This window comes from Ranitomeya variabilis, chromosome 3 (genome assembly GCF_051348905.1).
Source record: "Ranitomeya variabilis isolate aRanVar5 chromosome 3, aRanVar5.hap1, whole genome shotgun sequence".
In the NCBI taxonomy this organism is placed as follows: domain Eukaryota; kingdom Metazoa; phylum Chordata; class Amphibia; order Anura; family Dendrobatidae; genus Ranitomeya; species Ranitomeya variabilis.
The window spans coordinates 436,078,093-437,231,525 of NC_135234.1; the positions used below are offsets into that span (position 1 = coordinate 436,078,093).

General features: G+C 43.5%; 1 protein-coding gene and 1 long non-coding RNA gene across 2 annotated transcripts; one reads left to right on the plus strand and one right to left on the minus strand.

Annotated features, from left to right (window-relative positions):
* Nucleotides 1-80,513: 80,513 nt before the first annotated feature.
* GALNT17 (polypeptide N-acetylgalactosaminyltransferase 17) lies at nucleotides 80,514-908,749 on the minus strand. The gene is made up of 11 exons (XM_077296430.1): nucleotides 907,187-908,749; nucleotides 738,811-738,994; nucleotides 645,863-646,029; nucleotides 454,216-454,390; nucleotides 448,699-448,896; nucleotides 250,031-250,148; nucleotides 114,290-114,475; nucleotides 112,449-112,586; nucleotides 99,243-99,338; nucleotides 93,060-93,227; nucleotides 80,514-82,861 (listed from the first exon to the last, which is right to left on the minus strand). Exons 1-11 carry the CDS (start codon nucleotides 907,422-907,424, stop codon nucleotides 82,733-82,735), a joined length of 1,797 nt encoding a protein of 598 aa, XP_077152545.1. The 5' UTR covers nucleotides 907,425-908,749; the 3' UTR covers nucleotides 80,514-82,732.
* LOC143816264 (uncharacterized) lies at nucleotides 598,486-630,373 on the plus strand. Its single transcript, XR_013223905.1, has 4 exons — nucleotides 598,486-598,612; nucleotides 628,462-628,623; nucleotides 628,728-628,820; nucleotides 630,274-630,373. It is a non-coding gene; the product is annotated as an uncharacterized LOC143816264 (long non-coding RNA).
* Nucleotides 908,750-1,153,433: the final 244,684 nt, after the last annotated feature.

Consider the following 1,153,433-nt stretch of genomic DNA (forward strand, 5'->3'; position numbering starts at 1 on the left):
TGCATAAATACATGTTAGTAATACAAAAGAAACGGATGGTAAAAACTAGAGTGAGTCACCACTGGCAAACAGCACCGCTCTAACAAAGTGTTCAGCATACAGAAAAGTAATGAGGAAACAGCCAGAAAGTGCGCACTACGTTAACCCTGGGAGGGGCCAATAACCCTCCACATAGTGAATACCGGTAACTGTGCAGCGCTTACCAGAGGGTATGCAGACGGCGGTGTGTGCCAGGTGGGATTCAGTCCACGGAAACCCCGACGCGCGTTTCGCTGACGCGAATGTTGTTGCTTTTTCAAGGGGAAAAAGCAACAACATTCGCGTCAGCGAAACGCGCGTCGGGGTTTCCGTGGACTGAATCCCACCTGGCACACACCGCCGTCTGCATACCCTCTGGTAAGCGCTGCACAGTTACCGGTATTCACTATGTGGAGGGTTATTGGCCCCTCCCAGGGTTAACGTAGTGCGCACTTTCTGGCTGTTTCCTCATTACTTTTCTGTATGCTGAACACTTTGTTAGAGCGGTGCTGTTTGCCAGTGGTGACTCACTCTAGTTTTTACCATCCGTTTCTTTTGTATTACTAACATGTATTTATGCACTGTCTGTTAAATTAATAAAATATATTTATATTATTCTTTTGCTCTGGTATACTCCTTTTTCTTTAATTTTAATAAAGGTAGAATGTTATTAAAGGGAGAATGTCAGCAGATTTGTAGGTAGTAAACCAATAACAACGCTGATTATTCCCAATTAAATATGTGAAAATATACCTTCATTTTTCTGAATGATGTATAATTGCCTAACAAAGAAAAAGTTTATTCTATATGCAAGTTAGGTTACAAGGGTCAAGTGGGTTTTCTGATTACATTCAAATGCTCTGACTGACTTCACAATACCTACCTCAAAGCCTTTATTGTGTCCAACATTGATATCTTACACTTAGTACATAGTAGAGAAAGATCTACTACTTTTCAGTTTTATTAATAAAAGCAAAGGTATACAAAATGGAAGTTGGATTGTAAAAGCAAGTTTGCACAATAATCAATAAATAAAAACTATCATATGTATCAGACAGTCATAAAAAGGACAATCGGAAATTGCCAAATAACAAAGAAGTAAGAAAACCGACCAAAAAGCCCAAAATATATATATATTTTATTAATGACATAAATTTAAAAGAATCAGAGCAATTAACATTAGGACATAAATACACAAGCGTAATAACCAGATAAAAATAGTATTAAAAAGTAGATAAAAATCACATGGACGCAAATCCACATAAGGTGAATACCATAGTCCTATACCAGTATGCAACCAAGTGAATAAAACCAAAAAATCAAGAAAAGATTGACAATGTGCAAATTGCAGTATATACTTGTTGAATGGTGCACATAATGAAAAAATAGCTATTACAGCAATAAGTGCAAAATATGAATAAAAAAGGTGGTAGTAAAAAAAATGTGAAAAAATGCAATACAGTGGGGCAAAAAAGTATTTAATCAGTCAGCAATAGTGCAAGTTCCACCACTTAAAAAGATGAGAGGCATCTGTAATTTACATCATAGGTAGACCTCAACTATGGGAGACAAACTGAGAAAAAAAAATCCAGAAAATCACATTGTCTGTTTTTTTATCATTTTATTTGCATATTATGGTGGAAAATAAGTATTTGGTCAGAAACAAACAATCAAGATTTCTGGCTCTCACAGACCTGTAACTTCTTCTTTAAGAGTCTCCTCTTTCCTCCACTCATTAACTGTAGTAATGGCACCTGTTTAAACTTGTTATCAGTATAAAAAGACACCTGTGCACACCCTCAAAGAGTCTGACTCCAAACTCCACTATGGTGAAGACCAAAGAGCTGTCAAAGGACACCAGAAACAAAATTGTAGCCCTGCACCAGGCTGGGAAGACTGAATCTGCAATAGCCAACCAGCTTGGAGTGAAGAAATCAACAGTGGGAGCAATAATTAGAAAATGGAAGACATTCAAGACCACTGATAATCTCCCTCGATCTGGGGCTCCACGCAAAATCCCACCCCGTGGGGTCAGAATGATCACAAGAACGGTGAGCAAAAATCCCAGAACCACGCGGGGGGACCTAGTGAATGAACTGCAGAGAGCTGGGACCAATGTAACAAGGCCTACCATAAGTAACACACTACGCCACCATGGACTCAGATCCTGCAGTGCCAGACGTGTCCCACTGCTTAAGCCAGTACATGTCTGGGCCCGTCTGAAGTTTGCTAGAGAGCATTTGGATGATCCAGAGGAGTTTTGGGAGAATGTCCTATGGTCTGATGAAACCAAACTGGAACTGTTTGGTAGAAACACAACTTGTCGTGTTTGGAGGAAAAAGAATACTGAGTTGCATCCATCAAACACCATACCTACTGTAAAGCATGGTGGTGGAAACATCATGCTTTGGGGCTGTTTCTCTGCAAAGGGGCCAGGACGACTGATCCGGTACATGAAAGAATGAATGGGGCCATGTATCGTGAGATTTTGAGTGCAAACCTCCTTCCATCAGCAAGGGCATTGAAGATGAAACGTGGCTGGGTCTTTCAACATGACAATGATCCAAAGCACACCGCCAGGGCAACGAAGGAGTGGCTTCGTAAGAAGCATTTCAAGGTCCTGGAGTGGCATAGCCAGTCTCCAGATCTCAACCCTATAGAAAACCTTTGGAGGGAGTTGAAAGTCCGTGTTGCCAAGCGAAAAGCCAAAAACATCACTGCTCTAGAGGAGATCTGCATGGAGGAATGGGCCAACATACCAACAACAGTGTGTGGCAACCTTGTGAAGACTTACAGAAAACGTTTGACCTCTGTCATTGCCAACAAAGGATATATTACAAAGTATTGAGATGAAATTTTGTTTCTGACCAAATACTTATTTTCCACCATAATATGCAAATAAAATGATAAAAAAACAGACAATGTGATTTTCTGGATTTTTTTTTCTCAGTTTGTCTCCCATAGTTGAGGTCTACCTATGATGTAAATTACAGACGCCTCTCATCTTTTTAAGTGGTGGAACTTGCACTATTGCTGACTGACTAAATACTTTTTTGCCCCACTGTATGTGCAATATGCAAAGGCAATATGGTAAGGGCAGGTGGAGGGATTGATTTAGATGGAAATACTTCCAAAATATGTGAATAGTATAAGAGCGATCAGCAATATACTTTTACAATTATAATATAGTCCCTCACACAAGTGGAAAGCGTGCCAACCTGAAGCGTGTTTCGGCTCTTAGCCTGACGAAGGCTAATGTTAATTGCTCTGATTCTTTTAAATTTATGTCAACTCATTAATAATATATATATATATTTTTTGGACGGTTTTCTTTCTTACTTTTCAGTTTTGTAGCCGCTATGCTATACTTTATAATTTCAATCATACAGTTATGTTAGGTGTCAAGTTCCCACCGCTGCACAGGAGGAGTCTAGAACCATCTCCACTGCAGTCTCCCAATCTCCTCCAGCCACAGTGGAGCCTGCTCAGCAGAGACGTCAGTCCCAGCATCTGGCTCAAGCTGATACTGTGCGGCTGGTTACTGCTGTCCTTCCAGGCTCAGCCATTGTAACCAGGACTGATCAGCGGTGAGCAGGCATCCCTGGGACTAAGTCCTGCCTTTCTTCTTCTGAGCATGCCCAAGGGACTACCTCTCATTGGAGGTCAGGGGTCACATGCTCAGGTCCTGTAGCAGCTCCTATTGGACCACTGGGAAGGTCCTGGAGAGTTTCCACTATAAAAGGTTCGAATGGCCGAACGGTCATGCACTAGTATAAACTTATTATTGTGTGGATGTATGCCTGTCGATGGATGAAAGCTCCGAATCATTCCCATCCCTAGTGTTGTTGACTGTTCGCGAATGGTGGAAGCTACTTAGCGCCTGACAGTGCTATCTCACACAGCTAGCACACCATACAGCGTCTGATAGCAGTGACTGCCAGTGCAGCGCCGTGCACTAATAGAGCGCTTTTCTGGCCCAAGTCTGGGTGGTTAGTGGCATCCGCCAGAGGGGCACTGCACGCACTCTTGTGCAATAAGTTATTAGTTCTGTTAATCTCTGACACCCCAGTAGTGGTGTCGAGCGCAAGAGGTCTAGAGGAACTCTTTCCCTGAGTCTTGGGACAGAGTTCTGTGACTCTTTGCTTGCGCTCTTTGTGCAGTACCACGGCCCTGTGACGCAACAGGGTTCGCTTCCTTCATACTGGGTGAAGCTAACCTGTGTGTGTATCCACATTATACTGCCATATAGTCTGTCATTACTCAGCAGCAGGTTCCATCTCTGCACAGTGGACCCCGGGCTGCGAACGCACCTTATACCATCCTTATAATTATTTGGTGCGTTCCGCTAGCCCTAACAGAGTTATATAAAAAATAATATTGGTCTCCTTACAGATGTCCTGTTTTTTACAATATTAATCACAGTTAGTGTTGAGCATTCCGATACCGCAAGTATCGGGTATCGGCCGATACTTGCGGTATCGGAATTCCGATACCGAGTTCCGATACTTTTGTGGTATCGGGAATCGGTATCGGATCCATATTAATGTGTAAAATAAAGAATTAAAATAAAAAATATTGATATACTCACCTCTCCGGAGGCCCCTGCACCTCACCGCTGTTAACCGGCAGCCTTCTTTGCTTAAAATGAGCGCGTTTAGGGCCTTCCATGACGTCACGGCTTCTGATTGGTCGCGTGCCGCTCATGTGACCGCCACGCGACCAATCACAAGCCGCGACGTCATTCTCAGGTCCTAAATTCCTAATTCTAAGAATTTAGGAACTAATCCTAATCCTAATCCTAATCCTAATTCCTAATTCTAAGAATTTAGGAACTGAGAATGACCTCGCGGCTTGTGATTGGTCGCGTGGCGGTCACATGAGCGGCACGCGACCAATCAGAAGCCGTGACATCATGGAAGGCCCTAAACGCGCTCATTCTAAGCAAAGAAGGCTGCCGGTTAACAGCGGTGAGGTGCAGGGGCCTCCGGAGAGGTGAGTATATCAATATTTTTTATTTTAATTCTTTATTTTACACATTAATATGGATCCCAGGGCCTGAAGGAGAGTTTTCTCTCCTTCAGACCCTGGGAACCATCAGGATACCTTCCGATACTTGGTGTCCCATTGACTTGTATTGGTATCGGGTATCGGTATCGGCCATATCCGATACTTTTCGGGTATCGGCCGATACTATCCGATATCGATACTTTCAAGTATCGGACGGTATCGCTCAACACTAATCACAGTGAATTATTTCCAAAAATTATATTAGCACTGTTAAAATCAGTTTATGTAGTTTTTAGTCTTAGTAAACCTAATTCAATGTATCAATTGCCTCTCATAATGTCTGATAACGCAAAATAAGTATCCATGTACAGACTTTGCAGGAGTCACTGCATTTAGCAGATCCCAGGGACAGTGGCATAGCGCTAATAGTGGCAGAGCAGGCAACCACTATGGAGTCTGTGAGCCGGAGGGGCTTGGACCCAGTGCCTGATCCCCCCACTTTCAACACTTTCAACTGTATCGGCATCCTGGCAAATGTATCCTATACAGTTGGATGCAATTATGGAACAGGGAGCTCCTTCCTCCATCATTCTACCTACGCATTTGAGCTCTGACATCTCAGCACAGCGAGCACGGTGACATCACTACATAGCACCCGCTGTGATAATCAATGCAGAGCTTTAGAACACATGCTGCATAGACCAAAGCAGCAAGGAACTGAGGAGAGTTTTTTTATAAATCAACAAGGATCATTATACTGTTTGGAGGGCTGTGTGGGGCACTTTATACAGTTTGCAGTTCTTTATACAGTTGAGAGGGCTGTGTGGTGGCCATTAAACTGTTTGGAGCGCTATGTGAGGGCCATTGGAGGGCTTTGTGGCCATTATACTGTTTGTATTGCTATGTGGGGGACATTATACTATTTTGAGGGCTTTGTAGGGGGAAATATACTGTTTACAGAGCTATGTGGGAGCAAATTATAGTTTATAGGACTATATGAGGTCTAATTACATTGTTTGGATAGATATGTAGGCATCGCTATACTGTTTTAAGGCCTATGTGGAGACTATTATAATGTTAGAAGTGCAATTTGGGAACATCATACTGTTTGATAGGATATGTTCTATATGTTAGTAATTTTTTTTTTTTAATTTTTTGACGAATAATTTTATTACTGAACAATGGTCAATCCAAAATGTTAATAAACTTGAAATCTGAATATTAAAAAAGTAAAAGTTGTGGTTTTGTATTTCATATGAGAATTTCTATGTGTGAAGAAATATTGGGCAACTAAAAGTTTGTGGAATTATTATGCAACTAAATGAAAAACGTAAATTTCCCCACCTCAATTTATTTGTATCTGTTAATATGACAATAGCAACCCAACAACTCAAAACGTACAAAAAAACATTTCTGACACTTCTTTTCAATAATAGTCATTGTGGTGACATCGTATTTAATCTGAATAATCCAGACATATTATTTCAGTAGGCCCAGGGACATAGGCTAGAGTTCATGTGAGAATGACTATTGACTCTTATTGAATTATTGCTCACTGGCTGAATTTCTTGACTGGCTGCTGATTACCTATTGTATCTGTCCTTGTATTGGAGTTGTAGTATTAACATAGTAACATAGTAACATAGTTAGTAAGGCCGAAAAAAGACATTTGTCCATCCAGTTCAGCCTATATTCCATCATAATAAATCCCCAGATCTACGTCCTTCTACAGAACCTAATAATTGTATGATACAATATTGTTCTGCTCCAGGAAGACATCCAGGCCTCTCTTGAACCCCTCGACTGAGTTCGCCATCACCACCTCCTCAGGCAAGCAATTCCAGATTCTCACTGCCCTAACAGTAAAGAATCCTCTTCTATGTTGGTGGAAAAACCTTCTCTCCTCCAGACGCAAAGAATGCCCCCTTGTGCCCGTCACCTTCCTTGGTATAAACAGATCCTCAGCAAGATATTTGTATTGTCCCCTTATATACTTATACATGGTTATTAGATCGCCCCTCAGCCGTCTTTTTTCTAGACTAAATAATCCTAATTTCGCTAATCTATCTGGGTATTGTAGTTCTTCCATCCCCTTTATTAATTTTGTTGCCCTCCTTTGTACTCTCTCTAGTTCCATTATATCCTTCCTGAGCAGTATTGTTCTACTATCTTTGGGAAACAAAGGCACAATGTTTGAATGTTTGTTAGTATGTTGATGATGACCCATTCCTGCTCTATGCATGTTATTTGAACACTCCAGCAGCGAAGGATAGCCTCCTACCACCTTCCCTCAAGCCTGTGGTGGAATGACTGAATGAGAAGTTGTGACTAGGGTTGAGAGAATCGGATAGGACAAATTCAAAAATCGCCAACTTTCGGCAAAGTCGGGTTTCATGAAACCCGACCCGACACTAGTGTGGGATCGGCCATGAGGTCGCCGATCTGCGCGCAAAAGTCACGTTTCATATGACGCTTTCAGCGCCATTTTTCAGCCAATGAAGGAGGATGCAGAGTGTGGGCAGCGTGATGACATAGGTCTCGGTCCCCACCATCTTAGAGAAGGGCATGACAGTGATTGGCTTGCTTTCTGCGGCATCACAGGGGCTATAAATGGGCATGCACGCCGACCGCCATCTTACTTCTGCCGATCTTAGCATAGGGAGAGGTTGCTACAGCTTCATCAGAAGAAGGGATATAGTTAGGGAGGGAAGATTAACCCCCAAACTGCTTGTGCTGTAGCGATTTCCACTGTCCAACACCACCTTTTTTTGCAGGGACAGTGGAGGCTATATTTTTGTGCATCAGCTCTGTAGCTTATTAGGCTGCCTTATAAGGCTCCCTGATAGCTGCATTGCTGTTTGCACGCTGCTGTGCAAACCAACTGCTTTTTTAAAAGCAAAAATCCTGTTGCTCCTTTCTGCACAGTTATCTTGTTTATTTGTCCACACTTTTGTGTGCAGCAGTCCTTTTTATTGCTGCCATACTTGTCCTGAGATCATTGTAGGGAGATTAAGGCCATGTGCACACGTTAAGTATTTTTCGCGTTTTTTTCGCGTTTTTTCGCTATAAAAACGTGATAAAAACGCGAAAAAAACGCTTACATATGCCTCCCATTATTTTCAGTGTATTCCGCATTTTTTGTGCAAATGTAGCCTTTTTTTCCGCAAAAAAATCGCATCGCGGAAAAAAAAGCTACATGTTCATTAAAATGCGGAATTGCAGGGGATTCCGCACACCTAGGGGTCCATTGATCTGCTTACTTCCTGCACGGGGCTGTGCCCACGATGCGGGAAGTAAGCAGATTATGTGCGGTTGGTACCCAGGGTGGAGGAGAGGAGACTCTCCTCCACGCACTGGGCACCATATAATTGGTAAAAAAATAAGAATTAAAATAAAAAATAGTCCTATACTCACCCTCGATGTCTTCCCGCCTCCACTGCATGCTGTCGCTTCGGTTCCTGTAGCTGATGTGCGGTGGAGGACCTTGCCGATGACGTCACTGTCCTGTGATTGGTCGTGAGCGGTCATGTGACCGCTCACGTGACCGTGACGTCACGGAAGGTCCTGTGCGCACAGACCAGCTATAGGAAGAGGAACGGACGCCGGTGAGGAGATGTCTGGGTGAGTATAACCTTTTTTTTATTTTTTTTATTATTTTTAAACATTCTATCTTTTACTATAGATGCTGCATAAGCTGCATCTATAGTAAAAAGTTGGTCACACTTGTCAAACAGTATGTTTGACAAGTGTGACCAACCTGTCAGTCAGTTTTCCAAGCGATGCTACAGATCGCTTGGAAAACTTTAGCATTCTGCAAGCTAATTACGCTTGCAGAATGCTAAAAAAACGCAAAAAAAACGGAAAAAAAACGCAAAAAAAAAAATGCGGATTTCTTGCAGAAAATTTCCGGTTTTCTTCAGGAAATTTCTGCAAGAAATCCGCAACGTGTGCACATACCCTGAAATTGTACTACAGTCCTTGTATTTTTTCATATATCTTCCAGCCACTTTCTGCCACTTACATTGTGTTGTTTTTTGCACAGGGCCTGAGTTTTGGTTCAGTCTCCCCAAAAAAAGGGAGATTTACATTCTCAACAAGTTTATATACACCTTCTACCTTGTTTTACAGTACCATATAACGGTTGTTATTTTGGTTAGATTTTCTAAAAAATAAGGAAGTCTGGTGGAAGAGCCCGTGGGCGGTGGTTGCCATCTGGTACTGATGGTGGTGGTGGTGCATCTGATGGTAGTGGCAAAAGCACAATAGCACCTATGGCTGGAGGTGTTGAGCAAGCATTATTGTCTGGCTACACAAGGCCTCGAAGGCTCCCTTATCTGGGAGTAGGAAAACAGCTTTTAAAGCCGGAGCAGCAGGAACAAGTTTTGGCTTTCCTTGCTGACTCAACCTCTAGCTCTTTTGCCTCTTCAGAAAGTTCCAAATATAAAAGCAGCGAGTCTACTACCAAACAAGCAACTCTTGTAGACCGTTTGGTTCAGGCATTCCCAGCACACAGTGGCGGTGATGGTTCTCATACGAGCCGTAGGGGGCAACATGGCAGAGGTGTTAGAGGTGCACAAATCTGAAGTGGCGTTGGACAGAGGGGTTTTATGACCAGGTTGTGGAGTGATTTCGCAGTGACCGCTGACACGACAGGTACTGCTGCATCGATTCAAAGTGACAGGAGACAGCATTTGTCCAGTATGGTTACGAACTAATTTTCCTCCTTTATTGATGTTCTCCCTCACAGGTCATTCCCCTTTGATTACTGGGCATCTAAAATACACTCCTGGCCTGAATTGGCAGAATATGCATTACAGGAGCTCGCTTGCCCTGCTGCTAGTGTGCTATCAGAAAGAGTCTTCAGTGCTGCTGGTTCAATACTGACCGAAAAAAGGACACGTCTGGCTACCCAGAATGTTGATGATCTAACCTTCATTAAAATGAACCAATCATGGATTTCAAATTATTTTGCCCCACCTTCCCCTGCTGACACGTTGCTTGCCTGAAAAATTTCTTGCTTTTGGCCTCCTCTTACTGACTTCTCCAATTTCTCCATTTGCAGCTGCTGAATGTCCACCATAGGCCATTTTTATACCTCCCTAAATGGGCTGACTCCCCCCACAGGGCCATGGTCACCACCTGGCGCAAGCACCCGTGCGAGTGCCGTTTGCCTGGACAGGTGGGTGGGTGCACTCTTGGGCGACAGCACTGGCACAGGGTCCCTCATAGTACAATGAAGTGTCTCTGACGGTGGTGGTACACAACCAATGTCAGACACACCATCGTAATATGAGGGGCCCTGTGCCAGTACCGCCACCCACAAGAGAGTGTTCCCCCCAGCTCGAACAGTGCTCTACCACTTGCAATACTTACCTCTCCCTGCTCCACCACTGTGTAGTCTGTGCTGTTAAATCCTTCAATGGCACTGCCAATACAAATTTGTTGAAATAAAAGATGATAGTTAAAATATACAGAGGCCCTGGCCTCCATTTAGACCAGTTAATACTTTGCGCCTACTACCACTGTCTGCTACTCAGCAGAGGAGCCCACCCCTGTACCTAGCTATGCCACCTGTTTATTTATGAACAATTTTTTGGCAGACATTTAGCCCACTTTATTATTTGGGCCTACTAACTGTGTCTGCCACTCATTACAGTTTTCCTCCACTGAACAAAGCAATGCCGCCTGTTTAGTCCTGTTACCAATTTTGAACTGCATTTAGCCTACTTTATTATTTGGGCCTATATCTGTGTTTCCTCCTTATCCTGCCCATTGCCCAGCCACTGCTAGATGAGTCTGCTGGTACATTGACCCAGACCAATACATTCCCCTTGCACTCTACACAGCCAGAATCTGACCCTGCTGAAAGTCAGGTTCCCCTTCCCGCATACTATACCACCTTACATGGGGACAAACAGGAAGGTGCAGATGAAAGTGCAGGTTCCTTCATCAGGTGGGGGGGCATACTCCTTGGCGACGTCACTGGCACAGGGCCCCTCATAGGATGCAAAACTGTCTCTGCCAGTAGGAGACGCCACCCACCATTAAACACACCGCCTTACTATCAGGGGCCCTGTGCCAGTGCCAACGAGTGGGCCCCCCCTGCTTGCTCAGGATCACAGCACTTGCCAAGTTGAAATACTTACTTCTCCCTGCTCCACCGCCGTGATGTATTCTGCCTTTCCTGGGCCCACAAAAATCTTGAGCCAGCCCTACCCCCCGACAACTTTAGCCAAATGACTCCCAGTTTTCAATGCCTAACTAAATTAAGATTGACAAGCTTAAGTAATAAGAATTGATGTTTTTGGCATTAAAATGGGCACTGTAGGTGTTTTCCTGTCCTCCACTCACTGCCGACTTTGATTCCCCATTGACTGGCATTGGGTTTTGTGTTTCAGTCGGCCCCCGACTTTTTGCAATAATCAGCCAATATCACCCAACCTGACTTTTGACAAAGTCGGGTTTTGCGAAACCCGACTCGATCCGAAAAAAGTAAAAGTCGCTCAACTCTATTTGTGACCTATAAAAAGTCATGTCATCATTAGTGTTGAGCGATACCTTCCAATATGCAAAGGTATCGGTATCGGATTGGATCGGCCGATACCCAAAAAATATCGGATATCGCCGATACCCGATACCAATGCATATCAATGGGACACAAAATATCAGAATGGTTCTCAGGGTCTGAAGGAGAGGAAACTCTCCTTCAGGCCCTGGGATCCATATTCATGTATAAAATAAAGAATAAAAATAAAAAATATTGATATACTCACTCCTCCGGCGGCCCCTGCTCTTAGCGATGCCTCCGTTCCTAAGAATGCCGAGTTAAGGACCTTCGATGACGTCGCGGCTTGTGATTGGTCGCGTGACCACTCATGTGACCGCTCACGTGACCAATCACAAGCCGCGACGTCATCGCAGGTCCTACACTCACTGCATTCTTAGGAACGGAGGCTGCCGGTTACATCACTAAGGTCCAGGGTCCGCCGGAGGGGTAAGTATATCCATATTTTTTATTTTTATTCTTTATTTTTTACATGAATATGGATCCCAGGGCCTGAAGGAGAGTCTCATCTCCTCCAGACCCTGGGAACCATACACTGGGAACTTCCAATTTCCGATATCACAATAATATCGGAGCTCGGTATCGGAATTCCGATACAGCAAATATCGGCCGATACCCGATACTTGCGGTATCAGAATGCTCAACACTAGTCATCATTAGTGTTGAGCGATACCGTCCGATACTTGAAAGTATCGGTATCGGAAAGTATCGGCCGATACCGGCAAAGTATCGGATCCAATCCGATACCGATACCCGATACCAATACAAGTCAATGGGACTCATGTATCGGACGGTATTCCTGATGGTTCCCAGGGTCTGAAGGAGAGGAAACTCTCCTTCAGGCCCTGGGAACCATATAAATGTGTAAAAGAAAGAATTAAAATAAAAAATATCGCTATACTCACCTCTCCGACGCAGCCGGGACTTCAGCGAGGGAACCGGCAGCGTTGTTTGTTTAAAATTCGCGCTATTACTTGGTTACGTGAATTCCCGGCTTGTGATTGGTCAGGTCGGCCATGTTGCCGGGACGCGGACCAATCACAGCAAGCCGTGACGAAATTACGTCACGGCTTGCTGTGATTGGTCCGCGTCCCGGCAATATGGCCGCCCTGACCAATCACAAGCCGTGACGTCACGGGAGGCTGGACACGCGCTCATTTTAAAATGGGCGCGTGTCCAGCCTCCCGTGACGTCACGGCTTGTGATTGGTTGCGCCGCGGTCAACCAATCACAAGCCGGGAGGCTGGACGCGCTCATTTTAAAATGGGCGCGTGTCCAGCCTCCCGTGACGTCACGGCTTGTGATTGGTTGCGCCGCGGTCAACCAATCACAAGCCGGGAGGCTGGACGCGCTCATTTTAAAATGGGCGCGTGTCCAGCCTCCCGTGATGTCACGGCTTGTGATTGGTTGCGCCGCGGTCAACCAATCACAAGCCGGGAGGCTGGACGCGCTCATTTTAAAATGGGCGCGTGTCCAGCCTCCCGTGACGTCACGGCTTGTGATTGGTCAGGGCGGCCAAATTGCCGGGACGCGGACCAATCACAGCAAGCCGTGACGTAATTTCGTCACGGCTTGCTGTGATTGGTCCGCGTCCCGGCAACGTGGCCGACCTGACCAATCACAAGCCGGGAATTCACGTAACCAAGTAATAGCGCGAATTTTAAACAAACAACGCTGCCGGTTCCCTCGCTGAAGTCCCGGCTGCGTCGGAGAGGTGAGTATAGCGATATTTTTTATTTTAATTCTCTCTTTTACACATTTTAACATTAATGTTGTTGCGATACCCGATACCCGATACCACAAGAGTATCGGAATCCCGGTATCGGAATTCCGATACAGCAAGTATCGGCCGATACCCGATACTTGCAGCATCGGAATGCTCAACACTAGTCATCATCATTCCAGCTGAAGAAATACACAGCTGCTTCATTGACCATCACTGAACCATCAAAGACGTTTAGAGAATCCAGGTTGGGATGATCAAGTCACCGTGCCTTGTACCTCAATGGACTGTCAGCTTAGTAAGCTTGCTGTTACCACCTCTCTTTGTGTGCCACAGGTGGGGTAGCCGACCCTGGGAGATCTGAATTAACAACTGCCATTATCCTGGCGAGAAGGGTGAGACTTTGTAATATGCACCATCTTGGGGTAATTTGCTGGGACTGTTCTTTGTGCTATTGTGTGTTGGTGGTTCAATAAATTATTGCCACACTGTTTTACCCTCACTCTGTGTTGTCTGAGTAGTGTTCTGCCCACAGGGAGAGAGAGTGGGCATGCAGTGGTATGAGCCCACTGACCCACGTGTCTCCAGAGTCATGTTTTCTATTCATGGAGTCTGTCAGTTTTTTAATCTGCTGAATTCAACTTTATGGGCAGCACTAACCACAGCCTCACAAAAACTGTTCAGAGAGGTGTACTATTTTCTTTTATCATAAATTTACCATAAAAGAAGGCCCCACAAGTTCTCAGTAAGGTTTAGGCTGGACGAGGAAGGTGGCCAGGTCATTATTCTTTCATCTTGAAACGCTTAAGTAAGGAGCGATTTTTGTTTTTTTGAGTTTTTGTTAGTCCAAGACCTGTCACTACTTTATTTTTCAGTCGATATACAAGTGTGTCAGCTTGATTTTTGTATGAAACGAGGTATACTTTTGAATGACACCATCTAATTTAGCATGTAATGCAATGCAAAATGTGAAAAAAAATCCAAATGTGTGTAAAATAGCAAGAAAAGTGCAATTCTACAATTGTTTTGGGGGTTATTATTTACAGTGTTAATTTTACCTTAAAATGACCAGGAAGAATTGAAGTATCGTTAAAGATATGATATATATATATATATATATATATATATATATATATATATATATATATATATATATATATATATATATATATATATATATATATATATAGCTCTCAAAGAATAAAGGGAACACTTAAACAACAGAGTATAACTCCAGGTAAATCAAACTTCTGTGAAATCAAACTGTCCACTTAGGTAGCAACACTGACAATCAGTTTCATATGCTGTTGTGCAAATGGAATTGACAACAGATGGAAATTATTGGCAATTATTAAGACACACTCAATAAAGGAGTGGTTCTGCAGGTGGGGACCACAGACCACATCACAGTACCAATGCTTTCTGGCTGATGTTTTGGTCACTTATGAATGTTGGTTGTGCTTTCACACTCGTAGTAGCATAAGAAGGACTCTACAACCCATACACGTGGCTCAGGTAGTGCAGCTCATCCAGGATGGCACATCAATGCAAGCTGTGGCAAGAAGGTTTGCTGTGTCTGTCAGCCTAGTGTCCAGAAGCTGGAGGCGCTACCAGGAGACAGGCCAGTACACCAGGAGATGTGGAGGGGGCTGTAGCATGGCAACAACCCAGCAGCAGGACCGCTACCTCAGCCTTTGTGCAAGAAGGAACAAGAGCACTGCCAAAGCCCTGCAAAATTACCTCCAGCAGGCCACAAATGTGCAAATGGTTAGAAATCGACTCCATGTGGATGGTCTGAGTGCCTGATGTCCACAGATGGGGTTGTGCTCACAGCCTAACTCCGTGCAGGATTCTTGGCATTTGCCACAGAACACCAGGATTGGCAAATGCACCACTGGCACCCTGTGCTCTTCACAGATGAAAGCAGGCTCACACTGAGCACATTCAAATAAATAAGGCAGCACACTGTGGTACTGAAACATGCAAACATGAAACATGGAAGTTGAACTGCAATACTGCTCTAGAAATATGAAAAAATGAGAGCGTTTAGCGCATAAATTGGCCAATTTACGTGTACCTGGTAGCCGCATTAGGGCATCTCTCGTATACCAGGTCCTACACTTTCCTTTCCTCGCTGAGAATAAACGTCTTCATCTGTATGGGTACCTATGAAACCTCTTCTTAGACTAAATTTCTCTCTCTCTGTGGAGGGGGTAATGGACCTGCTACGATTAAAACACCTTTGGCTAAGAGGCGGAATGCTCGGTCAGAAGGCTAGTGAATACAAATTTTAAAAAACTGACCGTCACATCCAAACATAGATCAAGTATGAACAGGTGCTGAACCTAGAGTCATCACCTTGTACACAGTCAAATAAATAAGGCAGCAAACTATAGTGCTAAAACATGCAAACATGAAACATGAAAGTTGAACTGCAATACTGCACTAGAAATATGAAAACATGAGAGCGTTTAGCGCATAAATTGGCCAATTTACGTGTACCTGGTAGCCACATTAGGGCATCTCTCGTATACCAGGTCCTACACTTTCCTTTCCTCACTGAGAATAAACAGTGAGCTGCCTTATTTATTTGACTGTGTACGAGTTGGTGACTCTAGGTTCAGCACCTGTTCACACTTGATCTATGTTTGGATGTGACGGTTAGTTTTTTCAAATTTGTACACACTGAGCACATGTGATACATGTGACAGAGTCTGGAGATGTCGTGGAGAGCAATCTGCTGCCTGCAACATCCTTCAGCATGACCAGTTTGGCAGTGGGTCAGTAATGGTGTGGGGTGGCACTTCTTTGGAGGTAGCCTGACTGCCATAAGGTACCAAGATGAGATTCTCAGACCCCTTGTGAGACCATATGCTGGTTTGGTTGGCCCTGGGTTACTCCTAATGCTGGACAATGCCAGACCTCATGTGGCTGGAGATGAAGGCATCGAAGCTATGGACTGGCCCGTCCATTCCCCAGTCCTGGATCCTATTGAACACATCTGGAACATTATGCTTTGCACCATCCACCAATGTCACTTTGCACCACAGACTGTCTAGGAGTTGGCGGATGCTTTAGTCCAGGTGTGGGAGGAGATCCCTCAGGGGACCATCCGCTGCCTTATCAGGAGCATGCTCAGGTGTTGTAGTGAGGTCATACAGTCACATGAAGGCCACACACACTGCTGAGCATCATTTCCTTTTCTTGAGGCATTTCCACTGAAGTTGGATTAGCCTGTTACTTCATTTTCCACTTTGATTTTGAGCATTATTCCAACTCCAGACCTCCGTGGGATATTAGTTGTGATTTACGTTGATCATTTTTAGGTTTTATTGTTCTCAACACATTTCACTATGTAATGAACAAAGATTTACAACTGGAATATTTCATTCAGTGATATCTAGGATGTTGGATTTTAGTGTTCCCTTTATTTTTTTAGCCGTATATATAAATATATATATATATATATATATATATATATATATATATATAATATATGAAGATATTTAAACCAAGCTTATATTACAAATAGACGCATTGCTGAACTTGTATTAAAAATGCAATTTCATGTGCTCTGATTCATCTCAAAGCACACTTATCACCAGGTTACATCAACCTCCAGATCGACTATAAAATGATTGTATAATCCATTAAGCTTATCAAGAATAATTAACTGTGTTTTTTATTAATAGGGAAATGACTTTCAGTATCCCTTATAAAACCAAAAGATCAATATGATGTGTGAGAGACAGCTTGACATGGAACATGATAGCAATAAAGATAATGACATGGAACATGCTAACAATAAGGATAATGTCATAGAACATGCATAATCAAGCAAGCAATAACTGCAATACCTTGCAATAATTACTAGAAAAAAAACAAATGAAGTAATGTGGAAACCATCCAATTTTTCACTATCAGTACTGTGCTGTTTGACCAATAAAATCAGAAATCATTTGAGACTTGACTTTCTCTTGTCCTGTGTGTTTCTCCGGCCGTAAACCTCTCATATACAATTTGGCAGCAGACCATTAAGATGAACACACATGCATCTCGTGTGCCTTAACATTTGGCGCCCAACGTGGGGCTAGGATGAAAGTTTGGAGATGACCAGCTGCGAAGAAGACCTCCAATCTTTGACTGGACCACTCGAAGGTGGAGAGTGCACCTCCTACTAGGTAAGAAAATCATTCATCTTCCCTATAACCCTCTAGTGTTTCCGTGCTGAGATAAAGGTCAGTAGGCTATCATACTCGGATGTAGTAACCGATCTGATAAGTCCTGGCACCAAAAACCCACCCTGGTCACGATTTCCTTAATTGTCTGCCTTATCGGTTTTGTCTCTCTTGTCTCTCTGCCTTATTGTTTTGTTTATTTGCAGAAATATTCCCTGATTTTCTGTGCATATTGTCCAAACAAGCAAGAGGGTGGGTCTACTTTCTAGTCAAAGTTATACCATACTGCACAAGGGCTGTCAGAACAGTACACCGAGCATTTGCCCTGGTTCCGATCTCAAATGGTCAAAGAACTAAATATCATAGCTACTCACATTCGGCCGCCCACCCTATGGTACGAGTCTGGGGTCTGATAACGTGACTAACAAGATATATCCCAAGGATTGTGGCATTGCTTCACTCCTGCTTTTACACAAGTTGCAAAGGAGTCACAAGCTAGTTAATCATTAGCTCTGTTCTTGTCACTTGGCCAAACCGTATGGCCTGAACCCTGGTTGTCTTGGTGACAGAAGCTGTAAGCTGGGATATCCCTGCATGCCAGGTCGAAGGATAACTGTCTTGGCAGAAAAGAAAGAGAAAAGAATTAACTGTTTCACTACTGCCCACATTAGTCAGATGTTGTGCCCTGATCATATGCAAACTTTAGAACTCATCATTTTTTTCCCAACCAGTTTGGCACATTATCAAAATGCTAGACACATCCCTCTACAGATTCAGCAATTTGGCCCAAGTGTAGATTTTTCATCTCTGCAAATCAGGCTGGCATATAGATGGATAAACTGAAGTGTGTTGCTGTTGAGAATTCAGAGTTGAATAGTATTGTAAAGTCTGGTATGTGTCATCATAAGCTGTTTTCTGTTAGGATAATCACACTGGCGCTCAAACCCTAAATAGATCCTTGATCTTGATCTTGTTCTTGATCCATACCATGAATCACCACTTAGTGCACCCTACATATAGTTTTTTACAAGGGCATTGGATCAAATATATTACCCCTGTCGAAAGGCAAGAAATATTTTGTTTAATGACAAATTTCTTTGTTCCGCTAGAATCCTTGAATGCAAATCACAGAATTTTTTTAAGGAAGTATTTATGCAGCAATAGCAGCTTTTGCATGGCACAAATCCCATGTTTGATTGTACAGGTATTATGGTTGTATTTGACTAACAGCTCAGACTGATAATCCACAGCATCCCATAAACAAGATCCAGCATCCACCACTATATGGTTTGGGGACATCATCATCATCTTTATCCTGCTAATGTAATCCCCAGTGCTTTCACTCTGACTCTCAACCTAGTCCCTGGAAATACCAGGAGACATGTACACTAGTGAACAGCTTGCCAGACCAAGTAAAACATCCCATGTCATTTTATAAGAGGCTTCAAATACAGAAGGCACACTCTGCCTTATGGAGAGATTTAGAGAGGCTCACTCAAATGCAGGATATTCCCTTTGGCCAAGGATGCGACTAGCCCTTCAACCCAACAACCTGCATGTAGAATGGCTTGAATCACATGTATCCAGAGAAGATTTCCTCCATAAGCTTTAGGTCTGGGCTAAGAACCACCTACCAGCCCAGACCCCCACTGTCCAGGATGTCATGCAGGGAAAAGGAGAACCTGTGGATAGTTTCTTCCATCGATTTAATCAAAAGTCTCAGGATCTCAGATTTGAAATGCAAATTAGTCCCCAATTGGAAGAAGCTTTGACACCAGCATCAGCCACTTCTAGGACCACAACAACTGAGTTCCAGACCCTAATAGGGTATTGGCATATTGAATTTGCAACCCACGAAAGAACATATACTCTAACAGTCCACCAGAAAACCCGAGAGAAGCAACGCCTAACATCTAGATAGGGGTTGAGGGTAAACCCTTTAATTTCCTGGTGGCTACTGGTGCAGCCAGAAATGTAATCAGGAACATTGATCTACCTAACTGGATTGTCCCACTGAAGTAGTGCCCTGTGTAGGGGTGGATGGTGACACACATACACTCCAATGACCTGATAACTACATATAGGCCTACAGCCCATACAGAGTAGCTGTCTAGTAGTCTCATCCATCTGCCCTGTCAATCTGCTAGGATCATATCTACTATTAAAACATGAAGCCAGCATTCTGTTTCATGAGGACAGAACTGTCACTCCAACAACTCCACTCTCACAGGAACATTCAGCAGAAGTGTATGGCCTCTTCTCTTTACAGGACACACTTGTAGATCCTGCAGATGCTGAGCTGATGGCACAGATCCCCGACTCATTGTGGGCACGAGGTCTAGAAGATATTGGCAGGCTCCAGGTCCAGCCTGTGAAAGTGGAACTAAAGCCAGGAGCCCTGCCACCACTAAAACCACAATACCCACTCTCCTACAGTACGTGGATGGCCTCCTCCACTGTGCTGACACCCTGAGAGAAGCTCACACGGAGTCAATCTTCTTACTACAGTTCCTGTCACATAATGTGTGCGAAGCTGCAGTTTTTCAAGGGAAAAGTTGTGTTTCTAGGACACTGCATCTCCCACCAAACAAAACACCTGACTGAAGATAGGAAAGCAGCTGTGCAGAGCATACCTCTGTCAACCTAGCCAGCACAACTACCGTCCTTCCTTGGACTTGTATCCTACTGCTGTCACTGGATCCTTGATGCCTTTCTACACGTGCAACCCCTGTATGATTGCCTCAAGGGCACTCCCTTCAGTCTAACCAAGGGAAGCCATCGATGGGTTCTACATGCTTAAGGCTGCATTCACATCCTCTCTTGCTCTAGGACTACCAGAGTGCAACAAACCATTCTGCCTGCTTGTCATGGAGAAGCAAGGCCATGCAACTGGAGTCCTGACACAGCTCCACGGAGGAAGACAAAGCCCTCTTGGGTAATACTCTGCCAGACTTGACCCAGTGGCCCGTGGAGCCTCAACCTGCGTGAGAGCTGAGCTTGCAACCTATCTGTTGCTGGCTAAGACTTCTGACATCATTCTGGGCCACCAGCTGAAGATAATGGCACCCTGTGACATTACTGCCCTCTTGGCCCAGGCTCAGCCAAAACACTTGTCTGCTGCCCGCCACCTACATCTATAATGCTCTCTCTTACTCCCTGACAACGTCACCATCTCCAGATGTCCTATCCTTAACCCAGCTATTCTCCTACCTTTGCCAATGGGGAAAGAGGATGAAGATTATATCTTTGACATACAAGTGGAAGAAGTAGTCGACTCTGAAATGGCCCAACAGGAATGTCTCGCTCTCATGAGGCACGAAAACTCCAGATTTGACTCAGTCACTGATGTACCTTTGGAAGATACTGACCTGATGCTCTTTGTGGATAGTTCAAGGTATGGAGACCAGAAGACCACTTGCACACTAGTACAGCAGTAGCCACATAAGATACCGTGCTGCTAGCAAACCCACTGCCTCCATCCAGAAGCAGAACTGGGGCCTTGAGAGAAGCATGCAATATGTCTGTTCAAAACAAAGCTACAACCAATCTGAAGAGCAAGACTTCATTGTGGCTAATGGAACACCTGTCAGACATCACAAAGTCATACAAGAACTGATGGAGTCCTTATTGATGCCAGGAAGAGTTGCGGTGGGCAGCAGACTGGCTAAAGCAACTGCAAAGCAGCAGTGATAAGGCTTGACACAGAAACATCTTATATGCACTCCCTAATGGATCCAGAAACAGAATAAAAGGGAAAACCCTGCAAGAAGATGTTCTGACACTACAGAAGCAAGCATCCAAAGAAGATCAGGGCAAATGGAGCCAAGATGGAGCCACACAGGATGAAAGACAAATAAGGATGAACAAAAAGAAAAGTTTAAGGCCTCAGAACAAAATGCTGGACAGGAAACAGGAGAGCCATAGCATAATAGTCTTAGTCTTCCCCTTGGGTCTCATGCAAACAGACATTCACACTAGCAGGTTCAGCAAGATTAGCCACTATAAAATCCTATTTGTACATACTCACAGTTTAGAATTATATTCTCTCACTATAGTTATCTACACGCAGAATAAGTTTGTTGTTAAGTTAACTAAAACATGTGACTAAAATATGTTCTCAAGTTTCACCCATCTCAGATCCTGAGGACCTAGAAGGAGCCCACCAGATCCTGCCCAATGACTGGGTCCTCACCACCAAGATGTTCAAAAGACATACCCTCAAGCCTAGAGATGACAGCCCAGTCCAAGTCCTGTCTACTACCACAGTCAATGGGTCCACACTTCCCACTGCAAGGAGATGCCAGATCCAGAGGCCAGTGGTGGCTGCCACTCTTCATCCAACTAACACTTATCCTTTATCTATTCCAAGGTGTAACCAGTCACCAGGGGGCAGTTACTCATGTGGAGGGTATAGTGACCTTCTGGTATATTGTCTCCACCCCAAGAGTAACACATCAATTTGATTATTGTCTCATAGTAGAATGTCGTGGCACAGTTTGACATCTGGCTAGGCACACAATTCATCAGTGTGACCACTGCCAAAACAGACGAAGGTTCAAACTGTGAGGATTGGTCACTTGTTGGGTGGCACACAGGTTAAAGTGACTGGGGTTATCAACCAGTCTAGGCCCTGCAACCCGCATGACCCGCATGACCCTGTTCAAAGCCCCCTTTAAGGGTCAGAGGGGCCTTCCAGGCTCAATACTTCCCATCCCTTCCACTCATTGCCCCAAGGAGGGATGTATAGTTCTGTACCTCATCATTGACAACCTCTCAAAAAATGACAAGGGTCATATGTACAAGGTTCAAGTACTAAACTTGGGAGGGAGGGGAATGATGACAGAATGGGTAAATTTTGGTTAAGAAACATGGATGTCATTGGGGTCTCACAGGGAATACCTGATATATTCAAAGCCAGAAACAAGATAGCAGTTGGGTTTGAACCCATCACCCCCAAGATTGGGATAGGCAAGAATGAAAAATGGAAAAAATGAATAAACTACCTATACTATAATCAGCAACAATTTACAGAATACACTGGGGATGCCATAAAGGCACTTATTGACCCATTAAATTAGTAATAGCTATTCAATGTGTTTTGATTGTATTAAGCCTTAATTCTATGCTGCTTAGCTCCATGCCTTAAAAAGATGATGATGAAGACCATGGAAACCACAGTGATGACCATTCATGCTGACTTCGATGATTCCTTAGATGAAAGATGATTCTGTGAAACCATGGGAGGAATGACATATCCACCTCCCCCAGAGTATGACTGCCTGAAACACATCAGTGAGGTAAAGAGTAGGATCTGAATTCCTTCTGTGCAAGTCCATTAGGAGGGGTCCACAACTAGAGATGGGTCATCACGTATATACGGTGAAGATTAGTTTAGTTAGTTGCCAGAAGTTGGTCCAGTTAGATAGGCTGGGAGGACAGATCGATAGGCTCGACTAGATTAGGGTTTTGATTTTGCATATCTCCAAAGGGGGACTGTTAAGGATATGATATATATATATATATATATATATATATATATATATATATATATATATATATATGATATATGAAGATATACAGTTATGTCCATATATATTTGGACAGAGACAACATTTTTCTAATTTTGGTTATAGACATTACCATTAGGGTTGAGCGAAACGGATCGTTCATTTTCATAAGTCGCCGACTTTTGGCAAAGTCGGCGTCTCATGAAACCGATCCGATCCCTGTGTGGGGTCTGCCATGCGGTACGCGACTTTCGCGCCAAAGTCGTGTTTTAATGACGCTAAAAGCACCATTTCTCAGCCAATGAAGGTGGACGCAGAGTGTGGGCAGCGTGATGACATAGATCTCAGTCCCCACCATCTTAGAGAAGGGCATTGCAGTGATTGGCTTGCTTTCTGCGGCGTCACAGGGGCTATAAAGGGGCGTTCCCGCCGACCGCCATCTTACTGCTGCTGATCTGAGCGTAGGGAGAGGTTGCTGCCGCTTCTTCAGAAGCAGGGATAGTGATAGGCAGGGTACATAAAGCCACAAACCGCTTGTGCTGTAGCGATTTCCACTGTCCAACACCACGTTTTGTTTGCAGGGAAAGTGGAAGCTACATTTTTTTTCCTCAGCGCTGTAGCTCATTGGGCTGCCCTAGAAGGCTCCCTGACCCTGATAGCTGCGTTGCTGTGTGTGTATGCCGCTGTGCAAACCAACTGCTTTTTTCAAAGCACAAATCCTGTTTTTCCTTCCTTTCTGCACAGCTATCTTGTGTGTTTGTCCACACTTTTGTGTGCAGCAGTCCTTTTTATAGCTGCCTGCCATACTTTTCTGACATTACTGCAGGGAGATAAATATTGGCAAGTCTGCCTCTGTGCCATTGGTGTGTGTGGCATCTGTCTCTCATTGTGTGCCACCGAAAACCACTGTGTAATACTTGGCCATTTTTTTTTTTTTACAAATTCTCCCTTTTCAAAAAAAAATAATTAGTGGGAGATAAATATTGGCAAGTCTGCCTCTGTGCCATTGCTGTGTGTGGCATCTGTCTCTCATTGTGTGCCACCGAAAACCACTGTGTAATACTTGGCCATTTTTTTTTTTTTTTTTTACAAATTCTCCCTTTTCAACAAAAAATAATTAGTGGGAGATAAATATTGGCAAGTCTGCCTCTGTGCCATTGCTGTGTGTGGCATCTGTCTCTCATTGTGTGCCACCAAAAACCACTGTGTAATACTTGGCCATTTTTTTTTTTTTTACAAATTCTCCCTTTTCAAAAAAAATAATTAGTGGGAGATAAATATTGGCAAGTCTGCCTCTGTGCCATTGCTGTGTGTGGCATCTGTCTCTCATTGTGTGCCACCGAAAACCACTGTGTAATACTTGGCCATTTTTTTTTTTTTTACAAATTCTCCCTTTTCAAAAAAAAATAATTAGTGGGAGATAAATATTGGCAAGTCTGCCTCTGTGCCATTGCTGTGTGTGGCATCTGTCTCTCATTGTGTGCCACCGAAAACCACTATGTAATACTTGGCCATTTTTAATTTTTTTTTACAAATTCTCCCTTTTCAAAAAAAAATAATTAGTGGGAGATAAATATTGGCAAGTCTGCCTCTGTGCCATTGCTGTGTGTGGCATCTGTCTCTCATTGTGTGCCACCGAAAACCACTGTGTAATACTTGGCCATTTTTTTTTTTTTTTTTACAAATTCTCCCTTTTCAAAAAAAAAAAATTAGTGGGAGATAAATATTGGCAAGTCTGCCTCTGTGCCATTGCTGTGTGTGGCATCTGTCTCTCATTGTGTGCCACCGAAAACCACTGTGTAATACTTGGCCATTTTTTTTGGGGGGGGGTAAATTCTCCCTTTTCAAAAAAAAAAAATTAGTGGGAGATAAATATTGGCAAGTCTGCCTCTGTGCCATTGCTGTGTGTGGCATCGGTCTCTCATTGTGTGCCACCGAAAATCACTGTGTAATACTTGGCCATTTTTTTGGGGGGGGGGTAAATTCTCCCTTTTCAAAAAAAAAATAATTAGTGGAAGATAAATATTGGCAAGTCTGCCTCTGTGCCATTGCTGTGTGTGGCATCTGTCTCTCATTGTGTGCCACCGAAAACCACTGTGTAATACTTGGCCAATTTTTTTGGGGGGGGTAAATTCTCCCTTTTCAAAAAAAAAAAATTAGTGGGAGATAAATATTGGCAAGTCTGCCTCTGTGCCATTGCTGTGTGTGGCATCTGTCTCTCATTGTGTGCCACCGGAAACCACTGTGTAATACTTGGCCATTTTTTTTGGAAGGGGGGTAAATTCTCCCTTTTCAAAAAAAAAAATTAGTGGGAGATAAATATTGGCAAGTCTGCCTCTGTGCCATTGCTGTGTGTGGCATCTGTCTCTCATTGTGTGCCACCGAAAACCACTGTGTAATACTTGGCCATTTTTTTTTTTTTTACAAATTCTCCCTTTTCAACAAAAAATAATTAGTGGGAGATAAATATTGGCAAGTCTGCCTCTGTGCCATTGCTGTGTGTGGCATCTGTCTCTCATTGTGTGCCACCAAAAACCACTGTGTAATACTTGGCCATTTTTTTTTTTTTACAAATTCTCCCTTTTCAAAAAAAATAATTAGTGGGAGATAAATATTGGCAAGTCTGCCTCTGTGCCATTGCTGTGTGTGGCATCTGTCTCTCATTGTGTGCCACCGAAAACCACTGTGTAATACTTGGCCATTTTTTTTTTTTTTACAAATTCTCCCTTTTCAAAAAAAAATAATTAGTGGGAGATAAATATTGGCAAGTCTGCCTCTGTGCCATTGCTGTGTGTGGCATCTGTCTCTCATTGTGTGCCACCGAAAACCACTATGTAATACTTGGCCATTTTTTTTTTTTTTTTACAAATTCTCCCTTTTCAAAAAAAAAATAATTAGTGGGAGATAAATATTGGCAAGTCTGCCTCTGTGCCATTGCTGTGTGTGGCATCTGTCTCTCATTGTGTGCCACCGAAAACCACTGTGTAATACTTGGCCAATTTTTTTGGGGGGGGTAAATTCTCCCTTTTAAAAAAAAAAAAATTAGTGGGAGATAAATATTGGCAAGTCTGCCTCTGTGCCATTGCTGTATGTGGCATCTGTCTCTCATTGTGTGCCACCGGAAACCACTGTGTAATACTTGGCCATTTTTTTTGGAAGGGGGGTAAATTCTCCCTTTTCAAAAAAAAAAATTAGTGGGAGATAAATATTGGCAAGTCTGCCTCTGTGCCATTGCTTTGTGTGGCATCTGTCTCTCATTGTGTGCCACCGAAAACCACTGTGTAATACTTGGCCATTTTTTTTGGGGGGGGGGTAAATTCTCCCTTTTCAAAAAAAAAAAAATTAGTGGGAGATAAATATTGGCAAGTCTGCCTCTGTGCCATTGCTGTGTATGGCATCTGTCTCTCATTGTGTGCCACCGAAAACCACAGTGTAATACTTGGCCATTTTTTTGGGGGGGTAAATTCTCCCTTTTCAAAAAAAAAAATTAGTGGGAGATAAATATTGGCAAGTCTGCCTCTGTGCCATTGCTGTGTGTGGCATCTGTCTCTCATTGTGTGCCACCGAAAACCACTGTGTAATACTTGGCCAATTTTTTTTTGGGGGGTAAATTCTCCCTTTTCAAAAAAAAAAAATTAGTGGGAGATAAATATTGGCAAGTCTGCCTCTGTGCCATTGCTGTGTGTGGCATCTGTCTCTCATTGTGTGCCACCGAAAACCACTGTATAATACTTGGCCATTTTTTTTTGGGGGGGGTAAATTCTCCCTTTTCAAAAAAAAAATTAGTGGGAGATAAATATTGGCAAGTCTGCCTCTGTGCCATTGCTGTGTGTGGCATCTGTCTCTCATTGTGTGCCACCGAAAACCACTGTTTAATACTTGGCCATTTTTTTGGGCGGGGGGTAAATTCTCCCTTTTCAAAAAAAAAAATTAGTGGGAGATAAATATTGGCAAGTCTGCCTCTGTGCCATTGCTGTGTATGGCATCTGTCTCTCATTGTGTGCCACCGAAAACCACAGTGTAATACTTGGCCATTTTTTTGGGGGGGTAAATTCTCCCTTTTCAAAAAAAAAAATTAGTGGGAGATAAATATTGGCAAGTCTGCCTCTGTGCCATTGCTGTGTGTGGCATCTGTCTCTCATTGTGTGCCACCGAAAACCACTGTGTAATACTTGGCCATTTTTTTTTTTTTTTTACAAATTCTCCCTTTTCAAAAAAAAATAATTAGTGGGAGATAAATATTGGCAAGTCTGCCTCTGTGCCATTGCTGTGTGTGGCATCTGTCTCTCATTGTGTGCCACCGAAAACCACTGTGTAATACGTGGCCAATTTTTTTTTGGGGGGTAAATTCTCCCTTTTCAAAAAAAAAAAATTAGTGGGAGATAAATATTGGCAAGTCTGCCTCTGTGCCATTGCTGTGTGTGGCATCTGTCTCTCATTGTGTGCCACCGAAAACCACTGTTTAATACTTGGCCATTTTTTTGGGCGGGGGTAAATTCTCCCTTTTCAAAAAAAAAAATTAGTGGGAGATAAATATTGGCAAGTCTGCCTCTGTGCCATTGCTGTGTGTGGCATCTGTCTCTCATTGTGTGCCACCGAAAACCACTGTTTAATACTTGGCCATTTTTTTGGGCGGGGGGTAAATTCTCCCTTTTCAAAAAAAAAAATTAGTGGGAGATAAATATTGGCAAGTCTGCCTCTGTGCCATTGCTGTGTATGGCATCTGTCTCTCATTGTGTGCCACCGAAAACCACAGTGTAATACTTGGCCATTTTTTTGGGCGGGGGTAAATTCTCCCTTTTCAAAAAAAAAAATTAGTGGGAGATAAATATTGGCAAGTCTGCCTCTGTGCCATTGCTGTGTGTGGCATCTGTCTCTCATTGTGTGCCACCGAAAACCACTGTGTAATACTTGGCCATTTTTTTTTTTTTTTACAAATTCTCCCTTTTCAAAAAAAAAAAATTAGTGGGAGATAAATATTGGCAAGTCTGCCTCTGTGCCATTGCTGTGTGTGGCATCTGTCTCTCATTGTGTGCCACCGAAAACCACTGTGTAATACTTGGCCAATTTTTTTTGGGGGGGTAAATTCTCCCTTTTCAAAAAAAAAAATTAGTGGGAGATAAATATTGGCAAGTCTGCCTCTGTGCCATTGCTGTGTGTGGCATCTGTCTCTCATTGTGTGCCACCAAAAACCACTGTGTAATACTTGGCCATTTTTTTTGGGGGGGGGGTAAATTCTCCCTTTTCAAAAAAAATAATTAGTGGGAGATAAATATTGGCAAGTCTGCCTCTGTGCCATTGCTGTGTGTGGCGTCTGTCCCTCATTGTGTGCCACCGAAAACCACTGTGTAATACTTGGCCATTTTTTTTTGGGGGGGGTAAATTCTCCCTTTTCAAAAAAAAAAAATAGTGGGAGATAAATATTGGCAAGTCTGCCTCTGTGCCATTGCTGTGTGTCGCATCTGTCTCTCATTGTGTGCCACCGAAAACCACTGTGTAATACTTGGCCATTTTTTTTGGGGGGGGGTAAATTCTCCCTGTAAAAAAAAAAAAATAGTGGGAGATTAATATTGGCATTTCTGCTTGAGTGCTGGTCCTGTGTGTGCCATCTGTCTCAAATTATTGGGGCACAGAAAACCTAGTGTGTAACATTGGGCCTGATTTTCCTTTCAGTGTCAGGCACCTATAAATGTATATATAAATCCTACAGAAGTTTGAGTTCACCTTATAAGTTGTTTTACAGTAACAAATACCGTTACTTTTGTTACGTTTTGCAAACAACGAGGAAGTCTAGTGGAAGAGGTCGTGGCCGTGGGCGGTCATTGTCAGCTGGTAATGATGGTAGTGGTGGTGGAGCATCAGGTGGTCGTGGTAAAAGCAGTACAGCACCTAAGTCTCGAGTTGTTGAGCCAGGTTCATTGTCTGGCTACACAAGGCCTCGAACGCTCTCTTTTCTGGGTGTAGGAAAACCACTTTTGAAGCCGGAGCAGGAGGAACAAGTATTGGCTTTCATAGCTGACTCTGCCTCTAGCTCTTTCGCCTCCTCCTCGGAAAGTGCCAAATGTCAGAGCAGTGCATCGTCAGTGGATGCTCCCGGTCGGGAACAAGTCGCTTCCTTGTGTCCTTCACCCAGAACAACAGTGAAGGATGCGTCAGTCGACACAACAGGTTACTCCATGGAGCTCTTTACACATACCGTTCCTGGGTTAGACAGTGAAACAGTTAACAGGCCATGCCCATTAGAAGTTGAATCGGACATGGAGTGCACAGATGCACAGCCACAGCCAGATTACTATGCTGTTCCTTTGACTCAGACCAGAACATTGCCCTCGCAGTGTACTGAGGCAGAATCAAACCCAGCGGAGACTATGGTGCCCCGTCACGAACGCTATACCACCGGCTTACACGGTGACACAGACGAAGTTGCACACGACATAGAAGAGGAGGTTATAGATGACCCAGTTGTTGACCCCAATTGGCAGCCATTGGGGGAACAGGGTGCAGGCGGCAGTAGTTCTGAAGAGGAGGAGGAGGAGCCGCAGCAGGCATCAACATCACAACAGGTTCCATCTACCGGGGCGTATCTGTCCAAAAACGTGTGGCAAAACCAAAACCTGTTGGAGGACAGCGTGGCCATCCGGTTAAAGAAGCTCAGTCTGCAATGCCTGAAAAGGTATCCGATAGTAGAAAGAGTGCAGTCTGGCATTTTTTTAAACAACATCCAAATGATCAGCGCAAAGTCATCTGTCAAAAATGTTCAACTACCTTAAGCAGAGGTCAGAATCTTAAAAGTCTAAATACAAGTTGCATGCATAGACATTTATCCACCATGCATTTGCAAGCCTGGACTAACTACCAAACATCCCTAAAGGTTGCAGCACCCTCGGCCAATGAAGCTAGTCAGCAACGCTACATCCCTTCCCTCACTGTAAACCCACCATTTTCCGCACCACCTGCAGTATGTGTGCAGCTTTCGTCGCCAGGCCAAAGCAGTCAGGGAATCACCAGGTTTGCAGTAGGAAACACTGCATTTGGGCACCGGCAAGAATAACATCTCCAACCCTCTGTCACTCACCCATGTCCACCGGCACCACCGCTAGTTCCACGATCTCCAGCTCTCCAGTCCAGCTCACCCTACATGAGACTCTTGTTAGGAAAAGGAAGTACTCATCCGCGCATCCGCGTACACAGGATTTGAACGCCCACATTGCTAGACTAATCTCATTAGAGATGATGCCCTACCGGTTAGTTGAAAGCGAAGCTTTCAAAGCGCTGATGGACTATGCTGTACCATGCTACGAGCTACCCAGTCGGCACTTCTTTTTTAGAAAAGCCATCCCAGCCCTCCAACAGCATGTTAAAGACCGCATCGTCCATGCACTCAGGCAGTCTGTGACTGCAAAGGTGCACCTGACAACAGATGCATGGACCAGTAGGCATGGCCAGGGACGTTACGTGTCCATCATGGCACACTGGGTGAATGTGGTGGATGCAGGGTCCACAGGGGACAGCAATATTGGGACAGTTCTGCCTAGCCCACGGTCAAGGAAAGAGTTGGCTGTAGGCGTTCGCCCCCCTCCTCCTCTTCCTCCTCCTGCAGAAGCGAGAGCTCGTCCACAGACCGCAGTCGCACATCCACTCCATCCGCAGCTGCCACTGTTGCACACCAGGTGTGCCATTATGGGACAGCTAGTGGCAAGCGTCAGCAGGCTGTATTGGCAATGAAGTGTTTGGGTGACAACAGACACACCGTGGAAGTTCTGTCCGAGTTCTTGCAGAAAGAAACTCAGTCATGGCTGGGCACTGTACATCTTGAGGCAGGCAAGGTAGTGAGTGATAACGGAAGGAATTTCATGGCTGCCATAGCCCTTTCCCAACTGAAACACATTCCTTGCCTGGCTCACACCTTAAACCTGGTGGTGCAGTGCTTCCTGAAAAGTTATCCGGGGTTACCCGACCTGCTCCTCAAAGTGCGCAGACTTTGCTTGCATATCCGCCGTTCGCCCGTACACTCCAGCCGTATGCAGAACTATCAGCGGTCTTTGAACCTTCCCCAGCATTGCCTAATCATCGACGTGGCAACAAGGTGGAACTCCACACTGCACATGCTTCAGAGACTGTGCGAACAGAGGCGTGCTGTTATGTTTTTGTGGGAGGATACACATACACGGGCAGGCAGTTGGATGGCAGACATGGAGTTGTCAGGTGTGCAGTGGTCGAAGCTACAAGACCTGTGTCAAGTCCTTCAGTGTTTTGAGGAATGCACACAGCTGGTTAGTGCAGACAACGCCATAATAAGCATGAGCATCCCCCTAATGCGTCTGCTGGTGCAAAGTTTGACGCACATAAAGGAGCAGGCGTCTGCAGCCGAGGAAGAGGAAAGCCTTGATGACAGTCAGCCATTGTCTGGTCAGGGCAGTCTACAGGACGAGGTAGCGGGCGAAGAGGAGGAGGAGGACGAGGAGGATGATGGGGATGAGTACTTTTTTAATGAGTAAGTTTCTCCTGGGCCAACAGAAATTAGTGGCGTTGCAAGGCCGGATTCTGTTTTGTTTTTTTAAGGGAGACAAGTGACGTAGATTTGCCTGTAACTGCCCCTCAAACCAGCACAACCGCAGATTTGACAACTGGAACTTTGGCCCACATGGCGGATTATGCCTTACGTATCCTCAAAAGGGACCCACGCATTATTAAAATGATGAGCGATGATGATCACTGGTTGGCCTGCATCCTTGACCCTCGCTATAAAGGCAAATTGCAAAATATTATGCCACATGAGAACCTCAAACAAATCTTAGCAACCAAACAAGCTACTCTTGTAGACCGTTTGATTCAGGCATTCCCAGCACACAGCGCCGGTGATGGTTCTCACACAAGCTGCAGGGGGCTACAGGGCAGAGGTGTTAGAGGTGCACAGATCAGAAGTGGCGTTGGACAGAGGGGTTTTCTGACCAGGTTGTGGAGTGATTTCGCAATGACCGCAGACAGGACAGGTACTGCAGCATCTATTCAAAGTGACAGGAGACAACATTTGTCCAGTATGTTTACTAACTATTTTTCATCCCTTATCGATGTTCTCCCTCAACCGTCATTCCCATTTGATTACTGGGCATCCAAATTAGACACCTGGCCTGAATTGGCAGAATATGCATTGCAGGAGCTTGCTTGCCCAGCAGCTAGTGTGCTATCAGAAAGAGTATTCAGTGCTGCTGGTTCAATATTAACCGAAAAAAGGACTCGTCTGGCTACCCAAAATGTGGATGATCTCACCTTCATTAAAATGAACCACTCCTGGATTTCAAATTATTTTGCCCCACCTTTCCCAGCTGACACCTAGCTTTACTATAAAAAGGTCTTGCTTGTGGACTGGTCTTACTGAGTGTTCCAATCTCTTAATTTGCAGCAGCTGTTTGTCCAGCATACGACATGTTTACACCTCCCCCAATGGGAAAACTCCCCCCATGGGGCCGTGGTCTCGCCACTTGTCGCAAGCACCCGTTACAGTGCTGTTTGTCTGAAGAGGTGGGTGTGCCCGCTTTTGGTCGACGGCACTGCCACTGGGTCCCTCACAGTACAATGTAGTGTCTCTGGCGGTGGTGGTGCACTCCCAACGTCAGACACACCGTTGTAACATGAGGGGCCCTGGGATGGTACCGCCGGCCACAAGAGAGTTCCCCCACCCCCCCAGCTCAAACTGTGCTCTACCACGTGCAAAATTATCTCGCACAGCTCCACCAATGTTTAGTCTATGCGCTGATATCATTCAATGCCTGGCACTGACAATACCAATTTGTTGACATCTATGATGCTAGTTAAAGTAGTCTGGGTCAGTGTCCTATATTGACACCAGTAAATACTAAGTTACTGCCAAATTACTTTGTCAGAAACTCAGCAGATGAGCCCACCCCTGTACCTAAGTATGCCACCTTTTTTTTTGTTGTTGTTGTTTTGCGAGACATTAACATCTATTTATTTTTTGTGAGTACTAACTGTGTCAGACACTCCTTGCAATCCTCCTCCGCTGACCATAATGCTGCCTGTGTATCCATGTAACCGATTTAAAACTGCCATGAGCGTATTTTTTGTTATGTTAGGCCTTCGTTAGCCTGTCTGCGGTCCCTCCTTGCAATACTCCTCCACTGACCACAATGCTGCCTGTGTATCCATGTAACCAATTTAAAACTGCCATGAGCCTATTTTTTGTTATTTTAGGCCTTCATTAGCCTGTCTGCGGTCCCTCCTTGCAATACTCCTCCACTGACCACAATGCTGCCTGTGTATCCATGTAACCGATTTAAAACTGCCATGAGCCTATTTTTTGTTATTTTAGGCCTTCGTTAGCCTGTCTGCGGTCCCTCCTTGCAATACTCCTCCACTGACCACAATGCTGCCTGTGTATCCATGTAACCGATTTAAAACTGCCATGAGCCTATTTTTTGTTATTTTAGGCCTTCGTTAGCCTGTCTGCGGTCACTCCTTGCAATACTCCTCCACTGACCACACCAATGCTGCCCGTGTACCCCTGGAACCTATTTAAAAGTTCATAGAGCCTATTTATATATTTTATTTAATATTAATAAAGCCATGATGGACTACGCTGTACCACGCTACAAGCTAACCAGTCGACACTTCTTTTGCGAGAAAAGCCATCCCAACCCTCCACCAGCATGTAAAAGACCGCATTGTCCATGCACTCTGGCAATCTGTGAGTACAAAGGTGGACCTGACAACAGACGCATGGACCTGTAGGCATGGCCACGGAAGGTTACGTGTCCATTACGGCGCAATGGGTTAATGTGGTGGATGCATGGTCCACAGGGCAGCCTACTAAGTCTGTCTGCAGTCCCTAATTCAAATTGTCCTCCACTGTCTAAATCTGAGCTTCAACCTTCTGGCTGTCATTAAGTGCTGTTTTTTAAAAAATTGGTGGTTAGGGCCTACTAACGGTGTCTGCCCCTCCCTGGTGTTTATCCTCAACTGAATAAAGCTGAGCTTCAACCTTCTGGCTTTCGGCCTATAGTATCAGATATTAAACTGCATTTGGCCTTCAACTTTGGTTACGGCCTACTAACGGTGTCTGCCCCTCCCTGGTGTTTTTCCTCAACTGAATAAAGATGAGCTTCAACCTTCTGGCTCTCATTAAGTGCTGTTTTTAAAAAAATTGGTGGTTAGGGCCTACTAACGGTGTCTGCCCCTCCCTGATGTTTTTCCTCAACTGAATAAAGCTGAGCTTCAACCTTCTGGCTTTCGGCCTATAGTATCAGATATTAAACTACATTTGGCCTTCAACTTTGGTTACGGCCTACTAACGGTGTCTGCCCCTCCCTGGTGTTTTTCCTCAACTGAATAAAGCTGAGCTTCAACCTTCTGGCTCTCATTAAGTGCTGTTTTTTTAAAAATTGGTGGTTAGGGCCTACTAACGGTTTTCTGCCCCTCCCTGGTGTTTGCCCTCAATTGAATAAAGCTGAGCTTCAACCTTCTGGCTCTCATTAAGTGCTGTTTTTTTAAAAATTGGTGGTTAGGGCCTACTAACGGTGTCTGCCCCCTACCTGGTGTTTTTCCTCAACTGAATAAAGCTGAGCTTCAACCTTCTGGCTCTCATTAAGTGCTGTTTTTTTAAAAATTGGTGGTTAGGGCCTACTAACGGTGTCTGCCCCCTACCTGGTGTTTTTCCTCAACTGAATAAAGCTGAGCTTCAACCTTCTGGCTCTCATTAAGTGCTGTTTTTAAAAAAATTGGTGGTTAGGGCCTACTAACGGTGTCTGCCCCCTCCCTGGTGTTTTTCCTCAACTGAATAAAGCTGAGCTTCAACCTTCTGCCTCTCACTAAGTGCTGTTTTTTAAAAAATTGGTGGTTAGGGCCTACTAACGGTGTCTGCCCCTCCCTGGTGTTTTTCCTCAACTGAATAAAGCTGAGCTTCAACCTTCTGGCTTTCGGCCTATAGTATCAGATATTGAACTGCATTTGGCCTTCAACTTTGGTTACGGCCTACTAACGGTGTCTGCCCCTCCCTGGTGTTTTTCCTCAACTGAATAAAGCTGAGCTTCAACCTTCTGGCTCTCATTAAGTGCTGTTTTTTAAAAAATTGGTGGTTAGGGCCTACTAACGGTGTCTGCACCTCCCTGGTGTTTTTCCTCAACTGAATAGAGCTGAGCTTCAACCTTCTGGCTTTCGGCCTATAGTATCAGATATTAAACTGCATTTGGCCTTCAACTTTGGTTACGGCCTGCTAACGGTGTCTGCCCCTCCCTGGTGTTTGTCCTCAACTGAATAAAGCTGAGCTTCAACCTTCTGGCTTTTGGCTTACAGTAGCAGATATTAAACTGCATTTGGCCTACTAGTGTGGTTGGGCCCTTAGAACAGTGTCTGCTGCTCCTGGGTTTACTACTCCACTGAACAAAGCAATGCCGCCTGTTTAGTCCTGTTACCAATTTTGAACTGCATTTAGCCTACTTTATTCTTTGGCCCTATATCTGTTTCCTCCTCTTGCTGCCCATTACCCAGCCACTGCTAGATGAGTCTGCTGGTACATTGACCTAGACCACTACATTCCTTTTGCACTCTACACAGCCAGAATCTGACCCTGCTGAAAGTAAGGTTCCCCTTCCCGCATGTTATACCACCTTACACAGGGACAAAGAGGAAGGTGCAGATGAAAGTGCAGGTTCCTTCATCAGGTGGGGGGGGCATACTCGTTGGCGACGTCACTGGCACAGGGCCCCTCAGAGTATGCAACAGTGTCGCTGCTGGTGGGAGGCGCCCCCGCCGTGCAAACAAACCGCTGTACTTTGAGGGGCCCTGTGCCAGTGCCAATGCAAACGAGTGGGCCCCCCCTGCTTGCTCAGGATCACAGCACTTGCAAAGTTGAAATACTTACCTCTCCCTGCTCCACCGCCGTGACGTAGTCCATGTTTCCTGGGCCCACTAAAACCTTGAACCAGCCCTACCCCCCACAACTTTTGCCAAATGACCCCCAAGTTCCAATGCCCAACTATTATTATAAAGTTAATTAAGATTGACAAGCTTCAGAAACAAGAATGGATGTTTTTGTCATTAAAATTGGCACTGTAGGTATTTTCCTGGCCTCCACTCACTGCCGACTATGCTTCCCCATTGACTTGCATTGGGTTTCGTGTTTCGGTCGATCCCCGACTTTTAGCGATAATCGGCCGACTGCACTCGACTCGACTCTGGACAAAGTCGGGTTTCACAAAACCCGAATCGATCTTAAAAAAATGAAAGTCGCTCAACCCTAATTACCATAATGAATTTTAAACAAAACAATTCAGATGCATTTGAAATTCAGACTTTCAGCTTTCATTTGAGGGTATCCACATTAAAATTGGATGAAGGGTTTAGGAGTTTCAGCTCCTTAACATGTGCCACCCTGATTTTAAAGGGACCAAAAGTAATTGGACAGATTAAATAATTTAAAATAAAATGTTCATTTTGAGTACTTGGTTGAAAACCCTTTGTTGGCAATGACTGCCTGAAGTCTTGAACTCATGGACATTACCAGACGCTATGTTTCCTCCTTTTTTATGCTCTGCCAGGCCTTCACTGCAGTGGTTTTCAGTTTCTGTTTGTTTGTGGGCCTTTCTGACTGAAGGTCTTTAACAAGTGAAATGCATGCTCAATTGGGTTGAGATCAGGTCACTAACTTGGCCATTAAGGAATATTAAACTTCTTTGCTTTAATAAACTCCTGGGTTGCTTTGGCTTTATGTTTTGGGTCATTGTCCATCTGTAGTATGAAATGACAACCAATCAGTTTTGCTGCATTTGGCTGGATCTGAGCACACAGTATGTCTCTGAATACATCAGAATTCATTCAGCTGCTTCTGTCCTGTGTCACATCATCAATAAACACTAGTGACCCAGTGCCACTAGCAGCCATGCATGCCCAAGCTATCACACTGCCTCTGCCGTGTTTTACAGATGATGTGGTATGCTTTGGATCATGAGCTGCACCATGCCTTCGCCATACTTTTCTCTTTCCAACATTCTGGTAGAGGTTGATCTTGGTTTCATCTGTCCAAAGAATGTTCTTCCAGAACTGTGCTGGCTTTTTTAGATTATTTTTTAGCAAAGTTCAGTCTAGCCTTTTTATTCTTGATGCTTATGAGTGGCTTGCAACGTGCAGTGAACACTCTGTATTTATTTTCATGCAGTCTTCTCTTTATGGTAGATTTGGATATTGATGCGCCTACCTCCTGGAGAGTGTTGATCACTTGGTTGGCTGTTGTAAAGGGGTTTCTCTTCACCATGGAGATTATTCTGCGATCATCCACCACTGTTGTCTTCCGTGGGCGCCCAGGTCTTTTTGCATTGATGAGTTCACCAGTGCTTTCTTTATTTCTCAGGATGTACCAAACTTTAGATTTTGCCACTCCTAATATTGTAGCAATTTCTTGGATGGGTTTTTTCTGTTTTCACAGCTTAAGGATGGCTTGTTTGACCTGCATGGAGAGCTCCTTTGACCGCATGTTTACTTCACAGCAAAACCTTCCAAATGCAAGCACCACACCTCAAATCAACTCCAGGCCTTGTATCTGCTTAATTGAGAATGACATAATGAAGGGATTGCCCTCACCTGTCCATGAAATAGCCTTGGAGTCAATTGTCCAATTACTTTTGGACTCTTTAAAAACAGGGTGGCACATGTTAAGGAGCTGAAACTCCTAAACCCTTCATCCAATTTTAATGTGGATACCCTCAACTGAAATATGAAAGTCTGAACTTCAACTGCATCTGAACTGTTTTGTTTAAAATTCATTGTGGTAATGTCTATAACCAAAATTAGAAAAATGTTGTCTCTGTCCAAATATATATGGACGTAAATGTACAAACCAAGCTTATATTGTAAATTGCCACATTGCTGAACTTGTATTAAAAATGCAATTTCATTTTTGATTCATCTCAAAGTACACTTTTATCACCAGGTTACATCAACCTCCAGATGGACTATAAAATGATTGTATAATCCATTAAGATTATCAAGAATTAATAACCGTGTTTTTTATTAATAGGGAAATTACTTTTAGTATCCCCTATAAAAACCAAAAGATCGATATGATGTGTGAGAGACAGACGTCAGCTCGTCATGGAACATGATAACAATAAAGATAATGACATAGAACATGTGTAATCAAGCAAGCAATAACTGCAGTACCTTGCAATAATTATTATAGAAAAACAAATGAAGTAATGTGAAAATCACCAAATTTTTCCCTATAAAAGGCTGTGCTGTTTGACCAATTAAATCAGAAATAATTTGAGACACGACTTGCTCTTGTCCTGTGTATTTCTCCGGCCGTAAACCTCTCATATACAATTTGGCAGCAGACCATTAAGATGAACACACACGCATCTCATGTGCTGTGCTCTAATAGTATGATTCTCCTGGTCAATACAATTACACAGATACCAAACATGTAAAGTTTGATTTATTTAAGTAGTGAAGAAATATTCAGAAATTTGTAAAAAAAAAAAAAATTCTTGAGTTGCCACTTTCTTACTTACATTTTTAGTTTTTGGGATATGGAGCAGTATAAGAGTTATTCTTTTTATCTCTGAGCTGTGAGGCAGTGAGGGTAATCATACACTGTGTGCAGCATTATTAGGCAAGTTATATTTTGATCACATTATACTTTTTATACATGTTGTCCTACTCCAAGCTGTTCTGGCTTGAGAGCCGACTACCACATAAGTAAATCAGGTGATGTGCATCTCTGTAATGAGGAGAGGTGTTGTCTAATGACATCAGAACCCTATATAAGGTGTGCTTAATTATTAGGCAACTTCCTTTCCTTTGGCAAAATGGGTCAGAAGAGAGATTTGACGTGCTCTGAAAAGTCCAAAATTGTGAGATATCTTCCAGAGGGATGCAGCAGTCTTGAATTTGCCAAACTTTTGAAGCATGATCACCAAACAATCAAGTGTTTCATGGCAAATAGCCAACAGGGTCACAAGAAGCATGTGGCAAAAAAGGAGCAAAGTAACTGCCCATGAATTGAGGAAAATCAAGCGTGAAGCTGCCAAGATGCCATTTGCCACCAGTTTTGCCATATTTCAGAGCTGCAATGTTACTGGAGTAACAAAAAGCACAAGGTGTGCGATACTCAGGGACATGGCCAAGGTAAGGAAGGCTGACAAACGACCACCTTTGAACAAGAAGCATAAGATAAAATGTCAAGACTGGACTGGGCCAAGAAATATCTTAAGACTGACTTTTCAAAGGCTTTATGGACTGATGAAATGAGAGTGACTTGATGGGCCAGAGGCTGGATCAGTAAAGGGCAGAGAGCTCCACTCCGACTCAGACGCCAACAAGGTGGAGGTGGGGTACTGGTATGGGCTGGTATCATCAAAGAGCACTTGTGGAACCTTTTCAGGTTGAGGATGGAGTGAAGCTCAACTCCCAGACCTACTACCACTTTCTGGAAGACAACTTCAAGCAGTGGAACAGGAAGAATTCGGTATCGTTCAAGAAAAACATGATTTTCATGCAGGACAATGCTCCATCACATGCCTCCAACTACTTCACAGCATGGCTGGCCAGTAAAGGTCTCAAAGAAGAAAAAATAATGACATGGCCCCCTTGTTCACCTGATCTGAACCCCATAGAGAACCTGTGGTCCCTCATAAAATGTGATGTCTACAGGAAGGGAAAACAGTACACCTCTCGGAACAGTGTCTGGGAGGCTGTGGTGGCTGCTGCACGCAATGTTGATCGTAAACAGATCAAGCAACTGACATAATCTATGAATGGAAGGCTGTTGAGTGTCATCATAAAGAAAGGTGGCTATATTGGTCACTAATTTTTTTAGGTTTTGTTTTTGCATGTCAGAAATGTTTATTTCTAAATTTTGTGCAGTGATATTGGTTTACCTGGTGAAAATAAACAAGTGAGATGGGAATATGTTTTGTTTTTATTAAGTTGCCTAATAATCCTGCACAGTAATAGTTACCTGCACAAACAGATGCCCTCCTAAGATAGCCAAATCTAAAAAAAAAACCACTCCAACTTCCAAAAATATTAATCTTTGATATTCATGAGTCTTTTGGGTTGATTGAGAACATAGTTGTTCATTAATAATAAAAATAATCCTCTAAAATACAACTTGCCTAATAATTCTGCACACAGTGTATACAAAGGTCATTAATTATGTGTTCCCCATGATGTGCATAGAAACATACTAAACCTGCTGGAGAGCATTGTAATTACAGCGACAGATGCGGTTACAATGCAAAAGAAAAGAGAGTGTGGACTTGGTCAAGCTACCTAGCCAAGTCATATTTAGGAAAACCTAACATGGGCTTTAATTTTTGGAGTGATCTGTAGGATTGTAGTGGGACAGATCTCTCCCTCTACTCCAGTTCTTGGGAGTGGACCATGTCCACGGTTTCCATTTAAACTTTCAGATAAGGTTTGGGTGTGTCAGTAATTGGTTTGGAAGAATCAGGGCAGGTAGCTCTGTGTAGGGCAGGTCTGTGCGAGACTGAACACAGGCCAGTGTCAGAGAAAACAAAGACATGGATGCACCCGGAAGATAATATTTAAGATATTTTTGTAAGCTTCCAAAATAAAGACGTTTAAGTTGAACTAACCTGGGTCACTGCCTCATTGCCGCACTGTCGTGAAAGCCGCTACATTACTGAACTGATTATTTTAGTCTTCTTGAAAGATTAGAGAACAAAAGACAGTCGTAAAGTTAAAATGTATAGTGCAAAATAACATCTTTATTGGGTAAAAAGGCATGGGGAGCCATAACAATATGACACACACAAAATCATACACAGTAATTTGCAAAAGAGTCACAGAACCAGATGAGCAAACATAATCACCAGTTCTAACTTAGGCCACGTTCACACTTTGCGGCCTGCTCTGCGGGTTAATCCCGCAGCGGAATTGATAAATCTACAGGGCAAAACCGCTGCGGTTATCCCTGCAGATTTATCGCGGTTTGTTCCGCGGTTTCCGCTGCGGGTTTCCGCCTATACTATTGATGCTGCATATGCAGCAATATGCAGCATCAATAGTAATGTAAAAAATAATAAAAATTGGTTTTATACTCACCCTCTGATGTCCGGATCTCCTCGGTGCTGTAGGCGGCTGTGCCGACAAGGACCTTCATGACGTCACGGTCATGTGACCGCGGCGTCATCACGGTCATGTGACCGCGACGTCACCACAGGTCCTGCAAGCACAGCAACTGAGACCTGACACCGCGGGCAGCGCTGAGAGGTGAGTATAGCATTATTTTTTATTTTAATTCTTTTTTTTACACCAAAATATGGTTCCAAGGGCCTGGAGGAGAGTCTCCTCTCCTCCACCCCGGGTACCATCCGCACATTATCCGCTTAACTTCCCGCAATGTGGGCACAGCCCCATGCGGAAAGTGAGTGGATCAATGCATTTCTATGGGTGCAGAACCGCTGCGATTCTGCACCAAGAAGTGACATGCTCCTTCTTTTTTTCCGCAGAAAAGCCGCGCGGCTTTTTCCGCGGAAATCCGCAGCATGGGAACAGCGGGTTTTGTTTTCCATAGGGTAACATTGTACTGTACCCTGCATGGAAAACTGCTGCGGATCTGCAGTGTCAAATCCGCTGCGGATCCACGGCAAAACCCGCAAAGTGTGAACGTAGCCTTACAGTATGTAAAACTACTGCATGTATCCCACAGTGTTTAATTATGTCAAGACAAATATTTAGAATTGAGAGTCCTCAGTGGTTCATACCTTTTAATGGCTAACTGAAAAGATAGTAACAAATTGCAAGCTTTCAAGACTACTAAGGTCTCTTTATCAGGCATAGACTAATACAAATTCTGAAGAATCACATATTTATGCACAACACAGCACAGAAATAATGTCAAAGATAAGATAGAAGAACTACCATTATGGGAGAGTGATAAACAGTTATATCCATAAATATAGGAACAGTTCATAGATAAGGAATGTGAATGTTTTATTGTCTTCTCATTGAGGTTTGGTTCTGTATTGTGATGCCCCACAAGGTCGGAGGAGCAAATTCCTTAATTGATGTAAAAAGACATAAATCCATGTGACACATTCATTCCTGCACTTAGAGTGTCAAAGGTTGTCATAAGCTTTTACTCCCAGACCGTTCTGTCTCTCTGGATTATAAGTTTCCTTTTAATACAAGTAATCTCCTGTCCATGGTGCTGTGATCTGGGATGCAAAAATGTTTTGCCACAGGTAGAGCCATTCTTTTTTCTCTTATTGTGTGGCGGTGAGAGTTCATCCTTCTCAGTTTTTACCCTGTCTCCCCTACATACAGACCCCCCCAGTTGGACATTTAGTACAAATAATTAGGTACATCACATTAGATGTTGTGCAGCTGAAAGTATCTGGTATCTTGTAGTCCTGATGGGAATTGGGATCTTTGTCTTGTCCGTGGTCATTATAAATTATTTTTACTGGCTAACATGGTACAATATATCTTTCCTGTAAGTATGCCAAGTTAACCCATTATCTACCAATGTCCTTTTTTTGGGATGCCTATTCTTTACCTTCTAGCAACTAAGATTTTATAATTACCGTATATACTCGAGTATAAGCCGAGATTTTCAGCCCAAATTTTTGGGCTGAAAGTGCCCCTCTCGGCTTATACTCGAGTCATGATCGGTGGTGGGGTCGGCGGGTGAGGACTGTCATATACTCACCTAGTCCCGGCGTTCCTGTCGCTCCCCCTGCCTGTCACATTGTCTTCGGTGCCGCAGCCTCTTCCCCTGAGCGGTCACGTGGGACTGCTCATTAGAGAAATTAATAGGCTGCTCCACCTCCCATAGGGGCGGAGCCGCCTATTCATTTCTCTAATCAGCGGTGCCGGTGACCGCTGATAGAGGAAGAGGCTGCGGCATCGAAGACCAGCTGTCCGGGGGAAGGAGCGGGACGCCGGGAGCAGGTAAGTATGACATATTCACCTGTCCTCGTTCCACACGCCGGGCGTCGCGCCATCTTCCCGGCGTCTCTCCGCTCTGACTGTTCAGGCAGAGGGCGCGATGACGCATATAGTGTGCGCGCCGCCCTCTGCCTGATCAGTCAGTGCAGAGAGATGCCGGGAAGATGGCGCCAAGGAGCTGCAAGCAAGACAGGTGAGTATGTTTTTTTTTTTTTTATTGCAGCAGCAGCAGCAGCTATGGGGCAATAATGGACGGTGCAGAGCACTGTATGGCACAGCTATGGGGCAATGGTGCAGAGCACTATATGGCACAGCTATGGGGCAATAATGGACGGTGCAGAGCACTATATGGCACAGCTATGGGGCAATGGTGCAGAGCACTATATGGCACAGCTATGGGGCAATGGTGCAGAGCACTATATGGCACAGCTATGGGGCAATGGTGCAGAGCACTATATGGCACAGCTATGGGGCAACAGTGCAGAGCACTATATGGCACAGCTATGGGGCAATGGTGCAGAGCATTATATGGCACAGCTATGGGACAATGGTGCAGAGCACTATATGGCACAGCTATGGGGCAACGGTGCAGAGCACTATATGGCACAGCTATGGGGCAACGGTGCAGAGCACTATATGGCACAGCTATGGGGCAACGGTGCAGAGCACTATATGGCACAGCTATGGGGCACCGGTGCAGAGCATTATATGGCACAGCTATGGGGCAACGGTGCAGAGCACTATATATATGGCACAGCTATGGGGCAACGGTGCAGAGCACTATTTGGCACAGCTATGGGACAATGGTGCAGAGCACTATATGGCACAGCTATGGGGCAACGGTGCAGAGCACTATATGGCACAGCTATGAGGCAACGGTGCAGAGCACTATATGGCACAGCTATGGGGCAACGGTGCAGAGCACTATATGGCACAGCTATGGGGCAGCGGTGCAGAGCATTATATGGCACAGCTATGGGACAATGGTGCAGAGCACTATATGGCACAGCTATGGGGCAACGGTGCAGAGCACTATATGGCACAGCTATGGGGCAACGGTGCAGAGCACTATATGGCACAGCTATGGGGCAACGGTGCAGAGCACTATATGGCACAGCTATGGGGCAATGGTGCAGAGCATTATATATATGGCACAGCTATGGGGCAACGGTGCAGAGCACTATATGGCACAGCTATGGGGCAACGGTGCAGAGCATTATATATATGGCACAGCTATGGGGCAACGGTGCAGAGCACTATATATATGGCACAGCTATGGGGCAACGGTGCAGAGCATTGTATATATGGCACAGCTTTATGTGGAGCATCTATGGGGCCATAATGAACGGTGCAGAGCATTATATGTGGCACAGCTTTATGTGGAGCATCTATGGGGCCATAATGAATGGTATGGAGTATCTATTTTTAATTTTGAAATTCACTGGTACCTGCTGCATTTTCCACCCTAGGCTTATACTCGAGTCAATAAGTTTTCCCAGTTTTTTGTGGCAAAATTAGGGGGGTCGGCTTATACTCGGGTCGGCTTATACTCGAGTATATACGGTAGGTCCAATTTTTTGTGTTGTGTTTGTAAAATGAATGTTTTCAAAATAGGAAATCATGTCATTGTCTGTAAGGGTTGGCGGAACGCACCGAATATATTTATTAGATGGGATTGGTGCGTTCGCAACCCGGGATCCACCGTGCAGGAAAGAACCTGCTGCTAAGTAATTGGCGGCACTATATGGCAGTATGAACCAGCTCTGTTAGCTTCACAGAGCGGCCGAGAAAGCAAAGCTCTGTGCCCTGTTAGACTTTCACAGAGGCACAGGCTAACTACCCAAATGAGAGCAGTCAGTGGTCATGCATGCACACAAAACTCCTCGCCGGAGTTGCCAGCATTCTAGGGGCTTATTTTAGCCAGATCCCTGAATACACACAAACACAATCTCCTCGCCGGAGGTGCCAGCATTCTAGGGGCTTATTTCAGCCGGGTCCCTGAACACATACAAACACATGACCACACTGGCGCAAAGCACATAACTTAGGAAGATACTAGCGCATGGCCATGCGGCCATGCGAGCCTTAAATAGCTGAAGCATGTACAGGACCTTCCTAGAAGGACCAATGAGAGGCTGCTACAGAGCCTGCACACCTACAGGACCTTCCTAGAAGGACCAATAGATTTGGCTGCAGTACCTGAGCATGTGAACCTTGATCTCCACTGAGAGATCTTACCCTGGGCATGCTCAGAGTGTGCAAAGCAGGACTTAGCCCCAGAAAAGCCTGCTCGCCGCAGATCAGTGCAGGGTACAATAGCAGAGCCTGGAGAGGCAGCAGTAACCCTTTGCACAGTATCAGTCTTAGTGAGATGCTGGGACCGACTTCTTCGCTGAGCAGGCTCCACTGCGGCCGATGCAGAATGGGAGACCGCAGCAGACACGGATCGAGATTCCCCCTGTGCAGCAGAGGAAACTCAACTCTTAACATTACCCCCCTCCAAGGGCCCCCCTCCTTGATCCTCGCTATGCTCAAAAGCTGAATGAGCATCGGAGCCCGAATGTGCTCCACAGGCTCCCAGGTTCTATCCTCTGGACCGAGACCCTTCCAGTCCACCAGATAAAATTTTTTGCCACATACCACCTTGCACCCCATGATAGCATTCACCTCAAACTCATCTGTGGATGAACCCGATGTCCCAGCAGATGACTCAGAAAACCGGGACAAATGAACGGGCTTTAAGAGGGAAACGTGAAAAGTATCGGTGATACCAAGGCGTGGAGGAATAGTCAAACGGTAGACCACAGGGTTGACCTGTTCCAGAACCTTGAATGGGCCAATGTAGCGAGGCGCAAACTTAGTGGACTCAACTCGCAGTATGATGTTACGGGCGGAGAGCCACACTAAGTCGCCAGGAGCAAAGGTCAGAGCGGGGTGCCGGTGTGTATCAGCCGAAACCCTCATTCTCTCCTTGGAGGCCCAGATGGCATCCTGTGTGCGGTCCCAGATGTCACATGCCTCCACCGCCCAGTCTGCCACCCTAGAATCGGTGTATGACACGGGCATGGGCACAGGGACACGCAGATGCTGGCCATAATTAAGGAGAAAAGGAGTCTGACCAGTGGAATCGGCTACGGCGTTGTTCAAGGCAAATTCCGCTCAAGGTAGCAAAGATGCCCAGTCATCCTGCCTAGCAGAGACAAAATGTCGCAAGTATGTCAACAGAGTCTGGTTGGTTCTCTCTACCAACCCATTCGTCTCAGGATGATATGCAGAGGAGAGATTCAGCTCTATGCTGAGTAAACGGCAGAGCTCTCTCCAAAACCGAGACACAAACTGGGGAACCCGGTCGCTGACAATTTTATCAGGCATTCCATGTAAGCGGAAAATATGTTTTATGAACAACGCCGCCAAGGCCCGTGCAGAAGGTAACCATGGAAGCGGCACCAAATGCACCATCTTAGAAAAATGATTGGTGACTACCCAGATAACGGTGCAGCTACGAGACTTGGGTAAGCCCACCACGAAGTCCATCCCGACGATCTCCCAGGGCCTGTCTGCCACCAGCATGGGGTAAAGTAACCCAGCAGGCCATTGCCGAGGAGACCGATTCTGGGCACAGGAGACACACGCCCGAATATAGTCCCCAATGTCACGGGCCATATGCGGCCACCAGTACATCCTCGCCAAAAGCTCAGATGTCCTCTTGGTCCCAAAATGTCCACCCACTCTGGACGAGTGAGCCCAAGAGAGAACCTCCGGTCGCAAATTCGCTGGTACGAAAGTCTTGCCCAGGGGCACGGACTCTAGCAAAACCGGAACCACAGTTCTCAGGCTCTCAGAAGGGACAATAAGCCGAGGCTCCTCCTCAGATGACACTACGTAGTGGGAGAGAGCGTTGGCACGAATGTTCTTCTCCCCGGAGAGAAAATGGAGAGTAAAATGGAACCAGGAGAAGAACAGCGACCATCTAGCCTGTCGAGAATTCGGCAGCTGGGCCGTCTGTATATATACCAAGTTCTTGTGGTCAGTCAACACTTGGAAGGGAAAGAGAGCTCCCTCCAAGAAGTGTCTCCACTATGAAAAAGCCAACTTCATGGCTAGCAACTCCCTGTCCCCGATGGAATAATTCCTCTTCACTGGTGTGAAGGTCTTGGGGAAGAAGAAGCAAGGATGCTTCCGACCTTGAGCATCCTTTTGGAAAAGGACTACTCCAGCACCAAAAATGAGGCATCCACCTCCATGATAAATGGCTTATCTATATCGGGCGATGTAGGATGGGAGCGCTAGCGAAGTGTGACTTAATCGAGAGAAAGGCCTTGGAGACCTCCTCTGACCACAACTTGGGATTTGCTCCCTTCTTGGTGAGGGCAACCAAGGGAGCTACCAAAGTTGAGAAGCGGGAATGAACTGGCGATAGTAATTAATGAACCCCATAAAGAGCTGCACCGTTTTAAGAGAATGGGGTTCCTGCCAGTCCATCACAGCCTGTAGCTTGGCAGGATCCATAGCCAAACCCTGGGCAGAGATGATATAACCAAGGAAAGGCAAGGACTCCTGCTCAAACACACACTTCTCCAACTTGGCATAAAGGGAGTTTGCCCGTAAGAGGTCGAAGACATTGCGAACATCTCTCCGATGGGAGTCAATATCTGGAGAGTAGATGATAATAGACTACGACCGAGGTGGTGAAAATGTCATTCACAAAGTCTTGGAAAACGTCTGGAGCATTACAGAGCCCAAAGAGCATCAACAGCTATTCATAGTGCCCATCCCTGGTGTTAAAAGCCGTCTTCCATTCGTCCCCCTCACGGATGCGAATCTGGTTATAAGCACCCTGCAGATCTAATTTTGTAAATACCCTTGCTCCCCATAGCCTATCAAAGAGCTCAGATATCAGGGGTAAAGGGTACTTGTTCTTAATGGTGATGGCGTTAAGACCCCTGTAGTCTATGCATGAACGTAAGTCTCCAGTCTTCTTCTGTACGAAGAACAACCCAGCCCCTGCAGGTGACACTGACTTCCTAATGAATCCTCTTGCCAGAGTCTCTTGGATGTATTGAGACATTGCTTCTGTCTCCGGGAGAGATAACAGATAGACTCGACCCCTGGGAGGCTCAGCACCAGGCAAGAGGTCAATAGGACAGTCATAGGGGCGGTGAGGCAGAAGGGTCTCCGCAGCCCTTTTGGAGAACACGTCTGCATAGGGCCAATAGTGCTTGGGGAGAGAGGAAAGATCTGCGGGTACCTGTGTTGTAGCAACCTGAACGCACTCCCTCTGACATCTACCCTTGCAGGATTTAATCCATCCCAAAATTCTCCCTGAGGAACACTCTATATGAGGAGAATGATAGCGAAGCCATGGTATCCCCAACAGGACCTCATCAATTCTCTCAGGAATGACTAATAGGGAGATAATCTCCTGATGTGATGGAGACACAGAAAGCGTGATAGGAATGGTTTGGTGGGTAATCTGTGAGGGTAGTGTCGACCCATTTACCACTCGAACGGTTACTGGTTTGGCGAGCATAACAAGGGGTATTGCGTGACGCTGGGCGAAAGCGGATGACATAAAATTACCCTTCGCCCCAGAGTCCATGCATAGCTCTACCATAAGAGTGGATGGGCCTAAGGTAATTGCCCCCTTGAAGGACAACTTTGAGGCAAATGTCACCGTGTCTAGTGTACCTCCTCCAACTGCCACTAGACGCTGACGTTTCCCCGACCGCTGAGGACACTTGGAGGCAAGATGTCCTGACTGCTGGCAAACATGACAGACCTTATGCGCAAAAGTGGACTGGAACTTGGATCCCGCTCTTGTCACCTCTATGGCCTCATGGGACTTGGATGCCTGGACTGGAGATTCCAGAGGTCTGGCGAAGGTGGGAGCCAGTCGAAACCTCTGCCTACACTGGGCTCGCTCCAACCTTCGCTCGTGAAAACGAAGGTCTATGCGAGTTGATACAGCTATGTGCTCCTCCAGTGTGGCAGGAATCTCCCTAGTAGCCAAAACATCCTTCACATGGTCAGCCAGCCCCCTCCAAAATACGGGAATAAGGGTTTTATCTGGCCATTCCAACTCAGATGCTAATGTCCGGAAGAGAACCGCAAAATGGCTAACCATGGTTGAACCCTGAGTCAAAGCCAGCAGTTGGAGCGCTGTATCATGGGTGACTTGAGGTCCTACAAAGACCTGTTTCAGAGTGTCCTGAAACAGAGGAACACTCTGCACCACATGATCGTTGCGCTCCCACAGCGGCGTAGCCCACTCCAATGCCCTGTCTGACAAGAGAGAGATTATGAATCCCACCTTTGCACGCTCTGTGGGAAAACGTGCAGCCAGGAGCTCGAGGTGTATACCACACTGGCTCACGAAACCCCTACAGGACTTACTGTCCCCAGAGTATCTCTCAGGCAATGGGAGGTGAGATAAGGTCGGAACAGAGGTGGCAGTGGGTAAAGCTGCTGCAGCCATGCTAGCAGCCTGAACAGCTATTGCGGTAACATCCACCGCTGAGGTTGCACGCTCAAGAGACGCCAACCGGCCCTCCAGCAGCTGGATGTACCCCTGCAATCGCTGTTCATCCGCCATTACTTAGCCAGATCCTGGCGCTAGTATACTGTTAGGGTTGGCGGAACGCACCAAATATATTTATTAGATGGTATTGGTGCGTTCGCAACCCAGGATCCACCGTGCAGGAAAGAACCTGCTGCTAAGTAATTGGCGGCACTATATGGCGGTATGAACCAGCTCTGTTAGCTTCACAGAGCGGCCGAGAAAGCAAAGCTCTGTGCCCTGTTAGACTTTCACAGAGGCAAAGGCTAACTACCCAAATGAGAGCAGTCAGTGGTCATGCATGCACACAAAACTCCTCGCTGGAGGTGCCAGCATTCTAAGGGCTTATTTCAGCCAGGTCCCTGAATACACACAAACACAATCTCCTCGCCGGAGGTGCCAGCATTCTAGGGGCTTATTTCAGCCGGGTCCCTGAACACATACAAACACATGACCACACTGGCGCAAAGCACATAACTTAGGAAGATACTAGCACATGGCCGTGCAGCCATGCAAGCCTTAAATAGCTGCAGCACGTACAGGACCTTCCTAGAAGGACCAATGAGAGGCTGCTACAGAGCCTGCACACCTACAGGACCTTCCTAGAAGGACCAATAGATTTGGCTGCAGTACCTGAGCATGTGACCCTTGATCTCCACTGAGAGATCTTACCCTGGGCATGCTCAGTGTGTGCAAAGCAGGACTTAGTCCCAGAAAAGCCTGCTCGCCGCAGATCAGTGCAGGGTACAATAGCAGAGCCTGGAGAGGCAGCAGTAACCCTTTGCACAGTATCAGTCTTAGTGAGACGCTGGGACCAACATCTCCGCCGAGCAGGCTCCACTGCGCCCGATTCAGAATGGGAGACCACAGCAGACACAGATCGAGATTCCCCCTGTGCAGCAGAGGAAACTCGACTCCTAACATTGTCATTTTTAATTGCATATTGGGACGCCCTTTTCTGAAAAATCCGTACTTGTAAAAATTTTGCAAATTATGTTTCTGATTCATTAGGACCCAAATCATTAAAAATCTGCCATTAAAAAAAAAAATGAAAATTGCTAATTTGGCAAGTAATGGGTTAAGTACTGAATCAATGGGACAAGAAGATGACTAAATGTAGAACTGTATGAAACCTGCAATATGGTGTGGATAAAAACCTCATAGTTTACAAGTGTAGTCGTGACAAATATACCAACATAGCCTGAATCTCACATAATCAAATAGTAAAGTGCATGAACATCTGCACAACAATAGACACAACACAATGTTGGAAACAAATGCAAAGGGGTATTGAGGTATGTTACCTGGAAAGTAACATGAGCAGGAGCTCACTGGATCCGTTCGTCCACCTCAACGCGCCTTTTGGATGGCACCTTCGTCAGGGGGCAGTCCTAGGTGTGGGTGTGTTCTGTGTGGTCACTGCATGGCCTGCTGCACTATTGATCACTGTAATGGCCCACAAAGAGTAACCGGAGTTTAAAAGGAGTTCTCACCTGAAGTGATATTGCTGCAGAATGGAAGTGACACATCCGTCACCTTGACAACAGCAAAGCCTGCCAGCACCCATGTCATGCAGAAGGAGGCATCAGGAACACACAATCCCCATGTGACCTGATGCCTGAAGCTGCATAGAGACCCGGAAGGCCAGCAGGCATGGCAGTGAGAAAGTGCGCATGCATACTGTCCGCAGCAAGTGATCACAATACGGGAGAGATATGATGGTTGCTGACAGAAGTACCTAAGCTAGAACAAACATATCATGTATTACAGAATTATTGCCCACACAACATATATATTTCCTACCTGTACATAGACAAAATTGTCAAAACTAAGGTGTGAATATGATACATATTACATGTTCAACAGTATTAGAAGTACACCCGGCCATATACCAGAGGATGATTATCATCATCAATTATAATTGAACAAAGCATTATTTTAGGAATTTCATTAACAGTCACACTGTAACAAAGTACCTTATATACTTGAGTATAAGCCGAGATTTTCAGCCCATTTTTTGGGGCTGAAAGTGCCCCTCTCGGCTGTCACATCATGCTCACCTGCTCCCGGCGTGGTCCCTGCTTCTCTGATGCAATGCGATGGTCTCCGGATGCCCACAGCTCTTCCTGTGTTCAACGGTCGCGTGGTACCGCTCATTAAAGTAATGAGTATGGATGTGACTCTACTCCCATAGGGGTGGAGCGCATGTTCATTACTTTCATGAGCGGTATCAGTGGCCGCTGAACACAGTAACAAGCTGCCGGCCCGGGACGTCAGAGAAGCAGGGACCGCGCTGGGTGATTCCATAATTTTTCCCCTATGCTTGGTTAAAAAATGTAACCATTACTGACTACCACATTTTTAGTTCTTGATTTCTTTTAGTGTTTCTTAAAGCCAGAAAGTTGCCATTTGAAATGACTTTAGTTTTGTGCCATGTCTGTGATCTGCTTTTTTCTACAAAATAAAACAAGTGAATGAATATCCTGTAGCTTGACATTTAAGTGTTATTTATATGCACTATACGTGACTAATGTTTATGAAGTTCTCTGTAAATAAAGAAACCTATACTCTTTGATCTGAAAATAAGCCTACAATAGGCTATATTGTATTTGAAGTGTGTTGCATGTAGAATATTTTCTATAATTGACGGTGGTCTACCCATAGTACAAAGTGATGTGTTTGCCATCTGTGTACCCTTTATAAGAGCAACTTTCCTTTAAATTCATCTGGAATATATAACAAGTGCAGTCAAGGAAGTCATCAAAAGAAAAATATTTTTTGCAGAATACTTGTTTGCTGAACACATGACTTATTCTAACAGTAAAATGTCTTTAATCTAGCACACCCAGGCAAATATACTATTATCTGAGTTGCATGGTTTTAACATTAAGTGCTCATTGTACTAAGTGTGACATTTACTCAGCTTTGAAACTTAGGTGATTTAAGAATTCTTTCCACATAATGAACTTATCTGTCTGGGCTGCTAGTGTTCTGCTTTGCACATTTTCACCCTACAGCTTCCTTTATTAAGACACTACATTTAATGATCGCTATTTTCATGGCTCACTCTGTGGATGAGGCAGATTCAAACTGTTCACACAGAATTAAATATGAGTTGTCCATAGAGCCAGCTAAAGTATATAGGTAGGCAATTGTTTAAGGCAACATCGGCAAACTTCCATAGACTTTCATACACTTCAGTGATACGTCCCTTTGACCTACACTGGCCAGCAAATATCTTTATATCTGTATTTGTAACTCAAGAGAATTTCACAGTCTGCTGATATGTGTCCCTATACAAAGAGACAGAGTAAAAAAGTATATTGCATTGTACAGTATTCATTTCTTACAATGGCAACCATTGGCCACTGTATGCCACTCTTTGCTTTCACAGATTCCATTTGAGATATAAGTCGAAAGATCCTCTGCAATAGAAGTGAGAAAAAAAAAACATTTTGATCACTGTCCAAGTCTGGAAACATATGATGTTTTTGATATTTTGATAAGTTTTTAACATTGGTCCACATTTTTGTATCTATTCTTGTGTTTGCAAATAAAAGCAAAGTGACAGGAAAGGAATTCCTAACATTTAAAAAAAAGGAACATAACATAGCAGTAAGGCCGGTGTCACACTTGTGAGTGTGATGCGAGAAACTCGCGCGAGTCTCTCGCCTCAATACCCGGCACTGCCGCCGACACTTGGGACAGGAGTGTGCGGCTGCATGTATTTCTATGTAGCTGAATGCTCCGGTCCTGATTGCCGGCGGCAGAGCTGGGTATTGATGCGAGAGACTCGTGTGAGTTTCTCGAATCACACTCGCAAATGTGACACCGGCCTAAGGCAGACACTGTGCACTACATGTGTGTGACCAGCGTCCTACACAAGTATTATTAATGTGCAATTTCAGCACTAGGCAACCACACCCTTCATTACTTGGAAGGTTCTGAGTGGTTGTTCTCATTAGTATTTTGCACCTGTGTTACATCAAGGGGGGTGTACTGTTAGAATCTGTTTTGTTTTTTGACCATCCGCCATCTTGTTGTGCTTTCTGACTGCTGGTCTTTTTCCCCTGGTGCTGGGTTGTCTTAGGGCAGGTGATTGTATCACCCTTTATTACCCAGCACCTGCCTCCCAGTCCTTGCTGGACAACAGAGTTAATCCGCTAGAGTTCTGGCTAGGTGCTTTGATAGCTTTCTGTGTTTGATATTGTGCAGTTCTGGGACCCCCAGTTCTGCTATCCTTAGTTTCAGTTTTCGTTTTGTTTCTGCAGCCTTCTCTGTATTTTCTATTAGGAGGTGACCTGCTTTTATACCCAGTCCTTAGATCTTTTAGGGACCTCCTTCCCCCTATCTATAGGTCTTTGCTTGAGATTAACCTAGGATCGTCGGTGGGTCTATTCGCAAGGAATGGGTCACCCACTCCATCGTAGGGTAACAGCCTATTCTCAGTGCAGGGTCAGTTTTCCCCCTTCTATTCTAGTTCTGTATTGCAGTTTCATAACAGTTTGTCCAGCCTCACATATATATAAAAAAAAATCTTTTCCTGGATTCCTTCAATATGTGCAGCATCCAAGAACTTGCTCAACGCTTGCAAGGGTTAACTTTGGAAGTAGCCGACCTGCAACAGCATGTGAGTAATTACTCTGGAGCATGCTCTGAAGAACTTAAGGTAGGATTACCTGAGTTTTTTTCTGGTAAACAGCAGGAGTTTTTTACGTTTAAAAATGCATGTTTACTATAATTTTGGCTTAGACCCAGATCCTCAGGGAGTGAATTACAGTGTGTGGGGATTATTATGTCTTTATTGTGAAGTGAACCCCAAATCTGGGCATTTTCATTACATTCTGATGATCGTTGTTTGACATCTGTTGAAGCATTTTTTCTGCTATGGGGTTGTTATATGATGATCATGATCGGGTCACATCAGCTGAGGCAGAGCTCAGATGCCTTAAACAAGGTTTTGTTGATGCTGAAAGTTATTGCACCCAGTTCAGATGATGGTCCGCAGAGGTCAGGTGGAATGACCCAGCACTCAAGAGTCCGTTTTTAGCAGGTTTGAGTGAAAGAGTTAAATATTTGCTCATTGCATATCCTGCACCTGATACTTTGGAAACTGCTATATAGTTATCTATCCTTGTGGATAGAAGATTGAGAGGCAGACAGAATGAAGAGAAGGCTCTTATAATGCTGAACCCAGTCTCTCTGGATAGCCCCGTCGACAGCGTGGAACCGATGCAACTTGGGGCGATGTCCTCTCGTTCCCAGGAGAGGAAGAAGAGGTTTTCTCAAGGGCTATGCTTGTATTGTGGTAAGGATGACCATTTTATTAAGCAATGTGAGGTTCGCATAAGGAAAGAAAAAAAAGGTCAGTAGGAGTAATACTCCAGTTTGTATTGCGTTTTTACGGTCCGCAGGAGTTTTTTTTCTGGTAATACCACATATCATGGTCATTCCATTGATTTTCAGGTAACAGTGGATTGTGGTTCTGCACTTAATTTGATTGATCAACAATTCCTAGACAAATATAAGTTAGATTCTGAAACATTGTCATCTCCTATTCCTGTTGTGGCTATTGATAACACTCCTCTGGAACATGGGTGTATTTCTCGAAAGGTTACCGGGTTCCCACTTATTGTGAATATGGAACATCAGGAGTGTATAGACTTGTTTGTCCTTGCTAAATTACCTTGCCCAGTTGTCCTGGGTTTACCGTGGTTAAAAATTAAATGCAATCCTTTGCTGGACTGGTCGTCTAGTACTATAATGTCCTGGGGTCAGAGGAGTTATGGTAATTGTTGTAATGTTCACATTGCTGCTGTTGTGAAGAATGAGCTACCTGAAGCCATTCAGGATTTCTGGAGGTTGAGTCGCAAGCTCTTCCACCCCATAGAGATTGCAACTGTGCTATTGAAAAAAAAAATACATATAAATAAGTATACAAGCTGAGACAAAAACTATAAATAAGTATACTTATTTATAGTTTTTGTCTCAGCTGACCTTTAATAAAGTTTATCAGTTTTTATTACTGTGACCATGCTTCTGTCAGTGGTTCTTTTGCTTTGGTTATTTATATAATTTGGGAAGCGTCACTTTAAGAGGCCATATTTATTGGTTTGGAACTGTGCTATTGAGTTCATTCCAGGTGCCATACTTCCTAAGAGTCATTTATTTAATCTGACGATTTTCTGAGAGGGAGGCCTTAAAGGAATACCTACAGACTAGTTTAGCAGCAGGTCATATAAGACCCTCTAAGTCCCCTGTGGCCCTGTGGCTGTAGGATTCTTTTATTTCAAAAAGAAGGATGGGGGCCTTAGGCCGTGTCTGGATTTTCGGGAGATTAATAAGATCACTGTGGGCAATCCTTACCCATTGCCGCTAATTTCAGATTTGTTTAATCAACTAACTGGAGCAAAGTGGTTCTCTAAGATTGACCTTCGTGGGGCATATAATTTGTTGCGGGTGAAGGAGGGCGATGAATGGAAGACAGCCTTTAATACCCCGGAAGGTCATTTTGAGTGTCTGGTGATGCCTTTTGGCCTTACCAATGCGCCTGCATTTTTTCAAAATTTCATTAATGACATTCTGAGGTCATTGATCGGTAGGAGTGTTATTGTTTATTTGGATGATATTTTGATCTATTCACCTGATCTGGAGTCACATTGGCAGAGAGTCTGTGAAGTTCTACAGATTTTGAGCGAAAACTCACTCTTTGCTAAACTGGAGAAGTGCGAGTTTGCTGTACAGAAAATGAGTTTTTTGGGGTACCTTGTCTCCAGTGATGGGTTTTAGATGGACCCAGTGAAGGTTCAGGCAGTGCTGGAGTGGCCTAGGCCTGAATGTTTGAAGTCGGTTCAGAGATTTTTAGGGTTTGCTAATTATTACAGAAAATTCATAAATAATTTTTCTGTGATCGCTAAACCTATAACTGATCTCACCAAGAAGGGTTCTAATACTGTCCAATGGTCCTATGAGGCTGTTAAGGCTTTTGAGCATCTCAAGGAGAGGTTTAGCTCTGCTCCTGTTTTGATCCAGACAGATGAGACCAAGCCATTTCTGGTAGAGGTTGATGCCTCTTCGGTAGGGGTGGGGGCCGTTCTGTCCCAGGAGGGAGAGGATGGGGTGCATCCCTGTGCTTTCTTTTCTAAAAAATTTTTGGAGGCAGAGCTCAACTATGACGTTGGTAATAGAGAGTTGCTGGCTATTAAACACGCGTTTGAGCATTGGTGACATTTTTTGGAGGGTGCTAAACATCCGATACAGGTTTTTTCTGATCATAAGAATCTGATCTATCTGGATGCTGCTAAACGTTTGAATGCCCATCAAGCTAGGTGGGCACTGTTTTTTGCCTGGTTTCATTTCTCCGTGACATATATCCCTGGGACAAAGAATGTTAAAGCAGATGCTTTGTCTCATAGTTTCTCTACAGCAGTTAATACTGAGAAACAAGAATGTATTTAGCAGAAAGGGGTGGTGGTGGCAGGGATCTGAGTTGGAGAATAGCATCCTAGAGGCCCAGAATGTTGCACCAACTAACACTCCGTATGGTAAATTATTTGTGCCTAGAACCTTGCGGAGAGCTTTGTTTGCTGAATGTCATGATTCTCGGTTGGCTGGTCATCCAGGGATTTCAGAAACTAGAAAGACGATCGGTCGAAGTTTCTGGTGGCCAGGGTGGCAAAGAGAAATCATCAAGTGGGTGCGCTAGGTCGAAGGCCTCACATGCCCCGGCTGCAGGGTTGCTGTGCCCTTTGGAGGTTCCTAATTCACCATGGTCACATCTTGCTATGGATTTTATCACCGATCTGTCGGTCTCTGAGGGTTTTTCTGTCATCTGGGTTGTTGTGGACCAATTTAGTAAGATGTGTCATCTGGTCCCATTCAATAAATTACTCTGTACCAAGACTCTAGCTAAGGCATTTGTGAAAGAGATTGTCAGGCTCCATGGGATTCCCATGGACATTGTTTCCGATAGAGGACCACAGTTTGTGTCTCGCTTTTGGCGTGCTTTTTGTGACAGATTAAAGGTTTATTTATCATTTTCATCAGGTTATCATCCGGAGTCCAATGGACAGCCTGAAAGGAAGTACCAGGACGTTGAGCAGTTTTTGAGATGTTTTGTAGCAGACAATCAGTAGATGTGGTCGGAATATCTACCACTAGCTGAGTTTGCTCTTAATAATCATATGTCTTCCTCGGCTTTGTGTTCTCCTTTTTTTGCTGTACAGGGAGGCATCCATGTTTCGGTCCATTTTCAAAGATTGGGGCAGGGGTGCCTGAGAAGGAGAGTTTTTCTGGAAATTTGGACAGGGTTTTGACCAATGTGTGCCTTAATCTGAAAGAGGCAAATAGGAGGTCAAAGAAATATTTTGACAAGAAAAGAAGGGAGGCGTTGTTTGCAGTTGGGGACATGGTCTGGTTGTCCTCTAGGAATCTGAGTTTGAAGATCCCTTCTAAAAAACTGGGGCCTAAGTTTGTAGGACCTTTCAAAGTGGTTCAGGTTGTCAACTCAGCAGCGGTGGGATTAGACATCCCCTCGTCCTGGAGAATTAATTCAGTTTTTTATGTATCTTTACTGAAGAAATTTGACACACCATATAAGGAGACAATGCCAACTGTTCCTCCAGTTGATGAGTACAGCGAGTGTGAGATTTCACGCATTCTTGATTCCAGGTGGTACAGAGGAGGGTACAGTATCTCGTGTCCTGGAAGGGTTTGGGTCCCGAGGATAATTCCTGGGTGAAAGCTGAGGACGTCCTGGCCTCAAGGCTGATTAAGGCTTTTCACAGGAGATTTACGAATAAGGCTCGGCCAAGAGGATCCGGAGGATCCTCGTAAAAGGGGAGGTACTGTTAGAATCTGTTTTGTTTTTTGACCATCCGCCATCTTGCTGTGGTTTCTGGCTGCTGGTCTTTTTCCCCTGGTGCTGGGTTGTCTTAGGTCAGGTGATTGTATCACCCTTTATTACCCAGCACCTGCCTCCCAGTCCATGCTGGGAAAAACAGTGTTAATCCGATAGAATTCTGGCTAGGTGCTTTGATAGCTTTCTGTGTTTGATATTGTGCAGTTCATGGACCCCCACTTCTGCTATGCTTAGTTTCTGTTTTCGTTTGGTTTCTGCAGCCTGTATTTTCTATTAGGAGGTGACCTGTATATAAACCCAGTCCTTAGATCTTTTAGGAACCTCCTTCCCCCATCTATAGGTCTTCGCTTGAGATTAACCTAGGATCGTCGGTGGGTCTATTCGCAAAGAAATGGATCGCCCACTCCATCGTAGGGTATCAGCCTATTCTCAGTGCAGGGTCAGTTTTCCCCCTTCTATCCTAGTTCTGTGTTGCAGTTCCGTAACATATACTGCATCCTGTCAGTGCATTAGTTTCTGTGACCTATGTAGGTTAATATGGCTGTCTTTTCTCTGCTATTCTTGGCTTTAGCTCGAAAAGAGCCGCCCTTGGCTAAATTCTTAACTAGCATCTCTCAGCTCTATTTTTATCCCATTCACCAGTTCAGGACTGGGCTGGACCTTTTTCCCTCATTCCTGACCAGGCATATTTTTTGGGTTGTAAAGTGCGCTTTTAACTGATGTAATTTTTTTTCTTAATCAGATTTTAAATAATTTTTGCCTTTTTTATGATACATGAAGATACATACATGTATTTTATATATTTTTTCTTTTCTAGTATTAGCAGAAAATGTAATGAAAAAAGGAAATTAGTGTCTATTAGTGATATAGTATTATCCGAGAATGCTCGGGTGTTATCCGAGTATCGCGGGGACTCGAGTAATATGTTGGATTCCCCATGACTGCATGATTCACGCATGTTAGACTTTGGAAAATGATAAGCAATCCCATTCTAAAATGGACCTAAGATGCTTTACTGTTGGCATACCACAGGACTTATGGTAGTTCTCACCTTATTTATCTCCAAACATCCTTTCATTTGTCCCATGTAGTCTGATGGAGGCTTCATCAGAGAAAATAACTTTACCCTAGCCTGCAGTCCTTCCTGCAGAATGTCAGTCTGTCTTTGATGTTTTTCTTGGAAAGTGGCTTCTTTGCTACTCTTCTTGACACCAGGCTAATCTTCAAAATCCTTTGACTCACTTTGCATGCAAATGCACTGACATCTGCTTGCTGAAATTGCCAGGCAGGCTTTACACTTGTGTTGAACTGATCCCGTATCAGAAACCTCTTTAGGAGATGGTCCTGCACTTGCTGAATTTTTTTGGTTGACCTAAAGCCTTCTTCACAGACATTCTTCATGATCTGATAAATGGTTGCTTTAGAGGCAATCTTGCAAGCAGCAATATCCTTCCTTGTACAGCCCTTTTGTTGCAAGCAATGATAACTTCAAGTGTTTCCTAGAGATAACCATGGTTAACAGAAGATGGTAATGATTTCAAACCAAAGCCCAATTTTAACCCCTTCATGACCTTGGGATTTTTCGTTTTTCCGTTTTCGTTTTTCACTCCCCTCATTCACAGAGCCATAACTTTTTTATTTTTCCGTCAATTTGGCCATGTGAGGGCTTATTTTTTGCGGGACGAGTTGTACTTTTGAAAGACATCATTGGTTTTACCATGTCGTGTACTAGAAAACGGGAAAAAAATTCCAAGTGCAGTGAAATTGCAAAAAAAGTGCAATCCCACACTTGTTTTTTGCTTGCCTATTTTGCTAGGTTCACTAAATGCTAAAACTGACCTGCCATTATGATTCTCCAGGTCAGTACGAGTTCATAGACACCTCACATGTCTAGGTTATGTTTTACCTACGTGGTGAAAAAAAATTCCAAACTTTGCAAAAAAAAAAATAAATTTGCGCCATTTTCCGATACTCGTAGCGTCTCCATTTTTCGTGATCTGGGGTCAGGTGAGGGCTTATTTTTTGCGTGCCGAGCTTGCGTTTTTAATTATAGCATTTTGGTGCAGATACATTCTTTTGATCGCCCGTTATTGCATTTTAATGCAATGTCGCAGCGACCAAAAAAACGTATTTCTGGCGTTTCGATTTTTTTTCTCATTACGCCATTTAGCGATCAGGTTAATGCTTTTTTTTATTGATAAATCGGGCGATTCTGAACGTGGCAATACCAAATATGTGTAGGTTTGATTTTTTTTTTATTGATTTATTTTGATTGGGGCGAAAGGGGGGTGATTTAAACTTTTATGTTTTTTTTATTTTTTTCACATTTTTAAAAACTTTTTTTTTTCACTTTTGCCATGCTTCTATAGCCTCCATGGGAGGCTAGAAGCAGGCACAGCCCGATCGGCTCTGCTACATAACAGCGATCATCAGATCGCTGATATGTAGGAGAATTGCAGGTGTGCTGTGAGCGCCGACCACAGGGTGGCGCTCACAGCCACCGGCGATCAGTAACCATAGAGGTCTCAAGGACCTCTATGGTTATCATTCAGAAGCATCGCCGACCCCCGATCATGTGACGGGGGTCGGCGATGACGTCATATCCGGCCGCCCGGCCGGATGCGGTAGTTAAATGCCGCTGTCTGCGTTTGACAGCGGCATTTAACTAGTTAATAGGTGCGGGCAGATCGCGATTCTGCCCGCGCCTATTGCGGGCACATGTCAGCTGTTCAAAACAGCTGACATGTCCCGGCTTTGATGCGGGCTCACCGCGGAGCCCTGCATCAAAGAAGGGGAGATGACCTCGGACGGTATAGTACGTCCGAGGTCAGTAAGGGGTTAAAGCAAGCAGTCTGTGCTTGTAATTCAATCAGCATGACAGAGTGATATTAGCTGCCTTGTCCTCATTTAGGCTAAAGGTACCGTTACACTTAACGATTTACCAACGATCACGACCAGCGATACGACCTGGCCGTGATCGTTGGTAAGTCGTTGTGTGGTCGCTGGAGAGCTGTCACACAGACAGCTCTCCAGCGACCAACGATGCCGAAGTCCCTGGGTAACCAGGGTAAACATTGGGTTACTAAGCGCAGGGCCGCGCTTAGTAACCCGATGTTTACCCTGGTTACCATTGTAAATGTAAAAAAAAACCCCACTACATACTTACATTCCGGTGTCTGTCACGTCCCTCGCCGTCAGCTTCCCGCACTGACTGTGTCAGCGCCGGCCGTAAAGCACAGCACAGCGGTCACGTCACCGCTCGTCAGGGTAAACATCGGGTTACTAAGCGCGGCCCTGCGCTTAGTAACACGATATTTACCTTGGTTACCAGTGAAGACATCGCTGGATCGGCGTCACACACGCCGATGCAGCGATGACAGCGGGTGATCAGCGACCAAAAAAAGGTCCTAATCATTCGCAGCAACCAACAATCTCCCAGCAGGGGCCTGATCGTTGGTCGCTGTCACGCATAATGATTTTGTTAACGATATCGTTGCTACGTCACAAAAAGCAACGATATCGTTAACAAAATCATTATGTGTGACGGTACCTTAAGTTTATACTGGGCGTTTTTGCTGCGTTTTTCATGCTAATTTTCAGCTGATTTTTACAGTATCAGCAAAGCCTATGAGATTTCAGAAATCTCATGCACACACATTGTTTATTTTTTCATCAGTAATTTGTGCTATGCATGTTATTTGGACATAGAGCATGTCGCTTCTTTCAGCGTTTTTTCAGAGTATTTCACCCATTGACTTGAATAAGTGGTGAAAAAACGCTGTAAAAACACAGATAATTTTTTGCTGCAGAAAAGCCAAGGACAGCAGGATGTGACCTCACAGTCAGCTCTGCTACATGTACATAGCAGCCTGCATGGTTGCATGATCCATCCATCAGAGACACTGAGCAGCATCTGCTATCGCTGCTCAGTGTCTCGCAGTGAACTCCCAGGACATTTCTGATGGCACAGAGCATGAGAAATTTCTCATTTTCACTGTGACATCAGACCAGTTAAATGAGTTCACCGTGAGACACTGAGCAGCGGTAGTAGACGCTGCCCCGGGAGCGTTTTCTTCCCCTCCTGCTCGGCGCCCGTGGCACCTCTGATCTCAGCACTGTCTCCCCTGCGAGTACCTCGCCTATCCATAGCGCTGTGTCTTCATATTACCACATGCACCCAGGCGCCTCGCGCTCCCGTATTTTGGCTGACATTTAACCTTGTGCGTTTGCTTTGTCACACACCTATTAATGGTCTCCAGTATTCACAACTATATCTGATGAAGGTCTTATTTGTATAGACCGAAAACGTTTATATGTTGATCTGGATGCACCGAATAAAATTTAATTCTGAATTTGACAACAAATATCTCCAGAGTGCCAAGTATTTCTTAGCTATATTCGACGGGTTGGATTCCTAACTTGTGCACCTTCAAGAAGCCCTGAGTGCCGTGATTTCTATTTTCATATATTGTGTCTGCTTCTGGTTTTAAAATGGACGCCGCTAAGGTGCAAGCGGTGCTGCATTGGGAACAGCTTGATAATCTGAAAGCACTTCAGCGGTTCCTTGGGTTTTCTAACTACTATAGGAAATTTATCAAGGATTTTTCCATCATTGCTAAACCGCTAACTGACATGACTAAAAAGGGTACCAATTTCTAAGTTTGGCCTGAGGCTGCTGTGCGCGCATTTGAATTTCTTAAGAACAGTTTTGTTTCAGCCCCCATTCTTGTGCAGCCAGACTTATCAAAACCTTTTGTTGTGGAACTCGATGCGTCTGAGGTTGGTGTGGGGGCGGTACTATCACAAGGCTCACCTTTGAGTGATTTGCGTCCATGCGCCTATTTCTCCAAGAAACTGTCGTCCACCGAACGTAACTACGATATCGGCAACAGGGAGTTGTTGGCAATCAAGTTGGCCTTTGAGGAATGGCGACACTTCTTGGAGGGGTCGGTACATCAGGTTACTGTTATTACCGATCATAAGAATCTGCTGTATTTGGAGTCAGCCAAGCGTCTGTCCCCCAGGCAGGCTCGCTGGGCATTGTTTTTCACATGGTTCAATTTTGTTGTCACTTACAGACCGGGGTCTAAAAAAACTAAGGCGGATGCTCTGTCCAGGTGTTTTCCGGAGGGAGAACCTCGGGAGGATCCAGTACCCATCCTCCAAAAGGGTGTTGTGGTTTCGGCTCTCACTACCAAGGTTGAGGCTGAGATTGCCGAGGCTCAGGAGGAGGTACCTTCTGAGCTTCCCATCAACAAATCTTTTGTGCCGCTTCATTTCCGCTTAAAGGTTTTGGCGGAACATCATGATGCTGTCCTGGCTGGCCACCCAGGGGTTAGAAGTACCTTGGAGTTGGTGTCACGTCGGTTTTGGTGGCCCAAGATCCGACAGGACATGGTCTCATACGTGTCAGCTTTTACCACGTGCGCTAGGGCTAAGACGCCCCACTCCCGTCCTGTTGGCACACTACTTCTTCTTGAGGTACCTAGTAAGCCATCGATGGAAATCTCCATGGATTTCATCACTGATTTGCCCTCCTCAGCTGGGAACACGGTCATCTTGGTGATTGTTGATCGGTTTTCAAAAATGTCACACTTTGTGCCTTTGCCTTTGTTGCCTAACGCTAAGACTCTGGCTCAGGTATTTGTGCAGGAGGTGGTCAGACTTCATGGGGTTCCATCTGACATCGTGTCTGATAGGGGTACTCAGTTTGTGGGAAAATTTTGGAAAGCATTTTGCTCACGGCTGGGGATCAAGTTGTCTCATTCTTCGGCGTTTCATCCTCAGTCAAATGGTCAGACTGAGCGTATGAACCAAAATTTGGAACAGTACTTACGCTGCTTTGTCTCTGATAACCAGGAGGAGTGGTCGACGTTCCTTCCTTTGGCTGAGTTTGCCATTAATAATCACCGCCAGGAGTCGTCTGGGAAGTCTCCGTTTTTTTGTGTTTACAGGCTACATCCTCAATTTTGTACTTTGAGTCAGAGGGGCTCTTCCGGCGTTCCGGAGGAGGACCAGTTAGGAGCACAATTGTCATCAGTCTGGAGGAGAGTTAAACAGCGCCTGTTGAGTGTGGGTGCTAGGTAATAATAATAATAATTTTTATTTATATAGCGCCAACATATTCCGCAGCGCTTTACAACTTATAGAGGGGACTTGTACAGACAATAGACATTACAGCATAACAGAAATCACAGTTCAAAACACATCCCTGTAGGAATGAGGGCCCTGCTCGCAAGCTTACAAACTATGAGGAAAAGGGGAGACACGAGAGGCGGATGGTAACAATTGCTTTAGTTATTTGGACGAGCCATAGTGTAAGGTTTGGGTGTTCATGTAAAGCTGCATGAACCAGTTAACTGCCTAAGTATGTAGCCCTACAGACATAGAGTGCTAATTAACTGCATAAAGTGTATGAGAACATGATGAGAGGAACCTGATTATGCTTATTTTTATTTATTTATTTTTTATTAGGCCACACAGGGATAGTTAGGTTAATGCGTTGAGGCGGTAGGCCAGTCTGAACAAATGCGTTTTTAGGGCACGCTTAAAACTGTGGGGATTGGGGATTAATCGTATTAACCTGGGTAGTACATTCCAAAGAATCGGCGCAGCACGTGTAAAGTCTTGGAGACGGGAATGGGAGGTTCTGATTATTGAGGATGCTAACCTGAGGTCATTAGCGGAGCGGAGGGCACGGGTAGGGTGGTAGACTGAGACCAGAGAGGAGATGTAGGGTGGTGCTGAGCCATGGAGTGCTTTGTGGATGAGGGTAGTAGTTTTGCACTGGATTCTGGAGTGGATGGGTAGCCAGTGTAATGACTGGCACAAGGTAGAGGCATCGGTGTAACGGTTGGTGAGGAATATGATCCTGGCAGCAGCATTCAGGACAGATTGGAGCGGGGAGAGTTTGGTAAGAGGGAGGCCGATTAGTAGAGAGTTACAATAGTCCAGACGAGAATGAATAAGTGAGACAGTAAGAGTTTTTGCAGAGTCGAAAGTAAGAAAAGGGCGAATTCTAGAAATGTTTTTGAGATGCAGATAAGAAGAGCGAGCCAGTGATCGGATGTGGGGGGTGAATGAAAGCTCGGAATCAGGGGGGCGTGTCCTGGCCATAATGGAGGAAGGCTGCTAGTCCCTGAGCTCCTACTTCCCCGGCCGAATAAAGCCCTGCAACAGCCCAGAAACTGACTTTACCGGAGTCTATGCCTGCTAAACGGAGGCCTGCACGCCCCAACACCCCTTCTGGACCCCCTGTGGAGTTCTCTGCAAGTATATCTCGCTTTTTAAGAAGCTCTGGGAAGGGGCCTTGGAGCTGCACTGATCCTAAGATGACTGTTCCCTCCCCCAAGCCCTGCAGCACTACACATGAGGCAAAAAACAAACAGAGATAGAAAGAGACACTGCAGGCCTGCACTGAGGTTTCCAGAGCGTCTGTCACCAGACTGTTTACTCAGGAGAGGCCCCTGGAGGCCCCCCTGCAGGGGGTCTCAGATGAAGGTACCGCAGGGGAGAGGGAGGATGGTGGGGGCTCGGATCATGAGACTGTACAAACAGAGGGAGAAGCGGTGAGGTCCTGGACACAGAGAGCTGAGCTCTACCCCTCCCAAACTGAGTGGCCTGTGCTGCAGGAGACTCGGCTGCCTCCTAGCCTGTCACCTCGGCCACTTACACCTGCAGAGGGGGTGCTTCAACAACTCTCTATTCAGAAACCGGGCTGTGGAGCAGGTTATCTCCCACTAAACCACCCCATAGAAGCCACAGGGGGTGAGCGACGAGTGGAGCCGACCATCAGTGGAGGCCCCAGTGGTTCCCCTATTTTACCAAATATGCGGCCACAAGATAGCCCTGACCCAGACATGTGGGAAGCTTTTAAGGCCCGTATTAGCAACGTTCCAACTAAAGAGGAACTTGAGGGCTTTATCTCCAGGGTGGAGAACTCCTTTAAAGCTGAAACAATGGCCCTGAGAGGGGACGTCTCAGCTCTAGCGGGCAAAGTCACACTTACTGACACTACTGTGGAAAATCTCTCCAGCAAGATCCTAGCCCTTGAGGATAAACTGTCAGCCCAGACGTCCACCTTTGAGAGCTTTCTAGACCATATGGAGGACTTGGAGAATCGGGAGAGAAGGCAAAATCTGAGAGTGAGGGGTCTACCGGAATCAGTCCAAGCCAGTGACCTAACTGCGACTCTTCAAGCTTTGTTCAATTCCGTTAGGAACACTGCCCCAGAGTTGGGTATTGAATTTGACAGAGCTCATAGGTCGCTGGGGCCTCCCCCTGAGGATGGAGGTCTGCCTAGAGACGTGATTTGTCGTTTTCATAGGTACCAAGTGAAGGAAGAAATCCTCAACTGTTCCAGAAAGACCCAGGAGATCCGTTTCCAAGATTGCCAATTACAGTTCCTCTCGGATCTGTCACGGAGAACCCTCCAAAAGAGGAGAGCTCTGCGACCTCTACTTAACCTCCTTCGCCAGAGCCAGATCCCCTATTCTTGGGGATATCCGTTCCGCCTTCAGGTTCTGCGGGGAACCCAGATGGTGTCCTTATCTCACCCCAGGGAGCATCGTTCATTTCTCTCCCTTCTGAACCTCGAGGATCTGGGCCTACAATTCCCTGACTGGCCTTATCCCGTTGGTCAGGATATGGGCCCTATGCCACAGCGCCGAAAGAGGGCGCGTCGCAACCGTGGAAGAGGCCGCACTAGATCTCGTGGTAGAGGACAGAACTGTAATGATGTATCTGAAGATGGCTGATATGCAAGCGTCCAGTATTTTTGGTTCAGTCGGTTGCAGACCCTTAGGTCTTTGGTCTAGCTTTAGGCAGCAATGGCCGTGTTTATGATATATGCTTTGCTCTTTTCCCTTGGTCATTTTCCCTTCCCTCTCCACTATTCCATTCTCTTCCTTCCCCCTTCTTATTCTTCCCCCTCCCTTTCCTCTCCTTTGATTACCCCTTCCCCCCCCCTTTTTTTCTTCTCCCTTTCCCTCCCCCTCTGGTAGTTCGGTTGTACTGGGTAATTTTGTGTATTTTTTTTGTCTCAGGGAAGTTCGCCGGGGAACATGGTGTGTTATACAGCTATATTGTTTATCGAATCCGTCGGTATATGATTTATTTTGTTATACAGTATATTGTTTTGACTTTCTTCCTTTCTTCAGTGGAAAGGACACGACCCATTAAGGGGTTATACGGTTGTTCCAAACCGTGATATTCGTGAAACGACTATACCCCATATCTTAAGTAAGAGTTTTTAATTTTCAGCTCCCCCAGGGGTACAATTTACTGCTACATTCCTTTTTTCTTCTATATTTGCCTACTCTTTTTCTCTTCTTTTTCTTCTAATTTGCTGCGTCTTGTTTTCTGCTCTCATCTCTCAGGTGGCAGGATAACCACTTTTTGGGGCCTAACAGTTGGGTACTCGACGTTCTATTGAAAAATGGGTTCCTTAAAATTTGGTTCCCTAAATGTACGGGGATTCAATACTCCCCGAAAACGAAGCCACGTACTTTCAGATATGCACAAGCTAGGGGTTCAGATACTTTTTCTTCAAGAAACTCATTTTAGAGCTGACCGGATACCAGTTGTCGGGGGTAAACTTTATGATAGATGGTCCCATAGTTCCAACCCCGAATCGAGGACAAAAGGTGTCTCAATAGCCTTTTGTAAGAATTTAAATATCATATTGATAGACAAGGTCATAGATGAAGGGGGACGCTATATTTTTATGAAAGTTAAAGTTGCTGAACGGATCCTGACCCTAGTTAACTGGTATCTCCCGAACCGGGAACAGCCTAAGGTCTGCAAGTCTCTATTGTTGAAACTGTCTTCATTTGCGGAGGGCCAGGTTGTGATAGGTGGTGATTTTAACTTTGTCTTTGATCCCAAATTAGATACCTCCTCTGGTCGGGGGGCGGTCCCATCGAGAAAGGTGAGAGCCCTACAAAAATTCTTACTTAAACTACATCTGATAGATGTTTGGAGAATCCTCAATCCTAGAGGTAAGGATTATACTTTTTATTCTACTCCACATAACTCCTACAGCAGAATTGACCTTTTTCTGGTCAGCAGGGGGGTCTTATCTTGGAGGCCTGATGCCAAGATTGGTAATATGGTTCAATCGGATCATTGCCCTATTTTTCTATCCTTGGAGATACCCGGGCTGGCTATGAAAAAATTCTCATGGAAATTGAATGGCAACCTTTTACGAGACACCACCTGTTTGAGTGATTTGAAATCTGACATTGCAGCGTTCACCCATACTCATGCGTCAGATCCCACACCTCAGGCAATTAAATGGGAAGCACTGAAGTGCATCATGAGAGGCACCTTAATCAAACATGGGGCTAGAATCAAAAAACTTCAGACTGAGGAAATAGACGCTTTGCTGTCACAAATTCAGACCCTGGAAAGCAGGCATAAGAATTCGAGGTCCTCTGAGACTTTGGTCGAGCTCACTACAAAAAGGCTTGAACTTAAAGGCCTGCTGGATAGACGGTTTATGGGTGTAAAGGAAAGAACTAAAGGGTTTTTCTACAAAAGAGCTAATGTTTGTGGGTGCCCTCTAGCACGACTGCTTCATCCCAGATCGGGTCCCACCCTTATCTCATCACTCAAAAATGATAAGGGCCAACTGGTCCATAGTAATGAGGAGATCCTAGAGGTCTTTCAAAAGTTCTATAAATCCCTGTACAACATTAGGGGCAGGTTCGCTGACTTGGATCCCACCACGTTGAAAAATAAAATTAAATCTTATATGAATAGGATCAAGGTCCCGTCCCTCCCTGAGGCGGATTTGACGGTCCTGGAAAAGGACGTAACCCCTGAGGAGCTGTCAGAAGCTGTTAAATCCACATCCACCTCTAAATGTCCTGGGCCGGATGGGTTCACTCCCTTATTCTATAAATCCCTTCTATTTGACTTGCTTCCCCAAATGGTCCTCACCTTTAATGCGATTTCTGAGGAGAATAGCTTTACCCCCAGTCCCTAGAGGCTCATATTTCTGTTCTGCCAAAGCCTAATAAAGATCCCCTGCTGGCCGGGAGTTATAGGCCAATCTCCCTGATCAACGTCGATGTAAAATTATTTGCCAAGGTATTGGCTGACAGATTGTTGGGACTTCTCCCATCTATTATCGACCTTGATCAGGTGGGCTTAGTCAAGGGCCGGGAGGCGCGGGACAGCATTATCAGGTCTCTTCTCCTTATTGAGAGGACCAAGATGCAAAAGTCCCCTCTTTGTCTTCTGTCGATTGACGCGGAAAAGGCCTTTGATAGAGTCCATTGGGACTTTCTATGGGAGACTCTGACCCATATTGTCTTACAATCCAATTTCCTGGGGAAAATTATGTCATTATATTCAAAACCCTCAGCTCGTGTTAGAGTCAATGGATCTTTGTCCGATCGTTTTTATATTCAGAACGGTACTAGACAAGGCTGCCCGTTAACGCCCCTATTATATGTTTTAGTTATTGAGCATTTGGCTAAGGCTATCTGAGTTAATGACAGTATCTCAGGGATTCAGGTTGGAAACTCTAACCATAAAACGGCCCTATTTGCCGACGACATCCTCCTCTTCGTCTCTAACCCAGTCGTCTCTTTTCCAGTGCTTATGAAGGAGTTCGAATCCTTCGGGGATTTAAGTAACTTCAAGATTAATTACTCCAAAACTGAGGTCCTAAACATTTCTCTATCTTCTTCCGTGGTGGCTTCCTTGAAGCGGGCCTTCCCCTTTAGATGGCAACAGGATCAGACTTCATATCTTGGGGTGAACCTCACCTCGGATCCTCTTCAATTATTTTCTTTGAACCATCAGGTCATTTTGAACAGGGTGGGATCCCTTCTGGAGTCTTACGGCCCATTGAGGCTGTCGTGGCTCAGTAGGATTCAGGTGATTAAGATGGATATCCTGCCGAGATTTCTTTATATCTTTCAGGCGATTCCCATTTGGCCACATAAATCGTTTTTTATTAAAATACAGTCCTTGATTTCCCGTTTTATCTGGAAGGGGAAAACACCGAGGGTGAGTTACAAGGTTTTATCTAGGCCACGCCAGTTTGGTGGGGTGGGTCTACCCAACCTCCGAAACTATTGCAGGGCGGCCATATTAGTTCGCCTCTTGGACTGGAAATATAAAATTAAATTTAAAAAATGGGTAGAGTTGGAACAAGAATGGTCCGATTTGCCTCTTCATTATCTTCAGTGGATCCCAAAGCAATATGCTCTTCAACGGGGGAGATTTTCCTTCTTAACCTCAGAGGCTATGAGGGCATGGCACTGCAGTGGTGTGAAGGGGTCCACTCCTCCTGGGGCCAGCCTTCTTACACCTATTTTTTGCAACCTGGCATTTCCTCCGGGCCTTCACAGGAAAGCCTTCATGGGATGGAAATACGAGGATGACATACGGGTTGGTGATATCTTACAGCGTGGCGAGATTCCCACCCTCTGTTCTCTCCAAACCCAATATCCCTCCACTAAACTTCTTTGGTGGGAATACTTGCAGGTCCGGTCCTTCCTGGCCTCTTTGAATTTGCCAAGGGGTTCGAACTGTAGACTCTCTCCCTTGGAACTGTTGTTTGCCGGTGGAGACGCCCCGAGCAGGGGAATCTCTTCCCTCTACTCAATTTTTTCAACACCTGACTCTGACGCAAGGCTCTATTTCCAGTCTGCTTGGGAGAAGGATTTAGGGCGGACTTTGTTGGATGAGGAATGGGAGCGTTGCTTCCTGATGAACCATAAACTCCCGAGTTCCAGTGAGGCCTCGGAGAAGGGGTATAAACTGCAATATAGGTGGTACCTCACACCTGACAGGTTACACAAATTTTCTCCCTCAATTTCAAACTGCTGCTGGAGGTGTGGAAATGGCATTGGCTCCCTTTTGCATATCTGGTGGGGCTGCCCCTTGATTAGAACATTCTGGGACCAAGTGTTCCGAAATTATGGTTTGATCACAGGCAAGCACATCACCGGTACTCCGGAGATTGCATTGCTCTCCATGATTCCCGGTTCGGTGGGATCCCAAAAAAAGGACATCCTTAAATTTTGCCTAGCGGCTGCTAGGATGGTGATCCCCCGCCGATGGCGAGACCCGGTTCCCCCCGATGTTGTGGAGTGGTTTTCAGAATTTGAAACCATCTTTAGGATGGAGGAAATTGATGCAGACCTTTCACAGACAAGGGTCTCCTTTTTAGGTATCTGGACTGAATGGATTCTATTTAAAGATTCTGCTCGTTTCCCTGACCTGTTTACCTGAATACACCTGTCTATTCTACAGTCGATTACTAAGCTACTCTTCTTTTCGTGTTCTCATTTTATATTTATTTTCTTGAGCCCCACCTACTTGGGCTCCCCCCTCTATTTCCTCCTCTTTCTATCTCCCCCCTGGGTGAGCTGTTCACCTTCCACCAGCTCGGTATGATAGGTCTGTACCATGATTTACCAGTTACTTTTATAACGTTACTATTTGCGTGCATGTCTCACTCTAGGGGACATGGGCGAACTGATTTTAGGTATGCTTTCTTTTATTCACGGTAATGAAAGTCCTCGCCTGTTGTGGGGGCAAGGAGTTATTGCTTATATGTTAAAGTTACCGTAGTCATTCTAGAGGGTTTACTCCCTCTAATTTTATTTTTTTTTTCTTTCTTTTATGTAAGATTTATGCAAGGTTTGTAAACGAGTGTTTTTTGTGTTACTCTTCTCGAATTGTATATTATAAGAAAAAGTACTTTGATCATTGTCGTAGTTTTCAACTACTGTTTTTCTTGTAAAATTCTCTTCTCTTTAATAAAAATATATTTACCCAAAGAAAGCTCGGAATCAAGGATGACCCCAAGGCAGCGGGCATGTTGCTTTGGAGTAATGGTAGAACCGCACACGGAGATGGCAATGTCAGGCAAAGGTAGGTTAGTAGAGGGAGAGAACATGAGGAGATCAGTTTTTGACAGGTTCAGTTTCAGATAGAGGGAGGACATGATGTTAGAGACAGCAGTAAGACAATCACTGGTGTTTTCTAAGAAGGTCGGCGTGAAAGCAGGAGAAGAGGTGTATAATTGGGTGTCGTCAGCATAGAGATGGTACTGGAAACCAAATCTACTGATTGTTTGTCCAATAGGGGCAGTATACAAAGAGAAGAGGAGGGGGCCTAGGACTGATCCTTGAGGAACCCCAACAGTAAGGGGAAGGTGAGAGGAGGAGGAACCAGCAAAACATACAGTGAAGGATCGGTCAGAGAGATAGGAGGAGAACCAAGAGAGAACGGTGTCCTTGAGGCTGATGGAGCGGAGCATAGTGAGGAGGAGCTGATGATCCACAGTGTCGAATGCTGCTGAGAGATCCAAGAGAATTAGCATGGAGTAGTGACCATTAGATTTAGCTGTTAGTAGGTCATTAGAGACTTTAGTGAGGGCAGTTTCAGTCGAGTGTAAAGAGCGGAAGCCAGATTGAAGAGGGTCGAGAAGAGAGTTATCTGAGAGATAGCGGGTAAGACGTGAGTGGACCAGGCGTTCGAGGAGTTTAGAGATGAAGGGTATATTGGAGACAGGTCTATAATTAGCGGCACAATTTTGGTCAAGGGAGGGTTTTTTAAGTAATGGATGTATGATGGCATGCTTAAATGAGGAGGGAAAAATACCGGAAGTGAGGGAAAGGTTGAATATTTTTGTTAGGTGAGAGGTGACAGCCGGGGAAAGGGATTGGAGGAGATGTGACGGAATGGGGTCACTGGTGCAAGTGGTCGGGCAAGAAGATGCAAGGAGCCTGCTTACTTCTTCTTCTGTAACTGGTTCAAAGTCAGAGAGTGAACTAGATGCAGTGGGGGAGGGAGGACAGTGCATGGTATGAAGAGGTTGGGAGATGATTTCCTGTCGAATGTGGTCAATTTTTTCTTTGAAGTAATTGGCCAGATCTGTGGCTGGGGCCTGCTCTCTTGGGTTGAGTAGGGACTGGAAAGTGTCGAAGAGACTTTAGGGTTATTGGACAGCGAGGTGATGAGGGTGTTGAAATAGGTTTGTTTGGAGAGGTGAAGGGCAGAGTTGTATGTTTTTAGCATGAACTTATAATGGATGAAATCTTCGGGTAGATTAGAGTTTCTCAACAGACGTTCGGCGCACCTGGAGCACCGCTGCAGGAAACGTGTTTGCAGCGTGTGCCATGGTTGTCGCCGTCTGTGCCGAGTTGTTCTATGTGTAGGAGGTGCAGCTTCATTCAGGGCACTTTGCAGGGTTTCATTGTAATGCTTCAGAGCAGAATCAGGACATGAGATGGAGAAGATTGGGGCCAATGAGGACTGCAAGTTCTTCATAAGTTTCTGGGTGTTAATGGCCTGTATGTTTCTATAAGGGTGGAAAGTGGGGGTGACCTGAGCGGGATGGCAGTTCTTGATAGAGAATGAAAGAAGGTTGTGGTCAGAGAGCGGGAGAGGGGAGTTTGTGAAATCATCCAGTGAGCAAAGCCAGGAGAAAACCAAGTCAAGGGAGTTTCCATCTTCATGCGTTGGAGAGTTAGTATGCTGCGAGAGGCTGAAAGAGGAGGTTAGAGATAAAAGGTGAGAAGCAGATGGGGAGAGGGGAGAAGCAATGGGGATGTTGAAATCACACATGATAAGGGTGGGTGTGTCACAGGAGAGAAAGTGTGGAAGCCAGGTGGCAAAATGATCCAGGAACTGATGAGAGGGGCCGGGAGGACGATACACCACCGCCACTTGCATGGAGAAGGGGACGTAGAGTCTGACAGCATGGACCTCAAAGGAAGGGAATACAAGTGAGGGTACTTGGGGGATAACTTGGAAGGTACATTTGGGTGAAAGGAGCAGACAAACGCCTCCACCTGCTCTGTTGTCTGATATTGGGGTATGAGAAAAGTGTAGTCCACCATATGAGAGAGCAGCAGCAGCGGTGGTGTCTGACTGCTGGATCCAGGTTTCAGTAAGAGCCAGGAGATTAAGAGAATTAGAGAGGAAGAAGTCATGAATGAAGGAGAGTTTATTACCCACAGAGCGAGAATTCCAAAGGGCACAATTCAAAGAGACAGAAGGCATGCAGGGAATGTTAATAAGGTTAGAGGGGTTTCTGGGTGTAGCAGTTGGGAGGTTTGACTGGCTATAACATGGGGAGCCGGGGTTTGGTGAGATGTCTCCTGCGACTAGGAGGAGGAGGATAGAAAGAGTGAGCAGATGGTTAAGTGATTTGTGACAGCGTCTTTTGTGTTGGATGGTGGGACTGAATGGATCTGCGCTGTTAAGCAATGTGAACAGAGCATGAGTGCTATACATAGGAGGGGAAAGCACAGAGGGGCCGATATGGATGGAGTTTAAAGAGTTTATGCAAGGGCGGTGAGTGAATGCAGCAGCCAGGATATAGATTATACAGATACATATGGTGAGTATTTGTTCTGTTCCAAATGAATAGGGAATAGGTTTAGATTGTCTTACCTGTCTCCTGCCCTGTCTAACTGCCATGTTATAACTGCTGCATACTTAGAAAAAAATACTTTGAATAAAACTACACGAATAATAGTGCACGAATGCACCCCTGCATGAATGCATCCCCAAGCTATGTCTACATTTATAGAAGGCTAGCTCTTAGATCTCACTTTTTTTTTTCTCTCCCCCTCTAATTACCAATCAATCTAACAGTTGAGACAGCAGGACACAATAAATGTAGTGATCAGATAAACAAATGTCCAGGTCTACATGGATCATAAACCCCTTTGAAACAGTTATGTGATCTCTCTACATAGGGACAAGCAAAAGTGAGTTAAATATCTATAAACACAAACAAGTGCATAATAAGATGACTAACATATATAGCTATATGCAGGATTCAATGCCGAAGATAGAATGACTCAGATACCATCCAAGCCGCTTGCTGTCAGGGAATGGAGCAATAGACATGCAGGATATTTCAGTTCAGGGAATGAATGATATGTTTACCATCCAAGCCGCTTGCTGTCAGGGACTGGAGCAATAGACATGCAGGATATTTCAGTTCAGGGAATGAATGATATTTTTACCTTCCAAGCCGCTTGCTGTCAGGTCTAGGTGTCTAGGTACAAACGTGTGGCTGACAGTAGGCGTGTGCCAGGTCCGGACCTGAGTGTGTATGACTGGGTGTGGTTATCCACAAAAAACATAAGACTCAAAATACCATCCCTTAAATTGGGTCCACGGTTTATTGGTCCATTTAGGGTCACCGCCGTCATTAACCCAGTAGCGTACCGATTGGAGCTTCCTACGTTGTATAAGATACACAACGTGATCCACAGGTCTCTTTTAAAGAAGGTGTTGGGTTCTGTGGACGCGGCGCCTATGCCACCTCCAGTCTTGGTGGATGGTAATTTGGAATTTGAAGTCTCCAAGGTGGTTGACTCTCGTGTAGTGTGCCGCACTTTACAGTACTTGGTACACTGGCGTGGTTATGGGCATGAGGAGAGGTCCTGGGTACCAGCCTCGGACATTCATGCGGATCGGCTGGTCAGGTTTTTTCACCATCGCCATCCGGACAAGCCGGGTCCTATAAGCCGTGAGGGCCCTGGGGTCCCTTGTAGAAGGCGGGGTACTGTCATGTCGGACGCTGTTCAGACCAGGTCATTCGACAGACAGCGGTAATTCCGCTTTTGACCACTATGTGCTCAGTGGCGTCGGCTAGATTTTATCTAGCTGGTCCGGGGTTAATTTACCTGATGCTCGGATTGAAAGCTGGGCCATGCCCATTGCCTTTAAATAGTTCTCCTGAACATTGGGCATCGCCGATTATAGCTTCTGTCCTGTGCGTTGTTATCTCGGTCTGGAGTGGTGAGCTAGTAGTTGGAGTATCATTGCTGGTGGTGTATTTCCCTTTGTCTTATTTACTCCTTCCTATATTTGTATTTATTTTGCCCTGCGCATTTATAGTGTATTCCTGAGTGACTGCGGCGTGGTGTATATTTTCCGTTATCCTTGTCTGTTCTAACTGTGGGTATTGGTGTATGATCTTTTCACTGGGTGGTGGGCGGTGGTTTCAGCCTAGGGTTGAAACAGGAGACAGGGTGAGGGTCGAGGCCTAGACATGCACACCATCAGTGTAAAATCTAGGTAGAGGGTCAGTCAGGATTTCCCTAGTCTGAGGGAAATTGCAGGGGCCCGGGTTATTAGCTCTTGCCCACCTAGTCTCCCCATGACAGTAATCATGTAATCTATCTTTTCTTTCCTGTTGGGTCCTTCTGTGATTTTACTGTATGTGGCTGCTGGATTGCTTTTGAAAGGACATTGGTGTGTAAAAATCGGACAGCACTCGCATGGTCTGAATGCTGTGAGATTTTTTTTCCAGTCCGATTGTGCTTACCGTAAATCAAATAAATAGGCACCAAAAAAATAGAGTTCACCGAATAGCACCAATTAAAAAATAACTTTTAATATAATAATATACAAAATATCCAACATCAATATACCGTATATAATTTTTTACCCCTTATGATCTGGGTCTGTATAGAAGCAGATAATGCAACAGAAGGGAGGGAAAAGATCAACCTATTAAATCACTATGGATTCCCTTCCTACCAGGTTGGAACCCATCAACCAGCGCAATGGCGCCCCCGCTCACCAATGGCTCTACCTCCCTATCCCTAATATACCCTATCAAAGATAGAGTGCAAAAAGACAATAATATTGTACCATATGCGTTTCCAGTCCGATTGTGATCTACAGGTATGGTTCTACAGGAAGTAGTTTTTTTTTCTCTGAGGGCATTAAACTTAATTAGCATACACAAAGAGACACAAGTTAGCCCAAGAAACGCATGAAAAAATGCACCAAAACTGCAACAAAAAACATGCATTTTTGCCGCAGCTTCTTTCTTGCCAAGAAATCAGGTTTTGCTGCATAAAAAAATGCAGCAAAATTGCCCAGTGTGAACTTAGCCTAACACTTCTCCTGAACTAATGAAAAAAATCACTAAAATGATGTAAGCATGTCATTCTGTGGCAGTATATATAATGTAGTAGATGTCACCTGCAGTCCTGCAGCTGTTCAGAAATCAAGCATTTTTTCCTGTGCTGCTGGTGGAATTCCTTGGATGGACACAGTCTGTGGTTGTATCCTGAGGAAGAAGTTGAATTACTTTGAAAAGCATTGGAAATAAAACCGCATAATTAAACCACATTTCACTCATCCTTATCTCCTGAGTTCGTCCATGGAATTCCACCAACAGCGCAGGAAAAACGCTTGATTTCCACCCAGCTATTATCCTAGTCTGTTGACCCGTGACTTGTATCTTAGTACAGATAATGTAATAGCTGTCATCTGCAGGTATAAGTGCGTTATCACTATGTGTTTATCTGTGGTGTTACAGTACATATCACGGAAGGTCATATCTACTGCATTATGTGTACTTAGAGAGTTATTACTGTAGTATCAGTGGTGTTACATAAGACTGCAGGTCACATTTATATTATCTGTACTTCGGGAGCTATCATTGTATTATTTGTGGCATTATTTTTTGTTGTTGTGGGTGTTGTTATTGCAAAACATATGTCTTGGGGCTGGTCCCCTGAATTTTTCTGACTAGCGACATCCCTGATACTCATACTGTATATGTTATATTGTGCCCTTTTGCCAAGAACAGCACAGAAAACAAATGCAATGTTATGGCTTGTTATTATTTAGCTGTGTGACTTGTATGGGTAAACTAAGTTACAAGCACATATTATACCTCTACAAGCTACACAACCAAAACCATATTAAATTTTGCCCCACTTTCATTGGCAAAACCAAGAAATTAAAAATAAATTCAGGCATATTAATATCCAGATTATGCAAACTTTCATTCCTCTCCACCTGATGATGATATTTAGGAACTGTCTGCCAGATGACAGGAGTTATATTAAATGCCACACAGGTCCATCATCTGTCAATGGAAATATAGGGGGTGTCCATGTCACTGGTAGCCTCTAGAAAAGCGCTATGGCTCCCCACAAAAAGAAATGTAGCAAAATCTCCGCTCCCAAATCCAAATGCCCTCTTCCCTTCCCCCACAGTGTGTCTAAACCACATTAAAAGTCCACATGTTTGGCATCCACTCTAATAGTTGGCCATTAATTATCGCACATAGATTCTCCTAAGAAAGATAAAACCTTACTTTCACATTCGTAAATCTTTAGGCTTCAGGTTTATTAAACTTTTAGAATGACTGACAAGCGCTGTAGCTGTTCAATAACCATAATATTAAGCACCAAAAATACAAATTACCAAATAATTGTGCACTCAGTGTAAAAATGAATACGACAGACAGTTATGCTTTCAGCTACTGTTGGCCAAAAGATAACACTCTTTAGCCATTGTATACAGTGCAGAGCTGATTATCATGTGCCTAAATTTGCCAAGTGCTATCAATCTAAGGATTTCCTAGTATGTGAATATAATGTAATAAATTCACAGTCTATTGTTTTCTTCATTGTGGTTTGGTCTTGATTGAGAGGTTTGAAAACCTTGAAATGTATTGACACAATAAACTGCATTCATGCTTCACCTTTATGTGTGATTGTACCTTGGGAACTCTGAGAATGTTGAAAAATAAACTTTGAGAATTTTGAATTGGAGTGTGCCGGAGTTTTTCTCATATATATTATTGTTTTATCCTGAGCACCTCACATAAAAAAGTGAGCACCTTCCTCATCGTGGTATTTATATGTACCTTGGGAAGAGCGGATTCTGAACCACCATATTTCTTATTTATTTATTGCAGTCTATTGCTTTACAGAGTCATCTAGTGATATAAATATAATGGTCTAGTACTATGGGAGCCTTTAGGCCAGGGGTGAGGAACCTCAGGCACCAGGGCTATATACGGCCCTCGATGCCCTTTTATCAGGTCCCCGAGTAGATTCTCAGGGACAGCATTCTTGGGCAGGGAGCTGTATTTTGATTGCCACCAGCTCATTAATTTCTTCTTGCTCTGTTAGCACACACATGCAGTGCTCACTACTGAACACTGAAGGGCATGCAATGAAAGATTACGTCCTGAGACCAGTGCCAGAGTCAGGATGCACTTTGTGGGCGGAGTTTGTACAGCCCCTGAAGGATGGTATAAATATCCAAATAGCCCTTGCAGAAAAAAGATTCCCAACCCCTGCTTTAGGTAATGGATCCCACTGTATGCCTATATGACTGCATCTAAGGAAAACTGAGAAAAATCCTTTCTTCAAAATAGACTACAGAACTCTAGAATATTTTGATAAAAGGGTTCGGTTCAAACCAGAAATATGTAAATAAAACAACTTGCACTTGCTTTAGATGGTGGAACTACTCATCATCTACAGCAGTGCCAGCAGCAGGTTTAAATAGCATTGGCCATCGGAAATATGAGAAATGAATGACCCCGGAAGTATCTGCCGGTATCCATAGCGATTCATACCTATATTAAACAGAAGCATTACGCAATCTGCAAGTGGTAAAATCAATCTCCATCGCACCGGCGTCCCCTGAGGAAGGAGAGTGTCCGAAACGTACATCGGAGTGAGTGCACGGACTCCGGTAACCCTCACACCTGGGCCGCTCCTAAGGTAATGCTCACCCTTTCGGCTATGTACATGTCCTTACTGACTAAGAATTTTCATAATATTATGTTGCCTTTGATGATTGAACTCTATATTTGTTAGGTGCGGCATAAAATATTGGCAGACATGTTTACTATTTATATTTACTTGTCCCTTTGTCTGTTTTTTCTGACGGGGAGTGATTAATTTATTATGACCTAATGAGATTGAGGTGATAGGTGGTTCCCTGAATCCGTACACTCTGGTTTATAGTTGTACTTTTTTACAGTGCTTGCACTCCATGTGCGCCATTCTCATACCTGTACTATTGTTTGTTCCATTTATTGTTTAAATAAAGAATTTTCATATTATGATATTTATGGACTATTTTGGCCATTTTTTCTGGCTTGTTTGCCCCCCTTGTTCATTTATGTCTAGCGACCAGTCCATGTTATTGTGTCCATTACTTTATGGATCAGCAGGTTATCATTATCTTTAAATTTGGTAGATGATTTTGTTCACTAGTATTTGCCATGCTGACATTTTCAGTGAGTTTCTTCATTCATCATCTGCAGCAGCGCGGTCATCACCAAATGCCAACTCTCCAGTAATTTCATTCTCCTGGATTCATACACATCATACAGAGTACAATATTTTTAAGATATCAAGCAAGTCTTTTCATGTTTTCTTTATTTGTGAGCTGTTTTTTTATTGTTCCAGTTCCATTGAAATCAATACATTTACGCATGACATGTTTATAAAACAAATAAAAACATGCTTAGCAAATTTGCATATTAGACAATACCAGATCTTCAAATCAATAATGTATTCTTCCTCATTTACAATTTGAAGCTCAAGTGTGCAATGTTTTTATTTAGATGTAATTTTATCCACTGAACATTTGGTACCCATACAGTATGATGCTAAATGCTTAGTAACTGCAATGAACACACATTAGATTACTACTTTGCGTACCTGCTTTTGTTGCCTTTATTAATTTACCATCAGCTTTGGAATGTAACATTTTATAGAGTTGCGTAATCGCACTGCTTCATGTATCACCATTGCTATGAGCCATATTTAAGTAAACCAAGTCCCTATTTCAATTTGTAATACCTTTGGATACATTTAGAGATTATTGGATCATTTAAAATTTTTATTCACCAGTTTTGCTTAATTTTCTCCCAAAAATGTTTAATAATCCACTAGATTTCATGAAATGGTGCCAGGTAAGTTTTTCCTTTGTGAACCACAAATCAAATCTCATGCTTGAATTTGTGAGAAACCATGAATATCAGGAAATTTGACTCTAATTTGATTTTCTGCTGGTCGATCTGCTGATCTCTAGCTACATTGTGTCTTAAGATAAACACAGATTATACAGTTTATCCAAGAAGGGAGAATGGCACAAATATAAACAATGCCCACCTTTAAAGTGAGGCGATGAAATGAAGTGAGCACATTTGTCAAACTTTTGTGAGTCTTTCAGTCATTTTGTTACCACAGATTGCAAACATTCAGTTAAATGGGATTTTTAAACCAAAAATACTTCATATTGTCACTTTTAGGGGAAAGAATGGTAAACTGCTGCCACACTGATTTGGTTTGTGTGTCTACAAAAACAAAAGTATTGGGTGAATAAATTTGTCTGATCCTTATCTTTCCCTGAAATCATCTGTCATGGTAGAGTTGGGAGCAGGTCAACCAGTACCTCCAAAACTGCAATGTGAGGGTCTATAAAGCTTTGAAAAGTTATCCTTGTAATGAAATGGATCTCTTATGATCTTATTGTATTTGCTTCTAGAATACACTAAAAATTATCTAATCAATCTGATTTAATAGGATGAAGAACTACAATGCTGTGCAACCAACCAACCATTTGAACAGTAGCATCAGGGTGTTCTACTATCATACCAGAGATTTTTGAGACCTTGGCATTGATGACTGTTGCTTAGGATAGGTCAATAATTTCCAACCATTGGGGATTTAACATCCATCATTAGCTAATCGTTAATTGAATAGGTAGTGGCACAGTTTCAACCATTGTGTAATATTCTGCAGTGGTCCAGAATTGGTAAATCAAGCTCTTGCCTATTTACTGAATGAGAGAGAGCTTGCAGTTGCATGGCCACTACACAGTCATCAATATTAAAGTTCCAGAAACCTCTTTTAAAAAAAAGTTGAGCACATTAGTCACTTGGCCTAATACAAGCATTTTTATTATTATTATTTTATACTAACTCAGAAATCGTTTATCTTTTCTTATACTCACATGAGAAACATACTTAACTAGTACTAATTTCACAAATCCTTTCAGTTACATGACCAAGCAATATTGCTGTTACCTGTTCTGTACTGCCAAAATTGCGGTTCTAGCTCTGGCACCAAGTTCTAGTAATGCTTTTACATCCCAGTTTCTAATGGTACATAATGGTATATTGATTTGCAAACAGCTGGGGATACACATGCAGGGAGCCCAAGAGTTACATGTGGCTACAGAGTCACAGGTTTGGGCATCAATCGCTAAGATCTGTGTTCTCAAAAGAGCAAAAAAAGGATAATTTAAAGAATGATGCATAAAAGACAATCTGTGTCTTCTGTATCCTTTTTCTTTGTGCTGATATAATCAGGGAATTCAATAAATGTTAAGTCACAGAGCTTTCAGCTTTAAACTAACAATCAAGCATGCAAAATGGATAATTTTGGTACTGGATCATTTTAATCCCAAAGAATAAATTCAATGGATGCTGTTAAATAAAATTCTAAAGAAGAAACTTCGGATCCACTCCACAGTAGATATGGAATTACTCCTAGAGTTGATTCTGAAGTGATATCTCTTCAAGAGATTTAGTCTATAAGATCTCCAGACAACAGGTCACTCTGCATTTATTTTTATTTGATGAAGTTCTTAATAGTCCACCTTTGTCCTGTACAGCTCCGAAGAATCAAATCAATTCCTGCATTGCCCCTATTTTCAACTTCTAGACAGCGTCCTGTACCTTTATTCATTATTGCTCCATTCTGAAAGAAACAAGTGATAGAAAAACATTAAAGGAACTTTAATTTAATGAATCAATTACAAAAGATAAAAACTTTGCTTAATATATATATATATGTTACGCAGGCGCAGTAAACAAGACATCAAGTGATGTCAGTGGTCGGGCAGCGCGAACTGCGCATGCCCAAGGCAGAATGTGACCGCGCAGGCGCCTGGACAACTGAATAACGCCGAGGAGGAGGCGCCCGGCTCGCAGAGTGACGGCTGTGTTGTGTCTGGATGAGGAGGAAAGACCTGCCCCCCGGACGATTTGAAGGTATGAGGGACCAAATTCAAAAGCTATTATTTCTGCAGTGCAATGAACAATAACTAAAAGAGCCACCTTGTCAGAATGCAGCATTAGTGCTGCACAAGATGGCTCTTTTAGTTACAAATGCCTGGGGGTGACAGGTTCCCTTTAACCCCTTCCCGACCCATGACGCCACATAGGCGTCATGAAAACCCGTGCCAATCCGACCCATGACGCCTATGTGGCGTCATGGAATGATCGCGTCCCTGCAGATCGGGTGAAAGGGTTAACTCCTATTTTACCCGATCTGCAGGGAGAGGGGGAGTGGTGCTTCAGCCCAGGGGGGGTGGCTTCACCCCCCCGTGGCTACGATCGCTCTGATTGGCTGTTGAAAGTGAAACTGCCAATCAGAGCGATTTGTAATATTTCACCTAAAAAACAGGTGAAATATTACAATCCAGCCATGGCCGATGCTGCAATATCATCGGCCATGGCTGGAAAACCTGAAGTGACCACCCCCCCACCCCACCGATCGCCCCCCCACCGCTCCGTTATGGGGTCCGGTCCCCTCCGTCCTGTGCTCCGCTGCCCCGTGCTCCTGCCCGCTCCCCCGTCCTGCTGTCCGCTCCCCCCGTCCTCCGATCACCCCCCCTGTGCTCAGATCCACCCCCCCACCACCCCTTCATACTTACCGATCCTCCCGGTGTCCGGCCGTCTCCTCGCTGGGCGCCGCCATCTTCCAAAATGGCGGGCGCATGCTCAGTACGCCCGCCGGCCGGCAGATTCCTTACAGGTACATTTTGATCGCTGTGGCAGGTTCTACCACAGCGATCAAAATAAAAAAAATAATAAATAAACCCCCCCCTTTATCACCCCCATAGATAGGGACAATAATAAAATAAAGAAAATATATATATTTTTTTTTTCCCACTGTGGTTAGGGTTAGAACTAGGGTTAGGGTTAGAACTAGGGTTAGGGTTACGGGTAGGGTTAGGGTTATGGCATGTGCGGATCGGCCGCGGATCCGCAGCGGATCGGCCGCGGATCCGCAGCGGATCGGCCGCGGATCCGCAGCGGATCGGCCGCGGATCCGCAGCGGATCGGCCGCGGATCCGCAGCGGATTGGCCGCTGCGAATTCGTAGCAGTTTTCCATCAGGTTTACAGTACCGTGTACACCTATGGAAAACCAAATCCGCTGTGCCCATGGTGCGGAAAATTCCGTGCAGAAACGCTGCGTTGTATTTTCCACAGCATGTCAATTCTTTGTGCGGATTCCGCAGCGTTTTACACCTGTTCCTCAATAGGAATCCGCAGGTGAAATCCGCACAAAAAAACACTGGAAATCTGCTATAAATCCGCAGGTAAAACGCAGTGCCTTTTACTTGCAGATTTTTCAAAAGTCGTGCGGAAAAATCTCACACGAATCCGCTACGTGGGCACATACCCTTAGGGTTAGGGTTGGAATTAGGGCTAGGGTTGGAATTAGGGTTACGGGTGTGTTGGGGTTAGGGTTGTGGTTAGGGGTGTGTTGGGGTTAGGGTTGGGATTAGGGTTATGGCTACAGTTGGGATTAGGATTAGGGGTGTGTTGGGGTTAGTGTTGAAGTTAGAAATGAGGGGTTTCCACTGTTAGGGCACATCAGGGGTCTCCAAACGCAACATGGCGCCACCATTGATTCCAGCCAATCTTGCATTCAAAAAGTCAAATGGTGCTCCCTCCCTTCCAAGCCCCGACGTGTGCCCAAACAGTGGTTTACCCCCACATTTGGGGTACCAGCGTACTCAGGACAAACTGGGCAACAACTGTTGGGGTCCAATTTCTCCTGTTACCCTTGCAAAAATAAAAAATTACTTGCTAAGACATAATTTTTGAGGAAAGAAGAATTATTTTTTATTTTCACGGCTCTGCGTTGTAAACTTCTGTGAAGCACTTGGAGGTTGAACGTGCTCATCACACATCTAGATAAGTTCCTTGGGGGGTCTAGTTTCCAAAATGGGGTCACTTGTGGGGTGTTTCTACTGTTTAGGCACATCAGGGGCTCTGCAAATGCAACGTGACGCCCGCAGACCATTCCATCAAAGTCTGCATTTCAAATGTCACTACTTCCCTTCCGAGCCCTGACGTGCGCCCAAACAGTGGTTTACCCCCACATATGGGGTATCACTGTACTCACAACAAACTGGGCAACAAACATTGGGGCCCAATTTCACCTGTTACCCTTGTGAAAATAAAAAATTGCTTGCTAAAACATCTTTTTTGAGGAAAGAAAAATGATTTTTTATTTTCACGGCTCTGCGTTGTAAACTTCTGTGAAGCACTTGGGGGTTGAATGTGCTCATCACACATCTAGATAAGTTCCTTGGGGGGTCTAGTTTCCAAAATGGGGTCACTTGTGGGGTGTTTCTACTGTTTAGGCACATCAGGGGCTCTGCAAATGCAACGTGACGCCCGCAGACCATTCCATCAAAGTCTGCATTTCAAATGTCACTACTTCCCTTCCGAGCCCTGACGTGCGCCCAAACAGTGGTTTACCCCCACATATGGGGTATCACTGTACTCACAACAAACTGGGCAACAAACATTGGGGCCCAATTTCTCCTGTTACCCTTGTGAAAATAAAAAATTGCTTGCTAAAACATCTTTTTTGAGGAAAGAAAAATGATTTTTTATTTTCACGGCTCTGCGTTGTAAACTTCTGTGAAGCACTTGGGGGTTGAATGTGCTCATCACACATCTAGATAAGTTCCTTGGGGGGTCTAGTTTCCAAAATGGGGTCACTTGTGGGGTGTTTCTACTGTTTAGGCACATCAGGGGCTCTACAAATGCAACGTGACGCCCGCAGACCATTCCATCAAAGTCTGCATTTCAAATGTCACTACTTCCCTTCCGAGCCCTGACGTGCGCCCAAACAGTGGTTTACCCCCACATATGGGGTATCACTGTACTCACAACAAACTGGGCAACAAACATTGGGGCCCAATTTCTCCTGTTACCCTTGTGAAAATAAAAAATTGCTTGCTAAAACATCTTTTTTGAGGAAAGAAAAATGATTTTTTATTTTCACGGCTCTGCGTTGTAAACTTCTGTGAAGCACTTGGGGGTTGAATGTGCTCATCACACATCTAGATAAGTTCCTTGGGGGGGTCTAGTTTCCAAAATGGGGTCACTTGTGGGGTGTTTCTACTGTTTAGGCACATCAGGGGCTCTGCAAATGCAACGTGACGCCAGCAGACCATTCCATCAAAGTCTGCATTCCAAAACGTCACTACTTCCCTTCCGAGCCCCGGCATGTGCCCAAACAGTGGTTTACCCCCACATATGGGGTATCAGCGTACTCAGGAGAAACTGGACAACAACTTTTGGGGTCCAATTTCTCCTGTTACCCTTGCAAAAATAAAAAATTCTGGGCTAAAAAAATTTTTTTGAGGAAAGGAAACACATTTATTATTTTCACGGCTCTGCGTTATAAACTTCTGTGAAGCACTTGGGGGTTCAAAGTGCTCACCACACATCTAGATAAGTTCCTTGGGGGGTCTAGTTTCCAAAATGGAGTCACTTGTGGGGAGTTCCTACTGTTTAGGCACATCAGGGGCTCTGCAAATGCAACGTGACGCCCGCAGAGCATTCCATCAAAGTCTGCATTCCAAAACATCACTACTTCCCTTCCGAGCCCCGGCATGTGCCCAAACAGTGGTTTACCCCCACATATGGGGTATCACCGTACTCAGGAGAAACTGGACAACAACTTTTGGGGTCCAATTTCTCCTGTTACCCTTGCAAAAATAAAAAATTCTGGGCTAAAAAAATATTTTTGAGGAAAGGAAACACATTTATTATTTTCACGGCTCTGCGTTATAAACTTCTGCGAAGCACTTGGGGGTTCAAAGTGCTCACCACACATCTAGATTAGTTCCTTGGGAGGTCTAGTTTCCAAAATGGGGTCACTTGTTAGGGAGCTCCAATGTTTAGGCACACAGGGGCTCTCCAAACGTGACATGGTGTCCGCTAATGATTGGAGCTAATTTTCCATTCAAAAAGCCAAATGGCGTGCCTTCCCTTCCGAGCCCTGCCGTGTGCCCAAACAGTGGTTTACCCCCACATATGGGGTATCATCGTACTCAGGACAAACTGGACAACAACATTTGGGGTCCAATTTCTCCTATTACCCTTGGAAAATTAAAAAATCCTGGGCTAAAACTCATTTTTGAGGAAAGAAAAATTATTTTTTTATTTTCACGGCTCTGCGTTATAAACTTCTGTGAAGCACCTGGGGGTTATAAGTGCTCACTATGCATCTAGATAAGTTCCATGGGGGGTCTAGTTTCCAAAATGGGGTCACGTGTAGGGGAGCTCCAATGTTTAGGCACACAGGGGCTCTCCAAACGCGACATGGTGTTCGCTAACGATTGGAGCTAATTTTCCATTCAAAAAGTCAAATGGCACGCCTCCCCTTCCGAGCCTTGCCGTGCACCCAAACAGTGGTTTACCCCCACATATGAGGTATCAACATACTCAGCAGAAATTGCCCAACAAATTTTAGGATCCATTTTATCCTGTTGCCCATGTGAAAATGAAAAAATTGAGGCTAAAAGAAATTTTGTGTGAAAAAAAAGTACTTTTTAATTTTTACGGATCAATTTGTGAAGCACCTGAGAGTTTAAAGTGCTCACTATGCTTCTAGATAAGTTCCTTGGGGGGTCTACTTTCCAAAATGGGGTCACTTGTGCGAGCGCTCCAATGTTTAGGCACACGGGGGCTCTCCAAACGTGACATGGTCTCTGCTAGCGATGGAGATCATTTTTCATTCAAAAAGTCAAATGGCGCTCCTTCCCTTCCGAGCCTTACCATGTGCCCAAACAGTGGTTTACCCCCACATGTGAGGTATCAGTGTACTCAGGAGAAATTGTCCAACAAATTTTAGGATCCATTTTATCCTGTTGCCCATGTGAAAATGAAAAAATTGAGGCTAAAATAATTTTTTTGTGAAAAAAAATTACTGTTTAATTTTTACGGATCAATTTGTGAAGCACCTGGGGGTTTAAAGTGCTCACTATGCTTCTAGATAAGTTCCTTGGGGGGTCTAGTTTCCAAAATGGGGTCACTTGTGGGGGAGCTCCAATGTTTAGGCACACGGGGGCTCTCCAAACGCGACATGGTCTCTGCTAGCGATGGAGATCATTTTTCATTCAAAAAGTCAAATGGCGCTCCTTCCCTTCCGAGCCTTACCATGTGCCCAAACAGTGGTTTACCCCCACATGTGAGGTATCAGTGTACTCAGGAGAAATTGTCCAACAAATTTTAGGATCCATTTTATCCTGTTGCCCATGTGAAAATGAAAAAATTGAGGCTAAAATAATTTTTTTGTGAAAAAAAAGTACTGTTTAATTTTTACGGATCAATTTGTGAAGCACCTTGGGGTTTAAAGTGCTCACTATGCTTCTAGATAAGTTCCTTGGGGGGTCTAGTTTCCAAAATGGGGTCACTTGTGGGGGAGCTCCAATGTTTAGGCACACGGGGGCTCTCCAAACGCGACATGGTGTCCGCTAAAGATTGGAGCCAATTTTTCATTCAAAAAGTCAAATGGCGCTCCTTTCCTTCCAAGCCCTGCCGTATGCCCAAACAGTGGTTTACCCCCACATATGAGGTATCAGCGTACTCAGGACAAATTGGACAACATTGTTCGTGGTCCAGTTTTTCCTTTTACCCTTGGGAAAATAAAAAAAATGTTGCTAAAAGATCATTTTTGTGACTAAAAAGTTAAATGTTCATTTTTTCCTTCCATGTTGCTTCTGCTGCTGTGAAACACCTGAAGGGTTAATAAACTTCTTGAATGTGGTTTTGAGCACCTTGAGGGGTGCAGTTTTTAGAATGGTGTCACTTTGGGGTATTTTCAGCCATATAGAACCCTCAAACTGACTTCAAATGTGAGGTGGTCCCTAAAAAAAATGGTTTTGTAAATTTTGTTGTAAAAATGAGAAATCACTGGTCAAATTTTAACCCTTATAACTTCCTAGCAAAAAAAAAATTTGTTTCCAAGATTGTGCTGATGTAAAGTAGACATGTGGGAAATGTTATTTATTAACTATTTTGTGTCACATAACTCTCTGGTTTAACAGAATAAAAATTCAAAATGTGAAAATTGCGAAATTTTCAAAATTTTCGCCAAATTTCCGTTTTTTTCACAAATAAACTCAGAAATTATCGACCTAAATTTACCACTAACATGAAGCGCAATATGTCACGAAAAAACAATCTCAGAATCGCTAGGATCCGTTGAAGCGTTCCTGAGTTATTACCTCATAAAGGGACACTGGTCAGAATTGCAAAAAACGGCAAGGTCATTAAGGCCAAAATAGGCTGGGTCATGAAGGGGTTAAAGCCAAATTACACCCAAAGATATATGTAAAGTATTTCTGGTTTATTTTAAATATTTGTTATATATTGACACATTTTGTTATTCTAAAAGTAAGGGCAAGTTCACGTGTCACAGATTTGTTGCAGAAATGTTCTTTATATCTGAATAGAGTCTGAAATCTATGTACACGCTATGCTCCACAAATAGCCTAATTCAGTTCTACAGAGCAGATTTGCATTTGTAGATATTTCTGCAGCAAATCTGTGTGAATACAATGAGTAGGAGGATTTGGTGGCCACTGATGGTGAGAGATGCCCTATTTACAGTACATCCCCTTGCTATACTCTGCCCTTGCCAGTTATTGTGTTGTATTAATTCTCCGGGTACTATTTTCCTGCTTGATATTTTGATCTCTAATAAGCATATTATCAAATGTGACAATTAATAATATAAGTTTCTGTGATTTGCCTGTTTTAGTACAGCAAATATTTGTATGATTTAAAAACAAAACATCCAACAGCCACTTTTCCTAAACCTCTGCATTCTGAAATGCCACTGCTAATTCTCCTAAAAATTTAAGAATAATATGACAATAGGGTGATTAAATTTGTTCTTTCTTTCCTTCCTCCCTTCCTCCTTCCCCCCTTCCTCCTTCCCCTTCCTTAACTTCTTTCCTTCCTTCCTTCTTTCTCTCTCTTCCTTTCTTTTCTTTCCTTCCTCTCTCTCCCTTTCTTTCTTTTAACTTCCTTTCTTTCCTTCCTTCTTTCTTTGTTTTTTCTTTCTTTCCTTTCATTCTTTCTTTCTTTCTTTCTTTCTTTCTTTCTTTCTTTCTCATACTCCTTGGAACATTTTTGATAAGAAGCTTCAGGGAATTAAATAATAATGCTAATATCCATGAATTCCATCCATAATTTCCCTGGAGCTTCTTGTGATCAACTATCTTTCAAGCCTCCTGATGAACCACTATCCATGAGGGAATGTTTTGAAGGCAGCGTTGGAGTGGTACCTATATGCATGCCCGGACCCACAGGACAACAGGGGAATCCTCCAGTAGACAACTGTATAGGAGTAAACCTCTTACCCCCAACATTTGCAGACGTTGGCTTAAAACATTTGAGTCACTATGTGCAGACAAAGGCAGTATCTCATCAATTATTGAATAAACTACCCAGTGTATTATACAGAAGCAGATTTCAATATGTAAAATAGGGTAATATAATATTTGTATGAAGCTGATCAGTGGCCGCCAGAATCAATGTTACTGGTTGGTCCTTGCCACCCCAGTCCGATGCTGGCTATATTGGACTTATTTGTATTTTGAAGGACACCCTTGTAAACTGTTATTTGCAAATATACTTTTCCTGTTGTGTGACAAGTACCCTAATTAAGTCTGCTGTTTATTGTGGATTATGTAGGCACATAACTTTCGGTAAATTAGCATTGATCAGCTGTGGCACCATATGTTTGCTTGTTCTAATGCGGATTTTCTTTGAGCATATTTTGGGCAGCATGGTGGAGTAGTGGTTAGCACCGCAGGACAACATCTGCAAAGAGTTTGTATGTTCTCTCCGTGTTTGCGTGGGTTTCCTCTGGGTACTCCAGTTTCCTCCCACATTCCAAAGACATACTGATTTAGATTGTGAGCCCCATCGGGGACAGTGATGCTAATGTGTGCAAAACTGTAAAGCGCTGCGGAATATGTTAGCACTATATAAAGATTATTATTATTATCCTATGAATAGTATGTTTGGGTTACAATTACAACAGCAAGGGATAGTCAATAATATTCGATGATTGTTTTTTCTGTCTTCTTCCAGTGTGATATGTAAGCTGTCAACCTCCTCCGTCAGGTATGGTGACATATATGGATTTTTGAGGAAGAGCTAATTGATACATTGCTTTTATAGCTTTGCTTCTTACACTTAATCACCACTACACCCAATATATATTTACATGCATAACGTTATCCTGGTTGTATATGCTGGTCTTGTGATTTTTTTACTATGACCGTCTGAATTAGTTTTGCCAGCTTTTTGTTTCTGTGATTGGGAACAATTATTGATCTTTCTACTTTTAATTGCTACTAATAAAGTATATTTTATGGGTTTTCCCATATGCCAAACCACATTTTTGACAACCATAATACAATGATATGCTTGATTTCTGCCACTGTTCACCATATTCATTTTTCTCTCGTTACAATTGATAATTGTTGATTAGTACAACATTAACTGTGTCTGAAAAGCAACACAACTTATGCATAAATTAAATAAAATATTATGGAAAACATTTGCATTCAAGGTTTAAAATGCAAAAACACTGTTTTTTAAACTAAATAAATGATCAATATTTCATTATAGTGCATTCAAGAAACTATTAAGAATAAGGTGTCCTGTGTGTGTGTACATGAGGAATAACATAACTTCCAGCCACTATATGCCATGTATCCTGCATTTTCATCAGTTTTGACCTGTGTATCCTGGACTGGTGGAAGATGATCTGCAGTGATTTCTGCAATAAACAGCACACCACAGAGAAGTAGATGCCTGCTTTCTTTCACTTTTTAGCTCACAGACACAAGCTGCATCAACATAGAGTATATTAGACAGCAAAGCTGAGCTGTGTTGATCTGAATCAACCTGCGATGTGTGGTAAACACTTGCTACAGAGCTCAACAGAATGTTTTTTTGTCTGACTCAGTCTGTCCCCTTTCCTGCTGTTCACTCTTCCTCCCTTCCGTAGCATATAATGGGCTGTGTCACGTGATACATGCAGTCTCCTCTGGGCAAGATGGACTTGAGTTGCTTTTTCAGAGTGGATGGTTAGTTCAGGAGGCAGGTGAAGGTGAAGAATTGTCTGATTACTGGAGAAGGAAGCTGATTTCTCTGATAAGACACATTACAAATTTTTAGTTTAAAGGGAACCAGTGACCCCTGATGTAACCTGAAAGATGAGAAAAAGAGGTTAGATTATACTCACCCAGGGCCGGTCTCGCTGCGGTCCGGTCCGATGGGCATCCCGGTCCAGTCCAGGGCCTCCCATCTTCTTACGATGACGTCCTCTTCTTGTCTTCACGCTGCGGCTCCGGTGCAGGCGTACTTTGTCTGCCTTGTTGAGGGCAGAGCAAAGTACTGCAGTGCGCAGGTGCCGGGAAAGGTCAGAGAGGCCCAGCACCTGCGCACTGCAGTACTTTGCTCTGCCCTCAACAAGGCAGACAAAGTATGCCTGTGCTGGAGCCGCAGCGTGAAGACAAGAAGAGGACATCATCCTATGAAGATGGGAGGTCCCGGACCATACTGCGACGCCCATCAGATCAGACGGCCCGCCCAGGTGAGTATACTCTAACCTCTTTTTCTCATCTTTCAGGATACCTCGGGGGCTTATCTACAGCATTCCAGAATGCTGTAGATAAGCCCCTGATGCTGGTGGGCATAGCTCACCTTTGATTTTGGGGGTGACAGGTTCCCTTTAATCACCAGTACTATTAATTTATGCAAAGTTTCTTGTATGTACAGTTCCTTTTTAAATACAAATTCCAAGATGTCTCTTAATTGACCAATAGTACCTCATAGTTACCTGTATAAAACTCCAGCGTTTATGAAGTGTGCTTTTCACTTTATCACAATCCATAAGTTGAGGAAATTTATTTTTTTTGTTATCCACTAAGCAGCGGGTGTCAGGCAAGAGGATTGTGCTCCCTAGAGTACCCAGATGGAGGTAGCCTTCTTTTGTATATCTCCCAAGCTGTGAACACATATAGAAAATAGGAATTAGCGTTACTATCAGTGCTGGATTAAAACCTGTGCAGGCCCCTGGGAAATAAAAATCTTGGGCCACCTCAATTAAATTAATTCCTAATGTATTTTTAAATTTGCTAACAATCTTAATACACCAAATACATTTTATCACACAAAACAAAATTTAGATTAATCAAACTTCATTATGAGACAGAAAAGGAGATTAGCAAAAGTCCATCTCATCCATACTCGTATATGTTCACAAAGCTTCTACTTCTCTGTGAATGTCATATTATTATCTAGAGTCAGCGAGGACTCACAGCCATTTACCTCTCCTCCACTCCCACTGCCTGTTCTGGACAATCATTCAGTTGCTATGTTTGATAGCATAGATGAACCCCCTCGACTGCTCATTAATTCTTACATACATTCGACAGCTGAAACATAATTTCACTGCCACTTGCTGCAATGTTCACAACAGAGCTCTATCACCCCAGCCAGCATCCAATGTCAGCTGGCAGTGCTTGCATGCTGATTCTACGTTTCTTTCAACATGAAATCAATAGTATTTTTCATCTGTTGTGTGGGGCCCCCAAAATATGGGGGGTCCAAAGACCAATGCATACTATACATAATTGGCACTGATTACTATTAGTGATGAGCGAGTGTACTCGTTGCTCAGGTTTTTCCGAGCACGCTCGGGTGACCTCCGAGTACTAATGACTGTTCGGAGATTTAGTTTTCATAGCGGCAACTAAATGATTTACAGCTTCTAGCCAGGCTGAGTACATGTGGATGTTGCCTGGTTGCTAGGGAATCCCCACATGTACTTATGTTGGCTAACAGATGTAAATCATTCAGCTGCGGCACTGAAAACTAAATCTCCAACTACTTACATATACTTAGAGTACACCCGAGCGAGCTCAGGAAATTTCGAGTACCGAGTATATTCCCTCATCACTACTCAGCACACAAAAAATAAGCCCTCACCCAACCCGAGATCACGAAAAATGGAGATGCTACGGAATATGGCACAATTTATTTATTTATTTATTTATGTATTTATTTATTTATTTTAGCAAAGTTTGGAATTTTTTTTCACCACTTAGTTAAAAAAAAACCTAGACATATTTGGTGTCCATGAAGTCGTAATGACCTGTAGAAACATAGTGGCAGGTCAATTTTAGAATCTAGTGAACCTAGTAAAAATGCCAAAAAAAAATCGTGGGATTGCGCTTTTTTGCAATTTCACTGCACTTGGATTTTTTTTCCTATTTTCTAGTAAACGACATGGTAAAACCAATTATGTTGTTCAAAAGTACAACTAATCCCTCAAAAAGCAAGCCCTCACACGGCCATATTGATGGAAAAATAAAAACATTATGGGAAGGAGGGGAGTGAAAAATGAAAACACAAAACCTCCGGAAATTAAAGGGTTAATAATGGGGAAAAATGTTTTCTGAGGCCTGCCACTACATCTCTTCAAAGGGGTATTGAAGTGCCTCCTTCTAATTTTTGGCATCTCTTGCACTTAGTGCATACCCTTTACCAGTCTAGGAGACTTAAAAAATACTTTTCTGTGGCTTCACATTCCACTTGAGGGAACATTTTTGGTATAGTATCCAGTGCATTGTTGTCGGCTGTCAGGTGGTCATCACATAGGGAGTTCTCACACTGCATAGAAGATTTCAAAGCCAGGACAAGAGACTTTGTGCAGAGAGTACAGAAGCTCTGATCTCCTCCATATCATATCAGGCTGAGTAGATGCGAAACGCTCCACTATATTTCCCAGCAGTGTTGATGAAATAACAGTCCTTGATGCTGCTACGTTAAACTAATTGCTTTTTTCAGGGCTAAATCATATAGATTCTATTCTCTAATATGGTAATACCTCTCTTATCTGCAATTCGTGTAGGGTGAGCTGTTGCAGTAGGGATAGCGTATTACAGCCATCTAGTCAGGGATTATTGCCAAAAAAGGTGTATATTGAGCACAAAAATATTTTTGTGCTCAATATACACCTTTTTGGTATTATTCATTAATCCCAGATCGTACGCTCTATTTTTGCCCTTTGAGTCCTCCTTTGTTGCCAGTTTTTGGTATGGTGGCTGTGTCCTGCGCATGCGCCCTGCACCTGCTGGAGGGGCCTTGCATCTCTGGCTTCAAGTTTCCAAGTGTGCATGTCTTTTGACGTCACTGGGGGATTTCCCCTTGATGTGCGCTCTTGGCGAATGCCGGGGAGTGGGACAACCATTTCCGGTGGTGACGGCGATGCGCATGCGCAGTAAGGACACGCCGCATAGCGAATGCCACTATAAAATGCTGGTTTGGGGTAGGCTTGACACATTCCCTTTTGATAAAACCTACGCGAAACGCGCATCAGGGGGTGGATCCGGTCCCTTGGCATTCTGTTACGTCCATCATGGGTAAGCTTTGTGTCTATTAAGTGCACTGTTTTTTCTCTTTCCCTTGTTTTTCCTTTGTGGAGGCTTAAAGTCACTGTGACAGCCTCAGGAAAATGTGCTACTAGAGGGATATTTTGGTTAACATTGAGGTAAATACTGCCATTTATGAACCATATGTAGTTAAAATTTACAGTGCTCTGTACTAGCACCATGGTGATGGCTATTACTAGTTAATATGCCTGGGACCTATTTGTTTGTTACTAGGGTCTTTTGTGCTCTTTGTTTATGCTTTGATTTGTGACATTTTGTATAGTATCAATTGTAATAAAATGTATACATTTTTTAATTTATATGTATGGAACTCCATTTTTTCTTTTTGTCCTTATTGTATATTGGGAGTATACACCCATTTTCCAGTTACTATATGGGTAGCTACATTCACTTACCTAGATTTTACTTTAAATTAAGTGGGACTCATATTCTTTCTGTGAGTTTGATAACATAAGATTTTTGGTTGGTCAACTGCACAAAATATGACAGGGTTGGACAACTTTTCTCTGTGTTTGATCAGCTTTAGACTGTGGTAATGTGACGCTAGTCACTACTGTCTTACAGACTGTGAGCAAGGGAAGTCAGACATTCCGGGGTGAATATCAAGAGAGCACATAAAAAAACAAGGGTAAAGACAAAGGCATAAGTCAGGTCATGGTCCGGAGTCAAAATACCAGGGGATAGCGGATCAAAACAAAAGAAAAAGACAAAGATATTGCCAGAACATGGTCTAAAGGGTCAGGCAGCTGAAGATTACAACTCAGAACAACAGAATCAGGCACAATCTACATCTGGCAGGCATCAGATAAGTACCTGGGCAATCTCCAGAACAAACAACACCTGGAAAAAGCCCAGCACCTCCTAGTCACAGATAGGATAGCCAAAGCTGTCAATGAAATTACCGATAGCTCAGCATGCCCATCACAAAACTGTATGGGTGAGCTGTCAATCAAATCACCGACAGCATGACCAAGATTCCATAAGACAGCAAAACAATCACTCACTGAGTGGAGGAATCATGACAGCTGACTCATAGATTACATCAAAATTTACTTTGTCATATGATGCATTAACTCAAAATTTCAGGCATTTCAATAATGTATTAAAAAAAGTGGGTTTATCTTACAGTGCTGTGCAAATTAATTGGGACAAAGCAAAAAAATAAAATGTTATAATGCACTGTTACATACTAATTCTGAAAATTACCTTTTTCCACTGGCTAGTTGACCAAGATTTATTTATTATATATTAAAACTGGTTTGAATCACTAACTGGTAACCAACTTACGATTTAACTTAAAAAATGCTTTGTCCCAATTAATTTGCACAGCACTGTATTAAGTGTGAAGTGAACCCCATATAAGGATCTTTTTTTATATCCTCATTGTTTACAGGATCAGAATTAAATCAGTTTATTAAAGTGTATTATATGGTGTTTCATATATTTGAATGCTTCTGTTATTTTTCTGCCAGATAAGCATATTATAATCAAATGCAGTTTATAGCATTAAAAAAAAAAACAGTTATTCATTATGTTCAATATATAATTACTGAGCCACTGATTATCATTTATGATAATAAAGCAAGATGTTTAGTGATTTTATCTTCTTGTTTAACCTAGCCACACAAAGATTTAAAAAAAGGTTCAGAAAACTAAATGTGTTTTGTTTAGAGCAGAAGTAACCTTAGTTATATAGCAATTTATTATATACTAGAGTCAGAAGAAAGAAGACAAAAAAAATGAAAGTTTTGGAGTTTATAGAAAAACAGTGACCGAGCTAAAATATGCCATAAAATTGTGTGGTCAAGCAAAGGCAAAAAAGTGACTTTTGGACAAATGTTTTTAAGCCATTCTGGAGATTGTAGTTCCAAATTGGCAGCCTTAATTGGGGATTAGTAAGGAAATACACATACAGGAATAAACATGATTATTTTTTTCAATGGCCAATATATTCTGAAAATATTCTGATCATTACAAAATAATATATGAAAATATTTGAAAACATATGACATGTCTTGGGTAAATAGGCACTCAGGTGGTCAGCTTTATTTTGTGAACAAGCTGGTTGTGAACAGGAAGAACTGGGCCCAATTCATTTCTGCATTTGCAACTGTTTTGGACTAGTTTTTATGCCTGAAGGCTGTTTTTATTTTTGGACCAAATTCTTCATTAAAGGGAAATTTATCAGTAAGATCAACCCTATTAAACTTTCATGCAGATGATAGAAAGTTGCATGCAGGTTAAAGAAAGATGAATAAAATGATACCTTGATTACTGTGACCCAATATATTATTGTAGAGAAATCAAATCCACATATACTTAATAGGTAACTGAGCTGTTGCATTATTTGAACAGGACACAGATCTTCCTGATAATTTGCTTTCAGAATTTGTTTTAAATGAAAGGGGGTGTTACCAGTGTGAGACATGTAGTGGCTGACAGTCTGTTGACCTGATCTCACTGCAGAGCTATGTGTGATTATAACTAAATCAGGCCTGTCTCATTATAAACACATCTGCAGTTGTAGCACTAGTCTCATAGTGATGTCAGCTCAGCTGTAGCACCGCTTCCTCCACACTGTCTTCCTTTTAAATGTAATCTGAAGAAGGGTTAGCTGTAATCAGGCAAATCTCTACAGCTGAAAGCACTATGAGAGTAGAATGGCAGCTGCATATGTGATGTTTATGACACTAATTTCAGCTCTGCTCTACTGTGGTATAATCACATACAGCTCTTAAATGAGATCAAGAGAACATACTATCTGTTATTACATGTCTCACATTGGTAGCAGCCAAGCGCTTTTGGTATACTTTCTGGGAGATGTATGTCCTGCCCATAGATCTTGACAGCCTAGTCAAATTCATAAAAAGTTATGTTACCTTAGTGGCATAGCTTAATCCAGAAACGCACTCCTGTCTATGACTAGAATAAATGTGTAGTGTTGGTACACAGAACTTGTAAGATGCGCCAAATTCATTAAGTGGCAGGTACATCTTATTCCAGCAGCTTTGTCTAATAAGACTGGCATGTGCCAGAAATAGCAAAGCAAAATACTCCGTAATTAAAAAAAAAAAATGCAGGTCCACAAGAATATTTCATTTTAATACTGATTCTAAAATATATTTCAAATTACAATTATGTACCATATATCTAAATCCAGTAATTGATTATTCAAAAGTAAAGAAAATGGGGAAAAAGTTCAAGTAAATTTAAAATTGTACAGTAGTAAACTTAAGTAAGGTATGAATGTATACCAACTTCTATGACCTGGTTCCCTTTCTAAATGGGTAATGATCTCCTATTACATTATATCTGAGCTAATGAATCTGCTGCTGATGCATTTGATAATTAGATTTTTTTTACAAAAGTCAGGAATAATACCACTTCAGTGGTTTTATGGATATTTATGCTTGATAAACAAGCCCCAAAGTAATGAAATTACCACAAGTTCATTATTCCAGAATAACCAAACTGTTACTGCTCAATTGAGTAAATCATTATAATCATCTATATGTGATTCTAACTGATGAACCATGAAGCATAAAACAAATAGAAAGAGATCTAACCTGAGGGCCCCATCCATGGCACGGATACATTATAGCTGTGTGATTCTCCTGTGGGCCTTGGTCTAGACAAACATCTTTAGCTTTGTTGTTTCGTAGCTGAGGAAAGAAGAACATGAGGTTTTTTTATTTTGTTTCTACTTAAAAGAACATTTTGAAGCCTGTCGAAAGATCGCTTAGGCAGCACTGAAACGGAACAATGCCCTTCAAAATAATGTTCAACTTCTTGAAGTTGGTCAATAGTTGCATAATTTTTTTGCACTTTATGCCATGGATTCCAGCTCATTCATCCTGACAGACTACTTATAAATTCAACATTGTTTAAATTTTGACTACAATATTCTGCTATAGCAAAGGATATCAGAGAACAAATTACCAAATATGTGAAAAATGAAAAATCAACATAGCAGCCTAGTGAGAAATATTTTATTGACTTGTTGTGTCTATTCATTCTGTAAATGGATAAAACTCTACCTATATGTACATTCATCTAGAAAGCACGTTGTCCATATAAATTGAAGAACAAATTTGTTTTAGCATTCATATTAATTTTAATAATGGTTTGAGGCTACATAAAATACAAATTCGCTATAAAGCACAGCTTAAATTGATGCTGTTTATATTTCAGACACATATTGAAAGATAAATGCTATCCAATATTCCTGTTCAAGGCAAAACAACTACAAAGTCATATTTGATTGACGCAATGTATCCTGTCAGTAAAAAGTATCTGCTATTAAATTTTAAAAGGTACTTTGAACAACTGTATAATATAGTGTACTAGAAAAGATTTGTTTTTTTGATTACATTCCAGAATTTTGATGTGGTGGTCTCTTAATTTTTAACAGAGCTGTACATTGATGTTAGTGACAAATACAATTAGTGACAAATACAATTAGTACAGTGTGTGTGCAAATTACTGGACATGTATTTAGTTATTAAAAGATTATTTTTCGGAAGTTCACAGCCAGTGAACTCACTTCACCAATCTGACGTCAGTGTGAGCACCGTGGGAAAATTTCCGTCACATAGGTGAGTTAATTGGCCGTGAACTCCTATTCCCTGTCAGACGGCACCACGAGCAGGATAAATTTTTCACACTCGTGGTGCCCTCAGACAGGGAATAGCAGTTCAGACAGAGACATTGAGCACATGAAGCCTGCCATCTAGATGTAGCAGAGGTGGAACTGACGTGGAATAAAAGGATTTAAGCATCTCTGTGGAAAGGTGAGGAATACTGTTGTTTGTTTTTTTTACCACTGTTACAGATAACGAGGGCATCGGGGGAGTAGACAAAGTTGTACAAAAATGGTTTAATTAAGAATATTAAAAGAGTCTGTCTTTCTTTCAATTAAAGGGCTTTTTCTTGGTGTCTGTGTTTTCTTACAAGGTGACTATGGGGTTAGTAATGGGGGCGTATAATTGACGCCTCTCCATTACTAACATTGGGGCTTGATGTCACCTGATGGTGACATGAACCCCCCCAAGTAGAAAGAGCAAGGCTAAGTGCCAGAATTGGCACATCTTAGAGATGCACCTTTTCTGGGGTGGCTGAGAGCTGATGTTTTAGCCTGGGGGAAGCCAGTATCCATGGCCCCTTCCTAGTCTATTAATATCAGCCCACAGCTGTCTGCATAGCCATTGCTGATTATTAGTTATAGGGGGACCCTATGTCATCTTTTGGGGGTCCCCTTTTTAACAGCCAGTAAAGGCTAATTATACAGCTGTGAGCTGATATTAATAGCCTAAGAACCTCCATGGGTATTACCTCCTTCCCAGGCTATATACATCTGCCCCCAGCCATTGGCTTATCTTCTGCGGGTTATGAAAATTTTGCAGGAGCCCACGCCATTTTTTTCTAAAAAATAATCTTTTATTAATTAAATACATGTCCAGTAATTTGCACACACACTGTACTAATTGTATTTGTCACAGACATCTATATATCTATCTATTCTATTTGTATTTACTGTATGTAATCCATCTCTTCTATCCTGTCGGCTCCTGCAGTGCCGTAAAAATTGGGTGCATAAAAATCGGACAGCACTCTTATGGTCTGAGTGCTGTGCGATTTTTTTCTCGCACCTATAGACTTGCATTGGCGAGTCTTGGCCGAGTCATGCTGCATGCTGCAATTTTACATGCACATAGAATATGCTGGAGAAAAAACACGGTGATGTGAGCTGTCCCATAGATTAACACTGGTCCGAGTGCTATGCGATGTTATCTCTCATAGCACTTGTCCATATTCTACAGTAGTGTGATGCCGGCCTTACTCTGCTAAAAATGAACAAGAATTAGCCTTCACTTTTCTACACCATCAGATGGCAGCAGCACGTAAAGTGCTTTAAATGTTCAATATTTGAATGAGACATTTTTTCCTGTCTTTGCACTTTATGCAATGCCTTTATGAGTGTAGAATTGTATTATTTGAATGAGGCACTACAGTTTGTGCCTTCAAGGGTGTATGGATGACCCTGCTTGTATATTTTGGAAGGCTTTGCAATGTGTGTAGAGATTTTATGAGTGTAGAAGTACCACAACTACACTCACTTTATTCACAATATTTGAATGAGACACTACAGTTTGTGCCTTCAACGGTGTATGGATGACCCTGCTTGTAAATTTTGGCAGCCTTTACACTGTGTATAGAGTTTTTATGAGTGTAGGAGTACCACAACTATACTTTGTTCACAATATTTGAATGAGACACTACAGTTGGTGCCTTCAAGGGTGTATGGATGACCCTTCTTGTGATTTTTGGCAAGTTTTGCACTTAATGCATAGCCTTTAGGAGTTAAAGAGTACCACTACATGACAATTTGAGCATAATGTGTATGAGGCCGCTCTTTATGTCTAATCCTGAGTGTATATGATTCCTTTTTCCATCTAATCTTTGGCAGTTCTTGCTTTCTTAATAAATTACACTGACATTTCCACTTTTTAAATAAAAAAATAAAAATATAATCAAAATTATTTAAAAAAATCTTTATTTTTAATTTTTTTATTTACTTAAATTAGTATTTTTTTAAAACGTTTTAAAATTTTGCCCTATATACAAGTCATTATACTGAAAAGCATGTTTCTTAACATTTTTTTCCTGTAAACTCCAATTTATCATCAATTTTGATTGTTTTATAGTCAGTCCATAAAGTAAAGTAAAAGTGTGTGACACCATTGCTCTAAGCAGCGATCTGGGAGTCAGAGATGCTTCCAGGGGTCTTCCCCATGCTATTCTCCTTCCATTCAGTACTTTTTCCATCCATTTCCACATATTTCCTGCCCCCAGACCTCCTTGTAGGGTCTGCTGGAAAAATGCTCAGATTCCTCATTAACTACCATTATCCTCGTAACTCGAAATGAGCACCTGAGCATTAGGAATTGCTTGTTTTGAGTAATGAACAGCCAAGTGATAAAGTGCTCACTCATCCCTAGTTAACATTTTACATAAGTATTTGGAAGCCAAAATCAGAAATGGAATAATCAGAGGAAAATTATTATAGCAACACGTGCACCAGTTCTGCATTTTTTACTCACTTCTGATTTTGGCTTATAAGAACTGATCGTGTGAATGTGGCCTTACAATGAATAATGGATGTAACTGCAATCAAGGGCTCAGATATTGCCAATAGTAGGCAATGTGTAGTTCATACATCTTTGGCTACTGAGTCATCATTCTGCAAAAAAAATGTCCTTAATAAGTAAAGAGTTAAACTGGCATTTTGCACTTCGTTTGCTTATGAAAGTAATACAACAAAATGGCTGCCATCTTTTTTACAGTGTCATAAACCTGGTCTACACAGGTGCTCATGAACATGTACAGTAGGAAGCCCAGCATCCAGGGCCTAACTGGGACTAAAATTCAGCCCTGGCATTTGAAGTTACACAGGCCCACTTGTCACATGGTGACTGTATAATATCTTTGTACACTTGTAGGCATGGTCGGTTGTAGGCAAAGTGGGGCCCAAGGCAAAGTGTAAAATGGGGCCCCAAATGCTAACATATTGCACATCACACAATAGCATTTTGGTTGTATTTTTGTGTGCAGAGTTCAGGCCGCTAAATGAGTTTGATCGACAATATTGAAGTTGTTCAACGCTTGTTTCCCTGTTATAATCTTGTGACTTTGGAGCTGCATGAACTTTCTCTGGAGTAGGTGGAAACTGTACTGACCGCAAAACCTGAACTAACACCGCAACTAGAAGTAGCCGTGGGGTGTGCCTAACAAACCCTAGACACCTCGACACAGCCGGAGGACTAAATACCCCTATAGATGGAAATAGGAATACTACCTTGCCTCAGAGCAGAACCCCAAAGGATAGGCAGCCCCCCACGAATATTGACTGTGAGTAGGAGAGGAAAGACACACGCAGGCAGAAAACAGGATTCAGCAAAAGAGGCCACTCTAGCTAAATAGGGAAAGACAGGACAGAATACTAAGCGGTCAGTATTAAAACCCTTCCAAAAATATCCACAGCAGATAATACAAAAAGTTCCACAATCTAACTAAAGACATGGAATGTATATCTGCCACTCCAGAGAATCCAACAAGACTGAGAAAATACTGACACAATCTAAGCTGGACAAAAAACAATGAATAGCACAGAATTATTAAGCACACAGCATGTGTGCCACAGAAACAAAACCAGACACTTATCTTTGCTGATTTGGCAGAAGGCAGAAGGAACCAAACCAGGACCAAAACCTCCCAAAAACCATGGACAACTGTCAAGGACTAATGAATCCTGCACGCCTAAATACCCCAGTGCAATCAGCAGCTACAACTGACCAGGACTGCAACTCAGGGACAACTGCATTACCACCTACAACCACCGGAGGGAGCCCAAAAGCAGAATTCACAACAGTACCCCCCCTTGAGGAGGGGTCACCGAACCCTCACCAGAGCCCCCAGGCCGATCAGGATGAGCCACATGAAAAGCATGAACCAAATCAGCAGCATGGACATCAGAGGCAAAAACCCAAGAATTATCCTCCTGGCCATAACCCTTCCATTTGACAAGATACTGAAGCCTCCACCTCGAAAAACGAGAATCCAAAATCTTCTCAACCACATACTCCAACTCCCCATCAACCAACACAGGGGCCGGAGGATCAACAGAGGGAACAACGGGTACCACATATTTCCGCAATAAAGATCTATGGAAGACATTATGGATTGCAAAAGAGGCCAGAAGCGCCAATCGAAAAGACACCGGATTAATAATCCCAGAAATCCTATAAGGACCAATAAACCAAGGCTTAAACTTAGGAGAAGAAACCTTCATAGGAACATGACGGGAAGACAACCAGACCAGATCCCCAACCTGAGGCCGGGAACCAACACACCGACGACGGTTAGCAAAATGTTAAACCTCCTACTGAGACAACACCAAATTGTCCACCACATGAGCCCAAATCTGCTGCAACCTGTCATCCACAGAATCCACACCAGGACAGTCAGAAGGCTCAACCTGCCCAGAAGAAAAACGAGGATGAAAACCAAAATTACAAAAAAAAGGCGAAACCAAAGTAGCCGAACTAGCCCGATTATTAAGGGCAAACTCGGCCAATGGCAAAAAGGCCACCCAATCATCCTGATCAGCAGACACAAAGCATCTCAAATAAGTCTCCAAGGTCTGATTAGTTTGCTCGGTTTGGCCATTTGTCTGAGGATGAAATGCAGAGGAAAAAGATAAATCAATGCTCAGCCTAGCACAAAAGGCCCGCCAAAACCTAGAAACAAACTGGGAACCTCTGTCAGACACAATATTCTCCGGAATACCATGCAAACGAACCACATGCTGAAAAAACAACGAAACTAAATCTGAAGAGGAAGGCAATTTAGGCAAAGGCACCAAATGAACCATCTTAGAAGACCGGTAACAAACAACCCAGATAACCGACATCCTCTGGGAAACAGGAAGATCAGAAACAAAATCCATAGAAATATGCGTCCAGGGCCTCTCAGGGACCGGCAATGGCAAAAGCAACCCACTAGCACGGGAACAACAAGGCTTGGCCCGTGCACAAGTCCCACAGGACTGCACAAAAGAACACACATCACGTGATAAAGAAGGCCACCAAAAGGACCTACCAACCAAGTCTCTGGTACCAAAAATACCAGGATGACCAGCCAACACAGAACAGTGAACCTCAGAAATCACACTACTAGTCCATCTGTCAGGAACAAACAGTTTCCCCACTGGACAGCGATCAGGTCTGTCAGCCTGAAATTCCTGAAGAACCCGTCGTAAATCAGGGGAAATAGCAGAAAGAACCACCTCTTCTTTCAGAATGCCGACCGGTTCAAGGACCTCAGGAGAATCAGGCAAAAAACTCCTAGAAAGGGCATCAGCCTTAATATTCTTAGAACCCGGAAGATACGAGACCACAAAATCAAAACGGGAAAAAAACAAGGACCATCGAGCCTGTCTAGGATTCAGCCGTTTGGTAGACTCGAGGTAAATCAAATTCTTATGATCGGTCAAGACCACAATACGGTGCTTAGCTCCCTCAAGCCAATGTCGCCACTCCTCAAATGCCCACTTCATAGCCAACAACTCCCGATTGCCGACATCATAATTGCGTTCAGCAGGCGAAAATTTACGGGAAAAGAATGCACACGGTTTCATCAAGGAACCAACATGATACCTCTGGGACAAAATGGCCCCTGCGCCAATCTCAGAAGCGTCAATCTCAACCTGAAACGGAAGAGAAACATCCGGTTGGCGCAACACCGGAGCAGAAGTAAATCGACGTTTAAGCTCCTGAAAGGCAGAAACAGCCGCAGAGGACCAATTCGCCATATCAGCGCCTTTCTTCGTCAAATCGGTCAAAGGTTTAACCACGCTGGAAAAGTTAGCAATGAAACAGCGATAAAAATTTGCAAAACCCAAAAATTTCTGAAGGCTCATTACGGACGTGGGTTGAATCCAATCATGAATGGCCTGAACCTTAACCGGATCCATCTCAATAGATGAAGGAGAAAAAATTAAACCCAAAAAAGAAACCTTCTGCACCCCAAAGAGACACTTAGACCCCTTCACAAACAAAGCATTGTCATGAAGGATCTGAAATACCATCCTGACCTGTTCCACATGAGACTCCCAATCATCAGAAAAAAATCAAAATATCGTCCAAATATACAATCAAGAATTTATCAATATAAGTCCGGAAGATATCATGCATGAAAGATTGAAAAACAGATGGAGCATTAGTGAGCCCAAACGGCATCACAAGGTATTCAAAATGGCCTTCGGGCGTATTGAACGCAGTTTTCCATTCATCACCCTGCTTAATACGAACAAGATTATACGCCCCCGAAGGTCAATCTAGCCCCCTTAATCTTAGCAAACAAATCGGAAAGCAAAGGTAAAGGGTACTGAAACTTGACCGTGATCTTATTCAAGAGGCGATAATCAATACAGGGTCTCAAGGAGCCATCCTTCTTAGCAACAAAAAAAAATCCCGCTCCCATCGGTGAAGAAGATAGCCGAATATGCCCTTTCTCCAAAGACTCCTTAACATAACTCCGCATAGCGGTATGTTCAGGCACAGACAGGTTGAAGAGTCGGCCCTTAGGAAACTTACAGCCTGGAATCAAATCAATAGCACAATCACAGTCCCTGTGTGGTGGAAGAGAACTGGACTTGGGCTCATCGAATACATCCTGAAAATCAGACAAAAACTCTGGAATTTCGGAAGAGGAAGAAGAGGAAATGGACATTAAAGGAACATCATTATGAACCCCCTGACAACCCCAACTAGTCACAGACATAGACTTCCAATCCAACACAGGATTATGTACCTGCAACTACGGAAAACCCAGCACGATAGCATCATGTAAATTATGCAATACCAGAAATCAACAATCTTCCTGATGGGCTGGCGCCATGCGCATGTTCACCTGTGTCCAAAACTGGGGCTTATTTTTAGCCAAAGGTGTAGCATCAATGCCCCTTAAAGGAATAAGGTTCTGCAAAGGCTGCAAGGGGAAACCAAAACGCCTGGCAAACTCAAGGTCCATTAAGTTCAAAGCGGCGCCTGAAACCACAAACGCCAAGACAGAGAATGATGACAATGAGCAGATCAAGGACACCGATAACAGAAATTTAGGTTGTACAGTACTGATGGTAAATGAACTAGCGATCCTCTTTGTCCGCTTAGGGCAGACTGAAATAACATGAGAAGCGTCGCCACAATAATAACACAACCTATTCTGACGTCTGAGTCCTTGTCGTTCTGTCCTAGACAGAATCCTATCACACTGCATTGGCTCAGGACTCTGCTCTGAGGACAACGCCACAGCGCGCACAGTTCTGCGCTCCCGCAAGCGCCGATCAATCTGAATGGCCAAAGACGTAGAATCACTCAGACCGACAGGCGTGGGAAACCCCACCATAACATCTTTAACGGATTCAGAAAGACCCTTTCTGAAAATTGCAGCCAAAGCATCATCATTCCATTTAGTCAATACAGACCATTTTCTAAATTTCTGACAATACAATTCTGCCGCCTCTTGACCCTGAGATAGGGCAAACAAGGTCTTCTCCGCTTGATCCACAGAATTAGGTTCATCATATAATAGTCCTAAAGCCTGGAAAAAGGAATCTACATTAAGCAAAGCCGGATTCCCAGATTCCATGGAAAATGCCCAATCCTGTGGATCACCACGCAGCAGGGAAATGACGATTTTAACCTGCTGAATGGAATCCCCAGAGGATCGAGGTCTCAAAGCAAAAAACAGTTTACAGTTGTTTTTAAAACTCAAAAATTTGGACCTGTCACCAAAAAACAAATCAGGAGTAGGAATCTTCGGCTCTAAAACAGGAGTCTGAACAATATAATCAGAAATTCCATGCACCCTAGCAGCAAGCTGGTCTACACGAGAAGCTAATTCCTGAACATCCATGCTAACACAAGACCCCTTAGCCACCCAGAGAAAAAGAGGGAAGAAAAGGCAAAGCAAACTGCAGAAAAAAAATTACTCAACACCTTTCTTCCCTTCTTCTGAGATGCATTTAACTCATAGTTGGCCAGTTGTACTGTTATAATCCGGTGACTTTGGAGCCGCATGAACTTTCTCTGGAGTAGGTGGAAACTGTACTGACCGCAAAACCTGAACTAACACCGCAACTAGAAGTAGCCGTGGGGTGTGCCTAACAAACCCTAGACACCTCGACACAGCCGGAGGACTAAATACTCCTATAAATGGAAATAGGAATACTACCTTGCCTCAGAGCAGAACCCCAAAGGATAGGCAGCCCCCCACGAATATTGACTGTGAGTAGGAGAGGAAAGACACACGCAGGCAGAAAACAGGATTCAGCAAAAGAGGCCACTCTAGCTAAATAGGGAAAGATAGGACAGAATACTAAGCGGTCAGTATTAAAACCCTTCCAAAAATATCCACAGCAGATAATACAAAAAGTTCCACAATCTAACTAAAGACATGGAATGTATATCTGCCACTCCAGAGAATCCAACAAGACTGAGAAAATACTGACACAATCTAAGCTGGACAAAAAACAATGAATAGCACAGAATTATTAAGCACACAGCATGTGTGCCACAGAAACAAAACCAGACACTTATCTTTGCTGATTTGGCAGAAGGCAGAAGGAACCAAACCAGGACCAAAACCTCCCAAAAACCATGGACAACTGGCAAGGACTAATGAATCCTGCACGCCTAAATACCCCAGTCAGATCTGCAATCAGCAGATACAACTGACCAGGACTGCAACTCAGGGACAACTGCATTACCACCTACAGCCACCGGAGGGAGCCCAAAAGCAGAATTCACAACATTTCCCAGCCTCTTTTCACCAGCTGAGGAATAATGATGGGACAGAACGATCACTAATAGATCACTAATAGATCACCATACAGTATCATGTTATCAGCAGCACATCTACAGTTTACACCGGCGATGTGCTGCTGAGAACAATTATTTTTGTTCTGGCAAAAACAATCTGAATATGCAGCATTTTACTTGTTTAGTAAATATACCCCATAGTCCTCCATATATTATAATGTGCTCCACAGTCCTCCATATAGTATAATACACTCCCTATAATCCTCCATATATTAAAATACACTGCTCAGTCCTCTACATAGTATAATACTCGTCATAGTCCTCTATATAGCATAATACACTCCTCATAGTGCTCCATATAGTATAATGCACCGCCATAGTCATCCATGTAGTACAATTCACTTCCTATAGTATAATGCACCCCATAGTTATTCATATAGTATAGCATATTCCCATAGTCCTCGATACAGTATAATGCAGCCCACATATGTATAATGCAGCCACCACCCTACAGAGTATAATGCAGCCAGCCCAGAGTATAATGCAGCCACCCCACAGAGTATAATGCAGCCACCCCAGAGTATAATGTAACCCCCCATAGAATATAATACAGCCCACCTCCCCATAATATATAATGTAGCCCCCATAGAATATAATGCAGCCCCCATAGTATATAACACAGTCTCCCCCATAGAATAGAAAATACCCCCACAATAGTATATAACACAGACACATAGTACATAACACGGCCTCCCCCATAGAATATAATATACTCCCTATAGTATATAGCAAAGCCTGCATAGTATATAGCACAGCCTGCATAATATTGCACAGCCCGCGTAGATAACACAGCCCACACAGTAGTATACAGCGCACCCCACAAAGTAGTATACAGCACAGACCACACAGTAGTATACAGCACAGCCCACATAGTAGTATACAGCATATACAGCACAGACCGTGTAGTAGTATACAGCACAGGCCACACAGTAGTATATACAGCACACCCCACACAGTAATATATACAGCACAGCCCACACAGTAGTATATACAGCACAGCCCCCGTAGTAGTATATACAGCACAGCCCAAACAGTAGTATATAGAGCACAGCCCACGTAGTAGTATACAGCACAGCCCGCATAGTAGTATACAGCACAGCCCACACAGTAGTATATACAGCACAGCCCACACAGTAGTATATACAGCACAGCCCACACAGTAGTATATACAGCACAGCCCACAGAGTAGTATATACAGCACAGCCTGCATAGTAGTATACAGCACAGCCCGCATAGTAGTATACCGCACAGCCCACACAGTAGTATATACAGCACAGCCCACACAGTAGTATATACAGCACAGCCCACACAGAAGTATATACAGCACAGCCCACACAGTAGTATATACAGCACAGCCCACGTAGTAGTATACAGCACAGCTCACACAGTAGTATATGCAGCACAGCCCACACAGTAGTATACAGCACAGCCCACACAGTAGTATATACAGGACAGCCCACACAGTAGTATATACAGCACAGCCCGCGTAATGGTATACAGCACAGCACGCGTAGTAGTATACAGCAAAGCCCACACAGTAGTATATACAGCACAGCCCACACAGTAGTATACAGCACAGCCCACACAGTAGTATATACAGCACAGCCCACCCAGTAGTATATACAGCACAGCCCACACAGTAGTATATACAGCACAGCCCACGTAGTAGTATACAGCACAGCCCGCGTAGTAGTATACAGCACAGCCCACACAGTAGTATATACAGCACAGCCCACACAGTAGTATATACAGCACAGCCCACATAGTAGTATATACAGCACAGCTCATACAGTAGTATATACAGCACAGCCCACACAGTAGTATATACAGCACAGCCCACAGTAGTATATACAGCACAGCCTGCGTAGTAGTATACAGCACAGCCCGCATAGTAGTATACAGCACAGCCCACACAGTAGTATATACAGCACAGCCCACACAGTAGTATATACAGCACAGCCCACATAGTGGTATACAGCACAGCACATGTAGTAGTATACAGCACAGCCCACACAGTAGTATATACAGCATAGCCCACACAGTAGTATATACAGCACAGCCCACACAGTAGTATACAGCACAGTCCACATAGTAGTATACAGCACAGCCCACACAGTAGTATATACAGCACCGCCCACACAGTACTATATACAGCACAACCCACACAGTAGTATATACAGCACAGCCCACATAGTACTATATACAGCACAGCTCACACAGTAATATATACAACACAGCCCGCACAGTAGTATATACAGCACAGCCCACACAGTACTATATACAGAACAGCCCACACAGTAGTATACAGCACAGCCTGCATCTCTTCTTCCCCCCTCGAGAATAACCCCACAGTCCAGTAAAAAAAACAAAAAACACACTCCTCACCTCTCCTCGTGCCCCTCATCTGCTCCTGTCTCAGCGGCTGCAGTCTGCCCGGGACACAGCAAATGCGCGATGCTATAACTTCATCACGCACCCGCAGTGTCAGAGGCAGAGCAGGGAATGATGGGAGAGGGAGCGTCTGTAGATGCGCTCTCCTCCATCATTGCATTCAACTGTATAGTTGAATGCAACGGCGGGGGGGTGAGTCGGCGCTGGCGGAGGGAGGCGGATCGAGCGGCCCACTACTGGCACCGGCCCTTCTGGCATTTGCCAGAAGTGAACGATGGCCAGTCCGGACCTGGCGGCATCCCTCCTTACATGTGTAGGAAGATGTCTTCCCAGTGGATATTCTAATCTATTACTGGAGATTCCATATGTGATAAGATAAAAAGAGGCTACTCCACAGTTGTCTACCCTGTCTATGTGATCTAATATTAGAGGTATCAGGGCAGACATGGTAAAAAGAGGCTGCTTCTCTGCTGTCTACCCTGTCTTTCTGATGATTTTGTGGCTGCTGTGACTTGGACATCTTGACAGTGCATGATAGAGGTTATCTCCTGGTCACAGCAGTGGACTTTCCCCATGAGCTAGTAGGCACTCTTCTTATTAACTAGCAAAAGTTTAGCAATTTTAATGTACTACAATGAGAATTTCACTAGATAAAATAAGTGAATATTTCAATTAAAGTAATTTAGAAAAGTACTTATGAGATTTTCTTTTTTATATATTTTTCTACTCCTAGAAAACCCTTTAATTACACCAAAGTAAATTTGTAAAGGATGGAAGAAATACTAAAACATGGTTTAGTATCTCAGGATAAAATGAGAACTGCAAAAGAAGACTCCAATCTTATCTTTTCACATGTAATGAGGATTTTATGCCTCAAGATAGTAGTGTTAGTGAACAATACTTATTTTTATAGGAATTGTGTGTAGACGTAATTTACCATACCTCTCCATACGCAACGGTATTATTATATCTTCTCATTTCTGGATAAACATTATCCAAGTACCATTGAAAGTTTTTGCACTTCAAGCTTTTCCTTAAAGCGATTCTTTCTGTTATGTCACCAATGTCTATTCCTGGGTTCTGAAAAGATATAAAAACAAACTTAATATATTTTTGAATACTGTGAATGATAGGATTTTGTATAGTCTCAATGATACAGTGGGGCAAAAAAGTATTTAGTCAGTCAGCAATAGTGCAAGTTCCACCACTTAAAAAGATGAGAGGCGTCTGTAATTTACATCATAGGTAGACCTCAACTATGGGAGACAAACTGAGACAAAAAAATCCAGAAAATCACATTGTCTGTTTTTTTATCATTTTATTTGCATATTATGGTGGAAAATAAGTATTTGGTCAGAAACAAACAATCAAGATTTCTGGCTCTCACAGACCTGTAACTTCTTCTTTAAGAGTCTCCTCTTTCCTCCACTCATTACCTGTAGTAATGGCACCTGTTTAAACTTGTTATCAGTATAAAAAGACACCTGTGCACACCCTCAAACAGTCTGACTCCAAACTCCACTATGGTGAAGACCAAAGAGCTGTCAAAGGACACCAGAAACAAAATTGTAGCCCTGCACCAGGCTGGGAAGACTGAATCTGCAATAGCCAACCAGCTTGGAGTGAAGAAATCAACAGTGGGAGCAATAATTAGAAAATGGAAGACATTCAAGACCACTGATAATCTCCCTCGATCTGGGGCTCCACGCAAAATCCCACCCCGTGGGGTCAGAATGATCACAAGAACGGTGAGCAAAAATCCCAGAACCACGCGGGGGGACCTAGTGAATGAACTGCAGAGAGCTGGGACCAATGTAACAAGGCCTACCATAAGTAACACACTACGCCACCATGGACTCAGATCCTGCAGTGCCAGACGTGTCCCACTGCTTAAGCCAGTACATGTCCGGGCCCGTCTGAAGTTTGCTAGAGAGCATTTGGATGATCCAGAGGAGTTTTGGGAGAATGTCCTATGGTCTGATGAAACCAAACTGGAACTGTTTGGTAGAAAAACAACTTGTCGTGTTTGGAGGAAAAAGAATACTGAGTTGCATCCATCAAACACCATACCTACTGTAAAGCATGGTGGTGGAAACATCATGCTTTGGGGCTGTTTCTCTGCAAAGGGGCCAGGACGACTGATCCGGGTACATGAAAGAATGAATGGGGCCATGTATCGTGAGATTTTGAGTGCAAACCTCCTTCCATCAGCAAGGGCATTGAAGATGAAACGTGGCTGGGTCTTTCAACATGACAATGATCCAAAGCACACCGCCAGGGCAACAAAGGAGTGACTTCGTAAGAAGCATTTCAAGGTCCTGGAGTGGCCTAGCCAGTCTCCAGATCTCAACCCTATAGAAAACCTTTGGAGGGAGTTGAAAGTCTGTGTTGCCAAGCGAAAAGCCAAAAACATCACTGCTCTAGAGGAGATCTGCATGGAGGAATGGGCCAACATACCAACAACAGTGTGTGGCAACCTTGTGAAGACTTACAGAAAACGTTTGACCTCATTGCCATTGTCAACAAAGGATATATTACAAAGTATTGAGATTAAATTTTGTTTCTGACCAAATACTTATTTTCCACCATAATATGCAAATAAAATGATAAAAAAACAGACAATGTGATTTTCTGGATTTTTTTGTCTCAGTTTGTCTCCCATAGTTGAGGTCTACCTATGATGTAAATTACAGACGCCTCTCATCTTTTTAAGTGGTGGAACTTGCACTATTGATGACTGACTAAATACTTTTTTGCCCCACTGTATGTTGTTTAAACCTTACCTCCAATGGTAAATTCCACGCAATGTAAACATGTGATTTGTAGTCATCCATCCATACTTCAGCTACTCGTAAAGCATTCCTCTTGGTGTAGAAATCTATGTTATTGTTATAAGGCTTTCTTTTACGTTCTATGTGGGCCACTCTTGAACAGGGAAGGACTTCCATACTTCCACCACACAACCAAACCTAGAATAAAACAATGTTTTTTAATAATAGCAAAGTTTTTTTCACATCTATAAAATCATATTAGGAAATCTCAAGACTTAATAATCAGTAGGTTCATATATTAATTGCTTAGTACTAGAGAGACTACAGACTATTTAACCATAAATACTGCTTATGACTACTGGAAGCATAAAACTAGGAACTAATTTTTCAAACAATTATTTCTAGGAAGAATTTTCATACTCAGACCCTTCAATATGAGCCAGAGTGAACCATTAATATTTAAATGCTCCAATGTGGTTGATCCAGTCCAAGCCTATATTAGATGACCAACCATATTGAATGCCTTGTGCACTAAAAATTTATGTACAAATAAAATTTCCTTTGGCCCAGAACATAGACCTGTGACAATGAATTTTCAGAGAAAGGCTGGCCTTCAAGAAACAAATTATTTGAGATCAACCACATTCAAAGGCAAAGACTGTTTTGGAAATGTAATAATTTATGGTATATTTTTCAATAGTATCAACATCACATGAGAACCTGACAGCTGATATATGCTGCTCGATCCATGGCAAGCAGGTATCATACACTAGTTGCATTATTTCAGCAATATATGTTCAATAGTCGTTGGGGATCGTGCTGCATGGTAGACTAGTCAGACAGGATGGTTGCCCACTCCTCTTTAGGGACAGGTCTATGTGCATAGGGAAACAATCAATGTTAACGGGTGAGGAGAAGCTGCTGGAAACCGACCTGTCCAACAAGTCTCCCATATGATGCAGCATTTCAGAGTTAAACACATATGGCTGAAAGCATGCAGCCAGTATCTGATACATGCTGCCCATGGATCGGGCAGAAATTATCAGCTGCCAATTTCCCTTTAAGAAAGAGATGATAAGTGCACACTGAAGGGTCTGCTAAAGAAACCTTGCTGCTAGTTTAGATCATTTATGTCAGAGAAATGGTACTGATTTTGTACAAATAATTGTACATTATATGAACAATAACATATTTGTGATTGTGAACGTTTTTAGACTGCAACCTCCTTTTATGTTGAGGCGCCATATTCAATTTTGTGCCCCCAATAGAAACTGTACAATAAGCCATGATTTGGGTGAATTTAACCATTTCTACTATATGTGCACTAATGGTGCTATTTTCAGCTTCGGATGTGCATCTATCCATTAGGTAGACCATTCTCCCATTGCGATAAAAAAAAAACAAAGAAATGAACTGGGATATAAGTTGGTGTGCACGTAGCATGGTAGTGCATGTTCACACTGGCCACCAAACAGACAAAGCTCAAGATTGAAACATAATAAGCATATACTCTGCAGTAAATAAATAAATATAGCAATAGTGCAAGAAAAAATATAGGATACTTAGTTAATATAATTTTGATTAAAAAAATGCAAATGACATCCCAACACATCAGAGTAACCCTAATTGGGAAGGTCCTAACCTCTGATATTAAAAACTTTACCATTTTGACATGCCAGTTCTATTATTCATTTTAAAGGATGTGGCTCAACTTCCAAAGCATTTGTAGAAGGAAGCAACTTTGTAATTCTAATTTTAAGAAAAGTCCTCTCCATTGATAAGAATGGAGGAATTTTTAATTTTATTTTTTAATGCTGGCTGTTTAGGAGACCCACCAATGCTGCAGTCTAGCAGTGTGGCCAATTATGTGAAGTGCTTACAAGATTTTTTTTATTAAAGCACTATGAGCAATGATTTAAAACTGGCCATATTGCTGGAGCTTTAATGTCCCTGTGCTCCTATGATGCTAATGAACCATTTTAGAGTATACAGTTCGGACCAGCAGAGCAACCATGCTGCAGGTCCGAACTGCCAATCTTCAGGAGAGCACCACTAGCCAGAATTTTTGTTTCTTGTTTTCTGGGGGTGTTGTTCTCCTGAAGAAGACACATGCGAATTAACCTTTAATGATTTGGTTTAAACTTTTTAAAACAGATCACAACATATGCAGAACTTGAGCATAGTCTAGAGCAGGGGTCTCAAACTCAGCTGGGTATATGAGCCACACCAACAAAAAAAAATAATTTGAAGAATTGCATTCTTTGCAGGATGAGGTGTCCCCATCTGGTACTAATATGTTCATCTTGTTCCCCATCTTGTAGTAAAGTCCAACCATCCTATAGTGATGTAACCCACACTGGTCTCCATTCTGTAGTAATAACTAGTGTTGAGCATTCTGATACCGCAAGTATCGGGTATCGGCCGATATTTGCTGTATCGGAATTCCGATACCGAGTTCCGATATTTTTGTGATATTGGAAATCGGAATGAGAAGTTCCCAGTGTATGGTTCCCAGGGTCTGGAGGAGAGGAGACTCTCCTTCAGGCCCTGGGATCCATATTCATGTAAAAAATAAAGAATAAAAATAAAAAATATGGATATACTCACCCCTCCAGCGGACCCTGGACCTTAGCGATGTAACCGGCAGCCTCCGTTCCTAAGAATGCAGTGAGTGTAGGACTTGCGATGACGTCGCGGCTTGTGATTGGTCGTGTGAGCAGTCACATGAGCGGTCACGCAACCAATCACAAGCCGCGACGTCATCGAAGGTCCTTCACTCTGCATTCTTAGGAACGGAGGCAGACGCTTGGTCTGGTGAGAGCCAGGGGCCGTCCGAGGGGTGAGTATATCAATATTTTTTATTTTTATTCTTTATTTTATACATGAATATGGATCCCAGGGCCTGAAGGAGAGTTTCCTCTCCTTCAGACCCTGGGAACCATTCCGATATTTTGTGTCCCATTGATATGCATTGGTATCGGGTATCGGTATCGGCGATATCCGATATTTTTTGGGTATCGGCCGATCCAATCCGATACCGATACCTTTGCATATCGGAAGGTATCGCTCAACACTAGTAATAACCCATTCTGGTCCCCATCTTGCAGTAATGACCCCATCCTGGTCCCCATATTGCTGTAATGATCTCATCCTGATTGCCATTTTGTAGTAATTTCCTCCCACTTGGTCCCCATTTTGCAGTAATATCCGCCAAGGTGGTCACTGTCTAGTAGTAATGTCCTCATCCTGGTCCTCATCTTGTAATAATATCCTCCATGCTGGTCCCTATCATGCAGTAATAACGCTATTCTGGTCCCCATTTTGCAGCAATAACACCATTCTGTTCTCCATCTTATAGTACTGTTCCCCAACTTGGTCTCCATCTTGCAGTAATGTCCCCTTCCTTGTCAACCATTTGTGGTAATTTTCCCATCCAGGTCCCCATCTTATATTAATGTCCTTCACTGTAGTCCCCATCATGTAGTAATGTCCCCATCCTGGTCCCCATCTTGTGGCAATATCCCCCCATCTGGGTCTTCATCTTGTTGTAATGGTCCCCATCCTGGTCCCCATCCTGTAATAATGACCCAATCCTGGTCATAATCTTGCACCAATAACCCAATTCTGGCCCCCACTTTGCACTAATAATCACATTCTGGTCCCCATTTTGCAGCAGTATCCCCCAACCTGATAACTGTTTTGTTGTAATGTCCCCATCCTGGTCCATATCTTATAGTAATGTCCTCCATTCTGGACCCCATCTTGTGATAATGTCGACCATCCTCTTCACCATCCTGTAGTAATGACCTAATCCTTGTCCCCATCTTACAGTGATGACCCCATTATTTTGTAATCTCCCCATCCTGTTCTCCACCCTGTAGTAATGACCCCATCCTGGTCATCATCTTATAGTAATGTCCCCCATCTTGATCCCCATCTTGAAGTAATGTTCCCATCTTGCAGTAATGAACCAATCCTGGTCCCTACCATACAGTAATGCATCCTGGTCCCCATCTTGTGGTAATGTCCCCCATCCTGGTCCTCTTCTTGTTGTAATTTTCCCTATCCTGGTCCCCATCCTTTAATAATGACCCAATCCTGGTCATCATCTTACACTAATAACCTCATTCTGTCATTCTGGTCCCCATCTTGCATCAATAAACCCATTCTGGTCCCCATTTTGCAGTACTATCCCCCCAGCCTGGTAGCTGTCTTGTGGTAGTGCCCCCATCCTGGTCCCTATCTTATAGTAATGTATTCCTTCCTGGACCCCATCTTGTAATAATGTCCCCCATCCTCTTCCCTATCCTGTAGTAATGACCCTATCCTTGTCCTCATCTTACAGTAATGACCCCATTATTTTGTACAGATTAGTATACTCCACACTCCCGAATACTGCAGCTCAGACCCCCACTGATTCTTGTTTTCTAATAAGAATTGTTTTGTCAATAAAAATAAGTATTTGTTTTAGTGTAGTTGCATTTTAAGGCCATATAATTTATACCCCTCAGTCAATGTACTCAGGGAAAACTCTCCCTGAAAGGACGGGAAGTAAGAGTCTCAAAAAGCTCCAGTTTCAACTATGAAAATTGCAAGGTTACATTTTTTGAAGACACCTTCCCTTTTAGGTTCTTACGAGAGGGTGCTAGCTCCTTGTCTGGGTCATTTGAATAGAAAATGGAAGAAAATTAAAAATAACAAGTGATTTGATAAAGATAAAAGAGTATTAGAGGCCACGTTGGGGAGTAAAGCTTCTCACTAAGGCAACATACATTGAAAAAATTGAGTGCTTGGGGCTTCATAATATGGAATGACTGCATTATTTTATACAGCACATTTGGACTGCATGGCCATATCATTAGCTCAATATCTAGTATATGTATTTGCAAGTCTGGCAGCTATGCAATGTATTGTGCTTAATTTAATTATTCTGCTGTAGTTGTTTTCCCATCTAGGCAAAAGCCAGTGCAAATATTATGATACTGACAAGAAGGGTTTTTTAGATTTCCATTAAGTAAGGTAATATATAGACATGTCATGTATTGCTTACTTTATCAGGCTATGAAATATTCGGTGCCAGAAGGCCCCTGCCAAGATATGAGCCAGCAGATAATGGGCTGTCTCGTTTTCCGCAGATGTACAAAAACTTGATCTGAGGTAATCCTCAGAATGCACCATGGTACATTGTTTAGAATTGAGAGTCCTCAGTGTTTGATGGTACATTAGGAACCCACTAATTCATTGTAAAGTAGAAAGACAGCTGAATTAGTGAAACTTCACAAAATATAATGCACATGACAAGCAATCAGAATGCAAATATGAAGGTGATTGTTTATGCTTTGGATGCACGTTATGCATTTGCATTTCTTATCACACCATTACTCATAATTTAAAGATGCCACTTTGAGTCATGCCAGCTAGAAATGGTGCTGAACAGAAACATAAGGATTAGTCAAAGCGAGTTTATGATGATATTGATGATGGCAGTGACAATCACTTTGACCTTTGCTGCTGATATTTGCTGTCACCTGATGACTTTAACCAGCTTATATTTTTGAACCATTACAACATATGTTACAGGAAAAAGAAAATTATGTTTTCAAAGTCTACTTGTGGAGGTTTTCAATTATTACATATTTACATATCACTGGGATAGTGTATTACTGTTAAATTAAAAAAAGACTAACAAAACTTCATATAATATTGATACAGGAAAGATATATATCTTGGTACCGTGTTAGCCAGTAGATAGAAAAATGTTTAGAATTGAGAGTCCTCAGTGGTTGATACCTTTTAATGGCTAACTGAAAAGATGGTAACAAATTGCAAGCTTTCGAGACTACACAGGTCTCTTCATCAGGCAAAGATTAATACAAATTCTGAAGAATCATATTTATGCACAACATAGCACAGAAAAAAAAAAAAAAACATGGATAAGACAGGTGGCATGAAGCAAAATTACCATGAGTGATAAACAGTTATGTCCATAAATGTTGGGCCAGTTCTTAGATAAGGAATGTTTTATTGTCCTCTGATTGGGGTCTCTGTTGTGATGACCCCTCATAGTCTGAGGGGCAAGTTCCTTAGTTGATGTAAAAAGACATAAATCCATGCGACACATTAATTCCACCACTAAGACAGACAACCTTTACTACAAAAAGATGCCCGCTTACGATCCATTTTTCCAGACCCCCCACTACTGTGTTTTAGGCAGCCCCCAAATCTGAGAAGCATCATTGTCAAGAGCTCCCTGTCCTCTCCAACAGCTACAGGTACCTTTCCCTGCAATCAGAAAAAATGTAAAACCTTTCCATTTATAATGACCACGGACAAGATAAAGATTCCCAATTCACATCAGGACTACAAGATACCAGGTACTTTCAGCTGCATCACATCTAATGTGGTGTACCTAATTATTTGTACTAAATGTTCAACTGGGGGTCTGTATGTGGGGGAGACAGGGCAAAAGTTTAGAACAAGAATGAATTCTCACCGCCATACAATAAGAGAAAAAAGAATGGATCTACCTGTGGCAATACATTTTTGTCTCCCCAATCATAGCATTATGGACTTGAAATTACTTGTGTTAAAAAGTAACTTCAAAACTTAGAGAGACAGAAGAGTTTGGGAATATAAACTGATGACGACCTTTGACAGTCTTAGTGGTGGAATGAATGTGTCGCATGGATTTATGTCTTTTTACATCAACTAAGGAACTTGCCCCTCAGACTATGAGGGGTCATCACAACAGAGACCCCAATCAGAGGACAATAAAACATTCCTTATCTAAGAACTGGCCCAATATTTATGGACATAACTGTTTATCACTCAAGGTAATTCTGCTTCATGCCACCTGTCTTATCCATGTTTTTTTTTTTTTTTTCTGTGCTATGTTGTGCATAAATATGATTCTTCAGAATTTGTATTAATCTTTGCCTGATGAAGAGACCTGTGTAGTCTCGAAAGCTTGCAATTTGTTACCATCTTTTCAGTTAGCCATTAAAAGGTATCAACCACTGAGGACTCTCAATTCTAAACATTTTTCATTTAATATTGATTATTTGTTATAAATGTCCCAAAAGTTCTAGCAGTATACATATTTATTATTATTATTATTATTATTATTAATTATTATTTATTTATATAGTACCATTAATTCCATGGTGCTGTACATATTTATATTGTTTGCTTATATAGCGACATTAATTCATCATTGCTTTATCATAATCATCACTTTCCCCATTGGGGCTCACAGTCTACCAGCATGTCTTTGAAGAGTGGGAAGAATCCAAAGTACCTAGAGAAAAGCCAAACATTTAACATGTTTGCAAATTCAGTCTTTAGTGGGATTTGAACCCCTATAAATATGTAAATCTTTATATGTGTGTTGCAGCAGACTGTGCTTTGCCATACAGGAGACTTCTGAAGAAGGCATATACTGTATATGATTTTTGCAATGGCACTCGATGCTGGATGGATGCCTTAGCCATTGTGAGGTATATACCTCCTGAGTGTATGGTGATCAGAAAAACAGTCTGCACAGTCTTAAAAATGCAATTTGTTGGTAAAAAAATATTCTTAAGGTCTCAGGTTTAATTAACTATAAAACTACTTTTTTAAGCGTGTACATAAGTAATAACACTACTATATGACTTGTATACTGTATGTTTCAATAGTATCCCTCTACAGGCACAGTCATCTCTAAGTTAATGGGTGGGGACCAGCTGCTATGGTGTCTCCCATTTACTGCACACTTTGACATACGAGTCTACGACATTTAATAAGCAAATGTTCAGAAGCATCAGAAGCATGGAATAAATAATATGGTAGCACTGAGCAGTGAAGCTGTGAATCCTGCTCAGAGGTCAAATACGACACTTACAAAAAGCTGCTGCACCTTTCTAAACCCCCATTCTATTTCCATGCACATCAACAGATGGTTCTTTTCTCTCTTACAGTTGTAGCAGAATTGGATGGGATTTCAAGAAATCTCATGCCCTTTGTGTTTTTTTTTTTTACTGACCTGCGGTGCGTGTTTCAAATCCACAAACTGTTAGTTTCTCTTGTGCGTACACTGAGTTTTATGTGCAGATTGTTCACATAAACTTGCATTAGATATGCAACATTGGCAGGTAAAAAAACACACATAGTTTTTAGTGTGTTTCAGCAGTGCCTAATAATGTGGTACCATCAATCAGTTTCAATGTGCAAATAGCAAGGTAGGACTGTAGTTAAATAAAATATAACTTTTAATTCACTCTATTAAAAAGAGCCTGACAGACTCATAAAACCAACATAGACTTCCAAAGCATAACAAACAACGTACAAATACTAACAGATGCTCCCAGTGAGCTCTGCAAAAGCTCCAGCACGGTGACAAAAAATACACCTAATCTCATGGAAACTTACACCATACGAAAGGTTTTTTTCAATGTTTCCTCCACAGCCTGTATATAATGAGCTTTATAGCAGGTCAAAGCAATGAAGCCATTAATAATTGCTACTGAAATATAGGAACAATCTAACCCAAGATAAAAGTTCCTTGCTTCACAGCGTTTTATGGGATGAATTGCGATGTCCGTACATATGAGGAGGCCCTCTGCGTGCCCGTTTAAAGCCTCATTCCTCCGGATTTCATCCCATCGATTGTTACTTCCTCCCTCATCGTGAATTCTCCCACGACGAGGGAGGAAGTAATCGCAATTCATCCCATAAAACGCTGTGAAGCAAGGAACTTATATCTTGGGTGAGATCGTTCCTATATTTCAGTAGCAATTAATTATTAATGGCTTCATTGCTTTGACCTGCTATAAAGCTCATTATATACAGGCTGTGGAGTGTTTCTGCAGTGGAAACATATCGAAAAGACATGTAATCTGCATGTCTATATCAATAAAATGTTGTTGAAGTCAAATACCAGGAAGTATTAAAAACAAATCAATCAGCTTTGTTTAAAACATGTCATACCAACAAGAGACAAAAACACAGCGTCAAAAAGCAAAAAAAATGCATGTAAAAAATGCACTAAAAAAGCCATTAAAAAATGCAAGCAACCTAATTTACTACAGTATATACTGTAGGTGCAAAAATGCTTCAGAAAATCTGTAGCATCAAAAACTCACCATAAGCTCATCCTGGAAAAGTAGCCTTATTGTTCAAACCATAATTAATGCACATAACTTCTATAGATTTCATAAAGGACTGGTGAAGCTTCAGGGTCTCATTGTAGATTTACCAAAATTAATGTTATTAAAAAGGTAGAAATGTTAGACCATATCCTGAAAAACACTACTAATGACTGAGTACTGCTCTTAAGGTCCTTATTTCATAGACTGCAATATATTATAAAGATACAAATCATTTATTATAGGAAAAAATATTTATAAACCTGGGAATCTGAATTAACTAGTGAACATATATCCCCTTAAAAAATTAGATTTTATTATGAATATTTTAAAAATACACCACCCAGTGCTATTTAGGCACAATTCGGCCTAAAGGTAAAAAAGACCAAGGTCTAGCGCATACCCTGCAATGGCCTACTCTGTCACCTGCCTGGCTGTGGAGGTTGGCACCCTAATTACGATGTTTTGGCGCCCCCACTCAACGTGGACTACCCCTCACTGCCCTAGATCACCCTATGCTGCAGGTGTGAAAACAAAATACATAAGAACAGAGATGAAGAAAGCAAAAAAATGGTCAAAAAAACACACAAAGAACTCAATAGAAAAAAATTAGCAAAAGAACAGAGGCAAAAGCAGGATATTAGATAAGACCTATATAGGCTCCGGCCCCTTTCATAAACCAATTTGCTAAACACCAATAATAGGCAATGGGTATGCTGTCAGATGTGCCACATAAAATTTTTTAGCATCAATCACTACAGCCTATACCACATATACTCAAAATACTGCAGTTTGTCTAGCTATTATTAGCATAAATTATACCCATAAGGGATTAAAGCCTGCAGTTAATATTAAACACAACCCAAATAGATAACCAGGGCCAAGTATTTAAGGTATCTCAGTGGTGTAGGTAGAATTATATGTTATTTATCATGATATATTGCACTTCGCCTCATAGCCTTAGCATAGATAACTGCCTTAAAAATTGCAAATTATACCATATACATTTTCTTCTTCATGGACTATCAAGCCATAGATATACCAGCCCTAGGGGGTTGCCCCCATATATAAACAGGGCTAAACAGTCACAAAGATACTAGTGCAAAAGCCTAAAACAGGCAAGACTGTACAATTTTACAATGGTATAAACAGGATGGCGTGTTACTTATCATGATACACTGTGCCTCGCCTCAACGCGTTTCCCCGTAGTTCGGTTCATCAGGAGGCCCGTCAGAGGGTTCTCAAAATGTTAGATGCCATAGATGAGTAGCATGACCAGTGGCTTATACGGGTGGAATTAAATAACCCCCGCTCATACACATGCTCCAATCTGCATCGCCACCAATAATCATGGCCAGAAAAAGCCTGAGTGATGAACTATTTACCTGCCAAATCCAAAAGGATTGATGTACCAATATGCCATGCTTCTCCGGCGTCAGGGTGCTGCTACCGCGCAAGTGCGGAAGTATCATTCACGTCATCAGGAGATTATTGCCAGCTAGGCGCCAATGCGCCTGCGCATTAATCGGAGCAAACTGATCGCTAGTGCGTTTCATTCTACGTCGCTAATGCGTTACATTCTCGCCTGCGATCCGCAAAACTGGTCACTAAAGCGTTTCATTCTCAACGCAACAGCGCATGATCGGGAAGCAAAACTGATCGCTACAGAGTATCATTCTCCACATAGCAGCGCATGACCGGAAACGCTCCAAGTGCACCCAATAGATTTTCATATATTATTGCTCCTTTCACACATAAGCATATATTATGTCTTGCTGGCATACAGAAAAATGGAAAGGCAGGGTACATTTCCAAAAATATAACTATAAAGTCCATTAAAAGGCATAAAGATATTAATAGAAAATTACAGACAATGTGTCACATGTACAAACATGCTCAAAAAAACATGTAGCTTTAAGGATAAATCCATTAACCTCCACATATCATACGGCCTTCGACCCCAAAAGAGACCACTACAAAAACCAAAAACAACACACAAATGGACAAGGTGAGGGAAACTGTTAAATAAAACACGCATATGAAAGATATTCATTCAGGCCCTTTGGGGACAAAGATTGTACTCTAAACATCCACTCAGTTTCTTTTTGTTGGATAACCTTATCTAGATCACCCCCTCTTGTTTTTGGTTTAACTATTTCCACCATGTTAAAGGTGATTTCTTTCAAATTGCCCCCATGTACCTCATTCATATGGCGAGCTATCGGGGTGTCCCTCTTGTTTCTAATATCACCCACGTGCTCTCCCACCCTTACCCTCAGTTCTCTGGTTGTTTTACCAATATAATCCTTCGGGCAGGTGCACGTGGCCTTGTAGACTAGCCCGGTAGATTTACAGTTTCCAAAATCTCTGATCTGGTATTCCCTGCCATTTGCCGCACTGCAGAAGGTTTTACATTGTGTCATCAGTGAGCATCTAGAACAATTGCCACACCTAAAGAACCCATTTGGTTTTCTGTCCAGCCATGTTCCTTCCCTACGGGGTTTCTCATATAAGCTATGAACCAAGGCATCCCCTATGGTTTTACCCCTTCTATACGTTATACTGGGTTTGGGGGATATAAAGTTGCTTACATTAGGGTCCGCCAGCAGAATGCCCCAATGTTTTTGAAATACTTGAAAAACCCTCTCAGATTGCCCGTCAAATGTACCAATCATCCTGACAATTTTATCCGATTCCTCCCGATCTTTTTTATGTAGGAGGGACTGCCTATTGACAGTGAAAGCTTCCCTAAATGGACCATCTAATGTCTCTTTGGGATATCCTCTTGCCCTAAATCTGCCATATAAATCATCAGCTTGTTTTCTGTACACCCCCAAATCAGAGCAGTTCCTCCTGATACGTAGGAACTGCCCTTTAGGTATTCCTCTTTTAAGAGGAACTGGATGATGGCTGGTCCATCGTAACAGATTGTTAGCGGCAGTCGGTTTGCGGAAGGTACAGGTTTCAATCCCCCCGTCTTGTCTTTTTGAAATTGTCAGATCCAAGAAATTAATGCTATGTTCATGGTACTCAGATGTAAACCTTAAACCAAAATTATTCATATTGATGTCCTCCACAAACCTACAAAAGTCACTCGCAGAGCCGGACCAGAAAATCAAAATATCATCAATATATCTGGCCCATAAATTGATGAAAGGGCTCCACCATACTTCTTCATTCCCAAACACTAGAGTTTCCTCCCACCAGCCCAGGAAAATATTAGCATATGTGGGGGCACAGGGGCTCCCCATTGCTGTACCCCTGAGCTGGTGGAAGTACTTCCCATTAAACAGAAAATAATTATGGGTCAGGACGAACATGAGGAGATCTTGAATAAAAATATTGTGTTCAACACATTCCACTGCTCTAGTCCGTAAAAAATGTGCCACGGCTTTGTTGCCACACTCATGTGGGATAGAGCTATACAGCGCCTCAACATCTATTGACGCTATAAGTGTCCCATTACCCAAAGTGATCCCCTCAAGCATTGACAACAGATGTGAGGTATCCCTCACATAGGATGGAAGCGATGTGACAAATGATCTTAGAACTCTGTCCAAGTACACCCCACTGTTTTGTGTTAGGGAGTCTATCCCTGATACTATCGGACGCCCTTTTAAAGGCACTAGGCCTTTGTGCACTTTTGGTAAGGCATAGAATGTGGGAATCACAACCTTATCGGGTAACATAAACTTATATTCATTCTCTGAAATTAACCCTCTTTCTTTGGCTTGATCCAACATGGCTGCCAGAACCTTCCTATATTCCTTTGTGGGGTCTTTAGGTAGGATTTCATATGTATCATGCTCATGGAGTAAAGCATGACACATATCTAAATAAACTGAATGGTCCATGATGACGAGGTTGCCCCCCTTGTCAGAGGCCTTTATAATTACATCCTTATTTTTTTCTAACCTTTTTAAAGAGTTTTTTTCGCCCTCCGTTAGATTGGATGCCCACTCATATGTCTCCCTTTTGATCTTGGATAAATCTGTCTCCACTAGCTTCATAAAAATGTCAACGCTCGTAACATAATTTATAGGTGGCATCCTAGTGCTTCTATTTTTTAAATCTGTAAAGGGACCCTTACCCCGTACCTGGTGATTCTCATTCAGTAATTCAGTTAACGTACGCCAGCTCTCAATGTCGTCTTCTGATACACCTAACCTTCTGCAATTCTCAATGTCATTCTGCTGAAAGAATAATTTCCATTTCAGGTTGCGTCCGAATAAGTTCAAATCCTTCACCCATCTAAAGCAATCATATGCACCCGTAGGGACAAAATTTAAACCTCTCCCCAACAGGGAATAGTCTTCCCTTGATAATACATAGGATGAGAGGTTAATAATTTCCCCTTGTCCTATATGACTCTCTTCCTGAGATCGTACCCCCCTATGGGGCCCCGATCTAAAAAAGAAGAGGAAGAGGATTGAGGCACTGTAGAGGAGGTAGATGCTAAAGGCGTAGCCTGGTACAGTCTGGGCTCTCCGCCTCTGCTTCTGCGTCTGCGCTGATACCTTTGCGCCCGCCATCTTCCTTGTGGTTGTCTACCCCTCCCCCGAGTTACAGTGAAATTATCAACCCTTTCGGTATCTGAAGTGTCAATATCTGATGATGATACCTCTGGTGCAATATTGCTCTGATAATCGTACGCTCTGTTCTCCTTAAATTCACTCAGATCACGCGTGAACTGCGTATGTTTTCGATCTTTTAGATTAGACTGGAATCTCTCAACAGAGGTTTGTAGTGTGTTTTCCCGTCTGACAAAGTCCGGATCTGATTTAAATTTTTGGACTTTTTCAATCAGATTATTCAATTTTTTGGTTGATTCCTCAAATAGCCCTTTCTCCTCTATGAGAAGAAGTTGCATGAACCTCACTGAGGCTTCTATTGATTCTTTGGTCCACGCTAATAATAAGTTAGGGTTGGCTGTTCTGGGTGAGGGTTGTATAGTTATTCTAAGGCCCTTAGGAACGATCTTATTTTTGATGTAATTTTCCAATCCCTTTATTTCCCACCAAGATTTTATATTCTCTTTGTAGGCTAAATACAATTCTTTGAACAGTGTTTTCAGGGAAGGATTTTCTACGTTATCAGCAGCTTCGTAATTTGTAGAAAATACTCGATTGGCGTCTTGTGCCCATAAATCAGTATTAATGGGGTTGGACAGAAAGCTAGCCATGTTCGAAAGTCATTTATTATAGGAAAAAATATTTATAAACCTGGGAATCTGAATTAACTAGTGAACATATATCCCCTTAAAAAATTAGATTTTATTATGAATATTTTAAAAATACACCACCCAGTGCTATTTAGGCACAATTCGGCCTAAAGGTAAAAAAGACCAAGGTCTAGCGCATACCCTGCAATGGCCTACTCTGTCACCTGCCTGGCTGTGGAGGTTGGCACCCTAATTACGATGTTTTGGCGCCCCCACTCAACGTGGACTACCCCTCACTGCCCTAGATCACCCTATGCTGCAGGTGTGAAAGCAAAATACATAAGAACAGAGATGAAGAAAGCAAAAAAATGGTCAAAAAAACACACAAAGAACTCAATAGAAAAAAATTAGCAAAAGAACAGAGGCAAAAGCAGGATATTAGATAAGACCTATATAGGCTCCGGCCCCTTTCATAAACCAATTTGCTAAACACCAATAATAGGCAATGGGTATGCTGTCAGATGTGCCACATAAAATTTTTTAGCATCAATCACTACAGCCTATACCACATATACTCAAAATACTGCAGTTTGTCTAGCTATTATTAGCATAAATTATACCCATAAGGGATTAAAGCCTGCAGTTAATATTAAACACAACCCAAATAGATAACCAGGGCCAAGTATTTAAGGTATCTCAGTGGTGTAGGTAGAATTATATGTTATTTATCATGATATATTGCACTTCGCCTCATAGCCTTAGCATAGATAACTGCCTTAAAAATTGCAAATTATACCATATACATTTTCTTCTTCATGGACTATCAAGCCATAGATATACCAGCCCTAGGGGGTTGCCCCCATATATAAACAGGGCTAAACAGTCACAAAGATACTAGTGCAAAAGCCTAAAACAGGCAAGACTGTACAATTTTACAATGGTATAAACAGGATGGCGTGTTACTTATCATGATACACTGTGCCTCGCCTCAACGCGTTTCCCCGTAGTTCGGTTCATCAGGAGGCCCGTCAGAGGGTTCTCAAAATGTTAGATGCCATAGATGAGTAGCATGACCAGTGGCTTATACGGGTGGAATTAAATAACCCCCGCTCATACACATGCTCCAATCAGCATCGCCACCAATAATCATGGCCAGAAAAAGCCTGAGTGATGAACTATTTACCTGCCAAATCCAAAAGGATTGATGTACCAATATGCCATGCTTCTCCGGCGTCAGGGTGCTGCTACCGCGCAAGTGCGGAAGTATCATTCACGTCATCAGGAGATTATTGCCAGCTAGGCGCCAATGCGCCTGCGCATTAATCGGAGCAAACTGATCGCTAGTGCGTTTCATTCTACGTCGCTAATGCGTTACATTCTCGCCTGCGATCCGCAAAACTGGTCACTAAAGCGTTTCATTCTCAACGCAACAGCGCATGATCGGGAAGCAAAACTGATCGCTACAGAGTATCATTCTCCACATAGCAGCGCATGACCGGAAACGCTCCAAGTGCACCCAATAGATTTTCATATATTATTGCTCCTTTCACACATAAGCATATATTATGTCTTGCTGGCATACAGAAAAATGGAAAGGCAGGGTACATTTCCAAAAATATAACTATAAAGTCCATTAAAACCTTGGCCCTGGTTATCTATTTGGGTTGTGTTTAATATTAACTGCAGGCTTTAATCCCTTATGGGTATAATTTATGCTAATAATAGCTAGACAAACTGCAGTATTTTGAGTATATGTGGTATAGGCTGTAGTGATTGATGCTAAAAAATTTTATGTGGCACATCTGACAGCATACCCATTGCCTATTATTGGTGTTTAGCAAATTGGTTTATGAAAGGGGCCGGAGCCTATATAGGTCTTATCTAATATCCTGCTTTTGCCTCTGTTCTTTTGCTAATTTTTTTCTATTGAGTTCTTTGTGTGTTTTTTTGACCATTTTTTTGCTTTCTTCATCTCTGTTCTTATGTATTTTGTTTTCACACCTGCAGCATAGGGTGATCTAGGGCAGTGAGGGGTAGTCCACGTTGAGTGGGGGCGCCAAAACATCGTAATTAGGGTGCCAACCTCCACAGCCAGGCAGGTGACAGAGTAGGCCATTGCAGGGTATGCGCTAGACCTTGGTCTTTTTTACCTTTAGGCCGAATTGTGCCTAAATAGCACTGGGTGGTGTATTTTTAAAATATTCATAATAAAATCTAATTTTTTAAGGGGATATATGTTCACTACCAAAGATACAAATCATCAGATTTATAGATACAAATGTTATCCTTTATATTATGAATAACAACAGTCCTGGCACTGACCTTTTGGCTGCACCACTTATAATAGAGACCATTCAGTTTAGAAATAATTGACGTTGGCTTTGGTTGGAACTTCTTGTCAGCCTGAAATCCATACCTACTAAACTAATCTCTAAACTTTATTCTAACCTCATCTCCCCAACCACCCATCTCAAACCCATTTACATATCCTCAAGTGAAACCAAACTAAATGTGTCCTTGTCTAATAGTGAGACAAGACAAGTTTTGGGTAACTCACATGGTTTTTCAAGATGTGTTTTGTTGCAGGAAAATACATTTAAAATCCTTTCACGATGGTATAGAACTCCTGAAAAACTCTATCACCTAGGTCTGACTGACTCCCCTCTCTTTTGGAGATGTTTGAAATCCACTGGCTCCCTAGCCCATATATTTTGGTACTTCCCAATTATCTCTAAATTCTGGGACGAAATATTTAACTGTCTCCGGCGGATGGGTTTAATTACAAGGACTCTAACACCCCAGGAAGTATTACTGTCACTTCCTACAAACTTATACAATCCCAAAAAACATGATTTGCTCCCCCTATTGATAGCCACAGCTAAACAATTGATATCAATACATTGGCGACAAACGTTTCCCCCTACCTTTAGTAGGATGGAGGAATTATCCAGCTGGGACGCACGTACACACGATAAATTTCTTAAAACATGGCTCCCCTGGCAACAAGCTTTACCTAGTCCCCCATGATTCTGCTAGTTGTCTCTCTCCATGTAAATTTGACCTTCTAAATCACTTGCGCCACAGTGTAATGGACTCGAGCTCTAATCAATATATAACATTTTCACTTATGCTTTCATGATACACCTGACTTTCTACAATTTTTTGTCGTGTGTTTTTGGCTTCATTTGTTCTCAATGTCTCAACCCTGAAGTTATTTAGGGGGCTTCGTTCGTGTTCCCCTGGATTATTAGTTATGTCGTTTTAAATATATGTTGTTTTTTCCTTTTATGATTTACTCCGTACACGGACTGCTACCTGATATTTGATCTCTTTTTTACTATGGACATATGTATGATTGGCCTTAGGATTCTTGGCCAGTCATAATTCGGACCAGATTACTGGACATTCTCATCTTCGCTATTCTATTGTATTGGTTCTTTTGCTGATTGATGTTCGTGTATGGTGTTGTTCTGTATTATGAAAATTCTAAATAAAAAGAAAAAAAAAAGAAATAATTGACGTCAGGACTCAGGTATCTAAATACACAATTTTCAATTAAATTACAAAGTGTATTTTTTAATCCTACAGACCTTATCTGACACATTAGGCTCCTATGGGGGACATATAAAAAGCCTTTGCAAAGTTTAAATCTACTATTTATAAGCAGCCTCTTTGTCCAAACCTCTAATCGTATCTTCCTAAAAACAAATGTAGTTTTACAATTCCTGTCTTAAATAGTAATGTTCTTGCTATCACTTATAATATTACAAAATATAAACTTGGTACTTGCAAACTTGCTTCAAACTGTTCAACCAATATTCTCACTTTATCTCTACATTTATTTTTTTGAGAACAATTTTTGAAATTGGATTTTATTATGTTACAATGTAATGTTATTTTTTAATTTGCACTGATAACTTGAACCCTCTAATACGCTCTGTAGTACTTATTTCTTTCTAATTAGCATTAAACTTTTGGATATCTTTAAAACAGAAATATTCCAAATATAGAATTTAATTTTAAGTTACCTTGTTCTTTTACAAACTGCTATGAAAATATGACTTGGTGCACATATAAAAGCCAATTTAATTTGTGAAAACAAAAAACACAAAATAAACCCAACTTTTTAAATTTTAGAATGTTTATTTCTACACTTAAGTTAATTCTTTTTAGCAGGTTGATGTATCGTACATGCTATCTAGCAATCTTATGATCCCTTTAGAATGTCCTAAATTTCTGCATAAAAGAAATGTATGAAGTAAAACCAATAATCAAGTCACAAGCTACTTATGCCTTTTAATTAGTTAAAACCCAGTTAAAAATCATTTAATATAATATTCCTTTGCTGAAAAAAAATCATTCTCTGATCTCTGTATGAGCTAAGAAACATTTGCCTGCATCCCATCACTAAAAGAGAAGGGGCAGATGACCACATTTCTCCATCCTAAAAAAAAGGTCCAATTATGCAAATCACACTTTGAATGGATACAGTTTGATCAGAGTTTGATCAGAGTTTTTCCAATTTTCTCAGAAGTGAAGTATTAAAAAAAGTTTATCAATCTTCTTCATTCAGTCTGACCATGAAAATCTGATTGCACTCGGATGACATCTCAGTACAGTCTGATATTTTCCCCGAACCCGAATACATGAATAGGCAAGTGCCATATACCGTAATTATCTGAGGCAAATCGTGCATGTTGCAATCTTCTTTTCTCAGACTGCTAGGTCTGAGAAAAAATCGTAATGTATGCACTGCCTTATGGTCCAAGTGCGTTTTGATGTGGGTGTCCTAAGGGTTCTCCGGATTCCTCCCACATTCCAAAGACATACTGATAGGGAATCTAGATTGTGAGCCCCATTGGGGTAGTGATGATAATGTATGTAAAGCGCTGTGGATTATAATAGTGCTATAAAAGCAATACATAATAAATAAATAATGTTTTGGTGCATCACACTAGGACCAAAACTACGGTCCTCTGCTCTAGCCCTAACAGTGACGCTTTACACTGCACATACCTTATGCACATGAGTAGGTTCCATAAAGGGTGTGAGTTGTACCAACCTGTAATATGGCAATATGGCAATCAGAAAGGTAATTTTTTTAAAATTTTTTGGAATCTACATGAATCCATCAGAAAACATATGTTGGCATGCTTTTCCAGCTGCCTAAAGACTGGGGCATTCTGTTATACAGTTAGGTCCATATATATTTGGACAGAGACAACATTTTTCTAATTTTGGTTATGGACATTACCACAATGAATTTTAAACAAAACAATTCAGATGCAGTTGAAGTTCAGACTTTCAGCTTTCATTTGAGGGTATCCACATTAAAATTGGATGAAGGGTTAAGGAGTTTCAGCTACTTAACATGTGCCACCCTGTTTTTAAAGGGACCAAAAGTAATTGGACAATTGACTCCAAGGCTATTTCATGGACAGGTGTGGGCAATCCCTTCGTTATGTCATTCTTAATTAAGCAGATAAAAGGCCTGGAGCTGATTTGAGGTGTGGTGCTTGCATTTGGAAGGTTTTGCTGTGAAGTAAACATGCGGTCAAAGGAGCTCTCCATGCAGGTGAAGCAAACCATCCTTAAGCTGCAAAAACAGAAAAAACCCATCCGAGAAATTGCTACAATATTAGGAGTGGCAAAATCTACAGTTTGGTACATCCTGAGATAGAAAGAAAGCACTGGTGAACTCAACAATTAGTGTTGAGCGATACCGTCCGATACTTGAAAGTATCGGTATTGGAAAGTATCGGCCGATACCGGCAAAGTATCGGATCTAATCCGATACCGATACCCGATACCAATACAAGTCAATGGGACTCAAGTATCGGACGGTATCCCTGATGGTTCCCAGGGTCTGAAGGAGAGGAAACTCTCCTTCAGGCCCTGGGATCCATATTAATGTGTAAAATAAAGAATTAAAATAAAAAATATTGCTATACTCACCTCTCCGACGCAGCCTGGACCTCACCGAGGGAACCGGCAGCGTTCTTTGCTTAAAATGCGCGCTTTTACTTCCTTCCGTGACATCACGGCTTGTGATTGGTCGCGTGCCGCCCATGTGGCCGCGTCGCGACCAATCACAACAAGCCGTGACGTAATTTTCAGGTCCTCAATGCCTAATTCTAGGCATTCAGGAATTTAAAATTACGTTCCGGCTTGTGATTGGTCGCGTCGCGGTCACATGGGCGACGCGACCAATCACAAGCCGTGATGTCACGGGAGGCAGGAGACGCGCGCATTTTTAAAATTACGTCACGGCTTGTGATTGGTTGCGTGCCGCCCATGTGACCGCGACGCGACCAATCACAGCAAGCCATGATGTAATTTCAGGTCCTGATGCCTATTTCTGCATTGAGGACCTGAAATTACGTCACGGCTTGCTGTGATTGGTCGCGTCGCAGTCACATGGGCGGCACGCAACCAATCACAATCCGTGACATAATTTTAAAAATGCGCGCGTCTCCTGCCTCCCATGACGTCACGGCTTGTGATTGGTCGCGTCGCCCATGTGACCGCGACGCGACCAATCACAAGCCGGAACGTAATTTTAAATTCCTGAATGCCTAGAATTAGGCATTGAGGACCTGAAAATTACGTCACGGCTTGCTGTGATTGGTCGCGTCGCGGCCACATGGGCGGCACGCGACCAATCACAAGCCGTGACATCACGGAAGGAAGTAAAAGCGCGCATTTTAAGCAAAGAACGCTGCCGGTTCCCTCGGTGAGGTCCAGGCTGCGTCGGAGAGGTGAGTATAGCAATATTTTTTATTTTAATTCTTAATTTTACACATTAATGTTGTTTCGATACCGATACCCGATACCACAAAAGTATCGGATCTCGGTATCGGAATTCCGATACCCGCAAGTATCGGCCGATACCCGATACTTGCGGTATCGGAATGCTCAACACTACTCAACAATGCAAAAAGACCTGGGCGCCCACGGAAGACAACAGTGGTGGATGATCGCAGAATAATCTCCATGGTGAAGAGAAACCTCTTCACAACAGCCAACCAAGTGAAGAACACTCTCCAGGAGGTAGGCGCATCAATATCCAAATCTACCATAAAGAGAAGACTGCATGAAAGTAAATACAGAGGGTTCACTGCACGGTGCAAGCCACTCATAAGCATCAAGAATAAAAAGGCTAGACTGGACTTTGCTAAAAAACATCTAAAAAAGCCAGCACAGTTCTGGAATACCATTCTTTGGACAGATGAAACAAAGATCAACCTCTACCAGAATGATGGCAAGAGAAAAGTATGGCGAAGGCGTGGTACAGCTCATGATCCAAAGCATACCACATCATCTGTAAAACATGGTGGAGGCAGTGTGATGGCTTGGGCATGCATGGCTGCCAGTGGCACTGGGTCACTAGTGTTTATTGATGATGTGACACAGGACAGAAGCAGCCGAATGAATTCTGAGGTATTCAGAGACATACTGTGTGCTCAGATCCAGCCAAATGCAGCCAAACTGATTGGTCGTCGTTTCATACTACAGATGGACAATGACCCAAAACATAAAGCCAAAGCAACCCAGGAGTTAATTAAAGCAAAGAAGTGGAATATTCTTGAATGGCCAAGTCAGTCACCTGATCTCAACCCAATTGAGCATGCATTTCACTTGTTAAAGACTAAACTTCAGACAGAAAGGCCCACAAACAAACAGCAACTGAAAACCACCGCAGTGAAGGCCTGGCAGAGCATCAAAAAGGAGGAAACACAGCGTCTGGTGATGTCCATGAGTTCAAGACTTCAGGCAGTCATTGCCAACAAAGGGGTTTCAACCAAGTATTAAAAATGAACATTTCATTTAAAATTATTGAATCTGTCCAATTACTTTTGGTCCCTTTAAAAACAGGGTGGCACATGTTAAGTAGCTGAAACTCCTTAACCCTTCATCCAATTTTAATGTGGATACCCTCAAATGAAAGCTGAAAGTCTGAACTTCAACTGCATCTGAATTGTTTTGGTTAAAATTCATTGTGGTAATGTCTATAACCAAAATTAGAAAAATGTTGTCTCTGTCCAAATATATATGGACCTAACTGTAAATACATTTGCTTTAAGAAGCTCATACTTCCTTAAAAGCATTGTCTCTTTTCAACAAATTGTAGCACATTGGCTCAGTTATGTATGCCTTTGTGATAAACTTAGATAGGAGAAAACCACTTTAACCCCTTCATGACCCCAGCTTTTATCGGTTTTGCGTTTTTGTTTTTTGCTCCCCTCCTACCCAAAGCCATAACTTGTTTATTTTTCTGTCAATATGGCCATGCTTGTTTTTGTGGGACAAGTTGTACTTTTGAACGACACCATTGGTTTTACCATGTCGTGTACCAGAAAAGGGGAAAAAAATTCCAAGTGCGGTCAAATTGCAAAAAAGTGCAATCTCACACTTGTTTCTGGTTTGGCTTTTTTGCTAGGTTCACTAAATGCTAAAACTGACCTGCCATTATGATTATCCAGGTCATTACGACACTAAACATGTCTATGTTATTTTTTATCTAAGTGGTAAAAAAAATTCCAAACTTTGCTAAAAAAAAATTGTGCGCAATTTTTCGATACCCGTAGCGTCTCCATTTTTTTGTGAACTGGGGTTGGGTGAGGGCTTATTTTTTGCATGCCAAGCTGATATTTTTAATGATACAATTTTGGTGCAGATACGTTCTTTTGATCATCCGTTATTGCATTTTAATGCAATGTTGCGCGACCAGAAAAATTTAATTCTGGTGTTTCAAATTTTTTTCTCGCTACGCCGTTTAGCAATCAGGTTAATCCTTTCTTTATTGATAGACTGGGCGATTCTTAATGCAGCAATATCAAATATGTGTAGGTTTGTTTTTTTATTGTTTTATTTTGAATGGGGCGAAAGAGGGTGATTTAACCCCTTCATGACCTTGGGATTTTCCGTTTTTCCGTGTTCGTTTTTCACTCCCCTCCTTCCCAGAGCCATAACTTTTTTATTTTTCCGTCAATTTGGCCATGTGAGGGCTTATTTTTTGCGGGACGAGTTGTACTTTTGAACGACATCATTGGTTTTAGCATGTCGTGTACTAGAAAACGGGAAAAAAATTCCAAGTGCGGTGAAATTGCAAAAAAAAGTGCAATCCCACACTTGTTTTTTGTTTGGCTTTTTTTTGCTAGGTTCACTAAATGCTAAAACTGATACTATACCAAAAATGTTCCCTCAAGTAGAATGTGAAGCCACAGAAAAGCATTTTTTCAGTCTTCTAGACTGGTAAAGGGTATGCACTAAGTGCAAGAGATGCCAAAAATTTGAAGGAGGCACTTCAATACCCCTTTAAAGAGATGTAGTGGAGGGCCTCAGAAAACATTTTTTCCCCATTATTAACCCCTTAATTTCCGGAGGTTTTGTGTTTTTGTTTTTCACTCCCCTCCTTCCCAGAGCCATAATGTTTTTATTTTTCCATCAATATGGCCATGTGAGGGCTTGCTTTTTGAGGGATTAGTTGTACTTTTGAACAACATCATTGGTTTTACCATGTCGTGTACTAGAAAATGGGAAAAAAATCCAAGTGCAGTGAAATTGCAAAAGAGTCCCACCAATCCCACAATTGTTTTTTTTTGGCATTTTTACTAGGTTCACTAAATGCTAAAAGTGACCTGCCATTATGATTCTCCAGGTCATTATGAGTTCATATACACCTAACATGACTAGGTTCTTCTTTATCTAAGTAGTGAAAAAAAATCCAAACTTTGCAAAAAAACTAAATAAAAATTTGCGCCATTTTCCAATATCCATAGCGTTTCCATTTTTCATGATCTGGCGTCGGTTGAGGGCTTATTTCTTGCGTGCCTAGCTGGCGTTTTTAATGATACCATTTCAGTGCAGATACGTTCTTTTGATTGCCCATTATTGCATTTTAATGCAATGTCGCGGCGACCAAAAAAACGTAATTCTGGTGTTTCAATTTTTTTTTTCGCTACGCTGTTTAGCGATCAGGTTAATGGTTTTTTTTATTGATAGATCGGGCGATTCTGAATGCGGCGATACCAAATATGTGTAGATTTGATTTTTTTTATTGATTTATTTTGAATGGGGGGTGATTTAAACTTTTATATTTTTTTATTTTTTCCATATTTTTTTTTCCTTTTTTTTTTCACTTTTGCCATGCTTCAATAGCCTCCATAGGAGGCTAAAAGCTGGCACAATGCGAACGCCTCTGCTACATAGCAGCAATCTTATGTTCGCTGCTATGTAGCAGAAAATCAGGGTGGCGCTCACAGCTACCGTGCATCAGTAACCATAGAGGGCTCAAGGATCTCTATGGTTACAATGGAGAAGCATCACCGACCTCCGATCATGTGACGGGGTCAGCGATGCGCTTAATTCCGGCCGCCCGGCCGGAAGCGGTAGTTAAATGCCGCTGTCTGCGTTTGACAGCGGCATTTAATTAGTTAATAGGTGCAGGCAGATTGCGATTCTGCCCGCGCCTATTACGGGCACATGTCAGCTGTTCAAAACAGCTGACATGTCCTGGCTTTGATGCGGGCTCACCGCCGGAGCCCGCATCAAAGCGGGGCTTCTGACCTCGGACGGGATAGCACGTCCGAGGTCAGAAAGGGGTTAAACTTTTATTTATTTATTTTTTTTCATATTTTTGAAAACATTTTTTTACTTTTGCCATGCTTCAATAGTCTCCATGGGAGGCTAGAAGCTGGCACAACTCAATCGGCTCTGCTACATAGGAGCGATGCTCAAATCGCTCCTATGTAGCTGAGTTACTGCATTGCTATGAGAGCCGACCACAGGTCCAAGGTCAGAAAGGGGTTAATACAACCAGTGTTGGACTGGGGTGCCAAGGACCCATAGAAACACTTTGGTAGGCCCATTTTTCACCTGCATGCAAATAGTACGTTACCCTATTTCACAAATTTACCTATACTTGTATATAATAATAAACTGGGTCTTTCGGTAAAAGAATGATGATTTGCTTTTTTCTGTACAGAGTGAATCAAGTGAATTATGCCATATACTGCCTTTACAGTGGGGTTGGGGGGTCATGTCTGCACAGGGGCCCATCGGAGATTCCCCTGTTCCCCTATGGGCCATATTATGTCTATATTTTATCTATTACTTTTATGCATCAATAACAACATCAATAAAACAGCTAGATTTAGTGGAAGGCTGTCAAATTCAGTAGTGCTAATTACCTGCAAATGTAAGATTAATATGCAAATAAAGAATGTTGAAACCTGTGCAACCAGTTTACTGGAGCCGCAGGTACAGGGACAAAATCATGTTTTATTCTCTCTGCGGCCGCTTGCTTCCAGTCATAGGGGAGGTGCAGGTGGCTGTTATACACACTTCTCACTGTACTGTGATTGACCGTCTGCTCTGCGGTGTATGTTTGCATTGCAGGCTGTCAATCAATGTGCAGGAGAGTGATTACAATTGCTCTCATTTTGTACTGAATGACTAAATCTGCCCTTTGGACTGCTCCGATGACTGGTTACGGGCAGTTGCAGGGAGAATATAACTTCATTTTTTACCTCTAGCCATGCTTCCAGTAAATCAACACAGGATTTAAATGCTGATTAACCCTATATCTGCATATAAATACCATTTTAGGAAGTGATTGGTTTTATTTAATATATCTTCTTTTGTCCACAGACCTATCCAGTCAGATCATATTCGTAATCATTTTATTAATCTAAAGTTACTTAGATCTATATTGCCCAATTACTGGCAAATATTTTAAAATTGTTAAATTAAGTAGATCTTGTTTACTTTACATATGTATTGAATCCAATGGGTGTGTGACCTTGGTATGTATATATAATTTTTTACATGATCTATGGGACATCTGCATAATATATGTGAAGGATGACATTTATGATTATAAATAGTTGTATATCATATGGTATGTACACCTTCACACATAATTTATTTTTATTGCTCATTTTCTTTCTAAATATAAAGTTAAGCGTTTTTCTAAATAGTTTCTATAAAAGGGGTACTGTCAGTAAACTCCCCCCAAAACCATTGATATGACTGTATAGCCCTTTTAAGTCAGTTGATCCCTTTATGTCCCCAATTCAGCAGTGAGAAATGGAACCTGTCAATTAGTTAGGGGAGGGTCCTCATAGGTAGGAAATAGAGCATGAAGCTAAGAAGCTGGAAGTTCATTGTCACGCCCCAATGCACTTCTATACTGCTACACATTCATATTAACAAACTGGGTGGGTAACAGCATGTGACAGGTTCCCTTTAATGTAAAACTATTTACAAAGATGCTTAAATATGTCTTTAAAATTCAAATGAACAATAAAATTTTTTGGTGTGAATGTGTGCATAGCCTTTAACCCCTTAAGCCCCGAGGGTGGTTTGCACGTTAATGACCAGGCCAATTTTTACAATTCTGACCACTGTCCCTTTATGAGGTTATAACTCTGGAACGCTTCAACGGATCTTGGCGATTCTGACATTGTTTTCTCGTGACATATTGTACTTCATGTTAGTGGTAAAATTTCTTTGATATAACTTGCGTTTATTTGTGAAAAAACCGAATATTTGGCGAAAATTTTGAAAATATCGCAATTTTCCAACTTTGAATTTTTATGCCCTTAAATCACAGACATATGTCACACAAAATACTTAATAAATAACATTTCCCACATGTCTACTTTACAGCAGCACAATTTTGGAACAAAATTTTTTTTTGTGACGGAGTTATAAGGGTTAAAAGTTGACCAGCAATTTCTCATTTTTACAACACCATTTTTTTTTAGGGACCACATCTCATTTGAAGTCATTTTGACGGGTCTATATGATAGAAAATACCCAAGTGTGACACCATTCTAAAAACTGCACCCCTCAAGGTACTCAAAACCACTTTCAAGAAGTTTATTAACCCTTCAGGTGTTTCACAGGAATTTTTGGAATGTTTAAATAAAAATGAACATTTAACTTTTTTTCACACAAAATTTATTTCAGCTCCAATTTGTTTTATTTTACCAAGGGTAACAGGAGAAAATAGACCCCAAAAGTTGTTGTACAATTTGTCCTGAGTACGCTGATACCCCATATGTGGGGGTAAACCACAGTTTGGGCGCATGGCAGAGCTTGGAAGCAAAGGAGCGCCATTTGACTTTTCAATGCAAAATTGACTGGAATTGAGATGGGACGCCATGTTGCATTTGGAGAGCCCCTGATGTGCCTAAACATTGAAACCCCTAACAAGTGACACCATTTTGGAAAGTAGACCCCCTAAGGAACTTATCTAGATGTGTGGTGAGCACTTTGACCCAACAAGTGCTTTACAGAAGTTTATAATGCAGAGCCGTAAAAATAAAAAATCATATTTTTTCACAAAAATGATCTTTTCACCCCCAATTTTTTATTTTCCCAAGGGTGAGAGAAGAAATTGGACCCCAAAAATTGTTGTGCAATTTGTCCTGAGTACGCTGATACCCCATATGTGGGTGTAAACCATTGTTTGGGCGCAGGGCAGAGCTTGGAAGCAAAGGAGCGCCATTTGACTTTTCAATGCAAAATTGACTGGAATTGAGATGGGACGCCATGTTGCATTTGGAGAGCCCCTGATGTGCCTAAACATTGAAACCCCTAACAAGTGACACCATTTTGGAAAGTAGACCCCCTAAGGAACTTATCTAGATGTGTGGTGAGCACTTTGACCCAACAAGTGCTTTACAGAAGTTTATAATGCAGAGCCGTAAAAATAAAAAATCATATTTTTTCACAAAAATGATCTTTTCACCCCCATTTTTTTATTTCCCCAAGGGTAAGAGAAGAAATTAGACCACAAAAGTTGTTGTGCAATTTGTCCTGAGTACGACGATACCCCATATGTGGGTGTAAACCATTGTTTGGGCGCATAGCAGAGCTCAGAAGGGAAGAAGCGCTATTTTACTTTTCAATGCAAAATTGACTGGAATTAAGATGGGATGCCATGTTGCGTTTGGAGAGCCCCTGATGTGCCTAAACATTAAACCCCCCCACAAGTGACACCATTTTGGAAAGTAGACCCCCTAAGGAACTTATCTAGATGTGTTTTGAGAGCTTTGAACCCCCAAGTGTTTCACTACAGTTTATAACGCAGAGCCGTGAAAATAATTTTTTTTTTTTTTTTCACAAAAATGAAATTTAGCCCCCAGTTTTGTATTTTCACAAGGGTATCAGGATAAATTGGACCCGAAAAGTTGTTGTCCAATTTGTCCTGAGTACGCTGATACCCCCTATGTGGGGGGGAACCACTGTTTGGGCGCATGACAGAGCTCGGAAGGGAAGGAGCGCCATTTGGAATGCAGACTTAAATGGATTGGTCTGCAGGCGTCACGTTGCATTTGCAGAGCCCCTGATGTACCCAAACAGTACAAACCCCCCACAAGTGACCCCATATTGGAAACTAGACCCCCCAAGGAACTTATCTAGATGTGTTGTGAGAACTTTGAACCCCCAAGTGTTTCATTACAGTTTATAACGCAGAGCCGTGAAAATAAAAATTATTTTTTTTTCACAAAAATGATTTTTTAGCCCCCAGTTTTGTATTTTCACAAGGGTATCAGGATAAATTGGACCCTAAAAGTTGTTGTCCAATTTGTCCTGAGTACGCTGATACCCCCTATGTGGGGGGGAACCACTGTTTGGGCGCATGACAGAGCTCGGAAGGGAAGGAGCGCCATTTGGAATGCAGACTTAAATGGATTGGTCTGCAGGCGTCACGTTGCATTTGCAGAGCCCCTGATGTACCCAAACAGTACAAACCCCCCACAAGTGACCCCATATTGGAAACTAGACCCCCCAAGGAACTTATCTAGATGTGTTGTGAGAACTTTGAACCCCCAAGTGTTTCATTACAGTTTATAACGCAGAGCCGTGAAAATAAAAATTATTTTTTTTTTCACAAAAATGATTTTTTAGCCCCCAGTTTTGTATTTTCACAAGGGTATCAGGATAAATTGGACCCTAAAAGTTGTTGTCCAATTTGTCCTGAGTACGCTGATACCCCCTATGTGGGGGGGGAACCACTGTTTGGGCGCATGACAGAGCTCGGAAGGGAAGGAGCGCCATTTGGAATGCAGACTTAAATGGATTGGTCTGCAGGCGTCACGTTGCATTTGCAGAGCCCCTGATGTACCCAAATAGTACAAACCCCCCACAAGTGACCCCATATTGGAAACTAGACCTCCCAAGGAACTTATCTAGATGTGTTGTGAGAACTTTGAACCCCCAAGTGTTTCACTACAGTTTACAACGCAGAGCCGTGAAAATAAAACATATTTTTTTTCCCACAAAAATGATTTTTAGCCCCCCAAATTTTTATTTTCCCAAGGATAACAAGAGAACTTGGACCCAAGAAGTTGTTGTTCAATTTGTCCCTAGTACGCTGATACCCCATATGTTGGGGTAAACCCCTTTTTGGACGCACGGGAGAGCTCGGAAGGGAAGGAGCACTGTTTTACTTTTTCAACGCAGAATTGGCTGGAATTGAGATTGGACGCCATGTCGCATTTGGAGAGCCCCTGATGTGCCTGAACAGTGGAAACTCCCCAATTCTACCTGAAACCCTACCCCTAACCTCACCCCTAACCGTTTACTGAACATTTTCTGACAGTCATAAGTGCCACGTATATAAGTGCCACGTATATAAGTGCCACGTATGTAAGTGCCACGTATGTAAGTGCCACGTATGTAAGTGCCACGTATGTAAGTGCCACGTATATAAGTGCCACGTATATAAGTGCCACGTATATAAGTGCCACGTATATAAGTGCCACGTATATAAGTGCCACGTATATAAGTGCCACGTATATAAGTGCCACGTATTTAAGTGCCACGTATTTAAGTGCCACGATATTTCAGTGTCACGTATTTCAGTGCCACGTATTTCAGGCACTGAAAAATACGTGGCACTTAAATACGTGGCACTTAAATACGTGGCACTTAAATACGTGGCACTTAAATACGTGGCACTTAAATACGTGGCACTTAAATACGTGGCACTTAAATACGTGGCACTTATATACGTGGCCACTGAAATATCGTGGCACTTATATACGTATATACGTATATAAACGTATATTTCAGTGCCACGTATTTCAGTGCCACGTATTTCAGGTTAGGGGTAGGGTTAGGGTTTTTTGTTTTTTTCTTGTTTTCTTGTGTTTTTCTATAAAAACGCATGCGTTTTACCGCGTTTACATGCATTTTTTTCACACATGCGGTTTTTTTAAAAAACGCATGCAGATAAAAACGCAAGTGTGAAACCAGACTAAAAGACGCTTTTTATAGCAAAAAAGTTTTTGCGTCTCCACATTTTGAGACCTATAATTTTTCCACATTTTGGTCCACAGAGTCATGTGAGGTCTTGTTTTTTGCGGGACGAGTTGACGTTTTTATTGGTAACATTTTCGGACACGTGACCATTTTTTATCACTTTTTATTCCGATTTTTGTGAGGCAGAATAACCAAAAACCAGCTATTCATGAATTTCTTTTGGGAGAGGCGTTTATACCGTTCTGCGCTTGGTAAAATTGATAAAGCAGTTTTATTCGTCGGGTCAGTACGATTACAGCGATACCTCATTTATATCATTTTTTTATGTTTTGACGCTTTTATACGATAAAAACTATTTTATAGAAAAAATAATTATTTTGGCATCGCTTTATTCTCAGGACTATAACTTTTTTATTTTTTTGCTGATGATGCTGTATGGCGGCTCGTTTTTTGCGGGACAAGATGACGTTTTCAGCGGTACCATGGTTATTTATATCCGTCTTTTTGATCGCGTGTTATTCCACTTTTTGTTCGGCGGTATGGTAATAAAGCGTTGTTTTTTGCCTCGTTTTTTTTTTTTTTTTCTTACGGTGTTTACTGAAGGGGTTAACTAGTGGGCCAGTTTTATAGGTTGGATCGTTACGGACGCGGCGATACTAAATATGTGTACTTTTATTGTTTTTGTTTGTTTTTTTTAGATAAAGAAATGTATTTATGGGAATAATATTTTTTTTTTATTATTATTATTTATTTAGGAATTTTTTTTTTTTTTTTTTACACATGTGGAAATTTTTTTTTTTACTTTTTTACTTTGTCCCAGGGGGGGACATTACAGATCGCTGATCTCACAGTGTGCACAGCACTCTGTGAGATCTCCGATCTCACTTACAGCCGTGCAGGCTGCAGCTTTCATCTGCAGCCTGCTCCGACCCGGAAGTGCTCCCTGCAGGACCCGGATACAGCCCCTCGGCCATTTTGGATCCGGGGCCTGCAGGGAGAAGACGTTCAGTACGAGGTGACTACATCACCTTGTACCGATCGTCTCAGGGAAGCCCGCAGGGAGCCCCCTCCCTGCGCGATGCTTCCCTGTACCGCCGGTACACCGCGATCATGTTTGATCGCGGTGTGCCGGGGGTTAATGTGCCGGGGGCGGTCCGTGACCGCTCCTGGCACATAGTGCCGGATGTCAGCTGCGATATGCAGCCGACACCCGGCCGCGATCGGCCGCGCTCCCCCCGTGAGCGCGGCCGATCGCGTATGACGTACTATACCGTCACCGGGAATTAAGGCCCACCCCACCTCGACGGTATAGTACGTCATACGGGATTAAGGGGTTAACAAGTTCAAGGCTGGAACATATACCCCCATTCCTGACTAGCCACATTTATAGGTTTTTTCATACATGCAGTTTAAAGAATTATTTTTTTTCTTTTTCGGATATTCAAGTATTTTTTAAATTCTTTTTTCAAGATACATTTTTTATACCGCATGATATCAGTGGAAAATAAAGGAAATAAGTGTTCATTCTTCCCATGTTTTTTTTTAAAGAAATAAAATGGATTTGATATCGTTCTAGCCAGTTGAAAAAATAATGCTCTAAGTGTCAAAAAGAAGAAAATCAAAGGTGCACACTGCATGACTGGAAGCTAACTTAACTTCTTAACTTCCAGACATGCGCAGTTCGCACCTCTGAATCTGGGAAGCATACACCTGACTACACAGACGCAGTGATGTGCTGGAATGAGAGGCGCACATGCTCTAGATTTGCACAAGCTGCCAAAATGCCGCTCATGCAAATTATGTTATCATGCCCACAGCATGATAACATGGAAAGAGGGCTAACTAGTCTGAGGAACTAACAACCCATCAACTAGTGAAAGCCCTCATGAGCATAGCAAAAGTGGAGGTTATAATGAATTACATTATACAGGGGGGGTGGTTAGGCTGGAAGTTTAATCACACATAGCTGAATGCTGCAGGAATGGAGGGCATGGAGAACTCGCAGGTTTCCTTTAATAACTATTTATAATTAGAAATGTCATACTTCATATAGTCATGGCTGAAATTGTGGGCACTCTTGAAGTTGTTATTGAAAATGAAGAGCTCCTGTCGCCTCTGCTTTGATGTACCAGCGTGATGGAGTCATCAGCTGGCACTGGTGCGATGACATCATAGCGCTAGCATTTATGTGCTAGCCAGTAGAAGTGGAGACTCAGGGACCAGAGCAGAGCACCAGTATATAGGAGGCTGTGAAAGGGTTCATACTATAAATAGGAGGCTATATAGGGGTTCATACTGTATGCAGTAGGCTATGTGTGGGCTCACACTGCATACAGGAGGCTATGTGCGGCTCATACTGTATATAAGAGGCAATGTGTGGGCTCACACTGTATATAGGGGCTATATGGGGGCTCATATTATATATAAGAGGCTGTATAGGGGTTCATATTGTGCATAGGAGGCTATGTGTTGGATCACATTGTATAATGAAGGCTATTTGTGGGCTCATAATGTATACAGCAGGTTATATGAGGGCTCACACTATATACAAGAGGCTATGTATGGTCTCATAATGTATATAGGACTCATAATATGTATAGGAGACTATTTAGGGGCTCATACTGTGTCCAGAATGCTATGTGGGGCTCATACTGTATAAAAGAGCTATATGGGGGCTCATGCCATATATTGGAGGCTATGTGCAGATTCATAATGTATATAGGAGGCTGTGTGGGAGCTCATACTGCATATAAGTGGCTATGTGGGGTTCATACTGTATATAGGAGGTTATGTGCAGGCTCATATGGTATATATGAGGCTACGTGCAAGCTCATATTGTATATAGAGAGCTATATGGGGAAGGCCATATAGGGGCTCATACTGTATGCAGGAGGCTATGTGTGGGCTCACATTGCAAACAGGAGGCTATGTGCGGACTCAGACTGTATATATCAGGCTATATGGGGGCTTACATTGTATACAGGAGGCTATGTGCAGGCTCATAAAGTATATAGGAGGCTATGTGTGGGCTCATACTGTATATAGGGCTATTTGGGGGCTCATGCTATATATAAGAGGCTAGGGGATCCCATTATATATAGGAGACTATATAGGGGCTCATACTATATAAGTGCTATATGGGGGCTCATACTACATATAGGAGGCTATGTGCAGATTAATAATGTATATAGGAGGCTATGTCGGGGCTCATACTGCCTATTGGAAGCTATGTGGGGCTCATACTGTATGTAGAAGGCTATGTGTGGGCTCATACTGTATAAAGGAGGCTATGTATGAGCTCATATTGTATATAGGAGGCTATATGCGGACTCATACTGCAAATATTAGGCTGTGTATGGCTTCATACTGCATATAAGAGGCTATGTGCGGGCTCATTCTGCCTATAGGAGGCTATGTGGGGCTAATACCACATATAGTAGGCTATATATGGGCTCATAATGTGTATAGGAGCTTATATGGGACCTCATACTGTATATAGAGAACTATGTGGGGCTTATGCGGTATAGGGAGTGTAATATGTCAGTGTTCATACTCTATCTAGGTAGCTATATGGAGGCTCATACTGTTTATAGGGAACTATGTGGGGCTCATACCATATATAGGGAGTTATGTCAGTGTTCATACTGTATCAAGGTAGCTATATGGGGGCACACAAGGTATATAGTACATAGGGCATTTCGCTAGGAGCAGGGTCGCCATACCATTACAAATTAGAGTGGCAATCTCCGCTGTCAGGAAGGGAATTGTGAAGGGAAAAACTAGTCCCTATATCTCATAATTTCTGCATTTTCATCACTGTTTTTCTGTGCAAATATGTGTGTATTTGTCTTTATGAATTGGGTTTTTAAGCTAACTAAATAAAGAGACAATTTTTTAATGATTGTTTTTGTTATGGTTTACATGTATAAGGGCCCATTGGTTGATTGATTTAGTTGCTGAAAGAGGGGGCTATGTGGGGGCTTATATTGTATGTAGGGGGCAATGTGGTTGGTCACACTACATATAGTGGATGTCAGCATACTTAATTCTGCTCAATATTAAGTCATACAATTATTAATATTTTTTTATTATGTTATTATTGAGAAGGATTAATTTCAGCCTATTGCTTTGGTCTCCACAATAGTCATGGTCTGTCATGTAGCCCCTTGGGAAAACTAATCTCCCATCCCTGCCTCTATTTTGTATAGAGCTGTTATTTATAGTGCCACATATATATAAAAAAAACTTGCATGTTGTGCTATGCATAGTAATCTCTGTTGTTTTCCATGTGCCGATGTGCCTCAGAGGACCAGTGTGTTAGGCTACTTTCACACTAGCGTCATTTTGCATATGTCGCAATGCGTCGTTTAGGAGAAAAAAAGGATCCTGCAAAGTTGTCTGCAGGATCCGTTTTCTCCCCATAGACTTACATTAGCGACGCATTGCGACGTATGGGCACACGTCGCATCCATCATGCGACGGATGCGTCGTGTTGTGGCGGACCGTCGGCACAAAAAACGTTCCATGTAACTTTTTTTGTGCGTCGAGTCCGCCATTTTTGACCGCGCATGCATGGCCGAAACTCCGCCCCCTCCTCCCTGCTCATCACACTGGGCAGTGGATGCATCGTAAGACTGCATCCTCTGCCCACATTGTGATTAATTAGCACACTGTCCGTCGGTACGTCAGGCCGACGGTTTGTGATGGCCCGTACCGACGGACTAGTGTGAAAGTAGCCTTACTCACATGACCTGTCACATGATCTATCGGGAGGGAGGGGGGGTCATGTGACATGTCTCGTGATACATCAGGTACCTGAAGGGGCCCATGCCTTTTAAACTGCCTGAGCAATGATAGAAAAGGCAGAAGATATTGATGGGTAAGTACATTATATTAATACCCAATGTATACACATTACTAATGGCTAACAGAAATGGCAACTAAAAATGCTGGAGTGGTATTTTTAAGGTGGATGGAAGAAAAAGCAATAGTATATTGGAAAAATTTGTACATCTTGCATGTGTAAAGGTACCTTCACACGAAGCGACGCTGCAGCGATAGCGACAACGATGCCGATCGCTGCAGCATCGCTGTTTGGTCGATGGAGAGCTGTCACACAGACCGCTCTCCAGCGACCAACGATGCCGAGGTCCCCGGGTAACCAGGGTAAACATCGGGTTGCTAAGCGCAGGGCCGCGCAGGGCCGCGCAGGGCCGCGCTTTCACTTTCACTTTGCGGCGCTCAGTCAGTGTGGGAAGCAGACGGCGGGGGACGCGAATGTAAGTATGTACTGTTTTTTTTTTTTTACATTTTACGCTGGTAACCAGGGTAAACATCGGGTTACTAAGCGCGGCCCTGCGCTTAGTAACCGATATTTACCCTGGTTACCAGTGTAAAACATCGCTGGTATCGTTGCTTTTGCTGTCAAACACAACGATACACGGCGATCGGACGACCAAATAAAGTTCTGAACTTTATTCAGCGACCAGCGACATCACAGCAGGATCCTGATCGCTGCTGCGTGTCAAACTAAATGATATCGCTAGCCAGGACGCTGCAACGTCACGGATCGCTAGCGATATCGTTACAAAGTCGTTTCGTGTGAAGGTACCTTTAGACCCACACCCGGCTTTGACTGTATGTCCCAAAGCAGACTCAGAGAACACGACCTTGAGTTGTAAAGTTTGCACAGTATAGGATGATGTCATGAATATATTAAGTTCTAATTCTGTTACATCCAGCTGTCCCTTTGTAATAATGTTAAAAAAAATTCTTGTATCTCTCTGAGCTTTGAATTGGAATTATAAAATATTAATATAGCATAGGGAAAAACAGTTTAGTGACATTTTCTTCCCTTCCTTTAAGATGATACAAATAAACTTTTGGTAATCGAATGCAGTCTTGTCAGCATTCATTTAAATTTAATTAAAATGTACATTTGTCATCTTTCAAGTAGTCAACATTGTTTGCTACTCAGTGCTTGCCACATTGCATTGGTTTGGAACTTGATTAAAGTGGACAAATGAATCTTGATGCTTGCTGATTACATTGTGCCGATGTGTTCTTCCTTACCATAATCACTTCAATCATTCGGAGCAATGGTAAACTTTAACTGACCCTGCTATTTAAACTCACATTAGCTTTTAAATCACATATACGTTTCATTTTATACCAAGAATTAATGAAATGTTTACTAGTGTTTTTACAGGAAATGCCAAATACAAACCAGAAACTGAATTGAGAAAAGATAATAGCGACCCGAGTTGATTATATTTTAGCTATCAAAGTCTGTAACTATCAGAACTGAATATAGCGCTGTGGCCCCTTCATTCCAATGAACATGGGTTCATGACACTTGGATTTTTAATGTTGGTATATCCTAGCATATAATTAAAGCGTGAATATCCAGCCTTGAATATTTTTTTTTTAAATGTAAATAGGTTGAAAAGTTTGCTTTGTTTCACTTCCCAATATATATCATAAACCTATTAAATCTCCATTTACTGCATCTGATACAGCTCCAAATGTCCTGCACAGTCATACATAAAAAAAAAAACCTGGCAAAAACAAACAAAAAAATAAATGTGTAGCCCTTTCAAAGATAAGCAAGTTGATCTGTTTATGACCCCCAAAACAATGCTCCAGCAGCATAAAATCATGTTTTGAAATTCTGTAAACATGTCTCGAGTAGTGTTGAGCATTCCGATACCGCAAGTATCGGGTATCGGCCGATATTTGCTGTATCGGAATTCCGATACCGAGTTCGATATTTTTGTGATATCGGAAATCGGAATCAGAAGTTCCCAGTGTATGGTTCCCAGGGTCTGGAGGAGAGGAAACTCTCCTTCAGGCCCTGGGATCCATATTCATGTGTAAAATAAAGAATAAAAATAAAAAATAGGGATATACTCACCCTCTGACGCGCCCTGGTTGTAACCGCTGCAACCGGCAGCCTCCGTTCCTAAGAATGAGCGAGTGAAGGACCTGCGATGACATCGCGGCTTGTGATTGGTCGCGTGAGCGGTCACATGAGCGGTCACGTGACCAATCACAAGCCTTACTTTTGCTGGCTACCAAAAATGGAGAAGGATATCTCATATTTTTTCATTTATTAAGTTAATACATGTACAGTAAGCTACACACGCAAGGCACAAATTGTCTCACAGATATCTATTTACCTATTATCAATTTGCCTCATATTGAATTATTAATGAAAGAACCAAAAGAGTCCACACCACTTAAACACCTGCAGTGCTGCTGTCCATATCCCTACGTGAGCTGCAGCCGGCAGATGAACCTGAAGCCTTCGGGTGCTCATCCAGGGCCACAACAGTCCTCCAATATCAAATATAGACAAATGAATGGCACTCACCAGACTAGTTTTTCAGACTTTATTGCAGCATCTTCTGCTGGAGAATGGGAACGAACAGGGGTGCGTGAATGATGACGATTGTTTCACGCAAGTACGCTTCAACGGATCACACCCGCAATCTGCATACGATTTTAATAAATTGTTAGTCCAGAATAACTTAATCTCTCTTTCTACAAGATTCATTAATTTAAATTCCAAAGTTTTTGTACTTAGGGAAAAAACTGTGTCTTGCTGCTCGCACTCCTGGAAATAGGTATCCATATTCTCCCGACACCCTTGAAGTCCATTACATATAGCTCTTGCCTCTGAGTCCATTTTCACAGATCCCAGTTCCAGGCTGCGCTCAACTAATGGCTGTGCACTGTGGCAGTTGTATAGAAGAAAAAAAAAAGCATGCTGGATCCAAATACAATGCAAATTCTCATGAAAGAACCAAAAGAGTCTGCACCACTTAAACACCTGCAATGCTGCTGTCCATATCCCTATGTGTACCATTGAAGCACACTTGCACAAAACAATCGTCATCATTCACACACCCCTGTTCCCATTCTCCCGCAGAAGATGCTGCAATAAAGTCTGAGAAACTAGTCTGGTGAGTGCCATTCGTTTGTATAGATCTCATATTTAATTATCTATCTCTATTTTTGCATATCTTTAAAACATACAAATCTTTAATTTCTATTCTGCATTATATTCCTGTATGTGCCACTTGGACGGCACACAGATGATACCCATATCTCATCCGTGTGGAGGTATGTGATATGTATTGGCATCAGTGCTGCTGAAGAAAAACAGACATGTCTATATGTGGGTCATACAGACAGAAGGTCTGTATGAGAACACGCATATGTGTGCAGCCTCATAGATTATAGTGGGTGTACATGTCTCCGGTATGTGTGAAAATGGACACCACACGTACCGAAAACAGGGACATGTGAAGGGGGCCCAACAAAGGGGTAGAAGCATTGCTTCTCTCTGAAACTAAAGTCCTTCTACATAGACTTGACATTGAGCTGATATTCAGTGTCACAGAAGAGCTATTTACTTTTCCCCACTTGTTTTTGCATCTGGTGGGATCTACTAACTAATCAAAACTCTTAATATGCAAATTATGTGTCAAAATAAATTTGGAAAGTGCAGTAACATTTTACTGAATAAGCAGTGTAAAACTGAAAATGATTAATAATAGAGCAAAATTCAATAGCATTCACAATAAATAATTAGACTCAATATCAGGCTGCCGTCACACTAGCAGTATTTGGTCAGTATTTTACATCAGTATCTGTAAGCCAAAACCAGGAGTGGGTGATAAATGCAGAAGTGGTGCAAATGTTTCTATTATACTTTTCCTCTAATTGTTTCACTCCTGGTTTTGGCTTACAAATATTGATTTAAAATACTGACCAAATACTGGTAGTGTGACGGGAGCCTAAAAGTGTCCAAATGTTATGTGTAATAATAGAAAACTAAAATATTGTCTTAAGTCATATGGAAGCAACCTGTTTATTGGAATATCTTAGCAGATAGCACTATCTCAATTAGGAAGGTAAAATAAGAACAATAACAAATCATTAGAATCAATAAACCAAATTCCAAAAAGCTTGCCGCTGTGTAAAATGTACAGCAAAGAAGAATTCTATGATTTGTAAATCTCTTACAGCCATATTTGAGTCACAACAGGACACAGAACACATAGCAGAAGATGAGAGTTAGACATTTTTCCATTTCATTTTAAAAAATTAACTTATTTAGAAATTGATGGCAACAACACATCATAAAAAAGTTGAAACATTGGTTAATAGAAGGCTAAAAAAATTAGTGGTATGAATGACAAACATCTGAAGAGTCATCTTTCAAATAGGTCACATGACTATGTAAAAAGAGCATGTTAGAGGGGCAGAGTCTCTCAGAAGCAAAGATAGTCAGAGGTTCACCAAACTGTGAACAACTGAATCAAAAATGGTGCAATTTCAGAAAAGAAGCTCCTCAACATAAAATTGCAAAGACTTTTAGTGCGTAATATCATCAAAAGATTCACAGATTCTGGAGAAAAATATATGCACAAGGGACAAGACCGACAGTCAATTTTGGATTCTTGTGATCTTAATGCAATCGGGCTGCACTGCATTAACCCCTTTCTGACATCTGACGTACTATCCCGTCGAGGTGGGGTGGGCCCGTATGACCACCGACGGGATAGTACGTCATATGCGATCGGCCGCGCTCACGGGGGGAGCGCGGCCGATCGCGGCCGGGTGTCAGCTGCCTATCGCAGCTGACATCCGGCACTATGTGCCAGGAGCGGTCACGGACCGCCCCTGGCACATTAACCCCCGGCACACCGTGATCAAACATGATCGCGGTGTACCGGCGGTACAGGGAAGCATCGCGCAGGGAGGGGGCTCCCTGCGGGATTCCCTGAGACGATCCGTACAAGGTGATGTACTCACCTTGTACCGAGCGTCTTCTCCCTGCAGGCCCCGGATCCAAAATGGCCGCGGGGCTGCATCCGGGTCCTGCAGGGACTACTTCCGGGTCAGGGTCCGGAGCAGGCTGCAGAGCAGCCTGCTCCGATGAAAGTAAGATCGCCCATCTGACAGAGTGCTGTGCAAACTGTCAGATGGGCGATCTGTGATGTCCCCCCCTGGGACAAAGTAAAAAAAAAAAATTTCCACAAGTGTAAAAAAAAAAAAAAATTCCTAAATAAAGAAAAAAAAATATATTATTCCCATAAATACATTTCTTCATCTAAAAAAAACAAAAAAAACAATAAAAGTACACATATTTAGTATCGCCGTGTCCGTAATGACCCAACCTATAAAACTGTCCCAGTAGTTAACCCCTTCAGTGAACACCGTAAGAAAAAAAAAACGAGCCAAAAAACAACGCTTTATTATCATACCGCCGAACAAAAAGTGGAATAACACGCGATCAAAAAGACGGATATAAATAACCATGGTACTGCTTAAAACGTCATCTTGTTATAGTCCTCAGAATAAAGCAATGCCAAAATAATTATTTTTTCTATAAAATAGCTTTTATCGTATAAAAGCGCCAAAACATAAAAAAAATGATATAAATGAGATATCGCTGTAATCGTACTGACCCGAAGAATGAAACTGCTTTATCAATTTTACCAAATGTGGAACGGTATAAACGCCTCCCCCAAAAGAAATTCATGAATAGCTGGTTTTTGGTCATTCTGCCTCACAAAAATCGAAATAAAAAGTGATCAAAAACTGTCACATGTCCGAAAATGTTACCAATAAAAACGATAACTCATCCCGCAAAAAACAAGACCTCACATGACTCTGTGAACCAAAATATGGAAAAATTATAGGTCTCAAAATGTGGTAACGCAAAAAAAATGTTTTGCAATAAAAAGCGTCTTTCAGTGTGTGACGGCTGCCAATCATAAAAATCCGCTAAAAAACCCAATATAAAAGTAAATCAAACCCCCCTTCATCACCCCCTTAGTTAGCGAAAAATAAAAAAATTTAAAAAATGTATTTATTTCCATTTTCCAATTAGGGCTAGGGTTAGGGTTAGGGCTAGGGTTAGGGTTAGGTCTAGGGCTAGGGTTAGGGTTAGGGTTAGCGCTAGGGTTAGGGTTAGGGTTAGGGCTAGGGTTAGGGCTAGGGTTAGGGTTAGGGTTAGGGTTAGAGCTAGGATTAGGGCTAGGGTTAGGGTTAGAGCTAGGGTTAGGGCTAGGGTTAGGGCTAGGGTTAGGGTTAGGGTTAGGGCTAGGGTTGGGGCTAGGGTTGGGGCTAAAGTTAGGGTTAGGGTTGTGGCTAAAGTTAGGGTTAGGGTTGGGGCTAAAGTTAGGGTTAGGGTTTGGATTACATTTACGGTTGGGATTAGGGTTGGGATTAGAGTTAGGGGTGTGTCAGGGTTAGGGGTGTGGTTAGGGTTACCGTTGGGATTAGGGTTAGGGGTGTGTTTGGATTAGGGTTTCAGGTAGAATTGGGGGGTTTCCACTGTTTAGGCACATCAGGGGCTCTCCAAACGCGACATGGTGTCCGTTCTCAATTCCAGCCAATTCTGCGTTGAAAAAGTAAAACAGTGCTCCTTCCCTTCCGAGCTCTCCCGTGCATCCAAACAGGGGTTTACCCCAACATATGGGGTATCAGAGTACTCGGGACAAATTGGACAACAACTTTTGGGGTCGAAGTTCTCTTGTTATCCTTGGGAAAATAAAAATTTGGGGGATAAAAATCATTTTTGTGGGAAAAAAAATATTTTTTATTTTCACGGCTCTGCATTGTAAACTGTAGTGAAACACTTTGGGGTTCAAAATTCTCACAACACATCTAGATAAGTTCCTTGGGAGGTCTAGTTTCCAATATGGGGTCACTTGTGGGGGGTTTCTACTGTTTGGGTACATCAGGGGCTCTGCAAATGCAACGTGACGCCTGCAGACCAATCCATCTAAGTCTGCTTTCCAAATGGCGCTCCTTCCCTTCCGAGCTCTGCCATGCGCCCAAACAGTGGTTCCCCCTCACATATGGGGTATCAGCGTACTCAGGACAAATTGGACAACAACTTTTGGTGTCCAATTTATCCTGTTACCCTTGTGAAAATACAAAACTGGGGGCTAAAAATCATTTTTGTGAAAAAAGAATTTTTATTTTCACGGCTCTGCGTTATAAACTGTAGTAAAACACTTGGGGGTTCAAAGTTCTCACAACACATCTAGATAAGTTCCTTGGAAGGTCTAGTTTCCAATATGGGGTCATATGTGGGGGGATTGTACTGTTTGGGTACATCAGGGGCTCTGCAAATGCAACGTGACGCCTGCAGACCAATCCATCTAAGTCTGCATTCCAAATGGCGCTCCTTCCCTTCCGAGCTCTGCCATGCGCCCAAACAGTGGTTCCCCCTCACATATGGGGTATCAGCGTACTCAGGACAAATTGGACAACAACTTTTGGTGTCCAATTTATCCTGTTACCCTTGTGAAAATACAAAACTGGGGGCTAAAAATCATTTTTGTGAAAAAAGAATTTTTATTTTCACGGCTCTGCGTTATAAACTGTAGTAAAACACTTGGGGGTTCAAAGTTCTCACAACACATCTAGATAAGTTCCTTGGAAGGTCTAGTTTCCAATATGGGGTCATTTGTGGGGGGATTGTACTGTTTGGGTACATCAGGGGCTCTGCAAATGCAACGTGACGCCTGCAGACCAATCCATCTAAGTCTGCATTCCAAATGGCGCTCCTTCCCTTCCGAGCTCTGCCATGCGCCCAAACAGTGGTTCCCCCTCACATATGGGGTACCAGCGTACTCACGACAAATTGGACAACAACTTTTAGGGTCCAATTTATCCTGTTACCCTTGTGAAAATATAAAACTGGGGGCTAAAAAATCATTTTTGTGAAAAAAAAAGAATTTTTATTTTCACGGCTCTGCGTTATAAACTGTAGTGAAACACTTGGGGGTTCAAAGCTCTCAAAACACATCTAGATAAGTTCCTTAGGGGGTCTACTTTCCAAAATAGTGTCACTTGTGGGGGGTTTCAATGTATAGGCACATCAGGGGCTCTCCAAAAGCAACATGGCGTCCCATCTTAATTCCTGTCAATTTTGCATTGAAAAGTAAAATGGCGCTCCTTCCCTTCCAAGCTCTGCTATGCGCCCAAACAGTGGTTTACCCACACATATAGGGTATCGTCGTACTCAGGACAAATTGCACAACAAATTTTGTGGTCTAATTTCTTCCCTTACCCTTGGAAAAATAAAAAATTGGGGGCAAAAATATCACTTTTGTGAAAAAATATGATTTTTAATTTTTATGGCTCTGCATTATAAACTTCTGTGAAGCACTTGTTGGGTCAAAGTGCTCACCAAACATCTAGATAAGTTCCTTAAGGGGTCTATTTTCCAAAATCGTGTCACTTGTGGGGGGTTTCAATGTTTAGGCACATGAGGGGCTCTCCAAACCCAACATGGCGTCCCATCTCAATTCCAGTCAATTTTGCATTGAAAAGTCAAATGGCGCTCCTTCCCTTCTGAGCTCTGCCATGCACCCAAACAATGGTTTACACCCACATATTGGGTATCAGCGTACTCAGGACAAATTGTACAACAACTTTTGGGGTCCATTTTCTCCTGTTACCCTTGTTAAAATAAAACAAATTGGAGCTGAAATAAATTTTGTGTGAAAAAATGTTAAATGTTCATTTTTATTTAAACATTCCAAAAATTCCTGTGAAACACCTGAAGGGTTAATAAACTTCTTGAATGTGGTTTTGAGCACCTTGAGGGGGTGCAGTTTTTAGAATGGTGTCACACTTGGTTATTTTCTACCATATAGACCCCTCAAAATGACTTCAAATGAGATGTGGTGCCTAAAAAAAAATGGTGTTGTAAAAATGAGAAATTTCTGGTCAATTTTAACCCTTATAACTCCCTAACAAAAAAAAATTTTGGTTCCAAAATTGTGCTGATGTAAAGTAGACATGTGGGGAATGTTACTTATTAAGTATTTTGTGTGACATATCTCTGTGATTTAATTGCATAAAAATTCAAAGTTGGAAAATTGCAAAATTTTCTAAATTTTCGCCAAATTTCCATTTTTTTCAAAAATAAACGCAAGTTATATTGAATAAATTTTACCACTATCATGAAGTACAATATGTCACGAGAAAACAGTGTCAAAATCGCCAAGATCCGTTGAAGAGTTCCAGAGTTATAACCTCATAAAGGGACAGTGGTCAGAATTGTAAAAATTGGCCTGGTCATTAACGTGCAAACCACCCTTGGGGGTGAAGGGGTTAAAACAGGCATGATTCAGTCATGCAACTCACGGGATAGGCTAAGTAATACTTTCAGAAATCACTAACTGTAAACACAGTTTGCCAACATATGACAACAACATATGCTGCCATTCAAACGTCTGTTTCATGGATGGCCTGGCATATGTAAGCAAAACAATGCTAAACCACATACTTTATTCATCCCACCAGCATGGCTTTGCAGAAGACATGTTTGGGCAATAACCTGACCGAATGCAGTTCAGACCTTCCACCAATAGATACTTGGTGCATTACAAAATGAAAAATCTAGTAATGAAGACCCAGAGCTGTTGAGCTGATAGAAACCTACATCCAACAAGAATTGGATAACATTTCTAAACTAAAACTCCAGCAGCTAATGCAAAGCAACAGTAAACATAGCCCTGTTCCAACTGTTTTAAGATGTGTTGCTGCCATCAGATTCTAAATGTGTTAATTTTTTCAAATTAAATGGAAAAATGTCTTACTTTCCACTACTGATGTGTTCTATGTTTTCTTGTGAAAAAATATAGTTAGAAGAGATTTCTAAATTACTGCATTCTTTGTTTTTCATTGCATTCTTAGGGTTGTAGGAAATTATTATTATTATGCCAAAAATGAAGCTTTAATTTCATATGAATTTTTGAACAATTAAGTTAAATGGTCCATTTGTCAGTCATTCAGAGCCTCATACATAAACAATATAGTAGTTTCTACAACAATAACACAAAAACGTATTGCTCTCATATGTCTAATAACTAAATTGTTGAGACTTACTGGGGAGTTTTCTGTGATTGTCAAATTAAACAATGCCTAATGAAGATTATAGTATCATGAATATTCTGTAAGCAACTAACAAAAATTCAAATTAAGAAATTTATTCAGAAAGTGAATCCACTCCAGTAAGACTGCAGAGATGCAGCTCTCACTTGTAACTCTTCATTCAACATTAATTATAAACTCAAAATCTTTCGACATTTTAAGACAAATAGATCTTTTCCATGTATATGTATTAATCCCTTAAGGACAGAGCCATTTTGTAGGTTAATGACCAAGCCTCATTTCTTAAATCTGACCTGTTTCAATTTATGAAATAATAACTCTAGAACGCTTCAATGGATCCTAGTGATTCTGAGAATATTTTCTTGTGACATATTGTACTTCATGATCGTAGTAAAAATTGTTCAATATGATTTGCAGTATTTGTAAAAATATCGGAAAGTTGGCGAAACTTTTGACATTTTCAAACTTTTAATTCTTATGCCCCTATAACAGAGAGTTATGCACACAAAATAGTTAATAAATAACATTTATCATGTCTATTTTACATCAACACTATTTTTGAAACTTTTTTTTGCTAAGGGTTAAAAGTAGGACAGCAATTTCTCATTTTTCCAACAAAATTTACAAAACCATTTTTTTAGGGACCACATCACATTTGAAGTGAATTTAGGGGCTCTATATGACAGGAAATACCCAAAAGTGGCAGCATTTTAAATACTGCACCCCTCAAAGTCCTCAAAACCACGTACGAGAAGTTTGTTCACCCTTCAGGTGCTTTACAGTAGTTAATGCAATGTGTAAGGAAAAAATGAACATTTAACTTTTTTCACAAAAAGTTTAGTTTAGCCCCACTGTTATGATCCCAGTGGTAGAGGATCTCTGATATTCCGGCAAGATAGCAAAAACATAAATACTGCTCTAGGGAGGTGGAAACTGGGCTAACCTCATACCTGATCCTAACACACACAACTAGAAGCAGCCGGTGAACGTGCCTACGTTGGTTCTAGACGTCTCGAGCCAGCCGGAGAACTGACTACCCCTAGAGGGAAAATAAGACCTCACTTGCCTCCAGAGAAATTGAACCCCAAAGATATAGAAAGCCCCCTACAAATAATAACGGTGAGGCAAGAGGAAAACACAAACGTAGAGATGAACTAGATTCAGCAAAGTGAGGCCCACTAGTCTAGATAGACAGAAAATAGACAGTGGACTATGCGGTCAGCAGAAAACCCTACAAAAACATCCACGCTGAACATTCAAGAACCCCCACACCGACTGACGGTGCAGAGGGAGAATATCAGCCCCCTAGAGCTTCCAGCGAGCCAGAAAATCAAATATTAAGCAAGCTGGACAAAGACACTGAAAAATGCAAACGATCCAAATTATACAAAACGGACTTAGCTTTTCTTGCATGAGACAGACTGAAAGGAATCCGGAGGAGACCATATAGGTCTGGATACAACGATGCCAGGCAAGAGACTGAGTCCGGAGGAGACTTAAATAGGGAACACCCGCTGCTTAACGACACAGCTGGAGCTCAGGCCTGCAACAAGACATGCCTAACACAATACCGTTAGTGACCACCAGAGGGAGCCCAGAAACACAGTTCACAACACCCCACATTTTTACATCTTACAAGGGTGGTAAGAGAGGAAAATGCACCTCAAAGTTTGTTGTGCAATTTCCCCTGAGTACACAGATACCACATATGTGAGGGAAAATGGCTGTTTGGGCTCATGGCAGGGCTCAGATGGGAAGGAGAAACATTTGACTTTTTGAAGGCAAAATACGCTGGAATTGAAAGCGGATGCCATGTTGCATGTGGAGAGCCCCTAATGTGCCTTAACAGTGCAAACCCATCACAAGTAACCACATTTTTTTAAATGAAGCCCATCAAAGAATGTATATTCATGTGTGGTGAGCACCTTGAACCTCCAGGTGCTTCAGAGACGTTAATAACATAGAGCCATGAACGTAAAATATCACATTTTCCCACAAAAAATGTTCTTTTAGCCCAAACTTGTTTTCACAATGGTAACAGAAGAAAATACACCATACTACTTGCTGTGCAATTTCTTCTGAGCATACGGATACCTTTGAGGCACAGTGCAAAGCTCATAAGGGAAGAAGTAAAATATTGGAGTTCAGATATTGCTAGAATGGTTTACGGGTGCCATGTCACCCCAGACCCTTTGTGGTACCAGAACAGCAGAAAATTCCTCCTGACATGTTCACAAACCTCATCATCAGCTACAAAAACATCTGACTGCTGTGCTTGCCAACATGGGTTTTGCCACCAAGTGTTAGGTCTTGCTTGCCAGAGGGATCAAATACTTATTTCTCACTGCAAAAGGCAAATAAATTTATATAATTGATACAGTGTGATTTTCTGGATTTTATTTTTGATATTCTATCTCTCAATGTTAAAATTAACCTACCCTTAAAAGTATAGACAGTACATGTCTTGGCAAACTTAGAAAATCAGCAAGGAAACAAATACTTATTTCCCTCACTGTATGTGTTTGACTAAATATGAATGCACTGGTGAATAGTATTAAGTCGTTATAACATCTATTTGATTGTGCTGACATAGTGCTTGTGCCGATATTTAGGCATACTTCTGTAATATGTGCCATATACCTAATGTGTTCAAAGGGAGATTTGTAGTTAAAATTCCACGCTGCCGTGTATATGGAATTCATGTGATGAATGGAGCCGGAAGTCAGTGGGCCACAAAAATTCTATGCTGGGGAACCACAGCCAAGGTATGCAAAGAGAAGTGCTTTAGGAGAGTGAGGTGTAGGCGTACATGCCACCAGACACATTTTGTTTTGCAATATATACCTAATGTGGAAACTTATTAGGTAGAATGCAGGCACAATAGTAGCTATTATAGGCAGGTTAGATTTCTAAACCATCTGTGCTTCTGCGCCTGCGCTGATTGCACATTTCCTTTATAATGCCTGCGCAGAATTTCCCTGCTGCATCAGATATGTACTTCTGGGTTAAGCTATGCATTTCATGGTGGTTGTCTGACACTACTTCCGATGCACACATCCGATGCGCGGATTGCACATTTCTTTCTTGAACATCTGAGCAGTATTTACATGCTGCATCAGACATCTACTTCTGGGATAAGCAGGGGATGTCTGATGCCACTTCCGATGTGCGCATATTCAACAATGGTTGACATTGCAATTGAATTAACAAATGCAAGATTCCGATTACCGCTCTTCTCGGCTGGAACAAATTCAGGTAATTAGGTTATATATATATATATATATATATATATATATATATATATATATATATACTGTCTATGTATGTGTGTATATATATATATATATATATATATATATATATATATATATATATATATATATAGTTGAAACCAGAAGTTTACATACACTATATAAAAGGACACATACAGTGGGGCAAAAAGGTATTTAGTCAGTCAGCAATAGTGCAAGTTCCACCACTTAAAAAGATGAGAGGCGTCTGTAATTTACATCATAGGTAGACCTCAACTATGGGAGACAAACTGAGAAAAAAAAATCCAGAAAATCACATTGTCTGTTTTTTTATCATTTTATTTGCATATTATGGTAGAAAATAAGTATTTGGTCAGAAACAAAATTTCATCTCAATACTTTGTAATATATCCTTTGTTGGCAATGACAGAGGTCAAACATTTTCTGTAAGTCTTCACAAGGTTGCCACACACTGTTGTTGGTATGTTGGCCCATTCCTCCATGCAGATCTCCTCTAGAGCAGTGATGTTTTTGGCTTTTCGCTTGGCAACACTGACTTTCAACTCCCTCCAAAGGTTTTCTATAGGGTTGAGATCTGGAGACTGGCTAGGCCACTCCAGGACCTTGAAATGCTTCTTACGATGCCACTCCTTCGTTGCCCTGGCGGTGTGCTTTGGATCATTGTCATGTTGAAAGACCCAGCCACGTTTCATCTTCAATGTCCTTGCTGATGGAAGGAGGTTTGCACTCAAAATCTCACGATACATGGCCCCATTCATTCTTTCATGTACCCGGATCAGTCGTCCTGGCCCCTTTGCAGAGAAACAGCCCCAAAGCATGATGTTTCCACCACCATGCTTTACAGTAGGTATGGTGTTGGATGGATGCAACTCAGTATTCTTTTTCCTCCAAACACGACAAGTTGTGTTTCTACCAAACAGTTCCAGTTTGGTTTCATCAGACCATAGGACATTCTCCCAAAACTCCTCTGGATCATCCAAATGCTCTCTAGCAAACTTCAGATGGGCCCGGACATGTACTGGCTTAAGCAGTGGGACACTTCTGGCACTGCAGGATCTGAGTCCATGGTGGCGTAGTGTGTTACTTATGGTAGGCCTTGTTACATTGGTCCCAGCTCTCTGCAGTTCATTCACTAGGTCCCCCCGCGTGGTTCTGGGATTTTTGCTCACCGTTCTTGTGATCATTCTGACCCCACGGGGTGGGATTTTGCGTGGAGCCCCAGATCGAGGGAGATTATCAGTGGTCTTGAATGTCTTCCATTTTCTAATTATTGCTCCCACTGTTGATTTCTTCACTCCTAGCTGGTTGGCTATTGCAGATTCAGTCTTCCCAGCCTGGTGCCGGAATACAATTTTGTTTCTGGTGTCCTTTGACAGCTCTTTGGTCTTCACCATAGTGGAGTTAGGAGTCAGACTGTTTGAGGGTGTGCACAGGTGTCTTTTTATACTGATAACAAGTTTAAACAGGTGCCATTACTACATGTAATGAGTGGAGGAAAGAGGAGACTCTTAAAGAAGAAGTTACAGGTCTGTGAGAGCCAGAAATCTTGATTGTTTGTTTCTGACCAAATACTTATTTTCCACCATAATATGCAAATAAAATTATAAAAAAACAGACAATGTGATTTTCTGGATTTTTTTTTCTCAGTTTGTCTCCCATAGTTGAGGTCTACCTATGATGTAAATTACAGACGCCTCTCATCTTTTTAAGTGGTGGAACTTGCACTATTGCTGACTGACTAAATACTTTTTTGCCTCACTGTATGCATGTTTTTCTCAATATCTGACATGAAATCAGCATATACCTTTCCCGTGTAAATTGTATTAAGATTACCATATTTAATATTTGCCAAATGCAAGAATAATTAGACAGAATGTTATAAGGCATTTTTCTTACTACGAAGTCAAAAGTTTACATACACTAAGATTACTATGCCTTTAAACAATTCTGGACTGCCCATATGATGATGTCATGTGTTTGGAAGCTTCTGATATGTTTTTTGGCAACATCTGAGCTAATTAGTGACACACCTGTGGATGTATTTTCATGCACACCTGAAACACACTGCTTCTTTCTGTATCATCTTGGGAAAGTCTAAAGAAATCAGCCAAGATATCAGTAAGAGAATTGTGGTCTTGCACAAGTCTGGCTCATCCTTGGGTACAATTTCAAGATTCTTGAAAGTGCCTGTACAAACAATTATACGCAAGTGTAAACAAGATGGGAATGTCCAGCCATCATACCGTTCAGGAAGGAGATGGGTTCTGTGTCACAAAGATGAACGTGCTTTGGTCCAACATGTGCAAATCAGTCTCAAGACAAAGGCAAAAGACCTTGTGAAGATGATGGTGGAAACTGGTAAGATTGTGTCAATATCCACAGTGAAACGAATACTGTATCAACAAAGGGTGCTGAAAGGTCATTCTGCCAGGAAGAAACCATTACTCCAAAAGAAACATAAAAAGCCAGATTAATGTTTGCATATACACACAGAAACAAAAACATTTGTTTTTGGGACATGTCCTGTGGTCTGATGAAACTAAAATTGAACTTTTTGGGCATAATGACCATCATTACATTTGGAGGGAAAAGGGAGAAGCTTGGAAGCCTAAGAACACCATCCAAACTAAGAAACATATGGGTGGCAGCATTATGTTTTGGGGTTGTTTTGCTGCTGGAGGGACTGGAGCACTTCACAAAATAGATTGCATCATGAGGAATGAAGATTTATTGGCAATACTAAAGCAACATCTCAAGATGTCAGCAAGGAAGTTAAACCTTGGGCAGAAATGGGCAATGACCCAAAAGCATTCTGCCAAAACAGTAACAAAGTGGCTTAAGGATAACAAAGTCAATGTTTTGGAGTGGCCATCACAAAGCCCTGATCTCAATCCTATTGAAAATTTATGGGCAAAGCTGAAAAGGCAGGTGCGAGAAAGGCGACCTACAAACCTGGATCAGTTACACCAGTTTTGTCAGGAGGAATGGGCCCTAATTCCAACCAACTACTGTGAGAAGCAGGAAAGGTTTATTCTGATTTCATGTCAGATTTTGAGAAAAACATGCATATGTGTCTTTTTTATAGTGTATGTAAACTTCTAGTTTCAACGGTATATATACAATAACTTGCAAAAGTATTCGGCCCCCTGGAATTTTTCAACCTTTTCCCACATATCATGCTTCAAACAAAGATACAAATGTAAATTTTTGGTGAAGAATCAACAACAAGTGGAACACAGTTGTGAAGTTGAACGAAATTTATTGGTTATTTAAAATTTTTGTGGAAGTTCAAAAACAGAAAAGTGGGGCGTGCAATATTATTTGGACCCTTTACTTTCAGTGCAGCAAACTCACTCTAGAAGTTCATTGTGGATCTCTGAATGATCCAATGTTGTCCTAAATGCCAAATGATGATAAATATAATCCACCTGTGTGTAATCAAGTCTCCGTATAAATGCACCTGCTCTGTGATAGGCTCAGGGTTCTGTTTGAAGCACAGAGAGCATCATGAAGACCAAGGAACACAACAGACAGGTCCGTTATACTTTTCTGGAGAAGTTTAAAGCCGGATTTGGATACAAAATGATTTCCAAAACATTAAGCATCCCAAGGAGCACTGTGCAAGCGATCATATTGAAATGGAAGGAGTATCATACCACTGCAAATCTACCAAGACCTGGCCGTCCCTCTAAACTTTCACCTCAAACAAGGAGAAGACTGATCACAGATGCAGCCAAGAGGCCCATGATCACTCGGGATGAACTGCAGATAGCTACAGTTGAGGTGGGACAGTCTGTCCATAGGACAACAATCAGTCATACACTGCTCAAATCTGGCCTTTATGGAACAGAAGAAGAAAGCCATTTCTCAAAGATATCTATAAAAAGTGTAATTTTAAGTTTGCAGCAAGCCACCTGGGAGACACACCAATTATGTGGAAGAAGGTGCTCTGGTCAGAGGAAACCAAAATCAAACTTTTTGGCAACAATGCCAAACGATATGTTTGGCGTAAAGGCAGCACAGTTCATCACCCTGAACACACCATCCCATCCCCACTGTCAAACATGGTGGTGGCAGCATCATCGTTTGGGCCTGCTTTGCTTCAGCAGGGACAGGGAAGATGGTTAAAATTGATGGGAAGATGGATGGAGCCAAATACAGGACCATTTTTAAAGAAAACCTGTTGGAGTCTGCAAAAGACCTGAGACTGGGACATATTTGTCTTCCAACAAGATAATGATTCCAAACATAAAGCAAAATCTACAGTGGAATGGTTCACAAATAAATGTACCCAGATGTTAGAATGGCCAAGTCGAAGTCCAGACCTTAACCCCTTCATGACCCAGCCTATTTTGGCCTTAATGACCTTGCCGTTTTTTGCAATTCTGACCAGTGTCCCTTTATGAGGTAATAACTCTGGAACGCTTCAACGGATCCTAGCGATTCTGAGATTGTTTTTTCGTGACATATTGGGCTTCATGTTAGTGGTAAATTTAGGTCGATAATTTCTGAGTTTATTTGTGAAAAAAACGGAAATTTGGCGAAAATTTTGAAAATTTCACAATTTTCACATTTTGAATTTTTATTCTGTTAAACCAGAGAGTTATGTGACACAAAATAGTTAATAAATAACATTTCCCACATGTCTACTTTACATCAGCACAATTTTGGAAACAAATTTTTTTTTTGCTAGGAAGTTATAAGGGTTAAAATTTGACCAGTGATTTCTCATTTTTACAACAAAATTTACAAAACCATTTTTTTTAGGGACCACCTCACATTTGAAGTCAGTTTGAGGGTTCTATGTGGCTGAAAATACCCAAAAGTGACACCATTCTAAAAACTGCACCCCTCAAGGTGCTCAAAACCACATTCAAGAAGTTTATTAATACTTCAGGTGTTTCACAGCAGCAGAAGCAACATGGAAGTAAAAAATGAACATTTAACTTTTTAGTCACAAAAATGATCTTTTAGCAACAATTTTTTTATTTTCCCAAGGGTAAAAGGAGAAACTGGACCATGGACTTTGTTGTCCAATTTGTCCTGAGTACGCTGATACCTCATATGTGGGGGTAAACAACTGTTTGGGCACACGGCAGGGCTCGGAAGGGAAGGAGCGCTATTTGACTTTTTGAATGAAAAATTGGCTCCAATCTTTAGCGGACACCATGTCGCGTTTGGAGAGCCCCCGTGTGCCTAAACATTGGAGCTCCCCCACAAGTGACCCCATTTTGGAAACTAGACCCCCCAAGGAACTTATCTAGAAGCATAGTGAGCACTTTAAACCCCCAGGTGCTTCACAAATTGTTCCGTAAAAATGAAAAAGTACTTTTTTTTCACAAAAAAATTATTTTAGCCTCAATTTTTTCATTTTCACATGGGCAACAGGATAAAATGGATCATAAAATTTGTTGGACAATTTCTCCTGAGTACACCAATACCTCACATGTGGGGGTAAACCACTGTTTGGGCACATGGTAAGGCTCGGAAGGGAAGGAGCGCCATTTGACTTTTTGAATAAAAAAATTATCTCCATCGTTAGCGGACACCATGTCGCGTTTGGAAAGCCCCTGTGTGCCTAAACATTGGAGCTCCTCCACAAGTGACCCCATTTTGGAAACTAGACCCCCCAAGGAACTTATCTAGAGGCATAGTGAGCACTTTAAACCCCCAGGTACTTCACAAATTGATCCGCAAAAATGAAAAAGTACTTTTTTTTCACACAAAATTTCTTTTAGCCTCAATTCTTTCATTTTCACATGGGCAACAGGATAAAATGGATCCTAAAATTTGTTGGGCAATTTCTCCTGAGTACGCCGATACCTCATATGTGGGGGTAAACCACTGTTTGGGTGCACGGCAAGGCTCGGAAGGGGAGGCGTGCCATTTGACTTTTTGAATGGAAAATTAGCTCCAATCGTTAGCGGACACCATGTCGCGTTTGGAGAGCCCCTATGTGCCTAAACATTGGAGCTCCCCTACAAGTGACCCCATTTTGGAAACTAGACCCCCCAAGGAACTTATCTAGATGCATAGTGAGCACTTATAACCCCCAGGTGCTTCACAGAAGTTTATAACGCAGAGCCGTGAAAATAAAAAATAATTTTTCTTTCCTCAAAAATGATTTTTAGCCCAGAATTTTTTATTTTCCCAAGGGTAATAGGAGAAATTGGACCCCAAATGTTGTTGTCCAGTTTGTCCTGAGTACGCTGATACCCCATATGTGGGGGTAAACCACTGTTTGGGCATATGCCGGGGCTCGGAATGGAAGAAGTGATGTTTTGGAATGCAGACTTTGACGAAATGGTCTGCGGGCATCATGTTACGTGTGCAGAGCCCATGATATGCCTAAACAGTAGAAACACCCCACAAGTGACCCCATTTTGGAAACTATACCCCCCAAGGAACTTATCTAGATGTGTGATGAGCACGTTCAACCCCCAAGTGCTTCACAGAAGTTTACAACGCAGAGCCGTGAAAATAAAAAATCATTTTTCTTTCCTCAAAAAAGATGTTTTAGCAAGCAATTTTTTATTTTCACAAGGGTAACAGGAGAAATTGGACCCCAATATTTGTTGCCCAGTTTGTTGTGAGTATGCTGATACCTCATATGTGGGGGTAGACCACTGTTTGGGCATATGCTGGGGCTCGGAAGGGAAGTAGTGGCATTTGAAATGCAGACTTTGATGGAATGGTCTGCGGGCGTCACATTGCATTTGCAGAGCCCCTGATGTGCCTAAACAGTAGAAACACCCCACAAGTGACCCCATTTTGGAAACTAGACCCCCCAAGGAACTTATCTAGATGTGTGATGAGCACGTTCAACCCCCAAGTGCTTCACAGAAGTTTACAATGCAGAGCCGTGAAAATAAAAAATCATTTTTCTTTCCTCAAAAAAGATGTTTTAGCAAGTAATTTTTTATTTTTGCAAGGGTAACAGGAGAAATTGGACCCCAACAGTTCTTGCCCAGTTTGTCCTGAGTACGCTGGTACCCCAAATGTGGTGGTAAACCACTGTTTGGGCGCACGTTGAGGCTTGGAAGGGAGGGAGCACCATTTGACTTTTTGAACGCAAGATTGGCTGGAATCAATGGTGGCGCCATGTTGCGTTTGGAGACCCCTGATGTGCCTAAACAGTGGAAACCCCTCAATTCTAACTTCAACACTAACCTCAACACACCCCTAATCCTAATCCCAACTGTAGCCATAACCCTAATCACAACCCTAACCCCAACACACCCCTAACCACAACCCTAACCGCAACACACCTGTAACCCTAATTCCAACCCTAACCCTAATCCTAACCCTAATCCCAACCCTAACCCTAATCCCAACCCTAACCACAACTGTAACCCCAACACACCCCTAACCCTATCCGTAACCCTAACCACAAGCCTAATCTTAACCCTATTTCCAACCCTAGCCCTATTTCCAACCCTAACTCTAATTCCAACCCTAACCCTAAGGCTATGTGCCCACGTTGCGGATTCATGTGAGATTTTTCCACACGATTTTTGAAAAATCTGCAGGTAAAAGGCACTGCGTTTTACCTGCAGATTTACAGCAGATTTCCAGTGTTTTTTTGTGCGGATTTCACCTGCGGATTCCTATTGAGGAACAGGTGTAAAACTCTGTGGAATCCGCACAAAGAATTGACATGCTGCGGAAAATACAACGCAGCATTTCTGCACGGAATTTTCCGCACCATGGGCACAGTGGATTTGGTTTTCCATAGGTGTACATGGTACTGTAAACCTGATGGAAAACTGCTACGAATTCGCAGCGGCCAATCCGCTGCGGATCCGCGGCCAATCCGCTGCGGATCCGCGGCCAATCCGCTGCGGATCCGCGGCAATCCGCTGCGGATCCGCAGCCAAATCCGCACTGTGTGCACATTCCATAACCCTAGCCCTAACCCTACCCGTAACCCTAACCCTACCCCTAACCCTAACCCTACCCCTAGTTCTAACCCTAACCCTAGTGGAAAATGAAAAAAAAAAAAATTCTTTATTTTATTATTGTCCCTACCTATGGGGGTGATAAAAGGGGGGGGTTTATTTATTATTTTTTTTATTTTGGTCGCTGTGATAGAACCTACCACAGCGATCAAAATGTACTTGTAAGGAATCTGCCGGCTGGCAGATTCGGCGGGCGCACTGAGCATGCGCCCGCCATTTTGGAAGATGGCGGCGCCCAGCGAGGAGACGTACGGACACCGGGAGGATCGGTAAGTATGAAGGGGTGGTGGGGGGGTGGATCGGAGTACAGGGGGGGTAATCGGACCACAGGGGGGTGAATCTAAACGAGGGAGCGGACAGGAGGACGGGGGAGCTGGCAGGCGGACGGAGGGGACCGGACCCCATAACGGAGGACTGGGGGGGGGCGATCGGTGGGTGTGTGGGGGGGTCACTTTAGTATTTCCAGCCATGGCTGATGATATTGCAGCATCGGCCATGGCTGGATTGTAATATTTCACATGTTTTTTAGGTGAAATATTACAAATCGCTCTGATTGGCAGTTTCACTTTCAACAGCCAATCAGAGCGATCGTAGCCACGGGGGGGTGAAGCCACCCCCCCTGGGCTGAAGCACCACTCCCCCTGTCTCTGCAGATCGGGTGAGATTGGAGTTAACCCTTTCACCCGATCTGCAGAGACGCGATCATTCCATGACGCATACGCTGCGTCATAGGTCGGATTGGCACAGACTTTCATGACGCAGCGTATGCGTCAAAGGTCGGGAAGGGGTTAATCCAATCGAGAATCTGTGGAAAGAGCTGAAAACTGCTGTTCACAAACGATCTCCATCAAACCTCACTGAGCTCAAGCTGTTTGCCAAGGAAGAATGGGCAAGAATTTCAGTCTCTCTATGTACAAAACTGATAGAGACATACCACAAGTGACTTGCAGCTGTAATTGCAGCAAAAGGTGGCGCAACAAAGTACTAAGTTAAAGGGGCCGAACAATATTGCATGCCCCACTTTTCAGTTTTTGAATTTCCACAAAAATTTTAAATAACTAATAAATTTCATTCAACTTCACAATTGTGTTCCACTTGTTGTTGATTCTTCACCAAAAATTTAAATTTGGTATCTTTATGCTTGAAGCATGATATGTGGGAAAAGGTTGAAAAGTTCCAGGGAGCCGAATACTTTCGCAAGGCACTGTATATCTTTTGGTGCTGTTGACTATATTAGATATTACATGCTCAACCATATTGCACATGCACTTTTTCCTGTATAGGATTTATATGTATATGTTTTTTGCACTTTATTGCATCTAGGTTTGATATATATAGACTTTTACAGCCATATCTGTAATTTTAATGCACCTTACAGCATGTATATATCTTATATGAGCTATCATAATCTATTCCCCTTACCAGCACGTTGCTATTTTGCGCTATTTTGCAAATACTATCTTTAGGCATTTTTTTGTTTTGGTTACCTATCTAACAGCTTGCAGACTTATGGATTGGACTTAACGCTTTAGCTATGTGGTCCTGTATATATTTTGTGTCATTGCATTTTGTGCTTTTTAATTGTTTTCAAATATTTTTGTTAGGCTTGTTTGTTAAATTATTTATATTAATTATTTGGTGATCCTTGTCTGTACATACTTCTTTTCTCATTCAAGCCTTATGCCTAAAATGACAGACCACTGCCGGAGCAGAAGCCAGACAGAAATTTCAACACAAGTGCTCAGTATAGAGCACAGAACAAAGCCTGAAAAGGATAAAAAAATTTCAAAATGGCACCAATAAAACCTTCAAATCATCCTGGAAAAAAGCTATTTTCTATCTACAGTATAAGTGATATTGTTTTTGTACATCTGAGAAATCTGCTGCTCCAATCCTGCCTGAAAAAAAACATTATGTGAACATAATTGTATAAGGAAACAGTAATAAGAAAAGACCCGTTCTTTTGCGTTATGTGCATTTTTTTATTTTTTTTAGAAATTTTCTTTCACATCACAATCATTTAACACAAAATTTGTAAATTTTCAAAGTGGACAGTGGGGTTTCTTTAGACTCATACTTCATGTCCATTCAGGAACAGTTTTCAGAAAGACTCCTCATTATTGGAGGCAGGGTTACAATGTCAGGCAATACCCCCAAGCACAGCTGATAATACAGGATCCATCATTCACAATACGTGATGACACTGCTCTCCTAGCTCTCCTAATCCTCCTACACAATTAATTTTGCACATGCTCATTAGATGCTTCAATGCAGAGTCTTTTCATTGTGTTTAATGTACATGTGTTGTTTCCTGAAACAATGGGAAGGAAGAGTGTAAACAATCCCCAGTGGCCAGTGTGACAATTACAAGACTTCATTGTTTTATTTTGTAATTCAGATAGTGACATGGAAAGAAAATTGCCAAAAAAAATAAAATAAATAAACACACACAAACCCTAATTTAAACAATAGTCCATTTTCCTATGACAGCTTCCCTTTAAGTATTTATTGTCATTAGAACCAGATGTCTTACTTTGCTTATTCATCTGTATTTAGTTCATGTTGTAGTAATGTTTTGGAAATACTGCAAACCTTAAGAGTATATGAGCCTGTCACTTATAGTACAATAGCATCTAATCATAACACTCTAAATTCAACTATGCCTTCAATTTATATGTAAATGAGACAAGTAAAAATGCAATTCAGCTTTGAAAAGTCTGATATTGCACATTTGTATAGTAATGAAAAACGTGTTTAATATTAGATGTTTATGTGTATAAAAACAAATATTGCTCCCTATAAACCAGAAAAATAATGACAACATTAATAAGCACTGTACTCATTCTATAAAATAACATTATTTATATGAGTCGAGACAATTTAAGTTGCGCTACATGCAGATTTTATTGCTTTTGCTAACTATTTGCAACTTATCTCATGAAGGCCAAAGATTCTAACTAGAGATATTCCATCTGATTATGTGTTATCCAGATGTCTCTTATGAGGCACATATTTCTTATTTATGAACGATACTGTTTCCGTGTTTCACAATCTCTTGAAATAAATGTCTATGGCAGTCAAGTGGCTATAATAAAACAAACGAAAGTATTTTTGGCTTCCAAACTTGTTTTATCTTGAAATAATGTTTTAATTAGATAGCAATTGAAAACACAATGAAGTGACATATGAGAGACATATGAGCATAATCTGAATAAACTGTATAATATAAAAAAATGAAGTACTGTGTATATACTAAGTCTCCAGTGTTCAGATGCAAAAAGTAGGTCAAGCTGTATTACTAGAAAAACAAACTATTTAGACAGCATCAGGCTTCCAGTAGAAATCTAAAGTAAAGTAACACTGCGACAGGTCTGTGTTTCGACACACGTAAGACTTGACTCTTTTTAATGTTCTTGTACTTTAAAGTGACAGATAACTACAAGACATTGATACATTTTTGGTTTTTGCCGTTATTCTTACATCTTATTTTACTTCCAGTTTTTGCCTTATGAATTTAGAAATACTATATTTATTTATAAAATCACTTGTAAATTCTCTTATTTATTACATAGTTTTATTTATTTTAAAAAAACAAGCAACAAAGTCACAAACCGTACATCATGAGACTCAGAGATCAGTAAATTACAGGATATAGGTTAATGTATGCAAAAATAATACATAAAATATCAGGAGGAGGCAAACCCACCATTTGATCTGACGTATATTCAAGCATGCTCTTAGGGTATGTGCCTGCGATCCGGAATAGCAGCTTTTTGGACTCAGCTCACTTGCACTGCATCCAAAACACTGCATTCTAGGCTACAAGCACAGTGGATATAAAAATCCAATGCCCACTGTGCTTCTATTTGATTCTGCACAAACACACCCGCCGCACGGGTTTACGAGCCACAGCTTGTCAATTATCTGCTATTGTCTCCCCTGCGTAGTCTAATCCATAGCCATTCATTAGATGTGGTAAATCTGCATGCTTCAATGCAATGAACACATGCAGGTTTACCTGTGTGATTAGAGCACAGAACTTCCAGTTCACACCTTGGGGCTTTTTCAGTTGCATATAAGGGCTGTCCCACACGTCCAGATAATTCCGGTACCGGAAAAAATCGGTACCGGAGTTATCCGTGTCCGTGTGCCCGTGAGCTCACGTAGGCCACACGTGCGGCACACGTGTGCCGCCCGTGTGCCGAGTGGGTACCACACGGAGCGTGTGGTACCCACGCGTGTGGTACACTGCATCGTGCTGAAGCCGCGATTCATATCTTCTGTGCAGTAGCGTTTGCTGCATAGAAGATATGAATAATAGTGTTTAGAAGAAAGATCTATCTGTCCGCCGCCCTCCCACCCCCTGTGCGCCCCCCCCCCGCTGTTCTGAAAATACTCACCCGCTCCCTCGTTGGCTGTCGCTGCTTCCTGGTCTGGTCCCATCTTCTCCTGTATGCGGTCACGTGGGGCCGCTCATTTACAGTCATGAATAGGCGGCTCCACCCCTATGGGAGGTGGAGCCACATATTCATGACTCTAATCTGCGGCCCCACGTGATCGCATACAGTAGAAGGCGAGGCCAGACCAGGAAGCATCGACAGCCAACGAGGGAAGCGGGTGAGTATTTTCAGAACAGCGGGGGGGCGCACAGGGGGTGGGAGGGCGGCAGACAGATAGATCTTTATTTTAAACACTATTATTCATATCTTCTATGCAGCAAACGCTGCTGCAGGGAAGATATGAATCGCGGCTTCAGCACCATGTAGGGGGGACAGCGCTTACTGTAGCGCTGTCTCCTGCACGCCACACGGACTGCACACGGAGAAGGTCCGTGTTTTACACAGACCCATTGACTTTAATGGGTCCGTGTAATACGTGCGCTCCCACGAACACTGACATGTCTCCGTGTTTGGCACACGGAGACACGGTCCGCAAAAAATCAATGACATCTGCACAGATGCATTGATTTTTATGGGTCTACGTGTGTCAGTGGCTCCGGTACGTGAGGAAACTGTCACCTCACGTACCGGAGCCACTGACGTGTGAAACCGGCCTAAAGGTGTGGGCTGCCTTTCCTTGAGATGGGCATTATATTGATCTGGGTGTCCCTCTCAGCCCTTATCCACATGCATGTCACTTGACAAATGGTAAGGTTTTCAATATTAGCATTAGGACTGTTACAATTACGGTCACCATGAATTGGTGGGATGGCTTTTGCATTTTTGTAATAAAAAAACATGTTAACTAAGTATCATATATTATTTTCATGCACTATGCTGTTTATTTATTTACTGCAGAGTATTCAATCATTATATTTCTGTCTTTTTTTGTTTTCCGTTCGGTGGCCAGTGTGAACGTGTGCTTACATGCTTCATGCACACTAGTTTATATCCCAGTTCATACCTTTAGATTTTTTTCTGTGCGATTAGATTGCAGCATTTTGGATGCAGCGAAAATACGCTATGTCTAAACGTTGCTATATCCTGATCGTGGGCACACAGCCTTACACGTAGAAGTCCTCAGAAGACCTATATTGGGATATTATGGTTCCCAGTGCAGTCCCTTCATGAGCGGAGCTTTTTTGCATTTTCGTTTTTCGCTCCCCTTCTTCCCAGAGCCATATTTTTTTTTATTTTTCCATCAATATGGCCATGTGAGGGCTTATTTTGTTGCGGGACAAGTTGTACTTTTGAAAAACACCATTGGTTTTACCATGTCGTGTACTAGAAAATAGGAAAAAAAATTCCAAGTGCAGTGAAATTGCAAAAAAAGTGCAATCCCACACTTGTTTTTTGTTCAGCTTTTTTGCTAGGTTCACTAAATGCTAAAACTGACCTGCCATTGTGATTCTCCAGGTCATTATGACTTAATAGAAGCCAAACATGCCTAGGTTATTTTTTTTCTAAGTGGTAAAAAAAACTTCCAAACTTTAGTAAAAAAAAAAATTGAGCAATTTTCCGAGACCCGTAGCGTCTCTCCGTTATTCGTGATCTCGGGTTGGGTGAGGGCTTATTTTGGTGTGCCGAGCTGACATTTTTAATACTATTTTGGTGCAGATATGATCTTTTGATCACCCGTTATTGCATTTCAATGCAATTTAACAGCGACAAAAAAAGTAATACTGGCATTTTTAATTTGTTTATCACTATGCCATGTAGCGATCAGGTTAATCCTTTTTTTATTTATGGATCGGGCGATTCTGAACACGGCGATACCAAATATGTGTGGATTTGATTTTTTGTTATTGTTTTATTTTGAATGGGGAGAAAGGGGGGTGTATATTTTTTTATTTTTTTCATATTTTTTAAAACATTTTTTTTACTTTTGCCATGCTTCAATAGCCTCCATGGGAGGCTAGAAGCTGGCACAGATCGATTGCCTCTGATACATAGAGGTGATGCTCAGATCACTTCTATGCAGGAGAATTACAGCATTGCTATCTGGCATCAACAACCATAGAGGTCTGTTGGAGACCCTGGTTGTTATGCTGACACACCGATGACCCCCGATCATATGACGGGGGTCACCGATGCACGCAGGGCCGGCTCCAGGTTTTTGAGGGCCCCGGGCGAAAGAGTCTCAGTGGGCCCCCTCTTTAACACATACCACGATTCATGATGCAGATACAGCAGAGAAATATAGCACAGCCCACGCAGCGTATAACACAGCCCGGCATGCAGCGTATAACACAGCCCGGCACGCAGCATATAACACAGCCCGGCACGCAGCGTATAACACAGCCCAGCATGCAGCGTATAGCACAGCCCGGCACGCAGCATATAGCGCAGCCCGGCACGCAGCATATAGCACAGCCCGGCATGCAGTATATAGCACAGCCCGGCACGCAGTATATAACACAGCCCATGCAGTATATAACAGCCCACGCAGTATATAACACAGCCCATGCAGTATATAGCACAGCCACCCACGCAGTATATAGCACAGCCACCCATGCAGTATATAGCACAACCACCCACGTAGTATATAGCACAGGCCCGGGCCGTGATGTAGTATAACACAGCCCACGTACGTAGTATATAACTCAGCCAGCCATTTTGTATATACAGACAGTCTAGGACTACAAGTCCCAGCATCGCTAACATACCATATTGTTGCACACTGCACAAGTCCCAGACAGAGAAAAGTTGCACAGAGCAGAGACCAGGCATGATGATCCACTGTGACTCCCAGGCTCACAGCAGGCTGCATCGCCCCCGCCCCCGCAATGCCTTGGGACCACCAGGAACTTGGAACTTGGGAAGACTCACACTGTGCCGTTACTTGCTTCCGTTGTGGACACAGGGACAGACAGGGACCGGGTCACACCATCCGTGCACCTGACTGCAGTGCTGCTCCTGCTGCCTCCTGCTCGTCTTTCTGCTTGGCGCTGCGCCTGCACTTCCGCTGGACACCTGGATGGTGGAGGACGTGGACGACAGATCTCTTCTCCGAGCTCTTACCCGACACAGAGAACATACATGTAAAAGCTGGCGTATAACAGGCCACACAGGTAACTAGTCCAGGAGCCCACTCCCCTAGGCTTATAGTCCTGGGAAGCAGGGCTTAGAGAAGCCGCTAGGGACTGGCCTCTTGGGCTAGGCAGCATGTCACATGTATGACCACTCTGGAGCGCCGCTATATTTCAGGGTACTTGGCTGATATTACAGAGGTGGGGGTCTGATGGGTGCAGCCCCTGGTTCAGGTAGCAGGAACCAGCAGTCAGGCTGCCAGTTGGACCCCTCTTTATTACTGCCTTTAACTGTTTGAAAAAATAATCAATTTAGGCAAAAACATAAAAAACAGATTGAGAAAAACCCTCCCTACTCATGTAATAACCCCACCGCACACATCATTGCAGCAGCGAAAACCAACAATACCGCTGCAGCCAATCACTGGCCTCAGTGATAATGCGATCATGTGCAGCGCTGTACTGCCATAACATCACAACGTAACACAGAGCGACGCTGACAAGGGACTATCTATTCCTCCAATAGCTCCATAGGTGTCCATGTGGCTGCAAAAGTAGGAACGTTTGTTTACTAAAGCTACTGGGGAACTAAAAGTCCCAGCACATGTACTAACACAGACATAGAGACAAGAAGTGGCTAACAGCCAATCAGGTGCCAGTTTACATCGTCAAACCTCGACTGGGAAGACATAAAATAAAATATGATTGGCTGCCAGGGACAACCAATCCACTCTCCCTCCCAGCGAGACAGGGACCGGGAGGGAGACAGGCACCATCCGTGCACCTGACTGCAGTGCTGCTCCTGCTGCCTCCTGCTCGTCTTTCTGCTTGGCGCTGCCACTGGACACCTGGACAGACGGTGGAGGACGTGGACGACAGATCTCTTCTCTGAGCGCTCACCCGACCGGAAGTGACAGGACAGACGGCCCGGAAGTGACTCTGCGAGCGTATCCATGGTGACGGTCCCGCTCCCGGAGGTGAGTATTCCTGCAGCTGCGCAGCGGGGCGTAGATGATGGATGTGCTCCACCTCTGAGTCCTGGCTGGGAGACTGTCACACTGTGTCACACAACAGAACAGCGTCAGCGGGCCCCCCCAGGAGCGCATAACGGAAGTGTCTGTGTGGAGTGTGTGAGTGTACCAACGTTACTACCATAAACGGGCCCCTCCGTCTCGCCAGGGCCCCGGCACTTGCCCGGGTACGCCGGGTGCTGACGCCGGCCCTGGATGCACGCATTTCTGGCCGGAAGCGCTTGTTAAAAGCCGCTGTCAGAGTTTGACAGCAGCATTAAGCTAGTTAATAAGTGTGGGTGGATCGCAGGCACATGTAAGCTGTTGAAAACAGCTGACATATCCCAGCTTTGATGCGGGCTCACCGCCGGAGCCCACATCAAAGTGGGGGTTCTGCCATCGGTCGTACTATTCCATGCGATGGCAGAAAGGGGTTAAAAAAATTAAATGGTTCACCAGAAAAAAAAAACACATTTGATAGGGCCAGAGTGTAGCAACCCATAAAATATAGTGAAAGTTTTAGATATACCACATTGGGCATGGAGTGCACAAACAATAGTGCAATTGTTGGGTGAGTTTTTGCAATATTTCCTTCGAAAAGCTATAGTACATTACATTGTGCATATATATCAAAATGATACTAATAAACACTGGAACTTACAAAAATCAAGCACCAGTGGAATTGCTGTTTTTTCTTTAAAGAGGAACTATTGCTAACATTTTTATTATTTATTTTAAAAGCAGATAGTAATTAATAGGCAAAAAACTCATAAGCAAAGCCTACACCAAACTTGAGAAAAGCTCGAGATCATGGCAAAAGCCTCTCAGTCAAATGAGCCGACTTCAGCTGAAGTCGCCTCCAGGGGAATTTCCACTCTACCCTGATCTGCTGACGTTACTCTCCCATGATGCATAGCATCAAGGGGAAGTGAGTTATTTGCTCTAGGAGCTGCTTGTCTCTCCCCAATTTGTTGCTGAGAATCCATATCTCAGCACTCAGTCCTGCTCTGAAAAAATAGACCAGGCAAAGTGTTACTTAGCAGCCAGCTGTTAAGTACAGAATTGTGCACTCAGATGAGATGATGGCCTTTATACAGGTCTGCTCCACTTCAATGTCCATGTGCAAGATCTTCAGCCTCCACCCCTCCATCACTGAAGTGTACAGAAAAATATACTGAACAGTGCAGTGTGTGCTACATAGGAGCAGGACCTTAATAGAGTAGGGGATGGAGGCTGCAGTTCCTGCAATATAGAAGATCAATAAGCGGAGCACAACTGCAACAAAAAACCAAAGCAAGTACAAAACAGAATCCTAGACCAAGAAAAAAACAAAAACACAAGGATCCCTAAAATATAACTTTTAATAAATAAAGCTAAAAACCTCTTTGTTCCAAATTTGAAGACATTAATATAAATTAACAAAAATTAACACAGGAATACACCAGATGTGGCCTATCTGACCCTGTCAGGTGCCCTAATACTGATCGCTACCTGCCTGCGGAGGTTGGCATCCTAAGTTTCTGTGGTTGGCGCCCCCGCTCCATGTCGACTGGCCCTGATAGCCCTATATATTCCCTGTGATCTCTAACAAGTTGTCCCAAAAAAGTAGTTACCCAAAAAAAGAAAATAATATAAAAAAATCAGCAAAACATGAAAAAATATTAGAAAAACTCAAAAAAACAAAACTCAGCAAAAAAACAAAATTAGTTTACTTGCCCCAGACAAAGACCCTTAATAGGGTATTCATATCAATCAATTTTTGGGCAAAATTAATGTCTCGTTTATCTAAAATGCTCAATGATGGAGGACCACTCCAACTGACTCATAATACCCACATAATACTGAGGTCAGCCCTGCGGATACAAAAATACAGAAACTAGATGGTCAAATAACTATTTAACATCTGAGTATTACTAATGGAGTGTACTGTGGTAGCCTTATTAAACATACAAATATATCCCACAGAGATCTTTAAGCAAATTGTCATTTTCAACCGCTCAAATGGCGATATCCCAATAAGTCAGTCACTAAAATCTATACAGCGCTTTTAGTCATCTGATTCCCAGTATTTCATCTCAAGCGCTGGGGGCATCCATTCAGCCATATAAGAAGACCTCCGATCGGGATGTCATCCCTAATCATACCCGACGCATTTCCCCCCCGTTGGAGTCCCGGGGGTTCATCAGGGGGTATTGACTGACCAGATAGTGAGAGGGTGCGGAGCACAACTGCAAAAGTTATCACCTCTTCTGTGAAAGCCATTTTGTGCCGCACTAATTAACAGATGGACATTCAGAACAAAGCCATGCGTACAGTTATTTATTGATTAAATCTGCATTTATTACCATATATACAGTTTTATATACAGAGAAAGATAGCTGTAAGTGTGTATATATATATATATATATATATATATATATATATATATATATATATATATATAGGGTGGACCATTGAAAATGGATGCACCTAAATAAAATGGGAATGGTTGCTGATATTAACTTCCTGTTTCCCATAGTATATGGGAGGGGGAAAACTTTTCAAGATGGTGGTGAACATGGTGACCATTTTGAAGTCGGCAATTTTGCATCCAACTTTATTTTTTCTAATGGGAGGAGGGTCATGTGACACATCAAACTTATTCAGAATTTTACAAGAAAAACAATGGTGTGCTTGGTTTTAACTTAACTTTATTCTTTCATGAGTTATTTTCAAGTTTATGACCACTTATAAAATGTGTTCAAAGTGCTGCCCATTGTGTTGGATTGTCAATGCAACCCTCTTCTCCCACTCTTGACACACTGATAGCAACACCGCAGAAGAAATGCTAGCACAGGCTTCCAGTATCAGTTGTTTCAGATGCTGCACATCTCATACCGTAAGGCAATTGTCTATCCTGTAAAGATACAAGATGAGCAGCATCTGAAACAACGGATACTGGAAGCCTGTGCTAGCATTTCTTCTGCTAAGCATACACTGTACATTTATTTCTATTGTGTGAGATTAAAAGAAGCAAAACTAGTGCGGGAAAATTGTAAAATAATAATAATAATAATAGTCATGATAAATAAAAAATACTCATCTGGAAAATCCACCGCCATTCTAGCACTGCTACTCAAGCAAAGATGCTCCACATGACCACTGCAGCCAATTATCCACACAGGCATCACTACTGAGGTCCGAGATTATCACACTGTGAAACACGGGGGTGGCAGCATCATGTTGTGTGGTTGTTTTGCTGCGGGGAGGGACTGGTGCACTTCACGAAATAGATGGCATCATGAAAAGAGAAGATTATGTGGCAATATTGAGGCAGCATCTCAACACATCAGCCAGGAAGTTAAAGTTTGAGTGGAAATGGGTCTTCCAAATGGACAATGACCCAAAGCTTACCTCCAAAAAGGTAACAAAGTCAATGTTTTGGAGTGGCCATCTCAAAGCCCTAATATAAATCCCATTGAAAATGTATGGGTAAAGTTGAAAAGGCAAATACGAGCAAGGCGACCTACAAACCTGGATCAGTTACACCAGTTTGTCAGGAGGAACGGGCCCAAATTCCCACCAACTATTGTGAGAAGCTTTAGAAGGATATCCCAAACGTTTGACCAAAGTCATTCAGTTTAAGAGTAATGGTGCCAAATACTAATGAAATGTATGTAAACTTTTGACTTTGCAGTAAGTAATAAAAATGCCTTAAAACATTATCTATCTCTCATTATTCTGACATTTGGCAAATATTAATAATTTTTGTAATCTTAATTGACAAAATTGACCTAAAATGGGAAAGGTTTATTCTGATTTCATGTCAGATATAGTGTGTATAATCTTCTGGTTTCAACTGTACATAAATTCTGGTGATCTGGGGGGCATGAGAGACATGTCAGGCTCCCTTTAAGTAAAAATTAAGGGGCTTCAGCAGTAGCAGTATGTCTGTGTACTTACTGTTGTATATGTCCCTCTCTCTGTCTTTAAAAGTTGGGAGGTATGCCCTGCAAATGCACCTATATGTCATGATCCTGCAAAAAAAAAATATTGATGGGATTTAGGAGGGGGTAAGTAGAACTTTGGCTTTGGGTCCCTATGAATTTTGTACACTCCTGGCACAAACCTAAAAATATACTCACAAATATATGAATATCTCTAATGTATTATTCTATATTCAGTGTATATCAACACACTTGGCCAGAAGGTTTTATATAACACTAGATGGCAGCCCGATTCTAAAGAATCGGGAGTCTAGAATCCATATATACTTTATTTATTCAAATGTAAGAATAATACAATTAATAAATAATAGTAAGAAAGAACAAAAAATGGCTGCACTCACCAGCTCTTGACAATTCTTGACAGTACGGCACATTTCTGATTGGTCGCTCGCGGCAGGCGGCAACCAATCAGAAAAGTGCCACGCACCACGAAAGCATATATCTTTTTCCACCCTGAGCGGGTGTAGGACGCTGGTGACGTCACTTATCTCCGGACATTATCTCCGGACAAAGCCACGGAAGTTGGCACAAATTGCCGGAAGTAGTATTCTAGGCAATTATATATTAGATTGTCCTGTCACCAGCCATGTGTACGATTATCGGCCGAAAGCCTCTCTAGAACCAATAATCACCCCATGTAAAGGTATCTTTATAAGTTAAAGATTCAGAATACTATGACTTTTATCATATCCTGAACAGTCAAGTTTTTTATGAACCGTTAAGGTTTTCTGGTTGAAGTAAAAAAAACTCTGAGTGTTTACAGTTTGAAACCATAAAATGTTGAAAAATTATGTCATTCTTGAGTATATCACTCAATGGTGCTCATAAACGTGTCAAATTTGATCTATAATATACTTTAATATACGTTACTTTAATCTTTAATATACTTAAGAACAGGGCCCCAGACATCACACAGGGGGTCTCAAACACCGCACAGTGGTCCAAAATATCGCTGTGCTCTGCCTGGGGCCCCATATGCTGCCTGGGGCCCCTGTGCTCTGCCTGGGGCCCCTGTGCTCTGCCTGGGGCCCCATGTTCTGCCTGGGGCCCCTGTGCTCTGCCTGGGGCCACTGTGCTCTGCCTGGGGCCCCATATGCTGCCTGGGGCCCCTGTGCTCTGCCTGGGGCACCTGTGCTCTGCCTGGGGCCCCATAGGCTGCCTGGGGCCCCTGTGCTCTACCTGGGACCACTGTGCTCTGCCTGGGGCCCCATATGCTGCCTGGGGCCCCTGTGCTCTGCCTGGGGCCCCTGTGCTCTGCCTGGGGCCCCATGTTCTGCCTGGGGCCACTGTGCTCTGCCTGGGGCCCCATAGGCTGCCATGGGGCCCCTGTGCTCTGCCTGGGACCACTGTGCTCTGCCTGGGGCCCCATATGCTGCCTGGGGCCCCTGTGCTCTGCCTGGGGCCACTGTGCTCTGCCTGGGGCCCCATATGCTGCCTGGGGCCCCTGTGCTCTGCCTGGGGCCCCTGTGCTCTGCCTGGGGCCCCTGTGCCCTGCCTGGGGCCCCATGTTCTGCCTGGGGCCCCTGTGCTCTGCCTGGGGCCACTGTGCTCTGCCTGGGGCCCCATGTTCTGCCTGGGGCCACTGTGCTCTGCCTGGGGCCCCATAAGCTGCCTGGGGCCCCTGTGCTCTGCCTGGGACCACTGTGCTCTGCCTGGGGCCCCATGTTCTGCCTGGGGCCCCTGTGCTCTGCCTGGGGCCACTGTCCTCTGCCTGGGGCCCCATGTTCTGCCTGGGGCCACTGTGCTCTGCCTGGGGCCCCATAAGCTGCCTGGGGCCCCTGTGCTCTGCCTGGGACCACTGTGCTCTGCCTGGGGCCCCATATGCTGCCTGGGGCCCCTGTGCTCTGCCTGGGGCCACTGTGCTCTGCCTGGGGCCCCATATGCTGCCTGGGGCTACTGTGCTCTGCCTGGGGCCCCATATGCTGCCTGGGGCCCCTGTGCTCTGCCTGGGGCCCCATATGCTGCCTGGGGCCCCTGTGCTCTGCCTGGGGCCCCTGTGCTCTGCCTGGGGCCCCATGTTCTGCTTGGGGCCCCTGTGCTCTGCCTGGGGCCCCATATGCTGCCTGGGGCCCCTGTGCTCTGCCTGGGGCCCCATATGCTGCCTGGGGCCCCTGTGCTCTGCCTGGGGCCCCTGTACTCTGCCTGGGGCCCCATATGCTGCCTGGGGCCCCTGTGCTCTGCCTGGGGCCACTGTGCTCTGCCTGGGGCCCCATGTGCTGCCTGGGGCCCCTGTGCTCTGCCTGGGGCCCCATATGCTGCCTGGGGCCCCTGTGCTCTGCCTGGGTGTAGGACACTGGTGACGTCACTTATCTCCAGACATTAGCTCCGGACATTATCTCCGGACATTATCTCCGACATTAGCTCCGGACATTATCTCCGGACATTAGCTCCGGACAAAGCCACGGAAGTTGGCACAAATTGCAGGAAGTAGTATTCTAGGCAATTATATATTAGATGTTCATCTATATACACCTTCTGTGTTACTATAGATGTGAACTTTTCTAAATGACCACTCTCATGTAAACTGGTTTATCAGTTTACCAGAGTGTAAGCTGATATGGGTAATACATGTTGTGTGGTATTCTGTAGCCTCAGAAGAATACGGCATGCTGAGCTGCCAACCTGAAGATGGCCGCTTCCATGCATATGATTTTCTCAAAACATAATTCCTCTTTACTATGATACATGCTATATCTGCTATGCTATGATATATGTAAAGGAGCTAGGTCCTCTTTAAGTCTCTCCACCTCTGCAGAGTTCATTAATCCTATGTACCCCAAAAGTGTAGTATTGAAACCTACAAGTTGTCTCACAATCAACTAGACCTCATATAGCTACATTGATGGAAAAAAAAAGTGTTGGATCTTGGAATGTAATGATGAAAAGTAAAAAGTTATTGGTTCTGAAAAATAAAAAATGGTAAAAGAGGCTATACTAGCCAGCTTTCTGGAGTTCCCGTACATACTTGTCCTGTGGTCTCCACTCAGACATGAAGTAATAACACCCTCTCATTCAGGCAGCTGACTTAAGAACTGGAGCCTTGTGGTTTGCTGCAATGGTCGGCAGACTGGAAGGTAACATTTTTTCCACCGATTTTGTTTAATTTTGCGCCAATAGCGGCAACTAATACCACAAGACATAAAAGGAAAATTACTTAAAAAACTGAAAATAGTGAATTGGGGCCATATTGTTTAATGGAGATAAGCAAACCCAAACTTTAAAGTTCGGGGATCGTATCGTCCACCTAGTGTCTAGTCCTAAACTCCGAACATGGATTTTTCCTGAAAGTCTCTTATAGTGTTCAGAGTTCTGGGTGAAGTCTGGGAAGAAGGGGAGAGATAGAGATTTTTGCAGCCCCCTAGCACTTACTGTTATGGTTGGTGTATTGCACTAAATAAATGTAATAGAGAAGTGCAATCGCAACCCGGGGTCCACCATACAGAGATGTAGAACTGCAGTGTAAGCAATGATGGAACACACAGCGAGCGACTGCTTGCACACACTGAGTTAATCGTCACTCAGTGAACAGCCCATGAAGCTGTGTCAGTCGCACACAGACACGGAATAGATGCTCCGCAGTAGAACTGTGTCACTCACACACAGTAAAGGAATAGATGCTCTGCAATAGAGCTGTGGCACTTACACACAGTAATGGAATAGGAATGACGCTAGATACAATCCCTGTTAACCTCACAGGGGAACGAAGCCTGGTCACGGAATAAGAAGCAAACAGTAGCCACACAGTCAGCAAAAGCACTCAACCAAATCCTCTCCGAAGGTGCCGGAATTCTAATGGCTAGATGCCAGCCCTGAATTCATTCAAACAATCTTGACTCTGGAGAACCGGAATTTTAACAGCTTACCGCCGACCCAGAGCACATGCTGATAAAGACCACACTGTTGCAATGTCCCATACACAAACATAAAGAGATTGATACTAGCATGACCGCGTGCACCTCTGAGACACTTTTATATGTTCAGCTCAAGTCCAGTGGGACAGGACCTTGCTCATGGACCAATCTGGAGCTGCCACCTCACCAGAGCAGCTGATGACCGACCATCAATGAGACATCACCACATCACGAGCATGTTCAGTAGGCTGATTTCTGGACTCCAGAGTGTTCGCTCATCCCTGCCTACTGCTGGTTACTATATGCTTGGCTGCAAGAGCCAGCAGTAACCAGACGAACAGCATGAGCCTGAGCAAGACGCTGAGACTGACATCTATGCTCAGCAGCACACGCAGCAGCCAAAGCTGAATGGGAGACCACTGATGCAGGCAAGGCTTTGGATCTACCCTGTGTTTTTTTAACCCCTTCTCGACCTTTGATGCAGCGTATGTGTCATGAAAACCTGTGCCAATCCGACCTTTGACGCAGCATACGCATCATGGTCGGATCGCGCTCCTGCAGGCCAGGTGAAAGGGTTAACTGTAATTTCACCTGACCTGCAGGAGCAGGGGGAATGGTACTTGAGCCCAGGGGGGGTGGCTTCGCCCCCCCCATGGCTATGATCGCTCTGATTGGCTGTTGAAAGTGACGTTTCACTTTCAATCAGAGAGATAGTAATATTTCACCAATGAAAATTGGTGAAATATTACAATCCAGCCATGGCTGATGCTGCAATAGCATCAGCCATGGCGGGAGATCGCGATCTTCCCCCCACCACTGCCACCGATCTCCTCCCCTCCGTCCTCCATCCTGTCATCTGCTGTCCTCCGCTCCCCTCCATCCTCCTGTTCACTCCCCCCGCAGTTTGATCTCCCCCGCTGTCCGATTTCCCCCCCCTCATACTTACCGACCTCCGGAGTCCCTCCCGGTGTCCGTCCGTCTGCTCCATGGGCGCCACCATCTTCCAAAATGGCGGGCGCATGCGCAGTGCGCCCGCCGAATCTGCCAGCCGGCAGATTCGTTCCAGGTACATTTTGATCGCTGTGATATCACAGCGATCAAAATATAAAAATAATAAATAACCCTCCCCTTTATCACCCCCATAGGTAGGGACAATAATAAAATAATAATAAAATAAAGAAAAAATATTAACGTTTATTTTTCCACTAGGGTTAGGGTTAGAATTAGGGTTAGAATTAGGCTATGTGCACATGGTGCGGATTTGGCTGCGGATCCGCAGCGGATTGGCCGCTGCGGATTTGTAGCAGTTTTCTTGCTAGGGTTAGGGTTAGAATTAGGGTTAGAATTAGGCTATGTGCGGATTTGGCTGCGGATCCACAGCGGATTGGACTCTGCGGATTGTAGCAGTTTTCCATCACGTTTACAGTACCATGTAAACCTATGGAAAACCAAATCCACTGTGCCCATGGTGCGGAAAATACCACGAGGAAATGCTGCGTTGTATTTTCTGCACTCAATTCTTTGTGCGGATTTTACACCTGTTCCTCAATAGGAATCCGCAGGTGAAATCCACACAAAAAACACTGGAAATCCGTGGTAAATCCGCAGGTAAAATGCAGTGCGCTTTACCTGCAGATTTTTCAAAAACTGCGGAAAAATCCTCACACGAATCCGCAACGTGGGCACATACAGTTGTGGCCAAAAGTATTGACACCGCTGCAATTCTGTCAGATAATACTCAGTTTCTTCCTGAAAATGATTGCAATCACAAATTCTTTGGTATTATTATCTTCATTTAATTTGTCTTAAATGAAAAAACACAAAAGAGAATGAAGCAAAAAGCAAAACATTGATCATTTCACACAAAACTCCTTCAGCCTTATACTTGGTTGCACAACCTTTAGCCAAAATAACTGCGACCAACCGCTTCCGGTAACCATCAATGAGTTTCTTATAATGCTCTGCTGGAATTGTAGACCACTCTTCTTTGGCAAACTGCTCCAGGTCCCTGATATTTGAAGGGTGCCTTCTCCAAACTGCCATTTTTAGATCTCTCTACAGGTGTTCTACGGGATTCAGGTCTGGACTCATTGCTGGCCACCTTAGAAGTCTCCAGTGCTTTCTCTCAAACCATTGGGTCATTGTCCTGCTGGAAGACCCATGACCTCTGAGGGAGACCCAGCTTTCTCACAGTGGGCCCTACATTATGCTGCAAAATTTGTTGGTAGTATTCAGACTTCATAATACCATGCACACGGTCAAGCAGTCCAGTGCCAGAGGCAGCAAAGCAACCCCAAAACATCAGTAAACCTCTGCCATGTTTGACTGTAGGGACCATGTTCTTTTCTTTGAATGCCTCTTTTTTTCTCCTGTAAACTCTATGTTGATGCCTTTGCCCAAAAAGCTCTACTTTTGACTCATCTGACCAGAACATTCCTCCAAAACATTTTAGGCTTTTTCATGTAAGTTTTGGCTAACTCCAGCCTGGCTTTTTTATGTCTCAGGGTAAGAAGTGGGGTCTTCCTGGGTCTCCTACCATAGAGTCCCTTTTCATTCAGACGCCGATGGATAGTATGGGTTGACACTGTTGTACCCTTGGACTGCAGGGCAGCTTGAACTTGTTTGGATGCTAGTCGAGGTTCTTTATCCAACATCCATACAATCTTGCGTTGAAATCTCTTGTCAATTTTTCTTTTCCGTCCACATCTCTTTGGAGATGGACTTGTAGCCTTGAGATTGCTCATGCTTCCTCACAATTTGGTTTCTCAAGTCCTCAGGCAGTTCTTTGGTCTTCTTCTTTTCTCCATGCTCAATGTGGTACACACAAGGACACAGGACAGAGGTTAAGTCAACTTTAATCCATGTCAACTGGCTGCAAGTGTGATTTAGTTATTGCCAACACCTGTTAGGTGCCAGAGGTAAGTTACATGTGCTGTTAATTACACAAATTAGAGAAGCATAACATGATTTTTCCAACAGGGCCAATACTTTTGTCCACCCCCTCTTTTATGTTTGGTGTGGAATTATATCCAATTTGGCTGTAGGACAATTCTTTTTGTGTTTTTTCATTTAAGACAAATTAAATGAAGATAATAATAACAAAGAATTTGTGTTTGCAATCATTTTCAGGAAGAATCTGAGTATTAGCTGACAGAATTGCAGGGGTGTCAATACTTTTGGCCACAACTGTAGCATTAGGATTAGGGTTGGAATTAGGGTTAGGGTTGGAAATATTGTTAAGATTAGGGTTCGGGGTGTGTTGGGGTTAGGGTTAGGCTTGTGGTTAGGGTTATGGTTAGGGGTGTGTTGGGGCTAGTGTTGGAGTTAGAATTGAGGGGTTTCCACTGTTTAGGCACATCAGGGGTCTCCAAACGCGACGTGGCGCCACCTTTGATTTTCGGCCAATCTTGCGCTCAAAAAGTCACATGGTACTCCCTCCCTTCCGAGCCCCAACGTGCGCCCAAACAGTGGTTTACCCAAACATATGGGTTATCAGTGTACTCAGGAAAAATTCCACAACTTTGGGGTCTAATTTCTCGTGTAACCCTTGGGAAAATTAAAAAATGGGGGCTAAAAACTTATTTTTGTGGAAAAAAAAGAGATTTTTTATTTTCACGGCTCTGCGCTATAAATTTCTGTGAAGCACTTGGGGGTTCAAAGTGCTCACCACACATCTAGATAAGTTTCTTGGGGGGTCTAGTTTCCAAAATGGGGTCACTTGTGGGGGCTTTCTACTGTTTAGGCACATCAGGGGCTCTGCAAACGCAACGTGACGCCCGCAAACCATTCCATCAAAGTCTGCATTTCAAAATGTCACTACTTCTCTTCCGAGCCCTGAGGTGTGCCCAAACAGTGGTTCCCCCCACATATGGGGTATCAGCGTACTTAGGACAAACTGGACAACAACTTTTGGGGTCCAATTTCTCCTGTTACCCTTGTGAAAATAAAAAATTGCGGGCTAAAAAATAATTTTTGAGGAAAGAAAAATTATTTTTTATTTTCATGGCTCTGCGTTATAAACTTCTGTGAAGCACTTGGGGGTTCAAAGTGCTCCTTGCACATCCAGATTAGTTCTGTGGGAGGTCTAGTTTCCAAAATGGGGTCACTAGTGGGGGACCTCCAATGTTTAGGCACACAGAGGCTCTCCAAACGCGACATGGTGTCCGCAAACGATTGGAGCTAATTCTTCATTCAAAAAGTCAAACGGCGCTCCTTCCCTTCTGAGCCTTGCCGTGTGCCCAAACAGTGGTTTACCCCCACATGTGAGATATCTTTGTACTCTGAAGAAATTGCGCAACAAATTTTACGATCCATTTTATCCTGTTGCCCATGTAAAAATGAAAAAATTGAGGCTAAAAGAAATTTCTTGTGAAAAAAAGTACTTTTTCATTTTTATGGATCAATTTGTGAAGCACCTGGGGGTTCAAAGTGCTCACTGTGCATCTAGATAAGTTCATTAGGGGGTCTAGTTTCCGAAATGGGGTCACTTGTGGGGGAGCTCCAATGTTTAGGCACACAGGGTCTCTCCAAACGCGACATGGTGTCCGCTAAAGATTGGAGTCAATTTTTCATTCAAAAAGTCAAATGGCGCTCCTTCCCTTCTGGGCCCTACTTCTCTTCCGAGCCCTGAGGTGTGCCCAAACAGTGGTTCCCCCCACATATGGGGTATCAGCGTACTCAGGACAAATTGTACAATATCTTTTGGGGTCCAGTTTCTCCTTTTACTCTTGGGGAAATAAAAAAATTGTTGCTAAATATCATTTATGTGACTAAAAAGTTAGATGTTCATTTTTTCCTTCCATATTGCTTCTGCTACTGTGAAGCACCTGAAGGGTTATTAAATTTATTGAATATGATTTTGAGCACCTTGAGGGGTGCAGTTTTTAGAATGGTGTAACTTTTGGGTATTTTCAGCCAGATAGACCCCTCAAGCTGACTTCAAATGTGAGGTGGTCCCTAAAAAAATGGTTTTGTAAATTTTGTTGTAAAAATTAGAAATCACTGGTCAAATTTTAATCCTTATATCTTCCTAGCAACAACAAAAAATTGTTTCCAAAATTGTGCTTATGTAAAGTAGACATGTGGGTAATGTTATTTATTAACTATTTTGTGTCACATAACTCTCTAGTTTAACAAAATAAAAATTCAAAATTCGAAAATTGCGAAATTTTCAAACTTTTCACCAAATTTCTGATTTTTTTCATAAATAAACGCAAAAAAACTATTGACCTAAATTTACTACTGACATGAAGCCCAATATGTCATGAAAAAACAATCTCAGAATTGCCAGGATCCGTTGAAGCGTTCCAGAGTTATTACCGCATAAAGGGACACTGGTCAGAATTGCAAAAAATTGCCAGGTCATTAAGGTCAAAATAGGCTGGGTCATAAAGGGGTTAATGCCTTAAGGTGGGATTTTTGTTTATTTTGATAAGCTTTACATTTTCTTTTAATTTTGTTATTGTCTTTTTTTTTTTCATATGTATTTTCATTTCGTTGCTGCTTCATGTGGTGGTATCCTGATCGTTATGGTTAGTTATATATTTGATTTATGTCTACATGTTGATTACAGCGGTATAACTGACTATTTCTATTAATGGAATGCAAGCGCTTGTACCTGAATATCTGTGGAACGCATATTCCTTCCTGCGCATGCGTAATGTTTGATTTCCATTCGGTGGAACGCAGACTGACTCACTGCGCAGTCACTGCACACGCAACGTAATTTATTTTGACCAGATGGACATTGGTAACTTACCATAGGTATTTTAGGGTTAACATTCCTTATTATGCATGTTTCTCCATCCAGACAGCCTGATTGCCGCCCACAGGTGTTGGCGAACATGTGTGCATTAGTAAGTGCACTTACTGCTATAGAACAGTGACGAGTATGACACAATATGACTTCCCCTGACGAAGCTAGACCCACTAGCGATACGCATTGGGATATGTATGCCAGGCTGAATCGATATAGGCAGGTTTCTATCCAGTGAGGCAAGTATGAATTTTGGTTATATCATGTTTTAAACGCTTTTACTTACCTTTACTACAATGGTCATGTTGTGGATTTCTTATTTGAGATGAACTTTCTCTGCATTTGGCATTTAATCCTTAGTACATTTTTCTATTTGACCATTTGTATTTGTGCAACACTATTACTATTGATATTTATTATGTATATTATCAATATATATTTTTTGCATATGTTCAATTTTTATATATATACATAGTTACATAGTTACATAGTTATTAAGGTTGAAGGAAGACTTTAAGTCCATCTAGTTCAACCCATAGCCTAACCTAACATGCCCTAACATGTTGATCCAGAGGAAGGCAAAAAAACCCATGTGGCAAAGAGTAAGCTCCACATTGGGGAAAAAAATTCCTTCCCGACTCCACATACGGCAGTCAGACTAGTTCCCTGGATCAACGCCCTATCAAGGAATCTAGTGTATATACCCTGTAACATTATACTTTTCAAAAAAGGCATCCAGTCCCCTCTTAAATTTAAGTAATGAATTACTCATTACAACATCATACAGCAGAGAGTTCCATAGTCTCACTGCTCTTACAGTAAAGAATCCGCGTCTGTTATTATGCTTAAACCTTCTTTCCTCCAGACGTAGAGGATGCCCCCTTGTCCCTGTCTCAGGTCTATGATTAAAAAGATCATCAGAAAGGTCTTTGTACTGTCCCCTCATATATTTATACATTCAAATAAGATCACCCCTTAGTCTTTGTTTTTCCAAACTAAAAAGCCCCAAGTGTAATAACCTATCTTGGTATTGCAGACCCCCCAGTCCTCTAATAACCTTGGTCGCTCTTCTCTGCACCCGCTCTAGTTCAGCTATGTCTTTCTTATACACCAGAGACCAGAACTGTGCACAGTATTCTAAGTGTGGTCGAACTAGTGACTTGTATAGAGGTAAAATTATGTTCTCCTCATGACCATCTATGCCTCTTTTAATACATCCCATTATTTTATTTGCCTTTGTAGCAGCTGCCTGACACTGGCCACTGAATATGAGTTTGTCATCCACCCATACACCCAGGTCTTTTTCATTGACGGTTTTGCCCAGAATTTTAGAATTAAGCACATAGTTATTCATCTTATTACTTCTACCCAAGTGCATGACCTTACATTTATCCCCATTAAAGCTCATTTGCCATTTATCAGCCCAAGCTTCTAGTTTACATAAATCATCCTGTAATATAAAATTGTACTCCTCTGTATTGATTGCCCTGAAGAGTTTAGTGTCATCTGCAAATATTGAAATTCTACTCTGAATGCCCCCTACAAGGTCATTAATAAATATGTTAAAAAGAAGAGGGCCCAATACTGACCCCTGTGGTACCCCACTGCTAACCGCGACCCAGTCCGAGTGTGCCCCATTAATAACCACCCTTTGTTTCCTATCCCTGAGCCAGCTCTCAACCCACTTACACATATTTTCCCCTATCCCCATTATTCTCATTTTATGTATCAACCTTTTGTGTGGCACCGTATCAAAAGCTTTTGAAAAGTCCATATACACTACATCTACTGGTTTCCCTTGGTCCAGTCCGGAACTTACCTCTTCATAGAAGCTGATCAAATTAGTCTGACATGAAAGGTCCCTAGTAAACCCGTGTTGATACTGTGTCATGAGGTTATTCCTCTTCAGATACTCCAGTATAGCATCCCTTAGAATGGATTTTACCCACAGTAGAGGTTAAGCTTACTGGCCTATAATTTCCGAGTTCAGTTTTTGTCCCCTTTTTGAATATTGGCACCACATTTGATATACGCCAGTCCTGTGGTACAGACCTTGTTATTATGGACTCTTTAAAGATTAAAAATAATGGTCTATCAATGACTGTACTTAATTCCTGCAGTACTCGGGGGTGTATCCCATCCGGGCCCGGAGATTTGTCAATTTTAGTGATTTTTAGACACCGCAGTACTTCCTGCTGGGTTAAGCAGGTGACACTTAATGGGGAATTTTTGTTATCACTGATCATATTGTCTGCCATGGGATTTTCTTGTGTAAATACTGATGAAAAAAAATCATTTCGCATATTGGCTTTTTCCTCATCCTCATCCACCATTTCCCCCAGACTATTTTTAAGGGGGCCAACACTTTCATTTTTTAGTTTCTTACCACTTATGTAGTTAAAGAATATTTTGGGATTATTTTTACTCTCTGGCAATGAGTCTCTCTGTCTCAGTTTTTGCTGCCTTGATTTGCTTTTTACAGAATTTATTTAATTTTCTGTATTTATTTAATGTCTCCTCACTACCTACTTCCTTTAATTCTCTAAATGCTTTCTTTTTGTCACTTATTGCACCCCTTATAGCTCTATTTAGCCATATTGGTTTCCTCCTATTTCTAGTATGTTTATTCCCATACGGTATATACTGTGCACAGGTCCTATCCAGGATGCTAATAAACGTCTCCCATTTTCTTTGTGTATTTTTATGTCTCAGGATATCGTCCCAGTTAATTGCACCAAGATCATCTCTCATCCTTTGGAAATTTGCCCTCCTGAAGTTTAGTGTCCTTGTCACCCCTCTACTACACATCTTATTAAAGGATACACGAAAACTTATTATTTTGTGATCACTATTCCCCAAGTGACCCCCAACCCTTATATTTGCTATGCGGTCTGGCCTGTTGGTTAATATTAGGTCTAGCAGTGCCCCCCTTCTTGTTGGGTCCTGAATGAGTTGTGAAAGGTAATTGTCTCTCATAGTTGTCAAAAACCGATTACCTTTGCTGGAACTGCAGGTTTCTGTTCCCCAATCTATTTCAGGGTAGTTGAAGTCCCCCATAATAATGACTTCTCCTTGAGTTGCAGCTTCATCTATTTGCTTTACAAGGATATTCTCCATTGCTTCCATTATTTTTGGAGATTTATAACAAACCCCTATCAGTAATTTATTATTTTTTCCCCCTCCCCTTATCTCCACCCACAGGGACTCTATATTTTCATTAAATTCACCTATATTATCACGCCGGATGGGTTTTAAGGACGATTTTACATACAGACACACCCCACCCCCTCGCTTATCTGTACAGTCATTTCTGAAAAGGCTATAGCCCTGCAAGTTAACAGCCCAGTCATGGCTCTCATCCAGCCATGTCTCAGATATCCCCACCATGTCATAATTATGCTCCAACAACCTCAACTCTAATTCGTCCATTTTGTTGGCGAGGCTTCTGGCATTAGTATACATGCACTTGATGTTCCTCTCTGTACCTCTATTCTTTCTTAAATTATTAACTGTTTTGACCCCACGCCCCATGCCACCGCCACCCCCAACTTCCTTATTTGTGCCCAGGTCTCTATCTGCCCTATCTTCCTCTCCTATAAATTGAATATCCTCCCCCCAATCCCTAGTTTAACCCTTTCCTGACATCTGATGTACTATCCCGTCGAGGTGGGGTGGGCCCGTATGACCACCGACGGGATAGTACGTCATACGCGATCGGCCGCGCTCACGGGGGGAGCGCGGCCGATCGCGGCCGGGTGTCAGCTGCATATCGCAGCTGACATCCGGCACTATGTGCCAGGAGCGGTCACGGACCGCCCCCGGCACATTAACCCCCAGCACACCGCGATCAAACATGATCGCGGTGTACCGGCGGTATAGGGAAGCATCGCGCAGGGAGGGGGCTCCCTGCGGGCTTCCCTGAGACCCCCGGAGCAACGCGATGTGATCGCGTTGCTCCGAGGGTCTCCTACCTCCCTCCACGCCGCAGGTCCCGGATCCAAGATGGCCGCGGCATCCGGGTCCTGCAGGGAGGGAGGTGGCTTACCGAGTGTCTGCTCAGAGCAGACACTTGGTAAGCCTGCAGCCCTGCACAGCAGATCGCAGATCTGGCAGAGTGCTGTGCACACTGCCAGATCAATGATCTGTGATGTCCCCCCTGGTACAAAGTAAAAAAGTAAAAAAAAAATTCCCCACATGTGTAAAAAAATAAATAAAAAAAATATCCTAAATAAAGAAAAAAAAAATATTATTCCCATAAATACATTTCTTTTGCTAAATAAAATAAAAAAACAATAAAAGTACACATATTTAGTATCGCCGCGTCTGTAACGACCCAACCTATAAAACTGCCCCACTAGTTAACCCCTTCAGTAAACACCGTAAGAAAAAAAAAAAAAAACGAGGCAAAAAACAACGCTTTATTATCATACCGCCGAACAAAAAGTGGAATAACACGTGATCAAAAAGACGGATATAAATAACCATGGTACTGCTGAAAATGTCATCTTGTCCCGCAAAAAAAGAGCTGCCATACAGCATCATCAGCAAAAAAATAAAAAAGTTATAGTCCTGAGAATAAAGCGAAACCAAAATAATTATTTTTTCTATAAAATAGTTTTTATCGTATAAAAGCGCCAAAACATAAAAAAATTATATAAATGAGATATCGCTGTAATCGTACTGACCCGACGAATAAAACTGCTTTATCAATTTTACCAAACGCGGAACGGTATAAACGCCTCCCCCAAAAGAAATTCATGAATAGCTGGTTTTTGATCACTCTGCCTCACAAAAATCGGAATAAAAAGCGATCAAAAAATGTCACGTGTCCGAAAATGTTACCAATAAAAACGTCAACTCGTCCCACAAAAAACAAGATCTCACATGACTCTGTGGACTCAAATATGGAAAAATTACAGCTCTCAAAATGTGGTAACGCAAAAAATATTTTTTGCAATGAAAAGCGTCTTTCAGTGTGTGACGGCTGCCAATCATAAAAATCCGCTAAAAAACCCGCTATAAAAGTAAATCAAACCCCCCTTCATCACCCCCTTAGTTAGGGAAAAATTTAAAAAATTAAAAAATGTATTTATTTCCATTTTCCCATTAGGGTTAGGGTTAGGGCTAGAGTTAGGACTAGAGTTAGGACTAGAGTTAGGGCTAGGCTTAGAGCTAGGGTTAGGGCTAGGGTTAGGGTTAGGGTTAGGGCAAGGGTTAGGGCTAGGGTTAGGGTTAGGGTTGGGGCTAGGGTTGGGGCTAGGGTTAGGGCTAGGGTTGGGCTAGGGTTAGGGCTAGGGTTAGGGCTAGGGTTGGGGCTAGGGTTAGGGCTAGGGTTAGGGCTAGTGTTACGGCTAGTGTTAGGGCTAGTGATAGGGCTAGGGTTATTGCTCGGGATAGGGCTTGGGTTAGGGCTAGGGTTGGGGCTAGGGTTGGGGCTACAGTTAGGGTTGGGGCTAAAGATAGGGTTAGGGTTTGGATTACATTTACGGTTGGGAATAGGGTTGGGTGTGTCTGGGTTAGAGGAGTGGTTAGGGTTACTGTTGGGATTAGGGTAAGGGGTGTGTTTGGATTAGGGTTTCAGTTATAATTGGGGGTTTCCACTATTTAGGCACATCAGGGGCTCTCCAAACGGGACATGGCATCCGATCTGAATTCCAGCCAATTCTGCGTTGAAAAAGGAAAACAGTGCTCCTTCCCTTCAGAGCTCTCCCGTGTGCCCAAACAGGGGTTTACCCCAACATATGGGGTATCAGCGTACTCAGGACAAATTGGACATCATCTTTTGGGGTCCAAGTTCTCCTGCTACCCTTGGGAAAATACAAAACTGGGGGCCAAAAATAAGTTTTGTGGGAAAAAATTTTTTTTATTTTCACGGCTCTGCGTTGTAAACTGTAGTGAAACACTTGGGGGTTCAAAGTTCTCACAACACATCTAGATAAGTTCGTTGGGGGGTCTAGTTTCCGATATGGGGTCACTTGTGGGGGGTTTGTACTGTTTGGGTACATCAGGGGCTCTGCAAATGCAACGTGACGCCTGAAGACCAATCCATTTAAGTCTGCATTCCAAATGGCGCTCCTTCCCTTCCGAGCTCTGTCATGCGCCCAAACAGTGGTTCCCCCCCACATATGGGGTATCAGCGTACTCAGGACAAATTGTACAACAACTTTTCGGGTCCAATTTATCCTGATACCCTTGTGAAAATACAAAACTGGGGGCTAAAAATCATTTTTGTGAAAAAAAAAAGAATTTTTATTTTCACGGCTCTGCGTTATAAACTGTAGTGAAACACTTGGGGGTTCAAAGTTCTCACAACACATCTAGATAAGTTCCTTGGGGGATCTAGCTTCCAATATGGGGTCACTTGTGGGGGGTTTGTACTGTTTGGGTACATCAGGGGCTCTGCAAATGCAACGTGACACCTGCAGACCAATCCATTTAAGTCTGCATTCCAAATGTCGCTCCTTCCCTTCCAAGCTCTGTCATGCGCCCAAACAGTGGTTCCCCCCCACATATGGGGTATCAGCGTACTCAGGACAAATTGGACAACAACTTTTGGGGTCCAATTTATCCTGATACCCTTGTGAAAATACAAAACTGGGGGCTAAAAAATCATTTTTGTGAAAAAAAAAAGAATTTTTATTTTCACGGCTCTGCGTTATAAACTGTAGTGAAACACTTGGGGGTTCAAAGCTCTCAAAACACATCTAGATAAGTTCCTTAGGGGGTCTACTTTCCAAAATGGTGTCACTTGTAGGGGGTTTTAATGTTTAGGCACATCAGGGGCTCTCCAAACGCAACATGGCATCCCATCTTAATTCCAGTCAATTTTGCATTGAAAAGTAAAATAGCGCTCCTTCCCTTCCGAGCTCTGCTATGCGCCCAAACAATGGTTTACCCCCACATATGGGGTATCGTCGTACTCAGGACAAATTGCACAACAACTTTTGTGGTCTAATTTCTTCTCTTACCCTTGTGGAAATAAAAAAATGGGGGCGAAAAGATCATTTTTGTGAAAAAATATGATTTTTTATTTTTACGGCTCTGCATTATAAACTTCTGTGAAGCACTTGTTGGGTCAAAGTGCTCATCACACATGTAGATAAGTTCCTAAAGGGGTCTACTTTCCAAAATGGTGTCACTTGTACAGGGTTTCAATGTTTAGGCACATCAGGGGCTCTCCAAACGCAACATGGCGTCCCATCTCAATTCCAGTCAATTTTGCATTGAAAAGTCAAATGGCGCTCCTTCCCTTCCGAGCTCTGCCCTGCGCCCAAACAATGGTTTACACCCACATATGGGGTATCAGCGTACTCAGGACAAATTGCACAACAATTTTTCGGGTCCAATTTCTTCTCTTACCCTTGGGAAAATAAAAAATTGGGGGCGAAAAGATCATTTTTGTGAAAAAATATGATTTTTTATTTTTACGGCTCTGCATTATAAACTTCTGTGAAGCACTTGTTGGGTCAAAGTGCTCAACACACATCTAGATAAGTTCCTTAAGGGGTCTACTTTCCAAAATGGTGTCACTTGTACAGGGTTTCAATGTTTAGGCACATCAGGGGCTCTCCAAACGCAACATGGCGTCCCATCTCAATTCCAGTCAATTTTGCATTGAAAAGTCCAATGGCGCTCCTTCCCTTCCGAGCTCTGCCCTGCGCCCAAACAACGGTTTACACCCACATATGGGGTATCAGCGTACTCAGGACAAATTGCACAACAATTTTTCAGGTCCAATTTCTTCTCTTACCCTTGTGAAAATAAAAAATTGGGGGCGAAAAAATCATTTTTGTGAAAAAATATGATTTTGTATTTTTACGGCTCTGCATTATAAACTTCTGTGAAGCACTTGTTGGGTCAAAGTGCTCACCACACATCTATGTAAGATCCTAAGGGGGTCTACTTTCCAAAATGGTGTCACTTGTGGGGGGTTTAATGTTTAGGCACATCAGGGGCTCTCCAAATGCAACATGGCGTCCCATCTCAATTCCAGTCAATTTTGCATTGAAAAGTCAAATGGCGCTCCTTTCCTTCCGAGCTCTGCCATGCACCCAAACAGTGGTTTACCCCCACATATGGGGTATCAGCGTACTCAGGACAAATTGTACAACAAATTTTGGGGTCTATTTTCTCCTGTTACCCTTGGTAAAATAAAACAAATTGGAGCTGAAATAAATTTTGTGTGAAAAAAAGTTAAATGTTTATTTTTATTTAAACATTCCAAAAATTCCTGTGAAACACCTGAAGGGTTAATAAACTTTTTGAAAGTGGTTTTGAGTACCTTGAGGGGTGCAGTTTTTAGAATGGTGTCACACTTGGGTATTTTCTATCATATAGACCCCTCAAAATTACTTCAAATGAGATGTGGTCCCTAAAAAAAAATGGTGTTGTAAAAATGAGAAATTGCTGGTCAACTTTTAACCCTTATAACTCCGTCACAAAAAAAAATGTTGGTTCCAAACTTGTGCTGTTGTAAAGTAGACATGTGGGAAATGTTACTTATTAAGTATTTTGCGTGACATATGTCTGTGATTTAAGGGCATAAAAATTAAAAGTTGGAAAATTGCGAAATTTTCAAAATTTTCGCCAAATATTCGTTTTTTTCACAAATAAACGCAAGTTATATCGAAGAAATTTTACCATTGTCATGAAGTACGATATGTCACGAGAAAACAGTGTCTGAACCGCCAAGATCCGTTAAAGCGTTCCAGAGTTATAACCTCATAAAGGGACAGTGGTCAGAATTGTAAAAATTGGCCCGGTCATTAACGTGCAAACCACCCTTGGGGGTGAAGGGGTTAAACACTCCTACAACCTTCTAGCCATTTTCTCCCCCAGCACAGCTGCACCTTCCCCATTGAGGGAAGTTGCAATATGAATGATATACCATTTCAGTAGATTATCATTGATACTCCGTGCATTGTCCAATATTTGTTCATTATACATTCATTTGAGCCTCATTTTGAAATGTGAAATTCATCTCTGGTTACTTAACCTCTTTTTTCAGCCTGTTTTTTGTGCACCTTATTACAGATGCACTTTTTTCTTGTGTGCTTTTTAATTGTTTTTAACGTTGTTCATGTGCATTGCCATCTCAATAAAGGCTGTTTTCATGTTTCTATTGTGGATGTGTACACTGTTTATTGCGCTACTGTTTTCTTTGCTTTCACACATTTTTTAGCGCATTTGGTTGCCCCTCAGTTTAATTTGTCATGATACATCTTGTGGCGCCCACCTTTCTTTTGATATTGCAGTATCCTGGTGCCTCACACTTACTATGACTATTTTACAGAATCAGTTTGGGACCTTTTGACTTCTATAGGGTTCGGGTTCTGATTACAGTTTGAGTATGCTTCTAGTACCCGAACTGAACTGTAGACCAAAGTTCAGTCGAACTCAAAATTCCATGGGTCCTCTCATCCCTAGTGCAATAAATAGCTCATTTAATTGCCTTTACAAATCTGAGTAATGACTGGGTGGGAGATTCCACATAAACAAATTAAGCTGTCCTTTCTGCCATTATAAATTTAATTTCAACAAAAACGAACTGCACAATTATTATCAGGATGTAAAATAGAAAACAGAAGTTTGAGGTACTTTCACATTGAATTTCCCTGATCTGCGGTTGGCTGCGGACTTCCTCCGTGAAGCCCCGCCTTCGGCCGCACCTCCGCCGCTAGCTCCGCCTACTTCTGCATGCCGCCCGCATGCGGCCTGAGTATCTATCTTTAACATTAGGTACGAAGGTCGTGCGGCTGTATGCGGAGGCTGCTGCATGCATCATTTTGACGCTGCGGATAAAAAAAAAATGCTACAGGCTGCGTCCTACGCTGGTCGCCGCAGCGTCAAAACGACGCATGCGGCAGCCTCCGCTTAAAGCCGCACGACCTGCGTACCTAATGTTAAAGATAGGTATGCAGGCCGCATGCGGGCGGCATGCAGAAGTAGGCGGAGCTAGCGGTGGAGGTGCAGCCGAGGGTGGGATTTCACAGAGGAAGTCTGCAGCCGTCCACAAATCAGGGAAACACAAATGTGAAAGTACCCATACACTATAAGTATTTTCAGAAGTAAATCCATATTCCCATATAGTAAAAGTCAGGCAATAAAATGTAATAAGAAGCACTGAATTGTGACAATTTCACATCTCCAGTCTTATAACTGTTCATAAATATCCTTACAGCTAATGGCAAATGTTTAAAATCTATAAAAAGCAACATTTACAAGATGAATAAATCTCTCATCCTTGGGATGCAATATTAACCCCTTAGTGACAGAGCCAATTTGGTACTTAATGACCGAGCCAATTTTTACAATTCTGACCACTGTCACTTTATGAGGTTATAACTCTGGAACGCTTTATCAAATCCTGCTGATTCTGAGATTATTTTTTCGTGACATATTGTACTTCAAGTTAGTGGTAACATTTCTTCGATATTACTTGCGATTATTTATGAAAAAAACGGAAATATGGCGAAAATTTTTAAAATTTTGCAATTTTCAAGCTTTGTATTTTTATGCCCTTAAATCAGAGAGATATGTCACGAAAAATAGTTAATAAATAACATTTCCCACATGTCCACTTTACATCAGCACAATTTTGGAAACAAATTTTTTTTTTTGTTAGGGAGTTATAAGGGTTAAAATTTGACCAGCAATTTCTCATTTTTACAACACCATGTTTTTTTTAGGGACCACATCACCTTTGAAGTCATTTTGAGGGGTCTATATGATAGAAAATAACCAAGTGTGACACCATTCTAAAAACTGCACCCCTCAAGCTGCTCAAAACCACATTCAAGAAGTTTATTAACCCTTTACGTAGTTCACAGGAACTGAAACAATATGGAAGGAAAAAATGAACATTTAACTTTTTTTTGCAAACATTTTACTTCAGAACCATTTTTTTAAATTTTCACAAGTGTAAAAACAGAAATTTAACCACAAATTTTGTTGTGCAATTTCTCCTGAGTATGCCGATACCCCATATGTGGAGGTATACCACTGTTTGGGCGCACCGCAGAGCTTGGAAGTGAAGGAGCGCCGTTTGACTGTTTCAATGCAGAATTGGCTGGAATTGAGATCGGACGCCATGTCGCGTTTGGAGAGCCCCTAATGTGCCTAAACAGTGGAAACCCCCCACAAGTGACACCATTTTGGAAACTAGACCCCTTAAGGAACTTATCTGGATGTGTGGTGAGCACTTTGAACCCCCAAGTGCTTCACAGAAGTTTATAACGTAGAGCCGTGAAAATAAAAGATCGCATTTGTTTTCACAAAAATGATTTTTTCGCCCACAAATTCTTATTTTCACAAGGGTAACAGGAGAAATTAGACCACAAAAATTGTTGTGCAATTTCTCCTGAGTACGTCGATACCCCATATGTGGGGGTAAACCACTGTTTCTGCGCACCGCAGAGCTTGGAAGTGAAGGAGCACCGTTTGGCTTTTTCAATGCAGAATTGGCTGGAATTGAGATCGGATGCCATGTCGCGTTTGGAGAGCCCCTGATGTGCCTAAACAGTGGAAACCCCCCACAAGTGATACCATTTTGGAAACTAGACCCCTTAAGGAACTTATATAGATGTGTAGTGAGCATTTTGAACCCCCAAGTGCTTCACAGAAGTTTATAACGTAGAGCCGTGAAAATAAAAAAATCGCATTTTTTCTACAAAAATGATCTTTTTGCCCCCAAATTTTTATTTTCACAAGGGTAACAGGAGAAATTAGACCACAAAAGTTGTTGTGCAATTTCTCCTGAGTACGTCGATACCCCATATGTGGGGGTAAACCACTGTTTGGGCTCACCGCAGAGCTTGGAAGAGAAGGAGTGTCGTTTTACTTTTTCAATGTAGAATTGGCTGGAATTGAGATCGGACGCCATGACACGTTTGGAGAGCCCCTGATGTGCCTAAACAGTGGAAACCCCCCACAAATGACACCATTTTGTAAACTAGACCCCTTAAGGAACTTATCTAGATGTGTGGTGATCACTTTAAACCCCCAGGTGCTTCACAGAAGTTTATAACGTAGAGCCGTGAAAATAAAAAAATCACATTTTTTCTACAAAAATGATCTTTTTGCCTCCAAATTTTTATTTTACCAAGGGTAACAGGAGAAAATGGACCCCAGAAGTTGTTGTACAATTTGTCTTGAGTACGCCGACACCCCATATGTGGGGGTAAACCACTGTTTGGGCGCATGGCTGAGCTCGGAAGCAAAGGAGCGCCATTTGACTTTTCAATGCAAAATTGACTGGAATTGAGATCGGACGCCATGTCGTGTTTGGAGAACCCCTGATGTGCCTGAACAGTAGAAACCCCCCAAAATTGACCCCATTTTGGAAATTAGACCCCCCATAGAACTTATCTAGATGTGTAGTGAGAACTTTGAATGCCCAAGTTCATCACAGAAGTTTATAATGCAGAGTTGTGAAAATATATATATTTTTTTTTTAACAAAAAAGATTTTTTAGCCCCCAAGTTTTTATTTTCACAAGGGTAACAAGAGAAATTGGACCCCAAAAGTTGTTGACCAAATTTGTCCTGAGTATGCTGGTACCCCATATGTGGGGGTAAACCACTGTTTGGGCGCATGGCTGAGCTCGGAAGGGAAAGAGCGCCGTTTTGGAATGCAGACTTTGATAGAATTGTCTGCTGGCGTTATGTTGCGTTTGCAGATCCCTAATGTACCTTAGCAGTAGAAACCCCCAACAAGTTACCCCATTTTGGAAAATAGACCCCCCAAGGAACTTATCTAGATATGTGGTGAGAACTTTGAATGCCCAAGTGATTCACAGAAGTTTATAATGCAGAGTAGTGAAAATAAAAAATATATTTTTTTCCCACAAAAAAGATTTTTTAGCCCCAAAATTTTTATTTTCACAAGTGTAACAAGAGAAATTGGACCCCAAAAGTTGTTGTCCAATTTGTCCTGAGTATGCTGGTACCCAATATGTGGGGGTAAACCACTGTTTGGGCGCACGGCAGAGCTCGGAAGGGAAGGAGCGCCATTTTGGAACGCAGGCTTTGATAGAATGGTCTGCGGGCGTTATGTTGCGTTTGCAGAGCCACTGATGTACCTAAACAGTAGAAACCCCCCACAAGTGACCCCATTTTGGAAACTAGACCCCCAATGGAACTTATCTAGATATGTGGTGAGAACTTTGAATGCCCAAGTGCTTCACAGAAGTTTATAATGCAGAGTAGTGAAAATAGAAAATATTTTTTTTTTCCACAAAAAAGATTTTTTAGCCCCCAAGTTTTTATTTACACAAGGGTAACAGGAGAAATTGGACCCCAAAAGTTGTTGTCCAATTTATTCCGAGTACGCTGATGCCCCATATGTGGGGGTAAACCACTGTTTGGGCGCATGGCAGAGCTCAGAATGGAGGGAGCACCATTTGACTTTTTTAGCGCAAAATTGTCTGTCATGATTGGAGACCCCCTGATGTACCTAAACAGTGGAAACCCCCAATTCTAACTCCAACACACCCCTAACCCTAATCTCAACCCGATCCATAATCCTAATCACAACCCTAACGATAATCACAACCCTAACCCCAAAACAGCCCTAATCTCAACTCTAACCATAACCCTAATCAAAACCCTAAATCCAACACACCCCTAACCCTAACCTCAACCCTAACCTCAAACCTAACCCTAATCCCAATACACCCCTAACCCTAATCCCAACCCTAACCTTAACCCTAATCCCAACCCTAACCCTAATCCCAACCCTAATCCCAAACGTAACCCTAATCCCAACCGTAACCCTAATACCAACCCTAATCCAAACCCTAACCCTAATCCCAACTCTATCCCTAACTTTAGCCCCAACCCTAACCCTAACCCTAATTTTAGCCCCAACCCTAGCCCTAACCCTAACTTTAGCCCCAATCCTAACCCTAAATTTAACCCTAACCCTAGCCCTAACTTTAGCCCCAACCCTAACCCTAAGGCTACTTTCACACTTGCGTCGTGTGGCATCCGTCACAATCCGTTGTTTTGGACAAAAAACGGATCCTGCAAATGTGCCCACAGGATGCCTTTTTTGCCCATAGACTTGTATTACCGACGGATGGCCACATGTCGCGTCCATCGTGCACTGGATCCGTTGTGTTTTGGCGGACCGTCGTCACAAAAAAAGTTCAATGTAACCTTTTTTTTGTACGTCGCGTCCGCCATTTCCGCGCATGCGTGGCCGTAACTCTGCCCCTCCTCCCCAAGACATAGACTGGGCAGCGGATGCGTTAAAAAACTGCATCCACTGCCCACGCTGTGCACAATTTTCACAACGTGCGTCGGTACGTCGGGCTGACGCATTGCGACCGCCCCGTACCGACGCAAGTGTGAAAGCAGCCTAAGGCTACTTTCACACTAGCGTCGTACTCGGTCCATCGCAGTGTGTCGGGCCGACGTACTGACGCTAGCGTTGTAAGCGCCGCACAACGGGTGCAGAGGATGCTGTTTTTTCAACGCATCCGCTGCCCCATTGTGAGGTGCGGGGAGGCGGGGGCGGACACGTCGCACAAAAAAAGTTACATGTAGCGTTTTTTTGTGCCGACGGTCCGCCAAAGCACGACGCATCCGTCGCACGATGGATGCGACGTGTGGCAATCCGTCGCAATGTGTCGCTAATGCAAGTCAATGGAGAAAAAAACGCATCCTGCAAGCACTTTTGCAGGATGCGTTTTTTCTCCAATGACGCATTGCGACGGAAGCCAAAAAACGCTAGTGTGAAAGTAGCCTAACCCTAACCCTAGCCCTAACCCTAAATTAAGCCCCAACCCTAGCCCTAACCCTAGCCCTAACCCTAACCCTATAACCCTAGCCCTAACCCTAACCCTAACCCTATAACCCTAGCCCTAACCCTAACCCTATAACCCTAACCCTAATCCTAACCCTATAACCCTAGCCCTAACCCTAGCCCTAACCCTAGCCCTAACCCTAACCCTATAACCCTAGCCCTAACCCTAACCCTATAACCCTAACCCTAACCCTAGCCCTAACCCTAACCCTAATTTTAGCCCCAACTCGTCTCTCCAAGAGGTAAGAGGTAAGGCAAGAGGAGACGCAGGAGGACCCGGGGACACCGGGTGAGTATGATAGGGTCCCCGAATCCCCCTATTTCTCTGTCCTCTGATGTGCGATCACATCAGAGGACAGAGAATTACAGATCGCTTTGGTTTTTTTTGCGGTCGCCGGTAAACACTTAATTACCGGCGATCGCAAAACACAGGTCGGTAAAAACCGACCCCGATCATGTTCTTTGGGGTCTCGGCTACCCCCGGCAGCCGAGACCCCAAAGATCTTCCGGGTGCCGGGCGTCGGGCGCACTGCGCATGCGCCCGCCATTTTATCCCGGAAAAAAGATGGCGGCGCCCATCGGGAGCCACGAGGAGCACAGGGGGAGATAGGTGAGTATTGGGGGGCTATTGGGGGCCATCGGGGACACTAATTCTCTGTCCTCCGATGTGCGATCACATCGGAGGACAGAGAAATTAAATGGCAAATCGCGTTGTTTTTTTTTGTTGCGACCGCCGGTAAACGGTTAATTACCGGCGATCGCAACTCGGGGGTCGGTAAAAAAACCCCGAATCATGTTCTCTGGGGTCTCGGCTACCCTCGGCAACCGAGACCCCAGAGAAAATCCGACTCTGGGGGGCGCTATTCACTTTTTCCACAGCGCCGTTAATTAACGACGCTGTGGTTTAAGTACCCTTAGCGGCCACCGTTAAAAGGCGTATCGGCGGTCGTTAAGGGGTTAAGTATACGTATTGTTCTGATATTTCTGGACAGATTACCCCTGCTAGCCTTTACCAGCTTTTACTGAAGCTTCAGAAAAATACCATTCAGTTTTAATCAAGGCAGATGGAAGAATTGGCTTGTGTCTGCTGCAACAGACTGTTCTTCTCCTAAAGACAATAAAATGATTAAGACAACCAACAGGCTAGGTGCCAAAATGGAAGGGCAATGATGTTTACTTTTTCTAATTACTAGCAAACAATTCTTGAATAAACTTAACCTTACTGATTTCTGATAATCCTTTTGTTGTGAGGTGAAGTCAATAATTGATGAAAACTGTATATGTAATACAGTAAATTCTTAAGAAACAACCACACATTTAAACTGTTCCCATTGGAATACAAATTATGGATTCAGAAGGTAGTGTTGCCTGTGGCATAAATGGAGTTGTTGAGAAAGGGTACAATTTTTAATCCCTTTACCCCAAAGGGTGGTTTGCATGTTAATGAGCAGGCCAATTTTTACCATTCTGAGCACTGTCCCTATATGAGATTATAACTCTGCAAAGTTTCAACGGATCACGGTGATTCTGGCAATGTTTTCTCGTGACATATTGTACTTCATGATGGTGCTAAAATTTCTTTGATAAAACTTGTGTTTATTTGTGAGAAGAATGGAAATTTAGAGAAAATTTTGCAATTTTCCTACTTTGAATTTTCATGCCCTTAAATCACAGAGGTATGTCACACAAAATACTTCATAAGTAACATTTCCCACATGTCTACTTTACATCAGCACAATTTTGAAACCAAGTTTTTTTTGTTAGGGAGTTATAAGGGTTAAACGTTGACCAGCGATTTCTCATTTTTACAAAACTATTTTTTTTAGGGACCACATCACATTTGAAGTCACCTTGAGGGATCTATATGATATAAAATACCCAAAAGTGACACCATTCTAAAAACCAACCCCCTCAAGGTGCGCAAAACCACTTTCAAGAAGTTTATCAACCCTTCAGGTGCTTCACAGGAATTTTTGGAATGTTTAAAAAAAAAATGAATATTTAACTTTTATTCACAAGAAAAATTATTTCAAATCCAATTTTTTTTATTTTCCCAGGGGTAACAAGAGAAATTGGACCCCAAACGTTATTGTGCAATTTGTCCTGAGTATGTGGGTGTAAACCACTGTTTGGACGCATGGCAGAGCTCAGAAGGGAAGGAGCACCGTTTGACTTTTTCAACGCAAAATTGGCTGGAACTGAGATTGGATGCCATGTTGCATTTGGAGAGCCCCTGATGGGCCTAAACAGTGGAAACCCCCCACAAGTGACACCATTTTAGAAACTAGACCCCCAATGAACTTATCTAGATGTGTGGTGAGAACTTTGAACCCCGAAGGGCTTCACAGAAGTTTATAACATAGAGTCATAAAATTAAAAAATCATATTTTTTCCATAAAAATGATCTTTTCACCCCTAACTTAAATTTTCCCAAGGTTAACAAGACCAAAAATGTTATTGTGTAATTTGTCCTGAGTATGCTGATACCCCATATGTGGGAGTAAACCACTGTTTGGGTGCATGGCAGAGCTCGGAAGGGAAGGAGCGCCGTTTGACTTTTTCAACGCAAAATTGGCTGGAATTGAGATCGTTTGCATGTCACGTTTGGAAAGCCCCTGATGTGCCTAAACAGTGGAAACCGTCCACAAGTGACACTATTTTGGAAACTAGACCCCCCCAAGGAACTTATCTAGATATGTGTTGAGAACTTTAAACTCCAAGGTGTTTCACTAAAGTTTATAACGCCAGGGCGTGAAAATAAAAAAAATCATTTTTTTCCCACAAACATGATCTTTTAGTCCCCAATTTTTATTTTCCCAAGGGTAATAGGAGAAATTGGACCCTAAAAGATGTCCAATTTATCCTGAGTATGCCGATACCCTTTATGCAGGGGTAAATCACTGTTTAGGTGTACAGCAGAGCTCGGAAGGGAAGGAACACCGTTTGACTTTTTCAACACAGAATTGGCTGGAATTGAGATTGGATGCCATGTTTTGTTTGGAGAGCCCCTGTTGTGCCTAAACAGTGGAAGCCCCACAATTCTTACTCCATCCATAACCCCAACACAGCCCTAACCCTAATCTGTTGTGAATTCTGCTTTTGGGCTCCCTCCGGTGGTTGTAGGTGGTAATGCAGTTGCCCCTGAGTTGCAGTCCTGGTCAGGTGTATCTGCTGATTGCAGTTCTGACTGGGGTATTTAGGCGTGCAGGATTCATTAGTCCTTGCCAGTTGTCAATTGTTGTTGGGAGGTGTAGGACCTCTGCCTGGTTCCTCCTGCCTTTCTGCCAAATCAGCAAAGATAAGTGTCTGGTTTTTTTTTTCCTGTGGCACACATTTTGTTTGCTTCACAATTCAGTGCTATTCTTTGTGTTTTCTTGTCCAGCTTAGATTGTGTCAGTATTTTCTCAGTCTTGTTGGATTCTCTGGAGTGGCAGATATACATTCCATGTCTTTAGTTAGATTGTGGAACTTTTTGTATTATCTGCTGTGGATATTTTTGGAAGGGTTTTAATACTGACCGCCTAGTAATCTGTCCTATCCTTTCCTATTTAGCTAGAGTGGCCTCTTTTGCTAAATCCTGTTTTCTACCTGCGTGTGTCTATTCTTCTCCTACTCACAGTCATTATTCGTGGGGGGCTGCCTATCCTTTGGGGGTCTGCTCTGAGGCAAGGTAGCATTCCTATTTCCATCTATAGGGGTATTTAGTCCTCCGGCTGTGTCGAGGTGTCTAGGTTATGTTAGGCACACCCCACGGCTACTTCTAGTTGCGGTGTTAGTTCAGGATTTGCGGTCAGTACAGGTTCCACCGACTCCAGAGAAAGTTTCATGCGGCTCCAAGGTCACCAGATCATAACACTAATCCCAACCCTAACCCAGGGGGGTGTTCTGGTTGCGCAAGGCTGAGGGCTCTGAGCTTTCAGAAAATGTTGGCATTGAGCAGTCCCCTTCCGATTGTTTTCTGTGTGATGGGTTTTGGGAAAATGGCCACTAGATTTGGTGCATGTGCAGGTTGAGATATTGAGTTCGCTCACTGCTGACTTTTATCAAAGCCCAGGGCCTGCAGCCATGCACAGACGAGATGCCCCCTCTTCCCAGCACAGGGTTTGCAGCATCACCCCACTCCTGCCACCACCAGCCTCCTGCAGCAGCAAACCTGCCTCCTGTGACACAGCTCTACTGCAGCCATCCCCAGTAAACTACATTCCCCAAATTGTAGGGAACAAAAGTGGATCTTATAATCCAAAAAATACAGTACATTAGGACACTTTAAAAAGTAGATGGAAGTTCCGACCCACTGCAGCCGCACCCTACCCCTGTGGTAAGCTGCAGTAAAATCAGACTATAAGATGCAGCACCATTTTATTTAGAAATTTTTTTTTTTACTATTTCCCCAAAAAAATTTGGGATGCATCTCATTCTGTAAAATGCGGTAAATTAATTAAATATATATATATATATATTTTTTATATTAAGTTTTGTTATCAGAAATTAAAAACTGGAAAGTTTTAGTCTGTATAGGGGATGCAGAAGTGGCAGTCACACTCAATTCCTGCTACAGTGGCATGTAAAAGTTTGGGCACCCCTGGTCAAACTTGCTGTTATTATGAACAGTTAAGCAAGTTGAAGGTTAAATAATCTCTAAAAAGCATAAAGTTAAAGATGACACATTTCCTTTGTATTTTAGGGAAAAAATATATATTGTCATTTTTTCTTTTTAAAAATTACTAAAACGTAAATGGGTCGATGTAAAAGTTTGGATACACTTGGAAATTTGATTCAGACCTTAATTAGCCCATTAGGGCTATGGTTGTACACTATCATTGTTAGGAAAATGCAGGTGATACAAATGTTCTAGCTTTATAAAAACCCAAGATAAGGTCTGGAAGACCAAGTAAAATTTCAGTGAGAACTGCTAATTTCTAGAGAGGCAAATCAGAACCCGTGCTTGACTGCAAAAGACCTTCAGAAACATTTAGCAGACTCTGGAGTTGTGGTACATTGTTCTACTATCCAGAGACACCTGCACAAATATGGTCTTCATGGAAGTGTAACCAGAAGAAAACCTCTCCTGCATCCTCACCATAAAACTCAGTTTTATCAGAAGTATGCAAAATAACCTCGTAACAAGCCTGGCAAGCATTTGCAAAACAGTCATCAAAGCAAATGGTGGCTACTTTGAAGAACCTAGAATATTAGACATAATTTCAGTTGTTTCACACTTTTTTGTTAAGTACATAATACCACATGTGTTAACTTATAGTTTTGATGCCTTCAGTGTAAATGTACAATTTTCATAGTCATGAAAATACTGAAAAATCTTTAAATGAGAGTGTGTGTCCAAACTTTTGGTCTGTACTGCATATGTATCTCCTAAAATAGACAGGATTAATCTTCAACTTGTTTAGCTGCTCACAGTAATTTTTACAATGGGTGCCCAAACATTAACCCCTTCATGACATGCGCCATACTATTACAGCACATGTCGTGTCTCCCCCTCTGATGTGGGCTCCGGCAGTGAGCCCACATCAAAGTCGCGACATGTCAGCTGTTTTGTACAGCTGACATGTGCGCGCAATAGCGGCGGGTGAAATCGCGATTCACCCGCAGCTATTAACCTGTTAAATGCCGCTGTCAAACGCAGACAGTGGCATTTAACCGGTGCTTCCAGCCAGGCGGCCGGAAATGACCTCATCATCGACCCCCGTAACGTGATCGGGGGTCGGCGATAGATCAGGATGGTAACCATAGAGGTCCTCGAGACCTCTATGGTTACTAATGCTGGCCTGCTGTGACCGCCCCCCTGTGGTCGGCACTCACAGCACACCTGCATTTCTGCTACATAGCAGCGAACATCAGATCGCTGCTATGTAGCAGAGCTGATCGAGTGGTACCAGCTTCTAGCCTCCCATGGAGGCTATTGAAGCATGGCAAAAGTAAAAAAAAAATGTTTTTAAAAATATGAAAAAAAAAAAATATGAAAGTTTAAATCACCCCCCTTTCGCCCCATCCAAAATAAAACAAGAAAAAAAATCAAATCTACACATATTTGGTATCGCTGCGTTCAGAATTGCCCAATATATCAATAAAAAAGGCATTAACCTGATTGCTAAACAGCGTAGCAAGAAAAAAACTTGAAACGCCAGAATTACGTTTTTTTGGTCGCCACGACATTGCATTAAAATGCAATAACGGGCGATCAAAAGAACGTATCTGCACAAAAGTGGTATCATTAAAAACGTCTGCAAAAATGAGCCCTCACTCGACCCCAGATCACGAAAAATGGATACGCTACGGGTATCAGAAAATGGCGCTTTTTTTTTTTTTTTTTTAGCAAAGTTTGGCATTTTTTTTCACCACTTAGATAAAAAATAACCTAGACATGTTTGGTGTCTATGAACTCGTAATGACCTGGAGAATCATAATATTAGGTCAGTTTTAGCATTTAGTGAACCTAGCAAAAAAGCCAAACAAAAAACAAGTGTGGGATTGCACTTTTTTTTGCAATTTCACCACACTTGGATTTTTTTTCCCCATTTTCTAGTACAAGACATGGTAAAACCAATGATGACTTTCAAAAGTACAACTCGTCCCGCAAAAAACAAGCCCTCACATGGCCATATTGACGGAAAAAAAAAAGTTATGGCTCTGGGAAGGAGGGGAGCGAAAAACGAAAAAGGGCCGCGGCATGAAGGGGTTAACATGCCATTGTATATTTTAATGTCTCTTAGTAGTACATAATTACAGTATTCTAGAGATGAGTTAATGTTTTGAAACTTAAATTCACAATTTTGCAATGAATTGCAAGTATTTGTAAAGCCTCCCTGAAAACGTATGTATTACAATCTGAGCTCTCTTAGGCCTGCATTGAACACTTCAACCACTATAATGCAAATACAACCTTATTAACCTCAAAGTGGTGTCAACACATATGGCTATCGGTGAATGGATGGTAGCTGTTTTTCACTGCTGTGCTGTCATATACAATACTGCAATATTTGTCCATTGTTTCAAAGATTTCTCCCTATCTTTATTGCAAAACTGTACAACATCTCACTATAAAATGTCTGCTGCATTTTCTGCTTTTGTTTTTATAAAGGCTATGATAGTCTGTTGGGCTTTGAGATTCTCCCGCTGCCCAGGATAGATCCCAAGCCTTGTCTGGTGCAATGGTCTCCCATTCAGGTTCAGCCGCTGGTATGGCTGCTCAGCACAAACTCCGATCCCAGTGCCTTTCCCAGGCTTGTGTGGCATGTGTAGTTACTGCTGAAGCCTAAGTCCAGATTTCACCCTACTGAGCATGTCCATGATGTGGCACCTTCTCATTGGTGCTCGGACGTCAGCTGCTCTGGTGATTTGGCAGTTTCAGATTGGTCCAAAGGCAAGATCCTGTCTGTCTGGACTTGAGCTTATGATATAAAAGGCTCTCAATGGTGCACCCCTGTGTGCTAGTATCATTTGTGTTATGTGTGTGATTGGATACACTACCACTCTGACTGCACGTGTGTGTTGAGATCTTGCTCAGCCAGTTAGGGTTTTTGCTTGCTGCTTGGCTTTCAGCATCTGTATCCTGTCGTGTGTGCGATTAGCACAGCAGTTACAGATCAAGTCCAACCAAGACTTTACACGTGCTGCGCCGATTCTTTGGAATGCACTACCTAGGTTAATACGATTAATCCCCAATCCCCACAGTTTTAAGCGTGCCCTAAAAACGCATTTGTTCAGACTGGCCTACCGCCTCAACGCATTAACCTAACTATCCCTGTGTGGCCTATTAAAAATAGAAAAAAAAACAAAACACATAATCAGGTTCCTTGCATCGTGTTCTCATACACTTTATGCAGTTAATAGCACTCTGTGTCTGTACTGCTACATACTTAGGCAGTTAACTGGTTCATGCAGCTTTACATGAACACCCGAGCCTTACACTATGGCTGGTCCAAATAACTAAAGCAATTGTTACCATCCACCTCTCGTGTCTCCCCTTTTCCTCATAGTTTGTAAGCTTGCGAGCAGGGCCCTCATTCCTCCTGGTATCTGTTTTGAACTGTGATTTCTGTTATGCTGTAATGTCTATTGTCTGTACAAGTCCCCTCTATAAGTTGTAAAGCGCTGCGGAATATGTTGGCGCTATATAAATAAAAATTATTATTATTATAACCACAGAGCCTTTTTGCTCCCCTATGTGTTCTATGGGGTTTGTTTAGTTAATCAGCATAGCATTTTGCTTTGACTCTGCGTCTGTCTCGGCCACATGTGCGATTGGCACGGGTCAATTATGGAGAGAGTTCAACCCTTAGTTTCTTCGCTCTGTGAAGCTAACAGAGCTGTGGGCTGTGTGTTCTGTTCACTCTGTGTGTTCTGTTCCACTGCGTGGAGTTAACGCAGTCATGTTAGGTGAATGCTTGCCGTGTGTTCTGCCATTACTCTATAGCAACAGTTTTACATCTCTGCACGGTGGACCCCGGGCTGTGACCGTACTTTATTATTATATGTTATTTAGAGGGATCCACGAACCCTAACATAGTTCTTCTGAATTGTCTATACTAAACCACGTATTATAATATATTATGGGGAAGTCCACATGGCCACACCTGAGGTCATTTGACCTTCCCTGGCTCAAGCAACTTTCAGGTTTGTGTAAAGTAGCAGTAGGCAGTTTGATGGGCATTCATGCAAATCAAACTACAAATTTATTGGGTCTACTGCATGTCTTAAAATTCATTGTTAATTCTATTTACATCAAAATGATTCAATAATAAAAAGCTAAAAAAATATTAAGACAGCTACTAACTTTGCACATACATTTAATAACATAAAATACTAGGAGTTTAAGACACTAAACCTAAAAAGAAAGGAAGCAACTGTCTTGACCAAAAAACAAAGCATGCTATAAAGACATTGTGTTATGGGAGCTGATTGAAAAACTATTAGATTATATTACTGATTCAGCTGAGTGTTCAACCAATTTATAAACATGTATTGGTAAAGAAATGTATTCTACGTCCTACATTTCTATATTTTAGTAAAATAAACTACTGGACTTAGATTGGTAACCCATTTAGCAGGAGCCCCATTTTAAAACTGTTGGAAGGTTGGTAAAATGTACTAATAACACTATGTACTCAGAGTACTAAATATATTTTTTTACATTTTCACTCAATTGTAGGATATTATGAACGTTAGCCTGTATATGTAAGCTAAATTTAATATAATTCTTTCATTTCAATCTTATAAAAATGAATAATGAAACGAAAATGTCTTCCACAAATATAAAAGTCAAATGTTACAATTTATATTCAAATGACCTAGAAATTGTGCCTAAGAGTAGTCTTTATATAAAAGGGATAATATATTACTGGCACAGAAAAATGAAAAGTTCTGCTGTTCTCTGGCAATATCTAATAAAATCCATGATCATAGACAGTACGATAAATAGCGTGACATTTTCAGGTGCTCTTCAACTTCTTTTATCATTGACGTATTTCACAATCCACCTACTATATGCTTTATTACAATGACTTTATAGAACAATGTACATTCATGATGATATTTTACTGCAAAAATGAATGCTGTGAAGTGCAAAATCTTACTGTATATTAAAAATATATGATTTGGAAAATGCCAACAAGCCTGAAAACACGAAGACTTAAAATATAACTAAATTATTCTCAAATCACAAACAAAACTATGTAGAATTGAGAGTCCTCAGTGGTTGATACCTTTTAATGGCTAACTGAAAAGATGGTAACAAATTGCAAGCTTTCGAGACTACATACGTCTCTTCATCAGGCAAAGACTAAAACAAATTCTGAAGAATCACATATTTATGCACAACATAGTATAGAGAAAAAAAAAATATATATATATTTTTTTCTCTATACTATGTTGTGCATAAATATGTGATTCTTCAGAATTTGTTTTAGTCTTTGCCTGATGAAAAGACGTATGTAGTCTCGAAAGCTTGCAATTTGTTACCATCTTTTCAGTTAGCCATTAAAAGGTATCAACCACTGAGGACTCTCAATTCTAAATATTTTTCTATCTACTGGCTAACACGGTACCAAGATATATTTCTTTCCTGAAACAAAACTATGAAAGTCAGTAGCAATTTGCACAGAAGCAAAATGTACACCCTGACCCAGGTGCTTGAAGAGGCTCAAAGGACCCATGCCATTTAAGAAAACACCAGAATTATAAATGGCATATAGTAGAAATTTGCACCGGGTCCAAATAACACTGAGAACACTGTGAAATAGATAGATGTGTAACATGAAATATACCATATATTGTTTACACTTAGTTCTTACATTTAACAATTTCCCTTAACTATTGCTACCTTTGAGAATGTAATGATGAGTTTACACTTCATTTAAGGGATGCTCCAAGAATTGAATAAAATGGCCCCTCTCATGGTATTCAAATAGCAGCCCATCCAATTCACCTGTGTCTCAACTGTAGGAGGAGTTACAAGCACACAGAACGGTGATGTACCAGGGAAGTGCAGCAACAGGGGAAGAAATAAATCTCCCACCTTGCTGTGAATGAAGACTGCATGCTTACAATATATAGCTCCTCTCTTACTTGAAATACAGGTCTTGGAAGCTGTGCTTCTTCACAATACAACACATCCTCACAAATTATTAGGGTTGACTTTTCTTTTGTGGGACATAGATCATTTGGTGACAAAGAATATGTAACTAGTGGGGAAAGGTTGAACATGATGGACCTGAGTCTTTTTTCAACCTATGCACTTATGTAACAATGAATTACATCAAGAGGGTCATTAAACTGCATTCTTGGAGAACCATTTAAAAGGGCTGGTCACTTTTGTTGATAATCTTTTTTCCTAAATATATGCAATTGGAGCTAAAAACCATTTTTGCAATTGGGTTTCAAAATGAGTTAACGCAGTTGGCCATATTATTTTTGTTTTAACAGATGTGTTGTGGACATGATTTTTGTAAGTTATTATTATATAGGTATCACAGGTATTACACCCGGTCCGGTTCCTGTACCTTCGTGGGGTCCCCATCAGGACTCCCTCTCTGTGCAGGCTCCACGCTGTCAGGATACAGCCTCTGCCTTCCCTTCCTGGTGCACTGCCAGCAGGTTCTCAGGCAGAGTGCTTAGGTCGTGAGCGTGCTCACTTCCAGTCTCTTAAAGAGACAGCACGCATTTTCAAAAAGGACTTCTGGCCAATGGCGTGTTGATGGTTACTATTTCTAGCTCCTCCACCATAGGGAGGGTGCCAGAGCAACTAATATTCACTGTTGCTTCTTCTGGTTCCTGCTAGCATTAACTTCTCTTTCTGAAGTTCCCTGCCAGTGCTCCGCTTATACTGTCTTTCTTCACAGATCATCAGCTACCTGTTACCCAGCTATCCTGGATGACGTTTGCTCTGTCAACGTCAGTTCCATCTCGTCCCGCCAATCCGCCATACTCATCTCTGGACAACACCAGTACCAGCTCATACCCATACATCCGGTATCATCTGGTTAGCTTCACATCTCCTGCTTATCCTGCTTGTCTGTTTGTCCTGCTGTGACAGCTGCCACGACTCCGGGGTCTAACTGGAGGTTGCACCCGTATCCCCCAGACATTCCATTCGGACCCTGTTCGAGGGGACTTACCATGGGTGTCTGGGTCTCATGTAGTCACGCCCCCTTTGGAGCCCCCGGACCATGGTCCCGAGGTTCCATGTTAAATCATAATAAAAACAAAGGTGAACTTCAACTTCTGTGCCACCATTTCCATTTGTTACAACAGGTTCTTTCCCTGCGTTTGCTAGTGTAGCTTTCCACACCGAGTGCACAGATTTCCAGTGCATGAAATGGCTGCTGGTGTAGGAACACATGACCAGACCTTTTCATCAGTTTTGCCAGCTGAAAACTTTCACATAAGAAAAGTGCTTTTCAATCAGGCAAGGCTGACTGATGGATAGGTCTGGTCATATGTTCCTTCACCAGCAGCCATTTTATGGATTGGAGAGCTGTGCGGTCTATGAGTAAAGCTGTATTAACAAGAGTAGGAGGAGAACCTGTCATACCTATATAATAGTAAATGCAACAAAATTATATCTATGACACATCTGTTAAAATGAAAATAATCTACCAACTGCGTTAACTCATTCTGCAACCAGAAATAGGCAGTGTAATACAGCAGCTACAATAGGAAAATAGTGCAAAATTTTTAATGAAACCCAAACTGCAAAAATTATTTTTAACACTAATTCCATGCATTTAAGTAAGAAAAAAGTCCACAAAGATCGAAAACCACTTTAACCCGATTTGGAAATTTGGAGAGACCCTGATGTTCCTAAACAGTGGAAACCCCCCACAAGTGACACTATTTTGGAAACTGGACCTCTCAGGGAATGCATTTAGATGTGTGGTGAGCACTTTGAACCCCCAGGTGCTTCACAGAAGTTTATAACTTTGAGACGTGAAAATAAAAAAAAAAATCACATTTTCCCCACCAAAATGTTATTTTGGCCCCAAATTTTCCATTTTCATAAGGGTAAAAGGAGACATTTCACAAAACATTTTGTTGTGCAATTTCTTCTGAGTATGCTGATACCCTATATGTGGTGGAATACTACTTTTGAGGTACAGTGCAACACTCAGAAGGCAAGGAGCACCAGATTTTAATGTTATGATTTGCAAGCGCCATGACCCACTGAGACAGCCCATGAGGTAACAGAACAGCAGAACTCCCCATATGCGACACCATTTTACAAACTACATTTATTAATTAATTAATCTTGGGGTGCAGTTGTCATATTGACACCACAGGTGCATCACAGAATTTTATAACATTGGTCAGTGAAGAAAAAATAACTACATTTAATAACAAACTTATGTTTTAGCCCCATATTTTACATTTTCACACAATAAGTGGGTACAAATTGCACCATAATTTGTCCCACAATTTCAAATGAACGTGGCAATATCCCAGTTGTGGCTGTACAGTACTACTTAGCCACATGGAAAGACTCTGGTGGAATAGAGCGCTATTTGCCTCCTGGACAGCAGATTTTTCTAGAACAGTTTGTGGACTTCATATACTGCTAGAAGAGCAGAATCCACCATCAAGTGACCCAATTTTGGAAATGACACCCCTTTGGAAGCTTATCTACAAGTGTGGTGATTTTGACTGCATGGGTATTTTCCAGAAACAGGCAGCAATGGAACAGGCAGCAATGAAAATTGCAAACTACCATTGTACCAACCAGTACGCTGTAGTGATCAGTACGTTGCAGTCACCAGTATGTTATACCTAACTCATGTTTCTGGAGACATGCACCTGTCAGTAAGGCAAGCTGTCATCACTTCCGAAATGCCAAACATGTGGGCGCTATATGTGGTTTAGGCACACTGTGGGGCTAAGAAGGGAGGGGGCATGTTGGGAGCTGAGGATTTGTTGAATTTCTTTTGGAGGGCGAGGAGCCATTTTGAATGTCAAAATCAACAGCGGGTGAAGAGTTGGTTTTATTTATTTTTTTTATGCCATTCCTAGAGCAGTATAAGAGATTAGGCAACTTTAATCTTTGGTCGGTTTGATTACCGTGATATCAGATTTATAGTGCCTTGCGAAAGTATTCGGCCCCCTGGAACTTTTCAACCTTTTCCCACATATCATGCTCCAAACATAAAGATACCAAATGTACATTTTTGTTGAAGAATCAACAAGTGGAACACAATTGTGAAATTGAATGAAATTTATTGGTTATGATAAATTTTTGTGGAAATTCAAAAACTGAAAAGTGGGGCGTGCAATATTATTCTGCCCCTGTACTTTCAGTGCAGCAAAGTCACTCCAGAAGTTCATTGTGGATCTCTGAATGATCCAATGTTGTCCTAAATGCCTAATGATGATAAATATAATCCACCTGTGTGTAATCAAGTCTCCGTATAAATGCACCTGCTCTGTGATAGTCTCAGGGTTCTGATTGAAGCACAGAGAGCATCATGAAGACCAAGGAACACAACAGGCAGGTCTGTGATACTGTTGTGGAGAAGTTTAAAGCTGGATTTGGATACAAAATGATTTCCAAAACTTTAAACATCCCATGGAGTACTGTGCAAGCGAGCATATTGAAATGGAAGGAGTATCATACCACTGCAAATCTACCAAGACCCGGCTGTCCCTCTAAACTTTCATCTCAAACAAGGAGAAGACTGATCAGAGATGCAGCCAAGAGGCCCATGATCACTCTGGATGAACTGCAGAGATCTACAGCTGTGTTGGGACAGTCTGTCCATAGGACAACAATCAGTCGTACACTGCACAAATATGGCCTTTATGGAAGAGTGGCAAGAAGAAAGCCATTTCTCAAAGATATCCATAAAAAGAGTCATTTAAAGTTTGCAACAAGCCACCTGAGAGACACACCAAACATGTGGAAGAATGTGCTCTGGTCAGATGAAACCAAAATCGAACTTTTTGGCAACAATGCCAAATGATGTTTGGCGTAAAGGCAACACAGCTCATCACCCTGAACACACCATCTCCACTGTGAAACATGGTGGTGGCAGCATCATGGTTTGGGCCTGCTTTTCTTCAGCAGGGACAGGGAAGATGGTTACAATTGATGGGAAGATGGATGGAGCCAAATACAGGACCATTATTGAAGAAAACCTGTTGGAGTCTGCAAAAGACCTGAGACTGGGACAGAGATTTGTCTTCCAACAAGACAATGATTCCAAACATAAAGCAAAATTTACAATATAATGGTTCACAAATAAACGTATCCAGGTGTTAGAATGGCCAAGTCAAAGTCCAGACCTCAATCCAATCGAGAATCTGTGGAAAGAGCTGAAAACTGCTGTTCACAAACGATCTCCATCAAACCTCACTGAGCTCAAGCTGTTTGCCAAGGAAGAATGGGCAAGAATTTCAGTCTTTCGATGTACAAAACTGATAGAGACATACCCCAAGCGACTTGCAGCTGTAATCGCAGCAAAAGGTGGAGCAACAAAGTATTAAGTTAAAGGGGCCGAATAATATTGCACACCCCACTTTTCAGTTTTTGAATTTCCACAAAAATTGAAAATAACCAATAAATTTTACTCAACTTCACCATTGTGTTCCACTTGTTGTTGATTCTTCACCAAAAATTGACATTTGGTATCTTTATGTTTGAAGCATGATATGTGGGAAAAGGTTGAAAAGTTCCAGGGAGCCAAATACTTTTGCAAGGCACTGTATATGGGTATTTATGTTTGGCTGCTGTCACACACTAAAATACTCTTTTTATTGCAATAACTAGTTTTTTGCATCACCATATTTTTAGAGCTATAATTTTTCCATATTTTGACAGACATGCAAGGTTTTTTTTTTTGTGGGACAAGTTGACGTTTTTATTGGTACCATTTTCTGACACATGACATTTTTTCATTGCTTTCTATTCCAATTTTTGGGAGGTAGAATGAACAAAACCACCATTTCAGGAATTTTTTTTGGGGGGGTTTATGTAATTCTGCGTGTGGTAAAATTGATAAAGCAATTTTATTCTTTAGGTCAGTATGATTACAGCAATACCTTATTTATATAGTTTTTCATGTTTTTCACTTTTACACAATAAAAACTATAGAAAAATTAATCATTTTTGCATCATTTTATTCTGAGATCTGTAACTTTTTTTATTTCTCCACTGAAGGACCTGTATTTGATTGTGTTTTATTTCACTTTTTATTCAGCAGTATGATGGTAAAGCATTGTTTTTTGCCTTATTTTTTTATTTTTTTATGGTGTTCACTAAAGGGGTTATCTAGTGGGATAGTTTTATAGGTCAGGTCATTCCAGACCAAATATGTGTACTTTTTTTGCTTATTTTTTTCATACAAATATTTATGAGAACATGCAGTTTTCATATAATAAATATACATACATACATACATACATACATACATACATACATGAAAAAAGTATTTAGTCAGCCACCAATTGTGCAAGTTCTCCCACTTAAAAAGATGAGAGAGGCCTGTAATTGACATCATAGGTAGACCATAGCAATGAGAGTCAAAATTGAGAAAACAAATCCGCAAAATCAGCTTGTCTGATTTGGCAAGTTTTATTTGGCATATTATGGTGGAAAATAAGTATGTAGTCACCTAAAAACATGCAAGATTTCTGGCTCTCACAGACCTGTAACTTCTTCTTTAAGAGGCTCCTCTTTCCTACACTCATTACCTGTAGCAATGGCACCTGTTTGAACTTGTTACAGTTATATGAAAAAGTTTGGGCACCCCTATTAATCTTAAGCTTAATGTTTTATAAAAAGTGGGTTTTTTTGCAACAGCTATTTCAATTTCATTTATCTAATAACTGTTGGACACAGTAATGTTTCTGCCTTGAAATGAAGTTTATTGTACTAACAGAAAATGTGCAATCTGCATTCTATCAAAATTTGACAGGTGCATAAGTATGGGCACCCTTATCATTTTCTTGTTTTAAATACTCCTACCTACTTTTTACTGACTTACTAAAGCACTTTTTTTGGTTTTGTAACCTCATTGAGCTTTGAACTTCATAGCCAGGTCTATGTAATCATGAGAAAAGCTACTTAAAGTGGCCACTTGCAAGTTGTTCTCCTGTTTGAATCTCCTCTGAAGAGTGGCATCATGGGCTCCTCAAAACAACTGTCAAATGATCTGAAAACAAAGATTATTCAACATAGTTGTTCAGGGGAAGGATACAAAAAGCTGTCTCAGAGATTTAACCTGTCAATTTCCACTGTGAGGAACATAGCAAGGAAATGGAAGAACACAGGTACAGTTCTTGTTAAGGCCAGAAGTGGCAGGCCAAGAAAAACATCAGAAAGGCAGAGAAGAAGAATGGTGAGATCAGTCAAGGACAATCCTCAGACCACCTCCAGAGAGCTGCAGCATCAACTTGCTGCAGATGGTGTCACTGTGCATCGGTCAACTATACAACGCACTTTGCATAAGGAGAAGCTGTATGGGAGAGTGATGCGAAAGAAGCCATTTCTGCAAGCATGCCACAAACAGAGTCGACTGAGGTATGCAAAAGCACATTTGGAGAAGCCAATTTCTTTTTGGAAGAAGGTCCTGTGAACTGATGAAACCAAGATTGAGTTGTTTGGTCATACAAAAAGGCATTATGCATGGCGGAAAAAAAACAGCATTCCAAGAAAAACACTTGCTACCCACAGTAAAATTTGGTGGAGTTTCCATCATGCTTTGGGGCTGTGTGGCCAATGCCGGCACCGGGAATCTTGTTAAAGTTGAGGGATGCATGGATTCCTCTCAGTATCAGCAGATTCTTGACAATAATGTTCATGAATCAGTGACAAAGTTGAAGTTACGCAGGGGATGGATGTTTCAGCAAGGCAATGATCCAAAACACCGCTCCAAATCTGCTCAGGCATTCATGCAGAGGAACAATTACACTGTTCTGGAATGGCCATCCCAGTCCCCAGACCTGAATATCATTGAACATCTGTGGGATCATTTGAAGAGGGCTCTCCATGCTCGGCGACCATCAAACTTAACTGAACTGGAATTGTTTTGTAAAGAGGAATGGTCAAAAATACCTTCATCCAGGATCCAGGAACTCATTAAAAGCTACAGGAAGCGACTAGAGGCTGTTATTTTTGCAAAAGGAGGATCTACTAAATATTAATGTCACTTTTCTGGTGAGGTGCCCATACTTATGCACCTGTCAAATTTTGTTTGAATGCTGATTGCACATTTTCTGTTAGTACAATAAACCTCATTTCAAGGCAGAAACATTACTGTGTCCAACAGTTATTAGATATATGAAACTGAAATAGCTGTTGCAAAAGAACCAATTTTTATAAAACATTAAGCTTAAGATTAATAGGGGTGCCCAAACTTTTTCATATAACTGTATCAGTATAAAAGACATCTTTCCACAACCTCAAACAGTCACACTCCAAACTCCACTACGGTGAAGACCAAAGAACTGTTGAAGGACACTAGAAACAAAATTGTAGCCCTGCACCAGGAAGGGAAGACTGAATCTGCAATAGGCCAGAAGCTTGGTGCGATGGTCTTGGTCTGGGGCTCCACCCCGTGGAGTCAAAATTATCACAAGAACGGTGCGCTGGGAGCACCATAGGAAAGGCTACCATCAGTAACACACTACATCACCAGGAACTCAGATCCTGCAGTGCCAGACGTGTCCCCCTGCTTAAGCCAGTACATGTCCGGGCCCGTATGAAATTTTGCTAGAGAGTATTTGGATTATGCAGAAGAGTATTGGGAGAATGTCATATAGTCTGATGAAACCAAAGTAGAACTGATTGGTAGAAACAAAACTCGTCATGTTTGGAGGAGACAGAATGCTGAGTTGCATCAATAGAACACCATACCTACTGTAAAGCATGGGGGTGGCAACATCATGCTTTGGGGCTGTTTCTCTGAAAAGGGACCAGGACAACTGATCTGTGTACATGAAAGAATGAATGGGGCCATGTAATGTGAGATTTTGAGTGCAAACCTCCTTTCACTAGCAAGGGCATTGAAGATGAAACATGGATGGGTCTTGCAGCATGATAATGATCCCAAGCACACTGCCAGGGCCACAAAGGAGTGGCTTCGTAAGAAGCATATGAAGGTCCTGGAGTAGCCTAGCCAGTCCCTGATCTTAACCCCATAAAAAACCTTTGGAGGGCATTGAAAGTCCATGTTGCCCAGCAACAGGCCCAAAACATCACTGCTCTAGAGGAGATATGCACGGAGGAATGGGCCAACATACCATCAACAGTGTGGGCCAAGTTGCCAACCTTGTGAAGACTTACAGAAAATGCTTGACCTCTGTCATTGCCAACAAAGGATATATAACAAAATATTGAGATGAACTTTTGTTAATGACTAAATACTTATTTTCCACCATACTTTGAAAAAGAAATCTTGCCAAATCAGACAAGGTGATTTTCTGGATTTGTTTTCTCAATTTTGACTCTCATAGTTGTGGTCTATCTATGATGTCAATTACAGGCCTCTCTCATCTTTTTAAGTGGGAGAATTTGCCCAATTGGTGGTTGATTAAATACTTTTTTTCCCCACTGTATATATTTCAAAGAGCTGTAACAGAGGAACAGCACAATGCAGAGTTGTAAATGAAGATACTCTGTTTTTTATTTTGTGATTAGTACAAGATTTTGCTAAAACGGACACATCAGAAGAACTGATAAGTCCTTTTTAAAGTTGTCTTTCTGCTTATTAGATTGACAATGAAGCCACTATCAAAAGTGAAAAATACTGCCATTACCAAAAATGTTTCATGAGTGAAAATATGTTCTAAAGTTATGGCCACTAGTTGTCTCCCTTCCTGCAACTCGATGAAGGTTCCTTGCATTCCACTGCATGTTGTCAAGACTGATTTCAAGTTACAGAAAACCAGAATGGACAGAAAGTGGGGAGTGTCCATAAATGCCCTATGCTGTTCCCTGCTCCTGCTCTAGTAAAAAGTTACAGGACCTCTGACTGCACAGAGTATCTTCATGTAATAAGCTGGCCTGGGGCGGTAGTTCCAGCCAAGTTAACTGAGCCACAGTCAGTATACACCCCGGGGCCTTGTACATGAAATAGACAGGATAGACACAGCACCCCTCACGAGTTACCTCTTTTTCCCAGTCACTGCATTCCAGGCAATCAAAATTCAAGGGTTTCAGGAGTAAACCAACAGGGATAACTTTTATTTTTATAGGATAAACGAGGTAAAAAGTGGTGCTTGGAGAAAATACGATGGAGACTTCCTGCTCTTTTCCTACTTTTATTCACTACAATATCAGCATCAGCCACAGCAGCGGTCACAGTTCACAAGCAAAGGTAGTGAAGCTTCACTCGCCAGAATGTGGACGCTTCTAGCCCCCTCAGCGGGGCACTCACATAATACTGTGCCCATCTCAGCCATGGTGACCGAAAGAGGAGACAGTCTGTATGCCGGGATCTGAACGCTTAAAGTCTCTTCGGTGGAGCACCACACAGTCCCAGTGCCTGCTTATCTGCCTGTGGTCCTGGGCAGAATTCTCTACCCCCTCTTGGGGTTTTGTCAGCTTAGATTTCCCCTAGCCAGGAGTCTGTGTTGTCCCAGAAGGGGACAGGCATCTTAACTCAGGCCATGCTGCCTGGGCCCTGATCAGGAAGCAAGGAGTTTCTTTCTCCTTTGAGGCTGCAAGTCCAGCCCACAAAGTTAACCTGTGCTGGTCCTGCCTCTAGCACATATAGGAACATTGCAAACACAGCACACTAATACATAGAATATAGTATCATACAGGTACATAACATTAATACAGTGAAGTGCACGGGACCAGCACATAGGAGAGAGGGAAAGCAATGGCGCTCTCTGCCACCTCCTTAAATTCACAGAATAGCGAAGGATTGCTGCTGTGGACCTGTATCATGCTGGACCTGTCTACAGCTCTTTTTATCAGTCGGTCACTTGTTATGTTTAAAAGAAAACCTGTCATGTCCCCAGCTGCTTTTACATGCAGCTATAGAATTAATCTGCATGCTAATGGCGTTGCAATTTTTTCTGTTCATCTTACCGACAGCATGACTACCTCTAGAAAATTAAATTTCTTCCACTCTGCTTTCAGTCATGGTGGCTTGCAGGAAGCAGCTACAGTCCTCACTCAGTACACAGTGAGTGGCTGCAATAAGCACTCGCCAGCACTTTGATTTACAGCTCACTCTGCAGCACCTCTGTGCAGAGTAAGCTGTCAATCAAAGTGCTGGGGCAAGGTTACAGGTAGTAGTGTTTGGAGATATGACAGTTTCCCATTAATTGCATCCTTGTCTTTCAAATGAGAATAGCTGTGACATTCTAACCTCTTCTCCCTTTCACAGGCTTTCTTCCAATGTTTTCTATTTATCTTCTCATATTTGTTATAGAACGCGCCTCCTTGTATTTTCATCTTCACTTCTAGGTCTTGTAAAATTGGAAAGTTAGATGACAAGTGTGATACCTCTGAAACAGCCACCATAATCCAACATTTCCACGGGAAGTCAGGACTAAATACTGGTGGCAGTTCAACCAGGGCAGTATACACACCTTGTTACTTAGAGAAATGGAAGATTTTTTTTAGTGGGTCAAACAGCTGGGATTTGCAAAAGAATAACAGGTATTATGTACTATTTGGAATATTCCATTTATATTACCTATTATTTTGTTACATACAGGTACACTTATTAACTGTCACTTCAACTAATTTCTAAAATATGCATCTTCAAATATGTGACAGAATTAGTCAGCCGTGGCCTGCACACTAATATTCTTCAAGTTGAGACAAAGTGACCTTCAGCATTCTGCCTTTTTGATGTTTGTGTTTTTCTAACAAAGTGAAATACAGGTCAGGATATAGAGAGTTAGAGTATAGAGAGTGCAAGAAGTGTCATGACAGGAGACAGTGTGTAGCTTTATTTACATTTTAAGGGATGAATGAATCCAAATTGTAAAGTTTGGGGTTCATTCCAGATGAACCCCGAACATGGAGTTCTAAATGGATGTCTGTGTTACTGTATGGGTTTGCCAATCGAATAAAGCTTGTTGAAAAGCTGCAGCACAGCCAATCAACAAACTTTAAGGTTGTGGGCACTTCTGGCCCCCTCACGTATGGCATGACTGTAATTGGCCGGTGCACCACATGACATGGCTTGAATGACCATGTTAAATAAATATATAAGTTTAACAAATGACATGAGGATCCCCCTATTTTTTATAACCAGTCAGGGGAAAGCAGACAGCTATGAGCTGGTCTTATTGTTCAGGGAAGGGACTAATATCCATGGACCTCCCAGCCTATTAATATCAGCCCACTGCTGTCTGCTTTGCCTTAGTTGGTTATTAAAAATAGGAGGACTCCACAATATTTTTTTAGGGTGCCCCATTTTTTATAACCAGCAAAAGCAAAGAAGAGAGCTGTGGACTGATATTACAGTCATTTTACACCACCAAAGTTTAAGTCCACATTGGCTTCTATGGGGTTTTGGTTTAGAGTCAAGTTTGGGTACTCGAACCAAGATTTGAACTAAAGTTTGGCTGAACCTGCCCAACCCAAACTTCCAAGGGTCCTCTCATCCCTAATATTCATGCAATCAGTGGAGCAACAATGTACAGACTACCAGTAATCATAACTTCTGATGTTTTTGTGATATACAGAATAATAAATGCTTTTTTGGGGGGTTGGCAGATCAAAATATTGAAGTAAAACACTTGAAACATTGGAAGTACATGCATAGTGCATGTAAATATTGCATATTTCAAGTCTTGACAAAACAGAACTGAACAGAATGTAAACTTTAAATTCAAAAGAAATTAACAAAATAATTTAAAGAAACATCTGCTGAAAATCAAGAATGATAAAAAAAACACTGAAAAATGTAAACTCCTTTGGGAGGTACAATACATTATTAATACTAAGCCTTAAGTATCTCATAAATAAAACAAATATATAAGGGCAATATCAATACAAGATGTACTCTGAAACAGTATAGTACAGAAAAAAAAACATAAATTAACAAAATATGGGCAAAACATAGTGTTATTCCCTTAACTAAACTGCCCAAGTTGTAATTAAGGATTTTGTTTCAAATAGCTGAGATTAGATTAGCTAATAAACATTTCTCTCCTTGAATTTGACCATCAAGAAGGATTTAGTTGAAATAATACAATCAAAGGCATAATGATGTCTTCATTGATTACACAAATCTCTAAGAAGTAGATCAAACACAGGTAATTAACTATACACAACACTAGTAGAAAGTAATCAGTATGTGCTCTCCCTAGGCAGCTCATGTGTGTAACAAATAATAAATTGCATGGATTAAATTCTGTTTCATCATGAAGGTCATACAATCTGTGTTAGTTGTCTGATATAATTGCTAGTAGCATACTATAAAAAATAAGCTATTTGCTATGTTTAAGAACTTATATACTTTATAATATATAATTTCAATATATTTTCAAAAGGTATAAATTACACTCCTCAACAATAAAATTGCAACGCAAATGCAAAAGGTAAAGTAGAATTATGACAATCACAAACATGTTAATGATATGCAAATGATGAAAAAGTAGAAAGAACATTTTCAAAACGGCTTGATTCAATCAGTATAAAATATGAGCATCACACAGAGAAGTGTTGTGGATTCTGTTTTTGGGCTCCCTCTGGTGGTTACAACTGGTACTGGGTGACTTTGGTGGGTTGCGGTCTCTGGTTTCCACCTGTCCATCAGTGGCTGGGTGTTTCCTATTTAACCTGACTTTCCTGTCATTCCCTTGCCGGCTATCAATGTATCAGTGTGTGTCTCTGTTACCTGCTCCTAGGCCTTCAAGACAAGCTAAGTCTGTATTTCCCTGTTTCATGATTGCTTTCATGTTTTTTAGTCCAGCTTGCAGATATGTAATTCTCTGCTGCTGGTTGCTCTAGTGGGCTGAAATTACCACTCATGTACCATGAGTTGGCACATGAGTTCAAGTAATTTCAGGATGGTATTTTGAAGGGTTTTTCAGCTGACCGCGCAGTTCACCTTTTGTATCCTCTGCTATCTAGCTTAAGCGGGCCTCATTTTGCTGAATCTGTTTTCATAACTACGTTTGTGCCTTCCTCTCATTTCACCGTCATTATATGTGGGAGGCTGCTATCTCTGTGGGAATATTTCTCTGGAGGCAAGTGAGGTCTGTTATTCTTCTGATAGGGGAAGCTAGATCTCCGGCTGGCGCGAGACGTCTAGGGGCCCCCCAGGAACGTCCCCCGGCTACTGTTAGTTGAGTGTTGAGGTTCCGGATCGCGGTCAGCTCAGGTTCCATCACCCTAGAGCTCGTCCTGTTTTTGCCCGTGTTACGTTGACAAATTCCCTGCCATTGGGAAACATGACAGTATAGCCGGCCCACAAAGTGTTAATTGTTTGGGCTGAAGCAGGAGAAAAAGAAGTGTTGAAGGGAAACTTTTTTTTTTTTCCCTCAGAGTTTTGCTGCCTAGCCCTTAATTGCTGTCTAGCTGCTTCTTACCTCCTCTTAACCCTTGAATGGCTCTGACCTTAGCTGTTTAACATGGATGTCCAGAGTTTGGCTTCCAGCCTGAATAATCTCGCTGCAAAAGTTCAAAATATACAGGATTTTGTTGTTCACACTCCTATGTCTGAACCTAGAATTCCTATTCCAGAGTTTTTTTCTGGAGATAGATCTACCTTCCTGAATTTCAGGAACAATTGCAAATTGTTTCTTTCTTTGAAATCTCGCTCCTCTGGAGACCCTGCTCAGCAGGTCAAGATTGTAATATCTTTCCTGCGGGGTGACCCTCAGAATTGGGCATTTGCATTGGCACCAGGGGATCCTGCATTGCTCAGTGTGGATGCGTTTTTTCTGGCACTGGGATTGCTCTATGAGGAACCTAACCTGGAGATTCAGGCTGAAAAGGCTTTATTGGCCCTCTCTCAGGGGCATGATGAAGCGGAAGTATATTGTCAAAAATTTCGGAAATGGTCGGTGCTTACTCAGTGGAATGAGTGCGCCCTGGCTGCAAACTTCAGAGATGGTCTTTCTGAGGCCATTAAGGATATTATGGTGGGGTTCCCTGCGCCTACAGGTCTGAATGAGTCTATGACTATGGCCATTCAGATTGATCGGCGTTTACGGGAGCGCAAACCTGTGCACCAGTTGGCGGTGTCTTCTGAACAGGCACCTGAGACTATGCAATGTGATAGAATTCAGTCCAGAAGTGAACGGCATAATTATAGGCGGAAAAATGGATTGTGTTTTTATTGTGGTGATTCAGCTCATGTTATATCAGCATGCTCTAAACGCACAAAAAAGGTTGATAAATCTTTTGCCATTAGTACTCTGCAGTCTAAGTTTATTTTGTCTGTAACTCTGATTTGTTCACTGTCATCCATTTCCGTCGATGCCTATGTGGATTCGGGCGCTGCCCTTAGTCTTATGGATTGGTCATTTGCCAAACGCTGCGGTTTTAGTCTGGAGCCTCTGGAAGTTCCTATTCCTTTGAAGGGAATTGACTCTACACCATTGGCTATGAATAAACCGCAGTACTGGACACAAGTGATCATGCGCATGACTCCCGTTCATCAGGAGGTGATTCGCTTCCTTGTACTGTATAATTTACATGATGTACTAGTGCTTGGTCTGCCATGGTTACAAACTCATAATCCAGTCCTGGATTGGAAAACAATGTCTGTGTTAAGCTGGGGATGTCAGGGGGTTCATGATGATGCACCTCTGATTTCAATCGCTTCATCTACTCCTTCTGAGGTCCCTGCGTTTTTGTCTGACTATCGGGATGTTTTTGAGGAGCCTAAGCTCAATTCGCTCCCTCCTCATAGGGAATGTGACTGTGCTATAGAATTAATTCCTGGCAGTAAGTTCCCTAAGGGTCGTTTATTTAATCTGTCAGTGCCAGAGCATACTGCTATGCGGAATTATATTAAGGAGTCCTTGGAAAAGGGACATATTCGTCCATCTTCGTCCCCTCTGGGAGCAGGTTTTTTTTTCGTGGCTAAAAAAGATGGTTCCCTGAGGCCTTGTATAGATTATCGCCTTCTGAATAAGATTACAGTCAAATATCAGTATCCATTGCCATTATTGACTGATTTGTTTGCTCGCATTAAGGGGGCTAGGTGGTTCACTAAGATAGATCTTCGCGGTGCGTATAATCTTGTGCGGATAAAGCAGGGTGATGAGTGGAAAACCGCATTTAATACGCCTGAGGGCCATTTTGAGTATTTGGTAATGCCTTTTGGACTTTCTAATGCTCCTTCAGTCTTTCAGTCCTTTATGCACAATATTTTCCGTGAATATCTGGATAAGTTTATGATTGTGTATTTGGATGATATTTTGGTGTTTTCTGATGACTGGGAGTCTCATGTTCTACAGGTCAGGAAGGTGTTTCAAGTCCTGCGGGCCAATTCTCTGTTTGTGAAGGGCTCAAAATGTCTCTTCGGAGTCCAGAAGATTTCTTTTTTGGGGTACATTTTTTCTCCTTCTACTATTGAGATGGATCCCGTCAAGGTTCAGGCGATTTGTGACTGGACACAACCTACATCTGTTAAGAGTCTTCAGAAGTTCTTGGGTTTTGCTAATTTTTATCGTCGGTTCATTTCTAATTTTTCCAGTGTTGTTAAACCTTTGACTGATTTGACTAAAAAGGGTGCTGATGTTGCTAATTGGTCTCCTGCGGCTGTGGAGGCCTTTCAGGAACTTAAGCGCCGGTTTTCTTCTGCTCCTGTGTTATGTCAACCAGATGTTTCACTTCCTTTTCAGGTTGAGGTTAATGCTTCCGAGATTGGTGCGGGGGCGGTTTTGTCACAGAGAAGTTCCGATGGCTCGGTGATGAAGCCATGTGCGTTCTTTTCTAGAAAATTCTCGCCCGCCGAGCGCAAATATGATGTGGGTAATCGGGAGCTTTTGGCCATGAAGTGGGCATTTGAGGAGTGGCGTCATTGGCTTGAGGGTGCTAGACATCGTGTGGTGGTCTTGACTGATCACAAAAATCTGATTTACCTTGAGTCTGCCAGGTGTTTGAATCCTAGACAGGCTCGTTGGTCGTTGTTTTTTTCTCGTTTCAATTTTGTGGTTTCATACCTGCCAGGTTCAAAGAATGTGAAGGCAGATGCTCTTTCCAGGAGTTTTGTGCCTGACTCTCCTGGAGACTCTGGGCCTACTGGCATCCTTAGGGATGGGGTAATATTGTCCGCCGTCTCCCCAGACTTACGACGTGCATTGCAGGAGTTTCAGGCGGATAAACCTGATCCGTGTCCACCAGAAAGACTGTTTGTTCCGGATGATTGGACCAGTAGAGTCATCTCCGAGGTCCATTCTTCTGTGTTGGCTGGTCATCCTGGAATATTTGGTACTAGAGACTTGGTGGCCAGGTCTTTTTGGTGGCCTTCCTTGTCAAGGGATGTGCGCACCTTTGTGCAGTCTTGTGAAGTGTGTGCTCGGGCTAAGCCTTGCTGTTCTCGGGCCAGTGGGTTGTTGTTATCCTTGCCTATCCCGAAGAGGCCTTGGACGCACATTTCCATGGATTTTATTTCAGATCTCCCTGTCTCACAGAAAATGTCCGTTATCTGGGTTGTGTGTGACCGCTTTTCTAAGATGGTTCATTTGGTACCCTTGCCTAAGTTGCCTTCCTCCTCTGAGTTGGTCCCTTTGTTTTTTCAGAACGTGGTTCGTTTGCATGGGATTCCGGAGAATATCGTTTCGGACAGGGGATCCCAGTTTGTGTCTAGATTTTGGCGGACGTTTTGTGCTAAGATGGGCATTAATTTGTCTTTCTCGTCTGCATTCCATCCTCAGACGAATGGCCAGACGGAGCGAACTAATCAGACCTTGGAAACTTATTTAAGGTGTTTTGTTTCTGCTGATCAAGATGACTGGGTTGCCTTTTTGCCACTGGCCGAATTTGCCCTTAATAATCGGGCTAGTTCTGCTACTTTGGTTTCTCCTTTCTTTTGTAATTCGGGGTTTCATCCTCGTTTTTCCTCTGGTCAGGTGGAGCCTTCGGATTGTCCTGGAGTGGACGTGGTGGTGGATAGGCTACATCAGATTTGGAATCAGGTGGTGGACAATTTGAAGTTGTCTCAGGAGAAGGCTCAGCAGTTTGCTAATCGTCGTCGCCGCGTGGGTCCCCGACTTCGTGTTGGGGACTTGGTGTGGTTGTCTTCTCGTTTTGTCCCTATGAAGGTCTCTTCTCCCAAGTTTAAGCCTCGGTTCATCGGTCCTTATAAGATCTTGGAGATTCTTAACCCTGTATCTTTTCGTTTGGATCTCCCAGCATCATTTGCTATTCATGATGTGTTCCATCGGTCGTTATTGCGGAGGTATGAGGTGCCTGTTGTTCCTTCGGTTGAGCCTCCTGCTCCGGTGCTGGTGGAGGGAGAATTGGAGTATGTTGTTGAGAAGATCTTGGATTCTCGTGTTTCCAGACGTAAACTCCAGTATTTGGTTAAGTGGAAGGGTTATGGTCAGGAGGATAATTCCTGGGTGGTCGCCTCTGATGTTCATGCGACTGATTTGGTCCGCGCCTTCCATAGAGCTCATCCTGATCGCCCTGGGGGTTCTCGTGAGGGTTCAGTGACCCCTCCTCAAGGGGGGGGTACTGTTGTGGATTCTGTTTTTGGGATCCCTCTGGTGATTACAACTGGTACTGGGTGACTTTGGTGGGTTGCGGTCTCTGGTTTCCACCTGTCCATCAGTGGCTGGGTGTTTCCTATTTAACCTGGCTTTCCTGTCATTCCCTTGCCGGCTATCAATGTATCAGTGTGTGTCTCTGTTACCTGCTCCTAGGCCTTCAAGACAAGCTAAGTCTGTATTTCCCTGTTTCATGATTGCTTTCATGTTTTTTAGTCCAGCTTGCAGATATGTAATTCTCTGCTGCTGGTTGCTCTAGTGGGCTGAAATTACCACTCATGTACCATGAGTTGACACATGAGTTCAAGTTATTTCAGGATGGTATTTTGAAGGGTTTTTCAGCTGACCGCGCAGTTCACCTTTTGTATCCTCTGCTATCTAGCTTAAGCGGGCCTCATTTTGCTGAATCTGTTTTCATAACTACGTTTGTGCCTTCCTCTCATTTCACCGTCATTATATGTGGGAGGCTGCTATCTCTGTGGGAATATTTCTCTGGAGGCAAGTGAGGTCTGTTATTCTTCTGATAGGGGAAGCTAGATCTCCGGCTGGCGCGAGACGTCTAGGGGCCCCCCAGGAACGTCCCCCGGCTACTGTTAGTTGAGTGTTGAGGTTCAGGATCGCGGTCAGCTCAGGTTCCATCACCCTAGAGCTCGTCCTGTTTTTGCCCGTGTTACGTTGACAAATTCCCTGCCATTGGGAAACATGACAGAGAAGACCCTTACACAATTGGCATGCTATCCGTGAAGTTATTAATGGTTTTCTGAGGAATGCTCTGCCATGCTGAATGCACTTAGATATACAAATTAACAAAAGCCGCTGCTGTCAACTTCCTTTGCAATTATTGACCAATGACATCCTAGATGTGCTCGGTTGCAAACATGTCCAGAGATGTGGCAGAACATTGTAACATGTTTCAGTCATGCAGGCATGACGTGTGGCCTGATGTGATGCTGAAAAATAGTGCAATCTCCTCCTCTTATCGCATCCAAGACAAAAGTGTATCTCATTGCTGAAAGGTATATACTTTATTCCCGCCTGCATTGCCGACTTGCTCTGCACCATGATAGCCTTTGAATATAAAACTAAAGAAACTCCCATAGCTGGACATCTAACTTTTAGACCAATATTGCAAATGCCTTCTGATCAGTAAATTTCAGGATCCATACCAAAAACCTAGTGTCAATGCACATACCCCAAACACAGGCTTCTCCAGGAAGTCTGTGTTACTGTTCGGGTGTGGCACCACGAACATTGGCTGTTTCCCATGCTGTCATCTGTGTGACAGTGAGAAAAACACTGGCGGCTCTCATAGGCAGTAAGTTCATTAACAATGGTCAGAGCGCTGTGGTTCTCATGCTATTAGATGACAGCATGTGAGCCAGCAGCTGTGAGTGGCGGTACAAAAGGTTACTGCCGGTCACAGGCATTTACTGATGAAAGTACTGGTTTATCATGGTTAGTTATCAAGAGATGAGCTAATATTTCGATGTTTGGTTCAGTTATGATTGCCGAATTTGCAATGTTGGCCAATTAATCCTTTGAATATTTGCTGAACATAACCGTACGCCATTCATGTCAATGGGAGGCAAAAACAAATGCATGCATAACACCTTATAATGTCCCCAAATGCTGCCAAAACACATCAAATGCGGGACAGACATCAGGAAAGTGGCCTCAATCCACAGACAGCACAAATTGTAGCATGACACTGCAGCAATCAGCCAGGCATGAGGTATCGGCTTCTGGGACAGCATTTAAAGCTTTCAATTGATGAGGTGGGTGAGGCATTGGCGTAGTCCTCCTGTGTTGGGAGCCCTGATACCACATGCAACAGCTCAACCTGCTTTCATACTCAGTCACACTCAGGTGGCACAAATATTATATGCTAGACTACTAATATCAGAAAAATCTAAGGACATTAACATGGTTAGTTGATTATAAAGAAGTAAAGGCCTGACGGTCTTGGAGGCCTACTGCTACAGTCAACATGAAGGAGACCCAACCAGGAGTCTACATATTTACAAAAAATAGTGGCAGACACCAACAAAGTGCCATCAATTGCAATATAGTAGAACTAGTATAGCGGGGACCAAACCTCTTCCACTTCAGCCAATCCAGCAGATGGAGACTGTAATGGGCAAGGTAGTGGAATCACTGTTCCCTATCCCTCTGAAAGCCTGGAAGGGTTGTAACTAGGTGGCCTACCAAATGCCTACTCGGACAAGTGGTAGCAGTGGAAAACTGCTACCCAAGGAGGGACAAAGAGGTGGCACCAGGTGCTAATCCATGGCTGACCTAAAGAAGGTGACAGCTGACCCCCTACAGCAGGTAAGCTGCTACTGCCTGAAGGAGGGATGAAAAATGCAGACAGGCACTGTAGGGACTCTGGAACCACGGATGCAGATGGGACCAGCTGAGGAACAGAAAAACAATGGTAGGTGTGGGCTGGACTGGCTGCTGGACAGAAGAGCACAGACAGGTATGAGCAGACGGGCACAGACAGGTAAGAACAGATGGGTACAGGGTAGACAAGAAGACGGGCGGATCTATGGAACCTGACAACTAGCAAACATGCAACGCAAACTAACAACATAGCTCATGCACCTCCATATTGAAGGAGAAGCCTTAAATAGAAGGTGTCACCCAGCTATAGGCTGGGAATACCTTAGGTTTATGCGGGAGGTCCCTTTAAAAAGAAGGATGCGCAAACGCGTGCCCCCTAAGCACAGTTCCCGGTCCTAAAACTGAACCTTGGTGGACATGACACATAGGGGGCAAGATGAGGAGGTGGTCTGTGAGTGGGAGACACTGAATGTCCTGTCTGTTAGGTACTAGGAGATCCAACAAAGGGCCAAGTCTCTAATGTCAACAGATAAGAAAGTCTGTAGTAAGAGTGAATGGTCCACTGTGTCAAAGGCAGATGCCAGATTGACAGGTTCAAGAGAAGGAGGAAGAGAAACTCACATCACTTTCATTTGATGGTTAGTAGGTTGTTGGTGACTTTAGTCAGGGCAGTTTCAGTGGAATGGTGCAGTTTGAAGCCAGACTGTAAGCAGTCAAAGTGGGAGCAAAAGAAGTGGTGAGAGGACAGTTGAAAATGGAAGTGTTGTTCCAGTAGTTTGGAGGCATAGGGGAGAAATTATATGAGGCAAAATAGCTAGACACAGGGGATGGGTTAAGGGTGGGCCGTATTTATTTATTGGGTTAGAAACAGGATTGTTGTTGGCAGCGAGGAGTTAGCAGTGATCGTATGGCGGGATATACACATATTCCATGTATTCTAGTCTAGACATGGATAAGCCACATGCTCAGTATTACTTTTCTGAGTACTAATTTTTGCCAACAGCCTGCAGCCTCCTCGGATGATTCGTCGCCTAATTGTGTCATTGTCTGGATGATAGGGGACAGCTGAGAACTGTTCCCTACAAAGATCACAGCGCTTGTCTCTGTATGACTCATGGCCTGTAATCTCTGTGATTATTGCAAATTGGCCATGGAAATGCAGCCTTTCCACCTTATGGAGCCAGGGAAGGCCATGTTCAATAATGGTGCAAATCTGGTGGTGGCCCTATGCCGGACCAGCCTTACACACATGCCTTGCATGGCTCGCATCTTCAACCTGATGGTACATCAATTCCTCCGCCATTGTCCAAGCCTGGATTCACTGCTGCAGAAAGCACTGTCATGCTGACTTCTGCTATTCCACTTCAGATGCTATAGAGATCTTTCGGACTACTGGTTAATCATATATTAACACAATTGTCAGTAAATTTATAAACATAAGGCGACTCAAAATCATATTACTAATTTTGGAGGACAAAGAGTCAAAAAAGTGGCCCAAAAAGTAACATTAAAACATGTTTATTGATAATTCAACTTGCATAAAAGCACATACATAGCACATATGGAAAAGACTTCATATTATGAAAAAGTGAATTGTGACTGTGTCCATTGGTGCAACCAATACACCAGGTTCACAGATCAGGGCACAATTGTAATAATAGTATAAGTTATATGTTGCAGCAACAAGTAACAATGAACTCCATATGTGTGTGGAGAGTTAAATCTGATGCATGGTAGCTAGAATAAATATTAGCAGCTAGTAGTGGTGCTGACCGTATTACCATACATACATATATGCCTTACAACATATAGGGCATAAGAGTGTAAAAACTAGTTACCCATCAGTGTTCAAGTGAGCCCGTCTGGATCCTGGATGTGTACCCCAACTACTGGTTAATCAGTTGATATGCGATATGACCAACGTAACGTAAAAAAAATATTTTTAGTGTGGATGAGGCCTGTATAATCTAGAAGATTGTCTGATGCATTGCATTTCCTATAGTTGCTGCTGGTAAGGTCCAAGTTTGCAGCAGAAATATGGCCGATGTGTTGTTACACAAACTGATCAGAAAAAGGGCCATTATTGGAACGGAATTGTACAACATAATCAATGACAGGGTTGTTATGAGAGGTACGAGATCCAGGATCCAGCCTGCAACGATTACTCATTTACCAAACATCAATTACCAGAGAACGTTTGATGCTCATCAGAAGATAGGTGTAACAGATGCGTGTCTCAAGCTAGGAATAAAAGATGGCCATGAGAAATTGGATGCCAAAGATGCACATAATCTAGAAGGTATGCTCAAAACAAATTCAAACTCATATCTCGTCTGCTGTATCACGTTTGTAGAAAAAATAAAATAAATTAATTGTAATGTGCAGCAGCTCTGCACACAGAACAATTTCAACGCCACTAAATGAAAAGGTTGGATATAGCAGGCTGTATCATGTTTATCAACAGAAAAAAATAAATATCTTAATGCATGTGAGGTCTGCAGACAGCTTCATATCACCGCCATAAAATTACAAGGTGTGATATGGCCGGTTGTATCACATTCAGTAACAGAAATAATTATAATTTATTTAATGTGCATTAGGTCTGCAGACAAGTTGATATCACTGCCACAAAATGACAATGTGTGATATAGCGGGATGTATCATGTTTTGCACAAAATGATAATGTGGGATATGGCGGGCTGTATCACATTCAGCAACAGAAATTTTTTTTTTATGTGCATTAGGCCTGCAGACAGGTTCATATCATCGGCACAAAAAGACAAAGTGGAATACAGCGGGCTGTTGGCATTTAGCAACAGAAAAAATCTATATATTTGTATTAATGTGCATGAGCTATACACGCTGTTGAATTCCACCACCACTAAATAACAAGGAGTGATATGGCATTGTGAATCATGCTAGCAACTGCCCCCAAAAAATATTTCTTCATGCACAGCAGCTCAAATCACAGAACACTGTCACCACAGCACTAAATAACAAAGTGGGATATGGCATGCTGCTTTACATTTAGCTAGTGAAAAAATAAGATTTAGAACACTGTACTCATTCATGGGGCACAATAGAAGCAGTGCACAACACACTTGCAGGACATGTGCCCAGCTAGCTTTGTCTCTGGACCTCAGTAATGACAAAAAAAAAATCCTGGAAAGTAAAATCTTGCTTCTAACAATTCCAGCATCAGGAGCAGCCTCTCTGCACTTTCACAATGTCAAAATGGCACTAAAACAAGATGACCGCTCTTTATATGGAGACATACATGTGATTTCAGCAGCCAATGACAAAAGCCATTATGCTAGGACATTGTGGATGTTTCCTGCGCCCTTATTGGCTAGTCACAATGTCCACACATAAAGTTAGGAGAAAACAAATAACACTGTTTACAAGAATGCAGCTCCTGTGAGCGTTGCAACCCCCTCCCCTCATCAAACACGTGCCTAAAGCTCATGATACACCACCATTATTGTTGCTGAAGTGCTGAAAATACTTTTGAGGCAACATAAATATTTTCTGGCACTTTTTACCTGAATGTTACCAATTTTTTTTTAGTTTTATAACATTTTGCTTGTGTTTCCTATCACAAATCCGAATGTGGCATGTTTGTGCCGAATTTATGTTTGTTGATCATTTTCCAAAGAAATTCACTCATCACTAATAGTGAGGCAATGCTGAGGAGTCGGAGTCGTGTAGTCGGGAGTCAGGGAAATTGAGGAGTTGTAGGTTTAGCTTACAGACTCCACAGCCCTGCCTGCTATGTGCCCAAAGGAAACACCTTTATCTGGTGCATGCAGGTGTCATGACATTCTGCATAATTTCATAGGCACAAGTACCGCTGTACGAAAAGTGAGGCCAGAACAAGTAAAGGTGGCTTTAGATTGGTTGGCTGAGAGTGCCTTCAGTTCCTTTGCTTAGTCTTTCACCCTGCCCCCTGCTGAAAGTTCAAATTTTCCACCTGCGGCCCATTGGAATGTCTTCCACCCCACCTGTATTAACTTAGATAATTTCTACAATGTGATTTTCTGGATTTTATTTTTGATATTCTATCTCTCAATGTTAAAATTAACCTACCCTTAAAATTATAGACTGTTCATGTACTTGTCAGTGGGCACACTTACAAAATCAGCAAGGGATCAAATAATTACTTCCTTCACTGTATAGCTTATGTAAACTTATGGTTTCAACTATATATATATATATATATATATATATATATATATATATATATATATATATATGTATATATATATATGCACGTGGAAAACTAAATTGTAACTATAAATATCACATACACCTATATTTGCTGGTCAAAAAGATAACTAGACCAATCAGTAGTTAGATTAGAATAAAACAACACAGGAAATCCAATATACAAATTCTTTATTGAGGAAAACAAGTTGATGTGCAGAAAAAATGTAGGATAACAGGCACACACACTTAAATAATGAACATAGTAAAAACAGAGTATAAAAGATTGTATGTACACAGAAGGACCTATATTATACATGTATATTTAATGGCCTTACAGTCACATGCTACAATGGAGACCCATAGTTATATACAACTAGCTGAAGAGCCGGTGTTGCCCGGGCATAGTAACTAACTGCGGTTAGTTATAAGAAATTATAATGATTATATATAATATCTTTGTTGAAGCAAAAGGTTTTTTAACAGAATATTAACCCCTTAACGACTGCCGATACAACTTTTAACTGAGGCAGTTAAGGGGTCTTATTCCTCTTGCACCTCATGCTCATTCTTTTTACACAGCCTCCTCCTGCACATCATGCTCCTCCTTTATACACAGCACTTTTCTGCAGCACAGCTTTTCTCCTTTATAGTCGCCTCCTCTGGCAGCACCTCACACTCTTCCATATACAATTGGAAACACTTGATCCCGAGAGAAATTGCACTAATTGCAATAAAGCGTATCGTATACACAGCCTACTTCTTCTGCAGCACCACACTTTTCTCCTTTAAACCTCGTTCACACGTTATTTGGTCAGTATTTTTACCTCAGTATTTGTAAGCAAAAACTTGGAGTAAAACAATCAGAGGAAAAGTATATTAGAAACACGTCACCACTAGGGTTGAGCGACCTTTACTTTTGTAGGATCGGGTCGGGTTTCACGAAACCCGACTTTTTCAAAAGTCGGGTCGAGTGAAATCGGCCGATCCTATAAAAAAGTCGGGGTCGGGGTCGGCCGAAACTCGAAACCCAAAGCAGTGCATTGGGTTTCCAATGGTTCCCAGGGTCTGAAGGAGCGGAAACTCTCCTTCAGGCCCTGGGATCCATATTTAAGTGTAAAATAAACAATTAAAATAAAAAATATCGCTATACTTACCCTCTGACGGGCCCTGGTACTAACCGGGAACCTTCCTTCCTTAGAATCAGCCTTCCAGGACCTTGCGGTGACGTCGCGGTGACGTCGCGGCTTGTGATTGGTCGCATGGCCGCCCATGTGACCGCTCGCGCGACCAATCACAAGCCGCGACGTCACCGTGACGTCACCGAAGGTCCTGGAAGGGCTGATTCTTAGGAAGGAAGGCTGCCGGAAAGAAGTAGGGCGTGTCCGAGGGTGAGTATATACCTAATAGGAATATACTCACCCTCGGCTTCGTTCCTTCCTGATTCTAAGGAAGGAAGGTTCCCGGTTAGTACCAGGGCCCGTCAGAGGGTAAGTATAGCAATATTTTTTATTTTAATTCTTTATTTTACACTTAAATCTGAATTCCGATACCAATTCCCGATATCTTAAACATATCGGGAATCGGTATCGGAATTCCGATTCCAGATTCAGAAGATCGCCGACTTCATGGCCGACCCCACACAGGGGTCGGGTCGGGTTTCATGAAACCCGACTTTGCCAAAAGTCGGCGACTTCTGAAAATTGCCGACCCGTTTCGCTCCACCCTAGTCACCACTTCTGTGTTTTTCTCCCACTCGTGGTTTTGGCTTATAAATACTGAGGGAAAATACTGACCAAATACTGAACATTGGAATGTAGCCTAATACACAGCCTACACCTGCAGCGCCTCACTCTTCTCTATACACAGCATCATGCTCCAGCAGCACCTCACATCTCTCACTTTCCTCCCCACACCTCTCATTTTCCCCCTCACTCCTCTCATTTTCCCCCCTCACACCTGTCATTTTGACCTCACACCTGTCATTTTCCGATCACTCCACTATGTCTCCCTCACTCCTATCATTTTTACCTCACATCTCTAATATTTCCCTCTCTCTACTATTTTTCCCTCACCCTACTATTTTCCCCTCACTCCTCTCATTTTCCCCTCACTCCTCTCATTTTCACCTCACTCCTCTCTTCCCCTCACTCGTGCACTGCAACTTCCTGTTATGAGAACAGTGGTGTAATCCATAAGGCTCCTCCCTTTTCCTTGATGTCATGCCTCACAGGAGCAACTCCATTCTAGACACGATGGAGCAAGATGTGGCCTGTACCTGCCACGCACTGATAATCTGAAGGCGGCAGCCCTGATTGTAGCTCGCAGCGGCTGAGACGTCGCAGCCAGTGAGTTTAGCAGAGTGACTTTTGAGGTGAATGTGAACAGAGTACAGGGGGCTGAAATACAATTCACAATTTTCAGATTTATATTTTTAAAATAATTAAAAAACCATTCATTATTTCCTTTATACTTTGCAAATGCTTGTTACTTTATGTTGGTATATCACCTAAAATCTCAATAAAATACATTTAACTTTGTGGGTGCAAAGTGAAAAAATGTGGAAAAGTTCACAAGGCACTGTACCTACCTATCTATCTATCTATCTATCTATCTATCTATCTATTTATATACAGTTGGTACGGAAAGTATTCATACCCCTTTAAATTGTTTACTCTTTGTTTCACTGCAGCCATTTGGTAAATTAAAAAAATCATTTTTTTCTCACTAATGTACACTCTGCACCCCATCTTGACTGAAAAACAGAAATGTAATAATTTAGCAAATTTATTAAAAAAGAAAAACTGAAATATCACATGGTCATAAGTATTCAGACCATTTGCTCAGTATTGAATAGAAGCATCCTTTTGGGCTAGTACAGACATGAGTCTTCTTGGCAATGATACAAGTTTTTCACACCTGGATTTGGGGATCCTCTGCAATTCTTCCTTGCAGATCCTCTACAGTTCTGTCAGGTTTGATGGTGAGTGTTGGTGGACAGCTATTTTCAGATCTCTCCAGAGATGCTCTTTTGAGTTTAGGTCAGGGCTCTGGCTGGGCCAGTCAAGAATGGTCACAGAGTTGTTCTGAAGCTACTCCTTTGCTATTTTAGCTGTGTGATTAGTGTCATTGTCTTGTTGGAAGGTGAACCTTCGGACAAGTCTGAGGTCCAGGGCACTCTGAAAGAGGTTTTCATCCAGGATATCTCTGTACAATTCATGTTTCCTTTAATGACAACCAGTCTTCCTATCCCTACAGTTGAAAAACACCCTCATAGCATGATGCTGCCATCACCATGTTTCACTGTTGGGATTGTATTGGGCACATACTGCTTACAATTATCACCAAAAATGTCTATCTTCATCTCATCAGATCAGAGAATCTTATTTTTCATAGTCTGGGAGTCCTTCATGTGTTTTTAAGCAAACTCTGCGCGTGCTTTCATATGTTTTTGCACGGAAGGAGATGCTTTCATCGGTCCACTCTGCCATAAAGGCCCTACTGGTGGAGGGCTGCAGTGATAGTTGACTTTATGGATCTTTCTCCCATCTCCCTACTGCATCTGTGGAGCTCAGCCAGAGTGATCTTGGGGTTCTTATTTACCTCTCTCACCAAGGCTCTTCTACCACGATTGCTCAGTTTGGCTGGACGTCCTGGTTTAGTAAGTCTTCTGGTGGTCCCAAACTTCTTACATTTAAGGATTATGGAGGCCACTGTGCTCTTAGGAACATTGAGTACTGCAGAAATTCTGCTGTAGCCTTGGCCAGATCTGTGCCTTGCCACAATTCTGTCTCTGAGCTCCTTGGCCAGTTCCTTTGACCTCATGATTCTCATTTGGTCTGACATGTACTGTGAGGTCTTATATAGACAGGTGTGTGGCTTTCCAAATCAAGTCCTATCAGTTTAATTAAACACAGCTGGACTCCAATGAAGGAGTTGAATCATCTCAAGGAGGATCAGAAGGAAATGGACAGCATGAGACTTAAATGTGTCTGAGCAAAGGGTCTGAATACTTATGACCATGTGATGTTTCACTTTTTCTTTTTTTATTAAATTTGCAAAAACTACTATATTTCAGGTTTTTTTGTCAAGATGGGGTGCAGAGTGTGCACTAATGTGAGAAAATGAACTTTTTTGAATTTACCAAATGGCTGCAATGAAACAAAGAGTGAAAAATGTAAAGGGGTCTCAATACTTTCCGTACCCATTGTATGTAAGAAAAAATTCATAAATTGAGAATCATCTGTAGATTTTACAGATATTGGAACATTTTTGCAGTGGACTACAGTAAAGGCAACTGGATGAGATTTTAGAAATCTCATCAACGTGTGCTAACATTTTCCATGGGGAAATATTAGTGTTGCAGTTAAATTTACCTGAACAAAACAAATGTATATACTGTATGTTTACATAGCTTCGATTTCTCATACCACTTGACATCAACCCCTAATTTATGTGTCAAATACAATGCAAGAAAAAAATTGTTATGCTGAATGAAGAAGCAGACTAATGCTTGGCACGTCTTCTGTGCAACCTTCACTGCTTAAAGTAAAATGACAAGAAATTACTTGTAGAAGGCCTTAGAACAAGATGAACATGATTTGTTTTTATCCATCATGACCTCGATTCCTGTATCAAAATGCTGGAAATGATTTGTAAGCTTTGCAGGCTGTTTTATTATATACAGCAGTATATATTAGTAGGTGACCAGATAAAGCTGTCCTTTTTAACACTTACAATGTTTCTATTTGTTTTAATGATGAAACAGATAACATTTGGTATTTGTCATGGGATGTTGGTAAACATCAGACTAGCCATTAACATTTTTTTTAGCATTTTTCAAGTGAACCCCTGGAATATACAGCTCTGGCAAAAATTAAGAGACCACTGCAAAATGTTCAGTTTGTCTGTTTTTTTCTCTTTATAGGTATATTTTTGAAAATTTTTCAATAATTCTATAAACTTCTGCTAATATGTCTCCAAATTTCCAAGCAATAAATTTTGTATTTTTTTTCTGAAAAGGAGAAATGGTCAAAATAAAAATAACCAGTGCTTTCAGACCTCAAATATTGCAAACAAGTTCATAATCATTTAGAAACAACAATACTAATGTTTTAACGCAGAAAGAGTTCAGAAATCAATATTTTGTGGAATAACCATGATTTTAATCATGCTTTCATGCATCTTGGCATGCTTTCCACCAGTTTTTCACACTGCTTCTGGCACAAAAATTTAAGCAGTTCTTTGTTTGATGGCCTGTAACTATCCATCATCCTCTTGATTACACTCCGAACAGGGCTGGCCTGAGAGATTACGGCGCCCTAGGCGAAACTATTTTGTTGCGCCCCTACTACTTTTAACATACCTCCCAACTTTTGAAGATGGGAAAGAGGGACAAAGTTTGCGGCGTGCTAAGCATGCCGCGGCAAATTTAACACCACGCCTCTGACCACACCCATTCATAACTAGCCACACCCATATCCACGTCCCAACTACACCCATTTAGCACTGCTGATCACACTGTTTCATAAAGAATAATTATAAACAAAAAATATGACCACACAGTGCTCCATACTGTATAATGGCCACACATGATGCTCCATACTGTATAATGGCCACACATGATGCTCCATACTGTATAATGGCCACACATGATGCTCCATACTGTATAATGACCACACATGATGCTCCATACTGTATATTGGCCGCACATGATACTTCGTACCGTATAATGGCCACACATAGCTACTCCTACACACGCGGCTGCGCTCCGTACACACGCGCTCCACTCCATACACCTCGTACACATTTAGCTCCGCTCCATACACCTCATACACACACGACTCCGCTCCGTACACCTCATACACACACGGCTCCGCTCCATACACCTCATACACATTCAGCTCCGCTCCATACACCTTTTGCCTTTTGAAAAGATTTTTTATAATTTTTTCTATTTTTTCTCTGGCGCCCCCTTAGGGTCGGCGCCCTAGGAGGCCTCCTAGTTTGCCTATATGTTCGGGCCGGCCCTGACTCCAGAGGTCATCAATGGGGTTCAGGTCTGAAGATTGGGCTGCCCATGACAGGGTTTTGATGTGGTGGTCTCTTAATTTTTGCCAGAGCTGTACTTCCTGGTAATGACCAGAAGTCCTGGCCTAGTGTGAAAAGTTCAGTGGATTCAAGGTACAGCAGAGGTTAAGAGGCACTAAGGGACAGCGAGTAGTAGAAATAGTCAGCGAGTTGAGAGATGATTATTATTTTTTTTTTAACGTTTTGCTGGCCCTTTACAGTTCAGCAAAATGGAGCCATCTGGTCGCCTTATTGCTGAATTCATACAGAGAGAATTGCAAACAATCCATATACCAGAGAGGATGTATTTTTGTAAAACACAAGAAGGCTTCAATTCCACTTAAATAAATTTGCCGATCTCCACTCTGGACATCATTGGGTAACGTGCTGCAGAATATGTTAATATTACTGCTGGGCTTCTTCATATTCTTTTGGATTTTTCTTCAAATAAAAAGTGAACTTTGAGCTAATACAAAATGTATTATTCCTGAAAGGTATTTCTCTAAATAATGAAAATGGAAAAATTGGTTTCTGTTTCATATTAAACCTTAATGTATTCTAGTTATATTTAAAAAAAATATTCACACATTATTTGCAAAAGTTAATAATAAGTAAACTTTTACAGTGGATATAAAAAGTTTACACATTAAAATGACAGGATTTTGTAATGTAAAAAAGATTACAGCAAGAAGAATTTCAGAACATTTTCCACCTTTAATGTTACCCATAATGTGTACAAATCCATTTTAAAACAATCTGAAGTAATTTGGGAGTGGTGAGGCACATGTAATATAATTAACAAGATTAAAGCAATGTGGTTGCAAAAGTAAATAAGGAATAAGGTTGTGTTCAGAATCAGCCAATCACACGGAAACTTATGCTAAATAGTAATCAGTACACGACAACCGTCATTTACATTTATTCTGATTTTCCTGCTCTTTTCTTAGCTGCATGTTGCAGAAAAAGCCATTGTCTGTGAATAGGTAACAACAAAGTAAAAGGATCTCATTGCTGAAATGTATCAGTCAGGAGAAGGGTGCAAAAAAGATGATGTATTATTATGCACATATAAAGGGGCCCCTTGAGAAAGCAAAGGAAAAATCCATGCAAAATGCGCATTGGAGTTTGGAACCACCCGGTTTTATGCATTGTACTTTCTTCTTCCACAGGGTAAGATGGGTTTACTGTTCTCTAATTAAATATTTAATTGCTGCATTGCGGTCCGGCATTATAATACAAATGGTCTTTATGATATAATTAGCACTTGGCATTTTTTTTTGTGTTGACTGGCACTGTATATATTTAGCATTTATATCAAACTATTTATATCAAACTATTTATGCTCATTCATTTTGTGAACATTAAAACATTTTAAATATGTAGTATAAATAGCAAAGTTTTGCAAACCTTAATTCCAAGTTCAATGTTTTCACCTCCATAAACATCCATTCCAGGATCCAATAGACCAATCTCTCCAAAGAATTGTCTGTTAACAACAAAGGAGCAGCCAATCATGGCAGGAGTCCTAAGAAATTAAGAAGAAAACATACAGTAAGTATATTTTGTAGTATATTAAGTTCATGATGTACAGCAGTTTCAATATGTAATGAAAATTCAATTACAAAATGCTGAAAGACTAAAAACACTTGTATGTCCATCTAGTTCAGTCTATTCTCCTTCAATGTTAATCAAGAGAAGCCAAAAAATCCCTTTGTGGCATTTGTCAATTTTCTTCATTTTTAGAAAATAATTCTTCATGAAAAACTTCACACAAAATACTTGTATATCTCAGGCTGTATAAGACAACATGCTGCTACTATGTAATCACCTTTAGCACTTAGAATTACAAGAAACACCATGCAAATAGAGAAGCAAGTGAGAAATATCAAATACAGCCAAGTTTAACCCCTTCATGCCGCGGCCCTTTTTCGTTTTTGTGTTTTCGTTTTTCGCTCCCCTCCTTCCCAGAGCCATAACTTTTTTATTTTTCCGTCAATATAGCCATGTGAGGGCTTATTTTTTGCGGGATGAGTTGTACTTTTGAACGACATCATTGGTTTTACCATGTCGTGTACTAGAAAACGGGAAAAAAATTCCAAGTGCGGTGAAATTGCAAAAAAAGTGCAATCCCACACTTGTTTTTTGTTTGGCTTTTTTGCTAGGTTCACTAAATGCTAAAACTAACCTGCCATTATGATTCTCTAGGTCATTACGAGTTCATAAACACCTAACATGACTAGGTTATTTTTTATCCAAGTGGTGAAAAAAAATTCCAAACTTTGCTTTAAAAAAAAAAAAAAAAAAAGTGCCGTTTTCCGATACTCGTAGCGTCTCCATTTTTCGTGATATGGGGTCGGGTGAGGGCTTATTTTTTGCGTGCCGAGCTGATGTTTTTAATGATCCAATTTCGGCGCAGGTGCGTTCTTTTGATCGCCCGTTATTGCATTTTAACGCAATGTCGTGGCGACCAAAAAATTTTTTTTATCGCTACGCTCTTTAGCGATCAGGTTAATGCTTTTTTTTTATTTGATAGATTGGGTGATTCTGAACGCGGCGATACCAAATATGTGTAGGTTTTTTTTTTTTTATTGTTTTATTTAGGATGGGGCGAAAGGGGGGTGATTTAAACTTTTATATTTTTAATATTTTTCACATTTTTAAAAACTTTTTTTTTTCACTTTTGCCATGCTTCAATAGCCTCCATGGGAGGCTAGAAGCAGGCACAGCCTGATCGGCTCTGCTACATAACAGCGATCATCAGATCGCTGTTATGTAGCTCAAATGCAGGTGTGCTGTGAGCGCCGACCACAGGGGGCGCTCACAGCTACCAGTGATCAGTAACCATAGAGGTCTCAAGGACCTCTATGGTTACCTTTTTGATGCATCGCCGACCCCCGATCATGTGACGGGGGTCGGCGATGATGTCATTTCCGGCCGCACGGCCGGATGCGGTAGTTAAATGCCGTTGTCTGCGTTTGACAGCGGCATTTAACAGGTTAATAGCGGCGGGTGAATAGCGATTTCACCCGCCGCTATTGCGCGCACATGTCAGCTGTACAAAACAGCTGACATGTCGCGACTTTGATGTGCGCTCACCGCCGGAGCGCACATCAAAGCAGGGGACCCGACATGCGCAGTACATGTACGGCGCATGTCGCAAAAGGGTTAAAATGGCAAATAACGTGTTAAATTTTCACAGAAAGATATCTCATTTAAGTTTATTACGATAACATTATAGAAGCCATTGACTGATGCCAGGTTATGTGTCAAATTGCAATTTTCAGTGTTGAGGTCTAACGGACGTTTCTCCTTGTAGAGAGTGACATACCTGCTGCTTACAACAGGTGGCACTACAGAGTTCAAGTCCTCTTCCTCTATGAAGAGTCAATTTGCATATTAATTTTCAGTACTGTGTTATTTCAGTTAAGCTAAACTTGGCTACATCTGTATAAAGTCCAAAAAAGAAGAGAATGTCCAGCTTCACCGAATCCGTAAAAAAGAGTTTTCTTTATTTACAAACTTTAAACGTGGAGGATACAGACTTCAGCACGAACCATATGGGTAAGAATCTCAACACGTTTCTGGAGACTAAGCTCCCTTAATCATGACCATGGTGCAGCTGGACATTCTCTTCTTTTTTGGACTTTATACGCCTGGACACAGCGGGTCCGTGCTCCCAAGGTTTGGTTTATGCATCACGGGTGAGCTGGTTTATTTTCCTTACATCTGGATATGACTGCTTTGCTAAGAAATTGAAAGCTACCATCATTGTCCTACACATCAACCTATAGCTGTCATCTAAACACCAGCAAACAGACAAATGTTGAACTTTGCAATATAAATGTTATGTTTATTAAAACATCACATATAGAGAGACAAACATCTAGATGGATACTTGTTATTCAGAAAAATCTATATGAAAATTGTAAAATGTAAGACACACCTTTGACACACAATGCACAAGTGGAACAAACCTGTAATAGAAGTAAGGGCATGCAAACATTGGGGATTACCCGCAAGTTCTTATCAAAGTATATATAGGTATATATAGGTAACATGATTATTGAAGATCTACTGTAAATACAACTCCGTCTACTGCTGGCATACAAAACCCAAAAATTCTTTCACCCAGTAAGCTTTGTTCAGGAAGGATGAAGGGGAACTTTTCTAGTTCTAATACGCACGAAGAGCAGTAGATCACTTGGGATATGCTAGGGTTACTCCTCTTCATTAGGGTTCATAATTTTGGGTATTGCTGCTGAAGCATCTTATGTTTTTCCTTGACTGGTTGCAAGTAAAAAATTTGGATTACTTATGTTTCTTTAAAAAAAAAATAAGAAAAATGGATGACATACATTGGCAAATACAGATACACAAGATGAAAACAGATAAAAAAAAACAGATCCAGCATACTGATAAAAAGTCCTTTGTTGCAGATGCAAACTAGACATCGATGTCTGAGCAATGCCTTACAGATTTCTGTATTGAGACATTTTTCTGCATTATGGTCTATCTATCTATCTATCTATCTATCTATCTATCTATCTATCTATCTATCTATCCCCATATCTATCTATCCATCCCATATCTACTAATCTATCTATCTATCTATCTATCTATCTATCTATCTATCTATCTATCTATCTATCGCATCTATCTAATTTGAATGATAACACCAAAACTTTACTCATGGTTAGTGTTTAGGTGAAGCCATTTATTGTCAAACTACTGTGTTTTCTCTTATTAAATCATAATGACAACCCAAAACATCAAAATGACCCTGATCAAAAGTTCACATACCCTGGTGATTTTGGCCTGATTACAAGCACACGAGTTGAATGGGTTTGAATGGCTACTAAAGGTAACATCCTCACCTATGACCTGTTTGCTTTTAATCAGTGTGTGTGCATAAAAGCTGAGTGAGTTTCTAAGATCAAGACAGAATCTTGCATCTTTCATCCAGTCACTGATGTTTCTGGATTGTGAGTCATGGGGAAAGCAAAAGAATTGTCAACGGATCTATGAGAAAATGTAGTTGAACTGTATAAAACAGAAAAGGGATGCAAAAAGATATCCAATGAATTGATAATGCCAGTCAGCAGCTTTCAAACTGTGATTAACAAATGGAAAATCAGGAGCTCTGTAAAACAAAACCACGGTCAGGTAGATCAACAAAAATGTCATCCACAACTGCCAGGAAAATTGTTCGGGATGCGAAGAAAAACCCACAAATAACATCAGCTGAAATACAAGACTATCTGAAAACTAGTGTTCTGGCTGTTTAAAGATGCACAATAAGGAGGCATTTGAAGCAAAATGGGTTGCATAGTTGAGTCACCAGAAGAAAGCCATTTCTATGCAAATGCCACAAAATATCTCACCAACAATATGCAAAACAGTACAGAGACAAGACTCAAAACTTCTGGAACAAGATCATTTGGAGTGAGGAGACCAAAATTGAAATTTTTGGCCACAACCATAAACGTTACATTTGGAGAGAGGACAACAAGGCCTATGATGAAAATGACACCATTCCTAAGGTAAAGCACGGAGGTGGATCGCTGATGTTTTGGGTATGTGTGAGCTACAACAGCACAGGAAGCTTGGTCAAAGTTGAAGGAAAGATGAATTCAGCTTGTTATCAGCAAATACTGAAGGCAAATTTGCACTCATCATCCCGTAAGCTGAGCATGGGACGTACTTTGACGTTCCATCATGACAATGATCCAAAACACAAGACCAAGTCAACCTTTCATTATCTACAGCAGAACAAAGTGAAGGTTCTGGAGTGGTCAGCTCAGTCTCCTGACCTCAATATCATTGAGCCACTCTGATGAGATCTCAAGCATGCAGTTCATGCTAGACAGCCCAGGAATTTACAGGAACTGGAGGCTATTTGCCAAGAAGAGTGGGCAGCTTTACCATCTGAGAAAATAAAGAACCTTGTCCTCAACTACCACAAAAAACTTCAAGCTGTCATTTATGTTAGAGGGGGCAATGCACGGTATTAAGAAATGGGGTATGTAGACTTTTGATCAGGGTCATTTTGATGTTTTGGGTTGTCATTATGATTTAAGTAGAGAAAGCACAGTAGTTTGACAATAAATGGCTTCATAAAATCACTAACCATGAGTGGAGAAAAAGTTTTTGGTGTCATCATTCATATTCTTTGAATAAAGGCCAAGAAAGGAAAAATTCTGCCTGGGTATGTAAACTTTTGAGCACAACTGTATCTATCTATCTATCTATCTATCTATCTATCTACCTATCTATCTATCTATCTATCTGTCCCATATCTATTATCCGCTATGATAGGCAGATGAGATGGATAAATCTTTGTGCTCTCAAAATATACTTTTCCTGATTTCAAATAAATGTATAATGATCATCACAATTGATTAACATAGTTTTTTTTAAATATCACATTTTGCAGTAGTGTTTTATGTGAATGTACGCTATGGCTGTGTCATGCAGGCTGCATTCTAAAGCAAGAATACTAAATACATTCGCTTTCACTAAATATATTAAAATTAAATATAGAGCAGCATCAATTGCCAGTTTTTAAGTGAAAATAGACAGTCTTACCAAGTTAGCATGTTAAAAAATTAATAATCCCACAATAGAAAGATATGCAAAGGTCTGATACATGATATTTTAAAAAATTAATAGGATTGTGTCATCTCTATATTTCCTACTTTAATCTATATACTAAAATACTTTTTTTTTCTATTTTCTGTTTTCATCTTCAGAATGTATATGTTTCTATTTTTTGCACAAAATGAAGGTTCAGTCGAAACAGCCGTTATGAGCTGGGATAAGCACATTTGCTTCATAGAAGTAATTTAGCAAAGAAACCTCGGTCACAAAATAATTATTAAACTTCTAAAGAAGAATATTGTGGGCATACTTTGTGATATTTGTATAGATCATTGTGCAGGAAAAGGAAGGGAACAGGACCTGAGTTACCAACTGTGAATGATGAAATCCTGTGGTATCTTTATATAGTAGAGATGAGCAAATCAATTTGTTGCAGATCAAATTTGTGTCAAATGTTTAGGAATTCACTGTAAATGGCAAACTTGAACAATTTGTGATTTGATTTGTAAGATTGACCAAAATGGCCACTGTCATTTTACACATTGCAGAAGATTTCATCAGCAAGAGAAGACATGTGACTACGAGAGAAGAAGAGTGGTCTTCTCAATAAGCATAGCTAATCAAGAGGAACTATCATAGCCAGTGCGAAAGCAGAGGGAGGGAATGCAGGCAACACTTTTGTAGTGAATCTGGATCATGAGAGAATTTCACAACTCATGGCTTTGCAACTGTGATAGGGAGAGAAAGCAATACAGCACTCACTTACAGATAGTGTGAAACAGTACATCAGTAAAGAACATTTATTGTTGATTTTCTCATAACCATACGTATCAAGGCTGCATTTAAGTTAAAGTGCTTGAAATTAAAGTAAAATAAGTGAGCTTGATAAAGTTCTAGGAAACCTCAAAGTTTATGCACGTCTATTCAGAGTATTTGGAGTACCGTATTTTTTGGATTATAAGATGCACTTTTTTCCCCCAAAATTTTGGGGGAAAATGGGGATGCATCTTATAATGCGAATGTACCTTACCTGTACTATTGCTGCAGGCCACAGGCTGGGATGAAGTGGTGTCCAGCGGTGCTGTGGGTGTCCAGCGGTGCAACTGCGGGTGTTCGGCGCTGCTACTCAGTGCTCTGCGGATGTCTCTGGTGCCCGGCGGTGCTGCGGGCATTTTTGGTGGTGCTACTGCAGGTGTCCAAGGCTGCTGCCTGGTGGTCTGCTGGTGTCTCCGGTGCTGCGGGTGTACGGCCTGTGCTGCCTGATGCTGCTGTGGCAGACTCCAGTGCTGCCGGGGCCCACCCCACAAGTCCCATGGTTTCATGTGTGGTGGACTTCTGAAAAATGGCCATCGGAGCACTATCCAGGCACCCGCAGCACCGGAGACACCAGCAGAGCACCAGGCAGCAGCACCAGACACCAGCAGCACTGCTGGACACCCCTCCATCTCAGCCTGTGGCCTGCAGAATCACCCCACTACTGCCTCCTCCAGCAGCGACCCTGGGTCCCCCTTCACCACAGCCACCACCTCCGGTAAGCAATAAGACGCATGGATTATAAGAAGCACCACCATTTTATTAAAAAAACATTTTTTCTTATTTTTCTCCTCAAAATTTGCAGTGCGTCTTATATTCTGCTGCATTTTGTAAATCAAAAAATACGGTACTTAAAATTTGCCTTAATTTGATTCACCACAAATCATATTTTTGGAAAATTTGGTGAAGTTGGCAAATTCTAATTTCAAAATATTTTTTCATCTCTAATATATAAAAGTTAATTGTATTAAAATTCTTGTGGGATTGTAACAAGAAACTGCAAAATGACCACAGCAGAACAAGAGGCTTTTTGTGAGACCTTAGTGACCAGTGCAAAATCTGTAATGTGATATTTTTTTCTCTAGTATAGCTACTTAAAGAAAAATAGAAATGTAATTAAAATATACCTAACACTAAATTTAATGTATAACCATTATGTAATGTTTGACAATGCATTCCGTTAAAAAAAAGTTTTCGATATGTCTGCTTTCATACTGGAGTTCAGCTGAGATAGAAGCAATGTTACAAAATATTTATTTCTTAATCTTTTGAATCAGAAAAAAAAGGTTTCTATGAAATGCAGCAGGGAAATAGATATTGCCATAGGTCTACAATACAAGCTTCACTTTTCCCTTTAGAGACAATGAAAGTAAAGAGAAAGAAAATTTGCCAAAATCCCATAAAGAACTACTGAAGCTTTCCATCCAAAAACATGCATATAAAAGTAATTTTATACACTCATCATACTTTATAATCACTTAATTACTTTTTCATTTTAAAATTAAAAGGCCACAATATAAAATACTGGAACTTTTTAAAGTATGTCTTGAGTAATTACCGAGGTCCTTTATCACCATGTTAACCTCAGATGCCCTTCTCTTTCAGCTTTATAATTTCTTTTCATTTATACCAAGATAAGGTAATTGAAGCAATTATGTTCAACTGCTGATATTTTCACAGTAAGATTTAAAGTGACAATAGTGTAAGAATGCAGCCGTGAATAAGAATGTAAGCATGTGAGAAATGATCACCCCCATCAACATACATTTCACAGAAAGTTGCACTTACTAAGTGCCCAACCAGTTATGTAAACCTTTTAATATAAAAACCATCGATCTTGATGGACAATGTACATGAAACAATGAAGTAACAATAATTTGATTATGCGGTGTATTTGCTATTTTTTAATTCCAAATTGTGTATTATTTCAAATAATAACAATGGATACTATAAGGTTTAAGCCCTTAGTGACAGAGCCAATTTGAAGCTTAATGACCAGGCCAATTCTGATCACTGTCATTTTATGAGGTTATAACTCTAGAACGCTTTAACGGATCCCGGTGATTCTGAGAATGTTTTTTCATGACATATTGTATTTAATGTCACTGGTAACATTTCTTCGATATTACTTGCATTTATTTATAAAATAAAATGGAAATATGGCAAAAAAAATTAAAATTTAGCAATTTTCAAAATTTTAATTTTTATGCCCTTAAATCAGAGAGATATGTCACACAAAATAGTTAATAAACAACATTTTCAACATGTCTACTTTACTTCAGCACAATTTTGGAAACAAATTTTTTTTTGTTAGGAAGCTTTAAGGGTTAAAATTTGACCAACGATTTCTCATTTTTACAACAAAATTTACAAAACCATTTTTATAGGGTCCGTCTCACATTTACAGTCACTTTGAGGGGTGTACATGACATAAAATACCAAAAACTTACACCATTCTGAAAACTACACCCCTCAAGGTGCTCAAAACCACATTCAAGAAGTTTATTATCCCTTTACATAGTTCACAGAAAGTGAAGCAATGTGGAAGGCAAAATCCCCAACACACCCCTATCCCTAATGCCAACCCTAGCCACAAACCTAACCCTAATCCCAACCCTAATCCCAATACACCCCCAACCCTAATCACAACCCTAACCATAACCCTAACTCTAATCTCAACCCTTGCCCTAATCCCAATCCTAACCCTAATCCCAACTCTAACCCTAACTTTATCCCCAACCCTAACCCTAACTTTAGCCCCAACCCTAACACTAACTTTAGACTAACTCACTTTAGCCCAACTGTAGCCTTAATTGGAAAATGGAAATAAATACATTTTCTTTATTTTATTATTTTTTCCTAACGAAGTGGGTGATAAAGGAGGGGTTTATTTACTATTTTTTTTATTTTGATCACTGTGATAGAGTCTATCACGGTGACCAAAGTGAACCAATAGGAAAAATCTTCCTATTGTTGCCGGGTGCCGGCCAGCAGATCTCGGCGGGTGCACTGCGCATGCGCCCGCCATTTTCTTCCCGGAAAAAGATGGCAGTGCCCATTGGTGAAAGCAGGAGGGCCGGGGAGCATCGGGAGACACTGTTAAGTATTGACGACTTTATTTCTCTCTCCTCTGATGTGCGATCACATCAGAGGAGAGAGAAATTAAATGGCAAATTGCGCTCACTGGTAAATGGTTAATACCGGCGATCTCAACCCGGGGGGGGCGGTAAAAACCACCCTGAATCATGTTCTCTGTGGTCTCGGCTACCACCGACAGCCAAGACGCCAGAGAAAATCTGATTCTGGGGGCGCTATACACTTTTTTCACAGTGCTGTTAACGGCGTTGTGGTTTAAGTACTCTTAACTACCACCATTAAAAGGTGTATTGGCGGTCGTTAAGGGGTTAAGGGGTTTAAAAATTATACAAAATGTACAACATTACTCATTATGTATTTATAGTCAGGAACGAATACAGTGTTTCTTCAGGTTATTAAAGACCAGCTTCATAATATTTTAAACTTACAATAGTATTTTCCTAAGTCATATAAAATAAAATTAATGGATCTTCAATAAAATATTCACTCCATCATTGTGATCATGCCACTAGTTAAAGGGATTGTGTCACTTTATAATTTGGAATGATCGGACCTGTAGAGATTTGAGTTCTGGTACTCGACCTGAACTTTAGTCCAAAGTTTGGTTCGGGTACCAGGACTGTACCCAACCTTGAAACAGAACCCGAACCCCATTGAAAACAACAGAGACCCAAACTTTGGATCTGGAAGAAAAAAAAATATCTCTCTCCTCCCAGGACTCCGAACATTGCAACGGGCTGCCATGGAAAGTCTATATTCGGCGTTTAGCACTGGACACTAACTGTCCGGAACGAACATCAAACTTTTAAATTCGGGATCCCTCATCTCTACTTATAATCAGTTTTCAATTTAAGCACAACACCTTATTTCTAAACTGTCTCTGAGTCCCTATTCATTGATTGACAACAATGGCTTTACAGGAGCCAGAGATTGTCACAATATCGATGAGTGTTAGAAAAACCTTTCTCCTTGAGCTGTGTTGTTACCTGTTCTCCACATGTACTGATACTCTGACAACTGCTCAATGACCTATATTTTAGTGAAGACATTGCCAACTACAAGATGGGGTCGAGATAACTAGAAAATACGCAGAAAGGGCCCAGTCACTCACAGAGTGAACCAAGAGCCCGATTACCATATTAAAATGAAGGGTGATTTCTTAAATATAGGGCAACAGATTTTAACAGTAAAGGTAAGATTTTTCTGAGGACAAAGACCCCTACAGGATGCTGTGCCTAGTTTAAATGGGTATTATGAGCTGACAGACTTATTTTAAAGGGAACCTGTCACCCCGTTTTTTCAGTATGAGCTAAAAATACCGTTAAATAGGGCCTGAGCTGTGCGTTACAATAGTGTATTTTGTGTACCCTGATTCCCCACCTATGCTGCCGAAATACCTTACCAAAGTCACCGTTTTCGCCTGTCAATCAGGCTGGTCTGGTCAAATGGGCGTGGTGACATGGCTGTTTCTTCCCCCAGATCTTGCTTATCTTTCCGTTGGTGGTGTTGTGGTTTGCGCATGCCCAACTGCCGAATCCACTGCGCAGGTGAAGAAAAAGAGAGCGATCTGTGCTATTCCCCTGGTTATCTGTGGGGGCGGCCATCTTCCTGAGGCTGCGCATGCGCAGATGGAGCGCTCTGCTGCCCGGGGCTTCAGGAAAATGGCCGTGGGATGCCGCGCGTGCGCAGATGGAGATCGCAGTGGCCATTTTCCTGAAGCTGAGTTCGCATCTCAGCTTCAGAAATATGGCTGCTGCGATCTCCATCTGTGCATGCGCGGCATTCCGCGGCCATTTTCCTGAAGCCCCGGGCAGCAGAGCGCTCCATCTGCTCACGCGTGGCCTCAGGAAGATGTCCGCCCCCATCGATAAGCAGGGGAATAGGGCAGATCGCGCTCTTTTTCTTCACCTGTGCAGTGGATTTGGCACTTGGGCATGCGCAAACCACTACGCCACCAACGGAAAGATAAGCAAGATCTTGGGGAAGAAACAGCAATGTCACCACGTCCATTTGACCAGACCAGCCTGATTGACAGGCGAAAACGTCGACTTTGGTAAGGTATTTCGGCAGCATAGGTGGGGAATCAGGGTACACAAAATACACTATTGTAATGCACAGCTCAGGCCCTATTTAACGGTATTTTTATCTCATATTGAAAAAACGGGGTGACAGGTTCCCTTTAAGTGTCTGTAATTGACCACAGTTAAGAGTAAATTAGCACATCACAGCAATACTGACCTGAGACGTAAGAGACTAGCATCCCCTGACAGGTGACAATCCTACAGCTGTCAGCTGTACACTACAGCTGGCAACTTGCTGCACCAGCCTTGATCAGTGTTGACACAGTCTATGGTCATTTAATCCCTTTAATGCTGCTGTCAATAGTGACTACAGCATCTAGATGGTTAACAGAGTGTGGGGACTTCTGCTTTAACTCAATTGGTGCCCTGATATTTTGATTGTGTGGTCCTGTTATTTGCCATGGCAGTTCAAGGCCAAATAATGGCCTTTGAGTCTGTCGGGTATATAGCAGCTTGTTCAGAAGTTATCAAAATTTATGTGGTAAAAATAAACTTTTTCATTCATGTCATGCCCTTTTGCATTAATTCCTGAAAAGCACTTGATGAGTTCATGAACTACTTGTAAGCAATTTTGAATATGTCGAGGGGTGCTGTTTTCAAAATGGTATCACTTTTGGAGGTTTTCCAAATTCACTTCAAAACTGAACTGGTCCCTAAAAAAATAAATATTGTAAATTTCCTTGAAAAAATGAAAAATTGCTGCTACATTTTTAAACTTTCTAAAATGCTATCAAAATAAAACAATATTTTCTAAACAGTGCTGATGTAAAGGAAACATGAGGAAAATGTAATTTATTAATGTTTTTTTGTGTGGTATGACTATCTGGGTTAAAGGGATAATCACTGAAAGTTTGAAAGATGCTAATTTTTTTACAGTTTTGCAAAAATTCTGATATTTTTATAAATATACATAAAACATATCAACTTATCATTATCATAAAGTATGATATGTGACGAAAAACAATCTTAAAATAAATGGGATGTGTTGAAGCATTCCAGAATTACTACTACATAAAGTGACACTGGTCACATGTTAAAAATTGGCCGGCTTACTAAGGGTTTAAAAGGCATAGGAATTTGAACATTAAAGCCTTATCATAGAGAAATTTCCCGCAAGGCGACAGCGTTGAACAACTTCATAACTGAGACATTGTGGTTCCTCAGGTATTAGGATATATTCAGTATACGCTGCAGATTGGATGCTGCATACAGCTGCAGCATCCAATCCACAGCGGTCAGATGTTACAGAATAATGGAGGCGATTTTAAGAAATCCCATCTCCACTCTGCGGGCACGGACGCCTTCGGCTTCCCTACATACACTGTGTTCCAAATTATTATGCAACTGACATTTTTCTCGGATTTTCCTAAATGGTTGGTGCAAATGACAGTCAGTCTAATAAAAGTAGAGAATACATCGAATTTTATTGCAGAAACCTCCCAATGATAACAGTATAATCTCCAAAATGAATAAAAACTTAAAATGCACTGTTCCAAATTATTAGGCACAGCAGAATTTCTAAACATTTGATATGCTTTAAAGAACTGAAAATGCTCATTTGTGGAATTAGCAGCATTAGGAGGTCACATTAACTGAATAAAAAATCTATTTAACTCCAAAACATCCTAACGGGCCAAGTTACATGTTAACATAGGACCCCTTCTTTGATATCACCTTCACAATTCTTGCATCCATTGAACTTGTGAGTTTTTGGAGAGTGTTCTGCTTGTATTTCTTTGCATGAAGTCAGAATAGCCTCCCAGAGCTGCTGTTTTGATGTGAACTGCCTCCCACACTCCTAGATCTTTTGCTTGATGATACTCCAAAGGTTCTCTATAGGGTTGAGGTCAGGGGAAGATGGTGGCCACACCATGAGTTTATCTCCTTTTATGCCCATAGCAGCCAATGAGGTATTCTTTGCAGCATGAGATGGTGCATTGTCATGCATGAAGATGATTTTGCTCCTGAAGGCACATTTCTGCTTTTTATACCATGGAGGAAAGTTGTTAGAAACTCTATACAGTATACTTTGCAGAGGTCATTTTCACACCTTCAGGAAACTTAAAGGACCCTACCAGCTGTTTCTCCATGATTCTGGCCCAAAACATGACTCCTCCACCTCCTTGCTGACGTTGCAGCCTTGTTGGGACATGGTGCCATCCACCAACCATCCACTACTCCATCCATCTGGACCATCCAGGGTTGCTCAACGCTTATCAGTAAACAAGACTGTTTGGAAATTAGTCTTCATGTATGTGTGGGCCCAATGCAACCATTTCTGCTTGTGAACACTGTTTAAGGGTGGCCGAATAGTAGGTTTATGCACCACAGCAAGCCTTTGAAGGAGCCTACACCTTGAGGTTCGAGGGACTCCAGAGGCACCAGCTTCAAATAGCTGTTTGCTGCTTTGTAATGGCTTTTTAGCAGCTGCTCTCTTAATCCGATGAACTTGCCTGGCAGAAATCTTCCTCATTATGCCTTTATCAGCATAAACACATCTCTGCTCAGATACAGCCACAAATCTCTTAACACTACGATGATCACGCTTAAGTTTTCGGGAAATTTTGAATGTTTTCATCCCTTCACCAAGGCATTGCACTATTTGATGCTTTTCGGCAGCAGAGAGATCCTTTTTCCTTCCCATGTTACTTGAAAACTGTGACCTGCTTAATAACGTGGAACATCATTTTTAAGTAGTTTTCCTTTAATTAGAATCATCTGGAAAACCAATTATCACATGTGTTTAAGATTGATTTCAGTGATCCATTGAGCCCTGAGACACAATACCATCCACGAGTTTATTTGAAAAACAAAACAATTAAATCTTTATCACACTTAAATCCAATTTGCATAATAATTTGGAACACAGTGTAAACAGACATGCGGCGCATCTTTTTCAGGAATAAGACCTGAATGGTCAAAACGCATCGGTTTGGGCCACCAGGGAACCCCTTTTCACCATGCATATAGTCCAACATCAGTTTTAAAACATGTTTCCGATTGTTATTTTTAATTCCATGATAATTCACGCTGGAGATCACTCTTTTTTCACATTTTGCTATGGACAACACCTTTGATCAGGGCGTGCGTGAATGAACATTGGATTTCTTCTGAGACAGGTGAGCTGACTTTTTTCCTATTTTTCACCTACCCTCCATGTATATTTAACCCCTTACTGACCTCGGACGGGATAGTACGTCCGAGGTCAGCTCCCCTGCTTTGATGCAGGGCTCCGCGGTGAGCCCGCATCAAAGCCGGGACATGTCAGCTGTTTTGAATAGCTGACATGTGCCCGCAATAGCGGCGGGTGAAATCGCGATTCACCCACCGCAATTAACTAGTTAAATGCCGCTGTCAAACGCAGACAGCGGCATTTAACTACCGCATACGGCCGGGCAGCCGGAAATTACGTCATCGCCGACCCCGTCACATGATCGGAGGTCGGCGATGCTTTATAATGGTAACCATAGAGGTCCTTGAGACCTCTATGGTTACTGATCTCTGGCAGCTGTGAGCGCCACCCTGTGGTCGGAGCTCACAGCACACCTGATTTTCTGCTACATAGCAGCGATCTGATGATCGCTGTCATGTAGCTGAGCCGATCGTGCTGTGCCTGCTTCTAGCCTCCCATGGAGGCTATTGAAGCATGGCAAAAGTTTTAAAAAAAAGTTTAAAAAAATGTGAAAAAAATAAAAAATATATAAAAGTTTAAATCACCCCCCTTTCGCCCCAATCAAAATAAATCAATAAAAAAATCAAACCTACACATATTTGGTATCGCCGCATTCAGAATCGCCCAATCTATCAATAAAAAAAAGCATTAACCTGATCGCTAAATGGCGTAACGAGAAAAAAATTCGAAACACCAGAATTACGTTTTTTTGGTCGCCACGACATTGCATTAAAATGCAATAACGGGCGATCAAAAGAACGTATCTGCACCAAAATGGTATGATTAAAAACGCCAGCTCAGCACGCAAAAAATAAGCCCTAACCTGACCCCAGATCACGAAAAATAGAGACGCTACGAGTATCGGAAAATGGCGCTTTTTTTTTTTTTTGCAAAGTTTGGAATTTTTTTTCACCACTTAGGTGAAAAATAACCTAGTCATGTTAGGTGTCTATGAACTCGTAATGACCTGGAGAATCACAACGGCAGGTCAGTTTTAGCATTTAGTGAACCTAGCAAAAAAGCCAAGCAAAAAACAAGTGTGGGACTGCACTTTTTTTGCAATTTCACCGCACTTGGAATTTTTTTCCCGTTTTCTAGTACACGACATGGTAAAACCAATGATGTCGTTCAAAAGTACAACTTGTCCCTCAAAAAATAAGCCCTCACATGGCCAAATTGACAGAAAAATAAAAAAGTTATGGCTCTGGGAAGGAGGGGAGTGAAAAACGAACACGGGAAAACGGAAAATCCCAAGGTCATGAAGGGGTTAAGGACCATTTCGCACAATAAACCATTACATTTTAAATAAGACATAGAAGCTTAATTGGGGGATCAATTGCAATCAAAGAAAAAGGGGCATATAGCTAAATCAAACTGGAAGTGTGGTTTTGCTATTTGTCATCTCTGCTTAGCTGTGGGCCTTCACCCATTAACCGCTATCCAGAGATCTGGACTGCACAGGGCTCCCTGGTTTACAACCAGGAAGTGGCTGTTGGCCAGTGGAGTAAGCCAGCAGAAAAAGCATGACACTTGGTCACATCCAGGAGGTCAAAGTCAGGAACACAATTGCAAATCAGGTAGTCAAAATATAACCTATTGTCAGGATTGGGAAACTAACAGGAAAAATCAAATCAGTCAGTGTTTCAGGAGCATAAAGCACAGTAAGTATAATTTATAAAGACAAACCCCTAGGGGTGTAAATAAGGAAGTGACTAGCACATCAATGACTTCCAGCAAAGAGATAAATAAAAATGACAAATAGTTTCCTGCAGTAAAACAGATGAATTGGAATAAGGACAAGAAGTCTCAGCTATCCCAATTTAAACTGAGATCCAAGTGGTAATGTTTCTGTAGGGAGGCGGAGCCAGGGCAGTAGTCATGGCCATTAGCAATCCCATTATCACTCTCCGGCCTTCCCCCTCCATACAAACATGTGTACCTCTCTGAGTACCTTGGTGCTGTTCCTCTGCACCATCAGGGTCTTCCCAGGATGGGACAGTTACCTCTGCAGACAATTCCAAGAACAAAGAGCCACAGTCCGGTTTAGTTTCAACTTCAACATGTTTAAACTGCAAATTGTCATCCAGGGCAAACACTGTTACAGCATCAGACACCGGTATCACTGACCCTTGCCTGTCACTAAGCCTGCGTTTGGGACTGTCCATACTATACAATCCCTCATTGTCCTCAATGTCCAGTATTTCTGCCTTCCGTGTGGGCATTCCCAGCCGTTTCGCCCAGATCCTGAGAATGGCGGCCCACGCAAAAACCTGCCACAACTTGGCGCACTTTCTCCCACTTTGCTCAGCCTTCTTCTGTCCAGCAACTGTAGTCCCACTATTACTACACTGCTGTTCCTGTAGTTGCTGTACTCTCTGTTCTTAATTCTGGCCCCCTGGATTCTATTGCTGGACTAAACAGGAAAACCTAATTTTCTTATCCCACCATTCCCCTCCCACTCTATCTATTCCCTGTGATATAGCTAGTATCTATGGTGCCCCAATCTAGTGGCCAAATTGGGGCACTACTCCCCTAACACTACACGGACCCTGGGCACTTACTTTCCCTAACAACAGTACATGTACATTTATGGAAAAAACATATTATACATTAGACAAATATGTTAATGCAGAGTAATACGCTTTATGCGTAGCAGTACTCAATACGAATAGTGATAATACATGAAGCAATGCAGGAGTATCACATGGTACATGAACAGAGGTTAGGGGTGAAAAAGGAACAATACTATTATCATATCCCCTACATTTCTCCTTGCGAAGAGACATGTCAAGCCTGGCATGCCAAGGCAAGGAGACTTTTAAGCCTTGCAATGATGCTCTGGGAAATTAAATATGCCAATTGTCTCTTCAGAGAGGAAGAGAACTAGAATTATATTGCCGCCTATTGGAAGTAGCAATCCTAAAAGTTAATATTGACCTTTTAATGAGCCTTGCCACATGACTTAGGATAAAAGCCAAAACCAGAATCTCAGTTTGCAGGAACAGTGTTTTGGGGTACTGCCCCTCATCAGTACAAAGTGTGAGATCTGGTTTGGCTGGGTGAGAGGCATCTGACTTGGACCCACTGACTAACAAATGTGTCACCAAGGTCCCTTTATGCCTTATTCTTTTTTTTTTGCAGCTTCTCTTAGTTGTAGAAGTTGCAACATTTAGTCCACAACTTTCAAAAAAGCTGCAAATTTATATAAATAAGAATCATGTTAACTGTAAATCAGCCTGCTTTAGAAACCAAGAAATAAAGATTGCGGTTTAGACTCTGCTCATTGTGGCATATTAAATAACCATTATTATTAACAACAGAGTTCTTATTCAATCAAATTATTTGTTTTCAATTATCTTATATTATTCTTGGCTTTCTTATATGAGTAGAATCTTTTATTTAGCTTGCACTGGAAGCATAAGTAAGACCAGATTAATTGGCATCAGACTTTGGCCCTTTCCTTTGTATCCATTTCATAAAATATATTAGCTTCCACATTTCTAGTCCTTGACTAAGAGAGAGCACAGCCTGAGAACAAAGTAGGAGGATATAAATCTCTGGCTTCTCACGAGATGAACATCCTATTTTTTTCATCAGATAAAATTGCTTCTGATATGGAAAATATAATTTTAAGCCATATTTTAATAATTCATTGCAAGTATTGTTTAATATTGATAATTTAGTAGACATTTCCACCTATAAAAAATAAGCACATTAGATTATTTTTGAATTGTGTTTCTAGGCTATAAATGTTTACTGCATTGAAAAGACAACCAGATCATTCAGGTAATTATAAGAACACTCAGAAATGTTGGTTTTTGTCATGCAATTGAATGTGGAAGACCATCACAATATTGGGAAAAACTGATACTTATAGAAAAGGGGAAAAGTAGTTGAAAACTGGTAAATTGTGGTAATAAATACTGTGGATACTTAAGCATAAAAACATGATGACATATTCATTAATCCTTTTCTAGTGCCGACATACCTGCATGCATCCTTCTTCCGCCAACAGGGATGCTGACTCCCTCACCCCTGCAACTCCCGTCCCACACTTCCTCCTGCTGCTGCTGCCTGGGGTCTGTGCAAGGCTCCTAGATCCCTGGGCACTGTGCTTAGTGTGCACACTTCTGCCCTCTTAAAGTGCCCCAGCCAATAGCTAGGAAACAGTGATTATTTAAGGCATCTCCACCGTGTTGGAATGTGCCTGAGCAATGTGTATATAATGCTTGTTGCATGCTTGCTAGTTCTCAGGTCCTCTGTTCTAGTTTGTCTTCTAGCACCTGCCTCTACCTGCCTATGTCTGCCTGTATACCAGCTGTGATTGTAGTACCTGCTTTCACCTGCAGTGCCCACCTGTATACCAGGTGTGCTAGCCTGCACCTGCTGGGTTTACCTGTATATCCACCTTACATGCCTGCACCTGCCAGTGCCTGCCTGTATACAATCCGTACCAGCCTGCATCTGCTGTGCTCATCTGTATATCAGCCATTCCTGTCTGCATCAGCCAGTGCCTGCCTGTATACCAGCTGTGCCTGCCTGTATACCAGCTGTATCTGCCTGCACAAGCCAGTATCTGCCTGTAAATCAGCTGTACCAGTCTGCACCTGTCATACCCATCTGTGCACCAGCCATTCCTGACTGCACTTGTCAGTACCCGCTTGTATACCAGCTGTTCCCGCCAGCACCTGCCATTCCTGTATTCCTGCCGTGCCTGCCCGTAACAGCCGAGCTTTCAATTTCTAGGCCATTCCAGCTCCATGTCCTTGAGGGTAAGCTGTGGTACATCTGTTTGGTCTGAGATAGCACCTGGTTTTCATCTGGAGCTAAGTCTAACCCCATCATGGTTAGGTGGCTCTAACAAAGAGTTAGGTGTTCACCTAGTTATGTCCTTCCAGGCTCTCCTCGGATTATGACACCATTATTTCACCACTCCCATTACATTTTGTACAGGTCATGGAATATGCTGGCTCTCAGGCTTCCTTTATCTCACCTGCCATTGCTTATCTCTACACCAGCTGTACCCATATGCATCTCTGATTCCTGTGTTCCTGCTGTGCCTGCCTGTATCAGCTGTATTCTCCTACTGGACTGTTATAGCTACCTGTCCCTTGAGAGTCAGATACCGTGAGTCAGGACTGTCCTGGAGTAGCACCTGATGTCTATCTGGAGCCAAGTCTCACCCCACCATCAGGGGCTCTAGCGAAGAGTCAGGTGTTCATCTAGTTATGCCCCTCCAGGCTATCCTTGGACCACGGCGCAGTGGTTCCACCACTATATGTGCTACACCTTTCACCCCCAAGCCTGTTTGCCCATCCTGACCAGACCACATTTTTCAATTCTAACTAGTGTCACGGTATGTGGTAATAACTCTGGAATGCTTCAACATATCTTAGTGATTCTGATATTGTTTTCTTGTGACACATTGTACTTTAAAGTAGTAGTAAATTTAAATCGATATGGTTTATATATAGAAAAAAAATTTAAATTTGATAAACGTTTCGAAAAATTTGCAATTTTTGAAATTAAAACGGATGGTAACACCCCTAAAATTAATTAATGAAAAGCATTTACCACATGTCTACTTCACTTTAGCATCATTTTTAAAACATAATTTTTTTGGAAGGAATTTAGAAGAGCTTAATTTTTCCAACAAAATTTACAAAACCAACTTTTTTAGGGACCACATAGGATTTGAACTGACTTTGAGGGGCCTGTATGACAGAAAATACCCAAAAGTGACATAATTTTAAAAATGCACTTCTCAAAGTGGCCATGTCACATTTGAAGAGCCCCTGACATGCCAAAACAGCAGAAACCACCACAATTGACCATATTTTGAAAACTACACCTCTCGAAGAATTAATCTAGGGGCAAACTGAGTATTTTTAACCCTCAGGCGATTCACAAAATTGTATAACATTTGGCTGAGTAAATGAAAAATTACCATTTTTTTCCACTAAAATGTTGCTTTGGCCCCAAGTTTTTAATTTTCAAAGAGTAATGATACCAGTGAAAAAATGAATGCTACGATTATGAAAAACTACTTTTGAGGCACAGTGCAAAGCTCAGAATTGAAAGAGCATAGTAAAGGAGTGGAGATTTTGTTGGAATGGTTTGAGGGTGCTATGTCAAATTGGTAGAGCCCCTAACATGCCAAGAAAGCAGACTACTCATACGTGACCCCACTTTACAAATTACACCCCTCAATGAATTCATCTAGGTGGATAGTGAGCATATTGATACCAAAACTGCCTCACAGAATTTCATACCAATGGGTCCGGAAGAAAGAATAATTACCACTAAAATGATATTTTAGCACCAAGTATTTATATTTGTAAGAGCTAATAAGAAAAAATGGACCTTGCAATTTCTCCGTAGTGCACCAATAACCTACATTTAATGAAGAACTACTTTTCACACACAAAGGAAAGTTCAGAATGGAAGGAATGCCATACTGTAGTGCACATTTTGATGTTATGGTTTGAGGGTACCAAGTCACATTGGCAGAGTCCCTGAGGCGCAAGAACAGCAGATCTACCCCATAAGTGACCTCATTTTACAAACTATACTTGTCAATAAATTAATCTAATGGTGCACTGATCATAAAAAAACAAAGACAGAAGCATAATGATTAAATACCCTGCAGTAAATAAATAAATAGCATAGTGTCTGAAAATAATATACGGTAGTTGGTTAACATGTTTTTTGATAACAAAAATGTGAAAGCCATCCCACCACTCCACGGTGACCGTAATTGGGTCAGTCCTAACTCTAATATTAAAAACCTTACCATTTGTCGAGTGTCATGCATGTAGATAAGGGCTGAGAGGGACTGAGCCCAACTAGTGGACACACAGCCCAGGGAGATCACATCAATAATGCCCAGCTCAAAAGAAAGGCAGGACACACACATGCACTTTATGCAAACAGAGGTATGAACTGAGATATAAACTGGTATGCATGAGGTTGTTGTTTTTTAGTGTACTTATCATATTGACACTTCAGGGATGTCAGAGTTTTATACCATTGACAAAAAATAATTTCATTTTTGCAAAAAAAATTTTGTTTTAGCCCCATATTTAAATTTACAAATGGGAAAATGAGTCACACAATTTCTGCATAAGCCAAAGTATATCAAAAAGTGGTGAATACACCAACACACAAAAAACCCTGTGTGTGAATAATACAATACAACAAAAATATATACAGTATATAAAAAAATAGTCTCAAAGAGACTATACTCAGCCAGATGGATCTAACTGCATCCTATTCTGATTCTACTAAGGCTGGAGTCACACTAGCGTATGGCATCAGATGCGAGAGCATCGGATGCAATATACTAATGACCCTCGGCTCCTTCTCTGCTCCGTGCGGGAGCTGAGTGTCACACTACTGTGCCCCGATCCTCTCAAGAGAATCGGAGCACAGCTGTGGAGGAGGTGGAGTAAGTAATTTCTCCATCTCCTCCACTGCCGACATCGGTGTATGTCACTCTGCATGATATCCGAATGATGTGTGTTGTGTCACTTGCATGCTGATTCAGCATGAGAAAATAATTGCAGATGTGAGCTGCCCCATAGATTATTTTATTGAATAGCACTTGGTTGGTTTGTATGGTAGTGTGACTCACTCCGGCCTAATGCTGATCCTACCTACCAGCGGAAGTTGGCACTCTAAGATTTGAGAATGGCACCCACGCTCAGCAGCGGCTCTCCCTTATGTCCTCTTATGTCCTTGGCAAGGTTCTGTTCTAGATAAAGCACATCAACAGAAATGAGGACAGAAAAGATACAGATTACAGAAACATCTGTATCTATAGAGATAGGTTTATATAAATAGATGCTATGTGATTCTCACTCCTAATGGCAGTTATATACAGTATGTTAGCGTTCATACTGCATGCGGGACCATTACAGTATTCCAACTTTTCTCTTGTAATCACATAGATATCGAAAATGAAAGGGTGGAAAAACTAGTACGGAATAATATTGTATATACTACTAGACAATCAGTAACATGGGTCAAGAAATTAGACCAGTATTTCGCTAATGGACCAAGTAGGCAGAAAGAACAAATCTATCAATTTAGCGGATTATGCTTTTCACGGTGTGGTAAAAGTGAGAAGACAGCTTTACTCATCAAGTCAATATGATACCATATTTATATAGTTTTTTAATGTTTTGCTGATTTTACATAATAAAAACATTGTTATTTTTTTTTAAATATTGTTTTTTCATGGCTATATTTGTGAGAGCGATAGCTTTGTAATTTCCCCACTACTAGAGCTGTGGTGCAGCTTTTTTTTTTGCTGGACATTATGGCATTTTCAGAGTTACCATTTTTATTTACATTCGCGTTTTATTTAATTTTTTGTTCGGCTGCATGATGTAAAAGCATATTTTTTTGGCACTTTTTTTTTACGGTGTTCACTGAAGTGGTTAAATAAAAAAACTTTGTAGAAAAAATCCAGCTCACCGAAGTAGGATCCAATGGCCGTGCAAGGAAATAAGTTCATGTTAGCAGGAAACGAACAGTATCAAGGAAGAAAAGATATCCAGCGACAGATTCCTTGGTGAATAATTAAAATAATTAATAATTAAATAAACAAAAATCTTTAATATATAACATGGTTAAAATTACGGTATGAAACCATTAGTTTAGAAAAAAGGCAAGTAACCCGGGAAACTCATGGCCTTGTGCATTTCAAACCGACTGGTTCTTAACCCCTTTACCCCCAAGGGTGGTTTGCACGTTAATGACCGGGCCAATTTTTACAATTCTGACCACTGTCCCTTCATGAGGTTATAACTCTGGAACGCTTCAATGCAATAAAATCACAGAGATATGTCACACAAAATACTTAATAAGTAACATTTCCCACATGTCTACTTTACATCAGCACAATTTTGGAACCATTTTTTTTTTTTGTTAGGGAGTTATAAGGGTTAAAAGTTGACCAGCAATTTCTCATTTTTACAACACCATTTTTTTTAGGGACCACATCTCATTTGAAGTCATTATGAGGGGTTTATATGATAAAAAATAACCAAGTGTGACACCATTCTAAAAACTGCACCCATCAAGGTGCTCTAAACCACATTCAAGAAGTTTATTAACCTTTCAGGTGTTTCACAGGAATTTTTGGAATGTTTAAATAAAAATGAACATTTAACTTTTTTTCACAAAAAATTTACTTCAGCTCCAATTTGTTATATTTTACCAAGGGTAACAGGAGAAAATGGACCACAAAAGTTGTTGAACAATTTGTCCTGAGTACGCCGAAACCCCATATGTGGAAGTAAACCACTGTTTGGGCGCATGGCAGAGCTCGGAAGTGAAGGAGCGCCATTTGACTTTTCAATGCAAAATTGACTGGAATTGAGATGGGATGCCATGTTGCGTTTGGAGAGCCACTAATGTGACTAAACATTGAAACCCCCACAAGTGACACCATTTTGGAAAGTAGACCCCCTAAGGAACTTATCTAGATGTGTGGTGAGCACTTTGACCCATTAAGTGATTTACAGAAGTTTATAATGCAGAGCCGTAAAAATAAAAAATCATATATTTTCCCAAAAATTATATTTTCACCCCCAATTTTTTATTTTCCCAAGGGTAAGAGAAGAAATTGGACTGCAAACGTTGTTGTACAATTTGTCCTGAGTACGCTGATACCCCATATGTGGGGGTAAACCACTGTTTGGGCGCATGGTAGAGATCGGAAGGGAAGGAGCGCCGTTTGACTTTTCAATGCAAAATTGACAGGAATTGAGATGGGACGCCATGTTGCGTTTGGAGAGCCCCTAATGTGTCTAAACATTGAAACCCCCCACAAGTGACACCATTTTGGAAAGTACACCCCCTAAGGAACTCATCTAGATGTGTTGTGAGAGCTTTGAACCCCCAAGTGTTTCACTACAGTTCATAACGCAGAGCCGTGAAAATAAAAAATCCTTTTTTTCCACAAACATTATTTTTAGCCCCCAGTTTTGTATTTTTCCAAGGATAACAGTTGAAATTAGACCCCAAAAGTTGTTGTCCAATTTGTCCTGAGTACGCTGATACCCCATATGTGGGGGGAACCACCGTTTGAGCGCATGGCAGAGCTCGGAAGGGAAGGAGCGTCTTTTGGAATGCAGACTTAGATGAATTGATCTGCAGGCATCACATTGCGTTTGCAGAGCCCCTAATGTACCTAAACAGTAGAAACCCCCCACAAGTGACCCCATATTGGAAACTAGACCCCCAAAGGAACTTATCTAGATGTGTTGTGAGAACTTTGAACCCCAAAGTGTTTCACTACATTTTATAACGCAGAGCCGTGAAAATAAAAAATCCTTTTTTTTCCACAAAAATTATTTTTAGCCCCTAGTTTTGTATTTTCCCAAGGGTAACAGGAGAAATTAGACACAAAACGTTGTTGTTGTCCAATGTGTCCTGAGTACGCTGATACCCCATATGTTGGGGTAAACCCCTGTTTGGGCACACGGGAGAGCTTGGAAGGGAAGAAGCACTGTTTTACTTTTTCAACGCAGAATTGGCTGGAATTGAGAACGGACACCATTTCGCGTTTGGAGAGCCCCTGATGTGCCTAAACAGTGAAAACCCCCCAATTATAACTGAAACCCTAATCCAAACACATCCCTAACCCTAATCCCAAAGGTAACCCTAACCACACCCCTAACCCTGACACACCCCTAACTCTAATCCGAACCCTAATCCCAACCGTAAATGTAATCCAAGCCCTAACCCTAACTGGAGCCTTAACCCTAGCCCTAACCCTAGCCCTAACCCTAACCCTAGCCCTAACCTAGCCTTAAACCTAGCCCTAACCCTAATGGGAAAATGGAAATAAATACATTTTCTTATTTTTTTAATTTTTCGCTAACTAATGGGGTGATGAAGGGGGGTGTGATTTACTTTTATAGCGGGTTTTTTAGCGGATTTTTATGATTGGCAGCCGTCACACACTGAAAGACGCTTTTTATTGCAAAAAATATTTTTTGCATTACCACATTTTGAGAGCTATAATTTTTCCATATTTTGGTCCACAGAGTCATGTGAGGTCTTGTTTTTTGTGGGATGAGTTGAAGTTTTTATTTGTAACATTTTCGGGCACGTGACATTTTTTGATCGCTTTTTATTCCGATTTTTGTGAGGCAGAATGACCAAAAACCAGCTATTCATAAATTTCTTTTGGGGGAGGAGTTTATACCGTTCCGCGTTTTGTAAAATGGATAAAGCAATTTTATTCTTCGGGTCAGTACGATTACAGCGATACCTCATTTACATTTTTTTTATGTTTTGGTGCTTTTATACGATAAAAACTATTTTATAGAAAAAATAATTATTTTTTGCATCGCTTTATTCTGAGGACTATAAATTTTTTATTTTTTCTTTGATGACGCTGTATGGCAGCTCATTTTTTGCAGGACAAGATGTTGTTTTCAGCGGTACCATGGTTCTTTATATCTGTCTTTTTGATCGCGTGTTATTCCACTTTTTATTTGGCGGTATGATAAAGCGTTCTTTTCTTCCTCGTTTTTTTTTTTTTTTTACGGTGTTCACTGAAGAGGTTAACTAGTGGGACAGTTTTATAGGTCGAGTCGCTACGGACGTGGCGATACTAAATATGTGTACTTTTTATTTTTTTTTATTATTTAGATAATGAAATGTATTTATAGGAACAATATATATTTTTTGGGGGGGGGAATTTTTTTTTTAATTTTTTTTTACACATGTGAAATTTTTTTTTTTACACTATAACATTGCCCCAGGGGGCGCATGATGTTATAGTGTAAGATCGCCGATCTGACACTTTGCTGTGCACTGTGTCAGATCGGCGATCTGACATGCACAGCTCCTGGAGGCTTCCCGGCGCCTGCTCTGAGCAGGCGCAGTGAAGCCACCTCTCTGCAGGACCCGGATGCCGCGGCCATCTTGGATCAGGGAGGAGAATGTAAGAGACCCTCGGAGCAACGCGATTACATTGCGTTGCTCCGGGGGTCTCAGGGAAGCCCGCAGGGAGCCCCCTCCCTGCGTGATGCTTCCCTATACAACCGGAACACTGCGATCATGTTTGATCGCAGTGTGCTGGGGGTTAATGTGCCGGGGGCAGTCCGTGACCACTCCTGGCACATAGTGCCGGTTGACAGCTGTGATAGTCAGCTGACACCCGGCCACGATCAGCCGCGCTCCCCCCGTGAACGCGGCAGATCGTGCTGGACGTACTATCTCGTCGGTGGTCATACGGGCCCACCCTACCTCGACGGGATAGTACGTCCAATGTCAGAAAGGGGTTAATTATATTTCAGAGTGTTCCTGATGGATCTGTTGCTGGATACTTTTCCTTCTTTGAAGTGGTTAAACAGTGTGAGCATTTTATTAATACAGCTATCCGGATGTGGCGGTAACAAATATGTGTACTTTTTTGCTTATATTTGTTGTTACATAAATATATGTACCGTATATACTCGAGTATAAGCCGAGATTTTCAGCCCAAATTTTTGGGCTGAAAGTGCCCCTCTCGGCTTATACTCGAGTCATGATCGGTGGTGGGGTCGGCGGGTGAGGGGGAGAGGGCGCTGAGGCATACTTACCTAGTCCCGGCGATCCTGGTGCTCCCCCTGCCCGTCCCACGGTCTCCGGGTGCCGCAGCTCTTCCCCTGAGCGGTCACGTGGGACCGCTCATTAGAGAAATGAATAGGCTGCTCCACCCCCCATAGGGGCGGAGTCGCATAATTCATTTCTCTAATCAACGGTGCCGGTGACCGCTGATAGAGGAAGAGGCTGCGGCACCGAAGACCAGCTGTCCGGGGGAAGGAGCGGGACGCTGGGAGCAGGTAAGTATCGCATATTCACCTGTCCGCGTTCCACACGCCGGGCGTCTCGCCATCTTCCCGGCGTCTCTCTGCACTGACTGTGCAGGTCAGAGGGCGCGATGATGCATATAGTGTGCGCGCCGCCCTCTGCCTGATCAGTCAGTGCAGAGAGACGCCGGGAAGATGGCGCCGAGGAGCTGCGGCAAGAGAGGTGAGTATGTGTTTTATTATTTTATTGCAGCAGCAGCACAGCTATGGGGCAATAATGGTGCAGAGCACTGTATGGCACAGCTATGGGGCAATAACGGTGCAGAGCACTATATGGCACAGCTATGGGGCAATAATGGTGCAGAGCACTATATGGCACAGCTATGGGGCAATAATGGTGCAGAGCACTGTATGGCACAGCTATGGGGCAATAACGGTGCAGAGCACTATATGGCACAGCTATGGGGCAATGGTGCAGAGCACTATATGGCACAGCTATGGGGCAATGGTGCAGAGCACTATATGGCACAGCTATGGGGCAATAACGGTGCAGAGCACTATATGGCACAGCTATGGGGCAACGGTGCAGAGCACTATATGGCACAGCTATGGGGCAATGGTGCAGAGCACTGTATGGCACAGCTATGGGGCAATGGTGCAGAGCACTGTATGGCACAGCTATGGGGCAATGGTGCAGAGCACTATATATATGGCACAGCTATGGGGCAACGGTGCAGAGCACTATATGGCACAGCTATGGGGCAACGGTGCAGAGCACTATATGGCACAGCTATGGGGCAATAACGGTGCAGAGCACTATATGGCACAGCTATGGGGCAATAATGGTGCAGAGCACTGTATGGCACAGCTATGGGGCAATGGTGCAGAGCACTATATGGCACAGCTATGGGGCAATAACGGTGCAGAGCACTATATGGCACAGCTATGGGGCAATAATGGTGCAGAGCACTGTATGGCACAGCTATGGGGCAATGGTGCAGAGCACTATATGGCACAGCTATGGGGCAACGGTGCAGAGCACTATATGGCACAGCTATGGGGCAACGGTGCAGAGCACTATATAAATGGCACAGCTATGGGGCAACGGTGCAGAGCACTATATATATGGCACAGCTATGGGGCACAGCTTTATGTGGAGTATCTATGGGGCAATGGTGCAGAGCATTGTATATATGGCACAGCTTTATGTGGAGCATCTATGGGGCCATAATGAACGGTGCAGAGCATTATATGTGACACAGCTTTATGTGGAGCATCTATGGGGCCATAATGAACGGTATGGAGTATCTATTTTTAATTTTGAAATTCACCGGTACCTGCTGCATTTTCCACCCTAGGCTTATACTCGAGTCAATAAGTTTTCCCAGTTTTGTGTGGCAAAATTAGGGGGGTCGGCTTATACTCGGGTCGGCTTATACTCGAGTATATACGGTATTTATATTTTTTCACTTTTTTTCTTAATTTTCTGATTTTAAGTAAATATTTTTAATAATTTAAAAAACTTTTTTTTTTTTTTACTTAGTCCCTCTATGGGACTTTAACCCCGACCAGAGGTATTTTTGTTTTAGCTTTTTCATTTTTTGCTCTCCTTCTTCCTAGACAAGTTGCACTTTTGAACAACACCATTGGTTTTAACATATCATGTACTGGAAAATAGGAAAAAAATTCCAAGTGCGGTGAAATTGCAAAAAAAGTGCAATTCTGTGTGTAGCAGAAATGCTCACTTGCTATGAGTGCTGACCTCCTGGAGGCGCTCATAGCAATCTGGCAATGACAATCATAGGGTTCTGGTTGTCATGGCGACACACTGGTGACCCACGATCATGTGATGGGGTCACCGATGGGTGGGATTTCCAACACGTTTCCGGTAAACGCGAGTTAAATGCCGCTGTCAAAGATTAACAGTGGCATTTAGTTAGTTAACAGCCATGAGTGGATTGCGATTCTACCCGCAGCTGTTGTAGGCACATGTCAGCTGTATATATCAGCTGACATGTGCCCAGAAAGGTGCAGGCTCTGACACTGAGCAGGGGAAGTCCGACATCGGTGTACTATTACAAACGGTGTTGGAAAAAGGTTAAAGGGAACCTGTCAGCAGGATTGTGCTCTTTTTTTATTTTTAGTATGTATATATAAAATTCATTATGTTAACTAGGGGGCAGATCAGTGACCTGTAAGGAGTCTTCATTAGTCTTCATTATGAATAACTAATCAGAGCACCACATGAAGACCACCCATAGGCCCGTCCTGAAGCACGAGCATATCATTAACTCAAAACTGAAAATAAAGATTAAACAACAACCACAAGATGGATTTAATCAACCAAGGTATCATTTTAATCAATATAACGGCACCAACCTGACACTGTCTGTAGGTTACTGAGCACAATCCTGCTGACAGGTTCCCTTTAATGTTTATTACTTTGATCACTGGTATAATACATTGCAATGCATTTCACCGGTCAGTGTTGCATGGACAAATTGCCTTTTGACCATGATCCTGTCATGTTATAATAGGCTACTGTAGCTGGCAGATAAGGTGCCGATCGGGTGTGAGAGGGAGCCCCCTCAACTTAATAACCTTCTAAATGCTACAATTGCTATTTATTGTGGCATTTAGAGGATTAAACAGCCAGAGCAGCTCAGGCACTTCCCCTGTCTCTGACAGACTTCTGTGCCCGCATGATTGCAATGAGGTACCAGTATGTCCATTTGTGGAAACACACTTTAAAATAGGACATACGGGTAAGTCCAATGTTGAGAATGGGTTATCTGTGAAAGATATGCTTTAAAAGAAAATCTCCAGCCAATAAAATATAATAAACATTTTAAAACAGATAACTTTTCATTGGGTACCAAACAAATATCAGACTTGATGAAGCAGAAATGTAGAAATCCTTAATTTTTATTGTATTACTTTCAAATTTTCTAGCATGGCTCAAATATGAAGCGCATAAGTGAATGTCTGTTACACTATTTTCTGCATTATCTTCGGATTGTATATAGAAAGAGTTATTAAAAATAATTTAGAAAATATGTTGTAAAAATAAAAAAATGTAAAAGTTTAAATTATCTTCAATTTGCCAGTTCAAAAATAGAGAAATTATTTGGTATTGTCATATCACAATATAACATTACTAAAATAGTTTGGTAACAGCAAAAAAAATAAAACACTGAATTGTCATTCTTTGGTCGCTGTACTCCACCTGAAAAATTGCCATTTAAAGCAGTAAAACTTTGCATGATATCAATAGAAACTGCAGTATCTTTAGTGTTTTGATGCCTAGCTGTATAACTAGGTTATGAGCTGTCATGTTTTTTCACTATACACATTCAATACAGAATGACTGCTGCATTCCCTTATTCTGTTTTATACAGGCTCTCATAGTCCCTCCTGATTGACTGTGCTGTACCACATGATGCCATAGCTGCAAGGCATTATGGAAAACCAGGCTGTGCCCGAGGTCATGTAAGCCATCTCTGGTTAATTGAATCTTCTGCAAAGTGTAAAATGAAAGAGGTCATTTTAATTATTTTATTTGAAGTGAATAGCAAATTGATCAAATTCACTTGGTTTAATAAATAACCAAAAGTTTGACACAAACTCAATTTTTATCCAGTTGATTCTCTCATCTTTAATGGTATTGTTAATCATATTTGATGAATAACCTTGCAAATAATATTTAATCAACTAAAATGTATTTCTTTTAAAAATGCCACAATAAACTGTATAACATAATGTTCTCAAGGACATCATGATCTGCTCCATCTACGTTATGCAATGACTTGAAAATACTATTATATTGTTGCTGGGCCATCAAAGACTTTATACGGTAGCTATTCCTTGCTTAGTAATATAGCCCCTTTTGCTCTAATAAAACTCGAAACATTAGAAAATCCTATCAAATTAAATGTATTCTCAATATTAAATGTAGATGTTGATTGTGTTAAGAGACTAAGTATTTTTTTTTATTGCAACTATAATTTTTATTGAGTGATAAAGGATTTACAATAAAACATTTAATAGAGTTAAGAGATTGAAACATACATAGGTTATAATAAAAGTAGGAAATGGCACGGTTCATCTGCTGAACCTAACAATGAAAAAATATACCAAAACCCTGATACCTCAGTAAGTCGGTATTCACTCACAGCCAGTTTTATCTTTTTTCATATCGTATAAGAAAGTCTAAGAGGAAATATCTTTAGCTATATGGTATATATATATATATATATACAGTGGCTTGCAAAAGTATTCACCTCACCCCTCTTGGATTTTTTTGTGTTCTGCTGCCTCACAACCTGGAATTTCACTGTTTCTCCTGAAGGTTTGCATCAGTTCATGTAAAGAACAGGCCTACAACTGTGAACATTTAGTTTTGTTTTTATTGTGAAGCAAACAACAAATAGGACAAAATAACTGAAAACTTCAGTGTGCAAAACTCCAAAAAAAAAAAAATAAAGTCAGTACTTTGTAGAGCCTCCTTTTCCTGCAATTGCAGCTGCAAGTCGCTTTGGATAAGTCTCTTTGAGCTTTCCACATCTTGCCACTGGAATTTTTGCTCATTCCTTAAGGCAAAACTGCTCTAGCTCCTCCAAGTTAGATGGTTTCCTCTGGTGAATAGTAGGGATGAGCCCACATGCTCTGTGATATTCAGAAATCAGTCGAGTATCTGGATGCTCGGATGTGCTCGGCACTCAATGAGCACTGGTTGATGCTCGGACTTGAAGCTCGAATCTGTCTGTTATGTAGCCAATAAACATGTGGGGAATGCCTGCCTGTCACTGTAATGCCATAGCCATCTAGGTAGTGGCATTACTGTGATTGGCTGGCCGCATTACCTCATCAAAGGTTATAAAAGAACCCGAGCTGCCATGCTTGGCACATTGCACAGCTCAGAGACAGATGTAATTGGAGGGAGAGAGCAGTTATACAAGCCTGTGTGTGCACAGTTTAACTAATCAGAGTCCTCCAGTGTTGATACCTATGCTGATGCTAAACCATCATACTAAAAATCCTTCTAATTGCTAATTCTGTGCTTTCTTGTTTGTATCAGATACTCTCTGCATTTAGCCTAGGGACAGTTGCAGGAGCAGGGAGAGTGGCAGAATACAGCCTAAAGTCAGGGGTTAGGGCATTGCAGTCCTTTGCTCAATATATAGCTGTTGCACATGACCACATTTTTTAGAGGGGGTGAAAAAATTGACTTCATCCATACAGTTTAATGTGCTTAGTGTTAGATTATGGGGGTATATAAATCTCAAAAAACAGTTAAAACAAAATTCTGGTTTGAAGTAGTTATTCATAGACACACTGCTTAGTGATACATTACGGTATTATATAAAGCTAAAAAAAAGTTCAAATTTTTGTCTGGATTCAACTAGTCATTATTAGTGTTGAGCATTCCGATACCGCAAGTATCGGGTATCGGCCGATACTTGCGGGTATCGGAATTCCGATACCGAGATCCGATACTTTTGTGGTATCGGGTATCGGTATCGAAACAACATTAATGTAAAAATGTGTAAAAGAGAGAATTAAAATAAAAAAATATTGCTATACTCACCTCTCCGACGCAGCCTGCACCTTACCGAGGGAAGCGGCAGCGTTCTTTGTTTAAAATTTGCGCTTTTCTTTCCTTACGTGAAGTCCCGGCTTGTGATTGGTCGCATGCCGCCCATGTGGCGGCGACGCAACCAATCACAGCAAGCCGTGACGTAATTTCAGGTCCTTAAGGATTTTAAACTTACGTCCCGGCTTTGTGATTGGTTGCGTCGCAGTCACATGGGCGCCGCAACCAATCACAAGCCGTGACGTCACGGGAGGCTGGACACGCGCGCATTTTAAAATGGGCGCGTGTCCAGCCTCCCGTGACGTCCCGGCTTGTGATTGGTTGCGGCGCGGTCAACCAATCACAAGCCGGGAGGCTGGACACGCGCGCATTTTAAAATTTTTAAAATGCGCGCGTGTCCAGCCTCCCGGCTTGTGATTGGTTGACCGCGCCGCAACCAATCACAAGCCGGGACGTCACGGGAGGCTGGACACGCGCCCATTTTAAAATGCACGCGTGTCCAGCCTCCCGGCTTGTGATTGATTGACCGCGCCGCAACAAATCACAAGCCGGGACGTCACGGGAGGCTGGACACGCGCCCATTTTAAAATGCGCGCGTGTCCAGCCTCCCGGCTTGTGATTGGTTGACCGCGCCGCAACCAATCACAAGCCGGGACGTCATGGGAGGCTGGACACGCGCCCATTTTAAAATGCGCGCGTGTCCAGCCTCCCGTGACGTCACGGCTTGTGATTGGTTGCGGCGCCCATGTGACTGCGACGCAACCAATCACAAAGCCGGGACGTAAGTTTAAAATCCTTAAGGACCTGAAATTACGTCACGGCTTGCTGTGATTGGTTGCGTCGCCCATGTGACTGCGACGCAACCAATCACAAAGCCGGAGCGTAATTTTAAAATACTGAATGACCTGAAATTACGTCACGGCTTGCTGTGATTGGTTGCGTCGCCGCCACATGGGCGGCATGCGACCAATCACAAGCCGGGACTTCACGTAAGGAAAGAAAAGCGCGAATTTTAAACAAAGAACGCTGCCGCTTCCCTCGGTAAGGTGCAGGCTGCGTCGGAGAGGTGAGTATAGCAATATTTTTTATTTTAATTCTTTCTTTTACACATTAATATGGATCCCAGGGCCTGAAGGAGAGTTTCCTCTCCTTCAGACCCTGAGAACCATCAGGAATACCGTCCGATACTTGAGTCCCATTGAGTTGTATTGGTATCGGGTATCGGTATCGGATTGGATCCGATACTTTGCCGGTATCGGCCGATACTTTCCGATACCGATACTTTCAAGTATCGGACGGTATCGCTCAACACTAGTCATTATAGAGTTTAACATAGCTAGTGTTAAGGTATGGAGGTATAGAAAACTAAATAAAAAAGTGAAAAAAAAATATCTGGATTGAATTAGGCATTCATAGTAGGGTTGAGCGAAACGGGTCGACCATTTTCAGAAGTCGACGACTTTTGGCAAAGTCGGGTTTCATGAAACCCGACCCGACCCCTGTGTGGGGTCGGCCATGAGGTCGGCGATCTTCTGAATCTGGTATAGGAATTCCGATACCGAGTTCCGATATGTTTGCGATATCGGAAATTGGTATCGGAATCCACATTTAAGTGTAAAATAAAGAATTAAAATAAAAAATATTGATATACTCACCTCTCCGACGAGCCCTGGTAGTAATCGGCATCTTCCGTTCCTAAGAATTAGCGCGTTCAGGGCCTTAGAAGACATCACGGCTTTGTGATTGGTCGCGGCGGCCCACGTGACCGCTCAGCGACCAATCACAAGCCGTGACGTAATTCTCTCAGGTCCTAAATTCCTCATTCTAGGAATTTAGGCCATGAGAATTACGTCACGGCTTGTGATTGGTTGCTGAGCGGTCACGTGGGCCACCGCGACCAATCACAAAGCCGTGACGTCATCTAAGGCCCTGAACGCGCTCATTCTTAAGAAGAAAGGCTGCCGGAAAGAAGCCGAGGATGAGTATATTCCTATTAGGTATATACTCACCCTCGTACGTGCCCTCCTTCTTTCCGGCAGCCTTCCTTCTTAAGAATGAGCGTGTTCAGGGCCTTAGATGACGTCACTGCTTTGTGATTGGTCGCGGCGGCCCACGTGACCGCTCAGCGACCAATCACAAGCCGTGACGTAATTCTCATGGCCTAAATTCCTAGAATGAGGAATTTAGGACCTGAGAGAATTACGTCACGGCTTGTGATTGGTCGCTGAGCGGTCACGTGGGCCGCCGCGACCAATCACAAAGCCGTGACGTCATCTAAGGCCCTGAACGCGCTCATTCTTAGGAACAGAAGATGCCGATTACTACCAGGGCTCGTCAGAGGGTGAGTATATCAATATTTTTTATTTTAATTCTTTATTTTACACTTAAATATGGATCCCAGGGCCTGAAGGAGAGTTTCCTCTCCTTCAGACCCTGGGAACCATAGTATCCCATTGCACTGCATTGGGTTTCGCGTTTCGGCCGACCCCGACCCAGACTTTTTTATAGGATCGGCCGATTTCACTCGACCCAACTTTTGAGAAAGTCGGGTTTCGTGAAACCCGACCCGATCCTATAAAAATAAAAGTCGCTCAACCCTAATTCATAGACTTTAATGCACTGCTTAGTGTTACATTACAGTTTAATATAAAACTCCCAAAAAAAAATTCAATTTTTTTCTGGATTGAATTAGTCATCGATAGAATTTATTGTGGTTAACCCCTTAGTGACAGAGACAATTTTGAACTTAATGACCAAGCCAATTTTTACAATTCTGACCACTGTAAGTTTATGAGGTTATAGCTCTGGAACGCTTCAACAGATCCCACTGATTCTGAGATAGAATTTTTGTGATATATTGTATTTCATGTTAGTGGTAATATTTCTTCAATATGATGCATTTATTTATGAAAAGATGGAAGTTTGGTAAAAATTTAGAAAATTTTGCAATTTTCAAACTTTTAATTTTTGTGCCCTTAAATGAGAGAGTCATATTGCACAAAATAGTTAATAAATAACATTTCCGACATGTCTACTTTACTTCAGCACACTGTTGGAAACTTAATTTTTTTTTGTTAGGACATTATAAAGGTTAAAAGATGACAAGCGATTTCTCATTTTTCCAACAAAATGTACAAAGCAATTTTTTTTAGGGACCACCTCACATTTGAAGCGCGTTTTGGGGGTCAATATAACAGAAAATACCCAAAAGTTACACCATTCTAAAAACTGCACCCCTCAAGGTGCACAAAACCACATACAAGAAGTTTATTAACCTTTCAGGTGCTCCACAAGAACTAAAGCAATGTACACAGAAAAAATGAACATTTTACTTTTTTTCACATAATTTATTTTGGAACCAAACTTTTTTATTTTCACAAGGGTATCAGGAGAAAATAGACCACAATATTTATTGTGCAATTTCCAATGAGTACGATGATACCCCGTATGTGGGGGGGAAGCCACTGTTTGGGCACATGACAAGGCTCAGAATGGAGGGAGCACCATTTTCACTTTTTGAACGCAAAATTGGCTGAAATCAATGGTGGGCACAATGTCGCATTTGGAGACCCCCTGATGTACCTAAACAGTGGAAACCCCCAATTCTAACTCAAACCCTAACACATCCCTAACTCTAATCCCAACTCTAACCATAACCCTAACCTCAACACCACCGTAACCCCAACACCATAACCCTAACCTCAACCCTAGTCCCAACCATAACCCTAGCCCAACCCTAACCCTAGCTCAAACTCTTGCCCCAACACTAACTCTAGCCCAACCCTAACCTTATCCCTAACCCCATCCCTATCCCTAGCCCCAACCCTAACCCTAGCCCAAACTTAACCCTAGCTCTAACCCTAGCCCCAACCCTAACCCTAGCCCAACCCTAATCCTAGCTTTAACCCCAACTCTAACCCTAGCCCCATTCAATACCCTAGCCGAACCCTAGTCCACCCTAACCCTAGCTCTAACCAAAGCCCCAACCCTAACCCTAGCCCAACCCTAACTGTTATGGACTGGTAATTTAGGAGCGACATGCGACTAGCTCTGAGCAGGTGGTAACTATACAGACCGCAGTTCCTGATCTTAACACAACACTAGAAGTAGCCGTGGGATGTTCCTGTCACTCCCTGGACACCTTGTCACAGCCGGAGAACTAGCTACCCCTAAAGGTAGAAATAGGAAAGCTATCTTGCCTCAGAGAAAATCCCCAAAGTATAGGACAGCCCCCCACAAATAATGACTGTGAGAGGAGAAGGAAATGACATACGTAGTATGAAACAAGATTTAGCAAAAGAGGCCACTTCTAGATAGATAGTACAGGAAAGAACACTGTGCGGTCAGTAATAAAAACTAGAAAAAGTCCACCGCAGAGATATGCAAAAATCTCCACACCTGACTAAAGGTGTGGAGGGCAAAATCTGCAGCCCAGAGCTTCCAGCTTAGCTGAATAGATCTATACTGATAAGCTGGACAAATGAACAAAACATAGAATGTGCTGAACAATAAGTCCACAACAAGTGGACTGCAAAAGGACAAGCAAGGACTTATCTTTGCTGGACGGGTCAGAGTGTCAGGGAAATCCAAAAGAGCCGTGACTCCAAGCAGGAACAATTGACAACTGGCATTGATTGAGGGATAAGGCCATACTAAAATAGCCGAGCCAGAAAGACGATCAGTGGAAGCAGCTGCTGATGCTAAATCCAAGAAGCAGCTATACCACTCAAAACCACAGGAGGGAGCCCAAGAGCAGAATTCACAAAAGTGCTACTTACAACCACCGGAGGGAGCCCAAGAGCGGAATTCACAACACCTAACCCTAGCCCCAACCTTAACCCTACCCCAACCCTAACCCTTGCTCTTACCCTAGCCCCAACCCTAATTCTAGCCCAACCCTAACCCTATCTCTAAACCTAGCTCTAACCCCCCTAGGACGCCCCCCTGAAGAAGTGTATTTGAAATGCACATCAGGGTGGGGAACACCTGACTTGCACGTGACTACTGCATTACATCAGGTAAAACTTACGGCACCTTTACCATTATGGCCCTTCCACTTTTACCATTAGTACACTCTCTGCATTAGAACTTAGAATGTTGGCTGCTATTTGGCGCAGGCACTTTACACTGCAGCCACTTTATCTGTCCAGTCCAGTGTTTAAGTTTTCAGTAGCTGCATGCTTGCAACTCCTGCACTTTTTGCATATATTCAGTTCCTGGACTATACTTATTGAGGGAGTATACTGGGTCATTACTTACCTGCCTTGTGTACCATTTTCCTGTTGGTCTGTAATATTTGTGAGGCACTTTTTCGCTTTTGTGATTTTATTATTGTATTGTTACTATATTGACACTAATAAATATATATATTTTTTGCTCTGTATTATCTTAGTGTTTTTGCTTACCACCTTTCATGGGTCATATGGGTTTGGTGTGCTCTTTCTGATTTTGTTAGGCTTTGCACTGTGCAGAGCTTTCATAAATGTAGAAATACAACAGCTACATTTTGTTCACAATATTTAAATGAGGTACCACAGTTGGTGCCTTGAAGGGTGTATCTTGCTTGTAATTTTTGGCAGGCTTTGTACTTAGTGCATAACCTTTTTGAGTCTTGGAGTACCACTACGTGACAATTTGAACAGAATGTGTATGAGGCCCTCCTTTATGTCTAATAGAGGGTGTAAATGAGTCCCTATTTTTGACAATTATTGCTTCTTATTATTGTCAGTCCTTAAAGTGAAGTAAAAGTGGGACACCATTGTTCTCAGGAGCAAACTGGTAGTCAGAGATGTGTCCAGGGGTCTTCCCCATGCTGTTCTACTTCCATTCAGCAGTTTTAACATCCATTTCAACATTTACACTGCCCCACAGACCTCTTTGTATGGTCTGCTGGAAGAATGCTCCGATTTCCCATTGACTCCCATTATACTCGTTACTCAAAACGAGCATTCAAGCATGAGGAATTGTTCGGTCTTCCAAACAAGTATGCGAGCATTTTAGTGCTCAGTCATCCCCAGTCAACCACAATTTTCAATTTTGACCACAGATTTTCAATTGGATTAAGGTCTTGTCTTTGACTAAGCCACTTCAAAGCATTTACATTCTTTTCCTTACACCACTCTAGTGTTTCTTTAGCTGTATATTTGGGTCATTGTCTTGTTGGAAGATGAACCTGTGTCCTAGTCTCAAATCACTGACAGAATGAAACAGGTTTTGCTCCATCCTTCTTCTCCTCAACATGGACCATTTTCCCTATCCCTGCTGCCAAAATACATCCCCACAGCATGATGCTGCTACCACCACCTTGTTTCACTGTGGGGATGGTGTTCTTGGGGTGATGAGCTGTGTTGGTTTGGCGCCATACATAGCGTTTATCTTGGTGGGCAAAAAGTTTAATTTTGGTCTCATCTGACCACAGGATCTTTCCCCATACATTTGGGGAGTCTCGCACATGTCTTTTGGCAAACTCAAAATGAGTCTTACAATTGTTGTCTGTAAGTAAAGGCTTTTTTCACAGAAACACAGTTTTAGCACAAACGATTTGGAGTGCCTAATTGGGCATCATGGCTGCACCCCAATATTAGGCCTTACAATTTTTAAGTGAAAATCTGGACTTCTGATTTGCCAATGAAACACAGTTTTATCACAAATGATTTGGAGTAGCGAATGGTGCTTCCGGAGACTGCCACACAGTTTGATGCTGGAAGATCGATTTCAGACAGGACAGGATCATATCTGTTTAACTGACAAGTCCACTATCAGCAGCAGCACTAGCGAAGGACCGACCTCTCTGCACTGTGACACTGAGACAATGGCACCAGCAAAACAAGATATTCACTTTTTATAAGGCCATGGACATGTGACTTCGGTAGCCAATCACAGAAGACCTTGTTCTACTTTGTGGATGGTTTCTGCTCCCTGATTGGCTGCCAGAATCAACACACATAAAGTTAATGGAAAATGAAAGAGCGCGGCGCTCCTCTACCTTCTCCACATGCTCTTCTAACCTCTCCAACCCCCCTCCCTTCATAAAAACTTGTCTCTCTGTCTTCCCTGCTCATCATAGAGCACCACTCTCCTAGCCAAAGTAATAAGAGCATTAGTAGAAACTCGATGCTTTACCGTACTGTGACCGAATTTTGCCAGCTTTGAGTAGAAATGCTTGTAAAAGCGAACACAAATCCAAATGTGCTATGTTTGAGCTGAATTTGAGATTCGCTCACCACTATACAACACCCTTATAAAATGTGATTATTGTTTCTGCCTTTCATTCCTCCTGAATTTCACTTAATTCTCTGCACACACTTTGTTTACCTGTGGCTCTACCAAATTTGGCATCTCCGTATGCTTTATTATCTAACCTCACATCCAGGGCTGGCATCGCCCTGGCTTCAGGATCCAGCACAGCCTGCTACACACTCATTGACTGTCAGTAATCTACCCGTGTTGACTCTATCATCACTGCAGTATTGGAAATAACTGAGCTGTATCCTGTGTATCCTGTGTCTGCGGAAATCAGAACAATCCCTACACTCCACCCCACATCCACAGTGGTGATAGAGCTTTATATGTCCCCACATCCCATCCACAGTGGTGATAGAATTTCACAGGTCTTCACATCACATCCACAATGGTGATAGAGCTTCACATGTCCCCATGTTACATCCACAGTAGTGATAGTGCTTTGCATGTCTCCACATCACATCCACAGTGGTGATAGAGCCTCACATGTCTCCACATCACATCCACAGTGGTGATAGAGTCTCACATGTCTCCACATCACATCCACAGTGGTGATAGAGCTTCACATGTCCCCATGTTACATCCACAGTGGTGATAGAGCTTCACATGTCCCCATGTTACATCCACAGTTGTGATAGAGCTTCACATGTCCCCCACATCACATCCACAGTGGTGATAGAGCTTTATATGTCCCCACTAGTGTTGAGCAATACCGTCCGATATTTGAAAGTATCAGTATCGGATTGGATCGGCCGATATCCAAAAAATATCGGATATCGCCGATACTGATACAAGTCAATGGGACACAAATATCGGAAAGTAATAGGGAGCGATCCTGGATGGTTCCCAGGATGTGAAGGAGAGGAGACTCTCCTTCAGGCCCTGGGATCCATATTCATGTAAAAAATAAAGAATAAAAATAAAAAATATGGATATACTCACCCTCGGACGGCCCCTGGCTGTCACCGCTGCAAGCGTCTGCCTCCGTTCCTAAGAATGCAGAGTGAAGGACCTTCGATGACGTCGCAGTCTCATGAGCGGTCACGTGAGCGGTCACATGAGTGGTCATGCGACCAATCACAAGACCGCGACGTCATCGCAGGTCCTACATTCACTGCATTCTTAGGAACGGAGGCTGCTGGTTGCACCGCTGAGAGCTAGGGGCCGACGGTGGGTGAGTATATCCATAGTTTTTATTTTTATTCTTTATTTTTTACATGAATATGGATCCCGATTCTGATTTCCGATAACGCAAAAATATCGGAACTCGGTATCGGAATTCCGATACAGCGAATATCGGCCGATACCCGATATTTGCAGTATCAGAATGCTCAACACTAGTCCCCACATCACATCTACAATGGTGATAGAGCATCATATCTCTTCACATCACATCCACAGTGGTGATAGACCTTCACAGGTCTTCACATCACAACCACAGTGGTGATAGAGCTTCACATGTCCCCGACATCACATCCACAGAAGTGATAGCACTTTGCATGTCTCCACATCACATCCACAGTGGTGATAGAGCTTCACATGTCCCCCACATCACATCCACAGTGGTGATAGAGCTTCACATGTCTCCACATCACATCCACAGTGGTGATAGAGCTTCACGTGTTCCCCACATCATGGACACAGTAGTGATAAACCTTTACATATTCTCACATCACATCCACAGTGGTGATAGAGCATCACATGTCCCACCATTAAGCCTGACATATGAGTACTGTGAAGAGTCTATATTGATGGGTGTGTGTGTAAGTATATATCTACATATATACCACATAATACACTTCAGCTGCTGCAGAACTTCAGTCTATTGTTATGTATATCTACATATTTACCTAATAATATAACTCAGCTGCTACAGTACCTTAGCATATAGTGATGTGTGTGGATGGATGGATACGGGAAGGAGAAAGGTAGGGATGGATGAATGGATGGATGAGGGATGTATGGATGGGTGGATGAGGGACGGAAGGATACACACAGCACATCATACACACCTATGTAGAAGATTTTTCCATCCTGGTTAGTCCAATCAGCTGAGTCATTCCCCTGCTGCCTCGCACTGTGTGCGGCACGGGAAGACTGGATCAGTAGGCAGGAGGGAGAGGTCTGGCAGAGACTGGGGGTGGTTATGACCAATCTCTGCAAGACAGGAAAACTTGTGGAGTGAGTAGTTCCTCCAGAATCAGGAGACAGCTGCTCACCAGACTAAGTGTGATATATAGGACAGCATGCAGAATGCTCACAGGGAATATATTACAAACGGTAAGCATTTTGCATCCTAGGTACACAGACAAATTATACAAAAAGCATGGGCAACTCCTTTAAATGTGTTGCAGCCTCTGTGGCCTTTCAGAAAGGTGTGCATATACCGACAGATAATGTGACACTTAGATTGTACACAGGTGGACTTCCTTTCACTAAGCATGTGACTTATGAAGGTAATTACTTGCCCCCCAAATTTTTAGGGGCCTCATTGCAAAAGGGGTGGATACATATGTATAGGTCAATTTTTTGTTATTTGATTTCATAAATTTAATATATTTTTCTCACTTCTCCAATTTAGACTATTTAGTGCTGATGCATCACACACAAATTTGATTAGAAAAATATTTAAACACCGGTTGTAATGTAAAAAAAGGTAAAAAGGTAAAAAGCCAATGGGGTGAATACTTTCACAAGCCACTGTAGATATGCGTTTGAGACATAATCCAAATCTGTCCGTAATTACTGCCCTTATGCCTTGAACCCTGACTGGGTAAGAAAACTACCAATAAGAGATATTTTATAGGAAATCCAGTATATTCATTTTTCCCAAGTTTTTATACTGCATACATGCATGTTAAGTAAACAAAGTAAACAGCAATGTAACCAGTAATTATATATAGCTCTGCTTTACTGCACCTGCATAATGCAAAGAAATGAAAAGGAAGTATTTTTCCAATCAATAAACATTGAGACAATGATGCTGGGATTAATTATTACCTACAGAGCTTTCATTTTCTGTATACTGAAGAGCTGCAAACAATTCCTATGTTTAACCCAACAGCAAACGTATATTAATTTTGTTTAGCTTCTTCATGAATATAGCCAAATACAGAACACAGCGTTATGCTTCTGAAGTGTTTGGATTTATCTACCTTGTTGGGGTCCTGCTAAGTATGTGTTATTTAGCAATATATTAATAAATACTTATTTAAGAATAACTTGCCACGTTTAGAACTACAGTGAATAATATGAGTTATTTAAATAGTTGGCATAGCAACTGATCATTATTCATATTTTTTTTATTTTTGTGAAGGTTAAATTGTAGATATTATTTCCAATGCGGCTTAGTATAAATTATACTGCATGTATATGTTAGCATAGAGAAAACGTACATAATGAAACTTAAAAAAAATGAAATATTGTAACATTTACGGATACTGCTCTAAGAATAATCTCCAATGATCATCACATCAGAGGGAGCCATATTCTTGGTCAGTATAATGGAAGAAGCAAATACATTCCCAACAGGATGCTATTCCTGTAAGAATACCTGTTTTTGGAGATTGCATATAGCGTAAGAGCCAGGGAGCACAGAAGCCAAATAGATGTACTGGAGATTAAGAAAGGTGAGTTACGTTCTTGTGGACCTGGCGCAGAGTATTGGATTTGTCTGGATACATCACTACTAGTGTTGAGCGATACCTTCCGATATGCAAAGGTATCGGTATCGGATTGGATCGGCCAATATCCAAAAAATATCGGATATCGCCTATACAGATACCCGATACCAATGCATATCAATGGGACACAAAATATCGGAATGGTTCCCAGGGTCTGAAGGAGAGGAAACTCTCCTTCAGGCCCTGGGATCCATCTTCATGTATAAAATAATGAATAAAAATAAAAAATATTGATATACTCACCCCTCCGACGGCCCCGGCTCTCACCGGTCCAAGCGTCTGCCTCCGTTCCTAAGAATGCAGAGTGAAGGACCTTTGATGACGTCACGGCTTGTGATTGGTCGCGTGACCGCTCATGTAACGCTCACGCGACCAATCACAAGCCGCGACGTCATTGCAGGTCCTTCACTCACTGCATTCTTAGGAACGGAGGTAGATGCTTGCAGCGGTGAGGTCCAGGGGCCGTCCGAGGGCGAGTATATCCATATTTTTTATTTTTATTATTTATTTTTTACATGAATATGGATCCCAGGGCCTGAAGGAGAGTCTCCTCTCCTCCAGACCCTGGGAACCATACGCACCGCACACTTCCGATTCCGATTTCCGATATCGCAAAAATATCGGAACTCGGTATCGGAATTCCAATACATGAAATATCGGCCGATACCCGATATTTGCAGTATCGGAATGCTCAACACTAATTACTACCAATGGAAAGTAGAGCTTAAAAAAGCCCAGGAACGGACAAGACAATGTGGTTCTCTAAAAATAATAGCAGAAATGGTGGCTTGCAGATATAATTCAATCGATTCAATTTATTTTCGCAAGTCTCGGCAAATTCGATTGATTTGATGCGATTCGATTTGAGTGAATCACCAAAAAGATGCCCGCTGACTTTATGCATATTGCAGAAGGTTGCATCAGTCACAGCAGGACATAACCTCAGGCAATACATTTGAAAAAACTGACCGTCACATCCAAACATAGATCAAGTGTGAACAGGTGCTGAACCTTAGAGTCACCAACTCCTATACAGTCAAGCAAAAAAGGCAGCACACTGCAGCGCTAACACATGAAAAAATGAAACACAGAAATTGAACTGCATTACTGCACTAAAAATATGAAAAATGAGAGTGTTTAGCGCATAAAAAAGGCCAATTTTATGTGTACCTGGTAGCCACTTTACGGCATCTCTCTTATACCAGGTCCTGCGCTATCCTTCCTCGCTGAGAATAAACGTCTCCATGTGAATGGGCACCTATGAGAATTCTTAGGAACGGAGGCAGATGCTTGCAGCGGTGAGGTCCAGGGGCCGTCCGAGGGCGAGTATATCCATATTTTTTATTTTTATTATTTATTTTTTACATGAATATGGATCACAGGACCTGAAGGAGAGTCTCCTCTCCTCCAGACCCTGGGAACCATACGCACCGCACACTTCCGATTCCGATTTCCGATATCGCAAAAATATCGGAACTCGGTATCGGAATTCCGATACAGCAAATATCGGCCGATACCCGATATTTGCAGTATCGGAATGCTCAACACTAATTACTACCAATGGAAAGTAGAGCTTAAAAAAGCCCAGGAACGGACAAGGCAATGTGGTTCTCTAAAAATAATAGCAGAAATGGTGGCTTGCAGATATAATTCAATTGATTCAATTTATTTTCGCAAGTCTCGGCAAATTCGATTGATTTGATGCGATTCGATTTGAGTGAATCACCAAAAAGATGCCCGCTGACTTTATGCATATTGCAGAAGGTTGCATCAGTCACAGCAGGACATAACCTCAGGCAAGACTGCACAGGCTTCCCTTAATGACTTGCTACTATCACATTATGAGCTCGCTCACATGAGTGTATAACACGGCCAAGTGCTATCTGATGTTTTATCAGATAGCACTCGGACCAATGTTAAAGGGAAGGTACCGCGTTTGTAGATCATTAATAAATCACTTTAATGTAGCATAACATGCTGCTATAACCAAGTTTTAAATGCATGTTAAACAGATTTTGTGTGTCATATGAGTTTAAAGAAGGCACTGGGGGCTGACATCTTGGTTTCACAGCAGTTCACGACACTATCAGTGTCATTTTACGGCACCCCATGGACATAGGAGATAATAGACCGGGGCTGACCCTATCTATAACATTGCAGCAACATTAGCAGTGAGCTGGGCACACCTCTGTGGGCTGCACAATTCACTGCTGTAGGTGTGACTGGCCTCCATTTTATTATAGCCCAGTGCTATCTGCCGAGCTCCACTTACTCTATTACAGGAGAGAAGCACGTCCTGAGCGGACATCCCCTGCTCTCACATGCTGCCCTCCCTGTGTGCTTCTCCTGCTCTGTCTCCGCCTCCTCACACACAGTCAGGGAGATCTCTGGTAAGCTGCATTCACAGCCTGCAGAGAGGGAGCTGACACCTGGAGAGAGAGCAGGAGAGCTGACAGGACAGGGATTAAGGTGGGGGAAGGGGGGATGGCAAGAGTGTTAGTCACAAAACAGGAGAGACATAGCATGCACACAATATAGCATAGCATGCTCAATATGTGTCTCACTCATCATTCTACATGTCTCTCTCCCATCAGTCTTTCTCAGCCATACCAATGTATCTCTCCCCTCCCTCCACATTGCCTGGCCATTCACTGCAGACCTGGATCTCCTTCTTATCTTACTGAGGGATGAGTCACAGACAGCTCTGCTCAGATAATACTGCTCCATACATAAACACCACATGTCTTCACTTTTCCTCCAGTCCACCATGCTGCTGAGCCCACTGTGTTCTGCTCTTTTGAAAACTCTAGCTGTGTTTCTGATGCAGTAACTGCTGGTGATAGCAGATCACAGGGCAGTCACACACAAAATGGCTCTGCCCTGTGATGCTGCTCTTCATTCTGCCCTAGGGATATTAGACCACCCAAAAGGGGAGGGAAATGGTGATGTCAGCAGTTACTGCCCCAATTTTCCAGCTAACAGTAAAGCTGGTAAGTCTTACTATAGCTGCTTGAGGTCTAAAACGGAAAATGCTCCCTCTAGTGGTCAATATATATATATTTGTAAGAAAATATATAATATTTTTCATATAGAAATGTTTGCAAACAGTGCAAACATTGCATTAATACATTTTATTTACTATTTTAAGCTTAATTTCACAAAAAAACAAACTACAAAAAAACTGGTGGCACCTTCCCTTTAAGCTGTGGGGCAGTGAAGATCTGCGATTATTTTTTCATGCCGATTCAACATGAAATTATGTTCTCTGTTTTCTTCACACCTGTGCTCGCATGAGAGAAGTGGATCACACTAAGATGACACTTGGGTCAAACTCTGACAGAGTTTGAGCGGAGCGTCATTAACATAATCGAGCCTATTCTCTCGCATGAGAGAATTATCGCTCATGTGAACTCGGCCTCTATGATGTATCACAGCCAATAAGGGTGGACTCTCATTATTGGTATAAATACCTATTCAGGGAATCCAGCAGTCATTTTAGGATACTGGAAATTTGTCAGACTTCACAGCTCAGCACTAGAGATCGGAAGAAAGCCCTAAAACATTGGACAAATATCCCAGACAGTAATATGTAAAATAACAGTTGCAATTAGTGTCAGTGTGATTGATTAGTGATATGGTTTAGCTGGCATTTGTCCTGCCAGCTAAACCATATCACTAATCAATACTTTTTTTAATTAATTCTAAATGTACTAAAAAGCAGAAGCAAGACAGCAGAGTAAGTTTTACTGAAAAATAATCCAAATGTAGCTTACCATGGGGAAGGCTGCGGTGGAGTGGGGTAACTTTTTTATTTCTCTGCTGACAGAGCTGTATGATGGCCTGTTTTTTTGCGAGACAAGATGATGGTTTCAACAATGCCATTTTATTTACCGTATATACTGGAGTATAAGCCAACCCGAGTATAAGCCAACCCCCCTAATTTTGCCACAAAAAACTGGGAAAACTTATTGACTCGAGTATAAGCCTAGGGTGGAAAATGCAGCAGCTACCAGTGAATTTCAAAAATAAAAATAGATGCTCCATACCATTCATTATGGCCCCATAGATGCTCCATATAAAGCTGTGCCACATATATAATGCTCTGCACCGTTCATTATGGCCCCATAGATGCTCCACATAAAGCTGTGCCACATATAATGCTCTGCACCATTCAGTATGGTCCCATAGATGCTCCACATAAAGCTGTGCCATATATGATGCTCTGCATCATTCAGTATGGCCCCATAGATGCTCCACATAAAGCTGTGCCATATATAATGCTCTGCACCATTCAGTATGGCTCCATAGATGCTCCATATAAAGCTGTGCCATATATAAAGCTCTGCACCGTTCATTATGGCCCCATAGATGCTCCATATAAATCTGTGCAATATATAATGCTGCTGCTGCTGCAATTAAAAAAAAATGACATACTCACCTCTCTTGCTGCCCGCAGCTCCTCAGCGTCCCGTCTTGACGTCTCTCCGCACTGACTGTTCAGGCAGAGGGCGGCGCGCACACTAGTACGTCATCGCGCCCTCTGACCTGAACAGTCAGAGCAAGAGGACGCGGAAGACAGAGCGGCGCCCAGCGTGTGGAACGTGGACAGATAACTATGACATACTTACCTGCTCCCGGCGTCCCTGGCTCCTTATCCCAGACTGCTGGTCTCCGGGTGCCGCAGCCTATTCCTCTGTCAGCGGTCACCGTTACCGTCATTAGAGGAATGAATATGCGGCTCCACCCCTATGGGAGTGGAGTCCATATTCATAACTTTAATGAGCAGTCCCATGTGACCGCTGAACAGGGGAAGAGCTGCGGCACCGAAGACCGTGGTACAGGCAGGGGGAGCGCCAGGAGCGCCGGGACTAGGTGAGTATGCGACAGTCCTCTCTCCCCCTCACCCGCCGACCCCACCGCCGATCATGACTCGAATATAAGCCGAGAGGGGCAATTTCAGCCAAAAATTTGGGCTGAAAATCTCGGCTTATACTCGAGTATATACGGTATATTTGTCTTTCTTATTGCGTTTCATTCCTTTTTTTTAGCGTTCTGTGCCTACATGATCACCATGAAGTAAATTTACATAATTTGGTGGCCATGTCTGACATATCCTTACATCAAATGTAGTGAAGGGGTTAACAAACCTGTCCGGTGGTCAAAGACATTAATTTTTAAAGTTATTAAAGCTAGAAACTGTTATATATGTATATACACCTCCCAAACCTTGACTAACCCGGCAGGAAAAAGATGGTAATTTTCACAAACTGTACTTGGGATATCTGGTAGTGCGCATGTGTCCTTTTATGCTTTTAGTATTTCTAATATTAATTTGCTAATTTAGATTAAAAAACAGATTATAGTATATTTTGCTTTATACCGTAAAATTATTTTTCACATTTTCCAACAAAGAAAACTATGTGTTTAAGCAGCTGTTTCCTAAGTGGTAGGAGAATTGACACAGAGCTACTGAAATTTAATGTTACTGCTTTGTACTGTAGAAGCAGCTGTTACAATAAACTACTAAAGTATAAAAACACATTGTAGTATAACTATACCTTCCATATATAATATATAATTTTCTGAGTTTAAAACTAAAAAAAACAGTGTATAGACCTATCTTGGCAGTCATCCAAGGCTTGGGACCTGACTATCTTTCCCAGAGAATAAAAGTTTAGGAAACAAAATGTTATCAAATACAGACTACATTCAGATGACACATTTAGTTTGTACACAGTCAAGTAAATAAAAGGCAAATTTAATAAGAATTATCAATACTAGACATTCTTACTTATGTCAAAAGTATCACGCAGTTCAAAAGTGAAGAGAACGGATGAAAACCATGCTTCTTTGACAGCTGACTAATTTGAAATGCAGAATCGAAGGTGCAATAAAGCAGATTTGTCCCAGAAATTTAGGCGCTATATGAATTAAAGAGAAAATGGGTGTTGAATGCAAAACCACAGATTTTGCCCAAAGGATCTTAAATAATTGAAGTGACAGTGCCCAAAGAGTCGCTCTTAAAGTGGCAGCAATTAAATAGTTGCTAAGGTGGGGCAACCTCATAAGTCACTGTAAAGTCTGTAATTATTGCAACAGCTGTTGCAGAACTAACTGGGGCCTCATTTAGGAGAAATTTCTGACAGTAAGATTGTTCTGGCTGCCTACAGCAACCAGGGTGCAGCTTTCAGCATTGCAGCGCTGAGGTAAAGGGAAAGCTGGGCTCTGTTTGGTTGCTATAGACAGTAGAACAGCCTGATTGCGAGGCAGTTTTCATAACAAATTTTGAACTCTGAAAACGTCAACTTCAGGGTGAATTGCATTTATGCCCTTTTTAAAGTCTATATGTGTATGCCTGTTTTTCTAATGCTCATCATTGTGTATGAAGTTTGAGATTTCTTTTTTTTTTTCTGATTCATCAATTGCGACTTATTAAAAAGTTTAAAAAAAAATGGGATAAATGTATTTCAGTACCCCATTGGGGGTGACTTTTAAGTATGCTAGTAATTTTATTGCAACTTTTGTGTCATTTTGCAATATATGCAACTTTTTGCACTAAAAAAGCTGCATAAAGTTATAGACAAAAAAGACCATTTTAAAATTCATGAACCCTGTGCATCATTTTGAAGAATTTGGCACAAAAAAATGTCAGCAAAAAAGTACCTTAAACGCAAATGATGAATATGAGTCTTAGAATATATACATATATGGGGGCACCACAGATATATAATTTTGGGATCCACCCAGAGCCTTAGAATATGAAGATACAAAGAAGAAAAAAGAAAACAGCAAAGGCCATAAAGAAAATGGGGATCACCAAACAGCAGGAATGTATGCAAAAAAATCACATTATTTTATTAAGGTATAACACAGGAAAACAATTTAAAAACATTTAAAAACAGTAAATGCCCAAAATAGGGCCACATACCTGAAAACAAATATAGGGGGAATAATGTGTGAATAGGTGTACACCTGGTCCCAAAGATCCTATATGGACAGCATATTGATAAACGAATATGGTATAAAAACCACACACATGAGCATAGTGGGAACCATAAATAGAAACAAGGTGCTATATATATATATATAAATACGTGCAAACACAGCAGCAAATATGGCAACAATAGGAGGTGTGCCAATAGTATTTAAGAGCACCCAAATATATACACAGGTATAACCCACAAGCATATACATATGCATCAATAGACAAATAATCCTATTTCCAAGAAGGTACATAAGAAAAAAGATTCAACCATCATTAATTATCACACAGCTATAGCAAGCTGACATGAACAAAGAGTCTATCACTCTGAGTGGTCCAGCTGCTCATATACAGACCAGGTGAAAAAGTAGCACACCAAACTCTCCCCCATAGACAAGAAGGTCAGATAGCCCTCAGATATCCACAAGTATGTAGCAAAGTGAAAACCCGACGCGTGTCGCCATCAGAATGGCTTCATCAGGGGTACATAATAAAATAATGTGATTTTTTTGCATACATTCCTGCTGTTTGGTGATCCCCATTTTCTTTATGGCCTTTGCTGTTTTCTTTTTTCTTCTTTGAATATGAGTCTTAGTATTTTCTTTATAATTTTTCTGTTCTTTAGGATCTTCTTGGAGCTTTTGCTGTATGAAATACATCAACAACTGTGTGAAACTGGCCTGTAAGTCATATAAATACATAGATAATAGAAATTTAAGGGCTTCTTGATTTTCACTCATGTTTTCTGAAAAAAATCTGGTTACTGCTTTAATCTGTTTAACACTGCATTTCTCTGCAGTTCATTTCCTAAAGCAATGCCATGCTATGATGTGTCTAAAAAAAAGTAACACTGATTTTGAGAGTATTGCTATAATAAATAGATTCTGCCAAAAGAGTGCATAGCATAGAGATCACTTTTGCTGCTGCTTCCAGCCCATCCCAGGTTGATTTTGTCCATATTTAAATAAGTAGCCCAAACATGCATAGGCCACTAAAGACCACATAACATTTGCTAACAAAATGTAAAAAGTTAGCAACAATTGGGGCAAACTGTCTTGTCACAGTCAGTCAGGAGAGTGGTGGTGTTAAGCAAGACTCAAAAGTGGCAGCCTCCATCATCTGTCCACCAGTGCAATTGTAATCTCTGCTCCTTACTTATGTTATAAAATACCCTGTTACAGCCAGCAGAATTGGATGATCATCACATCATGTAGGTACATTAAAAAAGGCTAAATCAAATATACTATTTTGGTATATATCTTAAAATGGATAATCAGACTTCACAATGTGAACTGTATGCATAAATTCAATAGATCTCTTACAGCAGGCGAATGCTTACAGTTGTTTGATAAAGTGTTTGCCCCCTACCTGATTTCCTTCTCTTTTGCATGTTTGTCACACTTAAATGTTTCAGATCACTAAACAAATTTAAAAGGAACCTGTCATGTCCTTTTTAGCATTTAAACTTTCTCGAGTGCTTTGATAGTTATGCAATGTGCATCATTAACACGTTTTCTTAATTAAAAAGGGTGTCTAATCATATGCATAAATCACTTTATATAGTTAGATCATACTTGCTGATTTAGTCATAGGGGAGTGCTTAATTACATTGTCATGGTTGTCGCCACCCATGCAATTTGATTGATATTCCCAGGGTTCTGCAGATGTCACTCCGCTTTAAAAAATCCTGTGCTTGCGCAGTGTGTATCGTGGGGTCACATTTGCGCAATTTTCATTGGGTAGCCTTACATTCTCGATGATGAGTAGCTTCCGGGGCAAGCGCACTGAAGCTGTTTGTTGCACCCAGTTTCACTATGTGCAGCCAGAATCGCTTGTCACGGCGCAAGCCCAGTGAGCCACTCATCACGGCGCATGCGTGGCTCCCTAATCAACACTGCCCAAGTGCCGGATTTTTCAAAGCGGATTTGAGTGAAGTCGGCGCAACCCTGGGAACATTATTCAAAATGCATGGGTGGCGACAATTGTGACTGAATGAAAAGAAGCACACCCCTATGACAAAATCAGCAACTACAATCTAACTTTATAAAGTGCATTTTGCACATGATTAGACCGCCATTTTTAATTAAAAAATGTGTTAGTGATGGACATTGCATCACTAATAACACACTGGGGACAGTTTATATGATAAAAAGGACATGGCAGGTTCACTTAAAATATTAGACAGAGATAATGCTAGTAAACACAAAATGCAGTTTTTAAATGAAGGACTTCATTTTTAAGGGAAAAATAAATCCAAACCTGCAGGGCCCTGTGTGATTAAGTGATTGCAACCACACCCCCACCCTTGAAACATAAATTGCCTGGGGTTTATCACATCTTTGGGAAGCTGATTTAAAATTCCCTAGTCACACCCTGGCCTGATTATGATCACACTTGTTCTCAATCAAGAAATCACTTTAATAGGACATGCCTAATAAACTGAAGTAGACCAAAATATTTTCAAAAGATAGACATCATACCATGATCCAAAGAAATTCTGGAACAAATGAGAAACAAAGTAAATGTGATCTATCAGTCTAGATATTGTTATAATGCCATTTCTAAAGCTTTTTGATGCCTGTGAACCACAGCAAAAGCCATTATTCACAAATGGCAAAAACATTCATAGTGGTAAACCTTCACAAGAGTGTCTGGCTGACCAAAGTTACCCAAAGAATGAATCATCCAAGACTCCACAACAACACCCAAAGAACTGCAGGCCTCACTTGCCTCAGTTAAGCTTAATGTTCATGACTCCACCATAAGAAAGAGACTGGGAAAAAATGGTTTGCATGATAGAGTTCCAAGACAAAAACCACTACTGAGCAATAAGAACATAAATTCTCATCTCAGTTTTGTCAGAAATCATCTTGATGTTCCCTAAGACTTTTGGGAGAATACTCTGTGAACTGACAACAGAGAAGTTGAACTCTTAGAAAGGTGTGTGTAACATTACATTTGATGTAGAAGCAACACAGCATGTCAGAAAAGGAACATCACACAAATAGTAAAACATGGTGGTGGTAGTGTGATGGACTGGGGATGTTTTGCTGTTTCAGGACCTGGAAGTCATGCTGTGGTAAATGGAACCATGAATTCTGCTGTGTATCAAAAAATCCTGAAGCAGAATGTCCGGCCATCTGTTCGTGACCTCAAGCTGAAGCACACTTGAGTTATGCAGCAGGACAATGATCCAAAACACACCAGCAAATCCACAACTGAAATGCTTAATAAAAACAAAATTAACACTAAAGTGGGCTAATCAAAGTCCTGGCGATAGATTGAAAACACTCATGAGTCTCCTGATTCTTTAGCTCATAGAAATAAATATTTTAATAACAGGATTTTGCAGCAATTTGATCACTGAAATTAAAAATAAACACATTAACCTCATAAGGTCTAAGATATCTATTTATTAGTCTATGCAGTTTGTATTTTGAAATCTGGTCACAGAACTGTTGTGAGCTAAATTCTAAGTTTTTGGTATATGAGATCACTAAAGTAAAATATCCTGGGTTTAATGGTAGGGATATTGATTTGCTTAAATTGATGGACTACATGGATTGTGGTCTTTGCAATAAATGAACAACTAACTGTGTTCTCGCAGTCAAGCAAAACAGATAATTTCTATTCTTCTGCACTTTGCCCTACTGACATTCAAACCTCAGCGCTTTTGTTTGAATGCACAAAATAAATTCAAAAAAATAAGATAAATGATAGTCAAAATGAATGGACACAAAACAATATGTTGGATAATATAAGTGACTAATATTAATAACTTATTATTATTATTATTATTAACCTTTAATATCAAGGTTTTCCAAAACCCTTTACAGACTGTATGTGTACAAATGTAAGCAGGCATTATAGAGCAACAAACTAAGTACCTTATAAGCTTACAATCTATGAGGAAATAGGGATGGCTCAAAGGGGGGAAACAGTTTATTTTGTATGATAATTATCTCTAAGAAAAAAGCATGCACATGTAAAGCTGCATACGCCAATTACCCAGCCAGTATCTATAGATACACATACATGAAGTGAATTAGGGTGTATGGAGTGTAGGGTTTAATGTTGAGGCAAGGTATATTGTAGAAGGAACATTGTAGAAGGGGCAGGGTAAATGAAGAACACTTATTTGAGAATATTGAATAAAATCCATTTTAGGGCATGTTTAAAGTTGTTGATGTTCAAAATTAATGTGAATGTCTGAGGTAGTGAATTCCAGAGAAATAATGCAGTACAAAATACACACGTGGTCAAAATTGTTAGTACCCCTCGTTTAATGACAGAAAAACCCACAATGGTCACAGAAATAACTTGAATCTGACTAAAGTATTAATAAATAAAAGATCTATGAAAATGAACAAATGAAAGTCAGACATTGCTTTTAAACCATGCTTCCACAGAATTAAAAAAATAAATAAAACTCATGAAATAGGCCTGGGCAGAACTGATGGCACCCCTGAAAATAATGTGACAAAAGGGACATGTTAAATCAAGGTGTATCCACTAGCTAGCATCACAGGTGTCTACAATCTTGGAATCAGTGAGTGGGCCAATATATAGGGCTACAGATACTCACTGTGCTGTTTGGTGACATGGTGTGATTCACACTCATAAATGGACCAGAGGAAGCGAAGGAAAGATTTGTCTCAGGAGTAGTGTTGAGCATTCCGATACCGCAAGTATCGGGTATCGGCCGATACTTGCGGTATCGGAATTCCGATACCGGGATTCCGATACTTGCCGCGTATCGGATACCGGAATCGGAAGTTCCCAGATTCAAAATGCACAAATTCAGCCAATGAGAATGATTCCAAGTGTGGGCACATCCTGTTTAGCATGGAGGGCATGAAACTACTGGCAAGGCTGTGATTGGCTGCTGAAATGATGTCATGATGCAGTTTAACTTCTTCCCGACATTTGACGTACTATCCCGTCGAGGTGGGGTGGGCCCCCATGACCGCCGACGGGATAGTACGTCATACGCGATCGGCCGCGCTCACAGGGGGAGCGCAGCCGATCGCGGCCGGGTGTCGGCTGCATATCGCAGCTGACATCCGGCACTATGTGCCAGGAGCGGTCACGGACCGCCCCCGGCACATTAACCCCCGGCACACCGCGATCAAACATGATCGCGGTGTACCGGCGGTACAGGGAAGCATCGCGCAGGGAGGGGGCTCCCTGCGGGCTTCCCTGAGACGATCGGTACAAGGTGATGTACTCACCTCGTACCGAACGTCTTCTCCCTGCAGGCCCCGGATCCAAAATGGCCGAGGGGCTGTATCCGGGTCCTGCAGGGAGCACTTCCGGGTCGGAGCAGGCTGCAGATGAAAGCTGCAGCCTGCTCCGATGAAAGTATGATCGCCGATCTGATAGAGTGCTGTGCACACTATCAGATCTGCGATCTGTGATGTCCCCCCCTGGGACAAAGTAAAAAAGTAAAAAAAAAAAATTCCACATGTGTAAAAAAAAAAAAAAAAAAATTCCTAAATAAATAATAATAAAAAAAAAATATTATTCCCATAAATACATTTCTTTATCTAAAAAAAACAAACAAAAACAATAAAAGTACACATATTTAGTATCTCCGCGTCCGTAACGACCCAACCTATAAAACTGGCCCACTAGTTAACCCCTTCAGTAAACACCGTAAGAAAAAAAAAAAAAAAACGAGGCAAAAAACAACGCTTTATTACCATACCGCCGAACAAAAAGTGGAATAACACGCGATCAAAAAGACGGATATAAATAACCATGTTACCGCTGAAAACGTCATCTTGTCCCGCAAAAAACGAGCTGCCATACAGCATCATCAGCAAAAAAATAAAAAAGTTATAGTCCTCAGAATAAAGCGATGCCAAAATAATTATTTTTTCTATAAAATAGTTTTTATCGTATAAAAGCGTCAAAACATAAAAAAATGATATAAATGAGATATCGCTGTAATCGTACTGACCCGACGAATAAAACTGCTTTATCAATTTTACCAAGCGCAGAACGGTATAAACGCCTCTCCCAAAAGAAATTCATGAATAGCTGGTTTTTGGTTATTCTGCCTCACAAAAATCGGAATAAAAAGTGATAAAAAATGGTCACGTGTCCGAAAATGTTACCAATAAAAACGTCAACTCGTCCCGCAAAAAACAAGACCTCACATGACTCTGTGGACCAAAATGTGGAAAAATTATGTCTCAAAATGTGGAGACGCAAAAACTTTTTTGCAATAAAAAGCGTCTTTTAGTCTGGTTTCACACTTGCGTTTTTATCTGCATGCGTTTTTTAAAAAAACCACATGTGTGAAAAAATGCATGTAAACGCGGTAAAACGCATGCGTTTTTATAGAAAAACACAAGAAAACAAGAAAAAAACAAAAAACCCTAACCCTACCCCTAACCCTACCCCTAACCTGAAATACGTGGCACTGAAATATGTGGCACTGAAATATACGTTTATATACGTATATACGTATATAAGTGCCACAATATTTCAGTGGCCACGTATATAAGTGCCACGTATTTAAGTGCCACGTATTTAAGTGCAACGTATTTCAGTGCCACGTATTTACGTGCCACGTATTTACGTGCCACGTATTTTTCAGTGCCTGAAATACGTGGCACTGAAATACGTGGCACTGAAATATCGTGGCACTGAAATATCGTGGCACTGAAGTATTTACGTGCCACGTATTTTTCAGTGCCTGAAATACGTGGCACTGAAATACGTGGCACTGAAATACGTGGCACTGAAATATCGTGGCACTGAAATATCGTGGCACTGAAATACGTGGCACTGAAATACGTGGCACTTAAATACGTGGCACTTAAATACGTGGCACTTAAATACGTGGCACTTATATACGTGGCACTTATATACGTGGCACTTATGACTGTCAGAAAATGTTCAGTAAACGGTTAGGGGTGAGGTTAGGGGTAGGGTTTCAGGTAGAATTGGGGAGTTTCCACTGTTCAGGCACATCAGGGGCTCTCCAAACGCGACATGGCGTCCAATCTCAATTCCAGCCAATTCTGCGTTGAAAAAGTAAAACAGTGCTCCTTCCCTTCCGAGCTCTCCCGTGCGTCCAAAAAGGGGTTTACCCCAACATATGGGGTATCAGTGTACTAGGGACAAATTGAACAACAACTTCTGGGGTCCAAGTTCTCTTGTTATCCTTGGGAAAATAAAAATTTGGGGGGCTAAAAATCATTTTTGTGGGAAAAAAAATATGTTTTATTTTCACGGCTCTGCGTTGTAAACTGTAGTGAAACACTTGGGGGTTCAAAGTTCTCACAACACATCTAGATAAGTTCCTTGGGAGGTCTAGTTTCCAATATGGGGTCACTTGTGGGGGGTTTGTACTATTTGGGTACATCAGGGGCTCTGCAAATGCAACGTGACGCCTGCAGACCAATCCATTTAAGTCTGCATTCCAAATGGCGCTCCTTCCCTTCCGAGCTCTGTCATGCGCCCAAACAGTGGTTCCCCCCCACATAGGGGGTATCAGCGTACTCAGGACAAATTGGACAACAACTTTTAGGGTCAAATTTATCCTGATACCCTTGTGAAAATACAAAACTGGGGGCTAAAAAATCATTTTTGTGAAAAAAAAAAAAATTATTTTCACGGCTCTGCGTTATAAACTGTAGTGAAACACTTGGGGGTTCAAAGTTCTCACAACACATCTAGATAAGTTCCTTGGGGGGTCTAGTTTCCAATATGGGGTCACTTGTGGGGGGTTTGTACTGTTTGGGTACATCAGGGGCTCTGCAAATGCAACGTGACGCCTGCAGACCAATCCATTTAAGTCTGCATTCCAAATGGCGCTCCTTCCCTTCCGAGCTCTGTCATGCGCCCAAACAGTGGTTCCCCCCCACATAGGGGGTATCAACGTACTCAGGACAAATTGGACAACAACTTTAAGGGTCCAATTTATCCTGATACCCTTGTGAAAATACAAAACTGGGGGCTAAAAAATCATTTTTGTGAAAAAAAAAAATAATTTTTATTTTCACGGCTCTGCGTTATAAACTGTAGTGAAACACTTGGGGGTTCAAAGTTCTCACAACACATCTAGATAAGTTCCTTGGGGGGTCTAGTTTCCAATATGGGGTCACTTGTGGGGGGTTTGTACTGTTTGGGTACATCAGGGGCTCTGCAAATGCAACGTGACGCCTGCAGACCAATCCATTTAAGTCTGCATTCCAAATGGCGCTCCTTCCCTTCCGAGCTCTGTCATGCGCCCAAACAGTGGTCCCCCCCCACAAATGGGGTATCAGCGTACTCCAGACAAATTGGACAACAACTTTTGGGGTCCAATTTATCCTGATACCCTTGTGAAAATACAAAACTGGGGGCTAAAAAATCATTTTTGTGAAAAAAAAAATAATTTTTATTTTCACGGCTCTGCGTTATAAACTGTAGTGAAACACTTGGGGGTTCAAAGTTCTCACAACACATCTAGATAAGTTCCTTGGGGGGTCTAGTTTCCAATATGGGGTCACTTGTGGGGGGTTTGTACTGTTTGGGTACATCAGGGGCTCTGCAAATGCAACGTGACGCCTGCAGACCAATCCATTTAAGTCTGCATTCCAAATGGCGCTCCTTCCCTTCCGAGCTCTGTCATGCGCCCAAACAGTGGTTCCCCCCCACATAGGGGGTATCAGCGTACTCAGGACAAATTGGAAAACAACTTTTAGGGTCCAATTTATCCTGATACCCTTGTGAAAATACAAAACTGGGGGCTAAAAAATCATTTTTGTGAAAAAAAAAATAATTTTTATTTTCACGGCTCTGCGTTATAAACTGTAGTGAAACACTTGGGGGTTCAAAGTTCTCACAACACATCTAGATAAGTTCCTTGGGGGGTCTAGTTTCCAATATGGGGTCACTTGTGGGGGGTTTGTACTGTTTGGGTACATCAGGGGCTCTGCAAATGCAACGTGACGCCTGCAGACCAATCCATTTAAGTCTGCATTCCAAATGGCGCTCCTTCCCTTCCGAGCTCTGTCATGCGCCCAAACAGTGGTCCCCCCCCACAAATGGGGTATCAGCGTACTCCAGACAAATTGGACAACAACTTTTGGGGTCCAATTTATCCTGATACCCTTGTGAAAATACAAAACTGGGGGCTAAAAAATCATTTTTGTGAAAAAAAAAATAATTTTTATTTTCACGGCTCTGCATTATAAACTGTAGTGAAACACTTGGGGGTTCAAAGCTCTCAAAACACATCTAGATAAGTTTCTTAGGGGGTCTACTTTCCAAAATGGTGTCACTTGTGGGGGGGTTTAATGTTTAGGCACATCAGGGGCTCTCCAAACGCAACATGGCATCCCATCTTAATTCCAGTCAATTTTGCATTGAAAAGTAAAATAGCGCTTCTTCCCTTCTGAGCTCTGCTATGCGCCCAAACAATGGTTTACACCCACATATGGGGTATCGTCGTACTCAGGACAAATTGCACAACAACTTTTGTGGTCTAATTTCTTCTCTTACCCTTGGGGAAATAAAAAATTGGGGGTGAAAAGATCATTTTTGTGAAAAAATATGATTTTTTATTTTTACGGCTCTGCATTATAAACTTCTGTAAAGCACTTGTTGGGTCAAAGTGCTCACCACACATCTAGATAAGTTCCTTAGAGGGTCTACTTTCCAAAATGGTGTCACTTGTTAGGGGTTTCAATGTTTAGGCACATCAAGGGCTCTCTAAATGCAACATGGCGTCCCATCTCAATTCCAGTCAATTTTGCATTGAAAAGTCAAATGGCGCTCCTTCCCTTCCGAGCTCTGCCCTGCGCCCAAACAATGGTTTACACCCACATATGGGGTATCAGCGTACTCAGGACAAATTGCACAACAATTTTTGGGGTCCAATTTCTTCTCTCACCCTTGGGAAAATAAAAAATTGGGGGTGAAAAGATCATTTTTGTGAAAAAATATGATTTTTTATTTTTACGGCTCTGCATTATAAACTTCTGTAAAGCACTTGTTCGGTCAAAGTGCTCACCACACATCTAGATAAGTTCCTTAGGGGGTCTACTTTCCAAAATGGTGTCACTTGTTAGGGGTTTCAATGTTTAGGCACATCAGGGGCTCTCCAAATGCAACATGGCGTCCCATCTCAATTCCAGTCAATTTTGCATTGAAAAGTCAAATGGCGCTCCTTTGCTTCCAAGCTCTGCCATGCGCCCAAACTGTGGTTTACCCCCACATATGGGGTATCAGCGTACTCAGGACAAATTGTACAACAACTTTTGGGGTCTATTTTCTCCTGTTACCCTTGGTAAAATAAAACAAATTGGAGCTGAAATAAATTTTGTGTGAAAAAAAGTTAAATGTTCATTTTTATTTAAACATTCCAAAAATTCCTGTGAAACACCTGAAGGGTTAATAAACTTCTTGAAAGTGGTTTTGAGTACCTTGAGGGGTGCAGTTTTTAGAATGGTGTCACACTTGGGTATTTTCTATCATATAGACCCGTCAAAATGACTTCAAATGAGATGTGGTCCCTAAAAAAAAATGGTGTTGTAAAAATGAGAAATTGCTGGTCAACTTTTAACCCTTATAACTCCGTCACAAAAAAAAATTTTGGTTCCCAAATTGTGCTGATGTAAAGTAGACATGTGGGAAATGTTATTTATTAAGTATTTTGTGTGACATATGTCTGTGATTTAAGGGCATAAAAATTCAAAGTTGGAAAATTGCGAAATTTTCAAAATTTTCGCCAAATATTCGTTTTTTTCACAAATAAACGCAAGTTATATCGAAGAAATTTTACCACTAACATGAAGTACAATATGTCACGAGAAAACAATGTCAGAATCGCCAAGATCCGTTGAAGCGTTCCAGAGTTATAACCTCATAAAGGGACAGTGGTCAGAATTGTAAAAATTGGCCTGGTCATTAACGTGCAAACCACCCTTGGTGGTGAAGGGGTTAAAAGTCGCTGGCGCCATTTTGCGATCACTCTGCTGTGAATTCAGTTAGTGACAGGACGCTGTTTGCTGACTGAGGGCCAGTTTAGAGATAGCGATTTGCTTCTTTGTGCTTTCCAAAGGCTAATTTAGCAACCGCTGTGTTCACCTACTATTCACCTTGCTTTTGCCTTGTAGCGCTGTTTTCACAGCGATCTGCAAGGTCTGTGTGTGTGTGTGTGAGTGCAGCCCACTCTCTAGTCTGAGTGCAGCCACATAGGCCATCCATAGCTGGTTGTATTCAGTTCAGGGAGGGTGGTTCATTGCCTCATACTGTTCTTTTTTTTTTTTTTTTCCAAGTAGTGTAGTCTGCTGCTAATTTATTCAAAAAAATCCTATTAGTGTCTTTCCACCCGTCTCCAGCTAATTTGTGGAAAAACACTACATAGGATAACGTAGAGGAGGGTTTTTGGGCCTTGCAGCGCCGTTTACGGCTGTCTGCACGGTCTCCGTGTGACTGCAGCTCTATCTGTTGTCAGTTCAGCCCCCAAAAAATAAATAAATAATAAAGTTCACCAAACACACCAGTTACACCACTTTACATTTGTGTAGGCCACATTAGCTCAGATTAAAGTCTAGTCCACACTTTAGAAAATTAGTGTTTCTTAGACCTGTTAGGAGGAGTTGTTCAGGAATAAGCACACAAAGCCGTTAGTACTTTTCTGCTTATCTTTATCAGTCAACCAAGATGAAGAAGGCAGTGAGTAAGGCACGTGGGCGTGGGCGCGGAGCAGGGAGGGGACGTGGGGATTCTGTGCCTGCTGCGGGCACCGGTGACTCATCAGCACCCACTTTCACCAGGCAACAGTCATTCATGCGCAGCTTTGTGTCAGAGCGCCGTACACCGCTGCTGCGTGAAGAACAAATTGAAGCCGTTGTCGGATGGATGGCAGCTAATGCATCAACTTCAATTAGTGCCACATCCTCTCAGACACAGAGCACTGGAGAGCAGCCATCTGTCTCTTCACCACCTGCCAAATTGCCCAGGCAGACAGAGAGCCCAGGACAGGAGCCGTCTCTACTTCTGTTCTCTGAATCTCTTGGCTTGGAAACAGGGGGCCAGCCAAGCAGCATTGGAGAAATGGAAGAAGAGGCAGGGTGCAGTGATGCCCAATAGCTTTTTCTCTCTTCCTCTGAAGAGGCGGGTGGGCCAGTGGCTCCGGTCACCACATCGCAGGCCGCATCAGCTGATGATGACACTCAGGTGCCACTTACTGGTGCGTGCTCTGCATTCCCCGTATGGCCCAAAGAGGGAGAGGGAGGGGGAAGACTGCGGATCCTGCAGCCTCCGCTTTGGCACCCGTTAGGAGCATGTCTCTTCCAAAAGCCAAAAAGGGCGCTCCCAAGACTTGCAGTGCCTGGTCCTTTTTTGACACAGTTGCAGATGACATTTGCTATGTCAGATGCAAGGTGTGTCATCAAAAAGTCAAAAGAGGGAAAAATGTCAGCAACCTCAATACCTCCAACATGTGGAAACATGTGCGCACCAGGCACCCGGCGGAGTTAGAAAAACACACTGAAGAGCTAGGCCAACCAACAGCGGCAGCTACCACCTCTTCAGCTCGTGTTGCCTCTTCCTCCAGCTCACACGCAGCTGGTTCGGCTTCCTCCCAGGATCGCCGTGGAAGAACCTCTGGCCCTGTTGTCCAGAGACCCGCTGTAATTCCACCCGCAGCACCACTTTCCCAGTCATCCACACACTCCCAGCCCAGTCTACAGCCATCGGTAGTACAGGCATGGGAGAAAAGGCGGCCTTTTTCGTCAAACCACCCACGAGCACAGGCTCTGACTGCAGGCATTGCCAAACTTCTGTCACTGGAAATGCTGTCATTCAGGCTGGTGGAGACTGACAGCTTCCGTGACTTGATGTCATTGGCAGTCCCACAGTACAATGTGCCCAGCCGCTTTTACTTCAGCAGGCAAGCCGTCCCTGCCCTGCACAAGCATGTGGAGGGACACATAAAACACGCGCTACTGATCGCCGTCAGTAGCAAGGTCCACCTCACCACCGATGCGTGGACCAGTCAACATGGACAGGGGCGATACCTTTCCCTCACTGTCCATTGGGTTAATGTCGTTGAGCCGGGTACAGACCGTGCGAGTGGCGCAGGACGTGTCCTGCCCACTCCAAGGATTGCAGGAATCCATTCTGTACGCATTGACTCCTCCTCTTACACCAGTTCCTCAGAATCATCGCTGCAGGAGCCGTCACAGTCCACCTCCACATGGACCCGTGATGAACGTGTACCTGTTACGACCGACATGAGCACAGCCGTGGCCAAACGTCAACAAGCCGTCTTGAAATTAATTTTTTGGGGGAATCGTAGCCACACAGCGCAGGAGCTCTGGAATGCCATCAAGCAGGAGAGCGATGTGTGGTTTGTGCCAGCGAATCTCCAGCCAGGCATGGTAGTGTGTGCTAATGGCCGAAATCTGGTGGCAGCTCTGGGCCTCGGCAACCTCACTCACATCCCATGTCTGGCACATGTGCTCAATTTGGTCGTGCAGAGCTTTTTGAGGGACTATCCGGATCTTGATGCACTGCTGCACAAGGTCCGCCTAGAGTGTGCTCACTTGCGGCGTTCCAGCACGGCAAAAGCGCGCATTGCGGCTCTGCAGCGCCGACACCGCCTGCCGGAACATCGCATCATATGTGACCTACCTACCAGGTGGAATTCCACGTTACATATGTTGGAGCGGTTGTGTGAGCAGCAGCAAGCTGTAATGGAGTACCAGCTGCTTCAGGCGCAAAGAAGTCGCACTCAGCGCCGTACAGACTTCACAACCACAGAGTGGGCCACTATGAATGACGTCTGCCAGGTTTTGCGTCCCTTTGATTATTCCACGCGGATGGCGAGTGCAGATGATGCACTAGTCAGCATGACTGTCCCCCTTATCTGCCTGCTTGAAAAATCACTGCAAGCGCTAAGGGATGATGTTGTGGAAGAGGTGGAGAATGAGGATTCACCATTTCCATCATCTTCTGGACAGTCAGCGCCACGTGGTTCCTCACAAACGCGTAGGCAGGGGACAGTTTGTGAGGAGGATGAGGAGGAGTCAATGGAGGAGGAAGACATCCGTCCAGAGGAGGGAGTTACACAATTGTCCAGTACTCAGTGTGTACAGCGAGGGTGGGGTGATGACGAGTGGGCAGAGATCACGCCTCCAGCAGGGGACAGCGTTTCTTGGGCAGTTGGCAGTCTGCAGCACATGGTGGATTACATGCTGCAGTGCCTGAGAAACGACCGCCGCATCGCCCACATTCTCAACATGTCTGATTATTGGGTGTTCACCCTCCTCGATCCTCGCTACCGGGACAACGTAGAAAGCCTCATCACACCGTTGAACCGGGAGCGAAAAATGCGGGAGTACCAAGACACACTGGTGAATTCCATCATCTTCTCCATTCCAACTGAGAGAAGTGCTGCTAGTGCATTCCAAAGCAGCTCAGTGCGTCCAGGCAGTGGTGGAGGCTCTGCACAAAGAGGGAGCAGAAGCAGTGCCTCTGCCCAAGGCAAGACCAGTATGGCCCAACTGTGGCACAGTTTTCTGTGCCCCCCACAAAAGTCTACACCATCACAGACGGCTCCAGTCAGCAGGAGGCAACGGTTCCGTCAGATGGTGACAGACTACATGTCTTGCCCTCTTGCTGTACTCCCAGACGGCTCTTCCCCTTTCAAGTTTTGGGTCTCAAAGCTGGATACATGGCCAGAGCTAAGCCAGTATGCATTGGAGGTGCTGTCTTGCCCTGCGGCCAGTGTATTATCGGAACGTGTCTTTAGTGCTGCAGGTGGTGTACTAACTGACCGTCGCATGCGACTATCCTCCGATAACGTTGACCGGCTTACTTTCCTGAAAATGAACAAGGCCTGGATCTCGCAGGAATTTGCCACTCCTCTTCCTGATTAAATAATTAGGTGACTGTCTACAGTATCCAGGTCTCCTGTTGTGTTCATCTTTCTACCACCTGAACTTTAATTCCTGGGCTCCAACACCGCCAGTTGAGGCTCAGAAGTGCCGTCTGCACAGTCAAAACATACGACCCAGTGTTATTGGGTTTCAGTAACGTCAGCTGATCCCCAGCTGTGTAGCCGGCAATGTGTCCTGCGACCGCCACGCTGACACAACAACTGAAATGTAAGGGAATCTGTCCCCCCCCCCCAAGGCGTTTGTTACTGAAAGAGCCACCTTGTGCAGCAGTAATGCTGCACAAGGAAAAGGTAGCTATTTTTGTTTAGCTCCTTGCACACGCAGAACTTAACACTTATAAAAATGTGTCCACTGATACCGTAAAACCGTCCCGGAGGTGGGACTTTCCTTCATAATATGACGCAGCCCAGCCGTCATTCCTACCCCCCCGGCGCCGTGCCCCGGCTCCTCAGCGTTGTTTGATTCCGTCCCGGAGCCTGCGCTGTTATGTTATCCCGTGGCCAGGCACACTTAGCGCTGCCCGTCTTCTGGCATCATTTGGTGTCAGGATGGCTGCGCCTGTGCGGCCGCGCTGGCCGAGAGCCCGCCTCGCAGTGTCTTCTGATTTAATCCCACTTGGGGCCTGGGATCCATGGACATGCGCAGTGCATATCTGAACCTCCACCTCTCACTCATCTCCCTATGGCTTCTTCAGACTGTTCGGTGTCAGCTGGTCCCTAATAGCATGCCACGGCCGTGACACCGCACAGTCTTAAGAAGCCGTAGGGAGGGGAGTGAGAGGCGAGGATATGCACTGCGCATGGCCATGGATCCCAGGCCCCCAGTGGGATTAAATCAGAAGACACTGCGAGGCAGGCTCTCGGCCAGCGCGGCCGCACAGGCGCAGCCAGCCTGACACCAAATGATGTCAGAAGATGGGCAGCGCTAAGTGTGCCTGGCCACGGGATAACATAACAGCGCAGGCTCCAGGACGGAATCAAACAACGCTGAGGAGCCGGGGCACGGCGCCGGGGGGGTAGGAATGACGGCTGGGCTGCGTCATATTACGAAGGAAAGTCCCACCTCCGGGACGGTTTCACGGTATCAGGGGACACATTTTATAAGTGTTTAGTTCTGTGTTTGCAAGGAGCATGATGAAAAGAGCCACCTTTTCCTTTTGCATCTTTTGTGCTGCACAAGCTGGCTCTTTCAGCTACAAACGCCTTGGGGGGGGTTAAAGGTTCCCTTTTGACTTTCTCAGGCTTCGGCCTACATTGTGTTCCTCTGCTTTTCCACCTGTCCCTGGGCTCCAACACCACTAGTTGCCGTCCAGAAGTGCTGTCCGCACAGTCCCAACAGTCCCTCCTCTGTTATTGGGGTTCAGTAACGTCAGCTGTTCCCAGCTGTGTGTGTGGCAATCCCTCCTACCTCCTCCACCTCCTCCTCCTCCCCATGTCCCTGGGCTCCAACACCGCTAGTTGCCGTCCAGAAGTGCTGTACGCACAGTCCCAACAGTCCCTCCTCTGTTATTGGGGTTCAGTAACGTCAGCTGTTCCCCAGCTGTGTGTGTGGCAATCCCTCCTATCTCCTCCACCTCCTCCTCCTGTCCCTGGGCTCCAACACCGCTAGTTGCCGTCCAGAAGTGCTGTACGCACAGTCCCAACAGTCCCTCCTCTGTTATTGGGGTTCAGTAACGTCAGCTGTTCCCCTGCTGTGTGTGTGGCAATCCCTCCTACCTCCTCCACCTCCTCCTCCTCCCCATGTCCCTGGGCTCCAACACCGCTAGTTGCCGTCCAGAAGTGCTGTCCGCACAGTCCCAACAGTCGCTCCTCTGTTATTGGGGTTCAGTAACGTCAGCTGTTCCCCAGCTGTGTGTGTGGCAATCCCTCCTACCTCCTCCACCTCCTCCTCCTCCCCATGTCCCTGGGCTCCAACACCGCTAGTTGCCGTCCAGAAGTGCTGTACGCACAGTCCCAACAGTCCCTCCTCTGTTATTGGGGTTCAGTAACGTCAGCTGTTCCCCAGCTGTGTGTGTGGCAATCCCTCCTATCTCCTCCACCTCCTCCTCCTGTCCCTGGGCTCAAACACCGCTAGTTGCCGTCCAGAAGTGCTGTACGCACAGTCCCAACAGTCCCTCCTCTGTTATTGGGGTTCAGTAACGTCAGCTGTTCCCCTGCTGTGTGTGTGGCAATCCCTCCTACCTCCTCCACCTCCTCCTCCTCCCCATGTCCCTGGGCTCCAACACCGCTAGTTGCCGTCCAGAAGTGCTGTCCGCACAGTCCCAACAGTCGCTCCTCTGTTATTGGGGTTCAGTAACGTCAGCTGTTCCCCAGCTGTGTGTGTGGCAATCCCTCCTACCTCCTCCACCTCCTCCTCCTCCCCATGTCCCTGGGCTCCAACACCGCTAGTTGCCGTCCAGAAGTGCTGTACGCACAGTCCCAACAGTCCCTCCTCTGTTATTGGGGTTCAGTAACGTCAGCTGTTCCCCAGCTGTGTGTGTGGCAATCCCTCCTATCTCCTCCACCTCCTCCTCCTGTCCCTGGGCTCCAACACCGCTAGTTGCCGTCCAGAAGTGCTGTACGCACAGTCCCAACAGTCCCTCCTCTGTTATTGGGGTTCAGTAACGTCAGCTGTTCCCCTGCTGTGTGTGTGGCAATCCCTCCTACCTCCTCCACCTCCTCCTCCTCCCCATGTCCCTGGGCTCCAACACCGCTAGTTGCCGTCCAGAAGTGCTGTCCGCACAGTCCCAACAGTCGCTCCTCTGTTATTGGGGTTCAGTAATGTCAGCTGTTCCCCTGCTGTGTGTGTGGCAATCCCTCCTACCTCCTCCACCTCCTCCTCCTCCACCTGTCCCTGGGCTCCAACACCGCTAGTTGCCGTCCAGAAGTGCTGTCCGCACAGTCCCAACAGTCCCTCCTCTGTTATTGGGGTTCAGTAACGTCAGCTGTTCCCCTGCTGTGTGTGTGGCAATCCCTCCTACCTCCTCCACCTCCTCCTCCTCCCCATGTCCCTGGGCTCCAACACCGCTAGTTGCCGTCCAGAAGTGCTGTACGCACAGTCCCAACAGTCCCTCCTCTGTTATTGGGGTTCAGTAACGTCAGCTGTTCCCCTGCTGTGTGTGTGGCAATCCCTCCTACCTCCTCCACCTCCTCCTCCTCCCCATGTCCCTGGGCTCCAACACCACTAGTTGCCGTCCAGAAGTGCTGTACGCACAGTCCCAACAGTCCCTCCTCTGTTATTGGGGTTCAGTAACGTCAGCTGTTCCCCTGCTGTGTGTGTGGCAATCCCTCCTACCTCCTCCTACCTCCTCCTCCTCCACCTGTCCCTGGGCTACAACACCACTAGTTGCCGTCCAGAAGTGCTGTACGCACAGAGCCAAACACCTCGCCAATGTGTTAGTGGGGTTCAGCACCGCCAGCTGTTCCCCTGCTGTGTATACGGCAACGTGTACTGCGACCGCCACGCAGGCATAACAAGTTAAATTTAAGGGAACCTGTCCCCCCCCCCCAGGCGTTTGTTACTGAAGGAGCCACCTTGTGCAGCAGTAATGATGCAAAGGGAAAAAGTGCCTCTTTTCGTGGTGCGCCTTGCACATGCTGAACCTAACACTTATGAAATGTGTCCCCACACACCGTTAAACCGTCCGGTAGGTGGAACTTTCCTTTGTCGTGTGACGCAGCACAGCCATCATTTTTACCCCCTTGGCGCCGTGCGCCGCCTCCTCAGCGTTGTTTGAATCTGTCCCGGAGCCTGCGCTGTTAGGTTAGCCCTTGGCCATGCACACATGTTGCGCTGCCCGTCTTCTGACATCATTTGGTGTCAGGCTGGCTGCGCCTGTGCGGGTGCGCTGGCCGAGATCCCGCCTCGCAGTGTCGTCTAATGTAATCCCACCGCGGGCCTGGGATCCGTGGCCATGCGCAGTGCATATCCTCGCCTCTCACTCCCCTCCCTACGGCTTCTTCAGACTGTGCGGTGTCAGCTGATCCCTAATAGCATGCCACGGCCGTGACACCGCACAGTCTGAAGAAGCCGTAGGGAGGGGAGTGAGAGGCGAGGATATGCACTGCGCATGGCCACGGATCCCAGGCCCGCGGTGGGATTACATTAGACGACACTGCGAGGCGGGATCTCGGCCAGCGCACCCGCACAGGCGCAGCCAGCCTGACACCAAATGATGTCAGAAGACGGGCAGCGCAACATGTGTGCATGGCCAAGGGCTAACCTAACAGCGCCGGCTCCGGGACAGATTCAAACAACGCTGAGGAGGCGGCGCACGGCGCCAAGGGGGTAAAAATGATGGCTGTGCTGCGTCACACGACAAAGGAAAGTTCCACCTACCGGACGGTTTAACGCTGTGAGGGGACACATTTCATAAGTGTTAGGTTCAGCATGTGCAAGGACCATAATTAAAAGAGCTAAGTTTACCTTTTCCAGCATTAGTGCTGTACACAATGGCTCTTTCAGCTACAAACGCCTGGGGGGGGGGTTAAAGGTTTCCTTTCAACTTGCTCCAGTGCAGGCTTCAGCCTACACTCCGCTCCCCCTGCTCCTCCTGCTGACCCTGGGCTCTAACACCGCCAGTTTTGGCCCAGATGTGCTAGCTGCACAGAGAAAAACACCAGCCAATGTGTCAGTGGGGTTCAGCACCGCCAGCTGTTCCCCTGCTGTGTAGCCGGCAACGTGTCCTGCGACCGCCACGCAGACACCAGAACTGAAATTGAAGGGAACCTGTCCCCCCTCCCCCAGGTGTTTCTATGTTTTACAGCCACCTTGTACAGCAGTAATGCTGCATGTGTGCAAGGTGGCTCAGAAACTTATTCTCCTTGCACTCGTGGAACTGAACACGTCTAAAATGTGTCCTCTGTGACCATTAAAACGTCCCTCAGGTGTGATTTTCCTTTGTATTGACACGCAACAAGCCCTTGGTAACGCTGCCCGTCTTCTGGCATCATTGTTTGGCTGGGTGCGCCTCTGCGGCCGCCTTGCCCCACACAACGCCCCTCGGTGTCTTATTTATTTTGACTGCGAGGGTGTGATTGACGGGCATGAACGGTGCATTTCTTCGCCTGTCCCTCATCTCCTTCCGCCTTCTTCGGACTGTGCGGCTTCATGGCCGTGGCATGCGATAAGGGATCAGCTGACGCCGCACAGTCTGAAGCAGGTGTAAGGACCCGAGTGTAAGAGGCGAACATATGTGCTGCGCCAGGCCATGAATCCCAGCCCCGCAGTGTTTTAACAATGTTAAGACACTGCGGGGCTGGGATTCATGGTCATCGCGAACCGCACCGGCCGACATTAAATGATGTCAGAAGATGGGCAGCGCAAACAGCGCTAGGCCAGGGGATAACACGACAGCGCAGACTCCTGTACAGCAAATAACAACGCTCAGGAGGCTGCACCCAGCACCAAGGTGGGATTCTTGACATCTGTGCTGCGTCTCATTACAAAGGGAACTCGCGCCTCCAACACAGTTTGACTGTATAAAGGGCTAAATGTTATACGTGTTTCATTCAGCGTGTGCAAGGAGCAAAATTAAAAGAGCAACCTTTGACTTGTGCAGCACTACTGCTGCATAAGCTGTGGCTCTTCTACTTTGTAACCCCTGAGGGGGGGTTAAAGGTTACCTTTGAAATTGGTTCAATTAGGCTTCGGCCTACACTCTGCTCCCCCTGCAGAGCCCGGGCTCCAACACCGCCAGTTGGGGCCCGGTACTGCTAGCTGCACAGAGAAAAACACCAGCCAATGTGTCAGTGGGGTTCAGCACCGCCAGCTGTTCCCCTGCTGTGCAGCCGGCAACGTGTCCTGCAACTGCCACGCAGGCACAACAGACCCAAAGCTGCCGCCAGTGCAGGCTTCGGCCTACACTCTGCTCCATCTCCTCCTCCTGCTGACCCCAGGCTCTAACACCGCCAGTTGGGGCCTGGTACTGCTAGCTGCACAGAGAAAAACACCAGCCAATGTGTCAGTGGGGTTCAGCACCGCCAGCTGTTCCCCTGCTGTGCAGCCGGCATCGTGTCCTACAAAAGCCACGCAGACACCAGAACTGAAATTGAAGGGAACCTGTCCCCCCTCCCCCAGGCGTTTGTACGTTTTACAGCCACCTTGTACAGCGGTAATGCTGCATGTGTGCAAGGTGGCTCATAAACGTATTCTCCTCGCACATGTGGAACTGAAAACACGTCTAAAATGTGTCCTCTGTGTGACCATTTAACCGTCCCGGTGGTGTGACTTTCCTTTGTAATGACACGCTGCAACCCCCTTGGTAGCGCTGCCCGTCTTATGGCATCATTGTTTGGCTGCCTGCGCCTCTGCGGCCGCCCTGACCCACACAACGCTCCTCGGTGTCTTATTTATTGGGACTGCGAGGGTGTGATTGATGGGCATGATCAGTGCATCAGTTCGCCTGTCCCTCATCTCCTTCCGCCTTCTTCAGACTGTGCGGCTTCATGGCCGTGGCATGCGATAAGGGATCAGCTGACGCCGCACAGTCTGAAGCGGGTGTAAGGACCCGTGTGTGAGAGGCGAACATATGTGCTGCGCCAGGCCATGAATCCCAGCCCCGCAGTGTTTTAACAATGTTAAGACACTGCGGGGCTGGGATTCATGGTCATCGCGAACCGCAGCGGCCGACATTAAATGATGTCAGAAGATGGGCAGCGCTAACAGCGCTAGGCCAGGGGATAACACGACAGCGCAGACTCCTGTACAGCAAATAACAACGCTCAGGAGGCTGCACCCAGCACCAAGGTGGGATTCTTGACATCTGTGCTGCGTCTCATTACAAAGGGAACTCGCGCCTCCAACACAGTTTGACTGTATAAAGGGCTAAATGTTATACGTGTTTCATTCAGCGTGTGCAAGGAGCAAAATTAAAAGAGCAACCTTTGACTTGTGCAGCACTACTGCTGCATAAGCTGTGGTTCTTCTACTTTGTAACCCCTGAGGGGGGGTTAAAGGTTACCTTTGAAATTGGTTCAATTAGGCTTCGGCCTACACTCTGCTCCCCCTGCAGAGCCCGGGCTCCAACACCGCCAGTTGGGGCCCGGTACTGCTAGCTGCACAGAGAAAAACACCAGCCAATGTGTCAGTGGGGTTCAGCACCGCCAGCTGTTCCCCTGCTGTGCAGCCGGCAACGTGTCCTGCAACTGCCACGCAGGCACAACAGACCCAAAGCTGCCGCCAGTGCAGGCTTCGGCCTACACTCTGCTCCATCTCCTCCTCCTGCTGACCCCGGCTCTAACACCGCCAGTTGGGGCCCGGTACTGCTAGCTGCACAGAGAAAAACACCAGCCAATGTGTCAGTGGGGTTCAGCACCGCCAGCTGTTCCCCTGCTGTGCAGCCGGCATCGTGTCCTGCAAAAGCCACGCAGACACCAGAACTGAAATTGAAGGGAACCTGTCCCCCCTCCCCCAGGCGTTTGTACGTTTTACAGCCACCTTGTACAGCGGTAATGCTGCATGTGTGCAAGGTGGCTCATAAACGTATGCTCCTCGCACATGTGGAACTGAAAACACGTCTAAAATGTGTCCTCTGTGTGACCATTTAACCGTCCCGGTGGTGTGACTTTCCTTTGTAATGACACGCTGCAACCCCCCTGGTAGCGCTGCCCGTCTTCTAACATCATTGTTTGGCTGCCTGCGCCTCTGCGGCCGCCCTGACCCACACAACGCCCCTCGGTGTCTTATTTATTGGGACTGCGAGGGTGTGATTGATGGGCATGATCAGTGCATCAGTTCGCCTGTCCCTCATCTCCTTCCGCCTTCTACAGACTGTGCGGCTTCATGGCCGTGGCATGCGATAAGGGATCAGCTGACGCCGCACAGTCTGAAGCGGGTGTAAGGACCCGAGTGTGAGAGGCGAACATATGTGCTGCGCCAGGCCATGAATCCCAGCCCCGCAGTGTTTTAACAATGTTAAGACACTGCGGGGCTGGGATTCATGGTCATCGCGAACCACACCGGCCGACATTAAATGATGTCAGAAGATGGGCAGCGCTAACAGCGCTAGGCCAGGGGATAACACGACAGCGCAGACTCCTGTACAGCAAATAACAACGCTCAGGAGGCTGCACCCAGCACCAAGGTGGGATTCTTGACATCTGTGCTGCATCTCATTACAAAGGGAACTCGCGCCTCCAACACAGTTTGACTGTATAAAGGGCTAAATGTTATACGTGTTTCATTCAGCATGTGCAAGGAGCAAAATTAAAAGAGCAACCTTATTCTTGTGCAGCACTACTGCTGCATAAGTTGTGGCTCTTCTACTTTGTAACCCCTGAGGGGGGGTTAAAGGTTACCTTTGAAATTGGTTCAATTAGGCTTCGGCCTACACTCTGCTCCCCCTGCAGAGCCCGGGCTCCAACACCGCCAGTTGGGGCCCGGTACTGCTAGCTGCACAGAGAAAAACACAAGCCAATGTGTCAGTGGGGTTCAGCACCGCCAGCTGTTCCTCTGCTGTGCAGCCGGCAACGTGTCCTGCAACTGCCACGCAGGCACAACAGACCCAAAGCTGCCGCCAGTGCAGGCTTCGGCCTACACTCTGCTCCATCTCCTCCTCCTGCTGACCCCGGGCTCTAACACCGCCAGTTGGGGCCCGATACTGCTAGCTGCACAGAGAAAAACACCAGCCAATGTGTCAGTGGGGTTCAGCACCGCCAGCTGTTCCCCTGCTGTGCAGCCGGCATCGTGTCCTGCAAAAGCCACGCAGACACCAGAACTGAAATTGAAGGGAACCTGTCCCCCCTCCCCCAGGCGTTTGTACGTTTTACAGCCACCTTGTACAGCAGTAATGCTGCATGTGTGCAAGGTGGCTCATAAACGTATTCTCCTCGCACATGTGGAACTGAAAACACGTCTAAAATGTGTCCTCTGTGTGACCATTTAACCGTCCCGGTGGTGTGACTTTCCTTTGTAATGACACGCTGCAACCCCCTTGGTAGCGCTGCCCGTCTTCTGGCATCATTGTTTGGCTGCCTGCGCCTCTGCGGCCGCCCTAACCCACACAACGCCCCTCGGTGTCTTATTTATTGGGACTGCGAGGGTGTGATTGATGGGCATGATCAGTGCATCAGTTCGCCTGTCCCTCATCTCCTTCCGCCTTCTTCAGACTGTGCGGCTTCATGGCCGTGGCATGCGATAAGGGATCAGCTGACGCCGCACAGTCTGAAGTGGGTGTAAGGACCCGAGTGTGAGAGGCGAACATATGTGCTGCGCCAGGCCATGAATCCCAGCCCCGCAGTGTTTTAACAATGTTAAGACACTGCGGGGCTGGGATTCATGGTCATCGCGAACCGCACCGGCCGACATTAAATGATGTCAGAAGATGGGCAGCGCTAACAGCGCTAGGCCAGGGGATAACACGACAGCGCAGACTCCTGTACAGCAAATAACAACGCTCAGGAGGCTGCACCCAGCACCAAGGTGGGATTCTTGACATCTGTGCTGCGTCTCATTACAAAGGGAACTCGCGCCTTCAACACAGTTTGACTGTATAAAGGGCTAAATGTTATACGTGTTTCATTCAGCGTGTGCAAGGAGCAAAATTAAAAGAGCAACCTTTGACTTGTGCAGCACTACTGCTGCATAAGCTGTGGCTCTTCTACTTTGTAACCCCTGAGGGGGGGTTAAAGGTTACCTTTGAAATTGGTTCAATTAGGCTTCGGCCTACACTCTGCTCCCCCTGCAGAGCCCGGGCTCCAACACCGCCAGTTGGGGCCCGGTACTGCTAGCTGCACAGAGAAAAACACAAGCCAATGTGTCAGTGGGGTTCAGCACCGCCAGCTGTTCCTCTGCTGTGCAGCCGGCAACGTGTCCTGCAACTGCCACGCAGGCACAACAGACCCAAAGCTGCCGCCAGTGCAGGCTTCGGCCTACACTCTGCTCCATCTCCTCCTCCTGCTGACCCCAGGCTCTAACACCGCCAGTTGGGGCCCGAAACTGCTAGCTGCACAGAGAAAAACACCAGCCAATCTGTCAGTGGGGTTCAGCACCGCCAGCTGTTTCCCTGCTGTGCAGCCGGCATCGTGTCCTGCAAAAGCCACGCAGACACCAGAACTGAAATTGAAGGGAACCTGTCCCCCCTCCCCCAGGCGTTTGTACGTTTTACAGCCACCTTGTACAGCGGTAATGCTGCATGTGTGCAAGGTGGCTCATAAACGTATTCTCCTCGCACATGTGGAACTGAAAACACGTCTAAAATGTGTCCTCTGTGTGACCATTTAACCGTCCCGGTGGTGTGACTTTCCTTTGTAATGACACGCTGCAACCCCCTTGGTAGCGCTGCCCGTCTTCTGGCATCATTGTTTGGCTGCCTGCGCCTCTGCGGCCGCCCTGACCCACACAACGCCCCTCGGTGTCTTATTTATTGGGACTGCGAGGGTGTGATTGATGGGCATGATCAGTGCATCAGTTTGCCTGTCCCTCATCTCCTTCCGCCTTCTTCAGACTGTGCGGCTTCATGGCCGTGGCATGCGATAAGGGATCAGCTGACGCCGCACAGTCTGAAGTGGGTGTAAGGACCCGAGTGTGAGAGGCGGACATATGTGCTGCGCCAGGCCATGAATCCCAGCCCCGCAGTGTTTTAACAATGTTAAGACACTGCGGGGCTGGGATTCATGGTCATCGCGAACCGCACCGGCCGACATTAAATGATGTCAGAAGATGGGCAGCGCTAACAGCGCTAGGCCAGGGGATAACACGACAGCGCAGACTCCTGTACAGCAAATAACAATGCTCAGGAGGCTGCACCCAGCACCAAGGTGGGATTCTTGACATCTGTGCTGCATCTCATTACAAAGGGAACTCGCGCCTCCAACACAGTTTGACTGTATAAAGGGCTAAATGTTATATGTGTTTCATTCAGCGTGTGCAAGGAGCAAAATTAAAAGAGCAACCTTTGACTTGTGCAGCACTACTGCTGCATAAGCTGTGGCTCTTCTACTTTGTAACCCCTGAGGGGGGGTTAAAGGTTACCTTTGAAATTGGTTCAATTAGGCTTCGGCCTACACTCTGCTCCCCCTGCAGAGCCCGGGCTCCAACACCGCCAGTTGGGGCCCGGTACTGCTAGCTGCACAGAGAAAAACACCAGCCAATGTGTCAGTGGGGTTCAGCACCGCCAGCTGTTCCCCTGCTGTGCAGCCGGCAACGTGTCCTGCAACTGCCACGCAGGCACAACAGACCCAAAGCTGCCGCCAGTGCAGGCTTCGGCCTACACTCTGCTCCATCTCCTCCTCCTGCTGACCCCGGGCTCTAACACCGCCAGTTGGGGCCCGGTACTGCTAGCTGCACAGAGAAAAACACCAGCCAATGTGTCAGTGGGGTTCAGCACCGCCAGCTGTTCCCCTGCTGTGCAGCCGGCATCGTGTCCTGCAAAAGCCACGCAGACACCAGAACTGAAATTGAAGGGAACCTGTCCCCCCTCCCCCAGGCATTTGTACGTTTTACAGCCACCTTGTACAGCAGTAATGCTGCATGTGTGCAAGGTGGCTCATAAACGTATTCTCCTCGCACATGTGGAACTGAAAACACGTCTAAAATGTGTCCTCTGTGTGACCATTTAACCGTCCCGGTGGTGTGACTTTCCTTTGTAATGACACGCTGCAACCCCCTTGGTAGCGCTGCCCGTCTTCTGGCATCATTGTTTGGCTGCCTGCGCCTCTGCGGCCGCCCTGACCCACACAACGCCCCTCGGTGTCTTATTTATTGGGACTGCGAGGGTGTGATTGATGGGCATGATCAGTGCATCAGTTCGCCTGTCCCTCATCTCCTTCCGCCTTCTTCAGACTGTGCGGCTTCATGGCCATGGTATGCGATAAGGGATCAGCTGACGCCGCACAGTCTGAAGTGGGTGTAAGGACCCGAGTGTGAGAGGCGAACATATGTGCTGCGCCAGGCCATGAATCCCAGCCCCGCAGTGTTTTAACAATGTTAAGACACTGCGGGGCTGGGATTCATGGTCATCGCGAACCGCACCGGCCGACATTAAATGATGTCAGAAGATGGGCAGCGCTAACAGCGCTAGGCCAGGGGATAACACGACAGCGCAGACTCCTGTACAGCAAATAACAACGCTCAGGAGGCTGCACCCAGCACCAAGGTGGGATTCTTGACATCTGTGCTGCGTCTCATTACAAAGGGAACTCGCGCCTCCAACACAGTTTGACTGTATAAAGGGCTAAATGTTATACGTGTTTCATTCAGCGTGTGCAAGGAGCAAAATTAAAAGAGCAACCTTTGACTTGTGCAGCACTACTGCTGCATAAGCTGTGGCTCTTCTACTTTGTAACCCCTGAGGGGGGGTTAAAGGTTACCTTTGAAATTGGTTCAATTAGGCTTCGGCCTACACTCTGCTCCCCCTGCAGAGCCCGGGCTCCAACACCGCCAGTTGGGGCCCGGTACTGCTAGCTGCACAGAGAAAAACACCAGCCAATGTGTCAGTGGGGTTCAGCACCGCCAGCTGTTCCCCTGCTGTGCAGCCGGCAACGTGTCCTGCAACTGCCACGCAGGCACAACAGACCCAAAGCTGCCGCCAGTGCAGGCTTCGGCCTACACTCTGCTCCATCTCCTCCTCCTGCTGACCCCGGGCTCTAACACCGCCAGTTGGGGCCCGGTACTGCTAGCTGCACAGAGAAAAACACCAGCCAATGTGTCAGTGGGGTTCAGCACCGCCAGCTGTTCCCCTGCTGTGCAGCCAGCATCGTGTCCTGCAAAAGCCACGCAGAAACCAGAACTGAAATTGAAGGGAACCTGTCCCCCCTCCCCCAGGCGTTTGTACGTTTTACAGCCACCTTGTACAGCGGTAATGCTGCATGTGTGCAAGGTGGCTCATAAACGTATTCTCCTCGCACATGTGGAACTGAAAACACGTCTAAAATGTGTCCTCTGTGTGACCATTTAACCGTCCCGGTGGTGTGACTTTCCTTTGTAATGACACGCTGCAACCCCCTTGGTAGCGCTGCCCGTCTTCTAACATCATCTAACATCTAACATCAGCTCCTCCTCACTATGCTCCGCTCCATCGGCCTCAAGGACACCGTTCTCTCTTGGTTCTCCTCCTATCTCTCTGGCCGATCCTTCACTGTTTGTTTTGCTGGTTCCTCCTCCTCTCACCTTCCCCTTACTGTTGGGGTTCCTCAAGGATCAGTCCTAGGCCCCCTCCTCTTCTCTTTGTATACTGCCCCTATTGGACAAACAATCAGTAGATTTGGTTTCCAGTACCATCTCTATGCTGACGACACCCAATTATATACCTCTTCTCCTGTTATCACGCCGACCTTTTTAGAAAACACCAGTGATTGTCTTACCGCTGTCTCTAACATCATGTCCTCCCTCTATCTGAAACTGAACCTGTCAAAAACTGAACTCCTCGTGTTCTCTCCCTCTACAAACCTACCTTTGCCCGACATTGCCATCTCTGTGTGCGGTTCCACCATTACTCCAAAGCAACATGCCCGCTGCCTTGGAGTCATCCTTGATTCCGAGCTTTCATTCACCCCCCACATCCGATCACTGGCTCGCTCTTCTTATCTGCATCTCAAAAACATTTCCAGAATTCGCCCTTTTCTTACTTTCGACTCTGCAAAAACTCTTACTGTCTCACTTATTCATTCTCGTCTGGACTATTGTAACTCTCTACTAATTGGCCTACCTTTTACCAGACTCTCCCCGCTCCAATCTGTCCTGAATGCTGCTGCCAGGATCATATTCCTCGCCAACCGTTACACCGATGCCTCTACCTTGTGCCAGTCATTACACTGGCTACCCATCCAATCCAGAATCCAGTACAAAACTACTACCCTCATCCACAAAGCACTCCATGGCTCAGCACCACCCTACATCTCCTCTCTGGTCTCAGTCTACCAACCTACCCGTGCCCTCCGCTCTGCTAATGACCTCAGGTTAGCATCCTCAATAATCAGAACCTCCCACTCCCGTCTCCAAGACTTTACACGTGCGGCGCCGATTCTTTGGAATGCACTACCTAGGTTAATACAATTAATCCCCAATCCCCACAGTTTTAAGCGTGCACTAAAAACTCATTTGTTCAGATTGGCCTACCGCCTCAACGCATTAACCTAATTATCCCTGTGTGGCCTATTAATAAAAAACAACAACATAATCACGTTCCTCCATCATGTTCTCATACACTTTATGCAGTTAATAGCCTCTGTGTCTGTACTGTTACATACTTAGGCAGTTAACTGGTTCATGCAGCTTTACATGAACACCCGAGCCTTACACTATGGCTGGTCCAAATAACTAAAGCAATTGTTACCATCCACCTCTTGTGTCTCCCCTTTTCCTCATAGATTGTAAGCTTGCGAGCAGCAGGGCCCTCTTTCCTCCTGGTATCTGTTTTGAACTGTGATTTCTGTTATGCTGTAATGTCTGTTGTCTGTATAAGTCCCCTCTATAAGTTGTAAAGCGCTGCGGAATATGTTGGCGCTATATAAATAAAATTATTATTATTATTATTATTATTATTATCATTGTTTGGCTGCCTGCGCCTCTGCGGCCGCCCTGACCCACACAACGCCCCTCGGTGTCTTATTTATTGGGACTGCGAGGGTGTGATTGATGGGCATGATCAGTGCATCAGTTCGCCTGTCCCTCATCTCCTTCCGCCTTCTTCAGACTGTGCGGCTTCATGGCCGTGGCATGCGATAAGGGATCAGCTGACGCCGCACAGTCTGAAGCGGGTGTAAGGACCCGAGTGTGAGAGGCGAACATATGTGCTGCGCCAGGCCATGAATCCCAGCCCCGCAGTGTTTTAACAATGTTAAGACACTGCGGGGCTGGGATTCATGGTCATCGCGAACCGCACCGGCCGACATTAAATGATGTCAGAAGATGGGCAGCACTAACAGCGCTAGGCCAGGGGATAACACGACAGCGCAGACTCCTGTACAGCAAATAACAACGCTCAGGAGGCTGCACCCAGCACCAAGGTGGGATTCTTGACATCTGTGCTGCATCTCATTACAAAGGGAACTCGCGCCTCCAACACAGTTTGACTGTATAAAGGGCTAAATGTTATACGTGTTTCATTCAGGGTGTGCAAGGAGCAAAATTAAAAGAGCAACCTTTGACTTGTGCAGCACTACTGCTGCATAAGCTGTGGCTCTTCTACTTTGTAACCCCTGAGGGGGGGTTAAAGGTTACCTTTGAAATTGGTTCAATTAGGCTTCGGCCTACACTCTGCTCCCCCTGCAGAGCCCGGGCTCCAACACCGCCAGTTGGGGCCCGGTACTGCTAGCTGCACAGAGAAAAACACCAGCCAATGTGTCAGTGGGGTTCAGCACCGCCAGCTGTTCCCCTGCTGTGCAGCCGGCAACGTGTCCTGCAACTGCCACGCAGGCACAACAGACCCAAAGCTGCCGCCAGTGCAGGCTTCGGCCTACACTCTGCTCCATCTCCTCCTCCTGCTGACCCCGGGCTCTAACACCGCCAGTTGGGGCCCGGTACTGCTAGCTGCACAGAGAAAAACACCAGCCAATGTGTCAGTGGGGTTCAGCACCGCCAGCTGTTCCCCTGCTGTGCAGCCGGCATCGTGTCCTGCAAAAGCCACGCAGACACCAGAACTGAAATTGAAGGGAACCTGTCCCCCCTCCCCCAGGCGTTTGTACGTTTTACAGCCACCTTGTACAGCGGTAATGCTGCATGTGTGCAAGGTGGCTCAAAAACGTATTCTCCTCGCACATGTGGAACTGAAAACACGTCTAAAATGTGTCCTCTGTGTGACCATTTAACCGTCCCGGTGGTGTGACTTTCCTTTGTAATGACACGCTGCAACCCCCTTGGTAGCGCTGCCCGTCTTCTGGCATCATTGTTTGGCTGCCTGCGCCTCTGCGGCCGCCCTGACCCACACAACGCCCCTCGGTGTCTTATTTATTGGGACTGCGAGGGTGTGATTGATGGGCATGATCAGTGCATCAGTTCGCCTGTCCCTCATCTCCTTCCGCCTTCTTCAGACTGTGCGGCTTCATGGCCGTGGCATGCGATAAGGGATCAGCTGACGCCGCACAGTCTGAAGTGGGTGTAAGGACCCGAGTGTGAGAGGCGAACATATGTGCTGCGCCAGGCCATGAATCCCAGCCCCGCAGTGTTTTAACAATGTTAAGACACTGCGGGGCTGGGATTCATGGTCATCGCGAACCGCACCGGCCGACATTAAATGATGTCAGAAGATGGGCAGCGCTAACAGCGCTAGGCCAGGGGATAACACGACAGCGCAGACTCCTGTACAGCAAATAACAACGCTCAGGAGGCTGCACCCAGCACCAAGGTGGGATTCTTGACATCTGTGCTGCGTCTCATTACAAAGGGAACTCGCGCCTCCAACACAGTTTGACTGTATAAAGGGCTAAATGTTATACGTGTTTCATTCAGCGTGTGCAAGGAGCAAAATTAAAAGAGCAACCTTTGACTTGTGCAGCACTACTGCTGCATAAGCTGTGGCTCTTCTACTTTGTAACCCCTGAGGGGGGGTTAAAGGTTACCTTTGAAATTGGTTCAATTAGGCTTCGGCCTACACTCTGCTCCCCCTGCAGAGCCCGGGCTCCAACACCGCCAGTTGGGGCCCGGTACTGCTAGCTGCACAGAGAAAAACACCAGCCAATGTGTCAGTGGGGTTCAGCACCGCCAGCTGTTCCCCTGCTGTGCAGCCGGCAACGTGTCCTGCAACTGCCACGCAGGCACAACAGACCCAAAGCTGCCGCCAGTGCAGGCTTCGGCCTACACTCTGCTCCATCTCCTCCTCCTGCTGACCCCGGGCTCTAACACCGCCAGTTGGGGCCCGGTACTGCTAGCTGCACAGAGAAAAACACCAGCCAATGTGTCAGTGGGGTTCAGCACCGCCAGCTGTTCCCCTGCTGTGCAGCCGGCATCGTGTCCTGCAAAAGCCACGCAGACACCAGAACTGAAATTGAAGGGAACCTGTCCCCCCTCCCCCAGGCGTTTGTACGTTTTACAGCCACCTTGTACAGCGGTAATGCTGCATGTGTGCAAGGTGGCTCAAAAACGTATTCTCCTCGCACATGTGGAACTGAAAACACGTCTAAAATGTGTCCTCTGTGTGACCATTTAACCGTCCCGGTGGTGTGACTTTCCTTTGTAATGACACGCTGCAACCCCCTTGGTAGCGCTGCCCGTCTTCTGGCATCATTGTTTGGCTGCCTGCGCCTCTGCGGCCGCCCTGACCCACACAACGCCCCTCGGTGTCTTATTTATTGGGACTGCGAGGGTGTGATTGATGGGCATGATCAGTGCATCAGTTCGCCTGTCCCTCATCTCCTTCCGCCTTCTTCAGACTGTGCGGCTTCATGGCCGTGGCATGCGATAAGGGATCAGCTGACGCCGCACAGTCTGAAGTGGGTGTAAGGACCCGAGTGTGAGAGGCGAACATATGTGCTGCGCCAGGCCATGAATCCCAGCCCCGCAGTGTTTTAACAATGTTAAGACACTGCGGGGCTGGGATTCATGGTCATCGCGAACCGCACCGGCCGACATTAAATGATGTCAGAAGATGGGCAGCGCTAACAGCGCTAGGCCAGGGGATAACACGACAGCGCAGACTCCTGTACAGCAAATAACAACGCTCAGGAGGCTGCACCCAGCACCAAGGTGGGATTCTTGACATCTGTGCTGCGTCTCATTACAAAGGGAACTCGCGCCTCCAACACAGTTTGACTGTATAAAGGGCTAAATGTTATACGTGTTTCATTCAGCGTGTGCAAGGAGCAAAATTAAAAGAGCAACCTTTGACTTGTGCAGCACTACTGCTGCATAAGCTGTGGCTCTTCTACTTTGTAACCCCTGAGGGGGGGTTAAAGGTTACCTTTGAAATTGGTTCAATTAGGCTTCGGCCTACACTCTGCTCCCCCTGCAGAGCCCGGGCTCCAACACCGCCAGTTGGGGCCCGGTACTGCTAGCTGCACAGAGAAAAACACCAGCCAATGTGTCAGTGGGGTTCAGCACCGCCAGCTGTTCCCCTGCTGTGCAGCCGGCAACGTGTCCTGCAACTGCCACGCAGGCACAACAGACCCAAAGCTGCCGCCAGTGCAGGCTTCGGCCTACACTCTGCTCCATCTCCTCCTCCTGCTGACCCCGGGCTCTAACACCGCCAGTTGGGGCCCGGTACTGCTAGCTGCACAGAGAAAAACACCAGCCAATGTGTCAGTGGGGTTCAGCACCGCCAGCTGTTCCCCTGCTGTGCAGCCAGCATCGTGTCCTGCAAAAGCCACGCAGAAACCAGAACTGAAATTGAAGGGAACCTGTCCCCCCTCCCCCAGGCGTTTGTACGTTTTACAGCCACCTTGTACAGCGGTAATGCTGCATGTGTGCAAGGTGGCTCATAAACGTATTCTCCTCGCACATGTGGAACTGAAAACACGTCTAAAATGTGTCCTCTGTGTGACCATTTAACCGTCCCGGTGGTGTGACTTTCCTTTGTAATGACACGCTGCAACCCCCTTGGTAGCGCTGCCCGTCTTCTAACATCATTGTTTGGCTGCCTGCGCCTCTGCGGCCGCCCTGACCCACACAACGCCCCTCGGTGTCTTATTTATTGGGACTGCGAGGGTGTGATTGATGGGCATGATCAGTGCATCAGTTCGCCTGTCCCTCATCTCCTTCCGCCTTCTTCAGACTGTGCGGCTTCATGGCCGTGGCATGCGATAAGGGATCAGCTGACGCCGCACAGTCTGAAGCGGGTGTAAGGACCCGAGTGTGAGAGGCGAACATATGTGCTGCGCCAGGCCATGAATCCCAGCCCCGCAGTGTTTTAACAATGTTAAGACACTGCGGGGCTGGGATTCATGGTCATCGCGAACCGCACCGGCCGACATTAAATGATGTCAGAAGATGGGCAGCGCTAACAGCGCTAGGCCAGGGGATAACACGACAGCGCAGACTCCTGTACAGCAAATAACAACGCTCAGGAGGCTGCACCCAGCACCAAGGTGGGATTCTTGACATCTGTGCTGCATCTCATTACAAAGGGAACTCGCGCCTCCAACACAGTTTGACTGTATAAAGGGCTAAATGTTATACGTGTTTCATTCAGGGTGTGCAAGGAGCAAAATTAAAAGAGCAACCTTTGACTTGTGCAGCACTACTGCTGCATAAGCTGTGGCTCTTCTACTTTGTAACCCCTGAGGGGGGGTTAAAGGTTACCTTTGAAATTGGTTCAATTAGGCTTCGGCCTACACTCTGCTCCCCCTGCAGAGCCCGGGCTCCAACACCGCCAGTTGGGGCCCGGTACTGCTAGCTGCACAGAGAAAAACACCAGCCAATGTGTCAGTGGGGTTCAGCACCGCCAGCTGTTCCCCTGCTGTGCAGCCGGCAACGTGTCCTGCAACTGCCACGCAGGCACAACAGACCCAAAGCTGCCGCCAGTGCAGGCTTCGGCCTACACTCTGCTCCATCTCCTCCTCCTGCTGACCCCGGGCTCTAACACCGCCAGTTGGGGCCCGGTACTGCTAGCTGCACAGAGAAAAACACCAGCCAATGTGTCAGTGGGGTTCAGCACCGCCAGCTGTTCCCCTGCTGTGCAGCCAGCATCGTGTCCTGCAAAAGCCACGCAGAAACCAGAACTGAAATTGAAGGGAACCTGTCCCCCCTCCCCCAGGCGTTTGTACGTTTTACAGCCACCTTGTACAGCGGTAATGCTGCATGTGTGCAAGGTGGCTCATAAACGTATTCTCCTCGCACATGTGGAACTGAAAACACGTCTAAAATGTGTCCTCTGTGTGACCATTTAACCGTCCCGGTGGTGTGACTTTCCTTTGTAATGACACGCTGCAACCCCCTTGGTGGCGCTGCCCGTCTTCTAACATCATTGTTTGGCTGCCTGCGCCTCTGCGGCCGCCCTGACCCACACAACGCCCCTCGGTGTCTTATTTATTGGGACTGCGAGGGTGTGATTGATGGGCATGATCAGTGCATCAGTTCGCCTGTCCCTCATCTCCTTCCGCCTTCTTCAGACTGTGCGGCTTCATGGCCGTGGCATGCGATAAGGGATCAGCTGACGCCGCACAGTCTGAAGCGGGTGTAAGGACCCGAGTGTGAGAGGCGAACATATGTGCTGCGCCAGGCCATGAATCCCAGCCCCGCAGTGTTTTAACAATGTTAAGACACTGCGGGGCTGGGATTCATGGTCATCGCGAACCGCACCGGCCGACATTAAATGATGTCAGAAGATGGGCAGCGCTAACAGCGCTAGGCCAGGGGATAACACGACAGCGCAGACTCCTGTACAGCAAATAACAACGCTCAGGAGGCTGCACTCAGCACCAAGGTGGGATTCTTGACATCTGTGCTGCATCTCATTACAAAGGGAACTCGCGCCTCCAACACAGTTTGACTGTATAAAGGGCTAAATGTTATACGTGTTTCATTCAGGGTGTGCAAGGAGCAAAATTAAAAGAGCAACCTTTGACTTGTGCAGCACTACTGCTGCATAAGCTGTGGCTCTTCTACTTTGTAACCCCTGAGGGGGGGTTAAAGGTTACCTTTGAAATTGGTTCAATTAGGCTTCGGCCTACACTCTGCTCCCCCTGCAGAGCCCGGGCTCCAACACCGCCAGTTGGGGCCCGGTACTGCTAGCTGCACAGAGAAAAACACCAGCCAATGTGTCAGTGGGGTTCAGCACCGCCAGCTGTTCCCCTGCTGTGCAGCCGGCAACGTGTCCTGCAACTGCCACGCAGGCACAACAGACCCAAAGCTGCCGCCAGTGCAGGCTTCGGCCTACACTCTGCTCCATCTCCTCCTCCTGCTGACCCCGGGCTCTAACACCGCCAGTTGGGGCCCGGTACTGCTAGCTGCACAGAGAAAAACACCAGCCAATGTGTCAGTGGGGTTCAGCACCGCCAGCTGTTCCCCTGCTGTGCAGCCAGCATCGTGTCCTGCAAAAGCCACGCAGAAACCAGAACTGAAATTGAAGGGAACCTGTCCCCCCTCCCCCAGGCGTTTGTACGTTTTACAGCCACCTTGTACAGCGGTAATGCTGCATGTGTGCAAGGTGGCTCATAAACGTATTCTCCTCGCACATGTGGAACTGAAAACACGTCTAAAATGTGTCCTCTGTGTGACCATTTAACCGTCCCGGTGGTGTGACTTTCCTTTGTAATGACACGCTGCAACCCCCTTGGTAGCGCTGCCCGTCTTCTAACATCATTGTTTGGCTGCCTGCGCCTCTGCGGCCGCCCTGACCCACACAACGCCCTTCGGTGTCTTATTTATTGGGACTGCGAGGGTGTGATTGATGGGCATGATCAGTGCATCAGTTCGCCTGTCCCTCATCTCCTTCCGCCTTCTTCAGACTGTGCGGCTTCATGGCCGTGGCATGCGATAAGGGATCAGCTGACGCCGCACAGTCTGAAGCGGGTGTAAGGACCCGAGTGTGAGAGGCGAACATATGTGCTGCGCCAGGCCATGAATCCCAGCCCGCAGTGTTTTAACAATGTTAAGACACTGCGGGGCTGGGATTCATGGTCATCGCGAACCGCACCGGCCGACATTAAATGATGTCAGAAGATGGGCAGCGCTAACAGCGCTAGGCCAGGGGATAACACGACAGCGCAGACTCCTGTACAGCAAATAACAACGCTCAGGAGGCTACACCCAGCACCAAGGTGGGATTCTTGACATCTGTGCTGCATCTCATTACAAAGGGAACTCGCGCCTCCAACACAGTTTGACTGTATAAAGGGCTAAATGTTATACGTGTTTCATTCAGGGTGTGCAAGGAGCAAAATTAAAAGAGCAACCTTTGACTTGTGCAGCACTACTGCTGCATAAGCTGTGGCTCTTCTACTTTGTAACCCCTGAGGGGGGGTTAAAGGTTACCTTTGAAATTGGTTCAATTAGGCTTCGGCCTACACTCTGCTCCCCCTGCAGAGCCCGGGCTCCAACACCGCCAGTTGGGGCCCGGTACTGCTAGCTGCACAGAGAAAAACACCAGCCAATGTGTCAGTGGGGTTCAGCACCGCCAGCTGTTCCCCTGCTGTGCAGCCGGCAACGTGTCCTGCAACTGCCACGCAGGCACAACAGACCCAAAGCTGCCGCCAGTGCAGGCTTCGGCCTACACTCTGCTCCATCTCCTCCTCCTGCTGACCCCGGGCTCTAACACCGCCAGTTGGGGCCCGGTACTGCTAGCTGCACAGAGAAAAACACCAGCCAATGTGTCAGTGGGGTTCAGCACCGCCAGCTGTTCCCCTGCTGTGCAGCCGGCATCGTGTCCTGCAAAAGCCACGCAGACACCAGAACTGAAATTGAAGGGAACCTGTCCCCCCTCCCCCAGGCGTTTGTACGTTTTACAGCCACCTTGTACAGCGGTAATGCTGCATGTGTGCAAGGTGGCTCATAAACGTATTCTCCTCGCACATGTGGAACTGAAAACACGTCTAAAATGTGTCCTCTGTGTGACCATTTAACCGTCCCGGTGGTGTGACTTTCCTTTGTAATGACACGCTGCAACCCCCTTGGTAGCGCTGCCCGTCTTCTAACATCATCTAACATCTAACATCAGCTCCTCCTCACTATGCTCCGCTCCATCGGCCTCAAGGACACCGTTCTCTCTTGGTTCTCCTCCTATCTCTCTGGCCGATCCTTCACTGTTTGTTTTGCTGGTTCCTCCTCCTCTCACCTTCCCCTTACTGTTGGGGTTCCTCAAGGATCAGTCCTAGGCCCCCTCCTCTTCTCTTTGTATACTGCCCCTATTGGACAAACAATCAGTAGATTTGGTTTCCAGTACCATCTCTATGCTGACGACACCCAATTATATACCTCTTCTCCTGTTATCACGCCGACCTTTTTAGAAAACACCAGTGATTGTCTTACCGCTGTCTCTAACATCATGTCCTCCCTCTATCTGAAACTGAACCTGTCAAAAACTGAACTCCTCGTGTTCTCTCCCTCTACAAACCTACCTTTGCCCGACATTGCCATCTCTGTGTGCGGTTCCACCATTACTCCAAAGCAACATGCCCGCTGCCTTGGAGTCATCCTTGATTCCGAGCTTTCATTCACCCCCCACATCCGATCACTGGCTCGCTCTTCTTATCTGCATCTCAAAAACATTTCCAGAATTCGCCCTTTTCTTACTTTCGACTCTGCAAAAACTCTTACTGTCTCACTTATTCATTCTCGTCTGGACTATTGTAACTCTCTACTAATTGGCCTACCTTTTACCAGACTCTCCCCGCTCCAATCTGTCCTGAATGCTGCTGCCAGGATCATATTCCTCGCCAACCGTTACACCGATGCCTCTACCTTGTGCCAGTCATTACACTGGCTACCCATCCAATCCAGAATCCAGTACAAAACTACTACCCTCATCCACAAAGCACTCCATGGCTCAGCACCACCCTACATCTCCTCTCTGGTCTCAGTCTACCAACCTACCCGTGCCCTCCGCTCTGCTAATGACCTCAGGTTAGCATCCTCAATAATCAGAACCTCCCACTCCCGTCTCCAAGACTTTACACGTGCGGCGCCGATTCTTTGGAATGCACTACCTAGGTTAATACAATTAATCCCCAATCCCCACAGTTTTAAGCGTGCACTAAAAACTCATTTGTTCAGATTGGCCTACCGCCTCAACGCATTAACCTAATTATCCCTGTGTGGCCTATTAATAAAAAACAACAACATAATCACGTTCCTCCATCATGTTCTCATACACTTTATGCAGTTAATAGCCTCTGTGTCTGTACTGTTACATACTTAGGCAGTTAACTGGTTCATGCAGCTTTACATGAACACCCGAGCCTTACACTATGGCTGGTCCAAATAACTAAAGCAATTGTTACCATCCACCTCTTGTGTCTCCCCTTTTCCTCATAGATTGTAAGCTTGCGAGCAGCAGGGCCCTCTTTCCTCCTGGTATCTGTTTTGAACTGTGATTTCTGTTATGCTGTAATGTCTGTTGTCTGTATAAGTCCCCTCTATAAGTTGTAAAGCGCTGCGGAATATGTTGGCGCTATATAAATAAAATTATTATTATTATTATTATTATTATCATTGTTTGGCTGCCTGCGCCTCTGCGGCCGCCCTGACCCACACAACGCCCCTCGGTGTCTTATTTATTGGGACTGCGAGGGTGTGATTGATGGGCATGATCAGTGCATCAGTTCGCCTGTCCCTCATCTCCTTCCGCCTTCTTCAGACTGTGCGGCTTCATGGCCGTGGCATGCGATAAGGGATCAGCTGACGCCGCACAGTCTGAAGCGGGTGTAAGGACCCGAGTGTGAGAGGCGAACATATGTGCTGCGCCAGGCCATGAATCCCAGCCCCGCAGTGTTTTAACAATGTTAAGACACTGCGGGGCTGGGATTCATGGTCATCGCGAACCGCACCGGCCGACATTAAATGATGTCAGAAGATGGGCAGCACTAACAGCGCTAGGCCAGGGGATAACACGACAGCGCAGACTCCTGTACAGCAAATAACAACGCTCAGGAGGCTGCACCCAGCACCAAGGTGGGATTCTTGACATCTGTGCTGCATCTCATTACAAAGGGAACTCGCGCCTCCAACACAGTTTGACTGTATAAAGGGCTAAATGTTATACGTGTTTCATTCAGGGTGTGCAAGGAGCAAAATTAAAAGAGCAACCTTTGACTTGTGCAGCACTACTGCTGCATAAGCTGTGGCTCTTCTACTTTGTAACCCCTGAGGGGGGGTTAAAGGTTACCTTTGAAATTGGTTCAATTAGGCTTCGGCCTACACTCTGCTCCCCCTGCAGAGCCCGGGCTCCAACACCGCCAGTTGGGGCCCGGTACTGCTAGCTGCACAGAGAAAAACACCAGCCAATGTGTCAGTGGGGTTCAGCACCGCCAGCTGTTCCCCTGCTGTGCAGCCGGCAACGTGTCCTGCAACTGCCACGCAGGCACAACAGACCCAAAGCTGCCGCCAGTGCAGGCTTCGGCCTACACTCTGCTCCATCTCCTCCTCCTGCTGACCCCGGGCTCTAACACCGCCAGTTGGGGCCCGGTACTGCTAGCTGCACAGAGAAAAACACCAGCCAATGTGTCAGTGGGGTTCAGCACCGCCAGCTGTTCCCCTGCTGTGCAGCCGGCATCGTGTCCTGCAAAAGCCACGCAGACACCAGAACTGAAATTGAAGGGAACCTGTCCCCCCTCCCCCAGGCGTTTGTACGTTTTACAGCCACCTTGTACAGCGGTAATGCTGCATGTGTGCAAGGTGGCTCAAAAACGTATTCTCCTCGCACATGTGGAACTGAAAACACGTCTAAAATGTGTCCTCTGTGTGACCATTTAACCGTCCCGGTGGTGTGACTTTCCTTTGTAATGACACGCTGCAACCCCCTTGGTAGCGCTGCCCGTCTTCTGGCATCATTGTTTGGCTGCCTGCGCCTCTGCGGCCGCCCTGACCCACACAATGCCCCTCGGTGTCTTATTTATTGGGACTGCGAGGGTGTGATTGATGGGCATGATCAGTGCATCAGTTCGCCTGTCCCTCATCTCCTTCCGCCTTCTTCAGACTGTGCGGCTTCATGGCCGTGGCATGCGATAAGGGATCAGCTGACGCCGCACAGTCTGAAGTGGGTGTAAGGACCCGAGTGTGAGAGGCGAACATATGTGCTGCGCCAGGCCATGAATCCCAGCCCCGCAGTGTTTTAACAATGTTAAGACACTGCGGGGCTGGGATTCATGGTCATCGCGAACCGCACCGGCCGACATTAAATGATGTCAGAAGATGGGCAGCGCTAACAGCGCTAGGCCAGGGGATAACACGACAGCGCAGACTCCTGTACAGCAAATAACAACGCTCAGGAGGCTGCACCCAGCACCAAGGTGGGATTCTTGACATCTGTGCTGCGTCTCATTACAAAGGGAACTCGCGCCTCCAACACAGTTTGACTGTATAAAGGGCTAAATGTTATACGTGTTTCATTCAGCGTGTGCAAGGAGCAAAATTAAAAGAGCAACCTTTGACTTGTGCAGCACTACTGCTGCATAAGCTGTGGCTCTTCTACTTTGTAACCCCTGAGGGGGGGTTAAAGGTTACCTTTGAAATTGGTTCAATTAGGCTTCGGCCTACACTCTGCTCCCCCTGCAGAGCCCGGGCTCCAACACCGCCAGTTGGGGCCCGGTACTGCTAGCTGCACAGAGAAAAACACCAGCCAATGTGTCAGTGGGGTTCAGCACCGCCAGCTGTTCCCCTGCTGTGCAGCCGGCAACGTGTCCTGCAACTGCCACGCAGGCACAACAGACCCAAAGCTGCCGCCAGTGCAGGCTTCGGCCTACACTCTGCTCCATCTCCTCCTCCTGCTGACCCCGGGCTCTAACACCGCCAGTTGGGGCCCGGTACTGCTAGCTGCACAGAGAAAAACACCAGCCAATGTGTCAGTGGGGTTCAGCACCGCCAGCTGTTCCCCTGCTGTGCAGCCAGCATCGTGTCCTGCAAAAGCCAAGCAGAAACCAGAACTGAAATTGAAGGGAACCTGTCCCCCCTCCCCCAGGCGTTTGTACGTTTTACAGCCACCTTGTACAGCGGTAATGCTGCATGTGTGCAAGGTGGCTCATAAACGTATTCTCCTCGCACATGTGGAACTGAAAACACGTCTAAAATGTGTCCTCTGTGTGACCATTTAACCGTCCCGGTGGTGTGACTTTCCTTTGTAATGACACGCTGCAACCCCCTTGGTAGCGCTGCCCGTCTTCTAACATCATTGTTTGGCTGCCTGCGCCTCTGCGGCCGCCCTGACCCACACAACGCCCCTCGGTGTCTTATTTATTGGGACTGCGAGGGTGTGATTGATGGGCATGATCAGTGCATCAGTTCGCCTGTCCCTCATCTCCTTCCGCCTTCTTCAGACTGTGCGGCTTCATGGCCGTGGCATGCGATAAGGGATCAGCTGACGCCGCACAGTCTGAAGCGGGTGTAAGGACCCGAGTGTGAGAGGCGAACATATGTGCTGCGCCAGGCCATGAATCCCAGCCCCGCAGTGTTTTAACAATGTTAAGACACTGCGGGGCTGGGATTCATGGTCATCGCGAACCGCACCGGCCGACATTAAATGATGTCAGAAGATGGGCAGCGCTAACAGCGCTAGGCCAGGGGATAACACGACAGCGCAGACTCCTGTACAGCAAATAACAACGCTCAGGAGGCTGCACCCAGCACCAAGGTGGGATTCTTGACATCTGTGCTGCATCTCATTACAAAGGGAACTCGCGCCTCCAACACAGTTTGACTGTATAAAGGGCTAAATGTTATACGTGTTTCATTCAGGGTGTGCAAGGAGCAAAATTAAAAGAGCAACCTTTGACTTGTGCAGCACTACTGCTGCATAAGCTGTGGCTCTTCTACTTTGTAACCCCTGAGGGGGGGTTAAAGGTTACCTTTGAAATTGGTTCAATTAGGCTTCGGCCTACACTCTGCTCCCCCTGCAGAGCCCGGGCTCCAACACCGCCAGTTGGGGCCCGGTACTGCTAGCTGCACAGAGAAAAACACCAGCCAATGTGTCAGTGGGGTTCAGCACCGCCAGCTGTTCCCCTGCTGTGCAGCCGGCAACGTGTCCTGCAACTGCCACGCAGGCACAACAGACCCAAAGCTGCCGCCAGTGCAGGCTTCGGCCTACACTCTGCTCCATCTCCTCCTCCTGCTGACCCCGGGCTCTAACACCGCCAGTTGGGGCCCGGTACTGCTAGCTGCACAGAGAAAAACACCAGCCAATGTGTCAGTGGGGTTCAGCACCGCCAGCTGTTCCCTTGCTGTGCAGCCAGCATCGTGTCCTGCAAAAGCCACGCAGAAACCAGAACTGAAATTGAAGGGAACCTGTCCCCCCTCCCCCAGGCGTTTGTACGTTTTACAGCCACCTTGTACAGCGGTAATGCTGCATGTGTGCAAGGTGGCTCATAAACGTATTCTCCTCGCACATGTGGAACTGAAAACACGTCTAAAATGTGTCCTCTGTGTGACCATTTAACCGTCCCGGTGGTGTGACTTTCCTTTGTAATGACACGCTGCAACCCCCTTGGTAGCGCTGCCCGTCTTCTAACATCATTGTTTGGCTGCCTGCGCCTCTGCGGCCGCCCTGACCCACACAACGCCCCTCGGTGTCTTATTTATTGGGACTGCGAGGGTGTGATTGATGGGCATGATCAGTGCATCAGTTCGCCTGTCCCTCATCTCCTTCCGCCTTCTTCAGACTGTGCGGCTTCATGGCCGTGGCATGCGATAAGGGATCAGCTGACGCCGCACAGTCTGAAGCGGGTGTAAGGACCCGAGTGTGAGAGGCGAACATATGTGCTGCGCCAGGCCATGAATCCCAGCCCCGCAGTGTTTTAACAATGTTAAGACACTGCGGGGCTGGGATTCATGGTCATCGCGAACCGCACCGGCCGACATTAAATGATGTCAGAAGATGGGCAGCGCTAACAGCGCTAGGCCAGGGGATAACACGACAGCGCAGACTCCTGTACAGCAAATAACAACGCTCAGGAGGCTGCACTCAGCACCAAGGTGGGATTCTTGACATCTGGGCTGCATCTCATTACAAAGGGAACTCGCGCCTCCAACACAGTTTGACTGTATAAAGGGCTAAATGTTATACGTGTTTCATTCAGGGTGTGCAAGGAGCAAAATTAAAAGAGCAACCTTTGACTTGTGCAGCACTACTGCTGCATAAGCTGTGGCTCTTCTACTTTGTAACCCCTGAGGGGGGGTTAAAGGTTACCTTTGAAATTGGTTCAATTAGGCTTCGGCCTACACTCTGCTCCCCCTGCAGAGCCCGGGCTCCAACACCGCCAGTTGGGGCCCGGTACTGCTAGCTGCACAGAGAAAAACACCAGCCAATGTGTCAGTGGGGTTCAGCACCGCCAGCTGTTCCCCTGCTGTGCAGCCGGCAACGTGTCCTGCAACTGCCACGCAGGCACAACAGACCCAAAGCTGCCGCCAGTGCAGGCTTCGGCCTACACTCTGCTCCATCTCCTCCTCCTGCTGACCCCGGGCTCTAACACCGCCAGTTGGGGCCCGGTACTGCTAGCTGCACAGAGAAAAACACCAGCCAATGTGTCAGTGGGGTTCAGCACCGCCAGCTGTTCCCCTGCTGTGCAGCCAGCATCGTGTCCTGCAAAAGCCACGCAGAAACCAGAACTGAAATTGAAGGGAACCTGTCCCCCCTCCCCCAGGCGTTTGTACGTTTTACAGCCACCTTGTACAGCGGTAATGCTGCATGTGTGCAAGGTGGCTCATAAACGTATTCTCCTCGCACATGTGGAACTGAAAACACGTCTAAAATGTGTCCTCTGTGTGACCATTTAACCGTCCCGGTGGTGTGACTTTCCTTTGTAATGACACGCTGCAACCCCCTTGGTAGCGCTGCCCGTCTTCTAACATCATTGTTTGGCTGCCTGCGCCTCTGCGGCCGCCCTGACCCACACAACGCCCCTCGGTGTCTTATTTATTGGGACTGCGAGGGTGTGATTGATGGGCATGATCAGTGCATCAGTTCGCCTGTCCCTCATCTCCTTCCGCCTTCTTCAGACTGTGCGGCTTCATGGCCGTGGCATGCGATAAGGGATCAGCTGACGCCGCACAGTCTGAAGCGGGTGTAAGGACCCGAGTGTGAGAGGCGAACATATGTGCTGCGCCAGGCCATGAATCCCAGCCCGCAGTGTTTTAACAATGTTAAGACACTGCGGGGCTGGGATTCATGGTCATCGCGAACCGCACCGGCCGACATTAAATGATGTCAGAAGATGGGCAGCGCTAACAGCGCTAGGCCAGGGGATAACACGACAGCGCAGACTCCTGTACAGCAAATAACAACGCTCAGGAGGCTGCACCCAGCACCAAGGTGGGATTCTTGACATCTGTGCTGCATCTCATTACAAAGGGAACTCGCGCCTCCAACACAGTTTGACTGTATAAAGGGCTAAATGTTATACGTGTTTCATTCAGGGTGTGCAAGGAGCAAAATTAAAAGAGCAACCTTTGACTTGTGCAGCACTACTGCTGCATAAGCTGTGGCTCTTCTACTTTGTAACCCCTGAGGGGGGGTTAAAGGTTACCTTTGAAATTGGTTCAATTAGGCTTCGGCCTACACTCTGCTCCCCCTGCAGAGCCCGGGCTCCAACACCGCCAGTTGGGGCCCGGTACTGCTAGCTGCACAGAGAAAAACACCAGCCAATGTGTCAGTGGGGTTCAGCACCGCCAGCTGTTCCCCTGCTGTGCAGCCGGCAACGTGTCCTGCAACTGCCACGCAGGCACAACAGACCCAAAGCTGCCGCCAGTGCAGGCTTCGGCCTACACTCTGCTCCATCTCCTCCTCCTGCTGACCCCGGGCTCTAACACCGCCAGTTGGGGCCCGGTACTGCTAGCTGCACAGAGAAAAACACCAGCCAATGTGTCAGTGGGGTTCAGCACCGCCAGCTGTTCCCCTGCTGTGCAGCCGGCATCGTGTCCTGCAAAAGCCACGCAGACACCAGAACTGAAATTGAAGGGAACCTGTCCCCCCTCCCCCAGGCGTTTGTACGTTTTACAGCCACCTTGTACAGCGGTAATGCTGCATGTGTGCAAGGTGGCTCATAAACGTATTCTCCTCGCACATGTGGAACTGAAAACACGTCTAAAATGTGTCCTCTGTGTGACCATTTAACCGTCCCGGTGGTGTGACTTTCCTTTGTAATGACACGCTGCAACCCCCTTGGTAGCGCTGCCCATCTTCTGGCATCATTGTTTGGCTGCCTGCGCCTCTGCGGCCGCCCTGACCCACACAACGCCCCTCGGTGTCTTATTTATTGGGACTGCGAGGGTGTGATTGATGGGCATGATCAGTGCATCAATTCGCCTGTCCCTCATCTCCTTCTGCCTTCTTCAGACTGTGCGGCTTCATGGCCGTGGCATGCGATAAGGGATCAGCTGACGCCGCACAGTCTGAAGCGGGTGTAAGGACCCGAGTGTGAGAGGCGAACATATGTGCTGCGCCAGGCCATGAATCCCAGCCCCGCAGTGTTTTAACAATGTTAAGACACTGCGGGGCTGTGATTCATGGTCATCGCGAACCGCACCGGCCGACATTAAATGATGTCAGAAGATGGGCAGCGCTAACAGCGCTAGGCCAGGGGATAACACGACAGCGCAGACTCCTGTACAGCAAATAACAACGCTCAGGAGGCTGCACCCAGCACCAAGGTGGGATTCTTGACATCTGTGCTGCGTCTCATTACAAAGGGAACTCGCGCCTCCAACACAGTTTGACTGTATAAAGGGCTAAATGTTATACGTGTTTCATTCAGCGTGTGCAAGGAGCAAAATTAAAAGAGCAACCTTTGACTTGTGCAGCACTACTGCTGCATAAGCTGTGGCTCTTCTACTTTGTAACCCCTGAGGGGGGGTTAAAGGTTACCTTTGAAATTGGTTCAATTAGGCTTCGGCCTACACTCTGCTCCCCCTGCAGAGCCCGGGCTCCAACACCGCCAGTTGGGGCCCGGTACTGCTAGCTGCACAGAGAAAAACACCAGCCAATGTGTCAGTGGGGTTCAGCACCGCCAGCTGTTCCCCTGCTGTGCAGCCGGCAACGTGTCCTGCAACTGCCACGCAGGCACAACAGACCCAAAGCTGCCGCCAGTGCAGGCTTCGGCCTACACTCTGCTCCATCTCCTCCTCCTGCTGACCCCGGGCTCTAACACCGCCAGTTGGGGCCCGGTACTGCTAGCTGCACAGAGAAAAACACCAGCCAATGTGTCAGTGGGGTTCAGCACCGCCAGCTGTTCCCCTGCTGTGCAGCCGGCATCGTGTCCTGCAAAAGCCACGCAGACACCAGAACTGAAATTGAAGGGAACCTGTCCCCCCTCCCCCAGGCGTTTGTACGTTTTACAGCCACCTTGTACAGCGGTAATGCTGCATGTGTGCAAGGTGGCTCATAAACGTATTCTCCTCGCACATGTGGAACTGAAAACACGTCTAAAATGTGTCCTCTGTGTGACCATTTAACCGTCCCGGTGGTGTGACTTTCCTTTGTAATGACACGCTGCAACCCCCTTGGTAGCGCTGCCCGTCTTCTAACATCATTGTTTGGCTGCCTGCGCCTCTGCGGCCGCCCTGACCCACACAACGCCCCTCGGTGTCTTATTTATTGGGACTGCGAGGGTGTGATTGATGGGCATGATCAGTGCATCAGTTCGCCTGTCCCTCATCTCCTTCCGCCTTCTTCAGACTGTGCGGCTTCATGGCCGTGGCATGCGATAAGGGATCAGCTGACGCCGCACAGTCTGAAGCGGGTGTAAGGACCCGAGTGTGAGAGGCGAACATATGTGCTGCGCCAGGCCATGAATCCCAGCCCCGCAGTGTTTTAACAATGTTAAGACACTGCAGGGCTGGGATTCATGGTCATCGCGAACCGCACTGGCCGACATTAAATGATGTCAGAAGATGGGCAGCGCTAACAGCGCTAGGCCAGGGGATAACACGACAGCGCAGACTCCTGTACAGCAAATAACAACGCTCAGGAGGCTGCACCCAGCACCAAGGTGGGATTCTTGACATCTGTGCTGCGTCTCATTACAAAGGGAACTCGCGCCTCCAACACAGTTTGACTGTATAAAGGGCTAAATGTTATACGTGTTTCATTCAGCGTGTGCAAGGAGCAAAATTAAAAGAGCAACCTTTGACTTGTGCAGCACTACTGCTGCATAAGCTGTGGCTCTTCTACTTTGTAACCCCTGAGGGGGGGTTAAAGGTTACCTTTGAAATTGGTTCAATTAGGCTTCGGCCTACACTCTGCTCCCCCTGCAGAGCCCGGGCTCCAACACCGCCAGTTGGGGCCCGGTACTGCTAGCTGCACAGAGAAAAACACCAGCCAATGTGTCAGTGGGGTTCAGCACCGCCAGCTGTTCCCCTGCTGTGCAGCCAGCATCGTGTCCTGCAAGAGCCATGCAGACACTTGCTCTTGTACCTTCTGCTCCCCATCCTGGTTCCAGTACCGTCAGCTGGTTCCGGGCAGAGCCTTTGGCTTAGGTGCCTCCCTCTGGGTATCCGAGTTCCACCAACGTCAGGTGGTCCTTGGTAGTGCTTTCAGGCACGGGTACCTCCTGCTTAGTAACCGGGTTCCAGTAACGTCAGCTGGTCCTCGGTAGTTCCATTGGCTCTTGGACCTTCGGCTACCCATCCGGGTTCCAGCACCGTCAGCTGGTTCTCGGCAGTGTCTTTTGCTGTTGTACCTTCTGCTCCCCATCCTGGTTCCAGTACCGTCAGCTGGTTCCGGGCAGAGCCTTTGGCTTAGGTGCCTCCCTCTGGGTATCCGAGTTCCACCAACATCAGGTGGTCCTTGGTAGTTCTTTCAGGCACGGGTACCTCCTGCTTAGTAACCGGGTTCCAGTAACGTCAGCTGGTCCTCGGTAGTTCCATTGGCTCTTGGACCTTCGGGTAGCCATCCGAGTTCCAGTTCCATCAGCTGGTTCTCGGCATTTTCTCAGCCTTCTTGTACCTTCTGCTACATTTCCAAGTTCAAGAGACTAAACACGATGACCCGGAAGACCACCCCTAAGATGACGACGACACCAGAGACGACAACCACCGTGATGACGACGACCCTGGAGACGATGACCCTGAAGACCACCCCGATGACGACGACCCCGGAGACGACGACCCTGAAGACCACCCCGATGACGACGACCCCGGAGACGACGACCCTGGAGACGACGACGACCTGGAAGACCGAGAAGCAGAAGAACAAGAGGCTGCAGAACAAAGAGCAGAAGAACATTAAGCATAACACTAAATATCAGAGCAAAAGATATTATCTAAATTATAAGCAGAAGAAGACTAAGCAGTGTATGGGGGTGAGTCCGTTCCTCCTCGTGGTGCCCCTGGATAAAGCCTGATGCTGCAGGCCAAACTGAACGCGGACAAATGTAACTGTTTTGTGACAGGCAGAACGGAAGGTGTAATCTTCAAACTTTTATAGATAACAACTACGGGAATGCCTGTCACAAATAAGAATATGATGAAGAAGTAGAATATGATGAAGATAATAGTAAAATAAAAAGAATATGAACAATGTAACCAAAAAAATAATAGGTAGAAGATGAAGAAGAAGATGAATAAGGTGAAGAAGTTGATGTCAAAGAAGCTGATGATGAGGATAATGAAGAAGAAAGTGTGGGAGAAGTAAAAAAGAAGGTGAAGGGCGTGGAAGTAGTGAAACATCAATATCTGACAAAATAAAAAAAAAATTAACATAGTCAAAATCTATCTAACGCCGAACGTCATAAAAAAAAAACCAAAATCCTGCTATTCTATTACATTGGGCTAAACCTCTGTGACTTTAATGTCTCCGCCACGTCCCCCAATACATCCTACATTATTCTTAGTTGTTTTCCTTCATGTAGAATGAACCTACAAGTTTATAAAGGGTTTATTTTAATTCCGATATTTTCGTCCCATTGACTTGCATTGGGATCGGGTATCGGTATCGGATTAGATCCGATATTTTGACGGTATCGGCCGATACTTTCCGATACCGATACTTTCCGATATCGGAAGGTATCGCTCAACACTACTCAGGAGATTAAAAAAAATTGTAGACAAACAAGTGTTAGGGCTGGCAGAATGCACCGAGTAAATAGAGAGATGTTATTTGGTGCGTTCGCAGCCCGGGGTCCACCGGGCAGGAGAGAACCTGCTGCTGGCAAATGGTGGCCCTATATGGCAGTAGAAGCGAACTCTGTTACTTCACAGAGTTGCGTAAAGAAAGCACTTTGTCCTGTTAACCTCACAGGAGTACACAGTGACTGCCGAGCAGATAGCAGTTGGTGGTTACGCAAACATACACAAAACCTCTGCCTACACTGGATCCGCTCTAACCTCCGCTCGTTAAAATGGAGGTCGATGCGGGTAGATATAGAAATGAGCTCCTCCAGTGTGGCGGGAATCTCCCTGGTGGCCAAGGTATCCTTCACATGGTCTGCCAGTCCTTTCCAGAACACCGGAATAAGGACTTTATCCGGCCACTCCAGCTCAGAGACCAGAGTCCGGAATTGGACGGCGAACTGGCTTACCATGGACGAACCCTGTGTAATTGCCAACAATTGGAGCGCGGTATCATGGGTGACCCGAGGGCCCAAAAAGACCTGTTTCAGAGCATTCAGGAAGAGAGGAGCACTCTGCACCACATGATCATTACGCTCCCATAGCGGCATTGCCCACTCCAATGCCCTGCCCGACAAAAGGGATAAAATAAATCCCACTTTCGCCCGTTCCGTAGGAAAACGTGCAGCCAGGAGCTCTAGATGTATGGAGCACTGACTCACGAATCCCCGACATAGCTTACTGTCACCAGCAAACTTGTCTGGAAGCGGGAGATGGGACAAAGTCAGAGCAGGGTTGGCAGAGGACAAACTGGCTGCAGCTACACTTGCAGCCTGAACATACATCAGGGTTTTTGCTTACTTTTTTCTCTTGTAAGTTTTATTGTTCATATGGGTTTCAGGACCCACGGGACCAGGACCAGATGGACCCACATCAAAAGAATTTTTTGTTCCAGCGCTCCAACCAAGTGGAGCCGGGGTCACGGGTGACCCACCAAAGGCATTGAAAACAGACTGTATTACCTCTGTTGATGTTTTTATATGTGCTGTTCTTAAGTTTGCAGGTGCTGCCAGGGTTGGGGACAACCATATTCTAGAAGGGAAAAGTGTAAGGAGATTGCAGGGACCCTCACGTGCTTCCTCTCTCCTTGATACTGTTCTCACATTCACATGCTGCACCCTGCTGTTTATTAATGTTCATATACTGTGATGTTTTGTAACTGTCATGAAATGTAATGTTTATATAATGTGTCTGTCGTGTATACAATTAGGGTTAGTATACGATCTTAGATAATATAGAACTATAGGGGTTAGAATCGAGGGGGGGCACAATAGTGATAGAGTATAGTGTAAAATAGAGAAAGACACTGGCAGCACAGGGGTTAACCTGATGGGAGGGGACGCACAGAGCAGAGTACTTTTTAGTCAGAATACTTCCTGGTTTTGTCAGATGCCCGGGCGCTCTGCCCAAGGGCAGGATGTGTGCATCAGTGAGCACAGAGAGTTCCCCGGTCGTGGGGAATACAGTTGCTCCTGGTTGGACAGCAGTGTAAACAGGCATCGGCTCAACGGGATTGACCCCAGGCAGAATATGGGGCCCGAGACCAGGATGGGAGCTGATCAGTAAAGTTTAACCATTGGAACAGAACTGCGACTGTGGTATTTCCTGAGAATTGTTCCCCAGCAACCAAACTGAATGTGTGAAGAATGTAACTGACTGTACCACAGAACTGGGACTTCACTTGTCTTCCCATGTACAAGGTGCTGGGGTGTTCACTGACTGTTGCATTAGGGACTCACCCACGACTACCACCCCAGGTTGCCTTTGTAACATAGGTTCACCTATATTTTCTATAAGCAGCCAGGCAAAACACATAGCTGGGGGCTGCAACACTCAGCTGTCAAATTCAGCAAGGTTGTTATCAGGAATAGAGGGGTCCCCATGCTGTTTTTTTAAAAAATATTTAAATAAATAATTTATAAACACAGCGTGGGGTTCCCCCCATTTTTGACAACCAGCCTTGCTAAAGCTCACAGCTGGGGGCTGGTATTCTCAGGCAGGTAAGGGGCCATAGATATTGACCCCCACAGCCTAAAAATATCAGTCCGCAACTGCCCAAAAAGGCACATCTATTAGATGCAACAATTCTGGCTCTTTGCCTGGCTCTTCCCACTTGCCCTGTAGCCGTGGCAAGTGGAGTGGAGTAGTAATGGAGAGGTGTCTATAAGACATCTATCCATTACTAATCCTATAGTTATATGGTAATTAAAGACACAGCCAGAATAAAGTCCTTTACTTGAAAAAATGACAGACTCCTTTAATATTCTCAATTAAACCATACTTACGACCTTGCCTAATTCCACTGAAGCCCTCGATCTCCTGTCATATTGATAAAATAATAAAACAACAAAATACCATACCTGAACGTTATTCTGTCCCACATTGTAATCCATGTCTGAGGGATATATAGTTTTCAACCAGTCACCAGCAGCTCATTCACCAGTGGTTCTCAGCCTGGACAGTCACATTTTGGCACTGTCCAGGTTGAAAACTAATTATCCCTCAGACATGGATTATGACGTGGGACAGAACAACAGACATGGGAGAGAACAACTGTGTAATGCTTCTTCCCTGTCCCCAATGCATGTCACACAGATGACATCCATGTGTGTTATGCATATGCACGTGTGCGGAACATTTTGTGGCCCATGCTGACATTAAAAAACGGACATGTCAGCGTGTTTTGCCTACGGACACATGGTCCGTGGAAACACACTGACATGTGCACAGACCCATTTAATTGAATGGGCAAATAGCGCTCCGTTCCTCCCGAGTCTCTCCATATGGCTAAGTAGTACTGTACAGCCACATATGAGGTATTACCACGTTCAGTAGAAATTGTGGGAGAAATTTTGGTGCCATTTTTACCCATATGAGAATGTAAAATTTTTAACTAACACAAAATTTTGGTGGTAAAAATGTAGTTATTTTGTTTTCACTTCCCAATGGTATAAGATTCCGTGACACACCCATGGTATCAATATGATCACCGCACCGCTAGATGAATTCATTGAGAACTATAGTTCATAAAATGGGGTCACTTATGGAGGGTTCTGCTGTTCTGGCACCTCAAGGGCTCTCCCAGTGGTTTATGGCATCTGCAAACCATAGATTTAAAATCTGGTGCTCCTTGCCTTCTGAGCTTTGCACTGTGTTAAGGCTAGTGGAACGCACCGAGTAAATAGAGATGTTTTTATTGATATTGGTGTGTTCGCAGCCCGGGGACCACCATGCAGGAGTACGTGCTGCTAGAAAACGGCGGCACTATATGGCGGTATGAACTAACTCAGTTAATTCACTGAGTAGCTGTAAAATCAAAGCACTGTGCCCTGTTAGACTTCACAGAGGCACAGGCTAACTGCCCAAACAAAGAGCAGTCAGTGGTCACGCATGCACACAAAACTCCTCGCCGGAGGTGCCAGCATTCTAGGGGTTTATTTCAGCCAGGTCCCTGAATACATACAAACACAAACTCCTCGCCGGAGGTGCCAGCATTCTAGGGGCTTATTTCAGCCGGGTCCCTGAACACACTCTCACGTGACCACACTGGCGCAAAGCACATAAAGGACAATACTAGTGCATGGCCGTGCGGCCATGCAAGCCTTAAATAGTTGCAGCACGTACAGGACCTTCCTAGAAGGACCAATGAGAGGCTGCCACAGAGCGTGAGCACCTACAGGACCTTCCTGAAGGACCAATGGCCTCAGCTGCAGTATCTGATCATCTGACCCTCGATCTCCACTGGGAGATCTTACGCTGGGCATGCTCAGAAGGAGAAAAGCAGGACTTAGTCCCAGAAGCGTCTGCTTGCCACTGCCCAGCACTGACTTCAATGGCAGAAGCAGGAAAAGCAGCAGTAACTTCTTTATACCGAGACAGACTGAGCGAGACGCTGGGACCGACGTCTCCGCTGAGCAGGCTCCACTGCGGCAGGAGAAAAATGGGAGACCGCAGCGGAGATGGCCCGAGATGCTCCTTGTGCAGAGGCGGGAACTCGACCCCTAACATTACCCCCCTCCTAGCCCCCCCCCTCCTTGGGCCTCGCTACGTTTGAAGGCAGCAATGAGCTGCGGAGCCCGAATGTGCTCAGCAGGCTCCCAGGACCTATCCTCAGGACCGTAACCCTTCCAGTCCACCAAATAAAGTTTTTGCCACGAACCACCTTGCACCCCAAAATAGCGTTCACCTCGTAATCATCCGTATACGAACCCGATGTCCCGGCAGATGACTCAGAAAACCGGGACATGTATACGGGCTTAAGGAGGGCCACATGAAAGATGAAAGGTGTCGGTAATACCTAGGCGTGGAGGAAGTGCAAGATGGTTGACCACAGGATTAACCTGATGGTTGACCACAGGATTAACCTGTTCAAAGACCTTGAAGGGACCCAAGTAGCAAGGAGCAAACTTAGTGGACTCAACACGCAGCCTGATGCCGGAAAGCCACACTAAGTCGCCAGGAGCAAAGGTCGGGGCAGGGCGCCGATGTGCATCGGCGGAGGACCTCATTCTCTCCTTGGAGGCCCGGATGGCATCCTGAGTGTGGTCCCAAATGTCTCGTGCCTCCACTGCCCAGTCTGACACCCTGGAGTCACCAGAGGACACAGGCATAGGCACAGGAACCCACGGATGCTGGCCGTAATTAAGTAGGAAAGGAGTCTGACCGGTGGAGTCGGCTACAGCGTTGTTAAGGGCAAACTCTGCCCACGGTAACAAGGATGCCCAGTCATCCTGCCTGGCAGAAACAAAATGTCATAAATAAGAGACCAGAGTCTGATTGGCTCTCTCAACCAACCCATTCGTCTCGGGATGATAAGCCGAGGAGAGATTTAACTCAATACTGAGTAGACGACAAAGCTCCCTCCAGAACCGAGATGCAAACTGGGGACCCCTGTCACTGACAATCTTGTCCAGCATACCGTGTAAGCGAAAGATATGTTTGATGAACAAGGCTGCCAGAGCCCGTGCAGAAGGTAGCCGTGGAAGAGGCACCAAATGAACCATTTTGGAAAAATGGTCGGTGATCATCCAGATAATAGTGCAACTATGAGACTTGGGTAAGCCCACCACAAAGTCTATCCTGACCATCTCCTAGGGCCTGTCCGCTACCGGCAGAGGATAAAGCAACCCAGCTGGCCGTTGCCGAGGGGACTTCTTCTTGGCGCAAGAGACACACGCCCAAACATAGTCTGCGACATCACAAGCCATATGCGGCCACCAGTATGTCCTCGCCAGTAACTCAGATGTCCTTTTGGAACCAAAATGTCCACCCACCCTGGACGAGTGTGCCCAAGAGAGAACCTCCGGTCGCAAACTGGATGGCACAAAAGTCTTACCCGGAGGCACAGACTCTAGCGAAACCGGGGCCACAGTTTTCAGGCTGTCGGTGGGGACAATAAGCCGAGGCTTCTCTTCCTCCTCCACAGATGACACAACGGAGCGAGAGAGAGCATCGGCACGAGTGTTCTTCTCCCCAGAAAGAAAATAGAGGGTGAAATGAAACCGGGAGAAGAACAAGGAACATCTGGCCTGGTGAGAATTTAACCGCTGGGCTGTCTGCAGGTACACCAAATTTTTATGATCAGTGAAGACTTGGAAGGGAAAACGAGCTCCCTCCAAGAGATGTCTCCACTCCAAGAAAGCCAACTTCATGGCTAGCAACTCCCTGTCCCCGATGGAATAATTCCTCTCTGCTGGTGTGAAGGTCTTAGAAAAGAAGAAGCAAGGATGCTTCCGACCTTGAGCATCCTTTTGGAAGAGGACTGCTCCAGCACCAACAGATTAGGCATCCACCTCCATGATAAATGGCTTATCTACATCGGGGCGATGTAGGATGGGAGCGCTAGCGAAGTGTGACTTTATGGAGATAAAGGCCTTGGAGACCTCCTCAGACCACAATTTGGGATTTGCCCCCTTCTTGGTGAGGGCAACCAAGGGAGCTACCAAAGTTGAGAAGTGCGGAATGAACTGGCGATAATAATTAATGAACCCCATAAAGCGCTGCACCGCTTTAAGAGAATGGGGTTCCTGCCAGTCCATCACAGCCTGTAGTTTGGCAGGATCCATAGCCAATCCCTGGGCGGAGATGATATAGCCTAGGAAAGGTAAGGACTCCTGCTCGAACATACACTTCTCCAACTTGGCATACAGGGAGTTTGCCTGCAGGAAGTCGAAAACTTTGCAAACATCTCTCCGGTGGGAGTCAATATCTGGAGAGTAGATGAGAATATCATCCAGATAGACTATGACTGAGGTGGAGAGCATATCCCAGAAGATGTCGTTCACAAAGTCTTGGAAAATGGCTGGGGCGTTACAGAGCCCAAAGGGCTTCAACAGATATTCATAGTGCCCATCCCTGGTGTTAAAAGCCATCTTCCATCCGTCCCCTGTTATGATCTGGTGGCCTAGGAGCAGCATGGACGAGCTCTGGAGTAGGTGGCCTCTATACTGACCGCAGACCCTGAACTTAACACCGCAACTATAAGTAGCCGTGGGATGTTCCTGTCACTCCCTCGACACCTCGTCACAGCCGGAGGACTAATTACCCCTAAAGAAAGAAACAGGAAAACTATCTTGCCTCAGAGAAAATCCCCAAAGGAAAGACAGCCCCCCACAAATATTGACTGTGAGAGGAGAGGGAAATTACAAACGCAGACTGAAAACAGAATTTAGCAAAGGAGGCCATGCTACCTAGAAAGAAAAGACAGGGCAGAGTACTGTGCGGTCAGTATTAAAATACTACAAAAATCCACCACAGAGAATACAAAAATCTCCACACCTAACTAAAGGCATGGAGGGGGCCCCAGCAGGAGACACTGACTTCCTGATGAACCCTCTTGCCAGATTCTCTTGAATGTACTGAGACATTGCCTCCATCTCCGGGAGAGATAATGGATAAACTCGACCCCAGGGAGGCTCAGCACCAGGCAAGAGATCAATAGGACAGTCATAGGGGCGATGGGGCGGAAGGGTCTCCGCCGCCTTTTTGGAGAACACGTCTGCATAAGACCAATATTGCTTGGGAAGAGAGGATAGATCTGCGGGTACCTCTGTAGTAGCAACCTGAACTCACTCCCTCTGACACTTACCCCCACAAGATTCACCCCATCCCAGAATTCTGCCTGAGGACCACTCGATATGAGGAGAGTGGTACCATTGCCAAGGTATCCCCAACAGGACCTCATCGATTCCCTCAGGAATGATGAGCAGAGATATAATCTCCTGATGGGATGGTGACATGGATAGAGTAAGAGGGATGGTCTGGTGTGTTATCTGTGAGGGCAGTGTTGACCCATTCACCACTCGTACCGTTACTGGTTGAGCTAGCATAACCAGGGGTATTGCATGACATTGGGCGAAGGCAGAAGACATAAAATTGCCCTCCGCCCCAGAATCCACGCAGAGCTCTACCGAGTGGGAGGATGAGCCTATAATAATTGTCCCCTTAAAGGACAATTTGGAGGCAAACGTCGCCGTGTCTAGTGTACCTCCACCTACTACCACTAGACGCTGACGTTTCCTCGACCTCTGGGGACATCTGGTGGCAAGATGTCCTGACTGATGGCAAACATGATAAACCTTGAGTGCACAAGCGGTCTGGGACTTAGATCCTGCTTGCGACACTTCCATGGCCTCATGTGACTCAGGAACCAGGACCGAAGATTCCAGAGGTTTGGCGAAGGTGGGAGCCAGCCGAAACCTCTGCCTACACAGGACGCGCTCTAACCTCTGCTCGCTAAAACGGAGGTCAATTCGAGTAGAGACAGTTATTAACTCCTCCATTGTGGCAGGAATCTCCCTAGTGGCCAGAGTGTCCTTAACGTGATCAGCCAGGCCTCTCCAAAATATGGGGATAAGGGCTTTATCCGACCACTCCAGCTCAGAAGCTAAAGTACGAAAGCGGACGGCAAAATGGCTGACCAAGGACTCTTCCTGACTTAATGCCAGCAGTTGGAGCGCCGTGTCATGGGTGACTTGAGGTCCTAAAAAGACCTGTTTCAGAGTGCTCAGGAGCAGCGGAGCACTCTGCACCACATGATCACCACGCTCCCACAGCGGCGTAGCCCATTCCAATGCCCTGTCCGACAAGAGAGAGACAATAAATCCCACCTTAGCCCGATCTGTGGGAAAACGTGCAGCCAGGAGCTCAAGGTGAATAGAGCACTGACTCACAAATCCCCTACAAGACTTGCTTTCTCCAGAAAATTTTTCTGGCAGCGGGATGCGAGATAATGTCGGAACAGGGGTGGCAGTGGACAAGGGTGCTGCAGCCATGCTAGCAGCCTGTACAGCAACTGCGGTAACATCCACAGCTGAGGTTGAGCTCTCGAGAGCCACCAACCTACCCTCCAGCTGCTGGATATATCGCAAGGATTGCTGAATGTCCGCCATTTACTAGCCAGACCCTGGTGCTAGTATTATGTTAAGGCTAGTGGAATGCACTGAATAAATAGAGATGTTTTTATTGATATTGGTGCATTCGCAGCCCAGGGTCCACCGTGCAGGAGTACCTGCTGCTAGCAAACGGCGGCACTATATGGCGGTATGGACTAACTCAGTTAATTCACCTAGTAGCCGTGAAACCAAAGCACTGTGCCCTGTTAGACTTCACAGAGGCACAGGCTAACTGCCAAAACAGAGAGCAGTCAGTGGTCACGCATGCACACAAAACTCCTCGCTGTAGGTGCCAGCATACTAGTGGCTTATTTCAGCCAGGTCCCTGAATACATACAAACACAAACTCCTCGCCGGAGGTGCCAGCATTCTAGGGGCTTATTTCAGCCGGGTCTCTGAACACACTCTCATGTGACCACACTGGCGCAAACCACATAATAAAGAACAATACTAGTGCATGGCCGTGTGGCCATGCGAGCCTTAAATAGTTGCAGCACGTACAGGACCTTCCTAGAAGGACCAATGAGAGGCTGCCAAAGAGCGTGAGCACCTACAGGACTTTCCTGAAGGACCAATGGCCTCAGCTGCAGTATCTGATCATGTGACCCTCGATCTCCACTGAGAGATCTTACTCTGGGCATGCTCAGAACGAGAAAAGCAGGACTTAGTCCCAGAAGCGTCTGCTCGCCGCTGCCCAGCACTGACTTCAATGGCAGAAGCAGGAAAAGCAGCAGTAACTTCTTTATACAGAGTCAGACTGAGCGAGATGCTGGGACCGACATCTCCGCTGAGCAGGCTCCACTGCGGCAGGAGAAGAATGGGACACCACAGCGGAGATGGCCCAAGATTCCCACTGTGCAGAAGCGGGAACTCGACCCCTAACACACTGTGCCTGAAAAATATTTACTGATTACATGTAGGGTATTGGCGCAGTCAGAAAAAAGTGGACCTCATTTTGTTGTAAAAAAATTCCTACTAGCCCTTAGAAAAATTAAAAACTTGGGGTTAAAACAACATTTTAGTGGTAGAAATGTAATTTACTATTTCTTCACTGCTCAGTGGTATAAATTATGTGAGGCACATGTTGTGTTAATATGATCACTGCACCCTTAGATGAATTCAATGAGGAGTGTAGTTTGTAAAATGAGTTCAAATACAGGGGATTTCTGTTATTTTGTCAATGTGACATAGTACCCTCAAATCATTCCAGTAAAATCTGAATTCCAAAATGGCGCCTCTTCCCTTCTGAGTTTTGCAATGTGCCTCAAAAGTTGTATTCCTCCACATATGGAGTATCGGTGTACTCAAGAGAAATTGCACAGCAACTGATGGGGTCCAATTTCTCCTGTTACCCTTGGTAAAATAAAAAAATTGGGGGCAAAAAGACCATTTTTGTGGAAAAAATATGAATTTTTATTTTCACGGCTCTACGCTATAAACTTCTGTGAAGCACTTGGGGGTTCAAAGTGCTCTCCACACATCTAGATAAGTTCCTTTGGAGGTCTAGATTCCAAAATGGTGTCACTTGTGGGGGGTTTCCACTGTTTAGGCACATCAGGGGCTCTCCAAACGTGACATGGCGTCCTATTTCAATTCCAGCCAATTCTGCTTTGAGAAGTCAAACGGCACTCTTTCCCTTCCGAGCTCTGCCATGCGACCAAACAGTGGTTTACCTGTACACATGGGGCATCATCGCATTCAGGACAAATTGCACAACACTTTTTGCAGTCTAATTTTTCCTTTTACCTTTGGTAAAATATAAAAATTTAGATCTGAATTAAATTTTTTGTGGAAAAAAAGGTAAATGTTCATTTTTTAAAACATTCCAAAAATTCCTGTGAAGCACCTTAAGGGTTAATATACATCTTGAATGTGGTTTTGGGCACTTTGAGGGGTCCAGTTTTTAGAATGGTGTCACTTTCGGGTGTTTTCTATCATATAGATCCCTCAAAGTGACTTCAAATGTGAGGTGGTCCCTAAAAAAAATGGTGTTGTGAAAATGAGAAATCGCTGTTTAAATTTCAACCCTTATACCTTCCTAACAAAAAAAAATGGTTCCAAAATTGTGCTGATGTAAAGAAGACATGTGGGAAATTTTACTTATTAAGTATTTTGTTTGACATACAGTACAGACCAAAATTTTGGACACACCTCATTTAACCCCTTTCTGACCTCGGACGTACTATCCCGTCCAAGGTCAGAAGCCCCGCTTTGATGTGGGCTCCGGCAGTGAGCCCGCATCAAAGCCGGGACATGTCAGCTGTTTTGAACAGCTGACATGTGCCCGTAATAGGCGCGGGCAGAATCGTGATCTGCCCACTCCTATTAACTAGTTCAATGCCGCTGTCAAACGCAGACAGCGGCATTCAACTACCGCTTCCGGCCGGGCGGCCGGAAATAAGCGCATCGCCGACCCCATCACATGATCGGAGGTCGGCGATGCTTCTCCATTGTAACCATAGAGGTCCTTGAGACCTCTATGGTTATTGATGCACGGTAGCTGTGAGCGCCACCCTGTGTGTAAAAAAGTTATGGCTCTGGGAAGGAGGGGAGTGAAAAACGAACACGGAAAAACGGAAAATCCCAAGGTCATGAAGGGGTTAAAGATTTTTCTGTATTTTCATGACAGAAAAAAATACAGACAGAGCAGAGGTTACTCTTGGTCTTCCATTCCTGGGACTGTCCTCATGTGAGCCAGTTTCTTTGTAGCGCTTGATGGCTTTTGCAACTGCATTTGGGGACACTTTCAACGTTATCCAATTTTTCAGACTGACTGACCTTCATTTCTTAAAGTAATGATGGCCACTCATTTTTCTTTACTTAGCTGCTTTTTTCTTGCTTTAATACAAATTCTAACAGTCTATTCAGTAGGAATATCAGCTGTGTATCCACCAGACTTCTGCTCAACACAACTGATGGTCCCAACCCCATTTATAAGGCAAGAAATCCCACTTATTAAACCTGACAGGGCACACCTGTGAAGTGAAAACCATTTCCGGTGACTACCTCTTGAAGCTCATCAAGAGAATGCCAAGAGTGTACAAAGCAGTCATCAAAGCAAAAGGTGGCTACTTTGAAGAATCTAGAATATAAGACATAATTTCAGTTGGTTTACACTTTTTTGTTAAGTATATAATTCCACATGTGTTAATTCATAGTTTTGATGCCTTCATTGTGAATTTACGATTTTCATAGTCATGAAACTACTGAAAAATCTTTAAATGAGAAGGTGTGTCCAAACTTTTAGTCTGTACTGTATCTGTGTGATTTAAGGGCATGGAAATTCAAATTGCGAAATTTTCAAAATTTTTGCCAAATTTCAGTTTTTTTCACGAATAAACGCAATTCAGATCAAATAAATTTTACCACTAACATGGAGTACAATATGTCACCAAAAACAATCTCAGAATTACTGGGTTCCATTGAAGTATTCCAGAGTTATTACCTCATAAAGGGACAGTGGTCAGAATTGTAAAATTTGGCTTGGTCATTAACATGCGAACCACCCTTGGGGGTGAAGGGGTTAAATCAACTTTGAAAATCAATGTGCTAAAACAAACCATTGGGTCAAAGAAGAATATAATAAAAAATAATAATGCAACAGTGAGCAACAAATTCATAATTTAGCAATTTTTAATTGAAAGTTTCATTCGCATATAGAGTTGAGCCGGGTCCAGTGGCCACATAAAGAGGCCATGGCCACTGGACCAGAGTCATGCAAGCCTGTGACTACCTGCCGTTATTTGCCATGCCTCTACTGATGAGTAAACCTGGCAGGATGCACATATGACATTCTATCAGGTGTACTAATCAGAAAAGGTGCCAATGATGATAGAAGTTTAATGGCCATGGACTATCAATGTTGCTACTGGACCAGAGTCATATGAATCTTGTTGCTTAATTCTATTCATGTGACTTTGTGAACATTCCACATGAATTCCATGCATTTTGTGCCAAACTAAAATTAAATGCTTTTAGAAAAAATATTGAAACATTTTCCAGAACTTTCCATTACCATTCCATTATTCCTCTTCATCGTTTCCAAGTTATTTTAGCAAGAAACCTTTGTTGTCATCATTGTTTAACTGTTACCTGTTATCTCTAGCATTCTGAATGAGCATTTTTGCCCCAGAATAACTAGGTCCTATATCTCTGCTTGATTTTTTGGCAGAAGGTAGGAATCACGCTATGACATTTTACAAATGATGATTTTTCAGAAGACAAGTTGAGTCTGATATCTGAAGAACTTAGAAAGATGAAGGCATACCTTGGATAAGAACACTTAAAATGGCTAGGTTAACATCTACAGTTGTGTGAAAACGTGTTTGCCCCTTCTTGATTTCCTATTCTTTTACATGTTTGTCACACTTAAAAGTTTCAGATCATCAAATGTAAACATTAGACAAAGATAACACAAATAAACAAACAATGCATTTTTTAACCCCTTAACGACCGCCGATACACCTTTTAACGGCAGCAGTTAAGGGTACTTAAACCACAGCGCCGTTAATTAACGGCGCTGTGGAAAAAGTGAATAGCGCCCCCCAGAGTCAGATTTTCTCTGCATTATAAACTTCTGTGAAGCACTTGGGCATTTAAAGTTCTCACCACACATCTAGATAAGTTCCATGGGGGGTCTAGTTTCCAAAATGGGGTCACTTGTGGGGGGTTTCTACTCTTTAGGTACATCAGGGGCTCTGCAAATGCAACATAACGCCCGCAGACCGTTCTATCAAAGTCTGCTTTCCAAAACGGTCGCTCCTTCCCTTCCAAGCTCTGCCGTGTGCCCAAACAGCGGTTTACCCCCACATATGGGGTATCAGCCTACTCAGCATAAATTGCACAATAAATTTTGGGGTCCAATTTCTCCTGTTACCCTTGTGAAAGTAAAAATTTGGGGGTGAAAAGATCATTTTTGTGGAAAAAATATGATTTCTTTTATTTTCATGGCTCTACATTATAAACTTCTGTGAAGCAGTTGAGGGTTCATAGTGCTCACCACACATCTAGATAAGCTGTTTGCGGGGTCTAGTTTCCAAAATGGGGTCACATGTGTGGGGTTTCTACTGTTTAGGTACATCAGGAGCTCTGCAAATGCAACATGACGCCCGCAGACCATCCCATCAAAGTCTGCATTCCAAGCGGCGCTCCTTCCCTTCCGAGCCCCGATGGGCGCCCAAACAGTGCTCTCCCCCCCACATAAGGGGTATCAGCGTACTCAGGACAAACTTGTCAACAGATTTTGGGGTCCAATGTTTCCTGTTACCCTTGAGAAAATAAAAAATTGCAGGCTAAAAAATCATTTTTTTCACGGCCCTACTTTATAAATTTCTGTGAAGCACTTGGGGGTTTAAAGTGCACACATCTAGATAAGTTCCTTAAGGGGTCTAGTTTCCAAAATTGGGTCACTTGTGGGGGGTTTCCACTGCTTAGGCACATCAGGGGCTCTCCAAACGCGACATGGTGTCCGATCTCAATTCCAGCCAATTCTACATTGAAAAAGTAAAATGGCACTCCTTCTCTTCCAAGCTCTGAGGTGCGCCCAAACAGTGGTTTACCCCCACATATGTGGTATCATCGTACTCAGGACAAATTGCACAACAACTTTTGTGGTCTAATTACCCCTGTTACCCTTGTCAAAATAAAAATTTGAGGGCAAAAAATTCATTTTTGCAGAAAAAATTTGATTTTTTTATTTTCATGTCTCTACGTTATAAACTTCTGTGACACACCTGGGGGGTTTAAAGTGCTCACCACATATCTAGATAAGTTCCGTAAGGGGTCTAGTTTCCAAAATTGGGTCACTTGTGGGGGGTTTCTACTGTTTAGGCACATCAGGGGCTCTCCAAACGCGACATGGCGTGCGATCTCAATTCCAGCCAATTCTACATTGAAAAAGTAAAAAGGCACTCCTTCTCTTCCAAGCTCTGCGGTGCGCCTAAACAGTGGTTTACTCCCGCATATGGGTTATCGACGTACTCAGGAGAAATTGCACAACAACTTTTGTGGTCTAATTTCTCCTGTTACCCTTGTGAAAATAAGAATTTGTGGACGAAAAGATAATTTTTGTGTAAACAAATGCGATTTTTTATTTTCATGGCTCTACGTTATAAACTTCTGTGAAGCACTTCGGGGCTCAAAGTGCTCACCACACATCTAGATAAGTTCCTTAAGGGGCCTAGTTTCCAAAATGGTGTCACTTGTGGAGTGTTTCCACTGTTTAGGCACATCAGGGGCTCTCTAAATGTGACATGGCATCCGATCTCAATTCCAGCCAATTCTGCATTGAAAAAGTCAAACGGCGCTCCTTCTCTTCCAAGCTCTGCGGTGCGCCCAAACAGTGGTTTACCCCCATATATGGGGTATCGTCGTATTCAGGAGAAATTGCACAACAAAATTTACAGTTAAATTTCTGTTTTACTCTTGTGAAAATAAAAAAAATGGTTCTGAAGCAAAATGTTTGCAAAAAAAAGTTTAATGTTCATTTTTTCCTTCCACATTGTTTCAGTTCCTGTGAAGCACATAAAGGGTTAATAAACTTCTTAAATGTGGTTTTGAGCACCTTGAGGGGTGCAGTTTTTAGAATGGTGTCACACTTGGTTATTTTCTTTCATATAGACCCCTCAAAATGACTTCAAATGTGATGTGGTCCCTAAAAAAAATGGTGTTGTAAAAATGAGAAATTGCTGGTTAACTTTTAACCCTTATAACTCCCTAAAAAAAAAAAATTTGTTTCCAAGAATGTGCTGATGTAAAGTAGACATGTGGGAAATGTTATTTATTATCTATTTTTTGTGACATAGCTCTCTGATTTAAGGGCATATAAATACAAAGTTTGAAAATTGCAAAATTTTAAATTTTTTTGATATATTTCCGTTTTTTTCATAAATAATCGCAAGTAATATTAAAGAAATGTTACCACTAACATGAAGTACAATATGCCTGAAAAAACAATCTCAGAATCAGCGGGATCTGTTAAAATGCTCCAGAGTTATAACCTCATAAAGTGAGAGTGGTCAGAATTGTAAAAATTGGCTCAGTCATTAAGTACCAAATTGGCTCACTCACTAAGGGGTTAAATAAAGGTCTGTATTATTAGGCAAAAAAGAAATCCAAACCTACAGTAGCTGTGTGAAAAAGTGATTGCCCCCCCACCTTAAACATGAATTAACTGTGGTTTATCACATCTTTTGGGAGTGAGTTCAAATTCCCTAGCCTGATTACTGCCAAACCTGTACTCAATCATCAAATCACTGAAATGGGACCTGCCTGACAAAGTGAAGTTAATCAAATGATCCTCAAAAACTAGACATCATGCCGCAATCCAAAGAAATTCTGGAACAAATGAGAAACAAATTATTTGAAATGTATCAGTCTGTAAAGGGTTATAAAGCCATTTCTCAAGCTTTGGGACTCCAGCGAACCACATTGAAAGCGATTATCCACAAATGGCAAAAACATGGCACAGTCGTGAAACTTCCCAGGAGTGGCTGGCTAACCAAAATTACCCCAAGAGCACAAAGACGACTCATCCAAGAGGTCATAAAAGACCCCACAATAACATCCAAAGAAATGCAGGCATCTCTTGCATCAGTTAAGTTGTTCATGGCCATAAGAAAGAGACTGAGCAAAAATGGCCTGCATGGCAGCGTTCCAAGATGAAAACCACTGCTGAGCAATAAGAACATAAAAGCTTGTCTCAGTTTTGCCAGAAAACATCTTAATGATACTTTAGGAAGAATACTCTGTGGACTGAATGTTTTGGAAGGAGTATGTCCCATTACATCTGGTGTAGAAGTAACACAGCATTTCAGAAAAGGAACATCATACCAACAGTAAAATATGATGGTGGTAATGTGATTGTTTGAGGCTGGGGACAATGACTTTTTCACACAGGTCCCTGTGAGTTTGGATTTCTTTTCCCCTTAATAACAAAGACTTTCATTTAAAAACTGAATTTTGTGTTCACTTGTGTTATCTTTGTCTAATATTTAAATTTGTTTGGTGATCTGAAACATGTAAGTGTGACAAACATGCAAAAAAATAGGAAATCAGGAAGGGAGCAAACACTTTTCACACAACTGTATATTAAGAAATATATTTTTCTGTTAGAGGAGCAAGACATTTAATTCAATATTATGATGGATTCATCACAAAAGGAATAATTGTGCCTGATGGTATATCAGAAATGGGATGGGAATTTCAGGGAAAAAAATAACACAGCATGCTGCAATTTTTTTTACAAATTGTTTGAAAGATTGCTGAGGCAGCCTCCAATGCAGATGTATATCTGACTTAATAGTTTCATTAATATTCTCATATAGAACAAGTCTCTCACCAACAGGATGAGTCAGTTCAGTTGATATCATACTGAGATAACACCGAATAATATCCCTTATGGGGTCATGAAGGGTAAAATATAACAAATCCAAAAGAAAGAACCTTCACTCAAAGACCAAAAAATAATTGAAAAATATATTAATGTTTATTGAAGACAAACATACACATAAATAAAAACATAGTAGTGACCACCAGTGCAGAAACGGTGGGTCACACACGGGTCTAACCTCAGTGCAAGTATAACATCAATAGAGTACAGACATAATGTACAGCCTCAGGTGGTATACATATATCATATAGGAGCTACATGTAAGACGTGTAGTTACATACATGTAGAGTTTAATACAATAAAGTGCTAATGTGCAATAGTGCAATAAGTACCGCTATATTGTGCCAATGTGCACTGGTACAGAAAATATCATATGAGCCACTCTAGGGCATAACAGACCAGTGCAAGTATAACTTCAATAAAGTACAGACACAATGTACAGCCTCAGGTGGTATACTTATATCATATAGGAGCTACATGTAAAACGTGCAGTTAAATACAATAAGGTGCTAATATGCAATGAGTACCGCTATATCGGGCCAATGTGCACTGGTACAGTAGATGTAACATAAGCCACTCTAGGGCATAACAACCTAGGCTGAGATAAATAACAGGAAAAGAGTCATATAATGAATGTATACTTGACACAATCAGATATAATGCAATGTCTGGGTATAGTTACCAAGAGGATGAACCCGGGTACCCACCACACCCGATGCGCGTTTCGCACGGAAATGCTTCGTCCAGGGGTGGTTGGGTCCTGGCCAGATAGGGGTTTTATTTCGGTCATGACCAATGGTAGCAGGGAAGTGATCAAAAGTAAAGAACCAGCACCTGGAATAGGAACGGTGCGCCGTGTGTAGAAAACGAAGCAGGAGACAGGAACCAGAAATGAATGCCCGGGTATGATGAGAGGAGCGCGCAGGCGCACAAATACGGAGGCAACAGTTGCTAATACACTAAACTTCGGGCCAAAAACTCTCGATGAGCAGCAAAAAGAAAAACAGGAAAACATATGCACACTATATTACTATGGCAGTCCAATAAGCCCAAATCGCGATTGTCTAATATATAATTGCCTAGAATACTACTTCCTGCAATTTGTGCCAACTTCCGTGGCTTTGTCCGGAGCTAATGTCCGGAGATAATGTCCGGAGCTAATGTCCGGAGCTAATGTCCGGAGCTAATGTCCGGAGATAAGTGACGTCACCAGTGTCCTACACCCAGGCAGAGCACAGGGGCCCCAGGCAGCATATGGGGCCCCAGGCAGAGCACAGGGGCCCCAGGCAGAGCACAGGGGCCCCAGGCAGCATATGGGGCCCCAGGCAGAGCACAGTGGTCCCAGGCAGAGCACAGTGGCCCCAGGCAGAGCACAGGGGCCCCAGGCAGCATATGAGGCCCCAGGCAGAGCACAGTGGTGCCAGGCAGAGCACAGGGGCCCCAGGCAGCCTATGGGGCCCCAGGCAGAACATGGGGCCCCAGGCAGAGCACAGGGGCCCCAGGCAGAGCACAGGGGCCCCAGGCAGAGCACAGGGGCCCCAGGCAGCATACGGGGCCCCAGGCAGAGAACAGGGGCCCCAGGCAGCATATGGGGCCCCAGGCAGAGCACAGTGGCCCCAGGCAGAACATGGGGCCCCAGGCAGAGCACAGGGGCCCCAGGCAGAGCACAGGGGCCCCAGGCAGCATATGGGGCCCCAGGCAGAGCACAGGGGCCCCAGGCAGCATATGGGGCCCCAGGCAGAGCACAGTGGCCCCAGGCAGCATATGGGGCCCCAGGCAGAGCACAGTGGCCCCAGGCAGAGCACAGGGGCCCCAGGCAGCATATGGGGCCCCAGGCAGAGCACAGTGGTCCCAGGCAGAGCACAGGGGCCCCAGGCAGCTTATGGGGCCCCAGGCAGAGCACAGTGGCCCCAGGCAGAACATGGGGCCCCAGGCAGAGCACAGTGGCCCCAGGCATAGCACAGGGGCCCCAGACAGAGCACAGGGGCCCCAGGCAGCATATGGGGCCCCAGGCAGAGCACAGTGGCCCCAGGCAGAGCACACACCAAATCGGAGGCCGAGGGGCCCCGCCAACCAAATCGGAGGCCGAGGGGCCCCGCCAACCAAATCGGAGGCCGAGGAGCCCCGCCCACCAAATCGAAAGCCGAGTGGCCCCGCCCACCAAATCGGAGGCCGAGGGTCCCCGCCCACCAAATCGGAGGCCGAGGGTCCCTGGCCACCAAATCGGAGGCCGAGGGTCCCCGCCCACCAAATTGGAGGCCGAGGGTCCCCGCCCACCAAATCGGAGGCCGAGGGGCCCCGCCTACCAAATCGGAGGCCGAGGGTCCCCGCCCACCAAATCGGAGGCCGAGGGTCTCCACCCACCAAATCAGATGCCGAGGGGCCCCGCCCACCAAATCGGAGGCCGGGGGTCCCCGCCCTCCAAATCGGAGGCCGAGGGGCACCGCCCACCACATCGGAGGCCGAGAGGCCCCGCCCACCAAATCGGAGGCCGAGGGTCCCCGCCCACCAAATCGGAGGCCGAGGTCCCTGCCCACCAAATCGGAGGCCGAGGGTCCACACCATCCAAATCGGAGGCCGAGGGGCCCCGCCCACCAAATCGGAGGCCGACGGGCCCCACCCACCAAAGCGGAGGCCAAGGGTCCCCGCCCACCAAATCGGAGGCCGAGGGTCCCCGCCCACCAAATCGGAGGCCGAGGGTCCCCGCCCACCAAATCGGAGGCCGAGGGTCCCCGCCCACCAAATTGGAGGCCGAGGGGCCCCACCAACCAAATCGGAGGCCGAGGGGATTCGCCAACCAAATCGGAGGCCGAGGAGCCCCGCCCACCAAATAGAAGGCCGAGCGGCCCCGCCCACCAAATAGAAGGCCGAGCGGCCCCGCCCACCAAAGCGGAGGCCGAGGGGCCTGGCCCCGCCCACCAAAGCGGAGGCCGAGGGGCCCCGCCCACCACATCGAAGGCCGAGGGGCCCTGCCCACCAAATCGGAGGCCGAGGGTCCCCGCCCACCAAATCGGAGGCCGAGGGGCCCCGCCCACCAAATCGGAGGCCGAGGGTCCACGCCCACCAAATCGGAGGCCGAGGGTCCCCGCCCACCAAATCGGAGGCCGAGGGTCCCCGCCTACCAAATCGGAGGCCGAGGGGCCCCACCAACCAAATCGGAGGCCGAGGGGCCCCGCCCACCAAATCGGAGGCCGAGGGTCCCCGCCCACCAAATCGGAGGCCGAGGGGCCCCGCCAACCAAATCGAAAGCCGAGGGGCCCCGCCCACCAAATCGGAGGCCGAGGGTCCCCGCCCACCAAATCGGAGGCCGAGAGTCCCCGCCCACCAAATCGGAGGATAAGGGGCCCCGCCAACCAAATCGGAGGCCGAGGGGCCCCGCCAACCAAATCGGAGGCCGAGGAGCCCCGCCCAACAAATCGAAGGCCGAGCGGCCCCGCCCACCAAAGCGGAGGCCGAGGGGCCCGGCCCCGCCCACCAAAGCGGAGGCCGAGGGGCCCCGACCACCACATCGGAGGCCGAGGGGCCCCGCCCACCAAATCGGAGGCCGAGGGGCCCCGTCCACCAAATCGGAGGCCGAGGGTCCCCGCCCACCAAATCGGAGGCCGAGGGTCCCCGCCCACCAAATTGGAGGCCGAGGGTCCCCGCCCACCAAATCGGAGGCCGAGGGGCCTGGCCCCGCCCACCAAAGCGGAGGCCGAGGGGCCCCGCCCACTACATCGGAGGCCGAGGGGCCCCGCCCACCAAATCGGAGGCCGAGGGTCCCCGCCCACCAAATCGGAGGCCGAGGGGCCCCGCCCACCAAATCGGAGGCCGAGGGTCCCCGCCCACCAAATTGGAGGCCGAGGGTCCCCGCCCACCAAATCGGAGGCCGAGGGGCCCCGCCCACCAAATCGGAGGCCGAGGGGCCCCACCAACCAAATCGGAGGCTGAGGGGCCCCGCCCACCAAATCGGAGGCCGAGGGTCCCCGCCCACCAAATCGGAGGCCGAGGGGCCCCGCCAACCAAATCGGAGGCCGAGGGACCCCGCCCACCAAATCGGAGCCCGAGGGTCCCCGCCCACCAAATCGGAGGCCGAGAGTCCCCGCCCACCAAATCGGAGGATAAGGGGCCCCGCCAACCAAATCGGAGGCCGAGGGGCCCCGCCAACCAAATCGGAGGCCGAGGAGCCCCGCCCAACAAATCGAAGGCCGAGCGGCCCCGCCCACCAAAGTGGAGGCCGAGGGGCCCGGCCCCGCCCACCAAAGGGGAGGCCGAGGGGCCCCGACCACCACATCGGAGGCCGAGGGGCCCCGCCCACCAAATCGGAGGCCGAGGGGCCCCGTCCACCAAATCGGAGGCCGAGGGGCCCCGTCCACCAAATCGGAGGCCGAGGGTCCCCGCCCACCAAATCGGAGGCCGAGGGTCCCCGCCCACCAAATTGGAGGCCGAGGGTCCCCGCCCACCAAATCGGAGGCCGAGGGTCCCCGCCCACCAAATCGGAGACCGAGGGGCCCCGCCTACCAAATCGGAGGCCGAGGGTCCCCGCCCACCAAATCGGAGGCCGAGGGTCCCCGCCCACCAAATCGGAGGCCGAGGGTCCCCGCCCACCAAATCGGAAGCCGAGGGGCCCCGCCCACCAAATCGGAGGCCGGGGGTCCCCGCCCACCAAATCGGAGGCCGAGGGGCCCCGCCCACCACATCGGAGGCCTATGGGCCCCGCCCACCAAATCGGAGGCCGAGGGTCCCCGCCCACCAAATCGGAGGCCGAGGGTCCCCGCCCACCAAATCGGAGGCCGAGGGTCCCCGCCCACCAAATCGGAGGCCGAGGGTCCACACCAACCAAATCGGAGGCCGAGGGGCCCCGCCCACCAAATCGAAGGCCGAGGGGCCCCGCCCACCAAAGCGGAGGCCGAGGGTCCCCGCACACCAAATCGGAGGCAGAGGGACCCAGCCCACCAAATTGGAGGCCGAGGGGCCCCGCCCACCAAAGCGGAGGCCAAGGGTCCCCGACCACCAAATCGGAGGCCAAGGGTCCCTGCCCACCAAATCGGAGGCCGAGGGTCCCCGCCCACCAAATCGGAGGCCGAGGGTCCCCCCCACTAAATCGGAGGCCGAGAGTCCCCGCCCACCAAATCGGAGTCCGAGGGGCCCCGCCCACCAAATCGGAGGCCGAGGGGCCCCGCCAACCAAATCGGAGGCCGAGGAGCCCCGCCCACCAAATCGAAGGCCGAGCGGCCCCGCCCACCAAAGCGGAGGCCGAGGGGCCCGGCCCCGCCCACCAAAGCGGAGGCCGAGGGGCCCCGCCCACCACATTGGAGGCCGAGGGGCCCCGCCCACCAAATCGGAGGCCGAGGGTCCCCACCCACCAAATCGGAGGCCAAGGGTCCCCGCCCACCAAATCGGAGGCCGTGGGTCCCCGCCCACCAAATTGGAGGCCGAGGAGCCCTGCCCACCAAATCGAAGGCTGAGCGGCCCCGCCCACCAAAGCGGAGGCCGAGGGGCCCGGCCTTGCCCACCAAAGCGGAGGCCGAGGGGCCCCGCCCACCACATCGGAGGCCGAGGGGCCCCGCCCACCAAATCGGAGGCCGAGGGTCCCCACCCACCAAATCGGAGGCCGAGGGGTCCCTGCTCACCAAATCGGAGGCCGAGGGTCCCCGCCCACCAAATTGGAGGCCGAGGGTCCCCGCCCACCAAATCGGAGGCCGAGGGTCCCCGCCCACCAAATCGGAGGCCAAGGGGCCCCACCAACCAAATCGGAGGCCGAGGGGCCCTGCCCACCAAATCGGAGGCCGAGGGTCCCTGCCCACCAAATCGGAGGCCGAGGGGCCCCGCCAACCAAATCGGAGGCCGAGGGGCCCCGCCCACCAAATCAGAGGCCGAGGGGCCCCGCCCACCAATTCGGAGGCCAAGGGTCCCCGCCCACCAAATCAGAAGATAAGGGGCCCCGCCCACCAAATCGGAGGCCGAGGGGCCCCACCAACCAAATCGGAGGCCGAGGAGCCCCGCCCACAAAATCGAAGGCCGAGCGGCCCCGCCCACCAAATCGGAGGCAGAGGGACCCCGCCCACCAAATCAGAGGCTGTGGGGCCCCGCCAACCAAAGAGGAGGCCGAGGGTCCCCGCCCACCAAATTGGAGGCAGAGGGACCCCGCCCACCAAATCGGAGGCCGAGGGGCCCCGCCCACCAAAGCGGAGGCCGAGGGTCCCCGCCCACCAAATCGGAGGTTGAGGGTCCCCACCCACCAAATTGGAGGCCGAGGGTCCCCGCCCACCAAATCGGAGGCCGGTCCCCGCCCACCAAATCGGAGGCCGAGGGTCCCCACCAACCAAATCGGAGGCCGAGGAGCCCCGCCCAACAAATCGAAGGCCGAGCGGCCCCGCCCACCAAAGCGGAGGCCGAGGGGCCCGGCCCCGCCCACCAAAGCGGAGGCCGAGGGGCCCCGACCACCACACCGGAGGCCGAGGGGCCCCGCCCACCAAATCGGAGGCCGAGGAGCCCCGCCCACCAAATCGGAGGCCGAGGGTCCCCGCCCACCAAATCGGAGGCCGAGGGTCCCCGCCCACCAAATTGGAGGCCGAGGGTCCCCGCCCACCATATCAGAGGCCGAGGGGCCCCGCCTACCAAATCGGAGGCCGAGGGTCCCCGCCCACCAAATCGGAGGCCGAGGGGCCCCGCCCACCAAATCGGAGGCCGAGGGGCCCCGCCCACCAAATCGGAGGTCGGGGGTCCCCGCCCACCAAATCGGAGGCCGAGGGGCCCCGCCCACCACATCGGAGGCCGATGGGCCCCGCCCACCAAATCAGAGGCCGAGGGTCCCCGACCACCAAATCGGAGGCCGAGGGGCCCTGCCCACCAAATCGGAGGCCGGGGGTCCCCGCCCACCAAATCGGAGGCCGAGGGGCCGCGCCCACCACATCGGAGGCCGATGGGCTCCGCCCACCAAATCAGAGGCCGAGGGTCCCCGCCCACCAAATCGGAGGCCGAGGGTCCCCGCCCACCAAATCGGAGGCCGAGGGTCCCCGCCCACAAAATCGGAGGCCAAGGGTCCACACCAACCAAATCGGAGGCCGAGGGGCCCCGCCCACCAAATCGAAGGCCGAGGGTCCCCGCCCACCAAAGCGGAGGCCGAGGGTCCCCGCACACCAAATCGGAGGCAGAGGGACCCCACCCACCAAATCGGAGGCCGAGGGGCCCCGCCCACCAAAGCGGAGGCCGAGGGTCCCCGACCACCAAATCGGAGGCCGAGGGTCCCTGCCCACCAAATCGGAGTCCGAGAGTCCCCGCCCACCAAATCGGAGGCCGAGGGTCCCCGCCCACCAAATCGGAGGCCGAGAGTCCCCGCCCACCAAATCGGAGGCCGAGGGGCCCCGCCAACCAAATCGGAGGCCGAGGGACCCCGCCAACCAAATCGGAGGCCGAGGAGCCCCACCCACCAAATCGAAGGCCGAGCGGCCCCGCTCACCAAAGCGGAGGCCGAGGGGCCCGGCCCCGCCCACCAAAGCGGAGGCCGAGGGGCCCCGCCCACTACATCGGAGGCCAAGGGGCCCCGCCCACCAAATCGGAGGCCGAGGGTCCCCACACACCAAATCGGAGGCCGAGGGTCCCCGCCCACCAAATTGGAGGCCGAGGGTCCCCGCCCACCAAATCGGAGGCCGAGGGTCCCCGCCCACCAAATCAGAGGACGAGGGGCCCCACCTGTGAAAATTTTACTGTGAAAATACCTGATGGGCACACAAGTATGCGCCAGTATGGGTACTAAGAGCTTTTCCACATAATAATGAAATATTTTAAAATGTCATAGAACATACCAATATACATAGTTATTGATACATATTATTTATTATTTACATTATTGTTCTTAAGCAAAGAACCGTTGTTGTGGCATTTGCCACAACACGCAAAGTTGTTGTCTGATGTCTTTCATCACTCCCCTCATAAGCATGTTCATGGATCCTGTGTAACTGTACCTTAAATAACAAGAATTGTCAAGAGCTGGTGAGTGCAGCCATTTTTTGTTCTTTCTTACTATTATTTATTAATTGTATTATTCTTACATTTGAATAAATAAAGTATATATGGATTCTAGACTCCCGATTCTTTAGAATCGGGCTGCCATCTAGTTATACATAAATGTGTAAGAGACTAAGGTGTCAGATTGCGTACCGAAAAAATGCAAAGCGCGCATACGCACGCATATATCGGACAAGAAGTAAAGAGCTACACTGCCAGCGCATGCCCACTGAAAAAAGTACACGTAATCATGCACTGTGTCCGTCGCGCATGCGCACATTAACAAAAGTCCCCCCTGTTGCCGTCGCAAAAATAATAAGCAAAATGTATAAGGGGGCCGCAGTTGTATAGAAGGTAAAAGAAACACCCCCCTTATACATTTTGCTTATTATTTTTGCGACGGCAACAGGGGGGACTTTTGTTAATGTGCGCATGCGCGACCTTACACTATGGCTGGTCCACTAAAGCAATTGTTACCATCCACCTCTCGTGTCTCCCCTTTTCCTCATAGTTTGTAAGCTTGCGAGCAGGGCCCTCATTCCTCCTGGTATCTGTTTTGAACTGTGATTTCTGTTATGCTGTAATGTCTATTGTCTGTACAAGTCCCCTCTATAATTTGTAAAGCGCTGCTGAATATGTTGGTGCTATATAAATAAAATTATTATTATATTTTCCTACATATTTATGCTCTCCTGCTTTGAGTATGTATAAGCCATATATACGCTTTTAGGCTCTAATAAACTTACACCAGATGATGCTCTCATTGTTATTACATCTCAGAAATTGGTCCTACATTTGGTTATATATTTATTTTTACTTTATTTTTTATATTGTGTGGGGTAGAGATAGGCAAAAGCAGCTCTATTGTGGTTTGTTGTTTTGTTGTATTATATGTCTTTGACTTTTTAATTGTTTTAAGTATTTTTTGTGTTTTTTTGGGCTAAAAAGCATTGTTCATATTTGTTAAGGTGAACCCTGTGCTAAGACATGTTTATTTTTCTTCCTAATTTTTGCATGTACGTATGATACTATCCATTGTAAAACCTAGTTATAAATATATTCACTAATTTTAGAAGGAATATTTGGTTTTCCAATAGATTGTTGACTCCTAGATAATATGATTACTTCCAAACTAGCAATGATGCTTAGAGTTGTATCATGATAATGGATTTTTAGTCATCTAGTGCTTAACAATAGTTTCCTTTTATTTGGCAACTAATTAGATATTGGAGTAAAAAAAAATCCTCCAAAATGTGGCTGACATTGCATTATGGACATCCCTATATGTTGTGAAATCACATCAATGCAAATAAATTAGCTGCAGTACACCATAAATATTGTGGAGGAGATTTGGGTCAATGAGCTTCAAGTTTAATGTACATACAGTGCCATATTTTTGGAATTTGTTTTCTCAACTGCATACACAGGTGCTTCTCGCAAAATTAGAATATCATTAAATAGTTAATTTATTTCAGTTCTTCAATATAAACACTAAAAGGCTACATTCACATTAGCGTTGCGTCAGGGGCAGCCGCAGCGACGCATGCGTCATGCGCCCCTATATTTAACATAGGGGGCGCATGGACATTGCGTTGCACTTGCGTTTTGTGACGCATGCGTCACTGTGGTGCATGCGTCAGGGCGCAGAGGACGCTGCATGATGCAGTTTTTTCTGCGCCAAAAACCATGCAAAAGTGGACGCATGCGTCACAAAACGCTGCGTTGTGCATGCGTTTACATTTGCGTTGTGCGTTGCATCGCCGACGCTGCACCACACAACGCAAATGTGAACGTAGCCATACTCATACATTATGTAGTGTCATTACAAACAGAGTGATCTATTTTAAGTGTTTATTTCTGTTAATGTTGATGATTATGGCTTACAGACAATAAAAACCCAAAAGCTATTATCTCAGTAAATTAGAATAGTTTAAAACACCAGTATATGTCATCTATATCAGTATATGACATGGCTCCCCAAATGATTACTGATTGTGGGAACTTCACACTAGACCTCAAGCAGCTTGGGTTGTGAGCCTCTCCACTCTTAATCCAGACTCTGGATTCGATTTCCAAATGAAATGCAAAGTTTACTTTCATCTGAAAACAACACCTTGGACCACTGAGCAACAGTCCAGTTCATTTTCTCCTTGGCCCAGATAAGACGCTTCTGGCGTTGTCTATTGGTCATGAGTGGCTTGACACAAGGAATGCGACACTTGTAGCCCCTGTCCTGCATAGGTCTGTGGCAGCTCTTAAAGCAATGACTCCAGCAGCAGTCCACTCCTTGTAAATCTCCCCCAAATTGTTGAATGGCCTTTTCTTAACAACCCTTTCAAGGCTGTGGTTATCCCGATTGCTTGTGCATCTTTTTCTACCACACTTTTTCCTTCCACTCAACTTTCCATTAATATGCTTGGATATAGCACTCTGTGAACAGCCAGCTTCTTTAGCAGTTGCCTTTAGTGGTTTACCCTCCTTGTGGAGTGTGTCAATGACTGACTTATGGACATCTGTCAAGTCAGCAGTCTTCCCCTTGATTGTGGACCCTACTGATACAGACTAAGGGACCTTTTTAAATGCTTAGGAAACCCTTGTAGGTGTTTTCTGTTAATTATTCAAATTTCCTGAGATAGTGACTTTTGGGTTTTCATTGCCTGTAATCCATAATTATAAACGTTAATTGAAATAAACACTGGAAATAGATCCCTCTGTTTGTAATGACTCTATATAATATATGAGTTTCACTTTTTGTGTTGAAGAACTGAATTAACTTTTTGATAATATTCTAATTTTGTGAGAAGCCCCTGTATTTTATTGAGTTAAAAAAAACCTTGCAAAATATGCCATTCTGGAGAAGTACACTCTTGGGGAGTACCTTCTTCATGGATACTCTGACACTTTAAATGTTAACCCCTTTCTGACCTCAGACGGGATAGTACGTCCGAGGTCAGAACCCCCGCTTTGATGCAGGGCTCCGGCGGTGAGCCCGCATCAAAGCCGGGACATGTCAGCTGTTTTGAACAGCTGATATGTGCCTGCAATAGGCGCGGGCAGAATTGCGATCTGCCTACGCCTATTAACTAGTTAAATGCCGCTGTCAAACGCTGACAGCGGCATTTAACCGGCGCTTCCGGCAGGGCGGCCGGAAATGAGTGCATCGCTGACCCCCGTCACATGATCGGGGGTCAGTGATGCTTCTGTATAGTAACCTTGAGACCTCTATGGTTACTGATCCCCGGTAGCTGTGAGCGCCACCCTGTGCGCTCATAGCACACCTGCATTTCTGCTGCATAGCAGCGATCTGATGATCGCTGCTATGTAGCAGAGGCGATCACATTGTGCCAGCTTCTAGCCTCCTATGGAGGCTATTGAAGCATGGCAAAAGTTAAAAAAAGTAAAAAAAAATGTTAAAAAAATAAAAAAATATAAAAGTTTAAATCACCCCCCTTTCGCCCCATTCAAAATAAATCAATAAACAAAAAAAAAAAAACTACACATATTTGGTATCGCTGCATTCAGAATCGCCTGATCAATCAATAAAAAAAGGCATTAACCTGATAGCTAAACAGCGTAGCGAGAAAAAAAATTCGAAACATCAGAATTACATTTTTTTGGTCGCCGTGACATTGCATTAAAATGCAATAGCGGGCGATCAAAAGAACGTATCTGCACCGATATGGTATCATTAAAAATGCCAGTTCAGCACACAAAAAATAAGCCCTCAACAGACCCCAGATCATGAAAAATAGAGACGCTATGGGTATCGGAAAATGGCGCAATTTTTTTTTTTAGCAAAATTTGGAATTTTTTTTCACCACTTAGATAAAAAATAACCTAGTCATGTTAGGTGTCTATGAACTCGTAATGACCTGGAGAATCATAATCGCAGGTCAATTTTAGCATTTAGTGAACCTAGCAAAAAAGCCAAACAAAAAACAAGTGTGGGACTGCACTTTTTTTGCAATTTCACCACACTTTTTTCCCATTTTCTAGTACACGACATGCTAAAACCAATGATGTCGTTCAAAAGTACAACTCTTTCCACAAAAAATAAGCCCTCACATGGCCATATTGACGGAAAAATAAAAAAGTTATGGCTCTGGGAAGGAGAGGAGCGAAAAACGAACATGGAAAAACGGAAAATCCCATGGTCATGAAGGGATTAATGCACCTTACTAAAGTGTAACTTTTCTGGAGCATTTTTTGTTAGAATTCTTTATTGTGCTATTGATCAGTTGTACCTGGTATAAGGCAGAGTTCTGAGAATAATTTTTTTTTTCTTTTGCAAATATTTACTAAATCAGACATTTCTGAGAAGCTGACAGGTCTTCTTCAACTGCCAGCTATGCTTTGGAAAAAGTTAGACAAAAATCAATAACTTTGTCTTAAGAACATATTGATAGAGAAAATGTGAACTGTAATCATTTTATAAATACATGCATTTGTTTGACAAGGGAGTCTCTTAAATACTAAAGTATTCTAGGGAAAATGTGATTCAGTTGGAACAATAGATAAAGCTTTGGCAAAATAGAAGTTTGCAACATGAAAATCATTCAAGGCTCATACTCTTATGACCTCAACTCTTTAAAGATGTAGATAAAAGAACAGTAAAATCAGGAGGAAGACAGAATGTGTTGAATACCAAATGTATAAAGAGATCAAAGAGGTGAAGTAACACCCAAATACTTAAAATGTTTTTGCTAATAACTGTTGTACTAAAATATAGAGATTAAGGCTTTGCTCACATTATCGTATAAAAAATCTGTCCCATTCTCATGCAGGAGAGTGGAACGATTTTTTCCAACTTTTCATCTGTGTGCTGTCTGTGTGCTTGCTGCATACAGTCTCTTTGTTTACTCAGCAGCTATCAATCTTTTACAGGACCATTTACAGTTTCCTATGCTTCAGAAACCTAATGTATACATAAAAATCAGTAGACATACTGATGGTCCATATGGCATGTGATTTTTTTCTCGCACTGTCCGATTTCGAAGTGAAATTGCAGAATGGGGCGATTTTTCTTCAGCTGAGAAAAAAATACAGCTGAGAAAAAAATTGCCTCATTGAATAACATTGATCTAAGTGCAATCCGAGGGTGAGTGAACTCTAAAGGAAATACTCACATTGTCACAAATATGAGTCTCTATTTATAGTTAATAATATTATCACTACTCCCCTTTATTTTGCAATGTAATACAAAACACAGACGGTATTTAAATGTTTTTTGCTGTAATCTGATTTAAGGAGGACCTTATTTTCCTGAAATTTGGTGCCTTTTTTCTCCACACATACCTTTGATCATTGCTGCCAAAGAGTTCTATTTTAACCTCATCAATAGTGTTGAGCGATACCGTCCGATACTTGAAAGTATCGGTATCGGAAAGTATCGGCCGATACCGGCAAAGTATCGGATCTAATCCGATACCGATACCCGATACCAATACAAGTCAATGGGACTCAAGTATCGGACGGTATCACTGATGGTTCCCAGGGTCTGAAGGAGAGGAAACTCTCCTTCAGGCCCTGGGAACCATATTAATGTGTAAAATAAAGAATTAAAATAAAAAATATTGCTATACTCATCTCTCCGACGCAGCCTGGACCTTACCGAGGGAACCGGCAGCGTTCTTTGCTTAAAATGCGCGCTTTTCCTTCCTTCCGTGACGTCACGGCTTGTGATTGGCCGCGTGCCGCCCATGTGGCCGCGACGCGACCAATCACAGCAAGCCGTGACGTAATTTTCAGGTCCTTCTAGGCATTCAGTATTTTAAAATTACGTTCCGGCTTTGTGATTGGTCGCGTCGCGGTCACATGGGCGATGCGACCAATCACAAGCCGTGATGTCACGGGAGGCAGGAAACGCGCACATTTTTAAAATTACGTCACGGCTTGTGATTGGTTGCGTGCCGCCCATGTGACCGCGACGCGACCAATCACAGCAAGCCGTGACGTAATTTCAGGTCCTGAATGCCTATTTCTGCATTCAGGACCTGAAATTACGTCACGGCTTGCTGTGATTGGTCGCGTCGCGGTCACATGGGGGGCACGCAACCAATCACAAGCCGCGACGTAATTTTAAAAATGCGCGCGTTTCCTGCCTCCCGTGACATCACGGCTTGTGATTGGTCGCGTCTCCCATGTGACCGCAACGCGACCAATCACAAAGCCGGAACGTAATTTTAAAATACTGAATGCCTAGAAGGACCTGAAAATTGCGTCACGGCTTGCTGTGATTGGTCGCGTCGCGGCCACATGGGCGGCACGCGACCAATCACAAGCCGTGACGTCACGGAAGGAAGGAAAAGCGCGCATTTTAAGCAAAGAACGCTGCCGGTTCCCTCGGTGAGGTCCAGGCTGCGTCGGAGAGGTGAGTATAGCAATATTTTTTATTTTAATTCTTTATTTTACACATTAATGTTGTTTCGATACCGATACCCAATACCACAAAAGTATCGGATCTCGGTATTGGAATTCCGATACCCGCAAGTATCGGCCAATACCCGATACTTGCGGTATCGGAATGCTCAACACTACTCATCAATCCACAGGACTTGTTTCCAAAGTGCATCAGGCTTGTTTAGATGGTCTTTTTCATATTTCTGACTGAATGTTATGCTGAGAATGCAGGACAAGTTTTCTTCTGATGACTCTTCCATGAAGGCCATATTTGCAGGTGTCTCTGAACAGTAGAACAATGTACCACAACTTCAGAGTCTGCTAATTCTTTCTGAAGGTATTTTGCAGTCAAGCGGTTTTCTGCTTTGCCTCTGTAGCAATCCTTCGAGCAGCTCTCACTGAAATTTTACTTAGTCTTCCAGACCTTATCTTGGCTTCCATTGTTCCTGTTAACTGCCATTTCTTATTTGCATTTTGAACTGAAGAGTAATTTGAAAACCTTTTGCTATATTCTTTTAGCCTTCTCCTGCTTTGCAGGCCTCCACCATTTTCATTTTCAGAGTGTTAGGCAGCTGCTTAGAAGAAACCATGGATGCAATTTTTTGGCACAAGGTTAGAGGAGGCAGGGTTTTTATAAAGTCTGGAATTTGCATCACTTGGCATTTCCTTACGATGATAGCGAACAAGCCATAATTTATCAGGGTAATTAAGGTCTGAAACCTTGGTCAAAGTTATCTGAGCACACAAATCTCCAAGGGTGCCCAACTTTTGCATGAGCCCATTATCTTTTTTTTACAATTTTTAAGATGTAAAAAATGACAATATATATATTTTTGCCTAAAATACAAAGAAAATGTGTCACCTTTGACTTTAGACCTTTTAGAGATAATTTTAGCTTCAACTTGCTTAACTGTTTACAAATACAGTAAATTTGACCAGGTGGGCCCAGACTTTTACATGCCATTGTAAATATAAATGAGATTCCCTCTAAATCCTCTTTTTTCTAAGCTAAAGAAGCCAACTTTTCCAACCTCTTAATATTAGAGAGACCTTCCATCCCATTTAATAATCTAGTTGCCTGCCTTTAAACTGACCATAACTTACCATTATAATTTTTAAAATGTGGAGCCCAAAAGTGGTTCTCATACATATAATGTGGCCTTACAAGTGATTTGTAGAGAGGCAATAATACATTTGTTCATATAGTAGGAGTTACCAATTGTTATTCCTGACCTGTTAATCAGCAGCAATTTTGTTGCTTCTGTTTCTCTGTTATTAACTTTTTAACAATATATTTCAATAAAGATTTATATTTTTATACTATTTGGCATTAGCTTTCAATATTTGTAGGGTATATTTGTGATTTGGGAAATGCCATAGCTTAGGCCAGTTTTTTTTCTAAATTGCTATACTTTATAATTGTTAACCATGAATCGTTCAAAAGGGTCAGGGATGGCTGACAAATTAAAAGAGTTTGCAAGGATTGATCCATCTGATAATGCACGATCTCTCAGGAAAAAATCCATCACATGCTAAGACTGCGGATCAGCGTAAAAAACGCATTTGTGATAGTGAAGAAGGCGGTGACCAAGAGGATCTAACTCTTAAACAGGCATCTGAATAGTTAATGCAAGCCATATTCTTAACTAGAACATCCCAGACCTGAAAAATAGAGGATGTACACTCTGAAGTAGGGTGTCTCCGGCTAGATATGCAGGCCATGGGGGGAACATTACAGAAGTTGAATCAAGAGTATCCCACTTGGAGGACAAAAATGGCTGGAAGCAAAAGGCTGATGATCTGGAAAATAGACTGCACCGGAATAACATCATTGGATTGCCGGAGTGTTCGGAAGGCCAGCAACCTGAGCAATTCCTGGAAGGTTGGCTAAAGGATACTCTGGGAGATGAATTCTTCTCCACATTTTCTGCGCAAAGGGCTCATAGGGTCCCTACAAAATCTCTTCCTCCGGGCAGTCTACCTAGACCTTTTCTGGCGTATCTCCTCAATTGTAAAGACAGAGATGCTATTTGACACATGGCACAACAAAAGAGTCCTATTAAGTTCAATAATGCCAAGATATTGATATTCCCTGATTTATCTATGGAACTCCAGAAACAATGGGCACAGTTTATGGAGATCAAGAAGCAGCTCAGAGGAAAGAATGTTTTATATTCAATGATCTATTCAGCTCGACTTTGAATTGTCCATGAGGGTTCTTCCATATTTTTTACAGATCCAGCAGAGGCAGCTGAATGGTTCTGATTAGTGATGAGCGAGTATGCTCATTGCTTAGGTTTTCCCGAGCACGCTCAGGGGGTCTCCGGGTATTTGTTAGTTCTTGGAGATTTAGTTTTTGTCGAAGCAGCTGCATGATTTACAGCTGTTAGCCAGCCTGAGTACATGTGGGGGTTGCCTGGTTGCTAGGGAATCCCCACATGTATTCAAGCTGTCAAGCATCCATAAATCATGCAGCAGCATTGGCAAAAACTAAATCTCCGAGCACTAACAAATACTCGGAGACCACCAGAGCGTGCTAAGGAAAACCTAATCAATGAGTATACTCGCTCATCACTAGTTCCAAACCCATATGGGATATCATGAAAAGAAGTCTTGATATGCTTGCAGCAAATTTGGAACTCTCCTAATAATTGTATGATTGGAGCTTTTTCCACTAGCGTCCAGTTTAACAGCAATACCGGACACTGTGTTCAGTGAGGGCATCCCGTTGTTAAATCCATGATAGGAACAAGACTTTGCTCCTTTATTTTTTTTTTTATTTTATTTTGTTCTCTTTTATATTAGTTCTGTTTGTTGTTGTTTACATTGAAGCTGCTGCCAAGAGTTTCTATATGATGCCTGTAAATTTTACCTGTGTTATAATGTATATCATATTTGGATAAGAAAACATGGTTTCTGAAATTATATGTATGACTTGGAATGTGAGGGGTCTCAAGTCTCCTCGTAAAAGAATTAAGGTGTTCTCCCAGATTAAGCGTTATCACCCTCACATTGTGGCTTTGGTTGAAATGCCCCTAACCACAGATTCAGCTTGGTGCTTACAGAAACCATGGGTGCAATGGTTCATTCACACATTCCATACTAGTTATTCAAGGGGGGTATCATTGTTGATACATAGAGATGTTAGGTGGGAGGTCAGGGAGGCTCGGAAAGACCCTGAGAGACGCTTTATTTTTGTTTATGCATTGATAAATTCAAATAAGTATGTTATATTGTGCGTTTATAATTCTCACCCGGCCAATGTCTCAGTTCTTCAAATGGCTATGAGCTTTGCTTTAAATTATCTGGATGCACACATTATATGCATTGGAGACTTTAATCTAGTCATGGACAATGGTCTTGACAGGACTAGGCTGGATGGTGGGACTTCTCCATCTTTGTCTCAGCTAGCATTGTTCATAGAAGGTAGTGGGTGGCTAGATTTATGGAGCATGCATCATACTAAGGTGAGGGAATATACTTGTCACTCATCTATTAGACGAACTCTGTCCCATGTAGACTATATATTTGGATCCAGTAGTTTAGCGATGTGGGTAGATGACATAAAGCATGGTAATAAAGGGGTCACAGAACATAGTCCGATTGTACTTAGACTTAAATTTGGCCAGCTGAACCACAATATATTCTGGAGGCTAAATCCATTCAGGTTGAAACTAATAGGTCCTAATGATAGAACTGCAGATCAATTAGATCATTTCATTTCATCCCACCCTGAACCCCAGAATATTAACCTGTTTTGGGATACCCTCAAGGCGTACTTAAGATGATGTTTATCTTCTACAATTTCTTATATTAAACGGGTAACTTCAAGGGAGGACAATGAGATGGAACAGCAACTGAAGAACTCAGAAGCTGCGAACATATCTAGTCAGACTAATGAAAATAGAATTGAGTAGCTGACCTTACATAGACTATATACCCAATACATGGACACCAAATCAATACGCAAACTATTTTTTACCCGTCAATCCTACTTTGAACTGGGGAACCAGGCAAGTACATTTTGGGCTTTTCTGGTGCACCAGCATAACACGTCTAATACTATAATCCAAATTCAGAAACTGGATTGTTCGGTGAGGACCTCGACTGAGGATATACTTCATTGTTTCTATGATTATTATAGAGCGTTATATAGCTCTAGGAGTGGTCTTGGTATCCCAGAATGTTTGGATTATTTCATATTTTATATCAGATATAAAATTCCCCATGTTGAGTTCTACTCAGCAGGCCTTTCTGGATGCTGATTTTACTATAGAGTAGATAGAAGGTGCCATCATGGATATGGCTTATGGGAAGGCTCCAGGACAGGATGGGTTCCCCATTGAATTGTATAGGACATATCAAAATATATTGGCACCACTGCTTTTAACCCTGCTGTTTTGTTCGCATTTACTATACACTTGTAGTGTTCCGGGTCACTATGACCCGGCTTATTAAACCTTGATTTTAGACACTCTAACTCCATTTTTTGTATACTTTTTGCTTACTAGACTGTTTGTGAACATGTTTGGTAGTAAAAAAAAAAAAAAGAACTAGAAATCTTTTTTTTTTTGTTTTTATTCTGAAAAAACAGATCAATGAGCAAAACGGAAATAGAAAACTACACATATTTTATTACAAAAAAACAATGTCTTAGACAGCGCGTTCTGAGCAGTCCGTTCTGCGCATAATATACACGTGTAGTGCACACCTAGTGATCTCTCCGGATGCACTCTACATTTTAGAATAGACTGCGCACCAAAAATAATCAAAATAAAGCCATTTTTATGGTGCGCAGATCTCAATGCATACCCCCGGTAGAGCGCGTGTACGACCCCATTGAAATAATTTAGGAAATAAATCAATTGATATACAATAGTAGATGCAATAAATAGACCCAACTGAGGTTATAACTCCTTTATTTCACTGAAAATATGGCCTCACAGCTGTAAAAAATGATGTCGGGTCACTATGACCCGAACACAACAAGTGTAACTTTTTGCGTGTAGCAAAAAGTAGACGAAAAAAAAAAAAAATACTCATAGGTAGGTCCCCCCAAATGAGGAAAAGTCAAGGAGTCTCAAGTTTTATAGACTTACAGAAAAAAATCTACAGGGCCGCAAAAAGTCTGTTCAGGTCACTATGACCCGAACAGAACATTAGGGTTAACCCCTTAATCCCATATGACGTACTATACCGTCGAGGTGGGGTGGGCCTTAATTCCCGGTGACGGTATAGTACGTCATACGCGATCGGCCGCGCTCACGGGGGGAGCGCGGCCGATCGCGGCCGGGTGTCGGCTGCATTATGCAGCTGACATCCGGCACTATGTGCCAGGAGCGGTCACGGACCGCCCCCGGCACATTAACCCCCGGCACACCGCGATCAAACATGATCGCGGTGTACCGGCGGTACAGGGAAGCATCGCGCAGGGAGGGGGCTCCCTGCGGGCTTCCCTGAGACGATCGGTACAAGGTGATGTACTCACCTCGTACCGAACGTCTTCTCCCTGCAGGCCCCGGATCCAAAATGGCCGAGGGGCTGTATCCGGGTCCTGCAGGGAGCACTTCCGGGTCGGAGCAGGCTGCAGATGAAAGCTGCAGCCTGCTCCGATGAAAGTATGATCGTGGATCTGCGCACACTATCAGATCTGCGATCTGTGATGTCCCCCCCTGGGACAAAGTAAAAAAGTAAAAAAAAAAATTTCCACATGTGTAAAAAAAAAAAAAAAAAATTCCTAAATAAATAATAATAATAAAAAAAAAAATATTATTCCCATAAATACATTTCTTTATCTAAAAAAAACAAACAAAAACAATAAAAGTACACATATTTAGTATCGCCGCGTCCGTAACGACCCAACCTATAAAACTGGCCCACTAGTTAACCCCTTCAGTAAACACCGTAAGAAAAAAAAAAAAAAAACGAGGCAAAAAACAACGCTTTATTACCATACCGCCGAACAAAAAGTGGAATAACACGCGATCAAAAAGACGGATATAAATAACCATGTTACCGCTGAAAACGTAATCTTGTCCCGCAAAAAACGAGCCGCCATACAGCATCATCAGCAAAAAAATAAAAAAGTTATAGTCCTCAGAATAAAGCGATGCCAAAATAATTATTTTTTCTATAAAATAGTTTTTATCGTATAAAAGCGTCAAAACATAAAAAAATGATATAAATGAGGTATCGCTGTAATCGTACTGACCCGACGAATAAAACTGCTTTATCAATTTTACCAAGCGCAGAACGGTATAAACGCCTCTCCCAAAAGAAATTCATGAATAGCTGGTTTTTCGTTATTCTGCCTCACAAAAATCGGAATAAAAAGTGATAAAAAATGGTCACGTGTCCGAAAATGTTACCAATAAAAACGTCAACTCGTCCCGCAAAAAACAAGACCTCACATGACTCTGTGGACCAAAATGTGGAAAAATTATAGGTCTCAAAATGTGGAGACGCAAAAACTTTTTTGCTATAAAAAGCGTCTTTTAGTCTGGTTTCACACTTGCGTTTTTATCTGCATGCGTTTTTTAAAAAAACCGCATGTGTGAAAAAATGCATGTAAACGCGGTAAAACGCATGCGTTTTTATAGAAAAACACAAGAAAACAAGAAAAAAACAAAAAACCCTAACCCTACCCCTAACCTGAAATACATGGCACTGAAATACGTGGCACTGAAATATACGTTTATATACGTATATACGTATATAAGTGCCACGATATTTCAGTGGCCACGTATATAAGTGCCACGTATTTAAGTGCCACGTATTTAAGTGCCACGTATTTAAGTGCCACGTATTTACGTGCCACGTATTTACGTGCCACGTATTTTTCAGTGCCTGAAATACGTGGCACTGAAATACGTGGCACTGAAATATCGTGGCACTGAAATATCGTGGCACTGAAGTATTTACGTGCCACGTATTTTTCAGTGCCTGAAATACGTGGCACTGAAATACGTGGCACTGAAATACGTGGCACTGAAATACGTGGCACTGAAATACGTGGCACTGAAATATTGTGGCACTGAAATATCGTGGCACTTAAATACGTGGCACTTAAATACGTGGCACTTAAATACGTGGCACTTAAATACGTGGCACTTAAATACGTGGCACTTAAATACGTGGCACTTATATACGTGGCACTTATATACGTGGCACTTATATACGTGGCACTTATGACTGTCAGAAAATGTTCAGTAAACGGTTAGGGGTAGGGTTTCAGGTAGAATTGGGGAGTTTCCACTGTTCAGGCACATCAGGGGCTCTCCAAACGCGACATGGCGTCCAATCTCAATTCCAGCCAATTCTGCGTTGAAAAAGTAAAACAGTGCTCCTTCCCTTCCGAGCTCTTCCGTGCGTCCAAAAAGGGGTTTACCCCAACATATGGGGTATCAGCGTACTAGGGACAAATTGAACAACAACTTCTGGGGTCCAAGTTCTCTTGTTATCCTTGGGAAAATAAAAATTTGGGGGGCTAAAAATCATTTTTGTGGGAAAAAAAATATGTTTTATTTTCACGGCTCTGCGTTGTAAACTGTAGTGAAACACTTGGGGGTTCAAAGTTCTCACAACACATCTAGATAAGTTCCTTGGGAGGTCTAGTTTCCAATATGGGGTCACTTGTGGGGGGTTTGTACTATTTGGGTACATCAGGGGCTCTGCAAATGCAACGTGACGCCTGCAGACCAATCCATTTAAGTCTGCATTCCAAATGGCGCTCCTTCCCTTCCGAGCTCTGTCATGCGCCCAAACAGTGGTTCCCCCCCACATAGGGGGTATCAGCGTACTCAGGACAAATTGGACAACAACTTTTAGGGTCCAATTTATCCTGATACCCTTGTGAAAATACAAAACTGGGGGCTAAAAAATCATTTTTGTGAAAAAGAAAAATAATTTTTATTTTCACGGCTCTGCGTTATAAACTGTAGTGAAACACTTGGGGGTTCAAAGTTCTCACTACACATCTAGATAAGTTCCTTGGGGGGTCTAGTTTCCAATATGGGGTCACTTGTGGGGGGTTTGTACTGTTTGGGTACATCAGGGGCTCTGCAAATGCAACGTGATGCCTGCAGACCAATCCATTTAAGTCTGCATTCCAAATGGCGCTCCTTCCCTTCCGAGCTCTGTCATGCGCCCAAACAGTGGTCCCTCCCCACAAATGGGGTATCAGCGTACTCCAGACAAATTGGACAACAACTTTTGGGGTCCAATTTATCCTGATACCCTTGTGAAAATACAAAACTGGGGGCTAAAAAATCATTTTTGTGAAAAAAAAAATAATTTTTATTTTCACGGCTCTGCGTTATAAACTGTAGTGAAACACTTGGGGGTTCAAAGCTCTCAAAACACATCTAGATAAGTTCCTTAGGGGGTCTACTTTCCAAAATGGTGTCACTTGTGGGGGGGGTTTAATGTTTAGGCACATCAGGGGCTCTCCAAACGCAACATGGCATCCCATCTTAATTCCAGTCAATTTTGCATTGAAAAGTAAAATAGCGCTTCTTCCCTTCTGAGCTCTGCTATGCGCCCAAACAATGGTTTACACCCACATATGGGGTATCGTCGTACTCAGGACAAATTGCACAACAACTTTTGTGGTCTAATTTCTTCTCTTACCCTTGGGGAAATAAAAAAATGGGGGTGAAAAGATCATTTTTGTGAAAAAATATGATTTTTTATTTTTACGGCTCTGCATTATAAACTTCTGTGAAGCACTTGTTGGGTCAAAGTGCTCAACACACATCTAGATAAGTTCCTTAAGGGGTCTACTTTCCAAAATGGTGTCACTCGTGGGGGGTTTCAATGTTTAGGCACATTAGGGTCTCTCCAAACGCAACATGGCGTCCCATCTCAATTCCAGTCAATTTTGCATTGAAAAGTCAAACGGCGCTCCTTCCCTTCTGAGCTCTGCCCTGCGCCCAAACAATGGTTTACACCCACATATGGGGTATCAGTGTACTCAGGACAAATTGCACAACAATTTTTGGGGTCCAATTTCTTCTCTTACCCTTGGGAAAATAAAAAATTGGGGGTGAAAAGATCATTTTTGTGAAAAAATATGATTTTTTATTTTTACGGCTCTGCATTATAAACTTCTGTAAAGCACTTGTTGGGTCAAAGTGCTCACCACACATCTAGATAAGTTCCTTAGAGGGTCTGCTTTCCAAAATGGTGTCACTTGTTAGGGGTTTCAATGTTTAGGCACATCAAGGGCTCTCTAAATGCAACATGGCGTCCCATCTCAATTCCAGTCAATTTTGCATTGAAAAGTCAAATGGCGCTCCTTCCCTTCCGAGCTCTGCCCTGCGCCCAAACAATGGTTTACACCCACATATGGGGTATCAGCGTACTCAGGACAAATTGCACAACAATTTTTGGGGTCCAATTTCTTCTCTCACCCTTGGGAAAATAAAAAATTGGGGGTGAAAAGATAATTTTTGTGAAAAAATATGATTTTTTATTTTTACGGCTCTGCATTATAAACTTCTGTAAAGCACTTGTTGGGTCAAAGTGCTCACCACACATCTAGATAAGTTCCTTAGGGGGTCTACTTTCCAAAATGGTGTCACTTGTGGGGGGTTTCAATGTTTAGGCACATCAGGGGCTCTCCAAATGCAACATGGCGTCCCATCTCAATTCCAGTCAATTTTGCATTGAAAAGTCAAATGGCGCTCCTTTGCTTCCAAGCTCTGCCATGCGCCCAAACTGTGGTTTACCCCCACATATGGGGTATCAGCGTACTCAGGACAAATTGTACAACAACTTTTGGGGTCTATTTTCTCCTGTTACCCTTGGTAAAATAAAACAAATTGGAGCTGAAATAAATTTTGTGTGAAAAAAAGTTAAATGTTCATTTTTATTTAAACATTCCAAAAATTCCTGTGACACACCTGAAGGGTTAATAAACTTCTTGAAAGTGGTTTTGAGTACCTTGAGGGGTGCAGTATTTAGAATGGTGTCACACTTGGGTATTTTCTATCATATAGACCCGTCAAAATGACTTCAAATGAGATGTGGTCCCTAAAAAAAAATGGTGTTGTAAAAATGAGAAATTGCTGGTCAACTTTTAACCCTTATAACTCCGTCACAAAAAAAAATTTTGGTTCCAAAATTGTGCTGATGTAAAGTAGACATGTGGGAAATGTTATTTATTAAGTATTTTGTGTGACATATGTCTGTGATTTAAGGGCATAAAAATTCAAAGTTGGAAAATTGCGAAATTTTCAAAATTTTCGCCAAATATTCGATTTTTTCACAAATAAACGCAAGTTATATCGAATAATTTTTACCACTAACATGAAGTACAATATGTCATGAGAAAACAATGTCAGAATCGCCAAGATCCGTTGAAGCGTTCCAGAGTTATAACCTCATAAAGGGACAGTGGTCAGAATTGTAAAAATTGGCCCGGTCATTAACGTGCAAACCACCCTCGGGGCTTAAGGGGAGGTGTTTCGAGGGATCAGGGAGGGAGGGTCTTTGCCAGACTCCTTTTATAAGGCAAATATTATTGTGCTTCAGAAAGAAAGGAAGGATCCTCTTGAATGTGGATCTTATCACCCCATATCACTGGTAAATGTAGATTATAAAATCTTTACTAAGGTTCTGGCCACTAGACTGAACTCGGTTATATTGGATCTTATACACCTGGACCAGACTGGTTTCATGCCTGGTAAAAGTACCTCTATTAATATTAGGCGAGTCCAGTCAGTGGTTCAATATAGTTCTTTGGTACCAGATAATAATTGGGCTTTGGCATTGTTGGACGTGGCTAAGGCCTTCAACTCCCTTGAATGACCTTTCTTGTCTGCATGCTTACAGAAATATGGTTTTGGTGCTAGATTTAAAAACTAGATTGGCGTAATATACGCAAAACCTAAAGCTTGCATAATCATAAATAACTCTGTATCAGAATCATTTTCTCTGTCTAGGGGAGCACATCAGGGATGCCCCCTTTCCCCGGCCCTCTTTGCTCTTGCGATTGAGGCATTGGCAACAAGTATAAGGTCCTCTCCAAATATTAGGGGTATAAACATAGCAGATCGTCTAGACACTATCGGGTTATATGCTGATGACATGGTGATATTTATATATAGGACATAAGAGACATTGTCACAGGTCATTACTACCATAGATAAATTTGGTAAATGCTCAGGGTTATACATAAATTGGGATAAGTCCGCCTTACTGCCTCTCTCTCATAGCCCAATGGCCCACCTTGATAACTTGTCTCCATTGCCTATTGTGTCTCATTTTAAATACTTAGGAATTAATATATCCAAATGCAGTGACCTTGACCTACAGCTTAATATTCTCCCATTATTGGAACTGGTTAAACCTAAATTTTCCTCTTGGAATAAACTTCCGTTATCTGTATCTGGTTATATAAATCTAATTAAGATGATTTTACTTCCTAAGCTTAGGTACTCCCTCCAACATAGTGCTGTATTAGTTCCTAAATCCTTTTTCACAAATTTAAATTCCATGATCATGTCTTTTATATGGGGGAAAACTAGACAAAATCTTAAACTATCTACTTTGCAGAGGTCTAAACAAATGAGAGGAGCGACATTGCAGGATTTCTTTTTATATTATTTGGCAGGGCAGGTTAAAGCTTTGGGTAAGTGGATGCCTGATAATTATCTACCCATCTCGGAAAGTCATCTAGCCCATGCTGCAAAGGTTGATTGCCTGTTGGGTTTCCTGGAAACAGACAAACTTGATGCTCCTTGAATATTGCTCCTACTTAGATTAGTGTGGTCAGTTTGGAAACAAATTTAAAAAGTAATCTGTTTTAAGAACATTATAGCTGAAATGCCGCTATGGAAAAATAATTATTTCCCAGTGTTACTAAACCACCCATCCACTGATTTCTGGATCTTACATAATGTTTCCTCGGTTAAGCATTTATATGATCATGATGTTCTAATGTCCTTTGAACAAATACAAGCTAAATATAATATCCCGAGGTCCCAATTCTTTTGTTACCTTCAGCTCAGATCAGTTTTCCAATCGCATTTACGTTATATGAATACGACCCAAACTATCTAATCTCTCCCTTTAATAGGTATCCTTAAATCACAAGGTCCCCAGGGTCTCATTTCTTCTTTATATACGTACATGTTGTCTGCGGGAACTGACTCTGCTATAATGATAATTAAGGTGAAATGAGAAGGCCTCATCTCCGATGCTCAAGGTGAAGACTGGGAGGAGATTCTTGAATCTCCAGCTATGGTATCCCATCTGTTAATAATAGTCTTAGGCGAACTGAAGACCGCGCACACGGTATGAATTTTTAGGTAGTTTATTATTATTATTATTAATAAACTACCTAAAAATTCATACCGTGTGCGCGGTCTTCAGTTCGCCTAAGACTATCACCCTCAACATCCTTGTTTGGATTTTTGTGGAGACATGCTGCTACGGTCAAGCCTACATGGGAGTTGTGACCTAGGTTCACAACTCCAATAGGTGAGTACATTCCCTGCATAGGACCATATGTTTTCCTAAACAGTGTGACACATTGGGGGCGCCTTGTGTTTTTTTCTCATCTGTTAATAATAAAATGATTCAGTTATATATATCAATCATATCTGACTCCATTACGGCTTTTCAAAATGGGTTGGCTCAGAATGTTTGAGATGTCACTCACTAGATGCAGATTTTATACATATATATTATTCTTTCCTTCTGGAGTGAGGTAACATTGTTGTTGACATCATAATACAAACCCCTGTTCCTCTTAGTCCACTAGTCTGTTTATTTGGGGTGTTGGATGAGGAGACATGGGGACATTATGCTAGGATTTTCCCATGTGAGACACTTTTTCTGGCCAGGAAGGTGTTGGCATTACGTTGGATGGGTGGTTCACATCCCTCTCTCAGAGCTTGGATTGAATTGGTAAATTCAGATATACCATATGAGAGATCACTATATCAGAATAGGGGTTGTTTAGGAAAATTTGACAAGATTTGAGACAGGTGGAACTCTTCTCATCTTACTGTATTAGTACGTAGTGGTCCAGTACCACTGTGAATATTATGGTTAAAATGCATCAAGTTATATTTTATAGTATTAATATTGTGTAACTATTCTTGGCAGCGGGATAGTTGTAGTTTAATTAGATATGTAGTATCATTTTAAGCTATATACTACTAAATACATATATGGTTAAATATTGTTTTCTGTTTATTTGCCAATTAATTTATTGTCCATACAGCATTGTATGGACTTGAGAAATTAAAATTGTACAAACAGTTTAATGTACAGATTTGCTGTTCTTTTATAACCGCTTTGACAGATGCATATGTATCATTTTGGTTGTATACTAATGTGTACATTTTGTTTTGTGGTTTAATAAACAAATTTAAAAAAAATAATACATTTGGATCACAGGATTTTATTTCCTTTTATCAACCCTAAAATGTTGTTTGCTTTTACATCTACTGCTTGACGTTGAGTACCGTTGCTTATCTTACTTGTGACCAGGATAATCAAGTCATTCTCCTGTTTTGTAGTTCCTAGTACAGTGGTGGTAAGAACTGGGTCATTGTAGATCAGAGGTTCCGTGTAGAGCACAGTTGGGTGCAGGACTCAAATTAAGTACAACAGTTTTAGAGTCCATCTCCAGATTCACCGGGTAAGTTAATTAGACGGTTCACATCAAACTGAAATGTATTATTCATTTATCTATCTATTTAGCTTGCAACAAATTATCATGTTAACATATTCTGTTCATATTTGTGCTAAATATGATTTTACGTTGGAAATTGAATTTATATTCTTTTGTCAGAATAACGTCTGAGATGCTTTGTACAAAGCAGTTATTAATTCTCATATAGTGTTACAAGGACTAAAATTTCATTTCTATCTTGCATAATGAGCCAGAACATAGCAGTTGTGGTTTCAGTGGTATTAGAAAACCAATTTGTCTATCCTCCATTCATTAATATATATTACTTACACATTTTAAAGTTAGGGCAAAGCTCATTGTTTTTCATTTAAACAAATTTGAATTTACTCTCATGTTATAAAGAACAAAGTCAAATAATTTATCTTATAACAATTAACTGCTAAACTTTCTACTAATTTTAAGAAAGTACCACTGTGCATATAGCCATCTGTCAACACTATGTGGCCAAATAGTGCCTCTGTGAACAAAGGTATAATTTAGAGCTGTAGCTTAACCCCTTTCTTACATTAGAGATACTATCCCGTTGAGGTGGTATGAGCCCGTATGACCACCGACGGGATAGTACATCTAACGAGATCAGCCGCGCTCACGGAGGGAGTGCGGCTGATCGCGGCCGGGTGTCAACTGACTATCGCTGCCGACATCCGGCATTATGTGTGCCAGAAGTGGTCACGGACCGCTCCTGGCACATTAACGTTCCGGAGGAACACCGATCAAACATGATCGCAGCATTGCGACGGCATAGGGAAGCATCACGCAGGGAGGGGGCTCCCTGCGTGATTACCTGAGACCCTCGGTACAACGCGATGTGATCCCGTTGTACCGAGCTTCTCCTCCCTGCAGGCGCCGGATCAAAAATAGCTGCGGGGCTCCTTCCGGGTCCTGCAGTGAGGTGGCTTGCAAGCGCCTGCTCAGAGCAGGTGCCAGCAAGCCTCCCTGCAGTGCCTGTCAGATCACTGATCTGACACAGTGCATTGCAAAGTGTCAGATCAGCGATCTGACACGATACTGTGATGTCCCCACTGGGGAAATGTTATAAAGTGAAGAAAAAAAATATTTATGTGTGTAAAAAAAAAAAAATTCCTAAATAAAGAAAAAAAAAATATTGTTCCAATAAATAAGTTTCTTTATCTAAATAAAAAAAGAAACAAAAGTACACATATTTAGTATCGCCGCGTCCGTAATGACCCGACCAATAAAACTGTCCCACTAGTTAACCCGTTCAGTGAACACCGTAAAAAAAAAAACTAGGCAAAAAAACGATGCTTTATTATCATACCGCCAAACAAAAAGTGGAATAATACACGATCAAAAAGACGGATAGAAATAAACATAATACCGCTGAAAACGTCATCTTGTCCCGCAAAAAAAGAGCCACCATACAGCATTATCAGCGTAAAAATGAAAAGGTTATAGTCCTTAGAATAAAGCAATGCAAAAATAATTATTTAAAATTGTTTTTATCGTATAAAAGTACCAAAACATGAAAAAAGATATAAATGAGGTATCACTGTAATCATACTGACCCTAAGAATAAAACTGCTTTATCAATTTTACCAAATGTGGAACGGTATAAACGCCCCCCCCAAAAGAAGTTCATGAATAGCTGGTTTTTGGTCATTCTGACTCACAAAAATCGGAATAAAAAGCGATCAAGAAATGTCACGTGCCCGAAAATGGTACCAATAAAAACGTCAACTCGTCCTGCAAAAAACAAGACCTCACATGACTCTGTGGACCAAAATATGGAAAAATTATAGCTCTCAAAATGTGGAGACGCAAAAACTATTTTTTGCAATAAAAAGCGTCTTTTAGTGTGTGACAGCTGCCAATAAAAAAAAACACTATAAAAGTAAATAAACCCCCCCTTCATCACCCCCTTAGTTAGGGAAAAGTAATATAATTACTTTTTTTTATTTATTTCCATTTTCCCATTAGGGTTAGAGTTAGGGGGGCTAAAGTTAGATTTAGGGTTGGGGCTAAAGTTAGAGTTAGGGTTGGGGTTAAAGTTAGGGTTAGGGTTGGGGCTAAAGCTAGGGTTAAGGTTGGGGCTAAAGTTAGGGTTAGGGTTGGGGCTAAAGTTAGGGTTAGGGTTGGGGCTAAAGTTAGGGTTTGGATCACATTTACAGTTGGGATTAGGGTTAAGGGTGTGGTTAAGGTTATGGTTGGGATTAGGGTTGTGTTGGAGTTAGGGGTGTGGTTAGGGTTGGTATTAGGGTTAGGGGCATGTTCGGGTTAGGGGTGTGGTTAGGGTTATGGATAGGGATGGGATACCAAACTCTCCCCGCTCCAATCTGTCCTGAATGCTGAAGCCAGGATCATATTCCTCACCAACCGTTACACCGATGCCTCTACCTTGTGCCAGTCATTACACTGGCTACCCATTCACTCCAGAATCCAGTACAAAACTACTACCCTCATCCACAAAGCACTCCATGGCTCAGCACCATCCTACATCTCCTCTCTGGTCTCAGTCTACCACCCTACCCATGCCCTCCGCTCTGCTAATGACCTCAGGTTAGCATCCTCAATAATCAGAACCTCCCACTCCCATCTCCAAGACTTTACACGTGCTGTGCCAATTCTTTGGAATGGAAACCAAAAGAGAAAAGCATCACTCAAAATATGCACACCACATATATAGAGAATAAAGACATAATGCTAAATGATATGAAAACACAAAGATTTTTATTGACACACCACATTAAAACATAATTAAAAACGACAACACAAAGCCCCGTCCATAGCAGTCAATCAATATTCAGTACAAAACATTTGTGCATAATACAATACATAATATGACCTGAAACGTCACATGCCTGTCCATTAACCCAAAATGAGTAAGGGCTATATATGGCCAGCTAGAAAGGCAGAATCTGGCAAGAAATATATATATAAAGCCCTATACCACCATAGGTATGTCACAAAAATGATGCCTAGATTGATTGCAAATCCTATTTGGCTCATGGGACAGATGTGTAAACCAACCTGACTAGTCTATAACAGAGGTCCCAGAAAGACCATATAGTGACCAAATGAGACCCAGTGGCGCCAAGAAACCCCAGAAAGTACTGAGGTCGGTTTACCTAGTGCGAAAAAAGATAGTCACAGGAAGGATCCGCAGGCAGGCAGGCAAACAGGACAAGGGCCAGTGCAGCCCCACGCGTATCGCCCTCACTGATAGGGCTTCATCAGGGGAGGTGATCACCTACGGATCCTTCCTGTGACTATCTTTTTTCGCACTAGGTAAACACATTTATAGCAAACAAACACCAATGACAATATAGGACACATACAATACTTTAGCAAAGTCCTTCTCGATAGGATCAGTAACAGAATCATTTCCTGGCATTAGCGATAAATTATCAGAAAATATGGATGGCAATACAGATCAGAAAAGGACAAGAGGACCTTTTAAAGCACAAAAAAAACAGCACTTTCAAGATTTTAAAATATTGAAACTTAAAAATATAGTATAAAAGTTCATATTTGTGCCATGACAGCTTTTAATTGTAATTCAGGAGGCACCCATGTTCATATTAATATATATCTATCTATTGATCGATCGATCGATCGATCAATCTATCTATATTAATATGTTAGGGTTGGCGGAACGCACAGAGTATATATATATATATTGAGTAGTAGGTGCGTTTGCAACCTGGGGTCCACCGTGCAGGAGAGAACCTGCTGCTAGTAAAAGACAGTGCTATATTGCGGTATAAGTGAACTCTATTACTTCACAGATTCACTTGAGAAAAGAGAATGCTGTGCCTTGTTATCCTCACAGAGGATCAGCTACCTAATAGAGCCAACAGTGGTCATGCAGTCAGCAGAGCACACACAAAACTCCTCACCGGAGGTGTCGGTATTCTAGGGGCTTATTTCAGCCAAACCATGAATCCACATACGCAAACTCCTCACTGCAGGTGCCGGTATTCTAGGGGCTTATTTCAGGCAAACCCTGACCACATGCAGGCATGACCACACTGGCACTGAGCTCATAACTTGCCATGTGGCCATGCGAACCTTTTATAGTTTCAGCACTCAAGGACCTTCCTAGTTGGTCCAACAGGAACCGATTCAGGACCTGCGCATGTGACCCCTGACCTCCAATGGGAGGTCGTCCCGTGGGCATGACCAGTATGGGAAAAGCAGGACTTAGTCCCAGAAGGATCTGCTCGCTGCTGATCAGCGCTGGCTTCAAAGGGAGAGCCTGGAAGAATAGTAGTAACCAGTTGCCCAGTATCAGTCTGAGTCAGATGCTGGGACCGACGTCCCCACTGAGCAGGCTCCACTGCGGCTGGAGAAGAATGGGAGACCACAGCAGAGATGGTTCGAGATTCCCCCTGTGCAGAGGCGGGAACTGGACACCTAACATTACACTACTTATCTTCGGGTGCAGAGCCCAGACAACCCGTCCTTGGTTGTTTCCTGTCAATATACTTCACAAAAGCAGGCAGCACTCCATAGTCTTTGAGACAATGTGTAGGTGTTTATTGGACCCACATCTCCATATGCAACGTTTCGGCTCAGCTGAGCCTTTCTCAAGCCGAAACGTTGCATATGGAGATGTGGGTCCAATAAACACCTACACATTGTCTCAAAGACTATGGAGTGCTGCCTACTTTTGTGAAGTATATATATATATATATATATATATATATATATATATATATTTATATACATCTCTGGCAAAAATTAAGAGACCACTGCAAAATGTTCAGTTTGTCTGACTTTTCTATTTATAGGTATATTTTGGAGTAAAATATAAATTGTTCATTTATTCTATAAAATTCTGACAACATGTCTCCGAATTTCCAAGCAATAAATTTTGTATCTTTTTCCTGAATAGGAGAAATGGTCAAAATAAAAAAAACAGTGCTTTCAGACCTCAAATAATGCAAAGAAAACAAGTTCATAATCATTTAGAAACAACAATTCTAATGTTTTAACTCAGGAAGAGTTCAGAAATCAATTTTTTGTGGAATAACCATGATTTTTAATCACGGCTTTCATGCTTCTTGGCATGCTTTCCACCAGTCTTTCACACTACTTCTGTGCAAATATGTAAGCCGTTCTTATTTGTTTGATGGCTTATGACTATCCATCATCCTCTTGATTACATTACAGAGGTTCTTCAATGGGGTTCAGGTCTGGAGATTGGGCTGCCCATGACAGGATTTTGATGTGGTGGTTTCTTAATTTCTGCCAGAGCTGTAAATATATATATATATATATATATATATATATATATATATATATATATATATATATATATATATATATATATACTGTGTATTGTGTATATATATATATATATATATATATATATATATATATATATATATATATGTATATGTGATAGAAGCCTGGATTTGACCAAAGACTCAGTTGGGGCAGCAGCAATTATATACACACGTGGGTAAAATTGTTGCAGATCGGTTCAGAGAACCCCAGTCCAGATCAGTACTCTATAGCCATGGACTGGTGCTGCATGAATTTCCTGATATTTTGGGCTCTTGAATGAGGTGTTTGATTTGTCACCCTGATGTAACATCCAGGAGTCTGACCCAGACTCTAGTCTGATCCATGCATCTTTTAAATTCCATCTTTCACATTACATATTTCTAGTTACTTTGAATTAGACTGAATTCTAGAATGCATTTGGTTACTCATCACTCCTACAATTTTATCATCATCATCACCACCACCTGTACCATCTAATCAAGCTGTTTTCCTCTTCCCTCAGGTATGCACTGAAAGTCTCTAGCTTTGCCTAGCTCCTGAATGTCTATATGAACTGCATTTAGCTTTCTCTGTTATGCATTGAATATCTCCAGCTTTGCCTAGCACCTGAATGTCTATGTGAACTGCATTTAGCTTTCTCTGGTATGCACTGAATGTCTCCAGCTTTGCCTCGCTCCTGAATGTCTATGTGAACTGCATTTAGCTTTCTCTGGTATGCACTGAATGTCTCCAGCTTTGCCTAGCTCCTGAATGTCTATGTGAACTGCATTTAGCTTTCTCTGGTATGCACTGCTCACCCTTCACTTTGGATCCATAATGTATTTCACTTCTCTGGTGTCTTCCATGCATACCTCTGAGCGGTAAGTCTAACCCCTACCCCTTTTATGTCCTTTTATTTAACTCTTAACATGTGTTCTGGCCACAAACACCCACATCCACTCACAGCTGAGTCCTCTTAGTAGCAGATATATTCAGATCCAGGAGTCTGATCCAGACTCTAGTCTGATCCATGCATCTTTCAAATTCCATCTTTCAAATTACATATTTCTAATTACTTTGAATTAGACCAAATTGGACTGGAATTGACTGGAAGGTAACAGAATACCAAACCACTACAATGTTTCGGTTTCTTTTCTCTTTTACTCCATACTACTTGCCTTCCTACAATCTCCTGCTATCCCTCCACTTGCTAAAGAATTACTCATTTCTTCCTCAATACTCCCCAGCCATCTCACCTTCTCCTCAGAACTGTTCCCCCACATACAATCCTTTTTCTCCAGACATGGCCGCATCATGTCCTATCCTGCTCCCACCTTCTAACGCTCTGTCTGCTACTCCTCATCTCTGGTGATGTATCCCCAAATCCCGGTCCCCCTCAACACATCCCCACACTCATTTCTAACCCCCTGCCACGATCCTCTACACATTTTCCAAACCATGATAACCTCATACCCATTCATCCAGTCCCCACTCCCCCGGTCCCCTTAACTGGAGCACTATGGAATGCACGCTCTGTCTACAACAAACTGTCATTTATCCATGACCTCTTCATCACCAACAAACTATTCTTCCTTGGCATCACTGAAACCTGGCTCACCTCCTCTGACTCAGCCTCTCCAGCTGCTCTTTCCTATGGTGGATTCCATCTCTCTCACACCAATTGCCCCATCAACAAAGGTGGTGGAGGAGCTGGCTTGCACCTGTCTGACACCTGCTCCTTTACTCCAATCCCGCTACCACCCTCCATTATTCTTCCCTCACTTTGAGGTGCACTCTCTCCGCATTTATTCCCCCTCCAACCTCCAGCTGTCTACCATCTACCGCCGACCAGAGCTAGCCATCTCCTCCTTTCTCAACCACCTCACCACATGGCTCCTTCATTTCCTCCCTGCTGACATCCCCACTATCATCATGGGTGACTTCAACATCCCCATTGATACTTCCACCTCAGCTGCTTCTAAACTTTTATCGCTCACTGCCTCCTTCGGCCTCACTTAATGGTCCTCTGAGGCCACGGCCTCACTTAATGGTCCTCTGAGGCCACTCACAAAGATGACCACACGCTGGACCTCATCTTCTCCCGCCTGTGCTTCCTTACTAATCTCACAAACTCACCCCTCCCCCTGTCTGACCACAACCTACTGACATTCTCTTCCCTCTCCTCTCCTAGTGTGCAACCCCCACTCCACAAGCTCACTCTCACAGAAATCTCAAACACCTCAATTTACAATCATTCTCTGGGTCCCTTCACCCTCTTACAGACATAGCCTCCCTTCATGACACAGATTCTGCTGCCACTTTTTATAACGCCACAATAACAGCAACACTCGATTTGGCCACCCTGCTCATGCATAGCAAAACTCGTACAATCAACAGGCAGCCCTGGCTGACTAGCCTGACCAAAGAACTGAGACGGGCTTCCAGGGTCGCTGAGCGGAGATGGAAGCGATCCCGCTCCGCCGACCACTTCACTGCATACAAGCAGTCCCTCGCCAGCTTCAAGTCCACGCTCACTGCCGCAAAACAAACTTCTCATCTCTCATATCCTCCCTGTCTCACAACCCTAAACAGCTTTTCAACACTTTCAATTCGTTATTCCATCTCCCTGCACCTCCTCCCTCCCCTCTCATTTCTGCTGAAGACTTTGCCTCTTTCTTGAAACAGAAGATCAATATGATCAGAGAAAGCTTTGGCCTACAGTGCCCAATGCCCCTCTTAGCTGCTCAACCCTGTTCCTCCAAAACCAGATTCTCCACCATGACAGAAGATCAGCTCTCCGCCCTCCTGTCAAGATCACACCTCACCACTTGCACGCTTGACCCGCTCCCATTCCACCTCATCCCTAACCTTGCCACAGTCTTCATCCCAACCCTAACACACTTCTTCAACCTCTCACTCACAACAGGTGTCTTCCTGCATCGTTCAAACATGCCAAGATCACACCCATATTGAAAAAGCCCTCCCTCGACCCATCCTCTGTGTTAGGACTGGCGGAATGCACCAAATATTAGTTAGAGGCAATATAAGATGCGTTCGCAGTCTGGGGTCCACCGTGCAAAAAAGACACCTGCTGCTCAGTAATGACGGACTATATGGTGGTATTATGAGAAGACACACATGGGCTAGCTTCACCCGGTATGAAGGAAGCGAACCCTGTTGCGTCACAGGGCCCGCAATATCTCACAGAGAGCGCAAGCAAGGAGTCACAGAACTCTACCCCAAGACTCAGGGTAAGAGTCCCTCTTGCACTCGACACCGCTACAGTGGTGTCAGGGAAAAGACTAAACTAAATAGATTTAGCGCACAGGGTGAGTGCAGCGCCGCTCTGGCAGACACCACTAACCTGCCTAACTAGGGACTGGAAAGCGCACTGGTTGCACACGGTACCACACTGGCTATCGCTGCTAATGGACGCTGTGAGATTGTGCCTTGTGCTGGATGGCACTAACTGGCGCTATGCAGCTCCAACATTCACGAGCATACAACAACTCTAGGGATGGGAATGATTCGGAGCTTTCACCGGAAGAGGCATACATCCACACACACACAATAACTGAATTACACTAGCACATGGCCTTTTGTACTACCTACTTTTTACTACCTTTTATAGTAGTAGTGCTCTGGAACCTTCCAGATGGTCCAATAGGAGTCACAACAGGACCTGAGCATGTGACCCCCGACTTTCAATGGGAGGTCATCCCGTGGGCATGCTCAGTATGGGGAAAGGTGATTGGCCGGTGATCTGGCATACTGTATGCAGTTACATTCTGTCTCGCTGGCAGTGATCCTAGGCAACAAATCAGGGCACAGCAATACCAGACCACCGGCCAATCACCCCCACGGGTCCTGCAGTGCACCCTATATCACCAACGATATCACAAGTAAGTGCACGGCAGCACTATTCAATAATCTTAGGTGCACCTCATTCTTTCATATATATATTAGGTATATTTTCAAAGTGCACTATAACATATCTAACCAATATATACATTTCAGCAGCCCTTCCAATCAGCTGAAATCTTCGATTGATCTGCACACTCTGTACCACCAATGTTAAAACAAGTAAGTACAAGTAAACAATATTGTAAAAGAGATTAAGAACAATCCATTTTGCATATTTTTTACTACAGCTCAGTTTAGCGCAGTGATTATACACAGAATTACTACTACACCAGGCGACTTTTAACATGTATTTACACAGAACCCGTTATAATCATCAGCAGCTTCTGAACTTGTTCTTCCTACCCTCACGGTGGCACGCACCAGTGTAATTAATTAGTCTATTTTTATTTTTTTATTTTTATTTTTATTCCACTTGTGTTATTATGCTGGCTCTTTGTTATGATTGAAGACACTATCTTGTACTGGGTGAATTAAATAGGAAAGCCCATAGCACCAGATGGGATTACCAGCTTTACTTTTTTGAATGAATTTAACTTCAGACTTTGTCATGCAAATATAGCTATATAGTTAGATATTTTGTTGTTGTCGTTGTTTTGGACAACAATGTCATTCCTCTTTCTGGAAAGAGGCTGACAGAGCACATCATCAGACCCATGATGTTGGTGGTTTTATTATGTGCTCTGTCATCCTCCACCTAGCCTGAAAAAGGACATCATTGTCTGAAACATTGCAACTGGTTTTCTCAAGTGAAATCCTGAAGATGCAATAAATACTTAATGTACTTAAATTTGCATCATACAATCTAAAATGCTGTTGATTATCCTTTGTATTCTCGACTTATGAGAACAAGTGTGTCCATAGACATCCAAAGACGTCTATAAAAGCACTGCCATAAAAAAAGAGAGAGTACACAGTATATCTCATGTTCCATTCAAGTATGCATTTTCTTTGGCATTGCTCTATTTAAAATGATAAACATTATTTCTTGTGTAATAAAATTACAAAAGGAATGAAATATTAAAAAGTATGCCTGTGACTGGAAGAATATGCCTGGATTTTCAAATGCTTGATTCTTTTTTTTTGTTGCTGTACAGATGTCTTTATAGTGTTGGCTATGTGCCTTACTCTAGAGGTAGAAATGTATCTGCATATTAAACCAATCTTCTGATGTATTTAAACTTCAAAATTCAGCTTAATGGACTCAGACAATCTCAATCTTTTATAAAACTGTTGTTTACTGATCCTAAATTTAATGTTGACTGTTTCTAAATGTACTTTATTAAGTAGTAATAGCTCAAATGTTCCAATACATAGATCAAAATCCCCTTTCAGAGACATACACTATATTGACAAAATTAACATATTACACCCTTATGATCTTTCTAGACATCCCATTCAGAATCTATATTCAGTAATGTAGAATTGGTCACCGCTATGCAGCTATTACAGCTTCTATTCTTCTCGGAAGGGTGTCTACAACTCCTTGCAGTTGTTCTCTTGGAATTTTTGTTCATTCATCCAGAACATTATTTAATAGTTCTGATGCTGATATTATATGAGAGGCCCTCGCTCTCAATGTCCATTCTAGTTCATCCCAAAGGTGTTTGATTAAATTAAAGATACAGCTCTGTACATATCAGTCAAGTTCTTTCACACCAACCTCACTCATTTACAGTGGGGAAATAAATATTTGATCCATTGCTGATTTTGTAATTTTGCCCACTGACAAAGACATGAACAGTCTATAATTTTAAGGGTAGGTTAATTTTAACATTAAGAGACAGAATATAAAAATTAAAATCCCAAAAATCACACTGTATAAATGGTTTTCTTGGTGACTGTGGTCCCAGGTGCCTTGAGATCATTAGCAAGTTCCCTCCGTGTAGTTTTAGGCTGATCTCTCACCTTCCTCATAATCACGGATACCCCACGAGGTGAGATTTTGCAAGGTGCCCCAGATCGATGTTGATAGACAGTCATTTTATATTTCTTTCATTTTCTTACTATTGCATCAACAGTTGTTTTTCCAACAAATGTTATTGATTTTATAAATTTAATAGAGGTGAAGGGTAAAAGGTAAGGGAAAAAAGTGTGAAAGGAAAAGAAAAGACAGGCATACATATATATACTGTAGCTTACACAAACAGAAAACGACTGTAGCTTACTCAAACAGATTAAATGTAGCTCAGTATCAAACCTAATATAACTGTCGCTTCTCAATAAAAAAAGTAAGTACGTTGTCTGATGTATATAAGGGCCTGTCCTGTCTGGAATCACCTAAAGATGATCCTAGGACCTTGTGGGGCAAAGTACGGTTCATTTACAAGCCACAATTGAGGAATAAATGGAAAACCGCTTTTCTAGGAACTTGAATAATAAAGTTACTGACTTCAATAAATGTTGATTGTAGTACTTTTCACTTGGGACGTACCGTATTTTTCGGACTATAAGACGCCCCGGACTATAAGGCGCACCCAGGTTTTAGAGGTGGAAAATAGGGAAAAAAATATTTGAAGCAAAAAAAAGTGGTAAAATATTTAATAACATACTATTATATGTGGTGTTATTATATATAATAGTATGTTATTATGTTGGAAGCTGCGGGACCAGTGTGGTGTCTGTGAAGTACTATATGAAGATGCTGGAGGGTGAGTATAAGAAAGGGGGCGCAGGGCTTATATTGAAAGCACCACTCCAGCACTGCAAAATAACACTGGAGTGCTGCTTTAAAATCCCATGGGAGAACTATAACTCCCAGCATGTCCTGCAGATCCTATGACATGCTGGGAGTTATAGTTCGCTAAAGGAGTGGCAGAGTGCTTTATTGTGTTTTGGAAAGACTAACCTCTTAATTGTGGCAGCCAGCCAGCCTGTGGTGAGGTAAAAGCATCCCATGACTGCCCACACAGAGCTCTCCCTCTTATTGCCTTTCCACAGCACAGGTAATGGAAGCCAGCAGATTCTAGTGTTGGAGTCTGAAGGACCTGTGATGATGTCAAGAAGAGGGAGGTGTCATGATCTCAATGGCAAGAGATCATAGCATAAGCATATATAGGAACTAGCTCTTGGAAGATGGGAACTGAGCTGACCATGAACTAAACCTAACACACAACTAGCAGTGGCCGGGTAGCATGCCTACGTTGATTCTAGATGCCCAGCACCAGCCGGAGGACTAAATAATGCTAGCAGAGGAAAATATTAGTCCTAGCTCACCTCTAGAGAAATACCCCAAAAGGAGACAGAGGCCCCCCACATGTATTGGCGGTGAATTAAGATGAAATAACAAACGTAGGATGAAAATAGGTTTAGCAAATTTGAGGTCCACTTACTACATAGCAGAAGACAGAAAGGACACTTTCATGGTCAGCTGAAAACCCTAATCAAAAACACCATCCAGAAATTACTTTAAAACTCTGTCATTAACTCATAACACCAGAGTGGCAATTCCTGTTCACAAGAGCTTTCCAGACACAGTAACGAAACTACAGCTGTGAACTGGAACCAAAATGCAAAAACAAACATGGACAAAAGTCCAACTTATCTAGTAGTTGTCTAGGAGCAGGAACAAGCACAGAGAGGCTTCTGATAACATTGTTGACCGGCAAGCAACTAACAGAGCAGCAAGGTTATATAGCGACTCCCACATCTTGATGGGAACAGGTGAACAGAGAAGATGAAGACACCAGTTCAATTCCACCAGTAGCCACCGGGGGAGCCCAGAATCCAAATTCACAACAGTACCCCCCCCTCAAGGAGGGGGCACCGAACCCTCACCAGAACCACCAGGGCGATCAGGATGGGCCCTATGAAAGGCACGAACCAGATCAGAGGCATGAACATCAGATGCATTCACCCAAGAATTATCCTCCTGGCCGTATCCCTTCCACTTGACCAGATACTGGAGTCTCCGTCTGGAAACACGAGAGTCTAAGATTTTCTCCACAACGTACTCCAACTCACCCTCAACCAACACCGGAGCAGGAGGCTCAACGGAAGGCACAACCGGTACCTCATACCTGCGCAACAATGACCGATGAAAAACGTTATGAATAGAAAAAGATGCAGGGAGGTCCAAACGGAAGGAAACAGGGTTAAGAATCTCCAATATCTTATACGGGCCAATGAACCGAGGCTTAAACTTAGGAGAAGAGACCCTCATAGGGACAAAACGAGAAGACAACCACACCAAATCCCCAACACAAAGCCGAGGACCAACACGACGGTGGCGGTTGGCAAAAAGCTGAGTCTTCTCCTGGGACAACCTCAAATTGTCCACCACCTGCCCCCAGATCTGATGCAATCTCTCCACCACAGCATCCACTCCAGGACAATCCGAAGATTCCACCTGACCAGAGGAAAATCGAGGATGAAACCCCGAATTACAGAAAAATGGGGACACCAAAGTGGCAGAGCTGGCCCGATTATTGAGAGCGAACTCCGCCAATGGCAAAAAAGCAACCCAATCATCCTGGTCAGCAGACACAAAACACCTCAGATATGTCTCCAGGGTCTGATTAATCCGCTCGGTCTGGCCATTCGTCTGAGGATGGAAAGCGGACGAAAAAGATAAATCTATGCCCATCCTAGCACAGAATGCCCGCCAAAATCTAGACACGAATTGGGTCCCTCTGTCAGAAACGATATTCTCAGGAATACCATGCAAACGAACAACATTTTGAAAAAACAGAGGAACCAACTCGGAAGAAGAAGGCAACTTGGGCAGAGGAACCAAATGGACCATCTTAGAGAAACGGTCACACACCACCCAGATGACAGACATCTTCTGAGAAACAGGCAGATCTGAAATAAAATCCATCGAGATGTGCGTCCAAGGCCTCTTAGGAATAGGCAAGGGCAACAACAATCCACTAGCCCGAGAACAACAAGGCTTGGCCCGAGCACAAACGTCACAAGACTGCACAAAGCCTCGCACATCTCGTGACAGGGAAGGCCACCAGAAGGACCTTGCCACCAAATCCCTGGTACCAAAAATGCCAGGATGACCTGCCAACGCAGAAGAATGAACCTCAGAGATGACTCTACTGGTCCAATCATCAGGAACAAACAGTTTATCAGGTGGGCAACGATCAGGTCTATCCGCCTGAAACTCCTGCAAGGCCCGCCGCAGGTCTGGAGAAACGGCTGACGATACCACTCCATCCTTAAGGATACCTGTGGGCTCAGAGTTACCAGGTGAGTCAGGCTCAAAACTCCTAGAAAGGGCATCCGCCTTAACATTCTTAGAACCCGGTAGGTATGACACCACAAAATTAAACCGAGAGAAAAATAATGACCAGCGCGCCTGTCTAGGATTCAGGCGCCTGGCGGTCTCAAGATAAATCAAATTTTTGTGGTCAGTCAATACCACCACCTGATGTCTGGCCCCCTCAAGCCAATGGCGCCACTCCTCAAAAGCCCACTTCATGGCCAAAAGCTCCCGATTCCCAACATCATAATTCCGCTCAGCGGGCGAAAATTTACGGGAAAAGAAGGCACAAGGCCTCATCACGGAGCAGTCAGAACTTTTCTGCGACAACACTGCCCCAGCTCCGATCTCAGAAGCGTCGACCTCAACCTGAAAAGGTAGAGCAACATCAGGCTGACGCAACACAGGGGCAGAGGAAAAACGGCGCTTAAGCTCCCGAAAGGCCTCCACAGCATCAGGGGACCAATCAGCAACATCAGCACCCTTTTTAGTCAAATCGGTCAATGGTTTAGCAATATCCGAAAAACCAGCAATAAATCGACGATAAAAGTTAGCAAAGCCCAAAAATTTCTGAAGACTCTTAAGAGAAGAGGGCTGCGTCCAATCACAAATAGCTTGAACCTTGACAGGATCCATTTCAATGGAAGAGGGGGAAAAAATATATCCCAAAAAGGAAATCCTCTGTACCCCAAAAACACACTTAGAACCCTTCACACACAAAGAATTAGACCGCAAAACCTGAAAAACCCTCCTGACTTGCTGGACATGAGAGTCCCAGTCATCCGAAAAAATCAGAATATCATCCAGATACACAATCATAAATTTATCCAAATAATTGCGAAAAATATCATGCATAAAGGACTGGAAAACTGACGGAGCATTAGAAAGACCAAAAGGCATCACTAAATACTCAAAGTGGCCCTCGGGCGTATTAAATGCGGTTTTCCACTCATCCCCCTGCCTGATTCGCACCAAATTATACGCCCCACGAAGGTCAATCTTAGAGAACCACTTGGCCCCCTTTATGCGAGCAAACAAATCAGTCAGCAACGGCAATGGGTATTGATATTTAACAGTGATTTTATTCAAAAGCCGATAATCAATACATGGTCTCAAAGAGCCGTCTTTTTTTGACACAAAGAAAAAACCGGCTCCTAAGGGAGATGACGATGGACGAATATGTCCCTTTTCCAAGGACTCCTTTATATATTCTCGCATAGCAGCATGTTCAGGCACAGACAGATTAAATAAACGACCCTTTGGGTATTTACTACCCGGGATTAAATCTATGGCACAATCGCACTCTCGGTGCGGAGGTAACGAACCAAGCTTGGATTCTTCAAAGACGTCACGATAGTCAGACAGGAACTCAGGAATTTCAGAGGGAATAGATGATGAAATGGAAACCACAGGTACATCCCCATGAGCCCCCTTACATCCCCAGCTCAACACAGACATAGCTCTCCAGTCGAGGACTGGGTTGTGAGATTGCAGCCAAGGCAATCCTAGCACCAAATCATCATGTAGATTATACAGCACCAGAAAGCGAATAATCTCCTGGTGACCCGGATTAATACGCATAGTTACTTGTGTCCAGTATTGTGGTTTATTATTAGCCAATGGGGTGGAGTCAATCCCCTTCAGAGGAATAGGAGTCTCCAAAGGCTCTAAATCATACCCACAGCGATTGGCAAAGGACCAATCCATAAGACTCAAAGCGGCGCCAGAGTCGACATAGGCGTCCGTGGTAATAGATGACAAAGAGCAAATCAGGGTCACAGATAGAATAAACTTAGACGGTAAGGTGCAAATGAAAACAGATTTACCAAGTTTTTTAGTGCGCTTAGAGCATGCTGATATAACATGAGTAGAATCACCACAATAGAAACACAACCCATTTTTCCGTCTAAAATTCTGCCGCTCGCTTCGGGACAGAATTCTATCACACTGCATACTCTCTGGCGATTTCTCAGTGGACACCGCCAGATGGTGCACTGGTTTGCGCTCCCGCAAACGCCTATCGATCTGAATAGCCATTGTCATGGACTCATTCAGACCCGCAGGCACAGGGAACCCCACCATAACATCCTTAATGGCATCAGAGAGACCCTCTCTGAAAGTCGCCGCCAGGGCGCACTCATTCCACTGAGTAAGCACAGACCATTTACGGAATCTTTGGCAGTAAATTTCCGCTTCATCTTGCCCCTGAGATAGGGACATCAAAGTTTTTTCTGCCTGAAGCTCCAAATGAGGTTCGTCATAAAGCAACCCCAAGGCCAGAAAAAACGCATCCACATTGAGCAACACAGGATCCCCTGGTGTCAATGAAAAAGCCCAGTCTTGAGGGTCGCCCCGGAGCAAGGAAATCACAATCCTGACCTGCTGTGCAGGGTCTCCGGCAGAGCGAGATTTCAGGGACAAAAATAATTTGCAATTATTTCGAAAATTCTGAAACCCAGATCTATTCCCCGAGAAAAATTCCGGCAAGGAATTCTCGGCTCAGATACAGGTGCATGACAAACAAAATCTTGCAAATTTTGTACCTTCGTGGCGAGATTATTCAAACCTGCAGTTACACTCTGAAGATCCATTACAAACAGGTGGACACAGAGCCATTCAAAGGAGAGAAAAAAAAAAAAAAAAAATATCAGCAGACTACTTATTTCTCTCCTTTCTCAGCCAAGGATTTTAACCCTTTAGTGGGCCGGTCAAACTGTCATGATCTCAATGGCAAGAGATCATAGCATAAGCATATATAGGAACTAGCTCTTGGAAGATGGGAACTGAGCTGACCATGAACTAAACCTAACACACAACTAGCAGTGGCCGGGTAGCATGCCTACGTTGATTCTAGATGCCCAGCACCAGCCGGAGGACTAAATAATGCTAGCAGAGGAAAATATTAGTCCTAGCTCACCTCTAGAGAAATACCCCAAAAGGAGACAGAGGCCCCCCACATGTATTGGCGGTGAATTAAGATGAAATAACAAACGTAGGATGAAAATAGGTTTAGCAAATTTGAGGTCCACTTACTACATAGCAGAAGACAGAAAGGACACTTTCATGGTCAGCTGAAAACCCTAATCAAAAACACCATCCAGAAATTACTTTAAAACTCTGTCATTAACTCATAACACCAGAGTGGCAATTCCTGTTCACAAGAGCTTTCCAGACACAGTAACGAAACTACAGCTGTGAACTGGAACCAAAATGCAAAAACAAACATGGACAAAAGTCCAACTTATCTAGTAGTTGTCTAGGAGCAGGAACAAGCACAGAGAGGCTTCTGATAACATTGTTGACCGGCAAGCAACTAACAGAGCAGCAAGGTTATATAGCGACTCCCACATCTTGATGGGAACAGGTGAACAGAGAAGATGAAGACACCAGTTCAATTCCACCAGTAGCCACCGGGGGAGCCCAGAATCCAAATTCACAACAGGGAGGGCTCTGTGCTGCCATGTGATGCTCCAGCCCGCCCACTTCTGACATCATCACAGGTCCTACTGCACAGCACTCAGCTCCAGCCCAGGAAGGTACCAGCGATCTCCTCTCCCTCGGACCCTGCTGCTGCTGCCTCCTCCTCCCCCGGACACATGGATCTCCCCAGCTGCTGCAGGAATCAGCGCTGAGGAATCCATGTGTGTCGCTGCTTAAGTGCAGTATTCATTTGCTGCTCCCGGCTCACTGCTCAGCTGATAGGTAGGCGGGGAGTAGCTAATGAATATTCACTGCACTTAATCATCGGGACCACATGGTTTCCCCAGCAGCTGATTCCCAGCAGTGGGGACATTTTTCTGTCTCCTGAAGTGGGATATCATTGCTATCCCACTCGCTGCTGCCCCCCTCCCCACATGCTACATCCCTACCATAAGACGCACCCACACTTTCCTCCCAAATTTGGAGGAAACAAAGTGCGTCTTATGGTCAGAAAAATACGGTAGGTTTGATTTAGACATAGAAAGGAGACCAGGAGAGCCCACAAAGGAAACTATGCCGGCATATTTCAGGAAGTCAACTCCTTCCGTTGGAGAAGAAATAGTAATCAGTTTAGATGAGAATTTAATTTGTAGCGTAGAGAACTGAGTCCAATTGTAGGGTATTCTGGCTTTTAGAAGCTCACGTGTAGTGGATTGAAATAATTTCCGCTTTTGTAGAGTTTCTTTAGATAGGTCTTTAAAAAAGGTTAAATGACTATACGGAGAAGAGAGGAATCTTGGCTCTTTTGATACACCCAGTAGTGTGCTTCTTACCCAGTTGGGGTAAAATGAGACAATAACATCTGTAGCAACATCAGATGGAAGAGCAGATGGCCTGCGTACTCTAAAGGCCTTTTCAATTAAGTTTTCCCCTTTGGCGTTAGGAATTAGATGAGAAATAAGTGACGAAATGTAATCCCTTAACTGGAAGTTTTGGACCGACTTCGGAATCCCTCTGATCTTCACATTGTTTTTCCTTTTGAAGTCTTCCAAATTAGCTAGACTGTTTCTGAAGGAAGTAATATCCTTCTGGATGTTTTCCAATTAATCTGAGATTGTAGGGAGACCTTGCATTCCTTTAGTGTGTGAAGTCTCGTAAATTTTGTCTTTCTGTGACATCGGAAGATCTGTTAGATGCCCCTTTAATATTTGAGAGTGTTGCATCAGCTATTTGCAAAAAAGTATATTTAAAAAGTTTCTTGATGAAAGTCTCGGATGCCTTAGCTATATTCAAATGCGTAGAATCAACTAATTCTGTTTCGCTTTCAGAAGATATTTTTGAGTTGTCATCTTTAATAGAATCTTTTCTTAGAATATTCACCGATAATAAAAGGGCCTTGCACATGTTGATCATGAAATTTTCTGATGGATGATCCTCAGTGGATCGTATATTGTCTATTAATGAATTATGAGAAGCGCATTGCCCTTCTAGTTCTCTTTGTACCAATTTTCCAGAATTATTGTGGAAATTCTCCTATGGTTTCGGAATTTTCACAACTTTTTGAATCTTCTGAGGAAGGAAATGAATATGAATATAAGGGTGAGATATCATCGGGATCCATGTTGTCAGATGAATAACCACTCATATAACCAAAAGAATCCATCTCTTCAAAAAATTCCTCAGAGTGAATACTCTCCAAATGTCCCAATAAGTTGAGGCACCCATTTGATTGATCCAAATTATTTTCTAAATCATTATGAGATAAAATATATTCGTCTTTGGAGAAGGTATGTATTTATTGTTTCTTTAGCATATTTAGGAAAGCAGGAAATTACATTGGGAAACATCCCTTTAATTTTCTCCAAATTGTAGTCTCTGGTAATATGTATGGAATTAGAAAGGGTATTTTCTCCTGGTAAATAACCAAGTTGCAAACTTACATAATTCCCATTAGGTAGATGTTTGGCCCTGTATAACTGTAGTTTAGTCATATGTCCTTTAGTAGTGTTATAGCTTAATATATTAGCTGGTTGATAGGGAATTTTGGATTTAAGTATTGGTATTCTGCTTATCTTATCAGATGGTCAGCAAGTAGTGTCATTCCTGAGAACCTTTCTCTGTTTTCCTTCATTTTGTGTAAACAAGATAACCTTCCCCTCTGGGACCTGCTGTGTATGATGAGCCTCTGAGGAATTTCACCAACAGTTGCCTCCTTCTCAAACAGCGTCTTACATATGGTTTTGTAGCCCATTCCAGCTTTATGCAGGTCTATGATGTATGATTTTGTCCCTGACATCCTTATAAAGCTCTTTGGTCTTGCCCATGTGGTAGAGGTTAGAGTCTGACTGATTATTTCAGTCTGTGGACAGGAGTCTTTTATAAAGGTGACTATGTAAGACAGCTGTCTTTAATGCAGGTAATGAATTGATTAGGAGCATCTAACTGGTCTGTAAGAGCCAGAACTCTTAATGATTGGTAGGGGATCAAATACTTATTTCTCACTGTAAAATGCAAATAAATTTATATAATTTATAGAATGTGATTTTCCAGATTTTATTTTTGATATTCTATCTCTCAATGTTAAAATTAACCTACCCTTAAAATTATAGACTGTACATGTCTGTCAGTGGACAAACCTATACTTATTTTCCCCACTGTATGCTTTTATGGATCTTACTTTGGAAACTGAGGAGTATTCATGCTGGAAAAGAAAAGGCCCTTCTCTAAATTGATCCTTCAAAGTTGGGTGAAAGCAAAATATTTTGGTATGCTTAAGCATTAAGATATTCCTTCACAGAATCTGAGTCCGATGCCAATCCTTTAACAACAACCTTATGGCACTATTCATTCTATATAAAAAAAATTAGAGTTTACTTAATGCAGTCATGCAGGTATCAGTCTCCTAACATTTGTCAAACTCAGACTCCTGTATCAAACTAACAGAAAAAGACTCCAGTGACACTATGCGCTTGGTGATGTAATGCTTGCAAGCTGCTTCTTGGTCATGAAAATCAATATCATGAAGTCCCCCCATAGAACTGTTTTTTTTTTTTTTTTTTAACCATTGAAAATTTTTATTAAGCAAAAATATTTTACAGTAACAACAGCATAGGAGATAGGGGAAGGGGGGAACAAGGGACAAGAAACACCATTATAATGTTACAAAAGGTCAGAATACACAATATTTCCAGAAGTGCAGCAGAATATAACAATGCAGAAGGAATCAACATAATACCTCTCAATTTAACTGGTAGGGGTAGGAAGAAGTGAGGCCGGGATTGATACCAGAGAGGATGAGATCCAAGGGTCCCACCAATTGAGAATTTTGTTCTTCCTAGAGAGACTATCTACTATGGTCAATTCGTAGCTAAGATGAAGATTAACCCTTGTAATTAGTTCGTCTTTGCTGGGAACTATAGGGGATTTCCAATATTTTGCAATGCAGAGCCTCGCAGCGACAAGTATATTAGAAATTATGGGTTGGAGGGGATGGGGGAAGTTCAAAAGTGATATACCCAGGATGGCAAGGGGACCCGTTAAAGTGAAAGGGAGCTGAGTAATCTCAATTAATATGGATTCGACTTGACACCAGAATGGTCTAAGACACGGGCAATCCCACCACACATGGGCTAATGAGCCGTTGAGATTGCATCCTTTCCAACATAGAGAAGAAGAAGAGAGGTGGAGTTTGGCTAACTTGGCAGGAGTAAAGTACCATTGGAGGTGGATTTTTTTAATTTGTTCTAAGTGTTCAATACAAGAAGAAAATTTGTATGGGTGTGTCATAGCGAAGTCCCAGTCAGTCAGGGGAGCATCGAAGGAAAGGGCAGCCTCCCATGAGGACATGAAAGGGAGTTTGCATACTAAATCATGTGAAAGGAGGGCTTTATAAATAATTGAAATGCCATGATCAATCAGGGTATTTGGTCTAAAAAATCGTTGAAATGGAGTCTCCTCATCCGAGTGGAGGGCGGGAACTCCAGATTGGAAGCAACGTTTCAGGAGGCTGCGAATTTGGAAGTATTGGAAAAAACATTTTCCAGGGAGAGAGTAGCGTGCAGCCAAATCCGAGAATGGGATCAGGCCACCATCGTTAAATAGGTCGCATACCCAGAGAATCCCACATCTCCCCCAAGAAGAGACAGACCATCAACCGCAGACTCCAAAGCTTGAAGGGACACATAGTGGGTTAGGAAGGAGAGAAGAGTAGGGCATAACTCTGACCAAATTTTGATGGCAGAGCGAATTCTATTAAGAGAGGGACCATGAGGGATAGACCGTAACAGACACAACTCCAGCAACACCTTAAGAGACTGTCCAGGAGCGAAGTTAGACTCAATATTAAACCACATAAGCGACGAACCACCTTTCCACCAGATTTTTAGAGGTTCTAGAAGAGCGGCCTTATAGTAAGCTTGGATTCTAGGAGCCCCAATACCTCCCTTGGAGTATGGGAGTGACATTAATGATCGTTTAATTCTATGTGGTTTACCATTCCAAATAAAACGATCAATCAAAGATTGGAATGCTGCTATATATTTAGATGGGACGGAAAGAGGGAGACATCTGAAAAGATAAATGAGCTTAGGGAGGATTAGCATCTTACTGGTTTGAATTCTGGCCATCCAGGACAAGCAGGAGCTAGAGAATTGGTCTAACTCTTTTTTGATTTCCGAAAGAGTTGCGTCACAATTAATGCGGACAATGTTTTTGGTGTGCGATATTTGAATACCCAGGTATGTAAAACCCAGAGGGGACCAGAGGAAAGGGAACTTAGATTGAATATGTCGCTGGAGGGAGGATGGGAGGAATAGAGGGAAAATTGTGGATTTAGATAGATTTAGTTTGTAATATGAAGCTTCAGCAAATTGCGCTAGAATATCGGAAACTGCATTAAGGGAGTCTACAGGAGCTGAGCAAGTCAAGACTACATCATCGGCGTATAAGCCAATTTTGTGCTCATGATCTCCCACCCTTATCCCCCTAATTTTAGGGCACTGTCTAATAGAGGCAGCAAGAGGCTCCATAATGAGCGCAAAGATGATGGGAGAGAGAGGGCAGCCCTGGCGGGTACCATTGGAGATGGAGAAAACATTGGATCTGAAACCGCCTGAACGGACAGATGCACAGGGATTGGAATAAAGGGCCATAATAGCTCTGGTAATTTGACCAGATAGACCGAATCTTTGAAGAGTGAGATCAATATACCCCCAATGCACTCTGTCAAACGCTTTCTCTGCGTCAAGAGACAGAAATACACTGGGAAGGCTCCCCCTCTCCACCACATCCAGCAGGTCAATTAAACGTCTTGTGCCGTCTCTTGTCTGTCTACCAGGAACAAACCCCACCTGGTCCGGATGTATGAGTGAGGGGAGTATTGTCATTAACCTATTGGCCCAAAGCTTAGCATAAATTTTGACATCGCAGTTTAGAAGAGCAATGGGGCGAAAGTTCCCTGGGGAGGTCATAGGCTTCCCCGGTTTGGGAAGGGTTGCTATAGAGGCCTCCAAGCCTTCCTTTTTAATAGTGCCGGTGGAGAGCCAATGATTAAAGAGGCGCAAAATGTAGGGAGACAGGATAGAGAAGAATTGGGAATAATAAGAAAAGGAAAAACCATCCGGACCAGGGGCCGAACGTTTTTTAGCCTCTTTAATAATTTGGGTTATTTCAGAAGACTCAATCGGTGAATTTAGGAAGGATAGTTGGTCTGAAGTAACTGTAGGTAAATTAGCTTTATCTAGGAAGGAGGTTATGGAAAATTGGGACGGTTGAGGAGTATTGGCATCTGAGTTGAGGTTGTATAGAGAGGAGTAATATGACGCAAACTCTTCCGCTATGTGAATTGGATTGTAAATGCGAGAACCGTCAGGCCTCAAAAGGTAGTGGATTTTGGACTGGACCTCCCTTTTTTTGACACGCTTGGCCAGCAGAGCGCCCGCTCGGTCCCCCATTGAGTAAAATTTGGCATTGGATTTTCTGAAAGCATTTTCTGTTTTACGGAGAAGCAATTGGCGGAGGTGAAGGCGGGCTTCTGTAAGTGCTGAGAGCAATTGCGGAGATGGTAATAGTTTATGCTGAGCCTCCAGCTGGGATATCGCGCCCAAAGCTGTGTGGAGGTTCATGTTATATTTCCGCTTGGCTAAGGCAGCCATTTTGATAAGATGGCCACGGATCACCGCCTTGTGAGCAAACCAAAGCGAATCATCACTTATTTCCTCAATATCGTTCATGGAGAAAAATTCTTTAAGGGAAGCCTCTATCAATTGAGAGTTTGATTGGTCCTTTAGAAGGAATTCGTTAAGCCGCCAGTGTGAGGGGGGTCTAATTGCAAGAGGATCGCTTAGAGAGACCGAGACAGGCGCATGGTCAGACCAAGTAATATTACCTATCTCTGCAGAAGTACAGTGAGGGAGGGCCACATCGTCTACCAAAATATAGTCAATTCTGCTATAAGAACCTCGCCTGGATGACCAGAATGTGTAATCCCGCTCATTACAATGGAAATATCTCCAGACATCATGAAGGTTAAATGCGTTAATAAGTTGGGCCGCTTCACCTCTAGATACAGAAAAGGCAGAACAATCCAGGGCTTTAGATACCGGGATGTTAAAATCGCCCGCAATCAATTTATAACCATGTTGGATGCCGCTCAACGTTTGGAAGAAGGAGTTTAAAAACTTGATTTGGCCGGAGTTTGGTGCATAAATGGAAGCAATAGTATAGGGAATATTATTAATTAGGCATAGCACTATGAGGAATCTGCCTAAAGGGTCCGCTACAGAATTAACCAACTGAAAAGAAATTGCTTTGTTAACAAAAATGGCGACTCCAGCTTTTTTGCATTTGGCATTGGCAAAAAATTAGTGAGGATATAAACCTGAATGCAGTCTAAAGTTATCACGTTCTAACAAATGAGTCTCTTGAATGCAAATAATATCATGATGCGCCTTAGAGAGTTGGCGCCAAACCAGGGACCTCTTCCTAGGCGAGTTGAGGCCGTTAACATTAATAGAAAACAGTGAGATACTCATTAATAATAATAAGAAAAGCGCAGATAAAAGCATTCCGGAAGTAATATTGCGATATCGTATGGCAACAAGGTGGACCGACATGAGATACCAGCAAGCAAAATGGTGTGGGAAAGGTGGGAAGGGGAGGAAAGAAGAGGGAGGGACAAAAACAGACAAACAACAAAAAAAACATAACTTGAGAGTCCATTCAGGTGTTACCCGAATCCAAAGGTGAGACAGAAAAACAATTCACCTGTGGGGCAATGTGCTGAGTGAGGTCCTGCAAGTGACCGAGCTCAGCAAAAAAAAAAAGAAAAAAAAAAAGGATTGCGTGGGAATAGAACAAAATAATAATCTAAAAAAGAAAAAGCAGTAAAAAGAAAGTAAGTTCCAGCCAGGAACCAGTATAGATGAGACTCAGGCAACCTTCCAGTCCGGAGAAATCTGGCGTCTTCCAGCTTTAGATCCACCGGGACCAGGAGAAGCAGTTGTTGGGGGCAGAGGGCCGGGAGGAGACTACCCCCATTGAGACAGAGTCTTGGCTGCTTGTGAAGGAGAAAGGCAGGTGGTAACCGAACCATCTTTGCGGATGCATAGCTTAGTGGGGAAGCCCCAGCGGTAGAGGATTCCCTTTTCCCTTAATATAGAGGTATATGGCGCAAAAGCTCTGCGTTGGGCCAGAGTGCCGGCTGATAAATCAGGGAAGACAGATATTCTAGCAAAGCGTTCAGGAAGTGTTGGTTTGCTTCTTAGTGTTTGCAGAAACTCCTCTTTCATTATGAAAAAGTGAATACGTGCCAGCACATCTCTGGGAACAGATGGATCCAAACCTGAAGGTTTGGGAATTCGGTGGATACGATCGATAATAACTCCCTCTTTAGTTGCGTTAGGGAGAACAGCAAGTATGAAGTCCTGTAAAAAGGATCTCAAATCTTCAGAGCTCACTGTTTCTTCAATGCCCCTGAGCTTAACGTTATTTCTTCTAGATCTGTCCTCCAGGTCCAGGGTTTTGGATAGGGTTTTGTTAGCGAGAGAGCTTAAGTTCTCATGTGCATCCCATAAATCATTATGTGAGGCCACAAGTTCTGCCATCTTATGTTCTAGGTGGTCTGTACGGCTCCCCAGCTCCTCCACCTCTCCTTTAAGATCTGCCATCATTGCGCGCATATCTTCTTGAAGGGAGATGCGGAGGTCTCCCAACATAACCTTCATCATAGACGCTGTAATCGGGGCGTCGGTAAGATCTGTTGCAGCTGCGCTCGAGGTGGAGGATTGAGAGCCTCGGCGCGCTGAGCGGGAAGACCTGGGAGAAAGCGGCGCCATCTTGGATCTCTGGCGCGGCTGAGGAGAGGCCGCAAAGAAATCTCCGATGCGCCTGGTGGGATCCCCGGAGCCGGCTTTCGCCTTCCCCATGTACTCACCGGTAAGTGAGGTACTGAAACGGAGGGGGCACAGGACTGGAAGGGCCACGAGTAAGTCTTTGTGAGCCGGATATCTCTTCCTGGCAGCGGAGCTCCTGCGTTATGCGACCTGCTCCATTAGCGGTCAGGCCACGCCCCCTCCATAGTACTGTTTTTTGTGCTGGTTCTAAAGTCAGAGGTCGTTTCAAACTCTGCAGTTATTGAATTAGAAGAGACTTGGTGACTCTTTTGAACAATGCCCCTCATCCCTTGGCAACTCAGCTTTTTAACTTTATACGATCTGTCATTTTGTGGCTGAGTTGCTATTGTTCCTAAATTCTTATATGTTTCAATAATTCTGTGGCGCCCCTAGGGGTATTTGCCACAAAAATAGTTATTGACACCAAATACAAATACTAGAATAGCAAGACTGCACTACCATCTCTGGCAGAAGGGGGAGCTCCAGAGACTCCCCTTGATCTATTCTGGTCTGAGAAAAAGACTGGCAGTTGGGTTGAGGAGCTGAAAGTGAGAGGTCGTATAACTGAACTCCTAACAGCCCTATGACGGATTATAGGCCCGTAATACCCATAGTAGGAAAAGAGGAATAGAGAAAAAGGACATTGTGAGAACCGGGTAGCAATAACCACTACCCAGAATAGGCGCAGAGACGGATACCGGATCCGTGGCTATATTCATTACATATAATACAGCAACCGGAAGGAAGTGAGGTGATATCAGCTTCACAAGGGTAAGACGCAGCAACAGACACAGAGTTCAGCGGTACTCCCAGAGGGGGTAAGCCGACAAAAAGGACTCGGGTTGTCCGTCAAACCAGAGCATAGAAGAGACAGATTGGGCCGGCAGCCAGTTCACATACTGCAGCAGGGCCATACAGAAACTGCGCATAATAAGAGGTGGAAATCCTAACAGGGTCAAAGTAATTTCAGAGTTCTTATACAGACTCCGGTGACAGTGTTGGTCACAAATCCCTTTTTGTTGAAGTAAACTGGTTAAACGTTTCAGCGCCTCAGTCTTTCATTCGGACAATAGCCATCAATCCAGGATCGGGGTCATCACAGCTGAGAGTACCTGCTGCTGATCAAGTAAGTGTCTGTTCCTTCATGATATCCCTTACACTGTGCATCGCCTGAGGCCACAGCACCTGGTCAAGCCACTAGTGACATCCCCCTCAAGAGACGGACCTCATTGATCTGGTGCTGGGTACCTCGGTCTCCCGGGCGTCACAACTCCAATAAGACATTTTGAAATATTTTTATGGGAGGATGTTTCACAAACTGTCTTGTTACAACAATGTCATCTTATTACCATGTCACAGTCAAATTCAGTTAGGTTTTTAGAACATATGCACACCATTGTTTTTCTTATGAAATTCTCAATAAGTTTGATGTGTCACATGACCCTCTTCCCATTGGAAAAAATAAAGTTGGATCTAAAATGGCCAACTTCAAAATGGCCGCCATGGTCACCACCCATCTTGAAATGTTTTTCCCCTCCCATATACTAATGTGCCACAAACAGGAAGTTGATATCACCAACCAGTTCCATTTTGTTTAGGTGTATCCATATACATGGCCCACCCTGTACTTTCTGTTATAGTTCAACTGGGTGTTATCAAAGATTTGTCTCTAGGTGCATGTAATAATATATAACTCAGCTCAACTATTTCTCTGCACAGTAGGTCCAAAGTTATGCATCATTGCAAACAATTCCATATCAAATCTCACAGTGCCACTCGCTCATTCTCTTCCCACTCTGACTGCTGTAAGAAAAGATCTGGAACTGCTGGTAATAATACATAACTCAGTTCTGCTTTATCTCTACATAGCAGCTGCAGAGATGAGTGAGTAGAGGATGGTGTGTTCTTTTTTCCACCTTGTGTTACTGCCTGCTTATGAATTGTTAACCTCATGCAGAGGAACAACTACACATTCCCATAGACAAATACCTAATAATGTATAGTTGAACATATATTTAAACCTCAATTTTACAAGCTAATATCTCTGCAATGTAATGGAGAAATTAAAAAATAAAACCTTCATTTTCGTAGCTCTACAGCTACTATTCCATGACATGGCCAGTTTAACATGCTCAAATTGGTAAAAGTCCCCTTTAAACTAGTATAAGTGGTATACAAGGGTAAGCAATCATAGTGTGCATTTTTTTAATTAATTGCTAAAAATTGGTTTGAACTAATTGTCACTGAAAAATACAATCAATGATCATTTCTACAATTAGTTTTTTTTCCTATGGCTTCACTAACATTTAGTAACCTTGTAATTATTTACTAGTCACCATGAATTTTTATTTGTTATTTCTATAATTTATTTATAGTTTCAGTATATGCATTTAAATATTTAACAAGATTCTGTTACACAAATTAACTTTTTCAGTTGGATTTTCGGCTTTGTTCCCAATACACTTTGTACTATTGGTATAGCCTTTTTTTACTTAAAAACAGGCCTTACTCTTATTTTTCACATATTAAAACACGACAATTTCAGACAGTTCCAAGATTTGAATTATTATATGAAACTAAGGACTATGGATCTAAGGAAATCTCAACCATCTGGTGCTAGATATAAGAAATCTAGCTGGTTTTAGAATTTCCTAATTTAAAACTTCTTTGCATGAAGAATAGTTCTCCTTAGATAAGTTTAATATTATTCTTTTTCCAATGCTAGGATATGCAATATAATATGATAAACTAATGCAAGGTTTAAAGCAATTAGAGGTAATTATACATTTTTATAAATCTTGATGAATAATTTATTTTCATTGTTAAGAAATTATCAGAGATATTAAGAAGCAAGCAACGTTCTTTCATTTCAAGACCAACCATTATTAGATTTGTCATGGCAACCACATGTTCTTAGTTTCTAAAGCATCAAAGTGATTTCAATGTTTTAACTTTCAAATGTTCTTTTCAAAGTTGAGCAAGTTAGCCAAACGCTGTGACAGGCAGCTGGAATTCACCTCTATTTTTTCCATTACAGGCAAAGCTATATTTTAGTAGTAATCCTATTTATAAGAAATAGACACCTTCTAACTTCAATATGCATTAGTTAATTTAAAATATGCCATCTGTAGATAATTTCCATGTTATCAGTAAACACACACACACAAAAAATCACAATTATTATTTTAACATAGGCAGATGCAAATATATGTTTAATATTAGTAGTACATTTTCTAATCCTTTTCATTAACCCACAATTTTCATTTTATTTCTTTCCTGTTTTCTGACTGAGCAATATTTTCAACAGCGTAAACCTCACCACCGAACACAGAATCGTAAATATTATTGCTGCAAATGTGTTTTACTGTGATCTGACACCAAAGAAAAATGGATGTTTGTCCATCATTTCGATCAACCAGTTGGCTTTTTCAATAACATCTGTGTTGATGCCTGCTAGATGTAGAGGCAAGTGCAGTCATTTGAGATTTGACTGCAAATCACTCTATAACATGCTAGTATCAACACAGATATCCTTGAGAAAGACCACTAATTTGTAGAAACGTTGACTAAACATTCATCTTTCTTTGGTACCGAATCACAATAAATTACATTTGCAGCAATAATTTATATCTTTCTCTTATTACTCATGGGGTTTACGCTGGAGTATCGTACTTAATTGAAGTATTACATCTTCTACTAGCAATGTACCAGGTTCTTCTTACTTGTGACTATTTTCATGGTGTCAAGGTTGGGTCCTAAGTAGGGGTTCTTCTCTATTCTTGCTGAGTGGGAAAACTTTTTTTAAGTTTTGATGATGTCAGTTCAGTGCACCCACTACCCTCTCACGGCATTTTTTATAGAGTGAATGCACATTGAATAGTGCTTCCATTCACACATAAAATCCAATGCTTGGCAAAATTACTATCAGAGGAAAATGTGACCCAGTCTAAAGTTTTCTGTTTTTCCTATGGAGATATCATGCTGAAACTTCATCATTTTACTAGTTCAAAGGGTTAGCCACTTTAATTTAACAAACGTTTTGAGAATAGGGTTTTGTGGAACTTACCAATAGTTAAGTAGTGCAGATTCTACTTTTACACATGTTAATACTCTCTTGAAGGCAGCATGGTGCTCCTCTCCATAAAATGGTGGCTAATGTAAGATCATGTGGCCAAAACAGTACATAAAAGACATGAGAGAGCACTAAAATGCTCAAATGCTCGTTACTCGAATCGAGCAATTCCTAATGCTCGGATGTTCGTTTTGAGTAAAGAGTATAATGCGAGTCAATGGTCTGGCAGAACCTACAAGGTGGTATGGGGGCAGTAAAAATGTTGAAATGGATGGGAAAAGTGCTGAATGGACGGTGAACAGCATGGGGAAGACCCCTGGAAGCATCTGTGACTCACAGATTGCTGCTGAGAACAATGTTACTACATTTTAAGGACTGACAAAAAATTATTCAAAAATCGACGGGAAATTGGAGTTTATAGGAAGACAAATGTTAAGAAACATTCTTTCCTGTATAATGACTTGGATATAAGGCAACATTTAAAAGGAGTAACGAAAAATAATAATTTAAGGAAACTAAAATTTATTTTTTATAAAAAAATTGGAAAATTATGTGTAATTTATGAAGTAAGCAAGAACTGCAAAAATGTGATGTAATATGGACTCAGATACACCCTATATTAGACATAAAGGAGGGCCTCATACATATTCTATTCAAATTGTGATGAAGTGGTACTCTTAGAATCATAAAGGCTATGCACTAGGTAAAAAGACTGCCAAAAATTACAAGCAGGGTCACATAATAAGTTCTAGATTGGCAAGGTTTTTTCATGCACATGAAATAAAGAACTTGACAAACTATGGTTCATAATGACATTTTTTATATTAGACCTTTGTTTATTCATCCTAAGATGTATGGGCATAGTAGTCCATCACACATGTTGCAATTTATAGTAAGAGTACTATTCTGGAAACCAGTGAAACCTACGGTACAGACCAAAAGTTTGGACACACCTTCTCATTTAGAGATTTTTCTTTATTTTCATGACTATGAAAATTGTTCATTCACACTGAAGGCATCAAAACTATGAATTAACACATGTGTAATTACATACTTAACAAAAAAAAAGTGTGAAAAGACTGAAAATATGTCTTATATTCTAGGTTCTTCAAAGTAGCCACCTTTTGCTTTGATGACTGCTTTGCACACTCTTGGCATTCTCTTGGTGAGCTTCAAGAGGTAGTCACCGGGAATGGTTTTCACTTCTCAGGTGTGCCCTGTGAGGTTTAATAAGTGGGATTTCTTGCCTTATAAATGGGGTTGGAACCATCAGTTGTGTTGTGCAGAAGTCTGGTGGATACACAGCTGATAGTCCTACTGAATAGACTGTTAGAATTTGTATTATGGCAAGAAAAAAGCAGCTAAGTAAAGAAAAACGAGTTGCCATCATTACTTTAAGAAATGAAGGTCGGTCAGTCAGTCCGAAAAATTGGGAAAACTTTGAAAGTGTCCCCAAGTGCAGTGGCTAAAACCATCAAGCGCTACAAAGAAACTGGCTTACATGAGGACCGTCGCAGGAAAGGAAGACCAAGAGTCACCTATGCTTCTGAGGATAAGTTTATCCGAGTCACCAGCCTCAGAAATCGCAGGTTAACAGCAGCTCAGATTAGAGACCAGGTCAATGCCACACAGAGTTCTAGCAGCAGATACATCTCTACAACAACTGTTAAGAGGAGACTTTGAGCAGCAGGCCTTCATGGTAAAATAGCTGCTAGGAAACCACTGCTAAGGACAGGCAACAAGCAGAAGAGACTTGTTTGGGCTAAAGAACACAAGGAATGGACATTAGACCAGTGTAAATCTGTGCTTTGGTCTGATGAGTCCAAATTTGAGATCTTTGGTTCCAACCACCGTGTCTTTGTGCGACGCAGAAAAGGTGAACGGATGGACTCTACATGCCTTGTTCCCACCGTGAAGCATAGAGGAGGAGGTGTGGGGGTGCTTTGCTGGTGACACTGTTGGGGATTTATTCAAAATTGAAGGCATACTGAACCAGCATGGCTACCACAGCATCTTGCAGCGGCATGCTATTCCATCCGGTTTGCGTTTAGTTGGACAATCATTTATTTTTTTTAAAGGACAATGACCCCAAACACACCTCCAGGCTGTGTAAGGGCTATTTGACCAAGAAGGAGAGTGATGGGGTGCTACACCAGATGACCTGGCCTCCACAGTCACCAGACCTGAACCCAATCGAGATGGTTTGGGGTGAGCTGGACCGCAGAGTAAAGGCAAAAGGGCCAACTAGTGCTAAGCATCTCTGGGAACTCCTTCAAGATTGTTGGAAGACCATTCCCAGTGACTACCTCTTGAAGCTCATCAAGAGAATGCTAAGAGTGTGCAAAGCAGTCATCAAAGCAAAAGGTGGCTACTTTGAAGAACCTAGAATATAAGACATATTTTCAGTTGTTTCACACTTTTTTGTTAAGTATATAATTCCACATGTGTTAATTCATAGTTTTGATGCCTTCAGTGTGAATGTACAATTTTCATAGTCATGAAAATACAGAAAAATCTTTAAATGAGAAGGTGTATCCAAACTTTTGGTCTGTACTGTATAAATGTGGTAATCAGAAATGTAAGAGCTGCAAATGAATACATTCAGGTAGAAAGCAATTTGTATCAGTTGCTATAGGGGAAATTCTTTTGTTAAAAAGATTTTTAACCCCTTAACGGCCACAAATATGCCTTTTAATGGTGGCAGTTAAGGGACCTTATTCCTCAGTGCCGCTTTTTAACGGTGCTGAGAAATAAGTGTATAGTGCCCTCCAGTGTTGGAAAATCTCCTGGGTCAGTTTTTACTGTCCCCTATCACATGATCACCATTATTCGCAGTTATTTCTCTCTCCTCTGAGGTGATCTAGCATACCAGAGGAGAAAGAAATGGGGTTAGGGTTGTGTTGGAGTTAAGGTTGGGTTGGGGTTAAGGTTGGGATGAGGTTAAGGTTGGGGTTAGGCTTGTGTTGGGATTAGGCTTGTGTTGGGGTTAGGGTTGTGATTAGGGTTATGGTTAGGGTTGGGGTTAGGGCTAGGGGTATATTGGAGATAGAGTTGGGTTTAGGACTGTGTTAGGGTTGGAGTTAGGGTTAGAGTTTCCACTGTTTAGGTGCAGTAGGGGTCTCCAAATGTGACATTGTGCTCTCCATTTATTACAAACAATTTTGCATTCAAAAAGTCAAATGGTGCCCCTTCCCTTTTGAGCCCTGCCATGCGCCAAAACAGTGGATTTCCCCCACATATAAGGTATTGGTGTACTCAGGAGAAATTGCACAACACATTTTGTGGTCCACTTTCTCCTGATACCCTTGTGGAAATAAAAAAGTTTGAGTCTAAAGTACATTTTGTAAGAAAAAAGTTAAATGTTAATTTTTTCCTTCCACATTGCTTTTGTTCTTGTGAAGCACCTGAAAGGGTAATAAACTTCTCGATTGTGGTTTTAAGCACCTTGAGTGGTGCAGTTTTTATAATGGTGTCACTTTTGGGTATCTCCTGTCATATTGACCCCTCAAAGTCACTTCAAATGTGATGTGGTCCCTAAAAAAATGGTTTTGGAAATTTTGTTGGAAAAATTAGAAATCATTTGTGAAATTTTAACCCTTATAACTTCCTAAAAAAAAGATGATGTTAACAAAATTGTGCTGATTTAACCCCTTAAGCCCCGAGGGTGGTTTGCACGTTAATGACCGGGACAATTTTTACAATTCTGACCACTGTCCCTTTATGATGTTATAACTCTGGAATGCTTCAACAGATCCTGGTCATTCTGACATTATTTTCTCACGACATATTGTACTTCATGATAGTGGTAACATTTTTTTGATATTACCTGCGTTTATTTATGAAAAAGACGGAAATTTGGTGAAAATTTTGAAAATTTCGCAGTTTTCCAACTTTGAATTTTTATGCCCTTAAATTACAGAGATATGTCACACAAAATACTTAATAGGTAACATTTCCCTCATGTCTACTTTACATCAGCACAATTTTGGAAACAAATTTTTTTTGTTAAGGAGTAATAAGGGTTAAAATTTGACCAGCAATTTCTCATTTTTACAACACCATTTTTTTAGGGAGCACATCACATTTGAAGTCATTTTGAGGGGTCTATATGATAGAAAATACCCAAGTTTGACACCATTCTAAAAACTGCACCCCTCAACGTGCTCAAAACCACATTCAAGAAGTTTATTAACCTTTCAGGTGTTTCACAGGAATTTTTTGAATGTTTAAAAAAAAATGAACATTTCATTTTTTTTCACAAAAAAATTAATTCAGCTCCAATTTGTTTTATTTTACCAAGGGTAACAGAAGAAAATGGAACCCAAACGTTGTTGTACAATTTATCCTGAGTACCCCAATACACCATATGTGGGGGTAAACTAATGTTTAGGTGCATGGCAGAGCTCGGAAGGGAAGGAGCGCCATTTAACTTTTCAATGCAAAATTGGCTGGAATTGAGATGGGACGCTGTTGTGAATTTGGTTTTTGGGCTCCCCCGGTGGTCACTGCTGGTACTGGACTTGTGTGCTTCACTTTCTCTGTTCACCTGTTTCCATCAGGATATGGGTGTATCCTATTTAGCCTTGCTGCTCAGTTATTCTAGTGCCGGCCATCAATGTAACCAGAGCCTTTCTGTTGCATGTTCCTGCTTCTAGACTACTATCAGCTAAGTTGGACTCTTAGTCCTAAGTTTGTTTTGCATTTTTGTTCCAGTTCACAGTTATGTTATTTTTCTGTAGCTGGAAGCTCTTGTGGGCCGAAATTTCCACTCCGGTGTCATGAGTTGACACATGAGTCTTAAAGTAATTTCGGGATGGTATTTTAATAGGGTTTTCAGCTGACCGTGAAGTTCCCTATTGTATCTTCTTGCTATCTAGTAAGCGGACCTCGCTTTGCTGAACCTACCTTCATACTGCGTATGTCTTTTCCTCTGAACTCACCGTCAATATATGTGGGGGGCTTCTGTCTCCTTTTTGGGGGAATTTCCCTAGAGGTAAGCCAGGTCTGTCTTTTCCTCTATTAGGGTTAGTTAGTCCTCCGGCTGGCGCTAGGCGTCTAGGGATAAAACGTAGGTACGCCACCCGGCCACTGTTAGTTGTGTGGTAGGTTTAGCTCACGGTCAGTTCGAGATTCCATCACCCAAGAGCTGTTCTGTTATTTATGTTCTCTGACGTTCCCTTGCCATTGGGAACCATGACAGGACGCCATGTCGCATTTGGAGAGCCACTAATGTGCCTAAACATTGAAACCCCCCACAAGTGACACCATTTTGAAAAGTAGACTGCCTAAGGAACTTATCTAGATGTGTGGTGAGCACTTTGACCCACCAAGTGCTTCACAGAAGTTTATAATGGAGAGCCATAAAAAAATATATTTTTTTTCACAAAAATGAAATTTTCGCCCCCAATTTTTTATTTTCCCAAGGGTACCAGAAGAAATTGTACCCCAAAAGTTGTTGAGCAATTTGTCCTGAGTACGCTGATACTCCATATGTGGTGGTAAACCACTGTTTTGGTGCATGGCAGAGCTCGGAAGGGAAGGAGCGCCATTTGACTTTTCAATGCAAAATTGGCTGGAATTGAGATGGGACACCATGTTGCATTTGGAGAGTCCCTGATGTGCCTAAGCATTGAAACCCCCCACAATTGAAACCATTTTGGAAATTAGAACCCCTGTGGATCTTATCTAGATGTGTTGTGAGATCTTTGAACCCCAAGTGTTTCACTACAGTTTATAACACAGAGCCGTAAAAATAATAATTTTTTTTCCACAAAAATTATTTTTTAGCCCCCAGTTTTGTATTTTCCCAAGGGTAACAGGAGAAATTGGACCCCAAAAGTTGTGCAATTTGCCCTGAGTATGCTGATACCCCATATGTGGGAGTAACCACCGTTTGTGCACATGGCAGAGCTCGGAAGGGAAGGAGTGCCACTTGGAATGCAGACTTAGATGGAATGGTCTGCAGGCGTCACATTGCGTTTGCAGAGCCCCTGATGTACATAAACAGTAAAAAAAAAACACAAGTGACCCCATATTGGAAACTAGACCCCCAAGGAACTTATCTAGATGTGTTGTGACAACTTTGAACCCCCAAGTGTTTCACTATATTAATAATGCAGAGCCGTGAAAATAAAAAATCATTTTTTTCCACAAAAATTATCTTTAACACCCAGTTTTGTATTTTCCCAAGGGTAACAGGATAAATTGGTCCCCAAAAGTTGTTGTCCAATTTTTCCTGAGTATGTTAAAACCCAATATATGGGGGGAACCACCGTTTGGGCGCATGGCAGAGCTCAGGAGGGAAGGAGCACCATTTGGACTGCAAACTTAGATGTATAGGTCAGCAGGCATCACGTTGCATTTGCAGAGCCCCTGATGTACCTAAACAGTAGAATCCCCCAAATGTGACCCAATATTGGAAACAAACCCCCCCAAGGAACTTATCTAGATGTGTTGTGAGAACTTTGAACCCCCAAGTATTTCACTACTGTTTATAATGCAGAGCCGTGAAAAAAAATCATTTTTTTCCACAAAAATGTTTATTAGACCCCCAAATTTTTATTTTCCCAAGGGTAACAAGAGAAATTGGACCCCAGAAGTTGTTTTCCATTTTGTCATGAGTATGCTGATACCCCATATGTTGGGGTAAACCTGTTTGGTGCATGGGAGAGTTCGGAAGGGAAGGAGCACTGTTTTACTTTTTCAACGCAGAATTGGCTGGAATTGAGATCTGACGCCATGTCACGTTTGGAGAGCCCTGATGTGTCTATATAGTGGAAACCCCTGAATTCTAACTGAAACCATAACCCAAACACACCCCTAACCCTAATCCCAACCCTAACCATAACCCTAACCACACCCCTAACCTGAACATGCCCCAAATCCTAATCCCAACCCTAACCACACCCCTAACTCCAACACACCCCTAACCCTAATCCAAACCTTAACCCTAACCACACCACTAACCCTAACACACCCCTAACCCTAATCCCATCCGTAAATGTAATCCAATCCCTAACCCTAACCCTAGCCCCAACCCTAACCCTAGCCCAAACCCTAACCCTAGCCCCAACCCTAACCCTAGCCCTAACCCTGTCCCTAGCCCAAACCCCAACCCTAGCCCTAACCCTAATCCTAGCCCTAACCCTAATCCTAGCTCTAACCCTAACCCTAACGGGAAAATGGAAATAAATAAAAAAAAAATATTTTTTTATTTTTTCCTAACTAAGGGGGTGATGAAGGGGGGTTTGATTTACTTTTATAGTGGGTTTTTAGCGGATTTTTAGGGTTGGCAGCTGTCACACACTAAAAGATACTTTTTATTGCAAAAAATATTTTTTTGCGTTACCACATTTTGAGAGCTATAATTTTTCCATATTTTGGTCCACAGAGTCATGTGAGATTTTGATTTTTGCGGGACGAGTTGACGTTTTCAGGCACGTGACATTTTTTGATCGCTTTTTATTCCTATATTTGTGAGGCAGTATAACCAAAAACCAGCTATTCATGAATTTCTTTTGGTGGGGCGTTTATACCATTCCGCATTTGTTAAAATGGATAAAGCAGTTTTATTCTTCGGGTCAGTACGATTACAGCAATACCTCATTTATATCTATTTTTATGTTTTGGCGCTTTTATACGATAAAAACTATTTTATAGAAAAATGAATTATTTTTGCATCGCTTTATTCTGAGGACTATAACGTTTTTATTTTTTTGCTGATGACGTTGTATGGCGGCTACTTTTTTTGCGGGACAAGATGAGGTTTTCAGCGGTACCATGTTTATTTATATCTGTCTTTATGATCGGGTGCTATTCCACTTTTTGTTCAACGGTATGATAATAAAGTGTTGTTTTTTGCCTCGTTTTTATTTTTTTACGGTGTTCACTGAAGGGGTTAACTAGTGGGACAGTTTTTTAGGTCAGGTTGTTATGGATGCGGCGATACTAAATATGTGTACTTTTATTGTTTTTTTATTTAGATAAAGGAATGTATTTATGGGAACAATATATTTTTTTTTCTTTATTTAGGATTTTTTTTTTTTTAACACATCTAAATATTTTTTTTTTTACTTTATAACATTGCCCCGGGGGGGGGGGGCATCATCTTTTAGGGTCAGATCACTGATCTGACACTTTGCAATGCACTATGTCAGATCAGCGATTGGTAACCAGGCGTTTGGTAAGCCACCTCCCTGCAGGACCCAGATGCAGCCCTGCAGGACCCGTATGCAGCCCCGCAGCCATTTTGGATCCGGGGCCTGCAGGGAGGAGACGCTTGGTATGAGGTGAGCACATCACCTTGTACCGAGGGTCTCAGGGAAGCACACAGGGAGCCCCCTCCCTGCACAATGCTTCCCTATGCCCCCGGAATGCTGCGATCATGCTTGATCGCAGTGTGCCGGGGGTTAATGTGCAGGGGACGGTCCGGATGTCAGCTGCGATAGTCAGCTGACACCAAGCCGCGATCGGCTGCGCTCCCCCCGTGAGCGCGGCCAGTCACTATGACATACTATCCCGTCCCTTGGAAGTAAGTCCCAGGTCACCTTGATGGGATAATACGTCATATTCTCTCTGATTTATGGGCACAAAAATTAAAAGTTTGAAAATTGCAAAATGTTCAAAATGTTTGCCAAATTTCAGTTTTTTTCATAAATAAATGCAAGTCTTATAGAATGCAAATTGCCTTTTCATAGAAAAGGAGGACTTAAACTCTATAGCTCCGCCTGTTGAAAATAGCGATCCTACAAGTCACAATCAACCCTTTAACGAGTCGTGCAATATGACTTAGGATAAAAGCCAAATCAGTATCTCAATTCACAGGCACGGTGTTTTGGGCTGTTGGCCCTCGTCAGTGCAAAGCATGAGAAGTGAATTAGTTCTCATGCTTCGCAGTGATGAAGGCCAACATCCCGAAACACCGTGTCTGCAAATTGAGATACTGATTTGGCTTTATTCCTAAGTCATATTGCATGACTCATTAAAGGGTTGATTGTGACTTGCAGGATCGCTACTTCCAACAGGTGGCGCTATGGAGTTTAAGTCCTCTTTTTCTATGAAGAGGCAATTTGCATGTTATATTTCCCAGAAGAGCATTGCACGACAAATAAGCCTCCTTACCTTGACAAGCCAGAGCTGGTATGTCACTCTCCATTAGGAGAAACATTACCCCTTAGACCCCAGTCTTATAGAAGAAATGTTACCACTAACATGAAGTACAATATGTCATGAACAAACACTCTCAGAATCAGTGAGATACGTTGAAGCATTCTCATAAAGTGACACTGGTCAGAACTGTAAAAATTGGCTTGATCATTAAGGTCAAAATTGGCTCAGTCACTAAGGGGTTAGATTGTAACAGTTTGTATGTCATTTACGTATTGCAATGTCAATGTAAATTGCAATATGTGGAACAGACCACTATGCCAAAACATCTCAGGAAGTATAATCACAGGTCTAATATTAAAAAAAATGATATTATGTATCATAGTTTGACAGGGCATTTTTTTCATGTGCATGAAAAAAACAGCCAATCTAGAACTTATTATAACAAAACAAATACCGGCTAGTCATACTAATGTAATACATAGCAAAGATTGGTGAATAGGGAAAGTTTCTGTTTTTTTAAATTGTCCAGATTAGTTCCTGAAGGATTTATTGAATGTATAGACCATACAGGCTGAATAAGAATACATTGATATCTGTTTGTAATTGCTAATCACTCTATTTAATATTTGGTGTACATTTTTATATTGATATGTGATTGCATGGTAAGGGTTAAATAATTAATTAATCTAAATGCTTACACCTCATATATGTGCTTGTAAGAATGCAATTTCAATCTGTATGTTTTTACCTTTATTTGTAACTTATGAAGAGAGTGGCCCACTCTAAAAATGCATTATTTTATTAATAAAAACAGAATTCTATACTATATCTGGTGAGACAGCGCCTTCAGATAGTCAATTTTTTACTTCCTATTCTTTTAGGGTTATTTTTTTTATCCCTACTGGGATTGACAATGAGTGCTGCAGTCTGCCTTTATCAGAGTTTTCTTAGTGATTGCACAACTCGTCCAGGTGAGTCTGTTCATCATTTGGCTCAACTATGTCAGTCTGAGTGGGCTCACACATGGGAGCGCCTCTGTTTCTTTTTGTTACAAACTATAGATGTGGTACTCCTACACTCATAAAAGTTCTGCACAGTGCAAAGTCTGCCAAAAATTACAAGCTGGGCCATCCATACACCCTTAAAGACTCCAATTGTAGTACTTAATTCAAACATTCGAATAAATTATAGTTGTGGTACTCCTACACTCATAAAAGTTCTGCACAGTGCAAAGTCTACCAAAAAATACAAGCAGGGTCATCCTTAAACCCTTAAAGGCACCAACTGTAGTATCTCATTCAAATATTGTGAGCAAATTGTAATTGTGGTACTCATACACTCTAAAGGCTCTGCACAACCAGGAAAAATTATAAGTAGGCTAATCCATAGGCCTTTGAAGGCAACAAACAGAGGGCCTCATTATCCCCTTTATGACCTATGATATATAGGTACGTCGTAGCTCACCTCCCCATGTTTGATGCGAGCTCTCGCAATGAGTCCGTAACTTTTCCTGCACTTGTCAACTGATTTTATCAGCTGATACTGTATGCGCCCCTAATATAAAAGGATAATTGCACGTCACTCAGTATAAAATTGGTGCTCAGAAAATCAGATACCAATCCCTTTAGATAAGTGAAAAAAAGATCTCTTTTCTTTTGTAGCTTCAATAGAATATTTATTAAGGGTAGAAAAATCCAAATATGACTTTTCGGTCTTCAACTCAGACATTCTTCAGACTTGGCAAACAATATACATATAGAAAACAAATATTAGATTCATTGTCATCATAACACCTCACGGTATACAAAAAATAGAAAAATAATGTATACAATACAGTATAATAAGTGGCATAGTATATATCAGAACAACGGATCAAAATAGCATACAAGCAAAAGGGATTCATAGAAGCCCCAATCTATTCAAAATAGTGCAAGACACAATATAGGTAAACATATATTTACATGCAAAAGTATAACAATCAGAGGTGGTCCTCATTTAAATATTGAAGACTAAAAACACTTTATGTGCTGCTGTCATCTGGCGGTGTAGAAAAGTTGGGGCTAACCCAAGCTTTGTTCATTTTTATCAAAGTGCACCTGTCAGCACTTTCTTTTGACAGGTAAAAAGCGCCTGTCTGTTTGACCCATAAGGTGGCACTAAAAACTTGCTCAGACAAGATGCTAGCTAGTTGTACTTCAGCACAACACCTCCAAGGCAAAGAGGGACAGCTCATGGCAGATGTCCAGCTTCCAGACCCAATAGCTGAATGTCACAGAGAAATGCTGGTTTCATTTGCTAGGTATTTTTGACCATGATTAAAAACTTTTACATCCTTGTCAAAAGTACCCAGTCATCAAGGCCTTGAAGCCCTATAAAGCCAAAATGAAAATATTGGTAATTTGAACAAAGCTTAAAATATCTTACCATCTTCAAAAGAGACTAATACCTTATTTCACCAGATTCCATGTACCATAAAGTAGAGGAAAATATCCATGGATGATAAAATATTATCAGTTCAACTACCTTTTCCCATAGATCCATTGACAATTCTTTTGCTTTCTCCATGACTCACAATGCAGAAATGTCAGTGACTGGATGAAAGATGCAAGAGCCTGTCTGGATCCCGGAACCACACTCAGCTTTTATGCACACACACTGATTACAAGCAAACAGGTCACAGGTGAGGATGTTACCTTTAGTAGCCATTCAAACCCATGTGTGTCAACTTCTGTTCATGTTATCAGGCCAGAATCAGGGTCATTTTGGATGTTTTGGGTTGTCATTATGATTTAATATGCAAATTGCCTCTTCAGAGAAAAAGAGGACTTGAACTCTATAGCGCCACCTATTGGAAGTAGCGATCCTACAAATCACAATCAACCCTTTAAGGAGTCTTGCAATATGACTTAGGATAAGAGCCAAATCAGTATCTCAATTCGTTATGATTTAAAAAGAGAAAACACAGTAGTTTGACAATAAATGGCTTCATCCAATCACTAACCATGAGTGGAGAAAATGTTTTGAAGTTATCATTCATATAAGAAAGCAAAAATTCTGCTGCAGTATGTTAACTTTTGAGCACAACTGTATTTTAAAATCCATATGAAAGATATTCACATACTTAAAGTCTTGTGTATATAGTCATTCCTTTTGTGAATACATGATTTAATACTTGATTTTTTATTCCTTAGTTACATGGGTGTTACTTTATTAGCAGTGTAGAAGGTACGTGACGTATGCTTGAAAGAGAAGGAAAGAGACCCAAAACATTGCAGGTGTATCTACATGCCAATCTCTGTTTCTGATTCTCCATAATCCTACCTGTGTTTGCAACTTAGTGTTTATTTGCATAGACTGAATGTTATTCAGAATAATTTATGAAGATATTCCATGAAGAAAAAAACTCTTTATGTGAATATTATTATTATTATTATTATTATTATTTACTTTTAGTGCACTTTATATGGATATACATATGACCTTGGATGCGTTGAGGACATGCAATTATGTTTAAACATTTTATATTATGCTTGGATATTTTCATATATTTATAGTACATACATGAAATCTGGTGAAATAAAGCATTTGTCTGTATATGAAAATGTTAATATATTATAAGCAACGTTTACAAGCAAAAACCTTGATTTTTGTTTTTACATATGCAATGGTTTTTTCATTGTTAACTGTTATAGTGAGAAGAAGCCGATCAGTATGTGACAAAGAGGTTTTCCTACAAACAAAGTACATTTTAATGTATAGATCTTTGTATAATGAATTCCACAATTGAACGTGTAACAAAATCTTTCTGCGCTGAGATAATCTTATAAGGATGTGTTACAACTAAGGGAAAAGATCACTTTCTCGCTGCGGAATCAGATAGCGGCGGAGTTCGCAGCATATTCCTTATTTCTGCGGAATCACGGCGATTCCGCAGCCATAGGATTGCATTGAAGAGCTCACTTTACGCATGTGGCTATGTCTATGCCCACCATGCATAAAGTGAGCGCTTCATGTGCGGATGGCACCCGGGTCTGGAGGAGAGAAGACTCGTCCAGGCCCTTGGGAACCATATTTCTGTAAAAAAAATATTTATAATTAAATATAGGGATATACATATCATCTGATGGCCCTCCCAGCTCTCAGCGGTGCACGCAGTGGCTTCCGTTCCCAGGGATGCATTGCGCGAATCACCTGGGATGATGTTGTTGTAACGCGACCGTGACGTCACAAAGGTTCTTCGCGCAAAGCATCCCTGGGAATGGAACGTACCAGGAGCGCCACTGAGGAGATCGGGGGCCGTCGGAAGGTGAGAATAACTATATTTTTTATTTTTTTATTATTTTTAACATTCTATCTTTTTTTATTGATGCTGCATAGGCAACATCAATAGTAAAAAGTTGGTCACACTTATCAAGCACTATGCTTGACAAGTGTGACCAACCTGTCAATCAATTTTCCAAGCGATGCTTCAAATCGCTTGGAAAACGCAAGCATTCTGCAAGCTAAAAACGCTTGCAAAATGCTTGTGTTTTGTGGGAAAATGCATGTGAATTCCGGGAGTTCCAGAAATGCTGCGCAAATTTCCGCAGCATTTCTGCAACGTGGGCACATAGCCTTATATGAAGACAAAATATAAAAATGTTTGAGTCAATGTTATATACGGAAGGTCAACGTATTTCTCAAGTCATTAAATATTAATCTGACCTTCCTGACATGAGCAACTTCAATACTGAAGCTATAATCCATTACAAGCTTTTTATTTTATGCTTACACAATTATAATGAATTCTGGCTAAGGTTTCTTCAAATAGAGTGAAGTAGGGATAGCATTCAGAATGGCAGTGGAGAATTAACGCTGTCTATTCTTACCTTTTAAAGCAACATCGTGGCTATTTGGGGAACTCTATCCTTCTCAAAGTTAATTAGAAATAGAGAAAGTGGTCACATACGTATATAGTACTGTTTATAAAGGCCAAGGATCAGCTTAGCTACACGACTTTAACTTTCTCAGAGACCTACTGCCTCTAAAAAATCTACATTTAATACAGATGATGCATTAAACATACCAAACTCATTTGCATCAATTACAAAATGGCATCAGGTTTATAAAGGAGAGTTTATGCTGCATTTACATAGAGTACAGCATGGCAAAAATCTTTGACCTTGCAAATAGCCAGAGATATGCTGTTCACATGAATATTCATTAGTGCCCATTACATAAATAGATCTTTTCAAATTGTTTTCTTATTTTTTGTGTGTAACTGCATTAAATATTTCCAAGATATTTTTTATATTTACAACCCCTGGCAAAAATTATGGAATCACCGGCCTTGGAGAATGTTCATTCAGTTGTTTAATTTTGTAGAAAAAAAGCAGATCACAGACATGGCACAAAACTAAAGTCATTTCAAATGGCAACTTTCTGGCTTTAAGAAACACTAAAATAAATCAAGAACAACAAATGTGGTAGTCAGTAATGGTTACTTTTTTTAACCAAGCATAGGGTAAAAAATATGGAATCACTCAATTCTGAGGAAAATATTATGGAATCACCCTGTAAAATTTTCATACCCAAAACTAACACCTGCATCAAATTAGATCTGCTCATTAGTCTGCATCTAAAAAGGAGTGATCATATCACACCTTGGAGAGCTGTTGCACCAAGTGGACTGACATGAATCATGGCTAGTGTTGAGCTATACCGTCCGATACTTGAAAGTATCGGTATCGGAAAGTATCGGCCGATACCGGCAAAGTATCGGATCCAATCCGATACCGATACCCGATACCAATACAAGTCAATGGGACTCAAGTATCGGATGGTATCCCTGATGGTTCCCAGGGTCTGAAGGAGAGGAAACTCTCCTTCAGGCCCTGGGATCCATATTAATGTGTAAAAGAAAGAATTAAAATAAAAAATATTGCTATACTCACCTCTCCGAGGGAACCGGCAGCGTTGTTTGCTTAAAATTCGCGCGTTTCCTTCCTTACGTGAAGTCCCGGCTTGTGATTGGTCGCGTGCCGCCCATGTGGCCGCGACGCAACCAATCACAGCAAGCCGTGACGTAATTTCAGGTCCTTCAGGATTTTAAAATTACGTTCTGGCGTTGTGATTGGTCGCGTCGCGGTCACATGGGCGACGCGACCAATCACAAGCCGTGACGTCACGGGAGGCAGGACAAGCGTGCATTTTAACCCCTTCATGACCCAGCCTATTTTAGCCTTAATGACCTTGCCGTTTTTTGCAATTCTGACCAGTGTCCCTTTATGAGGTAATAACTCCGGAACGCTTAAACGGATCCTAGCGATTCTGAGATTGTTTTTTCGTGACATATTGGGCTTCATGTTATTGGTAAATTTAGGTCGATAATTTCTGAGTTTATTTGTGAAAAAAATGGAAATTTGGCGAAAATTTTGAAAATTTCGCAATTTTCACATTTTGAATTTTTATTCTGTTAAACCAGAGAGTTATGTGACACAAAATAGTTAATAAATAACATTTCCCACATGTCTACTTTACATCAGCACAATTTTGGAAACAATTTTTTTTTTTTGCTAGGAAGTTATAAGGGTTAAAATTTGACCAGTGATTTCTCATTTTTACAACAACATTTACAAAACCATTTTTTTTAGGGACCACCTCACATTTGAAGTCAGTTTGAGGGTTCTATATGGCTGAAAATACCCCAAAGTTACACCATTCTAAAAACTGCACCCCTCAAGGTGCTCAAAACCACATTCAAGAAGTTTATTAACCCTTCAGGTGTTTCACAGCAGCAGAAGCAACATGGAAGTAAAAAATGAACATTTAACTTTTTAGTCACAAAAATGATCTTTTAGCAACAATTTTTTTATTTTCCCAAGGGTAAAAAGAGAAACTGGACCATGGACGTTGTTGTACAATTTGTCCTGAGTACGCTGATACCTCATATGTGGGGGTAAACCACTGTTTGGGCGCACGGCAGGGCTCGGAAGGGAAGGAGTGCCATTTGACTTTTTGAATGAAAAATTGGCTCCAATCTTTAGCGGACACCATGTCGCGTTTGGAGAGCCCCCGTGTGCCTAAACATTGGAGCTCCCCCACAAGTGACCCCATTTTGGAAACTAGACCCCCCAAGAAACTTATCTAGAAGCATAGTGAGCACTTTAAACCCCCAGGTGCTTCACAAATTGTTCCGTAAAAATGGAAAAGTACTTTTTTTTCACAAAAAAATTATTTTAGCCTCAATTTTTTCATTTTCACATGGGCAACAGGATAAAATGGATCCTAAAATTTGTTGGACAATTTCTCCTGAGTACACCAATGCCTCACATGTGGAGGTAAACCACTGTTTGGGCACATGGTAAGGCTCGGAAGGGAAGGAGCGCCATTTGACTTTTTGAATGAAAAATTATCTCCATCGTTAGCGGACACCATGTCGCGTTTGGAAAGCCCCCGTGTCCCTAAACATTGGAGCTCCTCCGCAAGTGACCCCATTTTGGAAACTAGACCCCCAAAGGAACTTATCTAGAGGCATAGTGAGCACTTTAAACCCCCAGGTACTTCACAAATTGATCCGCAAAAATGAAAAAGTACTTTTTTTTCACACAAAATTTTTTTAGCCTCAATTCTTTCATTTTCACATGGGCAACAGGATAAAATGGATCCTAAAATTTGTTGGGCAATTTCTCCTGAGTACACCGATACCTCATATGTGGGGGTAAACCACTGTTTGGGTGCACGGCAAGGCTCGGAAGGGGAGGCGTGCCATTTGACTTTTTGAATGGAAAATTAGCTCCAATCGTTAGCAGACACCATGTCGCGTTTGGAGAGCCCCTGTGTGCCTAAACATTGGAGCTCCCCTACAAGTGACCCCATTTTGGAAACTAGACCCCCCAAGGAACTTATCTAGATGCATAGTGAGCACTTATAACCCCAAGGTGCTTCACAGAAGTTTATAACGCAGAGCCATGAAAATAAAAAATAATTTTTCTTTCCTCAAAAATGATTTTTAGCCCAGAATTTTTTATTTTCCCAAGGGTAATAGGAGAAATTGGACCCCAAATGTTGTTGTCCAGTTTCTCCTGAGTATGCTGATACCCCATATGTGGGGGTAAACCACTGTTTGGGCGCATGCCGGGGCTCAGAATGGAAGTAGTGACGTTTTGGAATGCAGACTTTGATGGAATGGTCTGCGGGCATCATGTTACGTGTGCAGAGCCCCTGATATGCCTAAACAGTAGAAACCCCCCACAATTTACCCCATTTTGGAAACTAGACCCCCCAAGGAACTTATCTAGATGTGTGGTGAGCACGTTCAACCCCCAAGTGCTTCACAGAAGTTTACAACGCAGAGCCGTGAAAATAAAAAAATCATTTTTCTTTCCTCAAAAAAGATGTTTTAGCAAGCAATTTTTTATTTTCTCAAGGGTAACAGGAGAAATTGGACCCCAATATTTGTTGCCCAGTTTGTTGTGAGTACGCTAATACCCCATATGTGGGGGTAGACCACTGTTTGGGCATATGCCGGGGCTCGGAAGGGAAGTAGTGGCATTTGAAATGCAGACTTTGATGGAATGGTCTGCGGGCGTCATGTTGCATTTGCAGAGCCCCTGATATGCCTAAACAGTAGAAACACCCCACAAGTGACCCCATTTTGGAAACTAGACCCCCCAAGGAACTTATCTAGTTGTGTGGTGAGCACTTTCAACCCCCAAGTGCTTCACAGAAGTTTATAACGCAGAGCCGTGAAAATAAAAAAATAATTGTTTTTTCCTCAAAAATTATGTTTTAGCAAGTAATTTTTTATTTTTGCAAGGGTAACAGGAGAAATTGGACCCCAACAGTTGTTGCCCAGTTTGTCCTGAGTACGCTGGTACCCCAAATGTGGGGGTAAACCACTGTTTGGGCGCACGTTGGGGCTTGGAAGGGAGGGAGCACAATTTGACTTTTTGAACGCAAGATTGGCTGGAATCAATGGTGGCGCCATGTTGCGTTTGGAGACCCCTGATGTGCCTAAACAGTGGAAACCCCTCAATTCTAACTTCAACACTAACCCCAACACACCCCTAATCCTAATCCCAACTGTAGCCATAACCCTAATCACAACCCTATCCCCAACACACCCCTAACCACAACCCTAACCGCAACACACCCGTAACCCTAATTCCAACCCTAACCCTAATCCCAACCCTAACCACAACTGTAACCCCAACACACCCCTAACCCTATCCGTAACCCTAACCACAAGCCTAACTCTAATTCCAACCCTAACCCTAAGGCTATGTGCCCACGTTGCGGGTTCGTGTGAGATTTTTCCGCACGATTTTTTAAAAATCTGCAGGTAAAACGCACTGCATTTTACCTGCAGATTTACAGCAGATTGTCAGTGTTTTTTTGTGCGGATTTCACCTGCGGATTCCTATTGAGGAACAGGTGTAAAACGCTGCGGAATCCGCACAAAGAATTGACATGCTGCGGAAAATACAACGCAGCGTTTCTGCACGGAATTTTCCGCACCATGGGCACAGTGGATTTGGTTTTCCATAGGTGTACATGGTACTGTAAACCTGATGGAAAACTGCTACGAATTCGCAGCGGCGAATTCGCAGCGGCTAATCCGCTGCGGATCCGCGGCCAATCCGCTGCGAATCCGCGGCCAACCCGCTGCGGATCCGCGGCCAATCCGCTGCGGATCCGCGGCCAATCCGCTGCGGATCCGCGGCAATCCGCTGCGGATCCGCAGCCAAATCCGCACTGTGTGCACATGCCATAACCCTAACCCTAACCCTACCCGTAACCCTAACCCTACCCCTAACCCTAACCCTACCCCTAGTTCTAACCCTAGTTCTAACCCTAACCCTAGTGGAAAACGAAAAAAAAAAAAAAATTTCTTTATTTTATTATTGTCCCTATGGGGGTGATAAAGGGGGGGGGTTTATTTATTATTTTTTTTATTTTGATCGCTGTGATAGAACCTACCACAGCGATCAAAATGTACCTGTAAGGAATCTGCCGGCTGGCAGATTCGGCGGGCGCACTGAGCATGCGCCCGCCATTTTGGAAGATGGCGGCGCCCAGCGAGGAGACGTATGGACACCGGGAGGATCGGTAAGAATGAAGGGGTGGTGGGGGGGTGGATCGGAGCACAGGGGGGGTAATCGGAGCACAGGGGGGTGAATACAAACAAGGAGGGAGCGGACAGGAGGACGGGGGAGCCGGCAGGCGGACGGAGGGGACCGGACCCCATAACGGAGGACTGGGGGGGGCGATCGGCGGGTGTGGGGGGGGTCACTTGAGTATTTCCAGCCATGGCCGATGATATTGCAGCATCGGCCATGGCTGGATTGTAATATTTCACCAGTTTTTTAGGTGAAATATTACAAATCGCTCTGATTGGCAGTTTCACTTTCAACAGCCAATCAGAGCGATCGTAGCCACGGGGGGGTGAAGCCACCCCCCCTGGGCTGAAGCACCACTCCCCCTGTCTCTGCAGATCGGGTAAAATCGGAGTTAACCCTTTCACCCGATCTGCAGGGACGCGATCATTCCATGACGCATACGCTGCGTCATAGGTCGGATTGGCACAGACTTTCATGACGCAGCGTATGTGTCAAAGGTCGGGAAGGGGTTAAAATGCGCGCGAGTCCAGCCTCCTGTGACATCACGGCTTGTGATTGGTCGCGTCGCCCATGTGACCGCGACGCGACCAATCACAACGCCAGAACGTAATTTTAAAATCCTGAAGGACCTGAAATTACGTCACGGCTTGCTGTGATTGGTCGCGTCGCGGCCACATGGGCGGCACGCGACCAATCACAAGCCGGGACTTCACGTAAGGAAGGAAACGCGCGAATTTTAAGCAAACAACGCTGCCGGTTCCCTCGGTAAGGTGCAGGCTGCGTCGGAGAGGTGAGTATAGCAATATTTTTAATTTTAATTCTTTATTTTACACATTAATGTTGTTTTGATACCGATACCCGATACCACAAAAATATCGGATCTCGGTATCGGAATTCTGATACAGCAAATATCGGCCGATACCCGATACTTGCGGTATCGGAATGCTCAACACTAATCATGGCTCCAACACAAGAGATGTCAATTGAAACAAAGGAGAGGATTATCAAACTCTTAAGAGGGTAAATCATCATGCAATGTTGCAAAAGATGTTGGTTGTTCACAGTCAGCTGTGTCTAAAATCTGGACCAAATACAAAAACAACATGGGAAGGTTGTTAAAGGCAAACATACTGGCAGACCAAGGAAGACATCAAAGCATCAAGATTGGAAACCTAAAGCAATATGTCTCCAAAACAGGAAATGCACAACAAAACAAATGACGAACAAATGGGTGGAAACTGGAGTCAACGTCTGTGACCAAACTGGAAGAAACCACCTAAAAGAAATGGGATTTACATACAGAAAAGCTAAACAAAAACCATCATTAACACCTAAACAGAAAAAAACAAGGTTACAATGGGCTAAGGAAAAAAGCAATCCTGGACTGTGGATGACTGGATGAAAGTCATATTCAGTGATGAATCGCGAATTTGCATTGGGCAAGGTGATGATGCTGGAACTTTTGTTTGGTGCCGTTCCAATGAGATTTATAAAGATGACTGCCTGAAGAGAACATGCAAATTTCCACAGTCATTGATGATATGGGGCTGCATGTCAGGTAAAGGCACTGGGGAAATGGCTGCATTACATCTTCAATAAATGCACAAGTTTATGTTGATATTTTGGACACTTTTCTTATCCCAGCAATTGAAAGGATGTTTAGGGATGATGAAATCATTTTTCAAGATGATATTGCATCCTGCTATAGAACAAAAACTGTGAAAACATTCTTTGAAAAAAGACACATAAGGTCAATGTCATGGCCTGCAAATAGTCCAGATCTCAATCCAAATGAAAATCTTTGGTGGAAGTTGAAGAAAATGGTCCATGACAAGGCTCCAACCTGCAAAGCTGACCTGGCAACAGCAGTCAGAGAAAGTTGGAGCCAGATTGATGAAGACACTCATTAAGTCCATGCCTCAGAGACTGCAAGCTTTTATAAAAGCCAGAGGTGGTGCAACAAAATACTACTGATGTTTTGAAGTGTTTTTTTTGTTTGTTTGTTTTTCATGATTCCATAATTGTTTCCTCAGAATTGAGTGATTCCATAATTTTTTCCCTATGCTTGGTTAAAAAAAAGTAACCATTACTGACTACCACATTTTTTGTTATTGATTTCTTTTAATGTTTCTTAAAGCCAGAAAGTTGCCATTTGAAATGACTTTAGTTTTGTGCCATGTCTGTGCTCTGCTTTTTTTCCACAAAATTGAACAACTGAATGAACATCCTCCAAGGCCGGTGATTCCATAATTTTTTCCAGGGGTTGTACATTGTGTGAAGAACATAAATTGTTATGCCAAAGTATGAAATATATCCAACATGCTGAAAATATATAAAATATTCTTAAAACTGTCATTCTGACAGCTTGGGTAGAAACTATAAACTGTTATAAAATGCAGTTCTACTATTCAAATAATTTTCTTAACTTCAATTATTTTAAATGTTCTTTTCATCTATTTTAGGGGAGGACATAGTAAATGCATTCTTATGATTACACTCACATGCGAATACAACCTTTTTTGTGTTGAATTTAATCAATCGATGCATTTTTCACAGGCCAAACCGTTAATCTAGTTCTAGCACTTTATTGTGTGAAGGAGATCTTTACTTTTTAAATATCTTCTCTTTCTTACAGTACACTTTCTATTTCTGAAGTCTGAATTATTATTCTGTTTATGAAAATATTATACCAAAGGATTAAAGACATAATGAAAAGCATATACTAAAGTGTGTTACTTTTTGCTCAAGTTTCAATTTAAATAGTACTGTACTTTTGCCACTTTTCAGCTACATGTCACTAAATTCTCTTACATGAATATTCATAATTAAGAGTAGATTGTTATTCATACCCTAAACTTAAACACTCTTTATCTTTTTAATGTAATTTTAATCAATCAATTTTGTCTTTAAGATATTAATTTTTAACATAGAAATTATCATATCATGCACCATTTTGCCCATGAAACAACTATATGAAATCTTTAACATTTTCCAAATTGTAGAAATCCATAACATAATTTAAGCTTTTGCTCAGCATATGCCAAATTAATGCAGAGGAATACAATTGTTGTCTCAAGTATTCAGACAGAATCAATGAAGACAAAATTACAATTGAAGTATATTATCATTGAAGCATTCATTTTACAAGGAAAAACCTTTAGAGTGCCTGTGGCTTGGTGAACTGTAGGAAACATGTGTGCCAATATACAGGCTTAGGATATGGAGTAAAAGAGATGATAATGGGAACAACTCACATATACAGTTAAGAATGTCTTTGATTAAATCAGGCATAAATATAGTAGGTTATCTCATTATACTCTGCATATGCAGAAAGTTGCCAATCAGCGGTTTGGGCGGGGTTATATAGAGCTCAGCAATCAGATAACTGGTTATCTGCAGCAGATGAAACAGTAATTTTATTAAAACAGTAGCATTTAGCCCAGTAAATTATACATCACCGGAATCAGGGTTTCTAACCCTACATCATACTACTATCAGATTGCAAAGCAAACAACTGGTGAGAAATTCATTTTAAAGGGGTAGTTAATAGAGGAAGTCTCCTATTGAAAATTTCCATCTCTTGGCCAGAGAAGAGACTTGTTGCAAAGTGCATCTCTGGGACCTGGAGTTCCTTTTTGCCCTTCATTACACAGACAGTAAATTGATTTGAATTCACACTGTCATGCCTTATTTCCATAATTTCCCCAACAGCTAATGACTAATTTCTTTGAATCAAGGGAGAGACCATTGTAGTCTGACAAGAAGCCCTTTTAACATGTGGATATTTTTCAAAGCAAAGGACTCCTTTAAGTAGATAATTTATTATTTAATGACCTTTGGAGCGATCTTGAGCCAATATGACTTGATGGAGGACCGATCTGTAGGAAGATCGATCTTGTCTAGATAATAAAAGTAATAATTGTAATTTATCAAAGATGTATCAAAACTACTTAAACTGTAGTGATTCATCAGGTTAGTTCCACTATATATTATGCCATATTTCTGAATGCTACATTTGGTTCTGAATTAATTGTCCATGCTATTTTATATAGGGTTATAAAAAAATAATAAAAAATTATAAAAATAAGTCATAAAGGTAAGTCACATTAAATGTTTTCCTGATGAATAATATAAATGACATTATATTTTCATGAATTAGTTGATTAAGCTTTACCTACCTGATTGGTAAAGATGGATCCCCTGCATCCCACCAGTCTTTTGGAGGGCTTATATACATGCACCAGAGTTCCCAGCTGTATCCATGTGCTGAATTTTCATATCTCTGAACTTCAAATGTATCTTGCTTAATATTGTCTATTGAGGGTAAAATTACTCTCTTTCGATTTTCTTGTATTCGAGACAAAACTGGCTCTGCCCTGTAAAATGAGTTGTGATTAAGATAATTTTCATAAAATTTAACAGTCAGTAGCTATGGCATACAACTACAAAAAGAAAAAGAAAAGTAAACTACTTATTTTATGATAGCAAATCTAGAGGTTATGGCTTAATGATAAATAGATTTATTAACTGGACAGACATTTACTGTAAAACTCGAAAAACAGTTTTGATTCCAGCTCTGCTTTATTATGCCAATACTGAACACTCCAATTCATCTCTTAAACATGTAAATTGTGAATTGCAAAATTAGTCCATGAAATATTCACTTTACTAAGATTACATATTAACATAGGTAGCAAATTAACTAGAGTTGGTGGGAATCAGGTTGCACCAACCTGTTCATTGGCCAAGTCAGTAATCCGTGGCCACAGGATGGGAGACATGAGAACTGCCTCTTACCCAATTATCAAGTTGTGTCAAGTTAGCTAATCAAAAGAAGAACTGTGGATGTAGTTACATGAGAAGCAATTTTCATTGTTCCCATCCTATGGCCACAGATTATTAAAGTGGCTGGTGGATAGGGTCATTCAGAATGATTCTTGCAAACTCTAAAATTACCAATATCTAACTCTTGGTAAAATTGGTTGTGAAACTTATATGCATAGTATTCACACATTTCCAATTAATGCAAAATGTTATGTTCTTCTGAATCAACCACCATAGTGTAAAAATATAGTTTTCATGTCATGAACCTCAAAATTATATCTAAAAGAATAGTCTGGGAAAAAGTCTCAACTGCTGTGTTTTGATCCAGGTCAGAGGCCTCTCACCCAACTAAATCAGATCTCAAACTTTGCACTGATGAGGGGCAGTACCCCAAAACACACTGTCTGCAAATTGAGATTCTGGTTTTGGCTTTTATTCTAAGTCACATGAAAAGGGTCGATAAATGGTCGATATTGACTTTTAGGATTGCTACTTTCTATAGCTGGCACTAGCGTTCTGGTCCTGTTCCTTGCTGAAGAGACAATTTGCATATTTCCCATAGGACCATTGTGGCTTAAAAGTCTCCTCATCTTGGCATGCTTGACCTGCCTTGTACATGGCATAGAAATTTAAAAAATAACAAGGAGATATTATATTACCTACTAGGTGTCTCCTTATAACAAAAAATAAAAAATATGACAATTCACAGAAGGAAAATAAAATCTAGAGATGTAGGTTCTTGACTAGTTAATATTTTAATACCAAAATAATAGATGCATATAAAAAGATACACAAGCGGAAGCACAAGAATATTTATGCTTATAATTAGCAGCAATGACGTTACAAAAGAAATGTACTGTATTTTATTGATCAATTAGCACAAAAATTTCCACATTGAAGACTAATAACACAGAAAGAATTTTTTTGACTTTCCAATTAGGAAATACTTGTGTAATCCATCTGGAATCTTTATTAAAAGAACAAATCATGTCCAAATAGCATAGTGGCTAACAAAATATTCACACTCTAACATATGTTATAAAACTTACTTCACATTAATGAAATCCATTGGAAACTTTCAGCTCCTTTGTAACTGTTCCATTCAGATTGCAATAACATTTATTCATTTAGTAAGATTTCTCTTTGAGTTGACAGTTTTTTATCTAAGTTCTTTTTAAAGGGATCCTGTCACCAGGTTTTCCCAATATAGACTAAGGTCACCATTTTACCGCATATGTTATAGTAGTCTAGCAACCTGCATGCAAGCCCCCAGCCCCCTCTGCATATCCCAAAAAATATCTTTTATAATCCCATCATATGGCACGGTCCAATGAGCATCTCTGGTCTTGCTCTGTGTCTCTTCAGTCCCAATAGCTTTTTGCTCTGCTTCATGTGGATGATGAATAGTACTGTAATGTGCTTGTGTTGGGAAAAGACAATAAAGCATTGATGACCCAGAGTAGTTCCAAAGCAATGTTCACCTACACAGGAGCGAAATTTGGGGCATCCACATGAAGAATGCATCATACACATGATGCAAGGCAGCAGGACGGCGATTGAGGAGAGAAAGACTGAACCGTGCCATATGAAAGGATTATAAAGGGTATTGTATCGAATATGCAGAGGGGCTTTCGGACTTATGTGCAGGTGGCTAGCCTGTTGCAAAAGAGGCATCAAAGGTGATTACCTTTGTTTCTATTTGGAAAATCTGCTGACTGTAATTGGACAATTGTCAAAGTTAAAGTAATCCAATCAGGGAGAAAAGGCCATGATCACAATTGATCACAGAACTACAAGTACTGGAGTAGCATTTCTTATGTAAAAAAACAGCACTTTTCATGAATCAAATGCCTGTGACCACACTCTGTCCTGCCCTGGGCCAAACCAAGATCTGCCCATTTCAGTCGATATGATCCAAAAATGGAAAGACAATGCCAAAAGCACTGAGAAAAAAACTGCATCTTTTCAAAGTTTTTATGCTAGCTATGAGGTGAAAAACGTTGCTGAATTGGCCACTATGCATAAATCACAGTGGGACTTACGGAACCCAGAATAAAAAAGGAGTATTTCTCCGCCAGTTGGGTGTTTAGTTATATGCCTGTTAGGTTGATGGAGTAAAGTTAGAAAGAAATTGGTTGTTTGTGGTCAAGCTGCGACAAAGTTGGAAAGATGTAGAAGATTTTGAGGGGGCAGTAAAAATTACAGTGCAATGCTGTAAAACCAGAAAGTGAAGCTGCTGGAACTGCAAAAATTGGGACTAACCTTTACCAACTGTAGCTTAGTTGGGGTTTTGCAATTAAACTTGCTGCTCCATACCTCTTTAAGGTCCTCACCTCCAACACTTCATTACTTGACTTGTTTTATTTTATACTATCAGTGACCTGGTGAAATCATACTACTGAGGATTACTGTAAGGTGCCTCAGTCATGACGGCATCTTTTTAGTCTGCACATGATTTCTGAAGCCGATTTAATGATTTGTGTATAGTGCGCATATCTTATGAACCATTTCTTTATACTTATTTTTACTTTAATAAAAAGATTGACTCTTTTCAGTTAATTTCATCCCGGAGGGCGGTTTCGTATTAAAGAAACAAACTTTATTCACCTTTCCCAGGCCTCCATCAAGACTTAATCCCTGCTCCCAATGATTGACATTGGCTGTGTCGCTAACATCGGATAAATCAGTGAGCTCATTAGTTCTGACAATGTAGAAAGAACTCCAAGCACAGAGCTGCTGAGCTCACTGATTGCCTGCCGCACTGTAGAAGTAGACCGGAGCAGCAGTTAATTATAAGTTGTTCTTAAGTCAGCATACGGAATATCTAAAAAAGTAATTATATCACAGGAGCATTATCACTATTTTTCTTCAAGCAGTCTCAGCTTTGTGGGGTTGATGGAAGTGGAATTTTAACTAGGATGTTTGTAAAAAAAAAAAAGACTAGTAAGGTTTTCACTTGAGTTTCCTTTAACCCCTTCATAACCTTGGGATTTTCCGTTTTTCGGTGTTCCTTTTTCGCTCCCCTCCTTCCCAGAGCCATAACGTTTTTATTTTTCTGTTAATATAGCCATGGGAGGGCTTATTTTTTGCGAGACAAGTTGTACTTTTGAACAACATCATTGGTTTTACCATGTCGTGTACTAGAAAGTGGGAAAAAAATTCCAAGCGTGGTGAAATTGCAAAAAAAGTGCAATCCCATGAGTGTTTTTTGTTTGGCTTTTTTGCTAGGTTCACTAAATGCTAAAACTGACCTGACATTATGATTCTTCAGGTCATTTCAAGTGCATAGACACCAAACATGTCTAGGCTATTTTTTATCTAAGTGGTGAAGAAAAATTCAAAAGTTTGCTAAAAAAAAAAAATTGCGCCATTTTCCCCATCACATGATCGGGCGTCAGCGATGCGTCGGCATAGTAACCAGAGGTCTCCTTGAGAACTCTATGGTTGCTGATGCCGGCTTGCTGTGAGCGCCACCCTGTGGTCGGCGTTCATAGCAAGCCTGTAATTCAGCTAAATAGGAGCGATCTGATGATCACTGCTATGTAGTAGAGCCGATCAGGCTATGCCAGCTTCTAGCCTCCCATGGAGGCTATTGAAGCATGGCAAAAGTTAAAAAAATGTTTAAGAATACATGAAATAAATAAAAAAATATAAAAGTTTAAATCACCCCCCTTTCGCCCCATTGAAAATAAAACATTAAAATAAAATCAAACCTACAAGTATTTGGTATCGCCGCATTCAGAATCGCCCGATCTATAAATAAAAAAAGGATTGACCTGATCGCTAAACGGCGAAGCGAGAAAAAAATTTGAAACGCCCAAATTCCTTTTTTTTTTTGGTCACCGCAACATTGCATTAAAATGCAATAATGGGCATACAAAAGAACGTATCCGCATCAAAATGGTATCACTAAAAACGCCAGCTTGGCATGCAAAAAATAAGCCCTCACCCGACCCCAGATCACGAAAAATGTAGACACTACGGGTATCGGAAAATGGCACAATTTTTTTTTTTTTAGCAAAGTTGGAATTTTTTTTCACCACTTAGATAAAAAGCAACCTAGACATGTTTGGTGTCCTTGAACTCGTAATGACCTGGAGAATCATAATGGCAGGTCAGTTTTAGCATTTAGTGAATCTAGCAAAATAGACAAGCAAAAAACACGCATGGGATTGCACTTTTTTTCCAATTTTCTAGTACATGACATGGTAAAACCAATGATGTTGTTCAAAAGTACAACTTGTCCCACAAGAAATAAGCCATATTGAAGGAAAAATAAAAAAGTTATGGCTCTGGGAAGGAGGGTAGTGAAAAATGAACACGGAAAAGCGGAAAATACCAAGGTCATGAAGGGGTTAAACGTGGTCTTGATTAAACGCTTTTCTGAGTTTCAAAGAACTCCTTCATCAGGAAATACCACGATGAAGGAGTTCTTTGAAACTCAGAAACATGTTGAATAAAGACCACTTTTATTAATACCTTTGGACTACATGATTCAGCAGCGCAGAATTTGACCATATTCTCCTACATTGTATTCTCAACGGTCGGTCCCTTGTGGATCCGTGGATCTGCGGCAGCGAATCTCTCCAATGCTTGTCTTAAGCTATGTCTGGTGAGTGCTTTCACCTTGCTTTGACTGCTTAATCTCGAATAAAACCCTATTGCGCTCTTTTCCTCCAACAGTTTTTATAATAAATCATTATGAATAAATTTTCAGCCAACTGCACGATACTTTTTAAATTGCGTACAGATGAAAATATCTTGGCACAGAAATAACATTATATATTTTACTGTTTAATGTTTAACTACCATGGATACTATATTTCCTGTAAGATGAATATCATTACAAAATATTTATTCTGTTTACCTACCATCCAGCTGTAAATTCAACATGTGCATCAAAAAATCCAGTGATTTGTCCAGTTGCAACTTTCCAGCCTTCAATCCGAGCTCTAATTAATCCTTCTCTTTTATGATTTCGGACTACTTTAACTAGACCAGGATATCTCTTGTGAACATATTCTTCTAAAGGACCTTTTAACTCCTCTGGGAAGAAAAGTAACAAAACATACACATATCATAAATACATAAACAGAAAAAAAGTTGAACATTTTCTCAGATAAGTTTTTTTAATTAATTTTATTGAACAAATGGAATATTGTTTCTTGAAATTACATTGAATCTACAGTATTATTTTCCTATTATCTTAACCCCTTTCCGACATCTGTCGTGTATGGATGGCACACACCATAAAAAATAAATAAAAAACATGGCAAAAAATATGCTTTATCATCATACTGCTGAAAAAAAGTGGAATAAAACCCAATCAAAAAGACGAATGTAAGTAAAAATGGTATCTCTGAAAACATCATCTTGTCTAGCAACAAAACAATCCATCATATGCACACGTGGTCAAAATTGTTGGTACCCCTCGTTTAAAGACAGAAAAACCCACAATGGTCACAGAAATAACTTAAATTTTACAAAAGTAATAATAAAAAAAATTATAAAAATTAAAAATTGAAAGTCAGACATTGCTTTTCAACCATGCTTCCACAGAATTTTTAAAAAATAAAACTCATGAAATAGGCCTGGACAGAAATGATGGTACCCTTAACTTAAAATTTTGTTGCACAGCCTTTTGACACAATCACTGCAATCACTGTACACCTCTCAACAGGTATTTTGGCCCACTCCTCAGGATCAAACTGCTCCAGTTGTCTTGTGTGTTTTGGGTTAATATCCTGTTGCAAGACCCATGACCTGCCATTGAAACAAACTTTCTGACACTGGGAAGCACATTTCTATCTAGAATACCTTGATAGTCTTGAGATTTCATTGTACCCTGCACAGATTCTAGACACCCTGTGCCAGATGCAGCAAAGCAGCTCCAGAACATAATAGAGCCTCCACCATGTTTCACAATAGGGACAGTGTTCTTTTCTTGATAAGCTTCATGTTTCAGTTTGTGAACATAGAGCTGATGTGCCTTGCCAAAAAGTTCAATTTTTGTCTCATCTGTCAATAGGACATTCTCCCAGAAGCTTTGTGGCTTGTCAACATGTAGTTTGGCAACTTCCAGTCTGACTTTTTTATGATTTTTTTTCAACAATGGTGTCCTCCTTGGTCGTCTCCCATGATGTCCACTTTGTCTCTTACAATGACGGATGGTGTGATCTGACACTGATGCTCCTTGAGCTTGAAGTTCACCTTTAATCTGTTTAGAAGTTTTTCTGGGCTTTTTTGTTACCATTCATATTATTTGTCTCTTTGATTTGTCATAATTTTCCTCCTGTAGCCATGTCCAGGGAGGTTAGCTACAATCCCATTGATCTTAAATTTCTGAATAATACGTACAATTGTAGTCACAGGAACATCAAGCTGCTTGGAGATGGTCTTATAACTTTTACCTTTAACATGTTTGTCTAATATTCTTTATAATCTCCTGAGACAAATCTTTCCTTTGCTTCCTCTAGTCCATGTTGAGTGTGATACATACCATATCACCAAACAGCACAGTGAGTATCTGTAGCCCTATATACAGGCCTACTCACTGATTCCAAGATTGTAGATGCCTGTGATGCTTGTTAGTGGGCACACCTTGATTTAAAATGTCCCTTTTGTCACATTATTTTCAGGGGTAACATCATTTATGTCCAGGCCTATTTCATGAGTTTTGTTTTGTTTTGTTTTTTAATTCTGTGGAAGCATGGTTGAAAAGCAAAGTCTGACTTTCATTTGTTTATTTTCATAGATTTTTTATTTATTATTACTTTTGTCAGATTCAAGCTATTTCTGTGACCATGGTGGTTTTTTTCTGTCATTAAGTGAGGGGTAACAACAATTTTGACCACGTGTATAACTCTGTCAGCAGAAAATTAAAAAAGTTATAGCTCTCAGAATAAAGTGATGCAAAAATAATTATTTTTTTTTCTAAAATAGTTTTTATTGTGTAAAAGAGCCAAAAAGTAAAAAAAATATAATTGTGGTATCACTGTAATCATACTGTCCTCAAGGTTAGCACTGTATTAACCCCTTCCCGACCTGTGACACAGCGTATGCGTCATGAAAGTCGGTGCCAATCCGACCAGTGACGCATATGCTGTGTCACAGAATGATCGCGTCCCTGCAGATCGGGTGAAGGGGTTAACTCCCATTTTACCCGATCTGCAGAGACAGGGGGAGTGGTACTTCAGCCCAGGGGGGGTGGCTTCACCCCCCCGTGGCTACGATCGCTCTGATTGGCTGTTGAAAGTGAAACTGCCAATCAGAGCGATTTGTAATATTTCACCTATGAAAATGGTGAAATATTACAATCCAGCCATGGCCGCTGCTGCAATAGCATCTGCCATGGCTGGAGACCCCGATCTGCCCCCACCCCACCCCACCGATCACCTCCCCAGTTGTCCTTTTTGCCCCGATCTCCGTTCCGCTCCCCTCCTCCCTCCTGTCGGCTCCCCGGTCCTCCTGTCTGCTCCCCAGGTCCTCCGATCCCCCCCCCCGTGTTCCAATCCCACCCCCCCATACTTACCTAGCTCCGATGTCTCTCCCGGTGTCCGGCCGTCTTCTTCATGGGCGCCGGCAGATTCGTTCCTGCACATTTTGGTCGCTGTGATAAGTTCTATCACAGCGATCAAAATAAAAAAAATAGTAAATAAATCCCCCCCTTTATCACCCCCATAATAAAATATAGAAAATATAATTATTTTTATTGTTTTTCCATTAGGGTTAGCGGTAGGGTTAGGGGTAGGGTTAGGGGTAGGGTTGCACTTAAGGTTGCACTTAGGGTTGCACTTAGGGTTGCACTTAGGGCTAGGGTTGCACTTAGGGTTGCACTTAGGGCTAGGGTTGCACTTAGGGTTGCACTTAGGGTTGCACTTAGGGTTGCACTTAGGGCTAGGGTTGCACTTAGGGTTGCACTTAGGGTTGCACTTAGGGCTAGGGTTGCACTTAGGGTTGCACTTAGGGTTGCACTTAGGGTTGCACTTAGGGCTAGGGTTGCACTTAGGGTTGCACTTAGGGTTGCACTTAGGGTTGCACTTAGGGCTAGGGTTGCACTTAGGGTTGCACTTAGGGTTGCACTTAGGGCTAGGGTTGCACTTAGGGTTGCACTTAGGGTTGCACTTAGGGCTAGGGTTGCACTTAGGGTTGCACTTAGGGTTGCACTTAGGGTTGCACTTAGGGCTAGGGTTGCACTTAGGGTTGCACTTAGGGTTGCACTTAGGGCTAGGGTTGCACTTAGGGTTGCACTTAGGGCTAGGGTTGCACTTAGGGCTAGGGATGCACTTAGGGCTAGGGATGCACTTAGGGCTAGGGTTGCACTTAGGGCTAGAGTTGCACTTAGGGCTAGGGTTGCACTTAGGGCTAGGGTTGCACTTAGGGCTAGGGTTAGAATTAGGGTTAGAATTAGGGTTAGAATTAGGGTTAGGGTTGGAATTAGGGTTAGAATTAGGCTATGTGCACACGGTGCGGATTTGGCTGCGAATCCGCAGCGGATTGGTCGCTGCGGATTTGTATCAGTTTTCCATCACATTTACAGTACCACGTAAACCTATGGAAAACCAAATCCGCTGTGCCCATGGTGCGGAAAATACAGCGCGGAAACGCTGCGTTGTATTTTCCTGCAGCATGTCAATTCTTTGTGCAATTCCTGTTGTGAATTTGGTTTTTGGGCTCCCCCGGTGGTCACTGGTGGTACTGGACTTGTGTGCTTCACTTTCTCTGTTCACCTGTTTCCATCAGGATATGGGAGTATCCTATTTAGCCTTGCTGCTCAGTTATTCTAGTGCAGGCCATCAATGTAACCAGAGCCTTTCTGTTGCATGTTCCTGCTTCTAGACTACTATCAGCTAAGTTGGACTCTTAGTCCTAAGTTTGTTTTGCATTTTTGTTCCAGTTCACAGTTATGTTATTTTTCTGTAGCTGGAAGCTCTTGTGGGCCGAAATTGCCACTCCGGTGTCATGAGTTGACACATGAGTCTTAAAGTAATTTCGGGATGGTATTTTAATAGGGTTTTCAGCTGACCGTGAAGTTCCCTATTGTATCTTCTTGCTATCTAGTAAGCGGACCTCGCTTTGCTGAACCTACCTTCATACTACGTATGTCTTTTCCTCTGAACTCACCGTCAATATATGTGGGGGGCTTCTGTCTCCTTTTTGGGGGAATTTCCCTAGAGGTAAGCCAGGTCTGTCTTTTCCTCTATTAGGGTTAGTTAGTCCTCCGGCTGGCGCTGGGCGTCTAGGGATAAAACGTAGGTACGTCACCCGGCCACTGTTAGTTGTGTGATAGGTTTAGCTCACGGTCAGCTCAAGATTCCATCACCCAAGAGCTGTTCTGTTATTTATGTTCTCTGACTTTCCCTTGCCATTGGGAACCATGACAAATTCCGCAGCGTTTTACACCTGCTCCATAATAGGAATCCGCAGGTGAAATCCACACAAAAAACACTGGAAATCCGCGGTAAATCAGCAGGTAAAGCGCAGTGTGTTTTACCTGCAGATTTTTCAACAACTGCGGAAAAATCCACACAAATCCGCAACGTGAGCACATAGCCTTAGGGTTAGGGTTGGAATTAGGGGTAAGACTAGGGTTAGGGGTGTGTTGGCGTTAGGGTTGTGGTTAGGGTTGGGATTAGAGTTAGGGGTGTGTTGGGGTTAGTGTTGGAGTTAGAATTGAGGGGTTTCCACTTTTTAGGCACATCAGGGGGTCTCCAAACACGACACGGCGCCACCATTGATTCCAGCCAATCTTGCGTTGAAAAAGTAAAATGGTGCTCTCTCTCTTCCGAGCCCCGACATGTGCCCAAACAGTGGTTTACCCCCACATATGGGGTACCAGCGTACTCAGGAGAAACTGGTCAACAACTTTTGGGGTCCAATTTCTCTTGTAACCCTTGGGAAAATAAAAAATTGTGGGCTAAAAAATTATTTTTGAGGAAAGAAAAATGATTTTTTATTTTCACGGCTCTGCGTTATAAACTTCTGTGAAGCACTTGGGGGTTCAAAGTGCTCACCACACATCTAGATAAGTTCCCTTGGGGGTTTAGTTTCCAAAATGGGGTCACTTGTGGGGGGTTTCTACTGTTTAGGCACATCAGGGGCTCTGCAAACGCAACGTGATGCCCGCAGAGCATTCCATCAAAGTCTGCATTTCAAAACATCACTACTTCACTTCCGAACCCCGACGTGTGCCCAAACAGTGGTTTACCCCCACATATGGGGTATCAGCGTACTCAGGAGAAACTGGACAACAACTCTTGGGGTCAAATTTCTCCTGTTACCCTTGGGAAAATAAAAAAATCAGGACTAAAAAAAATTTTTTTGAGGAAAGAAAACGTATTTATTATTTTCACGGCTCTGCGTTATAAACTTCTGTGAAGCACTTAGGGGTTCAAAGTGCTCACCACACATCTAGATAAGTTCCTTTGGGGGTCTAGTTTCTAAAATGGGGTCACTTGTGGGGGGTTTCTACTGTTTAGGCACATCAGGGGCTCTGCAAATGCAACGTGACGCCCGCAGAGCATTCCATCAAAGTCTGCATTTCAAAACGTCACTACTTCCCTTCCGAACCCCGACGTGTGCCCAAACAGTAGTTTACCCCCACATATGGGGTATCAGCGTACTCAGGAGAAACTGGACAACAACTGTTGGGGTCAAATTTCCCCTGTTACCCTTTGGAAAATAAAAAATTCAGGGCTAAAAAAATTTTTTGAGAAAAGAAATTTTTTTTTTTATTTTCATGGCTCTGCGTTATAAACTTCTGTGAAGCACTTGGGGGTTCAAAGTGCTCACCACACATCTAGATTAGTTCTTTGGGAGGTCTAGTTTCCAAAATGGGGGCACTTATGGGGAAGCTCCAATGTTTAGGCACACAGGGGCTCTCCAAACGCGACATGGTGTCCGCTAATGATTGGAGCTAATTTTCCATTCAAAAAGCCAAATGGCGTGCCTTCCCTTCCAAGCCCTGCCGTGCACCCAAACAGTGGTTTACCCCCACATATGGGGTATCATCGTACTGAGGACAAACTGGACAACAACATTTGGGGTCCAATTTCTCCTGTTACCCTTGGGAAAATAAAAAAATTCTGGGCTAAAAATCATTTTTGAGGAAAGAAAAATTATTTTTTATTTTCACGGCTCTGCGTTATAAACTTCTGTGAAGCACTTGTTGGTTTAAAGTGCTCAATATGCATCTAGATAAGTTCCTTGGGGGGTCTAGTTTCCAAAATGGGGTAACTTGTGGGGGAGCTCCAGTGTTTAGGCACACAGGGGCTCTCCAAACGCGACATGGTGTCGGCTAACGATTGGAGCTAATTTTCCATTCAAAAAGTCAAATGGCGCGCCTTCCCTTCCGAGCCTTGCCATGCGCCCAAACAGTGGTTTACCCCCACATATAAGGTATTGGCGTACTCAGGAGAAATTGCCCAACAAATTTTAGGATCCATTTTATCCTGTTGCCCATGTGAAAATTAAAAAATTGAGGCTAAAAGAATTTTTTTGTGAAAAAAAAGTACTTTTTCATTTTTACGGATCAATTTGTGAAGCACCTGAGGGTTCAAAGTGCTCACTATGCATCTAGATAAGATCCTTGGGGGGTCTCCTTTCCAAAATGGGGTCACTTGTGGGGAAGCTCCAATGTTTAGGCACACAGGGGCTCTCCAAACGCGACATGGTGTCCGCTAACGATGGAGATAATTTTTCATTCAAAAAGTCAAATGGCGCTCCTTCCCTTCCGAGCCTTACCTTGTGCCCAAACAGTGGTTTACCCCCACATGTGAGGTATCAGTGTACTCAGGAGAAATTGCCCAACAAATTTTAGGATCCATTTTATCCTGTTGCCCATGTGAAAATTAAAAAATTGAGGCTAAAATAATTTTTTTGTGAAAAAAAAGTACTTTTTCATTTTTACGGATCAATTTGTGAAGCACCTGGGGGTTTAAAGTGCTCACTATGCATCTAGATAAGTTCCTTGGGGCGTCTAGTTTCCAAAATGGGGTCACTTGTGGGGGAGCTCCAATGTTTAGGCACACGGGGGCTCTCCAAACGCGACATGGTGTCCGCTAAAGATTGGAGCCAATTTTTCATTCAAAAAGTCAAATGGCGCTCCTTCCCTTCCGAGTTCTGCCGTGCGCCCAAACAGTGGTTTACCCCCACATATGAGGTATCAGCGTACTCAAAACAAATTGGACAACAACTTTTGTGGTCCAGTTTCTCCTTTTACCCTTGGGAAAATAAAAAAATTGTTGCTAAAAGATCATTTTTGTGACTAAAAAGTTAAATGTTCATTTTTTCCTTCCATGTTGCTTCTGCTGCTGTGAAACACCTGAAGGGTTAATAAACTTCTTGAATGTGGTTTTGAGCACCTTGAGGGGTGCAGTTTTTAGAATGGTGTCACTTTTGGGTATTTTCAGCCATATAGAACCCTCAAATTGACTTCAAATGTGAGGTGGTCCCTAAAAAAAATGGTTTTGTAAATTTTGTTGTAAAAATGAGAAATCACTGGTCAAATTTTAACCCTTATAACTTCCTAGCAAAAAAAAATGTTGTTTCCAAAATTGTGCTGATGTAAAGTAGACATGTGAGAAATGTTATTTATTAACTATTTTGTGTCACATAACTCTCTGGTTTAACAGAATAAAAATTCAAAATGTGAAAATTGCAAAATTTTCAAAATTTTCGCCAAATTTCCATTTTTTTCACAAATAAACGCAGAAATTATCGACCTAAATTTACCACTAACATGAAGCCCAATATGTCACGAAAAAACAATCTCAGAATCGCTAGGATCTGTTGAAGCGTTCCCGAGTTATTACATCATAAAGGGACACTGGTCAGAATTGCAAAAAACGGCAAGGTCATTAAGGCCAAAATAGGCTGGGTCATGAAGGGGTTAACAATATTACTTGTTAGGTGTGGGGATTCTTCTGCTGCACAGGATAGATCCCAAGCCTTATCTTCCTCTGCAGTTTCCCATTCTGTTCCGACTGCAGTGGATGTTGCTCAGCAAAGACGTTGGTCCCAGCATCTTGCTCAGACTCAGTCTGAGAGCATGGTTACCACTGCCTCTCCGGGTTCAGCTATGGTAACTAATAATTGACTGCAGCCAGTGACCTCTTCTGAGACTAAGACCACAAAAAAGAAAGAGACAGCGCCTCTTTTGTGGTCTTGGTACTGTCCGGGATGGGCTCCCTGGTTTTGGACGTGCACCCTTGTGTCCGCTGAGACCTTCAATCTTTATTATATAAAAGGTGCAGTTTTGACTTTCTTTTGTTTTGACTCTTCTGAGACTAAGTCCAGGTTTCGCTCTACTGGGCATGCTCGTGAGGCAACTTCTCTTTGGTTGTCCGCCGTCTCTTGTTCAGGTTCCTGGTCTGGCTCCGGATTGGCCCGTGGGCAAGGTCCTGTGTGATTGACAAAATTTATAAAAGGATAATTTATGCTCTGTGTGTGTGAGGAACCTAATGGTACTGTGGACTCTGTTGTATGCGCTCCGGGCAGGCCTAGTGCCTTTAGAATTCCGGCTTTTCTGGATAGGAGATTGTGTGTATGAATTCAGGGCTGGCATTAGGCCTCTAGAATTCCGGCTTCTCCGGAGAGGAGTTCTATGTGTCATTGGAGTCCACTACCGGTTCCCCTGCCCCAGTGGGGCTTGCGTACACCTGTGAAGCTAACAGGGTTCGCGTTTAGTGCCAATATCTCTCTGCGGCTATGTGCCTATAAACATAGCTCTGCCGCAGAGTTTCTGTCCCGTCACTGTGAGCGATTGGCACAGCCATGTGCTTCTCTGCTGAGGGACGTTTAACTCAGTGTGAGTCAGTTATGCTCGCTGCTTGTGTCGCCATTGTCCTCTTAGCTGCAGTATACCATCTCTGCATGGTGGACCCCGGGTGGCGAACACTCTTTATTATCATATCTTATTTAGTGTGTTCCACCGACCCTAACAGTATCTTAGAGCCAGAGACTGGCGAGCAATGGCAGATGAACAGCGATTACGGCAGTACATCCAACAGCTTGAGGGCAGGTTGTTTGCTCTGGGGCATTCAAATTCAGCTGTGGATATTGCAGCAGTAGGAGCTCATGCTGCCTCTGAAGCTGTGTCTCGAATGTCCACTGCAACCTCAGTTCCATCCATTTCTTGTCTCCCTCTGCCTGATAAGTTCTCAGGTGACAGTAAGACCTGTAGGGATTCTTGAAGCAGTCGTCTATACATTTGAAGCTACTGGTGACTCGTTTCCCATCTCAGCAGGCCAAGGTGGCATTCTTGATCTCCCTTTTGTTGGACAGAGCATTAGAGTGTGCAATGCCACTGTGGGAGCACAATGATCTGGTGGTGCATAGCGTCTCGTTCTTCCTGAGCGCTCTGAAGCAGGTCTTTTTGGGGCCTTGCATCACTCATGATACCGTTCTCCAATTGCTGACTTTAACTCAGGGCTCAGCCATGGTCAGCCTGTAAACCATCCATTTCTGGATTCTTGCCTCTGAGTTACAGTGGCTGGATAGAGTTCTTATCTGTTTTCTGGAAGGAATTGGCTGACTATGTGCTCTAGCCGTTACGGAGATTCCTGCCACGCGGGAGGAGTTAATTTCTGTCTCCACATGCATCGACCGTCATCATACCGAGTGAGGTTTGGAGCAAGCTGAGTGTTAGCAGAGGTTTCAGCTTGCGCCAAACTTTGCCAAGCCTCTAGAATCTTTGGTCCGGGTTTTGAAGTCACAGGACGCCATGGACGTTTCTCGTGCTGCTTCCAAGTCTCATCCCTCTCAAGCATCTCCAACCTGCTATGCTTGTCGGCAACTTGGTCATTTTGCCAACAAATGTCCTCAGCAGCAGGGAAATGACAGTGCCTAGTGGCTATAAGAGGCTCAATAGACACGGCAAGTTTTTCCTCCAAAATTACTTTCAAAGTGACACTGTCCTATGGCTCAATATCTCTATCGTCACAGACTTGCATGGATTCTGAAGCAGTGGGTAATTTTATGTCCTCATCCTTTGCCCTCCAGCATGCAATACCTCTGGTTATGCTCTCCAATTCAGTTACTGTCAGAGTGGTGAATGGTTCTACACTACCCTCTCAGATCACCCATCAAACCATACCCCTCTCCCTTGAAATCTCTCCCAACCATCAGGAGATAATTTCCTTGCTTGTCATCCATGACGGTATTGATGAGGTCTTGCTGGGTATGCCCTGGTTGTGCCACCATTCTCCTCATATCGATTGGGCCACAGGGAGAATACTGGGTTGGAGTAAGGCATGTAAGAGACAGTGTCTCAGGTCCAGGTTGGCTCGTCTGCATATCTGGCCGTGCTCCCCAGGCACTATTGGCAGCTTGCAGATGTTTTTTCCAAAAAAGCTGCAGAGACTCTTCCTCCCCATCGCCCCTATGATTGCCCTATTGATCTGATTCCTGGGACCGAGCCACCTCGGGGATGTTTGTACCCTCTGTCACTACCCGAGACGGAGGCAATGTCTGATTATATAAGGAAGAATCTAGCCAGAAGCTTTATTAGAAAATCTGTGTCTCCAGCGAGAGCTGGATTTTTCTTCGTTCAGAAGAAAAATGGGGAGCTCCGGCCATGTATAGACTACAGGGGTCTGAATGCAATTATCATCAAGAATAAGTACCCTTTACCTCTCATTTCAGAGCTCTTTGACAGGTTGAGGGGCGCTAGGGTATTTACTAAATTAGATTTGCGTGGTGCATATAACTTGATACCGATATGTGAGGGATATGAATGGAAGACCGCATTTAACACACGGGATGGGCACTATGAATACTTGGTGATGCCCTTTGGTCTGTGTAACACCCCAGCTGTCTTCCAAGACTTTGTCAATGACATTTTCCGGGAGTTGTTGTCCACCTCTGTGGTTGTCTATCTGGACATTGTTGTCTTCTCTCCAGATATTGAGACCCACTGGAGGGATGTCTGCAAGGTCTTTGAATTCCTGCGTGCCAATTCACTGTACGCTAAGCTAGAGAAGTGTGTGTTTGAGCAGGGGTCCTTGCCTTTCCTAGGCTATATTATCTCGGCCAAGGATTTGACCATGGATCCTGCCAAACTAGAGTCCATGATGAACTGGCAGGAACCACATTCCCTTAAAGCAGTGCATCGCTTTATGGGGTTCATTAACTATTACTGCCAGGTCATCCCACATTTCTCTACCTTAGTAGTTTTCTCTGGTAGCCCTCACCAAAGAAAGGAGCTAATCCCAAGTTGTGGTCGAAGGAAGTCTCCAAGGCTTTTACTTTTAACTACATGTTACTATGTCCAGGCGTGTGTCTCCTGTGCCAAGAATTAGCCTTCTCAACAGAAGCCTTCAGGCTTGTTATATGCCCTGCCGGTGGCAGATAGGCCCTGGGAGATGGTTGGGATGGACTTCATTGTGGGTTTGCCCAAGTTCCGTAATAATACTGTCACTTGGGTAGTCACCGACCATTTCTCAAAGATGGTACATATAGTTCCTCTTCCGCATATACCTTCGGCACGGGCTTTGACTACGCTTTTTGTGAAGCATGTCTTCCGTCATCACGAAATGCCTGACAAGATAGTCAGCGACCGGGATCCTCAGTTTGATTCTCGGTTCTGGAAAGACCTCTAACAGTTGCTCAGTATTGAGCTTAATCTGTCTTCTGCATACCATCCCAAGATGAACGGATTGGTATAGAGGGCCAATCAGACTCTGGTCACATACCTATGACATTTTGTCTCTGCCAGGCATGATGATTTGGCATCTTTACTGCCATGGGCAGAGTTTGCGCTTAATAATGCCGTCACCGATTCTACTGGGCAGACACCCTTCCTCCTCAATTATGGGCAACATTTGCATGTTCTTGTCCCTATGCCCATCTCATCCTCCGATTCCAGAGTAGAGAATTGGGCTGTACAGGCTCGGGATATCTGGCATTGCACACAGGATGCCATTAAGGCCTCTAAGGAGAGAATGAGGGTCTCTGCGGATGAGCATCGCCGTCCCGCTCCTGTCTTTGCGCGCGTCGATTTAGTGTAGCTCTCTTCTCGTAATATCAAGCTGTGCTTAGAGTCCACTAAGTTAGCTCCTTGCTTTTTAGGTCCTTTTAAAGTCCTTAAGCAGGTAAACTATGTGGTGTATTGCCAGTCCCTTCCACCGTGCTTGAATATCACCGACACCTTTCACGTCTCCCTCTTGAAACCTGTTCACATGTCTCGGTTTTCTGAATCTTCTCCTGAGACTTCGGGTACATTCTCAGACAATTTTGAGGTGAACGGGATTGTTGGTTTCAAGGTGGTGAATGGTAAAAAAAAACATTTGGGTCGACTGGAAGGGTCACGGTCCCTAGTATAGGACCTGGGAGCCGGTTGAGCATATCCATGCTCCTCAGCTTATTGTGGCTTTTGAGCATAGCGAGGCTTGCTGGGGAGGGGGCAGCAGGAGGGGGTTAATGTTAGTTGTGGGGATTTTTATGCTGCACAGAATAGATCCCAAGCCTTATCTTCCTCTGCGGTCCCCCATTCTGTTCTGACTGCAGTGAATGCTGCTTAGCAAAGACATTGGTCTCAGCCTTTTGCTCAGACTCAGTCTGTAAGCATGGTTACCACTGCCTCTCCAGGTTCAGCTATGGTAGCTAATAACTGACTGCAGCGAGTGACCTCTTCTGAGACTAAGTCCAGGTTTCACTCTACTGGGCATGCTCGTGAGGCGACTTGTCTCTGGTCGTCGGCTGTCACATGTTCAGGTCCTGGTCCGGCTCCAGATTGGACCGCGAGCAAGGTCCGGTCTGATTGACAAATCTTTAAAAGGATCTTTGGCATCAGTGCGCTAACTTCATTTATGATCTGTGTGTGAGGAACCTAACAGTACTGTGGACTCTGTTGTATGCGCTCAGGGCTGGCCTAGTGCCTTTAGAATTCCATCTTTTCTGGAGAGGAGATTGTGTGTACGAATTCAGGGCTGGCATTAGGCCTTTAGAATTCCGGCTTCTCTGGAGAGGAGTTCTATGTGTGCTTGGAGTCCACTACCGGATCTCCTGCCTCAGTGGGGCTTACGTACACCTGTGAAGCTAACAGGGTTTGTGTTTAGCGCCATTATCTTTCTGTGGCTGTGTGCCTATAAACACAGCTCTGCTGCAGAGTTTCTTTCCCGTTGCTGTGTGCGATTAGCACAGCCATGTGCTTCTCCGCTGAGTGATGTTTAACTCACTGCTTGTTTTCCCATTGTCCTCTTAGCTGCAGTATACCATCTCTGCACGGTGGACCCCGAGTGGCGAATGCACTTTATTATCATGTTATCATATCTTATTTAGTGCGCTCCGCTGACCCTAACAATTACCACACGTGGAAAGGCATTAAAACCCCCCCAAAAATTTCCTAAATTTCTGTTTTTTGTTAATTCTACCTTACAAAAATTGGACTAGAAAGCGATTTAAAAATGTAATTTCCGTGAAAGTTGTACCAATAAAAACATCAACTCGTCCCGCAAAAACAAACCCTCACATGTCTCTGTCACACAAAATCTGGAAAAATTATAGCTATCTAAATATGGGGATGCAAAAAATTATTTTTGCAATAAAAAGAGTCTTTTAGAGAGTGACACCAGCCAAACATAAAAAAAAACTAATCAAATCTGGTGTCGCTGTAAAAATACAGCAACAGCAAAAGGAATTCCATAAAAAAAATAAAACCAATCCTTGACCTGCTAATGATTTGTTCTTTCTGCATCCAAAAAATCGCAGTATGACTAGGCTCACATTTATCCTGCGCTCCATGCTGAGCGCTTACATTGGGTTTTGTGCAAATCTCTGAAATGCACAATTCACATAGAACGCCTGATGGAAGATTAAAAAGGCAGATGGAGTAACTGTGGACTTTCTCTGATCTGTGATCCGGTGATGTCCGCCTTTCTAGGCATGCATAAAAGCGTGGTACGCCTCAGTTTTGTGCACTTCTGAAGTAAGGACAACGCTGAATAGAGGCCAGATGGAGTCCAGTGTACCTCTGCTGCCTTATTATAGTGAGTTGCTCCCTCGGGGTTTTCATCAGTATCATGTCACTTGGAAATTTAGATGGAAACCCTGATATAAGTGCTCAGTGCAGAGTGCCAGATAAATATGATCCCAAACTTTCTGTAAAATGTTCCCAATAAAAGCTTCAAATCAGTCCTCAAAAAAGCAAGTCCCCACTCAGTTCTGTCATCTGCTAAATATAGCGGTCTTTCACGTCACTCTTAGCACAAAGTCTCTAGAAAATCACTATGGCTCCTTGCCCTCCAAAAGAAATTCAGCAAATTATGAGCTCCCAAATACAAATACAAATGCCCCCTTCTTTCTGAGCCCCACAATGTGACTCAACCACATTTAGCATCCACATGTTTGACATTTCTGTAGCAATGACAACTAGCCTAATTAACAGGTGCACGTCTCCAGAAGTATGAGGCACTACAATGTACTGGGCACTACAACATACTAGTGACTACAATGTCCTGGGCACTTCAATGGCAGTTTACAATTTTAACTCAGCAACATTAACTTCTGTTCTGTTTCTGGAAAACATCCACAGAGTCAAAATTGTCACTACACCTGTAGAGATATATTCCCAAAGAGGTATAATTTTCAAAATGGGGTCATTGAGGGGGAATTTTGCTCTCTAGCTTTTAGGGGCTCAGTGTATGGAGCCCACAAGCTATTCTATGAAAATCTGTGCTTCAGGAGACAAATAGTTTTCTGGCCCTCCCGAGTCTTGCAGCACAGCTATTAAGTACTGTACAGCCAATATGGGGTATTTGTACATACAACAGAAATTGTGGGACAAATTTTTGGGGCCATTTTACCGATTTCCTAGTGTGAAAATGTAAAATCTGGGGCTAAAAAAAAATTTGGTGTTAAAAATTTAAATATTTTTTCTTCACTGACGATTGATGTAAAATTGTATGACACACTTCGTGTCAATATGATCACTGCACCCCTGGATAAATTAATTGAGAGATGTAATTTGTAAAATGGGGTCACTGCTGTTCTGGCACTTCAGGGAGTCTACCAATGTGCAATGGACCACTAAAGCCAATATGGCGCTTCTTCCCTTCTGAGCTTTGCACTTTGCCTCAAAAAGTAGTTTTTAACCAAATATGCGGTATCAATGTTCTCAGGAGAAATTACACATCAAATTTTGGGGTCTATTTTCTCCTGCTATCCTTGTGAAAATAAAAAAAAAATGGGTCTGAAACAATATTTTTGTGGGAAAAATGTTTTTTTTTTCATTTTGACAGATCAACGTTGTAAAATTCTGTGAATCATCTGTGGGTTCAAGGTACTCACCACACATCTAGGTACACTCCCTGAGGGTTCTAGTTTCCAAAATAGGGTCACTTGTAGGGGATTTCCACTGTTTCAGCACACCAGGGGCTCTACAAGCACGATACAACACCAGCAGAAAATTTAATCTAAGTCTGAGTTACAAAACATCACTCTTTCCTTTGAGCCCTGCCATGCACCCAAACAGTAGTTTTTGCCCACATATGGAGTATCTGCATACTCGGGAGATTTTGGCTTCCACACTTTCTCTCCTGTGACACCCCCACCCTTATCATGGGTGATTTTAACATTCCCATTGCTTCTCCCCTCTCCCCATCTGCTTCTCACCTTTTATCTCTAACCTCCTCTTTCGGCCTCTCGCAGCATACTAACTCTCCAACGCATGAAGATGGAAACTCCCTTGACTTGGTCTTCTTTCGGCTTTGCTCAGTGGATGATTTCACAAACTCCCCTCTCCCGCTCTCTGACCACAACCTTCTTTCATTCTCTATCAAGAACTGCCATCCCGCTCAGGTCACCCACACTTTCCACACTTATAGAAACATACAGGCCATTAACACCCAGAAACTTATGAAGAACTTGCAGTCCTCATAGGCCCCAATCTTCTCCATCTCATGTCCTGATTCTGCTCTGAAACATTACAAGAAACCCTGCAAAGTGCCCTGAATGAAGCTGCACCTCCTATACATAGAACAACTCGGCACAGATGGTGACAACCGTGGCACACGCTGCAAACACGTTTCCTGCAGCGGTGCTCCAGGTGCGCCGAACGTCTGTGGAGAAAATCTAATCTATCCGAAGATTTCATCCATTATAAGTTCATGCTAAAAACATACAACTCTGCCCTTCACCTCTGCAAACAAATCTATTTCAACACCCTCATCACCTCACTGTCAAATAACCCTAAACATCTCTTTGACACTTTCCAGTCCCTACTCAACCCAAGAGAGCAGGCCCCAACCACAGATCTCCACGCTGACGATCTGGCCAATTACTTCAAAGAAAAAATTTACCACATTCGACAGGAAATCATCTCCCAATCTCTTCATACCATGCACTGTCCTCCCTCCCCCACTGCATCTAGTTCACTCTCTGACTTTGAACCAGTTACAGAAGAAGAAGTAAGCAGGCTCCTTGCATCTTCTCGCCCGACCACTTGCACCAGTGACCCCATTCCGTCACATCTCCTAAAGTCCCTTTCCCCGGCTGTCACCTCTCACCTAACAAAAATATTCAACCTTTCCCTCACTTCCGGTATTTTTCTCTCCTTATTTAAGCATGCCATCATACATCCATTACTTAAAAAACCATCCCTCGATCAAAACTGTGCCGCTAATTATAGACCTGTCTCTAATTTTCCCTTCATCTCTAAACTCCTCGAATGACTATCTCTCAGATAACTCTCTTCTCGACCCTCTTCAATCTGGTTTCCGCTCTTTACACTCTACTGAAACTGCCCTCACTAAAGTCTCTAATGACCTACTAACAGCTAAATCTAATGGTCACTACTCCATGCTAATTCTCTTGGATCTCTCTGCAGCATTCGATACTGTGGATCATCAGCTCCTCCTCACTATGCTCCGCTCCATCGGCCTCAAGGACACCGTTCTCTCTTGGTTCTCCTCCTATCTCTCTGACCGATCATTCACTGTATGTTTTGCTGGTTCCTCCTCCTCTCACCTGCCCCTTACTGTTAGGGTTCCTCAAGGATCAGTCCTAGGCCCCCTCCTCTTCTCTTTGTATACCACCCCTATTGGTCAAACAATCAGTAGATTTGGTTTCCAGTACCATCTCTATGCTGACGACACCCAATTATACACTTCTGCTCCTGTTCTCACGCCTGCCTTTTTAGAAAACACCAGTGATTGTCTTACCACTGTCTCTATCATCATGTCCTCCCTCTATCTGAAACTGAACCTGTCAAAAACTGAACTCCTCGTGTTCTCTCCCTCTACTAACCTACCTTTGCCTGACATTACCATCTCCATGTGTGGTTCCACCATTACTCCAAAGCAACATGCCCGCTGTCTCGAGGTCATCCTTGATTCCGAGCTTTCATTCCCCCCCCACATCCGATCACTGGCTCGTTCTTCTTCTCTGCATCTCAAAAACATTTCTAGAATTCGCCCTTTTCTTACTTTCAACTCTGAAAAAATTCTTACTGTCTCACTTATTCATTCTCGTCTGGACTATTGTAACTCTCTACTAATCGGCCTCCCTCTTACCAAACTCTCCCCGTTCCAATCTGTCCTGAATGCTGCTGCCAGGATCATATTCCTCACCAACCATTACACCAATGCCTCTACCTTGTGCCAGTCATTACACTGGCTACCCATCCACTCCAGAATCCAGTACAAAACTACTACCCTCATCCACAAAGCACTCCATGGCTCAGAACCACCCTACATCTCCTCTCTGGTCTCAGTCTACCACCCTACCCATGCCCTCCGCTCCACTAATGACCTCAGGTTAGCATCCTCAATAATCAGAACCTCCCACTCCCGTCTCCAAGACTTTACACGTGCTACGCCAATTCTTTGGAATGCACTTCCTAGGTTAATACAATTAATCCCCAATCCCCACAGTTTTAAGCGTGCCCTAAAAACTAATTTGTTCAGACTGGCCTACCGCCTCAACGCATTAACCTAACTATCCCTGCGTGGCCTATTAAAAAAAAAAAAACATAATCAGGTTCCTTGCATCATGTTCTCATACACTTTATGCAGTTAATAGCACTCTGTGTCTGTACTGCTACATACTTAGGCAGTTAACTGGTTCATGCAGCTTTACATGAACACCCGAGCCTTACACTATGGCTGGTCCAAATAACTAAAGCAATTGTTAGCATCCACCTCTCGTGTCTCCCCTTTTCCTCATAGTTTGTAAGCTTGCGAGCAGGGCCCTCATTCCTCCTGGTATCTGTTTTGAACTGTGATTTCTGTTATGCTGTAATGTCTATTGTCTGTACAAGTCCCCTCTATAAGTTGTAAAGCGCGGCGGAATATGTTGGCGCTATATAAATAAAAATTATTATTATTATTATTATTATTATTATTATTTTGTGGTCTTTTTTCTCTAGTTACCCTTGTGAAAGTAAAAACATTGGGGCTCAAAGAACATTTTTGTGGCAAAAATGTGATTTTTTTATTTTCACAGCTTAATGTCATAAACTTCTGTGAAGCACCTCGGTGTTCAAGGTGCTCACCACACACCTATAGATAAGATGAGGAATTTATTTTCCAAAATGGGGTCACTTGTGTTAGGTCCACTGTTTAGGTGTATCAGAAGCTCTCCTAATGCAACATGATGTCCACTAACAATTCCAGCAAATTTTGCATTTAAAAAGTCAAATGGTGCTCCTTCCTTTCTAAGCCCTGCTGTGTGCCCAAACAGTAGTTTTAATCTGCATATTGGAGATCGGCGTACTCAGGAATAATATCTCAATAAATTGTATGGTATGTTTTTGCCTGTTACCCTTGCAAAAATAAAAAAGGGGCTAAAATAAAATTTTTTGTGGTAAAAATTTGATTTTGTAAATTTTGCTGCTCAACATTATAAATTACTGTGAAGTACCTGGGGGTTCAAGGTTTTCACCAGACAGCTAGATAACTTCCTTGAGGGAACTAGCTTCCAAAATCAGGTCACTTGTGGGGGATTTCGACTGTTTAGGCAATTCTGAGGCTTTCCACACATGACATTGCATCTGCTAATAATGCCTGCAAATTTTGCATTTAAAACGTCAAATAGTGCATCTTCACTTCTGAGCCCTACTGTGCATCCAAACAGTAGTTTTCCCACAGATATGGAGTATCACGATGCTTAGGAACAATTGCACAACAAATTTTGGGGTCCATTTCCTCCTGTTACCCTTTTGAAAATAAAAAAAATGAAGTCTAATGTAAAATTTTTGTGAAAAAGTTAAATGTTCCACTTTTTCCTCCCACATTGATTCAGTTCTGGTGAAGCACCTGAAGGGTTAATAAACTTCTTGAATGTGGTTTTTGGGAAACTTGAGGGGTGCAGTTTTCAAAATTGTGTCTTTTTTGGGTATTTTGTAAACAATAGAATGATGTGCTTTACAAAAAGCTCTATTTTGATCTCATCTGTCCACAAGATGCTTTTGGTTTAGTCAAGTACATGTTGATTAGAGTAAGAAAGTGCCTACAGCAAATAGGTGCTTTTATAAAGATCAATGTCCATATGCAAACTAAGCCATTTTTACTTACATAGAATAGGCATGCCCCCTATTGAGGAAGCCATTACGGCAAAACAGCACTGTCGGGGTTCTTGAGGGTACAGACACAGGGATATTATTCTATGTAAGTAAAAATGGCTTAGTTTACACATGGACATTGATCTTTATAAAAGCACCTATTTGCACTAGGCACTTTCTTACTCTAATTATCACATTTTTTACAACAAGAGAAAAAAACTTTTGGCATTTGAGCATTCTTATTGATTTTTGTTAGTAAAGGGATGTGTAAAATGGATTAGGTGTGTTATTATTACTTATATATCTAATTAATTATTTATTCCTGGTTACTGTATGACCCTCAATTGTTTGTGATTTTCCCTTGTTTTATTTTTAATATTTATACATTAAATAAATTATTGGATATTAATGATACGTGATTTCTGTTTTTCCTCTTGATTCCTCTTTATTATATATATGGAGGACTTGATTAGTTGAATTAGCTACAGCAGTCAGGTGACTAGAAGAGCGCTTATTATTACATCTTTACACCTACATCCAACTACATACAAAAATAATTCATTTAGAAGTTTTACATTTTGAGATTTAGCACCTTAATGACAGCCAATACTTCTTTTAACTGACCTGAGATATAAGAGAAAACCATCCCCATACAGGTGACAATCCAGCAGCTGTCGGCTGTACACTATAGCTGACAACTTGCTGCATTAGCCAAGATCAGTGTTTGCACCGTCCATATCTGTTTAACCCCTTAGATGCTGCTGTCAATAGTGACTACATCATTATAAATGGTTAACAGAGAGTGGGGGCTTCCTCTTTATCCCAATTGGTGCCCTCAGATCATGATTTTGTGGTCTTGATGTTTGCGATGGCAATTCATTACCAAATAGCGGCCTTAGAGTCTGCCAGCTGTTGTAACCTGTTCTGGAGTAAGCCACATTTATGTGGTAAACATACACTTTTTCATTTCTGTCATGCCACTTTGCATTATTTCCTGAAAATCACCAGAAGGGTTAATAAACTACCTGACAGCAGTTTTCTATATGTCAGGGGGTGCTGTTTTTAAAATGGTATCACGTTCAGGGGTTTCCCAATATATGAGACCCCTAAAGGCACTTCAAACCTGGATAGTCCCCTAAAAAAATAAATGTTGTAAATTTTCTTGAAAAAATGAAAAATTGCTGCTACATTTTTAAACCTCCTAAAATGCTAACAAAATAAAATAACATTTTACAAATGGTGCTGATGTAAATCTGACATGTGGGAAATGTTATTTATTAATGGTTTGCTGTGGTACGACTATCTGGATTAAAGGGATAATCATTCAAAGTTTGAAAATTGCTAATTTTTTTAAATTTTTCTCAAATTTTTGATATTTTTTATAAATAAACACAAAACATATTGACCTAAATTTACCATTATCATAAAGTATAATGTGTCACGAAAAAACAATCTCACAATCACTGGGATTTGTTGAAGTGTTGCAGAGTTATCACCACATAAAGTGACACTGGTCAGATTTAAAAAATTTGGCTCCGTCACTAAGGGGTTAAGTACATCAGACATTTTAATAGATTCTAGAGTTCACTCAAGAGTACTGTTACTCATCACTAATATCTTATGTTACCTTTCTTTCTATAAATAATTTTCATTTTCTTTTCTTATTTTTTAATCTAAGGAATTACAACAGATACTTTGATCTTTTAATGCAAAGGTAGCAATTAAAGTATTTAAAGAGCAGGAGTGCCTGTCCTTAAATACATTATGTTATCCCACAGTGCTGTTAACTCTCATTCTTCCCCTCATAATGACAGCTGTGAGAGGAGATCTGGAAGTGTTAGTAATGATACAAAACTCAGCTCCGCTGTAGCTCTACACAGTAGCTGCAAAGGTCTGGTTCTTTTCTCTCCTGCATTATGCTGTCTGCTTATGATTGGTTAACCTGAAGCAGGGAAAAAAGCAGGATTGAACACAGACAAAAGAGATCCCCTATGCAAGGACAATATATGTACCCTTTGCAGTCCTATAGATTATCAGAATGTACAATTTCCAACTTTGGAGGTGGTAATGGGATCATTTACTTCCTGTGCCCCTTTGTGGCTGCACAGGTTGCACCAGTGGTATGTCTGCCCATAGGAAGAAATACAGGGGCAAATCTCTGGTAATGAACATTTCAACTGTTACATGAGATATAACTTAAACTTCACAATCTAATATCTCCGCAGCATAAAAGAGAAATTTAAAAAAAAATAAATCTATGCTTTACACAGTTCTGCAGCCACTATCCCATGATGTGGCCAGTTTGATATGCTCAGTCTAGTGAAAAATCATATTTAAATTGGAAACATCTTTGCTTTGCTATGTCAAAGCTTTTTTCCAAGCAACTATGCTATGCTCACAAACAATTGTTTTGAGGCATTTAAAAATGGGTTTTCCAAGTAGAAACCATTTCAGGAAATGCAATTTTTTTAGGAAGTTTTGTGAGGAATTTATGTTTTCCTGAAGTGTTTTTGCAGCCTTATGAACTGAGACTAGTTTGGAGTGGAGTCCATCAGGATCTGGTTCTGATTTTTTATTCCCTTTACCCTGGCGGTTTCATAAAAAAAAAAAAAAACTTAAAAACCTTGTGAATATAACCTTAAATAGTAAAACAATCAGTCTTTCATGCACCAACTAGAAAAACATTTTATTACACTATTATATAATATTAATATGTTAACAAATACATTTTCATACAACTGTACAGTTTTTATAATCTTATTCTACATCGATTTTTTTTCTGCAACTTATACCGCCTTCTTTGAAATCAATGTCGGACCATTAAAAATATATCATTAAATTGTTTGAGTGCACTAAACTATCATTACCAGTTTACAAAACAAAAATGTCATGTTTATAGAAAGATCAATAAAAAAGTGCAATGTAACTTAAGTAGCACTTTTTATTCCAGACCAGTTCCTATGTTTGAGAAACATGAAGAAAAATGCATTCATTCATGGACTATAAAACTGACTAAAATGCAGCCATTGTCCTAATTCAAATTACAAATAAAAGAAACTTTAAATCTTTCAATTAGAGTCAGACTGTGGAAACAAAGCACAGAACTATGTTTTTGCAAGCATCCTCTCGGTTTAGCTAATGACTATTAGAAAGCTCTCTTCAACAAATACATGCTTGATATCTATTTCCCTCAGGTATCATATCCATCTAGTTAGAAATGATTGGGAAAAATCCAATTTACAGGCAGCATTTTCTCATTCAGGATGGGTATTTTTATTGTTATACTGCCAATTTTCCAAGTGTATGTGTTCTGAAAGAGTTGATGGTTTACAGAAGATACTTTTGCCCTCGAGGTTTCGTTTCTTATCTAATTGAATGCTTTTAGGTAGCATTCACTGCACTTACAGTACCTGTAGACAAGTCCAAATGGGTTTAAAGTCATAAAAATGAAGTCACAATCAAATCATTTTCCAGCTAAGTGATAAATCACTGCCTGAAACAGCATTTCCGCTTTGTGGCTGTTTATTTAAGCTTATGTGTACAGAATATTACATCTATTGATGCTGTTTTGGAATATAGTTTCTGTTTTCTTGATTAATGATGTTGATTTTCATATATGAAGCATGTAAATATGTATTTTTAATTAAGCAATCATTTATTTAATTAGCAAAAAAAGTCCTCATGAATAAAAAGACATCTAAAATCACTGGGACTACACTCTACATAAAAGAAGGCCGTAGTCCCCATTCATGTTGTGTATTCCTGAGGAAACATGATGAAAAGGACACATGAATGTCAATCTTTACTGGGTTCTTTCTTCTATTCTTAATTGAATGGGGAACATCAACGAAAAAAATCTATAAGTAATTAGAAATCAAAAAAATCAAAAAAAATCCAGAACACTTAACTAAAGGTACCGTCACACTAAGCGACGCTGCAGCGATAGCGACAACGATGCCGATCGCTGCAGCGTCGCTGTTTGGTCGCTGGAGAGCTGTCACACAGACCGCTCTCCAGCGACCAACGATGCCGAGGTCCCCGGATAACCAGGGTAAACATCGGGTTGCTAAGCGCAGGGCCGCGCTTAGTAACCCGATGTTTACCCTGGTTACCAGCGTAAAATGTAAAAAAAACAAACAGTACGTACTTACATGCGTCCCCCGGCGTCCGCTTCCTGCAATGACTGAGCGCCGGCAGTAGCAGGGCACAGCGGTGACGTGTGCTTTCACTTTCACTTTACGGCGCTCAGTCAGTGTGGGAAGCGGATGCCGGGGGACTCATTTAAGTATGTACTGTTTGGTTTTTTTACATTTTACGCTGGTAACCAGGGTAAACATCGGGTTACTAAGCGCGACCCTGCGCTTAGTAACCCGATGTTTACCCTGGTTACCAGTGTAAAATATCGCTGGTATCATTGCTTTTGCTGTCAAATACGGCGATACACGGCGACCTAGCGACCAAATAAAGTTCAGACCTTCTAGCAGCGACCAGCAATTTCACAGCGGGATCCAGATCGCTGCTGCGTGTCAAATACAGCGATATCGCTACCTAGGACGCTGCAACGTCACAGATCGCTGGCTATATCGCTGCGACGTTGCTTAGTGTGACGGTACCTTAACAGTCAAATAGGGAATAAGCCGATTCAATTGAAAATAAATATTATTTCATCAGAAAAGAGACCAATACATTGATAGTTTTTTTAATAGTGAAATTTGTGATTATATTTATATTATATTTTAATAAATTAAACAAACAATAGATTTTATACATTTCTTTTTACTGTGTACTCTTTCACTTTGTGCATTTGTATAACCTACTTCTTTCTGCACCATTTCTATAAGTTCCACCAGGCACCATTTAACTATCCTAATTAGCGAGGCTATTTACTGTATGTCCTATGTACCTGGGTTGGCCACACCCTGAGGAAGAAGGACTTCCCTTCCTTCGATATGCGTCAGTTTGTGGCCACACCGAGGTCCTGTAGCTTTGCTCATAGTGACATTACATCGTTCACGCTCCCCACTCATGCGGTGACTCAGCAACAACGCTTCCTGCCGGAGCATTCTGCTGCTTACCATCATTCCAAATGGACACAGGAGAGGGTCAGACTCCGGAAGACCCTCCCACAGCGTACCTACTCCACCAAGGGATCCTGTTATAGCTGCTACTGCAGAGTAAATCATATTCATTGAAGAACAAGAGTAGTGTCTTACTTTATCACAGTACGTGTACCAACAGTCCTGCATATACCCAGTGCATTTGGACTAAGTTAGTCTCTCTGCGGTAGATCAGGGGACTCCTTTGACTATTGATCTCCTAATTCTAACATCAGTTCCACTGTATTATATTATTGACAAAAGGCACTTTTCATCATTATGGAAGGCACCTATTAACTATTAAGACTGCAGCATTTGTATCCACAATATAGGCACACTATATGATAGACTAGATGGTGGCCCAATTCTAACGCATTGGGTATTCTAGAATATGTATGTAGTTTATTTATGAAGATTTAAGAACAATGCAATGAATACACAGGATTCGGCAGGCCGGGCGCTGTCATGAATCCCAATGGCTAGGGATAGCAAGGGACAAGCAAAGTAATACAAAATATCGGACGAGCTCTAGGGTGATGGAACCTGGGCTGACCGCTGCCCTACGCCTGACAAACGCAACTAGAGATAGCCAGGGAGCGTGCCTACGTTGGTTCTAGACGCCACGCACCAGCCTAAGAGCTAACTAGTACTGCAGAGAAAATAAGACCTCACTTGCCTCCAGAGGAATGAACCCCAAAAGGTATAGTTGCCCCCCACATGTATTGACGGTAAAATGAGAGGAAGGCACACACATAGAGATGATATATATAGGTTCAGCAAATTGAGGCCCGCTGTAAACTAGAAAGCAGAACGATACAAAAGGGGTCTGAGCGGTCAGCAAAAACCCCTAATCAAAAAAAACCATCCTGAGATTACAAGAACCCATGTGCCAACTCATGGCACATGGGGAGAACCTCAGTCCACTAGAGCTACCAGCTAGCATAGAGACATAATAAGCAAGCTGGACAAAAAACCAAAGAACTGAAAATCAGCACTTAGCTTATCCTGAAAGATCTGGGAGCAGGTAGGCAGGAACCAAACAGAGCACATCTGAATACATTGATAGCCGGCAAGGGAATGACAGAAAGGCCAGGTAAAATAGGAAACACCCAGCCTCTGATGGACAGGTGGAAACCAAAGGCCGCAACCCACCAAAGTCACCCAGTACCAGCAGTAACCACCAGAGGGAGCCCACAAACAGAATCCACAACAGTACCCCCCCTTGAGGAGGGGTCACCGAACCCTCACGAGAACCCCCAGGGCGATCAGGGTGAGCTCTATGGAAGGCGCGGACCAAATCAGTCGCATGAACATCGGAGGCGACCACCCAGGAATTATCCTCCTGACCATAACCCTTCCACTTAACCAAATACTGGAGTTTGCGTCTGGAAACACGAGAATCCAAGATCTTCTCAACAACATACTCCAATTCTCCCTCCACCAGCACCGGAGCAGGAGGCTCAACCGAAGGAACAACGGGCACCTCATACCTCCGCAACAACGACCGATGGAACACATTATGAATAGCAAACGATGCTGGGAGATCCAAACGAAAAGATACAGGGTTAAGAATCTCCGAGATCCTATAAGGACCGATGAACCGAGGCTTGAACTTAGGAGAAGAGACCTTCATAGGGACAAAACGAGAAGACAACCACACCAAATCCCCAACAAGAAGTCGGGGACCCACGCGGCGACGGCGATTAGCAAACTGCTGAGTCTTCTCCTGAGTAGTGTTGAGCATTCCGATACCGCAAGTATCGGGTATCGGCCGATACTAGCGGTATCGGAATTCCGATACCGGGATTCCGATACTTGGCGCGTATCGGATACCGGAATCGGAAGTTCAATGATTCAAAATTCAGAAATTCAGCCAATGAGAAAGATTCCAAGTGTGGGCACATCCTGTTTAGCATGGAGGGCATGAAACTACTGGCAAGGCTGTGATTGGCTGCTGAAATGATGTCATGATGCAGTTTAAAAGTCGCTGGCGCCATTTTGCGATCACTCTGCTGTGAATTCAGTTAGTGACAGGACGCTGTTTGCTGACTGAGGGACAGTTTAGAGATAGCGATTTGCTTCTTTGTGCTTTCCAAAGGCTAATTTAGCAACCGCTGTGTTCACCTACTATTCACCTTCCTTTTGCCTTGTAGCGCTGTTTTCACAGCGATCTGCAAGGTCTCTCTGTGTGTGTGTGTGAGTGCAGCCCACTCTCTAGTCTGAGTGCAGCCACATAGGCCATCCATAGCTGGTTGTATTCAGTTCAGGGAGGGTGGTTCATTGCCTCATACTGTCCTTTTTTTTTTTTTTTTTTTGAAGTAGTGCAGGCTGCTGCACATTTTTTCCAAAAATTCCTATTAGTGTCTTTCCACCCGTCTCCAGCTAATTTGTGGAAAAACACTACATAGGATAAAGTAGAGGAGGGTTTTTGGGCCTTGCAGCGCCGTTTACGGCTGTCTGCACGGTCTCCGTGTGACTGCAGCTCGCCCTGTAGTCTGTGAGCAGCCGTAGCCTGGTTGTCTGCAGCTCAGGGTTTTTCACTGCGTCATACCGCCAAATCAATTTTCTTTTTTTTCAAAGTAGTGTAGTCTGCTGCTAATTTATTTTAAAAAATCCTATTAGTGTCTTTCCACCCGTCTCCAGCTAATTTGTGGAAAAACACTAGATAGGATAAAGTAGAGGAGGGTTTTTGGGCCTTGCAGCGCCGTTTACGGCTGTCTGCATGGTCTCCGTGTGATTGCAGCTCTATCCGTTGTCAGTTCAGCCCAAAAAAAATAAATAAATAATAAAGTTCACCAAACACACCAGTTACACCACTTTACATTTGTGTAGGCCACATTAGCTCATATTCAAGTCTAGTCCACACTTTAGAAAATTAGTGTGTCTTATACCTGTTAGGAGGAGTTGCTCAGGAATAAGCACACAAAGCCGTTAGTACTTTTCTGCTTATCTTTATCAGTCAACCAAGATGAAGAAGGCAGTGAGTAAGGCACGTGGGCGTGGGCGTGGGCGCGGAGCAGGGAGGGGACGTGGGGATTCTGTGCCTGCTGCGGGCACCGGTGAGTCATCAGCACCCACTTTCACAAGGGAACAGTCGTTCATGCGCAGCTTTGTCGCCGAGCGCCGTACACCGCTGCTGCGTGAAGACCAAATTGAAGCCGTTGTGGGATGGATGGCAGCTAATGCATCAACTTCCATTAGTGCCACATCCTCTCAGACACAGAGCACTGGAGAGCAGCCATCTGTCTCTTCACCACCTGCAAAATTGCCCAGGCAGACAGAGATCCCAGGACAGGAGCAGTCTCTACTTCTGTTCTCTGAATCATCTCTTGGCTTGGAAACAGGGGGCCAGCCAAGCAGCATTGGAGAAATGGAAGAAGAGGCAGGGTGCAGTGATGCCCAACAGCTTTTTCTGTCTTCCTCTGAAGAGGCGGGTGGGCCAGTGGCTCCGGTCACCACCTCGCAGGCCGCATCAGCTGATGATGACACTCAGGTGCCACTTACTGGTGCGTGCTCTGCTGCTGAGACTACCCAGGAGGAGCAGTTGGGGGCAGAGGGTAGTGTAGATGATGAGGTCCTTGACCCATCTTGGCGTCAGGGACAGGAAGGTGGTGGGAGCAGCTCTGAGGAAGAGATTCCCCGTACGGCCCAAAGAGGGAGAGGGAGGGGGAAGACTGCGGATCCTGCAGCCTCCGCTTTGGCACCCGTAAGGAGCATGTCTCTTCCAAAAGTCAAAAGGGGGGCTCCCAAGACTTGCAGTGCCTGGTCCTTTTTTGACACAGTTGCAGATGACATTTGCTATGTCAGATGCAAGGTGTGTCATCAAAAAATCAAAAGAGGTCAAAAAGTCGCCAACCTCAATACCTCCAACATGTGGAAACATGTGCGCAACAGGCACCCGGCGGAGTTAGACAAACACACTGAAGAGCTAGGCCAACCAACAGCGGCAGCTACCACCTCTTCAGCTCGTGTTGCCTCTTCCTCTAGCTCACACGCAGCTGGTTCGGCTTCCTCCCAGGATCGCCGTGGAAGAACCTCTGGCCCTGTTGTCCAGAGACCCGCTGTCATTCCACCCGCAGCACCACTTTCCCAGTCAACCACACACTCCCAGCCCAGTCTACAGCCATCGGTAGTACAGGCATGGGAGAAAAGGCGGCCTTTCTCGTCAAACCACCCACGAGCACAGGCTCTGACTGCAGGCATTGCCAAACTTCTGTCACTGGAAATGCTGTCATTCAGGCTGGTGGAGACTGACAGCTTCCGTGACTTGATGTCATTGGCAGTCCCACAGTACAGTGTGCCCAGCCGCTTTTACTTCAGCAGGCAAGCCGTCCCTGCCCTGCACAAGCATGTGGAGGGACACATAAAACACGCGCTACTGAACGCCGTCAGTAGCAAGGTCCACCTCACCACCGATGCGTGGACCAGTCAACATGGACAGGGGCGATACCTTTCCCTCACTGCCCATTGGGTTAATGTCGTTGAGCCGGGTACAGACCGTGCGAGTGGCGCAGGACGTGTCCTGCCCACTCCAAGGATTGCAGGAATCCATTCTGTACGCATTGACTCCTCCTCTTACACCAGTTCCTCAGAATCATCGCTGCAGGAGCCGTCACAGTCCACCTCCACATGGACCCGTGATGAACGTGTACCTGTTACGACCGACATGAGCACAGCCGTGGCCAAACGTCAACAGGCCGTCTTGAAATTAATTTTTTTGGGGAATCGTAGCCACACAGCGCAGGAGCTCTGGAATGCCATCAAGCAGGAGAGCGATGTGTGGTTTGAGCCAGCGAATCTCCAGCCAGGCATGGTAGTGTGTGATAATGGCCGAAATCTGGTGGCAGCCCTGGGCCTCGGCAACCTCACTCACATCCCATGTCTGGCACATGTGCTCAATTTGGTCGTGCAGAGTTTTTTGAGGGACTATCCGGATCTTGATGCACTGCTGCACAAGGTCCGCCTAGAGTGTGCTCACTTGCGGCGTTCCAGCACGGCAAAAGCGCGCATTGCGGCTCTGCAGCGCCGACACCGCCTGCCGGAACATCGCATCATATGTGACCTACCTACCAGGTGGAATTCCACGTTACATATGTTGGAGCGGTTGTGTGAGCAGCAGCAAGCTGTAATGGAGTACCAGCTGTATCAGGCGCAAAAAAGTCGCAGTCAGCGCCGTACAGACTTCACAACCACAGAGTGGGCCACTATGAAGGATGTCTGCCAGGTTTTGCGTCCCTTTGATTATTCCACGCGGATGGCGAGTGCAGATGATGCACTAGTCAGCATGACTGTCCCCCTTATCTGCCTGCTTGAAAAATCACTGCAAGCGCTAAGGGATGATGTTGTGGAAGAGGTGGAGGATGAGGATTCACCACTTCCATCATCTTCTGGACAGTCAGCGCCACGTGGTTCCTCACAAACGCGTAGGCAGGGGACAGTTTGTGAGGAGGATGAGGAGGAGTCAATGGAGGAGGAAGACATCCGTCCAGAGGAGGGAGTTCCCGAATTGTCCAGTACTCAGTGTGTACAGCGAGGGTGGGGTGATGACGAGCGGGCAGAGATCACGCCTCCAGCTGGGGACAGCGTTTCTTGGGCAGTTGGCAGTCTGCAGCACATGGTGGATTACATGCTGCAGTGCCTGAGAAACGACCGCCGCATCGACCACATTCTCAACATGTCTGATTATTGGGTGTTCACCCTCCTCGATCCTCGCTACCGGGACAACGTAGAAAGCCTCATCACACCGTTGAACCGGGAGCGAAAAATGCGGGAGTACCAAGACACACTGGTCAGTTCCATCATCTTCTCCATTCCAACTGAGAGAAGTGCTGCTAGTGCATTCCAAAGCAGCTCAGTGCGTCCAGGCAGTGGTGGAGGCTCTGCACAAAGAGGGAGCAGAAGCAGTGCCTCTGCCCAAGGCAAGACCAGTATGGCCGAACTGTGGCACAGTTTTCTGTGCCCGCCACAAAAGTCTACACCATCACAGACGGCTCCAGTCAGCAGGAGGCAACGGTTCCGTCAGATGGTGACAGACTACATGTCTTGCCCTCTTGCTGTACTCCCAGACGGCTCTTCCCCTTTCAAGTTTTGGGTCTCAAAGCTGGATACATGGCCAGAGCTAAGCCAGTATGCATTGGAGGTGCTGTCTTGCCCTGCGGCCAGTGTATTATCGGAACGTGTCTTTAGTGCTGCAGGTGGTGTACTAACTGACCGTCGCATGCGACTATCCTCCGATAACGTTGACCGGCTTACTTTCCTGAAAATGAACAAGGCCTGGATCTCACAGGAATTTGCCACTCCTCCTCCTGATTAAATAATTAGGTCACTGTATACGTTATCCAGGTCTCCTGTTGTGTTCATCTTTCTACCACCTGAACTTAAATTCCTGGGCTCCAACACCGCCAGTTGAGGCTCAGATGTGCCGTCTGCACAGTCAAAACATACGACCCAGTGTTATTGGGTTTCAGTAACGTCAGCTGATCCCCAGCTGTGTAGCCGGCAATGTGTCATGCGAACGCCACGCTGACACAACAACTGAAATGTAAGGGAATCTGTCCCCCCCCCCCAAGGCGTTTGTTACTGAAAGAGCCACCTTGTGCAGCAGTAATGCTGCACAAGGAAAAAGGTAGCTATTTTGGTTTTGCTCCTTGCACACGCAAAACTTAACACTTATAAAATGTGTCCACTGATACCGTAAAACCGTCCCGGAGGTGGGACTTTCCTTCGTAATATGACGCAGCACAGCCGTCATTCCTACCCCCCCGGCGCCGCGCCCCGGCTCCTCAGCGTTGTTTGATTCCGTCCCGGAGCCTGCGCTGTTATGTTATCCCGTGGCCAGGCACACTTAGCGCTGCCCGTCTTCTGGCATCATTTGGTGTCAGGCTGGCTGCGCCTGTGCGGCCACGCTGGCCGAGAGCCCGCCTCGCAGTGTCTTCTGATTTAATCCCACTGGGGGCCTGGGATCTATGGACATGCGCAGTGCATATCTGAACCTCCACCTCTCACTCATCTCCCTATGGCTTCTTCAGACTGTTCGGTGTCAGCTGGTCCCTAATAGCATGCCACGGCCGTGACACCGCACAGTCTGAAAAAGAAGCCGTAGGGAGGGGAGTGAGAGGCGAGGATATGCGCTGCGCATGGCCATGGATCCCAGGCCCCCAGTGGGATTACATCAGAAGACACTGCGAGGCGGGCTCTCGGCCAGCGCGGCCGCACAGGCGCAGCCAGCCTGACACCAAATGATGTCAGAAGATGGGCAGCGCTAAGTGTGCCTGGCCACGGGATAACATAACAGCGCAGGCTCCGGGACGGAATCAAACAACGCTGAGGAGCCGGGGCACGGCGGCGGGGGGGTAGTAATGATGGCTGTGCTGCGTCATATTACGAAGGAAAGTCCCACCTCCGGGACGGTTTCACGGCTTCAGGGGACACATTTTAAAAGTGTTTAGTTCTGTGTTTGCAAGGAGCATGATGAAAAGAGCCACCTTTTCCTTTTGCATCTTTTGTGCTGCACAAGCTGGCTCTTTCAGCTACAAACGCCTTGGGGGGGGGGTTAAAGGTTCCCTTTCGACTTTCTCAGGCTTCGGCCTACATTGTGTTCCTCTGCTTTTCCACCTGCCCCTGGGCTCCAACACCGCTAGTTGCCGTCCAGAAGTGCTGTACGCACAGTCAACAGTCCCTCCTCTGTTATTGGGGTTCAGTAACGTCAGCTGTTCCCCTGCTGTGTGTGTGGCAATCCCTCCTACCTCCTCCAACCTCCTCCAACCTCCTCCTCCTCCACCTGTCCCTGGGCTCCAACACCGCCAGTTGCCGTCCAGAAGTGCTGTACGCACAGTCAACAGTCCCTCCTCTGTTATTGGGGTTCAGTAACGTCAGCTGTTCCCCTGCTGTGTGTGTGGCAATCCCTCCTACCTCCTCCAACCTCCTCCTCCTCCACCTGTCCCTGGGCTCCAACACCGCCAGTTGCCGTCCAGAAGTGCTGTACGCACAGTCAACAGTCCCTCCTCTGTTATTGGGGTTCAGTAACGTCAGCTGTTCCCCTGCTGTGTGTGTGGCAATCCCTCCTACCTCCTCCAACCTCCTCCAACCTCCTCCTCCTCCACCTGTCCCTGGGCTCCAACACCGCCAGTTGCCGTCCAGAAGTGCTGTACGCACAGTCAACAGTCCCTCCTCTGTTATTGGGGTTCAGTAACGTCAGCTGTTCCCCTGCTGTGTGTGTGGCAATCCCTCCTACCTCCTCCAACCTCCTCCAACCTCCTCCTCCTCCACCTGTCCCTGGGCTCCAACACCGCCAGTTGCCGTCCAGAAGTGCTGTACGCACAGTCAACAGTCCCTCCTCTGTTATTGGGGTTCAGTAACGTCAGCTGTTCCCCTGCTGTGTGTGTGGCAATCCCTCCTACCTCCTCCAACCTCCTCCAACCTCCTCCTCCTCCACCTGTCCCTGGGCTCCAACACCGCCAGTTGCCGTCCAGAAGTGCTGTACGCACAGTCAACAGTCCCTCCTCTGTTATTGGGGTTCAGTAACGTCAGCTGTTCCCCTGCTGTGTGTGTGGCAATCCCTCCTACCTCCTCCAACCTCCTCCAACCTCCTCCTCCTCCACCTGTCCCTGGGCTCCAACACCGCCAGTTGCCGTCCAGAAGTGCTGTACGCACAGTCAACAGTCCCTCCTCTGTTATTGGGGTTCAGTAACGTCAGCTGTTCCCCTGCTGTGTGTGTGGCAATCCCTCCTACCTCCTCCAACCTCCTCCAACCTCCTCCTCCTCCACCTGTCCCTGGGCTCCAACACCGCCAGTTGCCGTCCAGAAGTGCTGTACGCACAGTCAACAGTCCCTCCTCTGTTATTGGGGTTCAGTAACGTCAGCTGTTCCCCTGCTGTGTGTGTGGCAATCCCTCCTACCTCCTCCAACCTCCTCCAACCTCCTCCTCCTCCACCTGTCCCTGGGCTCCAACACCGCCAGTTGCCGTCCAGAAGTGCTGTACGCACAGTCAACAGTCCCTCCTCTGTTATTGGGGTTCAGTAACGTCAGCTGTTCCCCTGCTGTGTGTGTGGCAATCCCTCCTACCTCCTCCAACCTCCTCCTCCTCCACCTGTCCCTGGGCTCCAACACCGCCAGTTGCCGTCCAGAAGTGCTGTACGCACAGTCAACAGTCCCTCCTCTGTTATTGGGGTTCAGTAACGTCAGCTGTTCCCCTGCTGTGTGTGTGGCAATCCCTCCTACCTCCTCCAACCTCCTCCAACCTCCTCCTCCTCCACCTGTCCCTGGGCTCCAACACCGCCAGTTGCCGTCCAGAAGTGCTGTACGCACAGTCAACAGTCCCTCCTCTGTTATTGGGGTTCAGTAACGTCAGCTGTTCCCCTGCTGTGTGTGTGGCAATCCCTCCTACCTCCTCCAACCTCCTCCAACCTCCTCCTCCTCCACCTGTCCCTGGGCTCCAACACCGCCAGTTGCCGTCCAGAAGTGCTGTACGCACAGTCAACAGTCCCTCCTCTGTTATTGGGGTTCAGTAACGTCAGCTGTTCCCCTGCTGTGTGTGTGGCAATCCCTCCTACCTCCTCCAACCTCCTCCAACCTCCTCCTCCTCCACCTGTCCCTGGGCTCCAACACCGCCAGTTGCCGTCCAGAAGTGCTGTACGCACAGTCAACAGTCCCTCCTCTGTTATTGGGGTTCAGTAACGTCAGCTGTTCCCCTGCTGTGTGTGTGGCAATCCCTCCTACCTCCTCCAACCTCCTCCAACCTCCTCCTCCTCCACCTGTCCCTGGGCTCCAACACCGCCAGTTGCCGTCCAGAAGTGCTGTACGCACAGTCAACAGTCCCTCCTCTGTTATTGGGGTTCAGTAACGTCAGCTGTTCCCCTGCTGTGTGTGTGGCAATCCCTCCTACCTCCTCCAACCTCCTCCAACCTCCTCCTCCTCCACCTGTCCCTGGGCTCCAACACCGCCAGTTGCCGTCCAGAAGTGCTGTACGCACAGTCAACAGTCCCTCCTCTGTTATTGGGGTTCAGTAACGTCAGCTGTTCCCCTGCTGTGTGTGTGGCAATCCCTCCTACCTCCTCCAACCTCCTCCAACCTCCTCCTCCTCCACCTGTCCCTGGGCTCCAACACCGCCAGTTGCCGTCCAGAAGTGCTGTACGCACAGTCAACAGTCCCTCCTCTGTTATTGGGGTTCAGTAACGTCAGCTGTTCCCCTGCTGTGTGTGTGGCAATCCCTCCTACCTCCTCCAACCTCCTCCTCCTCCACCTGTCCCTGGGCTCCAACACCGCCAGTTGCCGTCCAGAAGTGCTGTACGCACAGTCAACAGTCCCTCCTCTGTTATTGGGGTTCAGTAACGTCAGCTGTTCCCCTGCTGTGTGTGTGGCAATCCCTCCTACCTCCTCCAACCTCCTCCAACCTCCTCCTCCTCCACCTGTCCCTGGGCTCCAACACCGCCAGTTGCCGTCCAGAAGTGCTGTACGCACAGTCAACAGTCCCTCCTCTGTTATTGGGGTTCAGTAACGTCAGCTGTTCCCCTGCTGTGTGTGTGGCAATCCCTCCTACCTCCTCCAACCTCCTCCAACCTCCTCCTCCTCCACCTGTCCCTGGGCTCCAACACCGCCAGTTGCCGTCCAGAAGTGCTGTACGCACAGTCAACAGTCCCTCCTCTGTTATTGGGGTTCAGTAACGTCAGCTGTTCCCCTGCTGTGTGTGTGGCAATCCCTCCTACCTCCTCCAACCTCCTCCAACCTCCTCCTCCTCCACCTGTCCCTGGGCTCCAACACCGCCAGTTGCCGTCTAGAAGTGCTGTACGCACAGTCAACAGTCCCTCCTCTGTTATTGGGGTTCAGCACCGCCAGCTGTTCCCCTGCTGTGTATACGGCAACGTGTACTGCGACCGCCACGCAGGCACAACAAGTTAAATGTAAGGGAACCTGACCCCCCCCCCAGGCGTTTGTTACTGAAGGAGCCACCTTGTGCAGCAGTAATGATGCAAAGGGAAAAAGTGCCTCTTTTCGTGATGCTCCTTGCACATGCTGAACCAAACACTTATGAAATGTGTCCCCACACAGCGTTAAACCGTCCGGTAGGTGGAACTTTCCTTTGTCGTGTGACGCAGCACAGCCATCATTTTTACCCCCTTGGCGCCGTGCGCCGCCTCCTCAGCGTTGTTTGAATCTGTCCCGGAGCCTGCGCTGTTAGGTTAGCCCTTGGCCATGCACACATGTTGCGCTGCCCGTCTTCTGACCTCATTTGGTGTCAGGCTGGCTGCGCCTGTGCGGGTGCGCTGGCCGAGATCCCGCCTCGCAGTGTCGTCTAATGTAATCCCACCGCGGGCCTGTGATCCGTGCCCGTGCGCAGTGCATATCCTCTCCTCTCACTCCCCTCCCTACGGCTTCTTCAGACTGTGCGATGTCAGCTGGTCCCTAATAGCATGCCACGGCCGTGACACCGCACAGTCTGAAAAAGCCGTAGGGAGGGGAGTGAGAGGAGAGGATATGCACTGCGCACGGGCACGGATCACAGGCCCGCGGTGGGATTACATTAGACGACACTGCGAGGCGGGATCTCGGCCAGCGCACCCGCACAGGCGCAGCCAGCCTGACACCAAATGAGGTCAGAAGACGGGCAGCGCAACATGTGTGCATGGCCAAGGGCTAACCTAACAGTGCAGGCTCCGGGACAGATTCAAACAACGCTGAGGAGGCGGCGCACGGCACCAAGGGGGTAAAAATGATGGCTGTGCTGCGTCACACGACAAAGGAAAGTTCCACCTACCGGACGGTTTAACGCTGTGAGGAGACACATTTCATAAATGTTAGGTTCCGCATGTACAAGGACCATAATTAAAAGAGCTAAGTTTACCTTTTCCAGCATTAGTGCTGTACACAATGGCTCTTTCAGCTACAAACGCCTGGGGGGGGGGGGGGGGGTTAAAGGTTTCCTTTCAACTTGCTCGAGTGCAGGCTTCGGCCTACACTCCGCTCCCCCTGCTCCTCCTGCTGACCCTGGGCTCTAACACCGCCAGTTTTTGCCCAGATGTGCTAGCTGCACAGAGAAAAACACCAGCCAATGTGTCAGTGGGGTTCAGCACCGCCAGCTGTTCCCCTGCTGTGTAGCCGGCAACGTGTCCTGCGACCGCCACGCAGACACAAGAACTGAAATTGAAGGGAACCTGTCCCCCCTCCCCCAGGTGTTTCTATGTTTTACAGCTACCTTGAACAGCAGTAATGCTGCATGTGTTCAAGGTGGCTCAGAAACTTATTCTCCTTGCCCATGTTGAAGTGAACACGTCTAAAATGTGTCCTCTGTGACCATTAAAACGTCCCTCAGGTGTGATTTGACTTTGTATTGACACACGCAACAAGCTCCTTGGTAACGCTGCCCGTCTTCTGGCATCATTGTTTGGCTGGCTGCGCCTCTGCGGCCGCCCTGACCCACACAACAGCCCTCGTTGTCTTATTTAATGGGACTGCGAGGGTGTGATTGATGGGCAGGATCAGTGCATCAGTTCGCCTGTCCCTCCTCTCCTTCCGCCTTCTTCGGACTGTGCGGTTTCATGGCCGTGGCATGCGATAAGGGATCAGATGACGCCGCACAGTCTGAAGCGGGTGTAAGGACCCGAGTGTGAGAGGCGAACATATGTGCTGCGCCAGGCCCTGAATCCCAGCCCCGCAGTGTTTTAACAATGTTAAGACACTGCGGGGCTGGGATTCATGGGCATCGCGAACCGCACCGGCCGACATTACATGATGCCAGAAGATGGGCAGCGCTAACGGCGCTAGGCCAGGGGATAACACGACAGCGCAGACTCCTGTACAGCAAATAACAACGCTCGGGAGGCTGCACCCAGCACCAAGGTGGGATTCTTGACACCTGTGCTGCGTCTCATTACAAAGGGAACTCTCGCCTCCATTACACAGTTTGACTGTATAAAGGGCTAAATGTTATACGTGTTCCATTCAGCGTGTGCAAGGAGAAAAATTACAAGAGCAACCTTTGACTTGCGCAGCACTGCTGCTGCATAAGCTGTGGCTCTTCTACTTTGTAACCCCTGAGGGGGGGTTAAAGGTGACTTTTGAAATCGGTTCAATTAGGCTTCGGCCTACACTCTGCTCCACCTGCAGAGCCCGGGCTCCAACAACGCTAGTTGCTGTCCGGAAGTGCTGGCTGCACAGAGCCAAACACCTCGCCAATGTGTCAGTGGGGTCCAGCACCGCCAGCTGTTCCCCTGCTGTGTAGCCGGCAACGTGTCCTGCAAAAGCCACGCAGACACAACACACCCAAAGCTGCCGCCTGTGCAGGCTTCGGCCTACACTCCCCTCCCCCTGCTCCTCCTCCTCCTGCTCCTCCTCCTGCTGTCCCTGGGCTCTAACACACCGCCAGTTGGGGCCCAGATGTGCTAGCTGCACAGAGAAAAACACCAGCCAATGTGTCAGTGGGGTCCAGCACCGCCAGCTGTTCCCCTGCTGTGCAGCCGGCAACGTGTCCTGCAAAAGCCACGCAGACACAAGAACTGAAATTGAAGGGAACCTGTCCCCCCTCCCCCAGGCGTTTTTACGTTATCCAGCCACCTTGTACAGCGGTAATGCTGCATGTGTGCAAGGTGGCTCAGAAACGTATTCTCCTCGCACATGTGGAACTGAAAACACGTCTGAAATGTGTCCTCTGTGTGACCATTTAACCGTTCCGGTGGTGTGACTTTCCTTTGTAATGACACGCTGCAACCCCCTTGGTAGCGCTGCCCGTCTTCTGGCATCATTGTTTGGCTGGCTGCGCCTCTGCGGCCGCCCTGACCCACACAACGCCCCTCGGTGTCTTATTTATTTGGACTGCGAGGGTGTGATTGATGGGCAGGATCAGTGCATCAGTTCGCCTGTCCCTCCTCTCCTTCCGCCTTCTTCGGACTGTGCGGCTTCATGGCCGTGGCATGCGATAAGGGATCAGATGACGCCGCACAGTCTGAAGCAGGTGTAAGGACCCGAGTGTGAGAGGCGAACATATGTGCTGCGCCAGGCCCTGAATCCCAGCCCCGCAGTGTTTTAACAATGTTAAGACACTGCGGGGCTGGGATTCATGGGCATCGCGAACCGCACCGGCCGACATTACATGATGCCAGAAGATGGGCAGCGCTAACGGCGCTAGGCCAGGGGATAACACGACAGCGCAGACTCCTGTACAGCAAATAACAACGCTCGGGAGGCTGCACCCAGCACCAAGGTGGGATTCTTGACACCTGTGCTGCGTCTCATTACAAAGGGAACTCTCGCCTCCATTACACAGTTTGACTGTATAAAGGGCTAAATGTTATACGTGTTCCATTCAGCGTGTGCAAGGAGAAAAATTACAAGAGCAACCTTTGACTTGCGCAGCACTGCTGCTGCATAAGCTGTGGCTCTTCTACTTTGTAACCCCTGAGGGGGGGTTAAAGGTGACTTTTGAAATCGGTTCAATTAGGCTTCGGCCTACACTCTGCTCCACCTGCAGAGCCCGGGCTCCAACAACGCTAGTTGCTGTCCGGAAGTGCTGGCTGCACAGAGCCAAACACCTCGCCAATGTGTCAGTGGGGTCCAGCACCGCCAGCTGTTCCCCTGCTGTGTAGCCGGCAACGTGTCCTGCAAAAGCCACGCAGACACAACACACCCAAAGCTGCCGCCTGTGCAGGCTTCGGCCTACACTCCCCTCCCCCTGCTCCTCCTCCCCCTGCTCCTCCTCCTGCTGTCCCTGGGCTCTAACACACCGCCAGTTGGGGCCCTAGGAAGACAAGCTTGAATAGGTCCCCATCCGGGTTCCAGTACCGTCAGCTGGTTCTCGGCAGTGTCTTTTGCTCTTGTACCTTCTGCTCCCCATCCTGGTTCCAGTACCGTCAGCTGGTTCCGGGCAGAGCCTTTGGCTTAGGTGCCTCCCTCTGGGTATCCGAGTTCCACCAACGTCAGGTGGTCCTTGGTAGTGCTTTCAGGCACGGGTACCTCCTGCTTAGTAACCGGGTTCCAGTAACGTCAGCTGGTCCTCGGTAGTTCCATTGGCTCTTGGACCTTCGGCTACCCATCCGGGTTCCAGTACCGTCAGCTGGTTCTCGGCAGTGTCTTTTGCTCTTGTACCTTCTGCTCCCCATCCTGGTTCCAGTACCGTCAGCTGGTTCCGGGCAGAGCCTTTGGCTTAGGTGCCTCCCTCTGGGTATCCGAGTTCCACCAACATCAGGTGGTCCTTGGTAGAGCTTTCAGGCACGGGTACTTCCTGCTTAGTAACCGGGTTCCAGTAACGTCAGCTGGTCCTCGGTAGTTCCATTGGCTCTTGGACCTTCGGGTAGCCATCCGAGTTCCAGTTCCATCAGCTGTTTCTCGGCATTTTCTCAGCCTTCTTGTACCTTCTGCTACATTTCCAAGTTCAAGACCCGAAAGACGATGACCCGGAAGACCACCCCTAAGATGATGACGACACCAGAGACGACAACCACCGAGATGACGACGACCCTGGAGACGATGACCCTGAAGACGACCCCGATGACGACGACCCCGATGACGACGACCCCGATGACGACGACCCTGGAGATGACGACCCTGGAGATGACGACGACAACCTGGAAGACCGAGAAGCAGAAGAACAAGAGGCTGCAGAACAAAGAGCAGAAGAACATTAAGCATAAGACTAAATATCAGAGCAAAAGATATTATCTAAATTATAAGCAGAAGAAGACTAAGCAGTGTATGGGGGTGAGTCCGTTCCTCCTCGTGGTGCCCCTGGATAAAGCCTGATGCTGCAGGCCAAACTGAACGCGGACAAATGTAACTGTTTTGTGACAGGCAGAACGGAAGGTGTAATCTTCAAACTTTTATAGATAACAACTACGGGAATGCCTGTCACAAATAAGAATATGATGAAGAAGTTGAATATAAAAAAGATAATAGTTAAATAAAAAGAATATGAACAATGTAAAAAAAAAAATATATATATACGTAGAAAAGAAGAAGATGAATAAGGTGAAGAAGTTGATGTCACAGAAGCTGATGATGAGGATAATGAAGAAGAAAGTGTGGGAGAAGTAAAAAATAGGGTGAAGGGCGTGGAAGTAGTGAAACATCAATATCTGACAAAATAAATAAAAAATTAACAGTCAAATTCTTTCTAACGCCGAACGTCATAAAAAAATTAAAAATACTGCTATTCTATTTGATTGGGATAAACCCCTGTGCCTTTAATGTCTCCGCCACCTCCCCCAATACATCCTACATTATTCTTAGTTGTTTTCCTTCATGTAGAATTAACCTACAAGGAAAGAAAGGGTTTATTTTAGTTCCGATATTTTCGTCCCATTGACTTGCATTGGGATCGGGTATCGGTATCGGATTGGATTCCGATACTGTGACGGTATCGGCCGATACTTTCCGATACCGATACTTTCCGATATCGGAAAGTATCGCTCAACACTACTCCTGAGTAGTGTTGAGCGATACCGTCCGATACTTGAAAGTATCGGTATCGGAAAGTATCGGCCGATACCGGCAAAATATCGGATCCAATCCGATACCGATACCCGATACCAATACAAGTCAATGGGACTCATGTATCGGACGGTATTCCTGATGGTTCCCAGGGTCTGAAGGAGAGGAAACTCTCCTTCAGGCCCTGGGAACCATATAAATGTGTAAAAGAAAGAATTAAAATAAAAAATATCGCTATACTCACCTGTCCGACGCAGCCGGGACTTCAGCGAGGGAACCGGCAGCGTTGTTTGTTTAAAATTCGCGCTATTACTTGGTTACGTGAATTCCCGGCTTGTGATTGGTCAGGTCGGCCATGTTGCCGGGACGCGGACTAATCACAGCAAGCCGTGACGAAATGACGTCACGGCTTGCTGTGATTGGTCCGCGTCCCGGCAATATGGCCGCCCTGACCAATCACAAGCCGTGACGTCACGGGAGGCTGGACACGCGCTCATTTTAAAATGGGCGCGTGTCCAGCCTCCCGTGACGTCACGGCTTGTGATTGGTTGCGCCGCGGTCAACCAATCACAAGCCGGGAGGCTGGACGCGCTCATTTTAAAATGGGCGCGTGTCCAGCCTCCCGTGACGTCACGGCTTGTGATTGGTTGCGCCGCGGTCAACCAATCACAAGCCGGGAGGCTGGACGCGCTCATTTTAAAATGGGCGCGTGTCCAGCCTCCCGTGACGTCACGGCTTGTGATTGGTTGCGCCGCGGTCAACCAATCACAAGCCGGGAGGCTGGACGCGCTCATTTTAAAATGGGCGCGTGTCCAGCCTCCCGTGACGTCACGGCTTGTGATTGGTTGCGCCGCGGTCAACCAATCACAAGCCGGGAGGCTGGACGCGCTAATTTTAAAATGGGCGCGTGTCCAGCCTCCCGTGACGTCACGGCTTGTGATTGGTCAGGGCGGCCATATTGCCGGGACGCGGACCAATCACAGCAAGCCGTGACGTAATTTCGTCACGGCTTGCTGTGATTGGTCCGCGTCCCGGCAACGTGGCCGACCTGACCAATCACAAGCCGGGAATTCACGTAACCAAGTAATAGCGCGAATTTTAAACAAACAACGCTGCCGGTTCCCTCGCTGAAGTCCCGGCTGCGTCGGAGAGGTGAGTATAGCGATATTTTTTATTTTAATTCTCTCTTTTACACATTTTAACATTAATGTTGTTGCGATACCCGATACCCGATACCACAAGAGTATCGGAATCCCGGTATCGGAATTCCGATACAGCAAGTATCGGCCGATACCCGATACTTGCAGCATCGGAATGCTCAACACTACTCCTGAGATAACTTCAAATTGTCCACCACCTGATTCCAAATCTGATGTAGCCTGTCCACCACCACGTCCACTCCAGGACAATCCGAAGACTCCACCTGACCAGAGGAAAAACGAGGATGAAACCCCGAATTACAAAAAAAAGGAGAGACCAACGTGGCAGAACTAGCCCGATTATTAAGAGCAAATTCGGCCAGCGGCAAAAAAGCAACCCAGTCATCTTGATCAGCAGAAACAAAACACCTCAAATAAGTTTCCAAGGTCTGATTAGTTCGCTCCGTCTGGCCATTCGTCTGAGGATGGAATGCAGACGAGAAAGACAAATCAATGCCCATCTTGGCACAAAACGTCCGCCAAAATCTAGACACAAACTGGGATCCCCTGTCAGAAACGATATTCTCCGGAATCCCATGCAAACAAACCACGTTCTGAAAAAATAAAGGGACCAACTCAGAGGAGGAAGGCAACTTAGGCAAGGGCACCAAATGAACCATCTTAGAAAAGCGGTCACACACCACCCAGATAACGGACATTTTCTGTGAAACCGGGAGATCAGAAATAAAATCCATGGAAATGTGCGTCCAAGGCCTCTTCGGGATGGGCAAGGATAACAACAACCCACTGGCCCGAGAACAGCAAGGCTTAGCTCGAGCACACACTTCACAAGACTGCACAAAGGTACGCACATCCCTAGACAAGGAAGGCCACCAAAAAGACCTGGCCACCAAGTCTCTAGTACCAAATATTCCAGGATGACCAGCCAACACAGAAGAATGGACCTCGGAGATGACTCTACTGGTCCAATCATCCGGAACAAACAGTCTTTCTGGTGGACAACGATCCGGTTTATCCACCTGAAACTCCTGCAATGCACGTCGCAAGTCTGGGGATACGGCGGACAATATTACCCCATCCCTAAGGATACCAGTAGGCCCAGAGTCTCCAGGAGAGTCAGGCACAAAACTCCTGGAAAGAGCATCTGCCTTCACATTCTTTGAACCTGGCAGGTATGAAACCGCGAAATTGAAACGAGAAAAAAACAACGACCAACGAGCCTGTCTAGGATTCAAACGCCTGGCAGACTCAAGGTAAATGAGATTCTTGTGATCAGTCAAGACCACCACACGATGTTTAGCACCCTCAAGCCAATGACGCCACTCCTCAAATGCCCACTTCATGGCCAAAAGCTCCCGATTACCCACATCATAATTGCGCTCGGCGGGCGAGAATTTTCTAGAGAAGAATGCACATGGCTTCATCACCGAGCCATTAGAACTTCTCTGTGACAAAACCGCCCCCGCTCCAATCTCGGAAGCATCAACCTCAACCTGAAAAGGAAGTGAAACATCTGGTTGACACAACACAGGAGCAGAAGAAAACCGGCGCTTAAGTTCCTGAAAGGCCTCCACGGCCGCAGGAGACCAATCAGCAACATCAGCACCCTTTTTAGTCAAATCAGTCAAAGGTTTAACAATACTGGAAAAATTAGCAATGAACCGACGATAAAAATTAGCAAACCCCAAGAACTTCTGAAGGCTCTTAACAGATGTAGGTTGTGTCCAGTCACAAATCGCCTGAACCTTGACGGGATCCATCTCAATAGTAGAAGGAGAAAAAATGTACCCCAAAAAAGAAATCTTCTGGACTCCGAAGAGACACTTTGAGCCCTTCACAAACAGAGAATTGGCCCGCAGAACCTGAAACACCTTCCTGACCTGTAAAACATGAGACTCCCAGTCATCAGAAAACACCAAAATATCATCCAAATACACAATCATAAACTTATCCAGATATTCACGGAAAATATTGTGCATAAAGGACTGAAAGACTGACGGAGCATTGGAGAGTCCAAAAGGCATTACCAAATACTCAAAATGGCCCTCAGGCGTATTAAATGCGGTTTTCCACTCGTCACCCTGTATTATCCGCACCAGATTATACGCACCGCGAAGATCTATCTTAGTGAACCACCTAGCCCCCTTAATGCGAGCAAACAAATCAGTCAATAATGGCAGTGGATACTGATATTTGACTGTAATCTTATTCAGAAGGCGATAATCTATACAAGGCCTCAGGGAACCATCTTTTTTTGCCACGAAAAAAAAACCTGCTCCCAGAGGGGACGAAGATGGACGAATATGTCCCTTTTCCAAGGACTCCTTAATATAATTCCGCATAGCAGTATGCTCTGGCAGTGACAGATTAAATAAACGACCCTTAGGGAACTTACTGCCAGGAATCAATTCTATAGCACAGTCACAATCTCTATGAGGAGGGAGCGAATTGAGCTTAGGCTCCTCAAAAACATCCCTATAGTCAGACAAAAACGCAGGGATCTCAGAAGGAGTAGATGAAGCGATTGAAATCGGAGGTGCATAATCATGAACCCCCTGACATCCCCAGCTTAACACAGACATTGTTTTCCAGTCCAGGACAGGATTATGAGTTTGTAACCATGGCAGACCAAGCACTAGTACATCATGTAAATTATACAGTACAAGGAAGCGAATCACCTCCTGATGAACGGGAGTCATGCGCATGGTCACTTGTGTCCAATACTGCGGCTTATTCATAGCCAATGGTGTAGAGTTAATTCCCTTCAGAGGGATAGGAACTTCCAGAGGCTCCAGACTAAAACCGCAGCGTTTAGCAAATGACCAATCCATAAGACTCAGGGCAGCGCCTGAATCCACATAGGCATCGACGGAAATGGAAGACAGTGAAAAAATCAGAGTCACAGACAAAATGAACTTAGGCTGCAGAGTACCAATGGCAAAAGATTTATCAACCCTTTTTGTGCGTTTAGAGCATGCTGATATAACATGAGCTGAATCACCACAATAAAAACACAATCCATTTTTCCGCCTATAATTTTGCCGTTCACTTCTGGACTGAATTCTATCACATTGCATAGTCTCAGGTGCCTGTTCAGAAGACACCGCCAACTGGTGCACGGGTTTGCGCTCCCGTAAACGCCGATCAATCTGAATGGCCATAGCCATCGACTCATTCAGACCTGTAGGCGTAGGGAACCCCACCATAATATCCTTAATGGCCTCGGAAAGACCATTTCTGAAGTTAGCAGCCAGGGCGCACTCATTCCACTGAGTAAGCACCGACCATTTCCGAAATTTTTGACAATATATTTCCGCTTCATCATGCCCCTGAGAAAGGGCTAATAAAGCCTTTTCAGCCTGAATCTCCAGGTTGGGTTCCTCATAGAGCAATCCCAATGCCAGAAAAAACGCATCCACATTGAGCAATGCAGGATCCCCTGGTGCCAATGCAAATGCCCAATTCTGAGGGTCGCCCCGCAGGAAAGATATTACAATCTTGACCTGTTGAGCAGGGTCTCCAGAGGAGTGAGATTTTAAAGAAAGAAACAATTTACAATTGTTCCTGAAATTCAGGAAGGTAGATCTATCTCCAGAAAAGAACTCTGGAATAGGAATTCTAGGTTCAGACATGGGAGTGTGAACAACAAAATCCTGTATGTTTTGAACTTTTGCCGCGAGATTACTCAGGCTGGAAGCCAAACTCTGGACATCCATGTTAAACAGCTAATATCAGAGCCATTCAAGGGTTAAGAGGAGGTAAGAAGCAGCTAGACAGCAATTAAGGGCTAGGCAGCAAAACTCTGAAGGGAAAAAAAAAAAAAAATTTCCCTTAAACACTTCTTTTTCTCCTGCTTCAGCCCAAACAATTAACACTTTGTGGGCCGGCTATACTGTCATGAATCCCAATGGCTAGGGATAGCAAGGGACAAGCAAAGTAATACAAAATATTGGACGAGCTCTAGGGTGATGGAACCTGGGCTGACCGCTGCCCTACGCCTGACAAACGCAACTAGAGATAGCCAGGGAGCATGCCTACGTTGGTTCTAGACGCCACGCACCAGCCTAAGAGCTAACTAGTACTGCAGAGAAAATAAGACCTCACTTGCCTCCAGAGGAATGAACCCCAAAAGGTATAGTTGCCCCCCACATGTATTGACGGTGAAATGAGAGGAAGGCACACACATAGAGATGATATATATAGGTTCAGCAAATTGAGGCCCGCTGTAAACTAGAAAGCAGAACGATACAAAAGGGGTCTGAGCGGTCAGCAAAAAACCCTAATCAAAAAAAACCATCCTGAGATTACAAGAACCCATGTGCCAACTCATGGCACATGGGGAGAACCTCAGTCCACTAGAGCTACCAGCTAGCATAGAGACATAATAAGCAAGCAGGACAAAAAACCAAACAACTGAAAATCAGCACTTAGCTTATCCTGAAAGATCTGGGAGCAGGTAGGCAGGAACCAAACAGAGCACATCTGAATACATTGATAGCCAGCAAGGGAATGACAGAAAGGCCAGGTAAAATAGGAAACACCCAGCCTCTGATGGACAGGTGGAAACCAAAGGCCGCAACCCACCAAAGTCACCCAGTACCAGCAGTAACCACCAGAGGGAGCCCACAAACAGAATCCACAACAGGGCGCGACCAATCAGCAAAGCATGGTTCAAATCCCGTGCCAATATGCGGCTGGACTGCGCCTGTAGCTGATTGGTCACGCATTGGTAGCACAGCCACGTAGTATATAGCACAGCCACTTAGTATATAACACAGCCCACGTAGCATATAACACAGCCCACGTAGTATAAAACAAAGCACGTAGTATATAACACAGCCACGTAGCATCTAACACAACCACATAGTATATTGCACAGCCCACATAGCATATAACACAGCCCACGTAGTATATAGCACAGCCACATAGTATATAGCATAGCCACATAATTTATAACAGCCCACATAGTATATAACACAGCCCATGTAGTATATAGCACAGTCACATAGTATATAGCACAGCCATGTAGTATATAGCATAGCCACGTATTATATAACACAGCCACGTAGTATATAACACCGCCACGTAGTATATAGCACAGCCACACAGTATATTGCACAGCCATGTAATATATGGCACAGCCCACGTAGTATAAAACACAGCCCACATAGTATATAGCATAGCCCACGCAGTATATAACACAGCCCATGTACTATATAACACAGCCCATGTAGTATATAGCACAGCCCACGTAGTATATAACACAGCCACATAGTATATAGCACAGCCACATAGTATATAGCACAGCCACATAGTATATAGCACAGCCACGTAGTATATTGCACAGCCATGTAGTATATAGCACAGCCAACATAGTGTATAACACAGCCCATGTAGTATATAACACAGTCCATGTAGTATATAGCACAAGCCACAAAGTATATAGCACAGCCAACATAGTATATAGCACAGCCACATAGTATATAACACAGCCCACATAGTATATAACACAGCCCACGTAGTATATAACACAGCCCACATAGTATATAGCACAGCCCACGTAGTATATTGCACAGCACAGCATTTGCTTATTGTGGCTGCACATTCCCTGTTTAAATCGGGAGACACGCAGACAGCCATTACTTTTTAGATGCATGTATAGCGGGACTAATCTCTATACCCATGTGAATGAGGATGCCTCATGATTAAAAAAATAATTAAAATAAAAAATAGTTATATACTCACCTTCCGGCGGCCCCCCGGATCCAGCCTAGGCCTTTAGCGATGCTCCCGCCAGGTCCGTTCCCAGTGATGCTTTGCGGCAATAACCCGTGATGATGTAGCTGTCTTGCGAGACCGCTACTTCATCTAGGGTCATTACTGCAAAGCATTGCTGGGACCGGAGCATCGCAAAGAGCCGGAAATGCTGCCGGGGATGCCGGAAGGTGAGAATATCACGATTTATTATTTTTAATTATTTTTAACATTAGATCTTTTTACTATTGATGCTGCATAGGCAGCATCAATAGTAAAAAGTGAAGCGGTGTTTAAATCCCGCCCCAATATCGCTGATTGGTCGCGGCCGGGCGCGACCAATCAGCGACGCAGGATTTCCGCGACAGACAAACAGATGGAAATGGACCTTAACCTTAATACAATTATATATATAGATGATACATTTCTTGCACATGGGCCTCAAGCTGTCAGTGTCTGCCCCTGTTCACAGATATGGGCCTTTTTTATTCTAGTGTGCCCAAAATGTTAATTTCTATGGTGTTTATCAAGGGGACATATCTCGAAGGATTCTCTAGGGGTGTGTCCTAAGGCTGCTCTTGTTTTTACCTTGTGAACAAAGTGCTTGTAATAAAGAACATAGAAATTAGCATATTGGGTGTGGATGAGGCAGATATATAAAAGAAAACAATTTAATACTCAGGTGAGCAGTGTAAATTAAAATGAGAACCAAAACTGGCCGCTATTGACATGGTAACAGATCCTCTATAACTTTTACAATCATATTTTAAAGGGGTTGTCTATTCTTTTGCTAAAAGTCTGCAGTCACTTGTAATTGTATCCTGCCAAGCAGTCATCATTGTAACATCACGTAATGCATGTTTTTCATGAATAGGTCCCAAAAAAATTACAGAGACGTGTCCGTTATTAACCCCTTAACCCCCAGAGCTTTTTTTGGTTTTGCATTTTCATTTTTCGCTCCTCTCATTCCAAGAGCCATAACTTTTTTATTTTTCCATCAATATGGCCATGTGAAGGCTTATTTTTTCCAGGACGAGTTGTACTTTTGAGCAACACCATTGTTTTTACCATGTCATGTACTAGACAACATGAAAAAAATTCCAAATTCGGTGAAATTCCAAAAAAAGTGCAATCCCACACTTGTTTTTTGTTTGGCTTTTTTGCTAGGTTCACTAAATGCTAAGACTGATCTACCATTATGATTCTCCAGGTCATAACAAGTTCATAGAAACCAAACATGTCAAGGTTTTTATCTAAGTGGTGAAAAATAATTCCAAACTATTTTTGCAATTTTCCTATACCTGTAGCGTTTCCATTTTTCATGACCTGGAGTTGGGTGAGGGCTTAATTTTTTTGTGCAGAGCTGACATTTTTAATGATACCATTTTGGTGCAGATATGTTCTTCTGATTGCGGTGACCAAAAAAACATAATTCTGTCATTTTGACTTTTTTATCGCTATGCCGTTTAGTGTTCAGGTTAATTCTTTTTTGTTTTTGATAGATAGGGCGATTCTGAATGCGGCGATACCAAATATGTGTAGGTTTGATTTTTTTTTAATTGTTTTATTTTGAATGGGGCAAAAGGGGGTGATTTGAACTTTTATATTTTTTTATGTTTTTCATATTTTTTAAAACATTTTTTTTTACTTTTCCATGGGAGGCTAGAAGCTGCCACAACTTGATCGGCTCTGCTACATAGATTGCCTAAAATCGCCTCTATGTAGCAGAATTACAGACTTGCTATGAGCACTGACCACTGGGTGGCGCTCATAGCAGTCTGGCATCAACAACCATATAAGTCTCAAGGAGACATCTGGTTGTCATGCTGATGCACCGATGACCCCCGAACATGTGACGGGGGTCACCAGTGTTCGCATTTCAGGCCGGATGGCCAGAAGCGCTTATTAAATGCCGCTGTCAACAGCGGCATTTAACTAGTTAATAGGCGCGGGTGGATCACGATTCCACCTGCGCCTATTGCGCGCACATGTCAGCTGTTCAAAACAGCTGACATGTCCCGGCTTTGATGCGGGCTCACTGCCGGAGCCCACATCAAAGCGGAGAATACTGCTATTGGATGTACTATTCCATCCGATGGCAGTAAGGGGTTAATCTGAGTGTTCGGTTAAAGTTGCCAATGCAAGTCATTGGGTTGGTTAAAAAAAATATTAATATAGGAGAAGATGGAAATTTTTTTCTCATCCAAGAAAAACTGATGAAAATTGGACCAGACCCTGATGACACTTTGCTAAAACTTGAATGAAACTCAGACCTTTTTCTCATACGTGAAAAAATAGAACACTACCCTTATTCTGATTATAGTGACTTGAGCCAGTGGTGCTGTATTAATATGGCAGCAATGACTTTAGCTACAGCCTAACAGGGGGCAACAGAGGTTTTCTGTGGTAACATCAATAGTGTTGAGCATTCCGATACCGCAAGTATCGGGTATCGGCCGATACTTGCGGTATCGGAATTCCGATACCGGGATTCCGATACTTGCCGCGTATCGGATACCGGAATCGGAAGTTCCCAGATTCAAAATGCACAAATTCATCCAATGAGAATGATTCCAAGTGTGGGCACATCCTGTTCAGCATGGAGGGCATGAAACTACTGGCAAGGCTGTGATTGGCTGCTGAAATGATGTCATGATGCAGTTTAAAAGTCGCTGGCGCCATTTTGCGATCACTCTGCTGTGAATTCAGTTAGTGACAGGACGCTGTTTGCTGACTGAGGGCCAGTTTAGAGATAGTGATTTGCTTCTTTGTGCTTTCCAAAGGCTAATTTAGCAACCGCTGTGTTCACCTACTATTCACCTTGCTTTTGCCTTGTAGCGCTGTTTTCACAGCGATCTGCAAGGTCTGTGTGTGTGTGTGTGTGTGAGTGCAGCCCACTCTCTAGTCTGAGTGCAGCCATAGGCCATCCATAGCTGGTTGTATTCAGTTCAGGGAGGGTGGTTCATTGCCTCATACTGTTCTTTTTTTTTTTTTTTCCAAGTAGTGTAGTCTGCTGCTAATTTTTTCAAAAAAATTCTATTAGTGTCTTTCCACCCGTCTCCAGCTAATTTGTGGAAAAACACTACATAGGATAACGTAGAGGAGGGTTTTTGGGCCTTGCAGCACCGTTTACGGCTGTCTGCACGGTCTCCGTGTGACTGCAGCTCGCCCTGTAGTCTGTGAGCAGCCATAGCCTGGTTGTCTCCAGCTCAGGGTTCTTCACTGCGTCATACCGCAAAATCAATTTTCATTTTGTTTTAAGTAGTGCAGGCTGCTGCACATTTTTTCAAAAAATTCCTATTAGTGTCTTTCCACCCGTCTCCAGCTAATTTGTGGAAAAACACTACATAGGATAACGTAGAGGAGGGTTTTTGGGCCTTGCAGCGCCGTTTACGGCTGTCTGCACGGTCTCCGTGTGACTGCAGCTCGCCCTGTAGTCTGTGAGCAGCCATAGCCTGGTTGTCTCCAGCTCAGGGTTCTTCACTGCGTCATACCGCAAAATCAATTTTCATTTTGTTTTAAGTAGTGCAGGCTGCTGCACATTTTTTCAAAAAATTCCTATTAGTGTCTTTCCACCCGTCTCCAGCTAATTTGTGGAAAAACACTACATAGGATAACGTAGAGGAGGGTTTTTGGGCCTTGCAGCGCCGTTTACGTCTGTCTGCACGGTCTCCGTGTGACTGCAGCTCTATCTGTTGTCAGTTCAGCCCCCAAAAAATAAATAAATAATAAAGTTCACCAAACATACCAGTGACACCACTTTACATTTGTGTAGGCCACATTAGCTCATATTAAAGTCTAGTCCACACTTTAGAAAATTAGTGTTTCTTATACCTGTTAGGAGGAGTTGTTCAGGAATAAGCACACAAATCCGTTAGTACTTTTCTGCTTATCTTTATCAGTCAACCAAGATGAAGAAGGCAGTGAGTAAGGCACGTGGGCGTGGGCATGGGCGCGGAGCAGGGAGGGGACGTGGGGATTCTGTGCCTGCTGCGGGCACCGGTGACTCATCAGCACCCACTTTCACCAGGGAACAGTCATTCATGCGCAGCTTTGTCGCAGAGCGCCGTACACCGCTGCTGCGTGAAGAACAAATTGAAGCCGTAGTCGGATGGATGGCAGCTAATGCATCAACTTCAATTAGTGCCACATCCTCTCAGACACAGAGCACTGGAGAGCAGCCATCTGTCTCTTCACCACCTGCCAAATTGCCCAGGCAGACAGAGAGCCCAGGACAGGAGCCGTCTCTACTTCTGTTCTCTGAATCTCTTGGCTTGGAAACAGGGGGCCAGCCAAGCAGCATTGGAGAAATGGAAGAAGAGGCAGGGTGCAGTGATGCCCAACAGCTTTTTCTCTCTTCCTCTGAAGAGGCGGGTGGGCCAGTGGCTCCGTTCACCACATCGCAGGCCGCATCAGCTGATGATGACACTCAGGTGCCACTTACTGGTGCGTGCTCTGCTGCTGAGACTACCCAGGAGGAGCAGTTGGGGGCAGAGGGTAGTGTAGATGATGAGGTCCTTGACCCATCTTGGTGTGAGGGACCGGAAGGTGTTGGGAGCAGCTCTGAGGAAGAGATTCCCCGTACGGCCCAAAGAGGGAGAGGGAGGGGGAAGACTGCGGATCCTGCAGCCTCCGCTTTGGCAGCCGTTAGGAGCATGTCTCTTCCAAAAGCCAAAAAGGGCGCTCCCAAGACTTGCAGTGCCTGGTCCTTTTTTGACACAGTTGCAGATGACATTTGATATGTCAAATGCAAGGTGTGTCATCACAAAGTCAAAAGAGGGAAAAATGTCAGCAACCTCAATACCTCCAACATGTGGAAACATGTGCGCACCAGGCACCCGGCGGAGTTAGAAAAACACACTGAAGAGCTAGGCCAACCAACAGCGGCAGCTACCACCTCTTCAGCTCGTGTTGCCTCTTCCTCCAGCTCACACGCAGCTGGTTCGGCTTCCTCCCAGGATCGCCGTGGAAGAACCTCTGGCCCTGTTGTCCAGAGACCCGCTGTAATTCCACCCGCAGCACCACTTTCCCAGTCATCCACACACTCCCAGCCCAGTCTACAGCCATCAGTAGTACAGGCATGGGAGAAAAGGTGGCCTTTCTCGTCAAACCACCCACGAGCACAGGCTCTGACTGCAGGCATTGCCAAACTTCTGTCACTGGAAATGCTCATTCAGGCTGGTGGAGACTGACAGCTTCCGTGACTTGATGTCATTGGCAGTCCCACAGTACAATGTGCCCAGCCGCTTTTACTTCAGCAGGCAAGCCGTCCCTGCCCTGCACAAGCATGTGGAGGGACACATAAAACACGCGCTACTGAACGCCGTCAGTAGCAAGGTCCACCTCACCACCGATGCGTGGACCAGTCAACATGGACAGGGGCGATACCTTTCCCTCACTGCCCATTGGGTTAATGTCGTTGAGCCGGGTACAGACCGTGCGAGTGGCGCAGGACGTGTCCTGCCCACTCCAAGGATTGCAGGAATCCATTCTGTACGCATTGACTCCTCCTCCTACACCAGTTCCTCAGAATCATCGCTGCAGGAGCCGTCACAGTCCACCTCCACATGGACCCGTGATGAACGTGTACCTGTTACGACCGACATGAGCACAGCCGTGGCCAAACGTCAACAGGCCGTCTTGAAATTAATTTATTTGGGGAATCGAAGCCACACAGCGCAGGAGCTCTGGAATGCCATCAAGCAGGAGAGCGATGTGTGGTTTGTGCCAGCGAATCTCCAGCCAGGCATGGTAGTGTGTGATAATGGCCGAAATCTGGTGGCAGCTCTGGGCCTCGGCAACCTCACTCACATCCCATGTCTGGCACATGTGCTCAATTTGGTCGTGCAGAGTTTTCTGAGGGACTATCCGGATCTTGATGCACTGCTGCACAAGGTCCGCCTAGAGTGTGCTCACTTGCGGCGTTCAAGCATGGCAAAAGCGCGCATTGCGGCTTTGCAGCGCCGACACCGCCTGCCGGAACATCGCATCATATGTGACCTACCTACCAGGTGGAATTCCACGTTACATATGTTGGAGCGGTTGTGTGAGCAGCAGCAAGCTGTAAAGGAGTACCAGCTGCTTCAGGCGCAAAGAATTCGCAGTCAGCGCCGTACAGACTTCACAACCACAGAGTGGGCCACTATGAATGACGTCTGCCAGGTTTTGCGTCCCTTCGATTATTCCACGCGGATGGCGAGTGCAGATGATGCACTAGTCAGCATGACTGTCCCCCTTATCTGCCTGCTTGAAAAATCACTGCAAGCGCTAAGGGATGATGTTGTGGAAGAGGTGGAGGATGAGGATTCAACATTTCCATCATCTTCTGGACAGTCAGCGCCACGTGGTTCCTCACAAACGCGTAGGCAGGGGACACTTTGTGAGGAGGATGAGGAGGAGTCAATGGAGGAGGAAGACATCCGTCCAGAGGAGAGAGTTACACAATTGTCCAGTACTCAGTGTGTACAGCGAGGGTGGGGTGATGACGAGCGGGCAGAGATCACGCCTCCAGCAGGGGACAGCGTTTCTTGGGCAGTTGGCAGTCTGCAGCACATGGTGGATTACATGCTGCAGTGCCTGAGAAACGACCGCCGCATTGCCCACATTCTCAACATGTCTGATTATTGGGTGTTCACCCTCCTCGATCCTCGCTACCGGGACAACGTAGAAAGCCTCATCACACCGTTGAACCGGGAGCGAAAAATGCGGGAGTACCAAGACACACTGGTGAATTCCATCATCTTCTCCATTCCAACTGAGAGAAGTGCTGCTAGTGCATTCCAAAGCATCTCAGTGCGTCCAGGCAGTGGTGGAGGCTCTGCACAAAGAGGGAGCAGAAGCAGTGCCTCTGCCCAAGGCAAGACCAGTATGGCCCAACTGTGGCACAGTTTTCTGTGCCCGCCACAAAAGTCTACACCATCACAGACGGCTCCAGTCAGCAGGAGGCAACGGTTCTGTCAGATGGTGACAGACTACATGTCTTGCCCTCTTGCTGTACTCCCAGACGGCTCTTCCCCTTTCAAGTTTTGGGTCTCAAAGCTGGATACATGGCCAGAGCTAAGCCAGTATGCATTGGAGGTGCTGTCTTGCCCTGCGGCCAGTGTATTATCGGAATGTGTCTTTAGTGCTGCAGGTGGTGTACTAACTGACCGTCGCATGCGACTATCCTCCGATAACGTTGACCGGCTTACTTTCCTGAAAATGAACAAGGCCTGGATCTCGCAGGAATTTGCCACTTCTCTTCCTGATTAAATAATTAGGTGACTGTCTACAGTATCCAGGTCTCCTGTTGTGTTCATCTTTCTACCACCTGAACTTAAATTCCTGGGCTCCAACACCGCCAGTTGAGGCTCAGAAGTGCAGGCTGCACAGTCAAAACATACGACCCAGTGTTATTGGGTTTCAGTAACGTCAGCTGATCCCCAGCTGTGTAGCCGGCAATGTGTCCTGCGACCGCCACGCTGACACAACAACTGAAATGTAAGGGAACCTGTCCCCCCCCAAGGCGTTTGTTACTGAAAGAGCCACCTTGTACAGCAGTAATGCTGCACAAGGAAATGGTAGCTATTTTTGTTTAGCTCCTTGCTCACGCAGAACTTAACGCTTATAAAATGTGTCCACTGATACCGTAAAACCGTCCCGGAGGTGGGACTTTCCTTCGTAATATGATGCAGCACAGCCGTCATTCCTACCCCGTTGGCGCCGTGCCCCGGCTCCTCAGCGTTGTTTGATTCCGTCCCGGAGCCTGCGCTGTTATGTTATCCCTTGGCCAGGCACACTTAGCGCTGCCCGTCTTCTGACATCATTTGGTGTCAGGATGGCTGCGCCTGTGCGGCCGCGCTGGCCGAGAGCCCGCCTCGCAGTGTCTTCTGATGTAATCCCACTGGGGGCCTGAGATCCATGGACATGCGCAGTGCATATCTGAACCTCCACCTCTCACTCATCTCCCTACGGCTTCTTCAAACTGTGCGGTGTCAGCTGGTCCCTAATAGCATGCCACGGCCGTGACACCGCACAGTCTGAAGAAGCCGTAGGGAGGGGAGTGAGAGGCGAGGATATGCACTGCGCATGGCCACGGATCCCAGGCCCGCGGTGGGATTACATTAGACGACACTGCGAGGCGGGCTCTCGGCCAGCGCGGCCGCACAGGCGCAGCCAGCCTGACACCAAATGATGTCAGAAGATGGGCAGCGCTAAGTGTGCCTGGCCAAGGGATAACATAACAGCGCAGGCTCCGGGACGGAATCAAACAACGCTGAGGAGCCGGGGAACGGCGCCAAGGAGGTAGGAATGACGGCTGTGCTGCGTCACATTACGAAGGAAAGTCCCACCTCCGGGACGGTCTCACGGTATCAGGGGACACATTTTATAAGTGTTTAGTTCTGTGTTTGCAAGGAGCATCATGAAAAGAGCCACCTTTTCCTTTTGCATCTTTTTTGCTGCACAAGCTGGCTCTTTCAGCTACAAACGCCTTGGGGGGGGTTAAAGGTTCCCTTTCGACTTTCTCCAATCAGGCTTCGGCCTACATTGTGTTCCTCTGCTTCTCCTCCTGTCCCTGGGCTCCAACACCGCTAGTTGTTGCCTGGTAGTGCTGTATGCACAGTCAACAGTCCCTCCTCTGTTATTGGGGTTCAGTAACGTCAGCTGTTCCCATGCTGTGTGTGTGGCAATCCCTCCTATCTCCTCCACCTCCACCTCCCCCTCCTGTCCCTGGGCTCCAACACCGCTAGTTGCCGTCCAGTAGTGCTGTACGCACAGTCAACAGTCGCTCCTCTGTTATTGGGGTTCAGTAACGTCAGCTGTTCCCCTGCTGTGTGTGTGGCAATCCCTCCTACCTCCTCCTACCTCCTCCACCTCCTCCTCCTCCACCTGTCCCTGGGCTCCAACACCGCTAGTTGCCGTCCAGAAGTGCTGTCCGCACAGTCCCAACAGTCCCTCCTCTGTTATTGGGGTTCAGTAATGTCAGCTGTTCCCCTGCTGTGTGTGTGGCAATCCCTCCTACCTCCTCCACCTCCTCCTCCTCCACCTGTCCCTGGGCTCCAACACCGCTAGTTGCCGTCCAGTAGTGCTGTACGCACAGTCAACAGTCGCTCCTCTGTTATTGGGGTTCAGTAACGTCAGCTGTTCCCCTGCTGTGTGTGTGGCAATCCCTCCTACCTCCTCCTACCTCCTCCACCTCCTCCTCCTCCACCTGTCCCTGGGCTCCAACACCGCTAGTTGCCGTCCAGAAGTGCTGTCCGCACAGTCCCAACAGTCCCTCCTCTGTTATTGGGGTTCAGTAACGTCAGCTGTTCCCCTGCTGTGTGTGTGGCAATCCCTCCTATCTCCTCCACCTCCACCTCCCCCTCCTGTCCCTGGGCTCCAACACCGCTAGTTGCCGTCCAGTAGTGCTGTACGCACAGTCAACAGTCGCTCCTCTGTTATTGGGGTTCAGTAACGTCAGCTGTTCCCCTGCTGTGTGTGTGGAAATCCCTCCTACCTCCTCCTACCTCCTCCACCTCCTCCTCCTCCACCTGTCCCTGGGCTCCAACACCGCTAGTTGCCGTCCAGAAGTGCTGTCCGCACAGTCCCAACAGTCCCTCCTCTGTTATTGGGGTTCAGTAACGTCAGCTGTTCCCCTGCTGTGTGTGTGGCAATCCCTCCTACCTCCTCCTACCTCCTCCACCTCCTCCTCCTCCACCTGTCCCTGGGCTCCAACACCGCTAGTTGCCGTCCAGAAGTGCTGTCCGCACAGTCCCAACAGTCCCTCCTCTGTTATTGGGGTTCAGTAACGTCAGCTGTTCCCCTGCTGTGTGTGTGGCAATCCCTCCTACCTCCTCCACCTCCTCCTCCTCCACCTGTCCCTGGGCTCCAACACCGCTAGTTGCCGTCCAGAAGTGCTGTCCGCACAGAGCCAAACACCTCGCCAATGTGTTAGTGGGGTTCAGCACCGCCAGCTGTTCCCCTGCTGTGTATACGGCAACGTGTACTGCGACCGCCACGCAGGCACAACAAGTTAAATTTAAGGGAACCTGTCCCGCCCCCCCAGGCGTTTGTTACTGAAGGAGCCACCTTGTGCAGCAGTAATGATGCAAAGGGAAAAAGTGCCTCTTTTCGTGGTGCTCCTTGCACATGCTGAACCTAACACTTATGAAAAGTGTCCCCTCCTACCGTGATACCGTCCGGTTGGTGGAACTTTCCTTTGTGATGTGACGCAGCACAGCCGTCATTCTCTTACCCCCTTGGCGCCGTGCGCCGCCTCCTCAGCGTTGTTTGAATCAGTCCCGGAGCCTGCGCTGTTTGTTATGGTTTCCAATGGCAAGGAAACATCAGAAGCATAGAATAAACGGACAAGCTCTCGGGTGATGGAAACTAGAGCTGACCGCGATGCTAAACCTACACACCACACTAGAAGTAGCCAGGGGGCATTCCTGCGTTGTCTCTAGATGCCGCGCGCCAGCCGGAGAACTAACTACCCCTGGTAGAAGAAAACACAGTCCTGGCTTGCCTCCAGAGAATGTCCCCACAGGAGATAACAGCCCCCCACATATAATAACGGTGAGAGCAGATGAAAAGACACACGTAGTATGAAAGCAGATTTAGCACAGAGAGGCCCGCTAACTAAATAGCAGAAAGATACAACAGAGGACTTCGCGGTCAGGTGCAAAACCCTTCAAAACACCATCCTGAAATTACCTTAACTCATGTGACAACTCATGCCACTGGAGTGGTAATTTCAGCCCAACAAGAGCTTCCAGCTGCAGAGATTCACATAAGTGCAAACTGGACATACAAAAATAGACTTAAGGACTAAAGTGTCCAACTTAGCTGAGCAGAAAACTGGGAGCAGGAACATGCAACAGAATCACTCTGGATACATTGATGGCCAGCATTAGAATGACTGAGGAGCAAGGTTAAATAGGAACTCCCACATCCTGATAGGAACAGGTGAACTGAAGGCAAAGCTTGCAGGACACCAGTACCACAAGAGACCACCGGGGGAGCCCACGAACCGAATCACAACAGTACCCCCCCCCTTAAGGAGGGGGCACCGAACCCTCACAAGAACCGCCAGGGCGATCTGGATGAGCCCTATGAAAGGCACGGACCAAATCAGAAGCATGAACATCAGAAGCTGTAACCCAAGAATTATCCTCTTGACCGTAGCCCTTCCATTTCACCAGATATTGAAGTCTCCGTCTGGAAACACGGGAGTCCAAGATTTTCTCCACCACATACTCCAATTCACCCTCAACCAGCACAGGAGCAGGAGGCTCAACAGAAGGCACAAGTGGTACCTCATACCTCCGCAATAATGACCGATGGAAGACATTATGGATAGCAAAGGATGCTGGGAGGTCCAAGCGAAAAGACACAGGGTTAAGAATTTCCAAAATCTTATAAGGACCGATGAACCGAGGCTTAAACTTAGGAGAAGAGACCCTCATAGGGACAAAACGGGAGGACAACCACACCAAGTCCCCAACACGAAGACGAGGACCAACACGACGATGGCGATTAGCAAAACGTTGAGTCTTCTCCTGGGACAACTCCAAATTGTCCACCACCTGCCCCCAAATACGATGCAACCTATCCACCATGGTATCCACTCCAGGACAATCCGAAGACTCCACCTGACCAGATGAAAAACGAGGATGGAACCCTGAATTGCAAAAGAAAGGGGAGACCAAAGTGGCAGAACTGGCCCGATTATTAAGGGCAAACTCAGCCAACGGCAAAAAGGAGACCCAGTCATCCTGATCAGCAGACACGAAACACCTCAAATAAGTCTCCAAGGTCTGATTAGTACGTTCCGTCTGGCCATTTGTCTGGGGATGAAATGCAGACGAAAAAGACAAATCAATGCCCATCCTGGCACAAAACGCCCGCCAAAATCTGGACACAAACTGGGATCCCCTGTCGGAAACGATATTCTCCGGAATACCATGCAGCCGAACCACATTCTGAAAAAACAGGGGCACCAACTCAGATGAGGAAGGCAGCTTGGGCAAGGGCACCAAATGAACCATCTTAGAAAAGCGGTCACACACCACCCAAATGACGGACATCTTCTGAGAAACAGGGAGATCAGAAATAAAATCCATAGAGATGTGTGTCCAAGGCCTCTTAGGAACAGGCAAGGGCAACAACAACCCACTAGCCCGAGAACAACAAGGCTTGGCCCGAGCACAAACATCGCAAGACTGCACAAAAGTATGCACGTCCCGAGACAGGGAAGGCCACCAGAAGGACCTAGCCACCAAATCTCTGGTACCAAATATTCCCGGATGACCTGCCAACGCAGAAGAATGAACCTCCGAGATGACTCTATTGGTCCACTCATCCGGCACAATCTACCAGGCGGACAACGATCAGGCCGATCCGCCTGAAACTCTTGTAAAGCACGTCGCAGGTCTGGGAAGACAGCAGACAATATCACCCCATCCTTAAGTATACCCGTAGGTTTAGAATCACCAGGGGAATCAGGTTCAAAACTCCTAGAAAGGGCATCCGCCTTCACATTCTTAGTACCTGGCAGATACGAAACCACAAAATTAAACCGGGAGAAAAACAACGACCAGCGCGCCTGTCTAGGATTCAGACGTCTGGCCGACTCAAGATAAATCAAATTTTTGTGATCCGTCAAGACCACCACCTGATGTTTAGCACCCTCAAGCCAATGACGCCACTCCTCGAATGCCCACTTCATCGCCAAAAGCTCCCGATTACCGACGTCATAATTTCGCTCGGCGGGCGAAAATTTTCGAGAAAAGAACGCACAAGGTCTCCTCACTGAACAATCTGAACTTTTCTGCGACAAAACCACCCCCGCTCCGATCTCGGAAGCATCAACTTCCACCTGAAAAGGAAGAGAAACATCAGGCTGGCACAACACCGGAGCAGAAGAAAAACGGCGCTTAAGCTCCCGAAAGGCCTCCACAGCAGCAGGAGACCAATCTGCAACATCAGCACCCTTTTTAGTCAAATCAGTCAAAGGCCTGACAACGCTAGAAAAACCAGTTATGAATCGACGATAAAAGTTAGCAAAGCCCAAAAATTTCTGAAGGCCCTTAAGAGAAGTCGGTTGCGTCCAGTCACAAATAGCCCGAACCTTCACAGGATCCATCTCAATAGAAGAGGGGGAAAAAATGTACCCCAAAAAAGAAATCTTCTGAACCCCAAAAACACACTTTGAACCTTTAACAAACAGAGAATTGGTCCGCAAACCTGAAAAACCCTCCTAACTTGTTGAACATGAGATTCCCAGTCATCCGAAAAAATCAAGATATCGTCCAAATACACAATCATAAATTTATCCAGATATTCACGGAAAATATTGTGCATAAAAGACTGAAAGACCGAAGGGGCATTTGACAGACCAAAAGGCATCACCAAATACTCAAAATGGCCCTCGGGCGTATTAAATGCGGTTTTCCACTCATCCCCCTGCTTAATTCGCACCAAATTATATGCACCGCGAAGATCAATCTTAGAGAACCACTTCGCCCCCTCAATGCGAGCAAATAAATCTGTCAGCAATGGCAAAGGATATTGATACTTGACTGTGATCTTATTCAAGAGTCTATAATCAATACAAGGTCTCAAAGAACCATCACTTTTAGCTACGAAAAAGAACCCCGCTCCAAGAGGAGACGAAGAAGGACGAATATGTCCCTTCTCCAAGGACTCCCTAATATACTCTCGCATGGCAGCATGTTCAGGTACAGACAGATTGAATAGACGACCCTTAGGAAATTTACTGCCAGGGATCAAATCTATGGCGCAATCACAATCTCTGTGAGGAGGAAGAGAATTAAGAGTAGATTCCTCAAAAACCTCACGATAATCAGACAAAAACTCAGGAATTTCAGAGGGAATAGATGAAGCAATGGAGACCAAAGGTGTGTCCCCATGATTTCCCTGACATCCCCAGCTTAGTACAGACATTGTTTTCCAGTCAAGGACTGGGTTATGAGTTTGCAACCATGGCAATCCCAGCACCAACACATCATGTAGATTATACAGTACAAGGAAGCGAATCACCTCTTGATGGTCTGGAGTCATACGCATAGTCACTTGTGTCCAGTATTGTGGTTTATTACTAGCCAATGGTGTAGAATCAATACCCTTTAAAGGTATAGGAACTTCCAGAGGCTCTAGATCAAACCCACAGCGCCTGGCAAAGGACCAATCCATAAGACTCAAAGCGGCGCCAGAATCCACATACGCATCCGCAACAATAGAAGATAACGAACAAATTAGAGTTACAGACAAAATAAACTTGGACTGCAAAGTGCCAATAGCAGAGGATTTATCAACTTTCTTTGTTCGTTTAGAGCATGCTGATATAACATGAGTAGAATTTCCACAATAGAAGCACAAATGATTTTTGCGCCTGTAAATCTGTCGTTCGCTTCTGGACAGAAAGCTATCACATTGCATACTCTGTGGTGCCTCTTCAGAAGACACCGCCAACTGGTGCACAGGTTTGCGTTCCCGTAAACGCCGATCAATTTGAATTGCCATTGTCATGGACTCATTCAGACCAGTAGGCGCAGGAAACCCCACCATGACGTCTTTTACAGTATCAGAGAGACCTTCTTTGAAAATTGCCGCCAGAGCGCACTCATTCCACTGAGTAAGCACAGACCATTTTCAAAATTTTTGGCAATATATTTCGGCTTCATCTTGCCCCTGAGAGAGGGCTATTAGGGCTTTCTCAGCCTGAATCTCCAAATTTGGTTCCTCATAAAGCAACCCCAAAGCCAGAAAAAACGCATCCACATTGAGCAACGCAGGATCCCCTAGTGCCAATGAAAATGCCCAATTTTGGGGGTCACCCCGCAGTAAAGAAATAACAATTTTTACTTGCTGGGCAGGATCTCCAGCAGAATGAGATCTCAGCGAAAGAAACAATTTACAATTGTATTTAAAATTTAGAAAACAAGATCGATCTCCAGAAAAAAACTCCGGTATAGGAATTTTAGGTTCAGACCGAGGAGCATGTAACAAAAAATCTTGTATATTCTGAACTTTAGAGGCAAGATTATTCAAATTGGTAGCCAGCCTCTGGGGATCCATATTTCAACAGATAAAGTCTGAGCCATTCAGGGGTTAAGAGGAGAGGAAAACAGGAGACTGCAATTAGAGCTGGAGTGCAACTTCAGAGGAAGGAAAAAAAAAAAAAAAAAAGGTTTCACACAGTTCCTTTTCTCTCCTGCTTCAGCCTATAGATTAAACATTCGCGCTGGCCATACTGTTATGGTTTCCAATGGCAAGGAAACATCAGAAGCATAGAATAAACGGACAAGCTCTCGGGTGATGGAAACTAGAGCTGACCGCGATGCTAAACCTACACACCACACTAGAAGTAGCCAGGGGGCATTCCTGCGTTGTCTCTAGATGCCGCGCGCCAGCCTGAGAACTAACTACCCCTGGTAGAAGAAAACACAGTCCTGGCTTGCCTCCAGAGAATGTCCCCACAGGAGATAACAGCCCCCCACATATAATAACGGTGAGAGCAGATGAAAAGACACACGTAGTATGAAAGCAGATTTAGCACAGAGAGGCCCGCTAACTAAATAGCAGAAAGATACAACAGAGGACTTCGCGGTCAGGTGCAAAACCCTTCAAAACACCATCCTGAAATTACCTTAACTCATGTGACAACTCATGCCACTGGAGTGGTAATTTCAGCCCAACAAGAGCTTCCAGCTGCAGAGATTCACATAAGTGCAAACTGGACATACAAAAATAGACTTAAGGACTAAAGTGTCCAACTTAGCTGAGCAGAAAACTGGGAGCAGGAACATGCAACAGAATCACTCTGGATACATTGATGGCCAGCATTAGAATGACTGAGGAGCAAGGTTAAATAGGAACTCCCACATCCTGATAGGAACAGGTGAACTGAAGGCAAAGCTTGCAGGACACCAGTACCACAAGAGACCACCGGGGGAGCCCACGAACCGAATCACAACAGCTGTTAGGTTAGCCCTTGGCCATGCACACATTTTGCGCTGCCCGTCTTCTGACATCATTTGGTGTCAGGCTGGCTGCGCCTGTGCGGCCGCGCTGGCCGAGATCCCGCCTCGTACTGTCTTCTGATTTAATCCCACTGGGGGCCTGAGATCCATCGCCATGCGCAGTGCATATCTGAACCTCCACCTCTCACTCATCTCCCTACGGCTTCTTCAAACTGTGCGGTGTCAGCTGGTCCCTAATAGCATGCCACGGCCGTGACACCGCACAGTCTGAAGAAGCCGTAGGGAGGGGAGTGAGAGGCGAGGATATGCACTGCGCATGGCCACGGATCTCAGGCCCCCAGTGGGATTAAATCAGAAGACAGTACGAGGCGGGATCTCGGCCAGCGCGGCCGCACAGGCGCAGCCAGCCTGACACCAAATGATGTCAGAAGACGGGCAGCGCAAAATGTGTGCATGGCCAAGGGCTAACCTAACAGCGCAGGCTCAGGGACTGATTCAAACAACGCTGAGGAGGCGGCGCACGGCGCCAAGGGGGTAAGAATGACGGCTGTGCTGCGTCACATCACAAAGGAAAGTTCCACCTACCGGACGGTATCACGGTAGGAGGGGACACTTTTCATAAGTGTTAGGTTCAGCATGTGCAAGGACCATAATTAAAAGAGCTAAGTTTACCTTTTCCAGCATTAGTGCTGTACACAATGGCTCTTTCAGCTACAAACGCCTGGGGGGGGTTAAAGTTTCCCTTTCAACTTGCTCCAGTGCAGGATTCGGCCTACACTCTGCTCCCTCTCCTCCTCCTGCTGACCCTGGGCTCTAACACCGCCAGTTGGGGCCCAGATGTGCTAGCTGCACAGAGCCAAACACCAGCCAATGTGTCAGTGGGGTTCAGCACCGCCAGCTGTTCCCCTGCTGTGTAGCCGGCAACGTGTCCTGCAACAGCCACGCAGACACAAGAACTGAAATTGAAGGAAACCTGTCCCCCCTCCCCCAGGCGTTTTTACGTTTTACAGCCACCTTGTACGACAGTAATGCTGCATGTGTGCAAGGTGGCTCAGAAACTTATTCTCTTTGCCCATGTTGAAGTGAACACGTCTAAAAATGAGTCCTCTGCGACCATTAAAACGTCCCTCAGGTGTGATTTTCCTTTGTATTGACACGCAACAAGCTCCTTGGTAGCGCTGCCCATCTTCTGGCATCATTGTTTGGCTGCCTGCGCCTCTGCGGCCGCCTTGCCCCACACAACGCCCCTCGGTGTCTTATTTATTGGGACTGCGAGGGTGTGATTGATGGGCATGAACGGTGCATTTCTTCACCTGTCCCTCATCTCCTTCCGCCTTCTTTGGACTGTGCGTCTTCATGGCCGTGGCATGCGATAAGGGATCAGCTGACGCCGCATAGTCTGAAGCGGGTGTAAGAACCCAAGCGAGAGGCGAACATATGTACTGCGCCAGGCAATGAATCCCAGCCCCGCAGTGTTTTCACAATGTTAAGACACTGGGGGGCTGGGATTCATGGTCATTGCAAACCGCAACGGCCGACATAACATGATGTCAGAGGATAAGCAGCGCTAACAGCGCAAGGCCACGGGATAACACAAAAGCGCAGACTCCTGTGCAACAAATAACGATGCTCAGGAGGCCGCGCAAAGCACCAAGGTGGCATTTTTGCCAGCTGTACTGCGTCTCTTTACGAAGGAAACTCATGCCTCAAAATCAGTTTGACTGTGTAAGGGCCTAAATGTTATACGTGTTCCTTTCAGCGTGTGCAAGGAGCAAAATTAGAAGAGAAACCTTTGACTTGTGCAGCATTACTGCTGCATAAGCTGTGGCTCTTCTACTTTGTAACACCTGAGGGGGGGTTAAAGGTTACCTTTGAAATTGGTTCAATTAGGCTTCGGCCTACACTCTGCTCCCCCTGCAGAGCCCGGGCTCCAACACCGCCAGTTGGGGCCCGGTACTGCTAGCTGCACAGAGCCAAACACCAGCCAATGTGTCAGTGGGGTTCAGGACCGCCAGCTGTTCCCCTTCTGTGCAGCCGGCAACGTGTCCTGCAACAGCCACGCAGGCACAACAGACCCAAAGCTGCCGCCAGTGCAGGCTTCGGCCTACACTCTGCTCCATCTCCTCCTCCTGCTGACCCTGGGCTCTAACACCGCCAGTTGGGGCCCGGTACTGCTAGCTGCACAGAGAAAAACACCAGCCAATGTGTCAGTGGGGTTCAGCACCGCCAGCTGTTCCCCTGCTGTGTAGCCGGCATCGTGTCCTGCAAAAGCCACGCAGACACAAGAACTGAAATTGAAGGGAACCTGTCCCCCCTCCCCCAGGCGTTTGTACGTTTTACAGCCACCTTGTACAGCGGTAATGCTGCATGTGTGCAAGGTGGCTCATAAACGTATTCTCCTCGCACATGTGGAACTGAAAACACGTCTAAAATGTGTCCTCTGTGTGACCATTTAACCGTCCCGGTGGTGTGACTTTCCTTTGTAATGACACGCTGCAACCCCCTTGGTAGCGCTGCCCATCTTCTAGCATCATTGTTTGGCTGCCTGCGCCTCTGCGGCCGCCCTGACCCACACAACGCCCCTCGGTGTCTTATTTATTGGGACTGCGAGGGTGTGATTGATGGGCATGAGCAGTGCATCAGTTCGCCTGTCCCTCATCTCCTTCCGCCTTCTTCAGACTGTGCGGCTTCATGGCCGTGGCATGCGATAAGGGATCAGCTGACGCCGCACAGTCTGAAGCGGGTGTAAGGACCCGAGTGTGAGAGGCGAACATATGTGCTGCGCCAGGCCATGAATCCCAGACTCGCAGTGTTTTAACAATGTTAAGACACTGCGGGGCTGGGATTCATGGTCATCGCGAACCGCACCGGCCGACATTAAATGATGTCAGAAGATGGGCAGCGCTAACAGCGCTAGGCCAGGGGATAACACGACAGCGCAGACTCCTGTACAGCAAATAACAATGCTCAGGAGGCTGCACCCAGCACCAAGGTGGGATTCTTGACATCTGTGCTGCGTCTCATTACGAAGGGAACTCGCGCCTCCAACACAGTTTGACTGTATAAAGGGCTAAATGTTATACGTGTTTCATTCAGCGTGTGCAAGGAGAAAAATTAAAAGAGCAACCTTTGACTTGTGCAGCACTACTGCTGCATAAGCTGTGGCTCTTCTACTTTGTAACACCTGAGGGGGGGTTAAAGGTTACCTTTGAAATTGGTTCAATTAGGCTTCGGCCTACACTCTGCTCCCCCTGCAGAGCCCGGGCTCCAACGCCGCCAGTTGGGGCCCGGTACTGCTAGCTGCACAGAGCCAAACACCAGCCAATGTGTCAGTGGGGTTCAGCACCGCCAGCTGTTCCCCTGCTGTGCAGCCGGCAACGTGTCCTGCAACAGCCACGCAGGCACAACAGACCCAAAGCTGCCGCCAGTGCAGGCTTCAGCCTACACTCTGCTCCCTCTCCTCCTCCTGCTGACCCTGGGCTCCAACACCGCCAGTTGGGGCTCTAGGAAGACAAGCTTGAATAGGTCCCCATCCTGGTTCCAGCACCGTCAGCTGGTTCCGGGCAGAGCCTTTGGCTTAGGTGCCTCCCTCTGGGTATCCGAGTTCCACCAACGTCAGGTGGTCCTTGGTAGTGCTTTCAGGCACGGGTACCTCCTGCTTAGTAACCGGGTTCCAGTAACGTCAGCTGGTCCTCGGTCGTTCCATTGGCTCTTGGACCTTCGGCTACCCATCCGGGTTCCAGCACCGTCAGCTGGTTCTCGGCAGTGTCTTTTGCTCTTATACCTTCTGCTCCCCATCCTGGTTCCAGTACCGTCAGCTGGTTCCGGGCAGAGCCTTTGGCTTAGGTGCCTCCCTCTGGGTATCCGAGTTCCACCAACGTCAGGTGGTCCTTGGTAGTGCTTTCAGGCACGGGTACCTCCTGCTTAGTAACCGGGTTCCAGTAACGTCAGCTGGTCCTCGGTAGTTCCATTGGCTCTTGGACCTTCGGCTACCCATCCGGGTTCCAGCACCATCAGCTGGTTCTCGGCAGTGTCTTTTGCTCTTGTACCTTCTGCTCCCCATCCTGGTTCCAGTACCGTCAGCTGGTTCCGGGCAGAGCCTTTGGCTTAGGTGCCTCCCTCTGGGTATCCGAGTTCCACCAACGTCAGGTGGTCCTTGGTAGTGCTTTCAGGCACGGGTACCTTCTGCTTAGTAACCGGGTTCCAGTAATGTCAGCTGGTCCTCGGTAGTTCCATTGGCTCTTGGACCTTCGGGTAGCCATCCGAGTTCCAGTTCCATCAGCTGTTTCTCGGCATTTTCTCAGCCTTCTTGTACCTTCTGCTACATTTCCAAGTTCAAGAGACTAAACACGATGACCCGGAAGACCACCCCTAAGATGACGACGACACCAGAGACGACAACCACCGTGATGACGACGACCCTGGAGACGATGACCCTGAAGACCACCCCGATGACGACGACCCCGGAGACGACGACCCTGGAGACGACGACGACCTGGAAGACCGAGAAGCAGAAGAACAAGAGGCTGCAGAACAAAGAGCAGAAGAACATTAAGCATAAGACTAAATATCAGAGCAAAAGATATTATCTAAATTATAAGCAGAAGAAGACTAAGCAGTGTATGGGGGTGAGTCCGTTCCTCCTCGTGGTGCCCCTGGATAAAGCCTGATGCTGCAGGCCAAATTGAACGCGGACCAATGTAACTGTTTTGTGACAGGCAGAACGGAAGGTGTAATCTTCAAACTTTTATAGATAACAACTACGGGAATGCCTGTCACAAATAAGAATATGATGAAGAAGTTGAATATGAAGAAGATAATAGTAAAATAAAAAGAATATGAACAATGTAACAAAAAAATAATAGGTAGAAGATGAAGAAGAAGATGAATAAGGTGAAGAAGTTGATGTCAAAGAAGCTGATGATGAGGATAATGAAGAAGAAAGTGTGGGAGAAGTAAAAAAGAAGGTGAAGGGCGTGGAAGTAGTGAAACATCAATATCTGACAAAATAAAATAAAAAAAAATAACAGTCAAAATCTTTCTAACGCCGAACGTCATAAAAAAAAATAAAAATCCTGCTATTCTATTTGATTGGGCTAAACCTCTGTGCCTTTAATGTCTCCGCCACCTCCCCCAATACATCCTACATTATTCTTAGTTGTTTTCCTTCATGTAGAATGAACCTACAAGTTTATAAAGGGTTTATTTTAATTCCGATATTTTCGTCCCATTGACTTGCATTGGGATCGGGTATCGGTATCGGATCAGATCCGATTCTTTGACGGTATCGGCCGATACTTTCCGATACCGATACTTTCCGATATCGGAAGGTATCGCTCAACACTAACCATCAATCATGTGAATGAAATTTAGACCAAAGCTTACATTTTTAATTTTTTGCTTAGGGTATGCTCACATTTTTTTCAGGCGGATTTTAGCAGGATTTGAGCTGGCCCATTTTGAAAATCACCTGAAAAAATGTTTAGAAAATACTCAAAAAGCCTTGGGTACTGATTCATCAAAGCATAAAAGCTTTGATAAGTGGCAAAACATTTGCACAATTCTGCTACATTTGTTGTTTTCATGTCATTCTTCTACAGCTCCAACAAAATAAGCTTAACTTAGGGGTAAAGCAACTCTCCGCTCATCAAATTCATGACTAGGGAATAGTAGTTGGTGAACTGGTGGATGTTCGGGTCCAGCAGGTTTGGCCGAATATCTAAAAACGTTTAGCTCAGGTACCAGAACGGTACCCGAACCCAAACCTAGACTCCATTCAGATGAATGGAGGACCCGAACATCTGATGTTTGCAACGCCGTCATCTGCATGACAGCATGGCAAACACGTGCTCTGATTGGCAGTAAGATGATAACAAGTTAAGTTTCTCACATTGACCCCTGACATCAACCCCACAACTATTACCCCACTTGCCATCGCACCAGGACAAGTGGGAAAACGCCAGAATTGGAGCATCTAACAGACGTTCCGCTTAAGGCTGTGTGCCCACATTGCGTTTTTTATGCGTTTCTGCCACTTTTCTTTCGCAGCGGTAATGCTTAAAAGCCCTTAAAAAACGCATTCCCATGCAATCCTATGAGATTCAGCAGTTGCTGTACCCATGCTGCGGATTTTCCCGCTGCGGAATCGCATTGCGGTAAAATCCGCAGCATGTTCATTATTTCTGAGGAATCCCGGCGATTCTGCCGCCATAGGATTGCATTGAAATGCTCACTTTACGCATGTGGCTATGCCCACCATGCGTAAAGTGAGCGCTTCATGTGTGGATGGTACCCAGTCTGGAGGAGAGGAGACTCTCCTCCATGCCCTGGGATCCATATTCATGTAAAAAAATGAAAAAATGAAAATAAAAAATAGGGATTTACTTACCTTCTGATGGCGGAGTCTTCCCAGCATTCAGCAGTGCACGCGGCGACTTCCATTCCCAGGGATGCATTGCACGAATCACCTGAGTTGACGGTGTGGTCAGGCGACCATGATGTCACAAAGGTCCTTCGGGCAAAGCATCCCTGGGAACGGAACATACCGGGACGTCGGAAGGTGAGAATAACCATATATATATATTTTTTTAATTATTTTTAACATTCTATCTTTTTCTATTGATGCTGCATAGGCAGCATCAATAGTAAAAAGTTGGTCACACTTGTCAAGCACTATGCTGGACAAGTTTGACCAACCAGTCAATCACTTTTCCAAGCAATGCTTCAAATCGCTTGGAAAACGCAAGCATTCTACAAGCTAAAAATGCTTATGTTTTGCGGGAAAACGCATGCGAGTTCCGCATACGTTTTACCTGCGTCAGGGAGTTGCGGAAATGCTGCGGACCTTTCAGTCCACTGCACGACACATCAATGTAAAGGTCCACATAACCACCAACATATGGACCAGTAAGCATGGGCATGAACATTATATCTCACTAACTGCCCACTGGGTAAGTGTTGTGGCGGCTGAGAATGAGGCAGAAAACATTTTGGTGCATGCACTACCACCACGGAGGATTTATGGATGTTTTTTGTATGTTTCTCTGTCCATATTGCCTCCTCCTACCTTGCTTACTCCAACGCAGGGGGAAATGACAACAAGCTGTTCTGAAACTCATTTGTTGGTGGGAAAAATCTCTCTCCACTCAGGGGCAATGAATGGGGATTAAAGAACAGACAGATGAGTGGTTGGTGCCACTGAACCTCAAACCTGGCCTGGTGGTGTGTGATAATGGGCGAAATATGATTCATAGCAGCTCTGGGCCTAGCCAGTTTGATGCACATCACTTGCCTGAGGCATAATTTTAGGCGCTCTCTCAAAGCACATTTGTTAAGAGCAGCCTATCACGTTCACTAATCAAAGTCATTTTATGTGGAAGTGTGCATGTGTAGCCCATTCACTGTCCCAATCTATCCCCTACCCCCTGAAGATGGCTGGACCATCATTGTAAATACATCATTGTAAATAAACACCTGTACTTTGTATCTCCCCCACCTTATTGTAGATTGTAAGCTCTCACGAGCAGGGTCGTCTTAGTTTGCTTTAATTATTGTATTGCTAACGTTGTTACTTATGACTGTTGTGTTTGAAACTGTTAAACTGTAAAGCGCTGCGGAATATGTTAGTGCTATATAAATAAAGATTATTATTATTATTATTATTAGATACCAAGAGGAATGAGGGCCCTGCTTGCAAGCTTACAATCTATGAGGAAAAGGGGAGACAAGAGAGGTAGATGGTAAGAGATCGTGATGCGAGGAACCTGATTATGGTTTATGTTTTTTAATAGGCCACGCAGGGATAGTTAGGTTAATGCATTGAGATGGTAGGCAAGTCTGAACAAATGCTTTTTAAGGCACACTTAAAACTGTGGGGATTGGGGATTAATTGTGTTTATCTGGGTAGTGTGTTGTGATCCTAATGGCAAAAGGATCTCAGGGTCTAAAGCAAAGTCTGCAAACATAAAAACTAGCTCTTAGGGAGGTGGTAACTGAGCTGACCACATACCTGAACCTAGCCCACAAATAATAGCAGCCGGGGAACGTGCCTACGTTGGTTCTAGACGTCTCGCGCCAGCCGGAGATCTAACTAACCCTTTCAGAGGAAATACAGACCTCGCTTGCCTCCAGAGAAATACCCCAAAGTAGATACAAGCCCCCAACAAATAATAACGGTGAGGTAAGAGGAAAGGACAAACGCAGGTATGAATTAGATTCAGCAAAGAGAGGCCCACTAAATAATAGCAGAAATATAGAAAAGAGGACTTATGTGGTCAGCGAAAAACCCTGCAAAAATATCCACGCTGAATACCCAAGAACCCCCGTACTGACTAACGGTATGGGGGGAGAATATCAGCACCCCAAGAGCTTCCAGCAAAATCAGGAATCACATTATGAACAAAGCTGGACAAAAAACAGAATAATACAAACAAACAAAAAACAAGAAAGCAGGACTTAGCTTAAATTGCAAAATCAGGACCAGCAGACAAGAGCAAACAGACTAGGACTGATTACATGGATGCCAGGCACTGGACTAAGATTCCAGGAAGTTTAAATAGAAACACCCAGAGACTTAACGAACAGGTGACTACCAAACTGAGGAAAGAGAATCCAAGAGCCATACCGCGAGTGACCACAAGAGGGAGCCCAAAAGTATAGTTCATAACAGTACCCCCCCTTTAAGGAGGGGTCACCGAACCCTCACCACGACCACCAGGGCGATCAGGATGGGCAGCGTGAAAAGCACAAACCAAATCGGCCGCATGAACATCAGAGGTGACCACCCAGGAATTATCCTCCTGACCATAGCCCTTCCATTTGACCAGATACTGAAGCCTCCGTCTAGAGAGACGAGCATCTAAGATCTTCTCCACCACATACTCCAACTCGCCCTCAACCAAGACCGGAGCAGGAGGGTCAACAGCAGGGACCACAGGCACAATGTACCGCCGCAACAAAGACCTATGGAACACATTGTGAATGGCAAACGACGCAGGAAGATCCAAGCGAAAAGAGACCGGATTAAGGACCTCCAAAATTCTATAAGGACCAATAAAGCGAGGCTTAAACTTAGGAGAGGAAACCTTCAGAGGGACAAACCGAGAAGACAACCAAACCAAATCCCCAACACGAAGTCGGGGACCCACACCGCGGCGGCGGTTGGCAAAATGCTGGGCCTTCTCCTGTGACAACTTCAAGTTGTCCACCACATGATTCCAAGTCCGCTGCAACCTATCAACCACAGAATCCACCCCAGGACAGTCAGAAGGCTCAACATGACCCGAGGAGAAACGAGGATGAAAACCAGAGTTGCAGAAAAATGGCGAAACCAAGGTGGGGGAACTAGCCCGATTATTGAGGGCAAACTCAGCCAATGGCAAGAAGGTCACCCAATCATCCTGATCCGCAGAAACAAAACATCTCAAATAAGCCTCCAGCGTCTGATTAGTTCGCTCCGTTTGGCCATTCATCTGAGGATGAAAGGCAGACGAGAACGACAGATCAATGCCCATCTTAGCACAAAAAGATCGCCAGAATCTGGACACAAACTGGGATCCTCTGTCAGACACGATATTCTCAGGAATGCCGTGCAAGCGAACCACATTCTGAAAAAACAAAGGAACCAGATCGGAAGAGGAAGGCAACTTAGGCAAGGGCACCAAATGGACCATCTTGGAAAAACGATCACATACCACCCAGATAACAGACATTCCCTGAGACACCGGAAGATCTGAAATGAAATCCATGGAAATGTGTGTCCAAGGCCTCTTCGGGACGGGCAAGGGCAAAAGCAACCCGCTGGCACGAGAACAGCAAGGCTTAGCCCGAGCACAAGTCCCACAGGACTGCACAAAAGCACGCACATCCCGTGACAAGGAAGGCCACCAAAAGGACCTAGCCACCAAATCTCTGGTACCAAAAATCCCAGGGTGCCCTGCCAACACCGAGGAATGAACCTCGGAAATAACTCTGCTGGTCCATTTATCAGGAACAAACAGTCTGTCAGGTGGACAAGAGTCAGGTCTACCAGCCTGAAATCTCTGCAACACACGTCGCAAATCAGGAGATATGGCCGACAAAATCACTCCCTCTTTAAGAATACCAGCCGGCTCTGAGACTCCAGGAGAATCAGGCACAAAGCTCCTAGATAGAGCATCAGCCTTCACATTTTTCGAACCAGGCAACATCAGAACCTTTCTTGGTCATATCCGTCAAAGGTTTAACAACGCTAGAGAAGTTAGCGATAAAATGACGGTAGAAGTTAGCAAAACCCAAGAACTTCTGAAGACTATTAACAGACGTGGGTTGAGTCCAATCATGAATAGCTCTGACCTTGACTGGGTCCATCTCCACAGCAGAAGGGGAAAAGATAAAACCCAAAAAGGAAACCTTCTGCACTCCAAAGAGACACTTTGAGCCCTTCACAAACAAAGCATTATCACGCAAAACCTGAAACACCATCCTGACCTGCTTTACATGAGAATCCCAATCATCAGAAAAAACTAAAATGTCATCCAGATAAACAATCACAAATTTATCTAGATACTTCCGGAAGATGTCATGCATAAAAGACTGAAACACTGAAGGGCATTAGAGAGCCCAAAAGGCATCACCAAGTACTCAAAATGACCTTCGGGTGTATTAAATGCAGTTTTCCATTCATCTCCCTGCCTAATGCGCACAAGGTTGTACGCACCACGAAGATCAATCTTGGTGAACCAACAGGCACCCTTAATCCGAGCAAACAAGTCAGACAATAGTGGCAGAGGGTACTGAAATTTAACCGTGATTTTATTCAGAAGCCGATAGTCTATACAAGGTCTCAAAGATCCGTCTTTCTTGGCCACAAAAAAGAAACCCGCACCAAGAGGGGAAGAGGATGGACGAATATGTCCTTTCTCCAAAGACTCCTTTATATAAGACCGCATCGCAGCATGCTCAGGTACCGACAGATTAAATAATCGTCCCTTAGGAAACTTGCTACCAGGAATCAAATCTATAGCGCAGTCACAGTCCCTATGAGGAGGAAGCGCACTGGCCTTGGACTCACTGAACACATCCTGATAGTCAAGCAAAAACTCAGGAACTTCTGAAGGAGTAGAGGAGGCAATAGACACCAGCGGGGAATCGCAATGAATTCCCTGACAACCCCAACTTGATACAGACATAGCCCTCCAATCCAGAACAGGATTATGAGCCTGCAACCATGGCAGACCCAAAACGACCAAATCATGCATTTTATGCAGAACAAGAAAACGAATCACCTCCCGATGTTCAGGAGTCATGCACATGGTCACTTGTGTCCAATACTGCGGTTTATTCTCTGCCAAAGGTGTAGCATCAATTCCTCTAAGAGGAATAGGATTTTCTAAAGGCTCCAGGACAAAACCACAGCGCCTGGCAAACGACAAGTCCATAAGACTCAGGGCAGCGCCTGAATCTACAAACGCCATAACAGGGTAAGAAGACAATGAGCAAATTAAAGTCACAGACAAAATAAATTTAGGCTGCAAGTTACCAACGGCGACAGGACTAACAAACTTTGTTAGGCGTTTAGAGCATGCTGATATAACATGTGTAGAATCACCACAGTAAAAACACAACCCATTCTGACGTCTATGATTTTGCCGTTCAGCTCTAGTCTGAACTCTATCACATTGCATTAAACCAGGTGTCTGTTCAGACAACACCGCCAAAGGTTGAGCGGATTTGCGCTCCCGCAAACGCCGATCAATCTGAATGGCCAGCGTCATAGAATCATTTAGACTTGTAGGAATGGGAAAGCCCACCATCACATTCTTAATGGTCTCAGAAAGGCCATTTCTGAAATTTGCGGCCAGAGCACACTCATTCCACTGAGTAAGCACGGACCATTTACGAAATTTTTGGCAATACACTTCGGCTTCATCCTGGCCCTGAGAAATAGCCAGCAAAGCCTTCTCTGCCTGAATTTCAAGATTGGGCTCCTCATAAAGCAATCCGAGCGCCAGAAAAAACGCATCAATATTCGCCAATGCCGGATCTCCTGGCGCCAATGAGAAAGCCCAATCCTGAGGGTCGCCCCGCAAGAAGGAGATAACAATTTTAACCTGCTGAGCTGAGTCTCCAGACGAACGAGGTCTCAAAGATAGAAACAATTTACAATTATTCCTAAAATTCCTAAATTTAAATCGATCTCCAGAGAACAGCTCAGGAATAGGAATCTTAGGTTCTGACATAGGACTGCCAATTACAAAATCCTGAATGCCCTGCACACGAGCAGCAAGCTGATCCACACTAGTAATCAAGGTTTGCACATTCATGTCTGCAGCAGACTCTCAAGCCATTCAGAGGTAAAGGGGAAGAAGAAAAAAAAAAAAACTCAGAACTTCTTTCTTTTCTTTTAATCCCACTTCTGCAATGCATTAACTATTCAGTGGCCTGGCATACTGTTGTGATCCTAATGGCAAAAGGATCTCAGGGTCTAAAGAAAAGTCTGCAAACATAAAAACTAGCTCTTAGGGAGGTGGTAACTGAGCTGACCACATACCTGAACCTAGCCCACAAATAATAGCAGCCGGGGAACGTGCCTACGTTGGTTCTAGACGTCTTGCGCCAGCCGGAGATCTAACTAACCCTTTCAGAGGAAATACAGACCTCACTTGCCTCCAGAGAAATACCCCAAAGTAGATACAAGCCCCCAACAAATAATAACGGTGAGGTAAGAGGAAAGGACAAACGCAGGTATGAATTAGATTCAGCAAAGAGAGGCCCACTAAATAATAGCAGAAATATAGAAAAGAGGACTTATGTGGTCAGCGAAAAACCCTGCAAAAATATCCACGCTGAATACCCAAGAACCCCCGTACCGACTAACGGTATGGGGGGAGAATATCAGCACCCCAAGAGCTTCCAGCAAAATCAGGAATCACATTATGAACAAAGCTGGACAAAAAACAGAATAATACAAACAAACAAAAAACAAGAAAGCAGGACTTAGCTTAAATTGCAAAATCAGGACCAGCAGACAAGAGCAAACAGACTAGGACTGATTACATGGATGCCAGGCACTGGACTAAGATTCCAGGAAGTTTAAATAGAAACACCCAGAGACTTAACGAACAGGTGACTACCAAACTGAGGAAAGAGAATCCAAGAGCCATACCGCGAGTGACCACAAGAGGGAGCCCAAAAGTATAGTTCATAACAGTAGTGCACTCCAAAGAATTGGCACAGCACGTGAAAAGTCTTGGAGATGGGAGTGGGAGGTCCTGATTATCGAGGATGCTAACCTCAGGTGATTAGCAGAATGGAGAGCACGGGTAGGGTGGTAGGCTGAGACCAGGGAGGAGCTGGAGGGTGGTACTGAGCCATGGAGCGCTTTGTGGATAAGGGTAATTAGTTTGTACTGGATTCTGGAGTGGATGGGTATCCAGTGTAATGACTGGCACAAGGTATAGACATCGGAATAACAGTTGGTGAGGAATATGATCCTGGCTGCAGCATTCAGAACAGATTTGAGTGGAGGGAGTTTGATAAGAGGGAGGCCGATTAGTAGAGAGTTACAATAGTCCAGACGAGAGTGAATAAGAGAAACAGTGAGAGTTTTTGCAGAGTCGAAAGTAAGAAAAGGTTGAATTCTAGAAATGTTTTTGAGGTGCAGATAACAAGAGCGAGCCAGTGATCGGATGCAGGGGGTGAATGAAAACTCGGAATCAAGTATGGCCCCAAGGCAGCGGGCATGTTGCTTGGGAGTAATGGTGGAACCACACACGGAGATGGCAATGTCAGGCAAAGGTAGGTTAGTAGAGGGAGAGAACACGAGGAGTTCAGTTTTTGACAAGTTCAGTTTCAGATATAGGGAGGACATGATGTTAGAGACAGTGGTAAGACAATCACTGGTGTTTTCTAAAAAGGCAGGCGTGATATCAGGAGCCGAAGTGTATAATTGGGTGTCATCAGCATAGAGATGGTACTGGAACCCAAATCTACTGATTGTTTGTCCAATAGGAGCAGTATACAAAGAGAAGAGGAGGGGGCCTAGGATTGATCCTTGAGAAACCCCAACAGTAAGGGGAAGATGAGAGGAGGAGGAACCAGCAAAAGATAGAGTGAAAGAGCGGCAGAGAGATAGAAGGAGAACCAGGAGAGAACGGTGTCCTTAAGGCCGATGGAGCGGAGCATAGTGAGGAGGAGCTGATGATCCACAGCGTCGAAGCTGCGGAGAGATCCAAGAGAATTAGCATGGAGTAGTGACCATTAGATTTACAGTAGCTGTTAGTAAATCATTAGAGACTTTAGTGAGGGCAGTTTCAGTAGAGTGTAAAGAGCAGAAACTAGATTCAAGAGGGTTGAGAAGAGAGTTATCTGAGAGATAACAGATAAGACAGGAGTGGACCAGGCATTCGGGGAGTTTAGAGATGAAGGGAAGATTAGAAACAGGTCTATAGTTAGCGGAACAGTTTTGGTTGAGGGATTTTTTTTAACCCCTTTCTGACATCTGACGTACTATCTCGTCGAGGTGGGGTGGGCCCGTATGACCACCGACGGGATAGTACGTCATACGCGATCGGCCGCGCTCACGGGGAGAGCGCGGGCGATCGCTGCCGGGTGTCAGCTGCATATCGCAGCTGACATCCGGCACTATGTGCCAGGAGTGGTCACGGACCGCCCCTGGCACATTAACCCCCGGCACACCGCGATCAAACATGATCGCGGTGTGCCGGTGGTATAGGGAAGCATCGCGCAGGGAGGGGGCTCCCTGCGTGCTTCCCTGAGACCCCCGCAGCAACATCGCGTTGCTCCAAGGGTCTCCTACCTCCTTCCTCGCTGCAGGTCCCGGATCCAAGATGGCCGTGGCATCCGGGTCCTGCAGGGAGGGAGGTGGCTGCTCAGAGCAGGCGCTGGTAAGCCTGCAGTGCTGTGAGGCAGATCGGTGATCTGACAGAGTGCTGTGCACACTGTCAGATCCCCGATCTGTAATGTCCCCCCCGGGACAAAGTAAAAAAGTAAAAAAAAAATTTTCCACTTGTGTAAAAAAAAAAAAAAAAAATCCTAAATAAAGAAAAAAATATATATATATTATTCCTATAAATACATTTCTTTATCTAAATAAAAAAATACAATAAAAGTACACATGTTTAGTAACGACCCAACCTATAAAACTGCCTCACTAGTTAACCCCTTCAGTAAACACCGTAAGAAAAAAAAAAAAACGAGGCAAAAAACAACGCTTTATTACCATACCGCGGAACAAAAAGTGGAATAACACGCGATCAAAAAGACAGATATAAATAACCATGGTACCGCTGAAAATGTCATCTTGTCCTGCAAAAAACAAGCTGCAATACAGCATCATCAGCGAAAAAATAAAAAAGTTATAGTCCTGAGAATAAAGCGACAAAAAAATAATTATTTTTTCTATAAAATAGTTTTTATCGTATAAAAGCGCCAAAACATAAAAAAAATGATATAAATGAGATATCGCTGTAATTGTACAGAACCGACAAATAAAACTGCTTTAGCAATTTTACTAAACGCGGAACGGTATAAACGCCTCCCCCAAAAGAAATTCATGAATAGCTGGTTTTTGATCACTCTGCCTCACAAAAATCGGAATAAAAAGCGATCAAAAAATGTCACTTGCCCGAAAATGTTACCAATAAAAATGTCAACTCTTCCCGCAAAAAACAAGACCTCACATGACTCTGTGGACTCAAATATGGAAAAATTATAGCTCTCAAAATGTGGTAAAGCAAAAAATATTTTTTGCAATAAAAAGTGTCTTTCAGTGTGTGATGGCTGCCAATCATAAAAATCCCCTAAATAACCCACTATAAAAGTAAATCAAACCCTCCTTCATCACCCCCTTAGTTAGGGAAAAATAAAAAAATTAAAAAAAGTATTTATTTCCATATTTTCATTAGGGTTAGGGCTAGGGTTAAAGCTAGGGTTAGAGCTAGGGTTAGGGCTAGGGTTAAGGTTAGGGTTAGGGCTAGGGTTAGGGCTAGGGTTATGGCTAGGGTTAGGGCTAGGGTTAGGGCTAGGGTTATTGCTAGGGTTAGGGCTAGGTTTATTGCTAGGGTTAGGGCTAGGGTTGGGGCTAGGGTTAGGGCTAGGGTTAGGGCTAGGGTTAGGGTTAGGGCTAGGGTTAGAGCTAGGGTTGGGGCTAGGGTTAAGGCTACAGTTAGGGTTGGGGCTAAAGTTAGGGTTAGGGTTTGGATTACATTTACGGTTGGGAATAGGGTTGGGTGTGTCTGGGTTAGAGGTGTGGTTAGGGTTACTGTTGGGATTAGGGTAAGGGGTGTGTTTGGATTAGGGTATCAGTTATAATTGGGGGGGTTTCCACTGTTTAGGCACATCAGGGGCTCTCCAAACGCGACATGGCATCCGATCTCAATTCCAGCCAATTCTGCGTTGAAAAAGTAAAACAGTGCTCCTTCCCTTCAGAGCTCTCCCATGTGCCCAAACAGGGGTTTACCCCAACATATGGGGTATCGGCGTACTCAGGATAAATTGGACAACATCTTTTGGGGTCCAATTTCTCCTGTTACCCTTGGGAAAATACAAAACTGGGGGCTAAAAAATAAGTTTTGTGGGAAAAAAAGATTTTTTATTTTCACGGCTCTGCGTTGTAAACTGTAGTGAAACACTTGGGGGTTCAAAGTTCTCACAACACATCTAGATAAGTTCCTTGGGGGGTCTAGTTTCCAATATGGGGTCACTTGTGGGGGGTTTGTACTGTTTAGGTACATCAGGGGGTCTGCAAATTCAACGTGACGCCTGCAGACCAATCCATTTAAGTCTGCATTCCAAATGGCGCTCCTTCCCTTCCAAGCTCTGTCATGCGCCCAAACAGTGGTTCCCCCTTACATATGGGGTATCAGTGTACTCAGGACAAATTGGACAACAACTTTTGGGGTCCAATTTATCCTTATACCCTTGTGAAAATACAAAACTGGGGGCTAAAAAATCTATTTTGTGAAAAAAAAAAGAATTTTTATTTTCACGGCTCTGCGTTATAAACTGTAATGAAACACTTGGGGGTTCAAAGCTCTCAAAACACATCTAGATAAGTTCCTTAGGGGGTCTACTTTCCAAAATGGTGTCACTTGTGGGGTTTTTTAATGTTTAGGCACATCAGGGACTCTCCAAACGCAACATGGCGTCCCATCTTAATTCCAGTCAATTTTGCATTGAAAAGTAAAATAGCGCTCCTTCCCTTCCGAGCTCTGCTATGCGCCCAAACAGTGGTTTACCCCCACATATGGGGTATTTTCGTACTCAGGACAAATTTCACAACAACTTTTGTGGTCTAATTTCTTCTCTTACCCTTGGGGAAATAAAAAAATGGGGGCGAAAAGATCATTTTTGTGAAAAAATATGATTTTTTATTTTTACGGCTCTGCATTATAAACTTCTGTGAAGCACTTGTTGGGTCAAAGTGCTCACCACACATCTAGATAAGTTCCTTAGGGGGTCTACTTTCCAAAATGGTGTCACTTGTGGGGGGTTTCAATGTTTAGGCACATCAGGGGCTCTCCAAATGCAACATGGCGTCCCATCTCAATTCCAGTCAATTTTCCATTGAAAAGTCAAATGGCGCTCCTTTCCTTCCAAGCTCTGCCATGCGCCCAAACAGTGGTTTACCCCCACATATGGGGTATCAGCGTAATTAGGACAAATTTTACAACAACTGTTGTGGTCCATTTTCTCCTGTTACCCTTGGTAAAATAAAACAAATTGGAGCTGAAATAAATTTTGTGTGAAAAAAAGTTAAATGTTCATTTTTATTTAAACATTCCAAAAATTCCTGTGAAACACCTGAAGGGTTAATAAACTTCTTGAAAGTGGTTTTGAGTACCTTGAGTGGTGCAGTTTTTAGATTGGTGTCACACTTGGGTATTTTCTATCATATAGACCCCTCAAAATGACTTCAAATGAGATGTGGTCCCTAAAAAAAAATGGTGTTGTAAAAATGAGAAATTTCTGGTCAACTTTTAACCCTTATAACCCCCTAACAAAAAAAAAATTTGGTTCCAAAATTGTGCTGATGTAAAGTAGACATGTGGGAAATGTTACTTATTAAGTATTTTTCGTGACACATGTCTGTGATTTAAGGGCATAAAAATTCAAAGTTGGAAAATTGCAAAATTTTCAAAATTTTTGCCAAATATTCGTTTTTTTCACAAATAAACGCAAGTTATATCGAAGAAATTTTATGACTATCATGAAGTACAATATGTCACGAGAAAACATTGTCAGAATCGCTAAGATCCGTTGAAGCGTTCCAGAGTTATAACCTCATAAATGGACAGTGGTCAGAATTGTAAAAATTGGCCTGGTCATTAACGTGCAAACCACCCTTGGGGGTGAAGGGGTTAAGTAATGGATGTATGATGGCATGCTTAAATGAGGAGGGAAAGATACCGGAAGAGAGAGAGGTTGAATATTTTTGTTAGGTGAAAGGTGACAGCAGGGGAAAGGAACTGGAGTAGATGTGACGGAATAGGGTCACTGGTGCAAGTGATAAGGCGAGAAGATGCAAGGAGCCTGATTACTTCTTCTGTGACTGGTTCAAAGTCAGAGAGTGAGCTAGATGCAGTGGGGGAGGGCGGGCAGTGCATGATATGAGGAGATTGGGAGATAATTTCCTGTCGATATGGTCAATTTTTTCTTTGATATAATTTTCCAGATCGTCAGCATTGAGATCCATGGTTGGGGCCTGCACTCTTGGGTTGAGTAGGGAATAGTGATGAGCGAATATACTCATTACTTGAGATTTCCCGAGCACGCTCAGGTGTCCTCCGAGTATTTGTAAGTGCTCAGAGATTTAGTTTTCCTTGCAGCAGCTGAATGATTTACATCTGTTAGCCAGCTTTATTACATGTGGGGATTCCCTAGCAACCAGGCAACCCCCACATGTATTTATGCTGGCTAGTAGCTGTAAATTATTCAGCTGCGGCAATGAAAACTAAATCTCCGAGCACTTACAAATACTTGGAGGAAACCCGAGCATGCTCGGGAAATCTCGAGTAACAAGTATATTCGCTCATCACTAGTAGGGAATCAAAAGTGTCAAAGAGATGTTTAGGGTTATTGGACAGTGAGGTGATGAGGGTGTTGAAAAGGGTTTGTTTGTAGAGGTGAAGAGCAGAGTTGTATGTTTTAAGTATAAACTTATAATGGATGAAATCTTTGGGAGAGACTATTAGAGCAAAAGGAGGCGATACTGGAGTTTCAGATGCAGCATGCACAGGTGAGAAGCTCTGTGGAACAACACTTCACAACCAATGGGCCTGCATGTGGGAAGTGTTTGCCATGTTGCGCTACTGCAAGTTCTCCACAAACATGGACAGTGATGATGACACCATTATCAGCATTACTATCCCAATTCTATGCCTTCTGGGAAAAAAAGCTTCAGCCGATGATGGACTTGGTGGTGGCACACAGCAGTCGGCCACACATTTCTTGAAGAATGGGTTCCTGTACCAACAGAGGCCATTTACACAACTGTCCATCCAAGAGACATTTTTGGAGGAGGAGGAGGAGTAGAGGAGGAGGAAGATGATGAAGGACAATCGTGTTCACAGCAGGGTGGCACTCAAAACAACTTACGGGCATCACTGGAGCATGGTTGGAGTGATACAGAGGATAAAATGAGCCATCAATACTTCCATTACTAAAGTATGATCAGAAAATGCAAAGAAAACAAATACATGCTGGTAGACGCACTACTGATGGTCTCCTCATATCAACTCAATTGGGATAAATAGGTTAGACACAAAAAAACTGCAACTAAACTTGCCAGTTACTGTACAGATTAGATATCCTGACAACACAGTCCCTAGTGGTGCCTGTGGGTACAAAGATAGCCCTAACCAAAGAATTATTAGATGGCAACTGGGACCTAAACTTCCTAAACGGCCGTATAGTTGCTACATGTTCCTCCTAAAGAACCGGAAGGCAGAGCAGAATGTGAATTAGACAAGTGTGCTGATCAAAGGAAAAGTTGTTACAGAGAGTAAAGTAAACAATGAAATACCAAACAAAGAATAAAGCATTTACTCTAAACACATATAAAGCCTAGTTACTAAAACTAAATACAAGAGAGGTGCAAACTATAGCAAAGAAACAACAAGGTGAAAATCTTTAGCTTAAAGCTCAAAGACTGGCTCCGAAGATCAATACAATGTCAAAACATCAAAATGAATCTATCCTCAGCACCACACACCCACTGCCTGTAAAAGGTGATACGTGGACAAATTAAAACAGTGTGTTAAGCTAGAAATGAAAGGATTGGCATGCACTCGGTGGTTCGGCGAGGTGCTGGTGGAATAGAATGCATAACCCCTAAACCAAAGCTGGAGAAATGTCACCGTATTTTTTATTTGTGAAAGTGAACATAAGAGTTTGTTGCCAAAACTGTCACAAAATAGCAGCAAAATGTTTTGACCCCTTTATCACAATGTCGTTGTAAATAAAGAAGACAGAATATGAGAAAAAATGCCATATGGGACATGATGCATCAATAACAATGGGTATCCCAGGTGATATATACAAATTTGTCATATAATTCAAGAAATGTATATAAATGTATATAAATGTACATTATATGCAAGCAAAATTTAATGAGGCAACAGGCATGTTAATAGAAAATGTATAATAGCATATAGAGCCAATGCATTGTAGAGCTCAACAACATCATTGAAACAAGGGATTATGCAATGTATATATGGACATTGCTTGTATTATATGACAAATTTGGCTTTTCGGCACAGTACTCCCACAGGCAAAGGTGCAGAGCACACACAGAGGCTTTTTGGCACAGTATTCCCACAAACAAGGGTGCATAGTATACGTAGAGGCTTAAAGGAAGAGTACTCCCACAGCTGGAGCGCAGAGTATACACAAAGGCTTTTTGGCCCAGTACTCCCATTGAGACATGTGTAAAAGTACACACAAAGAGGCTTTTTTGCGCACAGTCTAATACTGTCCCTCACTTCACCTGTGTCCTATCACTACACTAATTAGAGAAGAATAGTGGTGGCACCCATGATCCAGCATTTATACAGGCCGGTTTCAAGTGGTGCACCAACCAATCATCAATACTTAGCATAGTTGTGATGGTTCTGGAAGTTCCCGCAACTTCGAAGCCTGTTGATTAGCTGTGCTGTAGCCTTTCAACAAACTTTATTAGGCAACAGAACCAGCTCTCTTTGTACCTGACATCCACTGAAAATTGTTTCATCGATGCTATACTCATTTGGAGCAGCTATGAGGCATCTGTGCCAATGTTTGTTAGACACATTATTTGTAATCAGAATAATCTTTTCTTCATTCATAATTTACATTCTCATACCATCATTTTTTTGGACATACAGTGGGTATGGAAAGTATTCAGGCCCCTTTAAATTTTTCACTCTTTGTTTCATTGCAGCTATTTGGTAAATTCAAAAAAGTTAATTTGTTTTCTCATTAATGTACACTCTGCACCCCATCTTGACTGAAAAAAAAACAGAAATGTAGTAATTTTTGCAAATTCATTAAAAAAGAAAAACTGAAATATCACACGGTCATAAGTATTTAGACCCTTTTCTCAGTATTGAGTAGAAGCACTCTTTTGAGCTAGTACAGCCATGAGTCTTCTTTGGAATTATGCAACAAGTTTTTCACACCTGGATTTGGGGATTCTCTGCTATTCTTCCTTGCAGATCCTCTCCAGTTCCGTCAGGTTGAATGGTGAACGTTGGTGGACGGCCATTTTCAGGTCGCTCCAGAGATGCTCAATTGAGTTTAGGTCAGGGCTCTGTCTGGGACACTCAAGAATGGTTACAGAGTTGTTCTGAAGCCACTCCTCTTCTATTTGAGCTATGTGCTTAGGGTCATTGTCTTGTTGGAAGGTGAATCTTCAGCCAAGTCTGAGCACTCTGGAAGAGGTTTTCATCCAGGATATCTCTGTACTTGGCCGCATTCATATTTCCTTCAATGACAACCAGTCGTTCTGTCCCTGCAGCTGAAAAACACCCCCCATAGCATGATGCTGCCACCACTTTGTTTCACTGTTGGGTCTGTATTGGGCAGGTGATGAGCAGTGCCTGGTATTCTTCACACATACCACTTAGAATTATCACTAAAAAGGTCTCTCTTCATCTCATCAGATCAGAGAATCTTATTTCTCATAGTCTGGGAGTCCTTCATGTTTTTTTTTAACAAACTCTATGTGGGCTTTCATATGTCTTGCACTGAGAGGATTCTGTCGGGCCACTCTGCCCAAGAGGCCCGACTGGTGGAGGGCCGCAATGACAGTTGACTTTGTGGAACTTTCTCCCATATCCCTACTGCATCTCTGGAGCTCAGCCACAGTGATCTTGGGGTTCTTCTTTACCTCTCGCACCAAGGCTGTTCTCCCATGATTGCTCAGTCTGGCTGGACGGCCAGGTCTAGGAAGTTTTCTGGTGGTCCAAAACATCTTCCATTTAAGGATTATGGAGGCCACTGTGCTCTTAGGAACCTTGAGTACTGCAGAAATTCTGTTGTAACCTTGGCCAGATCTGTGCCTTGCCACAGTTCTGTCTCTGAGCTCCTTGGCCAGTTCCTTTGACCTCATGATTCTCATTTGGTCTGCCATGTACTGTGAGCTGTGAGGTCTGATATAGACAGGTGTGTGCCTTTCCAAATCAAGTCCTATCAGTTTAATTAAACACAGCTGGACTCCAATGAAGGAGTAGAACCATCTCAAGGAAATTCACAAGGAAATGGACAGCATGTGACTTAAATATGAGTGTCTGAGCTAAGGGTCTAAATACTTATGACATGTGATATTTCAGTTTTTTCAATAAATTTGCAAAAATTTCTACATTTCTGTTTTTTCAGTCAAGATTGGGTGCAGTGTGTACATCAATGTGAAAAAAATGAACTTTTTTGGAATTTACCAAATGGCTGCAATGAAACAAAGAGTGAAAAATTTAAAGAGGTCTGAATACTTTCCATCCCCAGTGTATGTTTAAAGGGCAATATTGAACAAAAATTCTAGAGTTCATGCAGAGTTATCTCCTGAAACATGTACTACAGGATATGCCAATTGGTGAGTACACGTTCTTTAAGTGTTATGCTTGCTATCTGAAGAAAGAAGAAGCTATCACAAAATGTGTGTTGGGTTTTGATCCTGTTCCTCCCAGGTTCTTACAGGTGTCTTGTTATTTGTTGTCTGTTTTATATCTGAATCATTATGTCACTATTGGACACCAAAACATATATTTTTTATATTTATTTATATCTATTCTTTAGATTGAAATTGGCCCACTTGCTCTTCTTTCAATGCCGACATTCTGCTTTTTATGCAAGGCATGTGTATTGTCTTTATTACCTGTCACCTGGGAAGAAGAGATCTTTGTGTCCCATACTCCCTTTCTGATCGTATTCATTTTATTGTTTGTATTGAATTGTGTTATTAATATTGTTCATTTTCACATGGGCTTTTTGCTTCTATTTTTGTTTGGATGTGCTGATTTCTCAGAAGTACCCCTATATTTTGGCCCTCTATAGGTTTTCATTTATATCAGAAAGCAGTTTTGAAACTTTTGACCTTTCTTACAGAGCCCCATTTTTCAAATTTGACATGTCAGGTTATGTGGTAATAACTTTGAAATGTTTTTTCCAATGCTAAATGTTTTTTCACACTTTGTGTACTTCATGATATTGGTAAGTTTAAGTCAATAAGATTTATGTTTATTTCTAAAAATAACATTTCCCAAGTGTCTACTTTACAATGGCATCATTTTTCAAATATCCTTTTATTTTTTAGGCTATTAGAAAGATTAATCGAGGTGCAGCAATTCTTCATTTTTTTAAACAAAATTTACAACATCTAATTTTTGACAGACAAATTATGGTAAGTTTGAAGCGACTTTTAAGGCCCTATAGTATGTGTCAGAATACCCCCAAAAGGAATACCATTTTAAAACTACTTTCTTAGATGAATGTAAAATGTCATTCAAGAAGTTTTTTACTTCTTCGCGTGTTTCACAATAATAAATACAAAGTTGAATAAAAAAATGAAAAAATGCATTCTTTCAACTAAAATGTTACATTTACCACAATTTTTCATTTTGTAATGAGTAAAAATGCATCTAAAAAATTAATATGAAATTTCTACACAATGCAACCATATCCCAAATGTGGTCAGAATGAATTGTTTGGCCAAATAGCATGATACAAAACTGAGGATTTTGCTGGCGTACACAGAGAATGTAATGTCGCATTTTCAGAGCATTGGGGATGTTAAAAGAGCAGACCCCCCAAATAAAACTACATCCCTCAAGGAATTTTTCTAGAAAAATAATTTGAAATCCAAAAGAGTTTCATAAAGGAATACTATTGAGACGCCAAAATGAAAAATTATGCTTTTTCCACTAAAATGTTGTTTTGGCTCCAAATTTTAGATTTCACAAGGAATAGTATGATAAAAGGACTTCACAATTCTGTGCCCTATTTTTACTAAATTTGGCACTACCTCTATATAGAGTACCGTATATACTCGAGTATAAGCCGAGATTTTCAGCCCAAATTTTTGGGCTGAAATTGCCCCTCTCAGCTTATACTCGAATCACGGTCGGCGGCAGGGTCGGCGGGTGAGGGGGAGAGAGGACTGTTGCATACTCACCTGCTTCCGGGGCTCCTGGCGCTCCCCCTGCCCGTCCCACGGTCTTCGGTGCCGCAGCTCTTCCCCTGTTCAGCGGTCACGTGGGACCGCTCATTAAAGTTATGAATATGGACTCCACTCCCATAAAGGTGGAGACGCATATTAATTCCTCTAATGATGGTAACGGTGACCGCTGACAGAGGAAGAGGCTGCGACACCCGGAGACCAGCTGTCTGGGATAAGGAGCCAGGGACGCCGGGAGCAGGTAAGTATATCATAGTTACCTGTCCGCGTTCCACACGCCGGGCGCCGCTCTGTCTTCCTGTCCTCTTGCTCTGACTGTTCAGGTCAGAGGGTGCGATGACGTACTAGTGTGCGCGCCGCCCTCTGCCTGAACAGTCAGCGCGGAGAGATGCCGAGACGGGACGCTGAGGAGCTGCAGGCAGCAAGAGAGGTGAGTATGTCATTTTTTTTTTATTGCAGCAGCACCAGCAGCATTATATATGGCACAGCTTTATGTGGAGCATCTATGGGGCCATACTGAACGGTGCAGAGCATTATATATGGCACAGCTTTATGTGGAGCATCTATGGGGCCATAATGAATGGTGCAGAGCATTATATATGGCACAGCTTTATGTGGTACATCTATGGGGCCATAATGAATGGTGCAGAGCATTATATATGGCACAGCTTTATGTGGAGCATCTATGGGGCCATAATGAATGGTGCAGAGCATTATATATGGCATAGCCTTATGTGGAGCATCTATGGGACCATAATGAATGGTGCAGAGCATTATATATGGCACAGCTTTATGTGAAGCATCTATGGGGCCATAATGAATGGTGCAGAGCATTATATATGGCACAGCTTTATGTGGAGCATCTATGGGACCATAATGACCGGTGCAGAGCATTATATATGGCACAGCTTTATGTGGAGCATCTATGGGACCATAATGAACGGTGCAGAGCATTATATATGGCACAGCTTTATGTGGAGCATCTATGGAGCCATAATGACCGGTGCAGAGCTTTATATATGGCACAGCTTTATGTGGAGCATCTATGGGACCATAATTACCGGTGCAGAGCATTATATTTTGCACAGCTTTATGTGGAGCATCTATGGGACCATAATGAACGGTGCAGAGCATTATATATGGCACAGCTTTCTATGGGGCCATACTGAACGGTGCAGAGCATTATATATGGCACAGCTTTATGTGGAGCATCTATGGAGCCATAATGACCGGTGCAGAGCTTTATATATGGCACAGCTTTATGTGGAGCATCTATGGGACCATAATTACCGGTGCAGAGCATTATATTTTGCACAGCTTTCTATGGAGCATCTATGGGGCTATAATGAATGGTGCAGAGCATTATATATGGCACAGCTTTATGTGGAGCATCTATGGGGCCATAATGAACAGTGCAGAGCATTATATATGTGGCACAGCTTTACATGGAGCATCTATGGGACCATAATGAATGGTGCAGAGCATTATATATGGCACAGCTTTATGTGGAGCATCTATGGGGCCATAATGAACGGTGCAGAGCATTATATATGGCACAGCTTTATGTGGAGCATATATGGGGCCATAATAGATGGTGCAGAGCATTATATATGTGGCACAGCTTTATATGGAGCATCTATGGGACCATAATGAACGGTGCAGAGCATTATATATGGCACAGCTTTATGTGGAGCATCTATGGGGCCATAATGAACGGTGCAGAGCATTATATATGGCACAGCTTTATGTGGAGCATCTATGGGGCCATAATGAATGGTGCAGAGCATTATATATGTGGCACAGCTTTATATGGAGCATCTATGGGGCCATAATATATGGTACGGAGCATCTATTTTTATTTTTGAAATTCACCGGTAGCTGCTGCATTTTCCACCCTAGGCTTATACTCGAGTCAATAAGTTTTCTCAGTTTTTTGTGGCAAAATTAAGGGGGTCGGCTTATACTCGGGTCGGCTTATACTCGAGTATATACGGTACCTTTAAAAGGTATTCATACCTTGTGAACTTTTCCTCTTTTTGTATTATTATTATTATTATTATTTATTGTTATAGCGCCATTTATTCCATGGCGCTTTACAAGTGAGGAGGGGTATACATAATAAAAACAAGTACAATAATCTTGAACAATACAAGTCATAATAGGTACAGTAGGAGAGAGGACCCTGCCCGCGAAGGCTCACAATCTACAAGGGATGGGTGAGGATACAGTAGGTGAGGGTAGAGCTGGTCATGCAGCGGTTTGGTCGATCGGTGGTTACTGCAGGTTGTAGGCTTGTCGGAAGAGGTGGGTCTTCAGATTCTTTTTGAAGGTTTCGATGGTGGGCGAGAGTCTGATATGTTGTGGTAGAGGGTTCCAGAGTAGGGGTGATACGCGAGAGAAATCTTGTATACGATTGTGGGAAGAGGAGATAAGAGGGGAGTAGAGAAGGAGATCTTGTGAGGATCGGAGGTTGCGTGTAGGAAAGTACCGGGAGATGAGGTCACAGATGTAAGGAGGAGACAGGTTGTGGATGGCTTTGTACGTCATGGTTAGGGTTTTGTACTGGAGTCTCTGGGCAATGGGGAGCCAGTGAAGGGATTGACAGAGGGGAGAGGCCGGAGAATAGCGGGGGGACAGGTGGATTAGTCGGGCAGCAGAGTTTAGAATAGATTGGAGGGGTGCGAGAGTGTTTGAGGGGAGGCCACAGAGCAGGAGGTTGCAGTAGTCAAGGCGAGAGATGATGAGGGCATGGACTAGGGTTTTTGCAGATTCTTGGTTGAGGAATGAACGGATTCGTGCAATATTTTTGAGTTGAAGTCGGCAGGAAGTGGAAAGGGCTTGGATATGTGGTTTGAAGGAGAGATCAGCGTCAAGGATAACCCCGAGGCAGCGAGCTTGTGGGACTGGGGAGAGTGGGCAGCCATTTACTGTAATGGATAGGTTCGTTGGGGGGGTCACGTGAGATGGGGGAAAGATGATGAATTCTGTTTTGTCCATGTTAAGTTTCAGAAATTTAGCGGAGAAGAAGGATGAAATAGTGGACAGACATTGAGGGATTCTGGTTAGTAGGGAGGTGATATCTGGTCCAGAGATGTAGATCTGTGTGTCATCAGCATAGAGGTGATACTGAAAGCCATGAGATTCTATGAGCTGTCCCAGGCCAAAGGTGTAAATGGAGAAGAGCAGGGGCCCAAGGACTGAACCTTGTGGGACTCCGACAGAGAGGGGGCGAGATGAGGAGGTGGTGTGTGAGTGGGAGACGCTGAATGTCCGGTCTGTTAGGTATGAGGAGATCCAGGATAGGGCCAAGTCTGTGATGCCAAGGGATGAGAGGGTCTGTAATAATAGGGAATGGTCCACTGTGTCAAAGGCAGCCGACAGGTCGAGGAGGAGGAGAACAGAGTAGTGTTGCTTGCTCTTGGCGGTTAAGAGGTCATTGGTGACCTTAGTTAGTGCAGTTTCAGTGGAATGGTGTGACCGGAAGCCAGATTGTAAGCGGTCAAAGAGGGAGCAAGAAGAGAGATGGGAGGACAGTTCAAGGTAGATGTGTTGTTCCAGTAGTTTGGAGGCATAGGGGAGAAGTGATATAGGGCGATAGCTAGATACAGAGGATGGGTCAAGAGAGGGCTTTTTGAGGATAGGTGTGATGGAGGCATGTTTAAAGCTTGAGGGGAAAACACCAGTTGTTAGTGATAGGTTGAAGAGATGGGTTAGGGTTGGGATGAAGATTGTGGTGAGGTTTGGGATGAGGTGGGATGGGAGCGGGTCAAGTGCACAGGTGGTGAGATGCGATCTTGAGAGTAGAGTGGCGAGTTGATCTTCTGTAATGGAGGAGTAGTTGGTTTTGGAGGTGGAGGGTAGGGAAGCTGGGAGGAAGGGCTCTGGGGCTTGTTGACCAAAACTGTCTCTGATGTTATCAATCTTCTGCTTGAAGAATGAGGCAAAGTCTTCAGCAGAGATAAGTGAGGAGGGAGGAGGTGCTGGGGGACGGAGGAGAGAATTGAAGGTGTTGAATAACTGTTTAGGGTTGTGAGACAGGGAGGATATGAGAGATGAGAAGTAGGTTTGTTTAGCTGTGGCGAGTGCAGTCTTGAAAGTAGTGAGGGACCGTTTGAATGCGATTAAGTGGTCGTTGGAGTGGGATCTTTTCCATCTGCGCTCAGCAGCCCTGGAAGCTCGCCTCAGTTCTTTAGTCAGGCTGGTGTGCCAGGGCTGTCTGTTGATTTTGCAAGCTTTGGTATGTGTAAGTGGGGCAGCAGATTCCAAAGCTACAGCTATTGTGGTGTTATATAAAGCGGCAGCGTCATCCGCATTGTGTATGGAACTTATGTCTGTGAGAGGGAGGAGGGATTCAGAGAATGAATGTAGGTCAAGATGTTTAAGATTTCTGCGAGGGTGTGAAAGTTTGTGGGGTGGGGACTCTAGACATGGAGTGGAGAGAGATGAGAATGTGAGAAGGTTGTGGTCAGAGAGAGGAAGAGGTGAGTTAGAGAGGTTAGATAGGGAGCAGAGGCGGGTGAAGATGAGGTCCAGTGTGTGACCATCTTTGTGAGTGGCTGCAGAAGACCATTGAGTGAGGCCGAAGGAGGAAGAGAGAGATAGAAGTTTAGTGGCAGCTGAGAGGGAAGTGTCAATGGGGATGTTGAAATCGCCCATGATGATAGTGGGGATGTCTGCAGAAAGGAAATGAAGTAGCCAGGTGGTGAAGTGGTCAAAGAAGATGGTGGCTGGCCCTGGGGGGCGGTAAATGACAGCCAGTTGGAGGTTGGAGGGGGAGTAGATGCGCACAGAGTGCACCTCAAAGGAAGGGAGGGTAACAGAGGGTGGCAGTGGGATTGGGGTGAAGGAGCAGTTATCTGACAGGAGAAAACCAACTCCTCCACCATGCTTGCTGCTGGGGCGGGGTGTGTGAGAAAGGTGGAAGCCACCGTAAGAGAGTGCAGCAGGAGAGGCTGTGTCAGAAGGGGTGAGCCAGGTTTCGGTGATGGCGAGGAAGGAAAGTTTGGTAGTAACAAAAAGATCGTGGATGTAGGAAAGCTTGTTACAGACAGAGCGAGCGTTCCACAGAGCTCCTGTTAGTGGGACTGGGGAAGCGGGGGCTGGGCGAATGGGTATAAGGTTAGAGAGGTTACGGAAGTTTGTGATGGAGCGTGGATGGGAGGTAGAAATGACTGTGGGAATGTGGTGAGGAGGACCAGGATTTGGAGAGATATCACCAGCAGTGAGAAGGAGCAGAGATAGCGTTAGCAGGTGGGAGCAGGAGAGAGCGTGAGGGGGCTGCCTGTGCTTTGAGACAGAGGATTGTATGTTAAGGAACAGTTCTGAGGAGGAGGTGAGATGGATGGGGAGGATTGAAGAGGAGATGAACAGTTCCTTACTTGGTGTGGGGATTGTGGGAGGTAGCAGAAAGTGAAAGATTATAGGGGTAAAAGTGACAACAAACAGAAACATTGTTTGCAGTGACTGGCCAGTTACCTTCAGTTCCCTTCAGGTTCAATTCAGGTTTTAATTCTAATGTAATCCACACTTTTAGAACACACTTCTAGAAATCACACTGCAGACTAAAGTCTAGCAGACTTGTGCTATGCAATATATGTATGATACACCCCCAACCTTTATTTTATTTTATTGGGGTTTTATGCGATATATCAACACAAAGTAGTAAGTATTCATGAAGTGTAAACTAATGATACATGGTTTTATAAATTTTTTAAAAATATAATTAAAAAAAATGTTAGTTGCATTTGTATTTAGCCTCCTGTAGTCTGATACCCCTTATTAAAATCCTGAGTGACCATACGTTAATTATGTTCACCTATATGTAATTTATTCTCAGTATGACTACAGCTGTTCCGTGAAAGCTTCAAAGGTTTGTTTGAGAACATTAGGGATCAATTAGCATCTTGAAAACCAAGGAATACACCAGAAAGGTCAGGGATAAAGAGGAAAACAAATTTAGGCTATATAAAAATAGCCCAAACTCTGAGCATCTCACAGAACACTGTTAAATCCTTTATGTACAAATGGAAGGAGTATGGCACAACTGCAACAATACCAGCACTTGGCCATCCATTTAAACTGATATCCCAAACAAGGAGAGTGCTAATTAGAGAAGCAGCCAAAAGGCCCATGGTCCTTCTACATAAGCTGCAGAGATCCACAGCTAAGGTGGGAGAATCTGTCCACGGGACAACTTCTAGTCATACACTTAACAAATCTGACCTTCATAGAAGAGTGGCAAGAAGAAAGCCATTTTTGAAAGCAAGCTTATGAAGTCCAGTTTGCATTTTGCAGAAAGCCATGTAGGAGACACAGCTAGCATGTGAAAAATGGTGAGTTGAGACCAAAGAAGACCTTTTTTTAGGCTAAATGCAAAATGCCATGTGTGGTGGAAAACTAGCACTGCATATCACCCTGAAAACACCATCCCCATCATCAAAAATGGTGGTGGCAGCATCAAGCTGTGAGGAGACTTTTCTTCAGGAGAAGGGAAGCTAGTCGAAGTTAATGGGAAGTTGTATGGAGCTAAATGGAGGGCAATCCTGAAGGAAAACCTGTCAGAGGTTGCAACAGACTTGATACGGGGGCATAGTTTCACCTTTTAACAGGAGAATTACCCTAAACATACTGTCAAAACTTCATTGGTATGGTTTAGATCTAGACATGTTCAAGTGTGGTCCAGTCACAGTCCATATTTAAATCCCATTGAGAATACTAGTGTGAAAAATAATGGGGATAATACTAAATATCAGTTCTCACAAAAAACAGTGCTTTATATTATATTATATATTATTATATATCCCCCTTTGATGTGGGCTCCATCGGTGAGCCTACATCTTTCCTGGTGCATATCAGCTGTTTTGAACAGCTGACATGTGCCTGTAACATCCATGGGTGGAATCGCGATCCACACACAGCTATTAACCCATTAAATGCAGCTGTCAAACTCTGATAGCGGCATTTAACCACGCTTCCGGCCAAAAGGCCAGAAATCCGCCCATCGGTGACCCCCGTCACGTAATCGCAGGTCAATAATGGGTTGGCATGACAACCAGAGGTTCCCTGCAGAGCTTTTGGATTGTCAATGCCGAATTGCTATGAGCGTCACCCTGTTGTCAGCGCTGATAGCAAGTCAGCAATTCTGCTTCATACAGGCAATCTGATCATCGCCTATAAGTAGCAGAGCTGATCAGGTTATGGCAGCTTCTAGTCTCCCATGATTATTGAAGTATGCCAATAGCAAAAAAAAAAGTTTTAAAAAATATTAAGAAAATACAAAAAATATAAAACTTCAAATCACCCCCCTTTTGCAACATTCCAAATAACACAATAAAGAAAATCAAACATACACATAATTGGTATTGCCATGTTCAGAATCACCTGATCTATCAATAAAAAAAGATTAACCTGAAAATTAAGAAGAGTAGCGAGAAAAAAAGTCAAAAAATTATTTTGGTAGCCGCAACATTGCATTAAAATGCAATAACAGGCAATCAAAAGATTGTATCTGCACCAAAATGGTATCAATGAAAATGACAGCTTGGTATGCAAAAAATAAGCCCTCACTCAACCTGAGATCACGAAAAATGGAGACTCGATGGCTCTCAGAATATGGCACAATTTTTTTTTTTAAACAAAGTTTAGATTTTTTTTTCACCACTTAAAAAAGAACCTAGAAATGTTTGGTGTCTTTGAACTTGTAATGACCTGGAGAATCATAACTGTAGGTCAGTTTTAGCATTTTGTAAACTTGTTAAAAAAAATCCAAGAAAAATTGTGGAATTGCCTTTTTTTTGCAATTTCACTGCTCTTGGAATTTTTTTGCCTGCTTTAAAGTATGTGATATGGTAAAACCAATGATATCATTCAAATGTACAACCATACTGACAGAAAAATTAAAAAGTTATGGCTCTGCGAAAAAGGAGAGCAAAAAACAGAAATGCCAAAATGAAAATGGGCTACAACTAGTGATGAGCCAGCATGCTCGCCTCTACTCGGTGCTCGCCCGAGCATCTCACTGCTCGAGGTGCTTGCATCACCGACTATTTACAGTATTCCTCGGTGGGAGCTCGGGTCCCTGCTCTGCATGTTTAGCGCTCTTTAGAGAGCCAATGAACATGCAGGGATTATCTTCCACACATCGTAATGCCACAGCCATGTTGATTGTGGTGTTACAGTGATTGACTGGCCGCACATCATCATCAGGTCTATATCAGACCTGGCGCCGCCATGCTCGTCACAGTCTGCTCTGGAATCAGGAAGTGTAGGGAGAGTTGCTACTGAGCTAGGGAGAGTTGTTTGCTTGGTACTTAGTGTAGGTATACCATATATAATACACATATCCATCTCAACTAACAGTCCTTCTGAGGACTAATAAAGCTGCTTAGATATCAGTGCTAGGCAGGCAGGCAGTATATGTGGCAGCCTGCAGCTCATATAGTAAGAAGGTCCATTCCAGCTCTGTCTGATGCTGCCTAATACAAATATTTCTAGACATAGCCCCAGGTATCAGAGGACAGGAATATGTTTTTTGGATCTTAATCCTGATTATTTGCTTTTAAAGTAATCCAGAGAACACAGTTTTTCTGTTCTATTTGCTTGTTGGCACTGCAGAATACAGCCAGATCCTTTCCATATTACAGAGCTAAAAATCCAGCTATTTTAAACTGGGGTTTGCCCCTCACATGGATCACATAATAGTGCGCTCAAAATTATGCCATTTCAGTCCTCCATTTAATTTTTTTTGCAGTGTCTTTGCCAAGTTATTGACACCAGTTTGAGGAAAAAAAATAGTTACCAATAGACCAGATATTTCAAACTGTGGTTTGTCTATCACACAGATCACATATCAGTGCACTCAAAATTGTGCCATTTCAGGCCTCCATTTAAATTTTTTTTGTAGTGTCTTAGCCATTTCAGGCCTCCATTTAAAAATAGGTACCAATAGACCAGATATTTCAAACTTTGGTTTGTCCATCACACAGATCACATATCAGTGCACTCAAAATTGTGCCATTTCAGGCCTTCATTCAAATTTTTTTGCAGTGTCTTAGCCAAGTTATTGACACCAGTTTGCTGAAAAAAAAAGAAAAAAAAATAGTTACCCCTACATGCCAGATATTTTAAACTTGGGTTTGTCCATCACATGGATCACATATCAGGGAGCTCACAATTGTGCCATTTCAGGCCTCCATTTGTTTTTTGTAGTGTCTTAGCCAAGTTATTGACTCCAGTTTGCTGAAAAAAAGTTACCTACAGGCCAGATATTTTAAACTAGGATTTCTCGGTCACACGGATCACATATCAGTGCACTAAAATCGTGCCAATTCAGGCCTCCATTTAAATTTTTTGCAGTGTCTTAGCCAAATTATTGACACCAGTTTTCTGAAAGAAAAAATAGTTACCTACAGGCCAGATATTTTAAACTGGGCTTTGTCTGTCACATGGACCACATATCAGTGGACTAAAAATTGTGCCATTTCAGGCCTCCATTTAAATTTTGTTGCAGTGTCTTAGCCAAGTTATTGACATCAGTTTGCTGAAAAATAATTAGTTACAAAAGGCCAAATATTTCAAACTGTAGTTTGTCCATCACACGGATCACATATCATTGCGCTCAAAATGGTGCCATTTCAGGCCTCCATTTACATTTTTTGCCATGTCTTAGCATAGTTATTGTTGTAAGCCATGAAAAAAGAGACATACATGAAAAGCAGGGAACACCATGAATAACAAATTTTTATTAGTGCACTCAACACCACATATAAAAATTAAAACCATTTAAAAGTGGCATAGTGTATGCCTATAAAGTGCAGGAGCTACAGTATGCCAACAAACACCTATAAGTAATCTATATAGCAGTAGTAACAGTTATATTACCAGATGTTAGACATCTAATATGTTACATGGGGGTTCGTGTAAGTAATAATTTCAAGCATTGTTGTGGTTCAGAATGGGTTGGATCTGTGTTAGTGTCTCATTCAACAGGTAAAGTGAGGAGACAATAATTGGCACCAAATACAAAGGAGGAATAAATCATATCAATCAACTCCATGTATCTTAACCTACAGATGGTATATCAAATTGCCATTAGCCACCAAGGCTAAAGAGGTGCTCACAAAACCAGACCCTTATCCCATATAAATACCCACAAATAAATAGACACCGAGCTCAGCAAGCTCTAGGTGTCTTTAGGCAGTCAAACACATAGCATATCTAATCACCATGAGCTGCTGGGAGCTCAAACTATGCTCATAGAACCAAACCCAATGTGTGGTAATAGTGGTGTAGAGGCAGGGACCGGCTCCTATCAGCCCAATGCGTGTCGTCACCACTGTGACTTCATCAGGGGCAAAAAGGGTGCTTGTCTCATGTACACATAACTATATATACAAGAAAACAAGATTTGATAAATCACAACAGCTGTGAGGACTTAACCCATGGAAACCACGTGCATTGTCGGCGTGTATGCTGATACACTGGAAATTACTCTGGCGTGTGTCTATTCCCAATGCGCAATTGCTGTGGTTGTCTAGGAGACAAAGGCCACAATAGTATTGCACCTGTGTCCCATAGTCAGGTTCTATCTGATGGCACCAGGCCGTAGTAATGAGACACTTGTATCAATTATCCCCTCTGCGCATGCGCCTGGGTCCTCTTAGTTACAATAGGGTGCATGTACCATCAAAATAGATGACAAAGGAGGGCTCCAGGCCATAATAGTACAATGATCATATAGGGTATCAAGCAGCAATAGTCATGAATAGCAAGCCTATGCTACAGTGCGGGCACCAAGAACTTCAGTATAGTACATTTAGATGGCGCCATAGTGATAATAAAATATATTTAAAAAAATGGAAAAAAGGTCAGATATTAGAAACTGTGGTCTGTCTGTCACAGCTCAAAATTGTGCCATTTCAGGCCTCCATTTAATTTTTTTGCGGTGTCTTAGCCAAGTTATTGACACTAGCTTGCTGAAAAAAATAAATAGTTACCCACAGGCCAGATATTTTAAACTGGGGTTTGTGCGTCACATGGATAACATATCAGTGCTCTAAAAATTGTGCCATTTCAGACATCCATTTAGATTTTGTGTCTTAGCTAAGTTATTGACACCAGTTTGATGAAAAAAAATAGTTAGCTAAAGGCCACATATTGTCCGTTAAAAAAGGATCACATGGAAAATATTGTTCTTCATTTAAAATGGGCGAGGCGCGTGGCAAGGGACAGGTAACTGGACATGATGGTGATGATTCATGCAGAGGCCGAGGCCGTGAGCAAGCTGATATTGTGCCACAACAAACACCCACATCTTCTCAGCTGACCTTCCTGCCCCAATTCCTAAAGGATCACAGCAGTACACCAATATTGACCCCAGAGCAGTGTCAAAAGGTTGTTGGTTGGGTAGCGGATAATGCTTCCAGTCACTTTGTCACCACCACCATCATGTCTTTCACACGGTCATGTCTCAATAGCTGTGAGTCTGGACTGCATATTCCTCACCCTGATCCTCCTTCCTCCCACCATGCCGAGTGCCCAGAAATAACTGATCCCACACTTCAACACTCCAAAGAGCTGTTGACTTTCCATTTATAGATTCAGGCCTCTCACCTGGTCTACTTGAAGCCGGGCAAGAAGAGATTGCATGTAGTGATGCCCGGTGTTGAATTCACTGCATAGACATACACTATGGGAGTACCAGCTTCCTAATAATGGGAACATTGCTTTCAGGAGACCATCATCTACGTCAGTTCAAAGGATTATTGGGTTGCGTCCAAATTTGTGGCTGGTGTTGCATTCATTGCATAGGCAACCAGTATGGGAGTACCAACTTCCTAATAATGGGAACCTTGCTTTCAGGTGGCCATCCTGTAAGTCTATTCAAAGGGTTATTTTGGTGCATCTAAATTTGGGGCAGAGCATGCCTTGCATTCACTTCATGAGCAAACAGTATGGGAGTACCAAATTCTCAATAATGGGAACACTGCTTTCAGGTGACCATCCTGTACATCTATTCAAAGGGTTATTGGGGTGCATCCAATTTTGGGGCAGGGCAGGTTTTGCATTCACTACTTGGGCAAACAGTATGGGAGTACCAACTTTGTAATAATGAGAAGATGGCTTTCAGGTCTCCGTCCTGTATGTCTGTTCAAAGGGTTATTGTGGTGCATCTAAATTTTGGGCAGACAGGCCTTGTATTCACTTCATGGGCAAACAGTATGGGAGTACCATATTCCTAAAAATGGAAACTTTGCTTTCGAGTGGCCATCCTGTACATCTGTTCAAAGGGTTATTGGGGTGAGCCCAAATTTGGGGCAGGACAGGTATTGCATTCACTTCGTGGGAAACAGTATGGGAGTACCAGCTTCCTAATAATGGGAAGATTGCTTTCAGGTGGCCATCCTGTACGTCTACTCAAAGGGTTATTGTGGTGCATCTAAATTTGGAGCAGGGCAGGCCTTGCATTCACTTCATGGGCAAACAGTATGGGAGTACCAACTCCCTAATAATGGGAAGATTGCTTTTAGGTGGCCATCCTGTATGTCTGTTCAAAGGGTTATTGGGGTGTGTCCATATTTGGGGCAGGTATTGCTTTAATTGCATAGGCAAACAGTATGGTAGTATCAACTTCCTAATAATGGGAACATTGTTTTCAGGAGGCCCTACTGCACGTCTTTTCTAAGGGGTATTGGGGTGCATCCAAATTTTGGGCAGCCCTGCCATTCAGTACATACACAACAACAGTATAGGAGATCCACTGTTTAATAATGGGATCAACAAAGCATAGCCGGCTGATGGCTCTCAAAGAATTGTGGGGGCTAACTGCTGGCCCTTTAAGAATACTAAAGGCTGCCTGATGGACGTATAAAAATAGGCTTCGTGACTTTTAGAGTCCCTCCTTCATAATTGAAGTAGGATGTGTCTGATGATGTGCCACACACTACATGGCCAGATAAGGCTGTAAAATATTAAAATGACTTTTCCCAGTGAATGCATTTGTCTTTGTTGAATGCGATGCTAAAGTTGAGAAACGCATAAAAATGCTACTTGTGAACATAGCCCAAGGTGTGCAGGAGCATTTTTGTTTTTGGCTATTTATTTTGCCTTATATACAAGTAATTACCCTAGAAAGGATGTTCCTTAACATATTTCCCATGAAAATCCATTTTTGTTTTGTGTTTGTATGTTTTATTGTGAGTCTGTAAAAGTGGCATAAAACTCTGACAACATTGTTCACAGCAGTGAACTGGGAGTCAGAAATGCTTCCAGGGGTCTTCCCCATGATGATTCCATGTCATTTGAGCACTTTTCCCATCGATTTCCACAATTTATAGTCACTCTATAGTCCCGGGGGGGGGGGGGGGAACCGCAGTTAAATGGTCGAGTCTCCCATAGAATTACATTGGGCTTGTTGCTCCGGTCGAGCACCCGAGCACCCGAGCATTCCAATATGCTAGACCAGAACAACAAGCACCCAAGAATTTTAGTGCATGCCCATCACTAATTATGATGTGGGACAGAACGACGGACAGGTATGGTATTTTGTTGCTTTTTTATTTTATTTTTACTACAGTAGATTGAGGGCTTCAGTGGAATTTGGCGAGGTCGTAAGTATGGTTTAATTGAGAATATTAAAGGAGTCTGTTTAATTTTTTCAACTAAAGGACTTTATTCTTGCTGTGTCTTTATTTACAATCTAACTTTAGGATTACTAATGGAGAGGTGTCTTCTAGACACCTCTCCATTACTAAGCTGTGGGCTTGATGTCACCTGACAATACAAAGGTGACATTAACCCTACAAATATGATCCCCGCTAGCCTTTTCTGGGCAGTTGTGGGCTGCTATTTTTAGGCTGGGGGGTCAATATCCATGGCCCGCTTCCAGCCTGAGAATACCAGCCCCCAGCTGTGAGCTTTAGCAAGGCTGTGTTAGGGTTGGCGGAACGCACCGAATATATTTATTAGATGGGATTGGTGCGTTCGCAACCCGGGATCCACCGTGCAGGAAAGAACCTGCTGCTAAGTAAATGGCGGCACTATATGGTGGTATGAACCAGCTCTGTTAGCTTCACAGAGCGGCCGAGAAAGCAAAGCTCTGTGCCCTGTTAGACTTTCACAGAGGCACAGGCTAACTACCCAAATAAGAGCAGTCAGTGGTCATGCATGCACACAAAACTCCTCGCCGGAGGTGTCAGCATTCTAGGGGCTTATTTCAGCCAGGTCCCTGAATACACACAAACACAATCTCTTCGCCAGAGGTGCCAGCATTCTAGGGGCTTATTTCAGCCGGGTCCCTGAACACATAAAAAAACACATGACCACACTGGCGCAAAGCACATAACTTAGGAAGATACTAGCGCATGGCCGTGCGGCCATGCGAGCCTTAAATAGCTGCAGCACGTACAGGACCTTCCTAGAAGGACCAATGAGAGGCTGCCACAGAGCCTGCGCACCTACAGGACCTTCCTAGAAGGACCAATAGATTTGGCTGCAGTACCTGAGCATGTGACCCTTGATCTCCACTGAGAGATCTTACCCTGGGCATGCTCAGTGTGTGCAAAGCAGGACTTAGTCCCAGAAAAGCCTGCTCACCACAGATCAGTGCAGGGTACAATAGCAGAGCCTGGAGAGGCAGCAGTAACCCTGTGCACAGTATCGGTCTCAGTGAGGCGCTGGGACCGACGTCTCCGCTGAGCAGGCTCCACTGCGGCCGATGCAGAATGGGAGACCGCAGCAGACATGGATCGAGATTCCCCCTGTGCAGCAGAGGAAACTCGACTCCTAACAGGCTGGTTGTCAAAAATGGGGGGAACCCTATGCTGTTTTTAAAAATTATTTATTTAAATAATTTAAAAAAACAGCTTGGGGACCCCTCTATTCTTGATAACCAACCTTGCTGAAGCTGACAACTGAGGATTGCAGCCCTCAGCTGTGAGTTTTGCCTGGCTGGTTATGGAAAATACAGGGAAACCCACGCCTTTTTTTTCACTTATTTATTTATTTATTTATAGTGAAGGTGGCGGCTGATGAATACTCCCACCATCCGCTCCTGCTGTCAATGTTATTAGCAGCAGGGATAAGCTGATGACAGTAATAGTTCCATCAGCCGCCGCCTGCTGTCTCTTTTATCACTTAAATGTAAATTTTATAATTCTCCCATGTTCACGCCTATTGCCGGCAGAGCAGGGGAGAATGATGAAAGCTGTCTCCAGCACCCGGCGCCTGGGAAAAGAGCTTGCTGTAATGCTTCTTCCCTGGCACAGTTTCCACAAACGTACATCAGACAAAGCAATGGGGGCACCACGATCAGTGGGACTCAACCCAGGTCTATAACAACTGAACCATATAAATAAAGAGAAAAAAGATAGACCTGACAGAGTGGGAGTCACCACCATATAGATGTAAAATATAAAAAATAACAACCTTTATTGAACACTTATGCAAAAGACAGCACATTTAAAAACATTTAAAAAGGGATCAAACATATCCCTGAACCAAACAGCCTATAATAAGGCCTAAGCACCGCACCTCCTAATGAAGGGTTAAATACACATGCCAAATACAGTGAACAACGAACGACCCTATAACTAGCACAATTGCTACAGATAAACTGTCCCCATGGTCCAAATACTGGCTAACGGTGCCTGTCAAATAACAGAAGTGTCAGCACCCCATGATGGCATACAACCTGAAAAACAGCAGTAATAAACACAATCCATAAGATACAAACTATACAGAAATGCTGTGACCATACCAGGATTAAAATACCCACCAAAGCGGGAGAGACCGGTGACCCAAAGTGCAGGAGCAGGCAATGACCCGTAGAACCCAGTCCTGAGCACAATAGCATACAAGGGCATGTGTACCCTAACATAGGTGAGTGCGGGCAACAGACACCCTAACGCGTGTCGCCACACAGCGGTGGCTTCGTCAGGGGTGATGTCTGTGTGTGCTGCCTTCTGCTTAAATAGCGTGGCTGCAATAACTTACCGAGTGGCAGCTGTGTGAGCGGGCGGACCGCATGGAGAAGCCAGAACGAAGTTCCTATCAGCCGGGCCCGGCTTGTATTTACTGCGCATGCGCCGGCGTCCCAGAGCGGAAGTGTGCACTCCGCTCTTGGTTGCCGTAGCAGCGCATAAACAATCTACAGCGCTTGCGCAGAGTGAGAAGAATGGTTGCCGTAGCAGCGCTTAAACAAAAATGCGATTGCGCACCGGTGACTTGTGGGCTTACCAAGGCTGCGCTGAACAATGGTGAACAGCGCTAGCACAGAAATGAAGAGATGGGAAAAAGGGGAAGGGGAGAGGAGGGGAGGGGAGGAAAAAGGAGGGGTGAACATCACCATGAGGAATATGCCATAATAATGGAAGCAATAAGCAAAGGCTGCTCCAAGCTGCAGAGTAATAATAATGATGCTGTGGCCCAAGTAAATACATGGAAGACCTAAATCATTAGCAGGAAACAGTACAAAACCTTATCATGCATTACTTGGTACCTTATGCTTAACTATTGCTAGTACTAAAGCCAAACTCTGTAGAGTAGGTAATCTATGGCTTTCAAAAAGGAAAAGCATGAACCCTATCCTATACTCATAAGGGGTTTACAGCTGTCAAGGGCATTTATGCCCTCAGCACACAATACAGTGGAGTGTAATGTACGATAGCCCTAACGTTGACATTCAAAAAAGACCAACGTTGACCCTGTCCTATATTTGAGAGAAATTTACAGAATCCAAAAGAATTAATGCTCAAAGCACCCAATACAGTGGAATATGATATACACTGGCCCCAAAGGAAACACATCTCAAAATAACTAAAATAATTTCAAAAAAAAAAAATACAAAAAAATACAAAAAAATATAAATAAAATACAAAAATACACAAAGAGAGATGTATCCCTTAACATGGGCTATTAATCAAACATCCATGGATGCAAGGCATAAAGAAAAACCAAAGCTGTATATACAGCTAATTGTCCCTTTTACTGTTTGTAAAAACCAGTAAACAACAGGTCTTCATTGATACCAAATGGGACGACACTGTTTAGGTCAAAGATCCACTTGGATTCCCGTTTTAAAAGTTCAAGGGTAACATTTCCACCTGTCATATTCATATTCAATGCTTCAAGTCCTAGGACCTTCGTGCCAGCCCAGTGCGAATGATGTTCATCCAGATAATGTGTTGCCACTGACGTAAGGGTTTTCCCCTTAGCCTTGTCCCTTTGCGCTGTAGTTACATTGGATAGATGTTGTTGTGTACGTCTCCTGAGCTCCTGCGTGGTTTGGCCCACATAGATTTTTGGGCATGGGCAAACCAACGCATAAATCAAGTTCCGGGACCTGCAATTAAAATAAGTCTTGGTAGGGGTCTGCGAAGACAAAAAAGGCACCATAATTTTCTCATCACGAGTGGTAAAGGGGCAAATACTGCAGTTACCGCATGGGAAAGTACCCCTAAGCCTAACCCCTCTGCCCAATCTAGTGACAGGTCGTTGGAAATGGCTGTGGCTCAACTGGTCCCTGAGGCTCCTGGCCCTCCTGGCCACCAAACTGGGTTGGGGGGCGATGTGGGGAAGAAGTTTGGACTCGCTTTGCAAAATGCCCCAATATTTAGACAGAATCCCTCGTAGGTCCTGCCACTGATTGTTAAAAGCCGTGATTATGCCAAGCGGTCTATCATTGGTCCTATGCCTACCTTGTAATAGACTGTCCCTATCGCTATTCTTGGCCTCCGAGAAAGCACGGGAAATTACCCGTTTAGGATAGCCCCTTTCACGGAACCGTGTGGTAAGTTCACGGGAATGTCTAGTAAACTCCCCCTGTTCACTACAATTCCTCCTGACTCTTAAAAATTGTCCCTTAGGGATACCAGTTTTTAGATGTATGGGGTGGAAACTGTCAAAATGGAGGAGGCTATTTGTAGCCGTGGGCTTCCGATAAAGGGTTGTCCGAATTTGCCGATCCCTCACCTGTAGTTTCAAATCCAGGAAGTCAATCTCCGTTTGAGAATAGTTAGATGTGAGACGGATATTCCAAGGATTGTCATTAAGGGTATTCACAAAGTCCTTACAGAGTTCCTGAGTGCCTGTCCAGACAAAAACAACGTCATCAATATAACGGAACCACTTCATGACATGTTCTGCAAAGTGTTCCGAACAGTATACCCTTGTGTCTTCCCACCAACCCAAGGCGAGGTTGGCATACGCAGGGGCACAACGTGCCCCCATGGCGGTGCCCCTTACTTGCCTGTAGTAGACACGATCAAAGGTGAAGTAGTTTTGGTCCAGGACAAACAGTAATAGGTCCAAGATGAATGAGTCATGTCCTCTGTCTCCCGTGGTCCTCAGGTCCAGAAAATATGATACAGCTCCAACGCCCCAATCGTGTCCAATACAGGTGTACAACGACTCAACATCAAGTGTGACGAGCCATGCCCCTGGTGGGATCTCGAGGTCCTGAAGTTGTAGGATGAGGGATGTAGAGTCCTTGACATAGGACTTAAGGGACAGAACTAAAGGCTGAAGGAAGAAATCAATATAAACACACGGTTTTTCAAGTAGACCACCTATCCCAGACACAATAGGCCTACCCGGAGGGGCCTGAATGGACTTGTGTACCTTGGGAAGCATATAAAAAGTGGGAATCCTGGGATATTGGTTGGTTAAAAAATCCCTTTCACGTTTGTTAATAATACCGCGTATGTGCGCAGCCTCCAGTAAACGATTCAGTTTGGCCTGAAAAACACAAGTGGGGTCTGAGGGCAATACTTGATAGCATACTGTGTTGCCCAACTGGCGCCTGGCTTCTTGAGCATACAGATCAACCGGCCAAATGACAAGGTTACCCCCCTTATCCGCTTCACGGATAACGAAGTCCCGGTTAGAACCCAATCTAGCCAAAATATCCTGATCCCGTTGGCTAATGTTCCTCCCCCTAGTAGTATCTAACCTAAGATCATGTACCTCTCTGCAAACGGCATTAAAGAAACTCTGTACCGCAGGGAACAGAGTAAAAGGGGGAGTGGCCTGTGAAGGCAACCTTCCAGTGAATTTTCTTCTGGGCTGGCACTCCTCACCCTCATCCAGGAGGTCCAGAAGATCCCTCAAAACGAGTCTGTCCGCCATAGGCAATTCATCCAGAGCTGAGGGACGATGATATAACAATTTAAAAGTTAGCTGTCTGCAGAAAAGATAAACATCCTTGATGAAAGTGAATTTGTCAAGTCCACTGGTAGGGCAAAATGACAGCCCTTTTTCCAGTAATGTTTTTTCTCGTTCTGAGAGAACATAATCGGACAAATTAATGATTTGTAACTTACCAGTAGGACAGGGCGGATCTAGTATTGGCGTTTCCTTGTCTGCCGCGTTTCCCTCTTGTGTCTGGGTGACCAGACTCTGCGGTTCCGGGCACGTCTCTGTTGAAATATGTCTCCTCCTCCGACCCCTCCTCCTGCGCCTTCGGCGTCGCTCGGTTCGGAGGATAAAAAACCATCACTGGAGGGTATATCCGACACACTAACCGTGTTGCTATCCACCTGATCCGGCCCATGGCCAAACCTCTTGTTCCCCTTGTGTGACCATTTATATGCACGGCCACTCCTAAAGTCCATCTGATCCCTTTTAAATTTTTGTCTCTTTTTAGTGGTTATTTCCTTTTCAAAACTGTCCAAGGTACTCTTTAGTTGCCCCTGAAATGGTTCTACCAACACTTTCTGGTCAAATCCATTTAATTTAACCTCAGATGACCGTATTTTGTCCTTTAAGGACTTCAGGACCCCCTGATCATGTTCAATTAGCATGTCTAAAATTATATATGAACATTTGGACAAACCCATCTCCCAGGTTTTTTGAAAGCAAGCATCAGCCTCCCAGGCGGGAAAAATTTGTACCCTAAGACCCCTGGGAATGATCCCCACTCGCTTATATTCTTCCAAAGTTTTCAGATTCCACCAAGTCTTTGCATAAGCCTTGTGAAAATTAACCAATTCCCTAGTCACCTGTTGGAAGTCATCTGCGCCAGACACACTAACGGTGATATCAACAGTGTCCTCTGAGAATAAATTCAAAGCCTGGCTACTCCATGCAGACTCTCTAGCCGCCAAATCCATGTTGTTACAATAGATGTAAAAAATAATAATAATACCCAATAGCAATATACACAAGTCACTATAGCTGAACCGTGTGCCAACACCCAGAAAATGCGGGTAACAACCGCATATGTATACCGTACATCAGACAAAGCAATGGGGGCACCACGATCAGTGGGACTCAACCCAGGTCTATAACAACTGAACCATATAAATAAAGAGAAAAAAGATAGACCTGACAGAGTGGGAGTCACCACCATATAGATGTAAAATATAAAAAATAACAACCTTTATTGAACACTTATGCAAAAGACAGCACATTTAAAAACATTTAAAAAGGGATCAAACATATCCCTGAACCAAACAGCCTATAATAAGGCCTAAGCACCGCACCTCCTAATGAAGGGTTAAATACACATGCCAAATACAGTGAACAACGAACGACCCTATAACTAGCACAATTGCTACAGATAAACTGTCCCCATGGTCCAAATACTGGCTAACGGTGCCTGTCAAATAACAGAAGTGTCAGCACCCCATGATGGCATACAACCTGAAAAACAGCAGTAATAAACACAATCCATAAGATACAAACTATACAGAAATGCTGTGACCATACCAGGATTAAAATACCCACCAAAGCGGGAGAGACCGGTGACCCAAAGTGCAGGAGCAGGCAATGACCCGTAGAACCCAGTCCTGAGCACAATAGCATACAAGGGCATGTGTACCCTAACATAGGTGAGTGCGGGCAACAGACACCCTAACGCGTGTCGCCACACAGCGGTGGCTTCGTCAGGGGTGATGTCTGTGTGTGCTGCCTTCTGCTTAAATAGCGTGGCTGCAATAACTTACCGAGTGACACCCTGGGTGTCTGTTGCCCGCACTCACCTATGTTAGGGTACACATGCCCTTGTATGCTATTGTGCTCAGGACTGGGTTCTACGGGTCATTGCCTGCTCCTGCACTTTGGGTCACCGGTCTCTCCCGCTTTGGTGGGTATTTTAATCCTGGTATGGTCACAGCATTTCTGTATAGTTTGTATCTTATGGATTGTGTTTATTACTGCTGTTTTTCAGGTTGTATGCCATCATGGGGTGCTGACACTTCTGTTATTTGACAGGCACCGTTAGCCAGTATTTGGACCATGGGGACAGTTTATCTGTAGCAATTGTGCTAGTTATAGGGTCGTTCGTTGTTCACTGTATTTGGCATGTGTATTTAACCCTTCATTAGGAGGTGCGGTGCTTAGGCCTTATTATAGGCTGTTTGGTTCAGGGATATGTTTGATCCCTTTTTAAATGTTTTTAAATGTGCTGTCTTTTGCATAAGTGTTCAATAAAGGTTGTTATTTTTTATATTTTACATCTATATGGTGGTGACTCCCACTCTGTCAGGTCTATCTTTTTTCTCTTTATTTATAAGTTTCCACAAACGTGCCACCTGTATTACACACACGGATATTGACATCTCCTGTACCAGAAATATCAGGATGTGTGAAAGAGGCCTTACAGCGAGTTTTTATGTTTGGCTGCTGTCACACACTAAAAGATGCTTTTTATTGCAAAAAATAGGTTTTGCATCACCACATTTTAAGAGCTATAATTTTTCCATATTTTGGCCAACAAAGTCATGTGAGGTCTTGTTTTTTGCGGGACGAGTTGACGTTTTTATTGGTACCATTTTTTGCACATGACATTTTTTATCGCTTTCTATTCCGATTTTTGGGAGGCAGAATGAACAAAAACCAGCATTTAGTAAATTCTTTTTAGGGGGGGCGTTTACACCATTCTGTGTGTGGTAAAATTAATAAGGCAGTTTTATTCTTCGGGTCAGTACGATTACAGCTATACCTCATTTATATCATTTTTTTATGTTTTGGCGCTTTTATACAATAAAAACTATTTTATAGAAAAAATAATTATTTTTACATTGCTTTATTCTGAAAGCTATAACTTTTTTATCTTTCCACGGATGGAGCTGTAAGACAGCTTGCTTTTTACGGGACATGATGGCGTTTTCAATAGTACCATGTCTATTTATATCCTTCTTTTTGATCATGTTATTCCATTTTTTGTTCGGCAGTATGATGATAAAGCACGTTTTTTTGCCTTGTTTTTCTATTTTTATTTTTTGGGCGGTTCACTAAAGGGGTTAACTTGTGGGACAGTATTATACGTCAGGTCGTTTTAGACATGGCGATACCAAATATGTGTACTTTTATTGTTTAGATTTTTTTCATTAAAATATTTATTTAGTGATAGAATACAAATTGATTTTTTATAATTATTTTTTATTTTTTTATATTTTTACAATTATTTAAAAAAAGTTTTACTTTTTTCTAACATTTTTACTTTGTCTCACAATGGGACAATCATTTTTAGCAGGCTGATAGCTTTTATAGCATGGAGATGAAGCACCATCGCCATGCCATAGAAGACGTCAGCGCTGCACTGACAGAGAGACTTGCTGATCATGCACTACGCATGATCAACAAGTTTCCTCACTCTGGTGACCCAGATGTCATCATAATGACATCAAGTCACCATGGCAACGATCAGGACCCCACGTCACGCCGCAGGGTCTCCAATCCAAACACAGAGGAGCTGGCAGCCCTGTGCCGGCTTCCGGAATGATGCAATCGTGTTTGATAGCAGCATTCAGGGATTAAAGTGCCAGGAGTGGTCTCTGACAGCTACTGGCACCTAGTGCCAGGTGTCAGCTGTCAGAATCAGCTGACACCCGGCGATGAACGCCCACGCACCCCCAGTGAGCGCGGCCGATAGCTCAGACGTAATAATCCATCCATGGTCAAATTGGCCCAGGTCACATGTATGGATCATTACATCCGATGTCAGAAAGGGGTTAAAAAAACCTTGACAAACTAAAAAAGTAAAAGAAATGGAAAAAAATTATTGGAGCTCATCTCACAAGCCAAGAAGTACACTTTATCTGACAGTACATTTCTTCAGGGGAAAAATTAGGAATGAGGGGAATTAAACTGCAATTCTTTTTTATTACTAAGATGCTATATAGAAATACATCTCAGATCAATCCATTCACAATCACACAGACCCTGCAAGAAATGGACCTCTTTATCACTTGAATCTGCAAATTATTATTCACAGATTGAAACTACTATTCTTATTTTCTTTGTTATTTAGTGCTACAGAAGTACACCCTTGCTATTCTACCTGATCTTCGTTCCAAAGGCTATAAATCCCTAAAATGGCACTGTTTTCCCCTGCCCTCATCTTTTGAAGTGGCTATGATACTACTCTCTGATTGGCTGCGCTAGACCTTGTAATATGATAATTGCAAGGCATTATGGGGAATCCCATATGATCATGCCTTACGCAATGTGAGTCTGCTCTCTTGCTGATGAAATGTTGTGTAATTAATTAAATGGTGGTGGAGATTTTTAAGCATTCCACACAATAAGTGCTCAAATTGTTCAAATTCTTCAGGACTTACAAATATCATGAAATTTAACTCAAGGTCGATTTGATCATCTTGAATCGTTACTATTACTTATTTGAGTATGCTATTAGGATCTCATTTTGTGCAAAGTTTATTGATCTCCCAAATTCTATAACATTATGATTTTTTCATCAAATTAATATGGAACTTCAAAAAAAGATTACAAATATTTTTCAGTTGTTACAGTCTGGTTTTTATCTCTCTAATATGATAAATAGGCTACCATTTCCTTTGTATGCCATATAACTGACCTGAAAGAGACCTTTTGAAAGGTAAAATATAACTTTTATAATGAAAAACATCTTTAAATGTGTCATTGCAATCCTGTATAGCTTCAAGGCCAAAGTCAAGTTAGATAGCATTTTATGATATAAAGGAAAGTCATGCACAATGTCAAATAAATGAAAATGGGTTTTTGTTTGGAGAAATATTTTTAGCAAGGTCAGATTAGGCTTTCTTACACAAAAATACCATGAATAAATGAAAAGATTTATGGAGAAAAAAACACTATTCATAAAGAAAGCAGAGAGAAAAATGTCATACCTTTTAATCACACTAATCAGTGGGTGGTTATAGACATGCAAGATTAACACAATAAACACTGGTGCTTATATAATGTGTTCTATTGAAGCCAAACCCTATTTTCACATTTACACATTTGAACTTATGCTATGGTGATGGTGCTCAATGTATCGAGCCATAGACAAAAACAAAACAATCATAAAGATACTGATAACAGTCGTAAATGTATTTTCTGATTAAACACATAGAACTATGCAGTTTTTATACCCCTGCATGTCAGGCATATGACACTCTCTCCCTTAAAGCTATTGCATTAAAATAAACCTATCGGCTGCTGAATCATGCTGCTGAAACCACAGGCAGCATGAATTGCACAATTGCAGCCAGGAAGGTATATTTTACTTGGAATCATTCCAGATTCAGAGAAAATATACAGGTGCTTCTCACAAAATTAGAATATCATCAAAAAGTACATTTATTTCAGTTTTTCAATGCAAAAAGTGAAACTCATATATTATATAGAATCATTACAAACAGAGTGATCTATTTCAAGTGTTTATTTCTCTTAATGTTAATGATTATGGCTTACAGCCAATGAAAACCCAAAAGTCGTTATCTCAGTAAATTAGAATACTTTATAACACCAGCTTGAAAAATGATTTTAAAATCTGAAATGTTGGCCTTGTGAAATGTATGTTGAGTAAATGCACTTAATACTTGGTCGGAGCTCCGTTTGCATCAATTACTGCATCAATGCAGCATGGCCTGCGGCGATCAACCTGTGGTACTGCTGAGGTGTTATGCAAGCCCAGATTGCATTGATAGCAGCCTTAAGCTTGTCTGCATTGTTGGATCTGGTGTCTCTCATATTTCTTTTGACAATAACCCATAGATTCTCTATGTGGTTAAGGTCAGGTGAGTTTGCTGACCAATCAAGCACTGTGATACTGTTGTTTTTAAACCAGATATTGATACGTTTGGTAGTGTGGACAGGTGCCAAGTCCTGCTGAAGAAAGAAATTTGTATCTCCAAAAAGCTTGTCGGCAGAGGGAAGCATGAAGTGATCTAACATTTCCTGGTAGATGGCTGTGCTGACTTTGGTCTTGACAAAACACAGTGGACCTACACCAGATGACATGGCTCCCCAAACCCTCACTAATTGTAGAAACTTCACACTAGACCTCCAGACACTGGGACCTTGATTACCAAATGAAATGCAAAATTTACTTTCATCTGAAAACAACACCTTGGGCCACTGAGCAACAGTCCAGTTCTATTTCTCCTTGGCTCAGGTAAGACACTTCTGGGGTTGTCTATTGTTCATGAGTGGCTTGACACAAGAAATGCAACACCTGTAGCCCATGTCCTGGATACATCTGGATGTGGCGGCTCTTAAAGCAATGACTCCAGCAACAGTCCACTCCTTGTGAATCTCCTCAAAAATTTTCATTGGCCTTTTCTTAATCCTTTCAAGGCTGCGGTTATCCTGGTTGCTTGTGCATCTTTTTCTACCACACTTTTTCCTTCCACTCAACTTACCATTAATATGCTTGAATACAGCACTCTGTGAACAGCCAGCTTCTTTAGCAATAACCTTTTGTGGCTTACCATCCTTGTGGAGTGTGTCAATGACTGCCTTCTGGATATCTGTCAAGTCATCAGTCTTCCTCATGATTGTGGAGCCTACTGAAACCGACTAAAGGACCTTTTTAAATGCTTTGAAAGCCTTTGCATGTGTTTTTTATTAATTATTCTATTTTTTTTTAGATAATATCTTTTCGTTTTTTATTGGCTGTAAGCCTTAATCATCAACATTAACAGAAATAAACCCTTGACATAGATTACTCAGTTTGTAATGACTCAATAAAATATGAGTTTCACTTTTTGTATTGAAGAACAGAAATAAATTAACTTTTTGGTGATATTCTAATTTTATGAGAAGCACCTGTAGCTGAAATGTCTGGCCGGGGATCATATGGAGAGATGAGACTAGTACAGCACTGCCTACTAGCCATCTTTTCCCATTCAAGTTGATTGGCAGGTCTCTCCTCCATGGATGTACATAAGGAGAGACTTGTAAAACACCTGGAGCAGCAATAGCAGAAGCCTAATTTTGTCTCTCTATGGTCCTCGGCTGGAACTTTAAATTATATTTTCTCTAAAATGCTCAAACAGAATATATCTGACTACAATTGTTACAGTCCAAAAATCAATTAAACATTTTTCGGTATTCAATTACTCATGCATATACTATTACGTGGTCTGTGGTACATGTCAGTGCTATACAACAGTCCAAAAAAGCCTTGAAACATTTTTCTGTATTCAATTACTCAACCATATACTATTATGTAGTCTCCGGTACATTTTAGTGTTACATAACAGTCCAAAAGATTCACGGTATTCAATTACTCATCCATACACTTTCACTCAGTCTGTGGTGCACTTATATGTTATATAACAGTCCAAAAAGCATTTAATAATTTGTTTAGATTCAATTATACATCCATACAGTATTAGGTGTTTTCTGTGACATGTAGGTGGTAAATAAAACTCCAAAAAAGCATTTAAAACATTTTCTTTACTCAACTACAATTACTCATCCATAGAGTATTATGTGCACATAATGAATATGACAATTCAGTGTTATATAACACTCTAAAAAAGCATTAACATGCTTTACTGTTTTCAATTACTTATCCATAGAATATTAAGTGCTTTAGAGTACAATTCAGTGGTATATAAAACTCCACAAAAGTGTTGAAAAATTTGTCTGGATTCCATTAGTCATTGTGAAGGATGGCACCAGAGAGATCATGGTAAATCCCACTGCTGCCACCTCATGTGATAAACCTGCCCCTAGCCACCCCGCCTGACATCACTATTACAGAAGATTAACGTGGTGCAGTCTCCTGTTTTGCACCAACATGAAATTCCACAACCTCTGGGGACACGTAAAGCCAGCTTGGTACAGTTTTACACAGATACTCCCTGCCCACACGGGACCAGGGATGCATGGAGAATGAGAGGATGTAACCCATGTATTCGCTGATGTGGCACCACACTTACTGACAACCCTGACAGGCTAATAGGCCCCTTTGACTAGCACCAGTTAAACAGAATGCTGCCAGCCCTGTAGGACTGCCAACAGTTCCTAATTAGATATAAGCCAGTCCGTTGATGGGATTATATTGGGCTAGAAACTAGCCCGAGTAGCATGGAATTTTAAACCAACAATACAGATGTGTGGATTCGTGGATCGAGATAAAAGAGCAGCCCAAAGTTAAATTATATATTTAATTTCCTTAAGGCCACAATAGTCAATGCACTATATACACAATGGTTTTACATATACAACGGTCAGATATACAAATACATTTGAACTACAAAAGATATGAGCAGATGGATCGTGTCAGTTACTGGTTTGATGTTTGACCATGTGTGCACCGGGCTGCAAGGGGCATTGGCTGCCAGCTTGTTCCTAGTTTCATCACAGCATGTTACTTGTCCTGGCCCCCACTTTCGAAGTGAACAGCAAGCAAAACAGAGAGAAAGGCAAATGGCTTTATACTTGCCTTTATCTCCTTTGGGTTACACCCTTCCTGCCCTCAGGCCTGAACCTAAATCCCCTCCCCTTTCCTCTAGCAGCAAAATACTACAAATCCTAAGTTGGGTCATTACTCCTTAATGGAGGGTCATAAGAAGGCGGTTTTGGAGCCATCAGATCTGGCCGTGCCCCTGCTATGCAATGAGACCAAACACTGCTTTGCTACCTAACTCCTACTAGCGATTATATGCATCTTCTCACCCTGGGGTGCTAGAATGGATCAAGACCCTGGGAGGCATTTGGTTTGTTCCAGAGATCTCAAAAATGTATCCCGTGTGTGGCTAGGGAATATAAGCCCATATTCCTATGAACTCATAGCTGACTCAACAAAGCAGTTAGACAGCATGGTATCTGCAGGGGGTCTTCCTGTAGGATCTTGATGTCAGCTAGCTGGTGGAGATGTGAATTTCTTCTCTGCAGCTGAGAAGGCTGCCCCCTCTGCTAAGCCAGATGTCCTGTTACAGCTACACATATACACATATTTCAGGAGGATTGTAAGCTGCCATTACATTCCCCATCCTTCACAGTCATCCCTACATTATTAGGTGCTTTTCGATAAAGATACCAAATGTAAATTTTTGGTGAAGAATCAACAACAAGTGGAACACAATTTTGAAGTTGAACGAACTTTATTGGCTATTTTAAATTAAATTTTTGTGGAAACTCAAAAACTGAAAAGTGGGGGGTGCAATATTATTCGGCCCCTTTAACTTAACACTTTGTTGCTCCACCTTTTGCTGCGATTACAGCTGCAAGTCGCTTGGGGTATGTCTCTATCAGTTTTGTACATCGAGAGACTGAAATTCTTGCCCATTCTTCCTTGGCAAACAGCTGAAGCTCAGTGAGGTTTGATGGAGATCGTTTGTGAACAGCAGTTTTCAGCTCTTTTCACAGATTCTCGATTGGATTGAGGTCTGGACTTTGACTTGGCCATTCTAACACCAGGATGCGTTTATTTGTGAACCATTCCATTGTAGATTTTGCTTTATGTTTGGGATCATTGTCTTGTTGGAAGACAAATCTCCGTCCCAGTCTCAGGTCTTTTGCAGACTCCAACAGGTTTTCTTCAACAATGGTCCTGTATTTGGCTCCATTCATCTTCCCATCAATATTAACCATCTTCCCTATCCCTGCTGAACAAAAGCAGGCCCAAACCATGATGCTGCCACCACCATGTTTGACAGTGGGGATGGTGTGTTCAGGGTGATGAGCTGTGTTTCCTTTACGCCAAACATCGTTTGGTATTGTTGCCAAAAAGTTCGATTTTGGTTTCATCTGACCAGAGCACCTTCTTCTACTTGTTTGGTGTGTTTCCCAGGTGGCTTGTTGCAAACTTTAAACAACACTTTTTATGGATATTTTTGAGAAATGGCTTTCTTTTTGCCACACTTCCATAAAGGCCAGATTTGTGCAGTGTACGACTGATTGTTGTCCTATGGACAGACTGTCCCACCTCAGCTGTAGATCTCTGCTGTTCATCCAGAGTGATCATGGGCCTCTTGGCTGCATCTTTGATCAGTCTTCTCCTTGCTTGAGATGAAATTTTAGAGGGACGGCCGGGTCTTGGTAGATTTGCAGTGGTATGATACGCCTTCCATTTCAATATGATCATTTGCACAGTGCTCCTTGGGATCTTTAAAGTTTTGGAAATCATTTTGTATTCAAATCCGGCTTTAAACTTTTCCACAACAGTATAATGGACCTGCCTGTTTTGTTCCTTGGTCTTCATGATGCTCTCTGTGCTTCAAACAGAACCCTGAAACTATCACAGAGCATGTGCATTTATACTGGGAATTGATTACACACAGGTGGATTATATTTATCATCATTAGGCATTTAGAACAACAATGGATCATTCAGAGATCCACAATGAACTTCTGGAGTGAGTTTGCTGCACTGAAAGTAAAGGGGCCGAATAATATTGCACACCCCACTTTTCAGTTTTGGAATTTCCACAAAAATTTAAAATAACCAATACATTTTGTTCAACTTCACAATTGTGTTCCACTTGTTGTTGATTCTTCACCAAAAATTTACATTTGGTATCTTTATGTTTGAAGCATAATATGTGGGAAATGGTTGAAAAGTTCCAGGGGGCCAAATATTTTTGCAAGGCACTGTATAAGACTCTAAAAAGTGTTCAAAAATGTTTCTGCATTCAAATACAATTACTCCTCCTTAGAATATTACATGCTCTGGGTACAATTCAGTGGTATATAACACTCCAAAAAAACCACTCAAAGATGCTTCTGCATTCAATTACTCATGCATACTGTATTAAGTGCTCTGGGGTTTGATAGTGTATAACACTGCAGAAAAATGTTAATTTTTTTCATTATTATATTACTCATGCATACAGTATTATGTGCTTTCTGTTACATTTCTGTGGACTATAACACTCAAAAAGAGCAATTTTTTTGGTATTCAATTACTCATCCATAGAGAATTACATGTTCTGGGGTACATTTATGTAGTATATAACACTCCAAAAAAGAATTCAAAATGTTTTCTAGATTGAATTAGTTATCTATATAGGGTAATGTGCTTAGTGGGCGACAAGGCAACAAAGATGGCAGAATCAGGCAAGACACCCGAGGGAGCAACTGAAGAAATATCAGAGCCAGACCAAGCTGGCATGACAGCTGAGGGGGCAGCAGCCTGTGTTCTAAAACCAACCATTTTACCAGAAAAAACATTTCCCGAAGCCAGGCAGCCTTCAACACTGGAGTTTTTGCAGACTGCAGACAGGAGAGTTAGGATCCAGCAACTAGTCAACATTCTGCGGTGCCTAGGCTGGTTAGAAGAGAGGAGGATGTGTACAGGGATCAGGAGAAATGCTAGCGGATTTACTAGCCGCAAGGTACCGACACTTGGCATGATGGAGTGAGGTTGTTACATATGACTGGGATTGGAGATGGGGTCCATAGAAGTGTTTGGGACCAGTCATCACTTAATGTTCAACCAGTGGCCAGTAGAGATAGAACACTTGCCTTGAAGGCTGAAAAAGCTGGTGGCTGGCATCAAGGTCATGTTCCTCAAAGTGAAGGGTCAACATCAATGCTATGTGTTAGGTGTGATATGAGACGGATGGGATCAGGATGAACCATCTTGAGAAATGAACAGGCCTGGGAGGATTACTGTACTACCCTCCTTACAATTTTTTCCTGGCTTTGCACTTTCTGCAAAGCATTTGTTTACAAGTGTATGAGTGCATCAACTTCACTTCCAAAATATTTATATTCAATTTTTTGTCTGGATTCAATTAGTCATCCATACAGGTTCACCTCTTAATGACCACCGATACGGCGGCAGTTAAGGGTACTTCTCCTTCAGTGCCACTTTTCAACGGTGCTGAAAAATAAGTGTATAGCACCCCACAGAGTTGGAATTTCTCTGGGGTCTTGGCTACCCCTGAGAACCCCAGAGAACGTGTTTTGGAGGTAGACCACCCAAGTGTTGCAATCTCCATTATGAACGTTATAATGGCAACTGTAAAAACAAGTCTGATTTCCCATTTAATTTCTCTCTCCTCTAATGTGATCAAACACCAAAGGAAAGAACATCTCCTCCGGAGTCCCTGCATCCCCATGAAGGCCCCCAGGCCGCTGGCATCTTCTTCCGGGAAGAAAATGGCAGGCGCATATGCAGTGCATCTGCTACGATCTGCCTGCCAGCACCTGACAAGAATAGGAACATTTTCCTATTGGCTCATTTTGATCACTGTGATAGACCCTATCACAGTGATTAAAATAAAAAAATAGTAAATAAACCCTCCCTTTACCACCCCCTTAGTTAGGTAAAAATAATAAAATAAGAAGTATTTATTTCCATTTTTCCATTAGGATTAGAGTTGGGCTAAAGTTAGAGTTGGGCTAAAGTTAGGGTTAGGGTTGGGGCTAGGGTTAGTGTTGGGGCTAGGGTTAGTGTTAGGCTGAAGTTAGGGTTGGGCTAAATTTAGGGTTGGGCTAAAGTTAGGGTTGGGGCTAGGGTTGGACTAAAGTTAGGGTAGGGCTAAAGTTAGGATTGGGCTAAATTTAGGGTTGGGCTAAATTTAGGGTTGGGCTAGGGTTAGGGTTGTGGTTATTTTTGGGACTATGGTTAGGGATGGGATTAGGGATAGGGGTGTGTTAGAGTTAGGTTTGTGGTTAGGGTTATGGTTAGGCTTGGGATTAGGGTTAGGGGTGTGTTGGGGTTAGTGTTTTGGTTAGGGTTATGATTAAGGTTGGGATTAGGGTTAGGGGTGTATTCAGGTTAGGGTTGGAGTTAGAATTGGAGGGTTCCACTGTTTAGGTACATCAGGGGGTCTCCAACCGCACCACCATTGATTCCAGGCAATTTTGTGTTCAAAAAGTCAAACGGTGCTCCCTCCCTTCTGAGCCCTGCCATGCATCTAAACAGTGGCTTTCCCCCACATATGGGGTATTAGCAAACTCAAGAGAAATTGCACAACAAATTTTGTGCACCATTTTCTTCAGAAACCCTTGTGAAAATAAAAAAATTGGTTCCAAAATACATTTTTTGTGAAAAAAGTAAAATGTTCTTTTTTCCTTCCACATTGCTTTAGTTCACGTGAAGCACCTGAAAGGTTAATAAACTTTTTGAATGTGGTTTTGTGCACCTTGAGCGGTGCAGTTTTTAGAATGGTGTGACTTTTCTGTTATATTGACCTCCCAAAGTCACTTAAAATGTGAGGTGGTCCCTAAAAAAATGGTTTTGTAAATTTTATTGGAAAAATGAGAAATCATTTGTCAACTTTTAACCCTTACAAAATTGTGGTGATGTAAAGTAGACATGTGGGAAATGTTACTTATTAACTATTTTGTGTGACATCATTCTCTGACTTAAGTGTACAAAAATTAAAAGTTTGAAAATTGCAAAATTTTCTAAATTTTTGCCAAATGTCTGTTTTTTCATAAATAAATGCAAGTTATATTGAAGAAATTTTTCTACTAACATGAAGTACAATATGTCACACAAAAACATTATCAGATTCAGTGGGAAATGTTGAAGCACTCCAGAGCTATAAATTCATAAATTGACAGTGGTCAGAATTGTAAAAACTGGCTTTGTCATTAAGTACCACATTGTCTCTGTCACTAAGGGGTGAAAGTGGTTATTGCTACTGTTTGTATTGTTACTCTAAACTAAAAAAAAAGTTCAACATTTTTTGCTGGATTCAATTATTAATCCATACAGTTTAATGCACTTTATGTAAAATTACATTGGGTTAAACATTTTTATTTTTGTTGGTGTGAAATGAAAATCTAACTTGGCCTGCTAACAGGTATATAAATTTGTTTGTTCAAAAATTGACTATTCTCATATACACTGTTGAGCTTTGTGTGAAATTTCATTAGTTTGAAACAAAAAACAAAAATTCTCCTGCTACAGGTGTACAAATTTGGTCCCTCAGTATTCAGTCCCCAGGTGCCACTATTTCTCCCATTGTGGTGTCCCACCTTGTACCAGAACATGCCCACATGCTCAACTTAGCAGTTTCTGAAAACTTACCCAGATTTGTCAGAGCTTCTGGTCAAGGTACGATGTGTCAGCTCCCATTTTCCCAAGTCAGCTACAACTGTCGCTGCACTGTCAGTGCTGCAGTTGCACATGCAAGTGCCAGCTCACCGACTGTTGTGTGAAGTGACCAGATGCTGGATCTCCACACTGCACATGCTAGCAAGACTTTGTGAGCAGCAGAGGCTCATTTTGAAATACCAACTCCACCACGCCCGTGGGTATTGTAGTCAGCCTCCTCAAATAACAACACACAACAACTGAAGTTTGGGCATGGATATATGACATTTGTGCAGTTCCGCAAGACTTTGAGGACTCCACAAAGATTCTGAGCGACAATGATGCCATCATTAGCACAATGATGCCGCTTCTGTGCCTGCTTAAAAAGTCACTGCTGACAGTTAAACATGAAGCTTTGCATGTGGACCAGGTGGAGATGGAGGAATACATGAAATAGGGAGAAACTACCCAGCCCAGGATCATCTCATCTGCTCAGCACAGATTGGGTAACAATGAGGAAGTGGAGACTGAGGAAGAGGAGCTTGCTGATAGTGAAAAAGCATTAGTACCCACAAAAGCTTTGTCACTTCTCCTCTACAGAGGAGGGCAATAAGGAGAAGAGATAAAGGGGATGAGATGGAGAGTAGTCATCATGGTGGAGATGTGCCTTTCCCATGACCCTTGTGTTACATTCATCTTGGCTAAAAAAGAGTATTGGTTGTTCACCATGCTTGGCCCATGATACAAGGAGAACCTTGTATCTCTTCTTCCTCAGGCCGAGGGATTTTCTAAAATTATGCTATACCTGTAGGTCATTGAGGAAAATATGTTGAAAAAATTCCCATCAGACAATGCTAGTGACAGGGGGCAAATGCGAGGGAGACACACACCAGGTACAGCAGAGGCAGAGGTACACTGTCAAAGGCCTGGGCCAATTTCATTACACCCTCCCAGCATCCATGCCCTGGTTACTGGGTATTTTTGAGAAGGAGGGAAAAGTTTTTATAGATGGTCAAGCAATACTTGGCTGACAAAATCAACATACTCCCTAATTCCTCTGTGACTTTCAGCTATTGAGTCTCAAAGCTGGACACCTGACATAAGCTGTTCCTCTATGCCTTAGACGTGTTGCACTGTGCTGCTATTAGCATCTTGTATGAACAGGTTTTTAGTGCCACTGGGGGGTCATAACAGACCCTTGATTTTGCCTGTAATCACTGAAAAGCTTTGCACTTTGCTTTTATGAGTGTAGGAGTAGCACAACTACACTTTGTTCACAATCTTTTAATGAGGCAATACAGTTGGTGCTTTCAAGGGTGTATGGATGACCCTGCTTGTAATTTTTGGCAGAATTTGTATTTAGTGCATTGCCATTATAAATTTAGGAGTGCTTCCACATTACAATTTGAACACAATGTGTATGAGGCCCTCCTTTATATCTAATACAGGGTGTATCTGAGTCACTAAGCTTTGGCACTTCTTGCTTCGTTCATAAACTACACTGAAATTTCCCATGTTTTTCATCAAAAATTCAATTTTGGTTTACTTAAATTATATTTTTTTTAAAAATCCTTTTCAAATTTTGCTTTATATACAAGTCATTAAACAAGAATAAAAAGTTTCTTAAAATGTTTTGCTGTAAACTCTAATTTATTGTCGATTTTTAATGTTCTACGTTCAGTTCTTAAAGGGAACCTGTCACCCCCAAAATCGAGGGTGCCCACTGGCATCAGGGACTTATCTACAGCATTCTGGAATGCTGTAGATAAGCCCCCAATGTAACCTAAAAGATTACCTTTCCTGGCGCCTGCGCACTGTAGTACTTTGCTCTGCCCTCAACAGGGCAGACAAAGTACGCCTGCCCTGGAGCCGCAGCATGAAGACCAGAAGAGGACGTCATCCTATGAAGATGGGAGGCCTCGTACCGGACCGCGATGCCCAGGTGAGTATAATATAACCTCTTTTTCTCACCTTTTAGACTACATCGGGGGCTTATCTACAGCATTCCAGAATGCTGTAGATAAGCCCCTGATGCCGGTGGGCTTAGCTCACCATCGATTTGGGGGGTGACAGGTTCCCTTTTAGGTGGAATAAAATTGTGACACCATTGTTCTTAGTAGTGATTTTGGAGTCACAGATGCTTCCTGGAGTCTTCTCCATGCTGTTCTCCTTCCACTCATCACTATTTTAACATTTTCACTGCCCCCCAGACCTCCTTGTAAGGTCTGCCCGAAAAATGTTTGGATTTTCCATTGACTCTTATTATAATCGCTACTCGAAACAAACATCTGAGCATTAGGCATTGCTAGGTTCAAGTAACAAGCATCTGAACTTTTTAGTGCTCACTCATCTCTAATAAAGAAACATTGATTTAATGTGTTAAATGGCTTTTTGGAACATAGTGTGTCTAGACAGTTTGCAATTGCACATGGTTCTGACTTCAAATATATCTATTTTACCCATTAAGCAGGTGCCAACTCATATTTTAAACAGGTTACAGAGGTTAAAGCAGTGTGAGGCTTATTGGTTTAAGGATGCATGCCTGTTTCCAAATGGCCTCAATGATGTGGTAGAGATGGTTTTTAGGCTTTCATTAGACTACTCATCATTTACACTCATATGGCAGCTACCCCCATCTTTTGTTTTAGTCTCCCCTTTTAGCAGTTACTAATGTTTACACTGATTTTTATTATACTGCTGTATTTTAAATTACAATTTCACTTTGACTCCTTGTGGTCCAAGGCATAGTGGTTGGCGATGTTGCTATCTTCTGACATTAACAGATTAGGGATTAAATCCAGTCAAAGCTGTCCCATTTTCAGTTTAACACCCACAATGATAGATATTTTTTTCATCTCCTTTATATTTTTTCATCTCCTTTATTTTATTAAGCATATTATCATCAACACTGAAGTAGTACCACTACTGTACAGTCTGACTACTTTTTATCATTCAGTTCTTTATTATGACTAATGTAACAATTTCTGAACTGTGTGTTTAGAAATTTATTGTAATATGTACTTTTCAAATTTATTTTATATCATACATCTCCATAGCAAAAAAGTATGATATCTATTATTTATAATTATTGTTAATCTGATAGCCATTACCCAGCACCTTCATTGTGATGTGTTAAGTGTGATCTTACCATAATGCATTTATTCCCTCTCATTTTCTACAATCAATTCTCTTAGGCTAGTTTCACACTAGCATTTTGCTAGTGGTGAAGCCCCACTCATGGCCGCACCTCCACTGCTCAGCTCCACCTACGTTTGCATGCGGCCTGCATACCTTTCTTTAACATTAGGTACGCAGGTCGTGCGGATGCCTCCACATGTGTCGTTTTGACGATGCGGCGACCCACGTCGTATGTAGCTGTTGGAATTTCTTTTTTTCTCTTCATCGTCAAAACTATGCATGTGGAGCCATCTGCACACATCCGCACGACCTGCGTACCTAATGTTAAAGATAGGTACGCAGGCTGCATGCGGTCGTAGGCAGACCTGAGCGGCGGAGGTGCGGCTGTGGGTGGGGCATCACGGAGGAAGTCCGCAGCCCTCCACAGCTCAGCAAAAAGCTAGTGTGAATCTAGACCTATAGTTTGCACTAATATTTAAGTATTGCTGCCACCGAACTACAAACTTGGCATTTTCACGGATTAGTGGCACAGTGGTTAACAGTGGTGCATTCTAAGCTTTAGAGCTCTTGGTTCAAATTCAATCAGGAGTGCTTTATCAATTACATTTTTTATTTTAAGATCTCCCTGTTATTGCTTTGACCCAAATGTATGATGAAATTTACATTTATCTTGTATACAAAGCCCTCAATTTGTTGATGCCTTAAGGTCTGAGGAAGGCACTGGCTGAATGCCGAAAAACGTAGTCTTGTTTTTTGTGAATCTCCAATAAATGCTTTGCATGGATATCCTGGATAATTCCTATTCTTCAGCAGCACCTTGTTATTCACTCTATTTTCTATGCACAGATGAAGTCCGTCAGAGTGAGGGATGGTCTCCATTAGTGGCTTTCTGCTCTGGCTAATAGAGGAACTCCCTCTATGATTTATATGTGCTCTAGTAACGAAGCTAGAAAAGTTTTCTTTAAGAAACATGATCTTATATAATCTACCTAGTCATATAGCCAATGTTTAATATTAAATGTTAATTAATGTTAAATTAGCTTCATAACATTTCAAAACTACATACTTATTGGATTCTGATAGATGGCACATCATACTATTCTCATGTAGATGCCTTGCTATGATTCTGTAGAACTTGTATCTATTTATATTGCTACTAATTCTAGGTTTAGGAGTTCAGTAGGTGGTCTAACACAATTATTGAGAACATTCACTATTTATGTTTGCATACAAAAATAAGTGCCAGTCACTGATTAGGTCCATGGACTGGACACCCATACCCATAATGAGCAAATATTTCATGAATAAATTACAAGTTATACTGCATGTTTTTACAAAAAAACTTAATTGCTCAGCATCTTCTACTCAATAACTTGTTGTTTGTAGACCAGACTGTATTGTAATGTTTTCTGTGTAAATATTAAAATGTTTTGCCTGTGTATCTCACTTAATCAAGAATATGGGCTACTTTCTAAAAGTAAAAATATACAATTTTATTTAACAACATACCATTTTGTCCTCAGAACAAAAAAATTCAATTTTCTATTCAACTCATTTTTTCCTAGCTGCCATTGTTTGATGAATGTAGTCTTTTCAACATTGCTATTGAAAAGGATTTCTTTGAATGTATGCAAGCATTTTATAATGTATTGTTTTGTTTACCCAATGGACACTTGCAAAAAGAACAGGATAAATCTGAAGATAAAAAGAGAACTCATGTAGAATACAAACATTTCAAGTGCTGGAAAAAAAATTATTTTAACCTTGAAAATTATGTCACAATAAATGAAAAGCATAGTATACATAGAAATATATAATTGTCTTGTTATTTTAACACCCATCCAAATTTTAGCCCTAAGTTATATTAATATATTTTAATTTTTAAATTGTGACTGATATGAGATTTAAAGTGTCTGTCTGAATAAGGCCCACTACAACTTCCAAAGCCAATATTAACATTTTCCTAGGGATTTCAGAAGCTGTGTTTGTGCAGGTTTCCTTATAATTTTTTTGTGTCCACCAACTTAAAAAACCTATTGAAAGGTTAATTAGCTGTCTATCATATATGACCTTGGTTTGTTTGTATAGAACATAGCAAAATTAGATTGTGAGCCTCCTTGAAGGCAAGGGCAAATATTAATGGTGACACTGACAATCTCTGTAGAAAGATACAGTATAGAATTCATCAGTGCTACATAAGTGACTGAAAAAAATAATGTTGAGTAACTGTACATATAAGGTATGTTTTACATTAATTAACTTCCAATAAATCAATAAAACTCTTGAATTTCATTCTCAGTTTAGCAAGAATCAAAATTACGCTCCATTTGTGACTCACTTTGTCTAAGATTTGTACATTAGGAAGTGTCATCATATATTTTATAGTAGTACTCACAGATAGCAGAAAATAGCTGTGCCTATACATACAGTACTGGTCAAAAGTTTGAACACATTTTTTCATGTGATGATTTTCCTTGTTCTTATTAGAATATGCACATTGTAGATTCAGACTGAAGGCAGGAAAATCACAAAACGGACACATGGAAACAACTGAGTTAAGAAATGTGTGAAGCAAACCAGAATATGTGTTAAACCTTAGATTCCATAAAGTACAGACATATTACTCTGATGACTGCTTTGCATGCCCTTGATATTTTGTTAAGCGTCTTTGGAAAGAGCTGAAACATGCCATCTGTAAAAGGCAACCTTCAAACACAAGACAACTGAAGCAGTTTGCTCTTGAGGAGTGGGCCAAAATACCTGTCAAGCAGTGCAGAAGTCTCATTGACAGTTACAGGAATCATTTGATTTCAGTGGTTGCCTCAAAAAGTTGTGCAACAAAATATTAAGTTAAAGGTACCATCATTTCTGTCCAGGCCTATTTCATGAGTTTTATTTTTTTTTTAATTCTGTGGAAGCATGGTTGAAAAGCAATGTCTGACTTTCATTTGTTCATTTTCATAGATTTTTTGTATTTATTATTGCTTTTTCAGATTCAAGTTATGTCTGTGACAATTGTGGGTTTATCTGTCATTAAACGAGGGGTACCAACAATTTTGACCACGTGTGTAACTATCATCAAGACTTTATGGCAGAATTGCTGGACTACTTAGCGCTGGAAACAAGAAAAAATAAATCTTGATTGAATCAAATAACACAAGGACTAGACATTAGATCAGTGGGAATTTGCACTGTGCTATGATGAGTCAAAATGTAATATTTTTGGCACCAACCTGCTATGTCTTTGTGAGTGCAGAAAAGATGAGGATATGCATTTTATCTGTGTGATATGCACCATGAAGCAAGGAGTGGAGGGTGTGATGTGTAAGCGTGTTGTGCTGATGATACACCAGCATGGCTTTCCTGCACTGGGCAATGACATGCCTTTCCATCTCATTTATACTTAGTGGGACCATTATTTACACTACTACAACTCACCTCCAGACTATGTAAGGTCTTTGTGACCAAGAAGGAGAGAGATGGAGTGCTGAATAAGATGACAGCCTCCATAATCACCCACCCTCATCCCAATTAAAAAGATTTGGGACGTGTTGAACCTTAGATTGAAGGCAAAGCAGTCAACAAGTTCTCAGCACTACCTGATTAAGTTGCTTGGGGAAATGCCAAAGATGTATATAGCTGTTGTCACAGTAATAGGTGCGTACTTTGAAAAATCTGAGATTTAACACATATTCTGCAATTCCCCCAAAAGTGCAATAAAAATATGAACTCCAAAATGGTGAAAAAATGGCAGCTTAGGGCACAAACAATTTGTTCTCACACAGTTCCATCTACAAAAAAAAGTTAAAAAGTTATGGGTCTCAGAAAATGGGCAAACTTTTTTTTACAGCAATCAATTTTTTTCACCACTAAAATAATAAAAAAACCTGGACAAGTTTGCTATTTCCATAGTCAAACTGTCATTGAAAATCATGTTGCCAGTTAATTTTTACCACACAATTATTGTCATAAAAGCAAATCCCACAAAAAACAAGGGTGGAATGCCATTTTTTTTCAATACATTGCATGGTAAAGCAAATGATATTTTTCAAAGCTGAAACTAACTTACAAAAACAAGCCTTCATATGGCAATGTTGACAAAAAATAAAAAAGTTATGCCTGTTGAAAAAAGTGGAGGAAAAACTAAAGTGCCAAAAGGAACATTTTCATCTCATTAAAGGATTAATGCAATTGCTTCAGTTATTATAATTAAATATTTATTAAGGGAGGGAACACTTTCAAAGAGACTAATTTGAGAATAGTTTCACTATTTTGTCTTCAGAAAAACATATCCTTCTACTCACTAAACAGCTTCTTAATGTAGCTGCATGTAGGACTTCTTAATGTGGCCTAAGGCTTCTCACTGTATCACTCACTCACAGCATTAATCACTCACTGTATTGCTGTATGGCACCTCATCAATAAGTGTAGGTAAGACAATAAACATGGAAGAGAGCAGCATGAGAAGCACCTGGTGGTTTGATTGGGATGTTTCAATGGAAGGTGGGGGGATTAGCCTCTCACCTGGAAGGGTTGTGCACCCCTGCACAGCTCCGGTAGCAGACGTCTTTGTATACTCCTGCTCTGTTTCTCTGGGACCTCTCCTGTGCTGTGCTTCCTGGTCTGGTTACATGGGCCCAAGATCCAGTAGAGTGATGCCACTTCACAGGATGTGACATCACTTCAGGTCCTGTTGCCTGGAGATGAATTCTATGGCCCCAAGCTGCTCCAGCCACAATCCCTCAAGGGGAATATAAACTTTTTTTGGGAAAAAATGTGGTCAATTTAAGGATCGCTATGGGTATAGAGCACACTGCAATAGCTTGGTGGTAAACAAACCTTTTATTGAACCACTATGTGTTTCAGCAGTGGACTGCTACCTTCCTCAGGTGGATTTACCTTTAGTCCCACATTTGTCCCACATTTTCTGCTGAATGTGATAATACCCCATATGTGGCTGTACAGTACTGCTTAGCCATACAGCAACAATTGGGAGGGATGGGGTGCTATTTTCCTCCTGAGGAACAGATTTTGCTACAATAGTTTGCACATACAGAGCCCCTAAGTGCTAGAAGAGCAGAATCCCCCTTCAAGTGACCACATTTTGGAAATTACACCCTGCTTATACCCTGCTTGGAATTTACAGGTGCAGTGATTATTTTGACTCCATGGGTGTTTTCCAGAAACAAGAAGCAGTGGATTTTGCTGAAAGAAAATTGCAAACTGCCATTGTGGTGCCATTTGTTGTAGTCCCCAGTACATTGCAATCATTACAATGTTGTAGTCTCCAATTTGTGGTAGTGCCCATCTCATGCTTCTGAAGACAAGCACCTGTAAATTAGGTTGGCTGTCATCGCTATAGAAATGCCAAACATCTGGATGCTAATTGTGGTTTTTGAAGGGAGGGAGCATTTGGATTTGGGAGTGCAGAAATTGCTAAATTTCTATTAGGAAGCAAGGAGCTATAGAGCTTTTCCAGGGCCTTTGTACTATCAGTAATACAGAAGCCCCTTATATTTCCATTAACAGATGACGGAGCTGAGCTGGGACTTGCTTTTTTTGTGTTTTGATTTGAAGCTTTTGTAGAGAACATTTTACATAACATTTGGGGGATTTATCTGGCGCTCTAAGCTGAGTAGTTACATGAAATTTACATCTAAATCTCCAAATGATGGGATTCAAATGAGATCCCCGAGGACTCAATTTACTATAATGCTGCAGCAGAGTTACTTTGGACTCCATCTGGCCTCTGTTAAGTGATGTCCTTCTTTTCATAGTTGCACAAAACTGTGTCATACTGCACTTTTATGCATGCCTTAAAAGACAGAAAATAATAGATCATAGGCCAGACAGCATCCACAGTGCCTTTGTCTGCCTCATTATAGGGAGTCTTCCACCGGGGGTTCCGTCTGAAGAAAGTTTTTCAGAGATTTAGACGGAAACCCTGATGTAAGCGCTCATCATAGAGCACAGGGTACCTGTGTGTCAAGCCTTATTGCGATCTTTGGGAGGCAGAATAAAAAAAATCAACAGCAGGTGAAGAATTGGATTTATTTATTTTTTATGCCATTCTTCGTAAGGTGAAAGTGAGTAGACAACTTTATTGTTCGGGTCAGTGCAATTACAGCAATACCAGATTTATAGCGTATTATTATGTTTGGCTGCTGTCACACACTAAAAATGCTTGTATCGCCATATTTTGATAGCTATAATTTTTCCATATTTCAGCTCACATAGTTATGCGAGGGCTTGTTTATTGAGGAATGAGTTGATGTTTTTACTGGTACCATATTTGGGCACAAAACTTTTTTTGATCGCTTTCTATTCTAAGTTTCAGGAGGCAGAATGAACAAAAACCAGCAATTCAGGAATTTTTTTTTATGCTGTTTCCCATGTGGTAAAATTGATAAGGGAGCTTTATTCTTCGGGTCAGTACGATTACAGTGGTACCACATTTATATTTTTTTTACGTTTTTGCGCTTTTACACAAAAGCTATTTTATAGAAAAAAAGAATTATTATTTTGAAAGCTACAGCTTTTTTAATTTTCTGCTGACTGAGATATATCACGGCTTGTTTTTTTGCGCGACAAGATGACATTTTCAGAGATACCTTTTTTATTGCACTTTTTGTTGAGCTGTTTGATGATAATGCATTTTTTGCCTTGTTTTTTATTTTTATTTTTAAAGGTGTTCACTGATGCGGTTAACTAGTGGAATAGTTTTATAGGTCGGGTTGTTCTGGACATGACGCTACCAAATACTGTATGTGTAACCTTTTTTTTTACATAAATAAATGTATTTACTGGATTCATATTTTATCTTTTTTTGTTTTTTATGTTTTTTTAATTAATTTTACAATTTTTATTAACTTTATATTTACTGTTTTACATTTTCTCGGGTTGGGACATCAACCTTACACTTACAGATCGCTGATCTAATATCCTGCAATGTTTCTGCATTGCAGAGCTTAGATCAGGAAGAAGGCATTTCAGCTTGTGCTCTCAGCATGAGCTGACAGGCCACCGTCCCTGGGTGACTCCAATGGCCATGTTTGGGCCCGGGGTCACCATGTAGACCATCGACACAACGTGATGACATCATGTTGTGCCAATGGGAGCACAGAGAGAGCTCCCTCTCTCTGCAATGCACCGCAATGTCGCTGTCACTATTGACAGTGACATCACAGGGGAAAGAGAATGAAGAAAAAAATGGTGTTCCAGCTCCTTAAAATTGACAACTCTTTATTGATCCATATAAAACTTCTTAGTCAGCATAAAATCCTTGCACACACAGGATGCAAACATGGCCTATCACATACTAGAAAAGATCGCCAGAGTGGACAAGGAGTTAAGCTATGATTAAGATCTTTATAGATCGAAACGCATCACTTTAACTTGTCTTTCCTACATGTTTGCATCCTGTGTGTTTGAAACCCATGTGTGCAAGGATTTTATGCCGACTAAGAAGTTTTATATGGATCAATAAAGAGTAGTGTTGAGCATTCCGATGCTGCAAGTATCGGGTATCGGCCGATACTTGCTGTATCGGAATTCCGATACCGGGATTCCGATACTCTTGTGGTATCGGGTATCGGGTATCGCAACAACATTAATGTTAAAATGTGTAAAAGAGAGAATTAAAATAAAAAATATCGCTATACTCACCTCTCCGACGCAGCCGGGACTTCAGCGAGGGAACCGGCAGCGTTGTTTGTTTAAAATTCGCGCTATTACTTGGTTACGTGAATTCCCGGCTTGTGATTGGTCAGGTCGGCCATGTTGCCGGGACGCGGACCAATCACAGCAAGCCGTGACGAAATTACGTCACGGCTTGCTGTGATTGGTCCGCGTCCCGGCAATATGGCCGCCCTGACCAATCACAAGCCGTGACGTCACGGGAGGCTGGACACGCGCCCATTTTAAAATGAGCGCGTCCAGCCTCCCGGCTTGTGATTGGTTGACCGCGGCGCAACCAATCACAAGCCGTGACGTCACGGGAGGCTGGACACGCGCCCATTTTAAAATGAGCGCGTCCAGCCTCCCGGCTTGTGATTGGTTGACCGCGGCGCAACCAATCACAAGCCGTGACGTCACGGGAGGCTGGACACGCGCCCATTTTAAAATGAGCGCGTCCAGCCTCCCGGCTTGTGATTGGTTGACCGCGGCGCAACCAATCACAAGCCGTGACGTCACGGGAGGCTGGACACGCGCCCATTTTAAAATGAGCGCGTGTCCAGCCTCCCGTGACGTCACGGCTTGTGATTGGTCAGGGCGGCCATATTGCCGGGACGCGGACCAATCACAGCAAGCCGTGACGTAATTTCGTCACGGCTTGCTGTGATTGGTCCGTGTCCCGGCAACATGGCCGACCTGACCAATCACAAGCCGGGAATTCACGTAACCAAGTAATAGCGCGAATTTTAAACAAACAACGCTGCCGGTTCCCTCGCTGAAGTCCCGGCTGCGTCGGACAGGTGAGTATAGCGATATTTTTTATTTTAATTCTTTCTTTTACACATTTATATGGTTCCCAGGGCCTGAAGGAGAGTTTCCTCTCCTTCAGACCCTGGGAACCATCAGGAATACCGTCCGATACATGAGTCCCATTGACTTGTATTGGTATCGGGTATCGGTATCGGATTGGATCCGATACTTTGCCGGTATCGGCCGATACTTTCCGATACCGATACTTTCAAGTATCGGACGGTATCGCTCAACACTAATAAAGAGTTGTCAATTTTAAGGAGCTGGAACACCATTTTTTCCTTCATTCTCTAATTCTGCACGTCCAAGTCAAGATGGAGTTCCGCCGTGCACCTATGGCTGTCGGTGAGCTGGATGAGGCTTTTAGCCTTTATTTCTCTATATTAGCACAGGGGATAAATGGCCTATATCGTTGCTACCACCGATCATGGGCGTCACTGCTGGGTGTCAGCTCTCACATAGAACTGACACCTGCACTTGCTTGTTCATGGAGAGGCTCAGCATGAGCTCGCAAGATCACGATGCCGTATATATATTGTGCTTTTGCAGGAATGCAGCTTCTGCGGCACCGTACATATACATCACATTTCAAAAAGGGTTAAGGCGTTAAATGGAGTGCCTCATAAAAAAAATTAAGAAAGTGTAGTTGTAGTACGCTTACATTCATAAAGACTTTGCACAAAGCCAGGAAAAAAGTATAAGTAGGGTCATTCAGCCATTCATAGACCCTAAAAGGCAAAAACTGGTGGGCCTCATTCAAATACTGAACATTGAAAACACTTTATGAGCTTCTGTCATCTGGTGGTGTAGAAAAGTCAGGTCTAATCCAGGATTTGTTAATTGTTATCAGAGTGAGCCTGTCAGCACTTTCTGTTGACAGGTGAAAGCACCTGTCTGTTATGACCCCCCAGTGGCACTAAAAACCTGTTCTGACAAGATGAAAGTGTCTGGGCAGCATGACACCTCCAACGCATAAAGAGACAGCTCATGCCAGCTGTCTAGCTTTGAGATCCAGTAGCAGAAGGTCGAACAGGAATTAGGGAGAATGCTGGTTTTGTTGGCCAAGTATTGCTTGAGCATCATCATTACAAACATTTCCCTCCTTGCCAAAAATACTACCCGGTCATCAGGGCATGGTCCCTGGGAGGGAGTTATGATATTGTCACAGGCCTTTGACAGTGTACTCCAGAAATACAGCAGAAAAAACACCTTTTTTTACAGACTGATCACAAACGACTAAGTAAGATAATTTTTGCATCATATTTAATTTAAAAAAATAAAGAATCTGTCAATTCACTGTGTTAATAAATTTGCTGTTGTTTAGTACAAAAATAAAAAAAACTTTGTAATTAGGTATAATTGAATGTTTTGAATCTAAAAAGGTCAGATTCAACTAATTTTTTCACATAATTTAATTCTCGGGAAATAAATTCTCCCTAGATATAAAGTACTTCAATTGCCCTGAAAAGATGTGTATAAGACTCTGATGTCTCCTAGGACTGTATCTAACCTCTTTCGATCTCTATAATGCAAGCACAACCTTAAAAATGTCAAAAACCTCACCATAGAAACAAATGGTAACTTGGTAGTAACCAACATTCCATTTAATAACACAGTGCACTGACAGACTTTTCATGTTTTTCTAAAATTTTAAAATGGTAAAAAAATTATTCCTCTTAGTCATTTGTGATCAGATAGACCATTCTAAGCAGAATATACCGTATTTTTCGGACTATAAGACGCACCGTAGGATAAGACGCACCCCAAATTTGGGGTGAAAAATGCAGAAAAAAAGATTTTTTTTAAGATGGGGGTCCATCTTATTGTCCGAATTTAAGATCTCTTACCTGAGGGCAGGCAGTGGCAGAGCAGGGTCACAGGAGGCATGGTGGTGACAGAGGTGAGGTGATGCTGAGGTGCGGTGGGCGGAACAGCGTGCACCTCAGCAGGGTCCCATCCTGCTTAGGTGGGCGACGCCATGGCCTGGTGTCCATGGGGAGGTTGCTGTGGCGGTGGCAGACGTGCGGTCACTTCCTCAGGTGGCAGCGGCCAGGGTCCCTTCCACATTTGAGGTGACGCCACAGCAGTAGTGAAGGAGAGCAGCAGAGCTGGGTGGTTTTCCTGGTGGCGGCGGGCTTACCGGCATTGTGGCGGCGACAGAGGTGCGGGCATGATGTGGCACGGTGAGCTTTATGGCGTGAGCAGGTCCCATCCATATTTGAGGTGAATCTGCGGCCCGGTATTGATGGAGAGCAGCAGCGCTGGTGAGTTACGGTATTTTCCGGTGGCGGCGGCTATCTTGCTGAGGCCGCGCGTGTGCAGATTCACTACTCTGCGTCCCAGGGCTTCAGGAAAATGGCCGCCGCGATCTCCATCTGCGCACGCACGGCCTCCCGTGGCCATTAGTGGCTTCTGGTTTTTAGTGTATCACAAATTAAGAAAATATGTGTAATTGTAATTCAAATGCAGCAGGACAGATGCCAAATCCACGATCACTGATCAATTACACTGACACTGCTACTGGCACCTCCTCTATATTATCTCCCATTCATCAATTGAATCTTTGTATTATTTGAAGACTACTAATCTCATCTTCTTCACTGCTTCAGTAAGTAACATATTGCTGTTTGGAGTGCATGTCCAGTGTTTTGGGACATTTCTCATCCTTTCTCTATTGCTAAGCTGTTAGCTCTGACAAATTCTCACTGACCTAAAACCACCCAAAAATGGCTGCTGCATTCCTTGCTTCAGCTTTTATACAGTCTATGATAATCTCTATAGATTGGATGCGCTATACCATGTGATGTGATAGCTACAAGGCATTATGGGGATGCTCACATGGTTGTACATAAGGTTATTTCAGCAATCTGTGACTGATCCAGTTTTCTGCAATGTGTTAAAAAGGTAGCTGGCTTTTTTTTGCTGATTTGTGGAAATCAAATTGCATATTGTTTAAATTTACCAGGACCTGACAATGTGATAACATTTTACTCAAATTTGATTCTCATAATCTCCAAATCAATACACATTAGCAAAACATTACTATATAACAGAATTTAAAAGAGTTGACTAGGGTGAGAAACACATGGTGAAGCTGAAATAGCAGACATATCCAGGGTGCTATTTTGGAAGACAGCAACAATATTTTTTCTAATCTTTTACAAACCCCTTAAAATTCTGTGTACATCTATCATTCTAATGTGGAAAAAAGGTGAAGGAAGTGCTCAATTTAGGGTTTTCAGAATGATTACTTCATACATCTTTGATTGCTAAAATATAGCATAATACATTTCACCAACTATTCCTGGATGTTATTTTTTCAAATCTTTACGGCAAAATCCCCCCACCCCCCTCTGTGTAGTAGAGTCCAGAAGCTCTGTCTGCTCCTTTCTTGGCTCTATCCAGCACCACTACTTCCCAGTAAATTCCCAAATGGTCAACATACCAAAATTCCAACATTTTTGTACAGAAAGTACAGCAAATAAAACATAAATAACAAACTTTCTATACTAGTCTAATTTCAATTTTTCTATTATATGGAAGATTGAGAATGGAAATTATTAAGGAGAAATTTGAAAGTACTGTGACCATCCTGTTTGTCCTGTGAGATTTTCCAAAAGCACACTTTGATAAATTGATTACCTTAGTAACAACTAGTCAAATGAACAGTGTGGAAAATTGTCATCTGCAGAATTTTTGCTTGTTTGCTTATTTTCACTTAATGTCTTCAGTGCTTTCAAGACCACGATGATATTGACTGAGTTGTCAAAGGTTTTTAATGACTAGAAGCAACAAGTGAGCATTATAAGCACCGCATGATTCACTCCATCTTAGTCACTGAGTTGTATTATGTCTACTCTTTTATTCTTTTCAGCTCTTGCTAAAATTGTGTTTTTTGACAATTGTTTTTAAAAAATAGAAATCATACAAAGTTAAGTCTATCAAGGAGAATGGGATGAACATGAAACCAGAGTAGCGTTATCCGTGACATGGTTAGGCAATAAAACCTCTTACAAAATACTGGCCAGTAGACAGATTACACAGTTGATTTCACATGAAAAAGATAAACAATGTTATTAACTACTCCTAAAAGCATACATAGTCAAGCTATACAGAATATCCAAAATAAAACATTTAATTGACTGAGGACTGCAATCAGTAACCAGGAAATATTGTACAGAACAAACGAAATGAGCTTCAGGCTAAGTTCACATGATGAATTTTTAATTTAATAATTTAATTTTTTTCTGCTGTATATTTTTGTTTGCAAAAACCACAGCGTGTTATACGTAAAGAAAAGAGGATTTATGCAACTATCATGCCCACAGGTGCTGTTTTTAAATGATATGGAAACTGCATTTTTGAAATTAATGGCATGTCAATTTTTTGGGGGGGTAATTATTGGTTTATTTACAAATTTATCCCATAGACATCATTGAAATGCAGAGAATCCTCAGATTAAAAAAACGGATTTTTTTATGTGTTCCACAGTGGAAAAACATGTAATCCACACACGACATTATTAGTGATGAGCGAATAGTGAAATATAATTAATCTAACACAAGTCAGCAGGAAACCCAAATATTTTTCAGCTGGACCCAACAAACAGGTCTGGGGGCATGGGAAAAAAGCTGAAATGGATGGGAAAGGGCTAAAACTAAATGGGAACAGCATGGAGAAGATGCATGGATGCCTTTCTGATTCACATATGGTATCTGGAAATAATGTTGTCAGACTATTGAGCCGGTTTTACAGATTTATAAAAAGACCTACCAAACCAAACCTAATTGTTTTAAAGGGAAAAATGCTAAGAAACATTTTTTTCCTTCATAATTAGATAATGCAAAATAAAAATTAAAAAATTAAAAAAAAGTTATACCTCCCCTTTAGCAAATGTTCATATGGAGCTTTTTTGCTTTAGTTTTCCTTTAGCATTTGTGAAGGTTCTCACTCCTACATTTGCGAGATCCTTCCCTCATTCCAAATTGTTAGCTACATTGTGGAATACATATTCCCCATCCCTTTACAATACTAGTTAAAACATGCCCATTTGAATTTTGGGCTTTGCCCGCCACCACTGCCTTGTCCACCCCCTTGTCCACAGCCATGTCATTATGCATCTCTAGCTTCACATATTCAGAGGGCCAGCAGGTGCTGTGAAACCTGAGTTTGGTAAAGGCCCTCAGGTGGCCCTGTATCAAATATTTGTTAGAGCTCTCACTCCTACATTTGTGATGTCCCCCTCTCATTCGAAATAGTTTTGCAAGAAAGTGGAATACATATTCCCCATCCCTTTACAATACTCGTTAAAACATGCCCATTTGAATTTTGGGTTTTGCCCACCACCACCACCACTGCCTTGTCCATCGCCATGTCATTCTGTGGCCCTTGCTTCCCATTTTCAGAGTGCCAGCAGGTGCTGTGAAACCTGAGTTTGGTAAGGGCCCTCAAGTTGCCCTGTATCATACATTTGGTTGAGCTCTCACTCCTACTTTTGTGAGGTACCTCCCTCATTGAAAATAGTTAGCAAGATAGTGGAATACATATTCCCCATCTTTTTACAATACCAGTTAAAACACGCCCATTTGAATTTTGAGCTTTGCCCGCCACCACCACCGTGTCCACTGCCATGTCATTATGTGGGCCTTGCTTCCCATTTTCAGAGGGCCAGCAGGTGCCATGAAACCTGAGTTTTGTGAGCTCCACAGTTCATTTTAGGCACCGAATCCCAATGGAATCACTGTCATAGAGGGCAAAGCTGCTGAAAAGTGAATATAATACAGGGGTTGGGAGAGCTGTATGATCAACATCAGTACATTGGATTCTACCAGACAACAAAAGCAATAGAATTAAATTCTGAATACAGTCTATGCAAGTGAGGGCATGTATTGTGGTCAGTCTGTCAGGCCTGAAATCCATGTCAGGAACATGTACAAGACTCATTGTAAAAGCAGCCTCCTCAAGAGAAAGAGAGAGGAGTGACATTGACCAATCTGCACAAGCCTACGCAGTTCTTCTGGAAACTAGCCAGAATGTATCTTTTGAATGGTTTTGAGCAACAATGGAGTAATTACAGAATATGTCCGAGAAAGTGTCGAGGTTTGTGGACTTTATAACTCAGGTGACAGGCAGGGCTACAGAGCTCAGGTAAAGGCCTTAGTATGGCAATGAACGTGTTCCAATATGTTTAAGGTTGAGGCCTGAACAGGTCTGCGGTGCGTATTAACCCAGCCTCTTAAATGTGCTTCAAATGTACAGAAACTGGCCAAAACTCCACCACCATTTTTTTATAAGGACCCAAATTTAGGAAATGTAAGGGAAGCAACACAAGTCTCATTTATGAACCTGGAAAAGTTAGCAATGGTCTTTGTCCAGCACTGGACAATGAAAAGTGCTGACGAATATGTATGCATCCAATTTTTGAACAGACATATATGCTGAGAAGGGAAAACTGAACACTGCGCTGGGACAATGAACTGGACGTGGTTGATGACTGTTGTGTCTGTGCATTTGCAGGTTGGGGACAGGAGGTATCAGCCCCTCCATCATGGACAGCATATTGGGAAGGACATAACACAGGGCAAGGTCCAGTGGTTTCACCGTCAGATACAGATTTTGTACCCAGGAATTCCACCCACCTACTGGGTGCTGTGTACATGAGCAGTATATGGCGTATGGTAACAGAGGTATTTTGTCAAATTTCCTTTTATAAAGGGATGTGTGGGTAAGATTTACAAACTAGCAGCGTATACAGTATATAAAGCATGTTTCATTACTCATTTCATTATTCGGTACAAGGCTGAAACCTGAAGAATTGGGTGGGGCATTTTAATGTACTGATGTTCCAAAATGTGTACAGACCCAAAAATCAACATCAGACTACCAGATACATGCTTAAACAGACTGTGAGAAGGGCAACACAATAAACAAATTATAATAATAGAATATACAGAGATTGAGAGATGAAATTTGACCATTTCACAATGTACAAAGGTTTCCAAAAATTACCCCAAGGGGTCTGTATCATACACGCTGAAAAGGGCTGTGATGGGGACCTCACAATATATTTAGCAGTTATTACAAGGGGTAGAGATAGGGAGCACAAATTTCACCATTGCACAATGTATAAAGTTTCCAAAAATTACCCAAGGGCTCTCTATCAGACCAGCTGAAAGATGCCATGTCTGCATTTTCCCTTGACAACCGTGTGTGCCTATCCGTTATGATTGCACCAGCCGAACTAAAAACCCACTCAGACAACACACTTACAGCACAGGATGGCAGCACCTCCAAGGCGTACAATGAGAGGTCGGGCCAAGTGTGAAGCTTGGACAACCAATAGTTAAAGGGAACTGAAGAATCAGGATGGATGCTAAAATGGTCACTTACAGTAAGTAGTCCTCACCATCTTGGTCAATTTATTTCTCTTCGTCATAGTTATCCCCACAGATAGCCCTTGCTGATGTGACAGTTTCATGAAAATAGCCCAACTGGCGGATATTCTCCCCCCTGAGTTGCACCTGGTTTGAGTGGCCTTCCTGTAATCTTTGTGAGTGAAAAAAGACAGTACCTCTGCCAGCAGTGTTGTCTGAGGGTAATCTTTTGAGCAAGTCTTCCACAACGGCCCTCTGGCATGCATGCACTGAAAATGGAACGTCTGCCTCTGACATGGGAGAAGCAAATTTCTCCTTGTACCGTGGGTCAAGAAAGGTGCATAGCCAGTATTTCATGTTGGACAAAATCTGTTTCACGCATGGGTCTTGGGACAGGCATCTGGACATGAATTCTGCCATGTGTGGCAGACTGCAAAGAGTCAAACATTCTGTGTCCTCACCAGGAAGAACACTAACCATCCTTTCCTCCTCACAATGCATATCCTCCTTATCTTCCTCTTTAGGCCATCCATGCTGGACAGGCATTAAGCTGGGATTAGGAGTCCCCTCTGTAACACAGACCACAAAATACTGTTCCTCCTCATACTCCCCCCTGTTCCTCGTCATCACCCCATGTGGCCGGAGAATATTGTTTGAGGCTGGGCTGTGTGATATCAGCTACTATAAAATCTTGCTCCATAGCCACCTGATCGGCATTCAAAGCTTCCTCTTTGAGATTCTGCAGCGATCGTTTTAGTAGACAGATCAGAAGGACAGTTACGCTGATAATAGCATCAGCAGTGCTCACCATCTTAATGCAGTACTCAAACTTTTATTATATCACCTTGCTGACACATTGCAACAGCAGATTAATGAAAATTATTGCACTATTAAATTGTGACGTTTGCTTATTTCTGCACGGATTGCGCGAGTCGCACAACTGCTAGATAAAGGTATGCTATTTATTAAACCAAATGAAAATTATTCTTTTTTTATATCTCCTTGCTAACACAGTGCAACAACAGACTAATGAAAATTATTGCCACTGCTAAATTTTAATGTTTGTTTATCTCTGCCCAGATTGCACCATTAGCACAACTTCTAGATAAAAATACCCTTTTTCTAAACCAATAGAAAATTATTTTAATTTTCAATTGCCTTGCTGACACAGTGGAATAGCAGACTAATGAAAATTATCGCCACTGCTAAACTGTGACGTTGTAAAAAAAAAAATATATATATATATATATATATATATATAATCAAAAAAAGAGGCAGCACTCCATATTCCAAAGTGAAAAAATGTGCAGGATTTAATCACATCTCAAGGCGACGTTTCAGCTCGCAATGAGCTTTTCTCAAGGCTTGAGAAAAGCTCATTGCGAGCTGAAACGTCGCCTTGAGATGTGATTAAATCCTGCACATTTTTTCACTTTGGAATATGGAGTGCTGCCTCTTTTTTTGATTATATTTGAACTTGGATGATCGGTGGACTGGTTATCTGGGGGCCTTGCACCCAAAGATAAGTATATCTGTTCTGTTCCCTTTTTTTCACTATATATATATATATATATATATATATATATATATATATATATATTTATATATGTGTAATACTCAGCATGGACAGAGGAAGCAAAGGAAAGAGTTGTCTCAGGAGATTTGAAAGAAAATTATAGACAAGTATGTTAAAGGTAAAAGTTAAAAGACGATCTCCAAGCAGTTTGATGTTCCTGTGACTACATTTGCACATATTATTCAGAAATTTAAGATCCATGGGACTGTAGAAAACGTCCCTGGACGTGGCCGCAGGAGGAAAATTGATGACAAATCAAAGAGACAGATAATGTAAAAGGTAACAAAAGATCCCAGAAAAACTTCTAAACAGATTAAAGGTGAACTTCAAGCTCAAGGTACATCAGTGGCATATTGCACATCTATCATTGTATGAGCCAAAGTGAACTTCATGGGAGATGACCAAAGAGGAAACCATTGTTGAAAAAAAATCATAAAAAAGCCAGACTGGAATTTGCCAAACTACATGTTGACAAGCCACAAAGCTTCTGGTAGAATGTCCTATGGACAGATGAGACAAAAATGGAATCTTTTGGCAAGGCACATCAGCTCTATGTTCACAGATGGAAAAATGAAGTCCATCAAGAAAAGAACACTGTCCCTACTGACAAACATGGAGGAGATTATGTTACGTTCTGGGGCTGCTTTGCTGCATCTGGCACAGAATGTCTAAAATATGTGCAGAGTACAATGAAATCTCAAGACTATCAAGGGATTCTAGATGAAATGTGCTGCCCAGTGTCAGAAAGCTTGGTTTCAATCGCAGGTCATGGGTCTTGCAACAGGACAATGACCCAAAACACACAGCTGAAAACACCCAAGAATGGCTAAGAGGAAAACATTGGACTATTATGAAGTGACCTTCTATGAGCCCTGACCTAAATCCTATTTGGCATCCTTGGAAAGAGCTGAAACATGCCGTCTGGAAAAGGCAACCTTCAAACACGAGACAACTGGAGCAGTTTGCTCTTGAGGAATGGGCCAAAATACCTGTTGAGAGGTGCAGAAGTCTCATTGACAGTTACAGGAATTGTTTGATTGCAGTGATAGCCTCAAAAGTTTGTGCAACAAAATATTAAATTAAGGGTATCATCATTTCTGTGCAGGCCTATTTCATGAGTTTTATTTTTTTTTAATTCTGTGGGAGCATGGTTGAAAAGCAATGTCTGACTTTCATTTGTTCATTTTCATAGAATTTTTATTTATTATTACTTTTATCATATTCAAGTTATTTCTGTGACCATTGTGGGTTTTTCTGTCATTAAATGAGGGGTACCAACAATTTTATCCATGTATGTAGACTGCTACACACTAATATTACCATATTTTTCCGACTATAAGACGCACTTTTTTTCCTCCAAATTTGGGAGGAAAGTGTGGGTGCGTCTTATAGTACGGATATAGCATGTGGGGAGGGGGGCAGCAGCGAGTGGGATCGCAATGATATCCCACTTCAGGATGTCCACGCTGCCCGGAATCAGCTGATGTGGAAACCACATGGCCCCGCTGATTAAGTGCAGTAAATATTTATTAGCTGCTCCCCGCCCACTGATCAGCTGAGCAGTGAGCGGGGAGCAGCAAATGAATGCTGCACTTAAGCAGGGACACACAGTTTCCCCAGCACTGATTCCGGGGAGAATCTGTGTGTCCGGGGGAGGAGGCAGCAGCAGCAGGGGCCAGGAGATCGCTGCATACCTGCCTGTGCTTGAGGAGTGCTGTGCAGGAGGACCTGTGTGATGTCAGGAGTGGGCGGGCTGGAGCATCACATTGCAGCTTAGAGCCCTCCCTCTTCTGACATCATAATAGGTCCTTCAGACTCCTACCTAGAATCTGCAGCTTCCTCTTATGTCCTGCGCTGTGGAAAGGCAACAACAACAGGGAGGGCTCTGTGTGTGTGCAGCCATGGGATGCTCCAGCTTTTACCTCACAACAGTGTGGCTGGCTGCCACAATTAAGAGGTCAGTCTTTACAAAACACAATAAAGCACTCTGCCACTCCTTTGGTGAACTAAAACTCCCAGCATGTCATAGGATCTGCAGGACATGCTGGGAGTTATAGTTCTCCCATGGGATTTTAAAGCAGCACTCCAGTGTTATTTTGCAGTGCTGGAGTGGTGCTTTCACTATAAGCCCTGTGCACCTATTCTTAGGGCTCATTTCCACATGCGAGGCACACGTCCGTATCTCGCATGTGGAAACCAAGCTGTGGAGCCGGCACTCCAGAGCGGAGCATGCGGCCGCATAGGAACACATGGAGCTGCACACTCCGCTCCAAAGTGCTGGTGCCAGAGCTTGGTTTCCACATGCGAGATACGGACGTGTGCCTCGCATGTGGAAATGAGCCCTTATACTCACCCTCCAGCGTCTTCATATCGTACTTCACAGACACCACACTGGTCCCACAGCTTCCAACATAATAACATACTATTATATATAATAACACCACATATAATAGTATGTTATTTATGTTATTAAATATCTTACCACATTTTTTTTGCTTCAAATATTTTTTTGTACTAGCAGCTTGGCTTTTAGATAATCAAAATATGTAAAAAAACCTCTGGGTATATATCTATCAATTAGCAGGCTTTTGTATAAATAAATGTTACACTTAAAACATAACCTTTACTTGGTTCCTTTGTTTAAAAACTAATAACAAAATAGTGTTACGTGTAGTGCAGGTGCTGACATACAGTACATATAAAACTCACAAATTTAAAAAGGAACGTCACTGTCCTAGCTCCTCTTAGGATTAATATAGGAAGGTGCCCCTCTCTTTTTGCACTATACTGGTTGCTTGGGACTGCCTATCCTATTCCCTTATTGCTAGGGGTCTAGGCTCTAGTGAATGGTGGTTCCTAGGGTTGAGCGACTTTCATTTTTTTAAGATCGAGTAGGGTTTTGGGAAACCCGATTTTGTCCAGAGTCGAGTCGAGTGCAGTCGGCCGATTATCGCTAAAAGTCGGGGATCGACCGAAACACGAAACCCAATGCAAGTCAATGGGGAAGCATAGTCGGCAGTGAGTGGAGGCCAGGAAAACACCTACAGTGCCCATTTTAATGCCAAAAACATCCATTCTTGTTTCTGAAGCTTGCCAATCTTAATTAACTGTATAATAATAGTTGGGCATAGGGAATTGGGTGAAAGTTGTGGGGGGAGTAGGGCTGGCTCAAGTTTTTCGTGGGCCCAGGAAATGCGGACTACGTCACGGCGGTGTTGCAGGGAAAGGTAAGTATTTAAAAGTTGCAAGTGCTGTGATCCTGAGCAAGCAGGGGGGGGGCCCACTCGTTCGCATTGCCACTGGCACAGGGCCCCTCAAAGTACGGCGGTGTGTTTGCATGGCGGGGGCGCCTCCCACCAGCAGCGACACTTTTGCGTACTCTGAGGGGCCCTGTGCCAGTGACGTCGCCAACGAGTATGCCCCCCCACCTGATGAAGGAACCTGCACTTTCATCTGCACCTTCCTCTTTGTCCCTGTGTAAGGTGGTATAACATGCGGGAAGGGGAACCTTACTTTCAGCAGGGACAGATTCTGGCTGTGTAGAGTACAAGGGGAATGTAGTGGTCTAGGTCAATGTACCAGCAGACTCATTTAGCAGTGGCTGGGCAATGGGCAGGATGAGGAGGAAACAGATATAGGGCCAAAGAATAAAGTAGGCTACATGCAGTTCAAAATTGGTAACAGGACTAAACAGGCGGCATTGCTTTGTTCAGTGGAGTAGCAAACCCAAGAGCAGCAGACACTGTTTCAAGGGCCTAACCACACTAGTAGGCCAAATGCAGTTTAATATCTGATAGTATAGGGCGAAAGCCAGAATGTGGAAGCTCAGCTTTGTTCAGTTGAGGACAACACCAGGGAGGGGCAGACACCTTTAGTAGGCCGGAAAAGCCTATTGCATTTTTTAAAATGGTAATTTGGAGCAGAAGGTTGAAGCTCAGCTTTATTTACTTGAGGGCAACACCAGGGAGGGGCAGAAGCCGTTAGTAGGCCCTAACCACCATTTTTTTTTTTTAAACCACATAATGAGAGCCGGAAGGTTGAAGCTCAGCTTTATTTAGTTGAGGACAACACCAGGGAGGGGCACACAGACAGACACCTTTAGTAGGCCTGAAAAGCCTATTGCATTTTTCAAAATGGTAATTTGGAGCAGAAGGTTGAAGCTCAGCTTTATTTAGTTGAGGGCAACACCAGGGAGGGGCAGAAGCCGTTAGTAGGCCCTAACCACCATTTTTTTTTTAAAACCACATAATGAGAGCCGGAAGGTTGAAGCTCAGCTTTATTTAGTTGAGGACAACACCAGGGAGGGGCAGAAGCCGTTAGTAGGCCCTAACCACCATTTTTTTTTTTTAAACCACATAATGAGAGCCGGAAGGTTGAAGCTCAGCTTTATTTAGTTGAGGACAACACCAGGGAGGGGCACACAGACAGACACCTTTAGTAGGCCTGAAAAGCCTATTGCATTTTTCAAAATGGTAATTTGGAGCAGAAGGTTGAAGCTCAGCTTTATTTAGTTGAGGGCAACACCAGGGAGGGGCAGAAGCCGTTAGTAGGCCCTAACCACCATTTTTTTTTTAAAACCACATAATGAGAGCCGGAAGGTTGAAGCTCAGCTTTATTTAGTTGAGGACAACACCAGGGAGGGGCAGAAGCCGTTAGTAGGCCCTAACCACCATTTTTTTTTTTAAAACCACATAATGAGAGCCGGAAGGTTGAAGCTCAGCTTTATTTAGTTGAGGACAACACCAGGGAGGGGCAGAAGCCGTTAGTAGGCCCTAACCACCATTTTTTTTTTTAAAACCACATAATGAGAGCCGGAAGGTTGAAGCTCAGCTTTATTTAGTTGAGGACAACACCAGGGAGGGGCACACAGACAGACACCTTTTGTAGGCCTGAAAAGCCTATTGCATTTTTCAAAATGGTAATTTGGAGCAGAAGGTTGAAGCTCAGCTTTATTTAGTTGAGGGCAACACCAGGGAGGGGCAGAAGCCGTTAGTAGGCCCTAACCACCATTTTTTTTTTAAAACCACATAATGAGAGCCGGAAGGTTGAAGCTCAGCTTTATTTAGTTGAGGACAACACCAGGGAGGGGCAGAAGCCGTTAGTAGGCCCTAACCACCATTTTTTTTTTTAAAACCACATAATGAGAGCCGGAAGGTTGAAGCTCAGCTTTATTTAGTTGAGGACAACACCAGGGAGGGGCAGAAGCCGTTAGTAGGCCCTAACCACCATTTTTTTTTTTAAAACCACATAATGAGAGCCGGAAGGTTGAAGCTCAGCTTTATTTAGTTGAGGACAACACCAGGGAGGGGCACACAGACAGACACCTTTAGTAGGCCTGAAAAGCCTATTGCATTTTTTAAAATGGTAATTTGGAGCAGAAGGTTGAAGCTCAGCTTTATTTAGTTGAGGGCAACACCAGGGAGGGGCAGAAGCCGTTAGTAGGCCCTAACCACCATTTTTTTTTTTTAAACCACATAATGAGAGCCGGAAGGTTGAAGCTCAGCTTTATTTAGTTGAGGGCAACACCAGGGAGGGGCAGAAGCCGTTAGTAGGCCCTAACCAAAGTTGAAGGCCAAATGCAGTTTAATTTCTGATACTATAGGCCGAAAGCCAGAAGGTGGAAGTTCCGATTTAGACAGTGGAGGACAATTTGAATTAGGGACTGCAGACAGACTTAGTAGGCTGTCCCCTGTGGACCATGCATCCACCACATTAACCCATTGCGCCGTAATGGACACGTAATCTTCCGTGGCCATGCCTACAGGTCCATGCGTCTGTTGTCAGGTGCACCTTTGTACTCACAGATTGCCAGAGTGCATGGACAATGCGGTCTTCTACATGCTGGTGGAGGGTTGGGATGGCTTTTCTCGCAAAAGAAGTGTCGACTGGTTAGCTTGTAGCGTGGTACAGCGTAGTCCATCATGGCCTTATTAATAGTAAATAAAATATATAACTAGGCTCTATGAACTTTTAAATAGGTTCCAGGGGTACATGGGCAGCATTGGTGTGGTCAGTGGAGGAGTATTGCAAGTAGGGGCTGCAGACAGGCTATCAAAGGCCTAAAATAACAAACAGTAGGCAGTCATGGCAGTTTTACATCGGTTACATGGATACACAGGCAGGCACTCCAGGCAGCATTGTGGTCAGTGGAGGAGTATTGCAAGTAGGGGCCGCAGACAGGCTATCAAAGGCCTAAAATAACAAACAATAGGCTCATGGCAGTTTTACAGCGGTTACATGGATACACGGGCAGGCAGCTTGGTGGTCAGTGGAGGAGTATTTAAAGTAGGGACCGCAGACAGGCTTCAAAGGCCTAACATAAGAAAATGGGCTGGCTGTAGGCACTTTATAATTGGTTCCAGGGGTACACGGGCAGCAGTGGTCTGGTCAGTGGAGGAGTATTTAAAGTAGGGACCGCAGACAGGCTATCAAAGGCCTAACATAACAAACAATAGGCTCATGGCAGTTTCACAGCGGTTACATGGATACACGGGCAGGCAGCTTGGTGGTCAGTGGAGGAGTATTGCAAGTAGGGGCTGCAGACAGGCTATCAAAGGCCTAAAATAACAAACAGTAGGCAGTCATGGCAGTTTTACATCGGTTACATGGATACACAGGCAGGCACTCCAGGCAGCATTGTGGTCAGTGGAGGAGTATTGCAAGTAGGGACCGCAGACAGGCTTCAAAGGCCTAACATAAAAAAATGGGCTGGCTGTAGGCACTTTATAATTGGTTCCAGGGGTACACGGGCAGCAGTGGTCTGGTCAGTGGAGGAGTATTTAAAGTAGGGACCGCAGACAGGCTATCAAAGGCCTAAAATAACAAACAATAGGCTCATGGCAGTTTCACAGCGGTTACATGGATACACGGGCAGGCAGCTTGGTGGTCAGTGGAGGAGTATTGCAAGTAGGGGCCGCAGACAGGCTATCAAAGGCCTAAAATAACAAACAATAGGCTCATGGCAGTTTTACAGCGGTTACATGGATACACAGGCAGCTTGGTGGTGAGTGGAGGAGTAGTGCAAGGAGTGTCTGTCCCAGTACTCCCAAAATATAAATAGATGTTAATGTCTCGCAAAACAACCAAAACAAAAAAAAAAGGTGGCATACTTAGGTACAGGGGTGGGCTCATCTACTGAGTTTCTGACATAGTAATTTGGCAGTAACTATTTAATGGTGCCAATATAGGACACAGACACAGACTACTTTAAGTTGCATCATAGATGTCTACAAATTTGTATTGTCAGTGCCAGACATTGAATGATGTCAGCGAATAGACTAAAGATTGGTGGAGCTGTGCGACATAATTTTGCACGTGGTAGAGCACATTTTGAGCTGGGGTAGGGGGGAACTCTCTTGAGGCCGGCGGGACCGCCCCAGGGCCCCTCATGTTACAACGGTGTGTCTGACGTTGGGTGCGCACCACCACCGCCAGAGACACTACATTGTACTATGAGGGACCCAGTAGCAATGCCGTCAACCAAAAGCGAGCACACCCACCTCTTCAGACAAACAGCAGTCTCACGGGTGCTTGCGCCAAGTCGCGATACCACGGCCCCGTGTGGGGAGTTTTGCCATTTAGGGAGGTGTAAACATGTCGTATGCTGTACAATCAGCTGCAGCAAATTAGACATTAGAAAAGTAATTCACAGGCAAGAGCTTTTCATAGGAAAGCTAGGTGTCGGCCGGGCAAGGTGGGGCAAAAGATTTCGAAATCCAGTTGTGGTTCATTTTAATGAATGTTAGATCGTCAACATTTTGGGTAGCCAGACGAGTCCTTTTTTCGGTTAATATTGAACCTGCAGCACTGAATACTCTTTCTGATAGGACACTTGCTGCCGGGCAAGCAAGCTCCTGCAATGCATATTCTGCCAATTCTGGCCAGGTGTCTAATTTGGAGGCCCAGTAATCAAATGGGAATGACGGTTGAGGGAGAACATCGATAAGGGATGAAAAATAGTTAGTAACCATACTGGACAAATGTTGTCTCCTGTCACTTTCAATTGATGCAGCAGTACCTGTCCTGTCTGCGGTCATAGCAAAATCACTCCACAACCTGGTCAGAAAACCCCTCTGTCCAATGCCACTTCTGATGTGTGCACCCCTAACACTCCTAGTCTGCTGCCCCCTGGAGCTCGTGTGAGAACGATCACGTGCGCTGTGTGCTGGGAATGCCTGAAGCAAACGGTCAACAAGAGTTGATTGTTTGGTTGCTAATATTAGTTCCAAGTTCTCATGTGGCATAATATTTTGCAATTTGCCTTTATAGCGTGGATCAAGGAGGCAGGCCAACCAGTAATCGTCATCGTTCATCATTTTCGTAATGCGTGTGTCCCTTTTTAGGATACGTAAGGCATAATCCGCCATGTGGGCCAAAGTTCCAGTTGTCAAATCTCCGGTTGTGATTGGTTGAGGGGCAGTTGCAGGCAAATCTACGTCACTTGTGTCCCTCAAAAAACCAGAACCCGGCCGTGACACGCAACCAAATTCCTGTGCCCCCGGGAAAGGTTCGGCATTAAAAATATACTCATCCCCATCATCCTCCTCGTCCTCCACCTCCTCTTCGCCCGCTACCTCGTCCTGTACACTGCCCTGACCAGACAATGGCTGACTGTCATCAAGGCTTTCCTCTTCCTCTGGTGCAGACGCCTGCTCCTTTATGTGCGTCAAACTTTGCATCAGCAGACGCATTAGGGGGATGCTCATGCTTATTACGGCGTTGTCTGCACTAACCAGCCGTGTGCATTCCTCAAAGCACTGAAGGACTTGACACATGTCTTGTATCTTAGACCACTGCACACCTGACAACTCCATGTCTGCCATCCTACTGCCTGCCCGTGTATCCTCCCACAAATAAATAACAGCACGCCTCTGTTCGCACAGTCTCTGAAGCATGTGCAGTGTTGAGTTCCACCTTGTTGCAACGTCTATGATTAGGCGATGCTGGGGAAGGTTCAAAGACCGCTGATAGGTCTGCATACGGCTGGCGTGTACAGGCGAACGTCGGATATGTGAGCAAAGTGCACGCACTTTGAGGAGCAGGTCGGAGAACCCAGGATAAGTTTTCAATAAGCACTGCACCACCAGGTTTAAGGTGTGAGCCAGGCAAGGAATGTGTTTCAGTTGGGAAAGGGAGATGGCAGCCATGAAATTCCTTCCGTTATCACTCACTACCTTGCCTGCCTCAAGATCTACTGTGCCCAGCCACGACTGCGTTTCTTGTTGCAAGAACTCGGACAGAACTTCCGCGGTGTGTCTATTGTCGCCCAAGCACTTCATAGCCAATACAGCCTGCTGACGCTTGGCAGTAGCTGGCCCATAATGGGACAACTGGTGTGCAACAGTGTCATCTGCCGATGGAGTGGTTGGCAGACTGCGTTCTGTGGAAGAGCTGTAGCTTCTGCAGGAGGACGAGGAGGAGGAGGAGGAGGGGGTGCGAACGCCTACAGCCAACTGTTTCCTAGACCGTGGGCTAGGCACAACTGTCCCTAAATTGATGTCGCCTGTGGACCCTGCATCCACCACATTCACCCAGTGTGCCGTGATGGACACATAACGTCCCTGGCCATGCCTACTGGTCCATGCATCTGTAGTCAGGTGCACCTTTGTACTCACAGATTGCCTGAGTGCATGGACGATGCGCTGTTTAACATGCTGGTGCAGGGCTGGGATGGCTTTTCTGGAAAAAAAGTGTCGACTGGGTAGCTCGTATCGTGGTTCAGCGTACTCCATCAGGGCTTTGAAAGCTTCGCTTTCAACTAACCGGTAGGGCATCATCTCTAACGAGATTAGTCTAGCTATGTGGGCGTTAAAACCCTGTGTACGCGGATGCGAGGATAAGTACTTCCTTTTTCTAACCAGAGTCTCATGTAGGGTGAGCTGGACTGGAGAGCTGGAGATCGTGGAACTTTCGGGTGTGCCGGTGTACATGGCAGACTGAGAGACGGTTGGAGACGGTATTGTTTCCGCCGGTGCCCTAGATGCAATATTTCCTCCTACAAAACTGGTGATTCCCTGACCCTGACTGCTTTTGGCTGGCAAAGAAACCTGCACAGATACTGCCTGTGGTGCGGAAAATGGTGGCCTTACAGTGACGGAAGGGATGTTGCGTTGCTGACTAGCTTCATTGGCCGAGGGTGCTACAACCTTGAGGGACGTTTGGTAGTTAGTCCAGGCTTGAAAATGCATGGTGGTTAAGTGTCTATGCATGCAACTAGTATTTAGACTTTTCAGATTCTGACCTCTGCTTAAGCTAGTTGAACATTTTTGACAGATGACTTTGCGCTGATCAGTTGGATGTTGTTTAAAAAAATGCCAGACTGCACTCTTCCTAGACTCGGATCCCTTTTCAGGGATTGCAGACTGAGCTTTAACCGGATGGCAACGCTGTGCTCCAACAGGTTTTGGCTTTGACACGCGTTTTGGGCCAGATACGGGCCCGGCAGATGTAACCTGTTGCGATGTTGATGCCTGCTGCGGCCCCTCCTCCACCTCCGCTTCTGAACTACTGCCGCCTGCACCCTGTTCCCCCAATGGCTGCCAATCGGGGTCAATAACTGGGTCATCTATTACCTCCTCTTCGAGCTCGTGTGCAACTTCGTCTGTGTCACTGTGTCGGTCGGTGGTATAGCGTTCGTGGCGGGGCAACATAGTCTCATCAGGGTCTGATTGTGGATCTGTACCCTGAGAGGGCAATGTGGTGGTCTGAGTCAAAGGAGCAGCATAGTACTCTGGCTGTGGCTGTGCATCAGTGCACTCCATGTCAGAATATACTTGTAATGGGCATGGCCTGTTAAATGTTTCACTTTCTAAGCCAGGGACGGTATGTGTAAAGAGCTCCATGGAGTGACCCGTTGTGTCGCCTGCTGCATCCTTCTCTCTTGTTGTAGTTTTTGCTGAGGAGGACAAGGAAGCGACTTGTCCCTGACCGTGAACATCCACAAGCGACGCGCTGCTTTTACATTTACCAGTTTCGGAAGAGGAGGCAAAAGAGCTAGAGGCTGAGTCTGCAATGTAAGCCAAAACTTGCTGTTGCTGCTCCGCCTTTAAAAGCGGTTTTCCTACTCCCAGAAAAGAGAGCGTTCGAGGCCTTGTGTAGCCTGACGACGAAACTGGCTCCACAGCTCCAGACTTAGGTGGAATATTTTTATCCCCACGACCACCTGATGCTCCTCTACCACTACCATCATTACCAGCTGACAATGAACGCCCACGACGACCTCTTGCACCAGACTTCCTCATTGTTTTAAAATCTTAACCAAAGTAACTTTATTTGTTGCTGTCAAACAACTTACACGGTGAGCTATAACTTCAGTATGATTTCAATATCCCTTAACAGGTTGGTGAGACCACAAGGAAAATCAGGCACAATGTTACACACTCTGTTTTCTGTGGCACAAAATCACAGAGATGACACACACGCAGGACTGTCACTCAAGCACTAATGTCAATATTAATCTCCCACCTAATTTATTTTTTTTTTTTTCTCAGGGAGACTTTAGAAACCAAATAATATTAAAAAAAAAAAAAAAAAAGGCTTTCTATGGCCCACAATTAGAGAGAGAGAGGTGGCACACCCAGGAGTCAAGACTGGCACACAAGCTGAGAGGGCAATATTACTCTCCCACTGTTTTTTTATGTATTTTTTGTTTTTTCAGGGAGACTTTAGAAACCCAATAATATTTTAAAAAAAAAATAAATAGGCTTTCTATGGCCCACTGAATGAGAGGGAGAGAGGTGGCACACCCAGGAGTCAAGACTGGCACACAAGCTGAAAGGGCAATATTACTCTCCCACTGTTTTTTTAGGTTTTTTTTTTTTTTTCAGGGAGACTTTAGAAACCCAATAATATTTTAAAAAAAAAATAAATAGGCTTTCTATGGCCCACTGAATGAAAGGGAGAGAGGTGGCACACCCAGGAGTCAAGACTGGCACACAAGCTGAAAGGGCAATATTACTCTCCCACTGTTTTTTTATGTATTTTTTGTTTTTTCAGGGAGACTTTAGAAACCCAATAATATTTAAAAAAAAAAATAAATAGGCTTTCTATGGCCCACTGAATGAGAGGGAGAGAGGTGGCACACCCAGGAGTCAAGACTGGCACACAAGCTGAAAGGGCAATATTACTCTCCCACTGTTTTTTTAGGTTTTTTTTTTTTTTTCAGGGAGACTTTAGAAACCAAATAATATAAAAAAAAAAAAAAAAAAAAAATAGGCTTGCTATAGCCCACTGAATGAGAGATAGCACACACAGCAGTGGCACACAAGCCCTGACTGAGGCCAATATTTTTCTCCCACTGATTGATGTAGTGTTTTTGTGTTGAGGTAGAATTTAGAACACAAATCACGGAAAAAATAAATAGGCTTTCTATGGCCCACTGAATGAAAGGGAGAGAGGTGGCACACCCAGGAGTCAAGACTGGCACACAAGCTGAAAGGGCAATATTACTCTCCCACTGTTTTTTTATGTATTTTTTGTTTTTTCAGGGAGACTTTAGAAACCCAATAATATTTAAAAAAAAAAATAAATAGGCTTTCTATGGCCCACTGAATGAGAGGGAGAGAGGTGGCACACCCAGGAGTCAAGACTGGCACACAAGCTGAAAGGGCAATATTACTCTCCCACTGTTTTTTTAGGTTTTTTTTTTTTTTTTCAGGGAGACTTTAGAAACCCAATAATATTTTAAAAAAAAAATAAATAGGCTTTCTATGGCCCACTGAATGAGAGGGAGAGAGGTGGCACACCCAGGAGTCAAGACTGGCACACAAGCTGAAAGGGCAATATTACTCTCCCACTGTTTTTTTAGGTTTTTTTTTTTTTTTCAGGGAGACTTTAGAAACCCAATAATATTTAAAAAAAAAAATAAATAGGCTTTCTATGGCCCACTGAATGAAAGGGAGAGAGGTGGCACACCCAGGAGTCAAGACTGGCACACAAGCTGAAAGGGCAATATTACTCTCCCACTGTTTTTTTATGTATTTTTTGTTTTTTCAGGGAGACTTTAGAAACCCAATAATATTTTTAAAAAAAAATAAATAGGCTTTCTATGGCCCGCTGAATGAGAGGGAGAGAGGTGGCACACCCAGGAGTCAAGACTGGCACACAAGCTGAAAGGGCAATATTATTCTCCCACTGTTTTTTTAGGTTTTTTTTTTTTTTTCAGGGAGAATTAGAAACCAAATAATATTAAAAAAAAAAAATAAATAGGCTTTCTATGGCCCACTGAATGAGAGGGAGAGAGGTGGCACACCCAGGAGTCAAGACTGGCACACAAGCTGAAAGGGCAATATTACTCTCCCACTGTTTTTTTAGGTTTTTTTTTTTTTTTCAGGGAGACTTTAGAAACCAAATAATATTAAAAAAAAAAAAAAAAAAAAAAAAAAAATAGGCTTGCTATAGCCCACTGAATGAGAGATAGCACACACAGCAGTGGCACACAAGCCCTGACTGAGGCCAATATTTTTCTCCCACTGATTGATGTAGTGTTTTTGTGTTGAGGTAGAATTTAGAACACAAATCACGGAAAAAATAAATAGGCTTTCTATGGCCCACTGAATGAAAGGGAGAGAGGTGGCACACCCAGGAGTCAAGACTGGCACACAAGCTGAAAGGGCAATATTACTCTCCCACTGTTTTTTTATGTATTTTTTGTTTTTTCAGGGAGACTTTAGAAACCCAATAATATTTTTTAAAAAAAATAAATAGGCTTTCTATGGCCCACTGAATGAGAGGGAGAGAGGTGGCACACCCAGGAGTCAAGACTGGCACACAAGCTGAAAGGGCAATATTACTCTCCCACTGTTTTTTTAGGTTTTTTTTTTTTTTCAGGGAGACTTTAGAAACCCAATAATATTTAAAAAAAAAAATAAATAGGCTTTCTATGGCCCACTGAATGAGAGGGAGAGAGGTGGCACACCCAGGAGTCAAGACTGGCACACAAGCTGAAAGGGCAATATTACTCTCCCACTGTTTTTTTAGGTTTTTTTTTTTTTTTCAGGGAGACTTTAGAAACCAAATAATATAAAAAAAAAAAAAAAAAAAAAATAGGCTTGCTATAGCCCACTGAATGAGAGATAGCACACACAGCAGTGGCACACAAGCCCTGACTGAGGCCAATATTTTTCTCCCACTGATTGATGTAGTGTTTTTGTGTTGAGGTAGAATTTAGAACACAAATCACGGAAAAAATAAATAGGCTTTCTATGGCCCACTGAATGAAAGGGAGAGAGGTGGCACACCCAGGAGTCAAGACTGGCACACAAGCTGAAAGGGCAATATTACTCTCCCACTGTTTTTTTATGTATTTTTTGTTTTTTCAGGGAGACTTTAGAAACCCAATAATATTTAAAAAAAAAAATAAATAGGCTTTCTATGGCCCACTGAATGAGAGGGAGAGAGGTGGCACACCCAGGAGTCAAGACTGGCACACAAGCTGAAAGGGCAATATTACTCTCCCACTGTTTTTTTAGGTTTTTTTTTTTTTTTTCAGGGAGACTTTAGAAACCCAATAATATTTTAAAAAAAAAATAAATAGGCTTTCTATGGCCCACTGAATGAGAGGGAGAGAGGTGGCACACCCAGGAGTCAAGACTGGCACACAAGCTGAAAGGGCAATATTACTCTCCCACTGTTTTTTTAGGTTTTTTTTTTTTTTTCAGGGAGACTTTAGAAACCCAATAATATTTAAAAAAAAAAATAAATAGGCTTTCTATGGCCCACTGAATGAAAGGGAGAGAGGTGGCACACCCAGGAGTCAAGACTGGCACACAAGCTGAAAGGGCAATATTACTCTCCCACTGTTTTTTTATGTATTTTTTGTTTTTTCAGGGAGACTTTAGAAACCCAATAATATTTTTAAAAAAAAATGAATAGGCTTTCTATGGCCCGCTGAATGAGAGGGAGAGAGGTGGCACACCCAGGAGTCAAGACTGGCACACAAGCTGAAAGGGCAATATTATTCTCCCACTGTTTTTTTAGGTTTTTTTTTTTTTTTCAGGGAGAATTAGAAACCAAATAATATTAAAAAAAATAAATAAATAGGCTTTCTATGGCCCACTGAATGAGAGGGAGAGAGGTGGCACACCCAGGAGTCAAGACTGGCACACAAGCTGAAAGGGCAATATTACTCTCCCACTGTTTTTTTAGGTTTTTTTTTTTTTTTCAGGGAGACTTTAGAAACCAAATAATATTAAAAAAAAAAAAAAAAAAAAAAAAAATAGGCTTGCTATAGCCCACTGAATGAGAGATAGCACACACAGCAGTGGCACACAAGCCCTGACTGAGGCCAATATTTTTCTCCCACTGATTGATGTAGTGTTTTTGTGTTGAGGTAGAATTTAGAACACAAATCACGGAAAAAATAAATAGGCTTTCTATGGCCCACTGAATGAAAGGGAGAGAGGTGGCACACCCAGGAGTCAAGACTGGCACACAAGCTGAAAGGGCAATATTACTCTCCCACTGTTTTTTTATGTATTTTTTGTTTTTTCAGGGAGACTTTAGAAACCCAATAATATTTTTTAAAAAAAATAAATAGGCTTTCTATGGCCCACTGAATGAGAGGGAGAGAGGTGGCACACCCAGGAGTCAAGACTGGCACACAAGCTGAAAGGGCAATATTACTCTCCCACTGTTTTTTTAGGTTTTTTTTTTTTTTCAGGGAGACTTTAGAAACCAAATAATATTAAAAAAAAAAAAAAAAAAATAGGCTTGCTATAGCCCACTGAATGAGAGATAGCACACACAGCAGTGGCACACAAGCCCTGACTGAGGCCAATATTTTTCTCCCACTGATTGATGTAGTGTTTTTGTGTTGAGGTAGATTTTAGAACACAAATCACGGAAAAAATAAATAGGCTTTCTATGGCCCACTCAGTGAGAGATGGCACACACAGGGATGGCACTGTAGCAGAAATGCCAATCTTAATCTCCCACAAAAAAAAAAAAAAAAAAAAAAAAAAACTGTCCTACAATTACTATCTCCCTGCAGTAATGTAAGCCAGGTATGGCAGGCAGCAATAGGAGTGGACTGATGCACAAATTAAATAAAAAGTGTGGACAAACAAAAAAGATAGCTGTGCAGAAAGGAAGGAACAAGAGGATATGTGCTTTGAAAAAAGCAGTTGGTTTCCACAGTGGCGTACACACAGCAATACAGCTATCACGGAGCCTTCTAGGGCAGCCCAATGAGCTACAGCGCTGAGGGGAAAAAAAAAAAAAAATAGCTTCCACAGTCCCTGCACACCGAAGGTGGTGTTGGACAGTGGAAATCGCTGCAGCACAAGCGGTTTGGTGGTTAGTGGACCCTGCCTAACGCTCTCCCTGCTTCTGACGAAGCGGCAGCAACCTCTCCCTAAGCTCAGATCAGCAGCAGTAAGATGGCGGTCGGCGGGAACGCCCCTTTATAGCCCCTGTGACGCCGCAGACAGCAAGCCAATCACTGCAATGCCCTTCTCTAAGATGGTGGGGACCAGGATCTATGTCATCACGCTGCCCACACTCTGCGTTCACCTTCATTGGCTGAGAAATGGCGCTTTTCGCGTCATTGAAACGCGACTTTGGCGCGAAAGTCGCGTACCGCATGGCCGACAAGCACAGGGGTCGGATCGGGTTTCATGAGACGCCGACTTAGCCAAAAGTCGGCGACTTTTGAAAATGATCGACCCGTTTCGCTCAACCCTAGTGGTTCCTCCTCTAGCAGAATGTAGTTTGTATCAGTCTCTACAAATATCTGCTGGGGACCTAATCTGCTTCAAACTTTGGGTACGTTGGATATGCATATGACAGGGGCTGCTCTAATGTTTACACCATTTAATCGTATACACTTCTTGTAGGTGCACATATCAACAGGTTCCTATGCAGTTTTACAGAACACATCCACCCGTTCCCCATGTACTCATCTGCTTGTGCTGCTCGTCATTACAGTTGCAGTATTTTTGCCCGATGAGTAAACTTCAGGATGCCTTTGCGGTTCTCTAAAGGATCCGCTTCATGCTTTCCTTCCTTTCTTATGCCTCCCGACGCGTTTCTACCTATGCGGGTTCATCAGGGGATCAATGGCATTGTTATGGCTATCGCTGGTCCACTTACCAGCGAGCGTACTTTATAGCAGAGGAATACCGGTCTCCATACTGGCTCACTTCCGGACGCCAGTCCCATTTCCGGCATTTGTGCGCGCGCGCGCATGTATCTCGTGCCCGCGCGTGCACGTTGTAAACCTTTTGTATTTCTTGTAACTATGGCACGTGCACTATGTTGCTGCGTGCATGGTATCCACGGCAACCTAGACGCTATTACTACGCGTCCGTCATCATTTCCGGTTTTCCGGGTATCATTGCAACTGAACTTAAATGTAAAGATAACCTGGTGAGCACCAATTTCTAGTGCCACATTACATGGTTTAACTTTCATTCTTTAATTAACGGGTACAGACTCGGACCCTCGAGCCAATATAATAGTGTGTACGGGTAAAGTGCTATCCACATTTTCTATACGCCATCATGGCCCCTGGCTTTTTTAGGAAGTGGTGCTATTCAATGGGTCCCCTTCATGAAACCAGTTTCTTTTTAGAGGCTATAACCATAATTATCATACAACACCTATTTAAGGTTATATATATCGAGTTGGTCCTTGATGGTAGAATTAGGTTTTATAAAGATACTTTCTAATTTATTATTGATACATGGACCCTCGAATCAGTATGATGTCATACATGGGTGATGTTGTTCCCGTGTCTTCTATATATCATCCTGCATATTGGCCTTTCAGAAAAATGTCCATTTTTTGCCTAAGGTTCCTTATAGCTGCAGTCATGATGGTTATAGCGTGTGACAAGTTAGAATTATGTATGTGTCGGTGATGGACGGGGACATTCTGTTTTGTTTGATTGATTGAGGGATGGTCATACTAGGTGCTTAAGAGTTCCTCATGTGGTGACACGACAGATCTTATGTATTAGGAATGATAGGCATAGGGTGCATACTTATCCTGGCCCTATTGCGCCCTTACTCAGCTCTTCCCTGCCTCACGCGGAGGTTGACACCTATTCCTGCGCATTGGCGCCCCCACTCGACGACGGCTCTCCCTATAGACTAGAAGCCCTGTTGGTGCCTCAATTTTATAAGAAGGAAGAAAAGCTGAGTTGGTCGTTAAGACCCTGTGGTGCAATGGTTTGTAGTCTAAAAATCCATTTGCTTTCTCTTTGTAGGATGTTTCTATCCCAGTCTCCTCCTCTAGACGGCTGGTATACTCTATCTATCCCCATAAATTTCGCTACTTTAAAGTTGCCTTGGTGCACCCTATTGATATGGTTTGCCACTGCGGTGTTTCTCCCTTTTTGAGTATCTCCATAGTGTTCGCCCACCCTCCTCCTGAGTTCTCTACTCGTTTTACCCACATACTCCACTCCACATTCGCAAGTCATCTTGTAAACCACTCCATTGGTCTTACAGTTTATAAAGTGGTTTATACGGTACGTTTTTCTCGTTACATTACTCGCAAATTCAGTCCCTTGACTTAGGGACGCACAATACTTGCATTTGCCACATTTGTAACAGCCTTTCACTTTCTCACCCAACCATGTTGGACCCACTTTTGGGGGAGGGGGGGTAAAGTGGCTGTGGACTACCCTATCTTTAATAGAGCGGCCCTTTCTGAATGTGATTTGTGGGGTGGGGGTAATGATTTCTTTTAAGTCCTTATCCATTTGGAGTATGGGCCAGTGCTTTTTTAGAATTTGTCTCATATCTGATGCTCCGTTTGTGTACTTTGTGATTAGTCTAATTTGCTGGTCCCCTTCTTTCTTGGGGGTGGGTTTAAGGAGATCCTTCCTTTGTCTGTCTAAGGATGCATTATAAGCCTCTCTGAGTACTTTATCGGGATATCCTCGTTCCCGAAAACGCGCTCGAAGATCATCCGCCTGTCTCTGGTACATCTGAGGTTCAGAGCAATTTCTACGAATCCTCTGGTACTGCCCCTTTGGAATGCCTTTCTTAAGGGCGAGGGGATGATTGGATTCCCATCTTAACAGGGAGTTAGACGCTGTCGGTTTCCTATAGGTACTTGTGGTGACTTGCCCATCTTTCCCCCTTTCAATCGTTACGTCTAGGAACGGTAATTCGTTTCTCCCTATCTCGTAGGTGAAGTGTAGGCCCAGATCATTTACATTAAGATCTGTAACAAAGGCTTTGAAGGATTCCTCACTCCCCCTCCAGATAACGAACACGTCGTCAATGTAGCGCAGCCACATGACGACGTTGTCCTCCATGTCTGGCCTATCACCAAAAACTATGTTTTCCTCCCACCAGCCCAGGAGTAGATTGGCATACGAGGGGGCACAGGGGCTCCCCATCGCTGTGCCCCTGAGCTGGTGGAAGTAGGAGCCATCAAAGAGAAAGTAGTTTTTTGTTAGGCAAAATTCCAAAGCCCTTAATACAAAGTTGTTATGTTGGCGGAATTGGAGCCCTCTTGTGTTGAGAAAGTACTCCACAGCCATGATCCCTTTATTATGTGGGATCGAAGAATATAATGCTTCTACATCAATGGAGCATAGCAACATATCCACATCCAATACCACATTCTCTAGTTTTAGAAGAAGGTCTGTCGTGTCACGAGTGTAGGAACTTAAGGAGACCACAAAAGGTCGTAATACCTGGTCCACATAGAGTCCTAAGTTTTGTGTAAGGCTACCGATTCCTGAGACTATAGGTCTCCCTTTTAAAGGATTCGTGCCTTTGTGTATTTTAGGTACACTATAGAATGTCGGCACTATTGGGTGCGTGGGTATCAAAAAATCTCTTTCTTTGGCATCAATCAATTTATTATTGAAGGCTTCCCCCACTAAAGATTTTAGTTGTTCATGGTATGTTTTAGTTGGGTTTGCCTCTAGTTTCTCATACCCCATCTCTTTTTGAAGGAGAGAATAACATAGATCTTGGTACTGTTCCACGTCCATCACCACAACGTTTCCCCCCTTATCGGAGGGTTTTATAACTCTCTCATGATCTTTTTCTAGGTCACACAGGCTTTTCATCTCGTTTTTAGTAAGGTTATGGGCTCCTTTCCTTTTTACCTTTGATTCCAACTCTACCAAATCCTCTGTGACCAAATTTAGGAACACGTCTATAGGGCTCAAATCACTTGATACGGGTGGCATCCGTTTACTTTTGTTTTTAAGGTTAGTAAATGGTCCCTCCCCCATCTCGTTGGGATCAATGTCACTGAGGTGAAACAGAAACCTTACATCGTTTAGGAGGTCCTCGTCTATGCCTAGTTCAAGGCAGCGTTTTTTATCCTCATTAATAAAGTGTTTTTTCCACTTCAGTCTGCGTATAAACATATTTACGTCTTTTACTGCCTCGAAACTCTCGTAATCAGTGGTTGGAACAAAGGAAAGGCCTTTGCTCAATACTGCCATTTGTTCCCTACTAAGATTTTTTGAGGATAAATTAATTACGCGGTTGTTTATGAGGGGTTCCGAGGGTTGAACCGATTCCTCAGGGGGTAACTGAGGTCTAAAAAACGGTCTCCTTGTGGGGATCCTCTACCTGTTCCTCTACCTCCTCGTGCCCCTCCCCCCCTTCCCCTAGTCTTTCCTCTAGTATTTTTAGGGCGGGTATCAGAGTCTGAAAACTCCACCTCTGATGATGAGGGATCAGTTTCTTGTGGTTTAGGTGGTTTGGGGTTATGTAAGGAATACGCCTTATTGTCCCTAAAGTCCTGTAAGTCTCGCACAAAGAACTTGTGTTTCTTTTCCTTCAGGTGGTATTGGAATTTTTCTATTGTATTCTGTAGACTTTTTTCTTTATTACCGAATTCTGGTTCGGATGTAAATTTCTTTGTGACCTCGATTTGTTCTTTTAGGTTAACCTGGTGAGCACCAATTTCTAGTGCCACATTACATGGTTTAACTTTCATTCTTTAATTAACGGGTACAGACTCGGACCCTCGAGCCAATATAATAGTGTGTACGGGTAAAGTGCTATCCACATTTTCTATACGCCATCATGGCCCCTGGCTTTTTTAGGAAGTGGTGCTATTCAATGGGTCCCCTTCATGAAACCAGTTTCTTTTTAGAGGCTATAACCATAATTATCATACAACACCTATTTAAGGTTATATATATCGAGTTGGTCCTTGATGGTAGAATTAGGTTTTATAAAGATACTTTCTAATTTATTATTGATACATGGACCCTCGAATCAGTATGATGTCATACATGGGTGATGTTGTTCCCGTGTCTTCTATATATCATCCTGCATATTGGCCTTTCAGAAAAATGTCCATTTTTTGCCTAAGGTTCCTTATAGCTGCAGTCATGATGGTTATAGCGTGTGACAAGTTAGAATTATGTATGTGTCGGTGATGGACGGGGACATTCTGTTTTGTTTGATTGATTGAGGGATGGTCATACTAGGTGCTTAAGAGTTCCTCATGTGGTGACACGACAGATCTTATGTATTAGGAATGATAGGCATAGGGTGCATACTTATCCTGGCCCTATTGCGCCCTTACTCAGCTCTTCCCTGCCTCACGCGGAGGTTGACACCTATTCCTGCGCATTGGCGCCCCCACTCGACGACGGCTCTCCCTATAGACTAGAAGCCCTGTTGGTGCCTCAATTTTATAAGAAGGAAGAAAAGCTGAGTTGGTCGTTAAGACCCTGTGGTGCAATGGTTTGTAGTCTAAAAATCCATTTGCTTTCTCTTTGTAGGATGTTTCTATCCCAGTCTCCTCCTCTAGACGGCTGGTATACTCTATCTATCCCCATAAATTTCGCTACTTTAAAGTTGCCTTGGTGCACCCTATTGATATGGTTTGCCACTGCGGTGTTTCTCCCTTTTTGAGTATCTCCATAGTGTTCGCCCACCCTCCTCCTGAGTTCTCTACTCGTTTTACCCACATACTCCACTCCACATTCGCAAGTCATCTTGTAAACCACTCCCTTGGTCTTACAGTTTATAAAGTGGTTTATACGGTACGTTTTTCTCGTTACATTACTCGCAAATTCAGTCCCTTGACTTAGGGACGCACAATACTTGCATTTGCCACATTTGTAACAGCCTTTCACTTTCTCACCCAACCATGTTGGACCCACTTTTGGGGGAGGGGGGGTAAAGTGGCTGTGGACTACCCTATCTTTAATAGAGCGGCCCTTTCTGAATGTGATTTGTGGGGTGGGGGTAATGATTTCTTTTAAGTCCTTATCCATTTGGAGTATGGGCCAGTGCTTTTTTAGAATTTGTCTCATATCTGATGCTCCGTTTGTGTACTTTGTGATTAGTCTAATTTGCTGGTCCCCTTCTTTCTTGGGGGTGGGTTTAAGGAGATCCTTCCTTTGTCTGTCTAAGGATGCATTATAAGCCTCTCTGAGTACTTTATCGGGATATCCTCGTTCCCGAAAACGCGCTCGAAGATCATCCGCCTGTCTCTGGTACATCTGAGGTTCAGAGCAATTTCTACGAATCCTCTGGTACTGCCCCTTTGGAATGCCTTTCTTAAGGGCGAGGGGATGATTGGATTCCCATCTTAACAGGGAGTTAGACGCTGTCGGTTTCCTATAGGTACTTGTGGTGACTTGCCCATCTTTCCCCCTTTCAATCGTTACGTCTAGGAACGGTAATTCGTTTCTCCCTATCTCGTAGGTGAAGTGTAGGCCCAGATCATTTACATTAAGATCTGTAACAAAGGCTTTGAAGGATTCCTCACTCCCCCTCCAGATAACGAACATGTCGTCAATGTAGCGCAGCCACATGACGACGTTGTCCTCCATGTCTGGCCTATCACCAAAAACTATGTTTTCCTCCCACCAGCCCAGGAGTAGATTGGCATACGAGGGGGCACAGGGGCTCCCCATCGCTGTGCCCCTGAGCTGGTGGAAGTAGGAGCCATCAAAGAGAAAGTAGTTTTTTGTTAGGCAAAATTCCAAAGCCCTTAATACAAAGTTGTTATGTTGGCGGAATTGGAGCCCTCTTGTGTTGAGAAAGTACTCCACAGCCATGATCCCTTTATTATGTGGGATCGAAGAATATAATGCTTCTACATCAATGGAGCATAGCAACATATCCACATCCAATACCACATTCTCTAGTTTTAGAAGAAGGTCTGTCGTGTCACGAGTGTAGGAACTTAAGGAGACCACAAAAGGTCGTAATACCTGGTCCACATAGAGTCCTAAGTTTTGTGTAAGGCTACCGATTCCTGAGACTATAGGTCTCCCTTTTAAAGGATTCGTGCCTTTGTGTATTTTAGGTACACTATAGAATGTCGGCACTATTGGGTGCGTGGGTATCAAAAAATCTCTTTCTTTGGCATCAATCAATTTATTATTGAAGGCTTCCCCCACTAAAGATTTTAGTTGTTCATGGTATGTTTTAGTTGGGTTTGCCTCTAGTTTCTCATACCCCATCTCTTTTTGAAGGAGAGAATAACATAGATCTTGGTACTGTTCCACGTCCATCACCACAACGTTTCCCCCCTTATCGGAGGGTTTTATAACTCTCTCATGATCTTTTTCTAGGTCACACAGGCTTTTCATCTCGTTTTTAGTAAGGTTATGGGCTCCTTTCCTTTTTACCTTTGATTCCAACTCTACCAAATCCTCTGTGACCAAATTTAGGAACACGTCTATAGGGCTCAAATCACTTGATACGGGTGGCATCCGTTTACTTTTGTTTTTAAGGTTAGTAAATGGTCCCTCCCCCATCTCGTTGGGATCAATGTCACTGAGGTGAAACAGAAACCTTACATCGTTTAGGAGGTCCTCGTCTATGCCTAGTTCAAGGCAGCGTTTTTTATCCTCATTAATAAAGTGTTTTTTCCACTTCAGTCTGCGTATAAACATATTTACGTCTTTTACTGCCTCGAAACTCTCGTAATCAGTGGTTGGAACAAAGGAAAGGCCTTTGCTCAATACTGCCATTTGTTCCCTACTAAGATTTTTTGAGGATAAATTAATTACGCGGTTGTTTATGAGGGGTTCCGAGGGTTGAACCGATTCCTCAGGGGGTAACTGAGGTCTAAAAAACGGTCTCCTTGTGGGGATCCTCTACCTGTTCCTCTACCTCCTCGTGCCCCTCCCCCCCTTCCCCTAGTCTTTCCTCTAGTATTTTTAGGGCGGGTTTCCTATCCACAGGAATAGACACCAATACATGGATAAATGAGGCCAAAAGTGTGTTTTCAGAGGGCACCTTTACCCAGAAACGTTATACACCCTCCTTTAATGCAGCATTCAAAGAGCTAACTAAAGCATATAAGGACCAAATAACATCATGGTGGGAAGTACAAAGTCTGGATAACTATATCCGAGCAGGGATAGTACCCAGACATTTGAGGATAAATAACTCCCCAGGGTACAGATATAGAGGGACGGAATTCTACAAAAAGTGGGAAAAGGAGGCAACAGAAAGTTCCCTCAAACTTATGAAATTACTCCTTGATGAGGAGAGATTAATGTTAGTAGAATTGAATAATAACCTAAAAGAACAAATCGAGGTCACAAAGAAATTTACATCCGAACCAGAATTCGGTAATAAAGAAAAAAGTCTACAGAATACAATAGAAAAATTCCAATACCACCTGAAGGAAAAGAAACACAAGTTCTTTGTGCGAGACTTACAGGACTTTAGGGACAATAAGGCGTATTCCTTACATAACCCCAAACCACCTAAACCACAAGAAACTGATCCCTCATCATCAGAGGTGGAGTTTTCAGACTCTGATACCCGCCCTAAAAATACTAGAGGAAAGACTAGGGGAAGGGGGGGAGGGGCACGAGGAGGTAGAGGAACAGGTAGAGGATCCCCACAAGGAGACCGTTTTTTAGACCTCAGTTACCCCCTGAGGAATCGGTTCAACCCTCGGAACCCCTCATAAACAACCGCGTAATTAATTTATCCTCAAAAAATCTTAGTAGGGAACAAATGGCAGTATTGAGCAAAGGCCTTTCCTTTGTTCCAACCACTGATTACGAGAGTTTCGAGGCAGTAAAAGACGTAAATATGTTTATACGCAGACTGAAGTGGAAAAAACACTTTATTAATGAGGATAAAAAACGCTGCCTTGAACTAGGCATAGACGAGGACCTCCTAAACGATGTAAGGTTTCTGTTTCACCTCAGTGACATTGATCCCAACGAGATGGGGGAGGGACCATTTACTAACCTTAAAAACAAAAGTAAACGGATGCCACCCGTATCAAGTGATTTGAGCCCTATAGACGTGTTCCTAAATTTGGTCACAGAGGATTTGGTAGAGTTGGAATCAAAGGTAAAAAGGAAAGGAGCCCATAACCTTACTAAAAACGAGATGAAAAGCCTGTGTGACCTAGAAAAAGATCATGAGAGAGTTATAAAACCCTCCGATAAGGGGGGAAACGTTGTGGTGATGGACGTGGAACAGTACCAAGATCTATGTTATTCTCTCCTTCAAAAAGAGATGGGGTATGAGAAACTAGAGGCAAACCCAACTAAAACATACCATGAACAACTAAAATCTTTAGTGGGGGAAGCCTTCAATAATAAATTGATTGATGCCAAAGAAAGAGATTTTTTGATACCCACGCACCCAATAGTGCCGACATTCTATAGTGTACCTAAAATACACAAAGGCACGAATCCTTTAAAAGGGAGACCTATAGTCTCAGGAATCGGTAGCCTTACACAAAACTTAGGACTCTATGTGGACCAGGTATTACGACCTTTTGTGGTCTCCTTAAGTTCCTACACTCGTGACACGACAGACCTTCTTCTAAAACTAGAGAATGTGGTATTGGATGTGGATATGTTGCTATGCTCCATTGATGTAGAAGCATTATATTCTTCGATCCCACATAATAAAGGGATCATGGCTGTGGAGTACTTTCTCAACACAAGAGGGCTCCAATTCCGCCAACATAACAACTTTGTATTAAGGGCTTTGGAATTTTGCCTAACAAAAAACTACTTTCTCTTTGATGGCTCCTACTTCCACCAGCTCAGGGGCACAGCGATGGGGAGCCCCTGTGCCCCCTCGTATGCCAATCTACTCCTGGGCTGGTGGGAGGAAAACATAGTTTTTGGTGATAGGCCAGACATGGAGGACAACGTCGTCATGTGGCTGCGCTACATTGACGACGTGTTCGTTATCTGGAGGGGGAGTGAGGAATCCTTCAAAGCCTTTGTTACAGATCTTAATGTAAATGATCTGGGCCTACACTTCACCTACGAGATAGGGAGAAACGAATTACCGTTCCTAGACGTAACGATTGAAAGGGGGAAAGATGGGCAAGTCACCACAAGTACCTATAGGAAACCGACAGCGTCTAACTCCCTGTTAAGATGGGAATCCAATCATCCCCTCGCCCTTAAGAAAGGCATTCCAAAGGGGCAGTACCAGAGGATTCGTAGAAATTGCTCTGAACCTCAGATGTACCAGAGACAGGCGGATGATCTTCGAGCGCGTTTTCGGGAACGAGGATATCCCGATAAAGTACTCAGAGAGGCTTATAATGCATCCTTAGACAGACAAAGGAAGGATCTCCTTAAACCCACCCCCAAGAAAGAAGGGGACCAGCAAATTAGACTAATCACAAAGTACACAAACGGAGCATCAGATATGAGACAAATTCTAAAAAAGCACTGGCCCATACTCCAAATGGATAAGGACTTAAAAGAAATCATTACCCCCACCCCACAAATCACATTCAGAAAGGGCCGCTCTATTAAAGATAGGGTAGTCCACAGCCACTTTACCCCCCCTCCCCCAAAAGTGGGTCCAACATGGTTGGGTGAGAAAGTGAAAGGCTGTTACAAATGTGGCAAATGCAAGTATTGTGCGTCCCTAAGTCAAGGGACTGAATTTGCGAGTAATGTAACGAGAAAAACGTACCGTATAAACCACTTTATAAACTGTAAGACCAAGGGAGTGGTTTACAAGATGACTTGCGAATGTGGAGTGGAGTATGTGGGTAAAACGAGTAGAGAACTCAGGAGGAGGGTGGGCGAACACTATGGAGATACTCAAAAAGGGAGAAACACCGCAGTGGCAAACCATATCAATAGGGTGCACCAAGGCAACTTTAAAGTAGCAAAATTTATGGGGATAGATAGAGTATACCAGCCGTCTAGAGGAGGAGACTGGGATAGAAACATCCTACAAAGAGAAAGCAAATGGATTTTTAGACTACAAACCATTGCACCACAGGGTCTTAACGACCAACTCAGCTTTTCTTCCTTCTTATAAAATTGAGGCACCAACAGGGCTTCTAGTCTATAGGGAGAGCCGTCGTCGAGTGGGGGCGCCAATGCGCAGGAATAGGTGTCAACCTCCGCGTGAGGCAGGGAAGAGCTGAGTAAGGGCGCAATAGGGCCAGGATAAGTATGCACCCTATGCCTATCATTCCTAATACATAAGATCTGTCGTGTCACCACATGAGGAACTCTTAAGCACCTAGTATGACCATCCCTCAATCAATCAAACAAAACAGAATGTCCCCGTCCATCACCGACACATACATAATTCTAACTTGTCACACGCTATAACCATCATGACTGCAGCTATAAGGAACCTTAGGCAAAAAATGGACATTTTTCTGAAAGGCCAATATGCAGGATGATATATAGAAGACACGGGAACAACATCACCCATGTATGACATCATACTGATTCGAGGGTCCATGTATCAATAATAAATTAGAAAGTATCTTTATAAAACCTAATTCTACCATCAAGGACCAACTCGATATATATAACCTTAAATAGGTGTTGTATGATAATTATGGTTATAGCCTCTAAAAAGAAACTGGTTTCATGAAGGGGACCCATTGAATAGCACCACTTCCTAAAAAAGCCAGGGGCCATGATGGCGTATAGAAAATGTGGATAGCACTTTACCCGTACACACTATTATATTGGCTCGAGGGTCCGAGTCTGTACCCGTTAATTAAAGAATGAAAGTTAAACCATGTAATGTGGCACTAGAAATTGGTGCTCACCAGGTTATCTTTACATTTAAGTTCAGTTGCAATGATACCCGGAAAACCGGAAATGATGACGGACGCGTAGTAATAGCGTCTAGGTTGCCGTGGATACCATGCACGCAGCAACATAGTGCACGTGCCATAGTTACAAGAAATACAAAAGGTTTACAACGTGCACGCGCGGGCACGAGATACATGCGCGCGCGCGCACAAATGCCGGAAATGGGACTGGCGTCCGGAAGTGAGCCAGTATGGAGACCGGTATTCCTCTGCTATAAAGTACGCTCGCTGGTAAGTGGACCAGCGATAGCCATAACAATGCCATTGATCCCCTGATGAACCCGCATAGGTAGAAACGCGTCGGGAGGCATAAGAAAGGAAGGAAAGCATGAAGCGGATCCTTTAGAGAACCGCAAAGGCATCCTGAAGTTTACTCATCGGGCAAAAATACTGCAACTGTAATGACGAGCAGCACAAGCAGATGAGTACATGGGGAACGGGTGGATGTGTTCTGTAAAACTGCATAGGAACCTGTTGATATGTGCACCTACAAGAAGTGTATACGATTAAATGGTGTAAACATTAGAGCAGCCCCTGTCATATGCATATCCAACGTACCCAAAGTTTGAAGCAGATTAGGTCCCCAGCAGATATTTGTAGAGACTGATACAAACTACATTCTGCTAGAGGAGGAACCACCATTCACTAGAGCCTAGACCCCTAGCAATAAGGGAATAGGATAGGCAGTCCCAAGCAACCAGTATAGTGCAAAAAGAGAGGGGCACCTTCCTATATTAATCCTAAGAGGAGCTAGGACAGTGACGTTCCTTTTTAAATTTGTGAGTTTTATATGTACTGTATGTCAGCACCTGCACTACACGTAACACTATTTTGTTATTAGTTTTTAAACAAAGGAACCAAGTAAAGGTTATGTTTTAAGTGTAACATTTATTTATACAAAAGCCTGCTATTCAAATATTTTTTTCCCTATTTTCCACCTCTAAAACCTGGGTGCGCCTTATAGTCCGGTGCGTCCTATAGTCCGAAAAATACGGTATATAGCGCAAAATAATTTTTCATATGCTGGTTCTACCTAATATTATTTGCCTCTAACAAGAGCAGATTTATACATTATGGTAGTCGATGAAACCCTCCCTATTTCCCCCTAATCTTACAGTTTGTTCCTAATACTAAACTATGATTTTTAATGTGTTATCAAAAAAAAATAATAATATATAATGTCACCAAAAAAAATGTGTCAATAAAAAAGTACTACATGGTATAACCCGTTAGGGAATGCACCATATCTATATTAGTACTCCTAAGGATTTTTGTGAGAATGACACTAGCAGTGGCCCAGTGTACTATCACTCAACCCAAGGTACCTTATTTAATAGTGATAATGCCCGTATGCAACAGCATTTATCAAGTACCAAAACAAATAAACAGGTAACCTTGGTTGCATTAATATCAGCAGGTATCACAGAGTAAAGGGGTAAGGTCAATTGGAAAAATTAGTAAACGAATATATAAATATTGGAACAGTCTCACCAATTGTCAAGGAGTCAGGACAGGTAAGGTGGAGCCCAAGCTTGCTGGAATGGAGGAATCCATCAGCCGCAGCATCGGGAGACAATGCCCTGTCAATCCCTAAGGGGCTATCAATAAGACTGAATCCCCGAGCTCCTGCCCTTACAAGGGCAGTCCACATCTACCCCTAAAGTTTAACATGCCCTGCACTCTCCCTATTTAGGTGTCCCAACGTGTTTCTTTTCATGCCGGATCATCAGGGGACTAGCTTGTATGGGAGAAAAAGTGCTACATAAAGAATCTAGCGACCTGCCACCCTCTATGCTATACTGCAGAGAGTGGGAGGAACCGTTACTTCCCCTTAAATAGTGTGCTGCAAGGCATCAATGGCCTATCACCTACCAAACGTAAATCATGTGATAGGCCTGATTAAACAAATGGTATATGCGGCGGTTACAATCGATGGAAAACACGCCAAAAGATTTCCCCCAAAAAAATAATATGCAAATAGGAATAGGCAGACACACCGCAACACACCGTGGACCACAATGCACCCAGATTACCTGTTTGATCCCTTCTCACATGCTGAGAGACGCCGCAAATCCTTCGTGAAACCACGAGACCGGCAACTTCCGGTAACAACCGGAAGTTGACGTTACCAAGACAACAGAACGCCTGTCAGACTGCGCATGGAGCAAGGTATCAGCGTCTCAATAGAAACCTCCGCCAGTGGGCGGTAGAGAGTAAATGGCTGCTAAAGTATAACAAGACAGCGGTCCGAGAAGAAGCAATATAATGCTAACATATAAGGGCACGCAGTTTGCAACAAATGCCCGTATCCCCTAATAAGACCGCACATGTGCACATGTTAGAAACGGGCACAAGGGAAGGGAATCGATATGTTCCCAAGTGCCGATTGATCATTAAAGGCTAGTAAAAGCGACCAGGGAAAACTCCTGCGTTTACAAATCCAGATACCTAGTATTATAAGGCAATTGCTCGTATCCACAGCACATGCGCACATATAAGACTCATTAACCAGCATATAGAGAGCTGAACCTCGTTAAATCCCCACACAGTGTTATATGGGAATGCTCTAGATGGGAAAACATCACTAAACAATTAATGTGCCCCATATTAAATTTATATAGTTGAGGCCATAATGATATCAGTTAATAAAAATGCAAATCCCAAAAAGGTGACAAAGAGGGAAGGATTTATGAAGAGGTACACTCTTATGTGTAAAATGACACTTGGATATCAATAGGGAAGTTCAAGCAGAAACTTCAAATAAAGCATCCATAACTGATTTGGTCATTAAGACCATAAGGTGAAACAGTGTTCAAATAAAATATCCATTTTGCCTCCTTCTGTAACAGCAACTGGTCCCAGTTGCCCCCTCGCATAGGTGCGGAAACTTTTTCTATGGCTACAAAGCGTAGATTTTTTGCTTGTCCATTATGCACATGGTTAACGTGTCGAGACACTGATGTGTCCCTATTGTGCTCAACATCACCAATATGCTCACCAATTCTCTTTTTAAATTCTCTGATGGTCTTGCCAATGTATTCCAAACCACAGGTGCATGAGGCCCTATAAATGACCCCCTTTGTACTACAGTTAATGAACTGCTTGATTTGATATTTCTTACCTGTCACATTACTTACAAAGGATTTACTTGGATCTACATACTGGCAAGCCGTACAATGACCACATCTGTGGCACCCTGTGACATTACTTTTAAGCCACGTACTCGTTGGAGAAACCGTAAAATGGCTATGGACAATTGTCTTGTAGCGAACGAGTTTTTCTGTAGGCGATGGTAGGAGCATCACCAAAATGTTCTGAGATATCCGGATCCATTTGGAGAACTGGCTAGTGTCTCCGAAGAATGTCCCTGACACGAATTGCACCATTATCATAGGTAGTAATATACCGGGAAACAGTATCATCCTGTCTCTTAGATACAGGATTCAACAACTCACTGCAGTCCCTACTCTTTGCCTCATGATATGCCTTACTCAAAACACTATGAGGATAGCCTCTAGCTAGAAGTCTCTCTCTCAACTCTCGAGACTGTGTCTCGAAGGTACGGCTATCTGAACAATTTCTCCGAACAAGAAGGTATTGCCCTTTCGGGATACCCTTCTTAAGATGTGCCGGATGATGGCTATTTCAATGTAAGAGCGAGTTGGTTGCTGTTGGCTTTCTAAACGTAGATGTGATTAGTTCACCATTTTCGCACTTAGTAATAAGAATATCCAAAAATGATAGAGTACAGGCATCAATGACTGATGTACGGAGTTCACTCCATTTTTTAATCAGACAGCTTAGGACGAACATCTATCCTGCTCAATCTGGGGCAAACCAATAAGAAACCATATCTGCTTCCAAAAGGCAGCTTACACTCGCAGTATCCACAGATTACACCACCAACTATCTATCAATATTGATCCTCAACTGGTTACGCCACCTTGTGTCACCCCAGTAAGTATAATTGTAGACATATCATTATACTATATTGCTCTGAATTAGTGCCATCATAAAAGTCTCACTAAAAGTCTTGTCAGTAAAAACTCTTTTCTATATAGTGGAGAACATACTCCATTCCAACAAATCCTGGGACCATTACATTTTTGAACCAAGTACTTTTCACCAGCCCCGGATTTTTTGGCGCAATCACAGTAAGTTTTTCGTTATTTATATATCCCATATATTCACAGAATTACTCCTCTACTACTATTGTTACTTTATGCATATAGAGCAGCGCAGTGATGAATTTTGATTTTTAAAATAGAAAGGTGCTATAAAAATAGGGAACCAATTCCAAGGTATGCATACAAAAGGAAAACAATTGGACAATCTTTGCTGCTAAACCTTGCATGCTATGTTAAGTTTGAAGTCCTGTCCATTGCACTGTGCTAATACATAATGACAACTATAAGGTGCATTTTTTTGTCTAAAGACATGTTTATATTGTGGAAAGCTGAGTGCAAGACCACTGTTACCTGCCAATGTAAACTGCTATGCATATGATGACGTCCCTCTGCCCCGACGTCCGATTCGCTCTGCTTCTTTGGGAGGAAGTCATAATTGTCATTATGTGTTAGCACAGTTCAGTTGGATAGGACTTCAAACTGAGCATAGCATGCAAGGTTAAGCAGCAAAGATTGTCTGATTGTCTTCCTTTTATATTGTGGACTTTAAATGACAGCTATAGTGAATTTCTGCACAGCCTTTATATATTAACTTAGTGCAATGCACACCTCGGAATTGGTTTCCTATTTTTATAGCATCTTTCAATTTTAATTGTTTTTAGTAATTATGCTAATAAAAAAATAATTTTTAATACCAAAAAAAGTGCTACATTTTTTACCTGGGCGATTCCCAACATTATGTAATATGAGTGATTAATGACTGTTGACAAAGCAGACAAGAAGAAGAAGAAGAGCTGCTCTGCTGACATGGAGCAGCTGTATCGCTGGAAAGAGCAGTCAGTAACCACTCTGAGCAAGCGCTGCGTAACAACTGGTAGGTAGTTGCCTGTGTTAGCAACTACTTGCCTGTTTTTAGGCACATATTAACAACAGCAAAAATAATAATAATAATACAATTTCAGGATATCACTTTTAACATATAAACATGGCCTTACTATACCGTTTAATGTCAATTTCTTAGAGATTCAGAATGAAATTTCTATGTTCAATAGGTTTCTCAAAGAGACAGGTTTTATTAAAATATTCTAACAGATGTAAAAAAAGGAAAAAAAATGAATATATCCATGCTCTATTCCAGGGAATTAGCTCTCTTATTCATCTCCCTTGTTCTAAGAGTAAAAGCATTAAAGGGTACATATGAATAATTTAGTCCAAACCATCAGAAATATAGCACTGAGCATGAAATACAGAGGTGTCACCCACTGTTGGCAGTATCTGATTCAATGCTCAAACATGAGTCATTCTGTCTGCTAACTAGCAAACAGATCACTTAAAAAGGATTTATTAAGAAGCCTGAGTAAATAAAGTTAATAGGAAATAATGAGATTTATATTTTTTTGTTATATATAAAAACACAAGAAAAAAGATTGTTTCCCTGCATATCAATAATCATGAAGCCCTACTTTTTTTATATTGTCAGGTTTAAGCAAAACTGACAGCCGAGCTGACAAGAGCAAGCAGTCATCGCTACGTATCAAGCACGGTGACATAATCAGTTACTAAAGAAGTAAAACATTTTAGATTTAAAAAAAAAAAAGAATTTTAATGGCTTATCTTTCCTAAAGCAGACACAGCAATTACGCTGATTGCAAAATAACGTAATTACAATGTAAAGAATAATCCCAAGTGAACCAAAATATATTAAATTACAGTATATGCAAATAAGGATCTAACTATACTCTCTATATAATGCATTTCATTTGTTTCTATGTGCAAAACCCTGTTTCCTTGTTTGTCATTTTACACAGAATGGTGATTAAAGTAGCAGAGCCACAGGGGACTGAAATCTAATACAACGATAATTGCTATTTTAGGTAGAATAGTAATTAAAGCAAAGCAGACACAAGAGGTTAAAACCTCTACACAAGGATATATGCTGTTTTTGTTTAGTTGTGCAATATATTATGGTGAAAAAAGCATTAACTGATCTAAAATGTGGAAAAATATATGTATATAAAATCTCTTTACTCGGGTACATTCAGTACAATAATGTTTATGGTTGGTGAGCTCTTGAGACATAACATGACAAAGCAGCTTATATGGCAATTTGTATCAGGTATGACCAAAAAATCCTCTTTATTTCAATTATATTTCACGTGAGTAAATGAAAGATAGAAATAACTGCAGAGAAAAGAACGGATACATGAGGCCGGTTTCACACTTCCTGATATTTCCAGTACCGGAGATATCAGTGTCCGTGTGTCTGTGTGTGTACAACGTGCAGCACACTTGTGGCAACCGTGTGCCACCCATGTGCCGCATCAGTACCACACAAACAGCCACCAGGGAGGTAGCGCTACTGTAAGCGCTGTTCCCCTGCAGCTGGTGCTGAACGCGGCTGTCATCCATTCTCCACTGCTTGGCCGGCAAGCAGCACGAGCACAGGAGAATGAATGAATGATATGCAGCGGGCACAAGCTCAGTAACTAGCGCTGATGACATTGAGTCAGTACTCACTACCGGCATGAACTTCTGTGACCTCAGGACCATGGGAGAATGCAAGTGATGAGGTCACAGCAGTTCAAGCTCTGTCACAGTAACCTCATCACTTGCATTCTCCTGAGGTCACAGGAGTTCATGCCGGCAGCGAGCACAGACGTCACGGCTAGTTACTGAGCCTGCGCCCACTGCGTATCATTCATTCCCCAGTAGATTACAGTTGGGCCGGTCACATTAGCACTGCTCCCGGTTGTAAACTGTCTGTCCCCTAGATATGGATTACGGCGTGGGACTGACTGAACGCTGGACAGTTATGGGTATATTGTTGGTTTATTATTTTTATTTTTTCACAGGAGATCAAGGGCATTGCTTGGATTACCAGTACAATAAAAATGGCAAAACTGTGTGGTGTATGATTTCAATAAAATACTTTATTCTTCCGGTGTGCTGTTTATTTAACCGTTTACTAACTATAGGATTAGTAATGTAAAGTTGTCTTATTGACACCTCTCCATTACTAAGCTGGGCATAATGTCACCTTACAATAGGAAGGTGACATTAAACCCCCATTACCCCACTTGCCACAGCTACAGGGCAAGTGGGAAGAACCTGGCAAAGCTCCAGAATTGGCACATCTAATAGATGCGCCTTTTCTGGGTAGCTGCAGGCTGCTGTTTTTAGGTTGGGGGGCCCATATTCATGGTCCCTTACCAGCCTGAGAATAGCAGCCCGCACCTGTGAGTTTTGCTGGGTTGGTTTAAAAACATAGGAAGACCCCACATTGGGTTTTTCATTCATTTGCCCCTGCTCACGCTGCTCGTCGGAAGACCAGGGGTGAATGGATGAAAGCCGTATTTTCCGTGCTCACGTGTGTGGCACGTTTTGCGACCCGTGTGTCTGGGTGAGAACGGACATGTCTGCGTGTTTTGCACTTGGACACACGGTCCATGAAAACATGCTGACATGTGCATAGACCCATATCAGTGTCTCCACTACATGAGAAAACTGTCACCACACGTACCGGAGACACTGATGTGTGAAACCGGCCTTAGAAGAAGCAATCTACATCATGCTGTCTCAGATCAAGCATGTGCATGGTAATATCTTTTGGAAAACATACATTTTATATTAAGTATTTATTTTACATTTATTGGAGCCGTTCCATATGGGAGCACATATTTGAAACACAGTGTACATTAGTAACCTTCTTTAAAATTGCTGCTGTTAAACCTTCATTGAATGTTAAGTACTTTAATTTGTCCAAGTTCCTTCATACTAAAACCCACTAGTCATTGTTCATATTAGATAAGGAAAAAAGATGATGAAGAAATGTCAAAGAAAGAAAGGTAGGAATGTGTCAATCTCACTACTTTGATTACACAGTCGTTCTAGTGCATCATATATTTGCTATGTATCAGAAATAAAAATGGGAAGTATAGAAAGGATTCTGCGATACCTTTCGAGTGAAAAATTGTCAGCTTGGGGCATGAGATTCTAGATATATTTATATTGGAATATGTGATCAGAAAATGACCTAATGTTGAAATCAAGTTTTTTTTTATTAACCCCTTAACCCCAGAGGTATTTTTGTTTTTGTGCTTTCGTTTTTCTCTCCCCTACTTCCCAGAGCCATAACTTTTTTATTTTTCTGTCAATATGGCCATGTGAGGAATTGTTTTTTGCAGGACGAGTTGTAGTTTTGAACTACACCATTGATTTTACCATGTCATGTACTAGAAAACAGGGAAAAAATTCCAAGTGCAGTGAAATTGCAAAAAAAGTGCAATCCCACACTTGTTTTTTGTTTGACTTTTTTTTACTAGGTTCACTAAATGCTAAATCTTACCTGCTATTATGATTCTCCAGGTCATTATGTGTTCTTAGACACCAAACATATCTAAGTTCTTTTTTATCAAAGTGGTGAAAAAAACTCCAAACTAAAAAAAAAAAATGTGCCATTTTCCAATACTCATAGCGTCTCCATTTTTCGTGATCTTGCTTATTGTAATGCATGCCGAGCTGATGTTTTTAATGATACCATTTTGGTGCATATATGTTCTTTTGATTGACCGAAATTTGCATTTTAATGCAATGTCGTGGCGACCAAAAAAATGTATTGAATGGGGCGAAAGGGGGGTGATTTCAACTTTTATTTATTTATTTTTTTATATTTTTAAAAACACTTTTTTTTACTTCTGGCAGCTTCAATAGTCTCCATGGGAGACTAGAATCTGCCACAACCCAATCAGCTCTGCTACATACAGGTGATGATCAGATCGCCTCTTTGTAGTAGAATTACTCACTTGCTATGATACAGGAAAGATATATATCTTGGTACCATGTTAGCCAGTGGATAGAAAAATGTTTAGACTGTTTAAATGTTTAGGACTCTCAATTCAAAACATTTTTCTCACTTGCTATGAGCGCCAACCACTGGTTGGAGCTCACAGCAATCCGGCAGTGACAACCATAGAGGTCTCCAGGAGACCTCTGGTTGTCATGCCAGTGAACCGGTGACCCGTAATCATGTGATGGGGTCACCAGTGGGCAGGTTTCCGGCCCAATAGCCGGAAGTGCAAGTTAAATGCCGATGTCAGCGTTTGACAGTGGCATTTAATGGGTTAATAGCTGTGGGTGGATGGCTATTCTGGGCACATGTCAGCTGTTCAATACAGCTGACATGTACCAGGAAAAATGTGGGCTCACTGCTGGAGCCCACATCAAAGGGAGAGACTCCAACATCAGCATACTATTACGCCCGATGTCGGAAAGGGGTTAAATCTATTTTCTCTTGGCTTTTTTTTCACAGTTTCAGTCAAAATTAGTCAGTTTTCACTGCAAGTTTGGTTTATTTCTAAAGCTTACAAACATTCTTCCCTTTAAAACAAACAAGAACACTTTAAAAAGCTCAGCACAACTAATAAAACAAAAGGTTACACCACATTCAACAAAAAGTAATACTGAGTTTGCTCAAAATCAATAAATAAGCAACAACAGTTTTAGGAGTTTTTGACAGTTTTAACAGTTTTTTGAAGCGATGAAACAAAACTGGAATTTTTCAGGTCTGTGGATCAGTGGCATGTCTGGGAGAGGAAGAAAGAATTATGAGCTAAAAAGGACACGCTGCATACAGTGAAGTATGGTGGTGGTTTGGTACTCTTGTACTGTTTTGCTTGCTCTGTCACTGAAAATCGGCAGTGCATGGAGGGCAAGATAGGATTCAATCAAGAATCTGGGAATTCCAGGAACAAACATCATGCCTTCTGTGAGGTAACTGGGGCTGATGTATCATTGTACAATTCAACAGGACAATGATGCTGGGCATACCTGAAAGGCTTGCTTTCAAAAGAAATTAAAATAATTTCTGGATTGGCTAATACAGTCTTTTGATTTGACTGACATCTTTGTTGGTATTTTGAAAAAATCTAAGTATATGAGCAAATTGGAGGTCATTGCCCAGGAGAAATGTGTCAGGAATCCTGCCAGAAGCGTCTGTCCTGTTTTTTTAGATGAGTGGATAAGGCAAAATTTTAATTTGCTTGTTTGCATGGATTTCCCAATTCTACATTAATTTAATGCTCTTTATCAAGAACTAGGGTCTTTCCAGACCCCAGAGTATGATAAAAGTAAGAAGTAAAAAGTAAAAAATCCTTGTACTCACCTCACCTCTCAGGCCCCTCTGCGCCTCGTCGCCACCAGTCCGACCCTCATCGCATCTTCTGATCGCTGCTCACAAAATGTCACAATGTCATGTGTGCTGCGACCTTATGTGTGAGATGCTCAAATATTTCAGCGAAATTTGTGATAAGAAGATGTGGCAAGGACTGGACAGATGATGGTGAGGAGCAGAGCAGCTGGAAAGGGAAAGGTGAAGTGAGTATAAGGATTTTCTTTATTTTTTAACCTTCTGATTGCCCTTAACTATTTAGAAAAATGGCTGCCATTTTGCTAAATCCACCTAGAAGTAAATTACAACAAAAAAAATGCATTTTGGCAAATGTGTATTTTTGTAATATTCAAATAGAATTTAATTTCACTTGAATATATTTGTTCATCTCAACTTATAATGCATCAAGTTTGTAACAGGTCATTTCAGCCAATCAATGAGTGCTCTACTAAGTGATGAAAATGTATGTCATGAAGGAATTGAGTAACTCTGAAACTGCAGTAGTCATTAAAAGTGGCATTTTGCATTAAATTTGGAGAAGCCGCTTGTTATATTATTGGGCTGAACTATTTAAATTGTTCATATATATTTAGCTAATAAAAGTAATTTGCAATGGGGGTTCAATTATTTTTAATAGTAATCATAAAGTAAAGATTCTCTCAATAAGTCACTTCTAGACATAAATTACCATGTAGTAACTTTTACATCCATCATTGTAAGGATGCAATCTGCTTAGGAAATAGTCTAGACAGCTCGTCTGTGCAAACTGTGCTCTCAAACCTTTTTTTGGAATAGTCTGTGGAGACTGATTAAAACCAAATAGCGATAAAAAATGAATTTTCATGGACACATGTTCATTATCTCTAACACCTATATGTCATCTGCTCAGAGGCTCCTAGATAAAATCTTAAATGAGTTAACCCTCAATCAGATACTGAGCTAATTTTCTAAGCCAAACGCTTTTGTTCTGACTGTTTGATTATAGCATCTTTTCACTTAATCTGGCAAGTTCACAAAGCAGTTGCTAAATTTAGGGAGCAGCACTAAAACTGAAGTGGGGCATTTGTCAGCCTTTGCCAACAATGCCACTTATTATAGATTCCAGGTCTCATTTTATACAGTACAGACCAAAAGTATGGACACACCTTCTCATTTAAAGATTTTTCTGTATTTTCATGACTATGAAAATTGTACAATCACACTGAAGGCATCAAAACTATGAATTAGAACATGTGGAATTATATACTTAACAAAAAAGTGTGAAACAACTGAGATTATGTCTTATATTCTAGGTTATTCAAAGTAGCCACCTTTTGCTTTGATAACTGCTTTGCATACTCTTGGCATTCTCTTGATGAGCTTCAAGAAGTAGTCACCGGGAAAGGTTTTCACTTCACAGGTGTGCCCTGTCAGGTTTAATAAGTGGGATTTCTTGCCTTATAAATGGGGTTGGGACCATCAGTTGTGTTGTGCAGAAGTCTGGTGGATACACAGCTGATAGTCCTACTGAATAGACTGTTAGAATTTGTATTATGGCAAGAAAAAGCAGCTAATAAAAGAAAAATGAGTGGCCATCATTACTTTAAGAAATGAAGGTCAGTCAGTCCGAAAAATTGGGCAAACTGAAAGTGTCCCCAAGTGCAGTGGCAAAAACCATCAAGCGCTACAAAGAAACTGGCTCACATGAGGACCGCCCCAGGAAAGGAAGACCAAGAGTCACCTCTGCTTCTGAGGATAAGTTTATCCGAGTCACCAGCCTCATCTTTAAATAAGGTGTGTCCAAACTTTTGGCCTGTACTGTATATACACTCACCGGCCACTTTATTAGGTACACCATGCTAGTAACGGGTTGGACCCCCTTTTGCCTTCAGAACTGCCTCAATTCTTCGTGGCATAGATTCAACAAGGTGCTGGAAGCATTCCTCAGAGATTTTGGTCCATATTGACATGATGGCATCACACAGTTGCCGCAGATTTGTCGGCTGCACATCCCAAAGATGCTCCATACAAGGCAGGATGGATCCATGCTTTCATGTTGTTTACGCCAAGTTCTGACCCTACCATCCGAATGTCGCAGCAGAAATCGAGACTCATCAGACCAAGCAACGTTTTTCCAATCTTCTACTGTCCAATTTCGATGAGCTTGTACAAATTGTAGCCTCAGTTTCCTGTTCTTAGCTGAAAGGAGTGGTACCCGGTGTGGTCTTCTGCTGCTGTAGCCCATCTGTCTCAAAGTTCGACGCACTGTGCGTTCAGAGATGCTCTTAGGCCTACCTTGGTTGTAACGGGTGGCGATTTGAGTCACTGTTGCCTTTCTATCAGCTCGAACCAGTCTATCCATTCTCCTCTGACCTCTGGCATCAACAAGGCATTTCCGCCCACAGAACTGCCGCTCACTGGATTTTTTTTCTTTTTCGGACCATTCTCTGTAAACCCTAGATATGGTTGTGCGTGAAAATCCCAGTAGATCAGCAGTTTCTGAAATACTCAGACCAGCCCTTCTGGCACCAACAACCATGCCACGTTCAAAGGCACTCAAATCACCTTTCTTCCCCATACTAATGCTCGGTTTGAACTGCAGGAGATTGTCTTGACCATGTCTACATGCCTAAATGCACTGAGTTGCCGCCATGTGATTGGCTGATTAGAAATTAAGTGTTAACAAGAAGTTGGACAGGTGTACCTAATAAAGTGGCCGGTGAGTGTATATATACTAGACTGTGGCCTGATTCTAATGCATCGGGTATTCTAGAATATGCATGTCCCCGTAGTATATGGACAATGATGATTCCAGAATTTGCGGCAGACTGTGCCCGTCGCTAATTGGTCAAGGCAACCTTTATGACATCATCATTGCCATGGCAACCGTTATGACATCTACGTCGATACTGTGCCCGTTGCTGATTGGTCGAGGCCTGGCGGCAGACTGTGCCCGTCTCTGATTGGTCGAGGCAACCTTTATTACATCATCGTCGCCATGCTGTGCCCGTCTCTGATTGGTCGAGGCCTGGCGGCCTCGACCAGAGACGCGGAATTTCCAGGACAGACAGACAGAAAGACAGACAGACAGACAGACAGACGGAAAAACCCTTAGACAATTATATATATACTAGATTGTGGCCCGATTCTAACGCATCGGGTATTCTAGAATATGCATGTCCCCGTAGTATATGGACAATGATGATTCCAGAATTCGCGGCAGACTGTGCCCGTCGCTGATTGGTCGAGGCAACCTTTATGACATCATCGTCGCCATGGCAACCATTATGACATCTACGTCGATACTGTGCCCGTCGCTGATTGGTCGAGGCCTGGCGGCCTCGACCAATCAGAGACGCGGGATTTCCAGGACAGACAGACAGAAAGACAGACAGACAGAAAGACAGACAGACAGACAGACAGACGGAAAAACCCTTAGACAATTATATATATATATATATATATATATATATATATATATATAGGTAGAAACATTTTTTTTAGAAATTTGTGAAAATAAAAAAGATTTGCTTTTCTTGCCATTTTCTAAGATACGTAAAGTTTTCATTTTTCGCAATCTTTGTCTGTGTGAGGGCTTATGTTTTGTACTCTGAGCTGCCTTTTTTACTGATATCATTTTGTGGTAGATGCAATGTTTTTATCACCTCTAATTGCATTTTATTGCAATTTTGCAGCAACCAAAAAAACATAATTATATTGGTTTGATTTTTTTTCTCATTATGCCATTTACCAATTTATTTTATATTTTAATAGATCAGACATTTCTGAAAGTGGCGACACCAAATATGGGAGATTTGAACTTTTGTGTTGTTGTACTTTTTTCATGTTTTTTAAAACTTTTTTGGTTACTCTTTACTGTATTCCCTAAGGAAATTTGAAGCGACAATCGTCCAATCACCTGTGCTATACAAAAATCACAATTTTCAGCAAACCCCTGGCTGTCATGACAACCCATTAGTGCCCTACGATCATGGAGTGGACCCACCAATGGGCAACATCAATGATGCGCTTCTTGTCTGCCCATGTTAAATGCCACTGTCAATGATTGACAGTGGCATTTAACTGGCTAACAGCAGCAGATGGATCTCCAATCCACCTATGGCAGTTAGAGGCATGTGATGGCTGATTTAATCAAAGGAAAGATGCGGGCTCAGTGTGTGAGCCCACATCAAGAGCAGGGACGTGGCCGATAATGTACATGGGTGAAATACTCCTGCTGGAAATGCAAACTATTATTCTTATATCATAAAATACAACTTACTATGAGTTCTCTTCTACAATGTTACTGAGACCAAATGTCAGGACTCTGAACATTTCTTTTACCTTTTATGCATTACTGCCCTTTTCCAAGATGGCATATTTGGTCTCATGTGCACTATGTCTTCCTGCTATAAAACTCCACCCCAGCCTTCAGCCTGTGCTAAAGTATTCTGCCTTGCATCCAGCTCCTCACTCTGATTACTCCCTGGCTGTATACCTGCTCCTGTGAACCTGTGTGGTGATCCTGCTACTCTGCTCTTAGTTCCTGCTTACACCAGTTTCCAGTAATCCTCCTTCATCTGCTGCTCGTGTTTACTTCTATCTGCATTTGCTGGACATGTAAGCTGTTGCTGCTCTGCAAAAACCTGAGACTATTACCCAGGCCTCCCTGGTTGAGCTAAGATATCATTTGAACTGCCTTATAAGCATATCTATCTGTGTTTTGGACTAAGACAAGGACTTATTCGTGTCAAGTATCCTCAAGAATAATTGTGCTTCATAGACTTTCTGCGTGATTGCATTTTCCTCTGAAGTTCCCTATAGACTGCTAAGCTGCATTTAATATTTACACCAAGTGTTGTGAACTTGAGTTTCTCTCTGCACCTGTTTGAATCACCGTGTGATAATATAGACTTTACCACTTATAAAACTGTGTCCTGTAGTTGTCTTGTTTCCTGCAAAGAGTCTCCTGAGTTGTGCCCTATAATTTTTAACACCAAACTACTCAATCATTCACATTGTGGATTAGAGTGTTCTGTAAATATATGCAATTATTATTCTGAACAATAATTAACAAATTTAGAAAAATAAAATAAACTAATAATTTGTATTGAGTACATTGTATCTTGCAAAAAATCTTAGTTGATTGTATGTGAAAAAATATATTTGTTCTATTCCTAGCTTATAATTAACCCCTTAATCCCATATGACGTTCTATCCCGTCGAGGTGGGATGGGCCTTAATTCCCACCGACGGGATAGTACGTATGGTGTCACTTGTGGGGGGTTTTAATGTTTAGGCACATCAGGAGCTCTCCAAACGTGACATGGTGTCCCATCTCAATTCCAGTAAATTTTGCATTGAAAAGTCAAACGGCGCTCCTTCCCTTCCGAGCTCTGCCATGCGCCCAGTCATTTACCCCCACATATCAGGTATCAGCGTACTCAGGACAAATTGCACAACAACTTTTGGGGTCCAATTTCTTCTCTTACTCTTGGGAAAATAAAAAATTGGGGGCGAAAAGATCATTTTTGTGAAAAAATATGATTTTTTATTTTTACGGCTCAGCATTATAAACTTCTGTGAAGCACTTGTTGGGTCAAAGTGCTCACCACACATCTAGATAAGTTCCTTAAGGGGTCTACTTTCTAAAATGGTGTCACTTGTGGGGGGTTTCAATGTTTAGGCACATCAGGGGCTCTCCAAACGCAACATGGCATCCCATCTCAATTCCTGTAAATTTTGCATTGAAAAGTCAAATGGTGCTCCTTCCCTTCCGAGCTCTGCCGTGCGCCCATACAGTGGTTTACCCCCACATATGGGTTATCAGCTTACTAAGGACAAATTGTACAACAACTTTTGGGGTCCATTTTCTCCTGTGACCCTTGGTAAAATAAAACAAATTGGAGCTGAAATAAATTTTGTGTGAAAAAAAGTTAAATGTTCATTTTTATTTAAACATTCCAAAAATTCCTGTGAAACACCTGAAGGGTTAATAAACTTCTTGAATGTGGTTTTGAGCACCTTGAGGGGTGCAGTTTTTAGAATGGTGTCACACTTGGGTATTTTCTATCATATAGACCCCTCAAAATGACTTCAAATGAGATGTGGTCCCTAAAAAAAAATGGTGTTGTAAAAATGAGAAATTGCTGGTCAATTTTAACCCTTATAACTCCCTAACAAAAAAAAAATTTGGTTCCAAAATTGTGCTGATGTAAAGTAGACATGTGGGAAATGTTACCTATTAAGTATTTTGTGTGACATATCTCTGTGATTTAAGGGCATAAAAATTCAAAGTTGGAAAATTGCGAAATTTTCAAAATTTTTGCCAAATTTCCATTTTTTTCACAAATAAAAGCAAGTTATATCGAAGAAATGTTACCACTATCATAAAGTACAATATGTCACAAGGATACAGTGTCAGAATTGCCAAGATCCGTTGAAGCGTTCCAGAGTTATAACCTCATAAAAGGACAGTGGTCAGAATTGTAAATATCGGCCGGTCATTAACGTGCAAACCACCCTCGGGGCTTAAGGGGTTAAAAAATGTATGTTTGCAAAAGAAGAGCAGATCAATCTGCAGAGGATCGAGTTCAAGTTGAGTTTCCTTACATTTGTACTTCCTCTTTGAGATTTGAATCACAATAAATAACTTGCTTGGCATGATTTTTCTCTATGCTCTATGCTAAGTGAGGGGGTTAATTTAATTTTGCGTTGCTGCGATGGCTTCCACATAATGCCATTCAGCTGTGGTGTACTTTATAAATTGGTGTACCTCGTATCATATTATCATACTTTGTGCATTAGTGGTCAGCACCTAGGTTATCAGTGGTCCACAGTGGAGCACAGTCAGGCACAAGACTCACAGTTTGTATGGCAGAGTCCTTCTCGATCTCCAGAATCTACTGGATAAATGAACATACAAAATGGAAATCTTTCTCTTTCTTTTTTTCTCATTTCCGTTACTGAGTTCTGTGCAAATTTGTTAGCAGAAAATCAAATTTTGGGGTAAAAATTGGTGTAGAGGGAATTTCAAAAGATCATCTCATCTCTTATGCTGGCCTGTTCTTTTATTTAATTTTGTGCTATGTGCTGCTCACAGGAAATAATATGCTCTGAAATAACAGATGCATAACAAATATTTTTGGATTCATTTCAAGTTTCTAAAAGAGAGAAAGGTAATTAAATTTATCAAACAAACTGTAGGAAAATATATAGAGTAGTCATGTAAAAGAACACATTTGTAATTAAAAAGATAAATCAAAATGAAACTTGAAATCGGGAATTGCTTCATGCTTACTCATTAAAACATAAAATGATTTCAATTTAGTTACAGTGCAGAACATAGAGACAATGAAAGACAAATTTTGGTATCACCTATGGTAATAGAAAATTATATTGAAATCAATGTTTCGATCATGTGACCCACCCAAATAAAAATCCAGTTTCCACTGATATGTCATACATTGAGTGGACTGAATTTATAGTGTGTTATTGTAGCTTGACTCCTAGAACTTTACCGCACAAGTATTTGACAGTGTTCTGTGTGTGAACCATGCATGCTGAGACAAATTCTCTAGATGTCTAGTTAGATGCAAGATAGTGGGAGGACAGTTAGATATAGTAGGAGGGCAGTGAAGTTTGTAACAGGAGAGCTCACCAAATAGTTGGTCATAGTAGAAGTGGAGATGTCAGAAGCCAGGTACAGATCCAGTCAGAGCAGCAGCACATGTACAAAAATGAAGGGAGAAATGATCCAGCGGGAATAGAGGCTTTTTTTTAAGAGTAAAACTTAGCATTTATTCAAGTATAAATAAAACTATAGAAACTTGATTCCTGCTCACCGAGTTGCTCTATGCTCATCCACCTGGGGCTCAGACACCGGCCTCGCCCTGGCCTCACATCAAGGAAAATAGAAAAAATTGGAGTCCGGCTCAACAGAACTGGATTTTCCTTTTCTCTTTATTTTTCAAAATAAATTATAGTGCATACAAAGGAAAAATGTACATGGTCGACATGAGCCAGTCAACGCGTTTCGACTGCACTAGGCAGTCTTACTCATGACCAATTTTTCCTATTTTTATAAATAAAACTCCAAAAATACAGGCAGTGTAGTATAAAATACTGTTAACAGGACCTACTAGCTTCAAAAATCTGTATTACTTATAGCCTGTAAGAGATCACTTGGTACAGAAAGTTCTCTTGGAATAATCAGACAGCCATAGAGGGGAGAAAGTGAATTCTGTTCCGGATATGTGTAGCCAATCTAGATAATCTTAAATAAACAATAAATTCAACAATATTTCAGAGTTTCATGCATTTATTTGATGGAACATTAGTACCATTACAAGTGTAATTGTTTTTTTATTATTAGCCTTCTGTCTATTGGTGAATTACGATCCAAGTTAGGCTTTAAAGACCAAATACAAATTAAATACAATTCTACTCGAATATTACAAACATCTGCCAAGATGCAAACAAGACGGGTGATGATGAGAAGCAGAGGGGCCAGAGAGGTGAGTGATAAGTTGAGAATAAGTATTTTTCTTATTTTATACATCTTATGTTTATTATGCTATGTGCTATAGAGATGTCCCAGAGCATAATTAGGGACATTCAATTAGCAGAGAATAACATCTCTGTAAATTGAATTTCCTGGTAAAATTCACGTGAATAGGCAAATTCGAATTTTGACTGATTCACCTATCTAATCAAAGTTCTTTTGTTTGACCCATCAGTGAAGAGGGTTACAAAAATGCTAACTTCTAATTAAGCTGACTATCTGCACTATATTGTCTAGGTTTCTTATGTTAGGTGCCATGATCCATTTTATTTTATCTATCCTTTATAGGAAAGGTAAAGTATGCAAGTGGCTGATGTAAACAAGTCCAATGGCAACAGACCTGGAAAAGGTAGAAAATGGAATTTTACCTAAAAACTATTTTTTGGGATTCTTGATATAGACAATACATAGCATTTCAGAGTTAGTTCTTGGCCAACCGCTATAATCCCTCACCAACCTATGACATACATTTTTGTTAAAGATCACTTAGGGATGTGTGAAGTCAGCAAAAAAACTGAGCCTGCTTCAAATGCAGCAGATATGGTCTGTGCTACATAGCCAGAATCTGCCTGTAACTGCAGAAACTGGAGTTGGCTCCGATCACTACAGTTTAATCATGTAAATGCCACTGTCCATCTCTTACTGTGAGGAACTAATGGTATACTATGCAGTAAGAGACCATCTTCAGGTCTAAGTAACTACCATCTTTGTCATGCTATGAAGTTTTGCTATAAGCTCAACTTTATAGTAGAACTGCAATTTCATTATATAATGTAATACTAAGGTATTGAAGTATATAGTATAAGCAATCAAGAAAATGAAGATTCAAGTCTGAGAGGGGAATGAAAAAATAAAGTAAAAATTAAAAAAGTTATAAAATATATAAATATAATAGCAAAATATATAAAAGTTAAAAATCAACCCAGTTTTCCGCCATAAAAAAATAATTATTTTTCTTTTGATAAATAAAAACCAACATTTTGTATTGTGACATTTAAAAAAGTCTTATTTAACACAGTTTAAAAGTACTTAAATTGTACGTCAAATAGCAAAAAGGAAAAAAAATCAAAACAACGGAATTGTTATTTTTCACTGCACTTTCCAAAAATAAAAATGAAAACAAAGGTTGAAAAAGAATGCTGATCATACTGCTGTCCACCCTGTCTTTCTGATCTACATAGACAGCCATGGTTAAAAGAACACAGACTATGCACTACTGGAATATCATAGAGTGGAAACATGTAATCTGACACCTAACTTAAGATCAGCCAATGACCTTTGGCAATATTAATTTATCTTACTCATCTTAAGAGAAATAACTTTCTGAAAAAAAATATCAAGATCGTGCAATATTTCTGTAGTTGAATTTGGTTATATCTCTAATACTGGATATACGAAGGGGTGCTGAGGTAAGAAGAGGCTGCTCACACTGCTGTCCAACATGTCTACCTGATCTAACACTGGAGATACCAGAGGTGCTGAGGTAAGAAGAGGCTGCTCACACTGCTGTCCAACATGTCTACCTGATCTAACACTGGAGGTACCAGAGGTGCTGAGGTAAGAAGAGGCTGCTCACACTGCTGTCCAACATGTCTACCTGATCTAACACTGGAGATACCAGAGGTGCTGAGGTAAGAAGAGGCTGCTCACACTGCTGTCCAACATGTCTATCTGTACTATTATTGGAGATACCAGGTGTGTCCAGGGGTGCTGCTCACACTGATGTCCACCTAGTCTTTCTGATGAAGTATTGGAGCTACTAAGTGTACTTAGGAATTATGACAATACATGTTACGCGGTAGATACTGTATTTGCCAGGTTACTGAGATGTTCACAGTCCCTCTCCTAATAACATTTTAGAGGTTTCATTCTATAATGAATAGCTCCCAAGACAAAACAATTGTCATTTGCTAAGTACAAGTATTTAGGAATGTACCTTTAATGGCATTTCCATTCATTATCTTTTCTGTACCTAGAGTACCCCTTTAGGAAATTGTGACCCACTGCTTGAAGAAGAGACTTTCACAGAAATATGCAGGTGTGTTGTTCTATGCTGTATCCACTCTTTAGCAGATGAGTACATGGACTGGCATTATTGCGGTAAATATACAAAGTTAGATTTTAATACTATGTTGCTATTGTGAAAATTTGTGGCATGGTTTTGAAATGAACATAATTAATAGTTTTATTTGCTCTGTGTTGTCCATGTTTATCGCATTTATATTACAAGTACTAAACATATAACCATTGCATTTAATTTTACTTATGCTCAGATGATCTAATCTATAGTCAGACATAAAATATAATTATCTGAAGAAGCAATTACTGTATGGAAGATAATATAATAACATATACTCATACCTTCATCGCTGTTGTCATCAACGAGGATAATTTCCTTGAGAAGATGGACAGGTGTATGATTCACTGCGCTGTGTACTGATCGAAGGATCACTGACAAGGCTTCGTTTACAAAGATGAAAATGATTGAAATCTGAGGAAGTTCCTTAGGGTATTTTAGTTTCTTACACCTTAAAAAAAACAATATTCGGTATGTAAGAAAAACTATAATGTATATATATATATATTAGAGAATTAAAGGAAGGGGTAAAAAGAGAGATAGAAAAGAAAACAGTGTTCATCAACATGCAAAAATGTGTGACACAAATTGGTAAAAAGTTATCAGGATTTACCATGGATTTACACGACTTCTTCAAATATCTTCTATAAAAGGTCACAATTATGAATCACTGTGTTTAAATAGCATGCTAGAGTTACAGTTTTTTACTATTTCTGTGCTTAATTTTATCCATATCATTTGCAAATATAATAAAATATTAAATAAACCTAATTTTAGTTTTTATAGCATCTTGTTTAATAAAAGGAATATGTGATATTGGTAGCCAAAGGGGCTGAACCCTGCAAGCTGCTCGTCCTGATCATTTAAAGCAAACCTGTCACCAGGTTTGGCCTATATAAGATTTCTGCCCCCAATCCTACCTGAAAGATAAGAAAAATAAGTTTTATTATACTCACCTGGGGGACGGTCCTGTCCGATGGGTGTCGCAGGTCAGGGTCCAGCACCTCCCATCTTCTTATGATCGCTACCCTCTTCCTTGCTTCATGGCTCCTGTAACCGCGCTCCTGCACAGGGGTACTTATTTGCCCTGTTGAGGGCAGAGCAAAGTACTGAAGTGCGCAGGCGCTGGGCCTCTCTGACCTTTCCCAAAGCCTGCGCACTGCAGTACTTTCCTCTGCCCTCAGCAGGGCAGACAAGTACGCCTGCGCAGGAGCGCAATGCCGAGAGTCATGGAGCAAGCAGGAGGGCGACGATCATAAGACGATCTGGACCTGGACCTACGACACCCATCTGACCGGACTGCCCCCTGGGGGAGTATAATAAAACTTATTTTTCTTATCTTACAGGTCGGATGGAGGACTCATCCACAGCATTATAGAATGCTGTATATAAGCCCTGAAAGACGGTGGCCGTAACTTATATCTGCCAAACCTGGTGACAGGTTCCCTTTAAATGTTATGGCTTCATGACATAGGCATCTGTAAATGTGTGTTTAGAGAGAGGGTTGTCTCTCTGGTTGGGACAAGGGTTCTGGCACTGTTTTGAACTTTAAAGGGGTTGTCCGCGACATTTACATTGATGGCCTAAACTTAGGATAGGTCATCAATATCAAAACACTGGAGGTGTTACACCTATTAATCAGCTGATCCCAGTGGTTGCTGGATAGTCAGGAAACTGCACAATACAGTTCCATCGTTGGTATAGTTACCACAGCTGGATATTACACACCCGCCATCTCTCTGAATTAATAGTCCACTATACCGCTGACAGAGCAGTGTCGTACAGCTCTGAAATTGAGCACTTCTACCCGCACTGGGAACATTTGATCGATGGGGGGTGCATGGCTCTTTTGATTTGATGACCTATCCTAATGTAAAAGTCCCAGACAACCTCATTAATGCTGCCACCACCGGATGAGGAGTTTCTGGTCGTATTCTTCGAGTCTTGCTGATATATGTGCTGAGTATCCTGAGGTGTTTTCAGGTCCTGATTAATACTGTTATGTGGGTTATCTGGCATTTTAATGGAGGTCAGTTTTGCATACACTGACAAAATATGGCAATATTTTGGGGGACCTTAATGTGGCATAGAAATGTAAATGCGTGTACTGTGCTCATAGACTGACAGTATGTCACCAAAAGCCTCTAATTCATCCATTTTTCTGTATGTAATGGTCTGGATGCAAATGTGCCCTCAAATTTAGTAGCACTGAAAAATTGGTCACAGCAACACACGAGAGCTGGGATAACCTAGACATAATATCCATTTACGACAGATTGCTTACACTGCCTGAAATGGACACAGTCGGTTTCTAAAGTGTTAATACACTGAATACACAAATGTCCATTTCAAACATAGCAATTTCCCTCTTAAATCACTTTATTCTTAAACCTGAAGGAGAATTATATTTTTGTAGACAAACACAGAACTATGAAATAGACTGAAGGAGTTTTAAAGCCTATAAGATTTTGATATAATACCACCACTATTTTGTAAAATACAGTTGCCATAGGGCTATTTCTTGCTCTATGCAAGGTAATGCATCATTTACAGCTTTTCACATCAAATATTTTCTGTTGACTATTATGAACATTTATGGAAGGGTCTAGCAGTTATATTCTGTTTAAAGGGATTCCACTGGCAATTTGTTACTCTTTAAAGGTAATGTACCATGAAAAAGCCTAGGACTTAAGTTAAATGCAACCAACCAACAGAATACTATAATCCATGGTATAAAAATTTATTTATTCTTACTGACAGCGAATATCTAACTGCAAAAATGCATAAACAAGAAATCCAATTATCACAATTGTTTCCTTTATAAGACAGAAATTTGAAAAAGGTGCAGCAAAATAAGAATTTTTACTCTAGCCCTATAACTTCTTTAGTGGATGGCATGTTGCTGGTTAAATATTTTTAATACTTGATCTGGTTAAAATGGAGCCTAAGTTAGCACACCATATTGCCTCTAATATAAACAGATCAAATATGTTATAAAAAATATCCATTTTATATCAAGAGGAAAAACTATAATAGATACTAGATCAAGGCTATAGAGTGGTAGCTGAATGAGGAATGTCTCTGGGAATTTGTTTATCTCCCAGGTTATATAAAGATCATAAAAGTAATGAAAAAACACAGTTATCTACAAAAGTTTTTTTTTTTTTTAAATGTGGCAAAAGCTGTTGTAGTATATGTCAATAAGAAATCAAGAAAAAAACAATAACATTTTCTAATAAAAAACACTAACAAATCTATTACATAATTGTCTAAGGGTCACTTCCGTCTTTCTGTCTGTCTGCCCTTCTGTCTGTCACGGATATTCATTGGTCGCGGCCTCTGTCTGTCATGGAATCCAAGTCGCTGATTGGTCTCGCCAGCTGCCTGTCATGGCTGCCGCGACCAATCAGCGACGGCCACAGTCCGATTAGTCCCTCCCTACTCCCCTGCAGTCAGTGCCCAGCGCCCACTCCATACTCCCCTCCAGTCACCGCTCACACAGGGTTAATGCCGGTGGTAACGGCATCAATTCGTTACCGTCGCTATTAACCCTGTGTGACCAAGTTTTTACTATTGATGCTGCCTATGCAGCGTCAATAGTAAAAACATCTAATGTTTAAAAATAATTAAAAAAATAAAAAATCATTATATACTCACCTTCCGCCGGCAGGTTTTGATGGCAAGGATGGTATGCGCGAAGGACCTGCCATGACGTCACAGTCATGTGACCGCGACATCATCACAGGCCCTGTGCGCCTGCACGAGAAGGAGCTGCCATGACGTCACGGTCATGTGACCGTGACGTCATGTCAGGTCCTTCTCACGCAGGCGCGAAGCTGCGGTACCATGGGACGGGCAGGGACAGCGTCAGGAGCACCAGGAGCAGGTGAGTATTTCATATTCATGAATATGCAAGAATACACCAGCGCTACCTCACCAAAAAGACACTGAGCCGCAGGAACCGAGACAGAGAGGGGCCTCCGCTGCCAATAAGTGAGTGCAAACAATGTAAAAAACAACTGGGTTCGCGCTGCAGTGTGTAACAACTAGGATTATGCACCCAATGCTCTGCTGAGATAGTGCATAATATGCCAGTGGAATTACTGCCAGAGAGATAAACGCTACAGTGCCCAGAACACCACAAAGCCACCATGTACCGGATATCGATGGTCAGACTGAGACCTGGTGACTCAGAAAAGCCGGTAAGCGATAGGCACACTCACCGTTGTGATATAGTGGTCCGGTGTACAATGATGGATGTTGATCGGTGGTGTTCGTCGGGCAGGTGTGCGGGCAGACAGGCGGTCGAGCAGGAGAAAGTGACCGCAAAGCAGTGTTTTGCAGAAGCTGCGTAGAGCCAGGGACTGCTCCGGCCGGTAGCGTCCCTGGATACGAGCGGGAACCAGCGGAGGGAGGAGCTCGCTGGCGCAGGGCCCAGCGCGTGACGTCACTGAGCTCAGGGAAAGTACGGGGTACCGCAGGGATCAAACCTGGATGGTATGCGCGAAGGACCTGCCATGACGTCACAGTCATGTGACCGCGACATCATCACAGGCCCTGTGCGCCTGCACGAGAAGGAGCTGCCATGACGTCACGGTCATGTGACCGTGACGTCATGTCAGGTCCTTCTCACGCAGGCGCGAAGCTGCGGTACCATGGGACAGGCAGGGACAGCGTCAGGAGCACCAGGAGCAGGTGAGTATTTCATATTCACCTGTCCGCGTTCCATCCACCGGGCGCCGCTCCATCTTCCCATCCTCTTGCAGTGACTGTGCAGGTCAGAGGGCGCGATGACGTATTAGTGTGCGCGCCGCCCTCTGCCTGAACAGTCAGTGCAGAGTGTCATGATTCCCCAATGGCATGGGAACATCAGAAGCACAAAATAACAGACTAGCTCTCGGGTGATGGAAACTCAAGCTGACCGTGACCTAAATCTACCACACAACTAACAGTAGCCAGGGAGCATTCCTACGGCTGCCTAAATGCCACGCGCCAGCCGGAGAACTAACTACGCCTGGAAGAGGAAGGAACAGACCTGGCTTACCTCTAGTGAAATTCCCCAAAGATGATAGTAGCCCCCACATATATTAACGGTGAGTTCAGAGGAAAAGACATACACAGTATGAAGGTAGATTTAGCAAAGCGAGGTCCACTTACTAGATAGAGGAAGGATACAAAAGAGGACTTCACGGTCAGCTGAAAAACCCTTTCAAAAACCCATCCTGAGATTACTTTAAGACTCCTGTGTCAACTCATGACACAGGAGTGGCAATTTCAGTCCACAAGAGCTTCCAGTAACAGGGAATGACAAAACTGTAAACTGGACAAAAAATACAAAACAAAAAGGACAAGAGTCCACTTAGCTGATCAGCAGACTAGTAGCAGGAACATGCAACTGAATGACTCAGGTTACAATGATGACCGGCAAGGAAGTGACTGGAGAGCAAGGCTAAATAGGGAACTCCCAAAACTGATGGAAACAGGTGAGCTGAGGGAGAAAAGCACACACAAGCCTCCAGTACCACCAGCCACCACCAGGGGAGCCCAAAAAGCGGATCACAACAGTACCCCCCCCTTAAGGAGGGGGTACCGAACCCTCATAAGAACCGCCAGGGCGACCTGGATGAGCCCTATGAAAGGCACGAACCAAATCCGAGGCATGAACATCAGAGGCAGTTACCCAAGAATTATCTTCCTGACCATAGCCCTTCCACTTAACCAGATACTGGAGTCTCCGCCTGGAAATACGGGAGTCCAAGATCTTCTCTATAACATACTCCAATTCACCCTCAACCAGCACAGGAGCAGGAGACTCAGCAGAAGGAACCACCGGCACCTCGTATCTCCGCAACAACGACCGATGGAACACATTATGGATAGCGAAAGATGCCGGGAGGTCCAAACGAAAGGAAACAGGGTTAATAATCTCCAAAATCCTATAGGGACCGATGAACCTAGGCTTAAATTTAGGAGAAGAAACCCTCATTGGGACAAAACGGGAAGACAACCACACCAAGTCCCCAACACGAAGGCGAGGACCAACCCGACGCTGGCGGTTAGCAAACCGCTGAGTCCTCTCCTGGGACAAATTCAAATTGTCCACCACTTGTCCCCAAATCCGATTCAACCGATCCACCACAGCATCTACTCCAGGACAATCCGAAGATTCCACCTGACCAGAAGAAAAACGGGGATGAAACCCTGAATTGCAAAAGAAAGGGGAAACCAAAGTGGCAGAACTAGCCCGATTATTAAGAGCAAACTCCGCCAACGGCAAAAAGGCAACCCAATCATCCTGATCCGCAGACACAAAACACCTCAAATACGTCTCCAAAGTTTGATTAGTTCGCTCCGTCTGGCCATTAGTCTGAGGATGGAAGGCAGACGAAAAAGACAAATCAATGCCCAACCTGGCACAGAATGCCCGTCAAAATCTAGAAACGAACTGGGTACCCCTATCAGAAACGATATTTTCAGGAATACCATGCAAGCGAACCACATTTTGAAAAAACAAAGGAACCAACTCAGACGAGGAAGCCAACTTCGGTAATGGCACCAAATGAACCATCTTAGAAAAACGGTCACACACCACCCAGATAACAGACATCCTCTGAGAGACAGGAAGATCAGAAATAAAGTCCATAGAGATGTGCGTCCAAGGCCTCTTTGGAATAGGCAAGGGCAACAACAACCCACTAGCCCTAGAACAACAAGGCTTGGCCCGAGCACACACATCACAAGACTGCACAAAAACACGCACATCTCGAGACAGAGATGGCCACCAGAAGGATCTAGCCACCAAATCCCTGGTACCAAAAATTCCAGGATGACCCGCCAGCGTAGAAGAATGAACCTCTGAGATGACTCTACTGGTCCAATCATCAGGAACAAACAGTCTACCAGGTGGACAGCGATCAGGTCTATCCGCCTGAAACTCTTGCAAAGCACGTCGCAGATCTGGGGAAATAGCGGATAATATCACCCCATCCTTAAGGATACCTGTAGGTTCCGAATCACCAGGGGAATCAGGCTCAAAACTCCTAGAAAGGGCATCCGCCTTCACATTCTTAGAACCTGGTAGATATGAGACCACAAAATTAAACCGAGAGAAAAACAACGACCAGCGCGCCTGTCTAGGATTCAGGCGCCTGGCAGACTCAAGGTAAATCAGATTCTTGTGATCAGTCAAAACCACCACCTGATGTCTAGCACCCTCAAGCCAATGACGCCACTCCTCAAATGCCCACTTCATGGCCAAAAGCTCCCGATTACCGACATCATAATTTCTTTCGGCGGCAGAAAATTTTCGAGAAAAGAACGCACAAGGTCTCATCACTGAGCAATCGGAACTTTTCTGCGACAAAACCGCCCCCGCTCCGATCTCGGAAGCATCGACCTCAACCTGAAAGGGGAGAGAGACATCGGGCTGGCGTAACACAGGGGCAGACGAAAAGCGGCGCTTAAGTTCCCGAAAGGCCTCCACGGTGGCAGAGGACCAATTGGCAACATCAGCACCCTTCTTAGTCAAATCCGTAAGAGGCTTAGCAACACCAGAAAAACCAGTTATAAATCGACGATAAAAATTAGCAAAGCCCAAGAATTTCTGAAGACCCTTTAGAGAAGTAGGCTGCGTCCAGTCACAAATAGCCCGAACCTTGACAGGGTCCATCTCAACAGAAGAAGGGGAAAAAATGTACCCCAAAAAAGAAATCTTTTGAACCCCAAAAACACACTTAGAACCCTTTACACACAGAGAATTCTCCCGCAAGACCTGAAAAACCCTCCTGACCTGCTGAACATGAGACTCCCAGTCCTCAGAAAAAATCAAAATATCGTCCAAATACACAATCATAAATTTATCCAGATATTCACGGAAAATATCATGCATAAAGGACTGAAAAACTGAAGGTGCATTAGAAAGGCCGAAAGGCATCACCAAATACTCAAAGTGGCCCTCAGGCGTATTAAATGCGGTTTTCCACTCATCCCCTTGCTTAATTCGCACCAAATTATACGCCCCCCGGAGATCAATCTTGGAGAACCACTTAGCCCCCCTTATATGAGCAAACAAATCAGTAAGCAGCGGCAACGGATACTGATATTTGACTGTAATTTTATTCAGGAGTCGATAATCAATACAAGGCCTCAGCGAGCCATCCTTTTTAGAGACAAAGAAAAACCCAGCTCCTAAAGGTGACGAAGAAGGACGAATATGTCCCTTTTCCAGGGACTCCTTAACATACTCTCGCATGGCAGCATGCTCAGGTACAGATAGGTTAAACAAACGACCCTTTGGAAATTTGCTGCCTGGAATCAGATCTATGGCGCAATCACACTCTCTGTGGGGAGGGAGAGAACCAATTTTAGGCTCCTCAAAAATATCCCCAAAATCCGACAAAAAAGCCGGAATCTCAGAGGGAATAGATGACGAGATAGAAACCAAAGGTATGTCCCCATGAGCCCCCCGACATCCCCAGCTTAACACAGACATAATTTTCCAGTCCAGTACTGGGTTATGAGATTGTAACCATGGTAATCCAAGCACTAAAACATCATGTAGATTATGCAACACGAGGAAGCGAATCACCTCCTGATGGTCTGGAGTCATACGCATAGTCACTTGCGTCCAGAACTGTGGTCTATTACAAGCCAGAGGTGTAGAATCTATACCCTTTAGAGGTATAGGAACTTCCAGAGGCTCCAAATCAAACCCACAGTGCCTGGCGAAGGACCAATCCATGAGACTCAGAGCGGCGCCAGAGTCCACATAGGCATCCACGGTAATAACTGATAATGAACAAATCAGAGTTACAGACAGAAGAAATTTAGACTGTAAAGTGCCAATAGAAACAGACTTGTCAACCTTCCTAGTACGTTTAGAGCATGCTGATATAACATGCGCGGAATCACCACAGTAGAAGCACAAGCCATTTTTGCGCCTATAATTCTGCCGCTCGCTTCTTGACAGAATTCTGTCACATTGCATTTTCTCTGGCATCCCTTCAGAAGATACCGCCAAATGGTGCACGGGTTTGCGCTCCCGCAAACGCCGATCAATCTGAATCGCCATTGTCATGGACTCATTCAGACCTGTGGGCGTAGGAAACCCCACCATGACATCCTTAACGGCATCAGAAAGGCCCTCTCTGAAATTTGCCGCTAGGGCACACTCATTCCACTGAGTAAGCACAGACCATTTACAAAATTTTTGGCAGTATATCTCAGCTTCATCTTGCCCTTGAGACAGGGCTATTAAAGCTTTTTCAGCTTGAATCTCCAAATTAGGTTCCTCATACAGCAACCCTAAAGCCAGAAAAAACGCATCCACATTGAGCAACGCAGGATCCCCTGGTGTCAATGAAAATGCCCAATTTTGAGGGTCACCTCGCAGCAAAGAAATCACAATCTTAACCTGCTGAACAGGATCTCCAGAGGAGTGAGGTCTGAGAGAAAGGAATAATTTACAATTACATTTGAAATTCAGAAACCGAGATCTATCTCCGGAAAATACCTCTGGTGTAGGAATCTTAGGTTCAGAAATAGGAGTACGTATAACATAATCTTGTAAATCCTGAACCTTCGTAGCAAGATTATTAAAACCTGCAGCCAAACTCTGAGGGTCCATCCTTAAACCGGAGAGATCAGAGCCATTCAAGGGTTAGAAGGAGAGAAAGGCAAGGCTGTAAATAGAGCAGAAATACAACTGAGCCAACTAAGTAGCAAACATGAGAGGGAAAAAAAAAAAAAAAATCTACAGACTTCTTTTACTCTCCTTTCTTCTGCCAATTACTTTAACAGCGGCCGGTCATACTGTCATGATTCCCCAATGGCATGGGAACATCAGAAGCACAAAATAACAGACTAGCTCTCGGGTGATGGAAACTCAAGCTGACCGTGACCTAAATCTACCACACAACTAACAGTAGCCAGGGAGCATTCCTACGGCTGCCTAAATGCCACGCGCCAGCCGGAGAACTAACTACGCCTGGAAGAGGAAGGAACAGACCTGGCTTACCTCTAGTGAAATTCCCCAAAGATGATAGTAGCCCCCACATATATTAACGGTGAGTTCAGAGGAAAAGACATACACAGTATGAAGGTAGATTTAGCAAAGCGAGGTCCACTTACTAGATAGAGGAAGGATACAAAAGAGGACTTCACGGTCAGCTGAAAAACCCTTTCAAAAACCCATCCTGAGATTACTTTAAGACTCCTGTGTCAACTCATGACACAGGAGTGGCAATTTCAGTCCACAAGAGCTTCCAGTAACAGGGAATGACAAAACTGTAAACTGGACAAAAAATACAAAACAAAAAGGACAAGAGTCCACTTAGCTGATCAGCAGACTAGTAGCAGGAACATGCAACTGAATGACTCAGGTTACAATGATGACCGGCAAGGAAGTGACTGGAGAGCAAGGCTAAATAGGGAACTCCCAAAACTGATGGAAACAGGTGAGCTGAGGGAGAAAAGCACACACAAGCCTCCAGTACCACCAGCCACCACCAGGGGAGCCCAAAAAGCGGATCACAACAGCAGAGAGACGGGACGCTGAGGAGCAGCGATGGGGGGTGAGAATGTGATTTTTTTTTATTGCAGCAGCAGCAGCATTACATGTGGCACAATGCTGTATGGAGCATCTATGGGGCCATAAAGAACTGCATGGAGCATTATATGGGGCCATAACTGCATGGAGCATTATATGGGGCATCTATGGGGCCATAAAGAACTGCATGGAGCATTATATGGGGCCATAACTGCATGGAGCATTATATGGGGCATCTATGGGGCCATAACTGCATGGAGCATTATATGCAGCATCTATGGGGCCATAACTGAATGGAGCATTATATGGAGCATCTATGGGACCATAACTGCATGGAAAATTATACTACGTGACTGGGCAAAATACTAAGTGACTAGGCAATATACTACGTGACTGGGCAATATACTACATGGACATGCATATTCTAGAATACCCGATGCCTTAGAATCGGGCCACCATCTAGTATTTGTATAAATTGGGACACTGATCACTTAGTAATTTTGCATATTGTATCAAATGCACAACTGTATGCTGGATGTACTACAAGAAAGTTTAAAAAACATTTTTTGGAACATATATATTATATTACTAAGGGTAACTATAATGTCTCCTGGCGCCTCCATATGGTTCCCCTCCTCTCACCATGTGGGAGCGCCAGCTTATACACCACCTTGGCTGCAGCAGCATCCTCCTGAGCTGCCCCCTTCTTCCCTGTGCATGCCGCACTATGCTGCGGCGGCAAGCCTAGGGCATGCCTAGGCACGATTCCCTTGCTCTTAAAGGGGTGGCATGCGCACATGGTAAAATGCCCCCAGCTAACAACTGGGAGGCATTAAGTTAATGTGATCCACTGCACGGTGTCTCACAGCCAAAAGCTGGGAGACTGTTATGGTTCTGGTGGTAAGAACGCATGAACTGACCTGATAGGTAAACCAACAAATAGGACAAGCTCTGGGGATGTAGGAACTTTACTGACCGCAATCCTGATCCTATCAACACACACTATAGGCAGCCGTGGAGCGTTCCTAACTCGGCCTAGATGCCTCTGCACAGCCTGAGAAACTAGCTACCCCTAGAGAGAAACAAAGCCTCACTTGCCTCAGAGAAATTTTCCCCAAAGTGAGAGCAGCCCCCACAAATAATGACGGTGAGTTAAGAGGAAAACACAAACATAGAAATGAAAATAGGTTTTAGCAAATGAGGCCCGCTAATAACTAATAGTCAGAGGATAGCAAGGAATCTGTGCGGTCAGTATAAAATACTACAAAAATTATCCACGCAGAGAATACAAAAAGACCCCCACACCGACTCACGATGTGAGGGGCGCAACTCCGCACCCCAGAGCTTCCAGCTAGCAATCAAATAGCATATAAGCAAGCTGGACTGAACTCATCATATACTGAGAAACATTTTCAAATAGCAATGAGCAAAAATAGACTAGCATGAACTTAGCTTCTCCACGAGGAGACAGGTCACAAGGGAAGTCCCAGAGAGATCTGAACCAGTACTGAATACAACGACAGCAGGCAACAAGTAAAGGTCCAGGTGGAGTTAAATAGGCAGCAAGCCTAGCAGGAAACGAGGCAGCTGGAGTCCAGCTACAGACCAGCCATAACACTCAAAGCCACCAGAGGGAGCCCAAGAACAGAACTCACAAAGTACCACTCATGACCACAGGAGGGAGCCCGAGAACAGAATTCACAACAGTACCCCCTCTTGAGAAGGGGTCACCGAACCCTCACCAGAGCCCCCAGGCCGATCAGGACGAGCCAAATGAAAGGCACGAACCAAATCGGCAGTATGAACATCAGAGGCAACAACCCAGGAATTATCCTCCTGACCATAGCCCTTCCATTTAACCAAGTACTGAAGCTTCCGTCTCGAAATACGAGAATCCAAGATCTTCTCCACCACATACTCCAATTCTCCCTCGACCAACACCGGAGCAGGAGGATCAACAGAAGGAACCACAGGAACCACATACCTCCGCAACAATGACCTATGGAACACATTATGAATGGCAAAAGATGCTGGGAGGTCCAAACGAAATGACACCGGATTGAGGATTTCTGAAATCTTATAAGGACCGATAAAACGAGGTTTAAATTTAGGAGAGGAAACCTTCATAGGAACGTAATGAGATGACAACCATACCAAATCCCCCACACGAAGTCGGGGACCCACACAGCGACGACGATTAGCAAAGTGCTGAGCCTTCTCCTGTGACAACGTCAAATTGTCCACTATGTGGTTCCAAATCTGCTGCAACCTATCCACCACAGAATCCACCCCAGGACAGTCGGAAGACTCAACCTGACCTGAGGAAAAACGAGGATGAAAACCAGAATTACAAAAAAAAAGGCGAAACCAAAGTAGCAGAACTAGCCCAATTATTGAGGGCGAACTCAGCCAATGGCAAAAAAGTCACCCAATCATCTTGATCAGCAGAAACAAAACATCTCAGATAAGCTTCCAAGGTCTGATTAGTTCGTTCAGTTTGGTCATTTGTCTGAGGATGGAAGGCCGAAGAAAAAGACAAATCAATGCCCATCTTAGCACAAAAGGACCGCCAAAATCTGGACACAAACTGGGATCCTCTGTCAGACACAATGTTCTCCGGAATACCATGCAAACGAACCACATTCTGAAAAAACAGCGGAACCAAATCAGAGGAGGAGGGCAACTTAGGCAAGGGCACCAAATGGACCATTTTAGAAAAACGATCACAAACCACCCAGATGACAGACATCCTCTGAGAGACTGGAAGATCCGAAATAAAATCCATGGAAATATGCGTCCAAGGCCTCTTTGGGACAGGCAAAGGCAAAAGCAATCCACTGGCACGAGAACAGCAAGGCTTGGCCTGAGCACAAATCCCACAGGACTGCACAAAGGAATGCACATCCCGCGACAAGGAAGGCCACCAAAAGGATCTGGCCACCAGATCCCTGGTACCAAAAATCCCAGGATGACCCGCCAACACCGAAGAATGAACCTCGGAAATAACTCTACTGGTCCATCTATCCGGGACAAACAGTCTCTCCGGTGGACAACGGTCAGGTCTATCGGCCTGAAATTCCTGCAGCACCCGCCGCAAATCAGGGGAGATGGCAGACAAAATCACCCCCTCTCTGAGGATACCAGCCGGCTCAGAAACTCCCGGAGAGTCAGGCACAAAACTCCTAGAAAGGGCATCAGCCTTCACATTCTTTGAGCCCGGAAGGTACGAAACCACGAAATCAAAACAGGAGAAAAACAGCGACCAACGAGCTTGTCTAGGATTTAACCGCTTGGCAGACTCGAGATAAATCAAATTCTTGTGATCCGTCAAGACCACCACGCGATGCTTGGCTCCCTCAAGCCAATGTCGCCTGTTATGACCCCAATGGCGAGGGTCTCAGAGGTACGTGGAAGTCTGCAGAATACAAAAATCCAGCTCATAGGGCAGTGGTAACTGGGTTGACCATATATCTACTCCTAACGCCAACACTAGAAGTAGCCGGGGATCATTCCTACGTTGATTCTAGATGACACGCTCCAGCCGGAGAATCTAGCTACCCCTAGTAGAGGAAAACAAAAGACCTTTCTTGCCTCCAGAGAAGGGGACCCCAAAGCTGGATAGAAGCCCCCCACAAATAATAACGGTGAGGTAAGAGGAAATGACAAACACAGAAATGAACCAGGTTTAGCACAGAGAGGCCCGCTTACTGATAGCAGAATAAAGAAAGGTAACTTATATGGTCAACAAAAACCCTATCAAAATCCACACTGGAAATTCAAGAACCCCCGAACCGTCTAACGGTCCGGGGGGAGAACACCAGCCCCCTAGAGCTTCCAGCAAAGGTCAGGATATAGATTTGGAACAAGCTGGACAAAAATACAAAACCAAAACAAATAGCAAAAAGCAAAAGGCAGACTTAGCTGATATAACTGGAACAAGGATCAGTAGACAAGAGCACAGCAGACTAGCTCTGATAACTACGTTGCCAGGCATTGAACTGAAGGTCTAGGGAACTTATATAGCAACACCCCTAACTAACGACCCAGGTGCGGATAAAAGGAATGACAGAAAAACCAGAGTCAAAAAACTAGTAACCACTAGAGGGAGCAAAAAGCAAATTCACAACAGTACCCCCCCCCTTAGTGAGGGGTCACCGAACCCTCACCACGACCACCAGGGCGATCAGGATGAGCGGCATGAAAGGCACGAACTAAATCGGCCGCATGAACATCAGAGGCGACCACCCAGGAATTATCCTCCTGACCATAGCCCTTCCACTTGACCAGGTACTGAAGCCTCCGCCTGGAGAGGCGAGAATCCAAGATCTTCTCCACCACGTACTCCAACTCGCCCTCAACCAACACCGGAGCAGGAGGCTCAGCAGAAGGAACTACAGGCACAATGTACCGCCGCAACAAGGACCTATGAAATACATTGTGAATAGCAAACGACACAGGAAGATCCAGACGAAAAGATACAGGATTAAGGATTTCCAATATCTTGTAAGGCCCAATAAAACGAGGTTTAAATTTGGGAGAGGAGACCTTCATAGGAACAAAGCGGGAAGAAAGCCATACCAAATCCCCAACGCGTAGTCGGGGACCCACACCGCGGCGGCGGTTGGCAAAGCGCTGAGCCCTCTCCTGTGACAACTTCAAGTTGTCCACCACATGATTCCAGATCCGCTGCAACCTATCTACCACAGAATCCACCCCAGGACAGTCAGAAGGCTCCACATGACCCGAAGAAAAGCGAGGATGGAAACCAGAGTTGCAGAAAAAAGGCGAAACCAAGGTGGCGGAACTAGCCCGATTATTAAGGGCAAACTCAGCCAACGGCAAGAATGTCACCCAATCGTCCTGATCAGCAGAGACAAAACACCTCAAATAAGCCTCCAAAGTCTGATTGGTTCGCTCCGTCTGTCCATTAGTCTGAGGATGGAAAGCAGACGAAAACGACAAATCAATGCCCATCCTACTACAAAAGGATCGCCAGAACCTAGAAACGAACTGGGATCCTCTGTCTGACACAATATTCTCAGGGATGCCGTGCAAACGAACCACGTTCTGGAAAAACACAGAAACCAGATCGGAAGAGGAAGGCAGCTTAGGCAAAGGAACCAAATGGACCATCTTGGAGAAGCGATCACATATCACCCAGATAACGGACATGCCCTGAGATAGCGGAAGATCAGAAATGAAATCCATGGAGATATGTGTCCAAGGTCTCTTCGGGACAGGCAAGGGCAAGAGCAAACCGCTGGCACGAGAACAGCAAGGCTTAGCTCGAGCACAAGTCCCACAGGACTGCACAAATGACCGCACATCCCTTGACAAGGAAGGCCACCAAAAGGACCTGGCCACCAGATCTCTGGTGCCAAAAATTCCCGGGTGACCTGCCAACACCAAGGAATGAACCTCGGAAATGACTCTGCTGGTCCATTTATCCGGGACAAACAGTCTGTCAGGTGGACAAGACTCAGGCCTATCAGCCTGAAATCTCTGCAACACACGTCGCAGATCCGGAGAAATAGCTGACAAGATAACTCCATATTTAAGAATACCAACAGGATCAGCGACTCCAGGAGCATCAGGCACAAAGCTCCTAGAAAGAGCATCGGCCTTCACATTCTTTGAACCTGGTAAATACGAGACAACAAAATCAAAGCGGGAGAAAAACAATGACCAGCGGGCCTGTCTCGGATTAAGGCGTTTAGCAGACTCGAGATACATCAGATTTTTGTGATCAGTCAAGACCACCACACGATGCTTAGCACCCTCGAGCCAATGACGCCACTCCTCAAATGCCCATTTCATGGCCAACAACTCCCGATTGCCCACATCATAATTTCGCTCGGCAGGCGAAAACTTCCTGGAGAAAAAGGCACAAGGTTTCATAACAGAGCAACCAGGGCCTCTCTGCGACAAAACGGCCCCTGCTCCAATCTCTGAAGCATCCACCTCAACCTGAAAGGGAAGTGAGACATCGGGCTGGCACAAAACAGGCGCCGAAGTAAACCGGCGCTTCAACTCCTGGAAAGCCTCCACGGCAGCAGGAGCCCAGTTAGCTACATCGGAGCCCTTCTTGGTCATATCCGTCAACGGTTTCACAATGCTAGAAAAATTAGCGATAAAACGACGGTAGAAGTTAGCGAAACCCAAGAACTTCTGAAGACTCTTAACCGACGAGGGCTGAGTCCAATCAAGAATAGCTCGGACCTTGACTGGGTCCATCTCCACAGCAGAAGGGGAAAAAATGAACCCCAAAAAGGGAACCTTCTGTACACCAAAGAGACACTTTGAGCCCTTGACAAAGAATTTTCACGCAAAATTTTAAAGACCAACCTGACCTGCTCCACATGCGAATCCCAATCATCAGAAAAAACCAAAATATCATCCAGATAAACAATCAAAAATTTATCCAGATACTTCCGGAAAATGTCATGCATAAAGGACTGAAAAACTGAAGGCGCATTGGAGAGCCCAAAAGGCATCACCAAGTACTCAAAATGACCTTCGGGCGTATTGAATGCGGTTTTCCATTCATCACCTTGCTTAATGCGCACAAGGTTGTACGCACCACGAAGGTCTATCTTGGTGAACCACTTGGCACCTTTAATCTGGGCAAACAAGTCAGACAACAGCGGTAAAGGATACTGAAATTTGACAGTGATCTTATTTAAAAGCCGATAATCAATACAAGGTCTCAAAGATCCGTCCTTTTTTGCCACAAAAAAGAATCCCGCACCAAGGGGGGAAGAAGACGGACGAATATGTCCTTTCTCCAGAGACTCCCTGATATATGAACGCATAGCGGTATGTTCAGGTACCGACAGATTAAACAGTCTTCCCTTAGGAAACTTACTGCCTGGGATCAAATCTATAGCACAGTCACAGTCCCTATGAGGAGGCAGTGCACTGGACTCAGACTCACTGAAGACATCCTGATAATCAGACAAATACTCCGGAACTTCCGAAGGCGTAGAAGAAGCAATAGACACAGGCAGGGAATCCCCATGAATACCACGACAGCCCCAACTTGAGACTGACATAGCCTTCCAGTCCAGGACTGGATTATGGGTCTGTAACCATGGCAGCCTTAAAACAACCAAATCATGCATTTTATGTAAAACCAGGAAACGTATCACCTCGCGGTGTTCAGGAGTCATGCACATGATAACCTGTGTCCAATACTGCGGTTTATTTGCTGCCAATGGCGTAGCATCAATACCCCTAAGAGGAATAGGATTTTCTAATGGTTCAAGAGTAAAACCACAGTGCTTAGCAAATGACAGATCCATAAGACTCAGGGCAGCACCTGAATCTACAAACGCCATGACAGGATAAGACGACAGTGAGCAAATCAAAGTTACAGACAGAATAAATTTAGGTTGCAAATTACCAACGGTGACAGGACTAACAACCTTAGCTATACGTTTAGAGCATGCTGAGATAACATGTGTAGAATCACCACAGTAGTAGCACAAGCCATTCCGGCGTCTATGAATTTTCCGCTCATTTCTAGTCAGGATTCTATCACATTGCATTAAATCAGGTGTCTGTTCAGACAACACCATGAGGGAATTTGCGGTTTTGCGCTCCCGCAACCGCCGGTCAATTTGAATAGCCAGTGCCATAGTATCATTGAGACCTGTGGGAATGGGAAAACCCACCATAACATTCTTAATGGCTTCAGATAGGCCATTTCTAAAATTAGCGGCCAGTGCACACTCGTTCCAATGTGTCAGCACGGACCATTTCCGAAATTTTTGGCAATACACTTCAGCCTCGTCCTGCCCCTGAGACATAGCCAGCAAGGCCTTTTCTGCCTGAATCTCAAGATTGGGTTCCTCATAAAGTAAACCGAGCGCCAGAAAAAACGCATCAATATCAGCCAATGCCGGATCTCCTGGCGCCAGCGAAAAAGCCCAATCCTGAGGGTCGCCCCGTAAGAACGAAATAACTATTTTTACTTGCTGAGCAGAGTCTCCAGATGAACAGGGTCTCAGGGACAAAAACAATTTACAATTATTCACAAAATTCCTAAACTTAAACCTGTCTCCGGAAAACAGTTCAGGAATCGGTATTTTAGGTTCTGACCTAGGATTTCTGATAACATAGTCTTGTATGCCCTGCACACGAGTAGCCAGCTGGTCCACACTTGTAATCAAGGTCTGGACATTCATGTCTGCAGCAAGCATAGCCACTCTGAGGTAAAGGGGAAGAAGAAAGAAAAAAAAAAAAACTCAGAATCTTCTTTCTTATAATCCCTCTTCTGCAACGCATTAAACATTTAATACTGGCCTGGCAAACTGTTATGACCCCAATGGCGAGGGTCTCAGAGGTACGTGGAAGTCTGCAGAATACAAAAATCCAGCTCATAGGGCAGTGGTAACTGGGTTGACCATATATCTACTCCTAACGCCAACACTAGAAGTAGCCGGGGATCATTCCTACGTTGATTCTAGATGACACGCTCCAGCCGGAGAATCTAGCTACCCCTAGTAGAGGAAAACAAAAGACCTTTCTTGCCTCCAGAGAAGGGGACCCCAAAGCTGGATAGAAGCCCCCCACAAATAATAACGGTGAGGTAAGAGGAAATGACAAACACAGAAATGAACCAGGTTTAGCACAGAGAGGCCCGCTTACTGATAGCAGAATAAAGAAAGGTAACTTATATGGTCAACAAAAACCCTATCAAAATCCACACTGGAAATTCAAGAACCCCCGAACCGTCTAACGGTCCGGGGGGAGAACACCAGCCCCCTAGAGCTTCCAGCAAAGGTCAGGATATAGATTTGGAACAAGCTGGACAAAAATACAAAACCAAAACAAATAGCAAAAAGCAAAAGGCAGACTTAGCTGATATAACTGGAACCAGGATCAGTAGACAAGAGCACAGCAGACTAGCTCTGATAACTACGTTGCCAGGCATTGAACTGAAGGTCTAGGGAGCTTATATAGCAACACCCCTAACTAACGACCCAGGTGCGGATAAAAGGAATGACAGAAAAACCAGAGTCAAAAAACTAGTAACCACTAGAGGGAGCAAAAAGCAAATTCACAACAGTCGCCACTCCTCGAATGCCCACTTCATTGCCAACAACTCCCGATTACCAACATCATAATTCCGCTCGGCAGGTGAAAACTTTCTAGAAAAGAAAGCACATGGTCTCATCACCGAGCCATCAGAGCTTCTCTGTGACAAGACAGCCCCTGCTCCAATCTCAGAAGCATCAACCTCGACCTGAAAGGGAAGAGAGACATCAGGCTGACGCAAGACAGGAGCCGAAGAAAACCGACGTTTCAGCTCCTGAAAGGCCTCAACGGCCGCAGAAGACTAATTCGTCACATCAGCACCCTTTCTAGTCAAATCCGTCAAAGGTTTAACCACACTAGAAAAATTAGTGATGAAGCGACGGTAAAAATTAGCAAAGCCCAAGAACTTCTGAAGACTCTTCACCGATGTAGGTTGAGTCCAGTCATAGATGGCCTGGACTTTAGCTGGATCCATCTCGATAGTAGAAGGGGAAAAAATGAAGCCCAAAAAGGAAACCTTCTGGACTCCAAAGAGACATTTAGAGCCCTTCACAAACAAGGCATTGGCACGCAGGACCTGAAACACCATCCTGACCTGCTTCACATGAGACTCCCAATCATCAGAAAAGACCAAAATATCATCCAGGTACACAATCATAAATCTATCCAGATACTCTCGGAAGATGTCGTGCATGAAGGACTGAAACACGGAAGGGGCATTAGAAAGCCCAAAAGGCATCACCAAGTACTCAAAATGACCTTCGGGCGTATTAAATGCTGTTTTCCATTCATCGCCTTGCTTTATACGCACAAGATTAAAAGCTCCTCGAAGATCTATCTTGGTGAACCAACTAGCCCCCCTAATCCGAGCAAACAGATCGGACAGCAGAGGCAAAGGGTACTGGAATTTGACCGTGATTTTATTTAGAAGGCGATAATCTATACAGGGTCTCAGAGAACCATCCTTCTTGGCCACAAAAAAGAACCCTGCACCCAAAGGTGACGAGGACGGACGAATATGCCCTTTCTCCAAAGACTTCTTTATATAAGTCCGCATAGCGGTATGTTCTGGTACAGATAAATTAAAAAGTCGACCCTTAGGGAACTTACTACCAGGAATCAAATTTATAGCACAATCACAATCCCTATGAGGAGGTAGGGCACTGGATTTGGGCTCATCAAATACATCCTGGTAATCCAACAAAAATTCAGGGACTTCAGAAGGAGTAGAAGAAGCAATTGACACCAAAAGAACATCGTCATGTACCCCTTGACAACCCCAACTTGACACGGACATTGCTTTCCAATCCAGGATTGGATTATGAACCTGCAGCCATGGCAGACCCAACATGACAACATCATGCAAATTATGTAACACCAGAAAGCGAATAACCTCCTGATGTACAGGAGTCATGCACATAGTCACTTGAGTCCAGTACTGAGGCTTATTCTTGGCCAATGGCGTAGCATCAATTACCTTTAGTGGAATAGGGAATTGCAATGGCTCCAAGATAAAACCACAGCGCCTGGCAAATGACAAATCCATCAAATTCAGGGCAGCGACTGAATCCACAAAAGCCATAACAGAGTAGGATGACAGAGAGCAAATCAAAGTAACAGACAAAATGAATTTAGGCTGTACAGTACCAATGGTGACAGACTTAGCAAACCTTTTTGTGCGCTTAGAACAGTCAGAGATAACATGAGTGGAGTCACCACAGTAAAAGCACAACCCATTCTGACGTCTGTGATTTTGCCGTTCAATTCTGGTCAGAATCCTGTCACATTGCATAGACTCAGGCTTCTGTTCAGAAAACACCGCCAGATGGTGCACAGGTTTGCGCTCCCACAAACGCCAATCAATCTGAATGGCCAAAGTCATTGACTCATTCAGACCCGCAGGCGTGGGGAACCCCACCATAACATCCTTAAGGGCTTCAGAAAGACCCTTTCTGAAAATCGCTGCCAGGGCACACTCATTCCACTGAGTGAGCACAGACCACTTCCTAAACTTCTGACAGTAAACCTCTGCTTCATCCTGACCCTGAGAGATAGCCAGCAAAACCTTTTCTGCCTGGTCCACTAGATTAGGTTCCTCATAAAGCAATCCAAGCGCCAGAAATAACACATCCACATTTAGCAATGCAGGATCTCCTGGCGCCAGGGAGAATGCCCAATCTTGAGGGTCACCACGTAACAAAGAAATAATAATTTTAACTTGCTGAGCAGGGTCACCAGAGGAACGAGGTCTCAGAGAAAGAAACAATTTGCAATTATTTTTGAAATTCAAAAACCTAGACCTATCTCCAGAGAACAGCTCAGCAATTGGTATTTTAGGTTCTGACATAGGACTGTGAATTACATAATCCTGAATGCTTTGTATCCTTGTAGCGAGCTGATCCACACAAGAGGACAGACCTTGAATGTCCATATCTGCAGCTGAGTCCTGAACCACCCAGAGATTAAGGGGAGGAGAGAAGCTAAACACACTGCAGAGGAAAAGAAAAAAACATCAGAGCTTCTCTTATCCCTCTTTTGCGATGCATTAACACTTTACTGGCCTGCTGTACTGTTATGGTTCTGGTGGTAAGAACCCATGAACTGACCTGATAGGTAAACCAACAAATAGGACAAGCTCTGGGGATGTAGGAACTTTACTGACCGCAATCCTGATCCTATCAACACACACTATAGGCAGCCGTGGAGCGTTCCTAACTCGGCCTAGACGCCTCTGCACAGCCTGAGAAACTAGCTACCCCTAGAGAGAAACAAAGCCTCACTTGCCTCAGAGAAATTTTCCCCAAAGTGAGAGCAGCCCCCACAAATAATGACGGTGAGTTAAGAGGAAAACACAAACATAGAAATGAAAATAGGTTTTAGCAAATGAGGCCCGCTAATAACTAATAGTCAGAGGATAGCAAGGAATCTGTGCGGTCAGTATAAAATACTACAAAAATTATCCACGCAGAGAATACAAAAAGACCCCCACACCGACTCACGATGTGAGGGGCGCAACTCCGCACCCCAGAGCTTCCAGCTAGCAATCAAATAGCATATAAGCAAGCTGGACTGAACTCATCATATACTGAGAAACATTTTCAAATAGCAATGAGCAAAAATAGACTAGCATGAAATTAGCTTCTCCACGAGGAGACAGGTCACAAGGGAAGTCCCAGAGAGATCTGAACCAGTACTGAATACAACGACAGCAGGCAACAAGTAAAGGTCCAGGTGGAGTTAAATAGGCAGCAAGCCTAGCAGGAAACGAGGCAGCTGGAGTCCAGCTACAGACCAGCCATAACACTCAAAGCCACCAGAGGGAGCCCAAGAACAGGACTCACAAAGTACCACTCATGACCACAGGAGGGAGCCCGAGAACGGAATTCACAACAGTAGACATCTTGTTTAAAAGGCATTCTCCCCAATAGGGAGGTGCCTGAGCAATCCCTGTAGTTTGTGTTAGTAGTATTGGTTTGTGCAACTGTATATTGCCAGGTACCCCATCCTTAGTCTGTTAAAGTTATTTCCGCCTCCTGAGTTCCCGTTGGCCTAGCATAATTTGTCCATATTCCTGTGACCACTTTGGTGGTATCCTAGTCCTGACACTGCAGTACCTATACCCGGTTTTCTGGTATGGCCAGTTCTGTATCTGTTGTCCGAGGTCTTAGTGCAGCCAGCTCCAGAACTGTTTTCTGATATGTACAAGTGTGAAAAAGAACCTATCTTTGATATTTAAGTTGTCTATACTGTCCGTCAGTCTTCGTTACCTGCTTGTCAGTGAACTTGGTCACGTCTCCCCGAGTCATCGAACCCGACCCCAGGGATCGGCAGATGTATTACTGGCGCCTGCCTAGGAGTGGTACATGGCAGCTAGATGCAGCTCAGTCTGTCTCCACCATCAGCGGACACCATGTAGTTGCTTAGCTATGCCCCTTCCTAGGCAGGTCCAGCCCTGTGGAACATTGATTCCATGAACCACGTGAGCCCCCTGCGGGCATGACAGTAACCATACAAATTTGATTATAGCAAAATATTTTGTGGAGGTACACAAAAATAATATCAAAGGTCTAAACTGTTATAGGATAAAAAGAGTTACTAGACCCAAAGGGGAGGAGACTGGTATAAGAAATTTCAAACACGAGAGATACAGTATATCTGATTCTATTGAATACTTAGCATGGTTTAAATTATAGAAATGACACAATGGGCATATATTAAATGATCTTTTCATAGCAATATTGTATTTTATAAATCCTTCTTAGGAATATATGTACTGTATATGGTCTCCCATGATTGGTTCAGAATGTTTTTTTAAAATAATTTTTATTAAATTAAAATTTTAACAGGGAAAAGCAAATAATAACATACAATTAGTAGCGTAAGGTGAGTAGTGAATTTCCAAGGGAAAAATTAGGAAAGAAATCTGAAAACCAAAATATTGTTGAAGTTGAAGAGTAATGGGGGGTATGGGATAAATAGGACAAAGGGGAAACACAAAAAAACACAAAAAAGAGTCTGTGGGTTAAAATTGGAGGGTAATGGGGAAAAGAGACAAATAGGACAAAGGGGAAACAAAAAAAAGTAGTCTGTGAATACAGAGTTTTAAATAGGTTACTGGTCATGTATCTCTACTATTAATGGTGGAAGCATGTCGGAAATGCATCAGAGTTTAACATGCATCCAAGCATGTAACTTTTATGCACAAAAAACAGTAACTGATTATTTACATTCTTTTTGGAGGTGCCAGCTTTTGTCACTACTTTTCCTGAATTTATTTCTAGCCAGCAGTAGGAGCAACATGCGAACATTGAACTAGTGGAGCGATCAATACATGTGGCAAGTCCAAAAATCAATATTTTGCACTGTGTACGGATATTGTTACTCTATTTTGACAGAAGGACCTACAGAAACTTTCCATTGGATGTAATGATGGTAAAAAGAATAGTAAAATGTTGTAGTGCAAATGAAAGCCAATAACCTCAAGGTGAAAAGTTTCAACAGAGTTATAGGAATTACCGTTTGTCACCAAGTTTTTGCAATCTAGGAGCTGCATAATGTATGGTCAGAGTCTTAGATTCCAATGATGTACCCCTTACTGGTCTGCTTAGTGTAGTTTTATAAAATCACTGTTTATCAGCAGAAGATTATCACCTAATTCACCTAATATTCATTATCTCTGTATAACCAGACAAACAGTGATGTGGATGGGGTAATACAGAGCTCAGCGCTCAGAGAACTGGTAGATCTGCAGCAGATAAAACAGTTTTTAATCAAAATTGCATCAAGCATCATAGCAAGTGACACATTACCGGAATCATGGTCTCTACTCCTACATCTTGATGGTGTCAGGCATGGTAGCAAAAACCTGCTAACAGATTCTCTTTAATGAGGAAACTTTATTGTAGATGTGTTTTGAAGAAGGCACTGAATGTGTTATCAGAATCCTTTCCACTAATGGGACCAAAAAACCCTAATCTTAACCTGAACCAAATACGTCCTTCTCTTTTGGGCCTAGGACTAAACAATTCACTACATATATGGAAAATTGAAAAATACACTATCTCTACCAGCTGGGGTAATGCCGTTTAGAGATACAGAGTGATTTCCAGCAATGTATTAATAAAATAATATGCTAATTTCTTTCTTCAGAGAAAAAGAGGACTTGAACTCTATAGTGCCACCTGTTGGAAGTAGCGATCCTACAAGTCACAATCGACCCTTTAACGAGTCGTGCAGTATGACTTAGGAATAAAGCCAAATCAGTATCTCAATTAACAGACACGGTGTTTCGGGCTCTTGGCCCTCGTCAGTGAAAAGCATGAGAACTGATTTGGCTAAGTGAGAGGCTCTGGTCTGAGGTCTATGATGTAAGGTTTCTCCTTGTGCATATTACATTTCCCAGAGGAGCATTGCCCGGCGAATAGGCCTCCTTACCTTGACAAGCCAGAGCTGGTATGTCACTATCCACAATGAGAAACCTTACATCTTAGACCTTAATAAAATAATAATTTTATTGATATAGGCAAAACATAGAAAAACAGGGTGGGAATAAACCTTCTAGGGGGGATGTGCACATCCAAAGAACCTGGGTCAGAACCAATAGGTCACTAAATGTAATAATCAACATGTAATTCATAGACAGGTTAATGCAGACTAGTATAATATCAGATTCTATTTAAGGCAATGTCCGTATCAGGATTTCTAAGCATAAAGTTCATAGTGCAGTAAAGGAATCCATAGAGGTAGGTCACACCAATTTACAAAGCTGATATGTGAAAAAAGAGAAGCATGAAAAGCTGATATCTAGTGTTGAGCGATACCTTCCGATATGCAAAGGTATCGGTATCGGATTGGATCGACCGATATCCAAAAAATATCGGATATCGCCGATACCGATACCCGATACCAATGCATATCAATGGGACACAAAATATCGGAATGATTCCCAGGGTCTGAAGGAGAGGAAACTCTCCTTCAGGCCCTGGGATCCATATTTATGTACAAAATAAAGAATAAAAATAAAAAATATTGATATACTCACCCCTCCGACGGCCCCGATTCTCACCGGTCCAAGCGTCTGCCTCCGTTCCTAAGAATGCAGAGTGAAGGACCTTCGATGACGTCGCGGCTTGTGATTGGTCGCGTGACCGCTCATGTGACCGCTCACGCGACCAATCACAAGCCGCGACATCATCGCAGATCCTTCACTCCCTGCATTCTTAGGAACGGAGGCACCGCTAAGAGCCAGGGTCCGCCGGAGGGGTGAGTATATCAATATTTTTTATTATTTATTTTTTACATGAATATGGATCCCAGGGCCTGAAGGAGAGTCTCCTCTCCTCCAGACCCTGGGAACCATATGCACCGCACACTTCCGATTCCGATTTCCAATATCGCAAAAATATCGGAACTCGGTATCGGAATTCCGATACAGCAAATATCGGCCGATACCCGATATTTGCAGTATCGGAATGCTCAACACTACTGATATCATTTACTGCCAGCAACGGGTGGTCAGCAGTCAGTAGATAAAGTTACATCCTACATTGCTGATTGTAAAGTATCATGAACAAGAACATTGTTGAGATAAGAAGAAAGAAAGGAATGCGTCAACTGAGACAATTGTACCACTAACAAGACCCAGGGAGAGACCAGGACAGCCGCACATCCTCAACCCCTAAGCTGTTTCACATAAGCTTCCTCCGGGGGTGTGAACATCATGATGGTGCCAGGCGAGGTAGCAAAAACCTGCTAACAGATTCTCTTTAATGAGGAAACTTTACTGTAGACGTGTTTTGAAGAAGGTACTGAATGTGTTATCAGAATCCTTTCCACTAGTGGGACCAAAAAACACTAATATTATCCTGAACCAAGACATCCTCTTTTAGACCTAGGGCTTAACAATTCACTTCATATATGGAAAATGCTATGTTGTACACTTATCAAAACTAACCTGTGACAGATGGCATTAATACATGGCCAAGATAGAGGTGGTCTCAGTGCAAATAAAAACTAGTATCACATGTTTAATGCCATAAGACTCCTTACGATACTTTGCTATTGTTTGTGGTTCCAATCGTCAGGAATTGTTATAAAACAGGTGGAGTTGCATGGATTGATACATAGCTTTGTGAGAAATGGTGATTCGGTATAACCTGTGTTTTAATAATTTAATAATTTAAAGCTTTGCTTTTTCTGGTATCTGCTTTTGATAAATCAAGTGTCTTAAAAATATTGTCTTAGCTATCAAGGACCTTCATTTTTGGGGCCTTTAGAATGCAGTATTTTCAATTTAGAGTCATCATATTTTTATTTTTTTGTCAACGTATTTGGCAGTTGAATTGTTTTTTTGCAGGCTGAGTTGTATTTAATTTGTCAATTAATACGAATTAATTTCTATATTTTAATGCCTATACACAAAAAATAGCACACTATTCCATGAGCCATAACTTTTTCAATTTTCCGTTGACTTTACCAAAGTAAGGCTGAAGAAAAAAAACGAGATTACAAGTCCAATATAAATGAATAAAATATACAACTTTATTAGTCAATACAATAAAAATGTGGGGGTGGGGGAAATGGCAAGTAGTGTAATACAATGCTTTGACATGGGGAAGTTATATACAGTACATGTGAAAAACAGGACATATCTATAAGCAGCATAAAATATTAAGGTGCTTGTGCATGTGCTTGTGCATATAGGTCCTGAGACACAGAGAGTTCACTGTAGAGTGGTACGTGTGAGGTATATTAGAGTTTGCCAGCAGGCTTTACAAATGATATAGTAGGACCATATAATAGACTGTACCGGTATGGCAGTGGATGGATGGTGAGTGTGACAAATAAGCATCCTCCTCGACATTCAAGTGTATAGAGGAGTAGAGAGAGATAGCTGGCAGCTGAATGATTGTATGGCCGACAGCTATCTAGTGTATGTGACCTCTTAACTTTTCTGGTGTTAATTATGAGCTCCTCGTAATCACATAACCCATACAACACCTGTGATAATATGTCAAGTTTGGCAAGTTAACAATTATCACATCAACAGAGGAGGTAAGGGGTTAATAATTACCTTTAGAAATACTCATCTAGAATTCTAGGATTTAATACAAGGGATTGTTGCATCATACTCTCTATTAGGTTACAAGGTTGCAAAGAGTCAAGTCTCCTACTTGGGATCCCCATTATATAAGCAGAATTGAGCCTTCCTTATACTATAATAACAGCCATTAAAGGGAATTTATTAGCAGATTTTCGCTTTGTAATCTAGGTTCAGCATGAGGTAGGATCTGAGACACAGATTTTAGGGATGTGTCACTTATTAGGCTAGGTGCTGTTGTTTCCATACAATGAACGCTTTATCACAGGAGATTATTACTGACCAGACTAGCTCTCTCATGCCAACTGGTGAAACCATGGCCTCTCCTCTGATGAGCAACTCACTGAAAATGTACACAGAAAGCTGAGGTGTGGGCTACATCTAAAAACGCTTGACTGTGTCCCAGCAGCTGCACCTAAGTGACACATTGTTGGAATCAGTTTTTTTTTCCTATAATATACTGATCTCAGATGAGGTAGCAAAAACCTGTTGACAGTTTGTCTTTACAACAAACACATTCCATGTAATATTACATTTTCTATGCAATGGCAGCTGCAGGAGAAATATTTGACTGATTTAGGCTTTACTGCAGCAAAATAAGCTCCGTGGTTTGGCCAGAAGCAAGATATCAGTTTTTGTTTAATAAGGCCAATGGAATTGGTCCTTGTTGCATTATAATGCACAAACACAACCATATGTTGTTGTGCTGGTTCAAAACACATCAAGTACATGGAGGTTGCTGCAGCACTGGGCCATCTTCATTTTGCCGATCTCTTGGGGTCCCATGAATCCCATTTTAGCCTTTGATAAAATAATGATGAAATATCAATATGAAAGTTTAGTAAAACAATAAAACGTGAATTTGTAATACTAAATTAAGATAAAAAAATACAGAAGCACTACAAATGTGCACACTCAAAAATGTGGAGTCCATTGAGATGAATTTGTATAGTGTGCTTGGCTATGCCTACGCCCCATCCATCCCTAGCTCCACCCTCAATTAAAAAAATTGGTGGAGCTGACCTACTGTTGTAAAACGTCAAAAGCTACAAAATTTGTCAACATTTCAAACAGTTTAATATTAAAAAACAAATAAATTTCTTGATGAATCGGGTTGAAGGAGTCATACTCTATTGTTCTATATCAACTCACAAACACAAAACTTCCCTACAAAATATTATAATAATGTTCCTGTTTTCTTAATAGTATAAAAAATACTTAATATTATCTCATCTAAATCTTGCAAGTCTTTGAAAACTCAGTTAAGTAAGTATTGCATGTTTAACCCACAGGATACGTTCAATGTATAATACAAATGTGTTAATAAACACAATTAGAATTAATTCCATTTTAATAGCTTGATTTTGGCAGTAAATTTAACATGAATCAGCAATTTCTACAAAACAGAATCAATCATGTGCTAAAAATAAAAGTCTCATTCAGCTGAGAATGACTATAATTATTAGTGGATTTTATTGATCGCTCTGTTTTATTACAGTGCACGGCTATAAATTTCAAACCCTATGTTCTTTGCCTGAAGAAAGAATATCTTATTATATATGGAGGCACTCGTACAGTACTAAAGGCATAATAATACTGTACCGGTCTGTTGCACATGCAATTAAATTTCTGCACATAAAATGCTACAGGTGCAATACTCACATAAATAAATAATACCATATTCTTTAAAAAAGGATGTTCAGTTTTTGCTGTTCATTATTTCAGTCTGTGCAGCTTAGTAGCTTTCTAGCTCTGCACCATTAGGGCAGTTTATGGCTGGTAACTGAAACTTACTGTTGCTGCCTTTTCTAACAACATTTTGAAACTAGACTGAAATCCACCTCCTGTTTTAACTTCGACATTGCCTGATACTTTTCTGATTCCCCACTGCAGCTCTGCCTTTATAGAATAGCTAAGATGTATTAATGATGTTTTCCCTACTGTTACAATCTTTCTGAATAAGCCCAGGGTGAGGTAATTAAAAAAATGCCAAGTCTGGAATCATTGCCATTCCTTTTCACTTGCTGCTGTGTCTCCTTCTGGTTTGCTAGCAGTAAGATCCAGCAGCAACATGATGTTACCATTGCGGCTAATGGTTTAATTAAAAAGCCCCAACCCTTCCCTCTCTAATCTTACTGCTTTATTTTTTTTTACCTATTTCCGTTTTGATGACGCTTCATTTGAGAATCCCCAATGCATGCTGTGAAACTATAATGAGCTGCCATCAGGGGGCAAAAGCTGCGGTCATTGCCACAACCTCTGTCCCTAATCTGAAATGAAGCATTATCACCAGTGATGTATGTTTCAGAGGCTGGGCTAGTCCCTGCTGTATTTAACATGCATTGTTGTCTATTCTGATTCATTCTTAGTCCTAGTTCCCTTCTTACTGTTCACTATTAGTGATGAGTGAGCATACTCAGTAATGCTCGTTACTCGCATGTAAGGCATGCAGGCACTGTATGTTGCTATATAGATATTGCATACATCAAGAGGGTCCTTTACTGTCTGCTGCTGCCTATTACATATATATCTAACTCTAGGTGTCAGTGGCTAGCAATACATTTTTTTTGCACCTTTATCCTGATTTTTTTATTCCAAAGCATTCCAGACCCCTTTTTTTTCTCCATTTGCTTGTTGACAATGCAGACTACAGCCAGATCATTTTAATACTACAGTGTGAAAATCCAGCAACTTTAAACGGCTTTGCCCGTTCTAGGCATCACATTTGAGTGCGCAAAAAATTTGTGGTATTTTTTGTGGTACTGTAGTATTTTTTGAGTGTCTGTCTTATAAAAAATGTTTACACCATTTTGCTGACCCAAAAAATATTGTTGCTCAAAAAAAAAATTAGCTGCCCCAAAAATATTTAGCTTGCAAAAAAATGTTTAGCTGTCCAAAAAAGATTTAGCTGCCCAAAAGAAATTTAGCTGCCCCCAAAATATTTAGCTACAGTTCATATATTTAACATTGTGTTTTGTCCACCACACGCATCGCATATTATTGGGCTAAACATTTTACAATTTTAGTCCTACAAATATTTTTTTTTTTGTAGTGTCAGTCATAGCCTATTTATTGACACAATTTTGGTGGGCAAAACAAACATACAGGCCACATAATGAACAGTCTGGTATCTCCATCAGACGCCTGATCTATCTGTTGGCTACAAATTGTGGCATTTCAGGCCTTCATTCTCCTTTTTTGCCTGTGTCTTACCGTAATTCTGTACAGTATTTTTTGGTAAAAAAACAAACATACAGGCCACATATTGCTGCTATCTCCGTCAAATGCCTCCTCTGTGTGCTAAATATTGTGGCATTTCAGGCCTACATTCTCCTTTTTTGCCTGTGTCTTACCTTAGTTCAATAGACTACTTTGAGGTAAAAAAATTAAAAATACACACCACATTTTGAACCGTCTGGTATCTCTGTTAAATGCCAGATCTATCTGTGGGCTACAAATTTAGCATTTCAGGGCTACATTGCCTTTTTTTTGCTGTGTCTTACCCTAGTTCAATAGAGTACTTTGGGGTAAAACATTTCAAAATACAGGCCACATATTGAACCGTCTAGTATCTCCGTCAAATGCCAGATCTATCTGTGGGCTTCAAATTGTGGCATTTCAGGGCTACATTGCTCTTTTTTTTGCTGTGTCTTACCCTAGTTCAATAGAGTACTTTGGGGGCAAAAAATGTCAAAATACAGAACACATATTGAACCTTCTGGTATCTCCGTCAAAGGCCTCCTCTATCTGTGGGCTAAAAATTGTGGCAATTTAGGGCTTCTTTGAATTGGTTTTCCTGTGTCTTACCCTAGTTATTAACAACATTTTAAAAAAAAAATACCTACATTCCAGAGAATTAAAACTTTGGTTTTTACACACACTGATCACATATAAGTTTGCTCCAAATTCAGCCATTTTTAATGAACATGGAAAATATTTCAGTAGTCCATTTAAAATGGGCAAGGCGCATGGCAAGGGACAGGGAAGTGGAAGTGATGCTGAGGGTGCATGTAGAGGCCGAGGCCGTGGGCAAGCTGAAAATGGGCCCCAAAAACACCCACATCTTCTCACTCGACCTTCCTGTCCCAATTACTAGGGGACCGCAGCACACCACTATTGAATCCAGAGCAGTGTGAAATGGTTGTTGGTTGGATAGCAGATAATGCTTCCAGTCACTTAGCCACCAACACGTCTTCCACACAGTCAAGTCTTAGTAGCCGTGAGTCTGGAGCGCATATTACTCACCCCGATCCTCCTTCCTCCCACCATGCCGAGTGCCCAGAGACAACTAATCCCACACTTGGACACTCTGAAGAGCTGTTCACTTTTCCATTTATAGATTCAGGACTCTCGGCCGGTCCACTTGAAGCGGGGCAAGATGAGATCGCTTATAGCGATGCCCAAATATTTGAGCAGCCACGGTCTCATGAAGGTGATGGTGGGAAAGAGTCACAAGAGGCAGACGATGATTAGACAAAATTGCCACAAAGTTAGGAGGAGGACCAGTGTGTGGATTTGGAAGACGAGGTGGTGGATGATATAGTAACTGACCCAACCTGGCAGGAGGACATGCAGAACAAGGACAGCAGAACACATGGGCAAGGATGCATAGCACCCCAACAGGTAGGAAGAAGCATTGTGGTAGCCGCAGACAGAAGACGTGCATCTGTTCCCCGTAACACCAACATGACAGAAGTTGCCAGTCCAACTGTTAGGTCTTCCTGAGTCTGGTTGTTTTTTAAAGACTCTTCCGATAACCCCAAACAGGGCATTTTCAGAACCTGCCATGCCTGCATCAGCAGGAGTAGCAAAACTGACCACCAGCCTGATCAGGCACATGGCAGCATCCTAATTTTTGGCAGCCCAGCCACTCACTGCATAGGTAAAAACAGTATAGGAGATCCACTGTATAATAATGGCCCTTTAAGAATATTAATGCTGCCTGATGCCACTATAAAAATAGGCTTTGTGACTTTAAGAGTCCCTCCTTCATAAATGAAACAAGATGTCCAGCTAAGGTTGTTCAATCTTACAATGACATTTCCCAGTGAATGCATTTGTATTGGTTGAAAGCAATGCTAAAGTTGAAAAACGCATCAACAACGCTACGTGTGAATATAGCCAAAGTGGTGGAGGAATATTTTTGCTTTTGGTTAATTATTTTGCTTTATATATAAATCATTACCCTGGAAAGGATGTTCATTAACATATTTCCCAACAAAATCCATTTTGGTTTAGTTTTTGTATGTTTTTGGGTGCGCCTGTAAAAATGCCTTAAGACTCTGACAACATTGCTCAAAGCTGTGACCTGAGAGTCAGAAATGCTTCTAGGGGCATTCCCCATGATGTTCCCATGTCATTGGAGCACTGCTTCCATCATTGTAAGATGTTTTTAGACCTTAAAAGGACCACCAGGGGATTCATGGTAAAAATACTCGGGTTTCTGATAGACTTACATTGGGCTCGTTGTTCTGGCCGAGTACTCGAGTATTACAAATTGCTTGACCCAAGCAACGAGAGAACGCAGCAAGCAGAGACTTGTCCCCGAAAGTGATGTCTGTTTTGGGGGCGAGGCTGTTCTCTGCTGCATTCTCTCCTTACAATTAACTAATACACTATTTAAAAAATAGAGAGACATTTAAGATGAAAATTAACTTTTAGTTTTGGATAACCCCTTTAAACACATGCCATAGGTGTGATGTTAACAAAGCCTAAATGCTACCCACACAGCATGCTGAAGAAAACGGGTCAAAATCAGGCTGGGTACTGTCATGCGCCTGGGTTTGAACCCTTGAACCTATGCTTTGTGGTCACCTTCTCTATCAACCAAGCCACAACAGATACACCTTTTCTCCGGGTGTTTAGTTTCAGTTATCCTTGCTTTAGTCTTTTTAGAGTAACAGGTGTTTTCATTTAATCATTTCTCTGCCCTATCAATTTTCGGGGGGTGACATTATATACTTTTCCCCTACTAGTATTCCTGCTGGTGATAGTCTCATTTGGATGACCAGCTACAGTACTGAACTTTAAGCCAGTCAGTGAAAGACCAGCTAGGCTTTATCTCTCTGCTGTTTACGCTCTTTACCCTGTACCTATCTTCCACTTCTTTTTAAGAACTAGGCAGCATATTCTCTAACAGTTCACACTTAATCTTTTATTTTGTATTTCGTGATTTGTGTTGCTCACTGGGATCTATTTGTGTTTCAGCACAGTTTTCCTTGTGTGGGTAAATTGCACTATGCTTTGCATTCCGGATCTTTAGGAGGAACATGAAGAACTCAACAGCCTTTCAAGCAGTATAGGGCTGAGTTCAAATTTTCTAGTCTGGTTATGACCATCTCAGCTCACACAGGAACCACAAGGGACTGTGGGGTCAGGATTAGTGTTGAGCATTCCGATACTGCAAATATCGGGTATCGGCCGATATTCGCGGTATCGGAATTCCAATACTGAGTTCCGATACTTTCTCAATATTGGATGCCGGAATTAGAAGTTCCCATAATTCAATGAGCCTGTGTGATTTAATTCAGCCAATGAGGAATCCTAAGAAGTGTGGGCACATCCTGTTATGCATGTTAGGCATGTAAGTAAGGGCATGGCTGTGATTGGCTGCTGAAATGATGTCATGATGCACTATAAAAGCCGCTGCCACAATTTTGGGTTCACTCTGCTGTGAATTCAGTTAGGAACAGAACGCTGCTGTTCTGACTAAGGGACAGTTTGAGATAGCGGTTTGCTTCATTGTGCTTTACCCAGGCTGATTTAGCAACCGCTGTGTGAAAACCTTGTTTTTGCCTTGCAGCGCTGTTGACAGCTGTCTGCAAGGTCTCTGTGTGAGTGCAGCTCACTCTGTAGTCTGTTCTGCAGCCACCGCTGGTTGTAGTCAGCTAAGAGTGCGTCAGTGCCTCATACCGTTCCATTGTCCTTTTTTTAATTAGTGCTGCCTGTTGCACATTTTTTCAGATTTATCCTATTAGTGGGTTTCCATCCGTATCCTGCTAGATTGTGGAAAAACATTATATAAGATTACATAGAGGAGCTTTTTTAGGCCTTGCAGCGCTGTTCACAGCTGTCTGAAAGGTCTGTGTGTGAGTGCAGCTCACGCTGTAGCCTGTTCTGCTGCCACAGCTGGTTGTAGTCAGCTCAGCGTGCGTCACTGCCTCATACTGTTCCATTGTCCTTTTTTGAATTAGTGCTGCCTGTTGCACATTTTTTCAGGTTTATCCTATTAGTGGGTTTCCATCCGTATCCTGCTAGATTGTGGAAAAACACTATATAGGATTACATAGAGCAGCTTTTTTTGGCCTTGCAGCGCTGTTCATGGCTGTCTGCAAGGTCTGTGTGTAAGTGCAGCTCACGCTGTAGCCTGTTCTGCGAAAAAAACAAAAAGTTAATAAAGTTCACCAAACACTCCACTTTACAGTTGTGTAGGCCACATTAGTTCATATTAAAGTGTAGTCCACACTTTATAAAATTACTGTTTTTATACCTGTTAGCAGTTGTTCAGGAATAAGCACTCTAAGCCCTTAGTACTTTTCTGCCTATCTTTATCAGTCTACCAAGATGAAGAAGGCAGGGAGTAAGGCACGTGGTCGTGGGCGTGGAGTTTCTGCAGGGAGAGGACGTGGGGATTCTGTGCCTTCTGCGAGCACTGGTGACTAGTGTTGAGCATTCCAATACCGCAAGTATCGGGTATCGGCCAATACTTGCGTTATCGGAATTCCGATACCGAGATCCGATACTTTTGTGATATCGGGAATCGGAATCGGAAGTTTCCAGTGTATGGTTCCCAGGGTCTGAAGGAGAGGAAACTCTCCTTCAGGCCCTGGGATCCATATGAATGTGTAAAATAAAGAATTAAAATAAAAAATATTGATATACTCACCTGTCCGGAGGCCCCTGGACATCACCGCTGGTAACCGGCAGCCTTCTTTGTTTAAAATGAGCGCGTTCAGCACCTTCCATGACGTCACGGCTTCTGATTGGTCGCGTGCCGCTCATGTGACCGCCACGCGACAGATCACAAGCCGCGACGTCATCCCTCAGGTCCTAAATTCCCTTCTAGGAATTTAGGACCTGAGGGATGACGTCACGGCTTCTGATTGGTCGCGTGGCGGTCACATGAGCGGCACGCGACCAATCAGAAGCCGTGATGTCATGGATGGTGCTGAACGCGCTCATTTTAAGCAAAGAAGGCTGCCGGTTCACAGCGGTAAGGTCCAAGCTGCGTCGGAGAGGTGAGTATATCAATATTTTTTATTTTAATTCTTTATTTTACACATTAATATGGATCCCAGGGCCTGAAGGAGAGTTCCCTCTCCTTCAGACCCTGGGAACCATCAGGGATACCTTCCAATACTTGAGTCCCATTGACTTGTATTGGTATCGGGTATCAGTATCGGATCAGATCCGATACTTTGCCGGTATCGGCCGATACTTTCCGATACCGATACTTCCAAGTATCAGACGGTATCGCTCAACACTACTGGTGACTCATCATCCCCCAGTTTTAGCAGGGAACAGTCATTCATGCGCAGTTTTGTAGGAGCTCGCCGTACCCCACTGCTGCGGGACAAACAAATTGAAGCCATTGTCGGATGGATGGCAGCTAATGCATCGACTTCAATTAGTGCCACATCCTCTCAGGCGCAGAGCACTGAAGAGCACCTATATGTCTCTTCACCACCTGCCAAATTGCCCAGGCAGTCAGAGAGCCCTGTACAGGAGCCATCTCTACTTCTGTTCTCTGAATCTCTTGGCTTGGAAAGAGGGGGCTAGCCAAGCAGCATTCGAGAAATGGAAGAAGAGCCAGTGTGCAGTGATGCCCAACTGCTTTGTCTCTCTGCATCTGAAGAGGCGGGTGGGCCAGTGCCTCTGGTCAGCACACCTCAGTATGCATCTGATGATGAGACTCAGGTGCCACTTTCTGGTGCGTACTGTGCTGCCTAGACTACCCAGGAGAAGCAGTTGTTGGCAGAGGGTAGTGTAGATGATGAGGTCCTTGACCCATCATGGCGTGAGATACAGGAAGGTGATGGGAGCAGCTCTGAGGAAGAGATTCCCCGAATGGCCCAAAAAGGAGGGAGAGGGAGGGGGAAGACTGCATTGCCTGTAGCCTCCAGTTCACCACCCATTAGGAGCATGCCTCTTCCAAAAGCCAAACCGGGCGCTCCCAAGACTTGCAGTGCCTGGTCCTTTTTTGACACAGTTGCAGATGACATTTGCTTTGTCAAATGCAAGCTGTGTAATCAGAAAGTCAAAAGAGGGAAAAGTGCCAGCAACCTCAATACCACAAATATGTGGAAACATGTGCAGACCAAGCACGTGGCGGAGTTACAAAAACACACTGAAGACCTAGGCCAACCTTCAGCGGCACCTACCACCTCTTCAGCTCGTGTTGCAGCCTCTTCCTCCAGCTCACACACAGCTGGTTCAACTTCCTCAAAGGATTGCCATGGAAGAACCTCTGGCACTGTTGTACAGAGACCCAGTGTAATTCCATCCACAGCACCACATTCCCTGTCATCCTCACATTCCCAGCCCAGTCTACCCAGTCTACAGCCATCGGTAGCACAGGCATGGGAGAAAAGGTGGCCATTCTTGGCAAACTACCCCCAAGCACAGGCTCTGAATGCTGGCATTGCAAAACTACTGTCCCTTGAAATGCTGTCATTCAGGCTGGTGGAGACTGACACCTTCCGTAACTTGATGGCATTGGCAATCCCACAATACAATGTGCCCAGCCGCTTTTATTTCAGCAGGCAAGCTGTCCCTGCCCTGCAAAAGCATGTGGAGGGAAACATTAAACATGCGCTACTAAACGCCGTTAGTAGCAAGGTGCACCTCACCACCGATGCGTGGACCAGTCACCATGGACAGGGACGATACCTTTCCCTCACTGCCCATTGGGTAAATGTTGTGGAGCCGGGTACAGATCCTGGGAGTGGCGCTGTACATGTTCTGCCAACTCCAAGGATTGCAGGAATCCAGTCTGTACACATTGACTCCTCCTCATACTCCAGTTCCTCTGAATCAGTGCTGCAGGAGCCGTCACAGTCCACCTCCACATGGACCCGTGAACGCTTACCTGTTACGACCGATATGAGCACAGCTGTTGCCAAACGTCAACAGGCCATATTGAAATTAATTTCTTTGGGGAATCAAAGCCACACAGGGCAGGAGCTCTGGAATGCCATCAAGCAGGAGAGTGACGTGTGGTTTGTGCCAGCGAATCTCCAGCCAGGCATGGTAGTGTGTGACAATGGCCGAAATCTGGTGGCAGCTCTGGGCCTAGGCAACCTCACTCACATCCCATGTCTGGCACATGTGCTCAACTTGGTCGTGCAGAGTTTTTTGAGGGATTATCCGGATCTTGATGCACTGCTGCACAAGGTCCACCTAGAGTGTGCTCACTTGCGGCGTTCCAACATGGCAAGATCACGCATTGCAGCTCTGCAGCGCTGATTCCGCCTTCCGCAACATCGCATCATATGTGACCTACCCATCAGGTGGAATTCAAGGTTACATATGTTGGAGCAGTTGTGTGAGCAGCAGCCAGCAGTAATGGAGTACCAGCTGCATCAGGCACAAAGAAGTCGCACTGCGCACCGTTCAGACTTCACAACCACTGAGTGGGCCACTATGAAGGACATCTGCCAGGTTTTCCGTGCCTTCAATAATTCGACGTGGATGGCGAGTGCAGATGATGCACTAGTCAGCATGACTATCCCCCTTATCTTACACTGCAAGCGCTAAGGGTGGAGGTTGTGGAAGAGATGGAGGATGAGGAGTCACAAATGCCATCTGCTTCTGGACAGTCTGCGCAACGTGGTTCCACACAAAGGCCTAGGCAGGGGACACTTTGTGAGGAGGATGAGGAGGAGTCAATGGAGGAGGAAGACATCTGTCCAGAGGAAGGAGTTACACAATGCTCCAGTAGTCAGTATGTAGAGCGAGGGTGAGGTGATGCAGAGCACGCAGAGATCACGCCTCAAGTAGGGGACAGCGTTTCTTGGCCAGTTGGCAGTCTGCAGCACATGGTTGATTTCATGCTGCAGTGCCTGAGAAACGACCGCCGCATCGCCCACATTCTCAACACGGCTGATTATTGGGTGTACACCCTCCTAGATCCTCGATTCCAGGACAACTTACAAAGCCTCATAACACCGTTGAACCGGGAGCGTAAAATCTGGGGTACCAAGACACCCTGGTGCATTCCATCATTTTATCCAGTACAACTGAGAGCAATGCTGCTACGTAGTGCTTTACAAAGCAGCTCAGTGCATCGAGGCAGTGGAGGAAGCTCTGCAAAAACAGGGAGCAGAAGCAGTGCCTCAGCACAAGGCAAGACCAGTATGTCCCAACTGTGGGAAAGTTTTGTGTGCCCACCACAAATGTCTACACCCCCACAGACGGCTCCAGGCAGCAGGAGGAAATGTTTCCGTCAGATGGTGACAGACTACATGTCTTGCCCTCTCAGTGTACTCCCAGATGGCTCTTCCCCCTTCAAGTTTTGGGACTCTAAGCTGGATACATGGCCAGAGCTTAGCCAGTATGCATTGGAGGTGCTGGCTTGCCCTGCTGCTAGTGTATTATCAGAACGCATCTTTACTGTAGTGCCGCAGGTGGTGTACTAACAGACCATTGCATGCAACTGTCCTCCGATAACGTTGACCGGCTTACTTTTCTGAAAATGAACAAGGCCTGGATCTTGCAGGAATTTGCCACTCATGTTCCAGATTAAATAATTGGTTGGCAAAAATATCCAGGTCTCCTGTTGTGTTCATGTTTCTACCACCTGAACTGCAATCCCTGGGCTCCAACACCACCAGTTGCTGCTCAGAAGTGCCGTCTGCACAGTCAACACATGACCCAGTGTTATTGGGTTTCAGTTACATCAGCTGATCTCCAGCTGTGTATCCAGCAATTTCTCCTGCTCCATCCACACTCACACTACAACTGATATTAAACTTGCTTCAATTAGGCCTCAGCGTACACTCTGCTTCTCCTGCATTCCCTGGGCTCCAACACCGCCAGTTGCTGCTCGGAAGTGCTGTCTGCACAGTCAACAATTGCTCCTCTGTTATTGGGGTTCAGTAACGCCAGCTGCTTCCCTGCTGTGTATCCGGCAATGCCTTCACTCTGCTTCTACTGCATTCCCTCGGCTCCAACACCGCCAGTTGCTGCTCGGAAGTGCTGTCTGCACAGTCAACACTTGCTGCCGTGTTATTGGGTTTCAGTAAAGTCAGCTAATCCCCTGCTGTATATCCGGCAATGCCTCCCTCCACTCTGCTTCTCCTGCATTCCCTGGGCTCCAACACCGCCAGTTGCTGCTCGGAAGTGCCATCTGCACAGTCAACACTTGCTGCCGTGTTATTGGATTTCAGTAACGTCAGCTAATCCCCTGCTGTGTTGTTATGGGCCTGGTGGTTAGGTGCACCCAGAATGACCAGATGGTTAAACTGAAAATCGGGACAAGCTCTGGGGAGTGGGAGCTCTGCTGACCGCAACTCTAATCCTATCACACAAACACTAGAAATAGCCGTGGAGCGTACCTAACTCTCCCTAGACGCCTCTTCACAGCCTAAGAGCTAACTACCCCTAAAGATAGGAAAATAAGCCTTACCTTGCCTCAGAGAAATTCCCCAAAGGAAAAGGCAGCCCCCACAAATATTGACGGTGAGTTAAGAGGAAGGTCACAAACACAGGAATGAAACAGGTATTTAGTAAAGGAGGCCAGACTTAGTAAATAGACTGAGGATAGTAAAGGGATCTATGCGGTCAGCACAAAGAACTACAAAAACCACGCAGAGTGTGCAAAAAGCCCTCCACACCGACTCACGGTGTGGAGGAGCAACCCTGCGCCCCCAGAGCTTCCAGCTAGCAAGGAGATATCATGATAGCAAGCTGGACAGAACTTAGCATGTACTAAGAAATATATTCAGAACGCAATAAACAATAAATAAGCTAGCAGGGACTTAGCTTCTGTTGGAACAGTCAGGTCATCAGAGAATTCCAAGAGAGATCTGAACCAGTACTGAAACATTGACAGCAGGCATGAGGTAACGATCTGAGTGGAGTTAAATAGAGAAGCCAGCCTAGCGATAAACGAGGGCAGCTGGGAAAGCAACCTCAAGGATCAGCAGTACCACTCAAAGCCACCAGAGGGAGTCCAAGGACAGAACTCACTGAAGTACCATTCATGACCACAGGAGGGAGTCCAAGAACGGAATTCACAACACTGTGTATCCGGCAATGCCTCCACTCTGCTTCTCCTGCATTCCCTGGGCTCCAACACCACCAGTTGCTGCTCGGAAGTGCCGTCTGCACAGTCAACAGTTGGTCCTCTGTTATTGGGGTTCAGTAGCGCCAGCTGCTCCCCTACTGTGTATCTGGCAATGCCTCCACTCTGCTTCTCCTGCATTCCCTGGGCTCCAACACCGCTAGTTGCTGCTCTTAAGTGCCGTCTGCACAGTCAACAGTTGCTCCTCTGTTATTGGGGTTCAGTAACGTCAGCTGCTCCCCTGCTGTGTATCCGGCAATTGCTCCTGCTCCCTCCACACTCACACTACTTCAGATATTAAACTTGCTCCAATTAGGTTTCGGCCTACACTCTGGTTGACCTTGGGCTCCAACAACACCAGTTGCTGCTCGGAAGTGCCGTCTGCACAGAGAAAAACACTAGCTCCTGTGTTAGTGAGGTTCAGTAACGTCAGCTGCTCCCCTGCTGTATATCCGGCAATTGCTCCTGCTCCCTCCACACTCACACTACTTCAGATATTAAACTTTCTCCAATTAGGCTTCGGCCTACACCCTGATTGACCCTGGGCTCCAACACCGCCAGTTGCTGCCTGGAAGTGCTGTCTGCACAGTCAACACCTGCTCCAGTGTTATTGGGGTTTAGTAATGCCAGCTGATCCCCTGCCGTGTCTGCGGCAATTTCTGCCATCAGTTTCTAGCATTGACCCTGAGCTCCAACACCACCAGTTGCTGCCCGGAAGTGCTGTCTGCACAGTCAACACCTGCTCCAGTGTTATTGGGGTTCAGTAACGGTAGCTGATCCCCTGCTGTGTGTGCGGCAATTTCTCCTGCTCCCACCACACTCACACTACTACAGAAATTAAAGGGAACCTGTCCCCCTAGGTGTTTGTAACCAAAAGAGCCAACTTGTGCTGCACTAATGCTGCACAAGGAAAAGGTGGCTCTTTTAGTTATGCTACTTGCACACACTAAATTAATCACTTATAAAATGTGTCTCCTCATACCATGAAAGTCCTGGAGGCGGTACTTTCCTTCCTAATCAGATGCGGCACAGCTGTCATTCATACCCCTTTGCGCCGTGCACCGCCTCCTGAGCATTGTTTGAATCTGTCCCGGAGCCTGCGCTGTTATGTTATCCCTTGGCCATGCGCAGTTAGCCCTGCCTGTCTTCTGACATCATTTAATGTCGAGCTGACTGCACCTGTGCGGCCGCGCTGCCCGAGATCCCGCCCCGCAGTGTCTTCTGATTTATTCACACTGCGGTGCTGGAATTCATGGCCATGCGCAGTGCATATCTTCACCTCTCACTCATCTCCCTCCGCCTTCTTCAGACTATGCAGCGTCAGCTGATCCCTAATCACCGTGGCATGCGCTTAGGGATCAGCTGACGCCGCACAGTCTGAAGAAGGCAGAAGGAGATGAGTGAGAGGCGAAGATATGCACAGCACATGCCCATGAATCCCAGCCCCGCAGTGTGAATAAATCAGAAGACAATGCGGGGCGGGATCTCAGGCAGCACGGCCACACAGGTGCAGTCAGTCTGACATCAAATGATGTCAGAAGACGGGCAGCGCTAACTGCGCATGGTCAAGGGATAACATAACAGTGCAGGCTCCGGGACAGATTCAAACAACAGTCAGGAGGCGGCGCACGGCGCCAAGGGGGTATGAATGACAGCTGTGCCGCGTCTGATTAGGAAAGAAAGTCCCAACATCTGGGACGGTTTCACGGTATGAGGGGGCACATTTTATAAATGTTAACTTCAGCGTGTGCAAGGAGCATAAGTAAAAGAGCCACCTTGTCCTTGTGCAGTATTAGTGCTGCACAAGTAGCTCTTTTAGTTACAGACGCCTGGGGGGGTTAAAGGTTCCCTTTCAACTTGCTCCAATTAGGCCTCAGCCTACACTCTGCTTCTCCTGTAATCCCTTGGCTCCAACACGACCAGTTGCTGCTCAGAAGTGTCTTTGGCACAGGCACTCCCTCCTGCCCAGCCTGGTTCCAGCAGGCCAGCTGTTTCCGGGAAGTGTCAAGGTCACTTTGCCTCCAATACGTTGTCCTGTTGGGTTGCGGATGGGTTAGCCAACTCTATGGTGCCTGCAGTTTAGGTGCTTCCTATGTGGGCTGTGGGAACTGGCAATCAAGGCTGGTTCTGTGGTGCAAATAGGACAAGCTCCCCCTGTAGGACTGTGGGTTTTCGGTAACTCTGGCCGGCTCGCTGCCTAGCAATTTTTTTTTCATGTGGACCTTCAATCTTGAATAAGTCCCCCTGGTTCCAGTACCGTCAGCTGGTTCCAGGCAGAGCCTTTGGCTTAGGTGCCTCCTTCTGGGTATCCGAGTTCCACCAACGTCAGGTGGTCCTTGGTAGTGCTTTCAGGCACGGGTACCTCCTGCTTAGTAACTGGGTTCCAGTAACGTCAGCTGGTCCTCGGTAGTTCCATTGGCTCTTGGACCTTCGGCTACCCATCCGGGCTCCAGTACCGTCAGCTGGTTCTCGGCAGTGTCTTTTGCTCTTGTACCTTCTGCTCCCCATCCTGGTTCCAGTACCGTCAGCTGGTTCCGGGCAGAGCCTTTGGCTTAGGTGCCTCCCTCTGGGTATCCGAGTTCCACCAACGTCAGGTGGTCCTTGGTAGTGCTTTAAGGCACGGGTACCTCCTGCTTAGTAACCGGGTTCCAGTAACGTCAGCTGGTCCTCGGTAGTTCCATTGGCTCTTGGACCTTCGGGTAGCCATCCGATTTCCAGTTCCATCAGTTGTTTCTCGGCATTATCTCAGCCTTCTTGTACCTTCTGCTACATTTCCAAGTTCAAGACCCTAAAGACGATGACCCGGAAGACCACCCCTAAGATGACGATGACACCAGAGACGACAACCACTGAGATGACGACGACCCTGGAGACGATGACCCTGAAGACCACCCTGATGACGACGACTCCGGAGACTACGACCCTGGAGACGACGACGACATGGGAGACCGAGAAGCAGAAGAACAAGAGGCTGCAGAACAAAGAGCAGAAGAACATTAAGCATAACACTAAATATCAGAGCAAAAGATATTATCTAAATTATAAGCAGAAGAAGACTAAGCAGTGTATGGGGGTGAGTCCGTTCCTCCTCGTGGTGCCCCTGGATAAAGCCTGATGCTGCTGGCCAAACTGAACGCGGACAAATCAAACTGTTTTGTGACAGGCAGAACGGAAGATGTATTCTTCAAACTTTTATAGATAACAACTACGGGAATGCCTGTCACAAATAAGAATATGATGAAGAAGTTGAATATGAATAATAGTTAAATAAAAAGAATATGAACAATGTAACAAAAAAAATTATAGGTAGAAGATGAAGAAGAAGATGAATAAGGTGAAGAAGAACTTGATGTCAACGATGCTGATGATGATGAAGAAGAAAGTGTGGGAGAAGTAAAAAAGAGGGTGAAGGGCGTGGAAGTAGTGAAACATCAATATCTGACAAAATAAAAAAAATCTTAACATAGTCAATATCTTTGTAACTCCGAACGTCTTAAAAATGTTTTAAAATTTCTGCTATTCTATTTGATTGGGCTAAACCTCTATGCCTTTAATGTCTCCGCCACGTCCCCCAATACATCCTACATTATTCTTAGTTGTTTTCCTTCATGTAGAATGAACCTACAAGGAAAGAAAGGGTTTATTTTAATTCCGATATTTTCCTCCCATTGACTTGCATTGGTATCGGGTATCGGTATCGGCGAGATCCGATATTTTGCCGGTATCGGCCGATACTTTCCGATACCGATACTTTCCGATATCGGAAGGTATCGCTCAACACTAGTCAAGATCTTCCTAGCCAAATACCACACATGATGGTTTATAGTCCCTCCCCATTGTCCCTTAAAAAGGCCATGTCACTCGCAGCATGTTTGCACAGACATCATAGGGATAAGGACACATTTGAAGGTGTTTCAGTTCTCCCTCTCATCCAATTGAGGCATGAGAGCCAATGTAAATTGGGGTCTGCAGAGAATCCAAGGAGGGAATTAAACTTGGAACACCTGCTAGTTTCTTTTAATACTGCAGAAGAACAGGTCATATATAGTGATGAGAGAGTGTGCTTGTTACTCGAGTTTTTCGAGCATGCTCGAGTCTCAACAGAGTATTGCCGTTGCTCGGATGCGTTGCTCGGATCCCTGCCCCGCATGTTTCATAACTGTAATACAGCCAATAAACATAGCTACAGTTTAACCGTGTACAGCAGGCAACCCCGGCATCTTTCTTTAAGCCACTCAACATGCAGAACATGGATCTGAGCATCGCATCTAAGCACAGGCAGAGGCAATACTTGACAAGACGCGAGCATGTTCAGGAAAACTCAAGAAACGAGCACACTCGCTCATCACTACACATGTAATGATTCAGTGTTTGAGATGTAACAATAAATTTCTTAAAGGTAAAGAAAAAGAAAAAAATCATTAATGTGTAAGAACACTGGTTATAAAGGTTTGAAGTTAACTCTCAGGCATACTCCTGGTTGTTTTTACAAGCGTCTTTGGTTACCAGATCTGGAGTTATAGTTATCCAGGTGTTTGCAATATGAAAAAATGGAGTAAAACAGTCCAACGCAGCATTATAATACAATTTATTAATAAATAATAAATTCACAAACATAAGTGTATATCTGCTGTATGCAAAAAAAAACCAAACAGGACAGATGAGACAAGAAGGATATGACGGTACATCAGTTAAAGTGTGGTACTGCTGGGCAACATCCCTAACTGGTGCACATAATATAAAGCTATGTCAGCATATCACAGGGATGGCAAACAGTCACCACAAAGCATCATTAGTAAATCAGCAATCCCTGCACCGATAATCATACAATAAATATTGCTGTTGTTAATCATGTGCACTTACACATGGATCAGAGGGAACCCGACCACACTCCACCTGAAGGCCCTGGACGCGCGTTTCGCAGTAAGCTTTTTTTGTTGAAAAAGTGTCAATATGAGGTTCAGAAGATTCAGTTTTTGGGTCATTTGGATTCTGCTAAAGGTTTTAAAATGGATCCTGTTAAGATATAGGCCATCCATCATTGGTGACAGCCTACTAATCTTAAAGCTTTATCGAGGTTCTTAGGCTTTGCTAATTATTATCTTAAGTTCATTAAGAACTTCTCAGTCATAGTTAAACCTCCTACTGATATTACTAAGAAGGGTACTGACTTTAGATCTTGGTCTAGTGAGGCGGTTGATGCTTTTACTGCTCTCAAGACAGCCTTTCCTGTCCTCAGACACCTATGATGTTGATTTGCCTTCTGTAGTTGAGGAAGACACCTCTTCTGTGGGAATGGGCACTGTTCTTTCACAGAAGAAGAACAGTTACATTCATCCTTATGCTTTTTTTTTCTCAGAAGTTCTCAAAAGCAGTGTCAAACTATGATATAGGTGATCGGGAACTCTTAGCTTTTAAGAGAGCTTTCGAGAAATGGAGGCATTGTTTGGAGGTGGCTAGGCATTGTAAGATTGCTCTCACTGAGTGTATTGGGGGACACTCACTTGGCACGGGATTCAGGCACACGGGCACGGTTTTTTAACACAAAACAGTCCATGTGGTTTATTATGGAGTCATAAGCCACAGAAATATGAACAGCAAGCACACAGTCTTTACATCAGTCTTCACATCATGGTATATGGCTTTGAAATGCGGTCACTAAACATGCCGAACCTCTGTGTCCAGTTATTGTGGGTGACCGCACGCCATTCAGTTCATTAATGCCCATGGAGCACAACAGGCACCAACATATGACATTACGGTTGCAGCAACTAAACACGCTGGTCCTCCCTTGACCAGTTGCCATGGGTTACCACACAGTTCATATCAAAAGCACCAACAGTCTGTGGAGGTACCTTACGGGAGCTCCTGCTCCACCTGCTGACTCCTTGTCAGTCCTCTCTTCCAGGAAAGCTGCCTTACGGGAATCACCAACTTGCCTTTGCGGCATATCTTAGTCAGTCCAGACCCACCGAAGGACTGTAGCTTCCCCACACAGTAGCTGTCACTGGCTCTGCAGATCCTGGTCCTCACCTCATGCTGTTCAGGGATCCGGTCCTACTCCCAGGACCTCCCAACACCCAGGTTACACAGGATCACACAGGTGGCCAGTCCGGGTACTATTCAGGACGTCCATCCCCAGCTGGGACCGTCCAATACCCAGGCCACCAGTAGCAAAGTCCCACCATGTGCTCTTCAGGAAGCCTCCTCTCAGGTCTTCCAACACAGGTAGCCCAATGTGCTATTCAGGATTCCTACTCCCAGGAAATCCAACACACTGACATCTGCTCCTCAGGACTCCTACTCCCAGGAAATCCAATACAGGAACCACACAAGACCATGTGACCCACACCCGGGTCACATTATATACCCTTAACCACTCCCCTGGGTGGGAGTGGTGATGTGTGGCTAGTTTGTCCCGCCCATGTCACATAACTAGCCTAGTAAGTCTCCCTTACTAACTATACACACTCTTGAGGGACTACAGGTCCCAGAACAAAAACATTGCATCAGACTTACCACACAGACTCCCTCTGCCACACATATCGGCCATTCACAACACTGCCAGTCACTATTTCACCACCATTATAACAACAGATATGCCTCCATGCATATCCCAAGGAGCACACACAGCGCCCCCTAGCTGCCACAGGGGTCACTGCATCACAGCATAAAGTAACAGTCATTACTGATCACAAAATTTACTGTATGTTGATGCATCTAATGCTTGAATACTAGAAAGACCCAGTAAGCCTTTGATATAGAAGGGTTAATAGGTTGCCTTTAAGTGCCTCCTGCCTTTAATTGCTAGAATTACTAGAATCTGTTGACGCAGTAGTCTGATGGTCTCCTCTTCAAGGAGTCTATACTTCTTATCATGTATGTTCTCAATAGTCAGCCACAACATGCTCTAAGGGTATGTGAGAAATAAAGGTCAGTATGACCCTGGGTGATGGTGGGGGCTACATGAATTACATTGTGTGTTACATTTGTTGTAAATGGTATAAAATACTGCCTTTTGCTGCATTACATCAGATAAAAGTGAATATCACACAGAACAACGTGTGTGATTCTTTTGTCTCCAAGCGCTTGTCAATTAAGGGCGTAATTCCACAATTTGGTCTCACTGGTGATCTGGCGTACTGACATTGGGTCAGAATAAAAACAGCTACGACAGTTTTGGCGCCCGACCGGGGCCGTGGTAACCAGCCTATTTGGAATCCGTATGTGGGGGCTTCCTGAGAGATTGGACATGCAAAACACCAGCTGCGGCAAGGTGAGAAATTTTATTCTTACAATCTGTTTTGCATTTGCAAATCTCTCTTCTGGATCTCTCCATACCTCTGGGTAAAAGGCTGCGAACACGGTTCAAAGAATCCACATCACCAGTGAGTTTTGTGTTTTGTCTGTTTATGTCCGTATGAGAGTTGAATAATAGAGTTATAAGATAATTGTGATAATTGTATCTGTATTATTTGTCAATATCCTAATTGGTTGTGTATTTATTTAGAGTGTGTGTGTAATACAGAGCTGGGATAGGCTCTGTGCAGTGTTGTTATTTTGGTCATTTTGGTTTGGCAGTACATTATATGAAGCTGTATTTTCTATAAGGCCGTGGTTTTTGTTGTTTGGCCTTAAAGTGCTTTCAGAGTGTCAGTGGACACTGCTGCAGTTTTATTTATATAGAGTTGTGTTAATTCCAAAGTGCAAAATAGGCAGGCTGTGTGAGCCTTGTATGTATGTATGTATGTCTATGAGAACCTCTGAATGAGATAAGAGGTGGAGTGATTGAGATAAGGGATTTTCTTCTTGTAAAATCAACTGAAAAGTGAAAGGAAAAAGGAAAAAAAAACAATCCCTGAATGAGCACATATGAATGAGTGATCACATAAGTATCATTACTTATCTAACTGTTGTTGAGGGTCCGGATGAATGAGTTGTGGATATTTTTAATGTACATTTAATTTACATCTGAGATTCAGTGAAACCTGTGCTATACATAGTTTGACATTGGATAGGTTTCTATATGTGTCTATATGTGTTTTGGCTGGATGCGGTCAGAATCAGCTTATTCAAGTTGTGCAGTGATCTGCCTGTATAGAGAAACTGTTTTTAATTCCGAGAGGATGAATGTTTTGTAGAGATTAAGTCTGAAAACTGCTGCATTCTGTTTCTGTGTAGAAGACACTGAGCTCTTATCTGTGCTGAATACCAGATGGGAGGAGGGAAGCGAACCCCTGCGCGAATTGCTTGTGATTTCTCCTCTCTCTCCTTATCAGTCCTGAGTGCCCGAGGAAGGGGGGCATAGAGCTGCGCTCAAATATTCTGTCCTTGGTTTAGTACATGCTGAGAGAGTTGTGTTTAAGGCAATAATACTGTATGTATTGAAGTAGAAAGAACTGTGCCTAGTTTTAGAAGGAAAACTTGTAAGTGATTGAAAGATTGGTAAAAGATTCACCTGCTCCAAGTTGAGTGATTGATATATAGCAAATTGAGGATCAACAGAGGAGGTAGCCAACTGCACGGCTGATGTAGTAGGTGGTGTAACCTGCTACAGTCAGCCTACGGCACATAGGTGGTGTAACCTTGCCGTTCCATAGAGCTGTGCTAGCCAGCTGATCTACCGGGTGATAGGTGGATGTAACCATCCCCGCTAAATCCTTTAGGTCTACCGGGTAATAGGTGGATGTAACCATTCCCGCTAAACCTTGACACTCGCTCTGACTTGTCACGTGTGGCCGCCTGGTTAAGGCAAGGCACACTAAAAAGGGCATTTTCAGAATAAAGGTGAGTTGTTTGAGTGGATAAGTTGAAGCCATGGGCAACTTATTCTGTGTGCAGTCAGGGCCTCCAATGGGATCCAAAAACCGCTGTACAGATTGGAAAAAGGAAGCAGTGAAAGATGTGAGACCAAGATTGAAAAAGGCAAAAATACCAGTGAGTGGATGTTTGGATGTTCAAAAAGGCACAGACAAAGGGGGAAAAATAGCAAGTGAATAAATGGCGTCTGAGAGAGTGCAGCAGGATGGAAGAAAGGTGTATTATGAATGTTTCGATGCTCAAAAGTCCGACTATGACTGACACATTACTGCTATGGTCATACCTTTGTATAACCAGAGACCCAGACAAGACAGATGAATTTCTAAACACTGTGGTCAGACAAACCCAGGCTGGAAAAAAAAATACTTGTATGATCTGTGCTGCAACCCGCCCTAAGAGAATTGCACTGAATCCTGTCCAGACAAGATCACATGTAGTGACATAAGAAACTGACACAGGATTGTGGTTGGTGGATAGTGGGGACATTAACTTTTGGGAGTAGGCTGACAGTAATCCTTTTGGGAAGGAGCTGTAGACCAGCATGTCATGTCACCCCCAACCGGTCACCTAGTCAACCCCACCACCAGAGAACCAACCACATCAGGTAGGGTAAAACAGATACAGGAGTATTATCCTTGACTAGCTAGCTATGCTAAAACAATTGGCTGACCCTGAGAACCAACCCTTCCCATTTTTCAGATAAAGACAATATGATGGACGTGAAGTGTACCTGGGCAGACCTAGAGAGTTGGTGAGCACAAAAGCAGGTGACGTACTAGGACACATAATTAAGACACATACAGATGTGGCAAAAGATCAATCATGGGGCATGGATGATAAATCTGCACGGTCTGGGGAGACATACTGTGAATCACTAAAACAATGGGCGACAGTGAAACAATCAGAACAGTCTGTACTCCTGACTGACATGACACAGCGAAAAGGAGAGAGTGTAGAGATGTACTTTGGACGGTTACAGCTGAAATGGGCAGACATGGGGTACAGTCCAGTAAACCCACTTGATGTTAAAATATTGGTAAATGCATTCATTGATGGTACGACCAAAGGCTTACGAGACGCAGTACAGACAGCCAGACCTGAATGGAGAAATGTAGATTCAAAAGACCTCTTGAAGGTTCCTAAAGGAGTTGAACAAACTAGGACAATAAGACGATGTGTCATGTATGCTGGAGTACAAGGAAAACAGTAGAGACGTAGTAAGGGACCTAAGGACTTAGAAACAGTAAAGTGCTGGAATTGTGGAGAAAATAGACACTCAGACCAATCTTCCACTTCCTTCACCTTCAGACTAGGAAACTGACAACCCAGTGAAAAATGTGTGCCCTGTTCTTGTCCCCTCCGGACCTGGTCCTGCCTTGATGACCACGATACCAATGCCGGGAGGGAAAGAGACAAAATTCTTGATTGACACTGGGGCAGCCGGAACTGTGGTACACAAAGACTTGATAATGCCAGACATGATTACTGACGAGTCTGTGGAATGCGTGAGTGTAGAGGGACAAGCGACTGAAGTCCCTATGACTAAACAAATAAGACTAGAATCACGAGACAGCCAAGAGGTGCTTACAAACTTATTGTTAGTGACAATACCCCTATGATTTAAGCTGGGAGCAGAGTTGAGTGCTGTCTAGGCCGCTGTACAGTACTTTCCTGAGGGTATTACAGTCACAAGTCCCCTTTCATATAAACACTTGGGGCAGAGGGACGCCAGGGTCTTCCACGTGCACATTATACCACAGGTAAATCATGCCCTATTATAGTTACACTTAATTCCATTCATTTGCCAGTTTAGTAGTTTCCTTACACAAGATGGTATAGTTACCATATATTTCTAGGTTGTCTTCATATGATATATAGTTTTTTAGCCATTCATTATATTGGCTCAAACCATACTCACTCTTTATTTGTCTTTTCCACTTCCTATACCTTATTGCAAGCAACTAGTATTGATATTTGGTATTTTTCAAATCCCTTCTTTTTATATTTGGAACTGTTAGTTATGGATTTATATAGGGCTGCTACTTTCTTAGAATAAGCTTGTGCTTTGCTGTGCCCTATGGCATTGTACTCCCCCATTTTATGACTCAGTATCTTTCGTAATTATATATTTTTATATATATAATTTTCTGTTGGTAACATATTTTGTGAATCAAATTTAGTTTTCTTAAGGGGTACTCTACCCAATCAAATACGGGTATAAATAATATTTGGTCACTAATGTGTGATTTATATAAACACTTGTGTAATATTGCAGAAATGGTGTATATGGCAAGAGTAGTGAAAGTAACACCTGACACCAGAATGTCTGAGGACAGGGAAAAGAGTCAGGTACCAGACACCGTTTGGGCAAAGGGAAAATCTGATGTGGGTCAGCTGCCCATTCCCCCTGTCATGATTAAATTAAATGAAGGAACCACTCCTCTTTGGTTAAAGCAACACCTCTTTGTATCCCATTAAGAAGAAAAAGGACCCAAGGGTTCCCCTGACACAGAATAGTTCATGACTTACAGGCTATTAATGATGTTACAGTGAGTGTGATCTCAATTGTCCCTAATACACACACCGTACGGTCACAAAATGTTTCACAGTCATTAATTTGGCAAATGCATTCTTCTCTGTACCCCTGCACTCTGACTGTCAGTATCTTTTCTCTTTTACTCACGAAGGTAAACAATACTGTTGGACGGTCCTCCCACAAGGGGAAAAGAACTCCCCAACCATCTATTAAACAGCGATGGCACTGATTCTTGAGCAGTGGCAACCACCTCATCCACAGACTGTACTATTGCAGTACGTGGATGACCTCTTGCTCTGCTGCCCGGACCAGACGTCCTGCAAGGAAGCTACAGTTCCCTTGCTGTGTTTTTTTGGCAGAGAAGGGTTGCAAGGTCTCATGTGACAAATTACAGTATTGCAAACAAAAGGTGACATTTTTAGGACATTGTATTGCTGAAGGTACAAGACACCTGACTGAAGACAGAAAACAGGCAATACAAAATCTCCCTTTACCCAGGTCACACCAGCATCTACGCATTTTCCTAGGTTTGGTGACCTACTGTAGGCCTTGGATAAGGTCTGCTTCACAAATGATGCATCCACTCTATGACAGGTTGTCATCAGACCCCTACAATCTCACTCAAGAAGCAGTTGATTCCTTCTATTCTCTGAAGCTGCTCATTGTGTCAGCCCCGGCCTTAGGCATTCCAAACTATGATCATCCATTTTTCTTATTTTGCACAGAGCAGGGAGGACATGCTACCACAGTACTGACACAACAACATGGAGAGAAACAGAGACCAATAGCTTACTACTCAACACAATTAGACCCAGTGATTAGAGGGTCTCCTACGTGTGTCCGTGTTGTAAAAGCTGCTGTATTACTGCTAGGCATGTGAGCTCACACTGACTTTTTCTTTTGACAATTTGTTCCCCACATGACATTAATGCCATACTCGTACAAGTTCAACCAAAATACCTGTCTATGGCTAGACAGATGAGACTTGAATGTGCTTTAATATTAATTTAATGAATACGTCACCCTCAAAAGATACAATGTTCTGAATCCAGCCACTCATCTGCCTGTGGATTCAGAAAAGGGGGAATTGGTGACAGCATTAGAGGGAAAAAAAAAAAAGTACTCTGGTACGTTGACATGACACACAAACATGACTGCATAGGAACTGATGAGTCAGGAGACAGTATGTTTTACATATGTTCATGAAAAACCTGTTCATAATGCATATTTTGAGGTTTTTATCTTTGTAGATGGCTCCAGATACCACCAGGATGGGCAATTCTACACTGGGCATGCAGTAGTATCCTCACATGAGGTAATCCGAACTGAACCACTCCCTCCTCACATGTCAGTGCAGGAGGCAGAGTTGAAGGCACTCACTGAGGCGTGTAGAGCTGCTGCAGGTAAAGTCGCTAATATTTACACAGATTTGAATTATGCATGGGGAATATCCCATGATTATTGCTCTATCTGGAGAAGCAAAATGTTTCTTACATCAGCCGGTAAGCCCATTAAAAATGCTGAGCTGGTGAAACAATTAGTGGAAGCATTGACGTTACCAGTCCAGGTTGGCATCGTCAAGGTAACAGCTCACACGAACGGTGACTCTGTGGAGGTAGAGGGCAACAGAAGGGCGGATGAGGCTGCTAAAGTAGCAGCAAGGTGGCCTAGGGAAGAGTGGACAGTGGCAGGGAGTCAGCGTATTCCAGCCACACTGAGCCTAGATGTCCTGAAATCCCTCCAGCTGCCCAAACAGAGAAGGAACGAACACAAGGGAGAATGGGAGCTGAGCTGAACTCTAAAGGAGTTTTGGGAGAATAAGGATAAATTGTATATACCAAGGTCCCTGTTCCTAATTATGGTGCAAGCAACAGATGGCCCCACTCACACCTCAAAATGTCACATGTGTCCATGGTAGATGCCTTCTGGATTGCTCCTGGTTTCAGTTACGCAGCAGCAAAGCTCGTACGGTCATGCCTCATCTGTGCACAGCACAAACCAGGTAAAACAGTAAAAATCCCTAAGAAAGCGACACCCAGGCCTCTCTACCCGTTTCAGAGACTGCAGACTGGCTACATACAGCTACCCAAGGTAGGAGTGTGTGGAAAAAAAAATGTCCTAGTATGTGTAGATCTCTTCTCTGGTTGGCTGGAAGCCAATCCGGTAAAATGTGCAAATGCTAAAGTGACTGCAGACAAACTGATGAAAGAACTGATCTGCAGGTATGGTGTCCCAGAAACCAGGATCCTTAACCCCTTCATGACCTTGGGATTTTCCGTTTTTCCGTGTTCGTTTTTCACTCCCCTCATTACCAGAGCCATAACTTTTTTATTTTTCCATCAATTTGGCCATGTGAGGGCTTATTTTTTGCGGGACGAGTTGTTCTTTTGAACGACATCATTGGTTTTAGCATGTCGTGTACTATAAAGCAGGAAAAAAATTCCAAGTGCAGTGAAATTGCAAAAAAAGTGCAATCCCACACTTGTTTTTTGGTTGGCTTTTTTGCTAGGTTCACTAAATGCTAAAACTGACCTGCCATTATTATTCTCCAGGTCAGTACGAGTTCATAGACACTTAACATGACAAGGTTATTTTTTACCTAAGTGGTGAAAAAAAATTCCAAACTTTGCTAAAAAAAAAAAAAAAAAAAATCACGCCATTTTCCGATACTCATAGCGTCTCCATTTTTCATGATCTGGGGTTGGGTGAAGGCTTATTTTTTGTGTGCTGAGCTGATGTTTTTAATGATTGCATTTTGGTGCAGATATGTTCTTTTGATCGTCCGATATTGAATTTTAATGCAATGTCGCGGCGACCAAAAAAACGTAGTTCTGGCGTTTTGAATTTTTTTCTCGCTACGCCGTTTAGCGATCAGGTTAATACTTTTCTTTTTTTATAGATCGGGCGATTCGGAACGCGGTGATACCAAATATGTGTAGGTTTGATTTTTTTTTTTATTGATTTATTTTGATTGAGGCGAAAGGGGGGTGATTTAAACTTTTATATATTTTTTTTTTTCACATTTTTTTTACTTTTTTTTTTTTACTTTTGCCATGCTTCAATAGCCTCCATGGGAGGCTAGAAGCTGGCACCACTCGATCGGCTCTGCTACATAGCAGCGATCTGCTGTTCGCTGCTACGTAGCAGAAAATCAGGTGTGCCGTGAGCGCCGACCACAGGGTGGCGCTCACAGCTGCTGGGGATCAGTAACCATGGAGGTCTCAAGGACCTCTATGGTTACTATTCTGAAGCATCGCCGACCTCCGATCATGTGATGGGGGTCGGCGATGCCATCATTTCCGGCCGCCCGGCCGGATGCGGTAGTTAAATGCCGCTGTCTGCGTTTGACAGCGGCATTTATCTAGTTAATAGGAATGGGCAGATCGCGATTCTGCCCGCGCCTATTACGGGCACATGTCAGCTGTTCAAAACAGCTGACATATCCCGGCTTTGATGCGGGCTCACCGCCGGAGCCCGCATCAAAGCGGGGCTTCTGACCTCGGACGTACTATCCTGTCCGAGGTCAGAAAGGGGTTAATCCTCTCATAGTTTGAGGGGATATCCCACCTATAATAGACAGGGTGAAAATATCCTGGAAATTGGAAGTATCATAAGTTTCTGAAACTGAAGCCACATCCCACGGCTAGCCCTGTTGTGAGTCATCAAGGGGAGGTGTGTAGGTGTATCTTAGGTGCTGATTAAAGGAAAGGCTAATTATGATTTGGGTTGCTGCAGAGAGATATATAGCAGTGAATGCATGATTTCCATTCACAGGATGTTTGCAAGCATGGACCACATAACACATGGTGAATGGGCTCACAATCATCTTTGATCAGTGGGATCAAGGACTGTCAATTATCACCTTCGAGGAACTGAAGGACCTGATGGTGAAGGACCAATTTTAATGTACAAAAGACCAATGTTAGGATGGACCGTGACATGGCCAGTGGTAGCTGCCCTACAATTAGCACTGCTCCGGAGGTAACAAGTGTGGCAGGGAAAGACTTATCCCCAGCCTGTCCAGAGAGTGGAAAAGTGTGTCCCATAACTGGTCAGGGTAAGGGGAAAGTGTATCTTGCCATCTGTCAGGATGATGGGAAAGTGGTACCCATAGCATGTGAGGGGGGTAAGAAAGTTGTATTTCCAACATGCCCGGATGGTGAGAAAGCATGTCACTCAGACGGTCAGTGCATTCATCCTGAAGCCCAGACTCTCTGGAGGAGACAAGTAATTAAGAGAGGATACCGATTGTGGGAACACGAACATGAAGTTTGGTGTTTGTTTGATTAGAGTCAGGGTAGTAAGCTTATCTCCAGGATGAGCTGCTATGATGAAACAAATTCCACAGTCTTAGTCTCTACAATGGAAAGTCAGAAATAATGGGGACTGCACAAACTCAATATTTATGCAAGGGAAAGGATGTGATGCACTCACTCACTTCGCCGTGGGTTCACTAAAATCCTTTCAATTAAATAACCGCCTGATAGATGGTGTGAACAGGGTCGTGTTTGGTATCTGGGTAAGGCCAGAGTCACACAACTGTAGAATACTGATGAGCGCCATGTGAGAAAACATTGCATAGCACTCGGACCAGTATTAATCTACAGAGCAGCTCACATCACCATATTTTTTCTTCAGGCGTATTCTACATTCATGTAAACTCACAACTAGTGTTGAGCATTCCGATACTGCAAATATTGGGTATCGGCCGATATTTGCTGTATCGGAATTCCGATACCGAGTTCCTATATTTTTGTGATATCGGAAATTGGAATCGGAAGTTCCTATAAGTTCCCAGGCGTGTGCGGTGCATATGGTTCCCAGGGTCTGGAGGAGGGGAGACTCTCCTTCAGGCCCTGGGATCCATATTCATGTAAAAAATAAAGAATAAAAATAAAAATATGGATATACTCACCCCTCCGACGGACCCTGGCTCTCACCGGTGCAAGCGTCTGCCTCCGTTCCTAAGAATGCAGTAAGTGAAGGACCTTCAATGACGTTGCGGTCACGCGACCGCTCACGTGACTGCTCATGTGACTGCGACGTCATCGAATTTCCTTCACTCAATGCATTCTTAGGAACGGAGGCAGACGCTTGCATCGGTGAGAGCCAGGGTCTGTCGGAGGGGTGAGTATATCCATATTTTTTATTTTTATTCTTTATTTTTTACATGAATATGGATCCCAGGGCCTGAAGGAGAGTTTCCTCTCCTTCAGACCCTGGGAACCATCCAGGATAGCTTCCGATATTTGTGTCCCATTGACTTGTATTGGTATTGGGTATCCGTATCGGCGATATCCGATATTTTTTGGATATCGGCCGATCCAATCCGATACCGATACTTTTGAATATCGGAAAGTATCGCTCTACACTGCTCACAACATGCAGTGATTGTACGTATATATTGTCCGATACTTGCCAATGCAAATCTATGGGTGTGAGAAAAACTCAGACACCACACGGACCATCCATCTAGCTTGCGACAAATACTCAAAACATTTTCCTCATTTCAGCCCATTACGCCATCAAAATCAATGGGGAAAATCAGTGAGAAATGTAAAGCCATACACATTTTATACGGATGTCATCTGGATACATAGGTGCGAGAAAATCACATCATTGCATTGCAAATGTATTACACACTGATCACCATTCGGAGAACACTTGTGCGACTCTTGGCAGGGAGAACTCGGACCAATTTTCCATGCGGTAAGTGGGACGCCAGCCTAATAGTAATAGTTCTCTTCATTTTATTCTGTAAACCACACTCATGAAAGCCATACACTAACAAAAACGGTCTGTAAAAAGCGATTGTTTGTGGCAGCGAGTAGTTCTTGGTTCATTATGGAGTTCGGAGTGACTGTTCCTGTAAATATGTATCATGATCTTTGACAATTGGTGGCAGCAGTGGCATCTGAGTGACCTCTCCACTGTCATCTTTGACAATTCATGCCAGCAGTTGGATCTGCGCAACCTCTCTGGTGTGATCCTTGACAGGTATCTATATATATAATTGTCTAAGGTCCACTTCCGCCTGTTTGTCTGTAACGGAAATCCCGCATTGCTGATTGGTCGCGCCTGGCCGGCCGTGACCACTCAGCGATGATGGGGCGGGATTTAAACACCGCTTCACTTTTTACTATTGATGCTGCCTATGTATATACTACGTGGGTTGTGTTATATACTACGTGGACTGTGTTATATGCTGCATGGCTATGCTATATGCTACATTGGCTGTGTTATATACTACGTGGGCTGTGCTATATGTTTTGTGGCTGTGCTATATTTCTCTGCTGTATCTGTGCATCATGAATCGTGGTATGTGTTAAAGGGGGGGCCCACTGAGACTCTTTCACCCGGGGCCCTCAAAAACCTGGAGCCAGCCCTGGCTTCACTGATTGAGCAACAGGCGCAGTCCGGCAGCAAATGGGCATGGGATTTGAACCACGCTTCGCTGATTGGTCGCATACTGTGTATGCAGCATCAATAGTAAAAAGATATAATGTTAAAAATAATAATAAAAAAATTGTGATATTCTCACCTTCCGGCGTCACTGGTAGCTTTTCCCGTTCCTTGCGATGCTCCGATCCCAGTAATGTTTTGTGGTAATGACCCCAGTTGACGTAGCGGTCTTGCGAGACAGCTAAATCATTATGGGTTATTGCCGCAAAGCATCATGGGGTACAGACCTGGCGGGAGCATTGCTAAAGGCCTGGGCTGGATCCGGGGGCCGCCAGAAGGTGAGTATATAACTATTTTTTATTTTATTTCTTTTTTTAACAGGGATATAGTACCCACACTGCTATATACTACGTGGCTGTGCTATAAACTATGTGGGCTGTGCTATATACTACGTGGGCTGTGTTATATACTACATGGGTTGTGCTATATACTACGTGAGCTGTGCTATATAATACGGGGCTGTGCTATATAATACGGGGGCTGTGCTATAAACTATGTGGGCTGTGTTATATGCTACATGGCTGTGCTATATACTGCGTAGGCTGTTATATACTACGTGGGCTGTTATACACTATGTGGGCTGTGCTATATGCTATGTGGCTGTGCACTATACTACATGGCTGTGCTATATACTACTTGGCTGTGTTACATACCATGTGGCTGTACTATATACTGCATAGACTGTGCTATATACTACGTGGGCTGTGCTATATACTACATGGGCTGTGTTATATACTATGTGGGCTCTGTTATATACTACGTGGGCTGTGTTATATACTACTATGTGGGCTGTGCTATATACTACATGGGCTGTGTTATATGCTATGTGGGTTGTGTTATATACTAGGTGGGCTGTACTATATACTACATATGCTGTGTTATATACTATGTGGGCTGTGCTATATACTACATGGGCTGTGTTATATACTACATGGGCTGTGTTATATACTACATGGGCTGTGCTATATACTACATGGGCTGTGCGTGCTATATACTACGTGGCTGTTCTATATACTATGTGGCTGTGCTATATGCTACATGACTGTGTTATATACTACGTGGCTGTGCTATATACTACGTGGGCTGTGTTATATACTTTGTGGGCTGTGCTGTGTACTTTGTGGGCTGTGTTATATACTATGTGGGCTGTGTTATATACTGCGTGGGCTGTGCTATATACTACATGGGCTGTGTTATATACTATGTGGGCTGTGTTATATACTGCGTGGGCTGTGTTATATTCTACATGGGCTGTTATATACTATGTAGCTGTGCTATATACTACGTGGCTGTGCTATACACTACATGGCTGTGCTATATACTGTTGTGATCCTTAGTGGCTGAGGATCACGAATAGACCAGCAAGTGAATAAACTAAGGACAAGCTCTAGGGAGATGGTAACTGGACTGATCGCAAATCTGAACCTATGTAACACAACTAGAGGTAGCCGGTGAACGTGCCTAAATATTTCCTAGACGTCTCGAGCCAGCCTGAGGAACTAGCTACCCCTAAAGAGAAAGAGAGACCTCGCTTGCCTCCAGAGAAATAATCCCCAAAGATATAGAAGCCCCCAACAAATATTAACGGTGAAGTAAGAAGAAGGCACATACGTAGGGATGAAATCAGATTCAGCAAAAGAGACCCACTAGTACTAGAAAGCAGAAAATAGAGCAGGGGTCTATGCGATCAATAAAAAACCCTTACAAAATATCCATCCTGAGATTTCAAGAACCCACGCACCAACTAATGGTGTGTGGGGAGAAACTCAGTCCACTAGAGCATCCAGCAAGCGAGGGAATCACATTTTAGCAAGCTGGACAAGACAACATGATAAACACTGCTGATCAAAAAAATGAGCAAACAAAACTTAGCTTGTCCTGGATGGACTGGGAGCAAGGTAGTCAGAAGGAATCTGAGTAGCACTGATTACATCGACAGCCGGCAACAAGTGTAAGTGAAACAGAGCTATATAGGAACCTCCCAGAGGATAATGAACCAGCTGATAGCCAGAGACCAGCAGGATAACAAACAAAGCCACCAGGGGGAGCCCAAAGCAAAAGTCACACCATACCACCAGTGACCACAAGAGGGAGCCTGAAAACAGAGTTCACAACAGTACCCCCCTTAAGGAGGGGTCACCGAACCCTCATGAAAACCCCCAGGGCGATCAGGATGAGCCACATGGAAGGCACGAACCAAATCGGCCGCATGAACATCCGAGGCGACAACCCAAGAATTATCCTCCTGACCATAGCCCTTCCACTTGACCAAATACTGGAGCCTCCGTCTAGAATCCAAGATCTTCTCCACCACGTATTCCAATTCTCCCTCAACCAGTACCGGGGCAGGAGGCTCAACCGGAGGAACCACAGGTACCACATACCTCCGCAACAACGAGCGATGGAACACATTATGAATAGAAAATGATGCCGGGAGGTCCAGACGGAATGACACAGGGCCAAGGACTTCCAGAATCTTATAAGGACCGATAAACCGAGGCTTGAACTTAGGAGAGGAGACCTTCATAGGAACGAAGCGAGAAGACAACCACACCAAGTCCCCAACGCGAAGTCGGGGACCCACACAGCGACGGCGGTTGGCAAAGAGCTGAGCCTTCTCTTGTGACAACTTCAAATTGTCCACCACATGATTCCAAATCTGATGCAACCTATCCACCACAACATCCACTCCAGGACAGTCAGAAGGCTCCACCTGACCCGAGGAAAAACGAGGATGAAACCCCGAATTACAAAAAAAAGGAGAAACCAAAGTAGCAGAACTAGCCCGATTATTAAGGGCAAACTCGGCCAACGGCAAAAAAGTAACCCAGTCGTCCTGGTCAGCAGAAACAAAACATCTTAAATAAGTCTCCAAGGTCTGATTAGTTCGCTCGGTTTGGCCATTCGTCTGAGGATGGAAGGCCGACGAAAAAGACAACTCAATGCCCAACTTAGCACAAAAGGTCCGCCAAAATCTAGACACAAACGGGGATCCTCTGTCAGAAACAATGTTCTCAGGAATCCCGTGCAAACGAACCACATTTTGAAAAAACAGTGGAACCAACTCGGAGGAGGAAGGTAACTTAGGCAAGGGCACCAAATGGACCATCTTAGAAAAACGATCACACACCACCCAGATGACAGACATTGAGAGACAGGGAGATCTGAAATAAAATCCATGGAAATGTGCGTCCAAGGCCTCTTCGGGACAGGCAAAGGTAACAGCAAACCACTGGCACGAGAACAGCAAGGCCTCGCCCGAGCACAAATTCCACAAGACTGCACAAAGGAACGCACATCTTGCGACAAGGAAGGCCACCAAAAAGACCTGGCCACCAAGTCTCTGGTACCAAATATTCCAGGATGGCCCGCCAACACCGAAGAATGAACCTCGGAGATGACTCTGTTGGTCCATCTATCCGGGACAAACAGTCTCTCCGGTGGACAGCGGTCAGGTCTATCCGCCTGAAACTCTTGCAGCACACGTCGCAAATCTGGGGAGATGGCAGACAAAATCACCCCTTCTCTAAGAATACCAGCCGGCTCTGAATCTCCAGGAGAGTCAGGCACAAAACTCCTAGAAAGAGCATCAGCCTTCACATTCTTCGAACCCGGCAGGTACGAGACCATGAAATCAAAACGAGAGAAAAACAACAACCAACGAGCCTGTCTGGGATTCAGCCGCTTGGCCGACTCGAGATAAATCAAATTCTTGTGATCAGTCAAGACCACCACACGATGTTTAGCTCCCTCGAGCCAATGTCGCCACTCCTCAAATGCCCACTTCATAGCCAACAGCTCCCGATTACCGACATCATAATTCCGCTCGGCAGGCGAAAACTTTCTTGAAAAGAAAGCACATGGCTTCATCACAGAGCCATCGGGGCTTCTCTGCGACAAAACAGCCCCCGCTCCAATCTCGGAAGCATCAACCTCCACCTGGAAGGGGAGTGAGACATCTGGCTGACATAAGACCGGAGCTGAAGAAAACCGACGCTTCAGCTCCCGAAAAGCCTCCACAGCCGCAGAAGACCAATTAGTCACATCAGAACCCTTCTTGGTCAAATCCGTCAAAGGCTTAACAACGCCAGAAAAATTAGCTATGAAGCGACGGTAAAAATTAGCAAAACCCAAGAACTTCTGAAGACTCTTAACAGATGTAGGCTGCGTCCAGTCATGAATAGCCTGAACCTTGACTGGGTCCATCTCAATAGTAGAAGGAGAAAAAATGAAACCCAAAAAAGAAATCTTCTGGACTCCAAAAAGACATTTTGAGCCCTTCACAAATAAAGCATTGTCACGCAGGACCTGAAAGACTATCCTTACCTGCTTAACATGAGACTCCCAATCATCCGAAAAAAACAGAATATCATCCAGATACACATTCATAAACTTATCCAGATATTCACGGAAGATGTCATGCATAAAGGACTGAAAGACTGAAGGAGCATTAGAAAGTCCAAAAGGCATCACCAAGTACTCAAAATGGCCTTCAGGCGTATTAAATGCAGTTTTCCATTCATCACCCTGTTTTATACGCACAAGGTTATACGCACCACGAAGATCTATCTTGGTGAACCAACTAGACCCCCTAATGCGAGCAAACAAATCAGTTAACAATGGCAAAGGATACTGAAATTTGACCGTGATTTTATTCAAAAGGCGATAATCAATACAGGGTCTCAGGGAACCATCCTTTTTAGCCACAAAAAAGAATCCTGCACCAAGAGGGGATGAGGACGGGCGAATATGTCCCTTCTCTAAAGACTCCTTTATATAACTCCGCATGGCAGCATGCTCCGGCACAGATAAATTGAAAAGTCGTCCCTTAGGAAACTTACTACCAGGAATCAAATTTATAGCACAATCACAGTCCCTATGAGGAGGTAGAGAATTGAGTTTGGGCTCCTCAAATACATCCTGGTAGTCTGACAAAAACGTAGGGACTTCAGAAGGAGTGGACGAAGCAATTGACACCACAGGAGCGTCACCATGAATTCCCTGACAACCCCAACTTGACACCGACATAGCTTTCCAATCCAGGACTGGATTATGAGTCTGCAACCATGGTAGACCCAACACGACGACATCATGCAAATTATGCAGTACAAGAAAGCGAATCACCTCCTGATGAACAGGAGTCATGCACATGGTCACTTGTGTCCAGTACTGAGGTCTATTCGTAGCCAATGGTGTAGAATCAATTCCCCTTAGTGGAATAGGGATTTTTAAAGGCTCCAAATCGAAACCACAGCGCCTGGCAAATGACCAATCCATCAGACTCAGGGCGGCACCTGAATCTACAAAAGCATTAACCGGGTAAGATGACAGGGAACAAATCAGGGTAACAGACAAAATGAACTTAGGCTGTAAAGTACCAATAGTGACAGATTTATCAACCTTTTTTTTGCGCTTAGAGCATGCTGAGATAACATGAGCTGAGTCACCACAGTAAAAGCACAACCCATTTTGCCGTCTATAATTTTGCCGTTCACTTCTGGTCAGAATTCTGTCACATTGCATAGATTCAGGTGTCTGTTCAGAAGACACCGCCAAATGGTGCACAGGTTTGCGCTCCCGCAAACGCCGATCAATCTGAATGGCCCGAGTCATTGACTCATTCAGACCTGCAGGCGTAGGGAACCCCACCATGACATTCTTAATGGCTTCAGAAAGACCTTCTCTGAAATTTGCAGCCATGGCACACTCATTCCACTGAGTAAGCACCGACCATTTCTGAAATTTCTGGCAGTACACCTCTGCTTCATCTTGCCCCTGCGAGAGGGCCAATAACGTTTTTTCAGCCTGGTTCTCAAGGTTAGGTTCCTCATAGAGCAATCCAAGGGATAGAAAAAACGCATCTACACTAAGCAATGCAGGATCCCCTGGCGCCAATGCGAAGGCCCAATCTTGAGGGTCGCCGCGCAAGAAAGAAATAATAATCTTAACTTGCTGAATGGAATCACCAGAGGAACGAGGTTTCAAAGAAAGAAACAATTTACAATTGTTCTTAAAATTCAGGAACCTAGATCTATCTCCAGAAAACAACTCCGGAATAGGTATTCTAGGCTCTGACATAGGACTGTGAACAACAAAATCCTGAATACTTTGAACCCTAGCAGCAAGATGATCCAGACTGGAAGCCAAGCTCTGGACATCCATGTCAGCAGCTGAACTCAGAGCCACACCAAGATTAAGAGGAGGAGAGAAGCTAGCCACAGCAGCTAGACACACGGCAAAAAAAAAAAAAATTCTCAAGGCTTCTTTTCTCCTGCTTCTGCCATGCAATTAACACTTTATGGGCTGGCTGTACTGTTGTGATCCTTAGTGGCTGAGGATCACGAATAGACCAGCAAGTGAATAAACTAAGGACAAGCTCTAGGGAGATGGTAGCTGGACTGATCGCAAATCTGAACCTATGTAACACAACTAGAGGTAGCCGGTGAACGTGCCTAAATATTTCCTAGACGTCTCGAGCCAGCCTGAGGAACTAGCTACCGCTAAAGAGAAAGAGAGACCTCGCTTGCCTCCAGAGAAATAATCCCCAAAGATATAGAAGCCCCCAACAAATATTAACGGTGAAGTAAGAAGAAGGCACATACGTAGGGATGAAATCAGATTCAGCAAAAGAGGCCCACTAGTACTAGAAAGCAGAAAATAGAGCAGGGGTCTATGCGATCAATAAAAAACCCTTACAAAATATCCATCCTGAGATTTCAAGAACCCACGCACCAACTAATGGTGTGTGGGGAGAAACTCAGTCCACTAGAGCATCCAGCAAGCGAGGGAATCACATTTTAGCAAGCTGGACAAGACAACATGATAAACACTGCTGATCAAAAAAATGAGCAAACAAAACTTAGCTTGTCCTGGATGGACTGGGAGCAAGGTAGTCAGAAGGAATCTGAGTAGCACTGATTACATCGACAGCCGGCAACAAGTGTAAGTGAAACAGAGCTATATAGGAACCTCCCAGAGGATAATGAACCAGCTGATAGCCAGAGACCAGCAGGATAACAAACAAAGCCACCAGGGGGAGCCCAAAGCAAAAGTCACACCATACCACCAGTGACCACAAGAGGGAGCCTGAAAACAGAGTTCACAACAGTACCCCCCTTAAGGAGGGGTCACCGAACCCTCATGAAAACCCCCAGGGCGATCAGGATGAGCCACATGGAAGGCACGAACCAAATCGGCCGCATGAACATCCGAGGCGACAACCCAAGAATTATCCTCCTGACCATAGCCCTTCCACTTGACCAAATACTGGAGCCTCCGTCTAGAATCCAAGATCTTCTCCACCACGTATTCCAATTCTCCCTCAACCAGTACCGGGGCAGGAGGCTCAACCGGAGGAACCACAGGTACCACATACCTCCGCAACAACGAGCGATGGAACACATTATGAATAGAAAATGATGCCGGGAGGTCCAGACGGAATGACACAGGGCCAAGGACTTCCAGAATCTTATAAGGACCAATAAACCGAGGCTTGAACTTAGGAGAGGAGACCTTCATAGGAACGAAGCGAGAAGACAACCACACCAAGTCCCCAACGCGAAGTCGGGGACCCACACAGCGACGGCGGTTGGCAAAGAGCTGAGCCTTCTCTTGTGACAACTTCAAATTGTCCACCACATGATTCCAAATCTGATGCAACCTATCCACCACAACATCCACTCCAGGACAGTCAGAAGGCTCCACCTGACCCGAGGAAAAACGAGGATGAAACCCCGAATTACAAAAAAAAGGAGAAACCAAAGTAGCAGAACTAGCCCGATTATTAAGGGCAAACTTGGCCAACGGCAAAAAAGTAACCCAGTCGTCCTGGTCAGCAGAAACAAAACATCTTAAATAAGTCTCCAAGGTCTGATTAGTTCGCTCGGTTTGGCCATTCGTCTGAGGATGGAAGGCCGACGAAAAAGACAACTCAATGCCCAACTTAGCACAAAAGGTCCGCCAAAATCTAGACACAAACGGGGATCCTCTGTCAGAAACAATGTTCTCAGGAATCCCGTGCAAACGAACCACATTTTGAAAAAACAGTGGAACCAACTCGGAGGAGGAAGGTAACTTAGGCAAGGGCACCAAATGGACCATCTTAGAAAAACGATCACACACCACCCAGATGACAGACATTCTCTGAGAGACAGGGAGATCTGAAATAAAATCCATGGAAATGTGCGTCGAAGGCCTCTTCGGGACAGGCAAAGGTAACAGCAAACCACTGGCACGAGAACAGCAAGGCCTCGCCCGAGCACAAATTCCACAAGACTGCACAAAGGAACGCACATCTCGCGACAAGGAAGGCCACCAAAAAGACCTGGCCACCAAGTCTCTGGTACCAAATATTCCAGGATGGCCCGCCAACACCGAAGAATGAACCTCGGAGATGACTCTGTTGGTCCATCTATCCGGGACAAACAGTCTCTCCGGTGGACAGCGGTCAGGTCTATCCGCCTGAAACTCTTGCAGCACACGTCGCAAATCTGGGGAGATGGCAGACAAAATCACCCCTTCTCTAAGGATACCAGCCGGCTCTGAATCTCCAGGAGAGTCAGGCACAAAACTCCTAGAAAGAGCATCAGCCTTCACATTCTTCGAACCCGGCAGGTACGAGACCATGAAATCAAAACGAGAGAAAAACAACAACCAACGAGCCTGTCTGGGATTCAGCCGCTTGGCCGACTCGAGATAAATCAAATTCTTGTGATCAGTCAAGACCACCACACGATGTTTAGCTCCCTCGAGCCAATGTCGCCACTCCTCAAATGCCCACTTCATAGCCAACAGCTCCCGATTACCGACATCATAATTCCGCTCGGCAGGCGAAAACTTTCTTGAAAAGAAAGCACATGGCTTCATCACAGAGCCATCGGGGCTTCTCTGCGACAAAACAGCCCCCGCTCCAATCTCGGAAGCATCAACCTCCACCTGGAAGGGGAGTGAGACATCTGGCTGACATAAGACCGGAGATGAAGAAAACCGACGCTTCAGCTCCCGAAAAGCCTCCACAGCCGCAGAAGACCAATTAGTCACATCAGAACCCTTCTTGGTCAAATCCGTCAAAGGCTTAACAACGCCAGAAAAATTAGCTATGAAGCGACGGTAAAAATTAGCAAAACCCAAGAACTTCTGAAGACTCTTAACAGATGTAGGCTGCGTCCAGTCATGAATAGCCTGAACCTTGACTGGGTCCATCTCAATAGTAGAAGGAGAAAAAATGAAACCCAAAAAAGAAATCTTCTGGACTCCAAAAAGACATTTTGAGCCCTTCACAAATAAAGCATTGTCACGCAGGACCTGAAAGACTATCCTTACCTGCTTAACATGAGACTCCCAATCATCCGAAAAAAACAGAATATCATCCAGATACACATTCATAAACTTATCCAGATATTCACGGAAGATGTCATGCATAAAGGACTGAAAGACTGAAGGAGCATTAGAAAGTCCAAAAGGCATCACCAAGTACTCAAAATGGCCTTCAGGCGTATTAAATGCAGTTTTCCATTCATCACCCTGTTTTATACGCACAAGGTTATACGCACCACGAAGATCTATCTTGGTGAACCAACTAGACCCCCTAATGCGAGCAAACAAATCAGTTAACAATGGCAAAGGATACTGAAATTTGACCGTGATTTTATTCAAAAGGCGATAATCAATACAGGGTCTCAGGGAACCATCCTTTTTAGCCACAAAAAAGAATCCTGCACCAAGAGGGGATGAGGACGGGCGAATATGTCCCTTCTCTAAAGACTCCTTTATATAACTCCGCATGGCAGCATGCTCCGGCACAGATAAATTGAAAAGTCGTCCCTTAGGAAACTTACTACCAGGAATCAAATTTATAGCACAATCACAGTCCCTATGAGGAGGTAGAGAATTGAGTTTGGGCTCCTCAAATACATCCTGGTAGTCTGACAAAAACGTAGGGACTTCAGAAGGAGTGGACGAAGCAATTGACACCACAGGAGCGTCACCATGAATTCCCTGACAACCCCAACTTGACACCGACATAGCTTTCCAATCCAGGACTGGATTATGAGTCTGCAACCATGGTAGACCCAACACGACGACATCATGCAAATTATGCAGTACAAGAAAGCGAATCACCTCCTGATGAACAGGAGTCATGCACATGGTCACTTGTGTCCAGTACTGAGGTCTATTCGTAGCCAATGGTGTAGAATCAATTCCCCTTAGTGGAATAGGGATTTTTAAAGGCTCCAAATCGAAACCACAGCGCCTGGCAAATGACCAATCCATCAGACTCAGGGCGGCACCTGAATCTACAAAAGCATTAACCGGGTAAGATGACAGGGAACAAATCAGGGTAACAGACAAAATGAACTTAGGCTGTAAAGTACCAATAGTGACAGATTTATCAACCTTTTTTTTGCGCTTAGAGCATGCTGAGATAACATGAGCTGAGTCACCACAGTAAAAGCACAACCCATTTTGCCGTCTATAATTTTGCCGTTCACTTCTGGTCAGAATTCTGTCACATTGCATAGATTCAGGTGTCTGTTCAGAAGACACCGCCAAATGGTGCACAGGTTTGCGCTCCCGCAAACGCCGATCAATCTGAATGGCCCGAGTCATTGACTCATTCAGACCTGCAGGCGTAGGGAACCCCACCATGACATTCTTAATGGCTTCAGAAAGACCTTCTCTGAAATTTGCAGCCATGGCACACTCATTCCACTGAGTAAGCACCGACCATTTCTGAAATTTCTGGCAGTACACCTCTGCTTCATCTTGCCCCTGCGAGAGGGCCAATAACGTTTTTTCAGCCTGGTTCTCAAGGTTAGGTTCCTCGTAGAGCAATCCAAGGGATAGAAAAAACGCATCTACACTAAGCAATGCAGGATCCCCTGGCGCCAATGCGAAGGCCCAATCTTGAGGGTCGCCGCGCAAGAAAGAAATAATAATCTTAACTTGCTGAATGGAATCACCAGAGGAACGAGGTTTCAAAGAAAGAAACAATTTACAATTGTTCTTAAAATTCAGGAACCTAGATCTATCTCCAGAAAACAACTCCGGAATAGGTATTCTAGGCTCTGACATAGGACTGTGAACAACAAAATCCTGAATACTTTGAACCCTAGCAGCAAGATGATCCAGACTGGAAGCCAAGCTCTGGACATCCATGTCAGCAGCTGAACTCAGAGCCACACCAAGATTAAGAGGAGGAGAGAAGCTAGCCACAGCAGCTAGACACACGGCAAAAAAAAAAAAAAAATTCTCAAGGCTTCTTTTCTCCTGCTTCTGCCATGCAATTAACACTTTATGGGCTGGCTGTACTGTTGTGATCCTTAGTGGCTGAGGATCACGAATAGACCAGCAAGTGAATAAACTAAGGACAAGCTCTAGGGAGATGGTAGCTGGACTGATCGCAAATCTGAACCTATGTAACACAACTAGAGGTAGCCGGTGAACGTGCCTAAATATTTCCTAGACGTCTCGAGCCAGCCTGAGGAACTAGCTACCCCTAAAGAGAGAGACCTCGCTTGCCTCCAGAGAAATAATCCCCAAAGATATAGAAACCCTCAACAAATATTAACGGTGAAGTAAGAAGAAGGCACATACGTAGGGATGAAATCAGATTCAGCAAAAGAGGCCCACTAGTACTAGAAAGCAGAAAATAGAGCAGGAGTCTATGCGATCAATAAAAAACCCTTACAAAATATCCATCCTGAGATTTCAAGAACCCACGCACCAACTAATGGTGTGTGGGGAGAAACTCAGTCCACTAGAGCATCCAGCAAGCGAGGGAATCACATTTTAGCAAGCTGGACAAGACAACATGATAAACACTGCTGATCAAAAAAATGAGCAAACAAAACTTAGCTTGTCCTGGATGGACTGGGAGCAAGGTAGTCAGAAGGAATCTGAGTAGCACTGATTACATCGACAGCCGGCAACAAGTGTAAGTGAAACAGAGCTATATAGGAACCTCCCAGAGGATAATGAACCAGCTGATAGCCAGAGACCAGCAGGATAACAAACAAAGCCACCAGGGGGAGCCCAAAGCAAAAGTCACACCATACCACCAGTGACCACAAGAGGGAGCTTGAAAACAGAGTTCACAACAATATACTATGTGGGCTGTGTTATATGCTACATGGGTTATGCAATATACTATGTGGCTGAGCAGTATACTACGTGGCTGTGTTATATACTACGTGGCTGTGCTATATGCTACGTGGGCTGTTTTATATACTATGTGGGCTGTGGTATATGCTATGTGGCTGTGCTATATACTACATGGCTGTGTTACATACTAAGTGGCTGTGCTATATACTACGTTGCTGTGTTATATGCTATGTGGCTGTGCTATATGCTACGTGGGCTGTGTTATATACTACGTGGACTGTGTTATATGCTACGTGGCTGTGCTATATGCTATGTTGGCTGTGTTATATACTATGTGGGCTGTGCTATTTGCTATGTGGCTGTGCTATATTTCTCTGCTGTATCTGTGCATCATGAATCGTGGTATGTGTTAAAGGGGTGGCCCACTGAGACTCTTTCGCCCGGGGCCCTCAAAAACCTGGAGCCGGTCTTGGCTTCACTGGGCACTACCAATGAGCAACCGGCGCAGTCCGGCAGCGAATTGGCGTGGGATTTGAACCACGCTTCGCTCATTTGTCGCGCCCGGCCGGCTGGCCGAATCCTGTGTATTCATTGTATTAAATCTTCATAAATAAACTACATACATATTCTAGAATATCCGATGCGTTAGAATCGGGCCACCATCTAGTGTATAATATAAATATATAAATTATTTATTTGAGCAAAAGAAATGGAAATTGTTAGAACAACCAAATAAATTTAGTTAAAAACATAAAAACTTAAATTACATTATAATGTATTTATAACACTGGCGGACACAGACAGAAAAGGGCCCCTGTGCAAGAACAACATATGGGCCCTTTGTGGCCTAATAGCTCATCATAATGCATAACTCCACCTGTTTTAGAGGTGGAAATGGGTTATCTAAAGTCTTGGGCCACTCTGAAGTGGCAGAATTTGTACCAACAATATGTCTGCGCCTGATTTATAATTAAATTACAGAAGGCTAACACAATTACATTATAATAATGGTTTGTTTGTTTGAATTGAGTGAATTACATGGGTTTTATTCTGAAGACTCAGTTGGAGTACTTTGGATGAACTCTAATGTGACATCTTATTTCATGGAGAAGTAAATCTGTAAACCAGATGTGGTTAGCCTGTTGTTTTTTTCCATCTTTGAAATATTAAAAATTATAATGCTATTTTAGTATTCCCCCTTAGAAGAGCCCACCCCCTAATCCAGGAAAGAGCACAGATGGGGAAAAAAATAATAATATAGATAGAATTTTTTTATAGCACTCATACTGTTCTCATGTATGTGTGATATCCAAAATGTGTTATTTTTTAGAATTTTCTTTAATATCTTTAACATATCACACTTGCTTTATTATTTTATTATTACATTAATAACAATTCTCTAATCTCCAATAATAAATATTGCAGTCTTGTTGATACCAAATGTTATAAAATAGTTTTGGGGGTTAACAGCGAGAATAATAAAATTGTATTTTCTTTATAATTTTCCTCTATTTTTTCCAATTTATAATTTCTGAAATTCCTGCTTTAGGATAATTAATTTTAAAATATTAACTTTTTTCACAATTTTAAACTTGGGAAAGCTGATTTATTACATATTGAACATTATCATTATTTCTTTGTCTACAAACTGTGCAGAACAAGATATTGTGAAATTTGATAACTATTTAAATATTAATTGCCAATCAACTTCATTCACTTCAGAGCCTAGATTTTAAAGGGTTATTCCCAGAATAATAATGTTGTCTTATAATAATGTACACATATATTTATTCATTTCTGCCAATCAATCAATCAAACTGTTTTTCGTCTATCTAATTTTACACATATCACCCCTCAAGGATGCCCCTCCATAATGAATTTATGCTCTAGTTGACATTGGAACAGACCTGGTTTAGGTCTATTACTCTTGGTTGATCATGTGCAGTATAGCCTCTTTTAACAGGCTAACTGCCAGCATAGCTCTGCTCTGGTCTTGTCTAAAATGGAGCTGCTCTTGAGAGGGATGATGTAATGGTATGTAATGATAAGGAGTGGGATGTCTTTTGTTACAGAGCAGCGCTTTAACTAGGAAGCAGTGGTGTGCCTGTGTCTTGGTAACTAAGAGGAGAAATAAACTTTAGGATGGGGCTCTATATAGAGGGGCTGAGAGAAGAAATATGACAGGAGTGCAATACTGCAGGATGATGCTGTATATAGAAGGAATTAGAGGGGCTGAGCTGTATTTGTTGCCTGCTGCTGATTTATCAGTAATGTGAAACTCCAAATGCTGCTCTGTTAATGTATTTGACAGAAGATAACCCTCTGCTATATACAACGGAGCAACCTTTGGAGTTTGACATTAATCTGTCACTGGAGCAGCATTTGAAGTTTCACATTGATTTCATCACTGATCTGTCAGCAGCAGGAAACAAACATAGCTCTGCTCTGCAATGCTTAGCAACTAGATGCAAAGGAGTGCAGTGGAGTTGAGCTTTGCTGGAAATGAGCTAACAATGATGTAAAACCACATTGGCAGCTATGCTGATGTAGATGGCATAAGAAAAGAAAAGGAGAATGAATCCGACCATTAAAGTCCCAATACATTAGAATAGGGCATCAACAGTATATTTTATTTGAATCGGGTGATAATCAATAGGATAACAAAACAATGCCTAAAAGCAGTATATCAAATATATAATAAAAACAAGGGGCGCACATCCAGATAGGTGTAAATCAATATCCAGAGGAAAGAAATGTATGTACAATTTAATATAAAACAAATAGTATAAGGTCCATGCAAGTTGGCATAATGTAATAGCATCCATAGATGTTGTAGATAATGTAGATGGCAGAATATAAAATTGGCCAGCCAGGGAAATATAATGAAGCAGAGATTGTAAAGAGGCAAAAGTAGAATTTTACACTAAGATTAGCTCGATGATAACTCGAGAGATAAAACTAGTCAGGAGCACATGGGAGAGCAAGGAAGGATCTGCTGCACTGAAGTGAAGCAAGTGCTACTGGAAAATGGACCTTTAGCAGATAAGAGTAGGACAGTCCAGTCAGCTGTATGAAGCTTGATGCACAGAAGGGTTAATAATAATTAAAAAGGATATTATAACAAGCTAAAAAGTTAAGTTGGGCTTAGTCTGTATATTAACAATAAGTATGTATTTACTGTGCTTTGCGAAAAATAATGCAACTATGGGAATAGCCCTTTAATTCAACTGTGCTTTATATCTAAATTGTAATTTATATGCATACCAAAAATGTTTTGATAGTAAACCTTTATTTATTTATGGTTTATTCATACACATAAGTAATAGTGTATCACCTATTTTCCCCATATGTAAACGACATGTTTTTCCCAATCTGGACACTTTTTCCAAGCAAATAGGTGGACGAGGGCTTAGCATGCATTTACTGTATATGCCGTGAATATGGCATTAATGTCCTAGATGAAAATACCTTTTTTTAGATCTTTTATTTGCTTTATTAACTCTTGATATAGTTAAAGGTTTTTAAACACTGGCTAGTAAAGAATCAAGACAGCCAAAACTTTAATTATTTCAAACTTCTTCATTTATAGAGCAATTTAACATAACAATGATTTCCTCCAATTTAATGCAGTCATGCCTGCTATTTCAATTTCAATAGTTTGCTTAACAGTAGGTGAAAAAAAAACCCTGTGAAGCATAAAGTCTAATAAAAGGATTGCCTTTTTACACATATAGGTAGAATGCAAGCAACAGAAGACACAGCTGTGATTTCCATTTAGCCAGCTTCTTGTCTCTCGATCAGTAACAAATATGTTTTCATCCAACCATAACCAATGCTTATTATATCTATCAATAACTCTTCTATTTCAGTTGATTTTTTACATATCTTCACACGCCCATGAGTTCATATGAACCAAATGAGCCAAATGAATAGAAAATGGTATAGAATATTTTGCCACTGTCAATAATATAATAAATTGGGCTCTTTAATCAGTTCAGCAACCCATGAAACTGAAAAGTTCTGACAATAGACAATACTAGAAAAAATTAACCATTCATTGGAAAAATCAATGTTGTAGATAATGGAGGAGATTGATTGTACTATTATTGTCTCAAAATTAGAAAGCTACCAGGCAGGCAGAAGCTGCACCAAAATTATCAGCGGGTGGTTTGTTGTGTCATAGGTGAAGCCCATCTTTCTAAATGTATTTGGCAATTATCTTCCTTATACAATTTCTTGGTTGTCTTAGTTGCTGTTTTGGGGCATCTTGGATACTTTTCTCCTCCTTACCTATTGACAGACAAACTTTATACCAGAATATTGTTCAAAATGATGAAGCATTTTAGGATTCAAATAAGTCACTGTATTTTTCTAAACAATTTTGAAAATTGGTCTACAGCATATTCCTCCTTAGTTCACAGCACATTCTGAGGAAAGAACCATCAAGCTCAGGTGATGCAGACAGTTCGTCTACTTTCACACTAGTCACCGTTGGCCCGACGAACCGACGGACAGTGTGTTAAAGTAGCACAACGTGGGCAGCGGATGCAGTTTTACAACACATCCACTGCCCATTGTGAGTTCTGGGGAGGAGGGGGCGGAGTTTTGGCCGCACATGCGTGGTCGAAAATGGCAGACTCAACGCACAAAAAGTTACATGGAACCATTTTTTGTGCCGATGGTCCGCCAAAACACGACGCATCCTTCGCACGATGGATGCGACGTGTGGCAATCCGCCGCAATGCGTCGCTAATGAAAGTCTACGGAGAAAAAACCCATCCTGCGTGCAACTTTGCAGGATGTGTTTTTTCTCCAAAACGAAGCATTGCGACGTGCAGCGAACGACGCTAGTGTGAAAGTAGCCTTAGGTTACATTCACACGTTCATTATTTGGTCAATATTTCATATCCGTATTTATAAACCAAAATCAGAGGAAAAGTATGATACAATCATGTGCACCACTTCTACATTTTTCACCCACTCCTCGTTTTGACTTACAAATACTGATGTAAAATACTGACCAAATACTGAGCATGTGAAAAAAGTCTTTGAAGTATAATTATATAGTGGTAGTTACAATACTAACTCCAGCCATACAGAAAAAAATTCTTAAAATAGTTTCAGAATTTTAGAAATGTAAGGGTCTGTTTACCTGCTGGCAGTCGTTTAATAGCCTGTTTACTCAGGCCAACCTGACATCAGGAAAGACGTGACTACAAAAGACAATGGGCTTTTGAGAATGATGATCTTTTGTGCAGCACCAAATATTATGTCATCCAACAAATGAGTTATTGTCAGCTTGCTTGAACTGCACAATTTTTCTTAAAACAGTGTACCTGACAACACTCAATCACAATAATCATGTAAATATGCCCTTAGAGTTGCATTATGTTTTGTCAGGAAGTGCCAAGAGACTGAGATATGTTACAAAAGTAACGTGCTTTGAAGTAGATGAGAATGGACAAAAGAAGGAGGTCAGTAATGGTGAACCCTGCGGAGAAAAGAGAAGGCCATTGCTTTGAATATGAATAGTAAATAACGTGTGCACTACTGTTCGGATGGTGCTAAGGTAGGCTCCCACACCTTAATCTAAATAAAGAAAAAACCTAGCACTCAACTGATGCGTATGTGAAGTTTTATTGTAGTACCCAACAAACGTTTCGGTCCATCATACGGACCTTCATCAGTTACGTACTAAACTGAAGCTCGGGCATAGGAGACAGTAATGTCTCAGGGCACATATACCTGCAGCGTCTTATTAGAGTGCTGGACCGGTGTAAATACTGTTGGAGACCTGGTGTATGATGTGCCGCTGTCAGACGCGGTGGACTGTCTCCAACAGTATTTACACCGGTCCAGCACTCTAATAAGACGCTGCAGGTATATGTGCCCTGAGACATTACTGTCTCCTATGCCCGAGCTTCAGTTTAGTACGTAACTGATGAAGGTCCGTATGATGGACCGAAACATTTGTTGGGTGCTACAATAAAACTTCACATACGCATCAGTTGAGTGCTAGGTTTTTTCTTTATTGCTTTGAATATGGGCTTGATGAAAACCAAGGAGAGTTCAAAGATAGTTGGAAGAGAACATTAAAAGGTCATTTCCATATTACAATGAGATAGTTTATTACTAGGATATGTTATTAATTTATTGTCATATCTCTTCCAGATCTTCTCTTACGACATCTGCTTCCATTACCATGCACCTCTGTATTCATCAGTGGGCATGGCTGGCGATGGAGATGTCAGGACAAGAAACTTTGAGTTTCACAGGCTTTGTTCAACCACCAAGACTAGGGCGGCTGGGACCTGTATTGACATCCAGTCGGGCAGAATTTGTGTGTGTTCTATCCATCTGGAGCAATCAGCTAACTGCTTTGGCCAATGGGTCAGCACCACACCCTACTATTCTCCCAGCTTACTGTTGAGAGCTGCCAGAGATATTATTATCATCTCTTGTTCACATCTCTTGTCCAGTCTGTTTAGCCTGTGTTACTCCTGTTTTAATCTTGACTTGCTTAATGATGATTTTTCTGCCCTCTGATTTTGTCTGCCCTCGTGTTTCTGACCCAGTTACCCAAAAGCTCCTGTCAGTCTGAACCACTACCAAACAGCATTCTCATGGACCCAACCCAGGTGTCCTTGCATAAATCCAGATCACTGAACAGAAATATGAAGGCTAGGACAAACCCTGGAAATTGGTAAGTGGAGGGGCTAGTGTCAAGCCTGTCCATGGTAGTCATATTTAATGTGCCAGATAACCACAAACATTGCCCCTGTTATATTTATAATTGAGAAAAGTCAAACCTCTAGACAGTAACAATAAAAATGGGTTCAACTCAGCTCTTTATCTGTTTTTCTCTGCTTAGAAACAACATAAACTAGCCTCTCATTCCTAAGATCCGTGGTTATCCCAATGAATTTGTCAAAGTTTATTATTTTTTTTTTTATTTCAACACGATGAATCCAACTTTTACTTACGGTAAATTAACACAGTTGAACGATATCATTATTTTTTATGATTCATTCAAATAGAATGTAACTTGACATAACTAGAGAAATGCCAACAAATGAGACAAATTTAGATAGTAGAAATTAAATGAAAACATTTGTCAAAAAGCTGTCATATACAATATGTCCCTTCAAGTTCTATCATTAAATGTAATTTCAATGTGGCAACTGCGAACATTTAGATTAGGTAAGCATAGAAAATATTTAAAGATTAAGGAAGATACAATGGTCTTATTCCATATTCTCTAAAAATAGATTAAAAAATCAATAAATGTAAAATGTATGGACTGTTTTTCTTGTTCAGAAAACCAGAGATCTAAAGCAGAAACCTTGTAAATTAAAGTACTTAAATACTTATTTGCGTGTATTAAAGTATATATGCATCTTTTATGTGTGAGTCTTGGTTCAGTGTTACAGTTACCTCCAAGCTGTAGGTCAAAGGGACATGATACTTGGAAAAGTACCATAGGTCTTTTGTTTGAGCAATATGGTGGCTCAGTGGTTAGCACTGTTGTTTTGCTGTGCCGTAATCCTAGGTTCAAATCCCACCCATGACAACATTTGATAGGAGTTTGTACTGTATGTTCTCCATGTGTTTGTATGGATTTCCTCTGGGTACTCTGGTTTCCTCCTTTAGATTGTGAGTCCCAATGGGGACAGTGATGATAAAGTCTGTAAAGTGCTGTGAGTAAAAATAAATAAAAACTAGTTCTTGATCTCCACTAATGGTATACTATTACTTACTGAATCTCTAATATCGGTCAAAGTATGAGATATGTTTTTCTGAACGATGTCAGTCTCAATGTCATTTCTGGCAGAAAATTAGTGTTTATGGTAGAAGTTAATGAGTTAACTAATGTAAGCCTTCAAGCATGGCTTAAGTATGAAGAAAGCATTTTTTATCTATTGTATTTCTTAGCATATGCAAATCGCTAAATAAGATCTAATTTTAACAGCTTTATCGAAATACAGGTTTTCCTTGTCATTTACATACCTTGCTATGCACCTGTGCTGTTACTTTGTTGTAGAATCTGTTGGGAAGTTGGTGGGGATAAGTAATGAGCAAATATGCCAACATTCAATTTCGCATAAAAACAGAGCTGTGGATATTCCACGCTGCTTTTAGGTAGAATGGTAGATCTAGGCAAACACAAATAGGTTTGTGGTCTTTTATTTTGTCTACGCATTTCGAAGTGCCAACAAATTTGAAACGCGTAGACAAAATAAAAAAACACAAGCCTATTTGTGTGTGCCTGGATCTAATATTTTACCTACCAGCAACGCAGAATATCCAAAACTATCTTTCCATGCAAAATTATTGTTCTGAGAACCCGTGAACCTGCACCTGCTGGGATTTGATGCCTTGGTATCATTGTGTGAGCATAACCTTATCAGGTTAGCATACATTTTTGAAATCTTTAATTGTCAACTGGATAAAACCCTCTTGCACTTTTTTTTCCTAGTTTTCTGCAACATTCAAATTTGTTCAATTCACTGAAATTGAACAGTTACATTCAAGTTGCATCAATTTTTTCCCTCAGTATAAGATACATATTGTTAAAAAAATACAAAATTAATGCTCACCTATCTTTGGCCCTCTCTTTTCCATATATAGTCATTGCTGGAGACACTGGAAAAGATGGTCAGAGAGGAAAAAGCAACAGGATGCTAGACAAGATAACCAGTTAATTGGGAGCAACGGATGGAGGCCGTAGAGAGGTGACTTTAAAGTTTTAAATGTTTAATATGATCTGGGGTCTGGACATCACGTGATGCATAGTCAATAACTAGGCTTCATGTGATGTCATGATGTCTAAAAAAGAGAGACTGGATGCCTGAAGAGATAACTGAATCAGAGAGAATAACATGTGAGGCAGGGCCGGACTGGGACTAAAATTCAGCCCTGGCATTTGAAGTTACACAGGCCCACTTGTCACATGGTGACTGTATAATATCTTTGTACACTTGTAGGCAGGGCCGGTTTTAGGCAAAGTGGGGCCCTAGGCAAAGTTTAAAATGGGTCCCCAAATGCTAACATATTGCACATCACACAGAAGCCTTTCTGTTGTATTTACGTGCGCTGAGTTCAGGCCGCTAAACGAGTTTGATCGACAATACTGAAGTTGTTCAACGCTTGTTTCCCGGCCTCTTTCCACCAGCCGAGGAATAATGATGAGACAGAACGATCACTAATAGATCACCATACAGTATCATGTTTTCAGCAGCACATCTACAGTTTACACTGGCAATGTGCTGCTGACAACAAGGCTTTTTGTTCCAGCAAAAACAATCCGAATATGCAGCATTTTACTTGTTTAGTAAAATACACCCCATAGTCCTCCATATATTATAATGTGCTCCATAGTCCTCCATATAGTATAATACACTCCCTATAGTCCTCCATATATTAAAATACACTGCTCAGTCCTCCACATAGTATAATACACTCCTCATAGTCCTCCATATAGCATAATACAATCCTCATAGTCCTCCATATAGCATAATACAATCCTCATAGTGCTCCATATAGTATAATGCACCGCCACAGTCATCCATGTAGTACAATTCACTTCCCATAGTATAATGCACCCCATAGTTCTTCATATAGTATAACGTATTCCCCATAGTCCTCGATACAGTATAATGCAGCCCACATATAGTATAATGCAGCCACCCCAGAGTATAATGCAGCCACCCCAGAGTATAATGCAGCCACCCCAGAGTATAATGCAGCCACCCAGAGTATAATGCAGCCACCCCACAGAGTATAATGCAGCCACCCCAGAGTATGTAACCCCCATAGAATATAATACAGCCCACCTCCCCATAATATATAATGTAGCCCCCAATAGAATATAATGCAGCCCCCCATAGTAAATAACGCAGCCTCCCCCATAGAATATAATATACCCCCACAATAGTATATAACACAGCCACATAGTACATAACATGGCCTCCCCCATAGAATATAATATACTCCCCATAGTATATAGCAAAGCCCGCATATTATATAGCACAAACCGCATAGTATACAGCACAGCCTGCATACTATAGCACAGCTCGCGTAGTAGATAACACAGCCCACACAGCAGTATTCAGCACAGACCACACAGTAGTATATAGCACAGACCACACAGTAGTATACAGCACAGCCCACGTAGAAGTATACAGCACAGTCCACACAGTAGTATACAGCACAGCCCACAGAGTAATATATACAGCACAGCCCACAAAGTAATATATACAGCACAGCCCACAAAGTAATATATACAGCACAGCCCACAGAGAACTATATACAGCACAGCCCACAGAGAACTATATACAGCACAGCCCACAGAGAACTATTTAAAGCACAGCCCAGAGTACTATATACAGCACAGCCCAGAGTACTATATAAAGCACAGCCCAGAGAGTACTATATACAGCACAGCCCAGAGAGTACTATATACAGCACAGCCCAGAGAGTACTATATACAGCACAGCCCACAGAGTACTATACACAGCACAGCCCACAGAGTACTATATACAGCACAGCCCACAGAGTACTATATACAGCACAGCCCACAGAGTACTATATACAGCACAGAGCACAGCCCACAGAGAACTATATACAGCCCACAGTATACAGAGCACAGCCCAGAGTACTATATACAGCCCACAGTAGTATACAGCACAGAGCACAGCCCACAGAGAACTATATACAGCCCACAGCAGTATACAGCACAGAGCACAGCCCACAGAGAACTATATACAGCCCACAGTAGCATACAGCACAGAGCACAGCCCACAGATAACTATATACAGCCCACAGTAGTATACAGCACAGAGCACAGCCCACAGAGAGCTATATACAGCCCACAGTAGTATACAGCACAGAGCACAGCCCACAGAGAACTATATACAGCCCACAGCAGTATACAGCACAGAGCACAGCCCACAGAGAACTATATACAGCCCACAGCAGTATACAGCACAGAGCACAGCCCACAGAGAACTATATATAGCACAGAGCACACAGTAGTATACAGCACAGAGCACAGCCCACAGAGAGCTATATACAGCCCACAGCAGTATACAGCACAGAGCACAGCCCACAGAGAACTATATACAGCCCACAGCAGTATACAGCACAGAGCACAGCCCACAGCAGTATACAGCACAGAGCACAGCCCACAGAGAACTATATACAGCCCACAGTAGTATACAGCACAGAGCACAGCCCACAGAGAACTATATACAGCCCACAGCAGTATACAGCACAGAGCACAGCCCACAGAGAACTATATACAGCCCACAGCAGTATACAGCACAGAGCACAGCCCACAGAGAACTATATATAGCACAGAGCACACAGTAGTATACAGCACAGAGCACAGCCCACAGAGAGCTATATACAGCCCACAGCAGTATACAGCACAGAGCACAGCCCACAGAGAACTATATACAGCCCACAGTAGTATACAGCACAGAGCACAGCCCACAGAGAGCTATATACAGCCCACAGTAGTATACAGCACAGAGCACAGCCCACAGAGAACTATATACAGCCCACAGCAGTATACAGCACAGAGCACAGCCCACAGAGAGCTATATACAGCCCACAGTAGTATACAGCACAGAGCACAGCCCACAGAGAACTATATACAGCCCACAGCAGTATAGAGCACAGCCCACAGAGAACTATATACAGCCCACAGTAGTATACAGCACAGAGCACAGCCCACAGAGAACTATATACAGCCCACAGTAGTATACAGCACAGAGCACAGCCCACAGAGAACTATATACAGCCCACAGCAGTATACAGCACAGAGCACAGCCCACAGAGAACTATATACAGCCCACAGTAGTATACAGCACAGAGCACAGCCCACAGAGAACTATATACAGCCCACAGCAGTATACAGCACAGAGCACAGCCCACAGAGAACTATATACAGCCCACAGCAGTATACAGCACAGAGCACAGCCCACAGAGAACTATATACAGCCCACAGCAGTATACAGCACAGAGCACAGCCCACAGAGAACTATATACAGCCCACAGCAGTATACAGCACAGAGCACAGCCCACAGAGAACTATATACAGCACACAGTAGTATACAGCACAGAGCACAGCCCACAGAGAACTATATACAGCCCACATCTCTTCTCTTCCTCCCCTCACCTCCTCCGAGAATGGCCCCACAGTCCAGAAAAAAAAAAAAACTCTCCTCACCTCTCCTCGTGCCCAGCGTTGCTTCCTGGTTCCTGCTCCTGTCTCAGCAGCTGCAGTCTGCCCGGGACACAGCAGGTGCGCGATGATATGACATCATCGCGCACCCGCAGTGTCAGAGGCAGAGCGGGGAATGATGGGAGAGGAGCGTCTGTAGACGCTCTCTCCTCCATCATTGCATTCAACTGTACCGGCGTCTATACGCCGGTATAGTTGAATGCGACGGCGGGGGCGGGGGGAGGCGGATCGAGCGGCCCACCACTGGCACCGGCCCTTCTGGCATTTGCCAGAAGTGCCCTATGGCCAGTCCGGCCCTGATGTGAGGCCAGTTTATTATATTTACATTTTCCGGGCCCTTTCCAGGTATATTTACACCTTTCGGGCCCATTAGACCCAACAAAGTGGCAGCTGCCCAGTATTTTGCTGGATTTGGGATGTCAAATCCCAAATTTTGGGGACAATTTAAGCCAAAGGCGATTTGCTTTAAATCGATTAGCATATCTCTATCTATGTTGCACATTGCCCAGTCTATCTGTATACCTGGCTGATAAGCCAATCTGATCTCCCAGCTGGTGAGCCAATCTAGATCAGATAACCTTGCTGGTCAGAGCACTGGGTGCTTTATTTTAATCCCTTCCCGACCTGTGACACAGCGTATGCTTCATGAAAGTTGGTGCCAATCCGACCTGTGACGCATATGCTGTGTCACAGAATGATCAATGTCCCTGCAGGTCGGGTGACAGGGTTAACTGTAATTTCACTGGACCTACAGGAACAGGGGGAGTGGTACTTCAGCCCAAGGGGGGTGGCTTTTCCCACACGTGGCTACGATCGCTCTGATTGGCTGTTGAAAGTGAATCAGCCAATCAGAGCAATTTGTAATATTTCACCAGTCAAACTTGCTGAAATATTACAATCCAGCAATGGCCGATGCTGCAATATCATCGGCCATGGCTGGAGACCCCGATCCACCCCCACCACCGACTGACAGCGGCGACCTGCCACCGCCGTTAGGCCTCCTCTCCCCTCCATCCTGTCATCCGCCCCCCGTCCTGTCCTCCGTCCCCTCGTCCTGTCCTCTGTCCCCCCCGCTGTCTGATCTCACCCCCTCTGTGCCTCCCGCGTCCTGGCGTCCCTCCCGGTGCCAACGGTCTTTAGCGATGGGCGCCGCCATCTTTCAAAATGGAGGGTGCATGCCCAGTGCGCCCGCTGAATCTGCCAACCGGCAGATTCATTCATTCCCGAGGTACATTTTGATCACTGTGATACAACCTATCACAGTGATCAAAATAAAAAAAATAGTAAATAACCCCCCTTTATCACCCCCACAGGTAGGGAAAAATAATAAAATAAAGAAAATATATTTATTTTTATTTTTCCACTAGGGTTAGGGTTAGAGCTAGGGTTAGGGTTAGGGCTAGGGTTAGGGGTAGGGTTAGGGCTATGGTTAGGATTAGGGTTAGAACTAGGGTTAGGGTTGCAATTAGGGTTAGAGTTGGAATTAGGGTATGTGAACACTGTGCGGATTTGTCTTCAGATCCGCTGCGGATTGGCCACTGCGGATTCGCAGCAGTTTTCCATGCATTGTACAGTACCATGTAAACCTATGGAAAACCAAATCCGCTGTGCCCATTGTGTGGAAAATACCACACGGAAACACTGAGTTGTATTTTCTGCAGCATGTCAATTCTTTTGCGGATTCCGCAGTGTTTTACACCTGCTGCTCAATAGGAATCCACAGGTGGAAAACCACAGGAAATCCGCAGGTAAAATGCAGAGTGTTTTACCTGTGGATTTTTCAAAAACAGTGCGGAAAAATCCACACACAAATCCGCAACATGGGCACATAGCCTTAGGGTTAGGGTTGGAATTAGAGTTAGGGTTGAGATTAGAGTTGAGGTTGGAATTAGGGTTAAAATTAGGGTTAGGGGTGTGTTGGGGTTAGGGTTAGGCTTGTGGTTAGGGTTAGGGTTGGGATTAGGGTTAGTGGTATGTTGGGGATGGGGTTGCGGTTAGGGTTATGCTTAGGGTTGGGATTAGGGTTAGGGGTGTGTTGGGGTTAGTGTTGGAGTTAGAATTGAGGAGTTTCCAGTGTTTAGGCACATCAGGGGTCCCAAACGCGACATTGCACCACCATTGATTCCAGCCAATCTTGCGTTCAAAAAGTCAAATGGTACTCCCTCCCTTCCGAGTCCCGAAGTGTGTCCAAACAATGGTTTACCCAAACATATGGGGCATAAGCAAACTCACAAAAAATTGCAGAGCAACTTTGGGGTCTAATTTCTCCTGTTACCCTTGGGAAAATAAAAAATTGGGGCTAAAAATTTATTTTTGTGGGGAAAAAAATGATTTTTTATTTTCACGGCTCTACGTTATAAAATTCTGTGAAGCACTTGGGAGTTCAAAGTGCTCACCACTAGGGTTGAGCGAAATGGGTCGGCCATTTTCAGAAGTCACCGACTTTTGGAAAAGTTGGGTTTCATGAAACCCGACCCCTGTGTGGGGTCGACCATGAGGTCGGCGAACTTCTGAATCTGGTATCGGAATTCCGATACCGAGTTCCGATATGTTTGCGATATCGGGAATCGGTATCGGAATCCATATTTAAGTGTAAAATAAAGAATCAAAATAAAAAATATTGATATACTCACCCTCGGACGCGCCCTGGTACTAACCGGCAGCCTTCCATCCTAAGAATGAGCGCGTGAATGACCTGCGGTGACGTCGCGGCTTGTGATTGGTCACATGAGCGGTCACAAGGGCGGTCACGCGACCAATCACAAGCCGCGACGTCATCTAAGGTCCTTCACGCGCTCATTCTTAGGAAGGAAGGCTGCCGGAAAGAAGCAGGGCGCGTCCAAGGATGAGTATATACCTAATAGGAATAGTTTCCTCTCCTTCAGACCCTGGGAACCATAGTATCCCATTGCACTGCATTAGGTTTCGTGTTTCGGCCGACCCCGACCCCGACTTTTTTATAGGATCGGCTGATTTCACTCGACCCGACTTTTGAGAAAGTCGGGTTTTGTGAAACCCGACCCGATCCTATAAAAATAAAAGTCGCTCAACCCTACTCACCACACATCTAGATAAGTTCCTTGGGGGGTCTATGTTCCAAAATGGGGTCACTTGTGGGGGGTTTCTACTGTTTAGGCACATCAGGGGTTCTCCAAACGTAACATGACACCCGCAGACCATTCCATCAAAGTCTACATTTCAAAACGTCACTACTTCCCTTCCGAGCCCCGACGTGTGCCCAAATAGTGGTTTACCCCCACAAATGGGGTACCAGCGTACTCAGGACAAACTGGACAACAACTTGTGTGGTCCAATTTCTCCTGTTACCCTTGTGAAAATAAACAATTGCGGACTAAAAAAATCAATTTTGAGAAAAATAAAAAGATTTTTTATTTTCACTGCTCTGCGTTATAAACTTCTGTGAAGCACTGTGCTAACTACACATCAAGATAAGTTCCTTGGGGGTCTAGTTTCCAAAATGGGGTCACTTGTGGGGGGTTTCTACTGTTCAGCCACATCAGGGGCTCTGCAAACGTAACATTATGCCCGCAGACCATTCTATCAAAGTCTGCATTCCAAAACACCACTACTTCCCTTCCGAGCCCGGACGTGTGCCCAACAGGAACAGTGGTTCCCCCCCACATGTGGGGTATCAGCGTACTCAGAACAAACTGGACAACAACTTTTGAGGTCCAATTTCTCCTGCAACCCTTGAAAAAATAAAAAATTGCTTGCTAAAAATAATTTTTGAGGAAAGAAAAAGATTTTTTTTATTTTCACAGCTCTGCATTACAAACTTCTGTGAAGCACTTGGGGGTTCAAAGTGCTCACCACACATCTAGATAAGTTTCTTGGTGGGTCTAGTTTCCAAAATGGGTCACTTTTGGGGGGTTTCTACTGTTTAGGTACATCAGGGCTTCTGCAAATGCGACATGGTGTCCGCTAACGATTGGAGCCAATTTTTCATTCAAAAAGTCAAATGGCGCTCCTTCCCTTCCGAGACCTGCCGTGTGCCCAAACAGTGGTTTACCCCCACATGTGAGGTATTTCTGTACTCAGGAGAAATTGCCCAATACATTTTAGGATCCATTTTATCCTTTTGCCCATGCTAAAATGAAAAAATAGAGGCTAAAATTTTTTTTGATGAAAAAAAAGTACTTTTTCATTTTTACAGATCTATTTGTGAAGCATTTGGGGGTTCAAAGTGCTCACTATGCATCTAGATAAGCTCCTTTGGGGGTCTAGTTTCCAAAATGGGGTCACATGTGTGGGAACTCCAATCTTTAGGAACACAGGGGCTCTCCAAACGTGACATGGTGTCCGCTAAAGATTGGAGCCAATTTTTCATTGAAAAAGTCAAATGGCGCTCCTTCCCTTCTGAGCCCTGTCGTGCTCCCAAACAGTGGTTCCCCCACATATGGGGTATCAGCGTACTCAGGACAAATTGTTCAATAACTTTTGGGGTCCAGTTTCTCCTTTTACCCTTGGGAAAATAAAGAAATTGTTGCTAAAAAATCATTTTTGTGACTAAAAAGTTAAATGTTCATTTTTTCCTAACATGTTGCTTCTGCTGCTGGGAAGCACCTGAAAGGTTAATAAACTTCTTGAATGTGGTTTTGAGCACCTTGAGAGGTGCAGTTTTTAGAATGGTGTCACTTTTGGGTATTTTCAGCCGTGTAGACCCCTCAAACTGACTTCAAATGTGAGGTGGTCCCTTAAAAAAATGGTTTTGTAAATTTTGTTGTAAAAATGAGAAATCGCTGGTCAAATTTTAACCCTTTTAACTTCCTAGTAAAAAAAAATTTGTTTCCAAAATTGTGCTGATGTAAAGTAGACATTTGAGTAATGTTATTTATTAACTATTTTGTGTCACATAACTATCTGGTTTAACAGAATAAAAATTCAAAATTTGAAATTTGATAAATTTTCAAAATTTTAGCCAAATTTCCATTTTTTTCACAAATAAACACAAAAATTATCGACCTAAATTTACCACTAACATAAAGCATAATATGTCACGAAAAAAGAATCTCAGAACCGCTAGGATCCGTTGAAGCGTTCCTGAGTAGTGTTGAGCATTCCGATACCGCAAGTATCGGGTATCGGACGATACTTGCGGGTATCGGAATTCCGATACCGAGATCTGATACTTTTGTGGTATCGGGAATCGGTATCGGGATTAATACCAATGTGTAAAATAAAGAATTAAAATAAAAAATAGGGATATACTCACCTCTCCGGCGGCTCCTGGACTTTACCGCCGTAACCGGGAGCCGTTGTACCTAAGAATGCGCGCTTGCAGGGCCTTAGATGAGGTCAATGCGCTCTGATTGGTCCGTAGCGGTCGCGTGACCGCTACGCGACCAATCACAAAGCAGTGACGTCACCTAAGGTCTTTCAAGCGCTTGAAATACCTTAGAAGACGTCACTGCTTTGTGATTGGTCGCGTAGCGGTCACGCGACCGCTACGGACCAATCAGAACGCAGTGACCTCATCTAAGGCCCTGCAAGCGCGCATTCTTAGGTACAACGGCTCCCGGTTACGGCGGTAAAGTCCAGGCTGCGTCGGAGGGTGAGTATATCCCTATTTTTTATTTTAATTCTTTCTTTTACACATTGATATGGATCCCAGGGTCTGAAGGAGAGATTTGTTGTGTAACTGCTGGATATTGACCTTGTTTTGTTTCTGGCCTGCGTTTTGCTTTATCCCATACATTGATGTCTGGTTGCCTAATTTGTGTATATGGCCCAGCTTTACTTTTGACTGTGTCTTGCTGATCAGCTATAAAGCACTAGTCAGATGACTACTTCAAGATTCGTCAACTTGGGACTCCAAGTGGCAAAGTCCAGATCTCTGTATAGGGGACAAAGGGTAAAACCAAGGGTGAAGCAAACTGATGCTTTCCTCACCTTACTGGTAAACAAAGCCATAACACTTTATTAAAAAAAAACATTAAGACAAGCTGGGGATACGTCTGAACACAATATATTACATTCAGAAGGAATTGTCATCATATAAAAGCAGTATGCTTACTTTTATGCAAAGGTTTTGTTTAAAACTAACTTTGATAGGTGCTTTTCAACCCTAAAACGCATACCCATAGAAATCTACACATTCACGCACCTGGGGCCTTTTAGGCCTGTTTACAATTATCATGGAATAACTCAAATAAAAATACTTTTCAAAATGTATTTTACAATTGCAAGGTAAGGATGCATTCCAACTAGCGCTTGGTTCCGCCAGGAGGGGATCCGTAATGGTTCAGACCTCCTGGTGACCCCAGCTAAGGCTGGCGGAATCCTGGAGTTACCAGGAGGTCAGATCCATTATGGATCCCCTTCTGGCGAACCCCAGCGCTACTGGGAACACAGCCTAAAATGTGTATATTTCAAAACATAATTATGTGCATAAAACAACAAAAAAGTAAGTAAACGGGCACGCCAAATATAGGCATTCTATATGCAATTTTTTTATGAAAACATTTTTTGGTTGTAGCAAACTTGGTGCAGGAATATTTATTTGTAACTTTACATATTCCCCCGACAATTCTCGCATATTATTTTTTCGGCTGAATGTTCCTTGCATACATTTTGTCCGCAAGTAGAACAGAAACGCTCCGATTTTCTTTCCTTCTTTGCTGGACAAATATAACAGCGCTTTCTTTTTTTCTCTTTGCTCTGGATGTTCCAGAAAGCGTATTCCACATCGGATCATTGCCTCTGTAATTTGCCTTGATAAGCAAATCTGTGTATCACATGTAAACCTAGTACAGGCCTAAAAGGCCCCAGGTGCGTGAATATGGGGTAGTCCCAAAAAAAGGTTGTTATACCGAAATGTCTGTAACATAAAAATATATGAATAACTGGAAATTACTAACAACTATATACCTGAGGATTACCTAGATTTTCAAAATTCTAACTAAAGTACTTTTACAGAAAATAGAAAACAAGTAAACTGGCAGGCCTGCGAGGCCCCAGGTATGCGTTCTAGGGTTAAGAAAGACCTTTTCAACTGTGTATTATAATGTTAAGGAAGCGTTTATGAAGCCAAATATTTCTCATAAAAGATAAGAGCTAATTCAGTCAGAAGAAAATGGAAAATGATTTAGTAACCTGAATCTTACAATAATTATCTACAACTGCTAGGTCATATGTATTAATAAATACTCACTGCTTGGAAGTACAAAATCTAGCAGATGTAACATTTCCATATAATTATGGCTTATTGTACCCAGTAAGATAAATTACTAAAATGAGAGCAAATCAATGATATACAATAAAAAGTTTGTAACGTTTGCAATTCATGCATTTTTATTGTACAGTTTTCATATGAGTTTTATGTACTGATGATCACTTGTGAGGTTTCAAGTCTTTTTTCAATTCTTTTGGTTTATAGTAAAACAAGAAGCAGATGCTTGTCACACCATTAAACAAACAATTATTTTTAAAAGATTTAATCAATGACATTTGAGTGATTTTTTTGCTGATCATTTGATCGCTGCTTGTATTTACACTGGAGGACTTTTGCTTGATTCACTGTTTTTTTTAACAATAACAGTAATACAATTGAGTAAAAGGCCTTCCAGTCATTTATACTAACACTAGCATAGCCCCCATACACTTTAGATAACTGCCAAATAGAGATTGTCGGACACCTGGATGTTCGGGTCTGGTGTGTTTGGAAGAACGGTTACAAAAAGTTCGGCTTCGGGTACCAAAACAGTACCCGGACCCGAACCCGGACCCCATTCACTTGGGGTGAATGGGGGGGCTGAACATCCAGTGTTTAAACTCACCTCAGTGAAATTCTCCTGGTGTACTGCGGTGAACTCGCCTCTGCGACGTGAGACTTTCTCACTATGCTAGCGGGGATCTCATCGAGATTACCGCAGTTCAGCCTGGCTGGGAACGCAGCTTCAGTGACTGTTAGTAACCTTGATGATGTCACCGCTAATCACTGATGCTGCCCTCGTAGCAGTTCATTCACCAGTGGTTCTGAGCCTGGATGGTCGCATCTTGGCACCGTCCAGGTTGAAAACTATTTATCCCCCAGACATGGATTATGGTGTGGGACTGATTTACGGATAGGTGAGTGAAATTGCTGTTTCTTTTTTTTTTTTCATTACAGGAGACAAGGGATTTAGTGGAATTAGGTATTAGGTAAGTATGACTGTGCTTGTTATTTTGAAATAAAAAAGTAAGTGTGTTTTATTTCAAATAAATTTATTCTGGCTGCATTTATTTAATATATTATATATTGGCTTGATGTCACCTGACAAGACAAAGGTGACTTCAACCCCACAAATATGAACCCCACTTGCCACTGCTACAGGGCAAGTGGAAAGAGCTGGGCAAAGCACCAGAATTGTTGCGTCTAATAGATGCGCCTTTTCTGGGCAGTGGCTGTTTTTTGGCTGGGGGGCTAATATTTATGGCCCCTTGCCAGCCTGAGAAAACCAGCCCCCAGCTATCTGCTTTAGCAAGGCAGGTTGTCAAAACTGTGGGGACCCCACATCGTTTTTTTAAATAATTTATTTATATAATTTTAAAAAACAGTGTGAGAACCCATCTATTCTTTGTAACCAACCTTTATGACGCTGACAGTTGAGGGTTGCAGCCCCCAGGTGTCAGTTTTGACTGACTGATTATCAAAAATACAGGGTAACCCACACCATTTAAAAAAAAAAAAATGTATTTAAAGTGCAGGCACCAGCTGATGAATATGCCATCAGCCGCTCCTGCTCTCACTGTTATTAGCGGCAGCAGGCACAGACCGATGGGAGCAGTAAACCACTTAGCCCATGCCAGTGACTGGAGGTAAACTTTATACCTCTGATCACAGTTGCAGGCTCTCGCTGATTTTACCACCGATCAGAAGTAATGTTTTCTGCACTGTCATGCACATGACAGCATGACAAACATCCAGTGTTTGGGGGCCAACCCCGAGCAGTAACATAGACCTCCTGGTAAAGTCCATGTTCTGTGTCTGAGCCCGAACAGTAGGTGTTCAGTTCGGACACCAAACTTTACTGTTCGGGTTCACCAATCTCTAGTCTCAATTATTAGTAACTCATAGTATTAAAAGTCTCTTTCTGTTTGATTAATCCCTAGAAGATAATCAACTCATGGAGGAATATCAGCACTGTTTTCAATGGGAAAATGGCTGTAAAGAAATGCTGAAGCCTCCAAAAATCTATGTACCATACATGTGATACATTAATTTGTCAAGTGCTACAAAATGAGGGCTGTTTGTAACACAGGCTCTGTAGAAGCCTGGGGTAAAGCAGTGTTATTTTTCAAGTGAAATTGCGCAATGCTGCATTGCAATATTACATGTAATGATTCACAAATTTTTCCAAATGAGTTGGATTTCCTGTCACAAAATTGCACAGATTTTATTGGTGGTGACTTATTTGAGAAATGCTGTAGCACAACATATGCTGTCACATGGCTCCAACCAAAGGGAGACCTTCCATTATTAATTTAGAGCTCTTTAGTATGACTTGCCTTATATTTTAAAGTTACAAGAGATTGTATAAGCAAGGTAACTACTTGCGTGCGCAACAGGATTCAAAGGTACTGTAGTTACTTTTACTTACTTAGTTGGTCGATAGTCGGGTATTGCCCGATCCAGTGAAATTTTCTCACTGAGGTAGGAATTGTAACCATATTTTTCATGTGGTCCTTTGGCTTTCTCTACTTCTTCAGGAGATAATGTAGCTGGAAGTCCACCTTTTCCCCGACCACCATATCCTTCAATAAGCCCAAGTGATTTTGATAAACCTAAAAAGAAGCAAAGTCAGTTATTTATTTAAATATTCTGTGCTGCATTGGAATTAAACATTTCTATTTTGAATCTAATGTATTATATTTTATAGCACATATTTATCAGATTTATATATTTATTGAATATTCCCTTCTAAACTTATTATTAAACCTAATATCTTTTTCTTTCTTTTTGCATTAGCTTAATATAGCATATCATTTACTTTAGAATACACTATATAATACAAATGGACTAAGTTACTACTTACAATTAAAATGACATATTTTCATCATCTCTGAAAGCAAGCTAAAATGCTAAAAACATTCTGATACTCTAAAACATAATGGATACTTCCCTTTAGAGACTAATTTCATAATGTTTTCTCTTAATATGTCGTCTCTCTTGCTAAGAGTTTGCATTTTCTGAATGGTCTGAAAGTAATGCAAATCAGATGTTTTAGCTAGAAGCTATGTGCCTTTGTGCAGCCATGTAGAAAAATCTCACTAATTTGTTGTGATAATCCCTTTAGCTTATAAAGTTGTATATCTATTAAGCAGTAATGATGTACTAATGTAAATGAATATACGAATAACATAAAACCATTTGATAAGGCTATATAGAAAATGAAAAAAAAAAGCAGAAAAAGTTTTGGAGCAATATGTGCTTAAATCATTACATTAAAAAACATTGGATCTCATGGTTGGATAGAAAGACAGCACAAAGGGTTGTTTAATTGACAGTGTTCCTCTTTCGCATTTCTTATCACCCATTTGATTGGCACAAGTTATGCCAAAATCCATATATCTACAGAATCTGCTAGGGTTAAAAAAAAAAATTCAGCCAACTAGTAAGACATTCTGCGAAGATATGGTACATTTGTAGTAATTCGCATTCTCGCTTATTTAAAATTCTTGTTTAACCTGTTTTTCAGAAACTCAAAGTTTCCCCTATTTATTAAAATCCCTAGAAGTAGAGTAATTATTATTTTCAAGTTTGGCGCAAGGCTGCCATTCAACGGGCTTATCACCAATTTTCCAAATATTTTTAAAATTTCTGGATCCAAATTTTACAATATATTTCTAGGTCCCTTCTACCCAGGTAACAGTTAATCAGAGCAATAAATGTAAAGTATTATGCACACTAGAATCAATAAATCTTTGAAGCTAAAAGGCCAGGTGGACCAATGTCTACCTACATAATAGATAAAGATACATACAAAAAGTGACAATGTCCAATAGTGACAAAGTAATACAGGCAAGGCACATGACAGTGAATAAAGAAGCAATCAGGACATTTAACCACTGAAAAGTGATTTGCCTGTATTATTTTGTCATTACTGGACATTGTGATTTTTGTACGTACCTTTACCTATTTTGTGGGTAGACAATGGTCCACTTGGTCCTTTATCTACATAGATATGTTGATTCTTGTGTACATAATGCTTTACACTTAATGATCTTATTACATGTTATCTGAGTAAATATAATTTTTATGTCTCATACTCCCTTTATGATTTTATTTTATCATATCTGTTTTTCACAGAGTAACTAATAAAGGTTATAATTTTTACTTCGGCTTTATTGCCTCTGTTTTTGCTTGAATGTTCTAATTTTTTTGAAAGTGCCCACATATTTTGGCTTTAGGTAGGTTTTTAAAATATTTCTAGGATATTACAAAAGGAAAGAGCTATTATTGGCAACTTTAATAAAAATGCCACGTAACCAACTACATTCATCACTCAGAATAGTGTTATGACCTGGTGGTTAAGAGGCCACACTGATATGACCTGGTGGCTAAAACGCAACATGGGACGAGCTCTGAGAAGGTGGTATCTCTACTGACCGCAGTCCCTAATCCTAACAACAACACTAGTAATAGCCGTGGGATGTTCCTAACTCTCCCTAGACACCTCTTCACAGCCTAAGAACTAACTACCCCTAAAGAAGGAAATAGAAAGCTATCTTGCCTCAGAGAAAACCCCAAAAGGAAAGATAGCCCCCCACAAATATTGGCTGTGAGTGAAGAGGGAAATGACGTACACAGAAATGAAATCAGATTTCAGCAAAGGAGGCCAATGCTAAACTTGATAGACAGAGAGAAAAGGATACTGTGCGGTCAGTATTAAAAACTACAAAATCCATGCAGAGTTTACAAAAATGAACTCCACACCGACTCACGGTGTGGAGGGGCAAATCTGCTTTCCCAGAGCTTCCAGCTAGCCTGAATATGACATAGTGACAAGCTGGACAAAAAGTGACATATTTGCAGAGCAATAGAGTCCAAGTAAATGGACAAACAAGGACTAGCAAAAACTTATCTTTTGCTGACAAGGAGAGGCCATATGAGAAATCCAAGGAGAGAACCAAATCCAAGCCAAGGACATTGACAGCTGGCATGAACTAAAGCCCAGAGCAGGTTTAAATAACAAACCCAGGCAAGGCGATTAGTGAAGGCAGCTGCCACAGCTACCCAAAGAAGCAGCAGTTCCACTCGAAACCACCAGAGGGAGCCCAAGTGCAGAACTCACAAAAATACCATTAGCAACCACAGGAGGGAGCTCCAGAACGGAATTCACAACAGTACCCCCCCCCTTGAGGAGGGGTCACCGAACCCTCACCAGAGCTCCCAGGCCGATCAGGATGAGCCAAATGGAAAGCACGAACCAAATCGGCAGCATGAACATCGGAGGCCACAACCCAAGAATTATCCTCCTGGCCATAACCCTTCCACTTGACCAGATACTGAAGCTTCCGCCTCGAAAAACGAGAATCCAAAATCTTCTCCACCACATATTCCAATTCCCCCTCAACCAACACTGGAGCAGGAGGATCAACGGAGGGAACCATAGGTACCACATATCTCCGCAACAAGGATCTATGGAACACATTATGAATGGAAAAGGAAGCTGGATGGGCCAAACGAAAAGACACCGGATTAATAATTTCAGAAATCTTATAAGGCCCAATAAAGCGAGGCTTGAACTTAGGGGAAGAAACCTTCATAGGAACATGACGAGAAGACAACCAGACCAAATCCCCAACACTAAGCCGGGGACCAACACACCGACGACGGTTAGCAAAATGTTGAGCCTTTTCCTGAGACAACGTCAAATTGTCCGCCACATGAGTCCAAATTTGCTGCAACCTGTCCACCACAGAATCCACACCAGGACAGTCAGAAGGCTCAAGCTGCCCTGAAGAAAAACGAGGATGAAAACCAAAATTACAAAAGAAAGGCGAAACCAAGGTAGCCGAACTAGCCCGATTATTAAGGGCAAACTCGGCCAACGGCAAAAAGGTCACCCAATCATCCTGATCAGCAGACACGAAGCATCTCAAATAGGTTTCCAAAGTCTGATTGGTTCGCTCCGTTTGGCCATTTGTCTGAGGATGGAATGCTGAAGAAAAAGACAAATCAATGCCCATTCTAGCACAAAAGGACCGCCAAAACCTGGAAACGAACTGGGAACCTCTGTCAGACACAATATTCTCCGGAATACCATGCAAACGAACCACATGCTGAAAAAATAATGGAACTAAATCAGAGGAGGAAGGCAACTTAGGCAACGGTATCAAATGGACCATCTTAGAAAACTGGTCACAAACCACCCAGATGACAGACATCTTCTGAGAAACAGGAAGATCAGAAATAAAATCCATGGAAATATGCGTCCAGGGCCTCTCAGGAATAGGCAAAGGCAAAAGCAACCCACTGGCACGGGAACAGCAAGGCTTAGCCCGAGCACAGGTCCCACAGGACTGCACAAACGAACGCACATCCCGCGACAAGGAAGGCCACCAAAAGGACCTAGCCACCAAATCTCTGGTACCGAAAATCCCAGGGTGACCAGCCAACACCGAACAATGAACCTCAGAAATTACCCTGCTAGTCCATCTATCAGGAACAAACAGTTTCCCCACAGGACAGCGGTCAGGTTTATCAGCCTGAAACTCCTGAAGTACCTGCCGCAAATCAGGGGAGATGGCAGAAAGAATCACCCCCTCCTTGAGGATCCCAGCCGGCTCAAGAACTCCCAGAGAATCAGGCAAAAAAATCCTAGAAAGGGCATCAGCCTTCACATTCTTAGATCCCGGAATATACGAGACCACAAAATCAAAACGTGAGAAAAACACAGACCACCAAGCCTGTCTAGGATTCAACCGCTTAGCAGACTCGAGGTAAATCAGATTCTTATGATCAGTCAAGACCACCACGCGATGCTTGGCTCCCTCAAGCCAATGTCACCACTCCTCAAATGCCCACTTCATAGCCAACAACTCCCGATTGCCGACATCATAATTACGCTCAGCAGGCGAAAACTTTCTGGAGAAGAAAGCACACGTTTTCATCAAAGAGCCATCAGAATTTCTCTAAGACAAAACGGCTTCTGCCCCAAACTCAGAAGCATCAACCTCAACCTGAAAAGGGAAAGAAACATCTGGCTGACGCAACACAGGGGCAGAAGTAAAACGACGTTTAAGCTCCTGAAAGGCCTCAACAGCCGCAGAGGACCAATTCATCACATCAGCGCCCTTCCTCGTCAAATCGGTCAGAGGCTTCACCACACTAGAAAAATTAGCAATAAAGCGGCGATAAAAATTGGCAAAGCCCAAAAATTTCTGAAGGCTCTTTACAGATGTAGGCTGAGTCCAATCATGAATGGCCTGGACTTTAACAGGGTCCATTTCAATAGCCGAGGGAGAAAAAATGAAACCCAAAAAAGAAACCTTCTGAACTCCAAAGAGGCACTTAGACCCCTTCACAAACAACGCATTAGCACGAAGGACCTGAAATACCATCCTAACCTGCCTCACATGAGACTCCCAATCATCGGAGAAAACCAAAATATCATCCAAATACGCAATCATGAATTTATCCAGATAATTCCGGAAGATATCATGCATAAAGGACTGAAATACCGATGGAGCATTAGAAAGCCCGAATGGCATCACAAAATGGCCTTCGGGCATATTAAATGCTGTTTTCCATTCATCACCTTGTTTAATACGCACGAGATTATACGCCCCACGAAGGTCGATTTTAGTAAACCAACTGGCACCCTTAATCCGAGCAAACAAATCAGAGAGTAAAGGTAAAGGGTACTGGAACTTGACAGTGATCTTATTGAGAAGGCGATAATCTATACAGGGTCTCAAGGAGCCATCCTTCTTGGCAACAAAAAAAAATCCCGCTCCCAATGGTGACGAAGACGGGCGAATATGCCCCTTCTCCAAGGACTCCTTTACATAACTCCGCATAGCGGCATGCTCTGGCACAGACAGATTGAAAAGTCGGCCCTTAGGGAACTTACAGCCAGGAATCAAATTAATGGCACAATCACAGTCCCTATGAGGAGGCAGGGAACTGGACTTGGGCTCATCAAATATATCCTGGAAATCCGACAAAAACTCAGGAACTTCAGAAGAAGGGGACGAGGAAATGGACATCAAAGGAATATCACTATGTATCCCCTGACAACCCCAACCAGTTACAGACATAGATCTCCAATCCAGCACTGGATTATGTACCTGTAACCATGGAAAACCCAGCACAACAACATCATGCAAATTATGCAACACCAAACAGCGAATATTTTCCTGATGTGCTGGAGCCATGTACATGGTTAACTGTGTCCAGTACTGAGGTTTATTCTTGGCCAATGGCGTAGCATCAATCCCCCTTAAGGGAATAGGACTCTGCAAAGGCTCCAAGGAAAAACCACAGCGCTTGGCAAATTCTAAGTCCATTAAGTTCAGGGCAGCGCCAGAGTCCACAAATGCCATAGCAGAAAAGGACGACAATGAGCAAATCAGGGTTACAGACAAGAGAAATTTAGGCTGTACAGTACTAATGGTAACAGACCTAGGGACCCTCTTAGTACGCTTAGGGCAATCAGAAATAGCATGAGCAGAATCACCACAGTAAAAACACAGGCCATTCTGACGTCTGAATTTCTGCCTTTCTGCTCTAGTCAAAATCCTATCACATTGCATAGGCTCAGGACTCTGCTCAGAGGACACTGCCATATGGTGCACCACCTTGCGCTCGCGCAAGCGCCGATCAATCTGAATGGCCAAAGACATTGACTCATTCAGACCAGCAGGAATAGGAAACCCCACCATAACATCTTTAAGGGCTTCAGAAAGACCCTTTCTAAAAATCGCTGCCAGGGCATACTCATCCCATTTTGTGAGCACAGACCACTTTCTAAATTTCTGGCAGTATACTTCTGCTGCTTCCTGACCCTGACACAGAGCCAGCAAAGTTTTTTCTGCCTGATCCACAGAATTAGGCTCGTCATACAGCAATCCGAGCGCTTGAAAAAATGCGTCAATATTAAGCAATGCAGGATTTCCTGGCTCAAGGGAGAATGCCCAGTCCTGCGGGTCGCCACGCAGCAAAGAAATAACAATCTTCACCTGCTGAATGGGGTCACCAGAGGAACGGGGTCTCAGAGCAAAAAACAATCTGCAATTTTTTTTAAAATTCAAAAATTTAGATCTATCCCCAGAAAACAAATCAGGAATAGGAATTCTAGGCTCTAATACCGGAGTCTGGACAACATAATCTTGGATACTCTGTACCCTTGCAGCGAGTTTATCCACGCACAAGGACAGACCCTGAACCTCCATATCAGCACCAAAATCCTGAACCATCCAGAGATTAAGGGGAAAAAAAAGACAAAACAAGCTGCAAAGGAAAAAAAATGGCTCAGAACTTTCTTTTCCCTCTTTTGAGATGCATTTAACACATTGTGGGCCAGCTGTACTGTTATGACCTGGTGGTTAAGAGGCCACAATGATATGACCTGGTGGCTAAAACACAACATGGGACGAGCTCTGAGAAGGTGGTATCTCTACTGACCGCAGTCCCTAATCCTAACAACAACACTAGTAATAGCCGTGGGATGTTCCTAACTCTCCCTAGACACTTCTTCACAGCCTAAGAACTAACTACCCCTAAAGAAGGAAATAGAAAGCTATCTTGCCTCAGAGAAAACCCCAAAAGGAAGGATAGCCCCCCCACAAATATTGGCTGTGAGTGAGGAGGGAAATGACGTACACAGAAATGAAATCAGATTTCAGCAAAGGAGGCCAATACTAAACTTGATAGACAGAGAGAAAAGGATACTGTGCGGTCAGTATTAAAAACTACAAAATCCACGCAGAGTTTACAAAAATGAACTCCACACTGACTCACGGTGTGGAGGGGCAAATCTGCTTTCCCAGAGCTTCCAGCTAGCCTAAATATGACATAGTGACAAGCTGGACAAAAAGAGACATATTTGCAGAGCAATAGAGTCCAAGTAAATGGACAAACAAGGACTAGCAAAAACTTATCTTTTGCTGACAAGGACAGGCCATATGAGAAATCCAAGGAGAGAACCAAATCCAAGCCAAGGACATTGACAGCTGGCATGAACTAAAGCCCACAGTAGGTTTAAATAACAAACCCAGGCAAGGCGATTAGTGAAGGCAGCTGCCACAGCTACCCAAAGAAGCAGCAGTTCCACTCGAAACCACCAGAGGGAGCCCAAGGGCAGAACTCACAAAAATACCATTAGCAACCACAGGAGGGAGCTCCAGAACGGAATTCACAACAGAATAGACAGGACTTCTAGAGTATATAATCCTACTGTTCAGAATAATTCATGGACAACGTTATTTACTGTACAGTGGAACCCAGCTACGAAACAGAGGTTCTACAGCGGCTTAATGATAGCAGTATCATCTCCTATGGTGATGTGGTAAGGTATGAGACATGACACCTAGTCCATTGCTTTGTCTCTGAATAACTGTAAAATACGTTAGCCCCATTTCAAGTTTGTTGTAAATAAGCTTAGGCCTACTAGATGCCCGTTCACCTGAAAGTTTGGTTCCGCAGATCAAGGTAACATCAATTATGTATGCTAATAACCCTCAATATGCTCTCTCTCTGGGTTCTTAGCTTGTCACTAATGCTTCAATGGACATATACAAATACATCCCTCATATAGAGGTGCTATAGGCTCACAGATTGTTAGAATGAATAGTGAGAGGTTCAACTAGAACAATGTAATGAGTATAAATTAATGTTTAGAACTGTCTGTAGGTAAATTAGCCTGCCCAACTATGTTTATACTTGTACAAACTCATACAGGAATTGTCTATTTTAACAGTGTTATCATGCTTGGAACATGATTTTGTTGCATGTACTAATACATAGGTTCTACAGGATCTGGGTTGATTTCCTCCTTTGTGATGCATTGTCTGCTTGTTAGTGGTGTTACTGCTGCCTTCCTCATAGACGACATTGCTTTTCTGATCCAATTATAAACATTGAAAGAGAGGCATGTGACCAGATCAGTCCAGTTAAAAACACTACACATGGCAATCAACTTAAGGTGGCTGTTGAATAGGACTTATTACAAGATGATTTACAAGAGAGAAAAACCTGTAGTGCTTATATATTAATAAGCAACAAATCTGGTAAAATAAAGTAGACAACTTTAAATCTGGTTTGCACATGGAAAAGACACATTTGTGAGCGCTCATTAAAATGTTCTTTTCTTGTTCTCTTGTCCACAGTCATAGTAGATTCTCCTAGAAGTACAACTGTCTCAGTCAAGTAATTGTGCTCACTTAACATTAAAGATCTAAAAGAATTATTAATTTGAACACTAATTTGAACATGGTACAGAGAATAAAATATATATAGCCAGTTCAATTATTTCTAATAAGAATTGATAGTTTGATAGTACCTTGCTCAAGATGGAGCTTAATCATTTTTCAAATGTGATGTAATTGGCCAACATATCAAATAGATTCCTCAAATTACAATATTTATCTTATTCAATCTATTATTTTACTGACAACGTTCCTTTTGTGTTGCTTTTCTATATCTGACTGACTGAGTGGAAACTAAACAAAAAAAATATTAGTTTTTTTTTTTTAATAAAGTCATAATCACAATTGCAATGTTTCACATTGTGGAAAAACAAGTCACCATGAAACCTTCACAAAACATTCAGTACGGTCACACATTTTGCAATGGCAAATTCTGACCTTTTTCTCCACAAAAAAAAACAAAAACTGAACTTGCGACACAGTTGTGGTAATCACTCTATGACTTGCTAGTGATACTGTATTCCCTTGGGGGCCCTGGCCTTATGTGAATTTATTAGAGATGGTGTGATGGATCTAGGGATGGATCCATGTAAGGGCTGCAACTAAAGCTGACTGGTGTTGGGAGATATAAGCAAGCTCCAGTGCTCCCAGCCAGGTTCAAAGCAGAAGAAAAGAGCTTGTAAGCACTGTATGTTGACAACAGTGGTGGTCAGTCACCTACGCAAAGCACTGTAAACAAAGCAAAATATTATAATTTAGCACCTTAGTTACTGGGCCAATTTTTAAAAATCTTACATGTGTCATTTTATGTGGAAATAACTCTGGAATGTTTCAACATATCCCATTTATTTTGAGACTTTTTTTAGTGACACATTGTTAGGTTTTGCAGAACGCACCAAATATATTTATTGATGTGATTGGTGCGTTCGCAACCCGGGGTCCACCGTGCCGGAAATATCCTGCCGCTAAGTGAATGTCGGCTCAATATGGCGGTATTAACCAGCTCTGTTAGCTTCACAGAGTGGCCGAGAAAGCAAAGCTCTGTGCCCTGTTAACTCTCACAGAGACACAGGCTAACTACCCAGAAGAGAGCAGTCAGTGGTCATGCATGCACACAACACTCCTCGCCGGAGGTGCCAGCATTCTAGGGGCTTATTTCAGCTGGGTCCCTGAATACTCCCATACACAATCTCCTCACCAGAGGTGCCAGCATTCTAGGGGCTTATTTCAGCCGGGTCCCTTAACACATTCACGCATATGACCACAGTGGCGCAAAGCATGTAACTTTAGAAGATACTAGTGCATGGCCATGTGGACATGCGAGCCTTAAATAGCAGCAGCACATACAGGACCTTCCAAAAGAGGACCAATCAGAAACTGCTACAGAGCCTGCGTACCTACAGGACCTTCCTAGAAAGACCAATAGATTTGGCTGCAGTACCTGAACATGTGACCCTTGATCTCCAGTGAGAGATCTTACCCTGGGCATGCTCAGTGTTTGCAAAGCAGGACTTAGTCCCAGAAAAGTTTGTTCGCCGTAGATCAGTGCAGGGTACAATAGCAGAGCCTGGAGAGGCAGCAATAACCCTTTGCACTGAATCAGACTCAGTGAGATGCTGGGACCGACGTCTTCGCTGAGCAGGCTCCACTGTGGCTGATGGAAAATGGAAGACCGCAGCAGACACGGATCGAGATCCCCCCTGTGCAGCAGAGGAAACTCGACTCCTAACATTACCCCCCCTCCTAGGGCCCTCCCCTCCCCGAGCCTTGCTACGCTCAAAAGCTGCAATGAGCAGCGGAGCCAGAATGTGCTCCACAGGCTCCCAGGTTCTATCCTCTAGACCGTGACCCTTCCAATCCACCAGATAAAATTTCTTGCCACGTACCACCTTGCACCCACGATAGCATTCACCTCAAACTCATCCGTGGATGAACCCGTTGTCCCGGCAGATGACTCAGAAAACCGGGACAAAAGAACGGGCTTTAAGAGGGAAACGTGAAAGGTATCGGTGATACCAAGGCGTGGAGGAATAGCCAAATGGTAGACCACAGGGTTCACCTGTTCCAGAACCTTGAACGGGCCAATGTAGCAAGGCGAAAACTTAGTGGCTCAACTCGCAGCCTGATGTTACGGGCAGAGAGCCACACTAAGTCGCCAGGAGCAAAGGTCGGAGCGGGGCGCAGGTGTGTATCAGCCGAGACCCTCATTCTCTCCTTGGAGGCCCGGATGGCATCCTGTGTGCGGTCCCAGATGTCACGTGCCTCCCCCACCCAGTCTGCCACCCTAGAATCGGTGGATGACACGGGCATGGGCACAGGGACACGCGGATGCTGGCCGTAATTAAGGAGAAAAGGAGTCTGCCCAGTGGAATCGGCTACGGCGTTGTTCAAGGCAAATTCCGCCCAAGGTAGCAAAGATGCCCAGTCATCCTGCCTAGCAGAGACAAAATGATGTAAGTATGTCACCAGAGTCTGATTGGTTCTCTCTACCAACCCATTCGTCTCAGGATGATATGCAGAGGAGAGATTCAGCTCTAAGCTGAGTAAACGGCAGAGCTCTCTCCAAAACCGAGACGCAAACTGGGGACCCCAGTCGCTGACAACTTTATCAGGCATTCCATGTAAGCGGAAGTTATGTTTAATGAACAACGCCGCCAAGGCCCGTGCAGAAGGTAACCGTGGTAGCGGCACCAAATGCACCATTTTTGAGAAATGATCGGTGATGACCCAAATGATGGTACAGTCGCGAGACTTGGGCAAACTCACCACAAAGTCCATCCCGACCATCTCCCAGGGCCTGTCTGACACCGGCATGGGGTAAAGTAACCCAGCAGGCCGTTGTCGTGAAGATCGATTCTGGGTGCAGGAGATACATGCCCGAATATAGTCCCCGACGTCATGGGCCATATGTGGCCACCAGTACGTCCTCGCCAAAAGCTCAGCTGTCCTCTTGGTTCCAAAATGTCCACCCACTCTGGACGAGTGAGCCCAAGAGAGAACCTCTGGTCGCAAATTCGCTGGTACGAAAGTCTTGCCCGGGGGCACAGACTCTAGCGAAACCGGGGCCACAGTTCTCAGGCTCTCAGAGGGGACAATAAGCCGAGGCTCCTCGTCCTCCTCCTCAGATGACACTACGGAGTGGGAGAGAGCGTCAGCACGAATGTTCTTCTCCCCAGAGAGAAAATGGAGAGTAAAATGGAACCGGGAGAAGAATAGGGACCATCAGGCCTGGCGAGAATTTAGCCGCTGGGCCGTCTGTATGTACACCAAATTTTTGTGGTCGGTGAATACTTGGAAGGGAAAGCGAGCTCCCTCCAAGAGGTGTCTCCACTCAGAAAAAGCCAACTTCATTGCTAGCAACTCCCTGTCCCCGATGGAATAATTCCTCTCCGCTGGTGTGAAGGTCTTGGAGAAGAAGAAGCAAGGATGCTTCCGACCTTGAGCATCCTTTTGGAAAAGACCTGCTCCAGCACCAACGGATGAGGCATCCACCTCCATAATAAATGGCTTATCTACATCGGGGCGATGTAGAATAGGATCGCTAGCGAAGTGTGACTTAATCAAAAGGAATGCCTTGGAGACATCCTCCAACCACAACTTGGGATTTGCTCCCTTCTTGGTGAGAGTAACCAAGGGAGCTACCAAAGTTGAAAAGTGTGGAATGAACTGGCGATAGTAATTGATGAACCCCATAAAGCGTTGCACCGCTTTAAGTGAATGGGGTTCCTGCCAGTCCATCACAGCCTGTAGTTTGGCAGGATCCATAGCCAAACCCTGGGCAGAGATGATATAACCAAGGAATGGCAAGGACTCCTGCTCAAACACACTTCTCCAACTTGGCGTAGAGGGAGTTTGCCCGTAAGAAGTTGAAGACTTTGCGAACATCTCTCCGGTGGGAGTCAATATCTGGGGAGTAGATGAGAATATCATCCAGATAAATTACGACTGAGGTGGTGAGCATCTCCCGGAAGATGTCGTTCACAAAGTCTTGTAAAACGGCTGGGGCATTACAGAGCCCGAAGGGCATCACCAGATATTCATAGTGCCCATCCATGGTGTTAAAAGCCGTCTTACACTTGTCCCCCTCACGGATGCGAATCAGGTTATAAGCACCACGCAGATCTAATTTAGTAAATACCCTTGCTCCCCATAGCCTATCAAAGAGCTCTGATATCAGGGGAAGTGTGTACTTGTTTTTAACGGTGATGGCGTCAATGCATGGACGTAATTCTCCACTCTTCTTCTGCACGAAGAAGAACCCAGCCCCTGCAGGTGACACTGACTTCCTAATAAAACCCCTTGCCAGATTTTCTTGGATATACTGAGACATTGCCTCCGTCTCCGGGAGAGATAACGGATAGACTCGACCCCGGGGAGGCTCAGCACCAGGCAAGAGATCGATAGGACAGTCATAGGGGCGGTGAGGCGGAAGGGTCTCCCCGCAGCCCTTTTGGAGAACACGTCCGCATAAGGCCAATAGTGCTTGGGGAGAGAGGAAAGATCTGCGGGTACCTCAGTTGTAGCAACCTGAACGCACTCCCTCTGACATCTACCCTCAAAGGATTTACTCCATCCCAAAATTTTCCCTGAGGACCACTCTATATGAGGAAAATGAAAACGAAGCCAGGGTATCCCCAACAGGACCTCATCAACTCCCTCAGGACGGACCAAAAGAGAAATAATCTCCTGATGTGAGGGAGAAACAGAAACAGTGAAAGGGATGGTTTGGTGTGTAATCTGTGAAGGTAGTGTCGACCCATTTACCACTCGAATGGTTATTGGCTCGGCGAGCATCACCAGGGGTATTGCGTGTCGCTGAGCGAAAGCAGAAGACATAAAATTACCCTCCGCCCCAGAGTCCACGCAAAGCTCTACCTTAAGAGTCGATGGGCCTATGGTAATTGTCCCCTTGAAGGACAATTTTGAGGTAAACGTCGCCGTGTCTAATGTACCTCCTCCAACTGCCACTAGACGCTGACATTTCCTCGACCGCTGTGGACACTTGGAGGCAAGATGTCCGGACTGCCGGCAAACAAGACAGACCTTAAGGGCACGAGTGGCCTAGGACTTAGACCCCACTCGCGACCCCCCTATGGCCTCATGTGACTCGAGCGCCTGGACCGGAGATTCCAAAGGTCTGGCGAAGGTGGGAGCCAGCCGAAACCTCTGCTTACACTGGGCTCGCTCCAACCCTCGCTCGTGAAAACGAAGGTCTATGCGAGTTGATATAGATATGAGCTCCTCCAGTGTAGCGGGAATCTCCCTAGTGGCCAAAGGGTCCTTCACATGGTCAGCCAGCCCCCTCCAAAATACTGGGATGAGGGTTTTATCTGACCACTCCAACTCAGACGCTAAAGTCCGGAAGAGAATGGCAAATTGGCTGACCATGGTCGAACCCTGAGTCAATGCCAGCAGTTGGAGCGCCGCATCATGGGTGACTTGAGGTCCTACGAAGACCTGCTTCAGAGTGCCCAGAAACCGAGTAACACTCTGCACCACATGATCGTTGCGCTCCCACAGCGGCGCAGCCCACTCCAAAGCTCTGTCCGATAGGAGAGAAATTGCAAATCCCACCTTTGCCCGCTCTGTGGGAAAACGTGCAGCCAGGAGCTCGAGATGTATACCGCACTGGCTCACGAATCCCCTACAGGACTTACTGTCCCCAGAGAATTTTTCAGGCAACGGAAGGTGGGATAAGGTCGGAACAGAGGTGGCAGTGGGTAAAGCTGCTGCAGCCACGCTAGCAGCCTGAACAGCAATTGCGGTAACATCCACCGCCGAGGTTGCACGCTCGAGAGACGCCAACCAGCTCTCCAGCAGCTGGATGTACCCCTGCAATCGCTGTTCATCCGCCATTACTTAGCCAGACCCTGGTGCTAGTATACTGTTAGGGTTTGCGGAACGCACCGAATATATTTATTGATGTGATTGGTGCGTTCGCAACCCAGGGTCCACGTGCAGAAAATATCCTGCCGCTAAGTGAATGTCGGCTCAATATGGCGGTATTAACCAGCTCTGTTAGCTTCACAGAGCAGCCGAGAAAGCAAAGCTCTGTGCCCTGTTAACTCTCACAGAGACACAGGCTAACTAACCAGAAGAGAGCAGTCAGTGGTCATGCATGCACACAACACTCCTCGCCGGAGGTGCCAGCATTCTAGGGGCTTATTTCAGCCGGGTCCCTGAACACATTCACGCGTATGACCACAGTGGCGCAAAGCATGTAACTTTAGAAGATACTAGCGCATGGCCGTGTGGCCATGCGGCCATGCGGGCCTTAAATAGCAGCAGCACATACAGGACCTTCCAAAAGATGACCAATGAGAAACTGCTACAGAGCCTGCGTACCTACAGGACCTCCCTAGAAAGACCAATAGATTTGGCTGCAGTACCTGAGCATGTGACCCTTGATCTCCACTGAGAGATCTTACCCTGGGCATGCTCAGTGTGTGCAAAGCAGGACTTAGTCCCAGAAAAGCCTGTTCGCCGTAGATCAGTGCAGGGTACAATAGCAGCAATAACCCTTTGCACTGAATCAGACTCAGTGAGATGCTGGGACCGACGTCTTCGCTGACCAGGCTCCACTGCGGCCAATGGAGAATGGGAGACCGCAGCAGACACGGATCGAGATTCCCCCTGTGCAGCAGAGGAAACTCGACTCCTAACACACATACTGGTAAATTTAGATTGATGTATTTTGCAATTATTTAAAAAAATATCAGAAATTTGACAACATTTTTTAAAACATTAGCAATTTTTGAACTTTGAATGATTATCCCCTTAATCCAGATAGCCATACTACACAAAAACATTAATAAATGACATTTCCCTCATGTCTGCTTTACAGTAGCACCATTTGTAAAATGTTTTATTTTATTCAAATTTTTAGAAGCTTTAAAAATGTAGCTGTAATTTTTCATTTTTTCAAGAAAATTTACAAAACTTATTTTTATTGGAACATGTTCAATTGTGAAGTGAATTTGAGGGTCCTATATGTTGGAAACCCCAAAAAGTGATACCAATTTAAAAACTGCACCCCTTAACGTATTCAAAATTGCTTTCAGGTAGTTCTTTAACCCTTCAGGTGCTTTTCAGGAATTAATGCAAAGTGACATTACAGGAATGTAAAAGTTTATTTTTAACACCTAAATTTTGACAACTTTTGAACATGCCACAATAGCTGACTGACTTTAAGGCCATTATTTGGCCAAGAACTGCCATGGCAAACATCAAGACTATACGATCAAGATCTCATGGTGCCAATGGGGTTAAAGAGGGAGCCCCCACATTCTGTTAACCATCGAGATACCATAGTCACTATTGTGTACTCCTGACAGATACAGGATTGTCACCCATTGGGGGATGCTTGTCTTTATATTGCAGGTCAGCAAAAAGACATATGGGTGGTCGCTAAGGGGTTAAATGGAACCTGTCACCCCAAAAATCAAAGATGAGCTGCGGCCACCGGCATCAGGGGCTTATCTACAGTATTCCTTAATGCTGTAGATAAGCCCCCAATGTATCCTGAAAGATGAGAAAAAGAGGTTATATTATACTCACCCAGGAGCGGTCCCTCTGCGGTCCGGGTCCGATGGGCATCGCGGTCCGGCACCTCCTATCTTCTTATGATGACATCCTCTTCTTGTCTTTTCGCCGCAGCTCCGGCGTAGGCATACTTTGTCTGTCCTGTTCAGGGCAGAGCAAAGTACTGCAGTGTGCAGGTGCTGGGAAAGGTCAGAGAGGCCCAGCACCTGCGCATTGCAATACTTTGCTCTGCCCTCAACAGGACAGACAAAGTATGCCTGTGCTGGAGGTGTGGCGTGAAGACAAGAAGAGGACGTCATTGTATGAAGATAGGAGGCCCCGGACCGGACCGTGGCACCAATCGGACCTGGACCGCAGTGGGACCTCCCCTGGGTGAGAATAATCTAACTTGTTTTTCTCATCTTTCAGGACACATCGGGGGCTTATCTACAGCATTACAGAATGCTGTAGATAAGCCCCTGATGCCGGTGGCCACAGTTCATCTTCGATTTTTGGGGTGACAGGTTCCCTTTAAGGAATGGCTTTAAATTTTAGTAATCAGTAAATTGAATGATTGTGTTTTCAAGTACTATACAACAATAACCATCTATGAAGATGGGAATAGGTACAGTTATAATAAATCCAACCAATGTCTTCATATTAGTATACTGAACTAGTTCATAGGAGTTGTGCCTGCAAACAACCAGCTCAGGTGAGCACCTTCCTTTTACTTTCCTTTGTAACTAAAAGGGTATCATCCGATGGTCTTGTGTGCTTTTTGTTCTCCCACAGCTTTTATACTATACTGAATTAAAGACATACAGTACAATACCTTTAATTTTTATGATTCATTTTGATTTTTTTATTTCTTGTTAAAAATATTCACTTTGATTTTCAATTAAGTTGTTAAAAAAATGTGGTTGTCAACTCAGGTATCTATCACTCTTTGTATGTGAACTAAAGTATTAAAACATCAATTTTCACATAGCAATTAAATAAGAAACAACATCAAGTTCCACATTCTGCGTTAATTTGTATAGGTCACTCAAGTCAGCAACAATTCTATCTTAATAGAGATTAAGAGCAGTTATGAAAACAACTTATAGAGTACATCTTTTAATAGATGAGAAATTGATCAAGCTAGGCTGGCCAGACTATGATTCATTAGCTAGAGCAGCTGTTTCAAACCTAATGTAAAATTGATTGTATGACACTATGAGTGTCTATTTCACCTACGTTTTGGCCTATAACACCTAGTCCCAAAAAATCATAGCCAACTTAATAGAGAATTGTGTAGAGCAGCTGTGGGTAATTAATTTTCCAGAGGGGCTACATGAGAGACCGTGACTTGCGATGGGCAAACCTGTGGATATTCAGGTCTGATGAATTCAGCCAAACATCTAAAAAAAAGTTTAGTTCTGGTACAAAAACAGTACCCAAACCAGAACCTGGATCCCATTCAGATGAATGGGGGTGCCCGAACATCCGTTGTTTGCCATGCTGTCATCTGCTTGACATGGGTTCTAATAAGCAGTAAGATCAATACCGCCTGTCAGGGAGCTGAGGTTCCCATGCTGTCAGATGAGAGCGTGAGTTAGCAGCTGTGACAGGCAGTAAAAAGGTAACAGCCGGTCACAGGCAATGACTGATGAGAGAGTACTTATCTCATCAGTGTATGCCTGCTGTCATTGATAACAGGAAGAGCAGGTGCCACTGATGGAAGGGTTCATCAGCTAGCTCCTGTGCTAGAAATAAATATTTGTTTTTAAAAAATTCAGTGGGGTCTCTTATGTCTTTGCTAACCACCACAAGCAAAACCAACAGCTGCAAGAATAGAGCTGAATAACCAAAAAGAATAACCAAGCTGTTTTTTTTTCATTATTTAAATACATAATTAAAAAAAAGTGTGGGGTCCACCCATTTTTGACAACCATCCAAAATTAAGGCAGACAGGTGGGGATTGGCATTCTCAGACTGAGAAGGGATCATGGAAATTTTGACCCCAGCCTGAAAATGGCAGCCCACATCTGCCCCAGAAAACTGGCATCTATTAGCCTAAGCAGATGTGATCTGTGTTAAAAAGGTTACCACTGGTAACAGGCATCAGCTGTTGCTGATAACAGCCAGAGCAGGTGCTGGTAATGGGATTTTTCATTAGCTGGTGCCTTTGCTATAAATAATACAAACAATGATGTGGGGTCTCTTATTTTTGATAACCAGCACAGGTAAAATTGACAGCTGCAGCTGCAACCCTGTGAGAGCCCATATATACTGTGTGAGCCCATGCACAGCTCCCTATATACCATAAGAGCCCACATCCAGATCCCTATAAACAGTATGAGCCCCCGTATAGCCTATGAAAAATATGAGCTCCATCATAGCCCCTATATATATATATATATATATACAGTGTATATATATATATATATATATATAGAATGAGTCCCCACATAGCCTCTCTATATACAATATGAGTCCTCATATAGCCGCCTACATACAGTATCAGTGCCTTTCCTCCACTGACGTATTCACTGCTGTATGCATCCTTAGGAGTGACTGCAGACTTTTCATTTTGGACAGGACAACCCTTTAAATTTAAACTTTTATTATGTGTAAATCATTCTCAGTGACCAGGGCTCTAAATATTTAAAGAGGAGGTCCCAACTACTAGCCAGTGATGTAGCAACTATTCAATTTTTTTAGGTTGAGAGCAGCGCCTCTAAAAAATAGTAAAGCAGCCTGCTTAAGTTAAAGGGGTTTCCAGGCATCTAATATTGATAAATTTTCTATAGAAAAGGTCATCAATATCAGATTAGTGAGTGTGATACACTCCCTAGATAACAGTTGTTATAAAGTCAGCTGATATTTTCAGTCCACATACAAATGGTGATATACTATATCTTTTAATAAAGGGGTACTCCGAGGAGATGAATTAAAAATTGTACTGTCCCTGCACTCATACACTATAAAGATGAGAGGCCAGTGCACTTTAATGATCTTTATAACAATTGTAATTCTGTATAATAGCAGCTGCTCCTCACTGATCACCCCTCCCATCAGGGATATTACATCACACACCAGTGTGCAGCTACCTCCTGTGAGTAACATCTGGCCTGAGAACAGTGGGTATGGCCATGCCCCCTGTTCTCTACAGAGAAAAAGCTATTATCAGAAGACTGGCTGATAACAGCATGAAGCAGCACACTCCTGTAATGTCCTAGACAGTATGGTTGGCAGTGCAGTGAACAGCAGCTCTTGACACACCAGCCCCCTGATAATGTCCCCTGTCTGCAGTACAAGTTGAGGAAGCATGGCCTGCTCCCTACTAGTAGCTCAGCAGCTAAGTCATTATTATCATGGGACTGGCTACTACTAGAAGTTGGTGGGGGCAAGCCATGCCCTCTCACCTTGGACTGCAGACAGTGAGATATTGTCAGGGGGCTGGTTTGACAGAAGCTGCTCCTCACTGCACAGCTCACCCCTCTCATCTGAGACATTACAGCAGTGTGCAACTCCTTGCTGTTACCTTCAACCAATCTCCTGATAATAGCTGTTTCCCTATAGAGAACAGGGGGCATGGCCATGCACCCTCTTCTCAGGCTGGTTATTATGCTCAGGGGGTAGCTGAATACTGGTATGTGACATAAGGTCCCAGATGGGAGGGGTGAGCAGTGAGGAGCAGTTCCTGCTATACAGCATTACAAGTGTTATAAAGATAACTAAAGTGCACTGGGTATCTCATCTTTATAGTGTATGAGGGGAGGGAGAGTAGAACATTGTTTTATCTCCCTGGAGTACCCCTTTAATACTACTATTATTTTAGGAGAAATTAATTGTGACAATTCTGGTGGATATGAATGTTGTACCTTGTTCATATAATAAATATGCTAACAACGCAAAGGATATACTATAATGCAGCATGAGATTGTTTTTAATAATATGATTTACTTAACCCTTTTATAATTTTTTTACTTTTCAAAGTTCAGATTTTTTTTAGCCACTAAAAAAATACAAAATATTCAAGATTGACATTACCATAATGGCACTAACCAAAATATGAGGCCAGTACAATGATATATAACAAGATAAACAATATTCAGACTAGAAAAAGGTTGGGGGGAGAGTGAAAAATGTCTAGGACCTTAAGGACATTTCTGGAGTAAAATATAGATTTTTAAAGGGTACTTGTATAACCATGGGCTTGTTAAAGTTTAAACTGTATCAGTCATTAAAGGGTTTGTCCAAGCAAAATAAAATGTTGCCAAGAGGATGGAATATGTCAAAAGTAACAAACTCATTAAAACTCATCTACTGGTGCCTAATTGCATCCAGTACAGTTCACTCTATGGTATACTCAGAGACAGGAAGCCGCAATGCCATTATTTCAATAGCTGTCAGTCCAATGCAGCTTGTAATTACCTGTAGTAGTCAGGGGACATTGAGCATTACATCATCATAAATCAAACCATGGTACACTGCTCATGTCACCTGACTGCTGCAGCCAATAACCAGCCATAACAGTCCTGTGGCTGATGGATCACTAACATCACTTTTTTTCCATGTCAGCACAGTCTAGAACCTCTAATGCTGGGCCCCAGCTCATCCTTTGGCAATGTTTTGTTTTTAACAGACATCTTTAAACTTTAAATATAAACAATATATACAGTATTTTTTATTCATGTGTATATTTAGAATTTGCAGAACTTTGACAAATGACATAAGCTAAGCTTTATTTTCATAAAATCAACTAACTGAAGAATCTATATATATAATTGTCTAACGTCCACTTCTGTCTGTTTGTCTGTCACGGAAATCCAGCGTCTCTGATTGGTTGCGGCCGGTGGGGGGATCAATCAGCGACAGGCACAGTCCGGCCGTGAATTGCCCCCCCCTTTCTCCCCTCCAGTCAGTGCCCCCCCATACTCCCTTCCAGTCAGCGCCAACATAGCGTATTAGCAGTCTGTTAAATGGACGGCGTTTCACTGCGGTGTAACGCAGTCCGTTAATGGTGCCATTAACCCTGTAAGTGTGACCAACCTTTTACTATTGATGCTGCCTATGCAGCATCAATAGTAAAAACATATAATGTTAAAAAATAATAATAAAATTAAAAAATCATTATATTCTCAACTTCCGCTGTCCGCGCCAGCCTTTCCCACACCTCGCGATGCTCCGGTCCCAAGAATGCATTGCAGCAATGACCGGAGATGACGTAGCGGTCTCGCTAGACCGCTACATCATTACGGGTTATTGCCGCATGGCATTACTGGGAACGGAGCATCGCTAAAGGCCTTGCCTGGATCAGGGGGCCGCCGGAAGGTGAGTATATAACTATTTTTTATTTTAATTCTTTTTTTTAACAGGGATATGGTGCCCACATTGCTAAATACTATGTGGGCTGTGTTATATACTTTGTGGGATGTGTTACATACTGCGTGGGCTTTGTTATATACTGCGTGGGCTGTGCTATATACTGCATGGGCTTTGTTATACACTACATGGCTGTGTTATATACTACGTCGCTGTGCTCTACACTATGTGGGCTGTGCTATATACTACGTGGCTGTGCTATATACTACGTGGCTGTGTTATATACTACATGGGCTGTGTTATATACTGTGTGGGCTGTGTTACATACTGCATGGGCTGTGTTATATACTGCATGGGCTGTGCTATATACTACGTGGTCTGTGCTATATACTATGTGGGATGTGTTATGTACTGTGGGGCTGTGCTTTATACTATGTGGGCTGTGTTATATACTGCATGGGCTGTGCTATACACTATGTGGCTGTGTTATATGCTATGTGGGCTGTGTTATATACTGTGTGGGCTGTTATATACTGCATGGGCTGTTATATACTGCATGGGCTGTGTTACATACTGTGTGGGCTTTGCTATATACTGCGTGGGCTGTGCTGTATACTGCATGGGCTTTGTTATATACTACATGGCTGTGTTATATACTATGTCGCTGTGCTCTACACTATGTGGGCTGTGCTATATACTACGTGGCTGTGCTATATACTACGTGGCTGTGTTATAAACTACATGGGCTGTGTCATATACTGCATGGGCTGTGTTACATACTGCATGGGCTGTGTTATATACTGCGTGGGCTGTGCTATATACTACGTGGTCTGTGCTATATACTATGTGGGATGTGTTATGTACTGTGGGGCTGTGCTATATACTATGTGGGCTGTGTTATATACTACATGGGCTGTGTTATATACTGCATGGGCAGTGTTATATACTGCGCGGGCTATGCTATATACTACGTGGCCTGTGCTATATACTACGTAGCTGTGCTATATCCTACATGCCAGTGCTATTTACTATGTGGCTGTGCAATATACTATGTGGCTGTGTTATATACTGCGTGGACTGTGCTATATACTACGTAGCTGTGCTATATACTACGTGGCTTCTATATACTATGTGGCTGTGCTACATACTACATGGGCTGTGTTATATGTTACGTGGGCTGTGAGACTCTTTCACCCGGGGCCCTCAAAAACCTGCAGCTGGCCCTGGCTTCAGTGATTGGTCACGGCCGGCCGCTAACAATCAGCGACAGGTGCAGTCTGACCGCGAATTGACGCGGGATTTGAACCACGCTTCGCTAATTGGTCGCGCCCGATGGGCTGAATCCTGTGTATTCATTGCATTATTCTGAAATCTTCATGAATAAACTACATACATATTCTGAAATACCCGATGAGTTAGAATCGGGCCACCATCTAGTGCTAAATTCACAGTTAAGTTAATTGTCTAGTTTTAATACAGGAAAGATATATATCTTGGTACCGTGTTAGCCAATAGATAGAAAAATATTTAGAAATTGTCTAGTTTTAAGCATCCTAGAATGAATCCCACAAAGTCAATTGCTAACACAAAGGAAGAGGCATAAACATAAATATACTACAGCAAAAAAATGAGTGTAGTATCAGTGAAAAACATCTGCTCATACGTGTAAAATACTAGTACATTTATTGCCAGTCCACTGGAATGGTATAAAAAATTATGTTGCTGGAGTCTGAGAAGAAACTCCACCAATGAAATGGGGACTTTTCTGTGCTCAGTGGTTTCCATCAGTGTCATACACTTTATACGGAGTGACAGTGTGCACAGCATACCCTGTTGTGCTTAAACTCTTTCATGTTATGGTCATGTACCTAGGGATGTGCAGTACTTTGTTTTAAAATTGAGTTCCCATTTAACTAACATTTATCACCTCTAATAATACATATTTTAGTTGGAATTTTTTTGTCAATTGAGAGGCAGCAAATAATAATATCGTCATTACTATGGGTGATTTTAACTATTCAGACATTCAGTTAGACATAGAATCTTCTGATTGTGCTAAAAACAACACATTCTTACCTACAGTTCGAGACAATTACCTTTCTCAGTTTCTAGATGAACCAAGCAAGAAAGATAATCTGCTGAAGCTAGTTCTGTCAAACAGACCAGATAGTTTAAGATCTACATATCCAGGTGAATTTTGGATGCAGAGACCACAATATGGTAAGTTTTAATGTAATATTCAATAAAACTTTTCAAAGGGGAAATGCAAAAACCTTGAACTTTGGGAAAGCTGATTTCAACAGATTAAGGGAAGAGCTTAAAATCAACCTATCAGCAGGACTTTGCAGCAGGACTTTGTTCAGTAAACTATAGGCATTGTCAGGTTGGCAGTGTAGAAACTGATTACAATGATACCTGGGGTGAAGAAATCCATCTTGTAGTTCTTATGTAATCAGTATTAGAAGATTTCAGCTAATGAAACGCCTGTGCTCTGAGCAGGGACTATGGGCAGAGTCTTATCTTCCTACTCTAAAGGTACCTTCACACTACACGACTTTGCAACGATAACGATAGTGATCTGTGAGGTTGCAGCGTCCTGGATAGCGATATCGTTGTGTTTGACACGCAGCAGCGATCAGGATCCTGCTGTGATATCCCTGGTCGTTGCTGAAAGTTCAGAACTTTATTTGGTCGTCAGATCGGCGTGTATCGTCGTGTTTGACACCAAAAGCAAGGATGCCAGCGATCTTTTACAATGGTAACCAGGGTAAATATCGGGTTACTAAGCGCAGGGCCGTGCTTAGTAACCCAATATTTACCCTGGTTACCATTGTAAAAGTAAAAAAAAAAACAGTACATACTCACCTTCTGCTGTCTGTCACACGTCCCCCGCCGTCCGCTTCCCGCACTGACTGTGAATGCCGGCTGTAAAGTAAAAGCAGAGCGCAGCAGTGACGTCACCGCTGTGCTGTGCCTTATGGCCGGCAATCACAGTCAGTGCAGGAAGCAGAGGCCGGGGGACGTTACGGACACCGGAATGTAAGCATGTACTGTTTTTTTTTACATTTACACTGGTAACAAAGGGTAAACATCGGGTTACTAAGCCCGGCCCTGCGCTTAGTAACCCGATGTTTACCCTGGTTACACGGGGACTTCGGCATAGTTGGTCGCTGGAGAGCTGTCTGTGTGACAGCTCTCCAGCGACCACACAGTGATGCTGCAGCGATCGGCATCGTTGTCGATATCGCTGCAGCGTCGCTTAGTGTGAAGTTACCTTAAGCCAGAGAGACCAAGGAAAGACCTGCCCATAGGCCTGCCCTGAAGCACTAACATGTTCCTCATTATAGAGACAGAAAGAGAGACAGACTGTGTTTCAGGGTTTGCCTCGGGGCAGGTCTTTCCTTGGTTTCTCTAGCTTAGAGCAGGAAGATAAGACCTGCCTATAGTTCTGCCCCAGAGCACAGGCATCTCCTTAACTGAAAACGTCTAACACTGATTACACAACAACTACAAGATGGAATTCTTCACCCCAGGTATAATTTTAATCAGTGTACCACTGACATCCTGACAATGCCTGTAGTTTACTTTAAAAATCCTGCTGACAGGTTTGCTTTAACCCCTTAACATCCGAGGGTGGTTTGCACTTTACTGACCAGGCCAATTTTTACAAATCTGTCCATTTATGAGGTAATAATTCTGGAACGCTTCAATGTATCCCAGTGATTTTCAGATTATTTTCTTGTGACATAAAGTAATTCATGACAGTGGTAACATTTCTTTGATATGACTTGCATTTATTTGTGAAAAAAATGGAAATTTGTCAAAAATTTAGAAAATGTTGCAATTTTCCAGCTTTAAATTTTCATGCCCTTACATCACAGATATATGTCACACAAAATACTTAATAAGTAACATTTCCCACATGTTTAATTTACATCAGCACAATTTTGGAACTCAAATTTTTTTTGCTAGGAAGTTTTAAGGGTTAAAAGTTGAACAGCAATTTCTCATTTTAACAACACCATTTTTTTCTAGGGACCACATTACATTTGAAGTCACTTTGAGGGGTCTATATCATAGAATATATGATAAAGTGACACCATTCTAAAAAAAAGCACCCCTCAAGGTGCTCAAAACCACATTCATGAAGTTTATTAACCCTTCAGGTCCTTCACAGGACGTTTTTGGAATGTTTTAAAAAAGGGAATGTTTAACTTTTTTTTTACAAAAAAATTACTCCAGATCCATTTTTTTATTTTTACAAGGGTAACAGGAGAAATAGGACCCCAAAAGTTATTGTGCAATTTGTACTCAGTATGCTGATACTCTATATGTTGGGGTAAATCACTGCTTGGTCGCATAGCAAAACTAGGAAGGAAAGGAGCGGCGTTTGACTTTTTCAACGCAAAATTGGCTGAAATTGAGATCGGACGTCATGTCGCATTTGGAGAGCCCCTGATGTGTCTAAACAGTGGAAACACTCCATAGTTGACCCCAATTTGGAAAATAGACCCTCCAATGAACTAGATGTGTGGCGAGCATTTTGAACCCCAAGGTGCTTCACAGAAGTTTATAACATAGAGCCGTGAAAATAAACATAATCATATTTTTTCCACAAAAATGATATTTTCGCCACCAATTTTTTATTTTCCCAAGGGTAACAAGAGAAATTGGACCACAAAAGTTGTTTTGCAATTTGTCCTGAGTATTCTGTTACCCAATATGTGGGGGTAAACCACTGGGAGCAAGGCACAGCCCAGAAGGGAAAGAGCACCGTTTAATTTTTTTAATGCAAAATTGGCTGGAATTAAGATCAGACGCCATGTCATGATTGGAGAGCTCCTGATGTGCCTAAACAGTGGAAACCCACCACAAGTGACTCCATTTTGCAAACTAGATCCCACAAGGAACTTATCCAGATGTGTGGTGAGCAATTTGGACCCCCAGGTGCTTCACAGAAGTTTACAACTTTGAACTGTGAAAATAATAAAATCACATTTTCCTCACAAAAATGATATTTTAGCTCCACATTTTTTCATTTTCATAAGGGTAACAAGAGAAATTACATCATACAATTTGTTGTGCAATTTCTCTTGAGTATGCCGATATCCCCATATGTAGGGGAATACTACTTCTGAGGCACAGTGCAAAGCTCAGAAGGGAAGAGGCAACATTTTGGAGTTCAGATTTTGCTGGAATGCTTTGAGGGTGCCATGTCACATTGGCAGAGCCCCTGAGGTGCAGGAATAACAGAAATCCCCTATATGTGAACTCATTTTACAAACTACACTCCCCATTGAATTCATCTAGGTGTGCAGTGATCATATTGACACCACATGTGACTAACAGAATTTTATACCTCTGAGCAGTGAAGAACGAATAAATTACACTACATTTTTACCACTAAAATGTTGTTTTAGCCCAAGTTTTTAATTTATCTGAGGGCTAATAGGACATTTTTTTTACACAAACTGAGGTCCATTTTTTCCTGAGTACACCAATACCCTACATGTAATTGGGAACTATTTTTCAGGCACAGTGCAAAACTCAAAAGGTAAGGAGCACCACATTTTACTGTTAAGGTTAGTAGGTGCCATGACCCACTGGGAGAACGTGGCTATACAGTACTACTTAGCCATATGGAGAGATTCGGGAGGAACAGAGTGCTATTTGCATCCTGGAGTGCAGATTTTCCTAGAACAGTTTGCGGACTCCATATAAAGAGCCCCTAATTGCTAGAAGAGTAGAATCCCCCCCAAGGGACCCCATTTGGGAAACCCACATCATAGGTTATATATTTAACCCCATATTCATTGTTCTACACAATTTTTTACATAGTTTTTACATAATTTTTATTACTTGTGGAATACACTTATATTTAAATTTTATCTATAGGAGTCCTGTGTAATAATTTTTCCCTTCATGGTGCACCTTATGCCTATTTAGGTTTTCTATGCATATTGGTGATTTTTTATATATGTATTTTTGTATTACTATTGTATGTTTTCAAACATGTGCACATAAAAATATGTTGTTACCACTACAAATAAAGTAATACTTTTTAAACGTACATCTGTGCTACTAATTTCTTTTGGTTGGGTCTATAGTTCTGGTGGTTGGTTTTTTGAAATTATGTTATATGGAGAACTATGCGGTGTGCATTTTACAATATGGAGGACTGTGGTGCAGATTATAATATATGGAGGAGTATGGGGTGTATTATACTAAACAAGCAAAATGCTGCATATTCATTGGGTGATTGGATTGTTTATGCCGGAATAAAAATCATTGTTCTCAGCAGGACATCGCCGGTGAAAACTGTAGATGTGCTGCTGATAAAATGATACTGTATGGTGATCTGTTAGTGATCTATTAGTGATTGTTCTGTCCCCATCATTCTTTCTCAGACGGTGGAAAGAGGCCGGGAAACAAGCGTTGAACAATTTCAATATTGTTGATCACACTCGTTTAGTGGCCTGAGATCAGCGCATGTAAATACAACAGAAATGCTTCTGTGTGATGTGCAATATGTTAGCATTTGGGGCCCCATTTTAACCCCTTCACCCCCAAGGGTGGTTTGCACGTTAATGACCGGGCCAATTTTTACAATTCTGACCACTGTCCCTTTATGGGGCTATAACTCTGGAACGCTTTGACGGATCTTGGCGATTCTGACATTGTTTTCTCGTGACATATTGTACTTCATGTTAGTGGTAAAATTTATTCGATATAACTTGCGTTTATTTGTGAAAAAAATGGAAATTTGGCGAAAATTTTGAAAATTTTGCAATTTTCCAACTTTGAATTTTATGCCCTTAAATCACAGAGATATGTCACGCAAAATACTTAATAAGTAACATTTCCCACATGTCTACTTTACATCAGTACAATTTTGGAACCAAAATTTTTTTTTGTGACGGAGTTATAAGGGTTAAAAGTTGACCAGCAATTTCTCATTTTTACAACACCATTTTTTTTTAGGGACCACATCTCATTTGAAGTCATTTTGAGGGGTCTATATGATAGAAAATACTCAAGTGTGACACCATTCTAAAAACTGCACCCCTCAAGGTGCTCAAAACCATATTCAAGAAGTTTATTAACCCTTCAGGTGTTTCACAGGAATTTTTGGAATGTTTAAATAAAAATGAACATTTAACTTTTTTTCACACAAAATTTATTTCAGCTCCAATTTGTTTTATTTTACCAAGGGTAACAGGAGAAAATGGACCCCCAAAGTTGTTGTACAATTTGTCCTGAGTACGCTGATACCCCATATGTGGGGGTAAACCACTGTTTGGGCGTATGGCAGAGCTCGGAAGGAAAGGAGCGCCATTTGACTTTTCAATGCAAAATTGACTGGAATTGAGATGGGACGCCATGTTGCGTTTGGAGAGCCCCTGATGTGCCTAAACACTGAAACCCCCTACAAGTGACACCATTTTGGAAAGTAGACCCCCTAAGGAACTTATCTTGATGTGTGGTGAGCACTTTGACCCACCAAGTGCTTCACAGAAGTTTATAATGCAGAGCCGTAAAAATAAAAAATCATATTTTTTCACAAAAATGATCTTTTCGCCCCCAATTTTTTATTTTCCCAAGGGTAAGAGAAGAAATTGGACCCCAAAAAATGTTGTGCAATTTGTCCTGAGTACGCTGATACCCCATATGTGGGTGTAAACCATTGTTTGGGCGCATGGCAGAGCTTGGAAGGGAAGGAGCGCCATTTGACTTTTCAATGCAAAATTGACAGGAATTGAGATGGGACGCCATGTTGCGTTTGGAGAGCCCCTGATGTGCCTAAACACTGAAACCCCCTACAAGTGACACCATTTTGGAAAGTAGACCCCCTAAGGAACTTATCTTGATGTGTGGTGAGCACTTTGACCCACCAAGTGCTTCACAGAAGTTTATAATGCAGAGCCGTAAAAATAAAAAATCATATTTTTTCACAAAAATGATCTTTTCGCCCCCAATTTTTTATTTTCCCAAGGGTAAGAGAAGAAATTGGACCCCAAAAAATGTTGTGCAATTTGTCCTGAGTACGCTGATACCCCATATGTGGGTGTAAACCATTGTTTGGGCGCATGGCAGAGCTTGGAAGGGAAGGAGCGCCATTTGACTTTTCAATGCAAAATTGACTGGAATTGAGATGGGACGCCATGTTGCGTTTGGAGAGCCCCTGATGTGCCTAAACATTGAAACTCCCTACAAGTGACACCATTTTGGAAAGTAGACCCCCTAAGGAACTTATCTAGATGTGTGGTGAGCACTTTGACCCACCAAGTGCTTCACAGAAGTTTATAATGCAGAGCCGTAAAAATAAAAAATCATATTTTTTCACAAAAATGATCTTTTCGCCCCCAATTTTTTATTTTCCCAAGGGTAAGAGAAGAAATTGGACCCCAAAAAATGTTGTGCAATTTGTCCTGAGTACGATGATACCCCATATGTGGGTGTAAACCATTGTTTGGGCGCATGGCAGAGCTTGGAAGGGAAGGAGCGCCATTTGACTTTTCAATGCAAAATTGACTGGAATTGAGATGGGACGCCATGTTGCGTTTGGAGAGCCCCTGATGTGCCTAAACATTGAAACTCCCTACAAGTGACACCATTTTGGAAAGTAGACCCCCTAAGGAACTTATCTAGATGTGTTTTGAGAGCTTTGAACCCCCAAGTGTTTCACTACAGATTATAACGCAGAGCCGTGAAAATAATTTTTTTTTTTTTCTCAAAAATGATTTTTTAGCCCCCAGCTTTGTATTTTTACAAGGGTAACAGAATAAATTGGACCCCAAAATTTGTTTTCCAATTTGTCCTGAGTACGCTGATACCCCATATGTGGGGGGGAACCACTGTTTGGGCGCATGACAGAGCTCGGAAGGGAAGGAGCGCCATTTGGAATGCAGACTTAAATGGATTGGTCAGCAGCCGTCACGTTGCATTTGCAGAGCCCCTGATGTACCCAAACAGTACAAACCCCCCACAAGTGACCCCATATTGGAAACTAGACCTCCCAAGGAACTTATCTAGATGTGTTGTGAGAACTTTGAACCCCCAAGTGTTTCACTACAGTTTATAACGCAGAGCCGTGAAAATAAAACATCTTTTTTTTCCCACAAAAATGATTTTTAGCCCCCCAAATTTTTATTTTCCTAAGGATAACAAGAGAGCTTGGACCCCAGAAGTTGTTGTTCAATTTGTCCCGAGTACGCTGATAACACATATGTTGGGGTAAACCCCTTTTTGGGCGCACGGGAGAGCTCGGAAGGGAAGGAGCACTGTTTTACTTTTTCAACGCAGAATTGGCTGGAATTGAGATTGGACGCCATGTCGCGCTTGGAGAGCCCCTGATGTGCCTGGACAGTGGAAACTCCCCAATTCTACCTGAAACCCTAACCCAAACACACCCCTAACCCTAATCCCAACGGTAACCCTAACCACACCCCTAGCCCTGACACACCCATAATTCTAATCCCAACCCTAATCCAAACGTAAATGTAATCCAAACCCTAACTTTAGCCCCAACCCTAACTTTAGCCCCAACCCTACCTTTACCTCCAACCCTAGCCCTAACCCTAACCCTAAACGTGACTGAAATACGTGGCACTGAAATACGTGGCACTGAAATACGTGGCACTGAAATACGTGGCACTTAAATACGTGGCACTTAAATACGTGGCACATAAATATGTGGCACTTAAATACGTGGCACTTAAATACGTGGCACTTAAATACGTGGCACTGAAATATGTGATACGTGGCACTTAAATACGTGGCACTGAAACACGTGGCACTGAAATACGTGATACGTGGCACTGAAATACGTGGCACTGAAATACGTGGCACTGAAATACGTGGCACTGAAATACGTGGCACTTAAATACGTGGCACTGAAATATGTGATACGTGGCACTTAAATACGTGGCACTGAAATACGTGATACGTGGCACTGAAATATGTGGCACTGAAATACGTGGCACTGAAATACGTGGCACTGAAATACGTGGCACTGAAATACGTGGCACTGAAACACGTGCAACTGAAATACGTGGTACTAAAATATGTGGCACTGAAATACGTGATACGTGGCACTGAAATACGTGATACGTGGCACTGAAATACGTGGCACTGAAACACGTGGCACTGAAATACGTGATACGTTGCCCTGAAATACATGGCACTGAAATACGTGGCACTGAAATACGTGGCACTGAAATACGTGGCACTGAAATACGTGGCACTATGACTGTCAGAAAATGTTCATTAAACGGTTAGGGGTGAGGTTAGGGGTAGAGTTAGGGTTAGGGTTTGGATCCCTTTATCACCTTGATGGTGGTGGGTGGCTTTTCAGTGTGTTTTCTGTTTTTTTTCGATTAAAAATGCATGCGTTTTTAACGCAAACAAACGCATGTGCTTAAAAACACCAAGAAAATACTGCAGGTTGTATTTCTGAAAATTAACGCATGCAGAAAAAAACCGCATGCGTTTGAAAACGCGACCAAACGTGTACAAAAAAAACGCATGCGTTTTCAATGTTAAATATAGGGAAAAAATGCATGTGTTTTTTTGTGCAAAAAACGCTGCAGACAAAAACGCAAGTGTGAAACCAGCGACGCTTTTTATAGCAAAAAAGTTTTTGCGTCTCCACATTTTGAGAGCTATAATTTTTCCACATTTTGCTCCACAGAGTCATGTGAGGTCTTGTTTTTTGCGGGACGAGTTGACGTTTTTATTGGTAACATTTTCGGACACGTGACCGTTTTTGATCGCTTTTTATTCCGATTTTTGTGAGGCAGAATGACCAAAAACCAGCAATTCCTGAATTTCTTTTGGGAGAGGCGTTTATACCGTTCCGCGTTTGGTAAAATTGATAAAGCAGTTTTATTCTTCGGGTCAGTACGATTACAGCGATATCTCATTTATATCATTTTTTTATGTTTTGGCGCTTTTATACGATAAAAACTATTTTATAGAAAAAATAATTATTTTGGTATTGCTTTTTTCTCAGGACTATAACTTTTTTATTTTTTTGCTGATGATGCTGTATGGCGGCTTGTTTTTTGCGGGACAAGATGACGTTTTCAGCGGTACCATGGATATTTATATCAGTCTTTTTGATCGCGTGTTATTCCACTTTTTGTTCGGAGGTATGGTAATAAAGCGTTGTTTTTTGCCTCGTTTTTTTTTTTTTTTTCTTACGGTGTTTACTGAAGGGGTTAACTAGTGGGGCAGTTTTATAGGTGGGGTCGTTACGGACGCGGCGATACTAAATATGTGTACTTTTATTGTTTTTTTTTTTATTTAGATAAAGAAATGTATTTATGGGAATAATATATTTTTTTTTTTTTTCATTATTTTGGAATATTTTTTTTTATTTTTTTTTACACATTTGGAAATTTTTTTTTTTACTTTTTTACTTTGCCCCAGGGGGGGACAATACAGATCGGTGATCTGCCAGTTTGCATAGCACTCTGACAGATCACCGATCTGCGAGAAGTACAGGCTGCTTCACAGTGCCTGCTCTGAGCAGGCTTCTGTGAAGCCACCTCCCTCCCTGCAGGACCCGGATCCGCGGCCATCTTGGATCCGGGTCTGGAGCAGGCAGGGAGGGAGGTAAGACCCTCGCAGCAACGCGATCACATCGCGTTGCTGCGGGGGGCTCAGGGAAGCCCGCAGGGAGCCCTCTCCCTGCGCGATGCTTCCCTGCATCGCCGGCACATCGCGATCATGTTTGATCGCGGTGTGCCGGGGGTTAATGTGCCGGGAGCGGTCCGTGACCGCTCCTGGCACATAGTGCCGGATGTCAGCTGCGATATGCAGCCGACACCCGGCCGCGATCGGCCGCGCTCCCCCCGTGAGCGCGGCCGATCGGCTATGACGTACTATCCCGTCGGCGGTCATACGGGCCCACCCCACCTCGACGGGATAGTACGTCGGATGTCAGGAAGGGGTTAAACTTTGCCTAGGGCCCCACTTTGTCTAAAACCAACCCTGATTATACTCATGTCTTGGAGAGAAATTGCTGTGCATTCGGCAGGTGACCTGACTAGATCTCCTTTTCTATTATTCTTTACTGAAAACTGTTTTTCAAATCAAACGTGTAACTAAATAAACAATTTATTCAGATATGTTGGTCCATTATTTTGTGGCAATTTAATTCTCACTAGTCTCCTTTTCTTTTATTACACCTGACAATTCTGCTGTCGTTATCCATTTTTCTTCAGACTACTAGCAGAGCACTAAGTTAAAGGAGAATCAATTAACAAAGCATTCCTCTCTACTATTCTAACAGTCTTTTGTGTATGTGCCTTGGGATATTCCACAAAGTTAATGGATAAAAATAAAAACATCAATAGCTTTCTGTAAACAGGTAAATAACAAAAAGAGATTTTAATGTTGTGTGAATTGTTTCCAGCCTTAAACTAAAAGAGGCTCAGAAGAATTTAAAACCTAATGAAGTCCAAGAACTTCAGTAAAGGCAGTGGATCACATGTAGAAAACGCTAACACAATTTAAAGGGAACCTGTCACCCCCCTCAGGCGTTTGTAACTAAAAGAGCCACCTTGTGCAGCACTAATGCTGCATTCTGACAAGGTGGCTCTTTTAGTTATGATGCCTGCACACACTGAAATAATCACTTATAAAAAGTGCACCCTCTTACCCTGAAATCGCCAGGGAGGCGGGTCTCTCCTTTCTAATCAGATGCAGCACAGCCGTCACTCCGGGCCTGTGCGCACCGGGCACCACCTAAGTAAGTAAGTACAAAGGACAGCGCAACTGCGCACGCTCGAAAAAAAAAACTTAATGTGCAGGCACCGGAGACAATAATGCAACTAGAGGCGGCGCCCGGCGCGCACAGGCCCGGAGTGATGGCTGTGCTGCATCTGATTAGAAAGGAAAGACCCGCCTCCCTGGCGATTTCAGGGTAAGAGGGGGCACTTTTTATAAGTGATTATTTCAGCATGTGCAGGCATCATAACTAAAAGAGCCACCTTGTCAGAATGCAGCATTTGTGCTGCACAAGGTGGCTCTTTTAGTTACAAACGCCTGAGGGGGGTGACAGGTTCCCTTTAAAGATTAATACCTTGTATGTTTAATCTGTCATTATCAGCAACGTGCATATTAAAATCTGAAAATCCTGCCCTTACATCATGCATTTGTTATAGGCTGCACATTTAAATTATTTATATTCAGTTGAAACCAGTTTACATACACTATATAAAAAAGACACATATAAATGTTTTTTTTTTTAATATCTGACATGAAATCAGAATAAACCTTTCCTGTTTTAGGTCAATTAGGATTACCATACTTATTAATGTTTGCCAAATGCCAGAAAAATAAGATTGAGAGAATGTTTAAGTCAATTTTATTACTTACTGCAAAGTCAAAAGTTTACATACATTTAATTACTATTTGGTACCATTGCCCTTAAACCCTTACCAACCTCCGCCATACTAGTACTGCGGAGGTCGAATCTCTTCCTTTGATGTGGACTCCGGCGGTGAGCCCGCATCAAAGCCGGGACATGTCAGCTGTTTTGAACAGTTGTCATGTGACCGCAATAGCAGCGGGTGGAATCGCGATCCACCCGCCGCTATTAACTAGTTAAATGCCGCTGTCAAATGCTGACAGCGGCATTTAACTAGCACTTCCTGCCATCGGTCCAGAAATGAGCGGATTGCTGACTCACATGATCACCCATACCCCTCCAGTGTATTAAATACTGCAACGTACGGCGCACCCACCGGGAATCAATAACGTGTCCTATCTCGTACTCCATGTGACCATCCACCAACAGTGGAGGAACGGCGGACAAGGAACTATGTACTTTTTTTCTGACTTGAACGCCCCGCCCTTCACCGTGCTGTGATTTTAATTTCATCCAAACACAGTTGGCTCTAACCTTCCTATAAATGCAGGCTTTACCATGTTATTAGCCATAGGTAAGTGTTCACACTAGGCAGACAGGTAAGTTACCCATCCGATCTGAGATTACCTTGACGTTTGGTGGATGGGCTCGCAATTTTTGGCCAAATCTTGTGCTAAACATCTCATGTGTTTTTTCATAGATTTCACAAGCCAGTATGCTATTCACATTTCATGTATCGCACATTTCCTAGCTTTAGCACAGTAAAATTGAGTGCAGCCATTATCTATTTGCTATGCAAGACTTTTTGGTTATGCACCAGTTCAGACTAGATAGCTGTTCAGTCAGTTTTCCTATATTTACTATGTACTTTTTTTTTCTGACTTGAACGCCCTGCCCTTCACCATGCTGTGATTTTAATTTCTTCCAAACACAGTTGTTTCTAACCTTCCTATAAATGCAGGCTTTACCATGTTATTAGCCATAGGTAAGTGTTCACACTAGGAAGACAGGTAAGTTACCCATCCGATCTGAGATTACCTTGACGTTTGGTGGATGGGCTCACAATTTTTGGCCAAATCTTGTGCTAAGCATCTCATGTGTTTTTTCATAGATTTCACAAGCCAGTATGCTATTCACATTTCATGTATCGCACATTTCCTTGCTTTAGCACAGTAAAATTGAGTGCAGCCATTATCTATTTGCTATATAAGACTTTTTGGTTATGCACCAGTTCAGACTAGATGGCTGTTCAGTCAGTTTTCCTATATTTACTATGTACTTTTTTTTCTGACTTGAACGCCCCGCCCTTCACCATGCTGTGATTTTAATTTCATCCAAACACAGTTGGTTCTAACCTTCCTATAAATGCAGGCTTGCCAGTATGCTATTCACATTTCATGTATTGCACATTTCCTTGCTTTAGCACAGTAAAATTGAGTGCAGCCATTATCTATTTGCTATGTAAGACTTTTTGGTTATGCACCAGTTCAGACGAGATGGCTTTTCAGTCAGTTTTCCTATATTTACTATGTACTTTTTTTTTCTGACTTGAACGCCCCGCCCTTCACCATGCTGTGATTTTAATTTCATCCAAACACAGTTGGTTCTAACCTTCCTATAAATGCAGGCTTGCCAGTATGCTATTCACATTTCATGTATCGCACATTTCCTTGCTTTAGCACAGTAAAATTGAGTGCAGCCATTATCTATTTGCTATGTAAGACTTTTTGGTTATGCACCAGTTCAGACTAGATGGCTGTTCAGTCAGTTTTCCTATATTTACTATGTACTTTTTTTTTTCTGACTTGAACGCCCCGCCCTTCACCATGCTGTGATTTTAATTTCATCCAAACACAGTTGGTTCTAACCTTCCTATAAATGCAGGCTTTACCATGTTATTAGCCATAGGTAAGTGTTCACACTAGGCAGACAGGTTAGTTACCCTTCCGATCTGAGATTACCTTGACGTTTGGTGGATGGGCTCACAATTTTTGGCCAAATCTTGTGCTAAGCATCTCATGTGTTTTTTCATAGATTTCACAAGCCAGTATGCTATTCACATTTCATGTATCGCACATTTCCTTGCTTTGGCACAGTAAAATTGAGTGCAGCCATTATCTATTTGCTATGTAAGACTTTTTGGTTATGCACCAGTTCAGACTAGATGGCTGTTCAGTCAGTTTTCCTATATTTACTATGTACTTTTTTTTCTGACTTGAACGCACTGCCCTTCACCATGCTGTGATTTTAATTTCTTCCAAACACAGTTGGTTCTAACCTTCCTATAAATGCAGGCTTTACCACGTTATTAGCCATAGGTAAGTGTTCACGCTAGGCAGACAGGTAAGTTACCCATCCGATCTGAGATTACCTTGACGTTTGGTGGATGGGCTCACAATTTTTGGCCAAATCTTGTGCTAAACATCTCATGTGTTTTTTCATAGATTTCACAAGCCAGTATGCTATTCACATTTCATGTATCGCACATTTCCTTGCTTTAGCACAGTAAAATAAAGTGCAGCCATTATCTATTTGCTATGTAAGACTTTTTGGTTATGCACCAGTTCAGACTAGATGCTGTTCAGTCAGTTTTCCTATATTTACTATGTACATTTTTTTTTCTGACTTGAACACCCCGCCCTTCACCATGCTGTGATTTTAATTTCATCCAAATACAGTTGGTTCTAACCTTCCTATAAATGCAGGCTTTACTGTTGTGAATTAGACTTTTTAGCTCCCTCTTGTGGTTACTAGTGATATGACTCTGGGATTGTCTTTCCTCAGTTTGGCACCCACCTGGGTCGTTAGTCCAGGGGTGTAGCTATATAAACTTCCTGGATCCTTAGTCCAGTGCCTGGCATCGTTGTAATCAGATCCTTTCTGTTTGCTCCTGTCTGCTGGTCCGGGTTCGTGCTAAATTAAGCTAAGTCCTGCTTCTTTGTTTTTTGGTTATTTGCTTTGCTCTTATTTTTGTCCAGCTTGTACTAAATGTGATTCCTGACTTTGCTGGAAGCTCTAGGGGGCTGGTGTTCTCCCCCCGGGCCGTTAGACGGTTCGGGGGTTCTTGAATATCCAGCGTGGATATTTTGATAGGGTTTTTGCTGACCATATAAGTCATCTTACTATATTCTGCTATTAGCTAGTGGGCCTCTCTTTGCGAAATACCTAGCTCATTCTTACGTTTGTCTTTTCCTCTTACCTCACCATTATTATTTGTTGGGGGCTTGTATCCAACTTTTGGGGTCTTTTCTCTGGAGGCAAGAAAGGTCTTTCTTTTCCCTTCTAGGGTTAGTTAGTTCTCCGGCTGGCGCGAGACGTCTAGAACCAACGTAGGCACGTTCCCCGGCTGCTGCTATTTGTGGTGCTAGGATTAGATATATGGTCAGCTCAGTTACCACTGCCCTATGAGCTGGTTTTTTGTGCTTGCAGACTTAGTAATTATTTCTGAGACCCTCTGCCATTGGGGTCATAACAGTATGCCAGGCCAGACATTGAATGTTTAATGCATTGCAGAAGTGGGATAATAAGAAAGGAAATTCTGAGGTTTTTTTCTTTTTTTTCTCTCTTCCTCCCCTTTACCTCTGAGTGGCTTGTGCTTGCTGCAGACATGAATGTCCAGACCTTGATTACAAGTGTAGACCAGCTTGCTGCTCGTGTGCAGGGCATACAAGATTTTGTTACCAGGAGTCCAATGTCTGAACCTAAAATACCTATTCCTGAACTGTTTTCTGGAGACTGCTTTAAGTTTAGGAATTTCAGGAATAATTGTAAATTGTTTCTATCTCTGAGACCCCCTTCATCTGGAGATTCAGCTCAGCAAGTTAAAATTGTTATCTCTTTTTTACGGGGCGACCCTCAGGATTGGGCTTTCTCGCTAGCGCCAGGAGATCCGGCATTGGCAAATATTGATGCGTTTTTTCTGGCACTCGGATTGCTTTACGAGGAACCCAATCTTGAAGTTCAGGCAGAAAAAGCCTTGCTGGCTATTTCTCAGGGCCAGGATGAAGCTGAAGTGTATTGCCAAAAATTTCGGAAATAGTCCGTGCTTACTCAGTGGAATGAGTGTGCTTTGGCCGCAAATTTCAGAAATGGCCTTTCTGAAGCCATTAAGAATGTGATGGTGGGTTTCCCCATTCCTACAAGTCTGAATGATTCCATGGCGCTGGCTATTCAAATTGACCGGCGTTTGCGGGAGTGCAAAACCGCTAATCCTCTGGTGGTGTTGTCTGAACAAACACCTGATTTAATGCAATGTGATAGAATTCAGACTAGAAATGAGTGGAAAAATCATAGACATCAGAATGGGTTGTGTTTTTACTGTGGTGATTCTACACATGTTATATCAGCATGCTCTAAACGCCTAACAAGGGTTGTTAGTCCTGTCACCATTGGTAATTTGCAACCTAAATTTATTTTGTCTGTGACTTTAATTTGCTCATTGTCTTCTTACCCTGTTATGGCGTTTGTGGATTCAGGTGCTGCCCTGAGTCTTATGGATCTGTCATTTGCCAAGCGCTGTGGTTTTGTTCTTGAACCGTTGGTAAATCCTATTCCTCTTAGAGGTATTGATGCTATGCCATTGGCGGAAAATAAACCGCAGTTTTGGACGCAGGTAACCATGTGCATGACTCCTGAACATCGGGAGGTGATTCGTTTTCTTGTTCTGCATAAAATGCATGATTTGGTCGTTTTGGGTCTGCCATTGTTACAGACCCACAATCCAGTCTTGGATTGGAAGGCAATGTCTGTGTCAAGTTGGGGCTGTCAGGGAATTCATGCTGATTCCCCGCCGGTGTCTATTGCTTCCTCTACTCCTTCGGAAGTTCCTGAGTATTTGTCTGATTATCAGGATGTATTCAGCGAGTCCAGGTCCAGTGCTCTGCCTCCTCATAGGGACTGTGACTGCGCCATAGATTTGATTCCAGGTAGTAAATTTCCTAAGGGAAGACTATTTAATCTGTCTGTACCTGAGCATGCCGCAATGCGTTCGTATATCAAGGAGTCTCTGGAGAAGGGGCATATCCGTCCATCCTCTTCCCCTCTTGGTGCGGGATTCTTTTTTGTGGCCAAGAAGGACGGATCTTTGAGACCTTGTATTGACTATCGGCTTCTGAATAAAATCACTGTTAAATTTCAGTATCCTTTGCCTCTGCTGTCGGACTTGTTTGCCCGGATTAAAGGTGCCAAGTGGTTCACCAAAATAGATCTTCGTGGTGCGTACAACCTTGTGCGCATTAAGCAAGGAGATGAATGGAAGACAGCATTTAATACGCCCGAAGGTCATTTTGAGTACTTGGTGATGCCTTTTGGGCTCTCTAATGCTCCCTCAGTGTTTCAGTCCTTTATGCATGATATTTTCCGGAAGTATCTGGATAAATTTATGATTGTTTATCTGGATGATATTCTGGTTTTCTCTGAAGATTGGGACTCACATGTGGAGCAGGTCAGGATGGTGTTTCAGGTTTTGCGTGAGAATGCTTTGTTAAGGGCTCAAAGTGTCTCTTTGGAGTACAGAAGGTTCCTTTTTTGGGGTTTATTTTTTCCCCTTCTGCTGTGGAGATGGACCCAGTCAAGGTCCGAGCTATTCATGATTGGACTCAACCCACGTCAGTTAAGAGTCTTCAGAAGTTCTTGGGTTTTGCTAACTTCTACCGTCGTTTTATCGCTAATTTTTCTAGCGTTGTTAAACCTTTGACGGATATGACCAAGAAAGGTTCTGATGTTGCTAACTGGGCTCCTGCAGCCGTGGAGGCGTTCCAAGAGTTGAAGCGCCGGTTTACTTCGGCGCCTGTTTTGTGCCAGCCTGATGTCTCACTTCCCTTTCAGGTTGAAGTGGATGCTTCTGAGATTGGGGCAGGGGCCGTTTTGTCGCAGAGAGGCCCTGGTTGCTCGGTAATGAGACCATGTGCTTTCTTCTCTAGGAAGTTTTCGCCTGCTGAGCGGAATTATGATGTTGGCAATCGGGAGTTGCTGGCCATGAAGTGGGCATTTGAGGAGTGGCGTCATTGGCTCAAGGGTGCTAAGCATCGTGTGGTGGTCTTGACTGATCACAAAAATCTGATGTATCTCGAGTCTGCTAAACGCCTGAATCCTAGACAGGCCCGCTGGTCATTGTTTTTCTCCCGTTTTGACTTTGTGGTCTTGTATTTACCAGGTTCAAAGAATGTGAAGGCTGATGCTCTTTCAAGGAGCTTTGTGCCTGACTCTCCTGGAGTCGCAGAACCAGTTGGTATTCTTAAAGAGGGAGTTATCTTGTCGGCCATTTCTCCTGATTTGCGACGTGTGTTGCAGAGATTTCAGGCTGGTAGACCTGACTCTTGTCCACCTGACAGACTGTTTTTTCCTGATAAGTGGACCAGCAGAGTCATTTCCGAGGTTCATTCCTCGGTGTTGGCAGGGCATCCGGGAATTTTTGGCACCAGAGATCTGGTGGCTAGGTCCTTTTGGTGGCCTTCCTTGTAACGGGATGTGCGGTCATTTGTGCAGTCCTGTGGGACTTGTGCTTGAGCTAAGCCTTGCTGTTCTCATGCCAGCGGGTTGCTCTTGCCCTTGCCTGTCCCGAAGAGGCCTTGGACACACATTTCCATGGATTTCATTTCAGATCTCCCGGTGTCTCAGGGCATGTCTGTCATCTGGGTGGTATGTGATCGCTTTTCTAAAATGGTCCATTTGGTGCCTTTGCCTAAGCTGCCTTCCTCTTCCGATCTGGTTCCTGTGTTCTTTCAGAATGTGGTTCGTTTACACGGCATTCCTGAGAATATTGTGTCTGACAGAGGATCCCAGTTTGTTTCCAGGTTCTGGCGATCCTTTTGTGCTAGGATGGGCATTGATTTGTCGTTTTCGTCTGCCTTTCATCCTCAGACTAATGGACAAACGGAGCGAACTAATCAGACTCTGGAGGCTTATTTGAGGTGTTTTGTTTCGGCAGATCAGGATGATTGGGTGACCTTCTTGCCGTTGGCTGAGTTTGCCCTTAATAATCGGGCTAGTTCCGCTACTTTGGTTTCGCCATTTTTCTGCAACTCTGGTTTCCATCCTCGTTTTTCCTCGGGACATGTGGAGCCTTCTGACTGTCCTGGGGTAGATTCTGTGGTGGATAGGTTGCAGCAGATCTGGAATCATGTGATGGACAACTTAAAGTTGTCACAGGAGAAGGCTCAGCGTTTTGCCAACCGCCGCCGCGGTGTGGGTCCCCGACTTCGTGTTGGGGATTTGGTATGGCTGTCTTCTCGATTTGTTCCTATGAAGGTCTCCTCTCCTAAATTTAAGCCTCGCTTCATCGGTCCTTACAAGATATTGGAAATCCTTAATCCTGTGTCCTTTCGCTTGGATCTTCCGGTGTCGTTTGCCATTCACAACGTGTTCCATAGGTCTTTGTTGCGGCGGTACGTTGTACCTGTGGTTCCTTCTGTTGAGCCTCCTGCTCTGGTGTTGGTTGAGGGCGAGTTGGAGTACGTGGTGGAGAAGATCTTGGATTCTTGTCTCTCCAGACGGAGGCTTCAGTATCTGGTCAAGTGGAAGGGCTATGGTCAGGAGGATAATTCCTGGGTGGTTGCTTCTGATGTGCATGCGGCCGATTTAGTTCGTGCCTTTCACGCTGCTCATCCTGATCGCCCTGGTGGTCTTGGTGAGGGTTCGGTGACCCCTCCTTAAGGGGGGGGTACTGTTGTGAATTATACTTTTTGGCTCCCTCTTGTGGTTACTAGTGATATGACTCTGGGATTGTCTTTCCTCAGTTTGGCACCCACCTGGGTCGTTAGTCCAGGGGTGTAGCTATATAAACTTCCTGGATCCTTAGTCCAGTGCCTGGCATCGTTGTAATCAGATCCTTTCTGTTTGCTCCTGTCTGCTGGTCCGGGTTCGTGCTAAATTAAGCTAAGTCCTGCTTCTTTGTTTTTTGGTTATTTGCTTTGCTCTTATTTTTGTCCAGCTTGTACTAAATGTGATTCCTGACTTTGCTGGAAGCTCTAGGGGGCTGGTGTTCTCCCCCCGGGCCGTTAGACGGTTCGGGGGTTCTTGAATATCCAGTGTGGATATTTTGATAGGGTTTTTGCTGACCATATAACTCATCTTACTATATTCTGCTATTAGCTAGTGGGCCTCTCTTTGCTAAATACCTAGCTCATTCTTACGTTTGTCTTTTCCTCTTACCTCACCGTTATTATTTGTTGGGGGCTTGTATCCAACTTTTGGGGTCTTTTCTCTGGAGGCAAGAAAGGTCTTTCTTTTCCCTTCTAGGGTTAGTTAGTTCTCCGGCTGGCGCGAGACGTCTAGAACCAACGTAGGCACGTTCCCCGGCTGCTGCTATTTGTGGTGCTAGGATTAGATATATGGTCAGCTCAGTTACCACTGCCCTATGAGCTGGTTTTTTGTGCTTGCAGACTTAGTAGTTATTTCTGAGACCCTCTGCCATTGGGAACATAACACTTTACCATGTTATTAGCCATAGGTAAGTGTTCACACTAGGCAGACAGGTTAGTTACCCATCCGAACCGAGATTACCTTGATGTTTGGTGGATGGGCTCACAATTTTTGGCCAAATCTTGTGCTAAGCATCTCATGTGTTTTTTCATAGATTTCACAAGCCAGTATGCTATTCACATTTCATGTATTGCACATTTCCTTGCTTTAGCACAGTAAAATTGAGTGCAGCCATTATCTATTTGCTATATAAGACTTTTTGGTTATGCACCAGTTCAGACTAGATGGCTGTTGAGTCAGTTTTCCTATATTTACTATGTACTTTTTTTTTCTGACTTGAACACCCCGCCCTTCACCATGCTGTGATTTTAATTTCATCCAAACACAGTTGGCTCTAACCTTCCTATAAATGCAGGCTTGCCAGTATGCTATTCACATTTCATGTATCGCACATTTCCTTGCTTTAGCACAGTAAAATTGAGTGCAGCCATTATCTATTTGCTATGCAAGACTTTTTGGTTATGCACCAGTTCAGACTAAATGCTGTTCAGTCAGTTTTCCTATATTTACTATGTACTTTTTTTTTCTGACTTGAACACCCCGCCCTTCACCATGCTGTGATTTTAATTTCATCCAAACACAGTTGGTTCTAACCTTCCTATAAATGCAGGCTTTACCATTTTATTAGCCATAGGTAAGTGTTCACACTAGGCAGACAGGTTAGTTACCCATCCGATCTGAGATTACCTTGACGTTTGGTGGATGGGCTCACAATTTTTGGCCAAATCTTGTGCTAAGCATCTCATGTGTTTTTTCATAGATTTCACAAGCCAGTATGCTATTCACATTTCATGTATCGCACATTTCCTTGCTTTAGCACAGTAAAATTGAGTGCAGCCATTATCTATTTGCTATATAAGACTTTTTGGTTATGCACCAGTTCAGACTAGATGGCTGTTCAGTCAGTTTTCCTATATTTACTATGTACTTTTTTTTCTGACTTGAACGCCCCGCCCTTCGCCATGCTGTGATTTTAATTTCATCCAAACACAGTTGGCTCTAACCTTCCTATAAATGCTGGCTTGCCAGTATGCTATTCACATTTCATGTATCGCACATTTCCTTGCTTTAGCACAGTAAAATTGAGTGCAGCCATTATCTATTTGCTATGCAAGACTTTTTGGTTATGCACCAGTTCAGACGAGATGGCTGTTCAGTCAGTTTTCCTATATTTACTATGTACTTTTTTTTTTTCTGACTTGAACGCCCCGCCCTTCACCATGCTGTGATTTTAATTTCATCCAAACACAGTTGGTTCTAACCTTCCTATAAATGCAGTCTTTACCATGTTATTAGCCATAGGTAAGTGTTCACACTAGGCAGACAGGTTAGTTACCCATCCGATCTGAGATTACCTTGACGTTTGGTGGATGGGCTCACAATTTTTGGCCAAATCTTGTGCTAAACATCTCATGTGCTTTTTCATAGATTTCACAAGCCAGTATGCTATTCACATTTCATGTATCGCACATTTCCTTGCTTTAGCACAGTAAAATTGAGTGCAGCCATTATCTATTTGCTATGTAAGACTTTTTGGTTATGCACCAGTTCAGACTAGATGGATGTTCAGTCAGTTTTCCTATATTTACTATGTACTTTTTTTTCTGACTTGAACACCCCGCCCTTCACCATGCTGTGATTTTAATTTCATCCAAACACAGTTGAATCTAACCTTCCTATAAATGCAGGCTTGCCAGTATGCTATTCACATTTCATGTATCGCACATTTCCTTGCTTTAGCACAGTAAAATTGAGTGCAGCCATTATCTATTTGCTATGTAAGACTTTTTGGTTATGCACCAGTTCAGACGAGATGGCTGTTCAGTCAGTTTTCCTATATTTACTATGTAATTTTTTTTTTCTGACTTGAACGCCCCGCCCTTCACCATGCTGTGATTTTAATTTCTTCCAAACACAGTTGGTGCTAACCTTCCTATAAATGCAGGCTTTACCATGTTATTAGCCATAGGTAAGTGTTCACACTAGGCAGACAGGTAAGTTACCCATCCGATCTGAGATTACCTTGACGTTTGGTGGATGGGCTCACAATTTTTGGCCAAATCTTGTGCTAAGCATCTCATGTGTTTTTCATAGATTTCACAAGCCAGTATGCTATTCACATTTCATGTATCGCACATTTCCTTGCTTTAGCACAGTAAAATTGAGTGCAGCCATTATCTATTTGCTATATCAGACTTTTTGGTTATGCACCAGTTCAGACTAGATGGCTGTTCAGTCAGTTTTCCTATATTTACTATGTACCTTTTTTTCTGACTTGAACGCCCCGCCCTTCACCATGCTGTGATTTTAATTTCATCCAAACACAGTTGGCTCTAACCTTCCTATAAATGAAGGCTTGCCAGTATGCTATTCACATTTCATGTATCGCACATTTCCTTGCTTTAGCACAGTAAAATTGAGTGCAGCCATTATCTATTTGCTATGTAAGACTTTTTGGTTATGCACCAGTTCAGACTAGATGGCTTTTCAGTCAGTTTTCCTATATTTACTATGTACTTTTTTTTTTCTGACTTGAACGCCCCGCCCTTCACCATGCTGTGATTTTAATTTCATCCAAACAGAGTTGGTTCTAACCTTCCTATAAATGCAGGCTTTACCACGTTATTAGGCAAAATAAGTGTTCACACTAGGCAGACAGGTAAGTAACCCATCCGATCTGAGATTACCTTGACGTTTGGTGGATGGGCTCACAATTTTTGGCCAAATCTTGTGCTAAACATCTCATGTGTTTTTTCATAGATTTCACAAGCCAGTATGCTATTCACATTTCATGTATCGCACATTTCCTTGCTTTAGCACAGTAAAATTGAGTGCAGCCATTATCTATTTGCTATGTAAGACTTTTTGGTTATGCACCAGTTCAGACTAGATGGCTGTTCAGTCAGTTTTCCTATATTTACTATGTACATTTTTTTTTCTGACTTGAACACCCCGCCCTTCACCATGCTGTGATTTTAATTTCATCCAAACACAGTTGGTTCTAACCTTCCTATAAATGCAGGCTTTACCATGTTATTAGCCATAGGTAAGTGTTCACACTAGGCAGACAGGTTAGTTACCCATCCGATCTGAGATTACCTTGACGTTTGGTGGATGGGCTCACAATTTTTGGCCAAATCTTGTGCTAAGCATCTCATGTGTTTTTTCATAGATTTCACAAGCCAGTATGCGATTCACATTTCATGTATCGCACATTTCCTTGCTTTAGCACAGTAAAATTGAGTGCAGCCATCATCTATTTGCTATGTAAGACTTTTTGGTTATGCACCAGTTCAGACTAGATGGCTGTTCAGTCAGTTTTCCTATATTTATTATGTACTTTATTTCTGACTTGAACGCCCCGCCCTTCACCATGCTGTGATTTTAATTTCATCCAAACACAGTTGGTTCTAACCTTCCTATAAATGCAGGCTTGCCAGTATGCTATTCACATTTCATGTATCGCACATTTCCTTGCTTTAGCACAGTAAAATTGAGTGCAGCCATTATCTATTTGCTATGTAAGACTTTTTGGTTATGCACCAGTTCAGACGAGATGGCTTTTCAGTCAGTTTTCCTATATTTACTATGTACTTTTTTTTTTTCTGACTTGAACGCCCCGCCCTTCACCATGCTGTGATTTTAATTTCATCCAAACACAGTTGGTTCTAACCTTCCTATAAATGCAGGCTTTACCATGTTATTAGCCATAGGTAAGTGTTCACACTAGGCAGACAGGTTAGTTACCCATCCGATCTGAGATTACCTTGATGTTTGGTGGATGGGCTCACAATTTTTGGCCAAATCTTGTGCTAAGCATCTCATGTGTTTTTTCATAGATTTCACAAGCCAGTATGCTATTCACATTTCATGTATCACACATTTCCTTGCTTTAGCACAGTAAAATTGAGTGCAGCCATTATCTATTTGCTATGTAAGACTTTTTGGTTATGCATCAGTTCAGACTAGATGGATGTTCAGTCAGTTTTCCTATATTTACTATGTACTTTTTTTTTCTGACTTGAATGCCCTGCCCTTCACCATGCTGTGATTTTAATTTCTTCCAAACACAGTTGGTGCTAACCTTCCTATAAATGCAGGCTTTACCATGTTATTAGCCATAGGTAAGTGTTCACACTAGGCAGACAGGTAAGTTACCCATCCGATCTGAGATTACTTTGACGTTTGGTGGATGGGCTCACAATTTTTGGCCAAATCTTGTGCTAAGCATCTCATGTGTTTTTTCATAGATTTCACAAGCCAGTATGCTATTCACATTTCATGTATCGCACATTTCCTTGCTTTAGCACAGTAAAATTGAGTGCAGCCATTATCTATTTGCTATATAAGACTTTTTGGTTATGCACCAGTTCAGACTAGATGGCTGTTCAGTCAGTTCTCCTATATTTACTATGTACTTTTTTTTCTGACTTGAACGCCCCGCCCTTCACCATGCTGTGATTTTAATTTCATCCAAACACAGTTGGCTCTAACCTTCCTATAAATGCTGGCTTGCCAGTATGCTATTCACATTTCATGTATCGCACATTTCCTTGCTTTAGCACAGTAAAATTGAGTGCAGCCATTATCTATTTGCTATGCAAGACTTTTTGGTTATGCACCAGTTCAGACGAGATGGCTGTTCAGTCAGTTTTCCTATATTTACTATGTACTTTCTTTTTTCTGACTTGAACGCCCCGCCCTTCTCCATGCTGTGATTTTAATTTCATCCAAACACAGTTGGTTCTAACCTTCCTATAAATGCAGGCTTTACCATGTTATTAGCCATAGGTAAGTGTTCACACTAGGCAGACAGGTTAGTTACCCATCCGATCTGAAATTACCTTGACGTTTGGTGGATGGGCTCACAATTTTTGGCCAAATCTTGTGCTAAACATCTCATGTGCTTTTTCATAGATTTCACAAGCCAGTATGCTATTCACATTTCATGTATCTCACATTTCCTTGCTTTAGCACAGTAAAATTGAGTGCAGCCATTATCTATTTGCTATGTAAGACTTTTTGGTTATGCACCAGTTCAGACTAGATGGATGTTCAGTCAGTTTTCCTATATTTACTATGTACTTTTTTTTCTGACTTGAACACCCCGCCCTTCACCATGCTGTGATTTTAATTTCATCCAAACACAGTTGGTTCTAACCTTCCTATAAATGCAGGCTTGCCAGTATGCTATTCACATTTCATGTATCGCACATTTCCTTGCTTTAGCACAGTAAAATTGAGTGCAGCCATTATCTATTTGCTATGTAAGACTTTTTGGTTATGCACCAGTTCAGACGAGATGGCTGTTCAGTCAGTTTTCCTATATTTACTATGTAATTTTTTTTTTCTGACTTGAACGCCCCGCCCTTCACCATGCTGTGATTTTAATTTCATCCAAACAAAGTTGGTTCTAACCTTCCTATAAATGCAGGCTTTACCATGTTATTAGCCATAGGTAAGTGTTCACACTAGGCAGACAGGTTAGTTACCCATCCGATCTGAGATTACCTTGACGTTTGGTGGATGGGCTCACAATTTTTGGCCAAATCTTGTGCTAAACATTTCATGTGCTTTTTCATAGATTTCACAAGCCAGTATGCTATTCACATTTCATGTATCACACATTTCCTTGCTTTAGCACAGTAAAATTGAGTGCAGCCATTATCTATTTGCTATATAAGACTTTTTGGTTATGCACCAGTTCAGACTAGATGGCTGTTCAGTCAGTTTTCCTATATTTACTATGTACTTTTTTTTTCTGACTTGAACGCCCTGCCCTTCACCATGCTGTGATTTTAATTTCTTCCAAACACAGTTGGTGCTAACCTTCCTATAAATGCAGGCTTTACCATGTTATTAGCCATAGGTAAGTGTTCACACTAGGCAGACAGGTAAGTTACCCATCCGATCTGAGATTACCTTGACGTTTGGTGGATGGGCTCACAATTTTTGGCCAAATCTTGTGCTAAGCATCTCATGTGTTTTTTCATAGATTTCACAAGCCAGTATGCTATTCACATTTCATGTATCGCACATTTCCTTGCTTTAGCACAGTAAAATTGAGTGCAGCCATTATCTATTTGCTATATCAGACTTTTTGGTTATGCACCAGTTCAGACTAGATGGCTGTTCAGTCAGTTTTCCTATATTTACTATGTACCTTTTTTTCTGACTTGAACGCCCCGCCCTTCACCATGCTGTGATTTTAATTTCATCCAAACACAGTTGCTTCTAACCTTCCTATAAATGCAGGCTTGCCAGTATGCTATTCACATTTCATGTATCGCACATTTCCTTGCTTTAGCACAGTAAAATTGAGTGCAGCCATTATCTATTTGCTATGTAAGACTTTTTGGTTATGCACCAGTTCAGACGAGATGGCTTTTCAGTCAGTTTTCCTATATTTACTATGTACTTTTTTTTTTCTGACTTGGACGCCCAGCCCTTCACCATGCTGTGATTTTAATTTCATCCAAACAGAGTTGGTTCTAACCTTCCTATAAATGCAGGCTTTACCACGTTATTAGGCAAAGTTAAGTGTTCACACTAGGCAGACAGGTAAGTAACCCATCCGATCTGAGATTACCTTGACGTTTGGTGGATGGGCTCACAATTTTTGGCCAAATCTTGTGCTAAACATCTCATGTGTTTTTTCATAGATTTCACAAGCCAGTATGCTATTCACATTTCATGTATCGCACATTTCCTTGCTTTAGCACAGTAAAATTGAGTGCAGCCATTATCTATTTGCTATGTAAGACTTTTTGGTTATGCACCAGTTCAGACTAGATGGCTGTTCAGTCAGTTTTCCTATATTTACTATGTACTTTTTTTTCTGACTTGAACGCCCCGCCCTTCACCATGCTGTGATTTTAATTTCATCCAAACACAGTTGGCTCTAACCTTCCTATAAATGCTGGCTTGCCAGTATGCTATTCACATTTCATGTATCGCACATTTCCTTGCTTTAGCACAGTAAAATTGAGTGCAGCCATTATCTATTTGCTATGCAAGACTTTTTGGTTATGCACCAGTTCAGACGCTATGGCTGTTCAGTCAGTTTTCCTATATTTACTATGTACTTTTTTTTTTCTGACTTGAACGACCCGCCCTTCACCATGCTGTGATTTTAATTTCATCCAAACACAGTTGGTTCTAACCTTCCTATAAATGCAGGCTTTACCATGTTATTAGCCATAGGTAAGTGTTCACACTAGGCAGACAGGTTAGTTACCCATCCGATCTGAGATTACCTTGACGTTTGGTGGATGGGCTCACAATTTTTGGCCAAATCTTGTGCTAAACATTTCATGTGCTTTTTCATAGATTTCACAAGCCAGTATGCTATTCACATTTCATGTATCACACATTTCCTTGCTTTAGCACAGTAAAATTGAGTGCAGCCATTATCTATTTGCTATGTAAGACTTTTTGGTTATGCACCAGTTCAGACTAGATGGATGTTCAGTCAGTTTTCCTATATTTACTATGTACTTTTTTTTTCTGACTTGAACGCCCTGCCCTTCACCATGCTGTGATTTTAATTTCTTCCAAACACAGTTGGTGCTATCCTTCCTATAAATGCAGGCTTTACCATGTTATTAGCCATAGGTAAGTGTTCACACTAGGCAGACAGGTAAGTTACCCATCCGATCTGAGATTACCTTGACGTTTGGTGGATGGGCTCACAATTTTTGGCCAAATCTTGTGCTAAGCATCTCATGTGTTTTTCATAGATTTCACATGCCAGTATGCTATTCACATTTCATGTATCGCACATTTCCTTGCTTTAGCACAGTAAAATTGAGTGCAGCCATTATCTATTTGCTATATCAGACTTTTTGGTTATGCACCAGTTCAGACTAGATGGCTGTTCAGTCAGTTTTCCTATATTTACTATGTACCTTTTTTTCTGACTTGAACGCCCCGCCCTTCACCATGCTGTGATTTTAATTTCATCCAAACACAGTTGGCTCTAACCTTCCTATAAATGCAGGCTTGCCAGTATGCTATTCACATTTCATGTATCGCACATTTCCTTGCTTTAGCACAGTAAAATTGAGTGCAGCCATTATCTATTTGCTATGTAAGACTTTTTGGTTATGCACCAGTTCAGACGAGATGGCTTTTCAGTCAGTTTTCCTATATTTACTATGTACTTTTTTTTTTCTGACTTGAACGCCCTGCCCTTCACCATGCTGTGATTTTAATTTCATCCAAACAGAGTTGGTTCTAACCTTCCTATAAATGCAGGCTTTACCACGTTATTAGGCAAAGGTAAGTGTTCACACTAGGCAGACAGGTAAGTAACCCATCTGATCTGAGATTACCTTGACGTTTGGTGGATGGGCTCACAATTTTTGGCCAAATCTTGTGCTAAACATCTCATGTGTTTTTTCATAGATTTCACAAGCCAGTATGCTATTCACATTTCATGTATCGCACATTTCCTTGCTTTAGCACAGTAAAATTGAGTGCAGCCATTATCTATTTGCTATGTAAGACTTTTTGGTTATGCACCAGTTCAGACTAGATGCTGTTCAGTCAGTTTTCCTATATTTACTATGTACATTTTTTTTTCTGACTTGAACACCCCGCCCTTCACCATGCTGTGATTTTAATTTCATCCAAACACAGTTGGTTCTAACCTTCCTATAAATGCAGGCTTTACCATGTTATTAGCCATAGGTAAGTGTTCACACTAGGCAGACAGGTTAGTTACCCATCCGATCTGAGATTACCTTGACGTTTGGTGGATGGGCTCACAATTTTTGGCCAAATCTTGTGCTAAGCATCTCATGTGTTTTTTCATAGATTTCACAAGCCAGTATGCTCTTCACATTTCATGTATCGCACATTTCCTTGCTTTAGCACAGTAAAATTGAGTGCAGCCATTATCTATTTGCTATGCAAGACTTTTTGGTTATGCACCAGTTCAGACGAGATGGCTGTTCAGTCAGTTTTCCTATATTTACTATGTAATTTTTTTTTTCTGACTTGAACGCCCCGCCCTTCACCATGCTGTGATTTTAATTTCATCCAAACAAAGTTGGTTCTAACCTTCCTATAAATGCAGGCTTTACCATGTTATTAACCATAGGTAAGTGTTCACACTAGGCAGACAGGTTAGTTACCCATCCGATCTGAGATTACCTTGATGTTTGGTGGATGGGCTCACAATTTTTGGCCAAATCTTGTGCTAAGCATCTCATGTGTTTTTTCATAGATTTCACAAGCCAGTATGCTATTCACATTTCATGTATCGCACATTTCCTTGCTTTAGCACAGTAAAATTGAGTGCAGCCATTATCTATTTGCTATGTAAGACTTTTTGGTTATGCACCAGTTCAGACTAGATGGCTGTTCAGTCAGTTTTCCTATATTTATTATGTCCTTTTTTTTTCTGACTTGAACGCCCTGCCCTTCACCATGCTGTGATTTTAATTTCTTCCAAACACAGTTGGTTCTAACCTTCCTATAAATGCAGGCTTTACCATGTAATTAGCCATAGGTAAGTGTTCACACTAGGCAGACAGGTAAGTTACCCATCCGATCTGAGATTACCTTGATGTTTGGTGGATGGGCTCACAATTTTTGGCCAAATCTTGTGCTAAGCATCTCATGTGTTTTTTCATAGATTTCACAAGCCAGTATGCTATTCACATTTCATGTATCTAACATTTCCTTGCTTTAGCACAGTAAAATTGAGTGCAGCCATTATCTATTTGCTATGTAAGACTTTTTGGTTATGCAACAGTTCAGACTAGATGGCTGTTCAGTCAGTTTTCCAATATTTACTATGTACTTTTTTTTTCTGACTTGAACGCCCTGCCCTTCAGCATGCTGTGATTTTAATTTCTTCCAAACACAGTTGGTTCTAACTTTCCTATAAATGCAGGCTTTACCACGTTATTAGCCATAGGTAAGTGTTCACACTAGGCAGACAGGTAAGTTACCCATCCGATCTGAGATAACCTTGACGTTTGGTGGATGGGCTCACAATTTTTGGCCAAATCTTGTGCTAAACATCTCATGTGTTTTTTCATAGATTTCACAAGCCAGTATGCTATTCACATTTCATGTATCGCACATTTCCTTGCTTTAGCACAGTAAAATTGAGTGCAGCCATTATCTATTTGCTATGTAAGACTTTTTGGTTATGCACCAGTTCAGACTAGATGGCTGTTCAGTCAGTTTTCCTATATTTACTATGTACTTTTTTTTCTGACTTGAACGCCCCGCCCTTCACCACGCTGTGATTTTAATTTCATCCAAACACAGTTGGCTCTAACCTTCCTATAAAAGCAGGCTTGCCAGTATGCTATTCACATTTCATGTATCGCACATTTCCTTGCTTTAGCACAGTAAAATTGAGTGCAGCCATTATCTATTTGCTATGCAAGACTTTTTGGTTATGCACCAGTTCAGACGAGATGGCTGTTCAGTCAGTTTTCCTATATTTACTATGTACTTTTTTTTTTCTGACTTGAACGCCCCGCCCTTCACCATGCTGTGATTTTAATTTCATCCAAACACAGTTGGTTCTAACCTTCCTATAAATGCAGGCTTTACCATGTTATTAGCCATAGGTAAGTGTTCACACTAGGCAGACAGGTTAGTTACCCATCCGATCTGAGATTACCTTGACGTTTGGTGGATGGGCTCACAATTTTTGGCCAAATCTTGTGCTAAGCATCTCATGTGTTTTTTCATAGATTTCACAAGCCAGTATGCTATTCACATTTCATGTATCGCACATTTCCTTGCTTTAGCACAGTAAAATTGAGTGCAGCCATTATCTATTTGCTATGTAAGACTTTTTGGTTATGCACCAGTTCAGACTAGATGGCTGTTCAGTCAGTTTTCCTATATTTACTATGTACTTTATTTCTGACTTGAACGCCCTGCCCTTCACCATGCTGTGATTTTAATTTCATCCAAACAGAGTTGGTTCTAACCTTCCTATAAATGCAGGCTTTACCACGTTATTAGGCAAAGGTAAGTGTTCACACTAGGCAGACAGGTAAGTAACCCATCTGATCTGAGATTACCTTGACGTTTGGTGGATGGGCTCACAATTTTTGGCCAAATCTTGTGCTAAACATCTCATGTGTTTTTTCATAGATTTCACAAGCCAGTATGCTATTCACATTTCATGTATCGCACATTTCCTTGCTTTAGCACAGTAAAATTGAGTGCAGCCATTATCTATTTGCTATGTAAGACTTTTTGGTTATGCACCAGTTCAGACTAGATGCTGTTCAGTCAGTTTTCCTATATTTACTATGTACATTTTTTTTTCTGACTTGAACACCCCGCCCTTCACCATGCTGTGATTTTAATTTCATCCAAACACAGTTGGTTCTAACCTTCCTATAAATGCAGGCTTTACCATGTTATTAGCCATAGGTAAGTGTTCACACTAGGCAGACAGGTTAGTTACCCATCCGATCTGAGATTACCTTGACGTTTGGTGGATGGGCTCACAATTTTTGGCCAAATCTTGTGCTAAGCATCTCATGTGTTTTTTCATAGATTTCACAAGCCAGTATGCTATTCACATTTCATGTATCGCACATTTCCTTGCTTTAGCACAGTAAAATTGAGTGCAGCCATTATCTATTTGCTATGTAAGACTTTTTGGTTATGCACCAGTTCAGACTAGATGCTGTTCAGTCAGTTTTCCTATATTTACTATGTACATTTTTTTTTCTGACTTGAACACCCCGCCCTTCACCATGCTGTGATTTTAATTTCATCCAAACACAGTTGGTTCTAACCTTCCTATAAATGCAGGCTTTACCATGTTATTAGCCATAGGTAAGTGTTCACACTAGGCAGACAGGTTAGTTACCCATCCGATCTGAGATTACCTTGACGTTTGGTGGATGGGCTCACAATTTTTGGCCAAATCTTGTGCTAAGCATCTCATGTGTTTTTTCATAGATTTCACAAGCCAGTATGCTATTCACATTTCATGTATCGCACATTTCCTTGCTTTAGCACAGTAAAATTGAGTGCAGCCATTATCTATTTGCTATGCAAGACTTTTTGGTTATGCACCAGTTCAGACGAGATGGCTGTTCAGTCAGTTTTCCTATATTTACTATGTAATTTTTTTTTCTGACTTGAACGCCCCGCCCTTCACCATGCTGTGATTTTAATTTCATCCAAACAAAGTTGGTTCTAACCTTCCTATAAATTCAGGCTTTACCATGTTATTAACCATAGGTAAGTGTTCACACTAGGCAGACAGGTTAGTTACCCATCCGATCTGAGATTACCTTGATGTTTGGTGGATGGGCTCACAATTTTTGGCCAAATCTTGTGCTAAGCATCTCATGTGTTTTTTCATAGATTTCACAAGCCAGTATGCTATTCACATTTCATGTATCGCACATTTCCTTGCTTTAGCACAGTAAAATTGAGTGCAGCCATTATCTATTTGCTATGTAAGACTTTTTGGTTATGCACCAGTTCAGACTAGATGGCTGTTCAGTCAGTTTTCCTATATTTACTATGTACTTTTTTTTCTGACTTGAACGCCCCGCCCTTCACCACGCTGTGATTTTAATTTCATCCAAACACAGTTGGCTCTAACCTTCCTATAAAAGCAGGCTTGCCAGTATGCTATTCACATTTCATGTATCGCACATTTCCTTGCTTTAGCACAGTAAAATTGAGTGCAGCCATTATCTATTTGCTATGCAAGACTTTTTGGTTATGCACCAGTTCAGACGAGATGGCTGTTCAGTCAGTTTTCCTATATTTACTATGTACTTTTTTTTTTCTGACTTGAACGCCCCGCCCTTCACCATGCTGTGATTTTAATTTCATCCAAACACAGTTGGTTCTAACCTTCCTATAAATGCAGGCTTTACCATGTTATTAGCCATAGGTAAGTGTTCACACTAGGCAGACAGGTTAGTTACCCATCCGATCTGAGATTACCTTGACGTTTGGTGGATGGGCTCACAATTTTTGGCCAAATCTTGTGCTAAGCATCTCATGTGTTTTTTCATAGATTTCACAAGCCAGTATGCTATTCACATTTCATGTATCGCACATTTCCTTGCTTTAGCACAGTAAAATTGAGTGCAGCCATTATCTATTTGCTATGTAAGACTTTTTGGTTATGCACCAGTTCAGACTAGATGGCTGTTCAGTCAGTTTTCCTATATTTACTATGTACTTTATTTCTGACTTGAACGCCCTGCCCTTCACCATGCTGTGATTTTAATTTCATCCAAACAGAGTTGGTTCTAACCTTCCTATAAATGCAGGCTTTACCACGTTATTAGGCAAAGGTAAGTGTTCACACTAGGCAGACAGGTAAGTAACCCATCTGATCTGAGATTACCTTGACGTTTGGTGGATGGGCTCACAATTTTTGGCCAAATCTTGTGCTAAACATCTCATGTGTTTTTTCATAGATTTCACAAGCCAGTATGCTATTCACATTTCATGTATCGCACATTTCCTTGCTTTAGCACAGTAAAATTGAGTGCAGCCATTATCTATTTGCTATGTAAGGCTTTTTGGTTATGCACCAGTTCAGACTAGATGCTGTTCAGTCAGTTTTCCTATATTTACTATGTACATTTTTTTTTCTGACTTGAACACCCCGCCCTTCACCATGCTGTGATTTTAATTTCATCCAAACACAGTTGGTTCTAACCTTCCTATAAATGCAGGCTTTACCATGTTATTAGCCATAGGTAAGTGTTCACACTAGGCAGACAGGTTAGTTACCCATCCGATCTGAGATTACCTTGACGTTTGGTGGATGGGCTCACAATTTTTGGCCAAATCTTGTGCTAAGCATCTCATGTGTTTTTTCATAGATTTCACAAGCCAGTATGCTATTCACATTTCATGTATCGCACATTTCCTTGCTTTAGCACAGTAAAATTGAGTGCAGCCATTATCTATTTGCTATGTAAGACTTTTTGGTTATGCACCAGTTCAGACTAGATGCTGTTCAGTCAGTTTTCCTATATTTACTATGTACATTTTTTTTTCTGACTTGAACACCCCGCCCTTCACCATGCTGTGATTTTAATTTCATCCAAACACAGTTGGTTCTAACCTTCCTATAAATGCAGGCTTTACCATGTTATTAGCCATAGGTAAGTGTTCACACTAGGCAGACAGGTTAGTTACCCATCCGATCTGAGATTACCTTGACGTTTGGTGGATGGGCTCACAATTTTTGGCCAAATCTTGTGCTAAGCATCTCATGTGTTTTTTCATAGATTTCACAAGCCAGTATGCTATTCACATTTCATGTATCGCACATTTCCTTGCTTTAGCACAGTAAAATTGAGTGCAGCCATTATCTATTTGCTATGCAAGACTTTTTGGTTATGCACCAGTTCAGACGAGATGGCTGTTCAGTCAGTTTTCCTATATTTACTATGTAATTTTTTTTTTCTGACTTGAACGCCCCGCCCTTCACCATGCTGTGATTTTAATTTCATCCAAACAAAGTTGGTTCTAACCTTCCTATAAATTCAGGCTTTACCATGTTATTAACCATAGGTAAGTGTTCACACTAGGCAGACAGGTTAGTTACCCATCCGATCTGAGATTACCTTGATGTTTGGTGGATGGGCTCACAATTTTTGGCCAAATCTTGTGCTAAGCATCTCATGTGTTTTTTCATAGATTTCACAAGCCAGTATGCTATTCACATTTCATGTATCGCACATTTCCTTGCTTTAGCACAGTAAAATTGAGTGCAGCCATTATCTATTTGCTATGTAAGACTTTTTGGTTATGCACCAGTTCAGACTAGATGGCTGTTCAGTCAGTTTTCCTATATTTATTATGTCCTTTTTTTTTTCTGACTTGAACGCCCTGCCCTTCACCATGCTGTGATTTTAATTTCTTCCAAACACAGTTGGTTCTAACCTTCCTATAAATGCAGGCTTTACCATGTAATTAGCCATAGGTAAGTGTTCACACTAGGCAGACAGGTAAGTTACCCATCCGATCTGAGATTACCTTGATGTTTGGTGGATGGGCTCACAATTTTTGGCCAAATCTTGTGCTAAGCATCTCATGTGTTTTTTCATAGATTTCACAAGCCAGTATGCTATTCACATTTCATGTATCTAACATTTCCTTGCTTTAGCACAGTAAAATTGAGTGCAGCCATTATCTATTTGCTAGGTAAGACTTTTTGGTTATGCAACAGTTCAGACTAGATGGCTGTTCAGTCAGTTTTCCAATATTTACTATGTACTTTTTTTTTCTGACTTGAACGCCCTGCCCTTCAGCATGCTGTGATTTTAATTTCTTCCAAACACAGTTGGTTCTAACTTTCCTATAAATGCAGGCTTTACCACGTTATTAGCCATAGGTAAGTGTTCACACTAGGCAGACAGGTAAGTTACCCATCCGATCTGAGATAACCTTGACGTTTGGTGGATGGGCTCACAATTTTTGGCCAAATCTTTGCTAAACATCTCATGTGTTTTTTCATAGATTTCACAAGCCAGTATGCTATTCACATTTCATGTATCGCACATTTCCTTGCTTTAGCACAGTAAAATTGAGTGCAGCCATTATCTATTTGCTATGTAAGACTTTTTGGTTATGCACCAGTTCAGACTAGATGGCTGTTCAGTCAGTTTTCCTATATTTACTATGTACTTTTTTTTCTGACTTGAACGCCCCGCCCTTCACCACGCTGTGATTTTAATTTCATCCAAACACAGTTGGCTCTAACCTTCCTATAAAAGCAGGCTTGCCAGTATGCTATTCACATTTCATGTATCGCACATTTCCTTGCTTTAGCACAGTAAAATTGAGTGCAGCCATTATCTATTTGCTATGCAAGACTTTTTGGTTATGCACCAGTTCAGACGAGATGGCTGTTCAGTCAGTTTTCCTATATTTACTATGTACTTTTTTTTTTCTGACTTGAACGCCCCGCCCTTCACCATGCTGTGATTTTAATTTCATCCAAACACAGTTGGTTCTAACCTTCCTATAAATGCAGGCTTTACCATGTTATTAGCCATAGGTAAGTGTTCACACTAGGCAGACAGGTTAGTTACCCATCCGATCTGAGATTACCTTGACGTTTGGTGGATGGGCTCACAATTTTTGGCCAAATCTTGTGCTAAGCATCTCATGTGTTTTTTCATAGATTTCACATGCCAGTATGCTATTCACATTTCATGTATCGCACATTTCCTTGCTTTAGCACAGTAAAATTGAGTGCAGCCATTATCTATTTGCTATGTAAGACTTTTTGGTTATGCACCAGTTCAGACTAGATGGCTGTTCAGTCAGTTTTCCTATATTTACTATGTACTTTATTTCTGACTTGAACGCCCTGCCCTTCACCATGCTGTGATTTTAATTTCTTCCAAACACAGTTGGTTCTAACCTTCCTATAAATGCAGGCTTTACCATGTTATTAACCATAGGTAAGTGTTCACACTAGGCAGACAGGTTAGTTACCCATCCGATCTGAGATTACCTTGACGTTTGGTGGATGGGCTCACAATTTTTGGCCAAATCTTGTGCTAAGCATCTCATGTGTTTTTTCATAGATTTCACAAGCCAGTATGCTATTCACATTTCATGTATCACACATTTCCTTGCTTTAGCACAGTAAAATTGAGTGCAGAAATTATCTATTTGCTATGTAAGACTTTTTGGTTATGCACCAGTTCAGACTAGATGGCTGTTCAGTCAGTTTTCCTATATTTACTATGTCCTTTTTTTTCTGACTTGAACGCCCTGCCCTTCACCATGCTGTGATTTTAATTTCTTCCAAACACAGTTGGTTCTTACCTTCCTATAAATGCAGGCTTTACCATGTAATTAGCCATAGGTAAGTGTTCACACTAGGCAGACAGATAAGTTACCCATCCGATCTGAGATTACCTTGACGTTTGGTGGATGGGCTCACAATTTTTGGCCAAATCTTGTGCTAAGCATCTCATGTGTTTTTTCATAGATTTCACAAGCCAGTATGCTATTCACATTTCATGTATCTAACATTTCCTTGCTTTAGCACAGTAAAATTGAGTGCAGCCATTATCTATTTGCTATGTAAGACTTTTTGGTTATGCACCAGTTCAGACTAGATGGCTGTTCAGTCAGTTTTCCAATATTTACTATGTACTTTTTTTTCTGACTTGAACGCCCTGCCCTTCAGCATGCTGTGATTTTAATTTCTTCCAAACACAGTTGGTTCTAACTTTCCTATAAATGCAGGCTTTACCACGTTATTAGCCATAGGTAAGTGTTCACACTAGGCAGACAGGTAAGTTACCCATCCGATCTGAGATTACCTTGACATTTGGTGGATGGGCTCACAATTTTTGGCCAAATCTTGTGCTAAACATCTCATGTGTTTTTTCATAGATTTCACAAGCCAGTATGCTATTCACATTTCATGTATCGCACATTTCCTTGCTTTAGCACAGTAAAATTGAGTGCAGCCATTATTTATTTGCTATGTAAGACTTTTTGGTTATGCACCAGTTCAGACTAGATGACTGTTCAGTCAGTTTTCCTATATTTACTATGTACTTTTTTTTCTGACTTGAACGCCCCGCCCTTCACCATGCTGTGATTTTAATTTCATCCAAACACAGTTGGTTCTAACCTTCCTATAAATGCAGGCTTGCCAGTATGCTATTCACATTTCATGTATCGCACATTTCCTTGCTTTAGCACAGTAAAATTGAGTGCAGCCATTATCTATTTGCTATGTAAGACTTTTTGGTTATGCACCAGTTCAGACTAGATGGCTGTTCAGTCAGTTTTCCAATATTTACTATGTACTTTTTTTCTGACTTGAACGCCCTGCCCTTCACCATGCTGTGATTTTAATTTCTTCCAAACACAGTTGGTTCTAACTTTCCTATAAATGCAGGCTTTACCACGTTATTAGCCATAGGTAAGTGTTCACACTAGGCAGACAGGTAAGTTACCCATCCGATCTGAGATTACCTTGACGTTTGGTGGATGGGCTCACAATTTTTGGCCAAATCTTGTTCTAAACATCTCATGTGTTTTTTCATAGATTTCACAAGCCAGTATGCTATTCACATTTCATGCATCGCACCTTTCCTTGCTTTAGCACAGTAAAATTGACTGCAGCAATTATCTATTTGCTATGTTAGACTTTTTGGTTATGCACCAGTTCAGACTAGATGGCTGTTCAGTCAGTTTTCCTATATTTACTATGTACTTTGTTTTCTGACTTGAACGCCCCACCCTTCACCATGCTGTGATTTTAATTTCATCCAAACACAGTTGGTTCTAACCTTCCTATAAATGCAGGCTTGCCAGTATGCTATTCACATTTCATGTATCGCACATTTCCTTGCTTTAGCACAGTAAAATTGAATGCAGCCATTATCTATTTGCTATGTAAGACATTTTGGTTATGCACCAGTTCAGACGAGATGGCTGTTCAGTCAGTTTTCCTATATTTACTATGTACTTCTTTTTTTCTGACTTGAACGCCCCGCCCTTCACCATGCTGTGATTTTAATTTCATCCAAACAAAGTTGGTTCTAACCTTCCTATAAATGCAGGCTTTACCATGTTATTAGCCATAGGTAAGTGTTCACACTAGGCAGACAGGTTTTTTTACCCATCTGATCTGAGATTACCTTGACGTTTGGTGGATGGGCTCACAATTTTTGGCCAAATCTTGTGCTAAGCATCTCATGTGTTTTTTCATAGATTTCACAAGCCAGTATGCTATTCACATTTCATGTATCGCACATTTCCTTGCTTTAGCACAGTAAAATTGAGTGCAGCCATTATCTATTTGCTATGTAAGACTTTTTGGTTATGCACCAGTTCAGACTAGATGGCTGTTCAGTCAGTTTTCCTATATTTACTATGTCCTTTTTTTTTCTGACTTGAACGCCCCACCCTTCACCATGCTGTGATTTTAATTTCATCCAAACACAGTTGGTTCTAACCTTCCTATAAATGCAGGCTTTACCATGTTATTAGCCATAGGTAAGTGTTCACACTAGGCAGACAGGTTAGTTACCCATCCGATCTGAGATTACCTTGACGTTTGGTGGATGGGCTCACAATTTTTGGCCAAATCTTGTGTTAAGCATCTCATGTGTTTTTTCATAGATTTCACAAGCCAGTATGCTATTCACATTTCATTTATCGCACATTTCCTTGCTTTAGCATAGTAAAATTGAGTGCAGCCATTATCTATTTGCTATGTAAGACTTTTTGGTTATGCACCAGTTCAGACTAGATGGCTGTTCAGTCAGTTTTCCTATATTTACTATGTACCTTTTTTTTCTGACGAATGCCCCGCCCTTCACCATGCTGTGATTTTAATTTCATCCAAACACAGTTGGTTCTAACCTTCCTATAAATGCAGGCTTTACCATGTTATTAGCCATAGGTAAGTGTTCACACTAGGCCGACAGGTTAGTTACCCATCCGATCTGAGATTACCTTGATGTTTGGTGGATGGGCTCACAATTTTTGGCCAAATCTTGTGCTAAGCATCTCATGTGTTTTTTCATAGATTTCACAAGCCAGTATGCTATTCACATTTCATGTATCGCACATTTCCTTGCTTTAGCACAGTAAAATTGAGTGCAGCCATTATCTATTTGCTATGTAAGACTTTTTGGTTATGCACCAGTTCAGACTAGATGGCTGTTCAGTCAGTTTTCCTATATTTACAAGGAACTCTCCTCAACAGCTCCCAAGGGCTTCAACAGGGACTTGTGGAACACAATGGAAATATTCAATTAAGCCGGGAGACATAACCTACAAGCCACTGGGTTAATAATCTCCATGATCTAATACGCGTCAATGAACTTCGGACCAAACTTGGCCAATGGGACCCTGAGTCTTATTTTATGAATTGACAACCACACCTTCTCCCCTACCTGGAACATAGGACCTAACACCCTTTTCTTGTCTGCAAAAAACTTGTACCTTCCCAGAGCCTTGGAGATGTCCACAGCACCTTTTTAAATGCTGCACAGCACTCTCAGCCTCAGGGCAAGTCTAAAAGTGAAAACCCCCTAAAATGCGGATTGAACCCATAGTTAACAAGAAAGGGAAACATACCAGTGGACTGACTCACACAACCATTGAAAGCAATCTCAGCCAAAGGTATAGCATCACACCACTCATCCTGCCTAGTTAAAACCAAGCACCGCAGAATTTGCTCCAGAGACTGATTAGTACTTTCGGTTTGCCAATTAGACTCAGGGTGATTGGCAGAAGAAAAGGAAAAATTAATCCCCAATTTCCTACAAAATGACTTCCAGAATTTAGTGACGAACTGCACACCTGTCAGACACCACATTCATCGGCACACCATGCAGACACACCACATGTTTCACAAACAGGCTGGACAAGGTCTCCACTGAGGGCAACGCCGACAAGGGTACAACATTGTTATTACCCCTGGAAGGAGGGAGATTGGCGATAAAATCCATGGACAGATGAGTCCATGGTCTATCAGGAACTGGTAGAGGCACCAAGCTTTTAGAACAGGCGCAGACCCCACACGCAGACACAATTTTTTTATATCAACAACCAGTGAGGGCCACCAAAAAACCCAAGTCATGGCCTCCTGAGTGCCTGAAATCCCCGGATGGGCACTCAATATGAACTCATGGAGTCTAAGATGAAATTGTTCCGGGACAAACAATTTCCCAACCGGCTTAGAACTAGGAGCAAGAAACTGGGCCTCAAAAATTTCTCGCTCCAACTCCAACGAGATGTTGGCCACCACCACCCCAGGTTGAAGAATGGAGGATCGAGGTTTGAGAGGAGCCACTGGATCGAAGCTGCGGGACAAGGCCTTAACGTTTTTAGATCCTGGGCAAAAAGTAAAGGAAAATTGAAATCGAGAAAAAAAAAACAACCACCGGGCCTGCCTGGGGGTCAGTCTTTTGGAAGACTTGATGTATGCTAAATTTTTATGATCAGTAATTACCGCAATAGGATGAGCCGCCCCCTCCAAAAAATGCCTCCACTCTTCAACTTGACCTGCAAGAAGTTCTCTATTGCCCAAATCATTAATTTCTCTCTGCTGAAGAGAACATTTTGGAAAAGAAGGTACATGGTTTGAGGTTGGTCAAAGTGGGGGATCCCTGAGACAACACTGCCCCCAACCCCACCTCAGAAGCGTCAACCTCCACAATTAAAGGTTCTGACGGATTAGGTTGAACCAGTACCGGGCCGGTCATGAAACACTTTTTCAATGCCAAAAATGATTCTATGGTGGACGCTGACCAATTCTTAACATCCGCACCATTTAACGTGAGATCAGTAAGGGGTTTAACTATCTGTGAACACCCATTGATGAACTTTCGATAGTAGTTTGTGAAGCCCAAGAAGCATTGCAGACCTTTCAAATCTCAGGGTTGAACCCAATCACTAATAGCCTGCACCTTCTTGGTATCCATGTGAAACCCCTCATTGGAAACAATCAATCCCAAAAATGGTAACCCTTGTACAAAAAATGAACATTTTTCCAATTTTGCAAATAGTAAATTTTCCCTGAGTCTCTGAAGGACAGTACGCGAATATTGTAAATGTGTTAGACTATCAGAGGAGTACACCAAAATGTCATCAAGGTAAATGACCACAAAGCGACCAATTAGATCCACAAACACAACATTAATAAAGTTTTGAAAAATGGCTAGGGTGTTTGTCAGGCTGAAAGGCATCACCAGATTCTCAAAAAGACCTTCTGTCGTGAGAAACACCATCTTCCACTCATCCCCCTTTCTAACCTTTATCAGGTTACAGACTTCCCGCAGATCCACCTTAGAAAACCACTTAGCCCCAGACAATTGGTTACACAAATCGGGAATGAGAGTGAGTGAATACGTGTTTCTCACAGTGATTTTACTGATCATCCCGAAAGTCGAAGCACGGCCGCAACCCAGTCTTTTTTTTAACAAAAAAAAACAGCTGCCACAGGAGAAACAGAAGGGTGGATATGCCCCTTGCAGAGTCTCTCAGCAATATACTTCTTCATGGCCAGCCGCTCAGGACCAGACAAATTAAACAACCGGGCCTTGAGTAATTTAGCCCCAGGAACTAAATCGGCACAATCAATAGATCAATGTGGTAGAAGAGCCTCTGCTTTGCTTTTGGAGAGCACATCTCCAAAGTCCTTTAGGTACTCCAGGAATACTGTCCAGATTGACAGATGACACATGCAGACTTCAAAGATTTTGAAAAGGACACAGATTCACCACATAGATTGACACAGTTAGACCCCCATTGGACAATTTTCCCAGTAACCTAGTTGATGACGGATTATGAAGCTGTACTAAAAGAAAGAACCTGGCACTCAACTTAATGCTTGTGAGATTTTAATCGTAGTAGCCAAAACGTTTCGGTCCTATATCTGGACCTTCATCAGTTACGTACTATGATGAAAAAAGTAAATGACTGTAGTGTCATATAAGGCACAGCATGGTCTGCGTCTGGTATTTGTGCCGGGGGTAGCCGAGACCCCAAAGAACATGATCGGGGTCGGTTTGCACCGACCCCTGCTTTGCGATCGCCGGTAATTAACAGTTTACCGGCGACCGCAAAAAAAAAAAAAAAAAAAAAAGCGATCAGTTATTTCTCTGTCCTCTGATGTGATCACACATCAGAGGACAGAGAAATAGGGGGATTCGGGGACCCTATCATACTCACCCGGGGTCCCTGGGTCCTCTTCTGTCTTCTCCTGCCAGCCGGCTTTTTCATCATGGCGGGCGCATGCGCAGTGCGCCCGCCATCTGCTGCCATCTGCCGGCCGGCAGGAGAAGACAAGTTGGGGCTAAAATTAGGGTTAGGGTTAGGGTTAGGGTTAGGGTTAGGGTTAGAGTTAGGGTTAGGGTTAGGGTTAGAGTTAGGGTTAGGGTTAGGGTTAGAGTTAGGGTTAGGGTTAGAGTTAGGGTTAGGGTTAGGGTTAGGGTTAGAGTTAGGGTTAGAGTTAGGGTTAGGGTTGGGGCTAAATTTAGGGCTAGGGCTAGGGCTAGGGTTAGGGTTAGGCTACTTTCACACTAGCGTTTTTTGGCTTCCGTCGCAATGCGTCGTTGGAGAAAAAACGCATCCTGCAAAAGTGCTTGCAGGATGCGTTTTTTCTCCATTGGCTTGCATTAGCGACGCATTGCGACGGATTGCCACATGTCGCATCCATCGTGCGACGGATGCGTCGTGCTTCGGCGGACCGTCGACACAAAAAAAACTACATGTAACTTTTTTGTGCGACGTGTCCGCCATTTCCGACCGCGCATGCGTGGCCGGAACTCCGCCCCCGCCTCCCCGCACCTCACAATGGGGCAGCGGATGCGTTGAAAAAACAGCATCCGCTGCACCCGTTGTGCGGCGCTTACAACGCTAGCCTCGGTACGTCGGCCCGACACACTGCGATGGGCCGAGTACGACGCTAGTGTGAAAATAGCCTTAGGCTTCTTTCACACTTGCGTCGGTACGGGGCGGTCGCAATGCGTCGGCCCGATGTACCGACGCACGTTGTGAAAATTGTGCACAACGTGGGCAGCGGATGCAGTTTTTCAACGCATCCGCTGCCCAGTCTATGTCCTGGGGAGGAGGGGGCAGAGTTACGGCCACGCATCCGCGGAAATGGCGGACGCGACGTACAAAAAAAAGGTTACATTGAACTTTTTTTGTGACGACGGGGGCTAAAGTTATGGTTAGGGTTGGGGCTAAAGTTAGGGTTGGGGCTAAAGTTAGGGTTAGAGTTGGGATTAGGGTTAGGGTTTGGATTAGGGTTGGGATTAGTGTTACGTTTGGGATTAGGGTTGGGATTAGGGTTAGGGTTGGGATTAGGGTTAGGGGTGTGTTGGATTTAGGGTTTTGATTAGGGTTATGGTTAGGGTTGAGATTAGGGCTGTTTTGGGGTTAGGGTTGTGATTATCGTTAGGGTTGTGATTAGGATTATGGATCGGGTTGAGATTAGGGTTAGGGCTGTGTTGGGGTTAGGGTTGGAGTTAGAATTGGGGGGTTTCCACTGTTTAGGTACATCAGGGGGTCTCCAAACACGACAGCCAATTTTGCGCTAAAAAAGTCAAATGGTACTCCCTCCCTTCTGAGCTCTGCCGTGCGCCCAAACAGTGGTTTACCCCCACATATGGGGCATCAGCATACTCGGGATAAATTGGACAACAACTTTTGGGGTCCAATTTCTCCTGTTACCCTTGTGAAAATAAAAACTTGGGGGCTAAAAATCTTTTTTGTTGGAAAAAAATATATTTTTTTTATTTTCACTACTCTGCATTATAAATTTCTGTGAAGCACTTGAGCTTTCAAAGTTCTCACCACATATCTAGATAAGTTCCTTGGGGGGTCTATTTTCCAAAATGGGGTCACTTGTTGGGGGTTTCTACTGTTTAGGTACATTAGGGGTCTGCAAAGGCAACATAACGCCCGCAGACAATTCTATCAAAGTCTGCATTCCAAAATGGCACTCCTTCCCTTCCGAGCTCTGCCGTGCGCCCAAACAGTGGTTTACCCCCACATATGGGGTACCAGCATACTCAGGACAAATTGGACAACAACTTTTGGGGTCCAATTTCTCTTGTTACCCTTGTGAAAATAAAAACTTGGGGGCTAAAAAATCTTTATTGTTAAAAAATATATATTTTTTATTTTCACGACTCTGCATTATAAACTTCTGTGATGCACTTGGGCATTCAAAGTTCTCACTACACATCTAGATAAGTTCCATGGGGGGTCTAGTTTCCAAAATGGGGTCACTTTTGGGGGGTTTCTGCTGTTTAGGCACATCAGGGGCTCTCCAAACGCGACATGGCGTCCGATCTCAATTCCAGTCAATTTTGCATTGAAAAGTCAAATGGCGCTCCTTTGCTTCCGAGCTCAGCCATGCGCCCAAACAGTGGTTTACCCCCACATATGGGGTGTCGGCGTACTCAAGACAAATTGTACAACAGCTTCTGGGGTCCATTTTCTCCTGTTACCCTTGGTAAAATAAAAATTTGGAGGCAAAAAGATCATTTTTGTAGAAAAAATGCGATTTTTTTATTTTCACGGCTCTACGTTATAAACTTCTGTGAAGCACCTGGGGGTTTAAAGTGCTCACCACACATCTAGATAAGTTCCTTAAGGGGTCTAGTTTCCAAAATGGTGTCATATGTGGGGGGCCTCTACTGTTTAGGCACATCAGCGGCTCTCCAAACGTGACATGGCGTCCGATCTCAATTCCAGCCAATTCTACATTGAAAAAGTAAAACGACACTCCTTCTCTTCCAAGCTCTGCGGTGCGCCCAAACAGTGGTTTACCCCCATATATGGGGTATCGACGTACTCAGGAGAAATTGTACATCAACTTTTGTGGTCTAATTTCTCCTGTTACCCTTGTGAAAATAAGAATTTGTGGGCGAAAAAATCATTTTTGTGAAAACAAATGCGATTTTTTATTTTCACGGCTCTACGTTATAAACTTCTGTGAAGCACTTGGGGGTTCAAAGTGCTCACCACACATCTAGATAAGTTCCTTGGGGGGTCTAGTTTCCAAAATGGTGTCACTTGTGGGGGTTTTTCACTGTTTAGGCACATTAGGGGCTCTCCAAACGCGACATGGCATCCGATCTCAATTCCAGCCAATTCTGCATTGAAACAGTCAAACGGTGCTCCTTCACTTCCAAGCTCTGCGGTGCGCCCAAACAGTGGTTTACCTCCACATATGGGGTATCGGCGTACTCAGGAAAAATTGCACAACAAAATTTGTGGTTAAATTTCTGTTTTTACACTTGTGAAAATTTAAAAAAATGGTTCTGAAGTAAAATGTTTGCAAAAAAAAGTAAAATGTTCATTTTTTTCTTCCACATTGTTTTAGTTCCTGTGAAGTACGTAAAGGGTTAATAAACTTCTTGAATGTGGTTTTGAGCAGCTTGAGGGGTGCAGTTTTTAGAATGGTGTCACACTTGGTTATTTTCTATCATATCGACCCCTCAAAATCACTTCAAAGGTGATGTGGTCCCTAAAAAAAACATGGTGTTGTAAAAATGAGAAATTGCTGGTCAACTTTTAACCCTTATAACTCCCTAACAAAAAAAAAAATTGTTTCCAAAATTGTGCTGATGTAAAGTAGACATGTGAGAAATGTTATTTATTAACTATTTTTTGTGACATATCTCTCTGATTTAAGGGCATAAAAATACAAAGTTTGAAAATTGCAAAATTTTAAAAATTTTCGCCATATTTCCATTTTTTTCATAAATAATCGCAAGTAATATCGAAGAAATGTTACCACTAACTTGAAGTACAACATGTCACGAAAAAACTATCTCAGAATCAGCGGGATCCGATAAAGCGTTCCAGAGTTATAACCTCATAAAGTGACACTGGTCAGAATTGTAAAAATTGGCTCGGTCATTAAGTACCAAATTGGCTCTGTCACTAAGGGGTTAAAACAGAAAATGTTTATTCTGATTTCATGTCAGATATTTAGAAAAACATGCACATGTGTCTTTTTATATAGTGTATGTAATCTTCTGGTTTCAATTGTATATTCTTTAACATTGATATTGAAATACCAATGAGAAAAATTATGCAAATCAAATTCTCGATAGACATGTTAATAATATGCAAATGATGAATAAATGGAAACAAAATTTTCAAAACATCTCAATTTACTTAGTATTGATATGAGCATCACACACAGAAATACAAGTACTTGACCATTCTGGCATTTTATCAATGAGGTTATTAATGATTGTCTGAGGAAAGTTCCACCACATTGAATGCACTTGGTAAATCATTAAGATCTCCTGCTGGCAGCTCCCTTTGAAATTTTTGACCAATAGCATCCCGGATGTGCTCAATAGGAGACAAGTCTGGAGATCTGGAGATGCTGCAGGACATGGTAACATATTTAAGGCAAGCAGACTGTTTACTGTAGAATGATCAATTAGAAGCAAAGTGATATCGTTTTAAAAAAACTGCTCCTGTGACACTTTTAAGAAATGGCCTTACCACTAGTTCCATGATTGATCCATTCTGTACTGCAAGTGAAATTGGACATCACATACCAATGGTCTGGCATTAAACAGTGTCTACCTAAACCATCAAGTGACATAAGCATGGCTTTGGGCTACTAGCTAGATGTCCAACTACAGGTGTTCCACTTACTTCGCGCCACTGTTCTCAATGTTTATCATGGTGCATAGCCAAACTACAATGAATGCTGGAATAGAGGTCTAGTCTCTTTAGCAGTGTGTCCCGCTTCTGTTTTGGATGCAATGATAGCCAGAGATTAACCTAGATATCACATGGGCAATGCCATGAAGTGGCCTTCATGAGGGAATTTCACATGGATCCTACTCCTAGGAGGTGGCATAATGTACTATAGCCCGACCCCTCTAACCTTCATTCCAAGTACACTAACAGCTCGACATTGCATTGACTTGGTCGTAAAGTCAGTGGTATGGTCATTTCTTCAGTGTTTCAATATGACAATGTGAGACTGCATGTTGCAAATGGTATTGTGAGCAGCCTACGTGGCCTAAATATACTACCATAGCCTGCACAAACTCCGAACTGTTCTCATATTGAGTACTACTTCAATGTCATTGGTCGGCAACAACAGGGGAAGCTGCCAGCAGTGGATGTTGATGATTTGCGTGCCCAAAAGCATTCATCATGGCAGATCATTGCTTAGTAGTGTTGAGCGATACCGTCCGATACTTGAAAGTATCGGTATCGGAAAGTATCGGCCGATACCGGCAAAGTATCGGATCCAATCCGATACCGATACCCGATACCAATACAAGTCAATGGGACTCAAGTATCGGACGGTATTCCTGATGGTTCTCAGGGTCTGAAGGAGAGGAAACTCTCCTTCAGGCCCTGGGATCCATATTAATGTGTAAAAGAAAGAATTAAAATAAAAAATATTGCTATACTCACCTCTCCGACGCAGCCTGCACCTTACCGAGGGAAGCGGCAGCGTTCTTTGTTTAAAATTCGCGCTTTTCTTTCCTTACGTGAAGTCCCGGCTTGTGATTGGTCGCATGCCGCCCATGTGGCGGCGACGCAACCAATCACAGCAAGCCGTGACGTAATTTCAGGTCATTCAGTATTTTAAAATTACGCTCCGGCTTTGTGATTGGTTGCGTCGCAGTCACATGAGCGACGCAACCAATCACAGCAAGCCGTGACGTAATTTCAGGTCCTTAAGGATTTTAAAATTACGTCCCGGCTTTGTGATTGGTTGCGTCGCAGTCACATGGGCGCCGCAACCAATCACAAGCCGTGACGTCACGGGAGGCTGGACACGCGCGCATTTTAAAATGGGCGTGTGTCCAGCCTCCCGTGACGTCCCGGCTTGTGATTGGTTGCGGCGCGGTCAACCAATCACAAGCCGGGAGGCTGGACACGCGCGCATTTTAAAATGGGCGCGTGTCCAGCCTCCCGTGACGTCCCGGCTTGTGATTGGTTGCGGCACGGTCAACCAATCACAAGCCGGGAGGCTGGACATGCGCGCATTTTAAAATGGGCGCGTGTCCAGCCTCCCGTGACGTCCCGGCTTGTGATTGGTTGCGGCGCGGTCAACCAATCACAAGCCGGGAGGCTGGACACGCGCGCATTTTAAAATGGGCGCGTGTCCAGCCTCCCGTGACGTCCCGGCTTGTGATTGGTTGCGGCACGGTCAACCAATCACAAGCCGGGAGGCTGGACACGCGCGCATTTTAAAATGGGCGCGTGTCCAGCCTCCCGTGACGTCCCGGCTTGTGATTGGTTGCGGCGCGGTCAACCAATCACAAGCCGGGAGGCTGGACACGCGCGCATTTTAAAATGCGTTTTAAAATGCGCACGTGTCCAGCCTCCCGGCTTGTGATTGGTTGACCGCGCCGCAACCAATCACAAGCCGGGACGTCACGGGAGGCTGGACACGCGCCCATTTTAAAATGCGCGCGTGTCCAGCCTCCCGTGACGTCACGGCTTGTGATTGGTTGCGGCGCCCATGTGACTGCGACGCAACCAATCACAAAGCCGGGACGTAATTTTAAAATCCTTAAGGACCTGAAATTACGTCACGGCTTGCTGTGATTGGTTGCGTCGCCCATGTGACTGCGACGCAACCAATCACAAAGCCGGAGCGTAATTTTAAAATACTGAATGACCTGAAATTACGTCACGACTTGCTGTGATTGGTTGCGTCGCCGCCACATGGGCGGCATGCGACCAATCACAAGCCGGGACTTCACGTAAGGAAAGAAAAGCGCGAATTTTAAACAAAGAACGCTGCCGCTTCCCTCGGTAAGGTATAGCAATATTTTTTATTTTAATTCTCTCTTTTACACATTTTTACATTAATGTTGTTTCGATACCGATACCCGATACCACAAAAGTATCGGATCTCGGTATCGGAATTCCGATACCCGCAAGTATCGGCCGATACCCGATACTTGCGGTATCGGAATGCTCAACACTATTGCTTAGATAACCATTAATAACCTCATTCATTGCATGAAAAGGTGTTTAAGTATGAATACTTCTTCACATGGTTCTCATACTCAATATTGAATAAATTGAGATGTTTGGAAAGTTTTGTTTCCATTTTTCATCATTTGCATATCATTAATATATGAATCCATCATGTGAGTTTCATAGATCAGCTACTTTTCTTTCATGGTATTGCAATTCAAATATTTGGGAAAGTATATATAGTTTACATGCCTAGTGTCATATTTTGTCCATGACGTTGTGTATCAAACAGTGGCATGAGATTCCCATGCTTTGTCAATATAAAGCTATATTTGCCAATAAAGAGCCTACTTCCATTCATTTGTATGCAGCATCCACAGAGTAAAATGGTCTATATACAGTATGGTATCCAGACTTAGCAACTTTACAAGGCATGTGCCGACATCAAGCAAAATAGTGTCCAGATTAAAGTGGACACAATGAAGCCTATGTTAGGGTTGGCGGATTGCACTAAATAAAAATAAATAATAAAGTGCAATCGCAACTCTGGTCCACCGTGCAGAGATGCTAGTGTGAACAATGGCAGAACAAAGTATTGAGCATTAACCTTAATCAGACTGCGTTAACAGCCTATTCCTCTGATTCAATTAATCACATTTATAGTGAAAAGATCACGTTAATGATTTCACTTGTATGAACACAGTCAATAACCTTGGACTTGAGATCACAACAAAACATGTACATTTTTAAAAATAAACAAACAAACATTATTTTACAATACTCTTTTATAAAATATCTTTGCGATATGTGCTTATGCGTGGCTACCAAGAAGTTGTGATGTTGAGGGTTTTACATTTGCTTCATGAATAAGAATGAGTGAACCTGTCAAGTTCAACTGACCTTGAGCCCAAAGTTTGTTTCGAGTACTAGAACTTGACCCTAACTTGACCCTTGACCCGAAACCCATGTAAAACGATGGGGACCTGAATTTTGGTGCTGCAAAATGGCTGTAAAATGGTCACAGTAAGGGCTAGAGGGCTGAAAAAGGAAGCAAAATGGGGATAAGAGCAGGAAAACTGATTGCAAACAAATGTGAATAGGAAAATTACTTAAAATAAGTATATTAAAAAATAATAACAATGCTAAACCAGGAGGTGAAGTTCCAAGTTCAGGAGTGTAGAGATGAGCAAATATGTTCGGAAAACGATCGCCAACATAAATTTGACACAAATATGGCACATTCGGTTTCCCCGCCGGCAGCCGGATAGAGCAGTCACATATCCCGATTTGACTGTTCTACACATGAGATTTTTTTTCAAGGAGATCAGGGCATCGGGAATTAGGCGTTAAGGTGAGTATATGTTGTTTTCTTATTTTACATTTCTTAAAGGAGACTAGCGCATCAGGGATATGGTGTTAGGTGAGTATAATGTGTTTTTTTATTTTTATTTGAATGTGTATTTAATTCATTTACTTTTTTCTTTTACTTTCACCACAAATGCCGGCAGATGAGAGACTATTTCTTCCATCAGCGGCTCCTGCCATTACTGTTATCAGTGACAGCAGATATAGCCTGAAGGGAAGAGTAGTAGCCTTTTATCAGCTGGTGCCTGCTGACCTCCTGTAAGATGTCTACTGTGGGTCACTGCATCTCTGTTTGATCATGCCGACATCTGACAGCGTGACCCCACAGGGCTCTGATGACAGTAACAATCTACTGGTGGTAACGTTACCGCCGATCAGAAGCACTATGCCGGTGTTTCCCATGCTGTCACACAGTGTGGGAAACACTGGCTTTTGTGCTGTGTATGTTTGGCTAAATCCGATGATTAAATCGACGAATATTGCAAATTCAGCCCGTATATTGAAATATTCACTAATCTCTAGAGGAATGCAGCAGTGCCATGAGTGTGTAATTTACTGTGTTATTAAATAACTAATAAATGAATGAAAGAAATAACATGGTGCCCCCCTATTTTTCATAACCAGCCAAGGGAAAGCAGACAGTTGTCATATGCCCAGAAGGGGCCAATATCCATGGACCTTCCCAACCTATTAATATCATCCCCCAGCTGTCTGCTTTGCTTTTGCTGGTTATTACAAATGGGGGGGGGCAATTAAAAAAATGATGCCATATTCCCACTATTTCTAATAACTAACCAAGGCAAAGAACACAGCTGGGGTCTGATATTATTAGGCTGGGAAGGGCCATGAATATTTTCCCCTTCCCAACGAAATAAGGCCAGCTCTCAGATGCCTGAGAAATGACGCTTAGCCTCAGCTCTTCCCAATTGCCCTGGTGCATTGGCAATTGGGGTAATAGGATTGTGGGCTTGATGCCATTAACTGGCTAATAGATGTGTCATTTCTGAGGTGGCTAAGGGCTGGTCTTATTGGGCTGAAAAGGGGCCAATATCTATGGCCCTTTCCAGCCTATTAATAGCATATTAATATCAGCCCCCAGCTCTCTGCTTTGCCTTATATGTTTTTTTAAAAAAGGGGAAGCCCAGTCATTTTTTTTAAATAACCAGACAAAGCAGACAACTGGGGACTAATTTTAATAGCCAGGGAAGGTACATAGAAATTGGAACTTTTCCAGCCAAGCCAATAAGTAGCTCTTGAAAATACAAGTTGTGGAGACAAGACGATGAGCGGGTGCTCTTGTCCACTGGCCTGGCTGTCTTTAGAAACAACGGTTACTCCTTCCCTGTGGGCAGAATATTACTCAGACAACATAAGATAAGGATAGCACAGTGTAGTGATGCTTTATTGGTTCACCAACAATTAACAACATACAGCTCTGGCAAAAATTTAGAGAACACCACATCAAAACCCTATCATGGACAATCCAGTCTCCAGACATGAATCTCATTGAAAACCTCTGGAATGTAATCAAGAGAATGATGGATAGTCACAAGCCATCAAACAAAGAACTGTTTACATTTTTGTGCCATCGGCAGTGTGAAAAGACTGGTGAAAAGTATGCCAAAACACATGAAAACTGTGGCTAAAAATCATGGTTATTACACAAAATATTGATTTCTGAACTCTTCCTGAGTTAAAACATTAGTATTATTGTTTCTAAATGATTTTGAACTTGTTTTCTTTACATTATTTGAGGTCTGAAAGTTGTGCAGGTTTGGGGGAAGGTGGAAGGAGGTTATCCCTCATTGTTCGAATGTTCAATTATCTGCATATTTTGTCCTTCGAGGTTTGTATAATAAATAACTGCAGGGGCTGATACATTAGGTAATCAGCAGGCATTCAACAAATTAACAAACACTGGTTGTTCAAATAACCTGCATCATTGTCCTCCAAGGTTAGTAGAACAATAAACTGAATGGCTGATACAATAGATAATCAGCAAATATTCAACAAATTTACGCACATCAAGTCAACATGCAACAAGAGTCAATATACAGGCTCATATGAGCAATAGCTCTTGTCCCTTAACTTACTGAACAACATGTTTGGCATAATTAAGAATAAACACTGTGTCATCACACAAGTCTATCTACACATTTAGCGTGGTATGAGCAGTACTTCTATGGGTCCACAGTAGTGTTGAGCGATACCGTCCGATACTTGAAAGTATCGGTATCGGAAAGTATCGGCCGATACCGGCAAAATATCGGATCCAATCCGATACCGATACCCGATACCAATACAAGTCAATGGGACTCATGTATCGGACGGTATTCCTGATGGTTCCCAGGGTCTGAAGGAAAGGAAACTCTCCTTCAGGCCCTGGGAACCATATAAATGTGTAAAAGAAAGAATTAAAATAAAAAATATCGCTATACTCACCTCTCCGACGCAGCCGGGACTTCAGCGAGGGAACCGGCAGCGTTGTTTGTTTAAAATTCGCGCTATTACTTGGTTACGTGAATTCCCGGCTTGTGATTGGTCAGGTCGGCCATGTTGCCGGGACGCGGACCAATCACAGCAAGCCGTGACGAAATTACGTCACGGCTTGCTGTGATTGGTCCGCGTCCCGGCAATATGGCCGCCCTGACCAATCACAAGCTGTGACGTCACGGGAGGCTGGACACGCGCTCATTTTAAAATGGGCGCGTGTCCAGCCTTCCGTGACGTCACGGCTTGTGATTGGTTGCGCCGCGGTCAACCAATCACAAGCCGGGAGGCTGGACGCGCTCATTTTAAAATGGGCGCGTGTCCAGCCTCCCGTGACGTCACGGCTTGTGATTGGTTGCGCCGCGGTCAACCAATCACAAGCCGGGAGGCTGGACGCGCTCATTTTAAAATGGGCGCGTGTCCAGCCTCCCGTGACGTCACGGCTTGTGATTGGTTGCGCCGCGGTCAACCAATCACAAGCCGGGAGGCTGGACGCGCTCATTTTAAAATGGGCGCGTGTCCAGCCTCCCGTGACGTCACGGCTTGTGATTGGTTGCGCCGCGGTCAACCAATCACAAGCCGGGAGGCTGGACGCGCTCATTTTAAAATGGGCGCGTGTCCAGCCTCCCGTGACGTCACGGCTTGTGATTGGTCAGGGCGGCCATATTGCCGGGACGCGGACCAATCACAGCAAGCCGTGACGTAATTTCGTCACGGCTTGCTGTGATTGGTCCGCGTCCCGGCAACGTGGCCGACCTGACCAATCACAAGCCGGGAATTCACGTAACCAAGTAATAGCGCGAATTTTAAACAAACAACGCTGCCGGTTCCCTCGCTGAAGTCCCGGCTGCGTCGGACAGGTGAGTATAGCGATATTTTTTATTTTAATTCTCTCTTTTACACATTTTAACATTAATGTTGTTGCGATACCCGATACCCGATACCACAAGAGTATCGGAATCCCGGTATCGGAATTCCGATACAGCAAGTATCGGCCGATACCCGATACTTGCAGCATCGGAATGCTCAACACTAGTCCACAGCACTTCAGCCTCTTTTGCATATTGATTAAAACACTCATTTTTCAATAAGTGAGACTGGATGGACTGGCTAGCTGCAGGTATGGCTGAATTTGTCTTTGTAAGACATATTTCCTTTAAAGGGTATTTTAAAAGAGTGCAGCATAACTTCCACAATCCATGTAAGAAAAACTCTGTACGAGCATTCCCTAAAAATTAAAACACACATATAAAACCGAATATTTTAAAAAAATATATATTAAATAAGTCTTGGTTTAGACATGTGCTTTGAAATCCTGCTTACTGAATGCTGTTAATAAAAATAACAATTGTATCATCTTTGCTCCCATGTATTAGTGCTGCTACTTTTTTGATTGGTTGCTCTGCAGTAAGATGCTGAAGATGACTATGCAGAGATCTAGCAATGGGTTGAGCATGTGTGACCTGCAGCATTCACCTAACGTGCTATATAAATGAAACACCAGGAGACATCATAGTAATAAAATGTCCTTTAAAGGGAACCTGTCACCCCCAAAATTGAGGGTGAGCTAAGCCCACCAGCATCAGGGGCTTATCTACAGCATTCTGTAATGCTGTAGATAAGCCCCCGATGTATCCTGAAAGATGAGAAAAAGAGGATAGGTTATACTCACCCAGGGGCGGTCCCGCTGCGGTCCGGGTCCGATGGGCGTCGTGGTCCGGTCCAGTGCCTCCCATCTTCATAGGATGATGTCCTCTTCTTGTCTTCCCTCTGCAGCTCCGGTGCATACATACTTTGTCTGCCCTGTTGAGGGCAGAGCAAAGTACTGCAGTGTGTAGGTGCCGGGCCTCTCTGACCTATCCCGGTGCCTGGGAACTGCAGTACTTTGCCCTCAACAGGGCAGGCAAAGAAGGCCTGCGCCGGAGCCGCAGCGTGAAGACAAGAGGACGTCATCCTATGAAGATGGGAGACCCCGGACCGTGACGCTTATCGGACCGAGGCATAGCGAGACCGCCCTTGGGTGAGTATAATATAACCTCTTTTTCTCATCTTTCAGGATACATCGGGGGCTTATCTACAGTATTCCAGAATGCTGTTGATAAGCCCCTACTGCTGGTGGGCTTAGCTCATCATCGATTTTGGGGGTGACAGGTTCCCTTTAAATAGCAAACTTGTTTTAAGATCTATACAATAAACATGACATTTAATGGATGGACAAGCTTTTAAAATTAAAACATACAAAAAAGAAGAAAAAATGTGATGGTGCACTCACCAGTCCTGTGATAACAATCCTTTATTTCGGCATGTGCAGGAAAAGACAAGGGAGAACGAAATAAAGGATTGTTATCACAGGACCGGTGTGTGCACCATCACATTTTTTCTTCTTTTTTGTATGAATTATCGTATACTATTGGATGCAGTGCACCCGAGGGTCCGTATAGGCAGTTTTGGCACAATAGCAGTGGCAGCAAATGGTTGGGACTACGACTATTTGAGGTTCAGCAGTGCCACACACCTTCTTTTACATATGATTCTTTCAAATTAAAACACTGGCACTCTCGGAATTAATTTGTGTTTATCAATATTTTATTAAATAACGTCTTCAATATTGTATTTACCTATGAAAATTAATTGATAGATGATATTATTAAGGAGAGAATAAATAAATTCACCAATAAACATCACTACAATACACCTTTTACCTGGTATGGATTGCATTCACCCCAATTTCTGTAGGTAATAAATGCTATGATAGACAGACCATTATTTCTAATATTTAACCCCTTCACCCCCAAGGGTGGTTTGCACGTTAATGACCGGGCCAATTTTTACAATTCTGACCACTGTCCCTTTATGAGGTTATAACTCTGGAACGCTTCAACGGATCTTGGCGATTCAGACATTGTTTTCTCATGACATATTGTACTTCATGATAGTGGTAAAATTTCTTCGATATAACTTGCGTTTATTTGTGAAAAAAATGAATATTTGGCAAAAATTTTGAAAATTTCGCAATTTTCCAACTTTGAATTTTTATGCCCTTAAATCACAGACATATGTCATGCAAAATACTTAATAAGTAACATTTCCCACATGTCTACTTTACATCAGCACAATTTTGGAACCAAAATTTTTTTTTGTGACGGAGTTATAAGGGTTAAAAGTTGACCAGCAAATTCTCATTTTTACAACACCATTTTTTTTTAGGGACCACATCTCATTTGAAGTAATTTTGAGGGGTCTATATGATAGAAAATACCCAAGTGTGACACCATTCTAAAAACTGCACCCCTCAAGGTACTCAAAACCACTTTCAAAAAGTTTATTAACCCTTCAGGTGTTTCACAGGAATTTTTGGAATGTTTAAATAAAAATAAACATTTAACTTTTTTTCACACAAAATTTATTTCAGCTCCAATTTGTTTTATTTTACCAAGGGTTACAGGAGAAAATAGACCCCAAAATTTGTTGTACAATTTGTCTTGAGTACGCTGATACCCCATATGTGGGGGTAAACCACTGTTTGGGCACATGGCAGAGCTCGGAAGGAAAGGAGCGCCATTTGACTTTTCAATGCAAAATTGACTGGAATTGAGATGGGACGCCATGTTGTATTTGGAGAGCCCCTGATGTGCCTAAACATTAAAACCCCCCACAAGTGACACCATTTTGGAAAGTAGACCCCTTAAGGAACTTATCTAGATGTGTGTTGAGCACTTTGACCCAACAAGTGCTTCACAGAAGTTTATAATGCAGAGCCGTAAAAATAAAAAATCATATTTTTTCACAAAAATTATCTTTTCACCCCCATTTTTTTATTTCCCCAAAGGCAAGAGAAGAAATTAGACCACAAAAGTTGTTGTGCAATTTGTCCTGAGTACGACGATACCCCATATGTGGGGGTAAACCACTGTTTGGGCGCATAGCAGAGCTCGGAAGGGAAGGAGCGCTATTTTACTTTTCAATGCAAAATTGACTGGAATTAAGATGGGATGACATGTTGCGTTTGGAGAGCCCCTGATGTGCCTAAACATTAAAAACCCCCACAAGTGACATCATTTTGGAAAGTAGACCCCCTAAGGAACTTATCTAGATGTGTTTTGAGAGCTTTGAACCCCCAAGTGTTTCACTACAGTTTATAACGCAGAGCCATGAAAATAAAAATTCTTTTTTTTTTCACAAAAATGATTTTTAGCCCCCAGTTTTGTATTTTCACAAGGGTATCAGGATAAATTGGACCCCAAAAGTTGTTGTCCAGTTTGTCCTGAGTACGCTGATACCCCATATGTGGGGGGAAACCACTGTTTGGGCGCATGACAGAGCTCGGAAGGGAAGGAGCGCCATTTGGGATGCAGACTTAAATGGATTGGTCTGCAGGCGTCACGTTGCATTTGCAGAGCCCCTGATGTACCCAAACAGTACAAACCCCCCACAAGTGACCCCATATTGGAAACTAGACCCCCCAAGGAACTTATCTAGATGTGTTGTGAGAACTTTGAACACCCAAGTGTTTCACTACAGTTTACAACGCAGAGCCGTGAAAATAGAAAATCTTTTTTTTCCCACAAAACTTATTTTTTGGCCCCCAGTTTTGTATTTTCCCAAGGGTAGCAGGAGAACTTGGACCCCAAAAGATGATGTCCAATTTGTCCTGAGTACGCTGATACCCCATATGTTGGGGTAAACCCCTGTTTGGGCACACGGGAGAGCTCTGAAGGGAAGGAGCACTGTTTTCCTTTTTCAACGCAGAATTGGCTGGAATTCAGATCGGATGCCATGTCCCGTTTGGAGAGCCCCTGATGTGCCTAAACAGTGGAAACCCCCCAATTATAACTGAAACCCTAATCCAAACACACTCCTTACCCTAATCCCAACAGTAACCCTAACCACTCCTCTAACCCAGACACACCCATCCCTATTCCCAACCGTAAATGTAATCCAAACCCTAACCCTATCTTTAGCCCCAACCCTAACTGTAGCCCCAACCCTAGCCCCAACCCTAGCCCTAACCCTAGCCCTAACCCGAGCAATAACCCTAGCCCTATCACTAGCCCTAACACTAGCCGTAACACTAGCCCTAACCCTAGCCCTAACCCTAGCCCCAACCCTAGCCCTAACCCTAGCCCTAACCCTAGCCCAACCCTAGCCCTAACCCTAGCCCTAACCCTTTCCCTAACCCTAACCCTAACCCTAGCCCTAACCCTAGCTCTAACCCTAGCCCTAACTCTAGTCCTAACTCTAGTCCTAACTCTAGCCCTAACCCTAACCCTAATGGGAAAATGGAAATAAATACATTTTTTAATTTTTTAATTTTTCCCTAACTAAGGGGGTGATGAAGGGGGGTTTGATTTACTTTTATAGCGGGTTTTTTAGCGGATTTTTATGATTGGCAGCCGTCACACACTGAAAGACGCTTTTCATTGCAAAAAATATTTTTTGCGTTACCACATTTTGAGAGCTGTAATTTTTCCATATTTGAGTCCACAGAGTCATCTGAGATCTTGTTTTTTGTGGGACGAGTTGACGTTTTTATTGGTAACATTTTCGGACACGTGACATTTTTTGATCGCTTTTTATTCTGATTTTTGTGAGGCAGAGTGATCAAAAACCAGCTATTCATGAATTTCTTTTGGGGGAGGCGTTTATACCGTTCCGCGTTTGGTAAAATTGATAAAGCAGTTTTATTCGTCGGGTCAGTACGATTACAGCAATATCTCATTTATATCATTTTTTTTATGTTTGGCGCTTTTATACGATAACTAAAAGCACAAAAAGAGGATTCAGAGATCCTCCAAAAATGAGAAAAAAAAAATAGTGCATTTGTTTGGAGGCTTAGGCAGGTAAGCATCTCTGCCTTGTTTTGCCGCTTTTATACGATAAAAACTATTTTATAGAAAAAATAATTATTTTGGTATCGCTTTATTCTCAGGACTATAACTTTTTTATTTTTTTGCTGATGATGCTGTATGGTGGCTCGTTTTTTTGCGGGACAAGATGACGTTTTCAGCGGTACCATGGTTATTTATATCAGTCTTTTTGATCGCGTGTTATTCCACTTTTTGTTCGGCGGTATGATAATAAAGCGTTGTTTTTTGCCTCGTTTTTTTTTTTTTTTTCTTACGGTGTTTACTGAAGGGGTTAATGAGTGGGGCACTTTTATAGGTTGGGTCGTTACGGACGCGGCGATACTAAATATGTGTACTTTTATTGTTTTTTTATTTTATTTAGCAAAAGAAATGTATTTATGGGAATAATATATATATTTTTTCTTTATTTAGGATATTTTTTTATTTATTTTTTTACACATGTGGGGAATTTTTTTTAAACTTTTTTACTTTGTCCCAGGGGGGGACATCACAGATCATTGATCTGGCAGTGTGCACAGCACTCTGCCAGATCTGCGATCTGCTGTGCAGGGCTGCAGGCTTACCAAGTGTCTGCTCTGAGCAGACACTCGGTAAGCCACCTCCCTCCCTGCAGGACCCGGATGCCGCGGCCATCTTGGATCCGGGACCTGCGGCGAGGAGGGAGGTAGGAGACCCTCGGAGCAACGCGATCACATCGCGTTGCTCCGGGGGTCTCAGGGAAGCCCGCAGGGAGCCCCCTCCCTGCGCGATGCTTCCCTATACCGCCGGTACACCGCGATCATGTTTGATCGCGGTGTGCCGGGGGTTAATGTGCCGGGGGCGGTCCGTGACCGCTCCTGGCACATAGTGCCGGATGTCAGCTGCGATATGCAGCTGACACCCGGCCGCGATCGGCCGCGCTCCCCCCGTGAGCGCCGCTGATCGGTGATGACGTACTATCCCGTCGGTGGTCATACGGGCCCACCCCACCTCGACGGGATAGTACGTCAGATGTCAGGAAGGGGTTAAAGAGTATGCGATGCAATGTGTTCACTGCCCTATTTGAGAGCAACATAATGTAGGGGCAGGGACTCTGATTCCAGTGATGTATCACTCACTCTGCTGCTTGCTTCAGTTTTGATTAAAAACTGTTTTATGTGTTGCATATCTACAGATCTCTGAATGTTGTGCTCAGTATAACCCTATCCACTCCTCTGATTGGCAGCTTTCTGTGTATACTGTGCATAGGCAGAATACTGCCAATGAGTGATTGGGGTGTGGTTGGACTACATGGCAGAAGGCCAAGTAGTCCTCAAGTGATCACTTTCTGCTGATGAAACAAAAACTACTGCAAATGAACCAGTAATGAAACATATCTCTGCCCCTATATTACACTGCCCTCATATAAGGAAGCACAAACCTGCTGACAGTTTCCCTTTAAAGATTCTGTAATCACAGACACTATTACACAGAATTGAAGTATAGCAAGTATGGTGTCACTATTTAAATTGGGTCAAGCAAGAATCTCCTTTATTGCTCCTTCTTAATAACTTTGTAAAATGACTGAATAATAACATTTTAATACCATTTTAAATGATGAACAGTGAAAACTATTTCCAGAACACACATCGATCAGTTAAACAGTTACTAGAAATGATGTACTAAAATGTGTCAGATTTCCAAATGACTGAAATTGTATAATTAGTCATAGACAACCCTTTTCATGTATTCTACAAGCCAATTTCCTTTTAAAACGTTTATTTCTCCTCTATAAATTCTTTTGACTTTTACTATTGTAGACAAATTTTCAAGTTTTACATTGCAACTTTTAGTATAATAAAGAAAAGATTTTTTAACATTTTCTTTCTTTTGTGCAATAAAGCATGAACAAAAAAATCTGTAAAAAAAAAACAATTGCAAATTGATGGAGATAGGATTTAAGGAAAGATTGAGTTGTGACTCAAGTCTATCAGACAGCAATAACAATCTGCAGAGGAAAGCCGCTATTTGATGTTAACAGATGACAGTGAAATTGGTAATGATGCTCACAGTCTCTTCTTCAATTGAATTGTGGATACAATCTGTCTTCAGCTTTGATACCTGACTTTGTAAATAACACTAAAGCTACAAAACAAACAAGATGGATTTAAACAAGTCTTTCACAGATGTGTATCTTTTTTAAGCTGTTAACTCAGATTCAACTCATGACATACACTCAGTTTTTATGAAAACATGTCTTTCATTTCCTATTATCTATCTATCATCTATATATCTATCATCTATATATCTATAGGTCTCTATATCAACATATCATCTATCTCATATCTATCTATATACTGTATGTGTATATATATATATATATATATATATATATATATATATATATATATATATATATATATATACAATAAAAAGATAACGTTTGTAATTTTCACACTAGCCACTAGATGTAACATTACATTTCCTACATCCTGTTGGATACATTGACATAGATGGCTATAGACTACATCAGATCCTAGTGAATTGTACTGAAGAACTTAATGAGCATGCTGTTATCTGGGCAAAGATCATTGTGAAGGGAGAGGACATGGACTGTGACTTCACCTACTGATAATGGTTCATGCTGTGTTATCTACATTTCATATAGATGTTAATCCTGAGTGCAAGATTAGTGAGAATGGTGCTGTATATGAAAAAGGGGTTACATACAGAGTTATAGATATCATTTACAGTAAACAAATTTATAATGACAGACTAGTACAGAGGGGAGAGGACCCTGCCCTTGCAGACTTACATTCTATGGGATTATGGGGAAGAGACAGAAGGTCAGGGGTGCAGCATCTCCGGTGGTCATGAGGCTGCAGCTCGGGTGGTGGTGAGGCAGCAGCTCGGGTGGTGATGAGGCTGCAGAATGGTTATTACAGGCTGTAGGCTTTCCTGAAGAGATGGGTTTTCAGGTTCCGTCTGAAGGATCAGATGGTGGTGGATAATCAGACGTGTTGAGGCGTGGAATTCCAGAGGATGGGAGATATGCGGGAGAAATCTTGGAGGCGGTTGTGTGAGGAACGAATAAGTGTAGAGGAGAGTAGGAGGTCTTGGGAGGATCGAAAAATTACGTGAGGGAAGATATTGGGAGATTAGTTCAGAGATACAGTGAGGAGAAAGATTGTGGATGGCTTTGTAGATCAGTGTCAGTAGTTTAAACTGGATTCGTTGAGGAATTGGGAGCCAGTGGAGGGATTTGCAGAGGGGAGAAACAGCGGAGTAGCGAGGAGGTGGATTAGGCGGGCAGCAGAGTTGAGGACAGACTGGATTGGTGCAAGAGAGTTAGTGGGGAGGCTACAGAGGAAGTTGTTGCAGTAGTCGAGGCGGGAGATGATGAGGGCATGCACAAGAATGTCAGTAGATTGAGTGCTGAGGAGTATAAAATCTAGGGATCTTTTTAGATTAATTTTACAACAGTGTTGTGATGTTGAAAATAGTATCTGATCTGCAGGTTGCATGTATTAGAGCAGGAGGAGCTGATCAAATTGATATACTTTTTTGAGAAAAGTTTCTGTAAATCTTGTATTTTATTCATTGAAGTCAATAGTCTTTGTATGAATACGAGTTCAGTAGGCGGCTCTATTCAGTGATTGACAGTCATCACTCTCTGACTGTGTATGCAGATATAACTGTCTTTCACTAGTAGAACCACCTACTGGACTCATATGTATACAAACATTGGACTGAATCATTTCCAACCAACCTATATACTATTCTGCTCATCTCCTCCTTCTCTATAACGAGCTGTCCAAAGATCGGACTGCATGAGTAATGTGATAAGCTCCACGTATAGATGATGATATAGAAAACTGGAAGTAGAAAAAAACATTATTACATTTTTTTAAAAAATGCATTCATTATCAGAACCTGTTTTAAACAATGGTAGTTTTCTGACACACTCCCTTGAAGTACTGATGTGCTTACCTGTGGTTGTAGAGAGATATACAGAGAGAGATAATTATATATAAGTGGCTGTTGATTGGATGAATACATATGCATTTCATCAGAGAAGAAAGAAGTGGAGAACTAGGAAGGAGATTAGTGTGTTATATTACATGGGACTGAATCATAATTACTACTACTTCTATGCTTTCATGTCTGAAGCTTCTGAATGAGAGAAGCCCTAAGTACACTGTCCAGTTTCCTGCATCATTCCTTAACAATACAAATCATAGAACAAAAATGTATTACAAGCAAATACCCTTCTATAGATGTGCAACACATAATCACTGAAGAAATGAACGCGGTAATTAGGAGAACTATGGCTAAGGCTAGTACAGGACTATTATGTTATTTAATAAGAAATATAAAAAATATATTTGTCTTTTTTCTAGATTTCTAAAGAGCAAATCTGCCAAGAAATGTTGGAATATGATAATTAGGATTGTAACACTGCATAACTGGGCAGACTTACATTTAGCAGACTGCTAAAGCTTGTGTAAAACCCTATGGCAGCTGTCAAGAAAAAAATAATTTGATCATCAGTATTTTCTGATATGATTGAGGAAGGCAGTCATTAACTTTATAAAAGAAAACAAGTTTAGAATAAAATCATCTTCAGGACTAGAATAGAACTTTGCACAAAGCAGCCGAGACTCTTGTCAGCATTTGACTATCACTAGGTATCGGAAGGCTGCACAATATACTACTACTTGCTGAAAATGATCAGTTTGATGGCATTATTCTGTTACTATATGGTGATATTGTGTAGTGATGGCATATTTAATCTTATACAGCAGTATTATTGGTAGTATTAGTTTTGCAGTAAATCTTAATTTGCTTCAGGCATGTATGGCTGAAAATGGTATGGTATGGTATGGTAATGGTATGAAAATGTAGGCCCCTTAAAAAATAGTGAGGAAAGAATGGTTGTAGATGACGAGGAAAAGGCTAACATATTAAACACCTTCTTCTCCACGGTATTCACGGTGGAAAATTACATGCTAGGTGAAATCCCAAGAAACAATGAAAACCCTATATTAAGGGTCACCAATCTAACCCAAGAAGAGGTGCGAAACCGGCTAAATAAGATTAAAATAGATAAATCTCCGGGTCCAGATGGCATACACCCACGAGTACTAAGAGAACTAAGTAATGTAATAGATAAACCATTATTTCTTATTTTTAGGGACTCTATAGCGACGGGGTCTGTTCCGCATGACTGGCGCATAGCAAATGTGGTACCAATATTCAAAAAGGGCTCTAAAAGTGAACCTGGAAATTATAGGCCAGTAAGTCTAACCTCTACTGTTGGTAAAATATTTGAAGGGTTTCTGAAGGATGTTATTCTTGATTATCTCAATGAGAATAACTGTTTAACTCCATATCAGCATGGGTTTATGAGAAATCGCTCATGTCAAACCAATCTAATCAGTTTTTATGAAAAGGTAAGCTATAGGCTAGACCACGGTGAGTCATTGGACGTGGTATATCTCGATTTTTCCAAAGCGTTTGATACCGTGCCGCACAAGAGGTTGGTACACAAAATGAGAATGCTTGGTCTGGGGGAAAATGTGTGTAAATGGGTTAGTAACTGGCTTAGTGATAGAAAGCAGAGGGTGGTTATAAATGGTATAGTCTCTAACTGGGTCGCTGTGACCAGTGGGGTACCGCAGGGGTCGGTATTGGGACCTGTTCTCTTCAACATATTCATTAATGATCTGGTAGAAGGTTTACACAGTAAAATATTGATATTTGCACATGATACAAAACTATGTAAAGCAGTTAATACAAGAGAAGATAGTATTCTGCTACAGATGGATCTGGATAAGTTGGAAACTTGGGCTGAAAGGTGGCAGATGAGGTTTAACAATGATAAATGTAAGGTTATACACATGGGAAGAAGGAATCAATATCACCATTACACACTGAACGGGAAACCACTGGGTAAATCTGACAGGGAGAAGGACTTGGGGATCCTAGTTAATGATAAACTTACCTGGAGCAGCCAGTGCCAGGCAGCAGCTGCCAAGGCAAACAGGATCATGGGGTGCATTAAAAGAGGTCTGGATACACATGATGAGAGCATTATACTGCCTCTGTACAAAACCTTAGTTAGACCGCACATGGAGTACTGTGTCCAGTTTTGGGCACCGGTGCTCAGGAAGGATATAATGGAACTAGAGAGAGTACAAAGGAGGGCAACAAAGTTAATAAAGGGGATGGGAGAACTACAATACCCAGATAGATTAGCGAAATTAGGATTATTTAGTCTAGAAAAAAGACGACTGAGGGGTGATCTAATAACCATGTATAAGTATATAAGGGGACAATACAAATATCTCGCTGAGGATCTGTTTATACCAAGGAAGGTGACGGGCACAAGGGGGCATTCTTTGCGTCTGGAGGAGAGAAGGTTTTTCCACCAACATAGAAGAGGATTCTTTACTGTTAGGGCAGTGAGAATCTGGAATTGCTTGCCTGAGGAGGTGGTGATGGCGAACTCAGTCGAGGGGTTCAAGAGAGGCCTGGATGTCTTCCTGGAGCAGAACAATATTGTATCATACAATTATTAGGTTCTGTAGAAGGATGTAGATCCGGGGATTTATTATGATGGAATATAGGAATATAGGCTGAACTGGATGGACAAATGTCTTTTTTCGGCCTTACTAACTATGTTACTATGTTACTATGTTACTATGTAATATTTGTAATAGAGTCCCCCTTCTGGAGAAGAAGGGAGAGGAAGCAGTATGGCACTGTGTGCTAAATTCCAGTCCCAATCGGACCCTGTTATTGTATTATGCATGAAAATGTCTTAAATTTACTATTTTATAAAAATACAGTATATACACCTCAACATTGAAATTACAACAAATACATACAATATGTCAATGTCCCAGATGTGCTAGATAGAAGACTAGACCTGCAGACCCAGGTGGCCTGTATAAAGGAAACCTGACACCAAGTTTGACAGTTACGAGATACAGCAACCACCTTTCAGGCCTGTCACACAGAGTTCGATAATGCCATATATCTGTCCCCAAACCAACTTGCAAGAAAAGAAAACGTTTTCATTATACTCACCTGTGGGGCAGTCCAGTTCAATGGGTGTCGTTGGTCTTGGTCCAGTGCCTCCCTTCTTCTTTAGAAGCCGTCCTCCTTGCTTCATGTGGCTGACGCATCCCTACATCATCCACACAGTCTCCATGGCATTCCGCTCCTGTGCAGGTGTACTTCTCTGTACTGATGAGGGCAGAGCAAAGTCCTCTAGTGCCTAGGCACCGGGGCTCTTTGACCTTTCCTGGCACCTGTGCACTGCAGTACTTTACTTTGCCCTCAACAGGGCAGAGAAGTATGACCATGCAGGAGGGCGATGCCAGCGAGACTGTGTGGATGATGTAGGGACGCATCATCCACATGCAGCAAGAAGGAGAATGGCTTCTAAAGAAGAAGTGAGGTGCCGGACCAAGACCAGCAACAGCCAATGGACTGGACCGGCCCCGCAGGTGATTATAATAAAAGCTCTTTTTCTTCCCCTGCAGGTTGGTTTGGTGGCAGATACACAGCATTATAGAATGCTGTAAAATGAAGAGAAAAAACCAGCCATCCCACCGACACTTGGAAACAGGTCCATGGAACTCCATACTGATGAGACATAGAAGACAATACAAAAATAAATGATGTTCCTGATCCTTGAGAGTAAAATGGTGAATGATTTAATTATTTCAGAATTAAAACATGACATGCTGTGGGACAGGACTTGATAGACAAAGGAAAAGCAATGCGTTTTCATTGCCTCATCACTTATGTTTATCAGGCCTAAAAGGTGGTGGCTGTATGTCACAACGGTCAAACCCGGTGACAGGTTCCCTTTAAGCAACACAGACTTCTCACGCAGCATGATCATTATGTGGCCTGGTATTATGTTGAAAAATGCCTCCTAGGACATGTTAGAGAAATCACAATACCACTGGTTCCATGACCATTTCTATGTAATACCGAGCTGTTATTGTATTTGGAATGAATACTAGAGGACACCATCACTTTCTATTGTAAAAGTCCCTTCATGGCATTTCTCACAAGGCCTCCAGACCAATCTGTGGCAATCTTTACTTCCAAGACAAAAGATGGACTGATCACTGAAAAGATAAACCTCCATACCAGCCTCAATTGCCATTTTTCTCTGCATCATGATAGCATTTGAGAATAATGTCAGTTTGTATAGACACTGTTTGATGCCTTACGTTTGATATGTGACATCTAATTTTACTTGGAGCACAAAATGAATCACTGAAATCTGACTAGACCACATGAGCAACGCCATGAACAGGCCTTTTGAGGTAACATCAACACAGTCCTAATCCTGGGATTATGGCGTGGAGTGGCATAATGTACAATAGCTGGACCATTGTAGTCCTTATTCGAGGTACATTAACAGTTTTGGCATTAAATTGATTTTGTCCTTGGAACCAGCTGTACAGCCATTTTTCCAAGAGTCCCAACAATATGACAATGCTGGGCTGGGAATATTTCTTAACCTTCTTTTTAAACTTTGATTATTGCCCCACAAACCTTAGGTTTCAGTCACTGGGGTGGGTCTAGCTCTCCAGTCACGGTCAGTCAAATGCCTTTTCAAATTCTCCGTGCCCATCACATCATAATTCATCATAATTCCTTCCTTTCTCTTTGAAAAGGATTTGATATGGTACATGGAGAAGTTGATTATTGTAGGCATGCATAATATCCCCTAACTAATAAATTGAAATGTATGCATCAGCTTCATAAGAGATAAAAGTACCTAGACAATACAAGAGTGGACATGAGAAAGGAATCTATTACTAAAATCACTCCAGTTGATTGGTAGTACAACAAATCTGAACTCTGATGATGCCAGTTATAACTTATCACACAGAGAATGATTAATATTTCCCATAATTTGTAGATCTTTACCTGATTACACAGAGGCCTGTTGCTATGTTTAATACAACAGATTAAGCTGGGATTGGTATTTACATACACTGTTGGATTTCAGCTTTCCAAGACTACTAAGAACTTGTTGAATAGTGGCAATCAATAACATGTGCCAAGCAGCATGGCACAAACCTTTCAAATGAACTTGCATTGGCTGGAAAATTAAGATGTTCTGCCAAAGTTTGAAATCTGTTCAGCAAAATGATCAGTCAAGTACTGAAATGATTTTAGCCTATTGAAAATAACATCCTGTTTCATTATGAAAAAGACAGGGGACATTAGAAAACTTGAAACTTGGCATGGAAAGTAGGCAGTGACTTAGCTAATGTTGAAGGTAGAAGAGCGGGTAGTCGCCCTGGGCCCACTCACACGATGGAGCCCACCCAAAGCAACCATTGCTCTTAACTGTATTAGCATACTCAACATGTCAGTACTATTAATTATTATTTATTATGCTTTGCTTACATCATATTCCACACCACTTTACATACATTAACATCACTGTCCCCAATGGGGCTAACAATCCAAGCTCTCTATCAGTATGTTTTTTGAGTGTGGGAGGAAACTGAAGCACCTGAAGAAAACCTACACAAACATGGCGAGGACATACAGTTCAATTAATCTCTGCGCTAGAACAGGAAGCCATTGTTTCCCTGCTCTACAACTATCCATTCAGTAGACACGCACAGGACATCATAGTACCAGTTCAGATGTTGTGAGAATGTCACCACATCTTGCTTCACTTCCTCTTGACTATGCTGGAAGACTTGCCAGGATTCAAGGGTTAGATGTGTATGTATATTTTTTTTTATTGCATAATATTTTTTTTGTGAAGAAACTAAGGGGCACTTTTTGTATATCTGGGGTTACTCAGTGGAAATTATTAGTATATATGGGGAAACTTGGGACATTGTTATTGCATGTGAAGGGACTTGATATATGACAACTCTACTTTCCAGCCGCAACTAGGCCCAGAACGCTTATGCATAGGCGGGAAGTCCAGGTCTAGATTGTGCATTGTAAGATTGATGTCACACCATACTTTAAGATACTCATCCAAAGTTGGGATTTACAGCCATGACTAGGCCCTGGAAGAATGCAAGGATGTTTGGGTGCCTGGCCAGGAATGCAGACCCAGCTTAGCATAAAAATGTCCAGGGTATTAGCATGCAGCAACGGTGAGAAGAGTCTCTGCGAACCAGACAGGGGACAGTCAGCAGCAGAGGTGAGCAGTGAGATTAGTATTAGATTTTTATTTTTCTACATCTTGCATTTATTACAATAAAGGACATTTAATTCACAAAAAAATGTATCTAAATTCCTAGCAATATCCGCATTATTTAACAAATTAAAATCGCGACAGTTTCGCTCATTTCTAGTAATAACAGTCTTGAATTTTCTTAATTTGTATACAATCTGTAAGACTGCATTAGTGGAGTCCAAACACTTTACAAATGGTTGATTAACCTTTTCCTGCCTGAAGAACACCAACTCATCTCAGTCCTCAGAAATCATTTTAGGTTTTGCCATGATACACTTCACTTGTCTTGTGAAGATCAGACTTTGATAGATACATGTTTTTTAAATCACACAGGTCACTCATTCATACCTACCTGACATCCCATTGATGGAAAACATAAAACACAATATTAAACCTTTGATGTACAATAACAAATTATATTGTGGTACCATGTTTGCCAGAAAAATCGATGTGAATACTTTTCTGCCCAATGATGACAAAAGTATCCTCAGAGTGACACCTTTATTGGCTAACCAGAAAATAATGTTTGCAAGCTTTCAGAGCACAGTTGTTCCTTCTTCAGGCAAAATTACAAATAGATTAATTTGATTAGTCATCAGTGACAGGCACATTCCCATGTAACAATAAAAAATGCAAAACTTGTACCCACATATTACCAACAAATATAGTCCGCGTACAAACATGAATCATGACTATAAGGTAATGGGCTTCTTTTCATGTACATCCTCCAGCGTGGTGTACATGAAACAATGTACGAGGTGCCTGGAAGTATCTATATTGGGGAAACCATGCAAAAACTACAAACTAGGATGAATCTACACAGACAAACAGTCAGGAATGAAATGGACACGCCTGTGGGAAAACATTTCTCTGGAACTGGACATTGTATGACAGACTTAAAAGTCTTTCACAGATCCACTCCACCAATGGATGTTAGAGGCACATGATGACTTAGAAAATCACACGTCATGTGCAGGGAAAGATGCGAGCATGTATCAAAGACCGGGACACGACATACAGTATGAAGTAAGTTTATGTCACATGTTGTGAAGGGGTTAAAGGAATGTTCAGATCTGGTGGATTTGTTGCAGAAATGTAATGCAATGCTTTTTTTAATCTGAATAGGATTTTCAGAAAATGATGTGCATGCTGCAAAATAATTTTATAATTCATTTAAGTGCATAATTTTTAGTTTTTTTCTCCAAACAACCAGCAAATAAGTTAAATTATTCAATTATCCCAACATAATGTCATCAAGTCACCATATATTTGTGGATAAAGTAAAGAAAAAAACATTTCAAGTAAAGTGTACAGATCTAAATATTGAAAACAAATGCAATACAAATGTGTTAATACTAGTGATGAGCGAGTGTACTCGTTGCTTGGGTTTTCCCAAGCACGCTCGGGTGACCTCCAAGTATTTATTATGACTGCTCGGAGATTAAGTTTTCATCGCGGCAGCTGAATGATTTACAGCTATTAGCCAGGCTGAGTACATGTGGGGGTTGCCTGGTTGCTAGGGAATCCCCACATGTAATCAAGCTGGCTAATAGCTGTAAATCATTCAGCTGCCGCGATGAAAACGAAATCTCCGAGCAGTCAGAAATACTCGGAGGTCACCAGAGCAACGAGTACACTCGCTCATCACTAGTTAATACTAATTATGAAGACTTATTTTGTTCCAGGATATTTCACAGCACTGTAAAGATATGGTTATCACTGTCCCCATTGGGGATCACAATCTGCAGTCTCCATCATTACGTCTTTGGAGAGTGAAAGGAATTCCACTAAACAGTCAAACATTACACAGTTTTTGTTATTGGTGAATTTAAAATGCAGGACTCCAGCACTGCAAAAGCAAAAGTGCTAACTCCTGAGTCACCATGGTCATCAAATGCTGCTGACTAAAGCAAAAGTGCTAACTCCTGTGCATCAGGATGGTCATCAAATGCTGCTGACTAAAGGCACATGGCCAATTTTTTCATATCAGTGCTAACTGTGGATTTTACAGATAGCACTCATAGCTATGACATTCTATGGGGTTGTGCACTTGTCCACAACAGATCCAAAGCATGTCAATTTATGCTGGAGATTTGAAATTCATATGCAAAGGGAAAAAATTGCACCTTGCCCACACAGCTTTGCAATGATTTTTAATAATTACCTCTGCTGGTATCAAGAACCTCTGCTGCAAGAGATCCACTGGAAACACGTCCCATGGGCATCATTATTGGACATACCCTTTTTGCCGTGTTCCCCATCTCCAGTACTTAAAGCCACCAATAGATCATATTTTCAGAATTTTCTTAGTAATGCACAAATTAAGGAATCATCACCTGGGCAATGATAAGGAAATCCTGAAAAAATGATCTGTTTGTGGCTCTTGAGGACTGAAATTAGAGCACACACTTTTGTAGATATAACTAAATCAGGGAGTAAAGAAATATTTTAGGCACTTTGGTATTGAAAATTCAACATAAAATAAGGCTAGGGTCGCATGACCGTTTTCCTCTCAACCAGGAAAAACGGTCCAATTCACCGCGCAGCAATGATTTTGCTACTGAGAGAAAAACACGTGATGTATACTAAATTGAAAGCACCAATGGTATAGTTACATAGTTACATAGTTATTAAGGTTGAAGGAAGACTGTAAGTCCATCCAGTTCAACCCATAGCCTAACCTAACATGCCCTAACATGTTGATCCAGGGGAAGGCAAAAAAACCCCATGTGGCAAAGAGTAACTCCACCATGGGGAAAAAAATTCCTTCCCGACTCCACATACAGCAATCAGACTAGTTCCCTGGATCAACGCCTTATCAAGGAATCTAGTGTATATACCCTGTAACATTATACTTTTCCAGAAAGGTATCCAGTCCCCTCTTAAATTTAATTAATTAATCACTCATTACAACATCATACGGCAGAGAGTTCCATAGTCTCACTGCTCTTACAGTAAAGAATCCGCGTCTGTTATTATGCTTAAACCTTCTTTCCTCCAGACGTAGAGGATGCCCCCTTGTCCCTGTCTCAGGTCTATGATTAAAAAGATCATCAGAAAGGTCTTTGTACTGTCCCATCATATATTTATACATTAAAATAAGATCACCCCTTAGTCTTCGTTTTTCCAAACTAAATAGCCCCAAGTGTAATAACCTATCTTGGTATTGCAGACCCCCCAGTCCTCTAATAACCTTGGTCGCTCTTCTCTGCACCCGCTCCAGTTCAGCTATGTCTTTCTTATACACCGGAGACCAGAACTGTGCACAGTATTCTAAGTGTGGTCGAACTAGTGACTTGTATAGAGGTAAAATTATGTTCTCCTCATGAGCATCTATGCCTCTTTTAATACATCCCATTATTTTATTTGCCTTTGTAGCAGCTGCCTGACACTGGCCACTGAATATGAGTTTGTCATCCACCCATACACCCAGGTCTTTTTCATTGACGGTTTTACCCAGAGTTTTAGAATTAAGCACATAGTTATACATCTTATTACTTCTACCCAAGTGCATGACCTTACATTTATCCCCATTAAAGCTCATTTGCCATTTATCAGCCCAAGCTTCTAGTTTACATAAATCATCCTGTAATATAAAATTGTCCTCCCCTGTATTGATTACCCTGCAGAGTTTAGTGTCATCTGCAAATATTGAAATTCTACTCTGAATGCCCCCTACAAGGTCATTAATAAATATGTTAAAAAGAAGAGGGCCCAATACTGACCCCTGTGGTACCCCACTGCTAACCGTAACCCAGTCCGAGTGTGCTCCATTAATAACCACCCTTTGTTTCCTATCCCTGAACCAGCTCTCAACCCACTTACACATATTTTCCCCTATCCCCATTACTCTCATTTTATGTAACAACCTTTTGTGTGGCACCGTATCAAAAGCTTTGGAAAAGTCCATATATACTATGTCCACTGGGTTCCCTTGGTCCAGTCCGGAACTTACCTCTTCATAGAAGCTGATCAAATTAGTCTGACATGAACGGTCCCTAGTAAACCCGTGCTGATACTGGGTCATGAGGTTATTCCTCTTCAGATACTCCAGCATAGCATCCCTTAGAATGCCCTCCAGGATTTTACCCACAGTAGAGGTTAAGCTTACTGGCCTATAATTACCGAGTTCAGTTTTTGTCCCCTTTTTGAATATTGGCACCACATTTGCTATACGCCAGTCCTGTGGTACAGACCCTGCTATTATGGAGTCTTTAAAGATTAAAAATAATGGTCTATCAATGACTGTACTTAGTTCCTGCAGTAATCGGGGGTGTATCCCATCCGGGCCCGGAGATTTGTCAATTTTAGTTATTTTTAGACGCCGCTGTACTTCCTGCTGGGTTAAGCAGGTGACATTTAATGGGGAATTTTTATCACTAGTCATTTTGTCTGCCATGGGATTTTCTTTTGTAAATACTGATGAAAAAAAGTCATTTAGCATATTGGCTTTTTCCTCATCCTCATCCACCATTTCACCCAGACTATTTTTAAGGGGGCCAACACTGTCATTTTTTAGTTTCTTACTATTTATATAGTTAAAGAATATTTTGGGATTATTTTTACTCTCTCTGGCAATGAGTCTCTCTGTCTCAATCTTTGCTGCCTTGATTTGCTTTTTACAGAATTTATTTAATTTTCTGTATTTATTTAATGCCTCCTCACTACCTACTTCCTTTAATTCTCTAAATGGAAAGGAGTGCCTATGGTTGGCATGAGCAGAAAAATCACCATTTACACTGTTATTTTTGCATGACTAAAATCGCCAGATATTCAAACAGAAACAAGTCACAAATTTTGGAATTAAAACTGATGGTTCTGATTGTGATGAAGAAGAAGATGTTGATTGGCATGTTTTTCCTGATCCAGTACAACCGGAGAGTCATCTCCACTTGTTGAGCCAATCAGATTTAGATGATCTGGTAAGAGATTTGTCATTATCATAAGAAAAGTCAGATTTGTTAGCTTCTCGAATTCTGGAATGGAATTTGCTATGACAAGGTACCACAACTTAACACTTTCGTTATTGTCACACCAATTTAGATGCATACTATGCAATAGAAAGTGATGTCTGTTTCTGTACTGCTGTAAATGGTCTGATGATGGAGTTAGATGGTGCACATGTTCCCGATGAATGGAGGATATTCATAGACTCTAGCAAAACGAGTTTGAAAGCTGTCTTGTTGCACAATGGTAATGAAAAACCATCTGTTCTACTGACTCATGCGTTTGAAATGAAAGAGACTCATGCTTCTATGGAGTTAATTTTCAAAATGGTCAAATACTCAGAACATAAATGGAAAATTTGTGCTGACCTAAAAGTGGCAGCACTGCTGCTTCGCCTTCAGTTAGGGTTCACAAAGTATACGTGTTTCCTGTGCCTGGAACAGTCATGATGACAGCAATCATTTCAAAATGAGACAGTGGCCTCTGAGTTGAGCACACAGTTGGTTGATACAATGTATAACACAAATCACTGGTCGATCCACTTCAAGTTTATCTTCTACCACTTCACATTAAACGTGGTTTTAAATAAAATTGTAGTTGCAATTGCTCGCGATTTATACGTTTTCCAGTATTTGAAGGAGAAGTTTAGCACACTGAAAAGTGAGGCATTTGTTCTAGTAGTGCAGAACTTTTTTGCGAACAAACGAGCTGAAAACTATGCTGAACTAGCAGATAACGTGCTTAAAGCATATTGATAACTTGGCTGCCGAATGTAATTGAAAATGCATCCCAACTTGACTTTTTTCCACCCAATTTGGGACATGTAAGTGACAAACATGGAGAAAGGTTACATAGAGATAGTTCTACAATGGAGACAGATATCAAGGCCGCTGGAATCACAACATGATGGGGGACTACCGCTGGTATTTGCAATGGGCATATATGATCGCTCACAAGTGCAAAAGATTTGATTTGGGCAAGCTTATGCATAACAAAATTTCCTGATATGTTACAACAATTCTGACTTCGGATTTGAAACATGCACACTCGATTAAGTATAGGACACAAGGTTTTTGCCCAATAGCAGACATTTTTTTGTTGTTGTTATGTCCTAGTCTTACTCACATCAGACTGTGATAAGAGTTTGATCTGAGGGTGATCGGACTGTGATTAAATTTCTTTCAGAGGCAGAGAAAAAAAAGTTTCTCCACCTTCTCCATTACGTCTGATTGCGAAAATCGGACCGCGTTTGGATGTCAGTCCAATGTTTTCCACGGACCCATAGATTTGAATGGACGAACGTAATCCGAACATCAAAGGCAAATTGTGAGATTTGCAAAAGTTCTAACAGATGCGGCACTCACCCGAATGTTCCTGAAATCAGTGTCCTTTATTCGCTTTATGTGGCATTAGACATTTGCGGAGAGGCGGCCTCTCCGCAAATGTCTAATGCCACATAAAGCGAATAAAGGACACTGATTTCAGCTACATTCGGGTGAGTGCTGCATCTGTTTGAACTTTTGCAATACTTGGACTTCTACCTTCTTTAAAATGTAGGGCACCACCCGTAGATGCAATAATAGAGCTTTGTGTTTGAGGTCTCTGAAGAAATCCGTCTTGTATAGTCACAGCCTGTGAAGATTATTCATTTTACCTGGTGCCGCTCAGTTCTGGATCTGTTGTTTGGTGTAAATTGTGAGATTTGTTTTCTCAGACTGCTTGTTCCAAGAAAAAAATCTAACATGTGCATGTGCAAAATTAGCTGTACCTTTAGTGGTTTAAATCTGTTCCTTGCCATAGTAGTTTTTTTACATACAGCTCTGGCAAAAATTAAAATACCACCACATCAAAACCCTGTCATGGTCAACCCAATCTCCAAACCTAAACCCCAATGAAAACTTCTGGAATGTAATCAAGAGGATGATCGATAGTCACAAGTAGGGTTGAGCGAAACGGGTCGGCCATTTTCAGAAGTCGCCGACTTTTGGCAAAGTCGGGTTTCATGAAACCCGACCCCTGTGTGGGGTCGGCCATGAGGTCGGCGATCTTCTGAATCTGGTATCGGAATTCCGATACTGAGTTCCGATATGTTTGCGATATCGGGAATCGGTATCGGAATCCATATTTAAGTGTAAAATAAAGAATCAAAATAAAAAATATTGATATACTCACCCTCAGATGCACCCTGGTACTAACCGGCAGCCTTCCTTCCTAAGAATGAGCGTGTGAATGACCTGCGGTAACGTCGCAGCTTGTGATTGGTCGCGTGAGCGGTCACATGGGCGGTCACGCGACCAATCACAAGCCGCGACGTCATCTAAGGTCCTTCACGCGCTCATTCTTAGGAAGGAAGGCTGCCGGAAAGAAGCAGGGCGCGTCTGAGGGTGAGTATATTCCTATTAGGTATATACTCACCCTCAGACACGCCCTGGACCTTACCGAGGGAACCGGCAGTGTTCTTTGCTTAAAATGCGCGCATTTCCTGCCTCCCGTGACGTCACGGCTTGTGATTGGTCGCGTCGCCCATGTGACCGCGACGCGACCAATCACAAGCCGTAACGTAATTTTCAAATTCTGAGTGCCTAGAATTAGGCATTCAGGACCTGAAAATTACGTCACGGCTTGCTGTGATTGGTCGCGTCGCGGCCACATGGGCGGCACGCGACCAATCACAAGCCGTGACATCACGGGAGGCAGGAAACGCGCGCATTTTAAGCAAAGAAGGCTGCCGGTTCCCTCGGTAAGGTGCAGGCTGCGTCGGAGAGGTGAGTATAGCAATATTTTTTATTTTAATTCTTTCTTTTACACATTAATGTTGTTTCGATACTGATACCCGATACCACAAAAGTATCGGATCTCGGTATCGGAATTCCGATACCCGCAAGTATCGGCCGATACCCGATACTTGCGGTATCGGAATGCTAAACACTAGAGAGCAAACATCGGTAGGAGTGGTGCAAGTCCATCCTTGACATGAACTCTTTGTAATTATCATTTTCTATTCTTATCTAATTTCATATAGTATTTTAACGTACAATAACACAAATGTAACTGGCTGTAAGGCATTATTAGGTTCAGTTTTTTAAATAGAATCTATAGGAATACATACAGTGCCTACAAGTAGTATTCAACCCCCTGCAGATTTAGCAGGTTTACACATTTGGAATTAACTTGGCATTGTGACATTTGGACTGTAGATCAGCCTGGAAGTGTGAAATGCACTGCAGCAAAAAAGAATGTTATTTCTTTGTTTATTTTTTTTTTAAATTGTGAAAAGTTGTTTCAGAGGGTCATTTATTATTCAACCCCTCAACCCACCAGAATTCTGTTTGGTTCCCCTAAAGTATTAAGAAGTAGTTCAGGCACAAAGAACAATGAGCTTCACATGTTTGGATTAATTATCTCTTTTTCCAGCCTTTTCTGACTATTTAAGACACTCCCCAAACTTGTGAACAGCACTCATACATGGTCAACATGGGAAAGACAAAGGAGCATTCCAAGGCCATCAGAGACAAGATCGTGGAGGGTCACACGGCTGGCAAGGGGTACAAAACCCTTTCCAAGGAGTTGGGCCTACCTGTCTCCACTGTTGAGAGCATCATCCGGAAGTGGAAGGCTTATGGAACTACTGTTAGCCTTCCACGGCCTGGACAGCCTTTGAAAGTTTCCTCCCGTGCCGAGGCCAGGCTTGTCCGAAGAGTCAAGGCTAACCCAAGGACAACAAGGAAGGAGCTCCGGGAAGATCTCATGGCAGTGGGGACATTGGTTTCAGTCAATACCATAAGTAACGTACTCCACCGCAATGGTCTCCGTTCCAGACGAGCCCGTAAGGTACCTTTACTTTCAAAGCGTCATGTCAAGGCTCGTCTACAGTTTGCTTATGATCACTTGGAGGACTCTGAGACTGACTGGTTCAAGGTTCTCTGGTCTGATGAGACCAAGATCGAGATCTTTGGTGCCAACCACACACGTGACGTTTGGAGATTGGATGGCACTGCATACGACCCCAAGAATACCATCCCTACAGTCAAGCATGGTGGTGGCAGCATCATGCTGTGGGGCTGTTTCTCAGCCAAGGGGCCTGGCCATCTGGTCCGCATCCATGGGAAGATGGATAGCACGGCCTACCTGGAGATTTTGGCCAAGAACCTCCGCTCCTCCATCAAGGATCTTAAGATGGGTCGTCATTTCATCTTCCAACAAGACAACGACCCAAAGCACACAGCCAAGAAAACCAAGGCCTGGTTCAAGAGGCAAAAAATCAAGGTGTTGCAGTGGCCTAGTCAGTCTCCTGACCTTAACCCAATTGAAAACTTGTGGAAGGAGCTCAAGATTAAAGTCCACATGAGACACCCAAAGAACCTAGATAACTTGGAGAAGATCTGCATGGAGGAGTGGGCCAAGATAACTCCAGAGACCTGTGCCGGCCTGATCAGGTCTTATAAAAGACGATTATTAGCTGTAATTGCAAACAAAGGTTATTCCACAAAATATTAAACCTAGGGGTTGAATAATAATTGACCCACACTTTTATGTTTAAAATTTATAAAAATTTAACTGAGCAACAAAACTTTTTGGTTTGTAAGATTTATGCATCTGTTAATAAATCCTGCTCTTGTTTGAAGTTTGAAGGCTCTAACTTATTTGCATCTTATTAAACCTGCTAAATCTGCAGGGGGTTGAATACTACTTGTAGGCACTGTAAGTATAGACTTTTTCTTTAATACAGCAAGATATGATCTAATTTCTTAACATATTAGTTATTTAATTCCCACACCTTCCACCCGCCAAGCCCAAATACTTATTTATGAATGTCTATAGGTAAAGAGGTAAATATATCCCTCTACTGTGTATTACTGAAGTCCCATGGATCTACATTTGGGATGAAATTGTGACAGACACTGTATCACTAAATTAGAGCAAGCCTTGAGTTCTGTTATTAGAGCTTTATTTATGAACTCCCAGAGAAACACTCTAACTAGGTCAGTAGAAACAGGCTTTCATGCAGGCATTTCTAAATGTATGAAACACATAATGGCAGGTAGACCAATGCATTTACTTTTGGATATATTCACATAAAATATACTGTTAGAGTCCCTTTTAAGGCATATGTTCATTCTATTTATTTATTATGTTTACTTAGATAGCTCCATCTTATTCTACAGAGCTTTACCGATATTGTCATCATTGTCCCCTATCAATATGTCTTTGAAGAGTGGGAGGAAACACAGGCAAAAAGGGGAGAGCATAATAACTCCTTTCAGATGTTGTCCTTGGCAGGATTTGAATCAGGACCTCAGCACTGCAAGACAAAGGTGCTAACCACTGGGCCACTTTGTATACACCGGGAATGCTCCTGGCTCAATATACATCCATAGACCCTTAATCACTGGTTAAAGTCATATTTGAGTATAAGTCAGTATGTCATGGTTTTCAATTTTAAAATAATTTTTTTTCTTTATGGAGTAGCACAGCCTGCCACACTATTCAATACAGCAGCAAAAAATTCATAAATGCAAGTTCTATGGGTGATCAATGTCACTGGATGGTATAGTTTGGAAGCTAACATAGGTATGGTTTCAAAAGTTGTGACTAGAAGTTTAAATATACTGTAAAGAGGTCCCTTCAGTGCAAAGAAAAACCTAAATATTATGTAAGGGCATAGGGACAGTTATAAAATTACCAACTGCCTGTCTCCTGAGGAATAAAGTATGTGAATTAATTAATGACCCGATTGTGATTGCCGGACAATGGCATGTTCCTGCTTTATTTATGACCAGTTCATTATGCAATAATTGTTCATTCCTGAGCAGTCCATGAAAGCTAAAATATGACCTTCTTAATGACTTTTGAATATCTAATCCATTCTGGACCCAAGAGCACCATTTTCAGGAAGATATTGACATCATCACCAATGTGTATCTTTATCTTTATCTAATAGTTTAAAATAAAAATTACAATGTGGTTTTAGCTTACAGATATTTAAAGATTTCTTGACTTGGGCTTTACTATCAGATCTAGAAACCTGTGGTTTCTATTAATTGCTTGTTGTATGCAGTCTTACATTGTAGGGTTCCTTACATTCATTTATATCACTGGCTTGTTAATAATGTAAATAGCTTTTCAATCGTATCTGGATAAAGTATGCTTGGTTAGAACAAATGAGTAGCATTATCACAGTACCAGCTCTTGCTTTCACGCAGACAAATCCTTCCAGATCAATTCTCATGATTCACCTTGCTCAGTGCACATGCCAAGTAAGCTTTGCCGAGTTTAGATGACAAAATGACAGTATTTTTATGCTTATATTCTCAATTTGTCTTAATTAGCTTTTTCTCTTCTTTATACGCTGGCTAAACCAGTCCCAAAGCAACTGTCAGAAATGTAACACTTGTTATCATTTCATTGCACATGATTTAACACTAGAATAATTCAAAGAGCTGAAGCTTTTAAAGTCTAATGTAGTCTCTTTTAAAAATGTGTTATTTCATTGGGAAATATCAGCTCTGCACACAAAAGAATCCTTGACCTACATAAATAAAAGTAACTCCACCTCAAACTACACTTAATCCTTACGTTAAATACATAGACATGCTTGTCTAAATATAACCATTTGCAAACTCCAGTCATTAAGATCAATGTTAAGTACCGTATGTATATTTTGAGCTGCACGCACTAAATGTGAAATTAAGCTAAGTACTTGACAAATTAATAATCCATTTAGCTACTTTTTTATTCATCTGCTAAAAATGACTTCTACGGGAAAAAAATATTCACAAATTTCTAAGGTTAAAAAACCTAAGTATAACCCATTCAGTCTAGTACTCACCAACACAGGCAGTATTACGAATATCCTATAGCTGCAAATGTGAAATGTAAATACTCATACCTAATCGCTCAGTTCTCTGGCTGCCCCACAGATCGTTGCCATAGTCTGGTTCTCTTCTTTCCACCATTGTGTGCAGCATCTCCTAGCATCTTTGTTATAAGCCTCATCTAGACTTCGGAGGTCAATGCGTGTTGAAAGATTGCATCGTGGTGATATCAGGACATGCAATGCAACTTTTTGATCCACAGTGACCTCTTAGGCCTCACTGCAGCAAGAAGTCTTAGCCCACATATAAAAGTCCGGAGATGAGGCGCCCAATGGCGTAAAGAAAGTAATCGAAGATAACCGAAAGGCAAGCAGTTGCGTGCATTTTTTTCTACAGACCGAAGAGGTTTGTATAAAAAATCAGAACAGGCACTTATGCAAGCCTATGGGTGTGTGTAAAATATCGGACTGCTCTCAGATGTCTTTGGAGTGCAGTGTGAGATGTACGTCCATAGACAATGGAGAAAATGGAGAAATTAAGTTCTCCGTCTTCTCCGCACCTATGATACAAGTCTCTCATGCAAGAGAATTGGATGACATTAAGACGACTCGGAGCAAACTGGAATCAAAGTTAGAGCAAGAGTGTCATTACCATAATCGATCAATTCTCTCACATGAGAGGATCATCGCTCATGTAACCCCGGCCTAAAATTGAGACTTATCTAATAATATATGTGGGGAAAAAAGTCATGTTACACTTTTATTTTAATCTACACAAATGTTATTTTTAAGCCATATCACACAGTCGTAGTTTGGTTACAGCTTTGAAAAAAAATGTTTCTGTGGAGATTTGCCGTAATTGCAGAAAACCACCACAAATTGACCACATCATGTTAATATACAGTTGTGCTCAAAAGTTTGCATACCCCTGCAGAATTTTTGCTTTCTTGGCCTTTTTTCAGAGAATATGAATGATAACACCAAAACTTTTTATTCACTCATGGTTTCTGGTTTGGTGAGTCCATTTATTGTCAAACTACTCTGTTTTCTCTTTTTTAAATCATAATGACAACCCAAAATATCCAAATGACCCTGATCAAAAGTTCACATACCCTGGTGATTTTGGCCTGATAACATGCACAGAAGTTGACACAAATGGGTTTGAATGGCTATTAAAGGTAACATCCTCAACTGTGACCTGTTTGCTTGTAATCAGTGTGTTTGCATAAAATCTGAGTGAGTTTCTGGGATCCAGACAGACTTTTGCATCTTTCATCCAGCCACTGACATTTCTGGATTGTGAGTCATCAGGAAAGCAAAAGAATTGTCAACAGGTAGTTGAAGTGTATAAAACAGAAAAACGAATACAAAAAGATATCAAAGGAATTGATAATGCCAGTCAGCAGCATTCAAACTGCGATTAACAAATGGAAAATCATGAGCTCTGTAAAAACAAAACCACGGTCAGGTAGACCAAAACAAAATGTCAGTTATAACTGCCAGGACAATGGTTCGGGATGCAAAGAAAAACCCACAAATAACATCAGCTGAAATACAGGACTCTCTGAAAACTAGCGGAGTGGCTGTTTTAAGATGCACAATAAGGAGGCACTTGAAGAAAAATGGGCTGCAAGGTCGAGTCACCAGAAGAAAGCCATTAATGCGCAAATGCCACATAGTATCTCGCCTACAATATGCAAATAGCACCGAGACAAGCCTCAAAACTTCTGGAACATGGTAATTTGGAGTGATGAGATCAAAATTGAACTTTTTAGCCACAACCATAAATGTTACATTTGGTGAGAAGTCAACAAGACCTATGATGAAAGGAACAGCATTCCTACTGTAAAGCACAGAGGTTGATTGCTGATGTTTTTGGGATGTTTGAGCTACAAAGGCACAAGAAACTTGGTCAGAATTGAAGGAAAGATTAATTCACCAAGTTAACAGCAAATACTGGAGGCAAATTTGCACTAATCAGCCCGGTAGCTGCGTATGGTATAAACTTGGACATTCCAACATGACAACAATCTAAAACGCAAGGCCAAGTCGACCTGTTATTTGCTACAGCAGAACAAAGTGAAGGTTCTGGAATGGCCATCTTAGTATCATGACCTCAATATCATTGAGCCACTCTGGGGAGATCTGAAGTGCGCAGCTCATGCTAGACAGCCAGGGAATTTACAGGTACTGGGGGCATTTTGCTAAAAAGAGTGGGCAGCTTTACCATCTGAGAAAATAAAGAACCTCATCCACAACTACCACAAAAGACTTCAAGCTCTCATTGACGTTAAAGGGGGCAATACACGGTATTATGAAATGGGGTATGTGAACTTTTGATCAGGGTTATTTGGATGTTTTGGGTTGTCATTATGATTTAAAAAGAGAAAACATAGTGTTATGACAATAAATGGCTTCACCCAACCACTAACCATGAGTGGAGAAAAAATGTTGGTGTTATGATTCATATTCTCTGAAAAAAGGCCAAGAAAGCAAAAATTCTGATGGGGTATGTAAACTTTTGAGCTCAATTGTATCTTTATTACTATACACCTGGCCATAACAAGCAAATTGGACAGATTCATGTACTTTATTATCATTTCAGAAGAGTTTTATTTTGACCCCTTTAGAAACTATGACATATACAGTAGGTACGCCATAGGTCGCCTTCCCCTGTTTGATGAGGGCTCTGGCACTGAGCGCACATGTTTTCAGCACATGACAGCAGATTTCATCAGCTGACATGTGTTTCTAACAGAGACAGGTGGAATCGTGATCCACCCACGACTGTTAACATGTTAAATGCCACTGTCAAATTCCGACAGCGGTATTTAACATGGCCACACCAAAAGCACATCATAAGACCTGCCCATCGGCACCACTGTCACATGATGGTGGGGCATTGATGGGTTGGCTTGTAAAACAGGGGTCTGCAGGGGACCCCTGTGGTTGTCATTACCGCTCTGCTATGAATGCCACCCCATGGCCGGAGTGAATAGCAGATGAGCATTTCTGCTACACTTTCTGCAAATCATGTTTTGTGGAATAATTTGTCAAACCCAGCGAATTCAAAATTCAAAAAATGTGATAATTTCTACCCAGTACGTGATAAATGAAAGCTGTTAATTTCAATTCAATGATCAAATCATCCAATGTGTGTTTGGGCTTCCCAACCTGCTCTGGCAGATGATGTCAGTGACCAGAAGGATCCTTTTTTATTTCAGAGAAGAAAATACCTTGGCGGCCCAGCCAAGTGCTTATATGTAGGAATGACTTTGGAAAGATTGATAGTGGAATTTAAATTATGCCATAGCAAGTGTGCCTCATTGGCTTAACTAAAATCCTAGGGAGAAAGTAGCTCAAATAGGGTCTTATCTGACATACAATTAAAGTTCTTAATCAGATTCTACTAACCTGATTTAAGCTTTAAAAAGCATTTGTACAGCTGCTGCAGATCCACAGTTCATAAAACCAAAAAGCATGAAGATAAAAATAATCTGTAAATATATGTTGTCATTTCCTGAGGAAGAAGTGCTTGACACAGCCATATTGGTTGTCTTCTGAAGTTTAGCTATAAGCTATGATGGTAAATTGCATTATTAACCCAATGAGTAAACGCCACAATGAGAAAAAAAAAAAAATCCAGAATTGCATTTTTTGGTTACTGCATCTTAATTTACCCCTTTATTGCCAAGGGTGGTTTGAACGTTAATGACCAAGTCAATGTTTACAATTCTAACCACTGTCATTTTATGAGGTAATAACTCTGGAACACTTCAATGGATCCCGGAGATTCTGAGACTGATTTTTTCGTGACATATTGTGCTTCATGATAGTGGTAAACTTTATTTGTTATGACATGCATTTATTTGTGAAAAAATGGACATTTGGCGAAAATATTGAAAAATTTGTAATTTTCCAACTTTGAATTTTCATGCCCTTAAATCACAGAGATATGTAACACAAAATACTTACTAAGTAACATTTCCCACATGTCTACTTTACATAAGCACAATTTTGGAACCAACATTTTTTTTGTTAGGAAGTTATATGGGTTAAAATTGACCAGCCATTTCTTATTTTTACAACACCATTTTTCTAAGGGCCACATCACATTTTAAGTCACTTTGAGGGGTCTATATGATAGAAGATACCCAAAAGTGACACCATTCTAAACACTGCACCCCTCAAGGTACTCAAAACCACATTCAATAAGTGTATGAACCCTTCAGGTGCTTCACAGGAATTTTTGGAGTGAGGAAAAAAAATTAACATTTCATTTTTTTCACCAAAAAATACTTCGGATCCAAATTTTTGATTTTGACAAGGTTGACAGGAAAAAATAGAGCTCAAAACTTGTTGTGTAATATCTCCTGAGCATGACAATACCCTAAATGAGGGCGAAAATCACTGTTTGGGTGAAAGGCAGAGCTCGGAAGGCAAGGAGCGCCATTTAACTTTTTGAATGTAAAATTTCCTGGAACAATTGGCAAACGCCATGTAATGTTTGGACAGCCACTGATGTGCCTAAACAGTGAAAATCTCCCAGAAGTGACAACATTTTGGAAAGTAGACCCCTCAGACAACTGATCTAAATGTGTGGTGAGGAGATTGAACCCTCAGGTGCTTCAGATAAGTTTATAACGTTGAGCTGTAAAAATTAAAAAAATCAAATTTTCCCCACAAATATGTTTTAGCACAAAATATTGCATTTTCATAAGGGTAACAGGAGAAATTGCACCATACAATTTGTTGTGCACTTTCTCCTGAGTACGCCAATACCCAATATGAGGGAGAAACCTACTGTTTGGGCTCGGAAGGGAAGGAGCGTCATTTGACTTTTTGAATGTAAAATTTCCTGGAATCATTAGTGGACATAATGTCCCATTTGGAGAGCCCCTGATGTGCCTAAACAGTGGAAACCCTCCACAAGTGACCACATTTTGGAAACCTCAATTTTAGACCCCTCAAGGAATGTTTTTAGATGCATGGTTGGTATAGATGGGCAGACGCCTAGATGATCGGGTCCCACTGGTTCAGCCAAACAGTTACAAAATGTTTGGGTTCGGGTACCGGAACAGTACCCGAACCCAAACCCGAACCCCATTCACTTGAATGGGGGCCTGAACATCAATTGTTTGCCATGCTGTCGTGTGCATGACAGCACGGCAAACACCGCTTCTGATCGGTGGACAAATCATCCCCGCCAGTCAGAGAGCTGCGGTTCCCACGCTGTCAAAAGACAGTGTGAGCACTCAACTGTGATCAGAGGTATAAACTTACCCCCCGGTCACTGGTGTCAGCTCATGGGGCTACAGCTCCTATTATCCGATGCCTGCTGCTGCTAATAACAGAGAGAGAAGGAGCGTCTGATGGGTGTATTATCGGGCTCCTGTGCTGTAAATAATAATGTTAAAAAAAGGCGTGGGGACCTCCCCATGTTTGACTAAAGAAGACAGCTGAGGGCTGATATTCTTAGGCTGGTAAAGGGCCATGGACATTGCCCCCAGCCTAAAAATAGCAGCCCGCAGCTGCCCAGAAAAAGCACACCTATTAGATGTGTCAATTATGCCGCTTTGTCCGGCTCCCTGTAGTGATGGCAAGTGGGGTTAATATTTTTGGGTTTGATCTCACCTTTGTATTGTCAGGTGACATCAAGCCCATGGCGTATTAATGGAGAGGTGTCTATAAGACACCTCTCCATTACTAATCCTGAAGATGTATGTTAAATAGACACACAGCCAGAATAAAGTCTTTTATTTGAAATAAAACAAAACACACTTTTACTTTTTTATTTAAAAATAACAAACATAGGTGAGTATAACGCTTAATTCCACTGAATCCCTCATCTTCTGTAATAAAACTAAAATAAAAAAACAACAATATCCCTCACCTATCCATCATTCTGTCCCACACCGTAATCTATGTCTGGGGGATAAATAGTTTTCAACCTGGACGGTGCCAAGATGTGACAGGCTGAGAACAACTGGTGACTGAACTGCTCGACTGGCAGTGATAGCATCGAGCCAGACTGAACTGCGGTGGCCTCGGTGAGATGCCTGCTAGCTCACGGCAGAATGAAAAAATCAACAGCATGTGAAAAATTGGTTTTAATTATTTTTTACGCCTTTCCTCATGTGGTATAACTATTAGCTGTGTACTGAAAAACTTTGCTCATCATGCACTGGGCATGACAAGCAAGTTTCCTAGGTCTAGTGACCCGGATGTCGTCATGATGACATTGGGTCACAATGGCAATGATGGGGACCCTGCATCATGGCGCGAGGTCTCCGATCCAAAGACAGAGGAGCTGTCAGCTTGTTCGATTACACCATTTTGCAGGTTAAAGTGCCGGGAGCGGTCTGTGACCAACAGCTCCTGGCACTTAGTACCTGGTGTCAGCTGTCAGAATCAGCTGACAACCGGCAGTGATCGCCCGAACACCCAGCGCAGACATAATAATCCGTCCCTGGTCAAATTGAAATGATTGGTATGTTTATAACCAAAAATTATAAGAAAGAAAATGTTCACTTTTTATGCAAAAAAGTGAGTCTACTCAGCTCCATTTATAGGAAAAAAAAATATTACAGGTCTCAGAAAATATCAACACAACCAAGTTATTTTGTTTTGTACAATCCTTTGAATTTTTTTATTATTTAAATAAAAAAAACCACAAATTTGGTATTGCTGTAATGACCTGGAGAAGAGGGGTTCCACATTACTTTTACCATACAATAAACGCCACATAAACAAACCTCCCCAATAAATGGCAGAGCTGCTAATTTTTCACCATTTCAGTGCACTTTGAATTTTTCCCATAATTCAGTACATTGTACTTTACAAATAAAGTAAATCATGTAATTCAAAACTTCAACTCGTCTCATAAAAAAACAAGTCCTTGTACAACTATGTGGACGGAACAGTAAAGTTATGGTAAGAAGTTTGGAAGAAGAGGAAGAAAAATCAAAAGCAGGAAAGGAAAAAAATTGCCTGAGAGTAAAGGGATTGCAATGATGGTCCTTATGATGGTCCTGATGAAGAGGACTGAAAACTTTGAAATGCGTTGACAAAATATACCACATTTATGCTTCACCTTTGTGTGTGATTGTATCTTTGAACCTTGGGCAGCGTGGACCCTGAGCCACCATAAGGCCCCGTCACACTTAGCGACGCTAAAGCGATCCCGACAACGATACGACCTGTCAGGGATCGTTGCTGCGTCGCTATGTGGTCGCTGGTGAGATGTCAAACAGTGAAATCTTCCCAATGACGCAGCAGCGATGCGGCGACCTGTAGCGACCTGTACAACGATGTCGTTGGTCGTTGTGACCCTGTCACATGGCAGCTATTATGACGATTCAGACCTCGATGAGGGACGTCCTGTGTGACGTTGTAGTCAACGAGGTCGTTGGTAAGGTGTCAAACACAGCGATGTGTGCTACCCAGCGGGACCTCAACGATCAAAAAAAGGTCCAGGCCATTCCGACACGACCAGCGATCTCACAGCAGGGGCCTGGCCGCTGCTACGTGTCAAACATAGCGAGATCGCTACTGAGGTCGCTGTTGCGTCACAAAACTTGTGACTCAGCAGCGATCTCGCTAGCGACCTCACTTAGTGTGACGGGGGCTATATTCCTCATTTATTGCAGCGTGGTGGTCCTGCTTCAGCCTTTACAAGCTCCAATAGGAGTTGTGACTAGTGTTGAGCGATACCGTCCGATACTTGAAAGTATCGGTATCGGAAAGTATCGGCCGATACCGGCAAAGTATCGGATCCAATCCGATACCGATACCCGATACCAATACAAGTCAATGGGACTCAGGTATCGGACGGTATTCCTGATGGTTCCCAGGGTCTGAAGGAGAGGAAACTCTCCTTCAGGCCCTGGGAACCATATTAATGTGTAAAAGAAAGAATTAAAATAAAAAATATCGCTATACTCACCTGTCCGACGCAGCCGGGACCTCAGCGAGGGAACCGGCAGCGTTGTTTGTTTAAAATTCGCGCTTTTACTTGGTTACGTGAAGTCCCGGCTTGTGATTGGTCAGGGCGGCCATGTTGCCGGGACGCGGACCAATCACAGCAAGCCGTGACGAAATTACGTCACGGCTTGCTGTGATTGGTCCGAGTCCCGGCAACATGGCCGCCATTAACCAATCACAAGCCGTGACGTCACGGGAGGCTGGACATGCGCGTATTTTGAAAAGCGCGCGTGTCCAGCCTCCAGTGACGTCCCGGCTTATGATTGGTCACGGCGCCATGTTGCCGGGACGCGGACCAATCACAGCAAGCCGTGACGAAATTACGTCACGGCTTGCTGTGATTGGTCCGCGTCCCGGCAACATGGCCGCCATTAACCAATCACAAGCCGTGACGTCACGGGAGGCTGGACACGCGCGCTTTTCAAAATACGCGCATGTCCAGCCTCCCGTGACGTCCCGGCTTGTGATTGGTTAATGGCGGCCATGTTGCCGGGACGTCACTGGAGGCTGGACACGCGCGCTTTTCAAAATACGCGCATGTCCAGCCTCCCGTGACGTCCCGGCTTGTGATTGGTTAATGGCGGCCATGTTGCCGGGACGTCACTGGAGGCTGGGACACGCGCGCTTTTCAAAATACGCGCATGTCCAGCCTCCCGTGACGTCACGGCTTGTGATTGGTTAATGGTGGCCATGTTGTCGGGACGCGGACCAATCACAGCAAGCCGTGACGTAATTTCGTCACGGCTTGCTGTGATTGGTCCGCGTCCCGGCAACATGGCCGCCCTGACCAATCACAAGCCGGGACTTCACGTAACCAAGTAAAAGCGCGAAATTTAAACAAACAACGCTGCCGGTTCCCTCGCTGAGGTCCCGGCTGCGTCGGACAGGTGAGTATAGCGATATTTTTTATTTTAATTCTCTTTTTTACACATTATTACATTAATGTTGTTGCGATACCCGATACCCGATATCACAAAAATATCGGATCTCGGTATCGGAAATTCCGATACAGCAAGTATCGGCCGATACCCGATACTTGCAGTATCGGAATGCTCAACACTAGTTGTGACTGTCACAACCCCATCAGATGAGCATACGTAAAATATTTTATACCACTTGGTTATCAGATAAGACTCTGTTTTTTGCTTTTTGCCTCTCCAGTTTTACCATTTGATTTAGTAAGATTTTTCTGACAGATTTTTTACTTGTACAATATTTTGTAGTAAAAACCATGTTCAATAAACAGCTTCCAGAAAAGCAAAGGGTATCATTGTTGAAAGTTATCAGTCAAGAAACCATACAAAAAAATTACAAGGTATTAAATGTACTATGAACACCGTGAAGACGTCATCAAGTAGTGGCTTAAATTTGACACAACAGTAACTAAACGTCCCTCAAAAATTTATGAAAATTGGTCATGGAGGCTGTCACGAGGCCTACAGCAATGATAAAGGAGCTGCAGAAATTTCTGGCAAGTGCTGGTTGTGTACTGCATATGACAACAATCCCCCATACTATTCACATTTTTCATATGCCTGGGCTGTGGAATAGGAATATTTATAAATTATTATATTTTATTAGTCCAATTAAAATACTTAAGCTATAGTTGACTGTCAGTGCCGGGGCATGGTTACAGCTATCGCTACTATGTACTGAGCACTTACTGAAGCCACGCCAGCCACACCTCTATGACGGAAACCCCGAGACTACCGGGAGGAATGAAGTTCATTTCCTCCTGGTAGTTGGGTGTTTAGTGCCGTGACTGCGTAGCCTTAGAATGCTATTAACCCCATATCTGCAGGTTAAGTGCCTGATATTACATGTTCCCTATAAATATCAGGGGTTTCCCTGTTCTATCTTATTTTGTATTAGGTGAGATGAAAATCGCATGAAACTGATGGCTGCATGCAATGTGGATTAATGGAAAACTGGACACCTGTTTTCATTTGAGTAAAAGTGTGCATAACATTATGAGTCCCACTGACATGGATATAGAATACCGTGAAGATCTGATACGTCCTTATTTGTTAGAATTGCATTATTTTTCAATTTACTATGGGCTTCTTCACTGTTTCAACTTACGTATTTATATCCAGCCCTTTATGACCTGAACAAATGCAGCAGCATAGTATAATGCTCATCTATTTATTTATTTTACTCTCTTATATAGCATCACCACATTACACAGCACTTTACTGACATTATCATCACTGACTCCAGTTGGGCTCACAATCTAAATTCCCTATCAGTATGCCTGTTAGAATGCGGGAGGAAACCCGCACAAAGACACGGAGACCATGCATACTCCTAGCAGATGTTGTCATTTATGGGATGTCTATGGATTCATGACAACCTCATAAGTAGTTTTCTCCTATCAGAATTGTTTTATACATTTTTACAAAATAAGCAAAAATGTAAGCACACAACGTGCAGGAGCTCAGCGAGTTCTGCCAACCGTAGGGAAATTAAACCCATATATAATGGTACCTTCAAAAGAAACCTTCATTGTTTACTTCCAAAAGATAAAAATCTGCACTAGTCATGTACTCGGCATATGACAGATATGTGCAGGATTACAGTATCAGAGCTATGTCCATCACAATAGAGTAGATTTATATGCAGCTGCATAGAAATACATGAAGCAGTCAGGCTCGGGTCGGTAGACCTGCCAGCCAGTCTGTGCTGTGCTCCGATTTATAAAACCAGCTGACTGTGCCCTCAGACCAATATATATATATATATATATATATATATATATATTTATTCTCTTGATCTGTACAAAAAATTCAAACAAATTGGGAAATAATGCAGATCTTGTGAAAACATTAATGGCATTAAGCAAATGCTGACTTATGTCAGATTTTAAGGTGAACAAAAAAGGCAAGCTCAAATTCAGGCAGCATTAAGCACTTTCTCCATTAAATTACAAAGTAGCACTTATTCATAAAGCATGGTTAATCTTGGTGGATTGTGGAATAAATAATTCCTTAAGTATAGTGTTCTTGCGTATTGTTAAGTATTTATAAGTGCTGTTTTTAGCTCTGCAGGAAATATTAAACATCTATAAACCCCACTCTGAGTGTATTACAAATACGATAAGAGAACATAAAAGTATTCAGCACAATGTAGGTTTCTTATGCACAACTTTAAAGACGCCTAATTCAAAAGATCTTTTCCACCTTCTACTTCTATGCTCTTCAAACCTTGCTTTTCCCCCACACCCTAAAATGAATTTACCAGATATACAGTATGAAATACAGCTTAGTCATTTTATAATGAAATATAATTAAAAAAGCAGGGTAGGAACAAGGAATATATCCAGGAAACAAAGCAACAAAAAAAATATGTATGTTTGGTATGATGGAAGGAGTGAATCAATCAATAGGTTTGTGCAACTTAATCTGAGAGGACCGTAAAGTAGAAACAGAGACCCTGATTCCAGGGATGTATCACTTAATGAGCTGCTTAGTGTAATTTTGATAAAGGCAATACTTTATCAGCAGGGAATTATCACTTAATAACAAGTAAAACTGATGCCAAATAGTCATTGATATCCATTAGCTCTGTATGATCTCACCCCCCACCACAGTTTTCTGCCTATGCACAGTCTACACAAAAAACTATCAACCAGTGGGGGGGTGGGGTTATACAGCGCTCAGAATAGTAAATTATATATCATTAGATTCATGGTTGTACATAGTGCTGCTCTCAGATGGGAGGTTGCAAATCCTGATTCCTGTCACCTGGTGACCTCTTCAAAGGGGATTTCTATGGATAGCTCAAAACTAAATATGTAGAGGAATCAAAACTTAGTTTGCGTGCATATAATCCCTTAAAAATAGCTTTTATTAATCTTAAATACAAAACCCCAACCCACTAACGAATAGATACCACAGTTAGATGAATCGGTCAGATTTCTATGGATATAATGAGAGCGCGCTCACAACATGTACATAACTTCTAGCTCACAATGGCTCTAAATCATGTGTATATAGGAAAAAAGCTGGGGACATGCACCCAGATTCAATATGCATGCTCGGGGCGCTGGTTATCAGAGAGGAGACGTGGGATTTCCTCTGTGATCAGTGTGACGTCGGGGCAGTCCAGCTCAGACTCTGTTGGGCATGACTATACTGAAGAGGACAGTGACTGAACCCATTTGACTGAAAGCAAGGTTCAGGACTAGTGTTGAGCATTCCGATACCGCAAGTATCGGGTATCGGCCGATACTTGCGGGTATCGCAATTCCGATACCGAGATCCGATACTTTTGTGGTATCGGGTATCGGTATCGAAACAACATTAATGTGTAAAATAAAGAATTAAAATAAAAAATATTGCTATACTCACCTCACCGAGGGAACCGGCAGCGTTCTTTGCTTAAAATGCGCGCTTTTCCTTCCTTCCGTGACGTCACGGCTTCTGATTGGTTGCGTGCCGCCCATGTGGCCGCGACGCGACCAATCACAGCAAGCCGTGACGTAATTTTCAGGTCCTTCTAGGCATTCAGTATTTTAAAATTACGTTCCGGCTTTGTGATTGGTCACGTCGCGGTCACATGGGCGACGCGACCAATCACAAGCCGTGACGTCACGGGAGGCAGGAAACGCGCGCATTTTTAAAATTACGTCACGGCTTGTGATTGGTTGCGTGCTGCCCATGTGTGCAGAAATAGGCATTCAGGACCTGAAATTACGTCACGGCTTGTTGTGATTGGTCGCGTCGCGGCCACATGGGCGGCACACGACCAATCACAAGCCGTGACGTCACGGAAGGAAGGAAAAGCGCGCATTTTAAGCAAAGAACGCTGCCGGTTCCCTCGGTGAGGTCCAGGCTGCGTCGGAGAGGTGAGTATAGCAATATTTTTTATTTTAATTCTTTATTTTACACATTAATATGGATCCCAGGGCCTGAAGGAGAGTTTCCTCTCCTTCAGACCCTGGGAACCATCAGGGATACCGTCCGATACTTGAGTCCCATTGACTTGTATTGGTATCGGGTATCGGTATCGGATTAGATCCGATACTTTGCCGGTATCGGCTGATACTTTCCGATACCGATACTTTCAAGTATCGGACGGTATCGCTCAACACTATTCAGGAGGCAATTGACTAATGATAAAAAATGCTTTTTCACTTGAATACTGGGGCGATTGGCTTAAAGACTACATGATAGTGATGCACATTGTAAGACATTGGAGGCAGTTTATTTATTAGAAGAAAATGCCTGGAGAAACCCCAGAAAATAAAATGGGACAATACATTTGGAGAAAGTAACATCCCTGCAAATTTAATAAGGAGAATTAGAATGTTGTCTGATCTGCTCATCTCTAGTTACTTGGTATATCTCAAAGAAAATACTCCCATACTACCATGGATTTAAGAAGGATCAGTCCTATCACTATCTCATCTGATCAGTTATATATATCATATTCCAGATGACATTTCAGTATCACCTGCACATTTAACTGTATGCCGTCAGTAGCCAATTGTTTGCTGTTGAACTTTCTATGCATTAAAAAGATAAGTATTTAAACAGACTGAATTGAAACAATGTTACTTTGCTCTGTGAATTACCGTATATAGAATATTGTCCTTTTTTTATTATTTTGTTTATGGTAGATATATTTCAATCATTAAATAATACGTTGTTTGCTACATTCCCTACTAGATTGTTTTGCTTTTTTTTATTTACTGCAGTTGTTTTAGAGCTTTCGGCTCGGCTTTGCCTTCTGAAAGCATGCAGCATCACAGTATGGAGCCAGATTTCATTTTGATTTTGAATTAGAATTACTTTGCTTGATTTCACTGTATATTGCAAAACAATGAAAACGTCTCTCAATGTTTCTTACGTCGCAGAATTTTTTGTGGACGCTAGTCAGTGTATTTCACGCTCGCTTACAAAAAAATGGTATGAATGTCATCAGTGTTTTAGATCTGAGTGTCATCAGCATTTCATCACTGTTTTTCACGCTTGGATAAATAAATGACAAAGCTTCTCCTGTTAACTGCAGTGCTAATTATGGACAGCAGATTTTCATGGACGCATACACTTGTATTTTGTCCTTTTTATCTATGATTCCTGTAAAAACTGACATGTCTCTGTGATTTTTTTAAGTACATACAATATGCAAAAAACAGACATGTGGACAGACCCATATATTATATATAGTGGGTATGTGTTCTACCCATGAATATCATAGATAAAACATGTATACTGCATATGAAACACGCATGTCTAAATAAGGCCTTTAGGAAGTGTTTTCAGAAGAGAATTTCATCAAAAATAAGACAAAAGGAAGGAAAGATGAGATTTGTCCTTATAACATTTTATTTATAAAAAAATAAGCTAAACTATTTATTAAAGTGTAGTTGTCATTTCAGCTGACCATGTAGCAGAATGTCAGTCCACCTGCTCCCGAAATTATCTCTCTAGAGAATTTCATGAACAGCATCTCCCATCTTTGAAGAAAAATTTTACTAATGAATTAAGAGTGAAAGATCAATCCAGGGGGAGGAATGATAGATTGATATGATATTGCAAAGTACCTTAATTTCACTTATATTATTGATTTATGGAAAAAATAATATTTAAAATGCTGGTTTAAAAATCACATATAAAAGGTTAGTTAGGTCACATTAAAAAAAAAATAAAACCGAATGCTGCCAGGGAGAATAAAGTTCATTTTCCCTGAGGAAGGAGTTAGTGACTCTGAAACGCGTAGGATAGTGTGGTCCTATGTGCACCTCGTAGCCGGTCACGTGATCACATCACGTGTCTGTGACGTCACGCAAGGTCCTGTACCTTGCCGGCTTTTTGTTTCTGAAATAAGCCGTTACTGCCAGTGCACGGCAGATCTTGTATTCTCAAGGGGCACGCTAGTCACCGGCTGGGACAGCATCCCCTGCACCTTGATTTATTACTGACCACTGCTCTCTGGCATCGGACGCTACTGGATTGGATATACAGATAAGGAGCCAGACGCACGCTTCACTGCACATAACTGCAGGACCTTTCCAGACGCTACAGGAAAAATCTGAATACAGTCTTGTAGATTGAGGTAATTATATACTGCTATTTATCTGAATATTAATGTGATACGAAGGTTGGATTCTTACCCACATTCTTATTTATTTATATATTTTTATTGAGGTTTTTTATCGCAAATATTTTAACTTTCCCCTTTATATATTATTATTTCGGATGAAGAGGAGTGGTTTCGTCCTTATATTTGCCGCAATTAATCTCAAATGATAAAGCAGCGCCTTCTGTTTTTTTCTTAATTTACATTAAGTTCATTTTCTTCCCTCAGCGTTTAGTTGCGTGCAGGCATTGGGTGGGTTAGTAACGCTGTTAAACTGCAGATTAGCCCTATATTTGCAGGTTAATAGTGCTTTTGCTGGTGACCTGGTGACAGGTTCCCTTTAACCGATGCTGAAGTCAAGAATATTCTTTCTAATTCACACAGCTTCTCTAGACCTATACTGTTACAGGAAAGCTCCTACAAAACATTCTCCCTCTGGCATAGAACCCCTGAATTCCTACATAACCCAAGTCCATTTGATTCCAACTTGTTTTGGAGATGAGGTATCCATATGGGTAACCTATAGCATACTATTTTGGACAGAAATTAACCAGACTTTAATATAGGCTTGATAAAGGAACCTAAAGCCTGCTGAAGTACTATTGTCTTGCATTTCCAAACATTCTAAAACAAAACAAACATGATCTTCTAGCTTGATAGGGGCCGCAAAACATCTAATCCCAATCCATTGGAAGCAATCCACTCCCCGAACCATTTAGAATTTTTAGATAAAACACCTTTGATTTATGGACTGTAGGAATTGTCTAGTTCGGAAACGCACATGCACTCATCATTCCTGAGAACTTGGTCACCTTGGATCTGAAAATTTGGCACTGATACCTAACTGATATAACCTCAAACCTCAATACCAGAAAGACATATAATATACAGCTCTGGCAAAAATTAATAGACCACTGCAAGATGTTCAGTTTGTCTAATTTTTCTCTTTATAGGTATATTTTATTCTATAAACTTCTGACAACATGTCTGCAAAATTTCCAAGCAATAAATTTTGTATTTTTTTTCTGAAAAGGAGAAATGGTCAAAATTAAAAAAAAAAAAACAGCGATTTCAGACCTCAAATAATGCAAAGAAAACAAGTTAATAATCATTTACAAACAACAATACTAGTGTTTTAACTCAGATATCAATATTTTGTGGAATAACCATGATTTTTAATCACAGCTTTCATGCGTCTTGGCATGCTTTCCACCAGTCGTTCACACTGCTCCTGACACAAAAATTAAGCAGGTACTTGTTTGATGGCTTGTGACTATTTATCATCCTCTTGATTACATTCCAGGGGTTTTCAATGGGGTTCAGGTCTGGAGATTGGGCTGCCCATGACAGGGTTTTGATGTGGTGGTCTCATAATTTATGCCAGAGCTGTATACACAGCTGTGTGAAAAAGTGTTTGCCCCCTTCCTGATTTCATATTCTTTAGCATGTTTGTCACACTTTAATCTTTCAGATCACCAAACAAATTTAAATATTAGATAAAGATAATACAAGTAAACACAAAATGCAGCTTTTAAATGAAGGTCTTTATAATTAAGGGAAAAATAAATTAAAACCTACAGGGCTCTGTATAAAAGAGTGAATGCCCCATAAACCTAATAACTGGATGGTCCACCCTTAGAAGCAACAACTGCAATCAAGCGTTTGCGATAACTGGCAATGAATCTTTTACAACAGTATGGAGGACTTCTGGCAAACTCATCTTTGCAGAATTGTTGTAATTCAGACATATTTGAGGATTTCCAATCACGAGCCATATTTTTAAGGTCATGCAACAGCATCTCAATTGGAATAATGTCAGGACTTTGACTAGGCCACTCCAAAGTCATAATTTTGTTTGATAAACCAAGTGTGCTCCAGCATGAATAGATGGCCAGTCATTCTTCTTTAGGATTTTTTGGTGGACAGCACAATTCATGGTTCCATTTACCACAGCAAGTCTTCCAGGTCCTCCAGACCATCACACTACCACCACCATATTTCACTGTTGGTATGATGATTTTCTTCTGAAATGCTGTGGTATTTCTATGCTAGATGTAATGGGACATACACCTTTCAAAAAGTTAAACATTTGTCTCGTCAGTCCACAGAGTATTCTCCCAAGAGTCTTGGGGATAACCAAGATGTTTTCTGGCAAAACTGAGATGATCCTTTACATTATTATTGCTCAACAGTGGTTTTCATCTTGGAACTCTGCCAGGCAGGCCATTTTTGCTCAGTCTCTTTCTTATGATAGAATCATAAACACTGAATTTAACTGAGGCAAGTGAGGCCTGCAGTTCTTTGGATGTTCTTGTGGGGTCTTTTGTGATCTCTTGGATGAGTCGTCGCTGCGCTCTTGGGGTAATTTTGGTCAGTCGGCCACTTCTGGGAAGATTCAGCACTATTCCATGCTTTCGCCATTTGTGAATAAGGGCTCTCACAGTAGATCGCTGGAGTCCCAAAGCTTTAGAAATTGCTTTATAACCTTTCCCAGACTGATCTCAATTACTTTGTTTCTCATTTGTTCAAGAATTCCTTTGAATAGCATCATAATATCTAGCTTTTGAGGATCTTTTGTTCTACTTAATTTTGACAGGCAGATCCTATTTAAGTGATTTCTTAATTGAAAACAGGTGTGTCAGTAATCAGGCCTGGGTGTGGTTAGAAAATTTGAATTCAACTTCCCAAATGTGATAAACCACAGTTAATTTATGTTTTAAGGGGGGAGGCAAGAACTTTTTCACGCAGGGCTCTGTAGGTTTGGACTTCTTTTTCCCTTAATACAGATCTTCATTTAAAAACTGAAGTTTGTGCTTACTTGTGTTATCTTTGTCTAATATTTAAATTTGTTTGGTAAGCTGAAATATTTAAGTGTGATAAGCAAAGAAAAGAATAGGAAATAATGAAGGGGCAAACACTTTCTCACACAACTGTATATACCGTACAACTATTAATATTTTCCAAATGCCAGAATAATGAGAGCGATGGAGAGATAATGTTTTATGGCATTTATATTACTTACTGTAAAGTCAAAACTTTACATACACTAAGATTACTATTAGTGATGAGCGAATATTCTCGTTACTCGAGATTTCCCGAGCACGCTCGGGTGTCCTCCGAGTATTTTTTAGTGCTCGGAGATTTAGTTTTCATCGCCGCAGCTGAGTGATTTACATCTGTTAGCCAGCATAAGTACACGTGGGGGTTGCCTGGTTGCTAGGGAAACCCCACATTTAATCAAGCTGACTAACAGATGTAAATCTTTCAGCTGAGGTGAGGAAAACTAAATCTCCGAGCACGAAAAAGTACTCGGAGGTCACCTGAGCGTGCTCGGGAAATCTCGAGTAACGAGTATATTCGCTCATCACTAATTACTATGATTTAAAAAATTCTGGACTGCCCATATGATGATGCCATGTGTTTCCACAACCCTAACCCCAACACACCCCTAACCCTAATCCCAACCCTAACCACAACCCTAACCCCAACACATCCCTAATCCTAATCCCAACCATAACCCTAACCACAATCCTAACCCTAACCCCAACACACCCCTAACCTTAATCTTAACCCTAATTCCAACCCTAACCCTAATTCCAAACCTAACTCTAATTCCAACCCTAACCCTAAGGCTATGTGCCCACCTTGCGAATTTGTGTGTGGATTTTTCTGCACCGTTTTTGAAAAATCCGCAGGTAAAATGCACTGCATTTTACCTGCGGATTTACCGCGGATTTCCAGTGTCTTTTGTGCAGATTTCACAAGCAGGCACAGGTGTAAAACGCTGCGGAATCCGCACAAAGAATTGACATGCTGTGAAAAATACAGAGCGGTATTTTCCGCACCATGGGCACAGTGGATTTGGTTTTCCATAGGTTTACATGGTACTGTAAAATTGATGGAAAACTGCTACGAATCTGCGGCTGCCAATCTGCTGCGGATCCGTAGCCAAATTTGCACCATGTGCACATAGCTTAATTCTAACCCTAACCCTAATTCTAACCATAACCCTAACCCTAATTGCAACCCTAACCCTAATTGCAACCCTTACTCTAACCGCAACCCTAACCCTAACCCTAGTTCTAACCCTAACCCTAGTTCTAACCCTAACCCTAACCCTAGTTCTACTCCTAACCCTAGTTCTAACCCTAACCCTAGTGGAAAAATAAAAATAAATATATTTTCTTTATTTTATTATGTTCCCTACCTATAGGGGTGATAAAGGGGGGGCTTATTTACTTTTTTTTTTATCACTCTGATATGATCTATCACAGTGATCAGAATGAATGAACAAATCAAACCATTTTGGAAGATGGCGGCGCCCATGCAGAACACGGACAGACACCGGGAGGGACACCGGGAGGGACACCGGAGGTCAGTAAGTATGAGGGGGTGGGATCGGAGCACGGGGTAGGATTGGAGCATGGGGGGAGTGGACAGGAGGATGAAGGGGAGCAGAGGACAGGACAGAGGGGAGAAGATTGGCAGCGGGGGCAGATCATAGTCTCCAGCCACGGCCAATGATATTGCAGCATCAGCCATGGCTGGATTGTAATATTTCACCAATTTTCATTGTTGAAATATTATGATTGCTCTGATTGAAAGTGAAAGTGAAACGTCTCTTTGAACAGCCAATCAGAGCGATCGTAGCCATGGGGTGCAAAACCACCCCCCTGGGCTGAAGTACATCTCCCCCTGTCCCTGCAGGTCGGGTGAAATTTCAGTTAACCATTTCACCCGATCTGCAGGAACTCAATCCTGCCATGACGCCACATAGGCATCACAGGTCGGATTGGCACCGACTTTCATGACGCCTACATGGCGTCACAGGTCGGAAAGGGGTTAAGAATAATAAAAGGTGTCTGTCATCTTTTTCAAATAAAATACTTTATTCTGGCTGTGTCTTTATTTAACATTACAACTATAGGATTAGTAATGGATAGATGTCTTATAGATGCTTCTCCATTACTAAGCTGTGGGCTTGATGTCACCGGTGACATCAACCCCACTACTATTACCCCACTTGCCACTGCTACAGGGTAAGTGGGAAGAGCCGGGCAAAGCGCATCTAATAGGTGTGCCTTTTCTGGGCAGCTGCAGGCTGCTATTTTAGGCTGGGGGGTCAATATCCATGGCTCCTTACCAGTCTGAGTATACTAGCCCCCAGCTGTGAGCTTTAGCAGAGCTGGTTGACAAAAATGGGGGGGACCCTACGTAGTTTTTTTTTAATTATTTATTTAAATAATTAAAAAATATGGCGTGGGGACCACTCTATTCTTAATATCCAACCTTGCTGAAGCTGATAGCTGAAGGTTGCAGCCCCCAGCTGTGAGTTTTGTCTGACTGATTATCAAAAATAGGGGGGAACCCATGCTGTTTTTTTTTATTATTACCTTATTTATTTACAGCACTGGAGTGGCAGATGAATACTCCCATCTGCCGCTCCTGATGTCACTGTTATTAGCAGCAGGGGTAGGCTGATGGGAGTAATAGTCCCATCAGCTGCTGCCTGCAGTCTCTTTCATTACTTAAATGTAACTCTCATCATTCTCCCCTGCTCACACCAATCAGATCAGGGGAGAATGATGAGAGCTGTGTTCAGCACCCGGTGCCGGTGAACAGCGCTTAATATAATGCTTCTACCCTGGTGCCCGTCCATGTGGTACTGATGTGGCACACGCATACCACACATGTGCCGCAAGTATTACACACATGGACACTGACATCTCCAGTACCGGAAATATCAGGATGTGTGAAAGAGACCTTATAGTGGGTTTTTATGTTTGGCTGCTGTCACACACTAAAAGACATTTTTTATTGCAAAAAAATAGTTTTTGCATTGTCATATTTTGAGAGCTATAATTTTTTCATATTTTGGCCAACTGAGTCATGTGAGGTCTCATTTTTTGTGGGACGAGTTGCCATTTTTATTTGTACCATTTTTGGGCACAAGACATTTTTTGATCCCTTTCTATTCCGACTTTTGGGAGGCAGAATGAACAAAAACCAGCTATTCATGAATTTCTTTTTGGGGGGCGTTTATATCGTTCCATGTGTAGTAAAATTGATAAGGCAGTTTTATTCTTCGGGTAAGTACGATTACAGAGATATGTCATTTATATATTTTTTTTATGTTTTGACGCTTTTATACAATAAAAACTATTTTATATAAAAAAAAATTATTTTTTCATCCCTTTATTCTAAGTGTTATAACTTTTTTATTTTTCCGCTGATGGAGCTGTATGGGGGCTTTTTTTTGTGGAACAAGATGATGTTTTCAGTGGTACCATGATTATTTATATCCGTTATTTTGATCGCTCCACTTTTGGTTCAGTGGTATGATGATAAAGCATTGTTTTTTGCCTTGTTTTTTTTATATGGTGTTCACTAAAAGGGTTAACTAGTGGGACAGTTTTATAGGTCGGGTCATTACGGATGCAATGATACCAAATATGTGTACTTTTATTGTTTAGATTTTTTTTTCATTCAAATATTTATTTAGTGATAGAATAAATATAGATTTTTTTATTATTTTTTTATTTTTTTTAAATATTTTTACAATTATTTAAAAAAAATGTTTTACTTTACTCTGACTTTTACACTTTGTCCCACTATGGGACACTAATTATTTGCAGGCTGATCGCTTCTATAGCATACAGATGAAGCAGCATTTGTATGCTATAGAAGCTGTCAGCGCTGCACTCAGTGCACTGACACTGGGAGACTTCCTGATCATGCACTGTGCATAACCATGAAGTTTCTTAGCTCATAATGACATCCAGCTACCATGACAGCGATCATGGGGTCTCCGATGGAAAGGCAGAGGGGTTGTCAGCCCCTGCGCCGGTTTACAAAATGCTGCGATCGTGTTCGATGGCAGTATTCGGGGGTTAAAGTGCTGGGAGCGGTCTATGACTGCTCCTGGCACCTAGTCAGAATCAGCTGACACCTGGCAGAGATTGGTCACGATCCCCCCATGATCACGGCTGATCGCTGAGACATACTACTCCGTCCATGGTCAGATTGGTCCGGGCCACATCGACAGAATAGTACGTCTGATGTCAGAGAGGGGTTTAGAGTCCTGGCTCCTACAGACCAGTTAGACGCTCCTAATAAACTTGTTACCTGCATTAAAGACAAACTTACAAAATCAGCAAGGGATCAAATACTTATTTCCCCCACTGTGTATGTATGGTTAGGCTTTGTTAGTTCCAGCAGATATCATGTAACCATGAGTATGTGCTTTGCATACTTGCTGTCACGTGCCAACTAGAGTGTAAGCCATGTCTCGCCATGTTCTTTTTATAGATGAAGCTGACACTCTAATTGTTACTTAATGTAAAAAAATATATATTTTTTAGAGGTACAGTTAAAACTTGTGCTATGGGGCAAGGTGATTTTGATGCATGTCCCTTACTGGATGGCATAAAATGTTAAAAAGGTTATCTACATCTAAGGAAATTTTCAGCAAGTCCTGAAGCTTGCCTAATCCTAACAGTGTAATGAACACACCATTGGCTATTTCCCAGTTCTAGCAAACATCACGTGAATGCATGTATAATATTATATGTGTTTTGCATAATTGAGGTCATGTGCTTTTGAGAGTATCAGTTGTTTTGCTCAAAACATTCTATTGAGAATTAGCTGAGAGTCTAGTCGGCATGTGACCACAACTATGTATTTTGCACACTTGCTGGCTTGTGATGACCACCGGAATCAGAAAGCAGTGCTAAATCTTAACTGTGCACACATTGCACATTAGGATTCGACAAGCAGCAAGACTTGGCAGAACTTAGGTAATGCTGGTATCTGTCATATGTGATATGCAAATGAGATTCTGCTGGTATCTTGGAAATTTCCTGGAGTAAAAAAAATATTTATATCTCTGGCTTATTCATTTTTATCTTAAAAGTTTGACATATTTTCAAAAGGTGTTTACAACTTAAGCTTTTAAGTTCAAAGGAATGGGGTTGCATTCATTAAGAGGATGCTAAGATGATCTGCAAAGGCTGTAAACGGTGATGAAATTTATTCACCACACCACACCAGAAGACACCAGCGCCACTTCCCCTGCGATTCTTCGCTTTGCCACGGCGCTTCTTCTCAAGCTCCTCCAGGACTATAGAGGTGCTATCTCCCGGGTACAGTTTTGCACAGGCCTTCAGGGCCTACATTCCCTGCTATTTGGCTTCCAGTAATTCAAAGATGTTTCTGATGAAGGTCTTGTGATTAGACCGAAAATGTTTAAACCTTTGAACTGGATGCACAAAATAAACAAAATGTTCATCTTCATCTTGCATAAGAATTTTTGAGTGCCAAGTGATTTATTGCTATTTACTGACGGGTTGGAAACCTGACTTGTGCACCACCAAGGAACCCTGAGTGCCGTGTGTACTTCCTGTATATGATCAAACCAAAAACATTACGTCGTTTTGGATTTGTTGTGGCAGATCACTCTAAAACAGTGGTTCCCAAACATTGAATAACAACCTTATTTACCTCGTTATTACAGCTCTGAGTTCTTGATTCACAGGTTTATATTATTATTGTGTCATTAGCATCCTTCACAGCACCACTTGGCATCAATTGCACCTTGTCTATCTCCAGGCAGTATGTTGGACATCATCATTAGCTTCAGGTATAAACATTAGCAGTAACTATATTGGGCAGTAAGTAACCATTTTTACAGTATCCCATTATATCAACCAAACTCAATTTGGTTGTGCTGCTTTTTCAAGTTTTTTTTCCTATAATTAAACCGAATATTAACAATATTATAGAAATTGTAACTGCAAAATAATGATTATGTGGGTGTTAGATTTCATTTGCTGTGAACTACCTAAAATATACAATACCATTTTATTATAGTTTCCCTAATAATGTGATTAAAGAAATCACTGCCTTGGCTTGTAACCATTAATGCAGTACACAATATTATCATTTTCAATGCATGCACATATGGCAGGAGAACTTCAGATCATAGACCATTTTTTTCTATCTGAATTAATGTAAGCTCGTTTCTAGAACTGTGGATGAATTATTATCTAATCAATATTCCATCCAAGCCTGCACCTACAATTACTATAATTTGCTATTAATTACTTTGATGTTAATTTCTGTCCCTACTGCAAGAGTAATAAACTGCAGAGAACTCCAGGTCACAAATGTTACCTATGACTATAAATATTGTACAGTATTGCTGCAGTAGAGACAACTATAGTATTTCTGGCATTAATTCACCTCAGTTTAGAGGCAATGATGAAAAAAATGCAAAAATTGACTTCCCTTTTTTGCAATTGGTTTGCTAACCTAAGAATCAAGAAAATGAAGGACCCCAAAATGCTCCTTTTGTACATTGAGAAGCTTCATTATGACCCACCTATAAATTTCATATGCTGAAGTCTTTAGTTGTAATATATAAACTAGAAGAATTGTTGATGGAAAATAAGAATGTGAACATCCTTTCTAATACTATAATTTTATGATGAGTCTTTTATTGTATTCAGCTTTTCAATATCTTTCTAGTTACCGGTATATTTCTGTAGAATCACACTTTATAGCAGAATAAATCAAAGGATCCAAAGATCCAAGAAAGTTGTTTATCATTATATATAGGCTTTGTGCTTTATTCGGTTATATCTAATAAAGCAAGGAATGACATTGGGTTGATAATGTGCTAAAGTTATTCAGGCTTAGGTTATAATCCAAAACTAAAATAATAATAATGGACAATGTGCCAGTGAGGGAGTGATGATACCAGTTATTTTATATAAGATAAAGTTTTTATTTTGCATAGAAACATTGTCTTTCCATTATGGTTTTGCATTGACCCACTTCGGTCTTAAAGGGAACCTGTCACTAAGTTTGGCAGATAAGAGAGACGGCTATCACCTTTCAGGGCTGATTTACAGCATTCTATAATGCTGCATATCTGCCCACAACTCGACCTGCAAGATAAGAAAAATAACTTTTATTATACTCACCTGCAGGACAGTCCTCTCAAATGGGTGTCGCTCTTCTTGGTCCGATGCCTCCTTTCTTCTTGCGATGCCCATCTTCTTACGATCCCCGTCCTCCTGCTTGCTTCATGTGGATGATGCATTCCTTCATCATCCAAACAGTCTCCTCAGCACAGCGCTCCTGTGCAGGTGTACTTTTCTGCCCTGTTAAGGGCAGAGTGAAGTATTGCAGTGCGCAGGCGCCGGGAAAAGTTAAAGAGCCCCAGCGCATGCGCACTGCAGTACTTGCTCTGCCCTCAACAGGAGAGATAAGTACACCTGCACAGGAGCGCAATGCTGAGGAGACTGTGTGAATGACGAAGGACACGTTATCCACATGAAGCAAGCAGGAGGACGGGGATCGTAAGAAGATGGGAGGCGCAGCACCAAGAAGAGCGGCACCCCTCAGACCAGGTCGCCCCACAGGTGAGTAAAATAAAAGTTGTTTTTCTTCTCTTCCAGGTCGGATTAGTGGCTTATATACAGCATTATAGAATTATAGAATGCTGTATATCAGCCCTGAAATGTAATGGCTATATCTCTTATGTGCCAAACTTGGTGACGGTTCACTTTAATTCAAACAGTTAATTATTATTTTTTTCTTAATCATAAAAGAAAATACACAATACTCAACAATTGTTGCAAATCCAATCCATAACGTTACTGGAGAGTGATGACATGTCAGAACAGATGGCGAACAGATGCAAATAGTTTGACTGACTGCTCGTATCCGTTTCCCATTTCTGCTGATAAATCCTTTTGCCAGTAAACTTATAGATTTAATTTGCATAATTTGGTGATTCACGTGAATTTTCTCATCTGATAAAACTTTTAAGTGCATTTTGATTTGCTGCACTGAGCACCACCCATGTGAAAGGAAATTAAGGTTTTCTATTGTCTTGGATTTGCAGTACAATATTGTGCGGGTAGTGCCGACTGCTATTCTTTTGCTTTTGAAGTAGTTGCGCAAAATATAAAACTGTAAGCAACAAAATCAACAAGATCCCTCAAGGTTTTACATACAATACTACTAAGAGTAAATAACTATACACAGCCTTGAATATTCTTTAAGGACATCAATAAAACAATATTACAAATAATTAAATATTAATGGTATTCAATTTCATTGGACAGGCCTATTCAAAACATTTAAAAAGACAAAGGATTGAGGTTGCTGTTCAGATCATACATAAACATCATATATCAATTCATAAATAAATAGTATTGTCAGATAAGACTATTACTACTTGGTCCATTATATAGACATATTAAGTGCATAGAAACATTTACTTTTAGAACATTGACAATCATAAAGGTAAAAAGCAGATAGCCTATTATAATGGACTGTAAAAACAAATTAGTAACAATAAGGTTAAAGTCACAGTTCAGACTAAGAGTTACCTATTTGCTATATGGTGTAACTAAATTATGGACTATAGTGAGACTAGTCCTAGTCCTCCAAGAACGAGTCAAACAATAAATAATGGACTAAATAAGCACAGTATAATTAATATATAGACCGGAAGAAGAGAGGCAAGGCACACAATAAACAGTAATCTCCACCTCAGAACCTGACACAAGTTTTGACATCAAAGTATTCCAGAGGTTCTGAAGTAGGAGGTCAAAATAGCCATTTTATTTAATAAGGAACCCAAGAAAACCTGCTGCATACTATATAGTGCTCATTCTGAGCACAGCAAGATATATCAAGCCCCACTTCCAGAATCCAAGGAAATAGGAGCACCAATGTGTGCAGCTCACAGACATAAGCCACTTACAGCTCGTCCTCATGAGCACATAACACTGTCAAGTGATATGCGATGTTTCGTCGATAGTAATCAGACCAATGTGATACTAGGTGGCAGTACAGAACTGCAATTTTTTTTTTCTATAGACCGAATCGGTCTGGGGAAAAAATTGTAGCATGCTGTGGGCGGCTCCGCAACTTTGATCACATGCACCCATAGACTTGCATGTAAAACATCGGACTGAACACGGAAGTTATCCAAGTAGAGCCGGACATCCAAGTGCAGTCCAACATCTATGGACACAAACGATGGAGAAGATGGAGAAATGAAGTTCTCCGTCTTCTCCATATCTGTGCTGCAATTCTCACACACAAGAGAACCTGATTACAGGAAGATAAAAGAGTTTGAGCTGAATATCATTAGCATCATAGGGCTGATTCTCTCGCATGAGAGAATCAACATTGGGCCGGGGTCACACTTGCGAGTCCAAAGCGAGAAACTCGCACGAGTCTCTCGCATCAAGTCCCGGCACTGCCGCTGGCACTCGTGAATAGAGCGTGCGGCTGCACAGAAATGCATGCAGCCGCCAACTGTGATCCCAAGTGCCGGCGACAGTGCTGGGACTTGATGCAAGATACTCGTGCGAGTTTCTCGCATTGAACTCGCAAGTGTGACCCCGGCCTTAGTCTGACCTCGACCTAGGTATCAGCACATGCACCAAGAAAGTATTTTATTTATGAACTCAAAGGGTAATATAGGCTAAATAGTGTATGTTCTTAAAAAGATTGATTTACAACAGACATTAGTGTCAAACCTGCTGACTGCTATACCATAATGGCAGCATCATTATCTCTTGGCTGCCTAACTTGACTTGTTCATAGGCTGAAAGGTTTTGTTATTATAGTTAGTACCCAATCATGTAGCTGATAAAGCCACTCTGTGGGTCATATCAGTTGAATTCCTACTGACTGGATAATGGTGGTAAATTCTACCAAGCATACACAGGAAATTTCTGCAATTTACAAACACCAAAACATTTTTAGCAATCAGCATCCATAAATCTTCCATAAAAGAAAAGCCTAAATCTAAAAACATCAGAATTAGTGTTGAGCGATACCTTCCGATATTCGAAAGTATCGGTATCGGAATGGATCGGCCGATACCGGCAAAATATCGGATCTCGCCGATACCGATACCTGATACCAATACAAGTCAATGGGACACAAATATCGGAAGGTATCCTGGATGGTTCCCAGGGTCTGAAGGAGAGGAAACTCTCCTTCAGGCCCTGGGATCCATATTCATGTAAAAAATAAAGAATAAAAATAAAAAATATGGATATACTCACCCCTCCGGCGGAGCCTGGACCTTAGCGGTGTAACCGGCAGCCTCCGTTCCTAAGAATGCAGAGTGAAGGACCTTCGATGATGTCGCGGCTTGTGAATGGTCGCGTGACCGCTCATGTGACCGCTCACGTGACCAATCACAAGCCGCGACATCATCGCAGGTCCTACACTCACTGCATTCTTAGGAACGGAGGCTGCCGGTTACACACCTAAGGTCCAGGCTCCGCCGGAGGGGTGAGTTTATTCATATTTTTTATTTTTATTCTTTATTTTTTACATGAATATGGATCCCAGGGCCTGAAGGAGAGTCTCCTCTCCTCCAGACCCTGGGAACCATACACTGGGAACTTCCGATTCTGATTTCCAATATCACAAAAATATCGGAACTCGGTATCGGAATTCCGATACCGCAAATATCGGCCGACACCTGATACTTGCAGTATCGGAATGCTCAACACTAGGGTTGAGCGAAACGGGTCGATCATTTTCAAAAGTCGCCGACTTTTGGCTAAGTCGGCGTCTCATGAAACCCGATCCGACCCCTGTGCTTGTCGGCCATGCGGTACGCGACTTTCGCGCCAAAGTCGCGTTTCAATGACGCGAAAAGCGCCATTTCTCAGCCAATGAAGGTGAACGCAGAGTGTGGGCAGCGTGATGACATAGATCCTGGTCCCCACCATCTTAGAGAAGGGCATTGCAGTGATTGGCTTGCTGTCTGCGGCGTCACAGGGGCTATAAAGGGGCGTTCCCGCCGACCGCCATCTTACTGCTGCTGATCTGAGCTTAGGGACAGGTTGCTGCCGCTTCGTCAGAAGCAGGGAGAGCGTTAGGCAGGGTCCACTAACCACCAAACCGCTTGTGCTGCAGCAATTTGCACTGTCCAACACCACCTTCGGTGTGCAGGGACTGTGGAAGCTATTTTTTTTTTTTTTCCCCTCAGCGCTGTAGCTCATTGGGCTGCCCTAGAAGGCTCCGTGATAGCTGTATTGCTGTGTGTACGCCACTGTGCAAACCAACTGCTTTTTTCAAAGCACATATCCTCTTGTTCCTTCCTTTCTGCACAGCTATCTTTTTTGTTTGTCCACACTTTTTATTTAATTTGTGCATCAGTCCACTCCTATTGCTGCCTGCCATACCTGGCTTAGATTACTGCAGGGAGATAGTAATTGTAGGACAGTCCCTGTTTTTTTTTTGTTTTTTTTGTGGGAGATTAAGATTGGCATTTCTGCTACAGTGCCATCCCTGTGTGTGCCATCTCTCACTGAGTGGGCCATAGAAAGCCTATTTATTTTTTCCGTGATTTGTGTTCTAAATTCTACCTCAACACAAAAACACTACATCAATCAGTGGGAGAAAAATATTGGCCTCAGTCAGGGCTTGTGTGTCACTGCTGTGTGTGCTATCTCTCATTCAGTGGGCTATAGCAAGCCTATTTATTTATTTATTTTTTTTAATATTATTTGGTTTCTAAAGTCTCCCTTAAAAAACAAAAAATACATAAAAAAACAGTGGGAGAGTAATATTGCCCTTTCAGCTTGTGTGCCAGTCTTGACTCCTGGGTGTGCCACCTCTCTCCCTCTCATTCAGTGGGCCATAGAAAGCCTATTTATTTTTTTTAAAAAATATTATTGGGTTTCTAAAGTCTCCCTTAAAAAACAAAAAATACATAAAAAAACAGTGGGAGAGTAATATTGCCCTTTCAGCTTGTGTGCCAGTCTTGACTCCTGGGTGTGCCACCTCTCTCCCTCTCATTCAGTGGGCCATAGAAAGCCTATTTATTTTTTTTAAAAAATATTATTGGGTTTCTAAAGTCTCCCTTAAAAAACAAAAAATACATAAAAAAAACAGTGGGAGAGTAATATTGCCCTTTCAGCTTGTGTGCCAGTCTTGACTCCTGGGTGTGCCACCTCTCTCCCTCTCATTCAGTGGGCCATAGAAAGCCTATTTATTTATTTTTTTAAATATTATTGGGTTTCTAAAGTCTCCCTTAAAAAACAAAAAATACATAAAAAAACAGTGGGAGAGTAATATTGCCCTTTCAGCTTGTGTGCCAGTCTTGACTCCTGGGTGTGCCACCTCTCTCTCATTCAGTGGGCCATAGAAAGCATTTTTTTTTTTTCCTTGATTTGTGTTCTAAAATCTACCTCAACACAAAAACACTACATCAATCAGTGGGAGAAAAATATTGGCCTCAGTCAGGGCTTGTGTGCCACTGCTGTGTGTGCTATCTCTCATTCAGTGGGCTATAGAAAGCCTATTTATTTATTTATTTTTTTTCTTATTATTTGGTTTCTAAAGTCTCCCTGAAAAAAAAATAAAATAAATAAAAAAACAGTGGGAGAGTAATATTGCCCTTTCAGCTTGTGTGCCAGTCTTGACTGCTGGGTGTGCCACCTCTCTCCCTCTCATTCAGTGGGCCATAGAAAGCATATTTATTTTTTTTTTAAATATTATTGGGTTTCTAAAGTCTCCCTTAAAAAAAAAAAAATAAATAAAAAAATAGTGGGAGAGTAATATTGCCCTTTCAGCTTGTGTGCCAGTCTTGACTCCTGGGTGTGCCACCTCTCTCCCTCTCATTCAGTGGGCCATAGAAAGCCTATTTATTTTTTTTTTTTAAATATTATTGGGTTTCTAAAGTCTCCCTTAAAAAACAAAAAATACATAAAAAAAACAGTGGGAGAGTAATATTGCCCTTTCAGCTTGTGTGCCAGTCTTGACTCCTGGGTGTGCCACCTCTCTCTCTCATTCAGTGGGCCATAGAAAGGCTATTTTTTTTTTTGGTTTTTTTAATATTATTTGGTTTCTAAAGTCTCCCTGAAAAAAAAAAAAAAAACATAAAAAAACAGTGGGAGAGTAATATTGCCCTTTCAGCTTGTGTGCCAGTCTTGACTCCTGGGTGTGCCACCTCTCTCTCTCATTCAGTGGGCCATAGAAAGGCTATTTTTTTTTTGGTTTTTTTAATATTATTTGGTTTCTAAAGTCTCCCTGAAAAAAAAAAAAAAAACATAAAAAAACAGTGGGAGAGTAATATTGCCCTTTCAGCTTGTGCGCCAGTCTTGACTCCTGGGTGTGCCACCTCTCTCTCTCTAATTGTGGGCCATAGAAAGCCTTTTTTTTTTTTTTTTTTTTTAATATTATTTGGTTTCTAAAGTCTCCCTGAGAAAAAAAAATAAATAAATTAGGTGGGAGATTAATATTGACATTAGTGCTTGAGTGACAGTCCTGCGTGTGTGTCATCTCTGTGATTTTGTGCCACAGAAAACAGAGTGTGTAACATTGTGCCTGATTTTCCTTGTGGTCTCACCAACCTGTTAAGGGATATTGAAATCATACTGAAGTTATAGCTCACCGTGTAAGTTGTTTGACAGCAACAAATAAAGTTACTTTGGTTAAGATTTTAAAACAATGAGGAAGTCTGGTGCAAGAGGTCGTCGTGGGCGTTCATTGTCAGCTGGTAATGATGGTAGTGGTAGTGGAGCATCAGGTGGTCGTGGGGATAAAAATATTCCACCTAAGTCTGGAGCTGTGGAGCCAGTTTCGTCGTCAGGCTACACAAGGCCTCGAACGCTCTCTTTTCTGGGAGTAGGAAAACCGCTTTTAAAGGTGGAGCAGCAACAGCAAGTTTTGGCTTACATTGCAGACTCAGCCTCTAGCTCTTTTGCCTCCTCTTCCGAAACTGGTAAATGTAAAAGCAGCGCGTCGCTTGTGGATGTTCACGGTCAGGGACAAGTCGCTTCCTTGTCCTCCTCAGCAAAAACTACAACAAGAGAGAAGGATGCAGCAGGCGACACAACGGGTCACTCCATGGAGCTCTTTACACATACCGTCCCTGGCTTAGAAAGTGAAACATTTAACAGGCCATGCCCATTACAAGTATATTCTGACATGGAGTGCACTGATGCACAGCCACAGCCAGAGTACTATGCTGCTCCTTTGACTCAGACCACCACATTGCCCTCTCAGGGTACAGATCCACAATCAGACCCTGATGAGACTATGTTGCCCCGCCACGAACGCTATACCACCGACCGACACAGTGACACAGACGAAGTTGCACACGAGCTCGAAGAGGAGGTAATAGATGACCCAGTTATTGACCCCGATTGGCAGCCATTGGGGGAACAGGGTGCAGGCGGCAGTAGTTCAGAAGCGGAGGTGGAGGAGGGGCCGCAGCAGGCATCAACATCGCAACAGGTTCCATCTGCCGGGCCCGTATCTGGCCCAAAACGCGTGTCAAAGCCAAAACCTGTTGGAGCACAGCGTTGCCATCCGGTTAAAGCTCAGTCTGCAATCCCTGAAAAGGGATCCGAGTCTAGGAAGAGTGCAGTCTGGCATTTTTTTAAACAACATCCAACTGATCAGCGCAAAGTCATCTGTCAAAAATGTTCAACTAGCTTAAGCAGAGGTCAGAATCTGAAAAGTCTAAATACTAGTTGCATGCATAGACACTTAACCACCATGCATTTTCAAGCCTGGACTAACTACCAAACGTCCCTCAAGGTTGTAGCACCCTCGGCCAATGAAGCTAGTCAGCAACGCAACATCCCTTCCGTCACTGTAAGGCCACCATTTTCTGCACCACCGGCAGTATCTGTGCAGGTTTCTTTGCCAGCCAAAAGCAGTCAGGGTCAGGGAACCACCAGTTTTGTAGGAGGAAATATTGCATCTAGGGCACCGGCGGAAACAATACCGTCTCCAACCGTCTCTCAGTCTGCCATGTACACCGGCACACCCGAAAGTTCCACGATCTCCAGCTCTCCAGTCCAGCTCACCCTACATGAGACTCTGGTTAGAAAAAGGAAGTACTTATCCTCGCATCCGCGTACACAGGGTTTTAACGCCCACATAGCTAGACTAATCTCGTTAGAGATGATGCCCTACCGGTTAGTTGAAAGCGAAGCTTTCAAAGCCCTGATGGAGTACGCTGAACCACGATACGAGCTACCCAGTCGACACTTTTTTTCCAGAAAAGCCATCCCAGCCCTGCACCAGCATGTTAAACAGCGCATCGTCCATGCACTCAGGCAATCTGTGAGTACAAAGGTGCACCTGACTACAGATGCATGGACCAGTAGGCATGGCCAGGGACGTTATGTGTCCATCACGGCACACTGGGTGAATGTGGTGGATGCAGGGTCCACAGGCGACATCAATTTAGGGACAGTTGTGCCTAGCCCACGGTCTAGGAAACAGTTGGCTGTAGGCGTTCGCACCCCCTCCTCCTCCTCCTCCTCGTCCTCCTGCAGAAGCTACAGCTCTTCCACAGAACGCAGTCTGCCAACCACTCCATCGGCAGATGACACTGTTGCACACCAGTTGTCCCATTATGGGCCAGCTACTGCCAAGCGTCAGCAGGCTGTATTGGCTATGAAGTGCTTGGGCGACAACAGACACACCGCGGAAGTTCTGTCCGAGTTCTTGCAACAAGAAACGCAGTCGTGGCTGGGCACAGTAGATCTTGAGGCAGGCAAGGTAGTGAGTGATAACGGAAGGAATTTCATGGCTGCCATCTCCCTTTCCCAACTGAAACACATTCCTTGCCTGGCTCACACCTTAAACCTGGTGGTGCAGTGCTTATTGAAAACTTATCCTGGGTTCTCCGACCTGCTCCTCAAAGTGCGTGCACTTTGCTCACATATCCGACGTTCGCCTGTACACGCCAGCCGTATGCAGACCTATCAGCGGTCTTTGAACCTTCCCCAGCATCGCCTAATCATAGACGTTGCAACAAGGTGGAACTCAACACTGCACATGCTTCAGAGACTGTGCGAACAGAGGCGTGCTGTTATTTATTTGTGGGAGGATACACGGGCAGGCAGTAGGATGGCAGACATGGAGTTGTCAGGTGTGCAGTGGTCTAAGATACAAGACATGTGTCAAGTCCTTCAGTGTTTTGAGGAATGCACACGGCTGGTTAGTGCAGACAACGCCGTAATAAGCATGAGCATCCCCCTAATGCGTCTGCTGATGCAAAGTTTGACGCACATAAAGGAGCAGGCGTCTGCACCAGAGGAAGAGGAAAGCCTTGATGACAGTCAGCCATTGTCTGGTCAGGGCAGTGTACAGGACGAGGTAGCGGGCGAAGAGGAGGTGGAGGACGAGGAGGATGATGGGGATGAGTATATTTTTAATGCCGAACCTTTCCCGGGGGCACAGGAAATTGGTTGCGTGTCACGGCCGGGTTCTGGTTTTTTGAGGGACACAAGTGACGTAGATTTGCCTGCAACTGCCCCTCAACCAATCACAACCGGAGATTTGACAACTGGAACTTTGGCCCACATGGCGGATTATGCCTTACGTATCCTAAAAAGGGACACATGCATTACGAAAATGATGAACGATGACGATTACTGGTTGGCCTGCCTCCTTGATCCACGCTATAAAGGCAAATTGCAAAATATTATTCCACATGAGAACTTGGAACTAATATTAGCAACCAAACAATCAACTCTTGTTGACCGTTTGCTTCAGGCATTCCCAGCACACAGCGCACGTGATCGTTCTCACACGAGCTCCAGGGGGCAGCAGACTAGGAGTGTTAGGGGTGCACACATCAGAAGTGGCGTTGGACAGAGGGGTTTTCTGACCAGGTTGTGGAGTGATTTTGCTATGACCGCAGACAGGACAGGTACTGCTGCATCAATTGAAAGTGACAGGAGACAACATTTGTCCAGTATGGTTACTAACTATTTTTCATCCCTTATCGATGTTCTCCCTCAACCGTCATTCCCATTTGATTACTGGGCCTCCAAATTAGACACCTGGCCAGAATTGGCAGAATATGCATTGCAGGAGCTTGCTTGCCCGGCAGCAAGTGTCCTATCAGAAAGAGTATTCAGTGCTGCAGGTTCAATATTAACCGAAAAAAGGACTCGTCTGGCTACCCAAAATGTTGACGATCTAACATTCATTAAAATGAACCACAACTGGATTTCGAAATCTTTTGCCCCACCTTGCCCGGCCGACACCTAGCTTTCCTATGAAAAGCTCTTGCCTGTGGACTACTGTGAATTACTTTTCTAATGTCTAATTTGCTGCAGCTGATTGTCCAGCATACGACATGTTTACACCTCCCTAAATGGCCAAACTCCCCACACGGGGCCGTGGTATCGCGACTTGGCGCAAGCACCCGTGAGACTGCTGCTTGTCTGAAGAGGTGGGTGTACTCGCTTTTGGTCGACGGCATTGCTACTGGGTTCCTCATAGTACAATAAAGTGTCTCTGGCGGTGGTGGTGCGCACCCAACGTCAGACACACTGTTGTAACATGAGGGGCCTTGGGCCTGTAACGCCGGCCACAAGAGAGTTCACCCACCCCCAGGTCAAACATTGCTCTACCACTTCCACAGTCTGCGGGTCCCTACTTTAAATACTCCTCCACTCACCACCAAGCTGCCTGCCCGTCTATCCATGTAACCGCTGTAAAACTGTCATGAGCCTATTGTTTGTTATGTTAGGCCTTTGATAGCCTGTCTGCGGTCCTTACTTTAAATACTCCTCCACTCACCACCTAGCTGCCTGTGTATCCATGTAACCGCTGTAAAACTGCAATGAGCCTATTGTTTGTTATTTTAGGCCTTTGATAGCCTGTCTGCGGCCCCTACTTGCAATACTCCTCCACTGACCACAATGCTGCCTGGAGTGCCTGCCTGTGTATCCATGTAACCGATGTAAAACTGCCATGACTGCCTACTGTTTGTTATTTTAGGCCTTTGATAGCCTGTCTGCGGCCCCTACTTGCAATACTCCTCCACTGACCACAATGCTGCCTGGAGTGCCTGCCTGTGTATCCATGTAACCGATGTAAAACTGCCATGACTGCCTACTGTTTGTTATTTTAGGCCTTTGATAGCCTGTCTGCGGCCCCTACTTGCAATACTCCTCCACTGACCACAATGCTGCCTGGAGTGCCTGCCTGTGTATCCATGTAACCGATGTAAAACTGCCATGACTGCCTACTGTTTGTTATTTTAGGCCTTTGATAGCCTGTCTGCGGCCCCTACTTGCAATACTCCTCCACTGACCACAATGCTGCCTGGAGTGCCTGCCTGTGTATCCATGTAACCGATGTAAAACTGCCATGACTGCCTACTGTTTGTTATTTTAGGCCTTTGATAGCCTGTCTGCGGCCCCTACTTGCAATACTCCTCCACTGACCACAATGCTGCCTGGAGTGCCTGCCTGTGTATCCATGTAACCGATGTAAAACTGCCATGACTGCCTACTGTTTGTTATTTTAGGCCTTTGATAGCCTGTCTGCGGCCCCTACTTGCAATACTCCTCCACTGACCACAATGCTGCCTGGAGTGCCTGCCTGTGTATCCATGTAACCGATGTAAAACTGCCATGACTGCCTACTGTTTGTTATTTTAGGCCTTTGATAGCCTGTCTGCGGCCCCTACTTGCATTACTCCTCCACTGACCACAATGCTGCCTGGAGTGCCTGCCTGTGTATCCATGTAACCGATGTAAAACTGCCATGAGTGCCTACTGTTTGGTATTTTAGGCCTTTGATAGCCTGTCTGCAGCCCCTACTTGCAATACTCCTCCACTGACCACACCAATGCTGCCCGTGTACCCCTGGAACCTATTTAAAAGTTCATAGAGCCTAGTTATATATTTTATTTACTATTAATAAGGCCATGATGGACTACGCTGTACCACGCTACAAGCTAACCAGTCGACACTTCTTTTGCGAGAAAAGCCATCCCAACCCTCCACCAGCATGTAGAAGACCGCATTGTCCATGCACTCTGGCAATCTGTGAGTACAAAGGTGCACCTGACAACAGACGCATGGACCTGTAGGCATGGCCACGGAAGATTACGTGTCCATTACGGCGCAATGGGTTAATGTGTTGGATGCATGGTCCACAGGGGACAGCCTACTAAGTCTGTCTGCAGTCCCTAATTCAAATTGTCCTCCACTGTCTAAATCGGAGCTTCCACCTTCTGGCTTTCGGCCTATAGTATCAGAAATTAAACTGCATTTGGCCTTCAACTTTGGTTAGGGCCTACTAACGGCTTCTGCCCCTCCCTGGTGTTGCCCTCAACTAAATAAAGCTGAGCTTCAACCTTCTGCTCCAAATTACCATTTTAAAAAATGCAATAGGCTTTTCCGGCCTACTAAAGGTGTCTGTCTGTGTGCCCCTGCCTGGTGTTGTCTTCAACTAAATAAAGCTGAGCTTCAACCTTCTGCTCCAAATTACCATTTTAAAAAATGCAATAGGCTTTTCCGGCCTACTAAAGGTGTCTGTCTGTGTGCCCCTGCCTGGTGTTGTCCTCAACTGAATAAAGCTGAGCTTCAACCTTCTGCTCCAAATTACCATTTTAAAAAATGCAATAGGCTTTTCCGGCCTACTAATGGTGTCTGTCTGTGTGCCCCTGCCTGGTGTTGCCCTCAACTAAATAAAGCTGAGCTTCAACCTTCTGCTCCAAATTACCATTTTAAAAAATGCAATAGGCTTTTCCGGCCTACTAAAGGTGTCTGTCTGTGTGCCCCTGCCTGGTGTTGTCCTCAACTAAATAAAGCTGAGCTTCAACCTTCTGCTCCAAATTACCATTTTAAAAAATGCAATAGGCTTTTCCGGCCTACTAAAGGTGTCTGTCTGTGTGCCCCTGCCTGGTGTTGTCCTCAACTAAATAAAGCTGAGCTTCAACCTTCTGCTCCAAATTACCATTTTAAAAAATGCAATAGGCTTTTCCGGCCTACTAAAGGTGTCTGTCTGTGTGCCCCTGCCTGGTGTTGTCCTCAACTAAATAAAGCTGAGCTTCAACCTTCTGCTCCAAATTACCATTTTAAAAAATGCAATAGGCTTTTCCGGCCTACTAAAGGTGTCTGTCTGTGTGCCCCTGCCTGGTGTTGTCATCAACTGAATAAAGCTGAGCTTCAACCTTCTGCTCCAAATTACCATTTTAAAAAATGCAATAGGCTTTTCCGGCCTACTAAAGATGTCTGTCTGTGTGCCCCTGCCTGGTGTTGCCCTCAACTAAATAAAGCTGAGCTTCAACCTTCTGCTCCAAATTACCATTTTAAAAAATGCAATAGGCTTTTCCGGCCTACTAAAGGTGTCTGTCTGTGTGCCCCTGCCTGGTGTTGTCCTCAACTGAATAAAGCTGAGCTTCAACCTTCCGGCTCTCATTAAGTGGTTTTTAAAAAACAAAATGGTGGTTAGGGCCTACTAACGGCTTCTGCCCCTCCCTGGTGTTGCCCTCAACTAAATAAAGCTGAGCTGCAACCTTCTGCTCCAAATTACCATTTTAAAAAATGCAATAGGCTTTTCCGGCCTACTAAAGGTGTCTGTCTGTGTGCCCCTGCCTGGTGTTGTCCTCAACTAAATAAAGCTGAGCTTCAACCTTCTGCTCCAAATTACCATTTTAAAAAATGCAATAGGCTTTTCCGGCCTACTAAAGGTGTCTGCCCCTCCCTGGTGTTGTCCTCAACTGAACAAAGCTGAGCTTCCACATTCTGGCTTTCGCCCTATACTATCAGATATTAAACTGCATTTGGCCTACTAGTGTGGTTAGGCCCTTGAAACAGTGTCTGCTGCTCTTGGGTTTGCTACTCCACTGAACAAAGCAATGCCGCCTGTTTAGTCCTGTTACCAATTTTGAACTGCATTTAGCCTACTTTATTCTTTGGCCCTATATCTGTTTCCTCCTCATCCTGCCCATTGCCCAGCCACTGCTAAATGAGTCTGCTGGTACATTGACCTAGACCACTACATTCCCCTTGTACTCTACACAGCCAGAATCTGACCCTGCTGAAAGTAAGGTTCCCCTTCCCGCATGTTATACCACCTTACACAGGGACAAAGAGGAAGGTGCAGATGAAAGTGCAGGTTCCTTCATCAGGTGGGGGGGCATACTCGTTGGCGACGTCACTGGCACAGGGCCCCTCAGAGTACGCAAAAGTGTCGCTGCTGGTGGGAGGCGCCCCCGCCATGCAAACACACCGCCGTACTTTGAGGGGCCCTGTGCCAGTGCCAATGCGAACGAGTGGGCCCCCCCCTGCTTGCTCAGGATCACAGCACTTGCAACGTTTAAATACTTACCTTTCCCTGCAACACCGCCGTGACGTAGTCCGCATTTCCTGGGCCCACGAAAAACTTGAGCCAGCCCTACTCCCCCCACAACTTTCCCCCAATTCCCTATGCCCAACTATTATTATACAGTTAATTAAGATTGGCAAGCTTCAGAAACAAGAATGGATGTTTTTGGCATTAAAATGGGCACTGTAGGTGTTTTCCTGGCCTCCACTCACTGCCGACTATGCTTCCCCATTGACTTGCATTGGGTTTCGTGTTTCGGTCGATCCCCGACTTTTAGCGATAATCGGCCGACTGCACTCGACTCGACTCTGGACAAAATCGGGTTTCCCAAAACCCTACTCGATCTTAAAAAAATGAAAGTCGCTCAACCCTACTCAACACTAATCAGAATCATACTGGTCAAATGAAATATTGACCCAATAGAATCACAACTGAAGTAATAACATTAAGTCAAAATAAAGAAATTAATGATACCACAGTTTTGCCCAACTACATCAGACAAAGTTTATAATATCAGGAGACATTCTTGATCAAATGCCTATGTTGGCTATAATATGTAGAATAAAGGAACTTAAAAATAGATTAGCCAACATATGATAAAAAAAAGAGACCAAATTAGTCTTTCCTTTCTTGGACACTTTTTTCCCCTTTCCAACACTTTAGCCATTGACAGTCACATTGTCGCTATTTGTTCAATTTCAGTATTGCTAAATTATCACAATAATGGCAACATTTTTCCCAAATCGTCCCTTCTGCTAATGGCAGCAGAACTCTCCTCTTTACAACTTAGTAACAGTAACATAGTAACATAGTTAGCAAGGCAGAAAAAAGACATTTGTCCATCCAGTTCAGCCTATATTCTGTCAGAATAAATCCCCAGATCTACATCCTTCTAAAGAACTTAATAACTCTAAGATACAACATTGTTATGCTCCAGGAAGACATCCAGACCTCTCTTGAACCCCTCGACTGAGTCCGCTATCACCACCTCCTCAGGCAAGGAATTCCAGATTCTCACTGCCCTAACAGTAAAGAATCCTCTTCTATGTTGGTGGAAAAACCTTCTCTCCTCCAGATGCGGAGAATGCCCCCTTGTGACGATCACCTTCCTTGGTATAAACAGATCCTTGGAGAGATATTTGTATTGTCCCCTTATATACCCTATTATACATGGTTATTAGGTCGCCCCTCAGTCGTCTTTTTTCTAGACTAAATAATCCTAATTTTGCTAATCTCTCTGGGTATTGTAGTTCCCATATCTCCTTTATTAATTTTGTTGCCATCCTTTGTACTCGCTCTAGTTCCATTATATATATCCTTCCTGAGCACTGGTGCCCAAAACTATACACAGTTCTCCTTGTGCAGTTTAACAAGAGATTTGTACAGAGGCAGTATAATGCTCTCATCATGTGTATCCAGACCTCTTTTAATGCACCCCATGATCCTGTTTGCCTTGGCAGCTGCTTCCTGGCACTGGCTGCTCCTGAAAAGTTTATCATTAACTAGGATCCCCAAGTTCTTCTCCATGTCAGATTTACCCAGTGGTTTCCCGTTCAGTATGTAATGGTGATATTGATTACTTCTCATGTGTATAACCTTAGATTAATCATTGTTAACCCCTTCCCGACCTTTGACGCCACGTAGGCATCATGAAAACCCGTGCCAATCCGACCCATGACGCCTATGTGGCGTCATGGAAAGATCGCATCCCTGCAGATCGGGTGAAAGGGTTAACTCCATTTTCACCCGATCTGCAGAGACAGGGGGAGTGGTACTTCAGCCCAGGGGGGGTGGCTTCACCCCCCCGTGGCTACGATCGCTCTGATTGGCTGTTGAAAGTGAAACAGCCAATCAGAGCGATTTGTAATATTTCACCTATGAAAATGGTGAAATATTACAATCCAGCCATGGCCGATGCTGCAATAGCATCTGCCATGGCTGGAGACCCCGATCTGCCCCCCCCCACCGCCACCGATCGCCCCCCCAGTCGTCCTTTCTGCCCCGATCTCCTGTCCGCTCCCCTCCTCCCTCCTGTCCGCTCCCCTGGTCCTCTTGTCCGCTCCCCCGGTCCTCCGATCCCCCCCGTGTTCCGATCCCACCCCCCCATACTTACCTAGCTTCGATGTCCCTCCCGGTGTCCGGCCGTCTTCTCCATGGGCGCCGCCATCTTGGAAAATGGCGGGCGCATGCGCAGTGCGCCCGCCGAATCTGCCAGCCGGCAGATTCATTACAAGTACATTTTGATCGCTGTGGTAGGTTCTATCGCAGCGATCAAAATAAAAAAATAATAAATAACCCCCCCCTTTATCACCCCCATAGGTAGGGACAGTAATAAAATAAAGAAAATATTTTTTTTTCTTTTTCCACTAGGGTTAGGGTTAGAACTAGGGTTAGAACTAGGGGTAGGGTTAGGGGTAGGGTTAGGGTTACGGGTAGGGTTAGGGTTAGGGGTAGGGTTATGGCATGTGCACACAGTGCGGATTTGGCTGCGGATCCGCAGCGGATCCGCAGCGGATCGGCCGCGGATCCGCAGCGGATCGGCCGCGGATCCGCAGCGGATCGGCCGCGGATCCGCAGCGGATCGGCCGCGGATCAGCAGCGGATCGGCCGCGGATCCGCAGCGGATCGGCCACGGATCCGCAGCGGATCGGCCGCGGATCTGCAGCGGATTGGCCGCGGCGAATTCGAAGCAGTTTTCCATCAGGTTTACAGTACCATGTACACCTATGGAAAACCAAATCCGCTGTGCCCATGGTGCGGAAAATTCCGTGCAGAAACGCTGCGTTGTATTTTCCGCAGCATGTCAATTCTTTGTGCGGATTCCGCAGCGTTTTACACCTGTTCCTCAATAGGAATCCGCAGGTGAAATCCGCACAAAAAAACACTGGAAATCTGCTGTAAATCCGCAGGTAAAACGCAGTGCCTTTTACCTGCAGATTTTTCAAAAATCGTGTGGAAAAATCTCACACGAATCCGCAACGTGGGCACATAGCCTTAGGGTTAGGGTTGGAATTAGAGTTAGGGTTGGAATTAGGGCTAGGGTTTGAAATAGGGTTAAGATTAGGCTTGTGGTTAGGGTTACGGACAGGGTTAGGGGTGTGTTGGGGTTACAGTTGTGGTTAGGGTTGGGATTAGGGTTACGGTTGGGATTAGGGTTAGGATTAGGGTTAGGGTTGGAATTAGGGTTACGGGTGTGTTGCGGTTAGGGTTGTGGTTAGGGGTGTGTTGGGGTTAGGGTTGTGATTAGGGTTATGGCTACAGTTGGGATTAGGATTAGGGGTGTGTTGGGGTTAGTGTTGAAGTTAGAATTGAGGGGTTTCCACTGTTTAGGCACATCAGGGGTCTCCAAACGCAACATGGCGCCACCATTGATTCCAGCCAATCTTGCGTTCAAAAAGTCAAATGGTGCTCCTGCCCTTCCAAGCCCCGATGTGCGCCCAAACAGTGGTTTACCCCCACATTTGGGGTACCAGCGTACTCAGGATAAACTGGGCAACAACTGTTGGGGTCCAATTTCTCCTGTTACCCTTGCAAAAATAAAAAATTACTTGCTAAAACATAATTTTTGAGGAAAGAACAATTATTTTTTATTTTCACAGCTCTGCGTTATAAACTTCTGTGAAGCACTGGGGGGTTGAAAGTGCTCACCACACATCTAGATAAGTTCCTTCGGGGGTCTAGTTTCCAAAATGGGGTCACTTGTGGGGGTTTCTACTGTTTAGGCACATCAGGGGCTCTGCAAATGCAATGTGACGCCCGCAGACCATTCCATCAAAGTCTGCATTTCAAATGTCACTACTTCCCTTCCGAGCCCTGACGTGTGCCCAAACAGTGGTTTACCCCCACATATGGAGTATCAGCGTACTCACAACAAACTGGGCAAGAAATATTGGGGTCCAAATTCTCCTGTTACCCTTGTGAAAATAAAAAATTGCTTGCTAAAACATATTTTTTGAGGAAAGAAAAATGATTTTTTATTTTCACGGCTCTGCGTTGTAAACTTCTGTGAAGCACTTGGGGGTTGAACGTGCTCAACACACATCTAGATAAGTTCCTTGGGGGGTCTAGTTTCCAAAATGGGGTCACTTGTGGGGGGTTTCTACTGTTTAGGCATATCAGGGGCTCTGCAAACGTAACATGATGCCCGCAGACCATTCCATCAAAGTCTGCATTCCAAAACGTCACTACTTCCCTTCCGAGCCCCGGCATGTGCCCAAACAGTGGTTTACCCCCACATATGGTGTATCAGCGTACTCAGGAGAAACTGGACAACAACTTTTGGGGTCCAATTTCTCCTGTTACTCTTGCAAAAATAAAAAATTCTGGGCTAAAAAAATATTTTTGAGGAAAGGAAACACATTTATTATTTTCACGGCTCTGCGTTATAAACTTCTGTGAAGCACTTGGGGGTTCAAAGTGCTCACTACACATCTAGATAAGTTCACTTGGGGGTCTAGTTTCCAAAATGGAGTCACTTGTGGGGAGTTCCTACTGTTTAGGCACATCAGGGGCTCTGCAAACGCAACCTGATGCCCGCAGAGCATTCCATCAAAGTCTGCATTTCAAAACGTCACTACTTCCCTTCCGAACCCCAACGCAGGGCCGGCTCCAGGTTTTTGAGGGCCCCGGGCGAAAGAGTCTCAGTGGGCCCCCCCCCTTTAAAATATATCACGATTCATGATGCCCAGATACAGCGGAGAAATATAGGTATAGTACAATGCCAGATTTCACTTCTTACATGAGTGATAGCTATTGTAAATTCTGCAGTGTATATATACAGGGGAGAGGTACTGTGCAGTGTATATATACAGGAGGAGTGGTACTGTGCAGTGTATATATACAGGAGGAGAGGTACTGTACAGTGTATATATACAGGAGGAGTGGTACTGTACAGTGTATATATACAGGAGGAGTGGTGCTGTGCAGTGTATATATACAGGAGGAGTGGTACTGTGCAGTGTATATATACAGGGGAGAGGTACTGTGCAGTGTATATATACAGGAGGAGTGGTACTGTACAGTGTATATATACAGGAGGAGTGGTGCTATGCAGTGTATATATACAGGAGGAGTGGTACTGTGCAGTGTATATATACAGGAGGAGTGGTACTGTACAGTGTATATATACAGGAGGAGTGGTGCTATGCAGTGTATATATACAGGAGGAGTGGTACTGTACAGTGTATATATACAGGAGGAGAGGTACTGTGCAGTGTATATATACAGGACAGGAGGAGTGGTACTGTGCAGTGTACATATACAGGACAGGAGGAGTGGTAATGTGCAGTGTATATATACAGGACAGGAGGAGTGGTACTGTGCAGTGTATATATACAAGACAGGAGGAATGGTACTGTGCAGTGTATATACAGGACAGGAGGAGTGGTACTGTGCAGTGTATATATACAGGACAGGAGGAGTGGTAATGTGCAGTGTATATATACAGGACAGGAGGAGTGGTACTGTGCAGTGTATATAAACAGGACAGGAGGAGTGGTACTGTGCAGTGTATATATACAGGAGGAGTGGTGCTATGCAGTGTATATATACAGGAGGAGTGGTACTGTACAGTGTATATATACAGGACAGGAGGAGTGGTACTGTGCAGTGTATATATACAGGAGGAGTGGTACTGTACAGTGTATATATACAGGACAGGAGTGGTACTGTGCAGTGTATATACTTCAACAGCCGCCCAGCCCAGGCCCCCAGCACCTGTCCTGTATATATATTATATACACTGTATCTATACAGGCTGTGCTGGGGGCCTGGGCTGGGAGGCTGCTGTAGTATATATATATCAGCTGCAGCCGCCCAGCCCATGGCCGCCCCAGGTCACCCAGTCCCAGACTGTCAGAACATACAGCGATATAGCATTGCACTCACTCAGGTGCTGGTAGGAGCTCGGTCTCCTTGATAAGTTCAGGAGTGCACACAGTCAGGAGATACAGAGCAGGAGAACTCTCCGCCCACAATGTCACGCTGGCTGTGTCCTTAATTAACCCCTATGTGTGCCTGGCCCTGCACTGACAGTGAGAAGATGCTTGTGCCAGCGCAAATTGAAAGGGTAGAAAGGGTTAAAGCAGCCAGATGGCTCTATGACTGTGTGAGTGGGCCCCCCTGTCTCGTCAGGGCCCCGGCAATTGCCCGGCTAGGCCGGGTGTTGACGCCGGCCCTGCCCCGACGTGTGCCAAAACAGTGGTTTACCCCCACATATGGGGTATCAGCATACTCAGGAGAAACTGGACAACAACTTTTGGGGTCCAATTTCTCCTGTTACTCTTGCAAAAATAAAAAATTCTGGGCTAAAAAAATATTTTTGAGGAAAGGAAACACATTTTTTTATTTTCACAGCTCTGCGTTATAAACTTCTGTGAAGCACTTGGGGGTTCAAAGTGCTCACTACACATCTAGATAAGTTCCCTTGGGGGTCTAGTTTCCAAAATAGAGTCACTTGTGGGGAGTTCCTACTGTTTAGGCACATCAGGGGCTCTGCAAACGCAACCTGATGCCCGCAGAGCATTCCATCAAAGTCTGCATTTCAAAACGTCACTACTTCCCTTCCGAACCCCGACGTGTGCCAAAACAGTGGTTTACCCCCACATATGGGGTATCAGCGTACTCAAGAGAAACTGGACAACAACTTTTGCAGTCCAATTTCTCCTGTTACCCTTGGGAAAATAAAAAATTGTGGGCTAAAAAAATCATTTTTGAGAAAAGAAAAATTATTTTTTATTTTCATGGCTCTGCGTTATAAACTTCTGTGAAGCACTTGGGGGTTCAAAGTGCTCACCACACACCTAGTTGAGTTCCTTGGGGGGTCTAGTTTCCAAAATGGTGTCAATTGTGGGGGAGCTCTAATGTCTAGGCACACAGGGGCTCTCCAAACAAGACATTGTGACCGCTAACAATTGGAGCTAATTTTTCATTCAAAAAGTCAATGGTGCTCCTTCACTTCCGAGCCTTGCCGTATGCCCAAACAGTAGTTTACCCCCACATGTGAGGTATCTTTGTACTCAAGAGAAATTGCCCAACACATTTTAAGATCCATTTTATCCTGTAGCCCATGTAAAAATGAAAAAATTGAGGCTAAAATAATTTTTTTGTGATGAAAAAGTACTTTTTCATTTTTATGGATAAACTTGTGAAGCACCTGGGGGTTGAAAGTGCTCACTATGCATCTAGATAAGTTCCTTGAGGGGTCTTATTTCCGAAATGGGGTCACTTGTGGGGGAGATCAAATCTTTAGGCACACAGGGGCTCTCCAAACGCGACATGGTGTCCGCTAAAGATTGGAGTAAATTTTTCATTCAAAAAGTCAAATGGCGCTCTTTGCCTTCCGAGCCCTGTCGTGCGCCCAAACAGTGATTCCCCTCCACATATGGGATATTGGTGTGCTCAGAACAAATTGTACAACAACTGTCAGGGTCCAGTTTCTCCTTTTACCCTTGGGAAAATAAAAAAACGGTTGCTAAAAGTTCATTTTTGTGATTAAAAAGTTAAATGTTCATTTTTTCCTTCCATGTTGCTTCTGCTGCTGTGAAACACCTGAAGGGTTAATAAACTTCTTGAATGTGGTTTTGAGCACCTTGAGGGGTGCAGTTTTTAGAATGGTGTCACTTTTTGGTATTTTCAGCCATATAGACCCCTCAAACTTGACTTCAAATGTAAAGTGGTCCCTAAAAAAATGGTTTTGTAAATTTTGTTGTAAAAATGAGAAATTGCAGGTCAAATTTTAACACTTATAACTTCCTAGCAAAAAAAATGTTCTTTCCAAAATTGTGCTGATGTAAAGTAGACATGTGGGAAATGTTATTTATTAACTATTTTGTGTCACACAGCTCTCTGGTTTAACAGAATAAAAATTCAAAAATTTGAAATTTGCGAAATTTTCAAAATTTTTGCCAAATTTCAGTTTGTTTTTTTCACACATAAACATAAAAATTATCAACCTAAGTTTACCACTACCATGAAGCTCAATATGTCACGAAAAAACAGTCTCTGAATCGCTAGGATTCGTTGAAGCGTTCTTGAGTTATTACCTCATAAAAGGACACTGGTCAGAATTGCAAAAAATGGCCAGGTCATTAAGGTCAAAATAGGCTGGGTCATGAAGGGGTTAAGAAAAGAAGGTCAGTCAGTTCGAAAAATTGGGAAAACTTTGAAAGTGTCCCCAAGTGCAGTGGCAAAAACCATCAAGCGCTACAATGAAACAGGCTCACATGAGGACCGCCCCAGGAAAGGAAGACCAAGAGTCATCTCTGCTTCTGAGGACAAGTTTATCCGAGTCACCAGCCTCAGAAATCGCAGCTTAACAGCAGCTCAGATTAGTGACCAGGTCAATGCCACACAGAGTTCTAGCAGCAGACACATCTCTACAACAACTGTTAAGAGGAGACTTTGTGCAGCAGGCCTTCATGATAAAATAGCTGCTAGGAAACCACTGCTAAGGACAGGAAACAAGCAGAAGAGACTTGTTTGGGCTAAAGAACACAAGGAATTGACATTAGACCAGTGGAAATCTGTGCTTTGGTCTGATGAGTCCAAATTTGAGATATTTGGTTCCAACCACCATGTCTTTGTGCGAAAAAGTGAATGGATGGACTCTACATGCCTGGTTCCCACCGTGAAGCATGGAGGAGGAGGTGTGATGGTGTGGGGGTGCTTTGCTGGTGACTAGTGTTGAGCATTCCGATACCGCAAGTATCGGGTATCGGCCGATACTTGCGGGTATCGGAATTCCGATACCGAGATCCGATACTTTTGTGGTATCGGGAATCGGTATCGGGATTAATATCAATGTGTAAAATAAAGAATTAAAATAAAAAATAGGGATATACTCACCCTCCGACGCAGCCTGGACTTTACCGCCGTAACCGGGAGCCGTTGTACCTAAGAATGCGCGCTTGAAGGGCCTTAGATGAGGTCACTGCGCTCTGATTGGTCCGTAGCGGTCGCGTGACCGCTACGCGACCAATCACAAAGCTGCGGACGTCTTCTAAGGTATTTCAAGCGCTTGAAAGACCTTAGGTGACGTCACTGCTTTGTGATTGGTCGCGTAGTGGTCACGCGACCGCTACGGACCAATCAGAGCGCAGTGACCTCATCTAAGGCCCTTCAAGCGCGCATTCTTAGGTACAACGGCTCCCGGTTATGGCGGTAAAGTCCAGGCTGCGTCGGAGGGTGAGTATATCCCTATTTTTTATTTTAATTCTTTATTTTACACATTGATATGGATCCCAGGGCCTGAAGGAGAGTTTCCTCTACTTGACTCCCATTGACTTGTATTGGTATCGGGTATCGGTATCGGATTAGATCCGATACTTTGCCGGTATCGGCCGATACTTTCCGATACCGATACTTTCAAGTATCGGACGGTATCGCTCAACACTACTGGTGACACTGTTGGGGATTTATTCAAAATTGAAGGCATACTGAACCAACATGGCTACCACAGCATCTTGCAGCTACATGCTATTCCATCCGGTTTGCGTTTAGTTGGACCATCATTTATTTTTCAACAGGACAATGACCCCAAACACACCTCCAGGCTGTGTAAGGGCTATTTGACCAAGAAGGAGAGTGATGGGGTGCTAAGCCAGCTGACCTGGCCTCCACAGTCACCAGACCATGGTTTGGGGTGAGCTGGACTGCAGAGTGAAGGCAAAAGGGCCAACAAGTGCTAAGCATCTCTGGGAACTCCTTCAAGATTGTTGGAAGACCATTCCCGGTGACTACCTCTTGAAACACATCAAGAGAATGCCAAGAGTGTGCAAAGCAGTCATCAAAGCAAAAGGTGGCTTCTTTGAAGAATCTAGAATATATGACATTTTCAGTTGTTTCACACTTTTTTGTTAAGTATATAATTCCACATGTGTTAATTCATAGTTTTGATGCCTTCAGTGTGAATGTACAATTTTCATAGTCATTAAAATACAGAAAAATCTTTAAATGAGAAGGTGTGTCCAAACTTTTGGTCTATACTGTATATCTATCTTATTGATTTACCAATATATACGCCGTGCACAGGTATAAAATTTCCCCCTGACGAAGGACATCCAAAACGCGCATCTGGGTGACGCGCCAGCCCGAGGGAACACACACGTGCCACTCACTCGAGGTAATTATCTATATTTTGGCACTTGGCATTTGGTACCTGTTATTTAGTATTTACAAAGAGGCACCTTCCTTGTCCTAGTTCATACAAGTAACCATACTGGTCTTACCTATGCAATTTTATACCTATGCATGGCATATATATTGGTAAATCAATAAGATAGATATACAGTATGGGATTGGTCAATGAAAGCCATATTTGATTATTTAATCATTTGGTGTTACTTAGGCTGGTGGCATCCATTTGTACAGCTGCATGAGTTTTTAATAGCTGCATGTCATGCTTTCTGTCACTGTCATCTACCTGTATATTTTTTTTAGATTATAAATAAAGTCTTGTATTTATTATGGACGTGTTGAGACGCCATTCTTGTTTGTGGTTCCCACATCCCTCCCCTTATGTCATAAATATAGCGCCATTGTCCGCCTATACAGTACATAGGTTTTAGTCCTTGGACCTCATCACTTAAACCTTAGGCATATATATTCCAAACATTATTGAAGCCCTTCTATTTATCATTCCAAGGGTTTTCCATAATACAAAAATAGTACTATGCCATCTTCTCCAAGAGGCAAAACATTTCCCTACACACAACTGGAAAATTCATGATAACCCTTCTTTAAAGGAATGCTTTGCTGATATATCCTGTTTAAATAGATAAACTCTCAACAGAGTTAACACCAAAGATGAGCAAATCAGGCAAATTCAAACTCAAAGGTTCGCACAAATTGTCCTGGGAAATTTGATTTGCAGAGAAGCTAATTGAATGTCCTTTTTTGCTTTGGGGCATATGCAGCCCCAATGTATAATTATTACAATAAATGGAAGAAGTAAAACATTTAAAAGATTCTTATACTCACCCTTTGCTCATCTTTCTGGCCCCTCAACATCACCTGTCTGATCCTTGTCGCATAAACATATCATGGTTCTGCACAAGAGCATTTAAGGCCATGATGTCATGGTTTCACAATGTGCACCATGACCTTGCACACACATGCACTGAAAAGTCCCAGGGATCATCAGGACCAGAAGTCCTGGTCTAGAGTGAAGAAGTCCAGGGATTCAGTACTCACAGGGGTTGATAAGATTTGCCAAAGACCATACAGGTGATGGTGAAGAGTGGTGGGAGTGGAGGGGTGAGAGGTAATGTAAGCATAAGTTTTTTATGTTTTAATCTTTTGAAGGCCCTTTACAGTTCATCAAAATGGTGGCAAGTGACCACCATTTTCATAGATGTGCTGAAGCAAATTACAAAAAAATAAACATTTTGGGGAATGCAGATTTTTGGAGTATGTACAGTAAGTAGAATTTAATTCCACTCGAATATATATATATATATATTTGAGTGTCTGTAAATATCACACTATTCAATCACAAAATAGACTGACCTGAATTCCTAAATTTTGACACGTACCTTTCCATTCCAAATTAAAATATACACCCATCTTCTAGTGTACTTCTTCTCTTGTACACTGGCCTTGAATAGAAGACATTCAGTAGTATGTGTCTGTGACTTTCTAAAGTCTATCAGCTTTTTGCTCTATTCTCCTTTTATTTTGACTATTGTTTCAGGTTACACAGTGTGTAGTTAAAAACATGACTTGGAAATTGTTCTCGCTCTAGGTCTCTGAAAGTGCTAGTTATGGCTCAGAAATTAGTATAAAAAAAATCAAATAATTTCATTCTACTATATTGCTGATTATTTAATTGCTGTGGCTTGCTATAATGGGCATAAAGTAATCTCTGAATAGCTGACTGATCCATCAACTAACTGATTCATCAATTAAACCTGTCATTGAAAGCTTTATTATGATGGCAGTGCAAACTTGACTGGCAACACTCATAATTATGTGGCGCCTAAAGAAAATTCCTTGAAAATGGCTTTAGCTTAAAAGTTTTAATTTGTTTTAGAACAGCTCACCTTGGCTTTTTTTGTATTTTACCCTTGCTAATTCGAGGGCATTACATTGGATAAATCAAAATGCTTTCAATTTATTATTTTATCTGAATTTTCAAAGATAATGATGTTGTAAGCTTGCATTTTCTACTGTTTTCTTATTAATAGAATACTGCATTAAAATTTTATGGAAACGGGGGGTGGTTGCACAAGGACCAGGAAGGACACACTATGGATGAGTTCTGTAGCAAACCTTCCTTTTAAGCCACTTAACCTCCTTCAAGCAAATTTACCTACCGCTCTGGACCCCAAAGACCTTGTGGAATATGCCAGGGACATTTCCAAGAAGAAAGATCCATGCTACAGGAACTTTCAGCCTGTTTCCTGCCCAAACAACAGGTAGTCAGGAGCAACCGGCAGGACTACAGCTAAAGCAGTGACTCTGCAGAATGTCAAGCAGAAGCCAGAGCTGCACTCAACAGTAAACTCTCCAATCCTCACCACAAGCCTTGATCCTGATGACAAGACTTACAAAGCCTTCCACAGTCCTGGACCACTTCCCAAAGAAAAGAATCAAGCCACAGGGAATGGTCAGCTTGCTTACATCCATTACAGCAAGCAGCCCTGAGCTGAAGCAGTGAGTGTGCTGTGAGTCAAGCAGGGAACTGAACTGCACTCAACATGAAAACCTCCTGCTTCCTTCAACAAGCTGGATCCCTGTGAAATCTCCAAGGATTTATCCCACAGCTCTGGCGAGCCCCCTTTGTCGTCTATCTCAGCTCCAGAAGGAATCCCATGAAACATCAATAGGATCAAAAGAATTACAGCTTCAATTACTCAAAAACTGCTTCCAGATCTCTGAAGAATGACATAGCTTTAGGACAGGTAAAGGTCTGTAAAGGTAAAAAACAAATACTCCTAACTCTCTTATTGCAAAGTGTATGAGGAATGCTAAATCTTTAATAGTCTGACGACAGCTGCCACAATAATGAAAAACTTCCAGCTGTCCCATCAAAGGTCTCCCTGATACCATTTACACTTATGACACAGCTAAAAACCTGCAAGCCAGTAGATTTACTCCCAAACGTACTGCTGATTAAAGAAGCACATTATAAGAGTATTTATGATCCCAGGGAGATACATTACAATGAGAAGCAAGAAAACACTAACATACCTACATTTACCCTCATATATTGCAGGAATCACAAGAAGACAATGGATCACAATGGTGGTCATAACCCCTCATTGCTTTATAAGGAATACATAATGCATGAGAATACTTACAAAGAGATTTATTCAGAGAACATTTTTTTTGCCAACTAGGGAGAAGATGATACAAACTCAGAAGAAACTTTTCCAGTTTCTTAAGAGAAGGAATTGGAGGAAGTTTCTCACTTTTTAACTTCTGAAAAGAAAGACATGGAGGTAACATTCTGTCACACTCAAGAAGAACATGGTGAGTACATTGATACCTCATAAGGTAAAGATATTCCTTTATGCAACTTTAATGCAGACCAACAGACGTATTCACCCCTTGATTACTCTAGACTCACAACTCAACAGATAATGAACACACATGTCTTGGTTAAAAGATCTATGCCTCAGGAAAACAATTCCTCCACTAAGAAGATAAAGGGTAAAGAAGTAATTGAACATTCTCTAAGTCCTTGTTCTACCTCAAATTTCTCAGAATTTATTAACAATACCCTCACCTACTCTGGAGATATTTAAAGCAGCTATAGAAAACACAGATTATAACACATGCCTCAGATAGATCTAGTGTGGAGGGACAATGGTAGGAAGGATTTTCATCAGCCATATCACTTTATAACACAGACATAACTATATTATCAGAAATCACTTCCTCTGAAGGAGACATGGTCCCAGAGGCACAGAATTGAACTTCTTTCCACTCTGATTCCAATTTATTTTTCACAAATATTTTAGGAAAAAAATATTTTAATCACATTTATTTAAATATTTAGGAATTTAGCCCTGCTACATGGGAAAATCTGTTACCAGACTTTGAAGCTCTAGAAAGATTCCAAGCATCGGACAAACTACTGTAGCTACATCAGGAAACAATAAAGACATTTTCAATGTATTTGACTCTTTTCTCAGAAATGTATCTAAAATATCAGACACCTTCAATAAAGCCAAAATATTCGTGAGAGACATTAACCAGAGTTATCCAAACAACAGCTTTCCCACAACAAACGACATGGACCCAATTGACGACTCTTCTCCCTCTGGTGGATTGGTAACAAAATTATTCATTAAGAAATCAATAATTGAATTAATGGTGACAATAAAACACGTCTTGGGAATACATGTCTCAGGTATATCATTGGAAATCACGACTACTAACAGCAGACTGGCCAAAAATGAAACCAGTATTCTAGAACTTCAACACAGTAATGAGCTTCTGCCAAAATTTATAACTGACTTTCAGGAAGAATTATTAGCTTTCAAATCACAAGCAGCCAGTTCACAAAATTAGGCAAGGAAAATGACCTAAGGATCAGAGACATCCCCAAATCAGTGAATTCACTTGAACTAAGACATTATGTAACAAGTATGACCGCACAACTACATCCAGAGTTGGCGGGAGGGAAAATTGTCCTAGAAGCAAATAGAATTCCCAAACCAAAAAACATATCTATAGATATCCCAACAGACACAATTGTTCCCTTTTGCTCCTTTGCCATAACACATAAATTACTTGCTCTTAACATGTGCTCAAAAAGCCTTCCCATGCCATTTACCTTAATATCATTCTTCAAAGATTTATGCAAAGCCACCATCGTAGCCAGGAGATTTCTTCAAAGAATTACTAAAAAACTTATTCAGGATGGAATCGGATATCATTGAGCCACTCTTCAGGTTCATCAATTCTAGAATTCTTTCTATCTCATAAGACCCACATGTTTTAAACCAACTCAATATTTAACCATATGTAAAGAAATAAATCATATTCTATAACCGACTGGATTACAACTAGAATTACAGTTTTTGGATTACAAATGAGTGACAAATTTGTACTCATCAGACTCTCTGGATTATAACTCAGTGGTGCTATAAGCTAATCTTAAAGGGGACCTGTCACTAGAAAATATGCTATTAACTTGTAGATATCTGGTTAATCTGCAGGTTACTAGAGTTATTAACCTGCCTGGTGCCCACACATAGCTGAACGTTGCAGGGAGAAAAATAACTTTATTCCCCTCAGCAGTTTCAATCTCAAGGGTTCAGTCATTGCTCTGAGTATACAGAGCGGTGGCATTAATTGTGCTCACAGCGTTTACTGACCACTGGCTCTGCATTGTAGCCAGCTATCAATCAGGGCCGAGGTGCAGTTATATCCACTGCTCTGTACACTCAGAGCGGTGACTGAACCAGCTCCTGCACTGCCCCTGTGAGTGAAACTACCCCTGTGACTGAAATGTGTAATCAACCTTTCTCAGGCAAATGTCTGCTGGGAGATAATAGAAACGGTAAGGCATGGCAGGTCAAATCCCTTGTTCTCAACAGGAATAAGCCATTGCTAAAGATGTCTGACAGTAGCGCATTCCCCTCTCCTATTGAGAATAGATTAACGATTATTCACACCAAACATTTGTGCATTTGGGGAGGAATAGCTGTTAACCTAGCAAAAAATGTTAACTTTTTGATGGCACTTTCCAGGAGAGAGGTGGATTAGTCGGGTAGTTGAGTTAAAGAGGGACTGGAGAGCTGAGAGAGTGTTTGCAGGGGACCAATATTGCATTAGTCAAGGCGGGAGATGATGAGGGAATGCACTAACATTTTAGTCGATTCAGGGTTGATGAAAGGACAGATTCTAGAAATATATTTTGAGTTGGAGGTGGCTGGAGGTGTTAAGATCTTGGTTGTCGGTTTAAAGGACAGGTCAAAGTCGAAAGTTACTCTAAGGCAGTGGATCTCCTGTACAGTGGAAAGTGTAATGTCATTTATTGTGATAGATAGATTGGGGATGGAAGTTAAGTTAGATGGAGGAAAGATGATGAGTTCAGTTTTTTTCCACACTGAGCTTTAGGAAACGTGATGAAAAGTAGGAGGATATGGCTGATAGGCACTCTGGGATTCTGGACAGCAGAGGTGACATCAGGGCCAGAGAGGTAGATCTGAGTGTCATAAATGATAGGTGGTAATGGAAGTAATGGGACCTTATGAGTTATCCCAGGCCAAAGGTATAGATTGAGAAATGTATGGATACCTGGAGAGAGCCTAGAGGGACACCAAAAGAGAAAAGGCTCGATGAGTAGGTAGTATGGAAATGGGAGATGCTAAATGTGTGGTTGGAAAGGTATGAAGAAATCCAGGAGATGACACAGACTTTGATGCCAAGAGAGAATTTGTAGTAGGTGTGATGAGTGGCTGACTGTATCAAAGGCAGAGGACAGGTCTAGATGTAGGTTTATAGAGAATTGTTAGCTTTGACTGTAAGTCCTTAGTCATTTTGGTTAGGGCAGATTCGGTGAAGTGGTGAGGATGGAAGCTGGATTGTAGGGAAGTTCAACATGGACATGCTGTTTGAGGACTTTGGAAGTGAACAGTAGCAGTGATATGGGGCTGGACATAGAGGTCAGGTCGAGAAATGGCTTCTTCAGGATAAGTGTGAATGTGGCATGTTTGAAAGCAGAAGGGAAGGTAATAGAAGGGAAAGTGCTAGAAGGAAAGGTAAACAGTTGAAAGCATAAAATCCCACTGCATACTTTAAGTTTGGAATTGTTACAAGATATCACACTTTGGTTTTGAATGTAAGGCAGCAGTGTTGCAGCACTGGCAACAGCAGCAAGAGTTCATCATTACATTTTCGATCAAGGGAAGAACCTAATGACTGATCAGAGTGAAAGGAGCGGACTCAATCAAATTAATCCAAAAAATTGACAATTTTTATTACATCAAGAGATAAAATAACAAAAGATTAAACTCTTAGAAGGATGTGGAACATCAACAGGAAGGACATAGGACTCTAAACAAAGTAAATTAGCCGTCTAGAAAAAATGGCAGGACCTGACATCTCATCAAAATTTGATACGTACACATCCCTTTAAGGGAACTAGGAGGTAGGCTGTGCTGTAATATGATAAATAGCAACTTGGAACAAACGTGTGAGCGGGCACCATCTACTGACATAGTGTAATAATAATCCAATACTTATATGGGGATCACCTAATGCATGTCAAAAACACTGGCTAATTAAATAGAAAAGGGTACATGCACGCAACAGGGATCACCCAAGCAATCTGTCTTTGGTTACAAAAAAAGCTTTATTATAGAACCAAAAATACACACATAAAAACAATTAAAAATCCCTTAAGGATAGTTCACAGATACAGATCCATAATAAAGTGTAAAATACCCAATGATAAATAGCAACTTGAAACCATTAAATAAATGGCATAATGGAACAAACAATCTTTTATAGTAAACTGTGAGGTAGGCTGTGCTATAGTATTATAAATAACGTTTTAGAACCATTAAATGAATGGCATAATGGAACAAGTACATTTTTGAAGTAAAGATCAGAATGCAATATTAGCAATTATATCACCTCATTAGTTTCATTAATCCATATTAGCAAGCCTGATCTATGCCAAGCACTATCACATCCCACCTCTGTGGACATAAAGAGCATAACCACAATATATCAATGGTTCAAGTAGCCTTGTTAAATAAAGCACGGTCCTACAACAGTGACAATCAACAATGAATACAGGTAATGACATTTTCACCTGGATCCTGACAGCCTGACAATGAAGACAATTGCATGGCCTAGAAGTCTCAATAAGCCAACTTCACACTTTCCAAAGGAGAAACTTTACCCCATAGACACCCTATCAGAGGCCTCCCATCAAGACAAATCAGATCTCCTGCTTTGCACTGATGAGAGCAAACACACCGAAACATATGTTTTAAAGTTTTATCCTAGGTCATGAGGTAAGGCTTGATAGATGTTTGCTACATCAAATAAGTGGCACTAAATTCTTCCTCCCTGAAGTGGCTGTTTGCTTATTTAAATTCCCAGAGAAGCATTGCATGACCTATACGTTTCCTAACACTGACATAACACTCTCCACAAGGAGAAATTACCGCTTAAGAACATTTTTTTTCACTTATATGCATCTAACTATAATAACTATAATAGCATAGACAGACCAAATACTTCATTTTAGAATCCCATACTTGATATTGGCTCCTTTTCCTTTTTTTGTACTAGTTATTTGTTAATCATCATTTTAACAGGAGAAGAAAGCTACAGACCATATGCCTTGTTACATGAAACTCCCACTTCAAGAAGAAAGTAGTTAATTGTATTTCCACAAAGCCCACAGTTATTGTTGTAGCTCAATGCATGTGTCATTTTATCAAAACTCAGCTTTCTCACTAATCTGCATATTCTGCTTCTCTTGTAGTTATACTGAACAGCAAGTGACACAAGTAAAAAATTCCATTGCGGCATGAAGAACATGAGAGATATAAGTAACATAGATGAATGTATTGATTATTCTTAGGCTGAAAGTGGACAGTGTACAGATTGATCAATTTTGACCATCAACATAATAGTCTTACTTGATGTTCCCTTACTTCCCTGTACCATATATCACAAAATACAGCTCGCTTAGCAGCAATAAAAGCAGATGCAATTTAGAGAAAAACCTGACCAGGGTTCATTTATTTATTTTTTATCGTATTGGTTAACAGTCTGGGCTATCAGCAGGAACATAACTGGTTTGATTTGAGTCACTACTTTAACACATTCCCTGTAGAAAAGCATCAAATATTTACTGGAACATTTTCCCGTTTCCAGCCAAGTACAGAATAGAAAGACTTATAATAGACTGGTCGAAGAGTAATTCATTAAATATATGACAACTGTTAAAATCCATACACAGTTGTGCGGCCATTGCAGGCAGTGATATTTTATAGCCATACTGGTTGTGCTATCAATTGCAGGAAAGCTTACAAATATAGTAATATTCTTCTTGCAATGGATTGCATCAAATTATAGTGCAAGTTTCATACCTGCTATCGAAAATCATTCTGTTATCCAATCTAACAGTAGCAGGAACTTAGAAATGCTAAACTATGATGCTGACCAACTTTAACATCGACTTTATATGCTTTCCGTATTCTAATACGGGGTTCTTTTGGACATTTTGGTTTTCTACAATACCAGAAACACACTGAGGCTGTGTGCACACATAGCATATTTTTCGCGTTTTTTTCGCGGTTTTTCGCTATAAAAACGCTATAAAACCGCAAAAAAAATGCTAACATTAAGCATCCTATGTAATAGAATGCATTCCGCATTTTTTGTGCACATGCTGCATTTTTTTCCTGAGCGGAATCGCATTCCAGAAAAAAACGCAGCATGTTCATTAAAATTGCGGAATCGCGGTGATTCTGCACCCATAGGAGTGCATTGATCTGCTTACTTCCCGCACGGGGCTGTGCACACCATGCGGGAAGCAAGCAGATCATGTGCGGTTGGTACCCAGGGTGGAGGAGAGGAGACTCTCCTCCACAGACTGGGCACCATATAATTGGTAAAAAATAAAGAATTAAAATAAAAAATAGTCCTATACTCACCCTCTGATGGCCCCCGAAGTGTTCCCGCCTCTCCGGTGCATGATCTCTCTTCCGTTCCTATAGATGATGTGGTTCAGGACCTGTGATGACGTCACTGTCTTGTGATTGGTCGCGTGACCGCTCATGTGACTCACGCGACCAATCACAAGACAGTGACATCATCGCAGGCCCTTCACTGCACTCCAGCTATAGGAACGGACGCCGCTGAGGTCTGCAGGTGAGTATAACCATGTTTTTTATTTTTTTTATTATTTTTAAACATTCGATCTTTTACTATAGATGCGGCATAGGCTGCATCTATAGTAAAAAGTTGGTCACACTTGTCAAACACTATGTTTGACAAGTGTGACCAACCTGTCAGTCAGTTTTCCAAGCGATGCTACAGATCGCTTGGAAAACTCTAGCATTCTGCAAGCTAATTATGTTTGCAAAACGCTAGTTTTCTGCGGGTATATGCATGCTAATTCTGCATGCGATATACCCGCGGCAGGAGGCGCAGAATTGCCACGGAAATTTCCGTGGCAATTCTGCAACGTGTGAACTTAGCCTTATAGTTTAATTGGTTTCCATTGAAATTAGTTTTCTAACATACCAAAGGATTGTACTTATCAGAGGTGCGGAGGCAGCAGTCTGATCAAGTCCCTGGATCCTTGGGGGCTCTATCAGACTCTCATTAACCTGGGAAACCATTAGTATTATAAATGACAAATGATAGGATGGGGGGCCTGTTGCAGATTGGAATGTGTATTGGAGCCCAGAAACCTTAAAGGGGTTGTCCACTTTTATTTTTCCATTGTCCATAGGCCAATTTTCATTTTTTTTCAGGAGGTGAGAAAAAATCCAAAGTTTATAAAAAAAAAAAGCCACCATTTTCCGAGACTCGTAGTGTCTCCATTTTTCGGGCTATGAGGTTCATTGAGGGTTTTTTTTTTTTTTGCACGCCAAGCTTTAGTTTTTATTGTTAAAATTTTAGGGTAGATTCGATCTTTTGATAGCCTGTTATTGCATTTCATTTTTTGCAATGTTGCTGCTTTTTTTTTTTCTCTTTACACCGTTTACTAATCGGATTAATTTGTTTTATAGATATATAGATATTTTGATATGTGTTTTTTATTTATTTTATAATTATTTTAAATGGGAAAAAATTTGGGTGATTGAACATTGATATTTTTTCATTTTTTTATATTTTTAAAAACATTTTTTTACTTTTTAATTGCTTCAGTAGTTTCCTTGGGAGGCTTGAAGCTGCGATCATCTGTTTGCTTGTGCTACACATAGCAGGGCTTCAGCAAAGATGCTCACGTGCTATGAACGAATGCCGGCAATAGGGCAGCGCTCATAGCAGATGTGGAAGATGTGCAAGAATGAAAAGCTACTGCAGACCCCCGGTTGTCATGCCAGCCAATCATGTGACAGGGGCATCAATGGGCGGGGTTAATGACGCACTTCCGCTGCAGCCATGCTATATGCCGCTGTCAGAGATTGACAGCGGCATTTAACATGCTAACAGCCGCGTGTGGATCGTAATTCCATCCGCTGCTGATAGGGGCACATTATAGATGATAAAATCAGCTGTCATGTGCCTGAAAAGATGCCAAAGCCAGCATCAAAAAGAGGGAGGGAACTTATGACATACCTATACATCACAGGTTGCACCTCTGGTATGACAAACAGTGCAATGTAGCTCAGTGATTCACACTTTCAATAATGAGGAACATAAAGGCCCTTCTACCCATTGGACTAAAGTCATCCAGACCTGTAGATATTGGAGGGATATTCCGACAGTCTAATGTGTATGGTACTATTGACTCTCTTCTAACAGATGATTTGGGGAAGAGAAGGATCTAGTCTGTTGGATTTCCACCAGCCAATCCTCTTGTTCTCAGTGAGATAAGTCTCACTACCAAAGCAGTCAGTAAGCCGCTCTCTTATAGAGAACAAAAGACTACTCGCCAAGCATTTAGCTATGTAGTGCATATGGAAGCCTTTAACTTCAATTTGACCAAGTAAATATCTTCAATACATATGTCCTCTACCTACCTATGTGTTTTTCTTTTGAGTGATTTGGCTTTCTTAGGGTACCATCACACAGTCACACTTTGATCGCTATGACGGTACGATTCGTGATGTTCCAGCGATATCCATATGATATCGCAGTGTCTGACACGCAGCAGCGATCAGGGATCCTGCTGAGAATCGTACGTCGTAGCAGATCGTATGGAACTTTCTTTCGTCGCTTGATCACCCGCTGACATCGCTGGATCGTTGTGTGTGACAGCGATCCAGCGATGTGTTCGCTTGTAACCAGGGTAAACATCGGGTAACTAAGCGCAGGGCCGCGCTTAGTAACCCGATGTTTACCGTGGTTACCAGCGTAAACGTAAAAAAAACAAACAGTACATACTCACATTCCGGTGTCTGTCCTCCGGCGTCTCAGCTTCTCTGCACTGTGAGCGCCGGCCAGCCAGAAAGTGAGCACAGCGGTGACGTCTGACGTCACCGCTGTGCTTTCCGGCTATGATGCTTACACAGTGCAGAGAAGCTGAGACGCCGGGGGACAGACACCAGAATGTAAGTATGTACTGTTTGGTTTTTTTACGTTTACGCTGGTAACCAGGGTAAACATCGGGTTACTAAGCGCGGCCCTGCGCTTAGTAACCCGATGTTTACCCTGGTTACCCGGGGACTTCGGCATCGCTCCAGCGCCGTGATTGCAACGTGTGACCGCAGTCTACGATGCTGGAGCGATAATCATACGATCGCTGCGACGTCACGGATCGTGCCGTCGTAGCGATCAAAATGGCACTGTGTGACGGTACCCTTAAACAAAAGACCAACAGATAAAAGATAACAAATACTGATTGTGATGAAGTGAGTGTCGGAGTGTGTCAGGTGTGTATATGTTTGCATGTGTAAATGCAGGGAAATTATGTTGTGAGTGTAATATAAGGAAATTAGATTATGATTTCCACTAGGGAAAAGGACTGATGTAAGTAACTGTAATCTGAATACGGAGTGGATCAGTAGAATATATTGAAGCTGTGTAGTCTGAAATAAAAAACACATTTGGTAATTATGTTCATTATTAATGCTATCCATGCCAAGCAATGCTTTTGTATATATTAGTGTTTCTGTAGCAATCTGTATTTTATTTCTATACTAGCTAAAATTGTGTTTTGTTCCTTTTAAATTATCACTTTTTGTGAGAATGGTCTCTTGGCACCAAGCTGATAACCGGGTGTCCTGCTCTTGAAATCACAGCGTTTAGTCGTAATCTGTTTTTGAACCCAGCAGCAAGTGACCAATTCCCCTGCAGCACCACCACAGGGGAAATTAGGCAATGCACACTGTCCACAAAAATCAATGGGCTGTCCATGTAATGCATGGACATGCCGGGTCCTCCAGGGAGATCGATACCATTCTGCTCTCTATAGGGGATTGGAAAAATGAAGAAACCCTTTTAAAGAAAGATCTACTGTACTTCTATAAACCAAGACACAATTTCTATCTAGAAATGTGTAACTAAATGTTAAGTTTGTAGTTTATGCATGTAAGTTATTTATATCATAGAAAGCTACTTTTTGCATAGCAATGCTTAGGGTATGTGAATACATTGGGTATTTATAGCTGATGTTTTCTGCACCAAAATCAGAGTGTTGGCGCATGATATGCCCATTCTTTCTGCATTCTTAGTTGCGTTTTTACTTGCCTTTTTTTCATTCATTTTAATGAGTGAAAACCTACAAAAACAGAAAGAATTGACATGCTGCAGATTGAAATAAAAACTCTGATGGTTCAGATATGCAAGGAAAAAATAATCAACATGTGCATAAGATTTCACAAATTTCATCACTTTGCTGGTTCTGTAAAATGCAGCATTGTTTACCTGTGAAAAATGCATGGGAAAAACATGAAGGAAAAAAAGTGTTAAAAATTCTGCAAGTGAACAAGCTCTTAGTCTCCCTATCACTGACATAATTGCTCAGTGCAGTATTAAAAATGATAATTACGTTATCTAATGATCATTCCAATCAGCGGCTAAATTATTGGCAGAGTCATCTAACCTTGTTTGGAGTAATGGTCTGGTCATCCAAGTGTTCTATTAACACCATGTGTATCTAATATCATTGGTCAGGACAAATAAAATAAATGATCATACCCATACCCTATTTTATTGTGCTGCATAATTATTTACAGAACAGGAGATACTGAGTTTATGGAGCTACCTATATGAATATTTCATGACACCATAATTACTTACTGCACCTGCAGCATATTTTTACCGGGATGATTTAAGGTAAAAGCAATTTATCTGCAACGCGAGGGACTTGGTATTTTTCCCAACTGAAAAGTAATTACTATGAGCAAATATTCAATTTGGCTTTGATGGGACAAATTTATGGAACACAACATAAAGGTTATATTTAAAAAAAAACCATAATGCTGCATTTCACTTAATTCACCACAATAAAAAAGTGTTTGTGCTAGAAGACCTTAGGGATAGAAATCCATACATAGTGGTATTATTATTATTATTATTATATAATGATACATATGGATGTGTGTAACCTATATATGGTCTACCCTTATAGTATGAAACACTATATCCAATGGGAGAGATGACAATTTTCAATGACAGAAGTATCAGAATAATACACAGAGGAAATAAATATTTACTTCTTTTTTTTTTTTTTTTTGCTGTGTTTATGCCTCAAACTGTTGATGCAAAACATTTTTTCAACTTTTTAAAATCTACTAGATCTCTGCTTCGATATCACTTTCATTGGTAAATGTCACAAATTTAAATAATAATAATCACAAGACTCACTATTAGATACTATATTCAGAACAATTGCACTAAAGCAGTCAGACATTGTACACAATTGGGTTTCTCTGTGTGAATTATTACATAACATAGTATCGCAAGATTTATTGCCATACAGTCCTACCATTGAGCTGTCTGTAGACTATGTCCTCTAAAAGGGAGAGTCTTTTGAGCACTGCCTCCTGGATAGGGCTGACTCCATGGGTGGATAGGTTTGTCACCTCTGCCCTTGGATGGATTTCATGGAAGGATTCCCCACCTTTCACAGTAATTGGTCTACACTTGGCCAAAAAGAGAACAAATCCAGCAACTGCAATCAGGTTCAACACCAGCAAGATTTTAACTCTTCTAAGAGAAGCCATCAACCTTCTCAATCTTGGCTTTTTAGTTTCCCCTTGAACAGGTCTTATTTCTGAGTGTTTTGCCAATGTCTAAGCTGGTTTGGAAACAAGTAAACATCCCTGTAATATATTAACTCCAGGAAGGATAGATACTCAGTATTAATATGACCAGTGACAAAAAAAAAATTCTTTGACATTAACAGTGGGAAGTTCACCATCTGACATTAAGCTGTTTTCAGATCTGGAATCCAAAGTCGTCCAACCAATCAATGAGCACAGATCAGGAGCTGATGCCTGTAGAAACGTTTGTGGAGAACCATCTGCATCCTCGGCATGTTCTCAAGGCAATCCAATGAAAGTTTACAAACTGTGCAACAATCTGGCCTTTCCAGCAGATTCAATAATACAGAGCAAGTTTTCTTCTCCAGGTATTATATCCAGATGATCCACTGAAGCCAATGACTATTCCTTGGAGGATGGTTGCCCCTCAAGCATATGTATCTTGATCGCACATGGCAATTGTTCAGGGTTTCAGTAATTTGAATTAATTGACATGACACTAATATGCTTTACTGGGAGAATTGAAATAAATTTAAATTAAAAAAAAAAAAAAACATTTTAGATCCAGCATAAGGAATGCTATGACAGGTCTCCCAGCATGGAAGTGCAGTAGAAGACTCAAGCACACATCATAAGACCATGCAAGAAATATAACAGCCTGTAAAGTTTCCTACTAGGTCCTGCAAGGCAGATGTGACTGTTAATAATTGTAGTGATAAGAGGAGCAAGTGCAGAATCCTTGGCAGCATTCTCTTTGCAGGGGACACACAGGAACTATAATGATGCATATAGCTGAGCAGCAGTCTTCATGGCAACACTAAGTGTGAATGTGGGAAGAGAGGATTGCAGGGGAAATTGACAATGCGGCAAAGCTTCTGTAGAACTGAACTCCTGATCTCACCCTGAGCACAGCATCGCTCCTTCTATCACAGTCATGGCAATGTCAGCTCCCAGCTCAGCACAGCTTACCCTCTCGGTCCATGGGAAGCTGCAGGCTCAAGTGATGGTGATAGGGGTGACTTCCTCCTGCTGCTGCTGAAGAAGAAGAAGAAGCTTTCTGCTGTTACTGGAAGAAGCTGCTCTCCTCTGTGCTCCCATTTCTCTTAGCTGGTTATTTCTGTGCAGAGACATCCTCCTGTGTGCTGCCTGGATCCCAGTTTACATGCCTACAAAAGGGCTGCAAGGAAAATGCGGTCTGGATAAATGGATCTGCAGCTGGATATCTTCAGTGTTCACAACAAGGCTTTACTGTCATGTTTACACTCTGTTACTGGTCTCCTGTCAGCAAGATTAGGACAGACAGGCATCTAAAAGAAATGCTACACATGAGATCTGCACTAGTATTAGTTATAGAGTATGTGCAAGTATGGCTAGACATAGACCGATATCCATATATCTATAGATGATATCATAATGATTATCTTGGCGTTATAGAAATAATAATTATAAATATATATATATATATATATATATATATATATATATATATATATATACATACGTACATATACTTGCATATAAAAACACGCACGCACGCACACACACTATATATAAATTCATGTACATAAATATGAATCCATGGGGAATAAAAGAGGGGTGCAGCACATCCATCCGGTAAGATAAAAGTCCATTTATTCAAATTCCATAAAAATCAAGGGGATCCATAGAAGACATTAATAACTTGATGCATCTATAGCAAAACTATCCTTAATTATAGTATATATATTTCATATATCTCATTTAAAGATTTTTCTGTATTTTCATGACTATGAAAATTGTACATTCACACTGAAGGCATCAAAACTGAATTAACACATGTGGAATTATATACTTAACAAAAAAGTGTGAAACAACTGAAAATATGTCTTATATTCTAGGTCCTTCAAAGTAGCCACCTTTTGCTTTGATGACTGCTTTGCACACTCTTGGCAATCTCTTGATGAGCTTCAAGAGGTAGTCACCGGGAATGGTCTTCCAACAATCTTGAAGGAGTTCCCAGAGATGCTTAGCATTTGTTGGCCCTTTTGCCTTCACTCTGTGGTCCAGCTCACCCCAAACCATCTCGATTGGGTTCAGGTCTGGTGACTGTGGAGGCCAGGTCATCTGGCATAGCACCCCATCACTCTCCCTCCTGGTCAAATAGCCCTTACACAGCCTGGAGGTGTGTTTGGGGTCATTGTCCTGTTGAAAAATAAATGATGGTCCAACTAAACGCAAACTTGATGGAATAGCATGCCGCTGCAAGACGCTGTGGTAGCCATGCTGGTTAAGTATGCCTTCAATTTTGAATAAATCCCCAATAGTGTCACCAGCAAAGCACCCCCACACCATCACACCTCCTCCTCCATGCTTCACGGTGGGAACCAGGCATATAGAGTCCATCGTTCACCTTTTCTGCATCGCACAAAGACACAGAGGTTGGAACCAAAGATCTCAAATTTGGACTCATCACACCAAAGCACAGATTTCCACTGGTCTAATGTCCATTCCTTGTGTTCTTTAGCTCAAACAAGTCTCTTCTGCTTGTTGCCTGTCCTTAGCAGTGGTTTCCTAGCAGCTATTTTACCATGAAGGCCTGCTGCACAAAGTCTCCTCTTAACAGTTGTTAGAAACAAACACAACCGATATACAGAAATACCCAGAGAGGCCACCAAGCAGAGAATAGATATAAAAATGCCTTTATTATATACTAGATGGCAGCCCGATTCTAAAGAATCGGGAGTCTAGAATCCATATATACTTTATTTATTCAAATGTAAGAATAATACAATTAATAAATAATAGTAAGAAAGAACAAAAAATGGCTGCACTCACCAGCTCTTGACAATTCTTGACAGTACGGCACATTTCTGATTGGTCGCTCGCGGCAGGCGGCAACCAATCAGAAAAGTGCAGCGCACCACGAAGGCATATATCTTTGTCCACCCTGAGCGGGTGTAGGACGCTGGTGACGTCACTTATCTCCGGACATTATCTCCGGACAAAGCCACGGAAGTTGGCACAAATTGCTGGAAGTAGTATTCTAGGCAATTATATATTAGATTTTAATGTTATCAGTGTTTACCTTTGAACGTTTATATTGTATTGTCCTGTCACCAGCCATGTGTACGATTATCGGCCGAAAGCCTCTCTGGAACCAATAATAATCACCCCATGTAAAGGTATCTTTATAAGTTAAAGATTCAGAATACTATGACTTTTATCATATCCTGAACAGTCAAGTTTTTTATGAACCGTTAAGGTTTTCTGGTTGAAGTAAAAAAAACTCTGAGTGTTTACAGTTTGAAACCATAAAATGTTGAAAAATTATGTCATTCTTGAGTATATCACTCAATGGTGCTCATAAACGTGTCAAATTTGATCTATAATATACTTTAATATACGTTACTTTTATCTTTAATATACTTAAGAACAGGGCCCCAGACATCACACAGGGGGTCTGAAACACCGCACAGTGGTCCAAAATATCGCTGTGCTCTGCCTGGGGCCCCATATGCTGCCTGGGGCCCCTGTGCTCTGCCTGGGGCCCCATATGCTGCCTGGGGCCCCTGTGCTCTGCCTGGGGCCCCATGTTCTTCCTGGGGCCCCTGTGCTCTGCCTGGGGCCACTGTGCTCTGCCTGGGGCCCCATATGCTTCCTGGGGCCCCTGTGCTCTGCCTGGGGCCCCATATGCTGCCTGGGGCCCCTGTGCTCTGCCTGGGGCCCCATAGTCTGCCTGGGGCCCCTGTGCTCTGCCTGGGGCCCCATATGCTGCCTGGGGCCCCTGTGCTCTGCCTGGGGCCCCATAGGCTGCCTGGGGCCCCTGTGCTCTACCTGGGACCACTGTGCTCTGCCTGGGGCCCCATATGCTGCCTGGGGCCCCTGTGCTCTGCCTGGGGCCCCTGTGCTCTGCCTGGGGCCCCATGTTCTATCTGGGGCCACTGTGCTCTGCCTGGGGCCCCATAGGCTGCCTGGGGCCCCTGTGCTCTGCCTGGGACCACTGTGCTCTGCCTGGGGCCCCATATGCTGCCTGGGGCCCCTGTGCTCTGCCTGGGGCCACTGTGCTCTGCCTGGGGCCCCATATGCTGCCTGGGGCCCCTGTGCTCTGCCTGGGGCCCCATATGCTGCCTGGGGCCCCTGTGCTCTGCCTGAGGCCCCTGTGCTCTGCCTGGGGCCCCATGTTCTGCCTGGGGCCCCTGTGCTCTGCCTGGGGCCACTGTGCTCTGCCTGGGGCCCCATGTTCTGCCTGGGGCCACTGTGCTCTGCCTGGGGCCCCATAAGCTGCCTGGGGCCCCTGTGCTCTGCCTGGGACCACTGTGCTCTGCCTGGGGCCCCATATGCTGCCTGGGGCCCCTGTGCTCTGCCTGGGGCCACTGTGCTCTGCCTGGGGCCCCATATGCTGCCTGGGGCCACTGTGCTCTGCCTGGGGCCCCATATGCTCCCTGGGGCCCCTGTGCTCTGCCTGGGGCCCCATATGCTGCCTGGGGCCCCTGTGCTCTGCCTGGGGCCCCTGTGCTCTGCCTGGGGCCCCATGTTCTACCTGGGGCCCCTGTGCTCTGCCTGGGGCCCCTGTGCTCTGCCTGGGGCCCCTGTGCTCTGCCTGGGGCCACTGTGCTCTGCCTGGGGCCCCATATGCTGCCTGGGGCCCCTGTGCTCTGCCTGGGGCCCCATATGCTGCCTGGGGCCCCTGTGCTCTGCCTGGGGCCCCTGTGCTCTGCCTGGGGGCCCATATGCTGCCTGGGGCCCCTGTGCTCTGCCTGGGGCCCCTGTGCTCTGCCTGGGGCCCCATGTTCTGCCTGGGGCCCCTGTGCTCTGCCTGGGGCCACTGTGCTCTGCCTGGGGCCCCATATGCTGCCTGGGGCCCCTGTGCTCTGCCTGGGGCCCCATATGCTGCCTGGGGCCCCTGTGCTCTGCCTGGGGCCACTGTGCTCTGCCTGGGGCCCCATAGGCTGCCTGGGGCCCCTGTGCTCTGCCTGGGACCACTGTGCTCTTCCTGGGGCCCCATATGCTGCCTGGGGCCCCTGTGCTCTGCCTGGGGCCACTGTGCTCTGCCTGGGGCCCCATATGCTGCCTGGGGCCCCTGTGCTCTGCCTGGTTGTAGGACACTGGTGACGTCACTTATCTCCGGACATTAGCTCCGGACATTAGCTCCGGACATTAGCTCCGGACATTAGCTCCGGACATTATCTCCGGACATTATCTCCGGACATTAGCTCCGGACAAAGCCACGGAAGTTGGCACAAATTGCAGGAAGTAGTATTCTAGGCAATTATATATTAGATGATTGGCAATTAGATAATATAACAAATTGTGCGCACAACAGGACAAAATAAGAGAAGTTATTATATCAAACTAGATGGCAGCCCGATTCTAAAGAATCGGGAGTCTAGAATCCATATACGGTATACTTTATTTATTCAAATGTAAGAATAATACAATTAATAAATAATAGTAAGAAAGAACAAAAAATGGCTGCACTCACCAGCTCTTGACAATTCTTGACAGTACGGCACATTTCTGATTGGTCGCTCGCGGCAGGCGGCAACCAATCAGAAAAGTGCCGCGCACCACGAAGGCATATATCTTTGTCCACCCTGAGCGGGTGTAGGACGCTGGTGACGTCACTTATCTCCGGACATTATCTCCGGACAAAGCCACGGAAGTTGGCACAAATTGCCGGAAGTAGTATTCTAGGCAATTATATATTAGATTTTAATGTTATCAGTGTTTACCTTTGAACGTTTATATTGTATTGTCCTGTCACCAGCCATGTGTACGATTATCGGCCGAAAGCCTCTCTGGAACCAATAATCACCCCATGTAAAGGTATCTTTATGAGTTAAAGATTCAGAATACTATGACTTTTATCATATCCTGAACAGTCAAGTTTTTTATGAACCGTTAAGGTTTTCTGGTTGAAGTAAAAAAAACTCTGAGTGTTTACAGTTTGAAACCATAAAATGTTGAAAAATTATGTCATTCTTGAGTATATCACTCAATGGTGCTCATAAACGTGTCAAATTTGATCTATAATATACTTTAATATACGTTACTTTAATCTTTAATATACTTAAGAACAGGGCCCCAGACATCACACAGGGGGTCTGAAACACCGCACATTGGTCCAAAATATCGCTGTGCTCTGCCTGGGGCCCCATATGCTGCCTGGGGCCCCTGTGCTCTGCCTGGGGCCCCATATGCTGCCTGGGGCCCCTGTGCTCTGCCTGGGGCCCCATGTTCTGCCTGGGGCCCCTGTGCTCTGCCTGGGGCCACTGTGCTCTGCCTGGGGCCCCATATGCTGCCTGGGGCCCCTGTGCTCTGCCTGGGGCCCCATATGCTGCCTGGGGCCCCTGTGCTCTGCCTGGGGCCCCATAGGCTGCCTGGGGCCCCTGTGCTCTACCTGGGACCACTGTGCTCTGCCTGGGGCCCCATATGCTGCCTGGGGCCCCTGTGCTCTGCCTGGGGCCCCATGTTCTGCCTGGGGCCACTGTGCTCTGCCTGGGGCCCCATAGGCTGCCTGGGGCCCCTGTGCTCTGCCTGGGACCACTGTGCTCTGCCTGGGGCCCCATATGCTGCCTGGGGCCCCTGTGCTCTGCCTGGGGCCACTGTGCTCTGCCTGGGGCCCCATATGCTGCCTGGGGCCCCTGTGCTCTGCCTGGGGCCCCATATGCTGCCTGGGGCCCCATATGCTGCCTGGGGCCCCTGTGCTCTGCCTGGGGCCCCTGTGCTCTTCCTGGGGCCCCTGTGCTCTGCCTGGGGCCCCATGTTCTGCCTGGGGCCACTGTGCTCTGCCTGGGGCCCCATAGGCTGCCTGGGGCCCCTGTGCTCTGCCTGGGACCACTGTGCTCTGCCTGGGGCCCCATATGCTGCCTGGGGCCCCTGTGCTCTGCCTGGGGCCACTGTGCTCTGCCTGGGGCCCCATATGCTGCCTGGGGCCCCTGTGCTCTGCCTGGGGCCCCATATGCTGCCTGGGGCCCCATATGCTGCCTGGGGCCCCTGTGCTCTGCCTGGGGCCCCTGTGCTCTTCCTGGGGCCCCTGTGCTCTGCCTGGGGCCCCATGTTCTGCCTGGGGCCCCTGTGCTCTGCCTGGGGCCACTGTGCTCTGCCTGGGGCCCCATGTTCTGCCTGGGGCCACTGTGCTCTGCCTGGGGCCCCATAAGCTGCCTGGGGCCCCTGTGCTCTGCCTGGGACCACTGTGCTCTGCCTGGGGCCCCATATGCTGCCTGGGGCCCCTGTGCTCTGCCTGGGGCCACTGTGCTCTGCCTGGGGCCCCATATGCTGCTTGGGGCCACTGTGATCTGCCTGGGGCCCCATATGCTGCCTGGGGCCCCTGTGCTCTGCCTGGGGCCCCATATGCTGCCTGGGGCCCCTGTGCTCTGCCTGGGGCCCCTGTGCTCTGCCTGGGGCCCCATGTTCTGCCTGGGACTCCTGTGCTCTGCCTGGGGCCACTGTGCTCTGCCTGGGGCCCCATATGCTGCCTTGGGCCCCTGTGCTCTGCCTGGGGCCCCATATGCTGCCTGGGGCCCCTGTGCTCTGCCTGGGGCCACTGTGCTCTGCCTGGGGCCCCATATGCTGCTTGGGGCCACTGTGCTCTGCCTGGGGCCCCAGTTGCTGCCTGGGGCCCCTGTGCTCTGCCTGGGGCCCCATATGCTGCCTGGGGCCCCTGTGCTCTGCCTGGGGCCCCTGTGCTCTGCCTGGGGCCCCATGTTCTGCCTGGGACCCCTGTGCTCTGCCTGGGGCCACTGTGCTCTGCCTGGGGCCCCATATGCTGGGTTGAGATCAGGTGACTGACTTGGCCATTCAAGAATATTCCACTTCTTTGCTTTAATAAACTCCAGGGTTGCTTTGGCTTTATGTTTTGGGTCATTGTCCATCTGTAGTATGAAACGATGACCAATCAGTTTGCCTGCATTTGGCTGGATCTGAGCACACAGTATGTCTCTGAATACCTCAGAATTCATTCGGCTGCTTCTGTCCTGTGTCACATCATCAATAAACACTAGTGACCCAGTGCCACTGGCAGCCATGCATGCCCAAGCCATCACACCGCCTCCGCCGTGTTTTACAGATGATGTGGTATGCTTTGGATCATGAGCTGTACCAGCCTTCGCCATACTTTTCTCTTTCCATCATTCTGGTAGGGTTGATCTTGGTTTCATCTGTCCAAAGAATGTTCTTCCAGAACTGTGCTGGCTTTTTTAGATGTTTTTTAGCATAGTCCAGTCTAGCCATTTTATTCTTGATGCTTATGAGTGGCTTGCACCATGCAGTGAACCCTCTGTATTTACTTCCATGCAGTCTTCTCTTTATGGTAGATTTGGATATTGATACTCCTGCCTCCTGGAGAGTGTTGTTCACTTGGTTGGCTGTTGTGAAGGGGTTTCTCTTCACCATGGAGATTATTCTGCGATCATCCACCACTGTTGTCTTCTGTGGGCGCCCAGGTCTTTTTGCATTGATGAGTTCACCAGTGCTTTCTTTCTTTCTCAGGATGTACCAAACTGTAGATTTTGCCACTCCTAATATTGTAGCAATTTATCCGATGGGTTTTTTCTGTTTTCGCAGGATGGCTTGTTTCACCTGCATGGAGAGCTCCTTTGAACTAATGTTTACTTCACAGCAAAACCTTCCAAATGCAAGCACCACACCTCAAATCAACTCCAGGCCTTTTATCTACTTAATTGAGAATTACATAACAAAGGGATTGCCCACACCTGTCCATGAAATAGCCTTGGAGTCAATTGTCCAATTACTTTTGGTCCCTTTAAAAAAGAGGGTGGCTCATGTTAAGGAGCTGAAACTCCTAAACCCTTCATCCAATTTTAATGTGGATACCCTCAAATGAAAGCTGAAAGTCTGAACTTCAACTGCATCTGAATTGTTTTGTTTAAAATTAATTGTGGTAATGTCTATAACCAAAATTAGAAAAATGTTGTCTCTGTCCAAATATATATGGACCTAACTGTATAAGTTGGGTCAGCTTTTACTATTTTTTTAATTCTATATTTATGTTTAATTTGATATAATAACTTCTCTTATTTTGTCCTGTTGTGCGCACAATTTGTTATATTATCTAATTGCCAATCATATATAATAAAGGTATTTTTATATCTATTCTCTGCTTGGTGGCCTCTCTGGGTATTTCTGTATATCGGTTGTGTTTGTTTCTACCCCCTATGCTAGTGGTTCCCCACACCTTTCTCCACAGAGCACCAATCACTGGTATATGGTATACATTACCCCAATATTGTTGATTCTATTGTGATCACTGGTAAACAGTGGTTGGTACATCTGTGGTTGTGTTTAATCTTAACAGTTGTTGCAGAGATGTGTCTGCTGCTAGAACTCTGTGTGGCATTGACCTGGTCTCTAATCTGAGCTCCTGTTAACCTGTGATTTCTGAGGCTGGTGACTCGGATAAACTTATCCTCAGAAGCAGAGGTGACTCTTGGTCTTCCTTTCCTGGGGAGGTCCTCCTGTGAGCCAGTTTCAGTGCTTGATGGTTTTTGCCACTGCACTTTGGGACACTTTCAAAGTTTGTCCAATTTTTCGGACTGACTGACCTTCATTTCTTAAAGTAATGATGGCCACTTGTTTTTCTTTACTTAGCTGCTTTTTTTCTTGTCATAATACAAATTCTAACAGTCTATTCAGTAGGACTATCAGCTGTGTATCCACCAGACTTCTGCACAACACAACTGATGGCCCCAAACCCATTTATAAGGCAAAAAATACCACTTATTAAACCTGACAGGGAACACCTGTGAAGTGAAAACTATTAGCGGTGACTACCTCTTGAAGCTCATCAAGAGAATGCCAAGAGTGTGCAAAGCAGTCATCAAAGCAAAAGGTGGCTACTTTGAAGAACCTAGAATATAAGACATATTTTCAGTTGTTTCACACTGTTTTGTTAAGTATATAATTCCACATGTGTTAATTCATAGTTTTGATGCCTTCGGTGTGAATGTACAATTTTCATAGTCATGAAAATACAGAAAAATCTTTAAATGAGAAGGTGTGTCCAAACTTTTGGTCTGTACTGTATATAAATACATATATATATATATATATATATATATATATATATATATATTATATATATAAACGTAAAGCTGAATGTGTGTGTGTATGTATGTGTGATTGGCATCTGCACCGTCACAGCTACAGCCACAAAATTTTACACAGTCACACGTCTGGACCCCGAGAGCGTCATAGGCTATGTTGTGAGGCGAAATTTTAACCCCGCGCTACACGCATGTCACCACACAAAACTCATCTCACAAAAGTCGCTACATGCATGTCGCCACACGCAACTCAACACACACAACTTGACACATGAAACTCGCCCTAAAACACACACAAGTCTGGTATTATCCTTCAAAAATAAAAATCTGATTAATAAGCAGACAAACTACAAGAGCAACAAATGTGACATATAGGAAATACGGCAGCTGTCAGTCACATGACCTGTCTATTATGTGTATGTGTGAGCTAATATATACTGCCAGGGGGAGGGCTTCCTGTTGGCTGGGGATTTATCAGGCTGCCAATTTAGCTTACAAATACTGAGGTAAAAATACTGACCAAATAACGTGTGAACGAGGTCTAATACAGGAGGAGATGACATACAGATACATACTATATACAGGAGGAGATGACACACGTATATACAGTTGTGGGCAAAAGTATTGACACCTGTGCAATTCTGTCAGATAATACTCAGTTTCTTCCTGAAAATGATTGCAAACACAAATTCTTTGGTATTATTATCTTCATTTAATTTATCTTAAATAAAACAACTCAAAAATAATTGTCCTAAAGCCAAATTGGATATACTTCCACACCAAACATAAAAAAGGGGGTGGACAAAAGTATTGGCACTGTTCGAAAAATCATGTGATGCTTCTCTAATTTGTGTAATTAACAGCACCTGTAACTTACCTGTGGCACCTAACAGGTGTTGGCAATAACTAAATCACACTTGCAGCCAGTTGACATAGATTAAAGTTGACTCAACCTCTGTCCTGTGTCCTTGTGTGTACCACATTGAGCATGGAGAAATGAAAGAAGACCAAAGAACTGTCTGAGGACTTGAGAAACCAAATTGTGAGGAAGCATGAGCAATCTCAAGGCTACAAGTCCATCTCCAAAGACCTGAATGTTCCTGTGTCTACCGTGCGCAGTGTCATCAAGATGTTTAAAGCCCATGGCACTGTGGCTAACCTCCCTAGATGTGGACGGAAAAGAAAAATTGACAAGAGATTTCAATGCAAGATTGTGCGTATGTTGGATAAAGAACCTCGACTAACATCCAAACAAGTTCAAGCTGCCCTGCAGTCCGAGGGTACAACAGTGTCAACCCGTACTATCCATCGGCGTCTGAATGAAAAGGGACTGTATGGTAGGAGACCCAGAAAGACCCCACTTCTTACCTCGAGACATAAAAAAGCCAGGCTGGAGTTTGCCAAAACACATGAAAAAGCCTAAAACGTTTTGGAAGAATGTTCTCTGGTCAGATGAGACAAAAGTAGAGCTTTTTCGTCAAAGGCATCAACATAGAGTTTACAGGGAAAAAAAGAGGCATTCAAAGAAAAGAACACGGTCCCTACAGTCAAACATGGCGGAGGTTCCCTGATGTTTTGGGGTTGTTTTGCTGCCTCTGGCACTGGACTGCTTGACCGTGTGCATGGCATTATGAAGTCTGAAGACTACCAACAAATTTTGCAGCATAATGTAGGGCCCAGTGTGAGAAAGCTGGGTCCCCCTCAGAGGTCATGGATCTTCCAGCAGGACAATGACCCAAAACACACTTCAAAAAACACTAGAAAATGGTTTGAGAGAAAGCACTGGAGACTTCTAAGGTGGCCAGGAATGAGTCCAGATCCAGACCTGAATCCCATAGAACACCTGTGGAGAGATCTAAAAATGGCAGTTTGGAGAAGGCATCCTTCAAATATCAGGGACCTGGAGCAGTTTTCCAAAGAAGAATGGTCTAAAATTCCAGCAGAGCATTGTAAGAAACTCATTGATGGTTACCAGAAGCAGTTGGTCACAGTTATTTTGGCTAAAGGTTGTGCAACCAAGTATTAGGATGAGGGTGCCTATATTTATGTCTGGCTCATTTTGGAGTTTTGTGTGAAATGATCAATGTTTTGCTTTTTGCTTCATTCTCTTTTGTGTTTTTTCATTTAAGACCAATTAAATGAAGATAATAATACCAAATAATTTGTGTTTGCAATCATTTTCAGGAAGAAACTGAGTATTATCTGACAGAATTGCAGGTGTGTCAATACTTTTGGCCACAACTGTACTATATACAGGAGGAGATGACATACAGGTATATACTATATAAAAGAGGAGATGACACATAGGTATATAGAGGAGATGACATACAGCAGGTATATACTATATACAGAAGGAGATGACATACAGGTACATACTATATACAGGAGGAGATGACTTACAGGTATATACTATATACAGGAGGAGATGACACACGTATATACTATATACAGGAGGAGATGACATACAGGTATATACTATATAAAAGAGAAGATGACACATAGGTATATAGAGGAGGAGATGACATACAGCAGGTATATACTATATACAGGGGAGATGACATACAGGTATATACTATATATGGAAGAGATGACATACAGGTATATACTATATATAGGAGGAGATGACATACAGGTATATACCATATACAGAAGAGATGACATACAGGTATATACTATATACAGGAGTAGATGACACATAGGTATATACAATATACAGGAGATGACATACAGCTGGTATATACTATTTACAGGGGAGATGACATACAGGTATATACTATATACAGGGGAGATGACATGCAGGTATATACTATATACAGGAGGAGAGGACACACAGGTATATACTATATACAGGGGAGATGACACACAGGTATATACTATATACAGGAGAAGATGACATACACATATATACTATATACAGGAGATGACATACGTATATACTATATACAGGAGGAGATGACACATAGGTATATACAATATACAGGAGGAGATGACATACAGCAGGTATATACTATTTACAGGGGAGATGACATACAGGTATATAATATATAATACTATATACAGGTGATGACATACAGGTGTATACTATATATAAGGGAGATGACAAACATGTATATACTGAGGGGAAAATGACAGGTGTGAGGTGAAAATGAGAGGTGTGAGGTGAAAATGAGAGGTGTGAGGTGAAAATGAAAAAGTGTGAGTGCAAAATGAGAGGCGTGAGGGAAAATAGTGGAGTGATCGGAAAATGACAGATGTGAGGTCGAAATGACAAGTGTTAGGGGGGAATGAGAGGAGTGAGGGGGAAAATAAGAGGAGTGAGGGGGAAAATGAGAGATGTGAGGGGGAAAATGAAAGATGTGAGGGGGAAAATGAAAGGCGTGATGGGAAAATAAGAGAAGTGAGGTGCTATAACTATCCACAGATATTTACTATTCCCTGGCAACGCCGGGCTCTTCAGCTAGTGTGTGTATATATATATATATATATATATATATATATATATATATATATATATATATATATATATATATATATATATATATATATATATTTATATATATATATATATATATATTTATATATATATATATATATATATATATATATATATATATATATATATATATATATATATATATATATATATATATATATATATATATATATATATATCCGTACAGTCATACATTATATCTCTTTCATATTCCAGCAGAAAAAACATTGTATCACTTATTTAAAATACATTTCAAAAGGAAAGTATAATAAATAAACATTAGTGGATGCTAGTTACATGTGAATGTGTAATGGTGAATATCATTATTTACATGACAAATACAAACAAGTCTGTTCTTCTGTCAGTATTAGTATTATAAAAGAATTATTAATGTTGTGATAACAACATTTTATAAAAGGTTCAAGTGAAGATGATGGCTAATATATGTTTGCTGCAGTGAAAGTTGGTAGAACATTTTTTTTCTGAGATGAGATGATTGAGATGAATTTAGTCCTTTGAGTCTGACGAAGCAGTGCTGCCGACTGTTGTAGCTGACAATAGTTGCCTGTACAATCACAAAGAATTAACAACATGGTCTCTATATTGTGTGACAATTCCACAATAAAAGACTTTCTACAATATTCTTTTTCAAGGGATAAAAATGCTTCTCAATGCACTAATACTGTACCAATAATAGGTTACTGTAATACCTATGGATCAATGATCAGACTGGCTACTCTCCAATATACCATCAACTTTATTCGTTCACTTCTCCTCTAGTTACTTTAATGTCATTATGTCTAACACTAAGACGGGACAAATTACGATTTTGGCCCAGAAACAAGTTGCGCAGCCAAGAGTCGCTTTGTGCAGTTGCTACATCATAGGGAAATGCAGGAGAATGGGGTTGCATTGGGATACCTAGAGTACCTTGCAACAAGCATGTAAATAAAGTTGGATACAGTTGGATTTTTTGCATCGGTATTAGAGGCATAGCTAGGGTTTTGGTTCAATGGGGGTGAAGCTTCTGAGTGGGCCCGTAATCAGGTAACCTTGATTACAACCGGGTGACGCACCCTAATAGTGGAGAAGAACCTCAGCTGAAGACCGCGCTATTACTGAAGATAATCTCTATACAAAGAGCAACATGGATATTACGGCCATATCGTTAGTGGTAGATACCAGTCCTACAGAACATATAACAGATCAAAGTACAGTTACAGATGGTGACTTACCGCTGATGTTCTTTCTGTGGAGTTCACTTTTCCGGTCTTTTCCATCTGGTCCAGACCGACATGACAATTTCTTCCACCTATGACTCGTCTGCAGAGAATACAACAAAGACCAATTTCACTTCTCATATTCCAGCCCCATCACCATCTATTCCCAACCTGCACAAACTCCTCATCCTAATAGTACCCCAATGCTGCTGCCATATGTGTCCCTATTACTGCACCTGCTGTGTGGTTGTCTGTGCCCTCTAAATTGTAAAGTAACCCTCTACAGTTATATGAAAAAGTTTGGACACCCCTATTAATCTTAAGCTTAATGTTTTATAAAAATTGTTTCTTTTTGCAACAGCTATTTCAGTTTCATATATCTAATAACTGTTGGACACAGTAATGTTTTTGCCTTGAAATGCGTAGTGTTGAGCGATACTGTCCGATACTTGAAAGTATCGGTATCGGATAGTATCGGCCGATACCAGAAAAGTATCGGATATCGCCGATACCGATACCCGATACCAATACAAGTCAATGGGACACCAAGTATCGGAAGGTATCCTGTATGGTTCCCAGGGTCTGAAGGAGAGGAAACTCTCCTTCAGGCCCTGGGATCCATATTAATGGCCACGCGACCAATCACAAGCCGAGACGTCATCTAAGGTCTTTCAAGCGCTCATTCTTAGGAACGGAAGATGCCGGTTACATCGGTAAGGTCCAGGCTGCGTCGGAGAGGTGAGTATATCAATATTTTTTATTTCTATTCTTTATTTTACACATTAATATCGATCCCGATACCGATTCCTGATATCACAAAAGTATCGGATCTCGGTATCGGAATTCCAATACAGCAAATATCGGCCGATACCCGATACTTGCGGTATCGGAATGCTCAACACTAGAAATGAGGTTTATTGTACTAAAAGAAAATGTGCAATCTGCATTCAAACAAAATTTGACAGGTGCATAAGTATGGGCACCTCACCAGAAAAGTGACATTAATATTTAGTAGATCCTCCTTTTGCAAAAATAACAGCCTCTAGTCGCTTCCTGTAGCTTTTAATGAGCTCCCGGATCCTGGATGAAGGTATTTTTGACCATTCCTCTTTACAAAACAATTCCAGTTCAGTTAAGTTTGATGGTCGCCGAGCATGGACAGCCCTCTTCAAATGATCCCACAGATGTTCAATGATATTCAGGTCTGGGGACTGGGATGGCCATTCCAGAACAGTGTTATTGTTCCTCTGCATGAATGCCTGAGTAGATTTGGGGTGGTGTTTTGGATCAGTGTCTTGCTGAAAGATCCATCCCCTGTGTAACTTCAACTTTGTCACTGATTCATGAACATTATTGTCAAGAATCTGCTGATACTGAGAGGAATCCATGCGTCCCTCAACTTTAACAAGATTCCTGGTACCGGCATTGGCCACACAGCCCCAAAGCATGATGGAACCTCAATCAAATTTTACTGTGGGTAGCAAGTGTTTTTCTTGGAATGCTGTTTTTTTGCTGCCATGCATAACGCCTTTTTGTATGACCAAACAACTCAATCTTGGTTTCATCACTCCACAGGACCTTCTTCCAGAAAGAAATTGGCTTCTCCAAGGCTACTTTCACACTAGCATCATGCACTGCATGTCGCTATGCGTCGTTCTGTAGAAAAAACGCATCCTGCAAAATTGCTTGCAGGATGCGTTTTTTCTCCATAGACTTGAATTAGCGACGCAGTGCGACGCATTGCCACACGTCGCAACCGTCATGCGACGGTTGCGTCTTGTTGCGTCGGACCGTCGGCAGAAAAAAAAGTTACATGTAACGTTTTCTTGTGCGTCGATAGCATCTTTTTCGAGCGCGCATGTGCGGCAGGAACTCCACCCCCGCCTCTCCGCACATCACAATGGGGCAGCGGATGCGATGTAAAACAGCATCCGCTGCCCCCGTTGTGCGGCTCTTCCACACTATGCGTCGGTGCACTGCAACGTCGCATAGCGACGTGCAGTGCACGATCCTAGTGTGAAAGTAGCCCAAATGTGATTTTGCATACCTCAGCCAACTCTGTTTGTGGCGTGCTTGCAGAAACGGCTTCTTTCGCATCACTCTCCCATACAGCTTCTCCTTGTGCAAAGTGCATTGTATAGTTGACCGATGCACAGTGACACCATCTGCAGCAAGTTGATGCTGCAGCTCTCTGGAGGTGATCTGAGGAATGTCCTTGACTGATCTCACCATTCTTCTTCTCTGCCTTGCTGATGTTTTTCTTGGCCTGCCACTTCTGGCTTTAACAAGAACTGTACCTGTGTTCTTCCTTTCCTTACTATGTTCCTCACAGTGGAAATTGACAGGTTAAATCTCTTAGCCAGCCTTTTGTATCCTTCCCCTGAACAACTATGTTGAATAATCTCTGTTTTCAGATCATTTGACAGTTGTTTTGAGGAGCCCATGATGCCACTCTTCAGAGGAGATTCAAACAGGAGAACAACTTGCAAGTGGCCACTTTAGCTTTTCTCATGATTGCATACACCTGGCTATGAAGTTCAAAGCTCAATGAGGTTACAGAACCAAAAAAAGTGCTTTAGTAAGTTAGTAAAAAGTAGGTAGGAGTATTTAAAACAAGAAAATGATAAGGGTGCCCATACTTATGCACCTGTCAAATTTAGTTTGAATGCAGATTGCACATTTTCTGTTAGTACAACAAACCTCATTTCAGGGCAGAAACATTACTGTGTCCAACAGTTATTAGATATATGAAACTGAAATAGCTGTTGTAAAAAAACAATTTTTATAAAACATTGAGCTTAAGATTAATAGGGGTGCCCAAACTTTTTCATATAACTGTATAATATAGTAATGCCAGGTGCAAGGGAACTAGAAAACAGTGCCCACATTTTGCTCACTAGAAAGTAATAGTGCCCTGTGTGCCCCCTTGATAGTCACAGTAACCTGAGTTCCCCTATAACAATAAGTGTCCACTTAACATTGAATAATGTCCGAGTCTCCCCCCTGTACAGCTCCCCTAGACACAGTATGATGCTCTCTTATACATAACATGATGCCTCCTCACTGTAATGTACCCCCACACAGTATAATGACCCCTTAGTATCCCACAAACTGCTTGATTGCCCCAACACTGTGTGATGGCCCATTCGCTGTAATCTCCACACTGTATGATGGCCTACTAGATAGCTTTCATATAGTGTAATGTGCCAGATAGTCCTCAATATAGTATAATGCACTCCCCATAGGACTGTATAGTATAATGCACTCCCCATAGACCTGTGTAGTATAATGCACTCCCTATAGGCCTGCATAGTAAAATGCACTCCCCATAGGCCTGCATAGTATAATACACTCCCCATAGGCTTGTATAGTATAATGCTCTCCCCATAGGCCTGTATAGTATAATGCACTCCCTATAGGCCTGTATGCAATAATACACTCCCCATAGGCCTGTATAGTATAATGCACTACACATAGGCCTGTATAGTATAATGCACTCCCTATAGGCCTGCATAGTATAATGCACTCCCCATAGGCCAGTATAGTATAATGCTCTCCCCATAGGCCTGTATAGTATAATGCTCTCCCCATAGGCCTGTATAGTATAATGCACTCCCTATAGGCCTGTATAGTATAATGCACTCCCCATAGGCCTGTACAGTATAATGCACCCCCATAGGCAGCCAGTACAGTGTAATGCATCCCCAAAGGCAGCCAGTACAGTATAGTGTAACCCCATTAGGCAGCCAGTACAGTATAGCGCACCCACATAGGCAGCCAATATAATGCACCCCCATAGGCATCCAGTACAGTATAATGCACCCCATTAGGCAGCCTGCACAGTATAATGCACCCCACAGGCAGCCAGTACAGTATAATGCACCCCCATTAGGCACCATGCATAGTATAATGCACCCCCATAAGTAGCCTGTACAGCTTAATGAATCCCCATTAGGCAGCATGCATAGTTTAATGCACCTCAATAGGCATCTAGTACGGTATAATGAACCCCCATAAGCAGCCTGCACAGTATAATGCACCCCCATTAGGCAGCCAGTACAATATAATGCACCCCCATTAGGCTGTCAGTACAATATAATGCACCCCCATTAGGCAGCCAGTACAGTATAATGCACACTTAGAAAGGCTGTATAATGTAATGCACCCCCATTAGGCAGTCAGTACAGTATAATGAACCCCCACAGGCAGCCTTTATAGTATAATGCACCCCCATTAGACAGCCAGTACAGTATAATGCACTCCCATTAGGCAGCCAGTACAATATAATGCACCCCCATTAGGCAGCCAGTACAGTATAATGCACCCCTATTAGGCAGTCAGTACAGTATAATGCACCCCCATTAAGCAGCCAGTACAATATAATGCACCCCTTTAGGCAGTCAGTACAGTATAATGCACCCCCATAAGGCAGCCAGTACAATATAATGCACCCGATAAAAAAAGATCCAATACTCACCTCTCTTCCTCCTTGTTCCCATGGTGCCCTGAGTGCCTGCTCATCTTCAGACAGCGAGCGCCGAGTACTGACATCATCACAACCCCCTGTCAGTGTCGGCGTCAATGATGATGGGAGAGGGAGCTTAATGCTCCCTCTCTCATCAATGCGGTCAGCTGTATCGGCATGTAGCCGATACAGCTGACCCTGCGATGACGGGCGGGGGCCCACTGCTGGCACAGGGCCCCCCACCGCCTCAGGTGCCGCACAGCAGCTGGGTGGCAGAGCAGGGAGATTGTGTCTCCCTGCTCTGCTGCAGAATGTTACTGTATTGGCGCACTGTGCACGTCAATACAGTTACATAGCGTAGCTCCAGGTGGGCCCCCTCAGTGCGCGGGGCCCTTGGCGACTGCCACCTCTGCCTCCCCAGTAGCTACGCTACTGAATGGTATGGTAGGGGGTTTCAATATGACCTCATTCACCTCATTCACTACAAAGTAGCAGTGGCCCATAACAATCCTTAACTACACGACTTGTGTCATGGCCAAAATCGTCCTGAATCCCCATTCTTCTAATCACTGTCTCCAATTGGCAGAAACTGCGGTTTAACCATATAGTGTATCCCCTTAGTGACCAGGCCAAATTTTTCAAATCTGACATGTGTCACTTTATGTGGCGATAACTCTAGAATGTTTCAGCATATCCCAGTGATTTGGAGAATGCTTTTTGGTGACACATTATACTTTATGTTAATGGTACATTTAATTAAATATATTTTGTATTTATTTCTAAAAATTAGCAATTTAGCACAATCTGTAAAATATTCTTTTATTTTGTTAGGATGTTAGAAGCTGTAAAATTGTAGCTGTAGTTAGTAGTGATGAGCGAGTATATTGGTTGCTCGGGTTTTCCCGAGCACGCTCGGGTGATCTCCGAGTATTTGTTATTGCTCGGAGATATAGTTTTCATCGCAGCAGCTGAATGATTTACAACTGCTGGACAGGCTGAATACATGTGGGAATTCCCTAACATACAGGCATTCCTCACATGTATTCAGCATATCTGGCAGCCGTAAATCATGCAACTGAGGCAATGAAAACTATATCTCCGAGCAATAACAAATACTCGGAGATCACCCGAGCGTGCTCAGGAAAACCCGAGCAGCGAGTACACTCGCTCATCACTAGTAGTTATACATTTTTTTCAATGAAACTTACAAAAACATTTTTTTTTAGTACTATCCAGTTTTTGAGTGACTTTGGGGGCCCCAAAAGTGAGACCATTTTAACAACAGCACCCCTCAATGTAATCAAAACTGTAATTTATTACCCCTTCATGTGCTTTTCAGGAATTAATGCAAAGTGAAATGACAGGAAAGAAAAAAATATTTTTGCTACCTAAATGTTGCTAACTTCTGAACAGGCCTCTGTACGCGTTGAATTCGAAAGACATTATTTGGCAATGAAGTGCCATAGCAGCCAACAGGATAACACAGTCATAATCTATGGGTGCCTATGGGTTAAAGAAGGAGCCCCAACTCTCTGTTCACATCTAGATACCACTACTGACAACACCATCTAAGGGGTTAAATGGTCATGGGTGGTGCCAACACTGATCAATACTGAAGCAGCAGGGTGTCAGCTATAGTTTATAGCTGATATCTGCTGCATTTTCACCAATTGAGGCATGCTATTCACTTATAGCTCAGCTCAATTTTGAGTCATATTGTTGGTAAATTAGGGAATATTCTTGCTCCAGTCAAGCCAACATTGTTAACCACTAGTCAGGGAGGCAAGGAATACAAAAGCAGTGGACATAATAATAATGCACTGAGTCTCTTGACAACACCAAGTTCCCTGATTCGTCAAGACCGGTGATCTTCACATCGATATTGATAAAGGTGCTTCGTGTAGTGTGAGACTCCTGATTCATTAAGAGGCGCATGCCTGTTAATGAATCAAGAATGTCTGACAAATGGCGTGCACCTACGTGTGCGACTCACCACAATCTTTACTCCAGTATTACTGGAATAAGATCTGTGGTGTAGTGAACGCCGCTGTTCATCATGAACTTGATGAGCGGTGGTCTCCATGCCCTAGTCCCATTCCAGATTAACCCACTTTGTAGTGGCTGGGCGAAAGTGACGTGAGAACAACAAAAGTTGCACAATTTTAGCGCAGCTTGGAGATGCACCCAAACTTTGTGATTTTTCCTCATCTTTTTACGATGGAATTCTGGTAAAAAAGTTTTGATTAATTAAACCCCAAGTGTCCAAAGAGCATCCTGATTAGCATATTTGATTAAATTTTAGCACTTTCAAATCAGTGAGCTCAGTGGCTTGTGCCATGTACATGGGCAGTGCTCAGTGATTGGCATTGATTTGCAGTGACTGCATGCAGCACTATTAGGGCTCATACTCACTTGCATGAAATGCGGCTGAGTCTCGCATGGTAACACCCGGCTCTGCTGCCAGCACTTGGGAGCGGAGCGTGCAGCTCCATGTATTTCTGTACGGCCGCACTCTCCACTCTGGAGTGCCGGCGGCAGAGCCGGGTTTTAACCTGCGAGACTCGGCCATATTTCACGCAAGTGAATATGAGCCCTTAGCCTGATGTCAGTGCAGCGGACACACAACAGAGACTGTCAGAGGCGGAGAGTCAGAATCGAGGAGGGTAAGTAATACTGAAAGGCTTTGTTATCATTACCAGAACTTATAGCCCATAGTGTTCTAAAAGTTGACAATCCCTTTAATGAGTGTACAATATTACAGATCCAATGAGTTTTTATTCTAAATTTCACAACCAGCATTTTGGATAATACTATTTTGGTAAAATCTCAGAAAAACAAATACCTCAGAATCATGGCACTCTCTATGCCTTCTCCATCAACCTAATCAAAGCTTGGTGCCCTTACTATGCCTGTTCACATTGGTGGCTATCAATCATTTGTGACACTGGAAGAAAGCGGAAGGGAGAACACTGAGCTACTTAGTGAACCCATAAATATTCAGTTGTAATTTTTATTTGCAGCTTTTATCTACAGAACAAAATGGAGCAGATTTACTAGAGACTATGTCAGAATTCTGGCACACAATTCTGGCACACACATTTGAAGAGGATTTTAGACACTTTTTAATGCGTCAACCGACAACAGAGTGTAACTGTACAAATTAGCATGGTTTAAGATGTACCAAGTTATGCTAACATTTTGATTCCCAAAACTGTTTTAAAGTGAATTAACCAGGAGGGTATGTAAAATTAGATTTTAGTTAGATGAGCAAATTTTCCAATATTCCTGTTGGATTCAGTTTGTCTGAAAAGAAAATTGGTTTGGACTGAATCAATTTGTCAAGAATCGAAAGTGCTTAAAAATGTTCCAAAAGCTATCCGCTTTTGAGGACAGATGGTGATACAGATATTGTGTTATCACAAAGAGATCATATTTTTGAATAAGCAATCAAATAATTAGCCCTTTATGGAGTGTAGCAACAATGTTGGTGTTTAGAAAATGAAAGAACCAAAGGCTTCTTTTGGCTGTCAAAATAAGAAAGTTTTCACATAGAAAATGCAAATGTCAAAAATGGCTTTCGCAGTCTGAGATACTGCACATGTTAAAAAAATGAATGCAATACCAAATAGTCAATTCACTTGTACATATACTGTAGTAGACTTATTAAAGTCACAGACATAACGCAATTGTGAATTGCAACATGGACAGGAACAGCTCCATCCCTAAGGTCTTCTTTACATTTGGACCTAAAAAATGGATGTGTGGTCTGTTTTTTAAGGACCGCAAATACTTACACAAGCACACCCATTGTATTCAGTGATGTTGTGCACATATCAGGTTTTTCACATGAACCATGCGTCCATGTGAAAATCTCGCAGACATGACCTTTTTTTCCAGCACCACAGACAAAATATGTGCCACACACGTGCACACTGATGACTCATGGATGACATCCGTGTGACGCGTCCCTGAATTAAGTGTTCCGGCGGCATGCTCTGGTATCTGGGAAAAGCTTTACGGTCAGCACAGTTCACAGGCCCTGGGTTCTGAATCCAACACTCATCATTGTCGCCTGGTCTCCCTGCGGTAAGCGAGACCAGGCGACGCTGATGATATTTGTAGTCACCACATGCCGTCTGGGAATAGCACTAACTACAAATCTCAATCTCTATCTGATCACAGTTGTAGTCAGCATCCATCATCTGTGTATCGCGTATATTTTTAATTTTTTAATTGGCATGGGATCCCTCTTGATTTTTTTACCCAGCTGCGGGAAAGTCGACAGCTGGGGGCTGGTGTTTATATTCTGGGAAAGGGCCAATAGCCATAAAGGTGTTCAGCCTGTTAACAGCTCACAGCTGTTTGCTTAGCCTGAATTTACTGGTTATTAAAAGGGGACCCCCAAAAAATGATGTAAGCCCACTATATTTACTAACCAGCAAAGGCTAAACTAACAGCTGTGATCTGTTATTAATAGGCTGGGAAGGTGCCATGGATAGTAGCCTGCTCCCAAACTAAGAACACCAGAAAGTTCTCTTGCCGTTAGCGGTGATGTCAGTAAAGTTAAAGCAGTTTACAGGCTAGCTCACAGAGAGATTCCCTTGAGAACTGCTGCCTGTCACTGGCGGTAACCTTAATTATGTCACTGCTTGTCACTGAAGCCTCCTTCTCACACTAAGCTCAGTGTGTTCTGGCTGGCATGGTGAAGGGTCACATTTCTGATGTCACAACTCACCACACCATCTGGATGTAGTAGAGTTGAAGATCATCATGGGACCTCATCATTTAGGATTAACGGCAGAATGCTGAGTATCACTTTTATTTTTTACTTTTATTTTTTCTGTGTGTGTCTTTATTAGTGTTGGCTGTGATGCCAGGGGATTAATTACCTATTATGTAATTTTTCTTCATAGATAGCTAAGGAAAGTTTGAAGCTTGCTCAGAAACTTACTTGCAAGATCTTGTACCATGCTTCTCTGTTGCTGCAGACACTCATTATTGTACCACTTTCCAGCCCTATGGTGAACTACCAGTTATCTGTTACAGCCATATACTTCAAATTGTAACTCATTTATATTTATATTTATATATATTTATATTCAATTGTAACTTAGAACACCAGCCACGATTTTTATTCACCACAGAGCCTTTGTTTTCTTGCATAGTTAAGTAACTTGGCCTAGGTCTATGTCAAAGGTTTGAATTTTTGGCCACAATTCCTCCATGAAGACCACATCTGTCCAGACTCCTTAGATGGGTGTACATAAATCCGACTGGTTGCTATTCTGAGCTGATTGCACTTTAAAGGGAACCTGTCAGCAGGATTGTGTTGAGTAACCTGCAGACAGTTTCAGGTTGGTGCTGTTATACTGACTAAAATGATAATTTGGTTGATGAAATCCATCTTGTGGTTGTTGTTTAATCTTTATTTTCAGTTTTGAGTTAATGATGCTTGTGCTCCGGGGGTGGTGTCTTCATGTGGTGCTCTGATTAGGAATTCATCAATACGGCCTCTGACAGGCCACTGATCCATCAATGACCTGCCCACTAGTTTCCATAATGAATATTATATATATTTAAAAAAAAAAATCACCTTGTGCCCTGCAGCCTGATCGCATGTGTAATGTGCAGTTAATACATTTTTTATGGTATACATTAATTCATAAGAAAAAAAATCAGTCCGAAAATGGCGCCGGCGAAGTAGCAGCTATCGGCGATCTGCTACCCACTACTGCGCAGGTGCCAGCGGCGCCATGTTGCTAGAGATAAGAAACAAAATTGTCTCCACAAAGATGGCGCTGTCGGCGATCTGGTAGGTGCTGCGGCACCATCTTGGAGGGGACAGTTTTTTTCTCTAGCAAGATGGTGCCAACATGGGAGCTTGTAGATGGAAGACAGCCCCTCATCATCACAGGGTCCCAATCATTGTCAAGGTGACCCGATGTCGTCATGATGACATCTGGGTCACCAGAGCTAGGAAAGTTGCTTGATCATGCTCATGCAGTGCAGCGCTGACAGATTGCATAACAAGCAGCAGCATCCTCTCTCTATACAAGCGATCAGCCTGCAAAAATAAAAGTCCTATAGTGGGACAAAGTAAAAAAACTTTAGTTACAAAAAAAGTGAATTAAAAAAAAAAAAAAAAAACAATAATAATAAAAAACATCAAAATATATTGTACCCATGAATGAATATTTTTATGAAAAAAATAAACAGTAAAAAGTACACATATTTGGTATTGCCACATCTGGAATGTACTGACCGATGAAACTGTCCCACTAGTTAACCCCTCTGTTGAACATCATATAAAAAATACAAGGCAAAAAACAATGGTTTAACATGATACCCTAGAACAAAAAGTGGGATAAAACGTGATTAAAAAGACAAATATAAATAAACACTAGATGGTGGCCCGATTCTAATGCATCGGGTATTCTAGAATATGTATGCGTAGTGTATAGCACAGCCCACGTAGTATATTGCACAGCCACGCAGTACATTGCGCAGCCCATGCAGTACATTGCACAGCCCACGCAGTACATTGCGCAGCCTACACAGTACATTGCGCAGCCAACGCAGTACATTGCGCAGCCAACCAATGCAGTACATTGCGCAGCCCACGTAGTACATTGCGCAGCCCACGTAGTACATTGCGCAGCCCATGCAGTACATTCTGCAGCCCACGTAGTACATTGCGCAGCCCACATAGTACATTGAGCAGACCACACAGTACATTGTGCAGCCCACATTGTACATTGCGCAGCCAACACAGTACATTGCGCAGCCAATGCAGTACAATTTGCAGCCCACGTAGTACATTGCGCAGCCCACGTAGTACATTGCGCAGCCCACACAGTACATTGTGCAGCCAACACAGTACATTGCGCAGCCAACGCAGTACATTTCGCAGCCCACGTAGTACATTGCGCAGCCAACACAGTACATTGCGCAGCCAACGCAGTACATTTCGCAGCCCACGTAGTACATTGCGCAGCCCATGTAGTACATTGCGCAGCCCACGTAGTACATTGCGCAGCCCACGCAGTACATTGCGCAGCCCACGTAGTACATTGCGCAGCCCACGTAGTACATTGTGCAGCCCACGCAGTACATTGTGCAGCCCATGCAGTACATTGCGCAGCCCACGTTGTACATTGCGCAGCCCACATAGTATATTGTGCAGTCCACATAATATATTGCGCAGCCCATGTTGTATATTGCACAGCCCACGTAGTATATTGCGCAGCCCACGTTGTATATTGCGCAGCCCACGTTGTATATTGCGCAGCCCACGTAGTATATTGCGCAGCCCATGTTGTATATTGCGCAGCCCATGTAGTATATTGCGCAGCCCACGTAATATATTGCGCTGTCCACGTTGTATATTGCGCAGCCCATGTTTTATATTGCACAGTCCACGTTGTATATTGCGCAGCCCACGTTGCATATTGTGCAGCCCACGTTGTATATTGCGCAGCCCACGTTGTATATTGTGCAGCCCACGTATATAGCAATTTGGGCTTGATATCCCTGGTAAAACAAAAAAGAATTAAAATAAAAAATAGTTATATACTTACCTTCCGTTGGTTCCAGGATCCAGGAAGCGGTTACCGACGCTTGGGATCCACCGAAGCTCTGCCGAGCCGCTCGCGCTGGCCGCCATCTTCCGTTCCCAGGATGCATTGCAAAATTACCCAGATAACTTAGCGGTCTCGCGAGACCGCTAAGTCTTCTGGGTAATTTTGCAATGCATCGCCGGGAGCGGACGATGGCGGCCGCGGGCTACGGAGGGTGAGTATAGCAGGTTTTTTATTTTTTATTATTTTTAACATTACATTTTTTTACTATTGATGCCGCATAGGCAGCATCAATAGATAAAAATTGGGGACACACAGGGTTAATAGCAGCGGAGTGCGTTACCCGCGGCATAAGGCGGCCCGTTACCGCCGGCATTAACCCTGTGTGAGCGGTGACCGGAGGGGAGTATGAGGGTGCCGGGCTCTGAGTGCGGGGAGAAAAGAGCGGCCATTTTCTTCCGGACTGTGTGCGTCGCTGATTGGTCGTGGCAATGGTCATGGGCATTTTGCCACGACCAATCAGCGACTTGGATTCCATGACAGATAGAGGCCGCGACCAATGAATATCCGTGACAGACAGAAGGACAGACAGAAAGACGGAAGTACCCCTTAGACAATTATATAGGAGATGGTACCGCTGAAAACGTCATCTTGTCCCACAAAAAACAAGCCATCATACAGCTCCATCAGTGGAAAAATAAAAAGTTATATGTGTCGGAATAAAGCATTGCAAAAATAGTTTTTTTTTTTCTTTAAAATAGTTTTAATTGTGTTAAAGCGCCAAAACATAAAAAATTATCTGACTGTGGTATTGTTCTAATCGTACTGACCTGAAGAATAAAACTGCCTTATCAATTTTACCACAAACAACATAAACCCCTCCAAAAAAATCCTGAATTGCTGTTTTTTGTTCATTCTGCATCCCAAAAATCGGAATTGAAAGCAATAAAAAAATGTCACTGTCTGTAAATGGTATTAATAAAAACGTCATCTTGTCCCGCAAAAAACAAGCACCCACATGACTCTGTTGACCAAAATATGGAAAACTTATAGCTCTCAATACATGGGGATGCTAGTTTTTGCAATAAAAAGGGTCTTATAGTGTGTGACACCAGCCAAACATGAAAACCCAATATAAATCTAGTATGTAATCACACCGACCAGGGAAATAAAGTCATCTAATCACTTATACCACATGAGGAACTGCGTAGAAAAAAAAAAAAATAATAATTTTTCACCTGTTTTGTTCATTCTGCCTCCCAAAGATCGCAGTAAGTTTCTGCCAACATTTATCCTGCACTCTGCATTGAGTGGTTATATTGGTGTTTCCATGTAAATATCTGAAATATGTGATTCAGATGGAACCCATAGTGGAATATTCCCTATAATGAGGCAGATGGAGGCACTGTGGATGCCATAGGACCTGTGATGCGGTGATGTCTATCTTTTTAGGATTGCATAAAAGTGCAGTTGGATTCAGTCTTGTGGATTTCTGAAAAGAAGGACAAGGCTGAGCAGAGACCAGGTGGAGTCCAGAGTAACTCTGTAGCCTTATTATAGTGATTGGATCCTTCAGAGGTTTCATCTGTCACATCACTCAGTGATTTAGATGGTAACCCCAAAATGAGTGCTCAGTGTAGAGCTTCAAATCAATCCACAAAAAAGCAAGCCCCACTCAGATCTGTCATGTTATGTGAAATATAGGAGGCTTCCACATTACTGGTAGTACAAAGGCTCTAGAAAAGCAAAATGGCTCCTTGCCCCTCAAATGAAATTCAGCAAATTCTGCGCTCTCAAATCCAAATGCCCCCCTCCCTTCTGAGCCCCACAGTGTACCTAAACTACATATAACGTCCACATGTTTGGCACTTCTGAATCAATGAGAGGCCGTCTAACTTATGGATGCATGTATCCAGAAGCATACGCTGGGCATAACATACTGGTCATTACAATGTACTGGTCACTGCACCGTATTCGTCAGCACAATGGCAGTTTGCAGTTTTCACTCCGCAACATTCATTGCTACTTGTTTCTGGAAAACAGACATGGAGTCAAAATCAGCACTACATCTGTAGATAAATTCCTAAAGGGGTATAATTTCCAAAATGGGGCCATTTGAGGGGGATTCTGCTCTTGAAGCAATTATGGGCTATGTATATGGAGTCTACAAACTATAGCGCTCCATGCCTCTTGAGTCTCTCCATATTGCTAAGCAGTACTGTACAGCCACATATGGGGTATTGCCACATTCAGTAGACATTGTGGGACAAATTATTGTGCCACTTCTTGTGTGAAAATGTAAAATCTGGGGTTAAACATAATTTTGGTGGTAAAAATGTAGTTATATTTTTTCTTTTCTGCCCAGTGGTATAAAGTTCTGTGACACACCTGTGGTGTAAATGATCACTGCGGCACCCCTAGACAAATTTGTTGAGAGGTGCAGTTTGTAAAATGGGGTCACTTATGGGGGTTCTGCTGTTTTGGCAACTCAGGGGCTCTCCCAGAGGGTCATGGCTCCCACAAAGCATAACAGTAAAATCTATAGTATGACACTCCTTCCCTTCTGAGTTTTGCATTGTGCCTGAAAAATTATTCCTGATTATTTGTAAGTTATTAGGGCACTGTGGCAAAAATGGACCTCAGTTTTTTGTAAAAAAAAAAAAAAAAATCATATTAGCACTCAGAAAAATTAAAAAATTGGGGCTAAAACAACATTTCAGTGGTACAAAATGTAATTTATTCTTCCATTACCTCTCAATGGTATAAAATTCTGTGAGGCACATGTGGTGTCAATATGATCACTGCACCTCTAGATGAATTCATTTGGGAATGTAGTTCATAAAATAAGTTCATAGATGGGGGTGTTTCTGTTGTTATGGTATCTCAGAGGATCTGCCAATGTGACATGGCACCCTCAAACCATTCCAGCAAAATCTGAACTCCAATATTGCACCTCTTTTCCTTTCTGAGCTTTGCACTGTGCCTCAAAAGTAGTTTTCATTCACATATGGGGTATCAGCGTAGTCAGGAGAAATTGCACAACAAATTGTATGGTGCAATTGCTCCTGTTACCCATGTGAAAATAAAAAATTGGGGCTAAAATAAATTTTTTGTGGGGAAAATGTGATTATTTTATTTTCACAGCTCAACGTTATAGATTTCTGTGAAGCACCTGGGGTTTTAAGATGCACCCCACACATCTAAATACATTCCTTGAGTGGTATAGTTTCCAAAATGGGGTCACTTGTGGGGGGTTTCCATTGTTTAGGAACATCAGGGTCTCTCCAACGCAACATGGCGTCCACTAATGATTCCAGCAAATTTCACTTTCAAAAAGTCAATTTGGCGCTCCTTCTCTTCCAAGTACTGCTGTGTGCTCAAACAGTAGTTTTCTCCCACATTTTTTTCCCACTTTTTCTCCCTGAATGAAGCTTTCCATTAGCGAAATGCCCATTGGGTGTGGTGAGTTCCTTGTTGTGAAATTGGATTCTGGGCTCCCCCGGTGGCCACTGGTGGAATTGAACTTGTGTGCATCATCCTCTCTGTTCACCTGTTCCCATCAGGATATGGGAGTCTCTATATAACCTTGCTCCTCTGTCAGTTTCATGCCGGTCAACAATGTAATCAGAAGCCTTTCTTTGCATGTTCCTGCTACTAGACAACTCCCAGCTAAGTTGGACTTTCGTCCTTGTTTGTTTTTGCATTTTGTTCCAGTTAACAGCTGCTGTTTCGTTACTGTGTCTGGAAAGCTCTTGTGATCTGAAATTGCCACTCTGGTGTTATGAGTTAATACTAGAGTCGTAAAGTAATTTCTGGATGGTGTTTTGATAGGGTTTTCAGCTGACCATGAAAGTGCCCTTTCTGTCTTCCTGCTATCTAGTAAGCGGACCTCGATTTTGCTAAACCTATTTTCATACTACGTTTGTCATTTCATCTTAAATCACCGCCAATATATGTGGGGGCCTCTGTCTGCCTTTTGGGGAAATTTCTCTAGAGGTGAGCCAGGACTGTATTTTCCTCTGCTAGGATTAGTTAGTCCTCCGGCTGGCGCTGGGCGTCTAGGGATAAAACGTAGGCACGCTACCCGGCCACTGTTAATTGTGCGGCAGGTTTAGTTCATGGTCAGTTTAGATTCCATCTTCCAAGAGCTAGTTCTTATATATGCTGGGCTATGTTCTCTCACCATTGAGAATCATGACAGTTTGACCGGCCAAAAAGGGTTAAATTATTGGCTGAGAAAGGAGAGAAAAAAGAAGTCTGCTGAAATTTTTTTTTTTTTTCTCTAGTTCTGAGTGTGCTCATAATTGAATCACTTGCTAGTCTGCCTATACTGCAGCCTTCCTCTCTTTCTCTCCTTCTAATCATTGAATGGCTCTGTGTTCACCTGTTTGAAATGGATCTTCAGAGTGTAGCTACAGGTTTGAATAATCTCGCCACGAAGGTACAAAATTTGCAAGATTTTGTTGTTCATGCACCTATGTCTGAACCTAGAATTCATTTGCCTGAATTTTTTTCAGGGAATAGATCTTGCTTTCAAAATTTTAAAAATAATTGCAAATTGTTTTTGTCCCTGAAGTCTCGCTCTGCCGGAGATCCTGCACAGCAGGTCAGGATTGTAATTTCCTTGCTCTGGGGCGACCCTCAAGATTGGGCTTTTGCATTGACACCAGGGGATCCTGCGTTGCTCAATGTGGATGCGTTTTTTCTGGCCTTGGGGTTGCTTTATGAGGAACCTCATTTAGAGCTTCAGGCGGAAAAAGCTTTGATGTCCCTATCTCAGGGGCAAGATGAAGCTGAAATATACTGCCAAAAATTCCGTAAATGGTCTGTGCTTACTCAGTGGAATGAGTGCGCCCTGGCGGCGATTTTCAGAGAAGGTCTCTCTGATGCCATTAAGGATGTTATGGTGGGGTTCCCTGTGCCTGCGGGTCTGAATGAGTCCATGACAATGGCTATTCAGATCGATAGGCGTCTGCGGGAGCGCAAACCTGTGCACCATTTGGCGGTGTCTACTGAGAAGACGCCAGAAAATATGCAATGTGATAGAATTCTGTCCAGAAGCGAGCGGCAGAATTTTAGACGAAAAAATGGGTTGTGCTTCTATTGTGGTGATTCAACTCATGTTATATCAGCATGCTCTAAGCGTACTAAGAAGCTTGACAAGTCTGTTTCAATTAGCACTTTACAGTCTAAGTTTATTCTATCTGTGACCCTGATTTGTTCTTTATCATCTATTACCGCGGACGCCTATGTCGACTCTGGCGCCGCTTTGAGTCTTATGGATTGGTTCTTTGCCAAACGCTGTGGGTATGATTTGGAGCCTTTGGAAGCTCCTATACCTCTGAAGGGGATTGACTCCACCCCATTGGCTAGTAATAAACCACAATACTGGACACAAGTAACTATGCGTATTAATCCGGATCACCAGGAGATTATTCGCTTTCTGGTGCTGTATAATCTACATGATGTTTTGGTGCTAGGATTGCCATGGCTGCAATCTCATAACCCAGTCCTCGACTGGAAAGCTATGTCTGTGTTAAGCTGGGGATGTAAAGGGACTCATGGGGACGTACCTTTGGTTTCCATTTCATCATCTATTCCCTCTGAGATTCCTGAATTCTTGTCTGACTATCGTGACGTTTTTGAAGAACCCAAGCTTGGTTCACTACCTCCGCACCGGGAGTGCGATTGTGCCATAGATTTGATCCCGGGTAGTAAATACCCTAAGGGTCGTTTATTTAATCTGTCTGTGCCTGAACACGCTGCTATGCGAGAATATATAAAGGAGTCCTTGGAAAAGGGACATATTCGTCCTTCGTCATCTCCCTTAGGAGCCGGTTTTTTCTTTGTGTCTAAGAAAGATGGCTCTTTGAGGCCGTGTATTGATTATCGGCTTTTGAATAAAATCACGGTTAAATATCAATTTCCGTTACCACTGCTGACTGATTTGTTTGCTCGTATAAAGGGGGCCAAGTGGTTCTCTAAGATAGATCTCCGTGGGGCGTATAATTTGGTGCGAATCAAGCAGGGGGATGAGTGGAAAACCGCATTTAATACGCCCGAGGGCCACTTTGAGTATTTGGTGATGCCTTTTGGTCTTTCAAATGCCCCTTCAGTCTTCCAGTCCTTTATGCATGACATTTTCCGCGATTATTTGGATAAATTTATGATTGTGTATCTGGATGATATTCTGATTTTTTCGGATGACTGGGACTCTCATGTCCAGCAGGTCAGGAGGGTTTTTCAGGTTTTGCGGTCTAATTCCTTGTGTGTGAAGGGTTCTAAGTGCGTTTTTGGGGTTCAAAAGATTTCCTTCTTGGGATACATTTTTTCCCCCTCTTCCATCGAGATGGATCCTGTCAAGGTTCAGGCTATTTGTGATTGGACGCAACCCTCTTCTCTTAAGAGTCTTCAGAAATTTTTGGGCTTTGCTAACTTTTATCGTCGATTTATTGCTGGTTTTTCTGATGTTGTTAAACCATTGAGTGATTTGACTAAGAAGGGTGCTGATGTTGCTGATTGGTCCCCTGATGCTGTGGAGGCCTTTCGGGAGCTTAAGCGCCGCTTTTCTTCCACCCCTGTGTTGCGTCAGCCTGATGTTGCTCTTCCTTTTCAGGTTGAGGTCGACGCTTCTGAAATCGGAGCTGGGGCGGTGTTGTCGCAGAGAAGTTCCGACTGCCCCGTGATGAGACCTTGTGCTTTTTTTTCCCGTAAATTTTCGCCCGCCGAGCGGAATTATGATATTGGGAATCGGGAGCTTTTGGCCATGAAGTGGGCTTTTGAGGAGTGGCGTCACTGGCTTGAGGGGGCCAGACATCAGGTGGTGGTATTGACTGACCACAAAAATTTAATTTACCTTGAGTCTGCCAGGCGCCTGAATCCTAGACAGGCGCGCTGGTTGTTGTTTTTCTCTCGGTTTAATTTTGTGGTGTCATACCTACCGGGTTCTAAGAATGTTAAGGCGGATGCCCTTTCTAGGAGTTTTGAGCCTGACTCCCCTGGTAATTCTGAGCCCACAGGTATCCTTAAGGATAAGGATGGAGTGATATTGTCTGCCGTTTCTCCAGACCTGCGGCGGGCCTTGCAGGAGTTTCAGGCGGATAGACCGGATCGTTGCCCACCTGGTAGACTGTTTGTTCCTGATGATTGGACCAGTAGAGTCATCTCTGAGGTTCATTCTTCTGCGTTGGCAGGTCATCCTGGAATCTTTGGTACCAGGGATTTGGTGGCAAGGTCCTTCTGGTGGCCTTCCCTGTCACGAGATGTGCGAGGCTTTGTGCAGTCTTGTGACGTTTGTGCTCGGGCCAAGCCTTGTTGTTCTCGGGCTAGTGGATTGTTGTTGCCCTTGCCTATTCCGAAGAGGCCTTGGACGCACATCTCGATGGATTTTATTTCGGATCTGCCTGTTTCTCAGAAGATGTCTGTCATCTGGGTGGTGTGTGACCGTTTCTCTAAGATGGTCCATTTGGTTCCCTTGCCTAAGTTGCCTTCTTCTTCCGAGTTGGTTCCTCTGTTTTTTCAAAATGTTGTTCGTTTGCATGGTATTCCGGAGAATATCGTTTCTGACAGAGGGACCCAATTCGTGTCTAGATTTTGGTGGGCATTCTGTGCTAGGATGGGCATAGATTTGTCTTTTTCGTCTGCTTTCCATCCTCAGACTAATGGCCAGACCGAGCGGACTAATCAGACCTTGGAGACATATTTGAGGTGTTTTGTGTCTGCGGATCAGGATGATTGGGTTGCTTTTTTGCCATTGGCGGAGTTCGCCCTCAATAATCGGGCCAGCTCTGCCACCTTGGTGTCCCCGTTTTTCTGTAATTCGGGGTTTCATCCTCGATTTTCCTCCGGTCAGGTGGAATCTTCGGATTGTCCTGGAGTGGATGCTGTGGTGGAGAGGTTGCATCAGATTTGGGGGCAGGTAGTGGACAATTTGAAGTTGTCCCAGGAGAAGACTCAGCTTTTTGCCAACCGCCGTCGTCGTGTTGGTCCTCGGCTTTGTGTTGGGGACTTGGTGTGGTTGTCTTCTCGTTTTGTCCCTATGAGGGTTTCTTCTCCTAAGTTTAAGCCTCGGTTCATCGGCCCGTACAAGATATTGGAGATTCTTAACCCTGTGTCCTTCCGTTTGGACCTCCCTGCATCTTTTTCTATTCATAATGTTTTTCATCGGTCATTATTGCGCAGGTATGAGGTACCGGTTGTGCCTTCCGTGGAGCCTCCTGCTCCGGTGTTGGTTGAGAGTGAGTTGGAGTACGTTGTGGAAAAGATCTTAGACTCCCGTGTTTCCAGACGGAGACTCCAGTATCTGGTCAAATGGAAGGGATACGGTCAGGAGGATAATTCTTGGGTGACTGCCTCTGATGTTCATGCCTCCGATCTTGTCCGTGCCTTTCATAGGGCTCATCCTGATCGCCCTGGTGGTTCTGGTGAGGGTTCGGTGCCCCCTCCTTGAGGGGGGGGTACTGTTGTGAAATTGGATTTTGGGCTCCCCCGGTGGCCACTGGTGGAATTGAACTTGTGTGCATCATCCTCTCTGTTCACCTGTTCCCATCAGGATATGGGAGTCTCTATATAACCTTGCTCCTCTGTCAGTTTCATGCCGGTCAACAATGTAATCAGAAGCCTTTCTTTGCATGTTCCTGCTACTAGACAACTCCCAGCTAAGTTGGACTTTCGTCCTTGTTTGTTTTTGCATTTTGTTCCAGTTCACAGCTGCTGTTTCGTTACTGTGTCTGGAAAGCTCTTGTGATCTGAAATTGCCACTCTGGTGTTATGAGTTAATACTAGAGTCGTAAAGTAATTTCTGGATGGTGTTTTGATAGGGTTTTCAGCTGACCATGAAAGTGCCCTTTCTGTCTTCCTGCTATCTAGTAAGCGGACCTCGATTTTGCTAAACCTATTTTCATACTACGTTTGTCATTTCATCTTAAATCACCGCCAATATATGTGGGGGCCTCTGTCTGCCTTTTGGGGAAATTTCTCTAGAGGTGAGCCAGGACTGTATTTTCCTCTGCTAGGATTAGTTAGTCCTCCGGCTGGCGCTGGGCGTCTAGGGATAAAACGTAGGCACGCTACCCGGCCACTGTTAATTGTGCGGCAGGTTTAGTTCATGGTCAGTTTAGATTCCATCTTCCAAGAGCTAGTTCTTATATATGCTGGGCTATGTTCTCTCGCCATTGAGAATCATGACAGTTCCTGGTCCTGTACACTGCTGGTAATTATATATCTTTACCATTACTCTGTGTTTTATTAGGCTTGCACACTTTGTATAAATTATGCCTGTTAACTTCTCTGGGGATATTGTAAATAGACATCCACTGTGATTAATAGTGTCCATTGTGACGCTTGTGTCTTTGCATCTATACATGTTTCAGTTCGTATTGGCTGTAATATATTATATTATATATATATCCACATTTTTCAAGCAGAAGATTGAGAACATCAGAGACAGTTTTAGTGAACAACCCCCAGAGCCCTTCCTCCCAACTACCCAGCCCTCCACCTCCAAAACCAACTTCTCCACCATTACGGAAGATCGACTCTCCACTCTACTCTCAAGATCGCATCTCACCACCTGTGCACTTGACCCGATCCCATCCCACTTCATCCCAAACCTCGCCACAGTCTTCATCCCAACCCTAACCCATCTCTTCAACCTATCACTAACAACTGGTGTTGTCCCCTCAAGCTTTAAACATAATAGGAAAGAAGCAACACACAGTCATAGAATCCAAAACGACCAATATTTTATTAATTAAACACAATAAAATGACCAGACAAGCAGTGCAAAACAGGGCTAAAAGATGACAAGGAATGCTATCAACAACATGTTAAAGCCCAAGAGATGGTCATCCCTATATAAATATAAGTGCAAGCACATGTAGGTGAACTGTAAAGTGCAGCGTGCAGTACATGGCAGCAGTTGTAATTGCCAACCAGAAGAGAACACAGCCAGTGTGACTAAGTCCACAATCATAAGACGATCAATAAAATAGCCATGAAAATATAGAAAAATAGAAAGATATAAGCGTGCACATCACCTGAATAGTAGTAGTATGTAGCCTAGGGATACCGGACCACCCCTAGGCTGCCTACTCTCCCCAGTCCCACAAGCTCGCTGTCTTGGGGTAATCCTTGACACTGATCTCTCCTTCAAACCACATATCCAAGCCCTTTCTACTTCCTGCCGCCTTCAACTCAAAAATATTTCATGGATCCGTACATTTCTAAACCAAGAATCTGCAAAAACCCTAGTCCATGCCCTCATCATCTCCCGCCTCAACTACTGTAACCTCCTGCTCTGTGGCCTCCCCTCTAACACTCTCGCACCCCTCCAATCTATTCTAAACTCTGCTGCCCGACTAATCCACCTGTCCCCCCGCTATTCCCCAGCCTCTCCCCTCTGTCAATCCCTTCACTGGCTCCCCATTACCCAGAGACTCAAGTACAAAAGCCTAACCATGACATACAAAGCCATCCACAACCTGTCTCCTCAATACATCTGTGACCTCGTCCCCCAGTACTTTTCCTGCACGCAACCTCCGATCCTCACAAGATCTCCTTCTCTACTCCCCTCTTATCTCCTCTTCCCACAATCGCATACAAGATTTCTCTCGCGCATCACCCCTACTCTGGAACTCTCTACCACAGCACATCAGACTCTCGCCTACCATCGAAACCTTCAAAAAGAACCTGAAGACCCACCTCTTACGACAAGCCTACAACCTGCAGTAACCACAGATCAACAAAACCACTGCACTACCAGCTCTACCCTCACCTACTGTATCCTCACCCATCCCTTGTAAATTGTGAGCCCTCACGGGCTGGGTCCTCTCTCCTCCTGTACCAGTTGTGACTTGTATTGTTCAAGATTATTGTACTTGTTTTTATTATGTATACCCCTCCTCACATGTAAAGCGCCATGGAATAAATGGCGCTATAATAATAAATAATAATAATAATAATAATAATTATATAGACCCACTATGGAGTCTTTGAGTTTTGAGTTCTGTGACATTTTTTCTCTGACCCCATTTGTATGTGTGTCATATGCCTATTGTATTGCTCTGCTTTGCAAGCTTTTAATAATCCCTATTGATAGAGTAATTATCCTACCACTGTACTACACTCTAAGGCTGCCGTCACACTATCAGTATTTGGTCAGTGTTTTACATCAGTATTTGCAAGCCAAAACCAGGAGTGGGTGATAAATGCAGAAGTGGTGAATATGTTTCTATTATACTTTTCCTCTAATTGTTCCACTCCTGGTTTTGGCTTACAAATACTGAGGTAAAATACTGACCAAATACTGCTAGTGTGATGGCAGCCTAATTACTACCAGGTTTACCCACCTCTCAGGAGCTGAATTATCTCTAAGCGCAGTTGATGCTGGCTATTTTGCATAGCCAGCATTTGTTTCTAACAACAGCGAGTGGGGTAAAAAGGAAATAAAAATGTTTTTAAAAAATAATGTATATTTACAGTACTTACAATTCTCAATGTTGAAATTGCAACAACAAGAAGGAAAAGTTGTGGAATATAAAATGTCATATATTCCTCAATATGGTATCAATAAAAAGGTCAGCTTATTTTGCAAGCTCATATTTACTTCAGAAAGCCATAAAAACAAGCCTCACCCCTCAAAAAATGGCAAAAGGAAAACATTTTTTGATATTCTGCAATTTGGGATTTTTTTCTGTTTTCCTGTACATCCTATGTTAAAATGAACAGTGTCATTCAAAACTACAAAAAGGGATTTGGTAGCCACAACTGATTCCACAAAAAAATAAGTCCTCGTATAATTATTTTGACTGAAAAATAAAAAAAGTTAAGTAGCAGTTGTGATAAAGGGAGAAAAAAAGCGAAAACACAAAAATGAAAAATTGCTGTGTACTTAAGGGCTTAATATCCCACTCCAATAAATAAAGTTCTATCCAACTTAGCTCTTTATTCTTTCCTCAGCAATGCATAGTTACTACTCTACAACCATCTACTATTTTGCCCTTTTCTTCCTCCCTACTATTGTATTAACGTCCTCATTTTTCACATACCGCATCTGTATTTCTTTCAGTTCTATTTTACACTCTCCAACTCTTCAAATCTTTCAGAGCTTCTTAATACTCTCCAGACGGTTTTTAAAATCTGGCCTAAGGAAACCCCAGATCTCTCTTAAAAGCCTTTCAATGACAGCTACTTCAGCTATTAAAAAAGTATACTCCATCTACTTGCAGCATTCACCCAAATACTATAAGATTGCTTTGTTGGGGCTCTCTTATCAATGATTGTAGTCTAGAGTGTACTTTCAAGATTTTGTTTTGATAAAGGTATTTAAATAAGTTCATGCTTCTATGCTCGTCTTCTGAACACATTGAATTCTTCAACACAGGCAACACACGAATCCAAAGTGACATGATGAAAACTTCTTGAAGGTCTTGATTCTGTTGAGTGCACCAGAGGCCATTAGACTAAGCTCCTACCTTGAGAACTTGGGGCATTTTTGATGTTTTCTGTAGCATTTGTGCACCTATTAGCTGAATTATGGTACTTTTTACATGTGTTTTTAACTTATTTTTTCTTACGTTTTTTGCATTGTTTTGAATGCTTCATTTTACTTGGCTTTGATTAAACTTTATTGTCAAGTATGGATTACAGCAGAAATGCTTTAAAACCGCATACGTGTTCTTTACCTTGGATTCTTCTCATCTCATTCAAGTCTACGGAAAAATCTGTAAATAAAATGCATATTTACTAGAAGAGGATTTAACATGTTGTGGATTTCAAAACCTGCAGCAGGTCAATTTATGTAGCACAAAAAAAGCAAAGTGATCATGCAATTTCTTTAAATCCCAACCACCTTACTGGGATAGTAATACTCTGCATTTTTCTGCAGTGAATGCATGCAGCATCAAAACCTCACCAAAAGTTCATCATAGAAACCTAGCCTAAGAATTAGCCCAAAACTTAAAACTTAGTCTAACAAGACATCGCTTGTAAAGTGAACTTGACTCACTTGATGTCATTCAGTTTTTGCTAGCAATTTCAGTAAGGTATTTTTCTTCCCAAAAGCCAGTGCATAGCATCATAATATGGAGAGATTAGTGAGATTGACATTTTTTATATTTGACATTTACAAATTTGAATAATTTACAATTTCTGATATGGAAGTGAATACATTTTATCCATTGCAGACTTCAAACTGAACATCAAGGGATTTTGCTTAACAGAAGTAAAATATATCACTGTCCACAAATGATACCATACTGAATACTGTTTCTCCATGGATCACCGTTCCACCATCAACATAAGGGCTTTGAGTGAAGAGTTGTTGGAGGTATGCGACATATCATACTAAGCAGAGCTATAACCTTATTATTAGTGATGAGCGAGTGTACTCATTGTTTTCCCGAGCACGCTCAAGTGGTCTCCGAGTATGTTTGAGTGCTCGGAGATTGAATTTTTGTTGACGCAGCTGCATGATTTACTGTTGCTAGCCAGCCTGAGTACATGTGGGGGTTGCCTGGTTGCTAGGGAATCCCCACATGTATTCAAGCTGTATATCAGCTGTAAATCATGCAGCTGAAGCAACGAAAACTAAATCTTCGAGCACTCAAAAATACTCAGAGACCACCCGAGCAACAAGTATATTCGCTCATCACTAATTATTATCATATGAATACTATTTGAGAATAGGCATAAGTACAGCATAATCCTCATTAGATGGAATGCGTGGCACTCTCCCTGGTAGTGAATCACACGTATTCTTTTTTTAAAATGTGTAGCGGTCAGTGGGAATGTGCAAGCAGGCAGCAGCATTAACAAGTCAACAGCCACTTCAGGCTGCCCAGATGAACTATCCACATCTTGAAAGTGATGTTGTCTTGTCATTGCTGCCTGTGTGCAAACCCTCACTTACAGCTAGATACAGTTGAAACCAGAACTTTACATACACTATATAAAAAGACACATATGCATGTATTTCTCAATCTCTGACATGAAATCAGAATAAACTTTTCCCGTTTTATGTCAATTATGATTACCATAATTATTAAAATTTGCCAAATGCCAGAATAATGAGAGAGAGAGAGAGAGAGAGAGAGAGAGAGAGAGAGAGAGAGAAAATGTTTTAAGGCATTTTTATGGCTAACTGAAAAGTTCAAAGTTTACATACACTAAGATTACTATGCCTTTAAACAATTCTGGACTGCCCATATGCTGATGTCATGTGTGTGGAGGCTTATGATAGGTTTTTGGCAACATGTGAGTTAATTAGAGACACACATATGAATGTATTTTAATGCACACCTGAAACAGGCATCTTTGTGCAGCATCATGGGAAAGTCTAAAGAAATCAGCCAAAATATCTGGAAGAGAATTGTGAACTTGCACAAGTCTGGCTCATCCTTGAGTACAATTTCAAGATACCTGAAAGTATTACATTTTGGATATTGAGAAAAACATGCATATGTGTCTTTTTATATAGTGTATATAAACTTCTGGTTTCAATTGTATAATCTGAATTAAGAACGTGTGTTATTCTACTTCCGGGGGGAGAGTGACACTTATTTTATTTATTTTACTCACGTATAGAACCATCATATTCTGCAGTGCTTTACAGACATAATTATCACTGTTCATGATGGGGTTCACAATATAAATTACCACTGAGCCAATTAGCTGCCCACTTATTACTTCTACAGTATATTACAGTCTGTGGATGTTGTTTTTCTATGGTTATGGTCACATTGAGGAGAGATGCATGTACACACGAGATTCGGCAAAGCACATAGTCATGGTGGTTACAAGACGTAGTCGACTACATCTTGCTGTACACCTCAAGCTGAAAATGATTCACAACAGAGCACATTGTGACTGTCTGCATTATTATAATCAATGGCCTCTTACCCAAGGATACCGAGCTACTCAATGTAGGGCCAAACCCTATGTGAATATAATCTAGGAGTATGCACTACCCATAAAGTAGTGAGTTCTGTTCAGCCTTGCTATATACATGGTATTTGTCGCTCTCCAGTGAAGGTCTATCGATATTGGTACCAGATTTTTTTTTTGCTTTTTCAAACTATATAACTACAGCATGATACATGCTATGGGTACAGGAAGATGCAGAAACACAACACAGAGTTAAATAATAAAAAAAAAATCTGCCTGCGGCAGACACTAGGGTAGCCTCCTTATACTATGCACAGCTTCATACAGTTGGGATTCATTCATTGAAAGCCGTATAAGTCAGCATGCAGCGATATCCTCTAGGGGTCACTCCAGGCAGAACAAATTTTATGTAAGAATATTTATTAAGATGCTAAGTCTGCAGCAATTGGTTACATTTTAGTAGCATCTTCACCTGCAAGTTCTGTCTTCTTGATATGACACTTAAAATTAATCAAAGATTAGAAAGGAAGGACGATCTCATACTTGCTTATCTGATGCACCAAAAGTATAAATTCAGATGAAGTGAAATTACCCGAAAATGTTCAAAATTGAACCCAGGTTGTCTGGTATGGTTGTTAATGGGTCCAGATTAGTTTAAGGTTAGTGCTACATGGTGACATTTGTTGCGCGACAGCAGTTCACTGAAAAGTAGCATTATAAAAACAAGAGTGACTTGCATTGAAGTCTATGGCAAGTGAGTCATGTGCGACTTCAGACCAGTGATAGAAAATCCATGGGAAGCTATATAAACATAACACCCAGCTCAAAGAAAGGGGGTCATGACTTTGTCTGCACTGAGTGCAAGAACCTAGAGCAAAACTGAAAGAAATGAAATGGAGATAAGTTGGTATACATGCAACGTGTAGGAGCATGTTCATACTGGCCGTTAAACAAGTGAAAGCTAAGATAGAAGCAAAATGAACACATACCCTGCTGTAAATAAGTAAGTAGAAAGCAGTAATGCATATAATTAACATAGGAAACTTAGTAAACCCTATTTTTGATCAAAAAAGTATAAAAGCCATTACACCAGCATCAAGATTCAGGATGGTCCTAATCTCAAGTATAAAAACCTTACAATGTGTCAAGAATGATATCAATGTGAATAAGGGCCAAGCAGGACTGGCGCCCGACTATGGGAACATAGCCATGGGAAGCTGTATAAACGTAGAGTCCAGCTCAAAGTACTGAATGCAAAAAAACAAAAGCAAAACTGAAAGAAATTAACTGGCATATAAGTTAGTTAGGACCATCCCGATTGGGTACACCCCATGGGGTTGCTGATGGGATGGCATTTACGTTTTATTTTATAAAAAATTGTGTTTACTAAGTGTGTAAAACACAATTTTTTATATATAGTGTTTACACTAAGTGTTTACCAATGTTATTTATGTGCACTATTGCTTTTTACTTACTTATAACAGGGTATATGTTCATTTTGTTTGTATCTTAGGCTTTGTCTGAAATTGTCGGGGAGTCTAGTATGCAATCTGAATTTATTTGTGTTGTTAAAAGGGCTAAGACAAGGTATTTTGGTGCCCCAATTTGTCCCCGCGCTCACATCGATTATATTCATGCTAGTGACTTGGTGACACTGCTTACCTGTGTGTCTGCATCCCAGCTGTTAGTATGCAAAATGCCTGCAGCTGTAGAAAGGTGATGGGGAATAGCACGGTCATTTAGTTTTTTAAAACTGCCACTTCTTTAAGGAGGTAAGAGGTAGCACCCTGAGTGGGTGCCTACGTAATGCCTACCCAACATCCTTGCCCCCCCTTATTGTTAGAGACCATAAGGAACGAAGGACAAAAATGTCTGGCCATCAAATCCTGCAGTCACCATTTGAAGGCGTCATAATGGTAAAGACAAGAGAACAATTTTAATCAGAGAAGATATTACCCATGAGTCACTGTATGTAATAGGTGTGTATTCTGTCTGCAACTGTATCTAATAAGGTGTGTTCTCACTTTTATACTCTGCAGCATAATAAAATGCTTCAGAATTACTGTATGGTCCTCGTTTCTGTCCAGTGGCATAGCTAAAAGAGAAAATGGGTAGCAGTTGTAAGCCGAATGGAGTCAGGGCCAAAATATCACTTTAACACATAAGAAGACACTCCATGAGAGGTGTTGACCCAGTGAAAGTTCTTGTATCATGGCATACCTACATGCTCTCCTGTCACAAATATGATTTCATATGTACACAGGACTTGAAAATAGGCTAATGGCTTTAACTTCTTAAGGACCGAGACACTTTGTAGGTTAATGTCCTGGCCTCATTTTTTAAATCTGATCAGTGTCAATTTATGAGTTTATAACCCTGGAACGCTTCAAGGGATCCCAGTGATTCTAAGACTATTTTCTTGAGACGTACTGTACTTCATGTTAGTGGTAAAATTTATTCAATATGATTTAGAGAAAAGTTAGAACATTTCATAATTTTCAACATTTTAATTCTTGTGCCAGTAGCTCAGAGAAATTTATATCAATGGTCAGTGAAGAAAGAATAATTACATTTTTACTGCTAAAACTTGTTTTAGGCCCAAGTTTTTAATTTTTATGAGGGCTAATAGGAAAAACGGACCTCTCAGTTTTTTTGTGCAATTTCTCCTGATTGTGCCAATACACTGCATGTAATCAGAAACTACTTTTGAGGCACAGCGCAAAGCTCAGAAGGAGAACCATATTCTAGTGCAGATTTTACTGTTATGGTTTGTGGTTGCCGTGACTCACTGGTAGAGCCCCTGAGCATTTTACAAATTAGATCTCTCAATGAATTTATCTAAGGGTACAGTGATGGTATCTACACCACAGGTGTGTCACAGAATTTTATCCCATTGGGCAGTGAAGAAAAATAATTACATATTTACCACAAAAAAAATTTTTAGCCCCAGATTTTATAGTTTCATATGGGGAAAGGGGTAAAAACTGCACCAAAATTTGTCACACAATTTCTCCTGTATGTGGAAATACCCCATATGTGGATGTATAGTACTGCTTAGCCAAACTGTGAGACTCAAAACAGAAGAAGAGCTATTTGCCTACTGGTGTTCAGATCTTCCTAGAATAGTTTACGGACTCCATATAAAGAGCCCCTAAGTGGAAGAGGAGCAGAATCCCCTGTCAAGCGACCCCATTTTGGAAATTATACCCCTGCCAAACATGTGGATGCTAAATGTGGTTTAGGCACACTGTGGGGCTCAGAAGGGAGAGGGACGTTTGGATTTGGGAGTGCAGAATTCGCACTTTTGGGCTGATGAGGGGCCATAGCGCTTTTCTAGAGCCTTTGTACTACCAGTAACGTGGAAGCCCCTTATATTTCCACTGAGAGAAGATGGGCCTTATTTTTTTTGCCATTCCTCATGAGTTATAAGTAGTGTTGAGCGATACCGTCCGATACTTGAAAGTATCGGTATCGGAAAGTATCGGCCGATACCGGCAAAGTATCGGATCTAATCCGATACCGATACCCGATACCAATACAAGTCAATGGGACTCATGTATCGGACGGTATTCCTGATGGTTCCCAGGGTCTGAAGGAGAGGAAACTCTCCTTCAGGCCCTGGGAACCATATTAATGTGTAAAATAAAGAATTAAAATAAAAAATATTGCTATACTCACCTCTCCGACGCAGCCTGTACCTCAGCGAGGGAACCGGCAGCGTTGTTTGCTTAAAATTCGCGGGTTTACTTCCTTACGTGAAGTCCCGGCTTGTGATTGGTCGCGTGCCGCCCATGTGGCCGCGACGCGACCAATCACAGCAAGCCGTGACGTAATTTCAGGTCCTTCAGGATTTTAAAATTACGTTCCGGCTTTGTGATTGGTCGCGTCACGGTCACATGGGCGACGCGACCAATCACAAGCCGTGACGTCACGGGAGGCTGGACACGCGCGCATTTTAAAATGCGCGCTTGTCCTGCCTCCCGTGACGTCACGGCTTGTGATTGGTCGCATCGCGTCGCGACCAATCACAAGCCAGAACGTAATTTTAAAATCCTGAAGGACCTAAAATTACGTCACGGCTTGCTGTGATTGGTCGCGTCGCGGCCACATGGGCGACGCGACCAATCACAAGCCGGGACGTCACGGGAGGCAGGACAAGCGCACATTTTAAAATGCGCGCGTGTCCAGCCTCCCGTGACGTCACGGCTTGTGATTGGTCGCGTCGCCCATGTGACCGCGACGCGACCAATCACAAAGCCGGAACGTAATTTTAAAATCCTGAAGGACCTGAAATTACGTCACGGCTTGCTGTGATTGGTCGCGTCGCGGCCACATGGGCGGCACGCGACCAATCACAAGCCGGGACTTCAAGTAAGGAAGTAAACCCGCGAATTTTAAGCAAACAACGCTGCCGGTTCCCTCGCTGAGGTACAGGCTGCGTCGGAGAGGTGAGTATAGCAATATTTTTTATTTTAATTCTTAATTTTACACATTAATGTTGTTTCGATACCGATACCACAAAAGTATCGGATCTCGGTATCGGAATTCCGATACCCGCAAGTATCGGCCGATACCCGATACTTGCGGTATCGGAATGCTCAACACTAGTTATAAGTAATCAGGCAACTTTATTCTTCGGGTCGGTGCGATTACGGCAATACCAGATTTATATAGCTTTTTCTGTTTGGCTGTTGACATACATCTAAGGCTACTTTCACACTAGCATCAGTACGGGGCCGTCGCCATGCGTCGGCCCGATGTACCGACGCACGTTGTGAAATAAATGCACAACGGGGGCAGCGGATGCAGTTTTTCAACGCATCCGCTTCCCCATTGTAATGTCTGGGGAGGAGGGGGCAGAGTTTCGGCCGCACATGCGCATTAGAAAATTTCGGACGCGACGCACAAAAAAAGTTACATGGAACTTTTTTGTGCCGACGGTCCGTCAAAACACAACGCATCCGTCGCACGACAGATGCGACATGTGGCCATACGTCGCAATGCGTCGCTAATGTAAGTCTATGGAGAAAAAACGCATCCTGCGGGCAACTTTGCAGGATGCGTTTTTTCTCTAAAACGACGCATTGCGACGTATGTCACACAACGCAAGTGTGAAAGTAGCCTAAAAGATGCTTTATGTTTGCAAATCTAGCTTTTGCATCATGATTTTTTTGAGATATAAATTTTCAAGATTTCTGCCGACAGAGTCATGTGAGAGCTTGTTTTTTGCGGGACGAGTTGACATTTTTATTGGTACCATTTTTGGGCACATTACATTTTTTGTTCACTTTCTATTCGGATATTTGGGAGGCAGAATTAACAAAAATTATCAATTCAGTAATTATTTTTTTCGCAATTTTTTATGACATTTCACTTGTGGTAAAATTGAAAGACAACTTTAGTCTTCATAACTACAATTACAGCGATACCACATATATATAATTTTTTTATGTTTTGGCGCTTCAACATAATAAAAATTATTTAATAGAAAAATAATTATGGCTCTGTCTGCTCGTCTGTCATTTATTGTCCCGGATTCTCACTTTAAAGATTTTCTAAATAAGGCCAGTCTCACACGTCCAGATAATTCCGGTACCGGAAATATGGGGTGGAGCCGCGTATTCAGCACTGTAATGGGCAGCACCACGTGACCGCTCATACAGGAGAAGCTGCGGGGCGGAGAGCAAGCGTCGAGGGAGGCGGGTGAGTATTTTAATGCCGGCGGCCGGGCGCACAGGGGGTGGGAGGGGGGAGGATGCCCTAAAGTTTATTTTAAACACAAAAAAATAAACATTTTTCATCCCTTCTCCCCAGCGAGCGCTGGAGAGAACAGATGAATGGCGGCTTCAGCACCATGCTGGGGGGACAGCGCTTACTGTAAGCGCTGTCTCCAGCACGGCACACGGACTGCACACGGAAAACATCTGTGTGCGGTACGTGTTTTACACGGACCCATTGACTTTAATGGGTCCGTGTAATCCGTGCGCTCCCACGAACACTGACATGTCTCCGTGTTTTCCAAATGGACACACGGTCCGCGAAAACACGCTGACATGTGCAGAGACACATTGATTTTAATGTGTCTACGTGTGTCAGTGTCTCCGGTACGTGAGGAAACTGTCACCTCACGTACCGGAGCCACTGACGTGTGAAACCGGCCTAAAGGAGTATTCATTTTTTAATCATAGGAGCTGGAAGAGATCTCTTTTTTTCATTTGTCGACAACCACGTCAACCAGGACGGAATTCCGCGCACCTGTGCTTCTAACGGTGAGCTGGCTTTTTTTCTATGTGTTTCAGAAAAATAATTATGTTTGCAACACTTTATTCTGGAAGCTAAAACTTTTTTATTTTTCCCCTGATGGAGCTGTTTCATAGTTTGTTTTTTTGCAGGACAAGGTGATATTTTCAGCTATACCATTTTTATTTACTTTTGTCTTTTTAATTGCGTTTTATTTTATATTATAGATATGTTATATTTTTTTTCCAGCAGTATGATGAAAAAAAATAGTTTACCACTATTTTTTTTATGGTGTTCACTGAAGAGGATATCTAGTGTGACAGTTTTCCTTCCTTCTGGACGCTGTGATACCAAAAATGTTTACTTTTTTTTACATATAAATCTGTAATTGAGACAATTTAGTTTACTTTTTTATTATTTGGCAATTTTTAAAAAATACTTTTACCATTTTATCTAACTTCTTTTTACTTTGATCACTGTTATAAAGCATTGCAATGTACTAGCATTGCTGCTTCTCTGAACATGGTCTAAGATGCTTTCTGGAGCTTGATGAACGGAGGTCGTCATGACAACCCCGGGTCAACATAGCAACGATCAGGCCCTCACAATAATGTTGTGGGGGCTCTGATCTGAAGGGAGAAGGAGCCTCCTCCCTCTTCATGCCTTATAAATGCTGCAACTTCTCTTAATTGCAGCATTTAGGGGGTTAAACAGCCAGGGGTTGTGCTGGCACCGTTCCTGACTGTTACTGCAGAAGCTTGGCCATTAGTAGTGCTGTGCTCCTGTGGTGATTGGTTGGGTGGTGTCGATATTTCAGCACCTCCTGCATGATCATGCTGTTATTGGTCTGATTGACTGACCAACCAATGCACCCTGAGTGTGGGACCGATGGCATGGGTTCCCGCACTTCTTCCCGTGTCGCTCATCTGTCAGTGACAGCTGAAGGTACGGAACTTGTACTGTGTGTTCACATGCGGTGGCAGTTCAAATGCATGATGGACACAGCACATCTTGATGTGGGAACTGACACCCGCTCATGACATGCTATGTCCGTCATTATTCGTTAAGGGTTTAAAATCAATTAAATACACTGCGTCTCATCATCTGGATTCAGCCGAAAAAAACTCTGCCTGCAAATAAGGAAACCTCAATATATGGTACAGGTTTTTGCAGATCTTGAATATAGAACAGAGTAATGTACTGCAAATACACCTGAAAGTAGTAAAAAAAAAACAAATGCAATGTCCTTGGAGGAACAAAGAGGTGGAAGCTAGTAAAAATAAATAGGTTATAAATGTTACATTCGTTTGTAAATTATTCAATGAATTCAATAAAATGTACCCTGAAAAAGTTTAAAATTGTGTTTCCAATAAATACTTTAAAATGAAAAATTATAAGAGATTTTGTACTGTATATATGAAAAAGTTTTTTATAGAACTTTAAAAGGGCCTCATTTATCAAAACTCTCTTGTTGCCCGCAACTAGTCATCAATCAGAGCTCAGCTCTCATCTCCCCATCTTACAAAACTCACTGTGTACACAGGGCCAAAAGAAGACATAACATAATCTTAGCTCACCTGTTTTTTCCATCCTGAAAAAATATATTTCCTAAATGTTATCTTTCATCCCATGTTTTTTTTTTTTTTAATTCAATACTTTGTGAAAAGGTTGACAGTTCTGCCAGTGAAGTGCCTTGAGCTAGGTGTACGGGTATAGAGACTCTACTGCAATCACCAAGATGCTTTACACAAAAGGAAAGCAGTTTTGATTATGCCAGCTTGCCATATGGAACTGACATTACAGCTAATGGATAATTCTATACTCAAGTGCAAGAATTGGCCGAGGCACTCTATTGTATCCTTTCCAAGCACATTTCTCTACTCTATTTATATCTCCACTGTGACATTATGTGACTTTTACAGTTCTAAACTGAATAAAATGGATATGGCTGGTTTTCTAACTTTTTCAGAATACGGCTGATTGTACTTATTGCATAAAATAGAATCTACTTCTTTCATGAAATGTCCTAAATGACAAAATGTGCAGGTTTAATTAAGTCAATTATGCAACAATAGTTATACTATATGTGTAATCATTTCTGCAGTGCATAGGGTCCCATCATACGGGCCGGCTGCTAATTGAAAAGTATAATTATACTGCTCTGTACTGTCCATTAGATATTATTGACAGGACAGCCCTAATGATGTTCATTCATGGTTCACAATCACGATTTGGGAAATCAGGAATAGATTTTCTAAAAAGACATGAAGAATACTGTAGTTGAAAATATAGAGCCACAAATGCTGTGTATTAAGGCCCTTTATTGTCTGCGTCTGTCCATGACTATGTCCCTTCACCCACTTTTGGCAAACTTGTGTTTAAGAAAATTGCAGGAACAACTACTGTATGTGTCTTTTACCATAATTACTGCCAATCCTATAGAAAAATATTCAGAATTGAGAGTCCTCAGTGGTTGATACCTTTTAATGGCTAAGGCCGGGGTCACACTAGCATATGGCATCCGATGCGAGAACATCGGATATGATATGCTAATGACCCTTGGCTCCTCCTCTTTATCATATAGCACTCGTCCGTAGTCATCGCTAGTGTGACCCTGGCCTAACTGAAAAGATGGTAACAAATTGCAAGCGTTCAAGACTACTCAGGTCCCTTCATCAGGCATAGACTAATACAAAATCTGAAGAATCACATATTTATACACAACACAGCACAGAAATAATGCAGTAGGTAAGACAAGTGACGTGAAGCAGAACTACCATTATAGGAGAGTGATGAACAGTTGTGGCCATAAATATTGGAACAGTTCATAGATAAGGAGTGTGAACGTTTTATTGTTTTCTGATTGGGGTCTGGTTCTGTGTTGTGATGCCCCCACAAGGTATGAGGAACAAATTCCTTAATTAATGTAAAAATATATAAATCCATGTAACACATTCTTTCCTGCACTGAGAGTGTGTCAAAGGTTGTTATTTTTCTGTCTACTGGCAACACGGTACAAGGAACATATCTTTAATGTTTGCCAATCCTATATTAAGCTTGAAGGGCAAACCCATATAAAGATATTGCAAATAGGATTCTGTATGGTTATCTTGCAGGTGCTTTTTTTCAGATTTTGACTTAGATTTAGAGCAGACTGTTCAGCTAAAAATACAGAACACATGCATGGAGAAATGCTATCCATCAGAATTCAGGTATTGTTTACGGTAGCTTTCATTCTGCACATGGAGCTACAGAACAAGGCTGCCTCTGCTGATGGCCTGACAAGCATAGAATTTCAGTTTCTACTCATCAGACCATTTCTCCGTAAAGGATGGATTTTAATAGTAAGTACAGATCTGCTGCAGTCTTGTTTTATTTATCTGTGATGACATGTTGCAGATGGCTGTCAGCAGGATCCACAATGTTATTAAATACAAATACACAAATATTATGCTCTAGAAAAGAATATGGAAGAATAATGTACATTTATCCAACATTTGCACTGTGAAATGATAGGTAATAAGCCTAGAAATAGGAGTGAATCTTACACTAACATTGGAAAGGGAGAGATACTATAGTTTTGCTTTTAGTAGGGCAAAAAGGGGGTGATTTGGACTTTTGTTTACGCCATTTTTTTCATATCTGTAAAAACTTTTTTTTTTAACTTTTTACAGTATTTAATAGTCCTCGTAGGGGACAGGAAGCTGTGACTGTCTGATCACTTGTATATAGAGGTGCTTCAGGTGCTTCAATGTTTCAACATATGCCAGTGATTTTGAGACTGTTTTTTCGTGACATGCTGTACTTCATGTTGACGGTAAATTTAGGTCAATATGTTTTGCATTTATCTATAAAAATATCAGAAATTTGACAAAACATTTCAACAAATTTGTATTTTTCAATCTTTGAATGATTATCCCTTTTATACAGGTAATCATACCACACACAAATATTAACAAATATCATTTACCGCATGTATTCTTTACATCAGCACCATTTGTACAGTAAATGTTCCTTTTGTTTTGTTTGGATTTTAAAAGATGTAAAAATGTAGTTAGTAGCATTTTTCATTTTTTTAAGGACATTTACAAACTGATTTTATTTTAAAAACAACATCCTTCATCATATTTAAAATGGCTGCCGAGTAGTTTATTAACTCTTCATGTGCTTGTCAGGAATAAATGCAAAGTGGCATGATAGGAATGAAAAATGTCACTTTTCCCACCTAAATGTTGCTAACTTCTAAACAGGCCCCTGTAGCTATCAGACTCTGATGCCATTATTTGGTGGTTAATTGCCATGGCAACCATCAGGACCATGCAATCATGATCTCAAGGTGCTGATGGGGTTAAAGAGACCACACTCTGTTAACAATATTGATGCCGTTGACACTATTAAAAGTAACATCTAAAGCAGTGTTCCCCAAATCAAGTCCTCAAAAGCCACCAACAGATCATGCTTTCAAGATTTCCTTAGTATTGCCCATGTGAGGAAATTGTCATCTGTGAAGTACTAAGGAAATACCGAAAATATGATCTGTTGGTGGCTCTTGTGTTGGGATCAGTGGACCCTTGGAAGTTTGCGTTCTGGGACCAGACCCAAGCTTTAATCCAAAGTACCAGAACTGTACCTGAACTTGAACCAGAATACAAACCCCACTGAAAACAATGGGAACCTGAACTTTTGAACTAGAAAATTCTCTCTCTCTTTCTTCCCCTGGAACTGCAAACATTGCAACGGCCTTCTGGAAGAAGTCCATGTTCGGCGCTTAGCACTGGACAATAGCTTTCTGGTACGAACCCTGACCTTTTATGTTTCGGTTCGCTCATCTCTGCTTTTGAAGACTGGAATTGGGGAACAACTAAAAGAGTCATGACAGATGCCAATACTGATTTTGGCTGATGTAGCAGACTGTTAGCTGTAGTGTGCAGATGAGAGATGCTGAATATTCACCAGTCAGAGAATGCTATTTTCTTATATCTCAGGTTAGTAAAAAGACATATTGGTGGTCACTGGAGGGTTACGTCCAATAATAGTCAGCTCCTCTAATCTAGATACAGCTGAGACTAGAAGTTTACATCTAATATATAATTGCCTAGAATACTACTTCCTGCAATTTGTGCCAACTTCCGTGGCTTTGTCCGGAGCTAATGTCCGGAGCTAATGTCCGGAGCTAATGTCCGGAGATAAGTGACGTCACCAGTGTCCTACACCCAGGCAGAGCACAGGGGCCCCAGGCAGCATATGGGGCCCCAGGCAGAGCACAGTGGCCCCAGGCAGAGCACAGGGGCCCCAGGCAGCATATGGGGCCCCAGGCAGAGCACAGGGGCCCCAGGCAGCATATGGGGCCCCAGGCAGAGCACAGTGGCCCCAGGCAGAGCACAGGGGCCCCAGGCAGAACATGGGGCCCCAGACAGAGCACAGGGGCCCCAGGCAGCATATGGGGCCCCAGGCAGAGCACATGGGCCCCAGGCAGCATATGGGGCCCCAGGCAGAGCACAGTGGCCCCAGGCAGAGCACAGGGGCCCCAGGCAGAACATGGGGCCCCAGACAGAGCACAGGGGCCCCAGGCAGCATATGGGGCCCCAGGCAGAGCACAGGGGCCCCAGGCAGAGCACAGGGGCCCCAGGCAGCATATGGGGCCCCAGGCAGAGCACAGGGGCTCCAGGCAGCATATGGGGCCCCAGGCAGAGCACAGGGGCCCCAGGCAGCATATGGGGCCCCAGGCAGAGCACAGTGGCCCCAGGCAGAGCACAGGGGCCCCAGGCAGCATATGGGGCCCCAGGCAGAGCACAGTGGTCCCAGGCAGCATATGGGGCCCCAGGCAGAGCACAGTGGCCCCAGGCAGAGCACAGGGGCCCCAGGCAGCATATGGGGCCCCAGGCAGAGCACAGTGGTCCCAGGCAGAGCACAGGGGCCCCAGGCAGCTTATGGGGCCCCAGGCAGAGCACAGTGGCCCCAGGCAGAACATGGGGCCCCAGGCAGAGCACAGTGGCCCCAGGCAGAGCACAGGGGCCCCAGGCAGAACATGGGGCCCCAGGCAGAGCACAGGGGCCCCAGGCAGAGCACAGGGGCCCCAGGCAGCATATGGGGCCCCAGGCAGAGCACAGGGGCCCCAGGCAGCATATGGGGCCCCAGGCAGAGCACAGTGGCCCCAGGCAGAGCACAGGGGCCCCAGGCAGCATATGGGGCCCCAGGCAGAGCACAGTGGTCCCAGGCAGAGCACAGGGGCCCCAGGCAGCCTATGGGGCCCCAGGCAGAGCACAGTGGCCCCAGGCAGAACATGGGGCCCCAGGCAGAGCACAGGGGCCCCAGGCAGAGCACAGGGGCCCCAGGCAGCATATGGGGCCCCAGGCAGAGCACAGTGGTCCCAGGTAGAGCACATGGGCCCCAGGCAGCCTATGGGGCCCCAGGCAGAGCACAGGGGCCCCAGGCAGCATATGGGGCCCCAGGCAGGGCACAGGGGCCCCAGGCAGCATATGGGGCCCCAGGCAGAGCACAGTGGCCCCAGGCAGAGCACAGGGGCCCCAGGCAGAACATGGGGCCCCAGGCAGAACATGGGGCCCCAGGCAGAGCACAGGGGCCCCAGGCAGCATATGGGGCCCCAGGCAGAGCACAGGGGCCCCAGGCAGCATATGGGGCCCCAGGCAGAGCACAGCGATATTTTGGACCACTGTGCGGTGTTTCAGACCCCCTGTGTGATGTCTGGGGCCCTGTTCTTAAGTATATTAAAGATTAAAGTAACGTATATTAAAGTATATTATAGATCAAATTTGACACGTTTATGAGCACCATTGAGTGATATACTCAAGAATGACATAATTTTTCAACATTTTATGGTTTCAAACTGTAAACACTCAGAGTTTTTTTTACTTCAACCAGAAAACCTTAATGGTTCATAAAACTTGACTGTTCAGGATATGATAAAAGTCATAGTGTTCTGAATCTTTAACTTATAAAGATACCTTTACATGGGGTGATTATTGGTTCCAGAGAGGCTTTCGGCCGATAATCGTACACATGGCTGGTGACAGGACAATACAATATAAACGTTCAAAGGTAAACACTGATAACATTAAAATCTAATATATAATTGCCTAGAATACTACTTCCGGCAATTTGTGCCAACTTTCGTGGCTTTGTCCGGAGATAATGTCCGGAGATAAGTGACGTCTAGTGTTGAGCGATACCGTCCGATACTTGAAAGTATCGGTATCGGAAAGTATCGGCCGATACCGGCAAAATATCGGATCCAATCCGATACCGATACCCGATACCAATACAAGTCAATGGGACTCAGGTATCGGACGGTATCCCTGATGGTTCCCAGGGTCTGAAGGAGAGGAAACTCTCCTTCAGGCCCTGGGAACCATATTAATGTGTAAAAGAAAGAATTAAAATAAAAAATATCGCTATACTCACCTGTCCGACGCAGCCGGGACCTCAGCGAGGGAACCGGCAGCGTTGTTTGTTTAAAATTCGCGCTTTTACTTGGTTACGTGAGGTCCCGGCTTGTGATTGGTCAGGGCGGCCATGTTGCCGGGACGCGGACCAATCACAGCAAGCCGTGACGAAATTACGTCACGGCTTGCTGTGATTGGTCCGAGTCCCGGCAACATGGCCGCCATTAACCAATCACAAGCCGTGACGTCACGGGAGGCTGGACATGCGCGTATTTTGAAAAGCGCGCGTGTCCAGCCTCCAGTGACGTCCCGGCTTATGATTGGTCACGGCGCCATGTTGCCGGGACGCGGACCAATCACAGCAAGCCGTGACGAAATTACGTCACGGCTTGCTGTGATTGGTCCGCGTCCCGGCAACATGGCCGCCATTAACCAATCACAAGCCGTGACGTCACGGGAGGCTGGACACGCGTGCTTTTCAAAATACGCGCATGTCCAGCCTCCCGTGACGTCCCGGCTTGTGATTGGTTAATGGCGGCCATGTTGCCGGGACGTCACTGGAGGCTGGACACGCGCGCTTTTCAAAATACGCGCATGTCTAGCCTCCCGTGACGTCCCGGCTTGTGATTGGTTAATGGCGGCCATGTTGCCGTGACGTCACGGGAGGCTGGACACGCGCGCTTTTCAAAATACGCGCATGTCCAGCCTCCCGTGACGTCCCGGCTTGTGATTGGTTAATGGCGGCCATGTTGCCGGGACGTCACTGGAGGCTGGACACGCGCGCTTTTCAAAATACGCGCATGTCCAGCCTCCCGTGACGTCACGGCTTGTGATTGGTTAATGGCGGCCATGTTGCCGGGACGCGGACCAATCACAGCAAGCCGTGACGTAATTTCGTCACGGCTTGCTGTGATTGGTCCGCGTCCCGGCAACATGGCCGCCCTGACCAATCACAAGCCGGGACTTCACGTAACCAAGTAAAAGCGCAAAATTTAAACAAACAACGCTGCCGGTTCCCTCGCTGAGGTCCCGGCTGCGTCGGACAGGTGAGTATAGCGATATTTTTTATTTTAATTCTCTTTTTTACACATTATTACATTAATGTTGTTGCGATACCCGATACCCGATATCACAAAAATATCGGATCTCGGTATCGGAAATTCCGATACAGCAAGTATCGGCCGATACCCGATACTTGCAGTATCGGAATGCTCAACACTAGTGACGTCACCAGCGTCCTACACCCGCTCAGGGTGGACAAAGATATATGCCTTCGTGGTGCGCGGCACTTTTCTGATTGGTTGCCGCCTGCTGCGAGCCACCAATCAGAAATGTGCCGTACTGTCAAGAATTGTCAAGAGCTGGTGAGTGCAGCCATTTTTTGTTCTTTCTTACTATTATTTATTCATTGTATTATTCTTACATTTGAATAAATAAAGTATATATGGATTCTAGACTCCCGATTCTTTAGAATCGGGCTGCCATCTAGTACACTATATAAAAAGACACATATGCATGTTTTTCTCAATATCTGACATGAAATCAGAATAAACCATTGCCGTTTTAAGTCAATTAGGATTAGGATAATTATTAATATTTGCCAAATGTCAAAATAATGAGAGAGAATGTTTTAACCCCTTAACGAACAGAGGTACTTTTAATAATTGTAATCTTTTATTTGTATAGCACCAACATATTCCACAGCGCTTAAGGGTACCGTCACACAGTGAAATTTCCATCGCTACGACGGCACGATTCGTGACGTTCTAGCGATATCGTTACGATATCGCTGTGTCTGACACGCTACTGCGATCAGACATCACGCTGAGAATCGTACGTCGTAGCAGATCGTTTGGAACTTTCTTTCGTCGCTTGATCACCCGTTGACATCGCTGGATCGTTGTGTGTGACACCGATCCAGCGATGTGTTCACTTGTAACCAGGGTAAACATCGGGTAACTAAGCGCAGGGCCACGCTTAGTAACCCTATGTTTACCCTGGTTACAAGCGTAAACGTAAAAAAACCAAACAGTACATACTTACATTCCGGTGTCTGTCCCCGGCGTCTCAGCTTCTCTGCACTGTGTGAGCGCCTGCCAGCCGGAAAGCGAGCACAGCGGTGACGCGGTGACGTCACCGCTCTGCTTTCCAGCTATGGTGCTTACACAGTGCAGAGAAGCTGAGACGCCGGGGACAGACACCGGAATGTAAGTATGTACTGTTTGGTTTTTTTACGTTAACGCTGGTAACCAGGGTAAACATCGGGTTACTAAGCGCGGCCCTGCGCTTAGTAACCCGATGTTTACCCTGGTTACTCGGGGACTTCGGCATCGCTCCAGCGCCGTGATAGCAAAGTGTGACCGCAGTCTACGACGCTGGAGTGATATTCATACGACGCTGCCACGTCACGAATCGTGCCGTCGCAGCGATGGAAATTTCACTGTGTGACGGTACCCTTACACACATTATCATCGCAATCTAAATTCCCTATCAGTATGTCTTTGGAATGAGAGAGGAAACCTGCGCAAACACGGGGAGAACATACAAACTCCTTGCAGATGTTGTCCTTGGTGGGATTTGAACCCAGAACTCCAGCGCTGCAAGATGGCAGTGCTAACCACTGAGCCACCGTTCTCTCAGAGCCATAACGTTTTTATTATTTGGTCAAAATGGCCAAAAATGTTTTTTGTGGGACAAGTTGTACCTTTGAACAACACTATTGGTTTTAGCATGTCGTGTACTGGAAAATGGGAAAAAAAATCCAAGTGTGGTGAAATTGCAAAAAAAGTGCAATCCTACAGTTTTTTTTTTTTAACCATATTCACTAAGTGCTAAAATTGACCTGCCATTATAATTCTCCAGGTCATTACAAGTTCATAGACACCAAACATGTATAGGTTCTTTTTTATTTAAGTGGTGAAAAAAAATTTCAAACTTAGTTTAAAAAGGCGCAATATTCTGATACCCGTAGTGTCTCCATTTTTCTTGATCTCGGGTTGGGTGAGGGCTTATTTTTTGCATGCTGACTTGAAATTTTTATTGATACCATTTTGGTATAGGTATGATCTTTTGATCGCCCATTATTGCATTTTAATGCAATGTTGCGGCAACAAAAAACCCCGTAATTCTGGGGTTTTAACTTTTTTTTCGTTATGCTGTTTAGCAATTGGGTTAATTCTTTCTTTATATTGATAGATCGGGCAATTCTGAACTCTGCAATACCAAATAAGTGTATGTTTGATTTTTTTAATTGTTTTGTTTTGAATAGGGTGAAAAGGGGTGATTGGAACATTTATATTTTAATTTTTTTTATATTTTTAAAAACTTTTTTTTACTTTTGGCATTCTTCAATAGTCTCATTGGGAGACTAGAAGGTGCCATAATCCAATCTGCTCTGCTACATACAGGTGATGATCAGATCGCCTGTATGTAGCTGAATTGCTCATTGATATGAGCGCCGACCACCAGGCGGTGCTCATAGCAATCTGGCAGTGAGAACCATAGAGGTCTGCTGGAGATCTTACATTGACATGCCAACTCATTGGTGACCCGCAATCATATGATAGGGTCATCAATGAGCAGGATTTCCAGCAAGCTTGCGGGAAGTATGCGCTAAATGTCGCTGTCAGAGATTGACAGTGGTATTTAACTTGTTGACAGCTGCGGGTAGATTGCGAATCCACCTGTGGCTGTCAGATGCCCATGTCAGCTGTTCAAAACAGAGAAGACCGGAGAAGATGTGGGCCCAGCGCCAGAGCCCACATCAAAGGGAGAGAGTCTGACATCGGCATACTATTATGCCTGATGTCGGAAAGCGGTTAAGGCATTTTTATTACTTACTGCAAAGTCAAAAGTTTACATGCACAAAAATTACTATGCCTTTAAACAGTTCTGGACTGCCCATGTGATGATGTCAAGTGTTTGGAAGCTTTTGATAGGTTTTTTGGCAACATCTGCGTTAATTAGAGACATACTTGTGGATGTATTTTAATACACACCTTAAACACATTGCTTCTTTGAGTAGCATCATAGGAAAGTCTAAAGAAATCAGCCAAGATATCAAGAAGAGAATTATATACTTGCACAATTCTGGCTCATCCTTGGGTACAATTTCAAGATACCTGAAGGTGCCTCGTTCATTTGTACAAATAATTATACACAAGTACAAACAAGATGGGAATGTCCAGCCATCATACCGCTCAGGAAGGAGATGGGTTCTGTGCTCCAGAGATGAATGTGCTTTGGTCCGACATGTTCATATCTACCCAAGGACAAAAGCAAAAGAAACTGTGAATATGATGGCAGAAGCTGGTAAGATTGCGTCAATATCCACAGTGAAACAAGTACTGTATCAATATGGGCTGAAAGGCCACTCTGCCAGGAAGCAGCCATTACTCCAAAAGAAACATGAAAAAGAAAGATTAATGTTTGCAAATGCACACTGGAACAGAGACCTTAATTTTTGAAACATGTCCTGTGGTCTGATTAGACTAAAGTTGTGGTTTTTGGGCATAATGACTAGTGTTGAGCGATACCGTCCGATACTTGAAAGTATCGGTATCGGAAAGTATCGGCCGATACCGGCAAAGTATCGGATCTAATCCGATACCGATACCCGATACCAATACAAGTCAATGGGACTCAAGTATCGGACGGTATCCCTGATGGTTCCCAGGGTCTGAAGGAGAGGAAACTCTCCTTCAGGCCCTGGGAACCATATTAATGTGTAAAATAAAGAATTAAAATAAAAAATATTGCTATACTCACCTCACCGAGGGAACCGGCAGCGTTGTTTGCTTAAAATGTGCGCTTTTCCTTCCTTCCGTGACGTCACGGCTTCTGATTGGTCGCGTGCCGCCCATGTGGCCGCGACGCGACCAATCATAGCAAGCCGTGACGTAATTTTCAGGTCCTTCAGGATTTTAAAATTACGTTCTGGCTTGTGATTGGTCGCGTCGCGGTCACATGGGCGACGCGACCAATCACAAGCCGTGACGTCACGGGAGGCTGGACACGCGCGCATTTTAAAATGCGCGCGTCTCCTGCCTCCCGTGACGTCACGGCTTGTGATTGGTCGTGTCGCCCATGTGACCGCGACGCGACCAATCACAAAGCCGGGACGTAATTTTAAAATACTGAATGCCTAGAAGGACCTGAAAATTACGTCACGGCTTGCTGTGATTGGTCGCGTCGCGGCCACATGGGCGGCACGCGACCAATCAGAAGCCGTGACGTCACGGAAGGAAGGAAAAGCGCGCATTTTAAGCAAACAACGCTGCCGGTTCCCTCGGTGAGGTCCAGGCTGCGTCGGAGAGGTGAGTATAGCAATATTTTTTATTTTAATTCTTTCTTTTACACATTAATGTTGTTTCGATACCGATACCCGATACCACAAAAGTATCGGATCTCGGTATCGGAATTCCGATACAGCAAATATCGGCCGATACCCGATACTTGCGGTATCGGAATGCTCAACACTAATAATGACCATTGTTCTGTTAGGAGGGAAACGGCAGAAGCATGGTAGCATAAGATCACCATCCTAACTGTGAAACATAGGGGTGGCAGCAACATGTTGTGTGGTTGTTTTTCTGCAAGAGGGTCTGGTGCACTTCAAAAAATAGATGGCATTATGAGAAAAGAAGATTTTGTGGCTATACTGAAGCATCATCTCAAGACATCAGCCAGGAAGTTAAAGCTTGGGCGGAAATGTGTCTTCCAAATGGACAATGACCCTAAGCATACTGCCAAAATGGTAACAAAGTGGCTTAAGAATAACAAAGTCAATGTTTTGGAGTGGCCGTCAGAAAGCCCTGATCTTAATTTTATTGAAAATTTATGGTTAAGGCCATGTGCACACGTTCAGTATTTTTCGCGTTTTTTTCGCGTTTTTTCGCTATAAAAACGTCATAAAAATGCGAAAAAAAGCTTACATATGCCTCCCATTATTTTCAGTGTATTCCGCATATCTTGTGCAAATGTTGCATTTTTTTCCGCGAAAAAATGGCATCGCGGAAAAAAAAGCAACATGTTCATTAAATTTGCGGAATTGCGGGGATTCCACACACCTAGGAATGCATTGATGTGCTTACTTTCCGCATGTGGCTATGCCCACCATGCGGAAAGTAAGCAGATCATGTGCGGTTGCTACCCAGGGTGGAGGAGAAGAGACTCTCCTCCACGGACTGGGCACCGTATAATTGGTAAAAAAAAGAATTAAAATAAAAAATAGTCATATACTCACCTTCGATGGCCCCCGGAGTCTTCCCGCCTCTCAGCGGTGCACGCTGCCGCTTCCATTCCTATAGATGGTGTGTGTGAAGGACCTGCGATGATGTCGCGGTCACATGACCGCGATGACGTCGCGGTCACGTGACTGCGACGTCATCGAAGGTCCTGCACACACCATCTATAGGAACGGAAGCCGCTAAGGAGATCAGCTGTCTGCAGAAGGTGAGTATAACCATTTTTTATTTTTTTTATTATTTTTAACATTCTATCTTTTACTATTGATGCTGCATAGGCTGCATCTATAGTAAAAAGTTGGTCACACTTGTCAAACACTATGTTTGACAAGTGTGACCAACCTGTCAATCAGTTTTCCAAGCGATGCTAGAGATCGCATGGAAAACTTTAGCATTCTGCAAGCTAATTACGCTTGAAAAATGCTAAAAAAAAACGCGAAAAAAACGGGAAAAAAACGCAAATAGAAACATGCGGATTTCTTGCAGAAAATTTCCGGTTTTCTTCAGGAAATTTCTGCAAGAAATCCTGACGTGTCACATACCCTAAAGCTGAAAAGACAGGTATGAGCAAGGTGACCTACAAACTTGGATCAGTTACATCAGTTTTGTCTGGAGGAATGGGCCCAAATTCCAACAAACTATTGTGAGATGCTTGTGGAAGGATATCCAAACATTTTACCCAAGTCATTCCGTTTAAGTGCAATGGTACCAAATACTAATGAAATGTATGTAAACTTTTGACTTTGCAGTAAGTAATAAAAATGCCTTTAAAGCATTCTCTCTGATTATTCTGTAATTTGGCAAATATTAATAATTATGGCAATCCAAACTGATTTAAAATGGGAAAGGTTTATTCTGATGTCATGTCAAATATTGAGAAAAACATGCATATGTGTGTTTTTATACAGGGTGGCCATTTATATGGATATACCTAGATAAAATGGGAATGGTTGGGGACCCAGATCGGCACACTGAATTTGCAGAATGAGCAAAACAAAAATTGGAACAGGTCCCATGGTTTATACAAAACATTGTGTTCAGTGATGAGACAAACTTTTTTGGGGTGGCCATTTATATTGATACACCTAAATAAAATAGGAAAGGTGACAGTTTTCTTGCGTAGGGTGTCTTGCATTGAAATCTGCTGCAATGACCCGGGTACTACGCTCACCAGACATTAACACAATTTTTATCCGTTCCTCACGTGTTAGTCTCTGCGACATGTCAATGGCTGTAAACAAAGAGAAACTTGCAAATAACTCATGAAAGAATAAAGTTACAATAAAACCAAGCACACCATTGTTTTTCTTGTGAAATTCTCAATAAGTTTGATGTGTCACATGACCCTCTTCCCATTGAAAAAAATAAAGTTGGATCCAAAATGGCCAACTTCAAAATGGCCTCCATGGCCACCACCCATCTTGAAAAGTTTCCCCCTCCCATATACTAATGAGCCACAAACAGGAAGTTGATATCACCAACCATTCCCATTTTATTTAGGTGTATCCATATAAATGGCCCACCCTGTATAGTATATGTAAACTAGTTTCAACTGTATGTAAAAAATACACATATTAGGTATTGCTGTATTTGTAAAAATCAACATGGAAAAAAAATAGAACCGGAGGATAGAAGCCGCGCAGACCATGTGGATCCATACTGTCTGCCGGGAGCCTGCTGTGACCATACGTCCTTATCCAAGGGAGTTGTGACCTATCACAACCAGACCAGGTGAGTCTGTTTTGTGGGGGTCCAGTTGATTGCGATACCTGAAGGTATTACTCTATGTGCGCTCCTTTTTCTTGTTTTTAGTGTATTTGTAAAACGCTGATTTCCCAAAATATAAAGTAAATTAATCTGATTGGTAAATGGTGTAATGAGGAAAAACATCAAAACACCCGCATTATGTTTTTCTGGCCGCTGCAACATTGTGATAAAATGCAATAGGAGGCAATCAAAACATCGTTATCTCAGAGCGCAAAAATAAACCCTAAAACAGCCCCATATTCTGAAAAAGGAAAATGGCACGGGTTTCAGAAAATGGCCACAAGAGCATAATCTTTTATTACAAATTTCCAATTTTTTTCATCAATTACATAATAAAAAACTATACATGCTTGGTATCTCCGTACTTGTGCTGACTTGGAGAATCACATTGCCAGGCTAGTTTTACCATATAGTGAACATGGTAAGTAAAAAAATAAAAACAATTGTGGAATTGCACTTTTTTGCAGTTTCAATCAATTTTAATTTTTTCCTATTTTCCAGTACCTCATGTTGTAAAAATAATGGTTTTATTCAAAAGTACAACTCATCACACAAAAAAAAGCCCTCAGGCGGCTATGTGGATGGACAAATAAAGAAGCTATGGCTCTTGGAAGAAGGGGAGGAAAATCTGAAAAAAAAAGAAAAACATGTGCCTGGAGTGTCGGCATCAAATGATGGGCAAACTCAAATTGTAAAGTTCAGCATCTGTAACGGACACCTATTGCTCAGGTACGGACCCCGAACACGGACTATAGGAAGTCCGTGTTACTGTTCTGTTTCGGCACCCTGGAGATCAGGTGTTTCCCATGCTGTCAACTGCATGACAGCACAAGAAACACTGAAGGCGCTGATCGGCGGTATGATTATTACCACCAGTCAGAGAGCTGTGGTTCCTGAGGCGGTCACAGAGTCGTCGGCTGATGTGAGTACTAGTCCCATCAGCCTTATTCTGCTGTCACTGGTAACAGTGAGAGCAGGCACCATGGATAGGAGTATTCATCAGCCAACCCCTGCGCTATAAATAAATAATAAAAAAAAATATTTGGGGTGTGTTCTATCTTTGATAGTCAGCATAGCAAAAGTGATAGCTGTGGCCTGCAACTCTCAGCTGTCAGCTTTATCATGGCTGGTTATCAAAAACAGAGGGGTACCCACAACATATTTTTTAATTATTTAAATAATTTTTAAAAAAAGGGTTGGGGGTCTCCCCATTTTGACCACCAGCCAAGCTAAAGCAGATAGCTGGGGTTGGTATTCTCAAGCTAGTAAGGGGCATTAGATACTGCCCCCTCATCTGGCTTACACTGACAGGATCCTGTCATTTTCTAGCGCTGATATCCCGTGAGAAAGTTCACCATAGTTCATATCTGAACTCCATTAAACTTAACACTCGCTGTGTGAAAAATCATCCATATCATGTATATCTTGGTACAGTATGGATTAGCTGGCACTTTGCACAGGTGAGGGATATGGTTGTTTATTATTTTTCTTTTTTTACAGGGTACATCAGTGGATTAGGCGTAAAGTGGGTATATGGTTGTTTATTATTTTCTGTTTTTATGGGGGACATTGGCTTCAATGGAATGGGCGTAAGGTGAGTATAAATTTTTTATCTTTAATGCAAATAAAAGGAGTCTGTGTAATTTATTTCAATTAAAGGACTTTTAATGCCTCTGGGTTTCTTTCAAACCTTACTGACAGCTGAGGGTTGCAGCCCAAAGCTGTCATTTTTGCCATTCTGGTTATGAAAAATAGAACAGACCTCAATAAAAAATGTTTAAATGTATTTATTTACAGCACAGGCGCCGATTGATGAATACTCCCATTAGCAGCAACTGCTTTCGCTGTTATCAGTGACAGCAGATGTAGGCTGATGGGAGTAGTACTATGACTATGACCCACAGTGAACTTTGTACCACCAGTCACGGCTGCTGCTCAGCTCTCTGACGCACGGTAGTAATCTTAATGCTGATCAGAGGCAGTGTTTTCTGTGCTGTCATGCATAACAGCATGGCAAACAATGGATGTTTGGGCCCCCTATTCATGTGGAATGGTACCCGAACAAAATTTTTTTCAATGTTCGGCCGAACCCGCCAGAGCCGAACATCCATGGGTTCGCCAATGAGTTGTGGCATCTAACAGTAGTGGGGAATGGCACAGAAGTAGGCAAAAGAGAGTTAATTACAGAAATATTACAATTAGAAATGCATTTATTTTCTTAGTCTTCATCGTTTATCCTATTTTTAAAAATTATTTTAATATGATTAGTTCCTTGGTGGATATAGTAATACACTCTCACCAATTTGATCTAACTCTTGATTCCCATTTGTTAATAGTATACTATTTGTGTGATACATTTTAAAGACTGCTTCGGGGAAATTCTTCTGTCTAGTTGAGGAGCAAAGCTTGTCACCAGCTTTTCCTGGTGGAATTTTTATGTAAACTAGTACAACAGAATTGTACATAGCTTGCAAAACCATACATCATTGTCACAATTACCCTGTAGCCATTGTCTGATTAAAATTCATTTATGACAATGTTAGAAAAGCAGATGTAATTATTGTAAAATATTGTTCCCTTTTAGTTTTTGTCTTTGAAATTGTAAGTAGATCCAGGGGAAATCAAGACAACTCAATAGGGAAAAGGTACAACAATACAATTTACCTGCTATCTCACAATAGTGAAGGGAAATATAATTGTTTTTTTTTAATAGGTGGAAGACACCCAGGGTATTAGACACTCACACTTGGATTATCTAAGTGCAGTTCCTGAAGTATGGGAAATAAAATATTACACTATATTATACAGTTTTCAGCCACATTCTCACATTTAAAAATTGTCAGTATTTTACATCAATATTTGTAAGCCAAAATCAGGAGTGGGTGAAAAATACAGAAGTGGTGCATGTGTTTCTATAAGGTAAAATACTGACCAAATACTGAATGTATGAAAGTGGTCTCAACATGTTGTCATTCTGTTTCACTTTCCTAACACAGAGTACCAATTTTACAACATATCTGCTATCTCAAAGTTAAGATATAGCTATATGATTCAACTCCAGCTGTTCTGATTGTCATCACATGAGTCTTATTATGCAAATTGACCATCACCTGTAACTGTCACTCTGTGACTGTATGTAAATAAGGAAAGGGTCCACACTGTCCCTAGGGCTGAAACCCTAACTATCCATGCTCCCAAATGTACCTCTAAAGGTGAGGAGGTTTGGACCACCAGCCTTACTGTTCTCCTGTTATACCCTAATCTGCCTCCCCACACGGCCCCTCTGCATCCCCACAAGGCCAGGGACAGAAATGCTAGTGTATAAACACATAAGACAAACTGATATAACAAAAACAACTAACAAACAAAACACTCACCAAAGGCAGAGAGGTACAGTATATAGGGAATTTTAGGAATGCACAAACCAAATGGGAACAGGACAACAAGGAAAGCATACAGCCAAAAACAGTTTGCAACAATCTCCAGCAGCAACAACGATCTCCATCTCAGCACAGTGACTCCAAGGAGTTACAAAGTAAAACTTTCACTGGCGAGGAAGAGAAGGTCTGGCCAGATATTATAGGAATAGGAAATGAACAGGTCAGGAACAGCTGTGAGATGGAGCTACAAGTCTCTAACCAGCATAGAAAGAGTCATTAACTTCTTCAGCAACAGAGGAAACAAAATCCATTTAATATTAAGCACAAACACCCAGGCTAAATGAAAAATCTGTGATTCACAATACTCAGTGATTTTCTAACCCCAGATCTCCCAGGAGGACGTGACCCACACGTGACAGTATCCCACCTTCTATAAGGAGACATAGGACCCTCGGGGCCGAGTTTATCCAGATGAGCCAAATGAAAAGATCATATCAATCTACTGGCATAAACCTCCAATTTCAGTACCCACATCTTCTCCTCCGGACTATACCCCTTCCAATGTAACAGTTACTGTACAGAGCGGAGAACCATAAGGGAATCAATGTTTTTTGCTACCTGAAATTATAAATTGCCATCAATAATAACTGGTGGTGGTGGTAAAGGTGACAGTTCCAGAGGTGCAACAAATTTTTTGAGCAAAGAGGTGTGGACAACATTATGGATCTTGAGAGCCAGTGGAAGCTTGAGATGAAAACCTACAGGGTTGATTATGGCGACCATCTTATATGGACCAATAAACCTAGGGCCTAATTTCCAAGAAGGAACTTTCAGTATAATATTTTTGGTGGGCAGCCATACTAAATCATTCACCCCAAGGTCTGGACCTGACAATCATTTCTTACAAGCCATATGTTTGTATTTGTCCCCCATGATCTTTAAATTATTCTGAACCCCTTCCCATAAAGATGAGAGCAAAGAAGAAAATTGTCCCTCTCAGGAACACGCGAAGATTGTACTTTACTGAAGGTACAGAATAGAGACTTACCAGTGGACTCGCTACGACGATTTTTTAAAGCAAACTCAGTCAGTGGTAAAAAAGAAGACAAAGCCTCCTGGTTATCTGATACAAAACATCTGAAGTATATCTCCAAACTTTGGTCTAGGCATTCAGTCTGACAATTAGTATGTGGATGAAACTCCAAGGAAAATACCAACTTAATAGCCAAAAAATGACCTACATTATAGTTTCTTTTGGCCAATGACATCTTTTTGGATAAATGGGCACAAGGATGCCACTTACCAGGGGACGACCCTTGAGACAGTACAGCACCGACTCCCACCTCAGAAGCATCAACCTCGACATTAAATGGTTGTGAACTTGTGAAGCATCAGGTTCGATAAGTAACGGCACAATGGAAAAATACCTCTTAACCCTGCTGTTCTGTTTAGATTTCACATACACTTGTACTGTTCCCGGTCATTTTTGACCGTCCTTATAAAATAATCATTTTTAGCTAATCTAAGTGGTTTTTTTAAACAGTTTTTGCACTATTATATTGCTTGTGAAGATGGTTGTTCAAATACCAGAAAAAAAAATAAATACAAAGCTTGTTTTATATTTTTTTTATATCCAAAAGGGAACATGGTATTTTTTCGATTTTTGTAAAAATTGATTATTTTTGCAGATAAAAAAAAAATCTTGATCTAAATGTTAACTATAAGTAATAATATCAAACATTATGTAGATATACTTTTTTCAAAGGCAAAAAAAAAAAAAAGAAGCTTTTTTCTCTATAAAATGGCAAAAAACGTTGTTTTTTATACACTTATACTGTTCCCGGTCATTTTTGACCGGACCTAACAAAGTTGTGATTTGTACCTAATTCAAGTGTTATTTGATTACCTGTTGCATTGTTTTACTGTATGTGAACATGGTTTTCAATAATCAGATGAAAAATTAAATCAAAAACTTTTGTTTTTTGAATCAAATAAATTAACATTTTTTGCAATATTTGCTTCATATTGCACATAAAAACTTTTCTTTATTCTAAACTATATACAAACTTTTAAAAAAAAAAAAGGTTTTTTGTCAAAAACAAATGATAAATGCGATCAATGTATTACTTGCATTGATCACATGTATAATTTACATGACGCTTGCACAAGTATTTTGCACATTTGCAACACATAATATTAGATTTATGGTTACTGGACGTTGGACAGAATGAGCATCTTTTTCGCTTGCAGCTGGTTGCGATGGTGGAAGCCGTTTCAGTATCAGTGGTGGTCGAAGCTGTTGGCTCGCCGTCTCCACCATGCTCTCGAATTTGTCGGGCCACTTTTTCTGCACTCTCATTTCTTGGATTTCGTGGCCGTGTTTTTACATATGGATTAGTGAGAGACTTCCCCAATTCCTCAATAAAAAGCCGTCGTTTGTGTAATTTTTTTTCTTGCCATTTGGGGTTTATTTCCCGCCACAATACAAAGGAATTATAGGCAGATACATCGATCAGGTTGTAAAAGAGAATCATAGGCCACCTATTTGTTTTTCTTTTACATGTATACGTGCCTACAAGCTGGTCTAATGTGTCAACAGCACCTTTAGTGGCGTTATAGTGAAGAATCATGTCTGGCTTTCTGTCATCTCTCTCACTTATTTTTGCATCATGGTGCATGGTGCTCATGAGGATAACTTGTTTATTTTTTTTGGGAACGTACGACACTACCGTAGTGTCCTTTGTAAAATAAAACATTGAACTGTGTACGTCTCTCTTATTGAGGATACCCTGTGGAAGTTCAGGTTTATTTTTTCGTACAGTACCCAGCATAGTTATATTGTTTTTTTGTAACATCTGCCCCAATTGGTAGGATGTGAAGAAATTGTCACAGGTAACGTTTCTCCCTTTGAGTCCATGGGTCAAGTCCAAAACTACCCTCATGCCTTGGTTTTTTTCAGGTCTTTCTAGAGGGTTTTTTCCAATATATACTTGAACATTTGCAGCATATGATGTTTTACTGTCACACAGAGTCCAGATTTTTATACCGTATTTTGCTGGTTTACTTGGAATGTATTGCCTGAATGGGCACCTGCCTCTAAATGACACCAGCTGCTCACCAACAGTGACATTTTCTACGGTATTATAACATTTTGGGAGTATCTCGACCCATTTACTCCACAAATCCCTAATTGGGGCAAGTTTATCTGTGCTTCTTCTTTCAGATCTATCCGTTTTGTCATCAAACCGTAGAACTCAGGAAATTTCGTGGAATCTTTCTAAAGACATGGTGGCCCTAAATATATGGCGCCCCGTTTCCGAATTCCACAAACTTTTAGTGGACTCTCCATATGATTTGTATACTCCAGCTAATAGAAGTAACCCGATGTAAGCATTCATAGCCGTCACATCGAAGTTCTTCCATTTATCGCCATAAACCTTTTTTCCCTCAATGTTTGTCATTTGGATAAGTATATTTTGCATGGCTATATTTATGAATAATAGGAATGCCGATTGAATGTCATCAATTCTAGCAATTGCATATCTAGTGGGACCTGGAGTATCTGTGATGACATTTCATGAAGACTTTCTACCAGTCGGAGCAGGAGGCTGCAATTTCCAAACGATATCTTTGTTTTTTGAATTGATTTCTTGCGTCAGACCGGTTGTCGGGGTTTGCACATCAGATTCACCCTCAGAATCCGAGTTCTCGGCAATATCTTCATCCTCACTAATGTTGTCCTCCTCTTCGGAGACATTTTCAGGTGGGACATCCTCGTCTGTATCGGAGTCGTTTATAAACTCCTCCAATTCAGCTTGGGTGAAGTGTCTTCTTCTCATGCTGTAAAGCATCACTGTTGAATGAAAAAATAAAATTTATCCATAAACAATGAATGAAAAAAAAAATCAAAACAATTTCGCAACAATACACACAATAACGTCCCGTCACACATTGAGATATGCCCTGTGATTATGGTGCTGGAGCGTCGCAAACAAAAATGAGGCATGCACTCATTCTATCACAGCAGTGAGAATATGTACTCATAAGCAGACATTGAGTCTACACAACCCTAATGCTAACCCCCTATCATCCATTCTTCTCACAGCAGTGAGAATATGTACTCATAAGCAGACATTGAGTCTACACAACCCTAATGCTAACCCCCTATCATCCATTTTATCACAGCAGTGAGAATATTGAATAATTTTAGAATAAAAGAATAATTTATCTGTAACATACCTGTAAAAATGGGACTTCAGAGCTCTGACGTCTGAACCTCTGCTCACTCTGTGTTGTCTCCAGCTGAACTGAAACTCTACACTGCTATGTTATCTGTCTACAGATAAGATCAGAGCAGACACCACCCTGCAGCAGGAAAAAGCTCACAGTACAACACTTTAGGTGAATTCTGCTTAGGACAGCATTGCACAGTGTAATACTGTACAACCAGCAAACACATGGAAAATCAGAAAATCATGATTTACAATATGAAATGTTGACAACTGAATGGAACTAGATCTATATGAACAGCAGGGTAAATAAAAACCAGTGAAATAAATTGCGCATAGCTATACTGGAAGCGAATCCGTCGGCTGTATCGCAACTTGAAAATGTTGGTATGTGTAAATCTGTTCTGACCAAAAGTAGTCAGATACATTGATAAATAGTAGTAGATGCAATATATAGTTCAAAATGAGGTGATAGCACCTTTATTTTTGTCAAAAATTGTCTGGAGAGCTGAATAAAGGCCTATCGGTCATTTTTGTAAAAAAAATTGTACCAAATAAAGTAAACAAAAATTAAAAAAAAAAAAAATTCCCACAGAGAGTACCCCCCTAATGACGAAAAGTCAGGGAGCCTCAAGTCTCAGAATCACACGCTGAATTTTTATAACATTATAGAATTTCAAAAACGGTCATTTTTGACCTAACAGAACAGCAGGGTTAAAGAAGAAAATGCCTGCCAAGCGCAGTTGGACCACCTCAAGAAGTTCATACTTTTCCTAATCTTGTCAGTGGTGGGTTTGACAATAGACGAGAAGTTTTGGATACATTTCTGATAATAGTTTGCAAAGTCCAAAAAGCATTGTAATTCTAACAGATTTCCTGGGAGGTCTCATTCCAGAACTGCTTTGACCTGCGTTTGACAATAGGTAACCTAAGAACTGAACCTCTTCAGCAGCAAATACATACTTCTCCAACTTGGCATAGTTTATTATCTTGTAGAACCTGTAACACCTACCTGACATGTACCTGATGAGACTTGAGATTGGATGAGTAGATCAATATATCATCATATACACTACTAAAAATCTACCCACAAGGTGACAAAAGATGTAATTAACAAAATGTATTTTGGATAAAATATGTGTGTGGTCAATTTAAGGAGCGCTATGGCTATAGAGCAAACTGCAATGGATTAGTGGTGATTGAACAAACCTTTTATTAAACCACAGTGGTTTAATAAAAGGTTTGTTTACCACTAAACCATTGCAGTGTGCTGTATAGCCATAGTGCTCCTTAAATTGACCACATACATATTTTTTTCCAAAAAATGTTGATATTCCCCTTGAGTGATTGTGGCTGGAGCAGCTTGGGGCCATAGAGCTCATCTCCAGGCAACAGGACCTGAAGTGACATCACATCCTCTGAAGTGGCATCACGTGTGTGGATATTGGGCCCACGTGACCAGACCCGGAAGCACAGCATAGGAGCAGTCCCGGAGCAACAGAGCAGGAGTGCATGGAGACATCTGCTACCGAGGTTGTGCAGGGGTGCACAACCCTTCCAGGTGAGAGGCTAATCCTCCCACCTTTCATTGAAACATCCCAATTAAACCACCTGGTGCTTCTCATGCTGCTCTCTTCCATGTTTTTTGTCTTGTTAACAAAATGTTGGAAGATGGCAGGAGCATTAGTCAAACCACAAGGCATAACAAAATTTTCATAATGCCCTTCTGGGGTGTTAAAAGCCATCTTCCACTCATCCCCCTCCTCAATCCTAATCAGATAATAGGCTCCTCTGAGATCCAACTTGGAGAACCATTTTGTCACAATACTCTGATTGAACAGATCAGGAATGAGTGGAAGGTGACACAGGCTGCCATCTTTCTTCATAATAAAAAAAGAACCACGCCGCTACAGGTGAAGATAAGGGTCTAATATGTCCCTTGGCAAGACTCTCAAAGATATATTATTTCATGGCCTGCCTCTCAGGACATGACAGGTTGTATATTCTGGTCTTGGGTAACTTTGCACCCAGAAGCAAGTTCACTGGACAATCATACACACGATTGTAGACAGTTCTTGACACCCCTTCTCAGGGAACACCCCCTCAAAATCAGACAGAAAAGATGGAATGTTTTTAGTGGAGACATTAGAGATAATAGTATCTAGGCAATTATTCTTGCAAAAATCACTCCACTTAATTATCTCTCTGACCTGCCAGTCAGTGACTGGATTATGCTTAGTCAACCAAGGAAGAACTAACACAATAGGAGTAGGGAGGCTTTCCAGAAGGTAACGAGAAATGAGCTCCCTATGAAGAGCCCCTACACGAAGGCTCACCTTTTGCGCTATTTGCCCAAAGTTTCCCCGACCCAGAGGTGCAGAGCCTATCACAAATATGGGAATGGACTTCACCAGGTTACTACAGGAGAGACCATAGGTTTAAGCAAACCGAGCATCCATCTTATTGGCTCCTGCCCCATTATCCAGTAGGACAGATATTGTCTCAGTTTACGTACATATAACCACTTCAGCAGGTAGGATAAATTGAGACACACCTGCGGAGGAGATAAATCTATAGTGTACGCTCAGGTCGTAATCCTCCACACAACCTGGGGTTAGAAGTTTTCCCATGGTCTCTGGGGTTAAGAAATAAATGGCCAATTTCCAATGAAATGACCCTTTTTGCCACAGTATGTGCACCTCCCATTTGTTAAGAACTTCAGGAAACATCTGACCTCTGTAATTGCGAACAAAGGTTTCTGTACCAAATATTAAGTTTTGTTTGTCTATTGTATCTAATACATATTTCATGCAATAAAAAGCACATTAATTATGTAAAAATCATACAATGTATTTTCTGGATTTTTTAAAGATTTTGTTTCTCACAGTTGAAGAGTACTGTCATGATCTCTGCAGGCAGAGATCATAGCAAGCCTATAGAGGGACAAGCTCTCGGAAGATGGAACTATACTGACCATGAACTAAGCCTGCCGCGCAACTAGAAATAGCCAGGTAGCATTTCCTATTTATCGCTAGATGCCCAGCTCTGGCCTAAGACCTAAATAGCTAGCAGAGGGAAATATAAGACCTGGCTCACCTCTAGAGAAATATTCCAAAGAAGACAGTAGCCCCCCACATATAATGACGGTGAGTTCAGATGAAACAACAAACGCAGCAGGAAAATAGTCTTAGCAAATTTGAGGTCCGCTTACTAGATAGCAGAAGACAGATAGTATACTTTCATGGTCAGCAGAAAAACACTAACAAAACACCATCCAGAGATTACCTTAAACTCTGGCATTAACTCATAACGCCAGAGTAGCAATCCCTGATCAACGAGAGCTTTCCAGACACAGTAACAAAACTTCAGCTGTGAACTGGAACAAATAGGCAAAACAAAACATGGACAAAAGTCCAACTTATCTAGTAGTTGTCTAGAAGCAGGAACAAGCACTGAGAGGCATCAGATAACATTGTTGACCGGCAAGAAACCACCAGAGAAATGAGCTTAAATAGCGACACCCACTACTGATGGAACCAGGTGAAACAGGAAAGAGGATGACAAGTCCAATTCCACAAGCGGCCACCGGGGGAGCCCAGAATCCAAATTCACAACAGTACCCCCCCCTCAAGGAGGGGGCACCGAACCCTCACCAGATCCACCAGGGCGACCAGGATGAGCCCTATGGAAGGCACGAACAAGATCAGAAGCATGAACATCAGATGCATTGACCCAAGAATTATCCTCCTGGCCGTAACCCTTCCAGTTGACCAGATACTGGAGTCTCCGTCTGGAAACACGAGAGTCCAAAATTTTCTCCACAACGTACTCCAACTCACCCTCAACCAACACCGGAGCAGGAGGCTCAACTGAAGGTACAACAGGTACCTCATACCTGCGCAATAACGACCGATGAAAAACGTTATGAATGGAAAAGGACGCAGGGAGGTCCAAACGGAAAGAAACAGGATTAAGAATCTCCAATATTCTATAAGGGCCGATGAACCGAGGTTTAAACTTAGGAGAAGAGACCCTCATAGGGACAAAACGAGAAGACAACCACACCAAATCTCCAACACAAAGCCGAGAACCAACACGACGATGACGGTTGGCAAAACGCTGAGTCTTCTCCTGGGACAACTTCAAATTGTCCATAACCTGCCCCCAGATGTGATGCAATCTCTCCACCACCGCATCCACTCCAGGACAATCCGAGGATTCCACCTGACCGGAGGAAAATCGAGGGTGAAACCCCGAATTACAGAAAAACGGGGACACCAAGGTGGAAGAGCTGGCCCGATTATTGAGGGCGAACTCTGCCAATGGCAAAAAAGCAACCCAATCATCCTGGTCAGCAGAGACAAAACACCTCAGATATGTCTCCAGGGTCTGATTAGTCCGCTCGGTCTGGCCATTAGTCTGAGGGTGAAAAGCAGATGAAAAAGACAAATCTATGCCCATCCTAGCACAGAATGCCCGCCAAAATCTAGACACAAATTGGGTACCTCTGTCAGAAACAATATTCTCAGGAATACCGTGCAATCGGACAACATTCTGAAAAAACAGAGGAACCAACTCAGAAGAAGAAGGCAACTTGGGCAGAGGAACCAAATGGACCATTTTAGAGAAACGGTCACAGACCACCCAGATGACAGACATCTTCTGGGAAACAGGCAGATCTGAAATAAAATCCATCGAGATGTGTGTCCAAGGCCTCTTAGGAATAGGCAAGGGCAACAGCAGTCCGCTAGCCCGAGAACTACAAGACTTGGCCCGAGCACAAACGTCACATGACTGCACAAAGACTCGCACATCTCGTGACAGGGAAGGCCACCAGAAGGATCTTGCCACCAAATCCCTGGTACCAAAAATTCCGGGATGACCTGCCAATGCAGAAGAATGTACCTCAGAGATGACTCTGCTGGTCCAATCATCCGGAACAAACAGTCTATCAGGCGGACAACGATCCGGTCTATCCGCCTGAAACTCTTGCAAGGACCGCCGCAGATCAGGAAAAACGGCCGACAAAATTACTCCCTCCCTAAGGATACCTGTGGGTTCAGAATTACCAGGAGAGTCCGGGTCAAAACTCCTAGAAAGGGCATCTGCCTTAACATTCTTAGAACCCGGTAGGTATGACACCACAAAATTAAAGCGAGAAAAAAATAAAGACCAGCGCGCCTGTCTAGGATTCAGGCGTCTGGCAGTCTCAAGATAAATCAAATTTTTGTGGTCAGTCAATACCACCACCTGATGCCTAGCCCCCTCGAGCCAATGGCGCCACTCCTCAAACGCCCACTTCATGGCCAAAAGCTCCCGATTCCCAACATCATAATTCCGCTCTGCGGGCGAAAATTTGCGAGAAAAGAAAGCACAAGGCCTAATGACGGAGCAGTCGGAACCTTTCTGCGACAACACTGCCCCAGCTCCGATCTCCGAAGCGTCAACCTCAACCTGAAAAGGCAGATTCACATCAGGCTGACGCAACACAGGGGCAGAGGCAAAACGGCGCTTAAGCTCCTGAAAGGCCTCTACAGCATGAGGGGACCAATTAGCAACATCAGCGCCTTGTCTGGTCAAATCAGTCAGTGGTTTAACGACATCCGAAAAACCAGCAATAAATCGGCGGTAAAAGTTGGCAAAGCCCAAAAATCTCTGAAGACCCTTAAGAGAGGAGGGCTGAGTCCAGTCACAAATAGCTTGCACCTTGACGGGATCCATCTCAATGGAAGAGGGAGAAAAAATATACCCCAAAAAGGAAATTTTCTGGAAGCTAGCTCTATTCCCTGTGAAGAACTCCGGCAAAGGAATTCTCGGCTCAGATACCGGAGCATGTACCACAAAATCTTGTAAATTTTGTACTTTCGTGATGAGATTATTCAAACCCGCAGTTACACTCTGGAGATCCATTATTGTCAGGTGCACACAGAGCCATACAGAGATTAGGAGGAGAGAGAGAAAAAAGACTGCAGCAAGGCAGACTGGAGGAAAAAAAAAAAAAAAAAAAAAAAAAAAAAAAAATTCCAGCAGACTTCTTATAACTCTCCTTTCACAACCTGGGTCTTTAACACTTTATGGGCCGGTCAAACTGTCATGATCTCTGCAGGCAGAGATCATAGCAAGCCTATAGAGGGACAAGCTCTCGGAAGATGGAACTATACTGACCATGAACTAAGCCTGCCGCGCAACTAGAAATAGCCAGGTAGCATTTCCTATTTATCGCTAGATGCCCAGCTCTGGCCTAAGACCTAAATAGCTAGCAGAGGGAAATATAAGACCTGGCTCACCTCTAGAGAAATATTCCAAAGAAGACAGTAGCCCCCCACATATAATGACGGTGAGTTCAGATGAAACAACAAACGCAGCAGGAAAATAGTCTTAGCAAATTTGAGGTCCGCTTACTAGATAGCAGAAGACAGATAGTATACTTTCATGGTCAGCAGAAAAACACTAACAAAACACCATCCAGAGATTACCTTAAACTCTGGCATTAACTCATAACGCCAGAGTAGCAATCCCTGATCAACGAGAGCTTTCCAGACACAGTAACAAAACTTCAGCTGTGAACTGGAACAAATAGGCAAAACAAAACATGGACAAAAGTCCAACTTATCTAGTAGTTGTCTAGAAGCAGGAACAAGCACTGAGAGGCATCAGATAACATTGTTGACCGGCAAGAAACCACCAGAGAAATGAGCTTAAATAGCGACACCCACTACTGATGGAACCAGGTGAAACAGGAAAGAGGATGACAAGTCCAATTCCACAAGCGGCCACCGGGGGAGCCCAGAATCCAAATTCACAACAGAGTACCTACTATAAAAATTACAGACTTCTCCATTCTATATAGGTGGAAAAACTTGCAAAATTTCAGTGTATCAAATATTTATTTTCCACACTGTATATAAGATGTCTGTAGATATTAATTGCATTAGTTCTCATTTATCATGAACCTTGTAAAAGAAATTCATATATCTGTTTCTATGAACCATTGATATATCCTTGACTACTAGTTGTAGGTCACACTGCTGCAAAATCATCATATTACAAGAAAGAGAAAGGTTTTTTTTCTGTCTTTGTAGTAAGCACCCCCAGAGAGTGCACAGAGGATGGCTATATACCTGAATGACATTGTAGCGCTAACTGCATGTGAAGAAGCTGAGAAAGCCTGTCATGTATAATTATATGTGTGGGGAATTGATCTGTCGCTCTAATCCATTGTGTTTCTCCACAGTCATCAAAAACATTGCAAATTAACTGCATTTTATTGAATTTGAAATAACTCCTGTCACCATGTAACCAAGAAAAGGTTGTTAATTACTGATTAAAGGGAATCAATAATCAATGAATATGAAAAATCTAAGGAGATTTTTCTGGTGGATTGTATCATTACATAAATAACGTATTGGCTTGCTCTGCAAGCTTGTCGTATATTATATACAGTATAATGTTGCATTATTAGTAGACTAGGCACTTTTGGAACACATGCTAATGGAATACAGAATACAGTGGTTATGCCACCTAGTGGCTATAATTGCTATATACAAATCAAATTGGAAAATTGGAAAATGTACCTTTCCTGAACTTCAGATAACTAGTAGAAAAATAATATTTAATTCCTTATACAATACTATTTGTTATTTACAGAATCAATGAGAATTATCGTACATACCACAAATTAATCTATGTTATTATAATACTCTAGGTGTGCTTGCTTCATCACAATTTCAAAATGCTTATATTAGACTTTACATGCATTTAAATTTAAATAAATTTGGATATGCCACAATCCAAGACAGAAAAAGAGAGGTTGACCCTTAACTTTTTACTGACATCTGACAAACATGTATGACACAAGTTGGTAGCAGGTATATGGAGTGGGATAATGGGGTGAGCTGGAAGCAGGTAATAGCTGTGTGTTCCAGCCTGGAACTAGCTCTAACAGCTGCATGTGGCACGCGGCCTGTGATTGCTAACTTAAGGGCTTATACGCACTTGCGAGAAACTCGGATGAGTCTCGCACGTCAATATTCGGCCCTGCACCCATCACTCAGATCGGAGCGTGCGGCCGCATAGCAATACATGAAGCTGAGCGCTCCGCTCCTGCGTGCCTGGTGCAGCGCCGGGTATTGACGTGTGAGACTCATCCGAGTTTCTCGCAAGTGAGTATGAGCCCTTACTCTGACAACAGCATTAACAACATGCCGGCATGATCAATCAGATGATGGCATGTTTAAGTCTCCAATGGGGACTAACAAGTACAGTGAAAAGTAAAAAAAAAGTAAAAAAAATAAAACACACATGTGGTATAACTTCTTTCAGAAAAGTCCGATGTATTAAAATATAAAAATAATTAACCTATAGAGTAAACATTGTGAGCAGCGGGCTAACAAATATTGATAAGTGAAAAAGGGTGAAATAAAACAGCTAACAGAGAAACCCTAATAAAATATACTGTATTTTGCAGTTTATAAGACGCACCAGTTTATAAGACACAGCCCAAAATAGGAAAATAAACCTTTTTTAATAAAATGGTGGTACTTCTTACAATCCATGTGTCTTATTGCTTACTGGGGGAGGTGGCTGCGGTGGATCAGGGTCCCAAGGTCGCTGCAGGGGAGCAGGCAAGAGTGGAGCGTTGCTGCAGGCTGGGATGAGGGGGTGTTCGGATGTGTGCTGCTGCGGGTTTTTGGTGGTGTGGAGGCTCCACCGACATTTTGTGAAAGCCCAGAGCTCCCACACTTACATGGTTTACTATGCGGTGGACTCTGGGAAAATGGCTGTTGAGGGCGGTATCCTGAGAAATGCAGGATACATCTAATGGAGGATAACTGTGCAAGCACCGGAGAGCATTGTTAAAGCCACGCCTACGGCTACAAGGGCGCAGGTGCTCACTATACACACAGCCAAATGCCGGACAAAGGGTGTCCTCTGGACATGTACAGCATCCCTGCAGTTCCTGGTAAAGAAGTCCTATCAGCAGTGTTCACTGAGGCACCGTCGTCAATGCAAACGCCATAAACAGAGGTCCATTAGCACTGCATAAAAGACACTACTTGCCGCAGAAGGTAAACAGATCAGCAAGATTAATGAATGCCGGCAGCTGGACAGGACCAATTTAAGTATACAACTCATGACCCATAAATGCAACACTCAGATGTGGAATAGTCAGTGTTTGAACTCAGATAAACCAATATTCTTAGTGTATAGAAATAAAATAGGAAGAAAACTGACATCTCAAAACAGGAGGAAGGAGCTGCTCATTGTGGAAGCATGGAATGTTGAGAAGGCTCATAAGCCTCCCATCCAGTGGCCAGATACTACTAATCTGGCCAATGGACCAGAGTCCTGTGAATTAATCCGCCCAACTCCTATGTATAATGTCATTGGTCGTCACTGTATTACCTGTACACTTACACTATACACTATATACTACCTACAGAGCTTCTTCATGTAGTACCACTGATAATCACTGCATTTCTAATACAGTACATTTAAACCATGGGCGGACATACTGCATGTGCAGCCAGTGCGGCTGCACAGGGGCCCGGAGGTGGAGGGGGGCCCTTGCAGGACGGCTAATAATGATGGCAATCTGGCCAGTTTATCTGGCTCCGGAGGGCCCCTGGCCAGATTGCCCTCATGTGCTGCGGGCAGGGAGCCATCCATCCTGCTCCCTTCCTGCGCTTCCTGTCTCTCACACTGCAGCGTGGCTAGGCGCTGCTGTGCCAGAGAGGAAGCTGCCGGTGACTGTGATCCAAGGAGAGATAGGCGTGTGTGTGTGTGTGTGTCATTGTATCCACTGAGTGCAGGGGGGCTTGACTTGATGATTCTGCAGTCTTCTTCCTGTACAACTTCACTTCAACTCAGACAATACTCCTGCTCTGCATGTGCTGAAGCCAATCAAAGGACAGTGAAGTCACATTAGTCCCAGGAGAATGTGCTGGGGGAGATAAGGAGAGACGGGGGGGCTCCTCCCTCTGCATTCACTTTACTGAGCGTGCCATAACAAAGAACGGCCAAATTGCTGCCATAGAAAAACCTTACATCCAAACCTTTGTAGCAGTCATATGCAGCATGGCCAGGCTCCTTTTAGGAGGCTCAGCAGCTGTGGAGGAGGCTGGTAGCAGGTCCTCAAGGAGAGCTGTGTGCAGTGTGTCCAGTGCTATAGGTATAGGGGGTCGTCCACTGCAGAGCATCCCCTCTGCGACCTTCTGCACTCATATGGCAGCAAAGGAACCAGGGAATAAGATGCAAAATAAATGGGATTTTACTATCTGTCCATATATCTGTCTGTCTGTCTATCTATCTATCTAGCTATCTATCCCATATCTATCTATATATTATCTATCTATCTATCTATATATTATCTATCTATCTATCTATCTATCTATCTATCTATCTATCTATCTATCTATCCCATTTCTATCTATTATCTAGCTATCTATTATCTATTATATATTATCTATATATTTATCTATTATCTATCTACTATCTATTATCTATCATCTATCTATTATCTATCTATCTATTATCTATCTCTCTATCCATCTATCTACCCCCAACAATGACAGCTCCTGGTGTATTTGGGATCTTGGGCAATGGAGACTCACTGGACCAGCTATGAGACTCACACTAAAGGCCTCTGTGCACATTAGAGAGAAGTCAACACAATTTGATCATTTTTGCAGGTCAAAGAGAGCAATAAATGTATAACTGGACCTCCCGAATCTCCCCAGAGGTGGAGAAAAGGATCAGGCTCCTTGAACGTCAACTACTGATCCTCTTCCTCTCCTGTGAGATAATCCACTATCAGTGTCTGGTAATGACTTACTCCCCACTCCTATTGGAAGCCCGTACGTTCCTAGGCCAGCTGAGTGTTCGTATATAGTAGAGAAACAAATGTTTGACTGATGGTAACTTAAAGGGGTATTCCAATCTCCAACATCCTATCCTAATATGTATTACGTATAATACCAGTAATATTAGGAAATACCTCAAATTAGAAATATACAGTAGTATAGTTTTTCTGATTCTCTATGTAGCCATTGACGAGTGGGGGCGCCATGTCAAATTTAGGGTGCCAACCTCCGCTGTGAGGTAGGGTGAATAAGGGAAAGATCACCCCCCCACCACCATATTAGTTTCTATCCTTTTTAGTATTGTTAAGTGTTAAGATAGATTAAGGTGTTACTCTCTCCTGACCCTATTATATGGGTAATTTTACTCAATAATATTAAAAGTTAAATTTTAGGGGTATCTTTTGTACTGTTGTGGTTCTAATATAAATAAATATCCCATATATATTTTTTTTTTGGTGTGACAACTATGCGAATAGTCCGAGGAAGTCACTGGCCGGCCTCTCTGCTACTCCCCTCCCGTGCCAGTTAAAAACCAAATCTCTTCCTATGGAGAAATCATAGCGAAAGAACTGTCAGTTAAAGTGATCAGCACTGGGAATAGCTGGCTAGGGAGTACATCAGACCAATCAGCCAAGAAAGTACTTTCTGGCTGGCTTTTTAAAGCATTTTTACTCTCAAATATTGCAGCATTTCAAGGTATAGCTTCAAGGTTACAATCGTACAGTGTCTGACTCATGCTGCCCCTGGGCCTCATGCATTTGACATCAGGATACCTTTAACAGAATGTCCTTTCTGCATATACAGTATTTCACAGATGGTGGGGAAAAGGCAATGATAGTGGTGGTGGAAAGGACAATGATGGTCGTGGTGGAAAGGGCAATAATGGGGGTGGTGGAAAAGGAGGAAATGATGAACGTAGTGGAATGAGCAATGATGAGGGTGGTAGTGGAAAGGACAATGATGGTGGAAAGAGCAATAATGGGGGTGTTGGGGAGGAGGAAATGGTGGAGGTGGTGGAATGGGCAATGATTGGGGTGGTGGAATGGGCAATGATGGGGTGGTGGGGGAGAAAGAAATGATGGGGGTGGGGGAGAGGACAATAATGGGATGTGGGGGGGAGCAGGACAATGAGGGGTGTGGGGGATTGAGATGGGAGGGAAGGGGATTTATAATGAATTTAGGAACAGGAGGAGGTGGAGGAAGATGTTGTTATTGCTTATTATGTCTAACCCAGCCCGTTAGTATATAGTATACTCACTTATGTATAGCACAGTCCCTTAGTATAGTGTACTCGCTTATTATGTATAGTGCCATTGGAGCTCCCCCACGTTAAGGGCAATGGGGTACTCGGTACCGGGTCCTTCGGTTTGGGGGATGTCACGGTGGCCCAACCCGGTCTGTGGCCCTTTTGAGGGGCGCCCAATTAAAGGTGTAGTTTGTACGGTGTTCGTGACGCCACCTGTGGTACTCGGTTAGGGTGACCGACGCTGCTTAGGGGTCCACTGGGGTGATGGAATGGCAGCTAGATGATATACCTTCCCACAGGTGAAGTATGTCCCCAGGGCTTCCCAGATGTGTAGGTGGTGATGGTGGACGATGTAAGGCGCAATGAAGAACGAGGACACAAAGGTTGCAGTCTCTTTACCTTTACTGAAGGCTTCAGCATCCACAGTCCATAGCACTGATCACAGGGCAGGCAGTGTCCAGCCGGTCCAAAGGCACATCCAGAGTTCCCTTATCCAGGTGGAAATCAGTAGCCTTCCTACCAGCGCCTATGTGTTGTATTACTTCCCTGCTGAGCACCACGGGATAGTCCTCACAACTCTCGTAATTGTTCTTGATGTTATTTCTTCCTCTCTGTCCCCCAGATGGTATGGATAGGACAACCCGTATGACTGGGATAGCCTGGGGCTTGTTTGTAGGGACCCTAGAGATGCCCCGACCCCCACAATTTGCCACCGCGTCTTCTTAGGTATTAAGGTCGGGCAGCCAACTTGGAATTGACTGTCCTGCCGGTTTCTGAAGTAAAGCGTAGAGTCTATTACTCCCTCGGTGTTCCGGCCACCGGCTACGTGCCTCAGAAGGAGGCTGCCGATCTCGGGGCAGAACTCCTCCTGGTTTTATCTCCTTGTGCTGTGACTTTGCTTCTCACTCTCCACAATACAATTCCTTTCTTGTCCTTTCTTAGGATGCTGCCGCACGTGGGGCAGGCGCAGCTCCATGACTTTCTGTCTCATGCTAGACCTCTGTCAGAATCCCACCCCTGACAGGGACCCTCTGTCTGCAGCTCAGATGTTCCTCCTTTTCCCCCTGTCTGCCTGACAGGAACTCTCTGGGTCAAGACCCAGGCAGTGTCTGACTAACTTTCTATCCAACCCACCAGTTTTACCCTGTTGTGAGGAGTACCCTAATAGATAGGAGCAAGGCTCCTCCTGGTGGACCGGAGTGTGAAGTGTAGTGTGTGACTTGTGATACCTGGCAAGGTGAACTCCTTTAGTACCATCAGACGTAATATCACTCCCCCTGGTGGAAGAGCGACATTACTGCAACGACCAGGACTCTGGGGTGCTGCACCATCCCTCAGTATATAGTGTAGTCACTTTTTATGATGCTGTCCCTTATTATATAGCTTTCTCTGCTGTTATTTACAGTGCTGTCTCCTACATAGTGTATTCTTGTTATTCACAGCTCCCTCTTTTATTACATAGTCCTCTCTCTTTTTAGATATAAAATGACTGCTGATGGAGGAGCCGATGACCAGACGATCAGTCCATCAGCTCCTCCATTAGAAAGGAAGCTTTCCCATGCTCTGTCAACCATCATTGCATTATACAGCTAGCAAGACAGGACGGTATGTAATAAAAAACTGAGCTCTATATAATCCTATATGTAAGGGACGGTGCTGTACATAACAAGAGAGGGCACTATATAATAAGGGACGGCAATAAACATAGTAAAGGAGACTATGTAATACATGTACATGTATGTGTGTGTGGCTATATATATATATATGTATATATATATGTATACTGTATATACATATATATATATATATATATATATATATATATATACAGTATATATGATGTAGCTTTGTCGCCATAGAAGTTGAGGGGTCCAGACACATTTTTTGCACAGGGGCCCCAAGCTGTCAGTGTCTGCCCCTGATTTAAACTATACGATATCTACAGAACTCCTGTATATATATATATACACTCACCGGCCACTTTATTAGGTACACCTGTCCAACTTCTTGTTAACACTTAATTTCTAATCAGCCAATCACATGGCGGCAACTCAGTGCATTTAAGCATGTAGACATGGTCAAGACAATCTCCTGCAGTTCAAACCGAGCATCAGTATGGGGAAGAAAGGTGATTTGAGTGCCTTTGAACATGGCATGGTTGTTGGTGCCAGAAGGGCTGGTCTGAGTATTTCAGAAACTGCTGATCTACTGGGATTTTCACGCACAACCATCTCTAGGGTTTACAGAGAATGGTCCGAAAAAGAAAAAAAATCCAGTGAGCGGCAGTTCTGTGGGCGGAAATGCCTTGTTGATGCCAGAGGTCAGAGGAGAATGGGCAGACTGGTTCGAGCTGATAGAAAGGCAACAGTGACTCAAATCGCCACCCGTTACAACCAAGGTAGGCCTAAGAGCATCTCTGAACGCACAGTGCGTCGAACTTTGAGGCAGATGGGCTACAGCAGCAGAAGACCACACCGGGTACCACTCCTTTCAGCTAAGAACAGGAAACTGAGGCTACAATTTGTACAAGCTCATCGAAATTGGACAGTAGAAGATTGGAAAAACGTTGCTTGGTCTGATGAGTCTCGATTTCTGCTGCGACATTCGGATGGTAGGGTCAGAATTTGGCGTAAACAACATGAAAGCATGGATCCATCCTGCCTTGTATGGAGCATCTTTGGGATGTGCAGCCGACAAATCTGCGGCAACTGTGTGATGCCATCATGTCAATATGGACCAAAATCTCTGAGGAATGCTTCCAGCACCTTGTTGAATCTATGCCACGAAGAATTGAGGCAGTTCTGAAGGCAAAAGGGGGTCCAACCCGTTACTAGCATGGTGTACCTAATAAAGTGGCCGGTGAGTATATATATATACAGTATATATATATATATATATATATATATATATATATATATATATATATATAGAGCTCTTGTGTATCATGTCACCATAAATCATTGTATTAACTATACATTTGCACTATACATTATATACTATCTACAAGCTCCTTGTAGAATTGGGCAGATCAATTTATGCAAAACTGGTCCATAGGACGGATCAGTAATACCTGGCTGCTGGATGGGAGGTTCAAAAATTTCTAATATTTTGGTATCCCTGGAATGACTTTTGATTAGTCTGGGCTGGCACAACATCATTATTGTGACATGATGCAAGGATTACATCATGCCTGTCAGCTAATCAAAAGTCATGCTGAGGACCCCTGAAGTTGAGAGATTTGCAAGCCTCTCGCCAAGTGGCCCGTGACTACTGACCTGACTGGACCAGAGCCCTGCATATTAATCCACCCAACTCTTCTCCTGTGTATAATGTCATAGGCCATTATTGTATTGACCAGTATGGTGGTATTATTTAATCTCCACTGTATATGTTGGTAAGTGACAATATTTATCCCATTTGTTTTATTATTATAATTGCCTTGGTATAGTGTGTGTTGTTTATGAGTCGCCCACCAGATAAGTGGGGTACTCAGTACCGGGTCCGGTCTTAAAGGGGATGGCTGTGACCCGGTCTGTGGCCCTGTGGGACTCAATTAAAGAGATTTGGTATGATATACCGTATTTTCCGCTGTGTAAGACGCACTTTTTTTCCCCAAAATTTGGGGGGAAAATGGGGGGGTGCGTCTTACAATGCGGACATACCTTATCGGTGCTGCTGCTGCCGGTGTCCGATGCTTGCCGCCACACTATCCCCGATGCTGCCGTGTGCTGCTGCTGCCGCTGCGCTGTGTCCCCTGTGCTGCTGCCGCCGCACTGTGTCCCCTGTGCTGCTGCCGCCGCGCTGTGTCTCCTGTGCTGCTGCCGCCGCGCTGTGTCACAGGTGCTTGCTGCCGCTCTCTGTCCCGTGCTGTGTGTGGGGGCTCTGCAGTTCCATTCATGCCTTCCTGTGCAGTGGATTCTTTCCAGGAAAATGGCCGCCGGGAGATCTTGGGAGATGAGATCTCAGTGCTGAAATCTCATCTCCCGAGATCTTGTTGCCGAGATCTTCATCTGCGCATGCACCACCTCCCAGCGGCCATTTTCCTGGAAGGAATCCACCGCACAGGAAAGCATGGATGGAACTGCAGAGCTCCCCCATGCAGCACAGGACAGAGAGCAGCGGCAGCACCCGGCAGCATTGGACAGACCATAGAGTCAAGCATCGGGGACACAGCACGGCAGCATCAACTGGTAAAAGAGCGCGGCAGCAAGCATCAGGGATACAGCACGGCAGCAGCACCCAGTAAAAGAGTGTGGCAGCAAGCATCAGGGACACAGCATGGTGGCAGCACCCGGCAGCAAGGGACAGAGTGCGATGGCAAGCTTTGGGAACACAGCATGGCAGCAGCACACGGCGGCATGGGACAGAGTGCGACAGCAACACCCACCTCCTGCAACAGCAATGCTGAGACCCCACTTCACCACAGCCACCCCCCCGGTAAGCAATAAGATGCATGGATTATAAGAAGCACCACCATTTTATTAAAAATGTTTTTTTCCTATTTTTCTCCTCAAAATTTGGGGTCTTATAATCCGGAGTGTCTTATAAAGCGAAAAATACGTCAGTCTATTCGTGATGCCACCTGTGGTTTTCCATCAGGGTTATCGATGCTGCTTTAAAGGGGTCCTCTGGGGGATGTTGATGCAGCCGTGTTGGTGACACTTCCCACAGGTGAAGCGGGGTCCCCAGGGCTCCCAAAATATATGGGCTAGATGGTATAAGCCATCAAATAAGTAGAGGACACAGTGTGGTAAAGTCTTTACCTGGTTTAATGAAGGTGGAAATCCACAGTCCAGGGTACCGGCAACAGGTGCAAAAAGGAGTCCAGGCAGCCCAGAAACAAGCAAAATCCCCTTGGCAGGTCAGGTTGGGAGCCTTCCACTAGCGCTGGATTTCTGGTACCTTGCTACCTGTAGTTTACTGGCCAAGTACTCCTTTCTCTCTCCTGTCCTGGGACAGAACCTGCATGGCAGGCAGCTTGAGCTGTACTCTTTGGGTCTCTTACACGGTGACTCCAGGCTCTATATTGCTGCTGTGCCTCAGGTGTGGTGTGGGCAAATTACATGCAGTCCTATGCACTCCGGTTCTGCTATGGGGCTTACAGCTTCCCATAGCCTTGGGCTCCTGGCACCCGGTTTATGTGCTGTGGCTCCTAGGAGGCTCTATTGTAGCCTCCCTGAGCTCTCAATCTCTCCTCTGCTCCTTTCCCTTCACTATCTGCTCCAGACTAAACTAATTCTTCCTCCAGACCAGGAAGGATATCAGGGAAGTTCCCCTAAAACAGGGTTTTGAGCTCCCCCTCCTGGCCTGGATTCAGAAGGTGTTGTGTGTGAGGTTTACCTGCCAAAGGGAATCTCACTTGTCTCCAGGCATAGCACTACCCTCCCCGAGAGGAAGGCAGCACTACTGTGGTACCCAAACTCCTGGGGTGCCACATTTAAGGCTGAGTCATACATAGCGATATCGTTAACGATATCATTGCAAAGTCACGCTTTTGGTGACGTAACAACGATCCCACTAACGATCTCGTTATGTGTGACAGCGACCAATGATCAGGCCCCTGCTGGGATATCGTTGGTCGATGGGAATGATCAGGACCTTTTTTTGGTTGCTGATCACCCGCTGTCATCGCTGGATCGGCGTGTGTGACGCCGATCCAGCGATGTGTTCACTTGTAACCAGGGTAAATATCGGGTTACTAAGCACAGGGCCGCGCTTAGTAACCCGATATTTACCCTGGTTACCATTGTAAAAGTAAAAAAAAAAACAGTACATACTCACATTCTGATGTCTGTCACGTCCCCCGCCGGTGTCCACAGGGTTAAAACTGCTTTCGGCAAGAGCGCTGCTAATATGCACGTGCTGCTGCCGAGAGCTTCCCTGCACTGACTGTCAGCGTCGGCCTTAAAGCAGAGCACAGCGGTGATGTCACCGCTGTTACTGCCGGCGCTGACACATTCAGTGCAGGGAAGCTCTCGGCAGCAGCGCGTGCATATTAGCAGTGCTCTTGCCGAAAGCAGTTTTAACCCTGTGGACACCGGCGGGGGACATGACAGACATCAGAATGTGAGTATGTAGTGTTTTTTTTTTTACTTTTACAATGGTAACCAGGGTAAATATCGGGTTACTAAGCGCGGCCCTGTGCTTAGTAACCCGATGTTTACCCTGGTTACCCGGGTGCTGCAGGGGGACTTCAGCATCATTGAAGACAGTTTCAACGATGCCGAAGTCATTCCCCTGATCGTTGGTCGCTGGAGAGAGCTGTCTGTGTGACAGCTCCCCAGCAACCACACAACGACTTACCAACGATCACGGCCAGGTCGTATCGCTGGTCGTGATCGTTGGTAAGTCGTTTAGTGTAACGGTACCTTAAGTTTCAAGATATTATTATATTCACACAAAATGTGGTGCGGGGCATTATTTTTCCCCTGTAGTGAATGCTGATGTAGATCTTGGTATAATTATATAGTGATCATAATATTTGTTATTTGATAACTGTATGACTATAATTTAAAAGTACCGTATTTCTTATAAAATAAACTTATTACTGAGTTTTCTGTGAAATTTATGTTTTATCGGTATTTTTTGTTTTAGTTTACGCATGAGTCATTATGGACTCTGGTAATTTCAAGGGGCAAAGTATCTTAGCAACATGCTGGTGGGGACGGGGAAAAATTAGGGTGGAGACCAGAGAAAAATTTTGCCCATATGACTCTACTAACATCAATGTTTATAAGGTTTATGTGTTAGCACAGACACTGGAGATGAGCAAATTGTTTTACTTGAACAATAAAGAATTATACAAGTTTTGGATATACTTTCTTTATCAATTATGCACAGCCTTCAATATATCTTATCACAGTAATTGAATAAATACCTGCACTGGATTATCTGAGCTGTGTCTTATAATAAGCCATGCTCATGTGTCCATTACATGAAGGGGACAGATTTTCATCTATTGTCAGTAAACTATGTAGATTGTTACTAAAAGATGGCAAATAGAAAAAGGGCTATTCCCATTCAAACATGAGGATAAGTTAAAAATGTTCCATACTCCGGTTATCTTAAAACTTTTGTTGGCTGCAGAACTTTCCGTATGTGATCACCATCTCCCCAGTCGCTGCTGTGGAGGTTTGAACATGTTACGTCAGTTCATTTGTGAGTGCGGTGCAAGACACAATGGCTATCCCATTTTAGGACATGATCAGATATCAAAGTCATGCATCAGAATAATGTCAGTTTGAGGCTAAATACTCTGTATGAGAACTGACTTTGATATCTGACTCTGATATCTGACTTTGATATCTGACTTTGACATCTGAATCGGAATTCTGACCTTGATATGCGACTTAGATTTGTGACTGACATCTGAATCTGATATCTGACTTTGACATATGACTTTCATATGTGACTTTGACATCTGACTTTGATATCTGAGTTTGACTTGTGACTCTGACAGCTAACTTGTTTGCTTATTGTATATTACTACCTAAATAACTAATCAAATTAATATTGAATCCATAGTGTAATGGTAAGGCATCTGTGTCACATACATATAGTTTTGGTTTGAAAGGATAATAACAATAATAAAAAATTCACTGTCTGTTACTGGAGCTCAACCCCGAAACTCTCTGTTTGTAAGCCAGCACACTTACCATTGAGGTATACACTCAGTTCAAAGCAGATAAAACTTGTATTTTGTTTTGTGATTTCCAGTGCACACATGTGTCTGAAACTCATTGAGACATTCACACTGACCTCATCCAAGCCAAATTCAATTTATGTTTGACATTGATGTTTGATTTTGATATGTGACTTTCTTCACACATCAGAATGAGAATCGTAATGACTTTTGAGGAACACTGAGTATTTGCATAGTTAATCACATAAGCCATAAAAAATTAGGCACCAGAATCATTTGGATCTGTGGCTGAATGGTAAGACTTCTGTCTCATAGAGCAAGCATTTGTAGGTTCAAATCCCAGGAACAAAGAAACAACTTTTTATTTAAAACTTTTAAACTTATGCTGGCTAACCTACAAACTCTACTGCTTTGTATTAACTTTCTGTACATGATAAATGCAATTTGCAAAGTGAGACTATATTTTGAAGAATTTGAACCATAAGGATGTCACATTAGCACCAACATTCTGTGAACATTGTATGGGCCATTATTTTATTTTATATGACTTATTTTATATAACAACAAAAACATAACCTATTCTAACTCTAGTAAATCTAATCTAATACTAGTATACCTAACGTAACAGAAGTAATTTCTTTCTTTTTCATTTATACTTTTTTTAATTTTTGAAGAAACTCTAACTGTAACTCTAAGTCCTAACCCTAACCATAGCTAAAGGCAAAGAAAGAAAAAAGTAAAAATTATAAAAGAAAACAAAATAATCTAACTAGGGGGATGACATGGATGGGTTGATCAAGATGGTGAAGAGGAGGTTGAGGAAGAATTTATTGAAACTGATCTAGAAATGTGATTCTTTTTTATCTGACAGGACAGCCCTTGAGAATAGGGTATCTCTCATCTCTCTCAGAACAACTAGAAGGGGGAGAAGAGAGAGGCAGCGCCCAAGTGCTGCCATATTTGCAAAATATAGGGGTTTTGATCACTCTTACAGGGTCTATCACAAAGAACAAATGTCAGGAACCAAATAAATTGGAGGAATAAAGCCCCTTAACTGCAGCCATTAAAATTAATTATCAGCAGTCATCAAGAGGTTTAAACGCATTGACTTTTCTGAAAGTTTATTAAAATAAATTCTACAGTGCGAATATTTTTTTGACTCACCCTCATATTATATATCATAACCTGAGAACATAGCCCTGTGATGCTGCTGCCAGTGGACAGATGGAATTAGTTGCCATTCATTTGTACGGGAATTCTTCACTGATGGGCAGCAAACAACGCAATCCCAAGACGGATGCGGGTCCCATAGGTAGGACCATATCTGCTCTATATTTATAGCATATCCTTTGTCTCAGCTGGGAATACTCCTTTAAAGAGTGTTCTGAATCAATATAGAAAGTGTTTTGAAGAATTGCATAACTTCATTATACAAAGCATAATCTGAACTTGCTGAAACTGGAATATCCACTTAACAACAGCTATACAGTATAAAACACTCTATGAATCAATATCTACACTGTCGATAGATTTTCCAGCAACTGTAACCTTCTTGTACATTGTATTCATACCTAGGGGAACATACCAAAAAGTCAATTCTTAGTTCTTTGTAATATTAAATGGGTTCAAGAGGCAATTTGCAGAGAAAAGAAAGAAACAAGCGTCATTCTGCTAATATGAATCATAGTAAAAGAAAAGTAACCAAAAATGCATAACCTTGACGAGTTCCTGTTCACTGCATAGCAATATCTGCTATTCATAGCGACACGCTGTAGCTAAGCATGCAATATTCTACATACAAGTCATGAAATCTTGCTCCTCTAACTTAAAGCTCTAAGTACATAATCTACTGGGAAATAGTATTGTTTCACATGAAATTAATCTATATAATTGAATAAAGCCCATGTACTTTACTGATTGGACTGGACAGACATAAAATAGTTTGTTTTCTGAAATACATTTTCTGTGTTTTGTACAGATATTGTATTAATACATAACCATTTATGCACAATAATTGTGCAAACAAATGTTTTAAAGTATTTTTAATCTAGCTGTTATGCTTTCCTCTTATAAATCCGTCATTTGAATTTATTCAGATTTGTGCTAGTTATTTTGCTTGCAGACATTGCATGTGCCACACATGAATGGAGCTTCCTTTTATATTGTATCTCCTTTTCTTTTTAAAACAGTCTGTAAACCTCTCAGAAGCGAGTCCAATTTCTTTTTGAGTCTTGGGTGAGGAATTTTATCCCTTACTGTCTAATGTAAACTTCTAGCTGCTTCACAGTCCTGGGTCCTTACCCGGTTTTTCTTTCACAATGTGACAATGTTTTCTATTGCTGAAAGATCTGGACTGCAGGTGGCCAGTTCTTCACCTGAAATAGTCTTCTGTAAAGCCACATGATGTATGTGGTTCAGCATAAACTTGCTGAAATATTCATGGCTTTCCCTGAAATAGACAATGTGTGGATGGGAGCATATGCTTTCTAAATACTCTATATAATGGTCAACATTGATAGTGCCTTTCAAGATTTGTAAGCAGACCATAGGCCCTAATGCAACCCCATACCATCCACAATTCATGCTTTTGAACAGTGCACTGATTACAAGCTGAATGGTCGTTTTTGTCTTGAATTTGCAGGATATTGCATCCATGGTTTCTATGAAAAAAGTCAAACTTTTGATTCATTCGACCACAGAACAGTGTTCCATTTTGCCTCAGTCTATTGTAAATGAGCTCTGGTCCTGAGAAGACCATAACATTTGTTGATATATGGTGTGATTTTTGCATGATCAAGCTATAGTTTGTATTTGTGGATTGCACGGGAAACTGTGTTCACAGACAATGATTTCTGGAAGTAATCCTTAGCCCATGCAGGGATTTGCATGACTAATTCATGCCTGTTTGTAATGTAGTGCCACCGAAGAACCCATAGATCAATAGTATCCAGTATTGACTCTCAACCTTGTTCCTTGGGCACAGGGATTTTTCCAGAATCATTGAATCTTTTAATGATATTATGTACTGTAAATGGTGGGATAATCAAAGTTTTAGCTATTTTACATTGAAGAACATTTTTTATAAAATGTTCCACAATTTGTAGACACATATTGTATTCACATATTGGTGAACCTCTGAAGATCTTTACTTCTGAGAGCCTTTGCCTCTCTAACATGCTAAGTCATGTGACATAGTTGAAAATTGACCCTCCAGTTACTTTTTATTAGTACCACTTACTTTGCCAATATTTTTTAACCTTATTCCAATTTTTTTTACATTTGTTGCTGCCTTCAATTTTTAAATTAGATTTTTTTCTAATGGATATGCAAACATTTCTAACTTTCATCTTCTGATCTGTCTTCTATGTCCTGTTGAAATAAAATATATCTTTAAGAGATATCCAAATTATTGCATTCTTGTTTTCCTTGCATTCTATAGAGTTGGAACCTTCTTGGAATTGATGTTGTATTACTTTACACTTAAAAATAATCCATATTGTTTTTAGACAAGATGGTGGAAATGGATTTGCAGGTCCATTTGCCTCATCACCAACCTCTTGCCACTTGCATGAATTCCTGAGAACCACATCCTACTTGATGGCATGTGTGGATCTTCGTATGATGTGTTTCACACTGCAACATAGATATTATATTATAACAATAGTCCCTTATGGAACATACCAAAAAAGGACAAAAAGTGAAGTAAACTATTTCAATAAAATTCCCCCGGAAGAAGCATTTTGTGCGAAACGGTGCTCGTCAGGTGTGGGGGAAGTATTTCCAGCACCCACTGCTCTAGTGCACAGCTCCACGGCACTCGCCTTTACCTCCACTACAGTGTAAAACAGGTATTTATATACATTTAACCTTTCGGATCCTTGCTATCTCTACCCTCTTCCTTTAGCTATATTTGGGCAAGCATAGGATTTATTCCTTTTCATCTTAATAAGCATAATTAAGCATCAGCTGCTGTTTTTTTTCCTTGCACTCTAGTTTTAATAATTTATCTCTTGAGGTTGGAATTTAGGATGCCAGGTTGCACTGTTTTGGAGGGGAATTTATTGTGCACTTTTATTAACCATTCACAGTGTTAGACTGTATTTTTTACAAACCACTTTTACATAGGTTGCTGGCTATGTTTCATTCCCCTATAGATTTTGGAGGTCCCATTGTACTGTCTGTTTTGTTATATAATTAATTACTTTTAAAAATTGTATTAATAAATATTAATTTTACTGAAATAGTTTTTCACTTTTTGTCCTTTTTTGGTATGTTCCATAAGGGACTATGGTTATTATGTGCTATTGAAGTGATTGTGGCCTGCAATTAAATAAGGACTATGGGAATAACAATTATATTATGCCAGGCTGGTAATTTATAAAAGAAATGTGGATTCTGTGACGTATTAGACAGTTCTAAGGGTTTTCATCCAAATTGCCTCAAAAAACTCACTTGGCCAATGGATGAGGTCCTGTGAATCTATTTGTGCCAACTTTAATTAGCAGGCTTGGCTATTCCCCTTCTCACTGAATAATATATGTAATAAGGTGTATGCAATAAGTATATGTAGATACTAGATGGCGGCCCAATGCTATCGCATCGGGAGGGTGGTAATGTCACGATGGGAGCAGGCTTTGCAGAGTTGAGAATCTCTCCCCCCATGTGCTCATGCACTCTGTCTTTCCCCATGTGCTGACTTCTCCTGTCTGTGCTGTCTTCTTTGACCTGTCTATCCTGTGTGCTATCCCCCCTTGTCTGCTGTCTTTCTCCTTTCTGTGCTGTTTTCTCCTCTCATGTGCTGTCCAGATTGAGATGTCTCCCCCCTGTGCTCTGTCTCTCTCACTCCTGTGGGCTTTCTCTCTCCCCCATCTGCTGTCTTCTCCTCTCATGTCATCTCTTCTTTGACGTGTGTACCCCATGTGCTCTCCCCCTTGTGTGATGATCTCTCTCTCCACCACTGTGCTATTTTCTTCTCTCATGTGTTCTCTTATTTGAGCTGTCTTCCCCCTGTGCATCGTCTTTCCTATGTGCACTCACCCCTCCCCCTTGTTAAAATGAAAGCACGGTCAGACACAGACAATTTTTAAAATGAACTTTCGTTTGTGGGAAAACTCCTTTAATGTGACTGGCTTCCTCTGCCTGTAGACACGTCGCGCATCTGCCACCGGGATCAGCCGAATGATTCACTGCACTTTTGCGGAATTCACGCAGGTGCAGTAAATCAGACCACCGCCATCTTTGTGCAGACAGATAACGGTGGTCACATAAAAACTGTGCATGCACTCCTCTTGTACAAATATGGTCAGTGAACCATTCGGCTGATCCCGGTGGCGGTGTGTTCGCGACGTTGTTCCGCTGGTGAAACTGCGCAAGAGGCTGCGTACGGCATATGCAGGGTGTGTGTGTGGTGCATACGGCATATACAGAGTGTGTATGTGTGTGTGTGTGTGGTGCATACGGCATATACTGTGTGTGTTTGTGTGTGGTGCGCACGGCGCATAGAGTGTGTGTGTGTGTGTGTGGTGCGACGGTGTTCTGATGATGCTACTGTGAAAGAGGCTGGTACCACCAGCAGATTCCATATTGAGACACTCATCATCACTTGAGTGACCCAATATGGTTATCGGTGAACTTCCGCGGCTTGGAATTCTCGGATCCAAACACATCTGGACGGAACAGGATGTGAAGACATTACAAGGTAAATATATATTAGATTCTATACAGTATGTTTTATGTCCTATAATTTTGGAAATACTTTCATTATAACATTACTTTATAATAATACTGATCAATATTCATAGTCAGAACAAATTTTAAATATTTATTGTAAAAGAGAAGACATTTCTGATGAATTATGCTATAGTTTGTGCAAATGATTCCACTGATGGCAGAAAAAGCCTCAATTTTCAATGCTCAATTTTTAAGATACTGTAATTCTGCAGAAACAGAAATTCACAATTTTGAGGACATAAACATAATTAATAATGATGCAACATGTTCAACCGACTGTGTGATCCTCATCAGCCACCTAATCTTGTGGATAGGTGAGAAGTGTTGATTCTTGTGGAACTCATTATATTTTCAGAAAAATTATGCACTTTTTGAAACAAATTTCCTGGTGTGTTTTTGCCAAAAAATTTCTGTTTTATTTTTTTGTTCAGTAAAATATGCAGTACAGGTCAAAAGGCAAATAGAAAGTGCATACTGTATGTACACTTAAAACAATGCAATTTTAGAGTTATTGCCTTCTGTCTAAAAAGGTTCATTCTTTTAAATGCATAGGTGTGAAATCATTTTTAATATATTTCACCATGGGCTCTTCTATTATAAAAAAGTGAAAATGAATGTTAAAAATATATACCATAGATACAAAAAAGTTACCATCACCTGCAAAAAGTACATAGAATTCATGGCGCTTTTTACAAGCAAAAAAGCAAGCTATGAAAAAGTGTGAAGGCAGGCTTCAGAAAAAAAAGCTATTTAGTCACCACTCTGCACCTCATTAATTTATACTAGTCAATGCAAAGTAGTCTTATAGAGTGCTGTTCTAATTTTTTATTATTAATAATAATAATAATAATAATAATAATAATAATGCCATTTGACATTTTCAAAAATGTGTCCACAATTTTGATGGCATTACAGCAGAAGTTGAAGTGTTGGATGAATACACTTGTTATACTTCATCCTCTGTTGATCTTTATTCTGTGGGCTCATGCAAGATTAATATGAATCAAGAAGAGGAAAAACATAAAGCATAAATTGAACAGCACAATAATTTCTGACAGAAAAACATTTGTTGCACAGGGGGGATCTGCTAGAGAAAAATCTTTGGATCTGCTTTTCAGCCTTAAAAAAACATAAGCATCAGTATTGGGGATATTTACAGTATAATTAGAAGTTTGGAAACAGGAAATTATAAATGTGTATTTCTAGAAGCTGAAACCGCCTAGAGTTTTCATGTAGGCTTTCCTCCAGTTCACTTTGTGAAGTCACATGACATACTGTACTTTAAAATTTGTTTCATATTTAGGATCCATGATGATAATAAATACTAATAATATACCATAGTAATATACCATGTGGATAGCAAGAAATCTATGCTGATAACTGCACTGGTTAATTTTAGAGATGAGTAGAGATGAGCGAACCGTTCAAGATTCGGTTCGATTCGCTGAACGATTAGACCTTAGCCGAACATGCTCGTCGAATGGTTCGCTTCCCAAACAGCTAAAATTAGGGGTAGACACCATGAAAACTGGCATCATTTGACACACAGTAGATATTTGCCAATGGTATCAGTGTCTGGGCCAGCATTTACAGCTTTGGATTGAATTTTCAATTAAGACAAGATGGGTCAAAGACCGATGTAAGCCTGCAGTGCTGGCAGCCCTAACACACACTCAGGTGACACAAATATCAGCTTGGTACACCGCACATGTTTTAAAAGTTTAAGGGTAGTAACACAGGTAGTTGACTGCAGTAATTGCAGACCTGCCGGTCTGGGAACCCTACCGCTACAGGCAACATACCTGAACAAGACACATCTTGGAGAACAAACATTTCCCAAAATTATTAACACACACCGCTAAATTTCAACTTTCCAGAGTAGAAATATTATAATTGCTCAATTTTTTAAAAACTTCAGTTGCTGTACGGTCTACTTGACTCACTTTCTTTGGCAGCCGCACAGCGGTATTATTCATTTTTGTTATAGTGCCATTTATGTGAAAAGGGTATACATAATCATAACAAGTACAATCATTTCAAAAAATACAAGTCACTGACTGCTACTGGAGGAGAGAGGACCCTGCTCACCAGGGATCACAGTCTACAAAGGATGTATGAGGATACAATAGTTGAGGGTAGAGCTGCTTGCGCAGTGGTATGGTGGAGCAATGGTTAGTGTAGGTTGTAAGCTTGTTGGAAGTGGTATTTCTTCAGGTTCCTTTTGAAGGTTCCCATGGTAGTTGAGAGCATGATATGTTGAGAGACATAGTTCCAGAGTAGAAGGCTTCTGCTGGAGAAATCTAGTATGAGATTGTGAGAAAAGGAGATAAAAGGGAGTAGAAAAGATCTTGTGACTATCGGAGGTTGCGTGTAGGTAAGTACCAGGAGACTAGGTCACAGATGTATGAAGGTTTTGGATCACATTGTATGTCAAACATAGGGTCCTAAACAGAAATCCCTGGGCAATAGGGAGCAAATGGAGGGATTGACAGAGGGGAGAAGCTGTGGATTAGTGGGGTGACAGGTGGATTAGTCGGGCCACAGAATTTAGGATAGATTGGATGGGTGTGATAGTGTTAGAAGGGAGGCCACATAGCAGGAGGTTGCATTAGTCGAGACGGGAGATGATGAGGGCATACAATAGTGTTTTTGGAGATTCATGGTTGAGGAATCTTTGGATTCAGATATTTTTGAGTTGGAGTCTGCAGGAAAGGGATTGAATCTCAGATTTGAAGGAGAGATCAGAGTCAAGCTATTGATTTTTATGGATAGGTCAGATTGGGGGGGTTGAATGAGATGTTCGAAAGATGATGAATTCCGTTTTATCCATGTTAAGTTTTAGAAATATAGCAGACAAGAAAGATGAAATAGAGGACTGACATTGTGGAATTTTAGTAAAGAGGTGATATCATGTCCAAAGAGGTAGATCCGTGTGTCATCAGCATAGAGGTGAAACTGAAAGCCGTGAGACTCCATGAGCTGTCCAAGGCCAAAGGTGTGGATGAATTAGAGCAAGGGTCCTATAAATGAACCTTGGAGAACACTGACAGAAAAGGAGAAGAGATGAGGAAGTGGTGTGTGAGTGGGAGACACTGAATGTCCTGTCTGTTAGGTATGAGGAGATTCAAGACACAATCAAGTCTGTAATGCCAAAAGATTACAGAGTCTGTAGTAAGAGGGAATAGTCCACTGTGTTGGCAGATAACAGGTCCAGGAAGAGGAGGACAAAGAAGTGTTGCTTGGATTTGTTGGTTTGTAGGTTGTTTTTTACTTTGGTCAAGGCAGTTTCAGTAAAATCGTGAGGTCAGAAGCCAGACTATAAGTGGTCAAATGAGGAGCAGGAGGATAGATTTAAGGACAGTTCCAAATGTACGTGTTGTTCTACTAGTTTTTAGGGAAAATTGATATGGAGCTATAACTATACACAAAGGATGGGTCAAGGGAGGACTTTTTGAAGATGGTGTGATCGAGGTATGTCTGAAGCATGAGGGTAGACAACAGTTACTAGTGACAGGTTGAAGTGTTGACTTAGTTCCAGGATAAAAACTGTTGTAAGGTTTTGGAATGAGGTGGGACAGGATTGGATCAGGTTCACAGGTTATACGTGATTTGGAGAGTAAAGGGAAAAGTTGATCTTCTTGAAGGTGAAGTTGGTTTTGAAGTAAGTCAGATGAGTAGTTATGAGGATGGGCTATGGAGACTTTAGGTAAAAGCTTTGCCTTATGTTGTCACTTGTCAATCTTCTGCTTAAAGAATGAGGCAAAGTCCTCAGCTAAGATAAGTTTATAGGGTGGGGAGCTGGGGGACGAGGAGAGAATTGAAAGTACTGAATAGCTCTTAAATATTGTGAGACAGGGATGATATGAGAGATGAGAAGTATGTTTCTTTTGCTGCAGTGAGAAATTTCGCAACATTTTGACAACTTCTGTGACTGGACGGCCTACTGGAGAGCCAGAATGTGCTCCAGTGGATGGCAAGCACTGCATCAAGTGACCTCTCCTCCTCTTCCTCCACCTTAACATGACACACAGTAGAGTTCTCATAAGTGGCATCCCAATTACCCTTGTTTCCCCCGCAACCACTCAACTGACAGTGGGGAGCCACATATTGGCAAGTGTTCAGAGCTGTTTGCACATTCTATTCCATGGACATCATAATTCTGCTCCAAAGATTCACAGAATCAAGAGGAGGAAAGCATCCAGCCCTGGATTTGCAGTTGCATCCGGGGCTGGATGAAGTAAGGTCTGAGCAAATCCAGATACCTGAGGTGCATGTGAATTGTACTGTGCTATAAGGCAGGAAGAAGAGCATGGTGATACTGAGGGTGAGGAAGGGAGAACAGAGAGGATGATGATTAGGTTGTAGATATCACTTGGTATGAAAGTTGTGGCTTCCCACACAGAAAATGAGTGATGCCACCTCGACAAGCACTGCATCCTCAGTCACAACTCTGGCTGTGGTGAGCAGCAGTGGCGGATCTGAAGTTCACAGGGACAGCAATGGTTGGCAAGTGTGGAACATTTTTGAGACCACAAAGGATGTTTAAACTCACGTTATCTGCCAACTTTTTAAAAAACGACAGAGTAGAGTTAAAAAAATATAATAATTTGATTTTATATGCATGGACTGGCACATGTGCGATCAACATGTGTTAATCTGGGAGTCTCAATGTGCTAAAATGCAGACTAGTGGGCCTTGCCAACCACTGTCCACACCATCAACTGCATCTTTTCATTCTTCCTCCTCCCTCACTATGGGAAGTGTTGTCACACAGGTCTCCTGCCACAGAACCTCTTCTTGTTTACCCCCTACAGTTGGGGTAACTGAGAGCCTGTCAGCTGATACAGGAGTGGACATGTTTGCTGTATTTGAATGATCTCAGACACTGAGCACATCATATCTTTCTCAATCCACTAAAACATCCACGCCTGCACCTCACTCACAATCCAGCAGTTTATCTGCTTCACCCTACTCCACTCTCTGTCAGCACAGAAGCCAGCCTTCGTTTGTGCAGTTGTAGTCACATAAAAGATTTGATCCTCCAACACATGGCAAAGCTAAGAGCTTGGAATTAACCATCTTCCATCTACTAATAATAATAACCTTTATTTATATAGCACGAACATATTCCACAGAGCTTTACAAGTCAGCAGTTTATATAACAGTCATAAGTTACAAAGTAAATGATAATCCAAAAATTATAGCAAAAATAATGATGACCCTGCTCTTCTGAGCTTACAATCTACATTGAGGTGGGTGTGACACAAAGTACAGGTGCTTATTTACAATGATGGTCCAGAAATCTTGAGGAAATGGAGGTAGATAAAAGCTACACGAGGTAGTCACCAGCCAATAGTTGTAATGCCTTTGGGTGTGGTTGAGTTTGATTTCAAATTATGTTCAGAGGAGTAGAGAATAGGCTATAAATAAAAAGGACTTTGGGGAATGCAGTAGGCCACCCTAAACAGATGTGTTCTTAGGGAGTGCCTAAAAATGTGTAAGTTGTGGTTAGTCCTAATTTCATGGGGTAGAAAGGGGGATAGGTGAGTTATCTAGGTAGGAGATTGAACAGAGCAGAACAAAAACCAGATCAGGGGTGTTACCATCTTTGTATGTCTCAGATGTTGAACGTTGTGAGAGGCCATGGAAAGTGGGTAGAGATAGAAGCTGGGATGCATTAGGGGAGGTGGGGCTGTTGAAGTCTCCTGGAGAAGGGTTGACAATTCTGAGGACATGAAGTGTGACAGCAAGGCAGAAAAGTGGTCAAGGAAGTAGGTGAGTGAGGCTTGGGGATGGTATATGACCACTACGGAAGACCCAGATGGTGTGAACCTCAAAAGAACAATGGCATCCAATGTGCCTGTATTTATTTACTGTATTTATTTTTAAGACAGGATTGGTGGCAGTGAGGAGTGTGGAGTTATCGTGGAGTTAGCAGTGATCATTTGACGGTATACAACATATTCCATGCATTGTAATGCGGAGGTGTATTTGCCGTATGCTCACTGTTACTTTTCCAATAACGAATTTTTGGGAAGAGCCTGTGACCTCCTCCTTTGATCGTCACTAGGGTTGAGCGAAACGGATCGTTCATTTTCATAAGTCGCCGACTTTTGGCAAAGTCGGCGTCTCATGAAACCGAGCCGATCCCTGTGTGGGGTCGGCCATGCGGTACGCGACTTTCGCGCCAAAGTCGCGTTTCAATGACGCTAAAAGCGCCATTTCTCAGCCAATGAAGGTGGACGCAGAGTGTGGGCAGCGTGATGACATAGATCTCAGTCCCCACCATCTTAGAGAAGGGCATTGCAGTGATTGGCTTGCTTTCTGCGGCGTCACAGGGGCTATAAAGGGGCGTTCCCGCCGACCGCCATCTTACTGCTGCTGATGTGAGCGTAGGGAGAGGTTGTTGCCGCTTCTTCAGAAGCAGGGATAGTGATAGGCAGGGTACATAAAGCTACAAACCGCTTGTGCTGTAGTGATTTCCACTGTCCAACACCACCTTTTGTTTGCAGGGACAGTGGAAGCTACATTTTTTTTTCCTCAGCGCTGTCGCTCATTGGGCTGCCCTAGAAGGCTCCCTGACCCTGATAGCTGCGTTGCTGTGCCTGTGTGTGTACGACGCTGTGCAAACCAACTGCTTTTTTCAAAGCACAAATCCTGTATTTCCTTCCTTTCTGCACAGCTATCTTGTGTGTTTGTCCACACTTTTGTGTGCAGCAGTCCTTTTTCTAGCTGCCTGCCATACTTTTCTGAGATAACTGCAGAGAGATAAATATTGGCAAGTCTGCCTCCGTGCCATTGCTGTGGGTGGCATCTCTCTCTCATTGTGTGGCACCGAAAAAACCACTGTCATACTTGGCCATTTTTTTTTTGGGCTAAATTCTCCCTTTTCAAAAAAAAAAAAAAATTAGTGGGAGATAAATATTGGCAAGTCTGCCTCCGTGCCAGTCCTGTGTGTGGCATCTGTCTCTCATTGTGTGGCACCGAAAAAACCACTGTGTGATACTTGGCCATTTTTTTTTTTTTTGGCTAAATTCTCCCTTTTCAAAAAAAATAAAAATTAGTGGGAGATAAATATTGGCAAGTCTGCCTCCGTGCCAGTCCTGTGTGTGGCATCTGTCTCTCATTGTGTGGCACCCAAAAAAACACTGTGTGATACTTGGCCATTTTTTTTTTTTTTTTTGGCTAAATTCTCCCTTTTCAAAAAAAATAAAAATTAGTGGGAGATAAATATTGGCAAGTCTGCCTCCGTGCCAGTCCTGTGTGTGGCATCTGTCTCTCATTGTGTGGGACCGAAAAAACCACTGTGTGATACCTGGTCATTTTTTTTTTTTTTTTGGCTAAATTCTCCCTTTTCAAAAAAAATAAAAATTAGTGGGAGATAAATATTGGCAAGTCTGCCTCCGTGCCAGTCCTGTGTGTGGCATCTGTCTCTCATTGTGTGGGACCGAAAAAACCACTGTGATACTTGGTCATTTTTTTTTTTTTTTTGGCTAAATTCTCCCTTTTCAAAAAAAATAAAAATTAGTGGGAGATAAATATTGGCAAGTCTGCCTCCGTGCCAGTCCTGTGTGTGGCATCTGTCTCTCATTGTGTCCCACCAAAAAGCAGTGTGTAATACTGGGCCTTTTTGTTTTTTTGGGGTAAATTCTCCCTTTTCAAAAAAAAATAGTTAGTGGGAGATAAATATTGGCAAGTCTGCCTCCGTGCCAGTCCTGTGTGTGGCATCTGTCTCTCATTGTGTCCCACCGAAAAGCAGTGTGTAATACTGGGCCTTTTTGGTTTTTTTGGGTAAATTCTCCCTTTTCAAAAAAAAATAGTTAGTGGGAGATAAATATTGGCAAGTCTGCCTCCGTGCCAGTCCTGTGTGTGGCATCTGTCTCTCATTGTGTCCCACCGAAAAGCAGTGTGTAATACTGGGCCTTTTTGGTTTTTTTGGGTAAATTCTCCCTTTTCAAAAAAAAAAAGTTAGTGGGAGATAAATATTGGCAAGTCTGCCTCCGTGCCAGTCCTGTGTGCGGCATCTGTCTCTCATTGTGTCCCACCGAAAAGCAGTGTGTAATACTGGGCCTTTTTGTTTTTTTGGGGTAAATTCTCCCTTTTCAAAAAAAAATAGTTAGTGGGAGATAAATATTGGCAAGTCTGCCTCCGTGCCAGTCCTGTGTGTGGCATCTGTCTCATTGTGTCCCACCGAAAAGCAGTGTGTAATACTGGGCCTTTTTGTTTTTTTTGGGTAAATTCTCCCTTTTCAAAAAAAAATAGTTAGTGGGAGATAAATATTGGCAAGTCTGCCTCCGTGCCAGTCCTGTGTGTGGCATCTGTCTCTCATTGTGTCCCACCGAAAAGCAGTGTATAATACTGGGCCTTTTTGGTTTTTTTCGGTAAATTCTCCCTTTTAAAAAAAAAATAGTTAGTGGGAGATAAATATTGGCAAGTCTGCCTCCGTGCCATTGCTGTGGGTGGCATCTCTCTCTCATTGTGTGGCACCGAAAAAACCACTGTGTGATACTTGGCCATTTTTTTTTTTTGGGCTAAATTCTCCCTTTTCAAAAAAAAAAAAATTAGTAGGAGATAAATATTGGCAAGTCTGCTTGAGTGCTGCTCCTGTGTGTGTCATCTGTCTCAAATTATTGGGGCACAGAAAACCTAGTGTGTAACATTGGGCCTGATTTTCCTTTCAGTGTCAGGCACCTATAAAGGTATATATAAATCCTACAGAAGTTTGAGTTCACCTTATAAGTTGTTTTACAGTAACAAATAGCGTTACTTTGGTTACGTTTTGCAAACAATGAGGAAGTCTAGTGGAAGAGGTCGTGGCCGTGGGCGGTCATTGTCAGCTGGTAATGATGGTAGTGGTGGTGGAGCATCAGGTGGTCGTGGTTAAAGCAGTACAGCACCTAAGTCTCGAGTTGTTGAGCCAAAAACGTCGTCTGCCTACACAAGGCCTCGAACGCTCTCTTTTCTGGGAGTAGGAAAACCACTTTTGAAGCCAGAGGAGGAGGAACAAGTATTGGCTTTCATTGCTCACTCTGCCTCTAGCTCTTTCGCCTCCTCCTCGGAAAGTGCCAAATGTCAGAGCAGTGCATCATCAGTGGATGCTCCCGGTCAGGAACAAGTCGCTTCCTTGTGTCCTTAACCCAGAACAACAGTGAAGGATGCGTCAGTCGACACAACAGGTTACTCCATGGAGCTCTTTTCACATACCGTTCCTGGGTTAGACAGTGAAACAGTTAACAGGCCATGCCCATTAGAAGTTGAATCGGACATGGAGTGCACAGATGCACAGCCACAGCCAGATTACTATGCTGTTCCTTTGACTCAGACAAGAACATTGCCCTTGCAGTGTACTAAGGCAGAATCAAACCCAGCGGAGACTATGGTGCCCCGTCACGAATGCTATACCACCGGCTTACACGGTGACACAGACGAAGTTGCACATGACATAGAAGAGGAGGTCATAGATGACCCAGTTGTTGACCCCGATTGGCAGCCATTGGGGGAACAGGGTGCAGGTGGCAGTAGTTCAGAAGTGGAGAAGGAGGAGCCGCAGCAGGCATCAACATCACAACAGGTTCCATCTACCGGGCCCGTATCTGGCCAAAAACGCGTGGCAAAACCAAAACCTGTTGGAGGACAGCGTGGCCATCCGGTTAAAGAAGCTCAGTCTGCAATGCCTGAAAAGTTATCCGATAGTAGAAAGAATGCAGTCTGGCATTTTTTTAAACAACATCCAAATGATCAGCGCAAATTCATCTGTCAAAAATGTTCAACTACCTTAAGCAGAGGTCAGAATCTTAAAAGTCTAAATACAAGTTGCATGCATAGACATTTATCCACCATGCATTTGCAAGCCTGGAATAACTACCAAATGTCCCTAAAGGTTGCAGCACCCTCGGCCAATGAAGCTAGTCAGCAACGCTACATCCCTTCCCTCACTGTAAACCCACCATTTCCCGCACCACCGGCAGTATGTGTGCAGCTTTCGTCGCCAGGCCAAAGCAGTCAGGGAATCACCAGGTTTGCAGTAGGAAACACTGTAGGGCACCGGCAAGAATACCATCTCCAACCCTCTCTCAGTCTGCCATGTCCACCGGCACCACCGCTAGTTCCACGATCTCCAGCTCTCCAGTCCAGCTCACCCTACATGAGACTCTTGTTAGGAAAAGGAAGTACTCATCCTCGCATCCGCGTACACAGGGTTTGAACGCCCACATTGCTAGACTAATCTCATTAGAGATGATGCCCTACCGGTTAGTTGAAAGCGAAGCTTTCAAAGCGCTGATGGACTACGCTGTACCACGCTACGAGCTACCCAGTCGGCACTTCTTTTCTAGAAAAGCCATCCCAGCCCTCCAACAGCATGTTAAAGACCGCATCGTCCATGCACTCAGGCAGTCTGTGACTACAAAGGTGCACCTGACAACAGATGCATGGACCAGCAGGCATGGCCAGGGACGTTACGTGTCCATCACGGCACACTGGGTGAATGTGGTGGATGCAGGGTCCACAGGGGACAGCAATATTGGGACAGTTTTGCCTAGTCCACGGTCAAGGAAAGAGTTGGCTGTAGGCGTTATCCCCCCTCCTCCTCTTCCTCCTCCTCATGCAGAAGCGAGAGCTCGTCCACACACCGCAGTCGCACATCCACTCCATCCGCAGCTGCCACTGTTGCACACCAGGTGTGCCATTATGGGACAGCTAGTGGCAAGCGTAAGCAGGCTGTATTGGCAATGAAGTGTTTGGGTGACAACAGACACACCGCAGAAGTTCTGTCCGAGTTCTTGCTGAATGAAACTCAGTCATGGCTGGGCACTGTACATCTTGAGGCAGGCAAGGTTGTGAGTGATAACGGAAGGAATTTCATGGCTGCCATAGCCCTTTCCCAACTGAAACACATTCCTTGCCTGGCTTACACCTTAAACCTGGTGGTGCAGTGCTTCCTGAAAAGTTACCCGGGGTTACCAGACCTGCTCCTCAAAGTGCGCAGACTTTGCTCGCATATCCGCCGTTCGCCCGTACACTCCAGCCGTATGCAGAACTATCAGCGGTCTTTGAACCTTCCCCAGCATCGCCTAATCATCGACATTTCAACAAGGTGGAACTCCACACTGCACATGCTTCAGAGACTGTGCGAACAGAGGCGTGCTGTTATGTTTTTGTGGGAGGATACACATACACGGGCAGGCAGTTGGATGGCAGACATGGAGTTGTCAGGTGTGCAGTGGTCGAAGCTACAAGACCTGTGTCAAGTCCTTCAGTGTTTTGAGGAATGCACACGGCTGGTTAGTGCAGACAACGCCATAATAAGCATGAGCATCCCCCTAATGCGTCTGCTGATGCAAAGTTTGACCCACATATAGGAGCAGGCGTCTGCAGCCGAGGAAGAGGAAAGCCTTGATGACAGTCAGCCATTGTCTGGTCAGGGCCGTGTAGAGGACGCGGTAGCGGGCGAAGAGGAGGAGGAGGACGAGGAGGATGATGGGGATGAGTACTTTTTGAATGAGGAAGCTTCTCCTGGGCCAACAGAAATTAGTGGCGTTGCAAGGCCGGGTTCTGTTTTTTTAAGGGAGACAAGTGACGTAGATTTGCCTGTAACAGCCCCTCCAACCAGCACAACCGCAGATTTGACAACTGGAACTTTGGCACACATGGCGGATTATGCCTTACTTACCCTCAAAAGGGACACACGCATTATTAAAATGATGAGCGATGACGATTACTGGTTGGCCTGCATCCTTGACCCTCGCTATAAAGGCAAATTGCAAAATATTATGCCACATGAGAACCTCGAACAAATATTAGCAACCAAACAAGCTACTCTTGTAGACCGTTTGATTCAGGCATTCCCAGCACACAGCGCCGGTGATGGTTCTCACACAAGCTGCAGGGGGCTACAGGGCAGAGGTGTTAGAGGTGCACAGATCAGAAGTGGCGTTGGACAGAGGGGTTTTCTGACCAGGTTGTGGAGTGATTTCGCAATGACCGCAGACAGGACAGGTACTGCAGCATCTATTCAAAGTGACAGGAGACAACATTTGTCCAGTATGGTTACTAACTATTTTTCATCCCTTATCGATGTTCTCCCTCAACCATCATTCCCATTTGATTACTGGGCATCCAAATTAGACACCTGGCCTGAATTGGCAGAATATGCGTTGCAGGAGCTTGCTTGCCCAGCAGCTAGTGTGCTATCAGAAAGAGTATTCAGTGCTGCTGGTTCAATATTAACCGAAAAAAGGACTCGTCTGGCTACCCAAAATGTGAATGATCTCACCTTCATTAAAATGAACCACTCCTGGATTTCAAATTATTTTGCCCCACCTTTCCCGGCTGACACCTAGCTTTCCTATAAAAAGGTCTTGCTTCTGGACTGGTCTTACTGAGTGTTCCTATCTCTTAATTTGCAGCAGCTGTTTTGTCCAGCATACGACATGTTTACACCTCCCCCAATGGGAAAAATCCCCCCACGGGGCCGTTGTCTCGCCACTTGGCACAAGCACCCGTTACAGTGCTGTTTGTCTGAAGAGGTGGGTGTGCCCGCTTTTGCTCAACGGCACTGCCACTGGGTCCCTCATAGTACAATGTAGTGTCTCTGGCGGTGGTGGTGCGCACCCAACGTCAGACACACCGTTGTAACATGAGGGGCCCTGGGGCGGTACCGCCGGCCACAAGAGAGTCCCCCCCCCAGCTCAAACTGTGCTCTACCACGTGCAAAATTATCTCGCACAGCTCCACCAATGTTTAGTCTATGCACTGACATCATTCAATGCCTGGCACTGACAAACAATACCAATTTGTTTGCATCTATGATGCTAGTTAAAGTAGTCTGGGGCAGTGTCCTATATTGACATCAGTAAATACTAATTTACTGCCAAATTACTTTGTCATAAACTCTGCAGATGAGCCCACCCCTGTACCTAAGCATGCCACCATTTTTTTACTCATAGTTGTTTTGCGAGACATTAATTTTTTTTTTTTTGGAGTACTAACTGTGTCAGACACTCCTTGCAATCCTCCTCCACTGACCACAATGCTGCCTGCCTGTGTATCCATGTAACCGATGTAAAACTGCCATGAGCCTATTGTTTGTTATTTTAGGCCTTTGATAGCCTGTCTGCAGTCCCTACTTCCATTACTCCTCCACTGACCACAATGCTGCCTGCCTGTGTATCCATGTAACCGATGTAAAACTGCCATGAGCCTATTGTTTGTTATTTTAGGCCTTTGATAGCCTGTCTACAGCCCCTACTTGCAATCCTCCTCCACTGACCACAATGCTGCCTGCCTGTGTATCCATGTAACCGATGTAAAACTGCCATGAGCCTATTGTTTGTTATTTTAGGCCTTTGATAGCCTGTCTGCGGCCCCTACTTGCAATCCTCCTCCACTGACCACAATGCTGCCTGCCTGTGTATGCATGTAACCGATGTAAAACTGCCATGAGCCTATTGTTTGTTATTTTAGGCCTTTGATAGCCTGTCTGCGGCCCCTACTTGCAATACTCCTCCACTGACCACAATGCTGCCTGGAGTGCCTGCCTGTGTATCCATGTAACCGATTTTAAACTGCCATGCCTGCCTATTGTTTGTTATTTTAGGCCTTTGATAGCCTGTCTGCGGCCCCTACTTGCAAGACTCCTCCACTGACCACAATGCTGCCTGCCTGTGTATCCTGTTGTGAATTTGGATTCTGGGCTCCCCCGGTGGCTACTGGTGGAATTGAACTGGTGTCTTCATCTTCTCTGTTCACCTGTTCCCATCAAGATGTGGGAGTCGCTATATAACCTTGCTGCTCTGTTAGTTGCTTGCCGGTCAACAATGTTATCAGAAGCCTCTCTGTGCTTGTTCCTGCTCCTAGACAACTACTAGATAAGTTGGACTCTTGTCCATGTTTGTTTTTGCATTTTGTTCCAGTTCACAGCGGTAGTTTCGTTACTGTGTCTGGAAAGCTCTTGTGAACGGGAATTGCCACTCTGGTGTTATGAGTTAATGCCAGAGTTTTAAAGTAATTTCTGGATGGTGTTTTTGATAGGGTTTTCAGCTGACCATGAAAGTGTCCTTTCTGTCTTCTGCTATGTAGTAAGTGGACCTCAAATTTGCTAAACCTATTTTCATACTACGTTTGTTATTTCATCTCAACTCACCGCCAATACATGTGGGGGGCCTCTGTCTCCTTTCGGGTTATTTCTCTAGAGGTGAGCTAGGACTAATATTTTCCTCTGCTAGCTTTATTTAGTCCTCCGGCTGGGCTGGGCATCTAGAATCAACGTAGGCATGCTACCCGGCCACTGCTAGTTGTGCGTTAGGTTTAGTTCATGGTCAGCTCAGTTCCCATCTTCCAAGAGCTAGTTCCTATATATGCTTATGCTATGTTCTCTTGCCATTGAGATCATGATAGTTTGACCGGCCAACAAAGTGTTAATTGTTTGGGCTGAAGCAGGAGAAAAAGAAGTGTTGAAGGGAAATTTTTTTTTTTTTTTTTCTCCCTCAGAGTTTTGCTGCCTAGCCCTTAATTGCTGTCTAGCTGCTTCTTACCTCCTCTTAACCCTTGAATGGCTCTGTGTCCACCTGTTTGTAATGGATCTTCAGAGTGTAACTGCAGGTTTGAATAATCTCGCCACGAAGGTACAAAATTTGCAAGATTTTGTTTGTCATGCACCTGTATCTGAGCCGAGAATTCCTTTGCCGGAATTTTTCTCGGGGAATAGATCCGGGTTTCAGAATTTTCGAAATAATTGCAAATTATTTTTGTCTCTGAAATTTCGCTCTGCCGGAGACCCTGCACAGCAGGTCAGGATTGTGATTTCCTTGCTCCGGGGCGACCCTCAAGACTGGGCTTTTTCATTGACACCAGGGGATCCTGCGTTGCTCAATGTGGATGCGTTTTTTCTGGCCTTGGGGTTGCTTTATGACGAACCTCATTTGGAGCTTCAGGCAGAAAAAACTTTGATGTCCCTATCTCAGGGGCAAGATGAAGCGGAAATTTACTGCCAAAGATTCCGTAAATGGTCTGTGCTTACTCAGTGGAATGAGTGCGCCCTGGCGGCGACTTTCAGAGAGGGTCTCTCTGATGCCATTAAGGATGTTATGGTGGGGTTCCCTGTGCCTGCGGGTCTGAATGAGTCCATGACAATGGCTATTCAGATCGATAGGCGTTTGCGGGAGCGCAAACCAGTGCACCATCTGGCGGTGTCCACTGAGAAGTCACCAGAGAGTATGCAGTGTGATAGAATTCTGTCCCGAAGCGAGCGGCAGAATTTTAGACGGAAAAATGGGTTGTGTTTCTATTGTGGTGATTCTACTCATGTTATATCAGCATGCTCTAAGCGCACTAAAAAGCTTGGTAAATCTGTTTCCATTTGCACCTTACCGTCTAAATTTATTCTATCTGTGACCCTGATTTGCTCTTTGTCATCTATTACCACGGACGCCTATGTCGACTCTGGCGCCGCTTTGAGTCTTATGGATTGGTCCTTTGCCAAACGCTGTGGGTATGATTTAGAGCCTTTGGAGACTCCTATTCCTCTGAAGGGGATTGACTCCACCCCATTGGCTAATAATAAACCACAATGCTGGACACAAGTAACTATGCGTATTAATCCGGATCACCAGGAGATTATTCGCTTTCTGGTGCTGTATAATCTACATGATGATTTGGTGCTAGGATTGCCTTGGCTGCAATCTCACAACCCAGTCCTCGACTGGAGAGCTATGTCTGTGTTGAGCTGGGGATGTAAGGGGGCTCATGGGGATGTACCTGTGGTTTCCATTTCATCATCCATTCCCTCTGAAATTCCTGAGTTCCTGTCTGACTATCGTGACGTCTTTGAAGAATCCAAGCTTGGTTCGTTACCTCCGCACCGAGAGTGCGATTGTGCCATAGATTTAATCCCGGGTAGTAAATACCCAAAGGGTCGTTTATTTAATCTGTCTGTGCCTGAACATGCTGCTATGCGAGAATATATAAAGGAGTCCTTGAAAAAGGGACATATTCGTCCATCGTCATCTCCCTTAGGAGCCGGTTTTTTCTTTGTGTCAAAAAAAGACGGCTCTTTGAGACCATGTATTGATTATCGGCTTTTGAATAAAATCACTGTTAAATATCAATACCCATTGCCGTTGCTGACTGATTTGTTTGCTCGCATAAAGGGGGCCAAGTGGTTCTCTAAGATTGACCTTCGTGGGGCGTATAATTTGGTGCGAATCAGGCAGGGGGATGAGTGGAAAACCGCATTTAATACGCCCGAGGGCCACTTTGAGTATTTAGTGATGCCTTTTGGTCTTTCTAATGCTCCGTCAGTTTTCCAGTCCTTTATGCATGATATTTTTCGCGATTATTTGGATAAATTTATGATTGTGTATCTGGATGATATTCTGATTTTTTCGGATGACTGGGACTCTCATGTCCAGCAAGTCAGGAGGGTTTTTCAGGTTTTGCGGTCTAATTCTTTGTGTGTGAAGGGTTCGAAGTGTGTTTTTGGGGTACAGAGGATTTCCTTTTTGGGATATATTTTTTCCCCCTCTTCCATTGAAATGGATCCTGTCAAGGTTCAAGCTATTTGTGATTGGACGCAGCCCTCTTCTCTTAAGAGTCTTCAGAAATTTTTGGGCTTTGCTAACTTTTATCGTCGATTTATTGCTGGTTTTTCGGATATTGCTAAGCCATTGACCGATTTGACTAAGAAGGGTGCTGATGTTGCTGATTGGTCCCCTGATGCTGTGGAGGCCTTTCGGGAGCTTAAGCGCCGTTTTTCCTCTGCCCCTGTGTTGCGTCAGCCTGATGTTGCTCTACCTTTTCAGGTTGAGGTCGACGCTTCTGAGATCGGAGCTGGGGCAGTGTTGTCGCAGAAAAGTTCTGACTGCTCCGTGATGAGGCCTTGTGCCTTCTTTTCCCGTAAATTTTCGCCCGCTGAGCGGAATTATGATGTTGGGAATCGGGAGCTTTTGGCCATGAAGTGGGCTTTTGAGGAGTGGCGCCATTGGCTTGAGGGGGCCAGACATCAGGTGGTGGTATTGACTGACCACAAAAATTTGATTTATCTTGAGACCGCCAGGCGCCTGAATCCTAGACAGGCGCGCTGGTCATTATTTTTCTCTCGGTTTAATTTTGTGGTGTCATACCTACCGGGTTCTAAGAATGTTAAGGCGGATGCCCTTTCTAGGAGTTTTGAGCCTGACTCGCCTGGTAACTCTGAGCCCACAGGTATCCTTAAGGATGGAGTGGTATTGTCAGCCGTTTCTCCAGACCTGCGGCGGGCCTTGCAGGAGTTTCAGGCGGAGAGACCTGATCGTTGCCCACCTGATAAACTGTTTGTTCCTGATGATTGGACCAATAGAGTCATCTCTGAGGTTCATTCTTCTGCGTTGGCAGGTCATCCTGGCATTTTTGGTACCAGGGATTTGGTGGCAAGGTCCTTCTGGTGGCCTTCCCTGTCACGAGATGTGCGAGGCTTTGTGCAGTCTTGTGACGTTTGTGCTCGGGCCAAGCCTTGTTGTTCTCGGGCTAGTGGATTATTGTTGCCCTTGCCTATTCCTAAGAGGCCTTGGACGCACATCTCGATGGATTTTATTTCAGATCTGCCTGTTTCTCAGAAGATGTCTGTCATCTGGGTGGTGTGTGACCGTTTTTCTAAGATGGTCCATTTGGTTCCTCTGCCCAAGTTACCTTCTTCTTCCGAGTTGGTTCCTCTGTTTTTTCAAAATGTTGTTCGTTTGCATGGTATTCCTGAGAATATCGTTTCTGACAGAGGGACCCAATTCGTGTCTAGATTTTGGCGGGCATTCTGTGCTAGGATGGGCATAGATTTATCTTTTTCGTCCGCTTTCCATCCTCAGACGAATGGCCAGACCGAGCGGATTAATCAGACCCTGGAGACATATCTGAGGTGTTTTGTGTCTGCTGACCAGGATGATTGGGTTGCTTTTTTGCCATTGGCGGAGTTCGCTCTCAATAATCGGGCCAGCTCTGCCACTTTGGTGTCCCCGTTTTTCTGTAATTCGGGGTTTCATCCTCGATTTTCCTCTGGTCAGGTGGAATCTTCGGATTGTCCTGGAGTGGATGCTGTGGTGGAGAGATTGCATCAGATCTGGGGGCAGGTGGTGGACAATTTGAGGTTGTCCCAGGAGAAGACTCAGCTTTTTGCCAACCGCCACCGTCGTGTTGGTCCTCGGCTTTCTGTTGGGGATTTGGTGTGGTTGTCTTCTCGTTTTGTCCCTATGAGGGTCTCTTCTCCTAAGTTTAAGCCTCGGTTTATCGGCCCGTATAAGATATTGGAGATTCTTAACCCTGTTTCCTTCCGTTTGGACCTCCCTGCATCCTTTTCTATTCATAACGTTTTTCATCGGTCATTATTGCGCAGGTATGAGGTACCGGTTGTGCCTTCCGTTGAGCCTCCTGCTCCGGTGTTGGTTGAGGGTGAGTTGGAGTACGTTGTGGAGAAAATCTTGGACTCTCGTGTTTCCAGACGGAGACTCCAGTATCTGGTCAAGTGGAAGGGATACGGCCAGGAGGATAATTCTTGGGTGAATGCATCTGATGTTCATGCCTCCGATCTGGTTCGTGCCTTTCATAGGGCCCATCCTGATCGCCCTGGTGGTTCTGGTGAGGGTTCGGTGCCCCCTCCTTGAGGGGGGGGTACTGTTGTGAATTTGGATTCTGGGCTCCCCCGGTGGCTACTGGTGGAATTGAACTGGTGTCTTCATCTTCTCTGTTCACCTGTTCCCATCAAGATGTGGGAGTCGCTATATAACCTTGCTGCTCTGTTAGTTGCTTGCCGGTCAACAATGTTATCAGAAGCCTCTCTGTGCTTGTTCCTGCTCCTAGACAACTACTAGATAAGTTGGACTCTTGTCCATGTTTGTTTTTGCATTTTGTTCCAGTTCACAGCGGTAGTTTCGTTACTGTGTCTGGAAAGCTCTTGTGAACGGGAATTGCCACTCTGGTGTTATGAGTTAATGCCAGAGTTTTAAAGTAATTTCTGGATGGTGTTTTTGATAGGGTTTTCAGCTGACCATGAAAGTGTCCTTTCTGTCTTCTGCTATGTAGTAAGTGGACCTCAAATTTGCTAAACCTATTTTCATACTACGTTTGTTATTTCATCTCAACTCACCGCCAATACATGTGGGGGGCCTCTGTCTCCTTTCGGGGTATTTCTCTAGAGGTGAGCTAGGACTAATATTTTCCTCTGCTAGCTTTATTTAGTCCTCCGGCTGGGCTGGGCATCTAGAATCAACGTAGGCATGCTACCCGGCCACTGCTAGTTGTGCGTTAGGTTTAGTTCATGGTCAGCTCAGTTCCCATCTTCCAAGAGCTAGTTCCTATATATGCTTATGCTATGTTCTCTTGCCATTGAGATCATGACAGTATCCATGTAACCGATGTAAAACTGCCATGAGCCTATTGTTTGTTATTTTAGGCCTTTGATAGCCTGTCTGCGGTCCCTACTTCCATTACTCCTCCACTGACCACAATGCTGCCTGCCTGTGAATCCATGTAACCGATGTAAAACTGCCATGAGCCTATTGTTTGTTATTTTAGGCCTTTGATAGCCTGTCTGCGGTCCCTACTTCCATTACTCCTCCACTGACCACAATGCTGCCTGCCTGTGTATCCATGTAACCGATGTAAAACTGCCATGAGCCTATTGTTTGTTATTTTAGGCCTTTGATAGCCTGTCTGCGGCCCCTACTTGCAATCCTCCTCCACTGACCACAATGCTGCCTGCCTGTGTATCCATGTAACCGATGTAAAACTGCCATGAGCCTATTGTTTGTTATTTTAGGCCTTTGATAGCCTGTCTGCGGCCCCTACTTGCAATCCTCCTCCACTGACCACAATGCTGCCTGCCTGTGTATGCATGTAACCGATGTAAAACTGCCATGAGCCTATTGTTTGTTATTTTAGGCCTTTGATAGCCTGTCTGCGGCCCCTACTTGCAATACTCCTCCACTGACCACAATGCTGCCTGGAGTGCCTGCCTGTGTATCCATGTAACCGATTTTAAACTGCCATGCCTGCCTATTGTTTGTTATTTTAGGCCTTTGATAGCCTGTCTGCGGCCCCTACTTGCAAGACTCCTCCACTGACCACAATGCTGCCTGCCTGTGTATCCATGTAACCGATGTAAAACTGCCATGAGCCTATTGTTTGTTATTTTAGGCCTTTGATAGCCTGTCTGCGGTCCCTACTTCCATTACTCCTCCACTGACCACAATGCTGCCTGCCTGTGAATCCATGTAACCGATGTAAAACTGCCATGAGCCTATTGTTTGTTATTTTAGGCCTTTGATAGCCTGTCTGCGGTCCCTACTTCCATTACTCCTCCACTGACCACAATGCTGCCTGCCTGTGTATCCATGTAACCGATGTAAAACTGCCATGAGCCTATTGTTTGTTATTTTAGGCCTTTGATAGCCTGTCTGCGGCCCCTACTTGCAATCCTCCTCCACTGACCACAATGCTGCCTGCCTGTGTATCCATGTAACCGATGTAAAACTGCCATGAGCCTATTGTTTGTTATTTTAGGCCTTTGATAGCCTGTCTGCGGCCCCTACTTGCAATACTCCTCCACTGACCACAATGCTGCCTGGAGTGCCTGCCTGTGTATCCATGTAACCGATTTTAAACTGCCATGCCTTCCTATTGTTTGTTATTTTAGGCCTTTGATAGCCTGTCTGCGGCCCCTACTTGCAATACTCCTCCACTGACCACAATGCTGCCTGGAGTGCCGGCCTGTGTATCCATGCAACCGATTTTAAACTGTCATGCCTGCCTATTGTTTGTTATTTTAGGCCTTTGATAGCCTGTCTGCGGCCCCTACTTGCAATACTCCTCCACTGACCACAATGCTGCCTGGAGTGCCTGCCTGTGTATCCATGTAACTGATTTTAAACTGCCATGCCTGCCTATTGTTTGTTATTTTAGGCCTTTGATAGCCTGTCTGCGGCCCCTACTTGCAATACTCCTCCACTGACCACACCAATGCTGCCCGTGTACCCCTGGAACCTATTTAAAAGTTCATAGAGCCTAGTTATATATTTTATTTACTATTAATAAGGCCATGATGGACTACGCTGTACCACGCTACAAGCTAACCAGTCGACACTTATTTTGCGAGAAAAGCCATTCCAACCCTCCACCAGCATGTAAAAGACCGCATTGTCCATGCACTCTGGCAATCTGTGAGTACAAAGGTGCACCTGACAACAGACGCATGGACCTGTAGGCATGGCCACGGAAGATTAGGTGTCCATTAAGGCGCAATGGGTTAATGTGGTGGATGCATGGTCCACAGGGGACAGCCTACTAAGTCTGTCTGCAGTCCCTAATTCAAATTGTCCTCCACTGTCTAAATCGGAGCTTCCACCTTCTGGCTTTCGGCCTATAGTATCAGATATTAAACTGCATTTGGCCTTCAACTTTGGTTACGGCCTACTAACGGTGTCTGCCCCTCCCTGGTGTTGCCCTCAACTGAATACAGCTGAGCTTCTACCTTCTGGCTTTCGGCCTATAGTATCAGATATTAAACTGCATTTGGCCTTCAACTTTGGTTACGGCCTACTAACGGTGTCTGCCCCTCCCTGGTGTTGCCCTCAACTGAATACAGCTGAGCTTCAACCTTCTGGGTCTCATTAAGTGCTGTTTTTAAATAAAAAAATGGTGTTTAGGGCCTACTAATGGTGTCTGCCCCTGCCTGGTGTTTGTCCTCAACTGAATACAGCTGTGCTTCAACCTTCTGGCTCTCATTAAGTGCTGTGTTTTTAAAAATTGGTGGTTAGGGCCTACTAACGGTGTCTGCCCCTCCCTGGTGTTGCCCTCAACTGAATACAGCTGAGCTTCTACCTTCTGGCTTTCGGCCTATAGTATCAGATATTAAACTGCATTTGGCCTTCAACTTTGGTTACGGCCTACTAACGGTGTCTGCCCCTCCCTGGTGTTGCCTTCAACTGAATACAGCTGAGCTTCAACCTTCTGGCTTTCGGCCTATAGTATCAGATATTAAACTGCATTTGGCCTTCAACTTTGGTTACGGCCTACTAACGGTGTCTGCCCCTCCCTGGTGTTGCCCTCAGCTGAATACAGCTGAGCTTCAACCTTCTGGCTCTCATTAAGTGCTGTTTTTAAATAAAAAAAATGGTGTTTAGGGCCTACTAACGGTGTCTGCCCCTGCCTGGTGTTTGTCCTCAACTGAATACAGCTGTGCTTCAACCTTCTGGCTCTCATTAAGTGCTGTGTTTTTAAAAATTGGTGGTTAGGGCCTACTAACGGTGTCTGCCCCTCCCTGGTGTTGACCTCAACTGAATACAGCTGAGCTTCTACCTTCTGCCTTTCGGCCTATAGTATCAGATATTAAACTGCATTTGGCCTACTAGTGTGGTTGGGCCCTTAAAACAGTGTCTGCTGCTCTTGGGTTTGCTACTCCACTGAACAAAGCAGTGCCGCCTGTTTAGTCCTGTTACCAATTTTGAACTGCATTTAGCCTACTTTATTCTTTGGCCCTATATCTGTTTCCTTCTCATCCTGCCCATTGCCCAGCCACTGCTAGATGAGTCTGCTGGTACATTGACCCAGACCACTTGCACTCTACACAGCCAGAATCTGACCCTGCTGAAAGTAAGGTTCCCCTTCCTGCATGTTATACCACCTTACACAGGGACAAAGAGGAAGGTGCAGATGAAAGTGCAGGTTCCTTCATCAGGTGGGGGGGGCATACTCGTTGGCGACGTCACTGGCACAGGGCCCCTCAGAGTACGCAAAAGTGTCGCTGCTGGTGGGAGGCGCCCCCGCCGTGCAAACACACCGCTGTACTTTGAGGGGCCCTGTGCCAGTGCCAATGCGAACGAGTGGGCCCCCCCTGCTTGCTCAGGATCACAGCACTTGCAACGTTGAAATACTTACCTCTCCCTGCTCCACCGCCGTGACGTAGTCCACGTTTCCTGGGCCCACTAAAACCTTGAACCAGCCCTACCCCCCACAACTTTTGCCAAATGACCCCCAAGTTCCAATGCCCAACTATTATTATAAAATTAATTAAGATTGACAAGCTTCAGAAACAAGAATGGATGTTTTTGGCATTAAAATGGGCACTGTAGGTGTTTTCCTGGCCTCCACTCACTGCCGACTATGCTTCCCCATTGACTTGCATTGGGTTTCGTGTTTCGGTCGATCCCCGACTTTTAGCGATAATCGGCCGACTGCACTCGACTCTGGACAAAGTCGGGTTTCACAAAACCCGACTCGATCTTAAAAAAATTAAAGTCGCTTAACCCTAATCGTCACCATATCATGTAATTGTCTGGACAATAGGGGCCAGCTGAGAGCTTTTCGCTCCAAAGATCACAGTGGGTGGTTTTACGTGACTCCTGGCCTGTGATCTCTGTGATAATTGGATGGCCAATCCAACGTGTTGGTCATGGAGATGCAGCCTTTCCGCTTGATGGATACAGATGATTTCCCGAAAGTTGATGGCCGTCGCAGTCCCTCAGTTCCAGCTTCCCAGTCGCCATTACTTCTCTAAGAAGGATGTGCCTGCGCTAAGCCAGCATGTCGCAGACAATATCACCCATTGATTGAAAAAATCTATGTCTGAAAGGGTGCATTTCAACAATGACACCTGGATGAGCAAGCATGGCCAAGGGCGTTACATCTTGCTGACTGGGCACTGGGTGACTCTAGTGGCTGCGAGGGCAAGTGGAGAAGGGTCTGCTGTACACGTTTTGGTATCCCCAAGGCTTGCAGGGTGCTTGGGGATGGAGAACTAACCCACTACACACAATAAGAAGGAAAACTAATCTACTCGACAACAGGGCTTGGAGAAATAAATTACTAACTACCTAAAGCTGGATAATTAAACTACTACACACCAGAAGATGGAGAACTAAAGTACTAGACAAAAGGGCTTTGAGAAATAAACTACTAAACACCTAAAATTGGATAACTAATCCACCACACACCAGGAGAAGGAGAACTAAACTACTACACAACAGGGGTTGGAGAACTAAACTACTAAACACCTAGTTTTGGAGAACTAAAACACCACACACCAAAGGATGGTAGACTAAAACACTAGACACCAAGGTGTCACTAGACAGGAAATCTTGGACTCCCCAAATAATGCTGATTACTGGGTTACCACTTTGTTAGACCCACAATGCAATAGTAAATTTTGCCAGATGCTCTACCTCCTTAAAAGCACATGCTGGAGTATCGAAACATGCTTGTAGTCAATCTTAAGAGTGATTTTTTCACACGACAGCAGTGAGGCACACAGTGTGCATTGCAGTTATAAACTTCCAATGTCGGTAATGTCGAGTTGTCAATGCAAAAACATTAGCAGTTAGTGTAAGTGGCAGAGTCATCATGGTGGCTTAGTTGTTTGCACTGCAGCCTTGCAGCACTGGGGTCCTGGGTTAAAACCCTACCAAGGACAACATCTGCAAGGAGTTTGTATGTTCTCCCCATGTTTGCATGAATTTCTTATGGTTACTCTGGATTTCTCCCACACTCCACAGATATACTGATAGAAAATGGGGACAGTGCCGAAAATGTCTATGAAGCGCCATGTAATTTATGGTGCTTTATAAGTGAGTAAAATAACTAAAAATTAAAATTAACATATAAGCGCATCCGCCTGTCTCCTGAAAGTGTAGACTGCCTAACTTTCATCAAGATGAATGAGTCATGGATTTCCAATGATTTTTGCATCCAAGTTGCAGACCGGGCAGACTAGGCAATGATGTAGTTTTTAGTGTGTTTCATTGATCTCATGTTATTGCAGTCTGTGACACCTTTGTCATGGCTTCTTTGTCAGAATGGGTGTCACAGACACTGGACAGGATCCTATCTATTTAACTGACAAATTCACTTTCAGCATGAGCACTAGTGCAGGATCGACCTCTCTGCACTGTAACCTGGAGACAATGGTGCCAGCAAAGCAAGAAGTCTGCTTTTATATAGCCAGGGACATGTGACTTTGGCACCCAATCACAGAAGACTTTGTGTCATGATGTTGTGAATGGTTTCTGCGCCCTGATTGGCTATCGGAATCAACACACATAAAGTTAAGGTAATAAAAAGCGCGCCGTTCCTCTAACCTCTCCACATGCTCCTCTAACCTTTCTACACCCCCTCTTCTCATGAAACATGTCCACTGTCACCCCTGCTCATCAGCACCACTCTCCTAGCCAAAGTACTAACAAAAGCGCTGAAGTGGAAATGTGATGATTTACCAAGCGGTGACTGAATTTTGCCAACTTTGAGTGAAAATGCTCATGAAAGAGAACACTAATCAGAATGTGCTACATTTGTGATGAATTTGAAATTGGTGAACGTTTTCCAAACATGTTCGCTCATCTCTAGTGATGAGGGAGCACTGAAATGATTATATGCTCGCTACTCAAATAGAGTAAGTCAGACTGCTTTGGTGCTTGACTTGAGTAACGAGTATAATGGGAAACTTGAATTCACATTTCCATTTATAGATTTTGGCATCCCGCACTGCCCATTTCAAGCGGGACATAAGGAGATAGCATGTAGCAATGTCCAAATATTTGAGCAGCAACGCTCACAAGAAGGTGACGGTGGGAAAATGCAATTGCTGTCACAAAAGGAGGAGGATGATGAGACAGAATTGCCAGCAAATGATGTTGTTAAGTCAGCAAGTCAGGAGGAGGACCAGGGTGCAGAAGTGGAAGATGAAGTTATGGTTTTTGAGCCACTGACCCAACATGGGGAAGTGACAAGCAGAGTGAGGACAGCAGTTCAAAGGGGCAGGGATCTGCAGCACCACAGCAAGCAGGAAGAGGCAGTGGAGTGGCCAGAGGCACATGGCGGGCAACTGTTCCCCAGAGGACCAACAAGGGTGAAGTTTCCAGACCAAGGGTTAGGTGTTCCCAAGTCTGGTACTTTTTTAAAGACAGTCCAATTGACCAAAAAAAGGCAATTTACAACATCTGTCATGCCAGCAAATGACAGCAAAGCACCTGCCTAATTAGGCCGAATGCCAGGGTCCTGAAACAGTGTCTACGGATGATAACTAGGGTTGAGCGAAACGGGTCGATCATTTTCAAAAGTCGCCGACTTTTGGCTAAGTCGGCGTCTCATGAAACCCGATCCGACCCCTGTGCTTGTCGGCCATGCGGTACGCGACTTTCGCGCCAAAGTCGCGTTTCAATGACGCGAAAAGCGCCATTTCTCAGCCAATGAAGGTGAACGCAGAGTGTGGGCAGCGTGATGACATAGATCCTGGTCCCCACCATCTTAGAGAAGGGCATTGCAGTGATTGGCTTGCTGTCTGCGGCGTCACAGGGGCTATAAAGGGGCGTTCCCGCCGACCGCCATCTTACTGCTGCTGATCTGAGCTTAGGGACAGGTTGCTGCCGCTTCATCAGAAGCAGGGAGAGCGTTAGGCAGGGTCCACTAACCACCAAACCGCTTGTGCTGCAGCGATTTCCACTGTCCAACACCACCTTCGGTGTGCAGGAACAGTGGAAGCTATTTTTTTTTTTTTTTCCCCTCAGCGCTGTAGCTCATTGGGCTGCCCTAGAAGGCTCCGTGATAGCTGTATTGCTGTGTGTACGCCACTGTGGAAACCAACTGCTTTTTTCAAAGCACATATCCTCTTGTTCCTTCCTTTCTGCACAGCTATCTTTTTTGTTTGTCCACACTTTTTATTTAATTTGTGCATCAGTCCACTCCTATTGCTGCCTGCCATACCTGGCTTACATTACTGCAGGGAGATAGTAATTGTAGGACAGTTTTTTTTTTTTTTTTGTTTTTTTTTTGTGGGAGATTAAGATTGGCATTTCTGCTACAGTGCCATCCCTGTGTGTGCCATCTCTCACTGAGTGGGCCATAGAAAGCCTATTTATTTTTTCCGTGATTTGTGTTCTAAAATCTACCTCAACACAGAAACACTACATCAATCAGTGGGAGAAAAATATTGGCCTCAGTCAGGGCTTGTGTGCCACTGCTGTGTGTGCGCTATCTCTCATTCAGTGGGCTATAGCAAGCCTATATTTTTTTTTTTTTTTTTTTTTTAATATTATTTGGTTTCAAAAGTCTCCCTGAAAAAAAAAAAAAACCTAAAAAAACAGTGGGAGAGTAATATTGCCCTTTCAGCTTGTGTGCCAGTCTTGACTCCTGGGTGTGCCACCTCTCTCCCTCTCATTCAGTGGGCCATAGAAAGCCTATTTATTTTTTTTTTTAAATATTATTGGGTTTCTAAAGTCTCCCTGAAAAAAACAAAAAATACATAAAAAAACAGTGGGAGAGTAATATTGCCCTTTCAGCTTGTGTGCCAGTCTTGACTCCTGGGTGTGTCACCTCTCTCCCTCTCATTCAGTGGGCCATAGAAAGCCTATTTATTTTTTTTTTTAAATATTATTGGGTTTCTAAAGTCTCCCTGAAAAAACAAAAAATACATAAAAAAACAGTGGGAGAGTAATATTGCCCTTTCAGCTTGTGTGCCAGTCTTGACTCCTGGGTGTGCCACCTCTCTCCCTCTCATTCAGTGGGCCATAGAAAGCCTTTTTTTTTTTTGGTTTTTTTAATATTATTTGGTTTCTAAAGTCTCCCTGAAAAAAACAAAAAAAACATAAAAAACAGTGGGAGAGTAATATTGCCCTTTCAGCTTGTGCGCCAGTCTTGACTCCTGGTTGTGCCACCTCTCTCTCTCTAATTGTGGGCCATAGAAAGCCTTTTTTTTTTTTTTTTTTAATATTATTTGGTTTCTAAAGTCTCCCTGAGAAAAAAAAATAAATAAATTAGGTGGGAGATTAATATTGACATTAGTGCTTGAGTGACAGTCCTGCGTGTGTGTCATCTCTGTGATTTTGTGCCACAGAAAACAGAGTGTGTAACATTGTGCCTGATTTTCCTTGTGGTCTCACCAACCTGTTAAGGGATATTGAAATCATACTGAAGTTATAGCTCACCGTGTAAGTTGTTTGATAGCAACAAATAAAGTTACTTTGGTTAAGATTTTAAAACAATGAGGAAGTCTGGTGCAAGAGGTCGTCGTGGGCGTTCATTGTCAGCTGGTAATGATGGTAGTGGTAGTGGAGCATCAGGTGGTCGTGGGGATAAAAATATTCCACCTAAGTCTGGAGCTGTGGAGCCAGTTTCGTCGTCAGGCTACACAAGGCCTCGAACGCTCTCTTTTCTGGGAGTAGGAAAACCGCTTTTAAAGGCGGAGCAGCAACAGCAAGTTTTGGCTTACATTGCAGACTCAGCCTCTAGCTCTTTTGCCTCCTCTTCCGAAACTGGTAAATGTAAAAGCAGCGCGTCGCTTGTGGATGTTCACGGTCAGGGACAAGTCGCTTCCTTGTCCTCCTCAGCAAAAACTACAACAAGAGAGAAGGATGCAGCAGGCGACACAACGGGTCACTCCATGGAGCTCTTTACACATACCGTCCCTGGCTTAGAAAGTGAAACATTTAACAGGCCATGCCCATTACAAGTATATTCTGACATGGAGTGCACTGATGCACAGCCACAGCCAGAGTACTATGCTGCTCCTTTGACTCAGACCACCACATTGCCCTCTCAGGGTACAGATCCACAATCAGACCCTGATGAGACTATGTTGCCCCGCCACGAACGCTATACCACCGACCGACACAGTGACACAGACGAAGTTGCACACGAGCTCGAAGAGGAGGTAATAGATGACCCAGTTATTGACCCCGATTGGCAGCCATTGGGGGAACAGGGTGCAGGCGGCAGTAGTTCAGAAGCGGAGGTGGAGGAGGGGCCGCAGCAGGCATCAACATCGCAACAGGTTCCATCTGCCGGGCCCGTATCTGGACCAAAACGCGTGTCAAAGCCAAAACCTGTTGGAGCACAGCGTTGCCATCCGGTTAAAGCTCAGTCTGCAATCCCTGAAAAGGGATCAGAGTCTAGGAAGAGTGCAGTCTGGCATTTTATTAAACAACATCCAACTGATCAGCGCAAAGTCATCTGTCAAAAATGTTCAACTAGCTTAAGCAGAGGTCAGAATCTGAAAAGTCTAAATACTAGTTGCATGCATAGACACTTAACCACCATGCATTCTCAAGCCTGGACTAACTACCAAACGTCCCTCAAGGTTGTAGCACCCTCGGCCAATGAAGCTAGTCAGCAACGCAACATCCCTTCCGTCACTGTAAGGCCACCATTTTCCGCACCACCGGCAGTATCTGTGCAGGTTTCTTTGCCAGCCAAAAGCAGTCAGGGTCAGGGAATCACCAGTTTTGTAGGAGGAAATATTGCATGTAGGGCACCGGCGGAAACAATACCGTCTCCAACCGTCTCTCAGTCTGCCATGTCCACCGGCACACCCGAAAGTTCCACGATCTACAGCTCTCCAGTCCAGCTCACCCTACATGAGACTCTGGTTAGAAAAAGGAAGTACTTATCCTCGCATCCGCGTACACAGGGTTTTAACGCCCACATAGCTAGACTAATCTCGTTAGAGATGATGCCCTACCGGTTAGTTGAAAGCGAAGCTTTCAAAGCCCTGATGGAGTACGCTGAACCACGATACGAGCTACCCAGTCGACACTTTTTTTCCAGAAAAGCCATCCCAGCCCTGCACCAGCATGTTAAACAGCGCATCGTCCATGCACTCAGGCAATCTGTGAGTACAAAGGTGCACCTGACTACAGATGCATGGACCAGTAGGCATGGCCAGGGACGTTATGTGTCCATCACGGCACACTGGGTGAATGTGGTGGATGCAGGGTCCACAGGCGACATCAATTTAGGGACAGTTGTGCCTAGCCCACGGTCTAGGAAACAGTTGGCTGTAGGCGTTCGCACCCCCTCCTCCTCCTCCTCGTCCTCCTGCAGAAGCTACAGCTCTTCCACAGAACGCAGTCGGCCAACCACTCCATCGGCAGATGACACTGTTGCACACCAGTTGTCCCATTATGGGCCAGCTACTGCCAAGCGTCAGCAGGCTGTATTGGCTATGAAGTGTTTGGGCGACAACAGACACACCGCGGAAGTTCTGTCCGAGTTCTTGCAACAAGAAACGCAGTCGTGGCTGGGCACAGTAGATCTTGAGGCAGGCAAGGTAGTGAGTGATAACGGAAGGAATTTCATGGCTGCCATCTCCCTTTCCCAACTGAAACACATTCCTTGCCTGGCTCACACCTTAAACCTGGTGGTGCAGTGCTTATTGAAAACTTATCCTGGGTTCTCCGACCTGCTCCTCAAAGTGCGTGCACTTTGCTCACATATCCGACGTTCGCCTGTACACGCCAGCCGTATGCAGACCTATCAGCGGTCTTTGAACCTTCCCCAGCATCGCCTAATCATAGACGTTGCAACAAGGTGGAACTCAACACTGCACATGCTTCAGAGACTGTGCGAACAGAGGCGTGCTGTTATTTATTTGTGGGAGGATACACGGGCAGGCAGTAGGATGGCAGACATGGAGTTGTCAGGTGTGCAGTGGTCGAAGATACAAGACATGTGTCAAGTCCTTCAGTGTTTTGAGGAATGCACACGGCTGGTTAGTGCAGACAACGCCGTAATAAGCATGAGCATCCCCCTAATGCGTCTGCTGATGCAAAGTTTGACGCACATAAAGGAGCAGGCGTCTGCACCAGAGGAAGAGGGAAGCCTTGATGACAGTCAGCCATTGTCTGGTCAGGGCAGTGTACAGGACGAGGTAGCGGGCGAAGAGGAGGTGGAGGACGAGGAGGATGATGGGGATGAGTATATTTTTAATGCGGAAACTTTCACGGGGGCACAGGAAATTGGTTGCGTGTCACGGCCGGGTTCTGGTTTTTTGAGGGACACAAGTGACGTAGATTTGCCTGCAACTGCCCCTCAACCAATCACAACCGGAGATTTGACAAGTGGAACTTTGGCCCACATGGCGGATTATGCCTTACGTATCCTACAAAGGGACACACGCATTACGAAAATGATGAACGATGACGATTACTGGTTGGCCTGCCTCCTTGATCCACGCTATAAAGGCAAATTGCAAAATATTATGCCACATGAGAACTTGGAACTAATATTAGCAACCAAACAATCAACTCTTGTTGACCGTTTGCTTCAGGCATTCCCAGCACACAGCGCACGTGATCGTTCTCACACGAGCTCCAGGGGGCAGCAGACTAGGAGTGTTAGGGGTGCACACATCAGAAGTGGCGTTGGACAGAGGGGTTTTCTGACCAGGTTGTGGAGTGATTTTGCTATGACCGCAGACAGGACAGGTACTGCTGCATCAATTGAAAGTGACAGGAGACAACATTTGTCCAGTATGGTTACTAACTATTTTTCATCCCTTATCGATGTTCTCCCTCAACCGTCATTCCCATTTGATTACTGGGCCTCCAAATTAGACACCTGGCCAGAATTGGCAGAATATGCATTGCAGGAGCTTGCTTGCCCGGCAGCAAGTGTCCTATCAGAAAGAGTATTCAGTGCTGCAGGGTCAATATTAACCGAAAAAAGGACTCGTCTGGCTACCCAAAATGTTGACGGTCTAACATTCATTAAAATGAACCACAACTGGATTTCAAAATCTTTTGCCCCACCTTGCCCGGCCGACACCTAGCTTTCCTATGAAAAACTCTTGCCTGTGAATTACTTTTCTAATGTCTAATTTGCTGCTGCAGATTGTACAGCATACGACATGTTTACACCTCCCTAAATGGCCAAACTCCCCACACGGGGCCGTGGTATCGCGACTTGGCGCAAGCACCCGTGAGACTGCTGTTTGTCTGAAGAGGTGGGTGTGCTCGCTTTTGGTTGACGGCATTGCTACTGGGTCCCTCATAGTACAATGTAGTGTCTCTGGCGGTGGTGGTGCGCACCCAACGTCAGACACACCGTTGTAACATGAGTGGCCCTGGGGCGGTCCCGCCGGCCTCAAGAGAGTTCCCCCCTACCCCAGCTCAAACTGGGCTCTACTACGTGCAAAATTATGTCGCACAGCTCCACCAATCTTTAGTCTATTCGCTGACATCATTCAATGTCTGGCACTGACAATACAAATTTGTAGACATCTATGATGCAACTTAAAGTAGTCTGTGTCTGTGTCCTATATTGGCACCATTAAATAGTTACTGCCAAATTACTATGTCAGAAACACAGCAGATGAGCCCACCCCTGTACCTAAGTATGCCATCTTTTTTTTTGTTTTGGTTGTTTTGCGAGACATTAACATCTATTTATATTTTGGGAGTACTGGGACAGACACTCCTTGCACTACTCCTCCACTCAGCACCAAGCTGCCTGCCCGTGTATCCATGTAACCGCTGTAAAACTGCCATGAGCCTATTGTTTGTTATTTTAGGCCTTTGATAGCCTGTCTGCGGTCCCTACTCCTCCACTGACCACCAAGCTGCCTGCCCGTGTATCCATGTAACCGCTGTAAAACTGCCATGAGCCTATTGTTTGTTATTTTAGGCCTTTGAAGCCTTTCTGCGCTCCCTCCTTCCACTAGTCCTCCACTGACCAGACCACTGCTGCCCGTGTACCCCTGGAACCAATTTTAAAGTGCCTACAGTCAGCCCATTTTATTGTGTTAGGCCTTCGAAGCCTGTCTGCGGTCCATACTTCCACTAGGCCTCCACTGACCAGACCACTGCTGCCCGTGTACCCCTGGAACCAATTTTAAAGTGCCTACAGCCAGCCCATTTTATTGTGTTAGGCCTTCGAAGCCTGTCTGCGGTCCATACTTCCACTAGGCCTCCACTGACCAGACCACTGCTGCCCGTGTACCCCTGGAACCAATTTTAAAGTGCCTACAGCCAGCCCATTTTATTGTGTTAGGCCTTCGAAGCCTGTCTGCGGTCCATACTTCCACTAGGCCTCCACTGACCAGACCACTGCTGCCCGTGTACCCCTGGAACCAATTTTAAAGTGCCTACAGCCAGCCCATTTTATTGTGTTAGGCCTTCGAAGCCTGTCTGCGGTCCATACTTCCACTAGTCCTCCACTGACCAGACCACTGCTGCCCGTGTACCCCTGGAACCAATTTTAAAGTGCCTACAGCCAGCCCATTTTATTGTGTTAGGCCTTCGAAGCCTGTCTGCGGTCCATACTTTAAATACTCCTCCACTCAGCACCAAGCTGCCTGCCCGTGTATCCATGTAACCGCTGTAAAACTGCCATGAGCCTATTGTTTGTTATTTTAGGCCTTTGATAGCCTGTCTGCGGTCCCTACTCCTCCACTGACCACCAAGCTGCCTGCCCGTGTATCCATGTAACCGCTGTAAAACTGCCATGAGCCTATTGTTTGTTATTTTAGGCCTTTGAAGCCTTTCTGCGCTCCCTCCTTCCACTAGTCCTCCACTGACCAGACCACTGCTGCCCGTGTACCCCTGGAACCAATTTTAAAGTGCCTACAGCCAGCCCATTTTATTGTGTTAGGCCTTCGAAGCCTGTCTGCGGTCCATACTTCCACTAGTCCTCCACTGACCAGACCACTGCTGCCCGTGTACCCCTGGAACCAATTTTAAAGTGCCTACAGTCAGCCCATTTTATTGTGTTAGGCCTTCGAAGCCTGTCTGCGGTCCATACTTCCACTAGGCCTCCACTGACCAGACCACTGCTGCCCGTGTACCCCTGGAACCAATTTTAAAGTGCCTACAGCCAGCCCATTTTATTGTGTTAGGCCTTCGAAGCCTGTCTGCGGTCCATACTTCCACTAGTCCTCCACTGACCAGACCACTGCTGCCCGTGTACCCCTGGAACCAATTTTAAAGTGCCTACAGCCAGCCCATTTTATTGTGTTAGGCCTTCGAAGCCTGTCTGCGGTCCCTCCTTCCACTAGGCCTCCACTGACCAGACCACTGCTGCCCGTGTACCCCTGGAACCAATTTTAAAGTGCCTACAGCCAGCCCATTTTATTGTGTTAGGCCTTCGAAGCCTGTCTGCGGTCCATACTTCCACTAGGCCTCCACTGACCAGACCACTGCTGCCCGTGTACCCCTGGAACCAATTTTAAAGTGCCTACAGCCAGCCCATTTTATTGTGTTAGGCCTTCGAAGCCTGTCTGCGGTCCATACTTTAAATACTCCTCCACTCACCACCAAGCTGCCTGCCCGTGTATCCATGTAACCGCTGTAAAACTGCCATGAGCCTATTGTTTGTTATGTTAGGCCTTTGATAGCCTGTCTGCGGTCCTTACTTTAAATACTCCTCCACTCACCACCTAGCTGCCTGTGTATCCATGTAACCGATGTAAAACTGCCATGACTGCCTACTGTTTGTTATTTTAGGCCTTTGATAGCCTGTCTGCGGCCCCTACTTGCAATACTCCTCCACTGACCACAATGCTGCCTGGAGTGCCTGCCTGTGTATCCATGTAACCGATGTAAAACTGCCATGACTGCCTACTGTTTGTTATTTTAGGCCTTTGATAGCCTGTCTGCGGCCCCTACTTGCAATACTCCTCCACTGAGCACAATGCTGCCTGGAGTGCCTGCCTGTGTATCCATGTAACCGATGTAAAACTGCCATGACTGCCTACTGTTTGTTATTTTAGGCCTTTGATAGCCTGTCTGCGGCCCCTACTTGCAATACTCCTCCACTGAGCACAATGCTGCCTGGAGTGCCTGCCTGTGTATCCATGTAACCGATGTAAAACTGCCATGACTGCCTACTGTTTGTTATTTTAGGCCTTTGATAGCCTGTCTGCAGCCCCTACTTGCAATACTCCTCCACTGACCACACCAATGCTGCCCGTGTACCCCTGGAACCTATTTAAAAGTTCATAGAGCCTAGTTATATATTTTATTTACTATTAATAAGGCCATGATGGACTACGCTGTACCACGCTACAAGCTAACCAGTCGACACTTCTTTTGCGAGAAAAGCCATCCCAACCCTCCACCAGCATGTAGAAGACCGCATTGTCCATGCACTCTGGCAATCTGTGAGTACAAAGGTGCACCTGACAACAGACGCATGGACCTGTAGGCATGGCCACGGAAGATTACGTGTCCATTACGGCGCAATGGGTTAATGTGGTGGATGCATGGTCCACAGGGGACAGCCTACTAAGTCTGTCTGCAGTCCCTAATTCAAATTGTCCTCCACTGTCTAAATCGGAACTTCCACCTTCTGGCTTTCGGCCTATAGTATCAGAAATTAAACTGCATTTGGCCTTCAACTTTGGTTAGGGCCTACTAACGGCTTCTGCCCCTCCCTGGTGTTGCCCTCAACTAAATAAAGCTGAGCTTCAACCTTCCGGCTCTCATTAAGTGGTTTTAAAAAAAAAAAAAATGGTGGTTAGGGCCTACTAACGGCTTCTGCCCCTCCCTGGTGTTGTCCTCAACTAAATAAAGCTGAGCTTCAACCTTCCGGCTCTCATTATGTGGTTTTAAAAAAAAAAAAAATGGTGGTTAGGGCCTACTAACGGCTTCTGCCCCTCCCTGGTGTTGTCCTCAACTAAATAAAGCTGAGCTTCAACCTTCCGGCTCTCATTAAGTGGTTTTAAAAAAAAAATGGTGGTTAGGGCCTACTAACGGCTTCTGCCCCTCCCTGGTGTTGTCCTCAACTAAATAAAGCTGAGCTTCAACCTTCCGGCTCTCATTAAGTGGTTTTAAAAAAAAAAAAATTGGTGGTTAGGGCCTACTAACGGCTTCTGCCCCTCCCTGGTGTTGTCCTCAACTAAATAAAGCTGAGCTTCAACCTTCCGGCTCTCATTATGTGGTTTAAAAAAAAAAAATGGTGGTTAGGGCCTACTAACGGCTTCTGCCCCTCCCTGGTGTTGTCCTCAACTAAATAAAGCTGAGCTTCAACCTTCCGGCTCTCATTATGTGGTTTTAAAAAAAAAATGGTGGTTAGGGCCTACTAACGGCTTCTGCCCCTCCCTGGTGTTGTCCTCAACTAAATAAAGCTGAGCTTCAACCTTCCGGCTCTCATTAAGTGGTTTTAAAAAAAAAAAAAATGGTGGTTAGGGCCTACTAACGGCTTCTGCCCCTCCCTGGTGTTGCCCTCAACTAAATAAAGCTGAGCTTCAACCTTCTGCTCCAAATTACCATTTTAAAAAATGCAATAGGCTTTTCCGGCCTACTAAAGGTGTCTGCCCCTCCCTGGTGTTGTCCTCAACTGAACAAAGCTGAGCTTCCACATTCTGGCTTTCGCCCTATACTATCAGATATTAAACTGCATTTGGCCTACTAGTGTGGTTAGGCCCTTGAAACAGTGTCTGCTGCTCTTGGGTTTGCTACTCCACTGAACAAAGCAATGCCGCCTGTTTAGTCCTGTTACCAATTTTGAACTGCATGTAGCCTACTTTATTCTTTGGCCCTATATCTGTTTCCTCCTCATCCTGCCCATTGCCCAGCCACTGCTAAATGAGTCTGCTGGTACATTGACCTAGACCACTACATTCCCCTTGTACTCTACACAGCCAGAATCTGTCCCTGCTGAAAGTAAGGTTCCCCTTCCCGCATGTTATACCACCTTACACAGGGACAAAGAGGAAGGTGCAGATGAAAGTGCAGGTTCCTTCATCAGGTGGGGGGGCATACTCGTTGGCGACGTCACTGGCACAGGGCCCCTCAGAGTACGCAAAAGTGTCGCTGCTGGTGGGAGGCGCCCCCGCCATGCAAACACACCGCCGTACTTTGAGGGGCCCTGTGCCAGTGGCAATGCGAACGAGTGGGCCCCCCCCCTGCTTGCTCAGGATCACAGCACTTGCAACTTTTAAATACTTACCTTTCCCTGCAACACCGCCGTGACGTAGTCCGCATTTCCTGGGCCCACGAAAAACTTGAGCCAGCCCTACTCCCCCCACAACTTTCCCCCAATTCCCTATGCCCAACTATTATTATACAGTTAATTAAGATTGGCAAGCTTCAGAAACAAGAATGGATGTTTTTGGCATTAAAATGGGCACTGTAGGTGTTTTCCTGGCCTCCACTCACTGCCGACTATGCTTCCCCATTGACTTGCATTGGGTTTCGTGTTTCGGTCGATCCCCGACTTTTAGCGATAATCGGCCGACTGCACTCGACTCGACTCTGGACAAAATCGGGTTTCCCAAAACCCTACTCGATCTTAAAAAAATGAAAGTCGCTCAACCCTAATGATAACACTGTCTCTTCACCTATTCTACGTGCATGCCAATCCACTGTCCATGAAGCAGGCTAAGATGACTCCCAACCTGCACCTTTCATTGCATACTTGCAACCACCGTCAGCAACCATGTCTATATTCCTGTCCCAGTGCATTATTTAGTTGTCCCTACCCTATTTCTTGGAATTCAAGCGTAAATACACAGTCATCCACAGGCCAAAATACTAAAATGACACATTTCCAGATTGTTTTCCCTTGAAATTTTGCTGTTTGAAGACCGAAACTTTCCTCAACCTCATGGAGGAGGCATTTCTTCGGTACTTTGTCCCCAGCTAACACTATTTCTCCCGGTGTGCCATTCCCACTTTACACAATTATGTGTCTCATAATATCAGTTGTGCCCTGACAAATGCTGTTACTGGGAAGGTCCATTTAACCATAGACATGTTGACAAGTGCATGTGGCCAGGGATGCAACATTTCCCTGATGGCACACTGGGTGAACATTGTGGAAGCTGATGAAAAGCGGGGAAAGATTCCGGCACAACCATCCAGGGATAAAATAGATTCTTTATTGAAATGTTGTTAAAACATTAAAAGGTGAGGCCTCGTATCTGACACGTTTCAGGTGTTTACACACCCTTAGTCATAGAATCACCAGTGGAAATGGCACCCTCAGGAGGAACTCCGAGCTAATTTCCAGCTACACATTGTCAGCTTGGTAAGCTCCTTCATCCCTCTCCCTCTCCTTGCATCTCACTATATTGTGAAAGCTGGGAACCAGTCAGACCCATGGACGAAACACGTGCTGCTGACACTGAGGATTGCAGGCCCTGGTTCAATCTGGGTTTCCTCAACCTTCTACAGTAGTTCCTACACCTCCTCCTCCTCCGCATCCTTCATCTACGACATATCAGCATCAGTTGCCAGCTGGAAGCACAGCAGCATTGCCTTGGTGAAGAGGCAACAGGCTTGCTTAAGCTCAAATCTTTAGGTGACAAACAGCACATCATTGCAGAGTTGTTGAAAGGTCAAACAGACCAAAATGATTTGTGGTTCTCGCTCCTGAACCTACAACCAGGCATGGTCGTGTGTGACAATGGCCATAACCTGGTGGTGGCTCAGAAACTTAGCAACCTTTCACATGTACCATACCTGGTCCACGTGCTCAACTGACTGGTTCAGCAGTTTCTCAAAAGTTACCCAGATCTTCATAAGCTACTTGTGAAAGTACGCCATGTATGGGCCCATTTTCAAAAGTCAGTAACAGCTGCCGCAACCCTGGCAAAGATGCAGCAGCGTTTGCAACTTCTAGTTCACTGACTGGTGTGCAATGTCACCACACATCGGAAATCAACGTTATATATATGTTGGTTGGCAAAAGGATGTAAGGGTGAGTATATCAATATTTTTTATTTTTATTATTTATTTTTTACATGAATATGGATCCCAGGGCCTGAAAGAGAGTCTCCTCTCCTCCAGACCCTGGGAACCATACGCACCGCACACTTCCGATTCCGATTTCCGATATCGCAAAAATATCGGAACTCGGTATCGGAATTCCGATACAGCAAATATCGGCCGATACCCGATATTTGCAGTATCGGAATGCTCAACACTACTGTCTACTGAAATGCTCTCTGCTCATGATTAAAGAGGAGATGTGGAAGTGAAAATGGAGCAAAAAATGATATAAGATGATGCTACACAGCACAGCCTCATCTCATCTTCTCAACACGGATTAGGTGATAATGAGTAGGAGGATAAGGATGGCGAACAAGAGCTGATTGCCTGTGCTACAGATGGTACTACCCACACCACCTTCATCTGTTTAGCATGGATGGCTTGGCCTGCAGATGAGGAGGAGAGGGGGAATAAGGACTATTAAGAAGTTAGACAATCATCCTCTTGGTGGGGACAGGCAAGTCTTGGCTGTTGGCAGTTTGGCACACATTGGCTGAGTTTATTTTTACACTGCCATACCCGTGACCCTCACATTGTATGCATTTTGGCCAACACTAAATAAGGCTTGGTCACCCTTGTAGACCCATGCTACAAGGAGAACTTTCTATCTCTACTTCCCGAGGAGGAGAGGTCTAATAAAATCTTGCAGTACCAGAGGCCCTAGTTGAAGAATTAAAAAAATTCCCATCTGACAATGCTGGTGACAGAGGTCACAGTTTCTTGGACAACCAAGGAGTAGAGACAAGGGAGACACACACCAGATTCAGCAGAGGCAGGGGAAACCTATCAAAAGTCTGGCACAGTTTTCTTTGCCCCTCCCATTACCCCGGCCCTGATTTGTTGGGCACTCTGACAATTAGGGAAAAGTTTTGGAAGATGCTGAAGGAGTAACATACCATCCCCTGTGATTCCTCTGTGCCTTAGGACTATTGGGCATCCAAGATTGACGTGTGGCATGAACTGTCTATCTATGCTTTGGAGGTCCTGACCTACCCAGCCGCTAGCATTTTTGTCAGAGCAGGATTTTAGTACTGCTGTTGAGTCTTATTAACGATAGGTGCATCCATCTAAAAATGCTGACAGGCTGACTCTCATCAAAATTAACAAGGGCCGGATTGGCCAAGACTTCTCAACACCACCAGCAGAACATAAACTCAATTCCAGTGTTTGTTTTTTCTGGTCTATTCCTATACATCCATTCCAACCCAAACCTGGGTATATGCTTCAGGATTTTTTTTTGTTTGTCGTTCCCCTCCATCACCATATCAACCATATTTCTAGTAATGTGAAAAAATGCTTATCTGAGGCTCCACCTTCTAGTTGAGGGAACATTTTTGGAAACCAAAAGAGCTGATTGGTTCTACTAGCATATGATCCAGTGTCTTGTTGTGTCCTGTCAGGTGGTCATCACATAGGGAGTTCTTACACTGTATACATGATTTCACAGCCGGGACAGGAGACTTTGTACAGTAAGTACAGAAATTCCCAGTCTCCTCTATATCAGGCTGAGTTGATGCGAAATGCTCCACTATATTCCTCAGCAGGGTTGATGAAATAACAGTCCTTGATGCCGCTATGTTAAACTAATAGCTTTTTTCTGGGCTAAGTCACATATATTCTATTTTCTAATAATACTGCTTTTATCTGCAATTTGTGTAAGGTGAGCTGTTGCCATAGGGATAGAAAGGGAATCTACTCAGGGATTATTGTCTTATAAATTATAATCCTTGCTGCTTCAACCTAAAAAAAAATATATCAAGGTAACATCTGTTCTATTCCCTATTAATACCGCTGTTAGCTGCATTGAGTTTAGGGATAGGTGCTGGGTTTCATCTGCTGGTCACATACATCTCTTTCATAGTCCATAAATTGATTGCTTTTTTCCATGCACTCATTGACATACATGTATTTTTTGGTGATCGGTACCCAGACAATCATTAAAGCTGGCAGTGTTGCTTGTATTTCTCCAGAGTTTGTTGCTGCCACTTACAAGAAAAAATATTTTCAGTCCTGATTCAAATCCCTTCTTTATTCTGAAATAATACTGCTCTTATCTGCAATTCGTCTAGGGTGAGCTGTCGCAGTAGGGATAGGGAATGACAGGCATTTAGTCAGGGATTATTACCTCATAAATTATAATCCTTGTTGCTGAATTTTTACATACACTTATTGACATTTATGTTTTTTACAAACCTGGCAAAATTAACTGATTTAATGTATCCATTTTCATTTTCACTGTACCAACTGTGTGTAAGAGGTAGTGATGGGAGATTTTACTCTACTGGAGCTGGAAATACCACTTCTGAACTCTCCAGTGCTTTGTTTCCATCCATTTCTGGGTACTTCTTGAAGTATGTTTATGGCCATTGTGCTGCTGAAAGACCCATCACCCATGGACTTTATTCAGCCCACATGGCATGACGATGTTTCTGCTTACATGAGCCTTTCTCAAGCCAAAGGCATCATATTCTTGGACCTTCTCAGCATATTAAGGTCAGTCCACAGAGGTCTGCTTTGCCTTTACTAGTTATTAAAAATGGGGGACTCAAAAATGTTGTGATGGGGATTTTCCCTATTTTTAATAACCAGCAAAGACTAAGCAGACAGCTGTGTGCTGATACTAATAGGCTAGAAATGGCCATGGATATTGGCCCCTTCTCATCTTAATAAGACCAGACCTCAGTCACATAAGAAATTGCGCATCCATTAGATGTGCCAATTTTGATGCTTAACCTTGGCTCTTTCCAATTGCCCTGGTGCAGTGGCAATAAAGGTTATGGTTTTGAGATTGATGTCAACTGTGCAAAGTCCACTGGAATCAATCCCAGTGGTTAGTAATGGAGAGGTGTCTATCAGACACCCCCATTATTAACCTTGTAGTTAAAAGAAATAAACACACTCTTTTACCCATTTATTACCAAAAATAAAATTAATCCTCAAGAGTCTACCACAAACCATAATATGGAGGTCCCACGATGATTATCAACTCAGTCGGAGGTTGTGATGAGCTGTGACATCAGTATTGTGACAGCTCATCACAGCCGCCACAACACACTCAGATTAGCAAGATAATCGCCAACTGTGACCTGTAGTAACCTTAATGACATCACCACTCATCACTGTCACTGGTTCTCACACCGCTCACTGTGGCCGCTGGAACACACTGAGAGTAGTCACATTATGGATGTAGCAGAGTCAGGGATCAGTCTGGGACCTCCATATTGTGGATTGTGGTGGACAATTGGATTACTTTTATTTTTGGCAATAAAAGGGTAAAAGAGGGTAATTGTCAAAGAGTGCTTTCTACAAATAAAAGACTTTTCTGTGTGTTTGTGTTTATTTCTTTTGACTACTGGGTTTGTAAATGGGTGTCTGACTGACACATCTCTATTACTAACCTCAGGGCTTGATGGCAGCTGTGATTTTTGACAAATCACTGCTGTCATCAAACCCATAAATTACCTCGATTGTCACCGCACCCGGGCAATCAGGATGAGCCAGGTAAAGCGCCAGAATTGACGTTTCTAATTATATGTGCCAAATCTGGGGTGGCAGCAGGCCTCTATTTTTTGGCTGGGGACAGACCATTAACTATGAAACATCCCAGCCTGATAATAGAAGCCCACAGCTGTCTGCTTTATCTGCACTGGTTGAAAAATATAATGGGCATCCCACAGCATTTTAATTATTTATTTCATGCGCTGACTGCAACTGTAATCAGCATCACCTGGTCTCGTTTATCGCAGGGAGACCAGGGGAGGATGATGACATTTGTAGTCAGCACCTGGCACCTGCGAAAAGAGCTAAATGCACTGCTTTCCCTAGCTGCCTGGGCATTTCATTGGGGTACATGTAACACAGATGTTACACAGATGTCATCCATGTGTTTTAGTGTGCATGTATGGAGCAAGCATTTCCTCCATGCTGCCAGAAAAATAGACATGTCTGTGGATTTTTCATATGGACACACGGTTCATGTGAAAAACCTGACAGGTGCGCACCACCATTGAATACAAAAGGTTACATGTGTCTGTATTTGCGGTCGTTAAAAAACAGTCCACATATGGACCAAAAAATTGGACATGTGAAGGGGGCCTTGGTCAGATAGGGTACTCTGACATCACAATGGGTTTTTAGTGTGGCAAACTGCAGCAGTTTTGTCAGATTAGATACTGTGAGATACCAAGTTGGTTTCTGCTAAGAAGAAATGTCACTTTCTATGACATCAGAAACTGCTGTGACAAACGAAGTGGTATTCTTTTATGAAACTTGAAGTGACAATATAAAATGCTAAGACCACATCTCACTACAAAATAGACTACATTTCTTCCTATCCATTTCTTACAATCACTGGTGGATTGGAACAGCTGTGAGAAATTTTTTGAACGAGTTAATCTTTCACAAAATAAGCAGATAGAATTCAAAAAACCAATATGTATATAATTTTAGAACTCATTGATGTCTGTTTATGGTTGAATGTACATTCAATGTAATGTATTTTGCAGATATTAGGTTTGGTCTATTACATTAATGCAAATTATTCTGTAGAACATGTACAATAATATTAGAAAAGTTGTAATTTTGTTAAGTGGCAAATAGCTGTAAAATAACACTACAAATGCTTATTGGCCACTCTCAAGCACTGAATAATAATTTCAACCTGTTCAGACAAACATATTAAACTACTAATGAAGAACCTTAGAAAGGTGAGAATGAAAGATGGCTTGCATTACATTCGCCATGAAGCAAAATATCACGGTTTTTGCTCCCTTTGCCAATGGGCTGTGTATTTGTGGAAAATAATTGGTAGTTGAAAGAAAGGAGAAGACAGGTGTTGCTTAATTTTCTGTTCTCATCCAAGTTTATATAATAGACTTGTAATCAATTCTAGCATAGGAGGAGGCTAAAAAGGGACGGTTCAATAGATGACTGAATATTCCTATCATTCATTCTGTTATAGGAATTTTGTAATAGCAGTGTGTAATTAGATGAAATTATGTAGATTATGATTTAATTATGCTACAATTAATTCTGTATTCATAATATGACTGTAACAGAAAACAAAAGAAACCAAATTCCAAGCTGTATATGCATCTAACACATATAACAATTACGAAGTGAGGAAAATGAACAAATGATCATTGCATTACAAGCAAAATTATGATATGATGTAACGATGAATGCGGAAATAACTGAATGTTAAGTGGGCTTTTTTTCAGTCGTATCTTCAGTCTCAAAATAGCTAATCAAATTGAATTTCTTTCCATTGTATGCTCATTGTGAGCATGAGAAAAAAATAATTTGTGCATTCAGAATTACAGCTCTGATGATTTGTTACAATTGCATCCAAGGTTTGTATGTATATTGCCTACTGTGTGTCTATATGTACAGTGTTTTCTCTTCACTCCTTCACTCAATTTCTTCTCATTTGTCACAAAGAAATGTTTCCAAACATCCAACTACTAGACAAGATATCAAAAAGTGCAGCCTTTGAATGATCTTTGCATTTATTAAAGATAAAGATTTTTTTTTTAATCCTTGGTAGAGACAGTGTCAATCAAACATTTGAAATACTTTGTGATGAATCTTTTGAATTGTGGTGTGAGTTTTGTCATAGGGTCACTCGTCCAAGGTGGCTGGTCACGCGGGACAAAGGAAGACACTACAAATAATTTATTGCCACTACTGGTGGCCATCCATGCAAATAGCAATGGACTTCATTACTGATTTGTCGGTATCCGAGGGTTGCATCGTCATCTGGGTAGTCATGGATCCATTTTCCAAAATGGCGCATTTTACCTGGTTGTCTGCTCTTCCATCTGCTCCTGAGCTGGCTGACAGCTTCATCAAACATATTTTTCGCCTGCACAGATTTTCTCATCACATAGTGTCCGATCAAGGTTTGCAGTTCACTTCCAGATTCTGGCAAGCTCTCTGTAAACATCTGGATATCGTCTTGGACTTCTCCTCATCCTATCACACACAGTCCAGTAGGCAAGTGGAGCGTGTCAACCAGGTCCTAGGCAACTACTTGCAACACTTCAGTGCCCACCACAATGATTGGGTGAAATTACTTCCCTGGGCTGAGTTCTCGTACAACTATCATGTTGGTGAAGCTTTGGGAGAGTCTCCTTTCTACGTTGTGTTCGGTCAGCAACCTGAGGTTCTCCTCCAGGTTACAGTTCCTTCTGATGTTCCTGCGGCAGATGCTCTCTACAAGGATTTTGTAAAGTCGTGGGAGGACACCAAAGCCACTTTAGAAGCATCCCCCCCCCGTATGAAGACACATGCAGACAAAAGGCGCCGGGACCCTCCGTGCTTCCACCCTGGCGACAAAGTATGGCTTTCATCCAGGTACGTCCGATTGAGGGTTCCCTCTTACAAGTTGAGTCCTTGTTTTATCGGGCCTTTTGAGGTGCTGAAGCGGATCAACGAGGTCTCCTATAAACTTGCCTTCTTCATTACAGATTGTAAATGTTTTTCCCAGCAATATGCGCTCCTGAAGGATGATGATGGAACTCGATATTCTCATTCAAGGATGATTTTTATTTTTAAACTAAAATACAATACGAGCACATATTGCTGGGAAAAACATTCACAAAGATCTTTGCAGCAAACTGAGTGGAAAGAGGAATGGAGTGATCCATGGATAGGATCTATACACAGTATATCAAGACACCAAAAAGGTGAGTGGATTCACACTGAGTACACACCTTTGGAAACTAACTACTACACTCAGAAGTCTGCGCTTCCCATTTCTCTCCCTATAATCCCCTCTTGTTTTATATATATCATTACAGATTGTGAACTTTTTCCATGTATCTCTGCTGCTCTGCCGGTCATCCTGAGTCCCTTCTTCATGGATCCCAGTACCACACCCATGCCGACTGCCTCGGATGATGTTTTTAAGGTGGAGAACATCTTGGCCATGAAGAGGGTGAGAGGCAAGATATTCTTCCTTGTCGACTGGAAGGGATTTGTGTTATGATCCTTAGTGGCTGAGGATCACGAATAGACCGGCAAGTGAATAAACTAAGGACAAGCTCTAGGGAGATGGTAACTGGACTGATCGCAAATCTGAACCTATCCAAAACAACTAGAGGTAGCAGGGGAACGTGCCTAAAAAATTCCTAGACGTCTCGAGCCAGCCTGAGGAACTAGCTACCCCTAAAGAGAAAGAAAGACCTCGCTTGCCTCCAGAGAAATAATCCCCAAAGATATAGAAGCCCCCAACAAATATTAATGGTGAAGTAAGAAGAAGGCACATACGTAGGGATGAAATCAGATTCAGCAAAAGAGGCCCACTAGTACTAGAAAGCAGAAAATAGAGCAGGGGTCTCTGCGATCAACAAAAAACCCTTACAAAATATCCATCCTGAGATTTCAAGAACCCACGCACCAACTAATGGTGTGTGGGGAGAAACTCAGTCCACTAGAGCATCCAGCAAGCGAGGGAATCACATTTTAGCAAGCTGGACAAGAAAACATGATAAACACTGCTGATCAAAAAATGAGCAAACAAAACTTAGCTTGTCCTGGATGAACTGGGAGCAAGGTAGTCAGAAGGAATCTGAGTAGCACTGATTACATCGACAGCCGGCAACAAGTGGAAGTAAAACAGAGCTATATAGGAACCTCCCAGAGGATAACGAACCAGCTGATAGCCAGAGACCAGCAGGATAACAAACAAAGCCACCAGGGGGAGCCCAAAGCAAAAGTCACACCATACCACCAGTGACCACAAGAGGGAGCCCGAAAACAGAGTTCACAACAGATTTGGTCCCAAAGAGATATCCTGGGAGCCTAATGAGAACATTCACGCTCCGATTCTCCTCCAGAACTTCCTTGATGGCCTGAAGAGGAGGGGGCATAAAGGGGAACTGATAAGACCATGCTGGATCCCTGCTCTGACAGGCAGGATCTCTGGCATATCACTTCATTCACCAGCACTGCAGTCACTGCTTCCCCATGCTTTGCATGCTTCCAGCAGGGCTTCAAGCCAGGCCTCTAGCCATGTCCTTAGAGCACACATGCATGCACTCCCACCCTCTTAAAGGGTCAGTGGGTGCACTTGCTATTTCCTCCCCAACCAATGGCTGTGGGGCATTATGTATTTATTGCTTCCTCCTTTCTGGGGAGGTGCCTGAGCAACCTTCCTGTTCTGCAGTCTAAGTTGTGCAAGGTTGCGCATCAGTCCATGCTGCACTCTAGTGCAGATCTTGCCTGCTGCACTCTGACACACACTCTGCCTGCTGCACTCTGGTGCAGATTCTGCTTACTGCACTCTGATATGTACTCTGCCTGCTGGACTCTGATTCAAGCTCTGCCTGCTGCACCATCCAGTCTGTCCTTCTGGGTTCAGCTGCCGAGTGTCCGATGGTCTGTTCTGGAGTGGCACCTGACATTCATCAGGAGCCAAGTCTATCCTCACCATCAGAGGTTCTAGTGAACAGTCTGGTGCTTGCTTAGTTATGCCCCTCCAGATGTCTGTGACACAAGATTCCTGACTGCAACACAGTTTTAGCCCAAATGATTTGGATAAGCAAACAGGACCTCCTGGGTGAACCCCAATATTTGGCTTAATGATTTTGATTAGCAAATAGGGCCTTTTGATTCCTGACTGCTACACAGTTTTGGCCCAAACAATTTGGATTGACTGTAACAGAGTTTTAGCCCAAATGATTTGGATTAGCAAAAAGGGCCTCCTGACTGCAAGACAGTTTTAGTACAATCTAGTTAGATGCTGGGAGATCAATCTCACACAGGATCATTTGTATAACTAAATGCCAATTTCACTTGCAGCAGCAGCAGAAGCGACCTCTCTGACATGTTATACTGAGAAAATGGTGCCAGCATAAAAAGATGTCCACTTTTTATATGGAGAGGAAAATGTGACTTTAAAAGTTATTAAAGAAAAAATAAGTAAAAAGAAAATTACACTCCGCCGGTCCTCTGACCTAGACACTCCCTCCCCTCATAAACACATCCCCCCTGCTCATCATAAGCACCACTATCCTAGACAAAGTCAAAACAAAAGCTTGAGTGGAAACACGACCATTTACTGATCTTTGACCGATTTTTGACAACTTTGTGGAAAAATGCTTGTGAAACCGATCAAGAATCCAAATGTGCTACATTCGTGCCAAATATGAGATTGGTGAACGTTTTCCAAATAAGTATGCTCATCTCTAATTAAAGATACAACAGTTTAACTTCAGAGGTCTTTAGATTCCATACTTCATACCTCTTCTTGTATATTTACCTAAGTGCAAATAGAAAATAAACCAGAAGGCGCTGCTTTATCACTTGAGATTAATTGCGGCAAATATAAGGACGAAACCACTCCTATTCGTCCAGGAAATAATATATAAGAGGGAATATTTAAAATATTTGCTCTAAAAAACTCAGTTAAAACCATAAATAAATAAGAATATAGATGAAGACATCATCATCATTTCACATTAATGTCCAAATGAATGGCAATATGTGGTTACCTCAATCCTAAAGACTGTATTCAGATGTTGCCTGTTGCGTCTGAAAAGGTCCTTTAGTTATGTGATGTGGAACCTGCGTCTGGATCCTTATCTGGATATCCGTTCCAATAATGTCAGATGCCAGAGAGCAATAGCGAGTAATGAATAGTAGTACAGGGGATGCTGTCCCGGCTGGTGACTAGTGTACCCCTTAAAAGTTCAAAATCTGCCGTGCACTGGCAGTCGTGGCTTGGTTTAAGAACATAAAGCCAGCAAGGTACAGGACCTTGCGTGACATCACAGACACGTGATACCTTCACGTGACCGGCTACGAGGCGCACATAGGACCACACTATCCTACGCGTTTCAGAGTCGCTGACTCCTTCCTCAGGGATGGTGCTGTGTGCAAGATGTGTGCCTTATGTAGCATGCCGCACCTGTTGTTACTCGCTTATTGATTAACCCCTTCACCCCCAAGGGTGGTTTGCACGTTAATGACGGGCCAATTTTTACAATTCTGACCACTGTCCCTTTATGAGGTTATAACTCTGGAACGCTTCAACGGATCTTGGCGATTCTGACAAGGTTTTCTCGTGACATATTGTACTTCATGACAGTGGTAAAATTTCTTCGATATAACTTGCGATTATTTGTGAAAAAAATGAATATTTGGCGAAAATTTTGAAAATTTCGCAATTTTCCAACTTTGAATTTTTATGCCCTTAAATCACAGACATATGTCACACAAAATACTTAATAAGTAACATTTCCCACATGTCTACGTTACACCAGCACAATTTTGGAACCAAAATTTTTTTTGTGACGGAGTTATAAGGGTTAAAAGTTGACCAGCAATTTCTCATTTTTACAACACCATTTTTTTTTAGGGACCACATCTCATTTGAAGTCATCTTGAGGGGTCTATATGATAGAAAATACCCAAGTGTGACACCATTCTAAAAACTGCACCCCTCAAGGTACTCAAAACCACTTTCAAGAAGTTTATTAACCCTTTAGGTGTTTCACAGGAATTTTTGGAATGTTTAAATAAAAATGAACATTTAACTTTTTTTCACACAAAATTTAATTCAGCTCCAATTTGTTTTATTTTACCAACAGGAGAAAATAGACCCCAAAATTTGTTGTACAATTTGTCCTGAGTACGCTGATACCCCATATGTGGGGGTAAACCACTGTTTGGGCGCATGGCAGAGCTCGGAAGGAAAGGAGCGCCATTTGACTTTTCAATGCAAAATTGACTGGAATTGAGATGGGACGCCATGTTGCATTTGGAGAGCCCCTGATGTGCCTAAACATTGAAATCCCCCACAAGTGACACCATTTTGGAAAGTAGACCCCCTAAGGATCTTATCTAGATGTGTGGTGAGAACTTTGACCAAACAAGTGCTTCACAGAAGTTTATAATGCAGAGCCGTAAAAGTAAAAAATCATATTTTTTCACAAAAATGATATTTTCGCCCCCATTTTTTATTTCCCCAAGGGTAAGAGAAGAAATTAGACCACAAAAGTTGTTGAGCAATTTGTCCTGAGTACGACGATACCCCATATGTGGGGGTAAACCACTGTTTGGGCGCATAGCAGAGCTCGGAAGGGAAGGAGCGCTATTTTACTTTTCAATGCAAAATTGACTGGAATTAAGATGGGATGCCATGTTGCGTTTGGAGAGCCCCTGATGTGCCTAAACATTAAAAACCCCCACAAGTGACACCATTTTGGAAAGTAGACCCCCTAAGGAACTTATCTAGATGTGTTTTGAGAGCTTTGAACCCTAAAGTGTTTCACTACAGTTTATAACGCAGAGTCGTGAAAATAAAAATTCTTTTTTTTTCACAAAAATGATTTTTTAGCACCCAGTTTTGTATTTTCACAAGGGTATCAGGATAAATTGGACCCCAAAAGTTGTTGTCCAATTTGTCCTGAGTACGCTGATACCCCATATGTGGGGGGGAACCACTGTTTGGGCGCATGTCAAAGCTCGGAAGGGAAGGAGCGCCATTTGGAATGCAGACTTAAATGGATTGGTCTGCAGGTGTCACGTTGCATTTGCAGAGCCCCTGATGTACCCAAACAGTACAAACCCCCCACAAGTGACCCCATATCGGAAACTAGACCCCCCAAGGAACTTATCTAGATGTGTTGTGAGAACTTTGAACCCCCAAGTGTTTCACTACAGTTTACAACGCAGAGCCGTGAAAATAAAAAATCCTTTTTTTCCCACAAAACTTATTTTTTGGCCCCCAGTTTTGTATTTTCCCAAGGGTAGCAGGAGAAATTGGACCCCAAAAGATGATGTCCAATTTTTCCTGAGTACGCTGATACCCCATATGTTGGGGTAAACCCCTGTTTGGGCACACGGGAGAGCTCTGAAGGGAAGGAGCACTGTTTTCCCTTTTCAACGCAGAATTGGCTGGAATTCAGATCGGATGCCATGTCCCGTTTGGAGAGCCCCTGATGTGCCTAAACAGTGGAAACCCCCCAATTATAACTGAAACCCTAATCCACCCCTTACCCTAATCCCAACAGTAACCCTAACCACTCTTCTAACCCAGACACACCCAACCCTATTCCCAACCGTAAATGTAATCCAAACCCTAACCCTATCTTTAGCCCCAACCCTAACTGTAGCCCCAACCCTAGCCCCAACCCTAACACTAGCCCTAACCCTAGCAATAACCCTAGCCCTATCACTAGCCCTAACACTAGCCGTAACACTAGCCCTAACCCTAGCCCTAACCCTATCCCTAACCCTAGCCCCAACTCTAGCCCTAGCCCTAACCCTAACCCTAGCCCCAACCCTAGCCCTAACCCTAGCCCTAACCCTAGCCCTAACCCTAGCCCCAACTCTAGCCCTAGCCCTAACCCTAACCCTAGCCCCAACCCTAGCCCTAAACCTAGCCCTAACCCTAACCCTAGTCCTAACCCTTGCCCTAACCCTAGCCCTAACTCTAGTCCTAACTCTAGCCCTAACCCTAACCCTAACCCTAATGGGAAAATGGAAATAAATACATTTTTTAATTTTTTAATTTTTCCCAAACTAAGGGGGTGATGAAGGGGGGTTTGATTTACTTTTATAGCGGGTTTTTTAGCGGATTTTTATGATTGGCAGCCGTCACACACTGAAAGACGCTTTTCATTGCAAAAAATATTTTTTGCGTTACCACATTTTGAGAGCTGTAATTTTTCCATATTTGAGTCCACAGAGTCATGTGAGAACTTGTTTTTTGCGGGACGAGTTGACGTTTTTATTGGTAACATTTTTGGACACGTGGCATTTTTTGATCGCTTTTTATTCCGATTTTTGTGAGGCAGAGTGATCAAAAACCAGCTATTCATGAATTTCTTTTGGGGGAGGCGTTTATACCGTTCTGCGTTTGGTAAAATTGATAAAGCAGTTTTATTCGTCAAGTCAGTACGATTACAGCGATATCTCATTTATATCATTTTTTTTATGTTTTGGCGCTTTTATACGATAAAAACTATTTTATAGAAAAAATAATTATTTTGGTATCGCTTTATTCTCAGGACTATAACTTTTTTATTTTTTTGCTGATGATGCTGTATTGCAGCTCGTTTTTTGCGGGACAAGATGACGTTTTCAGCAGTACCATGGTTATTTATATGCGTCTTTTTGATCGCGTGTTATTCCACTTTTTGTTCGGCGGTATGATAATAAAGCGTTGTTTTTTGCCTCGGTTTTTTTTTTTTTCGTACGGTGTTTACTGAAGGGGTTAACTAGTGGGGCAATATTATAGGTTGGGTCGTTACGGACGCGGCGATACTAAATATGTGTACATCGCGTTGCTCCGGGGGTCTCAGGGAAGCCCGCAGGGAGCCCCCTCCCTGCGCGATGCTTCCCTATACCGCCGGTACACCGCGATCATGTTTGATCGTGGTGTGCCGGGGGTTAATGTGCCGGGGGCGGTCCGTGACCGCTCCTGGCACATAGTGCCGGATGTCAGCTGCGATATGCAGCTGACACCCGGCCGCGATCGGCCACGCTCCCCCCGTGAGCGCGGCCGATCGCGTATGACGTACTATCCCGTCGGTGGTCATACGGGCCCACCCCACCTCGACGGGATAGTACGTCTGATGTCAGGAAGGGGTTAAAGGCAAACAGTTCGATCTCACTGTTTAGACCGTAGGGTGCCAAAGTATTCATCTCAAATATGCATCTGGTTTCTTCACGTGACATTTGATGAATAAAATTGCCCCCACGCCAGTCTTTTTTAACTATTTTAAGTCCAGTAACTATAATATCCTTTAGTGAACCCCCATGGTGTTTAGCAAAATGTTGGGATAGAGGATATCCTATACATTTTTTGCTAATATTGCGTAAATGTTCTCTAATCCTCACATGCATTGGGCATATGGTCTGGCCTATGTATATTTTTTTACAAGGACACATAATACTGTAAATTATGCCTTTGGTAGAACAGGTGATGAAGTCATTAATATTGATCACTGATGACTGATTCGAAATTAAGGTCTGTTTTTTAGTGCCCAGTTTCCTGCATGGTAAACATTTTTTGCACGGAAAAAAGCCATTGGGACGCTGTGGTAAAAGGGAATTTTTTATCTCCAAAGGTCTACAGATCGTGGGGGCAATTAAATTTCCCAAGTTGTTTGCCTTTTTGAAGACAAATTTTGGACGTGTTGGTAATAATTCTCCAATTACCTTGTGCTCCTTCAGGATATTCCAATGTTTGTTGACAATCTTGTTTAATAATCTACTATTGGAATTATATATATATATATATATATATTTTTTTTATAACAAATACTGACATTGAGGACGTAATTATGAGTGATACAATCCCTTACATAGGATATGCCCATCGCATTCCAATGGGGACCACCAGGGGGCAAAACTCCCTTATACATATAAACCTATAAATTCAAAAGAGCATAATGCCCCATACCAAAACAATTACGTAACAAAATCAGTTTCAGTATAAAATCAATAACTTTTATTAAACAAATTACAAACAAATGAAAAAAACAATTGTTGAGGATAAGGTGTATGACTAAAAAGGACACCCACACAGGAATGCACACATTAAGCAGAGTGCAAGTGCACACAGCATGGTATCATATCGGGCACGTAATTGATTAAATAAATGCACACAAAGCTAGTAAGGGTGTACAGCGATATCTGCACATATGCCAGATAGAGGGAGAGGGCACAGGTTTTGAATACAAATAGTGACCCTAAACTAGGAATAAAACCCTGTCCATACTACCCTCCGCTACCAGCGCCACCTGCTCAACCACCGTGCTATAGTAAGACCACAGCCCTGAATCATGCATAATGCTTACCCATGAGCGCAACCTCCTGTGTGAAGTGGCCTAGCGAAAGCCCCGACGCGCGTTTCGCGTTAAAGTGCTTCCTCGGGGGGCTGTGTGGATGTTACTTAATGCCAGGTTTATAAATCATTATTGCACCTGTAGCTGGTTAGCCGCAGAGATGTTGCGGCGCATGCACGTGAGTCAGACGGCCGGATCCGCATCACTTCCGGCCTTCCCATCGATGCCCAGAGAGGAGGAAACTCCCCCGTGACATCACCAATACTGAGCATCAATGTTACGGAGGCCTTAGGAGACGCGGTATGGCCGGGAGCTCACAGCGCATGCGCACCACTGCGGGAGTCATTTTGGATGAGGGGAAGATTTGCCAGCAGATCAACAATGCAGGTATCGTATATACAGTGAAAGAAGCACACAAAGCACAGTACAGCGCCACAGCAAAGGAACATACAACCCCCACCATTAACTATTAGTAGGTCAAATCAGGGGTCGGAACATATTCCCAGCTGCATCTTCATACTGTCCCCATATTCATATAAGGGATGCTGTGTCAATATTCAAACAGTAAACGCTGCTGTATGTCTTCCAAATGATATATCCAGACATCCTTCACCAGCGAAACAGAGCAACTTGTTCCAAACGAATATAAAATGCGAGTAAATCGCAAAAAAGTGAAAAGTGCATGACAAACGAAAACTAAGGAAAAAACAAAACAAAAATGATTAAAAACACAGTAACAAAAAGTAAAAGCGAGAGAACACCAATGTAAATCAGCCTAACATCTATAAAAAGGGAACGAACGATAACTGCTCATTTAGGCCATTTGGGGCCATAGTGCCCAAAGACACGATCCAGCGACATTCTGTTTGTGCTAGGGTGCGTTTTAAATCACCACCCCTACTACCAGCATGGACCCGGTCAATTCCCCGCACCTTAAAAGATGCCGGATTGCAGTCGTGATACACCTTAAAATGTCTCGGGATGGTAGTGAGCTCCGAGATATCAAGCACCTCTTTTGCCGCTACAATACCCCTGACATGTTCACGGACCCTGACACGGAGCTCGCGAGACGTAAGGCCAATGTAAATCAAATTACATGCACAAGTAGCATAATATACTACATAAGTAGTGCTACATGAGATATAGCTTGTGATCCGGTAGTCCCTACCTCCCCCCGATGCCGAAAAAGTGGTAGCTCTAATGATGTTACTACAGGCTTTACATGAGCCACAGGGAAAACACCCCCAACGTTGTGGTCCTGATCCGAAGATTCTGGAGGGGGCAGGAACATAGTGACTCCTCACCAGTTGATCTTTTAAACTCCTGCCCCTTCTTGCGGTAAGAAGGGGTCGATCCGGTAGAATCTTATTGAGGGTGGGTTCAGTTTTTAATATCAACCAGTGCTTCTGTAGAATCTCCCTAATATCATCCCACCTGTTGTTAAAGGTGGAGATGAATCTCAACGGCTGTGTCTTTTGAGCAGAGGCTGGCCTAGGGGGTCTACAGAGCAACTGGTTTCTAGGTGAACTCCTGGCACGTAAGTAACCCTTCTTAATAACTCTTCTGCTATAGCCCCGATCCCGGAACCGATCGGCAAGGTCCTGAGCCTGCCTCTCAAAGATCTCATCCGCAGAGCAGATCCTCTTCATTCTGAGGAACTGGCCCACTGGTATCGCCCGTATAGTGGACCGTGTATGTGCTGAAGTGAAGTGTAAGAGAGCATTAACCGTCGTTTCCTTCCGGAAAACGTCGGTCTGTACCTCACCATCACCACATCTCATGATTTTAATATCTAGAAAATCAATGTCACTACTCGCTATTCTATGAGTAAGCCTGATATTATGGCTAGTTTGGTTAAGCCCCTGGATGAAATCCACGAGGGCCGGCCCCGGACCCTGCCAGATCATTAACACATCATCAATATAACGATACCAGCACTGCACATGGGAGGCGGCGCATGCGCCCCCGCCCCAAAAAATGTATGTATAAGGGAGTTTTGCCCCCTGGTGGTCCCCATTGGAATGCGATGGGCATATCCTATGTAAGGGATTGTATTACTCATAATTACGTCCTCAATGTCGGTATTTGTTATAAAGTTCTATTGTTACTGTGTATTTTCACAGCTTCTCCAACCGACCGCATGGACCATAGAGCCCGTGAGAAAAGGTGGCTCACAAAACTGGATGAGGTATTCGGTGATGACTCTGTTGTGGTTTTAAATACGAGAGAAACAGATGACTCAGTCACCAAACTAAAGTTTTTATTAAATAAAAAAACACGTCTATGGTGGAACAGAGCATTCTTGGAGCGGTACATGGCCAAAGGACTGATCCCTAGGGGTCTAAGAATACAAGTATTTCCCTCATTTACTATGGACGATGAACTCCTCAGGAAGGAGTGGGAGGAGCTGTCCTCTAATTGCTCTAAAGGGTATATGGAGTTGTTGGTTAAATCCAATACTATCTCTTTACAAGAGATTGAAAAAGAAATTAGTTCCCTACAAGAGTCTCTTTGTAGTAGCCTTACGGCGTCTGCAGAGAAAAAATTGAATGATGAATTGGAGGGGGATTTTCAGAAGTTGGAGAAAGAAATTGTTGCTCTGAAGACTAAAAAATACCAAAGAGATGTTCTTGACTATAAGAATAATCATGTATATAGGTGGAGGAAAAAACAATCCACACAAGCTAAACCCCAATTACATCGTAGCTCGTTTTCATCAGCATCCTCTATGGATGAGGAACAGGCCTGTAGCAGCCATTTTAATGACACCTTCAGCGACAGATTGGGACTGGGGAAGACTGGAAACCGTAGAGGAAAGAATAAACGACGCTTTACTCCTCCCCAGTCTCTTGAGAAAAAGTCTAAACCTACCAACCGGTTAGAGGTCATTAATTTGTCAGACCATGTGCTATCGGAAGATCAATTAAGTGTTTTGGGCTTAGGATTGACTTTCGTCCCCACTAATAATTTTAATTATTTTACAGCCATGAAAGACACACAACTGTTCCTTAGGAAGGTCATCCTGCACAAATTACATTTTAAACCCCAGGATGACTTTAATCTAGATACAACGTCTGAACAGGAGACACTGGCTATACTTGAGGAATTGGCAGAAGAGGCAGAACCAACGGCCACAGGTACCTTTCCTGCTTCTGTCGTGCGTAGATGTACCACGTTTCCCCCCTTTTCACTCTGTCCCCAAATTGATATCTTTAATAGATTAGTATTAGAGGACTTGAAAGTGATCCCGAGTGATAAGAGGGGTAATAATTTAACGTCTGCACAATGCAGGGCTCTTAAGGAACTTAGGTCCATGCGTGATGTGGTCATAAAACCGGCAGATAAGGGGGGGAACGTGATCGTCTGGCCGATGGCTAAGTACGAAAGGGAGGCCTTCCGCCAGTTGAGGGACCGTGAGGCATACATATCCCTGGCATGTAATCCTTTATCCAATTTCTCAGGCGAATTGTTTGAGATTTTGGACCGGGCCCTGGCTAGGGGCATTATATCTAATAAATTATTGGAGGGCCTGCTTGTTGAGTATCCAGTGGTCCCTACCTTTTACCTACTGCCGAAGGTACATAAAGATCCAATTACACCCCCGGGGCGTCCTATTGTCTATGGCATGGGAGGGCTTTGCGACCCCGTTTGTAAATTTATTGAACATTACTTGCATCCCTTGGTGGAGTCGCTTCCCTCCTATGTCAGGGACACTACGGACGTCCTGGGAAAACTGGATGGTCTGGTTTTAGAGCCTGATATGATGTTCGCAACTATCGACGTAGAATCACATTACACCAGTATCCAACATGAGAATGGGTTGGAGGCGGTGGAATTCTTTTTGAGCATGAGTAACTTGGACCCTTCAATGCAGGCCCTGATCCGGGAACTGTTACACTTCATATTAACACATAATTTTTTTCTATTCAAAGATCGTTATTTTTTACAGAAACGCGGCACTGCCATGGGCGCGGCGTGTGCACCCTCGTACGCTAACCTCTTTCTCGGGCACAGGGAGAGGGAGGTTTTTGGCGGGGGCGCATGCGCCGCCTCCCATGTGATGATGTGTTAATGATCTGGCAGGGTCCGGGGCCGGCCCTCGTGGATTTCATCCAGGGGCTTAACCAAACTAGCCGTAATATCAGGCTTACTCATAGAATAGCGAGTAGTGACATTGATTTTCTAGATATTAAAATCATGAGATGTGGTGATGGTGAGGTACAGACCGACGTTTTCCGGAAGGAAACGTCGGTTAATGCTCTCTTACACTCCACTTCAGCACATACACGGTCCACTATACGGGCGATACCAGTGGGCCAGTTCCTCAGAATGAAGAGGATCTGCTCTGCGGATGAGATCTTTGAGAGGCAGGCTCAGGACCTTGCCGATCGGTTCCGGGATCGGGGCTATAGCAGAAGAGTTATTAAGAAGGGTTACTTACGTGCCAGGAGTTCACCTAGAAACCAGTTGCTCTGTAGACCCCCTAGGCCAGCCTCTGCTCAAAAGACACAGCCGTTGAGATTCATCTCCACCTTTAACAACAGGTGGGATGATATTAGGGAGATTCTACAGAAGCACTGGTTGATATTAAAAACTGAACCCACCCTCAATAAGATTCTACCGGATCGACCCCTTCTTACCACAAGAAGGGGCAGGAGTTTAAAAGATCAACTGGTGAGGAGTCACTATGTTCCTGCCCCCTCCAGAATCTTCGGATCAGGACCACAACGTTGGGGGTGTTTTCCCTGTGGCTCATGTAAAGCCTGTAGTAACATCATTAGAGCTACCACTTTTTCGGCATCGGGGGGAGGTAGGGACTACCGGATCACAAGCTATATCTCATGTAGCACTACTTATGTAGTATATTATGCTACTTGTGCATGTAATTTGATTTACATTGGCCTTACGTCTCGCGAGCTCCGTGTCAGGGTCCGTGAACATGTCAGGGGTATTGTAGCGGCAAAAGAGGTGCTTGATATCTCGGAGCTCACTACCATCCCGAGACATTTTAAGGTGTATCACGACTGCAATCTGGCATCTTTTAAGGTGCGGGGAATTGACCGGGTCCATGCTGGTAGTAGGGGTGGTGATTTAAAACGCACCCTAGCACAAACAGAATGTCGCTGGATCGTGTCTTTGGGCACTATGGCCCCAAATGGCCTAAATGAGCAGTTATCGTTTGTTCCCTTTTTATAGATGTTAGGCTGATTTACATTGGTGTTCTCTCGCTTTTACTTTTTGTTACTGTGTTTTTAATCATTTTTGTTCTGTTTTTTCCTTAGTTTTCGTTTGTCATGCACTTTTCACTTTTTTGCGATTTACTCGCATTTTATATTCGTTTGGAACAAGTTGCTCTGTTTCGCTGGTGAAGGATGTCTGGATATATCATTTGGAAGACATACAGCAGCGCTTACTGTTTGAATATTGACACGGCATCCCTTATATGAATATGGGGACAGTATGAAGATGCAGCTGGGAATATGTTCCGACCCCTGATTTGACCTACTAATAGTTAATGGTGGGGGTTGTGTGTTCCTTTGCTGTGGCGCTGTACTGTGCTTTGTGTGCTTCTTTCACTGTATATACGATACCAGCATTGTTGATCTGCTGGCAAATCTTCCCCTCATCCAAAATGGCTCCCGCAGTGGTGCGCATGCGCTGTGAGCTCCCGGCCGTACCGCGTCTCCTAAGGCCTCCGTAACATTGATGCTCAGTATTGGTGATGTCACGGGGGAGTTTCCTCCTCTCTGGGCATCGATGGGAATGCCGGAAGTGATGCGGATCCAGCCGTCTGACTCACGTGCATGCGCCGCAACATCTCTGCGGCTAACCAGCTACAGGTGCAATAATGATTTATAAACCTGGCATTAAGTAACATCCACACAGCCCCCCGAGGAAGCACTTTAACGCGAAACGCGCGTCGGGGCTTTCGCTAGGCCACTTCACACAGGAGGTTACGCTCATGGGTAAGCATTATGCATGATTCAGGGCTGTGGTCTTACTATAGCACGGTGGTTGAGCAGGTGGCGCTGGTAGCGGAGGGTAGTATGGACAGGGTTTTATTCCTAGTTTAGGGTCACTATTTGTATTCAAAACCTGTGCCCTCTCCCTCTATCTGGCATATGTGCAGATATCGCTGTACACTAGTGTTGAGCATTCCGATACCGCAAGTATCGGGTATCGGCCGATACTTGCGGTATCGGAATTCCGATACCGGTATTCCGATACTTGCCGCGTATCGGATACCGGAATCGGAAGTTCCAAGATTCAAAATGCAGAAATTCAGCCAATGAGAATGATTCCATCCTGTTTAGCATGGAGGGCATGAAAGTACTGGCAAGGCTGTGATTGGCTGCTGAAATGATGTCATGATGCAGTTTAAAAGTCGCTGGCGCCATTTTGCGATCACTCTGCTGTGAATTCAGTTAGTGACAGGATGCTGTTTGCTGACTGAGGGACAGTTTAGAGATAGCGATTTGCTTCTTTGTGCTTTCCAAAGGCTAATTTAGCAACCGCTGTGTTCACCTACTAGTCACCTTGCTTTTGCCTTGTAGCGCTGTTTTCACAGCGATCTGCAAGGTCTGTGTGTGTGTGTGTGTGAGTGCAGCCCACTCTCTAGTCTGAGTGCAGCCACATAGGCCATCCATAGCTGGTTGTATTCAGTTCAGGGAGGGTGGTTCATTGCCTCATACTGTTTTTTTTTTTTTTTTTTTTTTTTCAAGTAGTGTAGTCTGCTGCTAATTTATTTAAAAAAATCCTATTAGTGTCTTTCCACCCATCTCCAGCTAATTTGTGGAAAAACACTACATAGGATAAAGTAGAGGAGGGTTTTTGGGCCTTGCAGCGCCGTTTACGGCTGTCTGCACGGTCTCCGTGTGACTGCAGCTCGCCCTGTAGTCTGTGAGCAGCCGTAGCCTGGTTGTCTGCAGCTCAGGGTTGTTCACTGCGTCATACCGCCAAATCAATTTTAATTTTTTTTCAAGTAGTGTAGTCTGCTGCTAATTAATTTAAAAAAATCCTATTAGTGTCTTTCCACCCGTCTCCAGCTAATTTGTGGAAAAACACTACATAGGATAAAGTAGAGGAGGGTTTTTGGGCCTTGCAGCGCCGTTTACGGCTGTCTGCACGGTCTCCGTGTGACTGCAGCTCGCCCTGTAGTCTGTGAGCAGCCGTAGCCTGGTTGTCTGCAGCTCAGGGTTGTTCACTGCGTCATACCGCCAAATCAATTTTAATTTTTTTTCAAGTAGTGTAGTCTGCTGCTAATTAATTTAAAAAAATCCTATTAGTGTCTTTCCACCCGTCTCCAGCTAATTTGTGGAAAAACACTACATAGGATAAAGTAGAGGAGGGTTTTTGGGCCTTGCAGCGCCGTTTACGGCTGTCTGCACGGTCTCCGTGTGACTGCAGCTCGCCCTGTAGTCTGTGAGCAGCCGTAGCCTGGTTGTCTGCAGCTCAGGGTTGTTCACTGCGTCATACCGCCAAATCAATTTTATTTTTTTTTCAAGTAGTGTAGTCTGCTGCTAATTAATTTAAAAAAATCCTATTAGTGTCTTTCCACCCGTCTCCAGCTAATTTGTGGAAAAACACTACATAGGATAAAGTAGAGGAGGGTTTTTGGGCCTTGCAGCACCGTTTACGGCTGTCTGCACGGTCTCCGTGTGACTGCAGCTCGCCCTGTAGTCTGTGAGCAGCCGTAGCCTGGTTGTCTGCAGCTCAGGGTTGTTCACTGCGTCATACCGCCAAATCAATTTTAATTTTTTTTCAAGTAGTGTAGTCTGCTGCTAATTAATTTAAAAAAATCCTATTAGTGTCTTTCCACCCGTCTCCAGCTAATTTGTGGAAAAACACTACATAGGATAAAGTAGAGGAGGGTTTTTGGGCCTTGCAGCGCCGTTTACGGCTGTCTGCACGGTCTCCGTGTGACTGCAGCTCGCCCTGTAGTCTGTGAGCAGCCGTAGCCTGGTTGTCTCCAGCTCAGGGTTGTTCACTGCGTCATACCGCCAAATCAATTTTAATTTTTTTTCAAGTAGTGTAGTCTGCTGCTAATTAATTTAAAAAAATCCTGTTAGTGTCTTTCCACCCGTCTCCAGCTAATTTGTGGAAAAACACTACATAGGATAAAGTAGAGGAGGGTTTTTGGGCCTTGCAGCGCCGTTTACGTCTGTCTGCACGGTCTCTGTGTGACTGCAGCTCTATCTGTTGTCAGTTCAGCCCCCAAAAAAGAAATAAATAATAAAGTTCACCAAACACACCAGTTACACCACTTTACATTTGTGTAGGCCACATTAGCTCATATTAAAGTCTAGTCCACACTTTAGAAAATTAGTGTTTCTTATACCTGTTAGGAGGAGTTGCTCAGGAATAAGCACACAAATCCGTTAGTACTTTTCTGCTTATCTTTATCAGTCAACCAAGATGAAGAAGGCAGTGAGTAAGGCACGTGGGCGTGGGCGCGGAGCAGGGAGGGGACGTGGGGATTCTGTGCCTGCTGCGGGCACCGGTGACTCATCAGCACCCACTTTCACCAGGCAACAGTCGTTCATGCGCAGCTTTGTGTCAGAGCGCCGTACACCGCTGCTGCGTGAAGACCAAATTGAAGCCGTTGTCGGATGGATGGCAGCTAATGCATCAACTTCCATTAGTGCCACATCCTCTCAGACACAGAGCACTGGAGAGCAGCCATCTGTCTCTTCACCACCTGCCAAATTGCCCAGGCAGACAGAGAGCCCAGGACAGGAGCCGTCTCTACTTCTGTTCTCTGAATCTCTTGGCTTGGAAACAGGGGGCCAGCCAAGCAGCATTGGAGAAATGGAAGAAGAGGCAGGGTGCAGTGATGCCCAACAGCTTTTTCTGTCTTCCTCTGAAGAGGCGGGTGGGCCAGTGGCTCCGGTCACCACATCGCAGGCCGCATCAGCTGATGATGACACTCAGGTGCCACTTACTGGTGCGTGCTCTGCTGCTGAGACTACCCAGGAGGAGCAGTTGGGGGCAGAGGGTAGTGTAGATGATGAGGTCCTCGACCCATCTTGGCGTGAGGGACAGGAAGGTGGTGGGAGCAGCTCTGAGGAAGAGATTCCCCGTACGGCCCAAAGAGGGAGAGGGAGGGGGAAGACTGCGGATCCTGCAGCCTCCGCTTTGGCACCCGTTAGGAGCATGTCTCTTCCAAAAGCCAAAAAGGGCGCTCCCAAGACTTGCAGTGCCTGGTCCTTTTTTGACACAGTTGCAGATGACATTTGCTATGTCAGATGCAACGTGTGTCATCACAAAGTCAAAAGAGGTCGAAATGTCAGCAGCCTCAATACCTCCAACATGTGGAAACATGTGCGCACCAGGCACCCGGCGTTGTTAGAAAAACACACTGAAGAGGTAGGCCAACCAACAGCGGCAGCTACCACCTCTTCAGCTCGTGTTGCCTCTTCCTCTAGCTCACACGCAGCTGGTTCGGCTTCCTCCCAGGATCGCCGTGGAAGAACCTCTGGCCCTGTTGTCCAGAGACCCGCTGTAATTCCACCCGCAGCACCACTTTCCCAGTCATCCACACACTCCCAGCCCAGTCTACAGCCATCGGTAGTACAGGCATGGGAGAAAAGGCGGCCTTTCTCGTCAAACCACCCACGAGCACAGGCTCTGACTGCAGGCATTGCCAAACTTCTGTCACTGGAAATGCTGTCATTCAGGCTGGTGGAGACTGACAGCTTCCGTGACTTGATGTCATTGGCAGTCCCACAGTACAATGTGCCCAGCCGCTTTTACTTCAGCAGGCAAGCCGTCCCTGCCCTGCACAAGCATGTGGAGGGACACATAAAACACGCGCTACTGAACGCCGTCAGTAGCAAGGTCCACCTCACCACCGATGCGTGGACCAGTCAACATGGACAGGGGCGATACCTTTCCCTCACTGCCCATTGGGTTAATGTCATTGAGCCGGGTACAGACCGTGCGAGTGGCGCAGGACGTGTCCTGCCCACTCCAAGGATTGCAGGAATCCATTCTGTACGCATTGACTCCTCCTCTTACACCAGTTCCTCAGAATCATCGCTGCAGGAGCCGTCACAGTCCACCTCCACATGGACCCGTGATGAACGTGTACCTGTTACGACCGACATGAGCACAGCCGTGGCCAAACGTCAATAGGCCGTGTTGAAATTAATTTTTTGGGGGAATCGTAGCCACACAGCGCAGGAGCTCTGGAATGCCATCAAGCAGGAGAGCGATGTGTGGTTTGTGCCAGCGAATCTCCAGCCAGGCATGGTAGTGTGTGATAATGGCCGAAATCTGGTGGCAGCTCTGGGCCTCGGCAACCTCACTCACATCCCATGTCTGGCACATGTGCTCAATTTGGTCGTGCAGAGCTTTTTGAGGGACTATCCGGATCTTGATGCACTGCTGCACAAGGTCCGCCTAGAGTGTGCTCACTTGCGGCGTTCCAGCACGGCAAAAGCACGCATTGCGGCTCTGCAGCGCCGACACCGCCTGCCGGAACATCGCATCATATGTGACCTACCTACCAGGTGGAATTCCACGTTACATATGTTGGAGCGGTTGTGTGAGCAGCAGCAAGCTGTAATGGAGTACCAGCTGCTTCAGGCGCAAAGAAGTCGCACTCAGCGCCGTACAGACTTCACAACCACAGAGTGGGCCACTATGAATGACGTCTGCCAGGTTTTGCGTCCCTTTGATTATTCCACGCGGATGGCGAGTGCAGATGATGCACTAGTCAGCATGACTGTCCCCCTTATCTGCCTGCTTGAAAAATCACTGCAAGCGCTAAGGGATGATGTTGTGGAAGAGGTGGAGGATGAGGATTCACCATTTCCATCATCTTCTGGACAGTCAGCGCCACGTGGTTCCTCACAAACGCTTAGGCAGGGGACAGTTTGTGAGGAGGATGAGGAGGAGTCAATGGAGGAGGAAGACGTCCGTCCAGAGGAGGGAGTTACCGAATTGTCCAGTACTCAGTGTGTACAGCGAGGGTGGGGTGATGACGAGCGGGCAGAGATCACGCCTCCAGCAGGGGACAGCGTTTCTTGGGCAGTTGGCAGTCTGCAGCACATGGTGGATTACATGCTGCAGTGCCTGAGAAACGACCGCCGCATTGCCCACATTCTCAACATGTCTGATTATTGGGTGTTCACCCTCCTCGATCCTCGCTACCGGGACAACGTAGAAAGCCTCATCACACCGTTGAACCGTGAGCGAAAAATGCGGGAGTACCAAGACACACTGGTCAATTCCATCATCTTCTCCATTCCAACTGAGAGAAGTGCTGCTAGTGCATTCCAAAGCAGCTCAGTGCGTCCAGGCAGTGGTGGAGGCTCTGCACAAAGAGGGAGCAGAAGCAGTGCCTCTGCCCAAGGCAAGACCAGTATGGCCCAACTGTGGCACAGTTTTCTGTGCCCCCCACAAAAGTCTACACCATCACAGACGGCTCCAGTCAGCAGGAGGCAACGGTTCCGTCAGATGGTGACAGACTACATGTCTTGCCCTCTTGCTGTACTCCCAGACGGCTCTTCCCCTTTCAAGTTTTGGGTCTCAAAGCTGGATACATGGCCAGAGCTAAGCCAGTATGCATTGGAGGTGCTGTCTTGCCCTGCGGCCAGTGTATTATCGGAACGTGTCTTTAGTGCTGCAGGTGGTGTACTAACTGACCGTCGCATGCGACTATCCTCCGATAACGTTGACCGGCTTACTTTCCTGAAAATGAACAAGGCCTGGATCTCGCAGGAATTTGCCACTCCTCCTCCTGATTAAATAATTAGGTCACTGTATACGTTATCCAGGTCTCCTGTTGTGTTCATCTTTCTACCACCTGAACTTAAATTCCTGGGCTCCAACACCGCCAGTTGAGGCTCAGAAGTGCCGTCTGCACAGTCAAAACATACGACCCAGTGTTATTGGGTTTCAGTAACGTCAGCTGATCCCCAGCTGTGTAGCCGGCAATGTGTCATGCGACCGCCACGCTGACACAACAACTGAAATGTAAGGGAATCTGTCCCCCCCCCCCCCAAGGCGTTTGTTACTGAAAGAGCCACCTTGTGCAGCAGTAATGCTGCACAAGGAAAAGGTAGCTATTTTTGTTTAGCTCCTTGCACACGCAGAACTTAACACTTATAAAATGTGTCCCCTGCAACCGTAAAACCGTCCCGGAGGTGGGACTTTCCTTCGTAATGTGACGCAGCACAGCCGTCATTCCTACCCCCCCGGCGCCGCGCACCGGCTCCTCAGCGTTGTTTTATTCCGTCCCGGAGCCTGCGCTGTTATGTTATCCCGTGGCCAGGCACACTTAGCGCTGCCCGTCTTCTGGCATCATTTGGTGTCAGGATGGCTGCGCCTGTGCGGCCGCGCTGGCAGAGAGCCCGCCTCGCAGTGTCTTCTGATTTAATCCCACTGGGGGCCTGGGATCCATGGACATGCGCAGTGCATATCTGAACCTCCACCTCTCACTCATTTCCCTATGGCTTCTTCAGACTGTTCGGTGTCAGCTGGTCCCTAATAGCATGCCACGGCCGTGACACCGCACAGTCTTAAGAAGCCGTAGGGAGGGGAGTGAGAGGCGAGGATATGCACTGCGCATGTCCATGGATCCCAGGCCCCCAGTGGGATTAAATCAGAAGACACTGCGAGGCGGGCTCTCTGCCAGCGCGGCCGCACAGGCGCAGCCAGCCTGACACCAAATGATGTCAGAAGATGGGCAGCGCTAAGTGTGCCTGGCCACGGGATAACATAACAGCGCAGGCTCCGGGACGGAATAAAACAACGCTGAGGAGCCGGTGCGCGGCGCCGGGGGGGTAGGAATGACGGCTGTGCTGCGTCACATTACGAAGGAAAGTCCCACCTCCGGGACGGTTTTACGGTTGCAGGGGACACATTTTATAAGTGTTTAGTTCTGTGTTTGCAAGGAGCATGATGAAAAGAGCCACCTTTTCCTTTTGCATCTTTTGTGCTGCACAAGCTGGCTCTTTCAGCTACAAACGCCTTGGGGGGGGGGTTAAAGGTTCCCTTTCGACTTTCTCAGGCTTCGGCCTACATTGTGTTCCTCTGCTTTTCCACCTGTCCCTGGGCTCCAACACCGCCAGTTGCCGTCCAGAAGTGCTGTACGCACAGTCAACAGTCCCTCCTCTGTTATTGGGGTTCAGTAACGTCAGCTGTTCCCCTGCTGTGTGTGTGGCAATCCCTCCTACCTCCTCCAACCTCCTCCTCCTCCACCTGTCCCTGGGCTCCAACACCGCCAGTTGCCGTCCAGAAGTGCTGTACGCACAGTCAACAGTCCCTCCTCTGTTATTGGGGTTCAGTAACGTCAGCTGTTCCCCTGCTGTGTGTGTGGCAATCCCTCCTACCTCCTCCAACCTCCTCCTCCTCCACCTGTCCCTGGGCTCCAACACCGCCAGTTGCCGTCCAGAAGTGCTGTACGCACAGTCAACAGTCCCTCCTCTGTTATTGGGGTTCAGTAACGTCAGCTGTTCCCCTGCTGTGTGTGTGGCAATCCCTCCTACCTCCTCCAACCTCCTCCTCCTCCACCTGTCCCTGGGCTCCAACACCGCCAGTTGCCGTCCAGAAGTGCTGTACGCACAGTCAACAGTCCCTCCTCTGTTATTGGGGTTCAGTAACGTCAGCTGTTCCCCTGCTGTGTGTGTGGCAATCCCTCCTACCTCCTCCAACCTCCTCCTCCTCCTCCACCTGTCCCTGGGCTCCAACACCGCCAGTTGCCGTCCAGAAGTGCTGTACGCACAGTCAACAGTCCCTCCTCTGTTATTGGGGTTCAGTAACGTCAGCTGTTCCCCTGCTGTGTGTGTGGCAATCCCTCCTACCTCCTCCAACCTCCTCCTCCTCCTCCACCTGTCCCTGGGCTCCAACACCGCCAGTTGCCGTCCAGAAGTGCTGTACGCACAGAGCCAAACACCTCGCCAATGTGTTAGTGGGGTTCAGCACCGCCAGCTGTTCCCCTGCTGTGTATACGGCAACGTGTACTGCGACCGCCACGCAGTCACAACAAGTTTACTTTAAGGGAACCTGTCCCCCCCCCCCCCAGGCGTTTGTTACTGAAGGAGCCACCTTGTGCAGCAGTAATGATGCAAAGGGAAAAAGTGCCTCTTTTCGTGGTGCTCCTTGCACATGCGGAACCTAACAGTTATGAAATGTGTCCCATCACAGCGTTAAACCGTCCGGTAGGTGGAACTTTCCTTTGTCGTGTGACGCAGCACAGCCATCATTTTTACCCCCTTGGCGCCGTGCGCCGCCTCCTCAGCGTTGTTTGAATCTGTCCCGGAGCCTGCGCTGTTAGGTTAACCCTTGGCCATGCACACATTTTGCGCTGCCCGTCTTCTGACATCATTTGGTGTCAGGCTGGCTGCGCCTGTGCGGGTGCGCTGGCCGAGATCCCGCCTCGCAGTGTCGTCTAATGTAATCCCACCGCGGGCCTGTGATCCGTGCCCGTGCGCAGTGCATATCCTCGCCTCTCACTCCCCTCCCTACGGCTTCTTCAGACTGTGCGATGTCAGCTGGTCCCTAATAGCATGCCACGGCCGTGACACCGCACAGTCTGAAAAAGCCGTAGGGAGGGGAGTGAGAGGCGAGGATATGCACTGCGCACGGGCACGGATCACAGGCCCGCGGTGGGATTACATTAGACGACACTGCGAGGCGGGATCTCGGCCAGCGCACCCGCACAGGCGCAGCCAGCCTGACACCAAATGATGTCAGAAGACGGGCAGCGCAAAATGTGTGCATGGCCAAGGGCTAACCTAACAGCGCAGGCTCCGGGACAGATTCAAACAACGCTGAGGAGGCGGCGCACGGCGCCAAGGGGGTAAAAATGATGGCTGTGCTGCGTCACACGACAAAGGAAAGTTCCACCTACCGGACGGTTTTACGCTGTGAGGGGACACATTTCATAACTGTTAGGTTCCGCATGTGCAAGGACCATAATTAAAAGAGCTAAGTTTACCTTTTCCAGCATTAGTGCTGTACACAATGGCTCTTTCAGCTACAAACGCCTGGGGGGGGGGTTAAAGGTTTCCTTTCAACTTGCTCGAGTGCAGGCTTCGGCCTACACTCCGCTCCCCCTGCTCCTCCTGCTGACCCTGGGCTCTAACACCGCCAGTTGGGGCCCGGTACTGCTAGCTGCACAGAGAAAAACACCAGCCAATGTGTCAGTGGGGTTCAGCACCGCCAGCTGTTCCCCTGCTGTGCAGCCGGCATCGTGTCCTGCAAAAGCCACGCAGACACAAGAACTGAAATTGAAGGGAACCTGTCCCCCCTCCCCCAGGCGTTTTTACGTTATCCAGCCACCTTGTACAGCGGTAATGCTGCATGTGTGCAAGGTGGCTCAGAAACGTATTCTCCTCGCACATGTGGAACTGAAAACACGTCTGCAATGTGTCCTCTGTGTGACCATTTAACCGTCCCGGTGGTGTGACTTTCCTTTGTAATGACACGCTGCAACCCCCTTGGTAGCGCTGCCCGTCTTCTGGCATCATTGTTTGGCTGGCTGCGCCTCTGCGGCCGCCCTGACCCACACAACGCCCCTCGGTGTCTTATTTATTGGGACTGCGAGGGTGTGATTGATGGGCAGGATCAGTGCATCAGTTCGCCTGTCCCTCCTCTCCTTCCGCCTTCTTCGGACTGTGCGGCTTCATGGCCGTGGCATGCGATAAGGGATCAGATGACGCCGCACAGTCTGAAGCGGGTGTAAGGACCCGAGTGTGAGAGGCCAACATATGTGCTGCGCCAGGCCCTGAATCCCAGCCCCGCAGTGTTTTTACAATGTTAAGACACTGCGGGGCTGGGATTCATGGTCATCGCGAACCGCACCGGCCGACATTAAATGATGTCAGAAGATGGGCAGCGCTAACAGCGCTAGGCCAGGGGATAACACGACAGCGCAGACTCCTGTACAGCAAATAACAACGCTCAGGAGGCTGCACCCAGCACCAAGGTGGGATTCTTGACATCTGTGCTGCGTCTCATTACAAAGGGAACTCGCGCCTCCAACACAGTTTGACTGTATAAAGGGCTAAATGTTATACGTGTTTCATTCAGCGTGTGCAAGGAGCGAAATTAAAAGAGCAACCTTTGACTTGTGCAGCACTACTGCTGCATAAGCTGTGGCTCTTCTACTTTCTAACCCCTGAGGGGGGGTTAAAGGTTACCTTTGAAATTGGTTCAAGTAGGCTTCGGCCTACACTCTGCTCCCCCTGCAGAGCCCGGGCTCCAACACCGCTAGTTGCTGTCCGGAAGTGCTGGCTGCACAGAGCCAAACACCTCGCCAATGTGTCAGTGGGGTCCAGCACCGCCAGCTGTTCCCCTGCTGTGTAGCCGGCAACGTGTCCTGCGACCGCCACGCAGACACAACAGACCCAAAGCTGCTGCCAGTGCAGGCTTCGGCCTACACTCCCCTCCCCCTGCTCCTCCTCCTCCTGCTGACCCTGGGCTCTAACAAACCGCCAGTTGGGGCCCAGATGTGCTAGCTGCACAGAGAAAAACACCAGCCAATGTGTCAGTGGGGTCCAGCACCGCCAGCTGTTCCCCTGCTGTGCAGCCGGCAACGTGTCCTGCAAAAGCCACGCAGACACAAGAACTGAAATTGAAGGGAACCTGTCCCCCCTCCCCCAGGCGTTTTTACGTTATCCAGCCACCTTGTACAGCGGTAATGCTGCATGTGTGCAAGGTGGCTCAGAAACGTATTCTCCTCGCACATGTGGAACTGAAAACACGTCTGCAATGTGTCCTCTGTGTGACCATTTAACCGTCCCGGTGGTGTGACTTTCCTTTGTAATGACACGCTGCAACCCCCTTGGTAGCGCTGCCCGTCTTCTGGCATCATTGTTTGGCTGGCTGCGCCTCTGCGGCCGCCCTGACCCACACAACGCCCCTCGGTGTCTTATTTATTGGGACTGCGAGGGTGTGATTGATGGGCAGGATCAGTGCATCAGTTCGCCTGTCCCTCCTCTCCTTCCGCCTTCTTCGGACTGTGCGGCTTCATGGCCGTGGCATGCGATAAGGGATCAGATGACGCCGCACAGTCTGAAGCGGGTGTAAGGACCCGAGTGTGAGAGGCCAACATATGTGCTGCGCCAGGCCCTGAATCCCAGCCCCGCAGTGTTTTTACAATGTTAAGACACTGCGGGGCTGGGATTCATGGTCATCGCGAACCGCACCGGCCGACATTAAATGATGTCAGAAGATGGGCAGCGCTAACAGCGCTAGGCCAGGGGATAACACGACAGCGCAGACTCCTGTACAGCAAATAACAACGCTCAGGAGGCTGCACCCAGCACCAAGGTGGGATTCTTGACATCTGTGCTGCGTCTCATTACAAAGGGAACTCGCGCCTCCAACACAGTTTGACTGTATAAAGGGCTAAATGTTATACGTGTTTCATTCAGCGTGTGCAAGGAGCGAAATTAAAAGAGCAACCTTTGACTTGTGCAGCACTACTGCTGCATAAGCTGTGGCTCTTCTACTTTCTAACCCCTGAGGGGGGGTTAAAGGTTACCTTTGAAATTGGTTCAAGTAGGCTTCGGCCTACACTCTGCTCCCCCATAGAAGTATTGAGGCAAGCATATTATAAATATATTTTAAGATGACGTATCTCCTATATGAAATAGAATCTAATATGCAAAAATGGACTAATAAGGATCAGCTGCAAAAAATGCAACATAGAACAACACAAGAACAACAGCCATAAAGATCCTAAATGAATAATTTTATTGAAACATTATTACAAAAATAACAATGAACAGGTATAAAAGCATGGGGAAATGACACTCAGGCCACGGCCGGGCCAAAAAACATGACCAGGTGTCCACGCACAGACCAGGTCAGCAGCAAAGGTGCAGCATTGTAACAGATTAAATATTGCACAAGCCCATAAAAATTACAAGACCATGCTTGTCAGTGAATATTAGTATCCTGGGCAGTGCACTATTGCAAACAATAGACATATTAAGGATGTATATATTTTAGCTGCACACCCGGTGCACGCACAGAACAAATTGTGCAAGGTACTTGCCTATCAAGCGTACCAAACTATGCCTACACGTAAATATGTATATTTATATTATGGGTAGTGCAATGCTCAAATCAATTGCCATATCCAAACATACATACCTAAGCTGCACGACCGGTACACACACTGGACCACCTGGCCGAACCCCAACGCGCGTTTCGGAGCTGCCGCAACGCTCCTTCCTCAGGGGGTGAGAAAAATCATGACGAAATGTGTCTTATATAATAGTATGTGCAGGTGAACTAGCCGCACCTGAACATCAGCGGCACAGACCGCCCCCATCATGGCCGCCGGCAACAAGGAACACGCGGGGCCCCACGTGACCAAGCGTCGGACGGCAAGTGGAAGCGTTCATGCCGCAGAGCAACAGGCACATGCGCACAAAACAAGAACATGCAAAGATGCCATATTGAAAAAGGGAAAAACAATAAGGGCACAGGAAATATGAAGCAAGAACTGGAATAACATAAGATATACAAATGAGGGCAAAAGACTAAACAAAGAATATGACACAAATATAAAAAATAAGAAGTAAACAATACAATAACAAACCAATGTATAATGACAAGTGGCACCAGACATAACATAACAATACAAAATGATAAACCCACGTAAAAAAATATACATATACACCGACATAAATACAATTTACAATAGTCAAAATAAGCATAAATGTACAACCCAACATATATATGTGCATATTACTGCTGAATGAAAAATCCAAAAATTAATATGCCCCACAGAAAAACAATACGACAAAAAATAATGAAATAATACATAATGTCCAGTATGAAAATAATAACAGCAGCCAAAACCGAATGTTGACACGTAGCCGCAAGAACGAACTTGATAGATGGATCCATACATATCATGAATATTCCAAAGTTCAAGATTATTTCAATACTAGACAGGAACAAATATGACAATGAGCACATAAAAAAGACACAGACACAATAAAAAACGAAAAATGTTATAAAATTGTAATAAAATCAGATGGCCGGGATATGGCACAAGAGGCCACATGATGTACAGCAAAGAAATGGATCACAAAAATGGGGCAAAGGAGATGTTCTCGTTCAGACCATCCGGATGGATGGTCCGTAGAGTCCACATCCACCTGGTTTCTAGTTGGGCCAGGCGTTTAGAAAGGGCACCCCCCCTAATACTAATGTTAAGGAGATCAATGCCTCTAACCCTCAGCAGTGTTGCATCGCAGGAGTGGAAGTCCCTGAAATGCCTAGGCAGTGTTTTAAGAGTAGTAACATCATCACATTCAGCCGCCGCCAATATACCTAGAACGTGCTCCCTTACTCTAACTTTAAGCTGTCTCGTAGTTAAACCAATGTATATCAGGCCACATGGGCACATGGCATAATATATCACGTACCTAGAGGTACATGATATATATTTTTTGATGGAATAGATCTTAGTACCATCCGAGCTAGAGAAAGTGGAGCACCGCTCGATATTGGGGCAGGCGACGCATTTGCCACAGGGTGAACATCCACTCCGCGGGACAGCACTGCTGAGGAATGTAATCGCCGGTTGCCCAACATAGTGACTGCGAGTGAGTTGATCTTTTAAATTTTTAGCCCTCCGAAATGTAAGTGACGGACAGGCTGGAAGAAATTTCTTCAAAGTTAGATCCGCCTGCAGAATTGGCCACGCTCTCCTTAATGCTGCCCGCATATAATTATGTTGGGGATGAAAGGACGTGATAAATCTGATCTGACTGTCTCTCGTGGGCTTCGCCTTAGTCCTCCCATAGAGAAGGTCATCCCTGTCGGAAAACTTGGCTCTATGATATGCCTTTTTTAGGCTACGTGCGCTGTATCCTCGAGAGAGGAAACGCGTTCTTAATTCTTTTGCACGCGCCTCAAAATCCTGTTCATTAGAACAGATACGTCTAAGTCTTAAAAATTGACCAACAGGGATAGACCTAATCATATGGGAGGGATGGCATGATGAGGCATGCAGGAGGGAATTAGTGGCTGTAGGCTTCCTGAAAATATCAGTTTGAAGCATTCCCTCCGCATCCTTACAGATGGTAACATCCAGGAAATCAATCCTATTCTCATCACACACCGGGGTGAGACGTACATTTAGGTCATTGTTGTTTAAATCGGAAACGAATTGCGCAAGATCGATGGAAGTGCCCTGCCAGACAAAGAAGATGTCGTCGATATAGCGTGCCCACAATAGGACACGCTCAATCGACCCCTGTTTGTCTGACAGGAATATGTCCCTCTCCCACAGACCCAGGAACAGATTGGCATAGGAGGGCGCGAAGGCCGCCCCCATGGCTGTCCCCTGGATCTGTAGGTAGAAGGATCCTTTGAACACAAAAAAGTTGTGTGTGAGAGTGAACTCTAACAGCTCCAGGATGAGATCCCTCAATGGTCGAGCAAGAGTGGAAGAATCCAAGAAAAACCGGACTGCTTTAATACCATCCTGATGTCTAATACTGGTGTAGAGGGATTCTACATCCACAGAAGCTAAAAGAGTATCACTCTCAAAACACAATCCATCGATCCTGCGCAAGAAGTCCCCGGTATCCTTCAAAAATGAAGGTAAGGAGGACACAAGAGGCTGCAAGTAATGATCGATCCATGCATTAACATGTTCGAGGAAATTACCCCTCCCAGATACGATTGGTCGACCGGGTGGCACCAGTGAGTTCTTATGTACCTTAGGTAGGAGGTACAAAGTCGGAATCGTGGGCTCCTTCACTACCAGTGCCGAAGCCAACTCTTTAGTGACAACATCGTTGTCTAAAGCCCTTTTTAAGATGGAATCTAATTTTGCCACAAATGCAGAGAGGGGGTTATACGTCAACTTCCTATAACAGGCGATGTCATTAAGTTGTTTAAATGCCTCCCTCTTATACATTTGTTTTGGCCAGACAACGATGTTGCCACCTTTGTCAGCCGGCTTCAGCACTATATCAGGCAGCTCTTGAAGGAACCTCAGCCGAACCCTCTCCTCCCTGGTGAGATTATCGGTACGGGAAAACCTGGGAATATCTAGAAACTCACTGGATACCACCCGGACAAACAAATCGATGCTGGGACAAGATGAAAATGGGGGGAACCGAGTCGAACGAGGACGAATGGATGCAGGGATCTTACCTCCTGTATTTGCATGTTCCTCAGATAATTCCTCCAAAACCCTTACAGCCTCTTGTTCCTCCTCTGTAGGAAACAATTTGTGAAAATCATCATTAAAATAATGTCTTTTAAACAACAATGACCTTGCAAAAATATGCAAATCCTTTATAGCTCCAAAGGTATCAAACCCCGGTGTGGGAGAGAAGGAAAGACCCCTACCCAGGAGAGACAGATCAGATGTGGTGAGATTGTGTTCACTCAGATTAATTACCTTGTTATCACGTCTATCCATCCCAGATACGACAGGTGGTCCTCTTTTGTATGGATGATATGCGTGATCTCGTAATCGGTGTGAATCACCACAAGATGACATTGAGATAGAAGAAATATCAGATTGCCCACTAGTGGATGCAATGGAGCTATTAGATGAAGCCTTATGAAGTTCAGGATTAATTCTCTTCCTCCAGAGATACACTCTTTTATGCTGGTAATCCTTAAGATCCCTATTGAATTTAGATGTATGGCTTTCTTGGATCTTTTTAACACACTGATCCATGGTTTTATCTAATTCAATCTCAAAACGTGTCATCTTATCACCTGAACATACCCTTTTCATCTCTATTTGGGCAGCATCAATAATTTTATCTAATTCTATGATGTCTTCAGAATTTGAATCTACCAAGAGTTGTAGAAATGTCCTAGAACATATATTACAGGCCTCTTCCCACTTGGCAACAAACTGTTCATTATCAACAGTAAATGCAGGTATGGTTCTCACTCGCAGTCCACGTGGAATCATATTAGAGGCTATATATTTCTCCAATAATGATCGGTTCCACCAGAGACGTGACCGTTTCAGTAAGTATGTCTTCATCTGTATACACTGTTGGTCCCAATTGTGATCCACACTCTGCTGCACATCAACATCCCCCACACCAAAAACCTGATCAAGTTGGTTGAGCCAGACTTTTTCTCTCGCTCTGTAGTCCATAATAGCCACAACCAGCGAACCTGTGCATAACACAGAAAACATGTAACATAGAAGTATTGAGGCAAGCATATTATAAATATATTTTAAGATGACGTATCTCCTATATGAAATAGAATCTAATATGCAAAAATGGACTAATAAGGATCAGCTGCAAAAAATGCAACATAGAACAACACAAGAACAACAGCCATAAAGATCCTAAATGAATAATTTTATTGAAACATTATTACAAAAATAACAATGAACAGGTATAAAAGCATGGGGAAATGACACTCAGGCCACGGCCGGGCCAAAAAACATGACCAGGTGTCCACGCACAGACCAGGTCAGCAGCAAAGGTGCAGCATTGTAACAGATTAAATATTGCACAAGCCCATAAAAATTACAAGACCATGCTTGTCAGTGAATATTAGTATCCTGGGCAGTGCACTATTGCAAACAATAGACATATTAAGGATGTATATATTTTAGCTGCACACCCGGTGCACGCACAGAACAAATTGTGCAAGGTACTTGCCTATCAAGCGTACCAAACTATGCCTACACGTAAATATGTATATTTATATTATGGGTAGTGCAATGCTCAAATCAATTGCCATATCCAAACATACATACCTAAGCTGCACGACCGGTACACACACTGGACCACCTGGCCGAACCCCAACGCGCGTTTCGGAGCTGCCGCAACGCTCCTTCCTCAGGGGGTGAGAAAAATCATGACGAAATGTGTCTTATATAATAGTATGTGCAGGTGAACTAGCCGCACCTGAACATCAGCGGCACTGACCGCCCCCATCATGGCCGCCGGCAACAAGGAACACGCGGGGCCCCACGTGACCAAGCGTCGGACGGCAAGTGGAAGCGTTCATGCCGCAGAGCAACAGGCGCATGCGCACAAAACAAGAACATGCAAAGATGCCATATTGAAAAAGGGAAAAACAATAAGGGCACAGGAAATATGAAGCAAGAACTGGAATAACATAAGATATACAAATGAGGGCAAAAGACTAAACAAAGAATATGACACAAATATAAAAAATAAGAAGTAAACAATACAATAACAAACCAATGTATAATGACAAGTGGCACCAGACATAACATAACAATACAAAATGATAAACCCACGTAAAAAAATATACATATACACCGACATAAATACAATTTACAATAGTCAAAATAAGCATAAATGTACAACCCAACATATATATGTGCATATTACTGCTGAATGAAAAATCCAAAAATTAATATGCCCCACAGAAAAACAATACGACAAAAAATAATGAAATAATACATAATGTCCAGTATGAAAATAATAACAGCAGCCAAAACCGAATGTTGACACGTAGCCGCAAGAACGAACTTGATAGATGGATCCATACATATCATGAATATTCCAAAGTTCAAGATTATTTCAATACTAGACAGGAACAAATATGACAATGAGCACATAAAAAAGACACAGACACAATAAAAAACGAAAAATGTTATAAAATTGTAATAAAATCAGATGGCCGGGATATGGCACAAGAGGCCACATGATGTACAGCAAAGAAATGGATCACAAAAATGGGGCAAAGGAGATGTTCTCGTTCAGACCATCCGGATGGATGGTCCGTAGAGTCCACATCCACCTGGTTTCTAGTTGGGCCAGGCGTTTAGAAAGGGCACCCCCCCTAATACTAATGTTAAGGAGATCAATGCCTCTAACCCTCAGCAGTGTTGCATCGCAGGAGTGGAAGTCCCTGAAATGCCTAGGCAGTGTTTTAAGAGTAGTAACATCATCACATTCAGCCGCCGCCAATATACCTAGAACGTGCTCCCTTACTCTAACTTTAAGCTGTCTCGTAGTTAAACCAATGTATATCAGGCCACATGGGCACATGGCATAATATATCACGTACCTAGAGGTACATGATATATATTTTTTGATGGAATAGATCTTAGTACCATCCGAGCTAGAGAAAGTGGAGCACCGCTCGATATTGGGGCAGGCGACGCATTTGCCACAGGGTGAACATCCACTCCGCGGGACAGCACTGCTGAGGAATGTAATCGCCGGTTGCCCAACATAGTGACTGCGAGTGAGTTGATCTTTTAAATTTTTAGCCCTCCGAAATGTAAGTGACGGACAGGCTGGAAGAAATTTCTTCAAAGTTAGATCCGCCTGCAGAATTGGCCACGCTCTCCTTAATGCTGCCCGCATATAATTATGTTGGGGATGAAAGGACGTGATAAATCTGATCTGACTGTCTCTCGTGGGCTTCGATGCCTATCTGTTCCTGGGTCTGTGGGAGAGGGACATATTCCTGTCAGACAAACAGGGGTCGATTGAGCGTGTCCTATTGTGGGCACGCTATATCGACGACATCTTCTTTGTCTGGCAGGGCACTTCCATCGATCTTGCGCAATTCGTTTCCGATTTAAACAACAATGACCTAAATGTACGTCTCACCCCGGTGTGTGATGAGAATAGGATTGATTTCCTGGATGTTACCATCTGTAAGGATGCGGAGGGAATGCTTCAAACTGATATTTTCAGGAAGCCTACAGCCACTAATTCCCTCCTGCATGCCTCATCATGCCATCCCTCCCATATGATTAGGTCTATCCCTGTTGGTCAATTTTTAAGACTTAGACGTATCTGTTCTAATGAACAGGATTTTGAGGCGCGTGCAAAAGAATTAAGAACGCGTTTCCTCTCTCGAGGATACAGCGCACGTAGCCTAAAAAAGGCATATCATAGAGCCAAGTTTTCCGACAGGGATGACCTTCTCTATGGGAGGACTAAGGCGAAGCCCACGAGAGACAGTCAGATCAGATTTATCACGTCCTTTCATCCCCAACATAATTATATGCGGGCAGCATTAAGGAGAGCGTGGCCAATTCTGCAGGCGGATCTAACTTTGAAGAAATTTCTTCCAGCCTGTCCGTCACTTACATTTCGGAGGGCTAAAAATTTAAAAGATCAACTCACTCGCAGTCACTATGTTGGGCAACCGGCGATTACATTCCTCAGCAGTGCTGTCCCGCGGAGTGGATGTTCACCCTGTGGCAAATGCGTCGCCTGCCCCAATATCGAGCGGTGCTCCACTTTCTCTAGCTCGGATGGTACTAAGATCTATTCCATCAAAAAATATATATCATGTACCTCTAGGTACGTGATATATTATGCCATGTGCCCATGTGGCCTGATATACATTGGTTTAACTACGAGACAGCTTAAAGTTAGAGTAAGGGAGCACGTTCTAGGTATATTGGCGGCGGCTGAATGTGATGATGTTACTACTCTTAAAACACTGCCTAGGCATTTCAGGGACTTCCACTCCTGCGATGCAACACTGCTGAGGGTTAGAGGCATTGATCTCCTTAACATTAGTATTAGGGGGGGTGCCCTTTCTAAACGCCTGGCCCAACTAGAAACCAGGTGGATGTGGACTCTACGGACCATCCATCCGGATGGTCTGAACGAGAACATCTCCTTTGCCCCATTTTTGTGATCCATTTCTTTGCTGTACATCATGTGGCCTCTTGTGCCATATCCCGGCCATCTGATTTTATTACAATTTTATAACATTTTTCGTTTTTTATTGTGTCTGTGTCTTTTTTATGTGCTCATTGTCATATTTGTTCCTGTCTAGTATTGAAATAATCTTGAACTTTGGAATATTCATGATATGTATGGATCCATCTATCAAGTTCGTTCTTGCGGCTACGTGTCAACATTCGGTTTTGGCTGCTGTTATTATTTTCATACTGGACATTATGTATTATTTCATTATTTTTTGTCGTATTGTTTTTCTGTGGGGCATATTAATTTTTGGATTTTTCATTCAGCAGTAATATGCACATATATATGTTGGGTTGTACATTTATGCTTATTTTGACTATTGTAAATTGTATTTATGTCGGTGTATATGTATATTTTTTTACGTGGGTTTATCATTTTGTATTGTTATGTTATGTCTGGTGCCACTTGTCATTATACATTGGTTTGTTATTGTATTGTTTACTTCTTATTTTTTATATTTGTGTCATATTCTTTGTTTAGTCTTTTGCCCTCATTTGTATATCTTATGTTATTCCAGTTCTTGCTTCATATTTCCTGTGCCCTTATTGTTTTTCCCTTTTTCAATATGGCATCTTTGCATGTTCTTGTTTTGTGCGCATGCGCCTGTTGCTCTGCGGCATGAACGCTTCCACTTGCCGTCCGACGCTTGGTCACGTGGGGCCCCGCGTGTTCCTTGTTGCCGGCGGCCATGATGGGGGCGGTCAGTGCCGCTGATGTTCAGGTGCGGCTAGTTCACCTGCACATACTATTATATAAGACACATTTCGTCATGATTTTTCTCACCCCCTGAGGAAGGAGCGTTGCGGCAGCTCCGAAACGCGCGTTGGGGTTCGGCCAGGTGGTCCAGTGTGTGTACCGGTCGTGCAGCTTAGGTATGTATGTTTGGATATGGCAATTGATTTGAGCATTGCACTACCCATAATATAAATATACATATTTACGTGTAGGCATAGTTTGGTACGCTTGATAGGCAAGTACCTTGCACAATTTGTTCTGTGCGTGCACCGGGTGTGCAGCTAAAATATATACATCCTTAATATGTCTATTGTTTGCAATAGTGCACTGCCCAGGATACTAATATTCACTTACAAGCATGGTCTTGTAATTTTTATGGGCTTGTGCAATATTTAATCTGTTACAATGCTGCACCTTTGCTGCTGACCTGGTCTGTGCGTGGACACCTGGTCATGTTTTTTGGCCCGGCCGTGGCCTGAGTGTCGTTTCCCCATGCTTTTATACCTGTTCATTGTTATTTTTGTAATAATGTTTCAATAAAATTATTCATTTAGGATCTTTATGGCTGTTGTTCTTGTGTTGTTCTACTCTGCTCCCCCTGCAGAGCCCGGGCTCCAACACCGCTAGTTGCTGTCCGGAAGTGCTGGCTGCACAGAGCCAAACACCTCGCCAATGTGTCAGTGGGGTCCAGCACCGCCAGCTGTTCCCCTGCTGTGTAGCCGGCAACGTGTCCTGCGACCGCCACGCAGACACAACAGACCCAAAGCTGCCGCCAGTGCAGGCTTCGGCCTACACTCCCCTCCCCCTGCTCCTGCTCCTCCTCCTCCTGCTGACCCTGGGCTCTAACAAACCGCCAGTTGGGGCCCAGATGTGCTAGCTGCACAGAGAAAAACACCAGCCAATGTGTCAGTGGGGTCCAGCACCGCCAGCTGTTCCCCTGCTGTGCAGCCGGCAACGTGTCCTGCAAAAGCCACGCAGACACAAGAACTGAAATTGAAGGGAACCTGTCCCCCCTCCCCCAGGCGTTTTTACGTTATCCAGCCACCTTGTACAGCGGTAATGCTGCATGTGTGCAAGGTGGCTCAGAAACGTATTCTCCTCGCACATGTGGAACTGAAAACACGTCTGCAATGTGTCCTCTGTGTGACCATTTAACCGTCCCGGTGGTGTGACTTTCCTTTGTAATGACACGCTGCAACCCCCTTGGTAGCGCTGCCCGTCTTCTGGCATCATTGTTTGGCTGGCTGCGCCTCTGCGGCCGCCCTGACCCACACAACGCCCCTCGGTGTCTTATTTATTGGGACTGCGAGGGTGTGATTGATGGGCAGGATCAGTGCATCAGTTCGCCTGTCCCTCCTCTCCTTCCGCCTTCTTCGGACTGTGCGGCTTCATGGCCGTGGCATGCGATAAGGGATCAGATGACGCCGCACAGTCTGAAGCGGGTGTAAGGACCCGAGTGTGAGAGGCCAACATATGTGCTGCGCCAGGCCCTGAATCCCAGCCCCGCAGTGTTTTTACAATGTTAAGACACTGCGGGCTGGGATTCATGGTCATCGCGAACCGCACCGGCCGACATTAAATGATGTCAGAAGATGGGCAGCGCTAACAGCGCTAGGCCAGGGGATAACACGACAGCGCAGACTCCTGTACAGCAAATAACAACGCTCAGGAGGCTGCACCCAGCACCAAGGTGGGATTCTTGACATCTGTGCTGCGTCTCATTACAAAGGGAACTCGCGCCTCCAACACAGTTTGACTGTATAAAGGGCTAAATGTTATACGTGTTTTATTCAGCGTGTGCAAGGAGCGAAATTAAAAGAGCAACCTTTGACTTGTGCAGCACTACTGCTGCATAAGCTGTGGCTCTTCTACTTTCTAACCCCTGAGGGGGGGTTAAAGGTTACCTTTGAAATTGGTTCAAGTAGGCTTCGGCCTACACTCTGCTCCCCCTGCAGAGCCCGGGCTCCAACACCGCTAGTTGCTGTCCGGAAGTGCTGGCTGCACAGAGCCAAACACCTCGCCAATGTGTCAGTGGGGTCCAGCACCGCCAGCTGTTCCCCTGCTGTGTAGCCGGCAACGTGTCCTGCGACCGCCACGCAGACACAACAGACCCAAAGCTGCCGCCAGTGCAGGCTTCAGCCTACACTCCCCTCCCCCTGCTCCTGCTCCTCCTCCTCCTGCTGACCCTGGGCTCTAACAAACCGCCAGTTGGGGCCCAGATGTGCTAGCTGCACAGAGAAAAACACCAGCCAATGTGTCAGTGGGGTCCAGCACCGCCAGCTGTTCCCCTGCTGTGCAGCCGGCAACGTGTCCTGCAAAAGCCACGCAGACACAAGAACTGAAATTGAAGGGAACCTGTCCCCCCTCCCCCAGGCGTTTTTACGTTATCCAGCCACCTTGTACAGCGGTAATGCTGCATGTGTGCAAGGTGGCTCAGAAACGTATTCTCCTCGCACATGTGGAACTGAAAACACGTCTGCAATGTGTCCTCTGTGTGACCATTTAACCGTCCCGGTGGTGTGACTTTCCTTTGTAATGACACGCTGCAACCCCCTTGGTAGCGCTGCCCGTCTTCTGGCATCATTGTTTGGCTGGCTGCGCCTCTGCGGCCGCCCTGACCCACACAACGCCCCTCGGTGTCTTATTTATTGGGACTGCGAGGGTGTGATTGATGGGCAGGATCAGTGCATCAGTTCGCCTGTCCCTCCTCTCCTTCCGCCTTCTTCGGACTGTGCGGCTTCATGGCCGTGGCATGCGATAAGGGATCAGATATCACATGACGCCGCACAGTCTGAAGCGGGTGTAAGGACCCGAGTGTGAGAGGCCAACATATGTGCTGCGCCAGGCCCTGAATCCCAGCCCCGCAGTGTTTTTACAATGTTAAGACACTGCGGGGCTGGGATTCATGGTCATCGCGAACCGCACCGGCCGACATTAAATGATGTCAGAAGATGGGCAGCGCTAACAGCGCTAGGCCAGGGGATAACACGACAGCGCAGACTCCTGTACAGCAAATAACAACGCTCAGGAGGCTGCACCCAGCACCAAGGTGGGATTCTTGACATCTGTGCTGCGTCTCATTACAAAGGGAACTCGCGCCTCCAACACAGTTTGACTGTATAAAGGGCTAAATGTTATACGTGTTTCATTCAGCGTGTGCAAGGAGCGAAATTAAAAGAGCAACCTTTGACTTGTGCAGCACTACTGCTGCATAAGCTGTGGCTCTTCTACTTTCTAACCCCTGAGGGGGGGTTAAAGGTTACCTTTGAAATTGGTTCAAGTAGGCTTCGGCCTACACTCTGCTCCCCCTGCAGAGCCCGGGCTCCAACACCGCTAGTTGCTGTCCGGAAGTGCTGGCTGCACAGAGCCAAACACCTCGCCAATGTGTCAGTGGGGTCCAGCACCGCCAGCTGTTCCCCTGCTGTGTAGCCGGCAACGTGTCCTGCGACCGCCACGCAGACACAACAGACCCAAAGCTGCCGCCAGTGCAGGCTTCGGCCTACACTCCCCTCCCCCTGCTCCTCCTCCTCCTGCTGACCCTGGGCTCTAACAAACCGCCAGTTGGGGCCCAGATGTGCTAGCTGCACAGAGAAAAACACCAGCCAATGTGTCAGTGGGGTCCAGCACCGCCAGCTGTTCCCCTGCTGTGCAGCCGGCAACGTGTCCTGCAAAAGCCACGCAGACACTTGCTCTTGGACCTTCTGCTCCCCATCCTGGTTCCAGTACCGTCAGCTGGTTCCGGGCAGAGCCTTTGGCTTAGGTGCCTCCCTTTGGTATCCGAGTTCCACCAACGTCAGGTGGTCCTTGGTAGTGCTTTCAGGCACGGGTACCTCCTGCTTAGTAACCGGGTTCCAGTAACGTCAGCTGGTCCTCGGTAGTTCCATTGGCTCTTGGACCTTCGGCTACCCATCCGGGTTCCAGCACCGTCAGCTGGTTCTCGGCAGTGTCTTTTGCTCTTGTACCTTCTGCTCCCCATCCTGGTTCCAGTACCGTCAGCTGGTTCCGGGCAGAGCCTTTGGCTTAGGTGCCTCCCTCTGGGTATCTGAGTTCCACCAACGTCAGGTGGTCCTTGGTAGTGCTTTCAGCACAGGTACCTCCTGCTTAGTAACCGGGTTCCAGTAACGTCAGCTGGTCCTCGGTCGTTCCATTGGCTCTTGGACCTTCGGGTAGCCATCCGAGTTCCAGTTCCATCAGCTGGTTCTCGGCATTTTCTCAGCCTTCTTGTACCTTCTGCTACATTTCCAAGTTCAAGAGACTAAACACGATGACCCGGAAGACCACCCCTAAGATGACGACGACACCAGAGACGACAACCACCGTGATGACGACGACCCTGGAGACGATGACCCTGAAGACCACCCCGATGACGACGACCCCGGAGACCACCCCGATGACGACGACCCCGGAGACGACGACCCTGGAGACGACGACGACCTGGAAGACCGAGAAGCAGAAGAACAAGAGGCTGCAGAACAAAGAGCAGAAGGACATTAAGCATAACACAAAATATCAGAGCAAAAAATATTATGTAAATTATAAGCAGAAGAAGACTAAGCAGTGTATGGGGGTGAGTCCGTTCCTCCTCGTGGTGCCCCTGGATAAAGCCTGATGCTGCAGGCCAAACTGAACGCGGACAAATGTAACTGTTTTGTGACAGGCAGAACGGAAGGTGTAATCTTCAAACTTTTATAGATAACAACTACGGGAATGCCTGTCACAAATAAGAATATGATGAAGAAGTAGAATATGATGAAGATAATAGTAAACTAAAAACAATATGAACAATGTAACCCAAAAAATAATAGGTAGAAGATGAAGAAGAAGATGAATAAGGTGAAGAAGTTGATGTCAAAGAAGCTGATGATGAGGATAATTAAGAAGAAAGCGTGGGAGAAGTAAAAAAAAAGGTGAAGGGCGTGGAAGCAGTGAAACATCAATATCTGACATTAAAAAAAAAATTAACATAGTCAAATTCTTTCTAACGCCGAACGTCATAAAAAAAACGCAAAATCCTGCTATTCTATTACATTGGGCTAAACCTCTGTGCCTTTAATATCTCCGCCACGTCCCCCAATACATCCTACATTATTCTTAGTTGTTTTCCTTCATGTAGAATGAACCTACAAGTGTATAAAGGGTTTCTTTTAATTCCGATATTTTCGTCCCATTGACTTGCATTGGGATCGGGTATCGGTATCGGATTGGATCCGATATTTTGACGGTATCGGCCGATACTTTCCGATACCGATACTTTCCGATATCGGAAAGTATCGCTCAACACTACTGTACACCCTTACTACCTTTGTGTGCATTTATTTAATCAATTACGTGCCCGATATGATACCATGCTGTGTGCACTTGCACTCTGCTTAATGTGTGCATTCCTGTGTGGGTGTCCTTTTTAGTCATACACCTTATCCTCAACAATTGTTTTTTTCATTTGTTTGTAATTTGTTTAATAAAAGTTATTGATTTTATACTGAAACTGATTTTGTTACGTAATTTTTTTGGTATGGGGCATTATGCTCTTTTGAATTTATAGGTTTATATTGGAATTATATTGCGTTATAATTGGGATTTCATAATTTCCCCATTCTTCCCTACTGTTTTCTTTTTTATTTTGTATTAAGAACCTTTCCCGTGGATATTCCCCAACCTGTCTCTTTGTTTCTATCAGAAATTGTTTGTCATATCCTTTGCATTCAAATTTCTCCACTAAAAGATCTGCTTCTCTGTTATAGTCCTCTGGTCTGGAACAATTCCTATGTGCTCTAATGAATTGACTCTTTGGGACATTAAGGAGCCAACTAGGGAGGTGACAACGCAAGGTCCTGTACCTTGCCGGCTTTATGTTCTTAAACCAAGCCGCGACTGCCAGTGCACGGCAGATTTTGAACTTTTAAGGGGTACGCTAGTCACCGGCCGGGACAGCATCCCCTGTACTACTATTCATTACTCGCTATTGCTCTCTGGCATCTGACATTATTGGAACGGATATCCAGATAAGGATCCAGACGCAGGTTCCACATCACATAACTAAAGGACCTTTTCAGACGCAACAGGCAACATCTGAATACAGTCTTTAAGATTGAGGTAACCACATATTGCCATTCATTTGGACATTAATGTGAAATGATGATGGTGTCTTCATCTATATTCTTATTTATTTATGGTTTTAACTGAGTTTTTTAGCGCAAATATTTTAAATATTCCCTCTTGTATATTTACCTGACTGCTCCATTTAACCACTACTCAATTGATTGGGAAAAAAAATATTAAAACTGTCTAATAGACTAATCAGCCTGATTTTTTACAAAGTGCATTAAGTATAGTTTTCCTGTTTGTTTTCATAAATGAGTGCCCTTCGTATATATGACTCATTCTTCTTTCTTCAATTTTCCTTCCAACTTCCAATATAGCCAGAGAATGAAAAAATGTCTTTCTGGCTTAGATGTTGGATTACATCATAGTCATGATTATACACACTGATCCATCTTATATTGATTCCTTTATATCCCAAATGTGGGGATTTTTTTTCAAGCAGTTGTAATGAGAGTTTTGATAAAGTTTAATATTGCACAATATATAAAAGTTTGCCCGTTTGAGATACAGTATATATTTATGAATGCACTAGAGAATATCTCCATTTTTTTTAAATTTAAGATGCATTTTACAATAGGCAAACTAGGCATGTATCCAAGGGCATTTTGGATTAAAGAACATCTGGTTTCCAGGTGCCATATCATTTTACTACCCAGTTTTCTGTTGCAGGAACCACAGGTTAAGCTTAATGTTATTGCCCACTGCAATCTTCTACCCCAGCATGGAGTTAGCTAGCTAAACCAAACTAATTATTTAGCTTTTCATTCAATTGATTACCAAATTCTTGTGGAAAGGGATATAACTAAGAAAAGAACATTTGTGCCAGCTGAATTTCTAACCGATCATCCTTGCAGTGATCTCATACTAAGTCAATAAATATTTCAGAATAGATTTCTAGCAATATAATAACTTGTCACAGCCACCTTACTGCATTTAACTGTTGCAAAAGGAAAGCCCTTTAAGCAAATGAAAACAATATAGAATAGGCACTAGGCTTGTCTGGTTTATATAACCCTTTTTTGAAAATATTTGATATTTTACTTTGTCTTTATAGAATAAGTATTCAGTTCTTTTCATGACTTTCTTCTTTTGCTTTACTGCAGACCAAAGACAAGCATCAATGGATAGCAACATTTTTTTTCATGCACAGTTGAAACTAGAAGTTAGCATGCAGTATATAAAAAAAATGCATGTTTTTGTCAATATCTGACATGAAATCAGAATAAGCCTGTCCTGTCTTAGTTGAGTTAGGATTACCATAATTATTAATATTTGCCAAATGCCTGGATAATGTGGGAGAGAGAATGTTTTAAGGCATTTTTATTACTTATTGCAAAATCAAAAGTTTACATACATTTCATTAGTATTTGGTACTATTGACTTGAAACTGAATGACTTAGGTCAAACATTTGGAATATTCTTCCACAAGCTTCTCACAATAGTATGTCAGAATTTGGGACCATTCCTCCTGACAAAACTGGTGTATAAATTTTCAATAGAACTGAGTTCAGGGTTTTGTGATGGCCACTCCAAAACATTGATTTTGTTATCCTTAAACCACTTTGTTACAATTTTGGCAGTATTCTTCGGGTTATTGTCCATTTGGAAGACCCATTTCCATCCAAGCTTTAACTTCCTGGCTGATGTCTTGAGCTGGTGTTTCAGTATTGCCATATAATCTTCATCTCTCATGATGCCATCTATTTTGTTAAGTGCACTAGTCCCTACTGCAGCAAAACAAAGACACAACATGCTGCTGCCACCCCCATGTTTCACAGTTGGGATGGTGTTCTTAGGCTTCCAAGCTTCTCCCTTTTTCCTTCAAATGTAACGATGGTCATTATGCCCAATAAGTTCAATTTTACTTTCGTCAGACCACAGGGTATGCTTCCAAAAATTAAGGTCTTTGTTCCTGTGTGCATCTGGCTTTTTTATGTTTCTTTTGGAGTAATGGCTTGTTCCTGGCCCATGTTGATACAATACTCGTTTCATTGTGGATATTCACACAATCTTACCAGCTTCCGCCATCATCTTCACAAAGTCTTTTGCTTTTGTTCTTGGGTTGATATGCACATGTTGGACCAAAACATGTTCATCTCTGGGACCCAGAAACTGTCTCCTTCCTGAGTGGTATGAAGGCTGGATATTTCCATCTTGTTGGTCCTTGCATATACAGTGGGGCAAAAAAGTATTTAGTCAGTCAGCAATAGTGCAAGTTCCACCACTTAAAAAGATGAGAGGCGTCTGTAATTTACATCATAGGTAGACCTCAACTATGGGAGACAAACTGAGAAAAAAAAATCAAGAAAATCACATTTTCTGTTTTTTTATCATTTTATTTGCATATTATGGTGGAAAATAAGTATTTGGTCAGAAAAAAACAATCAAGATTTCTGGCTCTCACAGACCTGTAACTTCTTCTTTAAGAGCCTCCTCTTTCCTCCACTCATTACCTGTAGTAATGGCACCTGTTTAAACTTGTTATCAGTATAAAAAGACACCTGTGCACACCCTCAAACAGTCTGACTCCAAACTCCACTATGGTGAAGACCAAAGAGCTGTCAAAGGACACCAGAAACAAAATTGTAGCCCTGCACCAGGCTGGGAAGACTGAATCTGCAATAGCCAACCAGCTAGGGGTGAAGAAATCAACAGTGGGAGCAATAATTAGAAAATGGAAGACATTCAAGACCACTGATAATCTCCCTCGATCTGGGGCTCCACGCAAAATCCCACCCCGTGGGGTCAGAATGATCACAAGAACGGTGATCAAAAATCCCAGAACCTCGCAGGGGGACATAGTGAATGAACTGCAGAGAGCTGGGACCAATGTAACAAGGCCTACCATAAGTAACACACTACGCCACCATGGACTCAGATCCTGCAGTGCCAGACGTGTCCCACTGCTTAAGCCAGTACATGTCCGGGCCCGTCTGAAGTTTGCTAGAGAGCATTTGGATGATCCAGAGGAGTTTTGGGAGAATGTCCTATGGTCTGATGAAACCAAACTGGAACTGTTTGGTAGAAACACAACTTGTCGTGTTTGGAGGAAAAAGAATACTGAGTTGCATCCATCCAACACCATACCTACTGTAAAGCATGGTGGTGGAAACATCATGCTTTGGGGCTGTTTCTCTGCAAAGGGGCCAGGACGACTGATCTGGGTACATGAAAGAATGAATGGGGCCATGTATCGTGAGATTTTGAGTGCAAACCTCCTTCCATCAGAAAGGGCATTGAAGATGAAACGTGGCTGGGTCTTTCAACATGACAATGATCCAAAGCACACCGCCAGGGCAATGAAGGAGTGGCTTCGTAAGAAGCATTTCAAGGTCCTGGAGTGGCCTAGCCAGTCTCCAGATCTCAACCCTATAGAAAACCTTTGGAGGGAGTTGAAAGTCCGTGTTGCCAAGCGAAAAGCCAAAAACATCACTGCTCTAGAGGAGATCTGCATGGAGGAATGGGCCAACATACCAACAACAGTGTGTGGCAACCTTGTGAAGACTTACAGAAAACGTTTGACCTCTGTCATTGCCAACAAAGGATGTATTACAAAGTATTGAGATGAAATTTTGTTTCTGTCCAAATACTTATTTTCCACCATAATATGCAAATAAAATGATAAAAAAACAGACAATGTGATTTTCTGGATTTTTGTTTCTCAGTTAGTCTCCCATAGTTGAGGTCTACCTATGATGTAAATTACAGACGCCTCTCATCTTTTTAAGTGGTGGAACTTGCACTATTGCTGACTGACTAAATACTTTTTTGCCCCACTGTATATATATATATATATATATATATATATATATATATATATATATGCTCTTATATTGAGGCTTATCCATACAATTATTGGGATGTTTAAACTCTCTAAGATCCTTTATCTAATTCTTGTGTAACTCTTTGAGATGGTCCTGTGAGTTAGGAATATGTACCTTGTACACCCCATCTCTTTTGGTAAGTTCTTATTTGAAATTGTTTGTAGCATAAATTCTTTGTTGCAGGCCTCATCCACACTCAAATAATTCTTTTTCTTTGACTAACACAATACAGCACGCCATATTTCAACTTGATATTAAGGCTATGTGCACACATCCGGAATTGCCGCGGAAATTTCCACGGCAATTCCGCAACTGTGCCGCGGGTGAACGCATGAGGAATTGCCATGCATTTTCCCCCTAAACACTAGTGTTTTACAAGCGTAATTAGCTTGCAGAATGCTAGCGTTTTCCAAGCATCGCTTGGAAAACTGATTGACAGGCTGGTCACACTTATCAAACATAGTGTTTGACATCGCAGTGTTCCGGGGGTTAATGTGCCGAGGACGGTCTGTGACTGCTCCTGGCACATAGTGCCGGATGTCAGCTGCGATAGTCATCTGACACCCGGCCGCAATTGGCCGCGCTCCCCCCGTGAGTGCGGTCTATCGCGTATGATGTACTATCCCGTCGGTGGTCATACGGGCCCACCCCACCTCGACGGGATAGTACGTTTGATGTCAGAAAGGGGTTAAGCACTTTTTCAGGCAGATTTTAGGCAACATCTAAGTTAAAAAGAGCACATAATATAATGGCTTATGCAAAGACCAAAGCCTTATTCAAGGAATCTGCATTGCAAAACAAGGAGCCACTTTCAGATGCGTCCTATATATGGAGACATTTTATAATAAAAAAAGTGCTTTCATAAATCCAACAATGTAACAAAAGTAACACACAAATTTTGTTTTGAATGGAGCAGAAAAGATTTTAAGCATTTTTCTTTAGATTCAATAAATCATGAACAAAAGTTCCTTAGACTTATCAGTGTGTTACCAATACTTATAGAAGCAGAGCCTGGAGTAATGTACAGCCATTAAAAGATTGGCCTGCAAAAGAAGGATTATTTCTTATCCCACTGGGATACTGCAATGAAGGACTCTTGCAAACACATGCTGAGATAATGAGACAATTCAGTTACAATTTGTGCTTTAAATCCCTTGATACCAATACTACAGCATCATCCTACAAAAAAGTAATAGATGTTACTGCCATCTCTGGTCATTTACAGGGATGGATCATTGATCGCACAAGTGGGATGCATAGATATTTTTTTAAACAAAATTCATCAATTCAATTTCAGTGTACGGCAGATGATAAAAACTCCCATAATTTCCTATTAAACCAATCTCCAAAGAGCTTTCACATGTACTTTTATATGTCTTCTGACACCTTTTCATGCTCAGCGAAATTAATTATTTTTTGTTGCCGACCCACAGAGTTTAGTTGTCATTCAATCCTCCTCTGCAAGAAAAAACTAAACCTATGGCTTGTATTTAACAAGTGAAAAATGTAATAGCATGCAGGTGCACTAAATTACAGTGTTATTATCAACAATCTAAACACAGTATTAGCTCTTCTGGTGGGAAGAAGATGAAGGACTAACCTTTTAATTCTCAAGTGTTGCTGCATTTTCCATGTTCTTGCATTCAATGACAAATCAATTAATTCCTAAATGATAAACAAGTAATAGTGACGCAACTTGATTCTCTCATCGTCCTTAGCTGACTTGAGTATAAGACTGCCACCTTATTCAAAGCTTATTTACCACTTTAGGAAGCAGCTAAGTAGTTCCAGAAAGAAAACAAATAAGTTTTCTGTTTTGTTTTTAAGAAAAAAATGCAAAGAAGCTTGTACTACATTGACTGTAATGGCTCGCTCACACGAGTGTATAATTTGGACAAGTGCTATCTGATGTTTTATCAGATAGAACTTGGACCAATGTTACAGTGGGTACGGAAAGTGTTCATGCCCCTTTACATTTTTCACTCTTTGTTTCATTGCAGCCATTTGGTAAATTCAAAGAAGTTCATTTTTTCACATTAATGTACACTCTGCACCCCATCTTGTCTGGAAGAAAAACAGAAAGACAATGACCCTAACAACACAGCTAAAATAACAAATGAGTGGATTAAGAACAACTCTTTGACCGTTCTTGTCTGGCGCAGCCAGAGCCCTGAAAATGGCTGTCCACCAACGTTCACCATCCAACCTGACGGAACTGGAGAGGATCTGCAAGGAAGAATGGCAGAGGATCCTCAAATCCAGGTGTGAAAAACTTGTTGCATCATTCCAAAGAAGACTCATGGTGGTACTAGCTCAAAAGGGTGCTTCTACTCAATACCGAGCAAAGGGACTGAATATTTATGACCATGTGATATTTCAGTTTTTCTTTTTTAATAAATTTGCAAAAATTTCTACATTTATGTTTTTTTCAGTCAAGATGGGGTGCAGAATGTACATTAATGAGAAAAAATGAACTTCTTTGAATTTACCAAATGGCTGCAATGAAATAAAGAGTGAAAAATTTAAAGTGGTATGAATACTTTCCGTACCCACTGTACACTATGGGCAGTGCTGATCAGATTTTTTTCATAACAATTTGGTGTGAGGAAAAAATTGCAGCATGGTACACACTTATTCATGGGTGCAGTCCAATTTCTGCAGACTCACGTAGTGTAGAAGATGGAGAAATAGTGTTCTCCATCATCACCTGACAGTATGCTCCAATTCTCTCATCTGTTAAAATTGAATCACACTAAGCTGATACTCTCATTAAACCCCTGTCATTAAAGGGGTTGTACACTACTAGGACAACCTCTTCTTAAGCTAAATGTCTGGCCCTGATAAAATAATAACGCCTATACTCACCTGTTATGCCGGCTCTGTTCCAGTGGTGTCGGCATTCTCGGTCCCAGGGCTGTGATGCGGCAGAATGACATGTGATTCCTGGTGCCCTGTAGTCACTGTCTTCACCGTCAGACAAACTGAACATGAAAAGGAAGTCTGGGAGCATCTGCAGCTCTGGCTTCCTCTTAAAGTTTGTCCAAAGGTGGAGGCAGAGATGCCAGATCTCATTGGGCACCTGTGTTGCATATCACAGCATGGCATCACAGCCCTGGGGAGAATTAGTGCCGACACCACGAGAACGACGCCGGCATGGGAGGTGAGTATAGGCTTTATTATTTTATTCTGGCTGAACAATTAGTTTAAGAAGGGGTTATCCTACTAGTGAACAACCCCTTTAGCATAATCAGATTTTTTTGCATGAGAGAATCTACACTTGTGTAAGTGAGCCTTCAGGGTGTGGTCACAAATAGCTGTTGAGCTGCAATTGTGTGGACCACACAGCACAAAATGCTCGCAGTTTTGCACTAATTACCATGGTATTAGTTGTGCTTACAGTTAGCAAATCATTGCAAACTGAAGTATATGCATGCATATTTTGATGTGAAATGTTTCTCCACCTTCTGCTACCTATAAGTCATTGAAAACGGACAGCACAAGGATGGCATTTCATCGCTAAGCTTGATCCAACACTCAGATCAATATTGGACATGTCTCCACCACTTTGTATGTACCACTCAATCCAAGGGAAAAATTTGACATGTGAACAGCCGCATGTTAGGGTTGGCGGAACGCACCGAATATATATATCAGAAGTAGTAGGTGCGTTCTCAACCCGGGGTCCACCGTGCAGGAAAGAACCTGCTGCTAGTAAAGGTGGTACAATATGGCGGTATAAACGAACTCTGTTACTTCACAGAGTCCGTTAGCAAAGAGAACACTGTGCCCTGTTAAGCTCACAGAGGAACACAGCTACTGAGTAAAGCCAATACTGGTCATGCAGTCAATAGCAAACACGCAGCTCCTCTCTGGTGGAGCCGGAATTCTAATGGCTATACGCCAGCCCTAAATCCACACACACAAAACTCCTCGCCAGAGGTGCCAGCATTCTAGGGGCTTATTTCAGCCAAACCCTGACAGCATACAAACATGACCACACTGGCGCTGAGCTCGTACATAAATTGACACTAGCGTATGGCTGTGCGGCCATGCGAATGTTTTATAGTTTCAGCTCAACAGGACCGTCCTGGAGGACCAATGGGAGCTGCTACAGGGTCTGAGCATGTGACCCCCGACCTCCAATGAGAGGTCCTCCCGTGGGCATGCTCAGTGTGTGCAAAGCAGGACTTAGTCCCAGAAAAGCCTGCTTGCCGCAGACCAGTGCAGGGTACAATAGCAGAGCCTGGAAAGGCAGCAGTAACCCTTTGCACAGTATCAGACTGAGTGAGACGCTGGGACCAATGTCTCCGCTGAGCAGGCTCCACTGCGGCTGATGCAGAAAGGGAGACCGCAGCAGACATGGTTCGAGATTCCACCTGTGCAGCGGCGGGAACTCGACTCCTAACATTACCCCCCTCCTAAGGCCCCCCTCCTTGGGCCTCGCTACTCTCAAAGGTCGCAATGATCAGCGGAGCCCAAATGTGCTCCACAGGTTCCCAGGTTCTGTCCTCTGGGCCGTGACCCTTACAGTCCACCAGAAAATATTTCTTGCCACATACCACCTTGCACCCCACGATAGAATTCACCTCAAACACATCTGTGGATGAACCCGATGTCCCGGCAGATGACTCGGAAAACCGGGACAAATAGACGGGCTTTAAGAGAGAAACGTGAAAGATGTCGGTGATACCAAGGCGCGAAGGAATAGCCAAACGGTAGACCACAGGGTTGACCTTTTCCAGAAACTTGAAAGGACCAATGTAGTGAGGCACAAACTTAGTGGACTCAACTCACAGCCTGATGTTACGGGCGGAGAGCCACACTAAGTTGCCAGGAGAAAAGGTCTTAGCGGGGCGCCGGTGTGCATCAGCAGAAACCCTCATTCTCTCCTTGGAGGCCCGGATGGCATCCTGTGTGTGGTCCCAAATGTTACGTGCCTCCACCACCCAGGTTGCCACCCTAGAATCGGTGGATGACACGGGCATGGGCACAGGGACACGCGGATGCTGGCCGTAATTAAGGAGAAAAGGAGTTTGCCCAGTGGAATCGGCTATGGCATTGTTCAAGGCAAATTCCGCCCAAAATGGCAAAGATGCCCAGTCATCCTGCCTAGAAGAGACAAAATGTCGCAAATATGTCACCAGAGTCTGGTTGGCCCTCTCTACCAACCCATTAGTCTCAGAATGATATGCAGAGGAGAGATTCAGTTCTATGCTGAAAAAACGACAGAGCTCTCTCCAAAACCGAGATGCGAACTTGGGACCCCAGTCACTGACAATTTTATCAGGCATTCCATGTAAACAGAAAATATGTTTTCCGAACAATGCCGCCAAGGCCCGTGCAGAAGGTAACCGTGGAAGCGGCACCAAGTGCACCATCTTAGAGAAATGATCGGTGACTACCCAGATAACGGTGCAGTTACGAGACTTGGGAAAGCCAACCACGAAGTCCATCCCAACCATCTCCCAGGGGGTAAAGTAGCCCAGCAGGTCGTTGTCGAGGAGACCGATTCTTGGCGCAGGAGTCACACGCCCGAATATAGTCCTCGACGTCATGGGCCATATGCGGCCACCAGTACGTCCTCTCCAAGAGCTCAGATGTCCTCTTGGTCCCAAAATGTCCACCCACCCTGGACGAGTGAGCCCAAGAGAGAACATCCGGTCACAAATTAGATGGAACAAAAAGTCTTGCCTGGGGGCACAGACTTTAGCGAAACCGGAGCCACAGTTCTCAGGCTCTCAGAAGGGACAATAAGCCGAGGCTCCTCCTCCTCAGATGACACTACGGAGTGGGAGAGAGTGTCGGCATGAATGTTCTTGTCCCCGGAGATAAAATGGAGAGTAAATTGAAACAGGGAGAAGAACAGGGACCATCTAGCCTGGCGAGAATTCAGCCACTGGGCCGTCTGTAAATACACCAAGTTCTTGTGGTCTGTGAACACTTGGAAGGGAAAGCGAGCTCCCTCCAAGAGGTGTCTCCACTCTGAGAAAGCCAACTTCATGGCTAGCAACTCCCTGTCCCCGATGGAATAATTCCTCTCTGCTGGTGAAAAGGTCTTGGAGAAGAAGAAGCAAGGATGCTTCCAACCTTGAGCATCCTTTTGGAAGAGGACTGCTCCAGCACAAATGGATGAGGCATCCACCTCCATAATAAATGGCTTATCTACATCGGGGCAATGTAGGATGGGAGCTCTAGCGAATCATGACTTAATCAAGAGAAAGGCCTTGGAGACCTCCTCCGACCACAACTTGGGATTTGCTCCCTTCTTGGTGAGGGCAACCAAGGGAGCTACCAAAGTTGAGAAGTGTGGGGTGAACTGGCGATAGTAATTAATGAACCCCATTAAGCGAAGCACCGCTTTAAGAGAATGGGGTTCCTGCCAGTCCATCACAGCCTGTAGCTTGGCAGGATCCATAGCCAATCCCTGGGCAGAGATGATATAACCAAGGAAAGGCAAGGACTCCTGCTCAAACACACACTTCTCCAACTTGGCGTAGAGGGAGTTTGCCCGTAAGAGGTCCAAGACTTTGCGAACATCTCTCCGATGGAAGTCAATATCTGAAGAGTAGATGAGAATATCATCCAGATAGACTATGACCGAGGTGGTGAGCATATCCCGGAAGATGTCATTCACAAAGTCTTGCAAAACGGCTGGGGCATTACAGAGCCCGAAGGGCATCACCCGATATTCATAGTGCCCATCCCTGGTGTTAAAAGCCGTCTTCCATTGGTCCCCCTCACGGATGCGAATCAGGTTGTAAGCACCCCACAGCTCTAATTTAGTAAATACCCTTGCTCCCCGTAGCTTGTCAAAGAGCTCAGATATCAGGGGTAGTAGGTACTTGTTCTTAATGGTGATGGCATTAAGACCCCTGTAGTCTATGCATGGACGTAGTTCTCCACTCTTCTTCTGCACGAAGTAGAATGCAGCCCCTGCAGGTGACACTGACTTCCTAATGAATACTCTTGCCAGATTTTATTGGATGTACAGAGACATTGCCTCTGTCTCCGGGAGACATAACAGATAGACTCGACCCCGGGGAGGCTCTGCACAAGGCAAGAGGTCAATAGGACAGTCATAGGGGCGGTGAGGCGCAAGGGTCTCCGCAGCCCTTTTGGAGAACACATCCGCATAGGGCCAATAGTGCTTAGGGAGAGAGGAAAGATCTGTGGGTACCTCTTTTGTAGCAACCTGAATGTACTCCGTCTAACATCTACCCTCACAGGATTTGCTCCATCCCAAAATTCTCCCTGCGGACCACTCTATATGAGGAGAATGATAGGGTAGCCATGGTATCCATCAATCTCAATCAATGGATCAATGGACCTCATCAATTCCCTCAGGAATGACTAATAGAGATATAATCTCCTGATGTGATGGAGACATGGAGAGATTGAATAGAAAGAAAGAGAAAGGAATGGTTTGGTGTGTAATCTGTGAGGGTAGTGTCGACCCATTTACCACTCGAACGGTTACTGGTTTCGCGAGCATCACCAGGGGCATTGCATGTCGCTGGGCGAAAGCAGATGACATAAAATTACCCTATGCCCCAGAGTCCACGCAAAGCTCTGTCATAAGAGTGGATGGGCCTATGGTATTTGTCCCCTTGAAGGACAACTAAGAGGTAAACGTCACCGTGTCTGGTGTACCTTCTCCAACTGCCACTAGACGCTGACGTTCCCCCAACCACTGAGGACACCTGGAGGCAAGATGTCCTGACTGCTGGCAAACATGACAGACCTTAAGTGCACGAGTGGACCGGGACTTGGATCCCGCTCATGACACCTCTATGGCCTCATGTGACTCGGGTGCCTGGACCGAAGATTCCAAAGTTTTGGCGAAGGTGGGTGCCAGCCAAAACCTGTGCCTACACTGGGCTCGCTCCAACCTTCGCTTGTGAAAATGAAGGTTGATGCGAGTTGATATAGCTATGAGCTCCTCCAGTGTGGCGGGAATCTCCCTAGTGGCCAAAGCATCCTTCATATGGTCAGCCAGCCCTCTCCAAAATACTGGGATGAGGGCTTTATCCGACCACTCCAGCTCAGACGCTAATGTCCGGAAGTGGACGGCAAAATGGCTGACCATGGTCGACCCCTGAGTCAATGCCAGCCATTGGAGCACCGTATCATGGGTGACTCGAGGTCCCAAAAAGACCTGTTTCAGAGTGCCCAGAAACCGAGGAACACTCTGCACCACATTATCGTTACGCTCCCACAGCGGTGTAGCCCACTCCAAAGCTCTGTCCGACAGAAGAGAGATTATGAATCCCACCATTGCCCGCTCTGTGGGAAAACGGGCAGCCCAGAGTGTTATGACCCCAGTGGACAGGGTCTCAGAGGAACGTGTAAGTCTGCAAGATACAAAAATCCAGCTCATAGGGCTGTGGTAACTGGGTTGACCAAATAGCTACTCCTAACGCCAACACTAGAAGTAACCGGGGATCATGCCTACGGTGATAGCTAGATGACTCGCGCCAGCCGGAGAATCTAACTACCCCTAGGAGAAGAAAACAAAGACCTCTCTTGCCTCCAGAGAAAGGGACCCCAAAGCAAGATACAAGCCCCCCACAAATAATAACGGTGAGGTAAGAGGAAATGACAAACACAGAAATGAACTAGGTTCAGCAAAGAGAGGCCAGCTTACTAATAGCAGAATATAGCAAGATAACTTATCTGGTCAACAAAAACCCTATAAAAATCCACGCTGGAGATTCAAGAACCCCCGAACCGTCTAACGGTCCGGGGGGAGAACACCAGCCCCCTAGAGCTTCCAGCAAAGGTCAGGATACAGATAGGAACAAGCTGGACAAAAATACCAAACAAAACAAAAGCAAAAAGCAAAGAAGCAGACTTAGCTTGAAAAACAGGAACCAGGATCAGAGGACAAGAGCACAACAGATTAGCTCTGATTTCAACGATGCCAGGCATTGAACTGAAGGTCCAGGGAGCTTATATAGCAACGCCCCTGAACTAACGGCCCAGGTGAGGATATAGAAAAAGACAGACGCTCCAGAGTAAAATCACTAATGACCACTAGAGGGAGCAAAAAGCAAAATCACAACAGTACCCCCCCCTTAGTGAGGGGTCACCGAACCCTCACCACGACCACCAGGGCGATCAGGATGAGCGGCGTGAAAGGCACGAACTAAATCGGCCGCATGAACATCAGAGGCGACCACCCAGGAATTATCTTCCTGACCATAGCCCTTCCACTTGACCAGGTACTGAAGCCTCCGCCTGGAGAGACGAGAATCCAAGATCTTCTCCACCACGTACTCCAACTCGCCCTCAACCAACACCGGTGCAGGAGGCTCAGCAGAAGGAACCACAGGCACAACGTACCGCCGCAACAAGGACCTATGAAACACGTTGTGGATAGCAAACGACACAGGAAGATCCAGGCGAAAGGATACAGGATTAAGAATTTCCAATATCTTGTAAGGACCAATAAAACGAGGTTTAAATTTGGGAGAGGAAACCTTCATAGGAACAAAGCGGGAAGAAAGCCACACCAAATCCCCAACACGTAGTCGGGGACCCACACCGCGGCGGCGGTTGGCAAAGCGCTGAGCCCTCTCCTGTGACAACTTCAAGTTGTCCACCACAAGATTCCAGATCCACTGCAACCTATCCACCACAGAATCCACCCCAGGGCAGTCAGAAGGTTCCACATGACCCGAAGAAAAACGAGGGTGGAAACCAGAGTTGCAGAAAAACGGCGAAACCAAGGTGGCGGAACTAGCCCGATTATTAAGGGCAAACTCAGCTAACGGCAAGAAGGTCACCCAATCGTCCTGATCAGCAGAGACAAAACACCTCAAATAAGCCTCCAAAGTCTGATTAGTTCGCTCCGTCTGTCCATTAGTCTGAGGATGGAAAGCAGACGAAAACGACAAGTCAATGCCCATCCTACTACAAAAGGATCGCCAGAATCTGGAAACGAACTGGGATCCTCTGTCTGACACAATATTCTCAGGGATGCCGTGCAAACGAACCACGTTCTGGAAAAACACAGGAACCAGATCGGAAGAGGAAGGCAGCTTAGGCAAAGGAACCAAATGGACCATCTTGGAGAAGCGATCACATATCACCCAGATAACAGACATGCCCTGAGACACCGGAAGATCAGAAATGAAATCCATGGAGATATGTGTCCAAGGTCTCTTAGGGACAGGCAAGGGCAAGAGCAACCCGCTGGCACGAGAACAGCAAGGCTTAGCTCGAGCACAAGTCCCACAGGACTGTACAAATGACCGCACATCCCTAGACAAGGAAGGCCACCAAAAGGATCTGGCCACCAGATCTCTGGTGCCAAAAATTCCTGGGTGACCTGCCAACACCGAGGAATGAACCTCGGAAATGACTCTGCTGGTCCACTTATCAGGCACAAACAGTCTGTCAGGTGGACAAGAATCAGGCCTATCAGCCTGAAATCTCTGCAACACACGTCGCAGATCTGGAGAAATAGCTGACAAGATAATACCATCCTTAAGAATACCAACAGGTTCAGCGACTCCAGGAGCATCAGGCACAAAGCTCCTGGAAAGAGCATCGGCCTTCACATTCTTTGAACCTGGTAAATACGAGACAACAAAGTCAAAACGGGAGAAAAACAATGACCAGCGGGCCTGTCTAGGATTCAGGCGTTTAGCAGACTCGAGATACATCAGATTTTTGTGATCAGTCAAGACCACCACACGATGCTTAGCACCCTTGAGCCAATGACGCCACTCCTCAAATGCCCATTTCATGGCCAACAACTCCCGATTGCCCACATCATAATTTCGCTCCGCAGGCGAAAACTTCCTAGAGAAAAAGGCGCAAGGTCTCATAACAGAGCAACCAGGGCCTCTCTGCGACAAAACGGCCCCTGCTCCAATCTCTGAAGCATCCACCTCAACTTGAAAGGGAAGCGAGACATCAGGCTGGCACAAAACAGGCGCCGAAGTAAACCGACGTTTCAACTCCTGGAAAGCCTCCACGGCAGCAGGAGCCCAATTAACCACATCGGAGCCCTTCTTGGTCATATCCGTCAAAGGTTTCACAATGCTAGAAAAGTTAGCGATAAAACGACGGTAGAAGTTAGCGAAACCCAAGAACTTCTGAAGACTCTTAACTGACGAGGGCTGAGTCCAATCAAGAATAGCTCGGACCTTGACTGGGTCCATCTCCACAGCAGAAGGCGAAAAAATGAACCCCAAAAAGGGAACCTTCTGTACACCAAAAAGACACTTTGAGCCCTTGACAAACAAAGAATTTTCACGCAAAATTTTAAAGACCATCCTGACCTGCTCCACATGCGAGTCCCAATTATCAGAAAAAACCAGAATATCATCCAGATAAACGATCAGAAATTTATCCAGATAGTTCCGGAAAATGTCATGCATAAAGGACTGAAAAACTGAAGGGGCATTAGAGAGCCCAAAAGGCATCACCAAGTACTCAAAATGACCTTCGGGCGTATTGAATGCGGTTTTCCATTCATCCCCTTGCTTAATGCGCACAAGGTTGTATGCACCACGAAGGTCTATCTTGGTAAACCACTTGGCACCTTTAATCCGGGCAAACAAGTCAGACAACAGCGGCAAAGGATACTGAAATTTGACAGTGATCTTATTTAAAAGCCGATAGTCAATACAAGGCCTCAAAGATCCGTCCTTTTTAGCCACAAAAAAGAATCCCGCACCAAGAGGGGAAGAAGACGGACGGATGTGTCCTTTCTCCAGAGACTCCTTGATATATGAACGCATAGCGGTATGTTCAGGTATCGACAGATTAAACAGTCTTCCCTTAGGAAACTTACTGCCTGGAATCAAATCTATTGCACAGTCACAGTCCCTATGAGGAGGCAATGCACTGGACCTGGACTCGCTAAAGACATCCTGATAATCAGACAAGTACTCCGGAACTTCCGAAGGCGTAGAAGAAGCAATAGACACAGGCAGGGAATCCTCGTGAATACCACGACAGCCCCAACTAGACACTGACATAGCCTTCCAGTCAAGGACTGGATTATGGGTCTGTAACCATGGCAGCCCCAAAACAACCAAATCATGCATTTTATGTAGAACGAGAAAACGTATCACCTCGCGGTGTTCAGGAGTCATGCACATGGTAACCTGTGTCCAATACTGCGGCTTATTTTCTGCCAATGGCATAGCATCAATACCCCTAAGAGGGATAGGATTTTCTAATGGTTCAAGAATAAAACCACAGCGCTTAGCAAATGAGAGATCCATAAGACTCAGGGCAGCACCTGAATCTACAAACGCCATGACAGGATAAGATGACAGTGAGCAAATCAAAGTTACAGACAGAATAAACTTAGGATGCAAATTACCAACGGTGACAGGACTAACAACCTTAGATATACGTTTAGAGCATGCTGAGATAACATGTGTAGAATCACCACAGTAGTAGCACAAGCCATTCCGGCGTCTATGAATTTTCCTCTCATTTCTAGTCAGGATTCTATCACATTGCATCAAATCAGGTGTCCGTTCAGACAACACCATGAGGGAATTTGCGGTTTTTCTATCACATTGCATCACATCAGGTGTCTGTTCAGACAACAACATGAGGGAATTTGCGGTTTTGCGCTCCCGCAACCGCCGGTCAATTTGAATAGCCAGGGACATGGTATCATTCAGACCTGTGGGAATGGGAAAACCCACCATCACATTCTTAATGGCCTCAGAAAGGCCATTTCTAAAATTAGCGGCCAGTGCACACTCGTTCCAATGTGTCAGCACGGACCATTTCCGAAATTTTTGGCAATACACCTCAGCCTCGTCCTGGCCCTGAGACATAGCCAGCAAGGCTTTCTCTGCCTGAATCTCAAGATTGGGTTCCTCATAAAGTAAACCGAGCGCCAGAAAAAACGCATCAATATCAGCCAATGCCGGATCTCCTGGCGCCAACGAAAAAGCCCAATCCTGAGGGTCACCCCGTAAGAATGAAATAACAATTTTTACTTGTTGAGCAGAGTCTCCAGACGAACAAGGTTTCAGGGACAAAAATAATTTACAATTATTCCTGAAATTCCTAAACTTAAATCGGTCTCCTGAAAACAGTTCAGGAATCGGAATCTTGGGTTCAGACCTAGGATTTCTGGTAACATAATCTTGTATACCCTGCACACGAGCGGCAAGCTGGTCCACACTTGTAATCAAGGTCTGGACATTCATGTCTGCAGCAAGCTTAAGCCACTCTGAGGTAAAGGGGAAAAGAGAAAAAAAAAAAAAAAAAAATGAGAGAGGGAAAAAAAAACTCAAAATTTTCTTTCTTATAATCCCACTTCTGCAATGCATTAAACATTTAATACTGGCCTGGCATACTGTTATGACCCCAGTGGACAGGGTCTCAGAGGAACGTGTAAGTCTGCAAGATACAAAAATCCAGCTCATAGGGCTGTGGTAACTGGGTTGACCAAATAGCTACTCCTAACGCCAACACTAGAAGTAGCCGGGGATCATGCCTACGGTGATAGCTAGATGACTCGCGCCAGCCGGAGAATCTAACTACCCCTAGGAGAAGAAAACAAAGACCTCTCTTGCCTCCAGAGAAAGGGACCCCAAAGCAAGATACAAGCCCCCCACAAATAATAACGGTGAGGTAAGAGGAAATGACAAACACAGAAATGAACTAGGTTCAGCAAAGAGAGGCCAGCTTACTAATAGCAGAATATAGCAAGATAACTTATCTGGTCAACAAAAACCCTATAAAAATCCACGCTGGAGATTCAAGAACCCCCGAACCGTCTAACGGTCCGGGGGGAGAACACCAGCCCCCTAGAGCTTCCAGCAAAGGTCAGGATACAGATAGGAACAAGCTGGACAAAAATACCAAACAAAACAAAAGCAAAAAGCAAAGAAGCAGACTTAGCTTGAAAAACAGGAACCAGGATCAGAGGACAAGAGCACAACAGATTAGCTCTGATTTCAACGATGCCAGGCATTGAACTGAAGGTCCAGGGAGCTTATATAGCAATGCCCCTGAACTAACGGCCCAGGTGAGGATATAGAAAAAGACAGACGCTCCAGAGTAAAATCACTAATGACCACTAGAGGGAGCAAAAAGCAAAATCACAACAACAGAGCTCGAGGTGTATACCTCACTAGCTCACGAAACCCTTACAGGATTTACTGTCACCAGAGTATTTTTGAGGCAGCGGGAGGTGAGATAAGGTCAGAACAGAGGTGGCAGTGGGTAAAGCTGCTGCAGCCACGCTAGCAGCCTGAACAGCTATTATGGTAACATCCACCACCGAGGTTGCACGCTCGAGAGCCGCCAACTTGCCCTCCAGCAGCTGGATGTACCCCTGCAATCGCTGTTCATCCACCGTTACTAGCCAGACCCTGGTGCTAGTGTACTGTTAGGGTTGGCGGAATGCACCGAATATATATATCAGAAGTAGTAGGTGCGTTCGCAACCCGGTATCCACCGTGCTGGAAAGAACCTGCTGCTAGTAAAGGCGGTACAATATGGTGGTATAAACAATCTCTGTTACTTCATAGAGTCCGTTTGCAAAGAGTCAATAGCAAACAGGCAGCTCCTCTCTGGTGGAGCCGGAATTCTAATGGCTATACGCCAGCCCTGAATCCACACACACAAAACTCCTCGCCGGAGGTGCCAGCATTCTAGGGGCTTATTTCAGCCAAACCCTGACAGCATACAAACATGACCACACTGGCGCTGAGCTCATACATAAATTGACACTAGCGCATGGCCGTGTGGCCATGCGAATGTTTTATAGTTGCAGCTCAACAGGACCTTCCTGGAGGACCAATGGGAGCTGCTACAGGGCCTGAGCGTGTGACCCCCAATCTCCAATGAGAGGTCCTCCTGTGGGCATGCTCAGTGTGTGCAAAGCAGGACTTAGTCCCAGAAAAGCCTGCTTGCGGCAGACCAGTGCAGGGTACAATAGCAGAGCCTGGAAAGGAAGCAGTAACCCTTTGCAGAGTATCAGACTGAGTGAGACACTGGGACCGACATTTCCGCTGAGTAGGCTCCACTGCGGCTGATGCAGAATGGGAGACCGCAGTAGACATGGTTCGAGATTCCCCCTTTGCAGCGGCGGGAACTCGACTCCCAACACCGCATAGACTATCTTAGGTATGAGTGCTCTCCATGAAAAAAACAGATAACACTCGTATGTGAAAAACCAACATGTGAATGAGCCACCATGAACAGTAGTGTAACAGTCTTCATTGAAAACAGATTTTACCCATGAATTGAGAATTTTGTAAATGAATGAATGAGAAAGAAATAGATTTCTCTGGTGATACATATAACTAAGTTGCTTACTGTATTTTCTGATTGTACTATTGATTATTGAAATTAAAGTAATGATTGCTACTTAAATTTCAAAGAAACGGGAAATGTGAACAAAGAACTTACTACAGAGGTACTGCATCAAAATGTTTGTGTGCGTCCCTGTCCTTGTAGGATTTTGTATAAGAAATTCTGTCTTTTAGCAGACTTTGCAGTAGCTTGTTTATGTACTGCAGCCAGCCAGCTTCTGTTAACTCAGGGCCCATTCTATATGAAAGATAACAGAGTCATCCAAAAATAACTAGAAAGATTTAGAGCCATCCATATTGCTCCCAACAATAAATATGACATTCAAAATGCTATTAATGATTTATTTCCCATCTTCGGTGTCCTTATTAATTAAACTGCCCATTCAGTGTGCCCTCATTGATAATAATGTCCATCATTAATTCTGGTTCCCACTCAGAATGAAACTGCCCATTCAGTGTGCCCTCATTGATAATAATGTCCATCATTAATTCTGGTTCCCACTCAGAATGCCTTCATAAAACAAAGTATCCAACCAGAGTGGTCAATTGTTTAAAATGTGCATCCAAAGTACCCTCCATTATTACCAGTGTGCAATCAGTGTGATGCCATAAATTAAAAGTGCATTCCATTGGAAAACATGAACTAAGCAGATTGACACATACAGTTAGGTCCGGAAATATTTTAACAGTGACTGAATCTTTGTGATTTCAGCTCTGCATGCCATTATTTTGTTATTTAAAATCAAACAGCTGAGATGCAATTGTAGTGTAGAGTAAAGTAAAGTAATTGGTCAGATTAATTTTATGATCAATATTATTTTCTTTGTAATACTTTTAGACAATCCTTTGCAGGAAATGATTGCCTGAAGTCAGGAAGCCATGAATGTCACAAAACTCTGGGTTTCCTTCTTTGTGTTGCTATCCAGGCCTTTATTGTAGCTATCTTAAGCTGTCACTTGGTTGCGGGTCTTTCTTCCTTAAAGGGGTGGTCCAAAGGCATAGTAAATATCATTCTAAGTCCCTTTCTGTTTGATATCATATTTGCTATTTTCTAATATATTTGTTTTAAAAATTCACTACCGTTCCCTAGCTACACTATCTAACAGCTATTGTATTTTCCCTACTTCCTGGTTATGATGCTTCGTTTGAGAATCCCAGAGCATTGTAGGATACTCAAAGGAAGCATCAGCAGGGGGCAGAGGCTGTGAGGACAGTGAGAGTGAGGGGACAGTGACAGCAGCCTCTGACCTTTTCCCAAAATGAAGCCTCATCAGTGATGCTCCATTCAGTGGCTGGTAGTGTTAAGCGATACCTTCCGATATTCAAAAGTATCGGTATCGGATTGGATCAGCCGATATCCAAAAAATATCGGATATCACTGATACCGATACCCGATACCAATACAAGGCAATGGGACACAAATATCGGAGAGGAAACTCTCCTTCAGGCCCTGGGATCCATATTCATGTAAAAAATAAAGAATAAAAATAAAAAAATATGGATATACTCACCCCTCCGATGGACCCTGGCTCTCACCGGTGCAAGCATCTGCCTCTTTTCCTAAGAATGCAGTGAGTAAAGGACCTTCGATGACGTCGCAGTCACATGAGCGGTCACGCGACCAATCACAAGACCGCGACGTCATCGCAGGTCCTACACTCACTGCATTCTTAGGAACGGAGGCTGCCGGTGGCACCGCTGAGGTCCAGGGTCCGTCGGAGGGGTGAGTATATCCATATTTTTTATTTTTTATTTTTTACATGAATATGGATCCCAGGACTGTTGTGATTTTGCTTTTTGCTCCCTCTAGTGGTCATTAGTGATTTGACTCTGGAGCTTCTGTCTTTTCCTATATCCTCACCTGGGCCGTTAGTTCAGGGGCGTTGCTATATAAGCTCCCTGGACCTTCAGTTCAATGCCTGGCATCGTTGAAATCAGAGCTAATCTGTTGTGCTCTTGTCCTATGATCCTGGTTCCTGTATTTCAAGCTAAGTCTGCTTCTTTGCTTTTTGCTTTTGTTTTGTTTGGTATTTTTATCCAGCTTGTTCCAATCTGTATCCTGACCTTTGCTGAAGCTCTAGGGGGCTGGTGTTCTCCCCCCGGACCGTTAGACGGTTCGGGGGTTCTTGAATCTCCAGCGTGGATTTTTATAGGGTTTTTGTTGACCAGATAAGTTATCTTGCTATATTCTGCTATTAGTAAGCTGGCCTCTCTTTGCTGAACCTGGTTCATTTCTGTGTTTGTCATTTCCTCTTACCTCACCGTTATTATTTGTGGGGGGCTTGTATCTTGCTTTGGGGTCCCTTTCTCTGGAGGCAAGAGAGGTCTTTGTTTTCTTCTCCTAGGGGTAGTTAGATTCTCTGTCATGATCTCTGCAGGCAGAGATCATAGCAAGCCTATAGAGGGACAAGCTCTCGGAAGATGGAACTATACTGACCATGAACTAAGCCTGCCGCGCAACTAGAAATAGCCAGGTAGCATTTCCTATTTATCGCTAGATGCCCAGCTCTGGCCTAAGACCTAAATAGCTAGCAGAGGGAAATATAAGACCTGGCTCACCTCTAGAGAAATATTCCAAAGAAGACAGTAGCCCCCCACATATAATGACGGTGAGTTCAGATGAAACAACAAACGCAGCAGGAAAATAGTCTTAGCAAATTTGAGGTCCGCTTACTAGATAGCAGAAGACAGATAGTATACTTTCATGGTCAGCAGAAAAACACTAACAAAACACCATCCAGAGATTACCTTAAACTCTGGCATTAACTCATAACGCCAGAGTAGCAATCCCTGATCAACGAGAGCTTTCCAGACACAGTAACAAAACTTCAGCTGTGAACTGGAACAAATAGGCAAAACGAAACATGGACAAAAGTCCAACTTATCTAGTAGTTGTCAGAAGCAGGAACAAGCACTGAGAGGCATCAGATAACATTGTTGACCGGCAAGAAACCACCAGAGAAATGAGCTTAAATAGCGACACCCACTACTGATGGAACCAGGTGAAACAGGAAAGAGGATGACAAGTCCAATTCCACAAGCGGCCACCGGGGGAGCCCAGAATCCAAATTCACAACAGTACCCCCCCCTCAAGGAGGGGGCACCGAACCCTCACCAGATCCACCAGGGCGACCAGGATGAGCCCTATGGAAGGCACGAACAAGATCAGAAGCATGAACATCAGATGCATTGACCCAAGAATTATCCTCCTGGCCGTAACCCTTCCAGTTGACCAGATACTGGAGTCTCCGTCTGGAAACACGAGAGTCCAAAATTTTCTCCACAACGTACTCCAACTCACCCTCAACCAACACCGGAGCAGGAGGCTCAACTGAAGGTACAACAGGTACCTCATACCTGCGCAATAACGACCGATGAAAAACGTTATGAATGGAAAAGGACGCAGGGAGGTCCAAACGGAAAGAAACAGGATTAAGAATCTCCAATATTCTATAAGGGCCGATGAACCGAGGTTTAAACTTAGGAGAAGAGACCCTCATAGGGACAAAACGAGAAGACAACCACACCAAATCTCCAACACAAAGCCGAGAACCAACACGACGATGACGGTTGGCAAAACGCTGAGTCTTCTCCTGGGACAACTTCAAATTGTCCATAACCTGCCCCCAGATGTGATGCAATCTCTCCACCACCGCATCCACTCCAGGACAATCCGAGGATTCCACCTGACCGGAGGAAAATCGAGGGTGAAACCCCGAATTACAGAAAAACGGGGACACCAAGGTGGAAGAGCTGGCCCGATTATTGAGGGCGAACTCTGCCAATGGCAAAAAAGCAACCCAATCATCCCGGTCAGCAGAGACAAAACACCTCAGATATGTCTCCAGGGTCTGATTAGTCCGCTCGGTCTGGCCATTAGTCTGAGGGTGAAAAGCAGATGAAAAAGACAAATCTATGCCCATCCTAGCACAGAATGCCCGCCAAAATCTAGACACAAATTGGGTACCTCTGTCAGAAACAATATTCTCAGGAATACCGTGCAATCGGACAACATTCTGAAAAAACAGAGGAACCAACTCAGAAGAAGAAGGCAACTTGGGCAGAGGAACCAAATGGACCATTTTAGAGAAACGGTCACAGACCACCCAGATGACAGACATCTTCTGGGAAACAGGCAGATCTGAAATAAAATCCATCGAGATGTGTGTCCAAGGCCTCTTAGGAATAGGCAAGGGCAACAGCAGTCCGCTAGCCCGAGAACTACAAGACTTGGCCCGAGCACAAATGTCACATGACTGCACAAAGACTCGCACATCTCGTGACAGGGAAGGCCACCAGAAGGATCTTGCCACCAAATCCCTGGTACCAAAAATTCCGGGATGACCTGCCAATGCAGAAGAATGTACCTCAGAGATGACTCTACTGGTCCAATCATCCGGAACAAACAGTCTATCAGGCGGACAACGATCCGGTCTATCCGCCTGAAACTCTTGCAAGGACCGCCGCAGATCAGGAGAAACGGCCGACAAAATTACTCCCTCCCTAAGGATACCTGTGGGTTCAGCATTACCAGGAGAGTCCGGGTCAAAACTCCTAGAAAGGGCATCTGCCTTAACATTCTTAGAACCCGGTAGGTATGACACCACAAAATTAAAGCGAGAAAAAAATAAAGACCAGCGCGCCTGTCTAGGATTCAGGCGCCTGGCAGTCTCAAGATAAATCAAATTTTTGTGGTCAGTCAATACCACCACCTGATGCTTAGCCCCCTCTAGCCAATGGCGCCACTCCTCAAACGCCCACTTCATGGCCAAAAGCTCCCTATTCCCAACATCATAATTCCGCTCTGCGGGCGAAAATTTGCGAGAAAAGAAGGCACAAGGCCTAATGACGGAGCAGTCGGAACCTTTCTGCGACAACACTGCCCCAGCTCCGATCTCCGAAGCGTCAACCTCAACCTGAAAAGGCAGATTCACATCAGGCTGACGTAACACAGGGGCAGAGGCAAAACGGTGCTTAAGCTCCTGAAAGGCCTCTACAGCATGAGGGGACCAATTAGCAACATCAGCGCCATGTCTGGTCAAATCAGTCAGTGGTTTAACGACATCCGAAAAACCAGCAATAAATCGGCGGTAAAAGTTGGCAAAGCCCAAAAATCTCTGAAGACCCTTAAGAGAGGAGGGCTGAGTCCAGTCACAAATAGCTTGCACCTTGACGGGATCCATCTCAATGGAAGAGGGAGAAAAAATATACCCCAAAAAGGAAATTTTCTGGACCCCAAAAACGCACTTAGACCCCTTCACACATAAAGAATTAGACCGCAGAACCTGAAAAACTCTCCTGACCTGCTGGACATGAGAGTCCCAGTCATCAGAAAAAATCAGAATATCATCCAGATATATTATCATAAATTTATCCAAAAAATCGCGGAAAATATCATGCATAAAAGACTGGAAAACTGAAGGGGCATTAGAAAGACCAAAAGGCATGACCAAATACTCAAAGTGGCCCTCGGGCGTATTAAATGCGGTCTTCCACTCATCCCCCTGCCTGATCCGCACCAAATTATACGCCCCACGAAGATCAATTTTAGAGAACCACTTAGCACCCTCTATACGAGCAAACAAATCAGTAAGCAATGGCAATGGGTATTGGTACTTAACAGTGATCTTATTCAGAAGCCGATAATCAATACATGGTCTCAAAGAGCCGTCCTTTTTTGAGACAAAGAAAAACCCAGCTCCCAAGGGAGAAGAAGATGGACGAATATGTCCCTTTTCCAAAGACTCCTTTATATATTCCCGCATAGCAGCATGTTCCGGCACAGACAGATTAAACAAACGACCCTTTGGATATTTGCAACCCGGTATCAAATCTATGGCACAATCGCACTCACGGTGCGGAGGTAACGACCCAAGCTTGGGTTCGTCAAAGACGTCTTGATAATCAGAGAGGAACTCAGGGACTTCAGAGGGAATGGACGACGAAATAGAAACCAAAGGTAAGTCCCCTTGAATACCCTTACATCCCCAGCTCAACACAGACATTGCTCTCCAGTCCAAGACTGGATTGTGAGACTGCAACCATGGCAATCCCAGTACCAAATCGTCATGTAAATTATACAGCACCAGGAAACGAATAATCTCCTGGTGATCCGGATTGATACGCATGGTTACTTGTGTCCAGTATTGTGGTTTATTATTAGCCAATGGGGTGGAGTCAATCCCCTTCAGAGGAATAAGAGTCTCCAAAGGCTCTAAATCAAAACCACAACGATTGGCAAAGGACCAATCCATAAGACTCAGAGCGGCGCCAGAGTCAACATAGGCGTCCGTGGCAATGGATGACAAAGAGCAAATCAGGGTTACAGACAAAATAAACTTAGACTGAATGGTGCCAATGGAAACAGACTTATCAAGCTTCTTTGTACGCCTAGAGCATGCTGATATAACATGAGTAGAATCCCCACAATAGAAGCACAATCCATTCTTCCGTCTAAAATTCTGTCGCTCGCTCCTGGACAGAATTCTATCACACTGCATACTTTCTGGCGTCTTTTCCATAGACACCGCCAGATGGTGCACCGGTTTGCGCTCCCGCAGACGCCTATCAATCTGAATAGCCATTGTCATGGACTCATTCAGACCTGCAGGCACAGGGAACCCCACCATAACATCCTTAACGGCATCAGAGAGACCTTCTCTGAAAGTTGCCGCCAAGGCGCACTCATTCCACTGAGTAAGCACAGACCATTTACGGAATTTTTGGCAGTAAACCTCAGCTTCGTCTTGCCCCTGAGATAGTGCCATCAAAGTTTTTTCTGCCTGAAGTTCCAAATGAGGTTCCTCATAAAGCAAGCCCAAGGCCAGAAAAAACGCATCCACATCGCGCAACGCAGGATCCCCTGCTGGCAATGAGAAGGCCCAATCTTGAGGGTCACCCCTGAGCAAGGAAATCACAATCCTAACCTGCTGAGCAGGGTCTCCAGCTGAACGAGACTTCAGGGACAAATAAAGCTTACAATTATTTCGGAAATTCTGGAAGCTAGCTCTATTCCCTGTGAAGAACTCCGGCAAAGGAATTCTCGGCTCAGATACTGGAGCATGTACCACAAAATCTTGTAAATTTTGTACTTTCGTGATGAGATTATTCAAACCCGCAGTTACACTCTGAAGATCCATTATTGTCAGGTGCACACAGAGCCATACAGAGATTAGGAGGAGAGAGAGAAAAAAGACTGCAGCAAGGCAAACTGGAAAAAAAAAAAAAAAAAATTCCAGCAGACTTCTTATAACTCTCCTTTCTCAACCTGGGTCTTTAACACTTTATTGGCCGGTCAAACTGTCATGATCTCTGCAGGCAGAGATCATAGCAAGCCTATAGAGGGACAAGCTCTCGGAAGATGGAACTATACTGACCATGAACTAAGCCTGCCGCGCAACTAGAAATAGCCAGGTAGCATTTCCTATTTATCGCTAGATGCCCAGCTCTGGCCTAAGACCTAAATAGCTAGCAGAGGGAAATATAAGACCTGGCTCACCTCTAGAGAAATATTCCAAAGAAGACAGTAGCCCCCCACATATAATGACGGTGAGTTCAGATGAAACAACAAACGCAGCAGGAAAATAGTCTTAGCAAATTTGAGGTCCGCTTACTAGATAGCAGAAGACAGATAGTATACTTTCATGGTCAGTAGAAAAACACTAACAAAACACCATCCAGAGATTACCTTAAACTCTGGCATTAACTCATAACGCCAGAGTAGCAATCCCTGATCAACGAGAGCTTTCCAGACACAGTAACAAAACTTCAGCTGTGAACTGGAACAAATAGGCAAAACGAAACATGGACAAAAGTCCAACTTATCTAGTAGTTGTCAGAAGCAGGAACAAGCACTGAGAGGCATCAGATAACATTGTTGACCGGCAAGAAACCACCAGAGAAATGAGCTTAAATAGCGACACCCACTACTGATGGAACCAGGTGAAACAGGAAAGAGGATGACAAGTCCAATTCCACAAGCGGCCACCGGGGGAGCCCAGAATCCAAATTCACAACAATTCTCCGGCTGGCGCGAGTCATCTAGCGATCAGTAGGCATGATCCCCGGCTACTTCTAGTGTTGGCGTTAGGAGTAGCTATTTGGTCAACCCAGTTACCACAGCCCTATGAGCTGGATTTTTGAATCTCGCAGACTTACACGTTCCTCTGAGACCCTGTCCACTGGGGTCATATCAGTATGCCAGGCCAGTATTAAATGTTTAATGCATTGCAGAAGTGGGATTATAAGAAAGAAAATTTTGAGTTTTTTTTTCCCTCTCTCATTTTTTTTTTTTTTTCTCTTTTCCCCTTTACCTCAGAGTGGCTTAAGCTTGCTGCAGACATGAATGTCCAGACCTTGATTACAAGTGTGGACCAGCTTGCCGCTCGTGTGCAGGGTATACAAGATTATGTTACCAGAAATCCTAGGTCTGAACCCAAGATTCCGATTCCTGAACTGTTTTCAGGAGACCGATTTAAGTTTAGGAATTTCAGGAATAATTGTAAATTGTTTTTGTCCCTGAAACCTTGTTCGTCTGGAGACTCTGCTCAACAAGTAAAAATTGTTATTTCATTCTTACGGGGTGACCCTCAAGATTGGGCTTTTTCGTTGGCGCCAGGAGATCCGGCATTGGCTGATATTGATGCGTTTTTTCTGGCGCTCGGTTTACTTTATGAGGAACCCAATCTTGAGATTCAGGCAGAGAAAGCCTTGCTGGCTATGTCTCAGGGCCAGGACGAGGCTGAGGTGTATTGCCAAAAATTTCGGAAATGGTCCGTGCTGACACATTGGAACGAGTGTGCACTGGCCGCTAATTTTAGAAATGGCCTTTCTGAGGCCATTAAGAATGTTATGGTGGGTTTTCCCATTCCCACAGGTCTGAATGATACCATGTCCCTGGCTATTCAAATTGACCGGCGGTTGCGGGAGCGCAAAACCGCAAATTCCCTCATGTTGTTGTCTGAACAGACACCTGATGTGATGCAATGTGATAGAAAAACCGCAAATTCCCTCATGGTGTTGTCTGAACGGACACCTGATTTGATGCAATGTGATAGAATCCTGACTAGAAATGAGAGGAAAATTCATAGACGCCAGAATGGCTTGTGCTACTACTGTGGTGATTCTACACATGTTATCTCAGCATGCTCTAAACGTATATCTAAGGTTGTTAGTCCTGTCACCGTTGGTAATTTGCATCCTAAGTTTATTCTGTCTGTAACTTTGATTTGCTCACTGTCATCTTATCCTGTCATGGCGTTTGTAGATTCAGGTGCTGCCCTGAGTCTTATGGATCTCTCATTTGCTAAGCGCTGTGGTTTTATTCTTGAACCATTAGAAAATCCTATCCCTCTTAGGGGTATTGATGCTACGCCATTAGCAGAAAATAAACCGCAGTATTGGACACAGGTTACCATGTGCATGACTCCTGAACACCGCGAGGTGATATGTTTTCTCGTTCTACATAAAATGCATGATTTGGTTGTTTTGGGGCTGCCATGGTTACAGACCCATAATCCAGTCCTTGACTGGAAGGCTATGTCAGTGTCTAGTTGGGGCTGTCGTGGTATTCATGAGGATTCCCTGCCTGTGTCTATTGCTTCTTCTACGCCTTCGGAAGTTCCGGAGTATTTGTCTGATTATCAGGATGTCTTTAGCGAGTCCAGGTCCAGTGCATTGCCTCCTCATAGGGAATGTGACTGTGCAATAGATTTGATTCCAGGCAGTAAATTTCCTAAGGGAAGACTGTTTAATCTGTCGATACCTGAACATACCGCTATGCGTTCATATATCAAGGAGTCTCTGGAGAAAGGACACATCCGTCCGTCTTCTTCCCCTCTTGGTGCGGGATTCTTTTTTGTGGCTAAAAAGGACGGATCTTTGAGGCCTTGTATTGACTATCGGCTTTTAAATAAGATCACTGTCATATTTCAGTATCCTTTGCCGCTGTTGTCTGACTTGTTTGCCCGGATTAAAGGTGCCAAGTGGTTTACCAAGATAGACCTTCGTGGTGCGTACAACCTTGTGCGCATTAAGCAAGGGGATGAATGGAAAACCGCATTCAATACGCCCGAAGGTCATTTTGAGTACTTGGTGATGCCTTTTGGGCTCTCTAATGCCCCTTCAGTTTTTCAGTCCTTTATGCATGACATTTTCCGGAACTATCTGGATAAATTTTTGATCGTTTATCTGGATGATATTCTGTTTTTTTCTGATAATTGGGACTCGCATGTGGAGCAGGTCAGGATGGTCTTTAAAATTTTGCGTGAAAATTCTTTGTTTGTCAAGGGCTCAAAGTGTCTTTTTGGTGTACAGAAGGTTCCCTTTTTGGGGTTCATTTTTTCCCCTTCTGCTGTGGAGATGGACCCAGTCAAGGTCCGAGCTATTCTTGATTGGACTCAGCCCTCGTCAGTTAAGAGTCTTCAGAAGTTCTTGGGTTTCGCTAACTTCTACCGTCGTTTTATCGCTAACTTTTCTAGCATTGTGAAACCTTTGACGGATATGACCAAGAAGGGCTCCGATGTGGTTAATTGGGCTCCTGCTGCCGTGGAGGCTTTCCAGGAGTTGAAACGTCGGTTTACTTCGGCGCCTGTTTTGTGCCAGCCTGATGTCTCGCTTCCCTTTCAGGTTGAGGTGGATGCTTCAGAGATTGGAGCAGGGGCCGTTTTGTCGCAGAGAGGCCCTGGTTGCTCTGTTATGAGACCTTGCGCCTTTTTCTCTAGGAAGTTTTCGCCTGCGGAGCGAAATTATGATGTGGGCAATCGGGAGTTGTTGGCCATGAAATGGGCATTTGAGGAGTGGCGTCATTGGCTCGAGGGTGCTAAGCATCGTGTGGTGGTCTTGACTGATCACAAAAATCTGATGTATCTCGAGTCTGCTAAACGCCTGAATCCTAGACAGGCCCGCTGGTCATTGTTTTTCTCCCGTTTTGACTTTATTGTCTCGTATTTACCAGGTTCAAAAAATGTGAAGGCCGATGCTCTTTCCAGGAGCTTTGTGCCTGATGCTCCTGCAGTCGCTGAACCTGTTGGTATTCTTAAGGATGGTATTATCTTGTCAGCTATTTCTCCTGATCTGCGACGTGTGTTGCAGAGATTTCAGGCTGATAGGCCTGATTCTTGTCCACCTGACAGACTGTTTGTGCCTGATAAGTGGACCAGCAGAGTCATTTCCGAGGTTCATTCCTCGGTGTTGGCAGGTCACCCAGGAATTTTTGGCACCAGAGATCTGGTGGCCAGATCCTTTTGGTGGCCTTCCTTGTCTAGGGATGTGCGGTCATTTGTACAGTCCTGTGGGACTTGTGCTCGAGCTAAGCCTTGCTGTTCTCGTGCCAGCGGGTTGCTCTTGCCCTTGCCTGTCCCTAAGAGACCTTGGACACATATCTCCATGGATTTCATTTCTGATCTTCCGGTGTCTCAAGGCATGTCTGTTATCTGGGTGATATGTGATCGCTTCTCCAAGATGGTCCATTTGGTTCCTTTGCCTAAGCTGCCTTCCTCTTCCGATCTGGTTCCTGTGTTTTTCCAGAACGTGGTTTGTTTGCACGGCATCCCTGAGAATATTGTGTCAGACAGAGGATCCCAGTTCGTTTCCAGATTCTGGCGATCCTTTTGTAGTAGGATGGGCATTGACTTGTCGTTTTCGTCTGCTTTCCATCCTCAGACTAATGGACAGACGGAGCGAACTAATCAGACTTTGGAGGCTTATTTGAGGTGTTTTGTCTCTGCTGATCAGGACGATTGGGTGACCTTCTTGCCATTGGCTGAGTTTGCCCTTAATAATCGGGCTAGTTCCGCCACCTTGGTTTCGCCGTTTTTCTGCAACTCTGGTTTCCACCCTCGTTTTTCTTCGGGTCATGTGGAACCTTCTGACTGCCCTGGGGTGGATTCTGTGGTGGATAGGTTGCAGCGGATCTGGAATCTTGTGGTGGACAACTTGAAGTTGTCACAGGAGAGGGCTCAGCGCTTTGCCAACCGCCGCCGCGGTGTGGGTCCCCGACTACGTGTTGGGGATTTGGTGTGGCTTTCTTCCCGCTTTGTTCCTATGAAGGTTTCCTCTCCCAAATTTAAACCTCGTTTTATTGGTCCTTACAAGATATTGGAAATCCTTAATCCTGTATCCTTTCGCCTGGATCTTCCTGTGTCGTTTGCTATCCACAACGTGTTTCATAGGTCCTTGTTGCGGCGGTACGTTGTGCCTGTGGTTCCTTCTGCTGAGCCTCCTGCTCCGGTGTTGGTTGAGGGCGAGTTGGAGTACGTGGTGGAGAAGATCTTGGATTCTCGTCTCTCCAGGCGGAGGCTTCAGTACCTGGTCAAGTGGAAGGGCTATGGTCAGGAAGATAATTCCTGGGTGGTCGCCTCTGATGTTCATGCGGCCGATTTAGTTCGTGCCTTTAACGCCGCTCGTCCTGATCGCCCTGGTGGTCGTGGTGAGGGTTCGGTGACCCCTCACTAAGGGGGGGTACTGTTGTGATTTTGCTTTTTGCTCCCTCTAGTGGTCATTAGTGATTTGACTCTGGAGCTTCTGTCTTTTCCTATATCCTCACCTGGGCCGTTAGTTCAGGGGCGTTGCTATATAAGCTCCCTGGACCTTCAGTTCAATGCCTGGCATCGTTGAAATCAGAGCTAATCTGTTGTGCTCTTGTCCTATGATCCTGGTTCCTGTATTTCAAGCTAAGTCTGCTTCTTTGCTTTTTGCTTTTGTTTTGTTTGGTATTTTTGTCCAGCTTGTTCCAATCTGTATCCTGACCTTTGCTGAAGCTCTAGGGGGCTGGTGTTCTCCCCCCGGACCGTTAGACGGTTCGGGGGTTCTTGAATCTCCAGCGTGGATTTTTATAGGGTTTTTGTTGACCAGATAAGTTATCTTGCTATATTCTGCTATTAGTAAGCTGGCCTCTCTTTGCTGAACCTGGTTCATTTCTGTGTTTGTCATTTCCTCTTACCTCACCGTTATTATTTGTGGGGGGCTTGTATCTTGCTTTGGGGTCCCTTTCTCTGGAGGCAAGAGAGGTCTTTGTTTTCTTCTCCTAGGGGTAGTTAGATTCTCCGGCTGGCGCGAGTCATCTAGCGATCAGTAGGCATGATCCCCGGCTACTTCTAGTGTTGGCGTTAGGAGTAGCTATTTGGTCAACCCAGTTACCACAGCCCTATGAGCTGGATTTTTGAATCTCGCAGACTTACACGTTCCTCTGAGACCCTGTCCACTGGGGTCATAACACAGGACCTGAAGGAGAGTCTCCTCTCCTCCAGACCCTGGGAACCATATGCACCGCACACGCCTGGGAACTTATAGGAACTTCCGATTCCGATTTCTGATATCACAAAAATATCGGAACTCGGTATCGGAATTCCGATACAGCGAATATCGGCCGATACCCGATATTTGCAGTATCAAAATGCTCAACACTAGTGGCTGGGCTAGATTTCCTCTTTAAAGTTACTAAGCATTTCAAAGGCCCGATCACTGACTGCACAGAATTTTTTTATGGTTCTGGCAGGTAGACACTGGAACATGCTGATTGTTCATCAAGTACAACAAGTCTCTTGTCCACTTCCTAAGCGGCAGGTCAGAAAAATTAAATGACCGAATCCTTCTTACCATCATCTTGTGCACTATTATTGGTTTAGAGCTGCAGTAATAAGCCAGCAACAGTGTGGTGTCAGAATACACGGCATGCACCCTCATAATGACGACAACTGTCTCTGCTCGGTTTTCTGTTTCATTTGAGAAAAAAGGCTGCGACAGTGACAGCAACCTCTGCCGTATGATGACTCTTCATTTGAGCATGCCAGCATGTACTGTAATTCTTAAATGAAGGGTCATCGTGCAAGAAGTAAGGAAAGAGATACAGTACAATAGCTGTTAGATATTGTAGTTGAGAAACATTAGGGATTTTTTTTTTAAAGATTAGAAAATAGCTTAGATTATGGCATCAAGTACATAGGGATTTAGGAGGAAAAATACTGTTGCCTTTGGATCACCCCTTTAAATTTTGTCTTAAACATGTGAAATAACTGAAACAAATAAATATATAAATTCATCACCTATAGCCCAGTTTCTAAATCATGAGTACACTTTATTTTCTACTCATGCCTAGTTATGATGGATGTACTTCAATTAACATTGAACTTCAGTTAATGCAAAGAATTTAATTTCATTGATGACCCTGTTTGTTTGAAAATATGCAAACATATTCATTTGTCATCAAATGCTGGCAGAAGATAACCTCAAGTGCCCTACAATTATTCAATTAATTTATCAAGAGGTTGGATGCAAAGAAGGAACCGGCAAAAGAAAAAAGAAAAAACTCAAACGATTGCCTCAAGTAAAAGGTCTAACATTGACTCATAAATATTCATTAGTGTGCATTCTTATAATCAGCTGAAAAGTTTCACCCTTGAAAACTGGTTAAAAGCCAGTAAAAACACAGGCGTTGGAATGACATTGTATTACAAAAAGAGAAATACTCTTTTATAAAAATCCATCATTATTTTCACAATTTTACTAAAATGAAGCAATGCTCTCCAGCAGCCAACATATTGTCAGCTCTTCAAATTAACTTTCCAAGTAGCCAGTGAGTCATCTAGCGTATAACAATACATTTCTACAAACATTTTTTATACACATTTTCTAAATGACAATATTGTATAGTAGCATAATAATTCTATGCAGGTTATCTGAAGCTTCAGATAAGATTTACAGTAATTGTAGGAATAATATTATATAAATGCAATATACACTAAAGATAAATTAGTCTGATAATAATAGGCAAGAGCAAGACTCAGGCAAGAATTATTATTATTATTTTTATTTATATACTACCAAAATATTCAGCTGTACAGAGATTGTCATTACTCACATCTATCACTTACAAATATCTATTCAAGCAAATACATTTTCTGCTTTTATATGAGCAAACCTTATTAGGATAAGTCCGTCCACTTTATCTTTGCACAAAGAAATGTTAAAGAGAAACAGTTTTTTCCACATAAAATCACAGGTTTTGAAAGTTGATGAAGCATAGAAAAAGTGGTTCACCTAGAAATATGCAAGGCCTGAAATCTGAGGCTTTTTTTACCTTTTTGTGGTAGATTACCTAAGTGCACATGCTGTGCTTGGTATGATCTAAAATTTGCCATACATATATATTAAATGTGTATAGGGTCCAAATTGGGAGGTATGGATCCAACATGTGCAAACTCAGACTGCTGATCCTTCTGTTTTCTGAGAGGAGTCTGACAGTGGCTCTCTCATACAGAATTTAGTGTTTGACGGAGTTGGAATATATAGTTTTTAGCCAAACAAATGGCTACTGTAAATGGCTATTTATTATGTATGGAGAAGGGGATTGTAGGGATGAGTTATGTCTGATAAGCTCAGGGCCAGCCTTAGGGGCAGGCAAACCAGGCAGTCTCTTAGGGCACCATATATCCCCCTGGCATCGCGCATTCAACTTATCTGCATCATAGATGCCGATACAGCTGAAAGCTTTGATGGAGGAGAGAGAGTCATGTGGCGTTCCCTCTCCCATCACTTCCCCTCTGCCTCTGACTCAGCGTGTGCCAGCAGGGGAGCTGATGAGATGCTGAGAGGCTCTGCAGAAGCCAGAGCAGCGAGGGAAAGAGGAGGAGAGGTAAATATTTTGTGTGTCTGCTGCACGATACTGTGTGAGGGGTTACTGCCCTATACTGTGTTGTGTGTGTGTGTCAGCTGCACCATACTGTGTGTATGAGGGCTGCATTATACTGTGTGTGGGGGACTGCAGCATACTGTGTGTGGGGGACTGCACTATACTGTATTATGTGTGTCTGCTGCACTATACTGTGTGTGTGAGGGGACTGCACTATACTGTGTGTGTGGGGAGCTGCATAACACTGTGTGTGGGGGGCTGCACTAGACTGTGTGTGGGGGGGCTGCATTATACTGTGTGTGGCGGGGCTGTACTATAATGTGTATGTGGGGGCTGCACTATACTGTGTGTGGGCTTTGCACTATATTGCATTACACTCTTAGGGAGCAGCATTATACTCTGAAGAAGCAGCATTATACTGTGTTGGGGGCTAAATTATACTTTGTGGGGGGCTGCATTATGCTGTGTGAGAGGGGGCTGCACTATACTGTGTGTGTTTTGTGGGGGGGCTGAATTATAATGTTTTGGGCCTGCATTATACTGTGTGTGGGACTGCATTTTACTCTGAGGGGGCTGCATTATATTGTGTGTGGGGCTGCATTATTCTCTGAGGGGGCTGCATTATAATCAGAGGGGCTGCATTATACTCTGAGGGGGGCTGCATTATGCTCTATGATGGGAATACATTATACTCTGAGGGGGCTGCAGTATACTCTAAGGGGGTAGCATTATACTCTATGAGTGGGCTACTGTATACTGTGAGGGGGCTGCAGTATACTCTAAGGGAGGCTGCAGTATACTTTATGGGGGGCTGCAGTATACTCTGAGGGGGGCTGTGTTATCTTCTATCAAGGACCATGGGGAGTGCATTTTACTATATATACAATATGGGACATGCATTATATTGTATCAAGGACTATATGTACCAATCATTCTTCCGCAGCCAGATTAAGGGTAGGTGCACATGGTCAGTAAACGATGCGGGTTGGACACTGTGTACTTGTGCAGCATCCAGATGTTACAACATAGTGGATGGGATTTCAAGAAATCCCATGCCTGCTATGCGTGCACAGACGCCTGCAGTTCACCCATGGAGACGGACATGAAGCACGTCTCTCCAGACCGCAGCATGTCTATTTATCTTGCGAAGACACGAGTCTCTGCAAGATCAATTTCACCCATACAATGTATTGGATGCGGTGATTCCGCATGGTTCAATGAACACAAGTGGAATCACCTGCGTTCAAAAGCCAGCAGCACTTTAGACACAGCGGACAAGTTGTCAAGAGCCCTGCTGCAGACTTACAGCAGAAGTCTGTCCACGTGGTACAGAAGGACAGAGAGAGAGTAAAGAGCGCTGCAGTGAGCTTACCTGCTGGAGGGCAGGACCTGAAGCACGTGACCTCTGGGGAGTGGACAGAGGCGGGGCCAGACGCCGAATAGCAGCTGCGACCGGCAAAGCCGAAGAATAGTCTGAACATGCCGAGGTCAAGCCGGGAGGTCGATGTAGTGCCAAAAGGGTGATACGTAAGTGTGGTCGAGACAAGGCAAAAAGGTCAGGGAGCTGAAGATAGTGGTGAAGTACAAACAGGGCAGACAGGAGGGAAGTTGGAGTACCAAGATAAAGGTCAGAGCCAGAAACAGACTATAAGCACAGAGTCACAAGGCAAAGCACACAACGAGAAAACAGGCGGAGTCATACACAAAAAAGCAATCGGACTAAAAAGTATGCAAGCACACCAGGGGGTCAGACACACAGCCAAGACAGATGTATCACTGAGAAGGATCCCCAGATGAAGGCAGGTAAATATAGCCCTCCCCAAACCAAAAGGAGGCTATACAAATTAACCCCAAGAGGACAGGGAAGGAACCCTGTCCACAACCATGACACATGTGCTGCTTCCAAAGCACTGCCAATTACTGAAAGTGTGCATCTACTCTAAGGAGGCCGAGAAATAAGCGTTGAATGATTTCATTACTGTCAATCATGCTCATTTACCGGCCTGAACTTAGCGTTTATAAATACAACAGAAATGTTTCTGTGTGATGATGCAATATGTGAGCATTTGGGGCCCCACTTTAAACTTTTGCTCTGGCCCCTCTTTGTCTAAAACCGTCCCTAGATAAGCAAATCAGATATCTCCTTCTCTGCTTCTCCCTCTCCTCTTTTATAGCAGACAATTTTATACAGACACTGAGTAAGAGATAATGCAGTTGCATCCATTTCCCTTTGGTCTAGTACTTAATTTACTTTATGGTGAGAAAACAGATTACTGAACATTTACACGTCTTAGAAGGGGTGTTTTTTCTAAGCACATCTACACTATACATTATTCACCTTTCTAGATGCCAACATTTTAGACAATTCTTGTTTTTTATGTTTTTCTACAGTTCGCTGCCTTAAATAAGCATTCATTTGTTGTATGTTTGAGGTCTACCGAGATATAAACCTTTGGTTCAATGTAACCAATATTGCCAGTGTTAAAATTTTTGCAGTTAATTCATGTCTGGAGATGAGCAAATCAATCCTTGATGGATCGAGTTCGAGTCAAATCTCCAGAAATTCTCGATTACCAGCAAATTCGAACACTCTGCTATTCAAGTCACAAAGATCACAGACATAAAAAAAATTCCATGCTGCCATTTTCTCAATCGTTAATATCTAGCAAATGTTTTTTTAAAAAAACATAATACTCACCAATCCGAACATGTCTCTGACCGCCCTCTTGTTCACTGCTTCCTGTCTGGGCCTTTTCTCTCAGTTGTCATGCTCTTCATCTGCCTGTTCTTCATTATAGGCTGTGACTTTTGGCCATGACCGGGCAATTGGGTTCACAGTGCCTTGTAAGGTCATGATGTCGTGATGTCACAACATGTGCAATAACCTTACAAATGTACAGTGACCCTGGAGGTTGAAAGAAGAGGGCGTGAGGATGAGACTATGGGCAGTGAGCAGCAAGGCTGCGAGAGAGGTGAGCATGGAAGTATTAGGTCTTTTGTATTTTACATCCTATGTTGATTATGCTTTATGGTCTCTGTAGTGAATTTCCCTAATAAATTCAAATGATCCACTCATCACTAATTATATCAGTGAAATATATACTGTTAAAGACTATAGAATTATGAAATGTTTCACTTATATTCTAATCTATGTTATTATCATATAGAATTGAATTACTGCTTATTTACAGAAATGAAAAAAAACACAATCATTTTTATCACAAAGTCTATAGTTGTTACTGGTTCATAAAGAGTGAATACATTTTTAACAGTAACCGTTGACCTGCTTTGAAGCACCAAACTGTAAAATAACAGGAAGGAACCTGTGCAGTTTAAATCAAGAACACCTGTTAAGATAAAAATAGTATCTCCCCAGGAAACATTGTGTGCTGCTTCTCTGCTTGACTTCCCAGATGGTGTCTCCAGGATATAAAATACAACATTCAAAACTCATAAACACTTCAGAAACAAAAATGGGTAAAGCATCTCAAAGGACAAATTGATTGAAAAGATCCTGAGTTTAATTTATCTGCTCTTACTCTTGAGGCAATTCATGCAAGAAATTTTGAATATTGCTTAAAATATTGAAAAAAATAAGTAGTTGAATATAAAAGGACAAAAATACAATAAAGAAATATTGGAATGTCACGAGTAATCTAAAATGTATATATTTTTTGAACAACTCATGTATATTTGTTTTGAAAAAGCTCTCTCTTTCACAGTGAGATTCGGGAAATTAGGGATGAGTAAATGTGCTCAGTGATACTCAATTATCACTCAAGTATCACGATGCTCTGATGTGCTCGCTACTCGGCAAGCAATAGGTGGTGCTCAATGTAAAACTCGAATCCCCACCTGTGAGTCACTGTACGGCCATAGCCATCTTGGTTGTGGCATTACTGTGATTGACTGTCCATCTTAAATCATCAGGGATTATAAAAGTACAGGTGCCACCTGGCTTGGCACACTGACGCCATTGTACAGCTCTGTAACACTTCACATTGGAAGGAGAGAGAGCTTGTCTAGGCCTGTGTGCACAGTATAACAAATCAGAGACCTGTAATGTTGTCACTGCTGCGGATGCTGAGCCATCATACTGACAGCCCTTCTAAGAGCTAATCGATTGCTTTGCTGTTTGCATTACATACAATCTACAGTTAGCCTAGGGAGGGAGAGAGAGTTGCACGAGCAGAGAGAGTGACAGAATCCAGTCTGTAAACAGGGATTAAGTTTGTGTATCCCATTGCCAAATATAAAGCTGCAGCATTTTTTGGGGTGGCTGAAAAAAATTGAATATATTTTGATCCATCAAGTATTACGTGCTTTGAGGTCCTTTTTTTGTGTTAAATAACAAATCCAAAAATCATTGAAACCTTTTTCTGGGCTACATTTCTCGGCCATACACTGTTCCTTAGGCCTCTCTCACACTTCAGTTGTTTGGCGTCAGTCTAAATCCGCCATTTTCCTCAAAAAACGGATCCGTTTTTTTTTCGACGGATCCGTTTTTTTCCCCATAGACTTGCATTAGAGACGGATTGTGACGGATGGTCGTCCGTTCCATCCGTCATGCGACGGATCCGTCAAAATTTGGCGGACTTCATCTAGACATTGACGGTCATTGCAACGTTTTTTGTCTGCGTTGAAATGACGGATCGCGACGGATCCGTCGCGTCCGTCATTTCATAGAATGGCCACCTATGGGCGACGGATCCGTCGCGACCGTCATTTCGGCGGATCCGTCGCCCCAATCCGTTTTTTCAATTTTTTTCAATTGCGCATGCTCCAAAAAGTATATACAACCCCCGAGTAATGGATCCGTCAAAAAAACGGATCCGTTACATCCGTTTTTTCAACTATTGTGACGGATCCGTCGATCCGTCATTATGTCGGAAGTGACTGACGCCAAAAAACTGAAGTGTGAAAGAAGCCTTAGTGTGGAGTATATTTATATGATCTCTAAAACTGATAGAAAGGTTTTAAAAATTGTGTAAGCTTCCATTTTTCAGCCATACAGTGTTTCGTGGTCTGAAGACATTTCGATGATCTCTAAACCTGATAAAAAAAACTTTTAAAAAATTATAGGCTTCTATTTCTCAGCCTTACAGTGTTGCATGGTCTATGAACATTTCTGTGATATCTAAAACTGAAAAATAGCATTGAAACATTTTTCTGGATTTAATTTGATTGTCATCCATACACTTTTGCTTTCTTTCCGTTACATTGCAGTGGAATGAACTCCCAAAACAGGTTTAATTGCTGCAGATGACCAATTTTTTTCTTTCAATAAAAATAAACCTCGTTTTAAGAGACCTATCAATTACAAAATGCGTAAGGCATGCGTTAAGGGATGGGGAAGTGGAATTCCTGATGATGGAGCACGCAGATGCCGAGGACAAGGGGCAGGTGTGTCTACGCCTGTTGCTCGAGCACAAGAAACATGTTTATCCACAACACATAGGTTCCTGTCCCACTTTGCAGGGAGGCAGGGTACACCACTTCTGAAGCCAGAGCAGTGCGAACAGTTGGTTGGTGGATTGCAGATAATGCTCCCAGCAGGCTTGGCAGCACCACACAGTCTTCCACACGGTCCAGTCTCACCAGCCTAAAGTCTGGATCACTTAATTTTCACCTTGATCCTCCCACCATGTTTAGTCCCAAGAGACTAGTGAACCCACACTAGGACACACTGTGGAGCTCTTTATCACAACATTTCTTGATAGTAGCCTCTCAACCTGCATGCTGCAATAAGGAGAGGAGGACATGCTGTTTAGTGCCGAAGAAAACTTAGAGCAGCCGCGGCCACAAGAACATCATGGTGGGGAATGGAATATTTGGATAAGGAGGAAGATGATGATGAGACACAGTTGCCACTAAGTCTTTTTGCTGTTAAGTCATGAAATCAGGAGAACAAAGATGTGGTGGTGAAAGCTGAGGTGGTGGATGATGAAGTCACTGACCCAACCTGGGAAGCTGGCATGCAGAGGGAGGCCAACAGTGCTGAGGGGGAGAGAACTGCAGAAAAAACACAGATAGGAAGAGGCAGTGGGGTGACCAAAGAGAGATGGTGGGCAATTGTTCCACAGAGCACTGACACTCCTGAATTTCTCTGTCAAAGAGTGAGGTGTTCCTCAGTCTGCGACTTATTTTAAAAAAAAGTTCTGAGACAAACAAAGTGGCCAAGTGCAACCTGTGCCATCCCAAGATTAGGAAGGGCCTGGCCACTAAGAACCTATATACCAACAGCATGATCAGGCATACAGTATGTCATATAAGCACCTGGATGGGTGGACAGGATTCCAGGGTACATGATTGGTGCCATTGGGTGACACTACTGCCTCTTCCCCTGTGCCAGGTGGTTCCCAATATCATGTTCAAAACACTGGCACAGATACCTCCTGCCCTGCACCTATTCTTGCACATTCTGACTTCCCATCATCAAACACTTCCAAATCCTTGTTCCATCCCTACACCAGGCATTGGAATGAAAAAGAAAGTTCCCAGCCACCTAACCACAGGCCCAAATGCTAAACTGGAAGATTTTCAGGCTGCTTGCCATGAAAATGTTGCCATTTCGTCCGGTAGACAAGGAGGTTTTCCGCCAACTCATGGCGGCAGCCGTCTCTCAGAATTTTGTCTCCAGCCGCCACTTTTTCTCCCTGTATGGGGTCCCCACCTTGTACCAGCACATGTCCAAGAACATTACCCATGCCTTTACCAATGCACTAACTAGCATTGACTACTTAACGACAGACACATGGCCAAGAGCTTGTGGCCAGGGACACTACAGTTCCCTGACCTGCCCCTGTGCCCAGTTAAGCAGTCGCAGCTCACAATTTAGCATGAAGCTTTGCATGAGGAACATGTGGGGATGTAGGAAGACATAACGCAGAGAGTTTGCAGCCAGCTCAGTCTCATATCATCTTCTCCATGTGGATTGGATATCAATGAGGAGGTAGACTCTGAGGAGCAGGAAGAGGAGGAACAGAAGTTGGTGTATAGCGCAACCGAGGCTAGTAGCCACACAGTCTTTGTCCTGTCTCTCCTACATGTATGGGCTGTGGATGGGAATGAGGAGGAAGAGAGGGACGAGGAGATGGAGAATCGTCATCATGGTGGAGACAGGGACGTGTTGGTTGTATGGAGCTTGGCATATATGGCAGACTTTATGCACCAATGCCTTTCCCATGAACCTTGCATTACATTCATCATGGCCAAAAAAGTGTACTGGTCGTTCACCCTGCTAGATCGATGCTACAAGGAGAACTTTGCATCTCTTCTTCCTGAGTTCGAGTGGTCTTCTAAAATGGTGCTATACCAGAATTCCATTGTGGAAAGTATGTTGAAAAAATTTCAATTAGACAACGCTAGCAGCAGGGGCAAGCTTTCTTGTCCAAAGAAGGAGGAGAGGCCAGGCAGACACACAGCAGAGGCATGAGTACACTGTCAAAGGCTTGGGTGAATTTATTGACACCAATCCAGTGCCTAAGGCCTGATAACCGGATATTTTTGACGCGGAAAATGTTTTTAAAGATGGTCAAGCAATACCTGGCTGAGCAAATCAGCGTACTCCCTCATTCCTCTGAGACTTTCAACTATTGAGTCTCAAAGCTGGACACTTAGCATGAGATGTCCCTCTATGCCTTGGAGGTTTTGTGCTGCCCTGCTGCTGGCGTCTTGTCTAAGCAGGTTTTTAGTGCCGCCAAGGGGCTCATAATAGACAGGTGTTTTTGCATATCAACAGAGAATGCAAACAGGCTCACTCTCATAAAAATGAACAAAGCTTGGATTAGCCCAGACTTTTCCACGCTACCAGATGACAGTAGCACATTAAGTGTTTGTAATATTCTATATTTTATTGAAGCCTGCCAGTTGTTGCCTTTCAGGGTTCTATGGATGGCACTTGTCATAATTTCTGTGTGACTTTGCACTTTCTGCAAAGCCTTTATGACTGTATAAGTACATCAACTAACTTTCAAAATATTTTTGTTCAAAATAATTTTATGGATTCAATGACTCATTCATACAGTTTAACACAGTTATTGTTGCATTACAGCAGTATGTAAAATTTAAAAAAAGCACAGAACAACATTTCAGGGTTAGATTACTCATCAATAGAGTATTATGTGCTTTCTGTCACATATTGGTGGTATACAACAGTACAAAAAATTATTTGAAAATTTTGCTTATTGGTTCACATTTCTTACCCATGCACTATTCCATGTTCTGGGGTACCTTTTGTGATGTATAAAACTCAAAAATGTTAAAAATTTAGCTGGGTTATATTTCCCAGCTATACACTGTTCTGCCTTCTGGGATACATTTCTTTGTTATATAACCCTCAAAAAACTTGTTCACAAATTTATTGGAATTATATTGCTCATCCATACAGTATTACACTGTGTGCTGAATTATTAGGCAAGTTGTATTTTGATAACATGATACTTTTTATACATGTTGTCCTACTCCAAGCTGTTCAGGCTTGAGAGACAACTACCAATTAAGTAAATCAGGTGATGTGCATCTCTGTAATGAGGAGGGGTGTTGTCTAATGACATCAAAAATTAATTATTAGGCAACTTCCTTTCCTTTGGCAAAATGGGTCAGAAGAGAGATTTGACAGGCTCTGAAAAGTCAAAAATTGTGAGATGTCTTGCAGAGAGATGCAGCAGGCTTGAAATTGGCAAACTTTTGAAGCATGATCACCGAACAATCAAGCGTTTCATGGCAAATAGCCAACAGGGTCTCAAGAAGCGTGTTGGGGGAAAAAGGAGCAAAATAACTGCCCATGAATTGAGGAAAATCAAGCGTGAAGCTGCCAAGATGCCATTTGCCACCAGTTTTGCCATATTTTGAGCTGCAACATTACTGGAGTAGCAAAAAGCACAAGGTGTGCAATACTCAGGATCATGGCCAAGGTAAGGAAGGCTGAAAAACGACCACCTTTGAACAAGAAACATAAGATAAAATGTCAAGACTGGGCCAAGAAATATCTTAAGATTGACTTTTCAAAGGTTTTATGGACTGATGAAATGAGAGTGACTGATGAGCCAGATGGGTCAGAGGCTGGATCTGTAAATGGCAGAGAGCTCCACTCCAACTCAGATGCCAGCAAGGTGGAGGTGGGGTACTGGTATGGGCTGGTATCATCAAAGATGAACTTGTGGGACCTTTTCGGGTTGAGGATGGAGTGAAGCTCAACTCACAGACCTACTGCCAGTTTCTGGAAGACAACTTCTTCAAGCAGTGGTACAGGAAGAAGTCGGTATCGTTCAAGAAAAGCATGATTTTCATGCAGGACAATGCTCCATCTCATGCCTCCAACTACTCCACAGCATGGCTGACCAGTAAAGGTCTCAGAGAAGAAAAAATAATGACATGGCCCCTTGTTCACCTGATCTGAACTCCATAGAGAACCTGTGGTCCCTCATAAAATGTGAGATCTACAGGGAGGGAAGACAGTACACCTCTCAAAACAGTGTCTGGGAGGCTGTGGTGACTGCTGCATGCAAAGTTGATTGTAAACAGATTAAGCAACTGACAGAATCTATGGATGGAAGGCTGTTGAGTGTCATCATAAAGAAAGGTGGCTATATTTTTCACTAATTTTTTGGGGTTTTGTTTTTGCATGTCAGAAATGTTTATTTCTAAATTTTGTGCAGTTATATTGGTTTAACTGGTGAAAATAAACAAATGAGATGGGAATATATTAGGTTTTTATTAAGTTGCCTAATAATTCTGCACAGTACTAGTTACCTGCACAAACAGATATCCTCCTCAGATAGCCAAATCTAAAAAAAAACACTCCAACTTCCAAAAATATTAAGCCTTGATATTCATGTATCTTTGGGGTTGATTGAGAACATAGTTGTTGATCAATAATGAAAATAATCCTCTAAAATACAACTTGCCTAATAATTCTGCACACAGTGTAAGTGTTTCTGGGTACATTTTTTTGACATACAACCTTCAAAAAACGTGTTTAAAAATTTACTGATATTATATTGCTCATCCATAGACTATTCTGTGGTCTGGAGTCCATTTTGTTGGTATAAAAACCTGAAAAAACTTATTCAAAACTTTATTGGAATAATATTGTTCACCCATAGGGTATTACATCTGCTTGGGTACATTTCATTGCTATAAAAGCCTCAAAAAACTTGTCCAAAAATGTATCGGCATTATACTGCTCACTTATAGAATATTCATTGTCTGTATTGTGAGGCTGTGGCCTCTGATACAGCTAGGGGGCGCTGTTTGTTCTCCCCAGAATGTGCATGCAGACGGATGAAGTCCATAGGTGTGCATGAGAGTCATGGATTTCCGGTCCGGGTTTTCCAGGTGGCTGAAGGCCACAGGTTGGTGTGTGTTTAAAAGCCCTGCAGTAAGGGGTATGGGTGTGTCAGGCCGTGTCAGGTGTCTGGCCAGGTGAGGCCAGGTGTGCGAGGTGCACGTCAGTGTCAGTCTGGTGTGTGCTGGTCTGCAGAGTGCATGGAGGCCAGCAGAGCCAGCACCCAGGGCAGCTGAATAGCCTGGCACCCGCAGTGTACACAGAGATGCAAGTCGTCCATGGTACTGGTCTCGGATGTAGATAGTCCTGTGCCCGGAGGTGGATGTTCTGTGCCCGGAGGTGGATGTCCTGTGCCTGAAAGAGGACTAGCATGTACAACGATTGCAAACAGGTGGATATGGTGCCCGGCTGCTATCCGGAGGATATCCTGAACTGTGTACGACTGTGTGAGTGAAGAGTGAGTACAGAGAATTTGTCTTATTTGTACCCGGCTGCACTCCAGAGGATAAAGAGTGCAGTGTGCTGAGTGAGTACAGAGACTGTGATACAGCGATGCAGGACACCCACGAGAACTAGTCAGAGGAGGGCTGGCGTGAGTAGTGTCTGCAACATATGAGGCTGTGTGTATGGAGACGCATAGAGACTGAGATGGCGTGCGGTCACCCAGGGAAACTGGACAAGGGAAGTCTGGCCTGTTTAGGGACTGCAAATCTAAAGCCATGTGAAATATATTGCATTGAACTGGTGTAAACTGATCACTGAAGTTATATGCATTTATGTGAACTGGACTTTAATGCTGTGAAGAAACATATTAAAAGAGACTTTTGTGTTTGAATTTGTGGGTCACTGCTTCTTGACTGCATACGATGCTACTACAGCTTTACAGTATGTAACAGTACAAGTAGTGTTGAGCATTCCGATACCGCAAGTATCGGGTATCGGCCGATATTTGCTGTATCGGAATTCCGATACCGAGATCCGATATTTTTGTGATATCGGGAATCGGTATCAGGATCGATATTAATGTGTAAAATAAAGAATAATAAAAAAAAATATTGATATACTCGCCTCTCCGACGCAGCCTGGACCTTACCGATGTAACCGCCAGCTTCCGTTCCTAAGAATGAGCGCTTGAAAGTCCTTAGATGACGTCGCGGCCTGTGATTGGTCGCGTGAGCGGTCACGTGACCGCTCCGCGACCAATCACAGGCCGCGACGTCATCTAAGGACTTTCAAGCGCTTGGAAGACCTTAGATGATGTCACGGCTTGTGATTGGTCGCGTTGCGGTCACGTGACCGCTCCGTGTCCAATCACGGGCCGCGACGTCATCTAAGGACTTTCAAGCGCTTGAAAAACCTTAGATGACGTCACGGCTTGTGATTGGTCGTGTTGCGGTCACGTGACCGCTCCGCGACCAATCACAGGCCGCGACGTCATTCTTATGAACGGAGGCTGGCGGTTACAACCAGGGCGCGTCAGAGGGTGAGTATATCAATATTTTTTATTTTTATTCTTTATTTTACACATTAATATGGATCCCAGGGCCTGAAGGGGAGTTTCCTCAGGATACCTTCCGATACTTGGTGTCCCTTTGACTTGTATTGGTATCGGGTATCGGTATCGGCGATATCCGATATTTTTTGGGTATCGGCCGATACTATCCGATACCGATACTTTCAAGTATCGGACGGTATCGCTCAACACTAATTGGAAGGTATCGCTCAACACTAAGTACAAGCCATAAAGTAATTGCGTATTCTATTAGTATGTCATAACAAATAGAAATACTCATGGAAATACTTATTTAAAGATTTTCAATTTTTTCTTTCATTTTTCAACTCACCTTAAACATGTATAGTGGTATTCTCCCCCCCAACACTAAATTCTTTGCTTTCAAAGCTAAAGATCTCTCATAAATGATAACAAAAGGAGAATAATTCAGTGACACCAAAAGTCTGCCACATGCAGCACATCTTATCCATATGATATGCCATGAATGTTTGAAAGCTAGAGGTCTCAACTCAGGGTAACCTTCATATTGGGAACTTTTCAATTATAATTTTTGTCCAGCAGTATCTCGTCCATTGTTACCTCCTTTATCGTTTTTGTGCAAGTGAGGTTGAAACACCATCAATTTAATCACAGGACACCCTATTTTGCTCAGTATGCCATATATATACTCTGAATTCCACTTTAATGCCTTTGCTATAAAGACAGGATTTTAGCTAGAGAATATATAGTGTAAAATAATAGTTTTTTTTTCCTAGCAGTAAAATGTATTTTTGCATTACCCATAAAATAATTATGCAGCAATAGTGCTGATCCTCTTTTCTCTTTCCTGGAAATGTATAAATAAATTGACAGGGCATTACAATTCAGTACCATTCATCCACTAAAAGTGTTCAGATTTGTAGCATTCCACTCCATAAATTGTTTACATCTGGCTGCTGTTGGAGCTGATAAAAGCTGATTAGTTCAGATGCTTATTTTCGGACTTCTATGATATTCATAGCCTCTCTGAGAGATAGTTCATCAATATCAAATTAGCGAAAAACCACTTTAACGTTATGTGCGCATATAATTTTCAGGCGGATTTCCACCAGAATTCGCCTGAAAATGTGCCATTACTTTGTACCTGTTGTCTCTTATGTCACTTCTTTAATCATTTCTGGGGTGCAAGCAAAGTAATATGTTCATTCTTTGGCAGGCCTACGTTTTCCTGAACTTGCTTTACATGGGAAAAAGAAGGGACTGCACTGGCGTCTTAAGTGGTGCCATATGCACATACCCTAAGAACTGATAAAATAAAAGGAAAAGAAAAAAATGGACGGCACTACTCCAAACGTTATACTGTTTAACTGATATTCCCCACAGGTGCATCTTTCAACCTGAACGGTTGTGTGCTATACTCCAAGATCACGGGTGCTCTTTCCAGAAACAACAAATTGATCCACTTGTGTAGAAAAGAAAAAAAGGCACTCACCGATCTAAAATTCCTTGCTTTATTGAATTTTCATTAACCCCTTAAGCCCCGAGGGTGGTTTGCACGTTAATGACCGGGCCAATTTTTACAATTCTGACCACTGTCCCTTTATGAGGTTATAACTCTGGAACGCTTCAATGGATCTTGGCGATTCTGACATTCTTTTCTCGAGACATATTGTACTTCTTGATAGTGGTAAAATTTCTTCGATATAACTTGCATTTATTTGTGAAGAAAATGGAAATTTGGTGAAAATTTTGAAAATTTCACAATTTTCCAACTTTGAATTTTTATGCCCTTAAATCACAGAGATATGTCACACAAAATACTTAATAAGTAACATTTTCCACATGTCTACTTTACATCAGCACAATTTTGGAACCAAAATTTTTTTTTATTAGAGAGTTATAAGGGTTAAAATTGACCAGCAATTTCTCACTTTTACAACACCATTTTTTTAGGGACCACATCTCATTTGAAGTCATTTTGAGGGGTCTATATGATAGAAAATACCCAAGTGTGACACCATTCTAAAAACTGCACCCCTCAAGGTGCTCAAAACCACATTCAAGAAGTTTATTAACCCTTCAGGTGTTTCACAGGAATTTTTGGAATGTTTAAATAAAAATGAACATTTAACTATTTTTCACACAAAATTTATTTCAGCTCCAATTTGTTTTATGTTACCAAGGGTAACAGGAGAAAATGGACCACAAAATTTGTTGTGCAATTTCTCCTGAGTACGCTGATACCCCATATGTGGGGGTAAACCACTGTTTGGGCGCATGGCAGAGCTTGGAAAGGAAGGAGCGCCATTTGACTTTTCAATGCAAAATTGACTGGAATTGAGATTGGACGCCTTGTTGCTTTTAGAGAGCCCTTGATGTGCCTAAACATTGAAACCTCCCACAAGTGACACAATTTTGGAAAGTAGGCCCCCTAAGGAACTTATCTAGATGTGTGGTGAGCATTTTGACCCAACAAGTGCTTCACAGAAGTTTATAATGCAGAGCCATAAAAATAAAAAATCATATTTTTTCACAAAAATGATTTTTTGCCCCCAATTTTTTATTTTCCCAAGGGTAAAAGAAGAAATTGGACCCCAAAAGTTGTTGTGCAATTTGTCCTGAGTATGCTGATACCCGATATGGGGGGGTAAACGACTGTTTGGGCACATGGCAGAGCTTGGAAGGGAAGGAGCGCCATTCTCAATGCAAAATTGACTGGAATTGAGATGGGACACCATGTTGCATTTGGAGAGCCCCTTATGTGCCTAAACATTGAAACCCCCCACAATTGACACCATTTTGGAAAGTAGACCCCCTAAGGAACTTACCTAGATGTGTTTTGAGAGCTTTGAACCCCCAAGTGTTTCACTAAAGTTTATAATGCAGAGCCGTGAAAATAAAAATTCTTTTTTTTTTCACAAAAATGATTTTTTTAGCCCCCAGTTTTGTATTTTCCCAAGGGTAACATGAGAAATTGGACCCCAAAAGTTGTTGTCCAATTTGTTCTGAGTATACTGATACCCCACATGTGGGGGGAACCACCGTTTGGGTGCATGGCAGAGCTCGGAAAGGAAGGAGCGCCATTTGGCATGCAGACTTAGATGGATTGGTCTGCAGGCGTCACGTTGCATTTGCAGAGCCCCTGATGTACCCAAACAGTAGAAACCCCCATAAGTGACCCCATATTGGAAACTAGACCTCCCAAGGAACTTATCTAGATGTGTTGTGAGAACTTTGAACCCCCAAGTGTTTCACTACAGTTTATAACGCAGAGCCGTGAAAATAAAAAATATTTTTTTTTTCACAAAAATGATTTTTTTAACCCCCAGTTTTGTATTTTCCCAAGGGTAACAGGAGAAATTGGACCCCAAAAGTTGTTGTCCAATTTGTCCTGAGTACGCTGATACCCGATATGCTGGGGTAAACCCCTGTTTGGGCGCACGGGAGAGCTCGGAAGGGAAGGAGCACTGTTTTACTTTTTCAACGCAGAATTGGCTGGAAATTAGATCGGATGCCATGTCTCGTTTGGAGAGCCCCAACCCTAGCCCCAACCCTAACCCTAGCCCCAACCCTAACCCTAACCCTAACCCTAGCCCTAACCCTAACCCTAACCCTAGACTTAACCCAAACCCTAGACCTAACCCTAGCCCTAGCCCTAACCCTAACCCTAGCCCTAACCCTAACCCTAACCCTAGCCCTAACCCTAACCTCCCCCCATGAGCGCGGCCGATCGCATATGATGTACTATCCCGTCACTGGGAATTAAGTTCCAGGTCACCTTGACGGGATAGTTTGTCATATGGGATTAAGGGGTTAAAAATGACCCGTAGAAGCGCTGGCATAGCACAAAACGGCCGTCTTTCATACCTGCTCACACTACCTCCTATCCTCACTCTCCCGGCCAATTTTTTAATGAAGATTCAATAAAACAAGACATTTTAGATCGGCGAGTGCCTTTTTTTCTTTTCTACACAAGTGGATACCCTAAGAACTGTTTTTAATTACTATGGTCAACACAGAGTGGATTTTTGGCAACACCAAATGTTACCCAGGGAAGTTTTCTCCTAGTAACACCTTAGGCCCTTTATTGCCTTTCTACCCTCAGACCTTTCTATCTTTTTTTTTTACAAAGTGTGTTGCTAACATGTTTGTGACTTGTTAAATTTATGCTAGAATAAATGACTGTATCATGGTAAAGATATTGCAATTACACCCAGTGGTGGCCCTGACAAAGCCCCATATGAGGAGACCAATAATGCCAATTAGGATGTTCTTTGCATATTTTGCTTTGGTGTCCTGTACATACATCTTCAAGCCTTACATTCTCCTTCTACCTTCTTAGAAAACAAGTTATACACAATATCTCTAATTTACTTATTTACTTCCGAACAGCAAAAAAAATTCCAGATAAAAAAGTAAAAGATTAAACAAAATAAAATGTATTTAAGGACAAATGCCTTGATGGAATTGGAACCTGTGCCCATGCCCTAAGGGTTGAGAAGTAAAGTAGAAAATATTGGATTTGCTTGATTGACTGTTATTCTTTATGTTTTGGAGAACAGCTTGCTTTTACTTATCTCAGCCTAATTTACACATAATGAAGTAATTGCAGCTATTCAACTGGGAAGTATTATAGGCCCAGCTCTCCTTTCCTCAGATCTATTTCTAATAAAAGACAATTAGAGCTTCACGCTGATCTGAACAACTTTTACTTCATTAAGAAAGATTTGACAACAAGTACAGTTTTATTGGTAGAACTCAAGTAGCATTTTAAGAGACGCAGTTATATAAGCATTACATTGAGAATTACAGTATTAGTGCCAACGCTACTAAAGTATAGGTATATGCTCAGACTGGCTGTTTATCTCTCAACATCAAATTTTATATTTTCAGCCTTGCTGGATATAATTTCAGTTTTTTAACATTTCTTTCCAAATTTAGGGTGCAATTACAACTTTAAAACAACATGCAATGACTTTTACAACAGATATAGGAATTTTGTAATTTCCGCACAAGAGATGCTTGAAGGCTATCCTTATCTTCTGTAAAATGCTGCTGACTTTTATTACTTCATCTTTCAGTACATCTAATTATATAATAGTATTTTCAAGAACATATCTCATGTACTGTACATAGGCATGTTTTGACTCTGCAGTTGTGTGGAGCCATAGCATAGCATATATTAAATTGTATGGGGTTTTCCTGTATGTCCTAATGCCTCTATATTTTTATGGAACACCTATACACCATTTTACCTATGTATAGTTGTACTCTATGGACCAGATGCATTACACAGGTTGGGTTTATAAAAATGGTTTCAAATCTAATGACTGTTTCTTATGTTTTCTTAAGCCCTGATTTAAAAAAAAAACTTCTATTTTTAACCATCAAGCATGGATTTTGCACAAAACACATGTGAAATTACATACAAGCGAGATGAACATGAAAAATCTTTATTGTAGCCAAAAATGTACACAATAATTTATATAAAAAATGTATTGAACATTCATTCTGCAACTTTATTGTTAACTATCTTTTCTTTTTTCTTCAAAGCTTCTCTTGATACCTTTTCTCTTATAGAAGTCTTTTGAATCTTCTATGTAAAGCATCCAGCAGTAGTCCCCCATCATGATCATGTTCCATCTACCTTGGTATCTTCATTCCATCTCCTTTATATCTTGATTAAAACTTTCTCTTTGATCTTCTCTAACAGAACCAAAGTTTTCAGGAAAGTAGTCCAAATGGAAATGTAAAAAATGTAACTTCAAATTCATCCGAGAACCCAAGGTTTTGAAATGTTTCAGCATGTTCTCTATGATGGACTAACATTTTTGATCTTTGTTGTTAGCTACAATTTTTTTTATGTCTTCTTTAAAAGAATGCCAAGCCTTTTTCTTAACATTTTTCAATTTTGTTTTGAGCATGTCTGTTAGGCGTCAGGATTCTCCCGCAGCATGGGATAGATCCCAAGGTTTATCTGGTACTGTGGTCCCCCATTCAAGTCCGGCCACAGGTTCAGTAGTGTCAGGACTGGGGTAACTAGCCGCTTGACTTAGCATCTGTTTCATACATGTGCGCGATTGGCACAGTTCAGTTACAGAGCAAGTTCAACCCTTATTCTGTACTGCTCCACAAAAGCTACAGGGTTTTTTACATAGCATCATATGAGTTCATTCTTTTGGCTTAGCATCTGCTTCATTCATGTGTGCGGTTAGCACAGTTTAGCTGCAGAGCAAGCTCTCTTCACGTGCTATCTTCCCTGTGATGTTTAACAGGGTTCAATACTTAACACTAGGACTACTGGACTCGTGACCCCGCCTAGAACTACTGAAAGGAGTCATTTTGACTCCTTGCTTGTTTTCGTTTATTTTTAGAGTTTCATTTGTGGTTATTTATTAATAATTATATTTTTTGTAATGTATTATTATTGTGAGATCCAACAGTAATGCTTTTGATTGTTTTTTTTCTGCTTTTCTTATTTTTCTACAGAAAATAACAATAATTATAATAGACGTTTTTCAAACATTTTTTTTTATTCAAGTGCACACATATAAACAACAACTGAAGAACAAAAAGCAGAGAAAATGTAGGTGGAGGAGCATAAAAATGAAAATATGGCGCAGAATTCACCTTCTAAACATTTGGTGTTTCGCATTTTAGGCATTGCCTTTGATTTATGGCAGTACATTGCCCACACAAAGACTTACCACAAGTCTTACAATTGCCGACAGATCTATTTTTCTTGCACTTTTCTTTGATCTGGCAAAATTTTGTTTGAACCATCACTTCTGAACATGTAGAAACTTGGGACGTGGAACCCTTTTCCCTATCTGTGACATAAGGACCACTCAACTCTCTCACAAGCGTTTGCAAAAATGCCTTGCGTGACATTTTTTGGTGGGTAATCTCCTTGAATATTATACATGCATTTATACCCGCAAAGTCTAAGGCATTTTCAAATGCATGAACAGGCCATCTCCTTGTGGATGTTCGTGTGGTATATTTTCGTGCCATCTGATCCACTACATCTACTCCATATTTTGTTTCATTGTAAAACTTTACCGTTTCTGGAGTTTTTTTAGCGGAATCAGACGCAACAACAACATCTGGATGGACGGAACTCAAAATGACAACATTTTTGTTGGGCTTTCCTTGATATACTGTAAGTGTAAAATTGTCTTCATTTCTAAACACTTTAGTGTTGTACAATTCCTCTTTCATGGATTTTATTTCTTTAGGCACTTCTCGCCTTATCTTATTCAGTGTTCCCATGATGGTTGTTCCTTTGCTTTTTAGCTGTTTAGCTAATTTTACTGAAGTAAAATAATTATCGGTTGTAACATTGCGACCTTTTTTCAAAAACGGGTCCAATAACTTCATTACCACATGGTCAGCTAAACGGTCCTCAGCACGGCGTGTGTCTTCTTTGCCTAGATAAGGGAAGCCATTTGCCAGATATTTGCTCTCCTTATCAACAGCTAGCCAATATTTGTGGCCATATTTATCTGGTTTGGAAGGCATGTACTGCGTGAATGGACACCTAGTTTTGCTTGGGAAAAGTTGCTCATCCACCGTTATGTATGGGCCAGGTTTGTAACACGCAATACAATTTGCAATAAACCTGTCCCACACAGTAGAAAATAGAGCAAACTTGTCCGTTTGCAGTCTCTCCGATCGAGTAGATTTCTCATCAAATCTGAGAAACCTCATAATTTCAACAAAGCGGTCCCTAGACATTGTCGCTTTGCAAAACGGTATTCCCCAGTCATTACACCAAATACTGCTAATCGAGTGACGGTTCGTGCCAGATATTCCACGAGCATAGAATATCGCAATGAATGCATCTAGCTCCTCATTAGATAGAGTAAACTGTAAATTATTGTTCCTGCATGCTTCTGCAAGCGTACAGTTCTTTATATGTGTCAATATATATGAATCAAAAAATAAACGCCATGCGCTCAAAGGACTATCGATAATGATATTTCTTCTGGCGTATCCTGTAGGGCCAGGTGCTTCTCGAAGAATATTTTGGCTGTCACGCCTACCAGGCAAGTGTTGTCCAATTTCAACAGGTTTCCATTGAATACCATCCACTGAAACTAGTATTCCTTCAGATTCGCCTTCTCTGGTGTTTGTTGTTGCATTACCTTCGCCGCCATCGTTATCTGTTGTTCTTTCATTTCTGGGACGTTTTGCTGATTTTTTCTGTCCACGACCAGGAGGATGGTCACGAGGCAACATAACTGCATGAGCCCGATCCCCAGTTGATGTGCTTGGAAAATCTGGAAAAAAGTTGATGAATATTTAGAATTTTTGTTTTGTAAGGGTCCGTGCACACTGGCTGGATTAGCGGCGGAATATCCGACCGGATATTCTCACCACAATCCGGCCCGTACCTGCCCGCTCAGGTACAGAGCGGAGTTTCATACCTGAAGCTCCGCTCCGAACCCCGGGCTGGAGCCGCTGTCTGGGACGGAGCCGTGCTCGCGCGTAAGCAAGCGCTGCTCTGTCCCTGACAGCGGCTCCAGCCCAGGGTTCGGAGCGGAGCTTCAGGCATGAGCGGGCAGGTACGGCCTGTATTGCGGCAAGAATATCCAGATGGCTATTCAGCCAGAATTCTGCTAGTGTGCACAGGCCCTAACTCAGTGTGTGGAAGAACAAATAAATACACATAACTACTTACCTTCTGGATTTGTTCCTTCTGAGTCTTCAGATTCACTTGATATGTTCTGAGGAATGAAATCTTCATCACTGTCAGAATCAAATACATGTTCCTGCAATTCGGATTCCGATTCATCCTCCGGTATGGATTGCAAAGTAGCCAGAATATCCTGAGGCTTTATCAAACGTCTTCTCTCCATATTCCTCACAAATTCCATAATTCTATATAGTTCCCTGCTGAAAAATAGAAATGAAATGAAAACTAAAAGAAATAATAACTGTTCTGCCACCTTCAAAAGTAGGTGGGCTGAATCAGTTGACAGACAGCTAAACTATTTCATAACAATTCATACCTGTATGAGTCTTCAGAGCTCGTATGTCTGCGTCTGTTCTCTTTGTCTCTTCAGCTGAACTGAAAGTAAAGTTACTATCCAGAATACTGTCTCCTGCTAGGACCTTAGAAAAACACCACCCTTCATTAGCATAAGATAAGAGCCTAGAGTAAACAAGCTATTTTGTTCAGCATTACACAGTAATACAAGCAGGTAAAACACAAGGAAAATGTGAAAAGTTGACATGTAAATTGAACTACATCTATATGAACATCAGGGTAAATAAGACAGAGTGAAAAAATTATGCACAAAACTTTATAGCAACATTTAGTGACAAAAGGACCTCAAAATATAGTAGGGAGTCAAAATGACTCCCTTCAGTAGTTCTTGGTAAATTTTGAAAAAAACGCTCAAATTTTTTACCAAAATTATTTATTCTCACAAAATCTTTTTTCACATCATATTTGAGGAAAAGTCACCGAGTTTCAAGCCGGAATTCTGAAAAATGTAGTCACAGAAGAGAAATAAAAAACGAAAGGAGTCAAAATGACTCCATCAGTAGTTCTAGTGTTAACAAACTTGGAGCTCTACCTCTCTGTGAAGTTAACAGAACTAGGTATTCTGCATCCTGTTCATACTGTGTGGTGTTAGCACAGTGTGTTTAAGGTAACGCATGCTGTTTTGTTCCATCATTGTTCACACTAGCAGCAGATTTATATCTCTACACGGTGGACCCCGGGTTGCGATTGCACTTTAATTTATATTTTATTTAATGCAATCTGCCAACCCTAACAGTATGCTAGAACTTACTAGGACTTACATAGAATGTAAGTCCGCAAGGACAGGGTTCTCTCCCCTCTGTACCAGTCTGTCACTGTAAATGATATCTATAACCCTGTACAGTATGTAACCCCTTTCTCATATACAGCAGCATGGAATTAATGGTGCTATATAAAAAAAAATAAAAAAAATAATAATAATAATAATACTAGCACCAGGGTCCAGCTAGAAATTGTGGATGAGCAGCGACTCCAGAGGTACATTCAACAGCTGGAGAGCAGGTTGTTCTCTCTTGAGCGGGTGGATTCAGCTGTCGATTATCTGCTGTGGCAGATCAGGCAGCCAGCAAAGCAGCCTCTATGGTTTCTGCTGCGGCGCCTGTTCCACCTGTACCACGTTTTTTGCTGCCCAATAAATTTTCTGAGGACAGTAAGACCAGCAGAAGTTTTGTGAATCAGTGCTCAATTCACCTGGAGTTACTGGCTGCATGATTCCCAACTGAGCGAACCAAGGTGGGATTTGTGATTTCCCTTTTGTCAGGCAGAGCATTGGAGTGGGTTACGCTGTTAAGGGAACGTGATGACTAACTGATACTTAACTCCTCCCATTTTTTGGGTGCCCTGAAAGAGGTCTTTTTGGGTGCCCTGAAAGAGGTCTTTTTGGGGTCACAAGTAACCAATGATACCTCACTCCAACCTCTGGCATTAACTCAGGGTTCGTCCTTGGTTAGTCAATTTGCCATCCAATTTCGTACTCTGACTTCTGAGTTGGAGTGGCCTGATAAGGCCCTGATACCTATCTTTTGGAGGGGTTCAGCAGATCATATCAGGGATGCTTGACCACTAGGGAGATTCCTAATATTCTGGAGGAATTAATATCTGTGTCCACTCACATAGATCTTCGGCATGCTGAGCAGGGGATTGGAGCGAGCTCAGAGTAGATCTGGGATTCGGATGGCTCTGAACTTTGCCCATCCCATGGATCTTCCAACTCAGGTTGATGACCCTGTAGAGCCCATGGATGTCTCTCGAGCAGAATCAATCACCCGCTCTGTACATCTACAGCCAACTTGTTTTGCCTGCAGGCAAACCAGCCATTTTGCCAATAAATATCCCAAGTGTCAGAAGGAGTCACAGCGTCTAGTGGCTTTAGGGAGAGGCTCACTAGTTCCAGTTGATGTGTCTTCCAAATTGGCCTTTGGGGTTTCTTTGACATTTAGGTTGACTACTCTTTATGCTTAGGCTTGCATGGACTCTGGGGCTGAGGGCAATTTCATGTCTGCTGCCTTCGCTCAACAGCACGCAATTCCATTATTGATGCTTCCTAAGCCGTTTTTAATACAGGTAGCTAATGGGTCCGTGTTACCAAACCCGATTTCCCATCAGACTATATCTCTTACTCTCACCATGTGTCTAAAACATCAGGAGATAATCTCTTTTCTTGTTATCTCTGAGGGTATGGATGAGGTACTTCTGGAGATGCCTTGGTTGTGTCTCCATTTATATTTTATTTAGTGCAATCCTCCGACTCTAACAGTGTCATCCTTTATTACCCAGACCCACAAAAATGTCTTCCTTCAGTTTTTTTGGGGGGCAGTCCTTGAAACTTGGTACACAGGTACATAAAAGTCTCTCCTTCTTTTGGTAAAATTTTCACAAACTGCTTCATCAGTCAAAGCTTAATGTGGAGTGATGGAAGGAAAACTTTAGTGGGATTAACTAAACTTTCTACAACAATGCTCCTGACTTCAGGTTGCAATGATGTTCTCGTTAGCCAATTTTTTTTGTTCCAGTAATGAGTCCTATTCCATCTGTCCCATTCATACAAAACGCATGGGTACTTTTTGCATCCTCCTTGCTGCCCAAGGAGCAAAGAGAGAATTTTCAGATTACGAGATATTGACTATCCTTGATCCTTGTAAAGTTTCTTGAGAATAAAGTCTAAATTGTCATAGCTTTCCTTCAAGTGCACAGAATGCCTTACAGGCATTGAAGCATACTTGCTGTCATTGTGCAATAGCACAGTTTTCAGACTTTGATGAATTAATAAAGCATCTTAACTCGCTCACATTGTACCCAGTGTTACATTTTCACATCAGCCCAGGAACATCACTGCAATACACTAGAGAACCATCTTGAGAAAAGTATGGAAGGAATTCCTTTTCTCTGCTTCTGCATCATGAAAAACCATTTTAATCAATCTAATGACACCAAAATCATCCACCAAAAGTCAAGTAGAGGTGTCCAAGTATTGGTGCAATGAAGTCAGTGTTTGTGAAAAAACTGAATATGATGGAATTTTTTTGATATTTTTACTGAGTTCAGCAGTCAAAAGTATATAAAAATGATTTCTTACTTTTCTGAGTATTTTACCCTTGCAGACCTGAGATTACTATTGTGTCTGTTTTTTGTCTAGCTTTGTGTGTTTTGCACCTTTATTTTGTTTGCACCCAATTCATTATTATATTTTTGCCATTTTAAGTCTATCTTTTTTGTGTTGCCAATTTTTTCTACTTTGTGGGCAGAGTCTAGCAATTCCATATGTTTTCGGCTGATTCATCAATTGCAACTTTGTAAATAGTCTCAAAGTTTGGCACAATTTCACTTCAGGGTTTCCCTGATGTATTTTGAGTACGCCCAAATTTTTAGGACTTTTGAAATCAAAAGTTATAAAAGTCACCAAAACAGTTGAAGACAGGAAAAAAGCCCATTTTTTTTACTTTGCGCATGGTGTCAAAACAACAACTAATACCACAGGACAAAAAAGAAAACTGACACAGAAGAGGCCAGGAGCCATTTGGCGAGCTGCATTTCTTGCTACATGTTCACAGACTTACCAGTGGAAAAGCCAAACTTCACATGCCAGAAATGCAAGCTTGTGTCCCTGTTGGAGGAAAAGTTGCAAAATCTAGAAGAGAGGTTAGCTACATTGAAAACCATTAAGGAAGGTGAAGAGTTCTTAGACAGAGCAGAATTATCTCTTCATGTTACAGAAAGAGAAGAAATTCGAAGTGCACTTGAAGAAACAGAAATGGAAGCATGTGACACAGAGAAGCAGGAGGATCGGGAGGCAGTCAGCACCCATACTGCTCAGGAACCAGTACCAGGCTCTCATGCAGGAGAACAATAAAAAAATACATCAATATAATACTTTACCCACAAAGAACAACCTTTCACGCCCTCAGAGTCCTCCTGGATAGAGAAAGAAAAATGTTGTGAAGAAGAAATGGAGAATTGTGGTCATGGGAGACTCCCTGTTGAGAGGACCGGAGGCCGCTATCTGCAGACCGGATAAAACCTCAAGAGAAATGTGCTGTCTTCCAGGTGCAAAAGTTAAAGATGTGTCTGAGAGGATATCAGGACTAGGGTTGAGCAACTTTTATTTTTATAGGATCGGGTCGGGTTTCACGAAACCCGACTTTCTCAAAAGTCGGGTCGAGTGAAATCGGCCGATCCTATAAAAAAGTCAGGGTCGGGGTCGGCCGAAACACGAAACCCAATGCAGTGCAATGGGATACTATGGTTCCCAGGGTCTGAAGGAGAAGAAACTCTCCTTCAGGCCCTGGGATCCATATTAATGTGTAAAATAACGAATAAAAATAAAAAATATTGATATACTCACCCTCGGACGCGCCCTGGTACTAACCGGCAGCCTTCCTTCCTAAGAATGAGCGCGTGAATGACCTGCGGTGACGTCGCGGCTTGTGATTGGTCGCGAGCGGTCACATGGGCGGTCACGCGACCAATCACAAGCCGCGACATCATCTAGGGTCCTTCACGCGCTCATTCTTAGGAAGGAAGGCTGCTGGAAAGAAGTAGGGCGCGTCCGAGGGTGAGTATATTCCTATTAGGTATATAATAGGTATAGGTATGAGCGCGTTAGGTATATACGCGCTTATTCTTAGGAAGGAAGGCTGCCGGTTAGTACCAGGACGCGTCCGAGGGTGAGTATGTCAATATTTTTTTATTTTGATTCTTTATTTAACACTTAAATATGGATTCCGATACCGATTCCCGATATTGCAAACATATCGGAACTCGGTATCGGAATTCCGATACCAGATTCAGAAGATCGCCGACCTCATGGCTGAACCCACACAGGGGTCGGGTCGGGTTTCATGAAACCTGACTTTGCCAAAAGTCAGCGACTTCTGAAAATGGCCGACCCGTTTCGCTCAACCCTAATCAGGACTCTTCAGACCTACAGACGACCACCCATTCCTGACAATACATGTGGGGACAAATTATACCACAAGAAAGGATCTGGAAACCATCTGCAGTGACTTTGAAATCTTAGGTAAGAAAGTGAGAGAACTGGGAGCGCAGGTGGTCTTCTCTTCCATCCTTCCAGTGGATGGCCATGGAACAAGGAGGTGGAATAAGATTCTGCAGGTGAACACTCATCAGGAGAGCTTTAAACTAGAACAATGTGGGAAGGGAAGCAAAAGGCTAGGAAAAGCCATACACCTGAAAAATACTATTGAGAACTCTACTATTAAAAGTGGAAAGGAAGAACAAAGACAAAAAAATCTAAATAATAGAAATATTGGAGGAAAAGAAATCAATCACAAACTAAAATGTTTCTATACAAATGCACAAAGCATGGGCAACAAACAAGGAGAATTGGAGCTACTAACACAGGAGAAGAAATATGATGTCATTTGAATCACTGAAATTTGAAACCAAGATGGATGAACACAGAATTTAAACACATGCTTTAAAGGAAGAAAGAAATGTTTATCAAATGGAAAGAGGGAGGCATATCTAAAGAAGAATATAATGTTGTCTGCAGAACCTGCAGGGCACGAATCAGATTATCATTAAGCTGACAATGAATTAAGACTTGGAAAAGACTTCAAAAGCAATAAAAAGGATTTTGGGGATATGTCAAGAGTAAAGGAAAAGTCAAATATACTATAGGATTTTTACAGGATGAAAATTATGAAATGGTAAGAAAGGATGTTGAGAAGACCGAACTTTTAAATTCCTATTTTGCATCTGTTTTCTCTCAGAAAGGAAATGTGACATCCACTGATCTTCACTAATTAACGGAATAGAAGAATCCAGGATATCTATAAACAGAAAGATAGTGAGGAAACACTTAGCTAGCATAAATTAATTCAAGTCTACAGGTCCAGATGAATTAGACCCCAGAGTACTGAAGGAGATAGCAGAAAAAATATTTGAACCACTCTACATAATCTTTGAAAATTCTTGGAGAACAGGAGAAGTCCCAGTAGACTGGAGGAGAACAAATGTTGTTCTTACCTTGAAAAAGGGGAAGAAGATGGACCCAGGGAACTATGGGCCAGTGAGTCTGACTTCTATACCAAGAAAGATCTTTCAACAAATTATTAAACAACATGTATGTAAGTACCTGGATAAGAATGAAGTGATTAACCAGAGTCAGCATGGGTTTGCCACTAATAAATAGTCAGACTAACTTAATTTCCTTCTATGACAGAATCACTGACTGGGTGGATCAGGAAAATGCTGTAGATATAGTATATCTTGACTTCAGCAAAGCATTTTACAAAGTATCTCACATCATCCTTATTGAAAAAATAAGCAAATGCAATGCGATGGACAAAGCAACTGTTAGGTGGATTCATAACTGGCTTAGTTATCGGACCCAAAGAGTGATCGTAAATGGCTGCACATCCAGTTGGAAGAATATCTCTAATCATTGCTGTGTTTGCCAGAAATTGCTCATTCTTCGAATATACTGATGATATTTATGAAGTACAGGGTGCACCCATGGTGTGACCGAGTGTAGCTTACTTCCTATTTGTTTTCTACTTTTACCCTCCTTTGTGATCTGTAATGAGAGAGCTGTAAGTCAAAGAAAAAGAAGACAGAAAAACAGTATATGGAAATTAAGTAGATGGGAAGATGCACCGAATTGCTTGGCCTTGCCTAGGGTGCATCAAACACCTCAATAGCATTTTTCAACAAAGAACAAGTCCATGTAATTGCAAAATGGCTATGTACATTAAAATTTTAATTTTTATTAGAGCTTTGTTCCCTAAAAGGTGCTGTTCTTGGCTTGATTGTGTAACGAATGGAGACGGAGGCACAGATGGTGAACATTCGTTTAATGAAATTTTCATGGAACCAAAAGACCACTATTCGGGGGGCTCCAAAGGGGGCGTGACTATGCGAACCCCAAATTATTTTTTGACGTTTCGATCCTCCCGAGTCTTACTCTCACTCATTGTACATATCTTATTTTGCTCCCATACTGATGTTATGTGAATGAAACTTTATAATTTTTTGCATACAAATATCAAGAGAGTGTGCGGTGTATCTATATATCTTATGATTGGGGACTTTTTACAGTCCATTATACCAGCACCTTGCTCCAAGAGCCGAGTGCGCACCGTTATTATCTATCTATGCGAACCCCAGAAACCCGCAGCAAGACCCCACAAACAGGGCCAGGTTGGAATGCCCAAGGGATGCAAGTTGCTACCTTCATTTAGACACGTGCAAGCTGACCCAGCGGGACAGGCGAGCTGGCAGGAACAGCAGGAAGTGGAGAACTTGACAGGTGGTGAACGGCTGGAGCAGAAAACAGGCTGTAACTGGCAGGTACTGCGTAGATGGAACTGACATAGTCCTGTGAGATGTAGAGAGATTTAGTGGGCACTCTGTTTAGACAAACTGGAATTAGCAAGATGCTAGTGGAGTAATGGCATGCAGGTACAGAGAGCCTGAATTAGCATCAGGAAACACTTGCTGCTCAGGCACCTCCCTAAGGGCAGAGGTGCCGTAAATAATTCAGGACACTCAGCCATCGGCTGAGACCTAATTTTGAAAAAGGTGTGCTGTCTCTTTAAGAGACTGGGAGAGGGAGCACACCCTCAGAGCTGCTCCAGGAGACCTATGGGCCGCGCGCAGAGTCCAGGAAGCAGAGGCAGGAGTCCGCAGCACGGGACAACGGATGTGAACCCCAGAAGATTGGCGTCCTGGCTGGGCACCGTGCTGCAGCAATGGACCCGAGGCACCAGGTGAGTATCGGGAGGCAGATAAGACATGGGGCAGAAGCGCTACAGATTGATCATTAGTGCTGAAAGATTTCCTTTAAGTTGTGTATAAATCTAACATTTTACTATTGTAAGTTTTTCTGTATTTTTCTTCGAAGAAAAAATTAAGGAAACCCACAGGGAGAATGCAATGGTTCATCTGTTACAATATTTACAGTAAATAATTGTCTGATTCATGTCACACATTGTCCTCAAGTCATCCTTTATTTATTACACTACAAGGTACTGCCTGTTCTTTGTGGGTTTCTACAGATTGCATCTTAAGGGACAACTGTACTTGGTGTATTTTCATAGTTGAGTGAGACCCATTCATATCATGTGTTTTTTTTTATACTTTTTAGAAACATTTATAAAGAATGGTAAAAAAGGACAGAGAAGACCATGTTGAAAAAT

Excerpts from the sequence above, each read along its gene's own strand:
- GALNT17 (XM_077296430.1), bottom strand. The coding sequence starts at position 907,424 with ATGGCTTCTCTTAGAAGAGTTAAAATCTTGCTGGTGTTGAACCTGATT. Across the intron at positions 454,391-645,862 it reads TGATGACAACAGCGATGAAG|AGGAGTTAAAAGGTCCTTTA; the intron begins GTATGAGTATAT and ends TTTTCTTCCCAG. Across the intron at positions 93,228-99,242 it reads GCCATGGATGGGGCCCTCAG|CTTGGGAGATATACAAAAGA; the intron begins GTTAGATCTCTT and ends ATGTGTTCACAG.